Raw genomic sequence first — 1,153,433 nt, 5'->3', positions numbered from 1 at the left:
GCCAGGAAAAAAATCGTTTCACTCACTCACTCATCAAATTAATTAGGTACTTCCCAATGAGTTAGAAACTTCTAACTTTGCATAAAGGTACCCTATAGCAACCTGAGAATGGAAATATTCCCAAATCTGAGGAATGTGCTGTGCGTGATTTTTTATAGGCAAAAAAATTCCTTAGCCAGGAAAAAATTCGTTTCACTTACTCATTCATCAAATTGATTAGGTACTTCCCAATGAGATAGTAACCTGAAACTTTGCATAGAGGTACCCTATAACAGCGTGAGTATGGGAAGGGTCCGAAATCTGAGGAATGTGCTATGCGAACTTGTTTATAGGCAAGAAACTGTCCTTAGCCAGGAAAAAAGTTGTTTCATTCACTCACTCACCAAATTGATTAGGTACTTCCCAATGAGGTAGAAACTTGAAATGTTGCATAAAGGTAACCTACAATAACTTAAGTATGGTAATTTCCGAAATTTGAGGAATGTGCTATGCGAATTTTTTATAGGCAAGAATGTCTTTAGCCAGGAAAAAAATCGTTTCACTCACTCACTCACCAAATTGATTAGGTACTTCCCAATGAGATAGTAACCTGAAACTTTAGATAAAGGTACCCCATCACAACCTGAGTATGGGAAGGGTCCGAAATCTGAGGAATAAGCTATGCGAATTTTTTTATAAGCAAGAAACTGTCCTTAGCCAGGAAAAAGTTGTTTCACTCACTCACTCACCAAATTGATTAGGTACTTCCCAATGAGGTACAAACTTGAAACTTTGCATAAAGGTAACCTACATTAACTTGAGTATGGGAAAGATCCGAACTCTGATGAATGTGCTATGTAATTTTTTTTATAAGCAAAAAACTGTCCTTAGATAGGAAAAAAAATCGTTTCACTAACTAACTCATCAAATTGATTAGGTACTTCCCAATGAGATAGTAACCTGACTCTTTGCATATATTTACCCTATAACAACCTGAGTACGAAAAAATTCCGAAATCTGAGATATGTGGTATGGGAAATTTTTATAGGCAAGAAACTCTCCTTAGCCAAAAAAAATTTTTTCACTCACTCACTCATCAAATTGATTAGGTACTTCCCAATGAGGTACAAACTTGAAACTTTGCATAAAGGTAACCTACAATATCTTGAGTATGGAAAAGATCCGAACTCTGAGGAATGTGCTATGGAAATTTTTTATAAACAAAAGCTGTCCTTAGCCAGGAAAAAATAATCGTTTCACTCTCTCACTCATAAAATTGATTAGGTACCTCCCAATGTGATAGTAACCTGAATCTTTGCATATAGCTACCCTATAACAAACTGAGTATGAAAAAAGTCCAAAATCTGAGGAATGTGATATGGGAAATTTTTATAGGCAAGAAAATGTCCTTAGCTAAGAAAAAAATCGTTTCACTTACTCACTCATCAAATTGATTAGGTACTTCCCAATGAGGTAAATACTTGAAACTCTCCATAAGGGTAACCTACAATAACAATAGTATGGAAAAGGTCCGAAATGTGAGGAATGTGGTATGGAAATTTTTAATAGGAAAAAAAATTTCCTTAGCCAGGAAAAAAATCGTTTCCCTCACTCACTCATCAAATTGATTAGGTACTTCCCAATGAGATAGTAAATTGAAACTTTGCATAAAGGTATCCTATAACAACCTGAGTATGGAAAAGTAAGAAATCTCTGGAATGTGCTATGGGAAATTTATATAGGAAAAAACTGTCCTTAGCCAAGAAAAAAATCGTTTCACTCACTCACTCATCAAATTAATTAGGTACTTCCCAACGAGATAGAAACTTGTAACTTTGCATAAAGGTACCCTATACCAACCTGAGTGTGGAAATATTCCCAAATCTGAGGAATGTGCTATGCGTATTTTTTTATAAGCAAAAAACCTTCCTTAGCCAGGAAAAAATTCGTTTCACTTACTCACTCATCAAATTAATTAGGTATTTCCCAATGAGATAGTAATCTGAAACTTTGCATAAAGGTACCGTATAACAACCTGAGTACGAAAAAAGTCCGAAATCTGAGATATGTGGTATGGGAAATTTTTATAGGCAAGAAACTCTCCTTAGCCAAAAAAAAATTTTTCACTCACTCACTCATCAAATTGATTAGGTACTTCCCAATGAGGTACAAACTTGAAACTTTGCATAAAGGTAACCTACAATAACTTGAGTATGGAGATGGTCCGAAATGTGAGGAATGTGCTAGGGAAATTTTTTATAGGCAAAAAACTGTCCTTAGCCAGGAAAAAAATCGATTCACTCACTTACTCATCAAATTGATTAGGTATTTCCCAATGAGATAGTAACCTGAAACTTTGCATAGAGGTACCCTATAACAACCTGAGCATGAAAAAAGTCCAAAATCTGAGGAATGTGCTATGGGAAATTTTTTATAGGCAAGAAACTGCCCTTGGCCAGGAAAAAAAATCGTTTCACTCACCCTCTCATTAAATTGATTAGGTACTTCCAAATGAGGTAGAAACTTGAAACTTTGCATAAAGGTAACCTACAATAACTTGAGTATGGAGAACGTTCGAAATCTGAGGAATGTGCTAGGGATTTTTTTATAGGAAAAAATCTGTCCTGAGCCAGGAAAAAAAATCGTTTCTCTCTCTCACTCATCACATTGATTAGGTACTTCCCAATGAGGTAAAAACTTGAAACTCTCATAAGGGTAACCTACAATAACTAGAGTATGGAAAAGGACCGAAAAGTGAGGAATGTGGTATTTAAACTTTTTAATAGGAAAAAAAATTCCTTAGCCAGGAAAAAAAATCGTTCCACTCACTCACTCATCAAATTGATTAGGTACTTCCCAATGAGATAGTAAATTGAAACTTTGCAAAAAGGTATCCTATAACAACCTGAGTATGGAAAAGTAAGAAATCTGTGGAATGTGCTATGGGAAATTTATATAAAAAAACTGTCCTTAGCCAGGAAAAAAATCGTTTCACTCACTCACTCATCAAATTAATTAGGTACTTCCGAATGAGTTAGAAACTTCTAACTTTGCATAAAGGTACCCTATAGCAACCTGAGAATGGAAATATTCCCAAATCTGAGGAATGTGCTGTGCGTGATTTTTTATAGGCAAAAAAATTCCTTAGCCAGGAAAAAATTCGTTTCACTTACTCATTCATCAAATTGATTAGGTACTTCCCAATGAGATAGTAACCTGAAACTTTGCATAGAGGTACCCTATAACAGCGTGAGTATGGGAAGGGTCCGAAATCTGAGGAATGTGCTATGCGAACTTGTTTATAGGCAAGAAACTGTCCTTAGCCAGGAAAAAAGTTGTTTCATTCACTCACTCACCAAATTGATTAGGTACTTCCCAATGAGGTAGAAACTTGAAATGTTGCATAAAGGTAACCTACAATAACTTAAGTATGGTAATTTCCGAAATTTGAGGAATGTGCTATGCGAATTTTTTATAGGCAAGAATGTCTTTAGCCAGGAAAAAAATCGTTTCACTCACTCACTCACCAAATTGATTAGGTACTTCCCAATGAGATAGTAACCTGAAACTTTGGATAAAGGTACCCCATAACAACCTGAGTATGGGAAGGGTCCGAAATCTGAGGAATAAGCTATGCGAATTTTTTTATAAGCAAGAAACTGTCCTTAGCCAGGAAAAAGTTGTTTCACTCACTCACTCACCAAATTGATTAGGTACTTCCCAATGAGGTACAAACTTGAAACTTTGCATAAAGGTAACCTACATTAACTTGAGTATGGGAAAGATCCGAACTCTGATGAATGTGCTATGTAATTTTTTTATAAGCAAAAAACTGTCCTTAGATAGGAAAAAAAATCGTTTCACTAACTAACTCATCAAATTGATTAGGTACTTCCCAATGAGATAGTAACCTGACTCTTTGCATATATTTACCCTATAACAACCTGAGTACGAAAAAATTCCGAAATCTGAGATATGTGGTATGGGAAATTTTTATAGGCAAGAAACTCTCCTTAGCCAAAAAAAATTTTTTCACTCACTCACTCATCAAATTGATTAGGTACTTCCCAATGAGGTACAAACTTGAAACTTTGCATAAAGGTAACCTACAATATCTTGAGTATGGAAAAGATCCGAACTCTGAGGAATGTGCTATGGAAATTTTTTATAAACAAAAGCTGTCCTTAGCCAGGAAAAAATAATCGTTTCACTCTCTCACTCATAAAATTGATTAGGTACCTCCCAATGTGATAGTAACCTGAATCTTTGCATATAGCTACCCTATAACAAACTGAGTATGAAAAAAGTCCAAAATCTGAGGAATGTGATATGGGAAATTTTTTATAGGCAAGAAAATGTCCTTAGCTAAGAAAAAAATCGTTTCACTTACTCACTCATCAAATTGATTAGGTACTTCCCAATGAGGTAAATACTTGAAACTCTCCATAAGGGTAACCTACAATAACAATAGTATGGAAAAGGTCCGAAATGTGAGGAATGTGGTATGGAAATTTTTAATAGGAAAAAAAATTTCCTTAGCCAGGAAAAAAATCGTTTCCCTCCCTCACTCATCAAATTGATTAGGTACTTCCCAATGAGATAGTAAATTGAAACTTTGCATAAAGGTATCCTATAACAACCTGAGTATGGAAAAGTAAGAAATCTCTGGAATGTGCTATGGGAAATTTATATAGGAAAAAACTGTCCTTAGCCAAGAAAAAAATCGTTTCACTCACTCACTCATCAAATTAATTAGGTACTTCCCAACGAGATAGAAACTTGTAACTTTGCATAAAGGTACCCTATACCAACCTGAGTGTGGAAATATTCCCAAATCTGAGGAATGTGCTATGCGTATTTTTTTATAAGCAAAAAACCTTCCTTAGCCAGGAAAAAATTCGTTTCACTTACTCACTCATCAAATTAATTAGGTATTTCCCAATGAGATAGTAATCTGAAACTTTGCATAAAGGTACCGTATAACAACCTGAGTACGAAAAAAGTCCGAAATCTGAGATATGTGGTATGGGAAATTTTTATAGGCAAGAAACTCTCCTTAGCCAAAAAAAAATTTTTCACTCACTCACTCATCAAATTGATTAGGTACTTCCCAATGAGGTACAAACTTGAAACTTTGCATAAAGGTAACCTACAATAACTTGAGTATGGAGATGGTCCGAAATGTGAGGAATGTGCTAGGGAAATTTTTTATAGGCAAAAAACTGTCCTTAGCCAGGAAAAAAATCGTTTGACTCTCATACTCATCAAATTGATTAGGTACTTCCCTATCAGATATAACCTGAAACTTTGCATAAAGGTACCCTATAAGAACCTGAGTATGAAAAAAGTCCGAAATCTGAGGAATGTGCTATGGAAATTTTTTATAGACAAGAAACTGTCCTTAGCTAGGAAAAAATCGTTTCACTCACTCACTCATCAAATTGATTAGGTACTTCGGAATGAGGTAGAAACGTGAAACTTTATACAAAAGTAACCTACAGTAACGTGAGTATGCAAAAGGTCCGAAATCTGAAGAATGTGCTATGGGAATTTTATATAGGCAAAAAACTGTCCTTAGCCAGAAAAAAAATCGTTTCACTCACTCACTCATCAAATTGATTAGGTACTTCCCAATCAGATAGTAACCTGAAACTTTGAATAAAGGTACCCTATAACAACCTGAGTATGGCGAGGGTCCCAAATCTGGGGAATGTGCTATGCGTATTTTTTATAGGCAAAAGCTTTCCTTAGCCAAGAAAAAATTCGTTTCACTTACTCACTCATCAAACTGATTAGGCAATTCGCAATGAGATAGTAACCTGAAACTTTGCATAGAGGTACCCTATAACAACCTGAGTATGAAGAAAATCCGAAATCTGAGGAATGTGCTATGGAACTTTTTTATAGACAAGCAAATGTCCTTAGCTAGGAAAAATTTGTTTCACTCACTCACTCATCAAATTGATTAGGTACTTCCCAATGAGATTGAAACTTGTAACTTTGCATAAAGGTACCCTATGACGACCTAAGTATGCAAAAAGTCCGAAATCTGAGGAATGTGCTATGGAAATTTTATTATAGGCAAAAAACAGTCCTTAGCCAGGAAAGAAGTTCGTTTCACTTACTCACTCATCAAATTGATTAGGTACTTGCCAATGAGATAGTAACCTCAAACTTTGGATAAAGGTACCCTATAACAACATGAGTATGGAAAAATCCGAAATCTGAGGAATGTGCTACGGAAATTTTTTATAGGCAAGAAACTGTCCTTAGGCAGGAAAAAAATTGTTTCACTCACTCACTCATCAAATTGATTAGGTACTTCACAATGAGGTAGAAACTTGAAACTTTGCATAAAGGTAACCTACAATAACTTGAGTATGGCCAATCTCCGAAATCTGAGGAATGTGCTATGGGAATTTTTATAGGCAAAAAACTGTCCTTAGCCAGGAAAAAAATCCTTTCACTCACTCACTCATCAAATTGATTAGGTACTTATCAATGAGATAGTAACATGAAACTTTGCATAAAGGTATCTTATAACAACCTGAGTATGGAAAAAGTATGAAATCAGTGGAATTTGCTATGGGAAATTTATATAGGCAAAAAACTGTCCATAGCCAGAAAAAAATCATTTCACTCACTCACTCATCCAATTGATTAGGCACTTCCCAACGGGATAGTTACCTGAAGCTTTGTATAAAGGTACCTTATAACAACCTGAGTATTGAAGAAGTCCGAAATCTGAGGAATGTGATATGGATTTTTTTATAGGAGAGAAACTGTCCTTAGCCAGGAAAAAAATCGTTTCACTCACTAACTCATCAAATTCATTAGGTACTTCCCAATGAGATAGTAAATTGAATTTTTGCATAAAAGTATCTAATAACAACCTGAGTATGGAAAAAGTATGAAATCAGTGGAATTTGCTATGGGAAATTTATATAGGCAAAAAAACTGTCCATAGCCAGAAAAAAATCATTTCACTCACTCACTCATCCAATTGATTAGGTACTTCCCAACGGGATAGTTACCTGAAGCTTTGTATAAAGGTACCTTATAACAACCTGAGTATGGAAGAAGTCCGAAATCTGAGGAATGTGATATGGATTTTTTTATAGGAGAGAAACTGTCCTTAGCCAGGAAAAAAATCGTTTCACTTACTCACTCATCAAATTGATTAGGTACTTCCCAATGAGATAGTAACCTGAAACATTGCATAAAAGTATCCTATAACAACCTGAGTATGGGAAAAGTAAGAAATCTGTCGAATTTGCTATGGGAAATTTATATAGGCAAAAAACTGTTCTTAGCCAGGAAAAAAATCGTTTCACTCACTCACTCATCAAATTTATTAGGTATTTCCCAATGAGATAGTAACCTAAAAGTTTGCATAAAGGTACCCTATAACAACCTGAGTATTGAAGAAGTCCGAAATCTGAGGAATGTGATATGGATTTCTTTTTATAGGCAAAAAACTGTCCTTAGTCAGGAAAAAATTCGTTTCACTCACTAACTCATCAAATTCATTAGGTACTTCCCAATGAGATAGTAAATTGAATTTTTGCATAAAAGTATCTAATAACAACCTGAGTATGGAAAAAGTATGAAATCAGTGGAATTTGCTATGGGAAATTTATATAGGCAAAAAAACTGTCCATAGCCAGAAAAAAATCATTTCACTCACTCACTCATCCAATTGATTAGGTACTTCCCAACGGGATAGTTACCTGAAGCTTTGTATAAAGGTACCTTATAACAACCTGAGTATGGAAGAAGTCCGAAATCTGAGGAATGTGATATGGATTTTTTTATATCAGAGAAACTGTCCTTAGCCAGGAAAAAAATCGTTTCACTTACTCACTCATCAAATTGATTAGGTACTTCCCAATGAGATAGTAACCTGAAACTTTGCATAAAGGTACCCTATACCAACCTGAGTATCAAAAAGGTCCGAAATCTGAGGAATGTGGTATGGGAAATATTTTATAGCCATGAAACTGTTCTTAGCTAGGAAAAAATCGTTTCACTCACTCACTCATTAAATTGATTAGGTACTTCCCAATAAGGTACAAACTTGAAACTTTGCATAAAGGTAACCTACAATAACTAGAGTATGGAAAAAGTCCGAAATCTGAGGAATGTCCTATGGGAATTATTATATAGGCAAGAAACTGTCTTTAGGCAGGAAAAAAATTGTTACACTCACTAACTCATCAAATTGATTAGGTACATCCCAATGAGGTACAAACTTGAAACTTTGCATAAAGGTAACCTACAATAACTTGAGTACGGAAAAGGTCCGAAATCTGAGGAATGTGCTATGGGAAATTTTTATAGGCAAAAAACTGTCCTTAGTCAGGCAAAAAATCGTTTCACTCACTCACTCATCAAATTGATTAGGTACTTCACAATGAGGTAAAAACTTGAAACTTTGCATATAGGTAACCTACAATAACTTGAGTATGATGAAGGTCCGAAATCTGAGGAATGTGCTAGGGAAATTTTTTTATAGGCAAAAAACTGTACTTAGCCAGGAAAAAACCGTTTCACTCATTCACTCATCAAATTGATTAGGTACTTCTCAATCAAATAGTAACCTGAAGCTATGCATAACGATACCCTATAACAACCTGAGTATGAAAAAAGTCCGAAATCTGAGGAATGTGGTATGGGAAATTTTTTATAGGCAAGAAACTGTCCTTAGCCAGGAAAAAAATCGTTTCACTCACTCACTCATCAAATTGATTAGGTACTTCCCAATGAGGTAAAAACTTGAAACTTTGCATATAGGTAGCCTACAATAAATTGAGTATGGAGAAGGTCCAAAATCTGAAGAATGTGCTAAGGAAATTTTTTTATAGGCAAAAAACTGTCCTTAGCCAGGAAAAAACCGTTTCACTCATTCACTCATCAAATTGATTAGGTACTTCTCAATCAGATAGTAACCTGAAGCTATGCATAACCGTACCCCATTAACAACCTGAGTATGAAAAAAGTCCGAAATCTGAGGAATGTGCTAGGGAATTTTTTTTATAGGCAAAAAACTGTCCTTAGGCAGGAAAAAAATCGTTTCACTTTATCACTCATCACATTGATTAGGTACTTCCCAGTAAGATAGTAACCTTAAACTTTGCATAAAGATACCCTACAACAAGCTGAGTACGGAAAAAGTCCGAAATCTGAGGAATGTGCTATGGGAAATTTTTATAGGCAAAAAACTGTCCTTAGCCAGAAAAAAAATCGTTTCACTCACTCACTCATCAAATTGATTATGTACTTCCCAATCAGATAGTAACCTGAAACTTTGCATAAAGGTACCCTATAACAACCTGGGTATGGCGAGGGTCCCAGATCTGAGGAATGTGCTATGCGTATTTTTTATAGGCAAAAAGCTTTCCTTAGCCAAGAAAACATTCGTTTCACTTACTCACTCATCAAATTGATTAGGCACTTCCCAATGAGATAGAAACCTGAAACTTTGCATAGATATACGCTATAACAACCTGAGTATGAAGAAAATCCGAAATCTGAGGAATGTGCTTTGGAACTTTTTTATAGACAAGCAAATGTCCTTAGCTAGGAAAAATTTGTTTCACTCACTCACTCATCAAATTGATTAGGTACTTCCCAATGAGATTGAAACTTGTAACTTTGCATAAAGGTACCCTATGACGACCTAAGTATGCAAAAAGTCCGAAATCTGAGGAATGTGCTATGGGAATTTTATTATAGGCAAAAAACAGTCCTTAGCCAGGAAAAAAATCGTTTCACTCACTCACTCATCAAATTTATTAGGTATTTCCCAATGAGATAGTAACCTAAAAGTTTGCATAAAGGTACCCTATAACAACCTGAGTATTGAAGAAGTCCGAAATCTGAGGAATGTGATATGGATTTCTTTTTATAGGCAAAAAACTGTCCTTAGTCAGGAAAAAATTCGTTTCACTCACTAACTCATCAAATTCATTAGGTACTTCCCAATGAGATAGTAAATTGAATTTTTGCATAAAAGTATCTAATAACAACCTGAGTATGGAAAAAGTATGAAATCAGTGGAATTTGCTATGGGAAATTTATATAGGCAAAAAAACTGTCCATAGCCAGAAAAAAATCATTTCACTCACTCACTCATCCAATTGATTAGGTAGTTCCCAACGGGATAGTTACCTGAAGCTTTGTATAAAGGTACCTTATAACAACCTGAGTATGGAAGAAGTCCGAAATCTGAGGAATGTGATATGGATTTTTTTATAGGAGAGAAACTGTCCTTAGCCAGGAAAAAAATCGTTTCACTTACTCACTCATCAAATTGATTAGGTACTTCCCAATGAGATAGTAACCTGAAACTTTGCATAAAGGTACCCTATACCAACCTGAGTATCAAAAAGGTCCGAAATCTGAGGAATGTGGTATGGGAAATATTTTATAGCCATGAAACTGTTCTTAGCTAGGAAAAAATCGTTTCACTCACTCACTCATTAAATTGATTAGGTACATCCCAATCAGGTACAAACTTGAAACTTTGCATAAAGGTAACCTACAATAACTTGAGTACGGAAAAGGTCCGAAATCTGAGGAATGTGCTATGGGAAATTTTTATAGGCAAAAAACTGTCCTTAGTCAGGCAAAAAATCGTTTCACTCACTCACTCATCAAATTGATTAGGTACTTCACAATGAGGTAAAAACTTGAAACTTTGCATATAGGTAACCTACAATAACTTGAGTATGATGAAGGTCCGAAATCTGAGGAATGTGCTAGGGAATTTTTTTTATAGGCAAAAAACTGTACTTAGCCAGGAAAAAACCGTTTCACTCATTCACTCATCAAATTGATTAGGTACTTCCCAATCAAATAGTAACCTGAAGCTATGCATAACGGTACCCTATAACAACCTGAGTATGAAAAAAGTCCGAAATCTGAGGAATGTGGTATGGGAAATTTTTTATAGGCAAGAAACTGTCCTTAGCCAGGAAAAAAATCGTTTCACTCACTCACTCATCAAATTGATTAGGTACTTCCCAATGAGGTAAAAACTTGAAACTTTGCATATAGGTAGCCTACAATAACTTGAGTATGGAGAAGGTCCAAAATCTGAAGAATGTGCTAAGGAAATTTTTTTATAGGCAAAAAACTGTCCTTAGCCAGGAAAAAACCGTTTCACTCATTCACTCATCAAATTGATTAGGTACTTCCCAATCAGATAGTAACCTGAAGCTATGCATAACCGTACCCCATTAACAACCTGAGTATGAAAAAAGTCCGAAATCTGAGGAATGTGCTAGGGAATTTTTTTATAGGCAAAAAACTGTCCTTAGGCAGGAAAAAAATCGTTTCACTTTATCACTCATCACTTTGATTAGGTACTTCCCAGTAAGATAGTAACCTTAAACTTTGCATAAAGATACCCTACAACAAGCTGAGTACGGAAAAAGTCCGAAATCTGAGGAATGTGCTATGGGAATTTTTTATAGGCAAAAAACTGTCCTTAGCCAGAAAAAAAATCGTTTCACTCACTCACTCATCAAATTGATTAGGTACTTCCCAATCAGATAGTAACCTGAAACTTTGCATAAAGGTACCCTATAACAACCTGGGTATGGCGAGGGTCCCAGATCTGAGAAATGTGCTATGCGTATTTTTTATAGGCAAAAAGCTTTCCTTAGCCAAGAAAACATTCGTTTCACTTACTCACTCATCAAATTGATTAGGCACTTCCCAATGAGATAGTAACCTGAAACTTTGCATAGATATACCCTATAACAACCTGAGTATGAAGAAAATCCGAAATCTGAGGAATGTCCTATGGAACTTTTTTATAGACAAGCAAATGTCCTTAGCTAGGAAAAATTTGTTTCACTCACTCACTCATCAAATTGATTAGGTACTTCCCAATGAGATTGAAACTTGTAACTTTGCATAAAGGTACCCTATGACGACCTAAGTATGCAAAAAGTCCGAAATCTGAGGAATGTGCTATGGGAATTTTATTATAGGCAAAAAACAGTCCTTAGCCAGGAAAAAAGTTCGTTTCACTTACTCACTCATCAAATTGATTAGGTACTTCCCAATGAGGTAGAAACTTGAAACTTTGCATAAAGGTAACATACAATAACTTGAGTATGGCCAATGTCCGGAATCTGAGGAATGTGCTATGGGAATTTTTATAGGCAAAAAACTGTATTTAGCCAGGAAAAAAATCGTTTCACTCACTCACTCATCAAATTGATTAGGTACTTCCCAATGAGATAGTAACATGAAACTTTGCATAAAGGTATCTTATAACAACCTGAGTATGAAAAAGTATGAAATCAGTGGAATTTGCTATGGGAAATTTATATAGGCAAAAAACTGTCCATAGCCAGAAAAAAATCATTTCACTCACTCACTCATCCAATTGATTAGGTACTTCCCAACGGGATAGTTACCTGAAGCTTTGTATAAAGGTACCTTATAACAACCTGAGTATGGAAGAAGTCCGAAATCTGATTAATGTGATATGGATTTTTTTTTATAGGAGAGAAACTGTCCTTAGCCAGGAAAAAAATCGTTTCACTTACTCACTCATCAAATTGATTAGGTACTTCCCAATGAGATAGTAACCTGAAACTTTGCATAAAGGTACCCTATACCAACCTGAGTATGAAAAAGGTCCGAAATCTGAGGAATGTGGTATGGGAAATATTTTATTGGCAAGAAACTGTTCTTAGTAGGAAAAAATCGTTTCAATCACTCACTCATCAAATTGATTAGGTACTTCCCAATAAGGTACAAACTTGAAACTTTGCATAAAGGTAACCTACAATAACTAGAGTATAGAAAAGGTCCGAAATGTGAGGAATGTGGTATGGAAATTATTTAATAGGAAAAAAATTAGTTAGCCAGGAAAAAAAACGTTTCACTCACTCACTCATCAAATTGATTAAGTACTTCCCAATGAGATAGCAACCTGAAACTTTGCATAAAGGTATCCTATAACAACCTGAGTATGGAAAAAGTAAGAAATCTGTGGAATTTGCTATGGGAAATTTATATAGGCAAAAAACTGTTCTTAGCCAGGAAAAAGATCGTTTCACTCACTCACTCATCAAATTTATTAGGTATTTCCCAATGAGATAGTAAACTAAAAGTTTGCATAAAGGTACCCTATAACAGCCTGAGTATGGAAGAAGTCCGAAATCTGAGGAATGTGATATGGATTTCTTTTTATAGGCAAAAAACTGTCCTTAGTCAGAAAAAAATTCGTTTCACTCACTAACTCATCAAATTGATTAGGTACTTCCCAATGAGATAGTAACCTGAATTTTTGCATAAAAGTACAATATAACAATCTGAGTATTAAAAAAGTCCGAAATCTGAGGAATGTCCTATGGGAATTATTATATAGGCAAGAAACTGTCTTTAGGCAGGAAAAAATTGTTACACTCACTTACTCATCAAATTGATTAGGTACTTCCCAATGAGGTACAAACTTGAAACTTTGCATAAAGGTAACCTACAATAACTTGAGTACGGAAAAGGTCCGAAATCTGAGGAATGTGCTATGGGAAATTTTTATAGGCAAAAAACTGTCCTTAGTCAGGCAAAAAATCGTTTCACTCACTCACTCATCAAATTGATTAGGTACTTCCAAATGAGGTAAAAACTTGAAACTTTGCATATAGGTAACCTACAATAACTTGAGTATGGAGAAGGTCCGAAATCAGAGGAATGTGCTAGGGAATTTTTTTATAGGCAAAAAACTGTACTTAGCCAGGAAAAAACCGTTTCACTCATTCATTCATCAAATTGATTAGGTACTACCCAATCAAATAGTAAACTGAAGTTATGCATAACGGTACCCTATAACAACCTGAGTATGAAAAAAGTCCGAAATCTGAGGAATGTGGTATGGGAAATTTTTTTATAGGCAAGAAACTGTCCTTAGCCAGGAAAAAAAATCGTTTTACTCACTCACTCATCAAATTGATTAGGTACTTCCCAGTGAGGTAAAAACTTGAAACTTTGCATATAGGTAACCTACAATAACTTGAGTATGGAGAAGGTCCGAAATCTGAGGAATGTGCTAGGGAAATTTTTTATAGGCAAAAAACTGTACTTAGCCAGGAAAAAACCGTTTCACTCATTCATTCATCAAATTGATTAGGTACTTCCCAATCAAATAGTAAACTGAAGCTATGCATAACGGTACCCTATAACAACCTGAGTATGAAAAAAGTCCGAAATCTGAGGAATGTGGTATGGGAAATTTTTTTATAGGCAAGAAACTGTCCTTAGCCAGGAAAAAAATCGTTTCACTCACTCACTCATCAAATTGATTAGGTACTTCCCAATGAGGTAAAAACTTGAAACTTTGCATATAGGTAACCTACAATAACTTGAGTATGGAGGTCCAAAATCTGAAGAATGTGCTAAGGAAATTTTTTATAGGCAGAAAACTGTCCTTAGCCAGGAAAAAACCGTTTCACTCAATCACTCATCAAATTGATTAGGTACTTCCCAATCAAATAGTAAACTGAAGCTATGCATAACGGTACCCTATAACAACCTGAGTATGAAAAAAGTCCGAAATCTGAGGAATGTGGTATGGGAAATTTTTTTATAGGCAAGAAACTGTCCTTAGCCAGGAAAAAAAATCGTTTCACTCACTCACTCATCAAATTGATTAGGTACTTCCCAATGAGGTAAAAACTGGAAACTTTCCATATAGGTAACCTACAATAACTTGAGTATGGAGGTCCATAATCTGAAGAATGTGCTAAGGAAATTTTTTTATAGGCAAAAAACTGTCCTTAGCCAGGAAAAAACCGTTTCACTCATTCACTCATCAAATTGATTAGGTACTTCCCAATCAGATAGTAACCTGAAGCTATGCATAACCGTACCCTATAACAACCTGAGTATGAAAAAAGTCCGAAATCTGAGGAATGTGCTATGCGAATTTTTTATAGGCAAAAAACCGTCCTTAGCCAGGAAAAAATTCGTTTTACTTACTCACTCATCAAATTGATTAGGTACTTCCCAATCAGATAGTAACCTGAAACTTTGCATAGATGTACCCTAAAACAGCGTGAGTATGGGAAGGGTCCGAAATCTGAGGAATAATGCTATGCGAATTTTTTTATAGGCAAGAAACTGTCCTTTGCCAGGAAAAAAGTTGTTTCACTCACTCACTCACCAAATTGATTTGGTACTTCCCATTGAGGTTGAAACTTGAAATGTTGCATAAAGGTAACCTACAATAACTTAAGTATGGTAATTTTCGAAATTTGAGGAATGTGCTATGCGAATTTTTTATAGGCAAAAATGTCTTTAGCCAGGGAAAAAATCGTTTCACTCACTCACTCACCAAATTGATTAGGTACTTCCCAATGAGATAGTAACCTGAAACTTTGGATAAAGGTACCCCATAACAACCTGAGTATGGGAAGGGTCCGAAATCTGAGGAATGTGCTATGCGAATTTTTTTATAGGCAAGAAACTGTCCTTAGCCAGGAAAAAGGTTGTTTCACTCACTCACTCACCAAATTGATTAGGTACTTCCCAATGAGGTACAAACTTGAAACTTTGCATAAAGGTAACCTACATTAACTTGAGTATGGGAAAGATCCGAACTCTGATGAATGTGCTATGTAATTTTTTTATAAGCAAAAAACTGTCCTTAGCCAGGAAAAAAATCGTTTCACTCTCTCACTCATCAAATTGATTAGGTACCTCCCAATGAGATAGTAACCTGAAACTTTGCATAAAGGTACCCTATAGCAACCTGAGTATGGCAACAGTCCGAAATCATAGGAATGTGCTATGGGAAATTTTTTATAGGCAAAAAACTGTCCTTAGCCAGAAAAAAAATCGTTTCACTCACTCACTCATCAAATTGATTAGGTACTTCCCAATCAGATAGTAACCTTACTATTTGCATATAGGTACCCAATAATAAAATCAGTATGAAAAAGGTCCGAAATCTGAGGAATGTTCTATGGGAATTTTTTATAGGCAAAAAACTGTCCTTAGCCAGGAAAAAAATCGTTTCACTCACTCACTCATCAAATAAATTAGGTACTTCCCAATGAGATAGTAACCTGACTCCTTGCATATATTTACCCTATAACAACCTGAGTATGAAAAAGGTCCGAAATCTGAGGAATGTGCTATGGAAATTTTTTATAGGCAAGAAACTGTCCTTAGCCAGGAAACAAATCATATCACTCACTCACTCATCAAATTGATTAGGTACTTCCCAATGAAGTACAAACTTGAAACTTTGCTTAAAGGTAACCTACATTAAATTGAGTATGGAAAAGATCTGAACTCTGAGGAATGTGCTATGGAAATTTTTTATATTCAAAAAACTGTCCTTAGCCAGGAAAAAAAACGTCTCACTCTCTCAATCATCACATTGATTAGGTACTTCCCAATGAGATAGTAACCTGAAACTTTGCATAAATGTACCGTATAGCAACCTGAGTACGGCGAGGGTCCGAAATCTTAGGAATGTGCTATGGGAAATTTCTTATAGGCAAAAAACTGTAATTAGCCAGGAAAAAAATCGTTTCACTCACTCACTTATCAAATTGATTAGGTACTTCCCAATGAGATAGTAATCTGAAACTTTGCATAAAGGTACCCTATAAAAACCTGAGTATGAAAAAAGTCCGAAATCTGAGGAATGTGCTATGTCATTTTTTTTATAGGGAAGAAACTGTACTTAGCCAGGAAAAAAATCGTTTCACTCACTCACTCATCAAGTTGATTAGGTACTTCCCAATGAGGTAGAAACTTGAAACTTTGCATAAAGGTAACCTACAATAACTTGAGTATGGAAAAGATCCGAACTCTGAGGAATGTGCTATGGAAATTTTTTATATGCGAAAAAAAACTGTCCTTAGCCAGGAAAAAAAATCGTTTCACTCTCTCACTCATAAAATTGATTAGGTACCTCCCATTGAGATAGTAACCTGAAACTTTGCATAAAGGTATCCTATAGCAACCTGCGTATGGAAAAAGTCCGAAATCTGAGAAATGTGCTATGGGAAATTTTCTATAGGCAAGAAACTGTCCTTTGCCAGAAAAAAAATAGTTTCACTCACTCACTCATCAAATTGATTAGGTACTTCCAAATGAGGTAGAAACTTGAAACTTTGCATAAAGGTAACCTACAATATCTTGAGTATGGAAAAGATCCGACAACTGAGGAATGTGCTATGGAAATTTTTTATAAACAAAAAACTGTCCTTAGCCAGGAAAAAATAATCGTTTCACTCTCTCACTCATAAAATTGATTAGGTACCTCCCAATGTGATAGTAACGAGAAACTTTGCATAAAGGTACCCTATAGCAACCTGAGTATGGAAAAAGTCCGAAATCTGAGGAATGTGCTATGGGAAATTTTTTATAGGCAAAAAACTGTCCTTAGCCAGGAAAAGAATCGTTTCACTCACTCACTCATCAAATTGATTAGGTACTTCCCAATGAGATTATAACCTGAATCTTTGCATATAGCTACCTGAGTATGAAAAAAGTCCAAAATCTGAGGAATGTGATATGGGAAATTTTTTATAGGCAAGAAAATGTCCTTAGCTAGGAAAAAAATCGTTTCACTTACTCACTCATCAAATTGATTAGGTACTTCCCAATGAGGTAAATACTTGATACTTTCCATATGGGTAACCTACAATAACTATAGTATGGAAAAGGTCCGAAATGTGAGGAATGTGGTATGGAAATTTTTAATAGGAAAAAAAATTTCCTTAGCCAGGAAAAAAAATCGTTTCACTCACTCACTCCTCAAATTGATTAGGTACTTCCCAATGAGATAGTAAGTTGAAACTTTGCATAAAGGTATCCTATAACAACCTGAGTATGGAAAAGTAAGAAATCTCTGGAATGTGCTATGGGAAATTTATATAGGAAAAAACTGTCCTTAGCCAAGAAAAAAATCGTTTCACTCACTCACTCATCAAATTAATTAGGTACTTCCCAACGAGATAGAAATTTGTAACTTTGCATAAAGGTACTCTATACCAACCTGAGTGTGGAAATATTCCCAAATCTGAGGAATGTGCTATGCGTATTTTTTTATAAGCAAAAAACCTTCCTTAGCCAGGAAAAAATTCGTTTCACTTACTCACTCATCAAATTAATTAGGTATTTCCCAATGAGATAGTAATCTGAAACTTTGCATAAAGGTACCGTATAACAACCTGAGTACGAAAAAAATCCGAAATCTGAGATATGTGGTATGGGAAATTTTTATAGGCAAGAAACTCTCCTTAGCCAAAAAAAAAAATTTTTCACTCACTCACTCATCAAATTGATTAGGTACTTCCCAATGAGGTACAAACTTGAAACTTTGCATAAAGGTAACCTACAATAACTTGAGTATGGAGATGGTCCGAAATGTGAGGAATGTGCTAGGGAAATTTTTTATAGGCAAAAAACTGTCCTTAGCCAGGAAAAAAATCGTTTGACTCTCATACTCATCAAATTGATTAGGTACTTCCCTATCAGATATAACCTGAAACTTTCCATAAAGGTACCCTATAAGAACCTGAGTATGAAAAAAGTCTGAAATCTGAGGAATGTGCTATGGAAATTTTTTATAGACAAGAAACTGTCCTTAGCTAGGAAAAAATCGTTTCACTCACTCACTCATCAAATTGATTAGGTACTTCGCAATGAGGTAGAAACTTGGAACTTTGCATAAAAGTAACCTACAGTAACTTGAGTATGGAAAAGTTCCGAAATCTGAGGAATGTGCTATGGGAATTTTTATAGGCAAAAAACTGTCCTTAGCCAGGAAACAAATCGTTTCACTCACTCACTCATCAAATTGATTAGGTACTTCCCAATGAGGTAGAAACTTGAAACTTTATATAAAAGTAACCTACAGTAACGTGAGTATGCAAAAGATCCGAAATCTGAGGAATGTGCTATGGGAAATTTATATAGGCAAAAAACTGTCCTTAGCCAGAAAAAAAATCGTTTCACTCACTCACTCATCAAATTGATTAGGTACTTCCAAATGAGGTAGAAACTTGAAACTTTGCATAAAGGTAACCTACAATATCTTGAGTATGGAAAAGATCCGACAACTGAGGAATGTGCTATGGAAATTTTTTATAAACAAAAAACTGTCCTTAGCCAGGAAAAAATAATCGTTTCACTCTCTCACTCATATAATTGATTAGGTACCTCCCAATGTGATAGTAACGAGAAACTTTGCATAAAGGTACCCTATAGCAACCTGAGTATGGAAAAAGTCCGAAATCTGAGGAATGTGCTATGGGAAATTTTTTATAGGCAAAAAACTGTCCTTAGCCAGGAAAAGAATCGTTTCACTCACTCACTCATCAAATTGATTAGGTACTTCCCAATGAGATTATAACCTGAATCTTTGCATATAGCTACCCTATAACAACCTGAGTATGAAAAAAGTCCAAAATCTGAGGAATGTGATATGGGAAATTTTTTATAGGCAAGAAAATGTCCTTAGCTAGGAAAAAAATCGTTTCACTTACTCACTCATCAAATTGATTAGGTACTTCCCAATGAGGTAAATACTTGATACTTTCCATAAGGGTAACCTACAATAACTATAGTATGGAAAAGGTCCGAAATGTGAGGAATGTGGTATGGAAATTTTTAATAGGAAAAAAAATTTCCTTAGCCAGGAAAAAAAATCGTTTCACTCACTCACTCCTCAAATTGATTAGGTACTTCCCAATGAGATAGTAAATTGAAACTTTGCATAAAGGTATCCTATAACAACCTGAGTATGGAAAAGCAAGAAATCTCTGGAATGTGCTATGGGAAATTTATATAGGAAAAAACTGTCCTTAGCCAAGAAAAAAATCGTTTCACTCACTCACTCATCAAATTAATTAGGTACTTCCCAACGAGATAGAAATTTGTAACTTTGCATAAAGGTACCCTATACCAACCTGAGTGTGGAAATATTCCCAAATCTGAGGAATGTGCTATGCGTATTTTTTTATAAGCAAAAAACCTTCCTTAGCCAGGAAAAAATTCGTTTCACTTACTCACTCATCAAATTAATTAGGTATTTCCCAATGGGATAGTAATCTGAAACTTTGCATAAAGGTACCGTATAACAACCTGAGTACGAAAAAAGTCCGAAATCTGAGATATGTGGTATGGGAAATTTTTATAGGCAAGAAACTCTCCTTAGCCAAAAAAAAAAATTTTCACTCACTCACTCATCAAATTGATTAGGTACTTCCCAATGAGGTACAAACTTGAAACTTTGCATAAAGGTAACCTACAATAACTTGAGTATGGAGATGGTCCGAAATGTGAGGAATGTGCTAGGGAAATTTTTTATAGGCAAAAAACTGTCCTTAGCCAGGAAAAAAATCGTTTGACTCTCATACTCATCAAATTGATTAGGTACTTCCCTATCAGATATAACCTGAAACTTTGCATAAAGCTACCCTATAAGAACCTGAGTATGAAAAAAAGTCTGAAATCTGAGGAATGTGCTATGGAAATTTTTTATAGACAAGAAACTGTCCTTAGCTAGGAAAAAATCGTTTCACTCACTCACTCATCAAATTGATTAGGTACTTCGCAATGAGGTAGAAACTTGGAACTTTGCATAAAAGTAACCTACAGTAACTTGAGTATGGAAAAGGTCCGAAATCTGAGGAATGTGCTATGGGAATTTTTATAGGCAAAAAACTGTCCTTAGCCAGGAAACAAATCGTTTCACTCACTCACTCATCAAATTGATTAGGTACTTCCTAATGAGATAGTAACATGAAACTTTGCATAAAGGTATCTTATAACAACCTGAGTATGGAAAAAGTATGAAATCAGTGGAATTTGCTATGGGAAATTTATATAGGCAAAAAACTGTCCATAGCCAGAAAAAAATCATTTCACTCACTCACTCATCCAATTGATTAGGTACTTCCCAACGGGATAGTTACCTGAAGCTTTGTATAAAGGTACCTTATAACAACCTGAGTATGGAAGAAGTCCGAAATCTGAGGAATGTGATATGGATTTTTTTATAGGAGAGAAACTGTCCTTAGCCAGGAAAAAATCGTTTCACTTACTCACTCATCAAATTGATTAGGTACTTCCCAATGAGATAGTAACCTGAAACTTTGCATAAAGGTACCCTATACCAACCTGAGTATGAAAAAGGTCCGAAATCTGAGAAATGTGGTATGGGAAATATTTTATAGCCAAGAAACTGCTCTTAGCTAGGAAAAAATCGTTTCACTCACTCACTCATTAAATTGATTAGGTACTTCCCTATAAGGTACAAACTTGAAACTTTGCATAAAGGTAACCTACAATAAGTAGAGTATGGAAAAGGTCCGAAATGTGAGGAATGTGGTATTTAAACTTTTTAATAGGAAAAAAAATCCTTAGCCAGGAAAAAAAATCGTTTCATTCACTCACTCATCAAATTGATTAGGTACTTCCCAATGAGATAGTAACCTGAAACTTTGCATAAAGGTATCCTATAACAACCTGAGTATGGGAAAAGTAAGAAATCTGTGGAATTTGCTATGGGAAATTTATATAGGCAAAAAACTGTCCTTAGCCAGGAAAAAAATCGTTTCACTCACTCACTCATCAAATTTATTAGGTACTTCCCAATGAGATAGTAACCTGACTCTTTGCATATATTTACCCTATAACAACCTGAGTACGAAAAAATTCCGAAATCTGAGATATGTGGTATGGGAAATTTTTATAGGCAAGAAACTCTCCTTAGCCAAAAAAAATTTTTCACTCACTCACTCATCAAATTGATTAGGTACTTCCCAATGAGGTACAAACTTGAAACTTTGCATAAAGGTAACCTACAATATCTTGAGTATGGAAAAGATCCGAACTCTGAGGAATGTGCTATGGAAATTTTTTATAAACAAAAGCTGTCCTTAGCCAGGAAAAAATAATCGTTTCACTCTCTCACTCATAAAATTGATTAGGTACCTCCCAATGTGATAGTAACCTGAAACTTTGCATAAAGGTACCCTATAGCAACCTGAGTATGGAAAAAGTCCGAAATCTGAGGAATGTGCTATGGGAAATTTTTTATAGGCAAAAAACTGTCCTTAGTTAGGAAAAAAATCGTTTCACTCACTCACTCATCAAATTGATTAGGTACTTCCCAATGAGATTATAACCTGAATCTTTGCATATAGCTACCCTATAACAAACTGAGTATGAAAAAAGTCCAAAATCTGAGGAATGTGATATGGGAAATTTTTTATAGGCAAGAAAATGTCCTTAGCTAGGAAAAAAATCGTTTCACTTACTCACTCATCAAATTGATTAGGTACTTCCCAATGAGGTAAATACTTGAAACTCTCCATAAGGGTAACCTACAATAACAATAGTATGGAAAAGGTCCGAAATGTGAGGAATGTGGTATGGAAATTTTTAATAGGAAAAAAAATTTCCTTAGCCAGGAAAAAAATCGTTTCCCTCACTCACTCATCAAATTGATTAGGTAGTTCCCAATGAGATAGTAAATTGAAACTTTGCATAAAGGTATCCTATAACAACCTGAGTATGGAAAAGTAAGAAATCTCTGGAATGTGCTATGGGAAATTTATATAGGAAAAAACTGTCCTTAGCCAAGAAAAAAATCGTTTCACTCACTCACTCATCAAATTAATTAGGTACTTCCCAACGAGATAGAAACTTGTAACTTTGCATAAAGGTACCCTATACCAATCTGAGTGTGAAAATATTCCCAAATCTGAGGAATGTGCTATGCGTACTTTTTTATAAGCAAAAAACCTTCCTTAGCCAGGAAAAAATTCGTTTCACTTACTCACTCATCAAATTAATTAGGTATTTCCCAATGAGATAGTAATCTGAAACTTTGCATAAAGGTACCGTATAACAACCTGAGTACGAAAAAAGTCCGAAATCTGAGATATGTGGTATGGGAAATTTTTATAGGCAAGAAACTCTCCTTAGCCAAAAAAAAATTTTTCACTCACTCACTCATCAAATTGATTAGGTACTTCCCAATGAGGTACAAACTTGAAACTTTGCATAAAGGTAACCTACAATAACTTGAGTATGGAGATGGTTCGAAATGTGAGGAATGTGCTAGGGAAATTTTTTATAGGCAAAAAACTGTCCTTAGCCAGGAAAAAAATCGTTTGACTCTCATACTCATCAAATTGATTAGGTACTTCCCTATCAGATATAACCTGAAACTTTGCATAAAGGTACCCTATAAGAACCTGAGTATGAAAAAAGTCCGAAATCTGAGGAATGTGCTATGGAAATTTTTTATAGACAAGAAACTGTCCTTAGCTAGGAAAAAATCGTTTCACTCACTCACTCATCAAATTGATTAGGTACTTCGCAATGAGGTAGAAACGTGAAACTTTATATAAAAGTAACCTTCAGTAACGTGAGTATGCAAAAGGTCCGAAATCTTAAGAATGTGCTATGGGAATTTTATATAGGCAAAAAACTGTCCTTAGCCAGAAAAAAAATCGTTTCACTCACTCACTCATCAAATTGATTAGGTACTTCCCAATCAGATAGTAACCTGAAACTTTGCATAAAGGTACCCTATAACAACCTGAGTATGGCGAGGGTCCCAAATCTGGGGAATGTGCTATGCGTATTTTTTATAGGCAAAAAGCTTTCCTTAGCCAAGAAAAAATTCGTTTCACTTACTCACTCATCAAACTGATTAGGCAATTCCCAATGAGATAGTAACCTGAAGCTTTGCATAGAGGTACCCTATAACAACCTGAGTATGAAGAAAATCCGAAATCTGAGGAATGTGCTATGGGAATTTTTTATAGGCAAGAAACTGTCCTTAGCCAGGAAAAAAATTGTTTCACTCACTCACTCATCAAATTGATTAGGTACTTCACAATGAGGTAGAAACTTGAAACTTTGCATAAAGGTAACGTACAACAACTTGAGTATGGCCAATCTCCGAAATCTGAGGAATGTGCTATGGGAATTTTTATAGGCAAAAAACTGTCCTTAGCCAGGAAAAAAATTGTTTCACTCACTCACTCATCAAATTGATTAGGTACTTCCCAATGAGATAGTAACATGAAACTTTGCATAAAGGTATCTTATAACAACCTGAGTAAGGAAAAAGTATGAAATCAGTGGAATTTGCTATGGGAAATTTATATAGGCAAAAAACTGTCCATAGCCAGAAAAAAAATCATTTCACTCACTCACTCATCCAATTGATTAGGTACTTCCCAACGGGATAGTTACCTGAAGCTTTGTATAAAGGTACCTTATAACAACCTGAGTATGGAAGAAGTCCGAAATCTGAGGAATGTGATATGGATTTTTTTATAGGAGAGAAACTGTCCTTAGCCAGGAAAAAAATCGTTTCACTTACTCACTCATCAAATTGATTAGGTACTTCCCAATGAGATAGTAACCTGAAACTTTGCATAAAGGTACCCTATACCAACCTGAGTATGAAAAAGGTCCGAAATCTGAGGAATGTGGTATGGGAAATATTTTATAGCCAAGAAACTGTTCTTAGCTAGGAAAAAATCGTTTCACTCACTCACTCATTAAATTGATTAGGTACTTCCCAATAAGGTACAAACTTGAAACTTTGCATTAAGGTAACCTACAATAACTAGAGTATGGAAAAGGTCCGAAATGTGAGGAATGTGGTATGGAAATTATTTAATAGGAAAAAAATTAGTTAGCCAGGAAAAAAAATCGTTTCACTCACTCACTCATCAAATTGATTAGGTACTTCCCAATGAGATAGTAACCTGAAACATTGCATAAAAGTATCCTATAACAACCTGAGTATGAGAAAAGTAAGAAATCTGTCGAATTTGCTATGGGAAATTTATATAGGCAAAAAACTGTTCTTAGCCAGGAAAAAAATCGTTTCACTCACTCACTCATCAAATTTATTAGGTATTTCCCAATGAGATAGTAACCTAAAAGTTTGCATAAAGGTACCCTATAACAACCTGAGTATTGAAGAAGTCCGAAATCTGAGGAATGTGATATGGATTTCTTTTTATAGGCAAAAAACAGTCCTTAGTCAGGAAAAAATTCGTTTCACTCACTAACTCATCAAATTCATTAGGTACTTCCCAATGAGATAGTAAATTGAATTTTTGCATAAAAGTATCTTATAACAACCTGAGTATGGAAAAAGTATGAAATCAGTGGAATTTGCTATGGGAAATTTATATAGGCAAAAAAACTGTCCATAGCCAGAAAAAAATCATTTCACTCACTCACTCATCCAATTGATTAGGTACTTCCCAACGGGATAGTTACCTGAAGCTTTGTATAAAGGTACCTTATAACAACCTGAGTATGGAAGAAGTCCGAAATCTGAGGAATGTGATATGGTTTTTTTTATAGGAGAGAAACTGTCCTTAGCCAGGAAAAAAATCGTTTCACTTACTCACTCATCAAATTGATTAGGTACTTCCAAATGAGATAGTAACCTGAAACTTTGCATAAAGGTACCCTATACCAACCTGAGTATGAAAAAGGTCCGAAATCTGAGGAATGTGGTATTGGAAATATTTTATAGCCAAGAAACTGTTCTTAGCTAGGAAAAAATCGTTTCACTCACTCACTCATTAAATTGATTAGGTACTTCCCAATAAGGTACAAACTTGAAACTTTGCATAAAGGTAACCTACAATAACTAGAGTATGGAAAAAGTCCGAAATCTGAGGAATGTCCTATGGGAATTATTATATAGGCAAGAAACTGTCTTTAGGCAGGAAAAAAATTGTTACACTCACTAACTCATCAAATTGATTAGGTACTTCCCAATGAGGTACAAACTTGAAACTTTGCATAAAGGTAACCTACAATAACTTGAGTACGGAAAAGGTCCGAAATCTGAGGAATGTGCTATGGGAAATTTTTATAGGCAAAAAACTGTCCTTAGTCAGGCAAAAAATCGTTTCACTCACTCACTCATCAAATTGATTAGGTACTTCACAATGAGGTAAAAACTTGAAACTTTGCATATAGGTAACCTACAATAACTTGAGTATGATGAAGATCCGAAATCTGAGGAATGTGCTAGGGAAATTTCTTTATAGGCAAAAAACTGTACTTAGCCAGGAAAAAACCGTTTCACTCATTCACTCATCCAATTGATTAGGTACTTCCCAATCAAATAGTAACCTGAAGCTATGCATAACGGTACCCTATAACAACCTGAGTATGAAAAAAGTCCGAAATCTGAGGAATGTGGTATGGGAAATTTTTTATAGGCAAGAAACTGTCCTTAGCCAGGAAAAAAAATCGTTTCACTCACTCACTCATCAAATTGATTAGGTACTTCCCAATGAGGTAAAAACTTGAAACTTTGCATATAGGTAGCCTACAATAACTTGAGTATGGAGAAGGTCCAAAATCTGAAGAATGTGCTAAGGAAATTTTTTTATAGGCAAAAAACTGTCGTTAGCCAGGAAAAAACCGTTTCACTCATTCACTCATCAAATTGATTAGGTACTTCCCAATCAGATAGTAACCTGAAGCTATGCATAACCGTACCCTATAACAACCTGAGTATGAAAAAAGTCCGAAATCTGAGGAATGTGCTAGGGAATTTTTTTTATAGGCAAAAAACTGTCCTTAGGCAGGAAAAAAATCGTTTCACTTTATCACTCATCACATTGATTAGGTACTTCCCAGTAAGATAGTAACCTTAAACTTTGCATAAAGATACCCTACAACAAGCTGAGTACGGAAAAAGTCCGAAATCTGAGGAATGTGCTATGGGAATTTTTTATAGGCAAAAAACTGTCCTTAGCCAGAAAAAAAATCCTTTCACTCACTCACTCATCAAATTGATTAGGTACTTCCCAATCAGATAGTAACCTGAAACTTTGCATAAAGGTATCTTATAACAACCTGAGTATGGAAAAAGTATGAAATCAGTGGAATTTGCTATGGGAAATTTATATAGGCAAAAAACTGTCCATAGCCAGAAAAAAATCATTTCACTCACTCACTCATCCAATTGATTAGGTACTTCCCAACGGGATAGTTACCTGAAGCTTTGTATAAAGGTACCTTATAACAACCTGAGTATGGAAGAAGTCCGAAATCTGAGGAATGTGATATGGATTTTTTTTATAGGAGAGAAACTGTCCTTAGCCAGGAAAAAAATCGTTTCACTTACTCACTCATCAAATTGATTAGGTACTTCCCAATGAGATAGTAACCTGAAACTTTGCATAAAGGTGCCCTATACCAACCTGAGTATGAAAAAGGTCCGAAATCTGAGGAATGTGGTATGGGAAATATTTTATTGGCAAGAAACTGTTCTTAGTAGGAAAAAATCGTTTCAATCACTCACTCATCAAATTGATTAGGTACTTCCCAATAAGGTACAAATTTGAAACTTTGCATAAAGGTAACCTACAATAACTAGAGTATGGAAAAGGTCCGAAATGTGAGGAATGTGGTACGGAAATTATTTAATAGGAAAAAAATTAGTTAGCCAGGAAAAAAAACGTTTCACTCACTCACTCATCAAATTGATTAAATACTTCCCAGTGAGATAGTAACCTGAAACTTTGCATAAAGGTATCCTATAACAACCTGAGTATGGAAAAAGTAAGAAATCTGTGTAATTTGCTATGGGAAATTTATATAGGCAAAAAACTGTTCTTAGCCAGGAAAAAAATCGTTTCACTCACTCACTCATCAAATTTATTAGGTATTTCCCAATGAGATAGTAACCTAAAAGTTTGCATAAAGGTACCCTATAACAACCTGAGTATGGAAGAAGTCCGAAATCTGAGGAATGTGATATGGATTTCTTTTTATAGGCAAAAAACTGTCCTTAGTCAGGAAAAAATTCGTTTCACTCACTAACTCATCAAATTGATTAGGTACTTCCCAATGAGATAGTAACCTGAATTTTTGCATAAAAGTACAATATAACAATCTGAGTATTAAAAAAGTCCGAAATCTGAGGAATGTCCTATGGGAATTATTATATAGGCAAGAAACTCTCTTTAGGCAGGAAAAAAATTGTTACACTCACTTACTCATCAAATTTATTAGGTACTTCCCAATGAGGTACAAACTTGAAACTTTGCATAAAGGTAACCTACAATAACTTGAGTACGGAAAAGGTCCGAAATCTGAGGAATGTGCTATGGGAAATTTTTATAGGCAAAAAACTGTCCTTAGTCAGGCAAAAAATCGTTTCACTCACTCACTCATCAAATTGATTAGGTACTTCCCAATGAGGTACAAACTTGAAACTTTGCATATAGGTAACCTACAATAACTTGAGTATGGAGAAGGTCCGAAATCAGAGGAATGTGCTAGGGAATTTTTTTTATAGGCAAAAAACTGTACTTAGCCAGGAAAAAACCGTTTCACTCATTCATTCATCAAATTGATTAGGTACTACCCAATCAAATAGTAAACTGAAGCTATGCATAACGGTACCCTATAACAACCTGAGTATGAAAAAAGTCCGAAATCTGAGGAATGTGGTATGGGAAATTTTTTTATAGGCAAAAAACTGTTCTTAGCCAGGAAAAAAATCGTTTCACTCACTCACTCATCAAATTTATTAGGTATTTCCCAATGAGATAGTAACCTAAAAGTTTGCATAAAGGTACCCTATAACAACCTGAGTATGGAAGAAGTCCGAAATCTGAGGAATGTGATATGGATTTCTTTTTATAGGCAAAAAACTGTCCTTAGTCAGGAAAAAATTCGTTTCACTCACTAACTCATCAAATTGATTAGGTACTTCCCAATGAGATAGTAACCTGAATTTTTGCATAAAAGTACAATATAACAATCTGAGTATTAAAAAAGTCCGAAATCTGAGGAATGTCCTATGGGAATTATTATATAGGCAAGAAACTGTCTTTAGGCAGGAAAAAAATTGTTACACTCACTTACTTATCAAATTTATTAGGTACTTCCCAATAAGGTACAAACTTGAAACTTTGCATTAAGGTAACCTACAATAACTAGAGTATGGAAAAGGTCCGAAATGTGAGGAATGTGGTATGGAAATTATTTAATAGGAAAAAAATTAGTTAGCCAGGAAAAAAAATCGTTTCACTCACTCACTCATCAAATTGATTAGGTACTTCCCAATGAGATAGTAACCTGAAACATTGCATAAAAGTATCCTATAACAACCTGAGTATGGGAAAAGTAAGAAATCTGTCGAATTTGCTATGGGAAATTTATATAGGCAAAAAACTGTTCTTAGCCAGGAAAAAAATCGTTTCACTCACTCACTCATCAAATTTATTAGGTATTTCCCAATGAGATAGTAACCTAAAAGTTTGCATAAAGGTACCCTATAACAACCTGAGTATTGAAGAAGTCCGAAATCTGAGGAATGTGATATGGATTTCTTTTTATAGGCAAAAAACAGTCCTTAGTCAGGAAAAAATTCGTTTCACTCACTAACTCATCAAATTCATTAGGTACTTCCCAATGAGATAGTAAATTGAATTTTTGCATAAAAGTATCTTATAACAACCTGAGTATGGAAAAAGTATGAAATCAGTGGAATTTGCTATGGGAAATTTATATAGGCAAAAAAACTGTCCATAGCCAGAAAAAAATCATTTCACTCACTCACTCATCCAATTGATTAGGTACTTCCCAACGGGATAGTTACCTGAAGCTTTGTATAAAGGTACCTTATAACAACCTGAGTATGGAAGAAGTCCGAAATCTGAGGAATGTGATATGGTTTTTTTTATAGGAGAGAAACTGTCCTTAGCCAGGAAAAAAATCGTTTCACTTACTCACTCATCAAATTGATTAGGTACTTCCCAATGAGATAGTAACCTGAAACTTTGCATAAAGGTACCCTATACCAACCTGAGTATGAAAAAGGTCCGAAATCTGAGGAATGTGGTATTGGAAATATTTTATAGCCAAGAAACTGTTCTTAGCTAGGAAAAAATCGTTTCACTCACTCACTCATTAAATTGATTAGGTACTTCCCAATAAGGTACAAACTTGAAACTTTGCATAAAGGTAACCTACAATAACTAGAGTATGGAAAAAGTCCGAAATCTGAGGAATGTCCTATGGGAATTATTATATAGGCAAGAAACTGTCTTTAGGCAGGAAAAAAATTGTTACACTCACTAACTCATCAAATTGATTAGGTACTTCCCAATGAGGTACAAACTTGAAACTTTGCATAAAGGTAACCTACAATAACTTGAGTACGGAAAAGGTCCGAAATCTGAGGAATGTGCTATGGGAAATTTTTATAGGCAAAAAACTGTCCTTAGTCAGGCAAAAAATCGTTTCACTCACTCACTCATCAAATTGATTAGGTACTTCACAATGAGGTAAAAACTTGAACTTTGCATATAGGTAACATACAATAACTTGAGTATGATGAAGGTCCGAAATCTGAGGAATGTGCTAGGGAAATTTTTTTATAGGCAAAAAACTGTACTTAGCCAGGAAAAAACCGTTTCACTCATTCACTCATCCAATTGATTAGGTACTTCCCAATCAAATAGTAACCTGAAGCTATGCATAACGGTACCCTATAACAACCTGAGTATGAAAAAAGTCCGAAATCTGAGGAATGTGGTATGGGAAATTTTTTATAGGCAAGAAACTGTCCTTAGCCAGGAAAAAAAATCGTTTCACTCACTCACTCATCAAATTGATTAGGTACTTCCCAATGAGGTAAAAACTTGAAACTTTGCATATAGGTAGCCTACAATAACTTGAGTATGGAGAAGGTCCAAAATCTGAAGAATGTGCTAAGGAAATTTTTTTATAGGCAAAAAACTGTCGTCAGCCAGGAAAAAACCGTTTCACTCATTCACTCATCAAATTGATTAGGTATTTCCCAATCAGATAGTAACCTGAAGCTATGCATAACCGTACCCTATAACAACCTGAGTATGAAAAAAGTCCGAAATCTGAGGAATGTGCTAGGGAATTTTTTTTATAGGCAAAAAACTGTCCTTATGCAGGAAAAAAATCGTTTCACTTTATCACTCATCACATTGATTAGGTACTTCCCAGTAAGATAGTAACCTTAAACTTTGCATAAAGATACCCTACAACAAGCTGAGTACGGAAAAAGTCCGAAATCTGAGGAATGTGCTATGGGAATTTTTTATAGGCAAAAAACTGTCCTTAGCCAGAAAAAAAATCCTTTCACTCACTCACTCATCAAATTGATTAGGTACTTCCCAATCAGATAGTAACCTGAAACTTTGCATAAAGGTATCTTATAACAACCTGAGTATGGAAAAAGTATGAAATCAGTGGAATTTGCTATGGGAAATTTATATAGGCAAAAAACTGTCCATAGCCAGAAAAAAATCATTTCACTCACTCACTCATCCAATTGATTAGGTACTTCCCAACGGGATAGTTACCTGAAGCTTTGTATAAAGGTACCTTATAACAACCTGAGTATGGAAGAAGTCCGAAATCTGAGGAATGTGATATGGATCTTTTTTATAGGAGAGAAACTGTCCTTAGCCAGGAAAAAAATCGTTTCACTTACTCACTCATCAAATTGATTAGGTACTTCCCAATGAGATAGTAACCTGAAACTTTGCATAAAGGTGCCCTATACCAACCTGAGTATGAAAAAGGTCCGAAATCTGAGGAATGTGGTATGGGAAATATTTTATTGGCAAGAAACTGTTCTTAGTAGGAAAAAATCGTTTCAATCACTCACTCATCAAATTGATTAGGTACTTCCCAATAAGGTACAAATTTGAAACTTTGCATAAAGGTAACCTACAATAACTAGAGTATGGAAAAGGTCCGAAATGTGAGGAATGTGGTATGGAAATTATTTAATAGGAAAAAAATTAGTTAGCCAGGAAAAAAAACGTTTCACTCACTCACTCATCAAATTGATTAAATACTTCCCAGTGAGATAGTAACCTGAAACTTTGCATAAAGGTATCCTATAACAACCTGAGTATGGAAAAAGTAAGAAATCTGTGGAATTTGCTATGGGAAATTTATATAGGCAAAAAACTGTTCTTAGCCAGGAAAAAAATCGTTTCACTCACTCACTCATCAAATTTATTAGGTATTTCCCAATGAGATAGTAACCTAAAAGTTTGCATAAAGGTACCCTATAACAACCTGAGTATGGAAGAAGTCCGAAATCTGAGGAATGTGATATGGATTTCTTTTTATAGGCAAAAAACTGTCCTTAGTCAGGAAAAAATTCGTTTCACTCACTAACTCATCAAATTGATTAGGTACTTCCCAATGAGATAGTAACCTGAATTTTTGCATAAAAGTACAATATAACAATCTGAGTATTAAAAAAGTCCGAAATCTGAGGAATGTCCTATGGGAATTATTATATAATCAAGAAACTGTCTTTAGGCAGGAAAAAAATTGTTACACTCACTTACTCATCAAATTTATTAGGTACTTCCCAATGAGGTACAAACTTGAAACTTTGCATAAAGGTAACCTACAATAACTTGAGTACGGAAAAGGTCCGAAATCTGAGGAATGTGCTATGGGAAATTTTTATAGGCAAAAAACTGTCCTTAGTCAGGCAAAAAATCGTTTCACTCACTCACTCATCAAATTGATTAGGTACTTCCCAATGAGGTACAAACTTGAAACTTTGCATATAGGTAACCTACAATAACTTGAGTATGGAGAAGGTCCGAAATCAGAGGAATGTGCTAGGGAATTTTTTTATAGGCAAAAAACTGTACTTAGCCAGGAAAAAACCGTTTCACTCATTCATTCATCAAATTGATTAGGTACTACCCAATCAAATAGTAAACTGAAGCTATGCATAACGGTACCCTATAACAACCTGAGTATGAAAAAAGTCCGAAATCTGAGGAATGTGGTATGGGAAATTTTTTTATAGGCAAGAAACTGTCCTTAGCCAGGAAAAAAATCGTTTTACTCACTCTCTCATCAAATTGATTAGGTACTTCCCAATGAGGTAAAAACTTGAAACTTTGCATATAGGTAACCTACAATAACTTGAGTATGGAGAAGGTCCGATATCTGAGGAATGTGCTAGGGAAATTTTTTATAGGCAAAAAACTGTACTTAGCCAGGAAAAAACCGTTTCACTCATTCATTCATCTAATTGATTAAGTACTTCCCAATCAAATAGTAAACTGAAGCTATGCATAACGGTACCCTATAACAACCCGAGTATGAAAAAAGTCCGAAATCTGAGGAATGTGGTATGGGAAATTTTTTTATAGGCAAGAAACTGTCCTTAGCCAGGAAAAAAATTGTTTCACTCACTCGCTCATCAAATTGATTAGGTACTTCACAATGAGGTAGAAACTTGAAACTTTGCATAAAGGTAACCTACAATAACTTGAATATGGCCAATCTCCGAAATCTGAGGAATGTGCTATGGGAATTTTTATAGGCAAAAAACTGTCCTTAGCCAGGAAAAAAATCGTTTCACTTACTCACTCATCAAATTGATTAGGTACTTGCCAATGAGATAGTAACCTCAAACTTTGGATAAAGGTACCCTATAACAACCTGAGTATGGAAAAATCTGAAAACTGAGGAATGTGCTACGGAAATTTTTTATAGGCAAGAAACTGTCCTTAGCCAGGAAAAAAATTATTTCACTCACTCACTCATCAAATTGATTAGGTACTTCCCAATGAGGTAGAAACTTGAAACTTTGCATAAAGGTAACCTACAATAACTTGAGTATGGCCAATCTCCGAAATCTGAGGAATGTGCTATGGGAATTTTTATAGGCAAAAAACTGTCCTTAGCCAGGAAAAAAATCGTTTCACTCACTCACTCATCAAATTGATTAGGTACTTCCCAATGAGATAGTAACATGAAACTTTGCATAAAGGTATCTTATAACAACCTGAGTATGGAAAAAGTATGAAATCAGTGGAATTTGCTATGGGAAATTTATATAGGCAAAAAACTGTCCATAGCCAGAAAAAAATCATTTCACTCACTCACTCATCCAATTGATTAGGTACTTCCCAACGGGATAGTTACCTGAAGCTTTGTATAAAGGTACCTTATAACAACCTGAGTATGGAAGAAGTCCGAAATCTGAGGAATGTGATATGGATTTTTTTTATAGGAGAGAAACTGTCCTTAGCCAGGAAAAAAATCGTTTCACTTACTCACTCATCAAATTGATTAGGTACTTCCCAATGAGATAGTAACCTGAAACTTTGCATAAAGGTGCCCTATACCAACCTGAGTATGAAAAAGGTCCGAAATCTGAGGAATGTGGTATGGGAAATATTTTATTGGCAAGAAACTGTTCTTAGTAGGAAAAAATCGTTTCAATCACTCACTCATCAAATTGATTAGGTACTTCCCAATAAGGTACAAATTTGAAACTTTGCATAAAGGTAACCTACAATAACTAGAGTATGGAAAAGGTCCGAAATGTGAGGAATGTGGTACGGAAATTATTTAATAGGAAAAAAATTAGTTAGCCAGGAAAAAAAACGTTTCACTCACTCACTCATCAAATTGATTAAATACTTCCCAGTGAGATAGTAACCTGAAACTTTGCATAAAGGTATCCTATAACAACCTGAGTATGGAAAAAGTAAGAAATCTGTGTAATTTGCTATGGGAAATTTATATAGGCAAAAAACTGTTCTTAGCCAGGAAAAAAATCGTTTCACTCACTCACTCATCAAATTTATTAGGTATTTCCCAATGAGATAGTAACCTAAAAGTTTGCATAAAGGTACCCTATAACAACCTGAGTATGGAAGAAGTCCGAAATCTGAGGAATGTGATATGGATTTCTTTTTATAGGCAAAAAACTGTCCTTAGTCAGGAAAAAATTCGTTTCACTCACTAACTCATCAAATTGATTAGGTACTTCCCAATGAGATAGTAACCTGAATTTTTGCATAAAAGTACAATATAACAATCTGAGTATTAAAAAAGTCCGAAATCTGAGGAATGTCCTATGGGAATTATTATATAGGCAAGAAACTCTCTTTAGGCAGGAAAAAAATTGTTACACTCACTTACTCATCAAATTTATTAGGTACTTCCCAATGAGGTACAAACTTGAAACTTTGCATAAAGGTAACCTACAATAACTTGAGTACGGAAAAGGTCCGAAATCTGAGGAATGTGCTATGGGAAATTTTTATAGGCAAAAAACTGTCCTTAGTCAGGCAAAAAATCGTTTCACTCACTCACTCATCAAATTGATTAGGTACTTCCCAATGAGGTACAAACTTGAAACTTTGCATATAGGTAACCTACAATAACTTGAGTATGGAGAAGGTCCGAAATCAGAGGAATGTGCTAGGGAATTTTTTTTATAGGCAAAAAACTGTACTTAGCCAGGAAAAAACCGTTTCACTCATTCATTCATCAAATTGATTAGGTACTACCCAATCAAATAGTAAACTGAAGCTATGCATAACGGTACCCTATAACAACCTGAGTATGAAAAAAGTCCGAAATCTGAGGAATGTGGTATGGGAAATTTTTTTATAGGCAAAAAACTGTTCTTAGCCAGGAAAAAAATCGTTTCACTCACTCACTCATCAAATTTATTAGGTATTTCCCAATGAGATAGTAACCTAAAAGTTTGCATAAAGGTACCCTATAACAACCTGAGTATGGAAGAAGTCCGAAATCTGAGGAATGTGATATGGATTTCTTTTTATAGGCAAAAAACTGTCCTTAGTCAGGAAAAAATTCGTTTCACTCACTAACTCATCAAATTGATTAGGTACTTCCCAATGAGATAGTAACCTGAATTTTTGCATAAAAGTACAATATAACAATCTGAGTATTAAAAAAGTCCGAAATCTGAGGAATGTCCTATGGGAATTATTATATAGGCAAGAAACTGTCTTTAGGCAGGAAAAAAATTGTTACACTCACTTACTTATCAAATTTATTAGGTACTTCCCAATAAGGTACAAACTTGAAACTTTGCATTAAGGTAACCTACAATAACTAGAGTATGGAAAAGGTCCGAAATGTGAGGAATGTGGTATGGAAATTATTTAATAGGAAAAAAATTAGTTAGCCAGGAAAAAAAATCGTTTCACTCACTCACTCATCAAATTGATTAGGTACTTCCCAATGAGATAGTAACCTGAAACATTGCATAAAAGTATCCTATAACAACCTGAGTATGGGAAAAGTAAGAAATCTGTCGAATTTGCTATGGGAAATTTATATAGGCAAAAAACTGTTCTTAGCCAGGAAAAAAATCGTTTCACTCACTCACTCATCAAATTTATTAGGTATTTCCCAATGAGATAGTAACCTAAAAGTTTGCATAAAGGTACCCTATAACAACCTGAGTATTGAAGAAGTCCGAAATCTGAGGAATGTGATATGGATTTCTTTTTATAGGCAAAAAACAGTCCTTAGTCAGGAAAAAATTCGTTTCACTCACTAACTCATCAAATTCATTAGGTACTTCCCAATGAGATAGTAAATTGAATTTTTGCATAAAAGTATCTTATAACAACCTGAGTATGGAAAAAGTATGAAATCAGTGGAATTTGCTATGGGAAATTTATATAGGCAAAAAAACTGTCCATAGCCAGAAAAAAATCATTTCACTCACTCACTCATCCAATTGATTAGGTACTTCCCAACGGGATAGTTACCTGAAGCTTTGTATAAAGGTACCTTATAACAACCTGAGTATGGAAGAAGTCCGAAATCTGAGGAATGTGATATGGTTTTTTTTATAGGAGAGAAACTGTCCTTAGCCAGGAAAAAAATCGTTTCACTTACTCACTCATCAAATTGATTAGGTACTTCCCAATGAGATAGTAACCTGAAACTTTGCATAAAGGTACCCTATACCAACCTGAGTATGAAAAAGGTCCGAAATCTGAGGAATGTGGTATTGGAAATATTTTATAGCCAAGAAACTGTTCTTAGCTAGGAAAAAATCGTTTCACTCACTCACTCATTAAATTGATTAGGTACTTCCCAATAAGGTACAAACTTGAAACTTTGCATAAAGGTAACCTACAATAACTAGAGTATGGAAAAAGTCCGAAATCTGAGGAATGTCCTATGGGAATTATTATATAGGCAAGAAACTGTCTTTAGGCAGGAAAAAAATTGTTACACTCACTAACTCATCAAATTGATTAGGTACTTCCCAATGAGGTACAAACTTGAAACTTTGCATAAAGGTAACCTACAATAACTTGAGTACGGAAAAGGTCCAAAATCTGAGGAATGTGCTATGGGAAATTTTTATAGGCAAAAAACTGTCCTTAGTCAGGCAAAAAATCGTTTCACTCACTCACTCATCAAATTGATTAGGTACTTCACAATGAGGTAAAAACTTGAACTTTGCATATAGGTAACATACAATAACTTGAGTATGATGAAGGTCCGAAATCTGAGGAATGTGCTAGGGAAATTTTTTTATAGGCAAAAAACTGTACTTAGCCAGGAAAAAACCGTTTCACTCATTCACTCATCCAATTGATTAGGTACTTCCCAATCAAATAGTAACCTGAAGCTATGCATAACGGTACCCTATAACAACCTGAGTATGAAAAAAGTCCGAAATCTGAGGAATGTGGTATGGGAAATTTTTTATAGGCAAGAAACTGTCCTTAGCCAGGAAAAAAAATCGTTTCACTCACTCACTCATCAAATTGATTAGGTACTTCCCAATGAGGTAAAAACTTGAAACTTTGCATATAGGTAGCCTACAATAACTTGAGTATGGAGAAGGTCCAAAATCTGAAGAATGTGCTAAGGAAATTTTTTTATAGGCAAAAAACTGTCGTTAGCCAGGAAAAAACCGTTTCACTCATTCACTCATCAAATTGATTAGGTATTTCCCAATCAGATAGTAACCTGAAGCTATGCATAACCGTACCCTATAACAACCTGAGTATGAAAAAAGTCCGAAATCTGAGGAATGTGCTAGGGAATTTTTTTTATAGGCAAAAAACTGTCCTTAGGCAGGAAAAAAATCGTTTCACTTTATCACTCATCACATTGATTAGGTACTTCCCAGTAAGATAGTAACCTTAAACTTTGCATAAAGATACCCTACAACAAGCTGAGTACGGAAAAAGTCCGAAATCTGAGGAATGTGCTATGGGAATTTTTTATAGGCAAAAAACTGTCCTTAGCCAGAAAAAAAATCCTTTCACTCACTCACTCATCAAATTGATTAGGTACTTCCCAATCAGATAGTAACCTGAAACTTTGCATAAAGGTATCTTATAACAACCTGAGTATGGAAAAAGTATGAAATCAGTGGAATTTGCTATGGGAAATTTATATAGGCAAAAAACTGTCCATAGCCAGAAAAAAATCATTTCACTCACTCACTCATCCAATTGATTAGGTACTTCCCAACGGGATAGTTACCTGAAGCTTTGTATAAAGGTACCTTATAACAACCTGAGTATGGAAGAAGTCCGAAATCTGAGGAATGTGATATGGATCTTTTTTATAGGAGAGAAACTGTCCTTAGCCAGGAAAAAAATCGTTTCACTTACTCACTCATCAAATTGATTAGGTACTTCCCAATGAGATAGTAACCTGAAACTTTGCATAAAGGTGCCCTATACCAACCTGAGTATGAAAAAGGTCCGAAATCTGAGGAATGTGGTATGGGAAATATTTTATTGGCAAGAAACTGTTCTTAGTAGGAAAAAATCGTTTCAATCACTCACTCATCAAATTGATTAGGTACTTCCCAATAAGGTACAAATTTGAAACTTTGCATAAAGGTAACCTACAATAACTAGAGTATGGAAAAGGTCCGAAATGTGAGGAATGTGGTATGGAAATTATTTAATAGGAAAAAAATTAGTTAGCTAGGAAAAAAAACGTTTCACTCACTCACTCATCAAATTGATTAAATACTTCCCAGTGAGATAGTAACCTGAAACTTTGCATAAAGGTATCCTATAACAACCTGAGTATGGAAAAAGTAAGAAATCTGTGGAATTTGCTATGGGAAATTTATATAGGCAAAAAACTGTTCTTAGCCAGGAAAAAAATCGTTTCACTCACTCACTCATCAAATTTATTAGGTATTTCCCAATGAGATAGTAACCTAAAAGTTTGCATAAAGGTACCCTATAACAACCTGAGTATGGAAGAAGTCCGAAATCTGAGGAATGTGATATGGATTTCTTTTTATAGGCAAAAAACTGTCCTTAGTCAGGAAAAAATTCGTTTCACTCACTAACTCATCAAATTGATTAGGTACTTCCCAATGAGATAGTAACCTGAATTTTTGCATAAAAGTACAATATAACAATCTGAGTATTAAAAAAGTCCGAAATCTGAGGAATGTCCTATGGGAATTATTATATAATCAAGAAACTGTCTTTAGGCAGGAAAAAAATTGTTACACTCACTTACTCATCAAATTTATTAGGTACTTCCCAATGAGGTACAAACTTGAAACTTTGCATAAAGGTAACCTACAATAACTTGAGTACGGAAAAGGTCCGAAATCTGAGGAATGTGCTATGGGAAATTTTTATAGGCAAAAAACTGTCCTTAGTCAGGCAAAAAATCGTTTCACTCACTCACTCATCAAATTGATTAGGTACTTCCCAATGAGGTACAAACTTGAAACTTTGCATATAGGTAACCTACAATAACTTGAGTATGGAGAAGGTCCGAAATCAGAGGAATGTGCTAGGGAATTTTTTTTATAGGCAAAAAACTGTACTTAGCCAGGAAAAAACCGTTTCACTCATTCATTCATCAAATTGATTAGGTACTACCCAATCAAATAGTAAACTGAAGCTATGCATAACGGTACCCTATAACAACCTGAGTATGAAAAAAGTCCGAAATCTGAGGAATGTGGTATGGGAAATTTTTTTATAGGCAAGAAACTGTCCTTAGCCAGGAAAAAAATCGTTTTACTCACTCTCTCATCAAATTGATTAGGTACTTCCCAATGAGGTAAAAACTTGAAACTTTGCATATAGGTAACCTACAATAACTTGAGTATGGAGAAGGTCCGAAATCTGAGGAATGTGCTAGGGAAATTTTTTATAGGCAAAAAACTGTACTTAGCCAGGAAAAAACCGTTTCACTCATTCATTCATCAAATTGATTAAGTACTTCCCAATCAAATAGTAAACTGAAGCTATGCATAACGGTACCCTATAACAACCCGAGTATGAAAAAAGTCCGAAATCTGAGGAATGTGGTATGGGAAATTTTTTTATAGGCAAGAAACTGTCCTTAGCCAGGAAAAAAATTGTTTCACTCACTCGCTCATCAAATTGATTAGGTACTTCACAATGAGGTAGAAACTTGAAACTTTGCATAAAGGTAACCTACAATAACTTGAATATGGCCAATCTCCGAAATCTGAGGAATGTGCTATGGGAATTTTTATAGGCAAAAAACTGTCCTTAGCCAGGAAAAAAATCGTTTCACTTACTCACTCATCAAATTGATTAGGTACTTGCCAATGAGATAGTAACCTCAAACTTTGGATAAAGGTACCCTATAACAACCTGAGTATGGAAAAATCTGAAAACTGAGGAATGTGCTACGGAAATTTTTTATAGGCAAGAAACTGTCCTTAGCCAGGAAAAAAATTATTTCACTCACTCACTCATCAAATTGATTAGGTACTTCCCAATGAGGTAGAAACTTGAAACTTTGCATAAAGGTAACCTACAATAACTTGAGTATGGCCAATCTCCGAAATCTGAGGAATGTGCTATGGGAATTTTTATAGGCAAAAAACTGTCCTTAGCCAGGAAAAAAATCGTTTCACTCACTCACTCATCAAATTGATTAGGTACTTCCCAATGAGATAGTAACATGAAACTTTGCATAAAGGTATCTTATAACAACCTGAGTATGGAAAAAGTATGAAATCAGTGGAATTTGCTATGGGAAATTTATATAGGCAAAAAACTGTCCATAGCCAGAAAAAAATCATTTCACTCACTCACTCATCCAATTGATTAGGTACTTCCCAACGGGATAGTTACCTGAAGCTTTGTATAAAGGTACCTTATAACAACCTGAGTATGGAAGAAGTCCGAAATCTGAGGAATGTGATATGGATTTTTTTATAGGAGAGAAACTGTCCTTAGCCAGGAAAAAAATCGTTTCACTTACTCACTCATCAAATTGATTAGGTACTTCCCAATGAGATAGTAACCTGAAACTTTGCATAAAGGTACCCTATACCAACCTGAGTATGAAAAAGGTCCGAAATCTGAGGAATGTGGTATGGGAAATATTTTATAGCCAAGAAACTGTTCTTAGCTAGGAAAAAATCGTTTCACTCACTCACTCATTAAATTGATTAGGTACTTCCCAATAAGGTACAAACTTGAAACTTTGCATTAAGGTAACCTACAATAACTAGAGTATGGAAAAGGTCCGAAATGTGAGGAATGTGATATTCAAATTATTTAATAGGAAAAAAATTAGTTAGCCAGGAAAAAAAATCGTTTCACTCACTCACTCATCAAATTGATTAGGTACTTCCCAATGAGATAGTAACCTGAAACATTGCATAAAAGTATCCTATAACAACCTGAGTATGGGAAAAGTAAGAAATCTGTGGAATTTGCTATGGGAAATTTATATAGGCAAAAAACTGTTCTTAGCCAGGAAAAAAATCGTTTCACTCACTCACTCATCAAATTTATTAGGTATTTCCCAATGAGATAGTAACCTAAAAGTTTGCATAAAGGTACCCTATAACAACCTGAGTATTGAAGAAGTCCGAAATCTGAGGAATGTGATATGGATTTCTTTTTATAGGCAAAAAAACTGTCCTTAGTCAGGAAAAAATTCGTTTCACCCACTAACTCATCAACTTCATTAGGTACTTCCCAATGAGATAGTAAATTGAATTTTTGCATAAAAGTATCTTATAACAACCTGAGTATGGAAAAAGTATGAAATCAGTGGAATTTGCTATGGGAAATCTATATAGGCAAAAAAACTGTCCATAGCCAGAAAAAAATCATTTCACTCACTCACTCATCCAATTGATTAGATACTTCCCAACGGGATAGATACCTGAAGCTTTGTATAAAGGTACCTTATAACAACCTGAGTATGGAAGAAGTCCGAAATCTGAGGAATGTGATATGGATTTTTTTATAGGAGAGAAACTGTCCTTAGCCAGGAAAAAAATCGTTTCACTTACTCACTCATCAAATTGATTAGTTACTTCCCAATGAGATAGTAACCTGAAACTTTGCATAAAGGTACCCTATACCAACCTGAGTATGAAAAAGGTCCGAAATCTGAGGAATGTGGTATGGGAAATATTTTATAGCCAAGAAACTGTTCTTAGCTAGGAAAAAATCGTTTCACTCACTCACTCATTAAATTGATTAGGTACTTCCCAATAAGGTACAAACTTGAAACTTTGCATAAAGGTAACCTACAATAACTAGAGTATGGAAAAAGTCCGAAATCTGAGGAATGTCCTATGGGAATTATTATATATGCAAGAAACTGTCTTTAGGCAGGAAAAAAATTGTTACACTCACTAACTCATCAAATTGATTAGGTACTTCCCAATGAGGTACAAACTTGAAACTTTGCATAAAGGTAACCTACAATAACTTGAGTACGGAAAAGGTCCGAAATCTGAGGAATGTGCTATGGGAAATTTTTATAGGCAAAAAACTGTCCTTAGTCAGGCAAAAAATCGTTTCACTCACTCACTCATCAAATTGATTAGGTACTTCACAATGAGGTAAAAACTTGAAACTTTGCATATAGGTAACCTACAATAACTTGAGTATGATGAAGGTCCGAAATCTGAGGAATGTGCTAGGGAAATTTTTTTATAGGCAAAAAACTGTACTTAGCCAGGAAAAAACCGTTTCACTCATTCACTCATCAAATTGATTAGGTACTTCCCAATCAAATAGTAACCTGAAGCTATGCATAACGGTACCCTATAACAACCTGAGTATGAAAAAATTCCGAAATCTGAGGAATGTGGTATGGGAAATTTTTTATAGGCAAGAAACTGTCCTTAGCCAGGAAAAAAAATCGTTTCACTCACTCACTCATAAAATTGATTAGGTACTTCCCAATGAGGTAAAAACTTGAAACTTTGCATATAGGTAGCCTACAATAACTTGAGTATGGAGAAGGTCCAAAATCTGAAGAATGTGCTAAGGAAATTTTTTATAGGCAAAAAACTTTCCTTAGCCAGGAAAAAACCGTTTCACTCATTCACTCATCAAATTGATTAGGTACTTCCCAATCAGATAGTAACCTGAAGCTATGCATAACCGTACCCTATAACAACCTGAGTATGAAAAAAGTCCGAAATCTGAGGAATGTGCTAGGGAATTTTTTTTATAGGCAAAAAACTGTCCTTAGGCAGGAAAAAAATCGTTTCACTTTATCATTCATCACATTGATTAGGTACTTCCCAGTAAGATAGTAACCTTAAACTTTGCATAAAGATACCCTACAACAAGCTGAGTACGGAAAAAGTCCGAAATCTGAGGAATGTGCTATGGGAATTTTTTATAGGCAAAAAACTGTCCTTAGCCAGAAAAAAAATCGTTTCACTCACTCACTCATCAAATTGATTAGGTACTTCCCAATGAGATAGTAACCTGAAACTTTGCATAGAGGTACCCTAAAACAGCGTGAGTATGGGAAGGGTCCGAAATCTGAGGAATGTGCTATGCGAATTTTTTTATAGGCAAGAAACTGTCGTTAGGCAGGAAAAAAGTTGTTTCACTCACTCACTCACCAAATTGATTTGGTACTTCCCAATGAGGTTGAAACTTGAAATGTTGCATAAAGGTAACCTACAATAACTTAAGTATGGTAATTTTCGAAATTTGAGGAATGTGCTATGCGAATTTTTTATAGGCAAAAATGTCTTTAGCCAGGGAAAAAATCGTTTCACTCACTCACTCACCAAATTGATTAGGTACTTCCCAATGAGATAGTAACCTGAAACTTTGGATAAAGGTACCCCATAACAACCTGAGTATGGGAAGGGTCCGAAATCTGAGGAATGAGCTATGCGAATTTTTTTATAGGCAAGAAACTGTCCTTAGCCAGGAAAAAGGTTGTTTCACTCACTCACTCACCAAATTGATTAGGTACTTCAGAATGAGGTACAAACTTGAAACTTTGCATAAAGGTAACCTACATTAACTTGAGTGTGGGAAAGATCCGAACTCTGATGAATGTGCTATGTAATTTTTTTTATAAGCAAAAAACTGTCCTTAGCCAGGAAAAAAATCGTTTCACTCACTCACTCATCAAATTGATTAGGTACCTCCCAATGAGATAGTAACCTGAAACTTTGCATAAAGGTACCCTATAGCAACCTGAGTATGGCAACAGTCCGAAATCTTAGGAATGTGCTATGGGAAATTTTTATAGGCAAAAAACTGTCCTTAGCCAGAAAAAAAATCGTTTCACTCACTCACTCATCAAATTGATTAGGTACTTCCCAATGAGATAGTAACCTGAAACTTTGCATAAATGTACCGTATAGCAACCTGAGTACGGCGAGGGTCCGAAATCTTAGGAATGTGCTATGGGAAATTTCTTATAGGCAAAAAACTGTCCTTAGCCAGGAAAAAAATCGTTTCACTCACTCACTTATCAAATTGATTAGGTACTTCCCAATGAGATAGTAATCTGAAACTTTGCATAGAGGTACCCTATAAAAACCTGAGTATGAAAAAAGTCCGAAATCTGAGGAATGTGCTATGGGAAATATTTTATAGCCAAGAAACTGTTCTTAGCTAGGAAAAAATCGTTTCACTCACTCACTCATTAAATTGATTAGGTACTTCCCAATAAGGTACAAACTTGAAACTTTGCATTAAGGTAACCTACAATAACTAGAGTATGGAAAAGGTCCGAAATGTGAGGAATGTGGTATGGAAATTATTTAATAGGAAAAAAATTAGTTAGCCAGGAAAAAAAATCGTTTCACTCACTCACTCATCAAATTGATTAGGTACTTCCCAATGAGATAGTAACCTGAAACATTGCATAAAAGTATCCTATAACAACCTGAGTATGGGAAAAGTAAGAAATCTGTCGAATTTGCTATGGGAAATTTATATAGGCAAAAAACTGTTCTTAGCCAGGAAAAAAATCGTTTCACTCAATCACTCATCAAATTTATTAGGTATTTCCCAATGAGATAGTAACCTAAAAGTTTGCATAAAGGTACCCTATAACAACCTGAGTATTGAAGAAGTCCGAAATCTGAGGAATGTGATATGGATTTCTTTTTATAGGCAAAAAACTGTCCTTAGTCAGGAAAAAATTCGTTTCACTCACTAACTCATCAAATTCATTAGGTACTTCCCAATGAGATAGTAAATTGAATTTTTGCATAAAAGTATCTAATAACAACCTGAGTATGGAATAAGTATGAAATCAGTGGAATTTGCTATGGGAAATTTATATAGGCAAAAAAACTGTCCATAGCCAGAAAAAAATCATTTCACTCACTCACTCATCCAATTGATTAGGTACTTCCCAACGGGATAGTTACCTGAAGCTTTGTATAAAGGTACCTTATAACAACCTGAGTATGGAAGAAGTCCGAAATCTGAGGAATGTGATATGGATTTTTTTATAGGAGAGAAACTGTCCTTAGCCAGGAAAAAAATCGTTTCACTTACTCACTCATCAAATTGATTAGGTACTTCCCAATGAGATAGTAACCTGAAACTTTGCATAAAGGTACCCTATACCAACCTGAGTATCAAAAAGGTCCGAAATCTGAGGAATGTGGTATGGGAAATATTTTATAGCCATGAAACTGTTCTTAGCTAGGAAAAAATCGTTTCACTCACTCACTCATTAAATTGATTAGGTACTTCCCAATAAGGTACAAACTTGAAACTTTGCATAAAGGTAACCTACAATAACTAGAGTATGGAAAAAGTCCGAAATCTGAGGAATGTCCTATGGGAATTATTATATAGGCAAGAAACTGTCTTTAGGCAGGAAAAAAATTGTTACACTCACTAACTCATCAAATTGATTAGGTACATCCCAATGAGGTACAAACTTGAAACTTTGCATAAAGGTAACCTACAATAACTTGAGTACGGAAAAGGTCCGAAATCTGAGGAATGTGCTATGGGAAATTTTTATAGGCAAAAAACTGTCCTTAGTCAGGCAAAAAATCGTTTCACTCACTCACTCATCAAATTGATTAGGTACTTCACAATGAGGTAAAAACTTGAAACTTTGCATATAGGTAACCTACAATAACTTGAGTATGATGAAGGTCCGAAATCTGAGGAATGTGCTAGGGAAATTTTTTATAGGCAAAAAACTGTACTTAGCCAGGAAAAAACCGTTTCACTCATTCACTCATCAAATTGATTAGGTACTTCCCAATCAAATAGTAACCTGAAGCTATGCATAACGATACCGTATAACAACCTGAGTATGAAAAAAGTCCGAAATCTGAGGAATGTGGTATGGGAAATTTTTTATAGGCAAGAAACTGTCCTTAGCCAGGAAAAAAATCGTTTCACTCACTCACTCATCAAATTGATTAGGTACTTCCCAATGAGGTAAAAACTTGAAACTTTGCATATAGGTAGCCTACAATAACTTGAGTATGGAGAAGGTCCAAAATCTGAAGAATGTGCTAAGGAAATTTTTTTATAGGCAAAAAACTGTCCTTAGCCAGGAAAAAACCGTTTCACTCATTCACTCATCAAATTGATTAGGTACTTCCCAATCAGATAGTAACCTGAAGCTATGCATAACCGTACCCCATTAACAACCTGAGTATGAAAAAAGTCCGAAATCTGAGGAATGTGCTAGGGAATTTTTTTTATAGGCAAAAAACTGTCCTTAGGCAGGAAAAAAATCGTTTCACTTTATCACTCATCACATTGATTAGGTACTTCCCAGTAAGATAGTAACCTTAAACTTTGCATAAAGATACCCTACAACAAGCTGAGTACGGAAAAAGTCCGAAATCTGAGGAATGTGCTATGGGAATTTTTTATAGGCAAAAAACTGTCCTTAGCCAGAAAAAAAATCGTTTCACTCACTCACTCATCAAATTGATTATGTACTTCCCAATCAGATAGTAACCTGAAACTTTGCATAAAGGTACCCTATAACAACCTGGGTATGGCGAGGGTCCCAGATCTGAGGAATGTGCTATGCGTATTTTTATAGGCAAAAAGGTTTCCTTAGCCAAGAAAACATTCGTTTCACTTACTCACTCATCAAATTGATTAGGCACTTCCCAATCAGATAGTAACCTGAAACTTTGCATAGATATACCCTATAACAACCTGAGTATGAAGAAAATCCGAAATCTGAGGAATGTGCTTTGGAACTTTTTTATAGACATGCAAATGTCCTTAGCTAGGAAAAATTTGTTTCACTCACTCACTCATCAAATTGATTAGGTACTTCCCAATGAGATTGAAACTTGTAACTTTGCATAAAGGTACCCTATGACGACCTAAGTATGCAAAAAGTCCGAAATCTGAGGAATGTGCTATGGGAATTTTATTATAGGCAAAAAACAGTCCTTAGCCAGGAAAAAAATCGTTTCACTCACTCACTCATCAAATTTATTAGGTATTTCCCAATGAGATAGTAACCTAAAAGTTTGCATAAAGGTACCCTATAACAACCTGAGTATTGAAGAAGTCCGAAATCTGAGGAATGTGATATGGATTTCTTTTTATAGGCAAAAAACTGTCCTTAGTCAGGAAAAAATTCGTTTCACTCACTAACTCATCAAATTCATTAGGTACTTCCCAATGAGATAGTAAATTGAATTTTTGCATAAAAGTATCTAATAACAACCTGAGTATGGAAAAAGTATGAAATCAGTGGAATTTGCTATGGGAAATTTATATAGGCAAAAAAACTGTCCATAGCCAGAAAAAAATCATTTCACTCACTCACTCATCCAATTGATTAGGTACTTCCCAACGGGATAGTTACCTGAAGCTTTGTATAAAGGTACCTTATAACAACCTGAGTATGGAAGAAGTCCGAAATCTGAGGAATGTGATATGGATTTTTTTATAGGAGAGAAACTGTCCTTAGCCAGGAAAAAAATCGTTTCACTTACTCACTCATCAAATTGATTAGGTACTTCCCAATGAGATAGTAACCTGAAACTTTGCATAAAGGTACCCTATACCAACCTGAGTATCAAAAAGGTCCGAAATCTGAGGAATGTGGTATGGGAAATATTTTATAGCCATGAAACTGTTCTTAGCTATGAAAAAATCGTTTCACTCACTCACTCATTAAATTGATTAGGTACATCCCAATGAGGTACAAACTTGAAACTTTGCATAAAGGTAACCTACAATAACTTGAGTACGGAAAAGGTCCGAAATCTGAGGAATGTGCTATGGGAAATTTTTATAGGCAAAAAACTGTCCTTAGTCAGGCAAAAAATCGTTTCACTCACTCACTCATCAAATTGATTAGGTACTTCACAATGAGGTAAAAACTTGAAACTTTGCATATAGGTAACCTACATTAACTTGAGTATGATGAAGGTCCGAAATCTGAGGAATGTGCTAGGGAATTTTTTTTATAGGCAAAAAACTGTACTTAGCCAGGAAAAAACCGTTTCACTCATTCACTCATCAAATTGATTAGGTACTTCCCAATCAAATAGTAACCTGAAGCTATGCATAACGGTACCCTATAACAACCTGAGTATGAAAAAAGTCCGAAATCTGAGGAATGTGGTATGGGAAATTTTTTATAGGCAAGAAACTGTCCTTAGCCAGGAAAAAAATCGTTTCACTCACTCACTCATCAAATTGATTAGGTACTTCCCAATGAGGTAAAAACTTGAAACTTTGCATATAGGTAGCCTACAATAACTTGAGTATGGAGAAGGTCCAAAATCTGAAGAATGTGCTAATGAAATTTTTTTATAGGCAAAAAACTGTCCTTAGCCAGGAAAAAACCGTTTCACTCATTCACTCATCAAATTGATTAGGTACTTCCCAATCAGATAGTAACCTGAAGCTATGCATAACCGTACCCCATTAACAACCTGAGTATGAAAAAAGTCCGAAATCTGAGGAATGTGCTAGGGAATTTTTTTATAGGCAAAAAACTGTCCTTAGGCAGGAAAAAAATCGTTTCACTTTATCACTCATCACATTGATTAGGTACTTCCCAGTAAGATAGTAACCTTAAACTTTGCATAAAGATACCCTACAACAAGCTGAGTACGGAAAAAGTCCGAAATCTGAGGAATGTGCTATGGGAATTTTTTATAGGCAAAAAACTGTCCTTAGCCAGAAAAAAAATCGTTTCACTCACTCACTCATCAAATTGATTAGGTACTTCCCAATCAGATAGTAACCTGAAACTTTGCATAAAGGTACCCTATAACAACCTGGGTATGGCGAGGGTCCCAGATCTGAGGAATGTGCTATGCGTATTTTTTATAGGCAAAAAGCTTTCCTTAGCCAAGAAAACATTCGTTTCACTTACTCACTCATTAAAATTGATTAGGCACTTCCCAATGAGATAGTAACCTGAAACTTTGCATAGATATACCCTATAACAACCTGAGTATGAAGAAAATCCGAAATCTGAGGAATGTGCTATGGAACTTTTTTATAGACAAGCAAATGTCCTTAGCTAGGAAAAATTTGTTTCACTCACTCACTCATCAAATTGATTAGGTACTTCCCAATGAGATTGAAACTTGTAACTTTGCATAAAGGTACGCTATGACGACCTAAGTATGCAAAAAGTCCGAAATCTGAGGAATGTGCTATGGGAATTTTATTATAGGCAAAAAACAGTCCTTAGCCAGGAAAAAAGTTCGTTTCACTTACTCACTCATCAAATTGATTAGGTACTTCCCAATGAGGTAGAAACTTGAAACTTTGCATAAAGGTAACATACAATAACTTGAGTATGGCCAATGTCCGGAATCTGAGGAATGTGCTATGGGAATTTTTATAGGCAAAAAACTGTATTTAGCCAGGAAAAAAATCGTTTCACTCACTCACTCATCAAATTGATTAGGTACTTCCCAATGAGATAGTAACATGAAACTTTGCATAAAGGTATCTTATAACAACCTGAGTATGGAAAAAGTATGAAATCAGTGGAATTTGCTATGGGAAATTTATATAGGCAAAAAACTGTCCATAGCCAGAAAAAAATCATTTCACTCACTCACTCATCCAATTGATTAGGTACTTCCCAACGGGATAGTTACCTGAAGCTTTGTATAAAGGTACCTTATAACAACCTGAGTATGGAAGAAGTCCGAAATCTGAGGAATGTGATATGGATTTTTTTTTATAGGAGAGAAACTGTCCTTAGCCAGGAAAAAAATCGTTTCACTTACTCACTCATCAAATTGATTAGGTACTTCCCAATGAGATAGTAACCTGAAACTTTGCATAAAGGTACCCTATACCAACCTGAGTATGAAAAAGGTCCGAAATCTGAGGAATGTGGTATGGGAAATATTTTATTGGCAAGAAACTGTTCTTAGTAGGAAAAAATCGTTTCAATCACTCACTCATCAAATTGATTAGGTACTTCCCAATAAGGTACAAACTTGAAACTTTGCATAAAGGTAACCTACAATAACTAGAGTATAGAAAAGGTCCGAAATGTGAGGAATGTGGTATGGAAATTATTTAATAGGAAAAAAATTAGTTAGCCAGGAAAAAAAACGTTTCACTCACTCACTCATCAAATTGATTAAGTACTTCCCAATGAGATAGCAACCTGAAACTTTGCATAAAGGTATCCTATAACAACCTGAGTATGGAAAAAGTAAGAAATCTGTGGAATTTGCTATGGGAAATTTATATAGGCAAAAAACTGTTCTTAGCCAGGAAAAAAATCGTTTCACTCACTCACTCATCAAATTTATTAGGTATTTCCCAATGAGATAGTAACCTAAAAGTTTGCATAAAGGTACCCTATAACAGCCTGAGTATGGAAGAAGTCCGAAATCTGAGGAATGTGATATGGATTTCTTTTTATAGGCAAAAAACTGTCCTTAGTCAGGAAAAAATTCGTTTCACTCACTAACTCATCAAATTGATTAGGTACTTCCCAATGAGATAGTAACCTGAATTTTTGCATAAAAGTACAATATAACAATCTGAGTATTAAAAAAGTCCGAAATCTGAGGAATGTCCTATGGGAATTATAATATAGGCAAGAAACTGTCTTTAGGCAGGAAAAAATTGTTACACTCACTTACTCATCAAATTGATTAGGTACTTCCCAATGAGGTAAAAACTTGAAACTTTGCATATAGGTAACCTACAATAACTTGAGTATGGAGAAGGTCCGAAATCAGAGGAATGTGCTAGGGAATTTTTTTATAGGCAAAAAACTGTACTTAGCCAGGAAAAAACCGTTTCACTCATTCATTCATAAAATTGATTAGGTACTACCCAATCAAATAGTAAACTGAAGCTATGCATAACGGTACCCTATAACAACCTGAGTATGAAAAAAGTCCGAAATCGGAGGAATGTGGTATGGGAAATTTTTTTATAGGCAAGAAACTGTCCTTAGCCAGGAAAAAAAATCGTTTTACTCACTCACTCATCAAATTGATTAGGTACTTCCCAATGAGGTAAAAACTTGAAACTTTGCATATAGGTAACCTACAATAACTTGAGTATGGAGAAGGTCCGAAATCTGAGGAATGTGCTAGGGAAATTTTTTATAGGCAAAAAACTGTACTTAGCCAGGAAAAAACCGTTTCACTCATTCATTCATCAAATTGATTAGGTACTTCCCAATCAAATAGTAAACTGAAGCTATGCATAACGGTACCCTATAACAATCTGAGTATGAAAAAAGTCCGAAATCTGAGGAATGTGGTATGGGAAATTTTTTTATAGGCAAGAAACTGTCCTTAGCCAGGAAAAAAATCGTTTCACTCACTCACTCATCAAATTGATTAGGTACTTCCCAATGAGGTAAAAACTTGAAACTTTGCATATAGGTAACCTACAATAACTTGAGTATGGAGGTCCAAAATCTGAAGAATGTGCTAAGGAAATTTTTTATAGGCAGAAAACTGTCCTTAGCCAGGAAAAAACCGTTTCACTCAATCACTCATCAAATTGATTAGGTACTTCCCAATCAAATAGTAAACTGAAGCTATGCATAACGGTACCCTATAACAACCTGAGTATGAAAAAAGTCCGAAATCTGAGGAATGTGGTATGGGAAATTTTTTTATAGGCAAGAAACTGTCCTTAGCCAGGTAAAAAAATCGTTTCACTCACTCACTCATCAAATTGATTAGGTACTTCCCAATGAGGTAAAAACTGGAAACCTTCCATATAGGTAACCTATAATAACTTGAGTATGGAGGTCCATAATCTGAAGAATGTGCTAAGGAAATTTTTTTATAGGCAAAAAACTGTCCTTAGCCAGGAAAAAACCGTTTCACTCATTCACTCATCAAATTGATTAGGTACTTCCCAATCAGATAGTAACCTGAAGCTATGCATAACCGTACCCTATAACAACCTGAGTATGAAAAAAGTCCGAAATCTGAGGAATGTGCTATGCGAATTTTTTATAGGCAAAAAACCGTCCTTAGCCAGGAAAAAATTCGTTTTACTTACTCACTCATCAAATTGATTAGGTACTTCCCAATGAGATAGTAACCTGAAACTTTGCATAGATGTACCCTAAAACAGCGTGAGTATGGGAAGGGTCCGAAATCTGAGGAATAATGCTATGCGAATTTTTTTATAGGCAAGAAACTGTCCTTTGCCAGGAAAAAAGTTGTTTCACTCACTCACTCACCAAATTGATTTGGTACTTCCCATTGAGGTTGAAACTTGAAATGTTGCATAAAGGTAACCTACAATAACTTAAGTATGGTAATTTTCGAAATTTGAGGAATGTGCTATGCGAATTTTTTATAGGCAAAAATGTCTTTAGCCAGGGAAAAAATCGTTTCACTCACTCACTCACCAAATTGATTAGGTACTTCCCAATGAGATAGTAACCTGAAACTTTGGATAAAGGTACCCCATAACAACCTGAGTATGGGAAGGGTCCGAAATCTGAGGAATGTGCTATGCGAATTTTTTTATAGGCAAGAAACTGTCCTTAGCCAGGAAAAAGGTTGTTTCACTCACTCACTCACCAAATTGATTAGGTACTTCCCAATGAGGTACAAACTTGAAACTTTGCATAAAGGTAACCTACATTAACTTGAGTATGGGAAAGATCCGAACTCTGATGAATGTGCTATGTAATTTTTTTATAAGCAAAAAACTGTCCTTAGCCAGGAAAAAAATCGTTTCACTCTCTCACTCATCAAATTGATTAGGTACCTCCCAATGAGATAGTAACCTGAAACTTTGCATAAAGGTACCCTATAGCAACCTGAGTATGGCAACAGTCCGAAATCTTAGGAATGTGCTATGGGAAATTTTTTATATTCAAAAAACTGTCCTTAGCCAGAAAAAAAATCGTTTCACTCACTCACTCATCAAATTGATTAGGTACTTCCCAATCAGATAGTAACCTTACTATTTGCATATAGGTACCCAATAATAAAATCAGTATGAAAAAGGTCCGAAATCTGAGGAATGTTCTATGGGAATTTTTTATAGGCAAAAAACTGTCCTTAGCCAGGAAAAAAATCGTTTCACTCACTCACTCATCAAATAAATTAGGTACTTCCCAATGAGATAGTAACCTGACTCCTTGCATATATTTACCCTATAACAACCTGAGTATGAAAAAGGTCCGAAATCTGAGGAATGTGCTATGGAAATTTTTTATAGGCAAGAAACTGTCCTTAGCCAGGAAACAAATCATATCACTCACTCACTCATCAAATTGATTAGGTACTTCCCAATGAAGTACAAACTTGAAACTTTGCTTAAAGGTAACCTACATTAAATTGAGTATGGAAAAGATCTGAACTCTGAGGAATGTGCTATGGAAATTTTTTATATTCAAAAAACTGTCCTTAGCCAGGAAAAAAAAACGTTTCACTCTCTCAATCATCACATTGATTAGGTACTTCCCAATGAGATAGTAACCTGAAACTTTGCATAAATGTACCGTATAGCAACCTGAGTACGGCGAGGGTCCGAAATCTTAGGAATGTGCTATGGGAAATTTCTTATAGGCAAAAAACTGTAATTAGCCAGGAAAAAAATCGTTTCACTCACTCACTTATCAAATTGATTAGGTACTTCCCAATGAGATAGTAATCTGAAACTTTGCATAAAGGTACCCTATAAAAACCTGAGTATGAAAAAAGTCCGAAATCTGAGGAATGTGCTATGTCATTTTTTTTATAGGGAAGAAACTGTACTTAGCCAGGAAAAAAATCGTTTCACTCACTCACTCATCAAGTTGATTAGGTACTTCCCAATGAGGTAGAAACTTGAAACTTTGCATAAAGGTAACCTACAATAACTTAAGTATGGAAAAGATCCGAACTCTGAGGAATGTGCTATGGAAATTTTTTATATGAGAAAAAAAACTGTCCTTAGCCAGGAAAAAAAATCGTTTCACTCTCTCACTCATAAAATTGATTAGGTACCTCCCATTGAGATAGTAACCTGAAACTTTGCATAAAGGTATCCTATAGCAACCTGCGTATGGAAAAAGTCCGAAATCTGAGAAATGTGCTATGGGAAATTTTCTATAGGCAAGAAACTGTCCTTAGCCAGAAAAAAAATAGTTTCACTCACTCACTCATCAAATTGATTAGGTACTTCCAAATGAGGTAGAAACTTGAAACTTTGCATAAAGGTAACCTACAATATCTTGAGTATGGAAAAGATCCGACAACTGAGGAATGTGCTATGGAAATATTTTATAAACAAAAAGCTGTCCTTAGCCAGGAAAAAATAATCGTTTCACTCTCTCACTCATAAAATTGATTAGGTACCTCCCAATGTGATAGTAACGAGAAACTTTGCATAAAGGTACCCTATAGCAACCTGAGTATGGAAAAAGTCCGAAATCTGAGGAATGTGCTATGGGAAATTTTTATAGGCAAAAAACTGTCCTTAGCCAGGAAAAGAATCGTTTCACTCACTCACTCATCAAATTGATTAGGTACTTCCCAATGAGATTATAACCTGAATCTTTGCATATAGCTACCCTATAACAACCTGAGTATGAAAAAAGTCCAAAATCTGAGGAATGTGATATGGGAAATTTTTTATAGGCAAGAAAATGTCCTTAGCTAGGAAAAAAATCGTTTCACTTACTCACTCATCAAATTGATTAGGTACTTCCCAATGAGGTAAATACTTGATACTTTCCATAAGGGTAACCTACAATAACTATAGTATGGAAAAGGTCCGAAATGTGAGGAATGTGGTATGGAAATTTTTAATAGGAAAAAAAATTTCCTTAGTCAGGAAAAAAAATCGTTTCACTCACTCTCTCCTCAAATTGATTAGGTACTTCCCAATGAGATAGTAAGTTGAAACTTTGCATAAAGGTATCCTATAACAACCTGAGTATGGAAAAGTAAGAAATCTCTGGAATGTGCTATGGGAAATTTATATAGGAAAAAACTGTCCTTAGCCAAGAAAAAAATCGTTTCACTCACTCACTCATCAAATTAATTAGGTACTTCCCAACGAGATAGAAATTTGTAACTTTGCATAAAGGTACCCTATACCAACCTGAGTGTGGAAATATTCCCAAATCTGAGGAATGTGCTATGCGTATTTTTTTATAAGCAAAAAACCTTCCTTAGCCAGGAAAAAATTCGTTTCACTTACTCACTCATCAAATTAATTAGGTATTTCCCAATGAGATAGTAATCTGAAACTTTGCATAAAGGTACCGTATAACAACCTTAGTACGAAAAAAATCCGAAATCTGAGATATGTGGTATGGGAAATTTTTATAGGCAAGAAACTCTCCTTAGCCAAAAAAAAAATTTTCACTCACTCACTCATCAAATTGATTAGGTACTTCCCAATGAGGTACAAACTTGAAACTTTGCATAAAGGTAACCTACAATAACTTGAGTATGGAGATGGTCCGAAATGTGAGGAATGTGCTAGGGAAATTTTTTATAGGCAAAAAACTGTCCTTAGCCAGGAAAAAAATCGTTTGACTCTCATACTCATCAAATTGATTAGGTACTTCCCTATCAGATATAACCTGAAACTTTGCATAAAGGTGCCCTATAAGAACCTGAGTATGAAAAAAGTCTGAAATCTGAGGAATGTGCTATGGAAATTTTTTATAGACAAGAAACTGTCCTTAGCTAGGAAAAAATCGTTTCACTCACTCACTCATCAAATTGATTAGGTACTTCGCAATGAGGTAGAAACTTGGAACTTTGCATAAAAGTAACCTACAGTAACTTGAGTATGGAAAAGTTCCGAAATCTGAGGAATGTGCTATGGGAATTTTTATAGGCAAAAAACTGTCCTTAGCCAGGAAACAAATCGTTTCACTCACTCACTCATCAAATTGATTAGGTACTTCCCAATGAGGTAGAAACTTGAAACTTTATATAAAAGTAACCTACAGTAACGTGAGTATGCAAAAGATCCGAAATCTGAGGAATGTGCTATGGGAAATTTATATAGGCAAAAAACTGTCCTTAGCCAGAAAAAAAATCGTTTCACTCACTCACTCATCAAATTGATTAGGTACTTCCAAATGAGGTAGAAACTTGAAACTTTGCATAAAGGTAACCTACAATATCTTGAGTATGGAAAAGATCCGACAACTGAGGAATGTGCTATGGAAATTTTTTATAAACAAAAAACTGTCCTTAGCCAGGAAAAAATAATCGTTTCACTCTCTCACTCATAAAATTGATTAGGTACCTCCCAATGTGATAGTAACGAGAAACTTTGCATAAAGGTACCCTATAGCAACCTGAGTATGGAAAAAGTCCGAAATCTGAGGAATGTGCTATGGGAAATTTTTTATAGGCAAAAAACTGTCCTTAGCCAGGAAAAGAATCGTTTCACTCACTCACTCATCAAATTGATTAGGTACTTCCCAATGAGATTATAACCTGAATCTTTGCATATAGCTACCCTATAACAACCTGAGTATGAAAAAAGTCCAAAATCTGAGGAATGTGATATGGGAAATTTTTTATAGGCAAGAAAATGTCCTTAGCTAGGAAAAAAATCGTTTCACTTACTCACTCATCAAATTGATTAGGTACTTCCCAATGAGGTAAATACTTGAAACTCTCCATAAGGGTAACCTACAATAACAATAGTATGGAAAAGGTCCGAAATGTGAGGAATGTGGTATGGAAATTTTTAATAGGAAAAAAAATTTCCTTAGCCAGGAAAAAAATCGTTTCCCTCACTCACTCATCAAATTGATTAGGTACTTCCCAATGAGATAGTAAATTGAAACTTTGCATAAAGGTATCCTATAACAACCTGAGTATGGAAAAGTAAGAAATCTCTGGAATGTGCTATGGGAAATTTATATAGGAAAAAACTGTCCTTAGCCAAGAAAAAAATCGTTTCACTCACTCACTCATCAAATTAATTAGGTACTTCCCAACGAGATAGAAACTTGTAACTTTGCATAAAGGTACCCTATACCAATCTGAGTGTGAAAATATTCCCAAATCTGAGGAATGTGCTATGCGTACTTTTTTATAAGCAAAAAACCTTCCTTAGCCAGGAAAAAATTCGTTTCACTTACTCACTCATCAAATTAATTAGGTATTTCCCAATGAGATAGTAATCTGAAACTTTGCATAAAGGTACCGTATAACAACCTGAGTACGAAAAAAGTCCGAAATCTGAGATATGTGGTATGGGAAATTTTTATAGGCAAGAAACTCTCCTTAGCCAAAAAAAATTTTTCACTCACTCACTCATCAAATTGATTAGGTACTTCCCAATGAGGTACAAACTTGAAACTTTGCATAAAGGTAACCTACAATAACTTGAGTATGGAGATGGTCCGAAATGTGAGGAATGTGCTAGGGAAATTTTTTATAGGCAAAAAACTGTCCTTAGCCAGGAAAAAAATCGTTTGACTCTCATACTCATCAAATTGATTAGGTACTTCCCTATCAGATATAACCTGAAACTTTGCATAAAGGTACCCTATAAGAACCTGAGTATGAAAAAAGTCCGAAATCTGAGGAATGTGCTATGGAAATTTTTTATAGACAAGAAACTGTCCTTAGCTAGGAAAAAATCGTTTCACTCTCTCACTCATCAAATTGATTAGGTACTTCGCAATGAGGTAGAAACGTGAAACTTTATATAAAAGTAACCTTCAGTAACGTGAGTATGCAAAAGGTCCGAAATCTTAAGAATGTGCTATGGGAATTTTATATAGGCAAAAAACTGTCCTTAGCCAGAAAAAAAATCGTTTCACTCACTCACTCATCAAATTGATTAGGTACTTCCCAATCAGATAGTAACCTGAAACTTTGCATAAAGGTACCCTATAACAACCTGAGTATGGCGAGGGTCCCAAATCTGGGGAATGTGCTATGCGTATTTTTTATAGGCAAAAAGCTTTCCTTAGCCAAGAAAAAATTCGTTTCACTTACTCACTCATCAAACTGATTAGGCAATTCCCAATGAGATAGTAACCTGAAGCTTTGCATAGAGGTACCCTATAACAACCTGAGTATAAAGAAAATCCGAAATCTGAGGAATGTGCTATGGGAATTTTTTATAGGCAAGAAACTGTCCTTAGCCAGGAAAAAAATTGTTTCACTCACTCACTCATCAAATTGATTAGGTACTTCACAATGAGGTAGAAACTTGAAACTTTGCATAAAGGTAACGTACAATAACTTGAGTATGGAGATATCTCCGAAATCTGAGGAATGTGCTATGGGAATTTTTATAGGCAAAAAACTGTCCTTAGCCAGGAAAAAAATTGTTTCACTCACTCACTCATCAAATTGATTAGGTACTTCCCAATGAGATAGTAACATGAAACTTTGCATAAAGGTATCTTATAACAACCTGAGTAAGTAAAAAGTATGAAATCAGTGGAATTTGCTATGGGAAATTTATATAGGCAAAAAACTGTCCATAGCCAGAAAAAAAATCATTTCACTCACTCACTCATCCAATTGATTAGGTACTTCCCAACGGGATAGTTACCTGAAGCTTTGTATAAAGGTACCTTATAACAACCTGAGTATGGAAGAAGTCCGAAATCTGAGGAATGTGATATGGATTTTTTTATAGGAGAGAAACTTTCCTTAGCCAGGAAAAAAATCGTTTCACTTACTCACTCATCAAATTGATTAGGTACTTCCCAATGAGATAGTAACCTGAAACTTTGCATAAAGGTACCCTATACCAACCTGAGTATGAAAAAGGTCCGAAATCTGAGGAATGTGGTATGGGAAATATTTTATAGCCAAGAAACTGTTCTTAGCTAGGAAAAAATCGTTTCACTCACTCACTCATTAAATTGATTAGGTACTTCCCAATAAGGTACAAACTTGAAACTTTGCATTAAGGTAACCTACAATAACTAGAGTATGGAAAAGGTCCGAAATGTGAGGAATGTGGTATGGAAATTATTTAATAGGAAAAAATTAGTTAGCCAGGAAAAAAATCGTTTCACTCACTCACTCATCAAATTGATTAGGTACTTCCCAATGAGATAGTAACCTGAAACATTGCATAAAAGTATCCTATAACAACCTGAGTATGGGAAAAGTAAGAAATCTGTCGAATTTGCTATGGGAAATTTATATAGGCAAAAAACTGTTCTTAGCCAGGAAAAAAATCGTTTCACTCACTCACTCATCAAATTTATTAGGTATTTCCCAATGAGATAGTAACCTAAAAGTTTGCATAAAGGTACCCTATAACAACCTGAGTATTGAAGAAGTCCGAAATCTGAGTAATGTGATATGGATTTCTTTTTATAGGCAAAAAACAGTCCTTAGTCAGGAAAAAATTCGTTTCACTCACTAACTCATCAAATTCATTAGGTACTTCCCAATGAGATAGTAAATTGAATTTTTGCATAAAAGTATCTTATAACAACCTGAGTATGGAAAAAGTATGAAATCAGTGGAATTTGCTATGGGAAATTTATATAGGCAAAAAAACTGTCCATAGCCAGAAAAAAATCATTTCACTCACTCACTCATCCAATTGATTAGGTACTTCCCAACGGGATAGTTACCTGAAGCTTTGTATAAAGGTACCTTATAACAACCTGAGTATGGAAGAAGTCCGAAATCTGAGGAATGTGATATGGTTTTTTTTATAGGAGAGAAACTGTCCTTAGCCAGGAAAAAAATCGTTTCACTTACTCACTCATCAAATTGATTAGGTACTTCCCAATGAGATAGTAACCTGAAACTTTGCATAAAGGTACCCTATACCAACCTGAGTATGAAAAAGGTCCGAAATCTGAGGAATGTGGTATTGGAAATATTTTATAGCCAAGAAACTGTTCTTAGCTAGGAAAAAATCGTTTCACTCACTCACTCATTAAATTGATTAGGTACTTCCCAATAAGGTACAAACTTGAAACTTTGCATAAAGGTAACCTACAATAACTAGAGTATGGAAAAAGTCCGAAATCTGAGGAATGTCCTATGGGAATTATTATATAGGCAAGAAACTGTCTTTAGGCAGGAAAAAAATTGTTACACTCACTAACTCATCAAATTGATTAGGTACTTCCCAATGAGGTACAAACTTGAAACTTTGCATAAAGGTAACCTACAATAACTTGAGTACGGAAAAGGTCCGAAATCAGAGGAATGTGCTATGGGAAATTTTTATAGGCAAAAAACTGTCCTTAGTCAGGCAAAAAATCGTTTCACTCACTCACTCATCAAATTGATTAGGTACTTCACAATGAGGTAAAAACTTGAAACTTTGCATATAGGTAACCTACAATAACTTGAGTATGATGAAGGTCCGAAATCTGAGGAATGTGCTAGGGAAATTTTTTTATAGGCAAAAAACTGTACTTAGCCAGGAAAAAACCGTTTCACTCATTCACTCATCCAATTGATTAGGTACTTCCCAATCAAATAGTAACCTGAAGCTATGCATAACGGTACCCTATAACAACCTGAGTATGAAAAAAGTCCGAAATCTGAGGAATGTGGTATGGGAAATTTTTTATAGGCAAGAAACTGTCCTTAGCCAGGAAAAAAAATCGTTTCACTCACTCACTCATCAAATTGATTAGGTACTTCCCAATGAGGTAAAAACTTGAAACTTTGCATATAGGTAGCCTACAATAACTTGAGTATGGAGAAGGTCCAAAATCTGAAGAATGTGCTAAGGAAATTTTTTTATAGGCAAAAAACTGTCGTTAGCCAGGAAAAAACCGTTTCACTCATTCACTCATCAAATTGATTAGGTACTTCCCAATCAGATAGTAACCTGAAGCTATGCATAACCGTACCCTATAACAACCTGAGTATGAAAAAAGTCCGAAATCTGAGGAATGTGCTAGGGAATTTTTTTTATAGGCAAAAAACTGTCCTTAGGCAGGAAAAAAATCGTTTCACTTTATCACTCATCACATTGATTAGGTACTTCCCAGTAAGATAGTAACCTTAAACTTTGCATAAAGATACCCTACAACAAGCTGAGTACGGAAAAAGTCCGAAATCTGAGGAATGTGCTATGGGAATTTTTTATAGGCAAAAAACTGTCCTTAGCCAGAAAAAAAATCCTTTCACTCACTCACTCATCAAATTGATTAGGTACTTCCCAATCAGATAGTAACCTGAAACTTTGCATAAAGGTATCTTATAACAACCTGAGTATGGAAAAAGTATGAAATCAGTGGAATTTGCTATGGGAAATTTATATAGGCAAAAAACTGTTCATAGCCAGAAAAAAATCATTTCACTCACTCACTCATCCAATTGATTAGGTACTTCCCAACGGGATAGTTACCTGAAGCTTTGTATAAAGTTACCTTATAACAACCTGAGTATGGAAGAAGTCCGAAATCTGAGGAATGTGATATGGATTTTTTTTATAGGAGAGAAACTGTCCTTAGCCAGGAAAAAAATCATTTCACTTACTCACTCATCAAATTGATTAGGTACTTCCCAATGAGATAGTAACCTGAAACTTTGCATAAAGGTGCCCTATACCAACCTGAGTATGAAAAAGGTCCGAAATCTGAGGAATGTGGTATGGGAAATATTTTATTGGCAAGAAACTGTTCTTAGTAGGAAAAAATCGTTTCAATCACTCACTCATCAAATTGATTAGGTACTTCCCAATAAGGTACAAATTTGAAACTTTGCATAAAGGTAACCTACAATAACTAGAGTATGGAAAAGGTCCGAAATGTGAGGAATGTGGTATGGAAATTATTTAATAGGAAAAAAATTAGTTAGCCAGGAAAAAAAACGTTTCACTCACTCACTCATCAAATTGATTAAATACTTCCCAGTGAGATAGTAACCTGAAACTTTGCATAAAGGTATCCTATAACAACCTGAGTATGGAAAAAGTAAGAAATCTGTGTAATTTGCTATGGGAAATTTATATAGGCAAAAAACTGTTCTTAGCCAGGAAAAAAATCGTTTCACTCACTCACTCATCAAATTTATTAGGTATTTCCCAATGAGATAGTAACCTAAAAGTTTGCATAAAGGTACCCTATAACAACCTGAGTATGGAAGAGGTCCGAAATCTGAGGAATGTGATATGGATTTCTTTTTATAGGCAAAAAACTGTCCTTAGTCAGGAAAAAATTCGTTTCACTCACTAACTCATCAAATTGATTAGGTACTTCCCAATGAGATAGTAACCTGAATTTTTGCATAAAAGTACAATATAACAATCTGAGTATTAAAAAAGTCCGAAATCTGAGGAATGTCCTATGGGAATTATTATATAGGCAAGAAACTCTCTTTAGGCAGGAAAAAAATTGTTACACTCACTTACTCATCAAATTTATTAGGTACTTCCCAATGAGGTACAAACTTGAAACTTTGCATAAAGGTAACCTACAATAACTTGAGTACGGAAAAGGTCCGAAATCTGAGGAATGTGCTATGGGAAATTTTTATAGGCAAAAAACTGTCCTTAGTCAGGCAAAAAATCGTTTCACTCACTCACTCATCAAATTGATTAGGTACTTCCCAATGAGGTACAAACTTGAAACTTTGCATATAGGTAACCTACAATAACTTGAGTATGGAGAAGGTCCGAAATCAGAGGAATGTGCTAGGGAATTTTTTTTATAGGCAAAAAACTGTACTTAGCCAGGAAAAAACCGTTTCACTCATTCATTCATCAAATTGATTAGGTACTACCCAATCAAATAGTAAACTGAAGCTATGCATAACGGTACCCTATAACAACCTGAGTATGAAAAAAGTCCGAAATCTGAGGAATGTGGTATGGGAAATTTTTTTATAGGCAAAAAACTGTTCTTAGCCAGGAAAAAAATCGTTTCACTCACTCACTCATCAAATTTATTAGGTATTTCCCAATGAGATAGTAACCTAAAAGTTTGCATAAAGGTACCCTATAACAACCTGAGTATGGAAGAAGTCCGAAATCTGAGGAATGTGATATGGATTTCTTTTTATAGGCAAAAAACTGTCCTTAGTCAGGAAAAAATTCGTTTCACTCACTAACTCATCAAATTGATTAGGTACTTCCCAATGAGATAGTAACCTGAATTTTTGCATAAAAGTACAATATAACAATCTGAGTATTAAAAAAGTCCGAAATCTGAGGAATGTCCTATGGGAATTATTATATAGGCAAGAAACTGTCTTTAGGCAGGAAAAAAATTGTTACACTCACTTACTCATCAAATTTATTAGGTACTTCCCAATAAGGTACAAACTTGAAACTTTGCATTAAGGTAACCTACAATAACTAGAGTATGGAAAAGGTCCGAAATGTGAGGAATGTGGTATGGAAATTATTTAATAGGAAAAAAATTAGTTAGCCAGGAAAAAAAATCGTTTCACTCACTCACTCATCAAATTGATTAGGTACTTCCCAATGAGATAGTAACCTGAAACATTGCATAAAAGTATCCTATAACAACCTGAGTATGGGAAAAGTAAGAAATCTGTCGAATTTGCTATGGGAAATTTATATAGGCAAAAAACTGTTCTTAGCCAGGAAAAAAATCGTTTCACTCACTCACTCATCAAATTTATTAGGTATTTCCCAATGAGATAGTAACCTAAAAGTTTGCATAAAGGTACCCTATAACAACCTGAGTATTGAAGAAGTCCGAAATCTGAGGAATGTGATATGGATTTCTTTTTATAGGCAAAAAACAGTCCTTAGTCAGGAAAAAATTCGTTTCACTCACTAACTCATCAAATTCATTAGGTACTTCCCAATGAGATAGTAAATTGAATTTTTGCATAAAAGTATCTTATAAAAACCTGAGTATGGAAAAAGTATGAAATCAGTGGAATTTGCTATGGGAAATTTATATAGGCAAAAAAACTGTCCATAGCCAGAAAAAAATCATTTCACTCACTCACTCATCCAATTGATTATGTACTTCCCAACGGGATAGTTACCTGAAGCTTTGTATAAAGGTACCTTATAACAACCTGAGTATGGAAGAAGTCCGAAATCTGAGGAATGTGATATGGTTTTTTTTATAGGAGAGAAACTGTCCTTAGCCAGGAAAAAAATCGTTTCACTTACTCACTCATCAAATTGATTAGGTACTTCCCAATGAGATAGTAACCTGAAACTTTGCATAAAGGTACCCTATACCAACCTGAGTATGAAAAAGGTCCGAAATCTGAGGAATGTGGTATTGGAAATATTTTATAGCCAAGAAACTGTTCTTAGCTAGGAAAAAATCGTTTCACTCACTCACTCATTAAATTGATTAGGTACTTCCCAATAAGGTACAAACTTGAAACTTTGCATAAAGGTAACCTACAATAACTAGAGTATGGAAAAAGTCCGAAATCTGAGGAATGTCCTATGGGAATTATTATATAGGCAAGAAACTGTCTTTAGGCAGGAAAAAAATTGTTACACTCACTAACTCATCAAATTGATTAGGTACTTCCCAATGAGGTACAAACTTGAAACTTTGCATAAAGGTAACCTACAATAACTTGAGTACGGAAAAGGTCCGAAATCTGAGGAATGTGCTATGGGAAATTTTTATAGGCAAAAAACTGTCCTTAGTCAGGCAAAAAATCGTTTCACTCACTCACTCATCAAATTGATTAGGTACTTCACAATGAGGTAAAAACTTGAAACTTTGCATATAGGTAACCTACAATAACTTGAGTATGATGAAGGTCCGAAATCTGAGGAATGTGCTAGGGAAATTTTTTTATAGGCAAAAAACTGTACTTAGCCAGGAAAAAACCGTTTCACTCATTCACTCATCCAATTGATTAGGTACTTCCCAATCAAATAGTAACCTGAAGCTATGCATAACGGTACCCTATAACAACCTGAGTATGAAAAAAGTCCGAAATCTGAGGAATGTGGTATGGGAAATTTTTTATAGGCAAGAAACTGTCCTTAGCCAGGAAAAAAAATCGTTTCACTCACTCACTCATCAAATTGATTAGGTACTTCCCAATGAGGTAAAAACTTGAAACTTTGCATATAGGTAGCCTACAATAACTTGAGTATGGAGAAGGTCCAAAATCTGAAGAATGTGCTAAGGAAATTTTTTTATAGGCAAAAAACTGTCGTTAGCCAGGAAAAAACCGTTTCACTCATTCACTCATCAAATTGATTAGGTACTTCCCAATCAGATAGTAACCTGAAGCTATGCATAACCGTACCCTATAACAACCTGAGTATGAAAAAAGTCCGAAATCTGAGGAATGTGCTAGGGAATTTTTTTTATAGGCAAAAAACTGTCCTTAGGCAGGAAAAAAATCGTTTCACTTTATCACTCATCACATTGATTAGGTACTTCCCAGTAAGATAGTAACCTTAAACTTTGCATAAAGATACCCTACAACAAGCTGAGTACGGAAAAAGTCCGAAATCTGAGGAATGTGCTATGGGAATTTTTTATAGGCAAAAAACTGTCCTTAGCCAGAAAAAAATCCTTTCACTCACTCACTCATCAAATTGATTAGGTACTTCCCAATCAGATAGTAACCTGAAACTTTGCATAAAGGTATCTTATAACAACCTGAGTATGGAAAAAGTATGAAATCAGTGGAATTTGCTATGGGAAATTTATATAGGCAAAAAACTGTCCATAGCCAGAAAAAAATCATTTCACTCACTCACTCATCCAATTGATTAGGTACTTCCCAACGGGATAGTTACCTGAAGCTTTGTATAAAGGTACCTTATAACAACCTGAGTATGGAAGAAGTCCGAAATCTGAGGAATGTGATATGGATCTTTTTTATAGGAGAGAAACTGTCCTTAGCCAGGAAAAAAATCGTTTCACTTAATTCACTCATCAAATTGATTAGGTACTTCCCAATGAGATAGTAACCTGAAACTTTGCATAAAGGTGCCCTATACCAACCTGAGTATGAAAAAGGTCCGAAATCTGAGGAATGTGGTATGGGAAATATTTTATTGGCAAGAAACTGTTCTTAGTAGGAAAAAATCGTTTCAATCACTCACTCATCAAATTGATTAGGTACTTCCCAATAAGGTACAAATTTGAAACTTTGCATAAAGGTAACCTACAATAACTAGAGTATGGAAAAGGTCCGAAATGTGAGGAATGTGGTATGGAAATTATTTAATAGGAAAAAAATTAGTTAGCCAGGAAAAAAAACGTTTCACTCACTCACTCATCAAATTGATTAAATACTTCCCAGTGAGATAGTAACCTGAAACTTTGCATAAAGGTATCCTATAACAACCTGAGTATGGAAAAAGTAAGAAATCTGTGGAATTTGCTATGGGAAATTTATATAGGCAAAAAACTGTTCTTAGCCAGGAAAAAAATCGTTTCACTCACTCACTCATCAAATTTATTAGGTATTTCCCAATGAGATAGTAACCTAAAAGTTTGCATAAAGGTACCCTATAACAACCTGAGTATGGAAGAAGTCCGAAATCTGAGGAATGTGATATGGATTTCTTTTTATAGGCAAAAAACTGTCCTTAGTCAGGAAAAAATTCGTTTCACTCACTAACTCATCAAATTGATTAGGTACTTCCCAATGAGATAGTAACCTGAATTTTTGCATAAAAGTACAATATAACAATCTGAGTATTAAAAAAGTCCGAAATCTGAGGAATGTCCTATGGGAATTATTATATAGGCAAGAAACTGTCTTTAGGCAGGAAAAAAATTGTTACACTCACTTACTCATCAAATTTATTAGGTACTTCCCAATGAGGTACAAACTTGAAACTTTGCATAAAGGTAACCTACAATAACTTGAGTACGGAAAAGGTCCGAAATCTGAGGAATATGCTATGGGAAATTTTTATAGGCAAAAAACTCTCCTTAGTCAGGCAAAAAATCGTTTCACTCACTCACTCATCAAATTGATTAGGTACTTCCCAATGAGGTACAAACTTGAAACTTTGCATATAGGTAACCTACAATAACTTGAGTATGGAGAAGGTCCGAAATCAGAGGAATGTGCTAGGGAATTTTTTTATAGGCAAAAAACTGTACTTAGCCAGGAAAAAACCGTTTCACTCATTCATTCATCAAATTGATTAGGTACTACCCAATCAAATAGTAAACTGAAGCTATGCATAACGGTACCCTATAACAACCTGAGTATGAAAAAAGTCCGAAATCTGAGGAATGTGGTATGGGAAATTTTTTTATAGGCAAGAAACTGTCCTTAGCCAGGAAAAAAATCGTTTTACTCACTCTCTCATCAAATTGATTAGGTACTTCCCAATGAGGTAAAAACTTGAAACTTTGCATATAGGTAACCTACAATAACTTGAGTATGGAGAAGGTCCGAAATCTGAGGAATGTGCTAGGGAAATTTTTTATAGGCAAAAAACTGTACTTAGCCAGGAAAAAACCGTTTCACTCATTCATTCATCAAATTGATTAGGTACTTCCCAATCAAATAGTAAACTGAAGCTATGCATAACGGTACCCTATAACAACCCGAGTATGAAAAAAGTCCGAAATCTGTGGAATGTGGTATGGGAAATTTTTTTATAGGCAAGAAACTGTCCTTAGCCAGGAAAAAAATTGTTTCACTCACTCGCTCATCAAATTGATTAGGTACTTCACAATGAGGTAGAAACTTGAAACTTTGCATAAAGGTAACCTACAATAACTTGAATATGGCCAATCTCCGAAATCTGAGGAATGTGCTATGGGAAATTTTATAGGCAAAAAACTGTCCTTAGTTGGAAAAAAATCGTTTCACTTACTCACTCATCAAATTGATTAGGTACTTGCCAATGAGATAGTAACCTCAAACTTTGGATAAAGGTACCCTATAACAACCTGAGTATGGAAAAATCTGAAAACTGAGGAATGTGCTACGGAAATTTTTTATAGGCAAGAAACTGTCCTTAGCCAGGAAAAAAATTATTTCACTCACTCACTCATCAAATTGATTAGGTACTTCACAATGAGGTAGAAACTTGAAACTTTGCATAAAGGTAACCTACAATAACTTGAGTATGGCCAATCTCCGAAATCTGAGGAATGTGCTATGGGAATTTTTATAGGCAAAAAACTGTCCTTAGCCAGGAAAAAAATCGTTTCACTCACTCACTCATCAAATTGATTAGGTACTTCCCAATGAGATAGTAACATGAAACTTTGCATAAAGGTATCTTATAACAACCTGAGTATGGAAAAAGTATGAAATCAGTGGAATTTGCTATGGGAAATTTATATAGGCAAAAAACTGTCCATAGCCAGAAAAAAATCATTTCACTCACTCACTCATCCAATTGATTAGGTACTTCCCAACGGGATAGTTACCTGAAGCTTTGTATAAAGGTACCTTATAACAACCTGAGTATGGAAGAAGTCCGAAATCTGAGGAATGTGATATGGATTTTTTTATAGGAGAGAAACTGTCCTTAGCCAGGAAAAAAATCGTTTCACTTACTCACTCATCAAATTGATTAGGTACTTCCCAATGAGATAGTAACCTGAAACTTTGCATAAAGGTACCCTATACCAACCTGAGTATGAAAAAGGTCCGAAATCTGAGGAATGTGGTATGGGAAATATTTTATAGCCAAGAAACTGTTCTTAGCTAGGAAAAAATCGTTTCACTCACTCACTCATTAAATTGATTAGGTACTTCCCAATAAGGTACAAACTTGAAACTTTGCATTAAGGTAACCTACAATAACTAGAGTATGGAAAAGGTCCGAAATGTGAGGAATGTGGTATGGAAATTATTTAATAGGAAAAAAATTAGTTAGCCAGGAAAAAAAATCGTTTCACTCACTCACTCATCAAATTGATTAGGTACTTCCCAATGAGATAGTAACCTGAAACATTGCATAAAAGTATCCTATAACAACCTGAGTATGGGAAAAGTAAGAAATCTGTGGAATTTGCTATGGGAAATTTATATAGGCAAAAAACTGTTCTTAGCCAGGAAAAAAATCGTTTCACTCACTCACTCATCAAATTTATTAGGTATTTCCCAATGAGATAGTAACCTAAAAGTTTGCATAAAGGTACCCTATAACAACCTGAGTATTGAAGAAGTCCGAAATCTGAGGAATGTGATATGGATTTCTTTTTATAGGCAAAAAAACTGTCCTTAGTCAGGAAAAAATTCGTTTCACCCACTAACTCATCAAATTCATTAGGTACTTCCCAATGAGATAGTAAATTGAATTTTTGCATAAAAGTATCTTATAACAACCTGAGTATGGAAAAAGTATGAAATCAGTGGAATTTGCTATGGGAAATCTATATAGGCAAAAAAACTGTCCATAGCCAGAAAAAAATCATTTCACTCACTCACTCATCCAATTGATTAGATACTTCCCAACGGGATAGTTACCTGAAGCTTTGTATAAAGGTACCTTATAACAACCTGAGTATGGAAGAAGTCCGAAATCTGAGGAATGTGATATGGATTTTTTTATAGGAGAGAAACTGTCCTTAGCCAGGAAAAAAATCGTTTCACTTACTCACTCATCAAATTGATTAGGTACTTCCCAATGAGATAGTAACCTGAAACTTTGCATAAAGGTGCCCTATACCAACCTGAGTATGAAAAAGGTCCGAAATCTGAGGAATGTGGTATGGGAAATATTTTATTGGCAAGAAACTGTTCTTAGTAGGAAAAAATCGTTTCAATCACTCACTCATCAAATTGATTAGGTACTTCCCAATAAGGTACAAATTTGAAACTTTGCATAAAGGTAACCTACAATAACTAGAGTATGGAAAAGGTCCGAAATGTGAGGAATGTGGTATGGAAATTATTTAATAGGAAAAAAATTAGTTAGCCAGGAAAAAAAACGTTTCACTCACTCACTCATCAAATTGATTAAATACTTCCCAGTGAGATAGTAACCTGAAACTTTGCATAAAGGTATCCTATAACAACCTGAGTATGGAAAAAGTAAGAAATCTGTGGAATTTGCTATGGGAAATTTATATAGGCAAAAAACTGTTCTTAGCCAGGAAAAAATCGTTTCACTCACTCACTCATCAAATTTATTAGGTATTTCCCAATGAGATAGTAACCTAAAAGTTTGCATAAAGGTACCCTATAACAACCTGAGTATGGAAGAAGTCCGAAATCTGAGGAATGTGATATGGATTTCTTTTTATAGGCAAAAAACTGTCCTTAGTCAGGAAAAAATTCGTTTCACTCACTAACTCATCAAATTGATTAGGTACTTCCCAATGAGATAGTAACCTGATTTTTTGCATAAAAGTACAATATAACAATCTGAGTATTAAAAAAGTCCGAAATCTGAGGAATGTCCTATGGGAATTATTATATAGGCAAGAAACTGTCTTTAGGCAGGAAAAAAATTGTTACACTCACTTACTCATCAAATTTATTAGGTACTTCCCAATGAGGTACAAACTTGAAACTTTGCATAAAGGTGACCTACAATAACTTGAGTACGGAAAAGGTCCGAAATCTGAGGAATATGCTATGGGAAATTTTTATAGGCAAAAAACTGTCCTTAGTCAGGCAAAAAATCGTTTCACTCACTCACTCATCAAATTGATTAGGTACTTCCCAATGAGGTACAAACTTGAAACTTTGCATATAGGTAACCTACAATAACTTGAGTATGGAGAAGGTCCGAAATCAGAGGAATGTGCTAGGGAATTTTTTTTATAGGCAAAAAACTGTACTTAGCCAGGAAAAAACCGTTTCACTCATTCATTCATCAAATTGATTAGGTACTACCCAATCAAATAGTAAACTGAAGCTATGCATAACGGTACCCTATAACAACCTGAGTATGAAAAAAGTCCGAAATCTGAGGAATGTGGTATGGGAAATTTTTTTATAGGCAAGAAACTGTCCTTAGCCAGGAAAAAAATCGTTTTACTCACTCTCTCATCAAATTGATTAGGTACTTCCCAATGAGGTAAAAACTTGAAACTTTGCATATAGGTAACCTACAATAACTTGAGTATGGAGAAGGTCCGAAATCTGAGGAATGTGCTAGGGAAATTTTTTATAGGCAAAAAACTGTACTTAGCCAGGAAAAAACCGTTTCACTCATTCATTCATCAAATTGATTAGGTACTTCCCAATCAAATAGTAAACTGAAGCTATGCATAACGGTACCCTATAACAACCCGAGTATGAAAAAAGTCCGAAATCTGAGGAATGTGGTATGGGAAATTTTTTTATAGGCAAGAAACTGTCCTTGGCCAGGAAAAAAATTGTTTCACTCACTCGCTCATCAAATTGATTAGGTACTTCACAATGAGGTAGAAACTTGAAACTTTGCATAAAGGTAACCTACAATAACTTGAATATGGCCAATCTCCGAAATCTGAGGAATGTGCTATGGGAAATTTTATAGGCAAAAAACTGTCCTTAGTTGGAAAAAAATCGTTTCACTTACTCACTCATCAAATTGATTAGGTACTTGCCAATGAGATAGTAACCTCAAACTTTGGATAAAGGTACCCTATAACAACCTGAGTATGGAAAAATCTGAAAACTGAGGAATGTGCTACGGAAATTTTTTATAGGCAAGAAACTGTCCTTAGCCAGGAAAAAAATTATTTCACTCACTCACTCATCAAATTGATTAGGTACTTCACAATGAGGTAGAAACTTGAAACTTTGCATAAAGGTAACCTACAATAACTTGAGTATGGCCAATCTCCGAAATCTGAGGAATGTGCTATGGGAATTTTTATAGGCAAAAAACTGTCCTTAGCCAGGAAAAAAATCGTTTCACTCACTCACTCATCAAATTGATTAGGTACTTCCCAATGAGATAGTAACATGAAACTTTGCATAAAGGTATCTTATAACAACCTGAGTATGGAAAAAGTATGAAATCAGTGGAATTTGCTATGGGAAATTTATATAGGCAAAAAACTGTCCATAGCCAGAAAAAAATCATTTCACTCACTCACTCATCCAATTGATTAGGTACTTCCCAACGGGATAGTTACCTGAAGCTTTGTATAAAGGTACCTTATAACAACCTGAGTATGGAAGAAGTCCGAAATCTGAGGAATGTGATATGGATTTTTTTATAGGAGAGAAACTGTCCTTAGCCAGGAAAAAAATCGTTTCACTTACTCACTCATCAAATTGATTAGGTACTTCCCAATGAGATAGTAACCTGAAACTTTGCATAAAGGTACCCTATACCAACCTGAGTATGAAAAAGGTCCGAAATCTGAGGAATGTGGTATGGGAAATATTTTATAGCCAAGAAACTGTTCTTAGCTAGGAAAAAATCGTTTCACTCACTCACTCATTAAATTGATTAGGTACTTCCCAATAAGGTACAAACTTGAAACTTTGCATTAAGGTAACCTACAATAACTAGAGTATGGAAAAGGTCCGAAATGTGAGGAATGTGGTATGGAAATTATTTAATAGGAAAAAAATTAGTTAGCCAGGAAAAAAAATCGTTTCACTCACTCACTCATCAAATTGATTAGGTACTTCCCAATGAGATAGTAACCTGAAACATTGCATAAAAGTATCCTATAACAACCTGAGTATGGGAAAAGTAAGAAATCTGTGGAATTTGCTATGGGAAATTTATATAGGCAAAAAACTGTTCTTAGCCAGGAAAAAAATCGTTTCACTCACTCACTCATCAAATTTATTAGGTATTTCCCAATGAGATAGTAACCTAAAAGTTTGCATAAAGGTACCCTATAACAACCTGAGTATTGAAGAAGTCCGAAATCTGAGGAATGTGATATGGATTTCTTTTTATAGGCAAAAAAACTGTCCTTAGTCAGGAAAAAATTCGTTTCACCCACTAACTCATCAAATTCATTAGGTACTTCCCAATGAGATAGTAAATTGAATTTTTGCATAAAAGTATCTTATAACAACCTGAGTATGGAAAAAGTATGAAATCAGTGGAATTTGCTATGGGAAATCTATATAGGCAAAAAAACTGTCCATAGCCAGAAAAAAATCATTTCACTCACTCACTCATCCAATTGATTAGATACTTCCCAACGGGATAGTTACCTGAAGCTTTGTATAAAGGTACCTTATAACAACCTGAGTATGGAAGAAGTCCGAAATCTGAGGAATGTGATATGGATTTTTTTATAGGAGAGAAACTGTCCTTAGCCAGGAAAAAAATCGTTTCACTTACTCACTCATCAAATTGATTAGTTACTTCCCAATGAGATAGTAACCTGAAACTTTGCATAAAGGTACCCTATACCAACCTGAGTATGAAAAAGGTCCGAAATCTGAGGAATGTGGTATGGGAAATATTTTATAGCCAAGAAACTGTTCTTAGCTAGGAAAAAATCGTTTCACTCACTCACTCATTAAATTGATTAGGTACTTCCCAATAAGGTACAAACTTGAAACTTTGCATAAATGTAACCTACAATAACTAGAGTATGGAAAAAGTCCGAAATCTGAGGAATGTCCTATGGGAATTATTATATATGCAAGAAACTGTCTTTAGGCAGGAAAAAAATTGTTACACTCACTAACTCATCAAATTGATTAGGTACTTCCCAATGAGGTACAAACTTGAAACTTTGCATAAAGGTAACCTACAATAACTTGAGTACGGAAAAGGTCCGAAATCTGAGGAATGTGCTATGGGAAATTTTTATAGGCAAAAAACTGTCCTTAGTCAGGCAAAAAATCGTTTCACTCACTCACTCATCAAATTGATTAGGTACTTCACAATGAGGTAAAAACTTGAAACTTTGCATATAGGTAACCTACAATAACTTGAGTATGATGAAGGTCCGAAATCTGAGGAATGTGCTAGGGAAATTTTTTTATAGGCAAAAAACTGTACTTAGCCAGGAAAAAACCGTTTCACTCATTCACTCATCAAATTGATTAGGTACTTCCCAATCAAATAGTAACCTGAAGCTATGCATAACGGTACCCTATAACAACCTGAGTATGAAAAAATTCCGAAATCTGAGGAATGTGGTATGGGAAATTTTTTATAGGCAAGAAACTGTCCTTAGCCAGGAAAAAAAATCGTTTCACTCACTCACTCATAAAATTGATTAGGTACTTCCCAATGAGGTAAAAACTTGAAACTTTGCATATAGGTAGCCTACAATAACTTGAGTATGGAGAAGGTCCAAAATCTGAAGAATGTGCTAAGGAAATTTTTTATAGGCAAAAAACTTTCCTTAGCCAGGAAAAAACCGTTTCACTCATTCACTCATCAAATTGATTAGGTACTTCCCAATCAGATAGTAACCTGAAGCTATGCATAACCGTACCCTATAACAACCTGAGTATGAAAAATGTCCGAAATCTGAGGAATGTGCTAGGGAATTTTTTTTATAGGCAAAAAACTGTCCTTAGGCAGGAAAAAAATCGTTTCACTTTATCATTCATCACATTGATTAGGTACTTCCCAGTAAGATAGTAACCTTAAACTTTGCATAAAGATACCCTACAACAAGCTGAGTACGGAAAAAGTCCGAAATCTGAGGAATGTGCTATGGGAATTTTTTATAGGCAAAAAACTGTCCTTAGCCAGAAAAAAAATCGTTTCACTCACTCACTCATCAAATTGATTAGGTACTTCCCAATGAGATAGTAACCTGAAACTTTGCATAGAGGTACCCTATAACAGCGTGAGTATGGGAAGGGTCCGAAATCTGAGGAATGTGCTATGCGAATTTTTTTATAGGCAAGAAACTGTCCTTAGCCAGGAAAAAAGTTGTTTCACTCACTCACTCACCAAATTGATTTGGTACTTCCCAATGAGGTTGAAACTTGAAATGTTGCATAAAGGTAAAATACAATAACTTAAGTATGGTAATTTTCGAAATTTGAGGAATGTGCTATGCGAATTTTTTATAGGCAAAAATGTCTTTAGCCAGGGAAAAAATCGTTTCACTCACTCACTCACCAAATTGATTAGGTACTTCCCAATGAGATAGTAACCTGAAACTTTGGATAAAGGTACCCCATAACAACCTGAGTATGGGAAGGGTCCGAAATCTGAGGAATGAGCTATGCGAATTTTTTTATAGGCAAGAAACTGTCCTTAGCCAGGAAAAAGGTTGTTTCACTCACTCACTCACCAAATTGATTAGGTACTTCCCAATGAGGTACAAACTTGAAACTTTGCATAAAGGTAACCTACATTAACTTGAGTGTGGGAAAGATCCGAACTCTGATGAATGTGCTATGTAATTTTTTTTATAAGCAAAAAACTGTCCTTAGCCAGGAAAAAAATCGTTTCACTCACTCACTCATCAAATTGATTAGGTACCTCCCAATGAGATAGTAACCTGAAACTTTGCATAAAGGTACCCTATAGCAACCTGAGTATGGCAACAGTCCGAAATCTTAGGAATGTGCTTTGGGAAATTTTTATAGGCAAAAAACTGTCCTTAGCCAGAAAAAAAATCGTTTCACTCACTCACTCATCAAATTGATTAGGTACTTCCCAATGAGATAGTAACCTGAAACTTTGCATAAATGTACCGTATAGCAACCTGAGTACGGCGAGGGTCCGAAATCTTAGGAATGTGCTATGGGAAATTTCTTATAGGCAAAAAACTGTCCTTAGCCAGGAAAAAAATCGTTTCACTCACTCACTTATCAAATTGATTAGGTACTTCCCAATGAGATAGTAATCTGAAACTTTGCATAAAGGTACCCTATAAAAACCTGAGTATGAAAAAAGTCCGAAATCTGAGGAATGTGCTATGTCATTTTTTTATAGGGAAGAAACTGTACTTAGCCAGGAAAAAAATCGTTTCACTCACTCACTCATCAAGTTGATTAGGTACTTCCCAATGAGGTAGAAACTTGAAACTTTGCATAAAGGTAACCTACAATAACTTGAGTATGGAAAAGATCCGAACTCTGAGGAATGTGCTATGGAAATTTTTTATATGCAAAAAAAACTGTCCTTAGCCAGGAAAAAAAATCGTTTCACTCTCTCACTCATAAAATTGATTAGGTACCTCCCAATGAGATAGTAACCTGAAACTTTGCATAAAGGTATCCTATAGCAACCTGCGTATGGAAAAAGTCCGAAATCTGAGAAATGTGCTATGGGAAATTTTCTATAGGCAAGAAACTGTTCTTAGCCAGAAAAAAAATAGTTTCACTCACTCACTCATCAAATTGATTAGGTACTTCCAAATGAGGTAGAAACTTGAAACTTTGCATAAAGGTAACCTACAATACCTTGAGTATGGAAAAGATCCGACCACTGAGGAATGTGCTATGGAAATTTTTTATAAACAAAAAACTGTCCTTAGCCAGGAAAAAATAATCGTTTCACTCTCTCACTCATAAAATTGATTAGGTACCTGCCAATGTGATAGTAACGAGAAACTTTGCATAAAGGTACCCTATAGCAACCTGAGTATGGAAAATTCCGAAATCTGAGGAATGTGCTATGGGAAATTTTTTATAGGCAAAAAACTGTCCTTAGCCAGGAAAAGAATCGTTTCACTCACTCACTCATCAAATTGATTAGGTACTTCCCAATGAGATTATAACATGAATCTTTGCATATAGCTACCCTATAACAACCTGAGTATGAAAAAAGTCCAAAATCTGAGGAATGTGATATGGGAAATTTTTTATAGGCAAGAAAATGTCCTTAGCTAGGAAAAAAATCGTTTCACTTACTCACTCATCAAATTGATTAGGTACTTCCCAATGAGGTAAATACTTGAAACTTTCCATAAGGGTAACCTACAATAACTATAGTATGGAAAAGGTCCGAAGTGTGAGGAATGTGGTATGGAAATTTTTAATAGGAAAAAAAATTTCCTTAGCCAGGAAAAAAAATCGTTTCTCTCACTCACTCCTCAAATTGATTAGGTACTTCCCAATGAGATAGTAAATTGAAACTTTGCATAAAGGTATCCTATAACAACCTGAGTATGGAAAAGTAAGAAATCTCTGGAATGTGCTATGGGAAATTTATATAGGAAAAAACTGTCCTTAGCCAAGAAAAAAATCGTTTCACTCACTCACTCATAAAATTAATTATGTACTTCCCAACCGGATAGAAATTTGTAACTTTGCATAAAGGTACCCTATAGCAACCTGAGTGTGGAAATATTCCCAAATCTGAGGAATGTGCTATGCGTATTTTTTTATAAGCAAAAAACCTTCCTTAGCCAGGAAAAAATTCGTTTCACTTACTCACTCATCAAATTAATTAGGTATTTCCCAATGAGATAGTAATCTGAAACTTTGCATAAAGGTACCGTATAACAACCTGAGTACGAAAAAAGTCCGAAATCTGAGATATGTGGTATGGGAAATTTTTATAGGCAAGAAACTCTCCTTAGCCAAAAAAAAAAAAAAATTTCACTCACTCACTCATCAAATTGATTAGGTACTTCCCAATGAGGTACAAACTTGAAACTTTGCATAAAGGTAACCTACAATAACTTGAGTATGGAGATTGTCCGAAATGTGAGGAATGTGCTAAGGAAATTTTTTATAGGCAAAAAGCTGTCCTTAGCCAGGAAAAAAATCGTTTGACTCTCATACTCATCAAATTGATTAGGTACTTCCCTATCAGATATAACCTGAAACTTTGCATAAAGGTACCCTATAAGAACCTGAGTATGAAAAAAGTCTGAAATCTGAGGAATGTGCTATGGAAATTTTTTATAGACAAGAAACTGTCCTTAGCTAGGAAAAAATCGTTTCACTCACTCACTCATCAAATTGATTAGGTACTTCCCAATCAGATAGTAACCTGAAACTTTGCATAAAGGTACCCTATAACAACCTGAGTATGGCGAGGGTCCCAAATCTGGGGTATGTGCTATGCGTATTTTTTATAGGCAAAAAGCTTTCCTTAGCCAAGAAACAATTCGTTTCACTTACTCACTCATCAAACTGATTAGGCAATTCCCAATGAGATAGTAACCTGAAACTTTGCATAGAGGTACCCTATAACAACCTGAGTATGAAGAAAATCCGAAATCTGAGGAATGTGCTATGGAACTTTTTTATAGACAAGCAAATGTCCTTAGCTAGGAAAAATTTGTTTCACTCACTCACTCATCAAATTGATTAGGTACTTCCCAATGAGATTGAAACTTGTAACTTTGCATAAAGGTACCCTATGACGACCTAAGTATGCAAAAAGTCCGAAATCAGAGGAATGTGCTATGGGATTTTTATTATAGGCAAAAAACTTTTCTTAGCCAGGAAAAAAGTTCGTTTCACTTACTCACTCATCAAATTGATTAGGTACATGCCAATGAGATAGTAACCTCAAAATTTGGATAAAGGTACCCTATAACAACCTGAGTATGGAAAAATCCGAAATCTGAGGAATGTGCTACGGAAATTTTTTATAGGCAAGAAACTGTCCTTAGCCAGGAAAAAAATCGTTTCACTCACTCACTCATCAAATTGATTAGGTACTTCACAATGAGGTAGAAACTTGAAACTTTGCATAAAGGTAACCTACAATAACTTGAGTATGGCCAATGTCCGAAATCTGAGGAATGTGCTATGGGAATTTTTATAGGCAAAAAACTGTCCTTAGCCAGGAAAAAAATCGTTTCACTCACTCACTCATCAAATTGATTAGGTACTTCCCAATGAGATAGTAACATGAAACTTTGCATAAAGGTATCTTATAACAACCTGAGTATGGAAAAAGTATGAAATCAGTGGAATTTGCTATGGGAAATTTATATAGGCAAAAAACAGTCCATAGCCAGAAAAAAAAATCATTTCACTCACTCACTCATCCAATTGATTAGGTACTTCCCAACGGGATAGTTACCTGAAGCTTTGTATAAAGGTACCTTATAACAACCTGAGTATGGAAGAAGTCCGAAATCTGAGGAATGTGATATGGATTTTTTTATAGGAGAGAAACTGTCCTTAGCCAGGAAAAAATCGTTTCACTTACTCACTCATCAAATTGATTAGGTACTTCCCAATGAGATAGTAACCTGAAAGTTTGCCTAAAGGTACCCTATACCAACCTGAGTATGAAAAAGGTCCGAAATCTGAGGAATGTGGTATGGGAAATATTTTATAGCCAAGAAACTGTTCTTAGCTAGGAAAAAATCGTTTCACTCACTCACTCATTAAATTGATTAGGTACTTCCCAATAAGGTACAAACTTGAAACTTTGCATAAAGGTAACCTACAATAACTAGAGTATGGAAAAAGGTCCGAAATGTGAGGAATGTGGTATTTAAACTTTTTAATAGGAAAAAAAATTCCTTAGCCAGGAAAAAAAATCGTTTCACTCACTCACTCATCAAATTGATTAGGTACTTCCCAATGAGATAGTAACCTGAAACTTTGCATAAAGGTATCCTATAACAACCTGAGTATGGGAAAAGTAAGAAATCTGTGGAATTTGCTATGGGAAATTTATATAGGCAAAAAACTGTCCTTAGCCAGGAAAAAAATCGTTTCACTCACTCACTCATCAAATTTATTAGGTATTTCCCAATGAGATAGTAACCTAAAAGTTTGCATAAAGGTACCCTATAACAACCTGAGTATTGAAGAAGTCCGAAATCTGAGGAATGTGATATGGATTTCTTTTTATAGGCAAAAAACTGTCCTTAGTCAGGAAAAAATTCGTTTCGCTCACTAACTCATCAAATTGATTAGGTACTTCCCAATGAGATAGTAACCTGAATTTTTGCATAAAAGTACCCTATAACAATCTGGATATTAAAAAAGTCCGAAATCTGAGGAATGTTTTATGGGAATTATTATATAGGCAAGAAACTGTCTTTAGGCAGGAAAAAAATTGTTACACTCACTAACTCATCAAATTGATTAGGTACTTCCCAATGAGGTACAAACTTGAAACTTTGCATAAAGGTAACCTACAATAACCTGAGTACGGAAAAGGTCCGAAATCTGAGGAATGTGCTATGGGAAATTTTTATAGGCAAAAAACTGTCCTTAGTCAGGCAAAAAATCGTTTCACTCACTCACTCATCAAATTGATTAGGTACTTCCCAATGAGGTAAAAACTTGAAACTTTGCATATAGGTAACCTACAATAACTTGAGTATGGAGAATGTCCAAAATCTGAAGAATGTGCTAAGGAAATTTTTTTATAGGCAAAAAACTGTCCTTAGCCAGGAAAAAACCGTTTCACTCATTCACTCATCAAATTGATTAGGTACTTCCCAATCAGATAGTAACCTGAAGCTATGCATAACCGTACCCTATAACAACCTGAGTATGAAAAAAGTCCGAAATCTGAGGAATGTGCTAGGGAATTTTTTTATAGGCAAAAAACTGTCCTTAGGCAGGAAAAAAATCGTTTCACTTTATCACTCATGACATTGATTAGGTACTTCGCAGTAAGATAGTAACCTTAAACTTTGCATAAAGATACCCTACAACAAGCTGAGTACGGAAAAAGTCCGAAATCTGAGGAATGTGCTATGGAAACTTTTTATAGGCAAAAAACTGTCCTTAGCCAGAAAAAAAATCGTTTCACTCACTAACTCATCAAATTGATTAGGTACTTCCCAATGAGATAGTAACCTGAAACTTTGCATAAAGGTACCCTATAACAACCTGAGTATGAAGAAAATCCGAAATCTGAGGAATGTGCTATGGAACTTTTTTATAGACAAGCAAATGTCCTTAGCTAGGAAAAATTTGTTTCACTCACTCACTCATCAAATTGATTAGGTACTTCCCAATGAGATTGAAACTTGTAACTTTGCATAAAGGTACCCTATGACGACCTAAGTATGCAAAAAGTCCGAAATCTGAGGAATGTGCTATGGGAATTTTATTATAGGCAAAAAACAGTCCTTAGCCAGGAAAAAAGTTCGTTTCACTTACTCACTCATCAAATTGATTAGGTACTTGCCAATGAGATAGTAACCTCAAACTATGTATGAAGGTACCCTATAACAACCTGAGTATGGAAAAATCCGAAATCTGAAGAATGTGATATGGATTTTTTTATAGGAGAGAAACTGTCCTTAGCCAGGAAAAAAATCGTTTCACTTACTCACTCATCAAATTGATTATGTACTTCCCAATGAGATAGTAACCTGAAACTTTGCATGAAGGTACCCTATACCAACCTGAGTATGAAAAAGGTCCGAAATCTGAGGAATGTGGTATGGGAAATATTTTATAGGCAACAAACTGTTCTTAGTAGGAAAAAATCGTTTCAATCACTCACTCATCAAATTGATTAGGTACTTCCCAATAAGGTACAAACTTGAAACTTTGCATAAAGGTAACCTACAATAACTAGAGTATGGAAAAGGTCCGAAAGGTGAGGAATGTGGTATGGAAATTATTTAATAGGAAAAAAATTAGTTAGCCACGAAAAAAAATCGTTTCACTCAATCACTCATCAAATTGATTAAGTACTTCCCAATGAGATAGTAACCTGAAACTTTGCATAAAGGTATCCTATAACAACCTGAGTATGGAAAAAGTAAGAAATCTGTGGAATTTGCTATGGGAAATTTATATAGGCAAAAAACTGTCCTTAGCCAGGAAAAAAATCGTTTCACTCACTCACTCATCAAATTTATTAGGTATATCCCAATGAGATAGTAACCTAAAAGTTTGCATAAAGGAACCCAAAGCAACCTGAGTATGGAAGAAGTCCGAAATCTGAGGAATGTGATATGGATTTCTTTTTATAGGCAAAAAACTGTCCTTAGTCAGGAAGAAATTCGTTTCACTGACTAACTCATCAAATTGATTAGGTAATTCCCAATGAGATAGTAACCTGAATTTTTGCATAAAAGTACCCTATAACATTCTGAGTATTAGAAAAGTCCGAAATCTGAGGAATGTCCTATGGGAATTATTATATAGGCAAGAAACTGTCTTTAGGCAGGAAAAAAATTGTTAAACTCACTTACTCATCAAATTGATTAGGTACTTCCCAATGAGGTACAAACTTGAAACTTTGCATAAAGGTAACCTACAATAACTTGAGTACGGAAAAGGTCCGAAATCTGAGGAATGTGCTATGGGAAATTTTTATAGGCAAAAAACTGTCCTTAGTCAGGCAAAAAATCGTTTCACTCACTCACTCATCAAATTGATTAGGTACTTCCCAATGAGGTAAAAACTTGAAACTTTGCATATAGGTAACCTACAATAACTTGAGTATGGAGAAGGTCCGAAATCTGAGGAATGTGCTAGGGAAATTTTTTTATAGGCAAAAAACTGTACTTAGCCAGGAAAAAACCGTTTCACTCATTCATTCATCAAATTGATTAGGTACTTCCCAATCAAATAGTAACCTGAAGCTATGCATAACGGTACCCTATAACAACCTTAGTATGAAAAAAGTCCGAAATCTGAGGAATGTGGTATGGGAAATTTTTTATAGGCAAGAAACTGTCCTTAGCCAGGAAAAAAAATCGTTTCACTCACTCACTCATCAAATTGATTAGGTACTTCCCAATCAGGTAAAAACTTGAAACTTTGCATATAGGTAACCTACAATAACTTGAGTATGGAGGTCCAAAATCTGAAGAATGTGCTAAGGAAATTTTTTTATAGGCAAAAAACTGTCCTTAGCCAGGAAAAAACCGTTTCACTCATTCACTCATCAAATTGATTAGGTACTTCCCAATCAGATAGTAACCTGAAGCTATGCATAACCGTACCCAATAACAACCTGAGTATGAAAAAAGTCCGAAATCTGAGGAATGTGCTATGCGAATTTTTTATAGGCAAAAAACCGTCCTTAGCCAGGAAAAAATTCGTTTCACATACTCACTCATCAAATTGATTAGATACTTGCCAATGAGATAGTAACCTGAAACTTTGCATAAAGGTACCCTATAACAACCTGAGTATAGAAAAAGTCCGAAATCTGACGAATGTGCTTTGGAAATTTTTTATAGGCAAGGAACTGTCCTTAGCCAGGAAAAAAATCGTTTCACTCACTCACTCATCAAATTCATTAGGTACTTAACAATGAGGTAGAAACTTGAAACTTTGCATAAAGATTACCTACAATAACTTGAGTATGGCAAAGGTCCGAAATCTGAGGAATCTGCTAGGGGATTTTTTTCATAGGAAAAAAAATTCTTAGCCAGGAAAAAAATCGTTTCACTCACTCACTCATCAAATTAATTAGATACTTCCAAATGAGATAGAAACTTGTAACTTTGCATATTATTACCCTATAGCAACCTGAGTTTGGAAATAGTCCCAAATCGGAGGAATGTGCTATGCGTATTTTTTTTTAGGCAAAAAGCCTTCTTTAGCCAGGAAAAAATCGTTTTACTTACTCACTCATCAAATTGATTAGGTACTTCCCAATGAGATAGTAACCTGAAACTTTGCATAGAGGTACCCTATAACAGCGTGAGTATGGGAAGGGTCCGAAATCTGAGGAATGTGCTATGCGAATTTTTTTATAGGCAAGAAACTGTCCTTAGCCAGGAAAAAAGTTGTTTCACTCACTCACTCACCAAATTGATTTGGTACTTCCCAATGAGGTAGAAACTTGAAATGTTGCATAAAGGTAACCTACAATAACTTAAGTATGGTAATTTCCGAAATTTGAGGAATATGCTATGCGAATTTTTTATAGGCAAAAATGTCTTTAGCGAGGAAAAAATCGTTTCACTCACTCACTCAACAAATTGATTAGGTACTTCCCAATGAGATAGTAACCTGAAACTTTGGATAAAGGTACCCTATAACAGCGTGAGTATGGGAAGGGTCCGAAATCTGAGGAATGTGCTATGCGAATTTTTTTATAGGCAAGAAACTGTCCTTAGCCAGGAAAAAAGTTGTTTCACTCACTCACTCACCAAATTGATTTGGTACTTCCCAATGAGGTAGAAACTTGAAATGTTGCATAAAGGTAATCTACAATAACTTAAGTATGGTAATTTCCGAAATTTGAGGAATATGCTATGCGAATTTTTTATAGGCAAAAATGTCTTTAGCGAGGAAAAAATCGTTTCACTTACTCACTCATCAAATTGATTAGGTACTTCCCAATGAGATAGTAACCTGAAACTTTGCATAGAGGTACCCTATAACAGCGTGAGTATGGGAAGGGTCCGAAATCTGAGGAATGTGCTATGCGAATTTTTTTATAGGCAAGAAACTGTCCTTAGCCAGGAAAAAAGTTGTTTCACTCACTCACTCACCAAATTGATTTGGTACTTCCCAATGAGGTAGAAACTTGAAATGTTGCATAAAGGTAACCTACAATAACTTAAGTATGGTAATTTCCGAAATTTGAGGAATATGCTATGCGAATTTTTTATAGGCAAAAATGTCTTTAGCGAGGAAAAAATCGTTTCACTCACTCACTCAACAAATTTATTAGGTATTTCCCAATGAGATAGTAACCTAAAAGTTTGCATAAAGGTACCCTATAACAACCTGAGTATTGAAGAAGTCCGAAATCTGAGGAATGTGATATGGATTTCTTTTTATAGGCAAAAAACTGTCCTTAGTCAGGAAAAAATTCGTTTCGCTCACTAACTCATCAAATTGATTAGGTACTTCCCAATGAGATAGTAACCTGAATTTTTGCATAAAAGTACCCTATAACAATCTGGATATTAAAAAAGTCCGAAATCTGAGGAATGTCCTATGGGAATTATTATATAGGCAAGAAACTGTCTTTAGGCAGGAAAAAAATTGTTACACTCACTAACTCATCAAATTGATTAGGTACTTCCCAATGAGGTACAAACTTGAAACTTTGCATAAAGGTAACCTACAATAACTTGAGTACGGAAAAGGTCCGAAATCTGAGGAATGTGCTATGGGAAATTTTTATAGGCAAAAAACTGTCCTTAGTCAGGCAAAAAATCGTTTCACTCACTCACTCATCAAATTGATTAGGTACTTCCCAATGAGGTAAAAACTTGAAACTTTGCATATAGGTAACCTACAATAACTTGAGTATGGAGAATGTCCAAAATCTGAAGAATGTGCTAAGGAAATTTTTTTATAGGCAAAAAACTGTCCTTAGCCAGGAAAAAACCGTTTCACTCATTCACTCATCAAATTGATTAGGTACTTCCCAATCAGATAGTAACCTGAAGCTATGCATAACCGTACCCTATAACAACCTGAGTATGAAAAAAGTCCGAAATCTGAGGAATGTGCTAGGGAATTTTTTATAGGCAAAAAACTGTCCTTAGGCAGGAAAAAAATCGTTTCACTTTATCACTCATGACATTGATTAGGTACTTCGCAGTAAGATAGTAACCTTAAACTTTGCATAAAGATACCCTACAACAAGCTGAGTACGGAAAAAGTCCGAAATCTGAGGAATGTGCTATGGGAACTTTTTATAGGCAAAAAACTGTCCTTAGCCAGAAAAAAAATCGTTTCACTCACTAACTCATCAAATTGATTAGGTACTTCCCAATCAGATAGTAACCTGAAACTTTGCATAAAGGTACCCTATAACAACCTGAGTATGAAGAAAATCCGAAATCTGAGGAATGTGCTATGGAACCTTTTTATAGACAAGCAAATGTCCTTAGCTAGGAAAAATTTGTTTCACTCACTCACTCATCAAATTGATTAGGTACTTCCCAATGAGATTGAAACTTGTAACTTTGCATAAAGGTACCCTATGACGAGCTAAGTATGCAAAAAGTCCGAAATCTGAGGAATGTGCTATGGGAATTTTATTATAGGCAAAAAACAGTCCTTAGCCAGGAAAAAAGTTCGTTTCACTTACTCACTCATCAAATTGATTAGGTACTTGCCAATGAGATAGTAACCTCAAACTATGTATGAAGTTACCCTATAACAACCTGAGTATGGAAAAATCCGAAATCTGAAGAATGTGATATGGATTTTTTTATAGGAGAGAAACTGTCCTTAGCCAGGAAAAAAATCGTTTCACTTACTCACTCATCAAATTGATTAGGTACTTCCCAATGAGATAGTAACCTGAAACTTTGCATGAAGGTACCCTATACCAACCTGAGTATGAAAAAGGTCCGAAATCTGAGGAATGTGGTATGGGAAATATTTTATAGGCAACAAACTGTTCTTAGTAGGAAAAAATCGTTTCAATCACTCACTCATCAAATTGATTAGGTACTTCCCAATAAGGTACAAACTTGAAACTTTGCATAAAGGTAACCTACAATAACTAGAGTATGGAAAAGGTCCGAAATGTGAGGAATGTGGTATGGAAATTATTTAATAGGAAAAAAATTAGTTAGCCACGAAAAAAAATCGTTTCACTCAATCACTCATCAAATTGATTAAGTACTTCCCAATGAGATAGTAACCTGAAACTTTGCATAAAGGTATCCTATAACAACCTGAGTATGGAAAAAGTAAGAAATCTGTGGAATTTGCTATGGGAAATTTATATAGGCAAAAAACTGTCCTTAGCCAGGAAAAAAATCGTTTCACTCACTCACTCATCAAATTTATTAGGTATTTCCCAATGAGATAGTAACCTAAAAGTTTGCATAAAGGAACCCAAAGCAACCTGAGTATGGAAGAAGTCCGAAATCTGAGGAATGTGATATGGATTTCTTTTTATAGGCAAAAAACTGTCCTTAGTCAGGAAGAAATTCGTTTCACTGACTAACTCATCAAATTGATTAGGTAATTCCCAATGAGATAGTAACCTGAATTTTTGCATAAAAGTACCCTATAACATTCTGAGTATTAAAAAAGTCCGAAATCTGAGGAATGTCCTATGGGAATTATTATATAGGCAAGAAACTGTCTTTAGGCAGGAAAAAAATTGTTACACTCACTTACTCATCAAATTGATTAGGTACTTCCCAATGAGGTACAAACTTGAAACTTTGCATAAAGGTAACCTACAATAACTTGAGTACGGAAAAGGTCCGAAATCTGAGGAATGTGCTATGGGAAATTTTTATAGGCAAAAAACTGTCCTTAGTCAGGCAAAAAATCGTTTCACTCACTCACTCATCAAATTGATTAGGTACTTCCCAATGAGGTAAAAACTTGAAACTTTGCATATAGGTAACCTACAATAACTTGAGTATGGAGAAGGTCCGAAATCTGAGGAATGTGCTAGGGAAATTTTTTTATAGGCAAAAAACTGTACTTAGCCAGGAAAAAACCGTTTCACTCATTCATTCATCAAATTGATTAGGTACTTCCCAATCAAATAGTAAACTGAAGCTATGCATAACGGTACCCTATAACAACCTGAGTATGAAAAAAGTCCGAAATCTGAGGAATGTGGTATGGGAAATTTTTTATAGGCAAGAAACTGTCCTTAGCCAGGAAAAAAAATCGTTTCACTCACTCACTCATCAAATTGATTAGGTACTTCCCAATCAGGTAAAAACTTGAAACTTTGCATATAGGTAACCTACAATAACTTGAGTATGGGGGTCCAAAATCTGAAGAATGTGCTAAGGAAATTTTTTTATAGGCAAAAAACTGTCCTTAGCCAGGAAAAAACCGTTTCACTCATTCACTCATCAAATTGATTAGGTACTTCCCAATCAGATAGTAACCTGAAGCTATGCATAACCGTACCCAATAACAACCTGAGTATGAAAAAAGTCCGAAATCTGAGGAATGTGCTATGCAAATTTTTTATAGGCAAAAAACCGTCCTTAGCCAGGAAAAAATTCGTTTCACATACTCACTCATCAAATTGATTAGATACTTGCCAATGAGATAGTAACCTGAAACTTTGCATAAAGGTACCCTATAACAACCTGAGTATAGAAAAAGTCCGAAATCTGACGAATGTGCTTTGGAAATTTTTTATAGGCAAGGAACTGTCCTTAGCCAGGAAAAAAATCGTTTCACTCACTCACTCATCAAATTCATTAGGTACTTCCCAATAAGGTAGAAACTTGAAACTTTGCATAAAGATTACCTACAATAACTTGAGTATGGCAAAGGTCCGAAATCTGAGGAATCTGCTAGGGGATTTTTTTCATAGGAAAAAAAATTCTTAGCCAGGAAAAAAATCGTTTCACTCACTCACTCATCAAATTAATTAGATACTTCCAAATGAGATAGAAACTTGTAACTTTGCATAAAGGTACCCTATAGCAACCTGAGTTTGGAAATAGTCCCAAATCGGAGGAATGTGCTATGCGTATTTTTTTTTTAGGCAAAAAGCCTTCTTTAGCCAGGAAAAAATCGTTTTACTTACTCACTCATCAAATTGATTAGGTACTTCCCAATGAGATAGTAACCTGAAACTTTGCATAGAGGTACCCTATAACAGCGTGAGTATGGGAAGGGTCCGAAATCTGAGGAATGTGCTATGCGAATTTTTTTATAGGCAAGAAACTGTCCTTAGCCAGGAAAAAAGTTGTTTCACTCACTCACTCACCAAATTGATTTGGTACTTCCCAATGAGGTAGAAACTTGAAATGTTGCATAAAGGTAACCTACAATAACTTAAGTATGGTAATTTCCGAAATTTGAGGAATATGCTATGCGAATTTTTTATAGGCAAAAATGTCTTTAGCGGGGAAAAAATCGTTTCACTCACTCACTCAACAAATTGATTAGGTACTTCCCAATGAGATAGTAACCTGAAACTTTGGATAAAGGTACCCCATAACAACCTGAGTATGGGAAGGGTCCGAAATCTGAGGAATGAGCTATGCGAATTTTTTTATAGGCAAGAAACTGTCCTTAGCCAGGAAAAAGGTTGTTTCACTCACTCACTCACCAAATTGATTAGGTACTTCCCAATGAGGTACAAACTTGAAACTTTGCATAAAGGTAACCTACATTAACTTGAGTATGAGAAAGATCCGAACTCTGATGAATGTGCTATGTAATTTTTTTTATAAGCAAAAAACTGTCCTTAGCCAGGAAAAAAAATCGTTTCACTCTCTCACTCATCAAATTGATTAGGTACCTCCCAATGAGATAGTAACCTGAAACTTTGCATAAAGGTACCCTATAGCAACCTGAGTATGGCAACAGTCCGAATCTTAGGAATGTGCTATGGGAAATTTTTTATAGGCAAAAAACTGTCCTTAGCCAGAAAAAAAATCGTTTCACTCACTCACTCATCAAATTGATTAGGTACTTCCCAATCAGATAGTAACCTTACTATTTGCATATAGGTACCCTATAATAAAATCAGTATGAAAAAGGTCCGAAATCTGAGGAATGTTCTATGGGAATTTTTTTATAGGCAAAAAACTGTCCTTAGCCAGGAAAAAAATCGTTTCACTCGCTCACTCATCAAATAAATTAGGTACTTCCCAATGAGATAGTAACCTGAAACTTTGCATAAATGTACCGTATAGCAACCTGAGTACGGCGAGGGTCCGAAATCTCATGAATGTGCTATGGGAAATTTCTTATAGGCAAAAAACTGTCCTTAGCCAGGAAAAAAATCGTTTCACTCACTCACTCATCAAATTGATTAGGTACTTCCCAATGAGATAGTAACCTGAAACTTTGCATAAAGGTACCCTATAACAACCTGAGTATGAAAAAAGTCCGAAATCTGAGGAATGTGCTATGTCACTTTTTTTATAGGCAAGAAACTGTCCTTAGCCAGGAAAAAAATCGTTTCACTCACTCACTCATCAAATTGATTAGGTACTTCCCAATGAGATAGTAACCTGAAGCTTTGCATAAAGGTACCCTATAACAACCTGAGTATGAAAAAAGTCCGAAATCTGAGGAATGTGGTATGGGAAATATTTTATAGGCAAGAAACTGTTCTTAGCCAGAAAAAAAAAGTAGTTTCACTCACTCACTCATCAAATTGATTAAGTACTTCCAAATGAGGTAGAAACTTGAAACTTTGCATAAAGGTAACCTACAATAACTTGAGTATGGAGAACGTTCGAAATCTGAGGAATGTGCTAGGGATTTTTTATAGGCAAAAATCTGTCCTTATCCAGGAAAAAAATCGTTTCTCTCTCTCACTCATCACATTGATTATTTACTTCCCAATGAGATAGTAACAATAAACTTTGCATAAATGTACCGTGTAGCAACCTGAGTATGACAAGGGTCCGAAATCTTAGGAATGTGCTATGGGAAATTTTTTATAGGCAAAAAACTGTCCTTAGCCAGGAAAAAAATCGTTTCACTCACTCACTCATCAAATTGATTAGGTACTTCCCAATGAGATTATAACCTGAATCTTTGCATATATGTACCCTATAACAACCTGAGTATGAAAAAAGTCCAAAATCTGAGGAATGTAATATGGGAAATTTTTTATACGCAAGAAACTGTCCTTAGCTAGGAAAAAAATCGTTTCACTCACTCACTCATCAAATTGATTAGGTACTTCCCAATGAGGTAAAAACTTGAAACTTTCCATAAGGGTAACCTACATTAACTAGAGTATGGAAAAGGTCCGAAAAGTGAGGAATGTGGTATGGAAACTTTTTAATAGGAAAAAATTTTGCTTATCCAGGAAAAAAAATCGTTTCACTCACTCACTCATCAAATTGATTAGGTACTTCCCAATGAGATAGTAACCTGAAACTTTGCATAAAGGTACCCTATAACAACCTGAGTATGAAAAAAGTCCGAAATCTGAGGAATGTGCTATGTCACTTTTTTTATAGGCAAGAAACTGTTCTTAGCCAGAAAAAAAAATTAGTTTCACTCACTCACTCATCAAATTGATTAGGTACTTCCAAATGAGGTAGAAACTTGAAACTTTGCATAAAGGTAACCTACAATAACTTGAGTATGGAGAACGTTCGAAATCTGAGGAATGTGCTAGGGATTTTTTATAGGCAAAAATCTGTCCTTATCCAGGAAAAAAATCGTTTCTCTCTCTCACTCATCACATTGATTATTTACTTCCCAATGAGATAGTAACAATAAACTTTGCATAAATGTACCGTGTAGCAACCTGAGTATGACAAGGGTCCGAAATCTTAGGAATGTGCTATGGGAAATTTTTTATAGGCAAAAAACTGTCCTTAGCCAGGAAAAAAATCGTTCACTCACTCACTCATCAAATTGATTAGGTACTTCCCAATGAGATTATAACCTGAATCTTTGCATATATGTACCCTATAACAACCTGAGTATGAAAAAAGTCCAAAATCTGAGGAATGTAATATGGGAAATTTTTTATACGCAAGAAACTGTCCTTAGCTAGGAAAAAAATCGTTTCACTCACTCACTCATCAAATTGATTAGGTACTTCCCAATGAGGTAAAAACTTGAAACTTTCCATAAGGGTAACCTACATTAACTAGAGTATGGAAAAGGTCCGAAAAGTGAGGAATGTGGTATGGAAACTTTTTAATAGGAAAAAATTTTGCTTATCCAGGAAAAAAAATCGTTTCACTCACTCACTCATCAAATTGATTAGGTACTTCCCAATGAGATAGTAAATTGAAACTTTGCATAAAAGTATCCTATAGCAACCTGAATATGGAAAAGTAAGAAATCTGTGGAATGTGCTATGGGAAATTTATATAGGAAAAACTGTCCTTAGCCAAGAAAGCAATCGTTTCACTCACTCACTCATCAAATTAATTAGGTACTTCCCAATGAGATAGAAACTTGTAACTTTGCATAAAATTACCCTATAACAACCTGAGTATGGCAAGGGTCCCAAATCTGAGGAATGTGCTAGGCGTATTTTTTTATAGGCAAAAAGCTTTCCTTAGCCAGGAAAAAATTCGTTTCACTTACTCACTCATCAAATTGATTAGGCACTTCCCAAAGAGATAGTAACCTGAAACTTTGCATAGAGGTACCCTATAACAACCTGAGTATGAAGAAAGTCCGAAATCTGAGGAATGTGCTATGGAACTATTTTATAGACAAGAAACTGTCCTTAGCTAGGAAAAAATCGTTTCACTCACTCCCTCATCAAATTGATTAGGTACCTCCAAATGAGGTAGAAACTTGAAACTTTGCACAAATGTAACCTACAATAACTTGAGTATGGAAAAGGTCCGAAATCTGAGGAATGTGCTATGGGAATTTTTATAGGCAAAAAACTGTCCTTAGCCAGGAAACAAATCGTTTCCATCACTTACTCATCAAACTGATTAGGTACTTCCCAATGAGGTAGAAACTTGAAACTTTGCATAAAGGTAACCAACAATAACTTGAGTAAGGAAAAGGTCCTAACTCTGAGGAATGTACTATGGAAATTTTTTATAGCAAGAAACTATCCTTAGCCAGGAAAAAAATCGTTTCACTCTCTCACTGATCAAATTGATTAGGTACCTCGCAATGAGATAGTAACCTGAAACTTTGCATAAAGGTACCCTATAGCAACCTGAGAATGGAAAAAGTCCGAAATCTGAGGAATGTGCTATGGGAATTTTTTTTAGGGAAAAAAATGTCCATAGCCAGGAAAAAAAATCGTTTCACTCATCCACTCATCAAATTGATTAGGTACCTCCAAATGAGGTAGAAACTTGAAACTTTGCATAAAGGTATCCTATAACAACCTGAGTATGGAAAAAGTAAGAAATCTGTGGAATTTGCTATGGGAAATTTATATAGGCAAAAAACTGTCCTTAGCCAGGAAAAAAATCGTTTCACTCACTCACTCATCAAATTTATTAGGTATTTCCCAATGAGATAGTAACCTGAATTTTTGCATAAAAGTACCCTATAACTATCTGAGTATTAAAAAAGTCCGAAATCTGAGGAATGTCCTATGGGAATTATTATATAGGCAAGAAACTGTCTTTAGGCAGGAAAAAAATTGTTACACTCACTAACTCATCAAATTGATTAGGTACTTCCCAATGAGGTAAAAACTTGAATCTTTGCATATAGGTAACCTACAATAACTTGAGTATGGAGAAGGTCCGAAATCTGAGGAATGTGCTAAAGAAATTTTTATAGGCAAAAAACTGTACTTAGCCAGGAAAAAACCGTTTCACTCATTCACTCATCAAATTGATTAGGTACTTCCCAATCAAATAGTAACCTGAAGCTATGCATAACGGTACCCTATAACAACCTGAGTATGAAAAAAGTCCGAAATCTGAGGAATGTGGTATGGGAAATTTTTTATAGGCAAGAAACTGTCCTTAGCCAGGAAAAAAAAATCGTTTGACTCACTCACTCATCAAATTGATTAGGTACTTCCCAATGAGGTAAAAACTTGAAACTTTGCATATAGGTAACATACAATAACTTGAGTATGGAGAAGGTCCAAAATCTGAAGAATGTGCTAAGGAAATTTTTTTATAGGAAAAAAACTGTCCTTACCCAGGAAAAAACCGTTTTACTCATTCACTCATCAAATTGATTAGGTACTTCCCAATCAGATAGTAACCTGAAGCTATGCATAAAGGTAGCCTATAACAACCTGAGTATGAAAAAAGTCCGAAATCTGAGGAATGTGCTAGGAAATTTTTTTTATAGGCAAAAAACTGTCCTTAGGCAGGAAAAAAATCGTTTTACTTTATCACTCATCACATTGATTAGGTACTTCCCAGTAAGATAGTAACCTTAAACTTTGCATAAAGATACCCTACAACAAGCTGAGTACGGAAAAAGTCCGAAATCTGAGGAATGTGCTATGGGAATTTTTTATAGGCAAAAAACTGTCCTTAGCCAGAAAAAAAATCGTTTCACTCACTCACTCATCAAATTTATTAGGTATTTCCCAATGAGATAGTAACCTGAATTTTTGCATAAAAGTACCCTATAACTATCTGAGTATTAAAAAAGTCCGAAATCTGAGGAATGTCCTATGGGAATTATTATATAGGCAAGAAACTGTCTTTAGGCAGGAAAAAAATTGTTACACTCACTAACTCATCAAATTGATTAGGTACTTCCCAATGAGGTAAAAACTTGAATCTTTGCATATAGGTAACCTACAATAACTTGAGTATGGAGAAGGTCCGAAATCTGAGGAATGTGCTAAAGAAATTTTTATAGGCAAAAAACTGTACTTAGCCAGGAAAAAACCGTTTCACTCATTCACTCATCAAATTGATTAGGTACTTCCCAATCAAATAGTAACCTGAAGCTATGCATAACGGTACCCTATAACAACCTGAGTATGAAAAAAGTCCGAAATCTGAGGAATGTGGTATGGGAAATTTTTTATAGGCAAGAAACTGTCCTTAGCCAGGAAAAAAAAATCGTTTGACTCACTCACTCATCAAATTGATTAGGTACTTCCCAATGAGGTAAAAACTTGAAACTTTGCATAAAGGTAACCTACAATAACTTGAGTACGGAAAAGGTCCGAAATCTGAGGAATGTGCTATGGGAATTTTTTATAGGAAAAAAACTGTCCTTAGTCAGGCAAAAAATCGTTTCACTCACTCACTCATCAAATTGATTAGGTACTTCCCAATGAGGTAAAAACTTGAATCTTTGCATATAGGTAACCTACAATAACTTGAGTATGGAGAAGGTCCGAAATCTGAGGAATGTGCTAAAGAAATTTTTATAGGCAAAAAACTGTACTTAGCCAGGAAAAAACCGTTTCACTCATTCACTCATCAAATTGATTAGGTACTTCCCAATCAAATAGTAACCTGAAGCTATGCATAACGGTACCCTATAACAACCTGAGTATGAAAAAAGTCCGAAATCTGAGGAATGTGGTATGGGAAATTTTTTATAGGCAAGAAACTGTCCTTAGCCAGGAAAAAAAAAATCGTTTGACTCACTCACTCATCAAATTGATTAGGTACTTCCCAATGAGGTAAAAACTTGAAACTTTGCATATAGGTAACATACAATAACTTGAGTATGGAGAAGGTCCAAAATCTGAAGAATGTGCTAAGGAAATTTTTTTATAGGAAAAAAACTGTCCTTACCCAGGAAAAAACCGTTTTACTCATTCACTCATCAAATTGATTAGGTACTTCCCAATCAGATAGTAACCTGAAGCTATGCATAAAGGTAGCCTATAACAACCTGAGTATGAAAAAAGTCCGAAATCTGAGGAATGTGCTAGGAAATTTTTTTTATAGGCAAAAAACTGTCCTTAGGCAGGAAAAAAATCGTTTTACTTTATCACTCATCACATTGATTAGGTACTTCCCAGTAAGATAGTAACCTTAAACTTTGCATAAAGATACCCTACAACAAGCTGAGTACGGAAAAAGTCCGAAATCTGAGGAATGTGCTATGGGAATTTTTTATAGGCAAAAAACTGTCCTTAGCCAGAAAAAAAATCGTTTCACTCACTCACTCATCAAATTGATTAGGTACTTCCCAATCAGATAGTAACCTGAAACTTTGCATAAAGGTACCCTATAACAACCTGAGTATGGCGAGGGTCCCAAATCTGAGGAATGTGCTATGCGTATTTTTTATAGGCAAAAAGCTTTCCTTAGCCAAGGAAAAATTCGTTTCACTTACTCACTCATCAAATTGATTAGGCACTTCCCAATGAGATAGTAACCTGAAACTTTGCATAGAGGTACCCTATAACAACCTGAGTATGAAGAAAATCCGAAATCTGAGGAATGTGCTATGGAACTTTTTTATAGACAAGCAAATGTCCTTAGCTAGGAAAAATTTGTTTCACTCACTCACTCATCAAATTGATTAGGTACTTCCCAATGAGATTGAAACTTGTAACTTTGCATAAAGGTACCCTATGACGACCTAAGTATGCAAGAAGTCCGAAATCTGAGGAATGTGCTATGGGAATTTTATTATAGGCAAAAAACAGTCCTTAGCCAGGAAAAAAGTTCGTTTCACTTACTCTCTCATCAAATTGATTAGGTACTTGCCAATGAAATAGTAACCTCAAACTATGTATAAAGGTACCCTATAACAACCTGAGTATGGAAAAATCCGAAATCTGAGGAATGTGCTACGGAAATTTTTATAGGCAAGAAACTGTCCTTAGCCAGGAAAAAAATCGTTTCACTCACTCACTCATCAAATTGATTAGGTACTTCCCAATAAGGTAGAAACTTGAAACTTTGCATAAAGGTAACCTACAATAACTTCAGTATGGCCAATGTCCGAAATCTGAGGAATGTGCTATGGGAATTTTTATAGGCAAAAAACTGTCCTTAGCCAGGAAAAAAATCGTTTCACTCACTCACTCATCAAATTGATTAGGTACTTCCCAATGAGATAGTAACATGAAACTTTGCATAAAGGTATCTTATAACAACCTGAGTATGGAAAACGTATGAAATCAGTTTAATTTGCTATGGGAAATTTATATAGGCAAAAAACTGTCCATAGCCAGAAAAAAAGTTCGTTTCACTTACTCTCTCATCAAATTGATTAGGTATTTCCCAACGGGATAGTTACCTGAAGCTTTGTATAAAGGTACCTTATAACAACCTGAGTATGGAAGAAGTCCGAAATCTGAGGAATGTGCTATGGGAATTTTATTATAGGCAAAAAACAGTCCTTAGCCAGGAAAAAAGTTCGTTTCACTTACTCTCTCATCAAATTGATTAGGTACTTGCCAATGAAATAGTAACCTCAAACTATGTATAAAGGTACCCTATAACAACCTGAGTATGGAAAAATCCGAAATCTGAGGAATGTGCTACGGAAATTTTTTATAGGCAAGAAACTGTCCTTAGCCAGGAAAAAAATCGTTTCACTCACTCACTCATCCAATTGATTAGGTATTTCCCAACGGGATAGTTACCTGAAGCTTTGTATAAAGGTACCTTATAACAACCTGAGTATGGAAGAAGTCCGAAATCTGAGGAATGTGATATGGATTTTTTTATAGGAAAGAAACTGTCCTTAGCCAGGAAAAAAATCGTTTCACTTACTCACTCATCAAATTGATTAGGTACTTCGCAATGAGATTATAACCTGAAACTTTGCATAAAGGTACCCTATACCAACCTGAGTATGAAATAGGTCCGAAATCTGAGGAATGTGGTATGGGAAATATTTTATAGGCAAGAAACTGTTATTAGCTAGGAAAAAATCGTTTCACTCACTCACTCATCAACTTGATTAGGTACTTCCCAATAAGGTACAAACTTGAAACTTTGCATAAAGGTAACCTACAATAACTAGAGTATGGAAAAGGTCCGAAATGTGAGGAATGTGGTATGGAAATTATTTAATAGGAAAAAAATTAGTTAGCCAGGAAAAAAAATCGTTTCACTCACTCACTCATCAAATTGATTAAGTACTTCCAATGAGATAGTAACCTGAAACTGCATAAAGGTATCCTATAACAACCTGAGTATGGAAAAAGTAAGAAATCTGTGGAATTTGCTATGGGAAATTTATATAGGCAAAAAACTGTCCTTAGCCAGGAAAAAAATCGTTTCACTCACTCACTCATCAAATTTATTAGGTATTTCCCAATGAGATAGTAATCTAAAAGTTTGCATAAAGGTACCCTATAACAACCTGAGTATGGAAGAAGTCCGAAATCTGAGGAATGTGATATGGATTTCTTTTTATAGGCAAAAAACTGTCCTTAGTCAGGAAAAAATTCGTTTCACTCACTAACTCATCAAATTGATTAGGTACTTCCCAATGAGGTACAAACTAGAAACTTTGCATAAAGGTAACCTACAATAACTTGAGTACGAAAAAGGTCCGAAATCTGAGGAATGTGCTATGGGAAATTTTTATAGGCAAAAAACTGTCCTTAGTCATTCAAAAAATCGTTTCACTCACTCACTCATCAAATTGATTAAGTACTTCCAATGAGATAGTAACCTGAAACTGCATAAAGGTATCCTATAACAACCTGAGTATGGAAAAAGTAAGAAATCTGTGGAATTTCCTATGGGAAATTTATATAGGCAAAAAACTGTCCTTAGCCAGGAAAAAAATCGTTTCACTCACTCACTCATCAAATTTATTAGGTATTTCCCAATGAGATAGTAACCTAAAAGTTTGCATAAAGGTACCCTATAACAACCTGAGTATGGAAGAAGTCCGAAATCTGAGGAATGTCCTATGGGAATTATTATATAGGCAAGAAACTGTCTTTAGGCAGGAAAAAATTGTTACACTCACTTACTCATCAAATTGATTAGGTACTTCCCAATGAGGTACAAACTTGAAACTTTGCATAAAGGTAACCTACAATAACTTGAGTACGAAAAAGGTCCGAAATCTGAGGAATGTGCTATGGGAAATTTTTATAGGCAAAAAACTGTCCTTAGTCAGGCAAAAAATCGTTTCACTCACTCACTCATCATATTGATTATGTACTTCCCAATGAGGTAAAAACTTGAAACTTTGCATATAGGTAACCTACAATAACTTGAGTATGGAGGAGGTCCGAAATCTGAGGAATGTGCTATGCGTATTTTTTATAGGCAAAAAGCTTTCCTTAGCCAAGAAAAAATTCGTTTCACTTACTCACTCATCAAATATATTAGGCACTTCCCAATGAGATAGTAACCTGAAACTTTGCATAGAGGTACCCTATAACAACCTGAGTACGAAGAAAATTCGAAATCTGAGGAATGTGCTATAGTACTTTTTTATAAACAAGAAACTGTCTTTAGCTAGGAAAAAATCGTTTCACTCACTCCCTCATCAAATTGATTAGGTACTTCCCAATGGGGTAGAAACTTGAAACTTTGCATAAAGGTAGCCTACAATAACTTGAGTACGAAAAAGGTCCGAAATCTGAGGAATGTACTATGGAAATTTTTGTATAGGCAAAATACCGTCCTTAGCCAGGAAAAAATTCGTGTCACTTACTCACTCATCAAATTGATTAGGTACTTGCCAATGAGGTAAAAACTTGAATCTTTGCATATAGGTAACCTACAATAACTTGAGTATGTTGAAGGTCCGAAATCTGAGGAATGTGCTAAAGAAATTTTTTTATAGGCAAAAAACTGTACTTAGCCAGGAAAAAACCGTTTCACTCATTCACTCATCAAATTGATTAGGTACTTCCCAATCAAATAGTAACCTGAAGCTATGCATAAAGGTACCCTATAACAACCTGAGTATGAAAAAAGTCCGAAATCTGAGAATGTGCTAGGATATTTTTTTATAGGCAAAAAACTGTCCTTAGGCAGGAAAAAAATCGTTTCACTTTATCACTCATCACATTGATTAGGTACTTCCCAGTAAGATAGTAACCTTAAACTTTGCATAAAGATACCCTACAACAAGCTGAGTACGGAAAAAGTCCGAAATCTGAGGAATGTGCTATGGGAATTTTTTATAGGCAAAAAACTGTCCTTAGCCAGATAAAAAATCGTTTCACTCACTCACTCATCAAATTGATTAGGTACTTCCCAATCAGATAGTAACCTGAAACTTTGCATAAAGGTACCCTATAACAACCTGAGTATGGCGAGGGTCCCAAATCTGAGGAATGTGCTATGCGTATTTTTTATAGGCAAAAAGCTTTCCTTAGCCAAGGAAAAATTCGTTTCACTTACTCACTCATCAAATTCATTAGGCACTTCCCAATGAGATAGTAACCTGAAACTTTGCATAGAGGTACCCTATAACAACCTGAGTATGAAGAAAATCCGAAATCTGAGGAATGTGCTATGGAACTTTTTTATAGACAAGCAAATGTCCTTAGCTAGGAAAAATTTGTTTCACTCACTCACTCATCAAATTGATTGGGTACTTCCCAATGAGATTGAAACTTGTAACTTTGCATAAAGGTACCCTATGACGACCTAAGTATGCAAAAAGTCCGAAATCTGAGGAATGTGCTTTGGGAATTTTATTATAGGCAAAAAACAGTCCTTAGCCAGGAAAAAAGTTCGTTTCACTTACTCTCTCATCAAATTGATTAGGTGCTTGCCAATGAAATAGTAATCTCAAACTATGTATAAAGGTACCATATAACAACCTGAGTATGGAAAAATCCGAAATCTGAGGAATGTGCTACGGAAATTTTTTATAGGCAAGAAACTGTCCTTAGCCAGAAAAAAAATCGTTTCACTCACTCACTCATCAAATTGATTAGGTACTTCCCAATGAGGTAGAAACTTGAAACTTTGCATAAAGGTAACCTACAATAACTTGAGTATGGCCAATGTCCGAAATCTGAGGAATGTCCTATGGGAATTTTTATAGGCAAAAAACTGTCCTTAGCCAGGAAAAAAATCGTTTCACTCACTCACTCATCAAATTGATTAGGTATTTCCCAACGGGATAGTTACCTGAAGCTTTGTATAAAGGTACCTTATAACAACCTGAGTATGGAAGAAGTCCGAAATCTGAGGAATGTGATATGGATTTTTTTTATAGGAAAGAAACTGTCCTTAGCCAGGAAAAAAATCGTTTCACTTACTCACTCATCAAATTGATTAGGTACTTCCCAATGAGATTATAACCTGAAACTTTGCATAAAGGTACCCTATACCAACCTGAGTATGAAATAGGTCCCAAATCTGAGGAATGTGGTATGGGAAATATTTTATAGGCAAGAAACTGTTCTTAGCTAGGAAAAAATCGTTTCACTCACTCACTCATCAACTTGATTAGGTACTTCCCAATAAGGTACAAACTTGAAACTTTGCATAAAGGTAACCTACAATAACTAGAGTATGGAAAAGGTCCGAAATGTGAGGAATGTGGTATGGAAATTATTTAATAGGAAAAAAATTAGTTAGCCAGGAAAAAAAATCGTTTCACTCACTCACTCATCAAATTGATTAAGTACTTCCAATAAGATAGTAACCTGAAACTTTGCATAAAGGTATCCTATAACAACCTGAGTATGGAAAAAGTAAGAAATCTGTGGAATTTGCTATGGGAAATTTATATAGGCAAAAAACTGTCCTTAGCCAGGAAAAAAATCGTTTCACTCACTCACTCATCAAATTTATGAGGTATTTCCCAATGAGATAGTAACCTAAAAGTTTGCATAAAGGTACCCTCTAACAACCTGAATATGGAAGAAGTCCGAAATCTGAGGAATGTGATATGGATTTCTTTTTATAGGCAAAAAACTGTCCTTAGTGAGGAAAAAATTCGTTTCACTCACTAACTCATCAAATTGATTAGGTACTTCCCAATGAGATAGTAACCTGAATTTTTGCATAAAAGTACCCTATAACAATCTGAGTATTAAAAAAGTCCGAAATCTGAGGAATGTCCTATGGGAATTATTATATAGGCAAGAAACTGTCTTTAGGCAGGAAAAAATTGTTACACTCACTTACTCATCAAATTGATTAGGTACTTCCCAATGAGGTACAAACTTGAAACTTTGCATAAAGGTAGCCTACAATAACTTGAGTACGAAAAAGGTCCGAAATCTGAGGAATGCGCTATGGGAAATTTTTATAGGCAAAAATCTGTCCTTAGTCAGGCAAAAAATCGTTTCACTCACTCACTCATCAAATTGATTAGGTACTTCCCAATGAGGTAAAAACTTGAAACTTTGCATATAGGTAACCTACAATAACTTGAGTATGGAGAAGGTCCGAAATCTGAGGAATGTGCTATGCGTATTTTTTATAGGCAAAAAGCTTTCCTTAGCCAAGAAAAAATTCGTTTCACTTACTCACTCATCAAATTGACTAGGCACTTCCCAATGAGATAGTAACCTGAAACTTTGCATAGAGGTACCCTATAACAACCTGAGTACGATGAAAATTCGAAATCTGAGGAATGTGCTATAGTACTTTTTTATAAACAAGAAACTGTCTTTAGCTAGGAAAAAATCGTTTCACTCACTCCCTCATCAAATTGATTAGGTACTTCCCAATGAGGTAGAAACTTGAAACTTTGCATAAAGGTAACCTACAATAACTTGATTAAGGAAAAGGTCCTAACTCTGAGGAATGTACTATGGAAATTTTTGTATAGGCAAAAAACCGTCCTTAGCCAGGAAAAAATTCGTGTCACTTACTCACTCATCAAATTGATTAGGTACTTGCCAATGATAATAGTAACCTGAAGCTTTGCATAAAGGTACCCTATAACAACCTGAGCATGGAAAATGTACGAAATCTGAGGAATGTGCTATGGAATTTTTTTATAGGCAAGAAACTGTCCTTACCCAGGAAAAAAATCGTTTCACTCACTCACTCATCAAATTGATTAGGTACTTCCCAATGAGATTATAACCTGAAACTTTGCATAAAGGTACCCTATACCAACCTGAGTATGAAATAGGTCCGAAATCTGAGGAATGTGGTATGGGAAATATTTTATAGGCAAGAAACTGTTCTTAGCTAGGAAAAAATCGTTTCACTCACTCACTCATCAACTTGATTAGGTACTTCCCAATGAGGTACAAACTTGAAACTTTGCATAAAGGTAACCTACAATAACTAGAGTATGGAAAAGGTCCGAAATGTGAGGAATGTGGTATGGAAATTATTTAATAGGAAAAAAATTAGTTAGCCAGGAAAAAAAATCGTTTCACTCACTCACTCATCAAATTGATTAAGTACTTCCAATGAGATAGTAACCTGAAACTGCATAAAGGTATCCTATAACAACCTGAGTATGGAAAAAGTAAGAAATCTGTGGAATTTGCTATGGGAAATTTATATAGGCAAAAAACTGTCCTTAGCCAGGAAAAAAATCGTTTCACTCACTCACTCATCAAATTTATGAGGTATTTCCCAATGAGATAGTAACCTAAAAGTTTGCATAAAGGTACCCTATAACAACCTGAGTATGGAAGAAGTCCGAAATCTGAGGAATGTGATATGGATTTCTTTTTATAGGCAAAAAACTGTCCTTAGTCAGGAAAAAATTCGTTTCACTCACTAACTCATCAAATTGATTAGGTACTTCCCAATGAGATAGTAACCTGAATTTTTGCATAAAAGTACCCTATAACAATCTGAGTATAAAAAAGTCCGAAATCTGAGGAATGTCCTATGGGAATTATTATATAGGCAAGAAACTGTCTTTAGGCAGGAAAAAATTGTTACACTCACTTACTCATCAAATTGATTAGGTACTTCCCAATGAGGTACAAACTTAAAACTTTGCATAAAGGTAACCTACAATAACTTGAGTATGGAGAAGGTCCGAAATCTGAGGAATGTGCTATGCGTATTTTTTATAGGCAAAAAGCTTTCCTTAGCCAAGAAAAAATTCGTTTCACTTACTCACTCATCAAATTGATTAGGCACTTCCCAATGAGATAGTAACCTGAAACTTTGCATAGAGGTACCCTATAACAACCTGAGTACGAAGAAAATTCGAAATCTGAGGAATGTGCTATAGTACTTTTTTATAAACAAGAAACTGTCTTTAGCTAGGAAAAAATCGTTTCACTCACTCCCTCATCAAATTGATTAGGTACTTCCCAATGAGGTAGAAACTTGAAACTTTGCATAAAGGTAACCTACAATAACTTGATTAAGGAAAAGGTCCTAACTCTGAGGAATGTACTATGGAAATTTTTGTATAGGCAAAATACCGTCCTTAGCCAGGAAAAAATTCGTGTCACTTACTCACTCATCAAATTGATTAGGTACTTGCCAATGAGGTAAAAACTTGAATCTTTGCATATAGGTAACCTACAATAACTTGAGTATGGAGAAGGTCCGAAATCTGAGGAATGTGCTAAAGAAATTTTTTATAGGCAAAAAACTGTACTTAGCCAGGAAAAAACCGTTTCACTCATTCACTCATCAAATTGATTAGGTACTTCCCAATCAAATAGTAACCTGAAGCTATGCATAACGGTACCCTATAACAACCTGAGTATGAAAAAAGTCCGAAATCTGAGGAATGTGGTTTGGGAAATTTTTTATAGACAAGAAACTGACCTTAGCCAGGAAAAAAAATCGTTTCACTCACACACTCATCAAATTGATTAGGTACTTCCCAATGAGGTAAAAACTTGAAACTTTGCATATAGGTAACATACAATAACTTGAGTATGGAGAAGGTCCAAAATCTGAAGAATGTGCTAAGGAAATTTTTTATAGGCAAAAAACTGTCCTTAGCCAGGAAAAAACCGTTTTACTCATTCACTCATCAAATTGATTAGGTACTTCCCAATCAGATAGTAACCTGAAGCTATGCATAAAGGTACCCTATAAGAACCTGAGAATGAAAAAAGTCCGAAATCTGAGAATGTGCTAGGAAATTTTTTTTATAGGCAAAAAACTGTCCTTAGGCAGGAAAAAAATCGTTTCACTTTATCACTCATCACATTGATTAGGTACTTCCCAGTAAGATAGTAACCTTAAACTTTGCATAAAGATACCCTACAACAAGCTGAGTACGGAAAAAGTCCGAAATCTGAGGAATGTGCTATGGGAATTTTTTATAGGCAAAAAACTGTCCTTAGCCAGAAAAGAAATCGTTTCACTCACTCACTCATCAAATTGATTAGGTACTTCCCAATCAGATAGTAACCTGAAACTTTGCATAAAGGTACCCTATAACAACCTGAGTATGGCGAGGGTCCCAAATCTGAGGAATGTGCTATGCGTATTTTTTATAGGCAAAAAGCTTTCCTTAGCCAAGGAAAAATTCGTTTCACTTACTCACTCATCAAATTGATTAGGCACTTCCCAATGAGATAGTAACCTGAAACTTTGCATAGAGGTACCCTATAACAACCTGAGTATGAAGAAAATCCGAAATCTGAGGAATGTGCTATGGAACTTTTTTATAGACAAGCAAATGTCCTTAGCTAGGAAAAATTTGTTTCACTCACTCACTCATCAAATTGATTGGGTACTTCCCAATGAGATTGAAACTTGTAACTTTGCATAAAGGTACCCTATGACGACCTAAGTATGCAAAAAGTCCGAAATCTGAGAAATGTGCTATGGGAATTTTATTATAGGCAAAAAACAGTCCTTAGCCAGGAAAAAAGTTCGTTTCACTTACTCTCTCATCAAATTGATTAGGTACTTGCCAATGAAATAGTAACCTCAAACTATGTATAAAGGTACCATATAACAACCTGAGTATGGAAAAATCCGAAATGTGAGGAATGTGCTACGGAAATTTTTTATAGGCAAGAAACTGTCCTTAGCCAGGAAAAAAATCGTATCACTCACTCACTCATCAAATTGATTAGGTACCTCCCAATGAGGTAGAAACTTGAAACTTTGCATAAAGGTAACCTACAATAACTTGAGTATGGCCAATGTCCGAAATCTGAGGAATGTGCAATGGGAATTTTTATAGGCAAAAAACTGTCCTTAGCCAGGAAAAAAATCGTTTCACTCACTCACTCATCAAATTGATTAGGTACTTCCCAATGAGATAGTAACATGAAACTTTGCATAAAGGTATCTTATAACAACCTGAGTATGGAAAACGTATGAAATCAGTGGAATTTGCTATGGGAAATTTATATAGGCAAAAAACTGTCCATAGCCAGAAAAAAATCATTTCACTCACTCACTCATCCAATTGATTAGGTATTTCCCAACGGGATAGTTACCTGAAGCTTTGTATAAAGGTACCTTATAACAACCTGAGTATGGAAGAAGTCCGAAATCTGAGGAATGTGATATGGATTTTTTTTATAGGAAAGAAACTGTCCTTAGCCAGGAAAAAATCGTTTCACTTACTCACTCATCAAATTGATTAGGTACTTCCCAATGAGATTATAACCTGAAACTTTGCATAAAGGTACCCTATACCAACCTGAGTATGAAATAGGTCCGAAATCTGAGGAATGTGGTACGGGAAATATTTTATAGGCAAGAAACTGTTCTTAGCTAGGAAAAAATCGTTTCACTCACTCACTCATCAACTTGATTAGGTACTTCCCAATAAGGTACAAACTTGAAACTTTGCATAAAGGTAACCTACAATAACTAGAGTATGGAAAAGGTCCGAAATATGAGGAATGTGGTATGGAAATTATTTAATAGGAAAAAAATTAGTTAGCCAGGAAAAAAAATCGTTTGACTCTCATACTCATCAAATTGATTAAGTACTTCCAATGAGATAGTAACCTGAAACTTTGCACAAAGGTATCCTATAACAACCTGAGTATGGAAAAAGTAAGAAATCTGTGGAATTTGCTATGGGAAATTTATATAGGCAAAAAACTGTCCTTAGCCAGGAAAAAAATCGTTTCACTCACTCACTCATCAAATTTATTAGGTATTTCCCAATGAGATAGTAACCTAAAAGTTTGCATAAAGGTACCCTATAACAACCTGAATATGGAAGAAGTCCGAAATCTGAGGAATGTGATATGGATTTCTTTTTATAGGCAAAAAACTGTCCTTAGTGAGGAAAAAATTCGTTTCACTCACTAACTCATCAAATTGATTAGGTACTTCCCAATGAGATAGTAACCTGAATTTTTGCATAAAAGTACCCTATAACAATCTGAGTATTAAAAAAGTCCGAAATCTGAGGAATGTCCTATGGGAATTATTATATAGGCAAGAAACTGTCTTTAGGCAGGAAAAAATTGTTACACTCACTTACTCATCAAATTGATTAGGTACTTCCCAATGAGGTACAAACTTGAAACTTTGCATAAAGGTAGCCTACAATAACTTGAGTACGAAAAAGGTCCGAAATCTGAGGAATGTGCTATGGGAAATTTTTATAGGCAAAAATCTGTCCTTAGTCAGGCAAAAATCGTTTCACTCACTCACTCATCAAATTGATTAGGTACTTCCCAATGACGTAAAAACTTGAAACTTTGCATATAGGTAACCTACAATAACTTGAGTATGGAGAAGGTCCGAAATCTGAGGAATGTGCTATGCGTATTTTTTATAGGCAAAAAGCTTTCCTTAGCCAAGAAAAAATTCGTTTCACTTACTCACTCATCAAATTGACTAGGCACTTCCCAATGAGATAGTAACCTGAAACTTTGCATAGAGGTACCCTATAACAACCTGAGTACGAAGAAAATTCGAAATCTGAGGAATGTGCTATAGTACTTTTTTATAAACAAGAAACTGTCTTTAGCTAGGAAAAAATCGTTTCACTCACTCCCTCATCAAATTGATTAGGTACTTCCCAATGAGGTAGAAACTTGAAACTTTGCATAAGGTAACCTACAATAACTTGATTAAGGAAAAGGTCCTAACTCTGAGGAATGTACTATGGAAATTTTTGTATAGGCAAAAAACCGTCCTTAGCCAGGAAAAAATTCGTGTCACTTACTCACTCATCAAATTGATTAGGTACTTGCCAATGATAATAGTAACCTGAAGCTTTGCATAAAGGTACCCTATAACAACCTGAGTATGGAAAAAGTACGAAATCTGAGGAATGTGCTATGGAATTTTTTTATAGGCAAGAAACTGTCCTTACCCAGGAAGAAAAATCGTTTCACTCACTCACTCATCAAATTGATTAGGTACTTCCCAATGAGATAGTAGCCTGAAACGTTGGATAAAGGTACCGTATAGCAACCTGAGTATGAAGAAAGTCCGAAATATGAGGAATGTGCTATAGGAAATTTTTTATAGGCAAGAAACTGTTCTTAGATAGGAAACAAATCGTTTCTCTCACTCACTCATCAAATTGATTAGGTACTTCCCAATGAGGTAGAAACTTGGAACTTTGCATAAAGGTGTCCTATAACAACCTGAGTATGGAAAAAGTAAGAAATCTCTGGAATGTGCTATGGGAAATTTATATAGACAAAAAACTGTCCTCAGCCAGGAAAAAACTCGTTTCACTTACTCACTCATCAAATTGATTAGGTGCTTCCCAATGAGATAGTAATTAGAAACTTTGCATAAAGGTGCCCTATAAAAACCTGAGTATGGCAAGGGTCCGAAATCGGAGGAATGTGTTATGCGAATTTTTTTATAAGCAAAAAACCTTCCTTAGCCGGGAAAAAATTCGTTTCACTTACTCACTCATCAAATTGATTAGGTATTTCCCAATGAGATAGTAATCTGAAACTTTGCTTAAAGGTACCCTATACCAACCTGAGTGTCGAAATATTCCCAAATCTGAGGAATGTGCTATTCGTATTTTTTTATAAGCAAAAAACCTTCCTTAGCCAGGAAAAAATTCGTTTCACTTACTCACTCATCAAATTGATTAGGTATTTCCCAATGAGATAGTAATCTGAAACTTTGCATAAAGGTACCGTATAACAACCTGAGTACGAAAAAAGTCCGAAATCTGAGATATGTGGTATGGGAAATTTTTATAGGCAAGAAACTCTTCTTAGCCAAAAAAAAAATTTTCACTCACTCACTCATCAAATTGATTAGGTACTTCGCAATGAGGTAAAAACTTGAAACTTTGCATAAAAGTAACCTACAGTAACTTGAGTATGGAAAAGGTCCGAAATCTGAGGAATGTGCTATGGGAATTTTTATAGGCAAAAAACTGTCCTTAGCCAGGAAACAAATCGTTTCACTCACTCACTCATCAAATTGATTAGGTACTTCCCAATGAGGTAGAAACTTGAAATGTTGCATAAAGGTAACCTACAATAACGTGAGTATGCAAAAGGTCCGAAATCTGAGGAATGTGCTATGGGAATTTTTTATAGGCAAAAAACTGTCCTTAGCCAGAAAAAAAACGTTTCACTCACTAACTCATCAAATTGATTAGGTACTTCCCAATCAGATAGTAACCTGAAACTTTGCATAGAGGTAACCTATAACAACCTGAGTATGAAGAAAATCCGAAATCTGAGGAATGTGCTATGGAACTTTTTTATAGACAAGCAAATGTTCTTAGCTAGGAAAAATTTGTTTCACTCACTCACTCATCAAATTGATTAGGTACTTCCCAATGAGATTGAAACTTGTAACTTTGCATAAAGATACCCTATGACGACCTAAGTATGCAAAAAGTCCGAAATCTGAGGAATGTGCTATGGGAATTTTATTATAGGCAAAAAACAGTCCTTAGCCACGAAAAAAGTTCGTTTCACTTACTCACTCATCAAATTGATTAGGTACTTGCCAATGAGATAGTAACCTCAAACTTTGTATAAAGGTACCCTATAAGAACCTGAGTATGAAAAATCCGAAATCTGAAGAATGTGCTACGGAAATTTTTTATAGGCAAGAAACTGTCCTTAGCCAGGAAAAAAATCGTTTCACTCACTCACTCATCAAATTGATTAGGTACTTCCCAATGATATAGTAAATTGAAACTTTGCATAAAGGTATCCTATAACAACCTGAGTATGGAAAAGTAAGAAATCTGTGGAATGTGCTAAGGGAAATTTATATAAAAAACTGTCCTTAGCCAGGAAAAAAATCACTTCACTCACTCACTCATCAAACTAATTAGGTACTTCCCAATGAGTTAGAAACTTCTAACTTTGCATAAAGGTACCCTATAGCAACCTGAGAATGGAAATATTCTCAAATCTGAGGAATGTGCTATGCGTGATTTTTTATAGGCAAAAAACCTTCCTTAGCTAGGAAAAAATTCGTTTCACTTACTCACTCATTAAATTGATTAGGTACTTCCCAATGAGATAATAACCTGAAACTTTGCATAAAGGTACCCTATAACAACCTGAGTATGAAAAAGTCCGAAATCTGAGATATGTGGTATGGGAAATTTTTATAGGGAAGAAACTCTCCTTAGCCAAAAAAATTTTTTTCACTCACTCACTCATCAAATTGATTAGGTACTCCCAATGAGGTACAAACTTGAAACTTTGCATAGAGGTAACCTAAAATAACTTGAGTATGGAGGTGGTCCGAAATCTGAGGAATGTGCTAGGGAACTTTTTTATAGACAAGAAACTGTCCTTAGCTAGGAAAAAATCGTTTCACTCACTCCCTCATCAAATTGATTAGGTACCTCCAAATGAGGTAGAAACTTGAAACTTTGCACAAATGTAACCTACAATAACTTGAGTATGGAAAAGGTCCGAAATCTGAGGAATGTGCTATGGGAATTTTTATAGGCAAAAAAATGTCCTTAGCCAGGAAACAAATCGTTTCCATCACTTACTCATCAAATTGATTAGGTACTTCCCGATGAGGTAGAAATTTGAAACTTTGCATAAAGGTAACCTACAATAACTTGAGTAAGGAAAAGGTCCTAACTCTGAGGAATGTACTATGGAAATTTTTTTATAGCAAAAAACTATCCTTAGCCAGGAAAAAAAAATCGTTTCACTCTCTCACTGATCAAATTGATTAGGTACCTCCCAACGAGATAGTAACCTGAAACTTTGCATAAAGGTACCCTATAGCAACCTGAGAATGGAAAATTCCGAAATCTGAGGAATGTGCTATGGGAAATTTTTTAGGAAAAAAACTGTCCTTAGCAAGGAAAAAAATTTTTTCACTCACTCACTCATCAAATTGATTAGGTTTTTCCCAATCAGATAGTAACCTGAAACTTTAAATAAAGGTACCCTATAACAACCTGAGTATGAAAAAAGTCCGAAATCTGAGGAATGTGCTATGGGAAATTTTTTATAGGCAAGAAACTGTCCATAGCCAGGAAAAAAATCGTTTCACTCACCCACTCATCAAAATGATTAGGTACCTCCAAATGAGGTATAAACTTGAAACTTTGCACAAAGGTAACCTACAATAACTTGAGTATGGAGAAGGTCCGAAATCTGAGGAATGTGCTAGGGATTTTTTTATAGGCAAAAATCTGTCCTTAGCCAGGAAAAAAAATCGGTTCACTCTCTCACTCGTCACATTGTTTAGGTACTTTCCAATGAGATAGTAACCATAAGCTTTGCATAAATGTACCGTGTAGCAACCTGAGTATGGCAAAAGTCCGAAATCTTAGGAATGTGCTATGGGAAATTTTTTATAGGCAAAAACTGTCCTTAGCCAGGAAAAAAATCGTTTCACTCACTCACACATCAAATTGATTAGGTACTTCCCAATGAGATTATAACCTGAATCTTTGCATATATGTACCCTATAACAACCTGAGTATGAAAAAAGTCCAAAATCTGAGGAATGTAATATGGGAAATTTTTTATAGGCAAAAAACTGTCCTTAGCTAGGAAAAAAATCGTTTCACTCACTCACTCATCAAATTGATTAGGTACTTCCCTATGAGGTACAAACTTGAAACTTTCCATAAGGGTAACCTACAATAACTAGAGTATGGAAAAGGTCCGAAAAGTGAGGAATGTGGTATGGACACTTTTTAATAGGAAAAAATTTTGCTTATCCAGGAAAAAAAATCGTTTCACTCACTCACTCATCAAATTGATTAGGTACTTCCCAATGAGGTAGAAACTTGAAACTTTGCATAAAGGTACCCTATAACAACCTGAGTATGGAAAAGTAAGAAATCTGTGGAATGTGCTATGGGAAATTTATATAGGAAAAACTGTCCTTAGCCAAGAAAACAATCGTTTCACTCACTCACTCATCAAAGTAATTAGGTACTTCCCAATGAGATAGAAACTTGTAACTTTGCGTAAAGGTACCCTATAACAACCTGAGTATGGCAAGGGTCCCAAATCTGAGGAATGTGCTATGCGTATTTTTATATAGGCAAAAAGCTTTCCTTAGCCAGGAAAAAATTCGTTTCACTTACTCACTCATCAAATTGATTAGGCACTTCCCAAAGAGATAGTAACCTGAAACTTTGCATAGAGGTACCCTATAACAACCTGAGTATGAAGAAAGTCCGAAATCTGAGGAATGTGCTATGGAACTATTTTGTAGACAAGAAACTGTCCTTAGCTAGGAAAAAATCGTTTCACTCACTCCCTCATCAAATTGATTAGGTACCTCCAAATGAGGTAGAAACTTGAAACTTTGCACAAATGTAACCTACAATAACTTGAGTATGGAAAAGGTCCGAAATCTGAGGAATGTGCTATGGGAATTTTTATAGGCAAAAAAATGTCCTTAGCCAGGAAACAAATCGTTTCCATCACTTACTCATCAAATTGATTAGGTACTTCCCAATGAGGTAGAAATTTGAAACTTTGCATAAAGGTAACCTACAATAACTTGAGTAAGGAAAAGGTCCTAACTCTGAGGAATGTACTATGGAAATTTTTTTATAGCAAAAAACTATCCTTAGCCAGGAAAAAAAATCGTTTCACTCTCTCACTGATCAAATTGATTAGGTACCTCCCAACGAGATAGTAACCTGAAACTTTGCATAAAGGTACCCTATAGCAACCTGAGAATGGAAAAATCCGAAATCTGAGGAATGTGCTATGGGAAATTTTTTAGGAAAAAAACTGTCCTTAGCAAGGAAAAAAATTTTTTCACTCACTCACTCATCAAATTGATTAGGTTTTTCCCAATCAGATAGTAACCTGAAACTTTAAATAAAGGTACCCTATAACAACCTGAGTATGAAAAAAGTCCGAAATCTGAGGAATGTGCTATGGGAAATTTTTTATAGGCAAGAAACTGTCCATAGCCAGGAAAAAAAATCGTTTCACTCACCCACTCATCAAAATGATTAGGTACCTCCAAATGAGGTATAAACTTGAAACTTTGCACAAAGGTAACCTACAATAACTTGAGTATGGAGAAGGTCCGAAATCTGAGGAATGTGCTAGGGATTTTTTTATAGGCAAAAATCTGTCCTTAGCCAGGAAAAAAAATCGGTTCACTCTCTCACTCGTCACATTGTTTAGGTACTTTCCAATGAGATAGTAACCATAAGCTTTGCATAAATGTACCGTGTAGCAACCTGAGTATGGCAAAAGTCCGAAATCTTAGGAATGTGCTATGGGAAATTTTTTATAGGCAAAAAACTGTCCTTAGCCAGGAAAAAAATCGTTTCACTCACTCACTCATCAAATTGATTAGGTACTTCCCAATGAGATTATAACCTGAATCTTTGCAAATAGGTACCCTATAACAACCTGAGTATGAAAAAAGTCCGAGATCTGAGATATGTGGTATGGGAAATTTTTATAGGCAAGAAACTGTCCTTAGCTAGGAAAAAAATTGTTTCACTCACTCACTCATCAAATTGATTAGGTACTTCCCAATGAGGTAAAAACTTGAAACTCTCATAAGGGTAACCTACAATAACTAGAGTATGGAAAAGGACCGAAAAGTGAGGAATGTGGTATTTAAACTTTTTAATAGAAAAAAAATTCCTTAGCCAGGAAAAAAAATTGTTTCACTCACTCACTCATCAAATTGATTAGGTACTTCCCAATGAGATAGTAAATTTAAACTTTGCATAAAGGTATCCTATAACAACCTGAGAATGGAAAAGTAAGAAATCTGTGGAATGTGCTAAGGGAAATTTATATAAAAAAACTGTCCTTAGCCAGGAAAAAAATCACTTCACTCACTCACTCATCAAACTAATTAGGTACTTCCCAATGAGTTAGAAATTTCTAACTTTGCATAAAGGTACCCTATAGCAACCTGAGAATGGAAATATTCTCAAATCTGATTAATGTGCTATGCGTGATTTTTTATAGGCAAAAAACCTTCCTTAGCCAGGAAAAAATTCGTTTCACTTACTCACTCATCAAATTGATTAGGTACTTCCCAATGAGATAATAACCTGAAACTTTGCATAAAGGTACCCTATTACAACCTGAGTATGAAAAAAGTCCGAAATCTGAGATATGTGGTATGGGAAATTTTTATAGGGAAGAAACTCTCCTTAGCCAAAAAAAAATTTTTTTCACTCACTCACTCATCAAATTGATTAGGTACTCCCAATGAGGTACAAACTTGAAACTTTGCATAGAGGTAACCTAAAATAACTTGAGTATGGAGGTGGTCCGAAATCTGAGGAATGTGCTAGGGAAATTTTTTATAGGCAAAAAAATTTCCTTAGCTAGGAAAAAATCGTTTCACTCACTCACTCATCAAATTGATTAGGTACTTAGCAATGATTTAGAAACTTGAAATGTTGCATAAAGGTAACTTACAATAACGTAAGTATGCAAAAGGTCCGAAATCTGAGGAATGAGCTATGGGAATTTTTTATAGGCAAAAAACTGTCCTTAGCCAGGAAACAAATCGTTTCACTCACTCACTCATCAAATTGATTAGGTACTTCCCAATGAGGTAGAAACTTGAAATATTGCATAAAGGTAACCTACAATAACGTGAGTATGCAAAAGGTCCGAAATCTGAGGAATGTGCTATGGGAATTTTTATAGGCAAAAAACTGTCCTTAGCCAGAAAAAAAATCGTTTCTCTCACTAACTCATCAAATTGATTAGGTACTTTTCAATCAGATAGTAACCTGAAACTTTGCATAAAGGTACCCTATAACGACCTGAGTATGGCAAGGGTCCCAAATCTGAGGAATGTGCTATGCGTATTTTTTATAGGCAAAAAGCTTTCCTTAGCCAAGAAAAAATTCGTTTCACTTACTCACTCATCAAATTGATTAGGCACTTCCCAATGAGATAGTAACCGGAAACTTTGCATAGAGGTACCCTATAACAACCTGAGTACGAAGAAAACTCGAAATCTGAGGAATGTGCTATAGAACTTTTTTATAGACAAGAAAGTGTCCTTAGCTAGGAAAAAATCGTTTCACTCACTCACTCATCAAATTGATTAGGTACTTCCCAATGAGGTAGAAACTTGAAATATTGCATAAAGGTAACCTACAATAACGTGAGTATGCAAAAGGTCCGAAATCTGAGGAATGTGCTATGGGAATTTTTATAGGCAAAAAACTGTCCTTAGCCAGAAAAAAAATCGTTTCTCTCACTAACTCATCAAATTGATTAGGTACTTTTCAATCAGATAGTAACCTGAAACTTTGCATAAAGGTACCCTATAACGACCTGAGTATGGCAAGGGTCCCAAATCTGAGGAATGTGCTATGCGTATTTTTTATAGGCAAGAAACTGTCCTTAGCCAGGAAAAAAATCGTCTCACTCACTCACTCATCAAATTGATTAGGTACTTCCCAATCAGATAGTACCCTGAAACGTTGGATAAAGGTACCGTATAGCAACCTGAGTATGAAGAAAGTCCGAAATATGAGGAATGTGCTATAGGAATTTTTTTATAGGCAAGAAACTGTTCTTAGATAGGAAACAAATCGTTTCTCTCACTCACTCATCAAATTGATTAGGTACTTCCCAATGAGGTAGAAACTTGAAACTTTGCACAAAGGTAACCTACAATAACTTGAGTATGGAGAAGGCCCGAAATCTGAGGAATGTGCTAGGGATTTTTTTATAGGCAAAAATCTGTCCTTAGCCAGGAAAAAAAATCGGTTCACTCTCTCACTCGTCACATTGTTTAGGTACTTCCCAATGAGATAATAACCATAAGCTTTGCATAAATGTACCGTGTAGCAACCTGAGTATGGCAAAAGTCCGAAATCTTAGGAATGTGCTATGGGAATTTTTTTATAGGCAAGAAACTGTTCTTAGATAGGAAACAAATCGTTTCTCTCACTCACTCATCAAATTGATTAGGTACTTCCCAATGAGATAGAAACTTGAAACTTTGCATAAGGGTACCCTACAATAACCTGAGTATGGAAAAAGTACGAAATCTGAGGAATGTGCTATGGAATTTTTTTATAGGCAAGAAACTGTCCTTAGCCAGGAAAAAAATCGTCTCACTCACTCACTCATCAAATTGATTAGGTACTTCCCAATCAGATAGTACCCTGAAACGTTGGATAAAGGTACCGTATAGCAACCTGAGTATGAAGAAAGTCCGAAATATGAGGAATGTGCTATAGGAAATTTTTTATACGCAAGAAACTGTTCTTAGATAGGAAACAAATAGTTTCTCTCACTCACTCATCAAATTGATTAGGTACTTCCCAATGAGGTAGAAACTTGGAACTTTGCATAAAGGTATCCTATAACAACCTGAGTATGGAAAAAGTAAGAAATCTGTGGAATGTGCTATGGGAAATTTATATAGACAAAAAACTGTCCTTAGCCAGGAAACAAATCGTTTCACTCACTCACTCATCAAATTGATTAGGTACTTCCCAATGAGGTAGAAACTTGGAACTTTGCATAAAGGTACCCTATAGCAACCTGAGAATGGAAATATTCTCAAATCTGAGGAATGTGCTATGGGTATTTTTTATAGGCAAAAAGCTTTCCTTAGCCAAGAAAAAATTCGTTTCACTTACTCACTCATCAAATTGATTAGGTACTTCCCAATGAGATAGAAACTTGAAACTTTGCATATGGGTACCCTACAATAACCTGAGTATGGAAAACATCCGAATTCTGAGGAATGTGCTATGGAACTTTTTTATAGACAAGAAACTGTCCTTACCTAGGAAATAATCGTTTCACTCACTCCCTCATCAAATCGATTAGGTACTTCCCAGTGAGGTAGAAACTTAAAACTTTGCATAAAGGTAACCTACAATAACTAGAGTATGGAAAAGGTTCGAAATGTGAGGAATGTGGTATGGAAATTTTTTAATAGGAAAAGAAAATTTCTTAGCCAGGAAGAAAAGTGTTTCAATCACTCACTCATCAAATTGATTAGGTACTTCCCAATGAGATAGTAACCTGAAACTTTGCATAAAGGTATCCTATAACAACCTGAGTATGGAAAAAGTAAGAAATCTGTGGAATGTGCTATGGGAAATTTATATAGACAAAAAACTGTCCTTAGCCGGGAAAGAACTTACTCACTCATCAAATTGATTAGGTACTTCCCAATGAGATAGTAATTAGAAACTTTGCATAAAGGTGCCCTATAAAAGCCTGAGTACGGCAAGGGTCCGAAATCTGAGGAATGTGTTATGCGAATTTTTTTATAGGCAAGAAACTGTCCTTAGCCAGGAAAAAATTGTTTCACTCACTCACTCATCAAATTGATTAGGTACTTCACAATGAGGTACAAACTTGAAACTTTGCATAAAGGTAACCTACAATAACTTGAGTATGGAAAACATCCGAACACTGAGGAATGTGCTATGGAAATTTTTTATAGGCAAAAAACTGTCCTTAGCCAGAAAAAAAATCGTTTCACTCTCTCACTCATAAAATTGATTAGGTACCTCCCAATGAGATAGTAACCTGAAACTTAGCATAAAGGTACCCTATAGCAACCTGAGTATGGAAAAAATGCAAAATTTCAGGAATGTGCAATGGGAAATTTTTTATAGGCAAAAAACTGTCCTTACCCAAGAAAAAAATCGTTTCACTCACTCACTCCTCAAATTGATTAGGTACTTCCCAATCAGGCAAATACCTGAAACTTTGCATAAAGGTACCCTATAACAACCTGAGTATGAAAAAGGTCCGAAATCTGCGGAATGTGGTATGGTAAATTTTTTATAGTCAAGAAACTGTCCTTAGCCAGGAAAAAAATCGTTTCACTCACTCACTCATGAAATTGATTAGGTACTTCCCAATGAGATAGTAACCTGAAATTTTGCATAAATGTACCGTGTAGCAACCTGAGTATGGCAAGGGTCCGAAATCTTAGGAATGTAATATGGGAAATTTTTTATAGGCAACAAACTGCCCTTAGCTAGGAAAAAAAATCGTTTCACTCACTCACTCATCAAATTGATTAGGTAGTTCCCAATGAGGTAAAAACTTGAAACTTTCCATAAGGGTAACCTACAATAACTAGAGTATGGAAAAGTTCCGAAATGTGAGGAATGTGGTATGGAAACATTTTAATAGGAAAAAAAATTCCTTAGCCAGGAAAAAAAAATCGTTTCACTCACTCACTTATCAAATTGATTAGGTACTTCCCAATTAGATAGTAACCTGAAACTTTGCATAAAGGTACCCTATAGCAACCTGAGTATGGAAAAAGTCCGAAAACTGAGGAGTGTGCTATGTCATTTTTTTATAGACAAAAAACTGTCCTTAGCCAGGAAAAAAATCGTTTCACTCACTCACTCATCAAATTGATTAGGTACTTGCCAATGAGATTATAACCTGAATCTTTGCATATAGGTACTCTATAACAACCTGAGTATGAAAAAAGTCCAAGATCTGAGGAATGTTATATGGGAAATTTTTTACAGGCAAGAAAATGTCCTTAGCTAGGAAAACAATCGTTTCACTTACTCACTCATCAAATTGATTAGGTACTTCCCAATGAGGTAAATACTTGAAACTTTCCATAAGGGTAACCTACAATAACTATTGTATGGAAAAAGTCTGAAATGTGAGGAATGTGGTATGGAAATTTTTAATAGGAAAAAAAATTCCTTAGCCAGGAAAAAAAATCGTTTCACTCACTCACTCATCAAATTGATTAGGTACTTCCCAATGAGATAGTAAATTGAAACTTTGCATAAAGGTATCCTATAACAACCTGAGTATGGAAAAGTAAGAAATCTCTGGAATGTGCTATGGGAAATTTATATAGGAAAAAACTGTCCTTAGCCAGGAAAAAAATCGTTTGACTCACTCACTCATCAAATTGATTAGGTACTTCCCAACGAGATAGAAACTTGTAACTTTGCATAAAGGTACCCTATACCAACCTGAGTGTGGAAATATTCCCAAATCTGAGGAATGTGCTATGCGTATTTTTTTATAAGCAAAAAACCTTCCTTAGCCAGGAAAAAATTCGTTTCACTTACTCACTCATCAAATTGATTAGGTATTTCCCAATGAGGTACAAACTTGAAACTTTGCATAAAGGTAACCTACAATAACTTGAGTATGGAGATGGTCCGAAATGTGAGGAATGTGCTAGGGAAATTTTTTATAGGCAAAAAACTGTCCTTAGCCAGGAAAAAAATCGTTTGACTCTCATACTCATCAAATTGATTAGGTACTTCCCTATCAGATATAACCTGAAACTTTGCATAAAGGTAAACAATAAGAACCTGAGTATGAAAAAAGTCCGAAATCTGAGGAATGTGCTATGGAAATTTTTTATAGACAAGAAACTGTCCTTAGCTAGGAAAAAATCGTTTCACTCACTCACTCATCAAATTGATTAGGTACTTCGCAATGAGGTAGAAACTTGAAACTTTGCATAAAAGTAACCTAACTAACTTGAGTATGGAAAAGGTCCGAAATCTGAGGAATGTGCTATGGGAATTTTTATATTCAAAAAACTGTCCTTAGCCAGGAAACAAATCGTTTCACTCACTCACTCATCAAATTGATTAGGTACTTCCCAATGAGGTAGAAACTTGAAATGTTTCTTAAAGGTAACCTACAATAACGTGAGTATGCAAAAGGTCCGACATGTGATTAGTGTGCTATAGGAATTTCTTATAGGCAAAAAACTGTCCTTAGCCAGAAAAAAAATCGTTTCACTCACTCACTCATCAAATTGATTAGGTACTTCCCAATCAGAGAGTAACCTGAAACTTTGCATAAAGGTACCCTATAACAACCTGAGTATGGCGAGGGTCCCAAATCTGAGGAATGTGCTATGCGTATTTTTTTATAGGCAAAAAGCATTCCTTAGCCAAGAAAAAATTCGTTTCACTTACTCACTGATCAAATTGATTAGGCAATTCCCAATGAGATAGTAACCTGAAACTTTGCATAGAGGTACCCTATAACAACCTGAGTATGAAGAAAATCCGAAATCTGAGGAATGGGCTATGGAACTTTTTTATAGACAAGCAAATGTCCTTAGCTAGAAAAAATTTGTTTCACTCACTCACTCATCAAATTGATTAGGTACTTCCCAATGAGATTGAAACTTGTAACTTTGCATAAAGGTACCCTATGACGACCTAAGTATGCAAAAAGTCCGAAATCTGAGGAATGTGCTATGGGAATTTTATTATAGGCAAAAAACAGTCCTTTGCCAGGAAATAAGTTCGTTTCACTTACTCACTCATCAAATTGATTAGGTACTTGCCAATGAGATAGTAACCTCAAACTTTGTATAAAGGTACCCTATAACAACCTGAGTAATGAAAAATCCGAAATCTGAGGAATGTGCTACGGAAATTTCTTATAGGCAAGAAACTGTCCTTAGCCAGGAAAAAAATCGTTTCACTCACTCACTCATCAAATTGATTAGGTACTTCCCAATGAGGTAGAAACTTGAAACTTTGCATAAAGGTAACCTACAATAACTTGAGTATGGCCAATGTCCGAAATCTGAGGAATGTGCTATGGGAATTTCTATAGGCAAAAAACTGTCCTTAGCCAGGAAAAAAATCGTTTCACTCACTCACTCGTCAAATTGATTAGGTACTTCCCAATGAGATAGTAACATGAAACTTTGCATAAAGGTATCTTATAACAACCTGAGTATGGAAAAAGTATGAAATCAGTGGTATTTGCTACGGGAAATTTATATAGGCAAAAAACTGTCCATAGCCAGAAAAAAATCATTTCACTCACTCACTCATCCAATTGATTAGGTACTTCCCAACGGGATAGTTACCTGAAGCTTTGTATAAAGGTACCTTATAACAACCTGAGTATGGAAGAAGTCCGAAATCTGAGGAATGTGATATGGATTTTTTTTATAGGAGAGAAACTGTCCGTAGCCAGAAAAAAAATCGTTTCACTTACTCACTCATCAAATTGATTAGGTACTTCCCAATGAGATAGTAACCTGAAACTTTGCATAAAGGTACCCTATACCAACCTGAGTATGAAAAAGGTCCGAAATCTGAGGAATGTGGTATGGGAAATATTTTATAGGCAAGAAACTGTTCTTAGCTAGGAAAAAATCGTTTCACTCACTCACTCATCAAATTGATTAGGTACTTCCCAATAAGGTACAAACTTGAAACTTTGCATAAAGGTAACCTACAATAACTAGAGTATGGAAAAGGTCCGAAATGTGAGGAATGTGGTATGGAATTTATTTAATAGGAAAAAAATTAGTTAGCCAGGAAAAAAAATCGTTTCACTCACTCACTCATCAAATTGATTAGGTACTTCCCAATGAGATAGTAACCTGAAACTTTGCATAAAGGTAACCTACAATAACTTGAGTATGGCCAATGTCCGAAATCTGAGGAATGTGCTATGGGAATTTTTATAGGCAAAAAACTGTCCTTAGCCAGGAAAAAAATCGTTTCACTCACTCACTCATCAAATTGATTAGGTACTTCCCAATGAGGTAGTAACATGAAACTTTGCATAAAGGTATCTTATAACAACCTGAGTATGGAAAAAGTATGAAATCAGTGGAATTTGCTATGGGAAATTTATATAGGCAAAAAACTGTCCATAGCCAGAAAAAAATCATTTCACTCACTCACTCATCCAATTGATTAGGTACTTCCCAACGGGATAGTTACCTGAAGCTTTGTATAAAGGTACCTTATAACAACCTGAGTATGGAAAAAGTCCGAAATCTGAGGAATGTGATATGGATTTTTTTTATAGGAGAGAAACTGTCCTTAGCCAGGAAAAAAATCGTTTCACTTACTCACTCATCAAATTGATTAGGTACTTCCCAATGAGATAGTAACCTGAAACTTTGCATAAAGGTATCCTATAACAACCTGAGTATGGAAAAAGTAAGAAATCTGTGGAATTTGCTATGGGAAATTTATATAGGCAAAAAACTGTCCTTAGCCAGGAAAAAAATCGTTTCACTCACTCACTCATCAAATTTATTAGGTATTTCCCAATGAGATAGTAACCTAAAAGTTTGCATAAAGGTACCCTATAACAACCTGAGCATGGAAGAAGTCCGAAAACTGAGGAATGTGATATGGATTTCTTTTTATAGGCAAAAAACTATCCTTAGTCAGGAAAAAATTCGTTTCACTCACTAACTCATCAAATTGATTAGGTACTTCCCAATGAGATAGTAACCTGAATTTTTGCTTAAAAGTACCCTATAACAATCTGAGTATTAAAAAAGTCCAAAATCTGAGGAATGTCCTATGGGAATTATTATATAGGCAAGAAACTGTCTTTAGGCAGGAAAAAAATTGTTACACTCACTTACTCATCAAATTGATTAGGTACTTCCCTATGAGGTACAAACTTGAAACTTTGCATAAAGGTAACCTACAATAACTTGAGTACGGAAAAGGTCCGAAATCTGAGGAATGTGCTATGGGAAATTTTTATAGGCAAAAAACTGTCATTAGTCAGGCAAAAAATCGTTTCACTCACTCACTCATCAAATTGATTAGGTACTTCGCAATTAGGTAAAAACTTGAAACTTTGCATATAGGTAACCTACAATAACTTGAGTATGGAGAAGGTCCGAAATCTGAGGAATGTGCTAGGGAAATTTTTTTATAGGCAAAAAACTGTACTTAGCCAGGAAAAAACCGTTTCACTCATTCACTCATCAAATTGATTAGGTACTTCCCAATCAAATAGTAACCTGAAGCTATGCATAACGGTACCCTATAAGAACCTGAGTATGAAAAAATCCGAAATCTGAGGAATGTGGTATGGGAAATTTTTTATAGACAAGAAACTGACCTTAGCCAGGAAAAAAAATCGTTTCACTCACTCACTCATCAAATTGATTAGGTACTTCCCAATGAGGTAAAAACTTGAAACTTTGCATATAGGTAACATACAATAACTTGAGTATGGAGAAGGTCCAAAATCTGAAGAATGTGCTAAGGAAATTTTTTTATAGGCAAAAAACTGTCCTTAGCCAGGAAAGAAATCGTTTCACTCACTCACTCATCAAATTGATTAGGTACTTCCCAATCAGATAGTAACCTGAAACTTTGCATAAAGGTACCCTATAACAACCTGAGTATGGCGAGGGTCCCAAATCTGAGGAATGTGCTATGCGTATTTTTTATAGGCAAAAAGCTTTCCTTAGCCAAGGAAAAATTCGTTTCACTTACTCACTCATCAAATTGATTAGGCACTTCCCAATGAGATAGTAACCTGAAACTTTGCATAGAGGTACCCTATAACAACCTGAGTATGAAGAAAATCCGAAATCTGAGGAATGGGCTATGGAACTTTTTTATAGACAAGCAAATGTCCTTAGCTAGGAAAAATTTGTTTCACTCACTCACTCATCAAATTGATTGGGTACTTCCCAATGAGATTGAAACTTGTAACTTTGCATAAAGGTACCCTATGACGACCTAAGTATGCAAAAAGTCCGAAATCTGAGGAATGTGCTATGGGAATTTTATTATAGGCAAAAAACAGTCCTTAGCCAGGAAAAAAGTTCGTTTCACTTACTCTCTCATCAAATTGATTAGGTACTTGCCAATGAAATAGTAACCTCAAACTATGTATAAAGGTACCATATAACAACCTGAGTATGGAAAAATCCGAAATCTGAGGAATGTGCTACGGAAATTTTTTATAGGCAAGAAACTGTCCTTAGCCAGGAAAAAAATCGTTTCACTCACTCACTCATCAAATTGATTAGGTACTTCCCAATGAGGTAGAAACTTGAAACTTTGCATAAAGGTAACCTACAATAACTTGAGTATGGCCAATGTCCGAAATCTGAGGAATGTGCTATGGGAATTTTTATAGGCAAAAAACTGTCCTTAGCCAGGAAAAAAATCGTTTCACTCACTCACTCATCAAATTGATTAGGTACTTCCCAATGAGATAGTAACATGAAACTTTGCATAAAGGTATCTTATAACAACCTGAGTATGGAAAACGTATGAAATCAGTGGAATTTGCTATGGGAAATTTATATAGGCAGAAAACTGTCCATAGCCAGAAAAAAATCATTTCACTCACTCACTCATCCAATTGATTAGGTATTTCCCAACGGGATAGTTACCTGAAGCTTTGTATAAAGGTACCTTATAACAACCTGAGTATGGAAGAAGTCCGAAATCTGAGGAATGTGATATAGATTTTTTTTATAGGAAAGAAACTGTCCTTAGCCAGGAAAAGAATCGTTTCACTTACTCACTCATCAAATTGATTAGGTACTTCCCAATGAGATTATAACCTGAAACTTTGCATAAAGGTACACTATACCAACCTGAGTATGAAATAGGTCCGAAATCTGAGGAATGTGGTATGGGAAATATTTTATAGGCAAGAAACTGTTCTTAGCTAGGAAAAAATCGTTTCACTCACTCACTCATCAACTTGATTAGGTACTTCCCAATAAGGTACAAACTTGAAACTTTGCATAAAGGTAACCTACAATAACTAGAGTATGGAAAAGGTCCGAAATGTGAGGAATGTGGTATGGAAATTATTTAATAGGAAAAAATTAGTTAGCCAGGAAAAAAAATCGTTTCACTCACTCACTCATCAAATTGATTAAGTACTTCCAATGAGATAGTAACCTGAAACTTTGCATAAAGGTATCCTATAACAACCTGAGTATGGAAAAAGTAAGAAATCTGTGGAATTTGCTATGGGAAATTTATATAGGCAAAAAACTGTCCTTAGCCAGGAAAAAAATCGTTTCACTCACTCACTCATCAAATTTATTAGGTATTTCCCAATGAGATAGTAACCTAAAAGTTTGCATAAATGTACCCTATAACAACCTGAATATGGAAGAAGTCCGAAATCTGAGGAATGTGATATGGATTTCTTTTTATAGGCAAAAAACTGTCCTTAGTGAGGAAAAAATTCGTTTCACTCACTAACTCATCAAATTGATTAGGTACTTCCCAATGAGATAGTAACCTGAATTTTTGCATAAAAGTACCCTATAACAATCTGAGTATTAAAAAAGTCCGAAATCTGAGGAATGTCCTATGGGAATTATTATATAGGCAAGAAACTGTCTTTAGGCAGGAAAAAATTGTTACACTCACTTACTCATCAAATTGATTAGGTACTTCCCAATGAGGTACAAACTTGAAACTTTGCATAAAGGTAGCCTACAATAACTTGAGTACGGAAAAGGTCCGAAATCTGAGGAATGTGCTATGGGAAATTTTTATAGGCAAAAATCTGTCCTTAGTCAGGCAAAAAATCGTGTCACTCACTCACTCATCAAATTGATTAGGTACTTCCCAATGAGGTAAAAACTTGAAACTTTGCATATAGGTAACCTACAATAACTTGAGTATGGAGAAGGTCCGAAATCTGAGGAATGTGCTATGCGTATTTTTTATAGGCAAAAAGCTTTCCTTAGCCAAGAAAAAATTCGTTTCACTTACTCACTCATCAAATTGACTAGGCACTTCCCAATGAGATAGTAACCTGAAACTTTGCATAGAGGTACCCTATAACAACCTGAGTACGAAGAAAATTCGAAATCTGAGGAATGTGCTATAGTACTTTTTTATAAACAAGAAACTGTCTTTAGCTAGGAAAAAATCGTTTCACTCACTCCCTCATCAAATTGATTAGGTACTTCCCAATGAGGTAGAAACTTGAAACTTTGCATAAAGGTAACCTACAATAACTTGATTAAGGAAAAGGTCCTAACTCTGAGGAATGTACTTTGGAAATTTTTGTATAGGCAAAAAACCGTCCTTAGCCAGGAAAAAATTCGTGTCACTCACTCACTCATCAAATTGATTAGGTACTTGCCAATGATAATAGTAACCTGAAGCTTTGCATAAAGATACCCTATAACAACCTGAGTATGGAAAAAGTACGAAATCTGAGTAATGTGCTATGGAATTTTTTTATAGGCAAGAAACTGTCCTTACCCAGGAAAAAAAATCGTTTCACTCACTCACTCATCAAATTGATTAGGTACTTCCCAATGAGATAGTAGCCTGAAACGTTGGATAAAGGTACCGTATAGCAACCTGAGTATGAAGAAAGTCCGAAATATGAGGAATGTGCTATAGGAAATTTTTTATAGGCAAGAAACTGTTCTTAGATAGGAAACAAATCGTTTCTCTCACTCACTCATCAAATTGATTAGGTACTTCCCAATGAGGTAGAAACTTGGAACTTTGCATAAAGGTGTCCTATAACAACCTGAGTATGGAAAAAGTAAGAAATATGTGGAATGTGCTATCGAAATTTATATAGACAAAAAACTGTCCTCAGCCAGGAAAAAACTCGTTTCACTTACTCACTCATCAAATTGATTAGGTGCCTCCCCATGAGATAGTAATTAGAAACTTTGCATAAAGGTGCCCTATAAAAACCTGAGTATGACAAGGGTCCGAAATCGGAGGAATGTGTTATGCGAATTTTTTTATAAGCAAAAAACCTTCCTTAGCCGGGAAAAAATTCGTTTCACTTACTCACTCATCAAATTGATTAGGTATTTCCCAATGAGATAGTAATCTGAAACTTTGCTTAAAGGTACCCTATACCAACCTGAGTGTCGAAATATTCCCAAATCTGAGGAATGTGCTATTCGTATTTTTTTATAAGCAAAAAACCTTCCTTAGCCAGGAAAAAATTCGTTTCACTTACTCACTCATCAAATTGATTAGCTATTTCCCAATGAGATAGTAATCTAAAACTTTGCATAAAGGTACCGTATAACAACCTGAGTACGAAAAAAGTCCGAAATCTGAGATATGTGGTATGGGAAATTTTTATAGGCAAGAAACTCTTCTTAGCCAAAAAAAAATTTTTCACTCACTCACTCATCAAATTGATTAGGTACTTCCCAATGAGGTACAAACTTGAAACTTTGCATAAAGGTAACCTACAATAACTTGAGTATGGAGATGGTCCAAAATGTGAGGAATGTGCTAGGGAAATTTTTTATAGGCAAAAAACTCTCCTTAGCCAGGAAAAAAATCGTTTGACTCACTCACTCATCAAATTGATTAGGTACTTTGCAATGAGGTAAAAACTTGAAACTTTGCATAAAAGTAACCTACAGTAACTTGAGTATGGAAAAGGTCCGAAATCTGAGGAATGTGCTATGGGAAATTTTATAGGCAAAAAACTGTCCTTAGCCAGGAAACAAATCGTTTGACTCACTCACTCATCAAATTGATTAGGTACTTCCCAATGAGGTAGAAACTTGAAATGTTGCATAAAGGTAACCTACAATAACGTGAGTATGCAAAAGGTCCGAAATCTGAGGAATGTGCTATGGGAATTTTTTATAGGCAAAAAACTGTCCTTAGCTAGGAAAAAATCGTTTCACTCACTCACTCATCAAATTGATTAGGTACTTCGCAATGAGGTAAAAACTTGAAACTTTGCATAAAAGTAACCTACAGTAACTTGAGTATGGAAAAGGTCCGAAATCTGAGGAATGTGCTATGGGAAATTTTATAGGCAAAAAACTGTCCTTAGCCAGGAAACAAATCGTTTGACTCACTCACTCATCAAATTGATTAGGTACTTCCCAATGAGGTAGAAACTTGAAATGTTGCATAAAGGTAACCTACAATAACGTGAGTATGCAAAAGGTCCGAAATCTGAGATATGTGGTATGGGAAATTTTTATAGGCAAGAAACTCTTCTTAGCCAAAAAAAAATTTTTCACTCACTCACTCATCAAATTGATTAGGTACTTCCCTATCAGATATAACCTGAAACTTTGCATAAAGGTACCCTATGAGAACCTGAGTATGAAAAAAGTCCGAAATCTGAGGAATGTGCTATGGAAATTTTTATAGACAACAAACTGTCCTTAGCTAGGAAAAAATCGTTTCACTCACTCACTCATCAAATTGATTAGGTACTTCGCAATGAGGTAAAAACTTGAAACTTTGCATAAAAGTAACCTACAGTAACTTGAGTATGGAAAAGGTCCGAAATCTGAGGAATGTGCTATGGGAAATTTTATAGGCAAAAAACTGTCCTTAGCCAGGAAACAAATCGTTTGACTCACTCACTCATCAAATTGATTAGGTACTTCCCAATGAGGTAGAAACTTGAAATGTTGCATAAAGGTAACCTACAATAACGTGAGTATGCAAAAGGTCCGAAATCTGAGGAATGTGCTATGGGAATTTTTTATAGGCAAAAAACTGTCCTTAGCCAGAAAAAAAACGTTTCACTCACTCACTCATCAAATTGATTAGGTTCTTCCCAATCAGATAGTAACCTGAAACTTTGCATAGAGGTACCCTATAACAACCTGAGTATGAAGAAAATCCGAAATCTGAGGAATGTGCTATGGAACTTTTTTATAGACAAGCAAATGTCCTTAGCTAGGAAAAATTTGTTTCACTTACTCACTCATCAAATTGATTAGGTACTTCCCAATGAGATTGAAACTTGTAACTTTGCATAAAGATACCCTATGACGACCTAAGTATGCAAAAAGTCCGAAATCTGAGGAATGTGCTATGGGAATTTTATTATAGGCAAAAAACAGTCCTTATCCACGAAAAAAGTTCGTTTCACTTACTCACTCATCAAATTGATTAGGTACTTGCCAATGAGATAGTAACCTCAAACTTTGTATAAAGGTACCCTATAAGAACCTGAGTATGAAAAATCCGAAATCTGAGGAATGTGCTACGGAAATTTTTTATAGGCAAGAAACTGTCCTTAGCCAGGAAAAAAATCGTTTCACTCACTCACTCATCAAATTGATTAGGTACTTCCCAATGAGATAGTAAATTGAAACTTTGCATAAAGGTATCCTATAACAACCTGAGTATGGAAAAGTAAGAAATCTGTGGAATGTGCTAAGGGAAATTTATATAAAAAAACTGTCCTTAGCCAGGAAAAAAATCACTTCACTCACTCACTCATCAAACTAATTAGGTACTTCCCAATGAGTTAGAAACTTCTAACTTTGCATAAAGGTACCCTATAGCAACCTGAGAATGGAAATATTCTCAAATCTGAGGAATGTGCTATGCGTGATTTTTTATAGGCAAAAAACCTTCCTTAGCCAGGAAAAAATTCGTTTCACTTACTCACTCATCAAATTGATTAGGTACTTCACAATGAGATAATAACCTGAAACTTTGCATAAATGTACCCTATGACAACCTGAGTATGAAAAAGTCCGAAATCTGAGCTATGTGGTATGGGAAATTTTTATAGGGAAGAAACTCTCCTTAGCCAAAAAAATTTTTTTCACTCACTCACTCATCAAATTGATTAGGTACTCCCAATGAGGTACAAACTTGAAACTTTGCATAGAGGTAACCTAAAATAACTTGAGTATGGAGGTGGTCCGAAATCTGAGGAATGTGCTAGGGAAATTTTTTATAGGCAAAAAAATTTCCTTAGCTAGGAAAAAATCGTTTCACTCACTCACTCATCAAATTGATTAGGTACTTAGCAATGATTTAGAAACTTGAAATGTTGCATAAAGGTAACTTACAATAACGTAAGTATGCAAAAGGTCCGAAATCTGAGGAATGAGCTATGGGAATTTTTTATAGGCAAAAAACTGTCCTTAGCCAGGAAACAAATCGTTTGACTCACTCACTCATCAAATTGATTAGGTACTTCCCAATGAGGTAGAAACTTGAAATATTGCATAAAGGTAACCTACAATAACGTGAGTATGCAAAAGGTCCGAAATCTGAGGAATGTGCTATGGGAATTTTTTATAGGCAAAAAACTGTCCTTAGCCAGAAAAAAAAACGTTTCACTCACTCACTCATCAAATTGATTAGGTACTTCCCAATCAGATAGTAACCTGAAACTTTGCATAGAGGTACCCTATAACAACCTGAGTATGAAGAAAATCCGAAATCTGAGGAATGTGCTATGGAACTTTTTTATAGACAAGCAAATGTCCTTAGCAATGAAAAATTTGTTTCACTCACTCACTCATCAAATTGATTAGGTACTTCCCAATGAGATTGAAACTTGTAACTTTGCATAAAGGTACCCTATGACGACCTAAGTATGCAAAAAGTCCGAAATCTGAGGAATGTGCTATGGGAATTTTATTATAGGCAAAAAACAGTCCTTAGCCACGAAAAAAGTTCGTTTCACTTACTCACTCATCAAATTGATTAGGTACTTGCCAATGAGATAGTAACCTCAAACTTTGTATAAAGGTACCCTATAAGAACCTGAGTATGAAAAATCCGAAATCTGAGAAATGTGCTACGGAAATTTTTTATAGGCAAGAAACTGTCCTTAGCCAGGAAAAAAATCGTTTCACTCACTCACTCATCAAATTGATTAGGTACTTCCCAATTAGGTAGAAACTTGAAACTTTGCATAAAGGTAACCTACAATAACTTGAGTATGGCCAATGTCCGAAATCTGAGGAATGTGCTATGGGAATTTTTATAGGCAAAAAACTGTCCTTAGCCGGGAAAAAAATCGTTTCACTCACTCACTCATCAAATTGATTAGGTACTTCCCAATGAGATAGTAACATGAAACTTTGCATAAAGGTATCTTATAACAACCTGAGTATGGAAAAAGTATGAAATCAGTGGAATTTGCTATGGGAAATTAATAGGCAAAAAACTGTCCATAGCCAGAAAAAAATTCGTTTCCCTTACTCACTCGTCAAATTGATTAGGCACTTCCCAATGAGATAGTAACCATAAACTTTGCATAAATGTACCGTGTAGCAACCTGAGTATGACAAGGGTCCGAAATCTTAGGAATGTGCTATGGGAAATTTTTATAGGCAAAAAACTGTCCTTAGCCAGGAAAAAAATCGTTTCACTCACTCACTCATCAAATTGATTAGGTACTTCCCAATGAGATTATAACCTGAATCTTTGCATATATGTACCCTATAACAACCTGAGTATGAAAAAAGTCCAAAATCTGAGGAATGTAATATGGGAAATTTTTTATAGGCAAAAAACTGTCCTTAGCTAGGAAAAAAATCGTTTCACTCACTCACTCATCAAATTGATTAGGTACTTCCCTATGAGGTACAAACTTGAAACTTTCCATAAGGGTAACCTACAATAACTAGAGTATGGAAAAGGTCCGAAAAGTGAGGAATGTGGTATGGACACTTTTTAATAGGAAAAAATTTTGCTTATCCAGGAAAAAAAATCGTTTCACTCACTCACTCATCAAATTGATTAGGTACTTCCCAATGAGGTAGAAACTTGAAACTTTGCATAAAGGTACCCTATAACAACCTGAGTATGGAAAAGTAAGAAATCTGTGGAATGTGCTATGGGAAATTTATATAGGAAAAACTGTCCTTAGCCAAGAAAACAATCGTTTCACTCACTCACTCATCAAAGTAATTAGGTACTTCCAAATGAGATAGAAACTTGTAACTTTGCATAAAGGTACCCTATAACAACCTGAGTATGGCAAGGGTCCCAAATCTGAGGAATGTGCTATGCGTATTTTTATATAGGCAAAAAGCTTTCCTTAGCCAGGAAAAAATTCGTTTCACTTACTCACTCATCAAATTGATTAGGCACTTCCCAAAGAGATAGTAACCTGAAACTTTGCATAGAGGTACCCTATAACAACCTGAGTATGAAGAAAGTCCGAAATCTGAGGAATGTTCTATGGAACTATTTTATAGACAAGAAACTGTCCTTAGCTAGGAAAAAATCGTTTCACTCACTCCCTCATCAAATTGATTAGGTACCTCCAAATGAGGTAGAAACTTGAAACTTTGCACAAATGTAACCTACAATAACTTGAGTATGGAAAAGGTCCGAAATCTGAGGAATGTGCTATGGGAATTTTTATAGGCAAAAAAATGTCCTTAGCCAGGAAACAAATCGTTTCCATCACTTACTCATCAAATTGATTAGGTACTTCCCAATGAGGTAGAAATTTGAAACTTTGCATAAAGGTAAACTACAATAAATTGAGTAAGGAAAAGGTCCTAACTCTGAGGAATGTACTATGGAAATTTTTTTATAGCAAAAAACTATCCTTAGCCTGGAAAAAAAAATCGTCTCATTCTCTCACTGATCAAATTGATTAGGTACCTCCCAACGAGATAGTAACCTGAAACTTTGCATAAAGGTACCCTATAGCAACCTGAGAATGGAAAAATCCGAAATCTGAGGGATGTGCTATGGGAAATTTTTTAGGAAAAAAACTGTCCTTAGCAAGGAAAAAAATTTTTTCACTCACTCACTCATCAAATTGATTAGGTTTTTCCCAATCAGATAGTAACCTGAAACTTTACATAAAGGTACCCTATAACAACCTGAGTATGAAAAAAGTCCGAAATCTGAGGAATGTGCTATGGGAAATTTTTTATAGGCAAGAAACTGTCCATAGCCAGGAAAAAAAATCGTTTCACTCACCCACTCATCCAAATTATTAGGTACCTCCAAATGAGGTAGAAACTTAAAACTTTGCACAAAGGTAACCTACAATAACTTGAGTATGGAGAAGGTCCGAAATCTGAGGAATGTGCTAGGGATTTTTTTATAGGCAAAAATCTGTCCTTAGCCAGGAAAAAAAATCGTTTCACTCTCTCACTCATCACATTGTTTAGGTACTTCCCAATGAGATAGTAACCATAAGCTTTGCATAAATGTACCGTGTAGCAACCTGAGTATGGCAAAAGTCCGAAATCTTAGGAATGTGCTATGGGAAATTTTTTATAGGCAAAAAACTGTCCTTAGCCAGGAAAAAAATCGTTTCACTCTCTCACTCATCAAATTGATTAGGTACTTCCCAATGAGATTATAACCTGAATCTTTGCAAATAGGTACCCTATAACAACCTGAGTATGAAAAAAGTCCGAGATCTGAGATATGTGGTATGGGAAATTTTTTATAGGCAAGAAACTGTCCTTAGCTAGGAAAAAAATTGTTTCACTCACTCACTCATCAAATTGATTAGGTACTTCCCAATGAGGTAAAAACTTGAAACTCTCATAAGGGTAACCTACAATAACTAGAGTATGGAAAAGAACCGAAAAGTGAGGAATGTGGTATTTAAACTTTTTAATAGAAAAAAAATTCCTTAGCCAGGAAAAAAAATTGTTTCACTCACTCACTCATCAAATTGATTAGGTACTTCCCAATGAGATAGTAAATTGAAACTTTGCATAAAGGTATCCTATAACAACCTGAGTATGGAAAAGTAAGAAATCTGTGGAATGTGCTAAGGGAAATTTATATAAAAAAACTGTCCTTAGCCAGGAAAAAAATCACTTCACTCACTCACTCATCAAACTAATTAGGTACTTCCCAATGAGTTAGAAACTTCTAACTTTGCATAAAGGTACCCTATAGCAACCTGAGAATGGAAATATTCTCAAATCTGAGGAATGTGCTATGCGTGATTTTTTATAGGCAAAAAACCTTCCTTAGCCAGGAAAAAATTCGTTTCACTTACTCACTCATCAAATTGATTAGGTACTTCCCAATGAGATAATAACCTGAAACTTTGCATAAAGGTACCCTATAACAACCTGAGTATGAAAAAAGTCCGAAATCTGAGATATGTGGTATGGGAAATTTTTATAGGGAAGAAACTCTCCTTAGCCAAAAAAATTTTTTTCACTCACTCACTCATCAAATTGATTAGGTACTCCCAATGAGGTACAAACTTGAAACTTTGCATAGAGGTAACCTAAAATAACTTGAGTATGGAGGTGGTCCGAAATCTGAGGAATGTGCTAGGGAAATTTTTTATAGGCAAAAAAATTTCCTTAGCTAGGAAAAAATCGTTTCACTCACTCACTCATCAAATTGATTAGGTACTTAGCAATGATTTAGAAACTTGAAATGTTGCATAAAGGTAACTTACAATAACGTAAGTATGCAAAAGGTCCGAAATCTGAGGAATGAGCTATGGGAATTTTTTATAGGCAAAAAACTGTCCTTTGCCAGGAAACAAATCGTTTCACTCACTCACTCATCAAATTGATTAGGTACTTCCCAATGAGGTAGAAACTTGGAACTTTGCATAAAGGTAACCTACAATAACGTTAGTATGCAAAAGGTCCGAAATCTGAGGAATGTGCTATGGGAATTTTTATAGGCAAAAAACTGTCCTTAGCCAGAAAAAAAATCGTTTCTCTCACTCACTCATCAAATTGATTAGGTACTTTTCAATCAGATAGTAACCTGAAACTTTGCATAAAGGTACCCTATAACAACCTGAGTATGGCAAGGGTCCCAAATCTGAGGAATGTGCTATGCGTATTTTTTATAGGCAAAAAGCTTTCCTTAGCCAAGAAAAAATTCGTTTCACTTACTCACTCATCAAATGGATTAGGCACTTCCCAATGAGATAGTAACCTGAAACTTTGCATAGAGGTACCCTATAACAACCTGAGTACGAAGAAAACTCGAAATCTGAGGAATGTGCTATAGGAAATTTTTTATAGGCAAGAAACTGTTCTTAGATAGGAAACAAATCGTTTCTCTCACTCACTCATCAAATTGATTAGGTACTTCCCAATGAGGTAGAAACTTGGAACTTTGCATAAAGGTATCCTATAACAACCTGAGTATGGAAAAAGTAAGAAATCTGTGGAATGTGCTATGGGAAATTTATATAGACAAAAAACTGTCCTTAGCCAGGAAAAAACTCGTTTCACTTACTCACTCATCAAATTGATTAGGTGCTTCCCAATGAGATAGTAATTAGAAACTTTGCATAAAGGTGCCCTATAACAACCTGAGTATGGCAAGGGTCCGAAATCTGAGGAATGTGCTATGCGAATTTTTTTATAGGCAAGAAACTGTCCTTAGCCAGGAAAAAATTGTTTCACTTACTCATCAAATTGATTAGGTACTTCACAATGAGGTACAAACTTGAAACTTTGCATAAAGGTAACCTACAATAACTTGAGTATGGAAAACATCCGAATTCTGAGGAATGTGCAATGGAACTTCTTTATAGACAAGAAACTGTCTTTACCTAGGAAATAATCGTTTCACTCACTCCCTCATCAAATCGATTAGGTACTTCCCAATGAGGTAGAAACTTAAAACTTTGCATAAAAATAACCTACAATAACTAGAGTATGGAAAAGGTTCGAAATGTGAGGAATGTGGTATGGAAATTTTTTAATAGGAAAAGAAAATTTCTTAGCCAGGAAAAAAAGTGTTTCAATCACTCACTCATCAAATTGATTAGGTACTTCCCAATGAGATAGTAACCTGAAACTTTGCATAAAGGTATCCTATAACAACCTGAGTATGGAAAAAGTAAGAAATCTGTGGAATGTGCTATGGGAAATTTATATAGACAAAAAACTGTCCTTAGCCGGAAAAGAACTTACTCACTCATCAAATTGATTAGGTACTTCCCAATGAGATAGTAATTAGAAACTTTGCATAAAGGTGCCCTATAAAAGCCTGAGTACGGCAAGGGTCCGAAATCTGAGGAATGTGTTATGCGAATTTTTTTATAGGCAAGAAACTGTCCTTAGCAAGGAAAAAATTGTTTCACTCACTCACTCATCAAATTGATTAGGTACTTCACAATGAGGTACAAACTTGAAACTTTGCATAAAGGTAACCTACAATAACTTGAGTATGGAAAACATCCGAACACTGAGGAATGTGCTATGGAAATTTTTTATAGGCAAAAAACTGTCCTTAGCCAGGAAAAAAATCGTTTCACTCTCTCACTCATAAAATTGATTAGGTACCTCCCAATGAGATAGTAACCTGAAACTTAGCATAAAGGTACCCTATAGCAACCTGAGTATGGAAAAAATCCGAAATTTGAGGAATGTGCAATGGGAAATTTTTTATAGGCAAAAAACTGTCCTTACCCAAGAAAAAAATCGTTTCACTCACTCACTCCTCAAATTGATTAGGTACTTCCCAATCAGGCAGTTACCTGAAACTTTGCATAAAGGTACCCTATAACAACCTGAGTATGAAAAAGGTCCGAAATCTGCGAAATGTGGTATGGTAAATTTTTTATAGTCAAGAAACTGTCCTTAGCCAGGAAAAAAATCGTTTCACTCACTCACTCATGAAATTGATTAGGTACTTCCCAATGAGATAGTAACCTGAAATTTTGCATAAATGTACCGTGTAGCAACCTGAGTATGGCAAGGGTCCGAAATCTTAGGAATGTAATATGGGAAATTTTTTATAGGCAACAAACTGCCCTTAGCTAGGAAAAAAATCGTTTCACTCACTCACTCATCAAATTGATTAGGTAGTTCCCAAAGAGGTAAAAACTTGAAACTTTCCATAAGTGTAACCTACAATAACTAGAGTATGGAAAAGTTCCGAAATGTGAGGAATGTGGTATGCAAACATTTTAATAGGAAAAAAAAATCCTTAGCCAGGAAAAAAAAAATCGTTTCACTCACTCACTTATCAAATTGATTAGGTACTTCCCAATTAGATAGTAACCTGAAACTTTGCATAAAGGTACCCTATAACAACCTGAGTATGAAAAAAGTCCGAAATCTGAGGAGTGTGCTATGTCATTTTTTATAGGCAAGAAACTGGCCTTAGCCAGGAAAAAAATCGTTTCACTCACTCATTCATCAAGTTGCATAGGTACTTCCCAATGAGGTAAAAACTTGAAACTTTGCATAAATTTAACCTACAATATCTTGAGTATGGAAAAGATCCGAACTCTGAGGAATGTGCTATGGAAATTTTTTATAAACAAAAAACTGTCCTTAGCCAGGAAAAAATAATCGTTTCACTCTCTCACTCATAAAATTGATTAGGTACCTCCCAATGTGATAGTAACAAGAAACTTTGCATAAAGGTACCCTATAGCAACCTGAGTATGGAAAAAGTCCGAAAACTGAGGAATGTGCTATGGGAAATTTTTTATAGGCAAAAAACTGTCCTTAGCCAGGAAAAAAATCGTTTCACTCACTCACTCATCAAATTGATTAGGTACTTCCCAATGAGATTATAACCTGAATCTTTGCATATAGGTACTCTATAACAACCTGAGTATGAAAAAAGTCCAAGATCTGAGGAATGTTATATGGGAAATTTTTTACAGGCAAGAAAATGTCCTTAGCTAGGAAAACAATCGTTTCACTTACTCACTCATCAAATTGATTAGGTACTTCCCAATGAGGTAAATACTTGAAACTTTCCATAAGGGTAACCTACAATAACTATTGTATGGAAAAGGTCTGAAATGTGAGGAATGTGGTATGGAAATTTTTAATAGGAAAAAAAATTCCTTAGCCAGGAAAAAAAATCGTTTCACTCACTCACTCATCAAATTGATTAGGTACTTCCCAATGAGATAGTAAATTGAAACTTTGCATAAAGGTATCCTATAACAACCTGAGTATGGAAAAGTAAGAAATCTCTGGAATGTGCTATGGGAAATTTATATAGGAAAAAACTGTCCTTAGCCAGGAAAAAAATCGTTTCACTCACTCACTCATCAAATTAATTAGGTACTTCCCAACGAGATAGAAACTTGTAACTTTGCATAAAGGTACCCTATACCAACCTGAGTGTGGAAATATTCCCAAATCTGAGGAATGTGCTATGCGTATTTTCTTATAAGCAAAAAACCTTCCTTAGCCAGGAAAAAATTCGTTTCACTTACTCACTCATCAAATTGATTAGGTATTTCCCAATGAGATAGTAATCTGAAACTTTGCATAAAGGTACCGTATAACAAACTGAGTACGAAAAAAGTCCGAAATCTGAGATATGTGGTATGGGAAATTTTTACAGACAAGAAACTCTCCTTATCCAAAAAAAAAATTTTCACTCACTCACTCATCAAATTGATTAGGTACTTCCCAATGAGGTACAAACTTGATACTTTGCATAAAGGTAACCTACAATAACTTGAGTATGGAGATGGTCCGAAATGTGAGGAATGTGCTAGGGAAATTTTTTATAGGCAAAAAACTGTCCTTAGCCAGGAAAAAAATCGTTTGACTCTCATACTCATCAAATTGATTAGGTACTTCCCTATCAGATATAACCTGAAACTTTGCATAAAGGTAAACAATAAGAACCTGAGTATGAAAAAAGTCCGAAATCTGAGGAATGTGCTATGGAAATTTTTTATAGACAAGAAACTGTCCTTAGCTAGGAAAAAATCGTTTCACTCACTCACTCATCAAATTGATTAGGTACTTCGCAATGAGGTAGAAACTTGAAACTTTGCATAAAAGTAACCTACACTAACTTGAGTATGGAAAAGGTCCGAAATCTGAGGAATGTGCTATGGGAATTTTTATAGGCAAAAAACTGTCCTTAGCCAGGAAACAAATCGTTTCACTCACTCACTCATCAAATTGATTAGGTACTTCCCAATGAGGTAGAAACTTGAAATGTTTCTTAAAGGTAACCTACAATAACGTGAGTATGCAAAAGGTCCGAAATGTGATTAATGTGCTATAGGAATTTCTTATAGGCAAAAAACTGTCCTTAGCCAGAAAAAAAATCGTTTCACTCACTCACTCATCAAATTGATTAGGTACTTCCCAATCAGAGAGTAACCTGAAACTTTGCATAAAGGTACCCTATAACAACCTGAGTATGGCGAGGGTCCCAAATCTGAGGAATGTGCTATGCGTATTTTTTTATAGGCAAAAAGCATTCCTTAGCCAAGAAAAAATTCGTTTCACTTACTCACTCATCAAATTGATTAGGCAATTCCCAATGAGATAGTAACCTGAAACTTTGCATAGAGGTACCCTATAACAACCTGAGTATGAAGAAAATCCGAAATCTGAGGAATGGGCTATGGAACTTTTTTATAGACAAGCAAATGTCCTTAGCTAGAAAAAATTTGTTTCACTCACTCACTCATCAAATTGATTAGGTACTTCCCAATGAGATTGAAACTTGTAACTTTGCATAAAGGTACCCTATGACGACCTAAGTATGCAAAAGGTCCGAAATCTGAGGAATGTGCTATGGGAATTTTATTATAGGCAAAAAACAGTCCTTAGCCAGGAAAAAAGTTCGTTTCACTTACTCACTCATCAAATTGATTAGGTACTTGCCAATGAGATAGTAACCTCAAACTTTGTATAAAGGTACCCTATAACAACCTGAGTAATGAAAAATCCGAAATCTGAGGAATGTGCTACGGAAATTTCTTATAGGCAAGAAACTGTCCTTAGCCAGGAAAAAAATCGTTTCACTCACTCACTCATCAAATTGATTAGGTACTTCCCAATGAGGTAGAAACTTGAAACTTTGCATAAAGGTAACCTACAATAACTTGAGTATGGCCAATGTCCGAAATCTGAGGAATGTGCTATGGGAATTTCTATAGGCAAAAAACTGTCCTTAGCCAGGAAAAAAATCGTTTCACTCACTCACTCGTCAAATTGATTAGGTACTTCCCAATGAGATAGTAACATGAAACTTTGCATAAAGGTATCTTATAACAACCTGAGTATGGAAAAAGTATGAAATCAGTGGAATTTGCTATGGGAAATTTATATAGGCAAAAAACTGTCCATAGCCAAAAAAAATCATTTCACTCACTCACTCATCCAATTGATTAGGTACTTCCCAACGGGATAGTTACCTGAAGCTTTGTATAAAGGTACCTTATAACAACCTGAGTATGGAAGAAGTCCGAAATCTGAGGAATGTGATATGGATTTTTTTATAGGAGAGAAACTGTCCGTAGCCAGAAAAAAAATCGTTTCACTTACTCACTCATCAAATTGATTAGGTACTTCCCAATGAGATAGTAACCTGAAACTTTGCATAAAGGTACCCTATACCAACCTGAGTATGAAAAAGGTCCGAAATCTGAGGAATGTGGTATGGGAAATATTTTATAGGCAAGAAACTGTTCTTAGCTAGGAAAAAATCGTTTCACTCACTCACTCATCAAATTGATTAGGTACTTCCCAATAAGGTACAAACTTGAAACTTTGCATAAAGGTAACCTACAATAACTAGAGTATGGAAAAGGTCCGAAATGTGAGGAATGTGGTATGGAATTTATTTAATAGGAAAAAAATTAGTTAGCCAGGAAAAAAATCGTTTCACTCACTCACTCATCAAATTGATTAGGTACTTCCCAATGAGATAGTAACCTGAAACTTTGCATAAAGGTAACCTACAATAACTTGAGTATGGCCAATGTCCGAAATCTGAGGAATGTGCTATGGGAATTTTTATAGGCAAAAAACTGTCCTTAGCCAGGAAAAAAATCGTTTCACTCACTCACTCATCAAATTGATTAGGTACTTCCCAATGAGATAGTAACATGAAACTTTGCATAAAGGTATCTTATAACAACCTCAGTATGGAAAAAGTATGAAATCAGTGGAATTTGCTATGGGAAATTTATATAGGCAAAAAACTGTCCATAGCCAGAAAAAAATCATTTCACTCACTCACTCATCCAATTGATTAGGTACTTCCCAACGGGATAGTTACCTGAAGCTTTGTATAAAGGTACCTTATAACAACCTGAGTATGGAAAAAGTCCGAAATCTGAGGAATGTGATATGGATTTTTTTTATAGGAGAGAAACTGTCCTTAGCCAGGAAAAAAATCGTTTCACTTACTCACTCATCAAATTGATTATGTACTTCCCAATGAGATAGTAACCTGAAACTTTGCATAAAGGTATCCTATAACAACCTGAGTATGGAAAAAGTAAGAAATCTGTGGAATTTGCTATGGGAAATTTATATAGGCAAAAAACTGTCCTTAGCCAGGAAAAAAATCGTTTCACTCACTCACTCATCAAATTTATTAGGTATTTCCCAATGAGATAGTAACCTAAAAGTTTGCATAAAGGTACCCTATAACAACCTGAGTATGGAAGAAGTCCGAAATCTGAGGAATGTGATATGGATTTCTTTTTATAGGCAAAAAACTATCCTTAGTCAGGAAAAAATTCGTTTCACTCACTAACTCATCAAATTGATTAGGTACTTCCCAATGAGATAGTAACCTGAATTTTTGCTTAAAAGTACCCTATAACAATCTGAGTATTAAAAAAGTCCAAAATCTGAGGAATGTCCTATGGGAATTATTATATAGGCAAGAAACTGTCTTTAGGCAGGAAAAAAATTGTTACACTCACTTACTCATCAAATTGATTAGGTACTTCCCTATGAGGTACAAACTTGAAACTTTGCATAAAGGTAACCTACAATAACTTCAGTACGGAAAAGGTCCGAAATCTGAGGAATGTGCTATGGGAAATTTTTATAGGCAAAAAACTGTCATTAGTCAGGCAAAAAATCGTTTCACTCACTCACTCATCAAATTGATTAGGTACTTCCCAATGAGGTAAAAACTTGAAACTTGGCATATAGGTAACCTACAATAACTTGAGTATGGAGAAGGTCCGAAATCTGAGGAATGTGCTAGGGAAATTTTTTTATAGGCAAAAAACTGTACTTAGCCAGGAAAAAACCGTTTCACTCATTCACTCATCAAATTGATTAGGTACTTCCCAATCAAATAGTAACCTGAAGCTATGCATAACGGTACCCTATAAGAACCTGAGTATGAAAAAATCCGAAATCTGAGGAATGTGGTATGGGAAATTTTTTATAGGCAAGAAACTGTATTTAGCCAGGAAAAAAAATCGTTTCACTCACTTACTCATCAAATTGATTAGGTACTTCCCAATGAGGTAGAAACTTGAAACTTTGCATATAGGTAACCTACAATAACTTGAGTATGGAGAAGGTCCAAAATCTGAAGAATGTGCTAAGGAAATTTTTATAGGCAAAAAACTGTCCTTAGCCAGGAAAAAACCGTTTCACTCATTCACTCATCAAATTGATTAGGTAGTTCCCAATCAGATAGTAACCTGAAGCTATGCATAACCGTACCCTATAACAACCTGAGTATGAAAAAAGTCCGAAATCTGAGGAATGTGCTAGGGATTTTTTTATAGGCAAAAAACTGTCCTTAGCCAGGAAAAAAATCGTTTCACTTTATCACTCATCACATTGATTAGGTACTTCCCATTAAGATAGTAACCTTAACTTTGCATAAAGATACCCTACAACAAGCTGAGTACGGAAAAAGTCCGAGATCTGAGCAATGTGCTATGGGAATTTTTATAGGCAAAAAACTGTCCTTAGCCAGGAAAACAATCGTTTCACTCACTCACTCATCAAATCAATTAGGTACTTCCCAATGAGATTGAAACTTGTAACTTTGCATAAAGGTACACTATAACGACCTAAGTACGGAAAAAGTCCGAAATCAGTGGAATTTGCTATGGGAAATTTATATAGGCAAAAAACTGTCCATAGCCAGAAAAAAATCATCTCACTCACTCACTCATCCAATTGATTAGGTACTTCCCAACGGGATAGTTACCTGAAGCTTTGTATAAAGGTACTTTATAACAACCTGAGTATGGAAAAAGTCCGAAATCTGAGGAATGTGATATGGATTTTTTTTTATAGGAGAGAAACTGTACTTAGCCAGGAAAAAAATCGTTTCACTTACTCACTCATCAAATTGATTAGGTACTTCCCAATGAGATAGTAACCTGAAACTTTGCATAAAGGTATCCTATAACAACCTGAGTATGGAAAAAGTAAGAAATCTGTGGAATTTGCTATGGGAAATTTATATAGGCAAAAAACTGTCCTTAGCCAGGAAAAAAATCGTTTCACTCACTCACTCATCAAATTTATTAGGTATTTCCCAATGAGATAGTAACCTAAAAGTTTGCATAAAGGTACCCTATAACAACCTGAGTATGGAAGAAGTCCGAAATCTGAGGAATGTGATATGGATTTCTTTTTATAGGCAAAAAACTATCCTTAGTCAGGAAAAAATTCGTTTCACTCACTAACTCATCAAATTGATTAGGTACTTCCCAATGAGATAGTAACCTGAATTTTTGCTTAAAAGTACCCTATAACAATCTGAGTATTAAAAAAGTCCAAAATCTGAGGAATGTCCTATGGGAATTATTATATAGGCAAGAAACTGTCTTTAGGCAGGAAAAAAATCGTTTCACTCACTCACTCATCAAATTGATTAGGTACTTCCCAATGAGGTAAAAACTTGAAACTTTGCATATAGGTAACCTACAATAACTTGAGTATGGAGAAGGTCCGAAATCTGAGGAATGTGCTAGGGAAATTTTTTTATAGGCAAAAAACTGTACTTAGCCAGGAAAAAACCGTTTCACTCATTCACTCATCAAATTGATTAGATACTTCCCAATCAAATAGTAACCTGAAGCTATGCATAACGGTACCAAATAAGAACCTGAGTATGAAAAAATCCGAAATCTGAGGAATGTGGTATGGGAAATTTTTTATAGGCAAGAAACTGTCCTTAGCCACGAAAAAAAATCGTTTCACTCACTCACTCATCAAATTGATTAGGTACTTCCCAATTAGGTAGAAACTTGAAACTTTGCATATAGGTAACCTACAATAACTTGAGTATGGAGAAGGTCCAAAATCTGAAGAATGTGCTAAGGAAATTTTTTATAGGCAAAAAACTGTCCTTAGCCAGGAAAAAACCGTTTCACTCATTCACTCATCAAATTGATTAAGTACTTCCCAATGAGATAGTAACCTGAAACTTTGCATAACGGTACCCTATAACATCCTGAGTATGAAAAAAGTCCGAAATCTGAGTAATGTGCTATGGGAAATTTTTATAGGCAAGAAACAGTCCTTAGCCAGGAAAAAAATCGTTTCACTCACTCACTCATCAAATTGATTAGGTACTTCCCAATGAGGTAGAAACTTGAAACTTTGCATAAAGGTAACCTACAATAACTTGAGTATGGAGAAGGTCAGAAATCTTAGGAATGTGCTATGGAAATTTTTATAGGCAAAAAATTGTCCTTAGCCACTAAAAAAAAAACCGTTTCACTCAGTCACTCATCAAATTGATTAGGTACTTCCCAATCAGATAGTAACCTGAAACTATGCATAACGGTACCCTATAACAATCTGAGTATGAAAAACGTCCGAAATCTGAGGAATGTGGTATGTGAATTTTTTTATAGGCAAGAAACTGTCCTTAGCCAGAAAAAAAAATCGTTTCACTCACTCACTCATCAAATTGATTAGGTACTTCCCAATGAGATAGAAACTTGAAACTTTGCATAAAGTTAACATACAATGACTTGAGTATGGAGAAGGTCCAAAATCTTAGGAATGTGCTAGGGAAATTTTTTATAGGCAAAAAACTGTCCTTAGCCAGGAAAAAATCGTTTCACTGAATCACTCATCAGATTCATTAGGTACTTCCCTATGAGATAGTAACCTGAAACTTTGCATAAAGGTACCCTATAAGAAGCTGAGTACGGAAAAATTCCAAAATCTGAGGAATGTGCTATGGGAATTTTTTATAGGCAGAAAACTGTCCTTAGCCACGAAAAAAATCGTTTCACTCACTCACTCATCAAATTAAGTAGGTACTTCCCAATGAGATTGAAACTTGTAACATTGCATAAAAGTACACTATAACGACCTAAGTACGGAAAAAGTCCGAAATCTGAGGAATCTGCTATGCGAATTTTTATATAGGCAAAAAACCGTCCTTAGCCAGGAAAAAATTCGTTTCACTTTCTCACTCATCAAATTGATTAGGTACTTCCCAATGAGGTAGAAACTTGAAACTTTGTATAAAGGTAACCTACAATAACTTGAGTACGGAAAAGGGCCGAAATCTGAGGAATGTGCTATGGGAATTTTTATAGGCAAGAAACTGTCCTTAGCCAGAAAAAAATCGTTTCACTCACTCACTCATCAAATTGATTAGGTACTTCCGAATGGGATAGTAACCTGAAACTTTGCATAAAGGTACCCTATAACAACCCGAGTATGGAAGAAGTCCGAAATCTGAGGAATGTGATATGTATTTTTTTATAGGCAAGAAACTGTCCTTAGCCAGGAAAAAAATCCTTTCACTCACTCACTAATCAAATTGATTAGGTACTTCCCAATGAGATAGTAACATGAAACTTTGCTTAAAGGTACCCTATAACAATCTGAGTATGAAAAAAGTCCGAAATCTGAGGAATGTGCTATGGGAACTATTTTATAGGCCAGAAACTGTCCTTAGCCAGTAAAAAAATCGTATCATTCACTCACTCATCAAATTAATTAGGTACTTCCCAATGAGATAGAAACTTGTAACTTTGCATAAAGGTACCTTATAACGACCTAAGTACGGAAAAGTCCGAAATCTGAGGAATGTGCTACGCGAATTTTTTCATAGGCAAAAAACCGTCCTTATCCAGGAAAAAATTCGTTTCACTTACTCACTCACCAAATTGATTAGGTACTTCCCAATGAGATAGTAACCTGAAACTTTGCATAAAGTTACCCTATACCAATCTGAGTATGGAAAAGGTCCGAAATCGGAGGAATGTGCTATGGGAATTTTTTTATAGGCAAGAAACTGTCCTTAGCTAGGAAAAAAATCGTCTCACTCACTCACTCATCAAATTGATTAGGTACTTCCCAATGAGGTAGAAACTTGAAACTTTGCATAAAGGTAACCTGCAATAACTTGAGTGTGGAAAAAGTCCAAAATCTGAGGAATGTGCTATGGAAATTTTTTTAATAGGCAAAAATTTGTCCTTAGCCAGGAAAGAAAATCGTTTCACTCACTCACTCATCATATTGATTAGGTACTTCCCAATGAGATAGTAACCTGAAACTTTGCATAAAGGTGCCCTATAACAACCTGAGTATGGAAAAGGTCCGAAATCTGAGGAATGTGCTATGGGAAATTTTTATAGGCAAAAAATTGTCCTTAGCCAGGAAAAAAATAGTTTCACTCACTCACTCATCAAATTAATTAGGTACTTCCCAATGAGATTGAAACTTGTAACTTTGCATAAAGGTACCCTATAACGACCTAAGTACGGGAAAAGTCCGAAATCTGAGGGATATGCTATGGGAAATTTTTTATATCCAAAAAACTGTACTTAGCCGGGAAAAAATTGTTTCACTCACTCACTCATGAAATTGGTTAGGTAATTCCCAATGAGGTATAGACGTGAAACTTTGCTTAGAAGCATGTTATAATGACTAGAGTATAGAAAAGGTCCGAAATGTGATTAATGTGCTATGGGATTTTTTTATGGGCGGAAAACTGTCCTTAGCCAAACATAAATATGTTCGTCTTCTCACTCATCAAACTGATTATGTACTTTCCAATGTGATAGAGACGTGAAACTCTGCTTAAAGGTACTGTACCTTATAATGGCTTATGTGTCAAAAAATTCCTAAATGTGAGGAATGTGCTATTGGAAATTTTTAATGGGCAAAAATATGTCCTTAGCAAAGCACGGTTCATTCAGTCACTCACCACATTGATTTGTTAGTTTCCAATGATAATGACGTGAAGCTGTACATAAAGGTACCTTATAATGACTTGAGTGTGAAAAAAGTCTTAAATGTGAGGAATGTGCAATGGGAATTTTTTTATGGGTGAAAAACTATTTTTAGCCAAGCAGATATCGGTTCCTTCACTCACTCGTAACATTGATTAAGTACTTGATTATGAAATATTGACGTAAAAGTCTGTATATTATTACCTTATAATGACTTGAGTATGGAAAAGTTTGAAATTTCAGTAATGTACTAAATGAATTTTTTATGGGTGAAAACTGTCCGTAGCCAAGCAGAAATTGGTTCACTCACTGACTGACTCATTCATGGCATTAATTAGATACTTCCCAATGAGATGAAGATGTCTACACGAAGGTAGCTTATAATGGCTTGAATATGAAAATTATCCGAAATTTAAGGAATGTGCTATGGAATTTTCTATGGGAGAATAATTGTCCTTACTCAAACAGAGATCGGTTCATTTACTCACTCATCATTGATTAGGTGCTTCCAAATGAGACAGAAAACTGAAACTCTGCATAATGGTACCTACCTTATGTAATGACCTCTGTAAATAAAGGTTCCAAATTTAAGGAATGTACTATGGGAATTTTTATGGGCGAAAAACTGTCCATAGCCATTACGCACTTCTTAATGAGATAAAGATGCGAAACTCTCCATAAAGGTACACTATAACGGCTTGAAAATGAAATTTGAGGAATTTGCTACGGAATTTTTTTTCATTAGCAAAAAAACTGTCCTTACAATCAGAAATCGGGAACGATTCCATTATTGAACACATCATGTGCATAGTGATAATGTAGTCAATCGTCTGAGTGGTCGAGTTGGTGCCCTCCTCGCTGGTGTATTGGCTATACTTAACATACGTTATCCATATGTTACATACGCAATGCCCTCTTTCCCGCTTAGATGTTACACAATGTCGTTGCAGGATGTCTGACATCTAATAGTCTTCCGTGCATTATGTACGTCAGCTGTAAGTTATATACGGCCATCTGTATGTGAGATCCTGACTGCCTACATACAGTCTTTTCCTTCGTGTGGATAGTACGTTTATTGGGAACACTTATACGGAAAGTACGTTCAAATATACTTTTTCAGTTATACGTTTAGTGTACGTTAAGTCCAACAGCTACAGGATTTACACATGTAACAAACGTTTTTACGTACGCCACATACAGTTTTTCTCAGTGTGCGAGTAAAATAAGTGAAAGCTAGTAATAAGTAGTTAAGCAAGTTAATGAGGCATGTTCTGTGAATCAGTTAACTTTTAAAACCGTGGGCTAAGTCACGTACATACTGCCGTAAATTTTGTGGTTGGAAGCCCAGACAAGGAAAGCCAATATTTTGTCTTTTTTCGGTGAATATTTTTCCTTTTTTGCAGTTATCGGTATTAAATAGATATTGAAATTAATTTGATAAGTAAGGTAATGTAGAGGTGAGAATGTTTAAAATTAATGAAGTTTTCGAAGAGATGAGAAATCCAATTGTTTGAATTTATGTGAGACTAGCAACAAAATGTAACCGATTTCGTAAATATATTGGTAACAGAGTTATATTATAGTTACCACAGTCGTTAAGTAAAAATGTTCTTGATACTTCGTGTCTTCATCTGTGAACAGTGTGAGAATCTCTTACGTATCATCCTTTTCATCAACAGTGAATTTCGTGCCTTTGCTCTTCATATTTCCTAAATTCGCCCTTCGGGCGTTCGCCCCCCACACCCTCGCCTTAGCTCGTCCTACTTCCTCACACCTCTTAAGCTTACAATTCCCGAATGTAAAGTTTCTTTTCCTATTTCAACTATCTAAAAGATAAGATTTTGTATTCCAGGGAAACGCCTATTTAAATAACATGGTGATTTCTTCATCTTCTTTTAGACTCCTTAAACATTAAAAATATTCAATTTTAGCAATTTTCCTGTTGGTTAGACCCGGGAGGATACAATCGTGCCAAATTTCATCATTCTAACCCTGCCGAAAGTGCCTCAACATTTTAGGGTTTAGAAGACGTCTAATATAAATAACATGGAAAAGGTTTTTCTGTTCCCCATAAAACCACTCTAAATTTAGATATTTTCATTTTTACTGACTTACTTAGGTAATACTAACGAAAACGTTGAAGCCTACCGAATTTCACGTTTGTATTTCAATTTCAAGTATCTAAAATATGAGATTATTTGTCCAAAAAAAGGCCTATTTAAATAACATTGAGAATTTCTTCATATCACTTTTAGACTCCCTAAAAATTAAAAATACTCACTTTTGGCCATTTTTCTGTCGGTTAGTTCCGAAAAACTACAATCACGTCAAATTTAATCATTTGAGCCCTACAGGAAGTGCCGTATAATTTTGGGGTGTAAAGGGTGTCCCATATAAATACGTACCACGGGAAAGATTTTTCAGTTCGCCAGAAAACCACTCTAAAGTTGAATTGTTTATTTTAACTGATTTACTTAGGTAATACTAATGAAAACGGACAAGCATACCGAATTTCAATTTTTTTATTCCAATTCCAAGTTCTTAAAACATGAGATTGTATGTAAAAAAAAAAAAGACCCATTTAAATAACATGGGAAAATTCTTCATCCCCCTTCATCATTTCAACTTTCCACGTCAACCGGAAGCACCCCTTTAATTTATGCCAGTTCATGTAGCTTTATATACAGTTAGGATATGTTGGTAGCAAATATTATTAAGTTTACAAGCTATTTGAAAGGTGTATATCATTGGAAGGAAAACCCGAATCAGTATGAAATTGCGCAACATGCGCGTCATGTAATGAACTCCGTAATTCGCAATGTGAAAAGGTAGAGAACAACTAGGTATATTGAAACACCAGCTATGTCTAGTGATGTAGCAGCGAGGATTCAGCATCAAGGGTTTTGGGCCCTGTTGATACTCTTCGTATTTAGGGAATGAAAAATGAGAGGTTAGCGATCGTGATTTTGTAGTTCGGGTAAATGAATTGGAATCTCGTTTGGACATAACGCTCTGACAGATATTTGATAGAATAAATCCTCCCCGCTGTTCTAGTGGCTAGCATGTGCGCCTTTCTTGTACATGTCTTGGGTTTGATTCCCGGTAGGAGAGCCCTTGGGAACTAATGTTGTATGTGACACATTATGACTTCTTTAAAAATGTACAATTTTAAATTTAAATCCAGCAATATGCCACAATTGAGAATTCCAATATACGATATTGACATGGTGAACTACAAAAAGAAGTGAAATATGAACAAAAACACCAGAGGTGCAAAAAATGAAGCCAGGCTCGTCAGCCGCAAAAAGTGTTGACATGGGGATGGATGAGCCAAGTTCTTTGGCCACTGCATCTGAAAGGGACACTGGAACTTGGCGCGAGGTGTCAAGGAAAATGATGTTAAGGAACCTTAGGGATAGTGGTGGTGGGCGTGGTGGGTTTGGGACCACCATCAACCTTAGGAATATCAACTTTGCTAATGAGCTAAGGCACATATACAGAATACCGCAGTAAGATTAGTGGTTCGAAACCCAGACAAGAAAAACTTATATTCCTCCACGAAGTGCCAAACTAAATGATGTTAACGAGCCTTAGGGGTGGTGTTTGTGAGCGTGGTGGAAATGGGGGTCACCACTAGCCTTAGGACTGAAATTTCCCGGCCGTGAAATTAGGAACAAACATCTTAATGTATTCGAATATGTTAAACACCTCGCGCCAAGTTCCAGTGTCCCTTTCAGATGCAGTGGCCAAAGAACTTGGCTCATCCATCCTCCTCTAAACACTTTTTGAGGCTGACGATCTTGGCTGCATTTTTTGCTCCTCTGGTGTTTTTGTTCATATTTTCTTTCTTTACAATCGCATGAATCCATAACGTTTTATGAAAAATACTTTGTCAATTATTTCGTATGCTCGATGACTGAATTTTAATGTGTCAATAAAACCATTTTAAATATTTTGTAGCGAAAGTGAGTAAGAAAGTTTAACTGTTATGGAGTGACATAGTTGTTTTGTACGGAATTTAATTTCGATGTTTCCGGCCGACAAGAAAGTTGTAATGTCGTTGACTATATTCTTGGATGTATCTCATGTTTTTGTTTTAATAGGTCACATGTATTTTGTCTTGCAGCGACATTTTACAATGCTACGAGAGCATTTGTATTTTGTGTGTTTACACATCCTTTTTCTAGGTGGAAGACGTACGTTATGTTCCAGGGAACATACATGTATTTTTTCTGAATATTAAACTGTTGATATTTCAGTTATGTATAAAAACATTTTTAACCCTATATTGCGCAGTGTTAATCCAAATTAACAAACCATGTTGAGTGTGATACTTTGAAAGTCATAACGTAGATGGTGCCACCTCTGTTTCAGATGGTTTCCTTTATGCCGTGCCATCTGTTATGAACACTCATAATTGCATCTTTTTCGGAAGGAGAGGTTTTCGAGCAGTTTCTGTTGCGAGGGCGGATACAGCGTGGGTGAAATGCATTGCTTTGTTTATTTTTGAAGCAAGAGGAGTCGAAAAAAGGGAATTTTTTCTTTCAAAAAATATTTTTCTAGAAGGTATGTGTCTGTTGTTTATTTTAAGTACTTGTAACTTATGACACTAATTTCGTTTTGTATTTGATCGCCCGAAATATGTTTGTATATTCTGATTAACATTGCGCAACTACGAACCTCTTTTACTAAGAATGAAACATTTCTTCGATAGGCCTAATGGAAAGTTTGAAAGGTTGGTTTCTTACCTTCTTTTCTTTGAATTTTGTTGGAATTTTTATTGGCTCCTGGAAAGCATTGTTGCGTGCAGTGTATGCTTTCAGTGTTACCAACTTATGAATAAAAATAATATGAAGTTGAACACCAAAAAAATACTAAACGTAACAACGTCATTTCAGACATCTTTCTCTATTTTTTTCCGATTTTGTGTTATTTTGAAAATCTCAGTTACTCTTTCTCTCTCTTTACTTTCTGTTACTCTTTAGTATTATTTACCGATTTATTGCCGATAAAGATTCTTGAAGACTGTAAAAGCTTATATTACTTTAACAGGTGAGCAAGAATATATTTCGGAAAAACGACTCGTTCAGCCATATATACCTCCTGACGACAGTGAGGATAGCAGCTCCAAGTAAACGATAGAGTTAGGAGTTCTAGATTCAGACGATGAAGACTGGCATCCTAAATCTGAAACTTCAAATGGATCAGAAGATATGTTCAAAACTATTGTACTCCAGTATTTTACATTGATTTCATTGAAATAGATACTTTTAGATTAGTAAATTAAAAGAATCGTTTGTTTTTTTTTCTTTCTTCAGATGAAACAGTAAATGCCAATTCCAGTCAGGCTACAACTGCTGCCAGTCGTCAGCCCGAATGGAAAAGAATAACAAGAAATTATACACCTCTTCATGGCAGAATGGCAGCACATACAAAAAATACGCTTAATGTACGAACATAATGTTTCTGTACAATGTTATCTTTCAGTATTTATATATTTCACTTCCTACGCAAAACTGCATGCAATCTGCAAATATTGATATTAAAATTATGGAACTGTTATCAGCACTTTATATGGCATAGATATTTGTAAAGCAAATTATGTATTTTCTGGTACCGGTACAGGAACAATATTCTATTGGTTTACCATATATCCCATAAAAAATGTCAAATGATGAACGAAAAATAAGTCCCCGTGAATTTTTTTTCCCCTTGGTTGCTCTTTGAGCCCAAGAATCATTGGAAGGTTTATGAGGTTTGGGGCTTTGAGGCTGAAGCCTACCCAAATAGCAGGATTTCTTTTTTAATATTGTTAGTAATTCCTATTCGTATAAACTTCAAGCCCCCAGAACGTCTAGCTATTTCTTTTAAAAAAGGCTTTAGAGTGAAGCCAATCTCTTAGTATACTTTTCTGGTCGTGTCACTGTCGGTAATTTATTTTCCAACTATAAATCCATTACAGCATCTACCTAAATAGGAACTTTATTTAAAATTATCAGGCAGGGGCTACCAGTAGTAATAATTTGTTATCTGGGATGTTATTTTGGGACGGTGTAAAGTAGCCCCGATTAGAAGTTGAAACCACCTACTTCCAGCTTTGTTCTTTCCATGTAACCTAGGAGTATTTCTTGCGAAGATTTGCCCGCAAAAATACATCTCCAGGAGGAAAATACTGAATAGTGGACATTTACAAATATAAAAAGTAAATATGCTAATTAGTCTTGTTGCATTGTATATCCCAAATAAAAGAAAATTAAGTCTTCGAATTTTATACTGTGTACTATGTACGCTAGATTACAGAAGAAGGCGATGATGACAATGAACAAAGAGGTAGAATCAGAAAATAATATGAGGAAATGGAGCAATCCGTGAGAACTCACGCACATGGTATTTGCAAAAAACAACACCCATTTGGCACGAGCTGGGAGCAAACCAGAGACCCCACTCACAAGAGAAGAACGCTACTACTGGGCCAATGCGATCAAGATAAGTTTTGATGTAGGGATTATTCTTTCTTGCTTTGGTCATTTTCTTGTCCACATACGACTATTTCTTTATTATTTTTCTCAACCTCACAACATATAATAGTAACTGAATTTAAAATCATTGTTTTCGATCGAACCACTCTGAAAACAAATGAAAGAATACAAAGCAACTGACTCCCTCAGCTCACTCGCTTAAATTTACACACAATGTACGAGTTGCATCACCTGAGTAAACGAACTTCCTTAGTTTACGTGCAAAATTTACATACGTGAATTCACGGTGTATGCCTATGCTGCAGACCATTAAATCAGGTGTTCGCTTCTGGGACAAAATTATTGGAAATATAGCCCATGTGCAGAATTCCTTGTAACAAAATATAATATCCGCCTTGTGAAACGAAGATGAAGGCGAAGCGCATATTCTACTATTTGTAGTGTTATATTTATCCTCTTAAAGAGTGTTACACATTCAGACTATTTTTGGAAACAGAAATTTTTTTTTCATATTTTTTATGTGTGCTGTTTGAGGCAGGCATTTGTATTTGTTTTTTAGTAAGAAATTCCACATCCACCATTTCTCTTTTTTTCCTTTTTTACACTATGATTATAGAGTAAAGAAATCTCTTGAACTTACAAGGTAGGAAATTTATATACTAACAACTAATGAAACTGTGTCCCCATAGAAATGTCGAGCGAAATATACATTATTTTAATTGTAGGTTTTATAAATCCCAACAACAAAAGTAGCACTTAAGAGTGTTGAATATCGACAGCACCAAAGTTTCTCAGACTATTAATATATATGAGGAAATATTCTATTTATTCTATGAAATAAAAGAGAATCATAGCAAATTAATTTTGTTGATTTCTTCTTGAGATCTTTAAATGTATACTATACGAAAGTTATCTACTATATTATGTAATATTTTCATAAGAGTTATAAATAAAAACAAAAGCAATATTATATTAAATAGGAGCATATGTTTAAAGCAAGGCACTCTTAAACATGCCAGGAGGAGAAATTAGTAAAATCTAAGAATTTAAATCAAGTCCATTAAAAGAAATACCTAGTCAAAATCAACGGGCTACGTACAAAAAAAAGTGGCACGTCAATATCAAAGAAAACATACACCCTTCCTTTCATTAAATTCTTTTTTCGAAAGCTACTCTGAAACAATGGTGTGTCGTTTGCCACGACTCGCTTTTGGTGTTTTTTCTTACATACTTTAATTGAGGATATATCAGTTCGTTTCCAGTAAGGATTACGACATACGTGACGAAAGAGCTAAAGTTCCAAGGCACTTATATTCGTATTTCTTCCTTGCGAATAAGTGGTGAGTGTTTGTAGACCTATCGCTTCTTGTACAAACCAATAACCTAGCAGGGGTCTAATTGAACTACTAGTCTCTGTACATGCCTAACTGTGTCAGTGGGGCCGGACAGGCCCCGGGTAGGTCACTTGGGGAAAAAGATTTATTGCCCGATTGTTAGGTGGTCAGAGCGGTTCCTGGAAAGATTGGCCGTTAGGAGGGATGGGTATAGTTTCTAGAAAGGCTTGTTAAAATATGCATAACATACTCTTTGGGAATTATTTATTCTTTCGCTTCAATATGGGGCTCATTACAACAGGTATGATGTGATTATACTAATTATTATAATTGGAACGTATCTTTTTTATTCTTCATTAAAATTGTTTCTTTAATGGTAAATTACTCGGAAGAACTCATATGAGCGTACTAAAATTGTTCCGACAATTAAGAACGCGTGCAACAGCTAAGCTGTAATTATATTAAAATTAAAATTAATCACGAACACAGATTATTAATCGGGCCATTGTTATTTAATTAATTCCATAATATTATTTTATTTCATTCGATCGCATTCTAAACCAAACTTTGAAGAACGGCTATGTTGTGATCGTATTATTTTTCCCAAATCGTATGTTATGCATATTTCATATGCTGTGATCAAAATTAGTTATTTATTTGTTTCGTAGTTACTCGTCGAAAAATCGCTAATATTGATTATGTTAAAAATTGGGAGGGAATAAACTTTATTCATGCGGGACTTTTTAAGTCATCGTAATTATTACTCGAGCACTAAGTGAGCGTAGAAAAAAACTCGTTTTACGGAGTACTTATACTCTGGCATGACACGCTATGCTGGTACAAATGCAGAGAATGGTTCTCGTACGTATATGCTGGTGAACTAAGGAAACGAACTGAAATTTTCGCACGCATTTTGGAAATCGGTGGAGCGAGAGCGGAAGATGGGGTCGCCAGGTAATGACCTTACAGGTAAATGTTAAAACACGAAGATAAATACAAAAGAAAACCGACACCGTGTCCGAGAGAAATCACGGAATGCCGACAGAGTAACGAAAAGCAAGTTTGGTGTCACGGTAGGTGAAGAGAAGTCACTATTGGTGTAGAATTTAAAAGAAGCTTACGGTCGCGGTAGATAAACCTCAGAGAATGCAGACAGAGTAATAAAAACAAGTTTCGTGTCGCGGTAGGTGAACATACGGCATTGTCGGTGGAGAATACAATAGAAGTTTAAGGTCGCGGTAGATAAACATCACAGAATGCCGACAGTGTAATAAAACAAGTTTGGTGTCGCGAAAGGTGAACATAAGACATTGTCGGTACAGAATGCAAAAGAAGATTAGGGTGGCAGTATAGAAACATCACACAATGCACACAGTGTAATAAAAACAAGTTTAATTCCATGGGAGATAAAAAATAAGACGCTGTCCATTTAGAATACAAAAGAAAATTAGGTTCGTTGTAGATAAACATCACAGAATGCCAACAGAGTAATAAAAATCAAGTTTAATGGCATGGCACATGAAAATAAACAATGCCATCGGAGAATAAAAAAGGCGTTTGGCACCATGAATGGTGGAACATGGCGTGACACTGAACGCGAATACAGAAGAAGTATTGATCCTGTTATTATATGAAGCGGTACTGAATGTGAACACAAAAGAAGATTGGTAGTATAAAGGGTATTAATAATAGAATATTAGTTGCAAACCTTTATTTTACGAAGATCATATGTGATTGCTTGTCATATGTGGTGTTTATTCGAGTAAAAACAACAATAGAAGATGTAAACGATCCCACGAATAACAAATTTTATTTTAAAACATGTTAACTCCTTATTTTCAAACGGACAATGTAAATCTTTTCTTTGTATGTAGATGACAAGTGATTGATTAGTAAGCGATATGAATAACATTATTAAAGGAATATTGCTGTAAGATGTGAATGATCGCGACACAATGTAAATAACATTGATAATGATGTTTGAAAAGTATATTTTCATCAAGTGGATGATATATGAGAACAATGATACCTTTTATTTATTAAAAGATTTTTGTTAAATGAAAAGAATGATATTTGTATATACATATACATATATATATATATATATATATATATATATATATATATATATATACAAATATATATATATATATACATATATATATATCAATATAAAACATAATATATATGTCGAAGACACAAAAGAATAATATATATACAAACAAATAATGCACACACATTCTTACCTAAGTCTGTTGTCTATTTAATTTATTACATTGTACTTTATATTTAAATGTTGGTAAACAAATTAAGATGGAATGTATGAACTTTTGCTCCTTGGTGTACTTGGAGTATATATCTACGTAAGCTTCTATTGTGTTGCCCTCTGGTGGTAATTTTCATGGTTTCTGGCCCTTGTCATTGATGACCAGGTTAGAAGCCATGAAACCTACTTGACCTACGGGAGCATTTTTTTCTTCTTAATTCACAGTGTCTAGTAAAGGGGTTGTTGGTTAGTGCTATATTTTGAGTGAAAGTGATAAGTAATTCATTATTTAATATGGTGCTCCACTGAAAATATTTAGTCGAAAGCATTAATAACAAGAGTGTGGTTTGATAATTGTAACTTGGGTCGGCATTAGACGGATTTATCAAACATATGCCCTACGTGATCCAACAGGAAACGTAAGTATTGCATTTTTTCCCGTTTTCTATAATTTAATTAGTTCCTTTCATTTGTCATATTTTGCTTGCTTAATTGTTTTTTTGCGTACAATGCGTACTTTCTTTGGTCTGTTGTATCACGAGGATTTCTGGTTTATAATCCGTGCTGGTGACCTATCGAAGTACGAGAGTATTTGACCAGTGAAGAGTGTGTAAACTTAATATAATGCTATTCTGACAGGGTATCTTCGATTTAGAGCATTTTGCTGTACTTAAAATTATAGTTTTATTGTTATTTTTTTTGTATCGTTAATTTTGTTGGAGTTTGTTTCAAATATATGCCTCACACATATTCGTAGTAAGTTTGAAATTATCATTTCAGTCTAAATTATATTCAAACCTCATATTACTTATTTCAGGTAATAACCCACTTATTGCTAAATTTATGATTATATTTTTATTGGACAGACTTTATTTATATTGGTGTGGGGGAGACCTTTAATAATATTGCGTATCCCTCTAACGGATGTAGGCCTATTTAGGTTATTTCATTTAACACTCAGCCTTACATTACAACATTCAGTCAAAATAGGTCACTTACTATAAATTTTATAGACGTAAAAATTTTATTCCTTTTCGTTTACTTGCCCAGGACTTCTGAATCTGCACTCTTTGCTCTCTTTTGTAGACTTGTATATTTTACACTACTGACCGATTAATGGAATTACGGCAGTGTAACGTAGTTTTTGTCAAAGTGAGCCTATTGATCAAAAAGGACTCACGACAAAGATAAACAATATACAAGTCAAAAATCAAAAGCAGCAAAGCCATTAATATTGTCCGAAAAAAGGCACAGAAGGAAAGCTCAAACTTCAATAAAATAAGATTTTAACATATTCATTACTATAGGTCAAACAAATCATGCTGCCCACTTGAATCACATCCGACCATTTTAAACTTTTCTTCTTTTTTTTAAAAAAAAGAACAAAAAGAACAAAACAAATTCGTAATCTTTCACTCGTATTTAAACGGAATTAAGCAGCACTGAAATACGTAATGTTGCATTTCATATGTCACTTACTTTCAAAACCACCCTACACTGTCGATCCACGTCAGCCATAACCAACTATACGAAGCACAGCCAGCAGGCAGAAACAAGCAAAAGAAAAGAACTCAAGGCCAAGACATGTTATCCCCGAGAAAGATAAGAATCAAGTCATCGCCGGGAAGCTTCCTCCCACGAACGACAGCTTGAATTCGAATACAAGGTTGCCAGCTCTGAACACCAACTTTATTCTCTCGTTCTTTCTAACATTTTTTTAAACTACCAAATGATTAACACATTTGAAAACCTTAGCTATATTATTTTTTTAATATACAACCAATGAAATCTTTTAAATTTTAAAAGTCGGTAATTATGAACAACTCAGAAAAAGATAAAAAGTAAATTTCTTTACAATAACAATTCTCCTTTAACTCAAACCATAACTGAAAAAGGACATCTAAGATACTTATGTAACAGATCGTTACATCTTGAAGGTAGCTCCATCCGCCCACAGAATATTCTGGTGAAAACATAGGTTTCCTGGTACTCACCCAGTGATAAAACTCAAGAAGGTTATGTAAATCTTGTTCTCGGAGTTCCTAATTAAGATAAACATGGTCAAGATTAAGTAGAATCTTCCAAACCGTCATGTTGCTTATCGCAGCATCCCTGGCGAATCGTCTTGTAGAGATTTGGGGATCCACGTGGACTGCAGCATGGATGCAGGGAGACCGTTCATCCTGAACACGGCACCTGATCTGTTGACATCTTTTGTGTTGAGGAAGGACGTGTCCAGTCCTCTGTACACCAAGTGCCAAGATACGAAATGCTTTCCTCGACTGCCCAGCACGATTGGGAAACCATCGAGTATATAGCCGCGAAGCTTCGCGATAATTCTTCCGACTTCACTCAACACTATTAACATACGAAAAGATACGATATTCGAAGACATCGTTTGGGTTCCCTCAAGCACGCGAAACAAAAGAAAAATCTACAAACATTCAACAGTTTATCTTTCAACTATAATAAAATATTCAACTGTTTTATATCAGATTTTATTTTGTTTTATTTCCTTGTTCTACTTCGTCAGATGACACTCGTTAATGTATTTTCGCTACTAATAACCATCCTACAAAACTTTCTCCCTTTTCTCTCCTTTTTCCAGCTTCTTTCTCTCTTGACACCCTCTTCACCTGTAAATTATTCTTACGTGCAGATGTAGCTTTGGCGCACAAAACTTTGAACTTTTGCAGGTTAACTTGAATTCTTTGCATGAAACGGCATGTTTATAAAGAACAAATATCTGCAGGCGACAAAATGAAATACAACGCTGTATTATAGATTTAAAGTCTAATGTTTATACTAGAAAATGATTACAAGTGATTTACGCCGGATATAAGTGAGTGTATCTGAAAGATGGCACTATTAGATGTTACTTGCACTGGCAGCATATTTTTGCACAATGTACAAAACCTGAACTTTATGTGTGTAAGAGCAACGTTACTAGTACGAAACCATGACAAGTGCTATTGAAATTCTTAGCATTCACAAAACCCATTTTTTTCCACTATCCTGGCTTGTGCACATAGCTCTGATTGCTGTGGTTTCTCCTTTCGGACGCATTCCCGCGCTAGCGTACGGGCCCAGACCTTTGTTCTGCCTGGACCCGAGTAGATGGCATCCGTCTTTTAATGGCCGCCTAGCACAGGTTGTTTTGTGCTTTTGCACTGTAATATTTAATTAGTTCATCCTTGTGTTTTATTTATGCTAAGTGAGACATTTTCATGTTGACATGGGAAACCTTTTAGCGGACAATACGAAGGATCTTACTAAAATAATTATGTTTTAACAATTGTTTCTAGTGGTGCGCCAAAAGTAAACTTGTACGCATTATTTTTCTTTCTGACTCTCTTTTTCATCTGTGTATCAACAGTTTCTTTTAATTCTTCAGACTTCCTTCCATCACCTTTTTATATTTTTTCTTTCAACTCAACTTCTACTTCTTTTTTCTTGACTAATTCCTGTATTTTTTCACCACTTTTATCTTTAAACATCCTTCTTATTCCACTATGTACATTTGTGTATCGTTTTCTTCTGTTTCTTCCTTTCTTTACTTTATTTTCTATTCTCACCTGTTTATCATACCTGTTTCGGACTTCTATTATTGGTATTCTTTCTCTCTATCATAGTTGAACTTCTACCTATTCCCTGTCTCGTATTAAAGTATTCCGTTCCTACTATCTGTTTGTCGATGTGTCGTCTACAGACCTGATTCCTTTGTTATCGATTTTCTGGGTCAAGATTCCCGCGTTTTATCTCCTAATTTTCTTTCACCAAATAAATTCGATTAATTACCAGTGAACATATTTTCTTCTCTGTATTGGTTACCAGAATGGAGCTTAACATAAAATCATCATTGAGCTAAAGTTTCGTCCATCTTCTACATTCAGATTTGCTTCCTTCTCAATATCTTCATCAGGCAACTCATTGATTTTTCTTATGTACCTATTTGTATACCTTTCGGACAATACTGTACAAAATGATCTTTGATATGTTGCGACATTCACTTGTAGAGAGAAAAAATGCTTTTGAACACTGATTTAACAATACACATCGCACAGATATAATAAATCATGTAGCATTGCTGAAAAGGGAAATAACCATGTTTTGTGAATTTTATTCAGGAGTGGAAGAAATGAATCTAGCTGCTCTCACTGTATTCTTTATATTCATTTGGGCCTAATTGTCTGTTTTATACTAGCAGTCTCTGCTGAATCTTTGAAAACATGGTCGTCCCTGCATAGATCATAAAACTCGTAGTGGCGTAAAAAGACGAAAAACTTGGTTTAAGGGAGTACTGCCTCCCCCAATTTCAGGGGGGAGTTGCCTGGTGTCCAACATTTTGTTTTGCATAAATTAGTACCTAACTCAAGAGTGTTGAGCGTTTTCGAAAGTATACCTCAGAAGATAAACATATTAATATTAGTTCACATTTTGAAGAGAAAGGAAGTGGCCCCAGATATTATAACACATTCAACTGCCTCTTGGTAGAAAGATGTAAAATTGACCCGAAATAAGCCTGAAATATGAAATGTGAACTTTATTAACAAACTGATGATATCGAGGAACACGTAAGATGTTAGAAAAACATCATATTTACACCTACATAGTACAATAAGAAATAATGCCCATGAAGCTAACAGTGGTAGCGTGTGTAATGGATATCCGTTGATTCAATTGAGGTGGTTTCATGAAGCCACCATTGCATGATTCACACTACATCCAGCCTTTATTGTTTCACCACAAATTATGCATTTAGTGGTGCTTTCCTGTTAATATTTTTTCGTTGTCCATGTGGTACTTCATTAGCTCCTTGTGACCTTATTTTGCTACTTCGTTTGCTGAAGTCATTTTTTCTTTCAATTTGCCTCTTATATGGTATCGTACTCTACCCAGTTCCTCTGCTGCGTGACGCGAAACGTCTCGCGATATTTCGACAATGATGATAACTGCTTATTAATGAAGACTCTTTACTAGTTGATGGAAGAGAAGAATCTGATTTTTCGGACATATTAGGAGAACATGAATTCGCTGCTGACGACATATAAGAAGTACCACCCTTTTCCACAACCCCTACCGAAGGGTCATCACAGTTAGTCCTAATGTATCATCTTTCAACACGAATCAAGTTTACGGAGAGATCGTCGGGTTTGTAAATATCAGAGGGTACAGCGAATATATTCCGGTGCACTAAAGTCTATTAAGAGTAATATCCATGCGACATATGTTTCAATAAGCATCTGAGACAAGTTTGAAGCCGTAAATTAATTTCAAATAAATCATTTCTAGCTTCTCAGATCTTTGCTATGGTTGCAACAATAGTAGCAACACCATGCTTCTTAGCTGTAATGCTTTTGCCTCTACCGAAGTCGATGGTGATAAGTAGCTTAAGATGAAAAGGTAAAATCTGCTATCACACAGCGGCCTAGAGTAGTAATTTAAATAATATATTTCTTCCTCATCGTAATTTCAGAAGATAGTATAGTTGTATCTCTTTGAATATTGCAGCCTCCGCCTGTTATAGAAATAGTTCTTTGCATATTACGGCTTCAGAAGTTGGATTTGAGGAAATGTCCGTAGTACAAAAAGATCTAAGTTATAGTTAAAGAAAATTAGCGATATGCACTGGAACTTATTCTTCTGTCCATTTGAGGTCTTCCTTTATGGCTGTCCTCCGAAGGAGAAGTTCGTGAGGAGACGGTTGCCCATCTTTGATTTCCTTCGTAACAAACTTCGCGTCTTTCTGGTATTCTCCTTCCGCCGTCTGTTTTCAACAGAAAACACGTGCTCCCAAATGAAGCATGCTTTATAGTAGTTGCTTACACCTGAGGTACGGAACGTTACAGCCCCCACAGCAGGAACAGAATCCACAAGATTAATTGAAAATACAAATATTGCTCCCGAAACATCTATTAAAAAGGTTCTATTTGCATGGCAAAATCCTTGATATGAGCCAGTAAGTAGCTACGTAAGCCTGCAAAACTTTGCAAAATTCTCTTTTGGTGGAATCTTGAATTCTGTATTTTTAGCTACTCTTGCAGTGATTTTAATAGGGTTGTCTGATATTACATACAGACATTCAGCTCTGAGTAAAATAAATTTGTCTTAGGTGAAGCACAAAAATTTCTTAATTTTAAAAATAAAATTTCGATAGCTATTGTTGAAAAGTGTAGCCTCCCAGCACGATGTCGTCGGCAAAAGATCTTATTCGCTAATCAATGTAAAAGTATCCTAGTTGCAATTAAGAGATCTTGCGTGCTAGTTTTATGATCCACCACGCATATGAGAATTTTGTAAGATTTTCTTGTGTGACTGACCTCGAAGATCATGTATCCGCGGCATTTCAGATGGAGCAAGATTTGGTGCTGCCTCGAGGAGAGATCTAAAGTCGATATGTATTTTTTGCTTTTCAAAGTGTTTAACACATTCTCAATTGACTGGAATGGCACCCACAGGTATTTAATGTATGCTTTAATTACTTGTAAATTCGAAAGAATTCTAATGAATTCCTATTTGTTTTGTTGGCAATAACCTCGGGCGAGGCGAAGCTATTATCGTCTGTGGGTCGTGAATTCTAGCATTAATGAGTTCTTGAATTTGTTTGTCTGCCTCATCTCGAACATGCATTGGAACAGAGAGATTTGCTTGGAACACTGCCGATTTAGGGATTCTTATTTATTGATTGAAGCCCCTATAATGTCCAATGCCGTTCGGAGTGTATAAAAACAATTTTATATTTTAATAATAACTCGTGAATGGCTGTTTCTGCGACAGGTCTAAATTAGGATCATCAATTAAAACATCGATTAAAACATCAATTTTGAATTTTTTTTAAAGTGCACTTCAAAGAATTGTGAACCTTTCTTTCCTTGTACAATTTTTATTTTCTACTATGTAGCTCGCTTCCATTTTTACAAAAGATTAATCCTGGCATGCCACAAAATCCACCACTGGCGTAATTTTCCTTAAAGTTACAGGATACCTATTTCGATTGGAAATTACCAGTCATGTTGTTTACGTCTAACGTTTGCTCAATAGTTTGTATTTGTCAAGGAAACCATATAGAAACGATACGAAGAAAGATGCAGAATCATCAATCTGCCTTTTGCTATCACCGTAATACGTGGAAAAGTGGAAATAACGTAATGCGTTTGTCGATAAAAAAGCTTCTTGTCTTTGTCTAACAAGGAATATCATCTTAGTGATCCAAGCCGATTTTGATGAAATTTGGCAGGGAGATACTGCACAGGAAATAAACGAATACGTGTTTTTTTTATTTGCTGCGGATAAACGGTTTGAGGGGGCAAAAGGCCGCATCCAATATTTTGAAAGTGGGCCCCCGAAGGGCAAGAACATTTGTACCGAAGCAAATGAAATTGTACACATATACACTAAACATAAAATAAGGGAATACGTGATTCGTGTTTTCCGGGAAAAATCAGTCGGGTGGGGCACAGACCCCTTCAAACGTATAAACACGAAATCTAAAAAGGGGTAGTAAGTGTAATACAAAAGTACCTCAAGCACATGCAGAATTGTAACCAATATTGTAGTCGAAAAATGATAGCACAAGGGATCCGAAGAATAGAGACCTCACGGAAGCCTAGCGATTATTATGATTATTGTTATTATTATCATGATTAATGGTGGTGGTGGCTGTAGTAAATTAATTGTGTTGTTTAGTATGAAGTATGGTGATGCTTCGTGGGACGTGAATTTTGGACAGGTCGCTCCTAAAGTTTTTCAGCGCTCCTTCCCATTATCTTGAGTAGTTTTATGTAATATTCTGTAAATAAAACTATTATGTAACTGTATGTGTTATACCTACTTGTGTTATTTACAATGGATGTGTTGTGTGTGCAGTTGCTATGAAATGCAAAGAACGCTAATTCAATACGGAAGATCAGTATATGGAAACAGCAAACGACAAAGAATAGTCAAGAAGTTGTGCAAACATACTCAACTTTGTATGGATTGTTTGTGATCTTATTATGTTATCTTGCTTACGCTTCCTCTCGTGAGTGGCGATTGATACGATAAGGAACATGATAAGTACAAACATGATAAGTTCAATAGTACAAACATGTACGGGAAAAGGGTCATTATGTATACTGATTGCCTAGAACTCATAATTGACACCTGATGATATATATGGCACGAAGACCACACACATACACGCATACAGAGAGAGAGAGAAGAAGGAGCCTACCAAGACGACAGTATGGTTGCAGTAAATGCTGCAAATGTTATAGCGTATTTGCATCTCGATTTCGATGTAATACATCTACCGGAGACACCAATAACAGCGGAGGAAAGGCATGTAGCAAATCTACTACAGAATTTGTTGGAGGACTGGATGGAAGCGGAAACTACGTTGGAGATGAAAATAGTTACGACATTAGCTCTTCCAAATGACGATAAAGTAAGAGAACAGGACGACGTAGATTATGCACCGGAGGATGACGCGGAAGAATGTGCTGTACCCGTCACTGCATCTGTTGGAGTCACCCTTGAGTATAAATGGAATGCCGTCATATACTGGAAAAGTGGTAAGAAGAGGCCTCTTTCCGTGGGATCTCTCCGATCAAAATACAGAAAGGTTACCTCTAGGGAACAGCTCGTGCGATGGGAAATACAAGTTGCAGCTGGAGGGACACGGAAGGGCAAACTAGCTGAAGTGTCACAGTTCGTTGTACATACGTTTAAAGATGTTCTAAACGCTTACTTTCCAATACACGATGTGGACCTCCGAGGGTGGGCGTTGCAGGCCAGTTAGGTCTACCTTCATTTTCAGCATCGCGTGTCTGGCTGTGGCAATTTAAAAGACACAGCATTGTGTCGCGTAAAGTAACAAAATTTATATCTACGCCACATGCAGTGGAAGACGAGGATTCCGCGAATATTGTAAGTGACTTTGTGAACAATGTGAAACAACTAATTATTGAATACGGCCCAAGTAACGTTTACAATTCGGACCAAAGCAGATTCCAACTAGAAATGCATGCAGGTGGTACCTTGGCACGGCAGGGCATGAAAAAAGTCGACACACTTGTTCAAGCTGTGAGTGTGACAACACATAGATATACAATCCAACCAGTAATATCTGCGGATAGGATCTTGCTATGACCATTATTTGTTGTGTTGAAGGAGCCAAAAGGCGAGTTCGGTCCAAGGTTGCAGGACAGTATGTTTCGCACACGTAACTTTTACCTAGCTCCCTCGAAGTCCGGTAAACTTACAAAAGAGCATGTTCGAACATGGTTCACTGAAGTGTATTTTCCAACAACGCAATAAAATAATGTTCTCCTATTAGATGCATGGCGTGGCCATTGTGAAAACACATTACGCAAAATAGAACCGAATTAAAAGCAAACAACGTTTCGCACAATACCACAGGGCCTACCCTGGAAACTACAACCACTGGATTTATATTTTTTTTCGGCTGTGGAAGTCCTTTGTGAGACGCTTTTCTGACGCAGTGATCTTGCAACGGTCCGACATAAACTTGCATATAAGGGGTAATATAATAAAATTACAATCATTGACACATAATCAATTCTCCTCGCCACGATATCGAGACGTGCTTAAATACTCTTGGCATGTGATCGGTTACACAACACAACGACCAGCAAAGTTTCAGACACCTGCAGAGTACTCTTTCGACACGAATATCGTAACTACGTGTGATATTTGTGGACAAGTTGCTGTGATTCGCTGTGGATGCTGTAAGCGATCAGTGTGTTTGCAACATTTTTTTCTGGACTATCATTACTGTGAAACATTACTATCATTACTATCATTACTATCATTACTTTATTGAGTGAACACGCTACCTGTCAATACTACTAGACATACACTAATATACATGGACTACATGCAGGGTGTTTGCAACACGCGTTAGTATACATACCAAATGTACAGACTGTGTGGAAAGATTGTGTGGTCCACACAGAAATAAGTTAGGATCTACACTTCACGCTTCATGATTTGTTTACCTTCAACATATCCACCTTCTCTCAACGTCAAAGCCCACCTCATAGCAACTACTCCTGACTAGTAGAATACATACCAGCATCCACACTATACGTGTAACAGAGAACACCTGCCTTGAAAGAGTATGGTATCTCGGTAGATATGTTCACAAAACATACATATTATGTGTATGGATATAAGGAAACTGGGGAAACAGGTCGTTTTACTAATCACTAGAAGTTGAACTCGACTGTCATTGTGGGCCATACAACAGCTGCAGCTAACGTAGGTTCACGAATGCCAAAATCATATTTCCAGTACATTTCTCATACAGTTTAATAATTACAACATGCTGGACATACGTGTGTACCCTGCATTCTTTGTCCTTTTACTTTCAACAATGGGGGATGACTGCCAAATTAGGGGGGTGATTGCTAGTTTCGGCTACCAAACAGTTTAATTCTTGACTTTAGATAATTTACTTAAGGGATATATATTTATATATACAGAGACTGACAATTTTTCAGGATCACGGCTGTGATTCTTAAGCCACCCTACTGTATTGTGATTTGCCGAATCGTACTTGCTTGTAATTCTTATTACGATATTTTTTGTGGGATCGTTGGACGAACTAGATGGTTTTTCACTTTTAAGCGCGGGAGCGTTACAAAGTTAATTAGTAGGTTCCGTCTCATATATCATCGCTGCTGAAATGGATGCTAAACTCAAAAGAAATTCAAATGAAAGTATATATCTATCAAATGGCAAGCCCAAATTTGAGTAGTCCAGCAGTAAGAGAGTTAGACTATTATTATTATTATTATTATTATTATTATTATTATTATTATTATTATTACTATTATTATTATTATTATTATTGTCATTATTGAATAGGGTTTTGCAATTAGGTTTTGTTCCCTGAAGTTGGGAAAGTCAACTACGAAATCTCATAGGTAGTTATATAATGCTTATATGGAGCATGGTGTAGCATTTGAAAATGAAATGAAATGAAATGTTTGAGTTTTACGTCCCACGGTTATGCCGGTGAGGCTAAAGGAGACGGTGATGATGAGTAATGAATGAAATGGTGGAATGAAGAAATTGGGTGGAAACGGGACAACACCGAGAATACCCACGCACACTGTGTTTGTCCACCATAAAGTTCACGTATCTCTTATAGGAGTCCCCGCGCGAGTTCCTTTGACTCCGCTCGTTTATACGGATACAGCCCGTTTATGTGTGTAAAGTGTGTGTTCAGACTGAAAAATTTCGTTTCTTGAACGAAGTGCATACAGACGCAGTGCTATCTACGTAGCCCTATGTGTTTCAAGCACGGACTAGAAGAATTCAAACTCCCTGCAGCTGCGTTCACCATTGTTGCCAATCAAGTATTTGTTGAAATGTTAACGAAAATTAGCAGCTATAGCAAGGAATTATTCACAGTAAGAACTCGGATATGAATATTACGTAAAAATAACTCTATGTCTAAAATGCTTTTTTATTAGAGCTGAGGAGAGGGAGAGGGGAGGGAGAGGTGTGTATATAAAAATAAATCTATATATATATAAAATTGAAAATCACTATGTTTGTGACTTTAAATCTGATGAACAGCCTGATCGATCTCGATAAAATTTGTAACATGGATGAGGTTCAAGGTCGGGCTCGTTTAGGCTATTCACTTGGATGGTAAAAGTGAGGGAGGAGGGGGAATGAGTATAAAATTTAATAAAACTTAATAACTCCAGGAGGGGAATAAACATTAAAAATAATCGGAAATGGCTAATGTTAGTATCGTATACATAGTGTTAGGATTTGCTGAGATTAAAAGTGACAATTTTGATGCCGTGTGCCGCAGCATGGTTGAGGTGTAGGAGGAGATGTTTATAACAATTATTGAAAATGATCAATATTAGTGTTTAATCCATATTTTTGAGATTATTAAGATGACATTTCCGATCCGTTTTAAATCCAAAATCAGCTCTACAAGGTGAAGGAGGGGAAGAAAGAGATATACTAAAAATGGTCGAATATTTCCACTATCAGTGGAAATTATAATTTTCTGGGTCGCTTAGTTGAACAGTGATACTGTCGATCCCGTTTAAATTCAGATTTAAACCTTTGTCTCGGTTGACGTTGAGTAAAAGTTTTAAAAATGGTCGTAAATGACAGAAATTACTGCTGAATCCACATTTTTGTGGTCGCTGAGATAGACGGTGACACTTCCGATGACATGGAGCGCAACATGGGGGAGGGGGATATAATGATTCGAAATTTCTGTTGAATTTATAATTTCAGGGATCGCCGAGATGAACAATGACACTTCTTATTGTGTTAATTTCAAATTCAGCCGCGCGTCTTGGCAGAGGGAGAGGGAAATAAAACATGACTCATATTACGGTCGAATACATAGTTCCCGGGGTCACTGAGATGACCGGTGACACATCCAATGCCGTGCCACACAACATGAAAGAAGAGGATGGGGAGATATATAAAAATGTTTAAAAGTATCCGACATTAGTGTCTGATCCGTAGTTTTTTGGGTCGCTGAGATGAAAAATGGCACTTGCGATCCCGTTTGAAATAAAACTCAGCCCCCTAGCTTGAAAGATGGGGAGATAATAAAATGATCGAAAATGATTAATATTAGCCTCGAATTCGATGCCATTAAAAATAAAAACAGCATATTTCACGGGTACAAAACACATGAGATACGGAATTGTCCATTTAAATTTTCATTTCACCCAGTAAAGTGGGTATATCCTAGTAAAACTTCATAACTTTGGAACCACCAAACCGATCTCACTTAAATTTTCAACATGGATGAAGTTCGGACCTGGGATGACTTTTATCATTTTAGTTTGACGGTGCAATGTAAGGAGGGGGAGAAAGTGTATCAGACCGCCAGTCTTAGGCATTTTTCTCAGCTTGTATTGCACGTAGACACTGGAAACAAAAAATGAATGACCAAATGGTACATGAAGAATCAAATGGTGATACTTCCATATCCAGTGGCGCAGCGGGAATACACCAATGGGTTCAACTCCAAAATTTTTAATGGAAAATGATATCAATTTCGATTTTTTAGAAGTAATATCGAAAAAGAATTAACTTTTACAAGAAACACTTTTCGTTAAATTCTACGGTTTCGGATCTATGTTAATTGTTGTATTGCTACTATCAGACCGCCCGGTAAACTCATTTTTCTGTTCGTAGTGCACGGAGACACTTCAAACAGAAAATGAATGTCTAAATCGTATGTGAAGAGTAAACTGATGATACTCTCATATCCAGTGGCGTAGCGGGAATGCATCAAAGGGATCAAGTCCAAAATTTTTAACGGAAACTGGTATCAATTTCGACTTCTTTGGAAGTATTACTGATAAAGAAACAACTTTTACGGGAAACACTTTTCGTCATATTCTACGGTTTGGTATCTACTTATGTTATTTTTTGTTGAATTGCCACTTCAGACAACCCATCTCAGGCATTTTCCTCTGTTCGTAGTGCACTTCAAACAACAACAAAATACTGAATGACCAAATCGTACGTGAAGAACGAATGGTGGTGCTTCTATAACAAGTGCCATAGCGAGGATACATCCACGGTGGTTAACTCCAAAATTTCAAATGGAAATTAGTATCAATTTCGATTTCTTTGGAAGTATTATTGAACTAAAAACAACTTTAACGGGAAACACTTATCGTTAAATTATGCGGTTTGGGATCTACGTCTGTTATTTGAAGTTGAATTGGGTTGTTGTAAGGGCTACTACATTTTAATAACCTTTTGTTTAAGTAACTGCTGCACTTGTTCATTAACAGCTTCAAATAAATGATACGGAATAGTGTATAGACGGACGTTTATTGGCTGGTCAGTTGTTAGTTGATTTTCATGCTCATAGTCTCAAGCTTGAGAGAAATCGTCCGGGGACCAACTAGAAACATCTTTGAATTCCGTCATTAAATCATAAAAACTTTGCTTTTCACTATCTGACAGTTCAGGATTCACATTTAATCTAGTACAGTCAAACTGAACACTTTTGGTTGGTTGGGGACCATTTTCAAGCGTAAAGTTAGTACACAAATGTTCTTCCCTATCTTCTACCGCATTATCTAAGATCTTATTGCGCCATAAAAGTGATCGCTTCTTGGTGGGGTTAGTTACCAAAATATGTGGATTAACACTTTCCACATATGACTCTTGCACTAACAAATTATTGTAATTAGCTGACATATTGAAAGAACTTCACATTTCAAACCATTGCAATTCTACAGACCTAACATTCTAGTTTAACTACCCAAATTCTGCTGCATCTTTTGAAATATGTATTTTGTGTATTTCATTTATTACTACAATATTGACCCTGTTAAAGCTACATCTCGAATTTAGTATCTTTTGCATTACATGAAAGAATCATACACTTTCATTATTCATGTTTCCAGCTTTTCGTAAAAGCTGGTGGTGGAGACAACATTCCCAATCTGTTGGGCAACGATTTTGTTACTGTACTGTCTTCAGTGCATACCGACTCTATCTAAGGTGATGAAACATGGTGGAATTGATGCTGTGCTTTTTTTCTTTCTCTGTAGTACCTTGCTGCTCTACGTAATTGAATTCTACCAGAAATTGGTCTGGTGGTTTGGTGTAAAGTAATTTTAATATGCTATATTTAATTTGTGTTTATAATTAGTATATTTTTTATGTTGCGTCATTTTACAGAAGGCTATAACATTAGTGATGAATTAGATATAACTGAATTTTTTTAACCTATTGCTTCCTCTTCTCCTGGACGTGTTCATTTTACAAGAAAGTGTTTAGATAAGCTTAAAAAAATTTACGGTTTTCCCACTCGCTATCTAGTATAGAAGATCCCTCTGTTTCGGTTTTTCAGAATAGTGACAGTTTGATTCAATCAGACATGGTTGAAGGTGGACAGATGGATAACATAGGGGTTTTGTCACATATTCTCAGGCCAGAACCATTTTATGGACGGATAGGCGATGATGTAGAGAGATATGTTGATCATTTTGAAATATTAGCCCACGTGAATAATTAGTCGGATTTGAAAAAGAAATAGATTAGGTTCCTTGATGAAGTTCCTGCGGATTATTGGTTTGAGACACTTTCGAAACAGTCAGACTTCCCTGATATGACATACGCGCAATTTAAACAAAGGTTTCTTGATGCATTTAAGAATTCTTTGTTACCTCAGTTAACGGAACAGGAAATGAAGGTACGTGAGCAGAATGAGACTGAATCTGTAGTTTCTACGTATATGCTAAGAGCAACCTTATACTTCGTAATGACAAAGATGCTCCGGTTATGGAACAAATTCAGCTCATTATAGACGGACTTATTCCTGAATACATGTGGTTGGCAATAAAGAAGAAATACGATACTGTTGAAGCATTGCTTCAGAATTTACTTGAGGAAGTAAAAGCTCGTGTGTTGCTTGAACGTAAAGCAATAGAGAAAATCATGAAGAAATATCCATTCCTAGCAAATTCTTCGATTCAGTTAAATCCTCCAGAGACTACAACTTTGCAACAAACACAATTATTTCAAACGCAGCCTTCTCAAGTTCTGACAAGGACTTTGAACTCTCTTGTGTCTGCTTAACAGCGAAGAGAACAAAGGTCAATTAACAGAGTGAAAAAAATACTGCACAGCAAAACTCATTTAGACGTAATAATAATAATATTAACTTTAGACGCAACTTTTCCTCTCGTAGGGGGAATGGCCAGAGATCACAACGCAGTGAGTCTCGTGATGACAATAATAGTGGCAATTCACGGAATTTCAATAGACGTCCTGTAATTTGTGACAAATGTGGCAAAGAGAATCATTTTGCTCAGCATTGTAGAAGCAATTTAAACTAGTACACAGGGTTGATGATGAAGGGCCATTGACTCCTAAGCATGTTAAAGTCCCTATATACATGGAACGAACTCTACCAAATATTAACGCTATTATAAATGGACAAGAGGGCCCTATTCTTTTAGATTCTGGTTCTCAGATTTCGTGCATAAGCTCTCACATGGTTCCACGTGGTACTAAGTTAATGGCCACGCGTTCATTTTTAAAAGGAGTTACGGGGAACACTTTGTCAGTTAATAAGATAGCTCTAGTTCGATTCCGGTTGGGATCGCATATTTTTTGTCATCCATTTAGAGTGGTTCCTACGTGTACACACCCTATACTTTTTGGACAGGATTTATTGCTTGCACACAAGGCTAATTTAGATCAGAATGATTTGACTTTAGAAGTTACAAGGTTCGGAAAGATTCCTCCATCAACGTTGACAACTTCTCCTCATGTTAATTATGTGTCACTTGAATTTGCAACTTTAATCACACCAGTTTTTAAGGTTTTGTCTTTCGTTTGGTTGCGACCCCGTACAAAAACTTGTGTTCCAGCCACCAAATGTTTTGATTTGGTGGGTTCTAGAAATTGGTTGCAATCTAACAAGTTTTTAGCAAGTACTGTTAATTTGTTAGTGCAAGAGTCATATGTGGAAAGTGTTAATCCACATATTTTGGGTAACTAACCCCACCAAGAAGCGATCACTTTTATGGCGCAATAAGATCTTAGGTAATGCGGTAGAAGATAGGGAAGAACATTTGTGTACTAACTTTACGCTTGAAAATGGTCCCCAACCAACCAAAAGTGTTCAGTTTGACTGTACTAGATTAAATGTGAATCCTGAACTGTCAGATAGTGAAAAGCAAAGTTTTTATGATTTAATGACGGAATTCAAAGATGTTTCTAGTTGGTCCCCGGACGATTTCTCTCAAGCTTGAGACTATGAGCATGAAAATCAACTAACAACTGACCAGCCAATAAACGTCCGTCTATACACTATTCCGTATCATTTATTTGAAGCTGTTAATGAACAAGTGCAGCAGTTACTTAAACAAAAGGTTATTAAAATGTAGTAGCCCTTACAACAACCCAATTCAACTTCAAATAACAGACGTAGATCCCAAACCGCATAATTTAACGATAAGTGTTTCCCGTTAAAGTTGTTTTTAGTTCAATAATACTTCCAAAGAAATCGAAATTGATACTAATTTCCATTTGAAATTTTGGAGTTAACCACCGTGGATGTATCCTCGCTATGGCACTTGTTATAGAAGCACCACCATTCGTTCTTCACGTACGATTTGGTCATTCAGTATTTTGTTGTTGTTTGAAGTGCACTACGAACAGAGGAAAATGCCTGAGATGGGTTGTCTGAAGTGGCAATTCAACAAAAAATAACATAAGTAGATACCAAACCGTAGAATATGACGAAAAGTGTTTCCCGTAAAAGTTGTTTCTTTATCAGAAATACTTCCAAAGAAGTCAAAATTGATACCAGTTTCCGTTAAAAATTTTGGACTTGATCCCTTTGATGCATTCCCGCTACGCCACTGGATATGAGAGTATCATCATTTTACTCTTCACATACGATTTAGTCATTCATTTTCTGTTTGAAGTGTCTCCGTGCACTACGAACAGAAAAATGAGTTTGCCGGGCGGTCTGATAGTAGCAATACAACAATTAACATAGATCCGAAACCGTAGAATTTAACGAAAAGTGTTTCTTGTAAAAGTTAATTCTTTTTCGATATTACTTCTAAAAAATCGAAATTGATATCATTTTCCATTAAAAATTTTGGAGTTGAACCCATTGGTGTATTCCCGCTGCGCCACTGGATATGGAAGTACAATTTGATTCTTCATGTACCATTTGGTCATTCATTTTTTGTTTCCAGTGTCTACGTGCAATACAAGCTGAGAAAAATGCCTAAGACTGGCGGTCTGATACACTTTCTCCCCCTCCTTACATTGCACCGTCAAACTAAAATGATAAAAGTCATCCCAGGTCCGAACTTCATCCATGTTGAAAATTTAAGTGAGATCGGTTTGGTGGTTCCAAAGTTATGAAGTTTTACTAGGATATACCCACTTTACTGGGTGAAATGAAAATTTAAATGGACAATTCCGTATCTCATGTGTTTTGTACCCGTGAAATATGCTGTTTTTATTTTTAATGGCATCGAATTCGAGGCTAATATTAATCATTTTCGATCATTTTATTATCTCCCCATCTTTCAAGCTAGGGGGCTGAGTTTTATTTCAAACGGGATCGCAAGTGCCATTTTTCATCTCAGCGACCCAAAAAACTACGGATCAGACACTAATGTCGGATACTTTTAAACATTTTTATATATCTCCCCATCCTCTTCTTTCATGTTGTGTGGCACGGCATTGGACGTGTCACCGGTCATCTCAGTGACCCCGGGAACTATGGATTCGACCGTAATATGAGTCATGTTTTATTTCCCTCTCCCTCTGCCAAGACGCGCGGCTGAATTTGAAATTAACACAATAAGAAGTGTCATTGTTCATCTCGGCGATCCCTGAAATTATAAATTCAACAGAAATTTCGAATCATTATATCCCCCTCCCCCATGTTGCGCTCCATGTCATCGGAAGTGTCACCGTCTATCTCAGCGACCACAAAAATGTGGATTCAGCAGTAATTTCTGTCATTTACGACCATTTTTAAAACTTTTACTCAACGTCAACCGAGACAAAGGTTTAAATCTGAATTTAAACGGGATCGACAGTATCACTGTTCAACTAAGCGACCCAGAAAATTATAATTTCCACTGATAGTGGAAATATTCGACCATTTTTAGTATATCTCTTTCTTCCCCTCCTTCACCTTGTAGAGCTGATTTTGGATTTAAAACGGATCGGAAATGTCATCTTATTAATCTCAAAAATATGGATTAGACACTAATATTGATCATTTTCAATAATTATTATAAACATCTCCTCCTACACCTCAACCATGCTGCGGCACACGGCATCAAAATTGTCACTTTTAATCTCAGCAAATCCTAACACTATGTATACGATACTAACATTAGCCATTTCCGATTATTTTTAATGTTTATTCCCCTCCTGGAGTTATTAAGTTTTATTAAATTTTATACTCATTCCCCCTCCTCCCTCACTTTTACCATCCAAGTGAATAGCCTAAACCAGTCCGACCTTGAACCTCATCCATGTTACAAATTTTATCGAGATTGATCAGGCTGTTCATCAGATTTAAAGTCACAAACATAGTGATTTTCAATTTTATATATATATAGATTTATTTTTATATACACACCTCTCCCTCCCCTCTCCCTCTCCTCAGCTCTAATAAAAAAGCATTTTAGACATAGAGTTATTTTTACGTAATATTCATATCCGAGTTCTTACTGTGAATAATTCCTTGCTATAGCTGCTAATTTTCGTTAACATTTCAACAAATACTTGATTGGCAACAATGGTGAACGCAGCTGCAGGGAGTTTGAATTCTTCTAGTTCGTGCTTGAAACACATAGGGCTACGTAGATGGCACTGCGTCTGAATGCACTTCGTTCAAGAAACGAAATTTTTCAGTCTGAACACACACATAAACCGGATGTATCTGTATAAACGAGCGGAGTCAAAGGAACTCGCGCGGGGACTCCTATAAGAGATACGTGAACTTTATGGTGGACAAACACAGTGTGCGTGGGTTTTCTCGAGGTTGTCCCGTATCCTCCCACTTTCTTCATTCCACCATTTCATTCATTACTCATCATCACCGTCTCCTTTAGCCTCACCGGCATAACCGTGGGACGTAAAACTCAAACATTTCATTTCATTTCATTTTCAAATGCTACACCATGCTCCATATAAGCATTATATAACTACCTATGAGATTTCGTAGTTGACTTTCCCAACTTCAGGGAACAAAACCTAATTGAAAACCCTATTCAATAATGACAATAATATTAATAATAATAATAATAATAATAATAATAATAATAATAATAATAATAATAATAATAATAATAATAATAATAATAGTCTAACTCTCTTACTGCTGGACTACTCATATTTGGGCTTGCCATTTGATAGACATATACTTTCATTTGAATTTCTTTTGAGTTTAGCATCCATTTCAGCAGCGATGATATATGAGACGGAACCTACTAATTAACTTTGTAACGCTCCCGCGCTTAAAAGTGAAAAACCATCTAGTTCGTCCAACGATCCCACAAAAATACCGTAATAAGAATTACAAGCAAGTACGATTCGGCAAATCACAATACAGTAGGGTGGTTTAAGAATCACAGCCGTGATCCTGAAAAATTGTCAGTCGCTGTATATATAAATATATATCCCTTAAGTAAATTATCTAAAGTCAAGAATTAACAATTAAAGAAGAAAGATCTTAAAGAATTGTAAAATATCTAGGGTTCTTTAACAAGTGGAAGAGACCATGAATTAGCAATTCGCAAATTCTTTTTCATTATCGGGAGTCCAACAAGACCATCCACTTATATGCTTAACAGTAAATGAGAACTGACACAATGTTTCTACGAATGGTCCGTTTTTAATAGACGTTTTGAATTCCCTATTATCCAAGTCAATGATTTGCTATCAGTAAAGACCTCAAACTCATTGACTAGATAGTGCCTGAACCTATTGCTGGCTTTTACGAGACTTATAAATGCTATCTCGTAGATACTACGATGCCTGTCAGCTTCTGTTAATTTTTTGGAAAAGAAGGCAACTGGAAGAAGACGATTGTTGTCGTCATACTGAGAGATACAAGCTCCAATAGCTTTCCCTGACCGGTGGCAGTGCACAAATTCAGGAGTTTTAAAAACCACATTATCTATCAACATTTTCTTCAAATTATTCAAAGTTTTTTGATTCTCTACTGTCCATTCGAAAGGTTTCCGAATGGAACGTAACTCACTAATGGGAGCCATTAATTCTTGCATACCACCAATAAATTTGGAAAAATTATTAAATAGTCCACAAATTTTCATTACACACCTTCTATTCCTAGGAGGGGGTATATTCTGAATAGGAGTTATTCTGGAGGGATCGATTTCTATGGTGTTGCCATCTGCCAGAAAGCCAAGGTATTTGATTTTCTTACAAAAAACAAACTTTTATCTGGCGAGATAGTAACACCATTTTCCCTAAGTCTCTGAAGTACTAATTTTAAAGTTTTCTTATGGTCCTCAACATTATCTGAAGCCACTAAAACGTCATCAAAATAAACTCTTACACCTTGATTTTTCATATCCTAGAATTTTCTCCATGGCTCGTGCCAAAAGACAACTTCCAGTCTTAATTTCCACTGGAACCCTCGTATATTGGTAGCTGCCTTTAGGAGTGACAAAAGTCGTAATTTCTCGGGAGTCCTTGTGTAAGAGTATTTGGTTATAAGCCTTTTCCAGTCTAAAGAATTGAACACACTCTTATTTTGTACAGAAAAACTGTTTGGTAGCCGAAACGGGCAGTCAACCCCCTAATTTGACAGTCACCCCCCATTGTTGAAAGTAAATGGACAAAGAATGCAGGGTACACACGTATGTCCAGCATGTTGTAATTATTAAACTGTATGAGAAATGTACTGGAAATATGATTTTGGCATTCGTGAACCTACGTTAGCTGCAGCTGTTGTATGGCCCACAATGACAGTCGAGTTCAACTTCTAGTGATTAGTAAAACGACCTGTTTCCCCAGTTTCCTTATATCCATACACATAATATGTATGTTTTGTGAACATATCTACCGAGATACCATACTCTTTCAAGGCAGGTGTTCTCTGTTACACGTATAGTGTGGATGCTGGCATGTATTCTACTAGTCAGGAGTAGTTGCTATGAGGTGGGCTTTGACGTTGAGAGAAGGTGGATATGTTGAAGGTAAACAAATCATGAAGCGTGAAGTGTAGATCCTAACTTATTTCTGTGTGGACCACACAATCTTTCCACACAGTCTGTACATTTGGTATGTATACTAACGCGTGTTGCAAACACCCTGCATGTAGTCCATGTATATTAGTGTATGTCTAGTAGTATTGACAGGTAGCGTGTTCACTCAATAAAGTAATGATAGTAATGATAGTAATGATAGTAATGTTTCACAGTAATGATAGTCCAGAAAAAAATGTTGCAAACACACTGATCGCTTACAGCATCCACAGCGAATCACAGCAACTTGTCCACAAATATCACACGTGGTTACGATATTCTTGTCGAAAGAGTACTCTGCAGGTGTCTGAAACTTTGCTGGCCATTCTGTTGTGTAACCGATCACATGCCAAGAGTATTTAAGCACGTCTCGATATCGTGGCGAGGAGAATTGATTATGTGTCAATGATTGTAATTTTATTATATTACCCCTTATATGCAAGTTTATGTCGGACCGTTGCAAGATCACTGCGTCAGAAAAGCGTCTCACAAAGGTCTTCCACAGTCGAAAAAAAATATAAATCCAGTGGTTGTAGTTTCCAGGTTAGGCCCTGTGGTATTGTGCGAAACGTTGTTTGCTTTTAATTCGGTTCTATTTTGCGTAATGTGTTTTCACAATGGCCACGCCATGCATCTAATAGAAGAACATTATTTTATTGCGTTGTTGGAAAATACACTTCAGTGAACCATGTTCGAACATGCTCTTTTGTAAGTTTACCGGACTTCGAGGGAGCTAGGTAAAACTTACGTGTGCGAAACATACTGTCCTGCAACCTTGGACCTAACTCGCCTTTTGGATCCTTCAACACAACAAATAATGGTCATAGCAAGATCCTATCCGCAGATATTACTGGTTGGATTGTATATCTATGTGTTGTCACACTCACAGCTTGAACAAGTGTGTCGACTTTTTTCATGCCCTGCCGTGCCAAGGTACCACCTGCATGCATTTCTAGTTGGAATCTGCTTTGGTCCGAATTGTAAACGTTACTTGGGCCGTATTCAATAATTAGTTGTTTCACATTGTTCACAAAGTCACTTACAATATTCGCGGAATCCTCGTCTTCCACTGCATGTGGCGTAGATATAAATTTTGTTACTTTACGCGACACAATGCTGTGTCTTTTAAATTGCCACAGCCAGACACGCGATGCTGAAAACGAAGGTAGACCTAACTGGTCTGCAACGCCCACCCTCGGAGGTCCACATCGTGTATTGGAAAGTAAGCGTTTAGAACATCTTTAAACGTATGTACAACGAACTGTGACACGTCAGCTAGTTTGCCCTTCCGTGTCCCTCCAGCTGCAACTTGTATTTCCCATCGCACGAGCTGTTCCCTAGAGGTAACCTTTCTGTATTTTGATCGGAGAGATCCCACGGAAAGAGGCCTCTTCTTACCACTTTTCCAGTATATGACGGCATTCCATTTATACTCAAGGGTGACTCCAACAGATGCAGTTGAAAGAAAACGATGTCTGTTGCCATAGAAACCGCCGTTTCCAGGGCAACAGGTCCTGTCACGGTTAGCCAATATTGAAAGAAAACGTAAAAAAAACGAAGATAATTATGCAAAGTACTGGAGAGGTGAGAAGTCGCTAAAATTAATTCTCTTTAACGAGGACGATTACGAAAGATCATTTACTGATTGAAATCCAGATTATTTTCCAATAGAGTAACTTCCAATAAACCTTTTGTTATTGTTAATTATTCCATATCGGACTCCCGAAGAAAACTCATCTAAACAACTTATTGACCGTGCCAATAGCGACTACTCTCAATCATGACTCCGTTTTCTTTCAATAGAAATAGAAAAGAAAGAGAAGAAAGTAGAAGGGTAAAAGAAGGAGGTAGGTAAAGAAGAAAGAAAAGAAATAGGGTATTTTAATAAGAAACAGATTACTGGATAATTCCGGAAATATAGTAAAAGGTCGGGAAAGTCGTTGAAAGATGAATCATTCTAAATGTTATTAACGACTAATCAATTTTGGAATGCTTCGAAATAGACACATGTTCCCTCATACCACCCAGACCTAGCTCCAGGCACCACGATCGTGGGGTTGCCCAGACCTAGACCTGGAAATGAGAAAAGTGAAATCATTCTTTGTACTGTTATTCCAACCGGTGATTGATAACCATCCAGCATCTGAACACTGTTCTCTAGGATCGACCACACATATGAATTAGCCAAGAGGAAAAAAAAGAAAAAAAAACAAACTTATTAACTCAATATAAATTTATGTATCGTATCAATAAAAGGTTCGACTTCCTAGAAGAAAGATGTCGTATTTAGGCTTATCCTGCTATTTTTGTTTCACTCCTAGAGCCGATTTAAACCATTAGTAGCGGTCCTTCATGACCTAGGTTATTTACCTTAACACATATATTAAAACATGACACATATATTACAGATGTTAATATAACAAATGATATCACTAAAATTACTTAAATTAAATCTATCATGCATTCACACGCTCACTCACTCAGGACAGTGTATATATGTTTAAAGGAAACCAACTAACTACAAAGATACAAATAATTTATTACATCCATAGTGAAAAGAAAAGACAAAACAAATAATTATAAAGAAAATCTTAAAAGCACAAGTTCTTGGTTATATATTAATAGAGTACATAGTATTATATTTTAGTAAATTTTTATATATTCAATCATATTGACAAATGCAAAAAAAAATAATAATTACATGTATCATATCTTAGGCATGCTAAAACAAAATTATGATTTGCGACATACGCAAATAAGACACTTATTTCACTTAAAAAAATTGACAAAGAGGAAAGAAAAGAGAAAAAAAACTTTTGGTGTATTAGAACTTATATGAGTCTCTACCTCACATTGGGCGATAAAATACTAATAATTTTGAGCGTTTCAATCACAAATCACGCACTAGTCGTAGTGTCCAAAACATTTCGCTCCATTTAACTTAGTTTGTGTTTATGTATATATATCTATATATATATATATAACTAGTGGTTTACAAAAACCATTCATCGACTATATTTGGTTTGTAACTGGTAACAGTTCATATCTGCAATCGCACACTGCTACGTCTATACCCATCTAGGGATTTCGAAAAATCACTTTCGCCAGAGGATGTTTCTCCTCTTAGACGGTCCATTTCCAAACTTATTAATTGGATAGTTTTAAGTTATTTATTCAACACTGGGACACGTCATGAGACCGTTCCTTTAGATCACTCTGGTATATATGTATACATGGTTCGGATTTAAAAAAACGATCTCCCGCAGGTGTACGGAGTATGAAGGTTTAAATTGAGGATAAAAAAAACTGGTCAAGTCACAGGATACATATACAGGTGAGAAGGATTCAAGGTACACTTTCCACAATGGTTTTTGGTTGGTAGTTCAGGGATAATATTCGTTATGATGTGGGTTACGTTTAGACCTGCCGTTACTTTCCAATACATGCCATTACAGAATTACATAAGGTATCATTTACATTTATTCAAAAGAAAAGGAAAATTACTTAAGTGCACGGCGGTATTAATGACAAAATCTACATTCTCAAATTCGTCGGAAAACTCACTGGCAAACTATAGCAACCAATACACGTTTAGGGGGGACAGACACGAGCGCTCTTACATATATTCATAATACATTTAATATCATACTTTTACTTTAAAATCATATTCACATATTAAGTACATATACATTTCGACGTATTCATTCCTCTCTCTCTCTCTCTCTCTCTCTCTCTATATATATATATATATATATATATATATATATTTATAATAAATGCGCACATATTTTAATTAATCACCCCAACAATAAATTTTTCGAAAAGGTTGCAACATTGTCCCAGAACAAATGACTTCCGACATTACATATGAAAAAAGAAAATCGCTTTTCTACCTGATACCGCGCATCTATAAATCTTTCACTTTTATATAATCAATTCGTGTTTAAATCATGAAGAAAAAAACTTTGTGAGGCAGGCACTTAACACAGAGCATTTCTAAAGATATAACTAGATAAACCAAAATACAATTTCTGGGCCCAGATCAACTACAAAGTAATCGAAAACCAAAACAGAAAGGAAAGTGACCAACGGATTACAAAAAAACTTAAGAGGAACGACGGTGAAAGAACGTAATCGAAGTGTCGTCAAATACTAAGTCTTTGTTCATTTCAGCGATAGGTCAAAATGTGATGGAGGACCCAATCAGTATCTACTTTATCCATAAATCGTGTCTTGCAACGTCTCAGCTGGTAATTTCAGATCAGAGTTGTACGTTAAATAAATCGTAAGCAACAAGTTCAAAATCGGGGGGGGGAGGTTGAAAATTTAAAAAAAAATCTCGAAGTAAGAAGACAGAGAGAGAGATAGAGAAGAAGGAAGACGAAGAATAGGGGCGCCAAAGACTTAAGTGAGAAATAACTAACGCTACAAAGATAGAAGTCGAATTTCGCTCTCAACAAAATCCATAGCCAAAATATTCTTAACATGCCAAAAGGGGTTCGGCTTACCAAATAAATAGCCGAAAAAGCTGTCTGCGAAGATGAGACAAGTCTGTGTCCACGATGGATTTTCGGAAAGACAAAGGCTTTAGGGAAATCCCACCACTCACCGTATCCGGTCAACACCCTTGCAGACCCCGAAATCCTCCGGAAGGTTAGAGACGGCGTTAATTTAGGATTTCAAAAGAAAAAAAATCATCCGACCTCCTGGAAACTAGAAGATTCCAGAATAGTAATGAAATTAGAGTAATAGGTAAGATATCCCTAATTAGTGATTTGCCAAAATAAAAAAAAATTAAATAAACTGAATTTTGGATCGGTGATTTCTATGCCAAACCTCACCGATAGCTACCCTGCGCAGACACGCCACAGTCTGGGATGTCGTTAATTTCCCTCGTCTAATTAAACTAAGAAAAGAAATGAAAATACTTAAAGGGACTAGGGGTCGACATCCGGGTACGCGAATAATAAATTTCAATAATTAATTGTTCTGATTCTGTAACCCTGTCAGAGCTGTCGCCTCCATGAACATTGTAAGCTAGCCTGAGTAGGTAACGTGAAGAAAAAAAATCTCACGGAGTGGTATATTCTATTTTTAAAACCAACCAGAAGATATGATTCACTACAGCCCTGTTGTATAACTACTACTGTCTTTTCATAATTTATTATTCAACATGTCTAGTCAGCGATTATATGATGCTACCCATTCTATCAGATGGTATTACTATGGTTGATTATTATTATAACACATAAAACTACAAAGTATTACCATAGTCCGACTATATATCGCCCTCCGGTCCGCGTGATATCATGGTGCAGGGGTCAGAACCTGAGATGTTTGTAGTTACACGTATCTATTCAATATCTATATATCAACACACGGCGAAGTATTCACTGGGCTACTATATTTAACTATATGGGTGTCCTATCTTCTATATTCATTTACTACAATATTCATATACTTATTAATATTCATATAATATTCATATCATTATCTTTTCATTTACTACGTCGCTATATTTCACAAACACCCTGTTTCCTCTATCTACGCCCAGCCTATATACACATTTCATCATAACACTTTAAAATCTATAATCACTACAAACATTTCCCATTCCGATCACCGCACGACAACCTCACTCGAACTCAAGACTCTTTCACACACACACAATACTATGTAATACCTGGTAGCTTTATTAAGAACAAAAAAAATCCTACGTATGTTCACTGAAAATAGAATTATCCGCGATAATATTTAATGTTTATAAAATTCTGCAGCAACAATGAGCTTCTGCAGCCACGAAGAAAAAATGGACATTTATTATAATTTCAAAGCGAAGAACTAGCATCATATCGCCCGACTTCTGTTAAAAAAATTACGTATTGTTTATTTATTTAAATATTTCGATTTCTAGACTAGGCAGAATGTTGAAATTTTCAGAATATATTAATTTTGGGTCACTTGACCTAACTGTACATTCATATGTGCTGTGAATTATACCTTCTAGGTTTTATTTCGGAAAGAAAGGTCAATTTCATGAAAACTAAATCACTAAGCACCTCGACGGAAGAATGGCGGTTAGTACTGACTTTTGACACTAGGGCTAGCGACGATATAATCAACCCTTGAACAACTGAATGTGACCTTGTACACGGAATTATTATACTATATTACGTTCACTTAATGACGGAGTAATAAAAATTTATCGCATAGTAAATACTACACTGTCCGTATTTAATTATCTCACACACTCTTTCATCACTTAACTATCACAATTACTACTACTAGAACATGTTTCTACATTACGAACACATACATGCCACATTCATACTACACACTACATTAATACATGTTATACTAATAAATATACACAGAAAACATTCATATTTTACCATGTTAAATCGGCTCTATGAAAGGTAACGAAAGGAAAGAAATGAACAGGGCCAACTGGCCCTTATATTTACTAAATCACATTCTTTACTTAACCTGTTTAATCAATGCCCTGAGGGGACATATCGAAGTATTAGCTAACAATAGGACCCCTGCCCTGAAGGGGCAGGAACCCGGAAACAAACTAAATGTTCAACTCATCCCGCTGGAAGCCGGACTCCCAATTTGGGAGTCAGATAGGAGCCCTTACTGTAAATTTACACGTGCATTATGGTTACTATCCTAACTACAGCAAAATTGAATACCGCCATGTATGTTAAAAAAAAAATCACTCGCTACCTACATAAACAAATCTCTATGTGGACAGGTCTTGTAACCCTCAATTAGCAGGAAAATTGGAAGGTGGAAATATGATGGGAAACACTGATCTTCAGAACCGGTTTTAGAAAAGAAAACAGAAATCACACCACTTCTGAATCCTGTCCATATCGATCGGCAGATGAAATCATGGCGTCAGTATATTGCCCTTCCTCTTTCAGCTTTTTTAGTTCAGTTTTTACTATGGAATTTAATAGTTTCTGGCTCCTAGAGACTTCCAACGATTTTTAGGTGTTAATGAAATCCAAATATTACCTTGTTTGCAGCTTTTCTACTCCTTTTTCAACTTTATGATCGAGAAGATCCGAATCTGGCTGTTGTCAGTAAAATTTCCCGGCGTGGAATGGAATAATTGCGCCCTAATATCATAGCGTGGGTTTACCAGCCAATCAAAACTAAGCATTTTGGCGGTGGGGCTTTGAAACGAATAAAATTTGGTAAAATCTGGATTAAACTAGATTTTAGAAGGACCTGGGTATCTAAAAGAGAGGTGAAGGGTAGTCCTGAAAATTCTGTCGAATTTTAGATTGGTTATTTGATCTGGAAAGTTCCGTCCAATAGTGGATCTATATTTTCGGATAGCACTGACACTGTAAGAATTGTAATAATCCATTTACATATCCATATACAAAACTTATAACTAATTTAAAATATAAATAAAGATATTGATTCCCAAAACTATAATCCGTAATGAATTTTTTACAGTTTTTCCATGTTAATTTGAAATAGAATAATGAACAATATTACGAATTATATGAACAGCCAGAAATTTTTTGTTAAACGTCAAGTACAGTCGATGCAAAAAATTTCGGGCACCCTCCTATTAAGAACATAATATCATTAGACTGTAATGGCATATTACACAGTGACGGGTACAGCACATTCTTCCGCGTCATCCTCCGGTGCATAATCTACGTCGTCCTGTTCTCTTACTTTATCGTCATTTGGAAGAGCTAATGCCGTAACTATTTTCATCTCCAACGAAGTTTCCGCTTCCATCCAGTCCTCCAACAAATTCTGTAGTAGATTTGCTACATGCCTTTCCTCCGCTGTTATTGGTGTCTCCGGTAGATGTATTACATCGAAATCGAGATGCAACAACACTATAACATTTGCATCATTTACTGCAACCATACTGTCGTCTTGGTAGGCTCCTTCTTCTCTCTCTCTCTGTATGCGTGTATGTGTGTGGTCTTCGTGCCATATATAAAATCAGGTGTCAATTATGAGTTCTAGGCAATCAGTATACATAATGACCCTTTTCCCGTACATGTTTGTACTATTGAACTTTTCATGTTTGTACTTATCATGTTCCTTATCGTATCAATCGCCACTCAGGAGAGGAAGCGTAAGCAAGATAACATCATAAGATCACAAACAGTCCATACAAAATTGAGTATGTTCGCACAACTTCTTGACTATTCTTTGTCGTTTGCTGTTTCCATATACTGATCTTCCGTATTGAATTAGCGTTCGTTGCATTTCATAGCAACTGCACACACAACACATCCATTGTAAATAACACAAGTAGGTATAACACATACAGTTACATAATAGTTTTATTTACAGAATATTACATAAAACTACTCAAGATAATGGGAAGGAGCGCTGAAAAACTTTAGGAGCGACCTGTCCAAAATTCACGTCCCACGAAGCATCACCATACTTCATACTAAACAACACAATTAATTTACTACGGCCACCACCACCATTAATCATGATAATAATAACAATAATCATAATAATCGCTAGGCTTCCGTGAGGTCTCTATTCTTCGGATCCCTTGTGCTATCATTTTTCGACTACAATATTGGTTACAATTCTGCATGTGCTTGAGGTACTTTTGTATTACACTTACTACCCCTTTTTAGATTTCGTGTTTATACGTTTGAAGGGGTCTGAGCCCCACCCGACTGATTTTTCCCGGAAAACACGAATCACGTATTCCCTTATTTTATGTTTAGTATATATGTGTACAATTTCATTTGCTTCGGTACAAATGTTCTTGCCCTTCGGGGGCCCACTTTCAAAATTTTGGATGCTGCCTTTTGCCCCCTCAAACCGTTTTTCCCCAGCAAATAAAAAACACGTATTCGTTTATTTCCTGTGCAGTATCTCCCTGCCAAATTTCATCAAAATCGGCTTGGATCACTAAGATGATATTCCTTGTTAGACAAAGACAAGAAGCTTTTTTTATCGACAAACGCATTACGTTATTTCCACTTTTCCACGTATTACGGTGATAGCAAAAGGCAGATTGATGATTCTGCATCTTTCTTCGTATCGTTTCTCCATGGCTTCCTTGACAAATACAAACTATTGAGCAACCGTTAAACGTAAACAACATGACTGGTAATTTCCAATCGAAATAGGTATCCTGTAACTTTAAGGAAAATTACGCCAGTGGTGGATTTTGTGGCATGCCAGGATTGATCTTTTGTAAAAATGGAAGCGAGCTACATAGTAGAAAATAAAAATTGTACAGGGAAAGAGAGGTTCACAATTCTTTGAAGTACACTTTAAAAAAAATTCAAAATTGATGTTTTAATCGATGTTTTAATTGATGATCCTAATTTAGACCTGTCGCAGAAACAGCCATTCACGAGTTATTATTAAAATATAAAATTGTTTTTATACACTCCGAACGGCATTGGACATTAAAGGGGCTTCAATCAATAAATAAGAATCCCTAAATCGGCAGTGTTCCAAGCAAATCTCCCTGTTCCAATGCATGTTCGAGATGAGGCAGACAAACAAATTCAAGAACTCATTAATGTTGGAATTCACGACCCACAGACGATAATAGCTTCGCCTCGCCCGAGGTTATTGCCAACAAAACAAATAGGAATTCATTAGAATTCTTTCGAATTTACAAGTAATTAAAGCATACATTAAATACCTGTGGGTGCCATTCCAGTCAACTGAGTATGTGTTAAACACTTTGAAAAGCAAAAAATACATATCGACTTTAGATCTCTCCTCGAGGCAGCACCAAATCTTGCTCCATCTGAAATGCCGCGGATACATGATCTTCGAGGTCAGTCACACAAGAAAATCTTACAAAATTCTCATATGCGTGGTGGATCATAAAACTAGCACGCAAGATCTCTTAATTGCAACTAGGATACTTTTACATTGATTAGCGAATAAGATCTTTTGCCGACGACATCGTGCTGGGAGGCTACACTTTTCAACAATAGCTATCGAAATTTTATTTTTAAAATTAAGAAATTTTTGTGCTTCACCTAAGACAAATTTATTTTACTCAGAGCTGAATGTCTGTATGTAATATCAGACAACCCTATTAAAATCACTGCAAGAGTAGCTAAAAATACAGAATTCAAGATTCCACCAAAAGAGAATTTTGCAAAGTTTTGCAGGCTTACGTAGCTACTTACTGGCTCATATCAAGGATTTTGCCATGCAAATAGAACCTTTTTAATAGATGTTTCGGGAGCAATATTTGTATTTTCAATTAATCTTGTGGATTCTGTTCCTGCTGTGGGGGCTGTACCGTTCCGTACCTCAGGTGTAAGCAACTACTATAAAGCATGCTTCATTAGCGAGCACGTGTTTTCTGTTGAAAACAGACGGCGGAAGGAGAATACCAGAAAGACGCGAAGTTTGTTACGAAGGAAATCAAAGATGGGCAACCGTCTCCTCACGAACTTCACCTTCGGAGGACAGCCATAAAGGAAGATCTCAAATGGACAGAAGAATAAGTTCCAGTGCATATCGCTAATTTTCTTTAACTATAACTTAGATCCTTTTGTACTACGGACATTTCCTCAAATCCAACTTCTGAAGCCGTAATATGCAAAGAACTATTTCTATAACAGGCGGAGGCTGCAATATTCAAAGAGATACAACTATACTATCTTCTGAAATTACGATGAGGAAGAAATATATTATTTAAATTACTACTCTAGGCCGCTGTGTGATAGCAGATTTTACCTTTTCATCTTAAGCTACTTATCACCATCGACTTCGGTAGAGGCAAAAGCATTACAGCTAAGAAGCATGGTGTTGCTACTATTGTTGCAACCATAGCAAAGATCTGAGAAGCTAGAAATGATTTATTTGAAATTAATTTACGGCTTCAAACTTGTCTCAGATGCTTATTGAAACATATGTCGCATGGATATTACTCTTAATAGACTTTAGTGCACCGGAATATATTCGCTGTACCCTCTGATATTTACAAACCCGACGATCTCTCCGTAAATTTGATTCGTGTTGAAAGATGATACATTAGGACTAACTGTGATGACCCTTCGGTAGGGGTTGTGGAAAAGGGTGATACTTCTTGTATGTCGTCAGCAGCGAATTCATGTTCTCCTAATATGTCCGAAAAATCAGATTCTTCTCTTCCATCAACTAGTAAAGAGTCTTCATTAATAAGCAGTTATCATCATTGTCGAAATATCGCGAGACGTTTCGCGTCACGCAGCAGAGGAACTGGGTAGAGTACGATACCATATAAGAGGCAAATTGAAAGAAAAAATGACTTCAGCAAACGAAGTAGCAAAATAAAGTCACAAGAAGCTAATGAAGTACCACATGGACAACGAAAAAATATTAACAGGAAAGCACCACTAAATGCATAATTTGTGGTGAAGCTTTCAATAAAGGTTGGATGTAGTGTGAATCATGCAATGGTGGCTTCATGAAACCACCTCAATTGAATCAACGGATATCCATTACACACGCTACCACTGTTAGCTTCATGGGCATTATTTCTTATTGTACTATGTAGGTGTAAATATGATGTTTTTCTAACATCTTACGAGTTCCTCGATATCATCAGTTTGTTAATAAAGTTCACATTTCATATTTCATTCTTATTTCGGGTCAATTTTACATCTTTCTACCAAGAGGCAGTTGAATGTGTTATAATATCTGGGGCCACTTCCTTTCTCTTCAAAATGTGAACTAATATTAATATGTTTATCTTCTGAGGTATACTTTCGAAAACGCTCAACACTCTTGAGTTACGTACTAATTTATGCAAAACAAAATGTTGGACACCACTCAACTCCCCCCTGAAATATGGGGAGGCAGTACTCCCTTAAACCAATTTTTTCGTCTTTTTACGCCACTACGAGTTTTATGATCTCCTATGCAGAGACGACCATGTTTTCAAAGATTCAGCACAGACTGCTAGTATAAAACAGACATTTAGGCCCAAATGAATATAAAGAATACAGTGAGAGCAGCTAGATTCATTTCTTCCACTCCTGAATAAAATTCACAAAACATGGTTATTTCCCTTTTCAGCAATGTTACATGATTTATTATACCTGTGCGATGTGTATTGTTAAATCAGTGTTCAAAAGCATTTTTTCTCGCTACAAGTGAATGTCGCAACATATCAAAGATCATTTTGTACAGTATTGTCCGAAAGGTATACAAATAGGTACATAAGAAGAATCAATGAGTTGCCTGATGAAGATATTGAGAAGGAAGCAAATCTGAATGTAGAAGATGGACGAAACTTTAGCTCAATGATGATTTTATGTTAAGCTCCATTCTGGTAACCAATACAGAGAAGAAAATATGTTCACTGGTAATTAATCGAATTTAGTTGGTGAAAGAAAATTAGGAGATAAAACGCGGGAATCTTGACCCAGAAAATCGATAACAAAGGAATCAGGTCTGTAGACGACACATCGACAAACAGATAGTAGGAACGGAATACTTTAATACGAGACAGGGAATAGCTACAAGTTCAACTATGATAGAGGGAAAGAATACAAATAATAGAAGTCCGAAACAGGTATGATAAACAGGTGAGAATAGAAAATAAAGTAAAGAAAGGAAGAAACAGAAGAAAACGATACACAAATGTACATAGTGGAATAAGAAGGATGTTTAAAGATAAAAGTGGTGAAAAAATACAGGAATTAGTCAAGAAAAAAGAAGTAGAAGTTGAGTTGAAAGAAAAAATATAAAAAGGTGATGGAAGGAAGTCTGAAGAATTAAAAGAAACCGTTGATACACAGGTGAAGAAGAGAGTCAGAAAGAAAAATAATGCGTACAAGTTTACTTTTGGCGCACCACTAGAAACAATTGTTAAAACATAATTATTTTAGTAAGATCCTTCGTATTGTCCGCTAAAAGGTTTCCCATGTCAACATGAAAATGTCTCACTTAGCATAAATAAAACACAAGGATGAATTAATTAAATATTACAGTGCAAAAGCACAAACCAACCTGTGCTAGGTGGCCATTAAAAGACGGATGCCATCTACTCGATCCTGGCAGAACAAAGGTCTGGGCCCGTACGCTAGCGCGGGAATGCGTCCGAAAAGAGAAACCGTCAGCAATCAGAGCTATGTGCACAAGCCAGGATAGTGAAAAGGAATGGGTTTTGTGAATGCTAAGAATTTCAATAGCACTTGTCATGGTTTCGTACTAGTAACGTTGCTCTTACACACATAAAGTTCAGGTTTTGTACATTGTGCAAAAATATGCTGCCAGTGCAAGTAACATCTAATAGTGCCATCTTTCAGATACACTAACTTATTATATCCGACGTAAATCACTTGTAATCATTTTCTACTATAAACATTAGACTTTAAACCTATAATACAGCGTATTACCTACTATTTCATTTTGTCGCCTGCAGATATTTGTTCTTTATAAACATGCCGTTTCATGCAAAGAATTCAAGTTAACCTGTAAAAGTTCAAAGTTTTGTGCGCCAAGCTACATCTGCACGTAAGAATAAGTTACAGGTGAAGAGGGTGTCAAGAGAGAAAGAAGCTGGAAAAAGGAGAGAAAAGGGAGAAAGTTTTGTAGGATGGTTATTTGTAGCGAAAATACATTAACGAGTGTCATCTGACGAAGTAGAACAAGGAAATAAAACAAAATAAAATCTGATATAAAACAGTTGAATATTTTATTATAGTTGAAAGATAAACTGTTGAATGTTTGTAGATTTTTCTTTTGTTTCGCGTGCTTGAGGGAACCCAAACGATGTCTTCGAATATCGTATCTTTTCGTATGTTAATAGTGTTGAGTGAAGTCGGAAGAATTATCGCGAAGCTTCGCGGCTATATACTCGATGGTTTCCCAATCGTGCTGGGCAGTCGAGGAAAGCATTTCGTATCTTGGCACTTGGTGTACAGAGGACTGGGCACGTCCTTCCTCAACACAAAAGATGTCAACAGATCAGGTGCCGTGTTCAGGATGAACGGTCTCCCGGCATCCATGCTGCAGTCCACGTGGATCCCCAAATCTCTACAAGACGATTCGCCAGGGATGCTGCGATAAGCAACATGACGGTTTGGAAGATTCTACTTCATCTTGACCATGTTTATCTTAATTAGGAACTCCGAGAACAAGATTTACATAACCGTCTTGAGTTTTATCACTGGGTGAGTACCAGGAAACCTATGTTTTCACCAGAATATTCTGTGGGCGGATGGAGCTACCTTCAAGATGTAACGATCTGTTACATAAGTATCTTAGATGTCCTTTTTCAGTTATGGTTTGAGTTAAAGGAGAATTGTTATTGTAAAGAAATTTACTTTTTATCTTTTTCTGAGTTGTTCATAATTGCCGACTTTTAAAATTTAAAAGATTTCATTGGTTGTATATTAAAAAATAATATAGCTAAGGTTTTCAAATGTGTTAATCATTTGGTAGTTTAAAAAAATGTTAGAAAGAACGAGAGAATAAAGTTGGTGTTCAGAGCTGGCAACCTTGTATTCGAATTCAAGCTGTCGTTCGTGGGAGGAAGCTTCCCGGCGATGACTTGACTCTTATCTTTCTCGGGGATAACATGTCTTGGCCTTGAGTTCTTTTCTTTTGCTTGTTTCTGCCTGCTGGCTGTGCTTCGTATAGTTGGTTATGGCTGACGTGGATCGACAGTGTAGGGTGGTTTTGAAAGTAAGTGACATATGAAATGCAACATTACGTATTTCAGTGCTGCTTAATTCCGTTTAAATACGAGTGAAAGATTACGAATTTGTTTTGTTCTTTTTGTTCTTTTTTTTTAAAAAAAGAAGAAAAGTTTAAAATGGTCGGATGTGATTCAAGTGGGCAGCATGGTCTGTTTGACCTATAGTAATGAGTATGTTAAAATCTTATTTTATTGAAGTTTGAGCTTTCCTTCTGTGCCTTTTTTCGGACAATATTAATGGCTTTGCTGCTTTTGATTTTTGACTTGTATATTGTTTATCTTTGTCGTGAGTCCTTTTTGATCAATAGGCTCACTTTGACAAAAACTACGTTACACTGTCTACAAAGAGAGCAAAGAGTGCAGATTCAGAAGTCCTGGGCAAGTAAACGAAAAGGAATAAAATTTTTACGTCTATAAAATTTATAGTAAGTGACCTATTTTGACTGAATGTTGTAATGTAAGGCTGAGTGTTAAATGAAATAACCTAAATAGGCCTACATCCGTTAGAGGGATACGCAATATTATTAAAGGTCTCCCCCACACCAATATAAATAAAGTCTGTCCAATAAAAATATATTCATAAATTTAGCAATAAGTGGGTTATTACCTGAAAGTAATATGAGGTTTGAATATAATTTAGACTGAAATGATAATTTCAAACTTACTACGAATATGTGTGAGGCATATATTTGAAACAAACTCCAACAAAATTAACGATACAAAAAAAAATAACAGTAAAACTATAATTTTAAGTACAGCAAAATGCTCTAAATCGAAGATACCCTGTCAGAATAGCATTATATTAAGTTTACACACTCTTCACTGGTCAAATACTCTCGTACATCGATAGGTCACCAGCACGGATTATAAACCAGAAATCCTCGTGATACAACAGACCAAAGAAAGTACGCATTGTATAGCAATATTAGATTTAAAAAAATCAATTAAGCAAGGAAAATATGACAAATGAAAGGAACTAATTAAATTATAGAAAACGGGAAAAAATGCAATACTTACGTTTCCTGTTGGATCACGTAGGGCATATGGTTGATAAATCCGTCTAATGCCGACACAAAGTTACAATTATCAAACCACACTCTTGTTATTAATGCTTTCGACTAAATATTTTCAGTGGATCACCATTAAATAATGAATTACTTATCACTTTCACTCAAAATATAGCACTAACCAACAACCCCTTTACTAGACACTGTGAATTAAGAAGAAAAAAAAATTGCTCCCGTAGGTCAAGTAGGTTTCATGGCTTCTAACCTGGTCATCAATGACAAGGGCCAGAAACCATGAAAATTACCACCAGAGGGCAATACAATAGAAGCTTACGTAGATATATACTCCAAGTACACCAAGGAGCAAAAGTTCATACATTCCATCTTAATTTGTTTACCAACGTTTAAATATAAAGTACAATGTAATAAATTAAATAGACAACAGACTTAGGTAAGAAAATAACGTAAAGATGGAGATCATACGTTACAATGTGTAGAGAGGTAGAAGTGCTTTACCGAAGAGTGGGTTGTAGATTAGTCCGCTTTTGGTTGGTCCTTCAGCTTATCTCTTGTGATTTTGTATATTTTTTTTTAAATATTTCTTCCTCTTCGGAATTCCCCCCCCCATGAAGAGTGTCGAGTCGCTGTTTTCTGATCGAGTATTCTTGTTCACCTTCCCATCTGCTTAATTTAAGAATATTTTTCCTGTACTTTTTGGTGATAGTTTTGAATTGGCCAGCAAATGCGAATTAATGCTCTGGACACAAGTTACTTTCTTTAATCGTTCAGAATTTAGAAATTGAACGAAAAAGTTTAGAATCATAACTTTCATTACCTATGTAAAACTAATCCGATTTTTTGAATGGAAATGCTTGGTATAAGTGATTCTGTATTTAAATGAAATTCAGAACAAATATTAGGTTGAGTCGAAAGTTCGTACTAAACATTGAAAAATCATTCATTGCCTTATTTTTGCTTCTAATTAGTTAGAAATGCAGGATATATGACTGTTTAAAGCTGAAATCTTATACAATTTGTGATTTTCGATAAATTTTTGAATTTTTGTAGTATTAACTTTTTTTTAAAAAAAATGTTCAACATTGTGAGAATTGAATTTCTTTAGAATAATCAATTAGTAAATTGACTGGAAGATTATTCTTTCTCCATATTAATTATATAAATTCTTAGGTTGATTCAAAAGTTCGTATACCTTTTTACTTAATGCAATTATTGGGTTATTTTTCATCTGATTGATAAGAGATCTCGAAGTTGGTATTTATATTGAATTTTTCGACTGCCGAGAGAATCTTGTTTTAATTTTCCTAAATTTTTAAATATCAATTGCAACTTGTTATAATTAAAAATCAAATAGTTTTGAAATTTATGAATTTTTCAGAGTTAGAGTTTTTCTTTGGAATTTGAATTACGATTAGTTAAAATAAAAGAAACTAAAAGCTCGGATTCATATTTTTTGCGAATTGCGAGATTATTGTAATTTTGAATTATTTTTGCCTTTTTTAAATTTTTTTTGGTCGGTATATACTCGGATGATTAGGATTTGCTTTATCTTCTTCACATTTTAGCTTTATTGATCAATTATTGGATTTGATTACAATCGATAGTTTTTTTGAAATTTTTGAGAAAAGTTAGAGCCCGGATTCTCATGTTAAATTTCTACTGAATCGAATTTCTAGTGTATGCTTCTAGTGTATTTTGTCTGCTTGGTTTTAACGGTGTGTATATATGGTCTACTAACGATTGACTGCATATTCACCACCCCAGTTTGGTTAATAAAATTTATATGAACATCTGAATTGTTGTGTTTTGTTTATATTTATTATTAAATATTTCTGCAAATTTCGAATATTGGATCATAGATATATACCGAAAGAGAACTCGGCTGAGACCTGTGCTTCCCTCAATGGTCCGTCTACCGGAGGAATCATTCGTTTGTGAAAAAATTTGGTTTTGTTCCGATTGCTTCGGATTCTTTTGCGGAGACGTGTGGATAGGAGCGTTACAAAGAGTAATGGAGATGTCAGCACTCAAACGCACACTACTGGTCCAGTGAAAATCCTTACCTAGTATGTGAAGTTCAATACTATGTACAATCAACACAGTTGGAGTCTAAATGTCTGATGTGGTATAGCGGGAGGAAAACTAATTCGTCTCTATTTCTTCGGAGGTACCTTAATAAGGATAGGGTAAGCACATTTTTTGTCAGATGTTCTTTATTTGCTCATGAAAGATATCCCACTTGCAAGTCGTGAAATGAAGTGGCTACAAGACGGTTGCCCTGATCATTTTGCAAGAGTTGCCAAACAAACTCTTGCTCGTGTATTCTCAAAAAGGTGGATCGGTCCTGTTTAATGGTCAGATAGATCTCCCGACCTGACTCCGCTCGACTTTTTCTTTTGGGATGTATCAAAGACCTGCTATACTAAGACTGTCCTACTACGTGGAAGTATATTCTGGAAAGGATCCGTAATGGATGCCATGAACTAAATGCAAAATAAATGTTAAAAGAAGTAAACAAAGTCCCGGTACACATTCGCATGTGCATCGCCCGAGCTACACAATCCTTTTAACCTTTATCGTGAATAATTTTGATCAAAGTAAGATATTTTCGTAAAAATGTTCGGAATTCCCTGTTCACCTCATTTATTTATAATCAGTTTGTTTATTTGTACTATTCCTGAAAAAATATTTGTGCAATGAGTTCCGGAAAGTTATTTCAATTAAAATTTAGTCTATATACGTTAATTAGAAGTTAACGCAGAGTGGCAGGAGTTTCATAAGTCTTTAACTTTAGATTTTTGGGATCTTTTATTGCTCTGACTTTACGTCCAAAGTTGTTTCATAAGTGGTTTTCTTAAAATCAAAGAGCGTTTTTCTCTGTTTTAAATTGGTTTCTACCCCGGAATTTAAACTACGTACTGTCCTTTAATATTGTTTTCGTTGATACAGGCACGAAATATGTCGGAGAGGTTGATACTAAATGCTGTAAAGAGTTTTCACAGGCAGAACGTTTGGTAGAACATGAGTTATTTGGTGTTATTTTAGTCATTGCCAAGTAATCCTGTTGTTCTGTATTTGGAATGCAGCAACAAATAAGACAGATGCCAACAGAAATAAGACAGGCTACTTTTTCAGTAATACTTCCAAAAAATCGAAAAAGAAAACTACGTCACTGTTCCGCTACGTCACTGTATATGATAGCATCACCATTTCATTGTTCAATTACAATTTAGTCATTCAATTTCTTGTTTAAAGTGTCTACGTGCACCAAGAGACGAGGAAAATGCTTCGGACGTATGTTCAGATAGTAAAAATTCTACAAAAAAGCAACAGACTATGCCAAACTGTAGAATTTAACGAAAAGCGTTTCTTTAAATGTTGTTTCTTTTTCATCAGTATTTAAAAAGTAATAGAAATTGATACAAATTATAATTGTTCCCCTTAGAGGTATTCTCCCTACGCCACTGGATATAGAAGCAGCATCATTTGATTCTTCACATACGATTTGGTCGTTCTGCTTTTTGATGTGTCTACGTGCACTACAAAAAGAGAAAAATGTCTGTGCCGGGTAGACTAATAGTAGCAATTACATACCAAATATCACTCGTAGATTCCAAACCGCAGATTTTAACGAAAAGTGTTTGCCTTTAAAGTTGTTTCTACTTTAATAATACTTATAAAGAAATCAAAATTGATACCAATTTTCATTTAAAATTTTGGAGTTGACCACCGTGGATGTATCCCCGCCACGCCACTGGATATGGAAGTTTTACCACTTGATTTTCCATGTACCATTGGTCATCCAATTTTTGTTTCCAGTGTCTACCAGAAAAATACCTAAGACTGATGGTCTGAGAGTCCAATATTATACGAGGGTTGGAACTTAAATAGTGGCAACACTGCTGTAGAGACAATATGCAATGAAATGTACAAGTGGCGCTGATAGCGCACGTTGTAGACATACCTACCTAACCTCGGAGCAAATAGATTCGTCCGTCGCACGTCACCGGCAGGCGCACCAGCGAGGCAAGCACAGTCACTTGTGAGCGAGCGGTCTAACGTAAAGGTGTCATTATGTTTTAGAAACAGAACAACGGAGTTGGATCAAGATTGAATCTGCCAGAGGTCGTACAGCACGACAGTGTCACCAAGGGCTTCAAGAAGCGTGTGGGGAATCTGCATTGCTGTACAGAACAGTGGCACAGTGGGTAAAAACCTTCAACGAAGGTCGGCAAACTGTGGCACACATGCATCGGGCAGGTCGTCCCTGCGTATCTGAAGAAGAAGTGCAAGATGTTGCCGCGTTAGTGGACAGTGATCGACGCCTGACGATTCGTGAGCTCGCCCACAAAACCGGATTACCGCCTACGACTTTGCTTCGCATCCTGATGGAACGCCTGGGCATGTGCAAAATTGCATCATGATGGGTTCCTTTAAGTTAGACCGCTCGCTCACAAGTGATTGTGCTTTCCTCGCTTGTGCGCCTGCCGGTGACGTGCGACGGGCGAGTCCATTTGCTCGGAGGTTAGGTAGGTATGTCAACAACGTGCGCTATCAGCGCCACTAGTACATTACATTGCATATTGTCTCCACAGCAGTGTTGCCACTATTTAAATTCCAACCCTCGTACATACCTCTCCCCCTACCGTCAAATTTAATTGATGAAAATAATTCCAGGTCCAAACTTCATCCATGTTGAAAATTTGAAGGAGATCGTTTCAGTGGTTCCAAAGTTATGTAATTTTACTTGCATATATTTACCCGCTTCGCTGCGTGAATTCAAAATTTAAATCCACAATTCCGTATCTCATCTGTTTACTACTCGTGACATATGATGTTTTGTTTTTAACGGCATCAAATTAAACGACATCTGAAAGATCATTGATAATCTCGGCATCTCCGACAACCATGAATTTGACACTTATACTAATCGTTTTCGTTCATTTTATTATCACCTCTCTCCCAAGTTACAGTGGTGAATTTGGTTTCAAACGGGATCGAAAGTGTCATTCTTCACTTCTGTGAAGTTGTCCCGCCCACCTAACGAATTTTTCTTTTTTTCATCTACATCGTTAGTTTATTGTTAGTTAACGTAAGTTTTGCTAAAATTATCGTTAGTTTTGCAAAAATAACGATTTTATTCGAGAAATAAATGGGCAGGCCAACTTCAAGGTTCCCCAACCACAAATGAATTTCAAATGTTTTTCATATCACATCGTTAGTTTACGTTAGTTTTGCTAAAACAAACGTTAGTTTCACAAAAATAACGATTTTATTCGAGAAATAGTTTCCCGCCAACTGTGATAAACTAACGATATGAGTTAGAATTTTATGAGAATTCAATATGGGCGGGCTAATTCACAGTTGGCAGGAAATTTTATTTCTCGACTAAAATCGTTATTTTTGAGAAACTAACGATAGTTTTAGCAAAACTAACGTAAACTAACGATAAACTAACGATATGAGTTGGAATTTTATGAGAATTAAATACGGGCGGGCTAATTCACAGTTGGCGGGAAACTTTATTTCTCGAATAAAATCGTTATTTTTGCGAAACTATCGTTAGTTTTAGCAAAACTAACGTAAACTAACGATAAACTAACGATGTGATATGAAAAACTTTTGAAATTCGTTTGTGGGCAGGGAACCGTGAAGTTGGCCTGCCCATTTATTTCTTGAATAAAATCGTTATTTTTGCGAAACTAACGATAGTTTAGTAAAACTAACGTAAACTAACGATAAACTAACCATGTGAGTTGGAATTTTATAAGAATTCAATATGGGCGGGCTAATTCACAGTTGGCGGGAAACTTTATTTCTCGAACAAAATCGTTATTTTTGAGAAAATAACGATAGTTTGAGTAAAACTACCGTAAACTAACGATAAACTAACGATATGAGTTGGAATTTTATGAGAATTCAATATGGGCGGGCTAATTCACAGTTGGCGGTAAACTCTATTACTTCAATAAAATCGTTATTTTTGCGAAACTATCGTTAGTTTTAGCAAAACTAACATAAACTAACGATAAACTAACGATGTGATATGAAAAACTTTTGAAATTCGTTTGTGGGCAGGGAACCGTGAAGTTGGCCTGCCCATTTATTTCTCGAATAAAATCGTTATTTTTTGCGAAACCAACGATAGTTTTGGTAAAACTAACGTAAACAAACGATAAACTAACGATGTGAGTTGGAATTTTATGAGAATTCAATATGGGCGAGCTAATTCACAGTTGGCGGGAATCTTTATTTCTTGGTTCAATCTTTATTTTTGCGAAACTAACGATAGTTTTAGCAAAACTAACGTAAACTAACGATAAACTAACGATATGAGTTGGAGTTTTATGAGATTTCAATATGGGCGTGGTAATTCATAGTTGGCGGGAAACTTTATTTCTCGAATAAAATCGTTATTTTTGCGAAACTAACGATAGTTTTAGCAAAACTAACGTAAACTAACGATAAACTAACGATGTGATATGAAAAACTTTTGAAATTCGTTTGTGGGTGGGTAACCGTGAAGTTGGCCTGCCCATTTATTTCTCGAATAAAATCGTTATTTTTGCAAAACTGACGATAATTTTAGGAAAACTAACGTAAACTAACGATAAACTAACGATGTAGATAAATAAAATGAAAAATTCGTTAGGTGGGCGGGACAATTTCACAGACGTTTATTCTTCATCTCAGTGAACCTAACAAATTTCGGATCAGACACTAATATCGAAAAATTTTGAAAATTTTTATATATATATCTCACCCTGCTCTTCTTCGATATTGCGTGGCACAGCATCGCATGTGTCACCGCTCATCTCAGCGACTGCAGAAACTATGGATTCGACACTAATATAGGCTATTTTTATCCATTTTAATTATTTTGCTTTCCCCTCTCCGAAGATGCGAGACTGAATTTAGATTTAAACAGCATAAGAAGTGTTACTGTTCATCTCGGCGATCTCAAAAACTATAGATTCAACACTAACATCGGTCATTTTTGACCATTATATCCCTCTCCCCATGTTGCGGCCCATGTCATCGAACGTGTCACCGTTCGTCTCAGCGACTCCGAAAAAATAGATCATTTTTGATCATTTTAAGCCTCTTCCTCCCTCTCCCTCAAGATGAAGGTTTGAATTTGTAATTAAACGGGATCTAAAGTATCACTGTTAATCTAAGACTATAAATTTGACACGGATAGTGGCCATTTTCGATCATTTTCATATATCTCTTTATCCAAACCGGATCAGAAATGTCACTGTTCATCTGAATGATTCCGAAAACTATTGATTAGATACTAATATTGGTCATTTTCGATCATTATTATATATAGCTCCCCCTCTCCCTCAACCGTGCTACAGCACACGGCATCAGACTTGTCACTGTTTATCTAAGCGAATCCTAAAACAACGGTTTCGACACTAATATTAGTCATTTCTGATCAGTTTTTACTGTTTATTCCTCTCCCCTACCTTGTATCTTAGTCCTCTCAAACTATGAAGGCTGAACTTGGATTGAAAGAGCATCAGAAGTGCCACTGTTTCTCTCATTGTCCCCGAAAACTGTGGATTCACCTAATATAAGTCATTTTGATCATTTTTAAATTTCTACCCCCTCCCCTACTTTGCATCGTCAAAGTGAATAGCCCAAAATAATCCATACCCCAAAATTCATGCATGTTGAAAATTTGATTGAGATCGGTCGGGTCGTTCAAGAGTGATGAAATCACAAAGCAGTGACTCGATCAAATTTCATTTTTATTTTTACATATATCTCCCCCTCTCCCCTTACCTATGCTGGCTCATAAAAGTGAAACAATAAAAAAAACTTAAGGCCGACCCTCATACATGTAGAAAATTTCATCGATATTAGTTCGTTGGTTCAAAAGTTAATAGTTCTATTAATTTTTATTCATGTTCCCCTCCCCGCTCCCTAACCTAAGATTTACCGTTAAGGTGAAATTACGAAAATGATTCCAGATCCGAACCTGATGTATCTATAAATTTTCATCAAGATTGGTCTGATAGTTCAAGATTTATTAACTTACAAAAATATCATTTCAGTCTTACATAAATTGAATTTGACATATCTCCCCTTCCTCCCCTAAGTTGCTTGAACAAACTTAAATCATAGAAACGACCCCAGGCCTCATCTGTGTTGAAAATTTGATCAAGATCGGTCGAGTGTTCCCGGGGTTATTATTTTTTCTTTATTTATATACCCTTTCCCTTCTCCCAACCCTCAGTTCTACCATCAAAGAGAATAGCCTATAACCAGGCAAGCCTCGAACCTCATCCATGTTACAAACTTGATCGAGATCCGTCAGCTGGTTCAGCAGATTGACAAGCAGAGTCAGAAGAGCTCGCGGGGGAACCCCTATAAAAGTCCTGCTCGCGTTAAATGTGAAAAACACTTCGAGCAATCACTAAAGAGTGATCGTTTTGCAAAAATTCCTCACAGTGCTGCTGTGTAGACCGATCGACCTACAAAGATAGTTGGAGTCACCAACGCACACAAACACACACACACACACACATACACACATACACATGAATTACGGAGAATTTAATCTCGCTCCAGTGACCATCACATTCTCATAAACGAATAAAGCATACCATTAGCATCAGTAGTCATGGGTGAGAATTTGTTCAAGAAATCGCGTAGTGAAAAAACATATACACATGCTGGATATAGAAAACAGTAATGTCCCCAAAATTGAGATACGTTACATTGTATTCGTCTATTAGTCCATGTATAATACAAACAGTTTCGTTTTAAAAAATACTTATATGATACTTTATGTAGTGTTATATACCATAACTATCGAAATACTGTCCCACACGCATATTAGATGTATAAAGAACAAACCAATGTTCACCAGACTTATTACTAGAATGAGTATCTATAATTATGGCTGCCGCAAGTGTGTGAATAATCAGAAGTAGCTGATCTTCAGCATATACACATATAAAATGAATTTTAGGTAAATTTTGTTGTAATGCCTGATAAAGTCGAAGGGCATTTAACATTTTAATTAGTATATATTTTTCCCTGGAAATCAATTTCTAGTTCTAAGGAGAATTTACCGTAGATATTTGCGCTTGCAGGAGATGGTAGTTCTTCTTTAAAATTAACTTCTAAGCGTACACTTCCTTGGCGTTGTTCACTAGTATGAAATGCAGCACTAGCACTAGAATTGGGAGTCAAATCAAACACCAACAGAGTATAACCAGTACAATATTCGGTAACTGCAATATCATTACTTTAATTAGAATAATAAATACCAGAACCTGTAAATGACGTAGATTGTACTTGTACAAAGAGCTTATTATCAAAATCTGGATGTAGTGATTTGGATGGTAAATGCATTCCATTAAGAAACAATGTAAAGAATGACATACTAAAATGCTTAAAATTAAAGGAATTTGCCTAGTAAATATCACTGAAAATAGTATTGGTAACAAACGCAATTGTAATACTTTTACGCACTATGCCGGAAAACAGATCTGGAAATGTAATATCGCTAATTCCTTGTGGTAAAGTTTCTGTCTTCAAGTGCACTTATGTCATATGATATTTTTATTTTATACGATCAAGATGAATATGTATGAGAGGAGTAGGAAATAAGTTATTAATTCAAATAAATTTGCACCTCGCTGAACATTCCATTGAGAAAATCATTTACAGGACTAATTTTCTTATCAGCAGAAGTTAAATTAAAACCATTTGTTTCAGTAATGTTATTTTTAAAATGTATCATTGTGTTGGGTAAGTCCATATAGTCGTACTTATGACCGGGAACTAAAAACTCTACTCGTGCACTATCCTACGTTGAAACCAGAGGCTTATATGGAACAATTTTCTTACCTATAGTACTTGTTTGAATGGGTAAACCCGAAAATAATTCGAATTCTGATTTCATACACTCAGACTGCATGTTTTCTTAATATTAATATTCAAAAAACTTAAACTAAAAATTCGTACTACCTCTGCGAAAATGTAATTTTGCCCATACTTTCCCTTATTGGAGAGAAAGTGGATTAGCATCACTATCTCTTAAATAAATAATAATTTGATCAAACTGATTATGTTGCACGGGGACATAAGGAGGATTTTCAAAAATTTGTACATTATTGACACGATATTCTTTAAAATTTGTATTTAAAATACGTAACAATGTAGCTATGGTATCTTCTACGAACTGTAGTTCTACAATATCACGATAAATGTACATATGTGTGGGTACCGATTTTTGTAAATCTGGTGAGTAACGAGCATGATGCACAACTGCAATATCTTCTTGCTGTATATGAGCAAAACCTAGTATTCTGATTTTTTAAGTATATAGGTATACTTCTCTATGCTTCTTATAATATTTTATTACTCTACTCACCTCAATTCGTTTTACTGATGCTTTGACTTTTAATTGTAAATTTAATATATCACTTTTGTGATTGAGATAGAATATCGTTAACATGATAATGGTGTGTTGGTAAGTTTTCAGTTATGTTAAAGCTTTCGGTATTAATGATACAGTAATAAATATTATTAGTATATTTAGATCGTTTCACAAATGAACTTGTATCTTGTATTTCAACAAAAGTTGATTCCCACACTCCTTTCTCCAGTTCAATACAATGGAATAATTTAGTAGTGTAAAAAGCAAGAGTATTTTGAGGAAGATTTTCCATAGAACTGTTGCTAGGAAATGTAAAGTTAAAACTATCACTTGGCTCCATAATTAGTCTAACCAAACATACCTCTGGATATTTTGTCCCTTGTCACAACCTGTTGATGTAAAATGAACTTTTCATTTTCTTTTCGTTCTTACCAAAACTTGATTTAATTTATTTTATAAATTTGTTTTAGCTTCTTGCCACCGATTTTGGCTCGCCCCTTCAACAGGTCTATTATTATCCACTATGTCTCCTGCTACATTAATTCATGTAAGTATCAATTTTTAGCAACAGTTTTTTCACCTTGTTTTAATAATGAAAATACACTTCAAAATATACCAGCCAGAAAACTACCAATGCCATAATTTTCTTGATATGGTGTACCTCTATATATAATATATCCGTTACCTGCTTGATGACTATAATATTGCAAATAAGGATCATTTATTCTTCTTTCTTTCTATATACTGAAGTATATCAGTAGTTTACAATATTATACAGTATTAGTATTATAAAAATCACTTTATTGCTTATAAGTACGCCATTATTTAATAGTTTTAACCTTACGGGGTGGAGGACCCCCTCTTCGTTCTTTTCGTCCTGATCCCCTTCCTCTTCTATTGACGTGAGTTTCCTAATATATTCTATTCGTTTTGTATTACTAATGTATTTGAAGGGTTATTAGCTTTTCCTAATAATTAGCAAAGGGTTTCCTACAGGAAACTGAAATATTTTTCTTACGAGAATTAACATAACCGGGTACTAAATATACTATATTAGCACCTCGAATTAATTTATTATCAATATTTACATTACCATTATCATCCCATTGAATGGTATGATTTCGTTTAAATTTACGTAATAAATGTTTTTATCTTTAAAAAATTTGGGGAGAATAGATATTATTTCATCACCTTATTCTACCAACACTACTTGTTGCTGTTGCTGTTGTAACTACTGCCGATTTCTGAATTATATTTAAATATTCCTGTAATACCTATCTGTATTGTACCCATTTTTCTTCTGCATTCAGACGTTTATTATTTAAAAGTTCTTTCGTTTCTGCAGCAAGATTAGATATCGTTTGAAAATTATGTATTTTTCCTGTATGATTAAAATAAGTTTTTATGTGTTTTGCACACTTTTTTGTTTAATTAAACTTGATAGCATACCTCCTAAGATAGGTGTAAGCAATGTACTAAGAAAACACCCGTTTTTTACAATTCGTTTTTCTTTTCCTTTAATGACGAATCTTTGTTCCAAATACCGAAGTTCCCTTTTATGTTATTAATCTATTTTTCTCATTCTTGTTTAATGGAGCAGTTCCTTGTAGTACTTTATTTGAATATTTACACTAGACCGAATTAATTGAGAAACTGCATTTTGTAAAATTGCTTTACGTGCTTTAGGTTTTGACATTGCTAAAAGTTTTAGTAAATATGCATTTTACTTACTACTCATTTTTACAATTATTATAGCATAACTAGTTGTTAAAATATAAAAATATTCAATTTCTACATTCACATAAAAATAATTAAAATAATATGATGTGAATATATCTGTTCGAACTCGGTTCTCATCAGGAGTATTTTTTGAATCACAGAGTAAATGACCGTGGGCAATTCGAGTTAAAATTTGATATGCCTCCTGAAGAAGGTTTTTGTTACCTGGATACAATTGACGCTGTAGTACTTGCTACCATACATGTGAAAGTAGTTTTCCACTCTATTTTTCTTTACCATATACTATTTTAAAAACAATATCTTTAAAATATTGAAGAAAAATCAACCAAGAAATTATTACCTGAGAGTAAATCTAACCATTTGACTAAATCTTTGTTTTTTTCTTCCGCAAAACATTTGTTTTTTCTCTTGCAACTAAATATGTTTTTTGGCAATTTTGTTAATAGTATTCGTGATCGTAAAGTATTTTTTATTAATTTTACTATGTAGAAAGATTAGTGTGGAATACTTCAGCTACTCGAAGCGTTTCTGTAGTCCACTTACATGTAAAACATCAATCAAAAAGAGGACGTTTACGTTTAGTTAGTCTTACTTAAACAACGATGTTTATTTTTTTTGTTTTTATCACAGAAATTATTTTCGATATATGTTTTCAGTAAATATTACTCACTTTCGTTTTAGCAGCGTCAACTGTTTTCATTTTAATGGTGGAATGAATTGTATTATTATTATATAGCTAAAATATTAATGCATTTACTCTTTCCTTGCAGATTAAATTGTATGCACATAAGATTAAGTAATGTTTTATTAAATCAATAATAGCTTTAACACCTCTGTACATGGAATAATGTTTAGTGCTTTTATGTTTCATTACCTTCTGAAGCTCTGAATTATAAAATCCTAGACGTATGTCAGTTTGTAAAAATTTTGTTCTTTTGTTTACTTTTCTCAGGATCGTTGTAAATGCTTGTGTAATTTCTTTAAGAGTTTTATTTTTCACAGGAAAAGCTCAATAACATATGTAGGAGATAAATAGCACATGAATAAACATTTTTTAAATTAATTTTCGCTAATCCTTTTAAATTCAACTATTCATTTCAACCTGACCAGCCTGCTATAGATCATGGATTACTTTAGTTATAACGGAGATGCAAGGATAACGATGTTTTGCAAGTTTATGTGTTTCAGAGAGTATTTGTTCTCGAATTGATAGATACATTTTCCCTCATTACCACTGTACTTAACATATCATATTTTCTTAATAACTTTTAGGAAGAAATGCTGGTCGACTTTATGTTTTCATTTCTATAAACAAATTTTACATTTTGTATTGTTATATACCGAGGAAGTGATGTATTTTACATTCTAAAATAATTATCTTATCATAGTTACGACCTAATGCCCGTTCATTTACCTGATTCGTCCTAACAGTATATCTAGAACTAAATTAAAGTTGAGTTTTTTCAATAATCTCTTTATCAAAAAGACAACTTTTATCGTCAGCAAATGGAAGTACATTTTTAGCATCATTTCCTTTAATTCCCTTGCATCTTCATTTCTTCATGTTTATCAGTTTCTACTACATATTTTTTGCTTTTAAACATAGTTTCACTTATAGATATACCTCCAAATTCGACATTTACCTTACCTAATACTTTTATTTTTGGATGTTATATTATATACATAATTTTTTTGCGGAAACCTGATGTGTCAAAATGTTAAATCATATTCTTTAAATAATCGTAAATATCGTTAGTTTTAATAAAATAAAGAAAGGAATTAGTATCATTTTAACTATTTTAGATTATCATTATATCTTTTTATCAGAACATTATAATGGAACTCTTACATTGTTAATTTTGATAACTCTCAAAGAATGCCTCCTACATATATCGATTTATTTAAAGTGACAGATTAATTTAACATGTCAAATAATTTAATTTTTTTTATAACTTTACCTAATTTTGAAATCGTTCTTGAGCAACTAAATTTTAAGCATTTTTCGTCAGTAATAATTTAAGTCTATACGTTTACGCATCTTCTCCATTGTCTGTTCGTAGAGAAAGCTATTTAGTAACTTACAGAATTTTTTCTCGAAGTCGGTAGTAGCATTACTCCTACATAAAGTATTATCTTCGATGTACTAAAATAACCACTTTGCTGTAGAAGCAATAAAATTTTACGGAACTTTACTAATATTAAACCATGTTGTAAATAAAAATGAAATAATGTATAGTGTACAACATACTTTATTTTTGAGTTAACTGTTAATAATAATTTTGGACGTGTTCCATTAAGGAGAATTTCGTTAATTGGATCAAATGGAAATTATTGTATTTTTATTGTAATTCAAGATAATACGCGAAGTATATCTCAGGAAAAAAACAATTGTCATTTACAGGAAAATATAAAATTTTATTTTGATCTTGCCATTCATCAATATTTTCTTAAAATTGGAAACCATCGTATGATAAATAATCAATCATGGCCAAACCATATAAGTTGTTCATGTCAACAACAAACATAGACAAAACAAAAATAGACATAAATAGAATTAGAAATTGGCTGATCTCTAACAAGTCTTGCATAAACGTTCATAAAAGCGAATACGTGTGTTATGATATAATACGTGTGTTATTATATATAAAACTAGTAAATTGTAGATCCACGAATATAATTGTAATAATGGTAATTGCAAATGTGAGCCCTTTAAACAAGTAGACAAGTTTAAATATTTAGGTGGTTTTGTGGATAAGAACCTTAGCTGGAAGACACATGTCGAACACCTAAAAAAACAAATTAAGAAACATAGGAAATTATTTAATGTTGTAAGAAAAAATTCCCACTGTTCTGCTGTGTCCCATGCTTTCGTAAACTCTTATGTACAGTACTGCCTTCCGAATTTCTATTATGGAGGTAACGCGTCTGCTTTGCTTGTATTATATAGGTACTTAATTAGAAAGCAAAAAATTAAATCTGTAATGCCAATAGGAACTCAAATCTTGTTGCGAAAATTATTACTTGTTCTTAGAACCCACGAAACATCTATACTTACAGATAGGCAATTGTAATTATATAAAGAACTTGGACTGCAAAAAGAGTTAAAGAAACTTAATACACCCGGTACTTAGAACTAATAGCTAAGGCAGAAGAAGCAAAAGAAAGAACATAACAGTTAACAAACAATTACAGAGTAAAATTGTGCTTCCATGGTTAAAGACTTACAACAGCAAACATCAACAAAGTTAAAACTAATTGTTTTGCTGCAGTTTTAAAGAAAATATTTAAAGAAAGTGAACCTGTATGTGTGTTAATGACTTTATCGTTCTTCTTTGGTATTTATAGGTCATTTATTCAACTCTTGCTTTCACTTCCCTCTTTTCTCTTTTTCGAAACGGATCTAGCATATAAAGAACTTGCCCGATGGTAACAAGAAGAAAGATCGTTACCAAGGTCAATCCAATTGTATAAGGAAAGATTCCGTTCTCTGGCGAACACGTTGGATGTGTAGCGAAGCTAAGCGAGGAAATAGATTCTCTTTTCGTTCTAACTGAATCCTATACACGGTTGTAATCTATTATAAACATCTACAGGGTGCTCCAAAAATTTTTTTTGCGACTTATATTAAACAACACAGAAGAACCAAAATTAACGTTAAACACAATTTTTATCTAACTGGAGGCTATTACAACGCGAGAAACGCTGAGCAAACAAGAAAGGGTTACCAAAATTAAACATCTAAAACGTGGAAACGTATAGGAGCATGGATAGACGTAAGTTTTAACGTTGTGTTTGTACTATTGTTTACGTTCTATGTTTCTACGTTCTTACGTTCTACGTTTGTTTATGTTCTACTTTTGTAAGTTCTTACGTTCTGCGTTTGTGCATTCTTACGTTCTACGATTGTTTCCTGTTATTATTCCTATGTTGTTGTTGCGTCTATATTTTTATCTACATGTTGGCGTGCTCTACTATTTCTACGCGTTTTTGTTCTACTATTTCTATTAGTCGGGTCGAGCTGCTACACATTTTAACCAAAAATCTTCGCGTTGTTTCTTCTGATCTGCCTTCGTGCTTGGGAATTGGTTTCTCTTTGCTACCCACACTACGTAAATACACAATAGATTACACATTTCGTAATCTTATCCCTTGCGTTAACAGATATTAGAAAGAAATTGTGCAGACGACACCTTTTCTTGGAACCTTACGTTAACAGATATTACTAAGAAATTGCACAGACTACGCCTCTTCTTGTAAGCTTGCGTTAACAGATATTACTAAAAAATTGCACAAACTGCACCTCTTCTTGGAAAATACGTAACACAAGGCATTAAGCATAGCCGGAACTGTGTTGCACCCTAATAAGAAATAGAAAACAATAGCTATCTATTCGAACAGTTGCACCAAGACACGTAACAAAGAAACAAAAATCATGAAAAACTTACGGCAAAACACAACAAATCCTAAATTTAATACACATTTCCTTTACAGAAATATCCGTAAAGAACTTAGCATCTAACTATTACTTCTTCTTTGGTGACTCTCTGCTTTCTTCGTCTTCTCTTACCTCTCCTATCTCCACAGTTTCACATTCACTGTTGGGACCAGTAGGTTCGCAATCTCGATCTGTTGTAAAGGAAAGCTTATGGAAACTTTTATTCGATCCTAAAAACTGTTTCCCTTCGTATACCAAATACAATCGTTCCTTGCTTCTGTTAATCTTATTTACTAAATTCTGGTCAAAAAGCGTTAGATATCGATCAGGCAAAAACACTAAGTATTTAGAAATAAGAACACCTACCTTTGTTGCAATTCGAGTTTTTTGTAAATCTACGTGTTTAACTACAAACAAATTATTTATTGGAAGATCTCTAAGGGGTAAGAATTGTTTAGAAGACGAATGCAAAGAGTTTAGTTTCCTCCTCACAAAAAATCTATTTATTATACAAAAAAATTAACATTAAACAAACACACACAATAACACGCACACACAAACACACTTAGAAACTTAGATTTAGAAGCTTAGAAGAACTAATTAGGATTTTTGTCGAACGCGCACACACACACACATTTAGAAATCTAGATTTAAAAATCTAGATTTTCGACAAACCATGCACCTAGTAACTTAGATTTTGAAACCTGGTGTTTTTCAATAGATACAAACACACTTTAGAGACTTAGATTTCGACCCTCTACATTTAGAATATTAGATTTAGAAGTTTAGGGTTTTCGATACATACATGCGTTTAGAGGTTTAGATTTAGAAACTTAAGGTTTTTGACAAACATATTGCACTTGCAGGCTTAGTTTTATATACTTAGAGTTTCTGATAGACGTATGTATTTAGAGGCGTACATTTAGAAGATTATGGTCTTCGTTAGACATAAACACCCTTAGAGACTTAATTATAACCGCTAACTAGGATCTCGAGCAGGAACACATACATTGCGTTTTATAAACATACAACAAGACTAACTAAAAAACTAAGAATGTACAAGCTAAGAATTACATACAAAACACTAATCTATCTTTATTATTAGCTGGAGTTATCTTAATTCATCTCTCTTTATTCTTAGCTGGTGTTACCTTAATTTTATCTAGCTTAATTCTAAACTTAATGGACAAATCCAAACCTCTACTCTTAATTTGCTTCTGCAACCAATAATTATAAACGAACAAGTTCTGTATGGTTTAGAATTTTAGAATGTATCTTTGTGTATTCCTGTATTGTACAGTTCTCAAAGCAGGTACAAGCATTTCTGTTCCAAAGTCCAACTTTTCTAATCTCTTACACACAAAAACTTTTACAGATCCTACAATATCCTCCATTGTAACTGCATCAGCTTGCTCCGAAATCTCTTGTGTGTAATCAATGTATTATTCCTTATTCTTTAAAACATTCTTATCAACTCGTAAACTAACATATTTTGGAAACGTATGGCCATTATAACTTTCTACTCCATCAGTCATAAGAATTGCAAAGGGAATCTCACTTGGAAAATACACAATTTCCATCTCGTTATAAGGTAACAAACAAAAACCATCGTTCAATAATTCGTTCTTACTGTAGTTATAAAGATTTACTAGATGCATCTTAGACCATTGGTGTATCGAACAGACTTAAACCCATCCAACTCGACAAGAACACCAACAAAAGTAAACTTACTTTGATTATTAACTAAAAATGCATGCAAATCACAAGTAGCTTCTAAGTTTAAATCTTGCCAACTCTGGTGAAAAACATATATTAGTTCTTGTTCCTTCTCTTCTCGTATTGCATTCTTCTTGAATGTATCGAGGTATTCTTCTCTTACATGTTGTAACTTAGCGGCATAATCCAGAGCATTTCTTCTATCTTGTAATTCCAATAACTCTGCTTCTCTTTTTGAACGGTACTTTGAATAAACTTTACTGGTCGGTACAATTTGGCAAAGACAATATCTATTAAGAGCGTTAGTAATATTAATTCGTTTTCTGTTTACTTCTGGAATCAAATTGTCTGTTGTTACTAAACCAGCTTCTTCGATATTAATATCGGTAGGAATCGTAGGAAAGGGTGTGTTTGTATTGACAAGTAAGTGTTCCCTTGCTTAATTAAACATTTCTGTACTATGGAAATCTCCTTCGTGTTTTTTATATTCGAAACTACTTCTATATATTTAACGGGTAAGACATTAAAAGAGAATGCAGGAAGAGCGTAAGAAATCAATTTGTCCTCTTTCTCTTTGTCGACTGGTAGTTTTACACTTATTCTTGTTAACTATAGAGTCGGTGGCACCTTAAGGGATTTTGTTAGTAATTAATTTATAACTTTTATACGTTTAGCCATATGTATCTAATATTTGTTAAACAAGAATGTTACAGTATGGGCTTTAAAATAAATATGATATCGGACTGAAATGTAACGTTAAGTACGTGTATTTTTTTTTTTTTGAACGAAGTACTATAACTTTTGTAGTGATGCGCTCTACAGAGACTGCGTTGGACACGTTTGATTACAGTTATGGGCACCTGTGCAGTAATTTCTAAAATTATTGAATATACTTATATAAATTATTACTTTGCTACATAAATGCATAATACAGCATCTCGTTTTGATTGTTTTGTAGTTTTATAGTAACAATTTTAATAAAAAATTATGAACTTATGAAATTAGGCACTCTGTTTGCCTAATCGCTGTCACTTTAAGTTTCGTCTAAGATCTGCAAACACTCGATACAATAAAATAATCATCATCGTAGAATTCTCCACAACAAGAAGGCAAGCTTTATGGAGAGTCTGTCCACAGCGTTTGCAGTTCATTCCTGGTAAACGAGGTCCTACACTCTCATAACAGTGGTTACACAATCCAGAAAGTGAAAAAAGTACGGATTTCTAATTGTTCCGTACTGTTTTCCAACACCCTCACTTTCAATATGTTTGAATCTTCTTTGGATGCTGAAGAAAAATGAACTCGGTCAATTTTGTTCTCTTGCAGTTCGTTAAAAAGCACTCGTTTAGTCGGAGGGGCAGGAGGTAATTTCTCCACATCAGCTCCAGTTATACCTGTAGGTTTAGAATAAAATAGATTAACACTAGGAGTATGTTCGTGTCTTTTTTCTACTTTCCCAGCTCGACCTGACTGTTTAACATCTCTTTTCCTTTTTCTCTCTCTCTTGTATTTCTTCTCTCTTTGTGCAGTTCTTTCCTTTTTCTGATGTTATTACAAATGGTAATCTTTGAATATTGCGATCTTTCCGCTTTGGCGTCTCTCGCCATACCAAACAGTCCTTAGAAAGCGTCATTTCTGATTTCTTGATTGGATACATATTTTACCCCGGTCAGTAGTTCTGTTTTGCTCTTCTGGTGTCACTTCAACTTATAGAGAAGTGCTTACTTCCTCAGGTTGTTCTGCTAAAGCACTTTTCGTCTGTTGTAATCTTGGGGAGTTTGAGACTTCATCTGACGGCAACTCATCATTTGCGTGATTTTTTATGGGCGTATAATCTTTAGAACATTCTTCAAATATCTTACAGAGAAGGCGAAAAACATCACATTTTTCTTCATTACCATTTGCAGCTTTATCTGTAAACTGTTTTATTTGGTTACACTTCTCGAGCCCAAGTAAATTACAAAACTTCTCATAAGTCAAATCACGAAAACTTGGTTGCATTTAAATAGTATTTAAATAATCTTCGAAATAATTCAGTCCTCACTCAACTCCGCAAACTAACTTGGATAGCTACCTGAGTGAAAACGGTATGATTAATTTCTTAAAAGCCGGTATTAACAGCAGTGGCAAATGATGTGCTGAGTAATCACACCCGAGGCATCAATGCAGAAATCACCGATAGACACTGGCCATTACATCAGAGAATTGAGGTTAATAAGCAACTAGGTCTATTTTATACTCCAGAATTTCACGTGTAAGTACTGTACATGGCCACAACGTAAGTCACTGCCGTTCCTCCAAGCGCGAAGACTGTAGCTATATTTTAAATGTAATCATATGTTATAAATATGAATAGGCCTTGTTATTAATTTTCAAGGAAAAAAAACTGTGCGCTTAGCAATATGAAAAAAGAGGCTTCGGACTTCCAACATACAGTGACGTTTGTGCAGTGCTTTTCCTTCTTGTTCTTTTTTGGGATCATGATCTAGGTGTAGCTGAGTCAAAGCTTCGAAACCTTCCTTTCATATTGGTAAGGGTGCAGATTTCCTCCTTTTCCCTAAAACTAAACGTAATCAGACACATGAGAATCTTAAATCCACTTAAGTAACCTGATTATAATGGGCCCTATATGGAGATCGTAGTTATACACTCCCTTGTACATTTTTTTTCAGAAAGGGGTCTCTATAGAATAAGCCTAGTTCTAATGTTATGCAGAATCACGGCCGCCTTTATTGTTATACAGGAAATTCTTGAAATAGCAACTGCGCCTTTTTGCCTTTCACAGACTATCCACCCACCACAACCGGCTGCCCAAATTGTCTGCACTAATGACTAGAGAAAGGGATGATCCTAGCTAAAATGGTAGAGAAATAGTCTGTGGACTGCCAACTGTTGAAGGTGGATAGTCTGTGGCAGGCCGATTTGCGCAGTTGCCACATTCAAGGTTCAGGCTTGTATAACAAAGGAGGCCGTGGCGCAATCCAATAAACATACAGTGATGGGCATGGTGAGTAATAACAGTACATTGTATATTTGTAATTTTGGTCCATAAAATATTCCAAATATATACTAGTCTGGCTGATTTTACTATCAGAAGAAGGGAAAGAAAAATAGTGTATAATTATAATTATAATGTTAATATATATATATATATATATATATATATTCAAATGTTTAAAATAACAATACTTTGGAACGTCGTTGTCGGGACAACATAGTATAAATAAATGGAATCGAAAAAGGACCGAGTGTGTATTATTTAATGGCTCAAATGTATTACAAAAGGGACCAGTGATTTTAATCGTTGTATATGGTGCCGGAAACAAGCGAGTGGAAAGAAAAGTAATTGTACCGTTTTAGAAGCATAGTAAATAGCGATCAAGATTGAGCCATATATTAATTGTACCTTTTAAGAAGTGGTCGAATTATATATAGGAACATTATGAGTGTTACCGATAGTGGAACAATGGACAACCAAGTAATAAATTCATCCGACAATATCTTGGAAGCTTTAATAGAAGTATCACGGCAACTCAAAGACCAATCTCAGCAAATCAAAGATCAGGCTCAGGACCAAGCTGAACAGTTTGCTAAGGTGAACCAGCAATTGAAAAGGTTGGATCAAAAGGTGAGTCAGCAAGCTCAACATTTTGATGAGCGATTAGTGCAATTGCAACATCGTAATGATGGCTTACAACTGCAATTTCAACAAATGAATCAACAATTACAGTCAAATTCTAACATTACGATCAGGAATTGGGCAAGATAGTTCGGAGTTGCACTGAGATTCAAGATTCTGTGGATGTTATAGAGACTGTGGTAGAAGAACACGACAACCGAATTAAACGATTGCAAGATGAATTGATCTTAATTAAAGAAAAGCGTATTCAATAAAGTGCAGTGCAAGATGGTGGGCACATGAATCCTGTACATCACACATCTATCGGTTGAGAATCTACACGTCATCCCAGAACAATTCTTGAAAGTAACCAATCCTAGAGTTGTAATGAAGACAGTACAGAAAGAGAATGAAAAGTGAGGCGATCATCTCATCAGAAGCGGGCCCGTAACAGGTATTTAAGGGTTAATACAAATAAATCTTTGCGATTTAGTGAAGTGAAATCACTTACAGAATTTAGTGGTGTAACGGAAGATATAACTGCGAAGCGATGTCTCGAAAAATATAAGGACGAGTGTGAACTAATGGACGTAGATGAATCTCAATTTTGAAGTTACCGCCTCATGTATTATTGCCACCATGTCTAACTAGGTTCAAGACCATTAATAATAATCTTCGTACATATTCCGACTCTAAAAACGCATTGCTTTCTAATTACGAAAACGATTTTATGATAGCAAATAGAGACACGTTGTTAAGATCGAAACCCTTCAACCCCAAGTTACATAGAAATATTACACAATTTTTGATTTCTACATTTATCTAGTTAAGAGCCTTAAATCCCTGTCATCCAGAGTGACGAATCATTGCTTCTATCCGGATATTATTACCTTTTAGATTACAACAGCTACTAATGTCCGCGCAATGTGTTAATTTTAACCAACTGATAACGCTCGTCCAGAATAATGGAAGTTAATTTGTAGTACAAAACTGTAATAGAGAACAAGACAGGGGTCAAGGCTGATAACTTTAGACGTTTTCATATAATGCCATATGATAGTAATACATTCTGCTATGATACAAAACCGTAGATCCAGGAATACGCCGAAAATACTTTAAACATAACCCTTCAGTATATTTAGTTGAAAAGAACTGGAAAAATAATAATTAATCATTTTACTTTAATAATTCCTTAATTATTCACCGAATCATAAACAACGAGCTCACAGAGAAATTAATTTACATAATTTTCTTCTACATTATTAAAACGGCTACTAACGAAATATGCAAACACTTTCCATCAACTACAACATTCTCATCCTCGTCGCCAGTTGATGACTTTAGACGTTTTCATATAATTCCATATGATAGTAATACATTCTGCTATGATACAAAGCCATAGAACCAGGAATATAACGAAAATACTTTGGACATAGCCCTCCAGTATCTTTAGTTGAAAAGAACTGGAAAAATAATAATCAATCATTTTACTCTAAGAATTCCTTAATTATTCACCAAATCATAAACAACAACAAGCTCACAGACAAATTAATTTACACACTTTTCTTCTACATTACTAAAACGGCTACTGACGAAATATGCAAACACTTTCCATCCACAACATTCTTCTCCTTTTTTATTTAGGCGTATATCTATCTGGACATCTGCGCTGCCGCTCGGAGCGACGTAATCACGTTTCATCCTCCTCCTTTTTTTCTGATAATAATGGTGGACCAAGATTTTTGGGCAAGGTTTCAGTTTCTATATACCACCAAAAATTATCAGGAGACCTATTTACCGCCGTTGGTATTTACACATTTTCACTTGTCCGATTATTCACTGGTAAGTCGTTATGATTCTCTTTAATGTTCTCTGATTTCTGTCTTCGACTACGTAAGTGGTGTACACGTACCTTTCTACACTTGTTTTCTACCCACACTTCATACAAAGAGTTACCTATACATTGAATAATTCTTCCTGGTACAAATTTTGGGATGTGACAGGGGTTATTTAAGACCCATTCCAATTGACCTTTACTTTATTGGTTCTGCTTGTAAACACCGTTGTCTTTGCTAGCATTCTGGTCATCTTTCCCTTTCCTACAGTCTTGATACGTGATATTATACCGGGTACGTGGTTCATATCGGAAGAGTAAACCGGCTGGTGAATTATGCCACTTTTCCGATTGTGCGAACCTAAGTCCATATGCTATGTCCCAATCTGCCACTTCTTCTGACAATGGCAACCGAGACAAACAATCTGCTACTTGCACATGTTTGGAATAATTTATCAAATAGTCATAATTAAATAAGAGTAATGGCCACCTTTGTAAGCGGGGTGAAGCTAAAGTTGGTATGCATGTTTTTTTCTCCAAAAATCAATTTTGCTGGTAGTGGATCCGTTTGAATCTCTAAAGGTCAACCAAATACATATTTATGGAACTATTTAACAGCGAATATTATTGCTAGGGTCTCCTTTTCAAATTGACTGTAATTTTTCTCAGCATCAGTTAAGGTTGCTGATGCGCAAGCTACAGTATGCAGTTTTCCTTGTCTCCTGTTACAAAGTTGAGCTCCAACTCCGTACGCACTACCATCAGTGATGAGAACGACTTCAGCTGATTTGTCAAAAGGTTTGTTTCATTTTGCTTTCCTTAGCATGTCTTTTGATAATTGGAATTCTTTATCATGCACATTTGTCCAAACCACCTCTGTTTCTTTTTTAATAATTCAAATAAGTGAGGCAGTTTTAAAGAAAAATTTGGCAGATGCTTGTGAAAGAAGTTTAACATACCTAAATACGCTTTTAATTGAGACACGTCTTTTGGTATTTCACATTTTAAAATTGCCTCTTGATGTTTTACCATCGGAAAAATACCCCTTGGAGAAATCGTATGTCCCAGATATTCAATCACGGGTTTTAAAAGTTTACATCTATCTAAACGTACTTTAACGTGATACTCTTGTAAACCTTTTAGCACATTATTCGTGCGTTCAAAACACTCTTCTCTATCAAGCCCAGCTATTAAGATGTTATCTAGAAATGCAAATGCACCAGGAAAATATTTTAAAATTTGCTATATTACCCTCTGAAATAAATGGGGACTGCACGTCAATCCAAATGGTAACCGTTGTGGCTGAAAAAGTCCCCAAGGCGTATTAACTGTAAGGAAAGGTTTAGATCGATCATCAACCAATATTTGTTGATTCGCCGTCCGTAAATCAATTACCGTAAAAGCGGTCATTCCCAGCAAATTGTAAAAAATATCTTCTGGTTTAGGAAGTGGATAAACCATATTTTCTAATACCTTGTTTAACGTCACCTTATAGTCTATACATAATCTAAATTCTCCGTTCTTTTTCTTCACCACTACCATTGGAGTAGCCCAAACCGAGTACGATACAGGTTTCCAGATTTCTTGTTTGAGTAAAACTTCGACATCCTTCTTCACTTGGTCAGCAATAGTATAAGGTAATTGGTAATATTTTCTAAATATCGGAATGGCATTCGGCCTAACTGGAATCTGACACTTGAATCCTGCAATTGGTTGACTAACGGAATCCGAGAATACGTCACAAAATTTCTGCCTTAATGTACTTCTAATATCATTCAGCATTGTATACTCATATTAACAACCGTATTGTCTACCGGCTCTTGAAACAATTCTCTCCAATTTTTAGACATGACATCAATACATGGCCTACCCATAATAGGATGATTTAACTTATCTGTGACAATCACCATAATCATCTTCCAAGCAAATGTATCTTTCTGCACTAATACTGTGATTTGGCCTTGCACAATTAAAGATGAGCCTTCCACTGCCTTTAAATGAATATCTGAAATATCTAATTGAAGATCGCTAAAATATTTGTAATATATGCAAATTGGCACTACTGTGGCAGCAGCTCGTGTTTCAACCTCAAAAATCAACGGAATGTTGTTGCAAAATAATTGCATCCAACATATATTACTTCTATTTACCATTTGTTGTTTCTCTACCAAACTACTTAAAAAAAGTGAATTAAACTGTTTTCTATTTTGTTTCGATTTCACCATGCATCGTTGCCAGTTGATAACTTTAGACGTTTTCATATAATTCCATATGATAGTAATACATTCTGCTATGATACAACGCCATAGAATCAGGAATACATCGAAAATACTTTGGACATAACCCTCCAGTATATTTAGTTGAAAAGAACTGGAAAAATAATAATTAATCACTTTATTCTAATAATTCCTTAATTATTCACCGAATCATAAACAACAACAAGCTCACAGACAAATTAATTTACATACTTTTCTCCTACATTATTAAAACGGCTACTAACGAAATATGCAAACAATTTCCATCCACTACAAAGGCAATTCTGGTCATAATCATAAACAATATGCTTCAATTCGTAACTTCAGTATACAGCCAGAAAATACTTTTAATAGCAGAATAAACGATGACAATGCTACCGGTAATCAGGCACAACCAAATCGTGGAAACGTTAATAGGAATAATAGAAATAATAACCGTATTTCAGCAGGAACAACAATCGTCGCTTATTTATACAAAATCGAGGTACAAAGGCAGAAATTACATTGATAGGAGGTTTACAGATGGCAATAATTACACACATAGGAATCCGAGTGCAGTGACAATGTGTAATTGCCAAGAAAGTACCCAAGAATGTGGAATACAATGTAATTTAATTGAAGTTATGAGACACCGTGACTTGGGATAGATTGTGTTGATGTGAAATGGATTGAATTTGCGTTGAGAAAAATGGAAATATTTTATGGATATGTAAGTTGGTTTATTGTATTTTATTCTGTTATTTAAACTTTAAGTTCATGTCTAGGATCGCAGTTACACAATTTGTGGCAACAAATGTCTTAATGTTATGTCCTGATTATTATCGATATCTCAATCTTAATTTATATTTTGTTTACCTACTTCTTATATTCGATCATGTTGTGTTCAAAGAACAATTATATGAATATCACATTCATCTTTTTCAAAACCTTCTTCATGATGCCTAAGTAAATAATTATTATCTTGTAACAAGCATTTAATGGATCCGAAAAAGGACTTAAAATCAAATTACTTTCAAATCTAATTTCGAATGTACCTTATCGTCGTTTAAATGTATAAATAAATGAAAATGATGATAAAGCTTAAAATAAATACGTTGTTAAATATGATAATAATATTGTTATAAAATTAAATATGATATATATGTATATTTATATGAACTGTAATTGTCAAGTCTACGTAGTACATTCGAAAACTCAAATGATCAACATATAAAAGTAAACGATCCAGAATTCTTCTTTTTCTTTTTATGAAGTTAATGTATAAAACGAAAAGTCCGTCGGGCGCCATAATATACAACAGTACATTGCATATTTGTAATTTTTGGATATAAAATATTCCAAATATGTACTAGGCTGGCTGATTTTACTATCAGAAGAAGAGAAGGAAAAGTAGTGTATAATTATAATTATAATGTTAATATATTAACATATTCAAATGTTTAAAATAATAATACTTTGGAACGTCGTTCTCAGGACAACCAGGCATAAATAAATGGAATCAAAAAAGGACGGAGTGTGTATTATTTAATGGCTCAAATTTATTACAAGATTAACCACTGATTTAATCGTTGTAGGGTTTACAGTAATTGGTACTGGGCCCATCGCTGTTAAATAACCTTTAAATTTCATGAAATTTTCGACCAAGAAACACAACAGCCTGAAATGCACTTTAGGCTTAAAATGACGACAAAGAAATTCATATAGTAAAATATGGTTATGGGCACTAGATGTCCATCATTGTCATGTTCCATTAAATTGTAATAAAGTGGTGAGCAATTCATGACTTGAGATCAAAACTCATTTAGACTTACATCTCATTAGCATGAAGTGCTCTTATCAATTAATAATCACTCAAACAAAAAAATTTAATTTCCAATAGTTTTATAATGAAACAAAACCTTAATCATTACACCTATCTGATTAAAAAATTCTTTAGAAATGAACAACTATCACAACGTTGCACATCGCGCATCTTTCCACATCCCGCCACACACACGAAAGAAGAAAGACAATTGATGAAGTGTGAGCGAAAAGAAGAAAGGCGTACCAACATTTGAAAATCGTCAATACAGTAGCTCGCTACAGGCGTTCAGACTCTTATTATTTGAAAATAATTGGCATAGGTGCCCATCACTATCAGAAGGCCCACGACTATATAGTTACCCTATATTACCCCAAAACGCAAAATGTAAAAGTCTTTCTTCTGTATTAACAACGCAACAATTATTTAGCAAAGATTGATTGGTTGATTGATTTTGAGTTTTACGTCCAGTTCAGCAGCGAGGCTATATGAGACGTGAACGTAACTGATTAACTGTAATCCGAACCACATTAGCTCCCGCCGGGAATCGAACCCGGGTCTCCCGCGCCAATATTTAGCAAAGAATTGCATAGTTTGGTTCACATGTCTCGAATTGTTACTTTATAGAAGGGTTCATCATGGAAATGCTTCTTACTTCTTCTTAACAACTTTACGCAGTCTACTACAGGATGAAAGACCTTATCAGAAAAATACTGTCCGTCGTAATAATTAAAATTTATAGCTTCTATTCTCGTTATACCATACTCTCTGGCTAATGTAGAAGAAAATGTTTCTATAAGTCTTTTATCGGGACATAAAAAGTAGTCTATTATGTGATTATCTAACTGGTTGGTCACTCCAGGACGTGTAACTTGGCAAATAAATTTGTTGTAGACCTTCACGAAAGCGTTTTTAGAATTGTAACGTAGACAGTCCTTACCAACTCTGTTATCGTTTTCACATATTACCTTTAAGTTGGATAAACATTTGTTTCAGTCTTCTTCTTCTAAATCTCTTAAATATTCTCTCACGTTGCCTTCCATACAAAAATTAATATTGTCTAATAAGTATTGGATTACTTCTTGTTTACTAAAAACGCCTGCAAAGTCTTGTGTAATATGAAAACCCAACAAAAATAATGTTCTCTAACTCTGTTAAAATATCAGGTAAATGCTCCAAAAGTGTAGATAACGAGAGATCAGGAAGCTCAATTTTGTAAGGGACAACTACTGTCTTTCTATATTTGCTCTCTATATGTTTCTTGTATTTCTGAATTATTTGGTTTACTCCCTTTGCTCGTTTTGTGTTGGAATCTAGAAGAAAAGGTAATTTGGCCTTAACACCATGCTTTGCTACAACCCAATTCGAAAATATAGAATGGAGAAAGTAATTAAAGGAACCACACCCCTCTTTTTTTAAAATAGAAATTGGCAACCTATCCTAACCTCACAATGTTGTAAATCTGTAATCTTAACCATAATATTGTCGCAAATTGTTATGTAATCTCTCTTAAGCAATCTAATCTATCCTGTCCTTTTGTGTAATCTAAATCTCCTATGTTTTTTAGTAAATTGTTCTGGTAAAAGTTCTCTGTTGAAAGCCACAAACTAAGACTCTCTCAGTTTGTTTGCACACATTTACTAGTAGTGGTGGTAGAAATTGTATTATTCTCTCCCATTCATTATAAAAAAACTAAAAAAGAAAAAAGAATAAGAAGAAAGAAAAGGTAAAAAATACGTCAAACAATTGGTGAAGAAGCAACCATCAACAAAGAAGTAAAATGTTGTAATTGTAGTTTAGTTGTTGGATGAATGTTTTAACTGCATAACAACAATGGAAGAATGATGTAAGTAACCTGTCTTTTAGATATTGGAAAAACGTTGTAAGTGTAGTAATCACCTCTTTGGTACATGGCTTCCAATAACGTTGTAACTGTAACCAGTGCTTTAGATATGGGGAAAAAGGTTGTAAATCTAATAATTACTTCCTTGGACTATTGGTTGTTCGAAAAATATTGTAACTATAATCAGTGCTTTGGATATGGAAAAGATGTTGTAACCGTAACTTGTGCTTTAGATATGGGAAAGATGTTGTAACTGTAATCAGTACTTTAGATATGGGGAAAAGATTGTAAGTGTTCTGGATATTGGAAAAAGACTGTAAGTGTCCTGGATATTAGCACGTGTAGTAATTATCTCTTTTGTCCATGGGGTGTTCGAACAATATTGTAAGAGTAACCTGTGCTTTAGATATGGAAAATGTTGTGTCTGTAGCCTGTGCTTTAGATATTGAGGGAAAAGTTTGTAATTACTTCTTTGGTCCATGGGGTGTTCGAAAAATGTTGTAATCTTCAAAGAAATTAAAGAAATATGTTGTACCTAACTTGCGGAAAGTTCTGCTAAAAATAATGAAACAGGTTTTGCGACAATGTTGTTAGTAATTATATGTAATCGACTGTGGTATTATTATGTAGAAAGGACTTTAAAAGTAGTTGAAACTGGTTTAGTTGAAGCAACGCAAGATAATTTTCTTACCTATTTGACTTGTACAGTATAGAAGTAAATAATTTAGCTTTAAGTCGTGTAGATGATAAGAGATGTGTTCTAAAGGTGGATAACATACCCTGCCATGAGGACATTATAAGATAGAGTAGTTGTAGATATAGTTATACGTTTTTAGATGTAAGTATTTAATGGTTGTATATGTCATAAAAGCCTGTGCGCAGAGCACCCTACTTAATCTCACTTTAGGATTGTAGTTATGTAAATACTTTGTGCTAACCTTCTGTGTAAAATCTTATTGGTAAAAATACTATTCTTTTTGTACTAATCGAAGATATTTCCAAAATGGGGGTCATTTAACATTTCAAGAGATCTCACACTGGGAATCACAACTGAGACCCTGCATACAAATATATGTGATTCGTGTTATACCTGGTTCATTCTCAAGGCAAGCAAGCTTGAGACGGACAACATCGTACTCGTGGGATTTCTCGGAACATATCTATTTTCTCATTCCACCAATTCGCCCATCATAATTCACTTGGTTTAATCATAGTCTTCCTCAACCTAACAGGCATAATCGTGGGACATTAAACTTAAAGATTGTATTTTCAAACTGTTAACCAAAAACTAATCCAAACCGAAAACCAGTTGTACTTTCTATTGCTCGTTAACGTGTTTTCACAAAAAAAAAAGTATATAGAGAAAAAAACATGGGGAATCGTAACTCAATTCAAAAGTGAAACAGCAAACTCCTAATACTTTAACTTAAAACAAAATTATTACATATCGTTTGGAACTTTTCCAAAATATATACCGATATTCTGAAAAGTGGCAATATAGAGTCTGTTTTCAGACAAGACTTAACCAAATTCTGGTCCGTTTTAGCAAATAAATGGACATATCCTGTTTCAAGCTCAAGCCGAATAGGCGGCTGCAGATATGAAAAAAAAACTACCTAACCCTCAAAAAATTCCTACAAAAGGTTTCTCGACGGTTTTTTGTAGTATCAAATGTGCTGAATAACATATTAAAAGTTTACCAAAATTTGACCACGGGAAAGGCCGAATTTTCAAGAAGGCGTCCAAAATGGTTGTTAACTCTTTTACAATTTTAGGTTTTCATTCAAGTAGCTACTGAATCATCACTATTTATCCTAGGAGTATAGTTCGTATATCATTCTCTTCAGAATAAAACATGCTTTCAAGTGGTGCCATCCAAATGTGGACATGGCCTACGTGGAAAGGGAAATTGAGAATAATTTGAGAAATTTCCTTCTTAATAATCCCTTTTCTAAAGTTTTGCGCCCTCTGAAGCGGCTCCAGATAAGAATACATGGCCCCTAACCTTCCTAGAGAAGTACTATGAGATATAGACTATGTGCGTGCCAAATTACATTGTGAAATCTTTAGTAGTTACGACAGAATAAAATATTTATCAATATCCTACTCTTTGAATATATCTAACCAAATATATAAGTAAACAATAAATAGGACAGAACATAAAAGTTTGTAACACAGTACTATTAATCTGGGTATTATCATTCGTGACTTATTGTTTTTAAAATGAAGCAAGATTTCCTATTGGTATCATTCCCATGCGTCCATGATGCACGTGGAAAGGGAAATTGTGGATAATTCGGAAAAATTCCCCCTAAAATTCCCTTTTCTAAAGTGTTACGCCCTTTGAAGCGCCCCTGGATAAGATTACACTGCTACAGCAACACAAAAGACATTCAAAGTAAACAACAAAAAAGACAAACCACTAAAGAGAAGTGCTAGGATCTCTTAAGGTCCTTCTAACAGCCAAATAAATTGTCTCTTCTGCGGTATTACAGTCACACCAGGAAGTGCTGGTATTAGTTATGTGAAAACAGAAGTAATTGTGAACAGTATTATTGAGTGTTGTAATAGTCGTTCAGATGAACGGGTGAGTATCGTGAAAGGAAGAATAGAATATTATGGACATTACCTGCACGCCGGTGGCTGTGTTTACCATCACTTTTGTAGCAGTAATTTTCGTTCTGAGCTTTGCATGCTGCTACAGTTCCATAAACACTAAGAGGCGAAACGCAGTAGATATGATCGACCCGAAAACAAAGATTAAGAGCAAGCATTCTTCAAAGTTCGATCTTATCTAGAAAATAATGACGATGAACCCTTTCTTTCATACCTGATTTCCTGTAAAGATTGCTAAATGGTATTTTGTTGGTAAAATATAAAGTATGATGACCGGGAAACCAGTACAGAGGGCTTTACGTGGACATCTCTTGTTAGACAGATGTCTCAACTTTCTAATTGTCTCAGATCTAGAAAAAACAGCGTACAATTTGTAACTAGTGAATGAAGCAGAAACGCTATATTCATCAATGATATTGAAACAGATTACAATCGAAAGTGACATAAAGTCGGATACGCTGATCGAAATAAAGTAAATTATGGTCACAAGAAAGAGAGAATTTGGCCACAGGTCAGAAACAGGTTTACTTTGGGCAAACTATCAGAAAATGTTGCAGGTTGCCCGATCACTCGTCAAAGCAGATCGCACAGGGTCCTTGATGATGCACCTTCCACCGGTGTTAAACTGTCTGCCAATATTTGCTGCTGCTGGAAACTATAACTACCTAAAATCTGCATATATCTATGTGCAAGAAATGAGTCAACTGCAGAGCCGCATCCTGATGTATATACCGCATTTGCCAAGGGATTCCATGTGATTCGCCGCAGTAACCAGTGCTGGGCAGGCCTTACTCCAGATCTAGTAATCGAGCAGACATTAATGAGATCCTTAAAGAGCAGTGGCAGGTTGATCTACGGACGTGGAATGACTCAAGAAAAGCGTGCTTTGTGGACAATGTCCACACCTATCTCATCTCAATATCACGTTGCCATGCAGGAATTCAATGGTCTTACATATACAACCAGCCATCAGCATCGAGAAACAACATTGTCAAGGATGAAAAGAGATCACTGAGACTTGGAGAAGAATAAAGGAAAACTTGTAACCTTTATGCCATTCTCACCAGACTCTTTGAGAAATATTGTTACGGGTGTAATTGCCAAAGAGGATGTCAATGTGCATAATTCACAGATGATCAGGAAAAATATTGTACAAAATATAATTGGAAAAACAATTTTAATGTATCATTTAAAACAAAGACCAAGCAAAAACCCTTGCCAACGAGTCCAGCATTAAAATTGACAAAGACAGAACCATTGATTCTGCTCTTCTCTATCAACGATTTTTGGTTGTCAAGAACTTGAGAACTTTCTTTAGTACGTGTATTGAGCTATGAGCTCAGTCCATTTGCAGTAGCCATGTTTGACGCCAAATAAATTTCGTAAAAGTGACAAAGCTCAACTGGCTCATACGATTGAGGTGTATATTACTAAACAAGCTATTATGGATTCGGTTTCAGCAACTGAACATTATGTGTTAGATATTACAACTAGTTATAATATCTATGTGTTAGATATTAGATGGTAGTTCACTTTTTCATCGGCTGCCTTGGATAAAGAGCAAGAGTTATGGTGGCACTGCACGTTCATACGTAGAATTTACCATAAAACATAATGGTTAAGCAAATGTTCTTTTTGACTTTTACGAAGCTGGTCCTTCCATCAAGGATAATACACATCATCGAGGAGGCCAAATCACCCATTTCACTATCAGCTTCAATGAAGCAACAGAGTTTCTAGGGGGGAAAAGATTATTTTCCTGCTACAACTAGCAACAAACAGGAACTTTTCACATGGTGGCAGAAGAACTGCAGAAAAGTGGCTGCAGTGTTATCAATGCATCAGGAGATGCAGACGTAGACATCGTCAAAGCATCTGTCAAGTCATCAGAGCAACATTCAACGACATTGATTGGGGAGGATACAGATTTACTCATCCTCCTTCTTTATTGTGCTCAGTTTGATAATAAAGGCCTATATTTTCGTTCTTACAAGTCTACACTTCATAAGATATATGACATCAATGAAATGAAACGTGTTCTGGGTGATAATGTATATTCGCAACTGTTGTTCATTATGCTTAAACAGGATGTGATTAAACTTCGCACATATTTGGTGTAGGCAAGAAGTCAGTATTCCAAAGATTCATAAGCAGTGAAAAAAAAATTGTGGAAATGTGTTCCTGCTGCCACATCAAACAAAATCTGTTGTAGCATCGATAGGGGTAAAGGTAATGGCTATCTTGTTTATACGCAGAAGTACTGACCTCTTTGCGCTACCAACTCTTCAGTAAAAGAAAAACTGTTTCTTCCATGTCACTCATCACTTCAGAGTGCCTTCCTCCTACTGAGTCCTCTTACAAAATACCACAGCTTTAAAGTTTATTACCAAATCAAGGTTTAGATCAGAAATGACAGTGATATGAATCCAGTTGGTTGGTGGTGGAAACTATGGCACAATCAGTATATACCTGTTATGACAGATACATCTGTTGCACTAGAAAGTCTTCTTCATATACTTCACTGTAATTGTTCAACTGCCTGGCTAACAAAACGGTGCAGTTGCAAGAGGTATGGACTACCATGCACATCTGTTTGCAGACCTTGCCAAACAGAAAACTGTGAAAATAATTTCAATGAATCTGTTTCGGATGAAGAATGTAACAAGGACTATTCGTAAATACGTTAATGTTTAATAAAACGTATATTAATTTTGTGTAAAGTAAGGACAAAGAAACTATTCTTTAGCATTTAGATTTAACAAATGTATTTTAAGACTATAAAAAATACACTTCAAAAACATTAGAAGGAAAACTGACGAAACAAAATATTTTGAATGAAATAGTATGGGAAGAAAAAAATCATACAATGATTGTTTGTAAATATGTTAAAGAAAAATTCTGTTAATTTTTGCTAAAATAAGAATAAAGAAAGTACTGTTTAGTATTTCGGTGTAGCAGATGTGTGTTAAGTTCATAAAATTATGAGTAGATACTAGAATAACTTTTGTACGATGAAAACTGTAGGATGTGCAATTTATTGCCTACTTATAGGTTCGGTTAGGTATATTCACAAAGTAGGATATTGGTAAATGCTTTGTTTTCTCGTAACTATTGAAGAACTTAATTTCTCACACATATAGTCTATTCATCATAGTAATTTTCTAGAAACATTAAGGTAGTGTACTTTTAACTGAGGCGCAAAAATTCTGAAAAGGGAATTTTTAGGGGATTTTTTTCGAATCATCCACAATTTCCCTTTTCACGTGTATCATGGACGCATGGAGATGATACCATAGGAAAGCTTGCTTCATTCTAAAAACAATGAGTTACGAATGATAATATCCGGATTAATAGTACTGTGTTAGAATCTTTTATGTTCTGTCCTATTTATTGTCTACTTATATATTTGGTTAGATACATTCAAAGAGTAGGATATTGGTAAATTTTTTATTCTGTCGTAACTACTAAAGATTTCACAATGAAATTTGGCACATACATAGTCTATATCTCATAGTACTTCTCTAGGAAGGTTCGGGTCGTATATTCTTACTCGGGGCCGCTTCAGAGGGCGCAAAACTTTAGAAAAGGGATTTTTAAGAGGGAAAGTTCTCAAATTATTCTCAATTTCCCTTTCCACGTAGGCCATGCACGCATTTGGATGGCACCACCCGAAAGCTTGTTTTATTCCGAAGAGAATGATGCACGAACCATAATCCTAGGATAAACAGTGATGACCCAGTAGCTACTCGAATGAAAGCCTAAGATTGTAAAAGAGTTAACAACCATTTTGAACGCCATCTTGAAAATTGGGTCTTTCCGGTGGTCAAATTTTGGTAAACTTTTAATACGTTATTCAGCACATTTGATACTACAGAAAATCGTTGAGAAACCTTTTGTAGGAATTTTTTGAGGGTTAGACCGTATTTTCAGCCGCCTAACATGACCAACGACCCACTGACCCTACACGCACCGTGACCCTCTCTGACCCATGACCCACTGACCCAATAAAACACATCGTCATCAACTCTGACACATAATACACGGCCTTTTCTATACCAACTAAAGAATTTACAGCTTTAATATAACCAGGTTGTGAAATTCTAACTAATCAGAGTTTGAATTTCCACGGTCCTTCGCTCAAGCACGGCTATGTTACAATAACGATGGATTGACCTTTAGCTTATGAAATGGTAAAGTGTTTGTCATGGATAAAATTACGATGAATTTGAATTAAATTATCATGGTCTAATTATTTCCTTGTTTCATTATCGGTACTATTCAGTGGAAAAGCGAATGAAATTTTTAAAGTCCGAAATCGATGTAAGTGATTGTTATGCCCCCTAGCCTCCCTTTAGTTGCGGTCCTAGTTTGCGCAATTCAAACTGCAAACCAATCAGAAACGTTATTTTAGTTCCTATGGTTATGGTCCAGTGCTTAAAAATATGCTGCTCAGAAGGTGCTGTCTACAATGCAGTGAGCAGAGTGGGTCGGTGTGTGGTCCTTGATTTGATGGTGAGTGATGGTTGGCAGAGGGTCCTGGCGGGTGGTGGTTTGCATTGGGTCAAGTGCTGTTGACACACGACCCACTGAAAGACTCAGAAAATTCGAGCCACTGACCCTTTGACCCATTCCCCACTCCAAAATTGACTGGCACTCTTCAGAAGTTCCTAACACATTTTGGAAAAGTTCCAAACGATATGAAGTTGTTTCTTTTTAGGTTAGGTTTTATGAGTCTGCTGCTTCACTTTTCAATGGAATTACGATTCCTCGTGTTTTTTCTACATTTATTTTTGTGAAAACACATTACTGACCAATAGAAAATACAAATGTTTTCGGCTTGAATTGGTTTGGGTTAACAGCTTGAAAATGAAATATTTACGTGTATGTCCCACGATTATGAATGTTAGGTTGAGGAAGAATATGATTAAGTGAATTATGATGGGCGAATTTTTAGAATGAGAAGGTAGGAGTGTCCCGAGAAATTCCATGAGCACGAAGTTTTCTGTCTCAAGCTTACTTGCCATGGGAACGAACCCGGTACCCAACCCATCATATGTTTCAATAGGCGGGGTCTAAGTTTCGTTTCCCGGTTGTAGATCCTTAGAAATATTAAATGTGCCCGATGTATGTGTGTTCGTGCCCTGTCGTTCAAAATTACTGGAAATAACTGCTAAACGAGAATACCGAAATATCATAGAGATACCATACTTTCGTTTTTTTTTAAACTTAATTTTCGGGACTATATTATTTTATCATGACCGAAATGAATGTTTCATCGTTAATAAAATATTCGAATCTCAAACGTTTGCAATTTCCTACGCACTCGTGTGTTTTTTGACTCTTACTTAAAACAGCAATCTTGAGAATTAAGTGGTAGTGGCTTGATAATTAATTTATTGAATTAGGGGTGCGCTGTTTGATTCCTTCTGAGAAAATTAAGAAAACTTTCATAATTTACGATATTGATAATTATGACGTATAACAACATGAAGAATAGTCAATTTCTCTCTTTCTTACAAGTTAGAGTTGACAGGACTTCCTTCACAGGGGAAAAGTAACAATATATAGTCACAGTCTACAATCCCGATTCCCACTGTTTGTGAATTTAGCGTGTTTGACAAGCAGTTCATGAATACAAAAGTTTCATTGTAAGGTCTATCATGAGTCATTAATTTGTCTGAAACGTCATTGTGGAATTGTCTCAAAGTTCTTCCACTCTTACTAGAAATAATAATATTTTCTTTCGACATTTTCAACACGTTCCATATATTATTTCAACCAAAATTTGTAAATACGAACTATTATTTTATTATATTTGTATGAATATTTTGTTAAAATATCAAGATAACGCATACATAATCCAACGTCTTTTATCCAAAGAAAGAGTGTTACTATGTATTGTGATGAAAACAAATCCTACTTAGTTTCTTTTACGGCATCTGAGGGTGCGATTTTCGTATTGTTCAGTAGCTGACACATTTTCCCCCATATTTTCCTTGCAAAGTATATCTTATAAGACAATTCATCCATATAGAGGTCCAAAAATGTCGTTTCATTTTTCTTTTCTTCAGTATGCTTATTTGCATTGGAATAAGACGTAATATTGAGATGTTCAGTAATAATAATGATAATAAAAGTAGTATGGAAGACAAATTCAGTATGAGCGCACCTTGTATTGAAATCTGTAAAACTGCCCCTAGCGTTAGGCAAAAGTTACAAAATAGTCGAAATTGGAGACAAGTGGCAGGACTATCAGAAGATACCCTCTGAATACGTCCCTACAACTAGCTAAATGTTAAACGGAATGTTTCGAGGCATTTTTCATCTCTAAGGTAGGGATACTGAACTCACAATTTGGTTTTAAGTAATGGTTATGGTGGCTAAGTTACAGAATACGTCGATGATCAAAATGAAAGAAATATTGAATAAATAAACTGGGAGGAAGCAGAACCCGCTGAAAACCTACACACACAGTGTTTGTTGAGCAGAATGTTCACTTGCCGGGAGCTGCTTGGAACAGGATGCACCATTAAGTTCACAACACTTCAGTAATAATAATAATAATAATAATAATAATAATAATAATAATAATAATAATAATAATAATAATAATAATAATAATAATAATAATAATAATAATAATAATGGTATTAAAAGTTTTAAAGTTGCTCTAAAATTTATCAAAACTTACTTAAACGTCGGGAATTTTGTTAAGGGTTCAAGTACCTTCAAGACATATCTCTGCAATTACCCAAATTTAGACGAAAGCTTTCCACTAAAGTTTCTTGCAGAATGTTTTGTACTGTACGTTTTAAGGAAAATAACTATAATAAAAATAACTGAATACCATTGAACTGAAACCCATATAATAAACTAGCTTGTAGAATAGGCGAATGTAACTATAAGAGCTTTGCTACAAAAATATATAAATAGACCGTAATTCAGTGAGTAACAAAACAGCGTATAAGATTGCAAGCTAAGGGGAAGTACGCTTAGTACTGATAAGTTCTCCAACTCGTTTTAGTGTTATCGAATTTTGCATTTTTAATATTTACAAATAAGTTTCTTGAAAATTACAAATAAATTTAACAATTTACAAATAATATTTAGTATTTTCAAAACTCGTTTAGCGAATAATGAAATCGGGCAAGTTCTTCTTTCGAAGTAGTACTACGTATGAATCAGTGGTGCCGGAACCAAGGAGTTCAGCCCTTGTTGGACCCATAAAACATTTCATTATAGGCTAGGCACTGCCTTCGAATGATCGATGCATACTTTAATTGATCTGTAGGTAGGAGTGCTGTTAATAGATTCGAAACTCAGCGCAATGCTTTGAGTTTACATTTACCACACAATCTGTCCGTATATTGTTTGATACACATATATGTATAGTCATTTAAAATAAGTTAACTTGTTTATAATCAGTCATTTTAGTTAATTATTGGATTATTTAAGTCCTCTGACTGTTATCTTTTCATCGGCGCTTCTGGTGTACGTATATTTTTTCTGGTATTGTGCTGTTGACTGTGAGTACAAGTATCCAAAGACTTCCCTTTATCACTTCCTCAGCCAGTGTTTTATTTTACTTACGCACAAAAACACTCATTACGACGACTTTAAACAGTTGGGGACAATTGTACGCTCCTGTGCTACCTACTACCAGACGTAATTGATCATCGAGGAGGCGTTAGTTGGGTTGCCTATCTCACGGATTTTATACCTCAAAAATTTATGTGGCACACTGTACACATACCATTGAGCAAACTTATTTTGTAGGTAGTGAGAAGTAAGTCATGATGCGAAAATGGAACCTAAATTTTCAATAAACTAAAGAAAGAAAGAGAAGTGGAAAACCAAGAACACCAGAGAAAACCGTATATTAAATCCCAACATTCAGAGGGAACAGAAATTCAAAGGTGCTGACATTAAAATGAATATGTGGGAAATAACGAAGTCACGAAATAAACAAACATTAAAAAATACATTACAACTCTACTATTTTTTTCTTTATTCCTTCACATGTCTTACGTTAAATGTTAAATTTCTTCCTCCACATAAAAATCCAAAGTGTAGCATATGAATATTTTGGAGTGTTTTTACAATATTAAAAAAAATATATGAAGATACTTGGGCAGGACAGTGTAAGGGAAAACTGCGCACCCAGGATAACATTAAATTGACAAGTTCAACGTTTACGGCTTTTAATTAACTTCATTTATTCATGTATGAATTATGGATATTTTAGCAATACATTTTTATAACCATTTAAAGCTATAGTGGTTAACATCATTAACATGTAGTTTTCTTGTTAGTATTATATTATTGGCTGTATTAGTACGCTATCTACAAAAATCGTATTCACAAAAGAATAGCATTTCCCAACTGCAGTCAATGTTCAGGAACCTAGATTGAGTGGTTAATACTACACACTCCTCTGTAGTGTTGGGCTCAGGTGGATCCTTTAACCAATGAAGATATTGTAGTTTTTCTATTGGTTGCCCTATGAAAACACAAAAATGAATAAAATTTATTCATGAAATATATGTTGAAACATTAAAATTCATTATTCAAACGCATATGATTCTGAGTTTGAATAATAATATTCTCTTGGATTTTAATAGTTCAACTTAAACATGATTATATTACTATGTATTATAAACTGAAACATAATAAAAAATATTATATTTATCAGTATGCATATTTCAGCATTAGAGAGTGGTATGTGTTTGTATAAACCAGCAAACCCCGATTGTTAAACAGTTAAAAAAATTCAAAAATTAAAATTGTTGTACGTCAACCATTGAAAGGAAAAAGTTAAATATTTTGCTATAAGAGTAAATACGTATGGTTATTTTTATATATAGCTACTTATTGTTATTATTTTTGGATTAACATTTCGTTGAACTACTCTATTGTGTAAAACTACAATGAATTATTTGCGAATTTACATCGATGTGAGCAAAACTAAATTATCGGCAGCTAATTCTAATCTGTAGTTTCGATTGTAGAACAATGAATAACAACAAATTTTCAAGATCAAAAGATGAACCTACCCACAAACGAAATAAACTTTAAGAAAAGTCGCAGTGTAGTTGCCAACCGGGGCACCCGTAGTTTGATTCCCGGTGAGTTCACTCGCTCTAGAAGTATAAAAGTCGGTTTCCAACCAGCCATCCTGAATGAAGTTTTCCTGGGTTGTCCCTGTTTACACTAGGCAAATGCCAGAATGATACCTAACTTATGGATCTCGGGTCATTTTCTTCCTTCCTTATCACTTTCTTGCTTAGCTTTTCGTAGATATTGTGCTCGCCGATTGACGTCACCGTCTTGTGCCAAAATATTCTCTAAATTACTAAAGCTCTCCTTTCTTTTACATGTCTGTTTTCTTTCATATTAGAAATGTTTTTGTTTTAAAATTTTATTTGAAGTAGGCCTATGCTAGTTTCCGCGTGATTAAATGTTTAGCAATTCTTAAAAGTAAATGAAATGTGGCATTTCTTTCACTCCTTGCCATTACAAAGCATTATCACGTGGAACCATGCTGAACATTTGTTTATACATTTAACACGGTTCTAAATAGAAGCAAAGAGATATACTGGTTTCTCTTAGATAGCAAGTGTGGCCTTTCCTCCTATGAAATTAAACTGAGTTGGCAGTGCAAAGGAGATATTTGATATTGTATGCAAGAAAAAATAAGGGGGGAAAATAATCGTCATCTATTCATGTTTTAATATTATATAGTAGAGAAGGAAAGGAATATGTGAAGAGAGTATTAGTTGAATGAGACAACATATGCTGGATGGTAGACGTGCTCACATATGTGTAAAAGCATGCCATTTTTTAATTGATGTAAAAATTCAAGGTTTTGTAATAATTCCCGCAGTGTTCCCACAACTCAAAGGAAGGAGCATTATAAACGTTGTAATGTAACGTAAGTACCACGTCAAACAGAATTTACATAACTTTTTCTAGTTGAATGGCGGAAAAAATATAGTTATTTTACAGAAATCAAATACTATTCCTCTGCGAAAGGGTGTTCGCTGAAATTAATAGGAGTAAATTTAATTAGAATGGAGTTTACGAATAACACTAACTTGAATGTTTATACGAAGAAAACGTTATAAGGACAATGCTCTGGAAAGATCTAATCAAAATTAATATTAGTAACAGAGAGAAAGAAAGTAATTAGTGTTTGTATATTTCACCCTTTTACGCACATACTTACTTCACAAACTTTGGCTCTCGTACTTAAGGGTTAAATATACCAAGATTTAGATAAGTGGAGAAATTATTCAGAAAATAATTAAATAGAAAAAATTGAGCAAGATGATTTTAGAAATACTTAAAATCTCTTAATCAAACCTTTGTTACTGGAATCGGATGAATTACATTTCTTAATGCAAAATGTAAATCATTCTACCATCAAAAGCAATTATTTGTTTAAAAAACAGTTAAATTTTCACGACAGAATACTCTCACGGAATTAAACATAAGAAGCAAAAAACGAAAAATAATTCAGAGAATGACTTATTGCAGTATTGAAAGATAAAGATTTTCAATTATTTCTGCAGAAAATTACGTTTCATATGAGACATTTTTCTTGTCAGTAAAAAGTCTCCATATCAAACAGTTATCATACTCCTCACGTAACAAAATGAAATGGTCTAAATATGTGATATAGTTAACATCCAGGAGTGTAAAATGGGACCTAAGCATTTAAAGAACATAATATTTATTAATAGTCGAGAGGCGGGACACGCGGTTATTAACTTTCGTTCAACCCGAAAGAGTAAAAGCAACCGGTGGTCCGAAATCATCAAATCCACTATTCTGATCATTTCTAGACCGCCGGTCGCTTGGTGCGAGCGTAAGGTCGCCCGTACATCCCCACCCTCTTCTACTGAAGCTAAAAAATGAGCGTTTCAAATAAAAGGCCACATCTCTGAAACTAATCAAGATATCAATGAATTTCTTTTTCCGGTTTTAACTCCAAGGTGTGCTATACGATTTTGACTATTCATATCGTGAATAGACCCAACGGGTTAAAGGAAAATCTAACTTAAACATTAGACACTGACATATTTTGTCCTTGATATTTTCTGTTTTGCTCTGTATCTCGCCAATGAGTTGGGATATGGAAAGAACATCCCCAATTAAATTTCTAGAACATAATCTTGTCTTTCCAGCGGTACCAATATGTTATGTTTACTTCCAAAAACAGTCGTACAGCGAGGTAAGTTTGAAGGAAAGTGCACTTTCATTGGAATCCTGATGCTCCGAATGGCATCACTGAATTTCAGCTGACGTCAATCTATGAAGGTCTTGTTTGCGACATAAAAGCTGCTTTTTTTTCAATATTTGAAGAAGTGTTCTCACCTTCTCCCTTGAGATATCATGTATTGCCATGATCATTTCTAAATCTCCGGTCACTTGAGAATCACAACATTTTGAGATAAGTAGAGATGTCTTTTAGTGTTAAAATCCATTCATAGTTGATATTCAGGTTGATTTAGATTTTTCAAATCTATTTGTGTGCCATATATACACCGATTGTTTAAAATAATTCCTTATTTTCTTAACAGAAATGTTTGTTACAATAATGAAAAAGCAGAAAACATAAATATGTTAAGAACATATGTAAATATGTCCTAAGTGAGGACAAACAACATTTACAGGTGATATATAGAGCAGAGATGGTCATTTTTCCTAACCCTCCCTCACCCTCACCCTCAATTGACGCACCTCACCCTCACCCTCCATTGACGCCCTCCCTTCACCCTCCCTCACACTCACTCCCCACTGACGCCCTCACACACATCCTTTCACACACTTACCCTTCATTGACGCCCTCCCGTCACCCTCCCTCACACTCACCCTCCCTTGACGCCCTCACACTCACCCTCAATTACTTTATCGCCCTCACCATCCAACGCCCTCACTCTCAACTACTAAAATGAGGGTGAGGTGAGGGCCAGGGCGGCCCTCATGAGGGCAAAATGAGGGAGGATGACCATCTCTGGTCTAAAAGTACGTATATACCCAAAAGTAGGACATATCTTTTTATTAGATAATTAAATATAAAGTTATTTATTGCGGCTTGCAGCTTTGTACTTTTCTTATATATATTTTTCTCTTACTTAGAAGAATAAATTATGCTTTTTCTTAGTTACATTTTCAGAATGAATGAATATATGAATATTTATTAGTTTCTTTTCTGAACGAATATATGAGAAAAAACATTATTTCCTGAGAACTTCTGTTTAAATAGTATTTTTAATGGGCTACTTTCACTAAACTTTGAAAATTTCGGAAGCCAAAAACTTGCAGTAGATATTTTTATATATTTCGTAATTATTATTTCTATAAAGTGAAAATATATAAATATAGAAAAGTAATAAATCTATGAGAAACATCTTGTCTTCGCGCATGAAAAGCGTATGAAACTGATGGAATATTGATATGACGATTTTTTGTAAACGACGATTAATTCTAAGAAAAAAACTACATTGCATTTTCTAACATATTTTCCAGAAATGAAGAATTGCAAGATAATTAATTTTATGGACCCTTACCCTCACCCTCAATTGACGCGCTCACCCTCAGTTTCCACACACTCACCCTCAACTGACACCCTCACCCTCCCTCACACTCACTCTCCATTGACGCCTTCACACTCACCCTCCCTCACACTTACCCTCCATTGACGAGCTCACACTCACCCTCCCTCACACTCACCCTCCCTCACACTCACACTCAATTACTTTATTGCCCTCACCCTCCAACGCCCTCACCCTTAACTACTAAAATAAGGGTGAGGGCGGCCCTCATGAGGGCAAAATGAGGGAGAATGACCATCTCTGATATAGAGTGATTGATATCATCGTTGTACTCCTGAAGAGTATTTGTAATATCAAGAATGGGCTGTATTTTCCCAATGGTCATTTTAAAATTATATTTTTGCAGAAACCTCAATAACTATATTTGTATGTGATTTATGAGAATATTACATCGAACTTAATTAAATAGTTATTAATTACTGGAAACAACCATAACTATAATACTATTCTACATTATCACATCAAATCTGCGCCAAATTACACATTGCTTTAGTCTTTTGAATCCTCATTAGATGAATCATTTTCGTATATACCGGTAAATGGTTATAAGTAAAGTATAACACTTGTTACAGCTACAGGTTTTCAAGCACTTCACTGAAGCCCGCATACACTTGCAATTGTATGTATCCCACGTATGTTTACATGTAGAAGAGTTTGAATCTGGGCATATTTTAGCCATAGACTCCTTAATAGTTTATTTGGGCACCAATTCGTTCAAATCAAAATTGGCAACCAAAATGTTCGAGGTAAAGGAAATCAATATTCGAGTCGCTGGCGTGCCGCTAAATGTATGTTTGAAGGACGGCTCGCTTGATGTTGAGCATTGTAGCACACTTTATTGGAGGAAAATGGTCTGCTCTTTTGTGACTTTCCAAATCAGCTCAGACCGTACTGATCAGAATATTGATACCGTTGGAAAGAGAAGTTAATGTTCTACAAATTTACTTGGGGATGTTCTTTTCATATATCAACTCACTGGGGAGATATAGAGCAAACCATAAAATATTAAGGACGAAATATGTCAATGTTTAATGTTTATGTTAGATTTTCCTAAAACCCCTTGGGTCTATCCAACGCACGAATAGACAAAAACGTAAACCACACCATGGAGATAAAACCGGAAAAAGAAATTCATTAACATCTCGATTAGTTTCGGAGATGTGGTCTTTTGTTTGAAACGCTCTTTTTAGGTTTAGTAGAGGAAGGAGGGTTTGTACGGGGGGATCTTCCGCTCACATCAAGCGACCGGCGCACATAAGGCCGGAAAACGAAATTACGGCGCCAAAAATAGAAAAAAATATTGTGATGAAACTAATCAGAAATGCCTTCAAAATAGTCCCTATATACCAGTCCATGATGTACCGTAAGAATTTGTTTTGAGAACGCAACACAGTAACCAGCGTATGTGCGCAAAGTCGGAGTTTATTTCGAACGGCCAACTGCAGTTAGTTGTGCCTGAGTTGCTGACGGAGAAACAGCTCGTGCTAAATTTTCCCAAAGTGGCAGTAACAACATTTCAATACGAATATTGAAGAGTTAGATATATATAGTGTACATCTAAAATGACTGTGAACCTAACAAGTGAGCCTAGTGTAAATACAGTACAGGTAGTATGATGGACTAGTGCGGTGTCGAAACAAGGAAGAAATATTTACTATACAGAGAGTTATAAAAAAAGTTCCAAAGAGTACCGCGACTATTCTTGGACAATTCGACAGTATATCTTATATCGAACATAGAACAGGAATACACACATCCCCCCTTTTCCCCCTTTCCTGATTGGAGCGTATTGTTTACACACAGCTGTGGCAACGATCTGTGAAGAACATGAAAACTAAGAGAAGTGAACTCTTTATAGTGTTATTTAAAGAGCATTTTTACAATAGTCTTCATTAAAATGTAATGAACAATTATTACAGTATACATTAAACAAGTGGTATCAGTGAACTTGCTGAACAACGTGGAAATAAACTGAAAACTGTAATGAAAGTATTTGTGTCAAAGGTTTTGGCAAAATGGCGGGCATGTAATTAAATGTACGAGTGGGAAATAAGCATATGGAGTGGCTTGATCAAGACGTAACACTTCCGGTGTTACAACCATCACCGCGTCCCTCAACAACATCACGGCTTTAGGAGCAAATGAGAAGAGAAAGATCAAGAAAAGTGTTCGAAGAGAGTTTGCAACGAAGTAAGAAAAGATATGTGAAGGAAATTGTAAAGAATACCATTTCCGAAAAGCTGTGCTTGTATGTAAGTTTGGTGAAATCTGGCAAGAGTACTGCAGCCGAAGTTGTGAAATTGGCGATCCAGTCTTCGCCTAAAAGATTGAAAAATATGAAAGCGATCCATGATACATCATCTGCTACTATATGACCGTGCAACCCTGACGAAGCTTTAGGCCTTCTAGTGGATCTTAGCTTGCCAAAAGAAGATTATAAATGGATGAGACTTGGAGCAAAAGAAAGAGGATCAGATATTTATCTCTCATATCTAGCGGAGACAAAGAAGTGTTATCCTGCAAATATTACGGTAACTGAAAACAAGGCTGTGGTTCCACTGCAAGATGAGCTCTGCATTTAGTACAAGTACAGAGTGATGTGATACTGCAGAACATTTCGGAGGACTGTGATATTATCGATGTTTATTATAAATTGGGCCTAAATGGTAGCGGTGGCCACAGCATATATAAATAAACTTTCGCGAATGACTCCTAATACATGGATTCCAACATACTTTTATGTACCATTGTGCCATTGTACGTGTGTCAATCTAATTGTAAGAACACAACAATATTTTGGAAGAACATGACTCCATCATCAACAAAGTTAGCGCCGACCAATTGCCTCTAAGATAAAAAGAAAGAAAAAGGAAACGGTTCACAATGTGAAATCAAAGTATGACGAAGTACAAACACAAATATTGCAATTGCAGCTAATAATCGTTCTCGGCAATAAGACAATAAAATTTAATCATATTCCGCATAAAGGCATATAGGTGTAGTCATCTCATGATGATTTCTGAGCAGGATATTCAATAGAATCAACTTTTTTATTTTTGGCGTCGTAACTCGATACTTTGGCCCTATGTGCGGCGGTCTATAAATGATCAGGGTAGTGAATATGATGATTTACAACCACCGGTTGCGTTTACTCTGTCGGGTTGATCCAGCTTCTTATTTGTAGCTTCTTTATTTTATTTGTATTTATAGATTCTGCCTCTTGATTATAAGGTGAGTTCAATTATTTCACATTTCCGTAAGTCATGATATACTGAAATGTGTGAAACATTGAAGCGATAAGCTGATAGCAAAAAAGAATACTTATGAACATACATATAATTTAATAAATAATTTACAAAATATTACATATTCTATTTGTGTAAATTGTTAAGCAATTCCAACATATTTTTAAGTAATTATGTGCGTTAGATATTGCAACAAAAATTATTGGAATCCATGAATGTGCAAATACGTGAAGACGCACATAGAAGTAAATACTGTATATAACTAACTACCAGTAAGGGATACGGTAGGCCAGTGATATAGAGAGGGATCTAGTGGATGGGATTAATGGTTGGATTCCCGTCCGAGTAAATTTGTGGTGGACCAAATCTCATGCTGGTGTTCTTACTCTTGTAATTCCGTATCCTCCTTTATTTTCATTTGAAAAATTATTGTATCATTCGCCATTCACTTTCTTAATCACCTGCCTTAGTACAAGGGCATAAACGAAGGACGTTAACCTGAAAGGTTTCATTTCAATTTACTAATACCAATAATTATTAATTTACAGAATAGTTTGAACAATTGTACTGAGAAAATACATTATCCGGGAAGGGGTATACTGCACAAATATATGGTGTCCTTACGTTTACTGTGGAAATGCGTACGGTTGGTACGTTATCCATATACTACGTAGATACTATCTTTTTGACCCTTAGATGTTACAATACGCTATAGAATGTATCACTTCTAAGGATCTTCCGTATATTACATACGTCAGCTATATGCTGTATATGTCACCTATATATAAGATCCTGACAGCGTATAGAGAGCAATTTCTTCTTCCATGATTGTTGTCATCGAATATCAACTGTGGTTTGCTTACGAGTTGATTTCTAAACGAGGTTTGTTTTTAAATGAAAGGAGGGAAACAAAAGCCTTGTAAGTACCATAGTGAACTAGTAGTTTAGTGGAATATTCCATTAATTATCATCATCATCATCATAGGTATTCTGCCTTTATTGGCAGGTCACTTGCAGCAGCTGAGAAGCTTCCATGCTCCACGGTCCTCCGCTAACCTTTTCGTCTTCGCGTATGATCTTTCTGTTTTAATATCATACATTAATTGTAGTCTCTTTCGGCCCCTCCCTCTCTTTCCCGCCACCATACCCTCTAGGACGTCCCTCATAATACAATCTCTTCTTAGGCAATGTCCCAACCAGTTTCTCTTCCTCTTCCTAATAAAATCTAAAAGTGTTCTTTTCTCACCCACCATTTCTAACACTCTCTCATTCGTTTTCCGCTCGACCCAACTAATTCTTTCCATTCTTCTCCACACCCACATTTCGAAGGCTTCCAGTCGATTTTCGTCACCTTTACGTAATGTCCACGTTTCCGCCCCATACAGTACAACACTCCACACGAAGCATTTTATGAGTCTTTTTCTCAACTCTTTGTCCAAGGTCCCACAAAACAGACTTTTCTTTCTTTTAAAGGCTTCTTTCGCCATTCCTATCCTTGCTTTTATTTCACGTTCGCATTTCATGTCATTACTAAGAACACTACCCAGGTATCGAAAACTATTCACTTGTTCTATTTTCTCCCCTCCTACTTTTATATTTGACACAGACTCCTTCGTTCCAATCACCATGGCTTTTGTCTTTCTAACATTTATTTTCATCCCATATTCCTCAAAGCCCTTTCTCATTTTTTCTAACATTTTATTGATTTTCTTTTCAGATTCTGCAACAAGCGCCATATCGTCTGCAAATCTTATACATCTAATCATTGTACCTCCTACCGAAATGCCATCATCATCATCATGTAGGCTCTTTTTCACTATTTCTTCTAGATAGACATTAAATAGTGTTGGCGAGAGGCAGCATGCTTGTCGAACTCCCCTTCCAATTGCACTCTCTTCCGTCAGTTCTTCCCCTATCCTAACACTTACTTGTTGGTTCATGTATAAGTTTCCATTAATTAAATATCACTTTTTTAAAACTTGCTTTAAGTTTAATATAATACGACTTTAGGAATCTCATTTATGACTGCAACTTTTACTATTATAAGTCGTCAATGATCGAGAAGATAGGAATATGTTAATTTGAATTTGATGGTATCTTCCAATATTAGTGTTTTGACACATTTTAAGTTCAAATTTATTGTAAGTATCGAAATCTGCAAATATGTAGAACACTGTTTTAATAATAATTACTAGATCAGTGTGTAAATAACTTAAATGTATTATGTTCTTGTTTGTGAGACGTTAATGTATGTACAAATACATTAACAAAAATCTAACGTGTTAAACATGCATTTGGCCACGGGGTAGCTATTAAATAAGGAAACATACTAAATTAAACATACTAAAATCTTATGTCACTATGCTAACACATGATGCACAATTATAGAAGTGTCCGACAGTTTAATGATTCACATTTTGAATTTACGTAATTTATGTGTTATATTAACTTGGAACACACATTTCTAAGGAATGAAAACATATTAGAATATTATCTATAAGATTCAGTAATGAAAAAATACATAATCCTACATGTATGGTAAGTGGTTTTATGCCATATATAGTGTATTGAGCTAACCTCGTTTATGTGTATACCCAACTTCCCTGAACTTCCTGTTCCATATGGATGCACTCCCTCGCTATCGCTTGGGCACCATTGATGCAATCGGCTTATTAGCATACATGCTCTTTAGTGGCCGCCTAGAACAAATTGGTTATTGCAATTTTTCATAGTAACCATTTTGTACGTATGCTGAAGTCCTGTTAAAGTGAATCTTCACAGAGATATACAAGTCCACACACCAAAAATGATTAAGATAAAAAGAGTGGATTTACTGAAAAAGAAATCTAAATATGCAATGAATTTACACCAGTACAATTTTCACCAGAGAGGGTGTGAGTAAATGAAAACTTGATCCACGGCTCACTGACAAATCACGAATCGTGACGTACAACACATGTAATGAAAAAGACTGTTGAATTATCACTCATCAGAGTTTGAATTTCTACGATCAATCACTCAAGCACCGCTTTGTTACAATATATTTCTTTGTTGAATTACAGGTACTTTTGTGTAGAAAATAGGATAAAATTTAAAATCTCAAATCAAGGGAAAATAGACAAACGAAAAGGGAAGAAATATTTTTTTTATTTAGCATCTTCTACAAACTTAACTAACATAATTCCTTTTCGGTTATTTTTAGAAATCAACCCACCATTAATTTCCAATATATTGAAATGTCACCTTCCCAGAAAAGGGAATTTTAGAAAATTCTAGAACAGTTTTTTCTATTTTAATTAAGAATTAATAATACTAAATTTCAGCTTCTAAGCTAAGCTGCTTGTGAGATAATTAATTTTCCACAAAAATTCCGACTCTCATATCCCCTTAGGATATGCATTATAATGAAAGCGATACACCTATGTTAAGATCCCCAGTTGGGATTGAGTCCCAACTATATACCAAAAGTCATTCGTTTGGCTTTGCAGTTCGAGCGTGATGATGACGAAGACATACTTACTTTAATGTTTCTGTGTAATAATTCATATATTACAGGTGAATCAAAAATATTTTTTTCCAGTAGTTAGCACCTTTAAAAACTTACAGGTTGCATCTAAAAAACCAAGTAAGAAGTCCTATTGGCATTCTTACAGTTGCAATAATCAAAATACAAAACTGTCTGAACTTCGTTTTCATTAGAAACAAATGAAGAAAAATGCTGGTCTTGAAAGGTAAACGTAGACAAGTTCACAAGTGTTCAGAAGATGCTGTCTATAATAGCAATATAATGACAAAGCTTATATTAAATTGCGTACAATCTACAATAAAAAGTTATTAGAAACGCTTTACTGACCCCGAATACTATGAACTCGACAAAAATTTCAGCTTTTTTAGTATTTTATTTTTCAGATCTCCCAGCCAATTTTTCTCTGAAGATGGGATGAATTAGGAAGTAAACGCCACTGGAAGCATCACTATAGATCTCAACGGAACACAACATATTTATAAGGCACTCCAATCAGTCGTTTTACATTATTTTTACATGTCACTCCTCCGAACTTAGATCCCTTGAGGTATATTACTACCATAATACTTTCTTCTTCTTAGATTGAAAGTAATATGTCTATCACGTTTGGTTAAATTTGGTACTAATGACAGATAAACGTAGAATCTAAATGTTATAGAGAGTGTCGATTTCCAACTTAGGGACTCCTAAAACTATGGATTCGATACTCATGTGAGTCGTTTTTGATTATCTTCTTCATGTCATTATTTGTCCCTATACACTGAGACTAATGGGTTAAACTTGAACATAAATGGAGTCAAAGTGTTGCTGTCATCTCCGTAATCCCGAAACTATGTGATCTACACTATTATCAGTCAGTTTGAATCATTGTATATGTTATTCCCATCGACTATCTTTAGTAGAGAATCTTACTCCTACTGGAAGTTGAACTTAAAGGTCAACAGTCCTACCCCCAAGGAACATGGCGAACCCGAGAGCGACACTAACATTGGTTATTATCAATTATGTCTACATGTTAAAATTTCACACACTAATTCATGTTGCTAATGGTGGCTTAACTTAAATGACATCTTCAATGCCACTCTTTACCTAAGGAACAAATAAATTTTGGATTTGACAATAATATATTTCATTTTTTATCATTTTGATGTTAGTTCCTTCCATTCCTTCTAGAAGGGCTAAAGGGTTTTGCCACAGCTCGGGCTGAACTTTGTCTTAAATGGCATTACAAAATCTACAAATTAACTTTGCCACAAGTTACGCATTTAGGAGGTAGGTGCCCCTAGGTGCTTTTGCTAGCTACATCCCAATAATTATATACTTCTCTACCTCTTCGTCCCTAACTTAGAACTAAAACTTAATTCAATTATACTTAATTGTGAAGAAACAATTTATTACTGTTAAAAACTACCAATAATAAATTGCTAATTCACCTATGCAGTAAATGCTATATACACTCACTACAGCTCAACCACGTAAAAAGTAACAAATGGGACGGGAAAAGTAACACAAAATCTTTTAATATGTTCTGAATTATTTTTAGATTTCTTACACTATCATCAAACATATTAAATTTGAAAAACACGATTTATATCCACAGAGAGCTCTTATCTACGAAATAAATAAAACATTTATTTAATAACTTTTTTTATCCAGTTTGGAGAAAGTAGACATAAGTTAGCAACATTGATACCGTGTGTTTGTACTACTTCGGGACAGACATTCGCTGAAAGTGAACCTTTTCGTCACTTATGTGAATGTATAGAATATTGACTTCTCTTTGCAGAACATTATGATAATTTCTACTTAGTTTGTCACAGAACCAAAAAGTAGCTAGTCACCTGTAGTTATCCTAAAGTCATTAATGTCCATCACTGAAGCCCATCACTGATTGGACAGTGTTTATGAATCAGCAAATCATATATATTTTTACTTTAAAGTACTGTTTTGACAGTCAGGTTTCCGTCTGTGTAAGACGTAGAAATCGAACTACAACTTATGTTTTAGTATCCACGATAATCACCTTATCTGCTGCAACAGTCAAGTGCCAACAGCATAAAGTGCTATACTGGAAAAAATACTAGAGGGTATACGTAACTAAGAAAGTTTTATATCTTGAAATTCTAAGAGGCAAACTAATATTTTGTTTTCTGAAACGATTTTAACACTAATAAGAAGTAGTGACAGATCCCGTTATAGCGTCGTTGAAAATAGTTTAGTTGTTAGAAAAATAAAACAAGTAAAAATACTCGAAACTAATAAAGAAATAACGCACAATTATAAAACAGATAGAGGCACAGAGTAATTAATTTCAAGTGATTATTAAAATTTTAAGAATAATAAATTAAAATACCGCCCTGACATATTTGTAAGTTAGAGTAATGTAGAAAACGTTTATTCTGAATGCACGCATATTTATTGTCTTGCGATTGTATGTTCAGATCATCGTTGAGTGAAAAATACCATGTCACGTATTTTTAACTAAGGTGAAAATATTAGCATTTAAATAATCACATTTAATGTTTATTAGGTTATCATAATAATAAGGTCATAATCAGCTAACAGCTTAGCGCGAGAGTTCAGATCGTGGAACATATTTCTTGACCGAAATAGCAAGCTATCGCTCGCATTGGAAGGTATAGAAGGTAGAGAGAGAAAAATGAGAAAATTAATAATCTATGTTGTCAGTACATAGCTCAGACGCCACCAACCACGTTGCTACCACTCCTTATCCAAATCTTCCTAGTTTGAGTGATGACTGGCAATGCTTGACATGTTAAGGTGATGAGAGAAATGATTGGTAATTTTACTCATTAAGCATTTCTTCTGGTGTACAGGTGATGACCTAATCTCTCAAAACAGCGACACCATATTATTTGGTGGGTCGGCCCAAGAGATCATAAGCATTTAGTATTTGAATAGCCCTGGGGAAAATAATTATGTACTAGTTAAAAGTTTTGATAACATTCATGAACGCGAAACAGGAATATTAGTTTTATTGTTTGATTGTATTGAAAAAAGTAAAAATGTGTCAAGATTTGTGCATTGTGGATAGAAAGTGGGTAATAATTATTGTAATTCTATGCGTATTAGAAATGTTAGCGTGAACTTAGAATATTTTCAGGTACACTTTAGAGAATAATTAGTTTATTTCCTTGCGCGTTAAACAAAGAAAAGATAGAACATATCGTAACATTCATAGTTAATACAAACACTTACAGCACTGAATGAGAATCAGTCGCCAAAACTTGAAGAAAAATTAGCCCAATCAGTGAACCATCTAACCACAGCAACTGAAGTAATCGACAAATGTTGCGAAGATAGTGTTCCTGATTTAGTAAAAGAAGTAGAAAATAAATTACGATACTTGGCCGGAAACATAGATAGTACATTCCGAGAGTTAGGTTAAGATATTATACAAGCTAACAACTCCGTTACAACTTTTAAGACCCACATGCAGTCAGTGTAAGACATAATAGAGCAATATAGAAAGAAATGTAACAGATACTTGGAATTTGTTAAGGTACAGATAGAGGAAGGAAATTAAAAATCACAGCGAGAAAAGTCGAATGATGTGTAAAGAACTAAAAGTAGACAAATTGTGTTAGAACAGGATGAACGAATAAGAGACTTACGGAAAATCAAATTCTGGATATTCAAACAGCAATCGATGTTGAAAATATACAAATACCGGAGATTGCGCAGTGTTTACAAGAGCATGTGAATAAATTAAATGGATTCATAATGATATTACTGATATTAAAGGTTATACTTTAGAAAATAATATTACCTAATTAAAAAACAAAATAACATGGGTTGGAACATTATACTGTACAAAATGTACAGCGTATACAGAACATCCAGTTGCCATAAGCTGTTGAGGAAGCTATTGTTGAATGCAGGTTAACCGCTCTAAGAAATACCTCAAATGATGCTTGAATGTATGGGTCGGTTCTTGAATTCGAGAATATACAGTATCTTCCTTTATGCTACTTGAACCCTAAAACCCTACCCACAAAGATACTAGTTAGCATTGTACCAACATTTCAATATATGTATAAGGAAATATTCGCGCTTTACCCTATCACTGAATTTCCGCAGGTTACTGCTAGGGTAAAGCGTCAAGATTCATTCTTATGCCCAGATGAAAAAGTATACAGGCATGATTCGAATAATAATGACAATCGACACAAAGAGTATCATTCTGTTAAATGTAGTACAGTAAATCAACAAGGTAAAGGAACAATAATATCAATTCACAATAAAAGAGGAATTTGAACCAGACCAGCAATGAAAGAAACGACAGAGAGATCTGGCGTGAGCAGGATTCTACGAGTAATAGTCATTCAAATAATGAACAATCGGGTAATAACGATAGTCAGCAACGCAATTCCTATAATCAGAAAATCGAAATTAGGGACAACTAGGAAATAACCGAACCAATAGGGGAATAAGAAATTTAAGATAATGCACGTGAAATGAACTTCAGAATTGGCGAGAACGTACAACTGAACAGGATAATGTGAGTACACCATATCAAAAACCAACAGGAAAACTGAATTCCGTTGGGCACGAAGGGGTCACGTCCACCGAAGGTAATTCTCTCGAAAATTCTTGAAATTTTATACTCATTTGGTATTACATGTTTGCTTCTGAGGATGCTTCTGATAACGATGAGAAAAGTGATGTGGAGGAAGACTGAGAAGAAAAAATATCAGCGCATATGGCCGAGATCACTCAGTGTACATTGATACTAAAGATGAATGACATTCCAGTCAAAACGTTGCTCGATATTATGCAGATGCGTTGTTAATTCCCTATTAATTTTGGACACAAATTATTAAAGCTATCCCTAAACCCTAATTACAGTCAAAGGACAGCGTCCTTCTAGTAGATTACAGTGCTCGTTTTAAGAGAAAATGCAAAATTCAAAGAGAGCAGATTACAGTGATCCCAGTTTAAATCGACACATTGACCTTTCCACTTAAACTATGCGTCATCCAAGATTTGAACGAACGTTTGATCTTTGGGGTGAATGCATTATCACATTTGTAAAGTATCATTTATTTTAGTATGGAAAAGTTTCCCTTAAAACACGAAAATACTATTGTGGTTGCATCTTCACTTTCTGTCCGTGTACAGTTAATTTCTAATGTCTATGTCTATTATGATGAACAACTACAAAACAGTGACGTTACAGAAAACCAACATGCCAATCGTGTAGAAATTAATGAAGCAGAATATTTTCAGAAACAGTATGTTACAGAGGAACAAACGTTACAACGATCTCGGCAGAGTCTATGGCAAGTGGAAATGAAACTTATTCTTCCTACTTTCTCGCAGAGTCCTATTTCCGAGGAGTCTGATTCACCCTCGCAACAAAACGTCGCAGTTTCAAGGTCAGCAACTAAAATGAATGAACAAACTGCTTCCCAGTGTGTTTCACAACGATTAAAACAGTCCACTTCACGTGACCAGTTATCGCAAGACCGATCCACATCTGACTCTGAACTGCAGTGGGTGTTAATAGTTTGCCTCCTTTTCGCGATACGATAAAAACGGTGTTTCTGTGTTGAATCATATTCGCATGTTATGCGTTGTTTCTTTATTTTTCTTGTTACTTGTTTACACGTGGGCCGGTTTGTTGGCTTTCATGTGTTTTTTTATCCCAATATTTCTAAGGATTTTTCATGTAAGTACTGTATTGTGTGCATTTTCATAGTGCCTCAGAGCATGCCCATGTTAAATGCATTCACCCTTCTAACTCTTAATATTAATAGGGTTAGCTCAGCACCAAATTTAGCGTTATTAAAGCAGTTTATAGAGCGCCGCCGTCCTGATGTATGTTGTCAAACTGAATTGACTTTTCATTCTTCCGATTTTCTTCCTGATTATAACGCTATTATTAATTGTGAAGCAACCACAGGAGTCGCGATACTTGTAAGAAAAGGTTTAGATGATGATCGTGCCATGCTCTCACCTGATGGTAGAGCAATTAGATGTTATATCTCAGGCATTTGTATTATCTTATTGTATGCATGACTCCCCTTGGTGTCGATGAATGTATAATGCTGGGCGCCTCTAATGCAGTGATAGATCCTAGTGACTTCCTCACCCCCTCACCTCCTGCCCATCACTAGTTGAGTTGTGCGTGCCATGAAGCTACATGATGCTTTTTTGTTTGTAATTCTCCGCAAGAGATGAGATGTCTGTCCACACAGAGCAGCCTCGACAGGGTGTATGTCACAGTTCCTTTATGCAAGGCAGTGCTTCACGTTTTAACCCTCTTGGCCCGTTGTCAAATCAAGCTGCGGTTAAAGTAGCCTTTAAGCTTCCTTATTCTCTTCCCGCTGGACGAGGTCCATCCTATTGGAAGATTAATAACGCGCTTTTGTCTCATGAGGACGTGATCGATGAATTTACTACACGCTTTGAGTATTGGTGTAAGACGCAACGACAATTCCCCAATGTTGGTGCATGGTGGCATTTATAGGGTAAACCTAAAATCCGTAGTTTTTTTTCAATCGCGCGGTAAATTGGCACAACAACAAGACCGTACGCTATCAGAATTTTTCTATCGAGCTCTCAGCGAGTTAAGGGCTGCCCCTCTGACCTTGGCTAACAGGATCCGAATTCAGGAACTTAAGACTTGTTTGCGTCAACTAGATTCACATGCATCAATACAAGCATATTTTTCGGAGGATTTTTATCATTGTTTCCCGGAAGAAAGGGCCTTCATATACCAAGTTGATCTTCTGTTTAGGAAGCGGAAAGCTACGTACATTGACTCCCTACTAACGGCGGGCGGAATGGTCGTTTCTGACTCGTTACAAATTATCCAAGAATTCACAAGGCATTATACAGCTTTTACGAGTGTGCAGACTCCTGATCTCTCTAACGCCTCGGAATTGTTGTCTACTCTGCTTCACAAGTTGACAGAGATTGACTCTCAACCCTTAATACGTCCTATCACTGCGGATGAAAATTTTTCTGTTCTTCGAGGAACCAAACGCCGTACCTCCCCTGGGATTGACGGTGTGAGCTTTGTTTTTATAAACGTTATTGGTCTTTTCTTAGCCTTACACTAGTTATCCTGATTAACGCATGGTTATCTGGGGACCACTTTTCTCAAAACACAGCTATCGTGGTACTCCTTCCAAAGTCCTCCACTGCGCTAGTCGTGACCGATTATAGACCGCTGTCTTTATTACCAGTGGATCTTAAATTATTTACGAAAGTTCTTGCTGCCAGACTCCATCCTATTATTCAGAAATACATTAGCCCGTATCAAGGTGCTCTACGTGACTCGCATAACATCCAATACACACTTCGCTCACTTCGAGATCTCTTTTTTGCAGTGAGATTATCACCTTCGCAATGTTCCCACTGACGCACTCGCTGTGGATTTAGCCAAAGCTTATGATTCTGTAGATCATCAGTTTCTCCATCTGACGCTTGATTCTTGGGGTTTTCATACTGTTTTTCGACAGTTAATTGATAATCTATATGATCAGGCTTAGTTCCGCTTGCAAATAAATGGACATCTATCCCCAAACATTTCTTTACGACGCGGACTGCGCCAGAGGTGCTGTCTTAGCACCGTTCTCTTTGCTATGGTTTTAGACCCGCTTCTCCATCGTTTGGCCATGTTGTCTTCGACTGCATCCTCCCTGTTCCGCAGTCAAAACATTTTTGGGTATGCCGAAGATTTGACCATAACCGGAGTTGATCTTGTCTCACTACAGGGCGTGTTACCTGCACTGACCCGATTTTCCCGATGCTCGGGTTTGCAGTATAACGACAGGAAAACAGAGGTATTGTCTTTTAATGGTTTCCAGCTGCCAGATCACCCTTTGATTTCTCCGACCTTACCGCATGTCACTTCACTATTTTAGGCATTTCTTTACGTCTAACCCAACTCCCAACTGTGATGAAGTATGGGCTCCCTTTTTGACGCAAATTCGTAAGTTGTTCTACACACAGAGTTTCCGTAGGCTCCATTTACTTCACCGTATTCATTTTATCAATATTTTTGTTGTGTCTAAGTTGTGGTACAGAGCGCATGTTTTTCCTCTCCCAGAAATTTATGCCAAACGATTTGAATCCTTATTCTTTTGGCATATTTGGCGAGGTTTTTATTTTCTCATTCCCTGTACAGCCCTTTATTTGCCTGGTTCCGCTGGCGGGTTGGGCTTAGTCAATATTCGTATCAAATGCCAAACGTTGTTTATGTCTGACACTTATGCGGTGCTCTCATCTCTCAGCTCTATCACTAACCATTGCGTAAGTTGTTTTTGGAAGGATTATGGTCAACAGAAAAACCCTCCTTTTATTCAATTCGTTGATCAGTGTCCGGCATATATCAAGACGTTTGTCCGATATTGGAAGTATTCCGGGATGTTCCTCCACCCTCAACAACAGTGCCTGCTCGTTATATAGGACCCTCACCGCGCACCCTTCCTCCACCACTATTTTACGAGTACCTCAGCTGTATCAACACGTAGATTGGCCGCAGGTGTGGTCTAATATATCGAACACTGTTATACTTGAGTACATGCAGGTTTTGTGGTTTCAGGTAGTATACCAACTTCTCCCGACACGGGCGCGTTTCTGTTAGATTCAACGAGCCCCAGATGCCCTGTGCGAGCACTGCCAGCAAGAGAACACATTAGCTCATCGATATACACACTGTGTGGGCTCGCAATCAACCTAGCACACCATGCAGGAGGTGTTCGAACCCATCACCCGTCGCCCGCCTTCACACTTCACGGTGCAATATATGTTATTCCCTGATTTTCATTTTTATTCCCCCAGTAAACATCAAGCGGTGCTGTTTCTTGTTGCCAGCACTCTCGTATGTTTTGGCGCTTCACAACCTTGTTATATGCACCCACATATTTTGAATTTTTGAAACGCACATGCCGAAAGCTATATACTCCGGACAGGGACCGGCACTTCTTAGCCGGTTTTTAGAAGTGGTTTTGCAATATCGCACATTCCTCTCTTTAAGTCAAGCAAATGGCAATTTTTTGAATGTCACATAATATTCTTTTGTGATATATAGTATATGTCTTATTATGTAATATAGTAAGCAGGTTTCAGTCTCCTTTTGTACTTAATTGTCAGTTGTTCATGTTTGACTCACGTGGTTGTGTTTCCACTTTGTAATTTCTGTAATAAAGCTGTCAGGCATAGGTTCAAATCCTGTTCACGCCAAAGTTGCGTTTTTATACAAAGTGGTAGTAAAGAATCGATTTGTCATATTAGACGTGCAATGCTTAAGAATGTGGAAGCAAGCACCTTTATCATGATAGAGACGATTCACGAATGTTGGTAGGGAAAGCGCAAGGGATTTACCAGGACATTCGAAACATTTCATTGATTTGCAGTAAACACTTTTCGTGTTATCGTTCTCAGAAACATATATTACAGCATTTCTTGTACAAAGTTTGGTTAAAGCAATCGGTGGTGTAGTGGAGAAACACCAGATTTCCAAGCTGAAAATGTAGGTTCGATTCCCTGTCAGGTAGTATAACTTTTTCACATAAAATAGTGGCTGCAAACATAGATATATCTTCTGTAGGAGAATTTACAAAGCATCATTGTGGAGAATTCGAATAAGCAGTGTGTGCCTTCTTCATCATACACTGTAATAATAAGTATGTTTCATATTTATATTCGCCTCTCTCTCTTTCTTGACGTTTCCCTATCCTGTCTTTGCATCTTTCACTTCTCTCCCCTCTCTCTCTCAAGTACGCACGCACTTCATGTGCGTGTGCGTGTTCCAAAGTTAAAACGGAGCAAGAGTCCGATAGAAATGGTCTGGAGAATGTAATTAATTAGCAACTTCAGCGCCAAGTTTTTGTGCTCTGTGGATAACATTTCCAGTCCTGGTCATCTCTGAAAAAAATACTTTTTAAACGCAAGGGAATAAGCAAAATATATTTTTATCATCTGGGTTACCCAGTCTCAGTCGACTTACCGGGTCCCTACGGCTTTGAATCCTCGACCAAGTGGTGGTCCATAAGCTTACCAACATCATCCGACTGACACTATGGTCCATTTGAGCTCTAGCTTGTTCATTCTATCTGTGCAAATTATAACGTTATATCGGCAAGATATGAAAGTGATGCTGGATGTTCGGAACAGATAAATCTTCGGAAAAGACTAGAAAACGGCAACGTCTTTGGTTATTTATACTAGTTCGACAAAAATTTGTTTCCATCCTATAATTCAATGTGATTTATTCTCGTTGAAATTTGAAACATGCAAGGTCTGTTATATCTATAATGAACATCCAATTTTCCATTTGAACATTTGTAATTTTTCATTATGACACGCTTTGATCTTTTAATATAAAATATTTCTGATAAAAGTTTACCAGTATAATAGCACTCATTCAATTTTATCTTTCTTTCTTTCTTCCTTTTTCGTTTCGCTTTTTTTCTTTTTTTGTTCATTTTGAATTAGTAGTCTGGAATGGAAGATATGACCTACGCTACCTACTGGGTTTATTAGAATGTGGTTTGCATCAGTACCCCCAATGAGCACTACCAAATTTACAACCGAACCACGCGGTAACAAAGCATGTGTGTTAAACTTTTGACATTATCTTAGATATGTCTGTGAGATCTACAGTTCTACAGGAAATTGAGTATGCTATCCTTTATAAAAAAAACAGACTTAATGAATGTTTCAAACATCCTCTACAAATTCTAATAGTCCTGAAAATATATATAAAAACAAACGTTATTTCTATATTACTATTGTATTTCTGGTAACGGAACTTTATAATGTTAGGTTGTTTTCTTACTAAGTTTAAAATTCCACACTTTAATATGTTCTCCCTTTTCTTTTTCTTCTTCTCTCGCATTTTATCTCTTTCTCTCTCTCTGCGTCATTTCTGAACCTTTGTGTAATAGACATCCATTGGTTTCAATTTTTCATTGTGTGTGTTTCAGTTTCTCCCTAAATCAACTTATGAATCTTGTTTCGTCTCAGTTTTGTTATTTTCTTTTATCGATAATAATACATGTGTAGTTTGAAATTAGAACTGCATTCATGTTGTTAGCTAATTTTAGTGTGGGAGAGAAGAAAGGAGGAGAGAGAGAGATGGTCTCTTATGGGATAAGAAGGTGAATTCTGCATGGCCAACCTGCACGGCGTTAGCTTTCGCAATTTTTCGAGTGTACATCATGCTTATGACTACGAATGAGGTTTATATCTTGATATATTTCATATTATGAAATAGGGTCCTTTTAAAATAATCAAACTTTTACTCTTTCTCTACTACATATTTAGTTATTCCTATCGCTTCTTCATTTTCTTTATTTTCTATATCCTAGAACGTATACCACTAAATTCAATCATTATTTTACCATTGTTACCATCTTTCATTTTGCCTAATACATTTTTGTTTGTTAGTGGTATTCCATATTTATTGTCCTTCTCGTATTCACTTGTATCAAATAGATCAATAATTTCCTTAAAGACTTTGTAAAAGGCGTCTGTTTCTATCTCATATATAACATTATCTGTATTCATGTAACATAAATCTATATTGATTACATATTTAGGTATCATAGTTTTGTAATGGAAGTCGTACGTTTGTAGTTTTGATAATTCTAATACACTGATTCGAACATATATCTGTTTATTACATATTAATTTCTCTATCGTCTTATGTATCGCACACAAATTTTTAGTAAATATTCTTATGTAATTAAAGTTTGGTATTGCTATTAATTTCTTTACTTTCTACGGCATGCTTATTATGTAGATACTTTGGATACTATAAATCAACTTCTTATATATAACCCACCTCAGAATCATATGGAATATTCATTATGTGTATGTAAGGCTTAACCCATTTTAAATTTTTATAAGGCATTTTTTTACTCAGAGCCCAACCATATAAATTATTTGCTTCTAAATATGTTGCATACTTTTATCATTCATTCTTGTTATAGCATTCCATATACTTGCTGTCTGTTTTTACATATATTTTACAGCATTGGAGGATTCCACCTGTTATACCTTTCTCTATCATTAATATCTTATCATAATCCATCAACATTTCTAGATGAATTTTTGTCATATTTAACATAGAATCCCACGATAAGCCAGGAGCAGTGAAATACCAAGCAGGATCTAATCCATAAGCTGTTATACATACATCCCTAAAGTTCTGAAACACATCTGCTAATATTAACACATAGTTTTTATTATAAAGTTCGGTATATTCCGCAAGGTTTTTAATATTGAATAATTTCAAAACGTTTTTTGCATACCCTTCATCACTTATAGGAGTTTGGGTTAGCTTGTAAAAGAAAATTTGTTTTATTTATTTATTTATTTATTTATTATTTAAAATGGCGGAGTTAAGGCATAACCATTTCTTCCACTCAACCATTTACATTTTTCTTTACAGTCGGATCTCTTTTTTTTACGACGAGAATAAAAATGACATACAGTTAGGCACGTTAAAGAGTTACCGACATACATAACAATATAGAAAAAAAAACATGAAAAATGAAAATGAAACTTATTACATATAAAATAAACACTAAAACAAACAAGAGACATGCTAAAGACATGTGAAACTATACAAGGAGAAACAAATACGTCAATCTTGATTATATATAACATACAATATATTCCTGTGATTCACTATCTATAGATAAAATGATGCACCTACTTAGTTTTGATGGTAGTTGTGTTTCTTCTAATCTTTCAATTGAGTTGATATAATCTTACGGCTACACACCCTTTTCAATTACGAAATCTAATAGATCATTTTAGTAAGTATTTTTATGATACTCTATATTGTTCTTTTGTAAGGTTGTTCGTTAATTCTGCTAAACTCTTTGACATGAACCTAAATGAATTTAGAAATCGTAAATGGATCCCGTTCTTTTCACCAACATTTATGTATTTCGAGTACGTAATATGGTCTCCTCGTTATTTGCAATAACTTTTAACTAATTTGTATCGTTAGGAAGCTCTTAAGAAACTGATGAGTAATATAACCACGTAAGTTGTGAAGAAATACTGGAATAAAATTAGAATTTATATAGCTTATATTACAATAGCTTTGAGCTGCACATCTAAAGTTTACAATTAAATGGTAACGATATCTTGCAATTCTTTATTTTTATTTATGGTTTTCAAACATTTTCTTAACTCATATTTCCATTCTTCTATTATGTCGCTCATATCATCTTACTCTTTGTAGAATAGTATATTCTTTTTGAATGTATTTATTTGCTTTTCAGCTGCATGTTTTAAATCACTTAAATTTCCGTCACATATATGACTAGTATTTGAGCTGTTGTATATTTCTTTTTCTTCTTCGGTTAGAATATCCATTTTAACATTTTTGATTGTATACCTTGCTTGTTTCTATTGCTTCTTTTTGTAACATTTCAACAAATACTTTTGCTGTATCAAGACTAATATAATTAACAGGGCATTTATAATTTCCATTTGAGTACCTAATATAGTAACATAAACTCATTTGAACATGTTTTTCGTATTTTACTCTTTTAGAACAAGTATGTTCTATTTCATTTTACATAATATAAATTTGAAATCTGCATATATTGCAAATGGTACTCTTAAAGATCGATTATAGTTTTGAAATTTTATACGGTTTCGGAAGTTCTATAATAACAGCTGTATGTTCTTTATGCTCTTTAGCTCTCAATATGGCTCATGTTGTTGTAACTGCTTCTTATTTCTAAAATGTTTTGCTAAACACATATCGCAGAAGTACAACTTCTCTTCATGTTTTTTACTTGAATTGTTATTAATCTTGATAAATCTTTTATCTGGCATTAATGATTATTTGTTTGATCTTTTATTTATAATAGATTAACATGTCTTTCTTGCTTATGTTTCCTTCCTTGAACTGTATATATTTTATGTTTCTTATCATAACTATAAACGTTAATTGAAATGTTATTTCTCTTTTCGAACTGTACTATGTGTTTTAATTGTACGAGAAATTTAATCCCATCACAAAACCTATGTTCTAATTCTTCACCAAGTTGTATATAGTTGGAAGGTCTTTGGGGATGTGATAGATAGTCTATATGTTTTAAGTAACTGGCCACAGAATATAAGAAATATTCGTTGTCTTTATTTTGAACCTTAATAACTTCTTTCTTATCTTTAATTGGTTTAGGAAGTTCAGTTAGGAAGAAGCTCTTAATGGTACATATTTGTTTAGTCTGATTTTTAAATGTTTAATTTCGACCAATTTCTATCATGATCCTCTACCTTGAAACTATTCCATTTCTGTTTGAAGTTTTTGGTAACATAGTATAAGTATTCGTCTGTCAGTTGATTTCAATATTGTCTCATTCTACGTTTTAAAATTAAGTTTGAAACAAGATTAACTTTAATTGGATGGAAGTTTAGCTCTCTTCTTTGATTTTGTGAATAGCAACTTTTCCACATACATCTAAAATTTTTGGGGTCAAAATATCCAACTTCGTTATCGGCTTTAATGGTCTACAATATTTTTAATGCTGTTTCTTCTGTTTCTACTTTAATAGGCATGCGTACTGGTTTAGTTTCTTCAACTACTTCTTCTTCAAATGGAAACAGTATCAAAGCTTCTTTAGTATCTAGTCTTTTAGGTTTTGACTCTCCAAAGATGTCTTCTTCAAATCGGAACATTTGTGCTAATTTCAATCTATTTAGTTTGTTTTCACCTTCATGCTTTTTAAATACGATGAATAAGTTGTGCTTTTCTTAGCCGATAATAACCTCTTATCCCTTTCTCTCTACATACACTCTTCAACTGTACTACAGTATGTCTAACTAAAGACTTCACATTCTGGTTTTGTCCTTGTAGATATTGATTTGATTTCGTTTTTGTTATACTGCTACCATTAATACCATCAATAATTTCTACTTTACTCAGTCAGGGATAACCATTTATCACCTTCTCTTTACATAGCGAAAAATTTCATCTTGTTGTTTTGTCCTTGTGAATTTTGATCTTATTTCATTTTTCCTTAACAGTTCTCATCTCATTTATTATAAAGCAGCTTCTATGAGATTATCACACAAAAGCCATGGACATATTAAGACATTTTAAACTATATACTTAACAATCTACCTCACCATAATCCTCTGGCGGTTTGTTTTCTTTATCACTATCCTAATTTGATTCTAGTCTCGCATTCTCTTTCTCTTTTAACTCAATTTCTTTTAGCAACATTTCCGTTTACTTTATTAGTAATTGTCTTTCCTTTAGATTATTGTTGTTAGAAGTTTAATGTCTTAGTGAAAAAGTTTAAGCTGATAATATATTAAGTCACAATTGATATCCATTATTTATTATATAGAAAATCTTAAAAATGAAATTAACCATATTTTTTTTTAGATGAAATCGTAATTGAACATGTCACTTTTTAAACAAATATTATCTCTTACACATGTATTCAATCGTGTGTGTTATTACTTAGATGATTATTTTTAATGAATATAGAGTATGGTACAAATGAATATGATAATTTAGAGTATGACGAAAGAGCTTCACCCGATTTGATTAATTGTTGTATAGTTATTGCTATGTTAGATCATTTATTTAAAATAGGTGTCAAGGAAGATAACGAATGTCTTTCACAATATATTATTATGAAGTATATTGCGAACTTGTCAGAAGAAACATTAGATACTCTAACAGATAAACAATGATCTTATATGCGTTTTAGTGAACATGTTACAGAAGGTTCCATATGTAAATATAAGGATAAGATCAATTCGAAAGACTTAACATATAATGAATTATCTGAATATTTCATAAGCGACTTTGCTGATAACGCTGATTAGAGGATTATATCAAACAGAAAGTTATCTGAAGGTTTTATAAGAAAGTTTGCTGACAAGGTTGATTGAGACATAGTTAGTTCATGTTCACGTTCATCAGATTTTATTAGAGAGTTTGTTGATAGAGAACGTTAGATAGCGATTTCAACAAGACAACGATTATCAAAAGCTTTTGTTTTAGAATCTAAATATAAGATTTATAACGAGATTCTGTTTCTATATAGACACTATTTTGATTATAGTATACCTGATGATCCAAAACCTCCTGAAGGTACTTCGCTTTGGTTATCAAATTTTATAACTACTTTAATTGGTAATGATTCATGTTTTATAAAACTAAGACTGTAATTCTCTGAAATCTTTGAAGAACGATTTCTCCATAACGAAGGAAGTTCAAATATTTAAGCATCGTGTTAACTCCATATTGACTCACATAAACCATATTATCACAAACAGACCATATTATCGATGTTCTTTTCTTAATTACTGCCATAGCTTCTCCGTGATAACCACTGTCTATAACACATGCATATACATCTATATCTTTTTTAACACAAACTAGATCTAGAAAATATTTTCCAAAGTATCCTTTTAGTATATCTATCTTAACACCAGTTTGAAGTAGATGAGTATGTCCAGGTTTTATTCTAACAGTTGAAGAAGAATAGAGATCATAGCCAGCATAATCTTTTACCATAAGTCTAGGGCTACACTATTTGCATTTAAACAAACAACTTTGAGAGACATTATACTGTATTCACTTTGATGAGGTAATTCGTAAAGGATTACATTTTTGTTAGCATAAAAAAATATTTATAATATTACATTTAGAGGAATTGTAATTGAATATGGTAGATTCTAAACTAGTTTTATTTAGCCTCACCGGCTCACCGTCTCTTTTAGCCTCACCGGCATAACAGTGGGATGTAAAACTCAAAGATTTCGTTTCATTTTTTTTACCTTCACCATCTAGTAGTCAATCTTTCTTTTTAACTAAATGAGATTTAGTAACACCATATCCAGGACAAACAACTTTCTTAATATATATTCCATTCTTTGTCCGCTTTATTCTAATGCTATCTCTCTTTGTATTTGCTCATTTCTTACACTTAACACTATACATGCTATTTATTATATATTATATTATGGAAGTTCTCTTTCTATGTACTTAATAACAAATAGTAATTTTCCATCGAAAGCTGAATCTGCTTGGAAAGTAATTACATTACCATTTTTAACGTCTAAAGGAAAAATCTGAACTAGAATATCGTTCCAAAATATATGTAGATAGTATGGATCCAAACCGTATTTCATATGCATTATTTTTCCATTATAGAGAAAGTTATAACCATTCGATAGATTAAATATTCTAATGATCGGGTCTTTAGGATCTTTAGTTCTCATCAAAATATTAGATTTATAGTTTCTTTCTTCATAATGAACATATTTCATTCTTGTTTGAGGTTTGGAAACCTTCGGTTGTAACAAATTTATCTCTATCGTCCTTTCAACAACGTTCTGTAACTGCATGACATTTCTGCTTTGTATTTATTGATATCTCATACAAGAAATTTGAAATAAACGAAAGACCTACATTATTGTTAGTCTTTTTGATTTCTTCTGTATATTATTTCATTATAGCATCAATATATTTCTTTTAGTATGTGTTTTCAAACTTCTTTCTATCGCTTTCGAATTGTCAATTTATCGACTCGAGCTGTTCTAAAGTTACTATATATTGTTGATCAATTGCACGAGCTACATTAACAAGTCTTTTGTTTTTAAAATTCACCTATGGTGCATTATTTGATGAAAAATTTCATCCAATTGAAATTGACTCACCTTAAAAGAACGCATGAAAGTGCTATCATTTATAAATATTACACTCTTCTGTCTTAAAAAATCATCTTAATTCTGCTCACTAATGTCAAAATCACATTTTTTACTTATAACATTACCAGATATCCATTATTCATTGTATAGAAAACGGTAATACCCAACCTAACTTCTCGAAACATGTTTTAAGTACAAGATCATTCTTTTTCGATTTTTTAAGTTCAATGTCAATATCTATACCACTTTCTCTTAATAGCCAATACAAAACATACTTCATATTTGTAACGGCTCTCCGTTCACTATAATACAATTCACGAAACGCTTAATATAATTCTTCATATTCGTATTCATTCCTTTCTCTCACATGTTGTAAGTTTATTGATGTTTGATCTGTAAACTCAAAGTATATTAAATAAACATTAGCATAATATTTTGAGTATTTATGTTTCTTTAGTACATTTAATATATCTTGCACTATCTTCTTTGATCGTTGATCTTTCGGTACTCTTAAATTTTTCGTCAAATATCGTAAACACCTCTTTAGATATAAATATATCTTGTAAAATTTTTTAAATGAGATAATCGTAACCTATATCTTTTATCGTGTTATACAATGGTTTCTTTTATACCATCATTGTTTTTTTATTTTTGGAGCCATGATGATTACCTATCCATTCTGTTTTCAAGTCTTCTAAGGTAATTATGAGATATAATTTGTTTAACTCTTCATCTGGATACAAAAACTTCTGAATAATCATTTTGCATAAATCGTGAACGTAATATATATTATCTTTTTCATGTAAGTCTACTTCACTAACATAATCACAATACTTAAAATTATTATACACATCATCCACACTAAGTTCATGCCCATGCTTTTAAAATAATCCTTAATACTATTTAGTAAAAACTTCCATATTTATTTTAAAAACAAAACTGTAATGAAGATTAATGATAAAAGCCATTAATAGATATTTCTTTATTCATTTTTATTATATACACTACATCACTAAAAGAATATTCATAACTTAATAATTTTAGAACCTTAATACATACATGTCCGCGAATAAAAGAAACAAAATCTCGTATTTTATCGTCATTACAAAATTAATTTTGATTTCCGAGATATTGTCTTCGCAATTAAGTGGTACTTCCCCATCAAACACGTACTTAACATCCTTATTTTTCCAATAAGTTTTCCAATGTGGGCCAATTTTTTCTGATTTCTCTAAATTGACTACATCACACTCATATTCTTTAGGTTTTCTGGGTAACTCATCACTCATAAAATCTCCTTGAAAGCGCTTTATCTTTAAACATTTCCCCACCTCTCTACGTAGATGTTGGTTTATGGTTTTAGTTTTTTTTTACTCTTTACCACAACCTTGTTTAGCTTTCATTGCTAAATTATGAGTTTTGTCTTCTAATTGTTGCTTATTCTTTTCCGCATCAGTAACATTTTCAGCTATAGTTGTTAATCCTCCTGCTAAAGAACTTAAAGCTCCAAGTGCCGCGAGAATAGCTGGTATCGTAAATATAAATCGACCAATGTGTTCTTCAGGTTAACTCTTAATCTTTTTCATTTGCGCAGTGATGAGATTTACATTCATACCTTCTCATTCTTTAATCTTCTTAGCTTTATCACTTACGTGTTTTTTTGTTAATATATGATCAATCTTTAAATTCTCAAGTCATTTGGAGGAATAATAAACGTACAACCTTTAATAGAACACATACTTTCTATTTATTTAATTGAAAACCTTTGTTTGTAAAAGTATGGTTGTTGTTGCTCCACCAAAATCAATTAAACTAACATCCACATCTTTGATTTTTATTCAAATTCATCGATTGTGGTTCTTGCTAAAGAAAAAGTAAAGGATAAGCATGTTCGCATATAACACTAGGTTTAAAATCAGCATTCGTTTTAAATGTTTCTATTATTCCTGTTTCTTTATGAGTATAATCACCACGTTTAAATCCCAGCCCCCGCCAAGTGAACTTTGTGGTGTACAAACACCGTGTGCGTGGGTTTCTTCGGGATTCTCCCGTTTCCTTCCACTTTCTTCATTAAACCACTTCATTCATTATTCATCATCACCGTCAACTTTATCCTAACCGGCATAAGCGTGGGACGTAAAACTCAAAGATTTCATTTCATTTCACCACGTTATACAATCATACTAGCAGCTACATTACAGTGAACATTTATTGTATCGAAAGGATGAAACTTCGGTAATTTGCTTCCAATATATGTTTGGTTTTTGCTAATACTGGTAAATGTTCAAAACTAAGAACAGCATTCAGATTTCCTATTACTAAATCAATATCGCCTGTTCCTATTTCTACTCTACGTCTTATCTGGTCTTCTGTTAATGTTATACTAACATATTGGGAATTTAAATACACGTTAGAGCTCTTAAACTGTATTGTCCACCTGGTATAAGTAGTCGTTTACCACCATATATAAATAATATATTATCTGAAGCATTTCGAGTTAAATGAGAGCTATAAAATCCAACTACTCCTATACTTAAATCGTTATTACTGTTATCTAATTCGTAATGTGGTTTCTTTTTCAAAATAGAAGTATCACCAGTAAACTTGAACACCTTAGCCACTTATGATATAATAAATGAATGAGTTTGGCTTGCATAAAGATATTTCAATAGAAAAATGAAGTTAATAGAAGATATCATTCGAAAATTAGAATATAGCTTAAAGAAGAAAAATACGTTATATTAAATATGCGCATTACAGCTTAATCACTTTACTCATATTATTATCTTCAACAACTGCCTTTATTAACGATTTTTCAATTTGACGGTTTATTTTATAACAACAGGTAGCTTAGGTAGTGCAGTTATTACAGTGTTGTCTTCTAAACTTAATATTACTAAGATGAAGGCTGAATATAAGAATATTGTAAATAGTATCATTTCCTTTAAAGAACATTTAGAGATGATAATAAAATCGAAAAGTGATATGGATAAGAAATATACTAACGATACTGTTTATAAGATCACACAACCATTTACAAATATAAAAATAAAGAGTCGGAAATCCCAACGATTCAAGATTTGTGATCTAATAAATGAGTAGAGATACGAAACCTGTTAATCGGGATATGCCTGAGAAGATTAAAGAAAAAACGACTAAGAAATAAAATGGAGAACTTATACTAGATTATATACGCTGTCTTATTATAGGTCCGTCTTCTTGTGATAAAACGTTTCTCTTATTTATCTTTTTACTACATACATGTTAGTTAAACAATAATTATTACTACATTTATTCTAAAAGTATGAATTATGCAAAGTATCAAGAATTACAAGAACGTTTGAGGAAGCAGGATTAACATTTAGGAAACGAATAGCAACAATTTTTAAGTTTTAATGACTCGATTGTAACTATTGATGAATGTGAAGAATATCCTATTGCTGTATTTAATGATTGTATTTTAGAGAATCAAGATAGCGTTAGAAATTATTTTACCAGACGAAGGCATAAGCATTTAGATTGTTTCTATTTTGAACAAACACATTCCAAAGTACGTACACAGCTAGTAAGATATAATGTTTATTTCTTGTATTTATTCCGTCAAGATGATACTAATTTAGAACATGTGTACATTGAGTTTGTAGGAGGAGATATGTCTTACGATACGTTTAAAGAGATATGTCCTACTTGTTGGAAAGATGATCATGGTTTAATAGCTATTGATATGACAAGAAAAGCAAATAATGCAAAGTATATAGACGAGATCAAATATTTTATAAATGTTAATTAACGTACGATTCTTTATGTTTTTCTACGCGTTGTCTGACATTTTAGACGTTTTTTCGTTTTTCGACGTTTGTATAAATTTGTTCGTTTTCTTTACAATAAATGGATTAGAACGAAATTGTAAGGAACCTTAAATTAAAGGAGTTCCTTATTAAAGGGTTTAAAAATTGAAAAAAGTAAGAGCAGGGCAACTACAAAATTAATAACAACCTGTAATTGATGCTATTGAGAAATTAAGTAGATAGATTAAAGAAGTAGTAGAACAAAACACCGAGAATATGTTCCACTTTTAAGTAAGAGTGCAAGAGTAAACTCAACATATTTAGAAACACCTACAATATGCAATAGCTATGTAAAGGACGATGATTCACCGGTAACTAAAGAGATAAAACCAATGATAAAACTTACTAAATATAAAGAAGAAGGAGTGGAGCCCTTACTAACTCATTTTGATAAGACTGCAAAAAAATATTATCCTAATAGTAATGATGTATGTGGAATAAGATGTGTTGAGGAAGATTGTAGAATAATAAAAAAATAGGAATTTCAAATGTTAAAGTTAGTGGTGATGATTTAAACAATAACGGAGAAATCTATAAAGGAACAGCCGGTTAATAGGAGTTGTTAACAATCAATACTACTAAACATATTGAGGATTGTGATGAGAATAATTTTAAAAGTTTTGAACAAATAAAAGAAAATCAAATGCTGCGTTTCAAAATTATGATACAGATAAAAAAGAGTTGCGTCTAGTAGAAATGCAAAATCCAAAAATATGATAAAACCTATTTGGGAGACAAAGATTACCTTTAACTCTAAAAAATGCCTAAGTCTGGTGAAGGAATTAAACAATATTCCGAACTCCCTAAAGATTATATTTGGATGAGTGATGTTCAAAGTTAATAGATATATTAATTGTTATCGACGGAGAACAAAAAGTTGGTAATAATAATTATTGAATGAGAAAGTAGGTATAGTAAGTATGATTATTAACAAGCTTTCACAATTTAAACCTAACGATCAAAAAAGTATAGATTATTTTATAAATATATTAAATACATTATCACCAAGATTTTGGAACGAGCGAAACTTTGCAAAAGTTAGTAAATAACTTGATTAATAATCTTCCATTTGAATTACGTATTCCAGGATTTAACTATTCCTGTCCAGGTACTAGTCTACAAGATATATTAGAAAGAGGAGATAAGGGTATTAACCCTTATTAAAGATTTTGTTTATAATTAATGGTATGGAGAGTATTGAGAATTATGAGTCGCAACGTTTTACATCTAACAGAAGAACATATAATAATTTGAATGTACCTAACAAATATATTGAATTTGATTTTAATGTAGGAGTAGGATTTATTCATCTTCACAAAAAAGACTGTTTTATGAAATTTGAAGTTGTATGTGTTCAAGAACACTGTTGGGCAACTTTGAATTGAATGAACAATTAACAATTAATTTTTCATTTTAATTATTGTTAATTACAATTAACAATTGAATTAAGTAATGGTTAATTATTAATTGCAGTTGGCCATTAATAATGGAGAATCAATTGCAATTAATAAATGGATTGAAAGTAATTGTGGTGAAAAGTAATTGCAATTTAATCCAGTTACTCAATTGCAATTGAAATTAATTGGCAATTAATTCAATTGCAATTGATTTCCACAGCAATTACTTTCAATTGATTGATCAATTGCAATTGATTTTCACTGATTAATTTTCAGCACTGTAGTTCCGAGATGGCGTGGGGCAATGAAAACTTTAGCCCTGATCAATTGACTTTCCACCCATCGTGACCCACGACCCACCGTAACCCACTCTGACCCACCACCCACCATGAACCACTCTCACCTACTGTAACCCGCAAACCCACCAAAACCCATTGTCATCAGCTCTGACCCAAGCCCTCTTTCGTACTAACTAAAGAGCTTAAACTTGTAATAAAACAATCCTATGAAATTATCACTCATCGGAGTTTGAATTTCTACGATCAATCGCTCAAGCACCGTTCTATTGCAACAACGGCTGACCTGACCTTTATAATATAAATAAAATACATTGTTTGTGTCTGTCTTTCTATCTGTGTTCAACCTGTGGACCAGATGAATGGACCGAAAGTTTTCAAAATTTGGTCACGGGTAGCTTGGTCTAGGCCCCAGATCAAGACATTGTTTTTGGCAAATTTCGAATTATGGGGGTCTCACGGGCACGTTTACCGGAACCGGCCTGGGGTCAGATAAGTTGACCGACCGCTATCAAATTTTTATCACGGATAGCTTAGTCCAGCTCCGACATTAAGGTGAAGAATTTTTGACAAAAGTCGAACCAGGGGGTCTCAGGGGGGCATTTACCGGGACATATAAAAGTAGTAGAAAATGACCGATATTAGTGTCGATTTCATAGTTTTCACGAGAGCTGAAATCAATGGTGAAACTCCGATCGCATTAACTTCCAAATCCACCCTATTCCACTGAGGACCGGGGGTCAACGGCGGGGGGAGGGATACAGAAACGTAAAAATAATCAAAAATGACCAATATTAATGTCAAATCTATAGTTTTCGTTGTCGCTGAGCTCAATGGTGGAACTCAAGACCGCATTTACTTTCACATTTAGCTCCCATCAGCAAAGGAACGGAGGCATTATAAAGGGTACCCCGAGATGTGTAAAAATAATCCACAATGACCGATATTAGTGTGAAATCCGTAGTTGTCGCGGTCGCTGAAATCAATGGTGAAACTCCGATCGTATTGACTTCCAAATTCACCCTATTCCGCTGAGGACCGGAGATCAACGGCGAGGGGAGGGATACAGAAATGTAAAACTAATCCAAAATGACCGATATTAGTGTCAAATCCATAGTTTTCGCGGTCACTGAGATCAATGATGACACAACCAATAGCGATGACTTTCAAATTTATCCACCGTTGTATGTGGGCCTTGGGTCACCAGAGGGGGAATTCCGAGACATGTAAAAATAATCAAAAATGACTGATATTAATGTTAAATCTATAGTTTTGAGGATCGATGAGGTTAATAGTGGAACTCAAGAACGCGTTTACTTTCACATTTAGCTCCGATCAGCAAAGGAAAGGGGGCATTATAAAGGGTATCCCGAGATATTTAAAAATAATACACAATGACCGATATTAGTGTGGTATCCGTGGTTTTCGCGGACGCTGAGATCAATGATGGTATTTTCATTAGCGATGATTTTCAAATTTAGCCACCATTGTATGCGGGCCGGTAGTCACCGGGGTTGGAGAATTGCGAGACATGTAAAACTAATGGAGAATGACCGATACTAGTGTTAAAACCATAGTTTTCGCTTTCGCTGAGATGAACGGTGATATTTTGACAGACGTTGACTTCCAAATACATCCCCCATCGGCTGCGGGACAGAGGCGTTGTTTTCTTAAAATTGGAACCGGAGGATCATAGGGGCTTTTACCGGAATATGTAAAAAAGTAGTAGAAAATGGCAGATGTTAGTGTCACTTTCATAGCTTTTGCGGTATCGGCTGGGGGCCAGAGAAGTTTTTTTCACAGTTCGGACCAAGAGCGTCTCAGGGAGCGTTTACCGGGACATGTAAAAGTAGTACAAAATCACCAATATTTCTGTAGAACCCATATTTATCGGGTTTGCTCAAATGTATAGTGACACACCCGATTGTGTTTACGTTCAAATTCAGTCCCCATCGGCCTTCCCAATGAAAAGACATGCACTTTTTGTATATATATTCACACAAAGTATATCCAATTTTAGAAATGTTTCTTAATGGTTCTCTCGTTATTCAGTTTTTTGGCATTTATATTTTATCTGATCCGTGCGAAGAACGGGTATAACAGCTAGTACGAAATGGTAAAGTGTTTGTCATGGACCAAATATAATTATCACTGATAAGTATTTCCTTCTTAAATTATAGACTCTTTTCAGTGGAAAAAGAATAAACTTTCAAAGTTCGAAATATAGTTAAAGTAGACCAAGGTAGAGTACAAAAAGTATAAAATTTCCATATATTTAAGCGTACCGCACAACCTTCAAATGTCCATATAATTAAGCTTACAAGACGAATTTTATGTCTCGTTTTATCACAATTTGATTTCCCTGAGCTCTGAACGTAAACACACGCTTCAGCAATTATTATAATAGCAAGTAGTGGATATATAATGCGAAGCACTATTTTTTTCTTACTTTGTTTCTGAACTGATATCGATCGTTTTCAATTATCTTTTTACAAGTCAACCCACTACCAATTCCCCATACGTTGAAAGTCCCTCTTCCATAAAAGAGATTTTAAAATGCAAGGACACGTTCTGTTTATCTTTACCTTCATAAATTAATGTCGAGTTTTCTGTAGAGTCAAGTTTCACAAATACCTTCCTCGTTCAGCTCGTTTTAACTCGTTTTGAAATCGTGATCTGATTATACTGGAAAGCCTAAGCAATGAGAAGTGTAAGCGGTAATGTGGAGTACTTTTAATGGTGCTCTTGACAGGGTAACATTTTGTCTCGTACATCTAGTGCATCTCGAGAGGTACTTTTTATGCATCTCGTCTCGTCTTAATAGCGAAACGACTATAGATTTTTATAACGAGACTGCGCAAAATGCCGTGAGCACCGGTGTCATTAGCTTGTTCCGCCATGAATGAATTTCGGGATGGTTCCTTTTGCATCGTTTTGTGCCATTTTCTGCGCCTCTTCTCACTTAGTGTGCATCACCGGAAGTGGGTAAAATGGGGCTACAAATATGGCGGAGCAAGTTGTTGCTGTTTTTGGAAGAAAGAATTTCAAGGTCGTTTCCTTCGCATCGTTTTGTGTCGTTTTGTGCGTCACTGAAAGTGAGTCAAAATGGACCTGGAAAGTGGGATGAAAATGACCCACTGCTTCGCCAGTACCGAATTTCAAGGTCGTACCTTTTGCATCTATAGTGCCTGTCTTCTGCAGTTTCGTGCCCTTATTTCGACGTTTTGTGCGTTACCGTAAGTGTGTCAAAATGGACATTCAAAGTGTGAGGAAAATGAGCCACTGCTCCACCACTATCAATTTTCTAGGTCGTTTTTTTGCATCACTTAGGATTTGCCTATTTTTAAGTTTTCTGCGTCTATTTCCTTGTCTTGTGCGTCACCGGAAGTGAGTTAACCGAGCTTTTAAAGTAGGAGTTCAATGACTCACTGTTCCGACACTATCGATTTTTAGGTCATTTCTTTCGCATCGTTTAGTGCCTGTTTTGTACATTTTGTGCGTCACCGGAAGTGGGTCAAAATGGGAATACGATTGTAAAGAAACAAGTTAATGCTGTTCCGTCAGCAATGAATTTCGGGGTCGATTCCTTCAGATTGTTTTGTGCATGTTTTGTGCTGTTTTGTGCGCCTATTTCCACATTTTGTGTAATCGGAAGTGGATCAAAATAGGCCACCATGGTTTAACAATAATGACCCACTGTTCCTTAACCAACAAATTTCAAGGTGCATTCTTTCGCATCATTTTATGCGTGCTTTCTGCTGATTTGTGCGCCTATTCCCACGTTTTGTGCGTCAACGGAAATGAGTCCAAATGGGCCTACAAATATTTCGGAACAAGTTAATGCTCTCCGCCACCCACTGTCCCACCAGTATAGAATTTCGTGCTCGCTTCTTTCGCATTATTTAATGCACGTTTTGTACCATTCCTGAGTATATTTTTACTTTTTGTGCGCCACCAAATCTGGGTTAAAGGCGACCTACAAATATGTCAGAAGAAGACATATTCATCCCACTTTCAAGGCTCATTTTGACCCAGTTCCAGTGATGCACAGAGCGACACAAATCATGCACAAAAAAAGGGGATGGAAACGACCTCGACATTCGGTGGTGACAGAACAGCATTAAGTTATTCCTCTATACTTGTTAGCCAGTTTGACCCATTTTCATTGTCATACTAAAGTGGAAATACCCGCACAAAAGGGTACGAAACAGGCACTATACGATGCGAAAGAAATGACCTCCAAATTCGATATTGGGGTAACAATCGCTCTTTTTCTTCACACCTTGATGGACCATTTTGACGCATTTCTGGTGATGCTCGAAACGTGGAAGTAGGCGAACAGAACGGTACAAAATACACACTAAACGATGTGAAGGAAACGTCTTTCAAATTCGTTGGTGGCGGAACAGTATTAAGTTGATTCATTATATTCGTATGTCCATTTTGACCTACTTCGGTGATGCACAAAACGTACAAATCAGGCACTAAACGATGCCATAGAAACGACTTTGAATTTCGATAGTAACGGAAAAGTGAGCCATTTAACTTCCACTTTAAAGTCCCGTTTCTCTTACCTCAGTTGATGCACAAGACGAGAAATAGTTAGAGAAAACTTTTTTTAAAAAAAGGCAGACAACGATGCGAAAGAAACGACCTAGAAATTCGACAGTGTCGGAACAGTGGGTCATTTTCGTCACACCTTAGAGACCCATCTTGACACACTTCTGGTGACGCACAAAACGTGGGAATAGGAGCACAAAACGGCAGAAAACAGGCACTAGTCAATGCGAAAGAGAGGACCTCGAAATTCGGTAGTAGCGGAGCAGTGATTCATTTAACTCCCATTATGAAGGCCCGTTTAACTCACTTCGGGTGACGCATAAGACGAGGAAGTTGGCACAGAAAACAATTAAAAATATATTCACAATACGATGCGAAAGAAATGACCTAGACATTCGATAGTGGCGGAACAGTTTGTCATTTTCGTCACACTTTGGAGCCCCATTTAGACACACTTCCGGTGGCGCACAAGACGTGGAAATGCGGTCACGAAATGGCACGAAACATTCACTAGTCGATGCGAAAGGAAGGACATAAAAAATCGGTAGTGGCGGAGCAGTGGGTCATTTTCGTCCCACCTTGCGGACTCATTTTAACCCATTTCCCATGACGCACAAAACGTGGAAGTAGATGCACAAAACGCCACAAAACGATGTGAAGGAAACGACCTCGAAATATATTGGTGGCGGAACAGCATTAACTTATTCGGCCATATTTGTAGGCCCATTTTGATCCGATTCCGGTGACGCACACAATGTGGGAATAGGCGCAACAAGCGGCACAAAAAGATGCAAAACAAAGTACCTCGAAATTCGTTGGTGGTAGAACAATTTAATGACGCCGTGAGCACCAACATAAGTATATACTGTAGTTCTTACCTTCAAGGCTGAGAAGTGCATTGTCAAATTTTTTTTAGCACAAGCAGGATAGTGATGCCAACAGGCTCGGCTCGATTCAACTGAGCGAACAGCTTGTGCAGGTTTGGCTGGGATGACCCATCGCCTGGGCTCAATTGAGCCGATGGCTTGAGCAGGCTCGGCAGGGACGAGTCATCGACTCGGCCCGATTCGAGCCAATGGTTTGAACCAACTCCGTTGAAACAAGTCCATAGGCTGAGTTCGAGTCAACTCAACTGAGCAGATGGCTCGAACCGGCTGTGTTGGGATAGGCAATCAGATCGGTTCAGTTGGGCTCATTTGAGCCATCGGCTCGAGCTGGCTCGCTTGGGTGAGCTGTTGGCTCGGCTCACTTCTCGGTTCAGCTCGATAAGTGATGAGCTGTGAGCGAGACACTTGAATTGTTGACAACCCTAAACCCCGGTCTAGCAGTTTTGAACATGTCCTATAACGTTTAACAATTTTTGCTCGAGCCCGAAAACTTGCTCATCTTGAACTCAAACCTAGAACCTCGTGAACGATGTCGTTGCCCCGTGAAGATTTCTTGACGACCAAGATCAACAGTCCACTAATTTTTAGTATTCAGATACAAACCGCCTATATTAGATATTTGTACACGGTGTTAAAAGAATAATTAGTTATAGTAGTCATCATCATCATCATCATCGTCATAGGTATTCTGCCTTTATTGGCAGGTCACTTGCTGCAGCTGAGAAGCTTCCATGCTCCACGGTCCTCCGCTAACCTTTTCGTCTTCGCGTATGATCTTTCTGTTTTAATATCATCCATTAATTGTAGTCTCTTTCGCCCTTTCCCTCTCTTTCCCGCCACCATACCCTCTAAGACGTCCCTCATGATACAATCTCTTCTTAGGCAATGTCCCAACCAGTTTCTCTTCCTCTTCCTAATAATATCTAAAAGTGTTCTTTTCTCACCCACCATTTCTAACATAAAGATCTAGTAAATTTGATCGTTTAACGTTTAAAATGTCTACTTGAAAAATGGACGTCATTAGATCTTTCCAAAAGAAAACAGAAATTAAGATATTTCTAATAATGATTATTTTAAGGTATAAGTTATAGTAGTAGGAGTAGTATAATTGATAATTATATTGTGTAAGTAGGATACTTGAAGAGAATAGTACTTGGAACTACACAAAGCATTTAGCTCGAATTGGCTCGTTTCGGCTCGACTCGACTTGAAACTCGATCCGAATTCGAGTAGACTTGGGGAAAATTTTTCGAGCCGATTTCTCGAGTAGAGCTCAAAGATTTCTTATTCGAGTCGAGTCGAGTTTTAAAGAAAACTGGATCAAACTCGCTCGTGTCCATCCCTATTTTATGCATGACGGGCAAATAGAGTTCTTTCGAGGGGATAGAACCATAAACACAATATATTTCACAAATGCTTAGTTTCATGGCTTTCTTCCCAGGGGGGCTAAGGCATGGTAGTTATCCAGTATTTCTTATAAGTACCTTATTTGAAATATGTAAAACAGTAACAAGTGGGAACACAATACACACATCTTCTTATCTCCAATTTTAATTGCTAATTTCAATTGCAGTTAACAATTAACAATTACAAGTTTCAATTTCAATTAACAATTAAATATTGTAATTGCACCCGTTGCGATTGACAAACAACAATTAAATGTTCTAATTGCCTGGTGATCAATTAACAATTAACAATTGACAAAAATGTAATTGCAAATTTATGATTGAATTCAATTGCAGTTGAAATTAATTGTGAATTACAAATTGAAATCAATTGCAATTAATTTTCAGAGCAATTATTTCTAATTGATTGATCAATTGCAATTGATTTCAATTAATTTTGCCCAACACTGCTCAAGAGTGAGAAACATTTGGAGCTAATGATGAAATAAAACTATTAAATAATTTCTTCCCATTCTTCTTCTGTAGCATAGAAATTAGAAAGCAAGGACTAATTATAGATAGAATTGATCTACCTGAAATAACCTCTAATTCTATCGAAACTGGGAAGATTTCTATACCACAAGTTGAGTACTTAAAGCAAAGCCGGTTTCAAGCAGATTATAAACTTGGATTGAGAAAAAAATTTACAGTTTCATATCCGCTAAAGATTAATTCCAGGCTTTTTGAGTGATTATAGAGAGGTTATGTGGAAAGGTTGATTGAGGATAACATTTATAAACGTTGATAATAAAAATATTGTTTTATATTAGTTGGGTGCAACAGTTCTGCATAATGGAAAAGTAACAATAAAGAATATGGAGATAAGGATACCAATTGTAGATAGTGAATAAAATTATGAAAGCAGTTAGAGCCACACATTCTTAAAGAACCTAAAATTATGTTTTCATTTCACACTTATCAATGTGTACAAAATAATTTATAAGGTTCTTTCTTAGAATTTGATGTAACTAGTCAATTTAATTCTAGGCAATTTGATAAGCCTAATTTTGTAATTGTAACTTTTCAAATTGATAAAAGCAACAATCCCACTGCAGATTCTAGTAAATTTGATCGTTTAACGTTTAAAATGTCTACTTGAAAAATGGACGTCATTAGATCTTTCCAAAAGAAGACAGAAATTAAGATATTTCTAATAATGATTATTTTAAGGTATATGAAGATAATAATTGCATTTAAGAGAATGACTTGTGAAAATATAGAAATATAATACAATACTTATGAGGTCATTAAAAATAGACCAATGTATGGGATTAATGGGATTAATTGTAGTAAGAGAAAAATGTATCTATAAATGAGAGTACTAATATCAAAATAGTAATAGATTTTGCAGAAGCAGTTGCTAATGATACAATTTATTATGCAACTTTTATTGGTCAAAAGAACTTTACGAATGATTCTAAGAATGACAAATAGTAGAAGAGTTTTAGATTAGATTAAATTAAGTTTATTTGTTTTACATTTAGTTTCTAGAACTTTTATGAATATTTTTTAGAAAAGTTCTTATGAGATTTATCTCATAAGGATATATAAAGATTTTCTATATATATATAAATTCAGAGAGAGAGAGAGAGAGAGAATTGCCTGTGTATCTATTCAATATTCATATAAAGTCTAAACTTCCTCTCCTCATCATTCAGATATCTGTCGACTGATTTGGATCAAACAAAAACTGTCTGTTAAATTAAAAGGAATACTATAAGAAGATAAATTTGATTAGGAATTATAGGCTAGATATATTTAGCTAAGCGTAGAGCACTTAACATTTTAATTATGTAATTCTTTTGTGCTAGCGGGCTTTGCGCAACGTTATTGGTGTACTGCGGTCAGTGGTGGGTCCAGAAGTTATAGGGAGCTAGGAGGTGGTGGGGAGGGGAGTGGCCTGTAACCTACAAATACTCTCTATTAGTTTATGTGATACATATGTGTTATTATTACTGTTATTCATGTAAAATATCTTGTATTTACCCCGTATAATTAATATATTCATTCTTCCATATTCTTTTTGCAGGAAAAAAGGGAAGTAGATAATTTTCCTCTTTTAAAGATATCGAATGCTTGTTAGACACATTAAACGTTTCCAGCATGTCTAGTATGTCGACAGAAGGGAACGGGAACCAGATTTACTTTCGTTTTCTTTTATACCGCCTATGCCATCTATATGGGTGAAAGGGTACTTTTACTAGAAAAATCTTTCCGAACCTCTCATGTATATACAAAGAATTCATTTGTGGTGGAGTACCATTTAGGACTTGGAATAGTGGGAGAGGCAGTTTTGTCCTTCTCTGGTTCCAATTTTTGGGAATGTGAGTTCCTTGGTGAAACAGTGTAAATAATGACTGTCCTTCGGATGTTTTCATAATAGGCTGAAAAGTTATTTTCTAGTATAGTGAGTGGACAAGTGAGTCCATGGGAATAATTTAGAATTAAATCTGTTTATTCTCTATCTAACGGATATATAAATTTTATTCAGCATAAATGATACCTGGCGATTTCACTTTAAGATTTTAACTAGGACATTAATATTGGTAGTTTACATTAGAGACATTTTGTTTGGGCTCCATGTTTTGGCTAGTGGCTAGGCTTATTGCTTTTTGAGTTGGAGGGCTCCGGGTTCGAGACCGGCCCACGTCTGGCTATAGAAGGCCAGACTAATAGTTTGTTTTAAAAAACACATTTGGTTTCGCTCTAGAATGCTAAGGAGACTGAAATGGATGAATTTAACCTAATAGCTTTAGACCTGAGAACTGATCTAAAAAGGCCTCTTATTGGGGTCTATTTCTCTATTCTCATTGAACCGATTCCTAGTTAATTTTGATAGATTGTATCCTTTCCAGAGGAAGGTCTGGTTGCGTGGCATTCCTGCCTAGGTATTGGTCAGGTGCTGGATAAGTGACGAAGGCGCCTTTAGTATTGTTTATTGGTTCACTTCATCAGCTTGGAAGATAACGCTTTGTAAGTGATCTGGGATAAGGGTATTAGTATGTGTATTTTGCCTTAATGACAGAATAAGGAAAATTCTTGTTCTAATATAGTAGGAACCATATATCCCTATAAATTTTGGGGATTAGGATAGAGAAATTCTAAAGTCCCTCTCAGTTTCCGGGAGGTCAAATAGAGACAAATTAACTCTATCTAAAGATCCTATAGTTTTCGAAATTACTCATTCTCAGACATTATCGTACTTGATTGCAATAAATATATCTTAAAGACTGATGAGTTGTGATTCAAATTTGAGTCTGGTATGTTAGTAGAAGTGAGAACTCCCCTAGATTCTCACTAATAGGTTGAATGGGTAATTCAGAATTGGTTGATAAAAACGTTGTTCGAGAATATTTATAGGGATTAGGAGGTATATAATCTATTTTTCTCATTGTGTAAGTTAAGGAAAAGAGGGAAAAAGTGAGATATTTAACCGGCTTGACAGAGAATAACCTTGGTGAATTAATTTATTTGAAATTAGTGATACTAACATTCTCCTCCAGAGAAATACTTTTTGGGGTAATAATAGCTGTTGTCTGGTGGATGTGATAATTACTTTAGATACTGTGAGACTGGTAACAGCGCTCAAACGCAGAGAGATACGCCCGTAACTAGGAACTAAACAGTGAGGAACGGAAATGCCTTGGGAAGGGGCTTCGTATGAACGCCGTAGCACTATCCAATCCATCAACTTATAGGTTGAAAGATTTAAATAACGAAGATGTTCAGGGAAGTTTCTATGCTCAAGAATTATTAAAAACAAAATATGAAGATGAGTATTTTGCTGAAAAAGTAATGCTTGAAAAGGTAATAATGAATATGTTAAGTGGCTAGGGTTTGATGCTTTTTATAATAGTCTGATAAATAGATGAAATGTAGTGTAGATTTAATTGTTTGTCTTTTTATGGATATTACCCATAAAAGGAACATTGTGGGCATTAATAATTTATGTCAATGTGGTGATGATCATTGGCTAGCAATCTAAAGAGATAATAGACTACTCTAATGAAAAAAGCGATCTCTGCTCTAATACGCCGGGATTCCGGCCCTTTAAAAACTCAAAAATATTTAGTAAAAGTATTTGTTTCGGGTGTCAGGTAAAATTTGATGTTACCCTCCTAAGAGCGTAAAGCATTTGAAGAATCCATAAAATGAAACAAACCTATTATGAATAACTCTTACAGTTTAAACAATATTTGATGCCAAAAGATTAAAGATAATTTTTAGTATGATTTTGTTTGGTGACTTTAAATTGATTACATATAATGCAACGGTACATGTTAACACTCCTAAGTTTTGCCAAGTTGGTTGAGAAGAGTATTTTCATTGGTTAGAAGACAAAAGCTCTAAGGAACTAATATATTATATTTTTGCATCAGAAAACCGAGTATGGCATCATCAAAAAGCAACAGGTGGAAAAAGAGAAGTACGGAATGAAATAAGAGCAACATACGTTCTCAATTCTTGATATATCTTGGTGGCTTTCCACTCAGCTTTATCCCAAATGCGAAGGGGTCATTATTAACTACCTCACTCGAGACTTTAAGCAATACCATGACGATATCGAAAAACTACAAACCAGATTAGAAGAAATCGAACAATCAAATTTAAGGAATGAAAAACCTAAGGACATTTTGGAAAAATCTGTTCTAGGTCGAGTTTGAGTTTAAAAGAAGATATAGACAAATGTGCAGATGTTACAGGTAGGGGATATCACGGTGAAGTTATGGTGGTAATTAACAAGAGAACGTCTATAATATGGTATATTTGAGAACTATTTGGAGTTAACGCAATGCTTAGATTTTTTAACTTCCATCTTTAAGTTCAAACAATTCTTAAAAGACTTCAGCGGACTGCACAGTTAGTTCTAATAAAATATGAATCATTACCAATTGAAGTAGTTACGGAATTTGATAAAGAAAGTGAAAGAGCTTCTGGAGGTTTCGGATCATCAGTTGCAATATGATGCCTCTCCAATCGAAATAGTGGATAAATATAAATAGGAAATCGTTAGGATTCTTATCTTTAAATTCTAAACCAAAAGCTTTTGATAAACGTTGTTTCGATGAAAACCCTATCCAGCATACTCTATCTGCATAATCTCTTATAATGTTCTCAGATAAGGTTTGGGACCATGGCACATCATCCGATTTAAGTTCATCAGAAAACGCTTTTATAAAGTCTTGTGATAAGCCTGAACATTAGCTTACTTTTTCCAATCAACCTTATCACCAAACTTTCCTATAAAATCTTCAGATAATTTTCTGTTTCATATAATCCTCCAATAAACCTTATCAGCAAAATATCTTATAAAATCTTCATGTTATACTCATACAGTTTACTCTATCTGCAAACTCTCTTATGAAATCTTATGTTATTGTCTGTTTAGTCTCGTCATTCATCTTATATTTATATATAAAATCTTCTGTCACATTTTCAGTAAAACGCATATAAGACCATTGCTCATATGTAAGTGTATCTAATATTTCATCTAACAAATTCATAGTATGCTTCTAAATGATATTTTGTATAAGGTATTCGTGGTTTTCCTTAACAGCTTTTCTTAAATAGACAGCAATGCAAAAAATAATTAAATCTGGATTACCAAAATCTAGTTATAATTAATATCATCATAATCATACTCAGAATCATCTTCATAATCATCTAAATAGTAACGCACAGGATTGAATTCAGACATAAGAGATAACACTGGTTTAGGAAGTGACATGTTTGATCATTATTCTCTGTATATAAAAATAAATTTCATGTTTAAAGATTTTCTATATAATAAATATGGAGAAATACTGTGAATCTCATAGAAACTGCTCTATAATAAAGGAGACGTCTTAAGAATTATATAACAAAAACGAAATCAGATCAAAATTTACAAAGAGAAAGAGAGAAGATTAGTTAAATATTAATGGTAGTGGTAAGAATGATATACGAGGACTATCCAGAAAGTAGATTACGTTTTCGTCTGTGTCCGCTAGGGGCGGGGCTAGCGCGGCCATCTTGGGGTCAGAGCGTTGCGCAGCTCAGTCGGCATCTAGCCGTGCTAGTGAGAGGTTCGTGCTGTGCTCCGTTAAGATACTGTGACGGTTTGAAATGTCTGCGTTAATTGAAAATCCCGCGAGCTGCGAGGTGCGTGCAGTAATAAGGTTTCTGACAGCAAAAAACTGTAAACCGATAGAAATCTATCGGCAGCTGTGTGAAGTGTATGGGGACAACATTATCACTGAAGGTGGAGTGCGACAGTGGGTCATAAGATTTAAAAATGGCCGAACCAATGTTCACGACGAAGATCGAAGTGGGAGACCCAGCAAAGTGACTGCCGAACTTGTCGAAAAAGTCGATGTTAAAGTCCGTGAAAATCGAAAGTTCACAATAACGGAACTTTCTTTGAGTTTTCCACAAATTTCGCGAAGTTTGTTGCACGAAATCATCAGCGAAAAGCTTGGTTACCACAAGTTTTGTGCAAGATGGATTCCAAAAATCTTGACAGAGGACCACAAAAATCAGCGAATGGCTGCAGCGTTGCACTTTTTGGACGCCTACAATAAGGATGGTGACTCTTTACTCGATCGCATCGTTACTGGTGACGAAACATGGGTGAAACACTTGAACTGTGAAACGAAATTGCAATCAATGCAGTGGGGGCACACAGGTTCTCCCCAAAAACCCAAGAAATGCATGCAAACAATGCCGGCAATGATGGCGACTGTTTTTTGGGACAGAAAAGGTGTGATTTTGGTGGACTTCCTGGAAAGAGGCACTACAATAAACGCTCAAAGGTATTGCCAAACTCTGCAAAACCTCAGAAGAGCAATTCAAAACAAGCGCAGAGGAATGTTGAGCTCTAAGATTTTGTTGATTCACGACAACGCCCGGCCCCACACGGCAAATGTCACGCGTGAAGTTCTTGAATCTTTTCAGTGGGAGTTGTTTCCTCATCCGCCGTACAGTCCCGACCTGGCACCGAGCGACTTCCACCTATTCCCAGCAATGAAGAAGTGGCTGGCTATGCAGCGTTTTGATGACGACGAACAGCTGCAAGAAGAGGTAACGAAGTGGTTGAAGTCGCAGGCGGCCGAATTTTTCGACGAAGGAATTTCCAAGCTCGTACATCGCTACGATAAATGCCTTAATTTGAATGGTGACTATGTCGAAAAGTAGTATTTGTGAGTGGCTTTCATCTGTATATAATAAAATTTGTTTCCTATACTTTGTTGATTTTTTATTCCAAAACGTAATCTACTTTCTGGATAGCCCTCGTATCAAAAATGAAACGAGATCATGATTTTCAAGGACATAATATAAAGATAAAATCTTTAGTTAAACATGCTGTAGTAGAGTTACGGAATATATGTAAAGAGAAAGGGATAAGAGGTTATTCCCGACTAAGGAAAGCGAAACATATTGATCGTATTAATTGGTATGAAGATGAACTTACTAATCGTATTATAAACTATGACAACGAAAAAAAAAACAGATCAAAGTTAGTCCAATCATTTGTCTTTGAAGAGGTGATATTTGAAGACTCGAAACCAGAATGACCTGAACCAAAATCAATTGATGTAAAGCTCCAAGATTCAGCATTCAAAGCAAGATAAGAAACATAGAGATTTCAAACAGATTACTGCATAAGGTTATGGGGAGTGAAGAATTTTATTCAGAGAAAGAATCATATACGAAAAAGTATGAACAGTATAAGCCCTCTGGGTTCTGTTACTGTATTATAAAAAGTGATGAAACTAAACCCGATCTGGTTGTGCATAGAGGTAAAGATGCGCTAGAAAGTTCATAAGTATGTTAAAGAGAGAAGCCAAAGAAATATAAAACTTATATCGAGAAAATTTTGAATTACCTCTAACACATGTACAGATAAAATAATTCAACGAATCTGAATACTGCTCTTAATCTAAAGTGGAATATACTTCAGAGAATTATAAAGGTAAACATCACAACCATAGACGTAGGAGTTTGTAAGCGGCATTATGTAATGGTTGCAATTTAAAAGTTAGAGTACCTAAGTTTCTACAAGTGATTATACATAACTAAACAGAATATGAATCCCACTTACTTATGAAAGAGCTAGGATGTAGTAAAGAACAAAGAGATTTAATACCTAATAACTAACAGGAATATATGTCATTCAGTAAAAAGGTTGGAACTGTCAAATTAAAATTCATATCATATAAGTGATGACATTTATGAACATGCAAAAAAGTATGGGAAATATTCAAAGTTAATAGTCTCGGGGAATACCAGGACCAATATCCAAAAACTAATGTTTTGTCATTAACAGATGAGTATGAGAACCTTAGAGAGACATGTCTTAAAGCTTATGGTCTTGATCCAGCATGGTATATGAAGACACCAGGTTTAGCTTGGGATGCAATGTTAAAGATGACAAATATAAAACTAGAGTTAATAACAGATTATAATATTGTATGGTTGATAGAGAAAAATATAAGAGGTGGAATTAGTCAATGTTCCAAAAGATATGTAAAAGCAGACAATAAACATATGAAAAATTACAATGAGAATAAAGAAGTCTTGCATTGTGTACTTAGACGCTAATAATCTTTATGGATGAATTATGAATCAATATCAACCTACTGTATAAAGGATTTAGATGGTTAAGCAAAGAAGAAATAAAAGAAATAGAGTTTACAAGTATATTTGATAATTCCGATACTAGTTAGATATTAGAAGTAGATCTTGATTATCCAACAGCATTACGTGACTTTCACAAAAACTGTCTTATTGTTCCTCAAAATATATGCCCACCTGGCTCACAACACTGAAAACTATTAACAACCCTATACGATAAACAAAAGTAAGACATTCACTATCAAAATCAAAGAAAATGTGCATCACTTGCATTAAAATTAAAGAACATACACCGAGTAACAGAGTTTAAACAATCAACTTGGGAAAGGAATTATATAGACTTAAACACACAGATGAGAACTAAAGGAACAAATAATTTTGAGTAAGACATCTGTAAGCTCATGATTAACAGTGTATTCGTAAAGACAATGACAATATTAGAAAGATTTCTAAGCCTAAAAATACAATGTGGCCCAGCAAGAATAGAAAAAACTTATTACTCGACCGAATTTTAAAATATAATGATTTATACAGATAATTTACGTGCGATAATAACGAATGAAATCAAATTAACTTTCAATAAACCGATATATGTTGGAATAAGTATCTTAGACCTAAGAAAATATTTAATGTACGACTTCTATTATAATGTAATGAAGCCAAAATATCAAGACAAATTCGAAATGTTATACAATCCGGATGTTATACGCACCCAGATAGTTATTTTTACTATGTTCAAACAAAAGATGTATACGAACACATGCAAACTTTTATTGATTACTTGGACAAAAAAAGATTGCTCTCAAGATAACAAATAAATGATACAACAGATAAATAAGAAAATACTTGGTAAGATGAAGGATGAGCTTAAAGGTAGACTTTTAGAAGAATTTGTAAGGTTAAGAATTAAGAGGTACTGTATGAAAGCGTCTCAAATGGGCCTAACACACAAAGCCTTTAAAGGTAGGTTCGATTAAGAAAAATTTGTCAAGAAAAATAAATGTGTAAAGAAAAGTGTTGTAAATAAAGAACTCACATTTAACGAATACAAAAACTTTTCAATCAAAGGAACTACTATAAAATATGAATTTGATTACAAGTTATAGGCTCGATATATAGAACAGAAGTAAAAAAGTTAACTTTAAGTTGTGTAGATGATAAAAGATGTGTTTTAAAGAATGGGATAACTTCCTTCCCATGGAGCATTATAAGATAGAAGAGTAGTAGATGCAGTTTTAGATATAAGTTAGTTGTAGTTTTAGATATAAGAAAATTTATGAATGTGACTATAAAGTTTGGGCTATGTTTTATATCTGAAATAAAATATCAAGCTAAATAATTGTGGTTAGGCCTTGTATATACATGACAAATAGATGTCTTTAAATGCTATTCAAAAATATGTACTTTGTAATGTCTTAGATCAATTATTTTCGATTTATTATAAAATATATTAAAAATTCACTTATTAATATACGCTCATAATTCTCATAAGTGAGATCTAAGACTGCTTAGATCTAATTTTCCTCATATATGCTTCAAATAAATTCACTCGTTAAAAATAGTTTAAACACAAATACTTTGTTATGATTCAGACAAATAGTTTTCGATTGGCCTATGTGCCCTTTTTCCGGAAATCATTGAACACGAACCGCCATGTTATACTGTAGGATGTGTGAAAATTTCATCTCGATATCTTTATTTTTGACAGACTGGCGATATTGTTTTTGTAAGCCTTTACACTACTGTTTTGGCGCACAGCTGACTTCAGACCCTAGCAGCGGTATCTTCTTTCTTATTTGAGTTTAAAAAAAGAACCTCAGCAAGTTTCAGAACTAAGAACAGTAGTATTGTTGTAAGATGTGGACAGACAGGTGGACAAAACAAACACCACAATAACAAAATGTTGTTCTTGGTTCGCTAAAGTTCATAAAGTGGAAATAATTTGTTTATATCCTGTGCGTGGACACTCGTTTAGCCAGTACGACCGCAACTTCGGTTTTGTTCAAAACAAAATAAAAACCTGGAGCGAATCGGATCTGCTAAGCTATGGTTAGAAACCATCGTTACCTGTCGACAGAATTCATCTCTTTTTGAACTGACAATGGATAAAGATTTGATTAAGGATTGGAACTCAGGTCTTGATCGGTTCTTTCGTTCCAACCCATCATCAAAAACTTCAAACTACACCATTATGTAATATATAATGATAAAGGCATTCTGCTGTGTTCTATTGCGTGCATACCAACATCTTATCTTTCAAAAACCAATACCGAAGAATTGGGTGATATTGACCCTAAACCTGTCACTTTTGTTGGAGTGAGTAAACAGAAATAAAAAGATGTTCGGTCTTTAATGAAGTCCTTGTCAGCTGAAGACAGCAACTGGATTGACTATATATTATGAACAGAACTAAATCCATAATACAACTAATGCCATGGGTAATAGCTTATATTTGCTTTATTTAGAATAAAGACATTATTGTGATGCATTAATAGTGTGCTATTTCTTCAACCAACAAGGATTTTCGAAAAAAGGGAACATAACATTTTATACAAATACGTTTATAAATATATAAAATAGTGTATATTTTTCATTTAATACAAGCTATTTATTAGCCAAATAGATCTTTTATATTAAGAAAGCCTGTAATAGGTATTTGCAAGCTTAGGTTATTTTGATATACTCTGATAAAAAATTTTAAGGTTCTTTTTCTCCATTTACGAAAACGGTCTATGTGCCCTTCTTCCGGAATAGGCGTCAATTGTTCTCACATAAATTTCCAGCGCTGAACTAACAATAATCCTACACTAAATTCTTTCAACTATACCTGACTATACGTGAGCAGTTGTCTGGCATAAGTTTATATAAACAACTTCTTGTTCATGGTAGTTGAGCAACTTGGATTTTTTTTTTCAATTACATAGTTGAATACGTTCGTTAAGCAATTTCCATGAGCAATGATTGTGAATCGAATATACACACACAGATCCAATGCCAGACAATGTGGCGGAATAAAGACTATCAAACTGAGATAAAAAAAAATAGGAACAGAGAAGCGTGAGATACATATGGCTGAAGTACAAGAAAGGCTTGCCTGCTGCTAAAAAAGATAGAAAATAGGTTGACTGGCTCTAGGCATTCTGCAAATTACGTGCATATACAAGAACCAATTCAACTAACATAAATATATATGGGTGAGATGAGAGAATATATATATATATATATATATATATATATATACAGGGTGTTTAATAAGTAATGGTCATAAATTAAACCATAGATAGTACACGCCAAAACTAACAAAAAGTCTTAGTAAATATTTGACCGCAAACGCTTCGTAGCGGAGATAGGGGCTGTCGAAAGTGTGGAAAAATGAAGTTTGGAGACGAATATCTCAAAAAGTATGAATCTACTTTTTGACTTAAACCGCTCTGAAGAAGGCGGTTTAATGAATGACTATCGAAGTCAGACCTGCGCTATACAGAAATGCACGGTTGATAACTCTGCAATGCGTGCGCAAGGGATTCCCCAAAGAAACGGAGAGATTCCCGGAAAATTGTCCAATGAAAGGGGGATCAAGATGAACATCGAGGGCGAGTCTATCCACCAGTAATTAATAAGTCGTGGTACCAGATCAAAAGCTTGAAAAGATACAAAATGACGGACAATGTTTACGTGCCGTATGTGGTTGCATAACCGGCAGGAAATGAGAGAGGCAATCGAAGAAAGGTGGTGATGCATGTTGTGAACTACTTCAGAGCACATTCCTAAGACGAATGCACATGTACAGAGTAGTCCTTTACTGTACCAGTACGAAGGTAAAACAAACGATGCGCGAAAATGAATGGAATGGCCGAAAGGAACACTGGTAGAACATGGAAGCCAGCTGGAAATACTGAATCGGGGTTGCAACAGACGTTGAGCTCACCTTGGGTGCATGATGTTGTGGGTTCAAATCCGCTGAAGTGCCCATTGAATGCAGTGGTTCTGATCCCAGATTTTCCAAATCGTAGGTCTCGTCCTTCAGAGCTCCTAAGCTCGTTTAAAACAACAATAACTCAATCAATCGAGCACCTGTAGGTTGCTTATTATTTGGTTCCTCCCCTGTACGCATACGTAAAGAAAGAAAAACTGTGCACGCAGTTCTTGGTAAGCCAGAAAATATGGAATGGAAGAACACTACATTGGTTCGATTACAGACGTGAATTGGAAACACGCTTGCCTTTCCACGTTTGTTTATTATGGTTGCCTGAAGGGTTCTGCTACAGGTCTATATGCTTTCGTCGTACCGGAGTAGTCGCTTGGGAGAATGATTCAGAGTGTAGAGGTTCGTTGTCTTCACTTGTCTTTCTCGTCTACAGTCAATGTAGTAGTTCTGTGTGTTGAAGAGGTGTCAAATGCGCGTGCCTTTTCAGTGTTGTGGATGTACTTACTTCACCGTATTGCGGGAAACAGTGCAATAGTTTAAGTAGTGTTGCAAAGCCACGGGGATACTATTGTGCAGTGTTAATTAGTGCTATTATTGTGTTGCTAAATTATTGGTTACCTTGCCATTGATACAATGTACAGTAATATTGAGTATGCTGGCATGCACTTTATGTACGGGAAAGCATGCTGGAATGCGGTAGAGGCCGCTAGGTTATATCGCGAGACTTTCCCTACGAGACAGCAACCAGATCAGCAACCACACTTCGATTGCCTCTCTCATTTCCTGCTGGTTATGCAACCACACACGGCACGTAAACATTGTCTTCCATTTTGTATCTTTTCAAGCTTTCGACCTGGTACCACGACTTATGAATTACTGGTGGATAGACTCGCCCTCGATGTTCATCTCGATCCCCCTTTCCTTGGACAATTTTCCGGGAATCCCTCCGTTTCTTTGGGGAATCCCTTGCGCGCGCATTGCAGAGTTATCAGCCATGCATTTCTGTATAGCGCAGGTTTCACTTCGATAATCATTCATTGGACCGCCCACTGTCCGATTCATACTTTTTGAGATATTCGTCTCCAAACTTCATTTTCCCACACTTTCGACAGCCCTTATCTCCGTTACGAAGCGTTTGCGGACACATGTTTACTAAGACTTTTTTGTTAGTTTTGGCGTGTACTATCTACGGTTTAATTTATGACCATTACTTATTAAACAACCTATATATATATATATATATATATATATATATATATATATATATATATATATATATATATATATATATATATATATATATATTTGACTATATATGTCTCGCAAACATTCTAAAATGCAACTTCTTATTAAACAGTCATCTGTGTATTGATTTCAATTAAACTAAAACTGTATGTTGTAAATGAAATTAATATAATGTAATGGCTTTCACAATAAACTATATACTATGTAATACCCTCTGTTCACTAACGTATTTAGTAGAAGGAACGGAGCACTAGGGATATCAGTGGTGTATTAGGCGATGACAGTGGTGCATAACTTAAGTGAAGTACTGTGGTCAGTGAGTGGAGTAAGAAAGGGTTTCCCCATTGTCAGGTTTGCCTTCTGTTAAGTACAAACATTATTAACTTGTGTCAATCTTCTCTTTTATCCGGTGAGGATACTTGGAAACCTGTTACCTCTTTAGTATGTAAATTACCCCAATAGGCACAACCTAAAACCTTTTCATTCTCATTAACTACTAAACAACTATTCTGCAAAGTATCTCTTAGGTTTATCGACATATTAGAAATTGGATTTTTATAAAATAGAGCTTCTGTAGGATATTCTTTGATGCGGAAAATTAGATCTAAGCAGTCTTATATCGGATCTTACCTATTAGAATTTGTCCATTCATCAATATAATAGTTAAATATTGTAGATTCTAATGTCTTAATTTATTTATTTTTTTTACCAAATTATTCTCAAAAGTAATGCGTAAACCCTTGTCCAGACAATGAACAAAATCGATTAGTTGGTAACCCAAAGCTTGAGAGACGCCTGCAGAAGTAATTTGGCAAACAAATTTGTTGCAAATTTTATTAAAAGAATTCATTCATTCTACGGCAATTTAATCTTATTGAATCATCGTTAATATAAATGGTAATAATATGCTTATTCTTCTAGAAATTAGTTATTTAAGACTCTTCTCTTCTAAAATTAGAATTACTAATAAGAAATTTTCAATTTCTTTCTTTAATATAAATACCTGAAAATTGTGAGTAAGAAGATCATTTTCTGTTTGTGAACGTTCCAGGATCTCTGGTAAAGGTCCTAGTAATCTTTTAATAGCTACATCTCCTAATTCTAGTATATATATTATAATAATCACATCCTCGTACTTCTTAGTTATATCTCCCAAATATTTTTGTACGATTTCCTGTACAGCTTTTGATCTTTCAGTAGAGAAATTTAGAAAGAAATGTAATTTGGCCTTAACAGGGTGTAAAGCTAAAGAAAACTTAGAGATGTTAGATCATATAAGCGTGTTAAAAGAACTACAAGCATTCTTCTTAATTAGAAATTTATTGTTAACTCTTTGTTCCACGCAACTTAATTCCCCGGATCTTACCTTGGAGAGAAGTAAATATATTATAGAATGGTGGCGTAAACCCACCCAAGTCGTTGATTCTCAAATAGCATAAGCAATATTTTCAATGTTTGTAAGTAAATTGTTATTGTGTAAGGTTTCTAGTTGTAGCCATTGACTTAATATCTGTGCTTGTTGTTTTGTCTTTACCTAAGACGTCTCTAAGAGAATAAATTGAAGAAATCTTATATATATAAGGTATTCTGCTGCTATAACTGTTGGCATACTAGGAAATGTAGATTGTAATAAACAGTATAATACCAAAGAGAGCCTTAGAACAGGTAATTGCAATAGATAATTGGAAAATTTTATGCAGTTGGTTATATTACTGCCCTTGTAAAGCACCCTATTAATTGGGAAATCTTGCGCAATGTAAACTATTCAAGATTCCTATTATTATTCTTGTAGAACCTACTATTATTCGCGAAATTGAGTTTATTTTATTGTAATTGAAGTTCAGTGTAATACCACCGAAATTCTTTTTAAACATATTATTAATTGGAAACATTTTTTTGCAATATAACCTATTTAAGTCCATAGTATTGTTCTTGCAAGATCTGACATTAATCAGGAAATTCAGTGTACTATTATAGAGTATTATTGTTATCGGAGTATAGTGTAATAAGTCCGAAGTCCTCTTAAGACTGCACTAAATAAACATAAGTAAGCAGTGGTATTTACTGTAGTTTAGTATAGATTTTTATTTTTTTATTTAATTAAAAATTTTCTTTTAAGGTACATTTTTGCCATAATATATTCTATTTAATTTGTATATATTCTAAAAGATTTTTAGGTTATACTTATTTAAACGGGGATATTATGTGGCAATCCTTTTTAATATATTCCCAAGTTAATGGTATATTGTATAAAAATATAAAATCATGTCATTCTTTATTTTCTAAAAACCTATATACTAATTGAATTTGTGCTCACTGAAGGGAGCGTATAAACAAAAAAAAAAAAATACTCAATTTGGTTACCAAAAATACCACCGAAAGTAGTGCCGCAGAAATCATTTAGATAACTATTTGAAATGGTGACTCTAAGGATTGAAACAGAAGAACGTTGAATGAAATAGTGTTTCGCCGGTCATCTTAGCCACGTGGGGCTTAGCCTTGTCCCGTAACAGGAGTATTGGCTTCAAAGTTTCGCATTAATGTTTTGACCAGATGGTAGCAGTTCCCAAAGCACAATACCATTAGCAGCCCACCCAACACACAGAAAGACCTTCTCCTATACCGAAAGATAATACGGTGCTAGAAAATACGGTGGTAGGAAAAACATTCATGGACGAATGATTTTATTATTATTTTTCGGACTTAGCGACATTAAAATTATTTTCTTCAACTTTTTCTCTCGAAACTACGCATAAAATTTGAATTCTGACATCTCATTTAAAATTTTTCAGTTTAGCGTTTTCAATTATATTTTCTAGATTAAGGGTGAATAATAATAAAATAATTGGTGGAATGAGAAAGTGGAAGGAAGCGGGAGTACCACGAAAAACCTCACAGACATAATGTTGTAAACCATGAATTTACTCTGCCGAGAATTGAACCAAAGACCCTAAATGTAAAACTCAATCACTCAGCTACAGTGCCTCCCTATTAGCACGCATTTGTCAAGCAAAGGATCTTTGTACCCAACATGTACTTCATCCGGGACGCTGCAGTAGTACCAAAAACAGCTAAAGTCCCTAAATGTCATAGTGTTAAACTGCACAATGAGGACATTCTTCAGTACCAGTTTAATTTTGATATTCAGAGTATTTGCCGCGCAGTACCTGTTTTTAGTTTAAAATAATACATTTTCTCAATTTTTCAAAAACTAGGCATAAGAGTCATATAATTGTTCTAGCCATATGAAACGAAGCAGACGTAATTTATGAAACACGATTTCTTTTAGAATTGCAATTTTGCTGCTAGGGCTATGTAATTCGGCTATTTAGCTTCTATTTCCCACATTAAATAAGAGACGTAAAAATAGAAAACGATATATCTCCTGTATTAAGTTAGAACCGAACCTCTTTTTTTCTTTTTTTTTTTTCATTTCTGCTATGTTAAATAGGAATTGCGGAAATATATCGTATTCTTGAAAAAAATCTCCATGAAAGGTTTAAAACGTAATTTTTCTTATGTTAGATACGGGTCTAAAAGTTGGTCATAATATTTCTTATTGAAAGGTTTAAAAATAAATTATGCTACTTTATTAGTTCTGCTTTGTTACATTGAGCTAAAAACACTGCTAGAATTCTTCTATATGTTTTGCTATGTTAAACACTTTCGTATTCTGCTGTTGTTGCTGCTGGTGTATTCCATGCAATTCAAGCTACGTAGTTTTGTGTAACTGGAACCGAAACTGGCACTGGAACCGGAGTTGGAATTAGAACCGTAATTGGAAATGAACATACACCAATAAGAGCTCCCTAAACCATGTGTATATGCGTGAGAGCGAGAGATCAAGAGTTAGAGAGAGAGAGAGAGAGAGAGAGAGATGAAATCTTATGCCGGCTACGATAAAGGAAACGGTGATAATGAAAATGTGGGAGTGTTTGTCCATTACAATCGAGATGGGAGCAAACCACTAAGCTACTGCGGTCCCTTCGTGTTACTATTTTTTAATGTCTGTTCCACTATTTTGCCATAGTCTTGTATAATTTAAAACATACAGTCTCTTATTCACACCAAAAACGAGTAATACGTGTAGGCATTGTGTTATTTCGAGAATCAAAATAAGTGTTTGTAAAGGGCTACAGAGAAACCGCTTTTCTAAATTTTGTGTAATTTCTGCATTTCTGCGTGTGGTCATAGCCCTTCTAAACTAAATGTAATTTCTACTAGACTAAGTAGGAGTTGGAATTCATATTCATGGCTATCTCTAGACGTTGTGAAATATGCAATAATTTTGGCACTCTGGTCATATTCCTTCTAGAGTTGATCATATTCTTTCTAGAATGCTATGTTCATGGTATTCTATGTTGTAGCCATTGATAAGAGTTGCGAAATATACAATGACTTTTGTAGTCTGGTCATAGACTTTCTAGACGGTGCAATTTCTGCTATGTTCAATAATAGTCTGTTTCTGCTGTGCTGTAGACTTTCTTGTTTAATCTCCGCAGTAGGTCATAAAAGGATATTTTCATAGGTATCACGTACTTTGCTGCTCCAGCTACTCCTGTGTTGTGTTATCGGAACCAGTGCTGGTACTGGAAGCAGAGTCGAAACAGGAGTCAGAGTTGGAAGGGGAACAGGATCCGGAACTGGAACCAAAACATGAATTGGAACTGCAACCGGAACAGTTTGTACATATGCAGTGGTTTACAAAGCCCGCCAATTGTTACCTATCTGCTTACTCCTGAATATTAATAAGCCAAGGCACATATTTACTCATTTTGGTATAAACGTACAGAATTAATCACATCAGAATGTGTTAACTGAGGAAAAATCTCATTATATTCGATCTCCTTAGAAAGAGAAAGATTGAAACTCCAAGTAAAAATGGAATCAAACCCAACAAGTTAAGAAAATCGTTTCTAAAAGTGATTTGGTGTTCGCTCGACAACGAAATATAAGTAGTCTTATTAAGAATCAAATCTCAAAATTCTTTTAAATTTTTCTCGTGCTCTTTATTTGCTCTTACGTCGCCGAAGATAAAAATGCAGTTGAGTTATGGCATCCTTTGAATGTCCAAAGTATATCATTTTATTCCGTAGATAGGATTAGAATTTGTAATACTACACCGAAGACATAAACCACGTTTATCCTTATAACAAGAAAAAATGCCTTAAAATGATATTAATTGTAAAGGTCGAAATTGAAAGTGGAAATTAATCTCTAAATTAAAAGACCTACATTATCACGACAGGCCAGAAATCGTCACCATAAACTTATCCGGAAATAAAAATTTCCAACCAGCCAGAAAAAAATGTAGAAGGGAATTCAGAGACACTGGTGGAATATAATTGCGTTAAGTGGAGCACTTTAATAGTTTAGATTACTTTTTGACAAAGTTACGAGAAATATACGTCTGACACCATTTCAGAAACTTTAAACAATGACCATGTGAGTGTCTCGAAGGAATAATGACAAATTTTTCAAGTGGTCATGTATTGCTTCATTGAAAAAGAGCCGTTTCGTCAATTCGTATTGTTGTGGATTTCTATTACAGAATACCCAAGAAGATCGTTCGACAATCAGTACTCTATATACGTCAACAGTACGTAAAGTGATAAATATGATTAACAAAGATTTTATTTCTTGTTTACAAATAGCTTCGTCAGTCTATATAATTCATATAAACAAATATGTCATTATGCTCATACAATATTGAGGAAAAAAGTATATCCTTGCTCATTATATTTAATACATCAATATAAACAGACCGCAAAGTGAACTTTGTGGTAGACAAACACCGTATGCGTGGGTTTTCTCGGGGTTCTCGCGTTTCCTCCCACTTTCTTCATTCCACCATTTCATTCATTACTCATCATCACCGTCTCCTTTAGCCTAACCGGCATAAGCGAGGGACGTAAAACTCAAAGATTTCATTTCCCAATATAAACAGATATATATATACTTTCTATAAGTAAGAAATTTCCATTTTTTCTTTTCTTTTTAGTCATTGAGAATTCAATACTTTATGAATGTCATTTTTTCTATTGTCCAAAGATATATTGCTTTTGAAGATTACATTTTTCAATCCTAGATAACGATTACGTTCTTTATGGAGGAATATCGTTAAAGGAAAAAGGATATATCAATCATTGATAAAGGTGAAATAGAATGTCTGAAACATGATTATTTGTGTATTTTTTAACTCAATAATTTAGACACTTTTCTCTTTAAAAACTTCATTCTTCCATTTTATTAGTTTATTATTTAGTTATGTATTGAGAACGTAATCGATAATTAATATACACATTTTATTAGTGAGTCAAATAATTTATTGTTATTAGTAATCTTATTGCATATTTTCAAATAATATTTGCAAGGGCATTTTTCATGTAATCGTTACCATATAGATTATTCTGTTTACTATAGTTATTTGAGAAAGAAAAAGTTCAAATAAGGCAATATGGATTCTCTAGTATGTGGAAAGAAAATATAGAAAAACAGATTGAATTGACAGATAGATTGAATTTTATCTGACTTTAGTCTTCATTCTACTTTATAGTCAGTTAAGTTTTCTATTGTATGGAAAGGAAGAGCATAACTAATCGTTTGGTAACGATTCAAAGTTTATTAGGAAAATTGTTAATGTCTGTAGAGGACTTTGGAAAATTCTATGGAGGTTTTTCTTCAGTTGAGTCAGTCAGTGAGCACACACGTGCAGGTTTTACCTCCAGAACACCCCTGCTCTAGTGGACAATGGTGTACTGTAAGTCTTTCGAGCCAGAATTGGCTTGTTTAGATATGCAGTGAAGGAAACCTCGTGTTCGTCCTTTGATTGCAAAAAGAACTACACGAAAGCATACTTTGTTTTTGGTGTAGTGATTCTTGCATTATTAATTAAAGGAAGGGTTGAACAACATCCAGGAACTTATTCACGTAGTGAGCGCAATGTTATAAGTAAAATTAAAGAGACGTTGAAATCTCTTAGTTTGTCAAATCAAACACTGGTGAAAGAAAAGAAGAGAACGAAAAAACTGTATCTAAACTACTGAACAGAGCTTATTACCATTGAAAATGAACTTGGACGCGTAACTAATATGTTAGGGTAACTTCCGAACATTGTTTTTTATGTCCAGTGCAAGGTGGATGACCTGAGAAGCAGATCTTGTAGGCAAAATCTGGTATTTGATGGTATACAATAAACAGATAGTAAAATTTGGACTAACACAGAGAAGATTTGTTATGTGTCACCTGATTGGTTAAATTTGAATATCGATTAAAAACTTGTGCAGCGCATGCAAACACTTCGCATAGAAACCTATGTACATGTGTCTAAGATTTCAAGTGATAAGAGGGAATATACTTAGAAATATGTAATAAACTACATATAACAAGAATATTTGTGAATGAAAACTACTCAACTTCGGTTAGGAATGAACGAAAAAATGTAGTTTTATTCGTCGAAAGCACGTTAGGAAGGAAAATATGCATTTGTTTCGCTTTTGTCATGTGATTATTGATGGACAAAAATTGTCATTCTCACACCTTGAGGACAATCACTTCCACAGTGGTATAGATCAGGAAATGGTGCGCCAAGAAGATAATCAATTCAGTGCAGTGGGAACTTCATAAACTCCCGAGGGATCTGTCAATCAAGAACAAACCTCTCAGACAAAAACGATGACACCGACTCAAACCAGCCAAGCAAGAAGTTGTAATTCACTTAATACTGGTGGCATCTTTCATATCATTAGAAAGGAAGGAAACAAGGTAGCAATGAAACTATAACACATGGAAGACAACTGCTGCAGGAGGTGAACAGTAATCCTCCCTCACAAGTAAGGGGTTGTTTTTGTATCTCTTCCGTATTCTCGGACACAAATGAGAGTTGCGCTCCAGGAGAAAGAGGCAAGGTCTATAAACATACAGCTTTAAAATAATTTCCTAGACAATGACACAAATAAGAGTCGCAGTAATGAAGATAAAAATGGTACAATGAAGGTCAGTCTGATATTAAGAGTTTGACGAAAACAAAACTGGTATACTGTGTAGGAAATAAGAATAATAGTCACAGGACAGGTATTGTAAAAACTTCAATTCTAAATATATATTTTTCAAAATACGAGGGGGCTTAATAGCAAAACTAGCACAATTTATTCTAGTGTAGTATCTTCGAAGTATGATATTATAGGTGTCTGTGAAACAAGGCTAAAGCCGGTGTATATGTCAACTATTATCCTAGTGGGTAAAATGTGTGCGAAGAAATTTAGCACCAAAAGTGGGTGTAAAAATATTATCGTGAAAATCTTACACCACATGTCAATCAAACATATATTGTTGAAAGATGGGTAAAAATTGACCAGAAAAAAATGACATCAAACGGAAGGTTGTAATAATATCCCGGGCAAATTGTACCTCCAATCTAAACTACTTTAAACTACATAGTAAATTTCTCCAAAGCTGGGAAATAATTGACCTGGCAAAAATGACTTTACACGAAAGGGGTAATAGTATCCCAGGCAAATTTTCACCCTTAGCTAATCTCCATTAAACTACATAGTACATTTCTCCAAAGGTGGTAGTAATTGACATGGAAAAATGACTTCACACGGAAGAGGTAATACAGTATAACCTCGTTAACACGAACTCGCTTAAGCCGAACACTCGGTTAGGACGAACAAAATTTCGGTCCCGGCATGGCTGTACGTTATCTTATAGGAAGTTTTATCGGTTAACACGAATTTCGGTTAGCACGAATTACGAACTAATTTTTAGTCCCTTGAGTCAGTAAAGGTTTTCATTTAACACGAACTTTCAATCCTTTTTTAGATCATTTTTCTTTTTTCAGATTTCACTCCAGATGAGTTTTTGTCATACAGTATTTATACAGACGAAAATTGGCTTGTAAATAAGAGAAAAACCAGAAACAGGTATCTTTCCTCTCTTATGAGGTGTCGATTCTGTCCTCCGTCAAGCGCTGAACATTCAGGTGCTTGGCAGACGAACTGGCGACAGCTCGAGACAAAACATCTTCTCTCCCCTGTAACTCCAGACTGGTGACAGCTATCATAAATACCTTTCCGTTACTAGCGGTAATCACCCTGCTAGCGGAGTTATCAATTTTATAACTTGACCTGGATTTTCTGCGTGGAAATTTTTTTTAATTTTAGTTTTTTTTTTAATCTTTGAAGATAGGATAATAAACTTACTGTAGTGTTTTCACTTTTCAGAGGATGGTACCGAGACCGAAACTAGTCTCGATCTCAATCTTAACTCGAATTTGAGACCGAGGAGTGCTTTTCGAAATCGAGACGAGACCGAAACTCTCAGTCTCGTCTCGATACAATTCTGTGGATAGTATCAAGACAGAGAATAGTCTTGGTCTCGTCTCGATACCATCTCTAGTGTTTTCTATGACATACATAATATACTGTAATGGTATGTATAGTTTGTATACTGTAGTGCGTATGCATGGAGAAAATGTATCCGAATAATAAAATTTGGGTCCCCGGTTAACACGAATTCTTTTAACACGAACTCCTGATTTTTCAGTCCCTTGGAATTCGTGTTAACGAGGGTTTACTGTATTATCCAGAGCAAATTGTACCCTCTAGCGTAGCTAAACTTCATTAAACAATACAGTACATTTTTTCAATATTCAAACTGCAGGAGATGGTCTCCGAACAGCTGACGATACCGCGAGTCAGTAAACATGTATTCCGCTATAACAATCGTCTCATTCCACTCCAGTAAAACACACCTCACACTATTAATGATTCCCCTCCACCTTGGACCACGCAGTCATTGCATGCGAACTCCATCGCTTCATGTGATCTGCAGCATACAGATTCCTCCCATTGCATGGTACAATTGATACCACGACCTGTCGGACGCAAGATGTTACACTACTGTTGAAGTGTTCTTCCGCAGTTATTGGTAGCAAATGCACACCGGAGTGTCAACTGATACGGGTTAGCATTGGCACCCGATTGATTGATTAATTAAGGAGGGGAGGTGTTCGTCAGCATCGAGGCTATATATACACGTCACTAGTAATACGGCTGCTCAAAGGCGGACTGCAAAAATAAAAACGAAAAAAATGTAAAACGGTTAAATGTCAGAAAAGGGTGCTGCTGAAAAAAACATGAAAATAAATGAATATATATAACATGATAATAAATATATATAAAAATTAAAGCAATAACAATAAAGATAGAAAAATAAAATGTTAGAAGAAAAGATAAAAAGGAGCAGCAATAAAAAGCAGTAACTGACCTAAAAAACAGTTAGTGTGAGCAACCTAACAAGCATGAACAAACTGAGGAACCCGGCAACCAAAACCAAAATCATTTCCCAATGCACGGGTAAGTGTGGAAGGTAGTCCGTGACGTTCTCTGAGACCTAAGTATTAAGTACATTCAACCAAGATGTGACGAATACTCAGTGGGACAATATACTTGTCACAATAAGGACAACACAGCAAATGTCTGTGCTTTAGATGAGACTGTCTGATACGTAAACGCACCAAGAGCACTTCGTCTCGAGGACGAGAACCAGAAGACGGGTGCTATTCTCCTAGGAGCTTCTTAATTGCGTGAAATTTGTTCTCAATTGCATGGCTCTAATTTAATGAGAGCGCATCAATGTTTATAAATACGTAGGAAGATCGAAGCATGAAAGGCTATGCTTAAATTCAACCCAGGTCAAGTCAGAGTTTTCGGCAGCTGTGTCAGAAGTTGAGATTTACTGAATGCGAAAATTACCCGGTACCCAGCAGACCACGACGACACAACCCTGTTGCTGGAGTTGGTGGCTTCTCACAAGAATGTCGTGAACGAGGGCGTGCTCAGTGAAGACATTTTGTAGGCCCAAAACAACGCTTCGCAAGTCGGTGCAAATCATTACACTACGTAGTGTAGCATGCTCAGCTACATTGAGTTGGAGCTGCCTGTATTTTTGGAACACTCTGTATATGCTGGTCTCTGGAAGTGAAATTAAAATATTGACTATGACAAGAATATGAAAGAAAGAAAGAAAAATGTATTATATTTGATTGTATAAGTTACTCCTATTTTTGTATTTCCTCGATTAAGAGAATCTATTGTGTTTACGTTTTTTTTTAAAAAAGAAAAAGAGTAAAAATTGTAGGTAATGAGAATAAGAGCGAAGGTTGTAGAAGCGAGTTTGTTTGCAACAAACTCAAGGTTAAATCTCGTGACGTAATGTCTGGTCGTTTGCGCGTAGACAGCTGCCTCGCTCGTGAGCGAAAGCCGTGAGCCAGGTTAGTTGCTGCGCTGAATGTCCATCTGGATTGTCCATCTGGATTGTCCTTCTGGAAGTACCTGACTGTTGTATTTGGTCGAATGTTAACGGAGGATGGAGGAATAGAAAGTTTGAAGTTGAATTTTTCTTCGTTTGAATTAACGGGTCGGAATAATACGAAGTTATTATTAAATTCGGTTTGGCGTTTTCTAAAATCTTCAGATTTCCTACCAAGTTTTCTTCTATTAACTGCCTAATTGGGAACAGTAGAATCGAGTAGAGGTGATTGAGGACAGACGATCCCAGTGACAGATGAGAGCAGTTTGGAAATTGGTAAGTACAAACCTAGCTGTAGTTTCTAGAACCTAAAACCCAGATAACCTTGGTTTGGTTAATTAACTAACAATTTGACTAATACTTTTTTCCTGCTAACAGTAGAAGTAGCTATTAGACTATTAATTATTAGATTTAAAATTGGTATGAAAATAATTCGTGATTTGATATTTAAAGGAATATTGCATTTAGCGTCCCATTCGTCTTTTGATATTTCTATTTGAGAGATTGATTTCGACGTCGAATTAAATTTTTCTTGTTTCTTGCTTTGAGAGTTTAATAGTTTTCGCGTTATATTGTAATAAAATTATTGGATCGAGTCGCGGTCGCTTTTGACTAAGTTTCGACACTTTCTATTCCAGGTAAATTTTATTAACTTTTGTAATTGTTAATAGTGTTAGAATTGTTCTTGTTTGGAATTATTCATTTTATCAAAGTATATTTAACTATTTTTCAAGTAACTTTCACATATTATTCAGTTGCAATTAAATTGCTTTTTCACTTGTCATAGTTAGAAGCTCATTCACAGAATTAAAATTTGTTGTTGTTAATTTGTATTTATTTCCTTAATATTTGATTATTTGTAATAAAAAGTCAATTGAATATTTTTTTTTATTTAAAATAATATTTAATATTTGTAATCTTGATAACCTTGCATTTTCGTTTGGGAGATTTGAAGCCTGCATTACTTGGGGGATTCTTTTTTTTTAATGCCAGATATCAGAACCGTGTCAAATGATAGTTTGGCTAAACTTAATCACTGATTATTTATATTGAACAGAATTAAGGTGGGTGTCAAGCAATCCTCGGCAAAAGGTTCGTTACAGTAGCGAGAACATAAACTCATTATCAAAGACAAGACTAATGGCAGTCAATTTAGAGGTAAAGACAGAACTTAGGCTATGCAATTGGAACTCAGAACAGCCCTCATCAGTGATAAAGGCAGATCCAACAGAATTCCCATCCTTAGAACCGTCCGTATAAAACACATTAAAATTGGGATAATGTTCTAAGAGTGCTGCAAACTTTTGTTGGAATATGTGGTGAGTATTTTTTCAAATGAAGAGATAAAGTTAAATCGTTGCTGGATGAATGAAGCACCCATGGTGGAGTGACAGAAGGGTAAAGCAACGAGAGAGAGAGAGAGAGAGAGAGACAAAGGAAATCGTTGGTGAGAAAACTCTCACACGCACTGATGTACATACTGTTCCATAAAGGATAAGCGCACAATATATTGCTGTTTAGAAGCAAAACTTTTCTAAGTCCAACTTTGCGTTTCTTCGGGAAAACGTAAAGCAGGTTCGGACCTGCAAGCCAACCTTTGTAAATCGGAAAAAAAACTTTGCATATGTCTTTCTCTTCTTTTAAATATAATATGACTTGTTACCAAGTGTAGAAAAAGAAACATTCATTGAAATACTTAATGATACAAAGTTTCAAGACGTTGCATTAATGTCAGTACATGCTTATTTATAATTAGCTTTCCATTCGTAAGAGAACATTTAGATATGAAAAGGAACCTATCCATATGTAAAAGAATTTTGAAAGTTAAATCATGGAACATAATGTCTGGAATATGTAGTAAAACAAAAGTCAAATAGAACAAAAATGCGTTTCCACTGGACACGAATATCTTGAATGTCTTGAAAGCCCGTTATCCATCGCTACAAGCAGGCATCAAACAGCCTCGGGTACACATAGCATCGATGCTGATGACCACATTCCAAATCCTTAATCAATCCATCAATCACTCGCGTGCCAATACTAACACGTTCATTAGGACAGCCTCCATCTTCTCACAATTGGACGAAAATGGTGTCAATCGTTTGTGCATCATTTGTGCAGAAATGTGCAACACAAAGTTTTGTTTGTGCAACAATGTACAATGAGCTACTACAAAAACAAACTGGAAGGGCTGTCTAAACGGTAGCCCACCATCTTGTCCAAATTCGTCGAAAATTGTGTCAATCGTTTGTGCATAGTTGTCTAGAAATGTGCAACATAAATGTTCCTTTGTACAACAATGAACAATGTGCTTGAAAGAAACAAAAAGTTTGATTTCGTAAACAAAAGCCCCCCACATAAAAAATTGATCGAAAATTGTGACAATGGTTTGGGCATCGTTTGAGCAGAGATATGCAACACAAATATTCGTTTCTGCAACTAGCAAAAAACAATGTGTTCGCTGTCTAAACGGCAGCCCCCACCTTGTCCAAATTGGGAGAAAATTGTGTCAAACGTTTGTGCATCGTTTGTGCAGAAATATGCAACACAAATTTTCGTTTGTTCAACTATGAACAATGATCTACAAAAAACGAAGTGGGGTCTGAACGGCAGCCACCAACCTTGTCCAAATTGGTCTAAAATTATGCCAATTGTTTGTTACAAATGTGCGACACAAATTTTCGTTTGTGCAAGAATGAACAATGAGATAGAACAGACAAGTGGGGTCTCTCTAACCAGTAACCCCCATCTTGTGAAACTTGATCGAAATGGTGTCAATCGTTTCTGCATCGTGTGCAGAAATGTGCAACACAATGTTTCGTTTCTGCGACAATGAACATTGAGCTAGAACAAAACCAAAGTGGGAGAGCTGTCTAAACGGTAGCCCCCTACCTAGTGATGGATAAATTCCCGGGAAAATATTTTTCGGGAATGTTTCCTGGGAAGATTCCCAAAAATGAGAATTTTCCGGGAAATTATGTACAATCACAAAGAATAATGCATTCTATTACTATATTATGAGTTATATTCGTTTTAATATCACTGTATATTATTACTGTTGTCCCCAGAGGAGTCTTTAAAATGTATATTCTGTACGGTATTATGTTAGTTTACTAATATTTTATTATATTTAGGGAGTATGCATAAATGGATATTTATTTACAATACATTTAATGAAAATAAATGTGTGTCAATAATGGTATAGTAAGTCCACATACTTTTAAACCGCTAAACAGATTAAATTTATATGTAAATGTTTTTCTAAACTAGACTCCACTACTGATGTCATAATGTTTAAATATTATAAACAAATTAGGTTGGGTAATTGCAAGAAGACAAATGTCCCACTATTTTATCAAAATTTGCGCTCACAATATTTGCAAGAAACTTTCTTATCTTTACAATTTTGCACGTAACATTGCCACACTGGACCTTTCTTCCTACCAATTTCTCGAAATTTCATGCGTTAATTCACACGTAAGAGAAGTCCGAGTACCTCTTCAGAAATTCGAGTCAGAAACAGGAGAAACATTAATTTACAAAATTGTTCCTTTTCGTCATTAGTAAAGGAGTAAATTAATAATTTGCTACTTTTTAGTGTAAATGGAAATGGAACTTTAAGAAAAGTACTCGAAAAAGTTTGAATTTTGTTGTTAACTCAGGGAAAGTAAAGCGATATTAGGTGCACAACGTAAAACACAAAGGATAAAAGTTAGTGCCATTGGTTAGTGCTACGTTTGTCCACGAAACCCCATCGTTTGTGCTTTATTTGTGAGATATAAGTTAAAAACTCGTAGGGCCAAGTTCTCGCTGGTTCTCGACTTCAGGCACAAACGATGAGAGTACTGTAAATCATTAGTGAATCATTTGTGTACGTTTGTGCAGGAAAACCTGTAGTTTGAGGTTTATACGTAAAAGAACTACTGGTAGAGGTGAATTTCATGTTCCCATTGACTTCAAGCACAAACACTGAAATTATGAGTACAGGCATAAATAATACTGTATTTCGTTTCGTTTATATATATTTAGAGATAATCTTCCGCAGAAAATTTCTAATTTTTTAAAATAGTAAAATTGTGGGTTACCATGTTCTTACCTCACACCCTTCATATGTTGAATCCCTCTTGTTAAAAGTACAGACAACTTGAGGACTGAGTAAACCGCGATGGTGCCAGTCACATAACCAAGGAGGGGTCCGGGGGTCCGGACCCCCCCCTTCGAGACCAGAATTGAAAAAATTAAGGAAGTATGAAATAAAATTAAATGATAAATTTAAAAAAAACTATAGGAAACTACTCTTTCTGGTTACTCTTTCTTATGAAGAGATTTGTATTACTTGCAATACATGGTGGCGAGGTGAACGAGATATCCTGGAACAGTCAAGGAATTTGAAATTTCTAGAAAAGTTACGGAATATTCGGAATTTCTGCTACTAGTCAGGGAGACTTCAAGCTTTCGAAAGCATAGTGCCGTTGTGTAACACCTTGGACATTTTTATCATAATTTTTCGTCATCGCATCCTAAGCGTATTTGCACACGATACCGTCAAAATCGGAAGAAGCACCGATAATATTGGTGTCGGTGTCGGCGTACTTTGCACACGTCGCCGACAATATCGGTGGAAGCCCCGACAATATCGTTGCCGGTGTTGAGCGAAGTAAGTGACACACACAAAAAATCTTCTCCATATATGAAAACAGATAAAAAAAATAATAATTAGGAAAATTATTTTTTAAAACAAGGACTACAAAAACTGTTCTGAAGAGGTGTGAAGGACGGTACAAAACTTAGAGAAAACAATCCTATGCCTAAACATGTTTATATTTAACAGTGCCGTTTCAAATACATGCTGTAAACACATTATTTTCGTTTCGATGAGAATTGATGCTGCTGTACATTGCAAACTATATTAGTTTTAATTTTCGTTGGAACAATGTTACATATTGTATGTATATTATTTTGTTTTCCATGCAATTAACATTAATGTCAGAGTAGATTAAATGATGAGATTCGAATTAGTAATTCTGTTTTACATTGCTCCATACATACACTGGCACAAATCCCGAGGTGATGAAGGGGCCATGTCCCCTCTAATCTTGGAACTGGGGAGATTATCCCCCAATAATCCGATTTGAAATGTGTTTTGGGAGAGAAATTTGATTGTGTCCCATCGCCAGAAAGGAAAGTGAGATGAAATTAATGTCCACTCAGAATAAGCCTCAAATCTGACCGCCTCCCAATGTTGAAGACAACTCTGCTCCCCTGATCCTTTAATGCATTGTTTCTCGACTACAGAAATAGTTTGAACATCGCTATATATATATAATATGGGAACGATATTACCCTTCCCCCCAATGTTGAAGACAGATTTGCGCTGTTGCATACATACCTGCCGTTCCTCATTTCTTTTTGTGCGTGAACTCAAAATCCTGGGCAAGGCTTGCATAAACTTTTCACCATGGTTTTTGCTTTCAATTATGTCCTTGAAAGAGTCTGCTATCTTATCCCATATGCAATGTCTACATTCCACAAGTTCAATAAGGATTAAAATATCGAATGGAAAATTTTCTGCCATCTCTGAAAATTTAAGCAAAACTAGAAAAATACGAATGTAATAATACACAACCTTTTCATTCAGTCTCTGTAGCGAAATTGCAGAACTCTATCAGGGGGTCGATCCCGGTACAAAGGGGAGAGGGAAAACTTGGACACATAGCTTTGGTCTTTGTTTTCAATTGACATTCCATAAATTATTTTGAAACAGGGGGATTTGAAATAGTTTTGGAAATGAGAGAAAAAATCTGCAAGAATTGAAGCATGAAGTCACATCCCTATTATTGAGATCATAATCAAGAAAATGCCAAATGAGCAACTTGTCCGTAGAGCTTTGGAAAGAGTGTTTGATTGTGTTGGTTTTGTTTCAAAATAATAATAATTCTACTTTGACTTGTCAACAAATATTCTATTTAATCATTGCTTATTGACTGGAACCGGGAAAAGTGATCTGCACACAATTGTGATGAAAATAAAAGAAATTAATAATAATCAGGATTTTTTCCATATGCTTATGTACACAGTGTATCAAACTTTGAAAATTACGCTTAAATTAATTTCCAGAATGTATTAAAATTTAAAAGCATTAATAGATTAAGAAATATACCATCAAAGAGAGTGTGTGTGAGAGAGAAACAACAAAAATAAAAGAAGGAGTGGAAAATAATAAAGAAATTGATTATCTAAATTTCCTATATTCTATTTGGTAATAGCTATTTAGAGGGAAACCAGCACTCTTCAGACTTCCCACATTTTATATTTATTTAATAAAGGGAATTAGCTACTCCAAAACAGAGACTGTAAAAAATAATCCGTTCCGAAGTTGTTTATAGGACAAGAAAATAATAATAATATTATACAATTGTAATAGAAAAAATGGAAACAACAAAATTCCAAAGACAAGAAACGAAACAAAAATACACACCGCCTTGTTACTCACTCTCTTCATCTAACCCGCTGGCCGGCCGACATTATCGGTGGCGTTTGCATTCAATCATAAGAAAACATTGACTCCCACAAAATCGATGTCGGCGGTACCGCCGACAGTATCGGGGGCTTGGCCGACAGCATCTGCGTGTCGGAGGATCGGCCGACAATATCGGTGGCGTGTGCAAGCTACGATTTGAATACATTGAAGTCGATTTCACCGCCGATATTATCGGTATTTCCACCGATATTATCGTTGCCGTGTGCAAACGCTCTTACAGTATCAAACATGTTATTTCAAAAGTAATTTACTACTGCTCCTTTAACCTGTCATTTGGAATAGACAGTAGTTGACGAAACAATAAAAACAAAAGAATGTGAGGAAAGAAAGTTTTGTTAACATTTGATTCAACGGAGAAAGGAAGTCAGATATTGTAAAATACTTTACAAGACATTATTGAGTATGTACTTTTATAATAGTGAATATGTACCTTTTTATAATAGTTGAGGTCATAATGAAAGAAAAATTTTTATATTTGAATAAACAGACAAAGGACGTAAATATTATTTAATCTTTTTCAATACGTTTTTTTTATTTTACTCGAGATTTCTTCATAGTTCGTTATTAAAATACTTACCAACATATCCTCATTTTATTGCCCTAAGAAACCAATATGTGTTGATAGTAAAGTAGTTTAGATTGATCGAGCTCTTGGGCCTTCAGTATTTCATGCCACGCTTCCCCCGTTACGAAATCCTGGTTAAACGAGCCAATGTATGTTCCAGTAAAATAATTTAGAATGATCAAGACCCTGGTGTGATGACCACAGTATTTCATGTCACGCACCCCCCTTCCTTCACGAAATTCTAGCTACGTGCTTGATGGTGCTTATATAAAACAGTAGAATTTCAAGAATATACAAAACCAAAAGCTCTAGATGTGCAGCCTTTATATAAATACACATCATCTAAGAATAGATCATATAAATCTAAGAATTTTTCTTATGTTTTATTTTAGTTTTATTTTGTTCCGAAAAGAGGGTATAGAATATTTTGACGTAAAAATACTAAATAGAATTTTGCTACTTATTTGGGTATTTTTTAAAGAAGAATTTACTTTTAGGGTTGGCTGGTTTACACCAGCTGTTTTTTAATAAACAACTCTTCTAAACCAAAAAATAAAAAATAAAATAAAAAACGAAAAATGCGAATCTTGTGAACTTCATGCTGACGTTTCCACACATCAAACAATCTTCATTAGTTTTATTTCCTTTTCACCTTTTAATCAAGGTGTCCCATGCTCAATTTTCAGTCGAACCACAACCCTTCTTTCATGCGTAAAAAAAGTAGCGGTTCGGATGTAACTTCAAGCGAAAGTCTTCTCCTTTATAACCTCGGTATTACGTAAGGTTGTTAAGCCTGAATATACGAAACGAAACTAAATTGTATATTTCTGCATGCCTGAATGCCTGTTGTTTTATAAAGAAGCCAAGGTTCCTTAAATATATTGATAAAAATTGGCAAAATTTTTCGATTGCCTACGTAGCTTCCAACATTAGCTTGGGTTGTACTTTCAATGATGTGTACGTACTAAATTTGTAATTTAATATCTCAGTTTTAGCGTACTGATTATGATACGTTGACCTTTAAATTTTACATCCAAAGCAATAAAAGGATTTTCCGTTATTGTTTTACATTTAGAGTAATGATTTTCCCGATGGCTAGGGTAGGAGTTTCTCAATTTAAGAAATTTATTGACCGGACTTCTTTAAGCTTATGTGACCTATTCCAGCATAACTCAGTTGTTGCATAATAACACCAAGGCAAAACAAACTTATTTCTGACAATATGTTATATAAACACATAAAGCAAAAAATCTAAACCCAAAAAACCTGGTTTAAACCAAAAAAACTAGTTTAAACTCCGCCCAAAAACTGCTTTTTGGCAGTTTCAAAAACAACCACGGTTCTTGCCAACCCTGCTTACTTTTGTATGTACGAGATTAAAAAAAAATATCTTACTATATACCTTGGTTAATTTTTTGGAATTCATAATGGAAATATGTTGAGAAGTAAAACTGTTTGAAATTTCTTCTCGAAATTCATGGTTTATTTTCGAGGTTTTATATTATTATCGGCATCAACCACTAAGTAAATGACTGTTTGTGTTATAGAGAAGCGAAACAAAATCTGGTTTATCAAATTAAAGTTGAATTTTTTAAAAAAGCCAAAAATTTCTCAAGCAAAAAAGCAAAGCAGAAAAAACCGAGTTTTTTTAAAAAAAGCCGTTTTTTCCCAGCCCTTGCATCTCTAGTGTCATTGATTAATGTTTCGGTTGTGCTCCAGAGTTTATGAGCGAAAAACGTAGTTGTCTGGGTAAACTTGGACCACCTATCTCAAGTTTAAACGATGCAAATGGTGTCATTCGTTCTTGCATCGTTTTTGCTCTTTGTGCAGGAAAGTACTTTATTACTTTCGGAATTATAATCGAAAAACTGGTGGGGGCCAAGTTCAAGCTAGCTCCCCCGACTTCAAGCACAAACGATGGAAATAGTGTCATAGGTTTACACAGAAACCCCTCTGGTTTGTGTTTATTAGTTATGGAGATATAAGCAAAAAAACTCATAGGAGCCACGTTTACGCTAGCCCTACGAGTTTAAGCACTAACGGTGAAAGTAGTGCCGTTTGTTGCAGCATCGTTTGTGGACGAACGCCATCGTTTGTGCTTCAATACATCATGAGTTATTAACCAAAAATTCAAAACAGGCTAGGAAACTAGATAGAAATTTCTGCCATTTCTTTTGAAATAAAATACTGGCAATGCTTCTGCATGTAAAGCACAAACGATGGAATTAGTGCCGTTGCTTAGAGTATTGCTTATCCTCCATTGTGCATGAAACTATCGTTTGTGCGCTATTAGGTTTCAAGATATAGAGATTTTAGTTTTCTACTCTTTTCGGTTTTCGTCTTATTACACACCATGAACTATTCAAGCAAAAACGATGGGGTTTCGCGCACAAACGAGCAAAATCGATGAACTAACGAACGGCAATACTTTCATCGTTTATGCTTGAATTCGGTCAAAAAGCGTGAGCTTCGCCCTATACAAGTTTTTCGCCTATATCTCCAGAACTAATAAAGCACAAACGATGGGGTATCGTGAACAAACGAAACACTAACCAATGACACTATTCTGAATTGTTTGTGTGTCCAGGTAGGGGGGCCAAGTTCAGGCACCTGAGATTATGAATGTTACAACTTTTCTTCTCGTTATTTATCTAATTACGCCGTTAGTTTCAATGAACAAACGACAATATTCAAGCACTTTCGAGCACAAACGTTGAAAAATAAAGTGACATTGAAAACTATTTTCTTAAAGTGTTCCGGCCAAACTAAGGTCAAGTTGATAGGGGCATTTCAAACATCACCTAATTCACTTCGATAGCAATTAAACTCTAGCACTTTTCTGCACAAAATTCGACCAAATAATCAGAATATTAAATTTTACGGCAAGTTAGCACTAATTTTTGAAATGTAAATAACGTCACGAGTGTTATTGCACAAACGTTAAAAGTAGAGCACAATTGAGCACTAACGAAGCTCAAATGATTAATGCATATAAATATGTGCTATTCTTATAGGTCACGGCCAATTTTACGGACATTATATTCGAGCAATTTTAACAAAGTGGGGGCTATCATTTAGGTATCCCAAGATTTTATTTTGTTGTAGCTCATTGTTCATTGTTGCACAAACGAAGATTTGTGTTGCCCCTTTCTGCACATATGATGCACAAAAGATTGACACCATTTTCGACCAATTAGGACAAGGTAAGGGGCTACCGTTTAGGCAGCCTCCACTTTGCTTTTGTTTTTGCTCATTGTTCATTGTTGCACAAAAAATTGTGTTGCACAATTTCTGCACAAACGATGCGCAAACGATTGACACTATTTTCGATCAATTTTAACGAGGAAGGGAGGCTAACGCTTAGGCAGCCCAAGATTTTATTTTTGTTCTAGCTCATTGTTGATTGTTGCACAAACAAAAATTGGTGTTGCAAATTTCAGCACAACCAATGCACAAACGATTAACAGTAAGTTAGACCAATTTTGACAAGTTTCCGGGATACCGTTTAGACAGCTTCCACTTTGATTTTTTGTATCTCATTGTTCATTGTCGGACAAACGAAAATTTGTGTTTCACAATTTCTGCAGAAACGATGCGCAAAAGATTGACACCATTTTGGATCAATTTTGACAAGGTGGGAAGGGGGCTATCACTTAGGCAGCTTAAGATATTATTTTTGTTCTAGCTCACTGTTCATTGTTGCACAAATGAAAATTTGTATTGCACATTTCTGCACAGACGATGCACAAATGATTGACACCATTTTTGTTCAATTTTGACAAGGTGGGAAGGGGACTACCCTTTTGCTAGCTCAAAATGTTGTGTTTGTTCTAGCTCATTGTTCATTGTTGCACAAACGAAAATTTGTATTACACATTTCTGCACAGGCGATGCACAAACGATTGACAAAATTTTTGACCAATTAGGACAAGGTTAGGGGGCTACCGTTTAGGCAGACCCGCACTTTTTCGGTTCTAGCTCATTGTTCATTGTTGGACAAACAAAAAGTTTTCTTATACATTTCTGCACAAACCATTGATACCATTTTCGTTCAATTTTGACATGGTGTGCGGCTACCGTTTAGACAGTCTCTAGTTTCTTTTTGTTCTAGCTCCTTGTTGATTGTTGCACAAACGAACACTTTTGATGCACGTTTTTGCACAAAGGATGCGCAAACGATCAACACCATTTTTGTTAACTTTTGACAAGGTGGGGGGCTACCGTTTGGGTAGCCCAAAATGTGTTTGTTCTAGCTCATTGTTCATTTTTGCTCAAAGTAAAATATTTGTTGCCCATTTCTGCACAAACGATTCCCAAACGATTAGCACCATTTTCGACCAATTTGGACAAGGTCGCAGAGGCAGACGCAGAGGCAGAGGTGCAGAGGCTACCGTTTAGAGAGCCCCCACTTTAGTTTTGTTCTAGTTCATTATTCAATGTTGTATAAATAAAAATTTGTGTTCCACATTTCTTCACAAATGGTTGACAGCATTCTCGTCCAATTTTGAGAAGGTGGGGCTGTCTAAATGGACTTAATGCTAACCCGTATCAGTTAACACAATGGTGTGCATTTGCGATCAATCTTTGCGGTATAACACTTCAACAGTGGTGTAACGTCATGCGTCAGATAGTGTTATCAAGTGTACCAAGCAATGGGAGGCATCTGTGTTCTGCAGATCGCATGTAGCGATGGATTTCGCATATCATGAGAGAGTGGCCCAGGGCGGAGGGAAATCAGTCATAGTGTGAGGTGCATTTAACTAGCACGGAATAAGTCCTTTGATTTACCGGAAGAGATGTTGATTGCCACGCGGTATGGTCAGATGCTGTGAGACCATCTGTAGCAGCTTGTGGTATTTTAACCCCGGGAAGATATTTCCTTTTCTGATGAGCAAAATATGAGGCCACATAGCTCTAGTGTCGTCTGTGAATGGCCCGAAGACCATGCAGGATAGTTTCAAATGTTGGCTATAAATAACCCATGTTTGAAAAAAGTATTAAAGTAGGTTAATGAAATATAGCAACGGCATAAAATTTGACCGGGATATTATAAACCCATTTCGTGTGAAGCCATTTTTCCTGGTGAATTGTGAACTAACTTGGAAAAATGTACTATGTACTTTAATGGAATATATCTAGGAATACAATTTTCCCGGAATATTATTAACCCCGTTCGTGTGAAGTCATTTTTCCTGGTTAATTCATTCTCATCTTTAGAAAATTAACTATATATTTTAATGTGGTTCAGCCACAGAGTACAATTTCCCCTGATATTATTACCCCCTTTCATGTCATTTTTTCCTTGTCAATTATTAGCTACCTTTGGAGCAATGTACTATGTAGTGTAATTGAGATTTCCTAGGATGTAAAGTTTGCCCGGGATATAATTACCCCCTATCGTGTAAAGTCATTTTTCGTATTCAATTATTATCCACATTTGGTGAAATATACTATGTAGTTTAATGGAATTTAGCTAGGGGTATAATTTGCCCGTGATATTATTAGACTCTTTCCTGTGAAGTCATTTTTTCTTGGTCAATTATTACCCACCTTTGAAGAAATGTACATTGTAGTTTAATGGTCGATCCATTTTAAATCATCCAGGCAATGTTGCAATGTCATTTTTTTATTTTCTATTTTTTGTATGAGTTCCCTATAGGCACAAAACATTCTCTGAAAAAAATACATGCCATAGCTTTTTCTAGGAGCCATTTTTAAAATGGATGTTCGGCAAATTTTAATTAAAAACGTGGTTTATATAAAGTTTTTTGCCAAGCTCTTTTTGCAGATCAGAGCAATCAAAAACCAGTGTGTTCACCATGAAATGAACTTCACATATGCATTATTTTAATATTTCTATCATGCTAGAGACTCCGCTAAACTCTTTTCTGTAAAAACTCGGGAACAACTGTACCATTCGTTAATTTTGAAGACCATTAGTTTTATGAAGGAAAGGAGACTCACTAATGTTATGTTACTTTTATGTTGAATACTTATATAGCTACTTGCAGTATGGGGTTTACTCCTGAGAATGCACTCCGCTTTTTCTTGAGCTTAATCAAAATTACCGAAAGCCCTTTAACGTCAATTTTCTCAATTCAATGTCTGAAAAGGGACTAAATGAAAACAAGTGAAAATTGTACATAATGTTATTGATATAAATAGCAATATCTTACAGAAATATTATGACTGACACTCAACTCCATTTAGAGTAATAGAGCGGTGAATTTCAGTAAACATTCTATGCCTTTTCACACTCGTTCAGTGAGAAGGTAGCAAACTAGGCATGAAATTATGAGTGTTGACATTGATAGAATGAAATTTAATATTATTACAGACGATAAATAATAAAATATTACTACTTTTAAATAACAACTTGCTGTGCTAACAATAGATGAGTGTTCTACTTCTTAAATATAATTTACCGATACATTTTCTGTACTACACTTGCGTACAGTATACACACTAACACGATATTTCCATGCATAGTTTATCAGGTATGATGTGTTCTAATAGACACTGTTGTAAGTTCTAATGGAGTAACTTTTCTTGCTATTTCGTTTCCAGGCACCAAGCAGTATCCTTATTGAAAAGTTGAAAGGCAGTTCTTGGCTCAGAAGAGTGAAAGAAATGCACCAAAACACCATTCTTATCTTCACTTATTTCTTCAACGTTTCCAATCTACCACTTCTCATCATATATATACAAGTAGCAAAGCCATTATTTGTAAAAATGATACGACTGTAAAAAAGTACTGAGGTTTGATTGTGATCAAAGTTTGATACTTTGGAAGTAAGAAATCATCTTTTTCGATCATCGCATATGGGAACATATCTGTGATAGCTTCTTGTTTCTTTAACAGGTAAACAAAATTCAAATCTCTCACAGACTTTTGTTTCCATTTGTTCAATTTTAGCTGAAGAAATAAATATATATTTAACTTCTGTAATATTCTCTGTACAGTATTTAAACATATCACGTGGAGTCAGGATCTGTCTGTATAAGGTTTTCAAAGGGAAGATTGTGTAACTTCTCACTTTGTTGTTGTGCCTATCCCAACAATGTTTTGGTGCAATTTGCAACCTTCGGGACCAAGAAATGACTTTCAGCTTTCCAAGAATGATACTGCTTAGGTATCTGCAAAGGAAATAGTACGAAAAATGGCTCCATTGAAACTCACAAGAGTATATGGTAGAACACACAACATAGGTGATTAACTATGGAATGAAATATCGTGTTAGTGTTTATATTGTACGCAAGTGTAGTACAGAAAATATATTGGAAACTTACATTTAAGAATTAGAACCCTGACCTATTGTTAGGACTGCCCATTATTATTTAAAAGTAGAAATATTTAATCATTTACTGTCTGTAATGATTCTAATATCATTCGACCAATGTCGAGAGTAATAATTTTAAGACTAGTTTGCTATATTTTCACTGCACGAGCGTGAAGAGGGGTAGAGGTTTTACAGAAATTCACTGTTCTACTACTCTAAATGGTGTTAATTCTCAGTTGTCATTTTTCTGTGAAATAATCTTATTTGCATAAAGAACATTGTGTAAAATGTTCAGTTGTTTTAATTCACTCGCCTTTTAGATATTGACCTGAGAAAATTGAGGTTAAAGTGCTATCGACCATTTTGGAAAAGCTCTAGAAAAGACAGAAGTTTAATCTCAGGATTAAAACTTATACTGCAGGTAGTTATATAGTATTAAAAACAGATGTGACATATCGTGAGTGAGTATCATTTCCTTCATAAAATTAATGATCTACAAGGCTAACGATTGATACAGTTTTCCAGAGTTTTTTACAGTAAAGAGTTTGACTAATTCTCTTGCATGATAGAAATATTAAAATTATGTGTACGTGAAGTTTATTCATGCTGAACACAATGCTTTTAAATAATTCCGGTATCTTTAAAAATAGCTTTTCAATGGACATTCCCCTAAACCGTATTTATTAAAAGTTGAACATCCATTTTAAAAATGGCTGCCAGAAAAAAAACTATGGCGTGTAATTTTTTTAAGAGACTGTTTTGTGACTGTCTACTTATAGTTAACTCATTTCAAAATAATCAGAAAAATAAAAATGTACAACAATTTTGTGTAAAGTAGGAGATTTGAAATGGATTGATATCTTAAAGGAGTTTAGCTATGTTGAATCAAAATGTCTACCAGGTTGCACTATTCTCATGTTGGCTGATTTCAATTTAAGAAACATAACAGATACTAAATTCAATCTTTTGGAATCAAACAATAAATATAAATGCTTGCAAAATTTCATGTCCCTCTATCAGTTAAATTAGTTCAATTGCGTCTACAATATTGACCGCAAGACACTAGATTTAATTGTTAGCAAAATACATAGTGTGGTAGTCATTAGGAAAACGTTTTTTTATTAAAAAGGGCAAATATGACCCTGCACTAAATATTATTATAAAATTCAGTCATTGTTGAGCTTCAAGAACAAAATCTAATATTTCTGGATATAACTTAGAAAAGCGATCTTTCAACAACTTCCTTCATAACTTTCTCATGTAAATTGGTACATTCTTATCAACTATAATAACATCAAGATGCAGGACAGTTGACAAATTATATGGCGTATTATATAAAATATTTGATCGAAGTATTCCTTTAAAAGATCAAAACTGTCGAAGTTATCCCTTCCGGTTCACCCGAGCTATCATTAGAAAAATAAAAGCTAAAATACATCATCGAAAAAATCAGGCAGTCAGCTAGAATATAGATTATGACTAACGAATTTACTCAATTACGTAAGGAATTTAAAAATTACATTAATACCGCATACAATAACTTCGTGTCAACGTCAAAATCTGCAATTGAATGAAATTCCAACCAATTTTGGGTTTTTATTGAAAATAAAACGCACCATCTAATTATAAATACAATATCTTACAATGGTCAGGAACAGAAAGCTAATGATGAAATTGCCTCTTCTTTCGCACTTTATTTTGAATCAGTTTATAAAAAAGATAAAGCTCGACTTAATACTTCAGCTATCGACACATAGTCGGAAGGATATGACGCTTTAGATCAGCTTACAAATTAACTAATAACAGCAGTTGAAAGAAACTGGAAAATAAAAAGATTAAAATTAAAAGAATCGATTGTTCCTGGCAACATTCCAAGGTAGTTAGTAAAGGGATGTGCTGAAGATATTCCGTATCCTCTTTGTAACATTTTCAATTTTACTATTCGTCCGAGCTCATTCCTAGATAAATGGAAAGTTTCAAAAGTGTGTCCTATACTCAAATAAAAAAAGAGAGGAGTTCAAGTTACAAACCGGTCGCCGTTTTATGTATCTTTGCAAACTTACTTGAAACTATTTTCTATCAACGCATAATGAAGCACATTAGATGATCAATTTCAGAGTACCAACGTGACGTGCTAAAACATTGATCCAACGTAACAAATCTTAGCATAATTACAAACTACATTGCACATTCACTAGCTCAGGAAAGTCAAGTTGGCGTAATTTACAGAGATTTTTCCAAATCGTTTGATATAGTAAAGCATTGTAAATTATTGCAGAAACTCAATCAGTTTCAATTTCCGTTGTCTCTTATTAAACTGCTTTAATCCTATTTACAAAATTTCAAACAATTTGTTGTATACAAACGATGCCGATGAAATGATTATTCAGTACTGTCTGGGTCCATCAGGTTTCAACATGAGGACCTTTAATTTCTTACTAGTTATTAATGAACTTCCAAGTTGCATTCAAATAAACTATTATTTGCAAATGATCTTAATATTTGATAAATTCTTTTCATAATTGTGAGACACTCAAAAGTGATCTTATCCTTGTAGTTAAGTAATGTAAGGAAACTTTACTTGAAGTAAATGTTGACAAAAGTAAATAATTACATTAACCAGGCGAAAGGTACCGACACCTTTTTCATTTTCAATTGACAAGAAAATACTACCAACTCTGCAAGCAGTTAGGGACTTAGGTATCTTATATGATTTCAAAAAAAAAAAAAAAACATTCGATTTCATATTGACATAATCATTATCGAAGTGCTTAGAAATCTTGGATTAATACTTACAACTAAAACACTTCAAAGATTTTATGAAGTCGATGTTATTTCCAAATTTGAATATGCATGTACTATTTGGAATTTGCTCTCATAATTGATATTGCCAAACTAGAATAAAATAAATCGAAATTTTTAAGGCATCTAATGTACAAAGCAACACATGTATGGCCATAGACAAATAACAGTGACTCTCTGAATACTAGTGTTTGTATATTAAGTGTACAACAAAGAAGAAGGTAGTGAAGGTAGGAAGGTAGTGAAGAAGAAGGTAGCAAATTTGATGGTATTCTTTTATAAAATATTCAATAGTAAAGTTGCTTGTAACGAACTTATTTCATCTTTTCAAATTCGTGTTCCACCTCCAAACACACTACCACATAACTATGATATATTTTATTCCGGAAAACCAAGGACTAATGTACTTCAGAAGTCGCTCACATGGAGAATGAGTGCAACGTATATTAGTATAAGTGAAAAAGTTAAAGATATTGACTTATGTTGTATAATACGAACTTATAAGAAACGTATAGTAAAATAAATTCATAATAACATATAATACTTGTAAGAATAGTGTAAACAATGCATGAAGACTGTAAATGTGTTCTACTCTGTGTGTTCAAATTGAATAAAATAAGATAAATTAAAATATAATGAAAAGTCGACATAGTCGAAGATATTTGAGTATGAATCTTTAGGTTTCAGCTATAGCATAGGGAACGGATAGTTTCTTTGTGAAGTCAACATAGTTCACAATTTGTCAAATTTCAGCTGTTTCAAAGATACATTATACCTAGGTATTAGATAAAACACTTGCAGATTATCATTGTTTATTTGAAAGATAAAATGGATAATCAAGCAGTCAGTACAAGGGGTGAAGTAGTAAATTAATATCTTCTTTAACGTAGTAATACCTTAGTCAATTGATGATAGTAAGACTTTACAACGAATATTCAAATTGAAGTTTAAAATAATTTATTAAGGCATTTAATGATCATTCAGTTAACTTATAAGTAATAATATAATGTGTTTTATCGATATTAATAACCGAGTATCATTACTTATACAACAGCTGTAAAGAGGAAAGTCGTAAGAGATCTAAAGGGAAAATAGCAGAAATATACGTTCACGTATGGTTTAATAATATTATTGAGTGTATACCGTTGATGATGTATTTGCGGGAAGAAGTCACTCTGTAGGTAATTTAAGGTTTACTAGGCTATGTTTAAGAAGCAATGCTGAATAAATGTATTTGTGAATAGAGTGATTTCCAAGTTATACGTTATGCCCGCGATATATTTGAATAAATGACTTAGTGTTATAAACGTTTCAAAGTAAAAGACATTTTCAGAAGCGATGGCATCTTGTTGATTCGCATGAGAATGAGGTCTTGAGGCCTTATGTAAGTGTTGGTAAATAATTTTAAAAAATCCGTTTAACATACGTTTAATATAGTTACTTGAAGTAACTATTTAACATGATGGTAAAGAACGTACAAATTTTATCATGATGTGGGAAGAAATTTTCGGGAACTATTGTTATGAGTGTGACTAAATGTAATTAACAACTTTGAAGTTTGAAAATGATACACGTGTTTGTTAAAGTATTTGTCCTGACTCTCGTTTCAACTGAGTTGGTTATCTACAATAAATAAATAAATAAATAAAAATATTTCTTTTCTCATAAGGTATGTTTCATAGAACATACTTATGTTGGTTAATGTAAAGTTTATGCAATTATTATACTACAATGCACAAATCTTGCGATCCTGTTTCATTTTCAATCCGAAGATTTTCGATCTCCCTATATTTACGTATAACTTGTTCGTATTTTTAAACTATTCCATATTTGTCAGTTAATTGTTCTTCATAGCAATGTTAATTTGTATATTTTGGAATATTTCGAAATGCTGTGTGAATATATTGTTATTAGAATTCGATAATCTAAGATTTTATGTGAAACTTTCGGGAAACCTTTCACACAACGATAGATTGAGAAAAAGTGTATAAAAGTCATTAAATGAGAAATAGACTAGATGTATAAGGCTACAAATTAAAGAAAAAAGTGTCTCGAGCACACCTGTACAAAAACTAGCTCACAAATATAAATAAATAAATAAATGAAAGAAATTAACACGTGTAGTGCATTCAGTGATTGAGAACGTTAGCTTCGACTTTTACGTATATTAAAGGTAATAGGATAGCGAGAGAGAGACACTTAAAGCATTAACACTTTCATATTACAAAAGCATGTCATAGTATTAAACTGAAGTTCTATGTAAGAACTTTTCGTTGTGACACCCTTCATGAGGAGAGTTCCAAGCTATTCACGTGCCCATTGGGGTTCAGGAATTTCTCCCAAGCGTTTTTGAGCTATAAAGTGCCTTGTCGGATATGAAAATTCGATTTTTATATTATCTGTTTAGACTCTCTCTTTATGCCTCGATTAATATTTCGAAAACGCAAGTGATATGCTGTAACGGGAATGTTGAAAAGTAACATCTATATGACAAATAGCTGCGCAATAAATACACTACATAATTTAATTATTGTTATTATACGATTTTCTTAATTTGTATTTAAGATTCACATACATAATACCGACGTATTGTGAACACCTTTCTCAGATGTTATATTTTAAACACAATAACTACTATGTTCTGCAATGATTAAATGAGTAAGAATATAACTCATGTATTTTAATATAACTAATTTATATATTTTTCATGCATTGCGGATAATAGAATTTAATACAAAAAGATTGATCCAGATGGGAATCGAACTCATAACCTTACAATTTGAATTCCAAGGGATTACTACTGAGCTATCACGAACACTTTATACTACCTCCTTGTGACGAAATATAACTTGCTTTTCAAAACAATAACATTCGTATCCATTGGAAACGCTGTTCTTCTTCTACATTGTCTTTTAATTTACTGCACGGGTGAGAATTATTTTTGATGTCTTAACTTTCAGTCTTCTATTGCATACGGAAAGTTTCCTTTACATATCTAAATGTCTTTTTTGGTATGTTAAGCTAAATGGAAAAAGTACTGATATTATTTCATGGTTTCCAAATATTATAAAATTAAGTAATTCAATCAATGTTTTTTTTTCTGCAACTGATAACAAGTCGTATTACATTTAAAAGAAGAAAAACACATTTGCACAATTTTTCCGATTGTAAGGGTTGACTTGGAAGTTCGAACCTGGTTAATTTTTTTTCAGAAGATACCCGATGTAGGTCTTAGAAAATGTTTGCCTCAGAACAGCAATGAGTAATGCCGTCATCCTTTATGGTACAGCACATACCTATCAGTAACAATTCTTTAAAAAGATTATAGAAAAGTCATGAATTCGTCCAGTATTATTTAGTTTTTGAGTGATTTACTATTTACAAAATTGGCTCCGTTTAAATCTGACCTCTTACGCAGTTCAGTAAAACATATAATACTTATAAATTAGGAACATTTAAAATAAAAACAAGAGTTCAAGAAGTGAGATAATGAAATGAAACACGCTGTATTGAATGGGGAGTATTATTTCTCCCACAGGACTTACATTATATTCCGCTCACTCCAGATTTGAATTAGGAAATATCGTCGGATACGTAATTGAAAAAGGGATAACAGTTAAATTTGTTTCTTACTGGTAGTTACTCTTGAAGAGCAAGACATATGAAAACAATGGAGATCTAATGGTTGAGATTGTTAGAAACTGGACAAAGTAAATCTGTTTTGAAATTTAATAATTACTTTATAAGTTTTGTTATTGTTCGAAACTAAAAGTTATATATAGGTGATCGAGTATGTGATTCCTTCTTTAGAATGTACAGCGAACAAACAGCACAAAAATAGTGAATTTAAAGATTATATAATAAATATGATACTATTTATAAAGTAAATCGTTCTCGCAGAGATCTGTGCGTCGACCATGTCAATATCATCAATTCTCTATTCTACTTCCGTGTTTTTGCTTGTCCACTTACAACAATTTATTTTTTTATATTAGTGAAGAATCTCGAATTCTATTTAATTTTTAATAATTCAATTTTACACTGATTATCTTTAAATCATGATCTGAATTTTGAACAGATCAATGATTTGTGCTTACAGTTTTTCTCCAATTTCATTATGTATTCATGAGTGGGTGCAGGAATTGATCGTCGCCCTATCCATTAGGATGAACATGATTACTGAAAAAGTTCGATCTGGTGAATTTAAATAGTAGCATTTTCATATATCGTGTCCATTTATTTCATTGTACGTTCAATAATAAGTCAAATGGTATATTTTAACTTAACATTTTCTATTGACTCTTTCAGTGCCTCACGGTAGCGATTTATTTGCGAAAAATTGTTGTCTCATATTCCATTTCTCTATCTCACTTTTTGCTTTATACTTTTGTCTTCACTTGCATGTGATATATAGGAAGTGGGCATTTTATCAAGTGTAAACTTTATATATGTAAATATCAAATCACCAAGGAAAATAAATAAATAATAGGTTTCCGTGTTTTGTTTCTTACCAAATATTGTTATCCATGTATTGCCTACTCTATGTAGACCGACATATGCCAAATCTGCCGCACCCATTCCATTCAAAACATTCGCTTCATTATTAGAATTAATAATAGCTAAGTGGCCAAGTTCTTGTTCACAAATGTGCATAGCGTCGTAAAAATTCCTTTTATCCCTGTGTAGCTTGTAATAACCAACGCCAGGATGAAACTCGTAATCTCCAGAGGTCTCCGGTACTAAGATTATATAAAATTAAAACATTAGTTCATAGTTTTGACTGAACACATATTATCCAGAAATAAATTAAATGACAGGAACAATATTAAAGATAATAGTAAATCTCTAAGTTTTATTCATGATACTCATTAAATATATTATCGGACAAGTTAGATAGTGATTGCATCCGCTCACAGGCTAGCCTAACACAATATATTGCATACAGCACATTGACCGTACTATTATACTGTCACATTATATATAATTTATTTCATAAGTTTGTGAGTTGTGAGGTGCTTGAGTGATCGAGGTTCACTGGATCACCTCTCGCCTCCTGAACATCCAACTGTTACGTTAATTATCAGACGGGTATATATATGTGTATCCCTCCAGAGTTTACTACTAGGAAACCGACCACAAAACTGATAAGATTTATTAATTATTGTGTTAAATGTAGATCTGTTATAGGATGTGATCTTATCACAAAGTATGGGACTTTAGCTAGAAACCCTACACTATACCACTTAGGAAGGGATTAGAAGATCCTTCGTATACGAGCTAATATCTTTTTGTACCAGAAGCCCTGAGCTGGAAGTACTTCTTCATTACTTCCTTTTACATGAAAGATTGGAATAAAAATTCGAATTTAGTCGGAAATCGACTTGAGACACCTGGCGGTTTAAGGAAGAGAAACCTGGGGTGACCATAACTTTTAGAAATTAGCTTACCAAAAACAGTGCCAGTACCAGCCCGAGTCATAAACTCTTAACAAGAACACTAAAGTTCTGAAAATTAATTTCGAAAACCATTTCGAAAATTAAGTAGATTTGGAAAGAAAAGGATAAGAGAGCTTACATTTATCTTCATGTAAGTGATTGCTATAATTACGTATAACAAGTTACGAAAACGTGTTATACAACGCACTTGAGAGAGAAAGGACTCCAAATTAACACTGAGACTTAATCATCAATTGTGAAGAGAGGAAAAGGAGAAGGAATCTGAAAACAAATTCAGACTGGAGTAAACTATTAGGTGATGTAAATCATCTACCTCACACCAAATAGGAGCATGCTTCAGTCTGCCGTAATTTTCCAATTCCTAAAGTATAATTGTGATGAGACTAGATTCTTTCCAGGCCCTAGTCTTTACTTCTATTTCTGCCTTTTCTGGTGCTGTCTTCTTGAGCCTGGGTGTTAAAATGGACGGCGACTGAAAAACAACTAATTTGAAGGGGCCAAGCTTTTCTTTTTACTAAACAGAGTTTCACATTCCACGCTCTGGTATTGGAGAAGGAGAAAGACGTAGGAGGAAGAAACAGAGGCTGTGTTGACCTTACCACTTCTAGTGCCTATTTCAAAATATGATACAATAGTTGCTCTGGCTATCTTTTTGTAGGCTTTGAGATAACGTTGAGAAACTCATTTTAATACTAAAAATTTATCTTTATATTTGCTGCTTGTTATTGCGACTAGCGCAGGATACTTTCTTATATACGTTCCTAATAAGATACATTTTTCCCAACTCTCTAATCTATGGAAACCACCAGAAAATTCGAGATACGATTCAATCAAATTATTAATATAATTGAAGTAATATTCTGTTTGAAAATGTCTCTTTACTTGGCATTTTTATTGGTTTTCACATCCGCTCCTCTTCGCTTCGCAGAGGCAAAGACCCCTCCCTATATTAAATTCGGAGGTCCAGCTTTTAAGGCTACAAATCGTCTCAAGCTCATTAAAAAAAAGCTATTGTTTAAATATTTTAAGGGCATGATTTCTACCTGACCATAGTGGTTTCAAAGGGTTAAAAGTCTAAAAAATGTTTTGTACTAGGTTTGCAACGGTATTGTAACATCTATTGTTCAAATTATGACAATTATATACGTTATGTTGTAACGTACAATGACCGTTTGGATAACTTAGTACACTACTGTCTCGGAATTAGTCAAAGACATACATGATATTCTGTTCGACACTCTACACTATAAATAATAGTTAAAATAAATTCAAGTTGACTAAGTAAGTACGGACTGTAGGTCTATGACAAATCTGAAAAGTTTGTAGTTCTCGTAACCAAATACATAGCTTTGTAATACAATATTACGATTCATAAACAGTAAAATTTCGATTCCTATACATCTCTATTTAGGGTTGGAGTTTTTCTAAAATTTCAACATGGCTGAAAATGTAGAAGCTGGACCATAGGGTTTGGAACACAGACTTTAGATCAGAACATTTGGAGAAATCGACATTGAAGACAGATTCTAATTGTCTCTATAATGCAGGTATAGTTTATCAATACGAGTATTATTGCTCTGTATAGGCATTAATTTATCTTGCTGAAAACATAAAATAAATCAAATTCTTTTGAACCTTAAAATATACATTTAGGCAGTAGCGAAATGTGTAATTATATTTCTTTGAAAGGATACATATGATTTTGACGTTTTAGCTTTAATTACCAGCACTTGAAATTAGTTACACTGACACAAATCGGATTACAAAATGACACTTGATTTAGACCAATTTAAATGTAATAAAATATTCTTCACTTGGGCTACTAATTTGCACAATTACAGAAGTCACGAGTGTCGCGGGCTGTCGGTTATAAATCACGACATTATATGTTTCTGTTCTTTAGCACTCGAATTCCCATGGATGAAAGAGGATTTGAATGTGCACACAAGGTGGGAAGATTTAATTTTCCTTGTCTTCCCATTCCATGTCTTCTGTTTAGACGCTCTTGCAATTAACTTACAACTGTAGTTCTGAAGGTGTCTGGCTTGTAAGTTTCGGATTTTTATTTAGAATAATATGTTTTCTAATAATATTTTTTACTGTTTGTAGGTATATAGATTTATGGAAACGACACAGTACATTTTATTTTCATCGCAGTGTGACTATGTTGTATCACATATATAAATATACTAATTTTTAGACACTACATGGTTATTGCTTGTTCCTTGTCTTCGAATCAATGTCAGAATAACTTGCTTCTTCAGCCAGCCTCTTTGTATTCCCAAAGGGGAGTACTTGTTTTACCTAGCAACGCAACGCAGTCGCAAAAATTAAATTAGCAGTTAGACTGTTAATTGGAATACACTGGGAAGAGATTTTCTGTCTTTTTCGCCATATATGAGTTCAGGGCGGTTTGCAATGGGGTTCATGTCAAAACAAAGAGAAGTCTGGAGCAATTTATTGCTCACTGTCCACTATTGTAACTCAGTTTCTTCCATTGGTCTTCAAAGGGTTAAGATCTATAAAACCTTCTTATGGTGAAGGAAATGTGACGATAAATTATTAAAGTCTATTCGGAAGTAGGTTTACAAACACGTGGGCCAGAAATCGAATTTCGGATTAAGGTTTGCCCATAATGTTGCCCGTAAGGTTTATGAATGTCTTTTATATTTGTTATTTTAGAAAATGCATAAATGTCAAAATTTTAAATATATCAAAATAGAAACAAAGTTATTACTATTCTGTTTCAAGATATTATATTTAAATATTTGGATAGCAATTTACTGATATTATTTATTGTTCTTTCTGTGCTCATAAACATACTAACTAATTACTGTAATAATTACTAAAGCAATGCATTTTACTTTAACTACCTACACACATTAACTTTATTACGAATACAAGAAATCATATTCATATTGAATGTTTAATTTCATTAACAACAACGTATTGAAAGGCTTCATTTGCCAACAAAGAACTAGTGTAGAATCATAAGCTACTATGTTGTTTTCACAATTTATCTTTTCATTAGAAAGCAGTAGTTTAACACATAAATTAGGTTTCTCAATATTTGTAGCAACTATACTACACAGAAAACTGGCTAACCTTTTATTGATTGACTTGCTATTTCTTATCTTTCGTGAAATTCCTATGTGCGTAAAATTTTTACTGCATTGAGATTGAACAGTAGATTGCCATTTTCTTTTCATTTCGTTTTTCAATTTACCTATGTTCTCAAAAAAATGTATTGCATCACGATCTGCTGGTGATACAACACTATTTGAAATTTGTATTATTTTCATTTCCAAATCGTTTATATACATGTGATTTGCTCATCCAAATACCATATTTTTCCTCAACAAATCTGTAATTTTTGTTAACAATACATGATGTGTGAGGTGCGTGATATTTACTAACTTGTGAACAGCTGAATCCCTACTGTAATTAAGTTTTAAATTTTGATCACTTTTCCGAAAGCATATGTAGAACGTCGATTGTCAATGTGCAACAAAACAATTTACATTTACGATTAATTATTGGCGCATTTGTTATTGGTGCAAATTTTCGTCTAACTTTACTCATTTCCTTTCTATATAGCCGGTGCTTTCTACTACAACATATTTATAAGTTAGATTATTTTAAAGATCGACGAAGGACATTTCGTAACCTACTGAAATTTTCTTGGCAGGTTTTTATTTTGTTTTGTAATGTAGCAAAATTTCTGTCACGAAACCTATTCAACATAAAGCGTTTTCAGTATCTTCTAAATTCATAATTTATGTGCAAATGGTTGTACAGAAGGTGACGTATCCCTTTCGTTTTACTAACATTTCTTTTATTTTTAATTCGTATTTCAGAGAACTATTCTGCAAATGACCTATCTCAACAATCGTTACATCCACAAAACAAGAAATAAGTTTCCTGAAATGGGACACATTCTAATGTATTGGCTAACCAGGTGCCAGGTTGCTGTAACAAACATAAAGCATACAACTTCCTGCCTGCCATTTCAACGCAACCTATTACTACTTCAGTAAACATCTTTGTAGTGATTCGTGTACTGTATTCAAAAACGTTCCTCGCTCCTTCAAAAAACTGTAGTGGGAACAGCTGACATATGCTTCTACTGTGGAAGCCGCCTACACTGCGATCGAACAACTAACCCTTTTTCCACAACTGCGTTGCGTTTGTCATTTGTTTCATTTTCTGCGTTGCTTCTAACTACAGCAGTATTGCTTACATGATACGATAAATTCCTTAGCCTTATCTAACTCAACTGTGAAGTAACTATCAACATAAGTCAATTATACTAATACATTTAATTTGCAGTAAGATATATCTTCATATTGTTCAAATTTATTGTCACAAACTTAAATATCAGCCCAACTTAAGGTAACAGCTGGTGACTGAGGACTACCAAGTGAAATTGCACAACGTGCAACACATTCATTCTTACTATTTTTGCATGCTTTTAAACTACAGGGGCATTAACTTATAAATGACTTGTAAACTCATGTTTAATCAATTCAATATTACTTTCAGCAAATCTTATTTATAACGGTACTATTTTGCTTTTACAACCTTCATGATTCTGAGTACTTATAATGTTACTGATTGTCGCAGAAGTGTACGCAACTGTCACAATCCCAAGATAATCTGTATATCTAATCCGTTTTGGTGGTATGACTTAACAATTTACCTTCCGATTATCGCTAGAACCTTTATAACCACTAACGCTGTAATGCTTTAAGTGCTTTACAATGAACAGAAACCACTTCAAAACTTGTGATCATACGTTTGTTGCATTCTGGTTTATTAAACCATTTAGAGTTGCCTTTCTGCTTAAAAAATCGAAAGTAAGTATCTTATAAAATGAAGTTTTGTTAAGCCGAATTGTTGGTATTTTTAAAATTTAGTCACGCGCAATGATTTTGGTTATTCTCAAGTTTTTCTTAATTTTTCTATAAAATAACATTTAGATTATATAGCGCAAATTTACTTTGTTAGTGTTAGATTTTTCAGTAGATATTATGTAATGCTTCCTTTTAGAATGCTACTGCCAGATGTATATTTAAATGTTAGGACATTATTATTTTCCACTTTTGTAAACTCCGCTTTCTGTGTTAGTTGATAATGGAAGTTGTTTCGTCTCCAGCATATTCAGAGAAAAGTTGTATGAGTGTGGAATTAAAATCCATTATGTAAACCCCAAAATAAGACAGTTGATTCAAAATAGTTGTGGAAAGAACTCTGATATGTTCATTGTTCATGTTGGAGTTTGTGCTCGTGTGTGGCTTTCTTTGTGACCTACGGAACACCAAACCTTTTCTTGAAGATGTAAACTTAAGCCAAGTAGCTTACCAAGAAATGAGATGAGATTCCACTTCATATTTAATATTATATTTATGTAATTTTATTAATTTTAACTTCTTTATTATCTTATGTTTAACTTGTTATTCTAACTTTTACCCTCACTTCGGAGTTGGAAAACATACAATTATAATAAAGTGGGTTGTCGTCTTCTACATATAGGAGGGTAGGTACTTTAAAAATGCACAAACCATGCACTAAATGGTCCATTCCTTGCTGCTAATTGTTAGAAGAGTGTAATAAATGTAGAGTGTCATAACTAAGAAATGTATTATTATAGATGGACGAGTAAGTTTCGTAACACAACCGTAAGTTTTGAAAAAGCTTTATGTGTATTTTTGTTTGAATTTAATTTGTAAGCATATCTTTGTTTAACATTAGTAATGCGTTATTAATTTTTAAAGTCAGTTGAATTTAATTGTGAATATTTTCTGAAACACAATATAGTTTTATCGATACAGATTTGATTTTTGCTTCGGTGTACGAAATATCAGAATATATACGTAGTTCTGTAATTTAGTTGTTTTAATTGGTGCATATAAGTAATTTCCTAAGTGTTTTATTAAACATGCTTGAAAGAAGTGACCCATTATAGGGTGAGTATACTTGTGTACAATAAATATCGAATATTTTATAATTTGGTCTAATGTTATATTCTGTTATGTATTATGTATTTGTATGTATTAGTACTAGTGTATTATGTATTAGTATATGAATAATGAAATTGCCACAATTTTAACAGTGTTTGCGCTAACTATGTGAGTTAGTGCCTACTAAGTAGTAATTAAAATATATTGAATTAATGTTTCGGCGTGTACAAAACGTAAATGTAAATCATTAGTGAATACAAATATGTTTTGTTAAGAATACAAATAACAGCATTGATGAATATATATAAAAGTGAAAATAAAAAGACATTGAAGGACTTTTAAAAATTATGGTTCTAGTAAATTCCCAAAATCGTTTAGAATAGCCCATGTGTTTATAATCGCTTTTCTGAGTGACCCTTAAAAATGTAACATATTTCACTCAAATCAAAACTTCATTGGTTAACCTTTTACGGACAAATGGATATAAATAGTTTTGAAAATTTCCTGTAGCAACCTACAAACTTGTTTAGTAATTGTAACGACGTGAACTGTATTCCACGGTTCTCTTTGTTTTCCAACACTTTACAAACACATGTCTTGACGAGTACCTATATAACAGTAGAGCCCAACTCACAGTAAGCAACTTAAGAATTTTTTTTAAAGGAACCTCGTGAAAAAGGAATTTTTAGAATTTCTCTCTTCGCAAGAATATAAATGTATGTTTGTAAGTGTGTGTGTGTGTGTTAATTGCTACTAAAAGCTGCTCTGAACTCCAGATATGACGAAAAAGAAAACCTCTTCGCAGTAAAGTCCTTTCTACAGACTCACTGACATTTTTAGCTATTGCATCAGTTGGTTGCATTGCGATCGAAAACAAGGTTTTGCCTTTTGAGAAAACGCATAAGCAGATTGGCAGAAGAAGCAAGTTAGTCTGACTTTGACATGAACAGTAGAGACAACATACAAATATTTAGTGTCCAAAACCTAGATTCAAGTATACTACGTTGGTTACATAAATTTATACACATATCAGCAGTAAAAATATTGTTAAAACATATTATTCTAAATAAAAAATGCAAATTGTACAAGGCAAAGCATTCAGTACTCCTCGTCTAAGCTATTTGCAAAACTCTCTAACCTGAATAAGATGGCAATTCAATCTTCCAACTTTGAGTGCACACCTATGGAACCACACACAAATTCTCTTTCATCATATCAATGTGAGTGGCCAGCAAAAGTGTGAAATAAAGGAAACAAATAATGTAGTGAGTTCTAACTGGTAGTATGCCTTACCCGCGACTTCCATGATTTTACTGCAAAGTATTGGGCTGTAAGTGTAAAAGTGAGTAAATTTAAAATTGTATTATTATATTTAAATTGGTTAAACCTAAAAGCTATTTTGCAATCCGATTTGTGTCAGTGCAGTAAATTTCAAATGCTGTTAATTAGAGTTAATATTTCAAAATCTTATGTACCCTTTGGAATTAATGTCATAACATATTTCGTTATGGTCTAAATATATTTTTAAGGTATAAAAATGTATTTTTCCTTTTCTTGTGCGCTTCCTAAATAGAGACGTACAGTATTCAATCCCATACATTATATTAGAATATCTTGCGACTAGGGAGTTTAGGAACCGAACACTGTACAGTTAAAGATTGCAATTTTCTAAACACGAACGACATTGAAAAAGGAGCGTGAGTCATAGACCTTGTAACAAGATCTTGGGTTTCGTTTTCCCTTAAGCAGTTCTATTAATGCCTAAAAAAAGTCAAGGGAGATATGCATTTTTTCTTTCCTTCTTCCGAGAAAATAATACTGTTTTCTTTACCTAATGGATCCCTCGCATTTTTCATATTACAGTCATTTGGTAGCATTGAAAGCGTTTCCTTACAATGAGTTTGTACTAAAAAACGTACGGCTTACAAACCAAACATGAACAAGGAAATAGAGTATATAAAACAGTTAAATTACTGAGTTAAGAGCAGCGATCATACGGAGACAAATTTATGTTACTTTATAACAAATTATATTATGGGACACAAATAATGTTATATTAGATCTTGACGTCTTAGTCATTCAAATGCCATTGATGATTGCATTAAGATTGCATAAATGTTTGTTCTCTAAACGATGGAGCAATCATTGCTATTCTCTAAGACAAAATTACAATTCATTTGAACAATTTAAGATGCTATTACCACGTTATAATTTTACTTGTCTTCTTTTCCTTTAGATTTTATGGTACAATTACGTAGGAATTAATACCCATACTGTATGCACCTGTTAAATTGTTTACACATTAATTGAATATTTAACAATATTTTCAAAGAAATAATAAACACTTCTGACCAGTGTATATACACACTTGTTTATTAAAAACTAAATTTCAATGTTACAGTTTCGACAACTTAACGTTGTCTTCATCAAACACTAACTGAAAGAGAGATCTTAGAGCGTAGATATTTATACTAAAGTAACAGCTGTATCAATACTGTGGTTTTAATATAAATATCTACGCTCTAAGATATCTCTTTCTGTTAGTTTCTGATGAAGACAATGTTACGTTGTCGAAACTGTTACATTGGAATTTAGTTTTTAATAAACCATTGTATATACTCAGGTCAGAAATGTTTATTATTTCTTTAGTGAGTTCCAGAGTTGTGATGGATAGAGTTGAATATTAACAAACATGCAATACCAGTATGTAATACGTATCAATTTAATTACACATTAAGGTTATTATAACTACATTTAGAAGAATATTATAACTTGATAGTGTCATCCTAAAGATTTGTTTACATAATTTCCATATATATTTATACAAAAAGAATATGTCGTTTACTTTTTTATTAATTATTTTATTTATTTAGTCTTATTTTACATGGCGAAGTTAAGGCTAAACATGCCTTTTCTCCCACCTGACCATGCAAAACAATACTATCATGATTAGTACTACAATAATAATAATAATAAAATATATAAAAGCTCCCAATCATACTTACACTGGCATCACATCACGTGCACACATAGATTACTCAGATTACTACAAATATCCACATAATATAGTCGCACACATTAAATAAAAGGTAGGAAGTATAAAAATCAGATTTTTTTCAGATACTAGGAAGCCCTGATTGATCTATGGAGGATCTTCTCAACCGACTTCTTAAATAGGTTGATTAACCCTTTCGGGATCTTATGGTACAATTTGTACCATATGCACTTTTCATGGTACATTGCGTTATTTCTCTTCTATTTGAGCATTTTTGTCCAATTTTTTTTTTGTTTTCCAAGTCCAGAGGCCTTGTAGAAGACATTACGTATGATTTCAGACCGTCCTGCGTCCAGACATAGGAGGTGATGACGTCATAAATCAATTTTTTCTCATTTTCTAAGCCTATGTTCAATATTTTTTGGCGGGCTTATTTTTCTACGTAGAAGATTGAAATTTTGCACAAACATTCAGTTTACCGAGTAGTAATTACCAGATTTTTTGTTCCGATGTCAGTGCTAAAACAGGGGGGGAACCAGAGGGGAAAATGGGTAAAAAAAAGGGATTTTTTTAACCCCCAAAATCCCGTTTTTCGTCATTTTCCCGCCTAACGTACATGATAGGACCAGGAGAATCATACCGTCTGAAAGGCCGTTCCATTCTGAAGAGAATGACGGTCGAATTATTATTCTAGGGTAATTAGGGACGTCTCAGGGATTTTTTGAAAAATATACTTCTATATAGGGAAATATGGGGCATTGTCGGTATATATATTTTTTGGCGGGCTTATTTTTGAACGTAGAAGATTGAAATTTTGCACAAACTTTCAGTTCAGCAGGTACTATTTACCAGATTTTTTGTTCCGATGTCAGTGTTAAAACAGGGGATAACCAGAGGGGAAAATGTGTTAAAAAAGGGATATTTTTACCCCAAAAATCCCGTTTTTCGTCATTTACCGCCAAAAAACATGATAGGACCACGTGAGTCATACCGCCTGAAAGGCCATTCCATTCTGAAGAGAACGACGGTCGAATTATTATTCTAGGATAATTAGGGCCGTCTCAGTGAATTTTTATCCAAATATACTTCTGTATAGGGTAAAAGTGGGGCATGGTAGGGAAATTTTTTCTGGCGGGCCTATTTTTTTACGTAGAAGATTGAAATTTTGCACAAACATTCAGTCCACCGAGTTGTATTTACCAGAAGTTTTTTTTTTCGATTTCTGCGTAAAAACAAGGGGTCCAGAGGGGCAAAAGTTGAAAAAAGGGAAATTTTGTCCCAAAAATCCCTTTTTTCAGGAATTTCCCGCCTTAGATCCACGATGGAGACATATGAATGGTACCGCCTGAATGATAGTTCTATTCTGAAGAGAATGATTGGCGAATAATAGTCCTAGGGTAATTAGGGATGTCTCAGGAATTTTTTTCCCTGAGATCATAGTGTTTTATGGTTCATTGGGGCTTTGTGGTAATTTTTGATAAAAATTCTCCCGCCCTTACTATTCAAGATAGAAACTTGAAATTTGGCACACATAGTCACTATGCCAAGTACTATTTCTCAGATTTTTTTAGATGGCTACGATCACTCAGTGGGGGTCCAGGTGGGGCCAAATTTCGAGAAAAAAAATTCCCTTCGAAATTTTCACTTTGACATTTTTTCGCGCTTCTGGTATATGGTATGAGCATGCAAGTGGTACCATTTGAAAGCCAGCTCTATTCTGAAGAGAATGAGGTATGAACCATGATCCTAGGATAAATAGTGACGATAGAGTACCTGCTTGACCGAAAGTTTAAAAAGTAGCCCAAAATGCCATTATCCATTAAGGGTTAACTGAGATTGTCTTTTGCTCGATGGAATGTCATTCCACTCACTGATACTAGATTCAAAGCATTTTGATTCGAGGTTTGACGAATGTAGAGGAAGAGAAAGTGTTTATTTAGTTCTGATCTTTTATTGTGATCGTGGTGAGCACTTAGTGGTTCCAAACGTTGAGTTAAGTAGGAAGCTTGTTGAAAGGGCAAAGTCTTAAAGATAAATTTGAGTCGATGCAAATCACGTCTATCGGCAAGTTTCAAAAGGCGCAGCTTTCTGTAGTGTGGAGTTAAATGATTTGATCGTTTGAGATTATAAGTAAACCTCATAGAGGTATTTTGGATACGTTGCAAACAGTACGAGAATTCTTCATTCAAGTCTGATAAAACCACATTACAATATTCAAGGTAAGGGAATACTAGAGAATTTATGAGTAGTAGCTTTGTTTCAGTAGGTAGAATTTTCTTTAATCTAGTGAGTGAAGGCAACGACCAGAACACTTTCTTGCATACAGCGTTAATGTGAGGTTCCCACTCAAGGAATTGATGTATTATTACACCAAGATTTGAAACAGTTTCAGAAAATGGAATAGTTGTTACATTTATCTCTACGTTGGTATATTCTAACGGTGCATTTGTATAAGTCGTTTAGAGGGAACGCAAATGCACTTCGATTTAAGCTGGATCGCTAGTCACCTTTAGGGTAAAACTTTCTCACTAGATGGCAGAGCACATTGCGATACATGCGATGTTGCCACATGATTTACGGATAGGAAAGTGTTTAGGCACGATCGCGTTTTATACATGATTTACAACATAGAGAAATGAGAGCTTTTATTTCCATTTTACTCAATACTGTCTGCTTTAAAATATGAATTAAGTATAATCTTTGATCAAAAGTGATTTTTTAACTCATGAAACGTCATGCGTATCTCTCAAACTAGATATCTTTACGGTGCAGATTAAGAATGCCTATACTAATACAAAATCATTACATAAATTTTATCGTTTGGACAAAACAGACTCTCAGTACGCTAAAAAATGGTGTTTCATAAGCATAGTTGTAATCCTTGGTGTAAAACTTATCTCTACTTTAGATATTTAATATATCATGGCTAAAATTCTATTGTTTTCTGGTCAGAGGGCAACTCAATTTGCAGTTAGAGGAAAATTATATCATTTCTATTGTAATAGTTTCTTAGAAAACGGCAGTTAAACGTTATCCATTTATTTATAATTAGGTATGTGTCCACCAAAAAGCTCACCTGGCTATGTTGGGATCGAACCAGTGACACCGCATACAAGATGTCAATTTTCTACCACGGAGTCACTGCAGCTCCGGAGTAGAAAAAGGATTTGCATTTGTACATGAGTGGTTGCGTTTCTCAAGTGAAGCTATAGGGTCTGAATACTTTCTTTTCATTATAGAAAAAAAAAACAATTCAAGCTGTACGGTTTTATGAATTTTTAAATACTAAGTAGAGAAGGTCGCGGGATATTACTCTGCCTTCGTTTCGATATTATGCTCAGTCGACGCCTTTTTACATATGAAACAATTAGGCAACCGGAGAAATCCTCGATCGCAAGCGTGTTCGAATTATGAGAGTTAAAAGTTCAAGATTGAACAGATTTTGAGAAAGTTTGAAGTATCATTTCTTGAGATAGACGATTCAGTTTTGATATCAGGGAGTTCTCCTGGATACCCAACACAGTAATAAGATGCATTTTGCAAGATAAGGGGAAGTAGTTGGAATGGTGTGAAGGATAATGGCATCTTACACCATGCAAATTGCCTCTCATTTGGCATACTGGGCCAACCAGTGGTAAAAGTGGATCTGAAAAGGTGGGGGACAGTAGGTAGCGGCATGACGACACGCCGTTCCCCTGCCTATCTATATCCCTTATAGTTTTTTTTGGAACTGGGGCGAAGCCTTAATTTTTTCCGAGGTGGGGGTACGCATTCTTCTTCACTTTTAACCCTGGGGCCAATAGGCTAATAAAATGTATTTGATACCTCTATTGACGACTTGCTTAACAAGCAACCAAAAACTAGTGTGCGTGGAGAAGAGGAGATACATACAGCAGAACCGTATATTCCAGAACACAACCGAATAGAAGTAGAAACCGCTATAAAGAAATTAAAGAAACACAAATCTCCGGGTGTAGATGAAATTCCGGCTGAGTTAATTGTAGCTGGAGGTGAAAAATTGTGGAACAAGATACACAAACTCATCCTCCTTATCTGAAACAAGGGAGAATTGCCACAAGAGTGGAAAGAATCAATAATTGTTCCAATTCACAAGAAAGGCGACAAAACTGACTGTGATAATTATCGAGGCATTTATCTTTTGTTAACATCCTATGAAATCCTTTCAAATATTCTATTAGCAAGTTTGACTCCATACGCAGATGAAATTATTGGAGATTATCAGTACGGATTTAGACGAAATCGATCAACTATCGACCAAATATTTACCATTCGCCAAATACTCGAAAGAAAGTGGAAATACAGTAGCCCGGTACATCAACTATTTATTGATTTTAGAAAGGCGTACGATTCGGTTAGGAGAGAAACATTATACAACGTTCTTACAGAACTTGGAATACCGAGAAAGCTAATTAGATTCATTAACATATGTTTAAATGAATCCCAAAGTAAAGTCCGGGTAGGAAAATTTTTGTCCACTAGCTTTCACGTCGAAAATGGCCTGAAACAAGAAGATGCGTTGTCGCCATTATTATTTAACTTCGTTCTGGAATACGCTATAAAGAAAATCAAAGATAGCAACCAGGGCCTACAGTTGAACGGTATTCACCAGGTTATGGCATATGCGGATGATGTAAATTTAATAGGGGATGATAGGAGAACATTAAAAAGAAATGCAGAGATCTTATTAAACGCTTTCAGGGTTTAGAAGTAAATGCAGAGAAAACTAAATACATGGAAGTGCGTCGGGACCGTAATACAGCAAATTATAGATGCGTTAAAATATTAAATAATACTTTTAATAAAGAGGATAGTTTCAAATATTTAGGATCAATATTAACAGAGAAAAATCATATCCATGAAGAAATTAAATGTCGACTAAAAGCAGGGAATTCGTGTTACTATTCGGTTCAAAATCTCTTGTCGTCGCGAATTCTGTCGAGGAATTTGAAGCTTAAAATATATAAATCGATAATCATACCTGTTGTTCTGTATGGATACGAAACATGGTCGCTTACACTGAGGGAAGAACATAGACTGAAAGCATTTGAGAACAAAATCCTGAGACGAATATTCGGACCCAAAAGAAACGGGAATGCGGAAACTTCATAACGAGGAACTACTTAATTTATACGGTTTACCAAACATTGTTAGGGTCATCAAATCTAGGAGTCTAGGAGGCTTAGGTGGGTGGGTCATGTAGCTAGAATGGAAGAAAGTAGAAACGCTTTCAAAGTCTTGAAAGGAAGACCAATCGGAAAACGATCATTAGAAAGACCTAGGCGCAGATGGGAGGACAATATTAAGATGGATCTCGACGAGATGGGAATACTAAATAGAAACTATGCAGTTAGCTAAGGATAGAAGCCAGTGGGGAGCTTTTGAGAACGCGGCGTTGAACCTCCGGGTTCCATAGGCCATATAGTTAGTTAGTTAGTTAGTTAATTCGACTATATTGTTATTCAAATATCACTTTCCTGTGTAGCCACCTTCAAATTGAACAATCATATTTGTCTTGGAAACGCTTTGCAAGCCGTGCAAAATTCAATGAAGAACGACGTGATATTCATAATTAAGCTTGTGATGATCTATATTGTTGTGTCTTCCCAGGCACGTATACTCGAGGGGCCTAGGAGGCCGGGATCTCCCTAAATTTTTACTGCTCCCATAAAATTTTCACGATAAGCTTGCAAATGAACAATAATATGGTGATGAACTATATAATATGGTTTGATCGGGCCCCCTAACTTCTACCGCTCCCTAGCTTCTGTAATATTGGTCAAACTCCAGGAAATATTTTAAGATATTCAACGAGCAAATAGACCGAAAAATTTAAAGACGAATAAAATGGTTAGCTGAATTGTGCGCTCAAAGTTGTGAACCACGTGACTTTTATTTTCCAGAAAACCACTGTTTGCGTACATCTTCTATAGTCGATTGTTTGTTTTTTGGTCACATTTCTCGCGAAATACCGTAAAATATTGCCTGAAGTTTGGCCACTATTTTCAAACAATCGCCATTGAAATCCGTTAAAAATTTTAAAAAAATGGCTAGCGATGAAATATTGAATCACCGTCTTCCACAATGGATACCATCAAGTCCATGGGTTTTCTCGAGGTACTCCTGTTTCCTCCCTTCTTATCATACCATAAATTCTTCCATCATCATTCACTTGCCTTAATCATCGTCTTCCTTAGCCTAAAGGGTATAATAATCGGATGTTAAACTGAATTATTTCATTTTTTCCACAATGCACAGAGGCCGGATGGGTTGGGAGTCGCGTTGAAGTTAGTCCCGGGGCAAAGCATTTCGAAGACAAATGTCATTGTTTAATGTTTAGGTTGCCACACAGAAAGTGACCTTTGAATGACAATACAGTTGGTTTCAAATAAATTTTATTAGCCTATTTATCCGGTGTGCCAAATAGGATGCAATTTGAAAGTTGTAAGACGCCATTACCCTTCAACCCTTCCCCAATAAGTTCCCTCATCTTGCAAAATGCGTACGTTTTGACCTCACCATTCCGTCGAGTACCCAAGAAAATACCCCAGTACCAAAAATGAAGCGTGTATCTCAAAAAATGGTTTCTTCAAACTTTTTTCAAAATCTATTCAATTTTGAAATTTTAACGCCCATAATTCGAACAAGCTTGTGATCGAGGATTTCTCCGGTTGCCTAATTGTTTCATATGTAAAAAGAAGTCGATTGAGCATAGTATCAATATGAAGTCAGAGTAACACCCCACGACCTTCCCTATTAAGTGGAATTAATTATTATTTTCCACTAACGGGTTCAGGCAACTATTCGTGTATATATGAAAGCTCAAAAACATATATAGATTATTTTCAAGAAGATATAATATTTTACCTAAGCAAATTAAGTTTCATCAAAAATAAATAAATAAATAAATAAATGAAGGAAAGGAAAGAAGAAAAAGAAAGAACACATATTAGGCTACATACTTAACGTTCAAAATGATCATCAAAATAAACTATCTTTGTATTATTATCTTTGTATTACGTGGAAACAAACAGTTAAATATATATGATTCCTTCCGTTTCCCCATTTTCCACTTTTATTAATTATAATAGTTTTGTCACAATTCAAAGGTTTCGCCTCTGGACTTCAAACGCTAACAAGGAATTGCCCTTGTACTGTGACTGCAACAGTACACATGTAAGTTTGGCAACGAAGCATTATGGCGTCCTGCGTAAGCATGAGATTCAGCCGCTAAAACTATTTCCGCAAACACAAAATAATATTTGGATAAGATGTAAAACATAACACGAAAAATGGTAATATAATATCCATATTCCGTAATGAGACAACTACTTGTAAAATAATTTATGGTTGTAAGTGAAAATTTCATAAAACTGAGCACAGGAGTAGTAAAATCTAACAGCAAGCACCATCGTGCGTACTCATCTTAAAACTGATCAAGTTTTCCTCATATGTTACTTTTTTAGCTAACAGAATACATAAACACAGAAAATAGTACCTCATGTTGTAGCTGACGCATTACTCTATGTTATAGTGTAATACTTATAATATGTGCCATTCCTTTATGCGTTGGTTAAGGCAATGAACTAATGCTTATACTGACTTCCGGGTAGTGATCCATCTTAATTGGATTTATGTTTAACCCATTTTCATTTGAACACAACTAAATGCGGTGCTAAACACAACTAAAGTCATTCTTTTGTTCAGTTGAGTTGTTTAAGTTTTCGGGTTGACCTGCGAAATATTTGACAATTATATGCTTATAGGTGATTCTTACAGAATTGTAAGACAGAAGGAAGGTCGTTTATGTACAAACAGAATAAGAGATGGTCAAGGACATTTTCCTGAGGGACACCATGAGTGAGATTCCACAGAGCAGAAGAAGTATCGGCTGCTGTTAAAAATTGCTTCCGTCCATGCAGATAATATTAGACCCATTTCACAGCAGCATTGGAAAAGTTAAATTTCGTCGTCAAATTATTAAAGGGAATATTATGTATAATAGATTGGTAAGCTTTAGGGAAATCTAGTAGAGCAAGAACAGTTACTTGCTTTCTATCCATTGCTAGTTTAATGTCAGCAGTGACAAAAGTACAGCTGTATCACTACTGTTGCACTTTCTGAAGCTTGATTGAAAGAGAACAAAAAATTTAATTCATTAGATGAGTTCTTATCTGGTCATTAACAATGTATTCTGAAGCATTTGAAAGAGCAGGTTAAATACTAATTAGCCGAAACTTATTAATATTTGTGATATTACTTGTTTTGGGGAACGCTAGGACTTTGCTTTCCAAGCCGATGGACAAATGCCGCTCATACTAGAACGATTGAAAATGTTAGTGAATGGGATTTGGTTTAAAACGCAAATTTTAAAATATAAATTTGATACTAGTTTTGTCACCTCCAGTAGCATTTGATTTTATTCTATTGTAACACAACGTGAAGAATGGGGGGGGGGGTTGCGTAGTTCGAGACGGCTAAAGCAACTGGGCAATGGTAGAGCAAATATATAACAAATAAAAGAACGGTTTTAAATTAGAGAATGGTAGCTTAAGGTGCGTGAAGGGTAGACGGTAGAGCAAGGGAATAGCAACTAAAATTCAGTCTCACCCACACTAACAAGATAGACAGGCCGGTGTCTGGTCCTTTTGAGGATGGTCTGAAGTTATTCGGTAAGCCAAGTGGACCTTCGGTGAAGAAGTACTGCGGCTAAGTCACCATCGACTGGTCTCCTCTCAGCAAGTCGACCCGCAAAAATGACCACGCCAAATGACCAAGATCAAGGTTTCTCAAGTCTATTTGTTCCGACTGTCTCTCTGACGTCATGCGGAAGAAAAGATCGAAATTTCCACATAGTTATGGCCCCGTTCATTACCCCAGATAGACACAATTCTAGTGCACCTGCACTCCTATCGATGACACAGCGTGACTTCTCCAAAGTCCGTTCCGGGATGCAAACGTCGTCGAGAATTTCTTGTACCAAAGCAGGAAGGAAAGAGCTTTTTCCTGACGACACATACTTACTCTGTAGAGATGCTTCCTAGTTGTGTCACAGACCCTGGGTAAATGTTCGGAGCGTACATTGAACGAAAATAAGGCATGACTATGAGAGTCCAGTGGAAACAAACTTATTGAGAAAGCAGCTGATCAAACCTGAAGTACGGAAAATAGCAAACGCGGATGAGACTGTTAGAGGTTAAGGTTCTGAAGGTTGCTACCACTGTTTATTACACAAAGTACATACAAGGAGCTTCCTTGTAGTAAGCAAACAGTTTTTGAATTTTAATGACTGAAGCTGATATCGGGCGACGTGGTCTGATGTTGTTGACGTCTGCCAGGCGACGAACTCCCAAGGGCGATGACTGAAGCACTTCCAAAGAATAGATGAAATCTCGGGAAGGCTGGTTGACAGGCCTTCATATCCCGTTACACTATTGACGGCCTTCATGGCTATTAGAGGACTGGCACATTCGAAGGAAAAAGTTTTCTGTACATTCTGTACTCTCATCATATGTAATTTTAGAATCTTTATTACTTAAAAACTTAATGTCAAAAAATGTTATTAAGATCATCTGCAGTAAATTTATTGATAGCCATAAGTTGTTTCCTACTGCTTTTGATCCCTAATATATTTAACTTTTTCGACAAAATTTTCGAGTTACCAGTGTTGATTGCTAGGTTCGAGGCAAATTCCATTTTGGCTTTCCTAATTAACGCACGAACTACAAAAGGGTCATTTTGATACCCCACCGTCATGTATCATCCTTTATTTTGAACATTAATTTAAGTATGCCAAATATATGTCACCTATTCTCATCTCTCTAACCAGAGTAATTATATCCTAAGTGCAATAGTTCAGTTATTCTTGGTTTCCTTTAAACATTATGACTACCTAGAAGTACCACGGGTTTCATTTGGACACATACCTATTTACGTTCAAAATGAAAATGAAATCTTTCAGTCTTACGTCCCGTTTATGCCGGCTAGGTTAAAGGAGATCGTGGTGATTAGAAATGAGTGGAATGGTGCAATGAACATAGTGGGAGGAAAGGGTTGAATCTCGAGACGATCCACGCAGACGGTGTTTGTCCACCATAAATTTCACTTCCTATCTATTTTAGCCTCGATAAAAATGCCTTTTTGATTCTTGTTTATACTTTTTATATAAGTGTATTATAGATGCTTTCGAAACAATTGTGAAGAACCATTGATTAGTGGTGATTGTTTTGAAGAATGTGTTTCACTGTTTGCAGGTAGTAAACGACGTGCACAGCATAGTTGCAGGATATTGACGATAGTGCTTTTGGTGATGAGGACAGTAACTACTGGGTTGAAAAGGAAAATGTTATAGACCTTGGAAAATATGATTTTTCCGGTAGTTATGACAAAGAAGTCAAATATTCTGATTCTGATTCTAGTAATAATTACTCAATTGAAGACTCTGAGCAAGGGAATTCTACTGAAATCACTGGTAGGCCTAGTGAAATTTGGATCAGACTGTGTGGACAGTAGTGGATGTCAACAACAAGACATGCGAAAGATTACAAAAAAAACATAATATAGTTCGTATGAAACCAGAACCCACGTCACTCGTTATGCGCAATCTGGATTATGCTTGTGCAAGTGCATTCAGACTGACTGTAACCAATACTCTACTGTGAAATATAAAGTTGAGGCCCGTCGGGTCTTAGTTGATAATAACTGGTCAGTTTCCCTCTATGCCTTCGATGCAAGTATTGTCTTGCTGTATTTCCGTGGAGCAATGAGGCTGAAGAACGTTATGTGGAAAGTGTCTCTGGTCTGGAAAGCTTGGGTTGCAGCTTCTTTAGTAATATCCTGAACAAAAACAGATTTGAAGAAATAGTGAGATTTATAAGATTTTTCTCAAATCTAAGAGGAGCGAAAGACACCTACCTTGTTTTGCTTTATTTTCTGATATTTGGTATCAGCTGATTGAAAATTCCCGAAGATACTACAATCCTCATAATTATTGCACTATTAGTGAGCGGCTCTTTACAATGAAATTTAATCAGTACATGGGTAGGAAGCCGGCGACAAATTGTGGATGCTTGTTGAAGTGAAGAACAAATATATAGTAAATAGTTTTCCATTTCTAGGAAAAGATGATGAGAGGCCAATGAACATCCCTCTTGCTGAACATGTAGTTTTACATCTTTTAAAACTCGTAATTGCATGGAACTTTGGACTTTATTTTGTAACGTATATAGAAACCACCATCTAAAATGTAAGTCCTGGGCGAGATAACACCATCTAAAATATAACGATCATAACTTATTATTTTTCACGTTACATTACAGCCCACAGTTCGTGTAATTTTTAGATACGTCAACACGGTCAAAATTCATTAAATTAGACTCGTCACATTGTGTGATTATTACTTTTTACATTTTTTCATTTAACTTCATTAACTGTACGTTTGTTCTTCGGTTGTCAAAGCAATCTTTAGATAAACAACTATCTGCTATTACATTAACTAAGAATAACGATTATACACATAAAATCAACATTGATCTTCAGCTACTATGATTAACTCTTATTTCTGTATATTTAGAATCAACAGCATATTATCACTTTTCTTCTTCCTCTACTCAATAGATTGTCTACTTTTAAGCACCGTTGCCAAAAATCAAGAAGCGAAAATGGAAGTAATTTATCGCATAGATATACAATATCGTTGTAATTCTTACGTCTCTACATAATGCAAGGGAACTTAAATGTTTTAAACGTTTATGTTTAAAATGTTTTAAACATGTTGAAATACACACGAAAAAACAAGTTTTAAACAGTTTGAACAGTTTAAAATATGATTTTAAACATATATTTCAAAATCGTGTAGTAACTTATTTGTTAAGATTTCTTGCCCTTTACTAGAAAGCAGTGAAGTTATTCTATTTTTTTAAGAATCTGTTCTGTATATATATATATATATATATATATATATATATATATATATATATATATATATATATAGAGAGAGAGAGAGAGAGAGAGAGATAGTAGATATATAGCTATAACTCTCTTCAGAAACAAACCGTAAACGTAGAGAAAAGCAACTATTTTACTCGATACCACAAGTGACAAGAAGTGACCTACACAGCATTTTGATACAAAGTGGTGTGAAGAAATTAGGTCCTACTGCAAATATCTAGCAAACAAATTACTCAACACAGGTGGTTGTCAAAAAATTTCGAAAGAACTTAATATAGCAATGGATCAGCAAGTGTTAGTAATATCTATGCGTTTGAAATATACGTAAGTCACCCTCATCACAACACTCATGTGGTCCCAGTTTTCATTATTCATATCTGACCATTTGAGATTAAGAAACAAACCGCTTACTTTGTTCTACGGAGGAATTTGTTAACCCTTTATCTGTGAGAACTTTTTAAAAAGAAAGACAGTTAAACTAAAATTTACTTTTCCTGGGTATAATTGGGTAAAATTTACTACTATGTCTTGTTATAAAAATGGTTCTGCGAACTCGAAATATTTAACAACCGGTTCTATTGAACCGGTCGGAACCGGCTGAATAGAAAAACTGCTTGCAACCTCCTTTTTTTATTTATTTTATATTTTTTAAGACTACACTGTATTGGGTACAGAATATTTCAGTATAGATTAGTAATTCTCAACTTATTTGATATCAGGACCCCCTTTTATTCCACCCTCTTGCCAGTAACTCTCATAAGTACTTACTTGCTCGTAATAAGTTTTCTAGGTAGATTTTTGAATCTATTTACTATGGAGATTTCACACAGTTTATCGATATACATAGTGAAATAAAAGTCCTCACCACTCTTGTGTGATGAGAACGGGTTGAGGGAGGAAGATGAAAGATGCAAGTGGTCTGACACATCAGATAGTACCATCAAGCATCATGACGGCCTTCTTTGATTACAATTCGAATTTCAAGTGCAAAGGTAGTCATGCTACATGTTTTAAGATTAGAATTGTACGAGAAATACGGTTGTGCGGTTATTTAGCAGTAAGACAAGTCACTTTGGGGTTAAGGTTTCTGAACGTTTCCTAGTTATGCCCTTGCGGCTAAACTCATGTTTCGTACCGGCGGGTGATATTTCAGTTGCAAAATGTAATTACTTTTCAGAACACTGATACTAATAAAATTATTTTAAAATAATAAATTTTCGAAAGGAATATTTGAAGCACAGTTCACGTTGTGGTAACTTTAGAATATTTTCTGCAAGCCTATGTAATTGGTTCCTTTTCTTCAAGTCAATAATTTATTGAAGAAAGGTAATATTTGCGGCGTTCAAAGCACAGTGGATACAAGTCCTTTTAATAAGGTTCAGTTTTGTTCAGTAAATTAATTATTTTTCAAACCTTAATATCTTCGCAGTCAAGAGTCCGAAATAAATGAAACTAATTCCACATGAAAAGGCGTGAAATAGTTTCATATGACTACCACTAATAGACATAGCGTAATTTGGTGCAAGAATGCAGCCTACCACGAATCGCAGATTTTGGGGACACTAAGGCAGTTTTAGAAACATTTTGATAAGCAACGTTCAACCGAACAAGTTTAGGGTCCTTACACCGAATAAATATGGATGAAATGTATGTAGATGATCAAAACTGGTAAATTGCTGAGATCTAATTTACAGAATTTTAAGTAAACCCGAAACTCGAAAGTAGTGAAACCTTTGGAATCCTAGGCCAAAATATACAAGAGAGCAATTTATGCCTATAGTTCCTTACGACCAATAGATATGGTGATCCAAGTCCGTATTTGTTCGCTATAAAGACTTCAATTTTTTTGTGGACTTTGCTCAGGAAATCTGCATTACGCTCCCAACATCTAAAATTCAGGGTAGGGGAGGATGACCTTTCCTGCGGCAATCGTATAAATCTCTAGATTGCACCTTGTCAGGTGTTTTTTTTTCTTTTTTCATTTCGGATTCTTTCTTTCTCTAAAGTATGTATGTTTGGAAACTGGGAACTAACATGTACTGTGTCAAAGAATGCCTGCGATATTTCAGAAACACAACTTAGTATAGTACCCTTTGTTTTCTGAATACAACACAAAAACTTGTTTCCATGGTAACTCTTTTATTTATTTTTTAATATCAGCTCTATAAGTAGTCTAACCATCGACTACGATACTTTCTCGAAAGTTAACTGATAAGTATTTTAACAATACAAGAACGTTAATAACAAAGTAAAAAAAAGAGACAAAATAAATTGTGGATCACCACATTGACCTGCTGTAGCCACAAGAAATCAAAACATTTACATGGGAAGAAAATAGTCTTTTGAATGAGAAGCACTCAGGCCCGAAGCCAGCCTGATTTCTTAGGGGGCAGAAGTGAGTACTGAGGTGACAATGATTAAGACATGACAAAACACCACAAAATTGCATACTTGCTTATTATTTACAGAATTTGTAACAGCTACAGTTTATTTTATACATAATATCTTGTATTGACAATATTACAGTACACAGAACATTGATCATTAACATACAAAAGATACAAAAAACTGCGACGCAATACAATTGATGTGCTTGGGGCAATATAGTGCTATAGTAAACTGAGATAAGGAACGTCATTGTACGTTACATTTACTCTAAACAAAATCTAATTAACTAAATGTTAGAGTGAGCACACGTCCCATTAATCAAGATTGCTCCATTTGCTGAAAACAAAATATATATTATATACAGAATATTTTGGCATAGATCTTTTGTCACAAGAAAACAATTTAATTAACGCTTATTGTATAATGGCATCATTATATGTTCATTAAAATTGATTTATGTTTCTATCTAAATAAAAAAAATCCTTCACATTCTCATTTTGCAGAAAACCAACTTGTTTGCTTGTTTGTTAAAATTTAGCAATTTTTTTTCAGTACCGAGGCTATAAAATACGAGAAGTTTGCAGTTTGAAGTGGAATACAAACCACCACATTGCTCTTGATTTCAAGAACTCCAAGGGTATCAAACCCCGAGGTCACATTCAAACACGCTCGCTCTATTTACTAGACCAGCGATAAGGGCAATTTTGTAGTATTGTTTTACAGATTATTAATTTTTCGTAAGCCTTTACTGCAGCTTTTCGTTTGTATTAACTCGTAAGAATAATTATATAACATATTGAGACGAAAGAACTTGTATTTATTAATAGAAAAACTTAAAAAAAGAATATTATTATATGTGTATAACCGAACGTATTTTTTTGTTTCGTTTCTGTGAGCTTAATACGAGCTCTTTGCGAGGTACTTTGTTTCATATTAATTAAAATTGAAGTATTTATTTTTTAAACATCAGAAGAAAATTATACTACAGCAACTTCAGATTATATCAATACGAGAGAGAAGTATATGTTTTATTGAACGTTTGTACTCAATTTTCTACCTTCCAAAGTAAGAGATACCTTACAGTTTACTTATATTCACAACTAACGTTGTGGGCTATGATACTGTTGTTGGGAAGTGCACCTTGTATTCATGGATACTTGTCGTGGTTGCAAAACATGGTATGGTTTCAAATTCTTGAAATGGGTAAAGGCAATTGAAGATGTTTGGTGCATCTGGCAAAGAAACATATAATTGTACACATAACTGTAGGGATGGTACCGAGACCGAGACTAGATGGAATTATCGAGACGAGACCGAGACCGAGACGGCCTTTTATATACCGAGACGAGACCGAGACCGAGACGGCCTTTTATTTACCGAGACGAGACCGAGACTGAGACGGAGCTCTATAGATCGAGACGAGACCGAGACGAGACTTAGGTCAGTCTCGAAAGTCTCGGTCTCGTCTCGAATATTGATATAGACAACTATTAAGATTGACCTTTACTCAAAATTTCTTTCGTTGCTGTATTAGGTAATATGGGAACAGTTGACTAATGTTCAGTGGCGTATTTAGCGAATGGCTATCGGACTGAAGCCCCTCCCGGAATAAATTTGTGATCATTTTTTCGCATTGCACGTACAACACAAATATTTCTTACTCGTTCTCAAGCCTCTCCCGAAACAAAATCCACTGCTGATGTGTATAGTCATCTCTGTCTCTCTCTCCCTCTATCAATATATATATATATATATATATATATATATATATATATATATATATATATATATATATATACACAAGCGGATCCAGGATATGATCGAGGGAGGGGCTAAACCATAGTTTGACATTTTATCCAGTGTAAAGAAAGAAGTAGGATTGAAGCCCATTTTATACAGTATATAGCTGAGCGTCAAGGGGAGGTATAACCCCTTTAACATTCCCCTTGGATCCTCGCCTGTATATCATATCTAATATAAGTAAAAGAAAGAGTTTGTTTGTCTGTTTGTCTGCGTGCCTGTATTTCTGATTGCCTGTGTGCGGCCTGGGGACCAGACGAGAGTCCAAGAGTTACGAAATTTGGGTGACAAGTATCATGTCCCAGGCCTCAGACCAAGAAGAAGGTATTTTTTTTTTATTATTTTGAATCAGGAGGGGCGTTTACCGGGACATGTAAAAGTAGTAGAAAATGACCGATATTAGTGTCGAATACATAGTTTTCACAGTCGCTGAGATCAATGATGATACTGCCATTAGCGATGACTTTCAAAGTCAGTTACCAGTGCATGCGGGCCGTGGTTCACTTGCGGGGGAGGGGAGTACCGAGACGTAAAAATAATACAAAATGACCGATATTAGTGTCAAATAGTTTTCGCGTTTTCTGAGATCAATGGTGAAACTCCGATCGCATTAACCTCCATATTCACCCCCATTCAACTGCGGGCCGGAGTTCACAGGAGAGATACCGAAACATGTAAAAGTAATCAAAATGGCCGATATTAGTGTCAAATGTATACTTTTTGCAGTCGCTGAGATCAATGGTGTCACTTCCATTAGCGATGACTTTCAAATTCAGTTACCAGTGCATGCGGGCTAGGGTTCACTTGCTGGGGAGAGGGTACCGATTCATGTAAAAATAATGCAAAATGACCGATATTAGTGTCAAATACATAGTTTTCGCGGTTGCTGAGATAGTGATACTCCCACAGGCCTTGATTTCCAAATACTGGTCCCATGAGGAAAATTGGTATTTCATCAAGTTATATATAATAGTCATATATATTAAAAATGCTGAATTTTTTTTAACATGCTGTGTGAAATATGGAAGGGGAAATTTTTCTAGATACTCTGCAATACCACTAGATAAACAAGCAATGTTGCCAACGCAACATAAAGTTGAAATTTCTCAAATTGCACTATGTTTGATATTACATATTTCTGTTCAGTTAATTTAGTTTAGTGCATGGGTTTTCTCGGGGTTCTCCCGTTTCCTCCCACTTTCTTCATTCCACCATCTCATTCATCACTCATCATCACAGTCTCCTTTAGCCTAACCGGCATAACCGTGGGACGTAAAACTCAAAATTTTCATTTAATTTTTTAATTGAGTTTAACGCCTCTTTCAGCAGTAAGATTATATGAGACTGAACCTACTGATTAACGCTGAATCTAAACCACGTGATCTCCCGCCGGGAATCTAACGCATAGGCTAACTGCTTAGCCACGAAAGAGCTCTACATATTTCTAATTTAGATATTAAATAAAACCATAATACCACATATATTATTCAGTGTAACAAAGAACAATACAGTATCACTTACATCAACATTTTGGAGATCTCTAATAACTCAAATGGCAGGAACATTATAACATTAGTGTTCAGTAGTTTTAATTACAACAAGTCTCAGTTACGTTATTTTAAGCAGTGTTGCGAACTTAAATAAATTGCTAAATATTATTATAAATATAGTGCAAATAACGTAGCTAAAGTGCAAAATGTTTTAAAATTACTCGTAATTTGTTTTATGGTGCAAGAATGTTTTCAAAACACGATGTTTTTCATAGTCTTTGGGTTACTTATAATGTTAATGTCAAATTTTTCGTTCCAGCAATACATGTAAAAGCAAATTGTATTTGAAATTAAATGCAATTGATAACTTTTCAGTAGCACTAGTTGTTCTCCCTAAGCCTTAGGCCTGGTGTATTTTTTAGATTAAAACACTTCTTTATTAAAATTTTAATTAAACCCTAACTGCATTTCATTTGTTATAGTTTGACCACCGACCACCTAAAACTCGATCCATATCATATAGCTATATGCAATTATTCAAAGACTTACAGTTAGTAATACACATTGTGTTGATTTTTGGTTTGTTTTGTTTTAGTTTAACGTCTCACGATTATACTAAACCAAAATCAAGCGTACTAGCCATTACAGCAAATGGGGGTTCTTACATTGTGTTGATTTAAATAATTGAGTCAGTGTTGCCAGATCCGAAGATCAAAAAGTAGCGTGTCTGTTCTCCAAAAGTAGAGGATATGAACTATTTGTAGCCCAAATATATTGAAATGAATTATTTGGCAACTAATGACTGGTACTAATGAAATAATGTTTAAAATAGACCGAAAAATGTGATGGACATATTGCAAGACGAAATTATGATCGATAGACGAAAACAATTTTAGATTGGATACCACGTGACAAAAACAGCCTAGGAAGTGTCCGCATACAAGAAATTGTGACAAAATCAGGAACCGCTGGGGAGTAACCTGGAAAAGAAATGCCCAAGATAGATAGTTGTAGAGAAAACTTGGGAAGACTTCATCCAGCAGTGGATTGATAATGTTTGATTATGATGATTGTGATGACTTTATATCGAGATCTCAGAGGTAAACTAAACCAAGTCATAATTTCGTAATTTTACAGGAGAAGCGAAAAACCGGTTCCTTAACTAAGATCTATAATACTGTTTTTCAAACTATACTAAGTAGTTACAAAGTAGTAAGATGGCTTTAGACTTACATTATTACACCAGTAGAAAGAACATAGTCTATTTAAAAAAAGTATTCTAACTCAGTTTGACCAAAAAGTGACTTAACATAGTCTACCACTAATGTTCATATATATATATATATATATATATATATATATATATATATCCTGTATAAATTTACTAGGTAAGTTAGGGTAAAATTGGATCCAAAATTTAACGAAAGTCATACAGCGAAAAAAAAAATATTTTTGACTATTTAATACTTCATGTTGCTGCAAAACTACGAAAATGCATACAAAAGAAAACTAGAATGTTGAGAATCACTTGTTTTGGCGAGAGAGAGAAAATAGATACAGCTAGCTCGAATTACCTATATACTTATATAATATGTATGTTCATGTTTCGCAAGTAATTTTCAATCAATATAAAATTTCAACGAATGAACGCACGATTGGTTTTCTCGAATAAAGGTCACATGCACTGCTAAGAGCTCAGGAATAAGCTTAATCTATGTTACGGCAGTGGATATACGTATGCGTATGTAATGCATTACAATTTTAGGAACTTGTATAAGAAACAGAATGTACTTAAATTTAGACGCGAACTATGTGAAACATCTGACTTTGAATCTAACTTGTTTTGTGATGCAACCCGAGGCCACACATAGCAAATATGAGTGCCGTAGCTCCCACCACAAAGTTCAGGAATTTCGTGTTATAAGGTGTCAATTAAACACGTAGATGTGAAACGGTAATAAAGCATTTGATCAATTTTAAACAAAATATATTGTAGTAATAACTTACCCTATTTGTTCAGATAATGAACGTTATATTATGTTTTTAAAATGACAGTGAAAACAGAATGTATTGGATAATAAATGAGAAATTGTAAAATTTCAATTTCGGTACGATTAAATACATTTATGCTGCTATGTGTTGCGTTATCCGTTAGAATGTATTGAACAATTCTTATTCTAAGGAAGAAAATAAACTACTGTATAGTACTGAAGTTAATTTAATAGAGTTTAATTGTATAGGCAGTACTGAGGCCGTATAAGAAAGTCTTTTGCTGAAAGTGAAATATGGGTTACTATTAGAATTTTATCCCAGATATGATATACCCACTGATGATTGAAACTGGAACACACGCATGGAAGGCATAGCACTAGCAAATTAGCTCTGAAGAAGTACAACATACTATAATTCTAAGTCAAGAATAAGGCCAAAAATAAGAAGTAGAAACGACAGACTTTGCAATAATAATACTTTTCCAATTTTAATTTCACCTATTTATTTCGAGACTTTCGAGACGAGACCGAGATTTGGCCCTCGAGACCGAGACCGAGATCGAGACAAGCATTTGTTGACCGAGACGTGACCGAGACCGATACGGCGATTTTTGACTCGAGACGAGACCGAGACCGAGACAGCTATTTTTAAAACGAGACGAGACCGAGACTGTACAAAGTCTCGTCTCGTCTCGTCTCGATACCATCCCTACATAACTGGGTAGAATTGAGAAAGAAGAATTTAATTTGGTGATTATAATAACAATAATTTCACTGGTTTTGTGTCAGTTTGAAAAATTCTCTTCAGCGTGTTTTTTAAAGGGGACAAGAAATAGTTAGGAGGGGGCTTGCCCCCTCTTGGCCCTACCTGGCTATGGACCTAGAAGCACTTTTTGACCTTTTTCTTTCTCTTGCAGATACAAAAATAAAATGAAATAAAAATAAACGTATGTTTAAAACAAGTCTTAAAATACACATGAGTTTAAACAAAATGCTTCAAATGTATATAAAATTTGTATTAAACAAAATAATTTGTTTAAACAAGATTTAATATTTTGTTTTAATTTTTTTAAAACAAAACAACCCTGGTAGCAAGCCATATCTTCATCGCTAGGCGTCAAATCCGGTCTGTATAGTGGGTGATCGAACATCTCCCATCCAAAATTATTAAATAACTCTTGAGCACGGCCATTTTTAAAATTAATGCACCAGGGTCTCACTCTACCTCCATCATTATCCTTTATTCGTGCACGTGACATACCCAGCCTGCAAGACGTAGTCGGAGCGACCGCGAACCTCGGTGTCCTGCCGTCAAAAATTTGGAGCGTTGATGCCTGCTTAACGCGGCGGTACCGTTACTATATTACAAGAATGCCACATTTTTAACCCCATGGCGGTAATAAGGCGGAATCTGCCTTTCTCCTCGTCTGAACCGCTGGCTGGCGTGAAATCAACTGCACCGTCACATGACAATTTAAATACCACCAGTATTTCCGTTAACCCGCCACATGGATCTTCTCTGCCATCTTTAATGCTCTGCTCTCAATTTTCCAGAATATATGTTGTATTGGATTTATACCCTGAGAGTTTTATACCAATACATGGTTGAAATGCAAACCAAGCCTCGCTTTAGCGTACTTGTATGTTACAGTCACGGTCACGGTAATGTTGAAGTTTTGTGAAAAGTATCGGGCCGAAGCCCCTAACTCCATGAGTAAGATGGCATAAAGAATATATATAGATGTGCAGGTGGCTAGTTGGGTATTACTATTGCTTTGTTGTGTCTGGAAGTCTACATCTGCAACTGTCGCAGAGTAGCTGAGAATGTTATTACGAGCTATGGAAAGATATTAAATGCGTGGCGTGCGATGAACATTCCGTAGAGCGCATTCGGTGCCGATGGTGGCTATAGCTGGATTAACATGTCTTGGTAAAGTATGCCAGAACTTATGATGGTGATGCCGTAGAACTTCTCTAACAGGAGGCAGCTCTAAATCTTCCAGAATTTGTCTGTTGCGTGTATATCTGTCGTGACCAGTGATGATGCGACCGGCTCTCGTTTGCACACTTTCGAGTGTTTGAAGATGGCTATTAGAAGCATGTTGCCAGGCAGGACATGCATAAGAAAGTGTGGACAGGACTATCATCTTAAATATGTGCACGCGAACCTCATGAGAGATTGAACTGCAGCGAAAGATGGGGTACAATGCCGAGATTTTCCGTAATACTCGTTTCTTTATATCTTTGATGTGTGGGGCGAACGTGAGCCCATGATCTAATGTCACACCCAAATATTTCGCATGCGTGGCGTGAGGAATGTGTGCGTTCTCATGTATAAGATTTCGAAGGGCGCGGATGCGTCTTCTACTGGGGATGACAGCGCAACTTTTGTCGGCATTTACTTTAATTCTCCAGCGCCTGGCCCATTCCTGAAAACTGTCTAGTTGACGTTGCATATAGATGTAGCACTGTGCAAGTGAACTACTTGTTGTGAAAAAGGCAGTATCATCAGCATACGTTGCGAAAAAGCAGTTTGGTAAAGTCGGAAGATCTGCTGTATAGAGATTATATAGAAGCGGTGAAAGTACAGCGCCTTGTGGGACACCTGCTTTGATTGGCCTAGACGAGGATTTGACACCATCAACCGACACATGAAATGATCTGCAATGAGATAAGAGCGAAGTAAATGCAGAAAACGATCCGGAAAACCTTGAGTATATAGCTTATATATTAATCCAGCTAACCATACTTTATCAAATGCTTTTGACACATCCAGGTATACTCCAAGGGCGTGGTGTTTTCTATTGAAAGCCACTGTTAAGTGATCAACTACTCGTACGAGTTGGGTTGTAGTGCTATGTTGAGCACGAAACCCAAACTGATGGAAGGGTAGAAGATCACTGTTGGCGACATGTTGTTTCAACCTCCAGAGGGACACACGTTCAAATAATTTGCTTAAGTGTGACAGAAGACTTATCGGATTATAGTTTTCCGGAAGCAGCGGATTTTTTCCGGGTTTAGGGATGGTGATGATACGAGCTTCCTTCCAGGTCTTTGGGAAGTAGCATATTTGAAAGATGGCATTAAATAAATATGCCAAAAAGACAAGTAATTTTCGAGTTGGATGTTTCAGTATCTCAGGTCGAATCCCATCAGGCCCAGATGCTGTCTTTGTCGGTAGACATTTGATGTGTTTTTCTATTTCCCTAGGTGTAACTGGGTTGATGCCACGTGTAGGGTTTTGAGTTCGTATACTATATAAGGTAGTTCTAATGTGCTGGTGGAAATAAGGATCGAGTTGACCTCTCTTGGGCTGGAACTGTGCTTGCAGAGAGTCAGCGAAAGTATCTGCTTGCGACTGAGGATCTTGAGTCAGTCCTTGTGGTCCTTGGAGGACTCTAGCTCTGGAAGCATTAGTAGCCCGTAGGAAGGATTTAGAGTATATCCAAATTTTACGATCATTTACTGTGAGGTTGCGAAAAGTATCTTCCCAGTACTGCTGGTTTTGTCGTTGAGTCAGCATCTTGATCTTTGCACGCAGTTTATTACACACTGTCTTGTAGGCTGGATGAAGTGTGTGCTGCCAGCGACGTCTAGCCCAACGTTTTAAATGAATATAGAGTTGCAGATGTAGACTGTCGTATTGACCTGTTTGCGTTGGAGAGATGGTAGTAGTGGAGCTTGCTGCCTCTGCTGTACGAAGTGCTACAGTGATATGAGAAACTGCCTGATCGATGTCCTGAATGGTGGCGGGCCAATATCTTAGGTCGATCAGTGTGTTTAATTCTTGTTTAAACAAATCCCAATCAGTTTCTATGTGTTTAAGAATAGGAGCAGTGTGGGCGATGCTGAGGTGGGAGACATGAAAAATGACTGGATCATGATCTGAGTCTAGGTCCGAGAGAACATATGGATGAGTGCTAAAGGATACGTTTTTGCAAAGAGCAACGTCAAGCACGTCAGGTTGGCCGCCAAATTCGGGATAATGAGTTGGATCTGGTGGAGCACTGATGATAAAGATGGACGTGAGGAGATATTCGTGTAAAGCGTCTCCAGCAGTGTTTGGAGTAATGGAGTTCCATTCTCCATGCTTTGCGTTAAGGTCACCAGCTAAGATAACTTTGGGCCCTAAATTTGCGATGATGTCGAAGTCAGTCGGTTCTAAATGTGTGGCCGGAGACCTATACCCAGTGACCAGTACTAATGGAACTCCTGGAGTTATTAGCTCAACAGCAAGTGCCTCTAAAGTAAGTAGTGGTGGTATTGTAACCGACCTTACTGGTAATGACTTTTTGATTATGAGCAGCAATCCTCCTTTCTGTCTACCCACTCTGTCCTGTCTGTATACAATGTAATTAGATAGGCGCCAAGAAGTGATGCGAGCAGTAAAATGTGTTTCTTGGATGAACATGACATCAACTCTATGCTTTATTAGAAAGCGAAGAAGCGTTTGTTTCTGCCCCTCAAGACCATCTGCATTCCACGTGGCAAGTATAAGTGTGTGGTGTACGACGCCGGATTTAGAAACAGCCATCGTCAACCATTTCCGCTATTGTTTCGATTACTGCTGCAGCCATGGAAGCTGAGTCTGCAGCTTGTCGAAAACGTGTGATACCACGTTTAATGTGTGTAAGTATTTTACGGAAATGTAAGCCCTTGAGAAATGAAAGAACTGATTTTAAGTCAACATCTTCGTTAGAGTTCTCTTGTTGGACGGCAGTAACTGGTTGGTTGTGAGAAGAAGTGGGAGCTTCAACATCATTTTCATCCTTAGTCACGGGTTGTATATTATCAGCAGTGGGAATGGAAATTTTCTCTGAGGATGGTGTGTGTAAATTTTTCTTAGGTATTCCTGGGTGTTTGTTCGGTTGTTGCACCGGCAATTTGAGAGCTTCTGAGTAGGATTTAAATACCGGACAGCCTCGGTAATTTGCTGGGTGATCTCCCTGACAGTTTGCGCAGGTGGCGGGTGTGGATGTGTCTGGTTTAGTACATGACTGTGTAAAATGTGATTGCCCACATTTGAGACACCTCGGGTGAGCTTGGCAGGTGTCTTGTGAATGCCCCAAGCGTTGACATCTGTAACATTGCAAGACTGAGGGAGGTAGTGAAGCAAGTTGCTTATAGCGTATATTTCTTTGACTGCTGCAGTTCGTTCTAAAGCAACCAACAACAGTGGCATCATTATTTTCTTGTCATCCGTCTTGATTTTACGAGACATTTGGTGGACGCTGGTTGGTTTGTACCCCAGTCGGGAGAATTCTTCCTTTAGGTCGTCTAAATCTGTGTCAATAGGTAGTTTTCGGACAACTACCTTAATAGGTCGTTCATTTTTTGCTACACCTGTGGCATACTCAGTCTTCGTTTGCTCACAGTAAGTTTTGATGGTGGTATAATCATCTTTGTTGGACGCTTGAATTCGAATGCGCTCTTTATTTGGTTGTGCTAATGGAGGCTCCTTTAATGCTCGTGACAAGGTCTTTATGAAAGTATATGTATTTGTGATGCCGTATATGAAAATGGGAGGAGGCTTATGACTGGGCGGCTATTTTGGCGGAGCAGTAGTATTGCTGGCATTAGCATTATCTGCTTGGGTGGAAGACAAAACATCAAACCTATTGCTGACTGGGAGTGGCGGATAGTCTGCTTTCTTGAGGTTTTCCAATGAAGACCTACGTCGCTTTAGTGTTCCCACTACTGTAAAGTCCATACCTTCAGGCTTGTTTGAAGTAGCCGGTTGTGAGGCACTTGATTGCTTACCTTGTTTTGATTTGAGCTCCCCTGGAATGGCTGTTTGCTTCTTCTTGCCCAAGGGCAGAAGAAAGTCTTCTGGTTTGTATGTGGCTCGGATTAGTTTGCCCCTAATAGCAGGAATCTTCGTCGATTGAGATTTTTTCTCAGATTTGGTGGATGTCTTCTGAGAAGCCATCTTTATTGTTAGAGTAGGGGATGGCGCCAGCTTACAAGAAAGGTAGTGGCGTTCCCAATAAATGGTATGAACTTAGAGCAGTGCTCTAAGGTTTTAGTTTGTCAAGGTGCTTTTCCTCCGAGGAGGAAGCACTACGAGTCGTTAGCCGGTAGAGTTGCCAAAGTCGTCGACGAATTTTAGTTATCTCTGCCTCCGAAGAGGAGAGTATCAAAATAAATCGTAAGCCTAGAGAATAGCAAGGTTGTCAACAGTTAAGATCAAATCAGGCTGTCAACCTCCATGGAGGTATGAAAATACAATTCGACGGTTGTTTCCTAAACCCCAAAGAGGCAAGTATTCCAACCGTATATACGAAAATCGCGAATAAAAATAACAATTGGGGATGGACACACTAAGTGACTTGATTATTTTTCTCCGCCAGCTACGGATGCCCTATTTTTTACCTGGTTAGAGATTCCAGGTGGCCAGTTCTTGTATGTTAATTTAACACCTTCCGAGCATATCAGAAATTAGCAATAATTGTCAGTAAGAATTTTTAATCGGAATTTATTGTTTGGGATATGCAAAGCTTTCTTCAGTATATTTGACAAGTATACCAAGAAACGAAGAACGTAACATGTTCTCCTATAACTGCTCACGAAAATAGTTCTGTAAGTTTACGAACCGTCTGACAACAGTTAGATGAGTAGCATTTCTGCCACCTATTGTTGTTATATACTAACAGCGGACATTACCGAGTTCTCGCTATCATTTTGAGCTCATTCTTCAAAAAGTCACTATAACACAACCTGACGGAAAAACGACAACCACCAGCTAGCCTTCCGAAGACGGTAGCGGCTTCGCTTCCGCTTAGGTAGCTTTTCGAAAGCGAACTGATAGTGGAAGTCATTTTGGTTTCATTTCGGTTGTATCCGCCGAAAGGCGAGGGCAGGTGATAGTTGGTGACAATTTGCAGTTGTGCCTAATAGCATAACGGATCTCACAAGATTTTCTATTCCAGACTATATTGTAACATGTGAGAAAGTGAAGTAAGTCCTGACTCCTCCCTCTCCAACTGGATACTTGATAGTTTTTCTTTCCAAGTTTTTGTCCTAGTTTTCTGCCGAAACCTTGAGTTTTGTACTCTCATCGGTTTTGAGTTAGTTAATTATTTAAGTTTACGATTTCCTTTCTGCATCGAGATTATAGGAAACATAGACTCAAAGATTATGATAAAATTCAAACACAGTAATCGTCCACATTTTGTAAGAGACTCCCACTGGGAATCGAACGTGTGACTACGTGCACGAAAGGCGGGCGTGCTAGCTACTAGAACAACGGAAAGGGCTTCACCATTTTCGAGTATCTTCAAAATTAAGTTGAATTTACATCTTACAAGTTGTGTGTACTTCTAATATAAGAAACCAATATAAATTAAAATTATAAGAAAATTTAAAAAAAAATCTATATAAACGTTTAAGAATATGTTGAAAAGGCCAGAAATATCTCCCTCTCTCTCCCTCCCATTACGTGGTGCTATTCAAAAAATATACTTAAAAATCATAATAATAATAAACTCTACAGTCGCACCTACAACTTTGGATGGCAAATAGTCTAGTTTTTCTTTATGTATAAGTTTACAATTATTAAATTCAAATGTTGCAATCTAACTTCTTTTCAAATTGTATCAAAAGTACCAATATTCGTCTTAGCACTAATGAGAACTATGGATTCGCCTTTAATATCCGTCATTTTCGATTACTTTTAAAATGTCACTCTTCCCGATTCTTCAGGAATAAACTTGAACGGCATAGAAACAGGCATTATCAATATCAGCGACTGACCCGAAAACTATGGATACAACAAGAATATCGATCATTACATTTATTTTTAAAATGTCAGCTCTCCCATCCCCACACTTTAGGATGCTTGGGGTTCCTTACCCTCCCGAGTATTGCTTTCCAGATTGTAAGACCAAGTTGGAATATATCAAGTTTATTTGGAATTAAAGCAAGTGTTACATAATTATGTAGGAAAATGAATGTTTTAAAATTAATGGAGGTGACCATTGAACTGGAAGTGGCAGAAATCAACGACTTCCCGTTTAAGATTGATCACTGTAGAGCAAAACACGTTAATAGAAAGCTAGAAGCTGTTTCTGAAAATCGATTAAGCGTCATATGAATGCATATTATCTCTGTTCTTATTCTACAGCTAAAACAGAAAGTGGTAGCGATTAACTATTTCCTGTTTTTAACGTTGATTGCTATGGAAGAAAAACTGTAATATATAACAAAACGCTATTTTCCATAATCGATTATCCGTCCGTTCTAATCTCCATTCTTAACCCTATTCAAAATCGGAAGTGGTAGACATCAACCCTTTCCGGTTTTAACAATGATCACTGCAAAGTAGAAACCGTAGCCCGGTTTTCTGCAATCGACTAAGAAAACACTTCATCTTCATACTTTACCCTCTACTAAAACTGGAAGTGGTATATATCAACCTCTATACGGAAGTAGATAGCAAGACGTAGTTTTCGGTAATAAATTAAGCATCCCAGGAATATAATTGTGTCACCAATTTAATTCCTCTACTAACAGCGGAAGTGGTATAAATCTACTATCACTTCCTATTTCATTATTAATTAAGAAAATATTGTGTGAGCCTCCTTAGTGTTTCATCAGAGTTTATTCAAAACAAGCCTTCGTCTCGCTGAAGGCTTAGCCCTCAGACCCGGAAATTTGTTCGGTCTAACGCTTTGCATCTCAAACCTGCAATGATTAGTGTTTGCAAGGCTTACGGCCTCGCACCTCACATACCTGCAAGTATACGGAATTTCAGTGGAAATACCTGGAGGCTTTCCTCCCAGGCCGCCGTGTTTGTTCGACCTATGACCTTGCACTTTATATATATCTGGAAGCATACCAATTTCAGTTCACATACCAGGTTTCACGTTTTCAACTTTACGGAATCCCAAGATATAAACATCTTAGTATAATAATAATTGTAATATCCGCCTCTATTCTCTTCCAAACCCTTTTTTTCCCTTCTAGATCACAATCAAAAACGCTGAAATATGTATCTAATTATTGGGATTACAGAGTAAGATTTATAATACTATTGTACAGTTAGTACTTTGGTCCATCTCGTCCGTTACTCCGCAAAAAACTCTGGAACGAAACTCAATTTGGCTTCTGTTTTTTGCATTTGATAGCTAGGGTAATTATCTCGAAAGAGTTCGTTAGTAGAGGATCATAAACCAGGAGGTTGTGGATCAGAAACCAGGAGTGGTAGAAATCAACCATTTTTGCTTTTTACGTTGATCCTGTAAACCGAAAGGGTAATAGATAGCAAGAAACGGTTTTCGGCAGTCGATTTAGAACCCCAAGAATACCTTTCAACTCCATCCTTAATACTGTATTGAAATAGAAAGTGCCAGAAATAAACTAGTTCCGGCTTTAACATTGAACGGAGAGAAACGATAATATATATAGAGAAGCAATTTTCGGAAATCGACTAAAAGATTCCAAAAACACCCTTCATTTCTATCCTAACACTTTGATAAAACTAGAAGCGGTAGAAATCAACAATGTTCGTTTTTATATTACTCTGGAGCAAAAACTGTAATAGATAGCAAGAAGCTGTTTTCGACAATCGACTGAGCATCTCAAGAATACATTTTGTCTATCCATAACACTCTAATAAAATCAGAAATGACAGGGTGTTTACTAAAATTCCAAAATGAAATTTCATGACCTTTTCTTTAACAAACCATTAAATTTAGTAACATTCTCAAAAGCGAATTTGAGTGCGACTTGGGCCAATTTTCATGCACGTGATAGAAGCATGCTTTACTTGTGATTGGATAGCGTCTAAAACCATAAACGTTTTTGGTGGTGAATTTTGACATTTTATAGAACAACATTTACAAGTATGTACTTATATTTGTACAGATAAAATGAATCGTGACCCACAAGGAAAATTTCGTGACTTTTTCTTGACTTTCATGACCATTTTCTGATTTCGTGACTTTCTTTAATCGTTTTCGTAACCGATAGACACCCTGGTAATCCAGTATGATTTCCAGGTTCAATGTAATATACATAGAACATGACCTATAAGAGACAGCGAGAAGAGTTTTTTTTAATGGAGTTAGCGTTCTTAGAATAGGTACCATCTCTCCTTTTACCCTGTAATCAAAAGTAATTATTAAAAATCAACCACTTCCGTTTTTAACGTTCATCGTTGTACAGTCTTGTTCAAGAAATATTGACCACTCACCCTGCTATGAAAGATGATATTCTTGCAACCGCAAAAGGAAAATATAATGCTGTTACTCTAAATAAACTACTTAATCGACCAAACAAAATTCACATTTATTTGATTTAATTCTAACTGTAGGTAAGACTACAGGCCTTTTCAAAAAGAGGTGAGAGGCAAAGTTTTCTTGAACAAGACTGTATATGACAAACGGCAATAGATAGGCACGTTTTTGTATTCGATTAAGTGTCCTTAGAATATATTCCAACTCCACTCTAATCACTAGTCTATAACACTAAGCGGTAGATATCTACTAGAACTTCGGGTTTCAATTTTAATTGAAAAATATATGCAAGCCTGTTGTTCGTATGGGTAGAATAGGTTTATGGGATTTATTTGAAATTTATATTTGATCACCCTTTTCGCGTTACGTAACTTATTTGAACAAAGGTGAAATAAAACCCCTAGCTCGACTATGTTCAAAAATATGTTTCATACGATGCAGTATTTATTTCTTTGCAAGAAATTCTTATTTGCAGTATTTATTCTCTTCTGCTTTTACGGTTCTTTTTTTCAAAGTGAGTTGATAAAATAGAAATGTCCTACGTGCTAAATATGTTTAAAAAATTCATTTCAGACGTTTCAAACGCTTTGCATCCTGTAACCTCTTTTGGAAGCAGAATTTTTGAAAACGCTGGGGCATGTCCACATGGTGACCTCGTTAAGTAGAAAGTGTATATATCTCTTTCCATCTCCTTGGCTTGGAAGATATTTAATTTTCGCCGTATATATTAACTCCTTCACCCTCTTAGGATACAAATTTTAATGAAACTGACATGGTTAAAAAATGGCTTCAGCCAAGTGCTAGCTATGTTCTAAAATTCTCAATCATTTTTCATATGATGAGACGGAAGTGGAATTTCCTAGAACGCTGCGTTGCGTGTCTACTTGGTTTTTATATTAAATTTCATCTTCATGCATGAGAGATTTGTAAGTATTTTTAGCAAATATTTTAGACGTAGACCCCTCCCCTTAGGACACGCATTTCAGTGAAAGTGATATATTGAAACCATGCTCTAGAGTAGTTCTAAATATGTTCACTAATTCTCCTCAAACATTCTATGATGATGAGACAACAAACGCCGATTTGAATGTCGAGAAATAAGTAAATTATTTCCTCCGTCTTTCTGTTTAAAAGGAGAATTTCGAAAACTCTGAAGTTCGTATTCCATTCTTTTTAGTTCAGAGTTTGTATACCAAATTTCACATTTTGAATGTAAGCGAATTTCACACTTCATGACATTTTGTGAATAAATAGTGGTAAATTTTAATATTATAGAAATCGTCTCTTTTCTCCACCTTTAAGAGGGGAATTTCCGGAAACATACGTTCAATTATTTTAGTTAAAAGATCAAAGCCAAATGTCACACCTTAAACGTAAGCAAATGCAGAAGTTTTAATAGGAGGACATTTTCATCCTCCTCCTCTTAGGAGAGAATTTTCGGAAAAGCTAAACATGTATTGGTTTGTTTTTAAATGATTTTAATTTTGAAATTTCATGTCTCCAACATAAGGAATTTCTAACATTTATCATTTTCTAGAAATAAATTAAATAAAATACAGTTGAAAAATTAATGTTATACGAATCACTCCTTTCTTGTTTAGGTGCGGAATTTTCAGAAACTGTGAGAAACATGTTCAGTTATTTTTAATGGTTAGTTTATATGCCTAGTCTCATCTTCCTTACTTCAGAGATTAGCAAGATACACTATCCTATTTACGCCCCTAAGGACACATATTTACAAAAATCCTTCTTTATCCCTTGCTTTCGTCAAAAAACAGTATTCTTGCTAATTATACCATTATGGCTTGGTCGATAATGAGTAACTCACTTATATTGTCTTATATAGAGTATAGATTATTAATATTATTATCTTTGTTGCTATTATTGATGATTTGAGAATACAATGCTGCAACAAAAATTGCAGAAACGGTCACAGACATGCGCGAACGATGTGGGTGTGAAGTATGATGGGTTTAAGAATGTGGGGGCTTGTTAAAAATGTTGGAACAATTGACCTAGAGGATCCTAATTTAGAAAACACAGCGTCTTGTATCATTACCTACTTTATAACACTACAACGAATACTCTATAATTGCACGTCTGCTAAATTACCTCGCTGAACAGTACTAAATGACCACCGAAGGCTAACATGAAATGGAGGCTTCACACAACTAGCTCCGCTTCATCTTTAGTTAACTACACATTACGTATAATACCGAAGTATCATTATAGATGAAGTGAGACTGTAGAAAAAATGAACCTTTTCTCTAACAGTTAAAAGAACAACAGAACATGGATGCAATAATAATAATAATAATAATAATAATAATAATAATACTTCTAATAATAATAATAATAATAAACCACGATAGCTACTGCGACTAAGTTACAGCGTACGATAGCTCTTGAAAGAAAGCAAATTTTAATTTTTTTTTAGTACTGAGCACAGAATATACCAGTGCTTATTCCTTAGGGAATGGGCTAGGAGCTCACAAATTTAAAAATAAACTCTATTAAAAACCGTAAAGAGGATGTCGTAATATGTTCTCAATTAATACGGATACCGGAATTTGTATCATATGTCTTTCCCTTCTGGTATTAATAGAGAGATTACTGTCGAGATGGCATACACTCTTATGGTACTTAATGAATAACATAAAATCCCTTCTAGCTCTCCAATCTATAACACTTAATTTATAGCCGGAAGTGATTGATATCTGCCACTTCTGCTTTTACTATAATGGTTAGATTCGAGATAGAACATATTATTGGGACACAAAATGATTATAGAAAACCGCTTCTCCTTGTCTGTTATCTTTTCTAATCAATTGCGATCAACACTAAAACCGAAAGTAGTTGGGTTTACTACTTCCGGTTTGGAGTTTAAGAGAGATAATAACTTACCTGTTCCCACAACGTTAACTTGATTCCATAAAACTGCTTCTCTATATATCTTATAGTTTATGCTCTATGTAAATTAAATTCAAATCGGAAGTTGTAGGCGATTTCTACACTTCCTTTTTACAAGGGTATAAGAAGAAGATGAAAGTTACTCCTGGAACGCTTTATCGATTGGCGAAAACTGCTTCTTACTATTTATTATCGTTTTCGCTCTATAGTGATCAACGTTCAAACCGTAAATGGCTCAATTCTGTTACTTTCAAAATTTACTAGCTTGTGAAATGTGAAGAAGGTTATCCTTGAAAAGTTTAATTGATTGCCAAAAACATCTTCTTGTTATCTATTATCGTTTTTGCTCTATAGTAATGAATGCTTAAACCGGAAATGGCTCATTTCTACCATTTCCAGTTCTACTAGAATGTTCAGAATAAGATGAGAGATTCCCTTGAAACGTATAATCGATTGCTGAGAACCACTTTTCGCTATCCATTACCGTTTTTGTTTTATATTGATCAACGTTAAAACATGAAATAGCTCATTCCTACCATTTTGTTTGTCGAATCACCTCTATTAATGAACTCAAGAAAATCACACTATCTACTTATTGCAAAAAAACAAAATAGAAAATTCGCATCCTTTCAAATGTTATTGTTCGAAGTACTGGACGTATGTATGTACGTACGTACTAAGATTATGATATTACAAGTTCCACTACGTGATCCTAATAATAATAAAATCTTAAAGATGATCATGTTATATTTTCTGTAGTGCTTTGAGAACCAGAAGTTCTAGTATATTTATTTCCTTTTGGATTCGAGTAGATTACTGCCGAGATGGAATATACTCTTGGAGCACTTAATTAATTACCTAAAAAAGCCTTCTCACTATCCATTCTATAACGCTCAATGTTATAACCGGAAGCGATTTATTTCTACCACTTCTAGTTTTAGTAGAAAGATTAGAGTCGAGATAGAACATATTCTTGGGACATTTAATTGATTTCAGAAAACCTCTTCTCGCTATTTAGTATCGTTTTAATCTGTTGTAATCAACACTAAAATGGAAAGTAGTTGAGTTTTACTACTTCAGACTTGATTAGAAGTTTAAGAGAGAAGACGATATTTCTTCTCACAACGCTTTATTAATTCCTAAAACAGCTTCTTCCTATCCCACTATGTAGATTAATTTGAAGCCAGAAGTCATGGTTAATTTCTATCTCTTCCGGTTTTACCAGGATGTTAAGGATGAAGCTGAAAGTTATCCTTGATACCCTTTATCGATTGTCGAAAACTGCTTCTTACTATTTATTACCATTTCCGCTCTATAGTGAACAACTTTAAAATCGGAAATGACTCATTTCTACCACTACTAGTTGGCGAATCACCTCCATTAAGGGACTCCTTCTAGAAGAATTACTCTACTTATTTATGGCAAAAAGCAGAATTAAAAAATTCGCATTCGTCTAAAGTTATCGTGTGAAGTAACGGCTGCAAGTATGTACGTACTAATATCGACAAGTTCTACAACGCGATCCCAATTAATACTTCATATACCCCGCCACACACACCCACTAGCATATGTACACACGGAAGTATACCTGGTAGTATCCACACGCTTACGCCGGAAACTAGAAACACACACACAGAGACAGAGAAAGAGAGAGAGAGAGAGAGAAAATCTTGTTGTACCTTTATACTGAATGCACCATTACTCACAAAATCAATTAAGAAAGAAAAAAGTTGTGAATGAAGCTTTCAAAGATTGGTACCACCGCTGCGTGTAACACATGAAATTGTTCCATAATGATTGATTCGTAAAATGATGTATATGGGTTTCTTAATGGTAGTATGCCAAGGCCTTCAAATTAACTACAAAATAAAAAGTGAAATTTATTTCTCAAATTTCGTAAAATCGAAGTGGGTGCGCATTATGGGAACAGTCTACTTTAACAATATATGCAAATAAATATTAATATACTTCACGTTTTCCAATGGGTGCAAGAAAGCTTCGAATAGTGTTTGGTGTCATAATCATTAGTAGATGTAAATATATATATATATATATATATATAAACGTTCGTGCTCTGACCATTATGTCAGAATTCAGTATGGGGGAGTGTGTTTTTTTAAAATTATGGATTATATTTTCACTTCGTGGCTCTACATTTAATAGTAACCGTACATAGTAACTGCTCATCTGGTCTGACGATGCGAATAGCAGTCATGTAACAAGGGATCCGGATATTTTCCAAGTAATCACATAACAGAATAGTCATTTGTAGAATTGGCACATTTTAAATATACGCGTTCAGTTTTACACTTGTAATAGTACTCTGCAACATCGATTTTTTATTTAAACGTCACCTAATTAAGCTAAGTTCATTATGGTTCACAGAGGTGACGAAGTGAATAGGATTAAAAACCTAGTAAATTTCTTACAGTAGAACGTCATTATTTCCGTACAAGTATGTCGATCCTTCTCCCAAATATTTTTATTTATATTCAGTTCTAAAATACGTAGTGGTCAAGATTAATGGACCCCTCAAGATATAGTGAATCTTGAGGATTGGAGCAACTAGTAAGAATTTGGCTAATAACTTACTTGTACAAAATTTATGTTATTTTTTAAACTTTGGAAAATCCCTGTTAGATTTCGTCTAGTTATTAACTGTATTCTAGTTTCCATAGTTTAGTCGTAACTCTTCTCAGTTTCTGAGGAGTCCGATATATTTTTATTTAGAAATTCTAAATTAGAAATCACACCACTATTCCCGTAGGGCCGGGGTCTCCAAAGGCGTTTGACCGGGTACAGTGATAAGTGAGATTTCCCTAAATGCCTTGTCTTTATGAAAATCCCATTGAGGACGCAGACTTGTCACACACTCAGAGATACATTTTTTAGGCTACATATTTAGTGCGCCACCTGTTTTCGGCATATAAAAGTATAACTGGCTGTCGATTGTCATATGTCTAAATTCGACCACATATCCTTGTAGTAATTACTGTTCTAGTAGGACGTGTCAATTTTGAGGGTGAAATATATTTTTTGCAACTTTTCATGGTAAGGGGTATTATAAGTATGTTTTTAGGTATGAAAAATTCAAATCCGCACTTAGTTTTTGATTAAAGAAATTCTATCTAGGTAAATCAATATTTGAATATTGCATAAGAGCAGTTTTTGGAATGTCATACTGAAATACTTTCGAAAATGCCATGCGATGCTATAAAATAAATTATTTTTTATAAAACATTTTACTAATCAACAAACATATTGATATAAGCTACAGGTACAATAATAAAATGTATGTAACCAATATTTAGAACAAACACTGAATCAAATTTCTTAACACATAGACTCACGTATTAAAATGGTCTATTTAGATTTTATACTATTGCTTTGCAGTTACTACGAGCAGAAAGAAAGCATTATTTTGATTACGAACTATTATATTTTATGATTATTCTAGTAAAAACACTTAACATTGTCCATGTTTGAAATGTGTATCTTCTGTTACAAATCTTGAGAAACGTATATTTCATTGATTTCTAAAATACCTCACTCAACTACATTGACAAACTACTAATTTTCAATTGTAATGAATTATTTTGTAAGTGCTGCATCACACAGTTCATACAATTCATACTCGCTACTATACTATTACTATATATATGCTACATTTGTTTTGCCTTCGGTGCGAGCGGTTCTGCGATTCCCGGTGGGGTCACTCGCACGAAAACTGTAACAGGTATTTCAGGCCAGCCACCGTGAATGAGTTTTTCTTGTTTTTTCTTCATTCACACCAGGCAAATGCCGGGGTGGTACCTAACTTATAAGTTCCAGGCCGCTTCCTTCCTTTCCCAATCCTTTCTTGCTTTCCTTTCCCCTCCCTCAAACCATGACGGGCTAAATGGCCTTATATGCCGAAAGCACAGAAATCTAAAATCCTAAATCCTACATTTGTGTTAGTTACATTTTGTGATGAAGTTGTCCTTGTCCCTTAATACAAATGTATTCAAGAAACAGTAATAATTAAGCAATATACTATTAAATCACAAGTTATTTACTAAACAAGTTTCACTAAGTCCTGGTTTGATTCATTTTTGAACATCATCTGTCGACTTGCTTCTTGGACTCTGATGTACCCCTCACGTTTCTCATGTGTATAGACTTTTCCTGCTGCCTCTATAACTTGCTTCACACACCTTTCTATAGATTGAGCGTGACATGGCCAGTGTGGTAATTTCATCGGAACGTCTACAAACTTCTTGATGTCTGCTGTTGAAAGTTTACATGTCTAGGGAGGTTTATAAACACTTGCAGACCAGTCGACCATCTCTAGCAGGGACGAAGCATTGGGGTTGATAGCAGGTGTTTTCCTAGGACGTGCGGAGATATTTCCTTTTGCTGTCTCACCTCTCAAGGTAAATATCTTTTTAACACCAGATTTTCTTTCTTCAATGTCATCCGAACACAGAAGTGTCTGGATTACAATTTCTCTGAATGCATACCATGCTGAGGCCACGCCACATCTTGCATCCACAACAATCTTCTTCTGCATTTTAAGTCGCTGCAGTTGACGTAAGATGTGGCGTGGCCCTTCCACTCAGCAGTGCTTGACTTTGATGTTGAACCAGCATGAGTAATAGACATCAACAATGTATTCCACTATCCACTTAAGGTTAATGAGATCTTTGCCATTAAGCCCATGTTTAGAAACCCACAAACAACTCAATCTATTTGCTGTGGTCAACCATCTTGAATGATTGACAGAACCAATTTCAAGAAGCGCCAGATCTCGTGGAAGTTTTCCAGAGTGAATGGCCTGTGTAATCCGATATCCGTATGCTTGATCTGTAGATAAATCATTTACGATATTTTCATTCAGCGCAATAAGAGGCTCTGTAATTAGGAGTTTTTGGAATGAAAGATTGATTTCAAGTAACTGCGTCTATCATATTACCAATAGTGCCTTTCCACTGATTGATCAACAAAATTCTGCCATCCAATGTTGTGATTAAGTGTCGCAAAGGTAACTCGTTAGTGTGAAGAGCACACAGTAACCAATTCAGCTTGCGACCAAGTTTTACTTCTACCCAATGCATAGTATCATATTCCCAACCAGTGTTGACGTTAGTAGAATCACCTCCAATTGCTTGCAAGCTTTTATCAATGCCCTTTTCCTTCATTAAGTCTACGTGATTATCAGCAATAATTTCAGCTTGTTTTGTTGTCACAATCTTTCTGAGGAGTGAAATGATAAATGTAGCGTCCACCCTGCTCGCAGCAAACAGAATAGTGTTGTTCTCTTATAATCCCGGGGAACTGGTGATTTGAATTTTCTGCTACCATTATAACGTTTGTAATATCTTCACGACCGTCAAAGAAGATGCCGTCGATTTTACCTTACTGACAAAACTCATCAAATTCTTGGTCCATGGATTTAATTATTTTTTCTTGTGCTCTCTTCACTTTACTGTGATCAATCACAAGTCTTTGGTCTTTGTCGGTGATCAAGCCAGTACCCATAAGGGCCGCAGTAGCTATGGCAGCTGTGGCACGCAATCCGACACCATACATGGCAACATTAGGCATTTATAAAATATTATAGTTTGTTTTCTTTAAAATCTAATACTTTGACTGCAAACATTGTCTAAAACCTTCTGATTATTTTATGGCTAGCTAACAGCTAGCCACCTCTTAGAGGTGTACACCCTCTTCTAGGAAAGGAAGTGAAGGACTGAGGGGGTGAGATAATGTGGATTGTCTAAGTGGGGTTAAGTTATTTATTATTTATTTATTCTTTATTAGTCTGTATGCCATAGAGACATTATGATCTTTGCGATCATAATCATTCTATAAGGTGGGATGAAGGTATAACATATAACATATTAATCAGACATTAAATAATAATATGAATTATAACAAAACGTCAGTAATACCAGAAAGTATGGAGAAAGAGAAAAAATGACGAATAGGCTTATAAATGGGAAAGTACAGGTTCTGAGTTAATAAAGTATAATGAGAAATATAAATAGAAATACTGATTTTGTAATGGACATGAAGGATGAGATGAGGTGCAAAGCACGGCACAACACTTGGGAGGACTTAGTAAACCAAATGCAGTTATCTTCTGTCTAGGGGCGACGCTAGGCTGATGAGAAAATGGGGAGTCCTGTTAGTTACAAAAGTAGTCACTGTGCACTATATGTGGGAGAAAGATGCGGAAGATGATCATGCAAATGATAGTCCTCGAGCAGCGGAACGTCCGGATTATCAGGAGGAAGAGTGTAACAGTATAGTGTAAAGAGGAGATGTAACGGTGTGTGATAATAACGAGAGCGACATGGATGGAATGCGATGTAGCGCATAGTCTCAGGAAGAAGAGGCTGATGATTAGCGTAACGTCCAGCAATAAACTTGACGCGGAGTGCTTCAAGGTGAAATTTGAGAATCGGGAAGGAGATGCGAGTTTACAGATCACGAGTACGGCTAGGAAGAGATATGCGAAAGGCAATACGGAATGCATGTCGTTCGAAAATGTCCAGTTGTTTATAGTAGGAGAGTGGAGCGGAGATCCATACAGGAAAGTCATAGGTGAGTACTGGGCGAAGGAACGTTTTGTAAGTATTCAGTAAAAGATGTGCAGATAGTCCCCAGGTTTTACCGGTAAGGCGTTTCAACAGATTTAGTCTATTCGTGAGTTTGGTCTTGAGAGGTTTTAGATGAGGTGTCCAAGTGAGATGATGATCCAAAACCATTCCAAGATATGTTACTGTTTTAGAAGGCTGAATGGGGAAATAATTTACTGTTAATGAAAGCAAAGATGGATTTCGATTACCTTTTTTTTGATCGTTGTCGAGGGTGTGTGAAAATTATACTTTGAATTTGCCTGCATTGATTGTCAGATTCCACTTGCAACACCAGCGTGTGAAGCGATTAATGGCTTCCTGAAGAGAGATATTGATCTGTTGAATGGTTCGGCAAAGAGCAAGAAAAGTTGTATCGTCTGCATATTAAAACAAGTGAATATTCTGAGGCAAGTCTGAAAAATCGGCCACAAAAAGAATATACAGCAGAAGTGATAAAGCTGACCCTTGTGGTACACCACACAGGAGGAAAATAGGGTGAGAGAGTGCATCATTGATAGCTACATATGACAGATGGCAGGTGAGAAAATGTTAGATGAAACGGATATATGTAACAGGGAGTTTCAGCTCTCTGATTTGATGCTCTCAACTTAATATCACTGAAATTATCAGATAATAACTCTAAACACGTTGGCACTCGTTGAAGAAAATTAAAAATATTATATCTAATTTAATGATTGTAGAATATAAATTTGACATAATATTAAAACTGTAACTCGGAAAGATGCAAATATATAAAACTAATCTTAAGAAGCACGTATTTCTGCTCAATAAATGATATACAACTCTTGCACCATCTATGAACAACACAAGTAAATTTGTTAAAAGAGCACGAAAATGACAAAAACTTTGGACTGATATTTACCTAGCAAAACAACATTATATCCAATTTGTAAATAAGTGCTTCGAAATACAAGACCAGGTCTCAACTTTTTAGCACCCCTCATTTTAGGAATTTGAAAATTGAAAAAATCGACACGGCCTACTGTCCTAGTGTAATTTCTTTTGCGCGCCGCTTTCTTTCTTCTTTAGCGGTTCTTGTTCTTTAGGTGGTTGATATCTCCCCATTCTCTCCTTCAAGGATTATTTTTTAATTTTTCAACCCCCCCTCGAGTTTTGAATTTGGAAAGTATCAACCATTTAATATATCATTTGAACCTGAATTTCAAAATCAGGTGTCGCGAGACACGATTCATGGAAGTATTGTTGATGTTGAATATCAAGAGATCGTTTTCTATTACAACTTGACCAACCGCAGTAGTGAGTGATAGTTCAGTACACATGTTTTCTTTTGCTTTTGTTTCTTTCATGATTACCCATCTGAAACTTCCCGCTCTGTTATCCGTCATCTTTCTACTTTTGGTTCCATCGGTTAATATAAAGGTGAATGTTGTCGTAGATGATCGGGACCAAAAGTATTCCTAACATTTTTTATTCACTTATATTTATATTTTCTGTGTTCATGTGCCTGCCTTGAACATTAAATTTCTACATTTTGAACAGAATTTTTAAGAATATTAATTTCATTATTATGCGCGGTTTATCAGTTGAATTTGTTGTATAGTCGGATAGTTCATTATGTGAAGTGTTACAACCTGATTTTTTTTGTCGGGGTTATTAATTTGAAAGTTAGATGATTATTGAGTATATGTATGTCGAGATATAAATACGAATTTAATACAAATATGATATTAAAGTGAAATACATAATGTTTAAATGAGTAGATAAATATGTGTAAAGGGTACCTTGCCCGAATGGTCGTTGGTTGCCATAGTTTTAAAATATCCGACGAATATAAATTGTGAATATTAAAATAACGCCGAATGGTAGATATTCTCTTTAATCTTTGTAATGGTATTAAGTAACATATGTAACTACTAATATTGCACCAACTGTATGAGGCATGAAACTTAGGCAGGTCTTCGTAATTTATCAGTAAATCTACCCTCGAATTAACAAACCTAAAATCCTTCTGTACCATTACATTTCATTTTTATGCATTATACAAATCCTCAAACCTGAACAGTGTCCCACCTTAGTAATCGAATTCTTGAGACAAAAACAAATCCCTTTGGAACTATTAAAAAATTCTCGTTCTCCAGTAAGCTGTACGAATGTAACTATGAATGTGTATACCTTGTGATACAAAGAGATATTGGTTTAAAGCTAGTCAGTGAACGAGATAATAACTGAAATGACCCAATAAGTTACGTAGTCACCGTGAGATTAGTGACAAAACTTCGTTCTCTTTGTTTAGGAAATGGACGAAAATGTGTAGATAAATATTTCAGCAGACTGAATATGTATTCTTTACAATTTATAAATATCATCTCAAGTGTGTATATTTAAATAAAATGAAGTACACGGAAACCAAAAGGGTGCGTTTGTAATAGGTGTGACGTAACAGATCGTTGGAAAGTATGAGAAAGGACTCGTTTTTTTTATCATGATTTAACTTTTTTCTTTCGTTTCATATGAGGTACAGAGTCAGTTTCTAACCATCAATTTTAAGTTTATTCTTTCGTCTGAAATATAGAAGATAATTCGATGTTTTAAAATGTACATTCTATTTAGTCAAAGAATTTATATTAATATTTTCATTTCATTTCTAACTAATATCATATATATATATATATATATATATATATATATATATATATATATATATATATATATATATTGTATGTGGGATGATACAATTATGTGTATACTTATATGTATGTTCTTAACATTTTCTGTTTAATTTCTCAACATATATAATAAATGTTTACTAGCTGTAGTTAGATAATGGTTTCTTTTAAACTGGTTTACCTATACCAATACAACATCATGTATGTATGCGCTTGTGCGTGAATGAATGACAAATTTGTTTTAAGAGGTAGCATTTAATATTGATTTAAGACGGTAGTGTTTATAATATTTGTGTAATACTACGTGTGTAATACTATAGTATATGTATTGGTGCATAACCGAGGTCTTGAAAGATAACTAACGCTAAATTCTTCTAAATTATTCTAAATCGGCTCTGGGGGGAAAGCAAAAATAAACTCTAATAATCTCGAAAACTTCTATTTGTGGAAATTGTGTAAATCACTTTTTCTTGCTTTGTGGATTTTTTCTTGCTTGTGGATTTTTTTCTTGCTTTGGCCAATTCAAATGTGTGTTCGATCTCCACCATGGATATTCAGATACTGGATAAAGTTAATTTAACATTTGGAAATAACAGACCAACGATTAATTTAAAACTTCTCATCACCTGGGCTGGGTCAGGGCAACTCCCACTTCTGTAGTTGCCTGGATCCAGATCAGGATAGTATGAATGAGCATGTGTCTTTTCAGGATCAATTCAGAATTGATTCTCAAATAATAAAATTCGGGTAAAACTCACCCTTTTAAAATCATTCAACTTCGTGTACCATATTACCATCATTATCCAGTAACCCTCCATCTCTTGTTCCTTATTCATTTTGTCTTCTTTTCCTTCTTTTCCCCCTACATTATTCTCTCCTTTCTCACTCTTTCTTTCCTATTTTTAATAAAACTGAAGAGCGGTCGTGACTGGGAGTTGTCGCTATAGACATGGGCATCAAATTCCTTTGATGTTGCTCTTCAGAAACCCGATATAAATTAACGAGTAACGAAACATACATATAAACAAAATAAAATTACGAAAATTCATAATTCTTTATTTCATAATTACTAAATAAGCAAATTGAAGATTAAAATATAGCGGCTCCCCATTCCCACTCACGGTTTACGCTTTGCGTCAGTCTTATAGGTTTCACTCTTTTTCTTCAATTACTTCTTTTTCACATGGAAACAGTGTTAAAGCTTTCTGTTTTTCTAGTCTTTTAGGTTTCAGATCACCAAAGATGTGTTCCTCAAATGGAATACTTTCTGTCTTCGTAGGCTTTCTTTGATTTTTTTTAAGATCACCTTTCTCTAGTAAGCAAATAAGTTGGCTTTCCGTAGTCGGGAATAACGGCTAATGCCCTTTTATCTTCATAGCTGCTTCAACGAAAAGAAAGTGCGTATATTATAACTCATCTTATTTCTTAGAACAAGCTAATTTCCTCTAATTTCATACTCTGATCGATCCTTGCTGTATGTCTGCTACTGCTTATTCAATATTCAGCTAACCCCTATATCTAGAGATCTTACCTCTACCGTTATCTTGAGGACGCGCCATGCTGTGGTGACAGGAACCCACATTACATATATGATATTTTCATAAAATTTCTGACACATTATCATTCAGTTGAATTAGCTCTAATAATGTTTGATGAGCGACATACTTAATCTAGTATCTAGGCTTTGATTGAAAAAGAAGTATATATTTCGTTAATCCATTGCTAAACTTCTTTAAGCCTTTTCACTGCATAAATATTCTCATCTTCTTCAAATCGTTATTTACTTTCTCAGTATATTACTTGTATCTATCTGTTAACCCTAGGAACACCATGGTATTTTGGGCTACATGCAAGTTTAAAGTGGGGGGACTCTGAGACCCACACAACAAAGGTCATTATTTCTCACGGAAAATAATGTATCTTGTCTCATGTGAACTTGGGATGTCATATATTTTTAATCTCTATTGTTACTAGGTTTCTAAGTACAGTTTTGCTAACTGTATGTGTGTAATTGCGTAAGTTATCATTTTTTTATTTATGTCAGTAACTATGACCTATTTATTTCAGTTGTTTGTGTAGAAAAACTATCAAACAGATCAATAACAACTTAGTACAGTGTAGAATGTGTACAACTAGCAATATAGTGTAGAAACTAAATAGTTTCTGAAAGCATTTTTAGCGGTGCATTAAAGTGGGGTGGAATGGGGAGAGTGGGATATACTTCAGTATTCAAATGAATTCAGGATTAATCTTTTATAATTCCATCCCGGTTATGCTTTGAATGATGAAATTCTTCAAAATTTTGATTCCGCGAAAAGATAAACAGTGTGAGGGACGTTTATTATACACTATAGGGGATGTCACCAGAGAAGCTGTGTTGCCAACACAACATAAGTTACTTTTTTTCTAGTAGCAAAACGTCAGGTCTTTGCACCTATGGAATGAACATGTAAAACGTAAGCAAGCAAGCTACGACTTGTCTGTCAGTTTTGTAAACTAACACCACTAGAATATTATGAATATTACAAGCGATTCATTGCATGAAACGTACCACTACTTGAATTTGTTCCACTACTTGAATTATCAAATAAAGCGTTAAAATCACTGTCTTTTGCACCAAGCTCTTACAGGGATATTGCCACCTTGCTATATTCGAGCTCACTACCTTCTATACCAGATTCATTTAAAAGGTCATTAAGATCTTTATCAACTTATGCGAAGAACACGATTTGCCATTGAACCAGTGCTGCTACATATTCCTACATATAGTCACAGTCGGAGAATAACGAACTGACAATTTCCTATAAAATATGCGTCTTCAGTCAGTGTTGTAGCTGCTGCTTGTAGATTCTATGATTAAAAAAACTTGATAACACCAGAGGTGCAGGATCATAGTTCTTTCCCATCTGTATTCTCTCTCCTTACACACACACACACACACACACACACACACACACACATATATATATATATATATATATATATATATATATATATATATATATATATATATATATATATATATATATATATATATATATATTTACATCAGCTAATGCTTGTGGCAACAAATACTATTCGAAGCTTTCTTGCACCCACTGGAAAACGTGAAGTATATTAATATTTATTTGCATATATTGTTATTGTAGACTGTTCCCATAATGCCCACCGACTTCGATTTTACAAAATTTGAGAAATAAATTTCACTTTTTATTTAGTGGTCAATTTGAAGGCATTTTGTTATACTACCATTAAGAAACCCATATACATCATATTACGAATCAATCATTATGGAACAATCTCATGTGTGACACGCAGCAGTGGTACCAATCTTTGAAAGTTTCATTTACAACTTTTTTTCTTTTTTCTTTTTTAACTGATTTTGTGAGTAATGGTGCATTCAGTATAAAGGTACAACAAGATATTCTCTCTCTCTCTTTCTCTCTCCCTGTGTGTGTGTGTGTGTTTGTTTGTTTCTAGTTCCGGCGTAAGCGTGTGGATACTACCAGGTATACTTTCGTGTGTACAAATGCTAGTGTGTGTGTGTGGCGCGGGTATATGAACTATTAATTGGGATCGCGTAGTGGAACTTATCAATATTAGTACGTACATACAAACGGCTGTTACTTCACACGATAACTTTGGACGAATGCGAATTTTTAAATTCTGCTTTTTGCAATAAATAAGTAGAGTGATTCCTCTCGAGGGAGTTCCCCTAAATGGTAGCCCCTACCATGTCCAATTGAATCACAAATTGCCGCAATCGTTTGTACATTGTTTGTACAGAAATGTACAGGCCAAACTTTCGTTTGTACACTATTAGGGGCGCCGCCAGAACGAAAACAAATTGGGGCTGTTTAACTGGTAGCCCCCCACCAACATGTTCTATTCAATCACTAATTATCGCAATCGTTTGTACTTCGTTTGTGCAGAAATGTGCAGGCGAAATTTTCGTTTGTACACAATTAGGGGCGCCGCCAGAACAGAAAAAAATGGGGCTGTCTAAGTGGTAGCCCCCCACCATGTCCAATTGAATCACAAATTGTCGCAATTGTTTGTACTTCGTTTGTACAGAAATGTGCACCTGAAATTTTCGTTTGTACATAATTAAGGGCGCCGCCAGAACAGAAAAAAATGGGGTCTGTCTAAGTGGTAGCCCCCACCATGTCCAATTCAATCACAAGTTGTCGCATTCGTTTGTGCATCGTTTGTACAGAAATGTGCAGGCGAAATGTTTGTTTGAACAAACTTAAGGGCGCCGCCAGAACGAAAACAAAATGGGGAACTGTCTGAGTGGTAGCTCCCCCCACGATGTCCAATTGAATCACAAAGTATCGCAATCGTTTGTACATTGTTTGTACAGAAATGTGCAGGCCAAATTTTCGTTTGTACACTATTAGGGGCGGCGCCAGAACGAAAACAAAGTGGGGCTGTCTCAATGGTAGCCCCCCACCAACATGTTCTATTCAATCACAAATTATAGCAATCGTTTGTACTTCGTTTGTACAGAAAGGTGAAGCGAAATTTTTGTTTGTACATAATTAGGGGCGCCGCCAGAACAGAAAAAATTGGGAGCTGTCTAAGTGGTAGCCCCCCCCTCCACCATGTCCAATTGAATCAAAAATTGTCGCAATTGTTTGTACTTCATTTGTACAGAAATGTGCAGGCGAAATGTATGTTCGCACGCAATTAGGGGCGCCGCCAGAACAAAAAAATTGGGGGCTGTCTAAGTGGTAGTCCCCGGCCATCTCCTATTCAATCACAAATTGTCGCAATCGTTTGTACTTCGTTTGTACAGAAATGTGCACCCGAAATTTTCGTTTGTACATAATTAAGGGCGCCGCCAGAACAGAAAAAAAATGGGGGCTGTCTAAGTGGTAGCCCCCCACCATGTCCAATTCAATCACAAGTTGTCGCATTCGTTTGTGCATCGTTTGTACAGAAATGTGCAGGCGAAATGTATGTTCGCACGCAATTAGGGGCGCCGCCAGAACAAAAAAATTGGGGGCTGTCTAAGTGGTAGTCCCCGACCATCTCCTATTCAATCACAAATTGTCGCAATCGTTTGTACTTCGTTTGTACAGAAATGTGCACCCGAAATTTTCGTTTGTACATAATTAAGGGCGCCGCCAGAACAGAAAAAAATGGGGGCTGTCTAAGTGGTAGCCCCCCACCATGTCCAATTCAATCACAAGTTGTCGCATTCGTTTGTGCATCGTTTGTACAGAAATGTGCAGGCGAAATGTATGTTCGCACGCAATTAGGGGCGCCGCCATGGCGAAAACAAAGTGAGGGGCTGTCTAAGTGGTAGCCCACCCCATCATGTCCAATTGAATCACAAATTGTCACAATCGTTTGTACTTCATTTGTACAGAAATGTGCAGGCAAAATGTATGTTCGTACACAATTAGGGGCGCCGCTAGAACGAAAACAAAGTGGGGGACTCTCTAACTGGTAGCCCCACACCAACATGTTCTATTCAATCACAAATTATCGCAATCGTTTCTACTTGGTGTGTACAGAAATGTGCAGGCAAAAGTTTCGTTTGTACACAATTAGGGGTGCCGCCAGAACAGAAGAAAGGGGGCTGTCTAAGTGGTAGCCCCCCACCATGTCCAATTCAATCACAAATTATCGCAATCGTTTGTACTTCGTTTGTACAGAAACGGGCAGGCGAAATGTTTGTTTGTTCACAATTAGGGGCGCCGCCAGAACGAAAACAAAGTGGGGCTGTCTAAGTGGTAGCCCCGACCATGTCCAATTCAATCACAAATTGTCGCAATCGTTTGTACGTCGTTTTTACAGAAATGTTCAGGCAAAATTTTCGTTTGTACACAATTAGGGGCGCCGCCAGAACGAAAACAAACTGGGGGCTCTCTAAGTGGTAGCTTCCCACCAACATGTCCAATTGAATCACAAATTTTCGTAATCGTTTGTACATCGTTTGTACAGAAATATGCATGCGTAATTTTTGTTTGTACACAATTAATGGCATCCATCCTAACGATGATGGAATTAAATGTTTTTTTGTTTTTTTTTATATTTATATTTATACTTACAATCATTATTGCTGAGTTAGTTTATCACTCCTTGGCTCTTATTATTAAACTTATTCATTATTTCTTACGTGAACTGAATCCTTATGAGAAAAATTTATTTTTTTCTTTCTATCTTGCGCAGAAACCGTTATTCTCATCGTACAGGAAATTGATAAGTGGAAGATATAACAAATTCACAAAGTAGACTGTTAAAGGGAAAATTATAACACAGTATTTTGTTTTATTTGATCATCTTCATTAAATTCATTTTGCAGAAACTATAGAATGCATGGTGAAGTATTTTGGTGCATTCAGCATTCTGATTTACGAGTAGAGTTGCTAACTGGCCGGTATTTGCTGTGATTTTGATTAAGGCCGTGACCGGTACAAACTTATTATTAGACCCCTTCTGACCGGTATTTTGGAATCTGCAATCCAGAATATAACATTGAACATCGAAATTTTACAACAGTGCCTTTACAAACACAAATTTTCGTTGTATTATACATTATCGATATTTTTTTTAATGTATGGCAGTTTTTTTTATTTATTTAATATAACAAATTTGATAACACTTATATTTTATTGTAAAAGAATTTTATTCATTTATTGAGAGTAGAAAATGACTTTTTAAAGCAATTTCCTTTGTTTGAAGTGAAGAGTAAATTTCATTTTATGAATCAACTATTGTTACGTAAAGATTAATATCCAGTATTATTCATCTGTTTCGATAATTTTAAACAAGTGGCAATTGCTGGTAAATACAATAACGATCAATACAGTCTTCAGTTTCTCATTTGTACAGAGAATTTTGAGGGTGTGCCGGTAATTTTGTTTTCCTGAGTTGGCAACCTATTTACTAGGTTTTGTTTCAACTCTGCTACGTAGTGGCTCCGTACTGACACTCCGCATGCAAATAAGTATGTAAGGCTACCATACGCCCCGGTTTCTTAAAATTTGTCCCGGTGTGCAGAAATTTTCCTTCTTGTCCTGTTTTTTTCTTTATTATTATTATTAATTACATATCAAAATTTCTGAAAATATAATAAAATCGACTTATTCCTTTTGCTTTTAATTCCGACAATACTATAGGAACAATTTCATTCTAATCTTTATTATTATTGCAATCGCTGCTTCCCCGGATATAACATGCAATGTTTAAATCCTCCTAAGTAGCACTCTTATCACTAAAAGTAAGAATGTATATCCCGAGGTGGCAACAAATTCTTGTGACGTTGCAGACCAGCCCCGAAAACACATTTTTTTTCTGCTTCAGAAAAACAATTATGCAAATTGCTTTCTTTTAGTTCGCATTTTAGGTTAACAAAAATAAATCAGCCTATTGAAATTTTGAAACAACTTCATAAATCTGGATATTTTTCTTTATAGACATGTAGAGCATATAAAGGTGGTATGCGTAATAATATTGAAAATATAATTTTTGCCTAAATATTGTATGTTCACTGATTGCGTTTATATTGTATAACAGCTTCTAGCTTCTATAATAATGTTTAGCACTGTTGATTAAGTATGGACAGTGGCGTATTTACGATTTTGTTTCGGGAGGGGCTTTGCTAACTTCCGGGGGTGCTTTGCCTGAAAATATGAAAATTCTGCAAGATATTTCATATACTTTACTATAGTAAGTAAGATTTCGGTTGGGGGCTTGAGCCCGGAAGCCCTCCCCCTAAATACGCCACTGAGTATGGACTATATTAATACATTATTTTAAGTTGTATAACTAGTGCGATACTGTAGTAAAATTCGAAAGATAAAATTAATACAAAATGCAATATTTACTACTAATTTGTAAGACGTCCCGTTTTTTCTGTTTTCAAAAAGTATGGTAGCCTTAAAGTATGCTAAACCATACAAAATAAATTGTACTGTAAATAGTACCCCTCTGATAGTGCTCTCAAACGGGTCGGGTTACGGGTCGGGTTGTCGGGTCGGGTCAGTCGGGTTAGCTCGTGTCGGGTCACTCGGGTCGGGTCGTCACATTCTTCACTTATTTTCTATACGGAATACTATAAAGAGCTTTGTTGTAGAATTCAATTCGAAGTTGGTGTATGAATGATAAATGTGACTAATTGAAGGTGAAATAGTAATAAAATTTTAATTTTACCCTATATTAACTAATTGGTATTGTAATTAATATTACTACTGACTTTTTTCCTCTCTGCGTTTCTATGTCAATTTAAATGTCACATTAAGTGAAATTGAAAGGAAATATCTAGTTAACTTCCCACGTTATGCACCAACGCTAAGAGAGACAGTGATGATGAGAAATAATTGAAGTGGTTGAATGAAGAAAGTGGGAGGAAATGGGAGAACACCGAGAAAACCCATGCACATGGGGTTTGTTCACCAGAAAACTTACTTGGTACGAGCTGGAATCAATACCCATGGACCTTCGGGTCAAACATCTGCCTTTGGGCAGGACACATTATTATTATTATTATTATTATTATTATTATTACTATTATTATTATTGTTATTATTATTATTATTATTATTATTATTATTATTATTATTATTATTATTATTATTATTATTATTATTATTATTATTATTATTATTATTATTATTATTATAACTTTAAGAGTGCCCAAGAAAGTTCCGCCGCCTTTTCACCAACACCTTCGAACATTGGTATGTAACCTAAGACGTACCTGGAATATCAAAAATCGTCTCCATCAGCCTCGACGACCTTCTGAAAACGTTCTGGAAGGCCATGGATTCCATCGCAGTCGAACTTGGTGGGAAGTGAAGTGAAGAAGGTATCAAGTGCATATTGAACCTCTACTAGCGGTTTGAATTGGCGTTCTCTAATGTGATTGCCCAAGGAATGGAACATGTGATAATCGGACGGTACAATGTCCGTGGAGTATGGCGGATCCAATAGTGTTTTCCATCCAAGGCGTAGAATGATGTACTGGGTCATTTTAGCCACGTGGGGCTTAGCGTTGCCTTGTAACAAGAGGACCCCTTTGCGATTCAGAACTGCTGGATCCAGACAGTACACAGTGACAGTACACAGTTGCATTGATGATCTGACCAGCTGGTAGCAGTTCCCGATGGACGATGCCTCGAGCAGTCCACAAAATGCACAGGAGAACCTTATTCTGGCGTAGTGCTGGCTTGGGCTGTTTTTGAACCGGTTCATGGGATGCTAACCAACAATGACGGCTCCGTGGAGCTTCGTACAGGACCCACTTCCCATCACATGTCAACACCCTGTCCAGAAATTGCTCCTTCCTCAGACGAGACACCAAAGAAACACAGGTGTCTGCTCGCGTTGCTTTCTGGCTCCAAGTCAAATCATGTAGGACCTATAAACCCAACTTGCAGTGCTTCCCAAGTTGATGGTGGTGGTGCCGAATGGTTTCTCCACTTACACTGAAATGTAGTACCAGTTCCTCACATGTCTGTCTTCGCCTCAATTGCTGCCTGAAGATCTTTATTTTGAACATCTGTTTGTCTTCCGGCACGTGGTGCGTCTTCGAGTGTTTCGTCACCGTCCTTAAACCGTCATACCACTGCACTCTCCGCGTAGTCACGACACCCTCACCAAAGGTCTGTCATATCTTCCGCCCCGCGGAGCAGCAATTTGAACTCGTACAGCAAACAAGCCCTTATGACGCTCTGTGAAGGCCCCATGTTCACTCAGTCCTTACGCACGTTCACGGTGTATCTGAACAGCCACAACCAAGTAGTATGTTGGATATACTTACTAGTGTTGCTGACGAGACCTGGTTTGGGGCATTCTCGTTTCGAAAATGTGTCGTGAAGGTAGTCTCGTCTGGAAAAGTGCATAAGTTTCTATTGAAAGAGCTCTGTCTCATCTCGTACCCTTTCATGAAAATTCTGTCTCGTCTCGTCTCGTCCAACAACTGACCTTCACCTTATATCCATTCGCATTCAACTCACGGTGTGAAGGCAAATTGAACACAGACCTCCACAAAGAGACAGAACTTTCTTGGTCACCTTCAAATATTATTATTATTATTATTATTATTATTATTATTATTATTATTATTATTATTATTATTATTATTATTATTATTATTATTATTGCTGGGGTAGTGATTTGATTTTCTCCGCAATAATTGCTAATTTTATATAACGTTGCAAATATCTTCTAGATAAATTAATCAAGAAAAAATAAAAGGTAATTCCCTACAGAATGATATTTCAGTGCAATTAGTTCCTTATGATTCTATCAGACAGCTACGTTGTTTTTAAATAGAAAAATCGGAATGTTAACGTGATGAAATTGTTGTTTGTTACACAGCAAAAAATATTAAAAGAAGTTCTATATACATTCCTTACTAGAAAATAATGTTGTCTTCAGAACTTTTATTCTTTTAGCCTTCAGAACTTGTCTTCAGAACTCAGTCAAATTTTATTTTGATTTTCGAACTTGATTGCCTAAATTTTAACCTTGGAAATTTGGATGTGGAGTAAAATAAAGAAGGTTAGCAGGGTAGAGAGGAAAACGAATTAGGAAATGCTGAAAAAATACAAGAGACGAGAGCAATATTAGACGATATAAGGAAGCGAAAAATGGACGGATCACAAGTTTTGATCTTGCAAAGGGATTGCATTCTGAGGGATGTAGTAAAGGGGGTGATATCAGGAGAGCGAGAGTGTGTAAGAAGGTTGGAATTGATAGATTGTAATAAGGAGGGTGGTACTTTATGTTGGGTTGCGAGGCAGATATTAGCGGGAAATCGCAAAAATGGAAGCTTCTTACCTAATTCACGGAAACTGGCCTGTTTATTAATGAGAGAACACTGAGGAGGAGGAGGAGGATAATTATACTACAAGTAAAAAAGCCGAAACAATGGTTTATGCATAAGAATTGGTCAGCATTTTTTTTCTGGTGGCAGTTTTGTAAAGTTCTAGCTCTCTCAAACTGGTTAGATTGTAAGGTCAAGTCACTCGGGTCGGTTGTCGGGTTAAGTCACCTCGGGTTGGTTCACTCGGGTCACTTTGGGTCGGGCCAATCGAGTCAGCTCGGGTCGGGTTGTCGGGTCGGATCAGTCAATTTGGGTCACGGGTGGGGTCGGGTCGGTCTTCAACACATATAATTTCCACGAAAATTACAATATACCACGGTTTATACCTCATTGGACTTCCAATAAAACATTTTCAATGATGTGTACACCATGTCACCATTTTTGTATGAGGGAATGTCTAGAGGGATTTTGTGGGAATTTGATAGAGTGTAGATTCCTGTGTGTGTGTGTGTGTGTGTGTGTGTCTGTGTGTGTGTGTGTGTATGTATGTGTGTGATACCTTACAGGATACAAGATGTCGAGGAAGTGTGTAAATAAACCGGACAATTTCTGTTATGTATGTGGGGAGCTGATATTTAAATCACAACGTCGATGTTTTACTCCACTTGTGAGGAAGTGTTATCAGTTATATTTTGGTTGCTGTGTAGGAGACCAGGATAAGAACTGGGTTCCTCACTACATTTGTTGTACTTGCGTGAAACGTCTGACTGGGTGGGCAAATGGTGGACGAAACATGAACTTCGCAGTACCGATGATCTGGAGGGAACCAAAAGATCATTCTTCAGACTGCTACTTTTCTAACCACACAGTACAGTACCCTAATTTGCATCAGCAATTAGGCCAGTTCCACACAGTACAGAATTACCTGTACCGGTACCTCCTCCTCATCTTACGGAAAATGAGGATTACGTACTTGAGGCAACTATTGAAGTTCCAAATTAAGATGATGATCCTACTTATGTAGGAAGCACATCTACATTGGATTCCCATCTGATAACTCCGGGTGAACTAAATGACCTCATACGGGATTTAAAACTCTCCAATACACAGACAGAACTTCTTGCTTCTAGACTTAAAGGCTCGAATCTGCTCCATCGTGACACTAAAGTGTGTATTTTTCGAAACACGGAGTTTCAAAAATACTATTCTCAAGAAAATGATTTAGTGTATTGTAATAATGTCTGTGCTATGATGGATAGGCTTGGACATGCACATATAAGTACAGAGTGGAGATTGCTTATTGACTCATCCAAAACTAGTTTTAAGGCTGTCCTTTTGCACAATAGCAACAAATTTCCTTCAGTGCCTTTGGCTTATGCAACTAATATGAAGGAAACCTATGAAAACATCGAAATAGTGTTAGAAAAAATTCAGTATGAGAAATACAAGTGGACCGTTTGCTGTGATTTACAAGTCATTTCTTTGTTAATGGGTTTGCAGCTTGGTTATACGAAATATTGTTGTTTCCTCTGCGAATGGGACAGCAGGAACAAAGCGGAACATTACATCAAGAAGGAATGGCCAACGCATGTATTAACTCCTGGACAGAAGAATGCTGTTTATTCCTCACTTGTGAGCCCTGATTAGATAATTCTACCTCCTCTTCACATAAAGTTGGGGCTCTTCAAAAACTTTGTTAGGGCAATGGACAAAAGTAATGCAGGATCTTGTTACCTCAAGGAAAAAATTCCTCCGATTAGTGACGCTAGGGATTTTTGTAGACCCCCAAATAAGATGTTTGATTCGTGACCAAAAATTTGAGGATCTCTTAACTCTGGTTGAGAAAGCAGCTTGGTGTCCATTTAAATGTTTAACAGAGAATTTTTTAGGAAACAAGAAAGCCCCAAATTACCGTGAAATTGTGAGTGATTTCCGGCAATCATTCAATGAAATGGGTTGCAACATGTCCCTTAAAGTTCACTTTCTAGACTCCCACCTGCATTTCTTTCCTGAAAAGCTTGGTGCTGTTAGTGATGAGTATGGGGAACATTTTCATCAGGACATTTCCTCCATGGAGAAGAGGTACCAGTGACAGTGTAGTTCAAAAATGCTAGCTGATTACTGTTGGACACTTAAAAGAGATGTTCCAGAAACCAAACACAGAAGATAGTCGACAACTAAAACACATTAGTTGAGGTAAGTAAGTGTCCATTTATTAAGAAGATACCACTCACTTTTTTTGTATTATTTATTAAGTAGATATAAAATGGTGACACGGTGTATACATCATTGAAAATATGTTTTATTTTAAATCCAATAAGATATAAACCATGCTTATATTGTAATTTTCGTGGAAGTTATATGTGATTTTATCTGCACTAATGAATATTGTAAAATGAACAGTACACATAGCATATTTTTTATATAAATATGTTTATTTCTCTAGATAGAATAATGCTATTCTTATGAAACTTAGAGGGCTTACTAAGTATAAATCAGGCTAACATACAATATAATTTGTGCGTTTATATACCTAAGGTACCCAAGCTACAAGTATGAAAATGGTTTTAAAAAAAGAAAAAAGAAAAAGAAAAGAAATTTGAGGGGAAATTTTCCGAAAACACCTCTGTCACGGGAAAACTGAGGGTGATGGAGAAAAATTGATTGCAGATTCGAATTCTACGTGAAAAGTTCTATTAGAATCAGGCATTTTCTTCCGTGTGCCAGAGAAAAAGAATTTTTTTTCAACTAGTGCAATAGGAACCATTTTCAAACTCATCAACCGTTATTCGAACCGGTTAATGTTGATCGCAGATATTAAAAATACTCACATCCGTATATTATTTAATACAAACGAAAATTTTACCTGCACATTTCTGCACAAACTATGTATAAACGATCGCGACAATTTGTGGTTCAATCGAACATGGTGGGGCTAGCGCTTAGACAACTCCCCTTTTTTTTTTTCGTTCTGTCCACGCATCTGACAGCTTAGAAAAAAAATTTCGCCTGCGCATTACTGCTCAAACGATGTGCAAACAATTGAGATAATTTTCTTTTGAATCGGACGTAGGGAGGTGCTACCAATTAGGTAGCCTATACTTTGTTATCGTTTTAGCGCGCCCGCAATTGTGTACAAACAAAAATTTCGCCTGCAAATTTCTGTACAAAACCGTAACAAACAAGTGCGACAGTTTGTGGTTGAATTCGACATGGTGGGAGGCCTATCAATTAGAGATCCCATAGTTTGTTATCGTTTTGGGGGGGGAACATTTATGTGCAAACGAAAATTTCAGCTGCACATTTATGTACAAAGGCGTACAAACAAGTGCGACAGTTTGTGGTTGAATTGAACATGGTGGGACGGCTAAAATTTAGACAGCCCCCCACTTTGTTTTCGTTCTGTCGGCGACCCTAATTGTGTACAAACGAAAATCTCGCCTGCACATTTCTTTATAACTATATTCAAACGATTGCGACAATTTGTGATTCAATTGCACATGGTGGGAGGGCTACCATTTAGACAGCCCCCCACTGTTTTCGTTCTGAGGTCGCCCCTAATTGTGTACAAACGAAAATTTCGCCTGTATATTTCTGTACAAACGATGTACAAACGATTGCGACAATTTGTGATTGAATTGAACATGGTGATTGGGCTATCACTTAGAAAGCCCCCCAGTTTGTTTTCGCCCTGGCGGCGCCCCTAATTATGTACAAACGAAAATTTTGCATGCACATTTCTGTACAAACGATGTAGAAACGATTGCGATAATTTGTGATTGAATTGGACATGGTGGGGGGCTATCACTTAAACAGCCCCCCACTTTGTTTTCGTTCTGGCGGCGCCCTTAGTTATGTACAAACGAAAATTTAGCCTTCACAGTTCTGTAGAAACGATGTAGGAACGATTGCGACAATTTGTCATTGAATTGGACATGGTGGGGGTATCACTTAGACAGCCCCACTTTGTTTTCGTTCTGGCGGCGCCCGTAATTGTGTAAAAGAAAATTTTCGCCTTCACATTTCTGTAGAAACGATGTACAAATGCTTGCGACAATTTGTGCTTGAATAGGACATGTTGGTGGGGGGCTACCATTTAGACAGCCCCCACTTTGTTTTCGTTCTGACGGCGCCCCTAATTGTGTACAAACGAAAATTTCGCCTTCACATTTCTGTAGAAACGATGTACAAATGATTGCGACAATTTGTGCTTGAATAGGACATATTGGTGGGGGGCTACCATTTAGACAGCCCCCACTTTGTTTTCGTTCTGACGGCGCCCCTAATTGTGTACAAACGAAAATTTCGCCTTCACATTTCTGTAGAAACGATGTACAAATGATTGCGACAATTTGTGCTTGAATAGGACATATTGGTGGGGGGTTACCATTTAGACAGCCCCCACTTTGTTTTCGTTCTGACGGCGCCCCTAATTGTGTACAAACGAAAATTTCGCCTTCACATTTCTGTAGAAACGATGTACAAATGATTGCGACAATTTGTGCTTGAATAGGACATATTGGTGGGGGGTTACCATTTAGACAGCCCCCACTTTGTTTTCGTTCTGACGGCGCCCCTAATTGTGTACAAACGAAAATTTCGCCTTCACATTTCTGTAGAAACGATGTACAAATGATTGCGACAATTTGTGCTTGAATAGGACATGTTGATGGGGGGCTACTATTTAGACAGCCCCCACTTTGTTTTCGTTCTGACGGCGCCCCTAATTTTGTGCAAACGAAAATTTCGCCTGCACATTTGTGTACAAACGATTGAGACCATTTCTGATTGAGTCTGATAAGGCGGGGGGGCTGTCTAAATGGACGTCTCCTTTTCACCTCTAATGTAATTAAATTCTTCCTCGAGAAAATCTGTAATCAACACTGTCAGTAGCTACGTCCTCGACTAATATACCTTAACATGTACAGCTTTATTTTCGTATATTTTTCAACAGTTAACCAATTTAAAACTATCGCAAACAAGAATATGTAGTCAACTTCTTAAATACTTCGCTCGCCGAAACACGTTCAGCGCGTGCAACAAGCAAAAACAACATGTTTGGCGTCTCACAAATGGAAAAGGGGAAAAAAAGAGAAGGAAAAGCAGCACGGCAGTGCCTTATCGCAGTCAGAGCTGACAACATAGTTTCGGTCGTCACTAACGCGAATAGACCTACTAGCGGTGTACAAGAGTTATACAGTTACAATATACGTTGTGCCACAGTAGCGCTACAGGCGGAATGTGCACGAACTACAAATGAATATGTTCCTTTACAAGCATCAGTCACTGTTGCACCCTCTTTACATTCTACACATCCTTTTTTCTCCCACTTTTTGACCTTGACAAGCAGAAGTACCAGGCTTTCCGAGTTCACAACCATAAACTGTTTGTGTACAGAGTACGTTTTCAGTTCTTCGAATGACTGCGCGCGCGAAGAACAAGGGTGATGATCGGGCTACCGTATTCGGAAGTCAGAAACACCCGGTTGCAATAATAAATGTAAAATACAAATATAGAGCCTTGACAATGCCGTGAGGATGAATATATATATATATATATATATATATATATATATATATATATATATATATATATATATATATATGTGTGTGTGTGTGTGTGTGTGTGTGTGTGTGTGTGTGATTATAATATAAATTGACATATTTAGGCGTTAGCAGATTTGAAGGAATAAGCTAATAGAAAATAAAATATGTAGGTGCCAAAATTAATGAGGCAAATTTTATATACTAAATTTTTCATGCGCAATTGGCAACACTGCACCAGATTAATACCTGAGAGTGCCCCTGCATGTTGTAATAATAAAATTGTTTCAAAGAAAAAAAAAATATATATCAATAACACTGGAATATAACAGTTAGCGTATGCGATGAATAGCGCCTTTCTATTACCAAGGACCGGGGCCTCTGAGGCACACAACACATTCTTTATTTAGCTATAAACAGAAAAAAAAACAAGACACTAAGAAGTAAGCAAGTACGTTTTATGATGAATGGGGTCCAGCTTGACCATATCAATTTTTTTAGACTATTTTGCAATTAGAAATGGTACAAAATGTAACAAAAATAATTTGTGTTCCTCAGACCGCCCCCCTCCTGGTTTTCCTAGGATTAATATAGTTTTAAGGGTATCATCTAATTGTACTAATACCTCTTAAACATTTCTTGTTTGGATAGGATTCCAAGGAGTGATTTCATAGAACTTACACTTATATAAGTCTGCGTGTTTAACAGGTTGCAGCTTTAGATTTTTCAGTTAGCTAAAAGGTCGAAATATTTTAACTGGATACTACACCTTTTATAAGATTTATTTCTCACAGTTTCATTTTTTATATTCCTCTACTTCTTCGTCTATGTTGTCGTCTTCATCTTCGTCTATTGCATTTGTATTATGATTCTCTACTGACTCATTTTCGCTTTCACTCTCATCTTCTAATTCCATTTCTATGATGTTACACATTGCCATAAAAATTTTAACTGTATCATAAAACTCTATATCATCATAAAGTATATCACTATGTTCAGTTATTTCGGGATACATTCTAAGATGTCTTCTACATAATGGACAGTTAATATTTAAACACAACCACTTTCTCGTACATCTCTTGCAAAAAATGAGATTGCATATGGTTCTAATTTTGTAAATATCATTCCTAAGACAAATAGAACAATTAATGCCATCAGGTCTATCTCATCATAAAATCCATAGATAAGTTTAAATTTAAAGTCAGAAATGAGTTTTTTATATCTTACAATCTCATACCAATAGACTTGATCCCAAAACTCTAAAATGAAATGTTCAGTTAACACTTGATCAAGTGATATGATGAACCAAATAATGTTGTCTTTGAAATCTCGTATGAACTGTTCACTCAACTTCTGTTTAGCTGCCAATACTTTCCAGCAATCAGTGTCTGTAAATGTATCACAATATTTTCTAATAATAATTCTGATAATTTTTAAAAAAAAACATTAATTGTGCGCAATGTCCATTATTGTACCTATACTCAAATTCCCATATAAAGTCTTCTGATAATTTTTGCTTACTTGCAATGTAAGGCGTTAGCAATTTACTCCTATGAATAGAATTTGCAGAGGAATCCTATGAATAGATTTTGATCAATATATATTTTTGTTACGTCATAATAGGGTAATTACGTAACGTCCGAAAAATCGAACGTCCTGCACGTTAGTCACCTAAATAGTTAGGACTTATTTATAATGATTGTGTATTTTCTTAAAATGTTCTTACAACGAAACACGGTAATATACATAGTTTTCAATAAAATAACAAAGAACGTATTAGTATATATGAGGATGTGGTGTTTTGCACTTTTGTTGGAAATTCGATGACGGCTTGTGCAGAAAAGGAGCCATTAGTGGCACCGACCTTAATGTTTTTTTAGGACAACCCTTTACCCTGCCACAACGGACTTAAAGTTTTTAAGTGTTTAGTTAAGCAACACGCAAAACACCAATGACAGAAAAGCTACTTGTGGTCGTTTTTAGGGTTACCTGATGGCTATAATACAATTGTTTTATTAAAGGAAACTTGTAGCAATGCCAGTAAATAATTTTAAAATGTTTATGATTCTAAGTACAGCCATATTAGCTCAGTTGTTGGAACTAATGTCCAGAGTTTGTTTGGAGTGCCACGTTAACGATTATTATAGACATAGCTCTTGATTTAAAATATTTACTTTTGGCAAACTTCGCTAGTTATTTTCACTGACATCAAATGCCATCTAGCGGTAGGCTACAAAGCTTCGTGGTTGTTTACTTTGTCCACGCTCTTCGAGAGTCATCGCAACGTCCGGCAGCATCCAGAAGACTCGCGCACCTCTCTCTCGTCTCGTTGGCTCCAGAACCTACGCCGACGTTTCTAGAATATTTTCGCTCGAAGTTGGGCGGAGATATAAATATTGCGTAGTTCGGCCAACCTATATAAAAGGACAGTTTATGCTTAAGCTTTAACGGTTTTAGTTCGCTACCGTTTCGTTTAAGACAGAAAGATTGTGCATTCTACTAAAGTTACAGCCTTCTTACTGCGATACGATTCACAGACATTTTGTATACTTTGGTTCCCAAGTTCAAAATGCAATGAAAAGCAAGAGGAAGAAAAAGCCTCATAGCAGACCAACGCGGGAAAGTGTGAAACGAGGTTTACTTGGCATTCCAAGTGAAAAGCGTGAAGTGAAGTTACCTACGTACGCTGACGTTATGTGCCATTATCACTGGTTTCGAAGTGGTTTAAGTGGTGAGGCGTGTGTAACTAAATTACCAGTAACTGACATTTGTAAACTAGTTGGACAACGGGTTGTGCATATTTGGCGTAAAGCAAGCATTTCTGTGGTTTCAGAAATGAGATTTTTGAAATGCTAAAAAGCACTTTATAATAAGTGTCGCACCAAGAAAACATTTCAGTCGACAAGGACCAAACGCAATACTTCGTTCATGTTTTGTTTCACACGCGGAAAGTATCTGTTTGATATTGCGTATTGCAAATTTAAAAACTGCGAAGATTTAACTCTGTACAACTGTGTACACATCATTGCAAATATGTTTTACTTCAAATCCAATGAGGTGTAAACCGTGCCTATATTGTAAATTTTGTGGAAGTTATATGTGATTTTGTCTACACTAATGAATATGGTAAAATGAACAGTACATATAGCATATATTTATATAAATAAGTTTATTTCTCTAGAAAGAATAATGCGATTGTTATTGTTATTGTTATGAGTTATAGAGGGCTTACTAAGTATGAATCAGGCTAACATACAATATAATTTGTGTGTTTATATACCTAAGGGTACCCTAGCTACAGGTATGGAAATGGTTTTTAAAAAGGGAAATTTAAGGGAAAATCTCCCGAAAATCCCTCTGTCATGGGGAAACTGAATGCAGATTCGAATTCTACGTGCAAAATTCTATTAGAATTATTTTTTTGCCAGTTTTTTTTGTCGACTAGTGTAATTGATATCTGTGCTTCCCTTATTATATAAAATTTAAAGCTTTAAGAACACCTTTATATTTATTTATATGTAAAAAGTAACCCCATATGTAAAACAATATACTGCCCCGTCACCTTTTTCCCTTCCTCGACAAATGAAGTATAGACAAACAATGTTATCGAGTAAACCACAAAAAACGTAGGAAGAATAGAGTGTAGACTCACGAACTACAAAGAATTAAAGTGCTGAAAACAAACAGTTTCTTGGAAAAATCGATAAAAGCACGTGTCGGATTTATCGGACGCTATGCAGTAATGGGTTACTGAATATGGAGAATGGTACACATTATATTTATTGTAACTCATAAGAATATTATAATCTAGAAATGGTGGTGACGGAAGAGTTAATCCTGTTTGATTATTTTTTGTATTGCTACTGGTATGTTAGATCATTTATTTAAAAATGTTGTTAAGGAAGATAACGAACGCTTATACAAAATATTATTCAGAAGTATATTATGAACTTGTCAGATGAAAAATTAAATACACTAATAGAGAAGCAACTGTGTTATATGCCTTTTTGCTAAAAATGTTACAGACGATGCCATACGGAAATACAAGGTTAAGACCAATTGGGAAGACCTAACATATAACAAGTTATCGGAAGATTTCATAACAGAGTTTACAGATAGAGTTAAATGGCTGACTATATCATGTAATGACTTATCAGAGGATTTCATAAGAGGGTTTGCTGATAAGGTTTATTGGGAGATTATATCAAACAAAAAATTATCAGATTTTATTAGAGCGTTTTGTTGATAAAGATAATTGGTATGATATATCATAGTTTCAAATTTTATGTGAGCCACTATATGGCCACTATTTTGATTAGAATCTACCTGATTATCCGAAACCTCCAGAACCTCTTTCGCTTTCGTTATCAAATTCTGTAACTACTTCAATTACTAATGATTCAGGTTTTATTAATACTAACTCTGTAATCCTTTGGAGTCTTTGAAGAACGATTTCAACACAAAGGAGGAAGTTAAAATATCTAAGTTTCGCGTTAACTCCAAATAGTTCACTGATACACTGCAGGTGTTAACGATGTTATCTTATTATTATTATTATAACTTCACGGTGATATCAACTGTCTATTACACCTGCACTATCTATATCTTCTTTCAATCTCAAACCTGACCTACACAAGATTGTCCAAAGTATCCTTTTAGCATGTCTAACTTAATTCCAGTTTTAAGTTGATGAGTATTTCCAAGTTTTATTCTAACAGTTTCAGAAGAACAGACATCTTAGCCAGCAGAATATTTTACTATAACTCAAGGAACATACTGTTTTCATTTAGACAAACAACTTTGAGAGACATCATATGCTACTAACTTTTACGAGATAGTTCATAAAAGATTTCATTTTCATTATGACTATGGGAAGAAATTTTAAATTGATTTTAGCTCAGAGTTACCTAATAATATCATAACATTTATGATGGAAGTCTTGAGATATCTATAAACCAATAGCGAGAAATATTTTCTTGCATGTACATGTCCCGGAAACTAATAGGTCCTTGACGTTTGTAACATTTGGTTCTATATATAATGCTGAATTTACCTGCTTACCTTTAGAGTCAGCTATTTTTTATTATAGGCTAACAATTCTTTTGACTCTTTATTTTCTAACCAATTACCAAATCTTCTACCACCAGTCTCACAGTTTAGTAGCGTTAAAATATCCAGTACTCTTATTTATGATCAACTTGAAATAACCAAACAAACTATATCAAAATTATCTTTAATTTGTTCGTGGTAAAATTAGCTTAAACTAACTATAGTACCCCTATTTTCCACGAAGAAAATAGTTTTATTTTATTTCATTGTTATGAGTGATAATTATAAAAAGACAAATCAGGGTAAACTTAAATTACAACATTACCTCTATCTATCCAACTATTATGGAAATCATCAAACCCTAACCATTTGACATATAATTTATTACTTTTCTTACTCAATAGTTTTTCAACAAGGTACTCATTTTTGTATTTACTTTTTAATATTCTTGCTCATAGAACCTTCAAAGTGTTCATTTAATACTAATTCTTATGATTAAAGTTAAATATGAAATTAATAGTTATTTATTTGAGTGTTATGTCTTAGTGGCAAAGTATTAACCTTTCTTTTCTTCCGATATTTAACTGGTTGTACATGTAACCCTTTGGGTCAAGGTGAAGCTTATCAGTAAGAGAAGATGGATTACAATAAGACCTTTAATACGAACTTTGATAAGAAATTTCATAAATGAAGGTGGATTTGAATGTAATGTGAGTTACATTATTAACATGAGTAAGGCTCTAGGATATGTACACATCGCACGTCGCTCTTATTTGTTTAGGTGAGATAAGTCGTAACATAGTGGGTGTACCAAAAGGTGTGCCTAGTTTGATTAATTGCAAAATAGACCTTCTTAGTTGAGCTATTCGTTTACATCAAAGAGGTTTCTGTGCAATTCCGATTATTTTGATTGAAGGGTGTACTTACTGTAATCATTGTTTATATTAGTGTTAGGTGAATCAACTTGAATTTGTGTTAAACAAAAATTGTTTCTAGGGAGGAAAGCATGAGAAGTTGTACCTTTTGTATCAGGGGGCATTAAATAATATAGTTATTTACCGAAATGGAAAGAGCTAAAATGGTATTGTATTGTAAGTTGCATATTGTTTACTAATTTTATTTTAGTGGTGAAACGCTTTTCGGCTTCCATTATTTCTAGTTGTACAAAAAATGAATTTGATTGACTTGCGGTTCAGTTACTAAAGATTTAGTTTTATAGTAATTGGTAGTGAGCTGAGCACCATTTACGTTCAAACATTGCTGATGTCTTTTCGGGAATCCAAGAATGGCATTTCGATGTGTGTCTCACGAACATGTGTCTCAAATTCGTGTGGATTCTCATTTTCAGAGATTCTACAATTGTGTTGTTTTATCTTACAAGGCACATGAAACGTGGATTCATCTGAGAAGAGTAACTTTGAAAGAAGCCCTGGATCACTGTTCAACCTTGCAAGCATCATTTAGCAAAACTAACTTCTTATTGCACAGTCTTCTTCCGTCAATTGCTGTACAAGTGCCAACTTGTAAGGCTTTGCCCTTATTTTCTTACGAACAATGTTCTGTAGCGTTGCCATTGCACTTACTGAATCACATCAACACTGGAGGTTGGCCTTCTGCTACAAGGCAAGTCCTTCCGCTACAAGGCAAGTCGTTTTCCTTCCGGTAGCTAGGAACTTATCGTACCATCTCTTCATACTTGAACCTACAGGTGGTTGTTTCTGATATATTTGTCGGAATTTTCTTCTCATCAAAACATTAGATTTTAACTTACAAACCCACACTGCGCTTTCTCTTCAGTAGACGCCATCTTATTCACGTGATTTGCGGTCATGATGTCAACTTTACGTCTGCTCGTGGTTGCCAACGAAAATTTTAACATTTCCACTAAACATTACAAACAAAATAGAAAATTGTAAGTAGTACTTTCAAAGTTACAGCGTTTTACTTTTTTGAAGGACGTTTGGAAGACTCTGTATAATGTGGTTTTATATTAAATGAAAGATGTGGGCTTAGAAGTAGGTATCATTCGTAACGTTGTTATAACTTATTTGAGTTGTGTTATTACATTGTATTACATTTAATTTATTATTGTACTTTTATCTTGAATTATTGTTAGATAATTTATAATGGTGTTATTCGTATATTAGGGAGAATGAATAAAGGAATTCGGCAAATTTTACATAGGCCTGTTTATCAAAAACATGTTCTTTTGTTATAATATAAGGTCTGGCCCGAACAGTGAGGGTTCAAACGGCCGCCGTATTGTGACCGTGAGAAGATAGCATAATCATTAGTCATTTAATTGTGGGCTTCTATGAAAGGCCGGACGAGTAGAAGGCTGTCTTTATTTGTGATGATGTTGAATTTCACTTTTGAGTGAAAAGTCTTAAATGTTTCAAGAGGACTATAAGACCATGTAGATCTTTATATTTAAGTAATAATTTTTATAGTTGGAGATGATTATATTTGTTATTTAAATATTGCGTTGGGGCGGCGAGAAGATAATTAAACTCTTTTTATGATGATCACTTTAAGTATTTTTATGATCCTTTATTAGTGATTGTCAACGTCTTAACAAAATTTAATTCGAGGTTTATAGTTTCTAGTTGGCTGTTGTGTAAGGTACCGACAATTACAAACTCTAAGTATTATAGTTCCTATCTTTTTAATGTCCGAAGATAGCGGCATATATAAATGTGAAGAAAATTGTTGAGCTGCGCATTAGAAGACGTTACTAGTTGATAGATGTCTTGGGACGTAAATACGTATATCTAATTAAGTGTGACTGAATTAGGAGTGGATATACATTTGGCTCGCGGTACGGAACTGTGGAAATTTTGAAAGCATGTTGTTACAGAGAGCAAACCTCCATATGTTAATAGAATGTTATAAAAGTTATTGGTGTCACGAATAGAGTTTTTTCGACTAGATATATTTAATATAGTGGTTTAACGTAATAACAGCCGAGTTTTCTTTGTTCTGGGCGTATACAAGTATGTATTTTATATTAATTAGGTACGTCGAATATGCACACATAATTTAGAATTTTCTGACTTGACGATACATATAGTATAATGATTAAAAATACTTCCTTCGACAGCGGTGAAGTAACTTTGGGCCATTACTTGTCATCATAGTAATAGCTCGAAGAGTTATTCCTGAATAGTTCGCCCTGAATAGTTCGAAGAGTTGTATACTATAAACGACTGGCTTAAAGTACATGGCTTTTCGATTACTGCTCCTTGTGCGAGAATTTTCTTCATCATTCTAGTTCTCGGTAATCGTATGTGATTGAAATTTCAATTCAGGTACTAGCATAAGTAGAGCGGTGATACTTGACGCATTTTTGACCTACTGTTCCGGTTCCTGTTCCAGTTAGAGTTCCAATTCCTCTCCTGGTTACGACTCCGACTACTGTTCCGACTCAAGTTCAAGTACCAGTTTTGTAATGTACCATTACAGTTGAAAGTAATGGCAACTATTTTTTTTTCACCCTATACCTAATGGATTTTTCTTAAAATTCGATTTCGGTTTAATTACACGATGTATTTATTCTCTTTACTTTAAATTAATGTAATGAATCGAAAGGTCTCATTAGGAATCATATTTTCACGGAATAACATATTTATTTACATTTTGATTAATTGTAAATTCCATTTTCGCAAATGCAAGTTGAAAAGTTACAAGATTTACCATTCTGACGTCATACCGAAACATAGTTCCGCCATTGGATATAAATTTTCTTAATTTCAGACCAATGTAGAATTTGCCCAGGTAACTCCCTCACCCCCCCTCACTAGTCCATAGTCACTTTCAGATCCGGTTATATCTGGATTTCACCAATTTCTATTTTCTTTGTAATTGCCGCGGCTGAAAGATTTCGCCCTGATTGGTGGAATCCTCCTATCCCTGTCGTTTTCGGCGCAATGTTATCATTCTTACCGAGGAAGCTTTTGGAAGCACAACTTATAAATTGATTACCATATTTCGACTGGACAGGACTGAGATTTTAATGGAATTAAGGTAAAATCCAATTTAATTTTATAGTTCAAAACCTGAAGACGGCGTAGGAGCCCAAAAACTCTGCATTTTTTTATTAAAGGAACAATAATTAAGTGAAATATCAAATTCCGGTTGACAGGACGCCATGTTGCTGCCAAGCTAGTATAACAGAATGGGAGCGTGATTTTACATTCCTTTTCTTTCAAACCAACGAGTTCAAATAGAGGTTAGGAAAAATGCGACCTCTTTTGTGCATTTTGTTCGTGTATTTGGTAGATGTGTTTTTTTATGATTCAGTAAGTGCATGTACATGGTAGGTTTCATAGCTGTAATACTAATCATCAGAATGGCAGCTTAAGTTAACTAAAAGGGCTCCTATTCATTTTCCTAATTGAACCATTTCTAGCGGGGGTATGGGTAAGATAATATTCGTGATTAGGGCCTTTTCCCATCTCAGGGGAAAGGTCCCTCAATAAACTTTGTTAAGGTGCCCCCAGGGCTTCAAACTCTAGTAAACGTGTTTTAAACAATTGGCCAGGTCAATTGGACCTAGGGTTACCCTTCTCATTTTGTCCCCCTAAAGTTCAATAGAGCCAACTTTATATACCGACAAGGGAGTAATGTGTTTGAAGTCTAATATATTAGGTACTTGCCTTTAATATTCGTCTAAAAATGGTGCTTCTTTAGTTAGTAGTTTTATGTGTAGTACTTATAGTGTTGTATGTAGTTAGTAGTTCTGAGTGAGTGCATGATTTTACTGTAAGGACAGTGTATTTAATATGTGTTAATTTAATATCATTTTGTCTAATTTGAAGTACACCAAACAACAGTAAATACTAGATTTCTGATTAATAAGTGTAAGGGTATATTTTAGTACACAGTAAATTATTTCTCTACTGCAGCGCCATCGTGTTCGTTCTCGGTAATCAGTAGTTTGTTGACATTAGGTCATTGCATGAGTTAGCGATCTAGGTTGTTTGATTTTAGCTGCTTATTCTCAAACTACATCCCGTGGACATGGTTTTCGGTTCATATGAGTGTACGTTTTAATGAAATAGCATGAGAGCTCGTAGTTTTGAAAATTACAGCTTGCTACCTCAATTAGAAACCTAAATATCCGCCGTAATGAAGAATGCACATTTTCGTAATAGAAGTAAGCCTACATGATGTAACTGTTTGTTTCGAAATTCAATATTAAATTCTCTTTTCCCGTTGCTGTAGAGAGATTTCATTGTTGCTTTAGTTCTATCAGCAAATCAGAAATAAAATAATCGTTGACAATTTAACATTCTGTGAATACACGTATGATTTTTTTCTACAGATCTTAAGATCTTTCTTTCCGTTCACAATCATCTGATGCTCTAAAAAGAGTTCTCCAACTTAACTCGACAACTGTCTAATGTGATCCTTCCAGTTCGGAACCTTTCTTTAATCTGTTTCACAAAATCACAATTTTCGTCATGATATTGATGCTGTCCGATAATTTTTTCTCCAATTTTAAACTTTCATATGTAATTCATCCCTCTGTCTCCATCTTTGAATCTCTCTAAATGTCGTCCGGTATGAGCTCATATGACTTGAGATCAAACTTTCGACTCTTTATACCAAATGTAAGCTCTCTAGCAATGTGCTATAGTAACTCTATATGTTTGTTGCTGAAAGTAGTGTCATTGTAAATGTAAATCGGGGACAGGGGTGGTTCTCCGCCGACATAAGATTTTCACTTTTTTTATAACTGTATTACTATACATTTGTTCAAACAATTATGAAAGTCAAGGGAAGAGGAATTACACTCTCTTGTTATGCCCAACTGACGCCCCTGGAACATTTGTTTGCAATTACTGAAAAGAAATGAAGTTTGGCATTGAATAACACTCGTTTCTGTCAGTAGATATCTTAGAGCACTTTGAGTGTATGACAGACTTTAGGAAGCACAAAACCTACTACCGTTATTGGCAATTTCCATGCATTTCTTACGAGCATCTTACTAGTTTTCACTCTTTGAAGAAGGGAAAGAATGGAAATAAAGATGTTTATGAAGCTATGGGACATTGTGTGACTATTTGTTTAGGTTCCTAAAAGATATTTCAGAACTTACGAATGAAACAGACTGTTTTAGAGCTATAAGGTTGTATACTTCATTCCTTTTTTTATCTGAATCGAAATTTGTACTACGTCCATTCACTGCTTTAGACAAGGAGAGGTGGAGGAGGGGGATGTGTTAGATTGAAGACAAGAAATAACTAATCGATCGAGACATGTATTTCCGGAATTTATAAGAAGACTTGATAAGAGTTTGTTATTAATTTGGACTTAGAATTTTTGTAAAAATTTCAAAGCAGCGGACTGCACCTAAACGTGGACAAGGAGACGAAACTAGTGAAAAGAGCTATCAATTCCCGAAAATATCTTGAGAACTTCAATTTCATCAATGTTATGACATTCAGTTTGATTTTTCTTTGAATTCTTCACCATTTTCAATAGCCGTTTACTGTATGACAATAAGTGCAAATACAATAAATCGTAACTATGATCTCAATCAAATATAATTGAAATCAATAATTAAAGTAACTAAACTAATGTTTCTCGTCAGCTGTGCTGTGTTTGAGTAAATATACTTTGAGTATTCACTTCGATTCGTATTAGTGTTGTAAGAGTTAGCATGTGCCTCACTGAAACAGGTTTAAGATTGGCTGAATACACCACACATGAAATATATTATTTGGCTTCCAAATATATTTTAGAAATTATTTTGTACTCTCTCTTTCTCTTCCTTCTTTCCCTCCATTCCTTCTGCCAATGCCATACCCTGTTTAAAAAACGTTCATTTGCATTATCCGCTCTTATCTACTATTCTGTCTAGATGGACTGTTTCATTGAAAGAACATTCTAGTTCTTTCTCCCTCTTCTTTTTCTTTTTCTTCTTCTTCTTCTTCTTTCTTTTCTCCTTCTTCTTCTCCTCCCTCTTCTCCCTTCCTCCTAACTCTATATTTTCCTCTTCATCTTTCTACTGTAAAAAGTATTGAAACACAATTAGAGAAAATAACAAGATATTAGCATTAATAACCAATAACTATTTATTTTCTCTTTGGTTTTATTGCGCTGGTTTGGAGTCAGGCGTTGGAGCTCGTAGTTTTTAGAAGGGAATTTTCAGAAAAAAATGGTGGAAAGAATGAATATTTAAATGAAAGGAACTTCGTAAAATTCATCAATGATCAAAAGTTTTTAATTGTGCCAAATTATACACAAAATGCACACAGATTGGCATTACACACAAAATGCACAAACAGGCCAAAATTGCACACATTTTGTGCAATTACACACACATTGGCAACGCTGGAAGATAAGCCAGAAATATCATACCGTTTTGTAAGTTTCCCGAAAATAATTTTGCAGAAAATGACATGATAGCTATCTATGTGAAGTAAAGTCAGTATAGAATTGGTATGAAAAAAAAAATATGAGTAAATCATTGAGAGACACAGTCGGCAACTAAAAGAAAATCATTTTAAGAAGGTTTGGTTGTACAATTCTTTTCTGCATTTTTTCACAAATTGTCTACATCATTCTTATAACAAATTTTAAGATTGTGTTTAGCATTATTCATTTGCTGATCATTGATCTTCAGCAAATATGAATTACAATGAAGTCGGTAATGGTCCATCAAAAAGGCTACGTAGAGAGCCATCTTATTTTGATTTTAGTAACATGCTTTTAACCCTGACTTTCATACCTAGAATGAAATCAGTGTGGAATTTCTGAGCATTAAGATCGAACTTGTGTTTCGCAAGGATTTGTGCCTCCTGCAAGTGACTTAATCGCAGAAATCTTTTAGTTTGGTGAGTCTGTTCTGTAAATGACTTTTCAGTGGGTATTTGAAGAATTCCGTCAATCGTAAATATATTGGGAACCTCGTACAAAGATGAAAGGGGAAAGAGCCTGTAGTTTTATTAACTATAGCCGTGGCAATAGTTATAAATTTTGCCCTTAATAAACGTTATTTCTGGCTAGAAATATCAAAACGTGTTGGAGATAACCGATTCTCGATTCTAAGTATGTAAAATGTTGGTTTGGCAATTTGCGAGTATATAATATCACAAAACATCGAGCTTAGAAAAAGTGTTTCGGTTTTGCACTAATGTTAGACGATTGCTTCTCAGGTACACAATGCGCAAGAGTATGGTATCACAATGTTTTCCATTAAAAAAATGTAATGAAAGCGTCTGAGGTTGCCTAGTAGTAAGGCCCTTAATTGTAAATGATGTATTGTGTTCAACTATAGTATAAAAATTGACATTTTTCAGGAAAAGAGGCCGTAAGATTCGAACATAAATCCAAAGAGATGGATTCAGGTAACTGAGAAGAATAATGCCATTCCACAACGTTTTCACTGTTGACGTAGAGCGTTTAAAAATAGCAGTACAATCTTGGTAGCGCTTGAGATTGCGAAGCAACCACATCTTTAATTTTGGGACGTAATATTATAATTCGAGCATCAAATACATTTTTAGAAATGCAGGATGCGTTAGAAAATATTTACGAAATTTGTCAAATATCCCATCTTAAAGACTTTTAGGAATACACATCAACAGTTTGGTTTCTGAAATGGATTTCATGCGTTTATATAAAATACTTTTTCTAAGAACAAATTCAATATTTTATCTTTTGTTCTGTGAGTGGGTTATGTTATTGGTTTATAAAAACGTTGATTACTTTTCCCAAAAACGAATCTTGTCCTTGAAGTGCTAAAGTAAGGACAGAAGCATATGAGTTGCTCATTTGCTTCGTGCATAGTATCTGACGTGAGTGGTAGAGGGTTTCAACTCATACGGACCGGGACCTAGTTCTAGACGCCAGAAATATGATTAATGTCAATGTAAAAAAAAAGCAGGATGAAAGACAGATATGTCTGTAATTTGGGTGTTAAATAATTGGAAGATTTCATTATTTGTAAAAATGAAATGAAATCATTGAGTTTTACGTCCCACGGGTATGCCGGTTAGGCTAAAGGAGACGGTGATGATGAGTAATGAATGAAATGGTGGAGTGAAGAAAGTGGAAGAAAACGGGAGAACTCCGAGAAAATCCACACACACGGTGTTTCATTATTTGTACTGTATACGTATGTATAAAGAGCGTGAAGCCTTTTTAAATTAAATATTTATAAAAATTCTAGAGAACAAATATTGTTGGATAGTATTCACTCATACAACTCTCAAAGCCTAAGTAAATCAAGTACACAACGAAATTTATCTGTTTTTGGGGGGATAACAAGGCTACTGCTCCTAGTGTTACTATTTGATTCTACTATAATTCCCTGTCTCACTCCAAGTATTTGTACAATGCAATGACGTGCACGGGTAATGCACGAATTTGTATGGGAGCTCCTCCTTGGCTAAGCGGTTAGCGTACGCGCCTTTGGCGTGGGAGACTCGGGTTCGATTCCCGGCGGGAGCTCATGTGGTTCGGATTCCACGTTAATCAGTAGGTCCACGTCTCATATAGCCTCGCTGCTGAAAGGGACGCTAAACTAAAAATCAACTCAACTCAATTTGTATGGATATAAGCGTGAAATGTTGGTTATGTTCCACACTCGTAACATCTGCCAAAGTAACATGAGTTTGTAAAATAACATTACTCCAAGTATACTATGGTTTCAATACAAAGTGCCGAAGGGCAAAGTATTTGTTGTATAAATAATTTGACTATAATGATCTCTGACAAAAATAATTTCAATGGTGAAATTTTGAAATGGGATAAGTCTAAATAAAATTGAATAAGATTAGCCCTTTAGATTAGCATTGACGATAGAAGCTGAATCAAGTTGTATATATTCCTTGTATACGCCGTGAAAAAGAGCAGAGAAACGAAAATATTCACGGTATTCTGGTACTTGATTAGCTGGATACAAGCATTGCTAAGCGCCTGAATCAAGTAGCAAGAAGACATGCTTGTTATTTATGGAACAGTCAATATAAGTTACTTTTCTTCTGAATCTTAAAAGTAACTCAACATTAGTTACTTTCTGATCGTTCGGAACGTAAATGTGACGAAAATGACTCGGAAAATATGAAAGACAAAGCTTTAGTAGGTGGGATTGTTGGAACCGGATTGACGTGTCGTAAGATAGGATGTCAGTTTTGATAGTAGCCTTAAAGTTTGGAGTAAAAGGTGGAGCACTTTTAAGGTTTACTAAGTTTTACTTAAAAATTGTTTTTTAAGGAAACAAGAAACAAAACTTATAAAATGTAAGTGCATACTTCATTGAACAAGTTGCCTATTTAACAAGAGCAACCTACAGGTTTCCACTTCACCCTGATACCTCATGTATAAGGATGAAACCATGGTTGGAAAAAAATACAGTTTCTTTTTAAAAAAAGAACAAAATATGTCGTCCCTTTCCGGCATTAATGCAGTAAGCGACATTTTGAAAATTTTACAGGAGAGCCGAAAAACTTAAATTTTGATCGTTTTTCTTGAATAACTTTTTGTTTTCTGGACTATTTTCGTAAGAAAAATACAGCTAAAATAATTAAACAAGGTCCGTCAAATAGGACAATGACGTATATAATAGCTGAAAAATATCCACTTATTTTGGCGATTAATTCAGTTTTGCTTACAAACTCTTTAACAAATCAATGCTTCAAACGACATTCATTCAAATGTACTAATGCATTAAGGCACACGGTGTCATAGTAAGATTGCGTTAAGCGACATTTAGGGGAAAAATAAATGGTAATAAATTGCTGATTTGATAATTGAAGAATGTTAGTTGTATACTGATCGGTAAAATACTGAACGCTTCTTGAAATAATGCTGCTTAAAATAAATTTGAAAGAAAAATGCTTTGGTTTACCTCTCCATTATACGTAAAGATTAATCTAATATTCTGAATAGTTAAGTTAATAACTGATATCATTATTTAGTTTTCTCATTTATTTTTAGCGTTTTTTCAAATTTATTGAAGCTTAGAATATTGCAAGTTATTACTGATTCGTTAACTTTACTGATACAATGAAAATTTGCATCATTGATTTACTAAATAAATGCAAATTGTCGAAACTTCACAAAACTGTAACTTTATCAATTTTTAACTATTGCAAGAAAAAAAATAATAATGATGACAACGTGTTTCAATCTTGAATTTCTTCTTCATCTTCATCTGTCTCAGGGAGGTTATCTTGTGCTTCTCCCGTGTGTGGCAACTGCTGGTAGAACCTGTTGTAGAATATTCTGATTACACAATTTGACAAGATCCTGGTACTTGGCCTTACTGATTTTGACGTGGGAGACCCGGATTCGATTCCCGGCAGGAGCTCATGTGGTTCGGATTCCACGTTAATCAGTAGGTCCACATCTCATATAGGCTCGCTGCTGAAAGGCACGCTAAACTAAAATCAACTCAACTCAATTGGCTTTACTGATAGGGATGGTTGCTGCATAAAGTCTGATTTTGTCCTTGTAAGATACACTGCGTCCTTAGTCATTGAATACTTAACTTTGGTAAATTGATTGTTTTTTTTATTTTTGACAGCAAGAAAGGTTCCCCTGACATGTTTCTTAGCACTGAAGATTTGGCTGCCAAAGTTGACCAATTTCTAAAAGAACCATGCTTCCATAATGCATGGATGTTGCGTTGTTCTTGCCATTCTTATTACGGTAATCCACTCGGATGGACTTTCAATTGTTTGATTATGACATGCTTTCTCAATTTGACTATGCACAATGTCCACAGGCATATATGTGTGACCCGGTACCAACTAATTGATATGGATTCGTTGTAAGTTTTTGGATTTTTCAAGTTCATATTAAAACATGGCCAAAATATTTCTATTTTTGTTTTGACCGGCAAAGTTGTCGCAATACAGGATTACACTTGAAACATTACCTCGTTCGTCCACTGCATCTATATATCTCGAAAGCATAGAAGCGATTTCATTCTAACCTCGTTTACCTTTCGCTCTCACCCCATACTTAATTGTTTTGCTTTTTGATTCATATATCGAGAGATTGTATACGGAATACTTTCGAATGTAGTTCAAAAGCATGGAATCGCCATGAGGTACGCTAAAAACTTTCTGAAAATCGAAACTCGCGACAAATGATCCTTCCTGACTACCACTCACTCTTATGTTTTTGAAACGAGCCTTAGTTGCTTCTTCACTTTCAATATGTCGGGTGTAATCAGCCTTCTCTTCTTGGGTTAAGTCTGTCTTGTTGGTAAAGGCAATGCATTTCTGGCACTTTTCCTTTTTGTGTCTATGAAACTCAAGGTTGTATTTTGAGTTAAATATATAACGAAAAACTATTTCACTCACAGGAATATTTCCTTCTTCGTTCATTCCACGTGAGTAAATCGTATAGAGATAAGTGACGGTTTTGAGATCCTCTGGAAGATATAGTCGTGTTGTTTTATTTCTACAGTAGTGGGAAGGCACTACAGGAAGTCTTTGAATGAATTCAACTTCTGCACCGAAATATGAAAATTTAAAATGTATTATACCACGTTACACACTGTTATTGCAAGTAAAATAGCAGTAAGTAGCTATAATAATATTACCGTTTACTTCGGAAGTGAGGCTGAGAGCCTCTTATGTATATTTTTAAGATATCAAAATTGCTGTAAGGAAAAGTATTTGTTCTTAGCAGGTAAATAGAACTGCAACAACTACTGGAAATCATTAATATCATTACACGAAAACTTTTTCAAGCTACTCGAACCAACTTCAATCTGTCGCTTACTACACTTTTGCCATGAAATAGTGTAATAATCATGTTCATACCACATTTATTTGCTCCAAGCACGAAAATAATTTGGTGTTTGAAACAATTTAGACTACAAGTTAGTTTCTTCGTTTCATCGGAAACATTTATGCAGTAAACACAAACGACTGAATGTTACATACAACATTTTTGCCTCCAGCAAGTCTAATTACACCCGTGTAAGCGACATAGCTATCTCGTCAACGGTTAAAGATAGAAACATGGCGATTAGACCATTCGATGCGCCTTAAAATTCTGAGCCAAAAACGGCAAAAAAGTCAATTTCGAAGAAAAAATGTCGCTTACTGCGTTAATTCCGGAAAGTAGCGATGTGTTTAAAATATGAAAAGGGCGCTTAAAATGTTTTTAACATGTTTTAAAACACACACATACAATAAGTTTTAAACAATTTTGAGGAGTTTATAACAAGATTTTAAACATTTATTTGAAAAGCGGTTAATAACTATTTTTTTAAGATTTCTTGCTGTTTACTAGCAATCAGTAATGTTATTCTAATTCTTTAACAACTGGCACTGTATATATACTGTATACAGTGGCGTATTTAGGGGGGTGGCTTCCGGGCTTAAGCCCCCCCGAAATCTTGCTTAGTATAGTAAAGTAAATGAAATATCTTGCAGAATTTTCACATTTCCAGGCAAAGCCCCCCCCCCGAAAGTTAGCAAAGCCCCTCCCGAAACAAAATCGTAAATACGCCACTGACTGTATATATATATATATATATATATATATATATATATATACAGGGTGACCGCATGTCTATGCTAAAAATTTAAGGGATGATTCCTTACAGGGAAACAAGAAAAAAGGTTCAAATAAAGTTTTGTCCAACATACATAATTTCGGAGCTAAAAGGTGCCGAAAACGTTGGAAAATGGCATTCTAGGCTCTATAGCTCAACTATGGTGAATGATAGAGCTAATGCGGCAATGTCACGTCAAAGACACCGAAGTTGCTGTATTCAAAAATGCTTAGGTCGAGATCGTGCCATTCGTGTCCAAGGGATTCCCCAAAGGAACGTATGAATTCCCGGATAACCTGTGAACAAAGATGGGTCGAAAAGGATACGGATGAATAGCTGTCCCAACTGCTAGCAATAATGAGTCTGTACTAAGTCGATATCTCGGACAAGCACAAAATGGCGAACCGTTTTATACGTGCCAGGTGTGGTTGCATAACGCGCTCTAAATAAGAGTGGAAACATGAAAGGAAAATGTGAATAATTTAATACAAATGGTAAATACATGATATTACGCTGTCTTATCATTGAACAGACGCTTTTTATAAAAGATAATAGTCATGAAACGTACTAAAATGTTGTAAAAGAATCACACTATTAAAGTCTTTGTTTCATGTATTGTTGTCATTGAAAACAAATAAAACTAGGCAAAACAATCATAATGCAAACGAGGTTGTTTCCTAAAAACAAAAGTCATAAGAATGGGAATAATGTCTTCAATCAACATTTTACAGCAGGATTGAATGCAGCCAAGAACATCATCAATTACCTGTAAACGACAAAAATCTCCCAATTATCCTACAATAGGTGATGGACATGGCGTCCCTCTACTTCAACACATGCGTTACAGCGTCGAAGTAAGTTCTGACGCATCCCTGTAACAACCCAGAAGCTGTTCTTATAGTATCACAGGCAGCGAGTGTTCGTGCTAATAGTTCTTCTGCATTGTCTATAGGCGTTTCATAGACAAGTGTTTTGACATGACCCTACAAGAAAAAATAAAGTGGAGACAAATTTGGGGACCGTGCAGGCCTATCACAAGGACCGCCTCTTCCAATCCATCTGTCACGAAACGTTAGATTAAAATACTCTCGAGCACTAGCTGAAAATTGGGCTGGGGCGCTATCATGTTTAAACCACATCCCTTGACGAACACCGAGAGGGACATCCTCTAATAACTCTGGAAGTCTATCTCGGAGGAATCTCGTATACACTGGTGCATTTAATCGTGGTGGTAGTAAATATGGACCTATTATCTGATCACTGATAATACCCGCCCACATATTTATGGCGAATCGGTCTTGGTGGCCCCTTTCCACAATTACATAAGGATTTTCGTCTCCTCATACATGACTATTGTGACTATTAAATAGCCCGTCTTCGTAAAACAAGCTTCGTCGGTGAAAAGCACATAGGAAGCAAACTGCGGATCAATTACAGAGCGTTGGAGAAACCACTCACAAAACCGAACGCGAGGTAAGGCCTGAACCCTCTGCGGATGATAGCTGTGCAACTGTTGCTCGTGTACTACTTTCCAAAGAGTATCTTGTGCTACTCCCCTTTCACGTGCTACTTTCCCGGTACTTACTGTTGGGTCTTAGGCGAAACGATCAAGCACTTGTTTTTCAAAGTCCGAAGTCCTTGTGGTTCTTCGTCTTCCTTGGTCCTAGTATTGAAGTTGTAAATTCCCCGTGCAAACATAGTATGGGCTAGATGTCTTCTTTGTGTATACTTCAGTCGATATAACCTATCAGCTTCTCGACCGTTGCCATTTGCTTGGTCCGCAAGTTCTGCTATCAAATACTCAATTTGATCTCACATTCGAACAAGCAAAGCACAAACTGCACCAAGGAACTCGTACGCTACGAACAAACCACATGAAGAATGACCTTCCACCTTCCACAACGCCTTCTAGTAGAGTTGTCTTATACTTTCCTTACCTTCTATTGGTTTCTACGACAGAAGGAAGAACAAATGCTTGTGATCGAACCTGCAAATTTGGAGTTTTTCAGGTTATAACACCGTCTGTGGAAACAAAATATCTTCTAAACGATAAAAATATGACGACATGGAGTGGAATTTAAGTTTAGCGTCCCTTTCAGCAGCGAGGCAATGTGGGATCCTAACCACATGAGCTCCCGCCGGGAATCGAACCCGGGTCTCCCGCGCCAAAGGCGCGTACGCTAACCGCTTAGCCACGGAGGAGCTCAATATGACGACATGTTAAGCATTCTAGAAACAATCTCGGAATCAGTCCTGTAAAACATCGGAAGCAGCAACTTAAACAAACGTCCTGATATGTTTTTGCTTGTTCTTTTTCAATGTTCGGGTAACGCACATTATGGCTAATGATAACAAACGGATATTTCACTGTTGTTCTCTGGCAGTGGTCACATTAACATGGGATGGCGGATAAATTCCCCTCTCGTAAAAAGTATCCTCGGCTCGTATTATCAAATAAAATAAGATTTCTTCCTGGAAGAAACACCCATATCCCCCGTTTTTCCCCTTAGTTTTACTTGCTTTCAATCACAAAATTACATGGAAGAAAAATGATATTGTGATGTTTGTACAACATTTTAGTACGTTTCATGATTATTCCCTTTATTAAACGCGTCTATACATACAATGAACAGGACAGTGTACTATCATGAATTTACCATATGTACTATTTATTCACATTTTCCCTTCATATTTTCCCACTATTATTTAGTGCGCGTTATGCAACTACACATGGCACGTATAAAACTGTTCGCCATTTTGTGCTTGTGCGAGATATCGACTTAGTATAGACGCATTATTGCTAGCAGTTGGGACAGCTATTCATCCGAATCCTTTTCGACCCATTTTTGTTCACAGATTATCCGGGAATTCATACGTTCCTTTGGGGAATCCCTTGGGCACGAATTGCACGATCTCGACCTAAGCATTTTTGAATACAGCAGCTTCGGTGTCTTTGACGTGACCATGCCGCATTTGCTGGATCATTCACCATAGTAGAGCTATAGAGCTTTGAATGCCATTTTCCCACGCTTTCGGCACCTTGTAGCTCCGACATTATGTACGTTGGACAAAAGTTCATTTGAATTTTGTTCTGGTTTCCGTGAAAGGAATCATAACTTTAAATTTGTAACATAGTCACGCGGTCACTCTGTTTATATATATTGATAGATAGATTGATAGATAGATAGGTAGAGAGAGAGAGTTAGAGAGAGAGAGATAGTAGATGGATAGGTAGATAAATAGATAAAGATTCCCTTAAAAAACAAACCGTGCAATGTAGACAAAAGCAATTTTTTTACTGGATACCACAAGTGACAAGAAGCGACGCATTTTAATACAAGGTAATATGACGAAACTAGCTGTGAGAATTTTTAAAAACAAAGTTAAACTAAAATTTACTGTTTATGGGTATAACGGTAAAATTTACTGTTATGTCTGGATATAAAAAAGGTTCTGCAAACTCGATATATTTAACAACAGGTTCTAGCGAACCGGTCAGAAGCGGCAGAATATCACCACTGCTTGTAACCGACCCTTTCATTTATTTTACCCCTGTTAAGACTACAGTGTCTAGGATACAGAATATTTCAGTGTAGATTAGTAACTCTAAACTTTTTTAATATCACGATCCCCTTTTATTACATCCTTTTGCCAGTAACTCTCATAAGTACGTTCTTGGTGTAATAAGCTTGTTAGGTAGATGTTAAAATATACCTACTATGGAGATTTCACACAATCTTTCAATATACATGGTGAAATAAAATTCCTCACCACCCTTGTGTGTTTAGAAGGGGTTGAGGGAGAATGATGAAGCTAGCAAGTGGTCTGATACATCAGATAGTACCATCAAGCATCATGGCAGCCTTCTTTGATTCCAATTCGAATTTCTAATGTAAAGGGAGTCATGTAACATGTATTACGGTTAGAATTGTACCAAAAATATGCTTGTGCGGTTATTTTAGCCATAAAACAAATCATTTCAGTGGTGTTTTCTGTAAGTTTCCCTGGTTTTGCCCTTAGGGGCTAAACTCAAATTTCGTGAGGCGGATGAAATTTCAGTTTCAAAATTTGATTACTATTTGAGAACACTGATTGTAACAAAATTATTTTAAAATATTAAATTTTCGAGAAGTGCACACTTGGTGTTGTGTTAACTTTAGAATATTTTCTGCAGGCCTATATAATAGATTCCTTTCTCTCATGTCAATAATTTGTTGAGAAAAAGTAATGTTTAGGGCGTTTAGAGCACAATGGATCGAAGTCTATTTTCAATAAGGTTCAATTTTACTCAGGAAATAAACTCTATATCAAACCCGCAGTTAAGAGTCGTTACCGTCAGTCTGGCCACAAGATTAAGTTTTTGGACGAACAGTGTATTTTTTTTAACTTTTATTCATGCAACGCAATCATTATTTTACTCATAAAATAGAAAAGCTATTTTTCTTGCTGGTGAGAACTTCAACTCTTTCTTTGTCTGCAGGTGTGCCTCAATTGCTCTTATCATTTCTCATGACGGAACAAAGGACTTGTTGTGTTTCAATACAACGCTTATCGTCTGGACAAAGTGCTTTGTAGTAGCAAGATCATTTTTTTCTTTCCCTAAAAATAGTTACCAACTGATAGTTTTCGTTACCATGACTGTTCCATATATATTTTCTTCATAACGACAATTATTAAGGTTGGGAATACTTTTGGACCTGAAGTTGATATTGTGTGTGAACGAATTTTCGTTGTCTGTCGTGTTCTCATGCACTCATATTACGTCATCCTTCCTACCGTGAGACCAGTGTTCATGGCTTGTAGAAGTCGTAGGTGAAATGACTCATTCACACAATTACCAACGTTCGCTCCTTTCCACTGAACTGGTTTATGTATCATAGTAGTGTAAAAAATTCTAATAGTCATGGAAGGAATCTACTAGTTCAGACTGCAACACATTTTTTTAACTATTACTTCCGAGTTTCGTTCACACGGGACTGAAATGGATGTTGCCAGTGCTCTCCATTTTACCGTCGTCATATTTATATTGTGTATGAATACAGAAAAATTTAACATTTCTTTATTATTTTGTACAACGCACTACCAACCCTAAGTATAGCGAACGGGATGTTCCCAAGCATTGGTAGAAGCGAGGAGTTAGCCGAAGCCGTCAGAGCAAGAAGGAACGAAACATTTTCAAGAACATTTTGACGCTATATTAATATAAAGGAGTACGACGAAGACTTGAATATGTGATAGTAGTCTTAATTTGGTGTTAATCTAAAAAAGTGAAAACCATCTTTCGGAATACAGCATTTCTTCGGAGTCAAGAAACTTCATTATGGATTAGTATTTCCTGTATCTCCCCATCTCCCTTGTCCAAATCTTGCAGTGAAAGTCTCATCTCAGTGCGAATGTTAATTATATAGTGCAAGTGATATTGAATAGAAGGGCTATATTTCTAGTGTTTTTTTATAGTGTGTGCATACCTACGTCTATTATGCAATATTAAGTGTCTAATTTTTATTATTTCGTTCATTCAATTGCGTGAGTGCAACTTCTCCTGTTTGAGCGTTTAAGCTCTGTCAAGTGAAAATTTTGTGTGTGTGTTAGTATTTCTCATTCTACTCCGTATCCACATATATGCCTATTTAATAAATAAGAATTCATCTAAGGAAATAGTATCGTCTTCATTCATGTGTGTATGAATCCCTGCGAGCAGTCGGCTTGCCAGTCGCGTATATGTATACGCATGCATACGCAAAAGTAAGTATAATCTAACCTGAGTTTCAAAAGCACCAACGTTGCTCATGTCAAATCACTTGTTGTATTTCAATGTCGTCAATCTGCGCCTGAACGGAGCATGAGCCTGGATCAGAATTGTTATCAGATGTTTTCTTAGGGAATTCTCCGGAAGCCAGAACCCAAGGGAAATGGTAGGTAGCAGAGTCTGAAATAAATGAATCTAAAACCACGTGAAATGGTGTAGGATATTGTCATAGGACAGCTGCAAGACAGGGGCATCAGTGGGGCAGGGTGTAGCTGCCCCAACCCAGGCACGTAGCCAAGGGGATCCGGGGGATGCAGAGCCCCCTTCGAGACCAGAAATGAAATAAATAAGGAAGGATAAAACAAAACGAAATAATATAAAGAAGGATCAGCGTTAAAAATTAAAAGGAAAACTACAGGAAGCTTTTGCTTACTCTTTCTTATGAAGAGATTTGTATTACTTGCAATATGGTGGCGAGGTAAGCGAGGTGTTGTTGAAGGGTCAGGGAATTTGAAATGTCAAGAAAAGTTATGGAATTCTCAGAATTCCTGCTACTATTCAGGGAGATTTCAAGCTTTCGAAAGCATAAGTGCCGTTGTGTAACAGCGTGAACATTTTTAGTCATGACTTTTCGTCATCGCATCTTTGCAGTATCAAACATTTTATTTCAAGGACAATTTTCTGTTGCTCCTTTAACCTGTCATTTGGAACCAACAGTAGTTGACGGAATAGTAAAAAAAAATATGTTGAAAGAAAGTTCTGTTAGCATTTGATTCAACAGAGAAAGGAACGCATATATTGTAAAACTAGTTGAATATACACATGCTTCGCACATGGGCTGTATTTGAAAGTCAACGCCTGTGTGAGTATCACCATTGATCTCCGCGACCGCTAAAGCTAAGAATTTGATACTAATATCGGTCATTTTGTGTTATTTTTTATATATCTCGGTATCAACCCCTCGCTGACTCCCGGCCCGCATATTTGAAAGTCATCGCTAATAGAAGTGTCACCAATGATTTCAGTGACCGCGAAAACTATGGATTTGACACTAATATCGGTCCTTTTGGATTACTTTTATATGTCTTGGTATCTCACCTCCCTTCCGGTGACCCCCGGCCCGGAGCAGAATAGCGTGAATTTGGAAGTTAATGCGACTGGAGTTTCACCATTGATTTCCGCGACCGCGAAAATATGAATTCGACACTAATAGCTCAAGTGGTAGAGCGTTGGCTTCGCATTCGGGAGGTCGTGGCTTCGAATCCCGCTGCCTACCATCCTGACTGAGGTTTTGCAGAGTTTCCCTCAGTCCTACCAGGCAAGTGCCGGGATGGCACCTACTAAACAGGCCCTGGCCGATACCTTCCCAAATCCTTTCCATTGTTAATGTTGTTGGATATCCAATGTAAAATGGCCTCTGAGCTGTATCTGGTGATTGTTAAATAAATAAATATCGCTCATTTTCTACTACTTTTACATGTCCCGGCAAACTCCCCCTGAGAGCCCCCTGGTTCGAATTTAAAAAAAAAACGTTTACCTCTGGTCTGGAGCCTGGACCAAGGTATTTGTGACTAAAATTTTGTAACTCTCGGTCAATTTGTCTGGTTCCCAAGCCGGTTCCGGTAAAAGCCCCCTGAGACCCCACTGTTTCGAAAAATAAAACGCTTCGTCTTGATCTGGGGCATGGGTCAAGGTACACCTGTCCAAAATTTGGTAATTCTCGGTCGACTCGTCTGGTCCCCAGGCCCCATACTTTTTTTTTATTATTATTTTGCTCGAAATTTCTTCATAGTTTCTTATTAAAATGCTTGCCAACATATTCTCATTTTATTATCGTAACAAACCAATATATGTTGATAGTATAGTAGTTTAGATTGATCGAGCTCTTGAGCCTTCAGAATTTCATGTCACCCCCTCCCCCCGTTACAAAATCCTGGCTAAACGAACCAATATATGTTCCAGTAAAATAGTTTAGAGTGATCGAGCCCTTTTTGTGATGACCACAGTATTTCATGTCACGGATCCCCCTTTCACGAAATCCTGACTACGTGCCTGCCCAACCCCACCCTGAAACTCAGATTTTGCGAATAGTAAGGCTGTTCTAGAAACCTTTTGATAAGCAAAGTCCAATAGAACAAGTTTGAGGTCCTTACGCCAAATAAATACAGAGGAAATATAAATGATCAAAACTGGAACGTTTCTTTGGCCTAATTTCCAGAATCTTAAGCGGGAAAGTAGATCCACCTTTGAAATCCTAGGCCAAAAAAACAAAGAAACAAGAGAGCAATTTTGGCCTATAGTTCCTTATGTCAATGGAAAGCATGATCAAAATCCGTATTTATTCGATATAAGGACTTTAATTTTCTTGTGTGGATTTTGCTTAGAAAAGGGTTTCTAAATCTTCATTACTACTCACAACATCCGAAATTGTGGCTAGGGGCTGATAACCTCTAAACTGACGCCCCTCTCTAGCGGCAATCATATAAAACACTAGATCGCACCTTGTCAGGCAGTTTTTCTTTGTTTCATTTTGCATTCTTTCTTTCTCTAAAGTATGTATGTATAAAGACTGAGAACCAACATGTACGGTACCAACTAATGCCTGCAATATTTTAGAAATACAATTTAGCTAAGAACTCTTTGTTTGTTTTCTGAATACAACACAAAAACTTGTTTCCATGATAATTCTTTTATTTATTTGTTAATATCAGTACTATAAGAAGTCCAAACTTCGACCACGATACTTTCTCGCAAGTTAACTGATAAGCATTGAAACAGTGCAATAAACGTTCAAAACAGAGGCAGAAAAGAGAAAAAAGAATTTGTAGATCACCACATTGACCCTTTGTAGCCACGAGAAATCAAAACATTTACATGGGAAGAAAATAGTCTTCTTAATGAGAAGCACTTCTTGACCATTTCTTTCTCTGGCAGATTTTGTTTTTACAAAAATTAAATAAAGTAAAAATAAACATATGTTTAAAACAAGTTTTAAAAATATACGTGTTTAAAACAAAATGTTTAAAACGTATATAATATTTGTTTAAAACAAAATCAATTGTTTAAAACAAGTTTTAATCATTTGTTTTAAACATTTTGTTTTAAACAAAAGAACCCTGGGTGTAACTAGACCAGGACCAAACATAAACTTCAATTTGAAAACCATTACTAGAGAATCTTGATTAACTTCGAATACAATTGTTAGGGTATTTTATTTATTGGACAGGTATTACTTAAATGAACTTTACACACTTGCTAGTGAACACCAATGATTGTGAAAAGTAATTCCACACTACTTCAAACCTTTAATGTATAAATATATCTCTTGGTACATTAACATACACTATTACAACCACAAAGTTTCAGAGATCAGTACACTTCCATAACTTTATCTTGTTTTCAGCTTACATATCCAGTTACTCTAACTGTCTGCTTTCAAAATACGTATTCTACGTACGTGAACCACAACTACCAATAACAATTATACAATTAACCCAGCCAATTATGGCTCCAATCTAACATTTAAATAAACCCAGCCACTTATGGCTCATTTCCGACTTCAATACAATTACACATTATTTATCTTCCGCAGTAACGCTTTTCTTTTGTTAGTCCAATTTACCAACACCTTGTCCGATATTTTAAACAGTGCCCAAGCATACTGACTAAACCCTAAAAGGAACAAAGGCTAATTATTCAGCGTCTAATTAAATATCAAAGATTTCAGAGTGATTGATAAAAGAATGTCAAAGTATTAATTATACGATTCCCAATGACATCTATGTTATATCAGTGTTGCGCGTGACATATGATAAACCTTCGGCTAATTCGATTTATAAATACCTTGAGAGTGAATCTGTGCTGTTATAGGCTACACCATTTTTATTGCTGACTACATATATTTCTCGATCTCGTGTGGAAAATAATTTATGTCTTAATTTCGACCACACTCTATAATAAATCATATGCGTACTATTTGAAACACTAGAAATATCACACGTTCCTATTCTAGACGTTGACTTCTCTAATGGAGAGTGTTGAGAGTGGTTGGCAAGACTACATTGAACCCCGGATGTATGAAGATGGCAACGGTAGTGGCGTACAGGAAATCGTTTTGCATGACTAGGGAGGGCTGGATTGAACTCTGGACTGCAGCGAATATCGATGGTAGCAGTAGCATCCAATATTTATATTCTAGAACGCACTAACTTTGTGCTTCGTGACTATAGTCGCCGTAGCTGCTACACGTCACTTCAGTCCAGGCCCGTGCTGGCCTACCGTTACACCGGGACGTGTCTCGGTGCGCCCTCCGAAACATCACAGTATAAATAAAGGTACAAGTTTCTAGTAATAAATTCTTACAGTTTTATTGGTAAAGAGCCCGTGAAAGGTGCAGTGCGACCTTTACATTAGGCACCCTTGCGAGTCCACATCAAAGATGAACGATTTTATTTACTCTTCTGTATACCACAGTTCTGTACAATAAATACATACAGTTATTATTTTTAAGAACCCGTGAAAGGTACAGTGCGCCTTTTACATAAGGCGCCCTACGAAACATCACATTATAGATAAGTGATATTAGTTATCCTGTGTACCAGCTTTATATAATAAATTCAAATGGTGATTGTTAAAAAAGAAGCTGTGGAGAATACAAGGCGCCCTTTACAATTCATACAGATGCTATTGGCCGAGAACAGGTAAAGAGTATAATCACTTACAAAAATATTATAAAGTTATGTAGCTATAAAACGAAACAATAGTTCCGATAGTCAAACGTACGAGCATTCATGAAATACTACACTGACACTAGTCTATAATTTACGACTTTTACGGCATCAAAGCTTTCACAGTCTTAATATGCATCCATATATCCGAGCATATTGATTGTTCCTGTGTGTTTTAAACCAGTGTTCGGATAATCAGTACCTATTGTAATTCCAAAGTATAGCTATATTAATTTAAGTAAAATGTGGTCTTCCTGTCACCACGGCACGGCACATCCTAAGGTTGTGGATGAGGAGGAGTCCTCTGGGATATAGAGGTTAGCTGCGAATGTACTGAATAAGCTGTTGCGGAAAGACAAGGGGTGATCCTCCAGCTTCGGGATTTGGTGTGAGGCTAACAACTCATCATATAAAAAATGACTGTTCATATATTTTTGCAGAATCCTCGGATCAGAACTGATAACTTGGCACGAACTCAGCAAAGTAAAATCGACATGAGTATTGGAACACGGAAGATAAGTCTCTATAGGACAGGCGAGTTAAAATGTGTGACAAATTAGTTTAGAAATAAAAGATGGACCTAGTGGAATATCAGGGAGTTAGATGAGAAGGAAATGGAGGAGTCAAGTCGGGAAATTCTACGTTCTTTTACGAGGAACGAATTAAAAATTACCAACTAGGATTAGGGCTTTTCGTCCACAAACGAATACGTAATATCAGCAATTACATGGATTGAATTTGTTAATGATAGATTTTCTTTTACTTCTCTTAAGGGCCGGTGGTGTAATATTATTGTTTTAAATATACATGCCCCAACAGAAAATAAGGATGACAATAAAAAAAGTTTTTGCGAAATAATAGAACGGGTATTTCATCATCTCCTGCAATATCATATGAAAATTCTGTTAGGCGGTTTCAATGTGAAGGTAGGACCAGAGGGTATTTTCAAACCGATTATAGGGAATAAATGTCTGCATAAGGAAGGTTGTGACAACGGCGTTAGACTCGTGAACATTGCAACATCCAGAAACCTTATCGTGATGATTACAAAATTCCCACATCGCGACGTTCATAAATATACTTAGACCTCACCAGACGGAAAAACACTTAATCAAATCCATCACGTTTTAGTAGATAGAAGAAAACAGTCTAGCACAACTGTTGTTCGGTCGTTCAGAGGAGCTGATTATGATAATAAGAGAGACTGTGGCTGAATAAAGGGAATATCCAATATCTGAAAAAGGAGCGGTTTAATTTTTAAAAAAATAAGGGAGAGTCAGGTAAGAGGGGAGCCAGATTGAAGTGTTGAATAGATTCTCGGTTTTACAAGGTTCTGAGTGCACTAGTGTTCAGGATACGTGGGTGAAATTAGAAAAAACGTTAAGATTTCAGCAAAAGAAATATTAGGACATGCAAAAATGAATAGGAACAAATCATGGTTCCACCAGGAATGCACTAAAGTAGCAGAGAAGAGAAAACAGAAGAAACAGCGTTGGCTACAAAATCCAAACGAAATAACTACATAAAATTTCACTCTTCATCTGGCGGAAAACTTCCAAAACTTTTAGAACAAAGAAACGTGATTTTTGAAAGATAAAATTAATTAACTTGAAAATAATAGTAAAAAATAAAAACCTTCCGGACATGTATAAATGCATCAACAGACTTAAGAAAGGCTATCAATTTCGTGCTTACACGAGTTCGTGCTCGTATATTAAAGAAAGCTAAAGAAACAGTTCTTACTGATCACGAATGCATCTTAAATACATGGAAAGATTTCTTTGTCGATTTGCTTAACATATAGCCAAAAACTAATGTGCGTGGAGAAAGTGAAATGCATACAGCATATCCGTATATTACAGAACCTAACCAGACAGAAATAGAAATCGCTATAAAAAAATTAAAGAAACACATATCTCCGGGTGTAGACTGCAGAGTGGTTAGCTAACTCAGAAGCTGTTATAGACAATCGAAGCGTTTTGAACCACGAGTCTAACCTAAGTGAAACCAGTTCCGATGTAATCTCTTTATTAGGTCGCAATAAGATTAAAAAGCTGAAAAAGAGGTATAACAAATACAAATTATTGACTGACTCGGAAGAGGAGGTTCGGGACGGTACAAAGAAAAGTCATAGGAGATATCAAACACGTGACGAAGAGACTGGCAAGAATATTTATAGTAAAAGACCAAAAGTCAGCAAAGGAAGAGACAGTACCGTACAGCAATCACAGTGTATGTTTTCCTGATTCAGGGATAGAGATCAGGAGTTCCAGGAAATGTGGAGTAAGATTTCAGAGTTGGAACAGAGATTAAAAAAGTTAGAGTTACTAATGAAGGAGAAAAGAAAAAAGAAGAAACCAGCATCTGAAAAGTAAATAAGATACGAGTGTTATAATTAGGTAAAGAAACACTTAACATAGACGAAATTCTGATTGACTTAATTTTAGCTGGGAGGGGGGAGTTCTAGAGCAAGATACACAAACTCATTCTTCCTCTCTGGAACAAGGAGGAATTACCACAAGAGTGAAAAGAATCATTGTTCCAGTTCAGAAGAAAGGCAACAAGACTGATTATTATTGAGGCATTTCTCTTCTGTCAATATCCAATAAATTTTCTTAAACATTCTATTAGCAAGATTGACTCCATACGCACATGAAATTATTGGAGATTATCAGAGCGGATTTAGGTAAAATCGATCAACTATAGACCAGATATTTACTATTCAACTCTTGAAAAGAAATGGGAACACAATATTCTGGGACATCAATTATTGACTTTAGACTAGGGTAGGAGGGAAACATTGCACAACATACTTACAGAATTTGTAATACCGAAAAAGGTAGATTAATTAGGATATGTTTAAATGAATCCTAAAGTAAAGTTCGAGTAGAGAAATTCTTGTTCACGAGCTTTTACGTTGAGAATGGCCTGAAAGAAGGAGATGCCTTGTCGCCATATTATTTAACTTTGTTCTGGAGAACACTATAAGGAAAATCAAACACAGGAATCAGGTCCTAGAAATGAATTGTATTTACCAGGTTATGGCGTATGCTTATGATGTAAATTTAATAGGGGATGATAAAACAATAGAAAGGAATGAAGAAATCTTACTTAACGCTTGCAGAGATATGGGCTTAAATGTAAATGCAGAGAAAACTAAATAAATGGAAGTTTGTCGGGATCGTAATACTGCATTTTATGGATGCGTTAAAATACCAAATAATATTTTCTTTCGACAAAGTAGATACTTTCAAATATCTAGAATTATTTAAGAGACCAAACCACAATCACAAAAATAAAAAAATGATGTCAACTGAAAGCAGGGATTTCGTGTTTTTATTCAGTTAAAAATCTTTTGTTGTCGCGAGTTCTGTTGAGGAATTTGTAACTTAAAATATAAAAGGAAAATCATGCCTGTTGTGCTGTATGGTTGCGAATCATAGTCACTGACTCTGAGGGAAAATCACAGACTGAAAGTATTTGAAAACAAGATTCTTAAACCAATATCCAAGAGGAACGGGAATGGCGAATGACGGAAACTCCATAACGATGAACTACATAATTTTACAAAAACATTGTTAGGGTCATCAAGTCTTTGAGGTTCAAATGGGCAGGTTATATAGCCACAATGGAAGAAATTAGAAACGCTTTCAAAGTTCTAACTGGAAATCCAAATAAGAAAATGAAAATTAGGACGACCGAGACGCAGATGGGAGGGCAATATGAAAATGTTTCTCGCAGAGATTGAAATATAAAGTTGAAACTGTGTCCAATAGGCTAAGGACGGAAATCAATGGAGAGATTTTGTAAATGCGGCACTGAACCTCCTGTATCCATAGGCCATAGAGCTATATTAAGTTGTAGATACATTTAGCTTCTTTTTATTTGACAGAAATGTTATTACAGGAACATTTCTGTAGTAAAGAGAATTTCGATTCAAGGTCTCCACAAATTAGCTATTTACGTTAATACTAAAACAAATTTGATGGTGAATTTTTTAACATAGAAAGGCATCTATAGTTTCTTTCAAAGTATATATATATATATATATATATATATATATATATATATATATATATATATATTCCCGTTTGTATGGGCGCCCTTTTAGTAGACTTGTCCACCGCCCTGATTAGTATCCCAGCATGGCCCTGCTTCAGTCTCTTTATTTGTTGTTCCGCATACATATTTGTCCTTGTTGGTCTTTAAAGCTAAACTGCTCAGCTCTGCTCTGAAGCTTCAAGGTTGAACCTCTCGCACTGGAAGTTGAGTACAATCACCTATGAAGTCATCAGGTATAAAATACAACCAAATGATCTCTTGAGAGCTGATAATCAGTTCCTGATATCTCTCGGACTACCAACGGGGATGCTTAATGTCCACCACAGTATCTTTTCGTAATTACTTTTCTAATCGTTTCTTTAATAGCTTAAGTTTCTTTAATAGCTTAAGTTTCTAATCGTTTCTTTAATTATTACTCACATTGTTTAGCTAAAGCGAATAACTAACTGTGGTTCAAATTGAACGTTAGACTGTCTCATAAAATTTGGTATTTTAAAGTGGTGGGTAAAAGGTAGCCCAACTAGTGTTGGTAGAAGAAGCGACTAACATTTAGTATTGCCAGTTTTAATAAACGGCTGTATTCCGTCTTTTTCTCAATTTGGCGGTTAGTCATATCCAATGCATTGTTCGTTTTCAGAGATTGTAGTTAGTGTGTCCAATAAATTTGCTATTTTAAGTTCGTGGGCCCAAAGTATCTCCCCGTTGGTAAGAGATGGGACAGATATTCAGAAATACCACACTTAAATGGCAGCATAATAAAGAACTTTTGATCTTATCCTTTGTACTGTTCACTTTATTCTCTGTATATTTTTGTGAGAGTTTTTAACTTGCTTCATTTGCGAGACATGTGTAATCTTACCGGACAGGCACATACTGGCGGCACCTTGGTGGTCCGAGTTACAAATGGTGCCTAAGTGATGGGAGGGTTAGAGGGTTAACAAAATACTAAACGTACAACTAGGAGCACCTACCACTATATTCCATGTCCATGAAGTTAGGAGGCCACCTATGGCAGGCCAAAACTTCGACTTCACACATCGTTAGTGCTCGTTAGTGCCGCAAACCCCATCGTTAGTGCTACGAAAATAACGTCTCAAGTTTAATAGTTACTAATAGCCTGCTAACTTCATGCAAGCAGGACAACATATCGAAATCACACCATAAATGAAATTTCCGATTCCAGCAGCGTTAGTCCTCGTTGGTGCTATAAACATTACGTTAGTGCTTCTACATATTCCGTTTTTTGGGTATCAAAATGGGTTCGTTTTATAAACCTTGGAGGTCACCTATAACAGACCACGATTTGGATTTTACACATCGTAAATGCTTCGTTAGTGCTTGTAAGTGCCTCAACTCCGTCGTTAATGCTAAAAATAACGTCTCAATTTTCAAAAGTCACTGTTGGTTTCCCAACTTCACACCAATGAACTTGGCAGGCCATCTATTACAGGCCACAATTGTGATTTCACACATTTTAGTGCTTTGTTTGTGCTCGTAAGTTCCGCAAACACCATCGTAAGGGCTACACAAATATCGTCTCAATGTTTAGCGGTTACTATTGGCCTGCTAATTTTATGAGAACAGACCAAAATACCAAAATTACCCCATAAATAAAATTTGCGTTTCGAGCAGCGTTTGTGCTCGTTAGTGGTATAAATACTAATGCTAGCGCTTTTTATATACAGTTTTTCGGTAACAAAATGGACCCGTTTTATGAAGCTGAGAAGCCACCTATAGCAGACTACGATTTCAACCTCACATATCGTTTGTGCTTCGTTAGTGCTCGTTAGTGCTCCAATGACAACTGATATATATCTATTTTTATATATATCTATGAAATCCATTTTTCTCACTTAACTTCATGTCAACACGCAGCACACAACTTACAGCAAAGCTCAATCTCAATTTCACCCATTGTTATTGCACCGTTGGTGGTCGTTAGTGCCGCACGTCCCATCGTTACTGCTCTATAGATATATTCCATACAATTTCGAAGAAACTATTATTGGCCTGCTTACTTGTGTCACCACGCCAGGGACGAAATTTACGACAGATGACACCTGTCATTAGTGCTTCGTTAGTACTCGTCACTCCCAATATTACGTGGTTAGTGCTCCATAGATAATGGCTACATTAAAAAAAACATTAATGACCTGCAACATAATGGCAGCAGACAACGGACGAAATCTACAACACACCACAATTTCGATTACATTCGTCATTAGTGCGTCGTTAATAGTCGTTAGTGTCTTATATTCCACAGTTAGTGCTTCACAGAAAACGAATACATTTTTAGGGAAAGACATTATTTGCCTGCTAACTTCACGCCAGCAGATCGGGACCAAATCTACGCAGACCACAAGTTTGATTACACACGTTGTTAGTTATTTGTTAGTGCTAGCTAGAGCCTAAAATACCATAGTTAATTCTTCACGAATAATAGCTACATTTTTTAAGAAGCAAGTATTGGCCTGCTAACTTGATTCCATCAGAACAGGGACGATATCTACGACAGGTTACAATTTAGATTAAACTCCTTATTAGCGCTTCATGAGTCCTTGATATTGTCGCATGTCAGTCCGTTGGTTCTTCAAAGATAACGCCTATGTTTTCAAAACATCAATTTTGCCCTTCTAATTTCATGCCAACACGTCACACACGAAACCTACAGCAGACAACAATTTTGATTTTATCTATCATCAGTGCTTCGTTACTACTCGTTAATGTTGTATACCATATCGTTAGTGGACGACACATTAGAATTAATATCTAGTTGGTCCCACCACCTTTGGCCGGGGAAAATAAATAACGTATTTATTTGTGCTACGTTAATGCTGGTAAGTGCAAAAATTTCAGCACTTGTGCTATCAAAATAACAAACTTAGGAACAATTTTAATTTCAAAACCAATTTGATGTCAAGTTGAGTACGTTTTTTCCTAATTGAGATAGGATTGATTTTCTAATGGTAACGTTTGGGCTACGTTACTGCTGGTTAGTGGTTAAATTTGAGAGTTAGTGCTGTTCAAATAACGCCAGTATAACGAAATAAATTAGCATCAAGTTGGTCCCGCTTTTTCCCTAATTGAGTTACATTTGAGTTTTAATGCCAGACGTTTGTGCTACGTTACCGCTGGTTAGTGCCGAAATTTGAGCATTGCTGCTGTTGAAATAATTAGTGCCGTTCGTAGTAGGGGACATATGTATGTTCTAGAACACTTTTCACCCCTCCACCCCCTAACTGTCAAAAAATTATGAAACCGCCACTGACCATTACACTTTAACACAGAAGGATACCCCAAAGTGAGATTGAATATGCTTTTATGACATTTAAAATCATAAAAACTTACATCTAAAACTTATAACTAAAACTACACTACATATAATTACATCTACTCCTCTTCTATCTTATAATGCCCCCAAGCTAACGTATTTACACCATCTCGTAGTATATATCTTTTATCGTCTGAGGAATCTAATGCTAGCTTATGAACGGTTATACTATATATATCATGCTTATAACTTCTAATAAGTTTTATGTCTTTATACGTTTTAACATTTTTAAATAAGCTTTCTTTATAGTCATCAAACGGCAACTCCTTGGCAACTACGCATTTAGTTACTCCTTTAGCTTTTTTCTTTTCTTTATTTTCTACTCTATAAGCATACATCGTTGATCTCAATCCAATAAACTCTGTCATTATCTTACCTTTATTCTCATCTTTCATCTTACCTATTACTTTTTTGTTTATTAGTGGTAGTCCATATATGTTATTTTCCTTGTATTCACTCGTGTCAAACTGATCAATTATTTCTGCTATATCTTTGTAAAAGTCTTCAGTCTCAATCTCATATATAAAGCTATCGGTATCCATATAACATAAATTTATATTGTTTCCATATTTCGGCTTCATCGTGTTATAGTCAAAATCATACATTAACAGTTTTGATAGTTCTAATACACTCACACCAACATATATTGGCTTATTAAACGTTAATCGCTCTTTTTTCATATGTATAGCACACAAGTTCTCACTAAATATTGTTCTGTAATCAAAGTTAGGTTTAGCAATTAATGCTTCTACCCTTTTAGGATCACATTTTAATTGTATGGGCTACCTCTTTCTAATATTTTCCATAGTCTTTCCATATACCGAGTTATTCATGAGCTTATAAAAATCTTCTTCAAACTTGTTTTTAGCTTGCGTTCTCATATTTGTATTTAAATCGATGTATTTCTTTAACCAGTCTGATTGTTTGAATTCTAATACTCTATGCACTTTCTTTAAACTCATTCCAAGCGACATATATAGTTTTAAGTTCCTATAGTGAATTACATATCTTTCCTTATTATAAAGCGTCGTTAGTAGTTTTGATTGTTTAGGTTCTGGCGGACACATGTTTTCTGGAGCTAATGGTAAATCAGAATGTTTGTTGTGTAAATGCTTTGGATATTCTAAATCTACTTCTAATATGTAGCCAGTTTCTGAGTCATCTGCAATGTTCTTTATATCTATGTAAGATTTAACCCACTTAAAGTCTTTATAAGGCATGTATTGGCTCATAGCCCATCCACATAAGTTGTTTGCGTCTAAATATGCTAGGTATGTTGAACACTCATCCTTATTATAATCTTGTATATATTTGTTGTTAGCTTTTACATTTCTTTTACTGCATTGTGAGATTCCCCCTCGTATACCCTTTTCTAACATTAGTATTTTATCATAATCAGTCAACATTTCTAAGTTAATTTTAGTCATCTTTAACATTGCATCCCACGATAGACCTGGTGCTGTATAATACCAAGCAGGATCTAATCCATATGCCTTTAAACACACATCTCTAAAGTTTTCAAATATATCTGTTAATTGAAGGACATCTGTTTTGTTATAATGTTCAGTTAAATCTTCCCCTATTTTCAGATCGAATTCTTTACAAACTCGTACATGAAGCTTATGGCGTTCAGGACTCATTTTTTATCCTGTTAATCTGTTTGTAAATTTATCTGGAGGTAATGGAAATGGTTCTTTCAATTTTTCAGATGAATCAAAAAAGTCATATGGATAATCACCTTTAGTACTAACTAGATCAAGTTTATCAATCGGGAAAAACTTTAATGTTTCTCGAAATTGTTCTGGCTTTAAATTCTTTGTTAACTCTGCTAAACTCTTTGGCATAAATCTAAATGAATCAACAAATCTTAAATTTATTCCATCTTTTTCTGATCCTGCTTTTACATATTTTTCATATGTTATGTACCTTTCTTCATTGTTTGCAATCAGTTTAATTTTCTGTGTATCGTAAGCTAACTCCTTAATAAACAAATGCGTATCATAACCAGTTAAGTTGTGAAGAAATACAGGAACAAAGTTAGGATTTTTATAGTTTAAATTGCAATGACTGCGAACTGCACTTCTAAACTTTCCAGTTAAATGATCATGATCTCTTACTTTTGCTTTATTTTTATTTATCTTATACAAACATTTTTTAAGTCATGCTTCCATTCTTCTATTTTTTCACTCATATCATCTTTATCCTTGTAGAACTGTATTTTCTTCTTCAGTATATTTATTTTTTCTCAACAGCTGGTGGTAAGTCATTCAAGTTTTTCTCACATATATGACAAGTATCTGAACTGTTATAAGCTTTTATTTCCTCCTCAATAAGCGGGGTCATATCAACTACTCTGTTATATATTTTCATAATTTCTATTGCTTCTTTTTGTAACATTTCAATAAATACTTTTGCAGCATCTGGACCTATATAACTAACAGCGGCTTTGTAGCCTCCATTTGAATATTTGACATAGTAACAAAAACTCATTGGTTCATGCTTTTGATATTTTACTGTTTTACTACAATTATGCTCTATTTCTAACTTACCTAAGATACATTCAAAGTCAGCAATTATCACAAATGGAACTCTTAATGATCGATTATAGTTTTGAAACTTTATTTGATTGTCGTATGGTTTTGGAAGTTCTATTCTAACAGCCTTATGCTCTTTACAATATAGCTCATGGTTTTGCAACTGCTTCTCATTTCGAAAGTGTCTTGTTAAACATCTATCACAAAAGTATAACTTCTCAGTACGTTTTGTCACTTGACTTCTTATTAATCGTGATAGGTCTTTTATCCAACAAAAATGACTGTTTTTTCATCTTTTACATATAATAAATTGATATGAGTTTCCTGCTTATTTTTTGTGATTTGAAGTGGATATACATTATAGTTCTTGTCATAGCTGTAAACATTGATAGAAATATTACTTCTTCTTTCAAATTTTGGAATATCTTTTAATTGTACAGGAAATTCAATGTTATCACAATACTTCTTTTGCAACTCATTAACAGGCTGTTTATAGTGTGAAGGTCTTTCAGGATATATTTCATCAGGTTTTAAATAGCTTGCAATAGAATACAAGAAACATTTGTTGTCTTTATTTTTAATATTAATCACTGCTTTCTTATCTTTAATTGGTTTAGGAAGTTCAATATAGGAAGAAGCTCTTAATGGTACATATTTGTTTAATCTGATTTGTAAGTATTTAATTTGGTGTAATGTCCATCCTGATCCTCTACCTTCAAACTCTTCCATTTCTCTACGAAGCTTTTGTTTGGCATAAGATATATATTCATTTAAGTCAGTTGATTCTAATATTCTCTCGTTTGATGTTTTAAAATTGCGCTCTTGTATTTTTTTATCTTTAATATAGTCACAAATGAAAACAAGATTTACTTTAACAGGGTTGAATTGTAATTCTTCTTTGATTTTGTTAATAGCAACTCTTCCACTTGTATCTAAAAATTTTATTGGGTCTTTATATCCTCCTGTGTTTTCGACTTTAATGGTTTGTAAACGCTTCTTGAGTGCTGTTTCTTCTAATTCAACTTTGATGGGTATACGTGCTGGCTTCGATTCTTCAAATACTTCTTCTTTAAATGGAAATATATTTCTAATCTGTCTTGTTTTGTTCATCGTCATGTTGTTTAAGAACGTCTATCAGTTCTGCTTTTCTTAATCGGGAATATTTTCTGATTCCCCTCTCTTTACATTGTCGTCTTAACTCTACTACAGTAAATTTACTATAATCACTCATCTTATTTATTATATAGAAAATCTTTATTACTCAATTTTTTATCTTCGCCGGATTATTTCTAGTAATTTTTGTAATATTTTACTTCCATATATCCTAATACAACACTTAACATTGTACACTCCTGCCATTGTCTACATATTACGCGTTGTATTAGAACACGACTTTTATGGGAATAACCCATCAAAGTTACATATACACATATTAAAATTAAATCATTTTTTAAACTTATTCATCATCGTCATAATCATCACTACCATATTTATATTCATCATCACTATCCAAATCAGATGTTTTTTGTTGCATTATTAATAATTCTTTTTCCTTTAACAGTATTTGCTTCTCTAGTAGTGCTGTTATTAGTTTAAGATCATGATGAATTAGTTTAAGTTTATCATGTAATAAATCAAAATGTGTCTTCGTATTTATTATATAGAAAATCTTTAATCATTCAAACCAGCCTTTTATGGTTATTATTCCATAAAAGACAAACATTTATATCTACACTACAACATTACTCTTATCTATCCAACTATTATGTGAATCATCAAAACCTAACCACTTAACATATACTTTGTCAACTTTCTTCCTTAACACCTTTTCCACCAAGTGTTCATCTTTGTGTTTCGTCTTTAATACTTCTAGTTCGTAAAATCTACCTTGTACATCCTCTTCTTCTAAATCTTTAATTTTATATGTAGGTGGATTAGATGGAATAACTTCACTAATAACAAATACTTCTGTTGACCAATTAGGTGTATATCCTTTCTCAAATAACCCTTTCGACTTACTTATACGAACATGATCACCTAATTTGTATTTGGGTTAAACACGCTTATATTCTTTTTGATACACTTTCTTTAATATTGTTCGCTCATTTTTCTTGTTAACTTCTATAGGTTTTAGACCAATTGTTCTATGAATTTGATGATTATACTCTTTAACTAGTGTTGATAATGTATCTATCCATTTATAATTTCCTTGTGTTGTGAACTTCTTCCACATGTTCTGTTTAAGTGTTCTATTGAATCTTTCAACAACAGAAGCTTTCTTACCACTATAGGTTGAGTAATGATTAATCTTATTTACCTCCATCAACTTTTTAAATTCTTTATTGTAAAACTCTTTACCTTGATCTGTTTGTAAGTTATTAGGTTTTCTCATTTTTAATATTGGCTCAAACGCTTCTGTAACATTCTTACCACTCTTATCTTTAACGGGAGCAGCAAATGCATATTTCGAAAATACATCTATAATCGTTAACAAATACTTATGACCTTTATTTAACTTAGATTCCTTTTAACACACCACTATCCATTTCTACAAGATCAGCTTGCCATAAGTCATCTATACCTTTAACAATAACACTTAACCTAGGATAATTCTTTCTAGATTGTAATATACCATTACAGTCTAATGTGATGATGTTTTAATAGGAGGGTGCCCGAAATTTTTTGCACCGAGTGTACTTGACGTTTAACAAAAAATTTCTGGCTGTTCATATAATTCGTAACTTTGTTTGTTATTCTATTTCAAATTATCATGGGAAGCTGTAAAATATTCATTAGGAATTATAGTTTTGGGAATCAATATCTTTATTTATATATTAAATTAGTTATAAGTCTTGTATATGGATATGCATATGGATTATTACAATTCTTACGGTGTCAGTGCGATCTGAAAATATAGGACCACCATTGGATGGAACTTTTTGAATAAATAACCAATCTAAAATTCGACAGAATTTTCAGGACCACCCTTCACCTCTCTTTTAGATACCTAGGTCCTTCTTAAATCTAGTTTAATCCAGATTTTACCAAAATTTATTCGTTTCAAAGCCCCACCGCCAAAAATGCTTTGTTTTGATTGGAGGATTCACCCACGCTATAATGTTAGAGCGCGATTATTCCCATTCCTTGCCTCGAATTTGGCTGACGACAGCCGGACCCGGATCTTCCAGCTCAGAAAAGTAGAAATGAGCTAGAAAAGCTGTATTAACAAGGTACATTTAGTTGGATAATTGAATAAATATCATCCCGGAAGTTATGGAGCCATAATTTACTCAATTTTATAGTAGAAACCGGACTGAAGAGCTGAAATAGGAAGTGCAATTTACTGACGCCATGATTTCATCTACCTATCGCTATGGACAGGATTCAGAAGTAGTGTGATTTCCGTTTTCCTAAAACCGGTTCTGAAGATTAGTGTTTTCCCTGATATTTTCACTTTCCAATTTTCCTGCTAATTTAGGGTAATAAGACCTGTCCGTATATAGATTTGCTTATGTAGGTAGCGAGTGATTCTTTTTTCTTTAAACATATATGGCGGTATTCAATTTTGGCGTTGTTAAGATAGGTAGAATAATGCATGTGTAAATTTACAGTAAGGGCTCCTATCTGACTCCTGACTTGGGAGTACAGATTCCAGCGGGATGAGTTGAACATATAGTTTGCTCCGGGTTCCTGCCCCTTCATGGCATTAGTCCTATTGTTAGGCAACACTTTGATATGTCCCCTCGGGGGCATTGATTAAACAGGTTGAATTAAGAATGTGATTTAGTGAATACAAGGGCCAACTGGCTCTGTTTCCGTTCCTTTCGTTACCTTTCATAGAGCCGATTTTTAAAGAATATGGTAAAATCTGAATGTTGTTTGTGTATATTTATTAGAACGACATGTATTAATGTAGTTTGTAGTTATGGATGTGGCATGTATGTGTTTGTAATGTAGTATCAGTAGTAGCAATTGTAGTTAAGTGATGAAAGAGTGTGCGAAATAATGAAGTATGGACAGTGTATCATTCGTATTTGATCAATATCTAAACGCAACATATCGATCTATAGTAATATCAGAAAATGAGAGTGTCATAGTATCAAAATTCCGTGTACAAGGTCACATTCAGTGGTTCAAGGGTTGATCATATAGTCGCTAGCCCTCTAGTGTCAAAAGTCAGTACATACCGTCATTCTTATGTCGATGCTCTTAGTGATTTAGTTTCCATGGAATTGACTCTTCTTTTCGAAATAAAACCTAGAAAGTATAATTCCCAGCCCATATGGATGTACAGTTAGGTTAAGTGACCCAAAACTAATGTTTTGTGAAAATTACAACATTCTACTTAGTCTAGAAATCGAAATATTTAAGTAATTAAACAATACGTAATTTCTTAACAGAAGTCGGGCGATATGATGCTGGTTCTTCGCTTTGAAATTATATTAAATGTTCATTTCTTTTTTTGTGGCTGCAGAATAATTTCATTGTTGTCAGAATTTCATAAACATTAAATATTATCGCAGATAATTCTATTTTTTCAGTGAACATACGTATGATTTTTTTCTTTCTTAATAAAGCTATCAGGTATTACATAGTATTCTGTGTGTGGTGAAAGAGTCTTGAGTTCGAGTGAGGTTGTCGTGCAGCGATCGGAATGGGAAATATTTGTAGTGACTATAGATTTTAAAGTATTATGATGAAATATGTATGTAGGCTGGGCGTAGATAGAGGGGACAGGGTGCTTGTAAAGTATAGCGTCGTAGTAAATGGAAAAAGATGATGATATGAATATATAAATATTTATTTGAATATGAATATGAATTATATGAATATTGTAGTAGATGAATATAGATGATAGGACACCCATATAGATATATATATATAGTAGCTCAGTGCATACTTCGCCACGTGTTGATATATATTCGTATACGTATTGAATAGATACGTATAGCTACAAGCATCTCAGGTTCTGACTCCTGCACCGGAATATCACGCGGACCGGAGGGCGATATATAGTCGGACTATGGTAATACTTTGTAGTTTAATGTGTCATAGTAATGATCAACTATAATATCGTCTGATAGCATGGGTAGTATTGTACAATCGCTGACTAGACATATTGAATAATAAATTATGGAAAGACAATAGCTATACAACGGGGCTGTAGTGAATTATATTTTTCGGCCGGTTTTAAAATAGAATATCCTGCTCCGTGAGATTTTTTTTCTTCACGTTTCCTACTCGGGCTAGCTTACAATATTCATGGAGGCGACAGCTCTGACAGGGTTACAGAATCAAAACAATTAGTTATTGAAATTTATTTTACCGTACCCGGGCATCGACCCCTTCCCCCTTGAATATTTTCGTTTTCTTTTCTCAGTTTTCAAACTAGATAGTGATGGAAATTAATCGATGCCTCAGAATTTAGCGCATTCTGCGAAGGGGAGCTATCGGTGAAGTTTGGCAATAGAAATCACCGATCCAAAATCCAGTTTATTTAATTTTCTTTTATTTTGCCAAATCACTAATTACGGATATCTTAGCTATTATTTTACTCTAGTTTCATTACTATTCTGGAATCTTTTAGTTTCCGAGAGGTCGGATGATTTTTTTTTTTGCTTTGAAATTCTAAATTAGCGCCTTCTCTAACCTTCCGGAGGATTCCGGGATCTGCAAGGGTGTTGACCGGATACAGTGAGTAGTGGGATTTCTCTAAAGCCTTTGTCTTTCCGAAAATCCCATCGATGACACAGACTTGTCTCATTTTTGCAGACATCTTTTATCGGATATTTATTTGGTAAGCCGAACCCTTTTTGGCATAAAAGAGAATATTTGGTTATAGTATGTTGTATACGTAAATTCGACCCCTTATCTTTCGTAGTTGTAGTGTTCTGTCTCCACTCTTTTTACCTATACTTCTTCTACTTCTTCTCTAGAGTTTTTTTTATTTTCAACCTTCCCCCCCCCCGATTTTGAACTTGTTGCTTACAATTTATTTAACGTACAACTCTGATCTGAAATTACCAACTGAGACGTTGCAAGACACAATTCATGGATAGAGTAGATAATGATTGGGTAGTGCATCAAATTTTGACCTATTGCCAAAATGAATGACGACTTCATATTCGATGACACTTCAATTACGTTCTTTCACCGTCGTCTCTCTAAGTTTTTTTTTAATCCATTGGTCACTTTCCTTTCCGTTTTGGTTTTCGTTTATCTTGTAGTTAACCTGGGCCCAGAAATTGTATTTTGGTTTATCTATTTATATCTTTAGGAATGTTCTGTGTTACGTGCCTGCCTCACAAAGTTTTTTTTTATTATTTAAGCACGAATTGAATATATGAAAGTTAAAATTTATAGACGCGCGGTATCAGGTAAAAAATCAATTCTCTTTTTTATGTAATGTCGGAAGTCATGTGTTTTTTTGTACAATGTTTGCAACCTTATCAGAAATTATTGTTGGGGTTATTAATTTAAATGTGTGCGCGATTATTAAATATAAATATATATATAGAGATAAACGAATACGTCGAAATGTACATGTACTTAGTATGTGAATATGATGTTAAAGTAAAGTATGAATTAAATGTATTATATGGATATATGTAAGACCGCTCGTGTCTATCCCCCCAAACGTGTATTGGTTGCTATAGTTTACAAGTAAGTTTCCGACGAATATAAGAATATAGATTTTTGTCAAGAATACCGCCGTGCAGTCAAATAATTTTCCTTTTCCTCTGAATAATGTAAATGATAACCTATGTAATTATTTAATGGCGTGTATTAAGAAGTAACGGCAGGTCTAAATGTAACCCACATTATAATGAATATTATCCCTTAACTACCAACCTAAAACCATTGTGGAAAGTGTACCTTTAATCCCTCTCACCTGCATATGTATCCTGTGACTTGACCAGTGTTTTTTATCCTCAATTTAAATCATCATACTCGTTACACCTGTGGAAGATCGTCTTAAATTCGAACCATATATACATATATACAAAAGTGATCCTAAGGAAAGGTTTCATGACGTGTCCCAGTGTTGAACAAATAACTTGAAATTATCCAATTAATAAATTTGGAAATGGACTGACTAAGAGGAGAAACATCCTCTGGCGGAAAGTGATTTCAAAATCCCTAGATGGGTACAAACGTTACAGTATGCGAGTGCAGCTATAAACTGCTAATAGTCACAAACTAAATATAGTTGATGAATGGTTTTATAACCCAATAGTTATATATAGATATATATATATATAGATATATATAAAAACACAAACTAAGTTAAATGGAGCGAAATGTTTGGACGCAACAAGTAGTGCGCGATTTGTGATTTGAACGCTCAAAATTATTAATATTTTATTTCTCAACGTGAGGCAGAGACTCATAAGTTCTAGTACACCTAAAAGTTTTTTCTTTTCTTTTTCTTTGTCCATTTTTTAAGTAAAATAAGTGTCTTCTTTGTGTATGTCGCAAATCATAATTTTGCTTTAACATGCCTAAGATATAATACATGTAATTATTTTTTTTCTTTCCATTTGTCAATATGATCAAATATATAAAGACTTATTAAAGTATAATTCTATGTATTTTATTGATATATAACCAAGAACTTGTGCTTTTAATATTTTTTATAATTATTTCTTTTTTCCACTATGAATGTAATAAACAATTTGTACCTTTGTAGCTAGTTGGTTTCCTTTAAACATACATACACTGTCCTGAGTGAGTGAGCGAGTGAATGCATGATAGATTTAATTTAAGTAATTTTAGTAATATCATTTGTCATATTAATGTTTATAATATATGTGTCATATTTTAATATATGTGGTAAGGTAAATAACATAGGTCATAAAGGACCGCTACTAACAGTTTAAATCAGCTCTAGGAGTGAGACGAAAATAACAGGATGAGCCTAAATACGACATCTTTCTTCCAGGAAGTTGAAACTCTCATTGATACGATACATAAATTTATGTTGAGTTTATAACTTTGATTTTTTTCTAGGCTAATTCATATGTGTGGTCGATCCTAGAGATACTGGATGGTTATCAATCATCGTTTGGAATAACTTTACAAAGAATAATTTCGATTTTCTCCTTTCCTGGTCTAGGTCTGGGCAACCCCACAAACGTGGTGCCTGGAGCTAGGTCGGGGTGGTATGGAGGAACATGTGTTTATTTCGAAGCATTCTAAAATTGAGTAGTCGTTTATACCACTTAAAATGATTCATCTTTCAACGACTTTCCCGACTTTTTTACTATCTTTCCGGAATTATCCAGTAATCTATTTTTTCATTAAAATACTCTATTTGTTTTTTTCTTTCTTTTTCCTCCCCTTTTCCTACCTCCTTCTTTTACCCTGCTACTTTCTTCTCTTTCTTTTCTATTTCTGAATGAAAGAAAACGGAGTCATGACTGAGAGTATTCGCTATTGGCGCGGTCAATAAGTTGTTTCGATGAGTTTCTTCGCAAGTGCGATATGGGATAATTAACCATGAGATCAGTACGCATTGAGGGACGGACAATAATAAGAAAGTTTATTGAAATTTACTTTATTGGAAAATAATCATGATTTCAATTAGTAGGTGTTGTTTAGTAATCGCCCTCGTTAAAAAACAATTAATTTTAGCGAATCCTCTCCTCTACACTGTTCTTCTTCGTTTATTACTAGTACTTTTTTTACCGTTTTCTTTCAAGATGGTTTATGAATTTCTTCTATAATATTTTCTCTAATACCTTCACCTTCATATAGTCAATCGGGCTTTTTAATGAATTGGGATTTATTAGTACCACATACAACACATATACCTTTCTTAACATATCTCCTATTCTTTGTTTGTTCTACTCTAATGGTACCTTTCATTGCACCTGTTGATTTCTTACACTTAACACAATACATCATTATTTATTAAAAGAAAATTATTAAGGTTCTCTTTCTATATACATAATAACTTGCAATGATTTTCCTTCTTCCATAGCTGAATTTTTTTGTGCTTGAAACATAATTGTATCACCCTTTTTAATGTTTAAAGGAAAACTTACCACTAAAGCATTGTTCAAAAATATATCTAAAAAGTATCTATCCAAACTTAATTCCATATACATTATTTTTCCATTGTAGAGAAACTCATAATCATTAGATAAATTAAATATTCTGAAGATTGGATTTGGAACATTTCTAGTTCTCAATTGACATAATAAATTTATAGTTTCTTTTTGCATAATTAGATTAAAAGATTCCTTTTTCATCATTTGGAAATCTTCTTTTGTTGTAAGTGTATTTAACAGGGATGATATTTCTGACTTATATTGACTAAATTCTAAAACAGGAACTTTTGCTTTAAATAGAAGAGTAACATTATTATTGGTCTTTTTAAATTCTGTCATATATTCACCTTTTAAAACCTCAATATCATCTTTCTTTATATGTGTGTCTTGTAATGATTTGAATACATCTTCAAAATTGTTTCTATCACTTTCTAATTGGTTGTTAATATCGCTTTTCACTGACTCGAGCTGGTTTAACGTAATAGCATCTTGTTGATCAATACCATTAGTTATATTAACTATTCTTTTTTGTGTAAAATCAATCCACGATCCATAATTTGTTGTGAAAATTTTATTTAGTTCAGATTTAAAATTTGTACGACTCATTAAATTTTGATGTGTGTAATAATTTTGTCTTTTATATTTTTCAAATTCTTCATTCTTAACAACATTATCTAAATTCCTTAACTGTTTCAGCTGTTCTTCACTAATTATCATTTACCTTACTTTTAACATTACTAAAAATATCCATATTTATTATATAACAATTCAATTATTTAACAGCAAGTAAAACAGTTATACGAGCTCCACCAAAATCAATCAAATCACCATTCTCATCTTTAACCCTACAACGGCCAACCTATTTACCTAACATAAACAGCCAAGATGAGTCCAATGGACTCACACTGTTAATATCGTGTTATCAGATCTTATATTGTGTTATTAAGTGTAATTTCGTTTAATATTTTTAAGTGTTTTCGACGGAACATGCAAGTATAACAAACGCGTATTTTTATAGGGTTTACAAACTCGTCAGTGTTGCCATCTGATGTAAATTTTTCGTGGAAATTAAAATTATTTTTCTTGTATTGTTTAAAAGGTAGTGTAATTATAAATTTTAGTAAAAACAACTTTTGCTAACTACTAGACTTTCAAGAAACGCTTTTCTCAAAGTATTGTAAGTTATTAGAAACTTTATAAGTAATGCAATTGAAGGGGTGGATTCCAAAAGAGCGTAAGTCAATTTTTGTCAATTTTGAGGTGTTGGTTATATTAAGTTCCATTTCAGCATTTTGGTATATTGAAAATGCTTTCATACCAAAACTACATAAATCAAATTAGTTGTAGGCTAAAGAAAACTGAGTTATTGTCCGAAATGCCCTTAGTCAACAGCATTCTCTGAAGTAATTTTGTGACTCATGCCTACAAACACTTATAAAACTCTTGCTATAGATGATAATTTCACCGTTATCTTACGAAAAGTAAGAATTAAAATTTTCCTTTACGTAGATTACTTTTCTTTCACGGAAATAGAATGATGGAAACTCACACAAAATATCCTCTTCTGAATAGCTTACTTTCTTGACTTAGGCTCTTTTGGAATTGAGCTCTTTAATTGTTGGTTTGCAATGTTCTCGTGATTTCCTGGAACTACTGAAGAACATGCTTCGTTTTACTTGTTTGTTGATTTACATTTTTTTGCAGTATCTAAGAACAACCGAATCTTCAGAAAACACATGCTTTTGGGAGGTCCTGCATGTTTGCCTTTTGTAATTGTCCTTTTCGCGCATCACACTAGTACAAAATACTTTCTTCTTTCTTTATCCAACCTTATGTTGTTAACATGCATTAGCTTATATCAATAGTTTTGAACTCGGCAGCCACATACTGGATTGATTTGTCAGACCTACAGCACGTCTATTGCCAATATGTGACTGGATGAGAATTTCTGCTATTGCAGTAAGAATATCCTTTCTGAAAGTCTTCCGATCACGATGTAATGTACTCCAGACAAATAGGCTGCAATAGCTCATTCATCAAGCCTATTCATAAAAATAAATGGTCATATATTAGTCTTTCTTTGCCATGAGTATTCATGGGCCAATTGGTCTCTTCCTTCCTTCAGTTTAATAAGAATTCGGGTGGAACGAACGTCTTTTGTTTTTCACTGTTCCTACTAGTAAAAGACCATTGCCATCAATGTGTTGGCGAGATCAAATTGTGTGAAATAATTATTGCATGTGATATTTTTTTTAACTCCCAGAGCGAGACTCCGCCAAATGCAAAACCACATTTAGTCCCATGTTTTTGGTTGTTATTTTCTTTCCTAACGTAAGGTGTACCATACAAAAGGATAGTGTGTTTTGGAATCTGCTATTCATCATACCTTCATCCCACACTTACCTGGTTTCAACGGCATATATTGCGTAAATAGACATCTACCTACGAATGGAACAAGCTGTTCGTCAACATTCAAATTTTCTCCAGGGTCATAGTGGCTTTTCTAGCGTTGGTTCATTCTTTCCCAAACTTCACGTATTGATGCCAGTTTATCTTTATTTCTTCTGTCACTTGTTGCTGTTTTGTCATCAAATTGGAAAAATATGAGCTTATACTTGAACCTGTTTTTACTCATAGCACCGCGAAATATTGGTGGTCCATACTTTTAGTCCCATAACAGTTCTGTGTTTAGATCTTTGGCTTTGAGACGACCAGTAGTTTACAAAGATCCAAGTAATTACTTCAATACTCTCTCATCGACCGGCTTCCACTGATTCTGCATGTTGCTTCTTTATGAGTATACCGAAAGATAATCTTCACACCGTCTTCAATAAATAATAACAGAGCGTCTAAGGGATCTTCGATTATTTTATTTGGAAAAAGGAACCTTATTTACTCCCCCTGATGATGTTTTGCGATTTCGTCTTCTGTGGTCAAGGAGGTTCAAAATATCATGTGGTTCCGTCCTTTGCATATAAAATATGTTCATTACTTTGGCACCGATTTCCAAAATCTTCAATCTCAGAATTACTAATAGTATCAGAAATTTCTAATGCTTCACTTTCCCAAACACTTCCGCTATCTTTAAGTGCATTGCACATAATGTATTCGTCTTCATCCCCAACATCTGGCGATTTACTTATACAATATTTGAAGAAGCAAGCATTTCTGCACTTCCATTAGCACTAACATACATTAACAGTTCCACAATCTGCACCACAACATGAATCAACTGATACAAATGTGCCATATAATTAGTAATTTAAAGACAATTACCTATATTACCACTGGGAACCCAAATATATGAAGCAATTTAGTAATGAGTCCATTGGACTCATGTTGGCCTTTTGTGTTACGAAATTAGAAATATATTTTTAAAACCTACCATAACGTATATTTTTTCAATTCCAAATTGTATTTACTCTTTACATTACCTACCGATAGCATATCTATAAAGAGACATCTATTGAGCGAGAAATAAATTGCAGCTTGATAAAAATTTTACGCGATGAGTCCATTGGACTCATGTTGGCCGTTTAAGGGTTAATTGAAACTTTGAAATTATTAAATTTATTGTGATGTATTGGGAAAAATATCTTTTCATTGGCTCATATATAATTGATTCTCTAAACTCTGCATTTGTTCTAAATGTTACAATTAAGTCTGTTTCGTTGTGTGTTGTATCATTGTGTTTTAAATCATACCTTCTGCTAAATCACAGTGAATATTTATAGTATCAAACGGATGAAACATTGGTAGCTTATCTCCAACATGTTCTATCTTTTCAGCCAAGTTCTTTTCCCTAAAACCTAATACAGTATTAATGGTATCTAAGGTTATATCACATTGCTGGCTAAATATGTTAACTCTATTTTTCCTTCTATCCTCAGTAAATTGAATATTTTTAAAAGGATCGTTGGTATATGGAAGGTTTGATTTAATATATTCTTCTAATTCTTGTAAACTAAATTGACCAGGCTGAATTATGAGTTGTTTTGTAAATTTTGAGTTACTATTACAAAATGTTAATTTGTTGTTCTTTTCTGTAATGTTTGGAATTAAGTATGTAGTGTAAAATCCTGGAACAGCTACTTCTAAATCGTTTTCAAATGGGTAATGCAATGACATGTTTAATACAGATGAATAACCATTTAAATTAAATACCTTCATTTATTATATAATAAATAACTAATATGGATAATTGGGATATTAAAGTAAGATTAACAGAAGAAACGGCGAAGAGGAAGAGGAATGGTGAGTTGTTACCTGATGATATAAGATGTTTAATAGTTGGGCCTAGTGGTTGTGGTAAAACGACGTTAATGATTGATAATTTTTGTTGGCACCTAAATGGTTAAAATATGCAAATGTTTATATCTATTCTAAAAGTTTAAATCAACCTAAATACCAACACTTAATACAATTTTTTCGAGATATAGAACGTAATATTAAAGACACAATAGCAATAATAAAAGGAAACAATGAAGAGATTATTCCATTAGATGAATGTGAGGACTATTCTGTGGTAGTATTTGATGATTTCATTTTAGAAGAACAAAACCACGTTAGAGAATATTTTACTCAAGGTCGTCATAAGGGTTTGAACTGCTTCTATCTTGGACAAACATATTCTAAAGTACCAAAACAATTAATTAGGGACAACTTAAACTTTCATTGTATATTTAGACAGGATAATGTACATTTAAAACATATATAAGATGAATTTGTTGCATCTGATATGTCGTTTGAAAAATTACAATCATTATGTAGCAAGTGTTGGAGTGAAGAACATGGTTTCTTAACAATAGATATGACTCGGAAGGTGAATAATGGTAAATATAGAAATAAAATTAAAGAATTTCTAAAAGTGTGAACTAAACGTATATGAATGCAGGTGAGCGTATATGTTATTTTATGTTATGTTATGTTTTTATTTTTCTTTATATAATAAATGGATGTTAATAAAGCTAAGAAGTATATTAAGTTAAAAGAAGAACTTATTAAAAGATTTAAGGAAATTAAACAAAGTAATCGAAGTAAGTATGAAAAATTTAAAGAACAAGATCAGCCTGTTATTGATGCAATTAAAGATTTAGGGCAAGATATATCAAAAGTAGCAGAAGAAAATAAAAATCTAATTCAAGAGTTAGTTCCAGTTGTACATAAAAGTGCGAGAGTGGATTCAAGCTTATTAGAAACACCACCTATGTATGATAGTCCTATAAATGAAAGTGATACGCCTATAGCAGAAGAAATAAAACACATGAAAAAACAAATTAAATATAAAGTAGAAGGAATAGAATCTTTAGCAACAACTCATTTTAGTAAGATTGCCTCAAGATATTATGCAACTAGAGATGATAAAAGTGTTGGAATACAGCCGTATGATGAAGATGGGAAAATTATACATATGATAGGAAATGCAGAAGTTAAAATTCATGGTGACGATTTAGTTATTAATAATCGACATTATACAGGAACAGAAGGTTTATGGGAATTATTGACAAAACATAATCCAACAAATTATAATGATGATGATCTAGAAAAATATAAACAAATAGTAATTGATTCTAGTGTTGCATTTCATAATAATGATCCAAGTACAAGAAAACAAAAATCTAGTAAAAATAATAAAAAATATAAAGAGATTATCAAACCTATTTGGGATGAATATATAAAACCAACAACACCTTCAAAAAGACACCAAAATCTGGAGAAGGAATAAAGGTATATAACTAATTATCAAAAGAATACGTATGGATGGATGATGTGAGAAAACTGATTGATCGCTTGATTGTTATTGATGGGGAAAAAATCTGGAAATGATAACTTTTTTAATGAGAAAGTAGGTATTATGGATATGATTAATTCTAAACTCATACAATTTATACCTAATGATCCAAAAGGTATAGGTTATCTGATAAAGATATTGAATACGCTGCCACCACGATTCTGGAATGATGAGAAGCTTGGGAAAGGACTAATGAATAAGATTTTAACATGAAGGGAATACCGGAGTTACATATACCAGGCTTCAGATTTTGTGGGCCTTTTACGAAGCTTCAAGAAAGATTAGAAAGAGGTGATAAAGGTATTAATCCATTAGATGTGGCTTGTAAAGAACATGATATATACTATAGGGATAATAAAGATACAGAATCAAGACATATTGCAGATAAGGAATTAGAAAATAAAGCTTGGGAAAGAGTTTTTGCTAAAGATGCTAATTTAATAACTGAAAAACTACCTGCTCTTGGAACTGCTTTAGTGATGAATACAAAAGTAAGATTTGGTTTAGGTTTATAAGTAACAAAAGTAAGATTTGATTTAGGTTTATATGCACTTTTTATGGAAATTTTTCATAAAAAGCTTTTAATTATATAACAAATATGCAGTTAAAAGGTTTTACATTTACGATTCCTAATCAGGAACTTAAACAATTAAATATAGATCACATTTTAACTAACAAACAACTCAAACAAAAGGAAGCAAAACTAAGTAAAGGACAATGTATGTCTCTATCTCTTTCTATACCACAATATAAGAAAATAAAGAAAAAAATGAAGGCAAATGATAATAAAGTTCATTATGGTGGTTTTATATTTACTATTCCAACGATTTTAGCTTTAATAGGTGCTCTAGGTTCTGTTGCTGGAGGTGCGGCTGCTATTGCTAAGACTGTAGATTATGCAAAAAAGAATAAAATGGAATTAGAGGAACAAAAGCGACATAACTTAGCAATGGAAGAAAAACAAGGTGGTAAGCTTTCAAAAGACGTAAACTCCAAAACAGTAAAGAAAAAGAAGAAATTAAACCTTTAAGTAATTTAGACCTAATACAACTTGTTATAAAACTTAAGATAAGAAACTTTAGAGGTGTATTTATGAGTGATGAATTGCCTAAACAACCAAGGAAGAATGAGTGTGGTATTGTTAATTTTGATACGTCTAAAAATAAAGGAACGCATTGGATTTGTTATTGGAAAAAAGGAAATAGAAAGTATGTGTTTGATTCATTTGGAGGTAATCCGCCAAAAACACTCGTAAAATATCTTGGTCATAATATAGAGTACAATAGCAGCCGTATACAACATTTTAACGAGGTAATTTGTGGACATTTATGCATTACAGTGTTAAAAATGTTTACAGATGGGTATAGTTTTTAAGAAATTATTAGTCAGGTGAATAGGAATAAAGATATTTGGAGAAGTTATATTTAAGTTTTTGTGGGTTTATTTTATGGGCTTAACTCATAAAACGATTACAAATATTTTTATAATAAATATGGATAAGATAGAATCATATGAATTACAATCCTTTAAACCTAATCAAAAAACAATCGAGAATTTAAATAAGCCAAACAGGTCTATTGAATTTGATATTGACATCGGTGATGGCTTCATACATCCTTATTATGCTGATATTTATGTAAGGTTTGAAATTAGAGGTAGAGACGCTGATGGAGAATATACTACTGGTCAAAATATTAGACTTGTTAATAATTTCTTCCCACATTTGTTTTCTCAAATTCAAGTTAGTAAGCATGGACAGATATTAGATATTATAGATTATCCTGGTTTAACTTCAACAGCTTTAAACACAGGTACGATTTCAAAACCAGAGGCGAATCACTATGATGAATGTGGATGGGAAGGAATTACGTGGGCAAGAACAGATGAAGAAATAGTGTTTTTGCTCAGACTTTTGCCAGGATTTTGTTCAGATTTTAAAGATATTATGTGGAGAGGAGGATTGAAATATACATTTAAAAGAAGCGGTTCTGATGATAACGCATTTGCTATTTGGAAAACAAAAAAGCAGGATGGAACATATGAGAATGATCAACCGCATCCAGGTAAAATTAAGATTACAAATATGGAGTTAAGAATGCCTATTGTTAATTATGAACCTAACTATGCCACCTTGTTAAGATCTAATATGTTAAAAGAATTTAAGATTCCTATTTCATTCAACACGTATCAATGTTTGCAGAAGACAGTTAGTGGAAAGTATTTAGAATTCGATTTCACCACACAATTTAACTCAAGTGAATTTGATATGCCTAATTTTGTGATTGTCTTTTTCCAAACTGATAGAAATGATAATCAAGAAAGAGATTCGAGCTATTTTGATCATTGTAAAGTTCAGAATATCCATTTTCGTAATTCTAGAAATGAATCTTTCCCATTAGAATCTTTAAACTTAGATTTTGCAAAACATAAGTATTTGAAAGTTTATGAAATGTATACGGTATATAAGCGAGCTACAATTGGAAACACTGAGATGTTTTATTATCCTAAAAAGTTTTTAGAAAATAGACCAATGTTCGTAATTAACACAAGCAAGCATAAATCAGTAACTGTAAGTGATAGAACTAATTTGAAACTGACTGTTAATTTTGAAAGCGATGTACCAGATAAAACAATTTGCTATGTTGTTATGATTGGTAAGAAAAATTTAGAGTATGATGTTGAGAAAGACAAAATAATTGAGAACATATAAATCAATTATATGTTTATTAGATTTGTTTAGTTTGTAAGTGTTTTTATGACAATATCATAAAAACTTATTTAATAAAATGACTATTCCAGATAACATTCCACGTGAGAATTTAATTGTGTTAATTGAGGAATCTATATTAAATCTTGAGAAGTTATTAATGAAAAACAAAAGGAAGTTCAAGAGAATAAAATGTGTTTGTACTACTCTTATTATGTTGTCAATTCTATTATCAGTTTCTACAGGGTTCATCAATGTATTTATTCTTGTTACAGTGTATTCAATTATTACTACTGCATTTGCTTCGGCTTCTGGTGTTATCACTGGTCTATCAACACGGTTCAATATAGCTTCAAAGAAAGAATATTATAAAAATATGGTGAATCGAATTGGGCTATTTAAAGATGAGCTTAATGTAATTAAGCTCATGAATGGTGAATTAACAGTTGAAAATGTAAGAGATATTGTTAACAGAATCAATGACATACTTAACGAAATGCGAGACTATTAGAAAAAATCCTATATAATAAATATGGAAAAACACGTTGATTTTTTAAAGACGCTTGGAAGTCTTGAACAAAAACAAGTTATTGGATTAAGAGAATTAGAATTAAATAGAGAATATATGATTGAGAAAATCGAAAAGATTAAAACTAAGTTTGGAAAGAGCATTTTAGTTGAATGTGAAGAGTTTAAGGTATTTCTTCCACCTAGATTTACAAAACACTTAACAGATAAAATGATTGATGAGATCGTTAAAGATGGAATAAAAATCAAATACACTGGTTTAAAAGATAATTATCCAACTGTTGAGTTCTGTATGTAAATTTCAAATGAGGATCGGTTTTGTAAATCGAAAAAATATTAAAAATGACCAAAAACATGTCGTCAGAAGTAAAAAATGGAGTGGATAGAATGGATCCTCAAAAGAAATTTATGCTTACTAATAATTTCAATGTAATTGTGAAAAATGTGCAAACCGAAGTTCAGGTAGTCTTTAATATTAACGGCTGTCTATTCAGCTTGAATTATGATCAGTGGACAGAGTTTAAGAAGTCATTGTTTCCTATAGAGAACGAGGTTAACAGAAGATTCCATTATCAATATCCGAACTTGTAATTTTAAGTATGTTTTAAGTGTATAAGTGTTTTTATGATTTCATTATCAATATCCGAACTTGTAATTTTAAGTGTATAAGTGTTTTTATAGTTTCAAGATTATAAAAACTAAGACCTTTGGATATATAGAATACAATGTCATTTGAATTTTAAAGATACATGTATAAATAAGGGATTTATTTGAGTATTTTGTAATTATATCCTTAGAGTTATGCAATTTATAAGACATTCAATAGATAGTAAATTTATTTTTCTATTGAATGTGGTTTGAATTTTGAAAATCGGTTAATAAACAACGGAGATATAACAAATTCGGAATAGTATCCTTAGAGGTATGCCGCCCACAATACATTCACAAGATGGCAAATTTATTTCTCTGTCGAATGTCGTTTGAATTTTGAACATCGGTTAATTAGGGGCCGAGGTATTAAATATGTTAACGTTATTTGGGGGTGGAACTCCCAGTGTGGCCAACTCATTTTTAACAATTATCATATTTATTAGTAGTGGGGTGAATTCATCCCGATATGTTTTAAAGCGATATCTTGAAAAATTAAAATCCTGGAACGTTCCGAAAAAATATTGAGTTGGCAACCCTGACTTTTTCTTTTTTGAACATTAATGTTTTAGCTATATTTACCAGCTAGGTGGCTATGATCAAGAAGTTACTCACCTACTCAATAGATGGTGTTGCATATCATGTAGTTTATCACTGAGTGTTGATGGGAAGGAAGGAGAGAGACTCGAGAGATATTTTTTGTGGATTCAGTAACGTCGTCTAGCAGCTATTATACAACGTCATCGGTACGAGCGCTCTCTGGTGAAGACAAAAAGAATGAATATATATATGACGTAGTCTAACAGCTATTATACAACGTCATCGGTATACAGCTCCATCTCACGAGTGCTAGCTAAAAAGTCCTGTTGGCATGAGGAGGCTAATGCATATATATGTATGTTGGCGTGAGGAGAAGGAAAAAGAAAGATACTATAAATCTCATGTATATATATGCTCATGCTTCTCTCAACTTGCTTGTAAACTGGATATATGTATGCGCGTCTAGCGTAAGTGTATATGTATGTAAGAGCGAATCAACATACTTAACTTTAACTAATCATCATTCAGCCATCTGTGGATCGATTTCGATCAAACAAAAACTATTTTTTCAATCAAAGACAGCGCTATAAGTTATAAGTTTTAGATTGTAAGTTTTTTAGATGTAAAATTCTTTTATGGTTATATATCATAAAAGTAGATTGAAGATGTATCATGTATGGGGTCAATGTGGGGAAGATGTAATTTTCGATGTGTATAATTAGATTCTATGCTGGGGGATTTCATATATAAAAAAGCCTGGTTTGAGGAAGTGGCCCCAAACTGGTTTTATGAATACTACTGTTCGTTAGTGTATCGTTAGTAGTTCTTAATTCACCAACCCCTAACGTTAATGTTTCATTAGTGTAGGCTCTAGTGCCAAAGCACGCTGGTCTGTTCGCTCTACGCAATAGTGAGAAAATTCGTGCCATTAGCCTGTGCACTGTTAGTGGTTTTAGAAAATACTTATAATTTCGTTAATGCTTTAATATTAATATAGACATAGGCAATTATATATGACGAAATTCCTGTATGAAATGTATGGGTCATTTTTATTGCGTGAAATTCTCAGCAAATTGAATAGCACTAATAACCTTTTCTAGTGCAATCGTCAGTGCACCAAGCCTAAGGTTCGTCCTTCGTTAGTGTTGATGCAGGAAATGAAATTCTTTGGGGGTCATAGTGATATTAATCACTATTTTTACCACTAACGAAGGAATTAGTGCTTTTGGTTAGTGAATCGTTAGTGCTTCTAGAAAACACTGATAGTTCCGCGTATCTTCACTATTACTTAGACATAACATGGACAAGTACCAAAACTCCCATGAGAGATGCATGGAGAACTTTTCAATGCGCCCAATTCCCGCTAAGTTCAAAAGCACTAATGATCTTTTCTGTTGTAATCGTTAGTGCTTCTAGTGATCCAACCAATAACGTTAGTGCTGTTTTAGTGTAGATGCTACAAGTAAAAATTCTTTGGAGCTAAGTTCTCGCTGCCTCCTCTTCAAGCAGTAACGAAAAATTAGTTCCTCCATTAATGCATCGTTATTGATTCTTAGTGTGCCAACCAATGACGTTAGTGCTTCGATAGTGCATTCTCTAGAGCCGAAACAATAACAGGGAGTAATTACACTATGAGATTCACTTTAAGCACTAACGGAAAATTAGTGCCTCTTCTAAGTGCATCGTTAGTGCTTCTAAAAACGGTAATAGTTTCGTCAGTTCTTTGTTAGTGTTGTAGATATAGCCAATTATAAGTCACGAATCTCCCAAAAATAAAACATGTTAATGTTTCTATTGATCAAATTCTCGCCAAGATGAAAAGCAATAATAATCTCATCGAGTGCAATCGTTAGTGTTTCGTTACAGATTGCTAATGCACCAAATCCGGCCATTTGAATTTCTCATTGTGAATGTTTTGTAAGGAAGAGCTAACGTGTAATTTTATTTTATTTAATAGCGTCCATACTATTGGAGCACTTATGTGGGGAGTTCTGCAGTAAGTCCTACTAACGAAGTAGTAATTACAATAATGGACTGGCCTTAATTTTATAAAATGAAAAGTGCTGCGTCTCACAAGTTAGCCCCGCACGGGTCTCAAATTATATTAAAATCTTTTACATGTTTAGTGCACATTAGTGCACTAAACACTAACCTTAGTACCAAGATACTTTAGAAATTATTAATGAATACCTCTGGTAGGGATAAGTTTTGGTTTTTCAACTTTTACGTAATTTTATAGTAAGTGTAACAGAAAAGTGGGACTAAAACACGCGGTTAGTGAATTGTTATAGTTCTATGAAACAGTAAGCCCTAAGATTAGTGCTAACATATTTAAGAGTTAAAGTGAATGACTCAATCAGAATAAAATTTTAATTTATATAATATAACAACAATTGTCTCACAAAGGTAGATTAGTCGTCGAAAGTGCTATTTGAGGAGTATAGTTAGTGCTATCACAGTTTATGAGCTATTAACAAATAACTGGAAGGGATAAAATCAGATTTTTCAACTTTTACACAATTAGTGTAAAATTCAATAAATTTTAATTAGTTTCATCCAAGTTATTCACTAATAACTCATAAACTATGATAGCACTATCGCCAGTGCTTACTATGTTTTAAAGGACTAACAAAGCAATAATATTTAGCGATTACCATACCTTTTGGTTGACAATTATAGTAAAAATCGATAAATTTAAATTTACCCTCGCGTCAGTTATTGGTTAATAACTCCTAAACTGTGATAGCACTAACGTTAGTGCTTAATTTACGGAGAACTATCAGCTGGTTTTGTCTCATTTATGTCTGGCAATTAGCGTAAAATTGTATAAACATTAAAGATTTAAATTTAGTTCAGCATTAGTTGTTCATTAGTAACTCCTAAACTCCTAAACAATAACATTAATTTTTAGTGTCTTTTGAAGCACTAACGATCCAATAACCTCTTACGTTTACTTCATCTATGGGACAATTACTGTAAAATTCTATAAAACTAAATTAGCCGCGAGTGAGTTATTCAGTAATAACTTCCAAACTTTGATAGCACTAACGTCAGTGCTTTGTGTTTCAGCAAGCAATAACGATGCACCAACTGTTGACGGTTATCTCACCTTTGTAGAAGAATTAGTCAATAAATAATTGAATTCAATAAATTTCAATTTAATCCCACGAGAGCTACTCACTAATAACTCCCAAACTATCATAGCATTAATGTTAGTGTTTAGTAAACGAAGCACTAACCATGTGAAATGTTTTGATATTAACTCAGATGCATGAGAGGCTAAATTTAGACAAGTCGCATTTTCCATTTTGTAAAATTCCATCTAAATTTTAAAGCATTAACGAACATATATAATGTAATGGTAACAATTCTATTAGGGTTACTCATTACATAACTCCTAATATTAGTGTTCCAATTGTATGGACGCTAAAAGATGAAATTTAGGGGAAGCGCTAACTCGTCCTCACAAAAGCATTCACAACAAGAACCAGTAATGTTCAGAGTTGGTGCACTAACAAAAACTAACGATTGTACTAGAAGAGATACAATTACGTTTGAATTACGTTTGAATTTTGTGGGAACTTGAACCAATGAAAATTCATGATATATTTCTTATGGGAGTTTTATGATATAATGTGACAATCCATACTACTAGTGAAGCACTTACGAAACTATTAGTGTTTTCTAGAAGCCCTAACGATACACTGGGTTACATCGTTAGTGCTTTGTGTCGAGACTAACATGCATTTAGGCCTTCCATTTTTCCTTTTGGCATTCAAACTATTGAACTATTAATGTTGGACTAGTTGAACTATTAACTAGTCCAAGAAGCACTAATGAGCACTATCAATTTTATTGAAAGAGATCATTACTGCTTTTGAGTTCGGCGGAAAATTGAGAAATGACAAATTCCCCATATCTTTCTTAGGGAGTTTCGTGGCACATAATTGGCCATATCTACACTCATAGTGAAGTACTAAGGAAACTAGTAGTGTTTTCTAAAAACACTAACAATGCACTATCGATTTCCCTAGGTCTCTTTGTTAGTGCTTTCTAGGAAGGCTATTTTTTTGTTTTTAGCGTCCAATCTTTTGAAGCACTAAAGTTGGGAGTTGGTCTTCCAAAAAGCAGTAACGAAAGACTAACGAAACACTAACAATTGCACTGAAAAGATTAGTAGCCAATGAAAAATTGCCCATGTACTTCTTATGGGAGCTTCGTGACATGAAATTGGCCATATTTACAGTAATCGCGAAGTACTAATGAAACTATTAGAGTTTTTCAAGAAATATTAACGATGTTCTATCGATTTCAGTACGTTTCATCGCTAGTGAATTGTTAAGGCTGAAATAGATAAAATAATGATTGGGAAACAGTATGGTATGTCGCTATTCTTTTTTAGACTGAATCAATTTGATAATTTAGTCAAATATAAAATAAAAAAGAAATGAATTTTGGAATTCTTGCTTCATATGTATGTTTTAGGCTTAACTAATTCATACCGTACTTGAGAAGAGAAACATTAAAGCAATTTAGTGTCCGTTTCTATAGCTACAACTTCCAGTCACGAAACCCCTCCAGTTTTATTAGAAAGAAAAAAAAGAGTGAGAAAGAAAAGAAGGTAGGAGAAAGGGGAAAAGGAAAGAGGAAAAAAAGGAAGGAGGAACTAGGGATAAAGGAGTACTGGATAATTATAGAAACACGGTACAGAAACTTGAATAGTTATTAAAATGTGATTCATATTGAAGGTTATTACTTGAGAATCACTTCTGAAGTGATCCCGAAGAGACACATATTCCCTCATAATATAACGACCTGGATCCAGGCAACTGCACAAGTGGGACTTGCCCTAACCCAGCCCTGGTGACGAAAAGTTTTAATTTAAGTGGTCTGTTATTTCCAATCTTTAACCAGTATTTGCATTTTTATAATGGAGATAAAACACGTATTCGAATTAGCCAAGAATATAAGATGTTATTACACATATATTTGAACACTAACATAGTAAATCAATATTAGATGCTACCGCTTAAAACTAGATTTATTATTCATTCTCACTCACAATCTTACAGGAAAGCGTATCTGTATGGGTAATAATAGTTTAAAGAAACCCTTTAAGTACAGTTTGGTGAGCATTTGTTACATCTATTAGGAAATTAAACATAGAATTTTATAAACATGCAATAAACATACATATAAATACCTCAATCCACACACGAGATTGAACAATATTAATGCAAGAATATACACACTTACATATATTTATATATTAATGGACATATATAAAGAAAAGAAAAAATGTTATTTAACTTGAAAATATAAGTCCGTGAATAAGTACAGCATACAATATGATGAGTAAAGGCCAAAAACTTGAAAATGAGGGTTAAACGTGAGCCTTTATCTCCTTTATGAACATTTTGAAAGTAATTACACGAGTCACCTCTCGTACATTCAGAAGAGCTATAATATATGCGTCATACATATTATCGAAGCACCCCTTCTGGTATCTATGCATTTCACTATATTGCATTTCTTATACACATATAACATTACGTTTATTAATCGTAACTGACACATATTCTGTTGGTTGAAGTGTCTATCGAATACATTTTTCACATTTCTGGGATTAAAGGATCAAACTCTTGTAACTGATATCACGGTGACTAATGTTACTTATTCTGTCATTCACTTACTATGCTTTTCACTGACTATCCTTCAGTTAATATCACCTTAGATTCAACAATGTGTATATATTGGATCGAGAAATTTTCCAAGCTCGGAACTTTCATCTGTACTGAAAAGATGACTGCTGTGGTGGAAACACGGGCCAACTTTAAGGATTCGTATGGGAGGGATGCAATCGAAATACAGTTTTACACAAGAATTTCAGTTTACTAACTTGAGGGTACATTTAAGGATACATTAGGGTTACGATGACTTGCCTTAATCCCACGCTACATGCAGTTAGCGTATTACAGATGATGTTAGTCATTACACATTACACTTAATAATATTACATAGATTGAAGAGAATATGTAACATGCAGCAGTATCTTCTAACATTTACATTTCATATTTGTTGGTTATTTCGGAACTGTAGCAACCAAGGGCCGTTCGGGTTAGCTACCTTTACACATATTTATTTATTCAATTCACCATTATATATTTTACTTCAATATCATATTTATATTCTACACATATATATTTATATCTTAATATAATACACTCAATAAGCAGTTAAATTTTCAAATTAATAAAGCCGAAAATTAAATTTTTAGGTTGCAACATTTTATATAAGAGAATCCGAATATATCGTAAATTTAATTAACTGACCGCATATAATGATAAAATCAGTATTTTCAAGTATTTTATCTAAACTCGTAGACATTTAACTCGCATGGCAGGCCCGTAAACACAGAACGTGTATAAATTTATGGTTCTAAAAGGTTAACACTACTTTTGTTCCCAAAACAACTACAACAACATTTACGTTTATGGCCACCAATGGAAACAAAAGTAGAAATGACTGATAATCCGATTGGAAATTCCGAACGAATAATGAGAAAAACTTTTTTTTGTGTGTGTGTACTGAACCATCGCTTACTATTGCAGTGGGTCGAAATATACGTAAAATCGTCTCCCTAATGTTCCATATCAACGATATATTGATATATATATATATATATATATATTGAATGGTTGATACTTTTCAAGATCAGAACTTGGGAGAAGGTTCAAAAAAATCTTGAAGAAGAGAATAAAAGCATAGATAGAGAAGAGAAAGAAAAAATGGCGCCAAAGGAGTAAGCCAGGCCACTAAAACTACAAAGAAATGTGATCAAATTTAGACATACAACATTCCACAGCCATGAAATTGGAGGGTGAATGCCGCAGTAAATGTAATTTTCAAATATAAGCTCTCCTGCAAAGATAACAGGTTGCAAATATATATATATCGCTTGTCTAATTTCAATAACGGTTAATATCTCGGTAAAATCCTCTTTGCTGAAAAGCTTAAAGTAAAACGTCTCAAGACAACAAGAGAACTATCCGATACCATGCCACTCCAAATTTTTCGGTACGGTGGCAAACTTTGTGTTTTCGATTGGCAGCCTAATTTTTTATTCAAAATTTCATTTCTCTGAAACAAAATAAAAATATGTATGCGATTCTGAGGCCATACAGGGTGAAAAATGTATTAGAATGAGAAGTATGAAAAGATTCAGAACAGCTAAATAATGTAGTTTGCCTGGCAAATTGGAAACTAAACGTGACAGCAATTAAAAGGAACTCTCGGTAAGGAGCTCAGTCAAAATGCGTGCGGCCCTGTGTGGGACCCACGGATCTTAACTTTGAGTTTTGCAAATAAGAATCCCTTTTTTAAAATTTGATATCTACGGAAAAACTAAATCAGAAAATATACAGGGTAAAGCTTTAGAATGAAAGTCCCGGGCCCTGTAGGAGCAGAAATAGTATCACTTTGAGAAGTGTCAAACTTTCCGTAACGACGAAATATCTCTCTTAGAATTATTTTTTCTGAAAACGTGAAAGGGTCAAATGTTGCAGAAAAGAAGGAAAATATCAGAAAGGAGGACAAATGAAAATGAATTGTGCCCAGCGTGGCGCTATAGGGCCCTAATTTGATTTTGCACGTGTTGTCTTACACTTGTCACTGGACATTTTTCGGCACGAAAAAACTCTGCAAACATTCTGTCCTGCTCAGTTCTGTAGGGTTTTTGACGATGTGTCCCATAATACTCAAAAGTGAGTTAAGAATGGGAAGTCCTAGGACTTTGAATTTGCTAAATGGAATTTTAGAATAACATACAGGGATCAAAAATCCTATGTCATGATAGCAGATACTTCATTGTTTACACAAGAAAGCACTGTTACGAATTCTCTAAAACCTGTCTATAAAATTCATATCAACAATAACTTTCTGGTATCCTCCTCTGGCTTGGAGCACTATTGCCCCCATTTATTTTTTTCATGATTAATGCAAGAAAGATAAACGAATACTACAACCTTAAGTAAGACTGAACTCGAGTTGCTAAGTTATAAGTCCAGCGTCCAATCGACTATAGAGATATTAAGCAGTTCCGGTATTTCTCACACTTCCCATGCTGATACTCTTTCTTCTTGTCTGTATGGCCTAGGAATCATATCCTACAATTTTGGTCAGTACATATTCTGATTTACAGATACGGAATTCGGAATAAAACATGGGGATCTCATTTCAGATCACAGTTTGTGTTTTTGAGTGCCACACAGGATCGAACCCATTTTAACTTGCACGGCTTTCCATAGTTCTGTTGATATTTTTCAACGATTTACTTTCACTTTTCAGAAACAAAACATCATTCACGAGATAATTAGCCGTTTAGAAATTTTGACTACCACAGAATTGTTAGGCGCTGCCATCTCGGCCGATGCACCGAGCAAAATATTATCAGAGAATACCTGTAAATTAGATTAGTTGCTCTTCATGTAAGTCAAAATTTCAGACCACTCTGCATATTATAAACTACGAGCATCATTTTTAATACCAATGGTATTGTATTTCCTCCGATGTTCTCCTTGTCGGCGAGAGGGTGATTTACTAAAGACATTTGATGAAAAATTAAAATCCGGATTAGAATCCATTCCCACCTTTTCCATAGAGGACAAATCATGGCTACGACATTCTTTACAAGTTGTAAATAGAGGTATTGCGATTCGTTGGGCAGATAGATAGGATAAGCGTCTTCCCTTGCCTCTCCCTATGGTTGTCGACAATTAATAGGATATCTAATCCAGTGGGAAGTTTACATAAATACTGATCAAGGTGTAGAGGAGTGCATGTTCAAATATACTAATTTAGTATGGTTAGATCCTCCAGCAGTCGAAGGAAGAAATATATCATCAGCCTTGATTGAACCTATAATAAAGTATCATATAACTTGATTATTAAGATAATTTAATAACTTATAACGTAAAGCAAGGCTTCTTGCTGTGACATCCCCTAAAATTGGAGCATGGCTTCAAGCCGTACATGAACCCTCTTGGGCTTACCCAAGTTTCCGAATAGCAACTGTTGTATGCTTAGGAGGAGATATCGGCAAACCTCACCGTTGATCCACATGTAATGCCCATCTAGATACTAGAGAAGTGCATGGCTCATCACGTGAAAACAGTGCTGGCAGACTTTCACGACATGTCAGTGTAAAATATATCATCCTGAGAGCCCCCATTTCAGCAGCCATTCCAGCCCTGAGAAAATCAAATGTATGCAGCCGCAATGCCAGAAAGAGGCCTGAGTAAATCAAGTTAGTGGCATGGAAAAAATAAAGATGACTTTTTGGGATTACACCTGTGCAGACCCTTATGCTCCCTCAAATGTACCAGATACATCGAATCGACCTGGTTTCGTAGCACCTCGAAGGGAGTTTGAGAAAAGAAATAAATAAGCAATTTATTGGACAAACATTTGTTTTTTAGAAGACGAATTGAATCTAACTGTTCATGGGGTCGGGGGTGGTTTAATTTTATCAACGAAGTTGGTAAATGCATATCTCTAAAATCGGGAGACAACCGAGCTAGAGCACTTCTCAAACAACGGGTTAGTATAAGCATTCAGCGAGGAAATGTGTAACCTATCTTGTGAACTTTACCAAGCTGAAAACAATTGAAGAGATCTTCCTGGTGTAAACAATTTATAAACTATTCGGGATTACATTTTCGTCAATTAACAAATGAATAATAAGAATATGGAAGTGATGAACAACAAAACTCTTGATAAATATTTGTAACTTACAAAGTTGAATGAGGCCGTGGGTTATTAAAATATTTGATTGTTAAATTTTAAATGTAAAATAATTAGGCAAAAATCACTTTGTTAGCAATTATATTTTATGTAAATTCCTGAGATCTTGATAAATACAGTTTGTTTCAAAAGAAGATCCACAAAGTTTCGGAGGTTATTCCTGGCACCAAGATAAGACAAAAAGTATAGACTGACCTGGATGTGCAAATGATTCCTTTCAGATTTATATGCTGCCTTAAACATAAAAATCTGAACTTTAAAGGTATGTGTAAAATGTAAATTATATATTGAAGTCTTTCACCCCTAACTGAGAGCGCGTTCCAAGGAAACTAACTGACAACGAGCCGCGTAGGCATCTCAAATTCGATAGTATGTCCTTGTTGCGTATTCATGCAACAATATATATGTTTGGTGTTTTACCATCTATATAATCTTAATTTATATTTATCTTGCCTTATTTAATTTATATATAATAACCTCCGTGATGAAACGCATTTTTACTATTTTTGATAAAATGAATTAATTTTATGTTGTTAATGTCTGTAAGAAAATGTGAACCAATGTTGAAACAACTAAATCTAAGCCTAGTCTTTTTACCATTTCTTATCATCGCATGAACCAAGAGTAACTTTTGAATTAATGTACATGACTAATGTTGCGATATATACTATGTGTAGTTTGTTATTAACTAATATACATTCGTTATAATTACAAAGTTAGTTGAGCTCCAATCGGCCTTCCTTTATTCCTTTAGACAAACAGTCTTGTTTAACACCAGTTTTAAATGAATATATCTTAATCAGAAACTAATAACTTTTGTAATGAGTTTACTATTATATTTTTTAATTTGACTGATAACTTCCTACAATAAAATCTTGATTTCTACAGGAAAAAAATTTGGGTAGTCGTTATTATGAAACCACTTAACATTTAACTGTATGTTGATATAAAATTTTCTAGTTTCTACAGCAAGTAAATGTTTGAAATAATTTTATTTTGCTACTATATTTTTAAATACTTATAGTAAAATCTACCGTACATATAATCAATTTGATAAATTGTTAATACAATATTCTCGGAATATTGTATTGCCAGAAACATTTTCTTTCATTTCTTATTCATTAATGATTCATTACCAAACATGTTCATTAATGATTATTCTATATTGATGTTGGTGCTACTTTAGCACTTTCAGTTATTATAATATTTGCTTTTATAAATGTTTTCAATTATTTTTATCATCTGTATTTTCTCAAATTTATCTAAAGTAATCAGGAAGCAAAAATAATTCAGAGGCTTATTTATTTCTGCTTGCTGTCTGAGTTTTATATTTTTGTTAACATACGATTCTAGCAATGGATTATTTTCATATTTAAGATTTTTATTTCTTTCGGTTAAATTTAGGAACTGAATTATATAATATTTAAGACTAATATGACGTTTCATTATTATGTAAAGTGTTCATAATCTAATCATTTTTGTGTGTTGGGAATGTGACAGTTTATCGAATGTAGGAGAGGTAAGTACTTAGTAGTTAAAGAAGGCACGACCTCAGATTTGGACCACTTAAATAACAGTAAGTCTTAGCAATATACAATTCGTGATCATTAATAATTATATTGTCCTATACATTATGTCCAATTTGTAACGGGTATTATTGTGACATAATGCTTCATAGATTATTTGCTTCAAGATGTAGAATAAAACTAACACACACACACACACACACACATATATATATATATATATATATATATATATATATATAGATATACATAAGCTGATGATTATGAATCCAAACACTCACCTCTCTTTGAAAAGGCCTGTAGTCTTACCTACAGTTAGAACTATATCAAATAAATATGAATTTTGTTTGGTCGTTTAAGAAGTATATTAGGAGCCACAAAATTATATAATTTCCTTTTGCGGTAGCAAGAATATCATCTCGCATAGCAGGGTGAGTGGTCAAGATTTCTTGAACAAGACTGTACAACGATGAACGTTAAAACCGGAAGTGGTTGATTACTAATAATTACGTTTGATTACAGGGTAAAAGAAGAGATAGTACCTATTTTAAGAACGCTAACTTTGTTTAAAAAAAGAAAACCTCTTCTCGCTGTCTCTTATAGGTCATGTTCTATGTATATTACATTGAAACTGGAAGTCATATTGGATTACCAGGGTGTCTATCGGTTACGAAAAGGATTAAGGAAAGTCACGAAATCAGAAAATGGTCATGAAAGTCAAGAAAAAGTCATAAAACTTTGCTTTTGGGTCATTGAGTCATTTTATCTGTACAGATATAAGTTCATAATGAAAAATAAAACAGTAGTTGTTCTATAAAATGTCAAAATTCACCACTAAAAACGTCTATGGTTTTAGACGCTACCAAATCACAAGCAAAGCACGCTTCTATCACGTGCATGAAAATTGGCCCAAGTCGCACTCAAATTCGCTTTTCAGAATGTTTCTAAATTTAATGTTTGTTTTTTAAAGAAATGGTCATAAAATTTCATTTTGGAATTTTAGTAGACACCCTGTCATTTCTGATTTTAATAGGGTGTTATGGATAGACAAAATGTATTCTTGAGCTGCTCAGTCGATTGTCGGAAACAACTTCTCGCTACCTATTACAGCTTTCGTTCTACAGTAATGGAAAATAAACCGAAAATTGTTGATTCTTACCGCTTCTAGTTTTATCAAAGTGTTAAGATTAGAAATGAAAGGTGTACTTGGAATCATTTAGTCAATTTCCCAAAACTGCTTCTCGCTATATATTACCGTTTTTCCCCATTCAATGTTAAAGCAGGAACTCGTTTATTTCTGCCACTTTCTATTTAAATACAATATTAATGATGGAGTTGAAAGGCATTCTTGGGATGCTAAATCGACTGCCAGAAACCGTTTCTTGCTATCTATTACTCTTTTGGTTTACAGGATCAACGTTAAAAGCAAAAATGGTCGATTTCTACCACTCGTGGTTTCTGATCCACAACCTCCTGGTTTATGATCCTCTACTAACTCTTCGGGATAATTACTTTATCTATCAATTGCAAAAAAATAGATGTCAAATTCAGTTTCGTTCAAGAGTTCAAGAGTGCGGAGTAACGTACGGGATGGACCAAAGAAATAACTTTACAATATTATTATATATCTTACTCTGTAATCCCAATAATTAGATACATATTTCAGCGTTTTTAATTGTGATCTACAAGGGAAGAAAAGAGTTTGGAAGAGAATAGAGGCGGATATTACAATTATTATTATACTAAGATGTTTATATCTCGGGATCCCGTAAAGTTGAAGACATGAAACATGGTATTTGAACTGAAATTGGTATGCTTCTTGATATGTAAAGTGCAAGGTTATAGGCCGAACAAAAACACGGCATTTCAACTGAAATTCAATATACTTGCAGGTAGTGGCGTATTTACGATTTTGTTTCGCGGGGTTTTGCTAACCTTCGGGGAGGGTTTTGCCTTAAAATGTGAAAATTCTGCAACATATTTCATATACTTTACTATAGTAAGTAAGATTTCGGGGGGCTTAAGCCCGGAAGCCTCCTCCTAAATACGCCACTAGCAGGTATGCATGTGAGGTGCGAGGCCGTAAGCCGAGCAAACACTGATGATTGCAGGTGTGAGATGCAAAGCGTTAGCGGGTCTGAGGACAAAGCCTTCAGCGAGACGAAGGCTTGTATTGAATAAATTGATAAAGACACTAAGGAGGCTCACACTATATTTTCTTAATTAATAATGAAATAGGAAGTGATAGTAGATTTAAACCACTTCCGGTGTTAGTAGAGGGATTGGAGTGGTAACACAAGTATATTCTTGGGATGGTTAATTGATTGCAGAAAACTGAGTCTTCCTATCTACTTCCGTATAGAAGTTGATATCTACCAGTTCCAGTTTTAGTAGAGGGTAAAGGATGAAGTTGAAGTGTATTCTTAGTCGATTGCAGAAAACCGGGTTACGGTTTCTGCTCTGCAGTGATCAACGTTAAAAGGGAAAGGGTTGATGTCTACCACTTCCGGTTTTAGTATAGGGTTAAGGATGGAGATGAGAACGGACGGTTAATCGATTATGGAAAACAGCGTTTTGTTATCTATTACGGTTTTTCTTCCATAGCAATCAACGTTAAAAACAGGAAATAGTTAATCGCTACCACTTCCTGTTTTAGTTGTAAGTTAAGAACAGAGATAATATGCATTCTTAGGACGCATAATCTATTTTCAGAGACAGTTTCTAACTTTCTACTAATGTCTTTTGTTCTACAGTGATAAATCTTAAACCGGAAGTCATTGATTTCTGCCACTTCCAGTTCAAGAGTCACCTCCATTAATTTTAAAACATTTTTCCTACATAATTATGTAACACTTGGTTTAATTCCAAATAAACTTGATACATATATGTCTTACAATCTGCAAAGAAATACTCGGGAGGGTAAGGAATCCCTAGCATCCCAAGGAGTGGGGATGAGAGCTGACATTTTAAAAATAATTGTAATGATCGATATTCGTGTTGAATCCATAGTTTCCGGGTCAGTCGCTGATATGGATAATGACTTTTTCCATGTCATTCAAGTTCATCCCTGAAGAATCTGGAAGAGTGACATTTTAAAAGTAATCGAAAATAACGGATATTAAAGGCTGAACCCATAGTTCTGATTAGTGCTAAGACGAATAGTGGTTCTTTTGATACAATTTAAAAAGAAGTTAGAATGCAACTTTTGAATTTAATTAATGTAAAGTTATGCATTGAGAGAAACTAGACTATTTGCCATCCAAAGTTGTAGGTGCGACTGTAGAGTTTTATTATAATTATTATTTTTAAAGTATACTTTTCAAATAGCACCACGGCATGGGAGGGAAAAACAGTGAGAGATTTGTGACCTTTTCAACATATTCTTAAACGTTTATTAAGATTTTCTTATAATTCTAATTCATGTTTGTTTCTTATATTGCAAGTACACACAACTTATGAGATGTAAATACAACTTAATTTTGAAGAGACTAGAAAATGGTGACGCCATTTCCGCTGTTCTAGTAGCTAGCATGCGCGCCTTTCGTGCACGAAGTCACACGTTTGATTTCCAGTGGGAGTCCCGTACAAAATTTGGACGATTACTCTGTTTGAATTTTATCATAATCTTTGAGTCTACGTCTCATATAACCTCGATGCAGAAAGGGAATCCTAAACTTAAATAATCCACTAACTCGAAACCGATGAGAGTACAAAACTCAAGGTTTTGGCAGAAAACTAGCACAAAAATTTGGATTAGAAAAAGTATCAAGTATCCACTTGACGGGGGAGGAAAAGGATGGGAACACGGACTTAAGATCATAAAACACATTATTGAAATGGCAGTCAGTGATGATTGTAGAGTTGGCTCTTGGGCCTAGAGCTTCGAAATTCCCTCTAGGGTATTTTCCGAGCGTGCTCAATTTGAGTTACCAGAATTGTCACAGTACTATATTCAAACATAGTTTATTCAATCCCCCCGCACTGTAAAATCTGAAATGAACATTGTCTTCTATCGTGCTCAATATTAATTACATGTATTTTTGCAGTACTGCTTTTCACCTCTAGTGTAATGAAATTCTTCCACGAGGAAATCTGCAATCAACACTCAGGCACGTAGCCAAGGGGGTATCCGGGGGGTCTGGACCTCTCTTGAGACCTAAGGAAGGATAAAACAAAATGAAATGACAATGAAATGACAAAAAGAAGGATCAGCGTTAAAAATTAAAAAGAAAACTGCAGGAAGCTTTTGCTTACTCTTTCTTATGAGGAGATTTGTATTACTTCCAATATGGTGGCGAGGTAAGCGAGGTATTCTGGAAGAGTCAGGGGTTTGAAATTTAAGAAAAGTTATGGAATTCTCAGAATCCATGCTACTAGTCAGGGATGTTTCAAGCTTTCGAAAGCATAAGTGCCGTTGTGTAACTGCGTGGACATTTTTAATAATAACTTTTATCTCATCCTTGCAGTATCAAACATGTTATTTCAAGGACAATTTTCTGTTTCTCCTTTAACCTGTCATTTGGAACCAACAGTAGTTGACGGAATAGTAAAAATAATATGTTAAAAGAAAGTTCTGTTAGCATTTGATTCAACAGAGAAAGGAACGCATATATTGTAAAACTAGTTGAATATACACATGCTTCGCACAGGGGCTGTATTTGGAAGTCAACGCCTGTGTGAGTATCACCATTCATCTCAGCGACCGCGAAAACTATGGATTTGATACTAATATCAGTAATTTTGGATAACATTTATATGTCTTGGTATCTCACCCCACCCTCCGGTGACCCCCGGCCCGGAGCCGAATAGCATGAATTTGGAAGTTAATGCAACTGGAGTTTCACTATTGATTTCAGCGACCGCGAAAATATGAATTTGACACTAATAGGTCAAGCGGTAGATCGTTGGCTTCGCATTTGGGAGGTCGTGGCTTCGAATTTCGCTTTCGACCATTCTGACTGAGGTTTTCCAGGGTTTCCCTCAGTTCTACCAGGCTAATGCCGGGATGGCACCTACTAAACAGGCCCTGGCCGATACCTTTCCAAATCTTTCCATTGCTAATGTTGTTGGATATTCAATGTAAAATGGCCTCTGAGGTGTATCTGGTGATTGTTCAATAAATAATTATCGGTCATTTTCTGCTACTTTTACATGTCCCGGTAAACTCCCCCTGAGAGCCCCCTGGTTCGAATTTCGACAAAAGCGTTTAACTCTGGTCTGGAGCCTGGACCAAGGTATTTGTGACTAAAATTTTGTAACTCTCGGTCAACTTGTATGGTTCCCATGCCGGTTCCTGTAAACGCCCCCTGAGTTCCTACTGTTTTGAAATTAAAAAACGCTTCGTCTTGATCTGGGGCCTGGGCCAAGGTACCCCTGACCAAAATGTGATAATTCTCTGTCCACTCGTCCGCTTCCAAGTTCGCACACAGACAGACAGACAAACAGACAGACAAACAAACACACAAACAAACTCTTTATTTTATTTATATTAGAAGATAGTTTACAAGACAGTATTCAGTATGTAATATTTATAATAAATGAGGTCACAACGAAAGGAAAATTGTAATATTTAAATAAACAAGAGGAGGACGTAAATATTGCAAAATCCTTTTCAACACTTTTTTTTTATTGTTTTGCTCAAAATTTCTTCATAGTTTATTATTAAAATATTTGCCAACATATCTTCATTTCATTGTCATAACAGACCAATATATGCTGATATTAAAGTAGTTTAGATTCATCGAGCCTCCTGGGCCTGCAGAAGTTCATGTCCCTCCCCAACCCGTTACGAAATCCTGGCTAAACGAACCAATATATGTTCCAGTAAAATAGTTTAGAGTGATCGAGCCCCTTTTGTGATGACTACAGTATTTCATGTCACGGACCCTCCCCCTTTCACGAAATCCGGGCTACGTGCCTGCAACACTGTCAGTAGCTACGTCCTCGACTAATATACATTTATAAGTACAACTTTATCTTCGTTTTTTTCAACAGTTAACCATATTATAACTCAAAGTACTTATCATATTTCCATCGTAAACAAGAATATGTAGTTAACTTCTTAAATACTTCGCTCCGCAGAAACCCGTTCAGCGCGTGCAACAAGCAAAAACAACTTGTTTGACGTCTCACAAATGACAAAGGACAAAAAAGAAAATGAAAAGCAGCACAGCAGTGCCTTATCGCAGTCAGAGCTGACAACATAGCTTCGGTCGTCACTTACGCCAATAGAAATACAACCGGTGAAAAAGAGTTATACAGTTACTATACACGTTTTGCCACAGTAGCGCTACACGCGGAATGTGCACGAACTACAAATGAATATGTTTCTTACAAGTATCAATCACTGTTGCACCTTTTTACATTATACACATCCTTTTTTCTCCCACTTTTTTTACCTTGAAATGCAGAAGTACCAGGCTTTCCGAGCTCACAACCATAAACTGTTTGTGTACAGAGTACGTTTTCAGTTCTTCGAGTGACTGTGGGCACAAGGAACAAGTATGATGATCGGACAACCGTATACGGCAGCCAGAAACACTCGGTAGCACTTTTAAATGCAAATACAAATATAGAGCCTTGTGAATGCCGTGAGGATATATATATATATATATATATATATATATATATATATATATATATATATTAGTGTGTTTGTTAGTTTTATTGTACATCTTGAAGCTAACAATATATAAAGCACTTTGTCACAATAATTTCCGTTACAAATTAGACCGAATATATATATTCTGTTTACTCCCTTTGTTGTGACAATAAGAGTTTGACTGACTTACAAACTGTGAAAGAACTGAATTTGAAACTTTTACGCTGGTACATGACTATCAGTGAATTTCAATTTGATGTTACATTTATTAAAAGTAGTGACACTTTCGTAGACACTCTCTCACGTTACACTATCCGCCCATGCGATACCGAAGATGTTAAATTTTAAGTCTTGGAACAGAAAATTGCTGTGTGTTGAAAACAAAGAAAACCAAAGGCACCCCAGATTTTAAGTTTTTGGACCCTGTAGATGTCGTAACAGCGCAGAAATTGGTGAAAGACGATCAACCGCCTCGTAATCCAACCGAAGCAAGAGCGTCGCGAAGCTTCAAAACTGTTGATGACAATCTTTACAAGATTGCTCGCTACACTAATTGTGAAAGATACCTGATATGTATTCCCGAGAATCTCAGAGAAGAAGTGTTTAATCTCAAACACACGCTTTCTGAACTTGGTAATCATGGTGGACAACAGAAAACACACGCGTTGGCCCACTCTCGTATCTTTTTCCCGAACATGCGTGAATATCAAAGGGAAAAAGTTCGGCTTTGTGAATCTTGTTTGTTACACAAACGAAACTCAAATCAGACAAAATTATATCCTCAAACTTACGCAACAAATGAACAGCCCTTCTCCACGCTTATTTTGGATGAGATAGGTAAATTACCAATCACAAAACACGGGAATTGCTTCTGACCTGACCAGCAGATATTTGATTGCTATTCCAATTCCTGATGTGAAAGCAAACACAATCATAGAAGCGCTTCGAACACATGTATTTCTAGTATACGGGTCTCTTCGCGTGTTAAAACTTGACAAGTGGCCTAGTCACTCAAGCAAAATTTTCAAGAATTTTGCTGTAAAATACTCTATCCAAACAGAGTATGCTACAACACAAAACCATAACCGTATTGGCTTATGCGAGAAATATTGTGACATTTTACAATCATCCATTCGACATTACATAAATAAATATCTCGATGATTGGAATGAGATATTACCCGCTATCACATTTGCTATTAACACGTCTGTTAATTCCAATACTGGAGATAGCGCGTAGAGACTTCTATTCGGCCATTTTCCCCGAACGGCATTAGATGTCAAATTCGACACTTGCTCCGACCCCGAAGTATATACCAAACGTCTCAAGCTATTACAACAAATTCGAGACGAGGCGCAAGAGAAACTTAAGAACGTATTCCAGAAAAGACTAGATACTTTTCACCCTCGTCCCCGATCACATGACTTTGATCACATGATCCTGTAGCCATTCTAGATATGATGCCTAAAGTTAATGTGCCACAACTTTTTGACTATACCTATAAATTCTGTGGGCACATTATTGGCAGATGTCATGGGCACAACAAATACCTCGTTCTGTATGTCAATGGTAGAGGTATCCAAATTGAGGAGGAGATTGCAGTAGAACGATTGAAAAAACTACCCGCAAACTCCCCTTCCACCTCACTTGGCAAAGCACAAAATGCTCAATCTGCACGTGATACACAAGGGATGTCCACTGACTCCGTGAACAGAGCTCCGCCTCTAAAACTGAAACGACTCCATGGTCAATGGCAGACTGTGTACCCCATGGTAACCACAAACTTGCTATCAACCAATCTCCCTGTGTTTTATCCTCGCCTCATTCCGGTTGTGTAGCCTTTCCCTTGTAGCTATGCATCCAGCCTCTTATCCCTCAAGTTCAAAACGGTATTCAGGCAATGCTCCGTGGAAACTGGTTTGGAAAAAAGAGTACTGGAAAACAAAATCCATCCCTTCCCCCACCCTGATCGATTGGTCTGATCAACCACACCTTCCCAAACCCCTTTTCTCCCATATTCTCATTTTCTATCCCACTCACTTTTTCTTCCACGTTGGACAAAAAGAGATATTCACCCCTTGAAAGACACAAAATAATTCGACGTTATTACGTAGAATTTTCGAGACGAAGAGAAAACAGAAAGAAAGGTATTACAAGGCAAATCGCATTAGACTTACGAATGGAGTATGTATGACCCCCCCTGGCTTGCAAAAGTGCAACAAAGAGGCCATATTACTTCCATTGAAACTTTTGTATATAGACTGTACCAGGAGAATTAATGGATACTCGTCGTTATTTTCTTCACTTCTCTTAATGTATGAACATGAACTGAAATTAACTCTACATATTCCTTTATACATGCGAGTAAAAGACCGCATGCATATCAACGTAATGTTTCAATGCACAGATCTGAATTCTGCTTGTTTCTGTTGCATTCTCATCGCACGTCTCTGTGCTTCTCTGCGACGAGCTCTGCTCACAGCGCATCCGCTCACCTATTATCATCTTGCCATATGTTGACCTTATGACGGAGTGAAAACACATGTTAGCTTCTACGTCACTTTTCTCTCCCATTCACCTATATTTTTGCTTATGCCCTCCTTTTCCTCTTATGTTCATAAGAAACTGTAATATGATTTTGAGGATCGGCGTCTTTAAATATTTACTATTAAGACAGGTATTTGTTCACGCAACAAGCATTGAACCTCCTTAATGTATACATACGTTTCAGTGATACACACAAAGACAATGACATTTAGCAATCAGCAAACGATTGTTTCTCATTCAGTTTGTGTAGGAATTCGTGTTTTGTGTGTGTTGATAAAACACAAGACTCTAGAAGCGAATGCGATATCCATTTCTTTACATGATATTTTAGCTTAACTTTCGTTTTACTCATATCATTTTGCATTTTCTTTTAGTTGGTAACATTTACTATACATCTTAGTAGTTGCTAATCATTCTCAGCGGATGTACTCATATATTTTTTCAGGTATATTGCTTCACTTTAATTATCGTATTTTTGAAATATGTTTTATGTTCATTTCATACATAATTTTTGCTTTCATATGTTTGACTATTGCATGATACGAGTACTTTGCAATTTTGAGTAATTACTTACGACTTCATACCTTAACCTTGTTATGCATTTTAATAATGTTGGATTAGTTTGTCATATGATGTTATTTCATTTTCTTCCTTTATACTTTTGATGTTACTTTCATTTGTTTACGTTATACCTATTCATGAATTCAAGTAACGTGCTTACAGAATGAATGATACACAGGGCTTTCCATTTAACTCCGCCCTTGTTCTGGGTTTGTTTTCTCATATGTATACGTTTCAATATTTTTTCATTCAACTTTCATTCAATTTTATTATGTTTAATGTACTCATTTGTTAGATTTTAAACACTTTTGTATGTTTCCAAGTTTTCAATTTTGCATTTAAGAAAATAGCAACTTCGCGAAGGGAGCGTAAAACTCATCTAATTTGTAATTTATAGTAAAAGAGCAAAAATAAATAAGAACGAGTAAAAGGGAAATAATCGGAGAAAAACGCAATTATTCCAAATTAATTTTCATTGCATAGAAAAGATTACTTTTCTTCCTTCATTAAATCGGCCTTCAGCATTAGCCGGGAAACAGACATGGAGACAGAGCAGAATATTGAAAAAAAACGAAACTGCAAACCTAAGAAAGAAATGTATTGAGGAGATCTTTCCCATCGCCAGGAAATCGATTTGCTGAGGTATGGACGCTTCATTGCTCAAAGGACGCCATACGAAGCTACAAATAGGACCAACGATTCTACAAATGGGACCAACGCACGTAAATTCTCCGTGTGCGAGCTCATCCTATTTGCTTAACTTCATCATCGAAAAACAAATGTAATACGAGGAAGAAGATATCCAATACGTAAAAAGACTGTCTTACAATTCTTTGGATACTTCAGAGTATTTAGAAGATACCCTGGACGTCCTCCCAAAAAGAGGGAAGTCGCCAAAACATCGCCCTCTGAGAAGAGAAGGGAGAAGACGATTGCTAACCGCCTATGATGCTGGGACTCCGACTCCTTATTGGTCACCTCAAAGGATTGATCTTCTAGCAATTTTGATGTCCAATGAATTAGAGGACATTCCATTCACCTTTATGGACTAAATAAGTGCCACCGAACAACTTCTACAAACTGTGTAGTAGTGAAGTGTTTATGTGAGTGTTGGCGCCAATTACGACGAACTGAAATGGAAAACTTTAAGTCCGTAAGTAGTAAGATTTCATTGACATAAATCTGAATCTGTTGCGGTTTCTTTACAAATGCCTATAACCCTGCTCTCCCGTCTGAATGTCAGTTTTGAGGCTAAGTGTTGTTTTCAGTCCGATACTAATCAAAATTTTCCTAGAAACTAAATTCCAAATTAGATTCATTTTAAAAAACAAAGGTACTCGCATTGAGCCTCACACACTACGTTGGCTATTAATGAATGTTTCATTTTGATCACAATTTCCTCCACGAAATTTGTGTACCCTTTATTTTCTATAATAATCTCCCTCGTAGAATAAACATGAGGATACGTTCTAGATTTGTAGGTATGGAAACCTCATCTGGAAAAGAGCGTTTAGTGTGCGCTGTGCCTCTGAGCCCAGGTAAACCTCAGTAGCACAGGCATACAACGCTATTCTCCGTTAATTATTAAGTATCTGAGACATTTTAGATATTCTTAAAATTACAGTACATAACTGAAGCACAAAAAATATTCATCAATAAGTATGCGGTATTTCAAAGTAAATTGACAGCTGAAAGTTACCAGTGATGAACACTAAATCTTTGAGAAGAAATTATGTACACTTTTATTTATAAATTCTGCTTTCTAACCTCTAAGAATACGATACACCAACGAAAGTATTTGCAGCGGAAGCTAAATCTGCAATAAACCGAAGTAAGCTTTAAGTCAATCATAGACCCCAGTAGACTAACATTGAGATAACTCGTTAGACATTCTTGAGTTTTGTATAGTATCTTATGTACTATATATCACTTACCGTCTGAACTTGAATCTTTGAATACTTTCTTAAATAACATTAAGATTTTACAAATACATATGTATTTTTCTATAATTCTCCGAATCATGCTATGCTATAATAAATTCTAAAGAACTGTATTGTAATGCTTTTTACAGTGCTGTGCATTTTTGTGACTAGAACAAAACGCAGTGTTAATATATATATAGCAGAAATTGATATTCACCTTCTCTATCAGCCTCTACACTCACCGGAGTTAGCAAGAGAAGGTTTCTGGTTCTGCCTGTAGATAAAAGGGATTTAAAAGTAAGCGTGTTGAAACCGTATAAGAAATCCAAATAAGCGCGACGGTTGAACTTCGGAACATAGTAAACCAGGACTTCAAACGCTGTTTTCAGCAATGACAGGAGCGGTAGGACAAGTGTGTGTGTTATAAAGGGGCCATTACAAATCCCACACGCACGGTAAATGTTTGAGCTACACGTTCGGCATAGTGACTTATTACACAGTGTAGCATCCTACAACTAATTTTGCATTAGACTTCATATGGGAAGCTCGAAATGGTTCTTTTTCTTTTCTTCCGATTGTGTTGCAGAGTTACACTTAACACCATATTCATCTGCGTCAGCTACGTTATATGTAGTTTGTTGATGAATTTCTGATGTATGGTATTTTTCCTGCCGTTTCATTTTACTACACCAAACTGTTTGGCGGCTAGATTATCTTTTGAAATGACTGCAAACGCCACATTACAAGAACTGCTTGCACTGAGTATTTCCTTGTTATCTGGTTGACCATGTCCAAGCCAAATATGTGACTAGGATGATTCGCTGGAGATGGAGTTCCCTTTACACTGTTTGAAAAACATGAATTTATTGTGTGTATGACGAGCTCATTACAGCATGTTCTTAAACGATAGTGTAGTTCAAACAACTTTTTATAACTTTCAGAACAGTATGATCTCTTATCTCTTATTTACTCTCCTCACAGGACTAGTAAGTTTGTTTATAACTGTATTTACGAGATTACTGTAAGTAAAAGTTGTCAATATTCACACTTCACCATTTAGAAATTACCGGTTTATCAACTGTAAATCTGTAGACGGTAACAGTTTCTATCTAACGGTTTACCTTTTCCCACATACGGAAATCTATTCAGGAACGGTTAGTCTTCCTGTACAAGCGTAGGTAGGTCTACCTTATAATTCCACGGAAGTGATTTCAGGATATTCATATTACGGATATTTACCGAATAGTACGTAACGAAGATAAACCCACACGTCAGGTAGTGGAATATCATATTTACTGAATACATCACGGGCATTTATAATTCAAATGAATGTTTCGATCCCATGTAAAGATAGGTCGATGCTGTTATTTAGAGTTTTTCAGTTGGCTTCAGTCATTGTGAAATTCCGAATATGTTCCAGTATATGACGATTTATGAATACGTACAATGCACTGAGGGTAGGACTGCCAAGACTGATATGCAATGTTGTATACCATGTAAGGTTATTCATTTACTGTTAGTTGAATGTCCATCGTTTATGCTCCGAAGATAAGGGATCGGTGACAATGAGGTGGTAGTTAATCAGAGAAATCCCGTGAATTACGAGAAAACCCATGTTCATGGAGCACAAAATCTACTCCATCACTGTTCTAGGATCGAAACAGGGACTTCATGAACCGTAGATGAGTGCTCTATTATTAAGGCACCGCGCCCGTGGTACTCCTTTGAAACATTATGGTAACTTTTTTTACGGTCCGATCAACAGTAAGTATTTCAGCTTATATTCATATTGTAATGATGAAAGGAGTCAAAATGAGTCAATTGGGTATTCATGGCAAATTTAAGAAAATCGCGCCAAAATAGTTAGATATATGTTTGATGTTTTTCATCATATATTTGAATGCAAATGATTAAAAATTGTGGAACGTTTTCATTTCAAACGCACAGAAAGAAAATTAAAAATAAAAGTTTACTGAGAAGGAGATGCAATGACTAATTCGGGCATTCTAGTGTTAAAGGTGTATTTGGTATTTTTGGCTACTTATTTTTCGATCTTCATATTACATTATTAGTTACTCAGTTATATACAATATTCAAAATATAGCAAATCTAACAAAGTTAAATGTTTCACAAATCTGAGAAATATTCTGTCTCTATTACTTCTTGTATAGCACTTAATACATGGAATTCTGTAAAGGTATGTGCACTAATGTATAAGGGCTCTAGCAGAGAAGGTGAGACACATTCCTTTTGGCTTGACAACACTGCCTATATTGGCACTAGTGTTGGCACTAATTTCTTCGTATAGACTGATTACTTATTCATCCGTGGCAAGGTTTACATGTTTCTGAACTGCACTATTCAGCAGCTGCGTTGATCTTTGTGGAACATGTCTCGTGTACCTTTCTAGGTACTTGTGTATAATATTGACCTTAGCGATGCGTCTTCAAGATGAACAACGCCATGCTTTATAGAAGTTTGCGGAAAAATGCTGCGGAAAGATGTACAGAGTTACAACAGGCATATGCTGATCGCGGAAAACAGAGTACAACCTCAGTGTACTAATGAGACAAGCTGTTCGGTGACGGCCTTGAATCATGCGCTTTCCTTCTGCATCCTGGACGAAGACCGTAAGTGATGAACGAGACGCTAGTATATATTGTTCGAAAAACATGACTGTAAGACCGCTAACTGCACATTTGGGTATTTCTAATGACAAAAACCACGTAAGGTTGGTGATCATTTGAAAATGAAGAAGGTTTTATCCGCATGGGTACCTCATTTCCTTATAAGATATCCCATGGAGTGTCCTGTATTTGTTATCACTGGTTAGACGTAGCGAAGATTAACTGCTAATTTTGAGACGGATCATAACTTCTTATAAAGTATAAATCCATTACTTATGCTCACTTCCAAGTAAAAGAAAACAAATTATGGAAGTCGCCACATACTCCTTACAAGAAGAAAATGCTGCAAAATAAAAATACAGATAAGGTGACGCAAATCGGTGTTTATTGGGATCGAAGGAGACTAACACATTGGTTATGGTGTAGCAACACAGTGTCCCTTCCAGGCCAAAGATGAAAGCGGTGTATTACTAAGAAGTCATCGAGACTGAGAGTCAGTAAGTAACACAAAAAATATTCACATTTGAAAATCTTCATACTGAACCACGATAGCGCCCGCCCACGTACAGATGATAGTGTGACGACGAGAGAAACTTTCCCGCATCCAAAACACAGCCTGAACCTAACGCCCTGCGCCTTTAGGCTATTCTGTCTTTTAAAGGCTTGTTTAGGTGGTCGTCTTTTCATCATGAAGAAAGAAGTGATCACCACTATGCAAGTTTGCTTCATTTCGATATCTGACGACAAAATTTCAAATACATTCACAATGTAGCACCAACATATCAACTTGTTTAGTTGTCAGTGGTGCCTATCTTGAAAAATAATTAGGTCTACTCAATATCTTTGATTTTGAATGATATTGTTTTGGTTTCAACATTTTTCTTTCATTTTAATGGATCTCAGAGGGTTTTGTATCTATGCTTGGGTTTTAACTGCTAAGGAGAAACGGCTATTTGACTTATTGCACTCATTTTACTTTCAGTCTGAAGCTAATAATCCGAATTTTTACGCCGGAATATTTACTGGCTAATATAGGCCGCTATTTGACAGCCTTTGTATTTCTGTGTTCTAACAATGTGGTTTTAAAATAGATTGTGTGATGTTTACTTATGTCCTCGAAATTTGGAATAAAATCTTAGTCACTTTATGATATAAATATATTGTTTAACACCGATGTGTTGTCTTCTAGATCTAACTAAATCTTTTATCGTAATTTGTCACCTTCTTCTAATGTATGTATTTTCTATACATAGTGACTCACTTAGATGTATTATTTAGCTTCAGATGATACAATAGTTCTAGATGTGTTATCATCACAAATGCTTAGTTTACTAAAAATGAATTTAAAAACCTTCAAATTAATTATAGGAAGGTAAGTCAACTGAAAACCATAAAAGTAGAAATAAAAATCCGCATATGACGCCAGTGAGCTGTAAATTGACACGCCTGTTTACGATAGTATGCCGGATGTCTCCTAGGTGGCAGCAGCCGGCAGATTCACAAACACCGGCGCAACAACAGTTCCAAAATGACAGCCCCACTAGCCACATGCACCAGCGAGGAGCAGCGTTCTGTGATTCGGTTTTTGCGAAGTGAAGGTGTGAAACCGATTGACATTTTTAGGCGAATGAAGGTTCAGTATGGAGATGCGTGTTTGTCACAGCCACAAATCTATGAATGGTGCCGGAAATTTGCAAATGGTGTTACGTCTGTGGCCGATGCTCCACGCCCCGGCCAGGCTCGGCGCGTAGTGACTCCAGAGACCATTGCAGCCGTTGAAGCCATCGTTTTGGAAAACAGCCGTGTGACAATAGAGGAAGACACAGCCGGCAGGAACTTCCACTCCGATGAAGAGGTACACAACGCGGTGCACGAGTGGTTGCGCCGTCGCCCAAAATACTTTTTTTCTGCAGGTATTCAGGCTCTTCCGAAGCGCTGGCGGACTTGCATTGAACGAGGAAGGGACTATGTTGAAAAGTGATTTACTTCTGTACCCTGTGTGACCAATAAGTAATATTTAAAAAAATAGTTATGGTTTTCATTTGACTCCCCCTCGTACGTAATAGAACTATTTATAAATGAATGTGCATATATAATGTATTGTGGTGTATTGAAAATCATTCAATGCTATGCTGTTGGACAGTATTGATTAGGTTATGCCATTTTGTGATATTGTTTAGTTCCAATGTGTTGTTTATGTTCGGAAACTTGCAATTGTATTTAATACTTTCAGTATCCATTAGAGAAAACAAAAATAATCTTACCATAGCGCGCTATGCTGCCTCTACAGTACAAATGTATGCAGTTGAGATTTTACATCCATATTCAATTTTTGTAATATATTTATTACATGCTTGGCAATATACGTTTTATAACGTTCTTATTCCATTTTTCATTTTCTTTTCTCTTCTTTTCTTATTTCTTTTTTCGCAAACTTACCATGCAAATTAGAGTTTACCGCAATTAACTTCAAAATAACTTTTTTTATGTTATGGTTGGTAGCACGGAAAAGTTTTAATTGGTGTACAATAAGACATCTAATTTGTTGTCTTTTAGATTGTCAGGAGTTTGTTTAGTTGGCCCTCATCGATCTTTAAGTTTTGATAGTGATTTTTGTACGCAACAACACACAACAATTTCACAAAATTCCATTATTCGGCTATTCTATGTGATGTTCCTGCCTTATGGTCCTATATTGTCGTGTTTATAACAAATATGTTAAATTCATCTCTCTGGGGCAGATTCCTATGCTGTTTTTTATACTTCTTGTAAAAGTGCTCATTTTCAGGCTAAAATGTTTTTCCTATGAATATTTTCCAATTCTTTTTGACTTTAAGTTTTATTCGAAAATTTTCCAATGTATAAGACTAATTAGATTATATAGGTCTCTGATTACTAACAGTTCCTTAATTACTGTCCAACGCTTCGCTCATTTTCATAGCTTGCTATGATTTTAAAATAACCCAGAGCTCACCATTTGGTCCACTGCGAGATCTATCTACCCCAAATTATGTTGGAAAGATGATTTTACTAAGCGATAGGCAACAAAGATTTTCTTCTAGTTTTCTGCTCGAACTTTATAGTCGCTTTTTTATTCCCAATGTATGAAATCTAGATTAAAAGTTCGCTTTCATGTAGCCATCACGTGCACTCATGCCGAAAATGAGAGAAGCAGCTTCTATGATGATCCTCATAAGTCGTATCACTACTTGGGTGTTTTAGGGAAATTCTTGAATTCCTGCTATATTTTATAATAAAGCCACTTACTTCTTCATTTGTAATATTATTTTTCAACGGGGTTCGTGGTGGCGCATTCACGACGTAGTAATTTTTGCATTGAAATTTACCATTGGTAAAACAGGAGTGCGTTAACCACGTCACTTGATTTTTCATAAGTACGGACGAACAATATATGGTAAAACAGGAGTGCGTTAACCACGTCACTGGATTTTTCGTAAGTACGGACGAACAATATATTTTGTGTATCTGTCAAGCTGCTTCCAGCGTTGTTTGTCTGCGCAGTTTAGTGAGTAGTAAGTCCAGACAACTTGTACAGTCACAGTGTTTCATGTCGGCATGCTAAATGCTCTGACTGTATGAAACTACGTCCCAAACCTCTTCATAAACGCAGCATATTGAAACATGCATAATAAATATGTACGCACATGTGTGGTTTGGGATTAAAAAGAAACCATTGACAACTGATGAAGCACGACACTTTAGGAATATGATCCAGTTGTGCTTATTTCTTCCACATCACTTGAGAGATCTGATTGATAGGATCATTCAACAAAATGCATTCTTCATCCCATTCTGAAAATCTTCTGTCTTTCAAAACCCACCAAATCTCTGAAATTAGAAATCTAGGTTTGTGAAGAATTAATAAAGCAAGGGGATTCAAAGATGTCAAAAGACTTCGCACTTTCGTTATACCGACTATCAATTTTAATGGAGAACAATAATATGACGTGAATGCTCCTCCACAAACACCATTTGACCAATAAAGAAGTAGATGAATTTATTTTCAAAAATAACATAAATTCAAGACTTTCAATAAACACTAAGGGAGTGAAAAGACTTACGAACATCTTCGTTTTCGTCATCAGGGCACGTGATGCCTACATGAAAACGAACTTGGAATCTAGAGGTCATATTTCGATATTGCTAACAAAGAATGTATATAAAGTTCATGGAAAAAACTAGAAGAAAATACTTGCCTACTTCTATATAATTTAATTAGTCTTTACATATAAAAAAACTTTCGAATAAAAATCTCAAAGGCAAAATAAACTGGACAATATCAATCGGAAATAATTATTAGCATAAAAGTGATAATTTTGACCAGAAACGTAAGTAAGCACCATAAAAAACTTTTCCAGAGGCACGGTTTTAATAAATTTGTTATAAGCAAGAAAACAAACGACCATAAGGCACAATCAATACATAAAATATCCGAAAACTGACATGTTTATGACAGTGTTGTGCGTGCTTTTATACTCAAATCGCTATCAATGCTTCGTCGATGGGCGCCACCTAACCGTCCAGCAAACAATCTAAAAATATGCGTTTTGTGCTCGCAAACGGCAGCTTTGCTGCAGTTCGCACCTTAAAATTTCGAAATAATGTTTCTTCATACACCCTAATATATATCCAGCATCAAGTCTACAAACTCTTTTTCTTAAATAATTTTTATAGATATTTAACAATTACTCTCTATTAATTTATTAAGGTTTTCTTTGAACTTATAGAAGTATGTGAATGACACTGAATTTGAAAGGTAAAAATCACCTAGTAAATATTTGTTTAGTTACAGCAAAGCTTGTTAACTGCAATATTATTAAAGAAAAAGTGTGATTATAAGTTATAATTATCAAGGCATTTAAGTATATGTCGCATACAAATAAGGAAACCTAATATTGATATGAGGGGAAGTGCGTTCAAACAATAATTATAAGAATATCATATACATGAGCTTTGGCACAAAGGTAGTTGGGATTAGTTCCATTTAAACCAAAATTTTCTCAGTGCGTTATTATATATTTTCTCTCCACCTACTACCGTAATACGTTATCTCAAAACATTAGTATTCTATATAGTTGTTCCAATAGAGCGCAAAGTCTTAAGAACAGAAGCAATCCTATATGCAATAGATAGTGTAACACTAGAGAATAGTAATATATTCTCTAGTGCAAATTATAATTTGCAATTTGTGGATACCTACCGAATACTTACAACCAGTTTTCAAAAACATTAATACCACCATTTCTTCATCTACATTATGATTCTCTTTTAATTTATCCCGTATTTTGCAATTTATTAAATTGAAAGAGATTTCGTTCAATTTTTGTTTTACACATTTTCAACTAATTACATATTTAAGTACTTTTGCGCTTGTGTATATTTTCGTCTTGAAACCAATCTTACTTTTTTCGCGTCTAGAGCCATCAAAACCTTCATTGTGATGAATTGTTTAATTGTATATTATTAAGAGTAAGTATATCTGTAAACAAATCAGCAATGAAGCACTTTTCAAATGTTTCATTTATCTCATAATCAAGAATATCACCAACTATTGAATTTTAAACTTACCGATTTTTAAATTTTAAAAAATCATAATTATTTTTGAAGTCGCAGTAATTACTTCTCACAAAGAGTTTAAATAACGAATTCAATCTTTCCTTTTCAGAGATGTGTGCAAGATATGCACTTATTGGTGTAATATTGCAACTCATGTTATCCTTCCTTAGGACAAATATGTAAAGAATGATTTTCTTATGTCATGGTTTCATGAGAAAAAAATATTCTAATCAATAACTTTTTTATTTTCTTAAAATAACATGATCTTCGAGATCAACAGGTACTACCTTCTATCTTATAATTGTTATATATAGGTATATTTTTTGTACCTACGTATAATTTCTTGTATTGTCATACTAGTGTTGTTATGAATATATGGTGAATTTTGTAAGACTACCTTTTTATAATTACCAAAAAATATGTAATAATATTGTAATACGTAATTGTAAATTAATATTCACTACTTCGTTAAAGTTTTCTTCAGATATTGTGATATCCAGAAAATATACTCACTAAACTTATTAGTTACTTAACACAGTATAATAAATTGTATTTTTACTTAGTTTTTTGCACTATTAAGTGAACAGAAAATCTGAAAAGTTGATTTCCTTAAATGAAGTAACGCTATAGTCTATTGTTCCGGAGGTTCAATGACGCGTTCCCTAAAGCTCTCCTTTTACTTCTTCTCATATTGAAATGTACTCAATTGGCACTTAATTTTCCTATTTGTGAGAGATCCATCTTAACACTGTCCTCCCAACTGAGAATAGATTTTCAATCTTCTTTTTATCAATTGAGTTTCCAACAATATCCTAGAATGTTTTCATATTGTTTTAATTCTATTTACACGACCTACTCACCTGGACTAAATCATCCTAACAATGATTAATACGTAGGAGATATCAAGATCCTACTTATGAAATTTTCGCAATTTCCCATTCCCATTCCCACTTCGTTTTGTCTGGAGACAAAAAACGTGCTTATTAAGTTTCGTTCAAGCCGAGAGAGTAAAAGCAACCGTTAGTCCTAAATTATCAAATCTACTATTCTGATCATTTCTAGACCGCCGGTCACTTTTTGCGGGCGAAAGGTCCCCTGTACACCCCTTCCAGCTCTACCGAAGCTAAAAAATTAGCGTTCAAATAAAAAGCCACATCTCCGAAACTAATCAAGATATAAATAAATTTTGTTTTTCCGGTTTTATGTATAAGGTGCTTTACGATTTTGTCTATTCAAGCTTTGCATAGACCCAACGGGTCTTCAGAGAATTTAACTTAAACATTAAAAACTGACATATTTTGATCTTAATGTTTTGCTTTTTGCTCTGTATCTCCCCAATGAGTTTAGGTATGGAAGGAAAATCCCTAATTAAATTTGTAGAGCATTGAATTATCTTTCCAACGGTACCAATATTCTTACTTTTACTTCTCAAAATAGCTGTACAGTGATGTAACTCTCAAGAAAGGTGCAGAGTGATTCAAATGGTGTTGCTCCGAATGGCCCCACTCGATTTCAATTCACGTCAGTGAATGAAAGTTTTGTTTCCGAGATAAAAGGTGATTTTATCCCCAATATTTGATGAACAGTTCTTATCCAAGTCCCTTGAGCTATACTGCATGGTCATGATTATTTCTAGTTTTCCAGTCACTTGATACGACCGTGCTTTAAGGATCACAAAATTTTAGACAAGTAGAGATGCCTTTTATAGTGTTAGAATCCACTTATAGTTGATATTCAGACTGATTGTTTTTCAACTCTATTTGTGTCCAGTATTTCCACCGGTTGATGAAAATAATTCCTTATTTCTTTAACAAAAATGTTTATCTTCCCATAATGAAAAAACAGAAAATACAAATAAGATAAGAACGTACGTAAAGATGTCTTAAGTAAGGGCAAACACTATTTATAGGTGATATACATTGTGATTGATAATATCGTTGCACACCTGAAGACTATTTCTTAAATCAAGAATAGTCTGTTTTTTCTTAACGGTCACTTAAAGAAATGTTTATGGAGAGACCTCAATAACTGTAATTGTATGTAATTTATGAGAATGTTACATTATGTACTTAGTAATTACTGGAAACAAACAAAACTATAACAATATTCTACATTATCATATCAAATCCGCGCAAAATTACATATTTCTTTAGTGCTCTGAATCCTCATCAGATGAACATTTTCTGGTACATAAGTAAACTATAACACTCGTTACCATTTCAGCTACAGGTTTTCATGCACAACACACTTAAATTGTTTGTGTACCACGTATGTTTACATGTAGGAGAGTTTGGGTCTGGGGATCTTTTAGCTATAGAATCCGTAATAGTCCATTTGGGCACCAATTTTCCATTCCTAGTTTGCCAACCAAAATTTTCGATGTTGTTGTTGAATTGAGTTTACCCCTTTCAGTAGTGAGGCTATATGAAAGGTGGATCTACTCATTAACGTGGAATCCGAACCGCATGATGTCCCGCTGGGAATCGAACCCGGGTGCCCCATGCCAAAGGCGGGTACACCGAAATGTTTGAGTTGAAGGAAGTCAATATGCCAGTCGCTGACGTGCCGCCCAAGGCATGTTTGAAGGAGTGCTCCCTTGATGTTGGCCATTATAGCATCCTTCGTTGCTAGAAGTTGGTCTGAGTTTTGTGATCTTCCAAATCAGAACAGACAGAATTGATGGAGATTTCTTTGTTAATCGGTGTAGAGATTCTCCATAAATTCTTATGCGCTTGCCATTGTCTCATCATCTATATACCAAATCTTATGTTACTTACCAAGTATTATTTTTACAATATACATTCCATATTTTTTTTTAAATTTCTGCGAACTCGCTGATGGTGTCACTTCCAGTAAGTACATGGAATGTTGGCAAAGACTTGCATATTTCATCATTGAGCTGATTCACAATTGTGTGGATTGGAATAAATTGTAATTTTATTACCTTTCTAGTACTGCCTTAATTGTTTTTAAAAATGTATAAGGAGAACAAGAACATTAGTGTCTTTGGAGTCAATAAACAGCTGGTTATAACCGCAGCTGAAAGCGTGGTATATGTGAAGTAGCAGCCTAATCATAATTAAATTTCAGAAACGGTAAATCTTCTCCCTGTGATGACTCCACGTGAAGTAAGATTAGTTGATGGGCGAAAAAGTAATAGGAAAGAAGGAATATTAGGAAGTGGGGAGGAAATTTTACTGTCCTCAAATTAATCGAATAAACGAAAATAAATATAATTAATGTGGTTGTTCACAAGAGTGTTTGATATAAGTAAAACTTTTTACATTAATATTAAGCGCTTTTCAGTACAGGCTTGTGAAATGTAGAGATAAACTGAAGTTTCAAATATGTCTAAATCAAATAGTATGTTTCTTTTTGAAAACAAAACTAAAAATGTAGTTTTGCTTTCTTCTTTCTTAGCTATACTTTGATGCCGAGAATGGAATCACTTTTCTATTACTGGGTTCATATCCAATATTAGAATATTATATCATCTCAGAAATATTGAACTGAATCATTTTTTAATTACGCCCGTGAATATTCAGGTATTCTTAATGAGATTCGTAGCTCTATTTGTTGTATATTTTATATAATATATTTTATTTTTTTAATGTTTTATATAATATGTTTTATTTTTATAGACATAAGTTTATTGTAAGTTTTTAGGCTGTTTCAGTCACCGAAATCTAATGTTCTCTTTACAGATTTAGTTTGTTGAAATGAACAGAATGTCTGTTAATTAGAAAATAATATTTATTCTATCTAAATTTAGTCTTACATAAATTCTAAGAACGTTCATTAAACCTACGTAAGGAAACTTTCAGTTTACAAAATGTAACAGAACTCTATAACTTATAACTAAAGTCAAGTAACCAAAATGTACCTTAAAGCATGTTCTTAAGTTACTACACTCAGAAAAAACGATGCGGCTAGTGCAGTAAATAATATTAACAGGCCATTGTTTGACTAATGAAAAGATGTGTGATTGGCATGTGACTTATCTAACTTATATGACTTAATGGTGATGTGCAAAAGATAATGTGATTTGAACTCTTATTAAAATAATCATTCTTTCATATTTTTTTCCACAGCAGACATAGGCAAAAGCTTTATATTTTCCGTAATATATTTTGAAACTTTGAGGAGTCAAACTATTAATATCGCCTTACCAGAACAAAGTCCAAAATTATAATTGCGAAGAAATTAGTAACATAAAATCAAATCTAAATAAATATATTTCTAAGTTATAATAGTAAGAATAAAAGAGCAATAACTTTAACTTTTGTTATTAAAAAACTAAATTACCATTATTTTTTAAATCCTTGATTCATAAAAGAATTCTTACTAAAATGGAATTTTGAAAATTATATTTTCTATGTTTCCCACAAACTTTCTTAATTGTTTGGACCGTGTAATGATACTTTGATAATCGTAGTCTTTGTCAACCATATTTATGTATACATTAAGTTACTTACCAAATGATCTTTTATCTCTTTGTGTGAATTATTTCTTATTGTATTTTGAATATGTGTTTACTCTAGATTTTAAACGCAACAGAGCATTAACATTTATTTTTGGAACAACGGGGAAATAGTACTCGAATGTTCACGGTATTCTAGTTAAAATATCAAAATATTTGAATATTGTTTTCTATTGGTGTTTGATAAGTAAAAATATCCTCTTTATTAAAGGTTTAGTAAACGTTATGAACAAAGGATATTAGGAGTGCTATTTCGCAGGACTTGTCGAAATAATATACACCCCTTACTTTAACTTATATGCAAGATCAATCTTAGTATTCACCCCGAATCGGAACTTAGAACATTGTTTCGAGTTGTAATATATAATATATAAAACATACATATATACATGCATACATATATAAAACAAGGTATACATGTATATACTACACTAAAAGTATATATATATATATATATATATATATATATATATATATATATATATATATATATATATATATATTGTAATATCCCATGTGAAGTTGTTTACAAACAAATACACGCATCAAGTGTTTATAAACACCACCACGTGCTTCATCAAGAGGAATTTCCACCAGGGGGATCTGCTATCACCTGCAGACGACGTTTAGTCCCTCCCACATTTTTATTAATCGGAAGTGGACTTTTTTTCTTTGGAAGGTAGGTGAATTTTTAAGTGTCAGTGCTTTTAGTGAACTGAATTTTGTTTGTGCCTCAAACTAGAACTGGTAAAAACACTTCCAGAAAACAATTTTAACATGGAGTAGAATCCGCGTCTTTCCTTTAATGTACCACACCTTACTAAATACTCGGGTCATGTGACGGAGGATCCCGATAGGTTCTTTATGCTCTTCGACCATCTTGCATTAGCATTGTTCTTGCATCATGGAACGAACAGAAGAAGAAAGAGCCCTTACCTATGTATTTGCAGGACGTCGCTTTGGATTTAGTTTTGCAATGAAAAGCTCAGAATCAATTGGACACAATAAATTATTATCAATTAAAGAGCACATTAATAGATTTGAGCAAGCCGAAACTTCCAGCGTATAAGGCAGAATTTGAAATTTTCAAGGTTCAGCAAGGGGAAAATGAACCTATAGATGCTTACTTTCTTAGGAAATTAAGAGTAATTAGGCAAGTATTATCTCAGGCCACCAAAAAACAGAAAATCAATTACTTATCATTAGGTTTGCAGAAACCTTTTTTTTTTACAAAAAATAGCATTGGAATCCTTTACAACTGCTCAGGCTCTACAGACTCACTTATATAATTTAGAAAAAGCGAATGACTTGATGAAAAAAGGGATTATGTTGAGCTTCAGCAGGCCATTTACTCGCTGTGCGAACAAAATACACCAGTCAGCAATTTACATTTGAGACCAATCGCTGGCGCTTCCTTTCCTGTTCACCAGCAACAACAACAAATCACACATCCGTTATATAATCCAGCGCATAATTGGAGTCAATATCAACAACCTCCTTCTATATTCCCTGCACCTTCTGCACCACAATTACAAGCTACACCACAAAGTCAAATACCTACAAATTCCTCCCACCAAACCGCAAGTCAGAATTCCCCGCCCGACCCCCGGCGCCTAGCATTTCTAGTAATTCTAACACAACCAATTCGTTAGACTTTTCTAAATTAGCAAACCAGATGGCCAAACTATCACTTTTGGTGGCCCAGAATGCTATGTAAGCCTCCCAATTTAGAAAAGGCGGCCGTAATAATCATAAACCAAAAAGCATAAATAATAATCAGAACTATCAGAAAAATGGGAGAAAGAATGATCCTAAAAACAAAAATAATAACAATAATAATAGGCCTAGACCGGAAACTGTGGGACGTGCTATAAGAGAGGACATACTTCCAGCGTATGTTTAAAAATTCACAAAAACAGGGAAACGTATAGACGGGCCCCAGGACAGACCCCAACAAGAAAATGTTCTGGGGACCGAAAACAAATAAAAATGAACATCAGACAACAGGGAATACATCGCTATACGCAGCGGCCTTTTTGTCGGAAAGAACAGAAAGTGTTAACATGTTAAATCAAGACCATAAATTATTAGTTAATGTATCGGTTAATAGAGAAAAACATCCTGTAATTATTGATACCGGAAGTTCGTTGTCTCTCTGGCCTAGATTAGCCGTTCCTCCTAATACAAAATTAATACCTTTTAACACTAATTTGAGAGGAATTGAGAATTCTATTATAAATCTACGATACATAGCTTTAATTAAATTTAGATTGGGTTCAACGACATTCTCACATTACTTCAGAATCTTAGAACATGAAGATTTTCTACCTCTATTTGGCGAGGATATTTTAAACCGATTGCAAGTAAAGATCGATCTGCAAAATCATACACTGTCAATGCATAAAAAACCTAGACCTCCACAGTATCCAACGGAGATTAATACTCAGGAAAAACTATCGGCTAGTGCCATGAATACAATTAGGCAATGCAAATCGGCTGATGTTTTCACAACCAGAAAAGTCACTATACCTGCCAGGACATATTTCTTTTTACCTATTAGTATTAAAAATCAGCAGAAGAAACACAAACATTTTTTTTCATTTCTCCATTGGAGAATTTATTAGACAGGTATGGTCTGCAAACGTTGCCTACCAAAGTACCAAACAAAACTTCACTCTATTAATATCGAAACCTACAAATAGGCCGGTAACACTAGCAAAGAACACGACTGTAGCATACGTAGAAGAGAATCTTCAAGAAACAGATTTACAGGGTAATTGTCAAGATAGTGGCCATGATGACGAAACTTTTTATAGATCAGAAAAAGAAATTCAGGATCGATTAGAAGAAACGTAATCATTTTCTGATATTAATTTGTTTAAAATAAACCCGGATTTATCAGAAGAAAAAAAGAAAGATGTACAAGATTTACTCTTTAAATACAGAGATGTTTTTTCCTATACACCAACAGATATTGGATATTTCCGAGGTTATATACATAAAATAAGGATAGACAAAGGAACATCCTTTCATCAAAGATCTCGTCCGGTTCCATTAGCAGTAAGACCTCAAATTGAATTACAAATTAAGCAACTCTTAGACGCTAACATTATCAAGGAAACTAGCGATAGTTCGTTTTCGTCGCCATCGCTAATTGCGAAAATGCACGGGACTTCAGAATTCCGGTGTAACGGGCAATTTTTACCCTAGAGGGTAAAATTTGCCCGGGAAAATTTGACGTCAACAATAGGGGTACAAATATTATTGTGAAAATATTACGCAACATGTCAATCAAATATATTGTTGAACGGTGGTTAAAAATTGACCAGGAAAAAATGACTTCACAGGAAAAAGGGTAATAATGTCCCGGGCAAATAGTACCCTCTTGCTAAACTCTATAGAATTACACTATACATTTCTCCTAAGAAGGGTAATGACTGACAGGGAAAAAATCACTTCTCACGAAAGAGGGTAAAAATTTCCCGGGCAAATTGTACCCTATAGCTAAACTCGCCTAACGAAACATTAAATTTCTCCTAAAGAGGGTAATAATTGACCAGGAAAAAATGACTTCTCACGAAAGAGGTTAATAATATCCCGGTCAAATTGTACCCTATAGCTAAACTCGCTTGAACTACACATTAAATTTCTCCTTAAGAGGGTAAAAATTGACCAGGAAAAAAATGACTTCTCACGAAAGAGGGTAATAATATCCCGGGCAAATTGTACCCTATAGCTAGACTTGCTTGAACTACACAGTAAATTTCTCCTAAAGAGGGTAATAATTGACCAGGAAAAAATGACATCTCACGAAAGAGGGTAATAATTTTCCGGGAAATTTGAACCCTATAGCTAAACTCGCTTGAACTACACAGTAAATTTCTCCTAAAGAGGGTAATAATTGACTAGGAAAAAATCACTTTTCACGAAAGAGGGTAATAATATCCCGGTGTAACGGGCAATTCTTACCCTAGCAAATTATTACCCGAGATGGTAAAATTTGCCCGGGAAAATTTGACTTCAACAATAGGGGTGCAAATATTATTGTGAAAATATTACCCTACATGTCAATCAAATATATTGTGGAAAGGTGGGTAAAGATTGACCAGGAAAAAATGACATCACAGGAAAAAGGGTAATAATATCCCGGGCAAATAGTACCCTCTTGCTAAACTCTATAGAATTACACTATACATTTCTCCTAAGAACGGTAATAATTGACCAGGAAAAATTGATATCTCACGAAAGAGGGTAATAATTTCCCGGGCAAATTGTACTTTATAGCTAAACTCGCTTGAACTACACAGTAAATTTCTCCTAAAAAGGGTAATAATTGACCAGGAAAAAATGACTTCTCACGAAAGATGGTAAAAATTTCCCGGGCAAATTGTACCCTATAGCTAAACTCGCTTGAACTTCCCAGTAAATTTCTCCTAAAGAGGGTAATAACTGACCAGGAAAAAATGACTTCTCAGGAAAGAGGGTAATAATATCCCGGGCAAATTGTACCCTATAGCTAAACTCGCTTGAACTACACAGTAAATTTCTTCAAAAGAGGGTAAAAGTTGACCAGAAAAAAATGAATTCTCACGAAATTGGGTAATAATATCCCGGGCAAATTGTTCCTCCTATCTAAACTCTGTTCAACTACATAGTGTACTACATTTTTCCAAAGGTTGGTAATAATTAACCAAGAAAAATGACTTATGAAGAAGGGGTTAATAATATTTTTTTTATTCTACCTTTTGGGCATATGCTGGGACTGATGAGGATTTTTTTTTTTCAATTTTTGATTTGGGCCTGGAAATGGTTCTTCCAGTTTTGTCGATGTTAATCTTATTATTTTAACTTCCGATAATTTGTCTTTTCCTTCAAATCATGGTTCAGCCATGTCCTCCTTCTTGCTATACCTACCTTCCTTTCTATCTTACCTTCTATGTCAGTGTGAAGAAGGCAATTTCTTTGCAAGGTGTGGCCAATCCATTTGGCATTTTTAGGGAGGATGGTGCGCAGATGTGTCTTCTTATATCCTATGGCTTTTGAAACTTGGTCATTTTTTGTCCTCTCGTCCATTTTATCTGCTCAATCTCCCTTCAACCCCACATTTCGAAGCTCTTTCAATATTTCTTCTTTAACTTCCGTAATGTCCAAATCTCTGAGCAATACAGTCCAATGCTCCATATGTATAGCACTTGACTGACTTCTTTTTAAATCCAATCTTGAGTGTGCTAGTTAAAGAGTGATCTTTTCTTGTTGAATGCTTCTTTACCTGAGCTCTTTGGTGCAGTAAGAGTCTCTCGTCAAAATACTTCCCAGATGCTTGAAATTGTCTACCTCCTCAAGTTCTCCTTGTTGTACACTGATCCGTAAGCCGTGTTTCCACGTGATTTTCTCATGGCTTTCGACTTTTCAATGTTAATATCCTTTCCATACAATTTTCCAGTGTCAACTATTTTCTCAATCTTCTCCTGTATTCCTCCTTCGGTGTTAGCTATTATCACCGTATCATCTGCATACCTGATCTTGTGAATGATCTGCCCTCCAATCTTGAAATCTCCAATTCCCATTAATGCTTCTTTCTTTAAATTCTCTGTAAATATTGATTAATTGGGGCGACAAACTACATCCTTGTGTGACCCCTCTTTCAATCTTCACACTGTTTGTTTCATTCAAGCGAAGCTTCATTCCTTGTCGTGTGTACAGGTTTTGAATGACTCGTCGATTTCTCCAGTTGACTGCGCTTTCTTTAAATATTTTCGGAAGCTTTCAGGCAGTCGAAGAATCACAAACAAACTTCTTTCTTTACATGAAGCATTCTTTGGGGTAACAATATCTAACCCCATCTCTCATGTCATCTCCATAGCAACGATTTCAGAAGAAACCATAGGAGATATTAACCGTGTGTTGAATAAGGCGGGCACTTCACCGAAGAAAAGAGAAATAAAAACATTCCAAAGAAATTGAAATGTCTTTAAAATGAGATGACATGAGTATGGCCGTTAGACTAGGAAAGAAAGAAAGGAAAAGAAAGAAGAAGAAAAGAAGAAAAAGAAAAGAGAAGAAAGAAACAGTATCTAACCTGTCCACATAAAAGAATAACCCTAAGAGAAAACATTAAAAAAAGTAACTCTGCAATTTAAATTATTTCACTATTTCCCTTTTTTTAACCAGTCACCGTTTCAACGATTACTCCATCCTCTTCTGTGCTATACAGCACTGAATATATGTATATATCTAGATCATATTTAGAGGAGTAATAATATATTACTTCATAATTTCGATTGATACTGTTTTCAGTGCATGCCTAAATTGGGTATTGATTTTACTCTCATATATATATATATGTATATATTCATTCACTATTGAAATATTCTTTATAACCAAATCGGAGTAAATCCACACCATCACATCAACCTAAAATACATAAATACACAAATAAATTAAATGTTACTAAACTACCATTAGTTGCTAGGATGCATTGGTCTACAAATTACAGAAAATAAAGAAACATTTTTCCAGCTGGAAGTTTTATTTACATTTAATAATTTGACATATTCAAATAAAAAAAATTATTAAACTCCGAAATAAACACATTAATATTTTCCAAAATGGAAATATCTCCGTCCACAACGGAAGTAAACAGGGAAATGGTTTTAGCAGTATTTCACATAAAATTTGCAGTATCAAATGATTTTCAAAACAGTAAGTGGTTAAACAAAAAAATATTTTATGGCTTTACGAGACAAAGAAAGTTTCATGAAATTTTTAAATAACATTGAGTAAACTTGCACAAAAATATAGCACAAAATTTCTGAACTTTAATTCTCAGGGAAGTGTTCCATCGCATTAAATATGTTTAAGTTTTTCATATTCTTCCAAAGTTATTGCAGAACAATGTATGTATCTTTAGGTCAACTATTTGCAAAGAAGATGGTGTATTTATGAATAAAATTTTGTAAATCACGGTTCCTGTAAATTATTAATTCCTTGCCACTACTTGTTTCACTGTAATTTGGGCATACTTAAATTCAAGGTGATTCATAATCTATATATCTTCTTAGTACATTATTCCTGTCTATCCAAATTAATATAGTAATTTATTTCCAAACTTTATTTTGATTCCGGCATATTGGGATATCTGCGTTAACCTGTCACTATTTGCACTTCTAGAATAAATTGGATGTGATTTCGCACTATGGCAACTCCAAATGAATAACTAGGGAAACACTGTTCTATAAAGATGAACGCACTAAATTGACGTAAATTAAACTTTCAATTTGGGTGTTGGAGTTTTCTTTTGGAATGGAATGATTATTACGGATTCTTCACTGATTACGAAAATTTTCATAGTTCCTGAAGGTACTCTCGCCCATACAGAGAAATCATATACAAAAATATTGACTTTACATGGCAACATCGAATATAAATGTTAATATTTTAATTTTCCATCAATTGATTTCGAATAGAGGTTAAAATTTTGTAACATAGATAATTCCAGAAAATGTCGTCAGTATACCCATCGATGATTAAGTGAGACGGCGCAGAAAATTGAAATTGAAGTGCAAACAAGCAATTTACAAAAGATTTTCTTATTTAATTAACTAGAAGTCTTAAACATAGGTATTACGATATGAAACAAAATTACTGGTAATTACATCCAACAACAGATTCTGCTGTACAGTCTCGGTCTAGTAAAAGGGTATATGAAGTTAGTTACAAAAATATTATAGTAAGAGCTTTTAAATTCGTAATAACAGAAGCTTGTATATCTATACAGTAGTATTCTCTTATGGACGGTAAATATTAAAAATTAAAAATAATACATAAAATAAAAAAAAAACTTCCACAAATCTCCAACCCAAGTTTTTTTTTAAATCAATAACAGTTTCTTTTAACTCATCCAAGTATATTTACAAAATTAAAAAAAATTATGTTAATTGTGTACGCGGCTGATTAATATTCCTCCTTATTGGTGATTAGCTAGGCCTAGCTGATGTTAAGGATACTATTTTGCTATAACTGGCAGAAATATAATCTGTGGAACCACTATGAATATCGGATTACAGGTATATTCAATGGAGACTAATTTCTCAGCAATATGGAAACGACTTCCAAGATCATGAACCCATTTCGGAACCAAAATCCCAGAACTTCAGTTATAAGTCCCCTTAAATGAAATATATATTGGTAACATGTCTGTTAGAGATGTCTCTATTATAAATATTTAAAAAAAGTACTTATATCAAGGAATATACAAATGGCAAAAAAAAATCTAGTTCGAGGAAAGAGATAAGAAAGAAAAAAAAATCAAAGAGCGAACATCGAATGCCTCCAAGCCGATAAAATATCAAGTAACATTAAAATTTATCCTTTCCCCATTCCAAATAACGCTAGCTTCTCAGATTTTGAATAATCGACGTCTTGGAGTCATCGTTGATCAGAGATACAAGGAAAAGAACCGAAGTCAAATGAAAAACCGAACAATTTTAGGTCGTCGAAGATGATAAAACTTGCAACCATTTGTTGACTTAAACCGAAACAATTTAGCATAAACCCCAAAAACGTACGGTCCTCACAATACAGACCGATTATACTATCCTGAAACCCGCTAGAAGTCTGTGACCAAGCAGAGATACGAAGGAGGACTACCGTTAGAAAATTCCCCCTTAGTACCTGCGCCCTATTTATTCCGTCTCCGCTAGACGACCTTCAGAATTAGAATTTACAGAAAAAAAATTCTATATAACAAACAATCTTCGTTACCACCAAAAGTCTGTTAAAAGCAAAGGAGACAATAGAAAGGAAAATTGTCAAAAAAAATCCCGTTCAATAAAAATGTAAGTAAATAAATAATATGATCAAAAGATGAACTAAGTAAATATATTCTTTTTCTCTAAATCATCATCATTATCAATTCTTCATCCCGACATTTGACATTAGATTAGCATTATTGTCAAAACAGTCAGAATGTCAGCCGGCTTCAATAAGAGATAAATTACATGTCCGGAGGAAAGCTTGGAAAATAAATCGGATAGTTATAGTACAAGTCCATCGGTGATGTAAAATAATGTTAAACTGTCCCACTGTGAGCTCACACACATGTCCCCCACATCACGACATCGCTCTGCCCCGAAGGAACCATGACAAATGCCATGAAGTATACAAGAAGATGAAAACTTCTTCTGACATGAAAACAAAGTAGGAAGAAAGTACTTAATGCTTATATTTAAAAAACTAGGAACAAAAAAACTGGAAAATACCGAAAAATAAAAAAAAATCTATAGGATGTGTTAACCTGTATTACTTTTTCCTTACCGAATCTTCCTCGTTATTGGAAATATTTTAAAAATATAGTATAATAACATTACTAAATAATATGCGGACGTATTATGAAGTTTCGCAAGATATCAAATCGAAATTATTACACTATTCCCCTTCACTTACACACCGAATTGCAACTAAATTCCACTCAACCCAATCTTATGAATTAGCTTTCCCGAAATTATAATATTCGACGATAGGTCTGGGAGACTTCGATCGCATTCACACACTCATTCACTTGATCTAGTGGCCTCTCATGTGTATATTCATTACTGGGCTTATATTTTTATATGTTGGGTTCCTATTATATTCTTAATATTCATAATCACAAATCAACATATCTATATTCTCAAGTACTAGTCAATACTACGGAACACCAACCAATTCACAAAATAGCCCATAGGCTCGATAATTCTATACTATAATATGCTTTTATAAATATATATGCCACTATTTGTATTGTAATAAAGGTTATCATATGTACACAATACCACCGGGGTATTGTATACATATAATAAATAAATATATATATAAATACTCCACGAAAACTCCCGTTCCATTTATCTAAACTAATATTATGTATCATTCCTACTACTTTCAGCTCTTCACCTCTTACCATACTACTTCGAAAATAGTTAATTAAATTTCAGGCTTACCTTCCAATAAACAAAGCATTACAGATTTACTGCGAAAACTAACCGATACGCACACTATTCGGTAAAATATTCTGCTATTTCTATCAATAACTTCTGTTGAATATTCTTGTATTTACTATCTATTAATTTGCTCTGTATATCAACAATCAGCTCTGAATACGACGCTGCTAGCGCCACATCTACAACTACGAACGGATCCTAAACTATCCAAGCACAACGAAGCGATTTAATTACTGCAATAGTTAACTATTGAAAGTTAAAATTTACGTAATAACAGATAAAATGTTTAATGACACGTTAAGCACTCTCGAATACCACTTTGTCCAAGGAAAATGAATGTTCAATATACACACAACGACTCATTATCAAAATTTTCGAACACCTGGATTTCCTCACTAAATTACAGTGGTTCACATCCCTTCGCCATCACTAAATTATCCATGATGCAGTCTATCACCATCCCCACGAGACAAAGAAACATCGCACAGCGAAGACACACGCATGGGAACTCACAGTACGAACCAGACTAAATATATATATACGGAAATTCGAATTCAGAGTGGTTACTAACACGAGAATAACCCGGCACTAAAATTTCAATACAGAAGTGACCGTGTTACGGGCTAATCATATAGAAACAAACTATGAGTCCATTATAATCACTAGTGTGTATCCCAACCAAAGCAATATACACTACAAACTTATACACTACACATAAAAATATCATTATCCAAATAATTATGAATCTCTGATGGATGGTGGGATTAAATTTCTTGCTATTGTTAAAAAAATATTATATGACGAAACCCTCTTTGAATTGTTTTGAATAAATAACAAAAAAATTTAGAAAAAAATGGGGAGAGAGAGTGTAGGTTAAGGTCCCACTATTTCATAATGTTCTGATGTTAAGGAAACAACAACACAAAACTCACCTAGGAACTGAAGGTTCCTAAGGAGGAAATGAAAACTTAGCCAGCTACATTACACCCTGTTTGGCACTCAACACCCTCTTTAGCCCCGCATGGCTACGTGTTCAATTTTCACATAAACAATACTTCGTACCATTTTGAACTTGAGTCACATAAAAAATTATAATTATTTGCTTTCAGTTACACATAAATCAAACGTGAGTGAGAGTAAAGGTAAATAAGAAGAATTTTATAGTTCAACGCTTAGACATGTTCAATAATTTCCAAATATGGCTGTCCTTATTCACTCAACGAAGTCTGAATTTTACGATCGCAAAAACACTATGTCTGTCTATCCGTGAATTTTGATTATTCGAACATATCTGGTGTACTTACAGTTTGAAGACCTAGTCACTCATCTGACGCAAATTCAATGCCGGAAACCTTTCAAAACAAAAATTTTGATATCCAAAAAGTGTTTGTTGATTCCACCACGGTATATGAAGAAAAGACGCTTCTACATCTCTTCCTCTCAGCTTCTAGAAATCTGGAAGCTAAAATCTAACCAATGACATTTCTTCTATCCACCTGTGGCAGATGTTACGAAGGAAAAAAAATATCCGCTAGCATTTGCTAGTAATTATTTAACCTATATTTATTCAATAAATATAAAGGATTCTGTAAATAATAATCTGTACTATTATGGTCCCAAAGAAAGAAAATTTGATGCTACAAATCTTTTACGATTAATTATTAACTGAAATTTCTGTTTTCTTGGTAAAGCGCTGATGCTTAAGAAAGCACAAAAAAATCTATACGGTAAAAAGGAAAGAGTGGGGGGGTATGAAAATATTTTTTTTCTAATCACTGTAACTATAAGTTACAGTTCTCGGGCCTGACCGAAGAAAAATTTTGATGTTGATTTACCGAACAGCAAAATTTTTCTTACACAATAAATATCATAACCCTATTAATATACCCACAAAAATGATCAAACATCTTACATAACATTACATACACACTAAACTTATTCTACTTTTGTTGGGAAACGCACTATAATGATTACTTTGGGTAATCCTTAGGTAATTGTTCGAACTTTTCCTGCGTACAATTAAATATTTTTAAATTTTGAAAATTATGTTTTCCAGCACTATTACCCTTCAAGGTGTGTAAAACAGCACAATTTCTCAAAATCTTATGGACTAAAAATGGACCAGTATATAGTTTCATCCATTTGACAAGATCGTTGCTATCCTAATTTGTTATTTGTATAGCTGTCTCGTTGCCAGTATAGTTCGGTACCCTAATACTAAGGTCGCCTTCTTCTCTATTAGTTTCGTTCCGGTTACTGTCTCTATTGTTACTATTACTCACATTGTTGGCATTACCACGACCTCTTCGTCCGTTTCCTCGCCTATTATCACTACCTCGAGAATTTCTGTTATTGCCATTATTCCTATTATCATTATTATTATCATTCTGGCTCGATTCCCTATTAGGTCGGTTGTAAGGTTGATAGCTATCTCTAAATCGATAGTTGTTATATAACCTTCGCCCACCATTGAAATTCCCAGAATTAAATTCTCTCGGATATCTGTATCCTGCTTGCCTATAGCTCAAAAAGTCCGTCTGACAACTGGTGTTCACTTGCGTGGTCACTGGTTTGTAAACCTTGGCCTGCCTAGCGAAATACTTCCGAGGAGGAGGACGTGAGTCAAAACTCGGCTTAACTGATCCTAATGCAGCTATTCGCGAAGTCAATTTTGAGATATCTTAACACAAATGCGAAGCTATAGCTCTAGATTCCTCAGGTGGAAGACAATTTGTTACTAGATCCACAACCTCAGCTTGATTCGGATTGTCGGAAATGCTATAGTATAACTCGATTATTCTCCACGAGAAATCAAGAAGAGATGAATATTTGTTTTTATCATAGCGCATAAACTGGAGTGCGCGTATTTGGGCCCGCTCTATACGATCACTGCAATATGTTTCTTTGAATAATACTACAAAATCATTATATGTTTTAATTTTGTGATTGTTGGCTCGAAACCAAGCAAAAGCATATGATGTTAATGATTGCTCTACTATGTGTAAACGTTCTTTATCAGAAAAGGGATACATAGACAAGCAATGTTCAAGATTTCTCAGAAAATGCTTCGGAATTCCTGACGAAGTGTTACCTTCAAACTTTGGAAATTTGTCAAAATCTCCTATTTTGACTTTCGAACACATATACGGTTCCATGGTTAACTGATTATTCGGTAATGCGACTGTATTTGTTACTACAGGTGACATGATAGGACATCCAGCAGAAAGAGTTACAATAGGTCTACCATTCCACGGCTCCCCAACTGGAAAGTTACCACTAAATTTAGGAATATTAGTTTCGAAATTGGCACTTCCGACCCCAGATGTCAAATTCCCAAACCAAGAGGAATTGAGTTCACTATTTGGAATATTATAGCTATGTGGAGCTGAAGATGATACACCCATACTTGACACAGTAGTTGTAACCGGGTTCAGTTTCGGAAAAGTATTCACAAAACTAGTAGTAATTAGAGAATCTAAAACCGGCATAGAAAACGATATAGTATCTTCAACTGACTCTACCCTTATTGTTTCCATATACGGTCGTTTCTTTGAAATACCGGCAAGTGGTTCAACCCGGTAAGTAGAATCTTTTATTTTTGAAGAATGTATTTTATCGCTAGTTAGGACATAAGGTTCCTTGTTTTGGTTTTGTAACTCAACCAGTTGCTGCCTAATAGTATCGTTAACCTCACTCACAGATTGAATTTTCACCTCTAAATTGTCAATGGATTCTTTATGACTAAACAATACTTGTTCACACTTGGCTACCTTGCTTGAGACTGTGCATGTTGACTCCTCTAATACAATGACCTTTTCATTTAACACTTTATAATTATTATCCGTTACATTCTTAATATGAATAAGAATTCCTATATGAATAAGAATTCATTCTTAATATGAATAACCTTTTGCTCTATCTGCTCTATCTGATCATCAATTTTTTCATTCACCCCAATTTCAAATTTCTGCATACGCTCCGATAACTCATCCACCCGCGTGGATACATTATTGATTTGTCCCGTTAAGTGTTCTACCTTTTTATCAATCCTATCTCCCAGTTCCGTCATATCATTTCTTACTTCCATCATATTAGCATTCATTTCCGTTTTCATTCCCATCATATTAGCATTCATTTCCGTTTTCATTCCCATCATATTAACATTCATTTCCGTCATCAACTCCATTAATAGCCTAAACTCTTTACTCATTGGTTCCTGCTTATTTCCATTATTGTCGTCAAGTCCATTGTTTTTGCGAATAGGAGACTTATCTCCGCCCTCACCACCATTTGTTATTCCTAAATTTACTCGAGTGGACTCGGCCACTATTTTCTGAGGATCAATTTCCTCTAATTGTTCGGATGATCTTATAGTTTGCGAATCCTCCGAACGAATTTGATACTTAGTGTCACATCGTGGACATTTCCATTCTGGATTTCCCTCTAAATCTTTGGCCCGCTCAGAATTATCTGTAATATTAACACATTCGAAATGATACCAGCAATTGCAACTGGTACACTCTACTTTACGATGCGGACTAACACGAGTGTCATTGCACTGGACACACTTAGTGTCGTTACCATTTGCATTAGCTATAGATGAGTTTACTGACGCCATTTCCTAGAATTTACGCTTGAAGAAAAGAACAAAAAATATTTTATCAAACAAACAAATATTAATAACACTTATATATATATATATCACAATTACCATGTGAGTGCCTCAGGTGTATGTAGCTTGCTATTTCTACAACTCTCTCCTTATTTTTCTTTCCCCTATTACTTTTTACTTAATGCACTTGAATACAATCTCAATGGAAACTCATGAAGCAATTTATCTTTCTCTATATACACGATGATATAGGAAATGCCTTCTCTCTTTCTGGGTTGTTCCTTTATGAAAACTTTTTTTTTTACTCGATCGCCTAAAGTTGTCTGTTACCAAGCCGCTATGATCAACATTTTCTATTAATCAGTAGATATTTTCATCACTATAGCAACAAAATCTTAAGTTACGGTCGCCGGAATTCTAGTAACTCAGTAGCGAACGAGACGGTACGAAGTCCTGTCACATGGTCGACAAAACTCTAACCCCATCTCTCATGTCATCTCCATAGCAACGATTTCAGAAGAAACCATAGGAGATATTAACCGTGTGTTGAATAAGGCGGGCACTTCACCGAAGAAAAGAGAAATAAAAACATTCCAAAGAAATTGAAATGTCTTTAAAATGAGATGACATGAGTATGGCCGTTAGACTAGGAAAGAAAGAAAGGAAAAGAAAGAAGAAGAAAAGAAGAAAAAGAAAAGAGAAGAAAGAAACAGTATTTAACCTGTCCACATAAAAGAATAACCCTGAGAGAAAACATTAAAAGAAGTAACTCTGCAATTTAAATTATTTCACTATTTCCCTTTTTTTAACCAGTCACCGTTTCAACGATTACTCCATCCTCTTCTGTGCTATACAGCACTGAATATATGTATATATCTAGATCATATTTAGAGGAGTAATAATATATTACTTCATAATTTCGATTGATACTGTTTTCAGTGCATGCCTAAATTGGGTATTGATTTTACTCTCATATATATATATATATATGTATATATTCATTCACTATTGAAATATTCTTTATAACCAAATCGGAGTAAATCCACACCATCACATCAACCTAAAATACATAAATACACAAATAAATTAAAATGTTACTAAACTACCATTAGTTGCTAGGATGCATTGGTCTACAAATTACAGAAAATATAGAAACATTTTTCCAGCTGGAAGTTTTATTTACATTTAATAATTTGACATATTCAAATTAAAAAAATTATTAAACTCCGAAATAAACACATTAATATTTTCCAAAATGGAAATACCTCCGTCCACAACGGAAGTAAACAGGGAAATGGTTTTAGCAGTATTTCACATAAAATTTGCAGTATCAAATGATTTTCAAAACAGTTAGTGGTTAAACAAAAAAAAAATATTTTATGGCTTTACGAGACAAAGAAAGTTTCATGAAATTTTTAAATAACATTGAGTAAACTTGCACAAAAATATAGCACAAAATTTCTGAACTTTAATTCTCAGGGAAGTGTTCCATCGCATTAAATATGTTTAAGTTTTCCATATTCTTCCAAAGTTATTGCAGAACAATGTATATATCTTTAGGTCAACTATTTGCAAAGAAGATGGTGTATTTATGAATAAAATTTTGTAAATCACGGTTCCTGTAAATTATTAATTCCTTGCCACTACTTGTTTCACTGTAATTTGGGCATACTTAAATTCAAGGTGATTCATAATCTATATATCTTCTTAGTACATTATTCCTGTCTATCCAAATTAATATAGTAATTTATTTCCAAACTTTATTTTGATTCCGGCATATTGGGATATCTGCGTTAACCTGTCACTATTTGCACTTCTAGAATAAATTGGATGTGATTTCGCACTATGGCAACTCCAAATGAATAACTAGGGAAACACTGTTCTATAAAGATGAACGCACTAAATTGACGTAAATTAAACTTTCAATTTGGGTGTTGGAGTTTTCTTTTGGAATGGAATGATTATTACGGATTCTTCACTGATTACGAAAATTTTCATAGTTCCTGAAGGTACTCTCGCCCATACAGAGAAATCATATACAAAAATATTGACTTTACATGGCAACATCGAATATAAATGTTAATATTTTAATTTTCCATCAATTGATTTCGAATAGAGGTTAAAATTTTGTAACATAGATAATTCCAGAAAATGTCGTCAGTATACCCATCGATGATTAAGTGAGACGGCGCAGAAAATTGAAATTGAAGTGCAAACAAGCAATTTACAAAAGATTTTCTTATTTAATTAAATAGAAGTCTTAAACATAGGTATTACGATATGAAACAAAATTACTGGTAATTACATCCAACAACAGATTCTGCTGTACAGTCTCGGTCTAGTAAAAGGGTATATGAAGTTAGTTACAAAAATATTATAGTAAGAGCTTTTAAATTCGTAATAACAGAAGCTTGTATATCTATACGGTAGTATTCTCGTATGGACGATAAATATTAAAAATTAAAAATAATACATAAAATAAAAAAAAAACTTCCACAAATCTCCAACCCAAGTTTTTTTAAATCAATAACAGTTTCTTTTAACTCATCCAAGTATATTTACAAAATTAAAAAAATTATGTTAATTGTGTACGCAGCTGATTAATATTCCTCCTTATTGGTGATTAGCTAGGCCTAGCTGATGTTAAGGATACTATTTTGCTATAACTGGCAGAAATATAATCTGTGGAACCACTATGAATATCGGATTACAGGTATATTCAATGGAGACTAATTTCTCAGCAATATGGAAACGACTTCCAAGATCATGAACTCATTTCGGAACCAAAATCCCAGAACTTCAGTTATAAGTCCCCTTAAATGAAATATATATTATTAACATGTCTGTTAGAGATGTCTCTATTATAAATATTAAAAAAAAGTACTTATATCAAGGAATATACAAATGGCAAAAAAAAATCTAGTTCGAGGAAAGAGATAAGAAAGAAAAAAAAATCAAAGAGCGAACATCGAATGCCTCCAAGCCGATAAAATATCAAGTAACATTAAAATTTATCCTTTCCCCATTCCAAATAACGCTAGCTTCTCAGATTTTGAATAATCGACGTCTTGGAGTCATCGTTGATCAGAGATACAAGGAAAAGAACCGAAGTCAAATGAAAAACCGAACAATTTTAGGTCGTCGAAGATGATAAAACTTGCAACCATTTGTTGACTTAAACCGAAACAATTTAACATAAACCCCAAAAACGTACGGTCCTCACAATACAGACCGATTATACTATCCTGAAACCCGCTAGAAGTCTGTGACCAAGCAGAGATACGAAGGAGGACTACCGTTAGAAAATTCCCCCTTAGTACCTGCGCCCTATTTATTCCGTCTCCGCTAGACGACCTTCAGAATTAGAATTTACAGAAAAAAAATTCTATATAACAAACAATCTTCGTTACCACCAAAAGTTTGTTAAAAGCAAAGGAGACAATAGAAAGGAAAATTGTCAAAAAAAATCCCGTTCAATAAAAATGTAAGTAAATAAATAATATGATCAAAAGATGAACTAAGTAAATATATTCTTTTTCTCTAAATCATCATCATTATCAATTCTTCATCCCGACATTTGACATTAGATTAGCATTATTGTCAAAACAGTCAGAATGTCAGCCGGCTTCAATAAGAGATAAATTACATGTCCGGAGGAAAGCTTGGAAAATAAATCGGATAGTTATAGTACAAGTCCATCGGTGATGTAAAATAATGTTAAACTGTCCCACTGTGAGCTCACACACATGTCCCCCACATCACGACATCGCTCTGCCCCGAAGGAACCATGACAAATGCCATGAAGTATACAAGAAGATGAAAACTTCTTCTGACATGAAAACAAAGTAGGAAGAAAGTACTTAATGCTTATATTTAAAAAACTAGGAACAAAAAAACTGGAAAATACCGAAAAATAAAAAAAAATCTATAGGATGTGTTAACCTGTATTACTTTTTCCTTACCGAATCTTCCTCGTTATTGGAAATATTTTAAAAATATAGTATAATAACATTACTAAATAATATGCGGACGTATTATGAAGTTTCGCAAGATATCAAATCGAAATTATTACACTATTCCCCTTCACTTACACACCGAATTGCAACTAAATTCCACTCAACCCAATCTTATGAATTAGCTTTCCCGAAATTATAATATTCGACGATAGGTCTGGGAGACTCCGATCGCATTTACACACTCATTCACTTGATCTAGTGGCCTCTCATATGTATATTCATTACTGGGCTTATATTTTTATATGTTGGGTTCCTATTATATTCTTAATATTCATAATCACAAATCAACATATCTATATTCTCAAGTACTAGTCAATACTACGGAACACCAACCAATTCACAAAATAGCACATAGGCTCGATAATCCTATACTATAATATGCTTTTATAAATATATATGCCACTATTTGTATTGTAATAAAGGTTATCATATGTACACAATACCACCGGGGTATTGTATACATATAATAAAAAAAATATATATATAAATACTCCACGAAAACTCCCGTTCCATTTATCTAAACTAATATTATGTATCATTCCTACTACTTTCAGCTCTTCACCTCTTACCATACTACTTCGAAAATAGTTAATTAAATTTCAGGCTTACCTTAGAATAAACAAAGCATTACAGATTTACTGCGAAAACTAACCGATACGCACACTATTCGGTAAAATATTCTGCTATTTCTATCAATAACTTCTGTTGAATATTCTTGTATTTACTATCTATTAATTTGCTCTGTATATCAACAATCAGCTTTGAATACGACGCTGCTAGCGCCACATCTACAACTACGAACGGATCCTAAACTATCCAAGCACAACGAAGCGATTTAATTACTGCAATAGTTAACTATTGAAAGTTAAAATTTACGTAATAACAGATAAAATGTTTAATGACACCTTAAGCACTCTCGAATACCACTTTGTCCAAGGAAAATGAATGTTCAATATACATACAACGACTCATTATCAAAATTTTCGAACACCTGGATTTCCTCACTAAATTACAGTGGTTCACATCCCTTCGCCGTCACTAAATTATCCATGATGCAGTCTATCACCATCCCCACGAGACAAAGAAACATCGCACAGCGAAGACACACGCATGGGAACTCACTGTACGAACCAGACTAAATATATATATACGGAAATTCGAATTCAGAGTGGTTACTAACACGAGAATAACCCGGCACTAAAATTTCAATACAGAAGTGACCATGTTACGGGCTAATCATATAGAAACAAACTATGAGTCCATTATAATCACTAGTGTGTATCCCAACCAAAGCAATATACACTACAAACTTATACACTACACATAAAAATATCATTATCCAAATAATTATGAATCTCTGATGGATGGTGGGATTAAATTTCTTGCTATTGTTAAAAAAATATTATATGACGAAACCCTCTTTGAATTGTTTTGAATAAATAACAAAAAATTTAGAAAAAAATGGGGAGAGAGAGTGTAGGTTAAGGTCCCACTATTTCATAATGTTCTGATGTTAAGGAAACAACAACACAAAACTCACCTAGGAACTGAAGGTTCCTAAGGAGGAAATGAAAACTTAGCCAGCTACATTACACCCTGTTTGGCACTCAACACCCTCTTTAGCCCCGCATGGCTACGTGTTCAATTTTCACATAAACAATACTTCGTACCATTTTGAACTTGAGTCACATAAAAAATTATAATTATTTGCTTTCAGTTATACATAAATCAAACGTGAGTGAGAGTAAAGGTAAATAAGAAGAATTTTATAGTTCAACGCTTAGACATGTTCAATAATTTCCAAATATGGCTGTCCTTATTCACTCAACGAAGTCTGAATTTTACGATCGCAAAAACACTATGTCTGTCTATCCGTGAATTTTGATTATTCGAACATATCTGGTGTACTTACAGTTTGAAGACCTAGTCACTCATCTGACGCAAATTCAATGCCGGAAACCTTTTAAAACAAAAATTTTGATATCCAAAAAGTGTTTGTTGATTCCACCACGGTATATGAAGAAAAGACGCTTCTACATCTCTTCCTCTCAGCTTCTAGAAATCTGGAAACTAAAATCTAACCAATGACATTTCTTCTATCCACCTGTGGCAGATGTTACGAAGGAAAAAAATATCCGCTATCATTTGCTAGTAATTATTTAACCTATATTTATTCAATAAATATAAAGGATTCTGTAAATAATAATCTGTACTATTATGGTCCCAAAGAAAGAAAATTTGATGCTACAAATCTTTTACGATTAATTATTAACTGAAATTTCTGTTTTCTTGGTAAAGCGCTGATGCTTAAGAAAGCACAAAAAAATCTATACGGTAAAAAGGAAAGAGTGGGGGGGGGTATGAAAATATTTTTTTCTAATCACTGTAACTATAAGTTACAAATACCCCTGATAAATTGTACTGCCTAGCTTAATTTCATTAAGCTGTTTTAATTAGTTCTATATATGTGTGTGTAAATGTTGACTATTACAAAATGGCTTCACAAAATAAGTTGTAATAATATCACTTGAAAATATTACACCTTGGTAAATTTAACCAAACTGTGTAGTAAATGACTCTACAATTAGGTAGATTTTGACCAAAAAATCGCATCTCAGGAAATTACAGTAAAAATTTCACTAAAAGTTTAGTATATTTTTCGAAATGTGGGTAAATATTGACAAAGGGAAATTACTCCACAATATAAGAGGTTAATATACCTGGTGCAAATTGTACATTAAATAGATTCTAAGTAAGTAGTTTGTAAATTATTGTGACTTTGCGGTATATAACGGAAAATTATACTTAACATTGAACATGAAAATTGTACTGTAGATCTTAATTTGATTATATATCTATATGGTACATTTTATTGAATTCGTATAGTTTTTTCATATAATTTCTTTGCACGAGGTGTGTTATAGCAATGCAAAAAGTATACCATCTCAACGTGTCATTGTAAGAAGTTAATGCATTTCTAAATGTGTGCGTGAAAGTTGATTGTGTATTAATTTATGTTGTTGTCTGTACCACATAACTACGAGAGTCACTTGATAAGTTTTCGGCCCGACCCAGAAGGACTTGAGCTGCAGGCATGAAAGTTTGTGGCTATTCAACATAGCCCCTTCGAAGGTCAAAACACTTGGCACTTCCATGCTGCAACTTTTCCAACCCCTCAAAAAAAAAAAAAAACATTTCTCGTGTTCTGCAAAAAACTGTTCCACAGATGTTATCACACCTTCGTCACTGTGAAATTTCTGTCCTTTCACTGCTCTTTTGTGTTTCGGAAAGAGATAATAATCAGAAGGGGCAAGATCTGGGGAGTAAGGTTGGTGGTCTATGCACTGAAAACCTAGGTCCCTCAGAATATCTATTGTTCAGCTAGCCTTGTGGACGGAAGATTGTCCGGCAAAAACAAGACACCTCGTGTCAACTTTCAGGGGTGTTTTCCTTAATAGCGTCCTTTACCTTAGGCAGCAGACTGTAGTAATACTCTGCACTTACGATTACGCCTTTAGAAGGGCAGTCTGGGAGCAAAACATCACCCTTACCCCAGAATATTGAGGCAAACACGTTTCCTGCGGAATTTTGTGCTTTGAATTTTTTCGGCAATGGAGATCTTGAGTGGAGCCAATCGAATGACGGCTGTTCGGGTTTCGGATCAAAGTGATGAAACCACACTTCATCCTGGGTCACAAGCTGATTCAAAAAATCGACCATGGAATTTCAAAATGCAGTAAAATGACATGCCGCAATTTGCACGGGATATTATTACCCCCTTTCGTCAGAAGTAATTTCTTCCTAGTCAATTATCACCCTCCTTAGGTGAAATTTAATGTTTAGTTCAAAGGAGTTTAGCTAAAGAGTATAATTTGCCCGAGATTTTATTACCCACTTTCGTGAGAAGTTATTTTTTCCTGGTCAATTATTACCCTCTTTAGGAGAAATTTACTGTGTAGTTCAAGCGAGTTTATCTATAGGGTACAATTTGCCCGGAAAATTATTACCCTCTTTCGTGAGAAGTCATTTCTTCCTGGTCCATTATTACCCTCTTTTGGGAGAAATTTACTGTGTAGTTCAAGCGAGTTTAGTTATAGCGTACAATTTGCCCGGGATATGATTACCCTCTTTCGTGAGAAGTCATTTATTCATGGTCAATTATTACCCTTCTTAGCAGAAATGAATAGTGTAATTCTATAGAGCTTAGAAAGAGGGTACAATTTGCCCGGGATATTATTACCCTCTTTCGTGAGTATTTATTTTTTCCTGTTCAATTATTATCCTCTTTAGGAGAAATTTACTGTGTAGTTCAAGCGAGTTTAGCTATAGTGTACAAATTGACGGGAAATTATTTCACTCTTTCGAGAGAAGTCATTTCTTCCTAGTCAATTACTATCCTTCTTAGGAGAAATGTATAGTGTAATTCTATAGAGTTTAGCAAGAGGGACTATTTGCCCGTCATATTATTATCCTTTTAACACTGAAGTCATTTTTTCCTGGTCAATTATTACCCGTCTTAGGAGTAATTGACTGTGTAAATCAAGTGAGTTTAGCAATAGGGAACAATTTGCCCGGGATATTATTACGCTCTTTCGTGAGAAGTCATTTTTTCCTGGCCAATTAATACCCATTTTAGGAGAAATTTACTGTGTAGTTCAAGCGTGTTTAGCTATAGGTTACAATTTGCCAGGACATTTTTACCCTCTTTCGTGAGAAGTCGTTTCTTCCTGGCTAATTATTACCCTCTTTAGTAGAAATTTACTGTGTAGTTCAAGTAAGTTTAGCTATAGGGTTCAATTTGCCCGGAATATTATTACACTCTTTCCTGACAGTTCATTTTTTCCTGGCCAATTATTACCCTTTTAGAAAAATTTACTGTGTAGTTCAAGCGAGTTTAGCTATAGGGTTCTATTTTCCCGGGAAATTATTACCCTCTTTCGTGAGAAGTCATTTTTTCCTGGTCAATTATTACCCTTTTAAGAGAAATTTACTGTGTAGTTCAAGCGAGTTTAGCTACAGGGTACAATTTGCCCGGGATATTATTACTCTCTTTCGTGAGAAGTCTTTTTTTCCTGGACAATTATTACCCTCTTTGGGAGAAACTTACTTTGTAGTTCAAGAGAGTTTAGCTATAGGGTAAAATTTGCACGGGAAATTGTTACCCTCTTTCGTGAGAATTTATTTCTTTTCTGTTCAATTATTATCCTTTTTAGGAAAAAATTACTGTGTAGTTCAAGCGAGTTTAGCTATAAGGAACAATTTGCCCGGGATATTATTGCCCTCTTTCGTGAGAAGTCAATTATTACCCTTCTTAGCAGAAATGTATAGTGTAATTCTATAGAGTTTAGAAAGAGGGTACTATTTCCCCGGGATATTTTTAACCTTTTTCCTGTGAAGTCATTTCTTCCTTGTCAACTATTGCCCTCTTTAGGAGAAATTTAGTTTGTAGTTCAAGCGAGTTTATATATAGGGTACCATTTGCCCGGAATATTAATACCCTCTTTCGTTGGAAGTCATTTTTTCCTGGCCAATTATTACCCTCTTTAGGAGAAATTTACTGTGTAGTTCAAGCGAGTTTAGCTATAGGGTACAATTTGCCCCGGGAAATTTTTACCCTCTTTTGTGAGAGGTCATTTTTTCCTTGTCAATTATTACCCTGTTTAGGAGAAATTTACTGTGTAGTTCAAGCGAGTTTAGCCATAGGGTACAATTTGCCCGGGATATTATTACTCTCTTTCGTGAGAAGTCATTTTTTCCTGGTCAATTATTACCCTCTTTAGGAGAAATATAGTGTTTAGTTCAAGCGAGTTTAGCTATAGAGTACAATTTGCCCTGGATATTATTACCCTCTTTCGTGAGAAGTCATTTTTTTCTGGTCAATTATTACCCTCTTTAGGAGAAATTTACTGTGTAGTTCAAGCGAGTATAGCTATAGGGTACAATTTGCCCGGGAAATTATTACCCTCTTTCGTGACAAGTCATTTTTTCCTGGTCAATTATTACCCATTTTAGGAGAAATTTAATGTGTAGTTCAAGCGAGATTATCTATAGGGTACAATTTGCTAGGGATATTATTACCCTCTTTCGTGAGAAGTCGTTTTTTCCTGGTTAATTATTACCCTTCTTAGGAGAAATTTACTATGTAGTTCAAGTGAATTCATCTATAGGGTACAGTTTGCCCGATATAACGGGCAATTTTTACCGTAGCAAATTATTATGCTAGAGGGTAAAATTTGCCCGGGAAAATTTGACGTCAACAATAAGGTACAAATATAATTGTGAAAATATTACCCAACATGTATATCAAACATATTGTTGTAAGGTGTGTAAAAACGGAGCAGGAAAAAAGTAATAATGACCCGGGCAAGTAGTACCCTTTTGCTAAACTCTATAGAATTACACTATAAATTTCTCCTATGAAGGGTAAAAATTGACCAGGAAAAAATGAATTCTCACGAAAGAGGGTAACAACTTCCCGGGCAAAATGTACCCTATAGCTAAACCCGCTTGAACTACACAGTAAATTTCTCCTAAAGAAGGTAATAATTGACCAGGGAAAAATAACTTCTTACGAAAGAGGGTAATAATATCCCGGGCAAATTGTACCCCATAGCTAAACTCGCTTGAACTACACAGTATATTTCTCCTAGAGAGGGTAATAATGGACCAGGAAGAAATGGCTTCACAGGAAAAAGGTAATAATATCCCGGGGAAACAGTACCCTGTTTCTAAACTATAGAATTACACTTTACATTTCTCCTAAGAAAGGTAATAGTTGACCAGGAGAAAGTGACTTCTCACGAAAGAGGGTAATAATATCCCGGGCAAATTGTACCCTATAGTTAAACTCGCTTTAACTACACAGTAAATTTTTCCTAAAGAGGGTAATAATTGACCAGCAAAAAATGAATTCTCACGAAATTGGGTAATAATATCCCGGGCAAATTGTTCCTCCTATCTAAACTCTGTTCAACTACATAGTATACTACATTTTTCCAAAGGTTGGTAATAATTGACCAAAAAAATGACTTAGGAAGAAAGGGTTAATAATATATATTTTTAGTCTGCCTTTTGGGCGTATACTGGGACAGATGAGGATTTGTTTTCAATTTTTGATTTGGGCCTGGAAATGGTTCTTCCAGTTTTGTCGATGTTAATCTTATTATTTTAACTTCCGATAATTTGTTTTTTCCTTCAAATCATGGTTCAGCCATGTCCTCCTTCTTGCTATAGCTCACTTACTTTCTATCTTTCCTTCTATGTCAGTGTGAAGAAGGCCATTTCTTTGCAAGGTGTGTCCAATCCAGTTGGCATTTTTAGGAAGGATGCTGCCCAGATATGTCTTCTTATATCCTATGGCTTTTGAAACTTGGTCATTTGTTGTCCTCTTGTCCATTTTATCTGCTCAATATTCCTCCAACCCCACATTTCGAAGCTCTTTAAATATTTCTTCTTTAACTTCCTTAATGTCCAAATCTCTGAGCCATACAGTCCAATGCTCCATATGTATAGCACTTGACCGACTTCTTTTTAAATCCAATCTTGAGCGTGCAAGTTAAAGAGTGATCTCATCTTGTTGAATGCTTCTTTTTCTAAGGCAATTCTTGACCTGAGCTCTTTGGTGCAGTAAGTGTCTCTCGTCAAAATACTTCCCAGATGCTTGAAATTGTCTACCTCCTCAAGTTCTCCTTGTTCTACACTGATCCGTAAGCCGTGTTCCCACGGTTTTTTCTCATGGCTTTCGACTTTTCAGTGTTAATATCCATTCCATACAATTTTCCAGTGTCAATTATTTTGTCAATCTACTCCTGTATTCCTCCTTCGGTGTTAGCTATTATCACCGTATCATCTGCATACCTGATCTCGTGAATGATCTGCCATCCAATCTTGACCCAATTTCTCCAGTTGACTGCGCTTTCTTTAAGTATTTTCAGAAGCTTTCAGGCAGTCGAAGAATCACAAACAAACTTCTTTCTTTACATCAAGCATTCTTTAGGGTAACAATACCCCTGATAAATTGTACTGCCTAGCTTAATTTCATTAAGCTGTTTATATTAGTTCTATATATATATATATATGTTTGTGTGTAATTTTTGACTATTAGAAAATGGCTTCACAAAATAAGTTGTAATAATATTCCTTGAAAATTTTACACCTTGGTAAATTTAATCAAACTGTGTAGTAAATGACTCTAGAATTCGGTAGATTTTGATCAAGAAATGGCATCTCAGGAAATTGCAGTAAAAATTTAACTAAATTTTAGTATATTTTTCGAAATGTGGGTAAAAATTGACAAAGGGAAATGACTTCACAATATAAGAGGTTACTATACCTGGTGCAAATTGTACATCAAATAGATTCTAAGTAAGTAGTTTGTAAATTTTTGTGAAGGTGCGCTATATAACGGAAGATTATACTTAACATTAAAAAGTTTTACCTTTCCCATGAAAATTGTACTGTAGATCTTAATTTGATTATATATCTATATGGTACATTGTATTGAATTCGTATAGTTTTTTCATATAATTTCTTTGCACGAGGTGTGTTATAGCAATGAAAAAGTATACCATCTCAACGTGCCATTGTAAGAAGTTATTGCATTTCTAAAAATGTGTGTGAAAGTTGATTGTGTATTAATGTATGTTGTTGTCTGTACCACATAACTACGAGGGTCGGCTGATAAGTTTTCGGCCCGACCCAGAAGAACTTGAGCTGCAGGCATGAAAGTTTGTGGCTATTCAACATAGTCCCCTCGAAGGTCAAAACACTTGGCACTTCCATGCTGCAACTTTTCCAACCCCTCAAAAAAAAAAAAAAAAAATAAAAATGTTTTCTCAAGTTCTGCAAAAAACTGTTCCACAGATGTTATCACACCTTCATCACTGTGAAATTTCTGTCCTTTCACTGCTCTTTTGTGTTTCGGAAAGAGATAATAATCAGAAGGGGCAAGATATGGGGAGTGAGGTGGGTGGTCTATGCACTGAAACCCTAGGTCCCTAAGATAATCCATTGTTCAGCTAGCCTTGTGGACGGAAGATTGTCCTGCAAAAGCAAGACACCTCGTGTCAACTTTCAGGGGTGTTTTCTTTAATAGCGTCCTTTCCTTAGCCAGCAGACTGTAGTAATACTCTGAATTTATGATTTGGCCTTTTGAAAGTCAGTCTGGGAGCAAAACATCATCCTTACCCCAGAATATTGAGGCAAACACGTTTCCTACGGAATTTTGTGCTTTGAATTTTTTCGGCAATGGAGATCCTGAGTGGCGCCACTCGAATGACTGCTGTTCGGCTTTCGGATCAAAGTGATGAAACCACATTTCATCCTGGGTCACAAGCTGATTCAAAAAATCGACCTTGGATTTTCAAAATGCTGTAAAACGACATGCCTCAATTAGCACGGGATATTATTACCCCCTTTCGTCAGAAGTAATTTTTTCCTAGTCAATAATTACCCTCCTTACGTGAAATTTAATGTTTAGTTCAAATGAGTTTAGCTAAAGAGTATAATTTGCCGGAGATTTTATTACCCTCTTTCGTGAGAAGTTATTTTTTCCTGGTCAATTTTTACCATCTTTAGGAGAAATTTACACTGCAGTTCAAGCGAGTTTAGCTATAAGGTACTATTTCCCGGGATATTATTACCTTTTTTCGTGAGAAGCCATTTTTTCCTGGTCAATTATTACCCTCTTTAGGAGAAATTTACTGTGTGGCTCAAGTGAGTTTAGCTATAGGATACAATTTGCCCGGGAAATTGTTACCCTCTTTCGTGAGAATTTATTTTTTCCTGTTCAATTATTATCCTCTTTAGGAAAAAATTACTGTGTAGTTCAAGCGAGTTTAGCTATAGGGTACAATTTGCCCGGGATATTATTACCCTCTTTCGTGAGAAGTCATTCATTTCTGATCAATTATTACCCTCTTTAGGAGAAATTTACTATGTAGTTCAAGCGAGTTTAGCTATAGGGTACAATTTGCCGAGAAATTATTACCGTCTTTCGTGAGAAGTCATTTTTTTCTGGTCAATTATAACCCTCTTTAGGAAAAATTTACTGTGTAGTTCAAGCGAGTTTAGCTATAGGGTACAATTTGCCCGGGATATTATTTCCCTCTTTCCTGAGAAGTCATTTTTTCCTGGTCAATTATTACCATCTTTACGAGAAATGTGTAGTTCAAGCGAGTTTAGCTATAGGGTACAATTTGCTAGGGATAATATTACTCTCTTTCGTGAGAAGTCATTTTTTCCTGGTTAATTATTACCCTTCTTAGGAGAAATGTATAGAGTAATTCTATAGAGTTTAGAAAGAGGGTACTATTTGCCCGGTATATTATTACCCTTTTTTCTGTGAAGTCATTTTTTCTTGGTCAATTATTACCCTCTTTAGGAGAAATTTACTATGTAGTTCAAGTGAATTTATCTATAGGGTACACATTGCCCGATGTAACGGGCAATTTTTTCCCTTGCTAATTATTACCCTAGAGGGTAAAATTTGACCGGGAAAACTTGACGTCAACAATAAGGTACAAATATAATTGTGAAAATATTACCCAACATGTCAATCAAATATATTGTTGAAAGGTGTGTAAAAATTGACCAAGAAAAAATGACTTCACAGGAAAAAAAGTAATAATATCCCGGGGAAATAGTACCCTCTTCCTAAACTCTATAGAATTACACTATACATTTTTCCTAAGAAGGGTAATAATTGACCAGGAAAAAATCGCTTCTCACGAAAGAGGGTAATAATTTCCCGGGCGAATTGTACACCATAGCTAAACTCGCTGGAACTACACAGTAAATTTCTCCTAAAGTGGGTAATAATTAACCAGGAAAAAATGACCTCTCACGAAAGAGGGTAATAATATCCCGGGCAAATTGTACCCTATAGCTAAACTAGCTTGTACTACACAGTATATTTCTCCTAGAAAGGGTAATAATGGACCAGGAAGAAATGACTTCACAGAAAAACGGTAATAATATCCCGGGGAAACAGTACACTCTTTCTAAATTCTATAGAATTACGCTATACATTTCACCTAAGAAGGGTAATAATTTACCAGGAAAAAGTGACTTCTCACGAAAGAGTGTAATATTATCCCGGGCAAATTGTACCCTATAGCAAAACTCGCTTGAACTACACAGTAAATTTTTCCTACAGAGGGTAATAATTGACCAGGAAAAAATGACTTATCACGAAACATGGTAATAATTTCCCGGGCAAATTGTACCCTATAGCTAAACTCGCTTGAACTACACAGTAAATTTCTCCTAAAGAGGGTTATAATTGACCAGGAAAAAATGACTTCTCACGAAATTGGGTAATAATATCCCGGGCAAATTAATCTAAACTCTGTTCAACTACATAGTATACTACATTTTTCCAAAGGTTGGTAATAATTGACCAAAAAAATGTTTTAGGGAGAAGGGGTTAATAATATATTTTTTTATTCTGCCTTTTGGGCATATACTGGGACTGATGAGGATTTTTTTTCAATTTCTGATTTGTGCCTGGAAATGGTTCTTCCAGTCTTGTCGATGTTAATCTTATTATTTTAACTTCCGATATTTTGTTTTTTCCTTTAAATCATGGTTCAGCCATGTCCTCCTTCTTGCTATACCTCACTTCCTTTCTATCCTTCCTTCTATGTCAGTGTGAAGAAGGCAATTTCTTTGCAAGGTGTGTCCAATCCAGTTGACATCTTTAAGAAGGATGGTGCCCAGATATGTCTTCTTATATCCTATGGCTTTTGAAACTTGGTCATTTGTTGTCCTCTCGTCCATTTTATCTGCTCAATATTCCTCCAACCCCACATTTCGAAGCTCTTTAAATATTTCTTCTTTAACTTCCTTAATGTCCAAATCTCTGAGCCATACAGTCCAATGCTCCATATGTATAGCACTTGACCGACTTCTTTTTAAATCCAAACTTGAGCGAGCTAGTTAAAGAGTGATCTTTTCTTGTTGAATGCTTCTTTTTCTATTACAATTCTTGACCTGATCTCTTTGGTGCAGTAAGTGTCTCTCGTCAAAATACTTCCCAGATGCTTGAAATTGTCTACCTCCTCAAGTTCTCCTTGTTCTACACTGATCCGTAAGCCGTGTTCCCACGGTTTTTTCTCATGGCTTTCGACTTTTCAATGTTAATATATATTCCATACAATTTTCCAGTGTCAACTATTTTGTCAACCTACTCCTGTATTCCTCCTTCGGTGTTAGCTATTATCACCGTATCATCTGCATACCTGATCTTGTGAATGATCTGCCATCCAATCTTGAAATCTCCAATTCCCATTAATGCTTCCTTCATTAAACTCTCTGTAAATATTGAATAATTGGGGTGACAAACTACATCCTTGTGTGACCCCTCTTTCAATCTTCACACTGTTTGTTTCATTCAAGCGCTGCTTCATTCGTTGTCGTGTGTACAGGTTTTGAATGACTCGTCGATTTCTCCAGTTGACTGCGCTTTCTTTAAGTATTTTCAGAAGCTTTCAGGCAGTCGAAGAATCACAAACAAACTTCTTTCTTTACATCAAGCATTCTTTGGGGTAACAATACCCCTGACAAATTGTACTGCCTAGCTTAATTTCATTAAGCTTTTTATATTAGTTCTATATATATATATATATGTTTGTGTGTAATTTTTGACTATTAGAAAATGGCTTCACAAAATAAGTTGTAATAATATTCCTTGAAAATTTTACACCTTGGTAAATTTAATCAAACTGTGTAGTAAATGACTCTAGAATAAGGTAGATTTTGATCAAGAAATGGCATCTCAGGAAATTGCAGTAAAAATTTAACTAAATTTTAGTATATTTTTCGAAATGTGGGTAAAAATTGACAAAGGGAAATTACTTCACAATATAAGAGGTTACTATACCTGGTGCAAATTGTACATCAAATAGATTCTAAGTAAGTAGTTTGTAAATTTTTGTGAAGGTGCGGTATATAACGGAAGATTATACTTAACATTAAAAAGTTTTACCTTTCCCATGAAAATTGTACTGTAGATCTTAATTTGATTATATATCTATATGGTACATTGTATTGAATTCGTATAGTTTTTTCATATAATTTCTTTGCACGAGGTGTGTTATAGCAATGCAAAAAGTATACCATCTCAACGTGTCATTGTAAGAAGTTATTGCATTTCTAAAAATGTGTGTGAAAGTTGATTGTGTATTAATGTATGTTGTTGTCTGTACCACATAACTACGAGGGTCGGCTGATAAGTTTTCGGCCCGACCCAGAAGAACTTGAGCTGCAGGCATGAAAGTTTGTGGCTATTCAACATAGTCCCCTCGAAGGTCAAAACACTTGGCACTTCCATGCTGCAACTTTTCCAACCCCTCAAAAAAAAAAAAAAAATGATTTCTCAAGTTCTGCAAAAAACTGTTCCACAGATGTTATCACACCTTCATCACTGTGAAATTTCTGTCCTTTCACTGCTCTTTTGTGTTTCGGAAAGAGATAATAATCAGAAGGGGCAAGATATGGGGAGTGAGGTGGGTGGTCTATGCACTGAAACCCTAGGTCCCTAAGATAATCCATTGTTCAGCTAGCCTTGTGGACGGAAGATTGTCCTGCAAAAGCAAGACACCTCGTGTCAACTTTCAGGGGTGTTTTCTTTAATAGCGTCCTTTACCTTAGCCAGCAGACTGTAGTAATACTCTGAATTTATGATTTGTCCTTTTGAAAGTCAGTCTGGGAGCAAAACATCATCCTTACCCCAGAATATTGAGGGAAACACGTTTCCTACGGAATTTTGTGCTTTGAATTTTTTCGGCAATGGAGATCCTGAGTGGCGCCACTCGAATGACTGCTGTTCGGCTTTCGGATCAAAGTGATGAAACCACATTTCATCCTGGGTCACAAGCTGATTCAAAAAATCGACCTTTAATTTTCAAAATGCTGTAAAACGACATGCCTCAATTTGCACGGGATATTATTATCCCCTTTCGTCAGAAGTAATTTTTTCCTAGTCAATAATTACCCTCCTTACGTGAAATTTAATGTTTAGTTTAAAGGAGTTTAGCTAAAGAGTATAATTTGCCGGAGATTTTATTACCCACTTTCGTGAGAAGTCATTTTTTCCTGGTCAATTATTACCCTCTTTAGGAGAAATTTACTGTGTAGTTCAAGCGAGTTTATCTATAGGGTACAATTTGCCCGATATATTATTACCCTCTTTCGTGAGAAGTCATTTTTGCCTGATCAATTATTAAGCTCTTTAGGAGAAATATACTGTGTAGTTCAAGCGAGTTTAGCTATAGGGTACCATTTGCCCGGGAAATTATTACCCTCTTTCGTGAGAAGTCATTTTTTCCTGGTCAATTATTACCCTCTTTAGGAGAAATGTACACTGTAGTTGAAGCGAGTTTAGCTATAAGGTACTATTTCCCGGGATATTATTACCCTCTTTCGTGAGAAATCATTTTTTCTAGTCAATTATTACCGTTCTTAGGAGAAATGTATAGTGTAATTCTATAGAGTTTAGCAAGAGGGACTATTTGCCCGTCATATTATTATCCTTTTAACTGTGAAGTCATTCTTTCCTGGTCAATTATTACCCTCTTTAGGAAAATTTTACTTTGTAGTTCAAGCAAGTTTAGCTATAGGGTACAATTTGTCGGGGATATTATTACCCTCTTTCGTGAGAAGTCATTTTTTCCTGGTTAATTATTACCCTCGTTAGGAGAAATTTACTGTGTAGTTCAAGCGAGTATAGCTATAAGGTACAATTTGCCCGGGATATTATTACCCTCTTTCGTGAGAAGTCACTTTTTCCTAGTCAATTATTACCGTTCTTAGGAGAAATGTATAGTGTAATTCTATAGAGTTTAGCAAGAGGGACTATTTGCCCGGGATATTATTATCCTTTTAACTGTGAAGTCATTTTTTCCTGGTCAATTATTACCCTCTTTAGGAGAAATTTAGTGTGTAGTTCAAGCGAGTTTATCTATAGGGTACAATTTGCCCGGGAAATTATTACCCTCTTTCGTGAGAAGTCATTTTTTCTGGTCAATTATAACCATCATTTAGGAAAAATTTACTGTGTAGTTCAAGCGAGTTTAGCTATAGGGTACAATTTGCCCGGGATATTATTTCCCTCTTTCCTGAGAGGTCATTCTCTCCTGATCAATTATTACACTCTTTAGGAGAAATTTACTGTGTAGTTCAAGCGAGTATAGCTATAAGGTACAATTTGCCCGGGATGTTATTACCCTCTTTCGTGAGAAGTCATTTTTTCCTACTCAATTATTACCGCTCTTAGGAGAAATGTATAGTGTAGCTCTATAGAGTTTAGCAAGAGGGAATATTTGCCCGGGATATTATTATCCTTTTAACTGTGAAGTCATTTTTTCCTGGTCAATTATTACCCTCTTCAGGAGAAATTTACTGTGTAGTTCAAGCGAGTATAGCTATAAGGTACAATTTGCCCGGGATATTATTACCCTCTTTCGTGAGAAGTCATATTTTTCTGGTCAATTATAACCCTCATTTAGGAAAAATTTACTGTGTAGTTCAAGCGAGTTTATCTATAGGGTACAATTTCCCCGGGATATTATTACCCTCTATCGTGAGAAGTCATTTTTTCCTAGTCAATTATTACCGTTCTTAGGAGAAATGTATAGTGTAGCTGTATAGAGTTTAGCAAGAGGGACTATTTGCCCGGGATATTATTATCCTTTTAACTGTGAAGTCATTTTTCCTGGTCAATTATTACCCTCTTCAGGAGAAATTTACTGTGTAGTTCAAGCGAGTTTAGCTATAGGGTACAATTTGCCTGGGAAATTATTACCCTCCTTCGTGAGAAGTCATTTTTTACTGGTCAATTATTACCCATTTTAGGAGAAAGTTAAATGTTATTCTAGCGAGTTTAGGTATATTGTACAATTTGCTAGGGATATTATTACCCTCTTTCGTGAGAAGTCATTTTTTCCTGGTTAATTATTACCCTTTTTAGGAGAAATTTACTATGTAGTTCAAGTGAGTTTATCTCCAGGGTACACTTTGCCCGATGTAACGGGCAATCTTTACCCTAGCAAATTATTACCCTAGAGGGTAAAATTTGCCCGGGAAAATTTAACGTCAACAATAAGATACAAATATAATTGTGAAAATGTTACCCAACATGTCAATCAAATATATTGTTGAAACGTGTGTAAAAATTGAGGAGGAAAAAATGACTTCACAGGAAAAAAAGTAATAATATCCGGTGCAAGTAGTACCCTCTTGCTAAACTCTATAGAATTACACTATACATTTCTCCTAAGAAGGGTAATAATTGACCAGGAAAAAATCTCTTCTCACGAAAGAGGGTAATAATTTCCCGGGCAAATTGTACCCTATAGCTCAAACTCGCTTGAACTACACATTAAGTTTCTCCTAAAGAGGGTAACAATTGACCGGGAAAAAATGACTTCTCACGAAAGAGGGTAACAATTTCCCGGGCGAATTGTACACTATAGCTAAACTCACTTGAACTACAGTAAATTTCTCCTAAAGAAAGTAATAATGGACCAGGAGAAAGTGTCTTCTCACGAAAGAGGGTAATAATTTATCGGCAAATTGTACCCTATAGCTAAACTCGCTTGAACTACACAGAAAATTTCTCCTAAAGAGGGTAATAATTGACCAGGGAAAAATGACTTCTCACTAAAGAGGGTAATAATTTCCCGGGCCAATTGTTCCCTATAGCTAAACTCGCTTGAACTACACAGTAAATTTCCCCTAAGGAGGGTAATAATTGACCAGGAAAAAATGACTTCACAGGAAAAAGGGTAATAATATCCCGGGGAAACAGTACACTCTATCTAAACTCTATAGAATTACACTATACATTTCTCTTAAGAAGGGTAATAATTTACCAGGAAAAAGTGACTTCTCACGAAAGAGGGTAATAATATCCCGGGCAAATTGTATCCTATAGCTAAACTCGCTTGAACTACACAGTAAACTTTTCCTACAGAGGGTAATAATTAACCAGGAAAAAGACTTAACACGAAACATGGTAATAATTTCCCGGGCAAATTGTACCCTATAACTAAACTCGCTTGAACTACACAGTAAAATTCTCCCTAAGAGAGTAATAATTGACCAGGAAAAAATGACTTCTCACGAAATTAGGTAATAATATCCCGGGCAAATTGTTCCTCCTATCTAAACTCTGTTAAACTACATAGTATACTACATTTTTCCAAAGGTTGGTAATAATTGACCAAAAAATTGTTTTAGGAAGAAGGGGTTAGCCTTTTGGGCATATACTGGGACTGATGAGGATTTTTTTTCAATTTTTGATTTGGGCCTGGAAATGGTTCTTCCAGTCTTGTCGATGTTAATCTTATTATTTTAACTTCCGATAATTTGTTTTTTCCTTCAAATCATGGTTCAGCCATGTTCTCCTTCGTGCTATACCTACCTTCCTTTCTATCTTTCCTTCTATGTCAGTGTGAAAAAGGCCATTTCTTTGCAAGCTGTGTCCAATCCAGTTGGCATCTTTAAGAGGGATGGTGCCCAGATGTGTCTTCTTATATCCAATGGCTTTTGAAACTTGGTGATTTGTTGTCCTCTCGTCCTTTTTATCTGCTCAATCTTCCTCCAACCCCACATTTCGAAGCTCTTTAAATATTTCTTCTTTAACTTCCTTAATGTCCAAATCTCTGAGCCATACAGTCCAATGCTCCATATGTATAGCACTTGACCGACTTCTTTTTAAATCCAATCTTGAGCGTGCTAGTTAAAGAGTGATCTTTTCTCTTTGAATGCTTCTTTTTCTATGGCAATTCTTGACCTGAGCTCTTTGGTGCAGTAAGTGTCTCTCGTTAAAATACTTCCCAGATGCTTGAAATTGTCTACCTCCTCAAGTTCTCCTTGTTCTATACTGATCCGTAAGCCGAGTTCCCACGGTTTTTTCTCATGGCTTTCGACTTTTCAATGTTAATATCCATTCCATACAATTTTCCAGTGTCAACTATTTTGTCAACCTACTCCTGTATTCCTCCTTCGGTGTTATCTATTATCACCGTATCATCTGCATACCTGATCTTGTGAATGATCTGCCCTCCAATCTTGAAATCTCCAATTTTCATTAATGCTTCTTTCATTAAACTCTCTGTAAATATTGAATAATTGGGGTGACAACCTACATCCTTGTGTGACCCCTCTTTCAATCTTCACACTGTTTGTTTCATTCAAGCGCAGCTTCATTCGTTGTCGTGTGTACAGGTTTTGAATGAGTCGTCGATTTCTCCAGTTGACTGCGCTTTCTTTAAGTATATTCAGAAGCTTTCAGGCAGTCGAAGAATCACAAACAAACTTCTTTCTTTACATCAAGCATTCTTTGGGGTAACAATACCCCTGATAAATTGTACTGCCTAGCTTAATTTCATTAAGCTCTTTATATTAGTTCTATATATGTGTGTGTAAATTTTGACTATTAGAAAATGGCTTCACAAAATAAGTTGTAATAATATTCGTTGAAAATTTTATAGCTTGGTAAATTTAATCAAACTGCGTATTAAATGACTCTAGAATTAGGTAGATTTTGACCAAAAAATGGCATTTCAGGAAATTGCATTAAAAATTTCACTAAAAGTTTAGTATATTTTTCGAAATGTGGGAAATATTGACAAAGGGAAATGACTTCACAATATAAGAGGTTACTATACCTGGTGCAAATTGTACATCAAATAGATTCTAAGTAAGTAGTTTGTAAATTTTAGTGAAGGTGCGGTATATAACGGAAGATTATACTTAACATTAAAAAGTTTTACCTTTCCCATGAAAATTGTACTGTAGATCTTAATTTGATTATATATCTATATGGTACATTGTATTGAATTCGTATAGTTTTTTCATATAATTTCTTTGCACGAGGTGTGTTATAGCAATGCAAAAAGTATACCATCTCAACGTGCCATTGTAAGAAGTTATTGCATTTCTAAAAGTGTGTGTGAAAGTTGATTGTGTATTAATGTATGTTGTTGTCTGTACCACATAACTACGAGGGTCGGCTGATAAGTTTTCGGCCCGACCCAGAAGAACTTGAGCTGCAGGCATGAAAGTTTGTGGCTATTCAACATAGTCCCCTCGAAGGTCAAAACACTTGGCACTTCCATGCTGCAACTTTTCCAACCCCTCAAAAAAAAAAATAAAAATGATTTCTCAAGTTCTGCAAAAAACTGTTCCACAGATGTTATCACACCTTCATCACTGTGAAATTTCTGTAATTTCACTGCTCTTTTGAGTTTCGGAAAGAGATAATAATCAGAAGGGGCAAGATCCGGGGAGTAAGGTGGGTGGTCTATGCACTGAAACCCTAGGTTTCTCAGAATATTCATTGTTCAGCTAGCCTTGTAGACGGAAGATTGTCCTGCAAAACCAAGACAACTCGTGTCAACTTTCAGGGGTGTTTTCTTTAATAGCGTCCTTTAACTTAGCCAGCAGACTGTAGTAATACTCTGCACTTATGATTTGGCCCTTTGAAAGTCAGTCTAGGAGCAAAACATCATCCTTACCCCAGAATATTGAGGCAAACACGTTTCCTGCGGAATTTTGAGCTTTGAATTTTTTCGGCAATGGAGATCCTGAGTGGCGCCACTCGAAAGACTGCTGTTCGGGTTTCGGATCAAAGTGATGAAACCACATTTCATCCTGGGTCACAAGCTGATTCCAAAAATCGACCTTGGATTTTCAAAATGCAGTAAAATGACATGCCTCAATTTGCACGGGATATTATTACCCCCTTTCGTCAGAAGTAATTTTTTCCTAGTCAATTATTACCCTCCTTAGGTGAAATTTAATGTTTAGTTCAAAAGAGTTTAGCTAAAGAGTATAATTTGCCCGAGATTTTATTACCCACTTTCGTGAGAAGTCATTTTTTCCTGGTCAATTATTACGCTACTTAGGAGAAATGTATAGTGTAATTCTATAGAGTTTAGAAAGAGGGTACTATTTGCCTGGGATAATATTACCCTTTTTCCTGTAAAGTTATTTTTTCCTGGTCAATTATTATCCTCTTTGGGAGAAATTTACTGTGTAGTTCAAGCGAGTTTAGCTATAGGCTACCATTTTCCCGGGATATTATTACCCTCTTTCGTAAGATGTAATTTTTTCCTGGTCAATTATTACCCTCATTAGGAGAAATTTTCTGTGTAGTTCAGGTGAGTTTAGCTATAGGGAAAAAATTGCCTAAGATATTATTACCCTCTTTCGTGAGAAGTCATTCTTTCCTGCTTAATTATTAACCTCTTTAGTAGAAATATACTGTGAAGTTCAAGCGAGTTTAGCTATAAGGTACAATTTGCCCTGGGAATTATTACCCTGTTTCTTAAGAAGTATTTTTTTCCTGGTGAATTATTACCCTCTTTTGGCGAAATTTACTGTGTAGTTCAAGCGAGTTTAGCTATAGAGTACAATTTCCCCGGGAAATTATTGCCTCCTTTCATGAGAAAACATTTTTTCTTAGTCAATTATTAACGTTCTTAGGAGAAATGTATAGTGTAATTTTATAAAGTTTAGAAAGAGGGACAATTTGCCCGTTATATTATTATCCTTTTAACTGTGAAGTCATTTTTTCCTTGTCAATTATTACCCTCTTTAGGAGAAATTTACTGTGTAGTTCAAGCGAGTATAGCTATAGGGTACTATTTGCCCGGTATATTATTACCCTCTTTCGTGAGAAGTCTTTCTTTCCTGATCAATTATTACCCTCTTTAGGAGAAATATATTGTGTAGTTCAAGCGGGTTTAGCTATAGGGCACAATTTGCCAGGGAAATTATTACCCTCTTTCGTGAAATGTCATTTTTTCCTGGTCAATTATTACCCTCTTTAGGAGAAATTTACTGTGTAGTTCAAGCGAGTTTAGCTATAAGGTACAATTTGCCCGGGGATATTATTACCCTTTTTCGTTACAAGTCATTTTTTCCTGGTCAATTATTATCCTCTTTAGGAGAAAATTACTGGGTAGTTCAAGGGAGTTTAGATATAGGGTACAATTAGCCCGGGATATTATTACGCTGTTTCGTGTGAAGTCATTTTTTCCTGGTCAATTAATACCCTCTTTTGGAAAAAATTACTTTGTAGTTCAAGCGAGTTTAGCTATAGGGTACAATTTGCGCGGGATATTATTACCCTCTTTCGTGAGAAGTCATTTTTCCTGATCAATTATTACCTTTTTTAGGAGAATTGCATAGTGTAATTCTATAGAGTTTAGAAAGAGGGACTATTTGCCCGTCATACTATTATCCTTTTAACTTTGAAGGTCAGTTTTTCCTACTCAATTATTACACTTTTAGGAGAAATTTACTGTGTAGTTCAAGCGAGTTTAGCTATAGGGTACAATTTGCCCGGGATATTATTACCCCCTTTCGTAAGACGTTATTATTTGCTAGTCAATTATTACCCTCTTTAGGATAAATTTAATGTGTAGTTCAAGCGAGTTTAGCTAAAGGGTACAAATTGCCCGGGATATTATTACCCTCTTTCCTGAGAAGTCATCTTTTCTGGCCAATTATTACCCTCTTTAGGAAAAATTTACTGTGTAGTTCAAGCGAGTTTAGCTATAGGGTGCATTTGCCCGGGATATTATTACATTCTTTCCTGAAAAGTCATTTTTTCTTGGTCAATTATTACCCTCTTTAGGAGAAATTTAGTGTGTAGTTCAAGCGAGTTTAGGTGTAGGGTACAATTTGCCCGTGATATTATTACCCTCTTTCGTGAGAAGTCATTTTTTCTTGGTCAATTATTACCCTTTTTGGGAGAAATGTATAGTGTAATACTATAGAGTTTAGAAAGAGGGTACTATTTCCCCGGGATATTATTAACCTTCTTCCTTTGAAGCCATGTCTTCCTGGTCAACTATTACTCTCTTAAGAGAAATTTACCGTGTAGTTCCAGCGAGTTTAGCTCTAGGGTAAAATTTGCCCGGGAAATTATTACCCTCTTTCGTGAGAAGTCATTTTTTCCTGCTCAATTATTACCCTCTTTGGGAAAAAATTACTGTGTAGTTCAAGCGAGTTTAGCTATAGGGTACAATTTGCCCGGGATATTTTTACCCTCTTTCGTGAGAAGTCATTTTTCCTGATCAATTATTACCCTTTTTAGGAGAATTGTATAGTGTAATTCTATAGAGTTTAGAAAGAGGGTACTATTTCCCCGGGATATTATTAACCTTTTTCCTGTGAAGTCATTTATTCCTGGTCAACTATTACCCTCTTTAGGAGAAATTTCCTGTGTAGTTCAAGCGAGTTTAGCTAAAGTGTACAAATTGCCCGGGATATTATTACCCTCTTTCCTGAGAAGTCATTTTTTTCTGGCCAATTGTTACCCTCTTTAGGGAAAATTTACTGTGTAGTTCAAGCGAGTTTAGCTATAGGGTGCATTTGCCCGGGATATTATTACTTTCTTTCCCGAAAAGTCATTTTTTCTTGGTCAATTATTATCCTCTTTAGGAGAAATTTAGTGTGTAGTTCAAGCGAGTTTAGCTAAAGGGTACAAATTGCCCGGGATATTATTACCCTCATTCGTGAGAAGTCATTTTTTCCTGCTCAATTATTACCCTCTTTGGGAAAAAATTACTGTGTAGTTCAAGCGAGTTTAGCTATAGGGTACAATTTGCCCGGGATATTTTTACCCTCTTTCGTGAGAAGTCATTTTTCCTGATCAATTATTACCCTTTTTAGGAGAATTGTATAGTGTAATTCTATAGAGTTTAGAAAGAGGGACTATTTGCCCGTCATACTATTATCCTTTTACCTTTGAAGGTCAGTTTTTTCTAGTCAATTATTACACTTTTAGGAGAAATTTACTGTGTAGTTCAAGCGAGTTTAGCTATAGGGTACAATTTGCCCGGGATATTTTACCCCCTTTCGTAAGACGTTATTATTTGCTAGTCAATTATTACCCTCTTTAGGATAAATTTATTGTGTAGTTCAAGCGAGTTTAGCTAAAGGGTACAAATTGCCCGTGATATTATTACCCTCTTTCCTGAGAAGTCATTTTTTCTGGCCAAATATTACCCTCTTTAGGAAAAATTTACTGTGTAGTTCAAGCGAGTTTAGCTATAGGGTGCATTTGCCCGGGATATTATTACATTCTTTTCTGAAAAGTTATTTTTTCTTGGTCAATTATTACCCTCTTTAGGAGAAATTTAGTGTGTAGTTCAAGCGAGTTTAGGTATAGGATACAATTTGCCCGTGATATTATTACCCTCTTTCGTGAGAAGTCATTTTTTCTTGGTGAATTATTACCCTTCTTAGGAGAAATGTATAGTGTAATACTATAGAGTTTAGAAAGAGGGTACTTTTTCCCCGGGATATTATTAACCTTCTTCCTTTGAAGCCATGTCTTCCTGGTCAACTATTACTCTCTTAAGAGAAATTTACCGTGTAGTTCCAGCGAGTTTAGCTCTAGGGTAAAATTTGCCCGGGAAATTATTACCCTTTTTCGTGAGAAGTCATTTTTTCCTGCTCAATTATTACCCTCTTTGTGAAAAAATTACTGTGTAGTTCAAGCGAGTTTAGCTATACGGTACAATTTGCCCGGGATATTTTTACCCCCTTTCGTGAGAAGTCATTTTTCCTGATCAATTATTACCCTTTTTAGGAGAATTGTATAGTGTAATTCTATAGAGTTTAGAAAGAGGGTACTATTTCCCCGGGATATTATTAACCTTTTTCCTGTGAAGTCATTTATTCCTGGTCAACTATTACCCTCTTTAGGAGAAATTTCCTGTGTAGTTCAAGCGAGTTTAGCTAAAGGGTACAAATTGCCCGGGATATTATTACCCTCTTTCCTGAGAAGTCATTTTTTTCTGGCCAATTATTACCCTCTTTAGGGAAAATTTACTGTGTAGTTCAAGCGAGTTTAGCTATAGGGTGCATTTGCCCGGGATATTATTACTATCTTTAGTGAAAAGTCATTTTTTCTTGGTCAATTATTACTTTCTTTAGGAGAAATTTAGTGTGTAGTTCAAGCGAGTTTAGCTAATGGGTACAAATTGCCCGGGATATTATTACCCTCTTTCCTGAGAAGTCATTTTTTTCTGGCCAATTATTACCCTCTTTAGGAAAAATTTACTGTCTAGTTCAAGCGAGTTTAGCTATAGGGTGCAATTTGCCCGGGATATTATTACTTTCTTTCCTGAAAAGTCATTTTTCCTGGTCAATTATTACCCTCTTTAGGAGAAATTTAGTGTGTAGTTCAAGCGAGTTTAGGTATAGGGTACAATTTGCCCTGGATATTATTACCCTCCTTCGTGAGAAGTCTTTTTTTTCAGGCCAATTATTACCCACTTTAGGAAAAATTAACTGTGCAGTTCAAGCGAGTTTAGGTATAGGGTACAATTTGCCCGGGATATTATTAAACTCTTTCGTGAGAAGTCATTTTTTCTTGGTCAATTATTACCCTTTTTAGGAGAAATGTATAGTGTAATACTATAGAGTTTAGAAAGAGGGTACTATTTCCCCGGGATATTATTAACCTTCTTCCTTTGAAGCCATTTCTTCCTGGTCAACTATTACTCTCTTTAGGAGAAATTTACTGTGTAGTTCCAGCGAGTTTAGCTATAGGGTAAAATTTGCCCGGGAAATTGTTACCCTCTTTCGTGAGAATTTATTTTTTCGTGTTCAATTATTATCCTCTTTAGGAAAAAATTCCTGTGTAGTTCAAGCGAGTTTAGCAATAGGGTATCATTTGCCCGGGAAATTATTACCCTCTTTCGTGAGAAGTCATTTTTTCCTAATCAAATATTACCGCTCTTAGGGGAAATGAATAGTGTAATTCTATAAAGTTTAGCAAGAAGGACTATTTGCCCGTCATATTATTATCCTCTTAGCTGTGAGGTCAGTTTTTCCTAGTCAATTATTACACATTTAGGAAAAATTTACTGTGTAGTTCATGCGAGTTTAGCTATAGGGTGCAATTTGCCCGGGATATTATTGCTTTCTTTCCTGAAAAGTCATTTTCTCCTGGACAATTATTACCCTCTTTAGGAGAAATTTGGTGTGTAGTTCAAGCGAGTTTAGGTATAGGGTACAATTTGCCCGGGATATTATTACCCTCCTCCGTGAGAAGTCTTTTTTTTCTGGCCAATTATTACCCACTTTAGGAAAAATTTCCTGAGTAGTTCAAGCGGGTTAAGCTATACGGTACATTTTCCCCGGGATATTATTACTTTGCTTTCCTGAAAAGTCATTTTCTCCTGGTCAATTATTACCCTCTTTAGGAGAAATTTACTGTGTAGTTCATGCGAGTTTAGCTATAGGGTAAAATTTGCCCGGGATATTATTACCCTCTTTCCTGAGATGTCATTTTTAACTGGTCAATTATTACAATCTTTAATAGAAATTTACTGTGTAGTTCAAGAGAGTTTAACTATAGGGTACAATTTGCCCGGGACATTATTACCCTCTTTCGTGAGAAGTCATTTTTTCCTGGTCCATTATTACTCTCTTTAGGAGAAATTTACTGTGTAGTTAAAGTGAGTTATGCTATAGTGTAAAGTTTGCCCCGGAAATGGTTACCCTCGTTCGTGAGAAGTCATTTTTTCCTGGTGAATTATCACCCTCTTTAGGAGATATTTACTGTATAGTTCAAGCGAGTTTAGCTATAGGGAACAATTTTCTAGGGATATTTTTACCCTCTTTACTGAGAAGTAATTTTTTCCTGGTAAATTATTAGCCTCTTTAGGAGAAATTTTCTGTGTAGTTCAAGCGAGTTTATCTATAGGGTACAATTTGCCCGGGATATTATTACCCTCTTTCGTGAGAATTACTTTTTTCTGTTTTATTATTATCCTCTATTGGAGAAATTTAGTGTATAGTTCAAGCGAGTTTAGATATAGGGTACAGTTTGACGGGGATATTATTACCCTCTTTCGTGAGAAGCCATTTCTTCCTGGTCAATTATTATCCTTCTTAGGAGAAATGCATAGTGTAATTCTATAGAGTTTAGCAAGAGGGTACTATTTGCCCGGGATATTATTATCCTTTTAACCGTGAAGTCATTTTTTCCTGGTCAGTTATGACCTTTTTTAGGAAAATATTACTGTGTGATTCAAGCGAGTTTAGCTCTAGGGTACAATTGCCCGGCAAATTATTACCTTTTTTGTGTGAAGTCATTTTTTCCTGGTCAATTATTACCCTCTTTAGGAAAAAATGCTGTGTAGTTCAATCGAGTTTTGCCATAGGGTACAATTTGGCCGGGATTTTATTACCCTCTTTCGTGAGAATTCATTTCTTCCTGGTCAATTATTACCCTTCTTAGGAGAAATGTATAGTGTAATTCTATAGAGTTTAGAAAGAGGGTAATTATTACCCGAGATATTATTACCCTTTTTCCTTTGAAGTCATTTTTTCCTGGTCAATTATTACGCTCTTTAGGAGAAATTTACTGTGTAGTTTAAGCGAGTTTAGCTATAGGGTACAATTTGCCCGGGATATTATTACCCTCTTTCTTGAGAAGTGATTTTTTCCTGGTGAAATATTGCCTTCTTTAGGAGATATTTACTGTGTAGTTCAAGCGAGTTTAGCAATAGGGTACAATTTGCCCGGGATATTATTACCCTTTTTCGTAAGAAGTCATTTTTTCCTAGTCAATTATTACCCTCTTTAGGAGATATTTACTGTGTAGTTCATGCGAGTTTAGCTGTAGGGTACAATTTGCTCGGGATATTATTACCCTCTTTCGTGAGAAGTCATTTTTTCCTGGTCAATTATTACCCTTCTTAGGAGAAACATACAGTGTAATTCTATTGAGTTTAAAAAGAGGGTACTGTTTGTCCGGGATATTATTACCCTCTTTCGTGAGAAGTCATTTTTTCCTGGTCAATTATGACCCTCTTTAGGAGAAATTTACAGTGTAGTTGTAGCGAGTTTAGCTATATGGTACAATTTACCCGGGATATTATTACCGTCTTTCGTGAGAAGTCATTTTTTCCTGGTCAATTATTACCCTCTTTAGGAGAAATTTACTATATAGTTCAAGTTAGTTTAGCTATAGGATACAATTTGCCCGGGATATTATTACCCTCTTTTGTGAGAAGTAATTTTTTTTTGGTCAATTATTACCCTCTTTAGGAGAAATTTAGTGTGTAGTTCAAGCGAGTCTAGCTATAGGGTACAATTTTCCCGGGATATTACTACCCTCTTTCCTGAGAAGTCATTTTTAACTGGTCAATTATTACCCTCTTTAGTAGAAATTTACTGTGTAGTTCAAGAGAGTTTAAATATAGAGTACAATTTGCCGGGGAAATTATTACCGTCTTTCGTGAGAAGTCATTTTTTCCTGGTCCATTATTACCCTATTTAGGAGAAATTTACTGTGTAGTTCAAGTGAGTTAAGCTATAGTGTAAAATTTGCCCCGGAAATGGTTACCCTCGTTCGTGAGAAGTCATTTTTTCCTGGTGAATTATCACCCTCTTTAGGAGATATTTACTGTATACTCCAAGCGAGTTTATCTATAGGGTACAAATTGCCCGGGATATTATTACCCTCTATCCTGAGAAGTCATTTTTTTCTGGCCAATTATTACCGTCTTTAGGAAAAATTTACTGTGTAGTTCAAGCGAGTTTAGCTATAGGGTGCAATTTGCCCGGGATATTATTACTTTCTTTCCTGAAAAGTCATTTTTTCCTGGTCAATTATTACCCTCTTTAGGAGAAATTTAGTGTGTAGTTCAAGCGAGTTTAGGTATAGGGTACAATTTGCCCTGGATATTATTACCCTCCTTCGTGAGAAGTCTTTTTTTTCTGGCCAATTATTACCCACTTTAGGAAAAATTAACTCTGCAGTTCAAGCGAGTTTAGGTATAGGGTACAATTTGCCCGGGATATTATTAAACTCTTTCGTGAGAAGTCATTTTTTCTTGGTCAATTATTACCCTTCTTAGGAGAAATGTATAGTGTAATACTATAGAGTTTAGAAAGAGGGTACTATTTCCCCGGGATATTATTAACCTTCTTCCTTTGAAGCCATTTCTTCCTGGTCAACTATTACTCTCTTTAGGAGAAATTTACTGTGTAGTTCCAGCGAGTTTAGCTATAGGGTAAAATTTGCCCGGGAAATTGTTACCCTCTTTCGTGAGAATTTATTTTTTCGTGTTCAATTATTATCCTCTTTAGGAAAAAATTCCTGTGTAGTTCAAGCGAGTTTAGCAATAGGGTATCATTTGCCCGGGAAATTATTACCCTCTTTCGGGAGAAGTCATTTTTTCCTAATCAAATATTACCGCTCTTAGGGGAAATGAATAGTGTAATTCTATAAAGTTTAGCAAGAAGGACTATTTGCCCGTCATATTATTATCCTCTTAGCTGTGAGGTCAGTTTTTCCTAGTCAATTATTACACATTTAGGAAAAATTTACTGTGTAGTTCAAGCGAGTTTAGCTATAGGGTGCAATTTGCCCGGGATATTATTACTTTCTTTCCTGAAAAGTCATTTTCTCCTGGTCAATTATTACCCTCTTTAGGAGAAATTTAGTGTGTAGATCAAGCGAGTTTAGGTATAGGGTACAATTTGCCCGGGATATTATTACCCTCCTTCGTGAGAAGTCTTTTTTTTCTGGCCAATTATTACCCACTTTAGGAAAAATTTCCTGAGTAGTTCAAGCGGGTTTAGCTATACGGTACATTTTGCCCGGGATATTATTACCCTCTTTCGTGAGAAGTCATTTTTTCCTGGTCAATTATTACCCTCTTTAGGAGAAATTTACTGTGTAGTTCAAGCGAGTTTAGTTATAGGGTAAAATTTGCCCGGGATGTTATTACCCTCTTTCCTGAGATGTCATTTTTAACTGGTCAATTATTACCTTCTTTAATAGAAATTTACTGTGTAGTTCAAGAGAGTTTAACTATAGGGTACAATTTGCCCGGGACATTATTACCCTCTTTCGTGAGAAGTCATTTTTTCCTGGTCCATTATTACCCTCTATAGGAGAAATTTACTGTGTAGTTCAAGTGAGTTAAGCTATAGTTAAAAGTTTGCCCCGGAAATGGTTACCCTCGTTCGTGAGAAGTCATTTTTTCCTGGTGAATTATCACCCTCTTTAGGAGATATTTACTGTATAGTTCAAGCGAGTTTAGCTATAGGGAACAATTTGCTAGGGAAATTTTTACCCTCTTTACTGAGAAGTCATTTTTTCCTGGTAAATTATTAGCCTCTTTAGGAGAAATTTTCTGTGTAGTTCAAGCGAGTTTATCTATAGGGTACAATTTGCCCGGATATTATTACCCTCTTTCGTGAGAATTACTTTTTTCTGTTTTATTATTATCCTCTATTGGAGAAATTTAGTGTATAGTTCAAGCGAGTTTAGATATAGGGTACAGTTTGACGGGGATATTATTACCCTCTTTCGTGAGAAGCCATTTCTTCCTGGTCAATTATTATCCTTCTTAGGAGAAATGCATAGTGTAATTCTATAGAGTTTAGAAAGAGGGTACTATTTGCCCGGGATATTATTATCCTTTTAACCGTGAAGTCATTTTTTCCTGGTCAATTATGACCTTTTTTTATTAAAATATTACTGTGTGATTCAAGCGAGTTTAGCTCTAGGGTACAATTGCCCGGCAAATTATTACCTTTTTTGTGTGAAGTCATTTTTTCCTGGTCAATTATTACCCTCTTTAGGAAAAAAATGCTGTGTAGTTCAATCGAGTTTTGCTATAGGGTACAATTTGGCCGGGATTTTATTACCCTCTTTCGTGAGAAGTCATTTCTTCCTGGTCAATTATTACCCTTCTTTGGAGAAATGTATAGTGTAATTCTATAGAGTTTAGAAAGAGGGTATTAATTCCCCGAGATATTATTACCCTTTTTCCTTTGAAGTCATTTCTTCCTGGTCAATTATTACGCTCTTTAGGAGAAATTTACTGTGTAGTTTAAGCGAGTTTAGCTATAGGGTACAACTTGCCCGGGATATTATTACCCTCTTTCTTGAGAAGTGATTTTTTCCTGGTGAATTATTGCCTTCTTTAGGAGATATTTACTGTGTAGTTCAAGCGAGTTTAGCAATAGGGTACAATTTGCCCGGGATATTATTACCCTTTTTCGTAAGAAGTCATTTTTTCCTAGTCAATTATTACCCTCTTTAGGAGATATTTACTGTGTAGTTCATGCGAGTTTACCTGTAGGGTACAATTTGCTCGGGATATTATTACCCTCTTTCGTGAGAAGTCATTTTTTCCTGGTCAATTATTACCCTTCTTAGGAGAAACATACAGTGTAATTCTATTGAGTTTAAAAAGAGGGTACTGTTTGTCCGGGATATTATTACCCTCTTTCGTGAGAAGTCATTTTTTCCTGGTCAATTATTACCCTCTTTAGGAGATATTTACAGTGTAGGTGTAGCGAGTTTAGCTATATGGTACAATTTGCCCGGGATATTATTACCGTCTTTCGTGAGAAGTCATTTTTTCCTGGTCAATTATTACCCTCTTTAGGAGAAATTTACTATATAGTTCAAGTTAGTTTAGCTATAGGATACAATTTGCCCGGGATATTATTACCCTCTTTTGTGAGAAGTCATTTTTTTTTGGTCAATTATTACCCTCTTTAGGAGAAATTTAGTGTGTAGTTCAAGCGAGTCTACCTATAGGGTACAATTTTCCCGGGATATTACTACCCTCTTTCCTGAGAAGTCATTTTTGACTGGTCAATTATTACCCTCTTTAGTAGAAATTTACTGTGTAGTTCAAGAGAGTTTAAATATAGAGTACAATTTGCCGGGGAAATTATTACCGTCTTTCGTGAGAAGTCATTTTTTCCTGGTCCATTATTACCCTATTTAGGAGAAATTTACTGTGTAGTTCAAGTGAGTTAAGCTATAGTGTAAAATTTGCCCCGGAAATGGTTACCCTCGTTCGTGGGAAGTCATTTTTTCCAGGTGAATTATCACCCTCTTTAGGAGATATTTACTGTATACTCCAAGCGAGTTTATCTATAGGGTACAATTTGCCCGGGATATTATTACCCTCTTTCGTGAGAAGTCAGTTTTTCCTGTTTACTTATTATCCTCTATTGGACAAATTTAGTGTGTAGTTCAAGGGAGTTTAGTTATAGGGTACAGATTGACCGGGATATTATTACCCTCTTTCGTGAGAAGCCATTTCTTCCTGGTCAATTATTATCCTTCTTAGGAGAAATGCATAGTGTAATTCTATAGAGTTTAGCAAGAGGGTACTATTTGCCCGGGATATTATTATCCTTTTAACCATGAAGTCATTTTTTCCTGGTCAATTATGACCCTCTTTAGGAGTAATTTACTGTGTGATTCAAGCGAGTTTAGCAATAGGGTACAATTGCCCGGCAAATTATTACTTTTTTTGTGTGAAGTTATTTTTTCCTGGTCAATTATTACCCTCTTTAGGAAAAAAATGCTGTGTAGTTCAATCGAGTTTTGCTATAGGGTACAATTTGCCCAGGATTTTATTACCCTCTTTCGTGAGAATTCATTTCTTCCTGGTCAATTATTACCCTTCTTGGGAGAAATGTATAGTGTAATTCTATAGAGTTTAGAAAGAGGGTATTATTTCCCCGAGATATTATTACCCTTTTTCCTTTGAAGTCATTTCTTCCTGGTCAATTAATACGCTCTTTAGGAGAAATTTACTGTGTAGTTTAAGCGAGTTTAGCTATAGGGTGCAATTTGCCCGGGATATTATTACCCTCTTTCTTGAGAATTCATTTTTTCCTGGTGAATTATAGCCATCTTTAGGAGATATTTACTGTGTAGTTCAAGCGAGTTTAGCAATAGAGTACAATTTTCCCGGGAAAGTGTTACCACTTTCGTGAGAATTCATTTTTAACTGGTCAATTATTAATCTCTTTCGTAGAAATTTACTGTGTAGTTCAAGCAAGTTTAGCTATAAGGCACAATTTGCCCGGGATATTATTACCCTCTTTCCTGAGAAGACATTTTTCCTGGTCAATTATTACCCTCTTTAGGAGAAATTTAGTGTGTAGTTCAACCGAGTTTAGCTATAGGGTATAGTTTGCCCGGGATATTATTACCCTTTTTCGTAAGAAGTCATTTTTTCCTAGTCAATTATTACCCTCTTTGGGAAAAAATTACTGTGTAGTTCAAGCGAGTTTAGCTATAGGGTACAATTTGCTCTTGATATTATTAGCCTCTTTCGTGAGAAGTCATTTTTCCTGATCAATTATTACCCTTTTTAGGAGAATTGTATAGTGTAATTCTATAGAGTTTAGAAAGACGGTACTATTTCCCCGTGATATTATTAACCTTTTTCCTGTGAAGTCATTTATTCCTGGTCAACTATTACCCTCTTTAGGAGAAATTTACTGTGTAGTTCAAGCGAGTTTAGCTAAAGGGTACAAATTGCCCGGGATATTATTACCCTCTTTCCTGAGAAGTCATTTTTTTCTGGCCAATTATTACCCTCTTTAGGAAAAATTTACTGTGTAGTTCAAGCGAGTTTAGCTATAGGGTGCAATTTGCCCGGGATATTATTACTTTCTTTCCTGAAAAGTCATTTTTTCCTGGTCAATTATTACCCTCTTTAGGAGAAATTTAGTGTGTAGTTCAAGCGAGTTTAAGTATAGGGTACAATTTGCCCTGGATATTATTACCCTCCTTCGTGAGAAGTCTCTTTTTTCTGGCCAATTATTACCCACTTTAGGAAAAAATAACTGTGTAGTTCAAGCGAGTTTAGGTATAGGTTACAATTTGCCCGGGATATTATTACCCTCTTTCGTGAGAAGTCATTTTTTTTGGTCAATTATTACCCTTCTTAGGAGAAATGTATAGTGTAATACTATAGAGTTTAGAAAGAGGGTACTATTTCCCCGGGATATTATTAACCTTCTTCCATTGAAGTCATTTCTTCCTGGTCAACTATTACTTTCTTTAGGAGAAAGTTACTGTGTAGTTCCAGCGAGTTTAGCTGTAGGGTAAAATTTGCCCGGGAAATTGTTACCCTCTTTCGTGAGAATTTATTTTTCGTGTTCAATTATTACCCTCTTTAGGAAAAAATTCCTGTGTAGTTCAAGCGAGTTTAGCTATAGGGTGCAATTTGCCCGGGATATTATTACTTTCTTTCCTGAAAAGTCATTTTTTCCTGGTCAATTATTACCCTCTTTAGGAGAAATTTAGTGTGTAGTTCAAGCGGGTTTAGCTATACGGTACATTTTGCCCGGGATATTATTACCCTCGTTCGTGAGAAGTAATTTTTTTTGTGAATTATCACCCTCTTTAGGAGGTATTTACTGTATAGTTCAAGCGAGTTTAGCTATAGGGAACAATTTGCCCGGGAAATTTTTACCCTCTTCACTGAGAAGTCATTTTTTCCTGGTCAATTATTACCCTCTTTAGGAGAAATTTTCTATGTAGTTCAAGCGAGTTTATCTATAGGGTACAATTAGCCCGGGATATTATTACCCTCTTTCGTGAGAAGTCACTTTTTCCTGTTTTATTATTATCCTCTAATGGAGAAATTTAGTGTGTAGTTCAAGCGGGTTTAGCTATACGGTACATTTTGCCCGGGATATTATTACCCTCGTTCGTGAGAAGTCATTTTTTTTGTGAATTATCACCCTCTTTAGGAGGTATTTACTGTATAGTTCAAGCGAGTTTAGCTATAGGGTACAATTGCCCGGCAAATTATTACCTTTTTTGTGTGAAATCATTTTTTCCTGGTCAATTATTACCCTCTTTAGGAAAAAGATGCTGTGTAGTTCAATCGAGTTTTGCTATAGGGTACAATTTGCCCGGGATTTTATTACCCTCTTTCGTGAGAAGTCATTTCTTCCTGGTCAATTATTACCCTTCTTAGGAGAAATGTATAGTGTAATTCTATAGAGTTTAGAAAGAGGGTATTAATTCCCCGAGATATTATTACCCTTTTTCCTTTGAAGTCATTTCTTCCTGGTCAATTATTACGCTCTTTAGGAGAAATTTACTGTGTAGTTTAAGCGAGTTTAGCTATAGGGTACAATTTGCCCGGGATATTATTACCCTCTTTCGTGAGAAGTCATTTTTAACTGGTCAATTATTAATCTCTTTCGTAGAAATTTGCTGTGTAGTTCAAGCAAGTTTAGCTATAAGGCACAATTTGCCCGATATATTATTACCCTCTTTACTGAGATGACATTTTTACTGGTAAATTATTACCCTCTTTAGGAGAAATTTAGTGTGTAGTTCAACCGAGTTTATCTATAGGGTACAATTTGCCCGGGATATTATTACCCTTTTTCGTAAGAAGTCATTTTTTCCTAGTCAATTATTACCCTCTTTAGGAGATATTTACTGTGTAGTTCATGCGAGTTTAGCTGTAGGGTACAATTTGCTCGGGATATTATTACCCTCTTTCGTGAGAAGTCATTTTTTCCTGGTCTATTATTACCCTGCTTAGGAGAAATATACAGTGTAATTCTATTGAGTTTAGAAAGAGGGTACTATTTGCCCGGGATATTATAACCTTTCTTGCTGTGAAGTCATTTTTTCTTGGTCAATTATTACCCTCTTTAGGAGAAATTTACTATATAGTTCAAGTTAGTTTAGCTATAGGATACAATTTGCACGGGTTATTATTACCCTCTTTCGTGAGAAGTCATTTTTTCCTGGTCAATTATTACCCTCTTTGGGAGTAATTTACTTTGTAGTTCAAGCGAGTTTAAAAAGAGGGTACTGTTTGTCCGGGATATTATTACCCTCTTTCGTGAGAAGTCATTTTTTCCTGGTCAATTATTACCCTCTTTAGGAGAAATTTACAGTGTAGTTGTAGCGAGTTTAGCTATATGGTACAATTTGCCCGGGATATTATTACCCTCTTTCGTGAGAAGTCATTTTTTCCTGATCAATTATTACCTTCTTTAGGAGAAATTTACTGTGTAGTTCAAGCGAGTTTAGCTAAACGGTACAATTTGCCCGGGATACCATTACCCGCTTTCGTGAGAAGTCATTTTTTTTGGTCAATTATTACCCTCTTTGGGAGTAATTTACTTTGTAGTTCAAGCGAGTTTAAAAAGAGGGTACTGTTTGTCCGGGATATTATTACCCTCTTTCGTGAGAAGTCATTTTTTCCTGGTCAATTATTACCCTCTTTAGGAGAAATTTACAGTGTACTTGTAGCGAGTTTAGCTATATGGTACAATTTGCCCGGATATTATTACCCTCTTTCGTGAGAAGTCATTTTTTGCTGATCAATTATTACCCTCTTTAGGAGAAATTTACTGTGTAGTTCAAGCGAGTTTAGCTAAACGGTACAATTTCCCCGGGATACTATTACCCGCTTTCGTGAGAAGTCATTTTTTTTGGTCAATTATTACCCTGTTTAGGAGAAATTTAGTGTGTAGTTCAAGCGAGTCTAGCTATAGGGTACAATTTTCCCGGGATATTATTACCCTCTTTCCTGAGAAGTCATTTTAACTGGTCTATTATTACCCTCTTTAGTAGAAATTTACTGTGTAGTTCAAGAGAGTTTAACTATAGAGTACAATTTGCCCGGGAAATTATTACCGTCTTTCGTGAGAAGTCATTTTTTCCTGGTCCATTATTACCCTGTTTAGGAGAAATTTACTGTGTAGTTCAAGTGAGTTAAGATATAGTGTAAAATTTGCCCCGGAAATGGTTACCCTCGTTCGTGAGAAGTCATTTTTTCCTGGTGGATTATCACCCTCTTTAGGAGATATTTACTGTATAGTTCAAGCGAGTTTAGCTATAGGGAACAATTTGCCCGGGAAATTTTTACCCCCTTTACTGAGAAGTCATTTTTTCCTTTTCAATTATTACCCTCTTTAGGAGAAATTTTCTGTGTAGTTCAAGCGAGTTTATCTATAGGGTACAATTTGCCCGGGATATTATTACCCTCTTTCGTGAAAAGTCACTTTTTCCTGTTTACTTATCCTCTATTGGACAAATTTAGTGTGTAGTTCAAGGGAGTTTAGTTATAGGGTAAAGATTGACCGGGATATTATTACCCTCTTTCGTGAGAAGCCATTTCTTCCTGGTCAATTATTATCCTTCTTAGGAGAAATGCATAGTGTAATTCTATAGAGTTTAGCAAGAGGGTACTATTTGCCCGGGATATTATTATCCTTTTAACCGTGAAGTCATTTTTTCCTGGTCAATTATGACCCTCTTTAGGAGAAATTTACTGTGTGATTCAAGCGCGTTTAGCAATAGTCTACAATTGCCCGGCAAATTATTACCTTTTTTTGTGTGAAGTCATTTTTTCCTGGTCAATTATTACCCTCTTTAGGAAAAAAATTCTGTGTAGTTCAATCGAGTTTTCCTATAGGGTACAATTTGCCCCGGATTTTATTACCCTCTTTCGTGAGAAGTCATTTCTTCCTGGTCAATTATTACCCTTCTTAGGAGAAATGTATAGTGTAATTCTATAGAGTTTTGAAAGAGGGTATTATTTCCCCGGGATATTATTACCCTCTTTCCTGAGAATTCATTTTTTCCTGGTGAATTATTGCCATCTTTAGGAGATATTTACTGTGTAGTTCAAGCGAGTTTAGCAATAGAGTACAATTTTCGCTTGAAATTATTACCACTTTCGTGAGAAGTCATTTTTAACTGGTCAATTATTAATCTCTTTGGTAGAAATTTACTGTGATGTTCAAGCAAGTTTAGCTATAAGGCACAATTTGCCCGGGATATTATTACCCTCTTTCCTGAGAAGACATTTTTCCTGGTCAATTAATACCCTCTTTAGGAGAAATTTAGTGTGTAGTTCAACCGAGTTTAGCTATAGGGTACAGTTTGCCCGGGATATTATTACCCTTTTTCGTAAGAAGTCATTTTTTCCTAGTCAATTATTACCCTCTTTAGGAGATATTTACTGTGTAGTTCATGCGAGTTTGGCTATAGGGTACAATTTGCTCGGGATATTATTACCCTCTTTCGTGAGAAGTCATTTTTTCCTGGTCAATTATTACCCTTCTTAGGAGAAATATACAGTGTAATTTTATTGAGTTTAGAAAGAGGGTACTATTTGGCCGGGATATTATAACCTTTCTTGCTGTGAAGTCATTTTTTCCTGGTCAATTATTACCCTCTTTGGGAGAAATTTAGTATATAGTTCAAGTTAGTTTAGCTATAGGATACAATTTGCCCCGGATATTATTACCCTCTTTCGTGAGAAGTCATTTTTTCGTGGTCAATTATTACCCTCATTAGGAGAAATTTAGTGTGTAGTTCAAGCGAGTTTAGCTATAGAGTACAATTTGCCCAGGATATTATTATTCTTTTTCGTAAGAAGTCATTTTTTCCTAGTCAATTATTACCCTTTTTAGGAGAAATATACTGTGTAGTTCAAGTGAGTTTAGCTATAGGGTACAATTTGCTCGGTATATTATTACCCTCTTTCGTGGGAAGTCATTTTTTCCTGTTCAATTATTACCCTTCTTGGGTGAAATATATAGTGTAATTCTATTGAGTTTAGAAAGAGGGTACTATTTGTCCGGGATATTATTACCTTTTTTGCTGTGAAGTCATTTTTCCTGGTCAATTATTACCCTCTTTAGGATAAATTTACTATATAGTTCAAGTTAGTTTAGCTATAGGATACAATTGGCCAGTGATATTATTACCCTCTTTCGTGAGAAGTCATTTTTTCCTGGTCAATTATTACCCTTTTTGGGAGATATTTACCGTGTAGTTCAAGCAAGTTTAGCTATAGAGTACAATTTGCCTGGGATATTATTACCCTCTTTCGTGAGAAGTCATTTTTTCTTGGTCAATTATTACCCTCTTTAGGAGAAATTTACTGTGTAGTTCAAGCGAATTTAGCTATAGGGTACAATTTGCCCGGGATATTATTACCCTCTGTCGTAAGAAGTCAGGTTTACCTGTTCAATTATTACCCTCTTTAGGAGAAATTTACTGTGTAGTTCAAGCGAGTTTTGCTATAGGTTATAATTTGCCCGGGAAATTATTACCCTCTTTCGTGAGAAGTCATTTTTTCCTGGTCCATTATTACCCTCTTTAGGAGAAATTTACTGTAGTTCAAGGGAGTTTAGCTATAGGGTACAATTTGCCCGGGAAATTGTTACCCTCTTTCGTTAGAAGTCATTGTTTCCTGGTCAATTATTACCTTTCTTAGGAGAAATGTATACTGTAAGTCTATAGAGTTTAGCAAGAGGGTACTATTTGCCCGGGATATTATTACCCTTTTTCCTGTGAAGTCATTTTTTCCTGGTCAATTTTTACCCACCTTTCAACAATATATTTGATTGATATGTTGGGTAATATTTTCACAATAATATTTGTGCTCCTATTGTTCACGTCAAATTTTCCCGGGCAAATTTTACCCTCTAGGATATTAATTTGCTAGGGTAAAAATTGCCCGTTACACCGGCTAGTTTTTAACCTCCAAGCTTGCAATAAGTTTTCACATTACCTAAGTATTCCATTTCAAAATAAAGAGGCTATTCTACACGTTTTAAGAGGAAAAGCCTGTATATCCTCGTATTGCCTATTGACATAAAATCCCCGTATTTCCAGTTATTGTTGCATCCCCAAAGCCAAAAATACATGACTTTTGAGGTCAACCATACTAGAAAGGCATATAAATTCCAGAGGTGTACCATGTGTCACTTTAGTTCCGCCGCCTGACTCAGTATAGCTGTACGCATTCTTTTAGAGGGCCTACCACCCCGAATAACTGCCTTTGCTGATGATTTGGTCACAGGAAGTAAAAATTGGAAACAACAGTTATCGGATTCAGAATTACTTTTTAAAGCATTAAGAAAGCATGATTTTCGTGCCAATCCAAAGAAGACCAACTTACTATACACAGAATTAGACGTTTTAGGCTTCACAGTTAGTGGGAAAGAAATAAAGATTTCACCTAAAATCACTAACAAGATTCGAAACTTTAAGAAACCAACTACTAAAAGAACTCTGAAAAGCTTTTTAGGATTATCTTCCTATTTAAGAGCACATATCAAAAATTTCTCGGAAAAAAATACAACCATTTCAGTGCCTTTTAGACGAGAATTCAAAATTTAAATGGACCTCTCAGCATGACGAATTATTTGAGAAACCTAAGACGGACATCATATACCGTCGCTTCCTCTATCTTCGCAGGAGGATTATGAGCATGTTATAACCATAAAACAAAACAAGAATATTTTGTTGCCTATGCTACTAGACGTTTTACACCCATTGAAAGGAAAGCATCCACTTGGCAAAAAGAACTGTACGCCCTCATTTATGTTTTGAGAAAATTTAGGTACTTCCTTCTAAATACAAGATTTAAATTATTTATAGACGCCAAATGCTTGACATCTCTCACAACACAGGCCAAAAAGTTGGAAAATTTAGTCGCTACCGAATATTCTTAGCAGACTACAATTTCGAAATACAACACACTAAAAGTCAATTACACCCAGCGGACATCTTTAGTCGTTTAGAAGATAAACAGGAGATTAAACAGGAAGAAAAACAAGAAATTGACAATTTCACGGACACGGAAGATGCTAAAGTATTTGCATCCAATTCTTTAGACACTACTCTACATATTGAACAACCTATAATTCTACCAAATTTAGCAGAAGAACAAAGGAAAGATCCTTCATTCTCTGACATTATTACTGTATTGGAAAATAAGGAACCTAATAAGTTGTCTACTTTTCGGGCCGCAAAGTATTTTTCTCTAAAGGACGTTATATTATACAGAACATAGAAGCATCCCCGATTAGGACTGTTATATTTACTTTGTGTGCCAAAACCTTTATTAAGTAAGTGGTTTGATGCCTTACAATAATAACCCCATGGCACCACACTTTGGATATACCAAAACATATCATTCAGCGCTTAGGAAATACTACTTTCCTAATATGAAAGCGTACATTGCCAACAGAATTAAAACATGCATTTTATGCCAGAAACTCAAGAAATTACCAGTTAAACCAGCGGGTCAATTACTCCATCACCCTCCTAAGCCGATCGCAACAGCTTGGCAATATGATTCTATTGGAAAAGTAACAGAGGGAAATGGACAGTTTAAACACATATTAGTGGCCATAGAAATGTGCAAAAGATATTGTGTGACCAGGGTTGTGGACAACATAACAGCGGAAGAAATAGAACAATTTCTCATATATGACATCATACTCAAATTTGGACCTTTTTCATATTTATACCTGGATAGACATCCAGTACATAGCGCTAAAAGACTGCAAAATTTGGCAAAATGCTATAAGTTTGAATTTAAATTTTGCCCTGCATACGACCATAAAAACCTAGGCATAGTGGAAACATTCCACAAGACAATACAGAACGCACTTAAGTTTTTCGTGCAAGAAAACCAAAATCTTTGGCCGAAGCTGATACCATATATTATATTCGCAATCAATACATTCGTGCAAGCCGGAACTAAATATTCATCTTTTTTCCTCATGTATGGATATGAACCTAAGACCATCTCTGATATTGCGTTAGCGTCAACTCCAATATTATGTGTCAATAAAGAACATTTGAATAAAATACGCGAGAGTGTACAGAATAACTTGATCGCTAGCAATAATAAGCAGAAAAAGTATTTCGACAGCAGACACCGACAAACTCAATTTGAAAAGGAACAAAAAGTACTGGTCTACTTTTCTAATCGGCAAATAATAGTGCCGGAGAGCTTTTCTGCCTCCTATGTAGGACCCGTTCAAATCCTGGATAGACTGAATCCTAACTTTTATAAGTCTGCTTCGGGACTTTAGGAGTAACCTACCCCAGGGACTCTAGTCTGCTACGGGACTACGCCTATCCTTTCTCCTGGCTTTGCCTACTTCGGGGCTCTGTTGGAGATTCTGTCTGCGACCTTACGGTTAAAGACTACCTTTCACTTACCCTTTTGAAGTAGAGAACAAATTGTATAATATTTTGTACAAATACTCTTATAGTGGATTTTGTAATAAAAACTGGTAGGGGGAGTCGATTCCGGACACTCTATTTATTAACTGCTCTACCTCTTTCTTATATGAGACGAAATTACACACAGTTTTACAATATATATATATATATATAATTTTATCCAAAATAACAATAATTCTACTTTTTAGACAACGACTACTAAAATGTAGAAGGGATAGTTAAGTTTACAATCAACGAATTAAATAAGAATGAATATTGTTGTCGATTTCACTAAAGTAATTCTTACCTCTTAACGATACCGAAAGTTCTAGCGGTTTACTCCCATTAAAAGTCCAAGGATAACTTTTTACATTAACTTTCCAATGATCGGAATTATATCCTGTAAAGTCGATTTCCTGATGAATGATCCATTGCCTTTTGTTATTTTTATAACTATTGGTTCTAACTGTTACATTATGTAATGGATCGCTCTGGTAGAAAGCGGAAAATACATATTCAACAATGATGCATGAAATACATAAAGTTATTGCCCTGATCACATGTTGTCGTAACATTTTGTTGTTAGATTTGTTCCTGAAATTAAAAAATAAAACGGTTATAAGTAAACATCTTCAATTGTTTCAGAGAAAATTTCTTCACCGGGTTAATGCTTAAGTCCTACAAAAATAACTTACATTAGTTTCATGCTTTTCCCTAATAACTAAACCACATTAACAACGTTTACGAACTTTGCCTATATAATACATGAAGTACAGTAAAATATATCAAAACCATAATTGATGATATCTTCTTCTTATATATCACATGCAATCTCACGTACGGCTCTGGTTTTAAATCAATACTTCTTTACAAACAAGTGTTGAAATCAAATTACGTTTTTCACGTTAAGAACATATTCCATATTTGAGCTTACAACTCATGAAAGTTTTCGTTATCATAAGCCAAAATGAGCAATGATGGTATTAATTTCGTCATTGTACTAGAAACTATAAAGATGTATACTTATCGATGAAGTATACGAGCTTACAGGTGCCAGGAATACAGTTTAAGTTAGTGAAAGTCTTCCGTAATTTGTTTTACAAAGGTATCAACTGCTGAAACAGTGTCACAAGATATTTAGCAGTCTAATATGTCCCAAAAGTATTTCAACTATGAAATATAAATTGTAATTGCACATACTACGATGTGAATATTCCTTAGTGGTACCCTTTTCCTTAGTTGCAACAAAATATTGCATGAGTTCTCCGCATATTTCGTTAACTGGCACATTCAGATATTGTCACATTAACGGGTACAATTCAAAGATGAAACGTCGATCTGCCTTATTTAAGCTATAGGCAACTTTAGAAATGTAAGTGCCAAAAGTGTTCAAGAAGAAACCAATCAACATAGCTGTGTACGTGTACAGAGGTGGAAGATTGACATAAAATCATGATCTTAAGCGAGCATAGTTGTTTGAAGTAACTGGTGAAAAAATGTGGCACCTCTCACTTCAATTTTTCTTTCAAGATTCTTTCATCACTATATGATTATGTATAGGTGTTCATTTCCCAGCATAAGACATGGGTACATTGATGCACCCTTTAAAAATTTGGGAGGGGTATCTTGCCTCATCCACTCAGTTTTAGAAATTGTTTAATATAAGCATTTGGTATCTTCCTAGAGGTCTTCAATATGTACCACTATAAATTTGGATGGTCCACCTCTTTCCCTTTCATAGGTCAAAAACTACCAAAAATCAAATTTCGGAGGTTATTGACCCCTTTCATAAGGATTTAACACGTTATTTGGGTATTATTACCTTCATATGTCTATGTGCCCTTTTAAGTTTGGGAATTATCAAATAACAAAATTCGGTAAACGTTTTCTAGGACCCGTTGTAGATGTTGGTGTTCCTCTTATAGCCAAATACTCAAATTTTGAAGGTTATTGACATATTTTGTGATACGGGTTTATTATTGAATATGTACAGGATTTATTACTTTTTTCGTAAGACACAGGTTCATTTGTGTACCAATCTTAAATTCTGGGAGGGGTACATCAATAATTGGTCATTGTTCTTAGAATTGGGTGGTATCTCTTTCTTTGGGTAAATCATTGTCAAATATTAGTATGATCACGTGATCAGTTATTGACCTATGATGGGATTAGAAGTCCAGAACATTAGTACATTGAAAGTTTCTAGGATAATTTGAGAATTGTCAAATGAAATTGCGTCATTGGTTTTGATTATTACAGCCTATGGACCAAATATAAACGTAAGCAATACGATGTAGCACGTGATTGACCTTGATGAGGTAGTGTACAGGGATTCATTTCCTTTGTTGTGGCACTTCTTAAGTTTGAGTACACACTTAAACAGTTGGTTCTACTCAGTTAAACAATTGACGGACATTATTGACCTTATTGAACATATAATGCTATGATTAATTCTAAGACTTAGGTATATCGAGAGAAGTATTCTTTAAATTTGGGAATTGTGACAAACAGAACTTTAACATAAGGCGCGAAATTTGAAACAATACTTTGAACTTTAGTCACAGCTCATAGTCCAAGATCAATTGTGGTGATTGTTTTGACCTTGAGCTTTAAAAGTCTGACAGCTAACCTTATTGAATCTTATGACTTATGGTCTTACGGGAATACATGCTACAACACTGGCAAAGTTATTGATGATGCAATTTGATTGGTTGATCACCATCTTTCGTGCAATCTGATTGGCTGATTACTATCTTTCGTGCAATCTGATTGGTTGATGAGTTTCAAATCTTTGATGCATTCAGTTTTGTTTTAACATTTAAAGAGTTTTTGAAATTTTTGTTTGAAAATTTTTTGTTTGAAACTTTGGTTTGCCATCTTTGGCTTGATATTTTTAATTTAAAATTTTGTTTCGAAATTTTGGTTTTAAATTTTGTCGTTTGAAAATTTGTTTCGAAATTTTTGTTTCTTTTTTTGTTTAAAAATTTTTTGTTTGAAAATTTTTCGTTTGCATTTTCTTGTTTGAAATTTTTTTTTCGAAATTTTTGTTTGAAAACTTTTTTGTTTGAAATTTTTGTTTCAAAGTTTGGTTTGACATTTTTTAAAAAAAATTGTGAACTCATTAGTAAAGAACCGGAACTGTTTAGAACAAAAACCTCTGGCAACATTGTTTATCATGGTGCAATAGTACACGTCAGAACATGACAATGCAACGTCATCTGTTTTGCATCATATATAAGTATCGTTCGAGTTAGTATTCATGATAACGTCATCATGGCTACTTGTCTGCACTTTCTAAACACACGTGATGTGATGAAATCATTTATCAAGATTAATGATTTACAAGAAAATGTACCTTATAGAATCTTAGCTAACCAAAAAATCCCTACAAAGTTTGGATTAAGAATCGTAGTGAAGCTTGAAAATGATAAGAATATAATTTTACCAGCAAGATATTTACCCATGGAAGCATTGAAACAAGAAGAACTGCTGCGTTTCTTAAATACTGGATTTGTATCTTTATGTATCAAAGGATTCTTGGGTCGAAGTCATCAATTTAAATTTAGTACACTGCCGGTTTCGTCAGAAATTGTGATGAAATCATGAATTCAAACGTTAGCACATTCCTTTGACGTCAGATGTAGCTGTATGCAGAATGCAATATATGAATTTGGTTAGTCAGCATGACGTCAGCAACTGTGATGAAACCATGAATTCAAACGTCAGCACATTCCTTTCCAATGACGTCAGCCGTAGTTCTATAAATCAGCAAATAAAGCGTCAGCCAATGAAATCATTTGAGCAAGTGCTTTTCAGGAGGAAAGATGTGTACTTCTAACGATTAAGAATTCCTCTTTGCAAGCTATTATCCAATAAATATATTTCAAACGAAACATGTGATGATTGGTATCAGTGCTAGAACATTTGTACCTGTAATTCGATTGGGCAAAGCAGAACAATTTGGTGTACAACTGACCTTTGAAGAATGGCAAATATTATGTTCACGAATCGACCAAATGAATGATTATTTTCATGATGAGCTAAGTGTGACTATAGTCAAATCATTAGGCTCAAATCATGAAGTGGTGCAGTTCTCGAAGAGAAGATGGTGCAGTTACGTAAAAAGAGTACATTTCATGTCCCTCGCAACATGGTGTATCTAACGCAAACGGAATGGAACAAATTAATCAACGTATTCCAGTGTGTTAAACATGCAGTGGAAGTGTGCAACAAAACAAGTATATTACTGAAAAAGTACTATTTTGAAAAGTGTCTCATGCATATTGTACAACATGTATCTAGATGCTGTGATGGTTGTCAACATCGTTCGTGGGTGCATACCTGTATTGATGAACAGTTTATTTGTGATCAAATGGACATTGAGTTTCCATCTAGTGATATTGCAATAGACCTTAAAAGACTTCAATTGGAATGAAACTTATACGCTAAAGACAAACTAGTGCAAGAAGTTCAAAATACATTGTATCGACAATATCCAGATCCTTTATCTGGTATGGATGTATGTGGAGTGTAATAAAATGATCCATTTCAATGATTTGTGTTTTTTCATTTCAAGTACAACCCCATGTTCTGACGTGTACTATTGCATCATGAGAAAAACAATGTTGTCAAAGGTTTTTGTTCTAAACAGTTCCGATTCTTTACTAATGGGAGCTCAATCTTTTAAAAAAATGGCAAACCAAACTTTGGAACAAAAATCTCAAACAAAAAATCTGAAACAAAAATTTTCAAACAAAAAAACGCAAACGAAAAATTTCAAACAAAAAAATTTCGAAATAAAAAAATATGAAAAACATTTAAAACAAAAATTTTTCAAACAAAAATTTCGAAACAAAAATTTTCAAACTAAAAATTTTAAACAAAAAATTTTCAAACAAATAAATTTGAAACAAAAATTTCAAAAATTTTCAAACAAAAAAATTTCAAACCAAAATTTCGAAACAAAAATTTTTAAATGAAAAATATCAAACAAAAAATGTCAAACAATAGTTTGAAACAAACAATTTTCAAACAAAAATTTCAATTTTTTTTAAATGTTAATGCTTCAAAAATTTGAAACTCATCAACCAATCACATTGCACGAAAGATAGTAATCAGCCAATCAGATTGCACGAAAGATGGTGATCAACCAATCATATTGCATCAACAATAACTTTGCCAGTGTTGTAGCATGTATTCCCTTAAGACTATAAGTCATAAGATTCAAAAAGGTTACCTATCAGATTTTTAAAGCTCAAGGTCAAATCAATCACCACAAATGATCTTACACTATGAGCTGTGACTAAAATTCAAAGTATTGTTTCAAATTTCGCGCCTTATGTTAAAGTTCTGTTTGTCACAATTCCCAAATTTAAAGAATACTTCTCTCGATATACCTAAGTCTTAGAATTAATCATAGCATTATATGTTCAATAAGGTCAATAATGTCCGTCAATTGTTTACCTGAGTAGAACCAACTGTTTAAGTGTATACTCAAACTTAAGAAGTACCACAACAAATGAAATGAATCCCTGTACACTACCTCATAACGGTCAATCACGTGGTACATCGTATTGCTTACGTTTATATTTGGCGGAATAATCAAAACCAATGACGCAATTTCATTTGACAATTTTCAAATTATCCTACAATGTTTCAATGTACCAATGTCCTGGACTCCTAATCCCATCATGGGTCAATAACTGATCACGTGATGATACTAATATTTGACAATGATTTACACAAACAATGGGATACTCTCGAATTTTAAGAACAATTACCAATTATTAATATGACAATAAGAAATGTACCCCTCCCAGAATTTACGATTGGTACACAAATACACCTGTGTCTTACGAAAAAAGTAATAAATCCTGTACTTTTTCAATCAAAAAATATGACAATAACCTTCAAAATCTGAGTATTTGGCTATAAGAGGAACACCAACATCTACAACGGGTCCTAGACAACATTTACTGAATTTTGTTATTTGATAATTCCCAAATTTAAAAGGGCACATAAACATATGAAGGTAATAAAACTCTGTGCATACCCATATAACGTGTTAAATCCTTATAATAACCTCCGAAATTTGATTTTTGGTAGTCTTTTACCCATGAAAGGGAAAGAGGTGGATCATCCAAATTTATAGTGGTACATATTGAAGACCTCTACGAACATACCAAATACTTATATTAAACAATTTCTAAAACTGAGTGGATGAGCCAAGATACCCCTCCCAAATATTTAGAGGGTGCACCAATGTACCCATGTCTTATGCTAGGAAATGGACACCTATACATAATCATATAAGGTAAAAAAACCTCATCAAAGGGGGGAAATTGGGCCAAAACCAAACACGTGGTACAACATGTAGCTTATGTTTATATTTTGCCATTTTTTTACCGATGAAAGTGAATGATTTTGACCACCCAAATCTATCATGATACATGTTGAGGCCCTGTACTATAACACCGAATGTTTAAATCGAAAAATTTCCAAAATTTAAGGGTGGGCCAAGGTACCCCTCAGAAAAAATTTAAAGAAGTGCACCAATATACCCATGTCTTATAATAGGAAATGGACCAATATACATGACCATATAACCATATAAGGGGATAAATTGAGTCAAAAACCAAACACGTGATTGTACTAAAATTTGGCAATTTCGTACCCATGAAAGGGAACGAGGTGAACCACGCAAATTTACAGTAATCTCTATTAGGGTCCTATACTATAATACCAAATATATAAAATGGGTATTTTCCAAAATTAAAGGTGTGGGCCAAGGTACCCCTCCCGGGGTGTAGAAATGTACCTATGTCTTATGATAGGTAATGGACCCCTATACATGACCATATAATTATATAAGGTAATAGGACCTCATCCAAGGGAATAAATTAGGTCAAAAACGAAACACGTGGTTGTACTAAAATTTGATAATTTCGTACCCATTCATGGGTACGAGGTGGACCACCCAAATTTATAGTGATCTATATTAGGGTCCTATACTATTATATCAAATATGTAAAATGGGCAATTTCTAAAATTTAAAGGGTGGGCCAAGGTACACCTCCCGGGATGCACAAATGTACCTATGTCTTATGATATGGGAATAGACCCCTATACATAACCATATAACCATATAAGGTAATAAGACCTCATCCAAGAGGATAAATTGCGCCAAAAGAACAAACATGTGGTACAACGTAGTGCTTACGTTTATATTTTGGCAATTTTGTACCCCTAAAACGGAACGATGTGGACCACCCAAATTTATCATAATACATGTTAGGGTCCAGTACTATGATACCAAATGTTTAAATTGGGCAATTTCTACAATTTAAATGGTGGGCCAAGGTACCCCTCCAAAATTTTTAAAGGGGTGCACAAATATACCCATATCTTATGAAAGGGAATGGACCCCTGTATACGCCCATATAACCATATAGGGTAATAACACCTCATAAAAGGCGATAAATTAGGTAAAAAACTTCCGAAATTTGACTTTTTGGCAATTTTTTACCCATACAAGGGAACGACATAGACAGCCAATACTGTTAGAGGTACATACTATGGTCCTAGGCTACCATACCAAATTTTTAGATTTCGCAATTTCTAAAATTTAAGGGGGTGGTCCTATGTACCCCTGCCAAAATTTAGAGGGGATGGCCCTAGGTACTTCTAGGTCATTGGCTCTGGGCCAAGGTCATTGACCGTTGACCTATGACGTCACAAAGGTCGATTCGCGCCAACGCGGGCCCCTACTACTATAACTTAATTATGCGATTAATTCCCGCAGATTTCCCGCTTCTTATTACACTGCATTGTCACTTCTCGCGCTTCACACGCAGCGGAAGTATAAATCTTATATTTTTTTCGCTTGTTTCTAAAGTAGATATTTCATACAGAAGTGTAGCGAACTACCCCTACATACATCACTAAATTATATATTCATAATAAAATCTAAAGTCCAAGAACGTTTGTGCGATGTATTGAGTGCGTCTACTATTATTTAGGAAAGTGCTATATTTTTTTAAATGGCCTAAATATACCAGGATACTGTAATAAACATTGTCAGATTAGCCCAGAATCGACAGGGTTAAAACAGAGGCAACACCTTTTAAGCTATAAGCCCCTTACAAACGTACTTTACTTGGTATTAAGAAAATTTTGAACGATTCAGTTCAATTCTATTTATTACGGCACTTAGAATCTGTCTCATTATTCAAATGTTGTATCATGTATAAACAGAAGCTACAGTATCGTCACGTTTTCAGACGAGTTCAAACGAGGCACATTAATTATCTCGTATCTACCTGCTGGTGTAGGAGTAGCGTGCCTGCCTGCCACATGGCGTTTGGGTAGGCAAACGTGGGCACGAATCCTGCTTCGACGGGGCATGGTGTATAGAATGCAAGCATTGGTTGAATCCAGCTTAAGGTTTTTCCTGGTTTTCGTAATGCTCTCGGTTGCAAAACCGGGATAGTTTCTCTCAGGCCAGGACTGCTTCCTTCTCCAGTTCTAGACTCACCTAAAGAGTCTATGTGACTTTGGAGTAGAGGCCCAAACTCTCCTTGTGTCGTCTCCTTGAACAAATACATATAAAGTTTCTTGGCTGGTGAACGTCATTATTCATATGCAGATCTCGTCTTGTCATCTAAACCTGTTGAATCAAGCCATTACCATTGAATGTTTGTCTAGTGATGCGTATGAGTTTTCGAAATGAGACGAGATACGACAATGTTCTAGTCTCATGAGGAATACTATTTATGTCATTGCAAAAGGATTAAAAATTTAGAAGGCAACCATTTGCTGTACCATCAAAGCATTCGTCTAATGGGCGACAATGGCATACCAACCTTGTTCCTTTGATAAATGAATGATTTGAGGAGAAAGACAGCGAGACTCTCACAAGGCATTCCGCACCTAACACATTCATATCAAGTCTCCTACCTATTGAATGGTCCTGAAACAGGTAAAACAATGCTGCAACTGTACTCAGCGTAGAGGATGTTGGAAGTGATGTTCACTTTGTTGTGTACCAACTGCAATACTATGTCGCAAACTACCTCTAACCCGTTCCAGAGTGTTAGTGGTAATAGCAGCACAGGAATCGCAAATATTGTATTCGAGAGCAGCAAATGTACGCGGTCGATTCCTGTAAACAACGGGTTTTCAGTGGCCCCACAGAAAAGTCAATATGTGATAATCAGATCTCGGTGGCCATTCCACAAGATCTCGACGCCCGCCCCGATGTCTACAAACTGCTGCAACCAACCATTTTGGAACAATGACACTGAGCTGCATTGGTGCAAAATAGTGCTGGAAAAAGAGTACCTGTGATTTGCGGAAGGCAAGTTGCCCAAATAACGCTCCAGTATTGCTTTTAACAAGTTTTGATAGGTTTCACCTGTTAATATCCCCTCTAGGAACCCAGAACGTTCTAGAACATTATTGTGAATTATACACAACACATTTATACGAGAGTCAAATTGAATATTGGGAACTTCCTTAATACGGGATTTGCTCAACACACGTAGTTATGGCTGTTACCAGTTCAATTATGATGAAACATGATGTTTGCCGCAAGGTTGGTTTTTTTGTGTTATGTGTGTAAACCATTCACAGAAATCACATCGTTGGTCGTCATCGTCTCCATGCAACTCCTGCACGTAATGTAACCTGATGCTTGCGCAGAATTCTTTGGACAGAGATTCGCTTAGTATTATTCTCTTGGTCACCTTTCATATCGATCGCGATGGACTACACATAACTTTAGCCAGAATGTCAACGTGTTTGCCATCGTCGGTTACGGATTGCGGTCTGCCACAGCGAGGTCGGTCCAAGACACTCCCAGTATCCTTGAATCGTGTCAATAACTTGTTAATCGTTGCATGTGATGACAACGGGAGTTCTGGGTGGCGATGGCAATTATGAAACTACTCCGTTGCCGCACGTATACTCAAACCGAATGCGTGATGGACCATATCCGCGTTCTTTGCAGCTGAATACACAGTCACTATTCTTCATACACACGGAGACGTAGGAGCGCCAATTGAACACACCACTTGAATGCAATACACAATTTAACACCAATTCAGCACACAACGGCAGAAAAAGAACTAAACGGGAAGTGAAAGATAAGTGGCGTTTTGCTTGTGTTTGATTAGGTGAGACACTGTCACTCGGGCAAAATAGGTGTATCATGCAACTATGTTCATTTAAGAAAAATCACTCAACGGCGATATATGCAATATTTGACGGTTTCCTCCCCTCCTTCTTCTGTCTCACTACAACGTAGTTTTACATCAAATAACGCATATTCGAACAGTTTCTGTGCCCCAATTCAGGTATTTTCTTCCTACATTTATTTCAATTCGACTATTTTCCTGTTTCTATACAGTGCGCCGGAACTCAGTCGGTAACGCATCTGACTACGATACAGGCTATTCATGCTTTCATTGTTCAAACCTCCGTCAGGACATTCCTTCACTTTTAAGTGCTCTCGTGTTTGGCGGCACTGAGGTGAATTCAGTCTCCTACTAAATTGCGTAACAGTGTTTTTACAACCAGTATCCCTTTTATGTACCTTCATTCAGTCGATTTCGGTATTTTTACTTCACGATTATATCCTTCCCCCGCCCTGAAGGGTGTATGATAACCTCCAAGTTAAGCCAGGGTCAGCACAAGCATTATAAATAATAAAAATCGGTTCGATGGTGGGATGTTAGAAAATAAGTTTGTGGTATTAGTAGGCCCTAACCCCTGCAGTTTTCTAGTACGTTTTCAATTTTGTGGATAAGGTTGGTTATGCAGTTGCAATTTTGTACTTTAGTGAGATGTAATATGTATGAGACATGCAGCTGATTTGTAATTATCTATGTGAGTATTTATGGGTATGTAGTTATGGTTATATATATATATATATATATATATATATATATATATATATATATATATATATATGCATAGGCGCCGACTTTGGGGGGCAGAGCATTTTGGCCCCCCAATATTTAAAGGTGGGGTCCTCGCCCCCCTAATATAATCCAGTTGAGGAAGAGTTACCAAAGAGGAGCAAGAATTTCCGTCGTAATTTACGTTGTGCCTTTAATTCAATATTAGGAACAGCCTTCTTATTCGATTAAAAACACCGTTTCAAATCGGCGTTTAACCTTTTTAGGATTTCCACTTTATGAGGTAAATTTTAGACTTTCACTCAAACAGCTGCTGCTTCCTTATTTATCTTAGGGTCGTGGTTCATACCTCGTTTTTCTCAGGATAGATCATACTTTCCAACGGTAACACTCTCTTGTCCGTATTATTCACCAGAAATAAGAAAATTGAAAAAAAAACATGAGATTTTTCGAAAAAAAATCGAAATTTTTGAGACCCTCTGGCCCGGGGCTGGGTTCACGTATTGATCTGAATCTTTTAAAAAATATTGTTATATACATAATACGTGCGCAAAATGTCGTTGAAAACTGAGGTCGGGAGAAATTTTTGAAGGTCTGAAGGTGACCCATCTTTTCATATATGTATATAAATAGAGAAAGTTCGTGTATTATAGAATAGTCGGATAATATGGAATACCTCATTAGCTCGCCTGTGATGTGTTGCTTGCAAGCGGAGAGGAAACAAACTACTACCTCACGTCCCCGTGATGCTCTACAGTCAGTCTCCATATGATTGTGACATTCGTGGTGTTGGTAGATGTGAAAATCTGATTTCTTATTCAGGAATACTGTTACAGGTAAGTGGTTTACAACCTATATTTTCCTATTGAAAAGTACTAGAACAACAATTCTTTATTTACTATGACGTTGGATATACAGAGTGGTAGTTTGATAAGCGCCATTATCCCATACGCCTTCGAATGCGTTTAACAGCTCTTTCGTCTGGCGTGGAGGCAATATGGAATACTCGCAAGAAAAGCATGGTATTCCGTATTCCGTATGGTATTCCAATTACAAAAATATATATCGGTATTGGGCAATTAAACATACATTTATGATGACAACAATGCTAAGTGTATTTTTTATTACAGCAAATTGTCTGATGACACAAGGGGTGAGCTTGGGTCCAGCGTTCATCATGTTTAATGTGAGCACAGAATGACCTGAAGCAGAGTATTATATTTATGACTTTTGCAAGTAATCACAATTAGTTATGGCTTGGCATTCAGAATTTTTATATATTGTCACTATATTCATTGTATGTTCATCAGAAAACTTTTTTCTTTTGTATATAGCATTTGTATTCCATATTACCCGACTATTTCATATTACCCTCCAAAGTTGTTTCTTTACAAATTATACATTTTACCCACCCCTATAACGAAACATCTTTATCAAGATACACATAAATAAAGCCAAATATGTAATACTTATACTTGTTTTCCTTTTTGTTTCAATGTGCAATTATTAACTGAGTTACAAGCGAAACAAAAATGGTATTCCATAATACCCGAACTTCCTCTATATATACCTAGGAATAAAATATTTAAAAGAAATGTACTGCGTCATTCCTATTTAGCTTAGAGTCATGGTTGAAACGCCATTTTCTTCAGTATAATAAGCCCTTTCCAACGGTATCACTCACATGTTCGTATCATACACCTAAACCAGATAATTAGGGAAAAACTCAGGAGTAACTTATTTTTGCAAATCCGACCAAAACATTTTGCCCCTCTGGCCTAGGCCTGGGTTGCGTAGGGATCTGATTTTTTTCTAAAAATACATTGTTATGTACATAATACGTGTGCAAAATTCCAATCTTGTATCTTAAAAACAAAAGACAGAAAAATTGTTGAAAGTCTGAATTTAGGCTCTCTCTTTATACACACACATACGTATATACTTATTATAAAAATTTACTGCGTCATTACTATTTAGGCTAGAGTCATGGCTTAAACGTTATTTTCTTTAGTATAACAAGCCCTTTCCAACGGCGCCACACACACATACGTATCGTATTCCTGAACCGGAAAAATCGGGAAAACTGATTTTTTAAAAAAAATCAGCCCCTCGGAACATTTGCGGCCCTCGTGCCCGGACTCGGCTTCACGTAAAGATCTCAGAAAATTTTGAGAAATATCCAAAGTACATACAAATCCTATCTGATATCGTAAAAACTACAGGCGTGAAAATTTTTGAAATTTGCCTTAAGAAAAAGTAAAAAGTCACGCCCTTCCGCACCCACTTGACGCAGCCAAGTTGACCATCTGGTTCCAAAACGCATCTGGAGAGTGTTCTTTGGTCCATCCTTGATTTGACTAATAAAAAAACGGCTTAAGTACCTGTTATAGAACCTAAATAAGAGTTCATAGACCATAGTACGCCATGGTAACAAAAGTTACCAAAAATCCTAAAAGAGTTAATAGAGCACTGAAGCTTCAACCAACACTATGGTAACACTGAATTTGAACTTGAATTTGTTTTAAGGCATTCACACAAATTTGACTTAGGTCATGAATTTAGCAGCGGAGCGGATGCAGCAGACCGAGATGTGGAGGGAAGGGGGGCCTTTATCCAGCAGTTAGTAGAAAACGACTGAATATGATTATATATTTATTCACTGTTTTGGCCCCCTCCCAATATTTTCTTCAAGTCGGCGCCTATGTATATATATATATATATATATATATATATATATATATATATATATATATATATATATGTGTGTGTGTGTGTGTGTGTGTGTGTGTGTGTGCAATTTATACTGTTGGAGTTTAGGAGAGCTTTTTACCTCAAGCTCATAATAATTAATGTATTATTTCACTTGTTTTTGCTACAAGAATTCCGATATAATAGTCTTGAGTTAACTTCTGTATCGGCGGACCAATCTTAGATTTTTTCCCAGAAGAATTGGAGAATTTATTTTGCTTTATATGGAAAAGTGGGTGAAAATAAGGTGAGGAGAATAGTTGAAGTTAACAAGATACATGTTGTTGTTAGTTGTTTTTGATGTTGTAAATGGCAGTGTCAATTGAGGCGGAAGGGACTATTTAGCTGAGGTGTGTAGATCACAAATGTAACATATCATGTTTGAGTTTTATCGGGTTATACGGAAACAAGGAGTGTAAGTTATTAAAGATGTGTGATGGGCATAGTATACTCAACAGGGGAACAGTTTATGTGTGGAAACTAATTCAAACCACAGAAAAGAGCAATATCTAACATATTTTATTTTGTACTTTTCTCAATGGCATTTAGTCCCCCCAGCCTATTCTACACATAAGTCATGTAAGTCATACAATATATGACGTATAAAGTGTGTTTTCCTCTATCCTCATTTATACGTATATTCACAACCGCCTACGCGCCTGATCCTGTGAACGCATCCGATCGCTATCGCTGGGGCCCACCTGCTGCAATTCTGCCCCAACTCGGTGCTTTTGGAATCCACCTTGCACAAATTGGTTTGTATGTCATACTTCCACACTGTATTTCGAACAGTGATCACTACTAAGTAAGCCACTGTCACAACCTAGTATTTTGGGGTTGATGATAAGTAATAACCTTTATTTATTTATTTTCGTGTGGTCTGGCATACAGCAGCCTTAGGTTTTTATGAATTTTGTTCTAGAACTTGCTGGTATTGGGAAATCTCGTTGTTCCTGATGTAGTGTTTCCTTTTATTATTTTGAACATTGAATATCCGAAACATTGATTAATTTATGACTATTCTAAGAGTGAAAATTAGGATAGTAATAAATGTTTCGTTATTTAAGAAAACAATGTTGAAAATAATTAGTGAGAGATGGGCAGCAAAAACCATGATTCTTAACCCGATTTTGTTTCGCAGTAAGTAGTACCTATGAACAGTGAAGAAATTGTTTCAAGGAATCAATTTTTAATCGGAATCATTAAACGAACCGAGAATGATTGAATTGCCTAAAAAGGAAATCTGCCAACAGTGGTATTACTGGAAGGTTCTACAATGCTGGTATGCACATATTGGTAAAGGTGGTTTAGTAGCAAGGTCGATACCTTTCTTTAAAGGCCATACTCAATTCACATAGTAATACCGAGCGAGCGATAAGGAGTGTAGGCGGGTTAGTAACAAAGTTGATTACTTTCTTTATTGCGACTTAATGGGAATGTGAACCATTGTCCTTGAACCTTGCCCTGTGTTACTTTGAATTTAATTTTTGCCGTCTGCAGGAATTAGTTCTTTATATGTATGTCTTTTGATATAAAGTTTTCAATTTCATCTGTTAATCTTCCAAAATGTGGTCAGCCAAAAATACACCTGCACCCATAGGATTTCATCATCATGCCATGAAGACAATGGTAAACCACCGTGAGTTGACCTTGTTGTATAGGGACCTTTGGGTAAGAAATCTGCTTCAGGCAGAACATTAATCATTGTCATCATCATCATCGCTAAGGCTAGAGCTAGTGTGGGTAATACGACCAATATATCGGTAATTGTGCAGAATACAAAACATTTATTACAAAATACAAAACAATTATTTACGGACTGAGACAGACTGTTTTACCAAACGGAACATTACAGGTAAAATACGATATTAAATTTTGATGGTGAAAAAATTAAAATGAATATGTACGTTTTTCCTGACAATCAACAGTATGTAAAAGTTAATTTACAGATAATAAATAGGAGTTCATGCGTATACCCACCATCGCTGATATGACTGCTCCCTAGGAATGCAGCCCCGCGATAACCCGCCGGCCTACCACCCGCCCTGCCCTCCCCGTGTTAAGTAAAATGCATGCTTTTTATCGGCCACCTAGCATAGATTGCTTTGTGTTTTCTGACAATTATTTCTGGTAGCAGGAAGTATTTGTTTAGGTCTCTGGGGCCTACCTGGATGTGACCAAATTTACTCTAAGTAGGCCAATCGGCAACAAAATTTGCGAAAACAGTAAAAAATATTTACTTATATTTAATAGAGTCGTGTGAAATAGTAATGGCAAAATTTTTAATTCTTGTGCTACAGTTTCGTTTTAGTCACATGGCGATGCTAAAGAAACCAAAAGCGGCTACCCTGAGGACCCAACAAAAAAATACTCCTCTTCGTTTGGTTTTCCGCCCGCAAATCTGCCTCCGCTTGACATATTTGCCCGTCATTACATTTGAAGTAATTTTTGAAGTACTTTTGAGATACCCAATAAAGTAAACTTGTTCCGCCACTTTCTTTGTATAGCGGTACCTAAAAATATCATTAGGTTAGATTAGATCTGTTTGTTAAATAGAATTGTTGGTTAATCTTGATTGAGTATGTTACGCTTAGGTTTACTTTCTTTTTTTAGAGATGCTTATAGAATATATTTATATTCATATACACAACATGGAATACCTTACTCTAATTTATATTGTTGTTGAGGAGGAAGTGTGCGGGAGAATTTATTGCTAATATTGCATTGATTGCCTTTAAATTTATTAATCTTTTTTGCGGGGCAGAGATTTCTATGATTGTAATTGCTTGAGTAGTTTAGGATAAAATTTTAGCTTGTGGAACTAAGGAAGGTTTTTTGCCCTCAGGCCGTAGATTGATGTTTTTCAATTTGCGTGACTTGATTTATTTTTTAAATACAATGAGTGTTATTTATTTGTAATAGGCTTGAATTTTGTAATTAATAGATATAGTATATTTATTGAGTGAGAAGTTATTTCTTTTAATAGAAATAAGATGTTTATAACTCTTTTATTTGACTGAATATCATTTATATTCATAAGATTCGTGCTTTATATTTCTAGAATAGTGTTTTATTATAGTGAACAATATATAGGCTCTGAACATTATCTTAATCGGTTTATTATACTTGTACTAATATTTGTTCTTTCAATGGTGTTGTTGATGATTTATCCTAATTTAATTAGAATTCTCCTTGGTTGAGATGGATTAGGGTTAGTGTTGTACTATTTAGTTATTTACTATGAAACTGTCCGGTCTTATAATGCTGGTATGTTAACTGGTCTTTCTAAACGTATTGGGGATGTAGCAATTTTATTGGCTATTGCTTGATACTAAATTATGGCAGTTGAAATTATGTTTTTTATTTGCATAGAGTTTTAAATAACAATGAGATAGTAATAATTTCTAGCTTGATTATTTTAGCAGCAATAACAAAAAGTGCACAGATTCCTTTCTCCGCGTGATTGCCGGTGGCGATAGCTGCCCCTACTCCAGTGTCTGCGTTAGTTCATTCTTCCACACTTGTAACTGCTGGGGTTTATTTAATAATTCGTTTTAGAGATGTTTTATTGAGTGTGTATGCAGGGGATGTATTACTTTTATTGTCAGGCCTGACAATATTTATGGCTGGGATTAGGGCTAACTATGAATATGATTTAAAGAAGATTATTGCACTGTCTACATTAAGTCAGCTTGGTCTTATAATGATGATTTTGTCAATAGGATTCCCTGTATTGGTTTTTTTCATTTATTGGCACACGCCTTATTTAAGGCACTACTTTTTTGTGTGTGCAGGAGCAATTATTCATGGTGTAGGAGACATACAAGATATTCGCAGAATAGGAGCACTTGTGAGTCAAATGCCCCTTACTTTATCTTGTCTAAATGTAGCTAATTTGGCATTATGTGGGATACCTTTTCTAGCTGGATTTTATTCTAAGGATTTAATTTTGGAGATTTCTTCTTTGTCTTTAATTAATGTAGTTAGTTTTTTCTTATTACTTTTTTCTACAGGCCTAACTGTCTGTTATTCTCTGCGTTTAAGATTTTATTTAACAGGCAAGGGCTTTGGGGGCACTAATATCCATTCTATTAGTGATAATGAAGGTTGAACTATATGTAAGGGAATATTAGGGCTGGTAGTAATAGCAATCTTAGGAGGTGCAACGTTGAGTTGATTAATTTTTCCTAGTGTTAATTCTGTTGTTTTACCTTTACATTTAAAAATAGGTGCTTTGCTTGTAAGAGCAGTGGGTCTGTGAGTTGGTATTTTATTATCTAGTTATTCTATAGGTCATTCTTTAGAGTGTATAAAGTTTTACGTTAGCTCTACAATAATGGGGAGCATGTGATTTTTACCTTATTTATCAACAAACTATATTATTAAATTACCTCTATATGTAGGAGGAGTATATTATAATAATATTGATCAAGGGTAAAGTGAATGTCTTGGTGCTCAAGGGATATATAATAGTTTTAAGGATGGTTCAATATTAATTCAACAATCACAAGATAATTTATTTAAAATATACTTATTAATTTTTATTAATTTTTACAATTTTTCTTTGTTTCTTTATAATTATGTATTTAGGTAGCTTACATTAAAAGCGTGGTATTGAAGATACTAACAAGAGATTAAACTCCCTAAATATGCTCCCTGAGAAGCACTCTCCTTTTTACCTCGAAACGATAATGTAATATTTGTACTAAGGGGGCTATAATAACTTTGTATTAAGAGATGTTAACGGTCTAATTCGCTAAAGATAGAAGTTAGCAGCTTCTTCTTGATTATTCACATCTCCTTAGTTGGGACGAACAAGATCCCAATGGTATCATTAACAGTGAAATGCCTCTTTTTGGCTTCAACTAAGCAAATGGGGGTCAGGGGGACCAAAGGCTCAGGTTGAAACTGCGTGCAATTTTGGCTTCCTACTTGTGAGATAAGTTGACAACAACACCTTTTGCATGCAACCCAAATATTATATTTAACTATTATCCCACTTCATTATTTAGTCAGCTCATGTTAGAGATCCTTGGTTTCATTCGTGGTAAAGACCAACTAAAAGAATTGATTAAAATGTTAGTCTGGCCTGGGATCAGGATAATGTATTAGTGCTATTGATGATGATTGTTATTGGAAGTAGGAGGGCACTTTCTACATCAAAAGTGAGGAAAATTACTGCGATAACTAAGAATCGTAGAGAAAAGGGAATTCGGGCAGATGATTTAGGGTCAAACCCGCACTCGAAGGGGGACCTCTTTTCTCGGTCATTAATAGTTTTCTTGGAAAGAAGAGTTGAAATAGCTATAACAATTAAACGAATAATAATAGTTAATAGACCGGCTGGTAGAATTGTATTGATTGCCTATTTCATTTTAATGATCTTTTTGATTGGAAGTCAAATATACTATATATATTAAATAGGCTAACCTCCTCATCAATAAATAGAAATATAAAGGAATAATCATACTACATCTACGAAGTGTCAATATCAGGCAGCGGCTTCAAATCCAAAATGGTGAGTAGGAGAAAAGTGTGATAGAAGGTGGGTAATAAAGAGGTAGCTAGTAATGTAGAGCCAATGATGACGTGGAGACCATGGAAGCCTGTTGCTATGAAGAATGTTGAGCCATAAACAGCGTCTGCAATGGTGAATGGGGCCTCATAATATTCATGAGGCTAATAAAATTTCAGTATTGAGGAGAGGGATGTGTATTGGATTGAATGGTACAATTCCTGCTGGAGGTCAGAATGAACCAATTTCTACAGTTGGTGCTAATCTACTATTCAAGAAGGCTCAAAAGAATGAAACAAAAACGAATACTTCGGAAATAATAAGAGTTATTATCTCTTTGAAAAATTACATATGTAACTGAAATATCACCAGAAACTGGCATGCATTCTTTGTACAACGAATTAATCTATTTTCAGTAAGTACTGCATATAATTTCAATTTCAGTTGTGTGACTTTACTGTTATTACCACTGCTGCTGCTGAAAGCGGTCAAATGTATTTGTACGAAAGTTTAAACTGTGAAGACGTGTTGGATTCAGCGGTTAATAACTCACCGAAGCCACGTAAGTTTAACTTTGATAACAGTTCAACTTCAAACGTACATTGTGCACATGAATGGTATGGTTATAGCAAATTATCATCTCTGTGATAAATTTTAAGGTGAATGGAAGAGTTTGTAACTTTACCGTACTCAAACGATGACCCTTAATAATGAGACAAAAGTAGGTATCTTTACACCTCAGAAAGGCTAAATATCTATTATTGAAAGGACTTGATTATCTCTGAGAAAGACGTCGCAAAGTATATATTTCAACCGTTAATGTGAAGTATTGTTACAGCAGCGGATATGGCCATTGTTGTTGAAATTTTGGCCACTTTAACAACGGTTACAGCTGTCTGGATCCTATATTTTAAAGCAGTTATAACATATTGTGTATACTTCATCGTTTTAGTGGTGAGAGCTACAAAACTGCATTTCTTTCTTTGATCCACCCTAATAAACGTATTAAATGCTTTGCGGATAGTTTCTTTCCCTGAATAATCGAAACTCGCGATTTACACGGTGACCACTCGACTAAGAAAACCGGAAAAATCAGGAAATTCTGTTTACAATCTTTAATTTTCTGAAGATTTGTAATTTTATGTCGTTTCGAAACACAGGGTATTTCTGTTTGGATGCAAATATAAGATACTATCTTCCAAAGATAGCCGTTGATTTGTGCTGCTTCTATAACAAAATCACACTGGTCTCTTGGATTCTGCCCGCAGACCACTATTCGACACTTAATGATTACTATTGGTGCCAAATTTCGTCTTGTAGCTGTACCGCTTTGAACTGCATAGTTTCGCATGCACTGTTGTCAGTCAGTCAGTATCCATTTGTTTTATAGTATACTAAAAGGTCATTGAATACTGCCTGTGAATTGAGCTGGAGCGAGTGCTAAACAATTTTGTAATAAAAACAGTAGCTTCGTTCACGGGACACTCAGTATGAACACAGTGCTCGTGGGTTTTCTCGGGGTTCTCCCATTTCCTCCCACTTTCTTCATTTCACTCATTTCTCATTATCACCGTCTACTTTAGCATAACCGGCATAAACGTGGGACGTAAAACTTCAAGATTTCATTTCATTTTTCCGTATGAACACCACTCTGGAATTCGCCCGAGACCCCATTTTTCCCCGTTAGGAAATTTTCTCCAAGTCTCGTTTTAGCTCTGTGGGGTTTTGTTCCAGACCCCATACTTTCTGTCGATTGTTACACCGCCCCTATCTCTACAAGTAACATTTTTTCTCTAGAATCCAAATTTATTACTTCTTATAAGAGTTATCATTCGAAAGTTTCAGATTGACCTCAGAGATATTGTTAATGTTATTAATATCAAGTTAACACCTACGTTCTCAGATGTTTATGAGAGGAAAAGCTTCAAATGATTAGCACTGCTGTTCATATTACCTGAAGAAGTGCCTGTAAGAAGATAGTGGTGATTTCAGAATTGATTGTGAATAAACAAGGTAAGTTTAAGTGAATACACAATATTACACGACACGTGAAAAGTGAATGACTAAACGGGGACCTTTGGCATACCGTGCCGATACATTAACCACTACGCTGCTCAGAACAGCCACACACACACACGTTCACTCCTGAAGTCTGTGATCTCTACTCAGACTACAATCTTGTACTACGGCCTAGCATTTGTGCTTGAATAATCCAGTATTCATATTGAGAACACCTTTTGACGCATAATTTCATATATATTCGTGCAAGGAGAAAATAAGATTTCTTTTCTTAATTGTCCAAGTCCAAGAACAGCATCTAGGCTGTGGTACAAACCATGTAGTCGGAGCCGAGAGCACCGACTTCAGGAATGAAAAGGTGTGTGTGGCTATTCTGTGTAATGTAGTGGTTAACGTACTGGCACGGTATGTCGAAGATCCCTGATTCGAGTCCTGATCCAGTCATTCAATTTTTCACTCTTTCTGTGTTATTGAATTCGCACCTTCAGATGACCTGGTGTATAAACAAATTGGATTGTTTTCTCCTTTCACGAATATATAAGTTAATTTTATCGTTTCTAGTGTCACAGGAGCAATTTCACATCACCCCTAGTGTTGAGTATGCGCATAAATACGGCATCTTCATCCAATGGTGAACTAATTGTTATTCCTTATTAAATAATTTGTATAATCGGGTTAAAAGGAATTTAAGTTCCGATAAACCTGAAACCGACATGAAGGGTAAAGATGGATAGGATTGCCTATTTTTCCTAGACTGACAAGTACATTAAATCAGGGTTCCTAATGGTCAGGGAAAACTCAGTGAAAATGATGCAGATGAGGAAACTCAGAGAAAAAGACTGAAAATCAGGGAAAGACAGGGATGTCTTATATTTTTTTTCTAACATTAATTGTACACCAATTTCAGTTTAGCCAACCGTTAATGGTCACAGTATGAGACGATGCTCAGAGTTTTTTGAGAGATAAGTGGAATGCACGTATTTGCAATTGATTACTATTTGTCTCTATAGAATAAATGTTCTCATATATAAATATTCAACGTTATCTATTCTTTGTTTATATGTCAGCGTCATCCGACATACGTCATGAAAGTCATGGAATTTCCTATCAAAGGTCAGAGAGAAGTCAAGGAAATAAATTTCTCCAGATCAGTAGGATCTCTGGAAATAGAATCTACACATAATACGATTTACGTACAGCTTTTAACACTAGAACGGCGGTGTTTTTGATACTCTCTAGAACGGCGGGAGTGGGTCAAAAATGACCCATTCCATTTTTATTAAATATTTATATTCTAAATCATTAATATTTATTGCATAATAAAACGTGACTTTCATTCAATAAAACAGAAAACTTCTTTGAACTCTAGCTTAATATATATTGATCAATATGTTTTTTGCCAATAATACAAATTAAACAAATATGCTATTTTTTATGAATATAATATTGTTAGAATGATATTATTAAATGTATTATATACAATGTCAGTTTATTATATAGTAATGTAATATATCATTCTAATTCATATATACTTATTATTCTTAGATAGTTTGTTCAAGCGCATGACCCAACTGAACTAAACTAACCTAATCTACACATATCTAAACTTTCAGTCTTACACAGAACAAAGTTCAGTCACTCTTCTACAAGCAGAAGGGTCATACAAAAACATTGTTCACAAATAAAAACGTGACGTATTACACAAAAAATATTTGACTAATATGGTTGTAATACGCATCTACGCATTTTTATAACTTTCGTCTCTCTATGTAGAATTTGTGGAAACACATAACCTGACATAACCTAAAATATCATATACAGTCGTAAACTTGGAGTAGTTCAAACCAGAAAAAGTCAGTATAGAGTGACTGTTTTCTAATTATGATATGCTAGGTTCTAATCATGAAAGCTCTGACATGAAAAGAATGGTAAACTACCTGTTCTTTCGATCAACTCCTTTAGAGATTCTACTTCGTTGGTTGAAATATAATTTATCCAAATATACGAGAAAGTAAGTTGTCTCCCATTAGGCCTCAAAACGTTTTGGTTTCGGTAGCTTTGAAATTTTTGGTTACGCCACCGGCTAGTAGTCTAAGAATTCTTGGCAGCACCGGAAATCGAACTCGGAATCCGTCAATCCGTACTCAGCCACGTTCATCACTAGACCAGCGGGGCGGTCATATAGTGGCGATCACAGTGAGAGCTTCGGCTTTTTTCTCCCAACCAGTCTCGTATATAGGAACCTTGTCCCAACCCGTCTGGTCAGCGTGGGAAAGGTAGACCAAGTCCTCCCTCCGGAGAGAGGCCTCATCCAATAGTGGATCGAATATGGCTGTGGTTTATTTATTATTATTTCTTTGTGCTATAAACGTCTTCTCATGAAACATTTTAACATAGTGATACCAACAAAAAAAAAAAAAAAAAAACACTAGCTATATATTTTCACAATAGCATGCAAATTGTTTGCAATTTTTTTGTTAAAATGATTGAAATTATTATGAATATTTTGTTACGATGTAAGACATATAATTTGTGTTTTTTAATAATAATAATAATAATAATAATAATAATAATAATAATCTTTTTTGCAGAAGTATGGTTTTCTGTGCTTCTCTTTTCCTCTTTCGATATTTCATCCGTATCATCATATTCGTTGTTATTCGGCATGTACTCTTCATCTGAAGAAATATCAACGCATTCAGCGTCAGACTCGGCCTCACTTATGTCATTGAAATTTGCAAGTATTTCATCCAGTGTCATCAGTTTCTTGCTCATAATGAGTGTTTGAAATAGCACATCAGTCCGAAAATAATGAGATTCTCCTACAAACTTTCTAAAGTATTACTACCGTAACTCCAACTAAACTGACAAAATTGCTGAGAAGCTGGTCTTGAACACGAGTTGGAATGGGAGAAAATTATGAGAAAGAACGGCCCCAAGATAAAGACGCTAGCCAGCAGTGTTGCTACAATCCAACAAAATATCACTAACATAAGAGTTGGGTCAAAATTGACCCACGCCGCCGTTCTAGTATAATTGTTTGTTATTTCAAAAGGCAAAGTGTGGATAAGAGTGATACTTAGTACAAATATTTCTACAAGAGAACGAGTAAAAGTCACAAAAATTAGATCCGATTTCTAAGAAAATAGACAAGTTGTTAAAACATAAAGTTCGAAATGGGTCAAAAATGACCCAGCCGCCGTTCTAGTGTTAAACCACCTAAAACGTTAGAAAAGAACATCACCCAATTTAAGAATTATTACACATATGCCAATAACAAATGTTTTAATTACGAAATAAGATGCAGTTGCCAAGAGAGTTACAGTGGCAAAACGAAAACAAATTCAAATGTCCGAGTAAAGGAACACATTAGAGATTCGAAAGCGAAAATCTTATGACTATGAGGACTGAGAAACCAGTTGTAAAAGATATAAGATTCCCGATATTTATTAGCCGATGTCAAATCACGTGGCCATAAATTCAGCTATTTCTGCTTGTTGATTGCTGAAGCCATAAACGATAGTGTGATGATCTGCATTAAATCCGTCTACAATTTTAGGAACATTTTCCCGAAGGTCTGCTTTCACAGTTATCCTAAGGAACTCATTAGAACATGCTGTTGGTCGGTGGACGACGGGTTTATTTTCCAATGTTTTCACACGCAGGAAAGTTTACAAACCAATGACGTATGGCACGTTCATTCACCTGTCTTGGCCTAAATGCACGATCTGTATTTCGCTGCTAGATATAAAGAATGTTCCAACTTGAACTCTTGAAGAAAATACCAATCGCATTTAGGTGTTTTCCATGACACGCCTTCACGATTCGATTCAATGATAAGCAGCTGCAGTGGCTCAGTGATGGAGCATTCACTCCTGGTTCGTGTGGTCTTAGTTCAATCCAAGCTCGCGCCAGGTAGGCTTTTGTGGTGAACAAACCTCATGTGCGTAAATTCTCCCGTTTCTTTCCACTTTCTTGCCGTTGAACGATCCGCAGTGATAATTTCTCCTCGACAGAGGAAGATATGATGGATCACCTCCACCTTAAAACATTATCATAACAGCACTTTCTGCGGGTGGATGGTGGTATTGGAAACAATGTTCCTGAAGTGATCAGGATCCAACTACTGTTCTGACAATTTTCGATTGTTGTCTAAAGTCCTGATTGATTACAATTGCAGATCTATTTTTCAGAATCTAATGCAGAAAAACTTATCGATTTTTCCATACACTCAAAGAAAGGCGTACCTTTTAAAGACGATATTAGCCGATATCAACTCATGCAGTCATTAATCCAACTTTCTCTACTTGCTAATTGTTTGGAACCTCGAACAATAGTGTCATGATTTGTATCACATTCGTTTACAAATTTAGGAATACTTTTCCAAAGATCTGCTTTCACAGTCATCCTATAGAGCTCATCACAACACGCTGTTGGTCGGTGGACGCGGGGTTCAGTTTTCAATGTTTTTACTGGCACGAAACTTTACAAATCAATACCATATAGTGTGTTCATTCACCACTTCTGGAACAAATCCAGTTTGTATTCTGCGGCTAGACGTAAAGAATATTTTTACTTGAACTCGTGAACAAAATACCAATCGCATTTATGTGTTCTCCATGATGTATTTTTACACGATCCTGTTCAACGATAAAGTACCGCGTAGCTCAGTGATAGAACATTCACTTTTGGGTGTGGGCGAAGGTAACATGAAATTATATGAGAATGACAACGCATTTTGAGAGGATCTGGGAACTGTGTCGAACATCTTGAGCTTCTTTCCGTAGCGGTATGCGTCAACGCAATCCAAATTTTGTGTTTTGCATATTTTCTGATAGTCGACGTAGTTATAATTATTTGTTTCATGATTTATGTTACATTGCGCAGGCTCTTGTAGACTGGGCCCCTTTTTTGCTAATCGCCTATGTCAGCGTTCTTTATAACTAGCACACAGTGACACACCAACGGGTTTGGACTCCCCTCAAAACATCCTAACTCTACATATATTTGTACACTTTCTTAATAGAACTATTTGTTCAACATGTAAATGATTGATGTAGCATGAAAATTTGATCTTACACTTTATCTCTACTTTTTCTTTTATAAGAGGCAGCGGTGGTTCAGTTGTAGAGCGATCACTTCTGGTGCATGGGTTTCTGGTTCTATCTGCGCTCACGCCAATGAACTTTGTGGTGGACAAACACCGTGTACGTGCGTTTTCTCCGAGTTCTTCCGTTTCCTTCCACTTTCTTCATTTCACCATTTCATTCATTTCTCACCATCATAATAGTCACTTTTAGCCTAGCCGCCATAACCGTGGGAGGTAAAACTGAAAGATTTCATTTCATTTTTTCTTTATTATTATTATTATTATTATTATTATTATTATTATTATTATTATTATTATTATTATTTGTTTGCTTGTTTGTTCGATTGATGTGTTCACCGAGCTACATTGACACCCTTCCGGTGTAGCACCGATTTTACAGGAGATAGACCAACAGTTTAAGGCAGAATCTAAACCATCGTAATGAGTTCAACCTCTTCCATCAAAAATTGTCTGGGGACCACGTCCATCAAAAGAGCGGGCTCTAGGTTTTTAGACCAGAAGGAAGAGCATAGACTTTACTAAAGAGGAACTACTCCCAACTAGCAACTGCTCATTATTCCAAAGGAGGAGAGCTACTATTATTATTAAAAATGTATTATTATTATTATTATTATTATTGATATTATTATTATTTTATTAATACAGTAATAATAATAATAATAATAATAATAATAATAATAATAATAATAATAATAATAATAATAATAATAATAATAATAATAATAATAATAATAATAATAATAATGTACAGGTGTTATAAAGGTTAGTTGTAGCCAAAGCCAGCAAACCAGTATACTCCAGTGTTATATACTAGTTTTCCTAATTCATAATCCTTTGTTCAGACGCGCTACTCCGTTTGACTTAGTCAAGCTTAAGCAGTGCTGAATATCAGAGTGGCAAATAATCTGCGCTCTAGTTTTAAAACATTTGTAAATCTAATTTACGTATGACCCCGAGTTTGACTTATTTCATTTTTTAAAAGAAAATACAGGCCAGAACTACTCATCAAAGAAAAAAATGTTCATAAAACAAGTCGGTTTCTGTCGTGCAATATTTTCACAATAAATATTGAAACCACAAAAAGTAGTAAATTTCTATCACTTCCGGTTTTAGTAGAGAGATTAGATTACGGTCGAAATGTATACTGGGGCGCTTAACTGATCGCAGAAAACATCTTCTTGTTATATATTACAGCTATTAATATATAACTATCAACGTTAAAACAGGAAGTTTGTGATTCTCTACCACTTCCGGTTTGAACAGAGGCTTAATACAGAAGATGACAGCTATTTTTAGAATGCTGAATAGAATACAGAAAACCGCTTCTCACTGTTACCATTTCTGTTCTGTGGACATGACTATTGAAACTGGAAGTTTTCATTCCTACGACTTCCGATTTCAATTGAAGATCAATAGAGGACATGAAAGGTATTCTTGCAGTTGCGTAGCGAGAAACTCATCATGATTTGTATCACACACAAGCATCATTTATATATTCAGGCACAGATAAGAGGGGGCTATAAAATGGTGTCCCAGGTTCAAAGCCTGCTCCCGCCAAGTGACCCAAACCGTGTGCGTGGGTTTTCTCGGGTTCTCCCGTTTCGTCCCACTTTCTTCATTCCACCATTTCATTCATTTCTCATAATCACCGTGTCCTTTAGCCTAACCGGCATAATCGTGGGACGTAAAACTCAAAGATTTCATTTCATTTTCAAAGATTGGGCTATAGCTCCTCCTTGACGCTCAGTTATACACTGGATAAAGCTGCAAACTATGATTTAGCCCCTCTCTTGATCATATTTTGGATCCGCTACTGTATATATACCACCCCCTTCGTTGTACCCCACCCCCCTTTATTGTAAATATACACTATCTATAATGAGAAGCTAGTAGTGAAGATAGCAACACATTCTGAAATGTTTGGCATCATGTTTCCGTTTGGGGTTTAAAAAAAAGTAGAGCTTTGCAAAAGCAATAATTTGAATTGATTTTCTGAAGGTTCAAGGAAAAGGGTTCACCAAACAAAATAATATAACTTTTGTCGAGTAGGTAAGAAAACATAAGGCAAGAGGAGAGATGGACATTTTTGTCCTACATTCCATTTGCGACAATTTTTAAAATACCTTCCTTCGTTGTATGCATCATGGGTAAAGAATATTGTCACATGTCACTTTGAAGAGTTTCAGTATGATTGGTTCTTTTGGTAGTTGTAGGGGCAACCCCTCAGACAATTCTGGATTCGGCCGTGTGTATATATGTAAAACAAACAAACAAACAAAAAACTATGATCTTGTTGCTGGATTCAGATTTCAGGTTTCGTCGCAAAAAAATCATTACATATACAGGCCTGAAAAGAAATATAGCATTCGAAGCGACCATGTCCCACAAAGCAAGGAATATTTCCTCAATTAAAAGAAAATACATTTCTTGGTTTCCAAAAGGTTTTCCTTCTCTGGAGATTTCCATCCTGGTTCCCCCAATGTATTCCGAACATTTTCCGAAAATATTTTCCCAAATATGTTTGTAAACATTTCAGAAATTACCTTTACTATATTTTGAGAATGCTTGCCGGAAAGTAAATCCATGAAAATAATCACGAAATATATTACAAATATTGTTTTGCATCTAATTTAATATGTTTTCACTGTTGAGAAGGGATATATTTTTGAAATGATATTAAAATGTTTTCAATATATCATACAGAAAACAATAAAAGGAAATATATTCCACATATTTAAAAAATGTTTTCTAATTCGTTATTTGCAATATTTTCTATTTTTACGAAAAAACGTGTTAAATATATATTTAAAAAACATTTAGAATATTTTAAAAATAAATTATTTCGTAATATAAGAAATGTTTTAGAAAGGTTTACTTAATTTTTACAAAAGTATTTTGGTAATCTTCTCCTACAACTTAAATTAAATATTTTCGTATGATATTTTAGTATTATTTCCAGAATATTTTATCTGAATAAATTATCTCGCGAGAGTATCGTAGTAGCATTATCACCAATCATTATTCTAGTTATAGCAGCACCAAAGAAATATATTTGTTAAAAATTTGAAATTTTATGATATCCTGTGTGACATCACATAAGCATCTATGTGAGATTGCAAATTAGCATCGATACATAAACCGTCATTTGTTTATCAAAAGTTCCTGCATTCATTGCGCGCTACGTTGAATTTGAGGTGTATTTAGGCAGAGGTAAATAAAATAAAATAAAATAAATCAGTATATTCAATCATGTTGAAGAAGATATCTTTATATAGAGAAAGTAATATTTAAGATAATGATTCTATGTATTTCTTGTAATATTCATTCAACTGAAGAAGATATATGGGAACTTATGGAAATAATCAGCTGAGTTTAACTACCAAACACAACAATTATAGCCTAAAAGAAAACTTCTTTGAAGTCGGAGGCACATCTCTACACTATTAATAGTGATAAAGAAAGAAAGAAAGAAAGAGGTAAGCTGTAACGGAGCCGTAATCTCGGCACACACTCTAAACAGTGAAGAAGACAAGACAAGAACAACATACAAGAAAAGTCGGTAAGTATAACGATTACATAAAATAATTTACTTTTATTGTCTGTACAAGTTTATGATTACAAATTAATAAAGACATGTGGAATACTAGATTTCTACTTTTTATCTCTATACATAAAATACCGTGTAGGTTTACTTTTGGCTCACCATTCGAAATATTTGCTGAAAAATGATTTGCGCTAACTAATTTGAAATACATCACAACGCGCCGATGAAATTCAAAGGGAGCGTGGCAAGTAATTGTTGAAAAATAACAATTTATTCTTTTATGATTTGCGTATATATACAGGGCCGGATGTATGATGTAAAAACTACAGTGCAAAAAATACAAATCAACCTGTACTATGTGGCCACTAAAAAGCACCAATATGAAGTGTTCTAGAACACAGGTTCCTCTTCCCATTTATTTGCAATAAAGACAAAAATCAACGTGCCCTGTGGGGCTCCAACCCACCTTCACTTGCTAACGCTCGCTCGGCAATACTATGTGAATTAAATATTTTACTTTAGTACCGAAAGAAAATCTATTAACCTATATGGGGGACCTGTGTTCTAGACCCTTCTCGCACCAATACTGCCTGAGTCAGAGCATGCGAGGGGATGCTTCCAAAGGGAAATGATGCGGGCGAGTCTTTACTTTAGGCAAGGCATCTGAACCGGTTATTGCAGTTAGAGTCCCCAAGAAGGAAAGACTGAAAACAACGTGCACTGCGGGGCTCTAATCCGCCTTCACTCGTTGACGTTCGTTCGGCAATATTATGTACTGACATAATATCACTGCCTTGCCCAAAGTAAAGAATTACCGATATATTTAATGATTTTCGCCAGGCGATGTATACATTTTAAATTTGGCATAGATAAAATTCAAGGGGACCATCAGAATTAATTGTCGAAAAGGGTATGTTTAGTACAAGGGTTCCAGGAGCACGTGAAAATCACAAAATTTACAGGAGAAATGAGTGATGCAAGTACTTGGGCGTAACATAACGTAATCAATTCTAAACTAACCTACCATAAACTAACTTAAGCAAAATCCTATCATTTTTTGGAAAATTATGCGGGACCTCTAAGCTAATATAACAGAAAATAAACTAACCTAACGTAACCTAAAGTAGCCTAACCTAACCTAAACTAATCAACCCTACCCTGAACTAACCGAATGTGAACAGAAATTACCAAATTTATAACATTTTTTAGAAAAAGAGCTGGACCCCCTTGTGCTAAACATAGACCATCGAAAAATTACAATTCCTTTACGATTTGGGTATTTATATTGATTCCTGTGAATAAGAAATACAGTAGAAAAAATACAAACCAATCTGTGTTAGGGGGCTACTAAAAAGTACGAATGCCATCTAACCGAGTCTGGTAGGTGAAGGCGGGTGGCCCGAGGGGGTGCTTCCAAAGAGAGCAGGCGCGTACATTTCTGTTATGATGACGATTTAATTGCGCATATATTACCCTTTTAATGACGTATTTACGATTTTTTCAGGGGAGAGGGGCTTGGCTAACTTCGTTCTGCAAGATAATTCATTTACTTTAATATAGTAAGAACAATTTTAAGGGGCTTAATCCCGGAAGCCTCCCTTAAATACACCACTGGGTTATAATAATTATGGGGTTCACTCGAGCAGACGTTTACACCGAGAACATATTTTATAGTTAAAATGTAATGTGAAATATTTTTCGTGAAGAAGTGAGAGTGGGAATGTAAGTTATTTCTGTCATTGCACAGCTTATTGAAATGGATTCTGAATGCAAATAGGGTAAAAGTAAGCGACGGGAATATGCGGTTCATACGTCAGTTGTGGACATCTGCGATGGCCGTAATGTGAACTATTTTTTAAGAATTGAGTAATAAAAAGAGAAGGATTATAACGTTTGTGCAGAGTCATGGTATGGTGAAGCGCGTAAAATGAACCGCGCAAAGTGTGGAAAAGATTTATTCAAAAAGAAAAATTCAGAACTGAGGCAATAGCTCTGTACACTCTATTTTCTGTCGTAAAGGTAAGGAAGAAGGGCGGTATAACACTCGTGTATTAGCTGTGAAATGTATTTTTTAAGGATCGATATTAAGTGTTTGAAAAGATAAGAATAATTACAAATATTGTAAATGTTTTTCCATCATCCTCGTTTATCCATACCCGCCTCCTTTGTCGCTGACGTGCCTGCTCGCTACGTTGTTGCTCTGGCCCCCGTGCTGTGCTTCCGCGCTGACTCAGTTAGATAGCATTCGTGCTTTTTTACTGGCCACCTAGCAGAAGTTTTTTCGCTTTTTCTTTTGGTGCTCCTCATATAGTGCATAGGGGGCCGCGGTTGCTCAGTGGTAGAGCGTTCTCCTCCGGTGCTTGGGGTCCCAGCTCGTGCCATGTGGACATTCTGGTGGGTTTTCTAGGGGTTCTTCCATTTCATCCCACTTTCTTCATTCCATCATTTCACTCATTTCTCATTATCACAGTCTCCTTTAGCCTAACCAGCATAATCGTGGAACATTAAACTTAATGATTTCTTTTCGTTTAGTGCATGTTCTGCAACAAGGAACGGAAAGATGCAAGAAATGCGTAAAAATTTGGTAAAACAGTCTGCTCGAGTATTGCCTAATTCTGCGTGCAGGTTTACTATTGGCGTGCCGCTCGAAATAATTGCAGAAAAATTATAATTCTTTTGCTAATTTTCTTATTGACTCTTAAATGATTTGCGGCAGGCGACATGTGAATATTTCATCTGCCAGATATAAAGTTCAAGGGAGCCATCAGACTAGATTTGCCGAAAAATATTAATTATTTTTTTGCGATTTGGGTATATATATATATATATAGTATTTTATTGTATTGTATTAAGGGTTTGCACAAGTGGCCCATGCCGGGAAACACCCATCTGGGTTTTTGTGCTTTTCGTTAGTATATTATTGGTCCAATTAAGGTGATCACATTGGAAGTGTTTCTTAGCAGACTTTGGACTTCGCTTGGGCGAATTAGGTGCTTACACATTAAGATACACAACATTCAACGTAAGACCTTTATAAAGTTCTGAATGCATTAAAAAACGTACCTTAGATTGAGATAATTATAGAACAAATTAATGTATGGATTGTGCTTATAGCCTATTTGAAGTAAAATATGCAATTTTATATTTTCAAAATACTTTCCGTAAATAGTGTCCTCGCCCACTCGGCGACTCCGAAGGATATTATTCCTCATACATCTGATAGGTTTAGGGCCATAGCTGCTGGTACTACTAGTAAATATGTAGTGTATTAATAAGACTATTAGTAATTTTTAATTATCTTTGATGATAACACTAAACAGTTTAGTTTAGTTATTTGTTGCTAGCTTTCAAATAAGCTTTCTGTAGAATCAACATCAGCAATAGCGTAAAAATTCTTGTCAAATTTAAGAATCTTAATGCTCAGAGTTTCGAAGAGTACGTAACGCTTACTATTTCAGGTGCTGAATTCAAACTTCGTAAAAGTGGCAGTTTCGATGTACACTAAAGAAAGATTGCATTTTCGGAAAATAATAATAAACCTTCGTCGCAAAAGAAGTGCTCGGGAAATTCCTGCAATTAAATGCAGAAAGCACCGGAACTGAATGCTTCAACAATAAAACTTTGAAAAAAAATGAAATGAAATATTTCAGTTTAACGTCCCACGGGTATGCCTGTTAGGCTAAAGGAGACGGTGATTATGACAAATGAATGAAATGGTGGAATGAACAAAGTGGGAGGAAATGGAAGAACCCCGAGAAAGACCACGAGCGTTGGTCCAAAAGTCGACACGGCGCGAGCTGGTATCGAACCAGGGACCCGAAGCACCGGAGGTGAACGCTCTACCACCGCGACCCAACTAAAAGTATTTATTTTACGCTCTTTTACTTAAATTAACGCTATTTTATTATTGCAAGTAGATTTAATTGTATAAATATGTACACATTCAATGTTCTTGTGACGTGTCCAACTCATACGTTCACGTTGTGAACAATTTGTATGAAAACGGGTAAAAATAAATACAATACAATCAGGGTTTGGAAAAACCCGGGCGTTTTTGAAAAAGCCCAACCCACCTGGGCCCATATGGGGTTTTCGGGTTTAATTGTTTATTCTTTTGTTGTAATTGAGTTTTTTTTTAAATATTTTCATGCCTTTGGGGTAAACGTGTTAAAATGTAATTTATATTTCAAGACTATGATTGTCACAACTTACAACAATTTTCTATTCACTGCAGTTTAGAAAAATGACTGTCATTTTAAAATGCTACGTTGGATCGCCACCAATAAATATACAGTTAATGTAGAGTGTTTAGAGCTTCAACTCTGAAAATTTCAACTTGAAAAACAGAAAATCACGGCGTGGATACTCGCTATATTGAAGTTTTAGATTAGTATGTCGCCAAAATCTGTCGGTGTGTCTCCAATTTGTACCCTGAAAATTTAAACTTAAAAGACGGAAAGGGGTGCCCTGTTGTACGTGTGGTACATGCAGACGAACGAACAAATGTAGACAGAATCAGCGCAATACCCTCAGTGACATTCGCCAAATATGAACACCAAATATATTAATTTAAACCAAATATATCTAATTTAATTTAGAACAACTCAATCTATAACTCATGTTTTATAAGATAAATGTTTCAAAATGTCTTAAATAAAATTAAATATTTTCTCGCGTAAAATAAATGATTTTATTGTTGAAGTTCACCTCCGATACCTTGTGTGTTCAATTACGGGAATTTCCCGAGCACTTGTTGCAAGACCGTTCTCCCAAAAAATTAATTGAAAACAATTAATAAATATGCAGGGTGTTTCAAAACAACACCTACAACGTTTGGGAGGTGATACCTGATAACAAGATAAGACAAAAAGTATAGATCAACCAAGGCGAACAAATGCTTCCTTTCGGAGTTATAAGCCGCCAAAAACATGAAAAAGAGGTAGGTAGTGAATACTTCAAATTATATGCCCGTACCAAAGCTCACTGTATAAAAATTGTTGCGTGAGCAGGATTCTGAAACCTGTACTTTTGGATAGTGCACATTTTAGTTCCTAAGTGAAGTTTCAACACGACTATGATAGGTCCCATAGTTTTGACACTACAGTTTTTTAAAGTTCATCTTTTCATATTTCCGGCACCCTATAAGTCCGAAGGAAGCATTTGTGCACCCATGTTGGTCTATACATTTTGTCTTATCTTGGTGTCAGGAATCAGCTCCCAAACGTTGTCAGTGTTGTTTTGAAACACCCTGTATAATTCATATTTCATAAAGTAAATGTTTCAATATGTTTTAAACGAACCTAAATATCTTACAGCGTAAACTAAATAGATTTATTGGGGCGCAGTTGCTCAGTGCTAGAGCGTTCACCTCCCTTGCTTGGGGTCCCTGGTTCGATTCCAGCTCGAACAGTGTCGAATTTTTGGACAAACAACCGTGCTCAAGGGTTTTCTCGGGGTTCTTCCATTTCCTCCCACTTTGTTCATTTCACCATGTCATTCATTTGTCATAATCATCGTCTTCTTTAGCCTAACAGGCATACTCGTGGGACGTTAAACTGAAAGATTTCATTTCAATTTTTTCAAATAGTTTTATTGTTGAAGCATTCAGTTCCGGTGGTTTGTGCGTTTAACTGCGGGAATTTCCCGAGCACTTCTTTTGCGAGGAAGGTTTATTATTATTTTCCGAAAATGCAATTTTTCTTTAGTGTACACCGAAACTTCTACTAGTACGAAGTTTGAATTCAGCACCTGAAATAGTAAGCGTTACGTACTCTTCGAAATTCCGAGCATTAGGTTCTTAAATTTGACACGAATTTTTACGCTATTGCTGCTGTTGATTCTACAGAAATCTTGCTGCTGAAAACTAGCAGCAAATAACTAAACTGTTTAGTGTTACCATCAAAGATAATTAAAAAATACTAGCAGTCTTATTAATACACTACATATTTACTAGTAGTACCAGCACCTATGGCCTTAAGCCTATCAGATGTATGAGGAATAATGTCCTTCGGCGTTGCCGAGTGGGCGAGCACACTATTCACGGAAAGTATTTTGAAAATATAAAATTGCATATTTTACTTCAAATAGGCTATAAGCACAATCCATACATTATCTTGTTCTATAATTATCTCAATCTAAGGTACGTTTTTTTAATGCATTCAGAACTTTATAAAGGTCCTACGTGGAATGTTGTGTATGTTAATGTGAAAGCACCTAATTCGCCCAAGCGGTGTCCAAAATTTGATAAGAATCACTTCCAATGTGATCACCTTAATGGGACCAATAATATACTAACGAAAAGCTCAAAAACCCAGTTGGGTGTTTCCCGGCAGGGCACACTTTGGCAAACCCTGAATACAATACAAGACAATAATATATATATATATATATATATATATATATATATATATATATATATATATATATATATATATATATATATAATTATATATACGCAAATCGCAATAGGATTAATTGTAAGTTTTCGGCAAATCTAGTCTGATGGCCCCCTTGAATTTTATATATGACAGGTGAAATATTTACTTGTCGCCTGCCGCAAATCATTTAAGAGACAATGAGAAAATTAGCAAAAGAATTATAATTTTTCTACAATTTTTTCGAGCGGCACGCCATGCCGGTTAAAAACTAAAACCTAGATAATATTACATTGTTATATCCTTTTCCGGGTGAATTCTGAACTTCTGGGGTGGTTTCCACCAGGCTAACCTCTGGATTCATTCCTGTTTAGCTGTTGTATAAAGTTACAAATGAATAGTACATATTGATATGACGAATTCCAAAATCTCTACTAAATAATTCCAAGAGGATTTTGCCACTTACGGAGTTAGCTGCAAAATGTTTAGAGATGTGTTGTCCCTTTCCCTGGTTTCCGCAGGAAAGAAAAACAGCGTTCATATTTTATCATTAGTATGTTCGTATATACAAGTTCAAGTGAATTTGACGTGTTCTACCGTTTCTCGCACTGGCATTACATTATTTCGGAAGGGGCGAAAATATTTCCCTTAAACCGGCTTTTCACATAAAAGATAAACATCATATTACCTTATTTTATCATTGTAATGTACGCATAAACGAAGCTACAACTGTATTAGTCAGATTGTTCTATTTTCGGATTTAGTTGCAAAATATTTCGATAGAGGCCATTAACTCTTTATACCAGTTTTCACAGAAAAGGAAAATGGACGTCCCTTATTTATTGTTGCGATGTTTGCACTAAGTTTCAAGTAAATTGGATGTGGTTTTCTATATTATTTAAAACTAGCTCTAAAAACGTCCGGAAGGGCTTTTGCCCCCTTAATCTGATTTTTCAGAGAAAGGAGAAAAGCGCATCCCCTTATTTTTTGTATATTGTTTCCATGATACAAATTTTCGTTGGTACCATGCACGTACGTATGTGCATACTTCTAACCTTTTCTTGTGTTCATGCTTTGCATTAATGAACATTTTCTTTCTTCCCAATAACAAAATGATTGGAGTGGCTTTTCTGCCCTTAGACGAGAGACACACATACACAATATATATATATATATATATATATATATATATACTTTTACATTTCTACTACTTTTACATGTCTCGGTAAACGCCTCCTTCCCCCGAGACCTACTGATTCAAATTTAAAAACAAACTTTTCCCCTTGGGCTGGGACCTGGAGCAAAGTACTTGTGACTAAAATTTGGTAACACTCTGTCCATTCGTCTGGTCTCCAGGCCACACACAGACACCCAGACAAACACGCACACAAACACACACACACATTATATATATATATTCAGATTCATATACTTTTAGCCACGAGTACTTTGGTCCAGGTCCCAGTCCAAGGGGAAAAGTTTGTTTTTTAAATTCGAATCACTGTTTCTCAACGGAATGAATTGTTGAAAATTTATCCTTCAACTCTAAAAGAAATGCAATGGGGATATGAGGGTAAACCACCTAACTTATTTCTTACTGATGTTAACTCACTGCATAGGGAATAATCAGGAAGCTTCAAAGAAAAGTACGACATACTAGCCAAAATCGAATAATGCCTAACGAAAATTATCGTCGAAAATCGCAAAAAAGCCAAATATCAACAGGTCCTATTTCAACTTCCAGGGTTGTGGATGATGGTCTTTATCACCGTAAAGGAAGTAATGCATACGCTATCCAAAAATGCATATTTCATTAATATTCAATGGGTGTGAAGAGTAAACCTATTCCATGTAGGGAGAAATTCCCAAACATGCCATCAACCGAATTTTGAGATATGCTCTGACTTTATGATTGGTCCAAAGTAGGCAAACGATAAGCCTTGATAGCAGTGAACACGAAATCTTTTGGCGTAATGTCGGAAGTGTTAAGGATCGTCAGAAGCACGGTCTCTCGCATGATGCGATATTTTCTTTCAGGCTTGTAAGTGGAAAAAACATGAATTATACCATGACGAAATACATCGCATCACACGTTATTCCGCACACATACACACACAAAAAAAGAGCTGCCCGTTCTTAACACTTCCGTCTTCCCTCCGAAGCAATGGATGTCCATTGTTTTCAAGGCTTACCTCCTGCCTCCTTTGGACCCTCCTTGAAATGCAGGTATAACTGAAAATTCTATTTGAGCACATCTGAGAATTACGCCCTATAGAGAATACCTTGTACACTTATTGAAAATAGATGAAATATGCACTTTTGGATTGTGTACACGTGGCTTCCTTAACGCTGACAAGGTCAATGATCCACAGTTTCTAGAATTCGAAATAGGGCATGTTGAATTTTACCTTTTTCGCAATTTTGGACAGCCTTAGCTCTGAAACTATGCACTTTTCGCCATAGGTCCATATTAAATTTTTCTCTTATCTTCATGTGAGGAATCACCTCTTACAGTTTGTCGGTATAGTTCATTAACACCCTGTATATATATATATATAATTCATTTGGGAGCTGAACTTACACTTTTATTCTTGGCAGTTTTTATAACCTCAAGTTGAGTGATATTCACGGTGTTATAAAGAAAATATAGGTGTCGGACATAAGCTCACCGGCAGCCTTATGTTGCAGGGGCGGACAAAAGCTCACTGCTAGCAAACGTAAGCTCCCTTGAGGAGCTTGTAATAAAATAACCAGAATAATGAAATTTAGGCTTTGGCTACTTCCTAAGCAGAAAATGGATCTTTTATCACTTTTCAGGTATAAAAAATAATAAGGATGTTGCGGAGTTGCGTTGCATTAAACGTGGGCAGACTTGGAGGAAGTTGTAATAAAATATCCTAGATATAAACAGCTAGCCTTTGACTTCAATTACTAATAGGCCTAATAACTCAGTAGAAAGTAGAGCTACTAATGACGTATAGCTGCTATCAGATATCAATTAAATAGGGATGTTGCAAGTTTAATGTGTTAAGGATGGGTGACAATAAGTCTAATTTTTCCCTGGAAATTTTGGAAACAAATTTTTCTTATAGGCCGGACATTTCATCACTGTATTAAAATAATTTCATGATTAGGAATGAATACTTACAAAATAGAATTTGCTTGCTAACAGGATTCGTGATTCTACTTTGTGATTGTGATTTTTTTAGGAATTTATCATACTCTGATGTATTTAGGCTTTTCTTCTTTGTTCTTCCGTCGTGCTTGCAAACCAACACTTAATAAATCTCTTTCTTATTTCCTAACACTAAGCATTATTTTTTAATTTTCTTTTCTTTCCTTTTTCTTTTTTGGTTCATAAGTTGTTGTTTTGTTCTTAGTAAATAAGAAAGAAATTCATTTGATGAGTATTGGTCTGCAAGTATGATGTTAGCCTTAAGATTTGAACTTTGCAATATTCTTAATATTTTATTCTGATGTCTGATAATTCCTATATTACATTAGTCATAAGCCTACTTTCTATTTAGGAACCAAGGGTACTAGTAGTCAAAGCCCAGATTTAAATATCCGTGCTATTTTCTACTTACTTAGGCCTACTACTAGTTAAAACAAGATTTTAATAAATCTTCATATCCAGCATACATTTTTCTAAAGTAAACTGAGATATATCTGAGGAACTTTCAGCCAGTGTGAAAAAAATAAGGGGATATCGATTCACCAAAATTTTGTTTACCGATATTTCTGTGCTACAAAATTGCCTGCACGAAAGTATCAGCATAGGGGAGGGAGTTGGATTGCTTTCTTTAGTAAGAGGAAGTAGTATTATTTTGTTTGTCCAGATCTGTTTTCAGTTTATATTTTAATATTCAAAATCTTCTTCATATTAATATTCAGAGCCTAGTTTTCATTTACGTCGTATTTTCCATTTGTCATTTTTCCGTTGTTCATTTATTTTATTCAGGTTTAGTTTCCTTTGCAATTAAATAGGTTAACCTATAAATGTAATTAGTTATTATTATTGTATTCTTTATTACATTAATTATCTTATAATACAATTATATTATTAATGTTGAGCTTATGTCCGGGGAGCTTTTGGCCGTTTTTGCATAATTTTAACATATGTGAGCTTATGTCCGCGACCCAAAAATATACACCAAATTTTGCCATATAAATATTTTACATAGTGTATATTGAAATATTGTCTTCTATGTAGGCCTACATGGAATACTTTAGGTGTAGGACGTTTTGGTGCAGGGTGTTTCGGTGTAGGACTTTTCGGTGTAGGACGTTTCGGTGTACGGATTGCTCGGTGTAAGGACGTTTAGAAGTGAGGCTGGTTCGGTGTAAATGTTCTAATGTTTACACCGGAACGTCCACTCTTCAAAATGAAAATTATTCGTTACGGAGAAATAAATTCATGAAGTAAAATATATAAATTAATAAATAAAATAAAAGTTAAATGATTCTGTAATTGGCAGGGGTTACTTATTTATAGTGAGTCCTTTCGCTTCACTCTTTGTCAGAACTCCTTATATCCACGAATGTTGTAATTATGAATTGATTGTGAAAACGTTTTACGGTAATGATATATAGTAAAAAAGTGTGTGATGCATAAACATGGTCTACACCACACACACCTTATTACTGCAATAACTTTGCACAAATCGCAAAATGCTGCACAATCTTTGAAAGAAAATTTTCAAACTCAAGTGGTTTTTCTTCCAATAACCGCTTTTATATCAAGCATACCCAATAAGATTAGCAAATCTAGGAAAAGAAAACTGATTATAAATCAGTGATGGGATATTAAGTATATTATTACGGAGATGTAAATTCATGTTATAGTTGGAGAGAAGGGCAGTGTAAGAAAAACTCGCAAGAAAAATTTTAACGGCCTAAAGAACACAACAAGAGGCTGAATCCTACCAGTTGTTCCTGCAAAAATTGTTTCTATTATGGGTCTCTATTATTTGTCTTCTATACTAGATAGCAAGTGGGAAAATCGTAAATTTTCTTTAAGCCAATCTTAACACTTTCTTCTAAAATGAACACGTCCAGGAGAAGAGGAAGCAATAGGTTAAACAAAATCAGTTATATCTAATTCATCACTAATGTTATAGCCTTCTGCAAAATGACGCAACATAAAAATAAACTAATTATAAGCACAAATTAAATATAGCATATTAAAATTACTTTACACCAAACCACCAGACCAATTTCTGATAGAATTCAATTACGTAGAGCTGCAAGGTACTACAGAGAAAGAAAAAAAACACAGCATCAATTCCACCATGTTGCATCACCTTACATAGAGTCGGTAAGCACTGAAGGCAAGAAAATCGTTGCCCAACAGATTGGGGATGTTGTCTCCACCACCAGCTTTTATGAAAAGCCGGAAACATAATAATTCTTTCATGTAATGCAAAAGATACTAAATTCGAGACGTAGCTTTAACAGGGTTAATATTGTAGTAATAAATGAAATACACAAATTACATATTTCAAAAGATATAGCAGAATTTGGGTAGGTAAACTAGAATGTTAGGTCTGTAGAATTGCAATGGTTTGAAATGTGAAGTTCGATCAATATGTCAGCTAATTACAATATCTTAGAGTATCGAAGTAGCTCCATGACGTGTCGTCTAACGATGCTTTGTCCGTCAAATCTTATTCCCACCTCCTCGACAAACTCGGTCTTCATGGTTTTATTCAAAGGCTGGTTTTACAAAACCGAACCCCTTTTCTTCTTCTCTCCATAAAAGGTAGCAAAACTTCAAATGTTCGGGAACACCCACAATCACGTTGTCTTGACGTAAAATCGAGAGTTCCAGAAGGTTTAGGACAAAAACCTCCAAAGTTCAGTACCATAACCATTACCCTCAATCAACCTCAGAGGAGGTGACATCGTCCAACGTGAACTCACCAATATAGCTGATAACGTAGAAAATAAGTATTTCCACAATAAAATAATGTTTATGTTTTCGGATATAAATCACTTCACTCAGTAAAAAGAGCATTACCTGGCATGTTAGTCAATATCAGAATATTGACTCAACAAAGTGACAAAACAAAATATAGCTGACATATGACGATGTGAAATGTGAAAAGTAGCAAGTAAGGGGGAAAAAAGCAGGACAAGTAATAAGGTGTAGACATGTGGAGGGTAAAGGACTTCTGCCATTGCATCTAGTTTAATGAACCAGAAAAGTATTACAAATTGCTTCAAAGAAGCTTGAGGCTACATTTCAAATATTCTTGAAGAATTAAAAAAAAACAAATGAAAGTAACATCCACAAGAATCGAACGACGGACTTCCGGGACCATATTTCTCATCATGTAACATGGCCGCCTCCAAAATAATGTTTTTAGTCCATGAATCGAGAAAATCGCAGAGTCTGGACGAAAAACATGGAATCTGAAAAAAACTAAACGAATTTTTAAATAACTGATATCCAAAATAAACACAAGATGATGATAGAAAATTAACGTAATACCAAAAATAACCTGTAGATGGCATCTAAGTACAGGTAATCACTATAAGTGTACAAACCCAGAAACAATGTTGCTGGTATCTTGTAGAAGGAATCGGTCGTTCGATAAAGTAATCATCCGACTCCAAAGGAACTGGTTAGTATGAATCAGGAACGAATCGGAGAATCGCAGACATCACGATTGACAACTCCCTGGGAGTAAACTTGGCATCAGCGTTACGGAAGAAAAGGAAAAAAATATAATGAGTAGAAATATTTAAAGAAGTAATTAAGATATGGTAAGTAAAAAAAACAGTAGTATATGTATATGTATATATATATATATATTAATTTTTATAGAAATGATATAAAAAACATAAATTTTAAAGAAACCTAGTACATATTAAAAATAGTTTAAGTGCAAGGAGATGAAAAAGCACACTTTGATAAACAGTAAACACGCTACATTATAAGTTGTAATTTAAAATATATTTGTATTTGAATGCATTGAGAAAAAGAATAGAGGGGAATAAAATAATCAGAAAGTAATACTGAAAACAACAGGGGAAAGGTAAATCTTAAAGTGCAAATGGTTCTAGCACTAAACAGGAGGGAGGAAGTGATGTTATATTATGCAAGCAAGTAAATTGTGCAAAGAGAATGCAAAATATATTAAGCATATAAAAAAACTCTAATTGAAGAAAATCACTCTAATTTGGTGTACGGGCTAATTAGCTAACCAAAGAAAATAGAAGATGGGGGAGGGGAATAAAAAAAATTGTGAAAGGTTTCAACTCTCAATCTTCGAAAAAGAAAAACTTGAAGTGTTTTAAGTCTCAAGTGACCGAAGAATACAGGTTTACAGCGACCTGGGCTCGCTTGTGATGGTGGAGAGAGTAGAACGAAAGACCATCACCACTGCTATATCTAACTAAACACGGACTAATTCCAAGAACTGTATCAATATGAGATAATAACTGTAGTTGATAAGCTTGTAGTCCAGGAAATACCCGCGTAAAATAATCAGCAAACTGTCCGCAAAATAAAAATACATCCATTTTTCTACAATATGCTGGCAAAAATTCAAATTCTGTATCTATAATATCACTGTTAACAGAGGGTAGCGTAATGTTCATCAAATTCCACAAAATCGAAGAAAACATATCGTAGTATTCCAAACACAATGTCCAGTATATCATTATCCAAGTAGTAGAATTCATCTCGAGGATGGCGAAATCCAAATAGAAAGGTGATGTTGTATAACACAAATTTTATATTCACATATAAACAGTGCGTAAATAAATTAGTTATTATGTTCCCCCAAAAATATACACCAAAAGCACCAAAGACATATAAATATTTATATATTTCCGTAGATTCACTCAATTTGTAATCGTCCTATAGAATCATTAATCGTTCACTTACTGTCTGTAGCAGATATCAGTCTTAACACAGTTGTAAATATTGTCCATGTAAATAACACAACTAACTAACTTCTTCGTCGCAAAATAATATATTCACCATAATAAGTTTCACATTAACTATAATAAAGGTATTAGTTCCGTAGAAATATTCTTAAAATATTTCTTCACTTTTTTGTAGCAAACTAGTATACGTGGAACAAAATCCAAAATTGTCCGTCAACGAAGCAATACAATGTCGTCATAGGCCATAAAAATAACTAAATTCAATACTTCATAATAATTTTCACTAACTTTTGTTATACTTTCCTCCTTTTTCTTTTTAAACGTAAAATATATTGCAAATAAAATAAAATATATGCATATATGTACATTTATATATATATAATTCCTTAAAATCCACCACAAAATATAAAATATAGATAGTAAAATCCAAATATGCATAAGAGTGAAGTAAATAATCAACAAAAACAATAAAATAAATTCAACTATAATAAGTAAGAGCAAAATATTAAAACCGGTTAATAATATGTAGTATAATCATTCAAATACGACACAGACATAGGAATATAGGAAAATGATAGTGCATTTTCGGTGTTAGAAGTAGCAGGGGGAGGAGGGGTGGCAAGCTTGAAGCACGAACAAGGTGAGGGTTTCTTCGAACAACAACACGTCGTTCGTACAGCATAAGCAGTAGGAAAAGGGCCAATAAAAGTAAATTAATCTCAATAATGTGGACTACAATCCATAAAACGTCTTGATCCAATGAAATCTTTTCAGCTCTTGTACTCCGAAAGCACAATGCACATAAGAAAAATCTTTGGCGGTGTAATAAATATGCAACCGCGACAGACAAAATGACATTCCATATCGTAAGAAAAATTGGAATAAAATTTTCTTTATAATATATAGGCTTATAAGGAACAATAGGAGCCACAGAATAACTTGAAATATTTAAATGGGATACAGAAAATCTCCAATTAAGGTTCAATAAATTTGAGGAGTTAAGAACTTCATGAGACTTAAATCCTTGATTTAAATGAATAAAATTATTAGAGGCGAGAAATGCAAGGAACAAATGAAGAACTGTTGGGGAAACAGCATTAGGTTGAAAACATGGGAATACAGCTTTAGCAAACAGGTGGGCGTTTACTTATAAAATCATGTTGCAAGGTAGCGAAATCAAACGAGAACCAAATCTTGCTTTTTCTGAAATATCCATTAAAGTTGTATTATCACCAGTAATCAATGCATAGTAGAAGGTGGGTGAGTAAGAACATACGTGTGTGGTTTCAATTCCAAAAGTTGAGAATGCGTATTATCTTGGCATACATATGAACACGTAGAAATAATGTCATGAACTGTAGTTCCGAAAAACCCATTAAATATACAACGTGCTAACTGTGAGGATACAGCTATATGAGAAGGAATTTTACACATGTTAGAAACTTGAAGATTACAAGAAAGTAAATCTGAACCAACTAAAGGTAGGGCCAAAACTTGTGACTGAAACACAACATAACTTGGTTCCAAGTTAATAGAGTAAGTCTGATTGTGGTATCCGAAAGGTATCGCTTTAACAGAATACAACTTAAACAAAATGTCACGTTCTCTAAGAGGCATTTTAAGTTGAGCATAAATGTAAGTATCAGTGACTGTGCAGGATAATAATTTCACAGAGTAATACACATCAATATCAGAAGACGGTATCGCAAGTACCATTCGATGAGTAAACAAATATTCTTCTAATAAACGTAACTGGGCTTCCAACACATCGCAGGAAACTAACGTTGGGTCTAACTTTCCCAAGCGGCAACTTTGAACAGCTGTTTCATATTTTTGTAATTCTACCATCTTTAAAATATGCATAGCTAATTGATATATCTCGCCCAAAAGCGAAGAAAGTTGAAGTTGATTTCTATCAGAAAGGCTTTGCAATGATTTAGCTAAAATTTTGGATTGGTCAAGTAGCGTTTTCGAAAATACGTCCATCTTTTGAAAATTCTGCCCTAATTTTAAGAGTTCCGTAGAAGCATTATGAATATAAATAGAATTATGTACTAATTGCTGGCGAAGCTGTAAAACAGTTTCTTCCAATTTATCCTGTTGTTTCTGACAGGATGATAGTTGGCCTTGCGTAGCTATACCCCAACAATAGGAAAAAAAATTCCTACAAATCCTAATAAAGCACGTTTAGAACGAGAACCATAATTATGCCTATACGGTTCGTTGATAGTCAACAAGGTATTTGCTAGGTGCGAATGTTGGGCATCCAAAGATGAGGCTAGACTTCATGTCTGTATCGGGTAGGAGGAATTATCGGCACAATGTAAATCCTTAAACATAGATGAAGCAGGAATAGCCTGCGGAAATTCAAAACTTACATTAAAAAAAGTGGGGCTGAGTGTTGATAAAGAACTTGCCCATGCAGTTCATTAAAATAGAATCCACTCGATATGGATACCTCTAAGTTTGATGAAACATATGCTACAAAGAAGCACAGGATCATCTGAAACTATAATACAAAGAAACATACAAAAACAAAAGGAAACTATTCCCTTAAAATTACAATAATAATAGAGTATAAATGCATAATTATAAAAAAAAATCTACAATGTTTTCTCTTAAATAAGCTAAATCCAAGTTCGTTAGTGAAATAAAATACACGTGTTTAAAAAAATACTTGGAAAAAAGTGTTATTTTCCAATAAAGTAACATATATGTGTCTCAATTCTTTATTATTATTATTATTATTATTATTATTATTATTATTATTATTATTATTCCCTCTCTTCATAGTAAATACGTAATTATTAAGTATCGAAGTCACACTAAACAATATCTTAACAACAAGCATCCAATGTAAAATATAATAAAAAATATAAAATGTCATAAGTCAGGTAAAATAAATATATTAATCCTAGGATTAGTCATGTCCATGAAAATTCAAAATTAGTAAAAGAAATCACAATAGGGATTTTTGAGCTCATAACTATGTAAATAATGTATTCTAAATAAATAACAGTAGTTCAGGTAAATAAAGTATCAAAGACACAACATCCATTTAATTGCAGAAGGTGTTAGCAATTCACAAATTAGGCGTTAAGTCAAAATATGTCAAATTAGGGAATAAATATTATCCAATGTAGTACTATCAATATGTCAAATATTAGTTCATATGCGCATATGAAAAGAAAAAATCCTAAATAATCAATTATGGATGGCCATTCCATAATTGAAGGGGAAACGTCTAACAGAGATTAGATGTAAATTATCTCAGCGAGAGAAAAAAAACACAGTCTAATCAAGGCTTTTTTTGAATGGAGATATTCCCGTTATATGTCTTATCTAGAATAAACTAAGCAGACTTATATTCAGTCATAGGAAAATAGATGGAAATATTGTCATAATAGAGATCTTTGTTGTCTTTGTCAAAAACGCAGAAAACAATTCGGTCAAAATCAGCTAAATTTTTCTCCAAAACATTTCGTACTGTTGACAAAGCAATCTTCACGGCTTCAGTTTTGTCAAAATGAAATGCGCCTGTTCCTAAACATAGGATACTCAAAGTTCTATAATTGTTTTCGATAGCTCGCTGACAACAGTTGACATAACATTCACGTAAAATACGCTTATTGTCATCTCTTGGCGCACATGTAAATAAAACAATATCTGCTGGCAAGTTGAAACCAGGAGAAATTTTAACCTCACCAGGTTTCAAAGAACCCAGTTTTACACAAACGTTTCGTAATTGTGGCCCGGCTGCAAGATGCAAAGCACCGTCCACTCCTGAAAGTGGTGTTAAAGTTTCATTTGCAGCGTAAACGACTGCATCACACTTCAGTGTGGCAATATTTCCATGATAAATACTAATTTTGTCATTAATTTCCTCATTATAACTATACAACGGTTTTTTAACCGGAAATTTATATTTCATTTGAGTAATAGTTGGTAACTTTAACACGTCGACCACAGCAAAACTTTCAGTAAATGGTTCAGATTCTATTGTTAATGCAGCATGATTAGATTCATTGGGTCGTTGATCTTCTGAGTGAGGAACACAATTACTTGCATGAAACACTTCTTCATCTTCTTCCTTCGGTGTGACATCTGGGTAATAGGGCTTCAATCGTGTAATGTCTATCGATTCAATCTTTTCCCTGCCTTTCGAAGTTTTATATTTAACAAAATAAGAATTAGCGTTGTACTTTCGAATAACAATTGCTGGACCAAAGAAAACTCCTGAAAATGCTCTGGCATGGCCACGACGTCTAGTTGGATCATAAATCCACACACGTTCACCCTCATTATACGTCACTGTTGTATGATGTTTCTCGTATGATTTTTGTGATGTCTGAAACCTGTCAAATAATTTATCGTGTGCCTTCTCTCTAATGTCGTGAAGAGTTATTAAACGTTTCTCGTTGTAAATATGAAAACAAGGTCCATTTATAATCGCCTGATGTTCTAAGTATGGTTCAAATCCATGAAGAAGATAAAATGGACTGTGAGACGTGGATTGATTCACGGTCACATTTTGAGAAAAGGTCACAGCAGAAACATGCTCTACCCAACTTCCATGGTTCATGGGATCCACTTTCCTTTTTAACAACGCTTCCAAATTCCGGACCATATCTTCCGTAAGATCATTCGTTTGATGATAGTATGGATTTATAAAATTCATCCTTATGTCCAAAATATTGCATAACTCCTGAAATAAAGAACCAGTAAATGCCGTTGATCTGTCCAGCACAATTTCTTTACAAAGGCCCAATCGAAGTATTACGTGATTATAAAGAAAATCAGCTAAAGTTGCTGTTGTCTGGTCACCAATAATAGCAGTAACAACATATCTTGTATTATGATCAACTGCAATTGCTAAATATTTGTGACGTAAAATATTAGCGTCTGACTAAGGCCCGCTTACATCTAATCCCAGGCGATAGAAGGGAGCCACCGATGGCATCATCTGAAGAGTTCCTGGAGGCGATCCTAGGACTTTCTTGTGGAGTTGACATACTTCGCACTGGCGGCACCGGGTAGCAATAAATTTCTTCATATGAGGAAAATATACAGTTCTCAGTAACAACTGGTATGTCTTGGAAAAACCAGAATGTGACGATCCCAACGTTGAAGTGTGTGCGGAATAAATATTTTTTCACGAAGAGTAGCTGGAATGACAACAAGACACTGTTGGCCAGATGGACCACGATGTTTACGGTAAAGAATTCCATCTATCATCTCATAACGCAACGCATTCCGTTCCGTGGTGTAATCCTGTAGATTTTGCCCTTTTAAAACAAAATGATGTCATTGAAATATGGATCCTTTCATTGTTCTTCTTTCAACGTGTCATCAATTTCGATGAGGAAAACTCGCGGATCTTCAAGATTTTTCTGTTCGTCGTCGATGTCTCGAGGCGCTAACACATTTCTGGACAAACTGTCTACGAAAGTGTTCGACTTGCCAGGAATGTGAGAAATAGTATAGTTATACTGCTGTAATTCAGCAAGAATCCGTGCAAATTTAGCCACATTTTTCGACTGACGAAGGTACGTTATGCCCTTACAGTCGGTTGGTAAATAAAAATGTCTACCTAATAAAAAGTAGCGAAAGCATCGAAGAGTAAAGATCAATGCGGCTAATTCAAGTTCAAAAGGATGATATTTTTTTCATGGGGACCCACAGCACGACTACAAAACGCAATAGGAACCAAGGGAGCGTCTGTTTCGACACTTTGAGGTTGTAGGACACATCCAGAAAATCCATGGACACTGGCATCTGTATAAACAAACGCGTCTCAATGCTGGTGAAATTGCATAAGAGTTGGGGCTGAACAAATGGCAACCTTAAGCCGCTCAAATGCCTGCTGCTGGACAGCAGTCCACTTAAATGGAACATTCTTTTTAAGCAGTTTTTGTAAATCTTCAGTTAAAGTTGAAAACTTGTCTATATAATTTCGCACAAAAGAACACAATCCTAAAAAAGTCTTCAGTTGTTTCTGAGTTTTCGGGCGCTTGTAATTTCGAATGGAATCCGTAATGCGATCAGAGATCGACACACCATGACGAGAAATAGTATTCCCAAGAAGTTCTAAAGAAAAGTGTCCTAACTTTGTTTTTTCTGGAGAAAGTTTTAGACCTCTACTTCTCAATCTCTCTAATAACTTTCGGGTGGTTTCAATAACTTCATCAATCGTATCCGATCCCCACACTATGTCATCAAGATAATAATACACAGAATATTTCTCCAAACCAGCAAGCGTTAACTTCATCAGATCGTTCATAGCAGCTGGGGAAGTAATGCACCCTTGTGGTAACGAACAAAAACAATACTGCTGGTCACCAGGAATCGAAAATGCAGTATATAATTGACTCTTTTCAGTCAATTTCACTTGAAAAAACCGCTCGAGAGGTCACTGATATTTATATATTTTTTCCCACTAGAACGTACCAAAATGTCTTGAATAGGTGGCACGGGAAAGACGGTGGGTACAATACAAGAGTTCAACTGTCTAAGATCAGCAACAAATCTATAAAATCAATTTTTCCTACGAACTAAAATGATTGGGCTTTTGTAAGAGCTACTACATTTTTAATAACCTGAATTAACACTATCCACATATGACTCTTGAACTAACAAATTGACAGTACTTGCTAAAAACTTGTTAGGTTGCAACCAATTTCTAGAACCCACTAAATCAAAACATTTGGTGACTGGAACACATGTTTTTGTACGGGGTGGCAACCAAACGGAAGACAAAACCTTAAAAACTGGTGTGATTAAAGTTGCAAATTCATGAGACACATAATTAACATGAGAAGTTGGCAACGTTGATGGCGGAATCTTTGCGAACCTTGTAACTTTTAAAGTCAAATCATTCTGATCTAAGTTAGCCTTGTGTGCAAGCAAAAAATCCTGTCCAAGAAGTGGAGGATGTGTATACGTAGGAACCACTCTAAATGCATGACAAAAAATATGCTATCCCAACCGGAATCGAACTAGAGCTATCTTATCAACTGACAAAGTGTTCCCCGTAACTCCTTTTAAAAATGAACGCGTGCCCATTAACTTAGCACCTCGTGGAACCATGTGAGAAATCTGAGAACCAGAATCAAGAAGAATAGGGCCCTCTTGCCCACTTATAATAGCGTTAATATGAGGTAGAGTAAGTTCTATGTATATAGAGACTTTAACACGCTTAAGAGTCATTGGCCCGTTATCATCAACCCTGTGTACTAGTTTAAATTGCTCCTACAATGCTGAGCAAACTGATTTTCTTTGCCACATTTGTGACAAATTACAGGACGTCTATTGAAATTCCGTGAATTGCCAATATTACTGTGGTCACGAGACTCACTGTGTTGTGATCTCTGGCCATTTCCCCTAGGAGATGAAAAGTTACGTCTAAAGTTATTATTATTATTATTACGTCTAAATGAGTTGCGCTGGTCAGTATTTTTTCACTCTCATCTACTTTTAGAGTAAGCTGGTTTAGCTGTTTCTGAATTGCAGCTCACTGATCTTTGTACTCTTTTCTCGGCTGTGAAGCGGAAACAGGAGAGTTCAAAGTCCGAGTCGGAACTTGAGAAGGCTGAGTTTGCACTAAATGTGTTTGTTGCACAGCTGTAGTCTCCAGAGGATTTAACTGAATCGAAGAATTAGCTAAAAATGGATTTTTCTTCATGATTTTCTCTATTGCTTTACGTTCAAGCAATACACGAGCTTTTTCTTCCTCAAGTAAATCTTGAAGCAATGCTTCCACACTATCGAATTTCTTCTTTATTGCCAACCGCATGTATTCAGGAATAAGTTTGTCTATAATGAGCTGAATTTGTTTCGTAACCGGAGCATCTTTGTCATTACAAAGTATAAGGTTTCTCTTAGCATATACGTACGAAACTACAGATTCAGTTTCATTCTGCTCACGTGCCCTCATTTCCTGTTCCGTTAACTGAGGTAACAAAGAATTCTTAAATGCATCAAGCAACCTTTGTTTAAATTGCGCGTATGTCATATCAGGGAAGTCTGACTGTTTCGAAAGTGTGTCAAACCAATAACCCGCAGGACTTCTCATCAAGGAAACTAAAATCCATTTCTTTTTCAAATCCGACCAGTTATTCACCTGGGCTAATATTTCAAAATGATCAACATATCTCTCTACATCATCGCCTATCCGTCCATAAAATGGTTCTGGCCTGAGAATATGTGACAAAACCCCTATGTTATCCGTCTGTCCACCTTCAACCATGTCTGATTGAATCAAACTGTCACTATTCTGAAAAACCGAAACAGAGGGATCTTCTATACTAGATAGCGAGTGGGAAAACCGTAAATTTTTTTAAGCTTATCTAAACACTTTCTTGTAAAATGAACACGTCGAGGAGAAGAGGAAGCATTAGGTTAAAAAAATTCAGTTATATCTAATTCATCACTAATTTTATAGCCTTCTGCAAAATGGCGCAACATAATAAATATACTAATTATAAACACAAATTAAATATAGCATATTAAAATTACTTTACACCAAACCACCAGACCAATTTCTGGTAGAATTCAATTACGTAGAGCTGCAAGGTACTACAGAGAAAGAAAAAAAAACACAGCATCAATTCCACCATGTTGCATCACCTTACATAGAGTCGGTATGCACTGAAGGCAAGAAAATCGTTGCCCAACAGATTGGGGATGTTGTCTCCACCACCAGCTCTTATGAAAAGCCGGAAACATGAATAGTAAAATTGTATGATTCTTTCATGTAATGCAAAAGATACTAAATTCGAGATGTAGCTTTAACAGGGTTAATATTGTAGTAATAAATGAAATACACAAAATACATATATCAAAAGATGCAGCAGAATTTCGGTAGGTAAACTAGAATGTTAGGTCTGTAGAATTGCAATGGTTTGAAATGTGAAGTTCGATCAATATGTCAGCTAATTACAATACCTTCAAGTATCGAAGTAGTTCCATGACGTGTCGTCTAACGATGCTTTGTCCGTCAAATCTTATTCCCACTTCCTCGACAAACTCGGTCTTCATGGTTTTATTCAAAGGCTTGTTTTACAAAACCCAACCCCTTTTCTTCTTCTCTCCATAAAAGGTAGCAAAACTTCAAATGTTCGGGAACACCCACAATCACGTTGCCTTGACGTAAAATCGAAAGTTCCAGAAGGTTTAGGACAAAAACCTTCAAAGTTCAGTACCACAAACATTACCCTCAATCAACCTCAGAGGAGGTGACATCGTCCAACGTGAACTCACCAATATAGCTGATAACGTAGAAAATAAGTATTTCCACAATAAAATAATGTTTATGTTTTCGGATATAAATCACTTCACTCAGTAAAAAGAGCATTGCCCGGCATGTTAGTCAATATCAGAATATTGACTCAACAAAGTGACAAAAGAAAATATAGCTGACATATGACGATGTGAAATGTGAAAAGTAGCAAGTAAGGGGGAAAAAAGCAGGACAAGAAATAATGTGTAGACATGTGGAGGGTAAAGGACTTCTGCCATTGCATCTAGCTTGATGAACCAGAAAAGTATTACAAATTGCTTCAAAGAATTTTTAGGCTACATTTCAAATATTCTTGAAGAAAGAAAAAATAAATAAATGTAAGTTACATCCACAAGAATCGAACGACGGACTTCCGGGACCATATCTCTCATCATGTAACTTTATGTTCTTAAAATTGGCGAAAGTTGAATTGTGACCACTCCACGAAACTAATAACAAAATTAATGTTGCATTAGACACTTTGAAGAAAATTCTCTTGGAACCATGATCTCACAGGATATGATGTTAATTTTTCCGGAATTGAGTCTTTCACAAGGATATCTTCAAATTTAAATAGGTTGTGTTGGACTATAAGACCAAATGTTTCATTGTTTTCCTACAAAACAATTAAAAGTGGTGATAACAAAACACTGTTTGCATAAATTAAAGGCTCTATGATGTAGCTACGAGTCATAGAATTTACTGACTGTATTACACTTTCTACTGTTTTTGTCCCTGTAAACACTAGAGTACGTCCAGTCTGCATTTAAAAATTAAACATATTGATCAGAATTATAAATATTTTATATTCCAAGAAGATGTGTTGCTTCACATTCACGACAAATGCATTGGCACTGGCTTCTAACATTTTTGGCTATAAATTTATTCAAACGTTCTATTAAAATAAGTACAAAATGTCTTAGTCTTAGTCTTAGTTTCAAATCAGTCTGAACCTTTTCTCAGTAGCCCCTGAGAATTATAATTGTTCTTGGCTAAGTGCAGAACATTTCAAAGCAGAAGACTAGTTAAATTGTAATCATCATATTGGATCCGCCAATTTAAATTTTGTAATTTTATCGTCAGGTTCTGAATCACCTGTCCTGAAATCTCGTTGGCAGTAAGCTCGCCGTATCATTTAATCTTCTATTTTAATGATTATTTCCATCTCTAACGTTCAAAGAGTGGTTTCTACCCTTAAACCGGCAAAAAAACCGTGACTATTATTTTTTTGAAATTCTACAAGTATGCAAAGTTTCATTCAAATTAGTAAATTACACTTCCGTAAGTCTCCTTGTTATTGCTGATCAAATGGAACAAATAAGTTAATTGGCGGACACGAAGTCAGAACAAAGAAAAATACGCCGATGTTACGAAGAGACTAAACAACGTTTGTGGAATTACAAATCTGATTATGTAATTACAGTCTTAAAAGGAATTGTGTACAATTTTAAATTCTTAGTTGAGTGATTCTATGTAATTTTATTTTTCACCACAATTCTTTTGAGTTGAGATGAGTTGATTTTGAGTTTAACGTCCCGTTCAGCAGCGAGGCTATATGAGACGTGGACATACTGATTAACGTGGAATCCAAACCACATGAGCTTCCACCGGAAATCGAACTCGGGTCTCCCACGCCAAAAATTACTTTGAGATATTATTCAGTTTGTATATATTATTACTGTGTATCAGGAACTTTGTACAATATATTTTTTTCTATTTAGAAATAATGCTAAATATTTTGCAGTAAATTTTATTATCATTCTATAAAACTCGCATATGGACATTTCTGAATAGAAATTATTGTTGCGAATGGATTGGTGTGGTATTATCATCCTGTCTCAATAACAATGAGACTCAATAACAACGTTAATCAGTTTACACTATTCCAGAGTTGCTACACTATGACACTTAATGACTGTTCATTACAAGCATGTGATTAATGCAATCAAAGACTATACACCAAACGTCCTTTACAGCCAAGCGTCCTTACACCGAACCGTCCTTACACCGTAACGTCCGTACACCGAAACGTTCTAGATCGATACATCCTACACCGAAAGATCCTACACCGAAACTTCCTAAACCGAAACATCCTAAACCCGGCCCACCTGTGTAAACTTTCATCATGAGATTGATTTTGCCAAATCCCTTCCCCCTTTTATACTTGATGAATTGCAACCTCAAAGAACAGCATTATTCCTGCAAGTAAAAGGAAGGCACATAGCATGCAACCGAACTCCGCTAGTCTACCGTAAGTTTTCCCATTGTCTCAGGATACTGAGTCAACACCGGAAAAGTACTTCAGCTCCTACTGAGAATTGAAACCAGGACCTACGTGGTGATCTACCGGATTCAGATTCCCCCCCCCCACACACACAAAACTTAGTAACTCGACGAACATTTGTGAACTTTCTTAATATAAGTATACCTTTTTGTCATCGAATGATTGATTTAGCCTAAAAATTTTGTTTAGTATCTCTAGCTCTATCATTTTTAATATGAGGCATTAATTAACAATTACTTGTCGCCTTTTCGGGTGTTGAATAACACAGATTAAATACTACATATACGTATTAGACCTGCAAAAATCTTCCGATCCCTGCAAACAAAAAAACCAATCTGGGCGCGTGCCTGGCGTGCTCTAAACATTCATTTATTTATGTAGCAGTATTTCAAATGCAGCCTCTAAGGTCAATTTACAACAGAATATTTTAACATCAATAATGGAAAAAAGGAAAGGAGAAAATCAGGCAGGATTTATTCTTAAAGATAACATCCCGACATTCACATTGTGGAAGAGCGAAAAAAGCTGGTAAAAGCGGTGAGGGTAGCAGGCCACAAGCTTTGCATCCAGGATCTCCCTTTTCCGAAGGAAGAACGCTCACGACTAGGCTACGCTAGCTAGACATAATAATAATAATAATAATAATAATAATAATAATAATAATAATAATAATAATAATAATAATATAGTTTGACTCAATATAGTGAACAAATTGGGGATGTGCCTCGATTAAGAATCAGCAAACAACGGTGAAATATTCCAAAAATAATGCAGACTGATAGCCAATGATGTGGCCATGCATCAGGCAATATCGTTGCTATTTTGTGTATTTTTTAAATAATAATAATAATGTGGTTTTCACAGGCTTGCCACAACCATTCATGGAACAGTTCTTACATCAACTAATCCTACTCTTGTGGACAGTAAAGAGCGCTATGAAAACAAAGCAAGAGGAAGAATGAAAGACATTGTCTATTTTCCCTCCCCTTTTCTAATTTTGTCTCACTCTCTGCTTCCCCCTGACCCTGCTAACCCATCCACCTGCCTTTTTCCTTGTATGTGACTGACTTTCTCCTATGATATTCAGATCAATCGATCAAATTTTTTCCCCCTGTCTTTACTTTAGATTTGCAATAACAACAAATAAAAGTGAAATTTCGTTCTGTCTCACCACCTGAAGAACGAAATTCAATGTCACACTCTGAAGAACAATAGAATTGATACCTAGTCCGAGGAGTTCTCCAAAGATCTGATAAGATCTGTAACTGATGAACACAATACCTTTACCAAACCTGTCTGTTTATCTGTGTTACTGGTGTGGCAAATAGTATTTGTAACATTACAGTTTCTGCTTTGCTCATATTCGTTCCATTAGATACCCGCAGAGGAAATAATCTCATTCTGGTGGTACCAGTTCTCAATTTTCTCCCACCAAGTGTGAAAGGAATATCCGAAATAGGTTTGTTTCTTCAATTAGTTACGGTACAATACCGTTACATGCTCGAATAACGTTACAGCGTCGTAACGAAAATTGGTGTTATATCTTAGACCTACCTACATTAAATAACCAATAATTTTGTTACAGAGAGCCAATTTCGTTACGTTACAGTTATGTTAAGTTATCCACGCCTGGAAAATCCATGAAATTCTTGCGCTGACTGATTGACCAATATAAATACTTGAAATTTTCCTTGATCTTCAGAAATAAACCAATACAATAGAGATTGGCTCTGCGTGAGTGCAAGTCTTCAAAGTAGCATGCTTTTCACCCATTGCTAGTTGTATGTGTATTTTCTTTTGTGAAAATAAAGTACAGAAAAAGTAAAATAATAGAAGGAAAACGAAAAGTGTGCAGCAAATGTGCTTGAGACTTCCTTTATTATAGTTAAAGTAACTTTATCACATAACTTCATAAACTAGGATATTTGTCAAGAAAAGGAAACATTTTTTGTCAGTCGAAGAAAATTTTCTTAAGGAATCATACGAACACTGGCCGATACGAGACCTGCAAATGAACATGATGCTCACGAGCCGAAATCTTTATTCATTTGTTTGTTCAAAGAAATAACACAAAAAAAAGATCGGGTCTGTACTCCAAGGTCACATCGGCTCTTTAGTTGAATCTAGGACTGGAGAAGGAAGCGGCCCTGGCCTGAGAGAAGTGACCATCCCGGGTTGCACCCGGGCGATCTGAGAAAAACCAGGAGAAACCTTAGTCAGTATGGTCTTTCTGTGCAGGTTTCGTGTCAAGTTTGATCTACATAAATGCTGTTTGGCAGGCAGGCGTGCTACCCAATAGAATTGAATACGCAATAAATAGAATTGAACTGTATCGTTCAAAGTTATCTTAGTATCCAGGATAATATGTTTGTAAGGAGTTTATAGCTTAAAAATGGTTGCTTCTGTTTTAAAGCACTCACATGGTTGCAATACCCATTTAACTTGTATTGCGATAACCCACGTTTATGGACTTTTCTCTGGTTTTTGAGTTTTGGCATTTAGGCCCTTTCTAATTTTATCCATTTGTTCTCTTGTCTCGTCTCGTTGAACCACTAATCAATTTATGCCAGTTCGCCGTCAATACATTCAATTCAATTTCTTTTTCGTACCTGCTCCCTCCCTTTTTGATACTGACGCCACTGCCTTGAATTGGCTTTGCTTGTGATAATTTTTCACACCATCATTGTGGCCATCCCTTCTATTCCCATTAGTCCAGGATACTTCAGACCACAAACACTTAATTTCATTGTTGTCCAACAAAGACGTGGCAACGTTGCATTTTTCTTTACCATTTGGCGCTATTCCAGTGAAGAGCACAAACGGTTGGTCCAATACCGAAAATTCCAACATGTTAGATTAAAAACACATACTTTCCAACAACATTATTCTCTTATAATTTTCTCGTATCTTCAAAATTTTCGAGACAGCCTATGTAACGGACTTATGGGACCCTCTGTATATATATAAAGAATACAGAGCAATGGCTATAGTCTAGAGAGTAAAAGCAACGTGAAAGGAAGTTTGAGAAACTCACTAAGATAAGGGCCTATCTTTACAATACTTCAAGTACAATGATGATAAGATAACAAAACATCCACTTATCTCCACGGAGGGACACTAATTTTAGAATTATTTCTTCATATTTATACACAAATCTTCGCTATGGACTAAATGTTTACAAGAGTAATAGGAGCCTAAAGCTCATTTGTAGAAATATATAAGGTCGCAGCATTTATGTTTTATCATTCGTGACTATAAACATGTGGAGTTTCTAAAAGGACCTACAATTTATAAAGCTCTCTCGAAGTCTCATTGGCATCTTCATGAAATATAAGATTCATTGAATTGTTATAAAATCAAGATGTCAGGCCTACTCTATCTGACACCGATAACGTAGAGCTTTCTACTATTTCTATTCTATTCAATACTTTCAATACTATTTCTAAGGAGTACCATGGGATGAGTAATTTTAAGTTTAGGATCTTAGTAGTATGTGTAGGGTTAAATTAGGATTCTATGTAAATTCAAAATTAATTATGATTTTATATTCGAGCAAGTGTAACTTACCTGCATAGAAATTTTGGGAAGATTGTTTAATATATATTTCGGATTTAGCGATATGTTGATTCTGCCTAGACATTTTTAGTATTCTGATGCATAACTATGTAGCTGCGTGATTAGTTGAATGTATGTGGATTAACTATTTTGTTACGTGGGTATACGCTGTTTATTAGAAGTATTATTGAAGAATTAAACATCGTTAGACATAATTTAATAAGAAGTATGTGTAAATATAAAAGATGTAAACTAATGCTTTGAAGGTTTACCCCCAATTCAATGTTCTTCATATATTTCGAAGAATATAAATATTACCCGTAGTTTGAGCAATCACATTAGTTATAATTGCACTCTGTAACAACGCTTGTAAATCCTGGAAATATATTAAAACTCTCACTAAAACTAATGGTATTAAATGCATGTAAAATTGCAGGTTATTGGGCCTTCACTAATTTTACTGACAGCCCATACTACAGAACCTCATCAGTTCTAATTCCCAAATCTCCCTGGCCCTTAATGTGTACCTCAGTGCATAGTGCTACGAAAGTTATATTCAGAAAAGTGCGAAAGTGACCGAATGATTGGAAAAATTTAAAAGTCCTATCCCACTGATTTCTTTCTTCTTCCGGTTAATCTATTCTACAATAACCGGTGTAAGATCCCTTCAATGTTCCAAAAAGTTTCATTTCATTTGAACGGTTTCGAATTCCCCGGATACCATCATTTCACACTATACCTTGAGTTTGACTGTTCAACACAAATCCCGATCTTGAATTGTAAGTATGATACTGCTAAAGGGGAATACAAAATTTGCTAGCTGAAAATTAACAATTCTGCGTATAGACACCTAATATGGTACAGTGAAACGTGACAATTTTTAAGTGATATAAATAAACAAAGAGAATTTAACTCTCATTTATTTTTTCTACGAAATGATGAGAAATAGATGCATATTCATTTAGCTTTTTATTCTTTCATTTTATTTTTATGTTACCGAAAGAATCAGAAACGGACTCATTTTGCTTTTCGAATTTTTTATAACTATGAGAGATGGTCTCATATTAAATACTTGATGTCATTACTCTTTAGCTTTCATTCATCTATTCTTTTTAATTTGTTTAGATAATTTTAATTTTAATTTAATCTTTGTGTCAATTAGAAGTAACTATGTTTATCACTAATTTTAACGATATAGTCATTTATATTATGATTTACGATGTTTCATATTATATTCATAAGCTAAGTACCTACCCATGTATCTTTCCCTGGAATGCTTAAGTATACGATATAATTTTTACCTATATCATGGTCAATTTACATATTCCATGTAAGTTGTCAAATACGAATATGTGTTTGCTTTAGCACATTAATATAAATCAATTTCACTAGATTAATTTCCTTGAAAGTAAATTTTAACTAAACGTTGATGTGAAATGAGATTTTAACTAAATGTTGATGATATGAGACTGTGCGCGTATGTGGATGGATGAACACTTAGCTTTAAGTATTAGTATCTTTGAGTGGTTAAGCACCGTAACTGCACTTATGAATATCAAATTTATGTACCATAGTCCACACTCGATGGGATATTGTAAACGAGTATCTCACTATGGCTCTAACAGGTGAGGCAACAGCAACGAATAAATTAAATACAGGGAAATGATCTTTTACTTGAATTTTTCCTCGGTATCTCAAAACACCATGAGGATCTTTTTAACTCAACGATATGTTCTAATTCATCGATTTCAAGATGAACGTAATTATTTTTTCAACATAAATATACACTGCTTCTCGTGATCTGAGCTGGGTTTAGGTAACTTCAACTTGTATAAATACCTGGATCCAGGTCAGAGGGATATTAGTAGTGTACATTACACAGAAGCATTCGAAAGAAAATACCACAACTAATTAGAATTTTTTGTGTGTTTCCGAAATATCATTCAATATTAATCAACATTTCTTCATTTTCTTCCTTTTTCCCCTTTTTCCATCTTCTTCCTCTCCTCCGTTTCCCTTCCTCTTCTAAAATCACTTTACCTTTATTTCGTCTTGTAAAAAAAAGTATCGTGACTGGGAGTTGCCTGTACGGACACGGTCAACGAAAATAATCTAAATATTTATTTGTTGTTTGTATTTTTGTTTTTCTCTTTACCTTCGCAAGTCCGATATCAAATAATTTGGTAAAGCCGAGAGAGCTGTTGAAATTTTTACTCTCTACAAGTTAGATTGAAAACGCGTCACGGGACAGGTACAATAGCGATCAGACATTTTCAAGATCCCAAACACATCTAAAAATATAAAATTGTTATATTTTCTCTTTTTTCTTACACATAGTTTCATAAACGACAATGTCAACCTGATATTTAACCACACTTATAAACAGAATGAGACGTGTTTTCTACAATCATAAAAATAATGCTAATTTCCTCTGGAAAGACTATTACCTGAATATAATCTGCCCTAATCATTTAATTAATGGTTTGTCACAAATGGGATTTAGTGACATTTCTTATTATTTAATTTTCATTTGTTAAATATCCTCATATTATTTCCGTGTATTCACATATATTCAAGTATTAAGAGTTATCTTTGTAAGTTCGTGTAAATATGCATTTGTATGTGTTTTAATGTTACTTAGTATTGCAACGATTTAGTTACAAATAGTGGCAGGATACAAAGCACAACTCATATACAAGCGGTGCTCGAATTTCAACAATACACTGACACACACATGTTCAGGCGCACCACAAGTCCTTCGTTTTAGGCAACGGCAGAAAATTTCTGATTGGCTGAAGTTAGTCATCTTGTTCTTTTACCTGCGAGAGAAAAGAAAGGAATAAGAGCAGTGTATGTAGTAGAAAGAACGTGTAGTTTGGTGTACGTGTTCGAAGGTTGAAGCGACTGTTTGCAATCTTAGACTTTTAATCAGTATTATAGACTTTTAAAGAATAAGACAGTGTGAAGGCCCGTCTAAATGTTTATCCAAGATGAATCAACGTAGTTTTAGTCGCTGAACTTTTAAATCAAATTCTTGCTTTAAAAAGGTACAACAATTTTCGGCATAGTTATACGAGCGTAGATGCGCGGCTGTTATGGAAACAACGACATTCTGTCAATATAACTAGAACTTCTAGGCACTTGGGATTATGTTGAGCTCAACTCTATTCTTGTTATTTGTTTGTAGTTTCTTCATTCAACTAGCTTCATTAAAGTTAGTATTATTAGTGGAATTTAGCAATCTTCCTAGATTTCCGCAACCTCTTCAAATTGTTGAAACAACCCTTTCTGAAATGTACAGAGACCACTCAGTACGGCGGGAAGGGTAAATTACCAGGGAAACCATTGTGTTTAACTATTACCCCATAAAATAACAATTTATCAAATGTCTATCACACCTAAGGGAAGTGGACAGGGTGGCCCCTCAAGGCAATTTCCCCCTTTAGGTCGGTAAGAGATAAGTGGTGCCGGGAGTTATTTTGTGTCAACATTTAACACTAGCCGCAAAAAGGATTATTAAAAGAGATTGTAACAAAGCAGTTTCTAAAGGTGTATATTAAAATAGAAGTATTGTTGTGTTTTATTGCTACACAAATTTTAAGTTAATGCAGGACACTGTGAGCTTACCGTTTGCTTAAAAAATCCTTTTGGTTTATTTATCATGTAAGTTGTATGTCTCTCTAGTAAGATTTTTTTCTTTGACTAAGAATATTCTTTGTTAACATAATGGATAAGAATACATGTGATTTAAAAGGAGTGCTTCCTGATGAAAACGTAAATGTCAATCATGGCGTGTTTAGGTTAACCGAACGTATGAAATGGCTAGTACTCCGGAAGTTAAGCCTAATATAACAATTGAGGACCTAGGTAATATTATGTTAGCTAATTTCGGTGTAGTAAAGAGCGATGTTAGTTCTGTGAAAGCTTCTGCGATCTTAATTCTGAAATCAGCTCGGTCAGAAATGAAGTTAATCGTGTTAACACGAGCATTAGTGAAGATATCACACGGGAACAGGTACATTTTAAAGATAAACTTACCTCTGCTGTGGAGTTATTAGAAACCAATACAACCACATTACTTCGTGATATAGGTAATTGCCAAGTTGAATTTGTTAAACAGGTTAACCCTTGTACGTCCCTCGATTTTTGCATACACGTAAGTTCCTCTGGGTCAAAATGGACCCATTCATTTTTTTATGTTTCAATTTGTAGTTTACACTACATTTGTACATGCTATAGCGTTGTGACTGGTTTGTGTCAAATATAACAAAAGATGGGTCAAATCTTGACAAGCGTCACTGTTTGGGAGGGATGTCCTCGGACCCCTATATTTTTTAAATACATGATATATTTTCCGGTCGTCCTCAAATATTTAGAAATAATTGTACAATTGTTTTATTATTCACCGAAATTTAACATGCCAGAGATGCCCTTGCATCTAGAACACTAAAACATCACATCTCATCACATCACATCACACACACACAAACACACACACATTATATATATACATATACATATATATATATATATATATATATATATATATATATATATATATATATATATATATATATATATATATATATATATATATATATACAGTACAACCCCTCAAATCCGAACTAATTGGGGCTGAAGCGTGTTCGGATTTTGGGGGGTTCAGATTACCTTACCCGGGAAATAATATTACCTACTTATTTCGTCACTGAATTGGCGGTAAAACAACGACTGAGGTTAGACAGGGTGGCCTAGTGGTCGAAAGGGCAGTGACCTTGACTGGCGGGTCCGTGGGTGTACACTCATGTCCAAAATGATTGGAACAACACCCATCAGCCACTCCAAACGACGTGATGTTCATGCGACGCTGGCTTGGAATTGCCTCCGCGGGAAGATTTTCTAATCTTCGACAGTTAAACATAACTGACTTCAAGTGAAAAATCAGTGTTTGTTTAATCTTGTGTTGTTGTTTTTAGTGTGAATCGTAATCCAGTTAATCTAAAATGAGTCATTGTTTTGGATTTTTTGAAATACGTAAGTAAACGTAAACTATTTCCTATTTTATCTAAACTTAACTGTATTTTATAACGTTTTGAATAAGCATTTAGTCTAAATATGTTAAGACCTTAAAAAATTAAATTTATATGATTAAATCTTTTTTTTTTCATTTTCCAGCAATTTTCCCCCTGAGAACGTGTTCGGATTTGCCGGGTTTTCGGATATCCGGGTTCGGATTTGAAGTGGTTGTACTGTATATATATATATATATATATATATATATATATATATATATATATATATATATATATATATATATATATATATATATATATATAATACTTTCGACTTCTGTTGCAAGCAGGTTTTATTTAGGTTACTTTTGGTTAGGTTAGGTCATGCATTCCTGTTAACTTTTCTGACCTCTGACAACAAAATCCACGTAAGTGGTTGTTTTCTTTTATGCTACTTGAGACATGTGAACACCCATTTTACTGTTTTTGACATTGCTCACAAATCTGATTGGGATGTCTTCTTTTACAGATAAATTTGTTTCACAAACTGTATTTGATCGTATTTTTGTCGTCTGTTCCCTTTCACGTGTGGCAATACCTCTGTTCCTCAGAACATCAGGACTACTCGTCGTTTGATGAACACACTCCTCCTGTGTCTCTCCACGGAGCGATCCTACGATTTCTTGGGCTGCACTTTTCTTAGGACATTTTTGTTTGTTTTATGTAGTTTTCAGTTGAGTTGATTTTAGTTTAGCGTTCCTTTGAGCAGCGAGACTATATGAGACGTGGACCTACTGATTAGCGTGGAATCCGAACCACATGAACTCCCGCCAGGAATCGAACCGGGTGATCCACGCCAAAAGCACAACCGCTTAGCCACGAGGGAGGTGTTGATGCAGTTTTCAATCAGAGCTTTCCGAAGAATTTTCATCAGACAGGGAAGACGAAGACAAAGAATCCTGCACTGATAATTGATCCTCCGTTTCAGATATCAGTTCATCGTCAGAAAAAGTAAAAAAGTTTTGAATTCTTCTGGTGTCAAAGCAGTCATTTTGGACACCAAAATGGTCTGTAATTACTGCACAACGAGGAAACAAGCAAAACTACGAATAAAAACTTATCCAAAACGAACTTAAACAATGTTGCCAATACAAGGTATCTGAAAGAAACTAAACAACTTTACCAGTACAGTATACTGGAAGAAACTAAATTATTTTCGGACAGTGCAATAACTAATAATAATAATAATAATAATAATAATAATAATAATAATAATAATAATAATAATAATAATAATAATAATAATAATAATTTTTGCATTGTTTTGTGGATGTATTATCATCAGAAATCCATTCAATAATGATTTTTTAGTCACTTAAATATTCATTGAACTAATGGGTCTAAATGGACCCGAGGAACTTATGTGTTAGTTTTTCTACTGTGACGTAACAGGATGGAGATTTGAATCGAAATTTTTAGAAAACACATATTTGGTAAAATAACTAAAAGTGACGAAGCATGATGATCACAGCTCACATAGGGTCCGAGATAATCAAGTTGAAAAATTGCTTTGGGTGAAAATGGACCCGAGGGACGTAAGAGGGTTAATGAAAATTTTGAAAAGGTCAAGCATGCTGAAATTTCTGAATTCAAAATAGCTTGCGAAAACAGTACTAGAACTCTCCAAGAGCATTTAAATGTTCAAATGGAAATTCAAGCTAGGGTCAACGATAGTTCAAGGACAACATTCATGGGTTGACGTTGTCTGCTACTAATGTTGATCGCGTTCACGAGACTGATGTTAAGATTACGCATGTCGAGCTGACCACAAAAAATTTACAAAAACAATTTGATAATGTTTTTAAACACATTGAAGTTTTAAGACCGAATATGAACTTTGCGGGTCACAGAGTTGTTGACCTTACTGGACAAATTAGTACTTTAAAACAGGAAGTCGAAGAAAACCGAAAAGGTACAATTGTGTTAGTGAAAGCGGAAGTAGAAGGTAAAGTACGTGAAATTATGTTCCAACTTTGTACTGTCCGCAGTTATTTTCGTTCTTCACCTGTTGGTCATAGTACGCCTAAGCATGTAAGTTTTAGGAGGTGTTCACTGAATTCGATCTTGCGTTGTGGGCAACTTAGTTCAGACTCTCAGTATAGTTTCGATCCTGATAGTGCTTCAGACCACTGTAGTGATGACATATTGCGTAATACATCTTAAGTATTCTCACAATTTCATCAAAGGAAACCTCGTAAGATTCCTTATGATCGAGATTGTCCTTCGCAGAGTAATCGACACAGTCAATCGCAGTTATGCTTAAATGATTTGAAGTCTCTCACGATATTTTCAGGAAATGTAATGGTGGAGAGTGCTTCCGAATTCTTCCGGAATTCCGAATTCTGAAAGAAAATCATCTGATAATGTGAAGCGTTGGAATAACGTTAATATACAAAGCAAACATTTTTCTGCGGAATCGAAATCTCGAGGGCGTAATAAAACACTCGTGAAGAAGGAAGAAGTTTTCAGAAGGGATACCAACAATGAAGGTAGTGGAAACAAAGTACAGGGTGGTGTCCGCAATTGCAGTTATTCTCAAGAGCGAAGTAAACAAGATGGCTACAGCGGCAATTATCAGAATTCCGATCAGCGCCAACACAACTTTAAACTAAGTCAAAGAGGCAAGGATTTTGGAAGAAATCGGAGAGGGCGAAGCTTCAACCGGAACTGGAGAGATCATCGAGAAAGAGAGCCGGATAATCAGGAAGAAGAATAATATAGATGCTCGGAATCAGCTGACAATTGCAGATGTCCACATAATAAGGGAGAACAAAGGGATAATCCTTTAAACATGTGGGTCCTTGTTCAGACTGTGCCCCGTGGGCAAGTATTGACGCTCTAAATTTCCAGGAACATTTCCAGCATACTTATTTGAAACCAGACGATAGGGGCACCTATTTGAATAAAAGTTGTGACAGACTATCATGGAAAAACGCTTCCGGAGGAGAAACCTATTTCCATACCATCAAAGATAGGGGTGAAAATGAAGACCAGAAGATACGAATTGTTAATGCCGAGTTGGATTGATCTAGTGTAGAAGGTGATCGGGGCAGTGAAGATATTTCAATCATTGCCACGGACGTCAGTGAATCATGTATCAGGATTTTTGTGCATCTAAATGGTCGAAAATTAAGTTGCTTAGTTGATGGATTTTAAACCTCGTTGCTACGCAAGGAACTGTACAATACTATAACCGGCCGTGTTTTGAATGCGAGTTTATCCCAGAAGGAAAATTTACAATTGTGTGATTTCACTGGCAGGGTTGCAGTCAGTAGGGTATTAGGACCTGCTGTTTTACCCGTCCGTGTTGACAAATGTAAGTCTTGACTGAGTTTGTAGTTATAGAGAGCTTAATAGAAAACATGATCCTTGGACTAAATTTTCTGGAGCGCTTGAATGGCATTATTAACTTGAATCCTGGAGAAATAACAGTATGCAAGGACGATGTTTGTTTTACCACCCCTATATTGCCTCTGCAGAAAGAAGAATGCTTGCCTCATGCTCGTCTGGTTTGCATTGAAGAAGCTGTACCTACATTTTATCAATTCTGCTAATCTAAAGTTCAAATTTAATCGAGTTAACCGCAATAGTGTCCATGACTCTCAATTAAAGTCAAAGAAAATGGAATTACAAGAAGAATCAGAAAATTTACAGTCTATTTGTATTGAAGACTCTTTTACGTAAATAAAATTAAGAGTGAACATTTTCCTCATAAAATTTTGGAGCCTTGTTCTTATAATTGACAACTGAATTCATGTAATGTTAACTTTCAGATGATAGATGTGCTCAACTTAATGATCAGTTACATTTAGAGAAAGTGTTTAGTTTGAGTAGAAACCAAGTTGATACCAATTTTGAACAGGATTATCAACCTGCAAATCAACTCATTATTCCTTAAAAAAGGAGAATTCCGGAAGATTTATATTTTTTCAATTCAAGATATACGGGAATGTGTCGATAAAACAGAAATGCTTAAAGCTGAACAAAAACAGCGTTTATTCTCATTACTAATGAAGTTCAGACCAATATTTGCCAAGTTTCCTGGCAAGTGTAGTAAGTTTAGTTATAAGATCGTTGGACAGTTGTATGGTATTCCAGAGAAGTACCGCAAACATGTCTGAAAACAACTTCGGGAAATGGAGAAATTCGGAGTCATGCGGCCCCGGCGGCGTAGGAATAGTCTATTCTTAAACCCGTTAAATGAATTCCCAAAGCCAATTACAAACTATGGCTAGTTTTTGATTTACGTGCTCATAACGAGAAGGCGTTACTTCCAAACATGAAAGTAGAGAGAATACCTGACTTATTGCATAAATTCGCCAATAAACCCTATCTTGTTAACTTGATCTCGCCTCATCGTACAGCCAAGTACCCTTAGCTGAGGAGTCGAATAAGTATATGGCATTTTCCTTTGCTGGCGATTAATTTGAATATGAACACTGTGTATTCGGACATAATACCGGCGGACCCGCACTTTATCTGGCACTGAATAAGGTGTTTCCTGAACACCTAAACCACAAATTAATGCGATATGTTGACGACACAGCCTTGATAGGAAGAACGTTTAACGAATTCTTTGAGATAGTTGAAGAAGTACTTGCCTGTTTGCTCAATGCTAATATGAAACTTAACCTCGAAAATTCCATCTTTGGAATATTGTCACACCTTATGAAATACAGAAAAATCCGTGTGCAGTGAAGACTTCAATGAAGTTACAACTACCACATAATTTGAGAAATTTGAGAAGTTTGTTTGATGCATTTCTATGGCATTCGGTGGCGATTCCAGATTTTGCAGTTATTGCTAATCCTCTATTTTCTCTGCTCAAAAAGGGGAAGAAATGGCAGTGGCTTGAAGAGCATCGGAAGTGTTTTGAGACGCTGAAAGCTGCATTAGCCGAAAATGTCTCATTGTCTCACCCGGATATCCAGTAGTCATTTTTCATAGAGACGGATGCATCCATCTCTGGGTTGGCTAGCGTCGCATATCTGATTATCGATGGACGTAAGAACATTTTGGAATATGCAAGTACATCTTTCTTCAAATATGAGAAATATTATTTCGTCGTGGAACTAGAATGTCTTTGCTTCGTGCGGGGTACTCGTAGGTGGCGATCATGGTTGGTTGGTAGCAATATCATTTTCCTACCGACAATAAGAGCCTCATTTATTTACACAAATTCAGGAGTTGGAATGCTCTATTGCAGCAATGGGCTTCAGAAATTCAGCGATTCGATTTTTCCGTTGAGTACATCAAGGAAAAAGATAATTTCAACAACTATCTGTCACGTGCATTTCCAGAAAGGAAGTTAACCTTAAACGTGAACCCTGTACAAGTTCTTCAAGACGATGTACGGGATATCTCTTTAGATGACTTGAAGGAACCTCAAAGGAATCACGAACCTTACCTTGCCATAACCAAATAATTGGAAGAGGAGACTTACAACTCGGATCAATTATCAAGTAATCCCGGTAGCAGAAATTAGCGTAAATGTTTCAAAGTTGATAATGGAACACTTCTAAAGTGATATTTCCATTTTCCTAATAGCTTGGTGTACCTCCCAAGCTCGTACCGAAGCTCTTACACGCGCATCGTGACACTTATGGACATTTTGGTGTAGATGAGACCTTGGATCCTTATATCCAAATTATTTTATTGGAAGGGCATGAGAAATGACACCAAGAATTGCAATACGAATTGTCTGGATTGCCAGAGAACTGAGGCAGATAAACATGCTCTTCCAACTTTATTGAAGACTATTCCCCCAAGGAAATAAATGACATGATTGCGATCGATCTTATTGGGCCCATTCATCGGTCTAAGGAAGACTATGTACGGATCCTATCTGTCTGTGACATCTTTTCCGGGTATAGCTTCATCAATTCGTTAAGGACAGCGGCATCGAATACAATCATACGATGCTTGACCAAGAGATACTTTCTCCATTTTGGATTAGTTTCGCACATACTCTATGACAGTGGTAGGCAATATTCAGGTGGGAATTCCGTCAAAAGATGGAGCATTATAACATTCAGATTCATCTCTGCACTCAATATCATCCTAGCAGCAACATTGCGGAACGCATCAATGCGGAAATTTTACGAATCCTTAGACTCTTGTGTCAACAAAAGCACCAGCGGTGGCCCGAACAAGCGTTACAAGTTTATCTTTTACTGAACTACACTGTTAGTAGTAGTTTAGGTGTTGCACCTTGCGAATTGCAACTAAACGTAAGGGCGAATTCCCACGTCTTGAAGCATTTTGGTAACCCGGACATATCTAATGACCAAGATAATAAACTTTGGGAAAACAAAATGGTTGATGGTGGCCACCAAGAGGAGAAGGATCATACAGAAGAGGAACGAAAAGCTGAATCAATACGTTAACGTAGAAAGATGCATCCAGGAACGAGATTGGGTGTTCGTAAAGTGTCACAACCAGTGTAGTCTCCTAAAAAAGGAAATCGCCAAGTTCGGCGATGTATATCGAGGATGCTACTGGTGCTATAACTTTAACAATAGGAAAGTCGTAGAATTAATTGATCCAGAATCCGTCAAAATCGGCGAAAAAATATTTCCAACATAAAGTTATGGAATCCTAGTGCCAGCACAAAGGATTATGGGATCAAGGAGCTACGACAAAGGATCAATCCCCAGATGTATCCCACCTTCATGAAGGAATATCCAGATGGAAAAGAGGAAGAATAAGACTTGCGGAGCTCGGTCGAAGATATAGCAGAATCTTCATCAAAAATAGTAATGGACATCTCTGAAGTTCAAGTGCTAGAACTGTGGAATCTGTCAACTCTAGCGAAGGACCCCAATGGAAGGCATTTTGTCCTGGAAGGAATGGTTAAATGTAAGCAAAAGACTGGTGAAGACGTCAAACCATAGTCATTGTTCGTTTGGAAAGACTTAAGTAATGGAGATTGTTTTAGAGAATTGGAGATTGTCTATACACTCATATATGTACGCAAATATTTTTTATTTATCATGTATATTCTTTGGTAAATAATAATGTTTCGAATATTTGTTTTGTCAAGTTTTCATGTAAATTTTAAAATTATCATTTTATTGTATATTATTTCTTTCTTTGTAATCACCAAAAGGTGAAAGGATATGTATTAAATTTGTGTCTCTTTTTGGTTTCTTTGCATGTATATTACCTATGGGCGAAATAAATGACAGGCAGATCACCAAGATCAAATACCAAGAAATCAATATTGCCTAGAATGAAGAAATCATCATTGCGTGATGGATAGTTAAAAAGTTCTTAGGCAACAAAAAACAAGTAAAAGTCGGTAGTGAAAATCCTAAACCAATATAGTATATTAGATTTTTTTGATTATGTTGAATTGAACGGTATAAATTTTGATTTTATATTTCTGTAGTAAGAAAATTGCTGATTATATCTATTTGTGTTTACTTTTTGTTATTAGGAACTTTACGTAAACAATATTAAAAAAAATGCAACGAAATATTACCTTATATTCACAAATTTAAGTACACTATCTGGTATATTCTGTAATTATTTTCGTAGCATCCCGTACATGTAAACGAGTGTAAGGTTACATTCATGTTACGTTCATGTAAAGGTTACGTTCATGATCTGCTTCTCACTCGCCTCTGTCACAAATGGGATTTAGTGACATTTCTTATTATTTAATTTTCATTTATTAAATTTCCTCATATTATTTCCGTTTATTCACATATATTCAAGTATTCAGAGTTATCTTTGTAAATTGGTTTGAATGTGAATTTGTATGTGTTTCAATGTTATGTAGTATTGCAACGATTTAGTTACAAATAGTGGCAGGATACAAAGCACAACTCGTATACAAGCGGTGTTCGACTTTCAACAATACACTGACACACAGAGGTTCAAGCGCACCACAAGTCCTGCGTTGCTAGGAAACGGCAGAAAATTTCTGATTGGCTGAAGTTCGTCATCTTATTCTGTTAGCTGCGAGAGAAAAGAAAAGAATAAGAACAGTGTTTGTCGTAGAAAAAAACGTGTAGTTTGGTGTACGTGTTCGGAGGTTGAAGCGGCTGTTTGCAATCTTAGACTTTTAATTAGTATTATAGACTTTTGAAGAATAAGACAGTGTAAAGGCGCGTCTAAAATGGATATTCAGGGTGAATCAACGTAGTTTTCGTCGCTGGAGTTTTAAAGCAAATTTTTCTTTTAAAAAGGTACAACAATTTTAGGCATAATTATACGAGCGTAGATGCGAAATTCTGTCAATATGGGTAGAACTTCTAGGCATTTGGGATTATGTTGAATTCACCTGTATTGTCGTTATTTGTTTGTAGTTATTTCAATTCACCTTGTTCCGTTAAAGTTAGTATTATTAGTGGAAATTGACAATCTTGCTAGATTTACGCAACCTCTTCAAATTGTTGAAACAACCCTTTCCGAGGTGTACAGAGACCACTCACTACGTAGGGAAGGAGAAATTACGGGTGTAGGTCAAAACTCCCACACGGAAGAAAGTCAAAACGCCCACACAATCGGTCATAACTCCCACACAAATGGACTAATTTCCTAAATGTACGAACGGTCAAACTTCCCACAATCAAAACTCCCATACTCAAGAAATGTCAAAACGTCCACTCAATCGGTCAGAACTCCCACAGAAACGGACAAATCTCCCAAATGCACAAACGGTCATAACTCCCCCATTCAAAACCTCACACTTAAGAAATGTCAAAACGCCAACAGAATTGGTCATGACTCCCCTCAGAAATGAACAAAACACCCAACCATAGCAACGGTCACAATCCCCACATAAATGGACAAAACTCAGACACAAATGGACAAAACTCAAACATGCAGAAATTGTCACATCCGTCAAAAATAGACAAAACTCCATACATCTTGTAAGTTTCACACGCTTAAAATAATGAAAAGAAGCACAAGGGAATTTGTCCACTTATCACATTGACTTTGGATCATATGCGTTTTTAGATTTTTCTAAATTATTTCAGGGTGTGAAATTTACAAGACGGGCAACCAGGATCATTTCAAAGTGTGGATGATTTGTGCATTTGTATGGGGGTTTTGTCTATTTGTGTGGGAGTTTTGTCCATTTATGTGGGGATTGTCACCGTCACTTTGTGTGGGAGATTTGTCTATTTGTGTGGGAGCTATAACCGTTGGGGGTTATGACCGCTTACCTGTGTACGAGATTTGGCTGTGGAAGTTTTGACCGTTCGTGCATTTAGAAGATTTGTCTATTTGCGTGATAGTTCTAATCGATTGTGTGGGCGATTAAACATTTTCTGAGTGTGGTACTTTTGAATATAACAGTTATCACCGTTCTTGGACTTGGGAGATTAGCCCATTTGTGTGAGGATTATGACCTATTATGTGAGCGTTTTCACATTTTTTGAGTGTGGGTGTTTTGGCTGTGGGAGTTTAGACCTGCTCCCGAAATTATCAGGGAAACCAGTGTGTTGAGCTATTACCCCCCAAAGAATAATAATTTGTTAAATGTCTATCGGACCTGAGGGAAATGGACAGGGTGGCCCGTCAAGGCAATTTCCCCTATAGGTGAGCGATAAGCTGAATATTCAAAATTTAAGTTATTCGATTATAAATCCTACCTTTTAGCGGTTTTAATGTTCGCGTACTAACGTATTTAGTTCAAATTTAACGGGAAGGAAGTTATTAAATTATAATATTAGGAAAGGTAGAAAAAGAAATTGGAAATTAGAAGAAAATAACGTCTGAAGAATTACGGGGGTTACTACTTTGTGTTTTGAGGCAAACAATAAAAAAAAGAGTATTTGTCGTTGAAAATCAATTTATTGCTGTCCAAAGTAGTTTCCTTTATGACCAATACCCTTTTGCAATCGTTCAAATCATTTGAAAGCATTTTTACCAATCTTTCTGAGACACCTCCATAATACGATTTTTGAACTCATCAACGGCTTCTTCCGCTGACGAAAAGCGTTGTCCACGTAATTTATTCTTGAGATTCGATAACAAGAAGAAGTCATTGGGTGCCACATCAGGACAGTTTGGCGAATGATCAGACAATTCGATTTTTTGAATAATGAAAAGTCGGTTGTTAGACGAGGTGTGTGAAAGCTCGCATTGTCTTGATGAAGAATGATCCGACGGCACTTGTTTGTTTTCTGTGTTTGACCGAAAACCTTTGGCAAGCAAATTGTTGTATACCATTCAGAGTTGACCGTTCTACGTTCCTCTGAAGGCACAGTTGCCGAATGACCAGTTTTCCCGAAGAAACAGTTGACCATTTGTTTCGGTGTATTTCAAGCACGAACAACTTTTGTTGGATTTCGTTCATCTTGAAACATCCTACATTCGACTGGTGTTTACGTTCCGGCTTATATGCATTTATCCATAATTCGTCTCCTGTTGCAATCTTATATACGTCTTTTGGAGCGCCGCCATCGTATTTATTGAGCATTTGTGTGCACTAATCGACGCGAACTTCTATTTGAGTTTTTGTCAAATTATTTGGTATCCAAAGAGAACAAACCTTCCTCAAAGCTAAATGTTCATGTAATATTTTATATATGCTGGTGGAACTAATGCATAGAGTTACCACAATCTCACAGTATGCCCCATAATGATCTTGCACAGCATGCCACATAATGATATTATTTTTGACACAGCATCAATGCTTTGGTGAATAACAACTGATTTTGGACGACCTTCGCGAATTTCGTCAGTGAGCGAATAGCGGCCACTAATGAAATCGTAATTCCAGCATTTCACAGTGGTAAATAGTAGGGCTCCATCGCCAAATATGGAAGTAAGTTGATCGATGCACTGTTAGGGAGAATCCTAAATCAGGGAGAATTTCCTAATGGTGATTCAGTCTCCACGAGCTGTTTTCAGTATGTTTCCTCTAGCGGCATCAATACATTCGAGGTCGCGCAAAATACTGGGGAAGCACTTAATCCCATACTCCTATATACTTAGCATAATGTATACACACAAATACCCTAGCCAATAACAAACGAAAAATACATTTAGAATACACCGCCAGGATATATACAGTGAACTCCAGTTATGTCGAATCGAGTTTCTATCTTAAATAAGTCGTTAAGGCCTTTGATTATACACAACCTCTCCAAATTTAGAAAACCAATACTTTACTGAAAACAGAATTACCATCTGCAATTTCCTCGACTCTCTATATTTACTAGGACGATGAACGAGAGTGCGCTAATCGTAAAAATTTTAAGGCAGGTACTACTTTAATCTGTTCCTTAAGCAATCTAAAGTGTTATGTATATGAATTCTTTACTCTTTCGATTACTAACTAGATCTGCGATGAAAGTTTACAATTGAAACAACCATTAACGCATTTGCTTCTTCGCGAGAGAGAGTGCAAATTCACTATTCACATATACGCATCTATACGCATATATATGTATCTATTTATATCAGAGAACTGACACTGCAATATAGCTATTCATAAACAATAACCATTACCAAACTTCGACGAAAACATCATGTTACTCTCTTCAAATAATGTGATACAGAAATAAAAGGAAAGGGATTGTATTACACCATTCATTCTGATTATGTAGTGTGAAGACTTGAGATAATAAACAACATTAACAACTACATCGTGACGAGCACTTTGAAATACTGATCGGAGGGAGCACACCGAGTTAGAAACCAATGTTAAAATCGTGCACTATTAACTAGATATGTGATATAAAGAAATTAAATTTATTGTCTAGTTTTAAAATTAAACATATATATATGCGGGTATATTGAAGTTTTAATATGTTATTAATACTTGTCTTTGTTAGTCTTCCAGGTCTGGATGTGTTTTATAATTGTTATGGTTTTGTTAATTATCCAATGTAATGCTAATTCTCAGAAAATTTTATGGAAGATATATCAAGATGCCGAATTCATGTAGCGAACAAGAATGGAAGTACGATGGTTTTGTAAGATGAGTACTAAGATAAAATTGTAATATTTTATTGCTATTATTATGAACTATGAAGAGTAATATTAAATTAATACAATTAGATGAACTTGAGAAAATGTTACATTTTGAGATTTTGTGTATTTTATGAATAGGATAACGACTGACGACTTTTCTTTAACTAACGTGAGTGGTCGGGACTATAGTAATGAATGAAAGAGTGTTTGTATTTTGGGGGGATATTTTTAGTTTGGTTTTGTTTAGTTGAAGTGAGTGAGTTTGGGTGAATGTGAGTTAGTTAGAAATAAATATATCTATATTAGAGGTATAGGATTACTAACCCCGACTGACAAGGACCAACGAGAAATTAAATGTTATTCATAATTAAGTAAAATAGGGTAATAACAGGTTACAAAATTTGCTATAAAAAGTTGTGCCAAATTTTTCATCGCGGAGTGGACGATCTGTGTTCCGGTGCCGTAATTTTAAACACATTTTCTAAAACAAATCTTGGAATGTATTGCCTGAAGAGTATGCAACCTGGAATAAAGATTATTTTTTTAGCGCGTGTGGCGGAAAGTTGTGCATTACGCACCTACAACGTTGCTTGAAAAGGATGGTTTAGCCATTCGATTGCTAATGTGCAAGTGGGCACTATCAGTTCTGTTATAGTCTACAGCGTATAATGTAAATATATATCTCGCGTTTCAGAATTAGTGAATTTTACAGTTTATTCAAGAGAAAGAAATCTATTTTCAGATATTTTTTAAAGTTTGGGTACCTATGTTTCAGAAAGTGTTATTTCTGTTTATTGATATCTTTTGGATAAAATTTGCTGTGGTGTGACATCAAATTAATTAAATCGGGACTGCATATAATTATATACCATTCTTGTAAATAGGTAAGTTGCTAAAAAAAATGTTATAGTCTCTGATTTAAGGTGTTCCATTAGTTATGAGTAAATATACAGTATAGATATTTACTCTATAGATATTTGTCCTCGTCATTAACGGCCGGTGGCCCACGATGGAGCCATACCTAAGGCACGTTACAATATTTAACCATTTTTCACACTGCAACTCTTATTACTACGTAGCAGGGATTCTTCGTAGTTAAAAAGACGCCGTACTGTTCTTTCTCGTAGGAGCGCAAAGTTCATGTATATGAGCGTTCTAAGGTTTGCTAGTCAAAGCGACGTTGAACTCAAAATCAATTTCAAATTAATAGCCACTAAGTATTCATTATGTAGTAACCATCCATTTAGTCCGGCACTTCTATTTGATATCTATTCACATTGAAATGATCATCTGTTGGATGCTCTAGTATTTAAAATTCGATCAAAACCTGCATATTCCTAAAAATAACCTTCCGTGGTTGTATGTCAGCAATCCTGAAGAAATATGTGAAACAGCAAATATTATAGGCATGAGCATTCCCTGTTTCCCAACAGCAATGAATAGTTTCTGTTCCATATGTGTATAATTTGCACACCCTTAACGTCAGAGACCAGAGTTCGACTCCCGGTGGAACTCATGTATATGAGCGCTCTAAATAAATCTCGCTATTAAAACCAAAAAATCCCACATAGTATGTGATATCCGATCAAGTAAAAAAGATATGATGCAAGCGGAAAACTATAATTTTAGTCAAGCACTTTAATATCAGTATGATATACTTACAATTTTCCTTCAAAATTTCTACTGCCAAACATCAGAAAATCCATTCAACTATAAAAACAGGATAGCACACCATCAAAGGTAAAATAAGCAAAGGCTTTTATATAGGATAAGAATCCCTAATATTTGATATTTGAGATGGCGTTAGTCACTTATTTATCGGTCGAATGTCTTATTATGAGACTCTTAACGAATTCAGTATATGAGACAGGTCTCATCATGCGATCTGTATACTAATATCGCGTCTTATATTAGGAGATTATTTGTATCGTCATTTCTGTATTCAGAAAGAGTCTCTTAGACTTAGTGCTGTACATAGTCTCTTGGACCATTTCGTTAGCAATGCACTGTCATTTTGGACACATTTCTTCTCATTTGGTACGTATTTGAACATGAAAAGAAGGGATCAAAAATCGTTGCAGTTTATTCCCATAAAAAGCGTAAAATTTTACAGGGCGTGTATTCTAAAATTGAAAAAAGTCAGTTAGATTGAAAGTGTAAAGTTCTATATTTATGTGACATTACAAGATTTGTCTTAAAGAATTAATAAAAGTACTCTTTGCACAAAAAGGCGGGGTCTATTACTATGTACCCCTTATAAAAAGGGCAGTGTAGCAACTTTGGTCACATTTTCCGATATATTTTTATGTATTCCAATAGTTTGTATCGCAAATTAGACATTCCACATAATATATTAAAGTAACAGCAATGTTTGTTCATGCTATAATTAACCAGTATATAGTATCTGAACTTTAAGGTCCCATATTTGGGGTTCTTACCTATACATACATAGACACACACACACAAACACACTTATATATATATATATATATATATATATATATATATATATATATATATATATATATATATATATATATATATATATATATATATATATATGGTTTTGCTACTATTGTGCGACCATACATTACGAAGATTGCATTAAATTTGGCGTTCACGTACATGTGACGACCTATACCGGACGCCAGATGACAATCCTCAATATTTTTCTTCCTGTGTGTGTTTCATAGAAAGTGATGCCTTTTCTGATTGTTAGTCGGAAAAAATAATATATTTTATTTACCGAAAATGTTCATCGGCGAGTAATAACTTTGATATTTAAAGTTCGTCGGACGTTGAATTGATAGCATATTAGATTCCTATACTCTGCTTTTAGTTAGGGCGTTTACCACCTTGGCGCTCGAGTCACAAATGTGTATATTTTGTTTGTATACTTCCTTTGGAATTGCCGACTATACGGCGTCCGAAGTGTGGCAACAGCGCAAACTGCCTGAACGCTTGTATCTCCTGCGTCTATATGCATTTCTTTGTAACGCTTGGGCGCTTGGGAGTGGAAGTCAAGGTTTAAAAGATGGGTAGCCGTTTCGACAACTGTCTTGATTTGCGTTTTATAATCTTTCTTTGAATTGCAATAAACAAAGATTTAAAATTTGTTTTTCGTAAATACGTAATGCTTTGATAATTTCTGATAGAAAATAGGAAACAAGTTTATGATTTCACTGCCCAAGACTCGTGTTTGTTATTTGGTCCCCATCATTTTCTCTTATACTTTTGAACCGATTTTGATATGTCAGATCAGATAGATTGATCGATATAGACTTGTCGTTTTGTATTTTTTTAAACTTTCAGTTTCTGAAAACAAAGTGTCGACCTTAAAAACTTCCAAATTTACTAACATATAGGTTCCTTTTTCCTCGAGTAACTTCTTTGCATCTCAATCAATTTTATCGAAAGCTAAATAAATTACATTTCCACGATAACTAAATAAATTAAAATCCTTTTGTAATAATGTGGTCCCATTAACATGACTTTCAAACAGAAGGACAATTGTTGGAAAACTATAATGTTAATAATTGTCCTGCAGAAACTAATTTTCCTACCGGACTAATTTCGTACGAAAACAAATCTTTCAGATTATATGTAAATCTGTACTTGTCATAAATACTCAAATTTCGTTTGAAATTTAAATGTCAGTTGTCTTGTTCACTATTTTGATTTAAAATCGTGAGTAGCATTTTCTATCATAATTCTGGTCTCCTGTGAGAATTGAATGAAATTTTTAGAATATTTCCCGAACATAGGAAAATAACGTAATATGCTCAGGTACATGAGCTCACTATTTAAATTCCGAATAAACGCAAATCATAATTATATAATCTACAGTTTAATGTATTTGGGGGCTCAATTCAACTTCTGCTCGGTTCCCTCCTGGTCCTAATTATGCCGTTGTGACAATTATCAGTCTCTATGTGTTCTTAAGCCAAAATGGTGGGCATCATAATGTCATAAATATTCACTATTTTATATCCCGTAACTCGGATAATAATTGTTACATGAAAATCAAATTGCAGAATGTATACAGATAGATGAAATAACCTATAGTAATATTAGTGTTTTTCGTGATTTTGATTAAGAAACGGAAACATTATTTTTTGTCGTAATTGATTAGTGATTAGAATCCAATTGAAATAAACTTTTTGGAACATGTTCATTATTTCCATCTAAGTTTTATAAGTATTGATACGCACGAGTCGAAACATGTCTCGAATCTTAAATCAACTCGACTCGAATTTGAGTCGTGATTCGAGTCTAGGCACATTTTGTAAAATTTGAGTCGAGGCGCGACAAATTTATTTCTATACTTGAATTTCGAGTAGAGACTGATCGCAAAAATCCAGATTAGACCCGAATGTCTCGAAAATCTTTTTATAATTTTTAACACTTTCCAGCCCAATCTATGAAATAGAAAAATATTTTTATCTTAATTCTGTTCAAAATGAGGCTGTTGGTTACAAAAATACACATTTCATTTTTTCAGATTTTACTCTCAAAATACGTTGTGAGTACATATGGCATCATTGGGTGCAACTTATGTTACGCTCACAATCTACGCAATGATAACATGTGGCATCATTGTGCTCATATAGATCTGTTTTTGAAAAGTTATTTTTTTATTCTTAGTTTCGAAATGTAAAAGGTGTTAATTACTTTACTGCATATGATATTAGTAAACAGTCATACAAGTATTAAAATTAGACAATATGAACAATAACAGAACGTTGAAAGTATTGACTTTACAGAAATAAAGTCAAAAATCATAAATGAACTACAAAAAACTCAGCAGGCTACATAATTGTATGTAGAATAAGAAACTAGAGAAGATTACATTATATCATGTAACATGGTACTTCAAATCATTTTAGAAGCCATAACATGTTTGAATATCTAACTGACAAAGCTATCCTAAAGTATTACCATTGTAAGCGTGTTACTGCTTTAACAGATGTATCCTAGATTATTTTACATGGTAGTTATAAAAGCAGTTTTTGTCTTTTCTGAAATATAATGCTATGCCACACTTCTTGCATTTTATCCTGGAATATGGTTTTATAGAAATCTTACATCGCTGCTTCTTCTCTATGTGAACTGGCCAGTAACTCACTTCATCATATCTATCACAATCCGTAGGAGTTGGCGATGCGATCCCTGTTCTTTTGGTCTAATTCTGAGCTGACCTCTAATGGTTGACCTGTTTTACGCAGCACTGACTTGCATGCTTCAAGGAGACCATGTGCAATTTCTGAACGAAATTTTACGAATGACATATACTTTGTAATTTTTTGCTGGTTACAGTGTCGACGATAGAGTACCCAAGCGTTTACTACGCACATATTATTCAGATGAAACAAGATTAGCAAATAGAATCGCTTTACACCTATATTACATCGATAAACAACAACCAAAATATCATGTAAGTCTACTCCTGCCATGAAAAAGTTGTATTCTTGTACAATGGCTGGCGTGGAGACTTGAATGTATCGGTTTTGTGCTACTGACCATCGTTTGACAGTATCCGATGGATTTCTTCCTGCGTAGAAGACGCTAGTTGAACAGGTTTGTTATCGTACCATTTGAGGGCAATTATATTTTTTCAATTTCAGTTCTATAGTCATCTGACCCACGCCCATTAGTTTTCAGTACGCATCCTGGAAGCCTGGAAATACTTACAGTTCGCACAGCTAATATTCCCATACACTTTATTGTAAACATAATTTCATATGACGTAAACCAATTGTCAGTAAATATTTTGTAGTTTTGGCAGTACTCCGCATAACTTTAATACTATGTCTCCACTGATACCAAGTTTCCCGTCAGCACTTTGTAACGTACCTTTTCCACGATAAATTTCAAAATCGTTAATAAATCCACTTGCTTCCGCTCTAGCAAACACTTTGATTCCCCTTTTGTGTGGTTTATTTTTATGTATTGTTTTAGTGAACTATGGTCTGTAAATTGTTTAAGCAATTCATCAATTGAATTGTATTCCTCACTTTCAATTTTAGCCAAATTTTCTCTTATTTTATCAACGAAGTGCCTGTCCTTTAAGAGTTTGTCATAATTAGGATCATCACGAGTTTTCATTTTGCTATTGTCGTTAACATGGAAATAATTTCGAAGTTTGTCAAACCTATTTAGGGACATAAGATTAGTAATAGGAGAAACTCTTCTGTCACCTGCCCAATACATACAGTAGCTTGGCATCTTCACAAAACCCACCATTATGTGAATACCTAAATATTGCTCCATTTCGGCAGTGTTTGTGATAATTGAGCTACCAGTTTTTTGAGTAGACTGTATAAATTTGACTTTTCTGCAAAATTTTCTACGATATCGGCACTTAACATCATCTTGAAATATTCGAACGGTATTTAATTTTCAGGAGGATCCGAAAAAGTTACATCATAATGTGAGTCCACCTCATCAATGTCTTTCACTCGCCACCGAACATATCTTCTGGTATCATTTGGTATGTCCGGGGTGTGCACGTCAATATGAGAAATTTCTGACGAACTAGTGTTACCTTCCGATCTCAATCTTGTTGCTAAAGGAATGTCATCAACGTCATCCTCTTCAATGTTTGGTATCTCTATTTCTATTCCTGGTATATCTTAAGAGGAACTTGAATCAGGTGGTTGTACTTCTTTCTCTACGGTAGCCTCTTCACCAGATGAGCCTTCAAGTTCTGCATCAGACCCACCACCTTCCAACAGAACATTTATCTGATTGTCTCCCAATAACTGGTTCCCACGAATCATCTACAATGAATAGTAAACCGAACGTCCTAAATATATGTCAAATATGTTTCAGAAAACTGAACACAAATGTATCCAAAGCAGTACAAGTTTTACATCAATATCTTGGCCAACTGACATGAAGAAAGTGACAGAAAACAGTGACAAACGAGAGCTACTAAAAACTTTACAATTGTTCTACTGCAAGAATATAATTATAAATACGGTAAATGAAGTTAATAGTTAGCGCAACTTCTCAAATCGTATCTCTGAATAACGTTATTCGCCCGAATATTCTTTACTTTGGTACTGTAGTTGAGTTGAGTTTGAGTTTAACGTCCGTTTCCGCAGCGAGGCAATATGAGATGTGAACCTATTGATTAACTGTAGTTAGTCACCAAGGAAATAACGTTACGTTTAAAGCTACCTGTGTCTTAATAACGTTATTTGGAAAGCTAACTATCTTGCCTGTTTCAGATTATTAAGGTAAATCTGGTTCCATTAAGTACCGTTTCTCTCTCGAACCGAAGTTGTTTTGTTCTTTGGTTTAACGATATAAAACGCATTGAATTTTCTAGACCATGTTTGTGTAAGCAGACATATGTTCGTTAAGATGAGTACCATTTTCATGCCTTTGTTTTCTTTTTCGATTATCTTTTATAAATGTATTTCTTTGTCTCCAAATTCTGATGCTCTTGGTGTGCGCTTGAATAATGTTAAAAACGTAAGAATCTCCATTATGCTGATAAACTTCAAGTTTTTAAGTTTCTTTTTTCATACTGAAAGATGGATAAGTACACTAGGACCAAGGCACACGTTCTATTCGTTTGAGAATAGAATTTTTTTGATTGTTGAAAGAGAAGTGATTATCGAACAGGTTAACAGTGAAATTTTTAATTCAAACTTGTTAATAGGACTCTTATTTCCTTCTGATGATAGTACCGATAAGGCTTGAGCTGACTTAACACCAGGAATCGAATCCGGAACCACATACACCAAACGCACACGTACTAGCCACTAGACAAGCAGCTAGGGCTTTTCATTTGCTTGTTCGATTGCTTGCTAGCAATTTTATTTACCTCTACAATACTGTCGATATATCAAATATGATCTACAGCTTAATGTGATATCAAAGTTACGGAAACCAACTCGTGTATCATAGTTTGAATACTAGCTACTTAGCCACAAGGTACCCTTTCTCATAATTCTCATAGTTGGGTAATCTGTTCATGTAAAAAAACCAAATGGTTACAAACATACTAGAAGAGTGATATCTAACCTGAACGACAGGAGCGTGAAAATCGATCAAGGGGATGCAAGCAAGCTTCTGACATAAATGATCTGTTAAAATACTGATTTAGTTAAAATATGATTATTCAACTGACAAATGTTACGAATGTTATGACAAAGAGGTTTTAAGTACCAAACACAAAGTAACTACAGAGTAAGAACTGTACTTTCAACAAAGCTGGTGTATAATAATAATGATAATAATATTACTAACACTAATAATAATAATACTGCACTATACTGGTATGCAGAAATCTAAATGGAAATAAAAATAAATTGGCGATATTATTATTATTATTATTATTATTATTAAAGATTCGATAATTCATGTTTCATCTGAAATCGTAAAATGAGTCAAACATAAACACGTATGAACAACGAGTGGGAAGAGGGTGCGTAAAATAGGCAGAATTTATTGAAGGGAGCGCGAGACTTCAAGCTGAAGAACTTCGTGAATAAGAAAGGATTGCCTCTGTAAAGCTAAACTGAAGTAAGTTTTTGGGATGTTAGAATTCTTTATTGAGATACCGCCAGACATCAGCATCAGAAATAAAAATATTTGCAGGGAACTCTGTAGTCCATTCATAAGAAAGGGTGAAACCGGTTGTGGAGTTGATTGACAGGTTACAAGGTCAGCCATCCCTCTAACCACTGGAATTCTGGCAGAACTAGCAAAAATAAATTGTTTTTGAAACATAGCCAACATCGGATGAAGACAGAAGGCATATATCAGGGACGTGTTGTATTTAAAATGGCTTCCTTTATCACATTACTGATGTATTTCAATTCTCAGCAGAAGAAATGGTTGGAATTCCTCAGAAAAAAATATTCCACCAAAATAGAATGATTATGGAATATTTCAACATGGGGCATTCAATGTAATCTTAATATAATCATGCAAGGCGCGAGTGACTTTTGCGTCCATATCTTAATATAACAAATAATTATTTTTCTGTATGATCTCAAGTATTGAATGTTAAAACCTGGCACTCTCCCTTGCCTACACCACTGGTGAAATGTGTATTATTTTAAACATACGAGTAAGGTGAAAAACTGAGTCATCACTTTTGACTGACTACCAGCATTGCGAATTTGGGAAAGCTTCATATTGTGTCAAAATGAAATTGATTTTAACACGTTTTTATTCAAGATGTTTTTTAAACCTGTAGGACGAATAATTTGAATATCTCGATTTTGATTAATTTTAATTGAATGATTGTGAAACTTAAAAAAAACAGGACCCTTGTCGTTGAACAGGAACGCATGAAAGCACGACATGGAGAGCTCATAATTGCGACTGGTGTTTTATTTTAAGAGTTCACGTTGGAACATTCTTCACATCTTGCTGCGAAATACAAACAGTGTATTTGGCTCAAGAGTGGTGGCTAAGCGCATTGTTTGTAAGCGCATTATATGTACTTGTGAAATTTCGTGCCAGTGACAACATTGAAAAATGAACCCGGCGGACATTGACCAACAGCAGTTCTAATGGACTCCTTAGGAACAGTGTAAAACCGTCCCTTGAAAACGTGTTCCTGAATTGCAGACAAATTTGACAAATATCGTTCAAGGCTCCACGCAATCGGCAAGCAGAGAAAGCTTTACTCATGCTATGTAAGTTGATATCGGCTAATGAGTGTCGCCAATAAAATGCATGCGATTCTCTGAGAATATGGAATAACCGGGAAAGTTTCTTGCATTTTATTGTCACATTTATAAACAAATAGGTCTGCAATTGTAAACGATAAGGACTCTAAACGACAATCGTAAACAGTCAGACAGTATTTGCATCATGATCACGTTTAGTAACAGTTTACAAAATCACCTTCTACTCACAGTTGATTATGTAATGGTCTGTGGTGGGGGTTGGAACTGTACACAATAATTTTATTAATGATATTTATATGAGCAATTTTCTTTTCGTTTCGAAAATCCTTGAACTCGATCTACACTGCTACACGACACAGATTTCTCCCCGCAGGATATTCTTTCTCTTTTTCTGGTTGATCGATTTGGTAGGCAATCTTCTTTTGTACAAGCATAAAGTTTTCTTTCGATTCCTCTTGTCCAACAACACTGTGCTTCTCACACGTATAGTTCCAGCCAAGTCTAATGTCAACTTCAGGAGATTTGCTGTCTTGTCACTTAAATTTATAAAAGAATCAACTGGCTCTAGACGCCAAAAGGCGCAACCTTTTATAAATCGCACAAACAACACTTTCTCATCTCTTACTCGCAATTTTCGAAAGCATCTGCATTAACGTCGCCTCTTCTAAATGCAGATATATTCACTTTTTTTCGAAAATCCGTCAAATTCTATAGATCAATCCAAATTTTGAAATAGCAGTGAGTTAAGGAAATAGCTAATAAACTTTATAGAGCTTTGTAAAGAAACCAGAAAGGGAGGATAAGATTGTTTCCAAAATAGCTCCAGTTCGTTATATTTCAGTAGAGATGCATAGATAGAAATTCGATTGAGTAAATGTTTTAAGTTAGATCATGTGGCACTCAAACGTTGAGTTTCTTTCCTGTAGCCAGCTTTCTCCAAATGGTTTATCGCGTTTGGTGATGAATGATTAGGTCAGTGGTAACGTCATCGCTTTCTACACACAAGTCTTGCTTGCCTTTCATCAAAATCAGACTAGCATACATATTTTCTTTAATTTTCGCCTTCTGTGAGTGGAAATTAGAACATTTAATATTTCTAGAATAAAACCACCTGAAACGTCTTTCGTTTCTAGACTTGTCATGAACAATCTTTCGGTTCGTTTTGATAATTTTTCTTACCTATGGACATACAAAATTTCTTTACAAGGCTGTGCATCATTTGCGCTTTTATTGAAACAAAATAGTTAATTGAGGCACAGTTTTGTTTCAAGTTCATGACTTTTATGGCGCAAAACCATAAATATGATTTCAAAACACTTTTTTTTTTGGAATCGACTAGCATCAAATGTCACCCGTTAAATTGCGTTAAGTTAACCTACTGCAACCCATACACTCTGGCATTTTTTGGGTTACTATGGTCATCTCGTGTTCAAGAAGGTTCAATTTTTTACACTAGTTGATATCTCTATTTACTGATAAGAAGAAACTTACTATATGTAAAGTTAAAGACTGTTATATAATCGTGTTCTTTCTAAGTAACTTAAAGAACAACGATATCTTTTTCCTAGCGAAGGGCAAGTCATACCAATGTAAAGACTAAGAAAGTTATCTGAGGTAAGTTAAAAATGTATTGTCACGTTTTAGAAGGTTTTCTACAAACTATACTTATGTAGGATTTTTTTATAATAATAACAATTATTATTATTATCATTTTTATTTCTTTCAGAAGCATTAATTCTACAAGGTTAATTAGTGGAGCTATAGTAACTAAGAACGAATGTTACGTTTACTACAACCTAATTTAGTAAATTCAATTTGCTTTCCACCAACGGTTACTGTACTGATTTAAAATTTTAAACAAATGTGTTAGTGATTTCATACAGGAAATTAAAATTCTAAGAACCCTTGAACATAGATAATCTGTCAGCATTCTCATTTCACAATTGAAAGTAGTGCCGATCGTCTTCCGCACTAGGTTATCCTTGGGTTTATCTTCACAAACAAAGACGAGAAAGCTGCGGATTATAATATAGAAACTGTTTGTGTATCCAAAGGAGTACGCCAGGAATGTATGGGGGTTTACATACTCCCTTGAGTGACATATTATGAAAACTAAGCATTTATTATATTACCACATGAAATGTCCGTTTTTGACACGAGCTAAATAGATTTATGGAAAACATTTCAGTTTCACCTCTACAATATTGTTTTCCAGATTTAAGTCATATGTACACCAAATTGGTTGAAATTGCTTCAGGTGCTTCAGAGCTATGTTGAAGCATACACACACAAAGCAAGACAGATTCATCCTCATTTTCATTTATCCCCTTCGGTCAAAGACTACCAACCCTTTAAACCCATCTTTCAATTGTTTGTTTTCTGCATAATTTGAAATCGTAATTTTCAATTTTTCTTAATTTGAATTTGTTTATTGTTTCACAAGAAAATACTATGTCAAGTTTTGTGCACATTGGTTCAGTAACAAGCAATTGCATATCTAAATATTAGTGAACAATTATAATTAAAACGGAATACATTTTATTCCGTTTCTTGGTATACTACACCTTCCTTCTGACACCATATTACATTGTTCTGACACAATAAAACAACAGCTACGTTTATAATCTCAAAATAGCATGAACGGAATACTATACTATCTTATTTAGTAATGTTTCCTTTACATTTTTCTCTTTTCTTGAGAACATAACGTGACATCAAATTGTTTGTTCTGTTTCTGAATATCTCTTATTTTTCTGGAACAAATAAAAGCATTTTTTATCTCCACTTTTCAACAACAAACATATAGTCAATGTTTTCGTTCTTTTCATCTAAGGAGAGCTAATCACAGAAGATGTTCTAAATTTGCTTTAGGGTTCAGATATCGACGATTCAGATAATGATCCAGATTTTATGGATGATGACTCCAATAACTCTAGCAGTGAAGATACCGATGGCGGTGTTGCAACAGACGAAAATGGCAAACAACAAATTGTACTCGCTATCTATTCTAAAGAAGTGAATTATCTACACAAAGTTATTTGGCCAATCACAAGCTTGTTTAATTATAAGATGTCGCACTATAGATAATTGAAGTGACCACACTTTGAAATGACTTTCCGTCATTTATTTGGATTGTACATTTTTTTTCTTGATTGAACAAAAATTGGACAAAATTCTGAGGTAGTTAAAATTCAACTTCTAACGTGGCGCACTACATCTAAATGGACCCGCCTATGATTTTCCAAATAACCTCGTGTATGTAATTGAGTTCTTTAGAACAGATAACGAGTAAAACAATTTATTGCTTGCCATTTTGTTCTGTTGCAACACCGCCATCGCTATCTTCACTGCTAGAGTTGCTGGAGTCATTATCCAGAAAATCTGGATATTTATCTGGATTGTCGATATCTGAATCAAATCTAGACCATCTTCTGTGGTTAGCTCTCCTACGAATGAAAAGAACGAAACCATTGACTATATGCTTGCAATATTTGTTACAACTATGATTAGTACAAAGTTAGAAATTATTATTGTTACGAATTTTCCTATACTCTCTAATAATGAAAATGAAATAATGCTTTCGTTAAAAATACATATTTTACTTCTTTCAATGCATTTATATCGTGTTTCGTTTTTAACATGTACAATTTTGCAGCACAACAAACCTAAAAAATATACGAAAGAATATAGTGAGGAAAATATCTAATATAAAACAAGTGTACGGAATTGTGGACATTAAAAAATAAGTTCCCATTATTTTTTGTTCTAAAGAGATAAAGGAAAGCTAATATTTTCCAACAGGTCTCTGAAACTTTAATTGCTTATCACAAAAATACCTTGATTGTAGCAGTAATATATTTGGGCGAAAATGAGACTTGCTTTTCCAACTTGTTCACAGAAAAGTCTGTGTTCCACCAACACCTGCCATCTAAAAACAATTGAAAAGCAGTTGCCATTTGCACCCGAGTTTACCGGAAAAAATCTATGTGGTGTTCAGATGTCCACGCGTGTGTACGCCAGGAATTAATCGAGCACATTTAACGAAACGATCAGGAAAAATATATCAATTTTTGTGCACAAATGTGCACACAGGGACCGAATTGGTTAAATAGAACAATGATGGCCAGTTTCTAACGCACCATGGATCAGGACATAACAAGAATGAAACTTGGGTACCTTTTTCCAATTTTCTTCCACTCTGAAGCCAGAGTTTACTAAATGTGTATCAATTCTACATTTTCTGAATCTTCGTTGTTCTTCGTATCTTGCTTTTTTTTGTGACTAGGCCAACTAAAGCATAAAAGAACGGACATTTGAAAGTACCTATATGATACTTCCTTTTTTCAAACAATTTGTCAACAACAACTTGCAGCATGGCTTTGGTAACTGAAATGTTACGAAAATATTTTCACAGATAAAAATCAAGTCGCGATTCAGATATATTTTGATGGTCAGCTACACACTGACTCTTACGTCTAAGAGTTAAAAAGTTAACAAATCATACATTATTCAATTCTATTAGCGGGCCAAATCTGGTCTGCGGGCTTCACTTAGCAACCGCTGAAATGCAATATTCCATTCTCTTCTCATGAGGTAACCAAAGCCTCTATTACTGAAATAGATAACAAATTTTAACTTTCCCATCCTACTTGTTGGTGATAGCAGCCATCCAACCTGGTTTTAAAAGTACCAAGACAACAAAAGTATTTAAAATCTACTCCTCTCTTTTGAAGTTTTAACCAGCAACCACAACTTGATTCACAGACAAATTTCTTTATATTTGATTCTTTCTCTTTTACTTGACTCTTGCAACACCTACATCTTATAAGTATGCATTTTTGGAGCTCAATGGAAAATTCTTCTAGCACTGCTGTTAGATAATTCAAGTACATAAGTGTGGGGTAACACTTGGGGATTGGAAGACTGAAAGCCGCACTCTAGCCACAATTCCTGCTGATAAAGCCCTGGTTTAGCCTGAACATTTTAAAAGGCTATGTTGAATGCAAGTAGTGCATTGTAAACTATGTACTTTCTGCCATGTGAAAAAACGTATTTAACTAACAGTCTGTTGTGGTAGAATGTTTCTCACATGTTCAAGTTTTATAAGTTACCTATACAAGTCCACAGCAGAGCTCCTTTATGGCTAAGCGGTTAGCGTACGCGCATTTGGCTTGGGAGACCCGCGTTCAACTCCGGGCGCGAGCTCATGTGGTTTGGATTCCACATTAATCAGAAGGTCAACATCTCATATAACATCGCTACTGAACGAGGCGTAAAACTCAAAACACCTTACAAGTCCACAGTGTGATTAATTTAGATCCTACGAAAGATTTTTCTTCACAAAGTATTTTTAGGAACCCGCTATAGAGCTGTCCCTAATTATACCTAGTATTATTAGTTATCAGTAATTATTATCGTAATTAGCTTATACCATTGAACTTAAATGCTCAACCCCTTCATTGGAGCGTTTCAATGGAATTTGTGGCTGTTGGTTAGAACCTATTTTCAAAATTAAGAATTCTTAACTTTTAGAATGTAATGCTTTTAAAATAAGTTCATGTAATGGTTGCTTAAGAGGGGGAGACCATGCAGTTAAAATTAAGAGGCGGAGACCAGAATATCATACCACTAGAGACGAGGTGGTAGGTGCTTTCGTGGGACCAGAGTAGAAAGAGATATCGGAAGGGAAAGGAAATTCTTGAAAGTTTTTACTTGTAGCTCGTAGTACATAGTAGAAAGAGAAAAACAATTGAGAATGTTCCAAGAGCATTGCTAGAATGAACTTTAAAAAGAAATGTTTGCTGAACCATGGTTATTTACTTTTATTAAAAAATGGTAGGCTATTTGTCTGTTATAAGTAGAGAGAGAGAGGAATTGCATATGGAAAGCTGGAATACCTAAAAACCATGTTGCTTGAACCATGAACCTGGATATTGAAACAGTAAGATATTCAATTGAACGATTCGAAGTAGAAGGAGAATAGGGACTACATACTAAACAGAAGCTGAGTAAACCGCAAGTAACAGCGGAATACGAAAATGTTTCGATTATTATTGATGCTAACGCTTGAAGTCTGTTCGCTGCTGCAACAAACTTGAAAACAACTTTAGATCTGGAATGCAGTGTAGAGACCTGTAACTGTACTCATATTATATGTTCTACTTTGTAGGTCAAACCAACAGATTCACATATAAATGCTGACTTAGCTTTCGCAAGGATGCACATCAACAAGCCACAAGAAGCATGTAATCGGGAGTGGTGTTGAATTCAGACATTTTCACTCCTGGGAGGAGGGGGAGCTTGGGTGAAGTAATTTTTACATTTTGTGATTGAAATTTTGAGTTTCTCGGCGGGTCAATTAATTTTCTTCGGGGGAGAGATTCCGTTAGGGCTACCCCTTGAATTAATCCCTGATCGGGAGTGATAAGAAAGTGTTTAGCTTACACCAAGGAGGGCACCTGTTCAGACGTTCTACTATATGTTTTACGCAGAAATACTCAAAACAGAGATGAAGTGGGTCAGTGGGTCAAAATTTCTGAGTGCGTCATTCGGTCGTGGGTTAACAGCATTTGACCCACTGTGACCCACCATCCACCGTGACTCACTGCGACCCACCACCCACCATGACTCACTGCGACAAACCACCCACCGTGACTCACTGCGACTCAACACCCACCATGACCCCATCATGACCTCCTGCGACCCACCGACTCACTCTGATCTACCGGCCCACTCAGCTCACTGCATTGTAGACAGTACAGATGGTGATCAGAAAAATGGAAACAACTGTAGCTGTCAACCCGTCAGCTGTATGGGTTGACAGTAGTGTCGTGGCACCCGCACTAGATCAGGGTGAGACCGTCGGTAGATCAGGGTGAGACCGTTGGTCTCCATACTACGTCAGGCGCAGTGGAACAGCAGTGTCCAGTGGCTGCAGCAGATGGAGGTAGTGTAAAATGGAAGACCTCTCATATTTTCAAAAAGGGCAAATTGTTGGTGTGCACGGTTATGTGGAGTGAGTATGACAGCAGTGGCTACTGTGTTAGGTGTGTCGCGTGGGACAGTGTCGAAGGTGATGACGGCCTACACAACACACGGGAAAACCACACACGGGATGCGGAACAGTGGGCGGAAGAAAATCATGAGTGACAGGTCACGCCGGGTATTAAAGCGCATTGTCACGCAGAACCGTCGTGCCACTGCGGAGCAAGTGACGGAAGAACTCAACCAGCACCTCCCCCACCCTGTTTCGACAATCACAGTCAGCCGCGAATTACATGACATGAACTTACGGGGTCGTGTTGCACGGGCCAAACCGCTCATCAGGGACCATAACGTTTTCGCACGCCCCAAATGGTGCCGCGACCATGCAACTTGGACCGTTTAGGACTGGAAACGTGTAATATGGTCGGATGAGTCATCCTTCACCCTATTCCTAACCACGGGCTGTGTTTATGTGTGGAGAACGCCCAAAGAAGCTTATGATCTGCAGTGTCTCCGCCCAACTGTGAAACATGGCGGTGGCTCGGTGATGCTGTGGGCTGCAATATCATGGTTTTCATTGAGTCCTGTGATCACGCTTAGCGGACGAATCACTGCCAACGATTATGTCGCAATTTTAGGAGACCACTTGCATCCTATAGTCCGGATGTTGTTCCCGGACAATGACGCCATCTTCCAGGATGATAATGCACCCATTCACACAGCTGGCGTTGTTGCAGCGTGGTATCAGGAACATCGGGATGAAGTTCAATTTCTCCCCTGGCCCGCCCAATCCCCAGATCTCAACAAAATTGAACATCTGTGGTCAGTCTTGGAAACACGACTCCGGCGACGATTTCCACCCCATCCTCTCTCACAGAACTGGACGATGCCCTGCACGAGGAATGGTGTAAAATTCCACTTGCTACCATTCACGACCTCTATGCCTCCATCCCACGTCGCATCAAGGCTGTTCTGAAGGCCAAAGGTGGCCCGACACCATATTAATGTGGTAAGTTGCAATTTCGTTCAGGTGTTTATTTTGTTTATTTTTCTGATCACCATCTGTATCTTCTGAAGACTGGTACATTTGTCTTCGTTTTACATTCAAGACCTTCATTTCCCTTCCTTTTCCATTTGTTTCTGTCTACGTACCTGAAGTGACTATATCTAACTAAGTGAAAAAAGAACTTCAGACATTGTTGGATACTGATATTTGTAATTATAATAATAGCAACAGGGCTTATAATACTACTTGGGTTTCGAGACCTGTGAGTTTTTAGAGGAGCTAACTACTGGAAAATATAAATTTTTGAATCACTGTAATATATAAATTATTATATAAAAACTTGAATGTAACTATGTGTGCCTGATCATCACGGTCAAATTGCAAAGTCAAATGGAATTTCTTTTGGTATATAGCTAGGTCTTAATCCAAATTGGTATGTTATATTGCTTTTATTATAATACATAATATCATAAGGACATAGTGAGGATCTGAATTTTTGCGGAAAAAAATGAGTATCTCGCAAGCCGTTAAGCTTACGGAGCTGAAATTCATTTTTTAACTCTTTATTGAAAATAAGCAGAATGTGTCCTAGAATTTTTTTAATTCTCCTTTATGGAGGGGGCACTTTCTATATATGGAAAATTTAAAGGGAGTTGGTTTGTAGAAATGATCGAAAACGATCCACATTAGTTAAGAAAAAAATCAGAAACAAAAATACTGTGCTTTGCTTCATATATCTATTGCTTCCTACTATAATAACTGCTGAAGCTTTTGTTTATTATACGGAGCATTTACAGCACAGAGTAATTAACCCATAAAGTTGTGAGAAAAATAGACAAAATTTGTACTGAAACTTAATTAAACGAAAGTTTTAAGTTTGGATTGTACGCATAATTACATGGTAAATTTCACTTTTTTCCTTTACGTTGGTCTACTAACCTTGATTTGGGACTTTCAAATTTCAATATTTTTTCCTCTGATAACTATCGATAATTTATAAAGGAAAAAATTATACAATGATAATTTAATTGAAATTCATCGTAATTTCGCCCATGTCAAACAGCAGTGTGGTGATTGAAAGGGAAGGAGGGAACTTCTCATTCACCTCTGAACACTTCCCTGAAACCTCGTTCCCGTTTGCTTTCTAGGGGGACTTAATATTGACATCAAACCTTCATGTGTAATTACAAAAATTAAATTTATAAACAAATAATAAATCAACAGTTTATCAGACTTTAATTAATAATTTATGCACAAGTTTTCCTATCGAAGGTGTGGTAGATTGAGTTTCTGTTCTCCATAAGTCGACATTGCCCACTGACATGGTCGATATGGAAAAGCTGTTGTACCGAGAAAAATCATTATCAGATTTAAGTCTAACAAGCAGATTGTCGATGAGGAGTTGCAGAAATCGGGTAGAAGTATTACCAATTTCCACGACAGAGCGCGAAATGGGATTTTCCCCTATGAATTTAGAGATGACTGATATTAGAAATAGACTAAATGTTCAAACATTGTCTAACTCCTTATTCATCAATGTTAATCACTCACCGCTAGACAAGCTCAAAGTGGACGAGCTAGTTATTTCTTCGCTGGAGGATGGACATCATTTCGCTGTGGATTATTTACCACGTAAAAGTTTTGGAGGCCAACAGGAAATAAATGCGATTTCAGATTTGTTTTAAGGTGGCAAATTACGAGTTATGGAAAATGTATGTTTGTATTACTAATGGCTTTTTTGTGTTAATCAAATTTGTACCAAATTTTTGATAAGTGTCTTCTTTGCTTTAGGTAAACTACTTTGAACAGATATTCATAAAAATTCAATTGGACATATTTGTAACTTAAATTTAATGTTGTGTTTTAGTGATTACACAAATTTCAATTATGAACATACTTTATGTAGATGCTCTCACAGAGGGTACCCGAGCATCTTTGTACACTACGAAAAACCGATTTTAAAGTATTTTGTGGCAAAAATACTGTGAACTGAGAAACTATAACCTTTTCCATATTGTACATGGCTATTTTAATGTGAATAGAAGTTTCTTTTGCAATGCGTTAAGAAATTAACACTTGCAAGAATACTCTCTTAGTACACGTATAGTTTAGGCACACACTAATTTCTCCCCACCTCGAAGTGCTTCAATTTCCTCAATGATAATTTACAATTTGATATTGTAAAGGCCAGATCCACCGTTATTGAAACAGAGTGGTGCTTGAACGATTGACTAGAAATTCAAACTCCGATTAGTGGCAATTTCACAGTCTTGATTTATTACAAGTGTAAACCCTTTAGTCAGTATAGAAAAGGCAGTGGATTGTGTTCAGTGTTGATGGCGATGGATTTTGGTGAGTCAGTGTAGGAGTGATTCATTGTGAGTGGTGGGTCACGGTGGGTGGTGGGTCAAAATGGATCGTGGCTCATAGTGGGTTGTGGGTCAGAGTCTGTCATGATGGGTGGTTGGTCAGTGTGTCGTGGGTCAAGTTTTCATTGACCTACGCCAACTCTGGCTCAAAATATAGGGTTCAAAATTTTAGAATACGCAAAATATAATCTATGACTTACGGTTTCCTAGATACGACTTCTTAAATCACCCGAAATTGGATTTTTGGCAAATATCTTGGGAACAGTAAGAGTGACGCCAAAAATTCATAATTTCCTCTGAAAAATTTTGATGTCTAACGAGCAGATTGCTCAAAATTGAAAAATTCTCAAATAACACAGAAACATAGAATTCAGTAACGAATTTTTTCAAGTTTATTGAAAAATAGCCAATATCGGTTGGGGGAAAAATTGCATCTTCGTATGACCTTTTTTCTCTAATGTCTCAATTTGTATTATAAAAGTATATTATTAAGTATTCAAGTATAAGTGTTAAGTATGCAAGGACAGCGGCAGATCTTGTCATCTTGTAATGGAATAAACTCGTTTTTGCCCTAAAAGTAAACAAAACCTTCGTAAGTCAGTGCTGTTATTAACAGGCTCAGCTCTAGGCAGTCAATACACTTGACACGTTGCTCCAATACAAACATCCCCATGAATAGCTGATTATCCGTAACACATTAGGAGACTGTGTGTATCTGTTATGCTGTGAGCCTGACCTTGTTACGTTATAGTCTTGGTGTAGCTCAGGGGGGTCGAATCTATTCGAGCCTAACTATACTGTTTCAGAGTTCGTAACCTATTTAACTACATTTTCCTAAACATAAAGAAGGTTCCCATGTAATCTTTTCTCAAACATGTTTCCCGTCACTGGAAAACACTATTAATTATGAAGCATTATCTGTTCAAAAACATCAAGTCAGGTGCGAAGTAACATTTACAATAAAATTTGGCAAAAAATACATAATAATACGTGTGTGATACTACACGTACTTCAAGACTCTATGTAGTACTGTAAGAATGTTAAAGAAATAACTAGAAGTTTATAGATGCATGATTATCATTGTTTTATATAAATTACAATACGTTGTCCGTAAATCAAAAAAATTCAATTATGTTTACGATTCTTAACCGTTATGTATTCACCAAATATCAAAAACACGGATTTGGACGATAGAGAGTTTAGTATTATGCTACTCTTTATTTTTGTTAAAGATTAAAAGATAAGCGTCAAAGACCTGTATCACTAAGAAAAAGTTATAGAATACCACCTAATGTAGTTATAAAAATTTCATTTAAAGGACATTGTTTAAGAACACAAGCATCATGTAAATTTGATAATTTAATTAATGTGTTAGTAATGACTTTTTATCGAAAATAAAATTGAATTAATCCTGTCACGTATTTTTCTGATTACTATCTGAATCTAACCAAAAGTGTTTCGAATTCTTTTTACAATCAATGCAAGCATTGAAATTAGTAAAGGACAGGAATACCAACGCAACAAGTAAGCTCTCTGTGTAGCTGTCTTAAAAATAATATGTTATTTTGTTTTTTTTCTAAAAATAACAGACATAATGCAAATCTCAAAAATATAATAATAGCATTAAATTGGCTCTCTACATGTTAGAATATATTACATTGTAAATAAAGTAACGCAGAAATAGGAACATTTTACTTCATTTGGCGTGTAATACATAACATTGAAAAATAATAATATAAAATTAAGCTGTCTCATGATCGTCCGAATAAAAATTCTCAATCTCCAAAGATTTTCGTACGGATAATCCTTGGGATTCATTTCTGTTCAGTTTTTACTAATAGTATACAGTATATGTAGAATGGTGTGGGTTAGTAGCATATACTGACATGCCAGAGGCGGCGAAACCGTCCGGGCTACCTAGGTTATTGTCTGGTCAATATTTAGAGAGGTATCAATTTAAAAATTCTTGATGTATTCAGAATAGTAAAAGGAATCACTTAATGAATAACTATTTTCAATTTTCCGTGAAATGATTTGAGAAGAACGTGAGAATAAAATAATATTTCGCTTTCAAAGATTATATGTATTGCTTTTGTTTTTCAGTCATCATCCCTATCTCCGAATAGTTGCTCTTTTCTTAATTTTTTCAGTTTTACCCACTCAGAAACTGTATAACATTCTGTGAAATAAACTAGAGTAGAATTACAGAAGCATAAGCTGTGTTGTTTGACTTTCGCTTTGTCACTTCTCTGCTCCTTCCCTTTCATTGTTGAGCTCAGTATCCAAAGGGTGAGTGACCACACATAGACAAATAAATGAACACGAAAGGAAAACTTCGGAAATAAATTCGTTCGTAAGATCTTTTCAAATTATAATAGTAACATTAACTTGTAAATTATACATAGTGTAGTTTCCGCTTGAAACCAAAATTATTTATTAAGTATTGCAAACTTAGAAAGAAATGAAACACAACCCTTTTGCACTGTATTCGATAAAGTAAAGAAATTAATGTAACTAAAAATAATGTGAGCCTGCAAAAAGTCTAATCTAGTCGATATAATCTTCCCAAAATTCAAATTTAAAAATAAAGTAATTATTTGTAAAAATGAGCTATCCCTTCCATTAAAGTTTGAAGGCGTGAAAATGATTTAGAGTAGATGGAAGTTTGAGCGATTATGTGTGCGAAAAGTTAAGTGAAGGTGAGGTCGAAATGAGATCGACGTGAGGTTGACTGAGCTGAATTAAATGCGAACGAGTGTGTTGTCGGACTAATAATGTGAGCAGGAGGTTGACTAACTGAGATATCGGACTAGTGATATCAACGTAATAATGAGTGGGCGTGAGATATAAAAGATATTGTGAGCATGAAGTCAACTGAGGAGGATGTTTGGTTGACGATATGAGCGTGAGGTGGAGTAAGTGTGATGTCGAAATGATTTAGTAAATGTGAGGTCAAAATGGCATAATAAGCGTGTGTTTGAGTGAGTTTAGTACAAAGTGAGCATCGTTGAATATGCCATATTCATGTTCTGTTAGGTCAATAGTTTTCCGACTGTTCTAGATTTTGTGTTTAAGTCCTATAATCTGAAGAAATGATACTTCTATTTTAATACTAAGTAAATAACAACAAATGTCGTGTACACCACATCAAGAAGTGTAGACTGAATGGTGTGATATATCTTGATTATGATTTAAACCAGAAGCGATAGTAGGTTTATATAAGTTTCAGTTTTACTAGAGAGATTACAATGCACTTAGAATTTATTCTTCGAAGGATTAAATGCTTGCAGAGAACTGTTTGAATCTATGAACTATTATTTCTACTCTAAAGCTATCAACGTTTAAACCGAAAGGGTTCTATTTCTGCCACTTTCGTTTGAATAATTATGAGTGTACATGAATCAATTCAGAAAGTCAAGTCGGTTCCAAAAACGCTTCTCGCTATTTTTACTTATGTTTAACATATAGTTCAATAATGAAACTGGAGGCTGTAGTGATTATCTACATTTCCGGTTTTAGTAGAGTGCTAAAGATGGAGATAAAAGGTATTTTAGGATGCTTAATCGATTGTAGAATACCACTTCCCTTCTACTCCTTTTTGTTCTGTAAGATCATACTATTGCCATTCCCGGTATACCTCCTCGAACTCGAACGACGAAGTTGATCCCTAACTTTTGACCCTGTATATTTGGACCAAATTAGGTGGTGATCCCTCAAGATCCCTATACACAAAGTAAATATATGATGGAGTTCTTTCCTCCAACTCGAACGAGGAACTTGATTCCTAACTTTTGACCCTCTATATTCAGACCTAATTAGGTAGTGATCCCTCAAGATCCCTATACACAAAGTAAATATATGATGGAGTTCTTGTAAGCCAAACTCTTTGAATACAAAATGAAATTTGTTAGTTTAAAGTTATACGACTATACTCTTTCTGCTAAAGGAGAGGCGCGATTAATGAAAATTAATTATAGTAAAATTATGCCATTATGTTCTATCTCTGAGGATTGAGCCCGTGACACTGTTTACGACTGGCGCACGCGAACCACTTGAACAATGATGAGGAGGTTAGAAAAATGAAAACGATATCTCAAAATGGTTTCAGTTAAATTTGAACTAATCATTAATATTCATTCTACATGTAAGGGAGCGGCGAAACATGATGTGTACTGTACATTCAAACAGGTAGGTAAATTTTAACATTATGAATTAAATATAAAATAATTTCAGTTCTCTGGTCTAAATGAAATACTGATAATGCTTAACAGGAATACAAAGGCAAATACGTCTTTAAGTAGATCATTGGTGGAACGAATGTTATGAGGACTTGTGACATTGACACGTCATACATGGATGATTTTCAAAGAATTGCAGACTTAAATATTTGGTGGCCTATGGACCCAGACAAAATATATCTATTCTTTGACAGTTTCTCTCGCCATCGAGGATCTTTAGCTTGCCCCTGACAAAATGAATGCATTTTCCGAATGAATAAATAAATATTTCAAGAAGCAGAGAGTGTGTCTCTAGCCACCATGGCCGGATCCAGGACGGGCTTGTGGGGGCGATCCGTTGTAATACTGATACATAGAGCGTCTTTTAAGGATTTCAAACTCTGTAATAGGTTTTATTTATGTATAAAATAAGAGAGTTTCATCTCTGGATCCGCCCCTGCTAGCGACTGCAGAAAGATTGAGAAGGCCGATGTACAATAATCTTCTGTAAGTCAAATAAACGTGCTATTTTAGTTTAGTTGCATAAAATATGTTGTTCTTTTGTATATCTACATGACCATTTAAAAAAGGATTCTAGAGCGGTAAAATTTTTCCCTTGAGGATTGAGAATGTTCTCCAAGAGCAACAGATTATTGTCAAAGAGTATATCACTTTCAACTTTTCCATCATTTCGTATACTGAAGCAGCTGATAGTTTACGATCAAATTTCGCTCTCTGTGACAACCAGGCTCTGTATTACAACCTCTAACAATAAAGTTCGGTGCTTGACGTGGCAACGAAACAGTGCGCACGAGTAATGACACGTGTCGCCACTGTGAATCCACCGTTGTTCAGTGTGAGTCAACTGTGGTCTGTATGAGACGCGTAAACCCAAGTGAGTGTTAGTGTGTCCGGTTCCAAACTGATAACAGTAAAATGAATTAACAAAAAATCAATTTGAAGTTTTGTTTTAAAGTTGGCAAAACACTGAAAGAAACCTATAATATGCTGGTACAGTTTTATGAAGATCAAGCAGTGTCGCGGAAGTGTGTTTACGAGTGGTTCGGCTGTTTTCGAAAAGGGGCAAGATAGTGTTTCTCACAACCCCGTAGCGGAAGGCCGTCAAGCTTTGCACAGGCGAAAATATTGAAAATGTGAGGACATTAATCATGATCGATCGCCGATTAACTGTGCGAATTATAACTGTGGAATTGAATATTAGCCGTGAATCTGCGAGACTTATCCTCACCAATGACTTAGGGAAAAGGGAAACGTGTTGTCGACTAGTGACACATTACTTGACTGATGACCAGAAGCACGCACGTGTTCTTGCCTCATAAGATTTTATCGCTATGGCGGATGAAAATCCAAATTTCTTCCAACTGTATTGATGCTGAGGATGAATCCTGGTGTGTTAGGTACGATTTGGAAACATAACGCCAAAGCACGGAACGGATCAAAATTATACTATTCACCTTTTTTTTGAGAGCAATGGCATAATCCACAAGGAATTTCTACCTGAGGGAATAACATTGAATCCTGATACGTACGTTGAAAGTTTGAGACGCTTCATGAAACGGATACAAAGGGTACGACAAGGTTCATGGTTTCTGGTTCATGACAATGTTTACTTTCACAGGTCCAATATCGTCAGACAGATTGATGGTCCATAAGGGGAGGGGTGAAAGTTGACCATCCACCTTTCTTGTCAGATCTGAATCCTTCTGACTTCTTCTTCCCATGCTTCAAAATTGCGTTGAAAGGAAAGATATTTGACAATATTTCAGACATCCAACGAAACGTGATGAGGCTCCTGAGCACCATCTCGAAAGAAGACTTCTGAAAAAGCTTTCAGGCTATGTACAACCGTGCTCATCCTTGCATAGCTGCGAGAATAGACTACTTCGAAGAACGGTAAGATAAGTTTAATTCATATTTTTACTCTCTATTTACGTGATCATTCACCGAACTTTATTGTCAGAGGTTGTATTTCAATCATTTTCCGAACATAATAACTTCTCAAACAGACATCTTTTGGAAATTCATATTGTTGATGGGTATTTGACTTAACCCTTTTCTGCATAGTTCAGAAAATATACGCTAATGCATATTCAGGGCCTCTGAGACCCTATACGTTATTTAAGTGGTTTAAAATTAATATTGGGAATTTTATACAATTTTTTTCTTGCAGTCCTGTCAGGGCTTAATTTATTACACAATAGAATAACAATGGACATTTTCATAAGGATATAAATTTCAAATCAACGTTTACAAGTGTTTTATGTTTATTACAATTAGTAGAAAATACAAGGAACATCCTGCAATAAAATATGTACTTGAAATATACTATTTTTCAGTTTACTCATATACTTTAAATTTTGCACTTTATTTTAAAATCTCTGTGAAATAGAACTATAATCATCAAAAGAGCAACTTTTATGCAATTACTGATATTGTTGTATGTAATTTTGGTTAGTAATTTCAGAACGGCTTTTTGTATGTACAAAACGAATGAATGGCAAATCATTTTACTATGTTCTTTGCAAATGCTTTTTCCACTCTTGAAACATGCCAATGTACTATTTTTTTTTAATACTGTATGGAAAAGTTTCACATTTTATAGTCACTTGTCCTGTCTTGCACTTCTAAATTCCGCAAATTTTCAAAGCACTAATTGTTGCTAGTGGCAAGTTGAGTAAGTATTGGGTTGGCAACTAAGTTCCCGCCGTTTTTAGTGTCAGGCACCCATGCTCCACAGTTCTGAACTTTCCCCATCGAGTGAAGATGCTTCTCTACAGTAGTGTGGGAGCAATCCATTGTCTCTGCCAGTTCCCTTGTTGTTTGACGCGGATTTTCATGCAAAAGATGGTTCAACCGTTCTTCATCGAACTCAGCTGGACGGCCAGAACGAGGGGCGTCTTTGAGGTCAAAATTTCCTTTTTTGAGCTTTGCATACCAATCACGGGCGGTTCTTTCAGCTATAGCACCCACTCCATACAAAGCACAAATATTGCGAGCACCTTCTGCGGCCTTAGAACCTTGATTAAAGGCAAAACGAAGGTGTCGAAAATGCTCATTCTTCTCAACTTGACATTCCACGTTAATGGTCTGTAAATAACAAGAAAATGTATCTTAGTAACAACGAAACATATATTTAGGTAGAACAATATATTCTCTTTCAAATGATGTACAACTTCGTGCCAAAAGTATTTAATGTCATACAGATATTTCCAATTTAAAAAACGGCGGGAACTTAGTTGCCAACCCAATATGATCTTAGAATCATGTAGGGTTTCATTAAGTTTTCTACCAGTTTCTGTAAGAATAATCGACGATTGTCTTTCTTGTTGGAATTGTACTTATATAATCGAATCGTAAGGCTTTCTTTATGTCTTCAAACCAACTGACAGACAGTTACTTTGAACATTGCGTTTGACTTCATAGAGAGGAATAGTTTCTCGATTAGCACATCCAACCTTTTTCTGCTCCTGCTAGCAACAAAATTCCAAGAAAAGTATCCATTTCGTCTAGACTAACATTTTCCGATTCTTTTCGTTTCAACGTGGCTAGCCTTCTTCTCTCGCGGTTTGTACAATTTAAAATTTCATCCATGATTTCGTTTGAAATGAAACAGCAAAAAACATATTTGGTCGTGTTGTTTTCACTGCGTTTATAACACCTGAAGAATTCTTGGTTTTATTACGAGCTAGAGACAGTGATAGAGGAGGGGCTGTTTTGCTCCAAATTGTTCCGTTTTGACTAATAAGTGTATCGGAATAACTAATAGATGAATCTTTATTAGCTTCATTTTCAATAATGCCCTCAGAGCCTGAGGCGCGTCAAAATATTCGTAACTTACACTTTCTAGCTAAACTGTATAATTGAATTCATCATCAGATTCCTCACTACTACTGTTCGACAGCACATTATCACCAAGCCATTCATTTACAAAACGGACAAAATCTTCACATACTCTCTTCGTAATTGATCTTCCAGTAGACGTAAATGCCATTTTGGACTGGGATTGAGAGCTAACACAAATTGCACACCAAAACTGCAGGGACACTGCAGATTTCGCACACACACATACACATCACACACACACTATGGTTGGCAGTGTGAAAATTGCGGGGACCCTCACTTCATTACTGCCTTCGGGTAACCGGGTGTATCGGGTTCTCGTATCTTTTACAAGCTGCGGAAAGAGAAAAAAATCAGCTACAAATCTGACATTGCCATGAAAAGCTCAATAGTTACGAGATATATTGATTAAAGTTCACGTGTGTAAAATCATGTATCCGGGGTACTAACACGTTGAGAAAGTTATTATCGGGGAACGGAAGTACGTCATACAACTTCCGCAACAACACTATGCTATTGGGGAAACATGTAAACACACCAACATACATGTACCACATTGGGGTATAATGTGTAAGTACAGTTTTTTTCTCTGTCATCTTATGGGGAAACATACGATTCCATCATTTTTGTACATTGCAGCTAAAACGTACACATTGGGGAACTTCCGGTCTATCAATACGTCATGGCAACTGTTGCAAACTCTTTGTATATTTCTGCTAAAATTTTGGTTATCAGTATTCCACGCTTACACTTACAGCCTCATTCTGTATTGGTGTGCAGCAACGCAACACAAAACTTGAGTTTTAGTTTGCGGTAGTCAGCATTGCAATTATTATTGGCTTTCGCTTTTTTGTGTTTGGTTGCGATATGCAAAGTTTGCAAAGGCTGATATGGAATGTTGTCCATGATTCTTCGCTTATCTGTTACATATTGCGTTGTCAACCTATCAAGAAGAACAACTGCAAATATATATAAAAAGAAAATTTAAACATGAAATGCCTCATGCAGAGTTCTGACGCATGATTGGTTCCATACTAAAGAGTTCAAAGAACATATGTTTCCTTTAGTAGTCAGCCTTTAATATGACGCTAATCAAACGTCAACACGACTCTATAGAACCCGAAGCGTTTATCATATTGCTTAAATATATCATTACCAAATATTGAAAGAAGGCCTCATTCCGTACTGGTTTGCTTAGACACAACGAAAAACTTGCTTTTTGGATAGTGATTATCGGCATACCACGTTGCCAATCTAAAATTTTGCCAAAACCTATACTGAATGAACAAGGAAGATTGCGTATCGCTATTATCTGCAGTTAAAACTAGTAGAAAAAAAATAAAATTCGGACTCAAATCAACTTGTATCTGAGCCATACGAAATGAAATAACGTGCCAGACCGCACCCAGCCATCTTAAGTATGAAATCAACTTGCAGCACGGACCGACGATAGACAAAGTCGTTACATAATATTGTGACCAGTACAGCCTGTAAGGAAAATGCATGTGCTGTTACAAGTAGTTAATAATAATAATAATAATAATAATAATAATAATAATAATAATAATAATAATAATAATAATAATAATAAACCTTCGATTAAGATTTGGCACTAAAGGACACCATACATAGTCGATATCAATAATTCCTTAACCAAGGATCAACAACAAAGAACAAATTATTAAGGGTCTGGAATACCCCCACGATTTTTCTTCTTGAGTCCATTGATTTACATGAGAAGTGTTCTGTTTCCTTTGAAATAAATTGAGTTTTCAACGGCTTTATTTTATTGATATTTTTCGTCAGGTCTGTTTATATTTACTAATAGCTGCTTAAAAATCGTTACAAAAATTTTAAACCCAAATTAATTACAAGCTCTTGCCCGGCTAGCTTATGCATTCAGAAACACACATCTCGATCGTCTACTTGGTTTGGCATTGAATCCAACTTATCCACTCCCTCACCTCTCCTTGTCTAAATTGGGCACAGTGGCTCAGTGGTAGAGCGTTCAACTCTGGTGCGTGGGGTCCCTGGTTCGATCCCAGCTCGCACAAAGTGAGGCTTCGTAGTGAACAAACACAATGTTCATGGGTTGTCCCATTTCCTCCCACTATTCACTCCACGATTTCATTCATTTCTCATCATCACCGTATTCTTTAGCCTAGCCGTCATAACGTAGGACGTAAAGCTGGAAGATTTCATTTCATTTTCCTTGTCTAGGGTAGTGTATGACGTAATATACACTTTCCATTCAGGCGGAACAAACAGGAACTAGGTTTCCAAGTTTCATAGCTCTAAAAACCGTCTCTTTCATTCGTTTGTTCTGAAATGCCTTTTTAGAGCCTGAATTTAAAAATGTTACAAAACGTTGCTATAGCTTTACAAACGCCTTTATTTGCATTCTTTCCCTTCTACAAAGACTACAAGCTAAGAAGATGGTCCTTGTGAAATCTATGGAAACTATCAATCACGACAGTAGATTTCTTAAAATACATAAACATCCAGCAGAGGGTGTAGGATATGATATACAACAATGGGAGGAAACCCCGCCTTATTGTGTGACATCACATGAATTACCTTCCGTTCAAACACCTAAGTAAAGCTACCATTTTCCTACTGGTATGAAAATAGCTCATTACCAAGTTTCTGTTAAAAGCAGGATAATTGCTTTAGTTGACCATATGGGCATGAAGTGCAGTGAAGCAGGCGCGTGATATGGCGTTAACGTTGCAACAGCACGGAGTTGGAGGAGGAGATATGAGGAAACATGAGATGTAAGACTAAAAAAGGAACTGGGCTCAAAAAGTTTTCTTTGCCGAAAACAACCAAAGGTTAACTGCCCAATGCTGTGAGAAGCCTTTCATGTCTGCTCGAAAGTTGCGAGAGGAAACCAATTTCCCAGGCGATCCTACAATTATCCGACAGATTGACAACCTGTCCGACTGTTATTTAGTTTGATGTCATACAGGGCTGCTGTTAAGGAGCGGTTAACAGACGACCACATGCTTGACGTCTGTAATATGGGGCAGGTAAATATTGCACTGTGTGGAACGAGATCGTTTATACAGGTGGAAAATACTTTCCAGTGCAAACATCGGGACAAATGTATTTACCGCCCACATGGAAAAAATTATGCCTCTGAATGCGTTTGCCGTTCAGGTCAAAAATGTACTGTAACAATCCACTGCTGCTGGTGGATATGCAAGACTTCAAATTTCAGTGGAATCTACAAGATTCCTTGTCATCTAAACGTCCACAAGTAGAGATGCTCAAGAGACAAGATTTGTGGCTGTCTCGTCTCGAAAATGTGCTGTAAAAGTTATGTCTCGACTCGAAAAATGTATATTTCTCTATTGGAAAAGCCGTGTTTCGACTCGAATTTTGTCAGGAAAATCCTGTCTCGATTCGTCTCGTGTGCATCCCTATCCACAAGGATTCGGAAAATCTGGAAGAAACGCTTCCGGAATAAAATCTCATGTAGGTGACGACATATCATACTTACAACAGGATAATACATTGATACTTAATACAAATGTGATTCGGACATGGTTGCAGAGGGAACCTGATGTCGAAACAATTGACTGGGTTCCTCGTGGAGCAGATCTGATATCTATTGAAAATGTATAGGCCTCTGTTGCCCGACCATTGCGGGAAACGTGATTAAACAATCCTCGACGAAGATACGACGAGTTATGGGAACGTGTTGAAGATGTGTGGTCAATCTTTTGCACACAACGCTATATCTCTCGCCTGGCGGATTCAATGCTACAGCCCCGCCAAGTGAACTTTGTGGTGGACAAACACCGTGTGCGTGGGTTTTCTCGGGGTTATCCCGTTTCCTCCCACTTTCTTCATTCCACCATTTCATTCATTACTCATCATCACCGTCTCCTTTAGCCTAACCGGCATACTCGTGGGACGTAAAACTCAAACATTTCATTTCATTTTCATTTCAATGCTACAGCGTACGGCAGCTATGATGGAGTCCTAAGGCAACTATACATACTATTAATAAACGCTCGCCCACAACATGATCAGCCGTCTCGAAGGGTACCTAACTCGACCCACTTATTAGCAAAGTTTTATCAAATACTTTACGTGACACCTGTAAATGTACGTCTCAATGAGTTCTGCACTAATAAGCAGACTAATTTATGAGACATTATGGCAGAGTGGTATTACGCTTACTATGTAAACCAATATTAGTTGAAGCAGTGCTTCAAATCTTGCGAAGAATTGCCGTACTTTTTTATCACCAGGGAGATTTGCATTACGCCTCCTGCTATGTCCGCCTACGTAGCTCCGTCACATGATACATTGTACGGTCCGCCATACGTTTTTACTTAAACAATTCAAAAATAAGTAAACAAATAAACAAGTAGCTAGGTATATACGAGTAACAATGGAATATAGTATTTTCACCCGACTGGAGTCGTTATAAAAATGTTCATCATTGTTTGACACCGGAAGATGAGTTAAATTAAGATTTCAAGATTTTATATCAAAGTTGAAACACAAATTAAAGAAAAAAACATGTAATAGTAGTATCATATTTGAAAATAACTTTGGCTATATTTAATTAACTAGCTGCTTTTATACTTAATTCAAACCCGAAAGTCTGGAATGCACAAATTAAGTGTAGCCAGAAGAAAATAGTAACAAGAACGGTCAAGTTTCGAGGTCAGGACCACCAGCGTAGGAACCTCCTTATCTAACCTTTTATCTAACAAGCCATGACGTAACCATGACATTTTGTAAATTAAAAATACGAATCCAAGTGACACCATTATGCGTATAAGCAATAACTGTTTTGTTCTTTTTCTCTTGGAAAACGCGACAGATTTACGACGATTTGTTGCATTCTCAGCTAGAGCTTCGAAATATATGTTTTGTCTGAGTATATTGTCTCCTTTATCAGACAGTTCTATCAAATACAACTCAATTCCTACAGCAAAAAAGAAACCCTTACTGCCTTAGAAAATATTCCTAAAAAGGGGAAATGCCATCATGCGCATGGACGGCGAAAGGTGGGGTAGATCCAAGGAAAGAAAGGCCCTATTTAAGTTTCGTAAATCCACTCTGCAGATTTTTATATAATTTCACACTTTTTCCTCATTGTCTAAAATGCACACTACTTTAGCTTCAGATGAACAAGAAGTAGTGAAAGAACCTATAGGTTGCGAAGTCTACTCAAATGATGTATCACCTCTTTTGCAACAACTTTAAATTTTCGAACACTAATGAAGGAAAAGATTGAATTAATTTTCAACTTAGATTGAATTATCTAAAATTTTAATCTTAGATAACTGTCATTGCTAGTAGTGTTCCGTATTTGTTTAGACTATTGCTCTTTTATAACCGTATCTCACATTTCTGTGACGAGAGCAACATCTAAGCAAGCATTCATTCAACTAAATTCCATTGAAACCTATATTCATAGTACAATAGTGCAGATGAAGTTGGGCTCTTTGACCGTCTTCAGCATGTAAAGCGATAAGAGCTACCAAATTGATACTGAAAAAGTAGTTGCCGAATTTCTATCGGAAAAAAATCAACCGCATAGTTGTTTTTCAGATGGTAATTTATAAGTATATTTAAGTTGGTTGAAATTCCTCCGTAGTTGTGGGGGCGAGACGCTGAAACAATCCCTACTAAGGGGTGGAGGTAGTCAACGAAAGTCAGAGGGGGAAGGTATATGAACAATATTAGTGTCGAATTAATAGTCTTCGGGGTCGCAAAAATGAATAATGACACTATAAATGATGCGTAACTCCAAGTTAGGCCTTAGTTGGCATGACGCTCAGAGAGTGGGAATGACACTCAAAAATAATCGAAAACATCCTATATTTGTATCGAATGCATAGTTTTTGGGATCACTAACATAAATAATGATATTCCAGATGTGGTATATGTCCAAGATCGGCCGAACTGGTCTGGGGGTCACTAGGGGACTAGGTGAGAACTAGTGAAGATCTAAGGAAATGTCGTTGCTGCAGAGAAGCATTAACCCTGACCATTCTTTAAAATCATGACTGCTTTGCAAAGATGTAGGCAGGAATTTATTTGAAAGATGGAAAGCTTTTTGAGGGATTCACATTTAGTAAGAGGACAAACTAAGTTAAAATATCTAACATCATTTCTCAAAGTAGTTAAAATTTAGAGAAAAGTGTCTTAAAACTGTAAATGCACGCCAAAGCACCATATGCGTATATAGAACTATTAGACTATATTGTTCAATGATCATGATCTGAATCGAAACGTACAATTTCAATGAAATTTCCCCTAAGAAACACTTTCTAAAACAGACGCTGTAACAGTTCATTTGATGCTAAAAGAAGTTAATATTTCATGAACGTACTTTTGTGGTCGTAAAATAGGACAACATACACATTTCTTCCGTAAATTGTACAAATTTATATTGTTGTAAAATAGCTCACATGGCCACACTAAAACAAATAATGTTAATTGAAGTAATGTAAATGTCGTCTTACTATATTATAGTGTGCATCGAAAATGGGAAGATGTCCTTATACATAATAAAAGACTCCAACTCTTTTAGGATTTCCGCTTTTTGAGGTAAATTTTACGCTTTCACTCAAACAGCTACTGCTTCCTTACTGTCTATCGTAGAATCATGGTTCATACCTCGCCTTTTTTCAAGGTAAAGTATACTTTGTAACGGCACCACTCGCTTGTCCGTATTATACACCAGAACCAGAAAATCGGGAAAATTGGAAGATTTTTCGAAAAAATTCGAAACTTGCACCCCTCTGGCCTAGGCCTGGATTCACGTAGGAATCTGACTTTTTACAAAAAAAAAAACGCGTTGTTATGTACATAATACGTGTGCAAATTTTTAATCCTGAATCTTGAAAACTAAGGCCGGGAGAAATTTTTGAAAGTCTGAAGATGACTCATGCATATATACAGGGTGTTACAGATAAAATGTCCAGTGCTTATAAATCAGAAACGGCTGAGAATAAAAAGATGAAGCGAAAACTGAGACAGGAAAATGTTATAGGGCACATCACATGATATTGTTGTGGTGAACCCCAGGGCCCTCCTTGAAGAGAACCCAGGGGCCAACTTCAAATTTTCAAATTGGAACATGTATTGAATCACACCTCATTCGGTAGTCCTTGAAAAACGAAACAACTTTTGTAGGAAACAATTTTTGATTTGAGCGACCGTTTTCAAAATGGGCGCAAAAAGTGGGCCGTGTATCAGATAAAACTTCCAGTGCTTATAAATCAGAAACGGCTGAGAATAAAAAGATGAAACAAAAACTGAGATAGGAAAATGTCAAGGGCACATCACATGATCTTGTGGTGACCCCCAAGGCCCTCCGTGAGGGGTGCTAACTTCCAAGTTTCAAATAGGAACATTGGGTGGTTCATACTTTATTAAATAGTCAAATGAAAAGAAACGACGTTTGTGGGAAGGAAATTTCAATTTGATCCACCATTTTGAATTAGTGCAATTGGGAAATGTCATAGAGTGCATTGAACACAACGTCCTTTATTCCCACAAAAGGCGCAACATGTTTCACCTTTCGGAGGAGGATTGTAGAGACCAGACCATTGTAAAGGAAAATGTATGTAGTTTACTTCATGGTTGAAAAACTGAATAAGATACGTTTCTTGCAGAATGTTTTTCCTGTCAGGCAGGGTTTATTGAGATCGAAACGATTGAGTGGTTTAGATTGGTAATACGAAGAGAGAGCAAGTTGTATTTTTGCGCTTTACGCGTTATCTGATAGAGGGGGTCCAGGGGGAACTTCAAATTTTCAAATGGGGACATGTATTGAATCAAACCTCATTCGGTAGTTCTTAAAAACGAAACAGCTTTTGTAGGAAACAATTCTCGATTAGGGCTTCCGTTTTCAAAATGGACGCAAAAAGTGGGTGCTGTATCAGATAAAACGTCTAGTGTATATAGATCAGAAACGGCTGAGAATAAAAGATGAAACAAAAACTAAGATCGGATTTATGAGTGCTGGGCGTTTTATCCGATACAGGCACCAGTTTTGCGGCCATTTTGAAAACGGTGGCCCAAATCGAAAATCTTTTCCTATAAAAGTTGTTTCGTTTTTCAAGGACTACCAAATGAGTTATGATTCAATACATCTTCCCATTTGAAAATTTGAAGTTGGTCCCTGCGACAAATTCAAGGAGGGCCCTGGGGGTCACCACAACAAGTTAAGTGCCCTATGTCATTTTCCTATCTCAGTTTTTGTTTTATCTTTCTCTTCTGAACCGTTTCTGATCTATAAGAACTGGACGCTTTATCTGATACTGGACCAACATTTTATATTCATTTTGAAAACGAAAACGGTTTTTATTATTAGCCGTTTTTGATTTTTTTTACCTTATACAGGACCCACTTTTTGCAGCCATTTTGAAAACAGTGGCCCAAATTGAAAATTATTTCCTACAAAAGTTATTTCGTTTTTCAAGGACCAGCGAATGAGGTATGATTCAATACATGATTCTATTTAAAAATTTGGAAGTTGGTCCCTGAGCCCCCTTCAACGAGGGCTCTGAGTACCACCACAACAGCACCATGTGATGTGTTCTATGACATTTTCCTATCTCAGTTTTTGTTTCATCTTTTTATTCTCAGCCGTTTTTGATTTATAAGCACTGGACGTCTTATCTGATACAGGACACATTTTTGCGTCCATTTTGAAAACGGTGGCCCAAATTGAAAACTGTTTCGTACAAAAGTTGTTTCGTTTTTCAAGGACCACCGAATGAGGTATGATTCAATACATGTTACTATTTGAAAATTTGAAATTTGCCCCCGGGCACCCTTCAAGAAGGGCCCCGGTTGCAACCACAACAGCACCATGTGATGTCTTCTATGACATTTTCCTATCTCAGTTTTTGTTTCATCTTTTTATGCTCAGCCGTTTTTGATATATAAGCACTGGACGTTTTATCTGACACACGACATTTTTGCGTCCATTTTGAAAACGGTGGCCCAAATTGAAAACTGTTTCGTACAAAAGTTGTTTCGTTTTTCAAGGACCACCGAATGAAGTATGATTCAATACATGCTACTATTTGAAAATTTGAAATTTGCCCCCGGGCACCCTTCAAGAAGGGCCCCGGTTGCAACCACAACAGCACCATGTGATGTCTTCTATGACATTTTCCTATCTCAGTTTTTGTTTCATCTTTTTATGCTCAGCCGTTTTTGATATATAAGCACTGGACGTTTTATCTGACACACGACATTTTTGCGTCCATTTTGAAAACGGTGGCCCAAATTGAAAACTGTTTCGTACAAAAGTTGTTTCGTTTTTCAAGGGCCACCGAATGAGGTATGATTCAATACATGTTCCTGTTTGAAAATTTAAAGTTTGCCCCTGGGCCCCTTCAAGGAGGGCCCTGGGGGCCACCACAACAACACCACGTGATGTGCTCCAAGATCTTTTGCTATCTCAGTTTTTGTTTCGTCTTTTTATTCCTAGCCGTTTCTGATTTATAGGCACTGGAAGTTTTATCTGAAACACCCTATATATATATGTATATATATATATACTTCAAAAGTGTACTCCGTCATTTATATTCAGTCTAACCATCCCTTTCCAACTGCACCACTCACATGGAATAATCATTAATAACAGGAAACTTTTCTGAAAAAATCGCCCCCTGGGGCCCGGCCCAGTTTGACGTATAGATCTAAAAAATGTAGCAATAGCCAAAGGTACACATAATCCGTATGCAAAGTTTCAATCTGATATCTTGAAAAATAAAGACGTGAAAAATGTTTGAAATTTTCCTTAAGAAAGAAAAAAAGTCACGTCCCCCCGCCCCACTTGGCGCAGCGAAGTTGACCACAAGCTTCCAAAACACATCTGAGGTGTTCTTTGTTCCATTCTTGGCTTGACCAATAAAAAAATCTGGCTTAAATACCTGTTATAGAACTTAAATAAACGGTCAAAGACGATACTACGCCATAGTATAAAATATACCATAAATCCTAAAACGGTTAAATAAGTAATGTATACGTCCTTCTTCAATGAGAGAGTTTTTTCTAGTAAATAGCATCGTAAATCCTCGAAACACACACCTTTGCTTCAGAGGAACAACGCTGGAAGAGTTGGCAACATTGCACGGAAATCCATCAACTCGAAAATCATCATACACTCATTGGAGAGCGGGAAGTCGCTTACACACGGAACCGATTGTGCTGCCATCTATTGAAGAAAATTAGAACTATTTTACACACATTGTGTAAAGTTTACGGGTATAGAACCCTTTACTTGGGGAACGTTGGGGAACTTTTCAGAAGTCGCTAAAAAACGTTTTCTAGCATATTTTGGCCCTTATGAGACGGTTAAAACTATTTTTTCTTCCGGGGATCCGACTTTGTTCCCCGCATGGAAAACCGTTCCCCACTCGCCAGGTGTGTATTCTTCAAAAGCTCTCCACAAACTCATTTTCGTCAACGCGCACACACACACACACACACACACACACACACATATATATATATATATATATATATATATATATATATATCCCTTTCCGGATCCTGGCATTTTGGGCTATTTTTTAGATTTCAGTCAAGCAGCTACTGCATCGTAACTATCTATCCTAGGATCATGGTTCATACCTCATTCTCTTCAGAATAGGGCAGGCTTTCAAATGGTATCACTTTCATGCCCATTCCATATACCAGGAGAGGGAAAATTGATGTCAAAGGGAAAATATTTATGGGAATTTTTTTTGTCCAAATTTGGGCCCCCCTGCCTCCCCTCCCTGTTTGAACGTAGAGACCTCCAAAAATCTGATGAATAGTACTTGGTAAAGTAAATGTGTGTAGCAAATTTCAAGTTTCTATCTTGAATAGTAAGGGCGTGAGAAATTTTATCAGGAATTCCCACCATGCCCAAAACGACCGCAAAACACCATGATCTCAGGGAAAAAATTTCCTGGGACATCCCTAATTGCCCTAGGGTCATGTTTCGCACATCATTCTCTTTAGAACAGAACTGCCTTTCAGACGGTATGAATCACGTGTCTCTATCATGTATGTAAAGGAGGAAAATTTCTAAAAAAGAGATTTTTTAGGTCTAACAATCCCTTTTTTCAATTTTGCCCCCCTGGACCCCACCTGTTTTTACGCAGAAATCGGAAGAAAAACTTCTGGTAAATACTACTCGGTGGACTGAATGTTTGTGCAAAATCTCAATCTTATACGTGAAAAAATAGGCCCGCCAGAAAAAATTTCCCTACCATGCCCTACTTTTACCCTATACAAAAGTATATTTGGATAAAAATTCACTGAGACGGCCTTATTTACCCTAGAATAATAATTCGACAGTCGTTCTCTTCAGAATGGAACTTCCTTTCAGACGGTATGACTCACGTGGTTCTATCATGTATGTGAGGCGGGAAAATGACGAAAAACGGGATTTTTGGGGTAAAAATATCCCTTCTTTAACACTTTGCCTTTCAGGTTCCCCCCCTGTTTTAACACTGAGATCGGAACAAAAAATCTGGTAAATACTACTCGGTGGACTGAATGTTTGTGCAAAATTTCAATCTTATACGTTCAAAAATAAGCCCGCCAAAAATATATATACCGACAATGCCCCATTTTTCCCTATATAGAAGTATATTTTTTTAAAAATTCCCTGAGACATCCCTAATTACCCTAGGATAATAAATCGACCGTCGTTCTCTTCAGAATGGTACTGCCTTTCAGACGGTATGACTCACGTGGTCCTACCATGTATGTAAGGCGGGAAAATGACGAAAAACGGGATTTTTGGGGTAAAAATCCCTTTTTTACCACTTTGCCCCTCTGGTTCCCCCCTGTTTTAGCACTGAAATCAGAACAAAAAATCTGGTAAATACTACTCGCTGGACTGAATGTTTGTTCAAAATTTCAATCTTCTACGTAGAAAAATAAGCCCGCCAAAAAATATTGAACATAGGCTTAGAAAATGAGAAAAGAAATTTTTGACTTATGACGTCATCGCCTCCTATGTCTGGACGCAGGATGGTCTCAAACCATACGTAATGTCTTCTACAAGGCCTCTGGACTTAAAAAACAAAAAAAAAAACGGAAGAAAAATAGAAGAGAAATAACGCAATGTACCATGAAAAACGCGTATGGGGCAAATTATACCATGGATCCGGAAAGGGATATACATATATATATATATATATATATATATATATATATATATATATATATATATTAGAACTTACAGCTGTTGATGTAGTTGTTCGAACAAAGGAAGTAAGTTAGCAGAAGAACGCTAAATAATTTGCTGATAGATTGTATAAAATATCTTATAGTATTTACAAATCGATTGATAAGGGCTTGCATAAGTATTGCGTCGCCTTCTTCAGGCCATAAAGCATAAATTACAGGGTGTAAAGCACAAAAACAATAATAAGAAACAGTAAAACTAAATAACATCTTCTTTTAGAATCAATCTTCTTTACAAAAATGAGTCAAATAATTAGCACACCATTATTATTTCATTAGGGTCCCCCAGGCCCTGCATATGCATTTAAGGGGTTACTAAATTAAATCAAATTTTACAGACTTACAGATAACGCAAAAAATATTCTAAAGTTACTGATGAATGCAGAATAGAATGTTAAAAGAACACAAATAAAAGACTTATATATTGAATAGATCCGTAATAGCTTTCAACGTAAGACCCCACAGAGCCTGAGAGGCCCTGCATATGCATACAAGGCTTAACCCTCATTCGACTCCCTCAAACTCACACTAACTTGCCATCATCCTCAATCGACTCCTTCACACTTACTCGCTCTCGCACACAATCAACTCCCTCACGCTCAGACACACCCGCCCTCACACTTAAGTAATTGTTGATGCCCTCACTCTCACTCACCGCCAATCAACTCCCTCCCACTCACTCTCACTTGCCCTCACTCTCTCTACCAAAATTACAGTGAGTGTAGGTGAGGACAAAAGTAAGTATTATATCTCTAGTTAGGAGTACTAAGGATTATTATTTTCACTCAATCTCAAAATCATATATTCGCTCTAGATAGAAGAGGATTGTGTAAAGTGTAATCATAATAACTAATATGCTCGCTTTTACATTAGTTGTTCCGAACTTGATTCTCAATAGAAGCTCATTGCCTAGGATATCAAAGCCTACATAAGAAAACATACTTTTCTCTAAACACTATATTTCCCCAGTTATCCTCTCTTTTGAATTGGCGTTATACTTCACCTGCATTTAGCTGCCTTATTAATTAAAGTATGAAATATTTCAGTTTCATAAAATTTTAAGGCTCCCATGGTTTCATGTGCACAGTAGCGTATTTAAGGGGCGCTTCCAAATTTGAGCCAAACCAGAAATCTTACTTACTATAGTAAAGTAAATTAAATATCTTGCAGAATTTTCACATTTCCATACAAAGCCTCCTCGAAAGTTAACAAAGCCCTGCGAAACAAAATCGTAAATACACCAGTGCATGTGCGTATAATTTCATTACTTCTGAGATCTGAAATGCAGGATATTTTAAACCAATAGACTTAATCATACTATACTGCTTATTCTAGATCCAGCTATTTTTCATTATTAGTCGTATCTCGCGTCTCAAACTGCGTACACACTTTGTTGTGGTAATATTGTCCCACAAAATAATTTCAGAGTTAAACGAATATTTAGGTGGGCGGGTCAAGTAGCTAGAATGGAAAAAAGAAGAAACGCTTTCAAAGTCTTGACTGAAAGACCAATCGGAAAACGACCGTTGGGAAGACCTAGGCGCAGATGGCAGGAAAATATTAAGATGGTCTCGCAGAGATTGGAATACAAACAAGAAACTGCATGCAGTTAGCTAATGATAGAAGAAGAGGAAAGCTTTTGTGAACGCCGCATTGAACATCCGGGTTCCATAAGCCATTAGTTAGTTAGTTACTTTTTATATACTTTAAAGACGGTTTGAATTTAACATCAATATACCAGCAACAAGAAAGTAACTTTCATCAACTTTTAAGATCATTCCGGTGGCTATAAATACAGTAATTCCTTTGTAGTGCAAGAGAGGGTGTTAGTGTTCCTGTTCTGATGGTGAAGAAAAGCAGGTGGAAATGAAGATGCTGAACCATCATATCACCGTCACAAAATTAAGTAAAGCACAGAACTTTTACCTTCAAATGCCAGTTTCAATTAAGATATTAAATACTTTTTAAGGAATTAAAGATTTGATAGTTAATTTAATTTTCAAGTATCCTTTTCTATTATTGAAGTGAATATTCATGGATTATTTTAAGAGTAAATAGAACGGTCAATATAATTTCTTACTGAGGTGAAAATGTTTAAACAAAACGCCTACCGGAAGATGGACGTTTTCATTAATGTGTTGTTAGTGTAACAGAACTAAAGATTTTGACATATCTCATGTATATTAGAACATAGTATCCAGTACATTTCTGCAAAATTCCTTGTAATTTCTAAATTACTAAAGCGATTATACTATCATTATCGACGACATCAAAAAATATGCATCATATCTACCATTACATAACATCTACTATCTAAACATGTTTTCAAGATACATGTCTAATAGATTCTTCATTAGAAAGTTTGGAAGTACTCAGCAATAATTGTTTGGAATTGTTAGTATTCATAGCGTTTACGAAGATATTTGACCTTAAGCATGAAAAATAGATTTGGAAATAACCCGCTTTCTTACTTCCTTGCAATATTTAAAACCGATGCCAACGTATGGAACCAGTTTATCCTAGAAAGTAATTTCTAATATGTTCTCTTAAAAGCGATACAAGAATATAGTGGACATCTTAAAATATATAGTACTTATAACAATTTCAAATTTAGGAGAGGAGTTTCCCCTGGCAGCCGTATTGATGACGGCATATTTGTTTCGTGAATTGGGATTGCTTGTTACTTTATTATGAGTATTCATAAGTATAGTGGACATGATACTGTCAAATTCAGTTTGTTATACCAAATTTCTACATTTAAAAATATGTGGTCTAATTTCACTGGACTAATATGTGGATGGCTCAAGTATTTTCGGCCAGGGAACACAGAATTCATGAGTGTGCACCCTTCCCCAACCATCATCATACCCAACCACATTTGCAAATACTACAATGTATATAAAAATAATATAATATGTACATTTTAAGAGATAGAACAACCCTACAAAAAAAACCATGAAGATTCCTCTTAGGTCTACAGTTAAAATTATATTTCTCTGATTGATCAAAATAAAAAATATTGCTCTCCCTAGATATGTGTTTGCTTTAGTTACTCAAATTCGAACATTTTTTTGATTTCTGCTTACAATTGGAAGAACATTCTGAATGTAATTTAATTACTTGGTAAATGATCCAACTAACACTCGTTACTATTTAGTGTAAAGGCCAGTACAGCTCTAAGCTATGGTAACATACACAGCTATCTACGGCTAGGAAACGCTTTTTAGTCATGTGAACCAAGGCCATAATATTAATATACAGTATGGAGCTAAATTCCTTGTAAAAAATCAGAGGAGTGATTCCTGAGAGTAAAACAAACAAACAATTTCCAATAAACATAGGGGGAAACCCATGGTTCACGTGTTATAGGTTGCCAAAAATAGGAAAAAATGAATTTCTAAGGTTCATAGCTCCAAAACTATGGGACCTACCGTAGTCGGGTCAAGACTTCACTTAGGATCTAGTATGTGCCCTATCCAAAACTGTGTGTTTCAGAATCTTGAGGTGCTTCCCCAACATTCTTTATATAGGGAGTTTGAATAAAGGCTTATAATATAAAGTACTCTCCAACTACATGCAACAAATTGTTGCGTGAGTACTTTAGGGTTCTAAAATATGCATTTGTGTATAGGAAACATACTAGTTCCTTAGTGGGCTTGACCCGACTACAGCAGATCCCATCATTTTAGAGCCATGGACCTTTAAAATTCATTTTTTCATGTTTTCCGCAGCCTATAACGTTTAAACAACGGGACTTTCGCCCTATGTTTAATTTGTATTTTTTTTGTTTTACTCTCAGAAATCACTCCTCTGCTTTTGAACAAAAATTTAGCGTCATACTGTATATTATTCCCAACAAATCCAAAGAACGAGACATAATGACAAAATTAGTACCTGAACTGAAAGATATATTCCTTTTCCCTCCTATAAGGACTCCAAGTATTCGGTAGCTATAGACAAAGGTAAAGGAAATATTTTCAGTTCACTGTCACTTATAAACGGACGTAAACAAAAATAAATGGTAGCCTTCCGCTACAAATAAACCAGATTTGTTTAAATATAATCACGCTCAGGGAGTCTGGACAATAATACGTGATTTATTTACTTGAAACTTACGCACGCTCAGACCCGTTACACCCGAGCTGTGCATGAGTAAACATAACAAAATAATTATCCAATTAAACTATTATTAGCCACCATATTAGTATTCGAGACATGTAGCTGTCATCATCGGAGATGTTGCGTTTAGAGTACTATTCGCTAATTACTGACATCAATATTTGTGGTAGGAATTACTTTACAGAAGCGCATAGGAGTAGGTAGGCTAAGAAGCAATGCAAATATTATATCTCACGTGCTTTTGTTTTGGTCCATTTAGAGGTGAAAGTGAACAGGAAATAGTATATTATAAACTTCTATATTCTAAAAAATTAGGACCGTTTTGGGAAGATTCCCAGATTGTAAGATTTTGAACTTTCGTCCTTGATTCAAGACTGTTAGAGCCCAAGGTGATAACTATACTTTAAAATATATATATATATATATATATATATATATATATATATATATATATATATATATATAATATCATGTTATACAACTCTTTTATTTAAAGTAAAATGTTGCCTTTTACTTACAATATATATATATATATATATATATATATATATATATATATATATATATATATATATATATATATATATTAAAGTACCTGTTTAAGTCTGGTGTGTCGCTGGTGTTCTTTCATTCTGTCTTCAATGTTTCTACCCATTTCACCTATGTAAGTGGCGTACATTCACAGGTGATCCTATAGATGCCTGGTGTATTTAATCCCAATGGGTCTTTTGCAGTTGGTAATAAACTCCTGATCTTCGGATTCAATGGATATTCCGATTCAATTTATTCAAATTAAATGGATATTCGGATTCAATGGATTCAAATTCAATGGATATTCGTCGAAACAGATCAAGACAGCCATGAGAATTGGATATGGACAGCAATGGATATTCGGATTCAATGGATTCAAATTCAATGGATATTCGTCGAAACAGATCAAGACAGCCATGAGAAAATACAGTAGCAGAAGTTGCACCACAAAAGAGGACAACATGGCAGACAAGGAAAATATTGCAGTTATTCCATGTATGGGAAAAACCTCCAAATAACTAGCAAGACTATTGAGGAAATTCAACATCAAGACTGTACACTGCCCTCCACCGAAGATCAGGAATTTACTACCAACTGCAAAAGACTCATTGGGATTAAAGAAACCAGGCATCTATAGAATCACGCGTGAATGTAACGCCACTTACATAGGTGAAACGGGTAGAAACATTGAAGACAATGAAAGAACACCAGCGACACACCAGACTTAAACAACCTGAAAAATCTACAATAGCCGAACACTGCATACAATACAATCATACGGCTATGTGGGACCAAATTAAAGTACTAAAGAAAAGCAAATAGTTTTGGGACAGGAAAATACATGAATCTCTATTCATCCGTACATACAACCCATCCATCAACAGAGACGAAGGCTATCATCTACCTGACATCTGGATCCAGCTTCTCAGTAGGAAAAGAACCATCAGCCAATCAGAGAGTAGTTTCCACCAGCAAAATCAGAGCACGCCATTGGCTAACAAAAACAACCAATAGAAACATAGCGATTCTTAAAGAAAACAATATAAATTGTACGACCAGCACACTCCAACAAATAGCTCTGAAGATGTTGCCGCTGTATGGTAACGAAAGCTCAGCACAGCAACACTCACTCTGGCGGCAATCCCGAGAACATTGGATTAATAGTAGACGCCAGCAAAGCTTCAAAATCATATTTACAATTGTTTTTGTTTATGTCCGTTTATAAGTGACAGTGAACTGAAAATATTTCCTTTACCTTTGTCGATAGCTACTGAACACTTGGAGCTCTTATTGGAGGGAAAAGAAATATATCTTTCAGTTCAGGTACTAATTTTGTCATTATGTCTCGTTCTTTGGATTTGTTGGGAATAATATACAGTATGGCGCTAAATTTTTGTACAAAAGCAGAAAACAGATTCGTGAGGGTAAAACAAACAAAAAGTTACAAATTAAACATAGGGAGAAAGATCCGTTGTTTAAACGTTATATGCTGCGGAAAACATGAAAAAATGAATTTTAAAGGTCCATGGCTCCAAAATGATGGGATCTGCTGTAGTCGGGTCAAGCCCACTAAGAAACTAGTATGTTTTCTATCCACAAATACACATTTTAGAACCCTAAGGTACTCACGCAACAATTTTTATGTATGTAGTTGGAGAGTACTTTATATTATAAGCCCGTACCAAAACTCCCTCTATAAAAATTGTTGTGGAAGAACCTCGAGATTCTGAAACACGTTTTTTGGATAGGGCACATACTAGATCCTAAGTGCAGTCTTGACCCGACTACGGTAGGTCCCATAGTTCTGGAGCTATGAGCCTTTAAAATTCCATTTTTTTCTCTTTTGCCGGCTTATAACACGTGAACGATGGAGTTTTCCCTCTATGTTTATGATTCACTCCTTTTCTTTTATACAACGAATTTAGCTCCATACTATATATGAATGTTATTGCCTTTAGTTCACATGACTAAAAATAATGTCGTAGTCGTAGTTTGCTGTGTATGTTACTGTAGCTTCGAGCAACACTAAATAGCAACAAGTGTTAGTTTGTTAATTTACCAAGTAATTAAATTACATTCAGAATGTTCATTCCAATTGTACGCAGAAATCGTAAAAATGTTCGAAATTTGAGGAACTAAATCAAACACATATCTAAGGAGAGCAATATTTTTTTTATTTTGATCAATCAGAGAAATGTAATTTTAACTGTAGACCCAAGAAGAATCTTCATGTTTTTGTTTTTAGGGTTGTTCTATCTCTTAAAATGTACATATTATATTATTTTTATATACATTGTAGTATTTCGCAAATGTGGTTTTGTATGATGATGGCTTGGGGCGTGGTGCACACTCATGAATTCTGTGTTCCCTGGCCGAAAATACTTGAGCCGCCAGCGGTATTATCCATATATTAGTCCAGTTAAATTAGACCACATATTTTTAAATGTAGAAATTTGGTATAACAAACTGAATTTGACAGTATCATGTCCACTATACTTATGAATACTCATAATAAAGTAACAAGCAATCCCAATTCACGAAACAAATATGCCGTCATCAATACGGCTGCCAGGGGAAAATCCTCTCCTAAATTTGAAATTGTTATAAGTACTGTATATTTTAAGATGTCCACTATATTCTTGTATCGCTTTTAAGAGAACATATTAGAAATTACTTTCTAGGATAAACTGGTTCCATACGTTGGCATCGGTTTTAAATATTGCAAGGAAGTAAGAAAGTGGGTTATTTTCAAGTATATTTTTCATGCTTAAGGTCAAATGTTCGTAAACGCTATGAATACTAACAGTTCCAATCAATTATTGCTGAGTACTTCCAAACTTTCTAATGAAGAATCTATTAGACATGTATCTTAAAAACATGTTTAGATAGTAGATGTTATGTAATGGTAGATATGATGCATATTTTTTGATGTCGTCGATAATGATAGTATAATCGCTTTAGTAATTTAGAAATTACAAGGAATTTTGCAGAAATGTACTGGATACTATGTTCTAATATACATGAGATATGTCAAAATCTTTAGTTCTTTTACACTAACAACACATTAATGAAAACGTCCATCTTCCGGTAGGCGTTTTGTTTAAACATTTTCACCTCAGTAAGAAATTATATTGACCGTTCTATTTACTCTTAAAATAATCAATAAATATTCACTTCAATAATAGAAAAGGATACTTGAAAATTAAATTAACTACCAAATCTTTAACTCCTTAAAAAGTACTTAATATCTTAATTGAAACTGGCATTTGAAGGTAAAAGTTCTGTGCTTTACTTAATTCTGTGACGCTGATATGATGGTTCAGCATCTTCATTTTCACCTGCTTTTCTTCACCATCAGAACAGGAACACTAACACCCTCTCTTGCACTACAAAGGAATTACTGCATTTATAGCCACCGGAATGATCTTAAAAGTTGATGAAAGTAACTTTCTTGTTGCTGGTATATTGATGTTAAACTCAAACCGTCTTTAAACTATATAAAATGAAGTTCAAATGATCTCATGCGGGCCTTACATTTTGCCGAACGATCCCAAAGAAAAATGTACTTAAGTAGAGAAATAGAAGAAATGACGGTTGATAGGAAATGCAAGGAAGAGTTACATGCAGAATAATAATTGCAATGAGAATTGCATACATATCTGCCATTATATCTGTCAGCGTAGCTAATATAGCGGAAGTGCTAACGAAAATATTCATTTAACTCTGAAATTGTTTTGTGGGACAATATTAATATAACAAAGCGTGTACGCAATTTGGGACGCGACACAGACTAATAATGAATAATAGCTGGATCTAGAATAAGCAATATAATATGATTAAGTATATTGGGTGAAAATATCCTGCATTTCAGATCTCAGAAGTAATGCAATTTTACGCACGTGAACTGGTGTATTTGCGATTTTGTTTCGCAGGGCTTTGTTAACTTTCGAGGGGGCTTTGCATGGAAATGTGAAAATTCTGCAATATATTTTATTTACTTTACTATAGTAAGTAAGATTTCTGGTTTGGCTCAAGTTTGGAGGCGCCCCTTAAATACGTTACTGTGCACATGAACCATGGGAGCCTTAAATGTTTTTGAAACTGAAATATTTCATACTTCATATAATAAGGCAGCTAAGTACATGTGAAGTATAACGCCAATTCAAAAGAGAGGATAACTGGGGAAATATAGTGTTTAGAGAAAAGTATGTTTTCTTATGTAGGCTTTGATATTCTAGCCAACAAGCTTCTATTGAGAATCAAGTTCGGAACAACTAATGTAAAAGCGAGCATATTAGTTATTATGATTACACTTTACACAATCCTCTTCTATCTAGAGTGAATATGTGATTTTGAGATTGAGTGAAAATAATAATCCTTAGTACTCCTAACTAGAGATTGAATACTCATTTTTGTCATCACCTACACTCACTGTAATTTTGGTAGAGAGAGTGAGAGCAAGTGAGAGTGAGTTGGTTGGCGGTGAGTGAGAGTGAGGGCATCAACAATTACTTAAGTGTGAGGGCGGGTGCGTCTGAGCGTGAGGGAGTTGATTGTGTGCTAGAGCGAGTGAGTGTGAAGGAGTCGATTGAGGATGATGGCGAGTTAGTTTGAGTTTGAGGGAGTCGAATGAGGGTTAAGTAAAATAACGATCATCAATATGAATTTTCAAAAGATGTCTGTTTGAGAAGTTATTATGTTCGGAAAATGATTGAAATACAACCTCTGACAATAAAGTTCGGTGAATGATCACGTAAATAGAGAGTAACAATATGAATTAAACTTATCTTACCGTTCTTCGAAGTAGTCTATTCTCGCAGCTATGCAAGGATGAGCACGGTTGTACATAGCCTGAAAGCTTTTTGAGAAGTCTTCTTTCGAGATGGTGCTCAGGAGCCTCATCACGTTTCGTTGGATGTCTGAAATATTGTCAAATATCTTTCCTTTCAACGCAATTTTGAAGCATGGGAACAAGAAGTCAGAAGGATTCAGATCTGACAAGAACGGTGGATGGTCAACTTGCACCCCCCCCCTTATGGGCCACGAATCTGTCTGACGATATTGGACCTGCGAAAGTAAACATTATCATGAACCAGAAACCATGAACCTTGTTCTTAGTACTGGGGTCGTACTCTTTGTACACGTTCCATGAAGCGTCTCAAATTTTCAACGTACGTATCAGGATTCAATGTTATTCCCTCAGGTAGAAATTCCTTGTGGATTATGCCATTGCTCTCAAAAAAAAGGTGATTAGCATAATTTTGTTCCGTTCCGTGCTTTGGCGTTATGTTTCCGAATCGTACCTAACACACTAGGATTCATCCTCAGCATCAATACAGTTGGAAGAAATTTGGATTTCCATCCGCCATAGCGATAAAATCTTATGAGGCAAGAACACGTGCGTGCTTCTGGTCATCAGTCAAGTAATGTGTCACTAGTCGACAACACGTTTCCCTTTTCCCTAAGTCATTGGTGAGGATAAGTCTCGCAGATTCACGGCTAATGTTCAATTCCACAGTTATAATTTGCACAGTTAATCGGCGATCGATCATGATTAATGTCCTCACATTTCCAATATTTTCGCCTGTGCAAAGCTTGACGGCCTTCCGCTACGGGGTTATGAGAAACACTATCTTGCCCTGTTCGAAAACAGCCGAACCACTCGTAAACACACTTCCATGACACTTCATGAAACTGTACCAGCATATTATGAGTTCTTTCAGTGTTTTGCCAACTTTAAAAGAAAACTTCAAATTGATCTTTGTTCGTTCATTTTACTGTTATCGGTTTGGAACCGGACACACTAACACTCTCTTGGGTTAACGCGTCTCACACAGACCACAGTTGACTCACACCGAACAACGGTGGATCAACAGTGGCGACGCGTGTCATTTCTCGTGCGCACTGTTTCGTTGCCAAGTTTCGTTACTTTATTTTTAAATTTGAATTTTGGGAAGATTATGTCGACTAGATTAGATCTTTTTACAGGCTCATATTATATTTCCTTACTTTATCGAATGGAGTGCAAAAGGGTTGCGTTTCATTTCCTTCTGAGTTTACAATACTTAATAATTAATTTTTTTTCAAGCGGAAACTACACTATGTATAATTTACAAGTTAATGTTACTATTATAATTTGAAAAGATCTTACGAACTAATTTATTTCCGAAGTTTTCCTTTCGTATTCATTTATTTGTCTATGTGTGGTCACACCCTTTGGATACTGAGCTCAACAATGAAAGGGAAGGAGCAGAGAAGTGACAAAGCGAAAGCCAAACAACACAGCTTATGCTTCTGTAATTCTACTCTAGTTTATTTCACAGAATGTTATACAGTTTCTGAGTGGGTAAAACTGAAGAAAGAAAGAAAAGAACAACTATTCGAAGGTTGAGATGATGACTGGAAAACAAAAGCAATTCATATAGTCTTTAAAAGCGAAATATTATTTTATTCTCACGTTCTTCTCAAATCATTTCACGCAAAAATGAAAATAGTTATCCATTAATTGATTCCTATTACTACTCTGAGTACATCATGAATTTTTAAATTGATACCTCTCTAAATATTGACCGGGTAGTAACTTATATAGCACGGGCGGTTTTGCCGCCTCTGGCATGTCAGTATATGCTATTAGCTCACATCATTCTACATATACTGTATACTATTAGTAAAAACTGAACAGAGATGAATCCCAAGGGTTATCCGTAAGAAAATCGTTGGAGATTGAGTATTTTCATTCGAACGATCATGAGACAGTTTTATTTTGTATTATTAGGTTTCAATTTTATGTATTACACGCCAAATATAGTAAAATGTTCCTATTTCTGCGTTACTTTATTTACAGTATAATACATTCTTAACATGCAGAGAGCCAATTTGATGCTATTATTTACGTCTACCATACTATAGAAGGAATTTACCATTTAATTGTTCTCTTTATTATCGACTTTTTAAAAAATATCTTTACATTATTGATGACAAATCAACGCAGTAATTATACTTAAGGGCCAATTTAAACGTTTAACAATTTTTACCTTTGTTATTTTCTTTCACAAAACCTTTTCAATTAAATATATTGTTTGAAATTTTGTTAACAGTAATTCGTGATAAAAAATCATCCTTTAATAATTTTGTTTTTTCTGTCTACTAGATGATAAGTAGAAGGATTAGTGTGAAAAACTTTAGTAATACAAAAAATTTCTGTAATCCAATTACGTGTAGGACCTCATCTAAACCAGGACGGTTACGTTTATTTATTCTTCCATATTCACCGATCTTAAATTTACTTTTATTTTTATCAAATACATTTCTAGCAATATATGTTTTTAATAAGTATTTCTCATTTTCGTTTTTAATAGCGTCAACAGGTTTCATTTTAACGGTGGAATGAATTGTATTGTTATTTTTATTTTATAATTCAGGTAACATATCGATCTATTTATATTTTCCTTGCTACGTAAAGTGTTTCCACTTAAGATTAGGTAATGTTTTATTAAATATTTACACAATACTATCTCTATCGTCACCTGGAATAATATTTGTAGTTATTTTGTTTCTTTGCCCTTTGAAACTCTGAATTATAAAATTCCCGAATTCAGTAGAGTTTTTCATAATTTTTACCTTTTGATTTCTTTTCTCAGAACTATTGTAAATACTTGTGCAATATCCTCCGAGTTTTATTTTTTAAGGAATAGCCGAAGCATGTTTAGAGAACTCACATATCACAGTTAATATATATTTTATAGCTTTTGTTAGTTTTCGCTAATCCCTTCAACTTGACATTCTTTGTTTCAACCAGATCGTTCTACAATCGATCATAAACTTTATTATTTCTAACCGAGATGCGAGGATAATGACATCTTCTGGTTTATGTAATTCAGAGTGTATTTATTCTCAAATTGAAGGGCACAATTTTTCTTATTACTACTTTATTTGGCATATCATATCTTATTAATAACCTTTACGACGCATTACTTCAACCTTCCTTCTTTTACTTCCTTTGCTTGTGGACATTAAAAATTTCTTTTTTACATATCACTTTTTCAATTTTAATATTATTATATCCCCAAGGAAGTCTAAGTATTATTTTACATTCTAAAATAATTATTTTATCATCGTGAGGATCTAATCCCTTTTATTTGTCTGATTTGTTGAACGAAATTCAAGTTGAGTTTTTTCAATAACTTCATCTTCAAAAGAGAAAAGTTTTGTAGTCATCAAATGTAAATTCATTTTTAACAATATTTCCTCTAACTACATTTGCTTTTTTAATTTCTTCGTGTTTACCCGTTTTTATTGCATACGATTTTCCTCTTAAACATATCGTTTCATTTATAGGTGTACCTCCAAGTTCGTCTTTCATCTCGACTAATACCTTTATGTTTTTAAAGGGTATATTTCACACACTTGGTTGGTGAAACTTTGATGTGTCAAAATCTTAAATCATAAATTTTGTTAGTTTTAATATAATGTGGAAAGGAATAAGTATTTATTTAAGCCATTGTTACATTACCGTTGTATCGTTTTTCCATAATATGATAATGGAAATCATACATTGCTAATTTTGATAACTCTCTAACAGTGGCTTCTATATATATCGGTTTATTCAGTGACAATTTTTATATGCAATAATGGACGATTGTCTCCTAATTTTAATCTATTTTGAAAGTGTTCTTGAGCAACTAACTTTTTACAATTTTTTCGTCATTAATGTAATTTTCTGTTTACACATTTGTGCAATTTCTCAATTGTCTTTCTGTATACAGAATTATTTAGTAACTTTTTGAACGTTTTATCAAAGTTTATTTATTTATAATAGTCATCTACTGAGCCAAACTCCATTTATAGTGGAACATATGTATACACACATAATTACATAAGAAATGCATATATATATATATATATATATATATATATATATATATATATATATATATATATATTGAGAGTAAGAAACACTATACCTGTAAGGAAGGAAAAATACAAGTTAAAAGTAAAAATAAAATTAAAATTGTAGTAGTATAAATGCTAAAAATAAAAAAATATGAAAAAAATTAAGACTGAAAATTAGTCTCCAACATAGCTTCAACTTTCATAGAAATACCACTTCTTACTTAGCTATTCCATACATATTGTCTTTTCAAAATATTATTTTTGAGAATATGCAAATATACAGAGATAACATAACAAAAGTCAAGATCCGAATTTGATGAAACCAGCTGATTGAAATTCTTACAAGCTCTAACTATGGACGATTCCTGGTGGATTGTAATATGACATCTCGTTATGTTAAATACTAAATTCTTACGGAATGATAGTACATTAATATATTGGTGTAAATTACAATTGTCTGTCACCGAGTTAACTGTCTTGTACAAACGTGTTTGTTGAATAAGGAAATGTCTTCTGTAAAGAGAATTCATATCAAATTTAAGTAAAAGAGATGAGTAACAATTCTCATTTTTAGATGCTTATATATGAGAAAATGTGAAAAAGATGTGTAAACAATATTAATTGCATTCCTTCTATGTTATTTGCATGTAATTTATGAATACGATCCCAAAGAATACAACAGTATTCCAACTTGTTCCTAATCATCGCTATAAAAAGGTGATTTAAAGCTTGAATATTATGTACGTCTGTTCTACTCCTTATTTAAAACCCTAGGACCCTGTACTACTTTGCAATAATTTTATTAATGTGACATTTAAGTGTAAACTTAACATCTAGTAATACATCTTAATCATTAGCAGAATATACTCTTTTTAACTTTTTACAATCAATGTTATACTCAAAAGCTGGACAATTAATTCTATTTGAAAATGTTATAACATTACACTGTTTTATAATAAAATACAAATGTTGCTGATACACCATTGCAGAAAACTACTTATATCTCTTTGTAGTTAATGCAGATCATTATTGACATTTATAGTTTTGAATATTTTCATGTCATCGGCATATAAAAAACAATTACTATATTTTACAACAGTTGGTAAATCATTACTGAATAATGAAAATTGCAACGGATCCAAATTTGAACTTTGTGGTATACCTGAACTAGCTACGTAAATAAAAGATTTTACAAAATTATAATTGACAAAATATGTTCTACCTCGTAAATGAGAGATCATAATATTTATCAAAGAGGTTGAAAATCTCATAGACAGGAGCTGATTTATTAATACTATATGATTTAACTTATCAAATGCTCTTTGAAAATCCGTATAAACTACATCATCGTAATATTCATCTTTTACAGAACTTACAATAAATCGTTGAAAAGAGAATTAATTGGTCAATGTCAGCGTGCTGGATAGAAACCATGCTGAAAAGGTGAAATATAGAATTAGAGATGCGAGAAAGTTCTATTAAGTAAAATTTGTTCGAACATTTTTGAAGAAACTGCAATTAGGGCAATATGTCTATAATTTTCAATATTCTTAGAGTTTCCTATTTTTTATATCGGTGTAATTTTACTCAGCTTCCATTTATCCGGAAACGATTAAGCTTTCAAAATTAAATTGAATATCAAAAAATAATGGAACTAAAAAAGGTTCAGCAGAGCCTTTAAGCAAATGTGTCGCAATTTCATCTGGACCACTAGTTCTGCTGGAATTTAATTGTTTCATTGATTGCTGAATTTCATTTTTAGAAATATGTGTTATTGCTCTGCTATAGCTTATATTTGATTCACAATTTTTATTCTAAGCATGCAGTTGCGCTACTAACATAAACCCTGCCAAAATCCATAGCGAACCCTTTTGCAATATCTTGAGGTGAATTTAAAAAATCATCCTTATATTGCATTAGAGACATATTAGATTTTCCAGATTTTTTAAGGGTTTAATTATTTCTTCATAAGATTTAACGTAGTTATTTTAAGGTGTTTTCATCATGTTTTCGAATGTCTACGAAATACATTATATTGTACATGATAATTTGAAGTTTTTGTCTGTCTCCTATGATACTCTTTTCTGTTTAGAGCATTAATTGTTTCATCAAAACAGTGTGGAAATTTTCTTATATTTCTATTGTTAAACTTGGGTACGTGTGTTTCTGTAATTTTATATACTGTCATAGCAAATATCTTAAGCCTCATTTATGTTTCTAACATCTCTTAAGTCATTCCATGTTTGATTCTTTAAATTTCTATAGATACCACAAAAACCTGCCCTATGATAATTATAATTAGAAGACTCATCACATCTCTTTCCGGCATCCTTATAACTACATGGATATTAAAAAACTTACGTTGGGTGATTTACATCAATTAATACCAATTATGTGGTTCATAACTCAACTTTAATTACTTCATCACGGCCACATAAAACAAAATCAAGTGTTCTATGATTAACATTTAGGACATCATTCAAAGTTGTTAAACCCAACACTGATATTTTGACGCTGAATTCAAAAATATGGTTACATTGCTCTTTATTGAAGGAATTGAAAAGATCATTTTCGATTAATATGCATTTTAAACATTTTTTTCCCTTGACTTGCCACAAGCTAGCAACAAAGAAAGGAGATACGTAAAATTTTCTGAAGGTGCCTGATCTTGCTTTTACTGCGCAATTTTGTGGGAAGTTTACTTGTCGAAGGTTAGTCATAGTCAAAATACGGGATATATAATCATGATTTTGACAACGTGACGCCGCATTAATGTGCGGAAATTGGTTAAATAGTTAAGAATCTATGGATAAGTCTAGAAATCGTGCTATTCAATTCTTCCGGCTATGACAGTACAGGTGTGTACATGTGTATCATGCTATGTATCCTGGGTGCGGCCCATGTCAAGAGACAATCAGAATGCAAAGGACCAATAAGTCTCCATATTTGTGGATCTGATGCAAACGGATAAACTGACTGATAGGAGGCTTGGGTGTGTCCCTCGAAATTAGTATGAAAGGACCTCAAGGTCTCAAACGGTTGTTCAAAAGTTCAGAAGTTCAGGGGTCCAGAGGTCCAGAGGTGCAGAGGTTGTTTGGCCTAGAGATTCAAGAGATTCGAGACGTCGGTTGTGAGCTGACAGAATCATCGCCAATGTTTCTAAGAGTTACAAGAATATTACTATAGGGACAATATGTGCACTTATTATATCAGTAATTTCAAGTTTAAAGATGTCATGCAGTACTTCAAACTGTTCTGTTTACCCATTGTAAAACTTTCAAGATTAAGATCTGTTGTCGCATAGTTGTATTTCGTCTTCCATCTCCAATAACTTAAATATCTGAGTATCTTGCCTGTTAATCGATCTATATTAAGCTATCAAACTATCAAATGAACTATCAGATATCAAATAATTCTTGTGAATCACTCAATTAAATGTTGTATGTTTCAAATTTATTTATGTAATAAGCTTAAATGTTTTAGAAATTATGTTGTCATTCCCCTAGATTAATCCATTTTTCCCATGAAAATCATGGTGTAATTTAATTATATTTCTTTTGTGAAAACCGCTAAATTATAGCGTGAGCAGTTCTCTACATTATGTGGAATCTAACGTGCTAAGCAAACAGAAAGAGAACTGCACATCGTCTCAAATGTGGACTCGTCCAAAGCCTTTCTTCCTTTTTCATTTTTCGGGACGAAAAATTTTGTGGTGCTGCTATGACATCTATACTTTATCTTCATTTCATGTTTGTTTTATATATTATGTTCATTCTGTATGTTAAATTAAGTTAGTTATTAAGTTGTTGTGAAGTTTTGGCAATTTGTAGTTTAATTATATTGTTCATCGTGAAATACTCCTTCCCTTAATCTTTTTTGTTTTATTATTGTTTAGTGGAAACAAAAAATTAATGAAGTAATTCGAAATGTCTTTCCATTGGTTCCCCTTTTTAAAACCTAAGAAATCTCCACCAAAATTTCATGCTTGGTATATTGTAAAATCAGGTGAAGCAAGTTGCAAATATTGCAGGAAATCTCTTGTTCAGAAAGCCGCGCTCACGAAGGCTTTTCGCTCCGAATTATGTTCCATGGCAAAAGAAGCAACAGAAGTGCAGCAAGCCAGTTTGCCAGTAGAAAGTTTGCTTACTTTACATGAACCACGGATAAACCATCCTCAGCAGTATAGTTTACCAGATCCTGTGGATAGGCAACCGATAACGCAAATGCAGCGTTATAAGAAAAATTTAGCTAAGTTTAAAGAAACTTGTTAAAAAATGCCATCCTTTACTCCTTTGGACAGCACACATTATAAACCACTGGTCGCGAAACGAACAATTTTCCTTAAGCCAGAACAACTGACTAACCCTTCTAATGAAGGTGCAGTTAGTTCTTCCGAAGAATCACCTGACATTATGACAAGCGATTTTGAGTCTGACCCTAAGTTAGCGTGAACACCTTTAAAGAAGAAGGAACAGCTGCAAATAGTTGCTTCAGAAGTGCTCAAGGATGCAGAAGTTTATTTTTCATTTGATATACCATCTCACGTGGGAAAACCTTTGGAAGGTAAACTGCCGGAAATTTCGCCACCTGAGTCGAGTAAATATGATTGAACTTAAGCAACTAGCAAAGAAGGAGCTCTATCAGGAAAAGACTGCACGTGTGGTATTAACACCAAGTCCTTTCTCATATGACTTAGGCGAAGAACCTAGAGAATTTATAAATGAAGAACATTGTATTGAGAATCTAAGTTTTCTTAAATATCCACAAGTTGCTTCTCACAATTCTCAAGTGAAATATTCCCCCACTGCTGATAACGCACTTGCACTTTTGTTATATAATAATATTATGCAAGTAATTTAAATAATCATGAAGTGAAGACTCCCTCAGAAGATTCATTACCCTTGGACGAGAAGAATGAGTCAATAGATGTTAATTCACGCAGTCCGAAAGAACCCCAAGTAGAAAATAGACAATATCTTGATGAATCAAGTACACGGAAAGAAACTGACGATCGAGTAGCCAGTGTACTGGTATTGAAATAGCCGAAATTTAAAGGAAGCCCTAAATAGTCGGTTACTAGATTCCTTGATGAATATAAAACCATCGCTCGTGCTCTGAATTGGCTCGATCATGAGCAATGTATTTATTTAGCGGCCTGTCTCGAAAAGGCGGCTCTCGACTTGTACTTATGTCGTAAGAATGTCATTCAACAGTTGCTGTTTCGAAAATTGAAGCAAATGATTTCTTAAGCGTTTCCTGATGATTTATATAGAGGTAAGCTTGAACAAAAGTTAAAGAGAAAACGACTCCTTCCTCGTTTTCCTCCTGATAGCTCTGCGTATACTTTAATACGAGGCTGGAAGTTCGTAAGACCTGAAATGGGAGAAAGAGAATTGTTACGCCTATTGTATAAGGCGTTGCCTTCAAATTATATCCAGGCCTTGGTACTGAAGGAAGTATCAACCATAGATCAAGCCATTCATGTGTTGCATTTATTGAATTTAGCTGACATTTATACTGAATCTCATCGGGAAATGAAGAAAAATGTAGAGAATTAAAAAGACCACATCATTTACATCTTTATATATGAGTGCAAGAAAAGATTTGCTTGTCAAAAGAATGTTGAAGTATAAACGTTTAATCGGGAGAGATGGCAGGCCAATTGAAGTGAAAAGAGCTCGAACGAAATTGCGTGATCAAAGATTACCCACAATTGCTATTCGAATTGTTAATAAAAGTAGATGCATTGTTAGACACTGGTTCGCAGATCTGTGTTGGCTGGAAAATTTTCCAATTGCCAAACGAATGCGTGCCACAATTCGTTTGCGCACATTAGGGGATATGTTAACTCAACCACTCCCAGTGGTTCTGTTATGTTTCCAAGTTGGAACCTATACTCGCAGATCGCGTCGTTTATGGTTAAATGTAGCATTAGTCAAACAGTCTCAATTAGACGAGAAAATGATTCTAGGAATAGATTTCATTCAGCGTTATACGTACGGTATAGGGTTACAGTCTATAACTATTAACGGCAATCAAAGACAGCCAAACTTGAAGTTTTATGTTGAATATTTGCCAAGCCACAAGGAAAAAATACTAATAAATTTGTCACATGTTCAGTTCTACAACAAAAATGGTAACAATCGGACAAATAGAAATGTTAGCTCAGCATCAGTACCGCATACTAACGCTGAAGTGACTCAACATAGCTTAAAGCTCAATGATTCAGGTTCCCCTTTTGAAGATGTTTTTCCAAATTCACAACCGGAAAATGAATGTCCTCTTTTGAGGATCAATTGTATTGAAACTCAATCATCGCCTAATCAAAACAGTTGAGTGCATGCAAATACCTGCTGGAAAAGTTGGTTTAGTAAAAATTAAGCCAAATGATCCTATGGTTGGAGATTGTTATGTTGAACCAAATGACGTTTTACATCGATCTTCGTAATGTTTAATACCACCCACAATTTTTGTGGAAGAGAATGGGTTTGCCAAACTGCTTGTATTCAATCTGAGTAAATGAGATATGACTATACCTGACTCTCAAATCGTAGGACATTTAGAGAAATGTGTTCCTATACCAGAGGTAAGAGTGAACACGGTTAAAACCACCTCATTTCCCGCTGAGAAAGTTGAAGAATCGAAATCTAAACTACAACATGTTATTGGCAAGGAAATTCACATTTCCCCTGACCTTTCCCTGAAGATCAAAGAAGGTAATAGATCTATTGACTGAATTTCACGATATTATTGCGTGGACAACAGATGATATAACTGTAACACACGAATATGAGCATAGCATAGAATTAATTTCAAACATTGCTGTATCTTCACCACCCTATAGAGATACTGTAGACTCTAAGAGAGCCACGAGAGAAGATATTGACAATTTGCTTAAACAAAACACCATTTCTCATTGTCGGTCTCCGTATGCGTCTCCAGTTATTTTAGTTAATAAAGAGAGATAATTCTAAGAAACTCGTAGTGGACTAAAAAATTGAACTCCGTCATATCTTCTGACAGTTACGCTTTCCCATCACTCAAAGACATGATAGATTTATTTACAAATATTCAATTTATTACAAATATTCAAGTACAATGGACCTCTGATCAGGTTATCTACGAATTCCCTTAAGGGAAGAGGATAAATTGAAAACCGCATTCATTTGTAGCGCGGATTTATTTGATTTTAATGTGGTCCCAAAAGGTCTTTCCACTTCCCTCGCACCATTTCAAAGAATGATGGATAAAGTGTTTGCCGGGTAAAAATTTCATATTATGGCATGCTTCGGGGATGACTTGATTGTTTTTGTAAAATCTATAGGCGAAAAGTTAGATAGACTTCGGAAAGTATTCACTCGTTTGCGAGAAGGCAATCTAAAATTAAATTCGTCAAAATCTCACTTCATGTATGCCGAACTACGAATCTTTGGATTCGTCGTAGGACGCGAAGCGGGTAAAATAGATCCTAAACGAATCGAAACTATCACTAACTTTCCCGAACCAAAAACAGTTCGTGATGTACGTAGCTTTGTTGGATTAGGTAGTTATAATCGAAGATTTATTAAGAACTTTTCAGTTATCGCGAAGCCTTTAATAGGTTTGACTAAGTCTGATGTAAACTTTCAATTTGGAAACAAACAACTCAAGCCCTTCATACCTTAAAGGAGAAGCTCATTACTGCGCCTGTATTAGCCATCTTCGATCCGGAAGCATATGCTACCGAGTTGTACGTGGACGCCTGTGAATACTCAATTAGCGCTGTATTAATGCAAATCAAGAAAGGAGAAAAAAACCCGATTGCTTATTATAGCAGAAAAATCTCAGACCATGAAGCTAAGTCTGAGCTGAACGATCCGTGAAAAGGAGACCATGGCCTTGGTACAAGCTGTATTATATTTCCATGAATATCTAATAGGACTGCCTCACTTCACAACATTCACAGACAGCTATTGTCTTTGTTATTTGCGAAATATGAAAAATATAAAAGGAAAATATCTTCGTTGGTTAATTAGGCTTCAATCTTACAGCTTTTCAATAAAAGCGTTAAAGGCACCAACTCTAATAGACATAGTGATTGCATGTCCAGATATCCCACGCAGACCTTAAGTGAGGAAGAGAACGCAAATCGAGAATACGGACTTTGTGTGAATACAATGAAAATTGACGCGACTGATTTAATCAAGGCCCAGAAAGAAGACGAATATTTTAGTAGAATACGCGATATAGTAAAATCTGATCCTACTAATAATGACGCTCGTCCTTATGTATTAATACATGATGTGTTATATTGTAAGGCCAATAACGATTTGAAACAATGTGTCCCACGTTGTATGGTCCCCGAAGTTTTATATGCTATCCATACATCATGTCTAGAAGGCGGACATCTTGGAGAGAGCAAAGTGTTTTCCCGTTTCAATGAGCGATTTTAAGGGCCTCAGATGGGAGCTGATATCAAAAATTTTATCAAAATTAGCCGCAAATGTCAAGAACGCAGTGACTCAACCACTAAACCATTAGGAGCCAATCAAACCAACAGCTCCTTTTCATACTTTAAATTTGGTAGTGTTTGTCCCACTGCCCTCCTCTAATGGTTATAAATATGTCATCACCGCTGTTGATATATTTTCAAACTATGTAGTGGCACGACCCTTAAAAACCATAACAGCAAAGAATGTAGCAAAGTTTTTGTTAGTCGACATCATTAGTTACTTTGGTCCACACCGTCATATATTGTCAGGTCTTGGTTCTAAATTCCACGCACAAGTAACTCGCGAAATTATGGCTGTAATAATTATACATAAAAAACTTTGTACTACTTCTCATCCTAGAACAAATTCACGAATGGAGAAATATGATTATACCTTGGTAAACTATTTGAAGAAACATGTGTCTACTTCTCAAAAAGATTGGTCTCTATTTGTTAGAACTGCTTGCTACACTTACAATACTGCGAGACGCGAACAGCATCCTTATTCTCCTTTTGAATTGGTGTTTGGTAGAAAGGCTGTATTAGGCATCGAACTCGAGACACCATGTCGAACCCCGTATGGGAAACTCGTGAAAAGGAATCTTAGTCGTATAAGAAAACTAGCTCAAAAGACCCTACTTAGTCAGCAGTAAAAACAAAAAAAAACAAATTTGATAAATATGGGAAAGGCGATACCTATAAAGAAAATGTTTTAGTCCTCATTAGGAATTTGGTAACTAAGCCGGGGTTATTTCTTAAATGTGAACGAGGAAGATAAGCCAAAGATAGTTAATGTTTAAAGAATGCAGTTATATTATCCAAGTTCTCTAGTTCCAAACCTCATCGCTTTTGTTCGATCATCTTACACGCAAGGTCTAATTAAAATGTGTTAATTTAATAAGTTAGCGTGGTAGGCGTAGGAACTTCTAACGTGAAATTCAATAATGAAAGAAATGTTATATTAATACATAAATAAATAATTAAGTAAGTAAATGGGTACCCAGTCAATTAAGTAAAATATTTATATGTATAGAAGGAATAAATAGAGAAAAGTAGTTTAGAGAAGTACAAGATTGTTTTAAAATCCATATATGGTCGGAAATCCTTCTACAAAAAAGAGAGAATACATAAATAAATATATATAACTAAAAAAATAAGTTGATTTCCTTAAGTAGGTACACATTCATGGTGTAGAACAGCAGACAGTATGACAGACAGACAAAATAAAAAACACCAAGTGAAAAGAAAAAGAGAGAATTAAAATGAGTAATGAAAAATAAAAGGTTTTATTTATTTGTTAAAAGTAAAACTTCCGTTAGAAGGATTGACAATCGCAATCATGAGAATATTAAAGAAAAGGAATAAGAATATGTTAAGGGAATAAGAATAGAACAGAGAATAGGAAAAAAGGGATGCGCCTTCGTGTTTATAGGCCCAGATAGGCTTTTGCCTTCACAGCCTCCGCTAAGCTTGGTGAACCATTGCCCTATTGGCAATACGGAATAAAACACCTCATGAACGTTTTCGAATTAAGTATACAGTTCTAGGAATATGTTGCAAACTAGAGTTAATTATGAGTAGAAACGGTACATATTAAAAGGTTTGGACCCCGTATTGGAAATTATCTTTACTCGTGAGCCAGGTCGTGTGTAAATGAAGTTGATGGACTACTAAGTTATATGAATTGCTAAGGCTCAAGCAGTTTTACTTGCCCTCTCTGATGCTCCCTTGGAGCTCCATAATGTGGAATGTAGTCAACCCAAGTTAAAATCAATCGACAAGAGCATAAAATCGTTGAGAGTGGTATAAGAGGTCAGCCGTGGAAAACAGATTAACAGTGGAAGATATAGTGACTAACCGTAAGACAGATTAATAGTAGAAGACAGATTACCAATGAGAATAGAACTCAAAATGTAGGACCCATAGATAATACTCAAAAGTAAGCAAGCCTTGGTAATTAAATTCTTTTATCTTATTCATTGCATTTCTTTCATTTTGTATTTTTCTTTTACTGTTAATATCTATAACGCGCAGGTATTTAGCAATTAGAAGAGTTAGCTAAGGATATAAAAGTGTATTAAAAGGACTGATATAATAAATTATATTAATTTATATCATAAGATAAAAAATCATGAATTACTGTATGTTTCTTCCTCGTATAGCAGAATGGTGTACGTTTCTATATTCCGTAAGTTCATTTGTCGAACATTGGGTAAAGGAAATCTTAAGTCTATGTTTAGAGCATATCCTTGAAGGGTGTGTAAAACTCATAACACCCTTGAAATTTCAGCAGTAATTAGCCACTGAAGCTTATCTAAAATATGCACATTTACGTTCTGGATGTTATTTAGAACTTAACTATATAAAACAAAAAGGCGCTGAGTTTCCGTAATTTGTAAACTGAAAGAAAATAGTGTGAAATTGCTTCCAAATAAATGTTCAAAATAAAATAGAGGCAGATTAAACAGTACTACTATTGGTAGTGTCACGAAAAATAACATTCATGAAATTCAATTTGCTACTAACCTTATTCCTTGTAGATGGGATTCTTGTAATAGGGTCTATACTGATCATCTTAGCGATAATAATAATAATAATAATAATAATAATAATAATAATAATAATAATAATAATAAGTAATTAAATTGTACTATGCATTACAATAAATGAATAATTCATTAGCATTCCATACTTTGATTATAATAATAATAATAATTACTTAACAATTTATAGAGAAAAGTTGCACTAAATTTTATTCTACTGGCTAATAAGGAATATGTGCTCCACAGCCAAAATTTTATGACAAAGAGCCTTCCTAGTAACTTCTTCCAAGAAGGCCCTTCTGCGTACGAGTGCTCTTACTCAGACCACTTTAGGTTCGGTGAAGCGTCAGTTCTAAGACGGCTTGACTATTACTTGTGCTGACTATCTGAATCTATCAAAATTTTATTGAGATTTGCGCTCCACTACTCCTTATTAATGTACTATTATGAACATTATATTGCCTTGATTACAGATGATAATGTAGTTATGATGTTATTATTAGTACATAATTATATATGTATTACTCTTGATTTACAAAAAAGGAAAGATTAGTTGCGCAAATTATGTTTCAGGTTAATGTTGATTTATCCTTGTGTTGTTGATTTAATATTCATTTACTGTTGTTTTATCATTAGAAGTTTAGAAGTGACGTAATATAATTGCTAGATTTATTTGAATATATATATGTAGTAGTTATTTAGTGGCATTGTTAGATTGTTATATATTTTGCACATTGTCGATACATATTGTTGCACAGAATAATATTATTTTATGAGGATTCTAAGTAAATGTAGTTATTATTATTTCTTATGTGCAATATATATATATATATATATATATATAGAATATTGATTTCATTCACACATTTTCCATAAGAACACTATGATTAGTAACTTATAGGCTAACTTATTAATTAGTAGATTACTTATATATCCCAATATTATCTTACATATGTATGTTATCACACATATAGATATAACACCTTTTAGTACACTACTGAACATGAATTTATGAATAACAATACAAAACCTTGTTCATGAAACATGCATAAAACTTTTGCGTTCAACTGTCATATAATTGACAATAAAATATATGGTGATAGTAAGAAAAATGAAAGGAAATCAAACAATTTATATCAATACTACATATTACACTGCTCATGCATTACATGCTACATTGACTCTACTTACTAATTCTACATATACTCCAGGCTCCATGCATTCAAGTCTTGCTGCAATGTGCAGGTGTTAGTTGGTGAAATTCTTTAATCCTCTCTTAATCCATTTGATAAGAGCATGCGAGATGAATCAATAACATTCCCCCAGGAACACCCCTGCCCAACGGAGTTGAATTAAAATCACGTTGGAGTCAGGGTTGTCCCTAACAGAAGTTATTAGTAAACAACGTGATGCCATCAGCTCCCATTGTAAATTGTCAGGCTTCACACACCAAGAAGTACGCTACCTCATGCAAACATCTATGGTGTAGTTTCACTTGCTGCTACCGATGCTCCCGAACAATTGGCGTTAAATTTCCCATTTGTTCCGGAAGTACCTTTAGCGGCCAGTGAGTGTGTCCTCATTAATGTCAACGAGTGTTGAAGAATGCCTTCATCCTCTTCAAAGTGCTGTGTTTTAAGATCTTACCCATAAGCAGATATTATTAAGTTAATCCTTCTTGTATGTGCAATGAAATGATTTTGGTCTAACCTAATTCTTTTTCTTACAAACACAAGCATTGTTTTGACATAGTTATAAGTAGAATCGTTATTATCTAATGTATTATTTGCACTTCCAGCAGATGATAATTCCCTATTATCTTTTAATACGATTTTTATTATTAAAGGCACAAATAGACTCACGACACTTTGGTTGTAAACTATCCATGCAAAAACATGCATAATGTGAATAGTTAAGTATGCTAAGTCCTAGTACACATATAATAAAATAATACCATAAATAAGTAATACTACTAATACTAAAAATATTAGTAAAATGATTTTTTTAAGTTTACACTTCTGCGCATAAGCTTCAATTGGATGATCATAGCTTAATGTTTTAGGTGTTGCATTGCATACCGGGTACCTGAGAATGGATCCTTTATCGCAAAAGTAGACTCCTCGGGCCCTCAGATCCCTGATAATTTTGCGACTGGGATAGATCCACACTCGAAGGAATAAGGTAAATGACAAAGGAAAAGCATAAGCAAAGCAACCACGAAAAATATTTCTAAAAAAGGGAGAGTGAGAACTTAGTATACTATTACGCCTAAGATAGGACATACAGAAGTAAATACTATTTCTATATGTACATGTATATGTACATTGTACTACTAAGATAATATTCAGTTGCTGCATGCAGTTATTCTCTTCAAATTACATGCAAACATTTATTTCTTTTCAGCTTGAACTATTATATAAAATTATGTAACATTTGTCGTATAGAGTTGGAAGACCAGAAGTAAATATCGTCCCAAATTCTCACTAATCGCTATCAACAGAGCAAGGGCACACATGAATGAACATACAAAATACATTTTTATACAGCTACGCATGCTAGTATTTAGGAACATTAACACCAATGTTCGCATACTCTTAAAACAAAAAGAAAAAAACAATAAAATAAAATAAAATACTTACCCTTTTTATTCTCTATCCACCTTATTAATTATATTGTGCTGCCACAGAAGTTGTTCATTATTAATTATTAAATTATTAAATTAAGGTTCATTATTAAAATTCATTAATGATGATTAATGGTTGTTAACATTTATTAATTGTCCGGATTGTTATTTAGAGCTTTTTAAGTTGTTATTTAGAGCTTATAAGATTATGAATTAATACTAATTTTTATTTGTCCTTTTTCATGACTAACTCTGGATTACTGCATGTGAGTTGCCTGCTTTAAACATAACGACATGTACGGGGAGGAGATACGTCAACAAACAAAAGATTTGGTTAAAAGCTTAGGACACTTAGACCGTTATTGGACATCTGGATGACTGTTTTTCACAAGGATAAGTTCACCCACTAACAATCATGTTATTTTTGGAGCACTTATGGTATCAATCCAATTATGTACTAATGTGTACTAATATTAATTAATGTTTGATAGAACTAAGAAAAAATAAACCAGAGAATGGCTAATTACTTACCTAGTTAGCGACGGTGATAATTAAATTTGTTTTTGCACCTTGACTAATTGCCTCTGCCCAAACTTTTCGCTGCACACCACCTACGTGCTGCACTTCCTAATAGCTTGAAATTGAATACTTAACGACAATATTATATTTTTATGAAACTCAAACGTTTTCGGCCAACGTCGGACCGGATCACCACTAATAAATTGCAGCTGCCAATCGAATAACAGAAAACATATTTTCAACCCATATTAGGCGTTATGGGTTCACTTGCTAACATTAGTCAGAATTAAAACGTTCCACCCCAACACTTTTTTCACTAGTATATCGATATCACGCATAAACAGCTTGAAGGAATATAAGTTTTAGAATTATGTAATGCCCTATCTTGGTTTAAAACTGATACTTACAGATGGAAATATTACTGCAACTTTCTTCGCTGCATTCACACAAGTTCCTGTAACAGCATTTTAATGCGTAAACAGGAAGTCCATATCAGCTCACACTGGTCTATCCTAGACGCGACTCAGAATATTTGTTAAAATAATCTTCTCTCTTCTGTAAACCGACTATGCATGAAAATCACAATTAAAATTGCATGTTTTTTCTTCTTCCAACAAAGATTGCATGTGCCTGTTCAATCATCATGGCCATAGTGGAATAGCCCCCTGGATACGTTGATTTAAACTGTGTATTAAGGATACCTTTTATTTCCCGAATGCAAGTAATCATCGGTTCGATTCCCCTTCCTTACAGACCGACAATCTGAAATCCTCTTTTTTCGCTTGATGGGTATACAAAGTAGTTAATAGGTGAAAAGAGAGAGGATGATTCATTATTTTAAAGGGTTCCAAAAACGAAAAAGGCTTTGACACAAGCTTTAAATTCATGACATGTAGACTCAAGGCGGCGACTACAGGTCAACACAATATTAAACTTCTATTTGTTTTGTTGCTTTTGCCAAGCATGACATAATATAAAATACAATAGAATTTTAAATAAAAATTGTGGTATTAAAATCATGCAAAATCCAGTGACAGTGGTCCACCCTTCATTCTTCATGATCTATCATACTCGGATATCAATGTATAAAATAAAGTATGAGTAAGCCAGCCCTCTTAGATATCTCGAATGTGTGGAATCAAGTCTCTTCATTGCTATTTATCTAAGAAATTGACTTCTAAACCCCATTATTTGTCGTTGTTACTAACCTGGGGTGCCTACTTTGTAAATGTTCCTTCATCTTTGTAACGTAATCTACCATATCCTATGTATTAGCATATCTTCTATTCCATTCATGTTAAAATTTTGCTCTTCAATTTGCTAATGTCATTCAATTAGGTGTCGCAAATGCGCCAATCTCTTAACCAATTGTTGATGTTTCATTTATTCAATCACTTCATAAACACAATATTGATATTAAAATCTATGTAATGTAATGGAATAATGCAAACTAGTTGAGCTCCTGATATACAACATTCGTTGCAAATTATAGCAATACTAATTCTTACTTATTTGTGTAGTGTTCAATTTCTAATGGGACCCTATTTCGTTGAGTATGAGATGGTACACATCTCACTAGATTGTAAGTATTTACCATTTGTAAACGTATATCAATACTTAATCTTAATAAAGTTTCAGAATTACCATTAGTGACTCAACTGTACTAACAAAACTGAATTCGAATCTTTGATAGTGTTCTGAACATTTAAAATTATCCTTATAATGATAAACCGAACTGTTCTTTGTTATTTTAAAGTAGTCTAATTTACTATATGTTGATATTTTTGCTTTATGCTCTCTCCTTGCACATAACAAAATTTCAATAGCATATGGGTGTTTGTTGTTCAATATTTTATGCACGATTCTGTTGTAATGAATCTTGGGAGGAGATGAGAACTGTTAGCTATTCTGAACTTCCAGAGCATTAATAGATTGTTAACTCTTTTAATTGTAGCATGTTCAAAATTTTATTGACTTTTCAATTTTAATGTAGTCTTTCATTCACGTCACTACTTACAACTTAGGTATGTTAAAATGTTGTTAATTTTTACCTTTGATATAGTACATCAGTAATGCTAGTTGTGTCAAGCTAACATATGCTTGTTAACTTAAAATTACTTATACTTGATCACTTGTATTATCATTTAGCTGTGTTAAGTAATGGAACAGAGACATCATCCTTGTTCGTTGTAAACGTTCTCTGTATTATGTTAAGGAAGGTGAAATGCGACTATGTTGAAAACATGCTCATATTTATGTGCATGACCTATAATATTTTTCACTTTGCAAATTTTTTTATTCAATAAAATTTCTTCTCTGAGGACTACTCGGAAAGTAAGTTACCCAAATTCCGGCTCGCTTCTTGGTAATTTTCAAGGTCGAAAAATATCAAACAGTGGGAATGTGACGCTGAATCCAAAAATATGGTTACATTGCTCTTTATTGAAGGAATTGAAAAGATCATTTTGGATTAATATGCATTTTAAACGACATTTTTCTCCCTTGACTTGTCACAAGCTAGCAACAAAGAAAGGAGATACGTAAAATTTTCTGAAGCTGCCTGATATTTCATTTGCTGCGCAATTTTGGAGGAAGTTTATTTGTCGAAGGTTACTCACAATCATAATACAGGATATATAATCATGATTTTGAAAACGTGACGCCGCATTAATGTGCGGAAATTGGTTAAATAGTTAAGAATCTATGGATAAGTCTAAAAATCATGCTATTGAATTCTTCCGGCTATGACAGTACACGTGTGTACATGTGTGTCATGCCATGTATCCTGGGTGGGGCCCTTGTCAAGAGACAATCAGAATGCAAAAGACCAATAAGTCTCCATGTTTGTGGATCTGATGCAAACGGATAAACTGACTGATAGGAGGCTTGGGTGTGTCCTTAGAAATTAGTATGAAAGGACCTCAAGGTCTCAAACGATTGTTCAGAAGTTCAGAAGTTCCGAGGTCAAGAGGTGGAGAGATTGTGAGTCCCAGAGATTCAAGAGATTCGAGACGTCGGTTGTGAGCTGACAGAATCATCGCCAAGGTTTCAAGAGTTAGAAGAATACTACTATAGAGACAATATGTGCACTTATTGTATCAGTAATCTCAAGTTTAAAGATGTCATGCAGGACTTCAAACCGTTCTGCTTACCCATTGTAAAACTTTCAAGATTAAGATCTGTTGTCGCATAGTTGTATTTCATCTTCCGTCTCCAATGACTTAAATATCTGAATTTCTTGCCTATTAATCAGTCTATATTAAGCTATCAAACTATCAAATGAACTATCAGATATCAAATAACTCTTGTGAATCACTCAATTAAATGTTGTATATTTCAAATTTAGTTATGTAATAAACTTAAATATTTTAGAAATCATGTTGTAATTCCCCTAGATTAATCCACTTTTCCCATGAAAATCATGGTGTAATTTAATTATATTTCTTATGTGACAACCGCTAAATTATAGCGTGAGCAGTTCTCTACATTATGTGGAATTTAACGAGCTAAGCAAACAGAAAGAGACCTGCACATCATCCCAATATGAAATTATTAATTTCTGATATGAAAATATCATTTTCATTCCAATTTGTTGCAGTATCGATAAGAGATGATACCTGAAAGTTACATATAATTAATCATTTATCATTGCACTTGACAATTAAATAATGTTTTTGATTACAAATCTCAATAAATATCAATACTTGTGTTACGAGTTATAACAAAGCACTCTAACAATTATTCTAATAGCTCGTATTATTATTCTTGTACAAACAATTTGAACGTCATCGATTCAAAAATCGATAGAGTAACTATTATACTTATCTTCAATGGCTAAGATTACATGTCCTCTTCTAGTCCCCAAACTATCCTGTCTATAAACTATATATGTGTTATCTAATATTTCATTGTTATTAACATTATTTGTAAGCCAAGTTTCTGTAATAGCAATTACATCATAATTCTCCTACAAGACTCCCAAATTCATGTCACATGATTTGTTATTAATACTACGTATATTTGAATAATAAACAGATAAATCATACTAACTAAACATGTCTACCTATGCTAGAGAACTTGTACATCTACCATTGATGTATATACATGTCTGTTATTGGCTGATTTTCGAAGCTTGATCTTACAAGACCAATCTATGCACAAAAACTCATAATTATTTTCGATCTTCTAATTCCTTGCTTCTTCGAAAAAGTTTTGCTTGTACCAAGTAAGATTCGGATTGACATATATAGGATTACTAAATTCAATCCAATATCACGACAGAAAAGATTATGTCTTACATTTCACTTATGAAAGAATGCGTCCCTATATTGTCTCCGGTTAAAATTTACAATTAAGCCTGGAATGGAGTTACTTGCTGTAGAGGTTAATCTATGACAAGTATCTATCATAGAAGTGTCCAACTTAAAATCAAACGCATTAATTACATTTTTTATTATTTGAGTAAAATTTTCTTTATTCGTAACTGGGATACCATGCACGTCCATTGTATCTCTACGAAAATATTTTTCTAACACCTCAATTCTTGACTCCAAAACATCAAGTCTGTTAGCTAAATTAACAGTTTTACTTTTCACTTGTCCTACCTGTTTAACACACTTTTTAGGGTCTCTATTGAATGGTTTTAGCATATTATTTTCTTTGATTTTCTCATGAATAAATTCAATCAAAAACCCGAGTTTAACTTCCACTGTCTTATTCTCAATTTTATCATATTAATTTCCTCCTGTATTGACATCAAAAAATACACTTTTAATAATATAGGGCACGAATTTGTGAATAATGCAGGAGAATCAACGCCGCCACTTTTTTCCGAATATTACACATGTATCATTAAGCTACGGATTTCAGAATTAAGTAGAATTATTAGAAGTAGGAGAATTAAGTAGTGATTTAACATCCTCCACTTGAAATCTGGGCATTTAGAATGCAACAGATTATTACAGTGTATCTCACTTTCATATCTTTGTCCAACTTGAAGACGGATTTTGCATATTTTCCAGACAATCATTTTTATAAAACTACGATAGTTTCGATTTGTCGATTGCGCTCCAAAAATTCTTAACTTAGGGGCTACATCACTGATTTTGACTGTCGTTTGTTTGTTTACATTCCTCGCGAATTAACGACTCAGGTTAATTGCGTTACATTAGTTAATTTTTTATAAATACTGAATGTTTATTACTCTATTCAACATTAATATTTACGTCGTTCTAATATGCAACATTTCACGCACACACTTTCCTGGAAACTCACATAAATAACAAAATTTCAGTTGCACAATCAAGACTTGCTTATCACTCGAGCATCATTGCCAATCAAAGTTGGTGTTAGCTTTACTAATATGTACGGCGTATAACACTTCCTTGTCGAAACCGTAATATTTTTTCAGCCTTTGTTAATATTAAACAGTGCTGTAATTAAATTGTAGTAATCTATTATTTTCAGTTAATTAATATTATTAATATTGTTATTGTTAATTAATAATATTAATATTGTTAATTAATATTATTAATATTGTTATCAATATTACAACAATTATTTTCAGTTAGTAGGTAATAATAATTTTGGATGTTCCATTATGAGTAATGTCATTAGTTGAAAAAAAATGAAATCTTTGAGTTTTACGTCCCACGATTATGCCGGTTAGGCTGAAGAAGACGGTGGTAATGAGATGAGTGAAATGGTGGAATTGAAAAAGTGGGAGGAAACGGGAGTACCCCGAGAAAACCCACAAGCACGGTGTTTGTCCACCACAAAGTTCACTTGGCGGGGGCTGGGATCGAACCCGGGACCCCAAGCACCAGAGGTGAACTCTCTACCACTGAGCCACCGTGCCCCCCGAATGTCATTAATTGGAGCAAATGGAAAATCATGTGTTTTTCTTGTAATTTTAGAGAATACTCGACATCTATCTTAGCAAACAATCCCTAATTGTCATTTACAGGCCAATTTAAAATCTTATTTTGACCTTGTCAAATATCAATATTTTTTTGCCAGTGAAACCCATCGTATGGTAAATAATCACTCATTGAATGGATGTATAAATAATTCATATTAATATCATATACGACTCTTCTATCTGAGGTTCAACATCTTGCAAATATGGATTATTAGCTTTACAATATCTTAATACAGATTATATAGTGCCTCCACGAATTGGTTTTTCAATGAATATATATATATATATATATATATATATATATATATATATATACATATCAACATCGGGTAATAGAGAGAGTTCAATTTTCCTCTTCTATAGCATGGCTTGCCATGCAAAACCTGGTGCAGTATAGCAATATATTGGATCAATGCTGTAAGCAATAACGCAAGTTTTCCGAAAATTTTCCAATACATCTGCCGTGAGAACTAAATCACATTTTAAATACTGATAATGGAAATCATCAATATTCTTACATTTAAATATTCATAAAATTTATATTGCATGTTCATGATCATCTTTACTTTTAAAATATCTCTCTTCAGGCAAACTTGTTTCTCTCAACTTAGTAAAATCGGCTATTTAATCATAAAACGCCTTTACGAGTAACTAAGGGTAATTTTTACTCAGTAAAATTTTGCGTGTATATACGAGTCGCCCTGTTGTTAATTTTTGGGATCAAATCCTCGAGGCTGTAAGGGGGAAATTTTTACAACTCAAAAAAACGTACCTCAATGGTTCTACCTTTAATATGAAAATGTCTGGAAAATGTGATATACTTCTCAGTGCTTTGCGCAATAATGGATATATTGCAAGACGTGGGAACAGTGGCGAAAATTGCGGAGGTATCGAGAGGCATTCTGTCCGATGGCACGTGGGCATACATAATTCATGGGCAAACGACGTCTTCAAAGCACAGCAGTAGTCGAAAAACAATCCTGTCAGATAGGGACCGGAGGATATTGAGAAGGATAGTAGCAGTTAAAACGATGACCACTGCAATGCAAATTACGTCTGAACTGAATTCCGGCCTACAGAACCCGGTTTCATCGAAGACAGTGCAACGGAAACTGCATAAAGTGAAAATTTAATGGTAGGGAAACTATCGCCAAACCCATGGTTACAGTAGTAAATGTGAAGAGGCGTATCCAGCAGTTCAGTGATTACAAGGCGTGGTTTAATGAGCAGTGGAAACTGTAACGAACCTTGTGCCGAGGATTGCTTGACACCCACCTTAATTCTATTTAATACAAATAAGCAGTGATTAAGTTTAGCCAAACTATCATTTGACACGGTTTTGATATCTGGCATAATAAAAAAAAAGAATCCCCCAAGTAATGCAGGCTTCAAATCTCCGAAACGAAAATGCAAGGTTATCAAGATTACAAATATTAAATATTATTTTAAATAAAAGAAAATATTCAATTGGCTTTTTATTACAAATAATCAAATATTAAGGAAATAAATACAAATTAACAACAACAAGTTTTAATTCAGTGAACGAGCTTCTAACTATGACAAGTGAAAAAGCAATTTAATTGCAACTGAATAATAGGTGAAAGTTACTTGAAAAATAGTTAAATATACTTTGAAAAATGAATAATTCCAAACAAGAACAATTCTAACGCTATTAGCAATTTCAAAAGTTAATAAAATTTACCCGGAATAGAAAGTGTCGAAACTTAGTCAAAAGCGACCGCGACTCGATCCAATAATTTTATTACAATATAACGCGAAAACTATTAAACTCTCAAAGCAAGAAACAAGAAAAATTTAATTCGACGTCGAAATCAATCTCTCAAATAGAAATATCAAAAGACTAATGGGACGCTAAATGCAATATTCCTTTAGATATCAAATTACGAATTATTTTCATACCAAGTATTAAATCTAATAATTAATAGTCTAATAGCTACTTCTACTGTTAGCAGGAAAAATTATTAGTCAAATTGTTAGTTAATTAACCAAACCAAGGTTATCTGGGTTTAGGTTCTAGAAACTACAGCTAGGTTTGTACTTACCAATTTTCAAACCGCTCTAATCTGTCACTGGGATCGTCTGTCCTCAATCACCTCTACTCGATTATACTGTTCCCAATTATGCAGTTAATAGAAGAAAACTTGGTAGGAAATCTGAAGATTTTAGAAAACGCCAAACCGAATTTAATAATAACTTCGTATTATTCCGACCCGTTAATTCAAACGAAGAAAAATTCAACTTCAAACTTTCTATTCCTCCGTCCTCCGTTAACATTCGACCAAATACAACAGACAGGTACTTCCAGAAGAACAATCCAGATGGACATTCAGCGCAGCAACTAATCTGGCTCACGGCTTTCACTCACGAGCGAGGCAACTGTCTACGCGCAAACGACTAGACATTACGTCACGAGATTTAACCTTGAGTTTGTTGCAAACAAACTCGCTTCTACAACCTTCGATCTTATTCTCATTACCTACACTTTTTACTCTTTTTCTTTTTTTAAAAAAACGTAAACACAATAGATTCTCTTAATCGAGGAAATACAAAAATAGGAGTAACTTATACAATCAAATATAATACATTTTACTTTCTTTCTTTCATATTCTTGTCATAGTCCATATTTTCGTTTCACTTCCAGAGACCAGCATATACAGAGTGTTCCAAAAATACAGGCAGCTCCAACTCAATGTAGCTGAGCATGCTACATTTCTCCCCCTCCAAAGAAAAAAATCTGAGAAGGATTTCTTTATGGCTACCAGAAATCATCCACCTTAATGTCTCAGCTGGAAAACTCACAAATAAATTTCATAACAAAATAGGCATTAATATAATGAAACACTCTCTCCTTTAATTACATTTAAAACAATTCACAAATCACACTTTAAATTTCACTCCAAATGAAAACCATTCTCAAAGTTACTAGAAATTTCAAATTATTTTTTAATTATTATTTAATATCGCAAATTTTAAAAGTTTTCTTTCCAAAATATTGAACTTTAAATGTCTCATTAAAATTAAAAAAACATGATCATGATCTTTTTAACAATTTTAAAATTTTTAATTAACACATTAAAAATTTATATACAATTTCATACAAAATATATCAAATTACAACAAATTAAAATATAATCTGATCAAAGACATCTTACTCCCTTTACATTTTAATCTTACCATTACTGTAATTCCTTTTTCCAGAAAGCGACGAGAAAAATCATCTGATTGAATTTTCAGAGATTATAATTAAACATTTCTTCTAGGGAAAAACTTCTTAACATCCGACACATGAACTCGCTTATATGAGTCTCGAGAATCATCAGCATCAGATATCAATAATGTATTAGGGGTCAAAAACCTCCGAATAATAAAGGGTCCATCCCACTTAAAACTCAATGATTTTGCTACTTTATCAGCAAGAGAGGATTTAATATGAGACTTTACCAATACTTGGTCATTGACAGAAACTACAACTGGACCTTTAATTTTGGATAATAAAGATTTCCTCTTTAACCATGCCTTTTCCATATTCTCAAGAGCATTATGCCATACGTCAGCATTCTTATGCTTGAACAATTCTTGGTCACAAATCTTCCATTTTAATTCTAATGGGGTGTTCAAGGGACGTCCAAAATATAATTCGTATGGAATCGATTTGAGACCAGAATGCTCGCATATATTTAGCGTATATTGTAACACAGGTACAAAATTAGACCACTGCTGTTGTTTTTCAGCACAATAAGCTCTCAATGACGCTTTCAAAATTTTTATAAATCTTTCCGCCAAGTTAGCCTCAGCATGGTATGGACTAATCCTAATATGTTCTATTCCTAGCCCAAATAGAAAGGATCTAAAATGGGCAGATATAAAGACTGATGCATTATCAGTAGACAAGGATTCCGGAATTCCTAGCCTACTAAAAACATCCATTAACCTGTTACAAATAACAGTAGAATTCAAGGTTCTTAGTTTTTCGAGAAAAACAAATCTCGAAGCATTATCCACCCCAATTAATATGAATTTAAAGGAATTAGTGGTCGGCAAAGGTCCTATTATATCGACCATTACATTCTGTCCAACTCTTGTTGAAAATTTTGATATTAATGGACCCATTTTCCTTTTGTTGTTTTCTTTGACTAATTGACAGTATTTACAAGTTCTGACATAGTCCTTAACGTCATTTACTACCGAGTCCCACGTGTAGCGTCGCATTATTTTCTTTAAAGTACGAAAAGTCCCGGTATGACCACCTGTCAATTCGTGATCGTGAAAGAACTTGATCACTAATTTCTGCAAATTCTTCGGAATTACTATTTTAAAAGGAAGGTTTAAGGCTTTACTTTTTTCATTAATATGCCATTATTTAAAACATAATTTCGAATGTTCTCACCATATTCCAACCTTTCTATAATATTTCTTAACTCAGGATCTTCTTTTTGTAACTCCGATAAGGGTTCTTTCACCATAGGCAATTGCCAAGAATTTGCCATTTTAAAATTCCTTTTCATTATAGCCATACCCACAGGTCCGTCCACTTGCACAAATTCAAATGGATCATACATCCGTGTCAGGAAATCTGCAACTACGTTATTTTGGGACCTAACATGTTGGATAGTAAATGAGAATTGACACAATGTCTCGACTAAAGGACCATATTTTAACAATCTCTTAGAATTACCCAAAATCCAGGATAACGCCTTATTGTCGGTAAAGACCACAAACTCATTAATCAAATAGTGGCGAAACATATAAATTGCTTTAACGAGACTGATGAACTCGATCTCCTAAATGCTCCTGTGTCGGTCAGCTTCCGTCAACTTTTTACTAAAGTACGATACAGGAATAAGATTATTATTCTCATCCATTTGACTTAAACAAGCTCCAATCGCTTTTCCTCCCCCGTCAACATGGATGAAAAACTTCTTGGACAGATCAGGAGTCCTTAATATAACATTATCTAATAATTCCTGCTTTAATTTATTCAAAGTTTTCTGATGCTAGATGGTCCATTCGAATTTCCTTTTTGTTGATTTTAACTCGCTTAATGGACCCATCAACTCCTGAAGACCACTACAAAATCGAGCATAATAAGAAAAATTTTTTGTACTCCGCGCCTATTTCTAGGTGGAGGCATTTTCTTAATAGCTTCGACCCTTGATGGATCAATTTCGATAGTATCCCCATCAGTTACAAATCCTAAGTATTTTATCTTTTTATAAAAGAAAGCACTCTTATCTGGGGAAACAGTAATTCCATATTTTCTCAATCTTTCGAGGACCATTTTCAAAACTTTTTATGTGATTCTACATCAGAAGTACATATTAAAATGTCATCAAAATAAGTTTTTACGCCTAGATCCTTCAAATCACCAAGAATTTTATCAATTACCCTCGCTAAAATACAACTTCCAGTCTTTATACCGACTGGTACCCTCGTATATTGAAAGCTGCCACGTGGGGTAACAATAGTGGTTATTTCGCGTGATCCCTTTTCCAGTTGCAACTGGAAATATGCTTTGGTAAGATCTAGGCTCGTAAAGAATTTCTTACCCGCTAAACTCGTTAAACACTCTTCTAAATTAGGCGCAGGATATACGTCATCCTTAATCAAGGAATTCGCCTTACAGAAGTTACCTACAATGCGATGTGAACCGTTCTTATTTCGTACTAAGAAGCAACTACTTCCATAATCTGAATGATCTACTTCAGTCAAAATACCCTGAGACACAAGGTCATCGATACAATCATAAAAAAATTTTTCTTTGTTTTTAGGAATCGGAAATGGATGCTCCTTAAATGGTTTTTGTTCTCTCAAATAAAGTTTAGCTTCAAAGCCTTGACAATATCCTATTTTTTCCGTTATAATATCAGAAAATTCAGTTCGAAGACCATCAATGAATTTTAAAATATCTTTATTATTATATTGAAAATGCGAACCCGAATCTCTCAATATATCCTTAACATTGTCTTTTGAAAACGACTCCGTATGCAATTTATCTTCAGGATCTATTAATTGTTTTTTATTTTTTTTACTAATTCATAGAATTTATTAGATTGCTCTAAATCCATATCTGAAGCTGCCGAATCACTATCACAGAAGTTCATATGAACCGCTGCAACACAGTCTTCCTTTCCTCCCACACATCGTTCCACTGATTTCTGTCTAAGTTCAGAGGAGGTAGCATTATTATTCAAAACTCGACGACTCTTCATTTTCCTCTTCTTTCTCTTCTTTTTCTTCTTCACATCAATCTCCATTGTATCCCCCTTTCCATTATTGGGTGCAGATCCAATCTTCTTATCCAACTCTCCTTGATGCAAAGATGTGGAAGGAAACGATCTCAGATTCGCATCTCCATCAGATTTTTTCCCCAAAAACTGAAGATAATCGGGTCTACGTTGGCTATTTCTCAAATCATGTGAAGAACCATTATTCCGAACTGATCCAGTTAAATTCACATAATTGGAATCTACAGAGTGTCCAATTAAAGTTTCTTTTCGTTCGGGTTGTTTGAATCCAAAAACACGATGAATTTCTTCAAGTTGTGTTAAAGTAAGTGTTTCCAATAGTTGCCGCTCAATGGTTGATAATTCTATATCACATTGGACCCCAACATCCAATGATCTTCTGCCATGATGAACTGTCTGACTCCTTTCCAAATTCCCATATGACCTTGATTGGCCAACCGAGTACCCCGATCTAAGTCCGTTTCTTAGTGACGAATCATCTCGAAAAAACAACGAAGTCGATTTCTTAGATTTAAGTTCATTCCAACCTACACTTCCACCTTGATGGTCAACACGATCAACTGACTTAAATCCTGAAGTCGAATTCTGAATGGATAATGTATCGTCTCTAAAATACAGGATAATTGATTTGCGATTATTACGCAAATTCAATCTTCCACGAACAAAGTCCACACTCGAAGAGGTACTTTTCAAAAATGGAGTTCCCAGAAGGCAATCGCACGGCAAATCATTCACTACTAGAAAACTAACTCGCTCGAACCAACCGGAAAAATTCAGAGTGAGCTTAATCTCCATACTTGATTCATAAAATGATCCCAAAGGTGCACGAATTACAATCGGAGTGGTTTCCTCAAGATAATGCACGACCCCACAACGTTCAACTACCGATAACGTAAGTAAATTATAAGACGACCCGCTATCTAAACAAGCACGAATTAACTCATTATTAACGCGAACATTTACAAAGGTAGCTACTGTTCCGTCTAATTGCGAAGGTACAATATTCTGTTTTTCCGAACCCACATTAGAATTCATTGATCGTCGCAAATTTTTTGAATTACTTTTACCAAAATCACATGATTCAACTTTTTGTCTATTTACATTCAATTCTTTAGAATGGTACTCTCTATCATTTTTCTTTACCAAAGCAACTGAAGTTCCCGATGACTTATTTCCGATTCTTTTATTATATTCAACCTGATCTCGAAAGATTTTAGAAAATTCTAAAGAAATTCTTCTAAGTTCTTCTAAATTTCTTGGAATAGAAAGACCAAACATTTTAAATCTCACCGCGGGATTCATGCCATCAAGCATGATACGCATTAATTGTTCTTCATCACCACAACAATCCAAGATCAAAGCAGTATAATATATATCATTAATATACTGATCAACAGATTCAGTTAACCTTGCTTCCTAAATAACCTTTCTGATATTAACGCATGCTTAACTAAATTAGTGATAAATTTCTCAAAAATTAACTTCTTGAATCGCGGCCAAGAAATATTAAAATAAATAGCTCGCTGAATTTCATCCAGAAATTCTCCTTCACTTTTAGATAACAGGGTACTATAAATAGCATTCAAAGGAAAACTAGTACTTTCAATGATTTGCTCTAAGGTGACCAACAAATCAAAAATAATATAGCTATTTTTTCCATCAATCTTCCTAAAATTTTTAAATTTCTGATCCAACAATTCAGCAATTTTTGAAAAATAAATTGATCGCAATAATTGCAAGAAAACAACATTGGAAGTGGTTTAGGATTTAATTCCCCTAAATGCTCTTTTCTTTTTGAACTACCCTCACACATCTGTTGATTACTTTTATTTATTAATATAGGATTTCCTCTACTATACAGATTAACTGGAGTAGAATTTTTTATTGCTGAAACTCTCCTGTAATACTGTCCTAAACGTTGATATTTATCACATCCCTTACTCTGGCCCACAGGTTGAGAACTCTCAGATGGTAAGTTAAATCCTACCTGTCTATTAGCTATATTGCTAACACTCGAACAAACTTTTCCCAAAAGATTTAAATTACTAGCACTTCCTAACGGAGCATTATTATCAAAATACTCATTTGAAGGGGCTTGTCCTACTTCTGACTCATTCAAAAACAAATTTCCTCCAGAATGAAAACTATTTCTTCCAAAGGATCTATTGACAGTTGAAGGAGATTGTGCTAAACAACTAAAGTTTCTACTAAAAGGATTCTCTAAACTGGAACTATTTGCCCTACCAAACAAATTCCGCTGACTTCTATCTCCTTCAACATTTTCACTCGGGCTATTCCGCATTTCTCTATTTTCTCTTGAATTAAAAAATAACAATGAATCTCTAAGCGGTGGAGTTAAACTCATTGTCGATCTATCAAAAATACTATCGTCAAATCCAGTTTGATCAATTGTATTCCAATCGAAACTCGAATCTACCTCGGACATGTTTATGCTAACGTACTCCTCCGACATTTTCATTCCATATAAATTACAAAGTATAACTAGCAAAATACAAAAAACAGCAAAATTATTAAACATATACTATTAACAAAGCAAACTGCCACTAAATCTAAGCAAAATACGAGATACTACAGAAACTATCCCCAGGGTTCTAAATATTCACAATTCAATCGTATTTTGTTTCCTCGCTCTCAGAAATTTTTTTCGCTTTAGCTTATATAGCATTAAAATACCCAAATAGTAGTCGTTAACTTTATTTTAACTAACAATTCAAAAAAATGAAAAAAAAATAAATGCCTTACAAATTTCAGGGAGAGATGACTCATCAAACAAGAGGTGAGTTGCTGCGCTGAACTTGTAACGAACCTTGTGCCGAGGATTGCTTGACACCCACCTTAATTCTATTTAATACAAATAAGCAGTGATTACGTTTAGCCAAACTATCATTTGACACGGTTCTGATATCTGGCATAATAAAAAAAAAGAATCCCCCAAGTAATGCAGGCTTCAAATCTCCCAAACGAAAATGCAAGGTTATCAAGATTACAAATATTAAATATTATTTTAAATAAAAGAAAATATTCAATTGGCTTTTCATTACAAATAATCAAATATTAAGGAAATAAATACAAATTAACAACAACAAATTTTAATTCAGTGAATGAGCTTCTAACTATGACAAGTGAAAAAGTAATTTAATTGCAACTGAGTAATAGGTGAAAGTTACTTGAAAAATAGTTAAATATACTTTGAAAAATGAATAATTCCAAACAAGAACAATTCTAACGCTATTAACAATTTCAAAAGTTAATAAAATTTACCCGGAATAGAAGGTGTCGAAACTTAGTCAAAAGCGACCGCGACTCGATCCAATAATTTTATTACAATATAACGCGAAAACTATTAAACTCTCAAAGCAAGAAACAAGAAAAATTTAATTCGACGTCGAAATCAATCTCTCAAATAGAAATATCAAAAGACTAATGGGACGCTAAATGCAATATTCCTTTAGATATCAAATTACGAATTATTTTCATACCAAGTATTAAATCTAATAATTAATAGTCTAATAGCTACTTCTACTGTTAGCAGGAAAAAATTATTAGTCAAATTGTTAGTTAATTAACCAAATCAAGGTTATCTGGGTTTTAGGTTCTAGAAACTACAGCTAGGTTTGTACTTACCAATTTTCAAACCGCTCTAATCTGTCACTGGGATCGTCTGTCCTCAATCACCTCTACTCGATTCTACTGTTCCCAATTATGCAGTTAATAGAAGAAAACTTGGTAGGAAATCTGAAGATTTTAGAAAACGCCAAACCGAATTTAATAATAACTTCGTATTATTCCGACCCGTTAATTCAAACGAAGAAAAATTCAACTTCAAACTTTCTATTCCTCCGTCCTCCGTTAACATTCGACCAAATACAACAGACAGGTACTTCCAGAAGGACAATTCAGATGGACATTCAGCGCAGCAACTAACCTGGCTCACGGCTTTCACTCACGAGCGAGGCAGCTGTCTACGCGCAAACGACCAGACATTACGTCACGAGATTTAACCTTGAGTTTGTTGCAAACAAACTCGCTTCTACAACCTTCGCTCTTATTCTCATTACCTACACTTTTTACTCTTTTTCTTTTTAAAAAAAACGTAAACACAATAGATTCTCTTAATCGAGGAAATACAAAAATAGGAGTAACTTATACAATCAAATATAATACATTTTTCTTTCTTTCTTTCATATTCTTGTCATAGTCCATATTTTCGTTTCACTTCCAGAGACCAGCATATACAGAGTGTTCCAAAAATACAGGCAGCTCCAACTCAATGTAGCTGAGCATGCTACAAAACACGTAATTTGGTCTAATGGATCGACCTTCACCTTGTTTCCAACAACCGGTCGTTTTCAAGCATGGAGAACACTGTTGCATGTTAATGACACAGACTGTCTGCTCTCAACTGTAAAGGTAAGTTTCCCATCATAGCTCTGCATCATAACTAGAGATGCAAGGGCTAGGAAAAAAACCGGCTTTTTTCAAAAAAACTCGTTTTTTTCTGCTTCGCTTTTTTGCTTGGGAAATTTTGGCCTTTTTTTAAATTCTGCTTTAAATTGATAAACCAGATTTTGTTTGCTTCTCTATAACACAAAAGGTCATTTAATTAGTGGTTGATGCCGATAAAAATATAAAACCTCGAAAATAAACCATGAATTTCGAGAAGATATTTCACACAGTTTTACTTCTCAACATATTTACATTATGAATTTCAAAGGATTAACCAATGTATATAATATGATTTTTTAACCTCTTACATACAAAAATAAGCAGGCTTGGCAAGAACCATGGTTGTTTTTGAAAATGCAAAAAACCGTTTTGAGGGGAATTTAAACTAGGCTTTTTTGGTTAGAACCAGGTTTTTTGGTTTAGATATTTTGCTTTATGTATTTGTATTACATATTGACAGAAATAAGTTTGTTTCTCCTTGGTGTTATTATGCAACAACGGGGTTATGCTGGAAGAGGTCACATAAGCTTAAAGAAGTCCGGTCAGTAAATTTCTTAAATTGGGAAACTCTCGTCCTAGCCATCGGGGAAATCCCGTTATTACTCTAAATGTAAAACAATAAGGGAAAAATCCTGTTATTGCTTTGCATGTAAAATTTAAAGGTCAAATTCATAATCAGTACACTAAAACCGAGGTTTTAAATTACAAATTTAGTACGTGCATATCATTGAAAGTACAATCCAAGCTAATGTTGGAAGCTATGTAGGCAATCGATAAATTTTGCCAATTTCTATCAATATATTTAAGCAACCTTGGCTTCTTTATAAAACAACAGGCATTCAGAAATATACAATTTGGTTTCGTTTCGTATGTTCAGGCTTAACATCATTACGTAATATCCAGGTTATTAAGGAAAAGACTTTCGCTTACATCCGAACCGCTACTTTGTTTACGTATGAAAGAAGGGTTGTGATTCGACCGAGAATTGAACATGGGACACCTTGATTAAAAGGTGAAAAGTAAATAAAACTAATGCACATGGTTTGATGTTGGGAAACGTCAACATGAAGTTCACACGATTCGCATTTTCCGTTCTTTTTATTTAATTTTTAGTTTAAACCAGTTGTTTATTTTAAAAAAAGTAAAAAACAGTTGGTGTAAACCAGCCAACCCTAAAAGTAAATACTTCTTTTAAAAAATACACAAATAACTAGCACAATTCTATGTAGTATTTTTCAAAATATTCAATACTCTCTTTTTGGAACAAAATAAAATTAAAATAAAACATAAGAAAAATACTTAGATTTATATGATACACTTAAAGGCTGCACAACTAGAGCTTTTGGATTTGTATATTCTTGAAATTCTAGAGCTTTATCTAACCACCATCACGGTTTACTCAGTCCTCAAAGTTTCTGCATTTTTAACAAGATAGATTCAACATATGAAGGGTATAAGCCAAGAACATGGTACCCACAATTTTACTATTTTATTAGAGTTTTTCTGCTGCACAATCCATTTTGAAAGTCGGAAAGCTGATTTTTCACATAAGACTATACATGAATAATTAAACTAAGCGGAATGCGTTTGCTGTCTATCTGGTGCTGCATAACTCAGCAATTGAAATATTTTAGTTACCATGTTCTTGGCTCATACCCTTCATATCATTATGGAACTCTCCTCACCCCACCACCACAAAAAAGACTATGGAATATACTAAAGTTAAGATAAATACAACTGCACAACAAACATGACTGAGTGGAGCTTTTTCGTTTCTATCGGGAATTCCAGGATTCAACTCAGCATTCGACCGTTCTGACAAAGCTTTTCTTCATTCCATCTGTGAAGTAGAAATAGTGCGTGTACTGTGAATTGGCCGACTTCATTCTTTATTGTTTTTAAATCGTTATTACTAATTACCAGCAGTGACGGTTTTGCGAAGGTTAGGGGGACGGTCTTTTAGACTGAAGCCTGTTCTCCAAAATTACGGAATGTCTAAAACAAACGAAATATCTATTAGTCATGCCTTTACTCATAAACTTTAAGCTCCCATCAAATAAAAATTACGAATGTTTAGAAAAACTAAAAATTAGTAAGAAAAAAAAACTCCCAAAATACTTTTCTAAATCCGCCACTGATTCTCAGTATAAAATGATCTTCAAGGTTGTATCCGAAAGATTATTCATAATATATAAACGAAACGAAATATTAGTTACGCTTGTACTCATAAACTTCAAGCTCCTCCCAAATAAAATTAGGACATTTTAGAAAACGAAACAATCAGAGAAACCCCTCCCAAATTACTTTTCTAAATCCGCTACTGATTATTTGTATACATTAGTATTCAAGGTTGTATCCGGAAAATTATTACTAAATCGTTGCACAGCTACAGTATAACAAAAATGTGGAAGTACGCTTTGACGGATATATAGAGAAACGTAAGTTTAACTTTTGCGCTACATGCTAGAGTACTAAGCTTTTAGAAATGAAACACGGATGACAAACTGAAATGATCCCGAGAAGAAAAGAAATCTCGATAACTCAAAAGTTAAAATAAAGTTATATAGCCTCTAAAATTGCCCTCAAATACTTCATTCTTCATGTTAGCTTTAATTCGTAAAACACTTGCTCCATCCATCTTGATGGAGAATTTTAGAGCGAAATATGGCATTCAGGTCGTGGAATTCTTATCTAACTATAGAATATACTATAAGAAATCTATTTAGATAGAAAAATCATGAAAATGAAAAAAGCCAACATTTCCAAAATTCTCGTTTTTTCCCTAAGAAGCCGGCCTTTTATGTAAAAGAAAAACATCGATTCAAAAAAGCCGGCTTATTTGCATCTCTAATCATAACCAAATTACTGTTTGTTGTCGCTGTAACCGGATTTAAGCTACCTTAAAATGGTGATGTTTTGCGTACATTTCATCATTATCTAACCATAGAAAATAATACCCGTGATAGTGATAGCGATGTTATTCGACAAACTGTACAATTTTGAGAAAAGGCTTTATAACAGTTCGTAAGGAAAAACATGTAATGTTGAAACTCGAAGAATTGAGAAACTAATGAGAAAATTTAAAGAAAGCAAGACCTGAAAATCTACCAGACAGAATCAGAATTGAAGGTGGATTTATTGCAACGTTGAATAATTTATTCGATATAGCACATCGGAATGTCCTAAGGCTAACTAAAAATAAGGAAGATAAATACATTTTCATTGTTGAGAGGAAAGAGGGACAACATAGGTTGTATGGTGTCAGTGGACAGGACTCTTGTTCAAAAGGAGGCCAAGACGGCAAAGAAGAACAACAAAACCATGAATTGATTGAGACAAGTACTAGTGCTAACACTGCCACTAACGAAGTTACGCTGTATGTTTCAAACGATGGTGATAGTGTTAGTAATTTGGAATCAATGAAAACCTACTCTGATGACAAATAGAAACTCACGCAGCAGCACACCGTACAGAAGTCCTTAGATAGAAAACGAAAGTAGAAAACCTCAAGAAAAGTTGTTACTATTGAACCTGTTCTACTTTAGGTACCTCGAAATTAACTGACAGAGAAGCAACTTTTGTTAAAGTAACAACGGCGAAAAGTTTGGTCCATAATCAGTCTTACAATAAATCTACCTTCAATTCTCATTCTGTCTGGTAGACTTTCAGGTCTTGCTTTCTTTAAATTTTCTCATTACTTTCTCAATTCTTCGAGTTTCAAAATTACATGCTTTTGCTTACGAACTGTTATAAAGCCTATTCTCAAAATTGTACAGTTTGTCGTATCATTATCACGGGTGGTATTTCATATGGTTAGATAATGATTAAATATACACAAAACTTCACCATTTTAAGGTAGCTTAAATCCGGTTACAGTGACAACAAACAGTAATTTGGTTATGATGCAGAGATATGATGAGACACCTTTACAGTTAGGAGCAGACAGTCTGTATCATCTGCATGCAACGGTGTTTCCATACTTGAACACGACCGGTTGTTGGAAACAAGGTGAATGTCGATTCATTGGACCACATTACGTGTTTCCACTGCTCATGAGTCCCCGTCTTGAAATCACTGCACTACTGGATACGCCTCTTCACATTTACTACTGTAACCAGGGGTTTGGCGATAGTTTCTCTGCCACTAAATTTTCACTTTATGCAGTTTCCGTTGCACTGTTTTCGATGAAACCGGGTTCTGTAGGCCGGAATTGAGATCAGACGTAATTTGCATTGCAGTGGTCTTCGTTTTAACTGCTACAATCCTTTTCAACACCCTCCAGTCCCTATCTGACAGGATTGTTTTTCGACTACTGTTGTGTTTTGCAGACGTCGTTTGCCCGTCGCAGATTTTACCGCACCAATTTCCCACCACGACACTCACAGGTGAACTGGTTACTGCTCACGGAACAACATGGGCCCCATGACACATTGAAAACAAAAAAAAAAGATTTTGCAGGCGCAACACGTGCAGTAGAGTGGAGGGCCAAATTTACGTGTCTTGTATGAAGAGTTTTCAGATGTTTCTATACACTTATATCATATATATATATATATATATATATATATATATATATATATATATATATATGTGTGTGTGTGTGTGTGTGTGTGTGTGTGTGTGTGTGTGTGAGTGTGAGTGTGTATTTGTGTGTCTGTGTGTATTTTGACTTCTTTTTTATAGTTGCATTGTTTCTAAAATTCACAAAAATTTGTATCTATTGAAAATTAAATAAGAATGTTGTGGCTCGGTGTTGTATCTAAAACACAGCGCTAAACCTGAGTATTATTAATGGTTGATATTTTTTGCATAAACCTGATAACAGTAATAAATGTTGGTTTGCTGTTTAAGTAAATGAATGTTTGAATGCTTCCACGTCATAGGTAGTTTTGGTTAAACACACTGTACTCTAGCATGTTTTAAGTACTATATAATATTTTATATCTTCTCGGCTTTATGATCTTCTTCTGTACTTAGTGGTTGCATAAAAACTACCGTACGTTAACTATAATACGTACTTGCTGTTTTAAAAATATTTTAAAAAATTAAAATATACTGCTTTTGCACCTTTACACACATTGAATATCTGAAATTTTTAAGCATAGGGGTAGCGATCACGAAACAAGTAATATCTTGCATATGATAGCAAAAACGGTTTCTTTTGTTCATAAAAATATGTTTTTAAATTTTACACTAATTTGGACTCACACGAACGATAAAAGGAAACGATGTATTTATCCTCTTTAAGTAAAAAATCGTCACTAGTTATATTTTATCAGGTCTCCCACTGATCATACATAAGATCACTAGCGATACTCGCAACTTAGAAAGCTGAGATGAGCATGGAAACTAAAAGTAATAAAATCAATTATGAATCTAGCAGCTGTCTTAGCTAAATATCTCTGCTTGGAAAGAGTTGGGAAGAATACGAGCCACATTTTAGTACTTTATATGGAGTATAATCGATATGTGGTCAATTAAAATATCATCAACTTTCCTACATGAAAAAAATCATATGTGAAGTGCAATCGCGGAAACTACCTACTTCAATATATGAAGATGAATTCAAAATAATGAAATAATTTACCAATGGAAGCGATGGACATTTTGAAAATAGGGTTACCGAAAAATACGCAAATAGTTCGTTAATATAATACATTATATTGGTAAGGTTGAACAGTCATTCAAAGTTAACTATAATACGTACTTGCTTTGAAGATTTCTCAAAATCATATTGTGAATTTACTCAACCTATAAATAAACAAATTGGACCCAACACTACACAACAAATTGGACCCAACTCAAGAACACATACTGTGTAGCTTTGGCTATATTGTATGCTTTAGTATTCAATGTATAAAATCAAAACTTGTTTTATATCGTGGAGAAAATGTGCCATTCAAATTCCTATCTGCCACGGAGAAGAAATTGAAAAAAATTAATAGATACATTAGATTAACGAAAACCACTATTAAGATTAGCAAATACTAATCTACAGGACTATAATGAATATAGTTAATGTTCTGTTTGCAATAGGAAGTATATGAGTGTAAATATAAAAGTGAAACGTCATAGTAATTTAACTGGAAATTATATTGCTACGGTGTGTAACAGCTGTAACTTACAAATTAAACGGCAAAATAATTATGTTCCAGTATGCTTCCAATAATTTATCTGCTTACGATGCACATTTATTTGTGAAAGGACTAGGTTGCACATCTGGCAATATATCTGTTATTGCGCAAAGCACTGAGAAGTTTATCACAATATCCACACATTTTAATATTAATGGTAGAACCATTGAGTTACGTTTTGTTGAGTTGTAAAAATTTCCCCTTTACAGTCTCGAGGATTTGATGCCAAAATTAAAAACAGAGCAACTCGTATATACACGCAAAATTTTACTGAGTAAAAATTACCCTTAGTTACTCGTAAAGGCGTTTTATGATTAAATAGCCGATTTTACTAAGTTGAGAGAAACAAGTTTGCCTGAAGAGAGATATTTTAAAAGTAAAGATGATCATGAACATGCAATATAAATTTTATGAATATTTAAATGTAAGAATATTGGTGATATTCATTATCAGTATTTAAAATGTGATTTAGTTCTCACGGCAGATGTATTGGAAAATTTTCGGAAAACTTGCGTTATTGCTTACAGCATTGATCCAATAAATTGCTATACTGCACCAGGTTTTGCATGGCAAAGCCATGCTATAGAAGAGGAAAATTGACTTCACTCTATTACCCGCTGTTCATATATATATATATATATATATATATATATATATATATATATATATATATATATATATATATATATATATATTCATTGAAAAACTGATTCGTGGAGGCACTATATAATCTGTATTAAGATATGGTAAAGCTAATAATCCATATTTACAAGGTGTTGAACCTCAGATACAAGAATCGTATATGATATTGATATGAATTATTTATACATCCATTCAATGAGTGATTATTTACTATACGATGGGTTTCACTGCCAAAAAAATATTGATATTGACAAGGTCAAAATAAGATTTTAAATTGGCCTGTAAATGACAATTAGGGATTGTTTGCTAAGATAGATGTCCAGTATCCTCTACAATTAGAAGAAAAACACATGATTTTCCATTTGCTCCAATTAATGACATTCCTCATAATGGAACACATCCAAAATTATTATTACCGACTAACTGAAAATAATTATGTTGTACACTATAGATTACTGCAATTTAATTACAGCACTGTTTAATATTAACAAAGGTTCAAAAAATATTACGGTTTCGACAAGGAAGTGAAGCTTACACTGAGCAGCAATATTACACTGTGCGTATTAGTAAAGCTAATACCAACTTTGGTTGGCAATGATGCTCGAGTGATAAGCAAGTCTTGATTGTGCAACAGAAATTATGTTATACAAGTGGGTTTCCACCAAAGTGTGTGCATGAAATGTTGCATGTGTGTGCATGAAAAGTGTGTGCATGAAATGTTGCATATTAGAACGACGTAAATACTAATGTCGAATAGAGTAATAAACATTCAGTATTTATAAAAAAATAACTAATGTAACGCAACTAACCTGAGTCTTTAATTCGCGAGGAATGTAAATAAACAAAAGACTGTCGAAATCAGTGTTGAAACCCCTAAGTTTAGAATTATTGGAGCGCAATTGAGAAATCGAAACTATCGTAGTTTCATAAAAATGAGTGTCTTTGGTAAATGTGCAAAATCAGTCTCCAAGTTGGACAAAGATATGAAAGTGAGATGTACTTCCTGTAATAATCTGTTGCGTTCTAAATGCGCAAATTTCAAGAGGAGGATGTTAAATCACCACTTAAATCTGATAATCCGTAGCCATATGATACATGTGTAAATATTCGGAAAAATGTGGTGGCGTTGATTCTCCTGCATTACTCACAAATTCGCACCCTACATTATTAGAACTGTATTAAATTTTGTTGCCAATACAGGAGGAAATTAAGACGATAAAATTGAGGATAAAACAATGGAGGTTCAACTCGGATTTTCGATTGATTTCCTTCATGAGAAAACCAAAGAAAATAATATTCTACAACAATACAATAGTGACCTTAAAAAGTGTGTTGAGCAGGTAGGACAAGTGAAAAGTAAAACTGTTAATTTAGCTAACAGACTTGATGTTTTGGAGTCAAGAATTGAGATGTTAGAAAAATATTTTCGTAGAGATACAATGGACGTGCATGGTATCCCAGTCACGAATAAAGAAAATGTTACTCAAATAATAAAAAATGTAATTAATGCGTTTGATTTTAAGTTGGACATTTTTATGATAGATACTAGTCATAGATAAACCTCTACAGCACGTAACCCTATTCCAGGCTTAATTTTAAATTTTAACCGGAGACAATATAGGGACGCATTCTTTCATAAGTGTGAGATAAGACGTAATCTTTTCTGTCGTGATATTGGATTGAAGTTTAGTAATCCTATATGTGTCAATCCGAACTTTACTGGTTACAAGCAAAACTTGCTCAAGGAAGCAAGGAAGGGGAAGATCGAAAATAATTATGAGTTTCTGTGGATAAATTTGTTTTGTAAGATCAAGCTTAGAAAATCTGCCAATAACAGACATGTATATACATTGAATTCGATGGCAGATATACAAGTTCTCCAGCATAAGTAGACATGTCTAGTTAGTATGATTTGTCTGTTTAGTATCCAAATATACGTAGTATTAATAACAAATCATGTGACATGTATTTGGGGGTGTTGGAGGAGATTTATGATTTAATTGCTATTACAGAAACTTGGCTTACAAATAATACTTATGACAATGAAATATTACGTAACATATATAGAGTTTATAGACAGGATAGTTTGGGGACTAGAAGAGGACGTGTAATCTTAGCCATTAAAGATAAGTATAATAGTTACTCTATTGATATTTGTATCGATAACGTTCAAATTGTTTGCACACGAATTATAATACGAGCTATTAGAATAATTGTTAGAGGGCTTTGTTATAACTCTTGACACAAGTGTTGATGTTTATCGAGATTTGTAATCAAAAGCAGAATATTTATTTGTCAAGTGCAGTGAAAAGTGATTAATTATATGTGACTTTCAGATACTATCTCTTATCAGTACTGCAACAAATTGGAATGAAAATGATATCTTCATAACAGAAATTTATAATTTTATATCAATGTTAGGTTTAACAACTTTGAATAATGTCCTAAAATTTAATCATAGAACACTTGATTTGGCTTTATGTGGCCGTGATGATGTAATTAAAGTTACGTTATGTACCTCATCTCTGGTATTAATCGATGTAAATCACCCACCGTAGGTATTTTAATATCCATGGAATTGTAAGGATGCCGGAAAGAGATGTGACGTCTTTTCTAATTATAATTATCGTAGAGCAGACTTTTGTGGTATCTATAGAAATTTAAAAAATCAAACATGGAATGACTTAAGAGATGTTAGAAACACAAATGTGGCTTAAGATATTTGCTATGACACAGTATATAAAATTACTGAAACACACGTACCCAAATTTAACAATAGAAATATAAGAAAATTTCCACCCTGTTTTGATGAAATAATTAATGGTCTAAACAGAAAAGAGATGGACATAAACATCAAATTATCATGATGTACAATATAATGTATTTCGTAGACATTCCAAAAAATGATGAAAACACTTTATAAAAACTACGTTACATCTTATGAAGAAATATTCAAAACCTTTTAAAAATCTGAAATTTATTGAATAGTAAAAAAATCTAATATTTCTCTAATACAATACAAGGATGATTTTTTAAATTCACCCCAAGATATTGCGAAAGGATTCGCTATGTATTTTAGGGGTTTATGAGAGTAACACACCTGCATGCTTACAATGAAAATTATGAATGAGTTATAAGCTATAGCAGAGCAATAACACATATTACTAAAAATGAATTTTAGTAATCAATAAAACAATTAAAATCCAGGAGAACTAGTGCTCCAGAAGAACTTTGACAAATTAAATCTCTTTTCAAGGATTTATTGCAAGTTCTGTAAAAGATGAATATTACGATGATGTAGTTCATACGGATTTTCAAAAAGCATTTGATAAGTAAAATCATATAGTATTAAAAAATCAGCTCCTGTCTATGGGATTTTCAACCTCTGATAAATATTATGATCTCTTATTTACGAGGTTGAACATACTTTGTCAATTATAATTTTGTAAAATCTTTTATTTGCGTAGCTAGTTCAGGTATACCACAAAGTTCAAATTTGGATCCGTTGCAATTTTCATTATTCAGTAATGATTTACCAACTGTTGTAAAGCATAGTAATTGTTTTTTATATGCCGATGACATGAAAATATTCAAAACGATAAACGTAAATAATGATCTGCATTAACTACAAAGAGATATAAGTAATTTTCTGCAATGGTGTATCAGCAACATTTGTATTTTATTATAACACAGTGTAATGTTATAACGCTTTCAAATAGAATTAATTGTCCAGCTTTTGAGTATAACATTGATAGTGAAAAGTTAAAAAGAGTTTATTCTGTTAATGATTAAGATGTATTACCAGATCGTAAGTTTACACTTAAATGTCACATTAATAAAATTATTGCAAAGTCGTACAGGGCCCTAGGGTTTTAAATAAGGAGTGGAACAGACCTACATAATATCCAAGCTTTAAAACACCTTTTTATAGCGATGATTAGAAACAAGTTGGAATACTGTTGTATTCTTTGGGATCTTATTCATAAATTACATGCAAATAACATAGAAGGAATGCAATTAATATTATTTACACATCTTTTATCACATTTTCTCATATATAAGCATCTAAAAATGAGAATCGTTACTCATCTCTTTTACTTATATTTGATATGAATTCTCTTTACAGAAGACATTTCCTTATTCAACAAACACGTTTGTACAAGACAGTTAACTCAGTGACAGATAATTGTAATTTACACCAATATATTAATGTACTATCATTCCGTAAGGATTTAGTATTTAACATAACGAGATGTCATATTACAATCCACCAGGAATCGTCCATAGTTAGAGTTTGTAAGAATTTCAATCAGCTGGTTTCATCAAATTCGGGTCTTGACTTTTGTTATGTTATCTCTGTATATTTGCATATTCTCAAAAATAATATTTTGTAAAGACAATATATATGGAATAACTAAGTAGGAAGTGGTATTTCTATAAAAGTTGAACCTATTTTGAAGACTAATTTTCATTCTTATTTTTTTTAATATTTTTCATTTTATACATTTATACTACTACTATTTTAATTTTGTTTTTACTATTTAACTTGTATTTTTCCTTCCTTACAGGTATAGTGTTCCTTACTCTCAATATATATTACGCATTTCATATGTAATTATGTGTGTGTGTATACCTATGTTTCTTTATAAATGGAGTTTGGCTGAGTAGATGACTATTATAAATAAATAAACTTTGATAAAACATTCTATAAGTTACTAAATAATTCTGTATACAGAAAGACAATGAAGAATGTGCGTAAACGAAAAAATGTAAAAAGTTAGTTGCTCAAGAACAATTTCAAAATATATTAAATATAGGAGACAATCTTCCATAATTTCATACAAAAACTGTCAATTTGAATAAACCGATATATGTAGAAGCCACTGTTAGAGAGTTATCAAAATTAGCAATGTTAGTTTCCATTATAATATTATGAAAAAAGATACAATGATAATATAAAATAGCTTAAATGAATAATTATTCCTTTCCATATTTTATTAGAACTAACGATATTTACAATGATATAAATAATACGATTTAAGTTTTGACACACCAAACGTTCACGAACCAAGAGTAATATACCCTTCAAAAACAGAAAGGTATTGGTCAAGATGAAAGACGAACTTGGAAGTACACCTATAAGTGAAACGATATGTTTAAGAGGAAAATCGTATGCAATGAAAACGGATAAACACGAAGAAATTAAAAAAGGTAAAGTAATTAAAGGAAAATGTTAAAAATGAATTTGCATCTGATGACTATAAAAGTTGTCTCTTTCGAAAATGAAGTTATTGAAAAAACTCAACTTTCGTTCAAAAATCTATTGCAACAAATCAAGCAAATAAAAGAGCATTAGATCCTCACGATGATAAAATAATTATTTTACAATGAAAATACTTAGACTTCCTTGGGGATATAACAATATTAAAAATGAAAAAGTGATATATACAAAAAAATTTTTAATGTCCACAAGCAAAAAAAGACAAAGAAGGAAGATTGAGGTAATGCCTCGAAAGGTTGTTAATAAAATATGAAATGCCAAATAAAGTAGTAATAAGAAAAATTGTGCCCTTCAATTTGAGAACAAATAAACTCTGAATTACTTAAACCAGGAGATGTCATTATCCTCGCATCTCGGTTAGAACTAATAAAGTTCATGATCAATGGTAGTCCAATCTGGTTGAAACGAATAGTTGCAAATTAAAGGGATTAGCGAAAACTAACCAAAACTATAAATATATATTACCTGTGATAGAGGGGTTTTCTAAATATGCTTCAGATATTCCTTAAAGATAAAATTCGGATAATATTTCACAAGTATTTACAACAGTTCTGAGAAAAGAAAATAAAAGCTCAAAATTTAAAAAAACTTTCAGAAGTCGAAAATTGTATAATTGAGAGTTTCAAAAGGCAAGGAAACAAAATATTTTCAAACATTATTCCACATGATGATAGAGATAGTATTGTGTAAATATTTAATAAAACATTACCTAATCTTAAGTGGAAACAATTTACGTTGCAAGGAAATTAGAAATGACTTGATATGTTACCTGAATTATAAAATAAATATAACAATACAATTCATTCTACCGATAAAATGAAACCTGACGCTATTAAAAATGAAAATGAGAAATATTTATTAAAAAAATATATTGCTAAAAATGTATGTGATAAAAATAAAACTATACTTAAGATCGGTGATTATGAAAGAATAAGTAAACGTAACTGTCCTTGTTTACACAGAGATTGTACACGTAATTGGATTACAGAATTTTTTTTGTATTGCTAAAGTTTTTCACACTAATTCTTCTACATATCATCTAGTAGACAGAAGTGACAAAATTATTAAAGGTTGATTATACTATCACAAATTACTATTAACAATATTTGAAAAAATATATTTAATCGAAAAGGATTTGTGAAAAAAATTAAAAAGTAAAGATTGTAAAATGGTTAGATTGGCCCTCAAGTGATAATTATTGCGTTGATTTTTCTTCAATAGCGTAATGATATTTTTAAATCAGTCTATAATAGCGAGAACAATTGAATGGCAAATTCCTTGTACTGTATGGTTGCACGTCCTACCGGCTGTGGAAAATCCTACTTTGTTACAAGAATTCTTGAACATTACAGTAATTTATTTAAAAAAATATTGTATGGTGTTATGGTTAATTGCAGCCCTTGTATGACACTTTTTCATGTTGCAAGTTTGGAAAACGATTACCTCAACATGATTAATTTCATGCACACGAGGATACACATCTTGTAGTTTTTGACGATTTAATGAGTGAGTTTGACCATCAGATAGTAGATATTTTTACTATGGGCAGGCTTCATAGATATTTAATTTTTACAACAAGTAATATTTTTCATTACCAAAACGAATACTTGGTATTTGGTTAAATTATCATTATATAGCATATTTTAAAGGTTATAGACACCAGTCTCAATTTAATTACCCGACGCGTCAATTGTATCCAGGTAATACAAAAGATATTAAGGAGGCTCATCAACATATAACTCGAATTGCCCATGGTTATTTACTTTGTGATTTAGAAGAAAATACTTCTGATGAGCAGGAAGTTGGAACAAATATTTTACATCAGATTATTTTAATTATATTTTTCTGCCTGTAAATGGTGATTCCAATATTTGTATATTTTAACAAATAGTTACACTATAATAAGTGTAAAAATGTTCCTTAATGTGCACATGTCAGAACATGAAACACGTTAGGCAATGCTACAAAATGGAGATTCTGAATTAATTCGAACTATTAGTGAATATTAATATAACGCATTACAAGGAAATGCTAAATTAAATAAAAAGAGAACAGATTAAAATATTATAAAAAGGAACTTAGGTATTTGATAGAAAAGATATGTCATTAAAAAAGAGAAAAAGGGAATATTTTTACAACAAGATGATTTCTTTACTGCACTTTTACACCTACATTAGAGGGTATACTATCAAGTTTTATTAAATAAAAGGTATACAAAACACACAAATATTTATTTTAATATCACCGAAAAATTACATCATTACCAAATATCTAACCTTGATAATGAAATGACAGAAATTTTAAATAATAGAAGTTTGAATGGAGACTTAAAATTGCTAAATATAGGGATGTATAACAAAAGTATTGAAATATAATTCATAAACCGACAAAAGTTACAATAACAAAAACAACCAAAAGTAGTGTTGATAAAGACGAGGAGGAAGAAGAAATGGAAGAAGGTTAAATAATAGCAACTATCCTGGAATTTGGTCAATTTAAACCGAGATCTTATTACGTAAATTGAAACAATCTTAATATTCAGTGGGATGATAATGGCAATGTAAATATTCATAATAAATTAATTCCAGGTGCCAATATAATAGATTTAGTATCCGATTTTGTTAGATGTAAGAAAAGGGTTTCAGTTGTCTGTTGGAAAGCCTTTGCTACATTGTAAACTTTTGCTAGAGTATATCGGCAATAATAATCGAATATATTACAAAACTTAAACAAGTAGAAGTTGAAGAGTATGAGGGTGAGAAGGACGAAAAGCAGGGTCCTCGAACCGGTATAAGTTATCAACAAATGGCGTATTTATAATGAATATAATAATTTTCCAAAGTATTAATATAGTATTATAAAATATAGAAATGTTTGATTATATAGAAAGAAAAATGAATGATCCTTACTTGTAATATTATATTAGTCAAGCAGGTAGGGGGTATAATGTATGTAGAAGTAGCGCATTCCGAGAAGGTTATGCCATTTTTAGTTTTTAGGATTCTTAAACAGTAGTGTATCTCCAATATAAAAGAAGGTGCAAGAACTGTTGGTAAATAGTTGACACGTACAAAAATTAATGTAGCGGGATACGTACTAGATAATAATTTAGTTATTAAAAACACTTTAGAAAATCTCTGGCAAGAAGATAAAACAAATCTAAAAATTTCAAAATAAATTAATTCAAGTGTTAGTATGATTGGGAACAGAAAGAAAAGTTCAATTTGCTTAAACAAGCTGTGATGTGAAGAGGATAAAAATCCAGAAATATTTTTTGATTATAACCAATTATGGAGCAAAGTGGAGTTTATATCTCACACTTCCTAGCAACAATTCTATAGAATATTTTCCTCAAAATACTCTTTCTTGTTATAATAAACAATTATTCGATCTTATTGTACTGGAGAAGAGAGTGTGGGAAACAACTGTTTTTGAAGTACGTTTTACAAATTCATGTCAGAATGTTTACAAACGTTCTAATAATATTTATTAATGAATCATGAATACAAAACGATGGAACATAATTAAGACTTTACCAGGACAATATTATCATGCTAACGATATTTTATCTCAAATTAATCATGAAAGCGGTATATTAAATTTGCAATTGAAAGTTAAAGGATCATTAAAACGAGCTGAGGTGAGTGCAGTAAAAAAAGATCAGTCAAAGCATATAGAAGTACGTCTATCACCGGAACTAGAAAGAATATTAGGTTTTGATCCTGTACAACAAGAAGATATTGCAGTTGTGCATCATGCTCGTTTTCCACCATATCTACAAAAATCGCTACCCACAATTATGTATATTTATAGTGATATTGTAGAACCACAGTTTGTAGGTGATATCATAGCTCCATTGTTACGTATTATAAAAAAATATTAAAGAGTATGGTATTAATAATGTACATATTTCTAAAATCCTCATCATGTGAACATTTTGATCAAATTATTATTGATTTCAGAGATAGTACCGGTAATCCACTTCTTCCAACATGGCAGTGTATCTGTAGAATTACATCTTCGCAGACGTAATATGGTATTGTAAATTTAACATGTTTGAATATTAATAGCAAGAAAAAATGTAGTGTGAGTGTATGAAATCAATATTAAATGTATTTGTGGGTTTATCTACTCAAACCAGTATTGTAGGTTATAAAATAGTTGCATATGAGCCTGCGACTTAAATATCTGATGACGAATCAATAGAGATTTAATCCCCGGTTATGGGCACGACCATATAGATTTATCACATACAATTTAATATGTTAAAAGTAAAATTACTAAAACAGATAGTTCTAATTTAACTGCTGCCCATAAGAGAATTGGTGCTGTAAATAATTCTCTCAATGCAAGTTTCAGCGAGGTTTAAATCTATTTGAATAATTAAGTTATTGCGTATTCCTCATATACGTTTCCATATCAAATGTATATTAAAAAACTGCTAAATTATAATGCTAATGCTAAATAAATGCATTTTCAAACACCATTGTGGCTTAAAGATACTGCAGGTTATATGGACCGTGTGGCCGATAATAATTAAGGATTTTAACAAGGTTTTCTTCTGACTACTTTTACACAGTCATTTGAATTATTGGGCTATATTCATGAAGATATTTTCAATCAGGAGAAATTTCTCCTGAATAGTATACAATTGCGTATTAAACTAATTCCAGCTAATCCTGCATGTTGTCTAATGGGTGAAGCAGATGTTGATGCAGTTGTACTTACAGATGCAACATCACTTGTGAAAAAAAGTAGAAGTATCTCCCGCAGTTAAAATGGCACAATTAAAACATTACAATATCCTAAATTTAGAATAAAATATCCTATAACAAATGTGCGAGTGAAGGCCGAAATTTTACCACAAGGAATTATGGATAGTACACTTCCAGATCTGTGTTCCAGCATAGTGCCTAAACGTACCAAAACTGGGTTTTTTACTAATACTGCTTTCAACGGTACTTTTCACACAAATCTATTTAATGTTAAGCATTATACTAGTATCTCTTTGCATTGTGTGTTGATGGAACGCTTGTACCATCCAAACCACTACAAATATTTTCTGATAACAAGCTATATGTGCAAGCATATTCTACGTTATTTACAGGTTCTGGTATTGTTATTCTAATCAGTGTATTGATATTTAACTTTTTGAATATCGTACTGCTAATACTCTACTGGTGTTTGATTTAACTCCCGATCTTAGTGCTAATAATGCATTTCATAGTAGTACACAACCCCAAGGAAGTATGAGATTAGAGGTTCATTATAAAGAAACATTCCCATCTCCTGTAACAACAGTTCTTTACGGTGAGTTCTCCTAAGAGCTCACTATATTTAGAATGTTAACCCAAATGATATTAAGTACGATATCAAAAGTATAAGTAAAAGTTTTTGTTTCTAGGTAGATCCGCCGTATTAAATCAGAGAGAAAGCCATCTTTTCGCGCTGCTATGAATTAGGAGAGGACGTTTTAGCAATTGCGTTACTTGTTCATGAAATTCCGTTGCACCTTTAATTCATAATTCTGCAAAAAAATTGTATTAAGCGAAAACTTACTACACAAATTCATTGACAATTAAAACCAACGTATTATCTAAAAATTATATCCTAGTAATCAGTAATGTACTTTTGAATTTTAAAATTAAGTAAGGCACATTGAACCATATTATCATAGACGCTTACATGTCTTACCAATATACAACTGAGTTTGTTTCTGTTATGAGTAGTTTGAAAGGTTTATTATAATATTGAAGTAAATAATCTTTATCACGTTTAGATGTTATATAATTCAGTGTTACTAGGTTAATAATAAAACAGTAGAGATATTATTATAATAAATTTCAAATTACCTATATATGGTAGAAAATTACAATCCTACAAAACAGTTTCTACAAGTTTTTACCTTATTCTCCAACATTTATTTAGTATTTGTATTTTCTGAATATTAGTGAGAATAATTTAGTCCTTAGTCTCCTATAGCATATCTAGTGAAGACTTAAAAATATAAAAATATTTTCATTTTTCAATTCAGTTCCTTTGAAAAAATCATTCGAAATAATATCAATTAAAAATGAAATGAAATTAAATCTTTTGTTTTACGTCCCACGATTATGCCGGTTAGTCTAGAGGAGACGGTGATTATGAGAAATGAATGAAAATTGTGGAATGAACAAATTAGGAGGAAACGGGAGAACCCCGGAAAACCCACGCACACGGTGTTTGTCCACCACAAAGTTCACTTGGTGGAGCAGGGTTTAAACCAAGGACCCCATGCACTAGAGGTGAACGCTCTACCACTGAGGTACTGCGGCCCCCAATGTCAGAAATTATGTTCCTGATATAAAATTTCTATAGTCGGTTTGGAACTGTTATTACATTTTTATAAAAGTAATATAAGAACTTCATTACATTTCCTAACTATGGATCATATGCAATAAGAAAATATGAGGTTTACTGAAAAAGTAATGCAGATTTAAAAACCTTCATGGGCTCTGTGACAGCATAATAAACACATAATATGATATTAAGTTTACTAAAAGTATAAAAAGCACATATACTTCCATATATTATTGTGATTTTACTTTTAATTATGTTTGTGTCATCCAAGTATCGTTTTCTATATCCCCTTGTATGTTACGAATTGTCCTAAAATGTATGAATTTATCGACTCATAGTTAATTTGTATACAGATATTTTAAATATTGGTTATATTTGAGTTATGAAGTAATGCATTATCTAAGGGGGAATACATTAAATGTTTCGAGCTGTTGTCATAAATTTAACAGCTTACATAACATTTCTTTCAGATACAATTTCCAGAACGATATTGTGATCAGCTAAGAAGATATTCGAGGATCTATATATTTTTGGAAATAGGCGAAGCTTTCTGAACAAATAATGTATGCATATCATATATTAATGTGCTTCAAACCGATAACATTTTTTGTAACTTAGTTGTCGTCACTAATACGTTAGCTACAAGTGTTGCAATGCAGCATTCTTATTTGAGCTATGATTCTTTACTTAACCAAATTAAATACATAATACCTATTTTAAGTAATTTTATAATGCATTATGGAGTAAGGATTGTTGTTTTAACTTGCTCAATTTTTAATGTTCAATCGTTAAGAAATTAATAAATATGTACTTAGTTAGTACTTTCTAAAATCAGTTAAAATATTATACTTCTAACATAACATGAGGAAATTATGGATTGGTAAACTGTTAAAGGTAAACTTTGATCCAATACGGAACAAGTAAAATTTGATAATTTTAATGTTGTTTTGTGTTTATGCTCCAATTGGTTGTTATGAGTTCTTACAATAATCTTGACTAACTCGAGTGAAAAAAGAATTGAGAACTACGGACTACTAACAGATAAATGACAAAAGCAGCACAATCCAGAGATATGCGAGTATAAATGCATATTAACATAGCCGGTAATTTGGCGAGAAACATTAACATGCTATAAGCACTTTGAATAACTTTATCAATATTTCGCAATTAGAGAAAATTTCACTGTAAACGAATACATTATTTATTTAAATAGTAAGGAAACGTAGCATTAAGAGTCATTGCGCTTTACATTGGATAATATTACATTTTAACCACCTTAACTTATATTAGTATATTATATTCTTACCTTATGTTCCAATTGAGATATGTTGCTTTGAATCTGTGTATGAGAATTTATAAATTAAAACATGATAATGTTTATAAACGACATAAAAAGAAATAACAGCTTAACAATTCATTACTTCAGTACATGTATCTGCCACAAATTTCACTGAGAGCTTTGTGTGCATAAACAATTTTCTGAAGGAATATCTGAACATTTTCATAAAACAAAAATATTATTGTTAACTTCAGCAAGTCTCCGAATAACATTATATGCTTTAGCATTCAACCGAACGAGGCTTTTTATAAACATCTCTTTGAATAAGTACATATTATTTAACACACTTAAATCTGCTTGTTAAAACAAGAGAAATATAATTATTTGCAGTATGACTCTAAAAATAGACTAATGTCTTAAAATCAGTTTGATTAAGAAGTATCAAAATATATTACAATGATAAATAGTGGACGTTTACTTGTCAGTTTCAATCACAATACTTAAAAAACATTATGGTCACCATCGTTACATTAATTACACACTTAAATACTCGAAGTTTAGAAAAGAATGAATAAAACATATTATCTGTTGTTCCAAGTAGTTGCTACTAAAACTCTGATGACTCATCATCCAGCTATTTTTAAGTAACGTGGATCAGTAATATCAATAATATTACCGATACATTACTTGTGTCAGCAATATAAATATCACTAATACCAATATTGCGATGGTGAGGCAGGTCAGAGGATATGTGGAGTGTAAACTAAGTGTTAATGTTTGTTTTAATTAGCTATCCTGTTGTCTTCTGTTACTGAAGACAGTGAAGTGAACAAGAAGTGTTACTAATCATAAGAACAGTATATAGTTATATTATTAAGGTGAAATTAATCCCAAGAACAGAAAATTTGGTTAAGTCTAATTGTGAACAACATTACATTAAGGTTGGTTCCTTGGCGCTAGAAGACTGGTGAAGGAAGTGTAGTAAATATGAAATGAAATGAAATATTTAGTTTTACGTCCCACGATTATGCTGGTTAGGTTAAAGGAGACGGTGATGATGAGAAATGTATGAAATGGTGAAATGAAGAAAGTGGGAGGAAACGGGAGAATCCCGAGAAAACCCACGAGCACGGTGTTTGTCCACCACAAAGTCCACACGGCGCGAGCTGGGATCGAACCAGAAACCCCAAGCACCGGAGGTGAACGCTCTACCACTGAGCCAACGCACGCATTTGAAGTAAATATGTAAGTTAATAAAAAATTGTGAAAGCAAACTATTATAACTGTACTAAATAACCGACAAGTTAGTAACAATATTACGTTACATTATAAGGAATATTGAAAATATCGTGATAATTAAGAAGGCTCATTTGATCAGTACTTTGTTTACATTTGCATTGTGACAGTGTTTTGATCCAGTGAGGAGGTTGCCAGTTCCTGGAAGTCTAGTTAGGTAGTACTGTTATTAATTGACATTTTGAATAATGTGATTTACTATCTATGTAATTACAATGTCATCATGTTCGAAATGCACTTTGAAAAAAAATTGTTATGATGATGGATTACAGTTCTCAAAAAAGATCTCTAATAAACTGTATCATATATCGTGTTATAATATATTGGCATAAATATATACCACCTGACCTGAGACAACCGGGTATCATTAGAGAGTGGTTTTGCAATGAGTGCAAATATTATATTATAAGCGAAAATACTGACGCTACATCTGTCAATAATGCTGTCTTAATTGGAGCTAAGTTTTTTCTTTTTCAAAATCAACTAGTAATCCTACTAAAAATACAAACATAGCAATAAAACTTGATGAATTGTGTTGATCATATGTCTCATCTTACGACTTGTGTATAGTTGATGTCCAATAAATATGATGAATTACTAAAATAATTAAAGTAGACTTGAATATAAATATTAAACGGGACAAAGAAATCACGAAACTAAAACGGAAAATATAATGTTGAAAAATCAATCAGAACTTAAAAGTTATAGTAATTAATTTTACAGGGAAATCACGACTAAATTTTGAGGAACAAGATATTGATGTTATACATCGATTACCAAGTGGCAGTGGTAAAAATAAGAGCAAAGCAATAATTGTAGAGTTCAAGAGACAATCTGTGAGGGATAGTTGGCTAGGTAAAAAAATTAAGATTATGCTTCTGGGAGTGACGATGACAAGGTATTTTATTAATGTTAACTTATTCCCTAGGAATAGGCAATTGTTCTGGTAAACGCAAAATGCGGAGAGAAATACTTAACGCAAATATTGCTGGGTTAATGCTAACGGTCAAATATCAATTAGAGAAATGAAAATAGTCCAGTAATGGTTTTACTAGAACATACTAGCTTTTGTAACTTTGTGAGTGAAGAAAGGAGCAATTTGCCTTTTAATTAATGGATAAATCTGGATATTGCTAAAAATTGTTTATATATATATATATATATATATATATATATATATATATATATATATATATATATATATATATATATATATTAAATATACATATTTCGTTATATATTTAATCTGGGGTGTATTGAAAAATTGCATGTACAGAATAGCAAATAGGATCATAATTTTAATAATATTAACTATATTAAATAACTTAAATATAACTATGAAGACAGCCGCATTTGTATTCAAAGGATAAGTATAATTGTATGAGTCTAATATAATAATGCATAATAATGAATTCAGTAACTAGTGTTACTAATTGCTTTAGAATAATTTCAGTAGTTAATACATTTTGTATTTTTTAATCAAAAAGTTACCTTTTTAAAAATCAAAGTTAATGAATTTTATTCGAGTTTAATTAGGTAAGACTTTGACTGTGTGGCTATTGCTGAATAATGGATAAAAATAAAATCTTTAGTTCTCAATTATTTGATGAAAGATATCAAATTATCAGGAAGAATAGAAATTATGAACATTGTGGAATGCGTGATGAGAACGGTGTGTTCTTAGCCACTAAAAATAAATATACTTCACAGAGAATAATTAACTGAGTTATAGGACTATTTCCAGCTTGGGACAAAATTATCAGGATCAAACTATATAAATATATTTGTATAATATTTTTTCCTCGTTACAGTAAATTGGGACGTTATTTGGAATTTGTTAAGAATATTGAAGGGTTCAAAAAATTATCATTATCCCAAAATGTTTGATAATAAGTAATTCCAATCTTGGACTGCTAACAGAATATGTGAATGGAAATTATTATGTAACTTTAAGTACTTTAGAAATTAATTTTATTGTATAAACTAAACTTCTTACATATTTCACAGTTAAATGATGTTAAAAATGTAAACAACATAATTTGGATGTTGCCATTAGTAATTTAAGCAATGTTAACGTGTTATAATCTGACGTTTACTTTCTTCAACAAGATAGACATGTCCCGTGTTTGACTATTGGTATTCAGTTTCTTGTAGCTTGCAAGATATATAGAAAACTTGCTGATGCAGTTTTTAACTTTAACAAATGTGACTTTCTAAAGTTATATCAGATTTTGAAGACTACAAAATGGGATTCGTTGTATGTAATTAAAGATGTCGATGAAAATGTTCATTACTTTTATTCTGAACTATAAAGTACTTGATGAAACTGCACCTGAAATCAAAGAGTAAACATTTGTATCCTCTTTGGTTTACTGTTGATATAATTAGAAACTTAAAGAAGAAAGGTCGTCTTAGACGTGCGTATAAGAAATCTTGTTGAAAACAGGAAACAAATTAATTCTAGTATTGAACTGGGTTATAAAAAATTATAATCATAAAATGGAAGAGAACATCGTGAAAGAATTAAAGGTATCCTGGAAATATTTAAATAGACGTCCAAATTTACGTACGAAAGATTCTGTTCTTGAGTGCAACAACAATAAAATTATCGATAACAAATCAAAATGTGAAGCCTTTGATTATAGTTCAGAACGACCTAATGTAGATTTAACTCACATATATTCAATTGAAATACATTTATCTGCAGACATAATGGGTTTTAGGTAATACATGAATTTGAAGATGAAGAAGCAATAAATAAAATAAAAAGTAAAGATAGACTTTGATCATGAGACTATACCATCTTATACTCTTAAGGGTTGCAAAGAATTAATCATCATTCATTGATTTATTTGTTCAATGTATCTTTTCACCAAGGAAAGTTTCCAGCAAAGTTTAAAATTTCAGTGGAATGCCCAGTTCCTAAATTTAATCAAGTAAGATTGATAGAAGATCATTGGTCAATTAATCTCATACCTTCTTCTGCTCAAAACATTTGAAACAGTTACTAATAAGCATCTATTTAGTCATGTTTCTACATGTTTGTCTAACTCGCAATATGTTTTTAGGTGTAATCGATCAACTACTTCAAATTTATTGATTATGAATTAAGTATTTAATGATTTTTTTAATAGACGGAAACAAGTAGATGTAATATATACACATTTTAAACGAGCTTTCGACTTGATTGACGATCGTGTATTTCTAAGAAAGCTGAAAATATTTAGTTTTTTATGTACTAAGATTATATTACAACAAATTTTAAAATTCTAAAATTTTCATTTAAACTAATTCTACTTTGTATTCTTCACATAATGTAGCAGTTTTACTAGATAAATTCTTTTCCATCACAAAATTCTTTCTCTAAACAATATTTTAAGTTTTCAAACAAAAATGTAATAATGGAAATGACTTTTTAAAAAGGAAAAACAGATGAAACAATATATTTTACTTTATTTTTTTTTGTAATTTCACAGATATACTGTAGCCAAACTTATTCGATATAGTTTAATAATTTTTTTACATAGATGCTATGGCACTCCATACAATATTTAATAGAATTGTTGCAAAATGAGTACGAACAATGTAAAAATATATTTAGTATATTTACTATATTGAGAAATGCAATTAAATTTTTATTCATGTTTAACTGAAACAGTTAAATGTTACCTGTAATCATATCAAATTTCAGCAATATAAGGTTTATTCAGGAGAACATTAAGAATCATATTTCGGAATTTTACTTTTTCTGTTCGTAATTAATGCTAAACCAGAAGGTTTTACACATACATCATGCAAAATATTTGCAGACAACATCAAATTATATAATGAATTTTAAACAGGGATTGTAATACATTACAGCCGGATATAAACAGACTAAGTGAGTGATGTATGGAAACAAAATTCCAGCTGAATATTTCTAAATGTAAAGAAATCACTTATACATTCAACAAAATGCAAATATTGTTTGAATATGCTATAAGAAATCAGAGGCTAAGAAGAAAGGGAATTATAAGATATCTAGATGATTACTTTAACACGAAGTTCAAATTCAAATACCATATAAATACAATAACTAATGACGCTTTTAAACTGTATGAGCTGATATAAATTGTTGAGTGCTGCCTCTAGCGTGTAACGCCCCTTCCACCTAGCATACACAGAAAGCTTACAGTCCGACAACTATTATCATTCAAACTAATAATGATAATAATAATAATAATAATCGTCAGACCGAATGCAATCCGATTAACACCTAGTCGATGGGACTTTGAACCAGAAGATTTAGTTCTCCATCGTACATCCAGTCAGTGTGAAAGTGAATTACCATTCCAATATTTCCAAACAACAGTAAATCTAAAATAAATAAATAACAAATTATTATATATTAAATAACTGACGACAACAAAAATTCAATTTTCAATAACAATTTTATTAACAATATTGGGTTGTATATTTGCACTATTGGGTTAGAATAGCGTAAATATAATATTGAAAAAAATACAACCAAAAAAATTTATATTAAAAAATATACTATGAAAAAAAACCTGAGTGAATCTATAATCAAAAAGTTTCTTTAATAAACTTGAATGCTAAATAGTAATAATATCAAAAAATTAATTCTTAAATGAATCTTCTATAATGCAAGAAAATTACAAATGCAATGCTTTAAGTTAAGTTCCTGTAAATATCAACGATTCTCAATGATTCTATAAATGTTACTTTTTACCTGAATTCATAAAGATAATCTAAATTAACAATTTACAGGCGCGCATCTAAATTTCTTTTCTTTACGAATTCTAATAAAGATTTTTATTACTGAAATATTCAATTTCAAGCAAACAAATCTATACAATATGGCTATATGATGTACTAAACAATGCATCTATTATATGAACTCTCAGTCTCACTTTTTATAAAAGTGGAATGAAAATGTTGAATCTAAATTCTTGGCTTAACATATATTATTCAAGATTTCACACAATTCTTAATCAATACCTTTTTAATATCTTTCATTACTCTTTTCTATAAAGTGGAATGAGAATGTTAGAGGAAAAATAATTGCATTCTAGTTTTCTAACGGAAAAGTACTCGGAACTCTTCATATAGAATGAATATTATCCATTAACTGTAAAAGAAACCAAATTAAACTGGAAATATTGGAATTCTTAAGGTTTTCAACAATTGGTCACTTTTGTCCCCCGAAGTACTTAACTCCGAAAGAATGGAAAATTCCATAAAATTCTAGAAATTTTCGTAAGGGTGGAAAAATGATGGAATTGCCTTAGCAATACAACCTGAAGTGGATTTCAAATCGTACAACCTCACAATACACAGAATAAGACAAGTCACAGTTACTACTTGTAATAAGTCAAAAATTACACTCACCTTGACTTGTTTATAGTATGGATTACCTTCTATGTGTAATGCTCGCTCTCTTTTGGTAGTCAGGCTTACGTCTGAGCTTTCTGATATTCGATTGAAATCAGATTGGTTAAAAAAACTTCAGTTTTAGATAGTAAAGTAATTCCTTAAAATAATCTTTCTATGCCTTAGTTTCCGAACGAAAAAGTAAAGCAAGAAAGAATTATTTTTGGTGTTCAAGCTAACTACACCAGCTAGTGCCCGATAGGAATTACTAATAATGTGATCTAAGCGGGCTTTCACTCGGCACAATAGGCCCCACAAACACTGCCCTTTAAAACTCACTATTCTTCTGCACAGAAGTAACAGAAAAAGAAAGAATAAGCTTAAAAAGCAAATAACTCTCTGTGCTATTAATTCACAAGCATAAATATCACTATGAACGAAAACTTTCACTCTACTCTTCACTTTCATTACTTAGCGGCCACAAAACGAGGAAACAAAAAGAGCCCGTTTGACTTGCCAGTAAGTTTGCTTGCGAGAATTGAATAGACGATTAATAAAACATTTTTTTCCACAGATCACTTCGTTATTTAACTGACATAACACAAATGTGATTTCATCGACAGTCGACGATAATACTCTCATCACACAAACAGGAATAACAACGGTGAAACAATTCTTAGAAGAGAAACCCTGCCGAAACGAAACAAAACTCCATTGACTGCACAAATCTTCTCGTTAAACCACAACTCCGTTTTGACACTCTTCCATCTATACAATACGAACAGAGTAATCATCCGGCAATACCACTACGAAACAGAAAGGCAACCTTCCGGTTAAATAAATACGACAGAGTAACCTTCTGGCTAAGTAAGTACGAACACAAGTAAAGTAGGCACGGGACCTACTTTAACTTGTAGATTTGTTTTTTATAAACCACGCCCACAATCCGCGACTGCAATCTTTCCTCTAACAGTCTTACCAACGCTTTACTTAAATTTTTAACAGTTTCAATATTTTTTCTTCCTTCCTTCCAACATTATTAACTTTTTCTTTTTTTAAAAAAGAAAACATAATATGACAAAAAAAGGAATTTAACACAACCCACAGTGACTCTTACAATGAATATTATTCAACTCAATCTATTTTTCCTTGTTTTATCCTTCTTTGGATTAAATTCTTCTTGTGTCGTGTCCATACTCGTCGGCCTCATTCCGAAGACGACACGGCACATTCACAAGGCGTTTACAAACAATTCTGCTCCAGAATTTTTGATAATTATGGTATCTATAAATATAGAAAATTAACATTAATATACAAAATATAATATCATAAATATTCCATAAATCCACATAAATATATGTCTACTACATTATATTCTATACAAAGATAAAATTTAAATATTATTTACAATACTCTATATACAAAAATTTCGGTAATCACGCCCGTGATTAAAATATATAAATAATTATTTACAATTTTAGTAGTAGCTTTTGACATTTTATTATATACACATTCTATTTTCTATACCATTCTCCAATTTCTACTTTTCATTTCTAATTTTCGTTTCCAGCTTTTCATTTACTATTCCTCTGGACCCGAGAAATCTTAATTTCGGAGACGTGACTCCGCTTATACGAATCAGGATTATCGTTCTCGTCCGAAATTAAAACAGTATTTGGTGTCAAGAACCTCCTGGCTATAAATGGTACATTAAATTTATCACTTAGTGATTGAGCAACTTTATCTTTTAAGGAAGATTTAACATGCGCTCGAACTAGTACATTGTCGCCTATCTGGAACGCTACCTCTCTTCTTTGCAGCATAAGTCTTTTCCTTCTAATCCTGGTTTTTTCCATATTCTTTATGGCATCCATCCAAAAAGGTTTAGCTGACTTTCCGGCTATATCTGCTTCTGAGATGTCCCATCGATTTTCTAGTGGGGTGTAAGTAGGACGTCCTAAAAATATTTCGATAGGTCACATCTTAAGACCGGAATGCTCGCTAATATTTAGCGTATACTGTAAGTCTGGTATTAGAGTCGACCAAAGATATTGCTTATCTGCAAAATAAGCACGAATAGAAGACTTAAGCGTTTTTATAAAACGCTCCGCTGCGTTCGCTTCAGGGTGGTATGGACTTAATGTAATATGCTTTATCCCCAGTCCGAACAAGAATTTCTGAAAGAATTCAGAAATAAACACAGAAGCGTTATCGGTGGAAATAGCATCTGGATAACCTAAACGACTGAAGATATTAGACGGCTAGCGTTATCAACCCCAATTAATATATACCTATACCCCTTAGAGTTAGGCAATACACCAATAATGTCAAAGTACCAATGCGATCCAATCCTCTTACTATATTCTATCAGTAACCCCATCTTTCTTTTATTCTCTTCCTTTGAAAGCTGACACCTACGACAACATCTAACATATTCAGCCACTTCCTCTTTCATATTTCCCCACGTAAATCTTTTCATTAGCTTTTTCAGAGTCCGCTAGGTACCAGAATGACCTCCTACAAGCTTAACATTATGATAGTACTCTATCAGAACTCTACGAAGAGCCATAGGGATAAAAATCTTACAAGGGTTGTGAACTGAATTGGTTTTCTTCATAAGTATTTTTTTGTTTAAAACAAAACCAGAAATGATGTCGCCATTTTCTAATCTCTCAATTATCGCTTTCAATGCTGGGTCTTCTCTTTGAAGATCTATTGGTTCCTGAATCAGAGGCAACTTCCAACTATGAACTAACCTTAAGTTGCTATCAAAGGCCGGTAACCCCAAAGGTCCGTCTACTAAACTAAACTCAAATGGATCGTAAACTCTTGTGAGAGTGTCAGCTATCACGTTATCAGCAGACCTAACGTGTTTGATCTTAAATGAAAACTGACATAATGTCTCAACAAGAGAGCCATACTTCAATAGACGCTTAGAGTTGCTTAATATCCAAGTCAAAGCCTTGTTATCTGTCAGGACGTCAAATTCTTTAACCAAATAGTGTTTAAATCGGGACATAGCTTTTACTAGGCTTATAAACTCTACCTCGTATATGCTTCTATGTTTGTCTGCTTCTGATATTTTATAACTGAAGAAACAAACAGGTTGAAGTTCCCCGTTATTGTTCTCCTGAGACAAACAAGCAGCTATGCTCTTTCCTGATCCGTCTACATTTAATACAAATCTTTTATTTAGATCTGGGTTCTTTAACACAATATTATCCACCATTATATCTTTTAATTTGTCTAGAATTATTTGGTGTTCAGGACTCCAGACAAATTTATTCTTAGGAGATTTTAGTTCACTGAGAGGTCCCATCAGTTCCTGGAACTCAGGAGCGAATTTCGCGTAATAACTGAAAAGCCCCAAAATCTTCATAAGACCTCTTCTATTCCGTGGATATGGTATATTTCTAATTGCTGAAACCCTAGCCGGGTCGATTTCCATCTGATCTCCGGTAATAATGTAACCTAGATAATTTATCGTAGTCTGAAAGAACAAACATTTATCCGTAGATATAGTAACGTTATATTCTCTAAATCTTTCTAGTACCTTAATTATAGTATTTTTATGTTGTTCAATCGTATCTGAAAATATGAGAACATCATCAAAATAAGATCGTACTCCTTCCCTTTCCAAATCTCAATGTATTTTATGCATCACTCTATTAAGAGTGTTACTACCAGTTTTAATACCTACTGGGACTCTCGTAAATTGATAAATACCCTTTGGCGTAACAATTGTAGTGATGTTACGTGAGCTAGAATCAAGTAGCGCTTGAAAATATGCTTTTTTGAGATCAGTCTTTGAATAGAAGTGCTTGCCTGATAGGTCAGCTAAACATTCTTCTATATTCGGAGACGGGAAAGGATCATTCACAATAAACTCATTTGCTTTAACAAAGTTCTCTACAATACGATAACTGTTGTCCTTGTTCTTCACCAAGAAACAACTACTGGCGTAGTTCGAATGGTCTACTTCAATTAATATACCCTGCCTAATTCTGAAATTTGAGCATCAAATTCCTTTTCTTTACTCATAGCAACAGGGAATGGATTTTGCTTAAAAGGTTTGTTTTAGGACAGATATAATTTGCCTATACAATCCTTTATACATCCGATTCTATTCGTAATAACGTCAGAGTAATCAGCACTTATCGAACCCATGAAAGAATCTATATCAGGATTCCGAAAACTCCACGATTCTCGATTAGAGTTTTTCACCTCTATGTTTTCTGGGTTTTTCACCTGCGGGAATCGATCAGAACTATTAACTGGATCACGATTAATTTCCTCCCCAATATATTTCTTATTCTTCTTTAGCAAGTGGTGGAATTTCTCTGATTGCTCGACGTCCACGTCAGAAGCTTCCGAAGAACTAGATGGTTTATTGTTCTTAACTTTCGAAGTCATTGTAGGTACTAAAACAACGTTCTTCTTTTCCCTATCACACACAACACTACGATCGTGCTTAATCTGTTGATCTTTTGCACAATCCATAATGTTTGTCTTCATCTTCTTTTTCTTTGGCTTCTTCTTCTTCGCTGGTTTCTGTTTCTTAATCTTGGGATCCTTCACTGAAAGGTTTAAACCCGGAGCAGTCTGATAACCGGTGTCACAATTCATATCTTCTTTCGAATTGTTCTTATCTTCAATGTCACCAACATTCGTCGAAATCATCGCTAAGTCCACTGAAGATCTACGTTGTAAACCATCTTGATCACTATCCAATGACTTATGCGTGATGGAAGAGGTTTCTGGACAACCTTGATCACTATCCAACCTCCGAATCTGCTGGTCCACACTAATGCTGTCTCTCGATAACTATCCTTCAATTAAATTTCGTAGCCGAAGAAGCTGCGAAGCATCAGGAGCATTTATAGTTAATAAATGTTTTTCTAGTTGTTGAAAATCGAAATCGCACTGCACACCCTTTTCGTTAGGACGGATTGAATACGAATCTGCCCTAATAAACATCGAAGATATTCCAGAAGATTTGTTAGATAAGTTCTTCTTTCTAAATTTTACACCAGTCCCTTCTCGTTGACTAGGCTGTTCTCCAGATCTAACTCCCTTTCGGAATGATTCCACAAAATCCCTGCGATAATTAAGTCGCACACGTTTCTTTCCATTACACAGAACCAACAAATATTTCTCGTAATCCACTAACGCCGACGTTGAACGCAGAAATGGAACTCCCAACAAACAGTCGCAAGGAAGATTATCAGTTATTCTGAATACCACAGATTGAAAAAATCCGGATAAGTTAATCACCAAAGTCACCTCTTCATCCGTAACAAAGTTAAGACCTGAAGGAGCATTGATGGTTCGTTCTTCCACGTTACGAACATGTTCTTCCACATTGCATCTTTTCATTAGATCTCGATTCACTAAGTTAAAACTAGAGCCCCCATCAACACAAATATTTGTTAAAATATTATTAATTTTTCCAATGACGAACGTTGCCACCAATTCGTTCATTTCTGATGGGACACTATTATTCTTCTTATTAACTTGAGGAACAAATCGATTCCTATTAAGGTTTCCAGAAAATCTTGGAAAATCCGAAACCCTAAAACTATTCCTCATGAGATTCGATTTTACATTAGGTAATGTAGAATTCGGATTATTATTACCATATTCTTTCTTATTTACTGAACCTAAATTCGAACAAGACATTTTCTCTTTGCCTTTGTTACTCCTCAATAATTTAACATACTCCATTTGTTCCCTATTTTGCGATATATATTGTTCGGATATTTCTAACAATTCTTGTCTATTAGCTGGACAATAATTTAGCATCCGAAATCTTTGATTTGGATTCATTCCATGTAAGATGATACCAACTAGTTGACCTTCATTCAACCCGAGTTGTAAAATATCCATAGATATCATTACTGATTTGACATAATCGTTAATTAATTCTGTCAACCCCTGTTTTCTATAAACCTTTTCACCTACTAGTGAATGCACAACTGTGGGTGTAATATATCTATGCATAATATTATCTCTAAAATAAACCCAATCAATGTTATTATTTGAAGCTGAAGTAACTTCCTTCAATATACTACCGTCACATCTAGAGAGAAGTACTGAAAGAATCATATTAAATGAATAATTAGTATCCATTAATATTTCTTGGATTTTAAATAACATCTCAAAAGTCTGAATGCTATTATTTCCACTAATGTACTTAATAACTGACAGTTTATTCTCTAAATATGTTAAAGATTTATGAAAGGTAAATTTAGTCATCAGCTTATGTTCTAGATTAAGATCTGAATATACATGATCTTGTCTATTCGCAGGAACGTTAATATCCCTATTACCTTCAGAACTATTCTGAATTCTATAATTCGAGTTATGACCATGCATTCTAAGACTAGGATTATTTAAACCCACCTTAGGAGTCGAACTCAAAACATTAGAAACTCTCCTATAATAGTTTCTAAGATTTAGATATCTATTCTGCATTCCAACTCGTTCTTCTGATTTACTACTATCAGAATTCGGAATATTTCTATGAAAAGGCGGTTCCGAAAAAGTTACTCTAGGATCATTTCTAGTAATTTGACTATTAGATGGATTAGCCATACGACTGGCTCTATCTAGATCAACTGCGTTCGTAATCGATTGATTATTATCAATAGGAACACTTACGATCTTACATTAAAGATATTAGCTAATGGAGAAGTAAGTTCCATGCTCAAAGACCAAAAGTTGAGTTTTGATCTAAACTAGGATAACCAGTAGCGTCTACTGTTAAGAAATCTGCATTTGACATGTCTATACTAACATAGTCTTGTCGAGACTCCATTATATAATCAGTATTTAAATGAACAATATTATTAAGAACAACAATACAATATAAAAATAATATACTATAACTAAACATATACTACTATTTTCTACTCTACAATAATACTAAGATGGAAATCTACACGACCAAAGCAACAACGCTGGAAGGAAAATCGAAAATATTCAAAGATTCCAATAACATTAATATATACAAAAATTTGTAAAGGCTGGCTGAAATATTTCTATCAAAATTTTCAAATTCAATAAAAATATTATTCATTCAATTAATTTAAATTAGTTGAGTCACTATAATTTACAAAAACTAATTCTATATATAATTCTGTATTCAGAATTCCAAAAAAATATTTTAGTGGAATTATAACGTTGGAGGAGAATTTTTTTAAATTTCAAAGTATTTGCATTTACTACAAAATTATATACCAAGTATAATTCAATAGTCAAAGGACTTATTAGAGACAGAATCTATTTTAAATATTAACAATAATAATAATATACTAAACTAAATGTAAGAAAAACAAAAAAAGTACTCCACTTGTGTTCGTAACTTGTAACGCCCCTTCCACCTAGCATACACAGAAAGCTTCCAGTCCGACAACTATTATCATTCAAACTAATAATAATAATAATAATAATAATAATAATAATAATAATAATAATAATAATAATAATAATCGTCAGACCGAATGCAATCCGATTAACGCCTAGTCGATGGGACTTTGAAATGGAAGATTTAGTTCTCCATCGTACATCCAGTCAGTGTGAAAGTTAATTATCATTCCAATATTTCCAAACAACAGTAAATCCAAAATAAATAGGAAACAAATTATTATATATTAAATAAATGACGACAACAAAAATTCAATTTTCAATAACAATTTTATTAACAATATTGGGTTGTATATTTGCACTATTGCGTTAGAATAGCGTATATATACTATTGAAAAAAAATACAACCAAAAAAAATTATATTAAAAAAATATACTATCAAAAAAAACCTGAGTGAATCTATAATCAAAAAATTCTTTAATAAACTTCAATGCTAAATAGTAATAATATCAAAAAATTAATTCTTAAATGAATCTTCTATAATGCAAGAAAATTACAAATGCAATGCTTTAGGTTAAGTTCCTCTAAATATCAATGATTCTCAATGATTCTATAAATGTTACTTTTTACCTGAATTCATAAAGATAATCTAAATTAACAATTTACGAGCGCGCATCTAAATTTCTTTTCTTTACGAATTCTAATAAAGATTTTTATTACTGAAATATTCAATTTCAAGCAAACAAATCTATACAATATGGCTATATGATGTTTATTAACAATGCATCTATTATATGAACTCTCAGTCTCAATTTTTATAAAAGTGGAATGAAAATGTTGAATGTCAATTCTTGACTTAACATATATTATTCAAGATTTCACACAATTCTTAATCAATACCTTTTTAATATCTTTCATTACTCTTTTCTATAAAGTGGAATGAGAATGTTAGAGGAAAAATAATTGCATTCTAGTTTTCTAACGGAAAAATACTCGGAACTCTTCATATAGAATGAATATTATCCATTAACTGTAAAAGAAACCAAATTAAACTGGAAATATTGGAATTCTTAAGGTTTTCAACAATTGGTCACTTTTGTCCCCCGAAGTACTTAACTCCGAAAGAATGGAAAATTCCATAAAATTCTAGAAATTTTCGTAAGGGTGGAAAAATGATGGAATTGCCTTAGCAATACAACCTGAAGTGGATTTCAAATCGTACAACCTCACAATACACAGAATAAGACAAGTCACAGTTACTACTTGTAATAAGTCAAAAATTACACTCACCTTGACTTGTTTATAGTATGGATTACCTTCTATGTGTAATGCTCGCTCTCTTTTGGTAGTCAGGCTTCCGTCTGAGCTTTCTGATATTCGATTGAAATCAGATTGGTTAAAAAAAACTTCAGTTTTAGATAGTAAAGTAATTCCTTAAAATAATCTTTCTATGCCTTAGTTTCCGAACGAAAAAGTAAAGCAAGAAAGAATTATTTTTGGTATTCAAGCTAACTACACCAGCTAGTGCCCGATAGGAATTACTAATAATGTGATCTAAGCGGGCTTTCACTCGGCACAATAGGCCCCACAAACACTGCCCTTTAAAACTCACTATTCCTCTGCACAGAAGTAACAGAAAAAGAAAGAATAACCTTAAATAGCAAATAACTCTCTGTGCTATTGGGTGATATCAATAAAACGGAGAAGTTACTCATTACGCCCAATTTTGAAGTAGTTACTCGCATTGGTATCAATAAAAAGAGAACTGAGCACTAGTCGTCTCGGCTGACCTCGGAGAAGCCCCGCCCTTTTGAAGTAACCACACCTCTATTCTCGAGCCGAGTAACTACTACGCGTTTGATATCAATAAAAATCAAAGACTCCTCTGTGATGCTAGTAACTTCTCCAAATTTGTGGAGCAAGCTAAATAGGTGACTCCGTGCGAAATATGGCAGAGTATATGATTGTTTTACTACGTAGAAAAATTTATAAACTGCATAGAAATGTTGGAAATGGAGATTACAAAAAGCATTATAAGTTTATGAAAGAAAATGTAGTGATTAGCACAACATTTTTTAAGGAGAATCAACCGAAATTCGGGGTGGTGGACTACGTAATGATGAAAAGGGTTTTCTTCAAGGGCGCCGATCCTGTGAGGGCCCGGGCCCCCCAAAGTTCATGTGGGCCCCTATTGTATTTATGAATATACAATATTTGGCATAATTAGAGTGCAATTTGTCTTAAAATCCCGATATATATACCTTCTGCATCTGAATGCCCTCTCCCCCCAAATTTACAGAGAAATCGGTGCCCTTGGTTTTCTTGCGTTACGTGAGCGATCCGGGATTCCAGGTCGGAATGTCAGGGGATTCTGGTGTGGCTCAAAGTACTATCTATGACTACCTGAAAATGGATTGTTTTCGGAAGTGTGCGTAATATACAAACAGCAAAGGCAGAGTGGCAAGAACAATATACATTTCCGGGTGCTATCGGAGCACTTGACTATATACAAGTGGCATTAAAGAAACTCAGTATTTTGGAGAGTAATACGTTAATAGGAAGAGCTATTTCGTGGCTAAGCGGTTAGCGTACATGCCTTTGGCATAGGAGACCCGCGTTCGATTCCCGGCAGGAGCTCATGTGGTTTGGATTCCACGTTAATCAGTGGGTTCTGTCTCATATAGGCACGCTACTGAAAAGGACGTTAAACTAATAATCAACTCAACTCAACGTTGATAGAAAGGGTGTATACATAAGAATGTATTTTGTTTATGTCAAGGCGAAAGGGGACACGTATGGTGTGGAAAATGCAATCAGATGGACGTGATTTATGACGTGGGTGGCTGGACTTTTTTAAAAAAGAAAACAAAGGAGCCAAGTGTCTGATTTCGTTCTTAAAGCCAAACAATCTACAAAGACCTTGGACAACACGTGATATGTGCTTGTCGTGTTAATCTTGATATTGCTGGATTCCAATCAACATCCATCAGCTCAAATAGGTTCATTCCCATGGTTTCAGTATTACTTTCTTCTTTCCCTTTTTTTTTATTTTTTCTTCTTTTTTATTTTTGTTTTATTCTCGCTCGAATATTAAAGATTCTCTTTTGAATTTGTGTCTCAGTCGTAGATGTATTTGATATTTCGTTGCATTTCACTGTAATTACCTTCAAAGTTTCGGCTTTCCTTCGTTTACTTTCTGGTAGCTGTGACTTTGAATGTACCATTGGAAACTCTTTTAAAATATCCACAAATGCACTTTGGTTGAAGCTATCGTTGCTACTTGCCCGTTTCATGGCTTTTAAGATACTACGCCATAGGTTAAAAACAACGAAATGACTGCGCGATGAATGGGAGAAATGAATAATCACTTCTTTTATTGATACGACTCAGTGCTACGTGCAGAGGAAGCGCGAGTAAACGTTCATAAATCTGGAGCAGACTAGACCTGAGTAGTGGCTTGTTTTATTGATACGAAATTGAGGGAGGAGATTACTCCAGGCGTAGTTACTCCGATTCTCGAGCAGGACTTCTCAGGAGTAGTTACTTATTTTTATTGATATCACCCATTAATTCACAAGCATAAATATCACTATGAACGAAAACATTCACTCTACTATTCACTTTCATTACTTAAGGGCCACAAAACGAGGAAACAAAAAGAGCCCGTTTGACTTGCCACTAAATTTGCTTGCGAGAATTGAATAGATGAGGAATAAAACATTCCTTTCTCCACAGATCACTTCGTTATTTAACTGACATAACACCAATGTGATTTCATCGACAGTCGACGATAATACTCTCATCACACAAACAGGAATAACAACGGTGAAACAATTCTCAAAAGAGAAACCCTGCCGAAACGAAACAAAACTCCATTGACTGCACAAATCCTCTCGTTAAACCACAACTCCGTTTTGACACTCTTCCATCTATACAATACGAACAGAAGTAATCATCCGGCAATACCACTACGAAACAGAAAGGCAACCTTCCGGTTAAATAAATACGACAGAGTAACCTTCTGGCTAAGTAAGTACGAACACAAGTAAAGTAGGCACGGGACCTACTTTAACTTGTAGATTTGTTTTTTATAAACCACGCCCACAATTGGCGACTGCAATCTTTCCTCTAACAGTCTTACCAACTCTTTACTTAAATTTTTAACAGTTTCAATATTTTTTCTTCCTTCCTTCCAACATTTTTAACTTTTTTTTTTAAAGAAAACATAATATGACAATACAAATGAATTTAACACAACCCATAGTGACTCTTACAATGAATATTGATCAACTCAATCTATTTCTCATCGTTTTATTCTTCTTTGGATTAAATTCTTCTTGTGTCGTGTCCATACTTGTCGGCCTCATTCCACAGTCGGCCTCATTCCGAAGACGACACGGCACAAGCGCTAGAATGATTAACTTTGGCATGATCGTAGCTTTCCGGAACTATTCCACAGGGAAATTGCGTAAAGTAAAATTTTTAATTTTTAGGGTGTCTCAAGAGGGGTTGAATTGTTTCCCTAAGTTATTTAAATGGGCCTTTTTTGGACCTATAATCTCATGTTTTAAATACCTAGAATTGGAATCAGAGATTGAAATTCAGTATGTCTGTACGTTTCCGTTAGCACTACGTAAGAAAATCAGTAAAATTAAGAAAAAAATCCAACTTCAGAATGTTTTTATAGGGAAGTGAACAAACTCTCTCATGTTATTTATATGGAACAACTTTTAAACCGCCAAATTATTCAGCAAATCTTGTAGCGCTGCAATGATTAAATTTGGCATCATTGTAGCTTTTTGGGACAAACCCACAGAATAATTGCCAAAAGTGAATATTTTTAATTTTTAGGGTGTGTACAGAGTGGATGAAGAATTACCCCAAGTTATTTTAAAGGGCATTGTTTGGACCTATAATCTCATGATTTAGATACATCGAGTCATAATAAAGCGTTACCTATGTGAATCGTCAGAAATAAACATTTCCTACCGTAAAGTGGTTTTATGTTTAACTGAAAATTCTTTCCATTGTTATTTATATAGGTCGTCTTTTACAGGGCATAATGTACACTTCCGGCAGGATTAGAATGATACAATTTGCCACGATTGTAGCCTCCCTGGACCAACCAACAGGAAAATTGTCAAAAGTGATTTATTTTTTTATTTTTTAGGAGTCTAAAGGGAGATGAAGAAATTCCTATGCTGTTTAAATGAGCGTTTTCTTAGCATACAAAAGGTTGTCTTTTAGATAGTTCAAATAGGAAAAGAAATTATAGAATTGCGTGTTCAAGAGGTGAGAGTGCGTATGCTAAGAAAAGGCAGTGTGTTGTGGCGAATCCCCCGCATGGGCTGTTTCAGGAAATATGATGAGCAAATTCACGATATTCAATGTTAATTCAAAGGCCGATAGATGAGACATGTGAAGAGGTAGGCCGACAATACTCAGGGGTCTGAGTGCGTAGCATCCAGCTAGACAAAGGCTAGATATCGCTATATAATGCATTTGTACGATCAAAATTAGAATTTGCATCTATAGGTTGGGATCCTTTTTATCACTGTCAAATACAACAAATAGAGAAACTTCCAAATACATTATTGAAATATAGTGCTTATAAAATGTTTAGCATAAGAACACAATATTTTTCTTACGAAATACTTCTAAAAAATGAAAATGCTGTCACTAGAAAATGGGAGGTTTATACAAATAGTGTCATATATTAAAAATTAGATTGAGAATAGAGAAGATAATATGTTTTTATTTGGTGGATTACCTTTTCATTGTCCTGGCCAAAATCTAGAGGAAGACATACCTTTTACATGCCTCATATTACAATAATAAATACTATTCCAAATTCTCCACTGAATAAATTATATAGTGTTGGTGAAAGCATTGGGACTATCGGTTTAGATGCATTTAACTGTATATTTAAGTCTTTCAAGCGAAAGTATTTTGAGATGTTACTTGATACATTGTATGTTTTTTGTATGATTAAAATTATAACCTAAAGAAGAAAAAAAGGATATACTTATAGTACTTTCATGTTTAAATACTAACTAACTATATATATATATATATATATATATATATATATATATATATATATATATATACCTGTGTTGCACATCCTTGGATGATTGTATATAAAATTTTGAACTTCGTAATTACCTTTGGCTGTTAAGAAATATATTATTATTATTATTATTATTTTATATTATTATTATTATTATTATTATTATTATTATTATTATTATTATTATTATTATTATTATTGTGTGTGTCTCTCTCTCTGAACATGTTTATGTTTGAATGTGTGCAATAATATACACGTGTTCAACATAAATATCCAAAGTTTATTGTGCAATTTTACCCAACTTCATATACTCATGACTTCTAATACATAAAATACTAATTTGGATGTAAACAATATAAGCATTCTGGTGTGATTCAAGAATCGAGTAGCTTATACCATAAATCGATGACGATCGATATTGGTATCGAATACAGTTTCTGTCGGTGTCAAAAACTTAATTGGAGAATGTCACTCTGATATTTAATTTCAAGTTCAGTTGTATGAAATGAATAAGCCAATATAGAATGTTCAGAAAGTTTACGAAAACAAATAAAACTAGTCATCATTATAAAAAATTGTGGAAATGAATAAAACTCCGCAAATTTTGATTTTTGAAGTAATAATTTTGTGAGGGCCATAAAGCCAATTTTTGTTTCAAATTTTCAATTTTGTTTTCTAATTTTGCATGGTCGAAAATGAGAAGTTTAAATATTTTCTATGAGCCTAATATATATAATGGGGAAATGCACATTTCTACACATAAGTTATTTTAGATATAGTCAAATAACATCATATATAAAGTGCAAAATTAAATAAAGACAAATGGAATTATAAATAATATGTTTTAAATATAAATTTATATACTTCTGCATGGTGTTCCACTACACAGCTAGGAGATTCATCTGTATAAAATTTGGAAACTCTCACAACCACATGAACATATCTGGAAATTTATGTTGGTTTTACTGACTCTGAAGATGTGATGAATAAAGTGAGACTTCTTCTAACATTTCATCTGGTTCTAAGCTAACGACCTCTATGGCCTATGGAGCCCGGAGGTTCAATGCCGCGTTCACAAAAGCTCTCCACTAACTTCTATCCTTAGCTAACTACATCTAATTTCTGCTTTGTATTCCAATCTCTGCAAGATTCTTCTTAATAATGTCCTCCCATTGGCGCGTAGGTCTTCCTAATGGTCGTTTTCCGATTGGTCTTCCAGTCAAGACTTTGAACACACTTCTACTTTCTTTCATCTAGCTACATTGAAAGCCCACCTAAGTCTCCTAGACTTGACGATCCTAACAATTTTGGGTAAACCGTATAAATTATGTAGTTCCTCATTATGAAGTTTCCGCCATTCCCCATTCCCCTTCCTCTTACGTCCGAATATTCATCTCAGGATCTTGTTCTCAAATACTTTCAGTCTATGTTCTTCTCTCAGAGCAAGCGACCATGTCTCGCAACCATACAAACAAACTGACATGACTATCGTTTTGTATACTTTAAGCTTCAGACTCCTCGACAGAATTCACGACGACAAGAGATTTAGAACCGAATAGAAAAACGAATTCCTTGCTTTCAGTCGACATTTAATTTCTTCGTTAATATGATTTTCCTCTGTTAATATTGATCCTAGATACTTGAAACTATCACTTTATCAAAAGTATTATTTAATATCTTAACGCATAATTTGCAGTCCCGACGCACTTTGATATATTTAGTTTTCTCTGTATTTACGTCTAAACGTTTAATAAGATGCAAATGCAAGCGTCCATGTCCATGAGAGCGTTTAATAAGATCTCTGCATTTTTCCTATAATCCCCCATTCAATTTACATCATCAGCATATGCCATAACCTGGTGAATACCGTTCGCCTCTAGGCCCTGATTGCTATCTTTGATTTTCCTCATAGGGTATTCTAGAACAAAGTTAAATAATAATGGCGACAACGTATCTCCTTGTTTGAGGCCATTTTCGACGTGAATGTCCGTGGACAAAACTTTTCCTACCCGGATTTTACTTTGGGAATCTTTTAAAAATATCCTAATTAATCTAATTAGCCTTCTCGGTATTTTAAATTCTGTAAGAACGTTGTATAATGTTTCTCCCTAACCGAGTCGTACGCCTTTCTAAAATCAATAAATAGTTTATGTACCGGGGTATTATTTTCCCATTTGTTTCGAGTATTTGGCGGATGATAAATATTTGATCGATAGTCGATCGGTTTCGTCTCAATCCGCACTGATAATCACCAATAATTTCGTCTGCGTATAGGTCAATCTTGCTAATAGAATATTTGAAAGGATTTTATAGGATGTTGACAGAAGAGAAATGCCTCGATAAATATTACAGTCAGTTTTGTCGCCTTCCTTGTGAACTGGCAAAATGATTGATTCTTTCCACTGTTGTGCAATTCTTCCTTTTTCCAGATAAGGAGAATGAACTTGCGTATCTTGTTCCACAATTTTTCGCCTCTAGCTAAAATTAACTCAGCCGGAATTCCATTTACACCCATAGATTTGTGTTTTTTTAAATTTCTTTATAGTGGTTTCTACTTCTATTCGGTTGGGTTCTGGAATATACGGCTCTGCAGTGTGTATCTCCTTTTCTCCACGCACACTAGTTTTTGGTTGCGAGTTTCGTTGTTTGGTTGCGTTTCATCTGGTTCACAACTATTAATTCAAATCTCACTATACTACAAAAATAGGAGCATCACTGTGTATTTCTAAATACTTGCATTTTAAATAGTAACAATAAAAAATCCTTTCTTGGTCTATATGCACAATATTAATAATGACTATATAAATTGGATTTAAAACTTTATGTATGAATCCTGAATACATTTTGAGTAGTTTCCTGTTCATAATTGAATTAAATGTTAAAACTATCATTGATAATTAAAATATAAAACCCAACTATTTAATTCCATATACTATTTAATTATAAAAAATATTTAGTTCAACCCCTTAAATTCGTATGTTTAGCAATATTCGTAATTGTTTGACGTTTTTTGTAAGGATTGTTAACGCTATCAGCATCATCTAGCACGGAGTATGGCGTTTGGATACATATAAGGGGCGATCAACTAAAACCCGTTCAGTCATCATAATTCCTGAAATAAATTTTATTTCGAGCGAAAACTTGTACAATATCTTGAGGCGTCTATGGTTAGCGTGCAGTAAAAATATTGTTCACAAGAAGTAACCATGAGCCTTGAGACACTTGTCCCACTGTGTTACCTACTTACAAATGCCATCCATGTAAAATTTGGACGACTGACTATCAAACCAATCACGTACAACGTCCTGAACCTTAGAGTCAAGCTGAAATCTCTGACTTTTCAATGCCTTATTTGATGCCGCAAGATGTGCAAGTTACAAGATAAAAGGTCAGAGCTGTAGGGCGGGTGTTGCAACATTTCCCGCTTGAATCGTTGAAACAAATACTGCACTTGGTTTGCAGCGTGTGGACGCGCGTTGTCATGCAACACAATGACTCCAGCGGTCAATAAACCAGGTCACTTGTTTTAGATTGCTCTCCGTAACTGTGTCAAGGTCTGACAGTAGCGTGCGGCGTTGATGGACTGTCCTGGTTCCTTGAAGTCGAACAATAATGGTCCATGGCAATCAAAGAACACATACATCATGACTTTCCCCGGAGACGGTTGCGTCTTGAACTTTTTGAGATAAGGGGTGTTTCCCCTGCATACTGGCAGACTTTGAACACGGTTCAAAATGATGGTACTAAGTTTTATCCTCAGCAACAATGCGCAGCACAAATTCGTTACCTTCCATATGGTAACGTGACAAATAATCAATTGAGCAACCCATACGCTCCAACTTTTGGCCTTAAGTCACCACCCTGGGGATCCACTCTGCGCACACTTTATGATACCAGAGATTTTTTACAATTTTCTGAGCAGTACCGTAACTCATGTTTAACCGTTCGCTCTGGATTAAATATTAATGCATCTATCCGCAGCTATAGCCGCATTCACCTTTTCACGTGTATTTTCGTTGTCAACCACATGGATTTGACAAGGATGGGAATAATCAGTGTTTTTTTCACACACCTTCCGTGAATTTCTGGCCCAGTGCACCGCTGTTGTTTAGGAGACCCTTCAGCTGGTTGACAACCTTCGGCATTCAGAAACTAGATGACGGCACGCTGGTCCTGTTTGGACGGATTGGGGATCAAGAACTCCATATTTCACCAGTTATACCTGTAAAACGGAAACACGTATCAACAATATTCCTACAACCAACACACAGGACATTAGCAATTACACACTATTAAACAAACAATATCCTCCTACACACTATAGCAATAATACATGGAACGAACGGGTTTCAGTTGATATCCCTTATAGATATAAATATTGTTTTATGTCTCGAGTGTACAAACTCAATTTCTGTTCCATTTATTTCATTTTTTTTTTAAATCATGATACACGAAGTCACTAAATTCGTATATTCGTGTATTATTTTTGTTACCTTGTGTGTGCAATTTTCCCATGTCTTACTCAATTATTTTTAAACGTCTTTTTTATAATTCTCTCTCGCGCGATACATATATATATATATATAGGGTTTGTCCGGGAAGTAATAGGACTGATTTTATTCCGCCACGACTGTTCTTCGGAGCGTGCACTAGATCCTGTAGAGGGCGTTCCTAGCTAATAAACGAGCGGCTGGTCAGTTGTCTCCGAGCACACGGAGAGTCAAGGCAGGATTTTTCGCGCGACGTGTTTCTGTGAGTGGTGAAAGCCGAAAATGCAGCGTTCGCTACAGCAGAAGTACGCGATTAAATTCTGTGTTAAACTCGGTAAATCTGCGACAGAGACGTTTGATATGATTAAGCAGGATTAAGTGGTGTGGAGGGCCGGGAAGAGGTCGCCGATGAAGACCATGCTGGAAGACCTTCGATTTCGACAAACACCGACAATGTGACTCGTGTGCGCGAAGTTTTGAACTAAGACCGTCGACTAAGTATTCGTTTAATTGCCCAGATGTTAAATTTAACAAAAACTGTGGTTCATGAAATTGTGACGGAGCATTTCAACATGCGTAAGGTGTGCGCGAAGATTGTCCCGAAAGTGCTCACTGACGACCAGAAATTGCGGCGAGTGGAATTGTGCCAAGAAATTTTGAAGATGTGTGAAAGTGACCCCTAATTTTTGAATAACATAATCACAGGTCACGAATCATGGATCTTTGAGTATGATCCCGAGACAAAGAGTCAATCTCCCGAGTGGCAGACGCCGGCGTCTCCTCTCCCAAAAAAAGGGAAGAATGAGCAAATCCAAAGTGAAAACGATGCTCATTGTCTTTTTGACATCAAAGGCATCGTCCATCATGATTTTGTTCCTCTTGGACAAACCGTCATAGCCAAGTTTTACGTGGAACTGCTCAAGAGACTCAAACGAAGGATCAATCGGGTCCGACCAGACATCAGAGCCGACTGGAAGCTGCACCACGACAACGCCCCGGCTCACACCGCGGCTCTCAATCCTATTCCGAAGAATGACTTCCGTGATGCCTTCAATGCTTGGAAATCGCACTGCCAACGCTGCATCAACGCAGAAGGAGCCTATTTTGAAAGTTTTTAAAGAATTGTAACGATTGTCTCAATATTTTTTTAAAATCGACTCAGTCCTATTACTTTCCGGAAAAAACCCTGTGTATATATAAATACAAACGTTATCAATAATTTGTTAACCGTTTTCCCGAGTTATATGTACTTCAATTATGTGGTTGAAACAGATTTATCTATCGCTGTAAAATAAATAAACAGCCAGTCTCTTATTTCGTTTATATTTTCCCCTTCTTTTTAAGCAAGTACTAATTAAGTTATACATTTTCGTTGCAATATTTATCAGATATATTTTATAGTATTACCGGGTATGCTCATTTCTATACGCAAAGTAACACGTTTCCAGAAATCCCTATACCTATGTCATTTTTAGTTGTAACACCTGAATTTTGTTGTTTTCGTATAAGGTTATGAACATAATTTGGTGACTCGACATCTGATAGTGCGGTAAACTTGCCTCATGACCTCAAAACAACGTCTTCGAGATTTCAACGAAACCGGTTAATATCTTGAGGTTACTCAGAACTGCCAAAAATTTGAAAATTAATCAAAACACGTTTTTTAATTTTTTTTATTTCATAAATGTTTTACATTAAACAACTTCCGACAGCCATTAAAATTCACTTTTAATAGTCTTTAGCAACAGTAAAAAATTCAGTTATATCAATGAATATCTTTAGGTTCCTCAGAACTGTCAAAAATGACAAAAGTTTAACAAAAAAAGCAATTGTTTTGACAAATTTTCAAAATAGTGTGTTTGGTACTAATTTTATTTCTTAAACCTTTTACATTAAAAAACTTCCGAGAGCATAATGAATTCACTTATAAGAGTATTTAGCAACAGTAAAAAAATCAGCTATATCAATGAATATCTTTAGGGTCTCCAGAACTGCCCAAATACAAAAAAAATCACCAAAACCTACTTATTTTTTTAATTCATTTCTTAACGTCAATTATCCATAGTTTTTAGTTTGCACTGCAGTCAGATTTGTGATCACGCTTCGGAACTTCCGCCTGACTAGCCAGTTTTGCACGAATGAATCCATCCCTTTTCTGGGAACCATTTACCATTTGGGATGCTTCTGTGACCACCATCACACAACGCTCAACGGCCTGGGTGTGGCACGGAAAGGCTGAAAATTCCCAGTGCACAACTGTTTTCTTATTTTGGATCAGTGACTTTATAAAGTCTGTCTCCACATTCTGCATGACTGGAGGTGAGGTAAATTTGCAGTTCATCCAGTCAATAATATCCACATAATATGTTCTATCAAAATTGATTTTAGGAACTTCAAACAGTCTGATGACACTCTCGTCTTGTTCCCTTGCTTTCAGAATTCTTCTGAGACCCAACTCTCGAATGTGCGCCCTATCGTCGGTCACCATGAAGAGGCTATTTTTTCCGGATGAACAAAGAACACGTTTCGGGAGATCACCTTATCCACTACGTTCTTCATTTTCATTGGCAAGTATCTACTGGTCTGAATGATGTTCCAGAGATAACGGGCTCCGTCTTTAATTGAATGATTGCACTAGATTGTGAAACATACGCGTACGTAGCACTTCATGACGAACTCTGCCAGTGTCTTCAACTGAGGTCTTATATTCTCTGTTGCTATGTATAAACGGAGAATGCGGTTGGCTGTCGTAAGCCATCGGGAGTGTGAAAGCTGCTCGGGAAGACGCATGGACAAATCGTCAGTGCAATCTCCGGATTTCACTGCTTCAGAAATTTGTAGCAGATATATTTGGTCAGACCTAAGGTCATTCACATCGGCGTTAGGTAGCTCGCAATCTATATCTTCAAAGGTCGTTACTCCCACGCTCTGGCATGCCTCTAGTTGCTGACCAATCTCACCCTCATAGGATAGTAGACCTCTGGTTACACCATCCAAGTGCTCAAACAAGTGCCTCAGCGGGAGCTCGTTAAGGTGCAGGAGGCATATCAGCCACTGAAGGGGCCTGCTAAGCTTCTCTTCCAGGCGGCGAATGATCCCACCTTTCAAACCTGTGTTGATAGCCGTACCATCACAACCTACAGCGATAAGGTGTTCCAGATCGTCCCCAATATCAGCCATGTAAGTAGTTATGCTTCTGAAAATGCTATCAGCTGAGCCACATGAGGGCGTAACGTGGCCGACATACTTCGATCCTTGCTCCTCGATAAGAGAAATGTGCCCTTCAGTCTTGCTCCTTCGATATGACTTAGACTCTTCTTTCTCAATGTATATAGTTTTGTCTTTCCTTCCGACAAAGTAAATACCACTCACCTTGGTGTCGTTTCCAGCTAGAAGAGAACCTCTAACTTTCATCTTCTCTCTTCTAATCTTATTCTTATCGATTACAAGTACTGTTTCACCTGGTTTCAAGAGCTTCAGATCTTGTATAACACTTGTGGCAATAGCTACCGTGGTACGGTCCGAAACACCGAACCTGTCGCTAGGCAAAAACTGTTTACGCCAGATGGAAACGCATTTGTGTTGTCGATGACGATATGTTTTGTATTGTGGGACTGTTCGTGCGGGTGATTGTAGCGGTGCTGGCAGAAGAGCAAGGATGGTCGTCAGTTTGCTCGCTTACTGTTAGTGCCTCAGACAGATCCATTGCCTGCATATCCTCTGAATCTGAATCTGAATCGTCTTCCTGCATGAGCATAGTTTCTGATTCGAAGTCCGGCTGATCAGTAGCATTCATTCGGAGAGTCCACTCTTTCCTTATGGAAGCACGGTTCCTTCTGTCTTCTCTACGCTGAATTCTTTTAGTTTCATTCCTGTCCATGGAGCCAATCTTTCCTTTCCTCGCAGTCCTCTGGTTCCAAAGGACTGGTTGCTCAAGTGGAGGAACATTTTTCATGATTTTACAAGTGCAGGTTTTGCAATCCTTGCAGTTACAAGCAGCTATGTCAAAAAGGTTTCCCCCAGCTTCCCTGATGAATTCATCCAGTTTAGCGGCATATTAAGGTTCCTTATTATCAGGTTTGTAGTTCTTGTTTAGTGCCTGATACTTCACGTGGAAGCCTTTAATCATCTTGATATCTCTGTCGTGACTAAGAAATGGGATGGAACTCTTTTGGTACAATTCCTCAAATTTTACTGCAACTGTTTCGGTAATAGCAGAAAAACTAGGGTCCTTCTTATTGCCTGCAGCATTTATTATATTGAACCACTCTTCTAAGCAACATCGCAGTACATCGAGGATAGTTGGAAGTTGGCAAGGGTTCATGTCATTTGGCGGTCTGATTATCGGACACTCTATTTCGCTCCGTAATACTTTGTTTGACTTTGGCCTAGAGGTCACGCACTCGTTCTTGTCTACTGGCTTGCAGGAGGCCATTTCGACGTTAACTTTAATTTCTTACTGTACTAAAATAACAAAACGTTTACCTCAATTCCTCGACTTGCGTTCAAAGAAAATGGATCAGATCAGCACGTTTTATTTGAATGTTGATTTAATAATTAATATCTAGCTGCACTAAAACAAAAACAAATCTCTTCAACTCACATTGAAGGCCACGTATTGATTGTTTCTGATTTGCACGTACATTTCTATTCTCAACCGCTCGCTAACAATTACCAGTTCCAACTAGTTTACGCTTTACTACGTACAGTGTTGCCAACTAAACAATTGGCAATTTATCTAAAAAATCAGAATTTGTTTTACGGGCGTAATTAAAATATTATAAAGATTTTCAAACAAGTATGATTTAAGTTAAATTTTGTCATTTTTGACAGTTCTGAGGAACCTAAAGATATTCATTGATATAACTGAATTTTTTACTGTTGCTAAAGGCTATTAAAAGTGAATTTTAATTGCTGTCGGAAGTTGGTTAATGTAAAACTTTTATGAAAAAAAATTTAAAAATCTTGTTTTGAATAATTTTTAAATTTTTTGCAGCTCTGAAGAACCTCAAGATATTAACCGATTTCGTTGAAATCTTGAAGACACTGTTTTGAGGTCATGAAGCAAGTTTACCGCACTATCGGAGGTTGATTCATCAACTTTCGATTTTTTGATACCCTAATGAACATTCTAAAATCATTTTCATTTTTCGTACCCAAAAATTGTTTAAAATAATTAATAGAAATCAGATAACACTATTTCATATGTAAAATTTATGTATCCACTCAACCGGTAATCTGTACGACGTCACGTATATATTGAATCAATAAATTTAAATTTATTTTAATGTATAATAAAAACTCAAAAAAAAATATTATTTTAAAGGATACCAGTAATTTGAGTACGTAATTTATTTACTTTTGCATAAGACGATGTCGCATGAGCAATGTAAGTTGCGGATGGCAGAACAATATCAAATTTTCCGTCTGACGTGCAGGCATACATTTATTCAAACTATCATCCGACACAATACAGAAGTGTATAGCGTACATAAAATTAAGAAAGTCAATGTAATTCAACAAGTTTGTGTTATATCGGATGATTGTGTTTCAATTAATATTCGAACTGAAGTGATGGCATATTTCTGCTTCGTAGTAATACCCACACTTGGATAATTAATAGTGGTTTGTTGCCGACCCTATAGCGTTCGGTATCGAGAATATTTGTCTATTAGTGATAGGTTTCACTAGACTTTTAGTTCTTATTTATTCTACTATAGTCCCTGTACACACCCATTTCAATATTTCTGGCTCAGCGTTTTGCATTACTCTGGGTGAGTTCGTACTCATGGAGTATGAAACGCCAAATACAAAAGACTGAAGTCGTAAATGCCTAGAATTTAACCTACCTGATATGTAGCATTTCTAGCGGGTTAAAACCTGCCACTCTGTGTAAACAGAAAAAAAAACAATATTTACAAAGAAATAACATCCTGGGAGTAAATATACAAGCTACAGAATGTGACGCAACACGAAAGAGTCTGACTTAAATGCGATCGCCTCATGTTAACATGAAGGACTTCATGATTTCTGGTCCAGCCTATCTCTTTTATCCAGTCCCCGTCTTTTATGTGGAAGTACCGTCAGCGTGACAAGATTACTTTATATCATTCAAGATATAAAGGCAAAAATTTCTTCACATAATTCTAATCCACTTTCGGGATTCTAAGTTCTAAAACACTCCCTTAAAACTGGATTTTTTGACACATAAGTTGAACATTTATTTATAATATTACTGCATGCATATATTAACATGTTCTAATATGAGATATTCAACAATGCACTGTAATTTGAAATCAATAATTTTATTACGTAAACTGCCTTTTTAAACATTGAAAAACTAATAATTATCTTATTCGCTTCGAATTCTATCACATTGTTTCTGTTTCGTTAAAAAACTAAAATTAAATGTTGAAGAAATGTGACACAAATGGTCGAAGTTTAGTCTAAGTGTTATAAGTTAATGAAATGAAAAACCGTGTTTGCAAGATATACTGGATCGACCACAATGCATATATTGCATTTTGGAAAAATAAAATGCGAATGGAAGTCATTTTTCTCTTTTGTGATATGCATTACTATACATATCGAGATAACGTTCGGAAGGTAAGCTGACTACCTCACAAAATTGCAGATAGTACCTGTACAGTAGAACTAAATTATATAAGTAATGCAATAAATTTTCAATATTTGATTTTCAAACAAAATGTTTAGACAATAATATTGTATCCTGGAGAAAATATGGAAATACAAACTACGATAAATTAAAGTACATAAGCTGTGATATATTCAGATAAGTAGAATGTTCAGCAATTTATGCTATAAAATAAGCCTGTTCCTAATTATTATTAGAATGGAATCAAAGAGAAATGTAGATCTATTCCAACGACGAATTTTATTTTTAAGAAAAACAGATGTAGAAATAATGCAGCATTTACTAATAAGAGAATTATGCTAAATAGTGAAGTAATACCGATACGCACCAACAAGAAATAAAGAAAGGTTTATATCTCATAGTATCGTACAAATCCTATTTTCGAGATATATGACTGTATCTGGAAAGAGAACTACAAAAAGGATCTAAATTAATTTCGAAAGATGTGTACTAAAGTAGGTATCTGGAAAAGTATGGAAACGAAAAAACATTCAAACTCTTACTCATTCAGCAGACAATTAACAAAACGAGAAATAAACAAGGGAATAGAAAATGTAAAGAAAATGCTTTATACTTGCATACATAGCTATACATTTGTTATAATTAGTGTATATGTCTATACGAATGTAAATTATTATAACGCTTTAATACATTTACATGATTTTTACTGCTTAAACCATGTACATAAAAGGAACACTAATGAATGATTTGAAAAATTATCTAATAGATTGCTACTATATATTTTTATATGATCTTCTAGTAACAAAAATCCATAATTGTTCGGAGCTACTCTGACTGACTATATTAAGCTTCAATCGAATGTAAAATGGTATGTAAAATAGTAAATTATAACCTAGTGTTGTTATCACTAGTAAGAGCGGTAACCTATTTAGCTTTCACCCTTGTCAAAGGTCAAAGTCCCTAGCCTCAGGCAATTGACCTAGGGATTCTATGAACCCATGTTTCTGTACGGTTAAGCTGCTCCACCCCTAAATTTAGGCAGGAATACCTAAGACCATTTCCTTCTATCTTAAAAACTTCTAAACTTAAATCTGGTATGATATTATACGATAATGATACGTACCGGAGTTAGTTTCGGGACGTCCATCTATTTCAATTTCGTTGGTAAAAAATCAAGAAAAAATAAATTTCGTTGCTTTTTGACCCAATTTGTCCCTTTGAAGACGTGTTATTACCTTATACAGTTATATTGGTGTGTATTGAGTTATATTGGGTAACCGCTCAAATTTTGGAAATTGTCAAATTAAAGGAAAAAGTGTAGTGCTATATCACTGTAATATATACAATATAAATTTGGGTGTTTGATCTCGTTCCCTTTCATGAGTTAAAAATTGGCAAAAATAGTAAGACAATGAGTTTGTAATGAGGTCGGTTATTCACAGTTATAGACCCTTTGATGAGGTCATATTACCCTATAGGATTATATGAATCTATACCGGGTCGATTTTCTACTATAAGAAATGGGCACATTAGTCCACCCGTTTATGAATTTGGGAGAGGTACCTAGGATCACCCATTAAGTTTTGAAAATATCAAAATAAAAATTCGGTACAATAGCATAGGAACCCAAAGAATGCTACTATAAATTTAGGAGGTCCACTTCGTTTTGATTTATGGATAACATTGCCCAAAAAATTAGTACGATCACATGTTCGTCCCTGGGTCGGTTATTAACCATATTTATTCCCTTTTGGTGAGGTCTTATTACCTTAAAAGATTATATAGTTGTATACAGCGGTCCATTTTCTTCATTAATGGATTGGGTACGTTCAAGCACTTTTGAAAATGTAGGTTGTATCTAGGATCACCCCTTAAATTTCAGAAAGAGAGAAACAATAGCTTGTAAAGGTTCTCTACGATCACTATAGCTTTGTGTGATCATCTCGTTCCCTTTCCTGGTTAAAAAACTTTAGATTATTAATGCTACCATAGGGTTTACCATGAAGATGGTTATTGACCCTTTTTGTTCTATTTGATTAGGTCTTATTATTTTATATGATTATATGAGTGAGTACGGGGTTCATCGTCTTACATAAGACATAAATACATTGGTGAACCTCTCTGAAACTTTAGGAGTGGTACACTAATTTCCTCCTAATATTTGTGAATAGCAAACGGTAAAAAATTAATAAATACTCTTTACTATCATGATATTATATACTACTATAAATTTGGGTGGACTACCTCGTTCCCTTTCAAGACTTAAAAAAAGGTTCTCAGGACTTAGTGCGATCACATGTTCATTTCTTAACATATTTTTCTTTTTCCGTGAGAACTTATATGATTATATGGATTAGAATTGGTGTCCTGGACATAAGTACTCCAATCTTGATTGTTTGGGGGTGTACTTATGAAGATCGTCAAATTTGGAAATTGTAAAAGATCAAGATCTCGCGGAAAATAAAAATAATTATATTTTGTAAATTTTATGAAATTTTAGATAAATTTTTGGTGTATTAGGTAAATATTTTTAGGATTGAATATACATTTATCTACATTTCGTTGCTCATTAATATCGATGCCTATGGGTAAAAGAAGCAAAATATAAGCAACACATTCTATGAAGCGGAAAGAGCACGACGATTAGATATTTAAGTAGAGTGATCTCTTTTAAATTTTCTTTGAAAGATGATATTTGTAATTTTATGTTACCTTCTTAAAATTAGGATTGTGTACGTAGAACCACTCGTAAATTTGGTAATCTAAACGCCAGTGTAAATTTAGATATTTCTGTTTTTCCCATTTCTGTGGCTAAACAAGTGGCAGAAATTGAAAGATTAAGATTTTTTAAGTCTTAGGTGAATAAATTCTTTAAAAAATTCATATTCCTAGAGGTTAATATTCCTTAAACTTGGTAATCGTAGTAAATTTGGTAAATGTTCTGTAGCACTTGAATATATGTTTTATGTATTAGAGTTGTATTGTTCGCTACTTTTTATTGGTAAAAAGCAACTTGGAGGTTCATGACTTAATCTTCTTTAATTTTGGAATTGTGAAAATAAATACGTATATAAGACTATAGGTTTCCCTAAGACTTGTTAAAATGTGATTAGAGATGCAGATTCATTTTCGAATTTAAAATTCTTCAAAGTATACTTTCAGACAAAACACTTTATATTTGATGAGAAATGAATTAGTAGCAGGTGTAAAATATAAATGTTGTACTTCACGTTCACTAACAAAAATAGTACCAATACAAATACATGATCACATTGTATTTCATAGAACATGAGTACCTGAGATTATTTGATCCATTCTTATATTTTAGATGTGTAAAATAAGAAAATCTTAATCATTCTCTAGGAAGATTTTAAAATGTGGATCACAGGTGTGTTCTTTAAGAGTAAAAAATTGCCTAATTCCAAATTTGAGGAAGTTGACTTAATACACACTGAAAGACTTATGGATAACGCATAGTTCAAAGTTATTGGGTAAAAGTTTTAGAACTGGAGACCAACTAGGCAATGAACATTATCGATTGATATGAATTATTAGGTAATAACTTTAATGCTATTCTTTATGCATTGTGATTGAGCTGAGCGAAGCGAAGCTCTTATACTCGGGTTAGCCGTTCGGTTGTCCGCGAACTCCTCCTAGACCGTTTGGCCGATCTCAACCAAACTTAGCACGCTGATTGAGTATGTCGTGGTGAGTGAAAACATAGGTCGAAATCAAAAATCAGATGTACCATCGAGGAATAATCACCGAAAAACGCTTGCTCCTAGACCGTTTGGCCGATCTCAACCAAACTTAGCACGCTGATAGAGTATGTCGTGCTGAGTGAGAACATAGGTCGAAATCAAAAATCCGATGTACCATCGAGGAACAATCACCGAAAAACGCTTGCTCCTAGAACGTTTGGCCGATCTCAAGCAAACTTAGCACGCTGATAGAGTATGTGTAGATGTTGAAAAAATCAGAATAAACTGATTACGTAGTTTAAGCTCGCTCAGCTCATTGCATTGCAATCAGGTATATCCATTGTATTCGTAGTTACTTAGTAACTTTCAAATTCTTGTTTTGTATATAGTTTAAAATTTATCCATACCATTTTGATCACTGTGTACTTTTAAATTTTCATTTTGAAAATGTCATCATAATCAAAATTTTGAATAATTTTTAGTTCATAACTTTAAGTTTCAAAAGTTTGTATGAAAATCTTTAGTTTCAAAATCTTCTTTTGAAACTTTCTCTTTGAAAGACACATTAAACATTTTTAATATTTTAATATTTGTTATACAGTTTCGTTCAAGTGCATTTTGCTTGAAACGTTTGACCGTAATTTATTTGTTTCAAAATATTGTTTTGAAATTTTTATTTTGAAAAGTTTTGTTTTAGAACCATTGCTTCAAAATCATTTTGACCTTTTGTTTAAAATTTTGTTTGAAATTTTTATATTGATTTTATCATTTGGTTCTTTATGTTGAACATCTTGATTTCAAAATTTAAGCTAGAAATTTTCAGTTGGCATGCTAGTACTCTTTGAAAAAGAATGATTTCTATAAGGATTGGATCTATCTAGAACAGAAGGATATTGAAATAATACCCACCAAAATTGCTTTATCTTGATGGAATAGTACATGTAAGAACAAATTTGTGGAACGTTAGCAGAATTTCATATCATCCGCATACGATGCACATATATAAGTACCGTTAGATATAGTATTCTAAATATCGTCCTCATGGTTACTTCTCTACGGTTTCTAAACAAATGGAATGCGATTAAATCTTTTCCTGAGATTACGAATTTACTAATTAATGTACCTTACATAATATTTTCTAGCCAAATAGTTCATAAAAATTTTGGATTAAGAACCCTAATGATTCGTGAAAAACATAAGAATATTTTTTACCAGCTATATATTTACACGTGTAGGTTACAAAACCAGAAGGACTTTTAAGTTTATTAAACCCCAGAGTTTTCTCCGTATACTTTTTTTTTGCAAAGAATTCGTTGTCGTATTCATCAATTTTGGTTAGTGCACAACCTGATCTTCTTCTTTAATTGATTTGTGTTTGTACTCTTACGTCAAGAAATGTCATTCCAATGAATGTTTCAGCATGACATCTTCTGTAACCTTATTATTTGTTATGAAATCATCTACCAAGAGCCTTCTCGTTGGAGACATGTGTATTTTAAAGAAAAGAAATGCTGTTCGCCAATTATTATCCCATAAATATATTTAAAATAAACATATCTTGACTGGTATTATTACTACATCATTTGGACCTGTGATTAGATTGGGCAAAGCAGAACTGATTGGCATGCAAATCAATTTTCAAGAATGGGAATCATTACGTACATTAATTGCTCAAATGGATAGTTATTTCCATAGTAAGCTAAATGTGGCAATTGTCAAGGTATTAGGCTCAAATCATAAAGAAGTTAAGATTACAGTCCTTGGGGAAAAATGGTGCCGTTAAGTAAGAAAAGAATATTGCATGTACCTTGTAATATGGTGCACCTGTCACAAAGAGAATGAAAAAATCATAAATGCGTTCCAATGTCTGAACACTAAGTTAAATTGTGCTGCCAAACGAGGGTATTTCTTAAAAAGTGCAATTTTGAAAAATGCGTTCTGCACACGGTAAACTACGTATATAGATATTGTGGAGCTTGTTAATACCGTTCGTGGATACATACCTACACTGAAAACAGTTCATATGAGTATCGGTTGTAAACCGATAGATATTGTCGTAGACCTCACAAGATTGCACTTCGAACAAGAACTATATACTAAAGACAAAGTGGTGCGCGGAGTGCAAAATAAGTTGTTTCTACAATATCTAGATCCTTTATCTCATTTGGATGTATGTGGTTCACCCGTGCAAGGTACACGAGTTCATAAATAAAATTATCAATTTCATTGATTTACATTTTTCGTTTCAAATACAATTCAAACCTCTTACATGTAAATGTCTATGGATGTTATACAAATACATTATGAATTGTATTACTGCATCATAATTAATCACCATTAAACTAAATCTTTTAAAACTGTGATGGGAAAATATTAACCTCTACCAACCAAAAAATTATCTCTAACTCGAATTTCAGTGAATCCTTCTGTAACATTTTACTTTGAGGTAGAATACACAAAAAATATTTATTTTTTTCAAAATATTTCTATTTGTGGCCTTCTGACGTCACGTTGCGTAGGTGCTATAATGGGTCGCAATGATGATATTTTCAAGTGTTTACATATTCTACTAAATAATAGTGCCGCAATTTTACACCCTGTTATATTGTAATATTTAAATGCAACCATTTGGAGTAAAACCTGGCGTACAATGAACATTGTTTTCAGAGTGAACATTAAACTTTTACATATGTATACATATACTAATGACAGCATGTTGAGATAGACATCTAACTTTAGAAGAAGGCATTTTAGGTATGAAAGCTCCTGAAACAATTTCTGTTGGCATCAGGGGTAAAAGTGAGGGCAAGCCCTGGAGAACGCTGTTCCCCTACTTCTAAAATTATTTAAGGCGTCCCCTCACTTTCAAAAAGTACAATCAGAGAAGAGAGACACAGTTCTTCAATTTTAGTGGATGTACAAGCTCTTCTCATTGGATATATCTACTGTTCAGCAATTACCATTCTGAATGCAAAGATATCAAGAGTATCTTTGTTCCGCAATCTGTTAGAATTGGCAACTGAGATAATCAAGCCATACCGTACCAAGAGAGGAGTAAAAAACAGGCGGATAACTCTAATTGTCTACTTATTAAGCAGTGCTAGCACAGTATACATTGAAATGCCCTGTTCAAGAGATCAACCACAACAATGCTGTTGTAATGCTTTATTGTCTGGTAGACTATTTGGTTTTCTTCTACACCCTATGAACTGTTTTCATTGTCATTCTGGCTCGGGATATAATCTTCATCAGCATTACTGATTTCAGGTAGTTAAAGATCAGATATGTTCCCATCAATAATAACCAAATATCTGGTATGTTAGTATACGACAGAGCTTTGAATAACGAAAAAGTAATGCCGCTTAATTTCTGTATCACGTGAGTCAAAACGTGATGTATTTTGCTTCAAAATTAAATCAAAACCATATTTGTAAGATAAATGAATAAACCAATATGGGTTTTAAAAGTTGCAATTTTTTAATACATCGTGTATTATTATTAGGAAAAAATATTAATAACTCTTTCTATTTACTTTTAATTATAGTAAACAAAAGCTAAAACTTTAGACTTGCAGTAGCTATACAAACGAATACAATAGCTGGATTTCAGGGAAAAAATATTGCTGTTTTTTGTCATGAATGAAACACGCCTATGAACACAACTTTACTATGTACAATCGACGTTAGAACCCATACCTTCTTTTTCTTCCATAACTGTAAACTTGCTTCCCATGCCATCCTTACAAAGTCGTAATACCCCTCCAACGGCACACTTTCTTGAGGAAAAGTGACTAACGTGTTACCTTGAGCCTAGAAAAGGCATTACAAGTTGTTATGTGCACAATTAAAGCTTGGATCTTTAACAAAAGATTAAAATCACATGTAGCATCGGTGCTACAAATGGTCGATAGAGGTTAAACGTAAATTTCAAGCAAAGAAATAAAACTCTGTAAAGAAGAATATGAATTCAACATCAACAATTACATTACATGAAAAATAGTGTCGTTTCTCGGTTAACTGTCGAACTTTATCCTAACCTATTCTCTTTCCAATAAATAGTTTTCCTTTCCTAAATTATTCTTATCAGTTAGTATAGAAATTTTCGGACTAAAAATATTTTAATGAAATTTTCAATTAAAGGATTTCTAACTCAAACCTTCACACTATTTTTTAAAAATAATCCTATTTAAAATTTAAAGCCAAGTATTGTCGAATTAAAATTATGATTACAATGTTATGGAGAGGTGGTAGGTTATCTCAATTTCTCTGCTATTCTTCTTTTTCAGGTCTTGTACAGTCCCTGGGTTATTTGTTTACACGATTTGTTTTAAATATCAACATTAGAAGAATTCTGGAGATGGCAGGTCCGGGGAGCGACTGGGTCGCAAATTTTTACTTATAACTGTCAACGAAAATTTAGTAAACATGCCGATAGTTTCATTTGGCGTGTGACATGTGGCCCATCTTCTTGTAACCAACATGGTGTTCATCAGGTTCAAGCATAGAAAGAAATTGGGTTACTATGTCACAATATACGTTACCGCCTCATGTGGTGTTGAAAAATATAGGCCCGATTATTCGGCGTCGTGAAATTTGCACACTACACACCTATCTTCTCTTTATGAGGTGGTTGCTCATGTAACACATGGTGATTATCACTTGACTAATATCGTGAATTTTGGCTATTCACATAACAAATTTAATTTAAATGGAACGGCGAATTTAAATGGAACCAAGCCTCATCACTAAAGACCAACTTTGTCCAAAACACCCATTACTTACCCTCTGTTGAATGATTTAAACCAATGGCAGTATCTGATACGTATGACCTTGTCTGCTGCCTGGTTTATGACGTACAGATCCCATTTAGCGAAATGTTGTTACTAATTGCTGAATTATTGATATTTCCGGTACACCGCTATTTGGAAATCTTTCTTGGGCCATGCTATTTTATGATTGAAAAAGTGTCAAACAATAAACACCCTCTCCTCCGGAGAGTAACTCAAGGTAACTAACAAACCTCTCTCTACGACACCTGAAACACACTAAACCAAATAAGACAATGAAATGCACACTGCTTGTTTACTTCCCCCTTTGCTGTATTTAGCCTCTTCTTACAGGGTTGTAGGGTACATGTAAGTTACGAATTATTGCTACCTTTTCAATCACAGTGGCATTTAATGCAGCGTTTAAACATTAACGAGCATCCAAACAGGAATTTGAATTTACAGGAAAATACTCGTACACCTCTAAATACTATGATGCATGTGTGTAAATATATATTCCAGCATATCTCCAGATTGTCTTAAGCAATTTTACCAAACGTGTTATAAATATTATTTTCATTATACGGAAACAATATTGTGGTAGTAAGGGGCACATCAAGGGATAGAATTTGGGAGAAGTGAAATATAATGTAAAATGTCTTATGTTAGTGTTATCCATAATTTTCTGAGTCGTTGAAATGAATAGTGATGCTCCGAATGGTATTAGAGTGCAAATTCATCTTTATCGACAGAGGACGAAGGAATGAGAGAGCTGAGAAACAACATGTAAAAAATTACTAAAATATTTGTCAAATTTATAGCTTTCGACGACCCAGAAGAATGTTTAGCCATTAGAGTCTTAACACATCCCATACCTGAGATATTTTTTTCTCAGTGGACCGATCAAGTCTCTCGACGTGATGAAATTTCCGTTAATTAGAACATGCGATCGCTATCTGTAGACGACTTCCGCCCTCTCATACTCGTATATACTTTGTAATCTTTTTAGTACTCGTAAGAAAATTCAGATGTCAGTGCATCCGGTACTGAGCGAGTTAGAGCAATAAGAATTGGGATGTGTTTCACGCATCTTTATATGCATTTTCACTCAAAATGGGAGATTTGTCAGAAAAAGAAATATGGAATATGTTTGATGAGTTTCCTGTTCATTCTGGATATGAAATTGATGATTCAAATATTGACCCAGATTATGTTGACGGGGAAGTTTAGTTATATATATATGTATGTATATATTAGTTTGCAATTATTAACAAATAAGGATGACCATTAAGCATTTATGTGAGTGGGTGGGAAACATCTCTTTGTAAACATTTGTTAGATATAACAATCATATTTATTTATTTATTTGTTTATTTATTTTCTTATAAATTTTCCGACAATGCTAGCAGAACATAAGAGCTAATGCTAAAAGCGCGAATGGCAGAAGGGCGACTCAAGGCGAAAAATGGAAATAATCAGTCTTTCCCAAAATTTTACGTTATACCTTTCTGCCATTCAAAAGTATCTAATGTTTGTATTGATTGTTTGTAACATTTATGCTGTAATGCTTCACAAAAGCTCGTATGTGCATACTTATAATGAATCACATTGCTTCACGGATTTTTTTCATAACTTCAAAAGGTACATTTATAAAATAATGTAAAAAGGTACATAATAATGAGAAAAAACATTGATAATATTGTATTCTTTAGTACGAAGGTCATAATTCAGGAAAATAGATATTTCTTTGCTGTAACGTTTCTACACTTTTAAAAAAAATAAATTAAATGTATCGCACAACCTGCCGACTTGAGGGAGAAACATCGCAGGAATGGGCTCCGACTCAAATGTGTTAATAACTTTGGAAAGTAGCTTGTGCCCACTTCAAGGTAGGATTTTCAATCATATCAATTTCTCATCGTGATTGAAATGATGAGTGATTATATAAGCTAGTATATATACGTCAATCCAACCTTCTGAATCGAGAAAAAATTGTTAAATGCATTTTTCTTCTTTTAACGAAAATAAGATATGGTAAAATTTTATTAAGTGTAGAGAAAAGTAAAATTCCTTGAAATACCTAAAATATACTATTTCGAAAGTAAACTATGTATACAAGTGAACTTGAGTAATTTGTTGCCTATATTTCAAACGTAAAAAACAATTTCGATAATGGTAAATACACCGAACGTATTGAAGGATAGATCCAAAAGAGATTCAAAAATACAAATTAGAAAAAAAGATATAGAATGGATATGAATATCATTGTCTTCGAAATTAAGTTGCATTTTGTTATAAGTAGATTACCGAGAATGATTACCTTAGGTTAGTGGTAAACCGTGGGACTTCAAATCGAAAGACCGTGAGTTGAATTCCAGTTTGGGTCTTAAGTTTTGATATGTAGTTCAATTTTCCGCTATACATGAACAACTATATAAATAATTACATTAAATTTAGTCAGTTACAAATATATTTATATAATCATTTGACAACATTAGTAGTGATTATTTTTAAAATGTAACATTTAGCTGCGGTAGGTATTGACGTATTATACGTAAATATAGGTGTTCACGTATATTTTACGTGAAAGTTAAGTACAAATTAAATAAAACGTGTAAAGAAAATACATTACTACGGGTTGTGTATTTCTCTGCACCTGTTTGTCATTTATGTTGGTTTATTCTTCAATTTATTTTTCAATATTATCTTTAAGTCCAGGGATTTATGTTGGTAAATATAACATTATAATAGGAACATGTGATATTTCCCGTCTTGTATTTAATTCACTGCTACATTTGTGTACTATCATAAGTACAGTTTATTCGTCTAGTGCATTTTTCCTCATTTTTTTAGTTGGCGGTCTGGCCTTTAATTTCATATTTCACGTCCTACATAAGTGGTCCATTTTTACTGTGCGCCCTTCTTTCAAACTTATTCTGTGACCTTAGTAAAAGATTTGTGTTGAGTTGATATCCTGTAACACCCAATTCCGCACAATGTTACATGGTTCTTGAACGTAGTGATTAATGTGTAATGGGAACTACATGAGCTCCAGCCACAAATTGAACGCCGGTCTCCAACAACAAAACACTTCTTGGAATTTAAACATTTTGGATAATAATAATAATAATAATATCTTATTGTTACAAGTTTACATTTTTTGATGAAAGATTTATGCATACCATAACAGTGCAGAATTATTATTATTATCATCATTATAGAATTTTATTCTTTCGAAACCACAGTTCTTACTCAATAATTGTTTTACGTTTGAACAATATTTGATATAACGCCTCTTTAGTGAAACCTATATAATATTTCAAAGGTAAATAAGCTTAAGAGAAACCGTAATTTAGTACATATTCTCAGCTCCTTGTAAATTATTTATGAATTAATTGAATGCCACTTTTAATTGTTAAAGTATTCTTTAAACAGACTGTTCCGTTCTTATTTCAACAATGTCGCTTTTATGCTTCTGAATAATAAACATAACGCAAACTGTTTGTATCTGCAGTATGAAATAGTCACAAGCTATTGTATGTTTCATTAATTTTTCAGGTTGATATTGTAATTTCAGAAGTTTATTTTCTGATATGATCAATGTATTATTCTTGGAATTTCACGTTTGCATCAGTGCACGTTTGCGTGAGAGAAATAAATTTTCCGCTTACAATTCAAAGAGAAAACTGTATAATGAGTATTAAATTTTGTATAACTTTACGTTAATTGAGAATTTTTATATTCATCTATTACAGTGCGATGTGTGTCATGCTGTCCTTGTAATGATATTCTCCACATTTTCCAATTGGAATGACTTTGTCAACAGTATATCAAATCCTTAAAAACAAATCTAGAGGTTTTAAGTGTTAAAATAATGCTGTTGAAACGTATGAAATTGGAGTTTTCATGGACTTTTTAAGTGCAAAATAAGGTGGTTCAGGCGTCATATGAACTTTTTCTTCTAGGCAAAGATATATAAGAATAGTCAAAGATAACAAATCCCATACTTTTGGTGAGACTCTTTTATACCAATGGCAACGAAACTAGTACTTAGTCAAGAAAGCAGGAGAAAATGGACAAAATGTTATTTTAGACAATTTTATGAAACGTAGATTTAATGAAATGACCTTAAATTTAAAGGATTAGGTACTTGAAAAAGTAAAATAAAATCATAATTATTTGCACTCCGCTGCCATTCTGTTTCCAAGCACATATATCAGTACTTTCATTTAATAATGTACTGTCGGTTCTACAGTGAAATTGGGTAATTAAAGAAGTATTGTTTTCAACAACGTTGGAGGCATCACCCAAATGTTGCGTGTATTTTCTCCTATAAGTAACTTTTCGATAGGAAATTATTTTTTAGACAGAGTTGGACAAATATTATGCGATGGAACTTCAGCAGTATTAAGTTTCAGGTCTGTATTTATAAGGCCAACAAAACACAGACGTCATACAATTATTGCATTTCAGTTTTTAATTGAGATCCAATACTTAGCTGCAATAACTTTCCCAGACACCTGAAACAGGCTTTACCATTGAGTATTAAAGTTGGTAATTTTGTTAAGCGTACTGAATACTTGAACCTTTGATGTTTTGTGTGAGCACCATAATGCTGTACATAAAACTTTACTTTGACATATCGAAGTTTTTGGTTATCAAAAAGTACTACGTAGGCTGTATGAACGTAAGTCTGATGTGGTGATATTTATCCCGTGTCGGGAAAGATTAACTTTATACTTCCATTACTGATTATATGTTTCTATTTTCTTTTATTTATATTATTGACTTTCTTGAAATATCAAATAATCTCAATATTAAACTCTAAGGTAAGTAGAGGATAAATGTAGGTTTTGAGCAATTTTTCATTTTTAAGGTTTCCCTCCACCCCCGACCGACAATAACAAACTCGTAACTAAAAACAGTACCTTAATTACGTTATACACCAGTCATATTTCCAAATACGCCACTGATATTGCTAATGACGATTAAAAACGCCACTAATATTTTTTTATTAAGTACACCACTACATAATTAATGTCTTATTAAATACGCAACTGACCATAGCGCATACACAAATTGACAGACTTAACAACTTAGTTCTTTGCAGTTGGTATATATCTATCCATCTATCTAATATATATATATATATATATATATATATATATATATATATATATATATATCGGGTGATTCCGTTAGCCCGTACCAGGCCTTTAAATCGAAAACGGTCGGAGATATGTACAAACTGAAAAAAACGTATCCCATTAGTTGCAAAGGGCAACCGAGCGAAGAAAAAGGTTTCGTCCCAGGGTCAAAAGTAGAGTCCCATACGGGATCCAACTCAAAATTGTCAAATGGAAAGAGACGTCAAGGTGTATATCGCTTGAAAGCTCTTGTAGAAAGAAAGAAGCTACAACAAGTCCCAATTCTCTAAGATCAACTTTTGCAAAATGGCGGCGGGTCAAACTGTCATCAAAATTTGCACTGAAAACGATATGGCCACCCCTATAAATTTGAAACGGGCAGCCAGAGGAAAAAATGAAAAGCAAGTGTCACATGATGTTCAAAGGACAACAGATCGAAGTAAAAAGTTTCGCCCCATGGTCCCCCGCAGGGTAGAAGACGAAGTCCAACTCAAAATTTTCAAATGGAAAGAGGGGTCAAGTGGTATATCGCTAGAAAGCTCTTGTAAAAAGAAAGAAGCTACAACAATTCCTGATTCGCTACGATCACCCTATGCAACATCTCGGCGGGTAAAAATGTCATTAAAAGTTGCATTAAAATGAATGTAAAAAAATCCAGTGGAATTGGCGGTAAAATTGCTGGACAGTTCCCCCTAGCCTTATAGAGTTGTGTTGTTCATCATTAAAAAAAATCAGCGAATAGTGCACACAGCCGAAATATTGAGTCAATGATACTAGTCATTCGGGAGGAACAAACTGCTTGCACAGAATTCTTAGAGATGGGGAACGAGGCAAGCATGCTCTACCAAAGTTTCCTGCTCTACCAATGTTTTGTAAGAGGTCTGGGTCTCTTCCCAGATCTTGACCTTTGTGTCCGCACAGGATGTGTGTTTGAAAATCCTTTGTCGGTAGTATTGATGTAGATTCTTAGGGTGGCCTCTCCCCTCCCAGACCTCCGACACTATGGGATCAAGGAAATTGAAAACTGGATCCTCCCAACTGGCTAGTGCAACGGACAAAATATTTCGACTGTATGCAGTACGCAACGATTTATTTCCGTGATGCACACCATAACTCTCCAGGGTACAGCAATTATACGGAACATTCCCTAGGACATGTTGTTTTGCAACATTTGCCCGCATTCAGCCTAGAACCCAAAACGGCAGTATAAATAGATCTGTCTACTAGACTTGCCGTGTGCTATCCAATGACGTATAAATCTTCCCAATCCCCGAGTGTCACGTTGCGACCCTCTCCGCGTTATTGTGTTATTTCCGTTCGAGAATGCATTTCCCCCCTATTCTCGACCCAGGTTTGAATGATATCACAGCCTGTTTCGTCTGTATACCTATCTTAAGCTCAGTGTTCCTCAGTAACAACAGGCGAATAATGAGATTGACGCAAGGTTCCATCCCTGTCCTTACCTGCCCTTTTGTTCCCTATGCATCGTCTAAAAGTGAAATTCATGAGACATGAATGTCGTGAAACGTATAACTTCAAATGAGATACTGAAATTAATAAACATACACATAATTGATAACGATCACTGCAATTGGATTGTGCTATTTGCTGTTTTATGTTTGTTGTACAAAACATACGCCTTTCGAGAGAAACAGTCGCAAACAACCTTGAATTGAAAGGCACGTATGTGAGGTACGCTGGAACATAGTTTGTTCCACAGTAAGTTGAGCAGGCTTTGCAGAAGGGATGTTAGTACTAGTTGTACTGAAATACTTGTGCTGTGCAAAATTAATACACGCGGGAATTGAGTTGTGTGTGTGCCTGTTTGTGTGTGTCAGAAGGCTTTCATTTCATTGTAGAAGGTGGCATGTTCTACCCTAATATCGTGTGTTAGTGCAGTGTCTGCTAAAAATAGCAGTGTTTTGGAACAATGATATATACGAACGCGGAGGCATTTGACATGTTAATGATGTTAAGGGAATGTAGGCAAAATTATTGACCTTCAGCCCGAATTTATACCCAAGGTTCCAACAGCGACAATCAATTTCCGTAATGTACTTCGATAGTTAGAAAATCGTCTGAAACAAACATGGGGCATATCTCCTCAAAATGGGGGTCACAAACATGCTTAAATTGTAGATGACAACAATGTCGTTATTGATGTTTTAGCTGCTGTCGAAGTACATCCTAATGCATCCTCAAGAGATATTGCCCGGGATTGCGGAATTAGTCAAACAAGTGTACTGCGTATAATGTGGAAGAATAAACGCCACCCGTATCTTATCTCCTTGTGCTAGGTGCTAAAAATGACGACCGTAATAAGCGCCTCTAGTTTTGTAATTGGGGACGTCAGAAATTGAGAAGAAATCCAACGTTTTTCAGGATGTACGTGCTGTAGACAGACGAAGTAATATTTACAAGTGTCGGTCATGTCAACCTACACAATGCGCATTGTTGGGCTTCGGAGAATCCGCACTGGACACTACAGATCGGCCGACAAAGACGTTGGAGCATCAAAGTGTGGGGTGGTATGTTTGGAACACATGTAATTGGGCAATAGTTTATTGATGGAAATTACACGTCGGCTCTGTTCCATCAATTCTTGACAGAACATCTACCGCAACTGCTGGAAAACATCCCACTTCGTGTGCGGCGTAATATGTGGATGCAATTGAATGGTTGTCCAGCACATACTGCTCGTATATGCAGAGGTGTATTAAATACTTTATTTCCGCACCGTTGGTTAGGAAGAGTGTCCAATACTCCTTTCCCTCCTCGCTCTCCAGACCTTATGTACATGGACTATTATTTGTGGGGTCGACTCAAGGAGCTTGTTTACACGAATAGACCAACTACACCAGAAAATAGGAGGCAACGTATAATGACCGCGTTTCTACGCGTATGAGAGGCAGAGCTTGAAGCTGTGTGCTTTAATTATTATCGCCGTCTGGACCGTTGTCTTGCTGTACATGGACGACAATTTAGGTAAAACGTGATGTAAAACGTTCTGTGTGAAGTGCACATTTGTTACATAACGAACAGCAGCGTCCCCAATGTAAATATGATATATCCTTTATACGTTATTCGATGGTAAATTAATTCTTAGAACAACGTTAGACATTTCAATGTAATATGCTTACCTGTCCACCGTAACGCTTCTATTTCCATACTGTTTATGTTGTTGACTACGAGACGAGACAAGACAACACTTTTCAGTAGTGCCACGAAAGAGGACTGAACAGTTTTTGTAGTATTGTACCCGGAAAACATATGTTACAAAGGAAGTATAGCTGTTCAAAATGTTCAGGGTCTTCCCTCCAGCACAATCAAACAACTGCTAATTTCGAGGGGGACCCTGCCTGGATATCTAGAATTGGTTACTGTGTGATCTGTTGTACTTTTGAAATAATGAGACGCTTGTTTTTCCGTTTTTTCCGTCTGGCTGCCTGTTTCAGATTTATAGGGATGGCCATATTGTTTTCAATGCAAATTTTGATGACATTTTGTCTCGCTGCCATTTTGCATAGGGTGATCGTGGAGAAATGGGACTTGTTTTACGTTCTTTCGTTTTACAAAAGCCTTCAAGTGATATACCACTTAACCCCTCTCTCTTTTGACAATTTCGAGTTGGACCACTTCTGGGTTCCTGCGAGGTACCCTGGGGCGAAACATTTGACTTAAATTTGTTGTCCTTTGAACATCATGTCACACTTGTTTTTCAGTTTTTCCGTCTGGCTGCTCGTTTCAGATTTATAGGGATGGCCATATTGTTTTCAATGAAAATTTTGATTACATTTTGACCCGCCACCATTTTGCATAGGATTATCATAGAGAATCGTGACTTGTTGTAACTTTTTTCTTTCTGCAAGGGCTTTCAAGCGATATACCACTTGACCCTCTTTCCATTTGACAATTTTAAGTTGGACCCCGTCGGGGACCCTGGACGAAACTTTTTACTTCGCTCTGTTGTCCTTTGCAATTAATGGAATACTTAGTTTTTCAGTTTGAACATATCTCGGAAAGTTTTCGATTTAAAGGCCTTATACGGACTAACTGAATCTCAATGAATCACTGCTAACTTTTATCTTTAGCGGGTTAGACCGTTAACATCTCTTAACACAAAGTGACCATGACCCCCTTAGTATAAATATTACCTTACCTTTTCGAGGTAAAAAAGAGAGTGCTCTTCTCAGGGAGTATATTTAGGGAGTATAATCTCCTCTTAGTATCTTCAATAGTATGCTTTCAATATAAGGTACCTAAATACATAAATATAAAGAAACAAAGAAAAATTGTAAAAAATAAAAAAAAATAATAAAAACATTGTCCTGTGATTGTTGAATTAATATTGAACCGTCCTTAAATCTATTATATATACCCTTAGCAACAAGACATTCTCTTCACCCTTGATCAATATTATTACAGTATACTACCCCTACGTATAAAGGTAATTTAATAATATAATTTGTTGATAAATAAGGCAAAAATCACATGCTTCCCATTGTAGTAGAGCTAAAGTAAAACTTCATACACATCAAAGATTGACCAATAGAATAACTAGATAATAAACACCAACTCACAGGCCTACTACACTCACAAGTAAAGCGCCTATTTTTAATGTTAAAGGTAAAATGAAACAATTAACATTAGGAAAAATCAATCAACTCAATGTTGCACCCCCTAAAATTGCCATCACTACTAATCCTAATATTCCCTTACACATAGTCCAATCTTATATCACTAATAAAATGAATATTAGTGATCCCAAAGCCATTGCCCGTTAAATAAAATCTTAAACGTACTGAATAACATACAGTTAGGCCCGTAGAAAAAATAACAAGATAAAACTAAGTACATTAATTAAAGATAGACAAGAAATTTCTAAAATTAAATCCTTAGAATAAAATCCAGCTAAAAATGGTATGCCACATAGCGCCAAGTTAGCTACATTCAGGCAGGATAAGGTAAGGGGCATTTGACTTACAAGTTCTCCTATTCTACGAATATCTTGTGTGTCCGCCACTCCTTGAATAATTGCTCCCGCTCATTAAAAAAGTAGTGCCTTAAATAAGGCATGTGTCAATAAATGAAAACAAAGCTAATACGGCGAATCCCATAGACAAAATTATTATTATAAGACCAAGCTGACTTAGTGTGGATAGTGCAATAATCTTCTTTAAATCATATTCATAGTTAGCCCCAATCCCAGCCATAAATGTTGTCAAACCTGACTATAAATGTAATACATCTCCTGCATACACACTTAATAAAACGTCTCTAAAACGAAGTAACAAATAAACCCCAGCGGTTACAAGTGTAGAAGAATGAACTAATGCAGACACTGGTGTGGGGGCAGCCATCGCAGCCGGCAATCATGCAGAAAAAGAAATTTGTGCACTTTTTGTTATTGCCGCTAAAATAATCAAACTAGAAATAATCACTATTTCGTTGTTACTTAAAACTCTATGTAAATAAAAGACACAATTTCAGCTACCATAATTCAATATTCAAGCAATAGCCAATAAGATTGCACGTCTCCAATACGATTAGAGAGGGCGGTTAACATACCAGCGTTATAAGATCGAACATTTTCATAGTTAATAACTAAACAATATGATACCAATCCTAATCCATCTCATCCAAGGAGGATTCTAATTAAATTATTAGAAATAATCAACAAGACCATCGAAAGAACAAATATTAGTACAAGCATAATAAACCGATTAAGGTTTCTTTCAGAGCTCATATATTGTTCACTATAATAAAACACTATTCTAGAAATATAAAGTACGAATCTTATAAATATAAATGATATTCAATCAAATAAAAGAGTTATAATAATCCTATTTCTATTAAAAGAAATAACTTCTCACTCAATAAATACACTATATCTATTAATTAAAAAATTCAAGCCTATCACAAATAAAAAAAACACTTATTGTATTTAAAAAAATATAGTCACACAATTTGAAATGGTCAAACCACGGCCTGAGGGCAACTAAACCTTCCTTAGTTACACAAGCTAAAATTTTATCCTAAACTACTTAAAGAATTACAACCATAGAAATCTCGGCCCTGCAAAAAAGAGTAATACATTCAAAGGCACTCATTGTAATATTAGCAATAAATATTCTCGCACACTTCCCCCCCCCCCCAAACAAGAATATAAATTAGAGTAAGATATTCCATGCTGTGTATATGTATATAAATATAATATATAACCAGCTCTAAAAAAAGAAAGTAAACCTAAGCCTAATATACTCAATCAAGATCAACCAACAATTCTATTTAACAGACTAATTTCTCCTAATAAATTTAATGTGGGCGGTGCAGCTACATTAGCAATTCTTAGTAAAAATCATCACAGTCCTATGCCTGGCATAAAAGATAATATTCCCCGATTAATTAACAATCTTCGACTTCCTAAACGCTCATAAGAAATATTTGCAAGACAAAACGATCCCGAAGAACATAGACCGTGTGCAATTATTAATGTGAGTGCACCTCTAAATCATCATAGGCCCATCGTTATTAGACCTATCAATACTAACCCCATATGAGCGACAGAAGAATAAGCAATTAAAGACTTCACATCAACTTGTAAACATACCAATCTAACCGATCAAATACCTACAACTCTGATACCAAATGAAATTAAATTTATGCTTACAGCTACATTTTCTATAAAATATATAATACGTAGTAGTCCATAACCCCCCAATTTCAATAAAACCCCTGCCAAAATTATTGAACCATTTACAGGCGCTTCAACATGCGCCAAAGGAGAACTAAGAATATAGGCATTTTAATCAAAAAAGCAACAACTAATGCAAAATATCATACATAGTATGTAATTCCTAAATCTATCACACTTGTCATGTTAACAATTAATAAACTACCGTTGACATCTTCTAAATAAAAAATACCAATAAAAAGCGGTAATGAGGCAAATAAAGTATAAAGCAATATATATATGCCTGCCTGTACTCGTTCAACTTGATAACCTCACCCCAAAATTAAGAATAGTGTAGGAATTGATGATCCCTCAAAAAAAATAGAATATAAACAATCTAGAAGAATCAAATCTCAAATAAAGCAACACAAGTAATACTAAAACTAAACTGATAAAACTCGTATTATAAAATGAACTACTCAAGACACCTTCTCTGGCCATAATTATAAGTATAACAATTCAAATACTCAACAAAATTAATGAATACCTCAAACTATCTCTTCATAAATAATAGCCCACCTCCCAAGGAATTACTCCTATACTATTTCCTATTATAAATAAAAAAACAAACTCTGATAAGGCAAAACTGAACAACTCACCATAATTTAAAATTAAAGCCTAAAGGGATTAAAAACAATATAAATACTAAATATTTTAGAATCGTAACACAATCAAAGAATTCAAATAATCGCCTCCGTGAGTTCGAACGATAGACACTAAAATTGACAACCCCAAGCTACCCTCACAAACTCTAAAATTTAAAAATAACAAAAAAATCATTTTCAACATATAAACTCCCTAAAGAATAAGATAGTGGCAAAAAACTTATCAATACAATAAATTCAAGTCTTAATAAAACCATCAGTAAATGCTTACGTTGAATAACAAAACAAGCTATTCCTAAAATAACTAGGAAACAAGAAAACAAAACAAATAATATTTTCATAAGCTTTTATAGTTTAATTAAAACGTTGGTCTTGTAAATCATTAATGAATAGTATTCTAAAAGCCTCAAGAGAAAGTATGAACTTTTCTTTAGTCCACAAAACTAATATTTTTAATAAACTACCTCTTGAAATTAAAATAACCTGAAAATTACTTATAATTTTAGTATTATAAAGATTCATTCTAATTCAAATATCTCACCCCCTATCAATAGGGCTAATACTTATTATCAATACTATCACTACTGTTTAACTATTTCAACTATAAGAGAATCACCTTGATTCTCTTACATTCTCTTCTTAGTTTTCCTAGGAGGCATATTAGTCCTATTTATTTACGTCACAAGACTAGCATCAAATGAAATATTTACTTTAATCCCTAACCTTTTCTTACTAGCTTTTCTCGTTCCACTCCTCTTAATTCTTATAATAATTATCGACCCTCTTCTTCTCCCAAATATAATCTCAATGCCTGACCCTCATATATGTGCAATTAACTATCAAGAAATCCCCGGCATAAAATTTTACATAATACCAATCCTAATAAATACTATCATACTAGCTACATATTTATTTATTACACTAATTGCAGTAGTAAAAATTACTTCTCTATATCAGAGCCCCCTTCAGCCCTCTAAGACGTATGTCAACAACAATTCGTCTTCACCATCCTCTTTTTAAAATTGCTAATAATGCTCTAGTAGATCTTCCGGCACCCATTAACATCTCATATTGATGAAACTTTGGCCCTTTTCTTGGCCTATGCTTAATTATTCAAATTCCTACGGGACTATTCTTGGCAATACACTATGTATCAAGTATTGAACTAGCCTTTAATCGAGTAATTCACATTTGCAGAGATATAAATTTTGGTTGGCTTTTACGTACCCTACATGCCAATGGTGCCTCCTTCTTCTTCATTTGCCTTTACTTACACATCCGCCGAGGAATATATTATGGCTCTTATCTTTACCTTCACAGCTGAAGAGTGGGTGTTCCTATTCTACTTTTAGTAATAGCAACCACTTTTGTAGGCTATGTCTTACCCTGAGGTCAAATATCTTTCTGAGGTGCAACAGTCATTACAAATCTACTCTCAGCAATTCCCTACCTAGGAACAATACTAGTACAATGAAGTTGAGGAGGATTCGCCGTAGATAATGCCACCTTAAACCGATTCTTTGCCTTCCATTTCCTTTTGCCTTTCATTGTGGCTGCTATATCAATAGTACATCTATTCCTCCACCAAACAGGATCTATCAACCCTCTAGGTCTTAATAGAAATCAAGATAAAATTCCTTTCCACCCTCATTTCTCAACCTAGGACACTATTGGATTCTTAACAATAATAACAGCCCTAATATTACTTACTCTCTGAAATCCCTATATATTAGGAGATCCTGAAAATTTTACTTCAGCGAATCCTCAAGTTACCTCCGTACACATTCAACCAGAATGATACTTCTTGTTTGCTTACGCCATTCTCCGTTCTAATCCCAATAAACTTGGAGGTGTTATTGCCCTAGTAATATCAATCCTGATTTAAATAATTATGCCATTTTTCCACACTAGAAAAATACGGGGGCTACAATTCTATCCTATTAACCAAATCATATTTTGAATTGTAGTTAGCACAGTAATCCTCTTAAGTTGAATTGGAGCTCGGCCAGTCGAAGACCCCTACATTTTAACAGGTCAAATTCTCACAGTTATCTATTTCGCTTATTTCTTATTTGTCCCCTACCTCTCCTCCTTATGAGATTTCTTATTGAATAAAACCTAGTTCTTTGGCTGAGAATAAGCATATGTTTTGAAAACATACAACAGAGCAAAGCTCTAAAAACTTATTCTCAATTTAATACACTTAAACTAAAAAAGAAATAAAAAGAAGCTTTACGCCGCCTAAAAATAAAAGATAATTAAGACATAAAGATAAAAAACACCTTCAAGCAAAATATAAAAGCTTATCATATCGAAACTGTGGGAACGTCCTCCGTAATCAAATAAATCCAAAGGAAATGAAGACTACCTTACAAAACAACAAAACACAAAAAATATCATGACCTAAAAACAAAACACTAAACAAAGCTCTTATAAACAAAATACTAGCATACTCAGCTATACAAAATAAGAGCAAATCCCCCCGCTCTATACTCGATATTAAATCCTGAAACAAGCTCCGACTCGCTCTCTGCAAAATCAAAAGGAATTCGATTAGTCTCTGCTAAACAAGAAGCAAATCAAACTAATACTGGGGGAAACGTAATTCATAAGAATCACAATTCTTCCTGATAATGACCAAAATTCAACAATCTACATCTTTCAGCTCTGAATACAAAAGACAACAAAATAAAAGCCAAACTAACCTCATAAGAAATAGCCTGCGCAACCGCCCGCAAGCCCCCTAACAAAGAATGTGAAGAATTAGATGATCAACCGGCAATTATTACAGTATACACGCCCATGCTAGTACAACATAAAAAAAGAATAACCCCAAAGAAAAAATCAATATAATACTTAAATAAGGAATTCTTAATCACACTAACAAAGACAAAAATAAATTAAAAACAGGGGCTAAGTAATACGGATAATAATTAGATATAGTGGGAAAAACTTGCTCCTTAGTAAATAATTTAATTGCATCAGCAAAAGGCTGAGGTAAACCACAAATACCTACCTTATTTGGTCCCCGCCGAATCTGAATATATCCTAAAACCTTTCGTTCTAATAAAGTTAAAAATGCAACCCCGATTAAAATACAAATAATCAAAATTAAATTAGAAATTACACCTATAATATAATCATAATACACTATTACCTGGACTCACCCATCCATTATTAGATCCCTAATGTAATGCACTTATCTGTCAAAGTAATTATTAATTATTTTTATTCCTCAACAATGAATATTACTAGTACTTGGTCCTTTCGTACTAAAGCTCTATTTTCTAAATAAAGGATAGAAACTGATCTGGCTCACGCCGATCTGAACTCAGATCATGTAAGATTTCAAATGTCGAAGAGACCTATATACTAAGCTTCTGCACCTAGATAAAATATTAATCGAACATCGAGGTCGCAGTCTCTTTTGTCGATAGGAACTCTCAAAAAAATACGCTGTTATCCCTGAGGTAACTTAATCTAATAATCATTAATAAAGGATCATGAAAATACTTAAAAGTAATAATTTCAAAAAGAGTTTATTTTATCTTCTCGTCGCCCCAACGAAATAATTAAATAGCAAATTTATTCATTACCAACTACAAAAATTACTACTTAAATATAAAGATCTACAGGGTCTTATCGTCCTCTTAAATCATTTAAGCCTTTTCATTCAAAAGTATAATTCAACATCACAAGTAAAGATAGTCTTCCACTCGTCCGACCCTTCATACAAACCCTCAATTAAAGGAATAATGATTATGCTACCTTCTCACTGTCAAGACCGTTTAAAACCTCACTGGGCTGGCCAGACCTTCTATTCTAACAAAAGGACATGTTTTTAATAAACAGGCGGAGGAAAGTTTTGACGAATTCCTTTACTTATTCTCTGTAATATACTAATAACACCATTATAAATTATCCTAAGTAATTTAAGATAAAAGTACAATAATAAATTAAATGCAATAAAATATGATAAACAACTCAAATAAGTTATAACAAAATTAAAAATTATAGCTACCTCTAAGCCCACATCTTTCATTTAATGTAAATTACATTATAAATAGTAAAAGTAAGGAGCAAATCTCCCTTACTATTACTCACGGCCGAACTATACAAAACTAAATCCACAACAAGTCTAACCGCAGCTGAATTAAATTCAATTCTTGTACTGTACAACCAGATATAATGGAAACCGAAAGGAATTTCGTCACTAAAATAAAATTAATAAATATACTATCTATAATACCATAATATCTTTGCTTTTTACATTTCGGGTAATTATTATATAACAATATTATTTAGTGTCTCCTGATACAAAAGTTACAACATCTTATGTTTTCTTCCTCAAAAAAAAAAAATCACTTATTTAAACATTCCCTTGCGGTACTAATTAAATATAATATTAACAAATTAATTCTATATCCCATACAATAACATTAATAAAAGTTGATTCACTTAATACTAATACAAACAATAACAATAATAAGTACATCCTACAATCAAAATAATCTGAATTGCACAGAAACCTCCTCGATGTAAACGAATAGCTCAACTAACAAGCTCTATTTTGTAATTAATTCAATCTAGGCACACCTTCCGGTACACCCACTATGTTACGACTTATCTCACCTAAACAAATGAGAGCGACGGGCGATGTGTACATATCTTAGAGCCCCACTCATGCTAGCAATATAACTAACATTACATTCAAATCCACCTTCACTCAAATAATTTCATAATAAAATCCGTATAAGCATTCTATTATAATCCATCTCCTCTTACTGATGAGCTGCATCTTGACCTGAAGTCCTTCTCAATAAAGACATTGAAGGTCTCTAAGTTCTCCCCTAGTACCATCAACTACGGCGGTATACAAACTGAAATACAACAGCAAGTAAAATATATCGTGGATTGTCGATTACGGGACAGATTCCTCTGAACAGCCTAAAATACCGTCAAATCCTTTGAGTTTCAAGAACATAATTAATATTACCCAGGTATTTTATTTTACATTAAAAATACGAGGTGTGACACAAAGAAAAGAGGCTGTTCCAATAAGTCAGTGTACTTACAGAATTAGTTCTCTGTGATGTTATCACCTTCAAAGTAGTCCCCTTCAGCATTCACACACTTCTGCATTCTGTGCTGCCATTGCTTGTAACATTCCTGGAACGAAGTTTCTGGAAGGCCCTTCAGGAGATTCTCCGTTTTCTCCTGAGCATCTTTATCTGTAGTAAAATGGGTTCCCTTTATGCAAGATTTAATTTTGGGAAATAAAAAAAGTCGCAGGGAGCCAAATCTGGTGAATAATGTGGATGCTCCATTACAGTAATGTTTTTGCTGCTCAGAAACTGCTTGACAGATAGGGCCTTGTGAGCGGGTGCATTGTCCTGATGCAAGAGCCATTCATCACTCCACAACTGTGGCCTTTTTTTTCTAATTTTTTCACGTAGTCTTTTTAGTACTTCAATGTAGTAGTGCTGAGTAACAGTCTGACCACTGGGAACCCACTCAATCATTAGAATTCCCTTAATGTCGAAGAAGACAATCAACATTGCCTTGAATTTTCCCTTCCCTCCGAAAACCGTTTATGCCATTCAAACACACTTGCTCGAGACAAAGTTTCACCTCCATAAGCCTCAGTTAACATTTGATATGTTTCTGTTGCTGATTTCTTAAGTTTCACAGGAAACTTGATGTTGATTCGCTGTTCAGTTTTTACACTAGACATCTTTCCGGCAGAATGCAGTTGCACGTGTTCATTCACTGATGCAATATTCCCAAGTGCCACCACCGGCTGAGTCGAAACTGGTAGCATGGATAGAGGAGGGGTGTGGCATTACGTCACCAAAACAGTTGTTGCCAACTCCAATCCTTTTTCAAGTTATGCACTTAGTCTCTTTTTTGTGTGTGTGTCACACCTCGGAATAGGGTATCTAATCCTAGTTTAACAAATAATTTCATAGCTTCAAATATAGAACTCGTTATTTAAATAATAATTTCACGTAAAAATAAAAAGACAAAGTCCTTCAATTCAAACTTATAACTAAACCTTAACCATCTTACCTCTTCTCTCCGACCCCCTCGTCTCACCGCGGCAGCTGGGACGAATTTCGCCCGATCTCCCCAAAACCTTAACTGCTTCAAACACTAATTAATAAACAAAACCAAGTACTGCGATCAATTATATATCATTATTTACCCTCAGGATCAACAACAATTACTTCTTATCCAAAAGGTTACATGTACTACCAGATAAATAAGGGAACAAAAGCAGGGATAATACTTTATTATTAACTTATAATGATAAAATAAATAACCATTAGTTACATCTTTAACTTCAATTGGTAAGAATTAGTATTAAATAAACCCTATTTCCCCCTTCTCTAGGATACAATTTTTTCCCCTCCAAACAAAATTGTATCCTATACAAGTATATTTATTCTCTCTCCACACATATATGCTGTAAAAATTAGCATATAATGGATACGTTAAGCTTATTTATATACCTTTAGCCGGTATCTCAGGTTAATTATGAGGATTTAATAGATTTTCAAGTTTTAATTATTATTAATATATAGTATTTCCAAACTTAATCACTATAATACAATATTGATAGTAGTAGAAAATGGATCGATCTGGCTCAACCTAGCTCATACTAGGCCAACTCAGGAGCCCATGGGAAAATGAGCATCGTACACCGTGAGCCCACGGTCTTTTACGACCTCCATTTTAGGGGTGAAATTATTCCCTTTTATGAGCACTTTTTAGGGGATGTATTCGTTCTCTTTTACGAGCACATTTTAGGGGGTGAACTCGTTCCCTTTTATGAGCATATTTTCCAACCCCTACGAACACATAACAGAACACAAGACTACGTAACATAACGAACATACAGCAGAGCAGATTAAACTCGTTCCCTTTTATGAACACTTTTTCAGGGTGAACTCGTTCTCTTCTATGAGCATATTTTCCAACCCCTACGAACACAGCAGATAACACATAACACTACGAAACACACAGCAGAGCAGATAACACATAAGACTCGTACCCTTTTATGAACACTTTTTCAGGGGTGAACTCGTTCTCTTTTATGAGCATATTTTTCAACCCCTACTTTAACATAGGAGATAACACATACGATTACGAACACATAGAAGAACAGATAACACATAACACTACGTAACACACAGCAGAGCAGATAACACATAAGACTCGTACCCTTTTATGAACACTTTTTCAAGGGTGCATTCATTCTCTTTTATGAGCATATTTTCAACCCCTATTTTAACATAGGAGATAACACATACGATTACGAACACATAGAAGAGCTGATAACACATAGCACTATTTTAACATAGCAGAACATAAGACTACGTAACATAGCAAGGGTGTACTCGTTCCCTTTTATGAGCATATTTTTCAACCCTTATTTTAACATAGCAGAAATTACACTGAGACTATGAACACACAGCAGAGCATAAGACTACGTAACACATAACAACCTCCATTTTAGGGGTGGACTCGTTTTTCAACCCCTTAGCATCAGACTACATAGCACATCAGACAGAGACAGGGGTGAACATAACGAACATAGCAGGGGTGGACTCGATTACGAACACACAGCAGTTGAACACAGCACAGCTAATAAAAGAGTATGGTATATTTTCCAACCCCTATTTGAACCCATGGTCTTTTACGACCTCCATTTTAAGGGTGAACTCGTTCCCTTTTTCAACCCCTATTTGAACATAGCAGAAATTACATAAAATTAAGACAATAATGAGGTTGTATTCGTTCCACCCCTATTTCAACATAGCGCATCAGACAGAGATTACGAAACATAGTGAAGATCATATAAGGGTGTACTCGTTCCCTTTTCCAACCCCTATGTGAACATAGTAGAAATTACATAAAACTAAGACCATAATGAGGTTGTATTCGTTCCATCGAAGATTAAACATAGTCCATTTTAAAGGGTGAACTCGTTCTCTTTCTTTTATGAGCACTTTTTAAGGGGTGATCTCGTTCTCATTTTTCAACCTCTATTTGAGCATAGTCCATTTTTAAAGGGTAAACTCGTTCTAAACCTCTATAGTAAATATAATCATTTAAGGAGTGAACTTGCTCTAACCTATATTTGAACATAACAGAGATTATTTAAAGATTGCAAAGGAATGCGAAACTTCCGTGTTTTGTTATCAGTTACATAATAACTTCCGCCATATGTAGATAATTTTCATTACGTCATTCATCCGGATTTTAAAAACATTGAATTAGTTTTCTCTTTAACAGACAATACGGTCATTCAACGATAGGAGTCCCTGAACGTAATGTAATCAATAACAAAGGTATTAAAAAAAAGGGAATTCCCGAGCATGACTTATACCTATTGCGCAATATGACGTAATGCGATCAGACAGGTATAAAAGACTGACCGACATGTTTCTTTGTAATCACTTCCTGTTTGCTGTTTCAAGCGTAAAATTCAGATATTTTTTGTGTCTGTGTGTTTATTATTAGTATGGTTTATTATTAGTGTGGTTTTGTTTTCTTTTGTAAGTAAGACATTTCATAATAATAATATTATATTATAAAAAGTCAGTTCAGAATTATTATAGTAACTTTGAGTTAGTTTTTAAAAAAAGGCAACAAAAAAGGTTAAATTAAATACTATTAATTCACCAACTTTTACTCTATTTAATAATAATTTTAAAAAAAATTATTTTAAAATGTGATACTGATTTAAATGAGGATAGTGGATGCTTTTTTTAAATAATAAAAGAAAAGACTGTTTAGATATATTAAAACAGGAACAAGATAATTCATCTTTTAAAGTAAATTTTTTCTTTGGCTACAACTTTTGTAAAACCAGTAGATTTAGAAACATGTAGATTCTTTGTAAATAGTGGTAACGAAATTATTTTACAGAGTACAGATGTGAATTCTATAATAGAAAAACTATTTAATAAAATTTTAGTTGAACAAGAAAATAGAGCAATTTAGAAATCAGGGTGGTCTTTATGTTCTGAACCAAACCATCACTTAGAAATTAAAATCAGTAAATATGATCCTCTGTCAGCTTCTTCTTTTATAAAATTACCTCAATGGATTTTATCCAAAAAATGTGTTATAAATATTCAAAATAACGATAATAGATGTTTTATGTATAGTATTCTAGCTGCGTTGCATCCAGTAAAAGAACATCCATATCGTGTGAATAATTACATACAATATATTAATACTTTATTACCATTATTTGAAAAAACGAATATAAAATTTCCAGTCGAAATAGAACACATAAGCAAATTTGAACATATGTATAATTCCGTATTTACTAAGGAACAAATTTCCGTTAATATATATGGCATTGATTATGGTCATGAAACTATTTTGGAGTTACGTCTAAGCGAAAACACATGTGTAGATAAACGTATAGATTTACTGTATTGTGAAGAAAATTGCAACACTCATTATTGTTTAATAAAAAATCTCAATGCGTTATTGAAGAGTCATAAAGAGAAAACTTATGTAAAATTGCCTCAATGGATTTTATCCACAAAATGTGTTTTAAATATTCAAAATAATGATAATAGAAGTTTTATGTATAGTATACTAGCTGCGTTGCATCCCACAAAAGATAATCCATATCGTGTAAATAATTACATACAATATATTAATACTTTATTACCATTATTTGAAAAAACGAATATAAAATTTCCCGTCGAAATAGAACACATAAGCAAATTTGAACATATGTATAATTCTGTATTTATTAAGGAACAAATTTCTATTAATATATATGGCATTGATCATGATAATGAAACTATTTTTCCGTTACGTATAAGCGAAAACACATGTGTAGATAAACGTATAGATTTACTGTATTGTGAAGAAAATTGCAACACTCATTATTGTTTAATTACAAATTTAAATGGTTTAGTCAGACATCAGTTAGGTACTCATCAAACATTTATTTGTAGACGATGTTTAGTATCTTTTTATAACAAATCAAAATTAGATGAACATGACAAACTATGTAAAGAACACACTCCAACCAAAATTAACATGCCGAAACAAGGAGAAGTTTTAAAATTTCGAAATTTGAAATTGTTATTACAGAATGATGTGATAATAATTGCAGATATGGAAAGTTTATTAAAACTTATAAATAAACAAAGTGGATCTCATACAATACAAATTCACCAACATATACCATGCAGTTTTGGTTATATTGTATGTTGGAGTAACAACTATATGAAATCAGATTTAGTTATTTATCGGGGAGAAAATGTATCGATGAAGTTTATGTCTGCTATGGAGAATGAATTAAGAAAAATCATAAACATATCAGATCAACAAAAACCAGTAATACCATTAAATAGTTCTCAGTTACAGGAGTTTAACCTATCCACTGAATGCTCGGTTTGCGATAGTAAATATACGAGTAACAATAGAAAAGTTAATCGTCATAACCATTTAACTGGTCAGTATATTGCCACGGTGTGCAACAATTGCAATTTACAAATTAAACGTCAAAGTAATTTTATCTCTGTCTTCTTCCATAATTTGTCTGGGTATGATGCACATGTATTTGTGAAAGAATTAGGTTGCACCCCTGGAAATATTTCTGTAATTGCTGAAAGCACTGAGAAATACATAACATACTCTAAGCACTTTAATTTTAATGGTAGACCTACTGAGTTTCGTTTTGTAGATTATTTAAATTCCTGCCGTACAGTCTCGAAAATTTGGTGTCAAAATTAAAACCTGAGCAATTTGTCTATACAAAACAATATTTTTTTCCGATGATAAGTTTCCTTTAATTCTCCGTAAGGGAATTTATTTTTATGAATACATAACAAATTTAGATACATTTAAAGAAACTGAATTTCCTGGAAGAGAGGCGTTTAGTAGCAAATTGAATGGAACACAAATTTCCGAGACTGATTATCAATATGCAAAACTGATTTGGCGTGTGTTTAAATGTGAAAATTTAGGGGACTACCACGATGTATATTTAAAATGTGATGTACTTCTCACAGCAGATGTTTTGGAGAATTTTAGAAAGACATGTTTAAATGCTTTTTGCATTGATCCGATTAATTGTTTTACTGCACCTGGGTTGGCATGGCAAGCCATGTTATATAGAACAAAAATTGAACTTGAACTTTTATCAGATATCAATATGTAGATGTTTGTAGAAAAATCGATTCGCGGAGGTATTACTCAAGCTGTGTTAAGGTATGCCAAAGCTAATAATCCTTACGTACATGATTTCGATGCGGAAAAAGAAAAATCTTATTTACTGTATATTGACATGAACAATCTGTACGGACTATCAATGATTGACTATTTACCATATGGAGGTTTTCGGTGGGAGGATAAAATTGACAATTGGCAAGAGAAAAATAAAATTATGAATTGGTCCACGGATAGTGAATGTTTTTTTTCTAGAAGTGGACTTAGAGTATCCAAATTATTTACACGAATACCATTCTGGTTTTCCGTGTGCTCCCACTAATGAAGTTCCTCCGAATGGTAAATACTCAAAATTAATATTGACACTTAAATCGAAATCGAATTATATCTTGCATTATAGAGTATTACAATTTTATCTAAAACAAGGTTTAATATTGGTAAAAGTACATAAAATATTATGGTTTCGTCAATCTAAATGGCTTGCATCTTATATACAAGAAAATACTCAACGCCGTGCAAATGCTACAATTGAATTTGAAAAAGATTTCTATAAGTTATTAAATAATTCTGTATACGGAAAGACAATGGAGAATGTACGAAAACGAATTGATATAAAATTAATTAACAATGAAAAAAGTGTAAAAAATTAGTAGCGCAAGATCAGTTTCAAAATTGGGTAAAATTAGGAGATAATCTTACATTATTCCATATGTTAAAAAAATCTGTAACCCTTGATAAACCAATTTATGTAGGAGCTACAGTTTTAGAATTATCAAAATTAGCAATGTATGAATTCCATTATAATATAATGAAACCTCGATATGGAGATAAAATTAGAATTGCGTATATGGATACTGACTCTTTCATTTACTATATAAAAAATAACAATATTTATAACGATATAAAAAATATGAATGACTATTTTGATACCTCAAATTATTCTGAAAATAATTCTTTATATAGCACAAAAAATAAACACGTTTTGGGTAAAATGAAAGACGAATTAGGTGGAGTTCCTATGATTGAATATGTTGGGTTACGAGCAAAAAATTATGCAATAAAAACTGGTGAAAATAAAGAATTGAAAAAATATAAAGTTATCAAGAAAAATGTAGTTAAAGAACAAATTACGTTTGACGATTATAAATCATGTCTATTTCAAAACGAAACGATTCATAAAACACAATTTGAAATTAAAAGTAAATACCATAATTTAACAACAAATCAGGTGACAAAATTAGCGTTAGATCCGTACGATGACAAAAGAAAAATTTTAAATTGTAATATACACACTATTCCTTGGGGGTATCATAATAAAGATTTAACATGTACGATTTGTATATTGTAAATATGATATATTTTTTTGGATATATTAGTATTAAAAATATGTCACAATCAGTTCGAGAACAAATAGTTGCAGAATTACATAAAAGTGCAAGACAAAACTATCCTCGAATATCCGTTATAACGAAAGGGATTCATGATTTATGGCAAGGTGATTTAGTTGAAATGAATAGTGGAAAATTAAAAGGTCTAGCAAAAATTAATCGAAATTACAAATATTTATTAACTGTCATAGATACATTCTCTAAATATGCTTGGGCTATTCCTGTGAAAAATAAAACTGGGAAAGAAATTACACAAGCATTTATAACAGTACTGAGAAAAGTAAACAAAAGCCCTAAATTTTTACAAACTGACAGGGGTCGAGAATTTTATAATTCAGAGTTTCAGAAGGCGATGAACCAAAATAACATCAAACATTATTCCACGTACAGTGATGTGAAAGCGAGAATTATTGAAAGATTTAATAGATCATTACGTAATTTAATGTGGAGACAATTTACACTGCAGGGAAATTATAAATGGATTGGCATTCTGCCGGAATTACTACATAAATATAATAATACTATTCATTCCACTATTAAAAGTAAACCTAACGACGCTATTAAAAAAGAAAATGAAAAACATCTATTGACAAACATCTATTGCAAAAAGTTTTCTCTGATAAAAAGAAAAAGTAAATTTAAGATAGGTGAATATGTAAGAATTAGTAAACTTAAGCGTCCTGGTTTTGATAGAGGTTTTACACGCAATTGGAGTACAGAAATTTTTGGAATTGCTAAAGTTTTCTTCACTAATCCTCCGACATATCACTTAGTAGACTCAAATAATAAACCTATTGAAGGAAGATTTTACGGACACGAATTACAATTAACGAAATTTCCAAAAACATATTTAATTGAAAAAGTTTTGCGAAAGAAAAATAATAAGGCCTATGAGAAATTGTTAGGTCTGCCAAAAAGTGAAAATTCTTGGATTGATTTAAAACATACTATATTGTAAAAAAGAAGAAAAGTCAAGAATTTATAGGTGAAGCATGTCGTCACAAGTATTTCTAGTAGATTTTATAATTTCAAAAGGTGAATTTTATATTTTAAATTCTAGCAACACTGTAAATTTTCGTTGCTTAGTTAAATTGTCATCATCATCATCATCACGAGGTCTATCAGTATCACAAGTAAAAAGTGTATTAAATCAAATTTGTTCTTCCACAAACGCAGTTTTTTATGTAAAGGAGAAAAGAAAGCAAAATATTGAAAAGCGCTATTTAAAATAAATTCAATATATCTGTAATAGAGATGGAATGGAAAATTCCTTTTACATGTATGGTAGCAGGTCCTACAGGTTGTGGAAAATCATATTTTGTTAAAACATTTCTTGACCATTATAGTAAGTTATTTAAAAATATTGTATGGTGTTATGGTGAATGGCAGCCGTTGTATGATACTCTTTCAAACTGTACGTTTAAAGAAGGTTTACCTCAAAATAATGAATTTCAAGCAGACGAAGGTCCACATCTTGCTATTATTGATGATTTAATGCGTGAGTGTGACCATCGGATTGTAGATATTTTTACTAAGGGTAGCCATCATAGAAATATAAGTGTAATATTTATCACACATAATATTTTCCATCAACAAAAAGGAATGCGGGATATTTCGTTAAATTGTCATTATATTGTTTGTTTTAAAAATCCTAGAGACCAAGCTCAAATTAATTATCTCGCACGACAATTGTATCCAGGTAATACAAAATTTATTCAACAAGAATATCAAGATGCAACTCGAATTGCACATGGTTATTTACTTTTTTATTTAAAACAAAATACTCGTGATGAGCAGCGAGTTCGAACAAATATCTTTCCAACAGATTATTTTAATTATGTTAATGTACCTGTAAAAAATAATTGTAATATGGTTTAAATTCTAACAATTATTTGTGCTTTAATAGCCGTAAAAAAGTGATTAGTAAGGAAAATGCACATTTGTTAAAACTTTTAGCAAAGTCAAAACCGAAAGCACGTAAGGCAATTTTACAAAATGCAGAACCTGATTTAATTCGCTCTATTTGTGAATGTTCCTATAACGTATTACAGGGAAATGTTCCATTAAATAAAACAGAGATAAATAAGCTAAAAAATATAAAAAGGAACTGAGACATTTGGTGAAAAAGGTCCGTCATTAAAATAAAAGAAAAAACGAATAATTATAAAAAAGGTGGTTTTCTTACTGCTTTGCTTGCACCTATTATTGGAGGTATACTATCTAGTTTAATTAAATAATTATGCAAAACGCACAAAAACTTATTTTAATCTCACCAGAAAAATTACATCATCATCAAACGATATCTAATCTTGATGATGAAATGAAGGAAAATTTAAATAATAAAAGTTTAAATGCAGAAGAAAAATGGACAAAATATAGAGAAGTCTTACAAAAATATTTAAATATAATTCAAAAACTGGCCGCAGTTACAACAACAGCAACTAATACCACTACTACTACGGAGGAAGAAGAAGAAGAAGAGGATGAGGAGGAGGATGATGATGATGAAATAATATCTACTCTCCCTGAAATTTGTAAACGTAAAGCAAGACCTTTATTACGTAAATTGAAACAAAATCCAAATATTCAATGGGACGATAATGGAAATGTGAATATTAATAATAAATTAATTCCAGGTGCAAATATAGTGGATTTGATATCCGATTTTGTTCGATGTCGTAAGAAAAATATTTCAGTTGCTGTCTGGAAACCTTTTGCTACATTATTAGCAAAAGCCAATATACCCTTAGAGTACATTGGTAATCCTCAACGAATAGATTATATTAGAACACTAACAGAAGACGAAGAGGACGAAGAGGATGGTCCTCCACCCCGTAAACGCAAATGATGTATTTATAAGCAATAATAATAATATTCTATTGTAATCTATTGATATTTTTAAGTATATAGAAAGAAAGAAAGAAAGATGAATGAACCCTACCTTAATTATTACATACATCAAGCTGGAGGTGATTATAACGTGTATAGAGGTACAGCATATCAAGAAGGTTATGGCATTGGTAGTTTTCTAGGAGGTTTATTTCGTACTGTATTTCCTTTATTAAAACAAGGTGCAAAAACTGTTGGTAAAGAATTGATACGTACAGGAATTAATGTAGCAGGAGATGTACTAGATAATAATAGACCTATTGAAGAGTCTTTGCATGATCGATGGCAAGAAGCTAAAACAAATTTAAAAAATAAAGCACAAAATAAATTAAATCTAGTGCTGGAAGGATCTGGAAGAAGAAAAAGAAAGAAAGTTCATTTTAGTGGTGGTGGTGGTGGTGTGAAACGGATAAAAAGATCCAAAGATATTTTTGATTGATTAATTATGGAGCAAAGTGATAGTTTTTATCTCACACTTCCTAGCAATAGTTCTATGAAATATTTTCCTCAAAATACTCTTGCTTGTTATACTACTAAATTATATCAACTTATTGTACTCGAGAAGGGAGTGTGGGAAACAGCTGTTGTTGAAGTACATTATACAAGTTCATTTCAGAATGTTTCCAAATATACAAATAATATTTATTATCGTCTCATGAATACAAAAAACTGGAACATAACTCAAATCTTACCAGGCCACTATTATAATGTTGATGATATTCTATCTCAAATTAATCATAAAAGTGATATATTAAATTTACAATTAAAAGTCAAACCATCAGTGAAACGAATTGAGGTTAATACAGTAATAAAAGATCAAGAGAAGCATATACAAGTACGCCCATCTCCTGAACTAGCCAGAATACTAGGCTTTGATCACATACAACAAGAAGATATTGCAGTTGTTCATCATGCTCGTTATCCACCTGATTTACAAAAAGGGCTACCTACACTTATGTATATTTACAGTGATATTGTAGAACCAGAAATGGTGGGTGACACCGTAGCTCCATTGTTACGTATTATAAATACAAATATTACAGATCATTTTATTAATAATGTACATATTTTTGATAATCCTCATTATGTCACCATGCAACGTAAACAATTTGATCAAATTATCATTGATTTAAGAGATAGTACAGGTAATCCACTTCCTTTCCAATATGGCAGTGTATGTGTAAAATGACATTTTCGTAGACGTAATATGGTATTGTAAATTTTACCATGTGTGAATATTAATAGTAAGAAAAAATGCAGTGTGAGTGTATGAAATCAGAATTAGATTTATTTGCTGGTTTACCCACTCAAACCAGTATTATAGGTAATAAAATAGTTCCATATAAACCTGTGGCTTCAATAGCTGATAATGCACCAATAGAATTTGTAGTCCCCGGTCATGGGGATGACTATATTGACTTACCGCACACAATGTTATATGTTAAAGGTAAAATTACTAAATCCGATGGTTCTAATTTAACTTCTGCCGATTAGAAAATCGGCCCTGTAAATGATTTTCTCAATGCAATGTTCAGTGAAGTGCAATTATATTTAAATAATCAAATTATTTCCTACTCTTCAGATACATATCCATATCGATCATATATTGAAAAACTACTAAATTATAATGCTGAAGCTAAAACAACGCATCTTCAAACATCAATGTGGTTTAAAGACACTGGACAGTGTGGCCGATGATAATGTACGATTTAAACAACGTTTTCTTCTCACTGTTTTAAGTCAGTCATTTGAATTATTGGGTTATATTCATGCTGATATTTTCAATCAGGAGAAATTTTTACTGAATGGTGTCCAATTGCGTATTAAACTAATTCCAGCTAAACCTACATTTTGTCTAATGGGTGACGCAGATGCTGATGGAAAAGTTGTAATTACAGATGCAACATTACTTGTGAAAAAGGTTGATGTGTCACCAGCAGTTAAAATAGCACAAAATAAAGTATTACAAAATCCTAAATTTAGAATAAAATATCCTATAACAAAAGTGCAGGTGAAGACAGAAACTCTGCCTCAAGGAATTATGGATAGTACACTTCCAGATCTGTTTTCAGGCATAGTGCCTAAACGTATCATTATTGGTTTTGTTACTAATACTGCTTTCAATGGTACTTATCAAACAAATCCATTCAATTTTCAACATTTTAATATGTCATTTTTTACACTGTATGTTGATGGAAATCCAATGCCCTTCAAACCTTTACAACCAGATTTTGATAATAAGCTATATATACAAGCATATTCTACGTTATTTACAGGTTCAGGTATTTATTATTCTAATCAAGGTAATAATATTTCACTCGCTGAATATCCTAATGGTTATACTCTACTGGTGTTTGATTTAACTCCTGATTCAAGCGCAAGTGCTGCATTTCATACTAGTTCACAACGGCAAGGAAGTGTACGTTTAGAGGTTCATTTTAAAGAAGCACTGCCATCTCCTGTAACAACAATTATTTATGGTGAATTCTCTTCAGAATTAGAAATTGATTTCCAGAGACAAAATATGTATTAATTAAAGAAAATGTTAAATACAATTGAGCTTTATGAAGCATTACAACAAAATTTGCCTAAAGATCATTTTATTGGTGTGTATGCTGCTGATGAGTTACCTTTGTTTATTCATACATTTCCAGCCGCCATAATTATAAATACTGATTCTAGTGATAAGCCTGGTGAACATTGGGTTGCTGTTTATATATCTAATATGTGTGTGGGAGAGTATTTCGATAGCTATGGTATACCTCCCTATATACAACATCATATGTTTTTAAAACGAAACTGTCTGTATTATACATGGAATAATAGACGTATTCAAGGTGATTTATCTCAATTTTGTGGACATTACTGTTTCCTATATTTAGCATGTCGTGCATCTGGTTATTCGTTGCACGATTTTTTAAACAAATTCTCACTCACCATTATTGGTGCTAATGATATTATGCTTTATTCATTTATGAGAGTATGATGATGTTATTTTTTTAAACTCCGCCATTGCTGGTCCCAAGCCCTGGATGAGAAAGGAGGAGGGTTGGGGGTGTTGCTACCCCCGTAAAAGAAAATAATGTTACATTAAATAAGGGTTGGAAACGAGTACACTTCTATTCTCAGCTATGTTAAAATAGGGGTTGAAAAATATGCTCATAAAAGAGAACGAGTTCACCCCTAAAATGAAGGTCGTAAAAGACCATAATATACCATACTCTAAATAAGGGTGAAACAAGTCTTATGTATCTGCTGTGTGTTCGTAAAAACGAGTTCACCCCTGCTATGTTTCGTAATCTCTGTCTGATGTGCTATGTAGTCTGATGCTAAGGGGTTGAAAAACAAGTACACCCTTAAAATGGAGGTGGTTGTGTGTTACGTAGTGTTGATAGTCTCATGTTCAAATAGGGGTCATAAAAGAGAATGAATACACCCTTGTTATGTTACGTACTCTTATGTTCTGCTGTGTGTTCATAGTCCCAGTGTAATTTCTGCTATGTTAAAATAAGGGGTGGAAAATAAGCCATATTCTTTTATTAGCTGTGCTATGTAATTTCTGCTATGTTCAAATAGGGGTTGAAAAATGTGCTCATAAAAGAGAAAGAGTCTGTTCTGTCGTGTGTCCATAGGGGTTGGAAAATATGCTCATAAAAGGGAACGAGTTCACCCCCTAAAATGTGCTCGTAAAAGAGAACGAATACACCCCCTAAAAAGTGCTCATAAAAGGGAATAAATTCACCCCTAAAATGGAGGTCGTAAAAGACCGTGGGCTCACGGTGTACGATGCTCATTTTCCCAGGGGCTCCTGAGTTGGCCTAGTATGAGCTAGGTTGAGCCAGATCGTGATAAAATAAATCAAGTATTTTAATATACTCTTATTACATCCAAAAGAATTAAGCTTTCACCTCTGTTATCAAAAATCAACGTGCACCATACACTAAGGTGTAGAAAGATAATCTAAGATAAGCTAGTGGCCTCATACCCCGCATATGAAAATTACTCTTCATTTTCTAGTGCTCACTAATCCTAAAACTCTTTTATTCTCTACAACACTGTGCTAGGGACCCTTATTTCCCTAACTTCCTCATCATGATTTCGACTTGAATTGGTCTTGAAATTAACCTCCTATCATTTATCCCCCTGATTTCAAAGACCAACAATCTACGTCATACCGAATCTGCTTTAAAATACTTTCTAGTGCAAGCCATTGCAAGATCCTTAGTTTTAATAGCTATTATTTTACTTTACATAGGATTGCAAACTACATATTATTTAATCTTCATCTCCGTACTATTTAAAATAGGAGCCGCTCCCCTTCACTTCTGAATACCTGAAGTAATAGAAGCTATACTCTGAAGAGACTGTATTATTTTAATAACATGTCAAAAATTAGCACCCCTTGGCCTACGTTCTTACAGTTTAAAGCCTACAAACTTAATCTACCTAACCTTAATTTTGTCCTTAATTGTAGGTCCAATTGTCGGCTTAAATCAATCATCACTACGTAAAATTATAGCATTCTCATCCATTAATCACACCGGTTGAATACTTATAGCTTTATTATTAAGTGACATAACATGATCTCTTTACTTCTTATTTTACGACTTACTTTCAACAATAGCAGTTGCTCTTTTTGCAATAAATAAAATATTTCATATTAATCAAACTTTTTCTAATAAAATTAATATAACAACAAAATTAGCTATTTTTACTAGTCTCTTATCCTTAAGAGGTCTCCGGCCATTCCTGGGCTTTTTACCTAAATGAATTATCATCATAAAAACTGCTGGGCAAATATCATTTATCATTCTCACCTTAATAGTAATAACAGCACCAAATACCCTTTTCTACTATATGCGAATTGCTTATGCTGCCTTCATCATTAACCACCATAACCAAACATGAACATCCTTAATGAAACAAAACCAAGAAACGTCAATTAGATCAACATTCATTATTATTTCGCTAAGACGCATAATTATTTTGCCCCTAACGGTAAACATTCTTTAAATAAAGACTTTAAGTTCAAAAAACTAATGGCCTTTAAAGCTATAAATAAAAGGCAACCTTTTAGGTCTTAGTATATTAACTACTACTCCGGAATTGGAGTCCGACATCATAAATATTGACTATAAAACCTAATAGGAGGTTTACTACTCCATAAATAGATTTACAATCTATCACCTAATACTTCGGTCACCCTATTTACTTCCACTTGCAACGATGATTATTTTCTACGAATCATAAAGACATTGGTACAATATATTTGATTTTTGGGGATTGAGCAGGAATAGTACGTATATCTCTAAGCCTACTTATTCGAGCAGAACTTGGCCGCCCTGGTAGCTTAATTGGTGATGACCAAATTTACAACCTAGTTGTCACTGCCCATACTTTCATTAAAATTTTCTTAATAGTTATGCCAATTATAATTGGAGGATTTGGTAATTGATTAGTGCCATTAATACTAGGAGCGCCTGATATAGCAATCCCTCGTCTAAATAACATAAGATATTGGCTGCTATCCCCCTCATTAACCCTACTATTAACTGGAGGAATTGCAGAAAGTGCTGTGGGAACTGGATGAACTGTATACTCCCCTCTCTCCAGAGCTATTGCATATGCTGGGGCCTCTGTTGATCTTTCTATTTTCTCCTTTCACTTAGCTGGTGTGTCCTCAATTCTTGGGGAAGTAAACTTTATTACAACTGTAATTAATATACGAACTCCTGGAATAACTTGAGAACGAATACCACTATTTGTTTGATCAGTAGTAATCACTGCTCTATTACTTCTTCTATCTCTTCCTGTACTAACAGGAGCTATTACAATACTTTTAACTGATCGAAGCTTTAATACTTCCTTGTTCGACCCCTCAGGAGGACGAGATCCTATTTTATATCAACATCTATTGTGATTCTTTGGCCACTCTGAATATATATACAGAATTCTATCATTTTGACGTCCTGCAACGTTGCCAAATTTGGCACTCGGTTTTCTAGAGAAGGAAGTCGATTTCAATGTGTACTAATACACAGTCACATTGATGGCAGTCCTGCTGCACAGAAAAAAACAGTTCTCCTTGCGTTTTCATGATTTATCGTTATATATGTATATATATAAATGTATGTATAAATGTACGTATTTGTGTGGGGTGTGTGGCGATGTTTGTGTGTGTGTGTGTACCTCCAGCATAATTTTGGAAACTCTAGAGCAGTTTCAACCAAGCTTGATACATATAGTACTTACAGTATGGAGGAAAGTACTCCCGCGGTTAGACCCCCGTACACATCTTGGGGGAGTGGGAAGGGAGATAAATATAAATGATCGGAAACGAATGATATTAGCGGTGAATGCATTGTTTTTGGAGTCCATTGGTAACAGTTCCCATGAACCTAATGTCCAAGTACATCTTCCAGTGAAAGTAATACCCCGTAGCACACATAGGGGAGTAGCAGGAGTGAAATAACTATGTACTCTATGGAGTTCAAAGATTCAATACCGAGTTCACAAAAGCTTTCATTGACTTCTATCCCAAGCGAACTCGTTTCAGTTTCAACTTTGTATTTCTATTTCTGGAAAATCGTTTTAATATTCTACTCCCATCTACGCCTAGGTCTTCCTAATCGTCGTTATCCAATTGTGCTATTTAAATGGAAGTGCAATTTCAGTAGGATGACTGACGTATAAACAAATGAAAACTGTCGATATTGGTGTCGAATCCACATTTTTCGGAGTCGTTGAGATGAACACTTACGATGGCGTTCAAATCCAAATTCATTAGTATACCTTAGTGGAGGGCTCTGACATATAAACGTAATTGAAAATAAAGTATATTGGTGTCGAATCCATTGTCTTATGCATCCATAAGTTAAATGGTAACAGTTTTGGTGCTCTCTAAGTGAACGTTCTGATGTCAGAAGAGGACATACTCTATCACTCCTAGGAGAGACATAAAAATGATCGAAATTGACTGATATTAGTGTCGAATCATTAGCTGCATTGTTGCTGATCATTAGTTTCGATTTGTTGCATTTGCAATGCCGTTTACGTCCACCATAGAGATAGCATAACAAACTTAGTCCTAAGGGGAGTCGAGGGGATATGAAAGTTATAAGAAAATTACTGATATTAATGTCGAATCTATAGGTTCTCGGGTCACTTAGTTAAAGAGTGTCGCTCCAGGGGCTATTGAAGTTCATTTTTAGCCATTATTAGCACCCTGGAGGAGGGGCAAAATTGTGAATGGAAAAATAATCGAAAATGACTGATGTTAATATCTATTCCATAGCTTTCGAAATTGATAGGTAGCAATTCTGGTTACCTTTGAGTTCAGCCACCAGTAAGGATAAGACACCTATCCCACCTAGGGAAAATAAAAGAGAGAAACACACATAATGGTCGATAACGACGGATATTATTTTAGTCCAAACTTCGGGAATGTAATAGAGATGAATAACAACACTTTCGATGCCGTTTAAGTCTAAGCTCAAATACATTACTACCCCTCAGATGCATATGAGGAGAAATAACAATAAACGACTCCTATTAGTATCAAATTCATAGTTTCCGAAGCCCCTAAAAAGATTGTCGACAATCTCTATACCATTTAAATCTATGTTTAACTCCCGTTAGTACGCCTGGGATGGTAGGAAGAGGTTGATATGTGAACATAATTGAAAACGGTCTACCTTAGTGTCGAATCCATTATTCTCGATGTTGCTGAAGTTGATAATTACCTGGAAGCGTTTAAGTTCAAGGTGAAAATGGGTGAAACATAAAATGTCTCAAATGACAGATTTGAGTTGAATCTATAGGTTGGGTTCATCAAGGTATTAGGTTGCAATCATGATGACATTTAATCCCAAGTTTAGGCATGAATGAGCATTACAACTGCATTGGGAATTTACAAGGGAAGCATGACTGTGAAACTTCTGGAGCAATTTTAACCAGAATTGGTAGACAAATGACTTTCAATGACAAAAGACAAAATAATCTTGCATAAGACACTCAAGGGGTGGAAGTTCGAAGGATTGACATGTAAAATTAATGCAAACTGACTTACATTAAAGTGAAATCGATAGTTTTCGGGGACGCTGAAATGAACAGTGGCGCTCACTATGCTATTTAAGTCTAATATCATTTTGAAGTTAGTACCAACTTCAAAGCGGGTTTTTAATCATTTAAATTATACTAAAGGTATAATCTGTAGTGTAGGGTGTTTCATAATGGATGCCAAACAAATAATTTTTATATTTATGATTACACTTTCATTGAAATAGATATGGTATTCTAAGGCGGAAGTGATTAAGACGTTTCCCATAAACTTTTTTTCCCATGAGAAGAACGGGCATTTCAGCTAGTACTATTATATGTCTATTTTATCAATGATTTGTTTCTGTATACTCTGTCGCTTTATAAAGAAACAACTTGATTTAAGGTATTGACCAGGCCCTTAACATATACAAATACAGAATTAAAGTTTACAGGGAACAAAATGTGTAAAATCAATGCAATTTCAGAAAAGGAATGGTTTGTGCATTTTTCTTTTCAATAGAACGCTTATACATTAAAATTACAGGTAGTCCAAATCCTCAAGTCAGTAAATGCTATTGAATTATAATTATTCACATTTACACAACATTCATTATAATTTCTGCAAATCATTTTCATCTTCTGTCGTCAGAGGAAGTAGGCTTCAACTTGTGTAAACTATTTCTTTCTAAATTGTATATCCTGGCAGCACGTCCTCATAACGTATATGCGATCAGTCTTTGTACATAAGGATTAGGTTAATTTAATTTGGAGGAAAACAGAGCTTAGAGAGACTAATTGTGTTCATCTTTATTTGATTGCATACTATGCTCAAATTGCTACATTCAAAATGACCTTCACATTGACGGCACTGAAATTATCAATTATCAAGGGACGAAATTAATTACAAAGAAATTTTACGGAGTGTGGAACTGGTAAGTCATATTATTAATCCTTATGAGGTCTCAAGACGAAATTGATACTGTATGACTGCCGTCCCTCTGTTGCCCGGATCACGGCTAAGAATTGGAAGTGGGTTTGGCTGTTTGCAAGCTCGCTTTTCCTGTAGACTCCTTCGATGGAGGAAGTGATTCCTCAGGCTCTGGTGAATAGTGGTGTCATTAAAAAATCTTAGTGGGAAAAGGCAAGATAACATGTTTGGGCACAAGACTGCAACTCATTATTCTAGCCCATACATTCACAACTATTTGACCTCTGTATGTACTAAAAAGTGCTAACGAGCGCTCCAGAGATTATATTTTTAAAAAATTCAAAGCTCATTTGTACGAATTGAATTTATTCTTTATTTTAAACACTGTCATCTATAGTTTATGCCTGGAAAAGGGTTGAGGGAGGTAAGGCAGTGCCATTTTACTGCAGGAACCGGCATTAAACGGGAGGGACTAAGGAAAATTCTGGAATACTCCATTCGTAATGTCCGGACCAGATTTGAACCAGGTGCTCCCAAGTGTAAAACTAGGAATCTACCAACTGAGCAACGACCGCTCGGTTTCCTTGTGAAATAGATCTACTATATTTCAGCGTTCATCCTTCAGGACTTATTAAAGCATTCTAGGCTTCAACCAAACGGCATAACTGAATTGGTAGAGCATGTAACCACACGGTAACAATATTCTGAAATTTTATACTTCATTTATTTTCAACGCTATCACCAGTCGGAATCAAGAAATCACCCTGTACAAACTTTTAAAATATTCGTTCTTACGTACATTGTTTTCTTTAGTTTTATTGAGAAGAAATAAATGTTGCCAATGAGATGACAATTTTCTTCTTCTATCTGTTTCTAACCGAAAGTATAGTACTTTTTTCCCCTCACTTTTGCAAAGGAGCATTATGTCTAATTTTTTGTAAAATTTCTGCCAATCTAGTATAGAAAAAAAATTCATCTTAACCCTCGCCCTTGAGCAAATACCTACATCTTAGAAAAGTGAGAGATCCGGTTTTAACTATTTTGGTACGATGTTAAGTAGCTAGTTGGCGATAGCTATCATTCTTCTTCATGGCTACGATCCGGTGAGCGTTATTGATACACGACGGTAATGAGGACGCTTACAAACTAAAAGGTAACGTCTATTTGGAAAAATTAATTAAACAGTGACAAGCTATAGTGGTGAAAAAGGAGAAATAACTGTTACTATTTCAAAATTTGAAACAAGAGCTATACAAAAATGTTCTCTTGAAAATTATCAATTGTAGTCGGACCGCCATATAATTTAAGAAAGGGAAGGCAAGTATAGCTCTTGTAGAAGAAAAAGTTGACAGTATTTAGTGCTATAACATTAAAGTGATAGCGACGATTTCTTCGATATTAGTGATTTTGGTTTTAATCTTCGAAGTTTCGTCAGAAAGCTAAATTTTTCAATTTAACGTAGCCTGTATTGGGGGTAAAAATTCATGTAGTTAGAGTTTGTGTGTGTGTTAGGACTATGGCGGTAGAGTATGTTTTCGGATTGAGAATATTCATTCTCATTATGCAGCATTAATTTCACAACGATCGCTCCTGTACGTCGGGATGGGTTGAAAGAAATTCGGGTCAGCCTCTGAAGGGTTCCTTTCACTCAGGAAGGGCCTGGGAAGAGTAGAAGTTTTCACCTAGGTAATAGTGATCTAAATCAAATACCATAGCCCTACCTCCCCCACGAAAGCTGACATTACGAAATGAAACTATAATCTTTTAAATACAGGTTTGTAGCTACAAATTTTATTAATTAACCTAAACTAGTTAAGTTCCCAAAATTCATGTATACGTGTATCTATATTTTAAGTGATATGTGTATGTATATTAAATTGCATGTAACCGTGTGCTGTATGTTCAGTGTGTATTTGATGAGAATGCGTTTTGTTGACTTGTGAATACAGAAATAGAAGTGAATTAGTATCTGCTAAAGAAAAATCGTTCATCTCGGAATGTGGGAGATTTATTTTGTTTCTTTATTCTTTAAATTGCTCACTTATAAGCAATAGTGATATTAATAGATACAAATTACTAAACCAATACGCCTGCCTATGGTCCGTTGAGAGTCAACCTGCACGTAACAAGCCGAAAACAAGAATAGTTTCGAGCACCATCTATCTAGAATTATCAGTAGTACAGCACAAGTCGTATTCGTTATTTGTTTACAAAAGCCATGCTGCGAAGTTAAGATAAAAGACAATCTTAGAAACATTTATTTTTTCCATTTTTCATGAATATTTGCTAGTTAACAGGAATACAAGAAATATATATATCTAGCAGAACAGTAGATTGATTTATCTGGTAAATCTTACTGGTTTAAATGTTTTAGTTTGTTAAAAATCGAAAATTTAAACTTTCGGTCTTGCGTTAACTAGGTGAGGCTAGTTCCGTGGTGTAAACAGAAAGCTATATCGAGCTGATATCGTAACATTATATTGTTTCAGTTTTAAAATGTATTTACTGTTTTGAGTCGAAGTGTTAGTGCTGATATTTAGATTATATGGAAGAAATACATTTTTCTAACTCATAATTTTTCGTTCATACGTATAAAGGATGGAAGTTAGGTACTTAAGATATAATTAGGAGAGTTTCAAGTGTTTAGGTTATCCAATAAGTGCAGGTTTAGTATAGCAACTAGACGTTTCGGCGTATTACTTGAATTAGGTTTCTCCAATTTTTTTTCTTTGTTGGGATTTCGTCCCAAACACCTTTGTTGCCCTCCCCCTTATTTTCAAGTTTCTTTATTTCACTATAGTGAATGTGAAATTGGACGGCGTTCAGAGAGTCACGACTCTGCGAATTGGTATGTGGCTAGTAATGTTTGGTTCATAGTAATTGCTACCAAAAATTTTCTTTTTTTCTTAGTTTCGGCTGCCAAACTGCGTAGACATTTCTCTCTTCTTTGAGGATTCCTTCTTCGAGTCTTTATTGATATTTTTTTACTATTGGGGCGTTGGATGATTTCTTTTAGTGTTAGAAATTTCTAAAGGCAGATTCCTACTACACTGGCCGACAGATTCGGAGAAACCCTGATGGGTTGGGCCGGATTACAGTGAGTATTGATATATTTATAGGGACTATGCTCTCCCTATAAACGTATTAATCGGGGCACAGACTTGCTTACCTTCTTATCAGGGCACTTATCAGCGTGGCGCTATTTTAAGCCCGCCCTGTTCCGGTAAAGAGTTATGTTTCGGCCTTAAAACCGACGCTTGTCGTAATTTTTTTTTGATCCAACATACCTGGAAGTGGTCTATCTTCCTTCTTTATATTTTTTATTTACATTCTCCCCCTCCAATTTACAAAACTTACAATTAACTTTTATAAGAAAATTTATATTTTACATTTTTTCTTAAAAAAAACTTTAAATCTTAGTAGTTTTCAAGGAAATATTTTTTGTCGTTTCGCTGACCGTACAGAGTGTTAGCCCGTAGGGTCAGATGCTTCTTGTGTATGTCCGAGAGACAGTTATAAATAACTTTAAATTTCGGTTTCATATTTTGGATTTCCTTGCACTAGTTGTCGTGCATCCGGGGCGATCATCTTTTAATCCGCCTGTTTTGGTACAAGCTAAATATTATTTTTTTTTAAATTTTTCCTTCTTAAAACGTGTCTCCTTCTGGAGCGAGTCACCTAATTTTTTTTTTGCATAAAATTGTAGGTCTCACTTAGAATCCAATGGTTCATAGTTCAAAATAGCATAATTTGGAGATGTACTCAGTAGTTTAGAATTGTGGGCCCACAAATACATAAGTTTATAATTTTGCAGTGATGTGAATTTTAGGTAACAGAAGACATATCGATATTTTTTCTTTCTTGAGATACTTTGTTAACTGTGCTAGCATGAAATATCATTATCATTTATTCATCAAGTTCCAAAATATCTCAATTCCATTTGGGATTACTTTATCAACCTGCTATTAAACGTTTTTTCTTTTCTTTTGGAATGTATTGTACTTTAGGATAGTCCTTTTATTCAATGATAATATTTATTTTTTGTGTTTTGTCGGGATATATGTATATATGTTTAAAAATATAAAGTAGGCAAAATGATTTACTATAACTTGTAATATAAAGTTGTATTCTTATGCACGCGGAAGGAATATGAATAGATGAATATTTGAATATATATCTCGAAATATATATATATATGAGAATACCTTGTTGATTTATTTTGTGAGACTTATAAATATATAATTGAGTAGAGTTTCTTAACAAATAGCGTGCCTATCTTCGATAATGTCAGAAACGGTCCCGACCTTCTATTTTTTCTTTCTTTAATAAGATGTCATATTCAGTAATACTAATAAAATTGTATGATCTATGTTATAAATGTGTTTGTATTAACCTTATGTGTTATAAATGTGTTTGTATTACCCCCAATATGACTAACATGCATGTAATTGTTTGGATAAGATAGCAGGCTACGATGAAAATTTTTCCTTGTCGAACTTAATAGTAACAAAGTAACTCGGTGATCCAACATTAACATCATTTTCACGTCTTTTTCTATGGATATAAATCTCCGAAAAGGTCGACGATATATTTTTAGTGTAAAAAAAAGCTTCAAAATATTTCTTTCGAAATTATAACTAATCTAACCCAAAAGTGATAGTGTGACTCCTCAAATGTCCCCAGTGTAAATCGTTCCGGAAAAAAATTAAAATTCGTCACAAGGTGCAAAACCTATTGCAAAACAATATATAAATATTGGTAGTTGTACCAAGAAATTTGTATTCCCTGAAGAGATAGTGAAATGTTGAAGTGATCCAAGGTCAAAGTGACCTTTGCCAACATAATAGGATAAATGTTTTTCCAATGAGACAGGACTCAATAACGTTAAATATCAATCTATAAGTATGGGTGAACTAAATTGAAAGACAGTTTGATATAAAGATTCACATACGAATTTTCGAATATTTTCTTCAGAAGTGATGAACATAAGAACTACAAAATTTATTAGAGCTTTTTTTAACTTAACACATTTTTTTCTTGCTTTTAATCCTTATAAAATGTGTAAAAACAATATTAAACTATCTACAACTATTTTATTGGTTTATGTATACGTAGTCACAGAAAGCTAATGCATCATACTTGGAATTTTTTTGTATTTTATAATAATTAGATTGCTACCAAATTTCCAAGATGTACATTATTTCAAGTTGTCAGGAATAATGCTAATAATAATAATCCTTTAGGGATTTCGTGAAATATTAGGTTTCACAAAATTGAGGTGAACAATAGTTGATATTTAGTTTTTGACTGACATTTTTTTATTGTAATAAAACCTTTGTTACCCTGTAGATAGATTTCTTTTTATTTCTTAATGTACCCTATAAGTTTTGGTTTATATCATGAGTGAGAGTGGTGTGTATGTGAATGTCATTTTAGGTTAAGAAGTACATTTAGTTATATGGGGGAACCTTACTTAGGTAATATTTGTTTTGTCAGCTGAAATCTTCGATCTCTCAGATAGCAAGTAATAAGCTGTTGGAAGTGACTGATGAAGTTATCTGCGTAGTAACAATGGAACTACAAGATTTTTCTAGTAAATCTCCTTAAAAAAAATCATAATTAGTAGATGATATAGTTTCTCATTTCCGACGAAGTAGTCTATCTGCAATAAATCAAAATGATTTTTTTTATTTTTTTTATTTAATCACTAAAGATGAGTTAACATACATCATTGCATTGGGGTTTCATCCTAAGTTTTACCTTTTTTATTGGGGTCTCAGAACTGGTTTTTCTTCTTTTTCTTTTCCGGATTTATTTCTTATTTTGTGTCACTGGTGTTCAAATTATTTTTTCTAATTCTCGTCTTTCTCTAGTTTTCTTTTCATATCTTTAAACTTTTTTCTCGTCCTTCCTCTTTTTCTTCTTTTCTTGCCTATACTGTTCCTATTTTCGAACTCCTCGTAATCAATAATGACGCAAATATTGTTGTCTTTCAGATACACGGTCAAAATTGAACTAATCCAAATATTAGTCTTGAATAGAAAGCTAATTATCATTAATCTGATGATAAATGCGATTGTTAAACAACAATATTTGACAATCGGTCATTGCACGACTTACGAAGAGTTCTGGCGACCGTATTTTTAAAGTAGTTACAAGCGTTACTTCCCGATCTGAAGGTCCATTTTGAAATCCAGATCCTTTCATTTTGACTTCGGTTATCTTCAGTACCACCAGGAGAATGACAGGATAATTCATATACTAAAATGGCCATAAGCGCTAGCTTTCACCATTTCTTCACAGCATGCACCATAGATGCTAGTTTGACTTAAATTGAAATGAATTCTATGTCTATAATTATATGTTTTATTTATAGATTCGGAATAGTAAAAAATGAAACTTTAAAATGAAATATTTGTTTAAGGTCCCATAAGTATGCCTTTTATGCTAAGGGAGACGGCTAATTAAGGCAAATGAATAATAGTTTAAGAATTGGTGAAATGAGAATATGGGAGGAAACAGGAGCATTCTTGGGATGTAGTAACCTGCAACTGTAGTGTTGTTACTATTCTGGCATTAGTCTGATGAAAGTGAATATAAATAAGGAAACATAACTCAATATAGTTGGTATTGGTGATCGAATAGAGGGACTTCTGCAATCTGTCAATGACCAAGAAACTATGGATAATTTACATCTAGCAGTGTTAATGGACTCAGATCCAGTTTCTGGTGAAAGAATATAAAGAGGAATTACCATTTTTTAATGAAAAAACGACATTAATATACCGACGCTTGTGCGTATTGGTACATATGGTGAGTAAATACAGAGAATTTGTCAGTCCTTTGAAACATGATAAACGTTTTTCTCCTTTTATTCACTGTCATTGCTTAATTCATATTGAAAATCTAGCCAATCAAATAAAATATGTTCATGGAATTTGAGAACATTTTAATGTCATTGCTAAATTAAAAACCTTTCTTATTGTAAGACCTCTTAACGAACGATTGCTAAAAATTTTCTTGCATGATTTATCAGCATCATATCCAGAACTCATCGTTTTGTGGATATTCGTTGGTTAAGTCTTGGCTTTTACAACGGTCTGAAAAGTGTTCGAAGCAATCAAGGCACATATATCTTCAGAAAGCTTCTATGAGTTATTTTATGACAATCCCAAGATTAATGTTGTTTTCACAGTAGTCCTCTTTCAGTATCTAAAAGAACTGAATAAACAACTCCAAACAGAATAAAACACAACTTGTGACATGAAACAAATTAAATTTTCATTTTGGTTACAGTTAGAAAGATTTCTTTCAACAGCAAGTAGAAATTTAGTGCATCATTTCCCACAAATTGCACACACTTCAGGAGTCTTAGCTGAGTCAAGTGTGATTGTCTTAAAAGTACTTAGTTGGAAATTCAAAATATTCGAATTTGAAGGACGTTCCCGTGTTTTTAAAGAAAATGAAGTTACTTAACATCCTTTTCTATCCAATCTGAACTAAAAATCAAGTTAATTGAAGAGTATATTAAACTGGCTGCTGGTATGGAACGGGAAAAGATAAACATTTAGTCCTCGTTCACGCTGAAACAATTGTTGTAAAATATGAATTACTAAGTATATATAAATGAAAGTGACTATGTGAACTAATACCTGTTGAAGCACCCGAGCGATCAGCATCAATTTTTCATTGTGGATTAGGTTCAAGCCTGGTTATCATTTCAACCTGACGGTGAAACTTTGGAGAGGGGAAGACATAAAATGACCGACATTAATACCAAATTCGTAGTTTATGAGATTCCAGACATGAACAGTGATACTTCTGATACTGTTTAAATCCAAATTCAACCTCCATTAATATCCCTAAGGGGAGGATGGCGACATGTAAGAAAAATTGAAATAGCCAATATTAGTGTCGAATTCATAGTTTTTGGGTGTTTAAGTTGATTTGTGACTGTTAAGGTCTCCTTTATGTCCAAAATGAAACTATACTTCCCATGCAAAGAACGGGTATTCTGCTAGTACAAAGTATTTGGGACACTCGTGCGAAGAACGGGTATTCTGCTAGTGCAAAGCATTTGGAGCAGCAGAAAGCACAAAAGGTTTCCAAATACTCTACTGTGGAGTGTTCCTTTTAAATCACATACGCTAGGGTCTATATTCGGCGCAAACTATCCTAATAAGCATTTTCAGTTACGAAATACTTTAAGAACAAAGCACGATCACGAGGGCTATATGACCGTAGATACATGCGCCTTTCATCTGTATAGTATCACTGAAATTCAAAGTAACATTCAAAATAAAAATCTCATTAATCTTATATTTTGAAAGTATATGTCTTTGTTAATTAATATTGTTCAATTTCATTGTGCTAGCGTACTTGGTATTACTTGTGGGTTTTATTTCAATCTTGAATGGGTTGAGAATACCAGTTTTAAACTATTCTGTTTAAGAATCAGGTCTGTACACAGAAGGGAACAGGGTTCGGCTTAGTTTTACCTCAGACTGAAAGCAACCTGCATGGTGCCTACTATTTTCAATATTTAGAATTTCTCATTCTACAGCATAAGTTAAAAAAGGAAAATGATTAGGGTAAATAGGTCTTGCCCTAATTGAAAGAACCATACAAACGTTCCAGTGAAAAATCGAACATATGGAAAACACCAGTATGGAAAATTTTGTCGGTGATTTCTGTGGATGCGTTCATTTTAGTTTATTTCTTTTCTTTTTCTTTTTCTTCTTTGATTTATTTTAGATCTCTAGTTGTCTACAAATTAGGTAGGGATAATAAATGTGGTAGCCAGGGCGTAGATATTAATGATATTCTACGACTCCCCAGTCAGGATGTTTGGCCGCACGAATCGATCCCAGGACTCCTGAGTATCAGGCGATTGACGGTCTATTTGAGTTTTAGTTATTCAGTTAATATTAAACTACACACTGTTATGAATGTAGGCCTACTTATTTGTACAATTTAAGTATATTTATGAAAAGAGGCATTATGTTGATTTTATTTTGCAATAAAAAAGAAGCTTGTTTCCAAAAGATACTATATTCATTTTTTTCAGAATTTAAAATTTTATTGGGAACAGAAAGATTAGTGATACTTCTGTATAAATATGATGATAATTTGTATCAGAACGCTCTGAAACCATGTTAAAAACGAACTTTAGAAACACATTTGTTCCAATATGTACTAAATCCAGAAATTGCATTTTTCAAAACATACTATTCGTTTCTTCATTCCATAATGTACTGTATCCTGTATTATCTTAATACGTATGTCTTCGTTTTCATCTTAAAATATACTATATCCAACTAAAAAAGCCAAACAGTTCTTCTAGGCTCCTTTTTAAGTATTCTGAGTAGGAAATGTGACAGTATTTCATTTGTAAATTGTACTGAAAGAATTCATGCTTTCATTTGACAATGTGGCATTTAGTAACGTCCTTACAACAAGCAGTAAACATTATTGTTAGTATTTATGGTAAATGTCACTCCTATTGCTAGCAGTGCTCGCTTTTAACTAGTTTTGCACGTTAGTTTAAGTCAAACATTACACTTTTCGAGTTGTTTCTGTATTATGTTTGTCGTTTGAAGCTAGTTTAATAAATATAATCTTCCCTTGTAGCAAGAAAGTTCTCGGCCAGTTGGCGCGTGCGTGGCTTCTGGGTTTCTGCGCTTGCACTTGAAATGCATGCTTTCATACAATCTGCCTTTCTTTGTACTTGCAAGCGATGCTTTAGACCCATCGCAAAGAGTTTCAGCATCTCTGTTCGTTCATTAGCTATTGACTTGACGACTTGAAAAACGCTTGCGTCAAGCTTGATTGGAACATTGAATGCAAGGTTGCCCCCACGTAACTTCACTACTGGAATCCAGCTTACGGTATGCTTGCACGTTTTCCAATCAAGCTGGATGGAAGCTTGACAGACTTGCACTTCAAGCTTACAGCAAGCAGTTTGCAAGTTATCTTTGCTACTAGGGTTATCGAGTGAAGAAGAAGAATATAGTGATCAAGACGAGTGGGACTATTGTGCTGAAACACCAACAGAACATTCATGGAAATAACACAAATAGATTGTGAACTTATATGCATTTATCTCGTGTAATAAAAATTAATGTCACAGTGTATGGTTTAAGTGTACTATTTAGTAAGAAAGTATTTTTAAAATATAATCTTGCATTACCCTCTTCTATAATTTTAGTTTCAAGACACTATATTCATCCTGTTTAGTACCAAAACATACTATATCAATTCTACTTAGTGCCAAAACATACTATATCCACATATAAACCCAAAAGGTACTATATCCATAATTTCTAAAATTTAAAATATTTTATTAAAATTACTAAGTACATGTATGCACCGAATTATGTATCAGTAAAATTAATTATAAAATATTTTACCTAAATGTAATTGAATCATTATTCTACAGCAAATTTTAATGATCATATTAGTTTCTTCTGTTTCGTGAAGAAAATCCCAAGTGTGATATAGTACATTTTGGAAACAAGCTCCTCTTTAAATCAGTGATAATAAATGTAGTAACCTATAGAATCACACATTTTACAAGCTCCTAATTTCTTTCTTTCATTTCTTTCCAAAGGAAAGTTATATTGTAAAAAAAATATTTTATAGTCGCAAACTTATCATCATCTCAAATTCTGCTCTAAAATTTCAAGATGTACATCATTATTATTATTATTATTATTATTATTATTATTATTATTATTATTATTATTATTATTATTATTATTATTATTATTATTATTATTATTATTGCAAGAAAATATTTTATTATGAGAAAATAAAAGATTACTTTCTCAGAATATACTTTTTTTTTATATTTAAAACCAATATTTTCTAAAAATAAAAAGGCAGACACAGAGAGAGAGAGAGAGAGAGAGAGAGAGAGAGAGAGAGAGAGAGATGAAATAAATGTGAAGTGGGCAAGAGTACTCCGCGAGTATGAATGAAATCGCATTTCTCAAAATTGAAAGCAGCATTTCTATGTATACCAAGTATACTCTTTTTCTCAACTTCCCTTTACTAAATTCAATTCCCCTTACTTTTGAGAAAAACGTTCAGTCAATATCGTTCCCTATTTTGAGTACTAATTTATTTTCGTTTCTTAGGAAATTGAACATCAATGTACTGGTAGAAGTCCTAAAAGGAGATCGAAAGAAAGAAATAACGAGTTAACATTGAGCAAGAATCCAACATGATGTTCCAAGTGATTTACTCGTCATTTGCCCTAATTTACATTTTGCCCAACACTTTATCAGCTGTCAATCACAGAAAAAATCACTACCGCGATTTTAGGTGAAATGCCAATCCCATTTGACCTAATTCTGTTACGCCTAACGATGATCTCAAGAAGGAAACACTCCGTATATAGAAGATCTGGCAGTGTTTCCATATTCATACATAAATGATGACGGAAACTTACATAAAAATAGCACATATATTTCAAATAACTCTATCATAAAATATTTCAAATATACAAAAAATAAATTAGACTACATCAATCAAATTACTAGTCACATTAAAAATTAAGTTTGCTAAAAAAAAAAGGAATACTCATTTCAAATAACTATAACAAGAGATATTTCAAATATACAATATTGTAACTATACGGTGTAAATACACACACACAGTCATATAACAGCAGACATAACAGTAGTTAGCCTTTGTCAAAAACATAACATCACAAATTTACGATATATTACATTCACTTCTACGCGGTGAACGCTTCACACATATACACATAATAGGATATAACATCTATATAAGTGGCCCTGCATGGCGTAGTCGCTAGCGCTGTCGTCTTTGATGCGAGCGCTCAAGGGTTCGATTCCCAGTAGGGACACTTCATCGAAGAAGCGTAAAAACAGCTTTATCAGGCCAGAAATCTTAAGTTAGTTTTTTAATGGGTTTCCCTCATTCACACCAGGCAAATGCCGGGATGGTATCAACCATAATGATCCCATTCCGCTTCCTTCCTTCCTCATTCCTTTCTTCGCTTTCATCGGATAGTGTGCTCGCCGAGGGACGTCATCCCTCATACACATGACGGACTAAATGGCCTTAGATGCCGATAGCCCAGAAATCTAATTCCTATAACGTCTATATAAGAAAATAAAGAAATTTCCTAGTTTCGTAATTTGTCTTTCAACCCATTGATCCTGTCATTCAATCTTTTCCACTTTCCTTTTTGCAGCACCCCACGATTCCCAACTTGGGGACATATTAGAGGTGATTAATTTCGAGACCCTTTGTATTAGATGCGAGCACTGCTGCATTGTGTTAAATAAAAGGATATGGAATTGGTGGAATGGGAATATTTGAGAGTGCATTAACACAATGAAAAACGTGAGATATCATTTGTAACATATCTATAGTATTTGATAAGAATAACTGTATTTTTTCCAGTTGACGCTAATTTTAACTTATCTTGCATTTTGATACATCAACATTGCACATTTTTCTCTTTCTTTTTCCACTCCAAAACTATTGAAGGAACAGCTGCAAAATTTAACTCAGGCTATAACAGAAGACTTCCAGTGTCCAAAGTTGCTGACATGCACAAGTTAGATGAGTTAAAGTGTTAAAAGGAAAATAATACAAGGTTTACTCAACAATATATATTCTTATTTCAATGAGTGAACAATAATAGACTAAGAAAGCAAGTTACAATACTTGTACCTTTTGCTCACATTTCTGGTCGCGGTTACGCCCAAATTATATTTTTTCGCCATTTTAACGAAATCATTGAACTTAGAACAACGAAATTTTACTCAAGGTGTACCTAAACACCATGCATGAGAGTACGTGTAGAGATTTCTTTTTATTTCCAAATTTAAAAAAAATCATCTGCTCTTACACTATGTTTAGTGACTGGAGAAGATGGTATAGGAATGCAGGAGAATGCACCGACACAAAGGAAAACTTGAGATATTAATTGTAACCTAGGTATTTCATAAGCAGCATTTTAAATTGTAGAGTTGGCGCCAATTTTAACGTATTCTGAAAAGCTGTGAAATTGCTCTCCAAGGTGGAGACGAAGAGTGTGGGAAACAAGATGTAACTAAGGTATTTGATAAGAATAACAGTAATTTTTTTTTGTAACATATTTTTCGGGTTCAACATTGGACATTTTTCTTTTCTATCTTCTTTCTTTTTTTTTCACTTCAGGGGGCACGGTGGCTCAGTGGTAAAGCGATCACCTCTGGTGCTTAGGGTCCCGGGTTCGGTCCCAGCCCCCGCCAAGTGAACTTTGTGGTGGACAAACACCGTGCTCGTGAGTTTTCTCGGGGTACTCCCGTTTCCTCCCACTTTCTTCATTTCACTCATCTCTCATTATCACCGTCTCCTTTAGCCTCACCGGCATAACTGTGGGACGTAAAAGTCAAAGATTTCATTTCATTTTTTTTTTCACTTCAGGACTAGCTATGGAAGAAACGACTGCCAAATTTAACGCTAACTGCAACAAGAGACTTCACAATTGTCGGCAGTGCCTACAGTTGCAGGTACATGTTAAAAAATGAGAAAAAGTGGCAAAAAGGAAAAAAACACAAATTTTACTCAACAATATACAGTACATCCGTGCTTCAATGAGTGAACAGTGATAGAGTAAGAAAGCAAAATACAATACTTATATCGTACATTTTACTCACATTTGTGGTAGCGTTCCAAATTAAGTTTTTTCACTATTTTAGCGAAACCATTGAAGCTAGAAAAGCGAAATTTTTCCAGTCATTCTTTAGAGCCGTAGCTTGTGGGGAGTAGGGGGAATTGTCTCCCAGGGAAGCTCCCCACCGTTCAAGGGCGCGTATTTTAAGACAAAATTTTCTTATTCCATATACGATACGAACATGAAATTATAAATGAAGCATCAAACAGATTCACTACATTACATAAACGAAACAGCGCACAAAAGGTAAATAAACATGAGTCGTGGGTTCATTTCAGTAAAAAATGCCTAGTATTAGGGGTCTTAGAAATAATATTTATTCGTACGGCTTTGAGATTTGTTAATATTGTTCCCTTAATTAATTTGTAATATATGGAACGGGAGCAGAGGTGTAACTAATGGCCCCACAGGCTCCGAGGGCCCATAAATAGTAAAAGAAAGATGGAAAGAGGGTGCCCAAGAATTAGAAAACCAACTTTTTTTAGTTGGCCCAAATAATACTTGCCCCCCTTCCTTTAGAAAAATGTTTAAGTTACGGCGCTGTTATTCTTTTATTTAGTTCTTTTTCATTCTTTGTTAACTGGTTTTGGTTTCAGTTCATCGGCTGCAATCCAAACAGATAACAAAATGGGTTTAGAATATAAAATATATGGCAAAAAGCCTACATATCACAAGAAGGCCGTGGATGTTTATCCTTAAAGTACTCATTTTAGCATTTAATATGCTCGTTCAATTAATTACACAAACTATTAACATGTGTAGATGTGAGAAGTTCTGTAACGCTGCAAAAAAACAAAATTGAAGATAAAATCGCTGATAAAAGCCGACGGGATAAAGATATAAAATTCAAAGGATATTCAACTTATTTAGTATAATTATTTCATTATAAATTGTACCACTATGTCGTAATACAGTTAAAATATATAAGCCAAAACAAATAAAGCGTAGCCAGCAAGTTGTCCTAGTAATTCCATAGTAATTACTTCTGGTGATTGTAGTAATTTATTTGATGTAAGTTATTTTTTGTATGAAATAGATGTGTACATATGAAATAGATAATCACAAGGGTTTTGTCAACAAGGGTTTTTCCCTAACAGCACACTTACATAGCAGGTGTATCCCTATTATGTTCCCTCAGGTACATGGAAATGTGCCCAGCATGTGCCTTATGTACCTATGAGAGAGAAATCACATGGATGGCAAGTGATAGTCACAGTCTATGTCCACCCCTAGGCACATGCCAGACATGTACCTGGGGAACTTACCTAGTATGTTCTAGGTATGTTTTTACCCATACCGTAAGCGAAAATAACTCCTCCAAAATATGTTAAATCGCCTTTATGCATAATTTGTTTACATTAAGGTGAGTCATAAACAACACCTAAAACAAGTAAAAAGAAAAAGGTAGGTGGGGTTGTACGCGAACCACCAACCCTTTGATTACTGGGGGTGTGCTCTTCCGACTTACCACGGAGGCGATGAGGAAAACATCGCTTGTAGAGGGATAAATTCTTTTTTTTTTTTTTTTAATTTGGCTAATCAGTGTGCTCTTGTAACCCTGTATATTCGACGATAACCGTTTAGGATCAAATAAAATCTGCTCGCCATGTAATTTTGTAACAAAATGACGCACGTCTCTACTTTATTTCATGGTTCTTCCATATTCACTTTCAAATGATCGGCGACAGTTGGCATTTAAAAAATACAACTCGTTATCCCTAACTACGTAAATAATTAATTGTTCACATATGTATGAAAGATTCATCTTAATTTTTATTAATCAATTATGTCATTTCTTTCTTCTAAATTCATCTCCCAAATTAGATGCATTTGTTGCTTCTTTTTTCAAAGCGATTGTGTACTAGGAGAGAAATCGGAGCAGAAAGCTGGAGAAACCATGGCATGTTACTGCGCATCAGCAAATGCAAACAGCTGACTGTCATTCATGCGTCGCTTCAGATATGTGCCATAAGTATCTGAAAAAGTATGCACCTAAAGGAAGTACCCCGAACATGAAAAATATGTGTCCCAAGTGACGACATAAAAACAAATGACTATCAGAGTGCGAAACTGAGCCAGGTATATAAATGCTACATTTGTGGTACATAGTCGCAAATATCAAATTAGGTGTAACAAGCACCTAAAACTTTAGGTAGCTGAAGTACATACTTAGCACATCAATACAATATGTACCAAGTGTCGGGTACCTAAAAAGTAGGTGGGGCACCTAAATGGCACATACCTAGCACATCTTTTGCTGTTAGGGTTATATATAAGTTTATATCACTTATTTATATAAGTATGGAAACACTGCCGGATCTTCCATATGGGGGATATTTCCCTTCTGGTAAGATCGTTAGGCGTAATGGGAATTGCCATTTCATCTAAAATGGTGGATGGTACTTTTTCTGTGATCGACAGCTGATAAAGTGTTAGGCAAAATGAGAATCAGGCAAAGTCGGAAGACACCGTTCCAAGCCTACCTGAGCACCTACCACGAAACCACTGAGATCAACGCTCGAATACCAGATATAAACTTCTACTATTATTGAGTATTCTGTTTCTAACCCTGTGATCTGCTTTTCTATTTTTGTCTTCAGATAATAGAAAGTTAGTTTATATTCAGGAGGTTGGTCGTAGTTCAAATCTCAATCATATCATCCTGACTCAGGTTTTCATGTTTACCGCAGTTCTACCAGCGGAATGCTGGGATGTTTCCTTAGAACAAGGCACTAATCACCACCTTCACGATCCCTTAGATCAATGTTAGCCTAAATAGATTAAAGTAAATATAAAAAAAGAATTGTGTTCCGTCATCGCCTAAAATAAAGACGTTAATTAAAATGTAAATTAAATTCCGAGAAATCTGAAAATGTCTGACAAAAACAGAGATAACTGCTGAAACTATTACACTGATTCAAATTACTACTTTGGTCTGATGAAGGTTATTTCAGGCTTTGTCCAGCACCTAGAATACGACAGAACTTCCATATATAATAACATGGCAGATGTCTTTCGAAAGTATTACGGAAATTATTTATTTATTTTATTTTATTTTATTTTTACATTTCGAAATTCATCAAGGTGTTTATTAAATATTTTATTTACTTTTACTTTTTCTCACTAGGGTAATATTAGAGCATGATAGTTAAAAATTATTTTCCTCCTGTTTGATAGCTGTTTTAAACTTGGCCCTATTTGCCAACAAAATGATTGATGTTCCTTCTCGAACAAGACAGGCAGATTTGTTGGTTTCTTTCCCCACCTGCAAGACCTCCTGATAGTGCTTCGCATTATCTTGAAAACAATGACAATAAGAACGTGCCGTCTGTTTGACCGCTGGTAACACCAAAACCTGTTTTTCACTTGTAAATATCTTTTCCTATACGATATAAGCATTTTCTCTGAGAAGACAGCCATATGTATAGTTTGAAGCAGATGTAGACTAACGATATTCAGAAGTTCCGTGTCTGTGTTTCGTAATTCGTGTATTTGTTTTATTTAAATCGTTCGAACTGTATGATTCAATCGATAAGAAACTATGTAAAAAAAAAGTCGGAGTAATAATGGTGCATTATCAGACTCCAAAGTGAGGAGCAAACTAATTTTAAAAATACATACTTATGGGTTATCTATATGTGAGACCAGACTTTAGAGATTTACCAACTACCGAATTTATTTTAGACTTGAGGAATTTTCTACACCAAATAATCGTCTTGGATTGGTTGAATTGGAATTTAGCATTCATTTCAGCACCAAGGCTATATGAGACGTGGACACACAACGTAACGTGGAGTAAGATCTACATAAACTCCTCAACGGAAATCGAACCCTGGTTCTCCCGGACAGAAGGGTATTTGTATCATTGGTATTTAATTATTTTATTTGACATATTGTAACCATGTAATTTTAAAATCAATTTAGTTTTCATTGAATTAATCTCATAGGTAGATATAATGAAGTCTCTAATAAGAAGCACTTCGATGTAGTTCAGAAGTGAATATATGGAAGTGAATATGTATAGTGGTCATGTCGGAAGTTATAAAATGTACAAGATCAAAACTGTGTTGAGCCTCACAGCCCAATTATTAAAGTTCAGAGGTCCTAAAAACAATCAACATGCTGAAGTCCTAAAATGTATTCAGTCAATAATCCCACATACACAAGCCCTGAGTGACACTAGCATCAAGTTAGTTCATATGCTGTAACAGAATATCTTTACATATACCGAGGGAGGGCGAAGGAGGTGTTCACAGTTGATAAATTACAGACGTTTCTCGAAGTAGATACCATGATAGGAAGATACTGGGGACGCGGCACAAGACCTAAAACTATTTTCACGGCACAAGACCTAAACGGCACTAGATCTAAAAATCATTTGGCGGCATAAGACCTAAAAATCATTTGGTGGCATAAGATCCAAACGGCACTAGACCTAAAAATCTATTGTGGCGCTACCATCGCGTCCATGCCAAGAATACTGTCAATTTGTTAGTCAAAGTTCTAGATGTACAGCTTCATATTACAGAACCATATTCTAGCTTAGGTCTTACAAGTAAGGTCTTACAAGGTCTTGTAGAAGTACACATTATATCGCTCTAAAAAAATTAGAAAAAAAGATAAAGCCCACTGTCCTTTCCTGCTCTTTGTATGATAGCATTTATATGGTGTCAAAATTTTAACTGCCTGTCATATGTGAATCCCAGATCCTTCACATTTTTTTTGGGGGGGGGTATTTCCACACCATTGACCTCGTGTTTACTAACATAATATTGTGTTTTATTTATATATGTCATAAATTTTGTTTTCTTTGTGCTGAAATACATTATTTTTACACATTTATTTATTGTATTCAAGTCTTTCTGTAACAAATAGTTGGCATGCTCGTTATTATTAATAATAATAGTTTTAGTATTACTAATACGTATAGCTGTTACTGCTGGAATTACTACCTTCGTAACAGTATTGTGGTAACTACTTACTAATGAAATGCTTTATCGGATATTTAGGTCCGTAGTTTGTAGCACGGGTGCCCACAGACTTCATGGGTTATAACGTAGCCCATAGTACATCATTGAAATTATAGGGTACCTTTGAAAAGCAACTTAATTGAAATGAATGAGAAACTTAAAAATATGTTTAAAAGAAGTTTAATTGATTCAAGAACAACACATTTCAATTACGTCTCAACCGTGGTTGGGGAAGGTGTATTGAGGTACGAACCATTGAAATAGTTTAGAAGCAATGCATGGGCTTCATTTTGTTTATTTATTTATTTATTTATTTATTTATTTATTTAGTTTCTGAGTTTTGCGTCCTTATACAACGTCGTGATTACAAAGGAGAGATCCGACTTTTATAAGATTGCCACATTGAACTGAACATAATGCAATGAAACTGAAATAAACATTAAATACACACTATAGGGTCTATGTAGGAAAGCGATGTATACATCTTTCCCAGTGAATGCATGGAAGCCTAATAGTCCTCTACACAAATCAGTTCCGAGAGCTGAATAGAGATCCCAAAAGTTAATTACGCGTCTTCCCTGGAGATCACGGACAAAAGTGACTTGCGGGCCAATGTCTTCAAAGTAATGTAACAGAAGCACTGCTACGTCTGAATCTGATGAATATGTTGTCATGTGAGCGTCAGAGTATTTTCTTCGAGCATGGATTGAATGGTGAATAATGAGTATATCCGCTTTTGCATGACTGTGATTTTTCAACTCGTCTTCTAGCAAACCTGATGCTGCTTCTGCGCAATCCTCCCACACAATGGTGACCTTCTTCTGCGAAAACATATTTCGGAAGTAATCGATGGTCTCTTTCGCTAAGAATGCTGTTAAATGTCGTTTTGAGCTAGAATGTGGAAGAAAATAGCTCATTGATACATTAATGATGTTTGTGGAAGCATCCACACGGAACTCGAGTGATGTACCTCTACTTCGCTTAGCTCGCATTTTTTTTTCAAGAAATTTTCTATGTACTTCTCGAATATATTGCGAATTTCGTCTAATGATCGTGAGAGCCATTTTTTTTTTACAAATTTGGTTGCAAAATCACCGCAGGTTTTCACCGTCGGGGTCTTCTTCATGCTTTGCACAACTGACATTCCATCTATTATCATGATATTTTTATTTTGAACACTCCTGTTCGAGTTTTCATCAATTTCTGGCTCGGTACTGTTGCGTGAATCTATCATTCCTTCCAAAGTGCGAATAATAGTGACTTTAACTGTGCCCAATATGAGCGAACCATCTGCAGCAAAGAGTGCTCGAGGGATGTTACATAACTCAAACTCTCCAATCACTTTTTTTATGTCATTGCGTGTACGACAGATGATTACGAAACGCGCTAACAAACTTCTCTCTTCCTTCAATTTCATGATTTTACTGGCTACAGTTTTGTTAGGTTCTTCGACAGATGTTTGAAGGACCCCAAATTAAGCTTCCTTATTTTATCAAACACTGTCTGCGCGGAACCGTGAAGTCAAGATTTCACGAATTGGTTTGCTTGCTCTGTCTCCTTGTCATCACAGAGAAGAATATCTGTTTTCATTTTCTCGGGAACAACTGCTTTGGTTGTGATGTTTAGCTCCTCTCCTGTTTCAGCTAAAGGATTACCATAGTAAAATATTTGCATCTTCGCCGGGAGAGCCATAAAATTTTAAACAAAAATGCTAAAGCAAGATATATCAGGGCTTTAAAATAAAAATGAGTGGCCCCATTTAAAAATGCAATTTCTTATTATTGATTTGTACAGAAGAAAATAAAATTTTTAAATTGCATGTATAGAAGAAAGTAAAATCTTTAAATTTGCAAGTATAGCATAGTGGGTTGCGTGCCACTCAGGAGACTTACACCCACAATGATAAATGACTCGTTACATGCCAGATGGCAGAGTTTTGGCTGAATCTCCTCTCCAAAGTGGAAAGGGATATTGTAGTAAAGAAAGGATACTTACAAGGTACAAGTCCAAAGCTCCATGGCTGCTTCTTGAAGTTCTGACCCAAACTGTATGGAACGAAGGATGGATCAATTTTCTCGTCTTCTGCCTCTTGCCCGTGCTTTTTTATATATATTGAATTTCGTGACGTATGATGGTGAAAAATCCAAAAATTGTTTTCATTAAGTATTTTTGTTTTTATTTTTCTCTAGGAAAGTCCATCACGTCACGAGATGTTTGTTTTGGAAAAAGCAACGGGCCGAGAAGCTTATGTAAAGGTCACCTGGCTGTTGTTGTCTTCGATGAGAAACTTTGTTTCCCTATTCACACAACCTTGACCAAGTTGTCACTTCTAATTACTGTGTACGAAAATGTACACTAAAATATAATTCCAATTTAAAAAAAACAAAAAAACTTATGCATTTCCAGGTGCCGAGTATTATATGACAATAGTGACTTTAAATCGTTCTTAACTCGTCTGCATTTTGAAGTTCAAACGAGACGATGATGCTTATGCGACTGCACGTATTCCTTTGATCCAAATAACATTTCGAATTCTTGGAGGACTTGAGTTACAACGGGTACCGACCAAAGATAGCGATCTAGAGCTTACTCATTTTGTATCAATCCAGTGATGCCTCCTGTTACTTTCAGTGATGGAATCTGATGTTCTGTCCCGTATTCTGAGCCAATCGATGTAAAAGGATAACTGAACTTGCTGAAGCAAAAGTTTCCTTCTTTTAAGTTTTCAAATAGTACTTCAGGCTTGCTTTTCTGCACAATACAGAGTGGTCATTCTGGCGTAGCTTAGTTGATCATTTGAAAAAAAAAAAAAAAGTCTTCTTGAGCAGAAAGATGAAGGGACTAGTTGACCTCCCTTGTTGCCCGAATGTAGCGCAGCATAGCTTCAAATTGCTTAATATAGTTCCTTACTTGTTATTTAAAACAATATAAAGAAAACACATCATAAAATGTTTAAAATTTGAAATAAAATTATTTCTCACGTTATTATTTGCATTGATAAGTAATAATTCTTGTCAAGTTTTAAAAATTTATTATTTTCTACGTCGTTTGGTGTTTGTCGCATGAAGATTAGTCAATTAGTTTGGGAGATATAGGCTTTTAAAGACAGCGCTGTGCATTTGCGAAGGTGCCCACCTTTGATAGCCGCCATATTAGATTTGGATGAACAGAAAAAAGTGGCAAACGTGTCAGAATTTTAAAGCATCACCTAAAAAAAATCAAATGTTAGTTCAATTTTAACAAGAAATGCACACGGATGTGCAATTTCCGACATAGCTCACCCCACTATAATGTTGCATTTCAATAAAGACTTTTGATATCCCATCGGTGTTTGTCTTATCACACTGATGTTTGAAACGCACTAACTGCATTTATTTTAGTAAGCCTAATAAATTAAGGTGGTACTTTTGTTTCTTTATAGATTACAGCATTTCATATTAACTTGTATTTACAACAATGCATTTACTATATGCAGCGGATTCTTTTTAATTCGAACTTGAATAATTCGAATTATTGGATAATTCGAACAAAAGCATATTCCCCTTGAAAACTGTATTAAAAACAATGGCAAAAAATCGTGGGTAAATCGAACATTTGAACCTCCTGTTTGGATAATTCGAAGTATTTACAGTGGAAAAATTTGCAGTGTTCGACAAATTGCAAACAGAACAATCTAATTTCAACTGTTTTTTTTTAATTATTATTAATCTGTTATCTTATCCAGAAGCGACCATTGGAAATAGAAATATTGTTTGATACCAACTCAGCTGGACTCCATCCAGTTATAGAGAATCCGGCAGAAGAAGGTTGGTACGCATCTCTCCACCTCTTCAATAACCTGGAAGTGTCCATCTCTTCTTGAACCTTGTCCTCCACTAGCAAATGATTGCAAGAACGAGATATTTGTGCAATTCTTTTCAACTGAACTAAAACAGTGACCAAAGGGAAAGCAGATTCGTTTGTGATCTATTGGTATGCATTATGCACAATGTCGAATCCTATTCTAATTCCTTACGAATATGTGGTGCTTTATAGGTAAGGTGCATTGCATGTTAATTAGTTTTTCATATACAGTACAGTTATTTGGTTCCCTTGATTTTATTTTAAAATGAGAGTTTTTGGTTAATTCGAATTTTGGATAATTCGAATTTTTTTCTTGTCCCCTTGGACTTCGAATTAAAGAGACTCCACTGTACTATAAAATTTCTGCACGGGGGCGCGGTGGCTTAGTGGTAGAGCGTTCACCTCCGGTGCTTGAGGTCCCGGGTTCGATCACAGCTCGCGCCGTGTGAACTTTGTGGTGGACAAACACCGTGCTCGTGGGTTTTCTCGGGGTTCTACCGTTTCCTCCCACTTTCTTCATTCCACCATTTCATTCACTTCTCATCATCACCGTCTCCTTTAGCCTAACCAGCATAAACGTGGGACGTAAAACTAAAGATTTTATTTCATTTTTTACAAATTTCCCCACGAGCTGTAATTTAAATTTCTGTAACCTTCCTTTAACGAGTACCTCCTATTTATGGACAAGTATTCATTCCCTTTTGGCGTCCGTTATTATTAGTTTAATGCATAATCTATACCTGTTTGAGATCCTCAATTATGGTGATACACAACTGATTTGCATTTTATTTTCTCTTACTTTTTTGGTGCTAATATTCAACTAAGCGGACCTCGAGAACTATTTGAGATCTACAAACCACAGTTTAACAAACGTTTAATTACGTTACCGTAAAAGAGGTTCAAAAATTATTGAAAAATGACCCTTCTTGTTATTTCTGATAGCAATTAGTCTTGTCTTCCCCAACCTTTTCTCTTCGAAACCTTGCCTCACGGTCTTCTCATGGCTGGGAAATAAGCTATTGTCATTTCGAAAGTATGCATTCTGTGTTCTTGCTACCGCCTGCTCTATGGAGCGGATGTAAGAGGCAGTGGTTGTTGCTTCGCTTTTGATTTCTTCCACACAGTGATGCCAATTCCTTCACAGGCGTTTTCCCTTCACAAGCTTTAGAATTTCCCTTTCCGGACAAAATTTCCCTTCATCCAAACCGTTTATACTGTATTTAGTAAACGTATTTTTAATCGTTTTCGCTTCCACCCCCTCCCCCCAATCTTATACCCACATACAAGCAGATACCTGACAGCCTTCCTTTGAGCTTATGCAGAATTTGAACTTGATTTGTTGTTTAGGTATCTAAATCGTCGCGATAGAGGAGGGGAACATATATGGAAAGGTGTAGGTCATGACCTATGTTAAAGGTGCAATCTCTGCATTTGCCGGGTGTGACTGAGGAAAAACCCTATAAATACCTCGGTCAGAACGGACAACCTAAATAAATTATAAAAGATATAAAATAAATATTATGTAAATTTAATTTTTATCTTAGATATCATTATAGATTTTAATATTAATGTAACCTAAGATACAAAGAAAATATTAAATATATATTTGGTATGTACTTACTTAAGAACAGCACTCCCATATTTACTGAAACGAATACGAACAGTTACAAAGAAAACTCTAGCTGCTACTGTCTTTGGCTGTACACGAGGAATGTTCGTAAGCACAATACAAACTAAATCAAAGTTTAGAGATGCGGAATTCTTAAGAACTTATAATTATGTGCGCACAGCCACCAGAAAATTTATAAACTTACACACACATACACACACAGACACATACATACATACACTAATGACCCAGTATTCGCCCATATACACATATTTACATTCATGACACGTCCCGAACACGAAACCAAAACAAACTGTTATAATAGTTGGAATGATAATTTAATTGATAAATATTTCATCTTATTGCATTGCATTTAATTCAACAATGCGAAGATTAATTTTGATAAAAGATTTTAAATAAGCATTGTTGTAATGTTTCGAATTTAACTGAATATGTTGATCGATGTGTAATGTTGATAAATATTAACGAATGCAAAGCAAGATAACTTGTGAGAATTTATGTGAAATATGTGCAACGGATTATGTTTGGAACAAATAGGATGTTGAATTTATATTGAATTTTAATTAGTTTAATCATATACGTAAATACAATCAATCTATAAACGACTGAAGACAGGTTCAAATTTTCCTGCAATATTGAGAGATTACAAGCAATTTCCCTTTTTCCCTTTTCTCCAAAATTTACTCAAAATTTCCCTGCGCCAAGGGAAATTTCCCTTCAAATGGCATCACTGCTTCCACAAACTACTCTGTGAGGATCAGTTAAGACTTTGTACCTGCTGCACCCCCCGCGGTCAAGAAAGGACACGTCATTCATTCACCAAATGCTGCGTATATTATCCTCAGCGAGGTCATATTTCTTTATCTAAAATAATACTGTGTACTATGAACACTAGTTTAAAACTTGAAAAAAAAATGAACGTGCAGTATTGAGTCTATGGTCTGGAGAAATTTTGCACTGAATACGATAAATAGTTTTAGTATTACTTTGTGTCGAATTTAATAATGTTATACCGTATTTTAAGCAGAAATGATTATGATCGAAAACGATAGAAACGAACTTAATGACAAAACGTTTAACGTGTATTGATTAAACAGTTATTTAATATATCACAAATAGTATACTTGTTTATGTCTGAATATGTTTGATTTTAAGTTGCCTGATATGTCAACCTTATTTTATATATATATATATATATATATATCTTGCTAACTTAGTATTATTTTACGCTTGACTACACTCGCTTGATACAACAATGCTATTTTCAACTTGGAATTAGTTTGATTTAAAAGTTCATATGTCAAGGTTGAATTCAGGCTGATATTTTAAGTATTAACTTGGTAGTGGTAACTAGCTATCTGAATTTTAGCTTGATGTAGAATTAACCTTAGCATGCCATGACCTGCCGCAGAGAGAACAATGTCCCACATGGAAATCTAAAATGGGATAATCTTTATAGGCTGTTCCATATTTTCAAACCTAAAATTGTAGTAAATAGTGATTTTTTGTCGTGCGTTTGGCCTATCCATTCACCATAGGTTTTTCACAATTCCCTGGAAAATATTCTGCTGGCAACTTTGATGGTCATCTCTATATATAGTTACAATAACGGCAGTTTTGTTCTAATATCGTTCTAATTTCGAAAACAGAACTTTCGAGAACTGAAAATTAATAGAAAATCTATTTGTTTAATGATACGAACGTTCTTAGCAAATAGAGGTGGACAAAGGTTAAGATGATATGACAGAAGTTTGAAACAGACTTCAGATTAAGATTTCAGGTGAGCTTGCTACTACTGTATTATTATATATTTTAAGGAAAAAATATGTTCAATATACATAAAACACGATGTCAAACAACTGGGGGACATATACTAAACACTTGCTTAGTCGGTTGTCTTGTTAACGATGTTCTTTGTAAGTCATAGTATTTGATACTTGGTTTCTAGCAAGAAGTGATTCTTAGCTTAACACGATTTGCGATACTGTTCACCATTATCTTACAGAAGAAATCTCCTTTCTTAGCCTAAGGTGCTTCGTGGCATATCTTCTCCCTCGCTTCTTAATTTTGAGATAAGAGGAACACTCATTGCATAGAATGGGATATTGTCATTGAAATATTTAAATTGGCTGGCAGTTCCTAAAACTCAATAAAAGTTTGAAATTAATCGAAATTTAAAAGAACATAAGGATATTGTGTTCATAGAACAATACATCCCATTAGAAATATACAATTTACAAAACAAGTCCAAGTGTCTAAATTGCTTTTCCTTAAAAGGTTGTGATATCTAATACAGAACCAGGTCTGGCACTCTTCTTAATCTTCGTACATTTATATTTACAACTTTTTTCGAAACTTGGTAATCACACATTGCTAATAAGTCATTGCGTGTAGTATTTAAAAAAAATATCCTGCAGTACTTAAAATATTTTATCTTTGATTAGAGCAGTTTCTAAGAACATCTTCTTAACGGTTTTTTTTACATATATGCCATATACCTATCAGTTATCGTTTCCGAATTAATTGTCCCTGTATGCCTAATGGTAATCTGATCAAAAAATATGAAATGATCTGTTCACATACGATTTTGCTTAAAAGTATTGTCATACTGTAATATAGTAATAATCATAGTTTGGTTAGCTTAGTAATATTAACAATGATGCGTAAGCTAACCATATAGCTACAAACGATCTCTAGGGACGCCCTTGTTCACCATACTAATCGTAAGTAAAATTTCAATTTATGGAATAGTGTATGGAGTATTTTTTATCTAGTATCATGTTTAAAAAAGGTACCATAGTACTATTTAGTAAAATATTTATCTTATATCTGTCGATTTAATGGTTTCCATTACACATTTACCATATTTATATCGAATGAAAGATAACAAAGAGATAGTACTGAATAGGAAATAGAGGTGGTCTTTTGTTTCTGCTTCTTTGAAGCCGTAGGTTCTTCAAATCATAAAGCTTGTTGCTAAATATTCTAACGCAGTGCTTCTCAACCTTTTCCATCGGCGTACCACCAAAGCACATCATTACTCAATACTACCATATATCGTACGTACCCTCAACATCGACTCGCGTACCACCAGTGGTATGCTTACCATAGGTTAAGAACCCCTGCTCTAACGGAATAAAATTTGCCCTATGTCTTATCTGCTAACTTGGAAGTGAAACGAGTAATCACCATTTCTAGCAAGAAACAACTTCCTTTCCTTGTTTTCTAAGATTATGAAGAGAAAGTAGGTCAATTATTTTTTTCTCTGAAATTATCTAAAGTTGTTTATATTCTTACGTCTTTGAGGTTGACAACCAAAGTTTCACAATAAAGAAAAACGCTTCTTTAGAGACGATACATCAGGGAAGATGTATTGAAATCTTAAGTAGGGGACATGTAGCTGCCTTTTCCATTATGAATAAAAGGAATTTGGATTTAGTTTTGCACTTACCTAGAATAAAGAAAAAACATCAATAAATAATAATAATAAAATTAGTATGGTACCACTGTAGATGAGAGTGAAATATTTTATTGAAGTTCCTGTTTTCAGCGTCTTAGCCTTGAAAAATTTTCATCGACAACTAATTAGAGTAATTAATGTTTTCTATTAAAGACGGCCAGAGATGCAGAGGAAGCCATAATGACCTTATTATTTGATATAATTCCGGTATTGCCTTGATAAGATAAAGGCATTATGTGGTGCAAAATTCTTATGATTGGCGGTTAGAAGTATTGCTTACGAGACGAGACAAGATGAGGCGGGACGGAATTTTAGTGACGAAACAACACTTTCGCGACACTATACCAAGAATAAACATCCCGAAACTTCGTCTTGTGGACAACACCACCCGCCATGGGTTTCGAGCGTTCAAGGTTTCGAATAGTCCACTCTACCACACTACATACGGTTAATCTTCAAGAATGTGGGGCCACGGTGGCTCAGTGGTAGAGCGTTCACCTCTGGTGCATGGGGTCCCGGGTTCAAACCCACTTTCTTCATTCCACCATTTCATTCATTTCTCATAATCACCGTCTCCTTTAGTCTAACCGGCATAACCGTGGGACGTAAAACTCAAAGATTTCATTTCATTTTAATCTTCAAGAAAACTTCTCAAATCAACTTTTTTTTGTCAATTCCATCCACTTTCTCGTTGTTATATGGTTAGTGTAGACGTCTTTGACAACGGAAATCTGATTAGATTTGTGGTGAAAGCTCATTTAGTTCAGATCCTACGTCAAGCTGCAAGTCCACATCCTATATAAAAATGAAATGAAATGAAATTTTTTGAATTTTGCGTCCCATGGTTATGCCGGCTAGGCTAAAGGAGACCGTGATAATGAATAATGAATGAAATAGTGGAATGAAGAAAGTGTGAGTAAACGGGAGAAACCCGAGGAAACCCACGCAGACGGTATTTGTCCACCACAAAATTCACTTGGCGTGAGCATGGTTTGAACCCAAGACCCCATGCACCAGAACTAAACGCTCTATCACTGAGTCACCGCGGCCCCCACATCCTATATAATATCGCTGCTGAATGAAACTGCAACTTCTACTTGATCAACTAACCAATTTAAAAATAATACATAATTATGTGGAAATCGGTCTTTAGACAATCACAAACAGTCACGTCAGGTGACTTATTATATACGTTTATCACTAAAAGTAACTTAATTTAGTAAGTATAATCAAACTGAATACATAAAAAATGTTGATATATGCAGACTAAGCTAATAAACGTGAAGTAGACTCCTGGGGCCTTATCCAGAGTCTTTTTGACATCTAATTAACCCTTACTAGTAGTTTGACTAACTTATGGTTATCAAAAGTGTATTCAGAGTCTCTGATTAGGACGTAGTAGTTAACGAAATTAATCACATATGACTAATTAATCTAGAGAAGAGGATACCATTTTAGCCACGGTTTAGCTTGTGCGACACAACATTTCGGATTCGAATTTCATGTATTTTCATTTTTACAGACTACGCATGCGCACATCTACATTCCGTAGTTGCCACATTTATTTTTCTCACCCGATGCATTGGGATTATATTAGTTAACATTAATAATACCCAAATCAACTTTTTAGTTCTATTCAAAGTAGACTCTGAATACCAAAAGTAAAAAGCTAGTATTTCACTAACTAGTCTGTGACTAACCCTTCATTAACGAATTCTCTCTGAATACCGCCACTTGTGATTACGGTAATAATCCTCAAAGCCTATGCAAAATGCAGCGGATTACATAGTGTTGGAAAAAAAGAAAAAAAATAGAACCTTATATGTTAAGGTAGTCAAAAGGCCGTTTATGTAAATTAAAAAGTCCACAAATGTGAGTACTTACTTCAGCAAGCAAATTGAATTCAAGACATAAAATACTGCGTGTATACATAATAAAATGACAAAAGTAAAATAGCTGTTTACGATATTTCAAACGTATACAATGAGCAAAAGATTAACATAAAATGTAGAGGCAAATTGGCCACTAAGGAGCCAATTTTCATGAAACGCTATGCTGATCGTTGAATGGCATGTCGAGGTAAGCTACCGACTGCGCAGAATAGTGTGTCAGGACTCCCGGTCATGGGACTTGAACTCCGTTCTCATATACGATATTGTGGATAATCGCTTACACCACTTTGTTCAATTCCAATTCTCAAAATAGGAACGTCTCGTATTTACACACCAAATCATTTGAAAAGCGTGATGCCAGTAAACAAAGTCACGCCAGGCAAATCACTAGTGTGGCTTCCCGAAAGAAAGCTTTTTCTGCGGTAATCAAAAGACTGTCTTACGTGAACCTCAGAAAGACAATCTACAACTATGAGTACATTATAAATATGTAATGTGATTCTTGAATTAGCAGTTTAATCAAACTTAAAATTATTATATGCAGCTTGCGAAAAGGAGCCTTTTCTATTACAGTGGTTAAAAGATCGTGCTGTCTAAACTTTAGAAACAACTTCTATAACTATGGGGATATTATACTCATTTATCTATAAAACTGATTTTAACAAATAAAATTGAACACTAAAAAAATGCATATGCGGTAAGTTGAGAATGGTAAAATGGCCAACGTTTACATTAACCAGTCCTTTAACTATATGCTGAAGGTGTCATCCTACTTGCGACAGTCTTATGTGAGATAGGAACTGTTAACTGGCCTATGAGTCATCTATTCGTTCATGCTAAGATAATGTTAGAAGATAAGGCCCCGTCTTCGTTAACTTGTTTCACGCTAGTGTGATTTAGAACCTAACAAAATGCACTATGAAAAATTTACGTTGCTAGAGATCTCATTTCTTCTAGCTGCTTTACAATTACAAGGATCGTAAATTTTTCCTAATATTCTTGCTTAATCATAAGTTTCAGATGTAACCTTACCCTTACATTCATAAGTATAAAGCGCCTGTTAATAAGCATTGCATACAGGTAGTAATAATAAACTATTAAATAATACAATGTATATTTTTCCTTAACTACCCTTCATACTTTATCCATGCTTGGGACTGACAACGTATTGGTCGTAGCGTTGGCGTATTTAAAAGTTGTGGAAAGTAGGATTTCAGAACAAATAATCTCTAATATACACACACATGAGCAACTGCCTTTATCATACTTAAGAACTTATACAAAGCAATCTTCTGTCAAAATCACTTTTACATCAGTGGTAGAGCGTTCACGTCTGGTGCATGGGTCCCGGCTTGAAACCCTGCTCCGGCCAAGTTGTGGATAAACACCGTGTGGGTGGGTTTCCTCGGGCTTCTCCCGTTTCCTGCCGCTTTTTTCATTTCACCATTCCATTCATTTCTCATCATCACCGTCTCCTTTAGCCTAGCCGGCATGACCGTGGAACGTAAAACTTAAAGATTTCATTTCATTTCATCACTTCTACATACACATATGCCACCTCCTTTCCTTGTCAAAATTATCAACTTATAGTATGCAGTTTTTTTTCTGAAATTGTATCTTGCACATACTGTACACTGTACAGAAGGTACAGTCAACTACGCTCCTTATCAAGCTTCGAAACCTACGGTAAGCAGTCTTTGTCAAAATTATAGAATACAGTTTTTCCAGTTACACTCTTTAACATATACTGACAATTCTGTCAAAATTTTCACATGTACAAGAACAAAATATTACTGGAGGTTTTGCACATACGCAAGTGATCACAAACATTTCTTCACATTAAGTGTACTCTCGTGTTCATCAAGGTGGAAGATATCCTGTGTTCTAACACTACATATCATTTTCCTTCTTTTTCCCTCCAAATTCAGAACCTTGCTGTCATACAAAAGATTGTTTGGCTGAGTTTCATTCTTCAGAGCAATTATTAGGTGATAAATATGCCAAAGCAGCACACATTCTTATATGAAGTCTTACTTCTGCGTTCTTCTTGTACTCCCTTACCAAACCGATATCCTGCACTTTCACCCAAATGCATCGACTAAAATGATAATTGCAACTATTGACATCCACTGCAGGAAATACTGTCCTCAAGCTTGAAACAGCTCCTGCTTCGAAGTCTATTATCACGGATTTCGGTTTCCACAAAGATAGAGAATTACCCAGATGCTCAAACAGTTTGCTGTAAGTTTCTTTCCTCCTATTGGGTAAAAGAGTATACACTACAGGGATAAATATGAAAAAAATATTACTCAAGCTACAAATCTCTCGCAGAACTTAAGAGTTCATCTAGGTACAAGGGATTATATCAGATTGCTATGCGACAAGCTTTTACGTATAATCAAAACAAAAGGAGAAGACGAATTATTATGTTTCGGTAGCTTATAACAGGGGGAAGGCAATTTAAAGAGTTTACCTTTTGGGTTGTGTAGAGTGCACTGCATTGTAATTGGTGGGATTGGTTGGGAATGTCCAATTAAATGTAAAGAATCTTTTTTAATATTAAAATGTTTTTCTGATTTTATTCATAGAGTCTTAGGAAGTCTAAAAAAAAAGTACATAATTGGCGAAACTGTTACGCGTTTAAGGTTTCCAAAATAAAATATATTGCTTTGCTTAGTGAGTAATTAAATTAAGTACAGAAAGCAGAGCTTTTGAAGAAAGGGAATATAACAGTTGGATTTTCAATAATTAATTAAATAGGAATACACTTTCATTAAAACATTCCTGTTGACTCGTTATTTTATGTTTTATATCAAATCTAACTCAAAATTAAGATAATTTTTGTTTGCACTCACAGCAGATGGAAAACATATATGACGAATAGTATCACTGGCACTTACATTTTTCATAGCAAGGTTCTTCGGACGCTAATAACGCCAGAAGCAAACATATTTTAGGAGAAGGAATGATATCATCATCTATTATCTCAATGTAAATGAATCGGTCGTTCATAGGATAGATAACAGTTCCTATTGCCAATAGGACTGTCGCTTCTAGGACTAATTCATGCTGAAAGTATCAGTATAACGGTTCAAATCAAGATGATCATTAAGGAGCCTATCCTTCAGGACTTTTAGGCGCTGATTTATTCGCTTCTATTTAATTTTTTGCGGCCTAGATTTCTAAGTTCTAGCATTGACGTTAAGTCATCATTGTTTCCTTGTTCTTGCTTATATTAAGGTAACGAATTTTTCTGTTTCAACATGGAACAGACTTTAAAATAATAATAACAAACAGAAGAAAGAAAATATACTCAGTTAGCAAAAGCACTTCATGTAAATACTAGCAATTTATCACTGTTCAGATTTTGCTATGTCTTTTATTTTTATTAGACGCAAATGGGGTGCTTAGCAAGCTTTATACAGTATTATAAAATAAAACGGGTAAATCCTTTGCTTACTGCGTAAAGTATTCTATCATCATTCTGGTGAAAATTAGAAAATAAAATAAAATTAGTCCCGTGATTTTGCTCCGATCTTGAGTGAGACGATGATGATGAGGTAGATGATAACGGTTGAATGAGGTAAGGGACAGCAAACAACCCCGAGAAAACCCTGGCAATCGGTGTTTGTCCACCACAAAATTTAGTTAGCGGACTGGGATGAAACCAGAGACCTCAATCATTAGAGGTGAACGCTCTACTAGTGAGCCACACACCTATTGTCAAAAGTCGATACGATTGCAGTGAATACATAGGTTTATAAAATAAATTTGGGTTCATTTCATTTATTCTAAGAAATAAAATGTTTAGTAAACTACATTTCTAATTTCGACCGAAACTTTCAGTGGAGATACAGGTTAACCGTGAATAATTTGAGTATATTATATAAAATTTTAATGTATACTATTCGAACCTGAAAGTACTTGAAACTGTCAGTTTAATTTTCAAAGTAAATTTTCAAGTGTTTTATTGAAATCTTATTGATGTTCTTAAGCTCTTCTTCATCAAAATAAGAGATTTATATGAATTTGCAATAAGATTGTACACTTTATTAGATTTGTTTAACGAAATTTGAGCACACTAGCACACTAGTAAATATTTTTAACAGCATGCTATTTGCAGCAGAAGCATGAACTGGTTACTATTCGACTTCCAAACTATGTTGTGCATAAGTGTCGGAAGTTATAGAACGGCTTTGTCCGTACAGGTATCAGAGCAAAAATGGTAAGAGCTATCGAGATGCGATATTTTACAATTAATTCAGCATCCCAAGGGGTAGGTGCCATTTCCTCCGTAAACTCTCTATCCAAACCGAAAGTGATTCTAATTAGTAATTTCCAGTTTCAGCGTTTATCACAATAGAACGAAAACAGTAACAGGTAGTTTTTTTTTTTGTTTTTTGTTTTTTTTTTTCGAACGATTCAGTGTCTCAAGATAACGTACCGTTATTATTTACAACACTCTACTGCAACCGAAAGTGGTTCAAATTTACTTCCAGTTCCAGCTTCAATTATGATTTCCATAGAGCAAAACAATAAGAGATCGACATGCGATTTTTTGCAAACAACGCAGAGTGCCATAAATAGGTTCTATATCTTCCGTTAATCGTCCATACAAGCCGGAAATGGTTCAAATTAACCTTTGGGTTTCTCAGCATTTATAGCTATAGAACAGAAATGGTAATAAACAGTGGCAATTGTTTTCTGCAATGGATACACTCTCTCAAAGGTATATACGTATATAATAGTACTCATAATACGTTAACAAAATGTGTTTGAAATTTTCTATTATTTCAAGTTTTAGATCTGGTTTCCAAATAGCAAAAACATGAGACATATCGGGAAGGAGTTTTTTTTTTTTTTTAAGTCGATACAGCATCCCAAGAAGAGGTTCCATTTTCCCCTTATCCTTTTATTCATACATTTTGGAAGTCTACCGCAGTTTCACATTGTGAAATGGAACTCATTTGTTGCTATGTAAATACAAATTTTATTAGGTCTTATATCGACAAGTCTTCCAAGTAAAATAATGTTCCTCTCCATTCAAAACTTGTAGTTGAGAACACATACAAGATTAATATACAATGTGGGTATAAAGAACCGGTTCCTGATATATTCGCATCGCTGGAAATAACGGATCAGGGTACCCGATATTTGGGTACCCGATTTTCGGTATTGTAATCGGGTACTTTATTCTTGGTTCCAAATCTGTGTATCCGATTCTCGGTTCTGGAGCCGGGTACCCGATTCTCGATTCCAGATCAAGTTCGTATTCACGGGGGTCTAGGGGACCGGGCCCCAAAAATATTTTACTGGTTACTTTAAAATTTTCACACTAGGTTTGCAAATGAACTACAGGGTTTGTATGATAAGTAATGAGACCAGGTCTGGAAACATTGTTTTATTGATCTGATCTGTACAGGGACTTAAAAGCTTTCGAAGTACTCTCCTCTTGCGTCGATGCACTTCTGCAATCGATGTTTCCACGCTGCAAACGCCCCCTGGAAGTCAGCAGCCGGCATGTCCTTTAGAAATGTGGTCACGGCTGCTTGGATGGCTGTGACGTCTGCAAAACGGGTTCCTTTCAAGCGTGGCTTCAGCTTCGGGAAGAGGAAGAAGTCGGCCGGGCTCACATCTGGGCTGTAGGGTGGTTGTGGAAGGACTTCCACCCCAATCCGGGTCAAAAAGGAGGTCACTAAGAAGGCGGTGTGGGCAGGGGCATTGTCGTGATGCAACTTCCACCGGCTAGCGATCGCCGGTCTTTTCCGCTTGACGCTCCTGTGCAGTCTCTCAAGGACTTGTTTGTAGAAGGCGGCGTTGACGGCTTGTCCTTGGGGTACAAACTCCTTGTGGACCACCCCCACATTGTCAAAAAAAAAACAATCAACATTGTTTTCACCTTTGACTTCGACATTCTGGCCTTCTTGGGGCGCGGGGACGCAGGAGTGTGCCACTCCGCGCTTTGACGTTTCGTTTCAGGGTCGTACTGGAACACCCACGACTCGTCACCTGTTATGACGTCATCTTCAAAGTTAGGGTCACTGTTCATGAGGTTCAACAGTTCCTGACAACAATCAACACGTCGTTGCTTTTGTTCGTCAGTCAACACTCGCGGCACCAGTTTCGCACAGATTTTTCTCATTCCCAATTGTTCCGTCACAATCTTGTGCACTGTTGTGTGGTTCATATCGAGTTCATCAGCAATCAATCTCAACGATAATCGACGGTCTGAGTTCAGGAGATCCCTCACTTTTGCCACAGTTTCGTCCGTAGTCACTGTTGTCGGGCGTCCAGCCCTCTCCAGATCCTCAACGCTTTCCCGGCCGTTCCGGAACGCACTGTGCCAACGAAACACCTGGGCTTTGGATAGGGCTTCCTCTTTGTAGGCCTCCGTGATGAGAGAAAGCGTCTGAGTAGCCGTTTTCCCCAGGCGAACGCAAAATTTGATCGCATAACGCTGTTCGATGGAACCCTCCATGTTTGTTGATTTTCCGCCGTGACAAGAATGTTCACAAGGGCTTTGTCCAAGGCTTGTCCGCGCTCCACTAAGGCTCGGAGCCAACTGACGCGCGGTGCGTTGCTTTGCTCGGACCCCCCCCTACATCCTCCATCACCGACAAACCCGCTCCAGCGACACGCGCGCCGCGGCGCGGCGAGTCTCATTACTTATCATACAGACCTTGTATAATGTGGTTGCGTCTGGCTCCCCTAACTTCTACCGCCCACCTACCTTTTTGGGCTGGCCACGGGCCTGTTCCAGATCCGGGTACCCGATTTACGGTTCTGGAACTTGATACGCGATCCTAAGTGTTAGAACCGTGTTCTCGATTCTAGGTTCTGGAACCGAATATCCGATTCTAGGTTTTGGATTCGAGTATTCATTTTTCAGATCCAGCCACAAACTACATCGGTAGCCTATATCAAGTATTCATAGTAATGAAATTCAATAGAAGTCTTACATTTTAAAATGAACGTTGGTACTAGGAGGATTCAAAATTACTTTTAGTTGACTATCAGACACCTTTCTCTTCAGTAGGTTGATTTACATTTTTTCTTTTTCTTTTATTTTCTTTTGTGTGTGTGTGTGTTTGTGTGTGTGTGTGTGTGTGTGTGTGTGTGTATGCGTGGGGAAACAGAGTCAGATTGATAGATAAATTCATATTCTACACTCTTTTATATAATATTTTTAATGCATCAAAAATTAATATATGCTGCTGATAAATAGGTAACTAATTTGTAATCCTATAAGAAAACGTGGCAATGTGAAGTTGTTTGACATGAACGAGTGAGAGAGAAAGAAAAAAATACACAGTTTGTATATTGACAAGGTCACTTGCCTTGCGTTCGCTGTTGAGGGTCTACCTAGGTAGAAAGCGGAGTATTTCCACAAAAGAATTGGAAGGGCAGGAAAAACATCTGCCTTCAAAAATTTCCTTATTGTTCCGATTTGTTGCAAAAATAAATGCTTGATTTGACGTCGGCTTTTAGCTAACAAAAGATCATAGCAAACAGTGAAATTCATTGGACTCTGTTGACAGTAACTTGAGGAAAAAAAAAAAAAAACGGCGGACCCACTGTACAAACTATATGTAAATCTAATTAATGTAGTACAAATAAACATCTTCATAAATCGTTTGTTACCGTTGCTGAGCAGCAATGACGCCAGCTTTAATTTCTTGGGAGAGCGGAGGGGTAGACATTTAGAGGAAGCACCTATTTTTTTTTTTTTTTGTGTGTATGTGTGCCGAAGATATTAGTTTTATATTACTTGACCTACAGTACATTATAATACGTGGGGGGAGCAGCCGGGGGCGAACGAAACCACTGATGGCGCTCGACCCCTTTTTCTTCTTTAGCGTCGTCACTGTTCAAGAGTGCACAGTGCGGTTGTATTTTACTATGAAGAAAAGTGTGATTTTCAAGCATTTTAGATAAGATACGACTGGCAAATTTGCTGTATATTTTTATTGTAAAACGAACATTAAATCGACTGAAATTACAAAGGCAGCATCTTCTAGCTTTGTATTAGCAATATTAGTTTAGCCGCAAGTTATTCTTACTGTCGAAAATGATAAAGAAAAAATCTACCTAGCGAGGGCGCCGATCCTTGGGGAGGGGATTAGCGCCCTCCCCACCAAAGCTTATATGGGCCCCTTCATTCTGCTTGTGAATATTTAATATTTGGCATAATTTGAATGCAATTTGTCTTAAAATCCTTATATATATGCCGTCAGCATATGAATGGGCCCCCCAAATTTACAGAGAAATCGGTGCCCTTGCTACCTAGACTATTTAGTGAGAAAACCAAGGAAATGTCGAAGTCCTAGTAAGTCAGTATTGTAATTATTGCCTATAGTGTCAGAAGTGGTCAACATAACTGATTATGCATGAGGGCTAAGATTTTGATTGATTCTTTTGAGTTTATCGTCCCTTTCAGCCAGGGGCGGATCCAGGACCGACTTCTGGGAGAGCGGTGGGTTGTCATACTGTTACTGAAAACAAATTTTAACAGTTTTAAACTCTGGGAGGGTTTTATTTATATATATAAAATAAAAAAAAAAGTTTCCTCTTCTAAGAAGGAGGGGGCGCAATTGCCCCGATCGCCCTCACTGGATCCGCCACTGCTTTCAGCAACTAGGCTATGTGAAATGTGGACCTACAGCTTAACGTAGGATCTAGTCCATGTGAACTCTCGGCGGGAATCTAACACAGATATCCCGCTCGAAAGGTACGTACGCTATCCACATAACATTTAGGGAACTCACGAAGGATAAAGGAGATGGATGATAATGATGGAAAGATGGAAGTGAATGGAAGCGGTAAACTCTGAAAAAACATGTTCATGGTGGCTGTTCATGACAAAGTCCATTATTGGGAGCTGGAATCGAACCACGGACCTCATATGTCAGAGGTGAGCGTTCTACCACTGATTCAAGTTGAATGATTTCTAGTATTGTTGTTATTTTCTAAACCATTGAGTCTTCAATATTGTGTTTACATGTGCTTGTATCTCTTCTGGTTTCAAAGGGAAAGTTTGTTAAAAACCTCGTGGAAAGTTTTTCAAAGATCTATTATTTGAAAATCAAACCTGAAAGGAGAAAATGTTGAAAAATGTTTTAATCTTATTTTTGTAAGTTGAATCACCTCTCGAAGCTTTCATGTTTGTTTTGCAGTCACCCTGTATATAACTGCTTACTTAGTACATGTATCATGTTGAAACCAGTAACATGTTATATGAAGTTAATTGCACTACAGTTTTCAATAGTGCTGAAGGTTATCGAAACCAATAATAATAATAATAATAATAATAATAATAATAATAATAATAATAATAATAATAATAATAATAATACATCATCTAAGATTTAAAATGTAAACGGGATTTGGTAATACCCGAACCCAGAAATAATAATGTGATTGTAGGAAGTCCCATTCTATGCGTAGGAATGAGATGATTTTGAGTTTAATGTATTTTTCAACAGCTAGGCTGTATGAGACGGAAGCTACTGATTAACGTGGAATCCGAACCACATGAGCTCCCACCGGGAATCGAACCCGGATTTCCTACGCGAAAGGTGCGTATGCTAACCGCTTAGCCACGAAGAAGCACTCTATGCACAGGAATGTTGTGCAGCCAAATAGCAAAATTAAAAAAAAAGAAAGTCTGATTTTTAGGTTTTGCATTTCGTATGGTAAATTTATAATTAACATCAGAGCTGTACTTAACAACAACAAAGATAGTATAGACTACAGAGAAATATCTGACTACATAATTGAAGTTGAACATATAATTTTCTCTTTAAATTGAGAATCACATCTAAATTTTCAACCATACGCTACCCGTCTCTCTTTTATCTTACGATTGCAATAATTTCCGATATTTGTAATTCTGGTTTCATACTCTTATCTGCTACAGTCTTGAATTCAAACACTTTCAAGAGGGAGCAAAATAATCTTAGATTTCTTCACGACCTCTAAACTTACAAATAATATCTTTGAAGTGTAGTGATGAAAGTAGATACTGCTAAAGACGTTGAAGTATATTCAAATGTTTTAGGTTGTAGGGGAAAAATAACGTTCTCGACAAATGAACCATCATAAACTTTCTTGTGTAGGTTGTCTTCATTCTGAAACTGCTTTACCCATAGAAAAAAGTGCATATCGGGAAGTTATATGGCACCAAAACGGACACTAACAAATATTGAATGTTGTAATCTACCAACTGAAGAAAAGAGATGTTACTTTGTCAAAAAATAAATGTCCATTAATTCGATAGTTTTTAAGTACCTAAAGTATGCAGACATTTATTTCTGAATGGGTCCATTGCATTTCAGAAGTCCAAATTCAGTATCAGGATGAATTATATTAAAATTTATAAAATTGTTCTTAAAAGTAGACTAAATTTGCAGAAAAGTCGGAAGTTCGGGGAGCCCGGACCCTCACCACCAGCCCCCTGCTTACATCCCTACTTCAGTTGAACTTCAACCTCGAAGGGCTACGACCGCTAAGAACGGTTTTTATTTGGGTGGAGCGAGGGTAGCCTATGTCGTCTTATTGCCGTAGGTTCTTTGTTTCTTGGCCAGATAAATTTTGACATAATATATATATTTTTAATTTACGTAATTTACAAAAAGTGATGATTAGCAAAAGCAATTCTAAAGCCAAAACTGAAAGTGCAACATACAGATTCTAACAGTGAAAGTTGTCTAAATTAAGCATTTGTTGGTTGTTCATGTAAGAACGATTCAATAACGAATAAGTGATTTCTTTTATGCTCTTTTAATAAATTTGATACTCTTGTTGACTTTGTGTGATTTTTCCTTTCTGGAAAAATGACAATTTTGATCATCATAATTTTTGTAAGAGTGAACTTTGTTAACGCCTAAACCCGTAAATTTTCATGACGCACCTTTACAAGAAGGTCCCAATTCAACACTAATCTCCTGCGTGCTGCGTTAAGAATTGTTTCTCCGAAGACGCACACTTTTTTTTCGATAGCATTGAGGCAGAAATACATGAGTTGGGGCTCCTGTGGTTGGAGGACAACTGGGCTCAGTACAAAGAAGAAAGATGACAGTAGAAGGAAACGAAAGCTGTATGCCAGTTTCTGGGACAAAAGTGATGAGATATGAATGTCATAAGCGGCCTTATTACTTATTCCTCTTTTCATACGAATTATGGTAGAGAGAACTCCACTTCAATAGCAATGGTTCTAAAAATCGCGATCAATACGTACGATTAGTTCTCAATATTGTTCTGAATAGGATTTCACTCTGTATCCTTTGCTTTGAACTGTCAATTTAGGATTTACATTTCTGGGCTTACGGAATCTCTGGCCATGCTAGCCTGTCACGTTTGAGGGATGACCTTTCTCGGCGAGCACACTATCCGGGGAAAGAGGAGGAAGAAAGGATTCAGGAAAGAAGGAAGCGGCCTGAAATTTATATGTTAGGCATTACCTGGCATTTGCCTGGTGTGAATAAAGAAAACCCAGGAAAACCTCATTCAGGATGGCTGGTCTGGAAAAGCTTTTTAACAATTTTTCGACCTGGTGCCCCCACTGGGAATCGAATCCGAGACCGCTCCCAACGAAGGTGAGAGCGCTAGCGACTACGCTACGCGGAGTCACTGCAATGCCAATTTTAGTGAAAGTAAAACTCTGTCAGCTAAACAGGTGCATTTTCAAATGGCTAATTCTTCTTTGGACTACGGACACCTTACGCGATATTCACTCCTCTGTTTCGGATACCCGATTCTCAGCTCTGGAGCAGGCACTCAATCCTCAGTTTTGGATCCAGGTACCCGATTCTCACTTCTCTATTCGGGTACCCGATTTTAGATTACAGGACTCTTAGCAATAATTATAATATTAGTATTACTTCTGAAACTCATTGGAGGAAACTATCTGACGAACAATATACACAGCCGGCCTCTTATTTCCATCAGTTCTTAAATTTGAAATTTTAATGTAAGTGTAAAAAGGGCTATACTTGAAACCTATTACCTAGATTTATTGATAAATCATGTATTTAATTAATCCTGTGTAATTCAGCCATATTCATAATTAAACAATGTGACGTAAATTAGTAATGTTAAGGTTCACGACTTCATAGCTCAGCTTACTATGTTTATCAAATGTACGCTTTTAGTTAGAGAAACTCTTTTAAGAATGAGGAAGTCAGGAAATGTTTTTTAAAAATGTTGAAATTTAATGATATGTTTAAGTTTGATAATTAATAATAGCTCACAATCAATCAAGATGCAGAATGTTTAATTTAAAAATACTTTGGAAAAGGAGAAACACATCCCATATTAATGTCTAATTGAAGTGCTTTGCTTGATGACAATAAACAGGTCATTCCTTGAAAATTGGTAACATCTCACAAACAATCTACCATACAATGGAGACTTAGATGGGATTTTTTTTTCGGAATGTAAACCCACTCTTGACTATGTTTCGGTGACATAGATTAGACCAAACAGGTATTCGTATTTGGCCAAACATGACCGACTGCATTCACATCCTAAGCTAAAGTCATTCAGCGAAACAGATTATAAGCGAAATGCTCACCATGATGCATAGAAGCCGGGAAAGCCTACACATTTAAATTTATCCTGTAACTTTTTTTTTTTTTTTTTTACATGTTGAAATAAATTATGTTGCTCTTGAGCGACTTCAATCCATATTAATAGATAAACTCATTTCCTTATTCTAGACTAACCTCAGTCCTGAATAATACGTTCCATTAGGAAGTGCATTAGGAAGTGGAGTACAAAGCATAGAGTATAATTGGTAAAATCCTGATAACATTAGGAAGATTACAATTAAACCTACTTTGTTTTACATAGAGTAAAATCAGCTTGTGGGAGGAAACAAATTTGTCCATCGTTCTTAACTACTGTATATAGAAACACAAGTAGAGGAGAGAATTGGAAAACGTGAACCAAATATAATATTCGTTATATGATGTGAAAACTGAAATAATATTTCCATTATCAGGAAATTCTAATTATTCTTTTTAGAAAAAATTAGATTTCCTAAAAGTTTTTTTTTTTATTTTGTAGAATATAGTTGTTTTTTTTTTTTTTACTTAAGGCTTGGTCCTATTCTTCACGGTTGAAATCAGTCAGGAGAGAGGAGGTGAATTTACTTCGTTTAAAAATCAAATAGGCCTCTATCATTCCTTAAAATAGCCAGATTTTCATTAAACTTTGGTAAATCCTTTTGGCTTTGATGCTAATGTCACATTTTCTTTCAGATTCGAAGTAGTCCTCATTGATTGTGGTTAAAATTCCCAAAGGAAGGAAAAAGAGGAGTGACTTTACTCTCCCCAGTTAAAGAAAACTTCAACGATCAATTTTGTTAAAAAAAAAAAAAGCGAAGAAGAATTATGGATGTCTTTTTTGGCACAGAACTACCCATTTTGTTTTGTATTTAAATTCGACAGGAGAAAGAAAACTAGTCATCTCATCAAGAAAATGGCCCCACGTAGCGTAGTCGCTAACGCTCTCGCTTTGGTATAATATTCGATTTCCGATGGACATATTCAGTGGGAAAAGCGTAAAAGCTTTTTCAGATTTTTCCTAATTCACATCAGGAAAATGCCGGGATGGTACAGTCACGAAATAAAGGAATCGGCCCATGAAAGTTACAGCAGAAAGAGAAAATATTCCCAATCATGTTCACGTGATTTAACTTCGCTGCTTTCATGCGAAGTCTGAGAGGAGATGCCTCACTCAAGCAAGTCCAGTGCTTGCTTAAAAATAACCTTAGTTTTGATACTAAGCTTAGTGCTTTGAGATAGAGCGAGAAGATAGTTATTTAATTTATTTTTAACTGAAACAGGAAAACACGCACAATAATTCATATATGCTATGCGCTTTACAAGTGTCTTATTACTTGTCATAATACATTTACTTATAATAATTTCCGTATTCTACTTCAGCAGTACCATGTGCCCAAGTGCTTGGACGCAGACCCTCCAAATTTAACCCCTCCCCCCGCAAAAAATATATAGGAAACTACTTCACCTGGAAGAATGTATCTCACTCCTTTTTTTAAAAAAGAAATCAGTCTATATCTGCCTACTCCTCTACCACAATTTGGTTATTTCGATAAAATGAAAATGCTTTGTTTTTAGCTTAATGTGCCACGATCATACACCGAGGTTAAAGGAAAAGGTGATGGTAGCGAATAAAATGGTGGAATGAGTAAAGTCGAAGAAAATGGAAAATTTCCGGCAAAACTAACCAATACAGTACATACAGTCCAAGAAGTCCGTCCCTCCATAATAAGAAATATTGAAATCTTTATATATATATATATAATTTATTCAGCGTTCTAAGAATAGGTTCCGCTGTATTCTTTTCAGATATAGATTTAAAATATAAATTCAGATATAGATTTAACGTGGTATCTCCATCATTGTGAATTTGGAAGAAGTTTAATTCACAGATGTCTTTATTTGTTGGCTTATAGCTTCAAGAAATGTCTCTTGTTCTTGCCACATTGCCTTTCCATATTGACCACTTTTGACTTCCTTGAAGACTGTGCTACTACTAGTATTTTATAAATATTATACTATATGGTGGTGCAGAATAAATAGTGAAAGTAGTACTCTGTTATATAGTGACTAGCACGTATCCATTTGATATACAAGGTTCAAGATTCAAACAACAGTGGGACATCAGATTATACTTTTACGCAGTTGTTACCTCTTTCCTCCTGCTACTCAGAGTCAAGTTTTTCCCTATCTAATAACATTGGAATTCTTTTCAACTGTTTTTCACTTAAGTAATGAACAGATCTTTACAAAATTTTTCATGGAGTTATGTTCATGGTAAAGTACTGGACATACGGATTTGTAATTTTGCTACAAGCCTTCATTTTAGTTGTCAAATTTCCTCCTTTTTTTCACGTGAGGATTTGCAACAGCGCAGTCTCTGTTTATATCCCGTTTAGCGGAGTGCGAGGAATTGGTGCGAGTCACTTAAAACAGGTTTCAAGCCCTCACAGCTCGACAATAGACATTGTTCTCGTCTTCTCCAAGAAGAACAAATGAATGAAGGATAATTGTGACACTGGCAAGAAGAAGTTAGTGGCGCGTATGCTGTTTCTGCTGCAACCCCACTGTTTAGTGTATTCATTCAGTTCCCACCTAACTCACTGCCACCTTAGAAAAGGTTTGTGCTCGATTTCAAACCTAGAAAGGGCCCTTTGCATCTCAACTACTTCAAGGTCTTACATGCTGATGGGTTATACTCTTATAAATTACATTTCGTACATATTGAAATTCTGAGTAACAAAAGGATTAGTGCATGTAACAGATAAATTTCCTATGTGAAATAATAATAATAATAACAATAATAATAATAATAATAATAATAATAATAATAATAATAATAATAATAATAATATGAACTCTGTGACACAAGAGTAAATAAGGCCAGGCCCTGTCATTATGCTTTGACGTTCATATAGGGGAAGCACGTGGTCACCATATCAGCTTTCCTTCGCTAGTAATGCTTGTCGGGATGGGCACGAGTCGAGCTAAAACTCTACCGGAGTTTCCAGTCGAGTCAAAGGTAATTTTCTCGAGTCGAGTTTCGAGCCGAGTTACTGTTTTCGAGGTCGAGTTTCGAGTAGAGTCGAGTTTGATAAATGGCTTGCTCGTTCAGCTCGTTTTAGCTCGTTTTGAAATCATGGCCTGATTAGACTGGAAAGCGAAAGCAATGAGAAATGTAAGCAGTAATGTGGAATATTTCTAGGGTTGCTCACGACAGGGGACATTATTCGCTTATTGTCTCGTCTCGATAACGAGGCAATATATTTTTAATAACGAGACAGCCTCAAATGTCGTGAGCACGAATATAAATATATACTGTATTTCTTACCATCAATGTTGAGACTTGTACGATCGAAGTTTTGAACCCAAGCAGAAGCCCATTTGGGTAGTGATGTCAACCGACTCGGTTGAGATGAGCCATCGACTCGGTTCAGATGAGCCACCGTCTCTAGCTGGCTCAATTGGGATGAGACATCGACTCGGCTCAGATGAGGTATCGGCTCGAGCCAGCTTCTTTTAAACGAGTCCATCGGCTCGGATCGACTCTGCTCAACTGAGCCGCTGGCTAGAACCGGCTCGAGTGTGCAATCAGCTCGAGCCGACTCGGTTACGTGAACTGTTGGCTCGGCTCACTTCTCGGTTCCGATCGATAGTCAATGAGCTGTGTGCCGAGCCATTGAGAACCATAAACCTGGGCCGAGCAGTTTTGATCATGTTTGGCCAGCTCTCTATAACTTTTAACAATTTTTGGGTTGGGCCCAAATACTTCCTCATCCGGAACTCAAACCGAGAACCTTGTGAACGATGTCCTTGCCTCTTGAAGGTATAGACTTTTCCACAACCGAGGTCGGTAGTCACCTAGCTTTTAGTATTCAGATACAAACCGCCTATCTTTCATGGTTAAACACCGTGTTGTAATACTACTACTACTACTACTACTACTACTACTACTAATAATAATAATAATAATAATAATAATAATAATAATAATAAGTTGTAGTAGTAGTAGTGGTAGTAGTATCATTGGTAATTATATTGTCTATGTAGGATGCTTCAAGAGAGTATTGAAACTACAAACAGGATTCAGCTCGATTTGGCTCGGCTCGACTCGAAACTGGACCTAAATTCGAGTCGAGTTTGGAGTCCAGGTGGAGGAAATTTTTCGAGTCGAGCTCAAAGATGTCTCTTTCGCGTCGAGTCGAGTTTCAAAGAAAACTCGTTCGTGCCCATTCCTAAATGCTTGATTTCTTTCAAGGTTTATCCTATTTCCTTTACGATGTTGTTTAAACGCCACTACCGATGCCATCTTGGATATTCAAAACAAAGTGCTGATCAGTCTAAATGTTGTTTAACTTCCCAGTAGACCAATACAGACATTATATTTTTACAATAGAATCCAATTTTACCTTGTGTTACAAAGTGTTTATACTAAATTACTACTGAAAAGTATTCTTTGTCTATATGAGAAATTTAAAATAACCTCTTCTTGTTGCACAAATGTGTTCCTATTGGCGTAATTACTGTTGGATTCTATTTCCTGTGCTAAATTTTTCGGGATTGATCAAGCATTGTGAGACAATTGGGCAACTGGTAAGGGGAGCTCAAGTGCTAATCACAGATCACTCAATATCTAGGAGAAATTGAACTGTAATATAATGCATTCTTCTACACCATAGGACATATGCACATATACTTTACTGAAAAGATACATACAAATGTAACTTCCTTATTATTATGACTGTTTTTCAGAGTATGAGCAGGGATACATACTGGTTGGTAATTTTTGGGCATCAAATTCATTTTTAACTATTTGCATAACACAGTCAGGGTACAGTAAGTGGCCAAAATATGAGTGCAAATATTATGTTATTTTTATTGATCAATCAAATATGGTAGGAATTCGTCATTGTGGAAAGACATAACCTTTAAAAATGGACTAATAACATGAAATGTTAGTTGTCATTAATACCGACTGGTTCAGAGCAGAACAGTAAGGCATGTTCTATATAGTTGCTATGATATCCACTATAGAGTTCGTGAATTTGAGGAGTAAGATGTACCATTCTCCGCTGAAGGCAATTTTCAGGTCCTGAAGTCTCAAAGATGGAGAATTCCGCTGTGAAACCCATTGTCCAAGAACATCCCGAACATGATCAATGTATTTCAGGTCAGGTAATATGGTTACCAGTCTATTTGGTAGGTTTTCCCACATTTTGGAGTATTTTCAATTTTTGCAGCTCTGTGATTGTTGCCCATAAACACCAAGTCGGCGTATAGTGGTTTGATGGCTTGGGTTTCCACTAGCAGCCTTTGTAACACCCGTACATTATTATTATTATTATTATTATTATTATTATTATTATTATTATTATTATTATTATTATTATTATTATTATTATTATTATAGTTTAGTTTAGTTCCACGTTATTATACAGTCTTCAAAACAACAGAAAGCCTTAGAGCATACTTATATGTTATGAAAGAGATAAATATGATTTGTTTATTAGAAAGACTTATTCTATCTTACTAGTTATTACGGATAAAGGATCGCACATTTCTAGCTTCATGTGCTGCGTGAAGTGTCCCTATATTTTGCTTTGGATAACTGGTAGATCTACCCATTAGAGTAAATGAAAGTTTGCAAAAGAACGCTGAAATAGGTGATTAGCAAACGAAGGAGGACCCTCAGTTTGTAAAAGAATCGCAACATAGATCAAATAAGCAACATATAATTATAACAGGTATGCACACTATCGCAAAATACTGTAAAAGAAAATTTGTTTTGCGTTGACGCAAACCGTTACGGAGCTAAATTGACTATGTCCGTGAAAATTCCAAGCGACTGAAATTCTCAAAATGCGCTGTCGTTACTCGTATAGCTTCACTTTACCCTTCGCGCACGCCCAAGAAACCCATTTCTCTGTAGGCAACTGGTGCTACCTGGCAACCCGTTCGTAAGCTACGGTTGGAGTTGGAGCAAATAATGCGCTGATAACTACACGATTATCGCTGAAAGAAAATGTAGGTTTCTACTGTGTTGCCTAGTCGAAGATCATTTAAGCAGCGAGACACACTCCGTGCAAAGAAATTACTGGATGTTTCTAAATTCATATAGTTCTCAGAAACTTGTATCATTGAAAGAAGATACTAAAGTATAAAATTATCAACATACATTACTTTTTATTATAATACCTTTATTTCGTAATATTCTAAGGTTCCCGCTGGTAGCCCACAAAATGCGCCACTGGGACACGCTGTACTACGAAAAAGACAAATGTATCATCTTATGATCATGGTACAACCGGTAACAGATCCGGCTGCAAAGATGTCCAATAGTGTTAGTCCTTTTTCCACAATGTCTACCGAATCAATAACTGCGACGATGGGAACTGGCGCAATGTCTGTTCTTAAGTGAGTTACGTTTCTGTGTATCCAGTGTTTACAGATACGGATATCATTTGGTGTTGCAAGAACGAGGAATACCATAGCATTCGCAAAATACCTTCATAGCATTCATAAGGTACGGTCAATTTTGTTATGGCATTTTTGGGTATCATGAAAAGTAGATGAACATCACTGCATCTTTGCAGAAGGATCCGCCACCACTGAATGATATTGTAACATTCGGACAGGAGATATGCATGCTTTCCGTGGTGTAATGGGCCAGACGTGTTGTTCATGGACGGCACGTTGACGAGACTCTGGAACGTAAGAACAACTACAGAATGGTCTGGCTACCATTTTCCCCAATCTGAGACTGAAAGACCTAGTAGATTTGTATTACTTCCGTTTTAGTAGAGAGATTAGAGTGTAGATAGAATATATTCTTCGAACGCTTAATTGATTGCAGAAAAATACTTATTTCTATCCGTTACCGTTTAAACTCTATGACGATTAACTTTATACCTAAAGAGGTTGACATTTTCAACTTATGGTTTGAGTAGTAGTTTAAGAGAGAGGACAGAACCTATTCTTAGAACGTTTCTCTATGAACATTAAAACCGGAAATCGTTGTGCTATTCTACCACTTCCGATTTTTGTGGACACTTAAAAATGGAAGTGAAATATACTTTTGGATGCTAATTCGATTACAGAAACTGATTTCCTTTATCTATTACCGTTTTCTACTCTATAGAAATCACCGTTAAAATTAAAGGTGGATGATTCTCTCTGACTTCCTTTAATAGAGAAAATACAGCGGAGGTGGAATATACACCTGCGCCGCTTAATGAATTATAGAAAACGTCTTCCCGGTATGTGTTACTATTTTCACTATATAACTATCAAAGCTAAACTGAAAGTATTTTTTTTACTTCCGGTTTTAATAGTTATATTACCCTAGACATGGTATAAATTTCTGAGACGTTTAATTGATTGCAGGGAACTGCTTCTCTCTATCTGTTATCCCTTTTCACGCTATAATGATCAATATCAAAAACGGAGATGAATAATTTGTACAGCTACAGACTTGATTACCGGGACGAAAAACGAACTCCTTTCCTATCTTTTACCTTCTAAAGTTTGACTAAACTTGCTGATGATTGATCAATTCGTTCTTGAGACTTTTGTCTCCCGGTCGGACGGAAAATGTATATTTATAACGGAACTTTGTAAAACCGAACAAAACAGAAACTAATTTTCTGTTATATTGTGCTATATATTGAAAGACCAAACGTCTAAATTCTGTAAACATGCATATTTCATAAGAAAATAAATTAAAACATACCAAAAGTTAACCGAACTCTCACCACTATTTACGAATCTTAAAAAAAACTCTGAGTAGACTCCATGAGTGAGTAAAGGAAGATTCAAAAACAGTTCCAATTCAAAACTACAAATATAGTCTAAAAAGAAAAGTAATCAAGAAACAAAATTTTACAATAAAATAAAAGAAAAAAGAAGATGATCTCAAATTCGAACAGTCCAAAATGGCAGAAAAATGTTCCCTCGTTCGCAAATTCGTCGTCGTTATAGTGTTTGTAGGTCAGTTGTTTCCTTACAAGTTGTGGGGACGCTAAATAGTGATCAAAATCTGTGACGTAAACAGTGAATGGAGTTCTGATATTCTGATCATTCCAAAATTCTAATTTTTCTATAAATGTTGTTTTCTTTACGGGTGAGTTTACAAATTTTAATAATTTTTCCTCATAATGAATTTGATTCCTCCAAAAGCTTTGGACCCTTCTCAAATAAATTCATGTAACGTGCCTGACCAAAATGTTGCAAATTTTCAAAAAAAAAAAATAAAATAAAATAAAATAAAAAAAAGATAAATAAATAAATATGTATTACGTAATTTACCTAGAACAATTTTTGTCTTATTTGAAGACGGGACATTTCTTCTAACTCGTCTTGTCCCGTACGTATCCTTAACACTGCGAGTCCACCACCCATAGTTGATAATTTTCAGACTGCATATATCATTTCGTTTTTTATATATATATTTAAAATACCGACTAGTTTGTAACTCTTCTCTCGCTTTCCTATATCTCTGAAGTTGTCTAACTTGGCGAGATTTCTTGAATGGAAAATTAAAATGAACTGAAACATTCACACCCCACCTTTATTCACGCCCCACGATTATGCCCTTTAGTCTAAGGGAGACGATGATTAAGGGAAGTGAATGATGATGGGAAAATTAGTGGAATGACAAAGTTGGAGGAAACGGGAGTACCCAAAGAAAACCTACGGACACGATGTTGTCCACCCCAACTCACTTGGCCAGGGGTCGAACCAAGGAACCAATGCACCAAATGTAAGCACTCTACCACTGAGCCACGGTGACTCCACTCTTGAATGGAAGACCAAGTAGTTCGACTACATATTAGGAATTCATCTAACATCAAATAAAATTGATGAAAATGCAATTGCTGTTTACATCTTTTCCTGTAAGTGAAGAGCGAACTTAGAAATTGAAAGAAACAACAGCCAGACTGCGGTGAACTTAAGGGAATGTGCGATTTATTGCACGGTATAAAGATGTTCAGTGTTCTGAAAATCCTCTTGTCTCTTTAAGTTTGAAGGAACCGTAGCTATTTTCTCAGTTGTCGGAATCGAGAATAATGTTGAAGGCATAATGAAAATCTACACTTTGTATAAGGAGAAGTCTTACCTAAACAGCCTATAGAAATAAATCCTTGATCTTGAACTAAACTTGACTGGTAATTTTTTGTTCTATTTTTAACACTATTCGTTACTAAAGTGGTAAAATATTAATAATACAAACCGTATAATCAATATGTAAAACTAGAACTGACTCACTGACATAAAATAACGGGTACTTCCCGGTTAATGTGGAAAGTTGAAATTTGACATGATTGTAGCTTTTTGAAACTAAACCACAGGAAAATTGCCAAAAGTTTATATTTTTAATTTTTACAGATCTAAACGGAAGTAGAAATTCTCCAGGTTTTTTCAATGGTCTTTTTATTTGGACTTACAATCTCATATTTTAGTTACTTGGAATTGCAATAAAAACTTGAAATTCGGTATGCTTATGTTTTTATAGGATTATTTATCAAAATAACTAAATAAAAAAATTCTAACTTTAATGGGAATTTATGGGTAATTAAAAATCTTCCCTATGTTATTTACATTGGACATATTTTACACCTTAGAATTATTGGCACGTCCTGAATGCTACAATGATTAAATTTGACATGATTGTAGCTTATCGAGACTAATCCACAGAAAAATTGCCAAAAGTAAATATTTTTCATTCTTACGTGGCCTAAAAGGAGGATGAAGAAATTCTCCATGTTATTTAAGTGGAATGTTTTTGACCTATAATCACCTACTTTAGGTACTTGGACTTGGAATAAAAACTTGAAATTCAGTATGTATGTACGTTTTTTCAGCGTTACCGAACTATATCACCAAATATGAAATTTTCCAAATTTAGAGTGGTGTTACGAGAAACTGAAAAATGGTTTCTGTGTTATGCTTGTATGGGAAATATTTCACCCGAACATGTTGAGGCATTTCTACCAGGATTTTATGTTGAAATTGGGCATGATTGTAGCCTTCGGGGACTAACCTACAGGAAAATTGCCTAAAGTGAATATTTTTAGTTTCCAAGGGGTCTAAAGAGTGGATGTAGAAATTCCCATCTTACTTATAAGTACGTTTTTCTGTTATACAAAATCCTATCTTTTAGGTAGTTGAAATAGGCAAAGAAACTTGAAATTCGGTAGAATTGTGGGTTTAAAAAGTGCTGGGCCAAAGGTTGAGCAAACGTGGGGGTTTGGAGGTAAATCCAACTACAGGCCAAATTTCGGAAATATTAATGACAAATGTATGAAATTCATTTTTCATGGAAAAGCTGATACTTAAAAGATGCAAGGCCGTAGGCCCAGCAAATACCAGGGTCTGGGCATAAAGCCCCCATCTAGCCAAAGGCTAGTCTATATTATGAAATTGAAAGACACGATGTTTGTTACACTTAACATCTTGAACTACCCAACCGATTTCGATCTAATTTTCAACATAGGTTAGATTCTGGCCTGGGAGTGTTTTTATTTATTTACTTTGACGGTAAAACTTAGGGAAGGGGAGAAGGAGATATAAATAAAACTTAATAACTTTCGAACAATCCAAACAATTTGAATTAATTTTTCAATATACATGAGGTTCCGGGAAGCTTATTATTATTTCATTTTTTTACAATAGAGAAGGGAAGGAAAGATGGTGGTATATAAAAATAAATAAACATTAATTACTCTTTAACCATTCTACCGATCTCGATCAAACTTTCAACATAGATGAGCATCAGACCTGGAATTGTTCTCATAATTTCACTTTGATTGTGGATCGTATGGAAGGCAGAGAGGAGACATAATAAAAGTGAAAATGAAAGTGACTGTTTTTGTGCTTTAATAAATCTTGAACCACCACCCCGATCTGCATCTAGTTTTTAACATAGATGAGGTTCGGACCAGGGATGGCTTTTATCATATCACTTTGACGGTGCAACTTAGGGGAGGGGGACAACGCGAGATATTGAAAATGATTGAAGATGATTCATATTAATGTCGAATCTATAGTTTTCTGGATCGCTGAGAAGAACAATGACACCTTGTTCAATCCAAATCAAGCCCTGAGCTCCTCCGTGGCTAAGCGGTTAGCGTGCGCACCTTTGGTGTGGAAGACCCGGGTTCGATCCCTGGCGGGAGCACATGTGTTTCGAATTTCCCGTTAATCAGTAGGTCCCATCTCATATCGCCTCGCTGCTGGAAAAGGACGTTAAACTCAAAATCATCATCATCATCCAAATTCAGCCCTGTAACTGATATAAAAGAAAACTGAAGTTGTTCTCGCTTTCTTGCTGCTTTCAGCAGGGAAACTAACTCATCCTTGGGTTTGAAAGACACTTCACAAAAATGTTATATGGCATTGTTGAAAATGACCATCCCACAACTGTGGACGGAGCTCAAAGCTCGCACAGGTTACTCAGCGCAGCCTACTAAGAGAGAGAGAGAGAGAACGAAGCGTAATGAATGCGCTATTGGTAATCTTCACATTAGAAAATGTGACAAATAGAGAACTTAATTAATGCTTGTAAAATTCTAAATCCATGTGTTCAGACGTTGGTTATGGACTGAACTCTATGAGAATTTTTGTAACCGTTTGTTCATTCCTAACTTTAAAAATGGCCGAAAAGCTTTAACGTTATTAAATAGGGAAACTCAATTCAGTGAAGACCTTCCTGCTGACAAAGAGGCTATAATCAACCAATTAATATTGGATGTTCTAAAATATTGCTATATACTGGTGTATTCATATGGAGGTATTTGTTTCAGTTTAGCGTCCCGAGTCTAGATGAGATATAGACCTACAGTTTAGAGCGGAAACCAAACTACCGTACTGCACAAATGTCTTCTTACCCGGAATGAGACTCGAGATCTAGTGTACGGAAAGCGCGCGCATTGGCCATTGGATCAGCGGGAATTACATCTGACAGTATCTCGGTAAATAAGTTGTTAATTCTTGACGTATGCTTATGATAACCTGCAACTGTATAAGTAAACTAAGCAAGTTATTTTCTGCTTATCAATCGTATATTCTGAAAGTTTCCGAGCAAGGTACGAATACTTATACTAAATCAATCTTTAGTAACATTGGAATTTTCACTTTACGGTGCGTACACGTCAGATTCATTTTATTTATAATTGAGAACTGTTTTCCACTATTTAATAAAACGTGTTCTTTTGGTTTTAATACAGTGAGCAAGATATTATCAAAATATGATTCTCAATCAGAATCATGAACTTTGAAACTATTGAAAATGGTAGTTTGAACAATTACTGTATACTTGTGCATTCAAGACAAGCTTTTTGACGAAATTTCGTGCTCAAAAATGTATGGTCGTCTTGGTTTCGTTGAAACATAACAAAATTTCTCTCAACAGGACCACGACCTTCCATTAAGCTACAACTTTACCCACCTCCTCGCCTACCACATTGAACGTTATAATATCGCGTGGACCATTCCAGTAAAGAAGAGTAAGGAAAGCCTGTATCTGATATGATTAATAGTATAGTTTTAAAGTTCAGAAAACATAAGCAGTATATACTGTGAATTTATCTTTTTCTGCAAGAATGTCATTTGGAGAGGGTATGGGACAATTACTTCCCATTGAATTTGAATAACACATGCTTTAATATGCATTGTATACCAGGTATACTAATATCCTAATGAAGCATGTGAGACTCATGTCATTTTACAATCTTGCTCTACCTGGCTAAACTTAAAATGACGTAATTGATTTCTTGTAAACCTTTGTTAAAGAATATGGGTCGTCTTGGACTCGGAGTCATCTTGGATTCAGAAATGTAATTCCTAGTCTCACTCTAGTAAAATACCACATACATTGTTTCGATGTGAATAGAAATCTAAGAGAGGAAACTCTTTTTAGGAAATATTTGGTCCCCGAAGTTATTTGCTGTTTTAGAAAAAGAAAGTGAAGGAAAACAACAGAAAGCAGCCTAGATTGTGTCACTGTTGGTAGAGGACTTAAGGGATGCTATGTTTTTCGCCAGTGATACACATGATAGCACCTAATAATAATAATAATAATAATAATAATAATAATAATAATAATAATAATAATAATAATAATAATAATAATAATAATAATAATAATAATAATAACAGTGGTTTACATATGAGTTTTCTGCTTATTTAGAAATTTTAAATGATTATTCACAAATCGACGTTGCTAATTTTAGTTAGGTAGTTACTTTCTTGAATCACTTAAGAATTTTCCGGAATTTAGTCATAACTAACATTATTCTATACATGTGTCATATAATATTATAAAACGACCGATATTAGCTTTTCATCAATAGATTAATGATCGTCTGAGATGCATAGTGATAATCTCTTTAAAATTACCCCAATTTCATTCCCCATCGGTATGAGTGGTGAGGGAATTTCTGTTGGGAACTACTGATTACGAAACCATAATGCAAATGTATTGTTAGAACTTTGGCCAACAAATTTTTGCTTCATCAGAGATAGTGTCTGATGAAGCCAAAATGTTAGTTGGCGAAACTGTAACACGCATGTAGTTTTTTATGTGAATATATTATTTTGCTCAGCAAATAGTTTGTTTCTGTTCAGTATATACAAAGCAAAGCTTCTGCTTATGGAAAATATTACAAGAAATTATAACACAAACCCTTATCAATTATAACAACTTTATTACAAAAATGATGAACAACTATCAGAATATCTATAAAGATATTCGTTAAATAATTCAAGCAAATAGAAACTCTCGCTGAACGACTAGGATGTTATACTTATAAATCTAATAGACAAAGTGTTTTTTTTTATTTAATACAACAATTTCCCTTTCATCTCTTGAAATTTGAAAGTAGGAATATTATACTGTGAATTCAATCAAACTAGGGATCCATTTGTAATCCTAGCTGTTAACTAAACCAAACCGTTTATTCAAGGTAACTACTAACTATTTAGCACTTCGTATGAACTACCCCTGTCCTTACTTTCTGATTAATAACATTATTACAACTTTGTTCGATTTCACTTATTAGAAGTTTCTCATCTTGAGAAAAATGTCAACGGTTAAGTCGCATTCTCTTATATCTAGTGAGCTTGGATCGTTCCCGCTGTACAATGCATAAGGAATCAAGAATAATTATAATAATATTTTACAAAATATTTAAATAATATTTTCAACTGCAACACAATTATCTCATCTTTCTTTAGCCGAAACAACATCCAGGATCGAACTTAGAATTAATTTCAAGGATAATTGGTTCGATGGATTAATATTTAAATCTCGAAATACAAGCATTGCCTGTCGTTTTTCTAATTTCTGGAAACAAACTAATTCACAACCGGACTGTTAGAACAACAAATTTCCCTGAACAATGACAATTACACACTTATAAATTAGTTCTAATCCTCACCTTTCAGAACTTTCTCTTAATCGTCTTACTCAACTGTTACCCTGGACTCGCCTGCTTTGTTGAAATGTAACTTTGACTGACTTCTGCAACACAAAACTAGCCGAGCTCTAAGCCTCCAAGACAACTCACATGTTCCAAAGAATAATCGCGCCGTTCCACTAATGATAGATTGTGCATAACACGGGACTGTTAAGTTGAGTAATCGAATCTACTTTCGTTAATTGGCAAAACCGACCGGTTAATTAAATTATTTTAATGTCATTCATCTGCCAACAATTTTATTAAACTAGACAGGTTAATCGCACCATTCGGCTGTACAAACTTGTCAATTTTCATTCCGTTTCTTCTTTTTTCTTTTAAAAAAGGAAGGAACAAAAATATTGCATTAGCTTTTCATACTGCACTCCTCAGTTAAACTATAGCATTTAGTTGTCTTCTTTAAGCTCACAAAATGTAATTCAAAGGTGGTCATAGAACACGTATAGCAGACCAACTTGATCATGAAGAGGGAAGGCACGGGTACGACACGAAATCCGTACTCGAGGAACAACGTTCCGCCTCCACAATCAACACGCAAATCAACACGCTTCGTGACTCTTGCGTACTGGAAGAGAAAAAAACTGTTTTGCTTGTTGAAATATTAAAACACAGCCTCAATCATTTTTCAGCCATTATTTTTTTTATTTGTTTTAAATTCATACGTAATTTGAAAATAATACGAAACTCAATAATGCTCTTTAATTATAACATATTCTATTATAATATTATTCTTCTTCCTTTCTCAAATGAAAGACGACCAGACGTTCTTGCTCTATTCTCAGGCGGCATTCGTGAAAATTTGTCTCGCGATAGGGAAAAATTGAAGTCCTCGGAATGCGACGACAATACTCTGGATTTATTGGATAAGCTGCGAAACATAGAAATTTCATAAATATTCACATACAATAATAAGATTTCCTATATACTTTTAAATTATTTCCAATTTCTACATTCTTACATATTTCAATCAACTTTAAGGGAATTTTTATTTAAATATTTCCAATTCAGTGGTTTTAATACAATAAAATATATCTTTGGCCAAAGATAAAATTAATTTTAAAAATGTAAAATTCACATTACTTATAACTATATATTAATATTGAAAAATTTAAATGTTAATACTGACATCATGAATGTTAATATTGAGCATTATTTTCTCTTTTAAATATTACCTGAGTTTCGAGTCCGTCGCTGAAAATACTTCTTGACTTGTGAAACATAAACCCTTGGATAAGATTCTGGGTTTATTCTCTTCCGGTAAGAAAATAGTATTAGGAGGGAGGAATTTTCTAATTACGTAGGACGGAGGACCAACTTCATTTTTTTCTAAGTGATTTCTCTAATTAGCCACTTGATGTGTCCTCACTAAGACCTTATAGTTAACTTTTATCACAACGTCGCCTTCTGTGAAGAATTAGCTTCTTTCTTTTGTTCCAAGCCTTCTCCACTCTAGATAAGACTGTTTGCCAAATATCATTAATTGACCCCACATTGCCAAATATCATTAATTGGTTCTCTAACGGTTATAATTTGGACGTCCATAAAATAATTCCATTGGGAGAACTTTCAGTCCTGAATGTTGACAAATATTCATGGAATAATGAATTTTGGTAACAAGCATCGACCACTGGCTTTGCTTAGTAGAGCTATATGCCCTCATCGCTGATTTTTAAGGAATTGATAAATATCTCTGCCCGATTGTCGTCAGGATTGCAAGGGATTATCTTTAGTTGTTTAATACCTAGTCCAAAAGGAAATTTTAAAAAATATTCCGTAACAAAAACTGGTGCATTATCAGTAGTGAAGGTCTCTGGATAACAAAGGCGATATGAAAATATTCAAGGAAACCTTTGCTAATAACTTGCAAAGTGCTTTGTTGTCTTCTTCATCTTTTCTAGGACTATGAATCTACTTGCGTAACCCACTACTATTAAGATAAATGTATAGTCTAGTGAAGATGGAAGAGGACATAATACATCATAAACCCTTCTGGAGTTTCTTCTATTACTTTTTTATGCCAACGGTCCCATCTTCCCCTGGTTCGACTGCTTTACTCTATGAATTATATCGCATGACCTCACGTACGTTTGAGATTATTTACAATCTTATTTCAAGTAAATTCTCTCATTATGTTTATTAAATTACGAAATGATCCGCAGTGGGACCCTGTCAAACCTGAAAATATTCTATAATTAAATGTTGGACTCCCTTATGAAAAACAATCTTGTATGGGTGTATTATCGAGTTCGTTTTCTTAAACAATATTTTATTATTCAATGAATTCCCTACTACATCATCTGATTACAATTTCTAAACGATTTCGATTTCTACTAAACTACGGTCTTCTGCTTGAAGTACATCTATTGGTTCTCTATCCAGTGGCAATCGCCAAGTATTAAATAAGCTGACGTTATTTTTCAAGGACTATTACCCAGGTTAAATTCCAAAGGATGATGCATACGTGTCAGAAATCAGAAACCAAGTTATCTCCCAATCTAATATGATGAACTACAAAATTGAATTGACCTATCGTTTCTGGAAATGTGCCTTATTTCAGAAGTATTTTCCAGTTATTTTAAATCCAAATCAAAGCTTATCTTTGTATACATTGAATTCAGAGATCTGATAGTGTTTATATCTCGAGATAGTCTTAACTAAGCTGATAAACTCTATCTCATAAATACTTCATTACTTATCAGCTTTGATAGCCTTTTACTATAGGACGCAACGGGAAGATTATTTGTTCCTCTTCATTAATTTCTGAGATTATCCCTCCAATTGCTGTTTTTCCAGCATTGATGTCAATTATGAACCTTCCATTTAGATCTGCAATTTTAAGAACTCCATTCTCTATTGAAAGATAATTCCTTTAATCTATCTAACATATTTTGTTCTTCATTTGTCCAGACAAAATTTCTACGTTCAGATCTGTGTTCACTAAGTGCAGACATAATTTCTCGTAGCTGATTAACTAATTTCGAATAATGAGAGAAAAGACCAAGGATTTTTATTAATCCTCTTCTATTTCTTGGAGGAGGTATATTTTTATAGCTGTAATTCTAGATGTGTCTTTTTCCATCGTATTACAATCAATAATGTACCCAAGACTTTTAATTCTCTTATAGAAAAATAAACTCTTTTCAGGAGAAAGTTTTATGTTATATTTACGAAGTCGTTCTAAAACCATAATATTTAAATTCTCATGTTCTTCAATTGTTTTTTTTTTTTGCGAGGAGAACATCGTCGAAATAAATACGCACTTTCATCCACAAATTTTAGAGGAAATTTTCGATCGCTCTTGCTAGTATATTTCCCCAGTTTTTATAGCAACGAGCACAAGCGTCAATTTATAACTGACTTTCGGTTTTCCAATGGTAGTCATGTCTCTACACTCCTCATGGAGGTAAATTTGTTAGTAGGCTTTCTTGAGATCTAATCTGTAGTACACAGACTTACCCGCTAGGCTGTTAAACACTCTTCAAGATTAGGTGATGGATAAGCATAATTGACATTCAACTTATTTCGTTGTAGAAGTTCCGAACTAACCGATGTGTACTATCCTTTATTTTTAACCAAAAAACACGCACTAGCATAATTCGAATGATCTACTTCGACTACCATACAATAATCTACTAATTGTTTATTTTGGGTTTCAAATATCTTTTCATTTTGGCGTGGAGTGGGAACGGGAGTTTTGTTAAATCTTTTATGCTCTTGTAAGTGTAAACACTCTAATCAATCTTTTATACGACCGAATCTCTTATTTGAGACATCACTGTAGGTTGATTTAACCTCAGAGACAAAATTATCTACCTCCGATCCCGAATATCGCCAAGCCATTGGTTATCTTCTTTGTTATTAGTGGTTTCCTTCACTTGTACGGCTGTATCAATTTTCTACTCTCCTTTTGAGTTAATTCATGATTTTTATATTTTTATTACGAATTAATATTTTGTAGAAAGTATTATTCTGCTCAAGGTCAATGTCGGATGCTTCTGAGTTACTATCAATATTTTACTTATTTGGTGTCGTTATATTGTGCCTTTTCAGTTCTTCTGTAGTTGAATTTTTCTCTTCAGAAACTACTTCATTTCTTGTGAAGTTTCTAATTTTCTTTGTTTTCTTCCTTGACTTATTTCTCTTTACCGCACGATTAACTTCAATAATAATTTTACGATCATTCGAATTAATCTTCGAAGATATCTTGTCTGCGTGCACATTAATACTATTATCCGTAGCACATTCTACATCTTCTGTCTTCTCTGGAACTATTGAAGCGAACTCACTATGTGCTCACTATGGAGAAGAATCTTGAATATGAGCTTCAATTCCAGAATTAGGTACTCTTCGTTCCGTTTCAATATCACTGTCCAAATCTCTCACAAGATATCGAAACTGTCTAAAATTATCATCAGCAGGAGTACTAATTTGTAATAGATTTCTCGCAACATCTAAATTTATTTCACATTGAACATCAACACTATTCAAAGAGTTATTTTTTTCCATGAACGAAGATTCAAAGAAACCATTTGATCTTCGAAGTCGTTAAAGGTATTGCTATGAATGGAGAAGAAATTATTTTTATCAACCGAAGTCATTTTATTCATTTTATTTATCACAATGTTCCATTAGAAATAAAACAGGTTCACCGAACTATTAGCCGCCTTGATCCTTAATTTCCTGATCGACATTCAACAACAGGTCTGTTTCTCCTAATATTCCCAAACCACAATTTATCAATGGCCCTATCCTCTAGTAAGGGATGTTGCAAAGTTTTCTTTTGAAAATTTTCATACAACTGGCCTGCACGACCACCATATATCATTCTGGATAAATTGCCTTTTAATTTTTGGGGATTAAAAGCACGTCTCAAAACTTGTGCTTCTGAATTATCCTGAGGAAAATTGCCAAATGAATCATCTGACTTATATTTCAAAGAATGAATGGTCAGTTCGACCAACATATATCATTCACGAAGAAGTCTTTGTTTTTCACATCGATCACTTGATCCAAATCCAGATAACTATGGCTGGACTGGTCAGAATATCATCCTGATCTGCACCTGTTCAAGTCTCATGAAGCTGTTCAAATCTCTTAAAATTTAATCGAACACCTTTCACTGCCCCTCTGAATAATAAGCAATTAGCCATCTATTGTTGAATGAGTCGTTCGCAGAAACGGAGCACCCAGAATACAATCACATGGTAAAGAGTCTATGAGCTTCACCTTTTCAAAGTGACCGTCGAAATTTAACTATCAAGATAATTTCAGCATCAGTAGAAAATCATCAACCATAAGATGCATTCCACATATCGTTCTTGAACCTTTCTTAAATAAAAGTGTTCACCACACTTTTTGACCATACTATACGTCATAAGGTTAAATAAGCATACACTGTAAAAACAACAATTTAATCCCTGAATATTAATCCTATCACAACAGATGCTACGGTTGCGTTCATTTCTGAAGGGATAAACCCACATATTGGAGAATCCGGTAGACCAGAAGTGGATTATTGTTTCTAAGGTCTTACATTATTATTATTAAACCCCAACATATTATTCTCATATGACGTTGTATGTCCCGAAGACTTTCTAAGATTTATATCCCTAAGTGAGTTAACTTTTTTATAATTTTGACTTGTATTATCTGAAATTCGATTTTAAAATTCCACTTAGCTATCTTGTCATAAAACAAATCTTTCTTAAGTGTCTAGCACTTCTGTTCTAGCTCTAGGGACATAATTATCGAACATTCTGCATCGTATAGCCGGATTCATGAAACTCAAGGTAAGGTCTACCAACTCCTATTCAGATCCATTAACTCCCAAAACCTTAACCAAATAAATTATTGTTCTTCCATAATGGTCACTTAAAGCAGTAAGTCCCTGTCCACGATATATTTTATCTGGCATTAATGAATGCTTACTAACTGGTGTAATGAATAATGAGAAAAATCTATGACAAATATGGTCCCAATTCATACGGTTTTGTAGTCCGCTTTGAATTCTCTCAAAAAATTAATCTGTATTTTGAGATCAGGACAGTAAAGATAATGTGCACAGAATAGCTAGTCGTATTCAACAGTTCTTCATTCCTGTGTAAAACCTCAAAGTTTTGATAACTATTCTCCCCAGAGAAGTGCTTGATATCCCGAAATATTTCCTCCAAAAATCAGTAGATTTGTTAAATGTATACTTTAGCATTAAATTATCTTCAACCCCTTTTACTGTATCACTTGTAGGAGTAACAACTCTATCACTATGCAAATTATTCACTTAGCATGCTGAAAATCCATTATGCTCAGAAAAAATGAAATTTAAAGGTTTATTCTCCTCCGTAGAATAACCAAGGCCTTTGAGTTTGACTCCTGTTAGTATTAACATATAAATCCGTTTCATCAAATTCCAAAGGCTTGAAAACGGATTACCATTGTATGTACTAAGGACATTTACCTCTCTACTAGAGCTCGAAAAATTAAAATATCCTGTGTTTTTTTACAGAATTTTGCCCCAAGTTCTCCAATCTCGAAAAAATTTCAAAATGTCTGGCATTAAATGTAGGAGTCAAACTCATGGACACTTAACCAGGAGTACTATTGCCGCGGAACCCTATACGATCTACCGTTAAGTACTCGGAATGTCAATTACAACATCATTATATTTGGACCGTGCTCTCCCCAACCTGGAGGTTTGCGGTCGGATTAGCGTCACGTCCCACACTATGTCTTCTCTTCACCAAACCAAGACATGTTCTAACAGTCGAAGGTTTACTATTCCCACTCTGATTACGCTGGAATTTCCGGCTGTTGCTCCCGTGCGGGTCTCGATGGGCTGGGTTACAATGGTGGGTCGCACTTTCCATCCGAATAGTTCTTTTCATCGGACGCAGTCCTGCTTGTCATCACCTAGCTATGTGTGATCCCCAGATGATATCCTGTAGGTTGGTGGGATTGGTTTCCATTGGTTCTTGCGGTTGTACCAATGTCTCAGAAGTCTATTTGGTGCACGTCGGGAATGTCATTTTTACGAGGACGTTCAAAATATACCTTACTCGTACGGCTACCCTCTCGATAAATCATTTGTAAGTGATTTGGTTGCACCTAGTGCACAAATTTATTCAGGAAACCGGCTCCCAGAATCACGTCAAAAGTTGATTTCGTGTCTAGAAAAGCCATATTAACGTACCGTCTTACCGGAGGACCCAGATGATTCTTTAAGAAACACAACACCCGTATGACCGGTAAATAGTCTGACAGTTGTAAATCCACTCCTTTGACTCGAATCTTCCCATGTAGGCGGTCGGTGATTGGGAAGCGTTGGTGTAAGAATCCAGGGTTCAGAAGAGAAATCTGAGACCCCGTGTCGACCAGAGCAGTTCCCGTTCGATTTTCAATCCGTATCTGATCGTTAAGTAACAGTTCATAACCGAAACCCAAACCATGCTATTTTTCTCCCGGTTTCAATACATTCTTTTCATACTCGTGAGGGCAGGGGCCTGAACTTCTTCCTCGGGGAAAATTTCATTCTTCAGCAATGCGTACACAATAGAAGGATTCAACACACAGTCCCATTTAATTTTTAGGGAGTTAAAATGTCCATGACCAAGTCTATGACTAAGTACCTCTGCTCTTTCAAATCTCCTCCAAAGCGGTATCCAGGCTTTAAATCTAGCTCTCTTTTCGTCCACACTTTGTAACAACCTAAAAAGCAAATATGGACGTAGGCCAGCTAAAATTCGGTAAGTTACTTCGAGGTCTGTGGGTGTTCAACTGAGACTGCGGAGATCCCAAATTAAAAAGTTACATAAACGCTTAACTACATTCTCCATTTGTTTGTTGTCTTGTTCTGCTCTAAACACGTATTGTACACAAGAGAAGGAAACGCGTCCTTTAAAAGTGTTTGTAACTCATCGTAACTGATGGATTCTAATGGTTCTATTTATAAAGTCCACCTTCAAGAACAGGACCGGACAAATATGCTCTGACGTAACGCACTTTACATTCCTTTTCTCTGCCATATAACCATGCTACCACAGAATACTCTTCCAGGAACCAATCGGCGCTTTACAAAGGAAAACCACTAAATTTTGCTAACTTCAATTCAGAGCAAACACGTTGAAAATCTCCATCAGATTCAGCTTCCGAAAAGCTAGGGGTATCTGGTGTGGAGGAGGACTCGGGATCGGTGCCATCGCTTATCGTGAACTTCGTCGAGATTCGTCCTGCATAAGTGGTGGGTTAGGGAAGATCTCATTCCTACGTGCAACTGGTGGTTGTTTATTATTCTCCATTTTTAGATTCGAAGTCTCGTGATTCGCTGGTAATCCAAGAATAGTGGATCTCATTGCCTGATTTGCCGGTCCGGTCTCTAAAATCGTCGTGTAACTTTCAGACGAGCGAGGTATAACTTGAGATTCTGATGGGCCATCTGACAATAGACCTACGTCGGAAGCCCTTGACGGCTTAATATGTACATCAGGGTACAAAGACGTGCCGGCGATCGAAGTTCCGCCGCCCCATTGGTTATCCACTTTACCCTGCGTTATTTGCATATTGTCTACAGATAGTTTTACATCTGTTGAATGTGGAAATGTTGAGGTGGAGTATTCAGGGCTCTCCTGGTCTGGCAAAGTAGCATTAGAAAACGCATTAACTATTGCCTGTATGTGATTCTTCCGTAACATCACTATCCAAATATCGTTTTAAAATCCATACCGGAATCGTCTACTCACTTACCGATACTAACACTGGTAATTGTGCATTTACACCCGTTTGGATCAGGGAACTGCGTGCTACATCGTCGGTTTGTATTGATCGTCTAACATATGTTTTTGATTGCACCATTTTGGCTTCTCCTTAATTCGTTCTAGAATTGTGGTTAAATTAGTTGCGTCTTGCGTCACAGTCCTCGATGGAGGAGTAATTTTTTCTGACACTTCTCAAAGAATTGCTTCATTCAGCAGCGACTCCGCATCCAATGAAGGGTTTTGGGTCATGTATACCACTGGATGTTGTAGAATGAAAATTATTTTTGGGGATCCCATTCCAAACTAGGAATTCGGGAGGTATCACTAAACATGTGGACGAGAGAGTGAACCTTCATGGCTGTGCCGATTGAAACCGGGGTGTCCGCATTCTCCGAGCTTCTCGTAGGTAACACGGCCTCTTCCCGATTTTCTATAATCGTTTCCGCATTTTCGAACCGAGCTGAGATACTTTGATCATCTTCCATTAGTTCAGCTGATGATTTTTTTCACCTTTTCACCCTGAAATTCTGCATCGTTTGGAGATTGCAGAAGAAGGGATTCTGCATCAAACTCTCAGGCAATCTACTGGTTCGCGACCCCCTCTTTAAACAATGATTCTAATTCTTCGTCTTCACTGAGACTTTCAGCGTCCTTATCGTCTGTAAACGCGAGAAACATAAGACGAGCAGAGACACGCTTTTTCCTTTACTGCCGTATCAGAAGTCGAAGGCTAGCCATCGTCGACCGGAGTCCAGGCGAATATCGGATTAGGTTCGGAATCGTCTGCCTCCATCTTGGCCACTGCGAGGTCTTCTGGAGCTTCTGCCTCGATGGAAGAGCCGATTTGTGCAAATTTATCAATAAAAGGTTTGTGTTTCTTATCATATTTAAATCTTCCCCATTGATGTTGGAGAGTTCCTCTCTTCCAAATCTGATTACAGGTGTCTTTTGTGCAGTAAACATTACCAAATTCGACGATACAAAAGGGGTGCTCGTGATTAATTCCGTATCATATGATCGCAATAAATTTCCTTTATGTTTTCCGTAATGTCTCTCGGAAATTCATAGTTATTCCATCTCAATGAATACCCGGGGCTGTTATTACACTTGAGCCACGACTAACAACATACTTCCATCCGTGCGCACGAGGTATACCCTAAAACAATTCAGAATGTACTTACACGAAAAAAGAAGAATATTTTCTACAGCAATATCCTTAGTTAAATCCTTAGCATCTCATTTGTAAAAATTGCATACATAATATCACATTGATACAGTACCTTTCCAAATATAAAACAGCGGACGTCTACGTCCTCTTGTCCACTTTATTCCACAAAAAAAAAAAACAAATACCATTGGATAATGACAGATCATACATTTATAGCGAGCGGTGGTACAAGTACAGTAAGGCAGTTGGCGTAAGGCAACTCAAATACCCGGCTCCGAAAACACCAACTATGTTACGGAGGCCCGTAACAATAAGATAAGATAATTCATGTGTTGTGGTAACACATGGCGTAGCTTGAATAAGGCCTGGGTTAAGACTCTCGCCGTACATCTCGATTTCAGCCGAAAGCTTGGTTGAACTCAAGCGCTCCAATCGCACTTCTGGAGAACCCGAAGTGTATGTGATTCTTTACTGGGCCGACGTCCATCATGTACCATCGAGACCCAGAACTGGTAGAGCATTAAAGTTAATCACTAAATTTGGCACTTACGACAGGTGGGTGATCAAAACACTGGTATTTGAGGATTGCACTTTTATACAGCATGTTCTCCAATAAGGAAAAGAAATTGATCTCTTAAAGAAATTAAATTCATCCCTTCGATTAAAGAGCTTTATTAAAAAAAATACAAAATTGTATTACAATATACCATTCGGCTATGGCCGAGAATGATCTTCTCGATTTTAAATTTCCCGTTTACTTATGACGAAGTTTTCACATCACCTTCGTGCTGGTCATGATTTTCCCTGGAACACTAGAAATAATCACAGGACAAGCTGTTTAGCCTTTCCATCGAACTCGAGTACAATTCACAAAGCATTCAGAGAATTTTAGATAAATTTCAGCAATTACCGTGGGTGGTTTATGCTCCCGATAGTTTACTATTGATGAGAATTACCTTGTATTAGGATCAGTCGATCAGAATTCAATGTAATTCTCCATGGAAAGGCTTGCTAGTCGCAAATCCTAAGTTTTTATGAAAACTGGAAAAATTGAAATAAATCTCCAAATGAACCAAATTTGCTCGGATCAAAGGGACAATTAGACGTTCATCAATCGTTATTAATATTAGAACTAATAGCTCTAATTCAAGGTATCAACAAAGGACGAGAACGTTTCAACTCTCTCCGGCATTATCCAACTAAAACAACGAAAATTTTAATGTTGTTGAAGTTATTCTTAAATTCTTGGGTTTTCGAGAAATCTAACGAAAATTACATTACGTCATTAAGTCAGACTAATTCTGCCTAACACAGTTTGAGTACACAGTACAATGACTTTTATACCATGCCCGGCTCGTCTGGGTTCAGTTTATTCTTGCTGAAACAGCCGACCAACTGGGGCAAAATAATAGGGAAAACTTTAGATTTCTTTGGTCTGCCATGGGCAAACAGAGACTAAGTACGCTTTAAAAATCGCTTAACTGTTAATAATTCCTAACTTGAACCAAATACCTTAGAACTCCCGTTTTTGGGACGGAGGTAGAGGTTGATATTTGTCGGTCTTGTTTCTAAGCTTGCGGACATGTGTGTATATCGACTACCTTACTGTCTTTAACATCCGCACGCTAACTTTTATTCTCCTTACATGCGTCCTAGTGTTCTACTCACCGTGTGGATACTATCACAGAGTAACCTTCTCAACAGCGCGTATCGAGTTCAGATAGACACTGCGAAAAAGCTCCTGTCGGACCACGCGGGGATCCGATCTCGCGTTTATATACTCGGGAAGTAAGTTAACATAACCTTGGGTCGGTCCACAAAAGGAGGGATAGGATTTCTGTAATCTTGGACAGGCCTGTTTAGGATGAGATGCAAGAAAACAGAAGAAGGGAGAGAGTATATAATTTCCGCATTTATCTGAATACCGGAAATCGCATCTTTTCATGAGTTCCTGCAAATCCCATTTTTAAACCCGAACTTTTATATGAGAAACAGATGGAATTTGTTGAAGAGAACAACGATTTAAGAGAATGCATTAAAGTAAATTTAATGGGAGAGAATATTCTCCATATCGTCCATATCATTTAAATAACGTTTATAACAGCGCTTTTCCTATTTATCTCTGTTAAACATCAGAGATCGCCATTAATTCTGCCTCCCATCACTCACATACCAATCTCTCTTTACCTAACACGTCCTATATTTATCTCTTGTATTGCAATTGTTACACTCCTATCACAATGGCCAGGAATCCATGCTCCGTCCGATTCAGAGCATGTTTACGGCCTCTTACGGCTTCGCCAGTGACGTACTTCGAACCTAGAATAGAACTCCTACACATTAGGTATGATCGTGCACAGACTCGATCAAGATTCCTGTTGCGTTCAGGACACCAAGTACAACTCATTTAGTGTCATACTTCTTCATCCTTTTCTTTTATTACATAAACTTTAAATAACATTTTAATATAGAATAAATTTTAATTCTTAATTTTTCTTTCCTTTGTTTATAAGCACTGCTTAAACTTAAAAAGAAGTAAATTTCTTAACTGTCCGCGCTTCCGGCGCTACTAAACTCAACTACAATTTCCTTCAACATTCTACGTTAATATTTATCGTTTGCAGTTCTATCAACTTCAGTTATCCGTGGTACGTGTGTTTGGTGCCCCTTTTCGAAATTAGACAGGGTCGCATGGTGAGAATAAGAAGCTGCTCTTAACGTATGTCCCGAACCTCTACTTTCACGCTCTCTTTACAGTGACGTCACAAGCGAGAAACTTAGAGCTTGTCGTCTGCTTGGTGCGAGATTTACTAGTAAGACCACAAACAATTCTTTATTTATTTTGGGTTTTAGCTGTGTTGAATTGTGTTGCTTTCTTTTCTAGTGGCATCTTTCTATTGTAGGTTTTTGAGTGCGTGGACGAATATTATTTAATAGATTTAAGGTCTATATTTCGGAAGATTTCTTTACGTGGTCTTCGCTGTACAGACTTGCAATATTGCAAGATAGTGAGGTGAACTTGAGTACGTGTGTACACATGTATTTTTACGTGTATTTGTCTTTTATCTCCAAGTGTTCGACATGATATAATTAGGGATGTACCGATATATCGCTATCGGTGTCGGTAATATCAGCCACTTTTGAGAGTATCGGTATCGGCATCCACAAATGAACACCGATATTTACCGATACATTTTTCGAAATATTTTCAATTTGTTTAATATTAACAGTGACACGTATATTTCATCGGTTTATTTTAGAGTTAAAAGTTACTCTAAATTATTATCAATTGTATAATCAATCGATTTCATTATGCATGTATACGCCTTGATTTGCACTATTCATACTAAAGTGATAGTTTTAGTCCCTTTATGTCAAAATAGTGATGAAGGAAAGACAAAGGTCCTCAGTCAGGATCATAGGCACCCGAAGAAAATTTTCTACCGGGAGCCGATTTCCTGATTTCAAAGTAAAATAAAGTAAGTTTATTTTCCTTATTCATTTTCATAAATTTATATGTATGCATGAAGTTCATAATTTAAAATTATTTTTCGGTATTTTTTCTGTTTATTGGTCCTCTAGATGTTTATTTGAGTTAGAAATCAGAGTAAATCTCCGGGACGTCATGTGGGTAGAACAGGTGGGGCGATTGCTCCAGGCCTTGCACCACAGAATGGAAAAGTTTGACCGTTGAGGAAAAGTAGCAGGTTAACTATTTCTAATTCATTGTTGAGATTAGTGTTGTCCACAAGACGAGACCGAAATGAGAAATGTCTCTTCTCGTTTGCATTTCGATATGAGAAGCATCTTTTAAATTCGAGTCAAAAATATGGGAGCTCTCGTCTTGTTTTCGAGGCAATATGAGAAATTTCACGAATCTCATTGGCAACACGAGCTTACTCAAGTATTAAACCTTAAGCATTGGTTGAGTGTTGCAAGGTTCATCGTCTAAAAAAAACTATAAATTGATAAAGTGTTTGTAAGAACACAATGAAGAGCATTCATTTGTCAACGTTTAAAGATACACAAGTCACTACACAATATACTCCAATAATAAATACGGTTTAAATGTTGTTACATGTCATCCTTCGTGGATATTTCGTGACTCGGAAGAATTCTCATAAGCACTACTTGAAATTAGGAAGTCAGGACATAAATTTTGTACACAAATTTACACAAGAGACTAGAAACTTCGAGGAGACAAAAAAAGCTTTTTCCGAAAATTTAGTCTACAAGACGAGAAAACCTAATTTCTCGTCTCGTTTAGATCCGTAACACTAGTTTGCATACAAATATTTAGATATAAACCAAATACATTTTTCCGGACTGTGTACTATTATGTCACGAGGTGCATTCATAGCGTCAACAATGGGTACATTAAATATAATCTGTAGTGGATAGTCGGCATGACGTTTAACACGGGTGGGTTCCGTTTTAATAATCATGTGGAGAATATCAGGCGGGTAGCGAGCTCAAAAATGTAGGGGGGCCCGGCCCAAGTTAGAGGGGCCCGATCCAACCATATTATAGTTCATCACCAATTTATAGTTCATTTGGAAACCTACTGTGAATATTTTAGAGGGGCAGCGAAACTTTAGGGGGCCTATCGCCCTAGACATTTCTGGATACGGGCCTGGAGATGTGAATTGGCAATTTTAAATTTGAGTGTCGTATATTGAACAAAATAAAATGCTAGGCATCAAAGGACTTCCGCAACTGAATGCTTCGACAAACTATTATTATTATTATTATTATTATTATTATTATTATTATTATTATTATTATTGTTATTATTATAATTATTATTATTATTATTACCCATGGTTTTAAGTATTTATGTGGATATTCCTATCAGTAATCACAAAGTAATCTATTTCTGCCGGGTGTAGAACTCGCAGTAGCATTGGTTCCGCAATTACTTTAACTCAACGACCCGGAAATTTAAGAGATTTCGCTGGTAGAACACATATTTATCTGCAACTTTGTATAAATACATTCATAGTAACATTTCAGATATAAATAAATTTAAAATGTAATTATTTCTCTCAATTATCTATCTCATCAACAATTATCTATCTAATCAAAAAATAAATAAATGAACATGCAACATAGGTACATCGTTAATTTTCAATAATATAAATTGAATAGATATGTTCTATTTATTACTGGCTTATTTATTATTTATTTATGTATTTATTAATTCGTAGTTTGTGTGTAGGAGAATGCTGTGACAGCGAAAATGTTATGCATCAAGAAAGAAAACAAGACATATTCTGCCTGGTTCGTACACCTTTATATCTACTTGCTGCTCGTTGCTGGTGACGTCGCGCAAACCGAGGAGCTAAGCGTCTGTACGTATAGCCAAACCTTTCCTTCTAGTAACCTTGGGTGAGAGTATAAGGTCAAAATTTGTATCGTAACATATATATATATATATATATATATATGTGTGTGTGTGTGTGTGTGTGTGTGGAATATTCATGTGGTACAATTTTATTATACACCATCTCTTTTGTAGGCAGGAAATTTTGTTGATCTTTAATGTCCTTTGATTTTTTATTTAATTTCAAAATTTCTTAGGTGAAATGTAGTACAAACAACAATGAGTTTCTCCTGATACATATTTATTTCTTCATGTATACAAGGTTAAGAAGAAAATACAGTTTCGCAATATCAACAAAATCTAGGATATACAATTTGTTATGTAGCTTGTAAGTTATCGACGTTTGTTAAGATATATTTCTCCAGTAAGGTATAACTGCAAATAAAATAAAACCATGTATTAATGTTTCGTTGTATCTTGAACAATGCTGCTGAAATATATTTATAAGAAACAATTTTAATAAATATACTTAAAACGAACATGCGGTTGTTTCAAAAAATATATCTATTTGTGAACGTAATTCGAACAAATTGTTAAATTTAATGATTGTATTTATATTTCTATTATCCAAACTCCAGTCACTGCTTGCATTTGAAAGTACATTTCTAGACATTCTCCGAAGAATAAAGAATTTCTTCGTTTGAGAGATTTCTTCCAATACCTTTATCTGCACGGTAGCTGTTTCATTTCGATGTGAAGAAATTTGGGAATATATTTACGTTATTTATAACTTATGATTTTAGTTTTTGGTCCTTCCGAAATTTGTCACTGATTTTTACGACTGTCAGGGATTAGATATATAGACATTAAAATTGTGTTTTTGACTGCTTCCGTTAAAATGACTTGAATCCACTACCACATAAGTTGAACTTTTATATTCCCACGCTAATATCTGCATATTGGGTCCTTCTAGGTTTTGCTATACTTCTGAAATTGCGGGAATCAATATGCATATATATAGGTGTGTTATCTCATTGCACGAGAAACTTGCAGAACATGAAAACAACTTAATCAGTAGTTTTGAAAATGTAGTGTGTCAGAAATGAAAAGGTATGGAAGAAATGAACGAAAACATTTTAATGTTTGGTAATCATGCCAGACATGAAATGATAAAGTTTTGTCATTGTAGGAAATGAACAAATTATTTACAACAATTGGTAATGATGAAAAGTGTACTCAATGCAATACTTAATAGATGGACGTTTAAGATCAAATAAAAATGTATTAATATTTTGTCCTTTGAAGAGTTGTTTGCTTTTCCACATCAATTCAGTAGAGATTAGTTCCCATGAACCAAGTAAAGTGTTTCATAAGATTGTAGAAACGAGTAAGAAATTGTCAACAACGTTTCCGTATGTCCTCATGCGACTTTTTCTATATTTTTAACCGAAATAAATGTCTAAGACCAGGTACGCATGCAGGAGATTCCATTCGTCAACATGATGTCATTTTGCATTGCCTATTTCATTCACGATGAGTGATTATGTACTTACGAGTATGTTTGGCTACTTATGGACCTGAATCTCGTTTACACTTCTGACTACTATTTTTAATTCTTAACTAAGACGCTGGCCGATATTGACTGAGAAATATCTACGTTTAAATAAATATAAATGTTGATTATTGAACATGTTGTTTTGCAAAGCAGCATTACACTTTTGTGCAATATACGATTTAATATTACGTTTTAGTTACAACTAAAATAATGAACACGAAATGAATTTTAAACTATACTAATGAAAAATATTAAGAACCTTTAAGAGACACTATTTGTGGGAAAACAAATTCAAAATATTTATTAATGAAAAACTAACAACTTAGCACGTATATGAACTAAACCTTTACTAACTAAAAATAACAAGCCAGAAATATCGAAGAATATTAAATGAGGAAAGAAATGGAGTCGACAAGCAATAGTGAAATAATTTACAAAAGTTGTATTAAATGAAAGTATCAATAATTAATTGCTTAAAAATTCATATTCATTCCTAGTGTTTATTTTGATTTTCAATTTGGCTAATTTTAATGCTTCAGAGTGGGATTCCTTAAATACTTATAAGCGTTCACCGTGGCTGCGTAACAAAATAATTACACTGATCGGTATGAAAATCCTCCCACGAGGGTGAAAGGGTACACCGCATAGATTTCGAGACGCTGATTACGAATATCTCATAGAGAAGGTTCCAGCACGGAAGTTCTTTTGGCGGGTTGTCCTTTCCATAATTGACAGAAAAATCGTATTTTGTCGTACTTAATATGTGTTTTCCGTGTTTGGAGTGCATAATTATGAATTTTTACGAAGGTGAAAGGGTGTACCGGATAGATTCCTAGATGCTGATTACGAATATATCATCGAGAAAGTTCCAGCACGTAAGTTTTTTGGGCTGGGTGTTGTGTCCATAATTGACAGAAAAAAATCATATTTTTCGTTTTTAATATGTGTTTTCCGTGTTTGGAGTGCATAATTCTGAATTTTTATCTTAATCCAAGAGCTGTTAGTAGGCTATATCCCGGAAACATTCTTTTCTCTAGCTTACGACCCCCCGGAAACGTACCCCTCCCCTTGGGTTTGTAACGATCCCGTTACTAGGTGTTCGGAAAGAAGGAAAAAAAGGAAAAAGAAGAAAAGTGGGTAGAGAGGAAATGATGATAATAATGCTCTACTTTTTTCTAATTTGTAAAAGATAATAAGGTTGTGTAGCCTTCCTTAGGTTGTTGCTTCTTTAAAAAAAGTTTCCCCTGACTGTAGAAAGGGAGAGTTGGAGAAATATATTCCTTTGCTGGTTGGTTATTTCAAGGTCGCTTGCGCGGTGGAAGACGTGCCTTATCGCGATCGTAGCGCCGTTGGCCTTTGAGAGAACCCGCGGCCTTCATGGCCCCGAACTGGCCCTTGAGTTTGAATGGAAGACGGATGTGTCTCCTGGCTTCGAGGAGACCGTGGAAAATATCGTAGATGTCGGATAATGCGCAGCGTGTTTTGTTTCTTTTGCTTGGGTTTTGTGGTATCGGCGATCTCCAGTGTTAAGTTACAGTTGGAAGGACTCAAAATAACAAGAATAAAGGTGCAAGTTGTGCGGTGTTTTGGTAAAGATTTTTTTTTAAATGAAGAAATATAGTGAATTTAGTATTGCAAAAATGGAAGATTGGTCTTTGACCATATGGGTGAGTGTAATCTAGATAAGACTGAAACCGGGATATCTGCTCAATGGCTTTTTCCCGGTAGCACAAAGAGAATTGGAAATACTAAGTTAATCTGCGGTTGCTAAAATTTCTATTGTTTTTGTTCATGCCTGACAAGTTGGTTGTCATCAACCGTGGACCAGGGGCATTTGATAGTGGTATTCTGTGACTAATATATCTGTATAGTTGTCCTTAGTATTGGTCAATTGATTGCTTTCTCATTTTTGTGACAAAACAATTGTATTTTTGCAGAGAGTGATTAAATGGTGGAATATCAGTGAGGGATATTGGAGTGAGAGTGGTGCTTAATGTCCCGCTAAGTGATACTAGACCTAAGCTTGGTTCTTGTCTTTCAGATTAACTTGAGATTCGTGTCGTGACTCTCATTTTATTTAGATCGAGAGAGCTGACTGGTGCAGTGGACTTGTTAGTCTCATTCCCGATATTTCTCTTTTTTCGACCTAAGCATTGGTATTTTGATTAGTTTGTTAGATATTGCCAAAGCACGTTTATTCTTGTTGCCAACTCATGAGAGACGACATGCTGACCGAGGCCAAAGCAAAAATAAAAAGGTAACCTTGAAAGATTATAAAAGGTATGATCCATTAAAATATAATTCAGTTGATTGTACCTTGTTTGTGTTTTATGTTTGTGGGTTGTCTTTTCGTATCCTATTGTGTTGTGATTAGGGTCATTTCAATAAATCGCGATAATAATTTCTTGAAAGTGATTGATAATTCAGCATGTCAATTCCTTGTAAGTGGGCTGAAACCCGTGTGCATGATATTATTTTTAATTTGCATTTTTTTTCAGCTCTAATTAATGTAGTGAAAGATTGATATTAATCCAGACCACTTTTTGAACTCTTTGGGATTTAGAGAATTATCAGTTATTGTAGGTGAACGGTGTGGTGGGGCAAGGCTTTCAGATGTTGTTAAAATAAATTGAATTTCCTTGTTAATTAATTATTTATTATTGCTGCAAACCTTTGTCATTTGAAGCTCTTGTAATTTGAGATTCCAAAACCCCCCTTAAATTTTTGTCCTTATTGAATATTGGGTTTTTTACTTTATTTGAATATCTTAATTCAGGGATTTGAAACAAATTAAAGGAATTTTTTCTCTCCTCTCTACTCGAGTAATTTAAGTTGATCAAATTCATATTAATTATTATTCAATGAAATTGTATTTTGACTTGATACGTAATAGTTACTGCATGGGATTATTAGTTTGATGAGAGTTTGACTATTTTCACAATAATTGATTGGATCATGTCAAAGAATCTATACTACCTATAGACTACGAAGGAAGAAATTAATTGTTTGTTGCTGGATTTTTTAAATACCATATTGTATTTTATTGTAATGAATGATATTTACTCGAATTGTTGTTGTTGTTATTTATTAATTATATATATATATATATATATATATATATATATATATATATATATATATATATATATATATATATATATATATATCTTTATATTTTATGATTGATGTCAAATATTTATTTATTGTTTGTTTATGCTGAATTATCCATCTGTCAACTGCCGATTGTCGAGAGGTTGCGTCTGTCTTCGTAGATCCCTCTGTAGTTGGACTTAGGGTGGTGTTGACAATTTAACATTTCTTGAGTTTTTGGTATCCATGAATGTTGTCCTTAGAACATCATCTCTTGTGCCGACAGCGGATGGAAACGCTACATGTTGCAAAGATTTATTGTTGTTCTACACTGTACACACCAAAACCTAGGCGTTATTAACGGAGAAAGGTTTCGTAATCAACTTGCGATCATTTGTCGGTTCCCTTTTGTCTAGACGACAGACAGATTGTTTAAAAAGTCGCCAAGACATACACAACGTTGTCGCGTGAGACAAATACTTCAGTTTCGAGTTGATATTCGTGTTAAAAGGTGGTGTTACGCCGTGTGTGTATGTGATAAGTCAGGAAGAGTTTAATGATCTGATCAGAGACTTAAACCTTCCCATGTCTATGGCCCTGTTGCTTGCATCACGACTTCAACAATGGAATCTACTAAACCAAGATGTGAATATATCGATGTACTGGAAAAGAGAGGTGAGCCTATTTCCTAATTTTACAAAGGATGTTGATTTGGTGTATTTCAGTGAAATCCATATATTATGGGACAACTGAAGTTGAAGTACGGCACTGAAGATTGGAGGCTAATCGTACATTCCTGTAGGTACGTCTCATGGCAATGTTACTACACAATGGCAATGAAAATCCAGCCATCCGTATTGCTCATGCTGTACATATGAAAGAATCTTACGAGAACATGCGAAACCTATTGCAGAAAATAAAGTACGAACAGTTCCAGTGGTCTGTATGCTCTGACCTTAAGGTTATTGCCATCCCCACCGGTTTACAAAGAGGTTATACAAAGCACTGCTGCTTCTTGTATCATTAGGATAGTCGAGCCAAAGATCAATCCACCATCACAAAATGGCCGCCAAGGTAGCAACTGGTCCCAGGGGAGATGAACGTTGCTAATGTACGTCTTGCGGATCCGGAGAAAATATTCTTAAACCCCTTCATATCAAATTACGTCTTATGAAGGTTTCCGTCAAGGCCTGAACCGGGATGGTGAAGCTTTCTATCATCTCAGAAAACTATTCCCAAGACTCAGCGAGGCGAAGGTGAAAGAAGGTGTTTTTACTGGACCTCAAATCAGAGACGTTTTTAGGGATACTACATTTTCTTCTAAGCTTAATGAAGTGGAAAGTGAGGCTTGAGAGGCATTTCGAGAAGTGTGCGATAACGTTCTAGGGCATCGTAAGTCACCTTATTACAAAGACATTGTGGCCAGGTTAATTACTTAATTTCGTAACATGGAATGTAATTTGTCCCTAAAGTTACACTTCCTATATTGCCAAACTGCCCTCTTCCCTGAAATGTACAGCTTGTGGGAGGTCTCTGACGAACACGGGGAAAGGTTTAACCAGCAAGTAGCTACCATGGAAAGGCGCTACAATGGTAAATGGATTGTGAATATGTTGGCAAACTTCTGTTGGAATGTGACCCGCGAGACACCCTGTAGTAATTACAAGAGGAGTAGGAAAACTAAGTGACACGTAAGTGTTAAACTTGAACTCATTATATAATTTTATCTTCATAATTTATATTGATTTTTAACTTATAACGTTCAAATTATTATGGGTGGAGAATAGCTTCTTTGGGCGGATATTGAAACAGCCCCCTCTTCTCGAAAAACTGGTGCATCTTGGAGAAAAAGAGTTACGGATTCGAAATGAGGAATTCAAAACCTATAGAAATCACCTATTTTTGTTCTGAGAGCGAAGAAAAGATTCATTTTGCCGACCAGTCTTATGTTCTCCTGTTTTTGCTTGGACTCAGCGATTACATGGAAATTGTTTAATATGTGAAAGAAATGCTTTCTGAAATACAATACTCCTAATTGTTTTCGTACAACTCATTTGTCTAAAATATATAAAACAATTATTAGTGTAAATCCACAGATCGTTGTTCTGCATACATACACTAAAATTATAGATTGCTTAACCCTTATCCGGGCAAGACATTTTTGTAACGTAAACGGTCAACCTGGGCCTGTGAGGCCCAGTATATATTTTAAGTGCAGAATACACAAAATCAATGCCTATTGTCTCTTACTGTTAAGACTAGTCTAGAATGTACCGTTTCATATATTTTGTCAAGTAGCGAAACTTAGTGTCACGCTTTTGTAAGCCGACCATGCGGAATAGCAAATCCGGTCCAGACATTTTTGTAACGTAAACGGGAAACCGGGGCCTGTCAGGCCCAGTGCATATTTTAAGTGCAGAACACTCAAAATTCAATGTCTGTTGCAGCACACTGTTCCGACTAAAGGTTTCAATAGTCACGTGTTCAATATATAATTATGTGACAATTTGATCTAATATTTGAAAGGAATTTCACTAAAGTTATACGGGGCCTCCTAGGCCCGGTTACGTCAGGAAAAGATTTTCAAATTAAAAAAAAAACTTTACCAACTCGATATGTTCATGATTTTAACTTCGACGAAAGATAGAAGAATTCAGTATCTTATGTCTTCGAAATATGTATGGTTATTGAGAAATTTTAGAAAAATGAAGCTACTGGGCCTGGGAGGCCCCGGTTGCCCGGTTAAGGGTTAATATGTATACAGTGTTTGGCAGGTACTTGAGGACATATCGTATAAGTGACACAGGATTCTGTGTGTCATTGCAACGCATCCCATTTTCTTGGAGGTAAACATGCACATCGTAGGAAACTCAGGAAATGCAAAGGCATTAACTCACCATCTCCTTTGCTGCAGGACACGCAGATTCAAACATTACTGTCTTTCCTGAAAGTCGCCCGGTCATTCGTCTTCAAATTTCGGAGAGCACTGGAGGCTGCCAGTGGTGATGTGGAAACCGTTTTCCACAGGGAACGGTATTCCCTGCGCTCGGACAAGACCAGAACGCCAGAATCCATCACTTCCAATCCAAGCAGTTGTGGAACTTTACCTAGGGAAGTCCATGAGGGCACTCGCAAGAGACAAGCAAGTTGACGAGGCCACCATTCGACAAGTGGTGCACGAAGATCTCCACTAAATATCGTACGTGATCCGGAGAGGTTAGTTCATGTCATCGAGAACCAGACAGAATAGAGTGACAAGCGCCAGGCGCCTTTAGAACAAGCTGAAACATCCTGTGCGACCAGAAATGCTCTGTTTTTTCTCCAATGAAAACCTCTTCGTCCAGAACCAGATGGTAAACCGTAGAAATGATCGGTGGCTGTGTTAAACACCGGTGGCGGTTTCGACTGTCAAACACGGTTCTCCCCGCCAACGTGATGTTTCTGTGGATCTTGAGCAGTGAGGGCCACGTGATGCCTCCACCTTTCTTTAGTCAAGGTATCAGAGTCAAGGCCATTGCTTACACCGATGTGTAAAGTTGGTTGTGCATCCCTGGATTACTGCTCCAGCACGTGGGACGCCATATGTTTTACAGCAGGACTTTGCTTTCTCCCATACTGCCCATTCAACGCAAGAATATTTGGCCACTAACTTTAACGACCATGTAACCCCAACATCTGGTCTGTCATCCGTTTGGACTTTTACGTGTGGGGCGTGGTTGAGAGAGCTTATATTGAACATTCACACAACACCGTTGCGGCTCTCACAAGTATACATACTTACGTAAGTCACCGAGTTGAATGTAACTTCACACACTTGTAGAACAACAAAACATAATCGTTACGTATTTTTTGTTTCGGCAAATATGATGATCTAAGGGTGGAAACCACCGTTTGAACGTTAGGGGTGGTCTCCATAGACAGAAAATAATCATTTAATATGGAAGGAAACGTATTGCCAGGGGTCTTTAGAGCGGAAAATTACATAATTCAAAATGTCGGATCCAGAATGGTGATTACAATTATAAAATGTGTTTTGGCTTGAATTTCTCTGTAGTTAGCCAAAAAGAATTATAGTTGGCAGAGATTACTGCGACGAGGTTGCAGATCAATTTAAAAAACTTTTCTGTGCACGGTATTTGAATGGGATGCTTGATAGCGTTTATAGACACAGTAGAAAGTGTGGCACAAGCAATAAATCTATTACTCACAGCTACAACATACATACTTTAATTTCTGAAAGTGGTGATTTTTTTTACATTTGTTAATTATTTTGCTGAAAAAGGATGAAACATTTAAACCTATAGCCTAAGGAAACCTCTTTTAATCTTAAAAAGTCCTTGTGAAGGATCAAATTCGGAAAATTAACATCAGGTCTTGCGAGATCATGTTTCAAGAGGTTTTTCTCTCAATGTATATTGTAAAGCCCATTTTCTTAATAGATTCGTGGAGTGGTCACAATTCATAAACTTTTCAACCCATTTTAGGAACATAAGAGTACTTCAATATAGAACCCATTCTGCATTAACAATTGGTAAGATTCAGCCTCTTGATGTGTTAGTCTTTACGAAATGGAAAAAAATCTTGAGACATTTTACTGACATTGTCCTCTACAACTTGTAACGGTTTTAGAAGTGAATATTTCGAAAGAAAAAAATGCACATACAAATTATCATGGTTGCTGAATGAAGGAAAACATGGAAATAGCTTTAAATTAATACCATTTAATTTTAGTCCTCCTTTTATTATACCCAGTAACAAAATATATGTAACAACAACATATGCGGAATATTGATAAAGAATTTTTCATTTAATTTAGTTCAATTTCTAGTTTCATTTCGAAAATATTTTTTCTGAAGTCCAATTAGCTGCGATCTTTACGTCAATTTACGACTCCGGAGCACATGTTCGAACAGATATCACAGAAGAATTTCAATGTTGCTGAAAATCACTTTTATAGTGTTATTAACACAAAATACGAAACGTAGGAATAATAAAGTATTTTAAACATCAAGAAATATAAGCAATAAAATAGAGGAATAAAAATATATATCATGACACACATACGAAAGTGAAAAGTTACCTAACAATTTTTCTAACTTCATAATTTCAAAGACCCAAACAGTTTACGCTACAAGGTAATAGTAGGGTGGCGTCACCTGACCTCCAGTAGCTGACAAATCGCCTTTTTTCCAGGGTCTCCTGAGATCAAGGACTCAATTTCCCAGTGTCTCACGATAAGCTCTGACCCACGTACCGTCCACCCATGGTTTTTTTATGAACTCCATTTTAAGGGTGTATTCATTCTCTTTTATGAGCACTTGTTAGGGGGTGTATTCATTCTCTTTTATGAGCACTTTTTAAGGGGGTGTACTCGTTCTCTTTTATGGCCACTTTTCCACCCCTACTTTAACATAACATAGCAGACAATAAGCACATTATCCAACACCTATGTAACATAGCAAAGACTCGTTCCCTTTTATGAGCATAGTTTCCAACCCCTATTTTAACATAGCAGAAATTACATAAGACTACGAAACATACCAGGGGTGTATTCATTCCCTTTTATGAGCATTTTTTTTCAACCCGTATTTTTAACTATAAACATAGCAGACAATGAATATTTATGTAACATAGCAAAGGGGGTGTACATAAGATTACGAACACACAACTATTTAACATAGCAGCGGTGTATTCGTTCCACCCCTATTTAAACATAGCAGAAATTACACAGAGACTACTAACACACAACTATGTAACATAGCAAAGACTACTAAGACAATAATGAGGGTGTACTCGTTACCTTTTGTGACTCTATTTTAATTTAGCACATAGGAGGAGTGTATTCGTTCCACCCCTATTTTAACGTAGCACTGATTACATAAAAACATTCGTTCCCAACCCCTAATTTAACATAGCGGAAATGACACAAGCATGTCCCCAATGTACTGACCATCGAGAACAGAGGTCAAACTCAAAAACGGAGCCACATTTAGTAATAGGTCATCAAGGACCACAAGTCCCAAAAGTGTTGACCATCGAGGTCAAAGGTCAAAATACTTAAGACCTAATAACTCGAAAATGGAGCCACATATTGAGGTCCTGTTTCCACATTTAGCAATAGGTCATCAACTACCATTTGACCCAAGATCACTGACCATCGAGGTCAAAGGTCAAAATATTAAAACCTAATAACTCGAAAACGGTGCGACATATTGAGGATGACCAATTTCTAAATGTGGAGACACCACCTCGATATGTTGCTTCGTTTACGAGTGATCGGGTTTTAACTGACTGGAGAGATTTTTTTTGACTATTTTTATATTTTTAACCGTTTTCGAGATATGGGCCATTTTATGAATTTTGGACAGTCAATTTAACTTAGAAATTATTTAGCTCATATCTTAGTCGTTTTTGTTTGGAGCCAATAGTAAATAGTTTTATTTTAGCCAATCACTTTTGTTATTTATGAGCCAATAGTAAATAGTTTTATTTTAGGCAATGAGATACTTGCAGATTTTTTTCCAATGAAAAAGAGTTTTATTTTAGCCTATCAGGGGAAAGCGGGGCAACTATATAAGGGCTGAGGTTCGAAGCTATTCTCAGTCAGTTATTCATCGGCTTGTAAAAAGTGAACATCGTGTGCAGACGTTAATATTGAGTGAATTTCGGGTGTGAATTAAGGGTAAGTATTTGTTAATCTGTCAAAATTTTTGGTGCTGATTTTTACGAGTGCCTCATAACCTCACCCGCGATTGATTATTTTTTGAAATATACGCGGCGTTGAAAACATTCGAGAAAACCAGAGCTCGTATAACCGAAATATTGATTTTTAAAAATTAAAGTATTTGTGAACGTCAAAATTCAAGGTGGTTATTTTCAAGTGTTCCTCATAACCGCACCCATGATTGATTATTTTTCGAAATATACGTTGTGTTGAATATGTTCGTGAAAACCAGAGTTCATTGGGGTTAAAGGTAACTGAAATATTGATTTTTAAAGATAATTTCTGGACAAAATTCGAGGTGGTGATTTTAAGTGTTCCGTATAACCCAATCCATGAGTGATTATTCTTTGAAATATAGACTATGTTTAATATGTTCATGAAAACGAGAGTTCGCTGCGGTTCAAAATAACTGAAATATTGATTTTAAAAGATTATTTCTGGACTCAAAATTCGAGGGTGAGATTTTTAAGTGTTCCTTATAACCCCACAGATGATTGATTATTTTTTGGAATATACGCTATGTTAAATACGTTTGTGAAAACCAGAGTTCGTTGCGGGCAGAAATGACAGAAATATTGATTTTTAAAGATTATTTCTTTACTTTGTCAACAATTCTTGGTGGTGGTGGTGTTCCCCGTAACTCCACCCGCGACTAATTATTTTTGAAATATACATTATATTAATTACGATCATGAAAACCAGAGTTCGTTGCGGGCAAAAATAACTGAAATATTGATTTTTAAAAATTTAAGTATTTTTGAAATTTGTGAAAATTTTGGGTGTTGATTTTTAAGTGTTCCTTGTAATTTGCCCTATGGTTATCTGTTTGATCAAATATACAGTGTTTTCGATCTTGCAGATTACGAATATTCTGCCCTTTTTCACCCAGAGTTAATAGTTTATGTGGGATACGCCTAATATGCGGTTTTTGGATGATTTTGCAATGTAAGAAATGTAATAAGTTCCTTTTTTCTATTTACAGGTTTAAAAAATATCACTAAAAACGTTAGGAAGAATACGTTATTGTAAAAACACTTTTTGGTGTTGTATAGTGGGACCAGCCCCAATTATAGTAAAAGCATCAAACAGCGGAAATACGTGAGATATAGTTTTTGTTAAAAAAACGCTAGTAATACTACTCCTTTTACTACTATTAATAATTGCTAGTTGATAGAATAATCTAGTTACTTTTTTGTTACAAACACCTGATTTATATACTATAGTATTCTAAGCAATAATAGTTTTTAGTTTTAAAAAATGGAAAGTTCTAGTAAAATTACAATTATTAACAAAATAACTAGAAAGTACAAAAAATTCCGAATGAATGGTACAATGATAACGGCACAATTTGCGAGAACCCCTGAAGAGGAAAACCCAATTACTTGGTTGCGAAGCGGAATTTCTCAGCTATTAAATATGATAATGGTAGATGTAGATTCCCACCATCAGGTAGGGCTGACGTTATGGATTCAGAATAATCCAGACAGATCGTTTTGGTTTTCATTTCGAGAAACAGCGAATGTCGGTGAAGACTTCGTCTGGCAGGCTCTGAATCGAGTCATGTAGGCTAATGCAAAATTTATGAAACAAGTACGTTTTGTTATTGATTTTCATAATGTGGCTTTACCTACAGGGGAAGGGAGGAAAAGTCAAAATTTTACCTCTGATGAAGAATATATGAAAAAATGCAATGGTATAGTCGTTATTAAAAATAAAGATAGTAGTTGCCTAGCTCATGCACTTGTAGTTGCTAAAGGCCTCATTGATAATAAAGAGGATAAAAATGTATGTAAGCATTATTATAATCAAAAAAGAACTTTATGTCTTTAGAAGCAAAATTATTGTGTAAGAGCTCTGGCGTTAATTTGATGCATGGTGGTAACATACCTCAATTAAAACTTATTCAAAAATATTTAACAGATTATACAATTACAGTGTACGATGATTTGACGGTGGAGAAAACATTTTTGGAGGGCATCAGTGGTGAGAAGAAAATTAATTTACGTTTTATAAATAATCATTATAATGTCATTACCAATCTATGTGCTGCATTTAGTTGTGTGTACTTTTGCGATACATGCCATAAGAAATATGATCATAGAGAAAGGCATATAGGTCGCTGTAAGGCATTATGCAATAGATGTCGAAAAAATCCTCCATGTAAGAAAAAAGATGAAGTATTAAATTGTAATAATTGTAACAGATGTTTTACGGCAACGAATGTATGGCGTATCATATAAAAACAGGTTTGTGTTCGCAACTAAATATATGTACAATATGCCTTAAAGCGAATATCATCAAGAAAAATAGAAATCCTCACCGGTGCGGGGAGACATTCTGTATAAACTGTGAAAATATGATGCCCCCATTATTTATGTTGTATGCAATCACGAAAATATTCAAACGTAGGAAAATGGATGATGGTATTTTATGACATAGAATGTAGGCAAGATGAAATATTCCGTGAACATGTGCCTAATTGGCTAATCACACAGCAAGTATGTTATCACTGTTTTAAGAATAGCGAAGGTAATTCATGTACTATTTGCAGCAGAAAGTAAAAAATTTTATGGTGAAGAGTGTGTTACTGATTTTCTGGAGTATTTATGTAGTAAACCATCGAATATTAACATAGTTATATGCATTGCGCATAATGCAAAAGGATATGATGCTCATTGTATTCTGCGTGCAATGATATCATCAAAACGATGGACTCCAAGCGTCATAATGAAGGGGTGTAAAATAATGACTATTGATTGTAAATATTTAAAATTTATCGATAGTTTTATTTTGTTCCCGATGGCTCTATCAAAATTATCTGATGTATTTGGCATAGAGGAAACAAAAGGTTATTTCCCGCACTATTTTAAAACAAAAGATAATCAAAGTTATGAAGGGCGTATGCCCGAACCTAAGTTCTATGGTTTTCAGTATATGAAGGAAAAAGAACAAAAACAGTTTATACAATGGTATGAAAAATCCTCAAATCAAACATTTAATTTTGAAGAAGAATTAATTCGTTATTGTCGCATGGTTGTTGACCATCTACGGAAGGCATGTGTTAAATTCCTGGTAGAATTCCAACAAATAACTGATGTTAAACCATTAGCCAAGGCAATTAGTATAGCCTCGGCTTGTAATCTGGTATTACGACGCAAATTTCTCAAAAAAAACAGACTATAGGAATTATTCCTCATAATAGTTATCGCTGGTCAGATCAGCAGTCCATTGAAGCGATTCAATGGTTGGTTTACGAGCAAGAAAGACTAGGTATTACAATCAAGCACGCAGCAAATGGTAAGGAAATTGTTCTAATGGGTGTTTTTAAAGTAAATGGTTACGCACGTATAGATGATCAGATCCATATATGGGAATATGAAGGTTGTTTTTATCACGAATGTGTTAAATGTTTTAAAACAGGTCGTAATAATCCTATATATAACGATCCACATACCACTCTTGAAATACGGTATGAAAACATCAATAGAAAAATTAATCATTTAAAAAACTTGGATCATATAGTACATGAAATGTGGGGATGTGAATGAAAGAATGAACTGCCTAAAAATCCTCATATTGCAGAATTTGTGACACATCACCCGCTGTGTAGAAAAGATCCTATTAAACCGAGTGATGCTCTATATGGGGGACGGTGTTCAGCTGTAAAATATTATTATAAGACTGCCCCCGGGAAGGAAGTGCACTACGTATACGTCATTTAACTATACCCGTACTGCTGTAAAGTAAAAAATATCCTATAGGGCACCCAAAAATTTATGTGGGTGCTGAGTGTCCACCAATCGATAAATTCGAGGGGATCGTGAAATGTACAGTACTTCCACCCCGGGATTTCTATTATCCCGTTTTACCATTTCGTAGTAAAGATAAACTTTTGTTCCCTCTGTGTCGCAGATGTGCCGAAACTTTAAATACAGAAGAATGTGACCATAGTGATTAGGAGTGGGCCCTCACTGGGACGTGGATGGTTGACGAAGTACATAAAGCCCAAGAGAAAGGTTACAAAATATTACAAATGAATGAGGTGTGGGAATATAAAGTAGTGCAATATGATCCTGTTAAAAAAAGAAGGTGGCATTTTTACAGAATATATAAACATGTTCATGAAATTGAAAACAGAGGCGCATGGTTGGCCTAAATGGTGTAAAAGTGAAGAACAAAAAACTAAATATATTTAGGATTATTACGAAAGAGAGGGAGTACAGCTAGACAGTACTAAATTTGGAAAGAAAAACAAGGCAAGAAAAGTATATGTAAATTGGCATTAAATTATTTACAGGGTAAGTTTGCACAAAATGAGAACATGAGTCATACTGAGGTTATTCGAAAACCTGCCTCATTCTATGATAGATTAACAGAATGATGAGGTAACCCAAGTAATTCCAATCGACGAGGATGGGTTATTACTAAATTATCAGATATTGGATGACGTATTTGTTCCACTCAAAAATACTAATGTAATTATTATGGCATATACCACCATGCATGCTCGATTAGAGTTATACAACTATTTAGAAAAGGTAGATAAAGATGTCATATATCTGGATACCGATAGTCTTATTTATGTAGTAAGGCCTGGAGGAGTAAAATTACCTCTTGGTGATTATTTTGGTGACTTAAAAGATGAATTAGATAATGTAGGTTCCAATCATATATTAGAGAATAATGCGGTGGTGGGACAAAAGATTATGCTTACAACGTCTTTAGTAGAGGTACTACAAAACATGCTGTAAGGTACGAGGAATTACATTTAACCGTGAAACAATGAAAAAATATAATTCTTAACGATGCCCCTTCATTACTGTAACAAACCCCTGCAAAATTGTTCGTACAAAAGACAGCAGAATTATTAGTAAGAAGAAACGAAAGCCTACCAATTTGTACATACCAAGCGTAAAAGAGTTGAAGGAAGTTATGATGCAGTGCCTTATGGTTTTAAGAGAAATAGATAATTGTAAAAAAGAATAAGTTGCGTAAATAGAAAAGTATACATTATGGATAAAGAACAACTTTTAAGTTCCTTCTACATCATCGATAATTCCACAGATCTTTGTGTATATATGAAATATGGTAGTGATTAAAAATTTTATGTGTTTGTAAAATTACGCACTCCTAATGAATGTATTGTGTTATCAATTAATGAATAGTACAGGTTTTTATCATATTCCATGTATATAAATGATTATTTTAGAGAAGATGAGAATGCAACTGAATACGCACTAAGTGCGAAAACGAAAGTAATACTTGACGCTAATAATGACGATGTTAATTTAATGTATATTTGTGCAAATGATGATAGTAGTAGAGTTGAAATAGATTTTTCTACATTGAAAAAAATATGTTACTATTTTCCTTGTATTGATGAGACAATTTCTTCATGTTCTACACTTGCTCCTCTAATAAGTAAATATCTATTTGAATGTGTTTTGAAGGGTAAATTTTCCAACGTTACTTTTGTTGAAGATACTGTCACAGCAAATCTTATTCAACTTGAAATAATTTCTATGTTATTGGGTGATTGATAAATATTTTATGTTTGAAGAAATATAAAATAGAGAGGAAAATGGAGTTTCACCATCCTTTCACATGCATTATTGCAGGACTTACTGGGTGTGGCAAATCCTATTTTGTAAAAGAATGCTTAAAACATTATGCTGAAAAATGGAAAAAATATAGTATGGTGTTATGGTGAGTGGCAACCTCTCTATGAAACTCTATCCTCAGCTTGTACATTTAAAGAAGGTCTCCCAAAAATAGATGATTTTTCAGCGTAAACTGTTCCGCACCTTGTAATTACTGATGATTTAATGCGGGAGTGTGATACACGAATTGTTGACTTTTTTACTAAAGGTAGCCACAACCGAAATTTAAGTGTTATTTTTATAACGCAAATATATTTCACCAAGCTAAAGGTATGCGAGACATATCATTAAATTGCCATTATATAAAATTTTTGAAAATCCTAGAGCATTATCTAGCACGTCAATTGTATCCTGATAACACAAAATTTGTGCAGGTGGCCTAGAAAGACGCAACTCGAGATCCTCATAGTTAGTTGGTTTTTGATTTAAAACAGGATACCCCCGACGAAAATCGTGTTCGAACAAAAATTTTCCCCTCAGATTCTTACAATTATATTTATGTGCAAGTAAAAAAATAATCTCAATAACTTTTATATTTTAATATCCAATTTTGGTATAATAGGTACAAATAAATAAAAATGATTAGGAAAGATAGTGCACATTTACTAAAACTTTTAGCAAAGGCAAAACCTAAAGTACGCAAAGCAATTTTACAAAATGCTGATCCCGAATTAATTCGCTGTATCTGTGATTTTTCCTATAACGTATTGCATGGAATGTTTCCGTTAAATAAAAGAGAGAAAAATAAATTAAAAAGATATAAAAAGGAACTGACGTATTTAGTGAAAACAGGGCCATCACTAAAACAAAAGAAAAGACTAACAATTGTACAAAAAGGTAGGTTTCTTACTGCATTGCTTGCACCTATTATAGGAGGTATACTATCTAGTTTAATTAAATAATTATGCAGCATGCACAAAAACTTGTTTTAATTGCACCAGAAAATTGCATCAATATCAAACTATATCCTATTGAGATGATGAGATTAAAAATATTTTAAATAATAGAAATATGAGTGTTGAAGAAAAATGGATACGCTATAAAGAGGTGTTACAAAAATATTACACATTGTGCAAAAACCTACTGCAACAGCATCAACTAAGGAGGAGGAGAACGAGGAGGAGGGCGATGAAATACTATCTACTCTCCCTGAAAATTGTCTGCGTAAAGCAAGGCCTTTATTAAGTAAATTGAAACAAAATTCCAAAATTCATTGGGATTACAATGGTAATGTTAATATTTATAATAAATTAATTCCTGGTGCTAATATAGTAGATCTAACAGCAGATTTTGTTAGGTGTCGCAAGAAAAATATTCCCCCTACATGTTGGGAACCCTTTGCTGTACTGTTAGGATAATCCAATATACCTCTAGAGTATATAGGTAACCCACAGCGTATATAATATATTCGTAAGCTTACATCATCTGCTGCTGCTCCAAAACAAGAAGAGGAGGAGCCACCACGTAAAGTTGTCAACAGATGGCGTGATTATAAAATATGAAGAAGCTGGCCGATATTTATTATAACCCTTTACATCCTGCCTCGTTTTCAACTGCTACGACATTATGGAGAGCAGGGAAGAAATCAATACCTTTAAACAAGGTGCAACAGTGAGTAAAAGTACAGCCGACTTATACACTGCATAAACCAGCACATAAAAAGTTTCCACGAAATCCCTATTTAGTGTTCAATATTGACGATCAGTGGCAAGCTGATTTAAACGATATGCAGAGTCTGCAAAAGTATAATGATGGCTACAAGTATATTTTAAAAGTGATTGATTTCTTTAGTCGTTATGCATGGGCTGTTCCTGTATGTACAAAAACTGGTGAAAACATTATAAAAGCATTTAAGCAAATATTTGCAATTACCCGTCGTAGACCCTTACGTCTACAGACAGATAAAGCTACAGAGTTTGTTTATAAACCATTTCAGTTATACTTAAAAAAGCAAAATATTAAATTCTTCACAACACAAAACCCCGATATTAAGGCAAGTGTAGTGGAACGTTTTAGTCGAATTCTTAAAGAACGAATGTGGAAATATGTTACAGCAAACAAGACTTACCGATACATAGATGTGCTATCGAAACTTGTTGAGGCATAATATCTAGACCACATAGAACTCATCAATTACCACCTGCCAGTGTGAACAAAGACACTTTTCAACAAGTTTGGAATAAATTAATAAAACCTACGCCTCATACTAACATTGCAAAATATAAAGAAGGTGATACTTTACGCATTACTAAACCAAAACGGTATTTTGAAAAGGGTACAAAGAAAAGTGGAATGTAGAAATATTTAAAATAAAACAGGTGATATATAAGGAAAAGAAAGTGGTTTATGTGTTGGAGGATTTACATGGTGATGTAATTGATGGTACATTTTACGAAGAGGAATTGCAAGGAGTGCCTCTGCCTAAAGTTTATGAAATAGACGAAATTTTAGAAGTTAAAGGTAAACGTGTACTTGTTCGTTGGCAGGGATACCCCCTTCCTTTAATTTGTGGATTCCTGTGTCACATCTAAATAACATTTAGCCGCAATACAAAATTTATAAATTAATGCTATATTTGTGTATATAGGAATTAAAAAGTAATTATCCATACTTTAAATACTATACGCATCAAGCTGGAGGTGGATATAACGTGTATAGGAGTGTGCCATATCAGGAATCCAATGGTATTGGAAGTTTTTAGGTGGTTTATTTCGTAGTGTATTTCCATTAATTAAACAAGGAGCAAAAACTGTTGGTAAAGAATTGTTACGTACAGGAATTAATGTAGCTGGAGATGTATTAGGTGATAATATACCTATTTACGAAGGTATAAAATCACGTTGGTAAGAAGCAAAAAGTAATTTAAAAACTAAAGCGCAAAATAAAATAAATCAAGTATTATTTGGATCAGGCAAGAGAAGAAAACATAGAAAAATCATTTTGCATAGTCTGGTGGTAATAAGAATAAGAGGAAGAAAAGGAAAAGGGAGAGTGATATTTTTGATTAATATGGAGTAGAGTACTACTAGCTTTTATCTTACATTAGCAAGTAAGAGTTCTATGGAGTATTTTCCACAAAATACTTTGTCATGTTATACTACCAAACTATATCATCCACGTGTGCTAGATAAAGGTGAGTGGGAAACAGCAGTTGTTGAAGTACATTATACAAATTCATTTCAGAATGTTTCCAAATATACTAATAATATTTATTACCGTATCACGAATACAAAAAACTGGAACATAACTAAAATCTTACGAGGCCACTATTATCATGTTGACGATATTCTATCTCAAATTAATCATAAAAGTGATATATTAAATTTACAATTAAAAGTTAAAGCATCAGTAAACCGAATTGAGGTTAGTAGAGTAATAAAAGATCAAGAGTAGCATATACAAGTACGTCTATCTCCCGAACTAGCCAGAATACTAGGTTTTGATCATATTCGACAAGAAGATATTGCAGTGGTGCATCATGCTCATTATCCACCAGATTTTCAAAAATCGCTACCTACACTTATGTATATTTACAGTGATATTGTAGAAACACAAATGGTAGGTGATACTATAGCTCCATTGTTACGTATTATAAATACAAATATTACAGGGCATGGTATTAATAATGTACATATTTTTGACAATCCTCATTATGTGCCAGTGCAATATAAACAATTTGATCAAATTATTATTGATTTAAGAGATAGTACAGGTAATCCACTTCCTTTCCAATATGGCAATGTATGTGTAAAATTACATTTTCGTAGACGTAATACGGTATTGTAAATTTTAACATGTGTGAATATTAATAGTAAGAAACAAAAATGCAGTGTGAGTGTATGAAATCATAATTAGATTTATTTGCTGGTTTACCTACTCAAACTAGTATTATAGGTAATAAAATAGTTCCATATAAGGCTGTGCCTTCAATATCTGATAATGCACCAATAGAATTTGTAGTCCCCGGTCATGGAGATGATTTATAGACTTACCCCACACAATGTTATATATTAAAGGTAAAAATACTAAATCAGATGGTTCTAATTTAACTTCTGCCGATAAGAAAATCGGGCCTGTAAATGATTTTCTCAATGCAATGTTCAGTGAAGTGCAATTATATTTCAGTAATTAAATTATTTCACACTCTTCACATACATATCCATATCGATCGTATATTGAAAAAATACTAAATTATAATGCTAATACTACATCAACGCATCTTCAAACATCAATGTGATTTAAAGATACTGCAGGGCATATGGACAGTGTGGCCGATGATAATTTAGGATTTAAACAACGTTTTCTTCTCACTACTTTAAGTCAGTCATTTGAATTATTGGGTATATTCATGCTGATATATTCAATCAGGAGGAATTTTTACTGAATGGTGTACAACTGCGTATTAAACTAATTCCAGCTAAACCTGCATTTTGTGTAATGGGTGACACAGATGCTGATTGAAAAGTTGTAATTACAGATGCAACATTGCTTGTGAAAAAGTTGATGTATCCCCTGCAGTTAAAATAGCACAAAATAAAGTATTACAAAATACTAAATTTAGAATAAAATATCCCATAACAAAAGTGCAAGTGAAGACAGGATCTCTGCCACAAGGAATTATGGATAGTCCACTTCCAGATCTGTTTTCCGGCATAGTGCCTAAACGTATTATTATTGGGTTTGTTAGTAATAATGCTTTCAATGGTACTTATCAGACAAATCCATTCAATTTTCAGCATTTTAATATATCATTTTTACATTGTATGTTGATGGAACGCATGTACCATCCAAACCACTACATTCCGATTTTGATAATAAGCTATGTAAGCAGGCATATTCTACGTTATTTAAAGGTTCAAGTATTTATTAAGGTGATGATATTTCACTTACCGAATCTCCTAATGGTTACACTCTACTGGTGTTTGATTTAACTCTCGATTCTAAAACTAGTGCAGCATTTCATATTAGTCCATAACGGCAAGGAAGTTTACGTTTAGAGGTTCATTTTAAAGTTAAATACAATTTAACTTTATGAGGCACTACAACAAAATTTACCTAAAGATCATTTTATTGGTCTGTATGCTGCAGATGAGCTACCGCTGTTTATTCATACATTTCCAGCTGCCATAATCATAAACACTGATTCTAGTGATAAGCCTAGTGAACATTGGGTTGCTGCTTATATATCTAATATGTGTGTGGGAGAGTATTTCGATGGCTATGATATACCTCCCTATATACATCATATAAGGTTTTTAAAACGAAACTGTCTGTATTATACATGGAATAATAGACGTATTCAAGGTGATTTATCTCAATTTTGTGGACATTATTGCTTTCTATATCTAGCATGTCGTGCGTCTGGTTATTCACTGCGCGATTTCTTAAACGAATTCTCACTTACCACTATTAATGCTAATGATATTATGCTTTATTCATTTATGAGAGTATGATAATGATGATGGTCACTGGCACGAGATTAAGTTCTCCGTAAACCATGTATGTATGATGGTCACCAAATAGAGGGGTTGCAAAATATGGTGTTTCGTTGTTTCTGTGTATTTTCTGTTATGTTAAAATAGGGATTGAAAAATAAGCCATACCCGTTTCTTAGCTGTGCTATGTTCAAATAGAGGGGTTGCTAAAAAGTGCTCATAAAAGGGAACAAATCTTATGTATTCTCTGCTCTGCTATATGTTCGTAGTCTTTTGTAATTTCTGCTATGTTAACATAGGGGTTGGAAAAAGTGGCCCTAAAAGAGAATGAATACACCCCCTAAGAAGTGCTCATAAAAGAGAATGAATACACCCCTAAAATGGAAGTCGTAAAAGACCATGGGTTGACGGTACGTGGGTCATAGCGTATCGTGAGGCACTGGAAAATTGAGTCCTTGATCTCAAGAGACCCTGAAAAAAAGGCGATTTTTCAGCGACCGGGGTTCAGGTGACACCACCCTACTGTAATATATATTAATATGCTAAAGTTGGTTTTCATAAATTTTACACTTTAATTTCAATTTCGAAGCTGAAATAATAATATAATTAAGATTTTTAGCAGAGAGGGAGAAAGAATTTGGCACCTTCCTATGCAGAGATTTGAGTAAGCAATGGCTGACGTTCCTTCCGCATCGAGCAAGGAGATTTCTAGTTTTGATAATTGCCACTAGAGGCGCTCACGTGCTCATTCTATTCTCAGATCATGTACACTATTTTAGTCATGATTAAATACAATTTATCCATTTATGTGTGGATTACGTTACGAACTATAATATAAATTTACATCTCCGTAATAATATAATTTAGATCCAAATCACTGATTCAGGATCAGTTTCTTCTCCCCCATTTGCTAATATTACTAGATTTGCATGATACAAAAACAGTTACTTAGAAGAAGATTTGCTGCATTTTCCGATTTGATACAGTTATTACTGCAATAAGGTGAGGTTGGTGTAAACAATGTTTTTGCATCACACACTTTTTTAAAGAAGAATCATTACTGTGAAGCTTTTTTTAAAATAAATTCGTAATTATAACAAGTGGGCTTTTTAAAAAATAAATTCGTAATTATAATTATGTCGTAGTGAACTTCTGACATAGAGAGAGGCTAGGAAATTCACTATACATAAACACACCGAATAGGGATAGGAACAGAGACTCACTTTAATCAAGCATTCAGTTAAAATAAAGGGGTTTCAAATCAATAGGACGGGGTTTCAAGTCCATCTGCCATTTTCTCATAGTAACATCTGCTAATTATAATTGTTCGTGGATAACTGCAAAGAATTTCAAACTAGAAGACATTTTGCAATTGTAATCACTATATTGGATCCGCCATTTTGAAATTTATAATTTTAACGTCTGATTGTGAATCATCTGTCCTAAAGTCCTATGGCAGTATCTTTTTTCTTATATTAAATGCTTGTCTTCTGTCTATGCTTGGAGACCGCCCCTAACGTTTAAAGTGTGGTTTCAACCCTGAAATCTTCACCATTGCCGAAACAAAAAAATACGGGTCGATTATTTTTCAATATACTACAAGTGTGCAAAGTTTCATTCTAATCGGTGAGTGACACTTCGGTAAGTCTCCTTGTCAGAGCAGTCATTGTGGACGCCATGACAAATAGTCCCAGGACCCATGTCATTTGTGCCTACCGACGGTTTCGACACCACCTCGAGGATGTTATTTCAACCGGTAGCGATATCATTGAATGATATCCTGTATTGGTTCTGTCTTCACGTGTGCATAGCGTTCAATGGTCATTAAATGCTCTATATTCCGTCTCTGCTCCCTTTTCCGCTGATGTTGTTTTGTTCTCAAATAGCTGAAGTATATAGATAGATAGAAAGATAGATAGACAGATAGATAGATAGATAGATAGATAGATAGATAGATAGATAGATAGATAGATAGATAGATAGATAGATAGATAGATAGATAGAGATATAGATATATATAACTGTAGTAGTACTTGTTTGTAAAAATATGTAACTCGTCATTTTATTTTATACATTTAATTCTATTTAGAATATTTAGGTTCTTACAATTATTATTTAAACGTGTTCTAGATTTTTTCTGCTGTTACAAATACATATTTTCTGAATAAAATATGGGTTTCTGTAAACTCTGCAAGTGATTATTTAAAAATATTAATATACGTTTGAACGTGCTATCAATCCAAAAGCAATTTGAGTGATTTTTTTTACTATTCATTCTCTTTTTGTTTTTGTCTGCACTTTGAGCCGAGCAAATATATTTAATTTTTCTTTGTTTTCATGGGCAACTTCCACTGCAACTAGTAAGAATTCTTATAATTAACTTCGTTGGCAACAACGTCGAAATAGTTTTTAATACAGGATCATTAAGTGGGAATTCGATGAATCACTTGATTTGAAGGAATCAACATTGTTAATGATGACATTTTAGAATACATTTATACTTTCTCTCAGTACTCACAGATTGAATTTTCTTTTCTTTTTATTCATTCGTAAGCATGATATATTTTTAAATAATGCATATTTTTCTAACCAAACAACTTTCTTTTCATTAAAACTAAAATATGTTTAACAGTTCAAATAACGTAAATTATCTTCATCAGATGTTAGTAGGCGTACATATGTTCATAATAATGTAATTAATACAAACATAATAATATTAAATTATTGATACACAAATTTAATTGTTGCTTTTTATATAATTTTAAATTTTAAATCTAACAATAAGTTATTGTTATAATTTACAGTTTCGTTTTAAATTTTTTTATACATATAATCTCATTTATATGGTATTTGGGAATATATGTATCCAAATAGCAGTTAATTTCAAGCTTCCTCTCTTTTCTATGCTCTGTTTTGTGAATTTTCTGATCAACGAATTTTCAATCTTCAATCTGTTCTAAAAAGCTATCCCATAATTCATGTATTTAAAGTCCATTAGTCCAATCACTAATCTTTCTCTTTCTTCTCCCTTATTCCTTCGCGCTTTTTTCCATCATTTAATTGAAAGCGCGTTATAGTAAAAATATAATACAATATTAGGCATTTTTCATTTCCTTGTTTTTAGGTAAAGCTAAGGTCCAGAAAAAGTCTCCTTTAAATAACATGGGGAAATTCTTCATCCCCTCTTTAGACCCTTTAAAAATTAAAAATATTCACTTTTGTCAATTTTCCTGTGGTTTTGTCCCGAAAAGCTATAATCATGTGAAATTTAATCATTGTAGCCCTGCAGGAAGTGCTCAATAATTTGAGGGTGTAAAAGGTGTCCCATATAAATAACATGGGAAAGATTTTTCAGTTCCCTATAAAACCTCTCTAAGGTCGGAATTTTTTACTTGTACTGATCCACTTAGGTAGTGCTAACAATGATGTGAAAGCATACCGAATTTCAAGTTTCTATTCCAATTCTAAGTATCTAAAACATGAGATTATAAGTCCAAAAAAAGGTCCATTTAAATAACATGGAGACATTTTTCATCCCTTCTTTAGACCCCCTAAAAATTAATAATGTTCACTTTTAACAATTTTCCTGTGGGTTAGTTCCGGAAGGCTACAATCATGCCAAATTTAATCATTGTAGCCCTACAGGAAGTGCTCAATAATTTATGTCAGCTCTTATGGCAGTCAGTGATGACAACATAGTTTCGGTCGTCACTTACACCGATGTATCTACAGTTACAATATGCGTTGTGCCTCAGTGGCGCTACAATCAGAATGTGCACAAATTACAAATTAATATGTTTCTTACCAGTGTCAATCATTGTTGCAACCATTATACATTCATTGATTAAATTTGGCTACAATGATTAAATTTGGCATGATTGTAGCTTTCCGGAACTAACCCGCAGGAAAATTGTGAAAAGTGAATATTTTTAATTTTTAGGGGGTCTAAAGAGGGGATAAAAATTTCTCCATGTTATTTAAATGGACCTTTTTTGGACCTATAATCTCATGTTTTAGGTACTTAGAACTGGAATAAAAACTTCAAATTCGGTAAGCTTGTACGTTTTCGTTACCTTTAATTAAGTGAATCATCAGAAATGAAAATTTCTAACCGTAAAGTGGTTTCATAGGGAACTGAAAAATCTTTCCAATGTTATTTATATGGGACGACTTCTATTCCCCAAAATGTTTAGGCACTTCCGGCAAGATTAGAATGATGAAATTTGGCATGATTGTAGCCTTCCAGGAGTGACCGACAGAAAACTTGCCAAAAGTAAAAAATTCCAACTTTAGAGTGGTTTTATAGGGACCTGAAAATCTTTCCCATGTTGTTTATATGGGACGTCTTCTACACCCCACAATTATTGAGCACACCCAGTAGGGCTACAATGATTAAATTTGACATCATTGTAGCTTTTAGGTATAAACCCACAGGAAAATTACCAAAAGAGAATATTTTTAATTTTGAGGGGGTCTAAAGACTGGATGAAGAATTTCCCCATGTTATTTAAATGGGCCTTTCTTTGGACCTATAATCCTATGTTTTAGATACTTAGAACTGGAGTAAAAACTTCAAATTCGGTATGCTTTTACGTTTTCGTTAGCTTTACCGATGTAAATCATCAAAAATGAAAATTTTTAACCGCAAAGTGGTTCCATGGGGAACTGAAAATTTTTTTTAATGTTGTTGATATGGGACGTCTTCTATACCCCAAAATGTTTAGGCACTTCCGGCAAGATTAGAATGATGAAATTTGGCATGATTGTAGTCTTCAAAGACTAACCGAGAGAACAATTGCCAAAAGTAAAAAATACCAAATTTAGAGTGGTTTTATAGGGAACTGAAAAATCTTTCCAATGTTATTTATAAGGGACAACTTTTACACCCTCAAATTATTGAGCACTTCCAGCAGGGCTGCAATGATTAAATTTCACATGATTATAGCTTTTCGGGACAAAACCACAGGAAAATTTCAAAAGTGAATATTTTTAAATATTAGGGGATCTAAAGAGGGGATGAAGAATTTCCCCATGCTATTTAAAGGATATTTTTTCTGGACATATAATCTCATGTTTTAGGTACTTATAATTGGAATAAAAACTTCAAATTCGGTATGCTTGTACATTTTTGTTTGCTCTACCTATGTGAATCATCAGAAATTAAAAGTTACAAACGTAAAGTGTTTTCATGGGGAACTGAAAAATCTTTCCAATGTTATTTATATGGGACGTCTTCTATACCCCAAAATGTTTAGGCACTTCCGGCAAGATTAGAATGATGAAATTTGGCATGATTGTAGCCTTCCAGGAGTGACCGACAGAAAACTTGCCAAAAGTAAAAAATTCCAACTTTAGAGTGGTTTTATAGGGACCTGAAAATCTTTCCTATGTTGTTTATATGGGACGTCTTCTACACCCCACAATTATTGAGCACACCCTGTAGGGCTACAATGATTAAATTTGACATCATTGTAGCTTTTAGGGACAAACCCACAGGAAAATTACCAAAAGAGAATATTTTTAATTTTGAGGGGGTCTAAACAATGGATGAAGAATTTCCCCATGTTATTTAAATAGGCCTTTCTTTGAACCTATAATCGCATGTTTTAGATTCTTAGAAACGGAATAAAAACTTCAAATTCGGTATGCTTGTACCCTTTCGTTAGCGTTACTTAAATGAATCATCAGACATGAAAATTTCTAACCGTAAAGTGGTTTTATGGGGAACTGAAAAATCTTTCCCATGCTGTTTATTTGGGACGTCTTTTACATACCAAAATGTCTAGGCACTTCTGGCAAGATTAGAATGACGAAATTTGGCATGAATATAAAATTTCAGAACTAACCGACAGGAAAATTGCCAAAAGTGAATATTTTTTATTTTTTAGGGGTCTAAAGGAGGATGAAGAATTTCCCCACGTTATTAAATGAGACTTTTTCTGGACCTATAATCTCATGTTTTAGATACTTAGAATCGGAATAAAACTTCAAAGTCGGTATGCTTGTACGTTTTCGTTAGCTTTACCTAAGTGAATCATCAGAAATGAAAATTTCTAACCGTAAAGTGGTTTCATAGGGAACTGAAAAATCTTTCCAATGTTATTTATATGGGATGTCTTCTATACCCCAAAATGTTTAGTCACTTCCGGCAAGATTAGAATGATGAAATTTGACATGATTGTAGCCTTCCAGAACTAACCCGCAGAAAAATTGCCAAAAGTAAAAAATCAAATTTTAGAGTGGTTTTATAGGGAACTAAAAAATCTTTCCCTTGTTATTTATATGGGACACCTTTTACAACCTCAAATTATTAAGCACTTCCTGCAGTACTACAATGATTAAAATTGACATGATTATAGATTTTCGGGACAAAACAACAGGAAAATTGCCAAAAGTGAATATTTTTAATTTTTAGGAGGTCTAAAGAGGGGATGAAGAATTTTCCCATGTTATTTAAAGGAGACTTTTTCTGGACCTATAATCTCATGTTTTAGGTACTTTGAATTGGAATAAAAACTTCAAGTTCGGTATGCTTGTACGTTTTCGTTAGCTTTATCTAAGTGAGTCATCAGAAATGAAAATTTCTAACCGTAAAGTGGTTTTATGGGGAACTGAAAAATCTTTCGAATGTTATTGATATCGGACGTCTTCTATACCCCAAAATGTTTAGGCACTTCCGGCAAGATTAGAATGATGAAATTTGGCATGATTGTAGCCTTCCAGGACTAACCGACAAAACAATTGCCAAAAGCAAAAAATTCCAACTTTGGAGTGGTTTTATAGGGAACTGAAAAATCTTTCCCATGTTATTTATATAGGACACCTTCTACACCCTCAAATTATTAAGCACTTCCTGCAGGGCTACAATGATTAAATTTCACATGATTATAGCTTTTCGGGAAAAACCCACAGGAAAATTGCCAAAAGTGAAAATTTTTAATTTTTAGGGGGTCTAAAGAGGGGATGAAGAATTTTCCCATGTTATTTAAAGGAGACTTTTTCTGGACCTATAATCTCATGTTTTAGGTACTTTGAATTGGAATAAAAACTTCAAGTTCGGTATGCTTGTACGTTTTCGATAGCTTTATCTAAGTGAGTCATCAGAAATGAAAATTTCTAAACGTAAAGTGGTTTTATGGGGAACTGAAAAATCTTTCGAATGTTATTGATATGGGACGTCTTCTATACCCCAAAATGTTTAGGCACTTCCGGCAAGATTAGAATGATGAAATTTGGCATGATTGTAGCCTTCCAGAACTAACCGACAGAACAATTGCCAAAAGCAAAAAATTCCAACTTTGGAGTGGTTTTATAGGGAACTGAAAAATCTTTCCCATGTTATTTATATAGGACACCTTCTACACCCTCAAATTATTAAGCACTTCCAGCAGGGCTACAATGATTAAATTTCACATGATTATAGCTTTTCGGGAAAAACTCACAAGAAAATTGCCAAAAGTGAATATTTTTAATTTTGAGGGGGTCTAAAGACTGGATGAAGGATTTCCCCATGTTATTTAAAATGGCCTTTCTTTGGACCTATAATGTCATGTTTTAGATACTTAGAGTTGGAAAAAAAACTTGAAATTTGGTATTCTTGTACGTTTTTGTTAGCGTTACCTAAGTGAGTCATCAGAAATTAAAAGCTACAAACGTAGAGTGGTTTTATGAGGAACTGAAAAATCTTTCCCATGTTGTTTATTTGGGACGTCTTTTACACCCCAAAATGTCTAGGCACTTCTGGCAAGATTGGAATGATGAAATTTGGCATTATTATATAATTTCAGGATTAACCGACAGGAAAATTCCCAAAAGTGAATATTTTTTATTTTTTTAGGGGTCTAAAGGGGGATGAAGAGTTTCCCCATGTTATTAAAATGAGACTTTTTTCTGGACCTATAATCTCATGTTTTAGGTACTTAGAATTGGAAGAAAAACTTCATGTTCGGTATGCTTGTACGTTTTTGTTAGCTTTACCTAAGTGAATCATCAAAAATGAAAATTTCTAAACGTAAAGTGGTTTCATGGGGAACTGAAAAATCTTTCCAATGTTATTTATATGGTACGTCTTCTATACCCCAAAATGTTTAGGCACTTCTAGCAAGATTAGACTGATGAAATTTGGCATGATTGTAGCCTTCCAGAACTAACCGATGGAAAACTTGCCAAAAGTAAAAAATTCCAACTTTAGAGTGGTTTTATAGGGAACTGAAAAATCTTTCCCATGTTATTTATATGGGACACCTTTTACTCCCTCAAATTATTGAGCACTTAAAGCAGGGCTACAATGATTAAATTTGACATGATTATGGCTTTTCGGCACAAACCCACAGGAAAATTGCCAAAAGTGAATTTTTTAAATTTTTATGGGGTCTAAAGAGGGGATGAAGAATTTCCCCATGTTATTTAACTGAGACTTTTTCTGGACCTATAATCTCATGTTTTAGGTACTTAGAATTGGAAGAAAAACTTCAAATTCGGTATGCTTGTACGTTTTCGTTAGCTTTACCTAAGTGAATCATCAGAAATGAAAATTTTTAACCGAAAAGTGGTTTTATGGGGAACTGAAAAATCTTTTCAATGTTATTGATATGGGACGTCTTCTATACCCCAAAATGTTTAGGCATTTCCATCAAGATTAGATTGAACACAGATCTCCAGAAAAGCGACTGAACTTTTTCGCTGACCTTTATAAATTAACAGAAATAAAAAATTCCAACTTTGGTGGGGTTTATTTATAGGAACTCATTTTATATATCAAAATTATTGGGTAATTTTTTTAGGATTACAATGATTAAATTTGGCATGTCAAAGGAAAATTGCGAAAAGTGATTATTTTTAGTTTTTAGGGGATTTTTGAAACGGGTATTACGGAACGTGTTTTTTTACAGTTTGTTTATATGTTGTATTCTTGTTGATCTCTTGTTAAAATGCACTGTTATTGTTACTTTAAGTTATCAATATAGCGATTGCTGTTAATTATTTAATTTCATTTAATGTTATTTGTTTTAAACAGCTGTGCACTACACATCAAATCTGTACCTCCGATAATTGTACAGTCGATAAATTGTGGTTGACAAAACAAAGGTTGTTATAAAAAAATAAACTGTGAGTTATTAAGTAGAGTATTAAGGAGCAAAGGATGATAAATATGAGATCTGCGGATGTTGGGCCGATTTAAGGAAACATTAAGAATAAATGCACGAACATATGACATGCGAGGCCGTAGGCCGAGCAAATACGGGGGTCTGAATATATATAATCATTTATCTCTTTTCATTTTCTGATTCCCAAATATAATCTTAAATTTGAAATGTCCTGTCTATTCTATGTTATACATTGTCAATTTTCTTATCCGTTAACTTCTATTCATTAATTACTTCTAACAACCTGTCCTATGAATAATGCATTTGAAGTCCATTTGTCCAATTCATTACGCTTACTGTTTCTTCTCTATCATTCCTTCGCTTCTTTATATTTTTAAATAATGTTCTATGTCTTTTTTCTAAACCTTGTACCCCTTCAGAATCTACATCTAATCCGGTTTCTTCTAAATGTTTTTAAATCTTGTTATTTTCTCTTTTAAGTCTTATATCATGCTTATGTTATTTTTCTCTTTCTTTAAGCTTTTTCCTTGTTTTAGAAATATATAACCTATTACATTTATCATATATCACTCCATACACTACTCGTTCATATTTTTCTTTTATGTTATTCTTCCTATTCCTTACTTTCCTGATCAATTCTAGGATTTCAATTCCTCCTTTACGATAAGCGTTCACACCACCTGTTCTTAATAAGTTCTTTAACACCTAGACATCTGTCTTTTCACTAATGCTCTCTATGCCATTCCAGTTATCTTCACAATCTATTTATTTTATTCTCTTCCCCATATTTCTTATGAAGTATTTTCTTGGGCTATTATCTATATCACTTCTTTAATGACAGTAAATCCCTACCACACATTCTCTGTTATAGCATTTTGTATTCAATTCTCCTCATTTCATTTTACTTTCATGTCCAAGTAATGTATCGTATTGTTTATTCTATTTCTGTTTCAACGCTTACCCTTTTTTCTTCATCTTCAATGCTTTTTACAAACTTTTATATTTGTCTTCTTGTTCTTTTCGTACTCCTGATTAGTTATCAGAGTGTCTTCAATAAAATATTGGGTTTTTCCTCTGTTATAACCTCTCTTCCATCTAGTTATTATTATTTCAGATAGAACTAAAATTAATTTAGAATCTACGCCTTAGCCTTCTTTTACTTTTACCAATTTATTACCTATTGTATTTTTTGCACAGCATTTCTAAAACTTTCACTACTGATTCTTTCTTTTATTCTCTTACTTTGATCTCAGTTAGTTATTTTTCTTTTACATACATAACATAATATCTCTTAAAACTACTAAACAGTACTTTAGCATCCTTACTAAATAGGAAACATTGCTTTAACATCCATACTAAATATAATTTTTTCTCTTTCATCTTCTATAATCCTTCTGACATCTTTCTCACCTCTTCTGTATTCTTCACTCTGTGACTCTCTTGGTCCATCCTTATATCTTCTGCTATTTCTCTTATTTTTATTAATAATTCTAAGCAGTTTTTTTTGCAATGTAATACTGTTTCTTATTTACTGTTTTCTTTATGTATTATCAAAAATCCTTGCACTTTCAGTATTCTTCAGTCTACTTTCACCTATCTCTTAAATGCTAATCTAATTCCTTCACTCACCACTTTGATTTTGTACTTAACTTTGTTATTTTCTTCTTATATGATTCTATAACTCGCACACCTATATCAACTTTTTCTCTTTAATGCCAGTCTTTCTCCGTTGCTGCTGCTGCACCCCCTTTGTGGATTGTTTAATATTTTTTTTTGTTTACTAGAGAAAGAATGGTTTAAAATAAACTTCAAATATATATGTGATGAGACTTATGAAATCATAGGGGAAAACATAAAAAAATATGTGCAAAAGAAGGTGTATATGAAGTAACTAGACAAGGATTTAGGAAGTGTGCTGAAACGTGAAGACAGAATACCGAAGATGGAAGTGTTTCGAAAATATATTTGAAAACATTTAATTAACGTCACGGAACGTTAAATTAAATTAAATTAAATTAAATTAACCTGTTGGAACGTCACGGGACTAATGGGAGGTAAGAATGTAAGTGTGTATGTTAGGTTTTGGTCTGAATTGCTTCTTTCATCTTTTTCGATCTTCAGCTTCCCCTTTTAACCCCAATATTTTCTTCCATTTTTCAAATTATCGGCCGCCTGCATTCTTCATCCTATTCCTCTCTTATCTTCCATCGCTTACCCTCAATTTCTTACTTTGACTATTCTTCCTCATTGGGTTGAGGAGAGGCTAATACATTTTAATCCGATTCCTAATAATAAATACCAGACTGTAGTATCCTTTATCTATTTTTAAAGACTATCTTTTGTTGTTTTAATAGTTTTGTTGCTTTTAATATTCTTAGTTTATAAACATAGCTATTTCTCTAGTTCACCATTCCAGAAGCCTCACCCAATTGGTTTTGGTAGAAATGAGAAACTCTTATTTCTCTCTATCATTCATAGGATCTACTCCACTACACGAAACTGGAAAGCAACGACAGAATTGTTCATGCGTATGTCTTATTTGCTAGTTTACGTCTTTGTAAAAAAAATAAAAAATAAAAAAATAAGACTTCTGTTACACCTGCCAACAATACTATTGAAATTCAATCATTGTTTCCAGGTTTGAAAATACCTGCTTAATTACAATTTATATGGTATGATTGTTATGCATGTACCACTTCTGGTTCAAACGTTATACCATCTCCAATTCTGGGTTACGTTGAAAATTGAACATCCTATATCTCAAGAACATTATATGAAATAGACAAAGGCTTTCTTATATGTAATCAGCATGAGATATTTCATTAGAAAAGTAAGTATTAAGTCAGATGTCTACAGCATGTTGTTCAGTGTAACGTCAATTTTAATTTACTTTACGTGGACCCTGTGGAATAGTCGCTAAAGCTCCCGACTTTGATCGGAGGGTCCCGGTTTCACTTCCGGTGAGGTCACTAGGAGAAAAGAGTCTAATAACTTTTTGAGGCCAATCATCCTGAGTAAATTATTCCCTGAGTTATTCTCACTAGTACCAGGGAAATGCTGGGATGTTTCCCTATAGATCACAGGCTGCTTCCTTCCCTCTCCATTCCTTTCCATCTTTCCTCTCCGCTGATAATGTGCTGACCGATATACATCATTTCTATATGACTGGCTTCTAGCCGGAAATGCCAATAAAGTGTATAAATAAATAAATACATTTATTTAATATTTTATGAATGTGACAATGAATAATGATAAAGTGGCCGCAGAAAAGATATACGATGAAAATGAATCAATTTGTGTGTGTGTATCATGGTCTTATATCAGCACTACACTCCCATCGTTAGGAGCAGAAATGGCTTTGGTCGGCTAAGTGTGTTAAAAAAATCTATAATCAACAAAAGATTCCCGGATGCTTTGTTGATTTGCTTCCCACATTCAACATCGATTTTTCCCCATGTTCCTGAGTTCATATTTCAAATTTTTGGGCATTGTTCTACTACTCGGCGAGACAAAACACAAGAATCAAAACACCACGGGCATCATTTGAATTATCTCCCCCAACCTTGATGTTCAACATCGATTTTTCCTATGTTCCCCAGCTTGTATTTAAAAAAAAAACATGTGCTGTTCTGTTTGTCTCGTCGAGTACTACAAGAATCAATCAAAACATCGTGGACCCTCGTGTGGATTTACTTCCCCCTCTCCACATTCGACACCAATTTTTCCTACGTTCCCGAGCTTGGGTTCCAGAAAAAAAATATCGTTGTGTTCGTTGCGTCGTGTATTAAAAGAAGCAATTAACACATGACAGGTTGCATCGATGCCGCCTATCAAGACTTTTATCCTTCCTTTACTGTGTATCCTCCTGGGAACAATACCTACGGTGGCTCGCACCGAAGGCCAATGCTAATCATTAGTCAACGATTAAAACCCCTTTGCTAACATATTGGTTATATGAATTTGATTGTGCTATGTAATACAAATGTAAAAACCAAAGTTATTTTTTTACTTTCCGCAGCTGGACGCTATGAAATGATCCTTCGTCATTATTTTTCGTATTACTGTTAAAGCCATAGCCGCTAGCTCAAGACTATCAAATTAATAAATTAAAAAAACTAAAGATGCCAAATTGGTTGATTTGGACGTATATCTCTACCCAAGGTACTAACACTTTCAATGTAATTACATTTTCATTTAATTTCGTGATATGACTGGAAGTAAAATTAACTCCACACGAATTTCTTGATGTATTGTGACATTTCGTTTGATTTTTCTTTCATATTCTTGAATTCTGAAATTCGGATTACAGATTTTAAATATGCAATATGTTTCTTTTTTGGGCCTATAAGAATAAACGAAAACATATTTGTCCTTATGTGCTTTCTTTAAGCAATACTACAATAAATATTTCTCGAATAGTTTGCAGCCTAAACTCACAGCACTGTATTAATGACTAACTACATTCATTGAATACTATTAATAACTAACTACAAGCAGTAACTGTCAGATGTTGAGACAGAGATCAAACATCATACTATAATTGGGACACATTTGTGGAAGTTCAGTTTAACGTAACTTTGCATAAATCAAGAACTAAACCTAGATGATATAATAATGGAAAGGCATAGGTCATTCCGAAAAAACCCTTTCAAAAACATTTTGCTGCGAAGAAAACACATGGCGCTATACGCGGTTTAAATTCTTGTCCTACTAACTGTTGAGCAGTACTAAGGATAATTTTAAGTTACGTCCTAACGCTAATTTTTACACTAGATAAGCTCTGGTACATCTTCCAAATCTATTACAGGTGTATACACAAATTTTTAATACACCGAGTACACATTAAAGAAACAAATGCCATCTGAAATTCTTCCCTCTCAAATATAGGGAGTCGTCTGTCTCCAGCCCGTACTTTAGAAATTTAAAAATTTGTCTATGCCGAACTTGTGACGCAAACTCAATTTTGCATTCTCACTGTTTTCCAGTTATTCTGTATCAAATACAGGAACACCCAAGCCTCCAAATACTTAGCTTAGGATTTTTCTTTCTATGCCAAAGTTTTGTGCCTCAAACCACAGGTTTTGTGTTTTGCCAAAGGTTTTGTGTTTTGCGTTACCCTCTGTCATATAAACATTGATGCACGATTCTAAACATTAATTTTAAAACTGGAAATTTATTCTATGCAACAGATTTCTGATGTCCTGTGTTGCAAATGTAGACCGCTATACTGTTTACGGTTTTCAGTAACACCATAATGAAATTTCGCGGGATGTTTCTTTCTAGGCTGCTAATTTAGAAATTCAATTAGTATTATTTATGCGTCCATGTTCTGTTACCTTTTATAACTGTTAAGAAAGCTTCACTTTTTCTACAGTCTTACTTCATTTATAACGATACTTGGGTATTACATTTAATGATGTTTAGTTAACTATAAGTGAAGCGCGTCTAGTTGTGTGTAGCTTCCATTTCATATTAACCTTTGGTGATCGTTCAGTCGTATTCAGCGAGGTAATTTGGCTAAAGTACGATGTTCATTTAGATTATTTGTTTCATTGTTATATAGTAGGGAATGATAAGAGACTGTGTTTTCTAAATTTAAATCTTGGACCCTCTAGGGGAGTGATTATCAAACTTTCTCACCTGGTGCCCCTTTGTAAACCCTACATACTTCACGCCCCTACCCATCATTCGCGCATGTTGATGATTTATGGTTTTTGTCTAATTCATTCAGCAATTTTAGGTGCCGCATTGAACTCTGAAATCATTAGTAATAATAATAATAATAATAATAATAATAATAATAATAATAATAATAATAATAATAATAATAATAATAATAATAATAATAATCAATACTGTATATGAAACACTAGAAGTGAGTAAGTCATTACCAACGTGGCCATAATATTATACTTAGCAGAAATACTCTGTTTGACGAAAGCTAGAGATAAGGAAATATTTTTAGAAATATGTATTCTTACGGGCGTAAGTAGTGTTTTTTAAGGGATAGTGTATCTTCGAATCCCTGAAATAGGAAAGATGAAACTCGACACCTAACCTAACCATCAGAAATAACGGAATAGGTTTCTTACCATTTCTGAAAATTCCGCACCTAAAGAATGGAGGAGTAATTTGTATAACATTACTTTTTCAATTGTATTTTATTTCATTCATTTCTAGAAAATGTTAAATGTAAGAATTAGTTATATGGGGAATTAGTATGAGGTGTGAAATTTAGCATTTCACTTCGTAATTAAAAATAATAGAATGTATGTTTCCAGAAATTATCCTCTTAAAGATGGAGAAAAGAGACTATTTCTATTATATATAATCACCGCCTCGTTTAGCCTAACTGCCATACCGCGGGACGTAAAACTCAAAAAAATTATAATTATTTATTCAAAAAAAAAAGTCATGAAAAATTAACTTCGCTTAAATTTCAAATGCGAAATTCGGTATCTAAACTGCGAACTAAAAGAAATGAAATTTTAGAGTTTTCGAAATTATCCTTTCAAGCAGAAGGAGGGACTAATTAAATAATTTATTCTCGACATTCAAATCGACGTTCCCTGTCTCAGCATCAAGGAATGTTCGAGGACTGAACTGTTCGAAAAGAATTACTGATCACATTTAGAACTATTCTCAGCCTTGTAATTTGGGAATTTTCTAGTGCATTAATACACGTATTTGGGGCCCCTAAAATGTTGCTTTTCTCATTATTGGTCCCTTCTTCCTATCTTTCTCTTACTCTTTATATGGTCGCGGAGCCTGTGGACCTTCTGCACTACCAGGTCTGCGGGATCGTTAGTTACGCCCCTGTTTCCTTCCATACCTAATAAATTAATTAAGGTGACAATATCGACAAATCTCAAGGCCATACGAATAAATATTTCTAGTACCACTAATAGGAGATATTTTCCACTGAAATGGACCAAGGACTCATTTTTGTTTTAGTTACCTTTTGTGAGCTGTTTTTTTTATTTAATGTAGTGAACTTGTTTAATACTTCATTTATAATTTCATGTTCGTATCTTATATGGAGTAAGAAAATTTATCTTCAATTGGGCTCACTCAAATAGCGGTTAGCTTCCCTGGGGGCAGCTGCCCCCTGCTAACCACACGTTACGGCCTTGACTATTCTAGAGTATGGTTCCATCATGTCATTTTCACTGAAATCCTTATCCTAAGAGAGAGGGGATCGTCTAAAATATTTACCAAAAGTACAGTATCTTACAAATCTCTCATGTTAAGAAGATTAAACTTAATGTGAAAACCAAGTAGACATCCAACCCAGCGTTCTCGAAAATTCTTCATCTCTCTCATTTCATGAAAAATGGCTGAGAATTTTCGGACATAGTTAGTACTTGTATGAAGTCAGGTTTTAATAATGTCAGCTTCATTACAATTCATATTATAAGAGCTAGGTTAATATATACGCCAAAAATTGAATATCTTCCAAGCTAACTAGATATATAAATTTTTACTTAGTAAAGTGGCCATGTGGACACGCCCCTGGGTTTTCGAAAATTCTGTTTCCGAAAGGGGTTACAGGTCAATTTCTAAAACTTTTAACTTGTCATTTTGTACTCATAAAATGACCAAAGTGACATCTTCGAAATGTCTGAAATGAATTTTTAAACATATATAGCACGTGGGACATTTTATTTTATCAACTCACTATAAAAATATCGTAAAAGCGGAAAGGAATTTACATTTCTTGCGAATAAAAAGTACTGCATCGTAAGAAATACATGTTTGTACATGGGTCGAGTTAGGGAGTTTCATTTCACTTTTGTTCGCATAAATAGCGTAACGGAGGAAGGGTGACCCAATATAATTTTCAAATATTCCCCATACACCTGTTCTACCCGTACAAAGAACGGGTTGACAGATAATAATAGTAAATAGGAATAGGAATATTGTCAGCAATTTATATTTATTTCTAGCAAGACTCCTGCTTAATATTGTAGTACAGTGCAGTAATATACTTTAAAATGATATTGAATCTTTGAGTTTTAATTCCCACTTTTATGCCGGCTAGGCTAAAGGAGACGCTGATGATGAGAAATGAAAAAAATGGTAGAATGATGAAGGTGGAAGAAAACGTGAGTACCCCGAGGAAACCTACACACATTGAATTTGTCCAAAACAAAATTCACTTTGAGCAAGGTGGGATCGAACAAAGGTGCCCATGCACTGGAGGTGAACGCCCTATCATGAACGCCAACCGTGTTCCTGAGTATGTATTTTTCCAGTTTTGTCCTTAATGAAAGCATAGTTCTTACTCAATAGTTATTTTGTGTATTAAAGATATTGAACTTAATGATTGTTACAACGTTCGTAATATTTATAATTTTGGACATAGAACAGTCAGAAGCTGGCGCTTCCCTCAGAAGTCTCTCATGCCCTATAGAGGGCGCACCCACCAGGTTGGAAACTACACCTCTAGGGACTAGCTAAAACCTGAAATTTAGACCATACATACGAGTTCTGACGTAGGGTACCACTAAAAAATTTTTTTTTTTAAATTCTCGAAGAAAGGGGGAAATTACGTAGGACTTACTTTAATAAGACTACCTTATCTCCGAATCTTATACGAGCTCCTTCGTGGCTAAGCAGTTAGAGTATGCAGTTTTGGCGTGGGAGACACATTACGCTAATTATGCGAACAAAAGTGAAATGAAACTCCCTAACTCGACCCATGTACAAAAATGTATTTCTTACGATGCAGTACTTTTTATTCGCAGAAAATGTAAATTCCTTTCCGCTTTTACGATATTTTTATAGTGAGTTGATAAAATAAAATGTCCCACGTGCTATATATGTTTAAAAATTCATTTCAGACATTTCGAAGATGTCACTTTGGTCATTTTATGAGTACAAAATGACAAGTTAAAAGTTTTTGAAATTGCCCTGTAACCCCTTTCGGAAACAGAATTTTCGAAAACCCAGGGGCGTGTCCACATGGCCACTTTACTAAGTAAAAATATATATACCTAGTTAGCTTGGAAGATATTCAATTTTTGGCGTATATATTAACCTAGCTCTTATAATATGAATTGTAATGAAGCTGACATTATTAAAACCTGACTTCAGACAAGTACTAACTATGTCCGAAAATTCTCAGCCATTTTTCATGAAATGAGAGAGATGAAGAATTTTCGAGAACGCTGGGTTGGATGTCTACTTGGTTTTCACATTAAGTTTAATCTTCTTAACATGAGAGATTTGTAAGATACTGTACTTTTGGTAAATATTTTAGACGATCCCCTCTCTCTTAGGATAAGGATTTCAGTGAAAATGACATGATGGAACCATACTCTAGAATAGTCAAGGCCGTAACGTGTGGTTAGCAGGGGGCAGCTGCCCCCAGGGAAGCTCCCCGCTATTTGAGTGAGCTCAATTGAAGATACATTTTCTTACTCCATATAAGATACGAACATGAAATTATAAATGAAGTATTAAACAGGTTCACTAAATTAAATAAACAAAACAGCTCACAAAAGGTAAATAAAACAAAAATGAGTCCTTGGTCCATTTCAGTGGTAAAGGTCTCCTATTAGCGGTACTAGAAATATTTATTCGTATGGCCTTGAGATTTGTCGATATTGTCACCTTAATTAATATATTATGTATGGAAGGAAACAGGGGCGTAACTAACGATCCCGCAGACCTGGTCGTGGAGAAGGTCCACAGGCTCCGCGAGCATATAAAGAGTAAGAGAAAGATAAGAAGAGGGGACCAAAAATGAAAAAAAAAATCATTTTTGGGGCCCCAAGTATGTGTATTAATGCAATAGAAAAATCCCAAATTACGAGGGTGAGAATAGTTCTAAATGTGATCAGTAATTCTTTTCGAACAGTTCAGTCCTCGAACATTCTATGATGCTGAGACAGGGAACGTCGATTTGAATGTCGAGAATAAATTATTTAATTAGTCCCTCCTTCTGCTTGAAAGGATAATTTCGTAAACTCTAAAATTTCACTTCTTTTAGTTCACAGCTTAGATACCAAATTTCGCATTTGAAATTTAAGCGAAGTTAATAGGTAGAAACTATCCTCCATTCTTCTTAGGACATAATTTTCGGTACTGATGATCATGTTTTGGTTTGCTTTTAATTGATTTTAGTTTTGAAATTTCATATCCCCAATATAACTAATTCTTACATTTAACATTTTCTAGAAATGAATGAAATAAAATACAATTGAAAAAGTAATGTTATACAAATTACTCCTCCATTCTTTAGGTGCGGAATTTTCAGAAATGGTAAGAAACCTATTCCGTTATTTCTGATGGTTAGGTTAGGTGTCGAGTTTCATCTTTTCTACTTCAGGGAATCGCAGATACACTATCCCTTAAAAACACTACTTACGCCCGTAAGAATACATATTTCTAAAAATCCTTCCTTATCTCTAGCTTTCGTCAAACAGAGTATTTCTGCTAAGTATAATATTATGGCCACGTTGGTAATGACTTACTCACTTCTAGTGTTTCATATGCAGTATTGATTATTATTATTATTATTACTACTACTACTACTACTATTATTATTATTATTATTATTATTATTATTATTATTATTATTATTATTAATGATTTCAGAGTTCAATGCTGCACCTAAAATTGCTGTATGAATTAGACAAAAAACATTAATCATCAACATGCGCGAATGATGGGTAGGGGCGTGAAGTATGTAGGGTTTACAAAGGGGCACCAGGTAAAAAAGTTTGATAATCATTCCGCTAGAGGGTCCAAAATTTAAATTTAGAAAACACAGTCTCTTATCATTCCCTACTATCTAACAATGCAACAAATAATCTAAATGAACATCGTACTTTAGCCAAATTACCTCGCTGAATACGACTGAACGATCACCAAAGGTTAATATGAAATGGAAGCTACATACAACTAGACGCGCTTCACTTATAGTTAACTAAACATCATTAAATGTAATACCCAAGTATCGTTATAAATGAAGTAAGACTGTAGAAAAAGTGAAGCTTTCTTAACAGTTATAAAAGGTAACAGAACATGGACGCATAAATAATACTAATTGAATTTCTAAATTAGCAGCCTAGAAAGAAACATCCCGCGAAATTTCATTATGGTGTTACTGAAAACCGTAAACAGTATAGCGGTCTACATTTGCAACACAGGACATCAGAAATCTGTTGCATAGAATAAATTTCCAGTTTCAAAATTAATGTTTAGAATCGTGCATCCCTGTTTATATGACAGAGGGTAACGCAAAACACAAAACCTTTGGCAAAACAAGAAACCTGTGGTTTGAGGCACAAAACTTTGGCATAGAAAAAAATAATAAGCTAAGGTTTTGGAGGCATGGGTGTTCCTGTATTTGATACAGAATAACTGGAAAACAGTGCAAAATTGAGTTTGCGTCACAAGTTCGGCATAGACAAATTTTTAAATTTCTAAAGTACGGGCTGGAGATGGCGACTCCCTATATTTGAGAGGGAAGAATCTCAGACGGCATTTCTTTCTTTAATGTGTACTTGATGTATTAAGAATTTGTGTATACACCTGTAATAGATTTGGAAGATATACCAGAGGTTATCTATTGTAAAAGTTAGCGTTAGGATCGTCACTAAAAATTATCCTTAGTACTGCTCAACAGTTAGTAGGACAAAAATTTAAACCGCGTAAAGCTCCATGTGTTTTCGTCGGAGCAAAATGTTTTTGAAAGGGTTTTCTCAGAATGACCAATGCCTTTCCATTACTTTATCATCTAGTTTTAGTTCTTGATTTATGCAAATTTATGTTCAACTGAACTTCCAGAAATGTGTCCCAATTATATTATGATGTTTGATCTCTGTCTGAACATCTGACAGTTACAGCTTGTAGTTAGTTATTAATACTATTCAATGAATGTAGTTAGTTATTAATACAGTGCTGTGAGTTTAGGCTGCAAAATATTCGACAAATATTTATTGCAGTATTGCTTAAAGAAAGCACATAAGGACAAATATGTTTTCGTTTATTCTTATAGACCCAAAAAGGAAACATATTGCATATTTAAACTCTGTGATCCGAATTTCATAATTCAAGAATATGAAAGGAAAATCAAACGAAATGTCACAATACATCAAGAAATTCGGGTGGAGTTAATTTTACTTCCAGTCATATCACGAAATTAAATGAATATGTAATTACATTGAAAGTGTTGGTACCTTGGGTAGAGATATACGTCCAAATCAATCAGTTTAGCATCTTTAGTTTTTTAATTTATTAATTTGATAGTCTTGAGCTAGCGTCTATGGCTTTAACAGTAGTACGGAAAATAATGACGAAGAATCATTTCATAGCGTCCAGCTGCGGCAAGTAAAACAAAACTTTGGTTTTTATATTTGTATTACAGAGCACAATCAAATTCATATAACCAATATGTTAGCAAAGGGGTTTTAAACGTTGACTAATGATTAGCATTGGCCCCCGGTGCGAGCCACCGTAGTTATTATTCCCAGGAGGATACACAGTCAAGGAAGGATAAAAGTCTTGATAGGCGGCATCGATGCAACCTGTCATGTGTTGATTGCTCTTCTAATACACGACGCAACGAACACGATATTTTTTTCTGGAACCCAAGCTCGGGAACGTAGAAAAAATTGGTGTCGAATGTGGAGAGGGGGAAGTAAATCCACATGGGGTCCAGGATGTTTTGATTGATTCTTGTAGTACTCGACGAGACACACAGAACGACACAATTCTCTTTGAATACAAGCTGGGGAACATAGGAAAAATCGATGTTGAACATGAAGGTTGAGGGAGATAATTCAAATGATGCCCGTAGTGTTTTGATTCTTGTGTTTTGTCTCACCGAGTAGTAGAACAATGCCCAAAAATTTGAAATATGAACTCAGGAACATGGGGAAAAATCGATGTTGAATGTGGGAAGCAAATCAACAAAGCATCCGGGAATCTTTTGTTGATTATCAGATTTTTTTAACACACTTAGGCGACCAAAGCCATTTCTGCTCTTAACGATGGGGGTGTAGTGCTGATATAAGACCATGATACACACACACAAACTGATTCATTTTCATCGTATATCTTTTCTGCGGCCACTTTATCATTATTCATTGTCACATTCATAAAATATTAAATAAATGTATTTATTTATTTATACACTTTATTGGCATTTCCGGCTAGAAGCCAGTCATATAGAAATGATGTATATCGGTCAGCACATTATCAGCGGAGAGGAAAGATGGAAAGGAATGGAGAGGGAAGGAAGCAGCCTGTGATCTATAGGGAAACATCCCAGCATTTCCCTGGTACTAGTGAGAATAACTCAGGGAATAATTTACTCAGGATGATTGGCCTCAAAAAGTTATTAGACTCTTTTCTCCTAGTGACCCCACCGGAAGTGAACCCGGGACCCTTCGATCAAAGTCGGGAGCTTTAGCGACTATTCCACGGGGTCCACATAAAGTAAATTAAAATTGACCATTACACTGAACAACATGCTGTAGACATCTGACTTAATACTTATTTTTCTAATGAAATATCTCATGCTGATTACATATAAGAAAGATTACATTTGTCTATTTCATTCAATGTTCTTCAGATATAGGATGTTCAATTTTCAACGTTACCCGGAATTGGAGATGGTATAACGTTTGAACCGGAAGTGGTATATGCATAACAATCATACCAAATAAATTAATGAGGCAGGTATTTTCAAACCTGGAAACAATGATTGAATTTCAATAGTATTGTTGGCAGGTGTAACAGAAGTCATTTTTTTTTTACAAAGAAGTAAACTAGCAAATAAGACATACGCGTGAACAATTCTGTCGTTGCTCTCCAGTTTCGTGGAGTGGAGTAGATCCTATGAATGATAGAGAGAAATAAGAGTTTTTTCATTCCTACCAAAAACAATTGGGTGAGGCTTCTGGAATGGTGAACAAGAGAAATGGCTATGTTTATAAACTAAGAATATTAAAAGCAACAAAACTATTAAAACAACAAAAGATAGTCTTTAAAAATAGATAAAGGATACTACAGTCTGGTATTTATTATTAGGAATCGGATTAAAATATATTAGCCTCTCCTCAACCCACTGAGGAAGAATAGTCAAAGTAAGAAATTGAAGGTAATCGATGGAAGATAAGAGAGGAATAGGAAGAAGAATGCAGGCCGCCGATAATTTGAAAAATGGAAGAAAATATTGGGGTTAAATGGAGAATCTGAAGATCGAAAAAGATGAAAGAAGCATTTCAGACCAAAACCTAACATACACACTTACATTCACACATCCTATTAGTCCCGTGACGTTCCAACAGGCAGATTACTAAGTACTACTACTACTACTACTACTACTACTACTACTACTACTACTACTACTACTACTACTACTACTACTATTACTATTATTATTATTATTATTATTATTATTATTATTATTATTATTATTATTATTATTATTATTATTACCAGTACTACTAGTATTACTAGTAATTATAGCCTGACTTTCCGTCCGTTACTACACACAATAACTCTTGAGGGAAAGCCAATTTTCAATTTCTTCTCTTTGTGCAAAGTATGGGTAGAGAAATTATTTCGGAGAAGCTAGTTAATGGAGGCGTTCCATAAACCGGAAGTAGTAGAAATCAACGATTTCCAAGTTTTAACATTGACCACTGTAAAACAAAAATTGTAATAGATAACCGTAAGGTGGTGACACTTGACTGACTTTTTGACCTACTGCGCACGCTGAAACCACTCCGGTTCATGTGTCAGTTCCGATTCCTGCTCCGACTCATGTTCTAGTACCACCTGTTCCGATTCTCCCGGAGAAGTTTAAGTGCAACGAGTAGCCTTTTACGACTACGAACACCAATAGACCACGCATGCGCAAAACATTACACACTACACCAAGGCTATGACACCGCCGGTAGTATTTTCTCAACCATTATATAATATCAGGGATATAGTAGATCTTTTTTACGAAAACTTTTTTTTCTGTACCCCCGGAGCAGTTTACGTGCAACGAGTAGCCTTTTACGAGTATGAACACCACTAGACCACGCATGCGCAAACCTTTATACACTACAGAAAGACTATGAACGACCATGACACCGCCGTAAGTATTTTTCAACCATTATATAACATCAGGGGTGTGGTCGCTCTCTTTACGAGCACTTTTTTGGTGTAAAGAAAAGAATATTACAATATAGTGGAGCAGAAATTAAAAGAAATAACAACAGCCTTTAACAACAGCACAACAGAAACAGCACAAGTCTGGTTGGTCACACACACACACACACACCCCTGTTTGTCTACCCTACAAAAGGCGTATGCGAGCTGGGCCATAGGAAAACCGAGTATGCATTCATATCTAATTTAGTATTGATGCTACTTTCCTGATACGTTTCCAAAAGTTGCGTCGAAGATAGAGTTACGTTCCCAGAGGCATTAGAATGCAATACCTCGACCTTGACTACACGCGTAGAAGTGAGTACCCAAACCAACTGGGCATTTGCAAAACGAGTAACTTTTACAAACGAAGACACTAACAAACAAACAAGAATTTTGTGTGTAAAATGTGTATAATGCGAGTTCAGTGAGTAAATGTCAGCAGTGCGATTAGAGCAACTGCTTTAAACACTAGCTAACTTTGTAGCAAATGAAACACATGGATTAATGCTGTTGACTTTCTTGGGTCCTCAAATTTCCTTTCCACCAATTATTTTATAATCATTCACTCTCATTAATCACACGTCTATTATAAGCTATAGAGTATAACCATGGGATGTAAAACTAGAAATTTCATTTGATTTCGAATGGAATAGCGCATTGATTCAATCCACCAGAGAAGCGAGTTTGTGGTGGACAACATCGTTTCCATGGGTTTTCTCGGAGTACTCCCATTTCCTTCCACATTCTCATTCCACTCATTCCTCCATCGTCGTTCACTTGCCTTAATCATCGACTCCCTTAACGTAACGACATAATCGTGGGAAGTTAACTGTAAGATTTCATTTCATTTTGAAATGGAATGGCGAGATTAAAGTAGGGTTATATGTGTTTGTTTGTTCGATGATGGTTACTGTTTCTTTTCAGCACCGAGGCTGTATGACACAGAGACTTATATGTTAAGGTGGAATCCGAACCACTATAATAGTTTAGATTTTATTAATACTTCCATCAGACCATGTGACCAAAGAGGCACGTGCTCGCTACAAGACCAGCGGGAGTACAATATTATATGACTACAAGAAACACAAAACAAGATACATTATTCATACCAGGTGGGATACCGGCGTTCGATTCCCGGTCGGAGTTCATGCGGTTTGTATTCCATGTTAATCAGTAGGTCCCGTCTCATATAGCCTCGCTGCTGAAAGGGACGTTAAACTCAAAATCAACTTAACTATTCGTACCATCGAATTTAATATTTTTGTTATAACGTCGAAACTGAGGTACTAAATGGCAAGAATATTGGAAAATAAGATAGAATATAAAACAATAAAACGAAAAAGGCAGTAAGTTTAAAATTGACAAGGAAGGGATTTTAAAAGGTTAAGACGTTATCAAGTTGCTTGCATTAACACTTAGCAACAACACACAAATATACTATTAAACTATTGAATTAATATACTATTAGTTCGTTACTATAACTATTATACTATTGAACGGCGTAATCTTGTATCACTTAAAATTTATGTTTCTCTGAAATATTATAATATATTTGTCTAACCGAATCAACAATATCTATTTTATTATTTTAGCCTAGTAGCTATGAAACAAACCATATCTTACGCTAATATGCAATGTTTTCAATTTTAATGCGAATGGTTAGCAATAGCTGTGCCTTAACTTTTTTGATAACTTGTTTTTGTTTGTCTTCACATATTTACAGTACTCTTACAGAATTTTTTACTTCTCCTTACAATTGCTCCTAAAGGATTCAACTGAAAATTTAATGAGAGAATAGCGAGACCATTGGAATCCAAAATTAGTCACCAACAAAACTTGATCCGTGGCTTCTGCATGTGCAGCATTATTTTCTCGATTTTTTGTCTTACCGGCATGCTTCAAAGACTCACTGCCTTTACGAAGTATTGCGAAACTCAAATGCTACACAATGCTTCATATAGGCATTATATAACTACCCATGAGAATTTGTAGTTGGCTTTCTCAACTTCAGGTAACAAAACCTAAATGCAACATTCTATTCAATAATAATAATAATAATAATAATAATAATAATAATAATAATAATAATAATAACAATAATAATAATAATGTGTAACTCTGTTACTGCTCGACTACTGACATTTGCGCAAGCCACTTGATATGCATATACTTTCAGTTGAGTTGATTTTGAGTTTCACATCCCTTTCAGCAGCGAGGCTATATCAAACGGGACATACTGATTAAGGTGGAATCCGAAAAATGTGAGCTCCCGCCGGGAATCGAACCCGGGTCTCCCACTCCAAAGGCGCGCACGATAACCGCTTAGCCACGAAGCTCATAGACATCTGCTTTAGGTGCAGTTTTCATTTCTCTATTGCAAAAAAAAAAAAAAAACTCAATTCGGCATATTATTGTCGTACTGTACTTGTATATACATAAATGTACTACCTCAGTCTCTTGAACCATTACTGGATCAAGTTAATATCAATTTAGCAGACAAAATAATATTTTTCAATATAATCCTTCCGGTCCGACATTACATACTTTAATATCAGCACCACAACTAGAGAAAGATCAGAAGTCTAACCTCAACGTCGTAGAATCTCCACACAAGCAGAAAACTACTTTTTGAAACGATTTTTTTCCCTGGCTAATTAAATGGCAGAGCCCTATTTAATAGTTGCACAAACCAGTTTGCATAACCAAAATACAAAGCGAAATTAAGGGAATAACCGATTAAACAAAAAAAAACTATTAGAACGGGGTGAAGTATAGGGGAAAACGGGACACCACAAAACCTCCAACAAAATTCACAACAGAAGATCAAATACTGAACTTCGCAAAATGCAGAAAGCGTAGGTATTGTGCTTATGCCTATTTTAAACGTCTAAAAAGCGAGTAGGGCCGTCCTTGTTCAGGAGTCAAAGATCAAGCAATTCTAATAACAGAACAAAGCCCATAAATAATCACTAAATTACACAGACGAACACTGCTAGTAGACACCGGATCTACCATTTCCATCTGGCCTTTCTAATATTTACGTCCTGATGTTCAATTAATACTACATAAAACGGAGGTTAAAGGGATATGAAATAAAATTAACTTGAAATATGTAGCAATGGTATCATTCAGCGTTGGGAAACGACATTTTCTCATTTATTTTGTATGAGAAGGAAATCATGTATTCCAATTATTTTTGGTTTAGACTTGCTTAAAAGTTAGGTTACAATCGATTCAACAAAGAATCTTATCTCTCTACTTAAAAATCATAAGAAGCCAACATTACCAGAAAACAGGAAAACATTTTATCACAACACACGACTCATACTTAGACAAAGTCAAAAAGCTTTGTTTTTTATATCGACAAACATATTAAGTTAGTTCCAATTTCCAAACATTTATTGCGGTAATAGCAAAAGACAGATTGATAATTTTGCATCTTTCTTCGTATCCTTTCTCCATGGCTTACTTGACAAATACAAACTATTGAGCAAAGGTTAGACGTAAACAACTGACTAGTAATTTCAAATCTAAATAGTTATCCTGTAACTTTAAGGAAAAATACGCCATTGATGGATCTTGTGGCATGCCAGGATTAATCTTTCGCAACAACGGAAGCAAGCTCTATAGAAGAAAATAAAAAATGTACAGGAAAAGAGGTTCACAATTCTTTGAAGTATAGATAAAAACTTTTCAAAATTGATATTTTGATATTATTCCTCATTTATACCAGTCGCAGAAACAGGCCATTCACGAGTTATTATAAAAATATAAAATGTTTTTATACACTCCGGACGGCATTGGACATTATAGGGGCTACAATCACAAAACAAGAATCCCTAAATCGGCAGTTTTCCAGAACAGATCTCCCTGTTCCAATGAATGTTCGAGATCAGGCAGATAAACAAATTCAAGAACTCAATAATGCTAGAATTATACGACCCACAGATGATAATAGCTTCGCTTCGCCACAGATTATTGCCAATAAATCAAATAGGAATGCATTTAGAATTGTTTTGAATTTACAGCAGTGCAAAACATACATCAAATACCTGTGGGTGCCATTCCAGTCGACTGAGTATGTGTTAAACACTTTCAAAGGCAAAAAATGCATAATGACTTTACATCTCTCCTCGAGCTACCACCAAATCTTGCTCCATCCGAGAAGCCGCTGATACATGACCTTCGAGGTCAATCACACAAGAAAATCTTACAAAATTCACATATGCATGATGAGTCATAAAACTACCATGCAAGCTCTCTTAATTGCAACTAGGATGATTTTACATTGATAAACGAATTAGATCGTTTGCCGATGATATCTTGGTGGGAGGCTATACTTTTGAACAATAGCTATAGAAATTTTATTTTTAAAATTAAGAAATTTTTGTGCTTCACCTAAGACAAATTTATTTAACTCAGAGCTGAATGTTCTCGCATATTTAATATCAGACAATTCTATTAAAATCTCTGCAATAATAGCAAAAAATACAGAATTCAAGATTCCACCAAAAGAGAATTTTGCAAAGTTTTACGGGCTTATATTCCTACTTACTGGCACATATCAAGGATTTTGCCATGGAAATAGAACCGTCTTAACAGATGTGTCTAGAGCAATATTTGTATTTTTCAAATAATCTCCTGGATTCTGTTTCTGTTGGGGGGGCTGTAAGGTTCCGTACGTCAGGTGTAGGCAAGTACTAGAAAGCGTGCTTCATTAACGAGCACATGTTTTCTGTTCAAAACAATCACCAACAGACGGTGGAAGGAGGATACCAGAAAGACGCGAAGTTCGTTCCGAGGGAAATCGAATGCGGCCAACCCTCTCCTCACGAACTTCCCCTTCAGAAGACAGCCATAATTAAGATCTCAAGTGGACAGAAGAATAAGTTCCAGTGCTGATCGCTAACCTTCCTAAACTATTTCTGAGATCGTTTTGTGTTACGGAGATTTCTTTAAATCCAACTTCTGTTGCCGTAATAAGCAAAAGAGTATTTCTATAACTACCTATTCCGGAGGCTGCAATAAGCAAAGAGATACAACTATACTATCTCCTGAAACTACGATGAGTAAGAAAGCTATCCTTTAAATCACCACCCTAGGCCGCTGTGGGATAGAAGATTTTACCTTTTAATTATAAGCTACTTATAACCATCGACTTCGGTACAGGCAAAAGCATTGCAACTAAGCAGCATAGTGTTGCTACTCTCATTGCAACCATACCACCGATCTGAAAATAAGCTAGCAACTATTTATTTCAAACTAATTTACGGCTTTAAACTTTTTTCAGAGGAATATTGAAACATGTGTCGCATCGATATTGTTCTGAATAGATTTGAGTGCACCGGAATATATTCAATGAACCCTCAGATATTTACAAGCTCCACTATCACTCTGTAAACTTGATTCGTGTTGTAAGATGATACATTAGGACTAATTGTGATGACCCACAATGTTCAACTTCGGTAGGGGTTGAGGAAAAGGATGATATTTCTTGTTTGTCGTCTGCAGTGAATCTATGTTCTCCACATATGACTGAGATATCAGAATCTTCTCGTCCATCAACTAGTAAAGAACTCTCCATTAGTTAATATTTATCATCATTGCCGGAAAATCGCGAGACGTTTAGCGTCACGCACCAGAAGAACTGTGTAGAGTGCGATAATATATAAGAGGAAAATTGAAAGAAAAAGTGACTTCAGCAAACGAAGTAGAAAAGTAAGGTCGCAAGAAGCCAACGAACCGCCACACGGACAACGAGAAAATATTAACAGGAAAGCACCACTAAATGTATAATTTGTGGTGAAACGTTCAATGAAGGCTGGATGTAGTGTGAATCCTGCGATGGCTGGGTTCATGAAATCACCTCAATTGAATCAACGGATATCCATTACACATGTTACCACTGTTTGCTTCGTGGGTACGTTTCTTATTGTTCCTTCTAGGTGTAAATATGATGTTTTTCAAACATCTTACGTGTCCGTCAGTGCTCGCCAATATTCCAAATATGTGAAATTTAGCGATCTGTATTGCCATTTGTTTATTTCATTATTTTAGCATTTATATCGATATCTTCAGTTTTTAAATAAAGTTCACATTCCATATTTCACGCTTATTTCTGGGCAATTTTTCATCTTTCTGCCAATCGGAAGTTCAATGTGTTAAAATGTCTGGGGCTAACTCCTTTCTCTTAAAAATGTGAACTAATACTCATATGTTTGTTCCCAGGTTTACTTTCGCAAAATGCTTGGCATTCTTGAGTTAGGTACTAATTTGTGCAAAACAGGACACCGTCAACTCCCCTCCTGAAATTGGGGAAGGCAGTGCTCCCTTACACCACACTTCCGTCTTGTTACGCTACTACGAGTTTTATGATTTCTGATGCAGGGACGACCATGTCTTCAAAGATTTTGTATCCATTCAGCACAGGCTTCTAGTATAGAACAGATAATTAGGCCCAAATGAAGATCAATAATACAGTGAGAGCAGCTAGATTCATTTCTTTCACTCTTGAATAAAATTCACATAACATGGTTACTTCTCTTTCCAGCAATGCTACATGATTTGCTATATCTATGCGATGTGGATTCTTAAATCAGTGTACAAAAGCATTTTTTCTCCCTATAAGTGAATGTCGCAACAAATCAACGAAAGATACTAAAATCTACCAAGACAAACTACATAAAATCAATAGGTTTCGTTCTGAAAAAATCACCGGAAAATATTGATGTTATCAATATGGTTGTTTAGCATGCGGAAAAGATTTTAAATATCACTGTTCAGCTAGAACTGCACAATGTAGGAATTGCAACGAATATAATCATTTTGCACAGTATTATCCGAAAGGTATAGAAATAGGTACATAAGAAGAATCAATGAGTTACCTGATGAAGATATTCAGAAGGAAACAGATACCAATGTAGAAGATGAACGAAACTTTAGTTCAATGGTGATTTTGTGTTAACCTCCATTCAGGTACAACTGTTGTAAAACTGTTGTACAATTCAACAACAAATAATACAGATGCCAACAGAAATAAGACAGATTTCTTTTTCAACTATACTTCCAAAGAAATCGAAAAAGAAAACTTCACATTTGAAATTTTGGAGATGACGGACCGTATAGGTAATCCGCTCCGTCATTGAATATGAAATCATCACCATTTCATTCTTCCCATACAATTTACTCATTCAATTTTTTGTTTGAAGTGTCTACGTGCATCAAGAGCCGAGGGAAATGCCTCGGGCGTATGATCAGATAGTAACAATTCCAAAAAAGAAGAACAGACAATGCTAAACTGTTGAATTTAACGAAGAGCGTTACCTGTAAAAGTTGTTTCTTTTTCAATAGTATTTCCAAAGAAATCGAAATTGATACTTTACATTTGAAATTTTCTAGTTGATCCCCGTAGAGGTATTCCCCTACGCCACTGGATATAGATGCAACACCATTTGATTCTTCACATACGATTTGGTCATTTAGTTTTTTTGAAGTGTCTACTTTCACTACGAACAAAGAAAAATGCCTGTGCCGGATGGACTGATAGTAGCAATTCAACTTCAAATAACAGACGTAGATCCCAAACCGCAGAATTTAACGAAAAGCGTTTCCCGTTAAAGTTGTTTCAATTTAGATAATACTTCCAAAGAAAACAAAATTGGTACAATTTCCATTTAAAATTTTGGAGTTGACCCCCGTTGATGTATCCCCGCTACGCCACTTGATGTAGAAGCATCACCAGTTGGTTCTTCACATACAATTCGGTCATTCAGTTTTTTCTTGAAGTGTCTGCGTGCACTACGATCAGAGAAAAATGCCTGAGATACGTGGTCTGATAGTGGCAATTTAAGAACAAATAACATAAGTAGACCCAAACCGTCGAATAAGACGAAAAGTGTTTCCCGTAAAAGTTGTTTCTTTACCGGTAATACTTCCAAAGAATTCGAAATTGATACCAGTTTCCATTAAAAAGTTTGGAGTTGACTGACCCCTGTTGGTGTATTCCCGCTACGCCACTGGATATGGAAGTATCACCGTTTGATTCTTCATGTACCATTTTGTCATCTTCTTTTTGTTTCCAGTGTCTACGTCCATTACAAGCTGAGAGAAATGCCGTCAAGCTAAAATGACAAATGTCATCCCAGGTCCGAACTTCATCCATGTTGAAAATTTGAATGAGATCGGTTTCAAAGTTATGAAGTTTTACTAGTACGGTATATATTTACCCGAGTCGCTGAATGAAATGAAAATTTAAATGCACAATTCCGTATCTCATGTGTTCTGTACCCGTGGAATATGCTGTTTTCGTTTTTAATGGCATCGAATTAAACGGCATCGGAAAGATCATTGATCATCTTGGCGACCCCGAATACCATGTATTCGACACTACTAATAATCATTTTCAATCATTTTTTTATCTCCCCTTCTCCCAAGCTGCGGGGCTGAATTTCGTTTTAAACGGGATCGGAAGTGTCATTCTTCTCTCAGCGACCCTAAAAACTACGGATCAGGCACTAATATCGGAAATTTTTGACCATTTTTATATATCTCCCAGTCCTCCTCTTCCATGTTGCGCGGCACGCCATCGAATGTGTCACCGGTCACCTCAGTGACCCCGGAAACTATGGATTCGACACTAATATGCGTTATTTTTATCCGTTTTATGTATTTCCCTCTCCCAAGATTCGCGGCTGAAGTGGGATTTAAACAGCATAAGAAGTGTCATTGTTCATCTCGGCGATCCCAAAAACTATAGATTCAACACCAATATTGGTCATTTTTGATCATTATATCCCCCTCTCCCATCTTGCGGCCCATGCCATCGGAAGTGTCACCGTTCATCTCAGCGATTCCAAAAATGTGGACTCAGCACTAATATAGGTCATTTTCAATCATTTTAAACCTCTTTCTCCCCCTCCCCCAAGTTGAAGATTTGAATTAAAGTTTAAACGGGATCGAAAGTATCACTGTTCATCTAAACGACCCAGAAAACTAAATTAGACAATAACAGTGGGCATTTTCGACCATTATATATATATATATATATATATATATATATATATATATATATATATATATATCCCTCTCATTCAACTTGTGGGGCTGATTTTGGATTTAAACTGGATCGGAAAGGTCACTGTTCATCTTAATGATCCCGAAAACTATGGATTAAACACTAATATTGGTCATTTTCAATCATTATTATATATAGCTCCGCCTTCCCCTCAACCGTGCTGCGGCACACGGCATCAAAATTGTCACTGTTAATCTCAGCAAATCCTAAAACTATGGATTCGACACTAATATTAGTAATTTCCGATCTTTTTTAATGTTTATTCCACTCCCCTACGTTGTACCGTCCCCCTCCCCTACTATCAGGGCTTAACTTGGATTGAAACAGCATCAAAAGTGTCACTGTTTCTCTCGTCGACCCCGAAAACTATGGATTCAACACTAATATTGGTCATTTTGATCATTTTAAATTTCTCCCCATCCCCTACGTTGCATCATCAAAGTGAGTAGCCTAAAGTAATCTCTGCCACAAAACTCATGTATGTTGAAAATTTGATTGAGATCGGTCGGTTGGTTTAAGAGAGATGAAGTCACAAAGGCAGTCATTTTTATTTTTTTTTACATATATATATCTCCCAACTCCCCCTCGGTTACGCCGGCTCGTCACAGTGAAACGATAAAAACACCTAAGGTCTGACCCTAATACATGTTGAAAATTTGATCGAGATTGGTTGGGTGGTTCAAAAGTTATTAGTTTTATTAGTTTTTATACATACGTCCCTGTGCCCTCCCCTCCCCTAGGATCTACCGTTAAGATGAAATTACAAAAATATTTCCAGATCCGAACCTCATGTATGTTGAAAATTTGATTGAGATCGGTCGAATAGTTCAAGATTTACTAAGTTACAAAAATAGTCACTTTCAGTCTTATATATATATCTCCCCCCTCCTTCTCCTCCCCTACGTTGCTCAGTCAAATTTAAATCATAGAAACGATCCCAGGCCTAAACCCATCTATGTTGAAAATTTGATCAAGATCGGTTGAGTGGTTCGGGAGTTAAGATTTATTTATTTTTATACCCAATCCCCCTCCCCCAACTCTCAGTTCTACCGTCACAGTAAATAGCCTAAAACCAGCCCAGCCTCGAACCTCAACCATGTTACAAATTTGATCGAGATCGGTCAGGCGATTCAGCAGATTTAGAGTCACAACATAGTGATTTTCAATTTAATACATATACATTTATTTTTATATATACACAGCTCTCCCTCCCCTCTCCCTCTTCTCAGCTCTAATAAAAAAGCAATTTAGGCATAGGGCTATTTTTACGTAATATTCATATCCCAGTCCTTACTCTGAATAATTCCCCTGCTATGGCTGCTATTTTTCTTTAACGTTTCAACAAATACTTGATTGGCAACAATGGTGAACGCAGCCGCTGGGAGTTTGAATTGCTCTAGTTCCTGCTTGGAATACACACGTAGATGGCACTGCGTCGGAATACACACCGATCGAGAAACGAAATTTTTCAATCTGAACACACACTTTACACACTCAACCGGCTGTATCCGTATAAACGAGCGGAGTCAAAGGAACTCGCGGGGAGACCCCTATAACGGTCCTGAACGCGTTAAAAGTAAAAAACTTTTCGAGCAACCACTAAAAAGTGCTCGCTTTGCAAAAACTGCTCACAGTGCTGCTGTGTAGACCGATCGACCTACAAAGATTTACGGGTTCACCAACGCACACATACATACACACACACACACACACACAAACCTGTTTGTCTTCCCTAGAAAAGGCGTATGCGAGCCGGGCCATAGGAAAACCGAGTATGCACTCATGTCTGCTTTATTAATGGAGCTATTTTCCTGACACTCTCCCTAAAGTTGCGTCATCGATAAAGCTACATTTCTAGAGGCACCACAATGCAGTATCTCGACCTTCACTGGGTACGTAAAAGTGAGCACTCAAACCAACTGTTCATTTGCAAAACGAGTAAATGTAACAAACGAAGACACTAACAAACAAACAAAGATATTGTGTGTAAAATATGTAAAATGCGAGGTCAGTGAGTAAATGTGAACAATGCAATTAGAGCAATTGCTTTAAACACTAGTTAACTTTGTAGCAAATGAAACACATGGATTATTGCTGTTGACTTTCTTGGGTCCTCCAAATCCTTCCACATTTCCCTTCCACTAATTATTTCATAATCATTCACTCTAATTAATGACACGTCTATTATAAGCTATAGAGTATAACCAAGGGATGTAAAGCTAGAAATTTCATTTCATTTGCGCATTGATTCAATCCACCGGAGAAGTTAGTTTGTGGGTCCACCACAAACAACATCGTTTCCATGGGTTTTCTTCTTGTACTCCCATTTCCTTTCACATTCTCATTCCACTAATTCTTCCATCATCATTCACTTGCCTTATTCATCGCCTCCCTTAGCCAAACGGTCACAATCGTGGGACGTTAAACTGTAAGATTTCATTTCGTTTTGAAATGGAATCGAGAGACTAAAGTAGGGTTATATCTGTTTGTGTGTTTGATGAAGGTTATTGTTTCTTTCTGCACCGAGGCTGTATGAGACGGAGACCTATAATTCAAGGTGGAATCCGAACCACTATAACAGTTCTGATTTTATAATTGCTTCCATGATACAATGTGACCAAAGATTCACGTCCAGCTACAAAGCCAGCGGGAGAACAATATTATATGCCTACAAGAAACACCGAAACAAGATACATTATTCATACCAGTTGGGAAACCCGGTTCCTGGCGGGAGGTCATGTGATTCGGATTCCATTTTAATCAGTAGGTCCCGTCTCATATAGCCTCGCTGCTGAAAGCGACGTTAAGCAACAAATCAACTTAACTCAACTATTCGTACCATCGAATTTAATATTTTTGTTATAACGTTGAAAATGAAGTACTAAACGGCTAGAATACTGCAAAACAAGATATAATGTAAAACAATAAAACGAAACATGCAATAAGTTTAAAATTGACAAGGGAAGGATTTTTAAACGTTCAAACACTATCATGTTACTTGCATTAACACTTAGCAACCACCCACAAATATACTGTTGTACTGTTGAACTAATATACTATTAGTTCATATACTATGACTAATATACTATTGAACGTCGTGATGTTGTATCACTTTAAATTTCTGTTGCTCTGGAGTATTATAATATATTTGTCTAATCGAATCAATTTATCTATTTTACTATTTTATCCGTATTGACTATGAATCAAACCATAGCTTATGCAAATACGCAAAGTTTTCAATTTTAATGCGAATGGTTAGCAATAATCTGTGCATTCACTTTTTTGACAACTTTTTATCCGTCTGTTTTTACATATTTACAGTACTCTTACATGTATATATATACAGTATATATATATATATATATATATATATATATATATATATATATATATATATATATATATATATATATTACTTCGATCTCTCCCTGAAATCCATATATTTGCTCCCAAGAGATTCAACTGTTAATTAAATGAGAGAATAGCGAGACATTGGAATCCAAAATTAGTGACCAACAAAACTTGATCCCTGGCTTCTACATGTGCACCATTGTTCTCTCGGTTTTCTGTCCTACCAGCTTGCTTCAAAGACTCACTGCCGTTACGAACTATTGCGAAACTCAAATACTACTAAATGATTCATATAAGCATTATATAACTACCTGAGATTTCGTAGTTGACTTCCCAACTTCAGGGAACAAAACCTAATTGTGACATTCTATTCAGTAATAATAATAATAATAATAATAATTATAATAGTAACAGTAATAATAATATTAATGTGTAACTCTGTTACTGCTCAACTACTGACATTTGCGCCAGCCACTTGATAGACATATACTTCCAGTTGAGTTGATTTTCAGTTCAACATCCCTTTAAGCAGCGAAGCTACATGAAACGGGATCTACTCATTAACGTGGAATCCGAACCACATGAGCTCCCGCCGAGAATCCAACCCGGGTCACTCACTCCAAAGGCGAGCACGATAACCGCTTAGCCACTAAGAAGCTCATAGACATATTTGCTTTTGGTGTAGTTTTTATTCATCTTTTGGAAATAATTCGTTATATATTGGCGCACTGTATTTGTATATACATAAATGTACTACCTCAGTCTCTTGAATCATTACAGGATAAATTGAATGTCAAATTTGCAGTACCTAGACCAAATCCTAATTTTCGATTTAATCCTCCTGCTCTGCCACTACATACTTCAATATCACCACCACAACTAGAGAAAGAAGATCAGAAGTCTTCATTAACGAGCACGTGTTTTCTATTCTAAACATAATCACCAACAGACGATGGAAGGAGGATACCAGAAAAACGAAAAGTTGGTTCCGAAGGAAATTGAAGATGGCTAACCATCTCCTCACGAACTTTCTTTTCAGAGGACAGCCATAAAAGAAGACTTCAAGTGGACAGAAGAATAAATTCCAGTGCTGATCGCTAACCTTACTAAACTATTCCTGAAATCGTTTTGTGTTAAGGAGATTTCCTTAAATGCAACTTCTGAAGCCGTAATAGGCAAAGGAAAATTTCTATAACTATCTGCCCCGGAGCACGTATAAGCAGAGAGATACAACTATACTATCTTCTAAAACTACGATAAGTAAGAAAGATATCATTTAAATCACCACCCTAGGCCGCTGTAGGATAGAAGATTTTACCTTTTAACCTTAAGCTGTTTATCACCATCGACTTCGGTAGAGGCAAGAGCATTACAGCTAAACCGCATGGTGTTGCTACTGTCGTTGCAACCATAACACCGATATAAAAATAAGCTAGCAATTATTTATTTCAAGCTAATTTACGGCTTTAAACTTGTTCCAGAGGCATATTGAAACGTGTGTCGCATGGATATTGCTCTCAATAGATTTGCGTACACCAGAATATATTGTAAAACTTTGTGTAATTTCGTCTCATATAGGGAAGAGGTAGAGCTGTTAATAAAAAGAGCGTCCGGAATCGACTCCCAATATCAGTATTTTATTACAAAAAGTTCCTGTATAAAAGTATTTTAAAAAATACTATACAAATTGACTTCTTTATAATCAGGGTGAGTATAGGTGGTCTTTGACCGTAAGGTCGCAGACAGGATCTCCAACAGAGCCCCGTAGCAGGCTAAGAGGAGTGGAGTTAAGGAACCAATGCTCCGTAGCAAGCAGAGGCAGGTTAAATTGCCAACATTGCCCCGTAGCAGGCTAAGCAGCTGAGGTTGGGATTCCCCGACAGAGCCCCGTTGCAGGCTAAGCCAGGAGATAGGATAGGCGTAGTCCCGAGGCAGACTAGAGGCCTGGGGTTAGGTTACTCCAAGAGTCCCGTAGCAGACTAGAGGAGGGTCACCAGAGAACTGGTACTGAGCTGGATTCTTCTGCCCAATTTATAGCGTCCCTTGGGTGGCGGTGGCGCTTCTGCTTCGATTTCGTCTTCTGCTCCGTGGGAGGGGCTAGAAGCCGTCGTCTGCATGTGATTATAGGTCCCTCTGGCGGGAGATCCTCTTGCTGAACCATGTAGTGTTGTTTGTAAACATTGAAGCGTGGAACTGCTTATTTACGACATCACATAGGATATTACAATATTCACTGAAGCCTCAGATATTTACAAACCCGACTAACTGTCCGCAAACTTGATTCGTGTTGCAAGATGATACACTAGACCTACCTGTGAAGACCCACAATGTTCAACTTCATTAGGGGTTAAGGAAAATGTGGATACTTCTCGTTTGTCGTCTGCACCGAATCCACGTTCCCCACATATGACCGAGAAATCAGAATCTTCTCGTCCATCAACTAGTAAAGAGCTCTCCATTAGTGAACGGTTATAATCATTGACAGAAAATCGCAAGAGACGTTTAGCGTCACGCACCAGAAGAACTGAGTAGAGCGCGATTCCATATAAGGTAAATTGAAAAAAAAGTGACTTAAGCAAATGAAGTAGCAAAGTAAGGTCACAAGAAGCTAATGAACCACTACACAGACAACGAGAAAATATTAACAAGAAAGCACCACTAAATGTATAATTTGTGTGAAACGTTCAATGAAGGCTGGGTGTAGTGTGAATCCTGAGATTTCTGGGTTCATGAAACTGCACCTCAATTGAATCAACAGATATCCATTACACGTTACCACTGTTAGCTTCGTGGATAGGTTTTCTTATTGTTCCTTCTAGGTGTAGAATATGATGTTTTTCAAAGATCTTACGTGTTCGTTAGTGCTCGCCAATATTCCAAATATGTGAAATTTAGCGATCTGTATTGCCATTTGTTTATTTCATTATTTTAGCATTTATGTCGATAGGTTCAGTTTGTTAATAAAGTTTACATTCCATATTTCAGGTTTATTTCGGGTCAATTTTACATCTTTTTACCAAGAGGCAGTTCAATATTTTAAAATGTCCGGGGCTACCTCATTTCCCCTAAAAATGTGAACTAATATTCACATGTTTATATTTCCAGGTTTACTTTCGGAAAATGGTTATCACTCTTGAGTTAGGTAGTAATTTGTGCAAATTAAAAGGTTGGACACCAGCCTCCTGAAATTGAGGAAGGCAGTGCTCCCTTACACCACCCTTCCGTCTTGTTACGACACTACGAGTTTTATGAATCCTGATGCAGGGACGACCACGTTTTCAAGATTTTGCATCCATTCAGTCCAGGCTGCTAGTATAGAACAGATAATTAGGCCCAAATAAAGATCAAGAATAGAGTGAGAGCAGCTAAATTCACTTCTTCCACTATTGAATAAAATTCACAAAACATGGTTACTTCCCTTTCCAGTAATGGTACATGATTTGCTATATCTATGCGATGTGCATTGTTAAATCAGTGTACAAAAGCATTTTTTCTCGCTACAAGTGAATGTCGCAACAGATCAACGAAAGATACAAATATCTACCAGAACAAATTACATAAAATTAATAAATTTCGTTCTGAAACAATCACAGGAAAATATGGCTGTTATCAATATGGTTGTTTAGCATGTGGAAAATATTTTAGATATGAATGTTCAGCTAGGAGCGCACAATGTAGGAATTGCAACGAATGTAATCATTTTGCACACTATTGTTCAAAAGGTATACAAATAGGTACATAAGAAGAATCAATGAGTTGCCTGATTAAGATATTCAGAAGAAAGACAAGATCTTCATCCTTACTGAATTACAAAAAAATTAGATGACAGAAGCAAATACGAATGTAGAAGATGAACAAAATTTTAGTTCAGTGGAAATTTTATGTTAAGCTCCATTCAGGTAGCCAATACAGAGAAGAAAATATGTTCACTAGTAATTAATCGAATTTAATTGATGAAACGATATTCAGAGGTTAAACACGAGAATCTTGAACCAGAAAATCGATAACAGAGGAATCAGGTCTGTAGACACACCGACAAACAGGTAGTAGAAACGGAATATCTTAGTATGAGTCAGGGAATACGTACAAGTTCAACAATAATAGAAGGAAAGAATACAAATAATAGAAGTCCAAAACAAATATGGTAAAAAGGTGAGAATAGAAAATAAAGTTACGAAAGAAAGAAAAAGAAAATATACAAAAAATAGATAATGGAATAATAGGGATATGTAAAAATAAAAGAGAAGGCGAAGATATAGAGGAATTAGTCAAGAAAAGAGATGTAGAGGATACGTTTAAAGAAATGACATAGAAAGATGATGGATGGAAGTCTGAAGAATTAAAGCAAACCGTTGAGACACAGGTGAAGAAGAGAGTCAGAAAGAAAAGGAATTCGTACAAGTTTACTTTTGGCGCACCACTAGAAACAATTGTTAAAACTTATAATTGTTTCACTAATTTCATTCTTATTGTCCCCGCAAAAGGTTTCCCTTGGCGACATGAAAATGTGTCACTTGGCATGGATGAAATACAGGGATTTATAATTAAATATTATAGTGCAAAAATTAAAACCAACCTGTGTTAGGTGGTCATTAAATTACGAATGTTATGCACTTGGGTCAGGGAAGAATAAAGCTGATGGGCCCGTACTCCGAAAGTAACGTCCGAAAGGAACAAGTCTGTCAGCAGTCGGGGACATGTGCGCAAGCCAAGATGGAAAGGAATGGGTTTTGTCAATTGTACAAATTTGAATAGCACTTGTAATGGTTTATTTTCTAATAACATTGCACTTGAACACATAAAATACAGGTTTTTTACATTGCGCAAAAATATGCTGCCAGTGGAAAATAACATCTAATAGTGCCATCTTTCATATACACTCACTTATTATATCCGGCGTAAATCACTTGTAATCATTTTAGACTAGGAACACTACACTTGTAAACCTATAATACAGAAAATTACTTTGTATTTCATTCTGTCGCCTGCAGATATTTGCTCCTTATAAACATTCTTATCCATACAAAGAATTGAATTTTACATGTAAATAGTTCGTGCGCCAAAGCTACACCTGCACATAAGAATGAGATACAGGTGAGGACGGTGCTCAAGAGGGAAAGAAGCTGCAAAAAGAAGTGAAAAGGGAGAAATATTTGTATGATGGTTATTAGTAGCGAAAAATACATTAACGAAGTGCCATCTGACAAAGTAGAAGAAGAAAGAAAGCGGAAAAAAATTCTGATATAAAGCAGTTGAGTATTTGTTGTTTGTAGTTGAAAGATAAAGTGTTGAATGTTTGTTGATTTTGGCTCCTATTGTCTATTATTTCGTGTGCTTGAGGGAACCCAAACGATGTTCTTGAATATCGTAGCTTTTGATATGTTAATAGTATTGAGTGAAGTCGGCAGAATTTTCGCGAGGCTGCGCGGCTATATGGTCAACGGTTTCCCAATCGTGCTGGGCAGTCGAGGAAAGCATTTCGTCTCTTGCACTTGGTGTGCAGAGGACTGGGCATGTCCCTCCTCAACACAAAAGACGTCAGCAGATCAGGCGCCGTGTTAAGGATAAACGGTCTCCCGGCATCCTTGCTGCAAACCATGTGGTTCCCCAAAACTCGAAAACACGATTCGCCAGGGATGCTGCGAAAAGCAACATGACGGTTTGGAGGATTCTGCTCAACAACGTGCTCCATCTTGACCATGTTCATCTGAATCAGGAACTCCGAGAACAAGCTTTACATATCCGTCTAGAGTTTTGTCAATGGATTCGTGCGAGGAAACCCATGTTTCCACCGGGACATTCTGTGGACGGATGAATCGACCTTTAAGAGTAATGGAGATGTCAGCATACGCAATGCACACTACTGATCCAGTTTGAATACTTTTTTTTGAAGTGTCTACGTGCACTACAAACAGAGAAAAATGTCTGTGCCGAGTGGACTGAGAGTAGCAATTCAACTTCAAATAACAGACGTAGATCCCAAACCGCAGAATTTAACGAAAAGTGTTTCCCGTTAAAGTTGTTTCTATTTCAATAATACTTCCAAAGAAATCGAAATTGATACCAATTTCCATTTGAAATTTTGGAGTTGACCACCGTGGATGCATCTCAGCTACGCCACTTGGTATAGAAGCAACACCATTGATTCTTCACGTACGATTTGGTCATTCAGTTTTTTGTTGTTGTTTGAAGTGTCTGCGTGCACTACGAACAGAGGAAAATGCCTGAGATGGGTGGTCTGAAGTGGCAATTCAACAACAAATAACATAAGTAGATACCAAACCGTAGAATATGACGAAAAGTGTTTCCCGTAAAAGTTGTTTCTTTATCTAATGCTTCCAAACAAGTCGAATTTATACCAGTTTCCATTAAAATTTTTGGAGTTGATCCCTTTGATGCATTCCCGCTACGCCACTGGATACAGGAGTATTACCATTTTATTCTACAGATACGATTCAGTCATTCATTTTCTGTTTGAAGTGTCTCCGTGCACTACGAACAGAAAAATGAGTTTACCGGGTTGTCTGATAGTAGCAATACAACAAATAACAGACGTAGATTCGAAACCGTAGAATTTAACGAAAAGTGTTTCCCGTAAAAGTTAATTGTTTTTCAATATTACTTCTAAAAAGACGAAATTGATACCATTTTCCATTAAAAATTTTGGAGTTCATCTCCGTAGGTGTATTCCCGTTACGCCACTGGATATGGAAGTATCACAATTTGATTTTTTATGTACCATTTGGTCATTCATTTTTTGTTTCCAGCGTCTACGTGCACTAGAAGCTGAGAAAAATGCCTAAGACTGGTGGTCTGATACACCCTCTCCCCCTCCCTACATTGCACCGTCAAACTAAAATGAAACAAAGTCATCCCAGGTCCGAACTTCATCCATGTTGACAATTTGAATGAGATCGGTTTGGTGGTTCTAAAGTTATGAAATTTTACTAGTATATACCCGCTTCGCTAGGTGAAATGAAAATTTATATGAACAATTCCGTATCTCATGTGTTTTGTAACCGTGAAATATGCTGTTTTCGTTTTTAATTGCATCGGAAAGATCATTGATCACCTCGGCGACCCGAATACCATGTCCTCCACGCTAATATTAATAATTTTCGTTCATTTTATTATCTTTCCATCTCCCGAGCTATGGGGCTGAGTTTGGTTTTAAACGGGATCGGAAGTGTCATTCTTCATCTCAGAGACCCTAAAAACTACCGATCAGACACTAATGTCAGATAATTTTGAACATTTTTATATATCTCTCCTCCTGTTCTTTCATGTTGTGCGGCACGGTATTGGATGTGTCACCGGTCATCTCAGCGACCCCGGAATCTAAGGATTCGACACTAATATGGGTTATTTTTTATTTCCCTCCCCCTCTCGCAAGACGCGCGGCTGAATTTGTAATTAACACCATAAGAAGTGTCATAGTTCATCTCGGCGATCCCAGAAACTATAGATTCAACACTAATTTCGAATCATTATATCCCCCTCCCCCATGTTGCGGCCCATGTCATCGGAAGTGTCACCGTCCATCTCAGCGACCCCAAAAATGTGGATTCAGCTCTAATATCGGTTATTTTCGACCATTTTTAAACCTTTTACTCCCCCTCAACCAAGTTGAATCTGAATTTAAACGGAATCGAAAGTATCACTGTTCATCCAAGCGACCCAGAAAACTATAAATTCTACTCATAGTGGACATATTCGACCATTTTAAAATATATCTTTCTCCCCCTCCTTCAACTTGTGGAGGTGATTTTGGATTTAAACCGGATTGGAAATGTCACTGTTGATCTTAATGATCCCGAAAACTATGGATTCAAAACTAATATTGGTCATTTTGATCATTTTTAAATTTCTCCTCCTTCCCCTTCTCCTACGTTGCATCGTCAAAGTGAGTAGCTTAAAGTAACCCTGTCCGAAAACTCATGTATGTTGAAAATTTGATTGAGATCGGTCGGATGGTTCAAGAGTGATAAAGTCACAAAGGCAGTCATTTTTATTTTTTTTACATATATCTCCCCCTTCTCCTCCCCTATGGTGGCTCGTCATATTTGAAACGATAAAAAATACCCAAGGTCCGACCGTCATACATGTTGAAAATTTGATCAAGATTGATTGGGTGGTTCAAAAGTTATTAGTTTTATTAGTTTTTACTCATACGTTTCCCTCCCATCCCCCTTCCCCTAGGATCTACCGTTAAAGTGAAATTACAAAAATGTTTCCAGTCCCGAACCTTATGCATGTTGAAAATTTGACTAAGATCGGTGGGGTGGTTCAAGAGTGATGAAGTCACAAAGACAGTCATTTTTATTTTTTTACATATCTCCCCCTCCCCCCCCTATGCTGGCTCGTAATAGTGGAACGACAAAAAGCACTCAAGGCCCGACCCTCATACATGTTGAAAATTTGATCGAGATTGGCTGTGTGGTTCAAAAGTTATTAGTTTTATTAGTTTTTATTCATGTCCCCCTCCACACCCCCTTCCCTAGGATCTACCGTTAAGTGAAATTACAAAAATATTTCCCGATCCGAATCTCATGTATGTTGAAAATTTGAATGAGGTCGGTCGGATAATTCAAGGTTTATAAACTTACAAAAATAGTCACTTTCAGTCTTATATAAATTGATTTTTATATACCTTCCCCTCCTTTTCCTCCCATACGTTGCTCAGTCAATTTTAAATCATATAAACGATCCCAGGCCTAAACCTCATCTATGTTGAAAATTTGATCAAGATCGGTTGAGTGGTTCGGGAGTTAAGAAGTTTTATTTATTTTTTAATACCCATTTCCCCTCCCCCCTCACTTTCACCATCCAAGTGTATAGCCTAAAACAAGCAAGGCCTTCAACCTCATCCATGTTTCAAATTTGATCGCGATCGATCAGGCGGTTCAGCTGATTTAAAGTCACAAACATAGTGATTTTCAATTATATATATATATATATATATATATATATATATATATATATATATATATATATAATTATTTTTATATACACACCTCTCCCTCTCCTCAGTTCTCATAAAAACATTTCAGACATAGGGTTATTTTTACGTAATATGCATATCCGAGTTCTTACTGTGAATAATTCCTTGCTATAGCTGCTAATTTTCTTTAACCTTTCAACAAAAACTTGATTGGCAACAATGGTGAACGCAGCTGCAGGGAGTTTTAATTGCTCAAGTTCCTGCTTGGAACACACACATAGATGGCACTGCGTCGGAATACACACCGATCGAGAAACGAAATTTTTCAGTCTGAACACACACTTTACCCACACAACCAGCTGTATTCGTATAAACGAGCGGAGTCAAAATAACTCGCGGGGGGGCCCCAATAAGGCTCCTCAACGCTTTAAAAGAAGAAAACATTTCGAGCAACCACTAAAAAATGCTCGCTTTGCAAAAATTGCTCACAGTGCTGCTGTGTAGACTGATCGACCTACAAAGATTGGCGGGTTCACCAACGCACACACACACACTTCATTTCTCATGCGCAGTAAAATTAAATCTCCAATTTAATAGATATTACACGCATGTGCAAAAAAATTACTGTTTCAACTCCCACTTCCGGTTCCGATTAAAAACACCATCACTATCAGCAGACCACAAACTACAAAGGTTACAACATAGAACTATGAACACACATTCCAACTCCTATTGAACATTGTAGTAGCAGTTTTTCGCTTCCCGTTTGCGTGTGTTTGCACGCACATAGTATTCACACTCTTTCAGTTGCAGTGCCAGTGCCGGTTCCGGAATAGACTACGAAACGAATACCCTTTTACGACTGTTCAATATAGTAGAGTAGTGGTTTGCTCTCGCTTGCGTGTGCTTACCTTTCCAGCTCTCTCTCCCTCACACACGCACCTGTTTTTATACCCTACAAAAGGCGTATGCGAGCTGGGCCATAGGAAAAGAGAGAATGCACTCATATCTGCTTTACTAATGGAGCCTTTTTCCTGATACGCTCCCAAAAGTTGCGCCAGCGATAAAGCTACATTTCCAGATGCACCAGAATGCAGTATATCGACCTTGACAGGGTACGTACAAGTGAGCACCCAAACCAACTGGGCATTTGCAAAAGGAGTAATTGTAACAAATGAGGACACTAACAAACAAACAAAGATATTGCGTGTAAAATGTGTAAAATGCGAGTTCAGTGAGTAAATGTGAACAATGGAATTAGAGCAATTCCTTTAAACACTAGTTGACTTTGTTGCAAATGAATCACATGGATTAATGATGTTGAATTTCTTGGGTCCTCCAATTTCCTTTCCACCAATTATTTCTTAATCTTTCACTCTCATTAATCACCCGTCTATTATAACCTATAGAGGATAACCAAGGGATATAAAACTAGACATTTCATTTGATTTCAAATGGAATAGTGCATTGATTCAATCCCGCGGAGAAGATAGTTTGTGGTGGACAACATAGTTTCCATGGGTTTTCTCGGAGTACTCCCATTTCCATTCACATTCTCATTCCACTAATTATTTCATAGTCATTCTCTTGCCTTAATCATCACCTCCCTTAACGTAACGGGCATAATAGTGGGACGTTAAACTGTAAGATTTCTTTTAATTTTGGAATAGAATGGCGAGACTAAAGTAGGGTTATATCTGTTTGTTTGTTCGATGAAAGTTAGTGTTTCTTGTCAGCACCGAGGCTGTATAAGATAGAGACTTATAGTTTAAGGTGGAATCCGAACCACTGTAATAGTTCAGATTTTATTAGCGCTTTCATGTGACCAAAGAGGCACGTGCTAGCTACAAAGAAAGCGGGAGAACAATATTATATGCCTACAACAAACAGGATACAAGATACATTATTTATACCAGATGGGAGACCCGGGTTCGATTCCCGATGGGAGCTCATTTGGTTCGGATCCCATGTTAATCAGTAGTTCCCGTCTCATATAGCCTCGCTGCTGAACGGGATAATAAAAACCAAATTAACTTAACTATTCCTACCATCGAATTTAATATTTTTGTTATAACATCGAAAATGATGTACTAAACGGCAAGAATAATGCAAAACGAAATAGAATATAAAACAATAAAATGAAAAAGACAGTAAGTTTAAAATTGACAAGGGAAATTTTAAAAGGTTAAGACATTATCATGTTGCCTGCGTTAACACGTAGCAACAACACACAAAAATACTATTATACTGTTGAACGTCGTAATCTTGTAAATAATTTTTTTGTTTCTCTTGAAAATTATAATATATGTGTCTAATCGAATCCATTTATCTATTTTACTCTTTTAGCTGTAGTAACTATGAAACAAACCATAGCTTATGCTAATATGCAATGTTGTCAATTTTAATGCGAATGGTTAGCAATGATCTCTGCCTTCACTTTTCTGATAACTTTTCTATCGATTTGAGTCACATATTTACAGTACTCTTACAGAATTTTTTCTACTTCGATCTCTTCATGAAATCCATACATATGCTCCCAAAGGATTCAGCTGTTAATTTAATGAGAGAATAGCGAGACCATTGCAATTCCAAATTAGTGACCAACAAAACTTGATCCCTGGCTTCTACATGTGCATCATTGTTCTCTCGGTTTTCTGTCTTACAAACATGCTTCAAAAATCACTGGCCTAAGAAATATTGCGCAACCCAAATGCTACACAATGCTTCATACAAGCATTATATAACTACCTATGAGATTTCGTAGTTGACTTTCCCATCTTCAGAGAAGAAAAACTAATTGCAAGATTCTATTCCATAATAATAATAATAATAATAATAATAATAATAATAATAATAATAATAATAATAATAATAATAATAATAATAATAATAATAAACTGTTACTGCTCGATTACTGACATTTGTGCTAGCCACTTGATAGACATACTTTCAGTTGAGTTGATTTTAACATCCCTTTCAGCAGTGAGGCTATATGAGAAGGGAACTAATGATTAACTCGGAATCCGAAACACATGAGCTTCCGCCGGGAATCGAACCCGGGTCTCCCACTCCATAGGCGCGCACGATAACCGGTTAGCCACGAAGAAGCTCATAGAAATATTTGCTTTCGGTGTAGTTATCATTTCTCTATTAAAAAAAAACTCAATTCGACTGTATTATTGTCGCACTATATTTGTATATACATAAATGTACTACCTCAGTCTCTCGAATTATTACAGGATAAAGTTAATGTGAATTTAGCAGTATCTAGATAAAATACTATTTTCCCATATAATCCTCCCCGCTATTACATACTGCAATATCACCACCACAACTAGAGAAAGAAAATGAAATGAAATCTTTAAGTTGTACGTCCCACGGTTATGCCGGTTAGGCTAAAGGAGACGGTGATTATGAGAAATGAGAGAAATGGTGGAATGAAGAATGTGGAAGGAAACGGGGGAACCGCGAGAAAACCCACGAACACGGTGTTTGTCCACAACAAAGTCCAGACGGCGCGAGTTGGGAACTAGAGAAAGAAGATCAGAAGTCTAACCTCGACGTCGTAGAATCTCCACACGAACAGAAAAATACTATTTAAAACGATTTTTCTTCCCTGGTCAATATAATGGCAGAGGCATATTTAACATTTGCACAAACCAGTTTGCATATTCAAAATAGAAAGGGGAATTAAGGGAATAAGCGATGAAGCAAAAAAAAACTATTAGAACGGGGAGAAGTATAGAGCAATCAGAGATCACCACAAAACCTCCAACAAAATCCACAACAGAAGATCAAATACTAGACTTCGCAATATGCAGAAAGCGTAGGCACTGTGCTTCTACCTATTTTAAAAGTCCAAAAAGCGAGTAGGATCAACTCTTGTTTAGAAGTCAAAGATCAAGCAATTCTAATGACAACAAAGCCTATATATAATCACTAAATCACGCAGCCGAACAGTGATAGTAGACACCATACCAGCATTGCCATCTGGCCTTTCGAATATTTACTTCCTGATGTTCATTACAACATAAAACAGCGGTTAAAGGGATATGAAATAAAATTATTAACTTGAAATATGTAGCAATGGTATCATTCAAAGTTGGGAAACGAAATTCTCTCATTACATTCGTGTGATGAAGAAATCATGTATACCAGTTATTTTCTCTTTAGACTTGCTTAAAAGCTTACATGTTACAATCGATTTAACAAAGAATCTTATATCTCTATTTAAAAATCATAAAAAGCCAACATTACCGGAAAAGAACCAGGAAAACTTTTGTCACACCACATGACACATATACTTAGACAAAGAAAACAAGCTTGCTTCTTTATCGACAAACGCATTACTTTAGTTCCACTTTTCCACTCATTTATTCCGGTGATAGCAAAAAGACAAATTGATGATTCTGCATCTTTCTTCGTATCGTTTCTCCACGGCTTACTTGGCAAATACAAACTATTGAGCAAAGGTTAGACGTAAACAACATGACTGGTAATTTCCAATTCAAATAGTTATTGTGTAAGTTTAAGGAGAAATACGCCAGTGATGGATCTTGTGGCATGTCAGGATTAATCTTTTGCAACAATGGAAGCGAGCTTAATAGACGAAAATAAAAATTATACAGGAAAAGAGAAGGTTGACAATTCTTTGAAGAATAGATAAAATATTTTAAAATTGATGCTTTTGATATTAATCCTAATTTAGACCAGTCGCAGAAACTAGGATTGACGAGTTATTATACAAATATAAAAAATTTGGACGGCATTAGACATTATAGGAGCTACAACCATAAAGTAAGAATCCCTAAATCGGCAGTGTTCCAGAACAAATCTCACTGTTCCAATGCATGTTCGAGATCAGGAAGACAAACAAATTCAAGAACTTATTAATGCTAGAATTATACGACTCACAGACGATAATAGCTTCGCCTCGCCACAGATAATTGCCAGGAAACCAAATACGAACGAATTTAGAATTGTTTTTAATTTGCAGCAGTGCAAAACATACATTAAACACCTGTATGTGGCCTTCCAGTCAACTGAGTATGTGTTAAATACTTTTGAAAGGCAAAAAAATTCATAACCAGTTTAGATCTCTCCTTGAGCTACCACCAAATCTTGCTCCATCCGAAAAGCCTTCGAGGTCAATCACACAAGAAAATCTCACATGTGTGATGAGTCACAAAACTAGCACACAAGCTCTCTTAATTGCCACTAAGATGATTTTACATTGATGAACGAATAAGATCTTTTGCCGATCACATCGTGCTGAGAGGCTACACTTTTCAACAATAGCTAACGGAATTTTATTTTAAAAATTAAGAACTTTTTGTGCTTCACCTAAGACAAATTTAATTTTACTCAGCGTGAATGTTCTCGGATATTTAGTATCAGGCAATTCTGTTAAGCTCTCTGCAAGAAAGCCAAAAATACTCAATTCAAGATTCTACCTACAGAGAATTTTGCAAAGTTTTACGGGCTTATGTTCCTACTTATTGGCTCATATCAAGGATTTTGCCATGAAGATAGAACCTTATTAACAAACGTTTCCAGAGCAATATTTGTGTTTTTCAAATAATCTTGTGAATTATGCTCCTGGTGTGTGGGCTGTATGGTTCAGTGCCTCAGTTGTAAGCAACTATTGTAAAGCATGATTCATGAACGAGCACGTGTGTTTCTGTTCAAAACATAATCACCAACAGACGGTAGAATGAGGAGGAAGGAAATCGAAGATAGTCAATCCGCTCCTCACGAACTTCCCCTTCAGAGGACAGCCAGAAAGAAGGACATCAAGTGGACAGAAGAATAAATTCCAGTGCTGATCGCTAACAGTCTTAAACTATTTCTGAGATGGATTTGTGTTATGGAGGCTTATTTAAATCCAACTTCTGAAGCCGTAATAGGCGAAGGTGTATTTCTATAACTACCTGCCCGGAGGCTGCAATAAGCAAAGAGATACAACTATACTGTCTCCTGAAACTACGATGAATAAGAAATATATTCTTTAAATCCCTAGTAAGCTGTGGGATAGAATATCGTACCTTTTAATCTTAAGTATTCCCCACCTCCTCCTCCCCTAAGCTCTACTGTCAAAGTAAACAGCTAAAAACACTCCCAGGTCAGAACTGCATCTACATTGGAAATTTGATCGAGATCGGTCCGGCAGTTCAAGAGATTAAGAGTCACAAACATAGTCACTTTCAATTTTATAATATGGATTTTTAACTATACACCCCTCTCCCTCCCCTCAGTTCTAATAAAAACATTTTAGGCATAGGATTATTTTTACGTAATATTCACATCCTAGTTCTTACTGTGAATAACTCTTCTGCTATAGCTGCTGATTTTCTTTAACATTTCAACAAATACTTGATTGGCAACAATGGTGAACGCAGCTGCAGGGAGTTTGAATTGCTGTAGTTCCTCCTTGGAACACACACGTACATGGCACTGTGTCGGAATACACACCGATCCCGAAACGAATTTTTTCAGTCTGAACACACACTTTACATACATAAACCGCCTGTATCCGTATAAACGAGCGGAGGCAAAAGAACTCGTGGGAGGGACCTCTATAAGGGTCCTGAACGCTTTAAAAGTAAAAAAAAAGTTCGAGCAACCACATAGCTCTCCTAGTTTTTCTTGGTACCACTTTTCTCCATGTGATCAAACATATGAGGAAGTAGGTAACAAAGACATGAAAGAAGAAGTGATGAAGAAGATAGTACAAGAAGGAAAAAAGAAGGGATTAAAAAGTTGATAAATGAAAAAGGAAAGATTCCTATAATGAAAGGTTTTCCTAAAACTCATAAGAAAGAAATTAAGCTAAGACCAGTAATGGACTGCAGAGGTAACTATTTTGAACCACTAGAAGAAAAATTAAGAGAGATAATGGATGAAATTAGAGAAGAGCAAGAGACATACAGAATTAAGAACACGGAAGAATTGAAGAAGAAGATAGATCAGATTAAGTGGAATCAAGAGAACATGTTAATGTTTAGTGTAGATGTTAAAGCAATGTTCACAAGTATAAAAAGAGATTATGTTTTCAGGGCGATAGAAGAAGAAATGGTTTTGGAAAGTTAGAGGTCAATGGAAAAAGTTATAAGAGCGTTTAAGACGTTTTGGGAAAATAGCTACAGTATAATTGGAGGAAGACTAGTAAGGATAAAAGAAGGTCTAAGCATTGGATCCAAGCTGAGTACAGTTTAGCGGAAATAGTGTTGAATAAATGGGAGAAAAAAGTGACAAAAGAAGCAAAGGGAAAGTTAATCTTCTTTAGCAGGTATGTAGATGATTGTTTAGGCATATGGACAGGGAATAGAGATCAGCTGGAGAAATATGTTGAACTCATAGAAGACGAAGAAAAAGGTATAAGGTTAGAATTAGAAGTAGAAGAAAATAAATCCATGAATTTTATGGATATGAAGATAGATAGGAAAGGTGAGAAAGTAATTGCCAGTTGGTATCAAAAAACGTGTTGGGCAGGTATTTATTATCACTGGAGAAGTGATGTAGACAAAGCAACGAAAAAGAACTTCTTTAGGAACATGGAAAAGAGGATAGAGAACATCAATAGTGAAGAAGAGAGAAAGAAGAAAGATTTGGAAAATTTCTATAAACATCTTAAAAATAATGGATATAGGATACAACACATAAAAGGAAAGAAAAAAGAAAATATATAAAAGAAAGAAGAGGAAGAAAATAAAAAGTGGTATGGAATTCAGAGCATAGGAGAAAGGACGGACGTGCTAAAGATGTTATTAAGAGAAGGAGGTATTAAGACATATAGAAAAGGAGGAGAAACGTTGTTGAGGTGTATAAGGAAGAAGAAGACAAGAAGGGAAAGCAATATAGAGGAGAAAGAAGAAGGAGTTATCTAAGAAGTGAAATGTAGTGAGTGTGACATGAAATACTAGGGGAGACGGGCAAAAGGCTCATGGACAGATTGAAACAACATAAAGATGCTGTTCGAAGAAAAGAGAAAATAATGCTATTTACAAACATGTGAAAGAAACAGGACATAGGATAGATTGGGAAGGGGCTAGACGTTTAGAAAGAGAAAGAAGAAAGATTATTAGGAAGTGGAAGGAAACGAGAAGAATAAAGAAAGAACAAGAAGAGAACTTAATGAACTGGACAAGTGGTATAAATATACATGAGCAGTGGGAGAAATTATTAGAAATGATAGAAAAGAATACTGCATAAGACTATTACTGCAATTTGAATATTTTCAAATTTTTGTTATTTTATTTTATTTTATTTTATATAAAGATCAATAGAATTGCAAAATTGCATTGATAATTAACATGTATTAACAATGTAATTATATGATATTGTAACATATTACATATTTAAAATTTTATATATATAAAAACAATTAAAATTATATAAATGAAAATGCTAACTAACGGCTGAGGAAGATATAAGATTTGCTGTCATCTGTCTTTTCTCAATGTCTGATGAAGAGGAGTTAGGTCCTTGAAACCGTAACAAAAGTCGTATAGTTATTAAATAATTCATTTTGTTCTGGTCAGAAAAATGTTTTAAAATGTTATTGTGATTATCCAGAACTATGGAGTATATTTTTTAACATGAAAATCAGTATATAGGGGTTTTCAAACATGCTGATTTCGAATGTCATATTTATTTTCGTGTAGGTATTTTTGTTTATGTGAGATACTCTGTATGACAATTTTTGCTGATTTGGATAAAAGTTGGTATATAGCAGTTTTCGAACATGCTGATTACGAATAGCATATTTACTTTTACATAGATCCTATAGTTCAAGTGGGATACGTCCTTTTGATGACAATTTCAACCCATTTGGATGAAACTCGGCACATAGGGTTTTTCGTACATGCTGATTACGAATATCATATTTCATTTTCCCTAGGTCTGACAGTTTAAGGATGATACATGCTTTTATGACAAACTTATTTTTTAGCCTTTTACGACCACTTTTATCATTTTCAAAATAACATACAATGGCTACACGTATTGGTATGAAAAAGGCGTATGGCAACATAGTAGAGCAGTTAATAAAAATAACAGCTGAGGTGGCTCTGTGGTTCGCTTCCCTCCATGTTGCCTATTTTACTTAATTCATTATATTCGTGGTACGAAAAGCTTGAAAATTGCATTTCGGGTCATACACACACACACACACATACATGGGGTTCACGTTCCCTTGGTAGAGTATGCTCAATAAAATTACAGTTCCAATTTAGTAGAAGCACAGAAACAGTACAGCCTCAATTCAAATTACACGCAACAGCAGATTACCAACATCGAAGAACGAGTATGACATTGGCGGCGAGGGTTTTGTGAACTTTATAACCCGTAAGTACTATGGACCGTCTCTCAGACCGCTGCGACTTGTCATATCATTATATTTTCCATAGTCTCACTACTACAAGTGGATCTTTTCGTCTACCTTCCTGTCTAGCAAATGGTTACGTATTCTGAAGTTCGTGTTATAATTGATCCCCTGTGCGCGGCGCTGGAGAGGTCGAGCGGTCTCACAGACGTACTATAGTAGTTACGCGAGTATTTTGCTGTTCAGTTGTCTTTCGTTATCTACTGATTATTAGCAGTTTTGTGCCTTACCATGTGACACGTCTTGCACCACATCAGATAATGACCCAGAGACGGGAAAACCTGAAATAATCATATTTTATAACACGAGTGGATACTCTAGACAAAAAACGTACAGATTACACATCAAGTCATCGAACAAGACGATAGCTATTGACAATTTTCTTTATGCTGGTGGATGTTGCGTGTGGTGTTAATGCGTATTTCTTGCATCAAGTCTACGCTAAGTCCGCAGTGATGACAATACTTGATTTCATGAAAATGTGCAAAAGGACTTGCTAGGCCTCACATAGAACGTAGATGGTTCATCGGACATCTGCCACGTGAGCTGAGTTTTTCAATCAAGAGCATACTACAGCATGAAAGTGAGTTTCCCACCATTGCGCACAAGGAGTTGAAAAGCAAACATAGTCTTCTGTCAACTGAGTTGTAAGCGGAAAGCAAAGATATTCATTCGTGTCACCGGTGTGGGGTACCGATTTCCTTGCAGTGCCGAATAAAAAAGATATAAGTGCCTACCTGAAGAAAGTGTAAGTTTCAGAAAAGTTAGTGCGGTACTTTCTTTACCGGCAAAATGTATTTTCTTTACTTTCTCCATCATATAAGAACTAAAAATAAGTTTTATTCATTACCTTTTCACTACCAAAAATTTAAGAGGAGATCTATAACAGTACTTTCTTGTAAGTTTAAAAAAGCTAAAATTAGATTTTTTCTCCGTTTTTACTGTATTTTTTATTATTAATTAATCTACAAGAACAATGCATTTTATATTAGTGTTATTTGACTACATAAAAACGGGAGAAAAAAATAGAATATTTCAACAATTACAATTTTAGAATAACAACGAAAGCATTGTTGCAAATTTTGACTATGTTCTCTTTCTCATTGTTTTAAAAATATAAAGCCTTTTTACATCGTGAAATTACTATGTTTTATTTTTCTATAAGCAACTAAGATATGTAGGATATCATTTTAAAAAATATGCAATGAAACTACTATTCAGAAAATGTGAAACAACAATGCGGTCTGACAGACCGTTCCATAGTAGTTACGTGATTCTTTTCGTCCATAGTACTTAAGGGTTATAAAAGACTATGACCTAAGTAACATACAACATTTTTCACGTATTGGTGTGGAAAAAAGAACATAGTAGAGCAGAGATTTAAAAATAACAGATGCGGTGGCTCGGTGGTTCGCTCTCACCTCGCGTGTAGTAGATAAACTGTCTATTTAGCTTATTCGACATTATCGTGGGGCTTAAAACTTTATCTCCCTCGGTCACACACACACACACACACATATTTATATACATGTATATATATATATATATATATATATATATATATATATATATATATATATGTGTGTGTGTGTGTGTGTGTGTGGCCGAGGGAGATAAAGTTTTAAGCCCCACGATTATATATATATATATATATATATATGTGTGTGTGTGTGTGTGGTTTACGGAGCACCTGGAGACGTATGTGCAGCTCCAATTTCGATTACAGTGATAGTTCCGGTTCCAATTACACAGAAGCAGACTGCAAACATATTTAAAATAATAAAATCCACTAGCACACTTTTTAACTCTATGTAACATTGCAGAGCTAATAAAAGAGAATGGCTAGAATTTAAACATCTGAACCCATATGTAACATAGCAAAAATTAGAACCTTTTTACCCCTTACATGTAGTGATTTTTATAAGGTCATGACATATTTTTGCGATTCCTATTTACCATACATTTTGGTACCGATAATAATTGGTGGTCATTGGCCAAACCAGTGGTCACTGGTTACTATTTGGTGCCAAAATATTTACCATCCTCTTAGGTATTGACCAACATCAATATCATCTCTCTACAACTTGTGGTTCCCAAATCTACATATTTAAAATTTAATACTGGGTCAGAACATAGATTAGCTAAAACATTAAAATGATCAGCTCAAAGTCAAAATGGTAAACCATTTGACATAATTAAATGATGCGGTCAGCTCGAGGTCAAAATGAGCTTTCAAAATTGCAATTGAAAACCGCAGAGTTAGAATTAGCCTTACAGGCAGCGTTGGCAAGGTGAACTTTGTCGGAGGAACCGGAACAGGACTTAAATGTACAAGGATTGTATTTGTACACACGCTTACAATTCGCTGTTATTACAAAAGTTCACTGCAGATAATAGAAGACAATTGCTTATTGCGTTGGTCCCGGCAGTTATAGAAGTTAGAGGTACGCGCATGTTGCCGACTCCTGAACAGAAAATAATTCATCATACACACTCAAAGTGTTAAAAGAGAATGTCATTAATATATTTACACAACAATTACGCAACTCTGGAGTATTTATGCAACTCTGGAGATTTTGTCTTCATACGCACTTGCTGATAAAGTAACTGAATGTTATATAACAATACCCATTTTTGTCGAGACAAATGTTTTAGTATAACAAATGTTTTAGTATTCTTTTAATGACTTCAAAAGAATATCACTGACCTTCTATGAGTAGAGACCTTAGCAATGATGTTAGGGGGACTATTTAAGTTGCGTGCATCCGTAAAATAGTGGTCAGCTAGAGGGCAAATATAATCAGGAAACTTTTGAGATTTTGTTTTTCAGATTCGCCGTTAAACACGTACGAAAATAATTTCTTGGTCATCAATTTCGGCGGCATTTTCGAGCCAAATTTAGTAACTTCTTCATTCTTTTTTACAACATTGCTGTAAGAAGCTCAGTTAGTTCAATGATTTTAAAAGTGAACCAAAAAAAGAAATATTTTGAAATATTTACTTCTTAGCTTGGGAAAATATTAAAAAGACGTATAAAAACAAGGGATTTCAGCATAATACCTTACTTTACATAAGTATAGCCTAGACAACTATAACCATTGTTTTTAATTTTGGTATTCGGTCGTCACATAGAATATGTAAAAAGTGGTCAGCTCGAGTTCAAATCTAACTTGGGAATATTTTGAGATTTTGTTTTCAAATTCCCTATTCAAAAGGTAAGAAAGTAATTTCTAAGACACTAATTTTGGCGGTGTTTTGGAACTAAATTTAGTAACGGTTTTATTCTCTTTTACGAATTTGCGGTCTTAGTAAATTGATTTGAATAATATTTAATTCTCAGGTTTCGAAAATATTAGAAAGACGCATAAAACTAAAAGGGATTGCAGCATAATATATTGTTTAGATAAAGATAGATAAATAAGTATACCCATCTTCAATTTTGGTATTACGTTAGCACATGTCATGCAAAAAATGGTCAGCTCGATAACAAATATAACTCAGGAGCATATTGACATTTTGTTTTCAGTTTCGTTATTAAAAAGACATGAAAATAATTTCTGGGACACTAATTTCGGCAGCATTTTGGAATAAAATTTAGTATCGTTTTTTCGTTTTTACGACATTCCTGTAAGAAGCTCAATTAGTAGAATGGTTTTAAAATGAACAAAAAAAGGAATAATTATAAATATTTAATTCTTAGCTTAAAAAAACTTACAATCAGCGATTCCAGCAACATATCTTGCTTCGGGTAAGTATAAGCACTGCTTTCAATTTTGGTATTACGTTGGCACATAGAATATGTAAAAAGTGTTAAGTTCGACAACAAATATTACTGGGGAAAATATTGACATTTTGTTTTTAGATTCGCTATTAAATAGGTACAAAAATAATTTCTTTCACACTAATTTCGGCTCCATTTTGGAACCAAATTTAGTAACCTTTTGTTCCTTTGCCCACCTTCCAGTGAGAAACTCAAACAGTATAATCATTTTAAAAATAAAAAAAAATCAGTAATGCATTTCAATTAATTGTTGCGTAAATACCTTAATGACATCCTCTCTTAACACTTGGAATGTGTATGATGAACTATTTTCTGTTCAGGAGTGCCAACACACCAATACCTGGAACTTCTATAACTGCCGGGACCAACGCAATAAACAATTGTCTTTTATTATCTGCAGTAAACTTTCGTAATTGCAGCGAATTGTAAATGTGTATCCATTCATATATAATTCTTGTACATTTAAGTTCTGTTCCGGTTCCTCTAACGAGGTTCACCTTGCCAACGCTACCTGTAAGGCTAATTCTAACCCTGTGGTTGTCAATTGCAATTTTGTTATCCCATGTTGACCTCGAGTCCACCGCCTTTGTAAATCATCTAAATATGCCAAATGGTTTACCACTTTGACCTCGAGCTGACCATTTTTGTACATAATCTATGTGCTGATATAGTATTAAAATTTAAATATGTGGAACTGTTCACAAAATATATGGACCTTGAGTTATATTCAATGAAACATTTGACCTCAAGTTCACCACTTGGAACATCGACATGTCACCTAAGACTTCAAAAATAGTTCAGGGTCCTAGAAGGTAATTGGTCCTGTCAGGGTTCTAGAAGGCAATGGATTTCATCACGTTTAAAATGAATGGGATATTATTTTGTTTCCACGTGTGGATTAGCTTTGCTTCGTAACAGGAGGACTGGCTCTAGAGTATTGTATTAATGCAGGAAAATAGGGCGATAGGAAAAACATTGAGGAGTCTATTGAACCCGCCCTGTACTTCGTCGGGGACGCTGTAGTAGTCCCAAATGCGATAGCCTTAAACTGCAGAATGGGGTATGATTCTCAAAAATTATGCATAAGAGTCATGTCATCTTGTTCAGAGCTACGAAATTAATTTAATCAAGATTATGAGTGTTCTCTGTCTTCACGTGCAGAATACAGATTGAAGTTCTCTTGTTGTAGCAGAAAACCGGACTCTAACTGGAAAAAGTTTGTGACAACGATTATGGTAAATAGGAATTGCAAAAATATGTAAAGGCCTTATAAAAATCGCTACATGTAAAGAGTAAAAAGGTTGTATTTTTTTGCTATGTTACATATGGGTTGAGATGTTTAAATGCTAGCCATTCTCTTTATTAGCTCTGCAATGTTACATAGGGTTAAAATGTGTGGTAGTAGCTTTAATTATGTTAAATATATTCCCAGTCAGCTCCTGTGTAATTGATACCGAAACTGGCACTGCAACCGAAATTGAAACTACAAATACGTCTCAAAGTGTGTGTTTGTGTTTGTGACCGAGAGAGATAAAGTTTTATGCACCACGATTATGTCGAATAAGGTAAATAGACCGTTTATCCACTACACGCAAGGTGAGGGCGAACCACCAAGCCACCGCATCTGTTATTTTTAAATCTTTGCTCTGCTATTGCCATAGTTTTTTCCACATCAATACGGGTAAATGTTGTATGTTATTTAGGTCATAGTCTTTTATAATGGTCACAAAACCCCGCCCCCAATTTCATACCCGTTCTTCAATTTTAGTAGTCTGCTGTTGCGTGTACTTGGAATCAGGACTCTACTGTTTCTGTGTTTCTACTAAGTTAGAACTGTAACTTTATTGAGCATACGCTACCAAGGGCCCTGGAACCCTATGTATGTATGTATGTATGTATGTGTGTGTGTGTGTGTGAGGTACAGAGGAATTCGTTAACAACATTTTCGATATAAATGTTTTGTAATTTTTTGGCCTTTCCATGGTAAAAATTGCCAAATGGCTGAACTTCATCTGCACAATTGTTCTATGAATATAGGTTTTACTGATTTAATTCACTGAATGCTCGCTTAGGTATTGCTCTCGTCACAGGAAAAGTGAGATACAGTTATAAAATAAATGAAATAAAATATTTAAGTTTTACGTCCCACGATTATACCGATTACGGTAATGGATACATTGATGCAGAAAAATGAATGAAATCGTGGAATCAAGAAGTGGGGAGAAACGGGAAAAACCCGAGAAAACTCATACACATATTATTTGTCCATAATAAAGTTCATTCGACGCGAGCGGGGATCGAACCAAGGCCCCATGCACCATAGGTAAATTATAAAAGAATAGACGTCTAAACAAATACGAATCACTACTATCAATAAGCGTTATGTAAAATTAGATCTTTAGTTATTTCATTCTAAGTTAAACTTTCAATCAATCTTGTTCTTCATTACTGTTCGAAAACTTAAAGTTGTTGCTGCAAGGAAGTGCAAGGACGTGAAAACGAGATGAATCGTCGTATACATGTTACTTTTTAAAGAGAAAAAGAGCAAAACCTTGATTGCACAAACGTATAATGGTATCAACTGTATGCATCTTTTCAGTAGACTTCAAAATCTATAGCTCCTTCACAACTTGTGTTTCATCTAAGGCTATAGTTGCTGCATTTTTACATTGAGGAAAAAGTGTGGAATTATATAAAAACATCCAAAGTGGAATTAAGAAACTTCAGTGGGTCTCTTTTTGCAGAAGGCCTCTCTCAGCACACTCCCGTTAGTTACGCCGGGTACATAATATAGATTCGCCCTTTTAGGAATATTTTCTAAGGCAGTACGAGGTTTTTGTTTTACTGCAGTGTGAATTGAGTTGTATTTGTTTCTTAAAGGAGACGAAATATCCTATACTCAAACACAAATCATGTCTTTGAAAGCTCTAATGGAAAACGAAACGAATCGTCGTGTACATATTACATTTTTGAAGAGGAAAAGAGCAAAACATTGATTGCACAAAGGTATAATGGTATCAATTGCATGCAAGTTTATAACTTATAAAACGTGTTGGCGTGTTAGATTTGGAGTTAGTAAATGGAATTCTTCTGCTGGTGGTCCTACCATCGAATCTCGTCCATTCTTGTTGCTTTTTTCTTTTAGCTACGCTGATTTCTTGCATTGGAGATCTTCAAGCTTGAACCAAGTCTAATACCAGTTAATGAATAAGAGGCTAGAGAGACGAGAGCAATACCTATTTTCAAACACGAGACGTTATTACATGCTTGTGTGGTGAGGGAGTCTTACAGCTAAAAGGGGCCCACTGATGTTTCGTAATTCCACTTTGGAAGTTTTTATATAATTCCACACTTTTTCCTCAATGTCCAAATTGTAACTACTTTAGCCTTATATGAAAAAGATCTTGTGAAGGAGCTATAGATTTTGAAGTCTACTGAAAAGATTTATCACGTCCTTCCAGCAGCAACTTTAAGTTTTCGAACAGTAATGAAGAACAAGATTGATTGAAAGTTTACCTTAGAATGAAATAACTGAAGATCTAATCTTACATAACGCTTATTGATAGCAGTGATTCGTATTTGTTTAGACGCCTATTCTTTTATAACTTATCTATGGTGCATGGGGTCCTTGGTTCATCCCCGCTCGCGCCAAATGAACTTTATTATGGACAAACAATGTGTGCATGAGTTTTTCCCGTTTCCTGCCACTTCTTGATACCAAGATTTCATTCATTTCTCAGCATCAATGTATCCATTAGCGTAATCTCTATACACGTGGGACGTAAAATTTAAATATTTCATTTCATTTTTTTCTAACTGTATCTCACTTTTCTTGTGACGAGAGCAACATCTAAGTGGGCATTCAGTGAATTAAATCACTAAAACCTATATTCATAGCACAATTGTGCAGATGAAGTTCAGCCATTTGGCAATTTTTACCATGGAAAGCAAAAAATGCAAAAAATATATATCGAAAATGTAGTTAACGAATTCCTCTCCGAAAAAGATCACCTGTACAGTTATTTTTCAAATGGTAAATTATAATTATGCTTACGTTGGTTGAAATTTATCCATAGTTATGGGGACCAGACACTACAACGACCCATACCAAGAGATGAAGACGACATGTAAAAGACGTCAAATACGAACGATATTAGTCTCGAATTCATGTGCAAAGATGAATAGTAACACTGTGGGTGCCGCGTAAATCCAAAATAATCCTTGGTTGGCGTGGAGTTGACAATGGGAGAGTGACAGGCAAAAAGAATCGAGAATATCCTATATTTGTGTCGAATAGATAGTTTTCGGGATCACTGATATAAAAGATGATATTTCAGATGTGGATATGTCTAAGGTTGACCCTATTGGCATGAGGTCATAGGGGGAACCAGTGAAGACTTCAGAACAGTTCTTTAAATACCCTGCGGGTGAAAAGTGATAATGCACAAACACTGATATCAGACTCGGAATTATCGGAGATATAACTTCTGGGGAAACATTACTAACTGCTCACTCTCTCAAATTTTCACTGTTTTCCAGGGGCGTAGACAAGGCTTTTTGAGGGCATGTTTTACTAAAATGTCTATCATCATCTGTAAAATTAGACATACTTTACAGAAAAGTAGCGATTTCGTGGGGCAGGAGCTATGGATTGCCAAGACCTGCAATCTGTGAATGTCCCTGCTGCTCTGAATTGTCATAATCTCCTCTTGAAATGTAAGACGTAAAATGAAATTAAGAAACTTATAACACAGAATATAATATATATAAAAATATGGTATTATAATTAAGAAATGCAGTATTAAGTAATTATAAAACATAATGTTCAAGGACAAGTTTTTTAAAAAAATCACCATTGAATGTAAAATATACTTTTAAGACAATTTTCCATTTTTGCAAGGATACAAATAAGTGAGGAGTGCAATCTGGTAGCCACTATTCAGCTCTCCGAACCAGAAAACTATGAATTTGACACCAATATTTTTCGTATTCTATTAATTTTTATTTGTAACCCCTTTCCTTCCCCGGAATGGTTTCAGTGTCTTAGTCTCCACAGTAGATTGTTGATATGCTAGTTTATACGTATAGTAAATTTGTTTGAAGTTTCTCCAAGAGTCAATGTTGAACTATACGTTTATTTCTGAGTCAAACTCTCTAAGTATATATATACATACATTACAGCAAGAACTGAATTTTGTATTAACGCCTTTCAGTCGTCGTTGTGCAAACATTCATGATGATATGCCGTAGGGAAATGAATTGCATTAACGTTGTAAGATTTAATATCAAGTTTGAAACATCGCAAGTTAAAGAAACGCATGTAATAACAAATATCATATTTGAAAATAATTTCAAATTACACTAGCAGTGACTACATTACTTCAAATTTGAACTTGTGGAATGCTCAGTAAGAGCGTAGCTCAAAGAAAATAATCAATAACAATGGTCTTGATTCGAAGTTCGGACCATACACGTAGGAGTAACTTACATTAACCATTCACCTAACAGACAATGCGTACAGGGTTTGGCACTACTTTATCAGATAGTTCTATCAAATGGCACCTAATTAACACAATAGTAACACATTTTACTCCCCAAAAAGTGTTCTCAACAAGGATACGTTCATTATGCACATTGTAACTAAGTTACAAGAGGTTTATATCCTATCAGAACGACGCATCCACCAAGTCAACTTTTGGAATATCTCATTGAGTTAGCTTTCAACATAGCTAAAGGAAACGTTTGCGAATGAGTACAGAGTTCTCCGTAGCAGAATGGATAAAGTCATGGTTTAATAACTACAAGGTTTGAGGTTCGAAACCCGTCTCGGAATCTGCAGTTTTTTAAGTTCATTATTCCCCAGTTCTCAAGATGTTTCTCCATTCGTAATCATCTGATGCTCTAAAAAGTATTGTCCACCTTAATTCGACAACTCCTAATGTGATCCTCGTAGTTCGAAACCTTTCATTCTTCTGTTTCAAAAAATCACAATTTTCGTTATAATACGAATGATGTCCGATCATTTTTCCCAGCTCTAAATCTGTGTATATAAATCATTCCTCTCTGTTTCCATATTTCAATCTCTTCCTCTCTCTGTCTCTCTCAATGTCGCCCAGAAACACATATGGCTTTAGATCAAACCTTTGGCTCTTGAAACCAAATGTAAGCTCTCTTGCAATGTGCTATCGTAACTCTATAGGTTTTTTTGCTAAAACCAGTGTCATTTTAGATTTTATTCGGAAGGGGGGAGAGAGAATCTCCGCCAAGAAATATTTTTCACTTTTTGAGCTTCGCTTCGCTCAGCTCTTATACTCGGGTTAGCCGTTTGGTTGTCCGCGAACTCCTCCTAGACCGTTTGGCCGATCTCAACCAAACTTAGCACACTGATAGAGTATGTCGTGCTGAGGGAAAACATAGGTCGAAATCAAAAATCCGATGTACCATCGAGGAATAATCACCGAAAAACTCTTCCTGATTACGTAGTTTAAGCTCGCTCAGCTCATTTCATTGCAATCGGGTATATACATTGCATTCCTAGTTTATCAGTGTATTACTATACATTTGATCAATTAATATGTATTTATGAAGCTCAAGGAAGGAGAAATTACATCCTCCTATCCTGCCCAAATGACTCTCTTGGAACATTTGTTTGCAATTACTGAAAAGAAAAGAAATGAAATTTCTGTCAGTAGATATTCTCGAGCTCTGTCCGTGCATTACAGACTTTTGGAAGCACAAAACTTACTGCCCTTATTGGTAATTTCTATAGATTTCTTGGGGAGCATCTTACTAGCTTGCAGTCTTTAAAGAAAGGAAATAATGGAACTGCAGGTATTAATGAAGCTATGGGAAGATTGTGAGACATTTTTTTTAATACGCTCTTAAAAGATATTTCAGAACAAACCAATGAAAAAGACTATTTAAGAGCTATAACATTGTAAACTTGTTTCCTGATTCTTTTTTTTTTACGTCTGAATGGAAAGAGTGTACTACGTCTCACACACTGTTTTAGACAAAGAGTGGTGGAGGAGGAGAGGAGTTGGATTTGGATCGTACTAGAAGTAACTAATCGATTGAGACATGTATTTCTGGATGCTTTGGACTTAGAATTTGTCTTAATTTGGACTTCTTTTTTTACCAATTTCTTAGCCGCGGACTGTACCACTGCTAAACCTTAAACATAAAATTGTTCCATAATGATTGATTCCTAAAATGATGCGTATTGGTTTCTTGATGGGTGGGTAATAAAATGCTTTCAAATTGACCACGAAGGGAATCAAAATCGAAGTCGATGGGAATTATAGGAATAGTCTACAATGACAATATACGCACATAAATATTAATATAATCCACGCCTTCTGGTGGCTGACACAAAGCTTCCGATTATATTTGGTTTCATACTCATAAACGGATGTAAGTATACAGTGTGTTTCAAAGAACACCGACAAAGTTTGGGAGGTGATTGTACAGTTGGATAGTACTTCAAATTATACGACAGGTAGCCAAGCTCCCTCTATAAACATTGCTTCGTGAGTCCCATAGGATTCTGAAACATTTATTTTTGGATAGGGCACATACTAGTTCCTAAGTGAAGTCGTGACCCGACTACGGTAGGATCCATATTTTTTTAGAGCTATGGATCTTTAAATTTCATTTTTCTATGTTTTCGGCAGCCTATAACTGCGAAAGGAAGCACTTGTGCACCCAGGATGGTCAATACTTTTTGTCTCATCTTAGTGTCAGGAATCACGTCCCAAACGTTATCGGTGTTGTTTTGAACAGCGTATATCTATCTATCTATCTATCTATCTATCTATCTATCTATATATATATATATATATATATATATATATATATATATATATATATATATATTAGTTATTAAATCATTTATAAAATTTTAAAATGAAACAGTAAATCATAGCAATATCTTAATGTTACTTATTACAAATTTAATAATTACACAAAAGTCAACAATTAAAATTGTAATCAATAATATATTTGTTTTATCTACAATAATATGAACACCTATATGCCTATTAACGTGTGATGAAGACAGTTACATTATTGAAATTTTTTAATGTTATCTCAAGTATTTAATTCCGTAAGAAATCAGACGTCTTTTAGCTATCTATTTAATGTGTTCATGTTTTGGTACTCTACTAATAATGAACGCTGTACGTGAGCTTGTGGAAAGTGATGCACATCATGAGGACAAGAAACATTTTTGTCACATTAGCGCGTTTATTTTAAGAACATAGAAATTATTATGAGTCGAGGTAGAGTAAATCGTTTACGTTCTATAAGATAGAGATAAGTTTCCAGGACTTAAGCCTTGCAAAAATGCAGCCAGGATTAAGCTTCAGATTATTGCTGATGGTGCTATTGTAGAAAATTTTATCAGTATAACAGGCCGATCTATTTGATTGCATCAAATGTTTCCAATACCAAAAAAAAAAAAAAAAAAAAAGATTTATCTCACTCTCAAGCCCGCCCATGCTTAGGTTGAAAACAGCTTTTAAGATGTCTTTTCAGATGTACCTAAAAGTGTAAACAATTCAGCACATCTATTTTTGCAACAACTGTTGATGTGAATTGATGATAGAATGGATTGGTTGAAAGAATGTGATGCAAGTAATATAAAAGTATATTGTGAAGCTTTACTGCCAAGGAGATCTAAGAAAAAGAACCACTCTCTTCAAATAGGTAACTTGAAAACTCTTCATTATGATTAATAATTTGACTGAAAGAAATGTGCGTGAACATACTATCGGTGATACTTCAACTCCCCTTCCTTTAATTGTGTACATGCGACATTCATGCACAGTTTATTCTCATGATTATGTCTGTGGATGAAGCAGACTTACGTCCATAAGTTATATGACTTAAATAGATTTTGGAAGGAGATAAACAGAGATGAAGCCTTAATATTCGTGGAAAATATTTGGGCTCAATTTCAAGTGCATGTGATGTCTGTCGGTAAATACAAAAAAAGAAAAATCTGAACTTGTGATAAACCAATCTCATCGTGTACCACGTAAGAGTTCATAATCTTCTCAAGAGTCATCAACCAATTTGGCAAATTCCCAAACTCTCAATCAGAGTGACCTCCGGGTGCAACATCTGTGAAAAGTAATCGTAGTTAAAACAAATGGGACTTCATGTTATAAACACAGTTAAAAATTCTTATTCGTAAGCATTTACATGCTACTACATATATTTTGCTAATATTATAACTACAAATTGCGGTTTTGGGTATTGACAAAGGACGTAATCTAAACAGCCTTAAACTGTGAAGGAACAAGTGTTCAGGGATATATAGTTTTCCAGAAAATAATGTTTAATGCATTCGTTGGGGAAAGCAGATACAATTACAGTCAAATTTTGATATATCGTCTTTGACAATTCAGGCTATTTATTGCGAAATCTTTTTTTTTATTATTTCTCCTAGAATATCTTTGAATGAAAACCTCACTTCAGTTTCCTTGAGAGCATTTGATCATTGTTTTTCAGATCATAATTTGTTTAATTTTATTAATTTGAATTTCCTGGTAAGCTACCACTTTTATTTTTATTTGTCTAAATAAAATAACGGGTTTAAATCTGCTTGTGTATATTTCGCAATGATTTAGCACTAACAGTTTCTGGAGATGAATAATTTAAACGTATAAAAATGAAAAACGTAAGAAAATAATGAAAACGTATGAATAATTTAATTACCATTATATGACATTTCACTTCTTCTACCGCAGCTTCGATCTGGCTTCCCTAATATTGAAAAATATTGCCTACACTATGTGATCAAAAGTATCCGGACACCTGGCTAAAAATGACTTACAAGTTCGTTGCGCCCTCCATCGGTGCTGTTGGAACTCAATATGGTGTTGCAAAACCCTTTGCCTTGATGACAGCTTCCACTCTCGCAGGCATACTTTCAATCGGTGCTAGAAGGTTTCTTGGGGAATTGTAGCCCATTCCTCAGGGAGTGCCGAGCTAAGGAGATATATCAATATAGGTTGGCGTTCCAAAACATTCCAAAGGCGTTTTATAGAATTCAAGTCAAGATTCTGTGCAGGCTTGTGCACTACAAGGATGTTATTGTCGTGTAACAACTCCGCCACAGGCCGTGTAGTATGACCAGGTGCTCGATCGTGTTGAAAGATGCTATTGCCGAATTGCTCTTCAATAGTCGGAAGCAAAAAGGTGCTTAACACATCAATATAGGCCTGCGTTGTGAGAATGTCACGCAAAACAACAAGGGATACAAGCCCCCTCCAAGAAATACACGGCCACACCGTAACACACCCACCTCCGAATTTTACTGTTGGCAATACATACGCTGACAGATGACGTTCACCGGGCATTCGCCATACCCACACCCTGTCATCGGATCGCCATACCCATACCGTGACTCGTCCTGGACACAAGGTTTTCCATCTGTTCAATCGTCCGAGGTTTATGCTCCTTCCACCAAGCAAGGCGTCGTTTGGCATTTACCTGCGTGATGTGTGCCTCATGAGCAGCCGCTCGACCATGAAATCCAAGTATTCTCACCTCACGCCTAACTGTCATAATACTTGGAGTGGATCAGGAAGCAGTTTGGAATTCCTGTGTGATGGTGTGGATAGATGGCTGCCTATGACATTTTCGAACCCTCTTCAACCGTCGGCGGTCTCTGACAGACGAATTCAGCCTATAAGCTTCTGTGCTGTATGTGTCCATTCACGTTTCCATTTCACTATCACATGAGACACAGTGGAGCCAGGGATGTTTAGGAGTGTGGAAATTTTGCGTACTGATTTCTGACACAAGTGACACCCAATCACATGACCACTTTCGAAGTCCACGAGTTCCGTGGAGCAACCCATTCTGCTTTCTCACGATGTCTAATGACTACTGAAGTCCCTGATAATGCTTACCTGGCAGTAGGTGGCAGCACAATGCACCTAATATAGAAAGCGTACGTTTTGGGGGGTGTCGGGATACTTTTGATCACATGGTGTATTTGCATTTTCAAACAAAACCAAGAAACTAAATATTATAATTAAACAATCTTTCTCTACTCTTCTGAGTCTACTGCAATATAAGATGTTGCGAAAAATATATTTGAAAGTAAGCAAGAAAGTAAAATTTAAGTTGTGAATCTCACATACAGGAAAATAAATATTTGTTTTAGTATTATTCGCATGCACTACAACTCATTATTATGATGTAGCAATGCTCGTCACCCAAGAGGACAATTCTGACAAAAATAACTATAACTTGTGTATTACGTTGGAGTCCTCTGGGTACCCCAGAGATATTTATTGTAGTATATGTCTTAAATGACCGTGAGTATCTTATCTAATAGTATGATTTCTATTTTCTCCGCACCGTATGTTTAATATATTGAACCAAAAATAGCGTTTCGTGTGCGTTTTCTTGTATGTAAAGCAGCGATTGATTACTAATTGAATCATAAAAGGACTTTAGGGTAATACTTATATACGTAATCAATTGTTCCTTCTTACAAACGAGCAAAATTTGTATTTAATAATATGCTCAAGAATTTACTAACATGTTTTTTTTTTCTGAAATTGATTTCACTATTATTATATCAAAGTAAAATGGGTTTGTAGTAAGAATAAAGTTTTCTTGCATTAAACTATATCGTGTTTACGTTGTCTTTTCTTCCTCAGTTGACAGTTTCAAGATATATATATATATATATATATCTTGAAACTTCATTATAATTTTGAACAACTTTGAATAAGAAATTGGCTAGTCTCAAATTACTAAACCTCCGCCAACAAGCACAAGAAGATGACATATGTTGACATTTTGCGTTGAAGTTGCACCTGTTATCTTTTAGCAATTTAATTAAGTTTCTGCTTTCCATTATAAATGACGATAATGCCAGTAATTTCGAAGTCGACAGTCTGAGTTTGATTGTAATGTGATAAACTTTTGTTCTCATATATACTTCCATAAACTTTCTATGTAGATAGCCAATAATTACTTGCTATTGATTACTGCCGCTAAAGTAATGCCACTGCATCTCGTAGGCTATATTTTTCTCGCTAATACCCAAAGGTTATAATGAGTCTCGTTTGCTAGGTTTACTGTCACATTATATGTAAAAACCATTACAATATATAATACTATCTTACCTATATTTCTCGAGTGTCCGCTACCAATGATGAGAACTGTGTAGATGAGACGGTCCTTTCACGTATTTGTAATCAACAGCTCTCTTTGCGAACAGCACTGGAAATAAAAGCAACCAAATGTTAACCTGATACTGTATTTACAATTGTAAATATTGTTGTTAATAATCATGAAATTGCAAATAAAATAAGACTCTCATTCAACGTCATGATATGGATATTACATGTTCCTTACTATATATAATTTCCCGCATTTTTGACTCTATTGTAGAAGTATATAATAATACTGTACGATATGGAAATTATATACCGATGGGATTTGAAAATAAGTAGATTTGCAATTGGTAGTTTCCGTGTAATCATATATTAATCAATGTGACAATTTATGCAGAGAAGAACTAAGGAAATTTGAAAATAGCCACTGAAGTGTAATACAAATATGATTATTAATTTCGTAATTTCATAACGAACTTGAAAAACAATTTCTTTAATGTATACATTAAACTAGCTTTATTTTAACACGGTTAACTAATCTCACTTCCATTGCATACTAATTCTTATTACTCGAGCTTTGAATCGCAGTTAACTTAAAGAGAAACTTCAAAATATGCTCATTTATAAACATCAGTGTTGTTTTGAGACATGGTCGAACATATTTGAACGTTATAATGATAAGAAGAGAGAAAACATTATATGAAAATTGCCAATATTGATCATCTCAATTGTGCAAATTTTAGACTTGTGATATTTCATTTATGTATCTTATTCTAGCAAGTTTTGTGTTTTAGCGAATGAAAATGCTAAAAGTAATGAATATCTTAGATAGAACATTACAAGTAATTAAATTAATGTTCTCATTAATGTTCTCAAATGAATTCTCCTCCCAACTCTATAGTACAAACTGCGATTCAATGTGATTTAATTCATGTATTGCATAGTAATTGCTTTAAGGTAACTCTTGCTGGCGTAGAAGGGATCGAAACAATCTGAGCAACCTAAATTCTGTCTTAAAATTATGAATATAGAAACTAGCGACAATACTTTAAACTCTTATGTAGAAGAGCATCTTACTCGGCCAGTGTACACACAAACACACACACACACACACACACACACACACACATATATATATATATATATATATATATATATATATATATATATATATATATATAAATCGGGTGCTCTAAAATCGTGCCCACGGACCACAGAGCGAAAATGTCATATCATGATTTGCCCTTCGGTGCCTCCTTCAGCCGCTATGGGGAATGAAAATTTCACAATGTGGCAATGTCACAGATTAATTTGGAGCCATTAACATTACTCTACGAATATAACAAGCAGTTAAATCGATTGCTACACTAATAAATCATGCGAATGTCAATCAATGTCGACTTTTGCTGCCATCTGAAAAGAATCGATATATTTTTTTGATAGATTGGTAAATCTAATTTATGGCACTTTATTTGCGGCGTTGCCACATAGTGCAATATGTACCTCCAGACGAAGGCTCGAAATTTATATAAATGTATATTTTTTGCTTTATTTTAACTTGCAGATTAGTGCTCTGTGGTTCGTGGGCGTCATTTTTAGAACACCCGATATATATACAGGGTGTCTCACCTAACTTTGCGACCTGAAATATTTCCGAAACGACAAAAAATGTGACAAATCTGGTTACGTAGGAATGTACCCATGTCAGGAGCCTATACAATTCTGTAAACAAGTGCCCCCAAAGGTCCCATCATAGGGCCCCAGGGGCAAACTTGAAAATTTCAAATGGAAACACCTTATTTTTAATGCAGATTCTGATTTCGCGATCTAGAATATGCAACTTTTACTTGAAGCACTTTTTTGTTATTCTAATAGATGGCGCTGTAATCGGAAAAAATGAATATCATCATACGTACTTCTCCTAACTTTGCGACCTCAAATAGTTTCAAAATGTCAAAAATGTGACAAATCAAGTTACGTAAGAATGTACCCATGTCAGGGGCCTATAAAATTCTGTAAACATGTGCTCCCAGGGGTGCCATTATATTAGCCCCAAGGGCCAACTTAAAGTTTTAAACGAATAATTCCCTATTTTTATTGCAGCTTCTGATTCTGGGACCAAAAATACGCAAATTTTACGTGAAGTACTTTTCGTTATTCTACTAGATGGCGCTGTAACCACACACGCAAAAAAGAAATATCATCGTACCCAACCTGGGATTGATCATAAGCAAAATATCTGGAGAAATTCAAGTGCAATTATAAAGCACGAAATATGCGTCCAATATTTTAAAAAGGCTTAGCATAAAATAAAATTGCTTTCATTTACATTTCAATGCAACCGTGGTAGACCATTACGATATGGAAAGTAAAGTTTTTGTGGTTTGCAACAAGAAACGTCTTCCCTAGAATTGTAAAGATCAAGTAGACCAATTTGTTTGTTAAATATCATGGGACATGGAGAGATTAAGTAAAATCATTATTTCACACTAGTACGAAAAAGCAAAAATTACAAAGGAGATCTTACAGAACAAATTTAGAGTACAGAATAAAGCGCAAAGAAACTTAATTGATATGCAGGGCTATTGTAAATGATCTTCCGATTTCAAAGATTGATATCTCACGTGTGTTTAGTCACAATATAATGCTTATGTTAAGTGACAGAAAACTCATAATTATCTTTTGTTTATAAATGCATGCGTGTTACGTTCCTTGTCAAAGTTGCTCAAGATGAGTGCTGTTTGTAATTCAACATACATCAGTTTGATAGTCTAATTCTTGGTACACTCTTTTTTACATTCCACAGTCAGGAGATGCACTTGCTTCTTAAATGCATTCTCAAAGTTCAGTTTAATTGTTAGGGATGGATGATTCATATACTCGGGTTTAACATAAGCCTAACTTCGTTGAAAATTCCGTTTCCCATGAAAGTAGAGAATAAAAAAAGCATTGTGCTTTCTTCTTTTCCTGATATCTAGATTTACTATTACCCTAGCTACGGAATGCGTAAGTACACATCACCTTTACTAATCACGTAGTGTCTTCCCGTTTTTCTCTTTTTTCCCCCGGAGAACTTGATTATGGTGCCTCTCTCGACTTGGTTATCTAAAATTGGCAAAAGAACAAAGTGTAACTGATGTTTGACAGCATGTGATCAAACTCTGTGCCTTTCTTGGTATGACAGTGATCAACTCGATGGTAAAACACAAATACTACATTCCTGATGACATTCAGTTCAATAAGAGCAATATCATCAATAATCCTTTGACAAAGATTATCCAAAGTGGTTGGCATTGTTTGATATACTTGGATTTTTATACCAGAAAAAGCAGTTTAGTGGCGATAAATCAGGGGAACAGAGAGCCAGTGGGCCACTCATTCTCACCTCCTCTGCCAATCTGTTATTTACGAAATTTTGTGTTAAGAAATTGCCGCATATTTACACGGTTGTGCGGCCCTGCACGTCTTGCTGAAACCATTTGTGGGCAGAATGGTCTTCTGTAGTGTCTCTTATTGTTTGATTTCGAGGCATCTCCAAACACAGTTCAGAAGTCAAATCGTTATTAATAAAATAAGAGCAATTATTGTATATTTAGATGCTCAGATATTCATCTTTTCAGGATATAGGACGTTTAGAAAGGACCAATGAGTTTGCTGATAAATCAAACCTGCAATAACTTCTGTTAATGTAACCGGTTAGTTGGAACATGACCTCATCAGGGAACACATTGCTGGTAAGAAAAGTAGGATCATCATTGATTTATTTCGTCATATCTTCACAAAATTCTACACGTGGATCAAAGACATATTCATTCAGCTGGTGTATCAGATTGTATGGATAGAAATTCATTTCCTTCATTCTTTACGCACAAATGTGACTAATGTGATGCTGTTCAACAACTCTATGAATGCTAAGTTCAGTATTTTCAACAAATGACTGCAACATCAAGCTGTATGTTGCCGATTTCAGTGGACCAAACATGTTACAATCCTTTATAATTACCGTTTCCTCGACGCGTCTTACGATGCACTCAACAGTAGATCTTGAAATGGAATTGTGTGGAATTTTTTCGTTAACTATTACACTTACTTCAGCACATGACCTTTGGTTATTGCCCTATTCTCTTATCATTGAGCGCGTTAGAACTTTACTTTAATAGCTCTCATAAAAACCAGTTGAAATATAGCTTGAGTGTTCAGAGGTTATCTTTAGTAATGCTTACTGCTACCAATATCTGGTATAAGTATACTCCGCCTAAGTCCGCTACGTTATCCCTACACTATCATACCACATAAAAATAAACACCAAATATTACTAACTCGTGCCTTGGAACGAATCAGCTTCTTGTAAAGGTTCATTAACATGACAATACACAACTAAATTCATTTATTTAACTACCTAGAGACGCATTAGTGCCCACTAATTATCGAAATTACATAGAATGGAGGAAAAATTACAGAAATAATAAGTTATAATGCAGTTATCTCGCTGTGCAAGTTCAAAATTAGGCGAATAATAATAATAATAATAATAATAATAATAATAATAATAATAAAAATAGACAACTATACTGTTAACCTGAAAAATACGTTCGAACTTACATGGCGAAATTACTGTATTACATGTTACGATGTCTGTACTTGTTCCTGGAATGTGTCATTTCATTTATTAGTACGTACTAATTTTTCTCCAGTTCGTCGAACAAATGAATTTAGTTGTATCGTGCCGGACGAAAGTACCTGGTCAAGTAATATTGACTTCTTAGGAACCAAATGAAGAGTATGAGCATTAAATGTGTCATAACTGTAGTTGGTGTGGAAAAGAAACTAAATTGTGAGCCAAAGGCTTAAGCACAACTCAAGTTATTAATATAAGCTATGAAAAGGATTAACTACTTATAGCATCACAAAGGAATACGAAATACGTTTTCAAACGAAGAAAAACAATGTATAATTTTGTAAGCGGAGGCAAAAAGAGGGTATAGGTCAAAACCCCCACAGCAAAAACCCCCAAACTCAAGAAATGTCAAAACGCCTATACGATCGGTCATAACTCCCACACAAATGGACAAATCCCCCAAACGCACGAACGGTCAAAACCCCTACAGCCAAAACCCCCACACTCAAGAAATGTCAAAACGCTCACACGATCGGTCATAACTCCCACACAAATGGACAAATCCCCCAAACGCACGAGCGGTCAAAACCCCCGCAGCCAAAACCCCCACACTCAACAAATGTCAAAACGCCCACACGATCGGTCAAAACTCCCACACAAATGGACAAAACTCCCACACATAGCAACGGTCACAATCCCCAAATAAATGGAAAAAACCCGCACACAAATGGACAAAACTCCCACATGCAGAAATTGTCACAACTGCCACACAAATGGACAAAAACCTCACACAATCGGACAAATCCCCCACACTCTGAAAATATCGTGATTGCACGTCTTTTTGCGGCTCTTTACGACGTCCACTTTAGTGTTTCTGTCATTACAACACAGTGCAAGAAGAATAGTTGCAACATCAGTTTAAGGGGAATAAAAAATGTTATTAGGAAGTACAACGGCAAGACATACAACCAGGTTCACTTCAGAGTGTGGGAGATTTGGCCGATTGTGTGGGGGTATGGTCCATTTCTGTGGCAGTTGTGTAATTTCTGCATGTGGGAGTTTTGTCTTTTTGTGTGGGGGTTTTGTCCATTTATGTGGGGATTGTGACCGTTGCTATGTGTGGCTGTTTTGTCCATTTGTGTGGGAGTTATGACCGTTGGAGGTTATGACCGATTACCAGTGTGGGGGTTTCGGCTGTGGGGGTTATGACCGATCGTGTGGGCGTTTTGACATTTCTTGAGTGTGGGGGTTTTGGCTGTGGGGGTTATTACCGTTCGTGTGTTTGGGAGATTTGTCCATTTGTGTGGGGGTTATGACCGTTTGTGTGGGCGTTTTGACATTTCTTGAGTGTGGGTGTTTTGGCTGTGGGGGTTTTGACCGGTTCCCCAAAAAGATACCTAGCGTAAACACAGTAAATCGTTTATCGCATATTGATCGTTCAGTATCCAAGGCGACTTGCCAGTAATCTGGAGGTTCTCGGATTTGATCCACGTCAGGAAATATTTCTTTCTACTTTAATATTCTTGATGGCGACTGATAGCCGATGAGACACATTTTATTATATTCAGATATTTGGATATTCGGATGTAAATACTTCAACTGTTATATCTTCAGGAATAGTAATAGTAATAATAATAAACGAATAATAATTATTATTATCTCATAGAAGATTAAATTTTCGATTATAAAACAAACTCCGTATGAGGACAGATTGTATTAAAGTCTGTAAAATGACCCTAGCATTAGGTTAACGTTACAAAATACTCGGTATTGGAAAGAAGTGTAACGAACTCCAGAACATACTACGCTCGTACCACCCTGCAACTAGCTAAATTTTAAACGAAAGGTTTCCACACAAATTTCATGTAAGAAATAGGGCTACTAAAATGACAAGAACCGTAAGAAAATTGTTTTTAACTTTTACGTTCACTGCATATGTCGCTTAATCTAAAGGAGTCGTAGATCATGACAATGAAAGAAATAAGGGAATAAAAAATTGGAAAGAAACAGAAACCTGAGAATCCTACACACTCGGTGTTTGTTCAGCACATTGCCCACTAGTCGGGAGCTGATTAGAACAGGGTGAACCATTAAAATCACAAAGCATCAATAATAATAATAATAATAATAATAATAATAATAATAATAATAATAATAATAATAATAATAATAATAATAATAATTTCATTAAAATTATTATGATGACCTAAAATTTAGCAAAACATACGGAAAAGTCAGGATTTCGTTGAAAGATGTATGCACCTCCAAGATACACCTCTGCAACTAAACAAGTTTTAAACCAAAGTGTTCCTCTAGAGTTCCATGTAGAACGTTTTCTACTGTATGTTTTAAAGGAAAAAATGTAATAAAAATAACTGGATATCACTGAGCAGTATGGCCTAAACTTTTAGAATATTCAAAATTAATTATAAAAGTTCTCCTACAAAAATACTTACACTGACTATAATAAGATGAGCTTCGAATTACGATGTAACAAATTACAACATACAATTCAGTCTAAAGAGCAATTGTTACTTAAAGGATGGATATACACAATTTCGAGAATCGGGATAAGACGAGAAATATTAACGATAGTTGTCCTTAGCTTGCCGCGTCTGTAATGTAAAATTTTAATTATCGTCTCAATTTTGTTTGTTTTGTTTTAGAAACAAGATGAGAAATTTCCTTTCCCGCTGGCAATATTAAACAAAGCCGAAATATTCTTTCCAAAAGAGCGATAATAAGCGTTCATCGTTTAATCTTCTACGAGATAATAGTAATAATAATTATTAGTTAATTACTATTCTGGAAAATTTGATAGATTAAGTATTGAAACGTTCGAGTATTCAAATATCAGAAGATAACAAAACGTGTCAACGGTAGTCAGTCGTCATGAAAAATTATTTAGCAAGAGAAACAAGAATATTCCCAAACGTGGATCCGATCAGAGAACCTCCAGATTAGTGGCAAGGCGTCTTGACCATTGAACTACAATCACTACGCGATAAACGATTCGTGTTTACTATATTTACGTTAGGCATCTTTCTCTCCGACTAAAAATTTATACGTTATTTTTCTTCGTTTCAAACTTTTTCCGTATTTCTTATTGCTGTGCGATATTTCGATATATCTTAATCCTGTACGCTTTCTTAGGCCTGTACGATATTTCGATATATCGATATCTTCTATATTGATATTAACATATATCAACATTTGATATCGTGAATATATCGATATGGAGATATCACCATCCTAAATTTTCCATATCGGTGTTCAGGGGGCGAGGTACATATTGTAAACTTAGTTTTTCCAATAATGTGCTCTAATGACAATTGCTGTATGACCGCAAATTGCAATGTAAATAAATCCACTTTGAGGTTTGCAATATTATATACTGTAACTTCTTAGCCGGCGGAAATTTTCTCTTGGAGAAAGAAATAAACAATGCAGCACCTGTCAAAAGCATATGCTTTGAACTTTGACCTAGAATTTATGTTCATATTTCTTCCTCTCTCTCGGAGATTTCCATCCCTTTTGGCCTTTGGGTCCACCTAATAATGAAAGTGCGCACTTGGCCACTATATGCAGACATGCTCTTAGCCAGAATGAGATATTTTGAAGAGCAAACGAGTTGCTAATATTACTACTATTACTGCTGCTACTACTACTACTACTATTACTACTACTACTACTACTAATAATAATAATACTAATAATCTTCGATTTGAGGACCGCAAGTCTTCTATGCCACTGGTGTCCCTTCTTTTGTGTTTGTCTCTCTTTCCGTTTAGTGTGTGTGTTTACGTTTGTGCCTTTACATCATGCCTTAAGCCTTTATATTGTTTCTTTTTTTACTAGATTATTTTTTTGGAAAAAGGAGAGAAACTGCTTTCCTCTGATATCTATTTTATACCATTCATTTTGTTGAACTGCTTAAGTAATGACTTCTTGTAACTTTTTATGTCGTCTATTGACCTCGAGATAAAAAGAACGTATTTCTTAACAATTTATCTTAATCTCTAATTTTCAGTTTGCCACACAGATATGATTCAAACAAAATTCAGGTTGGGTCCAACGCCTTTCTAATTCTCAACCACCTGACAACCTTTTTAGTGTTTGCTGCTATTGCAGGAAAGAGGGAATTGCAGGAGGGATTGTCCATACTTTTGGAGTTGTCCATACATTTTTAACCATGATTGTTAATTACATATCCATTAAAACAAATATTATGAACTAGCTATGTTGATATTTATGTTATGGCTATTTTCCTACCTTTCTTTCTGCATCCAGCTGAAATTTTAAAATTAAGATATATATATTATACTTAAGAATTATCAAAACGTTAGTTAAGTATGAAATAACAAAGGTAATACTAACCTGTGTATGACATTATCACTGTTTAAGTTGGGAAGGTTAACGAAAATCCAGCAAAAATTCATTTCCTTTTAGATTGTCTGTTTTAAGCAGTTTCGGAATATAATTAGGCAATAGATTGTTCGAAATAATGGTTACCCATTATAAATGTTTAAGGAAGAATCATTGGAAACACGAAACGATAATGTGTATGTATTATATAATACATTTAATTAAAAACTGCCTATAGTTGAAAACAAAAGAAGAAAGCATGATGGTTAAGAATATTCATACAAAATATATTATAGAAGAGAAATATATAATCAACAACTTCTTAATAAATGCATCTTAGTGAGTTCACGCAAACAAATCCATGCATACCATGCGACATTCTCATTCTAATGGCAACATAAATCTGTCCGAAAGGTATTAGTATTTCGCTTTATAGTTTAGAGTATTAAGCAAACCGAAGCGGTTAAAACAGGCCGTACTATGAGTCTGCAGAAGCCCGTATTGCAGTGCTACGTGAACGTATTGTGTTATCGGATTTCTTTGGAATCATTTTCACAACCTTTATTTTATACGACAGTAGGAACATATTACCACAGGTAATAGTAACTTAAACTCATTATCCGTAAAGCAATTATCACATAGTTAAAAAAAGCGTGAAAGCCTGAATATAAGTATAAAGATAGTATAACACCAAGAGCTGGAGTATACACTCCAAAACGAAACGAAAATCGATAGAGAACAACACTTCTCGCTCTACGCAAAGTGGCAATCATTATATCCAATCACAGCAACATCCCAATTTTAAATCTCCATCTTCTCAATGGACAATGAAGACAAGGAATCACGTCTACTGTTACTCAAGTTCCAAGCACAGCTGTTCACAATAACTCTTCCCATTCTTGTACGAATGACACTGACGTAGCACCTAGAAAATATTTATGGGGCGATCTTACCGATGTGCATGGGGGAAGTTTCATATTGCTCCTTATAGTCTAAGTTTACCTATTCATAGGTAACATTTTCTGCTGAGATGGTCGCCTACTAAACATTCAAAATGAGTTGGACAATTCAGCACGCATCCAACCTAATAACAGCTTATAATATTTACATAAAAGTTGTTGTTCTGTGTGAGGAACCTCTATCTTATGAATATGGAGGCGAATGACTTTTGTCTAATACTTCTAATACCTCTACACTGGAAAAATTTCAGTGACTTATAACCTTTCTGAAATTGGTCCGGATCATCATTGACACAGTTTGTTATAATATTTAAAGGAAATAATTTATCAGAAAGGCTCTAACCTTAACCTTTGTAATCGTATTAACGCCACATCAATTAAATGAAAAAAACGTCAGTGGTAAAAATCAGTTGATACAGTGCACTGAACGTTGCATAGGTTTTGCGAGATGACATGTAGAGTCTGGCCATTATATTTCGTTCAATTATGATGATTCGTATATGTTTTTTTTTTCGTAAAGGCAGACCAATATGATTTCCTTTCAGAAGGTACCGTTCTTTGCTAATATGCATACAAGCTAAAGTAAAATGCCACGTAATGAAATGCAAAATGAAGTGTGAAACTCTTGTCGTAAGAACCATCTACTTTAATGTAAAGGTCAAGTTTATATCATGCACTCCTCTCAAATTAATAGTACGGTAACCAGCCGCCGTAGAAACAAATGAAACATTCTTACGTAATTTTTCAGCTAACCGAGGTTTTACGTAGTGAAACTTTAATGGCCGATAAACCGTCGTTGTCCCTAAAGGCCCCTCTGACAAATGCACAAATATTGGGGCGGGGTCTATCTGACAGCTATCCCACCACTACCAATGTAGCGAGTACCAAACAGTCTGTTGGTAGTTTTCATATGTATCCTAATTTCTCTTGAAATATTGAACGCTTCAGACGGAATTCTTTTCTCAAACACTTGCTATAATAAAACTAATTATTAGTACGGTTTTAAGTACCAGTAAAAAAAAACACTATTTTCCTTGTATTCAGGTAACGGTATTAACCAACTAATCAGTCAGCTAATTTACATTCTTATAATAGTTCACCTATTGTTACTATATTGTTATATTATACGTTGTAGAGATACCGTTAATTTGTAACTATAATATACACCCATTAACAAGTAATTGCAATTACCACATATGTAAAATGTACCGTTTCTCTAAGCCTCTCCAGATTTAAAAGACAAAAATTCGCCTTAATACGAGTGAGAACATACTGCCTTAGTTAATATATAAAACTCTCAGGAAAACAATTTAAAAATAAGGAAAACATACCTTCGGCGTAAAACGAGTGAGAACGTACTGCCTTAGTTAATATGTAACACGCTTAGGAATCTAACCTAGTGCATCCTTTCAGGGTTAATGAAAGAGTTAGCTTGTCAATATCTTACAAGCGTACATAAATGGAGTGTAGCGAGGCCAAACCCGAACAAGAATTAAACGATTTACGCGGAAGCTCGTAGTAGTCGCTTTCAGATGCTTATTTTGTGTTAAAGACTGGAAGAAGGACATGAGTCAAAATGGCTCATTTCATTTTACAAATATCAAGAATTTTAAATGTTTTTCACTCGGTTTCGTCGACCTTTCCTGATTTTATCACACATTTTCTCAGTATGTTGTATGTGTATTTTAAAAATATCTGAATGATTAGTTGTCCAGATATTGCTATATATACCTAGAAGCACGGTGAGAGTCATTTTGACTCATTATTATTAGACTATTTGCTTTTTATTAAAATTTTCAATTATTCGAACTAAAAGTGCATACTGCAGATCAATAATGTCTTTGGTATGTCTTGGTAATTTCCTTTTCCCTTCACAACAACATTCGTAAATCGTCTCTATCATGATACAAGTGTTTGCTTCCACATTCATATGTATTGTTTGTCCCGTATGATAAGTCAATTCTTCACAATCACTTTGTAAAAAAATAACTTTGGCGTGAAGAGGACTTGACCCTGCGTTCGATAGCTGTATTATTGATAAGGCCATTACTTTACCCCTATACTATCAGTTTTATTATTACCTTCCTGGTAAATGCAAAATGGACTCAACTAGCTGAGTCTATACAAGAAAATCACTAGACATACAATAAAAATTACCAATTCTGGGTCTACAACTATAAATGCATAGAACTATAAATAGATAAATACATATCAGAAAAAAACCGAGAGAAGAACTTTTATTTCATGACAAAATCACTTCTAAAAACCTACTAAAAGAAAGCCTTTCCTCCTCCGGAGAATAATATTTTCGGCGTGTACGTTGAAGAAAATCAAAATAAGTGCGTGCATCCAGTAACATGATATGCCGCTGGAAATAGAGTAAAGTGCTTGCAATCAGGAAAAGCACTGTACGATGCTTAGTGGGGGAAAATGAAATTCCGGCAGGAGCATATGATCAATTTGAAACTGTGCACTCGGACTACGAGTGATATGACCCACCATCACCTGCAAGGCGTTCCATATCACTGGCGCTCCCTCACATGTTGTAAACCGGTGAGCCAATTGTCCTCAGAACGACATATATTACACGAGGCATCTGGTGCTCGTTGTATTGCATAAAGACGCGCACGTATCGGGATAAGTTGATGGACTACTTGAAACCATAACACTTGCATATAGGAAGGTAAGATTGGGTTCCAAATGTTAGCCCACACTTGCTGCCACTCTATATGTAGAAACTGTTGTACTACTCGTAACTGAGTCGGCTGAGAGGATAATGTGAAGAGGACAATATAATGAGCAAGCATTGTGCTGCTGAGGGACCAGAGTCACCCCGGCATAAGTCCAATATCGAATAAAGATCAAGACATATTTCGGACACTGATCGGCAAATTGAATAAAAGGGGGATTGACAGGGTGATCGTACTCCGGCCAAAACCAACTAAACCAATGTTTCGTAATAGAGTCAACGGATGAAAGACTCACGAAGGAATCTGCCATGAAGAGAGTTTGACATTTGAGACGGATATGAACTAAACCTAGACCACCTCGGGAGCGTGGGAGCTAAATTGCATTTCTGGGAATGCGAAAATAGTATCCCCGCCATATATGCCCAAGGAACAGAGATTCCAATCTTTTTGCGTAAATTTCAGGGAGGGGAAATACCCGAGCCCTATACCACAACTTAGATGCCACGTCTATATTGATAATTGGATGCGGTGCAGTAAATGAAGTCTACGAAAACGGAGGGAGAAGAATAACCCACGAAGTTGCTTGAGGATAGGTTTCCAAACTTCGTCATAATGGGGAGTGGGAAGTGACCTGAATGGAATGCTTAAAATAGTTAAGGATTTAACATTCGGTATAGTCTGCGTACCTGGGGTAGGAGTGGGTAAATGAAAGCCATAAAGTTGTAACACCTGAGTTTTCTTTTCATTGAACTTAAGGCCAGAGCAACTATAGAATCGCTTGAGAACCGGAAAGACTCCCTGAGGAGCAACCGCGTCGACCCCTGTGATAGTCAGATAATCAGCGAAACAATAGATGTTTTGACAAGTAAAGAGGGTAGGGCCTGGGTGAGACACAAGCGCCAATCGATAGAGGAGAGGGTCTATAACTAAAGAAAACAAATTAGAGCTTAAACTACAGCCCTGGCGTAAACCTCGCTTTAAGGGTATGAGGTCAGAAAGATGTCCATTAATTTGGAGACGAAACGTGGCGGTGGCGTATAAATTCGAAATTACTTGACAGAAAGCTGCGGGAAAACCCCAAGCGTCTAGCGTGAAACAAAGGAAATTGTGATCTACACTATCATAAACCTTCTCTAAGTCTAATGCTGGAACGCTACGAGACTGAAAGTATGCAAATAAATCTCTAAGAGTACGTAGGGTGAATTGAATGTTATGCGATTCGTGCAGGGCTGCTTGATACGGACTGATAATTTTCTGTATGATAGGTCGTAATCGGGCTGTAAGAACTTTAGTAAATAATTTCAAATCAACTGGCAACAAGGAGATGGATCGATAATCAGCCACAACCTTCGCCTTGGACGATTTGGGTATAAGTGCAACAACAGTTGTATTAGAATTAAAACGGTACATTAGACAACCAGGAATTAAAAAGTGTCGCAAGTGTACCACGAAGAATAGGCCAGTAATGACGGTAAAAAGATACACTCATGCCATCTATGCCTGGAGAACTACGTCCCTTAGACTTGTTGATAACTGCAAAGATTTCATCAGCAGTGATAGTGCGCAACAAAGCCTGACAATTGTTTTCTGTCAACAGCTTGGGAAGGGCTGATAGAAACTCGGGAGATAAAAGAAAATCCAAATTCGACGCGCTCGTAAAGGCCACATAGTGTAGCGTAAATTCTTGTAAGATCTGTAAAGGGTCAAAAATGGAATCGCCGTTGGCCAATACTAACGATTCAATACATGTAGCTCTTCTCTGTTGAAACAGGATATCCACATGATACAATGAAGACAATTCTTCCGGAAAACAATGATATAGATCTTCCGAAAAATACGCCTGCAACGATGCTCGAGAATCGATTTGACGCATTCTACGTTTAAGATCGTTAGTACAAGCCTGATTAAGTAGAGACGGCTGTGTAGCCCAGAGGTTACATAGTGCCCTATAATTAAATTCATATATCTAACGATCGTACTTCTTGGACAATTTCCCTCGCCATTAAAAGAAACTACGGAATTTGGATTTACAATAAGTAGTCCACCACCCAGTATCCGTTAGAAAATAATGTTGCATCTTACGCCAGTACTTAAAACGCTCGGTAAACTCTTCAACAGTGTCGTCTCTTAACATCACTTCGTTGTTGATCTTCCAGAATGAACGTCCCATCCCGCCGGAAGAAAAAAAGGCATTTTAAAATGAACTAATACAGCTGCATGATTTGAGAACGATAAAGGCCCTGTATGAACATCGAGGACAGCCTTACTTAAGCTAGCATAGACGTAAATCCTGTCTAAGCGACTCTGTGTCGTAGTACAGTTTTACGTCATTGCATGCTTAGAGTGAGATGCTAGAAGAGCATCTTGGAGTTGGAGAACTCTCACGAACTCAACGAAGGCATGACAGGGAGGTGATGGTGCGACTGAATCACCGCATTATAATCGCTGGCTAATAAACAATAATTAAGACCTGGAGGTAACAATGATGGAATGACACTGGAAAAAAATCTTCCCTCTCTCGTGTTTTGAGGAATCCATTAGGGGCATATAAGCATATAATACATAAACCGTGAATATAGCAACGGATGGCTCTCCCATCCTGAGATAGCATAACCCTATCATAACTTAGACCCTTTCGTACTAACAATGCTACACCAGTGTTTTTTTTCAGAATTCACTATAGCATTATAGTTCGAGAGAACGTCAAATGTATGAAAATTGACTTCAGTTAAACAATAGACATCTGCATGATTCCGTCCAATAAATTGTTTTAATAACGCTAGATTCTGTGGAGAACTAATTCTTTTAATGTTGAGAGTAATTAAAGTAAATGCATTTATCTGCGCCATACTCCCACACAAAAACACTAACAACTGTACAAACAAAAACTTACTTGTAGCGCCCATAGAAAAACACTGCAGTATACAATAAATGTATGACACATAAAAACTTGGAAAGGAAATCTTCACCTTGCTGGACACACAACTCAATGAAACTGTAAGACTCGTGAACTGAAAGCACAAAAAAGGAAAAACAAGCACACTATGAAGGCACGCTATATCTCGGAATCTGAAGTAGTACGGCCTTTCAGACTCTGGTCTCGTGACATGGACTCTATCGCACCTTGAGAACCACCAGCCACAGCTGCATGTTCCTTGTTTTTTGAAGTTGACCTAGATACCCTTCGGCGTTTTTGTTGGGAAGCCGGATCCACAGCGATCATCGTAGCACTGGGTGATATAACAGAATTACTAAGAGGGTCTGGGAGGGAAGTGCACTCGGACACGTTATCACATCTGCATTCCTGAGATTCGCCGAATGTATCGTAGAGCCCAGAGGCGACTCCGAGGGCTGTTGCTCAGACACCGAGATTTTTCTCCTCCAATACCGACGACATGGTGGGTAATGGTAAAGGCGCGACGGATCCCGTTGGTTAAGCAGGAAACTGAGATTCGTCGGGAGCACTGTTATCCTTTGCAAATCCAGTCTTTGATAAGCTTGGTTCGTCACTTACGTGATCGGGAGAAGCCGGAAACGGATTAGATCGCCATACCTTCCCCAATTCTGTCATAATTACTGGCGTCGGGGACGGTTTCCCCCATAGCACTGTTCTTCTTCTTTAAATGACACGTAGACACTGTATGTGATGTGCTCTGACAAAAAAAACAAGTAATTGGCTGACCATCATATGAAACATTCACTTTCCAACCTTGAACTATCAATCTAGACGGAATATCCTTAGTTAGCTCAATATGTATGACTCGCACACTACTTTCAATGCCCGTAGGAAACGGGCCCGCCCAAAATTTTCGTTGTACTCGCCGGACCAATCCTTAGGCACGAAAATGTTCTTCCAATAATTGTACTGGAGCTCCCAATGGAAAATCATAAACTCTCACCAATTTTACAGGATCCTCAGCCGGTAAAATTCGTACTGTACTTACGTTACCATCCACATGATTAAAGGTCACAGTTTCAGGCACTGTCGAGGCAAACTTTTCATAATCTGTTAGTGATTTAAACTTAATATATTAAATAAATACTAAAAGTTTCTTCATGAAGTTGAAGAGCACAAATCTGATCAAACAGGCGAGGAAACTTCTCTAACAGCCATTGGTAAACTTGACTTGAATTAGGTCGAGAACTTCGATAACGCAAATCGAACATAAATTTGTATTGTAATTCTTTCTTATAAGACATTACACTCAAATTTTCTAGACACAGGAATTGGAATCACCACAAATATCAAATCTACTAGCCTTAATAGGCAAAACATATTACAATGAGTTCACCACACTGCCAATGTGTGAAAATCTTATGAAGTATGCTCCCAGAAGGATTTGCGACCTGAGCTGCTCGAAGGCACGAGCACGAATGACACTATCATGTCATCTGAAGTTACAAGCCAAATATTAATTACTTTAGCCCTGATCTTTGGAACGAACCAAAGTGCACAACGAGATTGATTTATTCGAACTCCTAGAGAGAAATTAGTTCCCACTAATAAAGAAAACATACAATCCAGGAGAAAATACAGAAATAAAACATATTTTGCAGTAATTTCGCCATGCAAGTTCAAAGGTATGTGAATAATAATAATAATAATAATAATAATAATAATAATAATAATAATAATAATAATAATAATAATAATTCACATTCACAATAGGTTTGTGTGTTATTATTATTATTAGTAGTAGTAGTAGTAGTAGTAGTAGTAGTAGTAGTAGTAGTAGTAACGTCAATTACCCGCATCGTTGGGTTAAATTGAGAAAAAATAGTAATATGTTCCGTTACTCAGTCACTGTTTAGGATTACCAAAGTGCTCTTTGATATCGGCCATTTTCGAAGTGTTTTATATAACCCCTCCCCTCCCTATGTTGTGGGGCACGGCATCTGCATTTTTATTCTTGATCTCAGCGAGCCGGGAAACTATGAATTCGACACTGATATTGATTATTTCGATCATTTTTAAGTCTCCCCCTCCTCCAAGTTGAGGGGCTGAATTTGGATTTAAACAGCATCAGATTTGTCACTGTTAATCTCAGTGACTCCAAACCTTATATATTCGCCACTTACACCACTAATTTTTCCTTCTTTTTTAAATGTCGCTCCCCGTCTCTTAATTTACACCATCAAAGTGATATGACAGAAACCATCTCAGGTTCGAACTTCATCTAGGTTGAAAATTTGAACGAGATTGGTTTGGTGTTTCAAGTCATTAAGTTTTACTTAGTTTTATATCCTCCCTCTCCCATTCCCCTCCCCAAGTTCTCTCTCGAAAGTGAAACGATAAAAATCATCTCAGGCCCGAACTTCACATACAACCTGGAACATACAACAAAATAAAAAGATACTTCTGTGAAGAGATGGGTACCTATACATACATGATGCATAAGAAATGACTGCTCACTAACATTTTCACAGGCAGAATAGGGTCAAACGAACACGTTTTTCTTCCGTTTGATCCTGTCCCTTATCTGCATCCTTTGCTTGGACGCCGGTAAGTAGAGAAAAGTTGACTTAGCCTATGACCTTTTGAGATCTCGTCGGCATAGATACGTAATCTCTGTTCCATGACACCTTTATTATACTTTTTGTATGTTTGTCGTAGCGTTTCGCGACTAAAGACGACAGGATTGGCTTCCTGATGAAACGAAGGAGTTTTAAAAAGTATATTTTATATATGTGCTGATTGCACTTACGCAGATGCAGAACAAGATGCAGAAATAAGACTAGGTTAAAACTGTTTCGTCCACAAAGGAAAATAAATTTGTTTTACTAGTACTTAAACATTAACTGATACTTAGTTTTATTTTAACAAGTGTTTGCAAAAAGAATGACGTTTGAGACTATCAATATTTCTAGAGAAATTTAGAATATAGTTGAAAACTACTGAAAGACTATTTGGAAGTGTTTACACCAGTAGCGGTACGTTCGCTGTCAGATAGTCCCTGAAACACAGGTCAATATTTGTACATTTGTCAGGGTGATAGTTCGGGACAGCTACAGCCTATCGGCCATTAAACATTCACCCTTTACAAACCTCGATGAGCTTGAAACTTATGTAAGAATGTAACGCTCGTTTCTAAAGCGCATGATTGCCTTCTTCTTTATTTGAGAGGACCGTCGGCTCTAAGTTTGACCATGTAATGGTACATGGTCCTAAATACTAGTGTTTCGCGCTCCATTTTGCAACATTATGTGGCACTTTACTTCAACTAGTATGCATGCTAACAGAGAGTGGTCATTTCTGAAGTGAAATCATATTATTCTACCTTTTCGAAAAAAAAAAAACTGATTCAGCAGTATAATAGAATGAGATATCATGGTCGGATTTTACATGTCCTCTAGCATAGTTTATGCAATGTTAAGTGCACTGTGTTAACTGATTTTAACTACTGACGTAATTTCATTGAATTTATGTGGCGTAGATACGATTAAGAAGGTTGAGGTTAGAGCTTTCCATATAAATTATTTCCTATAAATATTATAATAAATATGTGCCAATGATTGTCCTAAGCAATTTTTGAACGGTTATTCCAATAAGGGTTGTGTGCGGTTGTACAGGTGTTTACTCTTTTATCTTTATGTCCAACAGTTGCTATATTCCAGGCGTGTTGTATTTCTTATAATCGAGTACGAAATTTCCTTACCGTATTTCAGTGTATGACATAGAAGGAGAAACGTATGCGCCTACTCTGAGGAGTTCCAACAAGATTTAGTGCACTCTGCACTTATTAATTATGTTTTGTTTACTGAAAGCCAGACAATATTAAAACATTAAAGTGGCCCTGTATTTGATCAAAAGTATCATGATTTTACTTAATTCATATCATAGCATTTTTGTCTTAATACACATTTAAAGATTTCGAAATAGCACAGCAATAGTTCAAGTACACAATTTGTTCCTTTTAAGGTAAATACTGCATTAGTTTTAAACAAAATAATGAATTTCCAAAACTGTGAGTGGAATATAATATTTCCTATCATTTTTGATTTTTTACTTAGTAGAGGAAATAGTTTCTGTATTAATACCAACTAATCTGTTTATAAGTATAGCTTATGATTCCCGGTTTTCACAAGAGTAAACCGATTTTTAACTAAAAATTTAGTTTCTTCTATTATTTAGCTTCTTACAAGAATCTTATCTATCCTGGTTTATATCGCGCCTCGACGCTTTTTTTCTACTACTCTATTTGGAACTCGAGACCAACGTATTCTTTCTATCTTGAAAATCTTGGACTAGGAATGTTAAAATACTTTATTTGAAGATATCTAGCAAACTACCATTTTATGTTGGTTAAACTGAACTTCAACCTGCAACTACCTGTTCGATGTCTTCGTGGGAGATCTGGGATATCCTTTCAGATTCCTTTTTGCATTGGACTTGCAGTTTGAAAACTTTATGAAGGGCCTTTATCATAAATCATTAAACCTTTTGGTCGGTATTTACTTCTGATAAAAAACACATTTCAATGTTCTTTCTGAAATCGACTTTTAGTTTTAATTCGTCAGTTAGTGGTTGAGAAATTCCTGAGTGAAAAAACGTGTGCCCTTTCTGGACTGATATTCAGGTGCATCTTTAACAAGAGAAGGTATCAATTTACTTAAGAAAAGACCGCATTGTAGGACTCTCTTGATTGGGAGATCACAGGTCTTCAACGAAGAGGTGAACTTGTCCATCACTGTTGGGTACAGTTAACTGGGGAAATTTACACTGATACAACGTGTTTAGTCTAATGGAGGGTTGTAAATTTGAGGAATATATATGTGCGTTCATGTTTACTTTTATGAAATACTAGTTTTTGTATGATAAATCCATGATATATCTCAAAGCATTTTTATCAGGTTAATGCAATAGGTTTTTGTTTCACAGACTCAGTTAGCTACTTTTAACGTTTGCCATATATGGACAAACGGAATTGGCTGCAGTAAACCTACGGAGGTTGAATTTTTTGGTCATCCTGAGTTTAACACCATCAGTATTGTGAGATGTGCGTTCACTAATGGTGGTTTTCGGAGGCAAGGATGTATTTTCTTTTCTCCCCTCGTGGTTAAAAGTATCATGTTTAGTTAATTTGCTGTGCACAAGAAAAATATCAGTTTGTATTCTCCGAAGAAAGGTCAACGATACAAGTGTGAGCATTTCAAAGTGGTAGATTTCAAACTGGGAGTATTTCACAGGACTATCGTTAACAGCATTTTCAGCTAAAAGAGGCAGATCGTGAGGACAAAAATAAAGACAAAGAACTTGCCACAATTAATAGTTGCTTTGTGTGGTATGAGGTCTACGAGAGTGTAAACACCACAAACGTCTCGTCACTTATTTAAACATTGTTTCGAGATCTCCCTCTTAATGTTTTCGGGATGTTAAGTCAGTGTAATTCGTAGTAGACTGGGAAAAGTTATTGTGGACAACTCTCCTTGGAATTTGAGTAACTGTGACGTTTTTTTCGTTGACCATTAAGAAGATGAAAGTTTAAAGTTACGGGGTAGCTGTAATTGGACATAATGATTGCCAGGTTGCGTAGAGTGAGAAATGTTCTGTATCGAGTTTCCTTTCGTTTCCGTGCTTATACTTCAGCTCAGCATTTTATACTATCTTTATATTTGAATTCAGGCTTTCACGCTTGCCTTACCTTTCTTTCAATCGAACTACGGATCTTGAGTTTAAGTTGACCTTTTCTACTGCAAGTTGTTGTAATATGTTCATACTGTCGTTTAAAATAAAGATCGTGAAATTGTTCCAAAAATTCCGATAACATAATAGATCACATAGCACTGCGAGTACGTGCATGTTCAGACTCCATGCATGGCTTGAAAGTACAACATTTTGGTATTATTAAAATGATCTGCAAAGTAGCAAGGAACAATTCAATCAATTTAGCTCCAAAGTAATACTTCTTACCACCTCTTCACATATTAGGCACGGAATCTGATGTCAAAATATAAAGCTGTGTGCCATTGTCCAAAACTGTAGAGGCCCATTGATGTACTTTCATTTTAAAGTTGTTAAAATTCCGAACATCTGTTTCCATTCTCATGTTATTGGTGTAAATATTTTTATAACACCGCAAATCAAGCTGTGTGATGCTGTAGTCAGAGAAGAAATGAGAGACGCTAATATAAGGAGGTGCTGACGACTTTGAGTCCAAATTACACTATTATTTTTCCAGGTTACAGTGTGTTCCCAAAAACACTCATTGACATTTTATATATATAAAATGAAAACCTTGGAGAATATTTTGTTCCTATTTTGGGTAGACGTGTAACAACTCTCAGTTTCATGTAACATATGTTCATTACAGGCACTCGCGATCTTCGACAGAAGATTGCCATATTTCAACACATGCTGTCACCATACGTGGTCTTCAGGTTTCAACTTTTGAACTAATTGCAGTTAATATTGATGAATGTTCCCAACGCTTTCGTAACACCTTGCTAATCGTGGTTTTTGGGATTTGTAGTTATCTACTTGGTCTGCGCACTGACGTTTTGAAGCTCCGGAGAAAGTCTTCCTGCACACGGTCAACAACCTGCAAGGGGGCTGTTGGTCGGCCAGATTGCCCCTTTCCCATGTGTAAGATGCACCCTTCTTCGATGAAATTCTTGTATCACTTCAAAACTGACTTCTTCGAAAGTAGTTTCATATCAAGCTTGTGCCTGAACGCACGTTGAATGGACAAAACATTCTTCGTTGTTGGAGTTCTAACACACACTAGTTGTGTTTCTGTTTGGTAAGCTCCATATTGAATTTGCTGCCCTCTAGCGGAAAAATATGTAAACTTTACAACATGTACGGACAAAAAATATTTTGGGTTAGCACACTTTCTGACACCTAACTTAGGAACATATTGCAAAAAGATATTATTGTACAATCAGTTCAAATCAGGGCGTGTTATTGTGAACACACGGTATTTCTGGATTTTCCCTAACATACTGTTTGCTTAGTGGCTTGTCTTATGTAAGATATTTCATACTGTGTTCTGAGTGATTCGGGAATTAAACATCAAGCATCAATTTGTAAAGAAGGTTTTGTAACAAATATATTTTTACACATCAATTCAGTTTTATTTACTCGGCCTCAGACAAACTTAAAATTTCTAATTAACTTATGTCTCAATATAATACTACTTGCACCTACATGCTGTCCTTTATGTTCTAAATCATGATCCAGATATGACAGATAAGAGATACTACGCAATGTGATCTGTATTTTGGATTTTAATTCAACATAGACCTAAGTTAATATGCGTTAATTATGTACTTCTATCCGGTACAAGTTGAATGGAGCTCTCTTTAAGTATGTTGGGATGGTGTCAGTCATTTCTGCTTCAGTCGTGTAATACATTCTACCTACCATTTGATAATATTGGATTATTAAGTGTGATGCTTAAAAGGTTTATAGAAAAAGGAAACTGATATATCCTTTTTTATACTGGAAAATGTCAAATGATAAATCTGAGTATTTTTAGATAACTACAATATTGGATTTGGCTGCATCTGTTTCATCGGCTAGTTAAATATCTTATTTAACCAGCTAATAATATCAGAGTTATAAAGAATTGAAATATGTTGGTTATGGTAGCAGACTTACAACCTTGCAAAACGTTGTATATTACTAAGTTTATGGCCTACGGAAACCGAAGATTCAATACGACAGTCAGAAGAGATCTTCACTAATCCTTAAACAATTAGATCCAGTTCCTACTTTGTCCCCCTAATGTGAGAGATCCATCTCAATATTGTCCTCCCATCCGCACATAGGAAATCCTGATGGTTGTTTTCAGATTGGTCTTCCAGTTAAGACACATAAAGCGTCAATACTTTCTTCCATCCTGGCTACATGACCTGCCCCCATGAGCTTCCTAGATTTGACGTTTATAACAATGTTTCGTAAACCGTATACATTTTTTAGTATATTTTGCCGTTTAGTATCGATAATGAGTTACATCAATGCAAGTTGAGCTATTCTCAGCTTTTTCCATTTCAGCATTTCTTTTGTAGTAGAATAACGGCCGAAAAGCGGAAAGACGTGTTCGATATATTTTGCAAGATATCACGGGATGCTAAGAGGCTATGGTTGCCTCTTGGGTTCAACATATAGCTCTACCACATAGAAGGAAAAAAATCACATCCAGAATGTTCCGGCAAATGAATTTCACTTCAGTATTGTTTGCACATAAACGGTCAGGAACGGCTTGTGTTCTAGACCCTGTTTCTGTTATCCTTAAGAACTGGTGAAACGGGGGTTAGTGACTGGGTACTGAAAGAATAATAGGAACAGCCTACGGAAGACACAGATCAGGTAAAAAATTCACTCCAAATTCTCCTCTTCAAAGTATGATGGAGTTCTTGAAGATGTGATGGATTCACTTCCAATATTGGAATCCTACTAATGCAGAGCAACTTCCAGAAAAGCATACCTAGAAGCCAGTCGGCTCTCTTACCGTGCTCTTTATGAAGAGCACAAAGCGTTCTATACCAAGCGAAATGATCAATTTTATGCAGGGTGCATTCGTGGGCGCTGTGCACAAGAAAATTATCAATTTGTATTCTCCCAAGAAAGGTGTATTTTACAAGTGTGAGCATTTCAAAGTGGGAATAATTTCACAGGACGATCGTGAACAGCATTTTCAGCTAAAAGAGGCAGATCGTGAGGACAAAAATAAAGACAAAGAATTTGACACAATTAATACACGTATCTTGTGTATAATGATGATGTTCAGGGAACATTATTGTGCCTGAGTCATCTTCATCGTACTACGAGGCAAAGTTGAAGGTACGCAATTACACAATATATAGCATATCAAACAATATGTGCGTTGCTTTGTGTGGTATGTGGTCACTTATGTAAACATTTTCCAAAGAAGAGATCGTAAGGCACCATTCAAAAGGGATAGTCACATGAACTGACGGACGTACAAGACAGAACTGAAATATTAACATTGCCAACACTTCATCTGACAACAAGTAAAGGTTCGAATTACAAAGATATATGTAGAAGTTTGGCATACATAAATGGAAGGGGTTGCCGAACATAGTGTGATAGAAAGAATTGTATGTACTGGCTGACTAAATCCACGCCTTGAAACCTACTAGGACTAATCCAAAGCCGTATATTGTCACATTTGTCAGGTACAATGACCTTTATAAATACAATTCTGGTTTTTACTCTACAATAAAATCCAGAAGAATGAAAAGGGATACTCAGGTTACAGATATCTGCGCTTTACGATATAATGTAACTATAGATACCGGAACAAGTATAAAATTAAACTTGTCATTGCCACAACGTATATCAGAAACTACAATGGTACGCACATCTCAATACTGGACCTGTGCCTATAACCACACATAAGTTCTGTGATTTGCGGGATATGATAAGAAGTATAATAAGATTATAGATATCTCTTCGATCAACTAGCTCATGAATGTCAAGATGATAATCCTTGCGCATATAGCGTAACCACAACTCTGATGGGCACTGTCTAGTGGTGGGCATAATTGTCGCGTTTCTCTTAATAAGAAGCCTTCTGTGAATGGCAACTTACTGAAAAATCACTCTCGATGGTTGGTAGTCATGACGTCTTTCTTCGTTCAAAACGCGGTAAGCCTTCTTGTGGGCGCGAACGCTCAGTGTGCGATAAAAAGAGGTGACCTGAAGATAGACTGAATTTTCTTCTAATTATAAAGAAACTGATAAGGCAGGTAAGTATAATTCTCAAGGTTTAATTCTTCTTAATACATCATTCCTAGCAAACTTTTTATTTTTAAATCACATAAGAATCAAACATTAAAGCCCATTAGGAACAATTAGTTGTTTTGCACATATCCTTTTCTAATATGAAGGGTTTGCACGTTACTGAATTGAATACTTGTGTCTACATAGTGATGGGCTCTGATGCCCATTACTGTGTATAGAATTAAAAATTATTTTAAACGTTTTCGTTGGAAACTTGCTTATCATATTCTACTGTATTGGTGATAATTTTCCTTCGTCTATCAGTGAAGTTTTAACTGTAATGGACACAGTGCCCATCATTGCAAAATCTCCTGTGCCCTTACTATAAACGTAATTCGCGCATCTCTTGCAGCATAATCTTTTACAAGCTGGCTAAATAAGATATACCGATATAACCCAGATTTTGGTACCAACAATAATTGTGCCATTTGAACACTATTTGTTCTGTAGCTAGCTAAAATAAAGTATCTAAAACGCCTACATACTTTTGTGATCATATTCAATAAGGTTTCTTAAGTTCATTTCAACTAGACCTACTTCGTCAGTGGAATTGAATTGGTAAACTTTAGGCTTAATCCATGACGGTGAACGGCATGAAAATTGAATAGAGTAGTCGCTGCTTAAACTTCCGGAGCTCCCCTGACAAAAGTCTAGAAAAATTCAATTAATTCCCATTCTAGCTATGCAATTGGGACTCCTTTTTGTAATATAATACATAATCTTTGCTTTTGAACATATTTTTTGTCTTTGTGAAACTGACACATTTCGAGTAAATAAGTGTGATTTATAATATATCTTTGAAATTAAACACCGATGCTCAACAACGGGATAGCATCCATACCAAGCAAGAACTTCAGGACGCTGTTAGTGCAGTTCGTAAATGACGAAATATTAAAACTGCTACTCGAACATACAATGTACCCACGTCAACACAGCAATGGCACTTCAAGAATCAAGAGAAGACTACACTTGGCCCTAGTGCTGTTTTAACAAAGATGAAGAGAATCTTCTTTTTGTGTGGCTATTAGCTTTAAGCAAGAAAGGTTTTCTTCGATGTAAGGAAGATGTTCAAGTTAGTGTTCAGTAGTATGCCTTCTACATGAAAGTCCTAATCTGTTCATGAATAATTTAACAGGATCAGGATAGTATAAGCCGTTTCCACGCAGGCATATAATGTTATCTCAAAGAGTGTCTGAAAGCATTACACTAGCTAGTGCTAACGTGAACGAATGTGATATCCTGAAATGGTTTCAAGAAACTGAAACATATTTTAAATAAGAGAATTTGCCCAAAACGTCAGAAAGTTTTGTTCCAGATGATACCCTTATAAGGTGTTGCTTATAAGGTGTCATTGGGAATTGAAATTGAACTCTTACAGTTTTATTCACTTTTGGAGTAAACGTTGCTACATGGCCACCAATGCTTGTTTATAACTATAAAGGACTATCAAGTGAAATAGAGTAATTTGTTCCGATGGTTGAGGTGTTGGGTGTGGTAATTTCGGGTGCATGAAATCATATTTTTCTATGAGTACATTTCTAATATTTCCCATCCATATTTAGTCAAAAGAAATGTCAAATATCTAGTAATCCTCTTTGTGAAGGGACATAAACCCACCATATTTTACAATTAAATGACTGATGTTCTGAGCTTCAGATTGTGTTAAATGCCCTGTATCCAAATACAACCAGAATATTGCAACCCGCGGATGTTAGTGCTTTCCGCCCAATTAAAGCTTGATGGAAAGACGCTATTATGTATTAGCGTCGGCAACGCCTATTTTCAGTTGTTACTAAAAAGAACAACGTATTGTTGTACTCCGTTATTACAATACAAAACTACAAATCGAGTAAAGTCAGATAGTCTGATAAATGGCTTCAAAGCATTTTGGTTTTACCTTTGGACTCCTAATTCTATTGATTTCAGTAAGTGCCTTTGGAAAGGACAAAGTAGACTTCCTCCAGGGGAACAAACAGCAATTTTGAACACGTTAGTGTCGGTAGCATTTTAAACCTTGAAAAGTTTTCAAATTTGGTGGGGATTGAGAATTGTGAAGACTCAAAAGTTTAAGCAGCTTAACAGACCATGAAACAAATAATGAAAATTTTAATATTTCTAATCGCATTTCTGAGAAATCGACACAAACGTCTCCAATTGTCACAGACACATAAGAAATGAAAACATAGTGTCAATATGAAGATGAGGAAGCAGCAAATGAATCACCCGTAGTGAAAGACACAACTGAAATCGGAAAGGAAACGTCAAGTGAAGAAAATTCGGAAAGACAACCTTGCGTTGCTGTGGGTAGTGAACAGAGTTCAATAAAGAATGGAAAGAGAAGTGAGCTTAGGTGTTCTCATATTCCACTATTTCAAGATTGTTTGGTTTGGCCTCAAACGTATGAAAGAGAAAGTAATAGTATCTCATTTGAAATTACTTAGAGAAGTGGAAGTTGCTTTATAAATAAAAAAACTTAAAACAAGACACCAAAGGAAACCGGAAAAGTTAAAAAAAGGAAACGGCTCGAAAAGAAAGTTACAGTAGAAGCTAGCAAGAAAATTAACGTTGCAGGCATCACAAGCGATAGAAGAATTCAAATCGCAAATTGCGAGAATAAATATGAAGAAAACTCGACTAGTGAAACAGCGAAACGCCAGCTATCTGGAAGTGATCAAGATCTTTGGATTTTTAAAAAAGTCAGTTTGTACAATGTGGAAGATCTAAATCAACAAATAGGCCAAACATGTCATTCAAAATTTCAACTATCGTCAGTCTTGTGCCATCAATGCCGACAGTCTCTGGGGCCTTACTTGCCGTATTATTCAATGTCCACAAATTGTGGAAGCTAGCTACAGTGCAAGTAATTAAATATCATCTTTGTTGAACAGTTACTGATTTTAACCAATGCTCTTAAAATAGGGATTATTGATGTACTAAATACGCAGTTTTTTTTTAAATGTGAAACACATTCTATAAAACATAACTAGTATGCTAAACCACTATACTTACTTAAAACATGTTTTTGGTTATAGTTACTGGCTTAGCTTGAGGTGAACGTTACTCAAGTGGTGAAAGTTACCTAAAATGCCCAAATTAGAATTTTCGGTGCCCATCACTACATAGTCACACATCATGACACTTTACATTTTTAAAAAAAATGTAATTGAATTGCAGCGGACTAAAACAGACAGTTTTGTAGTGGAAATATTGTAGAATCTAACGGTGAAAATACAATTTTGAAATATACAAAACTATTTGGTCTGTATTAGATTTACTTAAAAAAATGGGTCCTTAAGGTCCACACTACCCTATTTTAAAACAATGTAAAACAGTACTGGTGTCGTGGGAGACGAATGTGATAATAAAATCTATTAGTTACAATTTAACACTATTTTCTGTTTATTTCCTTGACAAACTATAAACATTTTGTCAATGTTTAACGAGAGTGATAATTCAACAGTTTCAATTGAACTGATTATGAGTTACAAACTTGCCCATTGTGAGAGGAAGGATTGGAAATTCATTAACACTTCGATCATCCTTTCGTTAATCGTTGCAATTGCATGGTAAAATTAGCGTTTATAGATAATTTGGATTTTATACTTTTATGTGATACACCTGTATGTGTTTTTTAAACCGTAATTACCTTCGAATAAATACTAAACTACTCCAAAAGACTCGTAGATCAAACTCAAATATATAGCTTAATTCTTTTGTCAATTTCAGTTTTATCTCCTGAAATATTCCTCTGAAGTCCAAACTGCTCTAGGTACTCTTGTTGGCACTAACGTTAAGTGCAATGCATTGTTTGTGAAACAATCAGAAAACTTGCTGATTTTGTTTCATAAATGTTGAATACAATGACTAGGCAAATAAAAGGAATACAGAAAAAATGTATTCTCATCCTATTTCAAAACGGTAAAATGCAAACAGTTTCTTCGCTCTCCTGTAAAATTGTGATATTCAACGTACGACCTATTAGAAGATACAGAACCGCTTGTGATATTTGTCTAGAAAAGGGTTATAACCGCATTATTTGGGACTTATCGGAACGTTTAAAGACGGTCGCGTTGGAATAGAAACATATAAGACTCATATCAAATTTATATATAAACCAACAAGTAAGTGTTAGAATAAGGAAACTACCGGCGGAAGTGCAATTAGACAGGTAGTCGACAGGGATGTTATCTCGCACCAAAACTGCTTAGTATCTATCTACAAGAGAAACCGAAAAAGAACTACAAAATGAATACGTCATTTCAGTAGGAACTAAAATGATTAGATAGACACAGTCTTCAGCTGATATGGAGCTTGCTGCAGAAGTTCAAAAAAATAATGAGATGTTACGAAATTTAAAGAAGGCCTTTTAAGAATATGGGCAAAAGTAAATGTTAGAAAGACAAAAGGCATGGTGATATGATCGGTTGGATCTGTGTGAAATAAAGAAGGTGGGGAGATAGGGATGAAGGTCCTACATAATGAATACGTCATTTCAATAGGAATTAGAATTATTAGAATGATGTTGTGTACACAGTCTTAAGATTATTGGACGCTTGTTTCAGAATTAGGAAAGGAAATCAATAAGATGCTAGATTAGCTGATTAGTTTTCGGTTCCACGTAGTACTATTAGCAAAGAGTGGAAGTGTGAACGTGAAAAAAGCAAGAATACGAATCTCGAAAGAAGCTTTTATTATAAAGTACCTTGAATACAAACTTGAAAAAATACTCGTAAAAGTTCCGTGAGGTGTATTGCACAGTACGGGTCCCGAGAGTAGAATTTCAGAAATGATTCTGAAAATTAACTGGAAGTTTCCGAAATGTGGGTGTGTAAAAAAATGGATTGAATTAACGAGTTGTAACTGAAAACGAATGAGACGATCTTACAAATGTTAATGAAAATAATGATTTAAATGTTACTATGACTAGGAAGAGAAACAAGTAGTGGTATTCTATCGTGAGGGACATTTCAGAGGGTATATTTTCAGGTAAGAAGGGAGGGAATGAAGAAGACTAGAATTAATGGACATTATCAAACATAGAAACAGTATGAAGACGAAGAGGTGAGCGGAAAATCGTGAAGTATGTGAGCTTCCCAATGAGGCAAGTAACCTGCCAAAATGGAAGAAAACTTATGGCGGTATTGAATTTGTATATGCGTGTATTAATTTCTTCTTTGTAGATTCATATTTATGGACCAGAAATAAAGGAACTTTAACAATTGGGTAAATATGCAAATTCCTAGTTTGGTTAATGACACCAAAACGTTTATTATGACCTTCAGGCGGAGGAGAACATAACTGATCTGTTAATTGCGAATTTGAAATTTGACGTATCGTGAGGCCATATTTCAGTTAAACGTTATGTTTTTTTCGATTTTACAATCAATTAATTACTATTGACGGAACTGGTTTCCCAGGCTTTTGAAATAGGTTCATGTTTACTGTATTTTCTTCTCTACTGATTTTATGTACATGAATTAGTTTTGATAATACAGTCTTTTTTGAGAGGCAGAGGATCGCCCTGCTCCGAGGCTGACGAATATAGTAAAATAACTGTATGCGGGTTTTTAACTATTTTTACATTTTCTGCCCTATTCTACCGGAAATTAATGCGTGAATTCACAATACTAAAGGAAGACAAACCAGTAGCTACGATGGTCTGTCACTAAGCTTAGAAGTAGTACCTTTTGCCACTCTACGTTACCATTAGTTTATAATATCATCTTGCAATGTAGATACCCTTTTTCATTAGGACAGACTGACGAATGTTTCCCTTTCTCTATCTTTTATAAACACGGTGGAATCACCGTATTTCTCATATTTTATTTTTATACAAGTTTTCAAGACGTTGGCCTTCAACTATAAATCCTTTCTTCCTCGGGTTCCTTTTTGCTGTGAGGGTGGACAGTGGTAAAGTCACCATCTCCATTGTTTTCTTTCTGTAGATGGTTTGGGATGGTTTTCGTGTTGTAGTTGTAATAATATAATATCATTTATATGGCATGATATTCTATTCGTGAGTAAAATGAGGCGGCTGTGTACCTTCATTAAAGATCAAGATTAAGTACAGCTGCTAAGATGCAACTGTCCTAACTCTCCTTCGGAGAGCGGATCTTCCTCAGTTTCTAACTTTTGTAATTCCTAAACCAACCAGTTTTCCCGGAGAGAGTCATCGTCTTCGGATTTTGTTCTGCTAACTTAATCATCATGTGACCACCTTTTAGGCATTACTACACTAAGTAAACTTCAATTCCTTCTAGCTGTGTAAATTTCTTTTTAAAGGTGACCTTTACGTTGAACATAATCATAATTGACTATGTAGAAGTTACCATTTGCACCTTTAAATCAGGATCAGTTTCTATATTTTTCTTGGAAACCTTTAATCAGTATTCATACTAAAATCATATTTTTTTCGAAAAATGTCAGTTTGTATTTGAACATTGAAAAGTATATGCTACCAGGTCCTTAGCAAACATATCTCATGAGGAAGTGTTTGGTCAGCCTGAAGAAGAATCCTTATTTTTTTCCACCTTCTCGTATGTACGCCTGACGACTGTTGACTGTAGTTTTTATTTTTCCTATATCTATCCAAGTGATGAACTGAAATCCGGATTACTGAGGAGAGATCAGTTTCTAAAGAATTCTTAATAAGCATAAATATTTCATGACAATTGTTTGGACTCTAACAAGAAGAGACATATCACGTATATTTAATTTGAACGTTCACATTTAAGTGCTGAGGATCAGTGATTATATTAGCGTAGAGAAGTTCCGGCTCAGACTGTTCAACCGCAGGCGGGGAAGGAACCTCGGATAACCCATACTTAACTGGAAAGTAGATTCCCGCCTGGTTTGCAGGCTCCTGCGAAATAGATAGGCCTCATTTTATAGCATCGAGTCAGTAACATTGTGCGTAGGAAAACCTAGTTGTACATTCCCACATAAGAAAAGCACGGTCATTTTCTCATGAAGCAATTATGTTGACAATATTTTCTTTGTGGGAATGTTGTCATGGAAGCATGTGAAAGAAAACAAAATACGAATCGTAGTGGAAAATGACTGTTAAGAGGAGATTTAACTTTAACATTGATGCCACTGAGATCATTACTCTTGAGTGGCGTTGGGTTGTAGAGAAATTAGAATAAATCTCTCTCTCTAAATATATATATATATTAGGGACGAAGCATCAGAGAAATGGTAAAAAATAATGTACTACACGGTGTAGATAGAAATCTCTGCTACAGTATAAACCGAACTAATTTGAATGGTCAATTGATTTATTTTGTTCAAACGTAGGGTGACATTGCTACACCTCATCTGTTCGTAGCCTCTAATCATAAACACCAAAGGTCTGCTTATGATGCGCGATTGCAACTAATAGAGTTAGCAGAATATTCAGAAATTGAAACCATTTCCGCCAGTGAGTACACTTTATCAGTTCGCTTTAGGACCATGTGGATCAAAATAATACTAACACACAACACTGCAATAGTTATAAATGGTGTATCAAAAGTGGTTTTTCAATACAAAATATTATGAAACATGAAGGAAAACAACTGCTGCAGAGGAAACGTGATTATAACCGTGAGGTCATTGAGAGCTTTAAACTTAAGTCACATTGAGTTGTGTTTAAAATAAAAATATGGGAACAATCTTGTGAAAGGATGACTGTGTGCACATTCTAATTGGAGTGTAAAAACTATAATACAAGGGTGGAAAGGAAATAAGTTTGTGCGTAGTTACTAGTTATATTCAGTGGCGTGTGGCAAAATTTTACTTCTGGTAGGAATTAAGTAAAACTTGATGCCTCCTTTAAAACATTTAACACTTGACTTAAATTAATTGCAAAAAATAATAACTAAAACATTCACTTCTGCTGTTACCTTACTTTTAATATTACTCCAATACAAGTATAGTGCTACTATTACTATTTCTGATATAAATGCATAAATAATACTTTAAAAATATTCTCTGAAACATAACTACTTGACGTGAACCTCAATCCTTCCGGCTTTCTTCCATAGTGACTTCGTCTAACATTGAAAGCTATCCAACTTCTCTGCGAGTATCGCATTGAAGCTTGCACAAGTTAAAGAACGTATTGGAAGGTGGAAATATGCTTACTCTTACGATTCGCAACGTCGTTGAACCGACAGTAGAATGTTAGTTTCACCATAGCGCCAGAGAGTTATGTACTCTGTTCATACATGCCAGAATGTGATACACTCTAACCTGTTTTCTCACGAAGACAAATATTGCAAACTCAAAATGATAGCAATCGGTGGTGATCGTAAGTTCTAAAAGAACACGTTTACTCTTGGAGAAAAAAGACACGATGAGACCACAATGCAGAAATGAATTTCTATGATTATTATTACTGTTATTATTTTATTATTTTTACTATTATTATTATTATCATTATATTATTATTATTATTATTATTATTATTATTAGTAGTAGTAGTAGTAGTAGTAGTAGTAGTAGTAGTAGTACAATTAACATTATCATTATGAGCAGTATGATGAGTAAAAATAATAATGAGAAGAAGAGAAAAAAAAGTATATTGTTCGGCTCATAACGAAGGACTTCGGCCCGTCTGCAGTTTCCTTTAGCACCGGTATAAAGGTTTTAAAATTCACAAACAATCATACCCCATACGGGAACTTTGAGTCGCTGGATTGACACACCTCAACCGACACGAACAGGAGGTCGGCAATAAGACGAATAAGACGACAAAGAGATAATAATAATAATAATAATAATAATAATAATAATAATAATAATAATAATAATAATAATAATAATAAAATATAAAAAATATACCAGTGGTTATCAACCTAATTCCGATCACGAACCCGATATTATCACATCCTCTTGCTAGCGACCCCCGTATAATTTTTGGCTTGATATAAGCTTGTGTATGATCTTTAATATACCTATTGCGGAGATCTCACTATTATTTCTATAATAGTAGTATCCATTTCTTTTATATACCGGATACAGTAACTTCCCTAAAAGCGAATTTTTTAAAACCAAATTTGGTCCCTTCACTCATATTACAAATATCGAATCCAATCTGTCATACTGTTTCAAAATGGAGGCGGTCTGAAAATTTTTAAACTTCATAACTAACTTAATTTTGTGTCATATGATGAAAAATAAAGTGCATTTGCATTATTCTGGTATTTCAATATGCAGTTGTCATTAGTTACATATCGCGCCTCTTTCATTTAAATTGATTTTTAACCAACTTTGCACCTATTGAATATGTTTAGTAGCCCAATTTTTTCTTGACTTTATGTGTACAAATATGTAAAAATTCAGAACAAAATAATAATTGTTAAAAATATTTTCCAATATTAGATTATAATTGTAATCTTACTTTCTCTTATCTTCGCGACACTAAGGTTGAGAAACATTGTCCTATACTATTTCTTCTTCTTGCAGACCTTGTGTTCCTGTGGATTGAAGAGTTAAGCCAGCGACTCAAGGGTTGCGAATTCGAATCCCAACTAGGGCGTGGTTGCTTATGGATTCTAAATCCTTTATAGCGGTGCTAGAGGATATTCAAGACGGGCCCAACACTTTCGTTACTTAACTGGACCAACAATACATTTGTTTTCTTCTTCTTCTCATTATTATTATTTTTACTAATCATACTATGTATATTAATAGTACTAATCATACTACTACTATTACTACTACTACTACTAATAATAATAATAGTCATACTAATAACAATAATAATTATTATTATTGTTATTAGTATGACTATTATTATTATTATTATTATTAATTGAACAAAATGTACATTGAACAAAATCAGCTAATTCTTATTGATTTTATGGTGCTGATCACGAATTTGAAAGTTATTTTCGAGTATTAGCTCTACTTTTCGTTTTACAGGCATGTCTAATAATAACGCTTTAAAAATAAATATATTCGCTTCGTTTGGGGTAAAATGTTACACTGATCCGGCAACACTAGAGAAACTATATGAAAGCTTGGTCTTATTGTGTTCCTTATCTCAGTAGTGTTCTGCTATTGTTAGAAAAGACAGGTTTAGTGCAGTTATCAGCGTTTTGGGTGTGACGTTTGTGTAGTGCAGGACATAAAAATACAACTACAAGTACTCAAAAATACTGGTATTTCGAATGTATATTTTTAAATAGTTGTCGGAACTATTTCAAGTGACATTTTGAGGATTTCAATAAACAAAAATGCCGCGAAATTGTGCAAACAGTGCGGATAGCTTCTCCTACGTGTGTGGGGAAGTGACATTTTCCTCACAAAAGCAGACTATAACACCACTAATAAGAAAAGCCTATCAATATTACTTTGGTTGTAAAATTGGAGACCAAGATAAATCTTGGGCACCCCACATTGTGTGTAACACTTGTGCCAGCAAGCTAAGAAATTGGATTAATGGGAAGGGGCGCTCAATGCCTTTTGCAGTGCCCATGATTTGAAAGAAGCCAAGCGACCACATCAGAGACTGTTATTTTTGTATGGTTCCGTCCGTCAGGAAGAGAATTTCCACGAAGACGAAGCGAGCCTTGATCTATCCTAACATTCCTTCTGCAATGCGCCCTGTTCCACATGGAGAAGGACTACCTGTTCCTGACCCACCTAAAGAATACGATCTTTTTTCTGATGATGATCAAGAAGTTGAAGCTCCTGAATCAAGTACTTCGAAGGACCCTACGTTTGTTGTAGAAGAACCTCCATGTGAACCACATAGACTTACTCAAGAGGAACTAAGTGATCTAATCAGACTTGGACATCTCGAAAAGCAAAGCCGAAATTTTAACGTCACGCTTAAAGCAATGGAATTTATTGCAGGAAAAGGTAAATATTTCAGTGTATCGGAATAGGGAAAAGATGTTCACTTCATTGTTTACTATGGAAGACACACTTGTGGCACGTACAGATGTAAATGGTCTCATGAGGGCACTTAAAATTAATTACGAACCAACGGAGTGGAGGCTCTTTATAGATTCGTCCAAGGTGAGTTTAAAGGCAGTGCTTTTAGGCCTACATATTGGAAATGAACTTCCTTCAATTCCTGTAGGTTACGCAGTTCATATGAAGGAATCTTATGAAAACTTGAAACGTTTACTTCAAGCCATTAAATATTACGATTTTCAGTGGCTCATTTGTGGTGACCTTAAAGTAATAGCACTGTTGCTAAGTATGCAGTTAGGGTATACAAAGTATTGTTGCTTTATATGTGAATGGGACAGTAGAGATCGTGGATCTCATTACCGCAAAAGTGATTGGAGTACCAGAGAAACTCTTCAACCGGGAGTGAAGAATGTGCAGCATGAACCACTGGTAGATCGTAACCGAATTTTGCTTCCCCCTCTACATATGAAATTAGGTCTTATGAAAACTTTTGTTAAGAGCATGAACCAAGAGGATGAGGCCTATAAGTACCTAAGAGGACAATTCCCTCGATTAAGTGATGCCAAAGTTAAAGAGGGTGTTTTCATAGGGCCACAGATTAGGCAACTATTCAAAGATCACAAGTTCGACGAAATTCTCCAAGGTGAGGAGAAAGCTGCGTGGGAAAGCTTGAAGAGTGTTTGTTCACAGTTCTTGGGAAGACACCGAGCAACAAATTACAAACAACTGGTAGCACAGTTGTTATTGTGCTACGAAATCCTTGGTTGCAATATGTCTCTGAAACTCCACTTTCTACATTCACATCTAGACTTCTTTCCCGAAGATTGTGGAGCAGTAAGTGACGAACATGGTGAGCGTTTCCATCAAAATATTGCAGCCATGGAGAAGAGATATGAGGGAAAGTGAAGTTCTAACATATTAGCCGACTGCTGTTGGACTATTGCAAGGGATGCTCCAGGTGTAACCTACAAAAGGCAAGCCAAGCGAAGACGCTGAAAATAAAATAAACATAATCCTGTACAAGGGATCACTTGAACCTTTTGTCTACATTGCAGTGTAGTTCTTGCAGAAAAAGGTATTTGTACGTATTTTTCATGTTTTGATGTTAATACTGATTTTTATTACGGAATTGTTAATGTTTAACTTGACCACGGTTACTTTATTTTCTCTATCGCTGTGAAACTGGTATTTGCGCAATTTTGAAAACGTAAGTACATGGGTATAGAAAGCTATAGGTTAGGGTACTTCTTAACTCCCCAGCTTATCACATCACAGTGAAATAGATAAAAAAGTGAAATGTAGATTTTTACAAGGATTTTGCTTAAATGTTCTATAAATATTAATACATTTGTATATATACAGCTACTGTTGTACAAGGATGTTTTTTTACAACCTGAGCTAAGAAACTTTTTCTATTATCATTTCTTTTCATATTATGCTTAAATGAATGTAAAAATCGCAATTTCAAAGAATTTACATATTTTCGATCAAAATTTGTTGAACAGTGTAATCATAGAAAGCAATTTTTGCGTTGTGGTTCCAGCGTGTCCCTTTTCTCCACCGGGTAAAGGTGTTCATTTGGAACTAACGATCGTGTATCGTATCGTGTTCCATTTGACATCGATTAGCATCAATGACGTAGTAGAGATCCCAATCACCACCGACTGTCAACATCTTACGTTTTCAATATTTATCTTCTTGAGAAAACAGGTTCCAGTGTATCACATTCTGACATGTGTGACCAGAGCACATAACTTTCAGGGGTTATGGTGGAACGGTCAATCTACTTCCGGTTCGACGACGTTGCGAATCGTAAGAGTAAGCATATTTCCATATTTCAATATGTTCTTCCACTTGTGAAAGTTTCAGTGAGATACTCGTTGAGGAGTTGGATGGCTTTTCTTGCAAGATTTTTTTTCTTCGTAGCTCCGATAATCTCTCTTACTCAATATTACTATGAATAATTTGTTGGTTTTTCTGGCCATTGCAACTTGGTGTATATATCAAAATCATCACTTGATCTTAGTCTCTCTTTCTCCGGCTCAAATACCTATTTTGCTTCCTGTATTATTTTTTTCTTAATGTTCTCCAAATTGTTCATACTTTTCTTAACTTCAACCTTTAAATATTTTATTTTACTAATACAATAACCAATATCATAGGATTTGGTACATCAGTGAGAGGGAAAATAGTTGAGAATATTTTCAATAAAAATTACATGTCCAAAGCATATTAGAGGAGCTAAAATCCCACGAGCATCCATTAATGCTTATTAAATTTATATCCCACCGGGACCTGCCATTTCTTCAAATAATGAAATAAATTCCTTGCGATATTCTGATACAGGATTAATGCACAAGAATTATTGTTGCAGCGCGTAGCAGCCACCCCTAAATTCAGTATCCAACGCAAAACTTTTCTTTGTGCACATATAGAAATGTGACTAATTCACTCAATGTCAGGAAAAATAATATGCGGGTTTTGATGTTAGAGGCCGTCTAAGAGAATGTTAGGATTAATTTTTCTCCAATACAACATGCGAAAATGACAGTCGGTCTCGATGTTCTAACATTTGTCTGACGTCTATTCAAATGACTCAAAAATATTGCCGCTTCAGCATTATTTTATGCGACTAACTTCTTAGTACAATTACGAGGAGTGATTCAAAAATTTCAGAACGAGTGGTGCCACTGCTCAAGGGGAATAGATATAATTTTCCCTTAGAGCGGAACTGGTGGCTTGGTTCGACCTTGGTACATGCTGCAAGGATCACCCTGGTATCTTTGTTCAGTACAGCGTAGCAAACTGTTCTGTGCGGGCGCATGTATGTGTCGTGGCGAACTATTAATTGCGCAAAATGGATGAAAAGCTCGAACAAAGAGTTATCGACCCAGGTACTTCTCGCCAAATTCAACATTCCTGTGTTTCCGCAACTTTCTATTCCCCAGACCTGGCCCCAGCTGACTTCTATCTGTTTGCTGCTTAAAACTGTCGCTGAAAGGAAAGAGATTTGACTAAATTGAAAGCATCGAGGTGAATGCGGAGAACGTTCCTTACATCCTTACGAAAGATAATTTTCTGGAATGATTGCAGAACCGGAAATTCTCTTGGAATTGGTGCGTTGAGGAAGCAGGAAACTACTTTGAGGGAGATTCGTAGCAAGAGCCTGTAAGTAGTGCTATTTTTACATTACAAGCCGAATCTTAAAACTTTCCAATAACACCTCTTATCGTCATCAAATAGTCCACAGACAATGTTGCAAAGGACTCAAGCCAACGATTTTCAGAAACGTGAACGAAATCTATAGATTATTGTCAGCTGTACAATCAGATCATACACAATTAAGATATGAATTACTCACATCGGTAGCTTCATCCATTATTAAAGATGCAAAACTAGGTTTACGAATTTTTCGCTTTATACACATTGCAATCACTTCAAAGCAATCACTACAATCACTTCTATTATAACATTGTGAATTATATTGATAATCCACTGAATACATTATAATTTTATAATTGTCTGTTTAATGACTGATCAAGTTTGTTAATTAGAGTACGTATTTTCCTCTATTTGAAAAAGAATCCGTACTCTCATTTTGACAACTAAAAATCTGTTCATGTTTGTCCAAAAAAATGAAACATCAATAAACGTTTCATAATATTTCTACTTTTCGAACGTTCTCTTTTTGTTGCTGATATCATATTTTCTTTTGTTCATCAAATATATCATGAAGTCTGAATTTTCCATGAGTTTCCAATAATTACTGCTTGCAGATTACATTGGAAAAGGAGTACATTTTAAAATCTTTGAGTACGTTTCTAATGCCGTTACACCATGCATTTTTTCAATATTCATATCCTGTAAAAGAACAACATAATTACTTTAGAAGATCAATCACATAACCATGAATTGTTGTAGTACTAAAATGTCGAATATACATTTTTATGTTAGTGAAAAATGAAGTTGAAGATTGAATTACCATTTTCGAAAATCACAATTTTCGAATGCTCGAAAAGCAAAATTCGATCTAAAATCGGAAATTATTTTATCAGAATTATCTCTAGCTCCTACCTCTATCTTCATTTCACACTCTTCTTACTTCTACTACAATAATCAGAAACTGCTATTTTATACTCTCCTTCCATACATTGCACAAAATTCAAGTATATTACTATATTATTGAACAACCGAATATAACAGTAAAAGAGACACGTTCAACACAATTTATAAGTAATGTTTTCACTAGTTTTAGTAAAATATTTCTCCAATGATGACAAGAGAATTTGATTAATTTGCAAAATATTCGTGTTTCAATTTTTGGTATTGGTATGCAATGTGAAGAACTGCATCTAAACCCACAAGAAGTACCAAAGAATAACCAACCATTATGCTCCTTTCTACTCACAGTATCAAGGACACACATCAACTATTTAACTCCAATGAAAAGGAAGGGAAGCAGAAGATAAATTTCGGAAACCATTTCGAAAGTAAAACAAATAATAATGTTAACTGTGTTTTTTATGTTTGTGTATGTACTGCTTACTTTATATACGTGATATAAACGCCACTTGTTACATCTTGCTTGATGATGAATGAATATTGGGGTGAGATCTGACAAGTAACATCTTGTTGTATGATTAGTACTATTATTATTACTACTACTACTACCTTATAATGTGGACTAGTTTAAGATTTAAGTTGATTAAAATAGTAATAATTTACCTGTACAAATGACCTCGGAAAGAAAATGCAATGCGAACTCCGCCTGTTTGTTTACATCACTACTAAATCTCAAACTAAATTAAATGTAGCTTTGACAGTGAAACGAGGAAAGAAAAAATGAAATGAAACCTTTCAGTTTTACGTCCCACGATTATGTCGGTTAGGCTAAAGGAGACGGTGATGATGAGAAATGAATGAAATGGTGGAATGAAAAAGGTGAAACGCAACGGGAGAACCCCGAGAAAACCCACGAGCACGGTGTGTGTCCACCACAAAGTCCACACGGCTCGAGCTGGGATCAAACCAGTGTCCCCAAGCACCGGAGGCAAACGCTCTACCACTAAGCCACCGTGTCCCCCAACAAGGGAAAAAGATTAAGATGATGATCGTGGGAACATTCTCATGATATCAATCTTCTTCTTCATTAATGAAACTAACATTCCTTGTCGTAAAGACAATACCGGAACGAATTTGTAAACATATAATTTCCCCGTAGACGAAATATGTTGAAAAATGTGGAAATTGATTGAACTTACATTTTTATTAGATCTGAAAATTCCTTTTTAGTTTCACGGGATAGCAAAGTAAGTGGAATTCTTCTGTCGAAAAATATATTTAAATTAGCAGGAGGAGATTTGTAACAAAAAGTAAAGTATCAAATGCTATGACGTTAATGTAAAAATGGTTTAAATACGAGCTTGGAGACAAGATTTCTACAGAATAGCGATGGAGTGCGTACAGCGTGAAGTTGAAGCTTTTAACCAGCTAGACTGGGATTCTTCGTTTGAATTTATCAGTGTCCGATTAAGAAGGTTCGGGAATATTTTGTGCATGTTAAGTGTACAAAAATATACCGTAATAACAATCAATGTTTACGAAGTTATATGTATCCTCGTCGCCAAAAGTGCCTTTACATCGCCGTGATGGGTAAGTCACCGCTCAGTACTCCAAGGAAGGGATATTGATAAGAAATTGTGATTAATTTTGAAGTGTTTCTATTTTGATTACGGAAATAACGTAGGTATAGGGAGTAAACGCATAGATTACAAGCATCAGCGCACTGTCATTTCCTAAAAGATTCGTATTCTCAGTTTTTGAATTTATTCTCTTATATGTTGAATTAATAGCTGCTAACAACTGTTACTAGCGCCTTTCACTCTTCGGAAATTTACTACTACATGCCCGAGTCAAAAGGGCCCGTGTCAAAAGGGACCCGTGACAAAAGGTTCCGAGTCAAAACGGCCATGTTCTCAAAAGAGCCCGAGTCAAAAGGGGCCTATCTCAGAAATGCCTGTGTCAAAAGGGAACACGCCTCAAAAGAACAGGGGTCAAAACGGTCCCGCGTCAAAAGGGCGAGAATCGAAAGAGCACCGCGAGAAAAAGCCCCGAGTCAAAAAAGGTACAACGTTAAAAGGGGACGAGTCAAAATAGCCACTTGTCTAAAGAGCCTGGTAAATAAAATTCCACGCCTAAAAAGCCTGAGACCCGGGGTGGAAATCGGGAGAAAGAAAGAGATATGACCAGTGACGTATCTAATTATACTGAGCCCTGGATCATCAATTTTCTCACACACGCACCCTGTACCAGATATTTCAGATTCTGTGTTATATATATATATATATGGTTCGATATCAAAAAGGCTCGACAAAAGGGCAACGATAGAAAGGCCCGAGTCAAAACGCTCCAGAGCAAAAGAGTCCCGAGGAAAATGTGCCCGAGTGGAAACTACCCCGCCCCAAAACTCGCTACTAGTCAAAAGGACCCGAGTTCAAAGGACGTCGCGAGAAAAGAGTCCGAGTCAAAAGGGTCCTATGTCAAAGAAAACCCAGGTCAAAGTGACTCCGCATCAAAATGGCCCTGCGTCAAAACGACCCGAGCTAAAAAGGCTCAGTGAGAAAAAGAAGTGAGACAAAAAGGCTCCTCGTTAAAACGGCTCGTTAAATACAATTTCACGGCTAAAAAGACTGAGAACAGGAGTGGAAATCAGGAGAAAGAAAGAGATGTGACCATTGGTGTAACTAATTTTACTGCGCCTTGGATAATCGATTTACTCTTTTCTGCCTCCTTCACCCCGCATTTCAGCTGGTGAAAATATATAGTTTTATTTTAGTATTGCACAGACAAGAAAGCAAGAACAAATGCCGGAGTCAAAAGCGCCCTGGTCAAAAGTATCCCGCGTCAAAAAGGGAACGGGTCAAAACGGTTACGCCAAAACTACCCGAGTCTAAAGGCACCCCGACAAAAACCGAGTCAAAAAGTCCCCTGGTTAAAAGAGGCCGAGTCAAGTAACCCGGCGTCAAGATGGCCCGCTAAAATAAAATTCCACGGCTAAAAAACGTGAGATCAGAAGTAGAAATCTGGAGAATGAAAGAGATACGACTAGTGGTGTAACTAATTTTACTGCGCATTGATCGTTGATCATCTATTTACTCATACCTGCCCCCTGCCCCCACATTTCAGCTCGTGAATATATATATAAGGGTGGTCTTTAATGTTTGATTTCTGAATTTCTTTGAAAGAACCTTCTAAAATGGTTCCATATGGGACAAAATTAAGGCAGGAGAAAAATAGCTCCATTGAATAATATTAAATAGTGCTTCAATCGACTTAAAGTTTTGTATCTGATTGCAATGCACAGTATATGGAAAAAATATGGAATAAACTTTTGTAATTTAGAAACGGCTTAATGGAATGCGAAGATACCCTGAGTAATGGAACTAGAGGAAGAAATACACGCAATGTTCTGTAGCATTGCCATAGCGAGCATCTTGAAGTTCGTCATATTGTATTGAGGTCAAAATTTTTAAATAGGAAGAGGCTCATGTGACATCGTTTTGATTTGGCGTTTCACTAGAAACACAAATCTTGCACTTTTTGAAAGATAGCTCTTGTCGTCTAAGGATTATTACATGTGAAAAGATTTTTCTCTTTTTCACATGTAATAACTCTTACACGACTAAAAGTCAAGACATGAGTTTGGCGGGAAAAGAACAAGAAAGATATGCACGTCTTCAAAAGAAAGAGGAACGCAATCTCAAAATGCAATTCTGAAAATGATTTGTTTGAATTTTGTACACCAAAAGAGCAGTTCAAGTAATGAAGAGTAAAACCTAGTTGAGGATGTTAGATAAGTATGGATGCTTGTGTGCACCCAGACTCTTCACCAGATTTAAAAGGGGAAAAGTACTTTTATTACCGCAAGACAGGTTGCTGCTTTTGATCGATATAAGGCCACTGATAGAGCAACAATATATATTCTGACAGCGACCGCAGAAGCATTAGGGCATAATGTAGAGTAACTAGTGATAAATAGGTCTTCCGTTCATTGATGCTGAGAGCAAATCAGTAGCGGAGTTGCATAAGACAATAAAAACAATTTTGGAGTGCATCAAGTGCGTTAGTTGTGCAATGGAACGGAAAACTACTGATGAATTTGATTGATAGAGAGACTGTCAACAGGTTATCAATAATTATTACAGGAGATGGTCACGAGTGACTAATTGGTGTTTTCAGTTTGCCGTCATGGAGAGAACATATTGCTTTTACTACATTTCATTAGCTTGAAGAATGCAACTATTTAAGTTCGTGCAGGCAGTTTGTTATCAGACTGTGTCCCTGCAATATGTGTCGTGTGAATGGTGCTTGCATTCTCCTAGAGCAGATGCTCCAAAATAATCTTCTATACCTTCTTTGTAGACACCAGATTCACGAATTGGTTTCAAAATGTGTTTTTGACAAGTATTGTGTTCCGTTTGCATCTAGACCGGACATTCCCCTATTTCAGCATTTTCAGAGCGAGTGGTCTAAAATAGATTGTACTATCTTTATTCCAGAAATTCATGATGATCACGTAACGAATAACATTTCAGATGTAAGAAATGAAGCGTTGGATTTTCATATCAAACTTGTAGAAGCAAGACACCGCAGAGAAGATTACAAAGAATGTTTAGAACTGACCATCATATTCTTGGGTGGCATACCTCGTCGAAGAGTTTTCTTTCGTTTACCTGGAGCATTTCACCATCCAAGGTGGAAAAGCAATCTACTATTTAAAAATATTCCTCTTTCGCCAACAATTTCGTTTAACGAAGCAAATAAAAACGGGACTTTGGAGAGCATGTATTTTTCTGATACGACTATAGCTTCAAGCTTGATTTACATGTGATCAAGTATCCCATTCACCATGGAAAGACCTACAATTTTTGAAACGTTTATACAGTAATGGACAAATATATAATGAATTATCTGAAGCGTCTCTCTTTCAACTTTTTCGGCGTCTCTGGTAATTGAAGGAGGAATACATAGCGTTGGGATTATATCATGATGAGGTTAACTAGTGGAAAAACAAAAAAATGAAAGAATTAAACTTTAAGGGAAAACCGTGAAACAGCAAAGAGGCTTGACGCAAGATCTGATACAATAAAAATTCTTATGAAAAGAGATATCAGTGATTTTGTTACTACAAGCAATTTTTTCTCGAGAGATTTAAAATATCCCAAAAGGTTTCTTGAGTGTGATCCGAATTCATCGTCAAATAACAATGTCTATCTTCAAGGAAGGACAATAGTTAAATTCATCTCCGTAACAAACGATGCAGCGGAAAGGGGAGTGAAACGAGCAGAAGATTACAACAACGTTTTTACGAAAAATGAGGATCAGAAACAGTTTATTTTACAGATAGTGAAGGCCAATAACCAATATTTTCCTTGATGTGACAAAAGTGAACATGTAGCAAATAAGATTGAAAACTTATTAAAAACTTACCACAAATCTATTACATAAATAACGGATATTTCAATTTCTTCCAGGTTATAATTTTTCTTTTTCCTCATAATAGTGAATGAATCATATTGATGAAAAAAAAAACACTTATTTGCAGTTCATAAATTTATCTATGAATTTGTTTCAACTTTATGTAAAATACATCCAAAATTCTTACAAATCTATAGTATAAGTACAATAAAATAACATTACATAGAAGCATTTCGTTTTTCAAACGTAATAACTCCTATATGATTATCTGTAGCTTCAAAACAACTAGATTTGTGCTTCCAGGAAAACGCTACCCCAAAACGATGTCCTGTGACACTCTTTCTATTTGAAAATTTTGAACTGAATTCAAGATGGCGGGCTCGAAGATGGTTGCCATAATTTTTTTGTTTGTTTAAATCGGTTGGTTGTTAACAGTTAAATTTATTGCAGAAACATAAATTTGTAACTGGGTACTCGGAGATTATTCTCTAAATTTACAACATACAATTTTTAAATACAAATACAAAACTACTTTATTTCAAAACAAATACGGCGCGTCAATTGTAAGCGTACAGAAAGAAACGAAAAAGGAAGGTGCGCGACCTGTAATTGGATCAGAGACCGCTGGAATGTCAACCCAATACTGTAGCACTCACCTAATAATCAACTGAAGTACGGTGCATTCAAGAATGTTATACACGGTAGATGGTTTTGATTCTCATGAAATGATGTAAATATTCACTGCCTTTCGGTTTAGAAAAGGACTTTAAATAAACATGAAAATCAACAAAATGACGATATAAACTTACAAAAAGGAGAGATGTCAAATTTTAAACAGTGAACCTGAAAAAATGTTAGCCAAGTGACCGCCACGAAATGTACGGAAATCAAATATGGCCAAAGGCTATTTTCTCTTTCTGAAGTGAAGTTATAAACACTTGGCAAACACCAGATGGGGTAAATGCAATCTATACTTCTAAAATAACGTAATTTCACCTTTAAAGGTTACCCTTTAAGGCAGTTAGCTAACTGTTCGGAAGTACACTCTTTACGATAGAATATATTTAAGAGAAAGCAGCTCAACCTACGTATTAATTTAACCTTTTGAAAGCACCGGGGCCTATACATTGATGGACCTCTACAGTACAGAAACGAAGATATACATATTTTTCCACCAAACCATGATAGTGAAATACTACACATCCAACCTTGTTCAGAAGGTATATTGGCACGTGTCAAATTCACTTGTTTGCTATGCCTTCAGGCAAACTACTGGCGATGGACTAGATAAGAATATTAAGAGCCAAAATGAAAACAAAAAAAGAACGAAGAGAAGTAAGAAAGAAATGGTCATTTCATGGTTAGAACAAAATGAAATAGTCTATATGCTCTTTCGTTTTTAAGTGTTTGAAAACCAAAACTGTTTTGAATACCCATTTTCTAAATTTCTTAGAAGAATAAAGCTAAATGTTAATTCTCATATATAAAAAACTGGAAAAATAATTTTCACATAAGTAATGAAATGAAATAGTATATTCATCAATGCTTTAACATCTAGTGTTTCAAAATTGTCCAGGATTTTTTCCATTTTCCCATAGAAAATTCAAAGAATAACGAGAATTTTTAATTCCCATAGCAAAAAAGGAAAATATAACTACAGCTAATAAACAAAAAGAACAAAATAAAATATTTCAGTCTGACTTGTCACTTCCAAATGTTTAGGAAGTAAATATTTTTATTTGTCTTCTGCTCATTAATATTTCATATATTCAAACTAATATTTGTCTCAAACAAAACACTCTTCAACAATCGTAAAAGTCGTTTTATAATTTTAAACCTTATAGCGTGTCCACACACCATGATTATCTATCACCGCATTGGTCCGACGAAGGATGGAAACAATTAGTGACGAACGCAAGCCGGACCTTCTAAGCTTTCCCTGGTTTCTCGAACATTGTTCTTCAGAGCTTCACCAGTTTTCTGTCTTCTCGGTTCCCAGTTCAGCACCATTAATGCCTATATCTGTTTGATGGGGTTCATGTCCGGGAATTTAGACGGCCAATCGAGGAGAGAAATATCAGCATGTCTCTTGAACCACTGTTTAGTTATTACCGAAGTATGGACATTACTGTTATCTTGGACGTTACTAATAATAGGTAATTCGTCTTTCGGATATATGACCTTGACAGTTGGTAACATAAGTCGTTCTTATGTTTTCGTACACTTTCCAGAATCCATCCTACCCGTTGTCCATCTCCTTCTGCTCTTACCGAACTGCAGAAAGCAACGTTCATTCTTCCACATCTTGTTCTCTTTACGATATGGTCTGGTGAATAACGAGCGTAATTGTGGCGCAACATAGATAGTCTTCCAGCTTGGGGCAAGAGAAGACTTTCTCGTCTGTTCAAACCACAGTGTCCCAGAACTGTTTCGTATCTGGCAGATATTGCAACGAAAATGACATTCTTGTGGCACTGTATTCTATAGGAAATTTTTCTTTTACGGTTGGAATTATGTGATGAATTCAGCTTCATGTAATCCTACTAGCAGAATCGAGTGCATTATCGTCCTCTGCGGTAATTTTTCTATTCCTTCCTGATTTGGGGTATTTCTGTAGTTTTTCTTCTCCCTCTTCCTGATGGCGTTGAATGCAGTATTAAACACACGCTTTAGCTTTATTAACCATAGTAGCAGTGTACGAAGCACTACAATCACATTCCGACATAATAACTATACGGCCTCTTATTACTTCAGAATTATAAGGCATGATACCCCATTAAGCAATAGCTCACCTTCACAGTATTATTTTACAATAATTCTAATCCACATAGAAACAACACCCTTTACAGTAATATAGGCATTGAAGCAATCAATGTAACGATAAATTACTCCACTCTTTCTTATTGAATGTATCAGAAATAATAGGATGAGGTTTGGTTGTGTAGTAAAAGCTCTCTCGAACCAGTCAACAACAGATCTCCAGTGGTCCAATTAAAAATAAATTAATGCCCTTTTTCTTGTATGCATAGAATTGTCTTAAGTATACTGCAATATAGTAGAGCTAGCAAAAGTTTCAATCAACAGTTTTTTTGTAGCGTTTTATATGAAAGCTAACTCTTGATTATTTAATTGAATATACAAACGTCTGGGCATAATCCATCTGAAACGTTGAAAATAAAGTTTATCATTTTGTGTGTGGGCAGCATATATTGAACTAGAGATTTTTTTCTTATTCCTGTTCCCTATTAGAATAAGTTTTTCCTTTCTTTCATTTTTACTACCTTCAACCAAGCATGATTTTTCCTTAACCTCCTAATTTCAGTTATAAGGAATTTGTAGCCGAAAGTGAAATAATGAAATCTGTTGAATTAAACTCTTGAAACAGTATTATTGAAGCAGCATTTACGCAATAGATGACTAAGATATTTACCTATACACAATTATATTACCCAAAAATGGTGAGTAACAATTGAAAGCTTTGAAATATTGGTGTGGAGAAGAATTGAGAGAAAAAGCTGAATCGAGAGGGAAAAGAATGAGAGGGTCTTATAAATAGCGGGAAAAATCCAGATATTATTAAGAAGAGAACGAAATAATGATTGCGATATTGGTTAACGTGGAACTGTATCATTAGGGAGATGCTAGATGGTGTATAATGGCACAAAAGACAGAAATGGCACTAATTAGAATATATCAAAACAGAATTAGGGTATGGGCAATCAAAACTAAAATCGTATGTGAGGATGAAGCGGTTAATGTAAGAACATGGAGAATGAAAGATTCCAGCTGCGGCAAGTGACCCGCCAATAATGGCGGCATACTTCTGATCATAATGATGCTGATGATGCACAGTAGAAATATCTACTTTAATGATATTGCTGATATGAATCGCAGCGCAAATTTCTACAAACTGTCAAAATTCCTGGCTATAGGCTACAGAGAACAACTATCTGCTACTCTGTGAGAAGAAATCATAAGTTTACCAACACCTGGACAAAATGTCCCTCAGATCGCTAGAAATCTGGGCTTCGACAAGAAACACGGAAAAACTGAATTCAGCGATTTGAAGAAAGTGGTTAATGGTTCATGTCTGAGCCAAGAAGAGGAAGACAAATAAGAATAACAATTGTAATCTCAAGGATTTATATTTATTTCCAGAAAGATTTTTGCGTACACTCCTAGTGCAGTATTACTCTTTGTAAATGCTCATTATAAAATTGTCATGCTAAATTTTAAAGGGTCATTATTAGTGATGCTTTATTCATTTAAAACTACATTTTTGCCAGTAGCTTTTGCCCCCCTTACTCGCTCTTCACGCTTCTCTCGGAGGAGGTTGCTTACTCCCAGGTTACTTTTCACTGATTCATTCTGACATTCTCTTAGAAATTTGTATTCTGACTCGAATGAGTAACCGGATCTTTGTTTCTGGTGCGGTACAACAGTAAATTTCCATGATGGATCATAAATAACTCTGATATTTTATATAATATATATAGACGAAAATATAATAAAACATATATCAACAACATACATCATTGAACAAAATAACGAATATGGTAAACATAAAAAATCAATAGAAATATTACACCAGGGCAAATAACCTTAACTTCAGACAATAAAATTTAGTTTCAGTTGATCTCCCCGCCGGCAAGTAGCTAGAACATGAGCCTTTGGGGAATGAGGTTTGGTTGGGGTTCCTGATGGGAAAGCTATTGCAATTTTAACTGTCCTTGTAGTTTTTGTGTTGGTGTACATGTCGTTCAAGGTTAACGAAAATAACTTTAAAACGTATAACCGAGTACAAAATACCGAGTGAAGTTACTTGAGATACATTCAGTTAATCAGTTAACTTATAGGAAAAAAAACTAGAGGTCTAGGACGTTTGTCTTGTAGATCGTAAGGCACTCTTAAAGTTTAGTTCGAGTCTTACCATATTACGTTTTTACTTAGGCTTGAAGTTTCTCTATGTGTTTCTATTGAATTAATACAATTTACAATAGAGATTAAATACAATTTACAATAGAGACCAAAATAGCTATATCTATAGAAAGCTTAAGTATCATATGGTATCGTAGACCTCATTGGCTAACTCTGAAATCTCCTGATAAAGATATGACAATAAGAGTAATGTCACTGTTTATAAATAGTTTTTGATGAGAAATCAGAGAATAACAATGAAATATTGAATATTCTTAACGTTTTGTTTTCAGCTATGAAATTAATATTTTCAATTTATGTAATGTCCTGTTCTAATCGATAAAAGTAGTTCCCAAAGAGTTATTAAAAGAAATGGTCTCAGTCTTCTGATGAAAATAAGATCAAACTTTGAGAACGAACAAGTATAGACTTTCTTCGGAGTTTGAACACACAAACGTATGTTTCATAGACTACTGAGCCAAACCGCTCGTCCATTCCGTACGCCTTCGCAGAGACTAATTTGACTTTTCTGTAAATTGGTTTCGTGCTCCACACTCGTTTTTGTTTATTTCGGTACGATTAAGAGCTTCCTAATAATATTTGGAAGTTACAGGTCTTGTAATATATAAAAGTATTATCCCAACAAATTAAATTCGATTTTATATCTTAATAACTTATAAAAAACTCTTTGAATCGATGAAATGATTGAAGTTGGACTCGTCGTATATGTTTTCAAATTTAGGAGCTTAGATATGTAAACCATCTTAAAGTAGAGACTTACTTCTACTTGTATAAATTATTATACTGTAGATATCATTCAATGAATATGCCCTGGTGAGTTCAAAATATTAAGTAAATACATGATTTGAGCTGTTTCCTGTCAAATATATTTCATCGAAAAAAGTGAACCTTTCAAAAAGTTAGACAAGTGCCTTTAAGAATAGCCTATAATGGTGAAATTACGTTACTTGGCACGTACAGTTTTCTGCTACCCTGTCTGCGGTTTACCAAGTGTATATGAGTTCACTTCACAAAAGAGCAAAAGAACTTGGGCGACTTATTTGATTTCAGTACCTCCCGTCGCATACTTTTCTAGCTTTTTGACAGGTTCAGGGTTTCAAACCGAAAGACAATGATTGCTTCCATCGTTTCTAGAGAAGCAAGATGATCTACCGTGTATATCGGTTTTGAAGATTGAGGTTTTCCTTAAGACTGAAAGAAAAAAGAACTGTTAATAAGAATAGAATTTATAATGTTTGAAATATATTCTTTCTCCTCCTTTGCATTCACTACATTGTCCAACATGTTTTCAGTTTATGGTATAAAACTAAAACGTTAAAAATTTGTAATTTCTACATTGAAGCTGTTTTGATGTCAGGAAAGTGTTTCAATAATATGCAGTATTTCACTAATTCAATCAACTATATCATAATTTGCAAATATGGATGACGTTAATTTAATTAAAGAAACCACTATAGCAAATTTTAATTTTAAAGTTTAAAATCACTCCATGCAAAATTTAAGTAATTGCATTAGCACCGTTGTGAATAGTTTTCTAGTGATCCCTGCAGAGAACGTCAATAAATCTGTAGGAAGGACATCAAGCATTTTATTTGAACTGGTAATTTTCTCTTTTATATCTCGGCGTTACATTTAAAACATATGAAACGGAAATATTAGTTACATCTGCACAAATATCTGAACAAGGTCTATATCTATCATATCTACAAATTTATCGAAAATTCAATTACAAATTACTTTCGCTTAAACAGGAAACGTGCATGCTAACTCTAATATACCTATTATTCATTAGCTGGAAACAATGACTAACTTGTTATATATATGTATGTATGTATATCGCTTCTTGGAACCCAATCCACGTATTTAAAAAATATTTTTCAGGAGGGAATTTTGAATTTCAATATCACATCTCAGAAAGTAAATATTACATTACTACAATGATGATATAAAGTGCAGGAGTAAAGTGCAGGATGCTTATAGTGCATAGCATTATGTTCAGCAATGTACGTGACGCCAAAGTAATCGATTACTTGCTTTACGAAATCTTCAAAGGTCTCTAAGAATCACAAATGAGAAAAATGTAGTAATTTTCCTTTATAATCTTGTAAAAGAAATTGAGTTTACACTTAAAAAATCACCTGACATTGTAACATTGCACTGGTCAACAAATTTTCACTTTTTTTTTTATTTTTTACCGAAACGAAAGTAGCCAATCTTTATAGATTTCGAGGCGCTGTACACGAATATCACACTTAAAATTAGCTGGTAGCGCAGGGTTGGCAGTAAATGTGGAATTTACCTTAAACATTCATGTTTTTCACATTTATTTTTTTAGGTTTTACTCAGGAACGTATAATTACGTCCCTATTTATTGTTACGTAATGTATTATACCTCTTACTATTCGCCAATGACCGTACTTTCTGAAATTTTAACAATCATTCCGGTAACTGGTACCGTTGGGAAATTATATACCCATATATTCGAAAATATCCCTTTTTAAAGGAAAATCCGATATTTTCAATTTTTTTACTGGTAACCCTGCAATAGTAAAATTATAATTTATATTTGTAAAGTAACCTGTCAATATTGGTAAGGTTTCCTGTAAATGTCGTCATGATCGAAGCGAGCCGAACTGTGAAAAAAATATTATCCATTCTACCGGAATGCCGAAATTTTACATACCTTTACAACATGTACATTAAAAATGTAATATTGACTTCCGTATGCAGAACAGAACAATACATTCAGACAATGTAACTATCATTCCGGTAGTCTGTACTGTGGTGGGGGATTTTATGTACTGAAATATTTCACGAAAAATTCCCTTTCTGCAAAATTCCGACTCTTTTCTGTCTACAGCTGGCAATCCTCGGATAAATATAATCATAAAATATACGTTTTCACCAACAATTTATATTCTATTCACATCTACACAAAAAATGTTTTTCCCATGGGATGACCGTATTGACAAGAAATTTCGAAGGGGTAAATGTCACGTACTTAGGGAACAAATGAATTGCGTTGTTGTCATAATAACAATATACAAAGAAGTGTAACAACGGTTTTGCTGGCGTCGTTAAGCAAGTTGTACTTGTTGGATCTGGCAACAATGCGTAAAGCTCACTCATGTGCCCACGATCCAATCACCTGATCATTCGACAGACTGAAACTTGTTGACTGCGTGCGTGTGTGTGTCCGCGCTCTCTCTTTTACTGTACTGTAATCTGTCTTGGTTGAGAGGTGGTTGATGGTGAATATATATACAGTAAAGTATTTGAATTAAACTGTGAGTGTTTGTGTTATTTGAACGAGTGTCGGTTTTCATGAAAATGCTCCGCACCTGCAAGAACAATCCTGATACCTTTTGTTATATTTGTGCAGACGCTATTTGTGGTAATAGAAGGCGACCACTTACTGGTTGTCGAGTGGGTGAGCAAGACAAATCTTAGGCTCCACACGTGTGTTGTACGTCGTGTTCTTCCATACTAAGTGCTTGGATGCATGGGAAAAACGTCTCCATGAAGTTTGGCGTTCCTGCTATTTGGCGTGAACCAACAAATCATGTGTCTGATTGCTATTTTTGTATGACACCACCCTTGAAGAACGGAATCAATACCAAAAGGAAGAGAAATATCGAATACCCTGACATCTCATCTGTAATTCGCCCTGTGCCTCATGGACAAGGACTGCCAGTTCCTGTTATCCCAAAAGCAACAACTTCAAGCAGTGATAGCGAGAATGCTGCTCGTACACATACAGCCGAAGAAGTGCATCCATCCTCCAGTGTTGTTGATCCTTCATTTACGCCATCTTCATCCAGGAGAAACACACAAAATCACACAATGTGAACTCAGTGATCTGATTAGGGATTTAGACCTCCCGAAGTGTAAAGCTGAAGTGTTAGTCTCAGGACTGCAGCAGTGGAACCTTCTAACTGAAACAGTGCGAGTGTCAGTTTTTCGGGATCGTAAGAAAAAACTTGAGAACCATTTCAGTACTGAAGGTGACATTACATTCTGCAGTGATGTTGTAGGAGTGTTTCATGACCTATATATTTCATACAAACCGGACGAGTGGAGACTATTCATAGATGGTTCCAAAACAAGCGTGAAGACTGTACTGTTACATAATAATAACGAAAGACAGTCCATCCCTGTCGCGTATGCTCCTTTATCGAAAGAAACGTACACTACGTTGAAATCTAGTCTACGCGTCATTAGTTACAATCAGCATGAATGGCTAGTATGTGGAGATTTCAAAGTAATTTCGATTTTGTTGGGTTTGCAAGGAAGTTATACAAAGTATTGTTGTTATATATGTGAGTGGGACAGTCGCACAAGATATAAACACTATACACAAAAGGAGTGGACTTTAAGAACAGCTCAGATTCCTGGCTCAAAAATATTGTCAATGAACCTCTAGTGAACCCTCCGAAAATTGTTCTCCCACCACTGCATATTACGTTGGGACTTATGACAGCGTTTGTAAAGGCGGTGAACACGAATGAAGCAGCATTCGGATACTTGTGCATGAAGTTTCCACGATTAAATACAGAGAAGATCAAACAGGGAATATTCATTGGTCCACAGATACGCCAGCTCCTAAATGACCCTGACTTTGAGGCCACTCTAACCCCTGATCAGCTGCATGCGTGGCGTTGTTTTCGTAATTTGACCACATTGTTCTTGGGAAACAAGAGAACCGACTATTACAGGGATTTTATGGATGAATTAACTCTTGCTTATCAAAACATTGGCTGCAACATGACACTGAAAATTATCTTTCTTCACTCACATCTCGATGTCTTCCCAGAGAACTGTGGTGCTTTCAGTGATAAACACGGCGAGAGATTTCACAGAGATATTTCTCTCATGGAACATCGATGCACGGGTCGGTGGACAGCTGTAATGTTGGCTGACTTCTGCTGGACGCTACAGAGGCATGCTCCAGACACAACTTACAAGATAAAAGCAAAGAAACGGCGTATTCATTGAAGGTGAGTGCATTCATTTATCCTAGGAAATAAATTTGTGTACAATTTACTTTTGTGCAGCAATAACGAAGGTCCGATTACCAATTTATTTTTTGGCCAAAAATGTAGCAGACAAAGGAAATTTACAGTATTTTACTTCAAAGAATAATATTTATTCTCAGTTCGGTCTTCTTGAGGGAACATAATGTTACCAGTCTTAGAATAACTTTTTCAGCATTCTTTCTAGTTATTTATTGAAGGGTTGCCAGCTGTAGGCATAAAAAGTCTCAATTTTGCAGAAATGGAATCTTTCGTGCTATATTTCAGTACATAAAATCCCCACCCCTGTACAGACTACTGAAATGATAGTTACATTGTCTGAATGTATTGTCCTATAGTTCCGTTCGGCATACGGAAGTCAATATTACATTTTTAATGTACATGTTGTAAAGGTATGTATGCCAGTAAAAAATAAAAAAAATTGAGTTTTCCTCTAAAAATGGGATATTTTGGAATATATGGAATATTTTTGAATTTCCCAACGGTAACAGTTACCGGAATGATTGTTAAAGTTTCAAAAAGTAACGTCATCGACGAATAAAAAGAGGTATAACATATTCCGCAACGATAAATAAGGACGTAATTATACGTTCCTGATTAAAACCTAACAAACAAAAAGAAAAACAATGAATTATTTAAGTAAATTCTACATTTACTGGCAACCCTGAACTACCAGCTAATTTTAAGTGTGATATTCGTGTTCAGCACCTCAAAATCTATAAAGATTGGCGACATTCGTTTCTGTAAAAAATCCAGTGTAGACCAGTGTTATTTATAAATCAATTAAACATTCATAGGAATTATATTACTCTACTATTTTTATTAAACTACTGCTACATGTAAATAAACCAAAGTGGCATATACATACACTTCTGGCAATCCTCTAAAACAAATTGGAAGAAAATATAGGATGATTAGTATTTTATTTTTGCCGGACGAAGACATATAGTATAGAATGACTATCTTTAATGACTACGAAATGCGATTAGTAGATATTACCGACAATTCGCCATGTCCTTATTCGAATGAATGCACAAGATAAGCAAATATTCAGTATTGGATAAAAATTATTCTTATTATATAATAACTTTTTTTTACAAATTATAGTGTAGTAGTTTTTCCAGTTATGAAGAAAACACATTCTTTTTTAAAAAAAATATTTATTAACCAAGTTTCTTCCCCTAATAAACAGTATTTACCAATATTTAATACACTCTACCAAAGTATCGTGAACTAAAAGAAGATATCTAAGCAAAATCTTCATATTAGAGAAAAGAACACAATAATTACACCATGAGGTGTAGACATACAATTAGATTCTTTCTCCGACAGTTTAGACTGAATGCCACTAATGCGAGTTTCAACATATTCTATAGTAGTATTATTGTCTTGCAGTTTTAAAAATTACTAGAGACAATTTACTGTTTTCTGCCATATCAACTGGAATAATATCAACTATCCAATTTACTTTTATTACTTTGATCAACATTCATCATCATCAGCTTCATAGATGTTCTGCCACTATTAGTAGATCACTTGCTGCAACTGATAAGCTCCGATGATTCGCGTTATCTCTTCGTTTGGTTTGATATCGTTCGTTAATTATAGTCTCCTTCCTTTCTTGTACTACTTGCATTTGTACTACTTCAGTACATCGCGTTTCTATGCCTGTTTTGGAACAGCTCACTACTTTTCATTCAAGGCGTTGATTTCTGTTAAATTAAAAGTATCAAACAATTGAACACAACTATCCTTTGTCCAATATTAGCATAAATTCAGTATATGTAGTGAAATGTTAATGCGTAGTAGTAAACCTACCTTATCTTATAAGGTCATATCAATAAAATTGTTATAAATTTGAGTCCTACCGTGTAATTAAAGTTGCAAAATCCCTGAATATTAATTAGGTGATTTTTGTTCTACATTCAGAAGTGAAAGCTGTTGAGACCTTCCATAGAAATGAAACCGGACCGTTATGCCCAAGACCGTTATCAATTTTTTTCTACTACAATAATCGTGAGCAATCAATAACAATAGATAGGATGCGTAACCCCTTGTGTACTTTTCTACTTCCCACATTTTGGATACGAAATTTCGTATAATTATAATTTCTGAAGTTTGTTAAGTTAGGATCATTGGAGAAATCTGTGCATAGGTGTTTGCGATATATAACCATTAAAACTTATATCTAAGACTTTAACTACGTCTCTTCTATCTTAGAATTATAATACGGTAGAGCGTTTATCCCATCTTATGAAACACATCTTTTATCATCTATACAACTTAATGATAACATATTTACTTCTATACTAAATATATGATCCTTACAACTTTTAATCAAATTTGTCTAATTATAATACTATTTTTGCTTGACCAAACAGTATTTATATTAATTAAATATGGGTTCTTTACACAATGCTTTTCTTAATACCTTTTCCTATTTACACCATTTTTCTTTATCGAACTTGCTTTTAAAGTTGTTGCTTGTTAAATACACTTGAGATGATTAAATTGGGTACATTTTTGATCCTAAAAAAAAAAAAAAACAATTAAGTACACTGTATATTTGTACAATGAGGGACACTTCTGGATGGTACAGCCATATGGAGATTTACAGCTAAAGTGCTCCACCAGCTGAGTCAGAAGCATTTGCCGAGAAGTATTGCAACCTAATTAACTCTAAAAGAAGGCGGGTGGCATAATCGCCAGGCACTGAAAATTCCCGTACACTTGGGCGAAATTCCCACTACCGTCTACAGCATCATTTCCACAAAATGAGATGAATCTTAGACGTTTAGTTCTTAGGGCAAACTTACAACTTGATATTCGTCCTACTCCAGAAGAAAAAGTGCAACTAAAAATAAAAGTCCAATTCTGTTGCTGTTGGAATGAACTCTCTTTAAGTCGTTTGATCTGAAATGACTTTGCTGAACCTGAATAAATATTATGTCAATTCAGGGGAGGGTGTAGGAAGAGCGAATGCTCCTCTCCTACAGTATGAAAACATATACTTTTAATCAAATGCTTAGCGAGAGTGAGCCCATTGGTATAGCGCTTTATGATTTGAAATCTTGCTCCCAAGCAATCTTATGTCATAACTCACAACATAGGAGAACGGGAGATGCAAATATGATGAACGAGAAATACACTCACATGTGCAAATTCAGAATTGGAGACAAAAGGATCGGATAGCATCCATATTTTGTCGCAAATTTTGATTTTGTAAGTAGACGTGTAAAAGCTCGCCCGAACCTGAGAGCATCCCATTACCAATTGTTGAATTCAAGTGGAGAACTCAGTTGAGAGCATCAGATGATTAGGGAGGGAGAATAACATCTTAAGATATGGGGAACGAACAATGAAAAAAATAGAAACTTCTTTCGACCGGACTCGATCCCTAAACCCCACGATTAATAAGCCATGCCTTTGCTCAATCATCCACGGAGACACACAGGAAGACAGACAGTCATACGTCAGGAAAAAACGTTCGTTGATTTATTTGTAGGGGGAAGCTAGGGAAATTCCCCGTCTCTAGTTTGTCTTTCCTTGGCACTAACTTAATTACTGTTGTCCCAGCCTGGGAAGAATATTTTCCACCTCTCTAGAAAATTTCCTAACAATTTGCATATATTTTTAGCAACACCAAACATTTATTCATCGTTGTTCTGCATAATTATTATTACACAAATGAATTATTTCCAATTCTATGAATTCCCGTACCAAGTAAACAGAAGTACTGAGTATGAAATTCTATATATCGCGAATAGTTTTGCAGAAAATAGATAAACTAAATTTTCTATTGGGAACAGGGGAAAGCACACACGCGTGGCTTAGGAAGCAGATTGCGCCCATAAGTTTTGTTTTGGTCAGTAAGGGACTTAAATTTACATTCAAATGGCAAAATCAAACGTTTAATTATACTATAATTTTACTTTTAAAAGCGCCAAATGCGTAGAACGAATACATTCTTTTTGGCTTGGAGGAATAAAGTTATGGCTGAAGGTAGAAGTGAACAGACTGATTATGATCAGAACAATGGATGATACCATGCAGTGGGGTAGCCAGGAGGTCTGGAACCCCCGACATTTGAAAAAGTTTTTAATATAAGGCCTAAGATTGCGGTTTTATTCTTTCATTTCCCGAGGTGAAACCCCGGAGACACCCGAAATGAACCTTTAGCAAGCGACCCTCCCGATATCAGATCCTGGCTATGCCCCTGCTACCAAGTGATATATTCTCTGTCACATAAGAAAATGCATGTTTTCCGTGGGATACTATCTTTTGCCCCGTATTATTAGAATGAAATCGCAACACATTCCTTGCTACCACATTGCGATTTAATTAAATGTTTTAAACATTTTTAAAGCTCAGTCCGTAACCAAATCGACAAGTGCATGATATATCTCTTTGCAGTTCACCCAAGACACTATAGAAATATCGTAAAACTTAATAAAAGGAGAAAAAAGTTGTTTCACAGCGTGAAGCTTACGATTATTGCCATATATTTATAGCGTAGATGATTCGTGTATCTTATTCCGTAGCTCATTGGATCCGTGCAGAATTCCCACGACCGGTGTTCGAATCTTCGTGCCGCTATTATTTATTTTTTTATTGATCAGATAGGACTCCAGTAGAAAGAAACATATGATTACAGTTCAAGGTGTGATTCGATATTCTGCAAGTTTTTATTTATTTATTTGTTGTCAAGCTTAAAAAGGAGGTAGCATTTTACAAGCGTAAAACTTGTAGATTTGATTGTTAATAAAATCGATGAATAAGATTACAGATCAAAATAAATTGAATTCTCTACAATTGTAGTCCATAATTAATTATGGTCAAGGAAATGAATTTCAGCTGTTTTGTGTGTGATCAGCACATTGACTTTCATCATCCCTATTTCTGGAACTAAATATCACTAATTTTGTTTTTTCCGTTTATATATAAAATTCTCATCTTTTATTGCTTAACAAAACAGAGACTATTGCTCAAACTGTCACTATGCCATTACATTTCATTATTAAGGAAATGAACATATATATATATATATATATATATATATATATATATATATATATATATATATATAGAGAGAGAGAGAGAGAGAGAGAGAGAGGGAGAGAGAGAGAGAGAGAGAGATACCTAAAAATATCAAAAATAATATGACAAATATTATGAACAATTTTATAGTAGAATTAATCAATGGTTTATAATAAAATAAACTGCAATGATATGCAGGGTATTTGAAGTTAGTAATAATATTGCCAGTAGATGCTGAAATGCAAGTTTCTTAATCAGATAGGGACACTTCAATATGAAATATAAACCTTGAATTTGATTATCGATAGAATGTGAAATATTTTAAGAACTTTAAACCTTGAATAACGCAACACAAGTTTGAAACCCATGGTTATAATAGGGTCGTTTCAAACTCACTAGCGATAGTGGATCATTGAAAGAATTATTGGTTCCCGATATTTTTATATAAATCAACCAATCTAAAGCCGGATCTTTAATCAAAAATTATTTTCTCCTTTGAGTATATTTAAGGGAGAACAGGAAGAACTTTTATTAGCAAATGTAGAAGTGATCAAATTGAATAATGATAAAAATAGCCTACTTGGCTTGCTGGAATTTATGTTTGGTAGAAATTCATACATCAAATATTTTTTTGTTTGTTTCTTGTTTTTCGTTTTGATTTCTTAGATTTTTGAATACTTCGGAAAATTTTAACAGAATGCTTGAAATTGTACATTTATGTTTGTTCTGTTTGAAACGAAAAAAATTATTATTATTAAGAAAATGGTCTGCAGAGCTCTTTCTAGTATCTCTGTTATTAGGTGTAGTATTTGATTTGATTTTAGCGTCCCATTCAGCAGAGAGGCTATACGAGACATGGACTTACAGCTTAACGTGGGATCCGAAACCATACGCTTCTACTGAGAATCGAGCTCCGTTTTTAACAAAAAGAATTTGACCACAGTCAGTTCTTACCCGTTCGGGTTAGAGCAGACCCTATTATTATACTGGTATTTGAAAGCAGTGATAATTGGTTACGAATTTCGTGACCTGGAAGCAATCACAGTCGTGTCCCGGCATGACCGGAACAGACCTGGAGACAACGAAACGTCGTCATACACACGGTGAATTTGTATGATACTGTTAAACATTAAAGTTCATACATCATTTTTATAACAATAAATAACTTAAATGAAGAAATGAAAAGACAGTAACAATACTATTAACGTATATCTATATAGTATATAAATGAAAAATAGCTGAACCGTTTGAAGTGACTTTTATTTACATAGTTAACCTCTAGCTTGGACTAGGTTGTTGAGATCTAACTCGGGAGAGTACTCCCGGAAGTAGTAACTAAATACACGATTCTGATTGGTTGGCGTTATCTCCGTATCTTGCTATCTTGCTATGTGTATAACAGAAATCATACGCCTCTTGCTATCTGTCCTCGTGGGTGTGCGTGCTAGCACTGTAGGCTCGTAACAATGATTACTTTTCGAGTGGGTTCAAACCCGGCCCAAGGAAAATTTTCATATTTTTTGAAATCGCTCATAACACTTTTTTCAAGAAAATATGATGAAAAAAGTATTCAAAAAGGCTATTTGCTTACTTTTGTGCAGATAAGTAGTAGTTGTAGTAATAGTACAGAAGCTAAGATATATATATTAAATATATATATCTTTTCATGAAATCATGAAAATAAAAAAAAATGACTTTCAACTCTATTCAGAAGGTAGATATATTGGCATATGTCAAACCGAGTTGTTTGTTACTCGACGTTATGTCTTCAGGTAAACTGCTGGCTATCGAATAGGTAAGTCTTAAAGGCCACCATGAAGAAAGAAAGAAACAATGAAAAGAAAAAGGCTTATGGTATCAACTAATAATCCTATTGTTTGGGATTCAAATCTATCAAAAATAAGGGATGAAAGCAAAAACACTCATCCTTTGCACATATACATACAAAACAATTTTGTGTTATAGGCTAAACAACTTGAAGATCATTTGATTAGACAAAACATAGCCTATTTTTACTTTAGGCCATCCGCATCATTCGAATTGGTTGCGGGTGAAATTGGCAATGGATAGGCGAGTAAAAAGAACCAACTTCCCCTGAACTTCGAAACTTTGTTATTTAAATATTATACTAAAATATTTTTTAAAAAAAACCTTTCACCATATTGAGTCAATTTCGATACAATATGGCGTATATTTTGTTTGGGCTTCTCGATCATCCCTATTAAACGAAGTCAATTGGGGTCCAGAGAAAACTTTTTCAGTTTTACGTCCAAAGATTATGCTCTGTAGACTAAGGGGGACGGTGATTAACGGATGTGAATTATAGTGGTAGACTTGGTGGAATGATAATGTGGGAGGAGACGGAAGTACACCGCCTGTCAAGAATTAGAGGTTGAATTATTTTACCCTGCCGTTTTAGACAGATCCAGTATATTTTCTGTAAAAAGTATTTAATTTTTACTAGCGATAAATCCCGAAAAAGGCTCACTAAACCAGCTACTGTTTGCCGATCTTTTTATATAAATCGAGGTATCTAAAGCCGGATATTTGATCAAGATATTTTCCCCTTTGCGTATATTTCAGGGAGAACATATAACGTCAACATTTCATTAGCAAATGTAGCAACTTATCAAATTGAATAATGGTAAGAATAGCCTACTTTGCGTGGTAGAAACGATTTTTGGTAGAAGTTACTACATCAACTTGCTTTGTCTTGTTTTTTTAGGTTTCTGAATACTTCGGAAGATTTTAACAGAATGTTTGTTATTATACATTTATGTTTGTTCTATTTGATACGACAAAAATGTTCATTATGAAGAAAATGGCGTGTAGAGCTCTTTCTAGAATGTCTGTTTTTATTGTTGTAGTTGATTTCATTTTAGCTTTCCATTCAGCAGGAAGGCAATATGAGAAATGGACCTACAGCATAACGTGGGATCCAAACCACATTAGCTCTTGCGGGTAATTGAACTCCGCTTTTAGAACAGAGTATCTGACCACAGTCCTTACCCGTTTGGGTTCCAACAAACCTTGTGATATATTTGTTATTGGGAAACAGTAATGAAACTAGATAAGAATTTCATTACCTGGATCCGGTATGACCAGACAAACCTGAAGACGATGGAAATGAAAATGTCTATGATACAGTTAAGGGAGCAGTGACCGTTCCTGTTGATCTAGTAGGTAGCGTGTGCGCCTGTGGTTCGTGTAGCCTCGGATTCGATTTTCGTTAGGAGATCATTAAAACTTTACTTTAAGAATCATTAGTTTCGTTGATGATCCGTCTCCTATAGCCTAAAGGACTTTATCGTAAAAGTTGAAACTAATTTTTCATTAATGTTAGTTCCATTTTTAAATGGAATTATAACAACACGAATCTGCTTTCTCTTCCCACTAAGTTTATATTTGACTTTCTTGTTTGATGTGTGCGTCTGTGTGTGTCAAAACATTGCACTGAAAGATAACTGCAAGGTCTGTAAGAGTATAAGCGCTTGAGAATAACAGAAAAGGTAAGTTATTTGATTTTAAGGGATTGTCAAAATTCAATCAAGCGAGCCACTAATGAAGGGGGTAATTGTTACACGGTCCTAATTAAATGGTCAAAGCAACGAAGTAATTTAATTGTTTACAATGAATTTTGAACATACGTAGTTAACACGTGGATTGACTGGGATAGCTTTTATGATTCGCTGTTTTACTGGGGGGAGGAAAGGAGCTTAAATATTTCCCAAATAACCTTTTAGTTGGTTGATAATTTTTAAACTCATGTGAACAGTGAAAACGTGTTTTGAAAATCCAGACGAATGCAACTATGTGTCTAATTATTTTTACATATTTCTTTTTAAACCCATGGTTTACAGTTATACTCAGTCAATAATTTAAAATTAATTGTTGATTCTATTTCTTGAGTCGATAGCTAGTAGTTTGCCTGAAGGCATAACGTTGCATAGCAAAGAACTAGGTTCGACGCGTGTCAATATACCTACCTTCTGAATAGAGTTGGAAGTCAATTATTTTTATTTTCATGATTTCTTGGAAAGATATATATATATATATATATATATATATATATATTTACATCAGCTAATGCTTCTGGCAACAAATACTATTCGAAGCTTTCTTGCACCCACTGGAAAACGTGAAGTATATTAATATTTATTTGCATATATTGTTATTGTAGACTGTTCCCATAATGCCCACCGACTTCGATTTTACAAAATTTGAGAAATAAATTTCACTTTTTATTTAGTGGTCAATTTGAAGGCATTTTGTTATACTACCATTAAGAAACCCATATACATCATATTACGAATCAATCATTATGGAACAATCTCATGTGTGACACGCAGCAGTGGTACCAATCTTTGAAAGTTTCATTTACAACTTTTTTCTTTTTTCTTTTTTAACTGATTTTGTGAGTAATGGTGCATTCAGTATAAAGGTACAACAAGATATTCTCTTTCTCTCTCTCTGTCCCTGTGTGTGTGTGTGTGTGTGTGTGTGTGTGTGTGTGTGTTTGTTTGTTTGTTTCTAGTTTCCGGCGTAAGCGTGTGGATACTACCAGGTATACTTTCGTGTGTACAAATGCTAGTGTGTGTGTGTGTGGCGCGGGTATATCAACTATTAATTGGGATCGCGTAGTGGAACTTATTAATATTAGTACGTACATACAAACGGCTGTTACTTCACACGATAACTTTGGACGAATGCGAATTTTTAAATTCTGCTTTTTGCAATAAATAAGTAGAGTGATTCCTCTCGAGGGAGTTCCCCTAAATGGTAGCCCCTACCATGTCCAATTAAATCACAAATTGCCGCAATCGTTTGTACATTGTTTGTACAGAAATGTACAGGCCAAATTTTCGTTTGTACACTATTAGGGGCGCCGCCAGAACGAAAACAAATTGGGGCTGTTTAACTGGTACCCCCCCACACCAACATGTTCTATTCAATCACTAATTATCGCAACCGTTTGTACTTCGTTTGTACAGAAATGTGCAGTCGAAATTTTCGTTTGTACACAATTAGGGGCGCCGCCAGAACAGAAAAAAATGGGGGCTGTCTAAGTGGTAGGCCCCCACCATGTCCAATTGAATCACAAATTGCCGCAATTGTTTGTACTTCGTTTGTACAGAAATGTGCAGGCGAAATGTATGTTCGCACGCAATTAGGGGCGCCGCCAGAACGAAAAAAATTGGGGGCTGTCTAAGTGGTAGCCCCCGACCATGTCCTATACAATCACAAATTGTCGCAATCGTTTGTACTTCGTTTGTACGGAAATGTGCACCCGAAATTCTCGTTTGTACATAATTAAGGGCGCCGCCAGAACAGAAAAAATGGGGGCTGTCTAAGTTGTAGCCCCCCCCAAAACCAATTCAATCACAAGTTGTCGCATTCGTTTGTGCATCGTTTGTACAGAAATGTGCAGGCGAAATGTTTGTTTGAACAAACTTAGGGGCGCCGCCAGAACGAAAACAAAGTGGGGAGCTGTCTGAGTGGTAGCTCCCCCCACGATGTCCAATTGAATCACAAAGTATCGCAATCGTTTGTACATTGTTTGTACAGAAATGTGCAGGCCAAATTTTCGTTTGTACACTATTAGGGGCGACGCCAGAACGAAAACAAATTGGGGCTGTTTAACTGGTACCCCCCCACCAACATGTCCTATTCAATCACAAATTATAGCAATCGTTTGTACTTCGTTTGTACAGAAAAGTGCAGGCGAAATTTTTGTTTGTACACAATTAGGGGCGCCGCCAGAACAGAAAAAAATGGGGGCTGTCTAAGTGGTAGCCCCCCACCATGTCCAATTGAATCAAAAATTGTTGCAATTGTTTGTACTTCATTTGTACAGAACTGTGCAGGCGAAATGTATGTTCGCACGCAATTAGGGCCGCCGCCAGAACGAAAAAATTTGGGGGCTGTCTAAGTGGTAGCCCCCCACCATGTCCAATTCAATCACAAGTTGTCGCATTCGTTTGTGCATCGTTTGTACAGAAATGTACAGGCGAAATGTGTGTTTGAACAAACTTAGGGGCGCCGCCAGAACGAAAACAATGTGGGGGCTGTCTAAGTGGTAGCCTCCCCCCATCATGTCCAATTGAATCACAAATTGTCACAATCGTTTGTACTTCGTTTGTACAGAAATGTGCAGGCAAAATGTATGTTCGTACACAATTAGGGGCGCCGCTAGAACGAAAACAAAGTGGGGGACTGTCTAACTGGTAGCCCCCCACCAACATGTTCCATTCTATCACAAATTATCGCAATCGTTTCTACTTCAAGTGTACAGAAATGTGCAGGCAAAAGTTTCGTTTATACACAATTAGGGGCGCCGCCAGAACAGAAAAAAGGGGGCTGTCTAAGTGGTAGCCCCCCCACCATGTCCAATTCAATCACAAATTATCGCAATCGTTTGTACTTCGTTTGTACAGAAACGGGCAGGCGAAATGTTTGTTTGTTCACAATTAGGGGCGCCGCCAGAACGAAAACAAAGTGGTGGCTGTCTAAGTGGTAGCCCCCGACCATGTCCAATTCAATCAGAAATATTCGCATTCGTTTGTATGTCGTTTGTACATAAATGTGCAGGCGAAATGTTTGTTTGTACACAATTAGGGACGCCGCCAGAACGAAAACAAAGTAGGGTGCTTTCTAAGTAATACCTCCCCACCATGTCCAATTGAATCACAAATTGTCGGAATCGTTTGTACTTCGTTTGTACAGAAACGAGCAGGCGAAATGTTTGTTTGTACACAATTAGGGGCGCCGTCAGAACGAAAACTAAGTGGGGCTGTCTAAGTGGTAGCCCCCGACCATGTCCAATTCAATCACAAATTGTCGCAATCGTTTGTACGTCGTTTTTACAGAAATGTTCAGGCAAAATTTTCGTTTGTACACAATTAGGGGCGCCGCCAGAACGAAAACAAACTGGGGGCTCTCTAAGTGGTAGCTTCCCACCAACATGTCCAATTGAATCACAAATTTTCGTAATCGTTTGTACATCGTTTGTACAGAAATATGCATGCGTGATTTTCGTTTGTACACAATTAATGGCGCCGCTAGAACGAAAACAAAGTGGGGCTGTCTAAATGGTAGCCCCCACCATATCCAATTCAATCACAAATTATATCAATCGCTTGTACATCGCTTGCACAGAAATGTGCAGGCGAAATTTTCGTTTGTACTCTATTAGGGGCGCCGGCAGAACGAAAACAATGTGAGGGTTTGTATAAATGGTAGAAGCATTAAAAAATGTGTCACATTTATGGAGTATTTTTCTAACAGGACTTTGTTCACACTATTGTGTGGTTTGGTTTGTTCACACTATCGTGTGATTCACTATATTGATCTTATCCTAACGATGATGGAATTAAATGTTTTTTTTTGTTTTTTTATATTTATATTTATACTTACAATCATTATTGCTGAGTTAGTTTTTCACTCCTCGGCTCTTATTATTAAACTTATTCATTATTTCTTACGTGAACTGAATCCTTATGAGAAAAATGTATTTTTTTCTTTCTATCTTGCGCAGAAACCGTTATTCTCATCTCGTACAGGAAATTCATAAGTGGAAGATATAACAAATGCACAAAGTAGACTGTTAAAGGGAAAATTATAACACAGTATTTTGTTTTATTTGATCATCTTCATTAAACTCATTTTGCAGAAACTATAGAATGCATGGTGAAGTATTTTGGTGCATTCAGCATTCTGATTTACGAGTAGAGTTGCTAACTGGCCGGTATTTGCTGTAATTTTGATTAAGGCCGGTGACCGGTACAAACTTCTTATTAGACCCCTTCTGACCGGTATTTTGGAATCTGCAATCCAGAATATAACATTGAACATCGAAATTTTTCAACAGTGCCTTTACAAAAACAAATTTCCGTTGTATTATACATTATCGATATTTTTTTAACGTATGGCAGTTTTTTTATTTATTTAACATAACAAATTTGATAACACTTATATTTTATTGTAAAAGAATTTTATTCATTTATTGAGAGTAGAAAATGACTTTTTAAAGCAATTTCCTTTGTTTGAAGTGAAGAGTAAATTTCATTTTATGAATCAACTATTGTTACATAAAGATTAATATCCAGTATTATTCATCTGTTTCGATAATTTTAAACAAGTGGCAATTGCTGGTAAATACAATAACGATCAATACAGTCTTCAGTTTCTCATTTGTACAGAGAATTTTGAGGGTGTGCCGGTAATTTTGTTTTCCTGAGTTGGCAACCTATTTACGAGGTTTTGTTTCAACTCTGCTACGTAGTGGCTCCGTACTGACACTCCGCATGCAAATAAGTATGTAAGGCTACCATACGCCCCGGTTTCTTAAAATTTGTCCCGGTGTGCAGAAATTTTCCTTCTTGTCCTGTTTTTTTCTTTATTATTATTATTAATTACATATCAAAATTTCTGAAAAGATAATAAAATCGACTTATTCCTTTTGCTTTCAATTCCGACAATACTATAGGAACAATTTCATTCTAATCTTTATTATTATTGCAATCGCTGCTTCCCCGGATATAACATGCAATGTTCAAATCCTCCTAAGTAGCACTCTTATCACTAAAAGTAAGAATGTATACCCCGAGGTGGCAACAAATTCTTGTGACGTTGCAGACCAGCCCCGAAAACACATTTTTTTTCTGCTTCAGAAAAACAATTATGCAAATTGCTTTCTTTTAGTTCGCATTTTAGGTTAACAAAAATAAATCAGCCTATTGAAATTTTGAAACAACTTCATAAATCTGGATATTTTTCTTTATAGACATGTAGAGCATATAAAGGTGGTATGCGTAATAATATTGAAAATATAATTTTTGCCTAAATATTGTATGTTCACTGATTGCGTTTATATTGTATAACAGCTTCTAGCTTCTATAATAATTTTTAGCACTGTTGATTAAGTATGGACAGTGGCGTATTTACGATTTTGTTTCGGGAGGGGCTTTGCTAACTTCCGGGGGTGCTTTGCCTGAAAATATGAAAATTCTGCAAGATATTTCATATACTTTACTATAGTAAGTAAGATTTCGGTGGGGGGCTTGAGCCCGGAAGCCCTCCCCCTAAATACGCCACTGAGTATGGACTATATTAATACATTATTTTAAGTTGTATAACTAGTGCGATACTGTAGTAAAATTCGAAAGATAAAATTAATACAAAATGCAATATTTACTACTAATTTGTAAGATGTCCCGTTTTTTCTGTTTTCAAAAAGTATGGTAGCCTTAAAGTATGCTAAACCATACAAAATAAATTGTACTGTAAATAGTACCCCTCTGATAGTGCTCTCAAACGGGTCGGGTTACGGGTCGGGTTGTCGGGTCGCGTCAGTCGGGTTAGCTCGTGTCGGGTCACTCGGGTCGGGTCGTCACATTCTTCACTTATTTTCTATACGGAATACTATAAAGAGCTTTGTTGTATAATTCAATTCGAAGTTGGTGAATGAATGATAAATGTGACTAATTGAAGGTGAAATAGTAATAAAATTTTAATTTTACCCTATATTAACTAATTTTTATTGTAATTGTAATTAATATTACTACTGACTTTTTTCCTTTCTGCGTTTCTATGTCAAGTTAAATGTCACATTAAGTGAAATTGAAAGGAAATATCTAGTTAACGTCCCACGTTATGCACCAACGCTAAGAGAGACAGTGATGATGAGAAATAATTGAAGTGGTTGAATGAAGAAAGTGGGAGGAAATGGGAGAACACCGAGAAAACCCATGCACATGGGGTTTGTCCACCAGAAAACTTACTTGGTACGAGCTGGAATCAATACCCATGGACCTTCGGGTCAAACATCTGCCTTTGGGCAGGACACATTATTATTATTATTATTATTATTATTATTATTATTATTATTATTATTATTATTATTATTATAACTTTAAGAGTGCCCAAGAAAGTTCCGCCGCCTTTTCACCAACACCTTCGAACATTGGTATGTAACCTAAGACGTACCTGGAATATCAAAAATCGTCTCCATCAGCCTCGACGACCTTCTGAAAACGTTCTGGAAGGCCATGGATTCCATCGCAGTCGAACTTGGTGGGACGTGAAGTGAAGAAGGTATCAAGTGCATATTGAACCTCTACTAGCTGTTTGAATTGGCGTTCTCTAAGGTGATTGTCCAAGGAATGGAACAGGTGATAATCGGACGGCACAATGTCCGTGGAGTATGGCGGATCCAATAGTGTTTTCCATCCAAGGCGTAGAATAATGTACTGGGTCATTTTAGCCACGTGGGGCTTAGCGTTGCCTTGTAACAAGAGGACCCCTTTGCGATTCAGAACTGCTGGATCCAGACAGTACACAGTGACAGTACACAGTTGCATTGATGATCTGACCAGCTGGTAGCAGTTCCCGATGGACTATGCCTCGAGCAGTCCACAAAATGCACAGGAGAACCTTATTCTGGCGTAGTGCTGGCTTGGGCTGTTTTTGAACCGGTTCATGGGATGCTAACCAACAATGACGGCGCCGTGGAGCTTCGTACAGGACCCACTTCCCATCACATTTCAACACCCTGTTCAGAAATTGCTCCTTCCTCAGACGAGACACCAAAGAAACACAGGTGTCTGCTCGCGTTGCTTTCTGGCTCCAAGTCAAATCATGTAGGACCTATCAACCCAACTTGCAGTGCTTCCCAAGTTGATGGTGGTGGTGCCGAATGGTTTCTCCACTTACACTGAAAGGTAGTACCAGTTCCTCACATGTCTGTCTTCGCCTCAATTGCTGCCCGAAGATATTTATTTTGAACATCTGTTTGTCTTCCGGCACGTGGTGCGTCTTCGAGTGTTTCGTCACTGTCCTTAAACCGTCATAGCACTGCACTCTCCGCGTAGTCACGACACCCTCACCAAAGGCCTGTCATATCTTCCGCTCCGCGGAGCAGCAATTTGAACTCGTACAGCAAACAAGCCCTTATGACGCTCTGTGAAGGCCCCATGTTCACTCAGTCCTTACGCACGTTCACGGTGTATCTGAACAGCCACAACCAAGTACAGTGGACTCTTTTTAATTCGAAGTCCAAGGGGACACGAAAAAACTTCGAATTATCCAAAATTCGAATTATCGAACAACATTCATTTTCACATATATAACAACAAACAAACCAAAGTACTGTGTATCATAAACATATTCATATGGTGTAGACTTTACCTTTAAAGCAGCTTATTATTTGCATGATCGAATACCGCAAACTAACAAACGACATTGACTCCACATAATACAAACGACGTGTATAATGGAAAATATGTTTACGTACAATACTACAACATAGATTGAATAGCCCAAACAATTAAACACCAGTAACAATTTGAATATTTTGTTCTCACTTTTAAGAAGTCGTAAACCTCATTTGCTTAAATTTGATTGTTTTTGTACGGTCAATAAATCTTGAATTTCATGTATTGCGTGGAATACGATATTAATAACATTTCGTTGACTTTATCAACAATTCATCTTAAATTTTCAACCAATTCTGAAACAAGATGAGATTGGCACACGTTTTCTATCTTTACTTCTTCCCCAACTCACCTTCATCTTTATCATTACATAGATTTTCTATTTATCTTTTTTATTACTCTTCCCTATGGCTGCATCTGGATAACTGAAAACACGTTAAAACTGTATTTCTCTGTTTACATCTGTCCAACATTAAAAAATTTCAACTGTATTTACTTCGAATTATCCAAAACATAGGTTCAAAAGTTCGATTTATCCACGATTTTTTACTATTGTTTTCAATACAGTTTTCAAGGGGAATGGACTTCTGTTCGAATTATCCAATATTTCGAATTATCCAAGTTCGAATTAACAAGACTCCACTGTAGTATGTTGGATATACTTACTAGTGTTGCTCACGAGACCTGGTTTGGGGCATTCTCGTTTCGAAAATGTGTCGTGAAGGTAGTCTCGTCTGGAAAAGTGCATATGTTTCTATTGAAAGAGCTCTGTCTCATCTCGTACCCTTTCATGAAAATTCTGTCTCGTCTCGTCTCGTCCAACAACTGACCTCCACCTTATATCCATTCGCATTCAACTCACGGTGTGAGGGCCAATTGAACACAGAGACAGAACCACAAAGAGACAGAACTTTCTTGGTCACCTTCAGATTATTATTATTATTATTATTATTATTATTATTATTATTATTATTATTATTATTATTATTATTATTATTATTATTATTATTATTATTATTATTGCTGGGGTAGTGATTTGACTTTCTCCGCAATAAAATACTTGCTAATTTTATATAACGTTGCAAATATCTTCTAGATAAATTAATCAAGAAAAAATAAAAGGTAATTCCCTACAGAATGATATTTCAGTGCAATTAGTTCCTTATGATTCTATCAGACAGCAACGCTGTTTTTAAATAGAAAAATCGGAATTTTAACCTGATGAAATTTTTGTTTGTTACACAGCAAAAAATATTAAAAGAAGTTCTATATACATTCCTTACTAGAAAATAATGTTGTCTTCAGAACTTTTATTCTTTTAGCCTTCAGAACTTGTCTTCAGAACTCAGTCAAATTTTATTTTGACTTTTGAACTTGATTGCCTAAATTTTAACCTTGGAAATTTGGATGTGGAGTAAAATAAAGAAGGTTAGCAGGGTAGAGAGGAAAACGAATTAGGAAATGCTGAAAAAATGCAAGAGACGAGAGCAATATTAGACGATATAAGGAAGCGAAAAATGGACGGATCACAAGTTTTGATCTTGCGAAGGGATTGCATTCTGAGGGATGTAGTAAAGGGGGTGATATCAGGAGAGCGAGAGTGTGTAAGAAGGTTGGAATTGATAGTTTGTAATAAGGAGGGTGGTACTTTATGTTGGGTTGCGAGGCAGATATTAGCGGGAAATCGCAAAAATGGAAGCTTCTTACCTAATTCACGGAAACTGGCCTGTTTATTAATGGGAGAACACTGAGGAGGAGGAGGAGGATAATTATACAACAAGTAAAAAAGCCGAAACAATGGTTTATGCATAAGAATTGGTCAGCATTTTTTTTCTGGTGGCAGTTTTGTAAAGTTCTAGCTCTCTCAAACTGGTTAGATTGTAAGGTCAAGTCACTCGGGTCGGTTGTCGGGTTAAGTCACCTCGGGTTGGTTCACTCGGGTCACTTTGGGTCGGGCCAATCGGGTCAGCTCGGGTCGGGTTGTCGGGTCGGGTCAGTCAATTTGGGTCACGGGTGGGGTCGGGTCGGTCTTCAACACATATAATTTCCACGAAAATTACAATATACCACGGTTTATACCTCATTGGACTTCCAATAAAACGTTTTCAATGATGTGTACACCATGTCACCATTTTTGTATGAGGGAATGTCTAGAGGGATTTTGTGGGAATATGATGGAGTGTAGATTCCTGTGTGTGTGTGTGTGTGTGTGTGTGTGTGTGTGTGTGTGTGTGTGTGTGTGTGTGTGTGTGTGTGTGTGTGTGTGTGTATGTATGTGTGTGATACCTTACAGGATACAAGATGTCGAGGAAGTGTGTAAATAAACCGGACAATTTCTGTTATGTATGTGGGGAGCTGATATTTAAATCACAACGTCGATGTTTTACTCCACTTGTGAGGAAGTGTTATCAGTTATATTTTGGTTGCTGTGTAGGAGACCAGGATAAGAACTTTGTTCCTCACTACATTTGTTGTACTTGCGTGAAACGTCTGACTGGGTGGGCAAATGGTGGACGAAACATGAACTTCGCAGTACCGATGATCTGGAGGGAACCAAAAGATCATTCTTCAGACTGCTACTTTTGTATGACACAGATAAAAGAAATAAGCAGTAAATCTAACCACACAGTACAGTACCCTAATTTGCATCAGCAATTAGGCCAGTTCCACACAGTGCAGAATTACCTGTACCGGTACCTCCTCCTCATCTTACGGTAAATGAGGATTACGTACTTGAGGCAACTATTGAAGTTCCAAATGAAGATGATGATCCTACTTATGTAGGAAGCACATCTACATTGGATTCCCATCTGATAACTCCGGGTGAACTAAATGACCTCATACGGGATTTAAAACTCTCCAATACACAGACAGAACTTCTTGATTCTAAACTTAAGGCTGGAATCTGCTCCATCGTGACACTAAAGTGTGTATTTTTCGAAACCTTCATACAGAGTTTCAAAACTACTATTCTCAAGAAAATGATTTAGTGTATTGTAATAATGTCTGTGCTGTGATGGATAGACTTGGACATGCACATATAAGTACAGAGTGGAGATTGCTTATTGACTCTTTGAAAACTAGTTTTAAGGCTGTCCTTTTGCACAATAGCAACAAATTTCCTTCAGTGCCTTTGGCTTATGCAACTAATATGAAGGAAACCTATGAAAACATCGAAATAGTGTTAGAAAAAATTCAGTATGAGAAATACAAGTGGACCGTTTGCTGTGATTTACAAGTCATTTCTTTGTTAATGGGTTTGCAGCTTGGTTATATGAAATATTGTTGTTTCCTCTGCGAATGGGACAGCAGGAACAAAGCGGAACATTACATCAAGAAGGAATGGCCAACGCATGTATTAACTCCTGGACAGAAGAATGCTGTTTATTCCTCACTGGTGAGCCCTGATTAGATAATTCTTCCTCCTCTTCACATAAAGTTGGGGCTCTTCAAAAGCTTTGTTAGGACAATGGACAAAAGTAATGCAGGATCTTGTTACCTCAAGGAAAAAATTCCTCGGGTTAGTTACGCTAGGGATTTTTGTAGACCCCCAAATAAGATGTTTGATTCGTGACCAAAAATTTGAGGATCTCTTAACTCTGGTTGAGAAAGCAGCTTGTGTCCATTTAAATGTTTAACAGAGATTTTTTTAGGAAACAAGAAAGCCCCAAATTACCGTGAAATTGTGAGTGATTTCCGGCAATCATTCAATGAAATGGGTTGCAACATGTCTCTTAAAGTTCACTTTCTAGACTCCCACCTGCATTTCTTTCCTGAAAAGCTTGGTGCTGTTAGTGATGAGTATGGGGAACATTTTCATCAGGACATTTCCTCCATGGAGAAGAGGTACCAGTGACAGTGTAGTTCAAAAATGCTGGCTGATTACTGTTGGAAATTAAAAGAGATGTTCCAGAAACCAAACACAGAAGAAAGTCGACAACTAAAACATATTAGTTGATGTAAGTAAGTGTCCATTTATTAAGAAGATACCACTCACTTCTTTTGTATTATTTATTAAGTAGATATAAAATGGTGACACGGTGTATACATCATTGAAAATATGTTTTATTTCAAATCCAATAAGATATAAACCGTGCTTATATTGTAATTTTCGTGGAAGTTATATGTGATTTTATCTGCACTAATGAATACTGTAAAATGAACAGTACACATAGCATATTTTTTATATAAATATGTTTATTTCTCTAGATAGAATAATGCTATTCTTATGAAACTTAGAGGGCTTACTAAGTATAAATCAGGCTAACTTACAATATAATTTGTGCGTTTATATACCTAAGGTACCCAAGCTACAAGTATGAAAATGGTTTTAAAAAAAGAAAAAAAGAAAAAGAACAGAAATTTGAGGGGAAATTTTCCGAAAACACCTCTGTCACGGGAAAACTGAGGGTGATGGAGAAAAACTGATTGCAGATTCGAATTCTACGTGAAAAGTTCTATTAGAATCAGGCATTTTCTTCCGTGTGCCAGAGAAAAAGAATTTTTTTTTCAACTAGTGCAATAGGAACCATTTTCAAACTCATCAACCGTTATTCAAACCGGTTAATGTTGATCGTAGATATTAAAAATACTCACATCCGTATATTCTTTAATACAAACGAAAATTTTACCTGCAAATTTCTGCACAAACGATGTATAAACGATCGCGACAATTCGTGGTTCAATCGAACATGGTGGGGCTAGCACTTAGACAACTCCCCTTTTTTTTCGTTCTGTCCACGCATCTGATAGCTTAGAAAAAAAATTTCGCCTGCGCATTACTGCTCAAACGATGTGCAAACAATTGAAATGATTTTCTTTTGAATCGGACGTAGTGGGTGCTACCAATTAGGTAGCCTATACTTTGTTATCGTTTTGGCGCGCCCGCAATTTTGTACAAACGAAAATTTCGCCTGCAAATTTCTGTACAAAACCGTAACAAACAAGTGCGACAGTTTGTGGTTGAATTCGACATGGTGGGAGGCCTATCAATTAGAGAGCCCATAGTTTGTTATCGTTTTGGCGGGGCCACATTTATGTGCAAACGAATTTCAGCTGCACATTTATGTACAAAGGCGTACAAACAAGTGCGACAGTTTGTGGTTGAATTGAACATGGTGGGAGGGCTAACATTTAGACAGCCCCCCACTTTGTTTTCGTTCTGGCGGCGCCCCTAATTGTGTACAAACGAAAATCTCGCCTGCACATTCCTTTATAACTATATTCAAACTATTGCGACAATTTGTGATTCAATTGCACATGGTGATTGGGCTATCACTTAGAAAGCCCCCCACTTTGTTTTCGCCCTGGCGGCGCCCCTAATTATGTACAAACGAAAATTTTGCATGCACATTTCTGTACAAACGATGTAGAAACGATTGCGACAATTTGTGATTGAATTGGACATGGTGGGGGGCTATCACTTAAACAGCTCCCACATTGTTTTCGTTCTGGCGGCGCCCTTAATTATGTACAAACAATAATTTAGCCTGCACATTTCTGTACAAACGATATAGAAACGATTGTGACAATTTGTGATTGAATTGGACATGGTGGGGGGCTACCACTTAGACAGCCCCCACCTTTGTTTTCGTTCTGAGCTCGCCCCCAATTGTGTACAAACGAAAATTTTGCCCGCATATTTCTGTACAAACGATGTACAAACGATTAAGACAATTTGTGATTGAATTGAACATGGTGATTGGGCTATCACTTAGAAAGCCCCCCACTTTGTTTTCGGCCTGGCGGCGCCCCTAATAGTGTACAAACGAAAATTTGGCCTGCACATTTCTGTACAAACAATGTACAAACGATTGCGATACTTTGTGATTCAATTGGACATCGTGGGGGGAGCTACCACTCAGACAGCTCCCCACTTTGTTTTCGTTCTGGCGGCGCCCCTAAGTTTGTTCAAACAAACATTTCGCGTGCACATTTCTGTACAAACGAAGTACAAACTATTGCGACAATTTGTGATTGAATAGGACATGGTCGGGGGCTACCACTTAGACAGCCCCCAATTTTTTCGTTCTGGCGGCGCCCCTAATTGCGTGCGAACATACATTTCGCCTGCACATTTCTGTACAAACGAAGTACAAACAATTGCGACAATTTGTGATTCAATTGGACATGGTGGGGGGCTACCACTTAGACAGCCCCCATTTTTTTCTGTTCTGGCGGCGCCCCTAATTGTGTACAAACGAAAATTTCGCCTGCACATTTCTGTACAAACGAAGTACACACGATTGCGACAATTTGTGATTCAACTGGACATGGTGGGAGGGGCTACCACTTAGGCATCCCCGACTTTGTTTTCGTTCTGGCGGCGCCTCTAATTGTGTACAAACGAAAATTTAGCCTTCACATTTCTGTAGAAACGATGTAGGAACGATTGCGACAATTTGTCATTGAATTGGACATGGTGGGGGGTATCACTTAGACAGCCCCACTTTGTTTTCGTTCTGGCGGCGCCCCTAATTGTTTAAAACAAAAATTTCGCCTGCACATTTCTGTACAAACGATGTACAAAACGATTGCGACAATTTGTGATTGAAGTGGACATGGTGGGGGGGGGCTACCATTTGGACAGCCCCCACTTTGGTTTCGTTCTGACGGCGCCCCTAATTGTGTACAAACGAAAATTTCGCCTTCACATTTCTGTAGAAACGATGTACAAATGATTGCGACAATTTGTGCTTGAATAGGACTTATTGGTGGGGGGCTACCATTTAGACAGCCCCCACTTTGTTTTCGTTCTGACGGCGTCCCTAATTGTGTACAAACGAAAATTTCGCCTTCACATTTCTGTAGAAACGATGTACAAATGATTGCGACAATTTGTGCTTGAATAGGACATGTTGTTGGGGGGCTACCATTTAGACAGCCCCCACTTTGTTTTCGTTCTGACGGCGCCCTTAATTGTGTACAAACGAAAATTTCGCCTGCACATTTGTGTACAAACGATTGAGACCATTTCCGATTGAGTCTGATAAGGGGGGGAGCTTTCTAAATGGACGTCTCCTTTTCACCTCTACTGTAATTAAATTCTTACTCGAGAAAATCTGTAATCAACACTGTCAGTAGCTACGTCCTCGACTAATATACCTTAACAAGTACAGCTTTATTTTCGTATATTTTTCAACAGTTAACCAATTTAAAACTATCGCAAACAAGAATATGTAGTCAACTTCTTAAATACTTCGCTCGCCGAAACCCGTTCAGCGCGTGCAACAAGCAAAAACAACATGTTTGGCGTCTCACAAATGGAAAACGGGGAAAAAAGAGAAGGAAAAGCAGCACGGCAGTGCCTTATCGCAGTCAGAGCTGACAACATAGTTTCGGTCGTCACTAACGCGAATAGACCTACTAGCGGTGTACAAGAGTTATACAGTTACAATATACGTCGTGCCACAGTAGCGCTACAGGCGGAATGTGCACGAACTACAAATGAATATGTTCCCTTACAAGCATCAGTCACTGTTGCACCCTCTTTACATTCTACACATCCTTTTTTCTCCCACTTTTTGACCTTGACAAGCAGAAGTACCAGGCTTTCCGAGTTCACAACCATAAACTGTTTGTGTACAGAGTACGTTTTCAGTTCTTCGAATGACTGTGCACGCGAAGAACAAGGGTGATGATCGGGCTACCGTATACGGAAGTCAGTAACACCCGGTTGCAATAATAAATGTAAAATACAAATATAGAGCCTTGACAATGCCGTGAGGATGAATATATATATATATATATATATATATATATATATATATATATATATATATATATATATATATATCTTCGCTTCTGCACTACTACTACCACTACAACTTATCTCCCCGGAAGTAAGCAAATCGCCTTTCTGAGTACTTTTTTCATCATATTTTATTGAAAAAATGTTATGAACGACTTTTAAAAAATAGAAAAAATTGTTTAGGTCGGGTTTGAACCTGCGCCAAAAGTAATTCTTGTTACTAGGCTACACCGCTACAGCGCACACCCATTAGAACCGAAAGCAAGAAACGATAAATTTCTGGTATACATATAGGTATAGGCTACGTAGCAAGATATGGATAACTCCAACCAATCAGAATCGTGTATTTAGTTACTACTTCCGGGAGTACTCCCCCGAGCTAGATCAAAACAACCTAGTCCAGCCAGAGGTTAACTATATCAATAAAATTCGTTTCAAACGGTTCACCCATTTTTCGTTATGATAGGCAACAAATTCGTCATTTATATACTGTGTAGATATACGTTAAAAGTATTGTTACTGTCTTTTCATTTCTTTATTTAAGTTATTTATTGATATAAAAATGATGTATGAACTTTAATGTTTAACACTATTATGCAAATTCACCGTGTGTATGACGATGTGTCGTCGTCTCCACGTCTGTACCGGTCATGCCGGGACACGAGTGTGATTGCTTCCAGGTCACGAAATTCGTAACCAATTATCACTGTTCTAAATACCAGTATAATAATAGGGTCTGTTCTAACCATAACGGGTAAGAACTGACTGTGGTCAGATTCTTTTCCAAAAAACGGGCTCGATTCACAGTAGAAGCGTATGGTTTCGGATCCCACGTTAAGCTGTAAGTCCATGTTTCATATAGCCTCGCTGCTGAATGGGACGCTAAAATCAAATCAACTACTACAACTGATAATAGACCTTCTAGAAAAAGCTCTGCAGATCATTTTCTTCATAATAAATATATCTTTCATTTCAAACAGAGCAAACATAAATGTATAATTACAAGCATTCTGTTAAAACCTTTCGAAGTATCCAGAAACCTCAGAAAACAAATCAGAAAATACCGAAACAAACAAAAAATGATTTGATGCAAGAATTTCTACCAAACGTAAGTTCTAGCAAGAGAAGTAGGCTATTTTTAGCATTATTCAATTTGATCAGTTGCTACATTTGCTCTAAAAGTTGCCGTTACATGTTCTCCCTGAAATATAAGCAAAGGAGAAAATACCTTTTGATGAAAGATCCAGCTTTAGATTGGTTGATTTATATTAAAAGATCGGGAACCAATAATTCTTTCAATGAGCCACTATCGCTAGTGAATTTGTAACGACATTATTATATCCATGTGATTCTTACTTCTGTTGCGTTATTCAAGGTTTAAAGTTCTTAACATATTTCAGATTCTACCGATAATCAAATTCAAGGTGTATATTTCAAGGTGAAGTGTCCCTATGTGTTCAAGAAACTTGTAAATCAGCATCTACTGGCAATATTATCACTAACTTTGAATAACCTGCATATCATTGCAGTTTATTTTATTATAAACCTTTGCTTACTTCTACTATAAAATTGTTCATAATATTTTTCATATTATTTAAGATATTTTAGGTATATATATATATATATATATATATATATATATATATATATATATATATATATATATATACATCAGTTAATGATTATGACCTCAAACACAATTCGAAGCTTTCTTGCACCCACTGGAAAACGTGAATTATATTAATATTTGTTTGCATATATTGTTATTGTAGACGGTTCCCATAATGACCACCGACTTCGATTTTACAAAATTTGAGAAATAAATTTCACTTTTTATTTTGTGGTCAATGTCAAGGCATTTTGTTATACTAGCATTAAGAAACCCATATACATAATATTGCGAATCAATCATTATGGAACAATTTCATGTGTTACACACAAGTTTTTTTTCTTTTTTTAATCGATTTTGTGAGTAATGGTGCATTCACTATAAAGGTAGAACAAGATTTTCTCTCTCTCTCTCTCTCTCTCTCTGTGTCTATGTGTGTGTGTTTCTAGTTTCCGACATAAGCGTGTGGTTACTACCAGCTATACTTCCGTGTGTACATATGCTAGTGTGTGTGTGTGTCGGGGGTATACGAAGTATTAATTGGGATCGCGTAGTGGAACTTATCCATATTAATACATACATACGTGCGGCCGTTACTTCACACGATAACTTTGGATGAATGCGATTTTTTTAATTCTGGTTTTTGTAATAATTAAGTAGAGGGATTCCTCTCGAGAGAGTCCCTTAATGAAGGTGATTCGCCAACTGCAAGTGGTAGAAATGGATCATTTCCGATTTTAACGTTGATCACTATAGAGCGGAAATGGTAATAAATAGTAAGAAGCAGTTTTCGGCAATCGATAAAGAGTATTAAGGATAACTTTTATCTTCATCGTTAACATCTTGGTAAAACCGGAAGAGATAGAAATTAACTTAACTATGACCTCTGGCTTCAAATAAATCTACACAGTCTGATAGGAAAAAGCTGTTTTAGGAATTAATATAGCGTTGTGGGAATAAATATCGTCTTCTCTCTTAAAATTCTAATCAAGTCGGAAGTAGCAAAACTCAACTACTTTCCATTTTAGTGTTGATTAAAACAGACTAAATCGACACTAAACAGCGAGAAGAGGTTTTCCGAAATCAATTAAATGTCCCAAGAATATGTTCTATCTCGACTCTAATTCTACTAAAACTTGAAGTGGTAGAAATCAATTGCTTCCGGTTATAACATTGAGTGTTATAGAATGGACAGCGAGAATGCTTTTTTAATTATTTCATTAAGTGCTCCAAGAGTATAATCCATCTCGGCAGTCATCCCTCTACTCAAATCGGAGGTGAAATAAATATGCTAGAGCTTCTGGTTCCCAAACCACTACAGAAAATTTAACATGATCCTCTTTAAGATTTTATTATTATTAGGATCACGTAGTGGAACTTGTAATATTGTAATGTTAGTACGTACGCACATATATACGTCCGTTACTTCGAAAGATAACATTTGAAAGGATGCGAATTTGTTTTTCTTTCTTTTCTTTTCTTTCTTTCTTTTCTTTTCTTTTCTTTCTTTCTTTTCTTTTCTTTTCTTTTTTTTGCAATAAGTAGTTAGTGTGATTTTCTCGAGAGAGTTCACAAATAGAGGTGATTCGACAAACAAAACGGTAGAAATGAGTTATTTCAGGTTTTAACGTTCATCAATATAAAACAAAAACGGCAATGGGTAGCGAAAAGCGGTTCTCGGCAATTAATTATACGTTTCAAGGGAATCTCTCATATTATTCTTAACATTCTAGTAGAACTGGGAATTGTAGAAATGAGCCATTTCCGGTTTTAGCATTCACTACTATAGAGCAAAAACGATAATAGACAATAAGACGATGTTTTCGGCAATCAATTAAACTTTTCAAGCATAAACGTCTTAACATTTAACAAGCTAGTAAATTCTGAAAACAACAGAATTGAGCCATTTCCGGTTTCGACGTTGATCACTATAGAGCGAAAACGATAATAGATACTAAGAAGCAGTTTTCGGCAATCGATAAAGCGTTCCAGAAGTAACTCTCATCTTCGTGTTTAACACCCTAATAAAAACGAAGTAGAAATCACCTATAACTTCCAGTTTCAATTTAATTTACATAGAGCATAAACTATAAGATATAGGGAGAAACTGTTTTATGGAATCAATTTAACGTTGTAGGAACAGGAAAGTTATTATCTCTCTTAAACTCCAAACCGGAAGTAGTAAAACCCAACTATTTCCGGTTTCAGTGTTGATCGCAATAGATTAGAAAAGATAATAGATAAGGAGAAGTGGGTTTCTATAATCATTTAGTGTCCCAAGAATATGTTCTATCTCAACTCTAACCTTCCTACTAAAAGCAGAAGTGGCAGATATCAATCACTTTCGGTTATAAATTGAGTGTTATAGATTGGAGAGCTAGAAGGGATTTTATGTAATTCATTAAGTACCCCAAGAGTGTATTCCATCTCGACAGTAATATCTCTATTAATACCAGAAGAGAAAGAAATATGATACAAATTCTGGTATCCGTATTTATTGAGAACATATTACATCATCCTCTTTAGGTTTTTACTAGATTTTATTTTTAAATTAAATACTAGCCGAATGTTTACTAAATTCTGTGAGCTACTAGCCCATTTCCTAAGGAATAAGTATTTAATTCTGTGGTCAAACTCGGCCAAGAACAGGGTGGACACGGGTTGCATTTCATACCTTATTTCTCGATAACTACTTTATTAGCCAGCAAGATTTTCTTTATAACTATTGGCCGAATCAGAACAAAATTCGGTTGGGGGCAGCCCTCTACCTGATTAAGATTTCTACATTTGCTGGCCGAGCTTGATTTGCGTGTGGTAATTTATTTCTCAGTAATCTCTTGTCAGATCCAATCTAAAGGATTTGCCATTACAGAAAGCCCCTCGTCCCTATTTATCGATTTTGCTTTATAGTGTTCAACTTAAAACAGGAAATGGTTTATTTCTACCACTTTCGGTTGGTAACGAAAGGAGATTAAAGGTATTCTTGGAATGCTTAGTCAATTACAGAAAATCGTTTTTGTTTTATAGTGGTCAACGTTAAAACTTGGTAATGGTTGATTTCTCCCACTTTCGGTTTATAGATCACTTCAATTAACTAGCTCCTCCGAAATAATTACTCTACCCATAGTTTGAAAAAAAATATATATAAAATAAAAATGTGCTTTCTTTCAAGAGCTATCCTGCGCAATAACTTAGTCGCAGCAGCAATCGTGGTCTATTATTATTATTATTATTATTATTATTATTATTATTATTATTATTATTATTATTATTATTATTAAGTATTCTACCTGCTGGCAGGTACTGGGACTAATGGGAGATGTGAGTGTGATTGTGTTTTTTCTTAGGTTCTGGTCTGGAAATTCTTCATTCACCTTTCTCGATCTTCAGCTTCCTCTTTTAATACCCAATATTTGATTCCATTTTTCAAATCATCGACCAACTACATTCTTCTTCTCACTATTCCTTTCTTACCTTTCATCTCTTACTTTCAACTTTTCTCTTCCTCAGTGGGTTGAGAAGTATCTAATACGTTTTAATCTGGTTTCTTATAATTATTACCAGACTGCAGTTTCCTCTAGCTATTTTTGAATACTATTTTTAAGAAATTGAATTATTATTATTATTATTATTATTATTATTATTATTATTATTATTATTATTATTATTATTATTATTATTATTATTGCGTCCATGTTCTGTTATTGTTTTAACTGTTAGAGGAAAGGTTCATTTTTTCTACAGTCTCACTTTATCTATAATGGTACTTCGATATTATACTTAATGTTTAGTTAACTAAAGAAGAAGTGGATCTAGTTGTGTGGAGCCTCCATTTCATGGTAACCTTCGGTGATCATTTAGTACTGTTCAGCGAGGTAATTTAACAGAAGTACAATGTTCTTATAGATTATTCGATGTAGTGTTATAAAGTAGGAAATGATACAAGACGCTGTGTTTTCTAAATTAAAAATTGGGATCTTCTAGGGCAATTGCTCCAACATTTTTAACAAGCGCTCACATTCTTAAACCCTACATTCTTCACGCCCACATCATTCGCGCATGTTTTTGACCGTTTCTGCAATTTTAGTTGCAGCATTGTATTCTCAAATCATCAGTAATAGCAACAAAACTAATAACAATAACATTAATAATATATACTGTATATAAGACAATGTAAGTGAGTTACTCATTATCGACCAAGCCACAATACAATAATTAGCAAGAATATTCTTTTTGACGAAAGCAAGGGATAAAGAAGAATTTTTGGAAATATGTATAATTAGGGGCGTAAATAGGATACTGTATCTTGCTAATCCCTGAAGTAAGGAAGATGAAACTAGGCATATAATCTAACCATTAAAAATAACTGAACATGTTTCTCACAGTTTCTGAAAATTCCGCACGTAAACAAGAAAGGAGTAATTCGTATAACATTAGTTTTTCAACTGTATTTTATTTCATTTATTTTTAGAAAATGATGAATGTAAGTATTCTTAAAAATAGTATATTGGAGACGTGAAATTTCAAAATTAAACTCAATTAAAAACAAACCAATACATGTTTAGCTTTTCCGAAAATTCTGTCCTAAGAGGAGGATGAAGGATAGTGTCTACCTAATAAAATTTATGCATTTCCTTACGTTTGAGGTGTGAAATACGGCTTTGATTTCTTAACTAAAAATAATTGAACGTATGTTTCCGGAAATTCCCCGCTTAAAGATGGAGAAAAGAGACGATTTCTATAATATTAAAATTTACCACTATTTATTCAGAAAATGTCATGAAATGTGAAATTTGCTTAACTTCGAAATGTGAAATTTGGTATACCAACTCTGAACTAAAAGGAATGGAATTCAGAGTTTTGAGTTTTCAGAGTTTTCGAAATTCTCCTTTTAAACAGAAGAAGGGAGGAATTCATTTACTATACTGGGAGAGAAATGTGTCCCCAGTATATTTTCTATAATAACGAATGATGTTTATGCCACGTTCCATGGATATACATACAGTGGTACAGAAATCATCTGCCACATTATATTTACAATTCGTTGGCAACACTGACCAAATGGGTACATTTGGGTGCAAAGTGATATTATCAAACCCTTGCCCGAGTCACGTTCAAGCAATTAGCCCAAAAGGAGTAAGATATGGCCACTCGCCTATGCGTGGCGCATCGTAACATTCGTTTTTAGTTCTGTTTAATATGCCATACATAGGGTCAAAAACACCAACAAAGTGGCCCATTATAGGGTCAAGTTGCGGTTTTGCCCGTGATTTGAAAACGGTTTCGTACTTCTCATGGCAAGAGCTTTCACACGATATATAGGTTATCCTCAGGTACTTGGTCCTGGAATGGAATCATCCCTAGTTAGTAATAAAGGGGAAGGAAAAGGTGAGAATAGGAATTATTACTCATATAATAGCATATCGGTATCTCAGAATCTCTGAAAGTTACAAACATGAAATTTGGCTTTAGGACTTCTCATTTAAAACAAAATCTCTTAAAGACAATAAACATTGAGAAGTTTATTTAGAACCACAGCATTATAATTTCCTTTTGCGGTTCCGAGAATATCATCTTTCATAGAAGGTTGAGTGGTCAAGATTTCTTGAACAAGACTGTACAACGATGAACGTTAAAACCGGAAGTGGTTGATTTCTAATAATTACGTTTGATTACAGGGTAAAAGAAGAGATGGTACATATTTTAAGAACGCTAACCCTTTTTTTTAAAAAAAAAAAACTCTTCTCGCTGACTCTTATAGGTCCTGTTCTATGTATATTACGTTGAAACTGGAAATCACACGATTATCAGGGTGTCTATCGGTCACGAAAGGGATTTTAAAAAGTCACGAAATCAGAAAACGGTCATGAAAGTCAAGAAAAAGTCACGAAATTTTGCTTTTGGGTCACGATTCATTTTATCTGTACAAATATAAGTTCATACTGGAAAATGTTGCTCTATAAAATGTCAAAATTCACCACCAAAAACGTCTATGGTTTTAGACGCTACCAAATCACAAGTAAAGCACGCTTCTATCACGTGGATGAAAATTGACCCAAGTCGCACTCAAATTCGCGTTTGAGAATGTTACTAAATTTAATGGTTTGTTAAAGAAAAGGTCATGAAATTTTTATTTTAAAGTTTTAGTAGACACCCTGTCATTTCTGATTTTATTAGAGTGTTATGCATAGACAAAATGTATTCTTGAGATATTCAGTCGATTGTTAAAAACAGCTTCTCGCTCTCTATTACAGCTTTTGCTCCACAGTAATGAAAAGTAAACCGATTCTTGTTGTTGATTTCTACCGCTTACAGTTTTATCAAAGTGTTAAGGATAGAAATGAAAAATGTTCTTGGAATCTTTTAGTCGATTTCCCAAAAATGTTTCTCGCTATATATTAACGTTTTTCCCCGTTCAATGTTAAAGCAGAAACTCGTTTATTTCTGCCACTTTCTATTTCAATGCAGTATTAATGATAGAGTTGAAAGGTATTCTTGGGATGCTAAATAGACTGTCGGAAACGGTTTCTTGCTATCTATTACCCTTTTTGGTTTACGGGATTAACGTTAAAATCAAAAATGGTTGATTTCTACCACTCCTGATTTCTGATCCACAACCTCCAGGTTTATGATCCTCTACTAACGAACACTTTCGAGATAATTACTCTAGCTATCAATTGCAAAAAACAGAAGTCAAATTCAGTTTCGTTCAAGAGTTCCGTGCGGAGTAACGTACGGGATGGACCAAAGCATGGGCGTGCCAGCCGGGTTGGAAGAGGGGGACGCGTCTCCCCAGAAATTTCTAGAAGGGATTGTCTTTCCCAGAAAATTGTATAGCAGGAATTCTTCCCCAAACATCTCGCAAAAATGATGAAATACTGGGATGGGAACGTCGATTGTCAATGAATAATTCCTTGAATTGAAAGGAATTACAGTTTCATTGAAAAACACTCTATAACAATTACCAGGGAATATAAATGAAGTATAGAAAGTAGCGACACTGTATTAGCTACGTCGAAAACTACCACAAAGCGTGCACACATTCATTTGCAGAAAAAATAAATTTTTGAAATATCTATATATTAAAATGCTACGTTTATATGTTTGTGGTCAAGAAACGTTTATATGAATATGGCAAATTCTTTTAACAATCATATCTCGGAAATTACAAGCTCGGGAAAGATGCCGTTTTCAATGATCGATTGCAATTTATGTGAAGAGTGTTGAGTTATAATTGAATATTTTTTTAAATGGAAGTATTTCGTTATTACATTTTTTAGGAGTACGCGGAAGTATTGAAAATTTAAAAAGTAAAGCATCATATCTCAACGAGTTATACATCTCAACACCGCACATTTGTATACGAGGTTAATATATCTCTCCGGCATTTGTTTTATGGTCAAATGATAATGAAAAAGGAAGCATAACTATTTCTCTAGTGTAAGATGAACCTTTATTGTTTGGAGTGTTTGGCCCAATGAACACTATATAGGCTATCGCTGACAATATAATTAATTATGTGTGTGAGCTGTATGAAAATCTTTAAAAAAATCTTTAGGAAAATAGGTTCTAATTGAAAGTACGCAATTCTTAGTGTGTGCTTTCATTTTGAACAGCTACAGCTTTGTGAAAGATTTACAACTTGGTTCCAAGGCAAAAATATTTCGAATTTGACTTAGTACTTATTAAAAGTTTCATGCTCAGTTTCAAACATTTCTGCCTTGAGATTTTATCTTCAGTCTTCCAAGAAAGCGGTAGCGGCAAGAAAAAAAAGTTGTTGCTTTCTAAGTATCTAAAAAGATTCCTTTCCTTCTACACTTATAGCATTACAAAGAGAAAAGAGAAAATGTGGAATGATATTTTTCTATTTAATATACCGGCTCTTCCTGTATCGGCTTCGTGTAAAAATACCACCATTATTGTGCCAACCTCGACAATCGACGGAAGACTTACAACACTATTTAGCTTCGGAAATATAACTCAAAACCTACATAAAAAGATTTTTTTCTTCGTGTGCGGGTAACGTAGGTCTCTTTGCGTGTTCTTTCTAATGTATTGTTGAACTTGGTCAACTGGGCTATACGCAAGTGCGCCACTGTTTTTGAAAGGACATGTTTTGCAGCGTGTTTTCTCCAACAGTAACGTTATTTAGACAGCTGTTTTTATGTGTAACTGTGAATATAATGTTGATATGAAGTTTTTCATTTCTTGTTTCTGTTTAGTGTTGTTTTATTGTTTGAAATGGATCAATTTGCCATAAGAAAAAGCAAAGAAGACAGCACGTGGGCCAAAGCAGTGCCATTGTTGAAGAAAAGAAGAGAAAAATTAATTCAAATGATAGTTCAGCTAATGGATAACAACCTGAAACTGACAATGGAAATTCAAATCTTGTATTGGTCACCATCGCCATTAGTGTCTATAGAAAAAACCTCTCAATCTCCACGTCTAGCAAGTGGTTCAGATTTTCCCCACCCTTCGAACCTTTCAAAGCCCAATTAGATATTTAGTGTTACCTACAAATTTTCCACAACAGTTCCTGAAAGGTCGAACATTGAAATTTGTGCCAACTTGGTTCCTTCCGTGGCTGCACGTCTATCCAAACAAAAATAACGTCATTTTCTGTTTTTCTGTATGGACATCTTGATTTTTTTTAAAGTCCTTGCTAAAACCATGGAAGACGATTTCTCTACTGTAGGATTTTGCAACTGGAAGAAGGCTAAATAGAAATTAAGTATACACGAAACTTCAGAATGCCATAAACTGGCTGTACTGAGCTACACGCAGAGAAAAATCCAATAGAAAACCAATTAAACTGAAAAATTTTAGATGAACAACTGAAAGCCAGGAAATTCCTGGGGAAAAAATGTAATTTAAAGTATACGTTATCTTCCAAGACAAGGACTCGCATTTAGAGAACATGACTCCAGGTTCAGGAATTTATTTCAGTTGATGAGCCTTTGCTCTGAAGATTTTCCACAATTGAAGAGCCGGATAAAGGGAAACATGAAGAGATGTAATTTCATGGATGTTAAAAGCCAGAACGAAATCTCGAAACCATAAGCCAAGAAATTGCTTTTCATATATGTAACAAAATCAAATCTCAAAACCTTCCTCTGTTCTTTATCGTGTCAGATGGTTCCCGTGATGTGAATGGCGAAGGACAATTACGTATTTGTGCCAGGTAAGTTGATGAAGATCTCTGTTCTCATGAAAGTGTTCTTGTGTTCTCCAGCTTTCAATTGCTCAACTCAGTGGACAAGTTTATGATGGCTCTGGAAACACGAGTGACGGCTCTGGAATTAGTATCCCATCTATTATATGTAAACAGCAACTTCTTGCTTTGTACGTAGATTGTGAAACTCATAGTACTAATATTGTAATTAAGGGTGTCTGTAGTGCATCAGAAGTAGTGAGAACCTCTTTGCAGTGGGTGCACGAACTATAAGTACTGTTTTCGCAGTAACTTTTAGTGAGGTCACGATTTTCTGCTCTAATCGAGGCTCCTGCTTGTGGTCTCTCTTAAACATTGTAAACATTAAATCCTTATTCCCACTAGGTGAATTTGTAGACTTAGTCTAGTAACGGGAGTTGTTTAACATTATGAAGAAATTCTCTCTACGTTGCAAAAGATGAAGACTTACGGAATAGTCAACACATCTACGGGATCTGCAGCTGGGATTTTGCGGCTTTTTCAAGAAGGATCTACGTTTCTTGAGCTCATATGGCTTGAAATATTATCAGAGGTTGGAGATTTTTAACAGGACACTTACAAACCCAATTTCAGTGTCAAAATGGGAAACAATACAAATCATTAATGAAAACATGAACTTGAATAATATGCTTATTCACTGATCATAAGTTCATTGTACTGCCATGAAATCTACAAATTAATATCATCGCAATGGAAATCCCATTAGTCGCTGGAATAGAACCTGTTATCACCATTGTTATCACCTGTTATAGTATTTATCTTTCCTAAATTGCAGCACTTTAATTCATGTTAGGTGACATTTTGAAAATTAAGGGGGGGTGCAATGACATCCGCCTTTCTTTAAATTTGGCCCACAATGTTGAGTGAAGGGTACTGTCCCCTCCAGAAAATTTTAGGTGGGCACGCCTATGACCAAAGTTCTAACTGTAAAATATTATTTTAAATCTTACTCTGTAATCCCAATAATTAGATACATATTTCAGCGTTTTTGATTGTGATCTAGAAGGGAAGAAAAGGGTTTGGAAAAGCATAAAGGTGTATACAACAATTATTATTATACTAAGATATTTATATCTTGGGATGATGTAAAGTTGAAGACATGAAACGTGGTATTTGAACTGAAATTGGTATGCTTCCAGATATATAAGGTGCAAGGCCATAGTCCGAACAAAGACGGTGGTCTGGGAACAAAGCTACCTGGTATTTAAACTGAAATTCAGTATACTTGCAGGTATGTGAGGTGCGAGGCTGTAAAACGAGCAAACACTGATGATTGCAGGTTTGAGATGCAAAGCGTTACACCGAACAAATTTGCGGGTGTGAGGGCAAAGCCTTCAGCGAGACGAAGGCTTGTGTTGAGTAAACTCTGGTGAAGACACTAAGGAGGCTCACACAATATTTTCTTTATTAATAATGAAATATGAAGTGATAGTAGATTTGTACCACTTCTGGTGTTAGTAGAGGGATTAGATTGGTGACACAATTATATTCTTGGGATGCTTAATTGATTGCAGAAAACTGCGTCTTCCTATCTACTTCCGTATAGAGGTTGATATCTACCAGTTCCAGTTTTAGTAGAGGGTAAAGGATGAAGATAAAGTGTATGTACTCTTAGTCGATAGTAGAAAACCGGGTTACGGTTTCTGCTCTGCAGTGATCAACGTTAAAATCGAAAAGAGTTGATCTCCACCTTTTCCGTATATAGCTTCCAGTCTTAGTATAGGGTTAAGGATGGAGTTGAGAACGGACGGTTAATCGATTATGGAAGACAGCGTTTTGTTATATATTACAGTTTTTCTTCCATAGCAATCAACGTTAAAAACAGGAAGTAGTTAATCGCTACCACTTCCAGTTTTAGTTGTAGGTTAAGAACAGAGATAATATGCATTCTTAGGACGCTTAACCGATTTTCAGAAACAGCTTCTAGCTTTCTACTAACGTCTTTAACTCTACAGTGATCAATCTTAAACCGGAAATCGTTGATTTCTTCCACTTCCAGTTCAAGAGTCACCTCCTTTAATTTTAAAACATTTTTTCCTACATAATTATGTAACGGTTGGTTTAATTCCAACTAAACTTGATACATATATGTCTTACGATCTGGAAAGAAATACTCGGGAGGGTAAGGAACCCCTAGCATCCCAAGGAGTGGGGATGGGAGAGCTGACATTTTAAAAATAATTGTAAGGAGCGATATTTGTGTTGAATCCATAGTTTTCGGGTCAGTCGCTGATATGGATAATGACTGTTTCCATGCTGTTCAAGTTCATCTATGAGGAATCGGGAAGAGTGACATTTTAAAAGTAATAGAAAATGACGGATATTAAAGGCGAATCCATAGTTCTCATTAGTGCTAAGACGAATAGTGGTACTTTCGAATTTAATTAATGTAAAATTATGCATTAAGAAACACTAGACTATTTGCCATCCAAAGTTGTAGGTGCGACGGTAGAGTTTTATTATGATTATTATTTTTAAAGTAGTCAAATTTATTATGATTATTATGAGTTTTATTATGATTATTATTTTAAATAGCACCACATGGGAGGGAGAGAGAGATTTCTGGTCTTTTCAATATATTCTTAAACGTTTATAAAGATTTTGTTAAGATCTTATAATTTTAATTTATCTTTCTTTTTTATATTGCAAGTACACACAACTTGTAAGATGTAAATAAAACTTAATTTGAAGAGACTCGAAAATGGTGACACCATTTCCGTTGTTCTAGTAGCTAGCACGCGTGCCTTTCGTGCACGTAGTCACACGTTCGATTCCCAGTGGGAGTATCTTTCAAAATTTGGACGATTACTGTGTTTGAATGTCATTACATTCTTTGAGTCTCATGTAACCTCGATGCAGAAAGGGAATCCTAAACTTAAAGAAGTAATTAACTCGAAACCGATGAGAGTACAAAACTCAATATTTCGGCAGAAAACTATCACAAAAATTTGAAATAGGAAAAATATCAAGTATACAGTTGGAGGGGAAGGGAAAGGATGGGAACACGGACATAAGACCATAAAACACATTATTGAAATGTCAGCCAGTGATGATTATAGAGCTTGGGCCTAGAGCTTCGAAATTCCGTATAGGGCATTTCCCGAGCGTGCTCAATCTGAGTTCCCAGAATTTTCATAGTACTATATTCACCCATCGTTTATTCAATCCCACCGCACTGGAAAATCTGAAATGAACATTGTCTCCTATCGTGTTCAATATGAATTACATGTATTTTTGCAGTACTGCTTTTCACCTCTAGTGTAATGAAATTCTTCCACGAGAAAATTCTGTAATTAACACTCAGGCATGTAGCCAAGGGGTATCCGCGAGGGTAAGGAACACCCCTTCGAGACCAGAAATGAAAAAATTAAGGATAAAACAAAATGAAATGACAAAAAGAAGGATCAAAGTTAAAAATTTAAAAAAAAAACTACAGGAAGCTTTTCTTTACTCTTTCTTATGAGGAGATTTGTATTACTTGCAATATGGTGGCGAGGTAAGCGAGGTATTCTGGAAGAGTCAGGGAATTTCGAATTTCAAAGAAAGTTATGGAATTCTCAGAATTCCTGCTACTAGTCAGGGGAGATTTCAAGCTTTCGAAAGCATAACTGCCGTCTTGTAACAGCGTAGAAATTTTTAATCATAACTTTTCGTCATCGCATCCTTGCAGTGTCAAACGTGTTATTTCAAGGACAATTTTCAGTTTCTCCTTTAACCTGTCATTTGGAACCAACACTAGTTGACGGAATAATAAAAACAGAAATCATGTTGAAACAAAGTTATTTTAGCATTTGATTCAACAGAGAAAGGAATATTGTAAAACTAGTTGAATATATACATGCTTCGCACAGGGGCTATATTTGGAAGTCAACGGTCGGTGGGAGTATCACCACTGATCTCAGCAATCGCGAAAACTATGGATTTGACACAAATATCGGTCATTTTGGATTACTTTTATATGTCCTTGTATCTTACCCCCTCCGGTGACCCCCGGCCCGGAGCCGAATAGCGTGAAATTAGAAGTTAATGCGACTTGAGTATCACCATTGATTTCAGCGACCGCGAAAATATGAATTCGACACTAATAGCTAAAGTGGTGGAGCGTTGGCTTCGCATTCGGCAGGTCGTGGCTTCCAATCCCGCTGCCTACCATCCTGACTGAGGTTTTTCAGGGTTTCCCTCAGTTCTACCAGGTAAATGCCGAGATAGCACCTACCAAACATGCCCTGGCCGATACCTTCCCAAATCCTTTCCATTGTTAATGTTTTTGGATATTCAATGTACAATGGCTCTGAGCTATCTGGTGATTGTTAAATAAATAAATATCGGTCATTTTCTACTACTTTTACATGACCCGGTAAACGCCTCCCTGTGACCCGGCTGGTCCGAATTTCGACAAAAACGTTTAACTCTGGTCTGGAGCCTGGACCAAGGTATTCGTGAATAAAATTTGGTAACTCTAGGTCAATTTGTCTGGTTCCCAAGCTGGTTCCGGTAAACGCCCCCCTGAGACCTCACTGTTTCGAAATTTGTTTTAAAAAAACGCTTCGTCTTGATCTGGGGCCTGGGCCAAGGTATCTCTGACCAAAATTTGGTAACTCACGGTCCACTCGTCTGGTTCCCAGGAAGCACACAGAAAGACAGACAGAGAAACACACAAACTAACCAACTCTTTATTTTATTTATATTACAAGATAGTTTACAAGACAGTCAACAGTATGTACTTTTTATAATAATTGACGTCATAACGAAAGGAAAATTGTTATATTTGAATGAACAGAAGAAGGACGTAAATATTTCAAAATCATTTTCAATACTTTTTTATTGTTTTGCTCGAAATTTCTTCATAGTTTTTATTAAAATACTTGCGCGAAGAACAAGCGTGATGATCGGACTACCGTATACGGCAATTAGAAACACCCGGTTGCAATTTTAAATGCCTTAACAATGCCGTGAATAGTTTATATAGTTTTATTTTTTTATATAATGAAATGTAATGTCATAGTGCCAGTTTGAACGATAATCTCTGTTTCGTTAAGGACTAAAATATGAGAATTTTATATATAAACGGAAAAAACAAAATTAGTGATATTTAGTTCCAGAAATAGGGATGATGGAAGTCAATGTGCTGATCACACACAGAAGAGCTGAAATTCATCTCCTTGACCATAACTAATTATGGACTACAATTGAAGAGAATTCAATTTATTTTGATCTGTAATCTTATTCATAGTTTTATTAACAGTGTAATCTAGAAGATTTATGCTTATAAAATTCTACTTCATTTTTCGTTTGACAACAAATAAATAAATAAATATTTGTAGAAAATCGAATTACACCTTGAACTGTAACCATATGTTTCTTTCTACTGGAGTCCTATCTGACCAATAAAAAAATAGCGGCGCGAAGATTCGAACACGGGACGCGAGAATGGAATTCTGCACGAATCCAATGAGCTACTGAATAAAGTACACGAAACATTTATGTTACAAATATATTGCAATAATCGTAAGCTTCACGCTGTAAAAAAACATTTTTCTCCTTTTATTAAGTTTGCGACATTTCTATAGTGTCTTGGGTGAACTGCAAAGAGATAGATCATGCACTTGTCAATTTGGTTAGAGACTGAGCTTTAAAAACTTTTAAAACATTTAATTAAATCGCGATGTGTTAGCAAGGAATGTGTAGCGATTTCATTCTAATATTAAGGGGCAAAATATTGTATCCCACGGAAAACATGAATTTTCTTATGTGACAGAGAATACATCACTTGGTAGCAGGGGCGTAGACAGGATTTGATTTCAGGAGGGTCGATGGCTAAATGTTCATTTGGGGTGTACTATCGCCTTGGTGAAAGGGGGATCGTACAAGCTTATTTACGTCTCTCGTTTACACTAATTTTGAACTAGAAATTTTCCCAATCATCCCTTCCACCGGGAAGTATACGCATGTTTTGCCAACTTTCCCCTGAGCTTGGGAAGGACTCAAGCGGAAGAGTTGGTGGCAACGTGTTTGGCTGCGTCCGAACTATCCGAATATAAAAATTAGCAAATAAAAATATCGACTTAAACCTTTCTTATCTAACTGGAAGTTTGGCGCGAGGGATAGTTCACTACATAAATATAATTAAAATCATGTACATTCCGCAACCTGTTCTCGCGTCTCTGTTCAGCACTAAAAACAATCACAAAAAAAAGAAATATCTGGCAAACAATTGAAACACTGGGACTTAGATATCAATCGTTCATATTTAACAGAAAGCAAAATTAATAACTTTACATGCACTGGTTTTACACGGGAAGTTTGAATACTAACATATATCTGAGCTGGAATGAACAATAAGTATTAATCATTTACATCACTAAAACAACACTCTCATCAATGACATCAAATAAACAATAATTTTTCAAAATAGTACTTTGGAATTCCCTATCTAGCTAAACAACATGTAAAAAAAAAAATAGAACTGAAAATGTTTACATAATATACTTATACGCATGCGTTTTAATGGATTGTGACCGTTTGCGTTGTAAGTTTACGTTTGTTATCAATCCTTTTTCTTTTTTTTTTTAATTCGAAGTTCACTATTTAATGGCAATACGAGATACCTGGCGGGTAAAACACAATCCCAAAGCTAGAATCACTTCTGCATTCCGTCGATAAGTTCCTGAATTAGGCAAACTTGATGTCAATGCTCGCGAAGCTTATTTTCCTGATTGCTCCTATTATTTTAATTCACATTTACTTACATCACATTGTCCTCAAAAATGGCGTGGCCACCTTGTCGTTCCTCTGGACTTGCAGAGCTCTAATGGAACCAATTGCATAAATTTCGAGTCTTCTTGTTTAATATGACGATCGTTACTTCCAGAAATCATTTACACACGTTAAACTTTTTTATACATATTGTTCAAATCACGATGCTTTTAATAAAATGAAGTTTCACTGAAAAACTGTGTCATTGAATCGGGTCGCGTCACGCACCCATTGGGTCCTCCATCCCGATTGCTGAGCGTCCCTCCTGAACACACAAAGCATGTGTACAGAATGCACTTAGGACGTAACATAGTTTCCGATTGGTCAGTTTTTGAAAAGTTGTCCAATCACCACTCATTTTAGAAAATCACCGGAAGTACGAAATAGTCTAGTAGCTTCTAGAACTTTCTCGAAGCTATTCAACCGGAAGTTTCATCATCTTTGAAACCAAGAATCTCTGCTTTACACACACACACATTCACAAGAAAAGTCAGTTTGTGGCGTTGAAGAGAAGTCATATGCTGAACGAGTATGCACATAGTTGCCAACTACTATGTTTTATCACCAAAGGTCAATTATAAATTTAATAAAATATACGCATTAATTTTTCTTGCTGTCGGTGGTCGATAGCAAATGGCGCCCACAGAGAATTGGCAATATTGTATTCACAAAATTGCCAAAGGACCCTGCGATGTTTATATGTGGTCCTTAATTTTGATACACCCTGTATATGGTTTGATTTTACTGTTTTATGATAACGATGAACACAATGTTTCCTTGTGGGGATGAACACGCCACTGTAACACTATGTAGGAGCAACTTGGGTTAAATGCGGAACATTAGCAGTATAATTTGGAGGGTTTATTTATTGTTGTCACTGCTGTAGGAGCATTATTGGTGGAGCATTATTTACGAAGCACTAGTAACACCATTTTGCACTATTTTGTATGCCCTGCTATTATTTTGAGTGATAGGTCTTTACACTTGTATGTTCGGTCACTTTTTTTTTTCGGTCACTTTTTATATAATTATGAAATGTTTTCTGTCTTTTAATGTCTTTTCATTAAAATATGTAATTTTCTACCATTTTGTTAATTTTCACTCGATATTCTAAACTATGGTTTCTCACCGTGTGCTTATGTTTTATGAACATTCACTACTAACAAAAATCTATTCACTACAGCATTACAAAAACGTTATTCAACAAGTATACAAGTCCCATTTGGGTAAAAATTTAAGATTATATGAAAAGAAATATTCTTTCTACCTAACGAAATTATACGCGACATTTTTTTTTTTTTTTTTTTTTAACTGGAAACGTATCGGAAACGGATTCGGAATTCGAAAATTAAAATGGAATCAATAACGGAATCGAATTTGTGCATTGCTTTACAATATATAAACCTCAATACTTATTGGCTACAAACAAGTTTTGAAAAACTCCTTTCTCTTTTTTTTTTTCACAAACAGTACGGATATCTTTTTCGAGCATTTCAAAAGAAATCAATACAGTCTAAAATGAAAAATATTATCAATGTAATAATCTTTGTCATTACAATTTAACATTATTAAACTTAAAAAAAATCTTTCACTTATCAATTTGGTGGGACAAAATTCAACAATCCTAAAAGTTATATTTCACAATAGATCTTATTCTCATATGTTCTATCAAGTGGTTCAAGATTTGAGAGGATCTTTAGAACAAAAATTTGTTCTTAACAATGTTTAACTATTCTGTAACAATATGACGGCATCCATTAAGGCTACATAACTGTTCATGTATTTAAGAAATATCATCTCTAACGTTTTTCTTATTAACACATTTTTATCACATCCCCATTTAATTACATCGAGGGCACAACGTCAACCTCGGTAAACAACATTTTTATAAAACCATTTCATCGCTACTACTATCAGAGTATAGCCTTGCTACTGCTATCAGAGCATAGCCTGATTTTATTATAACATCTCTATTCCAGACGTACTTTGTCAACAGGGTACGCAAAAATATATATATATCCACAATATTTCTTGAACCCATTTGCAAACATCGTTATATATTCGCCTTATGCCTCAGATAATTTGTTACCTATTATTATTCTTGTGCAATCATTGACCTCTCATATTCGTTACAATTACCACTCGTACTTCTCGATAATCAAAATAAACTTAGAATACAAACTGATTTTATTCCCACTAAAACAAATGATTGTTGACTATGTTGACAAAAAGAAATTATTCATTTATTCTTCCCCTTTTTTTTTTCCAAATTAGTATTCTTGCTTTTAGACAAATTTACTTTAAAATTAGCGCCAAAAGTTTGAAAATGTATCTGTGTATCTCCGTTACCTTCCCCTTTTTTTTTTAATCGACAGCAAAGATAATGAAGTAAAAATGTAAAAGTTCAACAAGAAAAAGAACATCTGATTCAATAGTATCTGTATAATTATTGAACTGAACTATATTTCGGGCATTACTAACTAACCTTCTTCAGTGACTTATTTACATATGTTTTTTTTTTTCGATATATTTATTAATAAACATCACATTTATTTAAGAACCTAACAATATGAACCAACACATAATATGACATTGATTATTAGAAATACTATAGCACATTTCGTAAAATTATTATAATGTTTTATAAAAGTTATTAAAACATTTTATAAAAATCTTTAGTTATTAAAATAAACAAGATTTTCTTTCGTATAAAAGGCATATTGCTTGTGCCTTTGGTCTTAACTATCGTAGATAAAAGTAAAAATGTGAAAAATGTGTATCAAAGCTAATTCCCTAAATAACTCGGCTATTTATTACTTAATACGTGAACGTTTTATTAAAAAAAAATGTTAACCTACTTAATTGGAATATTGTATGCATCATTACGACTAAATTACACGTAATACAAATTATATTGAAAGATTGAAAAATTAGTATATTATATTAAAGTTCAACAAAATTTACTGTAATGTGCATTTCTGTATATGTATATATATGAGTTTATATTTTTTTTTTCATACAGTAAAACACAGTAACTTTTAAACTATGAATGCAAAATTTGTGAAACCTTACAAAAAAAACCTAACATGTGAACATAAAATGGTATATGATTAAATCCAAATCCTATATTTATTCACTAAATATGCAAAGTAAATATACTCAAAAAGACTTACAAAGTTTGACATTACTAATGATTTCTGTATGCAATACGTGATATTTGAATCTTATTATTATTATTGTTATTTTATATCTTGTTCCTTACGTATCAGATAATTGAACTATTCATATACAAGCTTGCTTTGCGTAACTTAACTAATAAACTATCAAACATTGGGGTACATATGTACAAGTATGAGTGAAACGGCGATTAAGCCTGACGTAGCGCTACCCTGCGTGTCATTGGTTGACAAAACAGGTCGTAAGCCATTAATTAAACAAAAATATAGGTTAATGATTTGATCCCGAAGATCAATGAGCGCTGGCTTACTAGTTTCTCATAGCTAGAGTGTGCGGGATCGCTGAACTTCCCGACGATTTACATAAATCGCTCTTGCACTAAATCCAAATCCCATCCCAGCTGAATGCTTCAAGCATTACAGCTATGTCATAATCGGGTAAATCATTCCAACCCCAATTGGACTGTCAGTATCTAGACCTATAGCAGGTATTTCGAGAAAATAAAGACATGAAAAGGACAAGAAGAATACCCTGGGGGAGGAAAAAGTTCGATACTACAGTCCCGTATCTCAATGTCATCAACCATTTATTAATTATTAATAATTTTTGGCCCGTTCCTACCTACAAACTTAGTAGGTTTACAACATATTCTCTTAAGGAACGCTAGCCGATATTAAAAATTGTGCGGCCTCACTGGCAAAGTGCACTTATCAAATCCGGGCATATAGTCACATTCGAGATTAAAGTCGCAATCGAGTGTATCATCCACAAATCTGACATCACCATATAGTCACCTTCGAGATTAAAGTCACAATCGAGTGTATCATCCACCAATCTAACATTACAATAATCCATGACGTGAAATGACAATTTTCCAGTAAACTGATAGAATTACAAATGCGTAAGATAACGCTAATCGGCTTCCAGCACAAACGTGTCATGCTTAATTTTTCCATTTTTTTTCAATGTGGAGAAATAAAGAATAAGATTGTAATAACCTCAACGAAACAAGTAAATGAGGCCAACATTACGAGCCTGACTATGATTATCAGTGGGTTGAAAATGTCCAATTAAGAACCAACAGACTCTTTTCATAGAAGGAAGATTAAAAAGAACGGAAATTGGAAAATTTTCACATCCTGAATTAATTGTTACATTTAACAACCATCATTAAAAAAAAATTAAAATGACATATCCGTGGTTTACTTGATTCTACTTTAAACAATTATTATTCACATTTTTCATTTCTGAGAATAAATTTCTTTTTAAAATTTAAAATAACACTTATCAAATTTTGTTTAAAGTTACCAACATTAATGAATTTCAAGGTTGATAATATTTTTGATTATTACGGCCAATCTATATATATATTATATATATCTTTCATTTTTATAAACCAATTTTATTACAATTCCAATGTTATGATCCAAATTTATTGTAGGTAATTACTACCTAATTTAAAAAAACATTTTATATGTTGATACCAAATTGTATCGGTGATTATTGGGTCCATCGCATCCATAAAATAATATAACATTCCTTCACCAACGACATGATGGCCTTGTCGCATTTTACCTTTACATACAAATAATACATTATTTTATTTTGTGGAAACGATGCACCCCGAAGAAAAGAAGAAGGAATCGGTTTGATTAAAATCCAAACAGTTACAATTTATTGTTTTTCTCGAGTCAATGAAAAATGAACATCTGATAAAATATAAAATTTTAAGCGTCAAACTAGATATCTTGTCCTTAAATATATATATTAAATGTCACAGACCGAAAGGGAATTTTGAAGTGTGTGTGTCTAAAGGCCAAATTCACACACTAGCTGAGGGCCCAACCGGATGCCAAACCGATTTCGTCACTGTAATTTTGAAAGAGAATAGTAGTGACGCCTCTAAGGGTTAGATTGCATTCTGACCTCTTCATTCTTCTTATTTTATAACGTTATTACTTTTGAATTTTTACTAAACCTTAAACTTTATTAATGTGATAATAAATACCTATTGACTTTGTGTAATAATTATTCGTATGAATCAATTTGTGATCAAGTTTAACAGTTTCAACCTTGTTTTGTATTATTATTTTTTTTTCAATCACATTTAATAATATTTTTAGAATTTTGGCACTACAATGTATAACCAATTGAATTTCGTGGGTTTACTGTACTCTTACATATATTCAATGACAAAGACAATCATCGACGAACGAACACATTTTTTTTTTTTTTTCAAGACATGTTTCAAAATACAATTGTGTTTACATATTTCCGCCAACAAAGTAAACGACAAAAAAATGTTTGCAAAATAATTTTAAGTATGCATGTACTCTCATTTGTGATATATGTTCTCTAAAGATCCTATCAGAGTCTCTAAGAGTACCTAAGCAATCTCTAAAATTCCTATTAATGGCTTTAAACAGGGTTAACAGGTTTTTTTTTTTTTTTCAAAATCCACATTTTTTAGTATTATGGTAATAAAACAACACAAAATGATATAGGTGAAACTTTATTCAGACCTCCTCTCCTTTTATCCTGAAATAAACACAAATACACAAACAAATCATTTAAAATTTCGTGAGTGTGGTAGCGTCCACACGAAATAATAATGGTTGGAAAATGGGTTGTGTTTATAAAATTTTGAATCAAAATACATTCGCGAACTAATTTCAATTTATCTTTACCTCTCCTTTTCCTTAATCATCCTTCCTGGATCCCTTTTCTTTCTCCTGGTCATCTTCAACTGGAATTAATCCTGAAATAAAATTTTATTAAGCACACATTTATTATCTCACGTACCTGTTGTAATGGTGAAAAATATGGCTGGCTGGATGGATGGTCTTCTTTGGTAAGCTGTAAGAGAAATCCCTAAACATACGGATTGGTGGGGTTCCTGACTTTTTCTTTTTTTTTTTTTTCAACGGAGCAATTGTAATCCACTGGAAAAATTAGTCATAACCGCTTTAACACACTCGTCAGACCATTCAGTGGAGTCTTTGCAATAATGCGTGACATACAAATCACCCAACTTACGTAAAAAGTATTCTAAGCGATCACAGTGTTGTAACTTAACACAATTCTGTTTTAACAATGTTTCGGGGTTACCCTCATTAGTTTCATCCGGCTGATTAACAATATCCACTTCTGGGTACAGCAATGGTAATGACTTTTCATGTGTTGATGGATGGTAAGGAGCATCTTTGAGTTTAGCTACTTGTTCTTCTGGTAAATGTTTTCTGGCCATGAGAATCCAAGTATTGTAAGTCTTTGGGGTGGGGTTCCAAATTCTTACTCTGTCCATGGAATGAAAACCGATACTTTGACCATTGTATGGATCCCATAACTCTACAGCGCGATCGTTACTGGTAACTGAAGTACAAACATACGGCCCTCGGAATATTTCAAAGAACTTTGCTATTTCCTTCTTAACAAGACTGCTTACATTTCGTTGCCTAACAAACACTAGATCTCCCTTAACAACGAGTCTCTTTCCCTGTTGGGCTTGATTCCATTTTTCATTACGTATGGCAATCTTCCGTTTTCTACGTAAATCGGCTATAACAAGTTTATTGCTCCAATTAATCGAATCTTCAGGCGTAATCGCCTCCTGTACGTTTATACCAAAATGTGTGAATATGGGTCGTGAGGAATTAATATTTAAATGCAAACTGGCAGGAGAAACACCAAGACTCTGGGAAATAGAATAATTATACAACAATACTGCTTGGGTCAGATATTCAGCCCACTCCTTGTGAGATGACGAACACAAAGTTCTGAGGGTTTGCACTAGATTCTTATTGACGTTTTCCACTAACGATGCCATGGGATGGTATGGGGTAGTATGACGAACAACTACATTGTACTTTTTCATAGCCTTCAAAAACAGTTTCGAATGAAACACAGCTGCATTGTCAGTAATAATTACTCGCACTAATCCTAACATGGGGAAATAAAATTCTTCCAAGCACCTTACTACAGCCTTCGCTGTTGACGTGCGCAATGCAAACGCGGTACAATACCGGGTGTAAAGATCCATTATTACCAAAGCGAATCTTTTCTGAGTTTGACCAGTGGGATAACTTCCTAAAAAGTCTATGCTAATTGCGTCACGAGTTGCATTTACTGGTATTGTATGCATCAACTTAGCAGGTGGGTGTTGGTCTGGTTTCATACGTTGGCAGGTAATACAATCGCGAATGAAGTTTTTAACAGCTGTTCGCAATCCTTTCCAATGAAACGCTTTTGAAATTATAGAAAAAGTCCTTTCAACGCCTGGGTGGTGAATGTCGGTATGGTACGCAACTAAAATATTCTGGGTAAGTGCTGGAGGAACACAAATTTTCCATTGATCTGGCTGGTGAAAATCTCGAACTAATAAAATATGATTATCCAATTTATAAAACTTTTTCCACGATCTACCATTTTTATATTCAGTCTCGTCTACTGTACCTTCTAAAACAGCAATAACGTTGGCGTAATCGGAACATTCACGTTGGAGTGCGGCTAATCTTTCAGGTGTTATGTTCATAATTTCTTCCTGCAACACTTGGAAAGTGTGAACTTTCAGTAGGCGGTGTTCATGGGTGGGGAAAAGCCTGCTCAATGTATCGCTTATAGTGTTCTCAGAACCTGGTATGTATTGTACCTCGTAATTTAATTCTTGCAGTTCGACGGCCCATCTGAGCAAACGATTATTCCAAGGTTTGACGCGATCTAGATACGACAAAGCACGATGATCCGTGACAATGATTACATGATTGCCCAACAACATTGATTTCCATTTTCTAATTGCGAAAATGACCCCAAGACACTCAGCTTCTGTGGATGAATATTTCTGTTCGGTAGGTGTTAACGTTCTACTTATACATTGTATGATACGTTTTTCGTCGCCGTGTTTTTGCCAGAGGACACTTCCTATTCCGGATTGTGCAGCATCAGATTGCACATAAAAGTCTTTTGTGAAATCTGGATGAGCTAACATGATGTTGTTACAAATATCCTGCTTGATTTGATTAAATGCCATTTCACATTGTTCGCTCCATTGCCATTTCTTTTTCTGTTTCAACAAATCATATAAGGGAGCGGCTTTCATCGCAAAATTGGGAACAAATGACCTGGACCAAGAGAACAACCCTAAGACTGAGCGCAAAGTTTTAATGTTGGTTGGTTTCGGTAAGTCTCGTACAGCTGTTATACTACGTTCGTCTTTTCGTATACCTTCCTTGCTAACTACATATCCTAAAAATGGGACTTCGTTGGCACAAAACAAACATTTGTCTATGTTTAACGTGATTCCGTGTTCCTTGAATTTCTGAAATACTTCATCTAACAATTGTAAGTGTTCTTCAAAACTGTTGGACATTACTAAATTATCATCTACGTATCGAATGATTTTACTATGTAACTCGGGTCCTAAGACATATGCCATCATCGCGTTTAGAGCGGATGATCCATTTCGATATCCAAATGCCACTCGCTGATATTGATAACATAAACCTTCGAAATTAAAAGCAAAATATGGTTGGGAATCTGGATGAAGTTCGGTCTGCAGATAACTTTGTTGCAAATCAATAACCGTGGTAAATTTCTTTCCTTGCAATTTCGCGAGTAAATCTTCAATGCGCTCTGGCCTAACCTGTCGTAGTACGGAGTGCCCATTCACCATGCGTAAATCGACACAAAGACGGCATTGATTATTCTTTTTAGGTACTACTAAAAGTGGATTACTGTGTACACTTTGGCTTGGTTTTATAATTTGCAACTGAAGTAATTTTTGAAGTTCGTTCCTAACGAATGGAATGGCCTTATAAGGGATAGGATATTGTTTTCTTACCAATGCTTCCGTAGTGTTAATTTCTGCCTTGTATACAAATCCTTTACATTTCCCGGGGTAGTTAGTGAATATTTCCCTATATTTAAACAACAGATCTAACAACTGATTTCGATGTGGCGGAGTTAACCCATCTGCCCTCTGAACTGCATTAATGATCTGTTCATCCGTGGCAACCTGCTTTTGGAAGGGTTCACCTTCATTAACACCTACACGGTTAACACACTGCTGTTCTTGGACATTACTACTGTCATTTGTTTCTTGATCGCTATCATCTGACATGGATTGTACCGAAAGTGGGAGTAACGATACAACAATTCTAATGTTTTCATGTTCCAATGAAAACGTGCCCTGACTAAAATCAATGATACTCTGTAATTGTGAAAGCGCGTTGACACCCAAAATAAAACGTTCGTTTAAATCTTGCACGACATACAACTCGAGTGAAAACGTTAATACGTCAATCTGAACTGGTACTATTGTTTTACCCTTGCACTTTCTTTTGAAGCGGCCACTGTAATCGACCAAAAGAACATCGTCAGCTGACTGCAACCTAGGCGCGGAAATGTCTTTACTTATTTCTTTCCAAAATTCGTACGAGATCAACGAGGCATCAGCGCCTGTATCGAGGAGAGTTTTAACTGGAATGTCATTAACTGTTGTTTCTATGTACGCAGAATAATTTCGATCGTAAGCAGTGACGAGTTCTCTTTCATCATTATCTTCCTCTACATCACTTCGGCCGTCACTGTCTAGAATATCGTCATTTGCAAATGTATAATTCCTAACACGGATGATATTTGGGGAGTTTATAAACGAATCACCTTCGATGGACGCGACCCCTTCGTGCCCATCGGATCTTAGTTTCCCTGCTGACCGTGATCGGACGTATGCCCACCATCTCTCTCGGGCGTGCGTTCTCGCCAATTCTGCCGTTCGTTATTTGACTGGAAATTGAAATTAGGCCTACTATTTCTATTATTACTATTGTTTCCCCTTCTCCAATTGAAGCGATTCCCAAAGTCACGAGAGTTATTGTTACCACGTTGTGACCTAGTGTTCTGATTAGATCGTTCATTCCTCCCGCGCGCATCACTCGTGAATTGCTGTTCACGCCTATTCTCTCGCTCGTTTCTCCTAAAATTGCTTTGTTCAGAATTTCTACCGTTCCGTGGATGATTATTGGTATTATTAGGCCTCTCTCTAGTCGGTCTGCTATACTGTACCCGAACCGCCTGGTACTGCTTATTACGATTCTCATAACTGTTACCTTCGCGCTTAAAACCCTTTTCGTTTGGTAAACGTAAAGATTCAAGACGTTTGACACTAGCAATAAATTGTGCAAAATCTGTGCATGGATAAAACGCAAACATTTCTCGATATTTGTATGGCAACGTAGGTACAATACTAGCTAATATCTTCGCTGGAGTGCTTTCGGAATTCAAATCACTTAATGCACGGTATTGAGTGGTTGCAAACTCCAAAACTGAACCGTGTACTCTTGGATCAAAGGAAGTATTCCGCAACGCGGTCAGCCTACTCACTACAATTGCTTCTGATTCAAATGCGTTAACTAAAGCATTGCTAAATTCCTCAAAAGTGGTGAACAAATGTTGGCGTGTTCGAAACCACTCCAAACATGGATTCTGCAGTAAACTTGGTAGTACCGGCAACACTGCATCTTCGTGTACATTCAATAAGTCTAACTTATGTTGCAAATCACGTAAATATGAACGCGCAGTTTCCTTGTCTGGCATCCCACTATATGTCGGTAAATCTCGTATTTCTTGGATTGTAATACGACGTCGAGGTTTACTAGTTTTCCCGAAAAATGGATTATTCTTCCCCTTACTATTCGAGTGATCGGATTCATAACCTTCACTACCACTATCGTACTCGCTATTTTCATCAGTTTCTCGTGAGAAAGGGTGAGGTCCGCGACTAAACTGATTACTCCGTAAATTATTCAACTCTTGCTCTAACTTCAAAACACGATCATTCACCTCTCGATTCACTTCCGCTTTTACAACTGTTCGCGTGGGGATATTCTGTACTTGGTCTATGACTTGTTGAATAGATTGAATGGTGTGAGACTCCAATTTATTTACCCTTGCTGTAACGTGCGTAATTTCTTCTTTATTTTCGGCAGTTACTTTCTTAATTCCTAACATGTCATCCCGTATTTCGTTTATTTCGCCGCGCTGTTCTCGCAAACTAAACGTCGCTTCCCGCACAAATGCACCGTGGGTGTCAATGGTTGCTTGAAAATTAGTTACGCGCTCTTCTACCTGAGCATGATACCGGTTTGTATTAAGTTCTAATAACACCTGCCTATCTTTTGCTTCCTGAAACCTCTCTTGGTTGCTTACGCGATCTTGTGCTATCTCGGCCCTACAATTGTCAATCTGTGCCTGTACGGATTCGTAATTTGATCTACACTCATTTTTATATTCCTCTATTTTCTCCTCCATGGCCTGAATACGCGTAGTAATTTGAACAATGGCATTATTAGTTTGCAAAACATCCTTACCAACTTGTTCTAATTTACTTTCTAAGTTTTCCTTCAAACTAGCAACGTTTTCTGCCTGCTCGTGCTTTAAACTAACAATATCTTCCTTCAAACTAGCAACACTTTCTACCTGTTCCTTTTTCAAACCCTCAATTGTGTCGTTAATCTGTGCGGACTGCTTTTCAAACAAAGCTTGAAGCATATTCTTTAATTCCTCAGACTCGGACATTTTGTACAGGTTCAATAATCAGTAACTAAAGAAAGCTAATAATTTCTCTAATTCAAACTAAGAATGCACTCTATTGGTTGCTAATGATTTCTCTACAGAAACACAAACATAATAAAACACACAATTAACAACAAATTATTTAAAAGTAAGACACTCTGAAGCAATGCACAAATTGGTCGCGGATTTTACTTTTGTGCTTATTAATACCAGTGCAGAATAAGAATAAACAAGGTCACCGTATTATGAATCTGTCCCAAGTTGGTTTCTGGATCAAGTAACTATATCTTCCTGGGAAGGCAACGCCAATTAAGTATGCTATTATCAATCTGTCCCGGGTTTCGGCACCAATTAAATATACTATCGCCTTGGTGAAAGGGGGATCGTACAAGCTTATTTACGTCTCTCGTTTACACTAATTTTGAACTAGAAATTTTCCCAATCATCCCTTCCACCGGGAAGTATACGCATGTTTTGCCAACTTTCCCCTGAGCTTGGGAAGGACTCAAGCGGAAGAGTTGGTGGCAACGTGTTTGGCTGCGTCCGAACTATCCGAATATAAAAATTAGCAAATAAAAATATCGACTTAAACCTTCCATATCTAACTGGAAGTTTGGCGCGAGGGATAGTTCACTACATAAATATAATTAAAATCATGTACATTCCGCAACCTGTTCTCGCGTCTCTGTTCAGCACTAAAAACAATCACAAAAAAAAAGAAATATCTGGCAAACAATTGAAACACTGGGACTTAGATATCAATCGTTCATATTTAACAGAAAGCAAAATTAATAACTTTACATGCACTGGTTTTACACGGGAAGTTTGAATACTAACATATATCTGAGCTGGAATGAACAATAAGTATTAATCATTTACATCACTAAAACAACACTCTCATCAATGACATCAAATAAACAATAATTTTTCAAAATAGTACTTTGGAATTCCCTATCTAGCTAAACAACATGTAAAAAAAAATAGAACTGAAAATGTTTACATAATATACTTATACGCATGCGTTTTAATGGATTGTGACCGTTTGCGTTGTAAGTTTACGTTTGTTATCAATTCTTTTTCTTTTTTTTTTAATTCGAAGTTCACTATTTAATGGCAATACGAGATACCTGGCGGGTAAAACACAATCCCAAAGCTAGAATCACTTCTGCATTCCGTCGATAAGTTCCTGAATTAGGCAAACTTGATGTCAATGCTCGCGAAGCTTATTTTCCTGATTGCTCCTATTATTTTAATTCACATTTACTTACATCACATTGTCCTCAAAAATGGCGTGGCCACCTTGTCGTTCCTCTGGACTTGCAGAGCTCTAATGGAACCAATTGCATAAATTTCGAGTCTTCTTGTTTAATATGACGATCGTTACTTCCAGAAATCATTTACACACGTTAAACTTTTTTATACATATTGTTCAAATCACGATGCTTTTAATAAAATGAAGTTTCACTGAAAAACTGTGTCATTGAATCGGGTCGCGTCACGCACCCATTGGGTCCTCCATCCCGATTGCTGAGCGTCCCTCCTGAACACACAAAGCATGTGTACAGAATGCACTTAGGACGTAACATAGTTTCCGATTGGTCAGTTTTTGAAAAGTTGTCCAATCACCACTCATTTTAGAAAATCACCGGAAGTACGAAATAGTCTAGTAGCTTCTAGAACTTTCTCGAAGCTATTCAACCGGAAGTTTCATCATCTTTGAAACCAAGAATCTCTGCTTTGCACACACACACATTCACAAGAAAAGTCAGTTTGTGGCGTTGAAGAGAAGTCATATGCTGAACGAGTATGCACATAGTTGCCAACTACTATGTTTTATCACCAAAGGTCAATTATAAATTTAATAAAATATACGCATTAATTTTTCTTGCTGTCGGTGGTCGATAGCAGGTGTTTCCGGGGGTTCACCCTGAGAAAAAGTTTAAATAAAACCTTAGGCCTTATATTAACAACTTTTGCAAATGTCGGGGGTTCCAGACCTCCTGGCTACCCCACTGCATGGTATCATCCATTGTTCTGATCATAATCAGTCTGTTCACTTCTACCTTCAGCCATAACTTTATTCTTCCAAGCCAAAAAGAATGTATTCGTTCTACGCATTTGGCGCTCTTAAAATTAAAATTATTGTATAATTATACGTGTGATTTTGCCACTTAAATTTAAATTTATGTCCCTTACTGACCAAAACAAATCTTAAGGGCGCAATCTGCTTCCTAAGCCACGCGTGTGTGCTTCCCCCTTTTCCCAATAGAAAATATAGTTTATCTATTTTCTGCAAAACTATTCGCGAGATATAGAATTTCATACTCAGTACTTCTGTTTACTTGGTGCGGGAATTCATAGAATTGGAAATAATTCATTTGTGTAATAATAATTATGCAGAACAACGATGAATAAATGTTTGGTGTTGCTAAAAATATATGCAAATTGTTAGGAAATTTTCTAGAGAGGTGGAAAATATTCTTCCCAGGCTGGGACAACAATAATTAAGTTTAGTGCCAAGGAAAGAAAAACTAGAGACGGGGAACTTCCCTAGCTACCTCCCACAAATATATCACTGGTCGTAACGAACGGTTTTTTCCTGACGTATGACTGACTGTCAGTCTGTGTGTCTCCGGGGATGAGTGAGTAAAGGCGTGGCTTGGTAATCGTGGGGTTTAGGGATCGAGTCCGGTCGAGAGAAATTGCTACTTTTTTCATTGTTCGTTCCCCATATCTTAAGATTTTACTCTCCCTCCCTAATCATCTGATGCTCTCAACTGAGTTCTCCACTTGTATTCAACCATCTGGTAATTGGATGCTCTCATGTTCGGGTGAGCTTTTACACTTCTACTTACAAAATCAAAATTTGCGACAAAATATGGATGCTATCCGATCCCTTTGTCTCCAATTCTGAATTTGAACATGTAAAGTGTATTTTTCCTTCACCATATTTGCATCTCCCGTTCTCCTATGTTGTGAGTTATGGCATAAGATGGATTTGGAGCAAGATTTCAAATCATAAAGCGCTATACCAATGGGCTCATTCTCTCTAAGCATTTGATTAAAAGTATATGTTTTCATACTGTAGGAGGGGAGCATTCGCTCTTCCTACACCCTCCCCTGAATTGACATAATATTTATTCAGGTTCAGCAAAGTCATTTCAGATCAAATGACTTAAAGAGAGTTCATTCCAACAGCAACAGGATTAGACTTTTATTTTTAGTTGCACTTTATCTTCAGGAATAGGAAGAATATCAAGTAGTATGTTTGCCCTAAGAACTAAATGTCTAAGATTCATCTCATTTTGTAGAAGTGTTGCTTTAGACGGTAGTGGGAATTTCGCCGAAGTGTACGGGAATTTTCAGTGCCTGGCGATTATGCCACCCGCCATCTTTTAAAGTTAATTCGGTTGTAATACTTCCCGACAAATACTTTGGACTCAACTGGTGGATCACTCTTGCCTTAAATCTCCATATGGCTGTACCATCCAGAAGTGTCCCTCACTGTACAGCCATATGGGGATTTGCAATAAAGTGCTCCACCAGCTGAGTCCGAAGTATTGCCGGGAAGTATGCAACCAACTTAGCTGTAAAGGAAGGCGGGTGGCATAATCGTTAGGCACTGAAATTCCCGTAAACTTGGGCAAAATTCCCACTACAGTCTACAGCACCATTTCTCCAAATTGAATGAATCTTAGACGTATAGTTCTTAGGGAAAACATATTACTTGCTATTTGTCCTATTCGTGCAGAAATATTGAAACAAAAAAATAAAGTCCAATCTTATTGCTGTTGGACTGAACACTCTTTCAGTCGTTCGATCTGAAATTACTTTGCAGAATCTGAATAAATATTCCGTCACCGCAGGAGGGTAGGGAGAACGAATCCCCTACCTTCAGTATGAAAACAAATACATTTAATTAAATGCTTATTGTGAATAAGCCCATTGGTATAGCGCTTTTATGATTCGAAGTTTTGCTCCCAAGCAATCTTATGTCATATCTTATGGAATATGATGAAAGAGATATAGGCTCATCTGCAAATTTAGAATTTGAGACAAAATGATCAGATAGCATCCATATTTTTTCGAAAATTTTGATTTTGTAAGTAGACATGTAAAAGCCCACCCGAACCAGAGAGCATTCCATTACCAATTGTTGAATTCAAGTAGAGAACTCTGTTGAGAGCATCAGATGATTACGGAGGGGGAGAAACATCTTAAAGTATGGGAAACAAACTATGAAAAAAAGTCGAACTTGTCTGGTCAGGGTTCGAACCATAAAACTCACGATTATGAAGCAACGACTCTACTAACTCATCCACTGAGCCACACTGAGTGAACGGCAGCCATATGTCAGACAGAGAACGTTTGTTACTTACAAGACTTTTATTTGTAAGAGGGAAAGCTAAGGAAATTCCCCGTCTCTAGTTTTTTCTTTCCCTGGCACTAACTTAGTTACTGTTCTCCAGCCAGAGAAGAATATTTTCTACCCTCTATTAACTTTCCTAACATTTTTCATACATTTATATATAGCAGCAGAAAACATTTATCTATGGCTGTTCTTCACAATTATACTTATACAAAACAATTACTTCCAATTCTATTAATTCCAGTAACAAGTAAACAGAAATACTAGATATGAAATTCCATTTTTCTATTTGCAAAGGGGGGAGCATACATAAAGGTTGCACCCATGAGATTTGTTTTCGGAAGAGGGGACAGACATTTACATTGAAAATGGCAAAATCGCACGTTTAATTATACTATGAACGCCAAATGCGAAGGAGAACGAATGTATTTTCTTTGGCTTGAAAGAATAAAATTATGGCTAAATGTGGAAGTGAACAGAGGCTGATGATGTTTAAAATGAATGCATGCTGCCAAGCAATGGCGTAGCCGGGAGGTCCCGAACCTCTTACATCTGTAAAAATTGTTAAAATAAGGCTTAAGACTGCGGTTTTATTTAAAAATTTCCGGGAGTGGATCCCCGAATTCCCTCCAAATGAACGTTTAGCTAGCGACCACACGAAATCAAATTCTGGTTACTATCACCCTATCCTATCACCCATGAGGGGGTCGGGCTGCAATTTTTTAAGTTGCCAAGAGCTAGCAAAGAGACTAATTTCTTCCCCCTCCAGAAAATCAGTAGACAAAACATTTGTTACTTCTGTGTTAGTTAAGTTTTATTCGAAAATGTCCTAAACATGTGATATTTGTGAAACATAAGAGAGAGACAGAGAGAGAAAGAGAAAGAGAGAGGAAGAGAAAGATAGAGAATTAGACTTGCACATAACAATGTCCCACGGTTATAAATTTAAACAAACAATGCTATCCGTTAGGTTTCTTAGATGAATGGTTAGCATACTGGGCTTCTATCTAGAGGGTCACGGGTTCGACTCCACGTAAAGAAGACTGTTTTCTGTTTTTTAAGCTACGTTTACATCAAGTGAAACTAACGTGCTCCTGCGGTAATATCTTTTTCTGGAGAGGGCTTGTCCCCTACACGGTTATTTCGCACAAAGTAACCAAATACGTATTCTTTTGTTTGTTGTGTATTTTCCTTACACTGTTTCGTTGCAGTTCTCTTTCCCCTAAGAACACTTTAGACGTACCCGTATAACTACAGTCGATATTTCGTGCTCGACTGTTTAGATGGGTTCCCAACCAACCGTTTTTTCCAGAAAAACCGAACAGGTATTCCCTCATTTTACGTCTAAAATGCCTTTGCACAATTTTACTCACTTCGGTTCACTTCTTGCCTTGCGGACGGCAAATTTAAGACCTTTGGGTGGGGGCTTGGCCCCCTACAACAGTTCTACGCAGAATTTTAAAAAAACGTTCGTTTAGTTTTTTGCCTGTTTGCGTATTGTCGGTTCACATAGTCTTGCTGTAATTCCCCATGTTCTATAGGAATACTTCTGTCCAGAATTTCTGTCGCATGCCTTTAGATATATCATAAATGAGAATAACTCTCTTTCTTATGATCAAAATGGTCACGTGTTTTCCTGGAAGTATGCAGAAGAAGGAAACATATTTCCGAAAAAAAAAACTTTTCAATAAAACATTAAGAAATAAGAAAGTTATAATTAAAAAGAGAAATCTCCGAAACTTTGATCGTCAAATTCTAAGCTCTATTTTCGAAAACCTGGCAAACACGCAGCGAAATTTGCGAAGAGAAGAAATTTTATGCTTTACTAGAAATATAATATAAATCTTTCATAATGTAAGTTACTATACATATAGCACAGCTCTAACAATCATAGGTATTAAAGATTTTACACGTAAACAAAGGATTAAATAGAAATAAGACAAAATATGCCAAACGATAAGGCATTTTGTCTCAGTGGTTTCCATATATATGTCTACCAACTACGTGGGTACTAAGTTGCTTTCGTAGAGCAGTTGTTTAAGGCGAGTTCGGTGAGGTTCTACTCTTTCCACGATCATTGGTTCAAATTCCATGCCCGCCAGTAACTTCTTTTCCTTTTTTTCAAAAAGCTGGATTATCTCAATTCATTAAACAATAATGTTTCTTAGTATTATTCTCTTCATTCAAGATTTTTTAAAAATATTTCAACATAATTCAAAATTATATCATTAAAGAATGTTATATACAATTATCAAGAATTTTATAAAAAGCGTGGGTCTTCTAGGGTTCATCCGTTTCATAATTTTTTTGCATTCCATCATTGTCATGCATCTCGTTATCACCGTCTCCCTTAGACCCAGAGTATAATCTTGGGACATTAAACCTAAAGCAAAATAATATATATATATATAAATATATAAATATATATATATATATATATATATATATATATATATATATATATATATATATATATATATATATATATATATATATATATATATATCACTATAATATTTTTCTCATTGTATAAACATGAACTCTAAATTTGTCTGCCTTATCATCACAGGAAAATGGCATAACCGTCTAAAATGAACATAGTTTTTACTTGGCTCCAGCAGGAATATTAAACTTGCAAACTATGGTATGCTTAAATATCGAAAGTTTCCATCCGTCTCTCGACAGCAGTCAAAACGAAAATATTTTGATATCGAGAAGCGGTATTTTTTATAACTGATTCAGCGTTTTAAGGATAGGTTCCGCTTATTCCGTCAACTTTTATTCGAACCAAAACTGCTAAAAATAAAGAGTTTGTATTTACATTGTTGATCGTCATAGAAGAAAAACGGTAATAGAAGAGACAAGCGGGTTTCCGATTTAATGTCTCATGTAAAAGGGTCATCTCATCATTGTTACTCTACTAGAACCGGAAGTGGTAAAAATTTACTAGTACTTCGGGTTTAGATATTGCTAACCATAGAGTAAAAATGCTAAGATAAATCGAGAATCGGTGAACGTCCCAAGATAACAATACTTTTTATTTCAACTTTTATACCTATACTCGCTACCGCTAGCTGGGAGTTTCGCCCCAGACCACCGGTCATGGCTTTGCCACGAACTGTGTCAACTTCTAGAAAACTAGTCTTGAGGAATTTACTTCCCTTTATAACAGACGCCTGTCATCAACACTTACTTGAATTCAACGCTTATTATTTCCTGCATTTCACGTAGAACAGCAAATACACAACTGATTAAAAACAACAAAAGTCCTACGTGCAAAATGACAATCATGTAAAAGGTTTATTATGTGCGCTTTACGCACATCTATACATATTAGAGACAACAACAGTACTTACTTTGTGGTACATAATAACGGACACTGTCTTGCAATCTACACAATACGTATCGTCTAGAAAATTGTATGAATGTCTCGTCTCGTGACAGCACTACTTAATTAAATGCATTATAGAACTTTTCTGTCTATTTGTTTCATATACTTCCCTAGTAAATGTTTAATTTTCTCTGTAAGTATTTATTCAGGAAAAAGTTCTATAACCCTTTTAATTAAGTATCGATATTTCAAGACGAGACAGCATTTTCACGAAACGAGACGAGTAGTGATTTTATACTGCCTCGTCTCGTCCTTTGCCAACACTAGTAATTCCACGAGACAAAACATTTCTCGTGTATCGTCTAGATAAATATATATCAATATAAATAACGAGACTTCGAGACGAGACAGTTATATAATTTTCTAGACGAGACGGCATTTGCACAAGAGCAGACGAAACTGCCTACAATCTCGCCTTGCGGTCACACTATTAAATTAGGTAACTTTGTCCTAGACAACCTTTAAATATCAGTAACCGTCGAAAACGTTTAATCAAATGAACAAGTAGTGAATTCCTGACACATATCGCATTTCGAACACTTTCAATTTAGTTATTCATTTAACAATTTTAGAAATGTTGTGACTAAAGTGGAGACGGGTGTATTTTCTTTTCATTCCATGAGCGCCAGCAGCGAGAAATATGAAATTTAGTATATAGTTTATATGAAGAAATTAACAATTATATTTCTAATCTACAAAATAAAGTTCCTAACAGCGTAAAGAAAAGCTTTGTAGAAAAAATAAGAGTAATTGTCCACATTTTGCTTGATTCGAATGTATTACAGACGTTCACATCAACCAACGGAAAGTGTTCAAAGTTTTCAAAGACTTGTTTGGTTCAAAACTGTCATCATGAAACAACTATGTGTTACGTTTTACCTACAATTTCTGTTACCTCTGATATTCCAACTGGTTTTGCGTTTATCAATGAACATTTCGTAAGGCGTAGAAAACTGCTGCATTAAATTTAAAATAAACGAAACGTTTACTCTATCAGGACTCGAACCCTCGTCAGTGAGACTAGAAGCATTATGCCTTAAACACCTGTGCTATTTTGTTCACCTACTGCCAATTCTCATAAACCGTGAAGTATTGCACAGTTCTTTTACCTTGTCGTGGAAAATCATTGACAATACGAGTAATTTATTCTCGTTGCTGTTAATACTTTCATTAAATGGGAAATGTATTCATTCACAATGAAATTCCCTAAGGAGTAAATAATGCTTTCATGTTTTTTTTTTATTTTTTTTCTATATTTATTTCCGTTTTTTTTAAATACATTTGTTTTTGTTATTTGAATTTACCGTATGATTTAAGAACATCGAATGTTCATCATCACACAAGCAGAATTTGTTGCAAGGAGATTCTAATACATGAAAATAAAAATAGATGTAATTTATTCCTGTCTGTATCTTACATACGACTAACGTTTGAGAAACAAAACAAATACGGCGAAAGGGCTGCAAGCAATACGAACACGACCGAAACAGAATTATCACTCGATTGACCTTGAAAGTGGACATACGTCGCTCAAGGGCACATATAAACATTAGTTCAGCAAACGTATCTGTGGTGTTCTATTCAGTATTACTATTAACCAATCTATACTGGAACCTATATTTTTCATGTATGCATAATATTTTGGTATTTGCTTTATGAAATTGTGCGCCAGATGCGTTTTGATATAGGATTAGCAGGTGCTGTATACATTCCAGATCTATTTCATTGCGCAATAGTATCACCCATCTATGATTGCATTGCTAGACTGTTACTATACACAGAAATACCAGGGAGTAGCCAGTGTATTGCATATAAAAGTGATACTAAAGATAAGCTGAAAAAAACACTGAACATTGTGTTCCCTTGTAGAATACCATTATAAACTGAGATGGGACTGATTGGTTGATTGATTTATTTTAGATTAGCGTCCCTTTCAGCAGCGAGGCAATATGAGACGTGGACCTACTGGTTAACGTGGAATACGAACCACTTAAACTCCCGCCGGGAATCGAATCCGGGTCTCCCACGCCAAATGCGTGTATGCTAACCGCTTAGCCACGAGACAGCTCGAAACTGAGATGGGAGCACTTAAAGCAACATTTAGCTTCAACGTTGTAATTCGTTTCGAATATGCCCCTTTAATAAGTGTACCGACGTCTTATCTACGAGGACGCCGTGGTGCAGGGTTTCAGGACCCAAAAAAAATTTTGTAAAAAAATGTCTTTATAAAGGAATGTAGGTGAGCACTTGACTATTACGAAAACCGTGATGACAATTCAGGTATCAAAACTTTTTAATGCAATTGCAAAAATCTACAATAATTCCACTAGTACACTGGAAGATTTAATAATTATTGTTCAAGATATGATTAAATACACAATATAGTTGTAACAATCACACCAAAAGTTGATAACATGACCACTTCGATGAATAAAGGTAATTAATTTTAAAAGTTCCTTTGAGATAAGAAGTTGCCATTTTCATTTTCCACACAATTCCATAGTATTAAAAGTTCATACTGATTACATTCTTGATATTTAATAAAATTTTCACAGTTATTAGGTTTATTACATTGACAGTCAAATCAGGTAAAGAAATTCCAAGATAAACAAATAGTGCCTTGATAACTCTCCAATTAGCACGCTCGTTCAACTTCAATTGATATCACTTGGCAATTTTCAGAAACATTATAAATACTTATCCACATATGTCATGCATCATACAATTTCTCCAAGTTAAAAAGTTTGAAGACAAAGTCCTAGCTTGCTCTCAAGATTGAACCTTTTCGACTTTTAACAAGAGCCTGCGCTCTCCGTCTGAATTCAATTTTCCAAGAAGCTTTTAGCTAAGAGCTTTACTAAGGAGCTTTTTATGACTTTCAATGTCTCCTGAGTGAATTATTAAGTCACCTGCATACCAGGTAAGACCTTTATCCTTAAGATGATACAACAATTTAGTAATTAATTTACTTAAAGCGAAAGATCCGCTTGCTATACCGAAAGAAACGTACCGATATTCGTATAATCCGCGATTAGTAAGAAATGCGATATATTTAACTAAGTCCTCGTGTAACTTTATCACATGATGTATATCTAATTTAGAAAAAAATACTATTGGATAACTCACTCATAATATCTTCCATTCTAGGTGTGTATTGAGAATTCTTAACATTTTTTATTAATTTTTTGATAGTTCACGATTAATCTCTTACTACCATCTGTATTCCTCACTAAGAAACAGGGAGAGGCATATGCACTGCCACTTCCTCTAATAATATTTTGTTCCAATAAGTTATCCAATATTTTATCAATTTCCTTTTGTGCGATTCTGATTATTGGATAAGCTTTTTCTCTTACCGGATGGTCATCATTTAATATTATCTGATGACAATAATTAGGTACCTCCCCTACATGTTCTTTAAATATTTTTTTTAAAATTGACTCATTATACCGTCTACATAATGTTGTAACCCACTATCTAACTCTAATACCTCGGAGTCCACTAACATTTGCCTATTTTTTAAGAAGTTGCTACCCTTAAGTATCGCTTCCGCACTTGTATTTAATATAGAATTAGTGGTCAAATGGTCAGATTCGTTTACATGAAATAACCTGTCAAGTGTATCTCCTCCCTCCATTTTTGGTAACCTTCACCTCTCTTGATGCTTTCCTTTTTTATCTTTATTTACAATCTTCAATTGGTACTTTTCTCCTACATTTTCATTCCCCTTTTCTTCGGATGGTACTAACAATTTATTATGAAAACGATCAACAGACTCAAAATTCAGTAACGTTTCTTCTTTTCTAATATCTGTCTGTGCATGACACAATCGATTATATTAACGAATGGTCCTGTTTCCTTCCAACCCTAACACTAACCTATTACCATCCAAAATTAATAGTAACCTCCATATCCTCTAACTCATTAGCCCTAATATGAATATTGGATTTAGATCTTCTGCTAAATAAAATTTTATTCTATATACCCTATTCAGCAAATTTAGGGCCAGAGTAACTGATTCCTTCAATGTGACAGTTTTATTATCAACACTCTTGCCAATAAATAAATCATCAATTACTTTGAACTTATTATTTAATTTTTATTCCATTCTCTGAAAGCCCTAGCATTTATCAGGCTGATAGTTGAGCAAGTGTCTATACACCCTCTTAATCTTTTACCCAACACAAAAGCCTCTACGAATGTTGCAACACTGCCTTCTTTAGTAAGTTGTATATTGCTATTCACTCCAACACTCACGGTGTCTTCCTCTGTTTTACCTTTTTTATTATCACCCCTACTATCTTTTCCCTTTCCTTTCCTATATCTGGCATTAACTTTGCTTCCTCCTCAAACATTTCCATTCCTTTTTTCTACTAACTGTAAACTATGCAACTTTCTAAACAAATTTAAGGCTCTTTTTAAATTACAGTTGCTAGCATATTGTGGCCCCCCAAATTCAAAACATGAGACAGCCTTTTTCAATCCTTTCCTTTTAACATTTTCCTCACTTTGAGAGAACTTGTTAATTGCTTTATAAATATTAGCTTTCTTTGAATGATTAACATAAGAAAATAATTCCCTTTCAAGGTCCTGTAAAGTACCTGGAACTCGAACCCCGTAAATATCTCTTATGAGTCGTGGATCTGCACCACTCAATATGATTTCTTTCACATGAGCCTCATTCAAGTTCCCATACAGTATTATATAACATTCTTTTACATTATCTACAAAGTGAATTAGATCTTGACCTACGGATTGTATCGTTTAACGTAATTGCGTGATACAACTCTTCTTTCTAAGGAAGAACTTAAATTTTTAAACACTTTATGAGCAACCATCAAACAATTATCACATTGTCTCATATATTCTAAGATCTTGGTATGCAAAATGCCCTTACTTTTGTTCAAAGCAACCATAACTATTGATTCATATGGATAAACATTACCCTTATTCAACCTCTCTACTTCCAATAAAAATTTAAACAACAAAAAATCATCACTACCGTGACAAGAATTTATTTCTTTGCTTAAATTGCAAAAGGAATTATATGCAACACCTATAGTAATTTTCTCCAAATTAGTGCTTAAAGGTCTGAATGTATTACCCACATTTTGATTATGTCAAGAAAATTGTTCATTTATTCTTGGAATATTTAAATTCTCAATACCGTGTAATTCTTTACTATGCGATAATTCTTTGTATTCGTCAAAGTATTCAGTTGATTCTCTATCTAAATGAAAAGTACTAAACATCTGATTCTCACATACATTTAAATCAAGTGCGTTTATATCAATGTCTGGAGTAACTGACCTTTCGCAACTGTCCATTTGTGTTTCGAGTTGTCTCCCTGATAACAAGAATGGTTCGTTGAAACAGACAGCGATCCTAGGCATAACAAATGGATCACCTACCTCATAGTCCGGCCCACGTCCTTCTCTTTCAGAACAGCTGTCGTCTGACCTTCTATCCCTTGTATTCTCATAACGATTGAAGATCCTGTGTCTCCGTTCGAAAAATGATTTAACACTAACTGTGGAACACGTTCCACATTATCTTCATTCCATGACATATTCACTTAACTAATATTACTGAACACAAACTTTATAATTATCGCTATTCTTTTCTTCCACTCAAATAAAACAGGAAATCGCTGCCATACAGACACCGAACACTGCCGTAAAATCTCTCCTTTTTTCCTACTCCAACTACCAAGACAGGAAAAAACAATCGCCAATAGTATCTTCTATTCCAAGTTGTAGCAAACTCAGACTTAAAGTTTTATGCCTAATATTTACTCTCTTTTTTTCCAACAAGCAAATTAGTCGCAATTCTTCCACTAAGCATAGTTTTCGCACTCACAATTGAATTCCATTTATAATAAGGCATTGGAAAATTGAATTTTGTGCCGACGTCTTTTATCTACGAAGACGCCGTGGTGCAGGGTTTCAGGACTCACACAAAATTTAGTAAAAAAAAAATCTTTATAAAGGAATTTAGGTGAGCATTTGACTATTACGAAAACCGTGATGACAATTCAGGTATCAAAACTTATTATTGCAATTGCAAAAATCTACAACAATTCAACTAGTACACTGGAAGATTTAATAATTATTGTTCAAGGTATGATTGAATACACAGTATAGTTGTAACAATCACACCAAAAATTGATAACATGGCCACTTCGATGAATAAAGGTAATTAATTTTAAAAGTTCCTTTTAGATCACATGTTGCCATTTTCATTTTCCACACAATTCCATAATATTAAAAGTTCATACTGATTACACCTTTGATATTTAATAAAATTTTCACAGTTATTAGGTTTATTACATTGACAGTCAAATCAGATAAAGAAATTCCAAGATAAACAAATAGTGCCTTGATAACTCTCCAATTAGCACGCTCGTTCAACTTCAATTGATATCACTTGGCAATTTTCAGAAACATTATAAATACTTATCCACATATGTCATGTATCATACAATTTCTCCAAGTTAAAAAGTCTGAAGACAAAGTCCTTGCTTGCTCTCAAGATTGAACCTTTTCGACTTTTAACAAGAGCATGCGCTCTCCGTCTGAATTCAATTTTCCAATGGCCATAAGGGCTTCAGTTAACTAACTTCAGAACAATACTAGTTCCACCTCTTACCACACATTCGAAGTGGCGCTAGTATAATCAATATTTTTTCTTTTTTTTTACAAAGAATCTTAATCTCAAAATATGCTATATAAGAGAAATGAAAATATTACCCATTGCGTATTTAGTTAAAACTTGGAAGCGATAATTGTGATTAATTCTGTCAAAGGCCTTGGAATAATTCGTGGATAAAATTGTTACAGATTCATGAAAAGAAATAAAATCTCTGCGATTTGATAAGAAATGAAATCTTTGAGTTTAACATCCCACGATTATGCCGGCTAGTCTAAAGGAGACGGTGATGATGAGAAATGAATGAAATGATGAAATGATAAAGTGGGAGGAAACGGAAGAATTACGAGGAAACTCACGCACTCGGTGTTTTGTCCATCAAAAATTTAGCTTGGCACGAGCTGGGATTGAACTAGGGACCCCATGCAGCAGAGGTGAACGTTCTATTACTGAGCCACCGCGGCCCCGAGATTTGACGTTTTATAAATAGGGTTATTGTGACCAAGATCATGTGGGTAAGAACTTAACAGCTTTTCAAGATATGCTTTCATTCTGATCGTGAGACAACTAGTTAATAGTTTTAAGTCCGTGCACAACAGACTTATAGGCCGAAAACTGGTAACAGTAGCTGTTAATGAATATTTGAGGACCACAACAGTAATGCTTGTATTGGGGGACTGTCCTAAAGCAAGATGTCTGCGGTATTCGTTAAAACGAAAAGCGAGGAAGGGAGCTAAAATAACCATAAATGTAACACAAGATTCTAATGGCAAAGAATCAATGCCTGTGGATTTTCCAAGCTTGCATAACCATATGACAGTTTGACATCGTCTATTGTGAACGGACCTGAAATACACTCTTGATCATGATCCCCTAAAACAGGTGGAATATACTCTAGAATAAGAAAAAAATCAGCACAATAAGTAGTAGGTAGAACATGTAATTATTTATGAGTCAAAAAATGTCATGACGTTTACACATAGATGTTCATTTTGCTTAGACCTCAGTCACCCTTCCCTCACAGTGGCAGTTGGCCCTCGCTCTCCCGAAGGAAATTGTCCGTCACACTCGCGCACCTTCGCTCTCGCAGAGACAATTAGCCCTCGCTCTCGCGCACCCTCACCCGCTCGAAGTGAGTTGTCCATCATCCTCGCGCACCCTCGCCCTCACAGTAGAAATTAGCCCTCGCTCTCTTTCACACTCGCCCTCGCAAGGATGGTTGTGCATCGCTCTCGCTCGCCCACGCTCTCGCACTGCATACTTCTCCTCGTCCACGCGCACCCCCGCCCTAGCAGTGCCAGTTGGCCCTCGCCCTCCTTCACCCTCACCCTCGCGAAGGGAGTAGCTCATCTCCATCGCCCTCGCCCTCGTGTCATCGAGGGCGAGGTTATTTGAAGGTGAGGAAACCTCGCGAGAATCATATCCTTAATTTTCCAGCCTATTTGCTGAATTGTTTAGGACATACGTCCTAAATACAAAAAACTACACGTATCATCGTATAACTTACTCCAGATCACCTAAAGTGGAATAAACCATTGACTACTCCACACTTAATATTACGATGAATATGTTCAGATGAAATTTGAATAGTTTCCTTTACATCTTTCGGTGCAAACTTTTGCTGCCCATGAGACGAGATGAGACGAGAAATAAAGTTTATCATATCGCCTCGTAAATTTTATAAAAGCATCCTCTCGTCTCAATTTTCGGAAACTTCTTTATTGTCTCACTTGTCGACGACTCACGTCTCGTCTCGTTCTGTAAATTTACGTACAAAAGGTATTCCCTCATGTAGATGTTCTCAGAATCCTTCTGTGTCACGAGAGGTGTAAGAACATTTACACCATAAGAACATCTAAGAATAATTAAGCCATATTTATTATTGGAATATATTGTAATGTGAGCGCTAAAATAGTGTTTGACACCTACGACTTGGGTGAACTAGTGTTACTCGCAAGACTCGAAAAAATTCTAGTCTTGTCTCGTAATTATCCAAAAATGGTTAAACAACAAATTCAAAATAGTTATTAACGACGCTTGTCGTTCTCCCTCGCGTGCCCTAGTTCTCGCGAAGGAAATTTTTCCGCGCCCTGGGGAACCCTCGCCATTGCAGAGGCAGTTGACCCTCGCGGTCGCGCACAATCACCCTCACAGTGACAGTTGGTCCTCGCCCTCGTGTTGGGAATTTCTCCCCGCCCTCGTGTTGGGAATTTCTCCCCGCCCTCGCGCACTCTCGCCATCGCCGAAATTTGTCCTCGGTCTCGCACTGACATTTGATCCTCGCCCTCGTTCACCCTCGCCCTTGCGAATGGAGTTGTCCATCGCCCTCGCGCACTCTTGCTCTCGTGTTTGGAATTTCTCCTCGCCCTCGCTGTCGAAGCGTGTCCTTCCCCTCGCGTAATTTTAGGCGAGGGAATTTCAGAGTGAGGATGCCCTGGAGAGGGCCACCCTCGCGAGGGTGAACATCTTTGCTTTAACACACTAGGCATCTTTACCCTTAATATTATAGATTAATTTTTGCCCCCTCGCGTTTTCGATTCCTTACACACTACATGTTTATTCTACTGGAACACATGATTTTCATTATTATCGTGTTCGAGTTCTTCCGTTTTGATAGATTATTTTCACTTTTTGCACTATTTATATGGAATCTAAAAATATAAGAAATGTTAGAAATATTTGATTAAATGTTTTATTCCTGTGATGATGAGAGACAATTTTAACAGTTCATGAGAATTAAATCTGTTATATCTGTAGTTTCGTGTGGAGAACAAACAAACTTGTGAACCGAACGTTTAAGAACAACTCATGTAATTAATATAAACTTTACCGAACATTATTAACTTATATCATCATAACAGAAATACGAGAGACTTTTTGATAGGAAGAAAATAACATACAACTTTGCAAGGCGTTATAGTGGGTCTTATAGTCTTCGATTCAATTCCCGTTAAGAGTCCATTAAAATTTTAATTGGACTAGAATTTATTTGCATGAATCACCCGTCTTCTTTAGCCTAAAGGACTTAAACGTTTAGAAAAGTATATGGTAAAAATAAAATAAATAATAAGAGAGTAATGTGAAGAGATGTGTATTTAGACACATGACAAAATATGTTATTTTGAAATATGGGACATGTTATTTAAAAAAAAACATTACAGTGAAAAGGATAACCATTCATGTAAAGTTAAATCACCTTTCGACTTTTTTTTCTAAGCTCATTTGCCTTTCCTACTAGGAAGTCTTATTGCTGTCTGGAGGTATGGTAGTCAGCAAGCCTGCTATATATTTAGGTTAGGTTAGGCTGGCTTATATATTCAAATTGTTCAGAGAAGTTAGGTGAGTGTAAAAGTTGTCAAGTTTTGTGTGTCGTATTCTGTAACGGTTTATATATATACTGGATGTCAAATCACGTTTTCCAACAAAGAATGACTTTCAAATCTTTGTGATTGGTTGATCACTATCTTGTACGTAATGTCATTGTTTGATGACTTTCAAATAGTTGCCTTTTAAGTTTTGTTTAACATTTATCGATTACTGTTTAAAAATCTTGTTTTGAACATTTTCGTTCAACATTTTGCACTCTCTGGTGATGAACCTAGTTACCTTGCATGGGACTATGTATATAGCAGTATCCTATCTACATTTCCCTCGAAGAAAAGAGACTTAAAAGAAGGTTCAAACTAGGTGTCAAAATGCTCACACTTACCGTCAAAACGCTCATAGTTGCCGACTTTTCGTTCGTCGTGGCTAAGCCGTTAATATATAAATAACAGCCTGGGTGGTTCGCCTCCTGTATTAAGCCAAATTTCAACTTTCTTGCACATATTTATTATTATTGTTATAGTTGCCGACTTTTCGTTCATAATTGCGGACATAGTGCTCACAGTTGCAGTCAGATGGTTCACAGTAGCGGTCAAAATCTTCACACTTGCCGTCAAACGCTCATAGTTGCCGACTTTTCGTTCTTAATTGCGGACTAAAGTCTCATACTTACCCGAGTCCCTGAGTAAGATACTATCATCCACAGGCAGCCTGACCTGCTGGATACTGCTATTGCCCGTCTATGCGATGTTTCTCACTCCTGCCCTAGCTGGATACACCAACAAGGTTCGAGGAATTGACCCTGTACGCACACTCAATGGGTTAGATCTTCGACCCAACGTATGCTCTGCACTTGACCCTCGCGAAGACGGACGGAGCTCTGCCGAAGTGATCAGGGTACCGCACCTGTCAGCACGTGGAGGTGTACATAGGGCGTTTACCGCGCTGTTCTATCCTGAAAAGAACGACCTATGAACCATGATCCTAGGTTAATTAGGGATGGCCTTACAACATTTTGTTAATCTTATTTAACAATTGCAAAGTGGAATAAGAGAGAAAATATATGATTATGATGATCGTTTATTTACTAAGGTATACATACAACAAAAGAGAATCTGTTGGTCACTACTGCGCATCTGCTAAACCAGGGTCAAACTCTGTGGTTGCTTTTGGGCTTTTATTTACCGACGATACAAAAATAATTTTCGTAAATTCTCTTTTCATTATAAAGTATTTAATTAGTTTTTAATGGGTAGATTTTTGTTTTTTAAACTCGAAGAGGGAAGGCACGATAAGCGTAACGACTGCTAAAACGTTGCCGGTGCATTTTTACCCCTTGAAATCAAACATGAAAAAATCTTCGTACATTATTAGATCTAGTAATGATCTATCCGTGTAAAAACTTTAGTGGCATTAGGTGACTATTTTTTTACTCAAAAATCTGATCGCAGTCAAATATACACATTGTTTGTGTATTTCCAGAACATGTAATCCCACAAATTTGAGAGTGTGTAATGTACCAAGATGTAGACTACGTTAGTGTATTTGCGCACTTAATATGGCGGTTCCTTATAGTAAGAATACTGCCAAAAAGACTTCTAAATAAAAATCGAAAAGACTATCTGTCATTTCTAACTTACATTTGTAATTTCTGAATTAATAAAAAGAATAGATTGCTTCCCCGTCCGCATTCCTACCATCACCTTTCCTTGGTTAATCTACGAGCACGCACTTTTTCATCAAGACAGAAAACATAGTGAATAACTGAGGATATGAACCCGGACGGGACGCTAAACAAAAACGATTGAGAGACTTTTGGAAGGGACAGTCGACATGGAATTAGAAACGAGTTAAGATGTAGACCGCGAACTTCATTTTGAAACTTACGACTAATTTAGCCTTGCTCTGTCCTAAAGAGCACTTTTGTTTCAGCTAACTTTACATAGCTGTTAACGACGACGAATTGTTTCCTGAAAATAGGTTTTGACTCTGACTAAGCTTGTGGTCTTCGTAAAATTGGTTTTCCTGTCCGGGTTTCGCTAACTCTTAACTTTCGATTATTTGGACGACCAGCCAGCCAGATAGAGAGATGGACGGACGACAGCCCTCTGGAAGAATCGTCAAGAAGACAACATCCAAATCCACAAGTAAGTGCAAGTAGGTTAACATATCCTAAAAGTTGCTCCCTTCTCATCCCTTTCATCCCCTTTTACATCACAGTCTGTTTCTTTTGCATATGTTTGATTTGATTTAAATGCAACCCAGGTCGGATCCCATACCTTATGTTCTATCAAGTTCAATGCGTACAAAATCCTGGGCGCAACTTGTAGGTTCTGACATGCTGCTACTCGGTTATATCTTCTTTAGCCTAAAGGACTTAAACGTTTAGAAAAGTATATGGTAAAAATGAAATAAATAATAAGACAGTAATCTGAAGATATATGTATTTAGACACATGACAAAATATTTTATTTTGAACTATGGGACATTTTATTTAAAAAAGAACATTACAGTGAAAAGGATAACCATTCATTTAAAGTTAAATCACCTTTCGATTTTTTTTCTAAGTTCATTTGCCTTTCCTACTAGGAAGTCTTACTGCTGTCGGTCATTTCATTCTTACATTTGTAATTTCTCAATTAATAGAAACAACGGATTGCTTCCCCGTCCGCATTCCTACCATCACCTTACCTTGGTTAATCTACGAGCACGCACTTTTTCATCAAGGCGGAAAACATAGTGAATATTCGAGGATATGAACCCGGAAGAAACGCTAAACAAAAATGATTGAGAGACTTTTGGAAGGGAAAGTCGACATGGAATTAGAAACGAGTTAAGATGTAGACGTTGTAAACATACCCAATTACGTTGTTTATAAGCGCAATATCTGAGCTCTCAGACCGACAAGGGGCAACTGCACAGTAATAATGCTATTAATCTGTATCTATCTACATAGATATAAATGAAAAGAAAACGTCGTCTATCAAAACAAATGATGACAACCGTTTGAAATGATCCTTATTAGTTAACACTTTCACCTACCTCTGACTCATGAACACCCGAAGGAGGCAGAGTGGGCCGCCCTCTGACTCACGAAATGTATACAAACAGAAATATCAAACACAATATATAGCAAAGATGAAGATAGCCCCTCTAGAACATTTTAGGGTGCCTTACGCGGACTGGCTTGTTGTCACGCCATTTTTATAAAAATGCGTATATTAACAGAGGAGAGGAGTTAAAATTTATTCCAAAAATAGAATATCTCAAATTTGTGAGATGAAACTTGACCCCATGCCGTTAACGTCTCCAATATCTAGTAGCCCACTGGCCGGTAAATGTCGATCGTCGATATAGCGACGCATCGAAAGATTGCCGCTAGTGTGTCCACAGCGGCAGGGTTTTGTCGAGTAGGGGTGTTGCAGTTACCACCATATAGCAGCGATGACTTCTTTTCGGTAAGTCTTTCGATTCGTCGCGGAGAATCGGCGAAGGGACCGAAACGACTTATCGCCAGTCATATACATGCGTTTATGGTTATATATTTGTTTTTCCTGACGAGTGTTCCTAAAGTGAGCTCCGGGGTCAAGAGTAACCCATGCTTGTACATCACAAGGTTGCCGTTTCACGCCATTCCGGAAGAACTTTAAACATAGTTTGTAAGCGCTCTCAATGTAAATGAATCATGCATATAGGCTATTTCACATATTTTGCTGCAGTAATTTGTAATTCATTGTCATTTCGTCGCGTCTCAGCCCCGTGGTCCACTGGTGGTATAATTTTCAAGACAGAAGTGGGGCCACCGCAGATCGTTACAGTGGGGCCATCAATTTTTGGCGAGAGGTCGCTAGTTACCCATCGATGGTCCACCGACGCTTACGGCACGGGGTAACACTAAATAAAATTTAATTAGGAAATCACTTTAGTTGCTATAAGAACTAGTTTTTGAACTTGGACTGTGTAATATTAGTCTTTTGAGGCAAACATTTCCTAAGTTCAACTTCGAGTATCTGCGGGAAACAGTAAACCAAAGATGATAGCTACAATCCAACGTTCACATTCTGTAAGTCTGTATTTCCATCTTTTAAGTGTAATAAGATATGTTGATCCGTTATTAACTGTACTGTAGAAAGAATTCTTCATTGTAACACTTAAGGATAAAGTATATTCGAAATTATGTATAAATGGGAGCACTCGGTAGTTGCCTCAATCCAGCTATAATCAATACCCTCATTTCCTTCGTGAACTTCAAACCGATTTTCCTGCAAGTTGTTATACAACGGCAATTAGTCTAGTTGTCTACGTGTCGAACTGCTGGGCCAAAGGACGAGGGATCGAATCTCGGAGATGGACTTGAAAGTTTTTGTTACTTTCAGAATTATACATTTCACCCATAATAAAATGAGCAATAAAGCAGTTTGTGTTTCCGTGGAAAAGTAAGAATTTATTTCAAGTTAAACTTGTAAGGAGTAAAGCAAAACGAATTTGGCTCATGGTTGTCCGAGTACCTGATGATTTGAATAATTCATACGACACGCTTTTGGTATGGCGTTAAAAAGCTATCTGATACATATAAAGAAATCTCACTGATCTAAAATCCATTACGAAATAGGACCTACCAGAAGCTTTAACACCACGTATGCGTCACTTTGGTGAACGCTGTATCGAAACTTCCTATATAAATTTTACTCACGTGACATCTAGTCAGCCGATCGTACTTGGTTTGTTAGCTAACTATATTGAAGGGGTATAGACGAAAAATATGCAAAATCCATTTTTCTAATTTTGTCAGGAAACGAAGGAAATGTGACGCCCTTATGTTTAAGAATTGTTCAATTTTTTTTGGGGGGGGGTTAGATTTCACTCATCTGCTGTAAGCAGTGACTACTGCTGTTAACCATTGCTTTTTTTCATTTTGCATTTACACATCCTATCCTCTTTCAGGTTTGAAAATGACGCATATTAAAACGGAGTCTACAGTTTATGTGGTCGCTGAGATAAACAGTGACACTTCTGATGTTACGTAAATCCAAGTTCAGCAATGTATCTTGGCGGATGGAACACAAGATATATAAAAATTATCGAAAATGACAAATATTATTGTCGAATCCATAGTTTTCCAGTTCGCTGAGTGGATTATTGGCACTTACGATACCGTTTACGAGCAAATTCAGCCTCGTAACTTGGGGAGAAGGAGATACATAATAATGATAAAAAATGACGAAATAGTAGTGTTGAATCCATAGTTTTCGGCGTCGCTAAGATGAACAGTGATACTTCCGATCCCGTTTAAATGCAAATTCGGCACCGCAACTTGAGGGAGGAACACGATTTACAAAATTATCAAAAATTACTATTATAAATGTCGAACTCATGGTTTTCGAGGTCATTGAGATTCGTACACTTCCGTGAGATTCGTAGTGTTTCGTACACTTCCGATGCCGTACGTCGCAACATGGAGGTGAAGGAGATATATAGGTTTATTGAAAATGACCGGTATTAGAGCCGAATTCTTAGTTTTGGGGGTCTCTGAGACCAACAGCGACACTTTGATGCCGTTTAAATTCTAATTCAGCCCCGAAACTTCGGTAGGTGGAGGAGAGAGAAATATAAAAATAATCAAAAACGACCGATGTCAAAGAGCGCTTTACTAATAGTAAAAAGTGACTAAGAAAATTTATTATTATTATTATTATTATTATTATTATCATTATTATTATTATTATTATTATTATTATTATTATTATTATTATTATTATTATTATCATTATTATTATTATTATTATTATTATTATTATTATTATTATTATTATTTAACCCAACGAAGGGGGTAATTGATGCTAGTAATCCATATTCACAAGTGAGACTTCAAATAACTTGGAGTTTGATGCCGTTATTTTGTATTTCCAATACAGGTCAAAAGTATTTATATAGATTTAATTTACTAAAAAGACATAGACAGTTGAATCGTAAGTTTTCACTCAAGTTATTCTAAAATATTAAGAGTTTTGATTATAATAGTTATTATTTTAAATTTTTCTGTCTCTTTTTAAGTCAATATGCTAAATATATCATGATCATCATAATAGCTATTCTGCCAGTATTGGCAGGTTACTAGTTGCAACTGAGAAGCTTCAATGTTCGGTGGTCTTCAGCTAGTCTCTTCATCTTGACGTAGCAATTTTCTGTTTTAATACCTTCTTCAACTAGTCTCCTTCGCTCCCTCCCTCTCTTGCCTTCCACACTACCCTCCAGCACCTCCCTCATAATACAGTTCTCGTTGTCCGTTCAATACAGCTATTTATCTGCTTTTCTCGCCATGCCCATGTATGGAAATGCTACAATTTTTTCATCACTTTTGCGTAATGTCAATGTTTCTGCCCCATACAGTACATATTGGAATCAGTAAAACAAAATCTCAATATTTAATTGGAAGTTTGATTAATACAAGGATTAGCTAATTGTGGTTGAAAAGAAAAATCTGACGCCTTTAGAGTGAAAAAATAATTTTGTAATTCATGGTATCTCAATAATCTGTGCTGTCTTGATTTATCTTTCATGCGTAGCCTCCGCAATTTGGGAACCAGTGGAGTGTTGGATGAGTTTAAAATATAAACAGATTACGAAACATTGTGATTTAGGCATCTTACAAGTAGTGAAACGTGGGCACTCATTAAAAAAGGAAAGGTCATCACCTATGTTGTACACTATCATGATACTTACACAAAGTTAAAACTATATTACATTTAAATACATGCATTGTATTTCCGTTACTATTGGCGCATTGTAGAGTTTATTGTCCCTTATATCCATAGTAAAATGTACCTATGAAGAGCTTGAGAATTCCTAAATGCAAGGCTTGCAAGTCTATTGCATGCAGGACCATCCAAGACCAAGGTTTGCAGTGCAAGACCAAGTCTAAGACTGGATGTGCAAGACCAACACCAAGACCACCCCAGAAGGTCTTGGTCTTGGTCTTGCCTTTGTTCATCACTAGAGACGAACACAGATACATTTAATATTTCAAAGAATGTCCCAACGGGAATCAAAACTGAGACCCCGCCTACCGAACAATCTGATGGGTGGATTACCTGGTTCGTTCCCAAGGCAAGTAAGCTAGAGACTGACAACAGCGTGGCTTTTCTCGGGACACTCTCACTTTCTAATTCCACCAAATCGTCTATTATAATTCACTTGTTTCAATCATAGTCTTCCTCAACCAAACAGGCATCACAGTTGGACATTAAACGTAATGACTTCTTTTTCAAGCTGTTAACGCAAACGAATACAAATCGAAAAACAGTTGTATTTTCTATTGATCATTAACGTGTTTTCACAAAAGATATATAAAGGGAAAACATGGGGAAACGAAATTCCATCCAAAAGTGAAACAGCAAACTCAGAATACCTTAACCTAAAACGAAACCATCATATATCGTTAATTGTATTAATCTTTTACGAAATAATTATTATTATTATTCCTGAAGTTTTGATTTTTCAAATATTGAAACATCCGAGTATTCAAATACCTGAAAATAATAAAACGTGTGTCATCGCGGATCAATCACCATCAAAATTCCTTAAGTAAATAAAAAATTGCCCGACGTGGATTCGGTGCAGAAACCTGGAGATTACTGGTCAAGCGCCTTGACCACTGAACCACAATCATTACAGTGTAAATGATTTGTCTTTAGTCTGGTTACGTTAGGTTTCTTTGCCTCCGCTTGTAAAGTTCTATGTTATTTTTCTTCGTTTCAAAAAGTTTTTCTTATTCTTTAATTTTCGGCAAAGTTTATATTAATAATATGTGTTGTTCTTAAACTTTTTTTTCACAAGTTTGTTTCTTCTCCACATGAAACTACAGATATGACAGATTTAATTCTCATACTCTGGATTTGTTTCAAAGCAGTCGACATTACCTGGTCAAAGATTTATGTCCGCCACGATACATTTGCCTTTTTTCACTATGAGGTACACTTGCAAACAAAATGAAAACAATATATGTTGTTAGCGACCCTCTCAAGACAAAACTGACAAAAAAATTGTGGGTGTCCCAGTTAGTCTTCCCCTATTTTTTTTGAGAATTTCAAAAAAAATTGACTTCAATTTTCAACCCCCCAAAAATTCAAAAAATATTTTCCGACTTTTCTCTTATTAAGAACACCTAACATATTTTTTTAAAATGAAAATCGGTTAAGCCGTTCAGGAGAAAAAATAATTTAATTTTTCCTTCTCTCCTCCTTACACCCCTCCAAAAGCTCTTGAGGGGCTCAAAATTTTTAAAACTGAGTTTCACATAAATGTTAATCGATACTGAACATTTGGTGCAGATATCCTGCGATTCAGTTTTCACATGTTATTCCGCTAGGCCATTTATTACAATGACGGACTGATCATATTATTTGAAAATATGTGGGTAATATTACAGCCAGCTGTCCAACAACTTTTCTAGAAACAAAACATGGAAAAATAAATGACGTGTAAGTACTGTTTGCCTCTAGCCATTTTATGTCATTAACACTATCGTTGTTAAATAGAACACTTCTGAATCCTGCATTGTTATTTTTCTGTATGGTACTGGCGGATTTCTATATTACGTTGCGTTGCAGCTATTTTCAAGAATAATGTCTTTTTGTTGAGGAAAAAATTCAAGCTACACTACTGTGGGTTCGAAGCCGAGTGCGCCGAACAGGAGTCACGTGGTTTAACCACTACACTACAAACATGTTGTGTTATGTTGCGAGAAGCTTCGTTGCTATATTGTGAACTTAGGAAGCTTCTTCATCGTCATTTGTATATTTTGATTAATGATAATTCTATTTCTTTACTGCCGTTTCGTATTTTTCTCTCGCAGCAGAATTCAGAGTATTCTAACAGAACGCGTGTATAGTATGATAAAATAGCTAACAAGGTGATTGTAAGTAAAATGATTTTTCGCTGTTTATATGTAATAGATAATTTTTGCCTTGAAATATTGAATAAAAACACTACGAAGTAGTTGTTTCGCAGTCGTGTGGTTAGAGTTTCTGTCTTAAATTCCGAAGGTGTTGCCAGTGGGTGTAGTGGAGCGGTCTGAGGCGTTAGGCTGATGATCGTGAGGTTAAGCTCATTGGGGGTTCGAGTCCCTCTGAAGAGCAAGGGTGGAATTCTAACTGTCCTCGATGTTTCTGTGTTCGTGTCCCTGTCGTGTCTAGTAGTCCTGAGAAGTGGTTAAAATAGAAAAAGTATCAGGAAGTTTAAAAAAAAGATGCGAGGTTCGATTCTGGATGTGGGCCTTTCTGTTTTTTTTTAATCGTTTCTGACATTGTTCATGTTCGTGAGAAGAAAATAGTATACGTTTCCATGTGAATTGCAACTTGGATGCAACAAGTAATGTGGTTAGGTTTGTGGGAAAGTAGTAGGATATTTTTAACAAATTATAGCGATTATAAATTAAATGTGTCGCGGAGTGTCGTAATGGAAAACTCCTTGTTTTCCACGCAGCAGTACCACGTTCAAGTTTCTATTATGTTATCCTTTTTGCAATTGAGTGGTGATATTTCACTTGGTTTTACTGTGATGCACATTTCTCTCTCATGAAATTCAATGGAGACGTGGATTAGGAAGTACGGTCACTGAGAGTGCTTTCTCGAGAAACGCGACGTAACCTAAGTTGCGAAAACACAGACCTTGAATCACATAATACTTAATGAAAAATTTAATATTGCAGGGTTACCTGACACGATTATGCCGAGTAGGCTGAGAGAGACAGTGATGATGTAAATAATGAAATGATGGAATCAAAGTGGTGAGAGGAAACGGAAGAAAACCAAGAAAACAAACCACACCTTGTTTGTCTACTACACAGACCACTTGGCGTGAGATGGGATCGAACTAAATACCCCACTTACAAGAGGTGATTACTCTATCATTGTGCCATAGCGGCCCTCAATACTTAATGTAAAACATGCAATGTTATACAATACTTAATGAAACATGCAATACTTAATGTAATGTTATTTAAGCAAATTGCATAACTACAGTGAATACGTTCAATACTATAGTTAATTTAATGTGTTTTGACACGTATCTAGAAAGAACCGAATCTTTTTTCCAAATCCAGAGTGGGGGCAACTTCGAACCCCGCAGTGGGAACCTATGGGCGTTTCCCCCTTTATTTATGCTAATTCCGTAGGCATGCCTAAGCTATTCAAGTGTTGTTGCTAAACAGATAATTATTATTTATTATCATATTAACTCAACACCAATTTGGGGCACTTTGTGATATTTGTTATAAACGTGCCCACACGGAACTTGTGGATTTTTAATTCATTTGTCTCGGAACTATTCTCAAGACAGAAAGTGCAACAAAACCTTACCTCAATTGTTATAAATATTTTTACAAAGTTTGAGGCCCACACACGCCTAACCCTTCCCCTGGTTATCTCCTGCTTCCAAAGATTAATTTAGTGTTTTACCACTTCAGTAAGTTTCTCCTTGGTAATATATACGTATGATAAATGTGTATGAAATTCCTCCAGGGGCCTGTGGTGTATCGTACGAGCTAACAAACTTGTTTCTCTTAATTACGTCTCCGCACTGTATTTAGACGTATGACAGTAGGAATCAAATATTATAGTACCACCCGACTGCCGTCGCTGTGCAAAATTTCATCATAATTTGACGTAGGACAATGAGTGGAATTAACGTTGTAAGATTTGAAATCAAATTTGCAATATTGCAAGTAAAAAATATAATAAGTCTCATATTTGAAAACAAATTCGGCACAAACTATCTGATGTTGCATATGTCTTAACAGAACTTGTGGAATGCTCAGAATAAATGTTGCTAAAAAGCCAATGTCCTTTGCGTGGACCCGAACCCATGACCCTCTATGTAGAAGTCCAGTACGCTAACCACTGAATATTTATTGTACTCTGTCACTAATATTACATAGCAAAATTACATGGAGACAATATAGGCGTAATCTAGGACCGACCACTGGGAAGAGAGTCCAAGATGTGATTCTGAGCAAACTTACTCCGCTGTACGATGATAATGGTTATGCATAACAAGGAAAATGTTCACAAGCACAATTCATGGCCTCCCGGTCTTTCCCGACAGGTGGGACAGAGCTGCTTGCAAAAAACCACTGAAAGATTGTCTTTCAAGATCGACTGAAAAATATTTGCGGCGTTCCCGTTGTAGAAAGTCGAAATATAAGCATTCATCATTCCACGGCATGGAATGATGAACATATAACAATGTGGTACCAACTAACCAGAGGACCGTATTATGTTTGGTTTTTGGGTAATACTGAAATGCAGGAAAGAATAGAAGATCGACTGTAAATAAAGAAACAGGTGTACGGCAGATCAAGCTCAACATACGAAGGAGGAGGTTCCAAATAATATCGGCACCTGAACATGACATGTAGCGATGAGATAGTGTGTCGGAGTGGCCACAATATTTGCAGGTGAGGGTTGTGGTACGTCCAATGCGCAGAAGTCGTTCTTGTGTGGCAGGCAGTTGATGAACGATGGTCGTCCATACCGCTTGTGTGTGCAAAGGGAGGACATTGGTTCTTAGATTTTGCCAAATATGGCGCCATTGTTTATTGGGGAACATATCCTGTACCCGGACTCTCACATCTACAAGTGACGCTCTCCACAATTGCTGGTATAAGGTTTGGTGAGTATATGTAGTAGGGGAAGCAAGCTCACCAGAATATGTCCATGCTTGAACAAGATTGGTGACATAGGTAGGACATAATTTGCCAAATCTGCAGAAAGGTGGATTCCTTGGTTGGGAGTATTCGGGCCAGAAACATTCGATCCACACCCGTGTATAGTCCATGTGGGGCTCAACGTCTTGATACGCATCTAGCATGTATAAAACTTGACTTTTAAGACGAATGTTTACGAGTCCAAGGCCCCCTTCGCTGCGAGGAAGATAAATAGTGTTGTGGCGGAGGCGGAAGTAGTAGCCACGCCAAAGAAACCACATAAATACAGATTCAATTTGGCGAGCGTAAACAGAAGGGAGGGGAAAGATACGCGCGTAGTACCAAAGTTTAGCAGCAACATACTGGTTAAGATATTGGACCTTATGTATGATATGCAGACCTCGGAACCGTTGTAAGTATAGCAGCTGCTTAATCTGAAGAACTATAGGACGCCAGACAGCATCCATTTGTTTGCGTACATCGCTATGAAAAGTTATGCCGAGTACTGTTAAAACATCAACCGTGGGAATGTGAGAGCGTGAATCAGGTAAAGAGGGTAGGGAGAATCCGTGAAATGACAGGAGTTTGGTCTTGTGTTTATTGTATGCCAAGCCGGAGCACTGGGTGAACTCGTCAGTTATGCGGATGGCGGTGAGCATATCTTTGGGCGTAGTTCCTATTAAGGTTACGTCACCCGCAAATCCGAAGACGTGTAATTGATGGTATTCCGGTATACCGGGAGAGGTAATGTTAGCCAGAGCCCGGAGATAGGTATCTAGAACTATCACAAAGAGGCTCGTCGAGATGCTATCACCTTGCCGTAATCCGCGTTGCAGAGCAAATATGTCAGAAAGATGACCGTTGATCTGTACTCGACATTGGGCCGATTGGTATAGTTGTCTTATGACTTGTTGAAATGCAGGAGGAAATCCCCAAGCGTCTAAAGTTTGAAGAAGAAACCCGTGATCAACGCAGTCATATGCGGAAGAAAAATCTATGCCAAGGACCCCCGCTTTAATGCGCCGAGTTTGCACGTACGCTATAAAATCCCGTAACGAACGTAACACATAATAGATGTTATATTTGGGGTGGGTGGCTGCCTGATATGGACTAATATACTTTTGCAATATGGGTTTTAAACGTGCCGTCAGAATTTTGGTAAAAAGTTTCAAATCGGTAGGCAGTAAAGTGATGGGTCGGTACTCCTGTACAGTCTGGGAAGTGGCGGATTTCGGGATAAAGATTGTGATTCCGACGTTACCGCGGATGGGGCCTCCCTGTAAATATGTATTAAATAACTTGACTAGGGTATCGGAAAGAAAAGTCCAGTATTGTTTATAGAACGCGTACGGCAGACCTTCATATCCTGGCGCGCCCTTTCCTTTTGTTGCCTGGAGGGCCAACCATATTTCCTGAGAAGTTATGGGGCGCATGAGATCACGACCCTCTTCCTCCGTAATCAGTTTGGGAATAATCGACAAAAACTGAGTTGTAACATTGGTGTCAGAAGGTCGGGGTTGTACTAATTTATGGTAATGCTCACGGAAAACATTTAGGATCTGAATCGAATCACTAGTCATATCACCATTCGGGAGTCGGAAAGCTACTATTGTAGCCTGTTTCCGCCGGTGCAATAGACGTGCAACGTCGTAAATAGTGACAGTTTCCTGGGCAAGCCTATAATATGTGGTCTCATTAATAAAAGAAGGCATGAGTGTGGGAGCCTGGAGATTTTGGAGTCGTAGTTTGAGCTGTTGCACTGTGCGTTTATTCTGTAGTGAGGGGGCCGTACACCATGCCTGACGCAATGCTTCATAGAGGAATTCAAACATCAACTGCCGATCGTGTCGTGTTTCGTGTCCTTTACCTTGGAAGAACCGAGCGATCTTAGGTTTAAGAAATGTCGTCCACCAAGAGGCGAGATCTGGAAAATATTGTTGCATCCTTTCCCAATAGGAATATTGTTGTTCCAGTTCCTCCCGATAACCGTCGTGGTGAAGTAAGGATGTATTTAACTTCCAGTATCCTCGCCTGCTAAGGGCTGGCAAGGGTTGATCTGTTTTTATGTGGAGCTTGATCGCTGCATGATCGCTGAAAGATGGTATAATAGTCTGTACGTCAATAATAGTGTGAAATAAGTCAGGAGTGACGTATATTTTGTCAATCCTACTTTTCGAATGTGAAGTACAATGGGTATAGGTCCTCGTTGAATTGGAAACAATGACTACATCCCGTAAGTGATAAGCCCGCAAAAATTCCAAAAATGTGGGACAAGGGGGGGTGGGCGGAATTGAATCTGCACTGGTTTCAGTGGTATTCCAATCAGCCATGATTACCATACGAGAAATATTAGGAGGCAGGAATTGTGGCAAACTTTGGCCATAAAATTCAGCCCGTTCCTTCTTAGCTGTATAGCCAGAAGGAGCATATAGTCCGACGACCAGGTGCCCCTGTATGACACAATGAATAATACGTCCGTCAGGGGAGAGAGTAAGATTGGTATGCCCCAATCCTTTTCTGATAAACATCCCTACTCCAGTGGTGGGTCCTAAATTAGCAAACACATCATAGTCAATCATATTGTGAAATGAATCATGTATAAGTTCTTGCACACAAACTACATCCGGTTTATGACATACGAGAAATTGGTTTAAATATGCTTTTTTATCGTCACTACTTGCGCGATTTAAATTTATCGTGAGAAAGGATAAAGAGTTTATCACAGTCATATAGAGGAAAATTTCGTAGTATAACACTTCTGTGCAATGTCGATATCTACGTAAGTTTACGCTACTCAAAGTTAATATGAGTCTTAAAACTAAGAAGTGAAGCAAAAAATAACTTACAAAATCCATGATAGATGTTTATGAATATAAGTGCTGCAGGTGAAATTATAACCATACGGCAATGGTAGATTTAAACACAACTAACACTCAAGGATTTCCTGTTTGTATACGTGATAAATACCGCTGTTCCACTCTGCACTCTTGCACTATTAGAATCGGAGGGCACTTGTGTTGTACACACGTGACGTAGAGAAAAAAAAAACAAACCAACGGAGGCACACACCACACTACTTGGGGTGAATTCGTATCCATTGACCTTGAAGACCAATACCTTATGTATCTGTTTCAAACACCTGCTGTGGGCGAGTCCGTGGGTCTCGATCGCAAGACAGAGAGACTTGGCTGCCTTCCAAGTGAGAATTCAGTTCTTCCTTCCGGGATAATTTGCGTCTTTTTTGTTTAGAAATAACATCGCTAAATTTAATTCCTTGTGTCTCATGCTGGAGAAACTCGCTTTCAAAGGGTTCAAGATGCTCTTCCTGAGTCTCTTTCGGGATCTCGCTATCCTCAACTGGTGAGGGATGTGGTTCAACCTCCATGTTGTGTGAGGTGATATGCTGCTCTACTCGTATGCCGGAGGCCTCCGATGTAGGCGATAAAGGCACTCGTTTACTGGGAAGTTGGGTATCGTCCTTTGCTTTCTCAAGAGACGTTATTGTAAGTGCAGGGAACTCCTTTGGGTCCGGAACCGAGGGTCGATGCTCAAGATCATCTTCTTGGTTACCAGATTTCGTAGAAATGACAGGTGGGGCTAATTTGTAGGATGTCTTAGGAGTCACTTTTCCGAGTTCTGTCATGCGAGGAATTGACGGAGAAGTGGTCGGGATTACACTCGTTGCCCCTCGGGGTTGAGCCCCCCGTTTCAGTACACAGTTCGCTACGGTATGCATAGAGCTTTGGCATCGGAAACATGTAATCGGTTGTCCACTGTATGATACTCCTACTTTATAACCATGGACTAGAAGTCGGGATGGCACATGAGATGTCAGTTTAATATGTACATGGCGAGTTCCAGTTTTAATACCAGGGGGATAAGGAGGGGCCCATTCCTGATCTTCTATTTTAATCACTGAACCATATGCACTAAGAGCCTCACTCAATAAGTTGTTCGATGCCTCGATAGGATACTCAAACACACGAAGGAGGGTAGTCGGATCTGCTGCGGAAATAATTCGAACAAAACTCACTTCCTTATTTGAATGAGTGAATGGTACCTCACTAGGGGCATGAGCTGCAAAGTCATCGTATTCCTGTTGCGTTTTGAATTTTAGAAAAATACAAAAATTTTCACTATTTAACTGCATGGCACTGATGTGATCAAAAATACCTGGGAAAGTGGAGTTCATCCAATGGTAGATTTCCAAGGGGACTGGTCGAACTGCACGGAACTTCTTGTCAAATTCTAGTTTAAATTGAAGATCTTTTTTATATTCCATATTCACGTTTGCACTGATACACCGACACTACGCCGAAACGGCAATAATTGAGAGTACGGAGTATAACTCCTACTTCAGTAGTTTTGCTTTGATATAGTAATCAGAGCTATGAAATACACTTAACGTATATATGGTCTACGATACTATAGGCTATAGTACACTGTGGAAGCACCAGAGCACCCGTGTTGACTCGACGGCGGCTTGATGCGAACTGACCACTCATCTAAGAAACCTAACGAAAAGTGCTCCTTTGTTTAAAATTATAACTGTAGGGCACTATTATGTGCAGGACTAACTCTCTCTCTTATGTTTCACAAATATCACATGTTTCGGACATTTTTGAATATTAGCTATGCTTTATGTCTGATTATTTGGTAGTAGTTTCTAGCAGATGGTTCTTGCAAATAAATCTTAACACAGTAGTTACCAATGTATTGTTTTGTTGATTTTCTGGAGGGGAAGAACTTAGAATCTTGGATAGCTTTTGGCAACTTAAAAATTGCTGTTCCCCTCGTGGGCCAGGGGAGGCAACCCTCCAGGTGCTTGTAAAAAACAGGTATGTCTTGAAGTTTCGGTTTAGAGGCGGTATTAACTGTAGCAAATGAAGTTTCGTCACTGCAATTCCATTATCCGACATTTTCTCCTTATGGATATGTGCCTTTCTTTGCAGGTATTTCTTTACCTCATATCAGTAACAAATTTACAAGAAACCCTTTTTTATTAATCTCGGAATTGGAGGAGAGGTGTGGAGTTTTTCAGCCTATATATATAATTAACAGTAGCTTTTTTTTCTAATAAGTTACAGTATAATTCTCAAATAAATATGAATAACTTACCGACATTCACATTTCAGTTGCTATTTTCTTCTATTCTCTTTTTAAAACGTATCTATTATGATGTTTTTGTTTCTTATCCCATATTGCTAGAACATTCCTCACTAGTTCTATTAATATGTCTTTTATAATCAAATTTAACAGTGCAGCAAAACCTCTCGAGTATGGACATACAGAATCTTCTGCAGACGAAATTTTAAACAAATGAAGACTTTATATATTGCAGCGCTTGAAGAAGAACCAAAGAGAACAAGAGCCATAGCGATGCTTCCGCTGAACATTGATGTAAAAACAAGCTCGGTTGTTTATCATCGCGACTACTGATTCACCCTCGCAGTCGACATCTAGGTCGCGATGTAGCGTACATATTCGCAAGAGCATACCCATTTGAATCCATGTGTTCTTGCCAGTATCGAGAGTGACACCTCGACCTCGATCGCGAGTTTTCTTCGGTATCTTTTTACCTTTGGGCCTTATTTTAACAACTTGTGCAAATGTCCGGAGACCTCCTGGCTCCGCCACTGCTTGGTAGCATGCATTCTTCCTAAACATCATCAGTCTTTCTTCACTTCCACTTTCAGCCATAATTTTATTCTTTCAAGCCAAAGTGAATACATTCGTTCTCTTTCGCATTTGCCGTTCTTAAAAATAAAATTATGTTACACTTAAACTTCGATTTTGCCATTTTTAATGTAAATTTCTGTCCCCTCCTAAGCAAAACAAATCTCATGAGCGCAACTTGCGTTTATGGCCCCTCTGCTCGAAATAGAAAAACTGAATTTTGATATTTTTTGCTAAACTATTGGCGAGATATAGAATTCCATATCTTTTTACTTGGTAGTGGAATTAATAGAATTGGAAGTAATTGTTTTGTGTAAGTATAATTGTGCAGAACAGCCATGGATAAATGTTTTGTGCTGCTATATATAAATGTATGAAAATTGTTAGGAAAGTTTCTAGAGGGTAGAGAATATTCTTCCCAGACTGGGACAACAGTAATTAAGTTAGTGCCAGGGAAAGAAAAATTAGAGACGGGGAATTTCCTTAGCTTTCCCGCTTACAAGTAAACGTTCTGTAAGTAACAAACGTCCTCTGTTTGACATATGACTGCCGTTCGTTCTGTGTGAATCCATGGATGAGTTTGTAGAGTCGTTGCTTCATAATCGCGAGTTTTATGATTCGAACCCTGTTCAGACCAGTTCGACTTTTTTCATTGTTTGTTTCCCATACTTTAAGATGTTTCTACCCCTCTGTAATCATCTGATGCTCTCAACTGAATTCTCCACTTGAATTGAACAATTGGTAGTGGGTTGCTCTCACGTTCGGGTGAGCTTTTACATGTCTACTTTCCAAATCAAACTTTTCGACAAATATGGATGCTATCCGATCATTTTGTATCAAATTCTAAATTTGCCCATGTGACTGTATTTCTCTCTCATTATATTTACCAAAGACATCAGCTATGGCATGAGATGTCTTGTGATCAAAATTTGAAATCATAAAAGTGCTATACCAAAGGGCTAACTCTCACTAAGCATTTGATTAAATGTATGTGTTTGTATACTGAAAATGGGGGATTCGCTCTTCCTATCCTCCTGAAGTGACAGAATATTTATTTAGACTCTGCAAAGTAATTTCAGATCAAACGACTGAAAGAGTGTACATTCCAACAGAACAGGATTGGACTTTAGTTTTTTGTTTCAATTTATCTCCACAAATAGGACAAATATCCAGTAATATGTTTGCCATAAGAACTACACATCTAAAATTCATTTCATTTGGAGAAATGATGTACACAGTAGTAGGAATTTCGCCCAAGTATACGAGAATTTTCAGCTCCTGGTGATTATTCCACCCGCCTTCTTTTACAGCTAATTTGGTTGCATACCTCCCGAAAATACTTCGGACTCAGCTGGTGGGGCACCTTAGGCATAAGTCTCCATATGGCTGTATCATCAAGAAGTGTCTCTTACTGTACCTTTATATTCATCTTTCATTTTGCCAAGTATTTTTTGTTTATCTTTGGTATCCTGTATCTATTATTTTCTGGATATTCATTTGTATAGAAGTAATCAATATCATTTTCCAAATCTTGGTATACATTCTTTGTGTATGGAAAATTATTATCTGTATCGGTAAAACATATTTCTATTCGTTCATTATATTTTTGCTTCATCACCTTATAATGGAAGTCCCACATCAAATATTTGGATACGTCTAATATACATATTCATACTTATATCGGTTTACTAAAATTTTACTTGGTATTCATTATTGCACATAGATTTCCTGTAAAAAACAATTCTATCTTTAAAATTCCATTGAGCAAATAGTTTCTCTACCCTTACTATATCATATTTTTTTTTGATACCTTACATTTTTTCTTATATTTTTCATTGTTCTTCCAAATACCGAGTTATTTATGAGCTTATAGACGTCTTTCTCAAAATCATTTGTTATTTTAGTTCTCATTTTCTGTTTAAATCTGTGTAATTATTTAACGAATCCCATTGCTCTTACCCTCTTACGCTATGTATTTTCTTAGTTTTAATCTAAGTTTCAAACATTGTTTGAAGTTTCGATACTCAATCACAGAGTTTTCTTATCATACAGTGTTTTTAATGGCTTGGATTGTTTTGATCCAGGTGGAGAATTTTGAAGAGATAATGGTTAGTCTTAGTGATAATCATCTAATTATTTTGGATATTCAAGATCAACTTCTAATATATAACCAGTATTGGAATTATCGACTATATTTGTAAAACCTACTCTATTTCTTCCTCATTTAATTATCTAAATCTCGCATACGGTAAAAATTGATTCATCGTCCATCCATACAGATAGTTGGCGTCTAAGAACATAATGTAAAACTCTTTATTCTCATCTAATGTTCCATATATTCACTGTTTTCTTTAATGTATCTTTTGGAACATTGACTTATTCAAAATCTTATGGTTTTATCTATCATCAAGACAATATCATAATCTATTAATAACTTTCATTTTATATTTGTTATCTTTAACGTTGCATCCTACGCTAAACCTGATGCTTTGATATGCTAAGCTCAAACAAGACTATAAGACTTAATACATGTTTTCTAAAAATTCTCAAACGTATCTGTTAATAAGAACGCATCCGTTTTAGATATAAATCATGGTATTTGAGGTGATTATTTATTTTAAATGCCTCCCATACATTCTTTTTATCCTCATAGTTTCCTTCGCTAATGTGCGTTAGTAATCCTGTTGAAGAATGCTTCCTTTGGTGGTAAGTTTCTATGTCTAAACTTATTATAATCATTAACATAATCATACAGATAAACACATTTTCTTTTTGCAACTTTTAATTGTTGTTTATCAGGATAGAATGATGTGTATGAATCGTTTGTCCTCTTGCTAGGTTTAATGATAATTCTTCTAAACTACAAGCCATAAATCTAAATGAATTTATAATTTTAATTTAATAGTTTCAATTTTTTTACTCAATGATTCTCCATATTGCATTCAATTTCAAATTGCATTGCTGTATGACGAATGGCATTGGTCGTTATTAGGCGTTAATTCTTTTTCCTTTATCACGTTCTGGCTGTTTTATTAACATTTTAGAATCATATCTCGTTAGTTTTTGTATAATCACTGACACAGGTTGACATACTTTAACTTTTATATTATATTTATCTTTTCTATATTTATCTAATACATCTTGTGAATAAAATAATAACAAACATCTACAACGTAAATACTTCTGAGCTTTAAATTTAGCTATTAACTATTCTATCTAAATATTTAATCCAAGAATAATGCGTTTTATTTTCTTTTTTTATATATAACAAATTAACATGGATGTTTTTTTTGTTTTGAGTATGATATAAAATGCACACCGTATATTTATCGTTGTATCTATGCAAGTTATTCGATTTGTCGAGTCTGCTTTCAATTTTTGGAATATCATTTAGTTTTACTTCAAAATGGATATATTTGACTTTATTTCCAAATTTGTAAAAACACGGTTGTATTTTAATGGCCATTGTAGATCTGTTTACAGGATACAATACAGAAACGATTGAAAATAAGAATCTTTTTCCACCTTTGTTCTTTACATTAAGAGGAGCCTTCTTCTTTTTTTTAAATTTGATCTGATAGTAATATATGTGATGATAATCTATGTGGTGTATATTTATTACGAGCTAATTCTAATTACTTAAATTCATACGAGCCCAACCAAAACTTCCTGCTTGAAATTAATCAATTCTTGTTCTTAATATTTTTTTAGCATTAGTTATGAATTCTTTTAGGTTGGTTGATTTTAATATATCTTTGTTATTAGTGTTAAAGTAAAAGTTTTGAATTTCTTTCCTTTTCTTATATTGAGAGCTTATTAAATATTAACTTTTAACAAACCATATTCTTTAATCTAATAATCAGTCTGGTTACTAAAGCTTTCGATGCCGAAGTAATACATTTCTCTAGAGGATAATATGCTTGATAATCTCTTTTAAATTTCCATGTTTCTAATTGCGATTTAAATGGTGAATCTTACATCAAGAGATTTACATCAATTGGTTGTTATTCAGATTGTACTTATGCTTCTTCAAATATTTCTTTTAAAATTGGAAGAGTTTCAAACTTTCTTTACATTTAATTCTTCTGGTTTTGGTTCTTCAAAGATCTCTTTTCTCAATAGAAATTATTTCTACTTTTTGATTCGTTGCATTCATCTTTATGTTGTATAATAAGGTCTATCTGTTCATTTTCTCTTAGTCGAGAATATCATTTTATTCCCTTTTCTACATAGTTTTATTAATTCTTTTATAGTATATCTGTTCATCCTTTTTATTATAGAAGTATAAAAGCACTTACTTGAAATGTTTTTCTTAATTCTACTAATTTATATTTACGTAAATTTCTTTTCTATTTTCTATTTTTGCAATTTAATTTCATGTCATCATTATTACTAATACAACAACTATTATTCAAAACACCTATCAAAATATTAATGTTTATTACCTGTTATTTCAAAAGTTTGATTTTAATGAAAATACCCAATCAAAATCACAAATTATTAAATACAAAAATTAATTCATTTTTTCTTTACTCAAAATATTTACTTGCTACTTATAAGGTCTCTCGTGTGTCCTCATCGCTATATGCTCTATCTCTTTTGTTGTATTCTTCTCTGTTCGCTGTAATTCCTTTCCGCTGTAATTGATCTACGTACTTATTTTGGATTTCGCGATAATCAACTAAAGATATATTAATTACTGGATATAGCTCCGCTATCTATAAATTATTTAAGCGTTTAATGAAGGAAAGAAAAATTTTATGTTCATACGAAACGAGTCTCCAATTTAGTTTTTACCTAATGTAATAAATAAAGTCTTCAAAATTATTCTTTAATTTAGAGATCTGATTGCACGCTTCAATGTTTGATTCATTAACCACATCAACAACAATATCTGTACAAATAGCGTTTCCAAAATATTCTACTACACATCTAGGATATAATTCACTAATCACATATTTGAAAATATCTTTTCTCTCTAGTTTTGATTTTTCATCTTGGTATTGGTTATTTTGTACATGATGTTTAATGAGGTTAATTAATTCCGCTTTCCTTATTCATTTATTCCTTTTATTCCCTTTTCCTTACATATTGTTCTTACATCTACTGCAATATATCTATTCATCTTATTTCTTATGGAAATATAGAAAAACTTCCTAATATAAAACTTTGATGGGTTCTCTCATAAAATTAAGGGATCCCTCCGATTTGGAAAGCATACAATCCTATGAAAACATTAATAATTACATTTTAAACTATAATTTTAAGAATCTACCTCATCATGACCTCGTACAAACTCATTTTCTTTATCACTATCCCAATTTCATTCTAGTTTATATCTCTCTAACGCTGCATTTTTGTCTTTTTTCAACTGTATTTCTTTTAGCAACATTTAATTTTATTTATATAATATTTGTTTTTCTATAATTCCTGCTATAAATTAAAGATCTTTATGTATAAAGTTAAGTTTATCATGTATTGAATCAAATTATGTCCTTATTTACTATATCAAAAACCTTTGAATTTGAAATTAACTATATATACAGAATATTGTAGTCAAATATATTACTTGCTAAACCAGTATAATCTTCCACATGTGTATTTAATCGCGTGTATTATTATTTAGATGATGATTTTGCCATAATTGATGATGGTAACTTTCATCATTATTTAACTCATAATGATAGATCCAGATTTAATAAATCTTTGCATTTCTCTTAACATCTTAGATTGTGTATTTAAAAAAAGCTGTGAAAGAAAATAACGAACGTGTTATACAAATTATTACTGGGAAGTATATTATGAACTTGTCAGACGAAAAATTGGATTTACTAACAGATAAGCAATGCTGTAATTTATATTCTAATGAATCTCTTACAAAAGATTTCATACGTGAATATAACGATATGATTAATATGCCAACCATAGTAAACGCAAACTTGGTAAGAGAGTTTGCAGATAAGGTTCATTGGGAATAAATTAGTGTATATTCAAATTTATCAGAAAATTTTGCTGAAGATTTTATATATAATGTTGATTGGGGAGAGGTGTTTATATATAAAAACTGTCTGCAAGATTCGTTGAGAAGTATATAAACACAATTAATTTTGAAACGGTTCCTCAAGCAGATTTAAAAATGTATCAGAGAATTTTATAAGGGACTTTGTTGATAGGGTATGTTGAATAGAAATTTTATCGACACAACGTTTATCAAAAGCTTTTGTTCTTGAATTTAAAGAGAAAATTACTATCGAGCTTCTATTTCTGTTTAACCACTATTTCTATTAGTGGGGGATGTAAACTAATTAGTGTTTTACTGGCCCAATAAATGCGTTCGTGCCATACGTCACACTTCTGCACGCACCAAAATTGCTGTACTGCTACCGTTTTTCATTCGAAGATGCACACAATACAACTAACTGCACACCCATGTTGCAATTGCCTGTAGGAAAACGTTCTACGTTCTGCGCGCTATGTCTTAAAACGATAAAAAATTGTTCAAAATCAATCGAACTAATAACTCTACTTTGTTAGTTTTTAACAATATGGAGTACAATATTGGGGATATTCACCATTTTCCCATAGAGTTTTTCAAAGGCGGAAAAGGTACCTGTACATCTCATTGTAAATTCTCGTAACTTGCCAACATGTAGACATTCGTTCAAAACCATTCGTATGGACCAAGTGTACAAAAAATTGAGACATTACTTCTATTAAAGATGCAAAAGTAATGTATTAAAATTTACACATACATTCCGGCTCAATCGTATGTGCAACTCATCACTTCCACGGAGTGGGAAAGACTGGAATAAAGTATTCACAATTACAATATATGAAAAATGAATTTTTTAAAATAAATATTTCCTTTATAACAAATTTTCTTGAATGTTACGGGACGTCCACATATTACGTAACACTATTTGTGACCATCAATACCCCGTCCCTTCCCCTTCTCACATTTCGTAACGTAAGGCCAAACCCTTCCTCCTTGTGTTACGTAACACATTTTGCTTCTTGTTTTTCGCCAATTTTTCTTGTTTTATGAGTTATTTTTAAGACCTTTATTATTACAGAATGCTTGTATTCTCAATATATTTTTAGCGTTCTTCTTTCAACAAATCAAAGTATAAAATTGGTAGTACAGTAATAATATTTAACCGCATAATTTTGTTTAATTAATCACTTAATTCTTCGCAATTACATAGTGTTCTTTTCCCAAGGAGATTGCACCTGTCCTTTTAGGATACTGTCGAGTGACAAGGAGGAAATACTGTCGGAAGATGCAAGTGAAAATGGATCTTAAGACGTGATTTCGATCTTTTTTTCGGGATCCAGGAAGCCTCATGTATTTGAACATTACAAGTGTCGACGATGCAAAGATATTCTCTTCCTCGTCGGGAACAGATTCGAAGCTGCTGCAGACGTGAAGGAGTAGGAACATTTCGTTTATGAATAAGTTTTCGAGCATCTAGTGTAGAATTTGTTGCTCAGCTTGTCCCTTTTCAAATTCTTCTTCTAAATCAGTTACAGAATGCGAATAAAGTCGATCCCTCCAGAAATATTCAAATCCAAAATTAAAAAGTAACAATGTCTACGAGATGAATAAGGTTTTCAATCTCTTATTTTCTTTGCAAATCGTGGATTTTTCGGTCGTAAAAAATTCTACTTCAGTTAAAAGAGTTCCTTTTGTTTTACATGCAACACCCCTTAAAAGAATAGAGTTGGTAATGATTCAAATCAAAAGTCTAAAATAATATTCTCCGAATGAACGATAGGAGTAGGAATGCGAGGGCTATTTCAGGCGGTGGTTACGATTACTAACAACTAATTCCAGAAAATCATGTGACGTAAATACAATCCTGCAATAGCCACAAAATTGAGTTTTATGGTATTGTAATATACACAAGGTTGCCAGTCATGCCGGTGTCTGTGTCTTCGAATCCCTTCTGCATATTTCAATTTATATAGAAATATGTCTCTTATCTCCCAAACCAACAGAAATATTTATTTATTTGGTTATAAAAGAACTGAAAAAATTAATGGTTATGAAAGATTACTTATAAACCTGAGAATAAAAATAACAATTATAGGAAAAATTACGTTAGCTAACGAAGACGTAAACCCACTCGTTCTTCTTGTCACACTTCGTAAGGCAAGGCCGAACACTCTCCTTCAATTTGCCGTGTTACGTAATATGTCTACGGCCCCTTAAAGCAAATGAATAAAAAAGTCCCAAAATGAATTTCTTCAGTTATCTATTACACTACTTAAAAAATAAATAAATCTTAGTACTTTAAGGGATACCTTATGCAATTAGTTATTTATCATAATTTTGATATGAAAACTAGTCCTTATTATAACCAAGTTTTTTTATCGTTAAGGGCAGGAAGATAAAATATTAATTATTTAATATTGAGGGGGAAAGTCACAAAGAGGCTTTATAGATTGAAACATGGTATTGAATTTTGCAATAATTATAATTGTCATCTATTCTTAACAGGTGTGTATTCATTGCCTTATCAGTGATAGCAGAACAGACACAAGAAAAGTAAATTCTAAGTTTCTAGGTGTATCTTGTTCTAAGAATCAGCTGTGAACTGATAATCTAATTCTCTTCATTGTTCAATTCGTCAGCGATAAATCATTTTACTTAGAAAAGATGACATTAAATGGATTCAAGTATTTTATCTCCGTAATATGCACGGTAAATTATAGGTTTGCAAATATATGTATTGGAAAAAAAAGGCAAAAATCAGCAAAGAACAGGGCTTTAGCGTAAGGGTTCAAGAATGGGGAAGAAATCACACTATAATGGACCATGTAAAATTACCTAAAATATATTTTTGATTTGGTTTTAGTTTAACGTCCCAAGAATATGCCTGCTAGGCAAAAGGACAGTGGATCTACCGACAAACCCTTTGATATTCTCTGTTCGTCAGTACTATTAAAAGTGTATTTCAACTACCACCAATCTATTCAATTGCACTTCGAAATAGGTATAATTTTTTTAACTAGTTGCTAGTCCTTGCCTCACCACAGACACTTCAATTTAGTTAACGATTTCTATCACTACGTTTAAGATCTGATTGCCATAGTGGCTCTTGTACATCAAGTGACTACAACTGCATTCGTTAAAGCCCTACAGGTGCTCGCACAATCGCTTTCATAACACAAATCTAACTCCTACAGTTTTTATATGTTCCTGTGGGTGAGAGATTTCTTAACTCTGATGTGAAAACAGATATTTAAACTTTGGTTACGAAAATGTATTGAGGAATAAATTCTGGTGCTATTTGATACCCCACATAACCCCATGACATTTATCAAATTTGACCGCGATTAATATGGTACGTTTCAAGATGGACCATGCATTAGAAGTTCTCCCACATATAGATGCTCTATCTCGGTTTACAATAGTGTAATCAGACCTTTTTCATCTACCAAAACGTTTTTCATTTTTGTGCCAAATGTTATTCTTTGACCTTGCCTACCGGGTTTCAATTGGCGTCGGTGTAGCAGATCAACGAAGGAATTGCGCATCGAGTGATTGTTACTACGCTTCTTAGCAACTCGAACTGAATCTTGTCACTAATTTTCACTACAATTCAACTTCCACGGTTTATAGATCTTCCACGTAAATTTAAAATACTCTTTGCTTGCACATACCTGTAAAGCTTATTATAAACATGGATCAAAATGAGCTGTGAAAACATGAAGGAGATTTTGAGGTAAATATGTATAATGTAGTCAACCGACGCTAAAATGATGTATTTGGTATGATGGTGATCATAAACGTACTGTTAATAGCCCTATGTTTTATGTGAGTATGAATGAAACTAGAAGGGAAAATATAAACTCATGTATAAGAATTCAGAATGCAGAATTAATAATTACACCCCAATAATATTAATTATTGCTTTTTATTGTAAACGGTAGTTATCAATACATGTTTCAATATAAATTGTTGCTCAAGGTCAGAGTGTATTTTTATCCAAAACATGCTGGCAAAGAATGAAATAACGACGTGTTTTCAAATGACCATAATTTCCGGTGGACTCCGTAGTATTATTTGGGGTACTCCCGTTATTTTCCAAATTCTCATTTCACCTATTAGTTTATCATTATTCGTTTCATTTAGTCATCCATGTTACTCAACTTATATAATCGTAAGCCATTAAAGATAAGACAAGAGTAACCATCAGACATTAGCCCTTAAACGGCCAACGTGAGTCCAATGGACTCATCGCCTATAATTTTTATCCAGCTGCAATTTATTTCTTACTCTATAGATGTCTCTTTATAGATATACTATCGGTAGGTAGAGTAAAGTGTGAATACAATTTGGAATTGAAAAAATATGCATTAGGGTAGGTTTTAAAAATATATTTCTAATTTCGTAACACAAAAGGCCAACATGAGTCCAATGGACTCATTACTAAATTGCTTCATATATTTGGGTTTCCAGTGGTAATATAGTTAATTGTCTTAAAATTATTAATTATATGTTACATTTGTATCAGTTGATTCTTGTTGTGGTGCAGATTGTGAAACTGTTAGTGTAAGTTAGTGATAATGGAAGTGCAGAAATGGCTGCTTCTTCAAATATTGTATAAGATAATCGCCACTTGTTGGGGATGAAGACGAAGACATCATGGGCAGTGAAATTGAATTTAGCTTAAATGATTGGGAAAGTGAAGCATTAGAAGTTTCTGATACGATTGGTAATTCTGAGATTGAAGATGTTGGAAATCGGTGCCAAAGTAATGAAAAGATTTTGTATGCAAAGGACGAAACAGCATGATATTCTGAACCTCCTTGACCACACAAGACGAAATCTCAGAACATCATCAGGTAGAAGTAAATAAGTTTCCTTTTTCCAAATAAAATAATCGAAGATCCCTTAAACGCTCTGTCATTATTTATTCAAGACGATGTGTGAAGACTATCGTTCGGTATACCCATGAAGAAGCAACATGCAGAATCAGTGGAATCCAGTCGATGAGAGAGAATTGAAGTATTTACTTGGACCTTTGTATACTACTGGTCGACTGAAAGCCAAAGATCTGAACATAGAACTGCCATGGGACAAAAAGTATTGACCACCAATATTTCGCAGTGCGATGAGTAAAAACAGGTTCAACTATTTGCCCATATTTATCCAATTTGATGACAAAACAACAAGAAGTGACAGAAGAAATAAAGAAAAGCTGGCGTCAATACGTGAAGTTTGTGAAAGAATGAACTAATGCTTCAAAAGCCACTATGACCCTGGAGAAATTTTGAATGCTGACGAACAGCTTGTTCCGTTCGCAGGTAGATGTCTATTTACGCAATATATGCCGTTGAAAACAGGTAAATTTGGGATGAAAGTATGATGAATAGCAGATTCCAAAACACACTATCCTTTTGTATGGTACACCTTACGTTACGAAAGAAAATAACAACCAAAAACTTGGGACAAAATGTGGCCTTGCATTTGGCGGAGTCTCACTCTCGGAGTAAAAAAAAATATCACATATGATAATTATTTCACACATTTTGATCTCACCAACACATTGCTTCGCAGTGGGTCTCACACTAGTGGGAACAGAGAAAAACAAAAGACGTTCTTTCCACCCGAATTCTTACCAAACTGAAGGAAGGAAGAGACCAATTGGCCCATGAATATTCATGGCAAAGAAAGACTAATGTATGACCATTTATTTTTATGAATATGCTTGATGTATGCATTTTTACAGCCTATTCGTCTGGAGTACATTACATTCTGATCGGAAAAATTTCAGAAAGGGTATTCTTACTGCAATAGCAGAAAGTCTCATCCAGCCACATGTTTGCAATAGACGTGCTGTAGGTCTTGACAAATCAATCTAGTCTGTGGCTGCCGAGTTCAAAACTAGTGACATAGGCTAATTCATGTTACCAAGATAAGATTGGAGAAATAAAGAAGAAAAGATATTTTACTTGTGTGATGCACGAAAAGGACAACTGCAAAGGCAATCATGCAGGACCTGCAAAAGCGTGTGTCTTGTGAAGATTCGGTTGTTCTTAGATACTGCAAAAAATGTAAATCAACAAACAAGTAAAACGAAGTTCCTTCAGTAGTTCCAGGAAATTACGAGAACATTCCAAACCAACAAAAGAATAGCTCAATTCCAAAAGAGCCGAAGTCAAGAAAATAAGCTTTTCAGGAGACGATATTTTGTGTGCGTTTCCATCATTCTATTTCCGTGAAACAAAAGTAATCTACGTAAAAGAAAATTTCAATTATCTATGTTTCGTAAGATAACTGTGAAATTATCATCTATAGAAAGAGTTTTATATGTGTTTGTAGGCATGAGTCACAAAATAACTTCAGAGAATGCTTTTGACTAAGGACATTTTAGACAATAACTCAGTTTTCTTTTGTCTACAACTAATTTGATTTATGTAGTTTTGGCATGAAAGCCTGCTCAATATACGAAGATGCTGAAATGGAACTTAATAGAACCAATATCTCAAAATTGACGAAAATTTACTTAGGCTTTTTTGGAATCCACCCCTTCAATTGCATACTTATATTGTTTCTAATAAATTAAAGTACTTTCAGAAAAGCGTTTCTTGAAAGTCTAGTAGTTAGCAAAGTTGTTTCTACTAAAATTTATAATTACACTACTTTTTAAACAATAATTACAAGAAAAATAATTTTAATTTCCACGAAAATTTTACATCAGATGGCAACACTGACGAGCTTGTAAACACTATAAGAATACGTGGTTGTTATACTGGCATGTTCCCTCTCAAAAACATCAAAATATTATACGAAATTACACTCAATAACACAATATAAGATCTGATAGCACAAAATCAATAGTGTGAGTCCATCGGACTCACCTTGGCTGTTTATGTTAGGAAAATAGGTTGGCTGTTGTAGGGTTAGACTAAAAAAATCTTAAATTAATTGTTAATTTTATATATATTTGTTATAGTAACATTCGTATGTCTCTTAACACTGCCAACAATTTACAAACAGCATAGAGACCTTATGGCATACAGTGTAGGTTTATGGAAACAGGATTCTAATATCTGCGATACTATAATATGAAAAGGGTGTTTTAGGGGAAGGAAAAGGCTACCAAAACTGCACCTACACACAAGCCGTCAGAAGATTGAAATGGGGATTCTAGCTCACAACAGATACTTTTATCGGACGGCTATCCTTTGAAAAGAGAGCATAACTATTCAAAAATGAACTCTGCAAAGGATTTCTTAAAAAAGAGATACTGGGTGTGGGAAAGAAGTTAGGAATCCGAAAGGAATGCCTTCCTTTCGACGTCTGGACTCTGATGCTGGCTTCAACTGGCTCTGCTCCTCTGGCTCTCTCTCGATGGCTCTGGGTCTACGGGGTCGGCGAGGTCCTCTCCTAAGTCAAACACCGGTCAGCAGGTGGGAGTCCAACGGCAAGTCCGTCACTACCCTGTGCCTTTTGACCGCGACTTCGCAAAGCGGAAATTTCCTGTTGTATTTAAGCTCGGGCGCAAGGCTCGGCGACTATTACAAGAGAGTCTAAAAGCGAGTACCAGACGTCACTAGAGGTATGGTTAAGTTTGTAGGAGGAGTCAGGATGGTTTATCTCATGATTTCATTACAAAACAATATCACCAATTACATAACTCACATCACAATTGTAAAATGCTGATTCAGTGAAAGATAAATCAGTCGTTCACCGCCTCCTTAGAGCACTAGTCCACAACACGTTTGTATCTTACAGCGTACTATAATCATATAGTAAAAGGTCTCTGTCCATTACCAAAATGCACAAAAACTCACAAAACACGAATAACACAAACAAAAATGGGTAGCCCACATCATTGTTCGCTGGTAAAACAAATATCCATTAAATCAATAAATCGAAAACAATCAATCACACCAGTCTTCAATGTGGAACCCAACAGATTCCTTTACACTTCCACCTCTGAAAACAAATATATATATAAAAAACACAAGTTTATTTCATATTATCGTCCATTAAATGTTATCCATAATTAAATTGAAAACCATCTGCATATAAACGTATAACCAATAAAAAAACACAACATTAAAAACACAATATTAATTACTATGAATATTAGTAATTAATAATTCAAATTAGAAATTCCATTTTTCTCCCTATCAATTTGCTTTTTCAAAAAAGGAAAAATAAAACATTCACATATCAATATATATATATCTTCCAAGGTTGTACGTGGCCTTGCTGGCCGACGTTCCAAAAGTTTCCACTAGGCGGCGGTCTAGTCTGAACAAGTGCTAATCTTCTGCCGTGAAAGTTACGAAACAACTTTTTGCGTTGAAGAGATCTTTATATTTTCGTCACTCGTCGTAACAATAGTGATCGAAGACGACTCCAGCTGAGTGATCGAAGGCGACTGCAGCTGCAAGCAGTTGTCAAAAGGACAATGAAGGTATAACTGATGAAATGGAAGGGTATAAAATAACTTACAGAAAGGTAAAATAATTACTACTCGGAAGAGGGAGGAAGACAAGAGTTGCTTGTTGAAGTGGAGGAAGGCATATGTGACTAACGAAATTTGGTAGCTTTTAATTAAAAGATACATAATGCGAGAGGTAGGATTGCTTTCCTTAGGGCTGAAGGGAAAAACTGAAGTTGGAAATTGCAGTTTGTAAATGATACTCAGCTTTCACAGAGAAAGTCTCACAAGAGATCCTTCCGAAAATAATAGTTGCAGTGGAAGATGTGACCTATGCCGATTGAAAGAGCTGTAACAGAGATGAGGGTTCCACAAAAATTAACTGCCCATAGCTATAGGCTCAAGGAGTATAAAGGGTGGAAATTCGGGAAAATGCAAGGTTGGACAGGGGAAGTGCAAATTCTTCAAAAATGGGGGCACGGTAAAATACAATGCTGGCAAGTGATGTATACAAAAAGACTTGCCATAGAAGGGAACAAATGAAGGCCACCAGGGGTGTTAAAATTGTAGCCAACTGCAATGAAAAGTACATGTTTTGCAAACAGCACTATATGAAGTGAGTGCAATATTCAATTTCAACCTGTCGTGTAGAGCATGAGATATGACGTGTATAATCAGTGGTACAATCTAACAAAAGAAAATAGAAAAAACAGAAGTACGAAAAATACGAAAAAGACGGAGTTGACCATAATGCGCCACATTTGACCACGAGCTGTGCATATTAGAATGAACAAAACAAGAAAGCACCAACTATGTTTGAAACCGACGTACCTAGAGTCGAAAAGAAAAACGAGTTCCGAAGTTGGCAACACTGGTTATGAAAATCCAGAAAATTCTAATGTAGTTAGGCCACTCGCTTCACATAAAGAAAATTCCGGCAACAGGCATTAGTCTTCGCATCAGTTGTGCATGCGGGTCAACATTGTACGTGCAATTTTTCGATGAGAGAATGGTCCAAACAGAAGATACATTTGCAGTGAGCACAGCGGAACACTGCCAATCCGTCACACATGGTACAATAATCTCCGATGAATATCTCGAAAGAGTACTCTAGAGATGTCGGAACTTTTGGTGGTCTTTCTATCAAATTTACCTGTAGACCAGATTACACCTGTAGAAAGCAATCATATTGAAAGGTTGCCGTAAACTGGTTATGGGTTAAGGTTTGAAGTTTCAGAAAATTCTCGCGGGACCAGATGCTAAAGTGAGTATTTGATAACAAAAGCACTGTAACGTAGCGCAACAAAGTTCTTGTGTGGTCTAAAAAATAAACATCGAGTTGTTCTATCAGATCCGTACAACGAGGATGGATGAGCTGAACTTTGAAATTCACTCCGGATGGTAAATCCTCGTAGAGCAAATTGGTGTCTTTCTTCGCTGTCCAAGAATCAACAAGTAGCACAACATCAGTTAGGTTTCTTTCTGCCACACTTGGATAAAACACGTTGGCATAAAACACGCTTAAATCACTCTTCCGCATGTTTGCGGTTCTATTTGGGAAGGCCTTTATATTCGGAAGAGTTGACAAAAAGTATTTGGTGTTCTGGGGAACTGTCCCTTTGCCTTCTGCCACTTGCACATACACTGGTGACAAGAGAGTTCGATCAACAGAGATGACAGGCTTGTATACGAATGTGATGTTGCAGAGATCGATCCAATAACACCGTAAGCATGTTCTGGACCTTTTGATAGCAAAATGCACTGAGTTCGCATTTCCTTGTCAAATCTACTCTGATCGGTATTGAACAATTGAAATGGTGAGATGGCGTGACTATGAAGCAGTGTCCTGATCTTTGTTCGGAAAGAGTCTGTCAAAGTAGCTAGTTCATGCTCTTTCTTAGACAACTGTCTGTTAACTTTGAGGGTAATAACTCGTACATAAATATTGTAACGCTTCTTAAATTGATAGACATACGATTCCGGGGCCTTAAACTTAAGTCTATTATATGGATCCATGTCGTGTTTCATGCGGAGAGCCCATACTCGTAATGCCTTGTCATGTGTTCTGGCGCCAGATTCTTCGTGCTCGTTGAAGCAACGGTAAACGTCGCGGTTTATATCGTCCATATTTACCGACAGGGAAGAGAAGTACTTCTCCTTGATCCATATATGACCTAATGCGAAATCCATATATGACCTTATGCAGCGATGTCTGTGCATGACGGCTTTCAATTATCTTCGTCGTGAACCGTCCGGATTGTCGTAACAGTAGTGCAAATAAGCCTTTTTCTTCTTGAGTGCATCAGAATCTACTGCACGAGTTCGTTGACGGCCAAGCTGCGGAGGAGACGAAACATAGGAACAACTGCTGCCGCTACATCCCGACAACTGTGAGGGAGACCTGACACTTTGAGCAACATGGGTGGATGTGCTCGGCTGCAATTCAACATGCACGAAGTAATCACTCGAATCTTAAATACCCTATTAGATGAATCAAATATATCAGTACCGAGACATACAAGTGTCTCATAGTGATCAAGAACAATAGCATCATAACGTAGTTCCTCCTTGATTCTGTGAAACACCTTCAGATTTTCTGCACTTGGTGGATCGCTACTGGTACCAAACTCCTTAACCAAGAGAGTGATGACAATTTGCGGATTCAGTCCTGAAAAATTCACAAGCAAGAGGAACGCATCACTGAAGGGCAGATAAACATGTGGAAGTACAGTTAATGGCTACAAGAAGAGATGATACAATATTGTTGTAGTATTTTTACAATAAAGTTCTACAGTTTTTGTAGTAATACCACCTACAAAACGAAATGTTAAAGCATTTTCATGAGACAGGCTCAAAGCCTGTCTCGTGGGTATCATTAAAATATTGTGTTCCAGTCACGTACCCTGAATATTTAGGTGAAGCTAGCGCATACTGGAACAGAATTTCGGACATACATTTTTAGATGACAGATTATTGTTAAATACAATGGAACAAAGACGACCACTGAACTCGATGGAAAGTAACACAATGTTGCATTTTGATAGAATACCTCTGTCATTTGTGACCTAAACTACTTCGTCGATTTTAACAAGTGGTATTTTTGATTTGTCGTGATTCATACAGTGTCCTAGGTGATATGAAAGTATGGAAAATAAATAAAACATGGTGGAAATCAACTTTCTTCGAAACCTGTAATTTTGGGGTATTTCGAAAAGATTTACAGTTGTAGAACGTGTTCCATCGTTTCCAACATATGTTGTTACTTTACACTAACATAACTTCATATAAAAGTAAAATACGCCATGTTTATTTGTTTATAAATTTATATAACTCAGGAGCAACATGGATCAAGACGAATCCAACTAGATCGTTTCTGCTATGTTGGTATTATGAAAAGAGTTACTAAAGTATAATTTGCTCCATCGTTGGCATCACACATAAAAAACGCTGTAAATAATTCTTTTGCAATTTAATTCGGGAGTCATTGCTATTTTCACAGGAATATCGGGCTATTATACACACAATATGGATCAAGCGTTAAAATCAAATTGATAGAGCTCCCGTCTGGTGTCGCCCATTTCTTATTTTAGGCATGGCCATGAAAGCACTTAACCGCGCGGTTAACGGTGTTTCCGAACCCTTTCCGAAGTGCGGCAAGTAAAAGGTGTGACCTTTATTATCAGAAAATACTAAATTACTATGGCGAACGTAGGTCAAGAAGTCCGCAAAGGAAGTGAGGAACTCTTGGATAATTGTCCAATGGTCCAAGAATTAATACACTCTTGAGTAAATTCCCCAAACTCCTGAATTTTCACTTTTAAGTGCATGCAAACGTAACTACAAGTATGATTTGCTTTCACTTCACACAATTCTTCTAACACTACTAGCTGAAATGCTCCGAATTGTACGGGAAGATTTGTTAATTTCTTTCAACTACTGTTATTTTCTACTATTACTACCACACTACTAACTACTACTACTAGAGTTAGTAGTAGTACTTCTACTACCTACTAGCATTACTACTACTACTACTACGGCGACAACGACTTCGGTAATGTCATCAATGTATTTGGCGCCCCAAATAATAATGGATTTCAATCTAATATCGGTCAATTTGGGCACTTTTTACACGCCCCATGTCCTAGCGCAGCCCATTTGGGGGATTGGGGTGTCTACTTAAGTACAATTTCGTGCCATACTGTTAACTATATGTGTAGAAAGCTCGGCTGAAGTTACTTCAGGCGTTCTTAAGTTAATCCATTGAAACCATTCCTGGCGTGAAAATCCCATTTAAAAAGCATTGTGTGCACTTAGACCCCCTGGAAAATGGGGTGAGTTATAGGGGATAAACCCTACAGTGTTTGTTACCTGGTACATTAATGTTACGTTGGCTCAAAATCTGTGCAGCCGTGTAGGATATGTGTAATTCACAAACATGCATAATCTATGCGCTTTTATGCTTCAAAGTTTAGTTTTCTGCACTTTTCCTCACCCATAACTTGAAAAGAACTCAGCTTTCCATAATATGATTTCACCTTTTTTCTTTTCTTCTTTCATCGTTTCAACCCCAAACACTGACATTGATATTACTGAACTCCTTTATTATGTGTATTGATTATGTGCATATCTTACACAGAGTTCAGTTTTCTAGTATTTCATCGCCACAAATGTTTTTGTTGTACAACCTTTTACTACTAATCTAGCATGATCATTCGAACAAAGGTTAATGCTTACCTATAGCAGCAGGTTATGAGTCACCTTGACCAGTCAATTGCAGGACAGCAAGTGACTTACGATTGTTTGCAGCGCACTCTTTTCCTTTCCTGTGATAGCATTTTTCTGTTTTTTCTACACCTTCTTATCGTTGGTACACTGATCTTATCGTTGGTACTTGTTCAGCATTCTCCTTTCAACACAAGTGGAGTGACGTAGGAAACATGCATTACTATCACCGCCTATATCATATCTCGAGAGTGACCCACCTAACTTTGCCACTGAAATAGTTTCAAAGCGAAAAAAAATGTCAAATATCCAGTTGTGCAGGAATGTGCCCATGTCAGCGGGCGACAAACTTCTGTGAGACGCAAGAGACCCCAAGTTTCCCATCATAGGGTCCCAGGGGCCAACTTCAAAATTTCAAATGGCACAATCGGTCGAGTTATATTTCTATCGATAAATCGTTTAATATGCAACAACGCATATCAGAAATATTTACTATATGGGATTTCAAAATGGCCGAAAAAATATCTGTTCTGTGACAAGAACAACGTGCATTTTTGGCAGCCGTTTTGAAACCCGTGCTTCATATAGGAAATATTTCTTATAGGCAGTGTTGCATCTATCTAAAGAAATATCATCCACCCCTTGTTCCTATTTAAAATGTTGTTGTTGACCCCTCGAGAATTATGATGGGGCCCTGGGGGACTAGCTTCTTCCAAAGTTTTCTTGGCCATCGACATGATTATATTCCTGTGCAATTGGATTTCCAACATCTCTTTTCGCTTCGCAGCAATTTGAGATCACAATGATCGATTCCATTTTAAGACACAACATATATTTGTGGCGGCCATTTTCAAAACCATGCTTCATATGGAAAATGTTTCCTATAGGTGTAGTTGCACATTCCATGATCTATCGAAAGAGGTATCACTCAGTGCCTGTTGCCTTTGAAAGTTTGAAGTTGGCTCCTGGTTCCCTATGATGGGTATCCTGGGGAAACTTGCTTCTCACAGATTTTTATCACCCCTGACAATGGTACATTCCAGCACAACTTGATCCGTCACATTTATTTTTTCGTTTCAAAAATCTTTCAGATCACAAATTTGGTGGAACACCCTCTATATTCCCACATACGACCCAACCATGACATAATGCTCACTACTTCTATTATTGGTTGTTGGCTCAATCCAAGTGTTTCATGTTCCCCGACTTGACATTGCCTCAATCACTCCAGCATCGCTGCATTCCGAGTGATGCCTGTTGCCGGAATTTTCTTTTTGCCAAGCGAGTTGCCTAACTTTATTTGAATTTTTTGGATTTTCATGGCCAGTGTTGCCAACTTTGAAACTAGTTTTACTTTTCGGCTCTAGGTACGTCAGTTTTCTGCATAGTTGGTGCTTTCTTGATTTGTTCATTCTAATATGCACAGCTCCTGATCAAATGTGGCGCATTATGGCGAACTCCGTCTTTTCCGTATTTTCGTACTTCTGTTTTTTTCTATTTTCTTTTGTTAGATTGTACCACTATTTTATACACGAAATATCTTATGTTCTACATGACAGGTTGACACGGAATATTGCATTCCCTTCATATAGCGCTGTTCGCAAAACATGTACTTTTCATTGCAGTTGGGAAAACTGTTAACCCCGCTATTGGCTTTCATTTGTTCCCTACTATGGCAAGTCTCTTTGTATACATCACTTGTTAGCATTGTATTTTGCCGTGCCCCCTTTTTAAAAAAATTGCATTTTTCCCAACTTCCACCCCATATAATTCTTGAACCTATTGCTATGGGCAGCTAATTTTTTTGGAACGCTCACCTCTGTTACAGCTCTTTCAATCGGCATAGGTCACATTTTCATGGCAACGACAATTTTCGGAAGGTTCCCTTGTCAGATAAAAATCCAATATGGCGTCAGGGTACGCCATCCACGTAAGGGTTAATACAGGGCTCAGACGAAAACAGAACATACTGCATCCTGGCAGGTTAGTGTTGGTAGAAGAAGAAATCCATAGTCGGAAAACCAATCTCTGGTCCTTGAAGTAGCCTTCCTGGGAGTGGTGGTCTCTGAAAGTCTTCGTTGAGTATAAACATCAATGACATCGTTCACTCGTAAATGAAGGCATGAGTGGAGGGGGAAAAGGTTTTTGATTTCACTTGGAAAATAAGGTAAAATAAACTGTGAGGAACTGGTAATCGGTAGAATGACAATGTGAGAGGAAAAGAAAATCCAAAAATGTTTCGGAAATATACCTGCGATAAGAAATAAATAGAATAAGGAAGGTGGAGATAGAATATAAATACAAGGATAGTTTTGATACACTAAAAGGCAAAAGTAAGAGGGAGCAGAAGAAGAGAAGTAAAGGGAGAACTAGACAAAACAAAATAATTGAATTTTGCGTTTATATGATTTGTAATTGCTGCCCAACAACAAAATAATTAAAACAAAACAGAATCATAAATCAACACAACTTTTAGGGGGGAAGAGGTGGTCGTGGGGCAATCCAGAATAATCATAAGGCTGAAACCATTTCCTGTTTCAACTAATCTTCTTAAAATCTGGAACGGGGCCAAGTTATGCTTCCTAGCACTCGGCTAACGAAAAAGTTAATTATTATTAATCAAGCTACAGTGGCGGGAGGCCGGGGCAAAAAGGAACAGAAGAAAAATACAGGTAATGAACCAATTTCATACTTGACATCAACAGAGACTGAATTTCATGATTGAAGGGGTAGGTACACTCAGAATCAAAATGAATGTAGTCTAATTATGATCCAAATGAATGTTCAATAGAAGTTAGTTAAACATATCGAATTTGTCTCCGAAACTTAGTTGGCAACAAGCGCCGATGTTACAGATAGGTTAGGTAGTTGCATAAAAAAGGGCTTTCGTATATACTTGTGTATCATTCTCCATAGAGCGAGACTCCGGAACAGAAGTCACAAAAGATAAAGGTGGTCGTTGTTGTTCAGAACCAATAGGACGAAATCGGGCATTAGAATGCCGCTTGTGTAATTTATAAAGTAAGGAAAAACATCAATAAATAACAGAGATATTTGCAGAACGTGAACAACAACCCAAGCGGTATCTCGAAGCGAAAAGGATTCGTCCGCTCTAACTGTTAGGAAACAGGCGCAAAGAACCAGAAATATGTATAGAAAATGCAGAAAACGAAAATAAAAATTAAAAATATATCCAAATAAGCATAGTAGATCATTGCATTTCTATCAATTAAATCCAACATTTAAATCATAATCTAAAGGTTCTAGAGTGTAATAGCAGGCATCATTCAGAAGTCAAAAAATAGGTAACGATCAACCTAGTGATACAAAAATCAGCTACTATATAAAAAATATCTGGCAAATCATGCCCAATCATACAGGGTATCTCGAGAAAATAAGTATTGCGACACACCAAGTCACTGATAATTCCCTGTCCAAAACAGTGGACACATCTCAGAAAAGTAAACTTCGCAAACTTATTTCTTCAAACTTGTCTCATCCAGGCACAAACTGGAATTTAGCTTCATACACAAATGACAGAAAAACAAAACGTCAATAATCTGACAAATCGGTCTGCCTTAACAAAAACAAAACTCTAAGGTCCTGTAAAACAGAAAAATCATCCCGGGAACACTTTGATTTTTCAGTGAATTCAGTAAACAAACAGGAACCAAACAACAGAAGCAAATTCCTACACAAATAGCCCTGAATTCAAATCAATGTAAATACAAAATGATGCACGTAACAAATATACTAACACATAAAAAATAAACTTAAGGTTTCGTGAATTGTGTAGTGAATTTGACGTCTCAAGTTACATATCTGGATACACTGAATGCAAATTGCCAAAACAAAATTATAAATACTATTGGGATCACTACCAGATAAGAGGTATGTAACGTATTAAAACGTTTAACAAGAAATTCTGTATGGGCTAGTTTCAAGGTCTGCAATTCTGAGTCTAATTCTGAGTCTTAATAAAAGTAAGCGTGTTTCAGCAACCATTCTCTGTAGATATTATAATTATTATTATCATTTAGGGTTAGTCGATTTTCATTCTTTGCTATAAGACTAAACTCCTCTACTTCCAGGTATGTCGTCTTAAATTGTTGTCAGTAAATAGGGAACAAACCCAAATGAAAAGAAAAGGAAAAGAAAGAAAAATTTCAGCGGGAATTCCTTGGTGTCTTAGATGGTGATGGTAACTTGCATGTTGTTTTCCTTTCTTCCCTTCTGACACATTACTGCAGGACATGTATACAGTGCGTCCATATCATACAAGTACTAACACAGGGCATAATCCCCAAATAGGCCAGTAACAAACTAACCAAAACAGTAAATGCTAGTATATGTATTCTTTTCCAGGTGTACTTCGTTAAATAAACATGCATCACTCTCATAAATCCGTTGGTTCTCTCTGTCAAATTGACAAAATAGAATTACATTCACCAACTACAAATTTTCTTCAAAAAATTTCCGTATGCAATCTAAAGCGATGCAGCACGCTTCTTCCTGAAGGAGAAAGAAAACACCAGTTGCAACGTTCGGGAATGCTATCGATCTGAAACCATTCTTCAACACTAAACTTAAAGCTTTGTCATTACATGCTTGTAATTTCTTCGGATTCTAGTCAGACGGAGCACTGGCATGTATGATATATGATGCGGGAAGGTTGTAGGCGTCGGTGATGCAAAGATACCCAACCTTTAGATGACAAATCTTCTTGCAGTCTTGAAGCAGATCCGGTCCGGCAACCTAATGAATCGCATGGTCAACACCACCTCGTGGCTGCAGTCACGTATTAGTACTGTTTACAATGCAGTCTCCAGAAAGCGATGTAATTCTTCCAACATATAGTACTAGTCTCTTATTAATCTCCTGATTTGCTGAAAATTTCCCGCGAACTTTGTCCTTTAAAGATGATATGGGGGACCAATACAATTCCAAGTTGGTAGGTCCACAATGGAAACCATGTCCCTGATAAGCATACAATCAGGAGGAGCATTGTCTTCGTAGAAATTCGGTTCTTAGACGGGGAACTGGGCCAAATCGTCATCAACGGCTGGTAACTCGGGGTCTTTAGCACCTTCTTCTAGCACAGTGGAGAAGATCCTGTGAACATCCTTCTCACCATCCTTCCCTGGCGATTAGTCTTCTTTAAACTATCTATAGCAAAAGAATCGATCTTAATTTGTCCATGACCAGTGCGAAATTTCACATAATAACTATTGTCATGCTTCCTTCCTTGGATCACTCCTGGGCCAAAATATTTCCCAAAAAAGGCCTTACAATTCCATTTCTTAATAGTTGGATCAAAGATCCAAACCAAATCACCTTTATTAAATGTTAGCTGTTTCTTCTTTTTATTGAATGATCTGGCGGAAGTCAGAAATATGTTATATAGATTGTCGTGTGCTCTTTCCCTTATGTATTTTAGACGTTCTAGCCGATCTTGGTTCTCCGAAAATTGACACTGAGTGACCAACATGGCAAAATATAACAATTTCGGGGAAAAGTCATAAAGGCACGAAAATAGCGAGACCTGCAATCTCAAATTACAAGTCACGTTATACGAGAGAACAATCTGGGGCAAAAGTTGCATCCTATTAGACTGATATATCTTTATCCAAGGCAAGTTTCAACTGTAACTCTATGTGTCTTTTAGCGCCTTCAAATAAACCCAGAGAATAGTGCTCTGCGAAATCCGCAAAATGTGACTGGATGTCTAAAATATTACATATTTTTTAAAAACTTAACTTGTAAAGGCTGAACCACGGTCACATGCCAACTGTGAAAAGAGGCCGTATTTTTTTAAAAAAAAATGATTTGTTCATATACAAATTGCGACACTGAAGCAGTAGATGTATCAGGCAATGAACCAGCAATGCAGAACCGAGTCCATTCATCAGTGCAAACAGCCAAATAACTATGTTTGAGAATGTTATTACTCGGGTATTTTCCTGAAAAACAAAAACAAAACAAGTACAAGCGGTAGAAGGGCGGGATGCTGGGATGCGTTTGAAGCTTCGGAGGAGGCTTCCCACTTCTCTTCTTTAAAACCTGACACACAATACACTCTTTTCACTTCTGATATACAAACTTTTTCATATCCAAAAAAAAAAACCTACTTCAATAACACATTATAAGTTTTCAAAGATCCAGCGTGGTTCGCTGCAAGCTTTTGGCATGACCCTTCTAAAAAAAACTCGGCTTGTCAACGACAAAGGCATAGCAATCAAATAAACTATTCCAAAAGGCGTGGAGTTGACCTTGTGCAGAAGAGAATTTCTAATAGTAAAATGAGATGCTCGCTGTTCCAAGGCAGAATCATTGTAAAGAGAATCTTCTAGCCAGGAGTACGAGTTATAAAGGTCCTGTTTACTACCCTACCAGCTAGGTTAAAGAAACTCTACAATATCTGGCAATATGATTATGTCCTTTGCACCGGAAGCAGGTAATATGATCCTTTCTGGAAGAATCGTTATTTTGGTACGACAATGTATTCGATTGAGACTGGCTAGAATGATTTTGGGGCACTTTAAAATTATTGCCACCATTATCATTCCTTTGCTGCCTTTAATTTCTAGAAAAATTTCGTCTTCCATTATTTCTTCTATTTTGTGACCTATTTCCATTATTTGCAATTATACTACCAACAGAAATAGCAGAAATCTGTAGCGTTAACTTAGATATCTGTTGCTGCAATTCGAGCAAAAGACCATTTAGGTCATTACTTTGTTGCGTCTGCTCTCTTGGCGTGTCAACAGCTCTCACAGCTGTTTCCTGTTTGTATGCTGCGTCAGCTGTTGTTAGATAATGATAACTGTCTGCTGGCTTTTTGCCGACCAAAGCAGACTGAAGAAGCACGGATTTTTTTTTCATAAATTCACCTAGTTCCTTTTTCTTAGTGAGCAAAGGAGCATCTTGCTTTTCCTTCTAAAATTAACTAATCAACGAGTTCTGCAAGATTTGCATAATCTTTCTTAATGACAGCGCGGAAGTATTCAGGCCTTTAACTTCAATGATATACTGAATCTGAGCTTTCTCTGAGGCATCAGGATCTGACCTCAGAGTAAGGTCTTGTTTAGAGTAAACATAGTCCATGACGCTTTCGTCAGTGACCTGTTCCCTTGTTCTCATCTGGGCTACGGTAAATGTGGCAGCACATGGTCTTTAAAAGTTTGTCGAGTCTGCTTCTTAAATTGGTCATAAGACCACTGTACAAACTCAGATTTCGTTTCAGTGGATGAATACCAATTTTCGGCACCTCCATTAAGTAGAGAGAGTAAGGTTAAATTTTTTCGTGCGACAGTCCATCCGGTAACTTCCGAAACAGTCTCATATTTCCTCAAAAATCCATCTACATCCTCCTCAAACCATACAAAAATGTCTCGGGGCTAATAATCGAATTCATGTAATGGACAGGACCTTCACCACCAGCGTTATTTCCAGCGCACGCTATATCTAAAGTTTTTGGGCTCAAAGAAACCGAGGACGAGCCAGAAATCTCAAAAAAGCTATTATATAATCGTAACTTTTGATGTAAATTATGCAAGTATTGACGCGTAACCTTGACAGACTTCGAGGATGAACACGCGTCAGGTTCTAAAATAAACAGTATTACTAAGATCTAAAATTTCCTCAGTAGGCACATCTAACTCTTCATGTAAATATCGCAACATAGAGACAAAACCTGTAACAACTTGGGCACACAACTACACATCACAATAATACTAAAATACTAATAATCCAATATAAATGTAAAAATAATACCAAAAATATGCTAACCAAAATAGGGATACATAGAAAAACATGCCTCCTTTCAAAGGGAGTTAAAAAAGTACAACTCGCCAGAACACCAACCTCAGCCACAAAAAATAAGTGTAAAGCATAGCTGAGCTAGTTTCCACTTGAAGAGTACCTCTAAGACTCTAGCGACACCTCGCCCCTAAGCGAGGAACTCGGATCGGTTAAAATTCCATATGATCACAACGAACTCCGTGTGTGGACTCGACTAACAGGCCTCAACGCTAGAGCAGTACTTTCGCTCGGAAGAGACACACACCATAGGAGCACTCACAATAGGGTGAAACCCTCCACATACATTACGACGCCCTTAGCAAGGTTCTGCTCAGGGAAGTCTATATCTCCGAAATAAACCTCGCATAGACTCAGCAATAGGACGCCTCACTGCACAAGTAGTGAAATGCTGAGAGACCTAACAGAAAAGAGCTCATTGGACTCCACTCTTGTGAAACCATCCGTCTGTTGCAGAGATACGCCCAATAACTGGTCTCGATGGGAGTGTGTGTGCTACATTCCCCCAAGGGATCCAGCCTAGACTTGGCACCGAAATGCCTACTCGACCAACAGCAATTCGCCAACAAAGAAACCAAATATTATGCACACAAGAGAAAAAACACTAGAACAATTCAAATAAAAGAACTAGCAGAGCTACAAAAGCACATCTCCACCATGAAAAGCTTATTGGGGGTTAAGGAAAGCTCTCCATCATGAAAAGGATGTTTTGGGGGGAGAAAAAGGCTACCAAAACTCCACCTACACACAAGCCGTCAGAAGATTGAAATGGGGATTCTAGCTCATGTCAGATATTTTGATTGGACGGCTATCCTTTGGAAAGAGAGCATAACTATTCAAAAATGAACTGTGCAAAAGGTTTTCTTAAAAAACTTATATTGGTTGTGGGAAAGAAGTTAGGAATCAGAAAGGAATGCCTTCCTTTCGACGTCTGGACTCTGATGCTGGCTTCAACTGGCTCTGCTCCTCTGGCTCTCTCTCGATGGCTCTGGTTAACGGCGTCGGCGAGGTCCTCTCCTAAGTCAAACACCGGTCAACAGGTGGGAGTCCAACGGCAACTCCGTCAGTACCCTGTGCCTGTTGGACCGCGACTTCGCAAAGCGGAAATTTCCTGTTGTATTTAAGCTCGGGCGCAAGACTCGGCGACTATTACAAGAGAGTCTAGAAGCGAGTACCAGACGTCACTAGAGGTATGGCTAAGTTTGTAGGAGGAGTTAGGATGGTGTTTCTAATGATTTTATTACAAAACAATATCAACAATTACATAAATCACATCACAATTGTAAAATGCTGATTCAGTGAAAGATAAATCAGTCGGTTAGCGGCTCTTCAGAGCACTAGCCCATAATACGTTTGTATCTCACGGCGTAATTTAATCATATAGTAAAAGTTATCTGTCCTTTTCCAAAATGCGCAAAAACTTACAAAACACGAATAACAAAAACAAAAATAGGTAGCCCACATTTTTGTTCGTTGGAAAAACAAATATCCATGAAATCAATAAATCGACAATAAATCAATCACATCAGTCTTCAGTGTGGGACCCAACACAAACACACAGATTCCTTTAACATAATACAGGACGTTGCAGACTGAAATAGCACATAAAATACCCAAGGTCATGTTATAAATGTATCAATTCTCTCTATCCAAGCTATTTTTATGAATTTTGAAGCTAGTTAAAATAAATTTTGTCACTGACAGCAATATGAATCAAAGGTACAGTAACCAAAATTATATTTCCCCACTGAGTGTTTTAATTAAATTATTCGGGGTCCAGATAATTTCGAGTTTGTAAAATGTCTGGAGAAATCAGCCAAACTTACACGAGACATTTCTCCACAAGGACAGTAATTCGTAGCACTGAATCAGGTCCTTCTTGAAGTAAAATAGTTAGAAGGAAACGCACGAAAATTTTTCCATTCTGAGATGAATCTATACGGTAAGGAGCGTGCTGTCTAGTGAGCAACATATATGATTCTCAATATTGCTGTGATTGTAATGTATTATTTCATTATATATTATGTATTTTCAAAGAAATAAAAAACACTGACCACGCATGAATCAGAAAATGCCTGAAATTAGATGAAAAAAAAACAATCTAGAACAACTTCAAGGAATAAGCTTGTAACTCATTGTCTCCATTGACACAAATTCCACAAAAACTTATCATTGAAATATTTTTTTTTCTTTCTCGAGAAGGAGAAAACCTTGCTTCTTGAACTGAGTGTGTATTGAAACTGAAATTCAAATATTTAAGACTTTGAAATTGGCAAGGATTTGTATGTGGGTAACCCGAATAAGAATGCAATGTGCTAACTACTTACCCACCGCGTCACTTTGCCTTAGTTAGAAAGTTAAAACTGTATCATGTAAGACTATAAAAGGAACATTAATGCTCGTGCAAGGGAAAGTTGCTTAGGTGGGTGTCACAATGGCTTGCTGGAGACTTATTTCTTTAACTCAAAAACAACTTATATAAACTTTTCTAAATGAAGAAAATAATACTAAACTTTCTTCAACGTGATGCTTCTTCATCATTTATTAACGACGATCTCCATTTAAATGGAAATTCTTCCTCACCTTCACTTCTAATTTCAAGAGATGAATGGATGACATTCATTATTTTCGCAATCTATAATAGCATTAAGACATGTAGAAATAGACAGTTCAATGTATAACTTTCGTAACTACTAGTTTCTTTTAGTGGTTGTGACGAGGAATTTATGTGGTGGTAAAGAAAGCGACTCATATTGCAGGGACTCGAGCTGAATCTCGGGACGGTATTGAATTCCGATGTAGCACTTATTTTTCTTTATTGTAACATATTATTTATGTAATTGGTATTGTAGTTCTATTTTTCGCTTTTATTATTATTATTATTATTATTATTATTATTATTATTATTATTATTATTATTATTATTATTATTATTATTATTATTCGAATTTTACCTGAATACCTTGAATTCTACCTACTTATTTTACATGATCTTTAAATGGGATTCCAATTGTTTTGTTGAAGAATCATACCCTACAGAGTATAGTTTTAAGCCAGGGAAATATCATTGCATTTTTCATTAAATTTGCCTTTTTTTACATGGATGCTAAAACGTCTGGATACAAAATTTCATCTTTCTACGTGTACGTGAAGTATACTAAAGGTTTTAATGATCGTAACAGATTAACTCTATGAGTGATGAATTTAATAACTTGGCATATTAACATCTAAAGTGTCAGGTTGTCGGAAAATTTACAACTTATTTTGGAACAAAATGATGCTAAGTTATCTTTTGTGGATATACTAGAGTTATCCACAATCTGGTGATGCCACACCAACACTAGTGATGCCACGAGATAAGATATTTATCTTGCATCTTCTCAGTAACGAATTGAGAATTCGCGACAAGACTCTGTTTGCACAAGACCAGACGAGAGAACCTACGGGCTTGTTTCGTGTCGTCTCGTAACATCACTATTAAATTGTGTAACTTTGCCTTAGGGAAACTTTAAGTATCAATAACCATCGACAATATTTATCTAAATCAATAAATAGTGAACTCCTGACACATGTTGCATTTCTAGCACTTTGAATTTAGGTATTCACTAACACTTACAGAAATCTTGCCACTAAGGCACAAACGTGAAGATTTTTCTAATTTCGTGAGCTTCACCAGCGAAAGATATGAGATTTATTATTAATTTATAAGAAGAAATTCACAAATGTATTTCTAATATTAAAAATTGATGTTTCTAACACCGTAAAAAGAACGTCTTTTTTACAAAAGAAATGTCAGTCGGGTTGATTGGAGTGTATTACTGATGTTGAAATTAAACAATGGAATGTTGGTTCGAAGGATTTGTTTGGTTAAAGACTGATGTTAAGAAACAAGCATGTGTTTGCTGTTACGTATTCTATCAGCCCCTATACGTCAGGTGATTTTGCGTTTGTCGTGTTATATTTTATAACTCGTAGAAAACTACTCCATTATATAAAGGAAACGAAAACTTCTACCTTAAATGGAATTCGAACATTTTTCCGTGAGATTACGAGCATTATGCTTTAAACCGGACCTGTATTCGGTTTACCTATCAACAGTTCACAAAGCGTGAAGTATTGGTCAGTTCTTCGGCTTGTTGTGGGAAATCATTAATATAAATAATTTACTCTTGTAGCTTTCAATACTTGGATTGAATGTGAAATGTATTCATACACAATAAACAGTTTCATAGCTAGTAAAGAACATTTTCGTGTCTTACTCGACGTTTCTTCCTTTTTTGTATCTTTATTTCCTTTCCATTTCTAGATACATATTAGTTTGTTTTCTGATTTACCGTATGATTTAAGAACACTAAATGCTTATCATCACAGAAGCAAATCTTTACTCAAAGTATTGTACTTTTAGGAATGACTATACTTCATCCCCTCATGGTATTTTTACGTACTATTCTCCCAATTTCTGCAAAGAGATGTTTTCCATATTATCTGCAACAAAAGAAAAAATATTTGCAGAAGAGTATATTGCTTCTTAAAGTAATGGAGTATATGAGAAAATCATCCCGCTTAAGAATGTAATGGAATTTACGAAAACTTTGAAAACTGTGGGTTTAGGTAACATAGCAAAATGTTCTGACGCTTCCATTTGGTATGTGGAAGGAATATGTTGGTTGTCGTTTGAAGAATAGAAACTATTTTTATAAATATGTTAATTGCAGCTGGAGAGGCTATCGGGATGACGACGAGCGTTGCTGCCTAATGACTTGAGGGTGAAGGTTGAAGAAAATAAAGACACAAATTTAAAAAAAAATAAAGTAGATAGTATAGGTTTGAGAAGAAATGTGGAAATCATTGGAGTGTCTATAACTTAGGAAATGTGTACCGTACCTCTGCTCCTTCGCGTTCTCGGGTCGTATCCACGTCTTGGCTTCTGTTTCAAATTGGCTTCAACAATGGCGATTTACCTCGGGTACTGTCCCACTAACCGAAGAAGCTGTCAGGAATACCGTATTATTTAATAACTCTATTGTTGGCTTTATTACATTATGTATGGTTCGTAAAATGAAATCAGGCCTAAATATACGGTCTCCAGGCTAATAAATTTCCATTTGTTTCATTTCACACTTTCACACAGTGGCTCCTCCTCTGCTTACTTCTTCTGGAATGTTATATACTACCCAACGAAGGAAGATGGGCGTGAAAAATGCGGAAATATATAACATACCCAGGTGTAAGGATTGTGCAAGATGAAAGATATAGGGAACTCTCGACTTATATAATTATTACGGATCAAATCAGTTAAATAAGATCATATAAGTCACATAAAGTTCCACTGAATTAAGAATGAGGAATCATCTGCTTAATTTGTTGTATCACCAGAACTTTGTAATGTTTACTGTCTATCTGATTTTTCTAACTATAATTGCTTTCCGTTATTCACAAACATAAAGAGGGACGGAAAACATTAAAACTCATAAATAAATAAGAAAAACGTTTTAATAAAATCATTCCCTTTGTATTTAGATCGCAATATTTTCAAATCGAGAGCTTGTACAAATAGAGACAAGTTGGGTTCGAAAGAGGTGTAAAAATTCGGGGTTTTGAGTTCATTATTAAGACACATCCGATCTCCTGAAAAGATTTACTTGCACGATTAATTTAGTATGGCAAGGTATCCGAACTTTTAGCGGTCCATATAATCGGGCTTATTCTGGAAGTCGAATAGTACATACATTTTTAGTCTTCAAAGTCAATATTTCTCGCGGTATCTTGAAACAAACTAATGTGGCCCAATGTCTATAATATGTATTTCTTCCGCATCACAACATGTATGGTCACATTTGTGTAATGTTTTTCTGCCCGTATTTGCAACAAAAACTACGTGAGCACAATTATTACTGGAGATCATGTCACAGTATTCATTGGTATCTTACATAACTTTGACTCTAATGGCAAGCTAGGAGGCTTGTTCCTGTTATTGGTATAAGATCAATATTATTTTGCACCATCATAAGCAATGACTTTATATTCACGATACAAGTTTGGTTATACGGAAGCAACATTCGAATTCGGTAAACCCAAGTGACTCCACAACATATATTTCAAATGAAGGCTGCATTTAACAATTGCAATTTTCAGTTGTACGTAAATATACGCTTCGGGAACAAATCAAATTTAATTGAATAATACATCTCCAATAAAGACTTATCTATGGCTAATTATATCCTTTTTTTCAAAATCAAGTTTTTAAATTCACACAAATATGGATATAACTCTTTATATGGAATAACATTACTGTTTAGTCTGGCATCTATGCACATCCTAATCCTCAAATCATATTTAAAAAGTAGCAGAAACTGTGCTAAAATCTAGTAAAACTCTGCGAAAAGCTAAATGACCTCTATATGGACACGGTTTGGATGTTAATTAAGGTGATATCCCAAGTTATGTTCTTGATCTAATAATTTTGACGAAAAGTTTCTAATTTTATGAAATTAACATGATTTTGAAAACTTTAGAAATTCTGAAGTTATATTTAGAATATACAGATTATTTTTCACTATTTGTTCAGTAAATCCAGTACTGTCTGTTCCAAGTCAAATTTCCTCTTTATTTATAGAATCAATTAGGAGAACTGTCAGTCACATCGCAACACCAGTTTAACGCTTTCCCAATGAACACTAGAAATGTGCATGGAGATCACGTTGATAATCGATGAAATCGCGGATTTGGAGGCTTAAGAAATAATCGTTAATATGGACTTGAAAATCATGTAAATTTTTGGCAGATTTGCAGACTTCTTGAGCTAAACGGTAGCTTCGTGGCAATGTAGATATTCGAAAAGAGAAGATGCTTTAACATTATGTCTTAAGGAAACTGCAAAATTGAAAGAAATCAGTAAGGAATGTTGATTTAAATAATATTTAAGAGTTCACGGAAAGTTAAACAGATGTTATTTGGAACTCGGTGTTATCACATATCATATGTAAGAAAAATGATGATAGGACAAGGCAGCTTAAAACAAGATCTGCAACACATATCAAAATATATTGAGAAATCTAGAGTCTTAAGATGTTTAATCGAATATTATATCTGTTAGCATAAGTATGTACAAATGTATACATTTTATAAATTAAAATTAAAAATTTAAATGATTTTCTCTTATTTTTAGGTAGATGGGATCCCAATACATCTTAGCATATCACAAAATTCTAATTTCGACACTCAAATTAGAAAAGTCTGAGCTGATATTATTTTCGGGAGATTTATTAATACTACATCCGGATCTGCAAATAACAGAGAATTAGATAAAGGACATTTTTGATGGTGGTATTGGTGATTTTTGATGATATTACACAATGTATGTTAATATAGAAGTAAATACATGTTAGGCCTGTAATAAACTCATCTCTAGGTTAAGTTCAGCATATATTTGTATGGTCTTGTAAAAAAAGCTAATTTTGGGAAATATTCGTGCATTACCTTTAATAAATGATTTGATTGTGTTTGTCAAATTGAGCAAAAAATACTTTCTCAAAATCGTAGAGACACTCTTCGAGGTTTACTCTTCAATTCATATTCAATTCATTCTATTTTTAATGTACTTCTTGAAGCTTCTAGTTTCTTATAGTCATAAATTTATGTAGCTATATTTGGAATGGCATCAACTGGGCTCAAATGGTCAATTTTCTTCAACTCTTTGGTCATCTCATTTCCAGTTAAAAATTGTACCATTAAATCTACTCCTCCTCTTTTCTGCAGTTGGGTGTTTGATAAATATACGATCGCCAGTCATGCCAATAACTTAATAGACCCATTATATTAAACCAACTTCCGGCTAATTTCTTCATTAGCAGCAATCTGTGGTATTTCTTCATCAATCATCGATTTTGTTTTTGGTCTTGTTTTGTTTAACTTCGGAATGGCAGACATGAATTTCAAACTTCGAATGAGTAATGAATCAAATTCTCCCGTGCTTATCTCTTCCTGATACTATATCAAAAGTGAAATGGATTCCTCCTACTGCGGAAAATATTTTTCGTGAAATCATTCGCCCAATATTTGTCCGTCCTGTTTCTCTAACACTTGTAGCTCCTTTGGCATTACCTTCTTACCATTTCTTATGCCTGTCAACGAAAAAGGGTCCATTTTAACAAGTCATCTAGGGAACTCATATAGTACTTGTTATCATGTTTTTTAGACACAATTTCACCTGGTCCAAAACATTTCCGCCAAAAATGCAGGGCAATGTCCTCGTTTACTAGATAGGTCAAAACCCATACCGCTTCACGATGCTTGAATACTTGTTCTATTCGTCTCTTTTTATAAGGTGTCCTAGACTTCAGGTGCCGATTACTCAAATGTCCTTGGGCTTTTCCTTGAATATATCTCAGTCGTTATAATCTCTCTTTCTCTGAAAATTGACATTCTGTACCCAACATAGCGGAGTGCAACATCCGAGGAGAAATCCCATGAAGCGCCTAGAAATACCAGTAGTTCATACTCTAATTGCATGTAACGTTATAAGAAAAGGCGACTTCTCTATCACAAAAAAATATGAAGGAGACATTGTATGACATTGATATTCTGAATGACATTGTCGCATATGAAGGCACCAACAGAATCTGCTTAAGCGTCTGGTAGAGAGCCAAGATATAAACCCTAGTCCCTTCGTACAGTATTGTAATCAGAAAATTCTGACGCAAAATGTTAATAGCTACTAGGGAAATGACCATCTAGATCTAGATAACTCCTAAAGAAAGGGGGACGCTAGAATGTGCCTGAAGTCTACCGGTTTGTTTTAACTCTTTCTTTAAAATGGCATGCAACACAAGATTGGCACTTACCATGCACATTTTAGCATGTTAAGGAAGTATATTGACTTTACTAAGATATTATATTATTTTGAAAATCCACTATGACATGCACGCAGTTTTCCACACTGCAAGTTGTCAAATAAAAGGCCACATAATTTTAATGGCACTGCTAAAAAAATATACCTTACCAAATAGTGTCTTGTTGACTTTGTATACACATTACTCTTCAATGCGAAATGAGGTGCCCGCCTATCACATTTTGGATTATTTTCCGCTTGATCCTCCTAGTGATCGATAATTGTCTTCAATACTCCATCTTAACGTTGTTCTTTTTCGATATCAATGAGGTTTAAATCTTCGATCTGAAAAATTCTCCGGAGCGAACCACTTTTTTCTTCGTCTTCCTTGTCGCGACTATGTTTAACAATACGACTCAAAGTAGCTGATTGTGCAGTATACTGTTGAATAGTATTCGGACTTCGAACCCTTATTTCAGCATTATTCTGAGTGTTAACGTATATGTTAGTCGGACGAAATAAAGAGGACTGTAAAACAGTAGACTGCTCCTTCAAGATTTGTTTAAATCTCTACGCTTCAATAAAACATCAGTCCTAACTTTAACAATTAAGTCGTTTAAGAGGTCACTGTACCTATCATATCAATTCCGTACGATAACTTTAAAATAGTTAGGTAAGTGTCCTCAACAATAGCTTCAAATTGCTTCATTTCGTCAGCCCTTGGGTTTGCACGTAAAATCAAATCTTGTTATGCATAAATATACACCAGAACCGTTCTAGATTCATTTTGTTCACTTAAACTCACATTAGCTTCCGATAATTGCGGTGCCAAGTTGTCTTGAAAAGCACCAGCAAAATCTTGTTGAAATTGTTCGTAAGTCATCTGGGCAAACTTGGAATTCTTTTCTATACCTGCAAACCAGTTCTCAGCAGGACCACGAGGACGGCTTCGCAACTAATTTCGGTCTCATTCCTTAAAATGAATTTATATTAGCAATGGTTTCACACCGTCGGTTGTTTGTATTAACACTATCGCACAACCGGGTATAAAAATTTTCCGGCTGGACAATTGTGCAATGCATGAACGGGGGTGAAACGATTTCTCCTGAAGTTATACTGTTCAAACTGGAAACACCAACAGTTCATTCTAAAGAATTGGGAGAAATATCCAAAAAATATTCCGAAAATATTCTGGCTTCTTTCTAGGCTGCTCTAAACAATTACATGTACATTTAGTAAATATTTGAGACGAACAGCCCAAGGGATAAAAATTAACTGTATCTCTAAGTTAAAAATACGTTTTAGAGGTATCATAAGTTCACCTGCTAATCTACACAACAGATAAAACAGCTAATAAAACTAATAATCACCAGTCAAAACCTTAACCGGGGATCGGTCGGATGTTAGCAGTGTGCTCAATTTTGTTTTTATGTCGTTTCTCTATGTACGTAAATTTGTGTATTGACCTGTGCTGCCACCTACCTGCAGACTGGAATGATTTGTGTGGCCAGGAAAATTTTCATTAATCCCTCACTTGCCCAGTTCGAAGCAGACTCGGCATAGTGACAGACGTGTTCTGTATGTGAGCGGGAGGCTAACAATCGTCCGATTGCGTTGGTGTTTTTTGGTCCTGTTAGTGCGTTGATGTGATTTCGAGATGGATTGAATTCTGAGGCTGCCCAGATAAGACAATGGTTAATGGAAGAAGAGAATGACACAGATATTGATAATAATTTTTTTTTTGCTCAGATCGCGCCTTTCAGTTTCGGCACCTGAAAGTTTAACCGAAACAGGGCTATCATCATTGCAATCTTCTTTGCTTTAAAATTTTTCATCATTCATTGGGTTTTCAATTTGGACAAGGGAGGACAGGGACGAGAGATAGGAAAAATGGACGAAACCACAACACTAAGAAACAACAAAATAAAATTTAGACAAAATCAACAAAGAAAAAAAAAAGAGATATTTTTTTATATATATAAACTCCTAACTACCTAATATTTGTTCATCTTCTAATTTTCCTATTCTATTCTATTCTCAAGTTTATCTTACTCTAGTCTTCAATTGTTTCATCCTCGTTCTTTTTATCATACTTAGCCTTTCTCGTATGTTTATCATCATCTTCATAGGTCTAGGTTTCACCTGTATGATAGGCTTTCCACCTAGTTTTTATGATCATCTTCCTCATTGAGTCAGGTTTCTCCTGTATGATTAGCTTTCCACCTATTTTTGTACTATCATCATCTTCATTAGATTTAGATTTCACCTGTGATGGCCTTCCACCTGTATGATAGGCTTTCCACCTATATAATAACCTTCCATCTATTTTTTGTATCATCTTCATTGGATTTAGGTTTCACCTGTATGATAGGCTTTCCACCTATTTTATTTTTGACATTTTTTTTAAATTTAGGTTTCCTCCTGTGTGATTTTTTTTTAAAATAAATTTTCACTACATTCTTCTAATAGAGGATGATAATATTTGCACCACTGAACTCAGCATCATTATTGTACACTTACATTTAAATATTGCACGCTTAAATAAGCACTACACACTCCTGTGTGTGAAAACACAACTTTTCCGTAATAAAAACAACATACCACTATCACCACACTGCACACTACAACACCCATTCACTTTTCTGCGATCACGCAAACTTTGATTTCCTTATTGATCCTAAGTCGTGTTAGTCATTTCAGTTTTCCACAATTGACTTCTATGGTTCTGGTCCTCAGTGCAACGGTTTGAGTTCCAGGACCCACTCGGAGCACTTAGTGCAGGCCCTGGTCAGTTGTGTCCTGCCGCCGTGAGCGCTGGGACCGGTGTTGACACCTACATGAACAAGGTTCGAGGTGGACACTGTATTACATTTACCGAGTAATTGGCTTTTGTTGTGCATAGGATCTTTAGTGTATGTTATGTATATGCTATTTTTGCTTTGTTTTGAAGTTTACGCTATTTCCCACCACCTATTCCGTGCACACCCGCTCAACACATCCGGAGTTCCAATCCGGCTGGATGCCGGGGATGCGTCGAGCGCACATTCACACTATTCTTCCGGGACACGCGGAAATCCAGCGTTCCTGGAGCAAAAAACTCCGGTCCTGGAAGATTCTCATTTGCACTCGGACACATTCATTTTCATTCCTTAGTGTTTTCTTTTACATTTTGTTTATTCCTGTATCACATTTCCAAAAAGTCTTTCTCTTATTCTTGTTGCCTTTTATATAATTGTTTTCTTAGATCAGAATATTCCTTTGCTATTCTACTTAATATTTTGTAGTCCTCTTCCTTAGCTAAGACTTCCCCTGTTTCTTTTGTTCTGATGTCATCTCTTCCCTGTAATTGATCTTCCAAGAGGGGACACCATAGAATATGGTGTTCCGGCGTTCCTAGTTCTTGGCATTGGCATCTGGGATGTTCTTTCAAAATTGATAATAATATGCTGTCAGAATATAACGATTCTGCAGATTCTGACGCTGGTGGAGACATAAATACAGACCATGACAGCCATAGTGAAGAGTCTGCCGATGAGTGTGGTGACATTTCGCCTAGTTCTTGTGTTCATTATCTGGGCAAAGACTAATTGTATGTGTGGAATTCTCACCCACCACGATAAACAACATGTAGAAGACGAAAAAATATTGTTCTTCACCCTCCTGGTGTAAATAATGAAGGTACGAAAAATGCTCAAAGTGTTCGTGAAGCATGGAAGTTATTTTTGACGGGTTATACAATAGAAAATATAACCAAATTTACAAACGATCATCTTCACAAACTGAGAAGCAGCTACACCAGGCACAACGAAGTTCCTGACACAAACATGAATGAGATTTGCGTTTCATGGGACTATTGTATTTGGCCGGTGTTCTGAGATATTCTCACCAAATAGTAGAAGATCTGTGGAATACAGATGGGACAGCGCCAGAATACTTTCGTCTCGTAATGAGCTACAAACGATTCTGGCTCTTGTTGAGGGCTATGCGGTTCGATGATGCTAAAACAACACAGGAACGAAGAGCTTGAGACAAACTGGCCCCTATTCGAAAAGTATTTGATGAGTTTGTACAAAGATGTAAAGATTGTTACAGTGTCAGTGAATATGTAACTACTGACGAAATGTTAGAATCATTTCGCGGAAGATGTCCATTCAGAAAATACGTGGCTAAAAACCCAGCCAAGTATGGGATAAAATTGTTTTCCATGGTAGATGCCAGAATGTTCTACACATCAAATATGGAAGTGTATGTAGGTAACCAACCAGATGGGCCATTCGTTTGGATACCAGACCTGCAACTGTTTTCAGGAGATTTGTGGAATCGATCCGTGGGTCAAAGAGAAACGTTACAATGGACAATTGGTTTTCTTCTGTACCTTTAGTGAATCAGTTGGTTCGTGAAGAAAACTTGACAGTTGTAGCAACACTGAGGAAAATCAAGAAAGTGCTGCCACGGGAAATTGTCAACACAAAACAACGGCCTGTTAACATTAGTCTATTTGCCTTTTCAGAAGACTGTATGGTCGTTAACTATGTTCCACATAGGAATAGGAATGTAATATTCAATATAGTCGAGTTTTTGAAATTTTCACTTTTTTCATCCGAAATTCTCACTTGTGGTGTACTAATAGATAGAGAGTAATACTTTTACTCTAATGCCATGTTTCAATAGTATTTATTCCTAGCATAAAACACATTTTTTATGTGTTTCCATTTAGGCACAAGAAATATCCGAAATATGTACACAACAAAGTTTTTCCAAGTTCAACAATTTTGTTACAGTTTATCTTACACCTCTAATGTCTCTGTTAGTATGGTTTGGAAGAATTGAAAACATAGTATAAAATAAACGTCAAAAAAGGTTTCTAGCTCATTTTGTTCTTTCTTTATAATCCTTTCAAAACCCTTATTCCTCACTTTGCTGCAAATGTGACTATCTGTCTTAATTTTTAAGAGGTTACAACACTGTTGTAAATTATCAGAGACCAAAACTATTTTCTTCCTGTATTTTGGCCATGTTCATCTTAAATATATGTTTCTTTCATACAACTTTATGTGGATGATCATAGTACACATTTGGCTATCACCTGTATGATTTCAAACGCAATGGGCTCCCATACCTTTTCATTTGCTCTTTCTTCGGCCGCTCGCTTCTCATATCCCTAAGATGTTTAATCTTAAGAGATTTCGAGATATGCCTATCTTATTATAACATATTTCAACCCCAAGTTTTCTTCCTGTCGTTTTCCTTCTAACCCAATACAAAAACACTGAAGTACATCTTTAATCGAGATGTTACCACTCTGTTTGGATTTCGGAATATGACCATTCTCTTTTATCAATTATAACTTCAATGTTTTTCTAAGGAACATTGAAAAAAGCAGATTTTTTCTTTAATAGTTTTACATGAAAAAAATAAACACAAATTTTCATTCCCGGCGGGAGCTCATGTGGTTCGGACTCCATGTTAATCAGTAGGTCCTAGCCTCGTTGCTGAACGGGACGTTCAAGTCAAGTCAGTACAACTAAACACATTTTCATGTCAATAACCTTAACGATTTACGATATATGGCCATCCAACTATAACCGTTGGACACCTATTTTCTTCCGTTCTCGGACAAATAACATAAAAGTACTTCTTACATACATACCTAACTATTTTAAATGAGAAGTCTATATATCAAACTTTATGTCTCTAACATACATACCTAACTATTTTAAATGAGAAGTCTATATATCAAACTTTATGTCTCTAACATTCAAGGATTCCACGGTATGGGCATTTTAAGATATTAATTGCTTCCTTCTCTTTCTCCGGTTTTCTTTTGAATTTCCATAAATTCTTCTTTTGGTGAGACCTTACATTACAAACCCTATGCTCTTTCTAAATTTAAATTTCTATGTTAAGCGGCTTGCCCTAAACGTCGATCAATCAGCCAGTCACAACTTGTTCTCTTATATAGATATATACATAATAAGCAAATTGATTACAAAAGTATTATTACCAAAGCAGTATGGCAAAGAACTCCTATACTGTGTTAAAATATGTAGATATTCATTCATTTGGTAAAGTCATAAATCTAAGCGTATAAGTATTGTAGACCTACGTTGTTTTGGGTCCAACCACAGATGACAAACTTACAGCCTTATTGTATTACAATTGTTGTAAATCTTCCTGCTTTGGAAATGAATGGACTTTGAAATTGTCCTCACTTACTTTTGTATTTCGTGCGTTCATTTTGCGGCCGTACACAGCGAGTCAGGGCATTTTTAACGTTTCCAAAGTCTTAATAACAAATACAAATGAGTTACATTTATACAATATGTACAGTACAAAATATACAATAATATTCCGCATAGAAAATGTCATTCGCAAGACTCTGTAACCAATTAATCACATGTTGAAAAACAAAGAAAACCTACATCTTCAACTGAAATGCAACTAATAAACTGTAAACTGAGGGCACGACAATGTTGTCTTGTTCGCAGAGTTAGTTATTATGTGTCCAAGGTGTCATCACGCGAAGGGACAGGCTGCACGTGGGTTTACCTTATCTTGTTTAACATGTAGCTTTACCACGGGTGTTAATAGTTGATATTTTCAATCGCAAAATACGTTTGGTAACATTGCTCTTGGTAAAGTGCCTATTGTTGTAACTTTAAGTATTTGTCATTCAGGTATACAGTGAGCTGTGTACTTCGTGTGTCACTCCCACTACGACCCTGGCTGTGTTTACAAAAATTTTGTTTGCTTTTCATGCATTGGGCTAAGGGGTAAGACACCCTTCACACCTTGGGAGAGTGGAAGGTGGTAACATAAAATCATCGAGAATGACGACCGATCTCAGAGTTCGTACTTTCGAGTTCGCTGAGATGGTCAGGCGTAATGCGATCAGGTATTTTCTGTTAGTAGTTTCTGTACATACAACTACAAAATGAACGCATCTTAACTTATCTGCGTAGAGTAGTTCGTTCTCTGAAGCTATTTGTACTTTTTCCCCGGTCATCAGTTCGAATCTTATACGTATTGAATAAGATATATTCCGTAAATTCGTTGAACAACAATATTTTGTTCTAATCATGTTCCTTGGTTCCTTAGGATCATCTTCATTCCAATTGATTTAAATATTTCCTTTAATTCTGAATTTTGACTTTCGATACTATTATTAAGAGTTGTACAAGAACAGGAGACTGCACTTGTATTGACTGTCATAAATGGAGGGAAGAACTTACGAAAAATTGTATATTAATTACCGAATAGCTAAAATTTAAAGAAACATTACTAAAATAAAACATTTATTCCGAATAGTCTCTGCGAGTAATGTGTAGAAAATAGAAATAATAAACGTAAACTCTTCGTTGACAATTAAAAGAACAGTACAATAGTACTCAACTCAAGTAGAAGATGAACTCTTTGCTTCATGAAAATAATAAACATTTTACAAAAATAATCACAAAAAACTAATTTG

General features: G+C 35.1%; 2 protein-coding genes, 1 long non-coding RNA gene and 1 other non-coding gene across 4 annotated transcripts; all 4 read right to left on the bottom strand.

The window, feature by feature from the left end:
• Positions 1-233,972: 233,972 nt before the first annotated feature.
• On the bottom strand, positions 233,973-724,416 carry LOC145683382 (hemolymph lipopolysaccharide-binding protein-like). The gene is made up of 4 exons (XM_081754711.1): positions 724,283-724,416; positions 543,973-544,259; positions 322,087-322,314; positions 233,973-234,294 (listed from the first exon to the last, which is right to left on the bottom strand). Exons 2-4 carry the CDS (start codon positions 544,238-544,240, stop codon positions 234,134-234,136), a joined length of 657 nt encoding a protein of 218 aa, XP_081610837.1. The 5' UTR covers positions 544,241-544,259; positions 724,283-724,416; the 3' UTR covers positions 233,973-234,133.
• On the bottom strand, positions 646,809-648,150 carry LOC145682909 (histone-lysine N-methyltransferase SETMAR-like). Its single transcript, XM_081754270.1, has 2 exons — positions 648,112-648,150; positions 646,809-647,246 (listed from the first exon to the last, which is right to left on the bottom strand). The coding sequence occupies exons 1-2, from the start codon at positions 648,148-648,150 to the stop codon at positions 646,809-646,811; spliced, it is 477 nt and encodes a 158-aa protein (XP_081610396.1).
• A 56,584-nt stretch (positions 724,417-781,000) lies between the features above and the next one.
• On the bottom strand, positions 781,001-781,411 carry LOC145684493 (small subunit ribosomal RNA). Its single transcript, XR_014131317.1, has one exon. It is a non-coding gene; the product is annotated as a small subunit ribosomal RNA (ribosomal RNA).
• Positions 781,412-872,919: 91,508 nt separating this feature from the next.
• LOC145683381 (uncharacterized) lies at positions 872,920-1,022,645 on the bottom strand. Its single transcript, XR_014131068.1, has 4 exons — positions 1,022,629-1,022,645; positions 974,918-974,935; positions 966,037-966,133; positions 872,920-873,064 (listed from the first exon to the last, which is right to left on the bottom strand). It is a non-coding gene; the product is annotated as an uncharacterized LOC145683381 (long non-coding RNA).
• Between the last annotated feature and the right edge of the window lie 130,788 nt (positions 1,022,646-1,153,433).

Source organism: Thermobia domestica, chromosome 4 (genome assembly GCF_964235325.1).
Source record: "Thermobia domestica chromosome 4, izTheDome1.hap1.1, whole genome shotgun sequence".
In the NCBI taxonomy this organism is placed as follows: domain Eukaryota; kingdom Metazoa; phylum Arthropoda; class Insecta; order Zygentoma; family Lepismatidae; genus Thermobia; species Thermobia domestica.
The sequence above is the reverse complement of the archived record's forward strand: the minus strand, read 5'-3'. Positions and strand labels throughout refer to the sequence as shown.

Coding starts and splice junctions, on each gene's coding strand:
- LOC145683382 (XM_081754711.1), bottom strand. CDS start 544,240: ATGTTACGACAACATGTGATCAGGGCAATAACTTTATGTATTTCATGC. Junction 322,315..543,972: donor ACTTTCGGTATCGTTAAGAG/GTAAGAATTACT, acceptor ATATAATCTTAG/TACCGGAGACCTCTGGAGAT. Junction 234,295..322,086: donor TACATGGATAACAATATTTG/GTAAGAAACAAA, acceptor GTGTTTTCATAG/GGCAACCAATAGAAAAACTA.
- LOC145682909 (XM_081754270.1), bottom strand. CDS start 648,150: ATGGCATTTACGTCTACTGGAAGATCAATTACGAAGAGA. Junction 647,247..648,111: donor GAAGATCAATTACGAAGAGA/GTATGTGAAGAT, acceptor TGTTATTTACAG/ACCATTAACGTGGAATGTCA.